At 44.2% G+C, this 1,085,336-nt stretch overlaps 3 protein-coding genes and 1 long non-coding RNA gene across 24 annotated transcripts; 2 read left to right on the top strand and 2 right to left on the bottom strand.

The window, feature by feature from the left end:
- Positions 1-110,857: 110,857 nt before the first annotated feature.
- On the top strand, positions 110,858-217,964 carry TP53I11 (tumor protein p53 inducible protein 11). Its single transcript, XM_084850880.1, has 7 exons — positions 110,858-111,062; positions 182,043-182,206; positions 205,857-205,915; positions 207,741-207,789; positions 208,608-208,704; positions 210,055-210,156; positions 212,213-217,964. Exons 2-7 carry the CDS (start codon positions 182,078-182,080, stop codon positions 212,344-212,346), a joined length of 570 nt encoding a protein of 189 aa, XP_084707006.1. The 5' UTR covers positions 110,858-111,062; positions 182,043-182,077; the 3' UTR covers positions 212,347-217,964.
- A 351-nt stretch (positions 217,965-218,315) lies between these two features.
- On the bottom strand, positions 218,316-632,703 carry TSPAN18 (tetraspanin 18). Of its 19 annotated transcripts, XM_084850711.1 has the most exons (22): positions 616,735-632,703; positions 608,673-613,920; positions 600,097-600,885; positions 590,736-593,212; positions 580,698-580,905; positions 577,905-578,120; positions 575,448-575,575; positions 567,962-573,506; positions 525,560-525,667; positions 521,608-521,673; positions 518,283-518,394; positions 478,620-478,651; positions 435,076-435,134; positions 432,651-432,756; positions 267,445-267,522; positions 251,728-251,820; positions 249,981-250,175; positions 242,494-242,568; positions 227,921-228,019; positions 225,742-225,921; positions 223,979-224,062; positions 218,316-222,481 (listed from the first exon to the last, which is right to left on the bottom strand). In XM_084850711.1, the coding sequence occupies exons 16-22, from the start codon at positions 251,788-251,790 to the stop codon at positions 222,434-222,436; spliced, it is 744 nt and encodes a 247-aa protein (XP_084706837.1). In that variant the 5' UTR covers positions 251,791-251,820; positions 267,445-267,522; positions 432,651-432,756; positions 435,076-435,134; positions 478,620-478,651; positions 518,283-518,394; positions 521,608-521,673; positions 525,560-525,667; positions 567,962-573,506; positions 575,448-575,575; positions 577,905-578,120; positions 580,698-580,905; positions 590,736-593,212; positions 600,097-600,885; positions 608,673-613,920; positions 616,735-632,703; the 3' UTR covers positions 218,316-222,433. The 19 variants fall into 19 exon arrangements, with proteins under 19 accessions (XP_084706837.1, XP_084706895.1, XP_084706944.1 ...); XM_084850769.1 differs by lacking the exons at positions 478,620-478,651; positions 518,283-518,394; positions 521,608-521,673; ... (7 more) ...; positions 608,673-613,920; positions 616,735-632,703 and adding exons at positions 334,003-334,161; positions 469,567-469,805; XM_084850818.1 differs by lacking the exons at positions 435,076-435,134; positions 478,620-478,651; positions 518,283-518,394; ... (8 more) ...; positions 608,673-613,920; positions 616,735-632,703 and adding exons at positions 334,003-334,161; positions 382,479-382,523; positions 443,942-444,684.
- On the top strand, positions 469,148-486,490 carry LOC146357549 (uncharacterized). Its single transcript, XR_014790322.1, has 3 exons — positions 469,148-469,293; positions 482,847-482,911; positions 484,558-486,490. It is a non-coding gene; the product is annotated as an uncharacterized LOC146357549 (long non-coding RNA).
- A 2,216-nt stretch (positions 632,704-634,919) lies between the features above and the next one.
- CD82 (CD82 molecule) lies at positions 634,920-739,410 on the bottom strand. Of its 3 annotated transcripts, none has more exons than XM_084850663.1 (9): positions 739,277-739,410; positions 692,750-692,830; positions 675,930-676,002; positions 669,001-669,125; positions 667,143-667,217; positions 653,989-654,096; positions 639,439-639,627; positions 638,484-638,567; positions 634,920-637,133 (listed from the first exon to the last, which is right to left on the bottom strand). In XM_084850663.1, exons 2-9 carry the CDS (start codon positions 692,810-692,812, stop codon positions 637,056-637,058), a joined length of 795 nt encoding a protein of 264 aa, XP_084706789.1. In that variant the 5' UTR covers positions 692,813-692,830; positions 739,277-739,410; the 3' UTR covers positions 634,920-637,055. The 3 variants fall into 3 exon arrangements, with proteins under 3 accessions (XP_084706789.1, XP_084706796.1, XP_084706804.1); XM_084850670.1 differs by lacking the exon at positions 739,277-739,410 and adding an exon at positions 738,702-739,251; XM_084850678.1 differs by lacking the exon at positions 739,277-739,410 and adding an exon at positions 693,865-694,057.
- Between the last annotated feature and the right edge of the window lie 345,926 nt (positions 739,411-1,085,336).

The following is a 1,085,336-nucleotide window of genomic DNA, read 5'->3' on the forward strand; positions in this document are numbered from 1 at the left end:
ACTGGCTGCAGCATTGCCTTTCCTCCTCAAATTTACTTGAGAAGTGGTGGAAGCAGCAGCAAGGACTCATGCTGAGGCCTCCATTATGCTCTAGCCTTCCCTCAACCTAGTGCCTTCTAAATGTTTTGGACAATTCCCATCAGCCCCAGTTGGCAAGGCCAATGATCAGGAACGTTGGGAGTTGTCATCCAGAACATTTGGAGGTTGATGGAAGCTGCTCTAGTGCACTACCATAGCAGGGTCCCTAGGTGGCCAAACACCTAGGAAAAGTTTCCCATGGCTCCCAAGTATGTTATCCTTTTGCGTAATGAAGGATTCCGTGCAAATCAAATAACTGCATCACATGGCACTGTCACACTTTGCTTATTTAAGCTTTAGTATTTGATTTTGTGTCCCGTGCGCCTCCCCCCCCCAGCATTGCTCCTGGAGGACCAGGCAGAAATTTAACAGACATCGCCATTTCTTGCAATGGTGGGAAAGGGTTACTCTCACATTTCTGCTTGACACGCAACTCTTTAAGGCACAGGAGTTCTGCCAACAAGAAAAGTGGCAAACCTAGAAGTTGTTCCACAAAAGGTATTGCCTCACCTGCTTTGTATTTCTCTTTTTAATGCCATTTTTGGTCAGAAAGGCAGGATATAAATTAAACAAATAAATGAAATGATATAAGTAACACAGAAAGCTGTCAGTCTATTGATCTGTCTAGCTCAGAATTGTCTACATTGTGGGCAGTGGGTCTCTAGGGCAGGGGTAAGCAACCTGGCACCTTCCAGATATTTTTGGACTACAACTCCCATTGGTCATGCCGTCTGGGGCTTATGGAAACTGCAGTCCAAAACATTTGGAGGGCCACAAGTTGCCCACGCCTGCTGTATGGTCTCAGACAGAAGTTCTTTCCAGACCTACCTGGACCTTCTGCTTGCAAAGCATGTGCTCTGCCTCTGAGCTACAGCCGTTATCCTTGTTTATAGCAGTGAGTAGGATGAAAGAAAAAGCAGAGAATAAGGAAAATGTCTGCATCCTTAATAAGTTTCTTTTATTAATTGCAGTAGAGGCTGGTGGCTTCAATGTCACTGGGGTGGTAAATCTGCTGCAGATTTCTGTCAGAACCACTCAGAACTCTAAAGAAACTATCCTTTAGAATTCTGACTGGTTCTGAATGAAACCCAGAGTTGGTCCAGTGTCCCAGTGACACTGGAGACACCAGCCTCCACTGATCAGTTGTTTGAAATCTAAGAATTGGGATATGAAAGGAGGAAGGGTTTAGTTTTTTAAAAAATTGTCCTAGCTTTTGCAGGATACAAAAAGCTAGATGGTTTTATTGCAGACCAGATTTCGTTCTTTAAAAAAAAAATCTCTCTGAGGAAATGCTTCCCAGCCAAATAAATGTAACACTTAAAACACAATCCAAGGAAAAGGAAGGGGCAGGTCTTAACCTGACCAACATAAGCAACAGCTGGAGAAGGCAAAGAACGAAGGTTTTTTTCAAATCATAATTTGAAGCATACAACAGATAAACTGCACTGAGCTGTGACAGGTTAGGTAATGCTAACAAAACACCCCAGTCGATTGATCAGAGCTGAGAAAGGGGGAAAGAAAGAACTACCTTCATAACATGAATAGAATTCTTTTTTCCAGTGTGGGGGATTAAAAGTGACAGTTAAAGGATTACATTAATTAAAATTAAAGGGAGCAGCATTAACATTATTAAAGCTTGGAAACCTATGGGTGATAAATGGTGGATAATAATTGCATTCACTTCAAGGTCTTGACGCTATCATGAAAAAACAAGCAGCATATCAATGGTGCAGAGTAATAGCTAAGGTAGAAAGCCTACAAAGAAAAAGCATTAGATAAAAAGTTACACACCAGTCTGAATGAAGATCATATGCCTTCCTTTCCAATTTCTCCCTGCCAACTGTTCAGGTCATTTCATTTGTCTTGACTAAGTCCCAGGATTAGGGTTCGGTGCTTTTCAACTCTCTTTCCTTTTGCAGTTAGTAAGCAAGACTGAAACAGAGAAGCCATCTCTAACCCATAAGCATTCCTGTATCTTTTTATTTTTATTTCTGTTTTATGGTATTTTGCATGTTTTATGTCAGCCACCTTGTAAAGACCATGTCCTGAAAGGTAGCATATAAATATTCATTTTTCTCTCTCTTCCTTGTGCATATACAGAAAGACAGAATAACTTTAATTCTGATGGCCACACCCTTTCAGACATGGTAATATTTCCAACAGAACTGCCATCTGATCCAGCAATCTTTGAAGCAAGGGAGGACCTTTGGATTTATAGACTGGACACATAGACTCCAAATGGCCTAAATCTGGAGGATAACACAGTCTCCTGTCCTCCTCCTCCAATCTGGGAATTCCATCCACAGCACTAACATTCTACAACGGTCACCCTCGGGGCCTGTGCTTCCGCTCTTTTACTGTCACTGAAGAAGGCGGAAGCCAACACATTTGATAAAAATGAAAGAATATACTTTTTATTCCTGTTTTGCCAATTGCCTTATTAAAAATATAGGTTCTTCATGTGGGTCGTCACATTCTCCAGGATCTAGAGCTTGCCGGATTGCAGCGCTGTCTAGTTGCTTTGTCCATTATGAGAGAGACAGAGGGAAACAGAGGGAGACAGAGACTGATCAAGCAAGGTGCAGCAGAGTAATTTATCGGGGTGGGGGGATCCTCACAACAACAGAATGAGAAGCACCTTGGAGTATTATCTGGATTTTCATGGAATCAGCTTTGGTCAGCCAGGGACACACAAATAGGGAAATGAGAACTCACTTCTGCCTGCCAAGTGTGGGCGCTCTCTCAGGCCACCCGCCCCTGTGAACTGGGCTGCACAAGTCCTGGAGGGCTCGGCGAGCTGTCTGGGAACATGATGTGAGCTGCCATTTTGACGCAAGATGGGGGCTCGCATCGAGGCATGGGCGGCTGCAGGGGTGTTCCCGCTGCTGCTGCTGCTGCCGCTGCCACTGTCGTGGACGTGGGGAGAGGATAGGTGCTCCCTTCATTTCCCCCCACCCCTGCTACAGCAGCGGTGGCAGTGAGGGACAGGCTGGCTGCTTTACGTCACCAGCTTGTCCCTCAGCACCACTGCTGCCATCGCTGTAGCGGGCGGGGGGGGGGAGAGGTGCTCCCTCCTTCCCTCTGCCCCCACCTGCTACAGCAGCAGCAGCAAGGGACAAGCTGGTCATTTTCCGTAAAGCTCTTACACTTACGTAAAATGACCAGCCTGTCCCTCATTGCTGCTGACATGGGGACGAGCGGGGAAGAAAGCAGCGCTTCTCCTCCTTCCCCCATCCTTGCTACCGTGGCCGCAGCGAGGGACAGGCTCATCATTTTACATAAGTCTCTTACACTTATGTAAAATAACCAGCCTGTCCCTCACTGGTGCCACCAACACAGCTGTAGCAGGGATGAGAGGGGAAGAAGGCAGCGCCTCTCCTCCTTCCCCCATCCTTGCTATGGTGGCAGCACAGCAGCGAGGGACAGGCTGGTCATTTTGTGTAAGTGTAAGAGACTTGCGTAAAATGACCAGCCTGTCCCGTGTCGCTGCCGGTGTAGCAAGAGGCTGCTCCCTTCTTTCCCTCTCGGGGATAGGCAGCTCACTGAGGGACCAGGCGCCTGCACTCTTACCTGACTCAGCACGCGGTGAGTCGGGCAAGAACTCCAGTCTGCGAACTGGCATCCAGGGGGCCGAACCGGTGATCTCTCGCTGGGCTTCAAGCCCCAACTGGATGCTTGTGCCATCCTTACATATGAAGCAAGAAAAGCTGAGTGCACCATACCTTTAAAATCCAGTTTTCATGGGCCACACAGTGGAACATACTTCTGGGTTTGGTGGGTGGAGCAGAAGGGAATGTCATCAACTTGGCAGGGGCTGCTAAACCAATGGAAGAGACTTGTTTCCCACCCCTGTCCAAGCTCCCTCCCCGCTTTTGCATGAAGAAGCCAAAATCCCTGATTCTCCAATACAGCATCTGAAGGCTCCCTATGAGAGCAGCCCACCACTCCAATTTCACCCCGTTCCAGCAAACTGTCACAGAGTTATTGCTCACAGCCCATTTTTCTAATGTGCCCAAATTTCCCTGAAGAAGCCAAAATCCCCAATGCTCCAGCGTAGCATCTGAAGGCTCCCTATGAGAGCATCCCCTCCCTCTTTTCTCTCCATTCCAGCAAACTGTCACGGAGTTATAGATTCTACACACACCCTTTTTCCTTCTCTGGGCACTTTCTTCCCGCTTGCAATGTCAGGCTCCCAAGACCTTGCCAGATTGCTACTGTGGTAAAGCTTTTAGCATTGGAGAAATGACTTTATATAACATCAAAGAAGCAACTTTACACAATAGTGGAGACACGATTTACCACAACAATGGAGAAGTGAAGTAATGCAAACATCAGAGAAGTGCATCATCATAAAGGCTAATTGCTGGCAAAATGGGAGTGCAAGGCAATTCTGAAGACTGGAAAGGCTCAGTGAGGTCACAGCCAGGTGAAAGACACACCTCTAGGCAGGGCTGTTGTCAGGGATGAGTCCAAGCACCTTGAGATGTCTGACAGCTCTGATTCTGAATCAGAGTTGGTGCAGCTAGATCAGAGGCTGGGGGAGGGACCCTCCCTAGTGAGCCAGGAAGCTGGGAGAGAATCCTATGAAGACCTTGACAAATAGATGGCCCAGGCTGAGTCTTTGCCCCCTCCCTCCACCAAAAGAACTCAAGTTTTTGAAGAGGAGGAGGAGGGGTATGACTTGAGAGGTGCTAGGGTGTGATGCAAGGCAAAGCAGAAAAAGTTAGGGACAGGGCTCAGATGCTCTGCCAGGATAGCCACTTTTAGAAGTCAGTGTAGAAGGCAGCCAAGTGAGGGGCATCACCGTGAAGCAAGACTGGCTTTGAGGTTCACACTCAAACTGTTGGCAAGCTCACTGCCCTCTGGTTTGTCTCCTCTAATTAGGGATCACAGATTAGTTGTTTAGGGGCCTGAGGCAGTCTGAGAGTTTCCTGGAATCTGCATTTGTAAAGAGGCTATTCTCTAGAAAAATAAAGTAGTATTAGCCTGAAGCTTTGTCTCCTTGTGGTGTTGATAGCAAAGGGGGAAGGACAATCCATTTATGACAGCTATCATGCAGAAGTAAATGTAGAGGATAGGGCACAGTGCCTGGAAGCACAGAGAACCTGAATTAAAGGAATAAAATGGAGTCTCCGAAAATCTGGCTGTTCCACCGGAAATCTCTGGGGTGGCTGCAGATTGGCCATGATGTCATCTGTCGTGAACGACCTTGAAATGCTCCCAATTCACAGCAAATTCCCCATGAGGGCAGCCCCCTGATTATTTGGAATAAATAACAGAGAATAGGAGTGAGGTTGTATATGAGGGATTACTTTGGTGCAAACGCAGTGGAGTAACCGTTGTTTGTTTTTATGCACCAGTGACTATTCTCTTTGATTAATAGTTTTATTTTATTTTTTTAAAAAGGGAGAAGATAACATAGACACACAATACACATCATTACAGCAACATACACAGGGATATACTAAAATACACCTAAGATCTACCTTCAGCTCCCCTTACACAACAAATGCTTATTATTGTTCTCTACTTCTTATCTTAGTTGTACATTGAGTTCACAGACATTATCTCATTTCTCTCCTAATTTTTAACAAAGAAAAAAGAGAGTTGACCATCTCAAAGATCAAAATCCACATACATAGATATCATTTTTCTCTATTTCTTGTACAAATTCTAAAAAAGGTTTCCATTCTGACATAAATTTAATTGTTAATCCTTCTTTAATTATAATAGTGAGTTTTGCCATCTCTGCCAGCTCCATCATTTTCGTGATCCACTCATTCGCAGTTGATACTGTTTCATTCTTCCACTTTTGTGCATACAATAACCTTGCAGCTGTTATCATATAGAGAAAGAGGATTCCCCCTTCTCTTTTACGTGTTTGTCCATTAGTCCCAGTAAAGAAGTCTCTGGTTTTAATTCTATAGTAGTCTTTAATATTCTTTGAACTAGAGACTGTATTCATTTCCAAAATATTTTAGCTTTTTTACAAGTCCACCAGAGATGATAAAATGATCCATCTTGGTCTTCACATTTCCAGCATTTTCCAGAAACACCCTTATACATTTTAGACACTTTACATGGTGACATGTACCATCTATACATCATCTTATAGAAATTCTCTTTAAGATTTGTACATAAGGTAAATTTTAGATCTTTTCCCCACATAGTTTCCCATTCTTCCATTAATATATTATGACCAATATTTTGTGCCCATTTTATCATACAATCTTTTACTTGTTCATCCTCTGTCTTGTACCTTAACAGTAATTTATACAGTTTAGCAATAACATGTTCATCATTTGTACACAATGCTGATTCAAACTCAGATTCTATTTGTTCACCATTTTTCTTATCTGTTTTGACCCTTTCCTTAATTTGCAAATATGAAAACCATTGACAGACATGACCCATGACTATTCTCTAGTTTACAGCACAAGCCATGCTTTAAATTAAATTTGTTCTTGAGATGGCAAACACCTCTGTAAGAAACACCTGCATTATTTTTCGAAGAACTTATATGTAGCCTTCACAGGCAGTTTCAGTTTTAAGCTTTCATCTACACCAGTAATGGTGAGGAAATACCTCCATGCTGGGTTTATTGGAGAAAGAGACGTAAAACAAGGTAAAAAAAAAAAATTAACAAAAGAGGCTGCGATTCTCTGACTGCAAACCATGCAGTAAAGCCATGGTGGAGAATTCTGGGAATTCTATACCAATTTCTTTAAAGGATTCTTTCAGCCACATTTTCTACTGATTATATATAGTGAGTATAGAGATCAAATACAATCAGATGCTCTATACATTGCAGGGTCTGTACTATGACTTATCTCTACAGTTCTCAAGGTCTCTAGGCTCCAGTGTTCCAAGTGCTATAACAGGTACTGCTTTTATGTATTTGTTTCTTTCCTGCTAAATAGCCAAATGCTAATAGCTTAGCATTAACTTTTCTCTTTAGCCTGTAGAGATGTGGAAGTCCCCTTTCCCTTGCCCTGAAACCATTTGGCCTTTCATGTCGAATGCTCAAAACTCCCAAATTCACAGAACATGCCCCTCACTGCTTTCCCTAAGTAACCCCCTTACCTTGGAGAGGGTGTAACTGGTGTCAGGGGAGGCCCACCACCATAGAGCAGAGACCTTGCAGAGTCATGCCTTAGCTGAAAATGGCATTGGGAGTGACAGTTCCAGCTGGAGATCACAGGCCAAGCAGTTTTCAAGCTACAAGTCCTATGAACCTCAACAGAAAATGATGGATGGAGTATTGTTTCCTGCTAGCCAAGGAAGGGGCCTGGTAGGTCTCCCCTCTCGGTGGCATGCCCCCTTGCCACCTGTAAGATGTTTCCTACTAGGGTGGCCATATGTCTACTTTTACAGAGGACAGTCCTGTATTTGAAGGGCTGCCAAAGGATGGTCTTCTGTTTCGAAGGTGTCCTCAGACATAAAGAGCTATCAGGAGGCATATACAATAAAGTATCAATAATACAATTTTTTAAAAAACCTTATAAACCTTTTGGCCCCAACAGTGAAGTAGGGCTGATACAACCAACAGCATATTAGGGAAAGGTGGCAGTGGTAATTTGCCTGGCTTAACTGGGCAAGCAAATTACTGGTAGTCCACTACCAGTCCACTTGCCACAGCTGTGGTGGATCACGTCTGTGTTACGGTGTTAAGAAGGACTGTGCATGATCCCCCCGACCTGACTCGGAAGCCGCTTCATGGCTTCAGAGGCAGGCCCGATTTGGCCTGGTGCTGATTTTGGGGACTCCTGACCCAACTCGGCCCCGAACCCAAAGCAGGATTCGGATGGCCAAATCCCACTTTGCCCCCCTGACACCCCCACGCAAACACCCAGCTCCTTACCTTGCCACTGCCGCTGCCTCCTCCATTGCCATCTCCTCCGGCACTACCTCCTCCAGCATCTGCCATCTTCTCCTCCACTGTCGCCACTGCCTCCACCGCCTCTCAAAAATGGTGACTCCCTGCAATAAGTGCCAGCGCGTGTCGAGGCCTCAGGAGCTGGCGGTGGCAGCAATGACAGCGGCAGCGATGGTGGTGTGACGGCAGCGATGGAGGCACCAGCAGCGGCGCCAGCGATGATGGAGGTGGCAACAGCAGCAACAGAGATGGTGGCGGAGGTGATGGTGGCGGCAGTGGCAGTGATGGGCAGCTCTCAGGTAAGGACCTGGAGGCACCGGCACAGCTGAGCCGGTGTCAGGGTGGAAACTGAGCCGATAGAACCCCAGAGCAGTTCTGATTCTGAGGAGGATCAGCAATCCGTGGGAGAGGAGCCAGCTCATCCCTCACAGGCACAGCAGCTGGCAGATATTCCTCCTGCCAGCATTCTTGAAATAGATAGTGACCCAGGCAGTGAGACAGTGCAGGAGGGGGGCTTGCTAGACGCTCAACGCAGGCGCAGGGAGCGACGAGCACTGGAGGGCACGGAAAGGAGGCATAGCGCCCGTTTGGCACGCAAGCAACGGCCACCTCCCACGGACCCAAGAGAAAGAGGGAGGATCTCTCCCAAGCCCATAAGTTCAGGGTCTTCAAGTGATTCTCCTTCAAACGGGGACCAACTACCTACTTGGAGCATAGGCTATTCCGCTGTTGATTGCTTAGTCACTGATGATTAGCATCTGAAAGAGTCATTACGTTGTAAAAGGATTAGAGCCTTAAAAAAGAATCCTTTCATCTGTGTTTTGAGTTGGCTATTGGAGTGTACTGAAAGAGGCCGCTAGGGCGCTCCTGACAGCCGGGGGTGCTGAAGCTCCAAAGCGCACCGAGGTGCATGGAGAGCCCCCGACCCGCTCCGGGCCACTTCGTGCCCCCTCCGCTTCACCTCAGGACTCGAAGTGACCTGAAGCAGCCCACTTTGACTTGGGCTTCGGGCCTCAGTCCTCAGGCCAAAGCGGTGCACAGCCCCGGGGATTCAGCTGCCTCGTATTGAGTCAAACCATTGGCCCATCAAGTTCCATATTGTCTTCATCAGCCTTTCCCAACTTGATGCCTTCCAGGTGTTCTGGACTACAACTCCCATCACCCCAGCCTCTTATCCATGTTGATCCGGATGGTGGGAGTTGTAGTCCAACACATCTGGGGGTGGCGCCAGGTCCACTTGCTATAGCTATAGCTGCGGTGGATCAAGCATGTGTTAAGCTGCCTTCCACTGAGTTAAACCACTGGTCCATGCAGTTGAGCATTGTCAACACTGACTGTCAGCCGTTCTCCAAGGTTCCAGACAGGAGCCTTTTCCATTCATGTCTGGAGATGCCGGGGACTGAACCTGGGACCTTTGGCATGCAACACATGTGTCCAATTACTCAGCTAGAGCCCAACCACCAGTTTCAGGTTTTGGGGGGTCTTGGGCAAAAAACTCTCATTCCTGCCATTGACCGACTCACCTCCACCTCCCTGTATCTATGGATCCAATATTCATTCCAATAAGACAAGCAAATGGAGGCATACATGGCCATTTAGTCTGCTTTTTGTTGATGTTTATGCATAATCTCCTGTCCTTTTTCTGGAATGCTGTATTTAATGGAAACTGATATTTCTACGCATGGAGCTACATGGTTGCTGTTTTCTTTTCTCTTTTTATTATTTTTTTCATGATTTGTTTTGTTTTATTAAAATCACAATAAAACATTAATTCAAAAAAAAATGGAGGCTGCTGCTCTTTCTCTTTACTCTTGACACTGCTTTCATGTTCAGTTAAGGTAGGTAAACAGGAGCAAAAGCAAGGAGGAGAAGTAATCAAGGCCAGGTGCTCCAGAGATCAGCAGTTTGCTCACTGCTAGGTTGTGGGCCTTGGTGGATGCCCTGGAATACCGACCCTTGGTGCCATCATAACAACTTCCAGGATTTTACTCTGTTTCCTTTATCTAAGCAACTAAGATGATCTAGGGGACAGGGATGCCTAAGCTGTAAAGTCACAAAATTACCCCATAGTTATGGCAGATCTTTTGCTTGCTGACTGCAACCTGCCATTTTAACAGGCAGGTGTAAGGGGAGGACAAAGGAGTTAATAAGGTGCTAAGTAACATGGGTAGGTTCTGAAATCAGACAGATATCAAAGAACTTCTCCAGATGCTCAGAATCTCCCCACATGGCAGAACTTCTGGTTAAGTCCCCAGTGGTGCCTGGCAGTTCCGCAACATTTACATTTCTATCCTACTTAATTTAAACTACCTTTGGCTTGGCTTGGCTTGGCACATTTTTTCAAGGTTTTGACACTTGAAAGAGATCACACAGTCATACCTGCTGCAGTTGGTGGGGGGACGGGAAGCGTACTCTGTAAGACTTTCTAAGCAGGGCCTACAGCAGTGGTGGGCAACTTCAGAGGGCCGGAGGGCCAATTTCCATCCCTCCGGGGCCACATCACCACCACTAGACATCACCCCCCCCCCACACACACACACACACGCTGCCATTGAATTGCTGCTGAATTTTGGTGACAATTCAGCAGTGTGTGTGGGGGGAAATCCACATTATTGTTTTATAATAGCACACAGGGAGCCCACACTTTGTATTAATGCAAATTTGTGCTCCCAAACCCACACCACCCCCAGCATGGGATGCCTATTAAACATTTGGCTCTGCTTTTAAATAAAGCATATTTGGGTTGGATTTTTGGAAGACATTTTTATATAAAAAAGAAGAACATCCACAAATAAAAAGCATTTTTCTTATTAGTTCAAGTTTAAAAATAGGATGGTGTGGAACAGCAGACTGTGTCTTTATATTTTTTAACAAGCCTGCTTTAATCACTGCCTTTTCTTTGGAGGCATGTTTAACGCTGCACCTATCAACTTAAATGAGCTGCTGGAGAAACAATACACCCACTCTGTGTGTGTTTTCCTGTAGATATCCAGCTATTGTCCACTATACGGCAGCCTTCCATGAACGGCAAAGGAGGCAGCCATTTTATAAAGAATCATAGAATCAATCATAGAATAGTAGGGTTGGAAGGGGCCTATAAGACCATCAAGTCCAATCCCCTGTTCAATGCAGGAATCCCAGTCAAAGCATCCCTGACAGATGGCTGTCCAGCCTCAACTTGAATGCCTCCAGTGTGGGAGAGCCCATGATCTCCCTAGGTAATTGGTTCCATTGTCATATTGCTCTATCAGTCAGGAGGTTTTTCCTGATGTTCAGCCGGAATCTGGCTTCCTGTCACTTGAGCCCTTTATTCTGTCTCCTGCACTCTGGGATGATTGAGAAGAGATCCTGGCCTTCCTGTCTGTGACAACCTTTCAAGTACTTGAAGAGCGCTATCATATCTCCCCTCAGTCTTCTCTTCTAATGCCCAGTTCTTTCAATCTCTCTTCATAGGGCTTTGTTTCCAGTCCCCTGGTCATCTTTGTTGCCCTCCTCTGAAACCTCTCCAGCTTGTCTGCATCCTTCTTAAAGTGCGGTGCCCAGAACTGGACACAGTACTCCAGATGAGGCCTAACCAGTGCTGAGTAGAAGGGAACTAGTATTTCCCCGGGATTCGGAAGCTATGCTTCTATGAATGCAGCCCAAAATAGCATTTGCCTTTTTTGCAGCCACATCACATTGTTGGCTCATATTCAGCTTGTGATCTACAACAATTCCAAGATCCGTCTCGCTTGTAGTGTTGTTGAGCCATGTATCCCCCATCCTGTAACTGTGCATTTGGTTTCTTTTTCCTAGGTGCAGAACTTGGCATTATCCCTATTAAATGTCATTCTGTAGTTTTCTGCCCAGTGCTCCAGTCTGGATGTTTTTTTAAAAAATTAAGGTGTTATCCTCGCAGAATCAGGGCTTCTCCGCAATGTTTTTTTTCTTCTTCTTCTAATTCAAGCATGATCTTCAAAGATTCAAAGTTGTGAAGCTTTACAACTTTGAATCTTCAAAGATCATGCCCGAATTAGAAAAAAAAAAAAAATCGCAGAGAAGCCCCGATTCTGCGAGGATAATGCCTTATTTTTTAAAAAAAAAACATCCGGAGCAGGGGATAGAAGGGGGTAAAACTTAGTCTCATTTGAAGGGATACAACAACCCCCTGTTCAATGCAGGAAGCCTGATTCCCAAGCAGTCGCCCATCCAACTACTGACTGGGGCCGACCCCACTTAGCATCCAAGATCAGACAAGTGCGCACAGGAAAACAGCAGGAAAACAGCACAGCGCTCGAGTGTGAACCGAGCTCGCACATTCGATGAAGCACTGCAATGGGAAAAATGGGTGAGTGTGAATAATCACGTTTTAATGTGAGTGCGTTTAACCCAAAGGGGCACCGAATGCATTGCGATGGCGGGCGCAACGTAGATCGGCCCTAGGTGTTCCTTGACCATCTGCCTATCTATCTCAAGCTGCAATCCTGCCCCTTCACCCTGTACTTCGCCTTTGCCAGGGGGGTCATAGACCCTCTTTTGGCAGAAGACTGAGCTAAAGTAGGAATTGAGCACTTCTGCCTTTTCCTTGTCAACTGTTATCATTTTGCCATCCTTATTTAATAGTTGAACCACCATTTCTTTCCTCTGTCTTTTACGATGCATGTATCTGAGGAAAGCCTTTTTGTTGCTTTTAGCATCCCTCACTAACCTCAGCTCATTCTCAGCTTTAGCCTTCCTGACGCCATCCCTGCAATCCTGAGCTACCTGCCTGTATTCTTCCTTTGTAGCTTGTCCTTTCTTCCACTTCCTGTATGTGTCCTTTTCTTTGTTTTCAGGTCATTTCTAGGGATGTCAGATAATTTCGCCATGAATCTTGGGGAGGCTGAATGCCAGCGCATTCGACCCCCCGAAATTGGTGGCAAAACGGTCTGCCCCCCACCCCCCCTGGGACGGGACTTACCTTGGGTGAATCCTCCTGGTGGCGGCGGCTCCGGCGGTGGTTCGGCGGCTGCCACTGCTGCCATTTCCAAGTTTAAAAAAAAACAAAACAAAAAAACATGATAGGCTACGTAAAGATTTACGTAGCGTATCACGGCTAAATTTTAAAAAACACTGTGATAGGCTATGTAAATGTTTATGTAGCCTATCACGGCTGAGTAAAAACACACACACACACCGCATGTACACAAATGGCGGCGCCCATGGGCGCCGCCATTTGCATTTCTTATTTTGGCACGTGTAGTCTACATAAACATTTACGTAGACTATGGTGAAAATAAGGGGAACGCAAATAGCGTAGCGTCTATGCTATTTGCGTTCCCCTTATTTTCGCCATAGTCTACGTAAATGTTTACGTAGACTACACGTGCCAAAATAAGGAACGCAAATGGCGGCGCCCATGAGCGCCACCATTTGCGTATGTGCGGTTTTGTTTTTGTTTTTTTACTCAGCCGTGATAGGCTATGTAAACATTTACGTAGCCTATCACGGCTGACTGCAGGGACGCAAACAGCGGCGGCTACGGCCGCCGCCATTTGCGCACCCGGCCAGCCAGGATTCGGGGGGGGGGAGGGACGGAGTGCCTCCCCCCCCGGCCAGAATTTCCTGGGGAGGGACAGAGCGCCTCCCCCCCACCACGAATCAATTTCGTGAGAAGGTAAGTCCCTTTCACTCATTTCTAAGCTTTTTGTGAAGCCACATTGGCTTCTTCTGTTGTCTTTCGTGTTTTTTTCTTGTTGGAATTGTTTGTAATTGTGCCTTGATAATTTCCTTTTTTTAAAACTCCCACCCATTTTGGACTCCTTTTCTCATTAGAGTCACTTGCCATGGGACCTTACTTATCATTGTTCTGAATTTATGGTGGCTGCCATTTTTAATTTCTTAAAAATTTGCCTTACCCCCCAAACATAGCCAAAACAAAACAGCTAATTCTTGAGGTGGGTGAACATCAATGCAGTGCTAGTTTTGTGTCAGCATTGAGGAAAGTGTGGAGTGAATGGCTGCTTGCTTGTTTGCTTAGAAAAGTATATGTTTATAGCGATGTCCTTAAGCCACATGCAAGTCTGGGTGAGTAGCATTTCTATTAGCATCTTTTTGTAGCAAGAAGGTGAGCATGACCAAGAAAGATCTTTGGCCATTATTTTTCTTCTACTTCACATAACATATGAGCACAGATTTTTATCACAAGATAATTGCAAATCTTTGCTTTGGGAGCGAAACCTCCTTACATCTTCAGATTTCTTCTACTAGCATTATCTTATGTTAAATTATAATTAATTCTGAAATCAATGGCAACATCATCACATTTTCATGTCTGGGAGTCTTCCAACTCAACAAAGGCTGCAGGCAAGGAATGTTGCTCATTTATGGAAGCACAGTTACACACTGTTGTCATATTGTTTGGCACCATGGGTGATCAATTGCAATAGTTATTGGCCACTGATGCCACATTATATGAGTAAGTGCCTGGATAACACTTGTGGGAAAAATAAAGGCAATCAGGAGCTACTTTTATCTGCTGTAGAACACTTGGCTTTTTCAGATCTGTTTCTGGGGCTGATCAGTGTAAATGTTTTCAATGACATATGGCCCAGTTCTCATAGAAAAACGTAACCTATGTTTGGCGGGTGCAGGTGAGGTGAGGTCTCATTGGTTGAACACTCCTCCTTATACAAAACAATCTTTCACATAGATAGAAACCTAGATGTCAAAGAGGAGGTTAGGCTCTAACCATACTGGGAAATCCATAGGGAGTGGGGGGGGGCTTCCTCCCCTCCAGTTTGCTTCTCACCCCCCCCCCCCAGGGTTAAAAAAAGAAAAAAAGTCTCCACTGGCATCCTCCCCTCCCGGTGTGCATTTCTTTTCATTTATTACATTTCTATCCCACTCAATAGCCAAAGCTCTCTGGGTGGTTTACAAAGATTAAAACCCTAAAAATGCATAATATAAAACCAACATACAAAAATACAACATTTCTAAAACAATCAATATTAAATCCCAGGACCTACTCAAAACTTTATCATATGCTGTCAAGTGCCTAGGAGCAGAGGAAAGTCTTAACCTGGCACTGAAAAGATGACAATGGTGGTGCTAAGTGGTCCTTCCTGGGAAGAGCATTTCATAATTGGGGGCAACCCTCAGCTACATGCTACACAATTAACATAGCATATACTTTGATCCTGAGACTGGTGGTAGGGGAGTGTGTGTGTGTGCGTGCAAGTACATGAATGCATGCATGCAGGTGTTGCCCCCCAACCCATGCAGCCCTCATGGCCAAAAAGGTTTCCTGCCCCTGCCCTAGCATAAAGCTAAACATTGTCATCTGCTGATGTCTGCATGTCAAGTCACTGTTAAAGGTATAGCCATAGAAGCCTACTGAAAAGATAGCAAACCTAATCCTATCTGGTGTTGATGGGTGCTTTCCTTCCACTGCCCTTACTGCTCCAAATTTGGTCCTGGCTTCATACTCTAAGGGTGCAATCCTATGCATGTTTAGGCAGAAAAACCAGTTCTACAACTCCCGACATTCCCTAGCCAGCCATACTGGCTGGGGAATGCTGGGAGTTATAGGACTTTTTTTCCCATCTAAACATGCATAGGATTGTGCCCTAAGCTTGCAGTACTTCGACCGCCACCTCAACTCACAATTATTTTTACACTGATCTAGCACAGGGCAATGTCAAATTAAAGTATGATGAAAAACAAAGAAACCCTCTATTAACATGATGGCAGTCAGATAAAAGTAATAATAATAAAAATGACTCTACTCTGACTGAACCCAGAACTCCTGGCTTTCTGATTTGGTCCATTTTATCTGTCATTAGATCCTGACCTTTTCAAGAGCTATTAAGAAACACAATAATCATTTTAGGGATTTTGAGAGCACTAGCCAGAAGGCACTGTGGAAGTCTTGCATTTCAATAAAATATTCAGAACTGGTGACACACAATTATTTCTTGGAAAGTTGTATAAAAACAGATATTATCTGCTGAGTTAAATGGTACAAAAGCAAAAAAGAATATGAAAAATTATATATATTGTTGAGATCTAGAGCTTGCAAGCTATGAACCACATAATACTTAGGTCGGGAAAGGCATAAGCTACCTTATCATGGCTGCTATTATTTCAGCTTCACCCTTTGGCTCCCTCCAGGCCTTTAGGGAAGCTACAGTACATATAGGGGCAGTTCTTTGTCACAGTCATGTTTCAAATACTGAACTTGGTGGTCTCAATTCGGGCTGTGCATGGACCCCCCACTTTGCTTTAGATACCACTTTGGACCTTCTGAAGCAGCCCTGCTTCACGGCGACCTGATTTGGACCCCATCCACTTCGCTTTGGATTTGGATCCAAAGCGAGATTCGGATATCCGAATCATTCTGATATGACTTTTCCCATTGACTTGCACTGGAAAATAAAAAATGGCCATAACTTTTCCAGTTTTCATAATAAATACATGAAATTTACAGATCTCTCAGCCCCTGTGGAGCGGATTCCACCTGCCCAATTTCAGACAGTTTGGTTCAGTAGTTTTTGTGCTTTGCACAGATAAGATGTGCTGTTCTCAGAAACTCAAACCAAAGGTTTTGAGCAGTTAGGTGTTTAAGGTGATTAGGAGGAGGTCACTGTCCCTAATCTCTGCTGTAGGTTTCTTTTAAGTGCAAATAACCCTCTCCCCTAGTACTACTTTCTTATTCAGCTTCACAGCGGATAACCACAGGCTCTCTTTGGCTGAACGGAATGCACATTACCTGGGAATATACATGAGTGGGCTCCACTCTTCCACTACAGAAGGAGATGCTGCTCCTTTGGCAAGAGTGCTACTGCTGCTGCTGCACCAGCCTCCCTAAACAGTGACCTCCAGACACTGCGGCTGGCCTCCAGAACTCTGCTGCCCTACACCAGGATACACTATCCAGACTGGGGGCGACCCAGCTTGGCTACTGGTGCTGCTGGTCCCACCAGCACCTCATCCACCTCTGCCCCGAAGGCCTTGAAGATGCCTCATATTGGGCTTGCTTTGCCACACAGTGCAGTATAAAATTTAAATAATATATGTTGTGTAGTGTTTTGCTGACTGGTTTTTTTACATTTTTTACATGTTTTTTTACATACACACAGGAGCAAAAGAAAAGCAACCACGCAACTACCTACAAGCAAAGGGGTGGGGAGAGAGAGACTATCTATAATCCTAACAGAAGAGAAGAGGATTTTTTTAGTTTTTTTAGAGAAAAGAGATTTTAAAAATGGGAAGGAATACAGGAATTGAGAAGGGTGGGGTGGTGGTGGAGGGGAGCTAAGAAAAAGGAAAGTAAAGTTTATATATATATATATACACACACACACATCCAGACAGTAAGGAAAAACTAATGGTTGTGAATTGAGAAGGGGGGGAGCTAAAGAACAAGGCAAGGCAAGGAAAACTAAAGTAGTTTACTTTTAATTTTTTGTTGTTGTTTAAATAAACAAGAAAAGAATGAAAGGTAAAACCTATTAGAGAAGGGTGGGTGGTGGGTGGTGGGGGAGACAAAGAACCAGGCAAGGAAAACTCAAATGAAGTACTTTTGAAATGTTTGATTTTTTAAATGCAGAATCTACAAAAGAAAGAAAGGGAATAGTTGAATTGGGAAGGAAGAAGAAAGACAAAGCTGCAGTACAAACACACACACAACTCGTAAACCACCACCTCTAACTCTAACCAGCGCGCTTTCTCTCACAATGAAATGAAAGCAGGCCGATCTCTCCAATATATCGGGTATTCCCCATTCATCCTCCACTGTCACTGATTGGAGACGGCTGGGTTAAGTTCAGCCCCAGTTTGGCAACTAGAGTTGCCATTCGCCAAGGCTCACCATTTACCCCTCCCTCCTCCCCCTCCTCTCCTCTCCCCTTCCCCCCACCACTGTTCTCCTCCTCGCCCCCTCCCTGATCTTTGACAAGTTGATACATTGAGAGACAGGCTGTCTGGGAATGGCTTCAGCAGCTCTGAAGCTCCGAGGAGGACTGAGGTGCCTCTTCGCTTTGGGCTGCCTCAGTGCTGTTCTGATCTGCTTCGGATCATGCCAAGGCACCTCCAAAGCAGCCTGCTTCACTTTGGGATTTGGGATTCAGACCGAAGCAGTGCACAGCCCTAGTCTCAATCCTATTCATTTGGCAGCAAAACAGAAAAAAGACATTGTAGGCAAGATATTGGCTTCTTGGGAGTCTCCCCAGGTATGCAGAAAAATATTCATTTGTAAAAATGTTTAAAAGTGGGGGTGGGGGGTGAAATCTGCCAAAGAGTCTGATATGGACCAAATATGCTCAGTAGCATCCCGGAGCCATAGAATGTTGGTGGCGTCATTATTTATTTATTTAGTATATTTCTTTGCTGCTTTTCAAGACCATGCTCTTTCCAAGGCAGCTTACAATATACACACTATTAAAGAGTAGAATCCACTATCAAATTACAAAAGCACCCTAAATTTAAACCATTTTTAAAAAGCCAATTATGATAAAATACAGTTTCTACTATCTAACAGCAGCAAATAGCATAAAACCTTCTCAGTTTTTATTTATTACATTTATATCCCACCTTTCTTCCATTGTGGAACTCAAGGTGGCTAGGTGTGGTTCACAGGTGGCCTCCCCTCCAAGCATTGACCAGACCTGCTTAGCTTCAGCAAGGTGGCTGCCTCATGTGCATTTAGACTATGCCCTGGCAGTTAAATGCCAGAAAGAACAAGTATATTTTTAAAGCCTGTTTAAAAGCAGCCGCAGATGGCGCCATCCAGATTATCTCTTGGGCAAGAATTCCATTTGGTAGGGGCCACCACTGAGAAGGCTGTCTTTCTAGTGCCCGCCAATGTTGGTGATCTTAGTGGTGGGCCTGTAAGTAAGGCCCATTTTATTTCTTTGGGATGCTATCTAGCTTCTGTTTTTCCCCTCATCCTTAATCTTAAGAAAGTTTTTAAATTTGGGACCTGGGGTTTGACTGTAACTTTGGTCCACCCAAGGATTATTCCCATGTGTGTCGTAATGCTTGTTCATGCCACATGCTTTGACAAAGGGGAGGCAACAGGTAAACAGGCAGAATTTGCCCAGTGCTGACTGAGGAGGTGGCTTGTAGTTGCTTCCTCCCAGGTAACCCCACCCCTCAGATCTCAGAGTTCTCCCCGCTCCAGTTCAGGGGTGAAACAGAAGGGTGGGGGCAGCAATAAGGAAGGAGAAGCACTTCAGACTGGCTTGTCCTATAGGGCAGTTGGGCACATCCCAGTTGGGCCTTAGTTCCTGTGGGGCAGGGTGAGTCAAGACATTTTGCTGCCTGAGGTGAAGGACTAGATGGCACTCTCCAGTTCAGCTTACAGAAGGTATCTGGGCTGACAGACGAATCTTACTTTGACACTGGCAATGGGCAGCACCCTCCACAACACTTCCTTGCCACTTTCCACTCCCAAACATCTGCCACCTGAGGAAAGGAAAGATTCCTCCTGTGCAAGCACCGAGTCATTGCTGACTCCTAGAGGGACACCGCTTGCGCTGGCGTTTTCATGGCAGACTATAGCGGGGTGGGTTGCCATTGCCTTCCCCAATCGTGACTACCTTTCCCCCAGCAAGCTGGGTACTCATTTTACTGACCTCGGAAGGATGGAAGGCTGAGTCGACCTGAGCCGGCTACCTGAGACTCGGCTTCCGCTGGGATCGAACGCAGGTCGTGGGGAAAGTTTCAGTTGCAATACTGCCACCTACCACTCTGCGCCACACGAGGGTCTATCTGCCACCTGAGGCAGCCACCTAGCCCTGCCCAATGGTAGGGCCAGTCCTGCTGTGAGGGCAGGAAAAAGCCCCTGCAGGCTACAATCAGAGGCTAGGGTTTGAAGGCCACCTGCCCTGTGGGTCATCCATATATGATAGTTTTCAGCCTCCACCCTCCAATTTCATCATCAAAGTTTTTTTTCCCCACCCCATAAGAATGGATGGAGTCAATTTGTTTTTATATGGGGTGGGAGGCAGCAGGAAACTCTATGTTCATGCTGGCCAGAAAGGTGGTCAGGATGAACAGAACTCACTGAAAGAGAAGGGATGGTGGTAGCACCACCTCTTCTTTAATATCAGTGAGATGTAGGGATGGCATATTAGTCAATATATGACTTGTGTTAGTTTCAGTCCAGTTACTGCATCAGTCCAGTTTCCCTATCCATCTGTGATTATTACTTTTTTAGACTGTAGGAAAATTTGCATTTGTTTTTTCTATGCATCTTTCCCTAATATACACATTTTGTAAGCAACTTTTCCTAATATACACACTTTTGTATGCAACTTTCCTTCTTATATGTATTTTTTACTCTAATATGTGCATATTTGTACACAGTTTTTGAATCCAGAACTGCATTGCAACACTCAGAGACGTGTGCAGTCCAAAGGATAACTGTGTTCCTGTCCTCATATTAATCCAAGAAGTGTGAATTAGATGGATTCATTTAAAAATGCCAGTCAAATGAAATTCTCTCCCATCTCTACTGGAATATTTTGAGTAGAATTGGACAGCAGCCTGCTTGAGATGGGCTCGATTGGGAGTAGGCGCCCCCCTTAATTTCTCTTGACATTCCTAGTGTGACGTGCCTCTTAAAAGGTAGAAGAGCTCTCCTGTTTCTTGGCCTGGAAACCTTAAAAACAAGGAACAATGTGCTCCTTCTGTGACTCAGATACAAGCTAACCACTGGCCTGGTTCACACATCACAACAACCAAAAACCCCCAAATCCTTGGGTTGTTGTGCACAATTACTCCTGCTGCAGGCCCTGGCGTGTTTAGTGTTGCATCTGAACCTGGACCTTTGGCATGTCTTTCCTCCAACAAGCCAGAGAAACATCCGTAGAACAAACTGACTTGTTGTGGGAGAGGCAATACAGAGGTCCAGAGTCAGGTACAACACTAAACAATCTAAGAATGAAGTGTCCCTGGAAAGTCTGGCCACTCCTCCCTCTTTCACGACAACCCACAATTTTTTTTTAAAAAAATGTGGGTTATTGTGACATGCAAACCAGATGGTTGTACAGTGGCAGAAATATTCTACACCATTCTATTTTTGTTCAATTGGTTCATGTAATTTACTGCCTCTTTTAACATGCCCATATTTCCACATGGCAACATTTTAAAGAAGGGAAAGACAGTAATCTGTGTTCATTGACTTTTTGTCCATTGCTTTTTATCTTGTGTCCTTCGACCAAACTTTAACTCCAAGCTAAACAAAGTGCACACAATCTGCAGTGTGAATAGAGCTGTCTAATGGAAATCAATACATCGTTTAACAGCAATTCTACAAACGGTTCATTATCTCATTCACTTCAGAGCAGAGACACTTAAAGAAAGAGCTGACACTTTGGGCTAGCTTCCACTGAGGCAGTAAGTCTTTGCCTGGGTACCACTTCAGACCACTGATGGGACTCATATGACCAAATGCTCCTGTATACATTGCAGTTCCTTGCACACAGACAACCAGTGTGTCAGGGAAAAGAGTTAGAAATGAAAAAACAAACATAATATACATAAAAGGGATGTGTGCTAATCTAACCATTGAAAAGCAGTACTTAATTAGATAAAATCCACAATTTTAAAAGGGCTCAAGTTCTATACCAATGAAAGGCAAAGACTGAACTTTTGAAGATTGCTGGGACAATTCTACAAAAGTTCAGTATAAAACTTTCTCAATCTCTTGGTTGTTGTTTTTTGTGTTTTCCCCTCCTCCTTTGCCTGCTTCCTGTATCCCAAATATAAGACTTGACTGGAGGAGGATTGTTCAGTCTATTTCAAGAAATCTTCATCAAGATCAGTTATTAAGGATGTTTGAGCAATTTGATCTTTGTGAATTCTGATACAAGCTAGTCAGATGATCTGCACTTTCTGGACTAATCTATGAATCAGAACTTAGTTATCCCCAGGATTTCACACTTCCAAATACTCCAATGTGCTTCTTAGCTCAAAAGAGTCAAACTATTTTTAAAATGTGCATTTTGGGAGAAAATATCATATTTAGGAATGTATAAATTGACATAAAATGTTTTGACAGAAAATACATTTTGTTACCTTGAATTTGTTTTTGTTTTTTCATTCTCCCCACTCCCCAAATCTCTTTTCCTTTAGTGTCATGTCTTATAGCATCTAAGCCTGAGGGTAGAGACTGTCTTATTACTAATCTTTGTAAGCTGTTCTGGGAGTCTTCTTTTGGATGAAGGGCAGCATAATGCAATGAATGAATGAATGAATGTAAACAGTGGTACTTAAATGTAAATTTCTGTGCAGATTTTAAAAAATAGCTTATTAATGCGGAAATGGAACTGACATGGGTGAAAACATGCGGAACTGACACAAACTGGAAATAGACTGATTTGTCCACCTTTTTCAATGGTTGAAAACATCTGCAAATGCTCGAGAGCCCACAGTATCCAGTTTCCTCAAGGAACAAACACTCCAGGAGGTTTTAAATCTGGATACACTCCAGACACGCTTGATCTTGAGAAAGGAAAGTACTGAATTCACAGGTACTGGAACTCTCAACCACTGAGATCTATACATTCGTATTTATGAAGAATGTCCCCTGAAGATTCTTTGCATTGTGGCTTTCAGTGTTTAAAAGGTTTTAATCTCAGAATGTGCTTTGAGAAATTATGAGAAGTGGTTAACATGACAGCCCTAGGCAGGACTTTTATTGTACCTGCATATAGCTGACTGTGACCTGGTTCACACATAATGGTAATCCATGGTTTATTTAACCTACGGTTAACCCATTGTTTGTTGTCCTATCCAGCGTTTGTCTGACAGATGATTAAACAAACCATGGTTTATTTTCTCAATCCCTTGGTTGTTTTCTCCCTCCTCCTTTGCCTTCTCCCTGTATCCCAAATGCTTAGAACTGGTATGTAGAGTGGCTGGCTGTTGTTGTTTTTATCACTCTTGCCTGCCACCTCTGTAGCCTAGCAACCCCCCCATGAATTATTATTATTATTATTATTATTATTATTAAATTTATTAATCGCCCATCTGGCTGGTCACCCAGCCACTCTGGGCAATGTACAGCATATAATAAAACAGTTTAAAACAATAAAATTCTACAATAAAAACATTTTCTAAAATACCCTAACCCACCCCAAATGCCTGCCTGAACAACCACATTTTTAATGCACGGCGGAAGCTCATTAAAGAGGGGGCATGGCAGAGTTCCCTAGGGAGGGAGTTCCACAGAGTAGGGGCCACCACAGAAAAGGCCCTCTCCCTTGTCCCCACCAGTCTAGCTGTCCTGGCTGATGGGACAGAGAGAAGGCCATCCGAGGCTGATCTTGTTAAGCGGCCTGTCTGGTGTTGCTGGAGGCACTCCTTAAGATAGGCTGGGCTGGAACCATATAGGGTTTTAAAGGTCAAAACCAACACCTTGAATTAGGCCCAGAAAACAGCTGGTAACCAGTGCAACTCCTTCAGCACTGGAGTGATGTGATCTCGCCGGCGGCTGCCTTTAATCAGGCGAGCCGCTGCGTTCTGTACCAGCTGCAGCTTCCGAACTGTCTTCAAGGGTAACCCCACGTCGAGCGCATTACAGTAGCCTAAATTTTATGGTAGAATTTTATTGTTTTAAATTGTTTTATGGTGTGTTGTACATCGCCCAGAGTGGCTGGGTGACCAGCCAGATGGGCGATTAATAAATTTAATAAATAAATAAATAAATAAATAAATAAGAGGAGACCAGGGCATGTACTACCGATGGGAGCAGATGGTCGGGAAGGAAGGGGCGCAGCCACCATATCAGATGGAGTTGATACAGTGCTGTCCGGCTCACAGCTGACACCTGAGCCTCCATGGACAGCTGGGAGTCCAAAATGACCCCCAGGCTGCGGACCTGGTCTTTCAAGGGTAGCCGTACCCCATTCAACACCAGGTCAACATCCCCCAGCCTCCTCTTGTCTCCCACCAAAAGTACCTCGGTCTTGTCAGGGTTCAGCTTCAGCTTATTCCTCCCCATCCAGCCACCCACCATCTCCAGACATTTGGACAGGGATTCTACGGCCAACCTTGGTGAAGATTTGAATGAGAGGTAGAGCTGCGTGTCATCCGCATATTGATGACACCGCACCCCAAACCTCCTGATGATAGCCCCCAGCGGCTTCACATAGATGTTAAATAGCATCGGGGAGAGGATGGAACCCTATGGCACCCCACAAATGAGTGGCCATGGGTCCGAAACCTCCTCTCCCAGTGCTACCCTCTGGTTCCTGCCAGAGAGGAAGAACCGGAACCACCGCAATACGGTGTCTCCAATGCCCAACCCCTCCAGGCAGTCCAGGAGGATACCGTGGTCAACGGTATCAAAAGCCACTGAGAGGCCGAGGAGAACAAGGAAGGAGCATTCACCCCTATCCAGAGCCCTCCTCATATCATCCACCAAGGCGACCAAGGCCGTTTCTGTCCCATGCCCAAGCCTGAAGCCTGACTGAAATGGGTCTAGATAATCAGTTTCTTCCAAGTGTGCCTTCAACTGCATCGTCACCACCCGCTCAATCACCTTGCCCCAAAATGGCAGATTTGAGATCCAAGGAGGGCTTCTTTAAGAGCAGTCTTATCACTGCCTCCTTGAGGGCTGATGGCATCACTCCCTCCTCAAGGGAGGCGTTCACCACTGCCCTGATCCCCTCACCCAGTCTCTCTCTGCAGCCCATAATGAGCCACGATGGGCAAGGATCAAGTAAGCAGGTGGTCGGCCTCACAGATGAAAGCACCTTGTCCACTTCATCAGGAGGAAGAAGCTGGACCCAATCCCGCAAAACTGGTTTGCCACAGGCTGCCTCTTGATTCTTGGTTCACATTTAATAACAACCCATAGTTTAAACAATCCAGAGTTCACAACCCAACAGCTGGTTCTCTTTCTGGGTTGTTCATGATTAACAAATATGGTTTGTTAGCATGGCTAGGTTTGCATAACACAATAGCCCAGAATTCAAGAACCCATACCATGGGTTAATGTTATGTGCAAACCTAGCCTAGCAGAGTATCATGATTGGAAATATTGTGCATACCTAAAGAACTGGAGCAGACATTACTTTACAAATGTAGCAAGCAGCAATGTATTTTGTTCTTTTTTTATGCAAATGCATGGCTCCTGATCTGAACTGGAAAACAAGCATGGGGGGTAGGGGGCCTTAACCCTTCCCCCTACTGCAGCCCCAGTCTGGATCAGGGGACCTGCGCTGGCAATTTATAGTGCAAAATAGTAAATTCCTTAAACCAAATGGGCCACTATTTTGCACTATAAATTGCAGGCATGGAAGGGGGGATCAGATTGGGACCACAGCAGTGGGGGGAGAGTGAAAGCCCCCCTACCACCCCCCATGGTAGGATCTCAGTCTGGATTGGGACTCCTGAGCTTACACTAGAGTAAAAAAAGAACAAAAGATGTCACTGCTTGCTGCTTATTTAAAGGAATGCCTGCTTTGGCCTTCAGTTTTCTTATCCATCATCAGTCAAGGCTCTCATAAACATTCTAAGGCAGAATTCTTGGTTCTAAAGAAGAACAATAATATATGATTAGAGCCTTACAACCATAGGCCTTATGTAAACTAATCATACAGTGCACCATCATCTAAATTTGCGCAATATCTATATTGTGAGATTTTATACATATTTTCACATTGGAATTTCTTTTCCACAAACCATAAGAAAAGACTTGTGCTGAGGATTTATCTTTATTTATTTCCTCCCTCTCTCTTACGCTACAGTAAGAGTTATCATAGGAGGCTTTTGTGCGTATATTGTAGCTTTATTCTTACAGGCGATCCATAAAAAAAAAAATGAAGTCTCTTGATGCAGATGGTGTGTTAAAAATGAGAATACAAACAAATGGTCCTCTTGGTGGGCAGCCAGGCTCTGTAAGGAAACATTTCATGCTGTGAAAAGCATCTATTAATACTGTGGCTGCCTAGGAGCCAGATGCCAAGTATGCCATAGACAAAAGGGTGCCAATATTCCATTTTATGGATGGATCATGCTGGGTAAGGGAAAGATAGTTCCTTCACATACCTACCTTATGCTGCATAAGTGTGTGTGTAAGGATGCACTGGAAGGCACAACAGCACACAGGTGCAGTGGCAGGGCACAACTAATGTCCTCATGCAGCCACTGACATAGCACAGGGGACTCTGTGTCCTCTTTTACAGAGGACAGTTCTCTATTTGAAGGTATCCTCTATTTGAAGGGCTGCCCTGTCCAATTCCACTTTAAAGAGAATAAAGCATAACACCTGTTGTCCTTCCACAGTTACCACCTGGACAGCAGACACCTGGTAACAGTCTTTTACACTATGGTGAGATGTGCTGTATTTCCACTAAAATTGTAAAAATTATGTCTAAGTGTGCATCTAGACATATAAATCAGCATATGCAAATTTTATGTAATCCACTGTCTTCTTTGGTCCTGTTTTTGGTGATGCACGACCTCCTTTTTTGGAAGTTCATAAGTGGTCCCCCTTGACACAAGCCACAATCCGCCCCTATAGGAGCTGCTTCCTCCTTTGTACAGCACATTTGTGCATCACTGAGGGCTGACAGCTCTGGTGGGGTTGGGGCAGAGTTGGGTGGCATCAAGCAACAGACCGCTATGTACCATCCCAGGCACCACCTGTGAAGGTCTGCAGCGTGTGCCTTCACAAAGCCCTGAAAGCTACGCCACTCCCCCCACCCCACCCCAACATATAGGCATTTTCTAATAAAAGAGTCAAAGGGAGCGGATATGTTTAAAACGTTCATTGTTCAGTTTCTCAGGGTCCCTTACATTGCCTCCAGGCAATACTGCATTACAGGACAAATGGACCCCATGCTGAACCATATAATCTAGCTTTCTATACCGTACTGCCCAATGTGCCAGTATTGGTCTGTAGTACCATGACAAAGTCATAGGCTGATCCAGCGCAAAGGTGGGCAGGCCACCCATATCTTTCATAATCATGTAGAAGGAATATTCAGCAGTTACGCACCTGCATGACAAACTGCAACAGCTGGAATGTCCTCTTCTGCAGGTCTCTTCAATTCTCGCTTATACAGTTACAGAGCTGGATTTACCGAGCACTGCTCCAGATCACTGAAGGCTCTCCCTGACCCCCCCCCCACTTCCCACTCCCACCACAACATGTCAAAATGATTCTAAGTATGAATTACATAGAGGTACCCAGGATATTTCCTGGCATTCCCCAATTCTACCACATGAGTTTAATCTATAGAAACAGCTTCTCTTGCACTGAAAGAGATGTTTTCATGCCGATGTGAATCTGTGCGTTTGAGGGACTTGAGTTGCTGGAATCCCTCAGAATGAAGAGAGGTGCCTGGAGGAGTACTTGGCCTGTGGTTGTCATCTATGCTTTAAAATTGTTTTCAAGCTGGTTCTGAATAGAAGACTTTTACAATGAGAAGGAAAGAATAAAATGACTGATACCAAACTGGGATGAACTGAGGATCTAGGAATCTGTACGATTATATCATTGTACCCAAAATCATGGGATTCAGCCTTTCATGTAGAAGCTTGTGATAAAAAGCTGAAAAAAATATATTTTCAGTAAACAAGGCTCCAAGTTCAGGGTGAAGCCAGGTGCAATCATCCTAGAATTCCTGACACTGTTATTGTTCTTCCGATATGTTCCACAAATCCCAGTTTCCATTCTGCATTTCCTAAAAGAAACAAACAAGTAAAAAATAGCACAAGCCACCCCCATTTTGCCAATAACATCTCCAGGAATTACACCTAGGGCAGTCTTCCCATACCTGGTGCCCTCTAAGATGTTTTGGACTAAAACTCCCAGAATTCCTCCCATGCTGGCTGTGGCCGAGGAAGGCTGAAATTCAAAACATCTGGAGAGCCCAAGGTTATGAAGATTGATATAGAGTATTATCATTAGCTAATATAGATATTATTATATCTAATAATATTAGATATAACATTATCTAATATTAGATAATATAGAGTATTATCATTAGTGGGGCCGCGGTGGCTTAGTGGTTAAGACGCTGAACTGCAGACCGGAAGGTCGGCAGGACAGCAGCTTGAGACCCGAGTGCCGCGTGACGGAGTGAGCTCCTGTCTTCAGTCCCAGCTCCTGCCAACCTAGCAGTTCGAAAGCAAGAAATTGCAAGTAGATAAATAGGTACCGCTTTGGCAGGAAAAGTAACAGCATTCCGTGCACCTTGGTGTTCAGTCATGCCTGCCACATGACCATGGAAGCATCTTCGGACAGCACTGGCTCTTCGGCTTAGAAATGGAGATGAGCACCACACCCTAGAGTCGGATACGACTGGTTGGGGACACCTTTACCTTTTACCTATTATCATTAGTAGTAGTAATTCGTTTTTTGTTTTCATTTCATTTCTGTACCGTCCAATAGGCAAAGCGGTTCACGAAAACTATAAAACAGAAATGCAAGATAATAAAACATAGTATAAAATGTTAATCTACAAAATAAGTGGTGGAACACCTCTCCTGACATAAACCTACCCATACACTATGCGCTCAGCATCTAAGGTCTTCTTTCGGGTGCCTCCTCCGAGGGAGGCTCGGAAGGCAGCAACAAGGGAGAGGGTCTTCTCGGTGGTGGCCCCCCAATTATGGAATGATCTCCCTGATGAGGCCCACCTGACAGCAACACTGTTAACTTTTCGGTGCTAGGTTCAGACTGTTCACTTTTCTCAGGCATTTGGCAGCATATGATAAGTTTTAATCCGGTCCTGGATTTGTCTTACAGTTATGATTGATTGCTTAAAGCTGTTTTTAGATATATGTTGTCTCTGTGTGTACTGTCTGTTTATGTGTTTTTATGTAAATGGTTTTTTAAACTTTGTATGCTGTATTTTTAATGGTTTTTAGTCTTTGTAGACCGCCCAGAGAGCTTCAGCTATGGAGTGGTACAGAAATGCAAGCAAGCAAGCAATAAATAAATAAATAATATTTAAAACAATTTAAACAGCTAAAACAATTTCAGTAAGATACTAGACCTGATAAAGACAGCTTACATAAATGCCCCATGTGCATTTTTATTTCTTTGTATAATATATCTTATTCACTAATTTGAGGGTGGGCTTGTTATTTATTCCTTGTAAGGCTTTTTGAAATGGCTACTTTAATTTTAAGAATTTACCATTTTACATTAGTATTTCACAAAGTAATAGATCAAATCAGATTCATAATTTTTCCCCTTCACAATGTAACTGGGTATACCTATGCTGTTTCCAAAATTATTAGAAATATTGCAAACCCCAGTGTCTTCTATTATCATGAATCTTCCTTGTCTGAATCTAATAATACACATCCATTCTGACATTGCCACAATGTTTCAAACCTTATTTAACCATATATCAATGGATAGAGTATTTTTTCCCAGCATTGTCCCACCAATATTTTTACAGCAAACCATAAATAGGAAATGAGAGCTATTTCCGTTCTGTTAATCTCGAGCATATATTTATGCATGCTGCTATTATTTGTGTAACTCATTTATTTCATTCACAGGGGGTAAGGTTTGGTATTTGTCCAGAATAAATGATACCTTGATAATAATCAGGCTGCATCTAAGGGCTGTTTGGTTTCCCCTGATTGCATAGCTCCACAATTTCATATACAAAAAAATGACCTCATTCTCTGAGACACCACTCATGGAGTTAGCAACTGCATGAATGGTGTGATTTAACTAACCACAGCTGTGGGGTCCTGAGTCTGGATCAGGCCCTGGCATGGGGGTGGGGCAGGGGCTGTTATGCAGATGTACCCCATTTCCAAGCTGATGTCAGGGTGGACACTGAGCCCATAGAATCCCAGAGTAGTTCTGATTCTGAGGAAGAGCAGCCGCTCCTGGGAGAGGAGCGCGCTCATCCTTCCCAGGGCCAACAGCTGGCAGGGATTCCTCCCACCGGCATTCCTAGCATAGATGGCAGTCCCAGGAGTGACAGAGTGTGGGAAGCAGACTTGCTGGACGCGCGACGCCAATGCAGGGAGCGGCGCCAAATAGAGGGCGCGGAAAGGAGGTGTAGTGCCTGATTGGCGCGCAAACAATGGTTGCGCCCAGAGGATCCAAGGGGAAAGGGGAGGGACTCTCCCTAGCCCATAAGTTCAGGGTCTGCCAGTGATTCTCCTTCAAACAGAGACCAACTGTTCCAACTTAGGGCATAGGTACTCTGCTGCTCATATCTAGTTGCTAACAGTAGAGTTGTTAAGTTGTAAAAGAGGAATAAAGCTTTGAAAAGAATCCCTTTGTCTGTGTCTGGACTTGGCTACTGGATTAGACAGAGAGGCCTCCAAGGAGCCCTTGACAGCTGTAGGGATGTACGAAAGGCACTTACCTTTCCGCGGATTATGCTGATGCTGGGGGGAAGGCGTTCCGTCCCTCCCCCCAGAATCCTGGCCGGGGGGGGAGGCACTCCAAGCCTCCCACCGGAATCCTGGCCAGCCGGCTGTGCTCCGCAGCGATTCTGCGGAGCCGCTGGCTGGCTCCGCCAGCAGCTGGACATCCGGCCGCTGGCTAGCAGGGACGCAAATGGTGGCGGCCGTAGCCACCGCCGTTTGCGTCCCTTCAGTAAGCCATGATAGGCTACGTAAATGTTTACGTAGCCTATCACGGCTGATTAAAAAAATAAAAAACCACGCGCATACGCAAATGGCGGCGCCCATGGGCGCCGCCATTTGCGTTCCTTATTTTGGTACGTTCCTTATTTTGGCACGCTATTTGCGTTCCCCTTATTTTCGCCGTCTTAGTCTACATAAATGTTTATGTAGACTAAGACGTGCCAAAATAAGGAACGTTAATCCATCTGTTAATCTGTTAATTTGTTAATCCATCTGTCTGTGTTTCATGGATTGCGAGGCATCTTTTGTTCCATTGTCTGCTCATTGACAGAACTGGAATTTTTAAAAGCAGAATTATGTTCTACTTGTGCTAATTTTCATTAGCGCTAGAGCAAATTAGTGCAAATCCCCATCCCCCAAAGTGAAAACCCTGTGTGCAATTCTGCAGAATCTGCATGACTCAGGAAAAGCCAAACCATTGCGGAATCCACAGGTCAGATTCATAGAAATCCGAACTCATTTGAATCCATCATCACCATCATCATCTCCATCCATCATCTTCATCTATCATCTCCATCATCATCTGTAGCCTCCTTTGCTTGCAGTCAATGATAGATTCCTGCCAACTTCTCCTAATTCTGTGATGTGGGGCTCACATTTTGGTTCCTAAAAGTTGTGTGTGGATCCTTCAGCCCTGTTCCTTATTGACAGCAATGGCTTTGTTGCTCTCCTTCCAGCTCATTGCTTTGTGTCAAAAACCGAGGAATGATGAAAAGATAGCATTGAACAGAACCAACTTTATTCCGATGGGTTGTAATTCATGAGAGGAAAAGATATAGTGACAGACAATCCTGAAACAAAATTGTCTCCAAAATAGAGAGTTTTTTTTAAAAAAAATCTGGCTTAAATAACTAACAATTGTGGTGACGCAGCAGTCAAAAATAGGTACAATTACCACTGTCCACCAAAAGAAGCGAATCCCTTTCAGAGAAGCTATTTCAGAACAATCAGCAACAGAAATGTATCAAGAGCAATTTCAAAATTAAGAAAAGGGGAGAACCAAGCAGGGAATCACACTGCTTTAAATTCTGTGCCAAGTTGTGAGTGCCTGAAATAGCTAAAAGTGCACTGCGAGCAGCCTGCTACGATGGTTTGATGCAGACAATGCTCCATTTGGATGCGGGAGGCTCAGGTTCAAACTTCTCATTTAGCCAAGATGATCTCAGGCCATTCTTGGCCTAATCGACTGGGCAGGACTGGAATGAGAATAAAGGAGATAAGAATCGCAACATGCTTTGTATGCTAGAAAGTGTTATAGGAATGCATAATGGGTGCCATTTCATGTCTTTCTTGCATTCTTAATCTGGGGTTACCAGCATGTTTATTCGAGTGTCTTGTAATCTTTCATACATTTCATTTCCACAGTGCTCCGTTTACAAGTTGGCCTGTGCAATGAATCACAGAAACACTGGCCTTTCCCAAGCCTTTTGTAATGTCTGTCAAGGTACTGGCAGAGAAGCGCCACAGAAGTTGAAGATACAAAAGCATCAGGTTCAAGGTGCAGCAGCAGAATTTAGCTTGGATAGCACGCCAACCTCTTAAATGTGGAAAAGGACCCTGGCCACATGACTGGCAAGACATGCACATAGATAAGGATAAAGAGATGATGCCTCTTGCTACCCTTTCCCTCCTGTTCACATGAATCACTGGTTGGACCTTAAAGGACGATCTCATTTTCCTCTTGCCGTACATCTCTAAAGATTGCTTGGGATCTTGGGGAAGAATCTTTTCCCATCACTTTCTCTGCATCTTTAGGTAGTGCATGTGTGAAAGGCTTCCCTTTCCCTTTCTCTATCTATCCTAAGTGGGTCTCAAGACAAAAGCTAGAAATAGACTCCTTTTAAATATGACTTTGTCGCACAGAATTGCTGGTATCTTTTCTCAGGAGGCCCCACGCTTTGCCAATACTGGGAAGCTAGTAATGCAGACTGCAAAGCCTGCTGTGTTCTTTGCATCACCTCCTCAGCTACGCCGATGTGTGCCAAGTGTAAGGGTGAGATAAGGATGTGTGAATCTGTCAATTTCCATTTCTCTCTGTTTCTCATTTTTCCAGCCTTCAGTTTGTTCCATTCCATTTCCACGTCAGATTGCTACTTCTGCTTCTTTCTTTCTTGCCCACATGGAATTGGTATGCATTTTAGTATGCATTTTTCTTAATATACAATTTTGGTAAGCATTTTTACAAACAGTTTTCCCTTATATCATGCTTTTTTGGTACATCTTCACTAATATAAGTATTTTTGTGCACACATTCTCCTAATATACACATTTTGTACACATTTTTTGTTTGTTTGGAGAACTGCATTGTAAAATCTGGAGAAGTGTTCAAAAGACAATTGATTTCCAGTTTACATGTTGTTTCAGAAGTGCAAATTTGGTAAGTTCACATCAAAATGCAAACTAAACTAAATTCTCCTCCATCCCTACCATGAGCACAAGATGAAGCAGGAATCTTGGAGTTCCTTGAACCATGAGATACATAACTGTATGTACCAGGTGGCTTTGTGAAACCAAGCTCTAGTTGTGCCCATGCCAGTCACTTTGAATCCACCCCATGAATTCAAAACTCTCCACTCCTGGTGTAACCTTACGTAAACAGCTTTCCAGTCTATCTGAACCTTTAAATCACAGTGTGTGTGTGTGTGTGTGTGTGTGTGTCCCTGACCATTTCAATAAACAAGAACTTGAAGTATTCCAAGTTGCGCACCAATTATAGCTTCTATTTTAGGACATTTCAGTGTTGAGCTTAAATCTGTTAGGGATGTTAGAGAATTCCGCCACGGATCCCAGGGGGGCCAAATTCCAGTGAATTCAGCCCCCTGGAATCCGTGGCAGAAAGAAGCAACCCGCCCCACCACTCTGCGAAAGCCCCCCGGAACGGAGCCTACCTGGCAGCGGCTGCGGCTCCAGCGGTGGTGGCGGCAGCTCCAGCCGCTGCCGGGCTGCTGCGGACGCAAATGGCGTCCTGAGTAGGGGACGCCATTTGTGTCCCTATGGTAGCCCATGATAGGCTACGTAAATATTTACGTAACTTATCACAGCTAAAGCAGGGATGCAAATGGCGTCCCCTACGCCATTTGCATTCCTGTTTTCTCCATGATAGGCTACATAAATATTTATGTAGCCTATCACGGCTAAAGCGGGGACACAAATGGCACAGGGGACGCCATTTGCGTCCTTGCTTTAGCCGTGATAGGCTATGTAAATATTTACGTAGTGAGGGGCAAGGGGAGGGGAGCTTGGACTCCTGGGCCCAAGTGCTGTCTCTGACCTCAGATCCAGGAATCTGAACTATCCTATGGCCCCCCAGATGCTGTCTAGGGGCCTTAGCATCGCTTTCCCTATCAAATAAATAAATACAAAGATATAACAGATTAGTAGGGATGTATGAAAGTCACTTAACTTTTTGAAGGGTGACACTCGCGGTGTGGGGGAGGCACACCGTTGGGCATACGCCTGCTGGGCAGCCTGCAGGGACACAAATGGCGGCGGCCGTAGCCGCCGCCATTTGCGTCCCTGTATTTTGCCATGATAGACTACATAAATATTTACATGGCCTATCACGGCGAAAAACAACAACAAAAAAACAGCGAACGCAAATGGCGGCAGCTACGCCATTTGCATTCTTTTTTCTTTTTCTTTTTTTTGCCGTAATAGCCTACGTAAATATTTATGTAGGCTAAAACGGCCAAAAAAAAGGGAACACAAATGGCGGCCACTGTAGCCGCCGCCATTTGCATTCCCTTAGTTTTGCTGTGATAGGCTACGTAAGTACTTACGTAGCCTATCACAGCTTCCGCAGGGACGCAAATGGCGTCCCTGTGTTACCCGTTACCCACAGATGCGGCCGCCATTCACAAGTCAGCGCAGACGGCAGCAGGTAGGTGCTCCATCTGGGCCCATTTTGCGGGGTGGGGGGGTGGGGGGCTTCGTTTTGCCATGGATTTCGGGGGGCTGAATGCACTGGCATTCAACCTCACTGAGATCCATGGCAGAATTCTCTGACATCCCTACAGATTAGACCTTACAATTCCCTTGTAGATTTTCTTATGTATGAAATGTATGGATTAAATCTCTGAATGCTCTCATCAGCTTGCTCAGCCTCTTGCCCATATCTCTGTGCATGACGTTTGACTTTTTTGTAAGTGATGTGCAAAAAAAGTAAGACTGAATGACAGCCAATGTACACTGATCCCGGGGCAAATGCCTCCCTTAACGAGCTAATTCTGGGTGCTCAGGCTTGACATCCATGAACAGAGAAGAAAAGAAATCTCTGTAATCAGTCTGACATAAATTGGATTTCCATCAAAGCACAGCTGCTAAACTCAAACCTACATATCTTTTGGCTGTATTCATTCAGGAGGAGGGGGAAGGACAGAGATTGTGGCAAGCGCTTTGTGGGCAAGTGGACAGAAATAGCACCAATTAACTAACCATGATCGATACTCTGGATACAATGCCATTACTAGTTAATTCTAGCAGTGGCAAAGACGGGTCAGAAAGGGACTCTCTCTCTCTCCATTATTCCTCGAAACAGCTAACAGCGTGGGGTAATTTCTAAATATAATAGAGGGTTAAAAGTCCTCTGAGTGTTTTGAGGTTCCTTCGGGGGGAGAAAAATGGAACAGACATTTACAGACATGTTCACAGTCATGCCATTGTAAAATCAGAAAAAGAGCCTTGAGACAGTTTTTCAGCATCAGAAAGAGCCTCTCAGTCAGTAGATATGTACAGATTCCTTTGTACAAAGGAATACTGTATTGGTCAGGGAGAATTCGCTCTTATATCACTGCAGTGGACTCAGGGTTCAGGCTGCCACTTGCATGCAATTTGTGACTTATTATAATCCATTTTAAATGCCTTATTCATCCTCTTATTTAAGGACAAGTATATGGAAAATGGTGAAGCATACAGAATACATCTCTCTGGATGGTCCATTCCTGACTATACAGTTGTGATAATTATAACTGTAACCCCCTAAGTGTCTCAAACACACACACCAGTTACTGTGTTTGAGGGTCTCTACACACTCATCTGCTCAGCTTTGACAGTGCCAATCACTTTGGGGTGGGGGTGAAAGCTCTCTTAAGGGACAGCTTTGTTCAGCCTTGTTCACACCTTTGAACAGGTGATAACCACTGTCAGAGACACTAAGGATTTATCAAGGTATGTAGGCAAGTGCCTGATCCAGCAAGTATCACTACATGTACAATACTCAGTGCTGGGCACAGGACTGTTTTTTAATAGATCTTGTGATGCTGGATGTCACATCCATCCCTTGCTGGATAAGGGAGTCTGTGTAGAAAATATTCCTCAATGTTACTGATTTAAGATGTTGACTTCTTTGCACAACGAAACCATTAGTCCAGAGGGCCCCGTGACTAAAGATGTTTAAACTGGAAACGTATGCCATTCATTTTTCACAGTTCACCCTTGATGCTGTGATTGGAGGCCATTTGCTTCCACTTTACCAGAATAATCATCAAGCGGATCAGACAGAATCTATTATGATGATTAAATTTTGTGGCTGCATCTGAGTGCAGTTATGCTAAAAATACTTCATCCGGGGCAAAAAAAAGAAAAGGCAAATGCAATTCTAAGTTGCATCAGTAGAAGTATAGTTTCTAAATCATGGGTAGTAATAGTTCCACTCGACTCTGCACTGGTCAGACCTCACCTTGAGTACCGTGTCCAGTTCTGGACACTACACTTTAAGAAATATTCAGATAAATTGGAACGAGATCAGAGAGGGGCAACAAAGAGGATAAGGGAAATGAAGCCCCATGAGGAACCATTGAAGGAAACAGGTGTGTTTCGGCTTGAGAAGAGGAGACTGATATGATAACACTTTTCAAAGGTTGTCACACAGAAGAGGGCCACAACCCCTTTGAAGGCAGATTTCAGTTGAACATCACGAAAAACGTCCTAATGGTCAGAGCAGTCAAACAATGGATCCAACTGCCTAGGGAGTTGGTGGTGCTCTGTAGCTGTAGGTATTCAAGCAAAGACTGGACAACTACCTGTTAGGGACAGTTAAAGCTGTATTCCTGCACTGAGCAAGGGGTTGAACTTGATGGCCTGGATGGCCCCTTCCATGATTCTATGATTCTAAGGCTCCTGCATTAGTTCATTGCAGCCTGAAATCTCCCTGAAAATTATATATTACATTTACATGAGGATGAAGAGAGCCCAATGAGACATAAAGGCATAGGGCTTCTGCGGGAGCTTCTGAGCAATATGCCTCTGAATAGCAGTTGCTGGGGAACATGAGTGGCAAGATGCTATTGCACTCATGTCCTGCTTCTGGGCTTCCCATAGGCATCAGGTTGGCTACTATGGGAAGAGAACTCTGGATTAAATAGGACTTTGGTCTGATCCAGCATGGCTCTTCTATGATCTTAAGTTCTTATGTTCTTAAGCTGAGGCAGTGTAGCCAAGATCTGGTGATATATGGCAACCATACATGGACTGTAACCATACACAGATTCACATACACCAGTCAAAAGAGATCCTGGAATGCATCACTGATGTTGCAATCCATGCAGGGATTATGTCATTTAAAACTTACTATTTCCTGCACTCCTCCCCACGAACTAGCAGGACCTAGGGTCTAGGGACAGGGCCTTCTCAATAGTGGCCTAAAACCTGAAATAGTGGCCCGAAATAGGGGGCGGAGTGTATGCTTGGCCCCTTCAGTTGCAGTAATCAAAAAAGACTTTAAAAATAGCATTTAGATTGGCTGCTGTGGCTAGGGAATGGTTTTATACTGGTGTATAGTTTAATGTATTGTGTTTTTGAATTTTTTAAACATTTAACTTTTTATTACACTGTATTTTATTGTATTTACATTTAGAATCATAGAATAGTAAGGTTGAACGGGGCCTATAAGACCATCGAGTCCAGCCCACTGCTCAATGCAGGAATCACATTTTAAATAAAGTTACATTTTATTTACTTTTATTATGTTGTATTGTATTATTCCATTGTCGTTAGCCACCTTGGGTGGACATGGTCCACAAAGGCAATTTATCAATCAGTCAATCAGTCAATGTGAAGAGTGCTGAGGCCTGCCCAAGACATATTTGGCCAAGTAGAAGGTCCAAATGGGAAGTAGTAAATGTGTGTGTGTGTAATACAGACACCCACACCTACACACTACATTAATTAACAGACAATTGCACTGAAAATCTGCCATATGAAGTGCCTGCTTCATATGAACCATAAGTGAATGTCTAAAACCTGCCCATGTACCAGCTGCTCCAAACAGGGAGCTCTTTGTCTGCAGCTACTTGACACATGGCTTGGCCCACATCATAGAATATGTCTCCTCCCTGCTGCCACAAAACAGTAAGTGGTGCGGTGCCATGAAGAGAACTACCTGGTGGGGGCTGATACATGGTGGTCCAATGCATATGAAGTGGGTGCAAAGCCAAGGGGTCTCCTCAGTATTTGATTTTCATAGGAAGCAACCCTGAGCTTGCGACTGTTTGAGTGGAAAGATTGGGCCTAGGTGAATGCCCCAGATAGGTGGTGCCAACGTGAGAGATTTGGATTCTGGGAACATGGGCTATATTTCCTGGAAGATGGACTGTTGGCAAGGGATGGGTTGCACCTCACGAAGGATGGGAAGAATGTGTTTGGCCACAGCATAAAGAACTTTATCAGGAGGACTTTAAACTGAATCCTAGGGGGAAGGGAGATGTAAATTTGGGGGTAACAATGGATGAAGGCTCATGCACCGCAGTGGAGAGAACAGCTCTAATAGCGCCCAATAATAGTCTTCAGACACATGTAGGAAAAAGGCCAAACTATAAAGCACATGGTCTTCAATGTCTACTGTATACACTAATGCCCAGAATATGGGAAACAAACAGAACGAACCTGAACTCTTAATACAGGAGGGAAATTATAACTTGATAGGTATAACTGAGACTTGGTGGGATGACTCTCATGACTGGAATACAGCAATTGAAGGATATAACTTGTTCAAAAAGAACAGGAGGAACAGAAAGGGAGGTAGAGTCACACTGTATGTTAAAAATACATATCTCTGCACAGAAATACAGGAGAATAAGCTTGGTAGGCCCATCGAGAGCATCTGGGTTAAAAAAAATGGAGCAAAGAATAAAAGGAACATGGTGGTCGGAGTCTATTAGCAGCCACCCAATCAAAGAGAAGATGAGGATAGAACTTTGGAAAAGCAAATTGCCCATGTTTCAAGGAAGTATGATGTAGTAGTAATGGGGGCCTTCAATTTCCCTGATATTTGTTGGGAGACAAATTCTCCAAAACATGGCCCCTCCAAGAAATTCCGGACTTGTGTTGCGGATAACTTCCTCCTACCAAAAGTGAAGGAAGGAACTAGAGGATTGGCTATCCTTGACTTGATCCTAACCAACAGAGATGTTGTTGTTGTTCAGTCGTTCAGTCGTGTCCGACTCTTCGTGACCCCATGGACCATAGCACGCCAGGCCTTCCTGTCCTGCACTCTCTCCCGGAGCGTGCTCAAGTTCATATTCATTGCATCCGTGATGCTATCTAGCCATCTCATCCTCTGCCGTCCCCTTCTCCTTTTGCCTTCAGTCTTTCCCAGCATCAGGGTCTTTTCCAGGGAGTTTTCTCTTCGCATTAGGTGGCCAAAATATTGGAGCTTCAGCTTCATTATCTGTCCTTCCAATGAGCACTCAGGGTTGATTTCCTTTAGGATGGACTGATTTGACCTCCTTGCAGTCCAGGGGACTCGTAAGAGTCTTCTCCAGCACCACAGTTCGAAAGCATCAATTCTTCGGCGCTCAGCCTTCCTTATAGTCCAGCTCTCACAGCCATACATTACTACTGGGAAAACCATAGCTTTGATTAGACGGACCTTTGTCGGCAAGGTGATGTCTCTGCTTCTTACTATGCTGTCTAGGTTTGCCATAGCTTTCCTCCCAAGGAGCAAGCGTCTTTTAATTTCATGGCTACAGTCACCGTCTGCGGTGATCTTGGAGCCCAAGAAAGTAAAATCTGTCACTGCTTCCATTTCTTCCCCTTCTATATGCCAGGAAGTGATGGGGCCAGATGCCATGATCTTAGTTTTTTTAATGTTGAGTTTCAAACCAGCTTTTGCACTCTCCTCTTTCACCCTCAACAAGAGGCTCTTGAGATCCTCTTCGCTTTCTGCCATTAGGGTGGTATCGTCTGCATATCGGAGGTTGTTGATAATTCTCCCGGCAATCTTAATTCCGACCTCTGATTCATCCAACCCGGCATTTCTCATGATGTACTCTGCATATAAGTTAAATAAGCAGGGTGACAATATGCAGCCTTGTCGTACTCCTTTCCCAATTTTGAACCACTCGGTTGTTCCATGTCTGGTTCTTACTGTTGCTTCTTGACCCTCGTACAGGTTTCTCAGGAGACAGGTAAGGTGGTCTGGTACTCCCATCACTTTAAGAATTTGCCACAGTTTGTTGTGATCCACACAATCAAAGGCTTTAGCGTAGTCAATGAAGCAGAAATAGACGTTTTTCTGGAATTCTCTTGCTTTCTCCATGATGCAGCGAATGTTGGCGATTTGATCTCTAGTTCCTCTGCCTCTTCGAAACCCAGCTTGTACTTCCGGTAGTTCTCGGTTCGCATACTGCTGAAGCCTAGCTTGTAGGATTTTGAGCATCACCTTGCTGGCATGTGAAATGAGCGCAATTGTGCGGTAGTTTGAACACTCTTTGGCGTTGCCCTTCTTTGGAATTGGAATGTAAACTGACCTTTTCCAGTCTTGTGGCCACTGTTGAGTGTTCCAGATTTGTTGGCATATTGAATGCAGCACTTTAACAGCATCATCTTTTAGGATTTTAAATAGCTCGGCTGGAATACTGTCATCTCCGCTAGCTTTGTTGTTACTAATGCTTCCTAAGGCCCACTTGACTTCACTCTCTAGGATGTCCGGCTCAAGTTCAGTGACCGCACTATCATGGCTATCAGGGACATTCAGATCTTTCCTGTATAGTTCTTCTGTGTATTCTTGCCACCTCTTCTTAATCTCATCTGCTTCTGTTAGGTCCCTGCCTTCTTTGTCCTTTATCATGCCCGTCTTTGCACAAAACGTTCCCTTGAGATCTCCAATTTTCTTGAAGAGATCTCTAGTCTTTCCCATTCTGTTGTTTTCCTCGATTTCTTTGCATTGTTCATTTAAGAAGGCCTTCTTGTCTCTCCTTGCTATTCTCTGGAACTCTGCATTCAGTTGGGTATATCTTCCCCTTTCTCCTTTGCTTTTCGCTTCCCTTCTTTCGTGAGCTACTTGTAAAGCCTCATCAGACAGCCACTTGGCTTTCTTGCATTTCTTTTTCTTTGGGATGGATTTCGTTGCTGCCTCCTGAACAATGTTACGGACCTCCGTCCATAGTTCCTCAGGCACTCTGTCTATCAGGTCTAATCCCTGAAATCTATTCCTCACCTCCACTGTATATTCATCAGGGATATGATTTAGGTCATACCTGAACGGTTTAGTGGTTTTCCCGACGTTCTTCAATTTAAGCCGAAATTTTGCAAGAAGCAGCTCATGATCTGAGCCACAGTCAGCTCCAGGTCTTGTTTTGACTGACTGTATGGAGCTTCTCCATCTTTGGCTGCAAAGGACATAATCAATCTGATTTCGATATTGACCATCTGGTGACGTCCATGTGTAGAGTCGCCTCTTGTGCTGTTGGAAAAGAGTGTTTGCTATGATCAGCATGTTCTCTTGGCAAAACTCTATTAGCTTTTGTCCTGCTTCATTTTGTACACCAAGGCCATGCCTGCCTGTTATCCCGGTGATTTCTTGACTTCCTACTTTAGCATTCCAATCCCCTATGATGAAGAGGACATCTTTTTTTGGTGTTAGTTCTAGAAGGTGTTGTAGGTCTTCATAGAACCGATCAACCTCAGCTTCTTCGGCCTCAGTGGTTGGGGCATAGACTTGAATTACTGTGATGTTGAATGGTTTGCCTTGGATTCGTACTGAGATCATTCTATCATTTTTAAGATTGTACCCCAGTACTGCTTTTCCCACCCTTTTGTTGACTATGAGTGCTACTCCATTTCTTCTAAGGGATTCTTGCCCACAATAGTAGATATGATGGTCACCTGAATTAAATTCGCCCATGCCTGTCCATTTTAGTTCGCTGATTCCCAAGATGTCGATGTTCAATCTTGCCATCTCATGTTTGACCACCTCCAGCTTACCTTGATTCATTGATCTGACATTCCAGGTTCCTAAACAATATTGTTCTTTACAGCATCGGATTTTCTTTTCACCGCCAGACACATCCACAGCTGAGTGTCCTTTCGGGTTTGGCCCAGCCGCTTCACTCTTTCTGACGCTACTTGGAAATACCCTCTGCTCTTCCCCAGTAGCATATTGGACACCTTCCGACCTGAGGGGCTCATCTTCTGGCGTCATATCTTTTAGCCTTGTGACACGTTCCATGGGGTTTTCTTGGCAAGAATACTGGAGTGGGTTGCCATTTCCTTCTCCAGTGGACCACATTTTGTCAGAACTCTCTGCCATGACCTGTCCGTCTTGGGTGGCCCTGCACGGCATAGCTTATGGCTTCACTGAGTTACGCAAGCCCCTTCGCCACAACAAGGCAGTGATCCATGAAGGGGCAACAGAGATGACTTAGTGGATAAAGTAGCAGTTATGGGAACTCTGGTGGAAAATGACGATGTTATACTTGAGTTCTTATTTCTAAAGGAAGCAAAAGCCGAGCCAGATACATACCCTGGATTTTAGGAAAGCCAATTTTAATAAACTTAGAACAATGATAAGTAAGGACCCATGGCAAGCGACTCTAATGAGAAAAGGAGTCCAAGATGGATGGGAGTTTTTAAAAAAGGAAATTCTAAAGGCACAATTACAAACAATTCCAACAAGAGGAAAAGGTGGAAGAAAACAGAAGAAGCCAATGTGGCTTCAAAAAAAAAGCTTAGAGTTTACCTGAAAACAAAAAAGGACACATATAGGAAGTGGAAGGAAGGCCAAGCTACAAAGGAAGAGTACAGGCAGGTAGCACAGAATTGCAGGGATGGCGTCAGGAAGGCTAAAGCTGAGAATGAGAATGGCAAAATGATAACAGATGACAAAAAAAGGCAGAAGTCCTCAGTTCATACTTTGGCTCAGTCTTCTCCCAAAAGAGGGTCTATGACCCCCCTGGCAAAGGCGAAGTACAGGCTGAAAGGGAAGGATTGCAGCTTGAGATCTATAGGCATATGGTCAAGGAACACCTAATTGCTTTGAATGAGTTCATATCTCCAGGGCCAGATGAACTGCATCCTAGAGTAATAAAGGAACTGGCAGAAGAACTCTCAGAACCACTGTCTATTCTCTTTGAGAAATCATGGAGGACGGGTGAAGTGCCAGATGACTGGAGGAGGGCTAATGTTGTCCCTATCTTCAAAAAGGGCAAACAGGAGGAACCTGGGAACTACAGACCAGTCAGTCTGACATCCATCCCTGGGAAAATTCTGGAGCAGATGATAAAGCGATAAGTCTGTAAGTAACTTGAAAACAGTACAGTGATTACTTGAAGCCAACATGAATTTGTCAAGAACAAATCCTGCCAGACGAATCTGATCTCATGTTTAGATCAAGTAACCTCACTTGTGGACTGTGGGAATGCTGTAGACATCATATACCTTGACTTCAGCAAAGCTTTCGACAAAGTGCCCCATGATATCCTGATCAGCAAACTAGCTCAAAGCAGGCTAGATGAGACAACAATCTGGTGGATCCACAGTTGGCTACAGAATCGGACTCAAAGAGTGCTTATCAATGGGATCTTCTCAAACTGCGGAGATGTAACGAGCGGGGTACCACAGGGCTCAGTCCTAGGCCCAGTGCTCTTCAACATTTTTATTAATGACTTGGAGGAGGAGGCGCAGGGAAAGCTGATCAAATTGGTAGATGACATAAAATTGGGCAGGACACCTAACCCTGGAAGACAGAAACAAAATTCAAAGTGATCTTAATAGGCTGGAGCACTGGGCTGAAAGCAACAGAATGACATTTAATGGGATAAATGCCAAGTTCTGCACCCAGGAAAAAGAAACCAAATGCACAGTTACAAGTTGGGCAATACTTGGTTCAACAATACTACAAGCGAGAAAGATCTTGGAATCGTTGTAGATCACAAGCTGAATATGAGCCAACAATGTGATGTGGCTGCAAAAAAGGCAAATGGTTACAGGGAGCATACAACTCCCCTGTTAAAACAGCTTCACTGGCTCCCAGTCTGTTTCTGGGCACAATTCGAAGTGCTGGTTATGTCCTATAAAGCCATATATTGCTCGGGTCCAGGTTATCTGAAAGACCGTATTCTCCCTTATGAGCCTACTCGTGCCCTGAGATCATCAGGGGAAGCCCTTCTTGCCATCCCGCCATCATCACAGGCACGCCTGGTGGGAACACGGGAGAGGGCCTTCTCGGTGGCTGCCCCAAGGCTCTAGAACTCCCTTCCCAGGGAGGCGAGAGTGGCACCCTCCTTGATATGTTTTCTTAGGCATGCAAAAACTTTTTTGTTCCAGCAGGCCTTTGGGGATAACTAGTCTGGACCTGGGAAAATGCGACGTATGGATACCATTTTTGTTGTTCTGGTTGTCTTTTAATGTTTTAATATTTTTACAATTTTAATATTGATGATTTAATTATATTTTTAACTTTTGTACAGTTGTATTTCTATTTCTATTTATAGGTTTTAATTGTAGCAGTTTTAATGTTGTAAGGCCGCCTTGAGTCTCAGTATTGGGGAAAAGGCGGGATATAAATAAATATAATAAATAAATAAATAAATGCTATTTTGGGCTGCATTAATAGAAGTATAGCTTGCAAATCACGTGCAGTACTACTTCCCCTCTACTCAGCACTGGTTAGGCCTTATCTGGAGTACTGTGTCCAGTTCTGGGCATCACACTTGAAGAAGGATGAAGACAAACTGGAGAAGGTTCAGAGGAGGGCAACAAAGATGATCAGGGGACTGGAAACAAAGCCCTGTGAGTGGGGATGTCAGAGAATTCCACCATGGATCTAGGTGAGGCCGAATGCCAGTGCATTCGGCCCCCCGAAATCTGTGGCGGAAAGGCCTGCCATCCCCCCGCCACCCCGCTGATCCCCCCCGGGAGGAGACTTACCTGGGGCGGATGTTCCGGGTGGCAGTGGCTCCAGCAGCGGCTTCAGCAGCAGCGGCTGGTTTTCCGACCGGCTGCTGTCGCCACCGCCATTTGCAGTCTTGTCTTTTTTTCTTTTTTTTTACAGAGACGTGATAGGCTACGTAAGTTTTTACATAGGCTATCACGTCTCTGTAAAAAAAAAGACAAAGAAAAATAAGGAATGCAAATGGTGGCGGCCATAGCCACCGCCATTTGCGTATGCGTCCCCCCCCCCTTACCCAAAGCCCTCCGCGGCCGGAAATCCGGCTGTGGACGGCCCTGGCCTGGGCCTGGCCGGCGCAGAGCACAGCTGGCTTTCGAGGATTCTGGGGGGGAGGACTGGATAGCCTCCCCCCTGTCGAGGATTCTGGGGGGAGGGACGGAACGCCTCCCCCCCACACCATGAACATAATCCGCCAAAAGGTAAGTGACTTTCGTACATCCCTACCTGTGAGAAGAGACTGAAAGAACTGGGCATGTTTAGCCTTGAGAAGACTGAGGGGAGATACGATAGCGCTCTTCAAGTACTTGAAAGGTTGTCACAGAGAGGAAGGTCAGGATATCTTCTCGAGAGTGCAGGACACTGAATAATGGGTTCAAGTTACAGGAAGCCAGATTCTGGCTGAACATCAGGAAAAACCTCCTGACTGTTAGAGCAATAGAACAATGGAACCAATTCCCTAGGGAGGTACTAGGCTCTCCCACACTGGAGGCGTTCAAGACGAGGCTGGACAGCCATCTGTCAGGGATGCTTTGACTTCGATTCCTACATTGAGCAGGGGGTTGGACTCAATGGTTTCATAGGCCCCTTCCAACCCTACTATTCTATGATTCTATGATAGATTCTGAGATCCTATGTAGGCTTGTAGCTATGTTCTTCATTTCTAAAGCATTTTCATGGTACCATGTCCTTGTCATTATAATTATAGCAAAGGAATTATTCTGGTCACCATTTTCAACTTTCCTCCATCCTGTATCCATTTAGCCTCAGTACATTAACATCACTGCCTACCTATGCCTTACAAAGCTGATGAACGATCTGTTCCTCATAGATCTTCTAAGGGTGCAATCCTATGGATGTTTAGACCGGAAAAAAGCCCTACAACTGGCTGGGGAGTGCTGGGAGTCATGGGACTTTTTCCTGTTTAGACATGCATAGGATTGTGGCCTAGAGACCTTTACAGTGCAACAGTCCTATACATGTCTACTCAGAAGTAAGCCCTATTGATTTCAGTGGGGCTTACTCCCATGTAAGTGCGTGTAGGTTTGCAGCCTTATAAATAGAACAGCAGCAGTGTCATTTTAATCCCATCTATATAGGTTACATAATGTGCATTACACTGCATTTTTCACAGCTCCGCTCAGAGCCTCCTTCATTATTTTAGCTGTTGGATGGGTAATTAAAAAGCATCTGAAAAGAGGAGAACACAGACTCTGTCCCTCCTCCAAGCTCTTGAGAGTTTCTCTGCTGTCAGAGGGAGGGGCAGACGGCAGCTGTTTCTATGCTACAACACTGGTGACCCACAGAGTGGTGAGTGATGGCTCCCCCATCGCTTGTTATTTTATTAACCACTAGTCTAAGTCCTCTTGAAATGATGGGAAGCAAACAACAGAGCAGAAAACTAACTGCTTTCCCCAAACTATAATGACAACAAAAATTACATGTTAATTTCCCATTTCAGTCAGTGAAAAAATCGGAACACACAGCCAAGGACAAACCGAGCTGTCGTTGTGTTTCAGTATTAAGTGAAACTTCGGGATCATAGCAGCTACAGCAGATATTTGGTTTCTACCATCCACGCTTTTTAAAACCCCAAAAGATCGAGTCAATCTTCTCTCCGTACGCCCTGCAGATGAGACAAAACAAACTTTAAATTCAAATTCATATTCACATCTCTTTAGAAAAATAATTAATATGGGGATATTCCCACCAAATGTGCATAAAATTAACTTTGTTGTTTTCACACTGCCAACACCTGTCTTGACAGCTGTTGAGTACATGACTTGATCAAGTAGGCGTTAGTACTGATATAGTGTTTTATAGCGGTTCTCTTTGGCATTAAGGCAGGGTGATTATGCTGGGCCTTGTGCAAGCATTTTCTTCTACACCTGTGATGGAACAGGCCAGCTAATCATTCCCTCACATCTAGTTTTAAAACTGATTCTTTTATTTTGATAGCTCTCTATAATTAACAAATAAATCTGTGATAACAAGCTGCCTTTCCACTTCTTCTGTTTGTAAATTTAGGGTGCAATCCTATGCATGTTTAGACAGAAGAAAGGCCTACAACTCCCAACGTTCCCCAGCCAGCAAAGCTGGGAGTTGTAGGCCTTTCCTCTGTCTAAACATGCATAGGATTGCGCCCGTAATTGCTCAAAAGTTCAGTTAGATCTGAATTCAAGGAAGTATTGCAAACATGAGATTTTTTGAAAAAGCTTACTTACTTGCTTTTGTAACCAAAGAAGGGCCTGTCCTAATTTGTGTGTAATATCACAGGAGGAGATAAAATCTTATTTATCACCACTTGTACAAACTGACATTATCGGTGCCGGCTCCAAGTTTTTGAGAGCCTTTGGGCACGACACCCTCAGTGGGCCCCCTCCCTCAGTGAGTCGACCTTCTCTGCACCATTATCACCTGCTGCTCTTCCTCCTCCTCCTCCTCCTCCTCACAGTTTCCTGGGCCAGAATGACAAGCAGCTGAACAAGCAGGTTGCGATGAAGAAGAGGCACAAGTCCAAAGGGCTCTTGTCAGTGGGCCCCTGCTGGGGTGTGCGGGTATGGTTACCCGGTCTCTGGGCCTTGCCCGAAATCTTCGGGCCTCGCGCTGTGTCACCGGGGGGGCGGGGGGGATCTCTGGCTGAGAGCTGTTCACCACACCAGCTGCATTTTTCCCCCCTCTCCTTTTTTTTTTTACACTGTTCTCTGGCTGGTCCACAGTGAGCAAGCGAGGGAGGGAAGGAGGCTGCCAGCTGTTGGTCCTGCTCTGCTTTTGTTCTGCTCCCTTGGAGCTGCCGCTGCCACTCGCCCGCCAGGTCTTACACGCCTGCCAAGCCCTTCCCTCACTTGCTCGGGCAGGCTGCTCCTGTCTGCCCAGTTGCTGTTCAAATCAGCTGAGCTCGTCCCATGACACACTGGACAGTGGCAGCCATGGCCACTTCCCTGCCCAAGCAAAGATGGTGGCCTGCAGAACCAGCTTCTGAGGGAGGCAGGAGAGCTTTATGGGTAGTGGCTGCAGCCCAGCCAGTGAGAGCCCGCTTGGGGGGGGGGGTGGAGAAGGAGGAGAAGGAGGAGAGGTAAAAGTGAGCTATGAAGTGGGAAGCATGGGCGAGATCACTTTTGGGAGAAGGATCGGGGGGGAGGGGGGAGACAGATGATCCTGCATTATTACTTTACACATACCAGGGATGAGAAGTAAGATGAAGACTGCAATCCTATGCATATTTACATGGGAGTAAACCCACTGACCCCTTCATGAATCACTGCCTTGTTGTGGCGAAGGGGCTTGCATACCTCAGTGAAGCCATAAGCTATGCCTTGCAGGGCCACCCTAGCCAAGATGGACAGGTCATGGTGGAGAGTTCTGACAAAATGTGATCCACTGGAGAAGGAAATGGCAACCCACTCCAGCATTCTTGCCAAGAAAACCCCATGGAATGTATCACAAGGCTAAAAGATATGACACTGGGAGATGAGCCCCTCAGGTCAGAAGGTGTCCAATATACTACTGGGGAAGAACAGAGGGAATTTCCAAGTAGTGCCAGAAAGAGTGAAGCGGCTGGGCCAAAGCCGAAAAGACACTCAGCTGTGGATGTGTCTGGTGGTGAAAAGAAAATCCGATGCTGTAAAGAACAATATTGTTTAGGAACCTGGAATGTAAGGTCAATGAATCAAAGTAAGCTGGAGGTGGTCAAACATGAGATGGCAAGATAAAACATCGACATCTTGGGAATCAGCGAACTAAAATGGACAAGCATGGGCAAATTTAATTCAGGTGACCATTATATCTACTACTGTGGGCAAGAATCCCTTAGAAGAAATGGAGTAGCACTCATAGCCAACAAAAGGGTGGGAAAAGCAGTACTGGGGTACAATCTCAAAAACGAGAGAATGATCTCAGTACGAATCCAAGGCAAACCATTCAGCATCACAGTAATTGAAGTCTATGCCCCAACCACTGAGGCCGAAGAAGCTGAGGTTGATCGGTTCTATGAAGACCTACAACACCTTCTAGAACTAACACCAAAAAAAGATGTCCTTTTCATCATAGGGAATTGGAATGCTAAAGTAGGAAGTCAAGAAATCACCGGGATAACAGGCAAGCATGGGCTTGCTGTACAAAATGAAGCAGGACAAAGGCTAATAGAGTTTTGCCAAGAGAACACGCTGATCATAGCAAACACTCTTTTCCAACAGCACAAGAGGCGACTCTACACATGGACATCACCAGATGGTCAATATCGAAATCAGATTGATTATGTCCTTTGCAGCCAAAGATGGAGAAGCTCTATACAGTCAGTAAAAACAAGACCTGGAGCTGACTGTGGCTCAGATCATGAGCTTCTTATTGCAAAATTTCAGCTTAAATTGAAGAACGTAGGGAAAACCACTAAACCATTCAGGTATGACCTAAATCATATCCCTTATGAATATACAGTGGTGGAGGTGAGGAATAGATTTAAGGGATTAGATGTGATAGACAGAGTGCCTGAGGAACTATGGACAGAGGTCTGTAACATTGTTCAGGAGGCAGCAACTCAATCCATCCCCAAAAAAAGAAATGCAAGAAAGCAAAGTGGCTGTCTGATGAGGCTTTACAAGTAGCTGAGGAAAGAAGGGAAGCAAAAAGCAAGGGAGAAAGGGGAAGATATACCCAACTGAATGCAGATTTCCAGAGAATAGCAAGGAGAGACAAGAAGGCCTTCTTAAATGAACAATGCAAAGAAATCGAGGAAAACAATAGAATGGGAAAGACTAGAGATCTCTTCAAGAAAATTGGAGATCTCAAGGGAACGTTTTGTGCAAAGACGGCCATGATAAAGGGCAAAGAAGGCCATGATAAAGGGCAAAGAAGGCAGGGACCTAACAGAGGCATATGAGATTAAGAAGAGGTGGAAAGAATACACAGAAGAACTATACAGGAAAGATCTGAATGTCCCTGATAGCCATGATAGTGCGGTCACTGAACTTGAGCCAGACATCCTAGAGAGTGAAGTCAAGTGGGCCTTAGGAAGCATTACTAACAACAAAGCTAGCGGAGATGACAGTATTCCAGCTGAGCTATTTCAAATCCTAAAAGATGATGCTGTTAAAGTGCTGCACTCAATATGCCAACAAATTTGGAACACTCAACAGTGACCACAAGACTGGAAAAGGTCAGGTTACATTCCAATTCCAAAGAAGGGCAACGCCAAAGAGTGTTCAAACTACCGTACAATTGCGCTCATTTCACATGCCAGCAAGGTGATGCTCAAAATCCTACAAGCTAGGCTTCAGCAGGATGTGAACCGAGAACTACCGGAAGTACAAGCTGGGTTTCGAAGAGGCAAAGGAACTAGAGATCAAATCGCCAACATTCACTGGATCATGGAGAAAGCAAGAGAATTCCAGAAAAATGTCTATTTCTGCTTCACTGACTACGCTAAAGCCTTTGATTGTGTGGGTCACAACAAACTGTGGCAAATTCTTAAAGAGATGGGAGTACCAGACCACCTTACCTGTCTCCTGAGAAACCTGTACGAGGGTCAAGAAGCAACGGTAAGAACCGGACATGGAACAACCGATTGGTTCAAAATTGGGAAAGGAGTACGACAAGGCTGTATATTGTCACCGTGCTTATTTAATTTATATGCAGAGTACAACATGAGAAACGCCGGGTTGGATGAATCACAGGTTGGAATTAAGATTGCCAGCAGAATTATCAACAACCTCAGACACGCAGACGATACCACCCTAATGGCAGAAAGCGAAGAGGATCTAAAGAGCCTGTTGTTGAGGGTGAAAGTGGAGAGTGCAAAAGCTGGTTTGAAACTCAACATTAAAAAAACTAAAATCATGGCATCTGGCCCCATCACTTCCTGGCATATCGAAGGGGAAGAAATGGAAGCAGTGACAGATTTTATTTTCTTGGGCTCCAAGATCACCGCAGACAGTGACTGTAGCCATGAAATTAAAAGACACTTGCTCCTTGGGAGGAAAGCTATGGAAACCTAGACAGCATAGTCAGAAGCAGAGACATCACCCTGCCGACAAAGGTTCGTATAATCAAAGCTATGGTTTTCCCAGTAGCAACATATGGCTGTGAGAGCTGGACTATAAGGAAGGCTGAGTGCTGAAGAATGGATGCTTTCAAACTGTGGTGCTGGAGAAGACTCTTACAAGTCCCCTGGACTGCAAGGAGGTCAGATCAGTCCATCGCTCCATCCTAAAGGAAATCAACCCTGAGTGCTCATTGGAAGGACAGATACTGAAGCTGAAGCTCAAATATTTTGGCTACCTAATGCGAAGAGAAAAGTCACTGGAAAACACCCTGATGCTGGGAAAGATTGAAGGCAAAAGAAGGGGACGGCAGAGGATGAGATGGCTAGATAGCATCACCGATGCAATGAATATGGACTTGAGCACACTCCGGGAGAGAGTGCAGGACAGGAAGGCCTGGCGTGCTATGGTCCATGGGGTCACGAAGAGTTGGACACAACTGAACGACTGAACAACAACAACAACAAAAACCCACTGAACTCAATGGGACTTCTTTTTGAATTACATGCCCTGAACTATTGTCACTGATGCTTAATGTATCATGCTTAATGGCATCACCAGGGCCCACCCCCTATGACATCACTGGGCCTGCTCCCTGTGACACCATTAGGGGCTGCCCCTGTGACATCACTGGGGGCCGCCCCCGAGACATCCCCAGGGGCAGTCCCTAGGTCTCAGGTTTGGACCCTGAAATCCGGACTTGGCAACCCTAGGTGTGGGCCCTCAGCAAGTGCCCAACCATGCCTACCATTGATGCTGGCCTCGGACATTATGTGCAATCTACCTTGAGATCCCATCAACTAATGTGAAATTATAATTGTAAATAAATTATGAAACCAAGGAAGTGTGTGTGTGTGTGTGTGTGTGTGTGTATTCTTACAACTATCCCAAACTAACATGGTAGTGGTATTGTCATTCACATTTCACCACCACTGAAATATGAGACCTCAAATTCACCACTGAAGTATGCATTGTTTGTTACTCCTGAGCTTGCCAACCCTCTGATAGTTACGTTTGTTTATGCAGATGGACAGATAGATTCCATACATTAGAAAATGGTTAAGAATCTATTGTTTGCTGCTAGGATTTTGGTTGCCAGAATCTGCAGGAGTTGTGCTATCCCCACTTTGAAAGAATGATTGTATAAAGCTTTGACGGCTGTGTAGATGACATAAGTTAAATGGTAGACAATTGCCATTTTTTTTAATGTCTGACTTCATGAGGGCTAGATACAACTTGGATGTTAATGGATATAAAAGTTTTCTCTTGTGATAAGCCCATTAATTTGTAAAAAAAGAAAAAAAATCATTTTTTGTCCCTTTTTTTGCATGCGATCCCACACCATCTAACATTATATTAGCTAGGTGTTTGGAATGCTCTGTTTTGGGAATGTTAAATAATTCCCTCATGGTCACATTCCCCCATGGCTGATCTTCCTAAGTAGGGGTGGTTGGGGCCAGAGCAAAAAGTAGGAGAGGCCATCCCACTCATTCTCCCTCTCTCTCTCTTTCTCTTTCTCTTTCTCTCTCTCTCTCTCTCTCCCTCCCTCTCTCTCTCTGTCTCTCCCTCTCTCATACACACATATACACACATTCAAACACATCCACATGCATGCTTTCATACAAATCCACACATCACACACTTCCATTCTCACCTATAATATATAACCCATTCATTCACACACACACACACACTCCCCTCCCTTCCTCTCCCATCCCCTGCAGCAATTAGGTTACGAAACCCTGCAAAGCCAGCTTATTAAAGGTGAAACTGGGATGTGTACATACACACCACAACTCCCAGGTTCATACACACAAGCACACACACAATTTCCGGAGATCAGTTCATTCCAGGCTGTGCACTTTTTCTTACTATGTTAGCCCAGCTTCTAGAAACTGACCAGGGTGAGGACAAGTCTGGACAGAGAGTGTTAGAAAGCCAGCTTCCTGTAGAAGAGGAATTATCCTTCCCAGGGGGCGGCTATGCACAAACATCAGTCCCGCTTATTCAGTCTGGGATCAATAACATGGTGAGAGACTGATGCTTAGCAGTCAGTTCTTCTGGCTCCTTCCTGCTTGGTGATGCAAAGCCCCAATGGTAATCCAGTTAGTCACAGACCACTAGCATAATTGATTCGACTCTTGGGCTGTCCTGTAGATTTCCTTTAGATTATGCTAATGGAGAGCAAGCACAGGTGGGCCATTTTTATTTTATGTTTTATTTTTAGATGGACATTCATCTGTAATATGTCAAGCAATCTTTTTACTCCCAGGATTCATGGAACAGATCATGCTGGGGAATCATGTCTTATTTTCTTTTCACCAAATCCTTTGCCTCTCATTCCCTTACTATGCACAAGGGCCTTAGAGTAAATGAAGGACAAGAATCCCACTATCCCTTTTCATTGACAGATTATTTCTTTTACTGTTATTGGCTTAGGGCTGTTGTACGGCAACCCTGAATCTTTGACGACCAAATCAGCACTTATTTATCTTATCACTTTAAACACCAGTACACTCTATACCAATTAATTAATTGTTAATTTGTATATGTGATCTTAAAAAAAAAAAAAAACCAACAGAGAGAGGGCTAGGTCATTTATTCAGTATTCAGCAACAAACAAAATACCTTGGGAATATATCATGAGGGTCAGAGAGCTGCATATAATCCACATGATGCATAATGTGCACAAGAGGCATGAGTGTAGTGGCAGCCAGCTAGGGTGGCCAGATGTCCTCTTTCACAGAGGACAGCCCTCTTGTTGAAGAGCTGCCAAAGGACTGTCCTCTATTTTGAAGGCGCCCTCTATTTGAAGGGCTGCCCAGTCCATGTCTGAATCAAAAATGAACAACCATCAGAAGGAAGAGCTGGGCCTTGAGGTCGCCCATCAACAGCACCTGGACAGCAGGCTGAGTGAGGCACGCAGGTCACCATCTTGTGTGATGCCCGCCATAGTCACAGTGTTCCACACTATGGTGAGAGGTACTGTATTTCTATGTAAATTATAATAACTTCCGAATTTGCATCTATTAGCATATGCAAATAGGTGTCCTCTTTTGTCCTCTTTTGTGTGATGAATGTCCTCTTTTTCAGCTATTCACAAGTGGCCACCCTATTGGACCTAGTGGGTTTACTGCACTTGGTCTGTGAAGACGTGCCCTGAATCGTGTGTGTGTGTGTGTGTGTGTGTGTGGTCAGTGGAGGGGTTGGAGGATTCAGACAACCAATTTTTTTTCTCACATGTTATAATTTTTTATAATTATTACAAAGCAGCCATTCCATGGAACCAGGCCAGCCTAGACCTCCAGCGTCCTCTTCAAGTTCAGAAGAGAGTACAATATCAGCCCTTACATTGTCATCAAGGCCCCTGGATTGCCCAGGCCAGCTATACATACAAGGAATCTGACCTTTTGCCTTTGCCTGCTCAAAAGATGAATATCTTCAGCTCCCCAGTCCTCAGGGACCCTGAGGTGACAAACACATCCTCCTCCAGATCTAGATTTGAGTCCCACCATCTACCCCTATTCCCTGGCCCTGACAACTGTGCTCCCTCTAAGGCAGAGGTGGGCAACATGTGGCCCTCCAGATGTTTTAGCCTACAACTCCCATCAGCCATAGCAAATGGTGAGGGAATTGTAGGCCAAAACATCTGGAGGACCACAAGTCGCTCACCCCTGCTCTAAGCACATCATAATGCTTAGCGTGCTGGACGTAGTCAAATCTCTGCTCAGCAACAAAAATGACTGAAGTCAGTCACTGGGCTTTTTCACATGACATGCCAGGCTCACAGTGGGTTGCTGGGCTCACTGGCTGCTACAAACTGAGAGTTATGTGAGGGTTGTTTAACCCTTGAATAACCAAGGTGGCCAGGTTCAGATGACACGCCACAACTCCACTGGGGGTTGCATATTCATAATAGTGGCCTGGCACATACCATACAACCCATGTACCTTGGCTCATACAGCCTAGCATGTTGTGCGAACCAGGTCAATGCTTCACAGGGTTCTTGTTAGGATAACGGAGGACAAGTAATGTACAACCCCCTGAACTCCTTAATGGAAGGGGAGGATTTTTTGGTGGAAAGAAAATAAGATAGATGCAGCAGTGGGGGGAAAGCATAGGAGGGCTACAAATGGAAGATGCCATCCCCCATAAAATTCTGTGAATGAGGCTGGCCAATTGCAGCATAAAAGCCTTATATTTATGCCATGCAGAAAGGAGATAAGTTGACATCATACAGCAACAATACATGTTCCTTGGTGTTGGGCAGCAAAATTATTTGTTTCCTGTCTCACTACTAGTCCTAACTGGAAAACTGAAAATGTTCTACAGAAAACAAAACACCAAGGGGCCATTATATGCAGACAGAAACAAAAATAGCCCCGGCTCTCTCCTACGCCCCTCCTCTGCTGGATGTGGCAATGGGACTCATTAACCAGGCTCTTCATCTATAGACTGTTGCTCAAATTAATTTAGACTCATTTAGAGAAGCTGATTCATATGAGCTCAGTAGAATTCAAGTGCATTACATCTATTCCGCACCAGCAACAAATGGCATTGTTATTCTAATGTGCAGACTACTCTTTCTTGCATTGTCAAGCCGTTTTCAAACCTTTTGTTGGTCTCCCTATGAGGCTGCCAGTACTTACCGCTCAGAGTCTTTATTCTAACAATAAAAAGGAAGTAACTGAGGCCACGAGGCAATCTTTGTTCAATGGCCTTGAGCAAAGCAGAAACCTGGATGTTCAGTATATTGGTTTAGAGTTTGCGTTAAAGGAATGTCGAAGATTGACAGAGTGGAATTGTAGAAATATGGGGCGTTTAGGAGCAGTGGTATCTGAAAATTAGTCTTTTGTGGAAATGTGATGATCAAAGACTGTGAGACCTTTGACAACCCTGGTGACAGATACATCAGGCTCTGGCTGTCTAGATTTGTGTTGGCCACGACCAAAGTGCCAGTGTTTTGGATACTAAAAGCTGGCAGCCTTAGCATTTAATCTTTACTTTGACAACATTCACAAAAAGCTAGTGCTGACATGAATGTTCCCCCTGCCCAAAATTCTCCACAAAACATTTTTCCCCCTTGGCAAATGTTTGTTAGTGAATATGGGATTTTCAACATCAGCATTTGCCATCTGAAGATTTTGCAGCAACCATCAACATACTGGCAGTATCCAATGAAGACCACCCATGAGTGGATAGTCCCTCTGATTGCCTTCTTCAAGCAGTACTCACCATTTGTGGAGCAGAGATTTATCACTTCCAGGGCCGGTCCTACCATTAGGCAGAGTGAGGCAGTTGCCTCAGGCAACACATGCTGGGAGGTGGCAGCAAGGTATTAGAGGAGAGAGCAGTAAGCCATGCAGCCTGCCCCACGCCCCCTAAGCTAGCCTGCTGCCTTCATGAATGGTGAAAGATGCTGTCCCATTGCCAGTATTGAAGAATGATTGAACTATTGGTCCATTTGGCTGTTGAATGTGGAAGAGGAGGAGGCACCATCTTGTCCTTTGCCTCAGACAGCAAAATGTCTTGAGCTGCCTCTGAGCACTTCTGGGGTCAAGCCCCAAAACGAGCTGAAATGCTAGTTTCTGGAACAGAGCAGGTGGGTGGAGCTTGCATAAAGGAGCTCTGCTGACTTGCCGTGTTCCAGAAATGAGCATTTCTGCTCATTGCAGAGTTTGCCCCCAGAAGCGCTAAATCTCTTTTCCGCAAACAGTGGGCACCATTTGTGGAAGGGAATTGGCGGGGCTGGCTGCTCACAGAATGGAAGTGGTGGTGGGCCCCACTCACAGACAGGCTGCATTGGGAACTGCCCTTTATTATTTTATTTAAGACTTCTAAAAATGTATAGTCTGACTTCTTTTTTCTTTAAAAAGTACCCAAAATGGCTAATAAGCAATTAGACAAGCAACATTAAACAAGCAAAACAAATAATAAAATAGTGAAACAAGCTAAATAAAACAATGACAATAACACCACTGCAATAAGCCTTTTGTCTCTTATGCATTTGATTTGTTTATTTGTTTTGTAAGTCTCTATGTGTAACTGAATTATATGCTGTAGAGCTGAGGCTTCTTGCTAATAAACAGGTAGGTTACTCTTGAGAATGGGGGAGGAATAATTTTAGGGATGTGTGGGTGGATTGAGAATGAAAATATTTTTTTCTCTGTCTTGAAAATGAATAAAAACTTTAAGGGCAGTGTCCTATGCATGTTTAGACAGGAAAAAGGCCCACAGCTCCCAGCATTCCCCAGCCAACACTGTGAATTTTTTTCTGTCTAAGCATGCATAGGATTGTACCCTAAATAAATAAAACAGGATCCATAGTATACAGAGAAATATATCCCAGTAGCAGTAAAAATGAAAAATCAAGATTTAGCCTCCCCACAAAAGCCTCCAGAAAACGTCATTTTTCAGGTAATGACAAAACATATCACTATGATGATGCCAGGGAACCTTTCCTGGGGAAGCATTTCCACAATATTGGTGCTACAACTGAAAAGGCCTTGTCTCTCCTATCCATTGGCCACACTTAAGTGAGAGGATAAACACAGAACACGACCTCTGATGTTGGCCAGAGGATGGCAGGTATGGGAGAAGATGGACCAGTTGCCAGTATATGACAGTTAGTACACAGTAGCTGCCAGTATCTGATGACGTGTAAGCAGTCAGCATTTGATTGCTAACATGCAGTAGCAGTCAGTATTTAACAAGTATCTGGCATGTAATGGTTTTGACAGAAGCTGACAGCTGGCATGCAGTAGCACTCAGTAAGCAGCATCCAAATGGACCACTGTGCAACTGGGGGCCACCGCCAATTCTGTTCCGCAAGCAGCACCCATTGCTTGTGCAATGGGGATTTAGCACTTCCTCTAGGAACCAGAAACAAATGGAGATGTTCACTTTTGGAACTGGGCAAGTTGGCAGAGTTATCATAGCATCATAGAATCATAGAATAGTAGGATTGGAAGGGGCCTACAAGGCCATCAAGTCCAACCCCCTGCTCAATGCAGGAATCCAGGTCAGAGCATCCCTGACAGATGGCTGTCCAGCCTCATCTTGAATGCCTCCAGTGTGGGAGAGCCCACTACCTCCCTAGGTCATTGTTTCCATTGTCATATTGGACTATCAGTCAGGAAGCTTTTCCTGATGTTCAGCTGGAATCTGGCTTCCTGTAACTTGAGCCCATTATTCCGTGTCCTGCACTGTGTCTGCATGATCGAGAAGAGATCCTCCTGGCCTTCCCGTCTGTGACAACCTTTCAAGTACTTGAACAGCACTATCAAGAGCACCTCAGTCTTCTCTTCTCAAGGCTAAACATGCCCAGTTCTTTCAGTCTCTCCTCATAGGGCTTTGTTTCCAGTCCCCTGATCATCTTTGTTGCCCTCCTCTGAACCCTCTCCAGTTTGTCTGCATCCTTCTTAAAGTGCAGTGCCCAGAACTGGACACAGTACTCCAGATGAGGCCTAACCAGTGCTGAGTAGAGGGGAACTAGTACTTCCTGGGATTTCAAAGCTATGCTTCTATGAATGCAGCCCAAAAGAGCATTTGCCTTTTTTGCAGCCACATCACATTGCTGGCTCATATTCAGCTTGTGATCTACAACAATTCCAAGATCCTTCTCGCTTGTAGTGTTGTTGAGCCACATATCCCCCATCTTGTAACTGTGCATTTGGTTTCTTTTTCCTAGGTGCAGAACTTGGCATTTATCCCTATTAAATGTCATTCTGTTGTTTTCTGCCCAGCGCTCCAGTCTATCAAGATCACTTTGAATTTTGTTTCTGTCTTCCAAGGTATTTGCTATCCCACCCAATTTTGTGTCATCTGCAAATCTGATCAGCATTCCCTGCACCTCCTCACCCAAGTCATTAATAAAAATGTTGAAGAGCACTGGGCCCAGGACTGAGCCCTGCTGTACCCCACTCATTCCCTCTCCCCAGTTTGAGAAGATCCCATTGATAAGCACTCTTTGAGTCTGATTCTGTAGCCAACTGTGGATCCAGCGGATCATTGTTTCAACTAGCCCACTTTGAGCTAGTTTGCTCATCAGGAGATCATGGGGCACTTTGTCAAAAGCTTTGCTGAAGTCAAGGTATGTTATGTCCACAGCAGGTTACCTGTTCAAACAATGAGATCAGATTCGTCTGGCAGGATTTGTTCTTGACAAATCCATGCTGGCTTTGAGGAATCACTGCATTGTTTTCAAGGTGCTTATAGATGGATTGCTTTATAATCTGCTCCAGAATTTTCCCAGGGATTGATGTCAGACTGACTGGTCTGTAGTTCCCAGGTTCCTCCTTTTTACCCTTTTTGAAGATAGGGACACCATTAGCCCTCCTCCAGTCATCTGGCACTTCACCTGTCCTTCATGATTTCTCAAAGAGAATAGACAGCAGTTCTGAGAGTTCTTCTGCCAGTTCCTTTATTACTCTAGGATGCAGTTCATCTGGCCCTGGAGATTCGAACTCATTCAAAGTAATTAGGTGTTCCTTGACCATCTGCCTATTGATCTCAAGCTGCAATACTGCCCCTTCAGCCTGTACTGTACTTCGCCTTTGCCAGGGGGGTCATAGACCCTCTTTTGGGAGAAGACTGAGCCAAAGTAGGAACTGAGCACTTCTGCCTTTTCTTTGTCATCTGTTATCATTTTGCCATCCTTATTTAATAGCTGAACAACCATTTCTTTCCTCTGCCTTTTACTATACACGTAGCTGAAGAAAGCCTTTTTGTTGTTTTAGCATCCCTCGCTTATCTCAGCTCGTTCTCAACTTTAGCCTTCCTGACGCCATCCCTGCAATTCTGTGCTACCTGCCTGTACTCTTCCTTTGTTACTTGGCCTTCTTTCCACTTCCTGTATGTGTCCTTTTTTGTTTTCAGGTCATCCCTAAGCTTTTTGTGAAGCCACATTGGCTTCTTCTGTTGTCTTCCACCTTTTCTTCTTGTTGGAATTGTTTGTGATTGTGCCTTGAGAATTTCCTTTTTTAAAAGCTCCCACCCATCTTGGACTCCTTTTCTCATTACAGTCACTTGCCATGGGACCTTACTGATCATTGTTCTGAGTTTATTAAAATCAGCTTTCCTAAAATCCAGGGTACGTGTTTGACTACACTCGGCTTTTGCTTCCCTTAGAACCAAGAACTGAAGTACAACATGGTCGCTTTCCCCCAGAGTTCCTTTAACTTCTACTTTACCCACTAAGTCATCTCTGTTGGTTAGGATCAAGTCAAGGATCACCGATCCTCTAGTTCCTTCCTCTACTTTCTGTAGGTGGAAGTTATCCGCCACACAAGTCAGGAATTTCCTGGAGGGGCCATGTTTTGCAGAATTTGTCTCCCAACAAATATCGGGGAAATTGAAGTCCCCCATTACTACTACATCATGCTTCCTTAAAACATTGGCTATTTACTTTTCAAAAGTTTCATCCTCGTCTTCTCCTTGATGTAGACTCTGACCACCAGGTTCCTTTTATTCTTTGCTCCATTTATTTTGATCCAGATGCTCTCGATGGGGCTACCAAGCTCATCCTCCTGTATTTCTGTGCAGAGATATGTATTTTTCACATACAGTGCAACCCCACCTCCCTTTCTGTTCCTCCTGTTCTTTTTGAACAAGTTATATCCTTCAACTGCTGTATTCCAGTCATGAGAGTCATCCCACCAAGTCTCAGTTATACCTATCAAGTCATAATTTCCTTCTTGTATAAAGAGTTCAAGTTCGTTCTGTTTGTTTCCCATACTCTGGGCATTACTATATAGACATCAAAGACCATGTGCTTCATAGTCTGGCTTTCTACATGTGTCTGAAGACTATTATTGGGCACTATCAGAGCTGTTCTCTCCATTGCAGTGCATGAGCCTACATCCATTTTTACCCCCAACTTTACATCTCCCTTCCCCGTAGGATTCAGTTTAAAGCCCTCCTAATGAAGTTCTTTATGCTGTGGCCAAACACATTCTTCCCATCCTTTGTGAGGTGCAACCTGTCCCTTGCCAACAGCCCATCTTCCAGGAAGTATAGTCCGTGGTCCCAGAATCCAAATCTCTCCCGTCAGCACCACCTTCGTAGCCAGTCATTCACCCAGAGTATTTTTCTTTCCTTTTCTATTACTCTTCTAACTACTGGAAGGATGGATGAGAAAACTATCTGGGCCCCAAAGTTCTTGAGTTTCCTTCCCAAAGCTTCAAAGTCTGACGTGATTTCTTCGTAGCTCCGCTTGGCGGTATCATTTGTTCCCACATGGATGAGAAGAAAGGGATACCTGTCAGTGGGCTTTATGAGTGCAGGCAACCCTTCAGTCACGTCTCTAATCCATCCTCCCGGGAGACAACATACCTGGTGAGTCTACGGGTCTTCGCGACATACTTGGGTCTCAATCCCACACAGCAAGGAGTCTCCCACTACTACCACTCTTCTCTTCTTCTTGTTGTAGGCCTGGGTTTCATCGCCTCTGTTTGACTGACCTTCAGCCTCTTGCTCACTTTCATGTAGGTTCCCCTGTGATTCTTCCTCTTCAGGTTGTCCTCCAGTCTCATCCTCAAGTACCTGGAATCGGTTCCACAGCTCCACTGCTTCCACTGGTGCAGAGTGGCGTCTAGTTCTTCTTCTCCTAACCATCACCCTTTTCCAAGGAGTATCCTCTACTCCATTTTTCCTCACCTGGAGTTCACATAAGGGAATTCTGTTGACCTGTCCTGATCTAAAAACAAGCACTTCTGCTTGTTTTGGGACGTCCTAATGGAGGTGCTAAATCCAAGTTGTGCAAGTGGTGGGTGCTGCTTACGGGAACAGAACCAGTGGTGGGCCTCACTTGCAGAACAGCCCACTTCAATACTGCCCGTTATTTCTCAATTTTGGACATAATGAGTATTTGACAGCATTTGACAGCTGGCATGCAGCAGCAGGCTATATCTGAGAATACTTAACAGCTGAAATGCAATTGATGTCAGCCCCTGGAACAGATTCCACACAGTGGTGCTGACAAATAATTGCATTTATGTAGACCCATAGCTTTGGTAGGTGCCTTTCTGTAGGAGACAAAGTGACATGCTGTGGAATGTATCTTTACTTCACACTGAAATGTATTAGTGTCAGATTGGAAATAATGCATTCCTGAACTTGTTATGCCAACTGATTTAGTCACTTGCTTGAGATCTCATCTCATTGCTCTGCTGATACTACTCAAGATCATAACCTCTGTTCCATTATTATTCAGTCTCTACAGGGGCAGAGAGTGCAGGAAGAGGGCTTATTTGCCTCTCAAGATCAAACTACATATGGCCCTTCTACTGATGGTTTTCTTTTTTAACAACTGTAAAGCAGCCTTGTAGGCCGAGATCTAGAACAGAAAGAGTGATGGAAGAAGGAACTGCTTAATCTTTTCCCTACCCTTACCCGTGGTGAAACCTCCATGTCCGCTTTGCATTAAAAACAAAACAAAAAAAGCCTGTCGGGAGAAATAATCATGCAAGTGAGGGTAGTTGGTATCTCAAGGGAAACTGCATGTGATCGGTACTCCTCTTGTCTTTTTATTTTACAAAAAGCAGCGACAAACTACCACCACCAAAACCCCATTTAGACTGGGAGCCAATCTACACGGTCGGTTTAATGCAGAGGGAGAGTACATCAGGGTCATTTGCAAGAAATGACGCTGTCGCCAATCTGTAGACAACCAGCAGCTTCCTTCTTGAAAAGCCCTATTTTCAGAAAGTCTTTTTAGTTCGTATTTTTTACTTAAATTGACTCCCAGGCAGTTCCGCTGCAGTGTGCCCCATCCCCCCACATTAAATCCTGGCCTTGCCTCTGTGCTGTGGCTATGACCTGGCAGTGACATGGTCAAGGGGTGCCCCTGCTTCTCTCTTTTTCTCTATAGGAAGTAGGGCACACAGTCTGCAGACTGTGTTTCCCATTCAGAACACCGCAGTTGCACATTTTTGAGGAGTCAGGATAGCGAAGTAGTTGCTTTTGCCAGTCAAAGTAACTATCTTGCCTTTCCCATTCAGGAAAGTGTTACAGCAAGGTTTCAGAATTGTGCAGTTGTTGCTTTTGCCAGTCAGAGTAACTAGCCTGTGTTTTCCCATTCATAAAAGCACTACAGCACTGTTCCTAGCCTTCAGAATTGTGCAGTTGTTCCTTTCGCCAGTCAGAGTAACTAAACTGCATTTCCCATTTATGAAAGCACTACAGTGCTGTTTCTAGCCTTCACAATTGCACAGTAGTAACTTTCATGATTCACAGTATGTAGCCTTATTTCAGAGCACAGTAGCAGGGGGAGCCTGGACAGGGGCAGGAAACAAGCCTCTCTCATTTGCTGAGTGGCACCTCTCATCAAGGGGGAGAGGCAACTTATTGGGGGTGGGGGGACACACACATCCACTAAGCTTGCTTGCAGCACTTCCTGTCCTCTCCCAATCAGCCTCCAGTCAGGTAAGTTCAAATATGATCCTGGTATGAGACTGAGCAATATCACACACCCCCGGCAATCCCAGGTTATACAGAAAATGGGAGTGGGGGGAATGTTTGTGATGTATAAAGTTCCAGCCATGGAAAGAGAATGCAGACAGAGCAAGGCTGAAATCCTCTGTTCTCTTCCCAGGGAGTAAGTCCCGCTGAATAGAATGGGACTTATTCCTGAATAAAAAGGCACAGGATATTTCAAGGCTGCAAAACTCAAGCACACTGCCTGCTCGTGCCTCTGCCCAGCATGGGCAGCCTGAGCAAAAAGCAGCCGCTTAGAGGAGGAGAGAAAGGATCAGTCTTCAGTGCCTTTCCCACCGCCCCGCCCCACCCCACAGCTTCTCGCTCCCTCTCTCCCTCCCTCTCTCAATCTTGCCCAGTGAACTGGAGAGAGTATGCAATGCTGCTTCTGCTGCCTTTGAAAAAATAAAGTTTGGAATGTCTTTTCAAGCCTTCCCAATTATCTTCTTTGCGCTTATTTCCCTGCCCCAGAGAACAACTAGCAGTAAAAATGGGCTGAGATGCACGCCTGCTCAGAAGTAAATCACATTGTCTTCAATGGTGCATACTCCTAGGAAAGTCAGCATGGGAGAAGGGGCTGCACTGGCTTTCGGGGAATGCTTTTGGGTGGAGGGGAAGAGGGGGATCTGACCTCACCCCATGGGAGGTGGGACAACAGCAGCAGGCAGTGGCACCACAACCTCCCTGCATTCCTGCATTGAGCAGGGGGTTGGACTTGAGGGTCTTATAGGCCCCTTCCAGCCCTACTATTCTATGATTCTCCCCCACTTCTCTCCCCACCTCCTTCTCCTCCTCTGTGATTGGGGGCGTAGGAGGAGTTGTGAATGACTCTTTTAAAATCTCCGCTCCTTCACACTATTGAAGGTGTGCAGAAGCTCAATGGATTTTTTAAAAAGAAAAGAAGGAAACTTAAAGGGCCATCCCCCCCACCCACAGGTGAGCTTTCCAACTTCTACTCCTCCGCCGCCTGCGATTGCATTTGTGTGTGACACACATTCATATTTTCAATATGGTGGATACTGTGCTGTATTAGCATGTGCCCCTACCCCAGTAAACGCATTTTGCATAAATATTATTATTTGTTACATTTCTGTACCGCCCCATAGCTAAAGCTCTCTGGGCGGTTTACAAAGGTTAAAAATGCAATATGCAAAATTTAAAAACATAAAAAACACACAGACACTGTACACAGAGACAACACACATCTAAAAACTGCTTTGAGCAATCAGCCAAACCATTAAAACCCCCCAGAATCAATTAAAACTCATCACATGCTGCAAATGCCTGGGAATAGAGAAAAGCCTTGACCTGGTGCTGAAAAGATAACAGGGTTGGTGCCAGGCAGGCCTCATCAGGGAGTTTATAATTGGGGGGCACCACCAAAAAGGCCCTCTCCCTTGTTTCTGTCTGCCATGACAGCACTTCCATATATTGGGAAGGAGCTCTAGCCCCAGACTTGCCGGGGGGGGGGGGAGGTTTGGGTGTGGGGAGCAATCAAAGTGGAGGAATCAGTGCAAGGGCAACCCCCACCCCACATGGACTGCATCTCCAAATCCAGTCCCACACACACATGCATGCACACACAAGTGTTTGTAAACTCAGAAAACATCAGGAGTTCTAGTCACAGAACTTGTATGTCACCGGTAGTTTGGCCAGTGGCATAGTGGTACATTTTGAAGTGCAGGCACTCATCCTGACAGTCTCCATAGTCATGCTCCCAATTAGAGCCCCAAAATTCAGGCAGCTGTGATCATCCATACCAACAAACCAGTTCTAGCAGTCCCCCCACCCCACCCCAGTTACTGTGAGGATTCAGCTAAGCTCAGAGGGAAATCTGACGGGAGGTAGCAGATGACAGCAGCATCCCTGCTAATAAAATAAGTCCTGGTGCTACATCCCTGTGAGCTCTGGCTCCACTACACCACTGAGTTTGGTCCTTGGTTTCTTTCTTCTAACGGCTTTCTCCATACAAGAACTGTGAGCAAAAGCCGAGAGTTTTAAGGCTCCAGCATGAAGATTCCTAACTGATAACGTGGCAACAATGCTTCAGCTTCTTGCCTGCCAGGGCCTCGCTCCTCCCTTGTCCTCTCCTTTCCTTCATCTTTATTATTTATGTTCCATTGAGCTTCACTATTCAGCTGTACAATCGTTTCACAAAACAAAATGTATTAATAGAGCGCTACCTTGGCAGGGGGTGAGGTTATCAGTGTGGAGCCACGCTGTGCCGGATCATCTCTATTTAACGAGGGACATCATATCTCTTTATAACTCCCTCTATATAAACAAACCAATAGAGTGGAGATAAATCTTTTGCTGGCACGAGCAGGAGGACTGACATAAATGAATACACACACCTCTCTGTCACATGGTGTAGTGATTCCTCCTCCTTCCCCCACCTTAAATTAAAGCAAATGTATTTCTGCTGAGTATAAAACCCAGCAGGGCGAGCCCAGTAACATGAAAAGAAAACATTTAGAACGCTGCAACTAAAACACCTGCTTGCAAACCTAAATGCAGATCAAAATCACAGGACAGACACCATTTCCCTGTTACGATAATAGGCGTCACCTCACTTTCCCCCTAGCAAAATTAAAGATGGGTCCACCATGCTTGCACTATTTCTCCCCTACTCCAGAATGTTGGATAGTTCTTCAAAAGAGGCTCTGTGCACAGAGGGGCTTTCAAAGACCTAGGAACATAGGAAGCTGCCTTAGACTGAGTCAGGCCATGGGTCCCTCTAGCCCAGTACTGCCGATATTGAGTGGTAGTGGCTGCCTAGAGTTTCAGGCAGGAGTTTTTCCAGCCCGACCTGGAGATGCTGGGGATCGAACCTGGGTCCTTCTGCATGCAAAGCAGGTGCTCCACCACCGAGCTACAGCCAGGGTCAGCCCTACCATTAGGCAACCACCTCATGGCAGATGCTGGGGGCAGCAGCAGCAGCCCCTGGGTTGTGTCAGGGGGCCCTAGCCGGCCTCTTTCAGTCTACTCCAGTAGCCAACTCCAGACACAGACAAAAGATTCTTTTCAAGGCTTTATTCCTTTTACAACTTAATAACTCTATCACCAGCGACTAAGCGATGAACAGCAGAGTAACCTATGCCCTGGGTTGGAAACAGTTGGTCCCCGTTTGAATGAGAATCACTTGCAGACCCTGAACTTATGGGCTAGTGAGAGTCCCTCCCCTTTTCCCTTGTGTCCTCTGGATGCGACCGTTGCTTGCACGCCAAACGGGTGCTACGCCTCCTTTCCACGCCCTCCATAGCTTGTCGCTCTTTGCGTCTGCGTTGAGCATCCAGCCAGCCCTTCTCCCACACTCTTTCACTCCCAGGAGTGCTATCTATGTCTGGAATGCCGGCAGGAGGAATCTCTGCCAGCTGCAGGGCCTGGGATGCTTTAAAAAAAGGGGAAAAAAGCTATTTTTTAGCTGGGATGCTGCTAGGGATGTACGAAACTCCTCTTACCTGGCTCCGCCGGGTTCCGCTGGGGGGGGGAGGCGCTCCGTCCCTCCCCCTGGAATCCTTGCATCCGCTACGCTATTTGCGTTCCCCTTATTTTTGCCATCTTAGTCTACGTAAATATTTACATAGACTAAGACGGCCAAAAATAAGGAACGCAAATGGCGGCGGCCGTAGCCGCCGCCATTTGCGTACGTGCGTTGTTGTTGTTGTTTTTAAGCCAGACGTGATAGGCTAAGTAAGTCTTTACGTAGCTAGGGATGGGGGAGAATTCCTCCCCAAAACTTTGGGGGGCCGAGTGCCAACATGTTCGGCCCCCCGAAGTAGTTTCGGGGAGAAATTCTCCGCACCCCCTCGCCCCCCGCACCCCCCCCGGGACGGGACTTACCTTTCCCGAATGTCCCTCCCGGCGGCGGGTCCTGGCGGCGGTTCGTCAGGTCTTCGACAGGGGCAGATGCGACAGCCGGTCTTTCGACCGGCTGCCACCGCCGCCATTCCAATAAAAGTAAAAAAAAACCAAACGCCCCCGTGATAGGCTACGTGACGATTAACGTAGCATATCACGGCTAGATCTTTTTTTAAAAAAAAAAGCGCGTACGGCTAATGGCGGTCCCCATAGGGAGCCGCCATTCATGTTCCTTATTTGGTCGCTGTAGTCTACGTAAAGATTTACGTAGACTACAGCGACCAAATAAGGAACGCCAATGGCAGCTCCCTATGGGGGCCGCCATTTGCGTACGCGCTTTTTTTTTTTTTAAAGTCACCCATGATAGGCTATGTGACGATTAACATAGCCTATCATGGCTGACTTTGCAGATCTAGCCGTGATAGGCTACGTTAATCGTCACGTAGCCTATCACGGGGGTGTTGTGTTTTTTTTTACTTTTTATTTCGCGGCCGGGCGAGGCGCCTCCTCCCCGGCCTGAATGTCGGCCGGGCGAGGCGGGAAGCCTCCCCCCCGGCCTGAATTTTGGCCTGGCGAGGCGGGAAGCCTCCCCCCCCGGCCTGAACTTCGGGGGGAGCAGCGAAGCGCCTCCCCCCCACCGCGAAGCAAGCTGCGAGACCAGGTAAGTGGCTTTCGTGCACCCCTATACGTAGCCTATCACGAATGGGGGAGGGAAATTGACTGCAAATGGTGGAGGCGGCGGCAGCCAGTCAGAAGACCAGCCGCCGCCGCTGCCGCTAGAGCCGCCGCCGTCTGGAACATCCGCCCCAGGTAAGTGTCGTCCCGGGGGGGATCCGTGGGGGGTGGGGGGGCGGGCCGTTCCACCACAGAGTTCAGGGGGCCGAATGCACTGGCATTCGGCCTCACCGAGATCCGTGGCGGAATTCTCTGACATCCCTAGATGCTGCAAAGCGAAGCATCAGCCTCCAGCACCATCTTTATTGCCAAGAATGCCTCTGGGCTCCGCGTTGTCTGCATTGCTTCTCTCTAAACAGCTTTGGGGATTATGCTCTATACTAATTAGTGGTTTGTGTAATTACACCTAATCTTTACCTGTTCAGAAATGGCTGCCAAATGCCTATTGTTAGATACTGCGGTGTTTTTTAAAAATTCCATATTGATAATGGATGCACAGCAGGGTGTTTCTATATTGCAATACATGGAAAGAGTGTCCATATTGCTCACCAAACAGCAGTTAATCAGCAGGAAACTAATAACAAATTAGTGATTCTTAGCATGGTAGATATTCAGCACTCGTCAAGGGTGGATCAACAAACTCATTCAGGCAGCAGTTTTTAACATGATAAACTTACCATGTACAACTGTCCTTTATCATTGATGAGCATTGTTTGTACAGGCTTTTGTCTGTAATGGACTTTTTGTGGTAGCTGACACTGGACATTTACTGTAATGGGCCCTCTATGAGTTTTGATTTTCCTCTGATTTGACTGATGGTATAATCATTCTTTGAAAAACACGTATAAGTTCTCCCTACAACACAGAACAACTATGAGGTGATTATGTCCTAACCTAATCATGCTCTTTGAGAACAGCACATCTCTTTGGTTGCTCCAATGCCTTTCTCCATGGCCAAGGTCCTCCTATAATATTAACTCACTGGTTAGTCCCATTTAACAAAGGTCCTCAGCAATGTTAATTTAACATTCGCCTTGTAGGTTTGGCCCATTTTATTGCTTCCTGATGAGTACAGGTGGAGAATTAGTGATGGATAGCCTACTAATTTCCTCTTGAATAGATTATCTTAATTGCCTCAATGTCAGTTTCTCTTCTCTTCTTGGTGGGGGAGGGGGAGCTTTATTGGTTTCCTCTCTCTTCTTTTCTTTCCAGTTTTAATGCTCTTATTTCTGTCTATGAAAACTGTTTCAAAACTGTAATTAGTCCAGAAGAGTACAGCTGTGAGGCTGTTGACCAGTACAGACAGGAAGAAACCTATCTTGTTAGTCCTTAAAGAATGTTGCTGAATCTAGTTTGTTTCTGGGCAGAGTTCTCTTATAATACTAGTAGAACCTAGGGTCATGGTGACAGATTCAGGAAAGATAATTTTTAATGCAAATCAGTGTCCTCTTCCTTGGTGAGGCATAAGGGTTACCCTACTCCTGCACCACTGCTCGTCCTATTCAGCAGAGTCCCTCGACCCTCTGTGTAGCATTTTCAGGGACTGGAGGAGCTGCCATGGGGAGGAAGGGATAGGAAAGTCCACTTCTGCCAGCCCAGTTGCATACACCTAAATCTGAATCCATCCAACCCTTCTTCTCTTCCCTTCCCTTCTGTCTCCCTCCTTCCTTTGAAAGGCCAAGATAAGAAACACAAGATATGCCTTGTAATTCTATTGCCATACAAAACAGAAGACTTGTTACCTCAGTTAGCAGGGGGTCTTTTTAGATTATTCGCTCTTTCCTGAAGGCCCTTAAATATTCATTTGAATCATCCTTTAGTTGCATCCCATGTTCTCTGCAAGGAACCCATTTTAATTTTCTGCCAGTTGTCTCCTTGACTACCCAGCTTTACCATGCTCTCAGGGCCCCCGAGTAATGCAATATCCTTTTATGCCATTTAGAAAAACAATTGATAACATGTCTTAATGGTATCCGACACTCCATCTGTTCTTGAGCAGGTTTGGATTAATCTAATGACACTGTTGACTCACACAGTTCCCTCTAGTACCCACAGAAGCCGTACCCTGGATGCCACATGGCACGCTGAAGTGATGAAATATGATGATGAGCTGAAGGGGAGCAGCCATTGTCTGATACACCTGAAGTAGCCTCCAGCTGAAAAAATATATCCATGGACAGACCTGTATAGGCCCAGTTCACACATAATGAGAAGCCACCACGGGGGAATTTCTAGGGATGTACGAAACACTTACCTGGTTTCGTCCAGGGACATCCACGGTGGGGGGGAGGCACTACGTCCCTCCCCCCGAAATCCTCAACGGGGGGGAGGCGATCCGTTCCTCCCCCCGGAATCCTGCCCAGCTAGCTCTGCTCTGTGGCCAGGCCAGGCATCCCCTGCACCTACGCCATTTGCGTTTCCGTTTTCTCCGTGATAGGCTACGTAAATATTTACGTAGCCTATGGCGGCTAAAAAGGGAACGCAAATGGCATTCTATCGTGGAGAAAACGGGAATGCAAACATTCTATTATGGAGAAAACGGGAATGCAAATGGCGTAGGGGATGTCATTTGCGTCCCCGCTTTAGCTGTGATAGGCTACGTAAATATTTACATAGCCTATCACGGGCTACCATAGGGACGCAAATGGCATCCCCTACTCAGGTCGCCATTTGCATCCGCAGCAGCCCGGCAGCAGCTGGAGCCACTGCCGAAGCCGGAGCCGCCGCCAGGTAGGCTCCAATCCGGGGGGCTTTCGCGGGATGATGGGGTGGGTTGCTCCATTCCACCACGGATTCCAGAGGGCCGAATTCACCGAATTCACAATTCAAAATCTGCCAGTGAGAATCTATTTATTAGCTGATAACATGTTAGCCACATCCCATCAGCAAGAGGTCATCTCCTTTAGGGCACAATCTGATGCATGTTTAGACAGAAAAATGTCCTACAACTCCCAGCATGCCCCATGGCTGGGGCATGCTGAGATCTGTAGGACATTTTCTGTCTAAACATGCATAGGAGTGCACCTTTACTCATTTATGCCAGCGATGGGGAACCTGTTACCATCTAAATGTTGTTGGATTACAGTTCCTATCATTCCCAACCATTGTGCATGCTGGCTGGGGCTGATGGGAGTTGGAGTCCAGCAATATATTAAGAGCACCAGATTCCCCACCACATTAATCTTATGCTCAACATTCTCTTCCAGGAGCCTGGCAGCTTACCACATCTGTCACACAACCACCCATTTGGGGGGTTTGGCCTATTGTTCTTGAACTGCAACCTAACATCCTGTAAACCAGCATGTTCAGAAAATGCTATCTGCTCTGCCTAATAAAACTGGTTCTTGTGCCTAAAGTCTTCATCTGTAGATTTCTGCACTGGAATTCTGCTTCAGCCACCCCAAGATAATTATTCTGATGTGGCATCATAATAAACATCAACTGTATTGGAACATAGGAAGCTGTGTTCTCTAGAGTCAGACCATGGGCCCATCTAGCCCAGTATGATTGACACTGACTGGCAGCAGCAACTCTGCAGGGTTTCAGGCAGGATTCTCCAGCCCTACCTAGAGATGCTGGGGATTGAACCTGGGACCTTCTGAGCTATGGCCCCTCTCCTAAAAGCTAGCAGAGGATAGTTTCAGTCTATCCACCACTGAGTTATGGGTCCAGCATGTTTCCACTCTACCACTCTGCTTCACAGTGTTCAGTACACTATGCCAGCTTGTACCAGGCTAAGTCATTTCCTTGGAGGTATTTATCTTTAATGCCTTGTTTGGTGGTAGTATTCATGTTTGTTGATGGCTGTATTTCCTGTGGTTAGAGAGGTCTTGTCTGAGTAAATTTTGTCCTCATAAAACATCTCAAGCTTCTGTAAAGGGATCATTGAAAACAAGCATCTAATGTTATAGCTTGCTTATATGTACTAGTTCCACAACGATTTTGATTTGGGTATAAACATTACGAGATCAGGACCATGAAGAGGCTGAAATGAGAAGCTTTATTCTGCTCGATCCATTGGTCCCTGGTGGATGAAAAAACAACAGCAAACTCACAGAAAGCAAACTCAAATAAAGAGGTAATGAGGAATGTCCTTTCTCCCCACAGCCTCTGGATTTCTTCAGCCTCACTTATTTCTTGCAAGGAATGTTGGCAGTTTCCTCTGAGGAAATAATTCACTTTATAAGATTTTTCTAGGCAATCTCATTCCCCATCATCCTTTCATAACAAGCCTTCTGCCTATATATATATATATATATATATATATATATATATACACACACACACACACACACACACACACACACTATCCTGTGCATTGGTGGGGGGGAGCTATTCTAATCCAGCAAGGACAATAATGAGCTTAAGTAATACGTGCTTGCATGATGCTGTTTAGCATGCATGATGCTAAATTCCAACTGAGCTTTTGATGCCTATTATGTGGATGATGCTCACGTGCTCAGAGATTCATTTTAAGGCATGCACAGTTTTTTTACAGTGTGTACCAGTCTTCTTCTTCCCTAGCAGGGCACAACATTTCCACTACAACGGCTGCTATTTGCGGCTGCAGCAGCCCGGCCACATCCGGAACTCTGGCTGTGGCCAGCCCCAGCCGGTGGCTCCGCAGCGCCACCGCAGAGCGGAGCCGGCCAGAGAGGATTCTGGGGGGAGGGACGGAGCACCTCCCCCCCACCGCGGATGCCCCAGTGCAGAGCCAGGTAAGACTTTTGTACATCCCTAGGCGGATAACAGAGAGAGAAAGAGAAAAGCAAGCTGCAAAGTTCAAGAAAGTGCTTAAAGGCCAATGCTGAATGGAGGGGTTCATCACACCAAGCTTTTATCCTGCTATTGAGATGGCTCACTCTCAGAAGTCTGTGGGCTCTTTAGATGACGCAGTTACCTCCAGGCTGTCTCCCGCCATTTCCTCCAGCCTATCTCGTTTTTTTCCCAATTGCAAAAAAATGTATTTTTTCCAGCCCACGGAACAGGAGCACCGTGACCTCCCTGTGGAATTCTCCAATTGTGGAAGAAACTGCTGTGTCTGCCTGCTGTGGGCATTTGTTTTCAGTGGTTGGGGGCGCAGTCAGGATGAGAACTGACAGGAGCGAGGGCAAGAATCTCCTGCCGATTGCATCTCCTGCCTCTGCATTTCTCAGTTGGAGGGAGAAGAGGGTAAAATGCCCCCCTGCAACGAAGGGAGACACATCTGATCCCCCACCCCACCAAAGCTTAGAAGTAACATTCTCTGTTGTTTCAGAGCACCCTATTAAGTTCAATGGGGTTTACTCCCACGTAAGTGTGCCAAGGGTTTCAGACTTACAGCGCAATCTTACATTTTATGTCTACTCGGAAGTAAGTCAGAGGTTTCCTGGAGGCTGCGAGGAAACAGTACAGCAGAAGTTAAGCTATGACAACAAGACTCCCCCCGCCCTTTGCACACATGCCAGGGAGGGAGGAAGGTACTCCCTCAGTTCAAACTATGTGCCTGCAGTGTAAAGGAGCCCTTCCTGGTTTTTTGCTTAATGTAGAAACACCTGAAGTCTTCCATTGCCCCTGGATAGCAAGAAAGAGAACAAATTGGCTGGCAACTTGAAAATGAAAGATGCTCATATCGGCAAAAAGCCAAGTATTCAAATCCTAACCAATGTATTATTACTATTTTGTAAAAGATGCTGGCAATGTGTGTGCTCTGGCTGTGTTTAAAAGAAAATGTGATAAAGCAACACCAGGCAGGTGTGAACTGTCATATGGATCCCCGGAGTGCTACAAGATGTACTGCTCAGTATAATTCTTGACAGACACCAGTAATTTTCCTCTATGGCATCACAGCATATATGACATATCAAAGCCCAAACTCCCCACTCTCCATCCTGGTCGATAAGAGAATGATGAAAGAATTCAGTCAATTTAGTCCTTCGTTTGTCTTTTGGCAGAAATCAGATACTCGATATACTTGTAAATCTATATAGTTGAAATGCAGAGATATCCTCCCCCTCTTGCTGCTTTCCAGGATAGACTACGATTGCAATCCACTTCCATTAAATCCAGTGGGATGTTAACTATTCCCCATAGCTCCCAGCTAGTTCTACTTCATAATGCTCCAAAGGACAGAGAATAGGGCGACCAGGGCAGGCTTCAGGTCTTCGAGAGCCCTTGGGCAAGACACCCTCAATGGGCCCTCTCCTTCAGTGAGTTTACCTTATTGGTCAGTGAGCTGGCCATTGTCACCAGCTGCTATTGCTCCACATCTGCTTTCTCATCATTGCTACCATTTGCTTGCTTGAGAGGCAGAGAGCCTGTGAGCAAGGAGGCAGTGGCATCTCCTGCTCTTCCTTCACACAGACATCGTTGCCTGGGCTGAATGAGAGGCAGGTGAATAAGCAGACTGCAATGGTGGAGAGGAGGACTAACTCCAGGGAGCTAAACATTTGGCCCTTATTGGGGGGGCGGGGCTTCGGCAGGTGCCCAACCATGCCTGTCCTTGACAACAGCCCTGAGGGTGAGACAGAGGTATGAAGTGTCCTCTATGATTTACTTGGCAGCAGCATGTGAAAGGGCCTTTTCTCTGGTGGCCCAAAGGTTGTGGAATTCCCTCTGAGGTTCATCGGGTGCCTTCACTGTATGCATTTTCTTAGCAAGTCAAGATGCACCTCTTTAACCAAGCCTTCAGAAGTGGCAAAGGATTTGAGATCTTGTTGTTTTCCCCCATGGTGAAACTTGGTACTGAATTGTTGAATTTTGATGATGCTTTTTAAGCTGTTTTATATTGTTTTCTCAATATACATGTAGCTTGCCCTTGGACTGTAAAGTGAAGGGTGAGCTATACATTTAAATCATGTATACATACATCAGTTTGTTGATTTTTAGTTGCTATCCCAGGTGAACGACTTCACTTCAGATATGCATACATGATCCAGGCATAGTGCTGATTATATCCTGAGAAAACAAGTCAAGGTAAACAATCACATCCTGAGATAATGCCTCTAGGAGTTGCTCTGTGAACAGCAAAGTGAACAGCAAAGCCTATTCCTGCCCATTTAGCATGCTGCTTCTGACCATAGTACTGTCTAAATGATTAATTATGCCAAAAGGATAGCAGAAGTGAACAAAAAGCCTCTGGATTAAAAGCATGCTTTTTGCTCTCTCAGTTTACTTCAACCTCAAATTAAGGTCTTGACTGCGTAAACAAAGAAGAGGACAAAGGAAGCCAAGACTGTATCATACCAGATGAGATGATCATGTAAACAAGCCTCTGCTTGGGATAATCTGGGAGTTGTTTTAAGGAATAAAGGCACTGGCCTGGTTCACATATAATGAGAAGCCCCAATGGGAGAATTTCCCCGCAGGACTTCTTGTTGCGGCGGCAGCAGCCACCACTTCGAATATTTGAGCCACAGCAGGGCACACTGTACCTTGTTGTTACAAGCCATCCACAACGCTAAAACAGCCCATTGATTCGAGGTGGCTTGTTAACCACCCCAACAACCCACCCTTGCCAGGTTCACACGTAAGAAGCTACAGTGTGCCCCCGTTGCAGCTTGAATATTCAAGATGGCGACTGCCACCACAACAAGAAACCTCATGGGGAAATTCACCCACAGTGGATTCTTGTTGCATACAAACCAAGTAACTGGCACAAACTACACAAAAAGAACAACACCCAGCATTGCTATGCAACATCCGTTTATTTGAATGGGTGGGCAACTTACGGCCCTCCAGATGTTTCGGCCTACAACTCCCATCAGCCCAAGCCAGCATAGCCAATGGTGAGGGATGATGGGAGTTGTAGGCCAAAAAAATCTGGAGAGCCACCAGTTTCCCACCCTGCAACAGGGCTTGCCCATTTGATTACCATAGATCCAATCCACTAACCAGTGCTGTAATACAGAATCATAGAACAGTAGGGCTGGAAGGGGCCTACAAGGCCACCGAGTCCAACCCCCTGCTCAGTGCAGGAGTCCAGGTCAGTATATCTCTCTCTGCTCAATACGTCAGGAACCAGCAGTCTGCCTTGCACCAAGTCAGACCATTGGTCCATCTAGCTCAGGACTGTCTACAGTGACTGGCCAGAGCTCTCTGGGGTCTCAGATGGGGACCATTCTCAGCTCTACCAGGAGATATCAGGGACGGAACCTTTTGCATGGAAAGCGTGTTCTCTATCCCTGGACTGCAGCCCTTCCTTCCAAGCTGGGCAGGGAAATCAGTTCAAGGCACTAGGATAAAATAGCTTATCCGCTTAGTCAGTAGAATCACTGAAAAGTCATTGGAGGAAATGCTCCATCATGGGTCATATGTGGTAAACCGGCACATTTTCTCTAAGCAGTGTTGTTTTCATACTCTGTCAATATTTTAAATAACTGTGAAGGACCTTGTTGTTTAACCTTTCACAGACTGGAAGGGCGGGAATGGAATTTGGCTGGATCCTATCAGACTGAGAGGAAGAAGTGCTTTTGTTTATTCATTTGTAAAATAGTCAATCCTTATGAGTAATTCTGTTTTTCCCTCTCTAGTTCCCAGCAGATGAAGCAGGCACAGTTCTGTTCAATGTTTATCATTTTCCTTCCTCTGTTCCTGTTCAATAAAATGCTCTTCTCTGCTCTTGATATGAAATGTGGGATTAAAAAAAGGGGGCAGGTGAGGTGGGGACAGACGGAACTGGAGAGAGAATACTAAGCAAGAGGGCTACAGGCATCTACCATGAGTCAGGTCATGAAGATCCGAGACTGGCACCCAATCTGTGTTACAACTGTGGCAGAACCACTTTTTGGGATTTCAGTTGTTAGAGAGCACACACAATTTTGGCAGTCAGGTGGTCCAAGCAGGATTCAGTATCCAGAAAGATCATCTGAAGAACTAAGGCAAATAAAGGTGACAAGAGATGGAGCTGTAGGGTTAATTCATCAATGAAATATTTACAGTTCAGTGGTTCAGGCAGTATCCACCTGAGGGATATTAAAGGACTTAAAGGTGAAATTGCTGATCTCCTAGCAAAACTGTTAAATGTCTCACTTAAACTGGCCTTCTTGGAAAGTACCCAAAGACTCACAAAATATAAATACCAACCAACCAACTCCCTATACAGTCAGGATCAAACTAATTTGGAGCAATTTCAAGGCCTAACTACAATTCTGACAGCCCCCCCCCCATGCTGCAATAGTAATGGGGTGGGGGGAGAAGCTCCTGTTGATGCCAATGGGAGCTTCTTTTTCTGTCACTAATTGCAGCATGGACGATCATTTTGTTCAGGATAATGGTGGGGAAGGAAGAGTTACCTCCCCTCCTCACAGACTGTAGTCCTGATTCAAAATTAGGGATGTCAGCGAATTCCGCCACGGAACTCGGTGAGGCCAAATGCCAGTGCATTTGGCCCCCTGAACTCCATGGCGGAATGGCCTGCCACCCCCCTGCCCCGCCGCGGATCCCCCTTGGGACGAGAGTTACCTGGGGCAGATGTTCCGGGCAGCAGTGGCTCCAGCGGCAGCGGCTGGTCTTCCGACCAGCTGCCGCCACCGCCATTTGCAGTCTTGTCTTTTTTTTCTTCTTTTTTTAGAGAGACGTGATAGGCTACATAAGTTTTTACGTAGCCTATCACATCTCTGTAAAACAAAACAAAAAAAAGACGAAGAAAAATAAGGAACGCAAATGGCAGTGGCCGTAGCCGCCACCATTTGCATACGCGGTTGTTTTTTTTACTTAAAAAACTTTTTTTAAGTTTTTACGTAGCCTAAAACGTCTGCGTAAAAAAAAAAAAGCGTACGCAAATGGCGGCGGCTACAGCCGCCGCCATTTGAGTTCCTTATTTTTCTTCGTCTTAGTCTACGTAAATATTTACGTAGACTAAGACGAATAAAAATAAGGAACGCAAATGGCGGCAGCCGTAGCCGCCTCCATTTGCATAAGTGTTTTGTTTTGTTTTTCCCTTACCCAGAGCCCTCCACGGCCGGAAATCTGGCTGCGGACGGCCCTGGCCTGGGCCTGGCCGGCTGCTCTGCAGAGCCGCCGCAGAGCACAGCCAGCTTTCGAGGATTCCCGGGGGGAGGACCGGATCGCCTCCCCCCCGCCGGCGAGGATTCTGGGGGGAGGGATGGAGCCCCTCCTCCCCCAGCGGAACCCGGCAGAGCCAGTTAAGCGGGGTTTCATACACCCCTATTCAAAATGCCACCCCACATTTACTATTTTAAAAAAAACAAAACCCTCACATGACACTATAGGCAACACATTAACATCACATGGAGTTAGGCCGTCAGTTTAAGGTAATATATAGTAATTATTTATATTTATTGCACTTTTAAATCATCCAGTGTGTTCTCTGGGAGTGTACAATACATTAAAAAAATACAAACAATGGTATGATAGGATAGTAGATTTTCTTATATTGAATGCATTTTGTTATCTTGGCTTGGTTTCAAGTGGTATGACCTTCTCTTTTTTACTGGGTGATTTGCCTGAACTGAGGCATGTGATGGGTTGCATGTTGCAAGGGATTGGCTGCATGCGAAGTGAATCAGTAGTTCTACAGAAAACTGAGCAGGCAAAGAATCCAGATAGGCAGACAGAGAAGAATTCAATCTCCATCTGAATGTTGACATGCTAAGGCTGAAGAGCCAAGCCAGAGTCAGCAGTTTATATGACCAGATGGGACCCAATTAGCATCTTGTGTCACCTGATCCCTACTAGATGGGAAGCTGCAGTATCACTTCAGAGCATCTGCACTAACAGTGAGGCAACACAACTGAGATTCGGCCAGCAATTTTCGCTGCCATGGTAGCACAGAAAATAACCCTTCTGGGCTTGCTTCCAGAATCCCTGCTTCAGCCTTCCCCAACCTGGTGCCCTCCAAATGTGCTGGAATGCAACTTCCAGCAGCCCCAGTCAGCATTATTTGGGGGTGCTGGGGGGGCATCAGGTTGGGGAAGGCTGTCCTACTTTGAGACCACTGATGCCTTACAGTGAGGTGTTATAAGTAGAGCTGTGCGCAAATGGCCTCTTGAAATTCTTCACCTAATTTGTGGGCAGAGAAATTTAGGAGACAATTTCACTGAATTTCTCCAGGGGGAGGAGAAATTCTCAACCGTTTCTCCCAGCTAGGGCTCCGCACTGGCAGGGCTTGTAGCACAGCTTCTTTCTTTTTTGGTAAGGGTTTGGGGGGGGGGGTTGTGCTGCAACAGCATCTACAGTCTTGGCAGGCTGGCCCCCTCCTCCGCAATGCAGGTGGGGGCAATGTTGTGTCCAGCTCCAGGGATGAGGAGGAGTCAGTGCTCTGCCAAAATCTGCCCTCCAATTTCCTGAAAGTTTTCTCCCCCATTGAAAGAGGCTTCCCTTGTTCTGCCTCATTCAGGATGTTTTATAATTTATTTTTGTGGAGTTTTTGAGCTTACTTAATCACAGCTAGCCTCCCAGGCTGCTTGCATGTCCTGATCTGAAACAGCCCTATGGGAGGAATTACCTCAGGGTGCCTTAAACCGGGCTTTAACTGAAGTATATGAAGCTGAGGAGGCTACAGGTGGCCAGAGAGGTGATTGTGCAATGAAAAACAGGACACTTGTGCTCACTCTTTGGCCGCCTAAGTAAGATAAACCCAAGAAACCCAAACCCAACCCATGCGAATTTCTTCAAAATTTCTTCACCATTGAATTTATTTTTTAAAGTGATTTCTCTTCTGTCAAATTGAATGAGAATGGTCGAAAAAAATATGGGAGACATTTTCGGCACAGCAGTAGTCATAAGCTCACACAGCCACTATCACTGCCTTGGACCACTTACTGAACACCACTACTTTAAGGACCACAAGAAGCCACCCTGTTTCATTTTAGATTTCACCACAGCAACTGGAAAGATGGGAGACCCCCAAAGAAGCAAGCAGGTCCATTTCAAATCACGTTGTTATTATTATTATTGTTGTTCATCAATTCATTTGTAGTTGTCACTTTAAATGCTTTTAATATTTCATTGTTTCATTATGTAAGATGCTTTGAGGGCCAATGCACAAACAAAGACACCAGCTAAGGCCATGAGAGCTTGTGAGAATGATGCTGAGAAAGAGAAGAAAATGAAGCTCAGGACCAAATGAGACACAGCGTTAATTGTATGCAGTGGAGGCTGGTGGATCTAATGTCAGTGGGCAGTGAATCTGCTCTGAGTTTCAGTCAGAATCAGTCAGAATTCTAAAGGAGCTATCCAAGGTGCACCTTGGATAGCTCCTTTAGCCTTCTGACTGAAACCCAGAGCTGATTCATTGCTCCGCTGACATCAGAGACACCAGCCTCCACTGATTGCATGATTGCATTTAATGTACAATTTTTTAAAACAACAATAGCCATAAATAGCTGCTACAGAAAGGCCAAGCAACAGCAGGACCAAAGAATGTAGAGAAGGAGGGTTTAACCTTTCCCCCTTGCCATGGCCCAGACAAAAATGGTTTCCTTGAAGCTGCTGTTTGCATTGGAAGGGGCCATGGCAAGGGGGAAAGGTTAAACCCTGCACTGGCACATATGGAGACCTCCTTGCCAATACAAATAGGAGCTTCCAGAGGTGATTTTTGTCAGGACCACAGCAGAGGGGGAAGGTTTAATTTAAACTTACCCCTCCAGCTCCTGCAGGCCTACCAGCATTTCCCCACTCCATGGCTGCTATTTGCATGACAGAAAAGTGCATTTTAACTTAGGGATGTACGAAAGTCACTTACCTTTCCGCGGATTATGTTCATGGTGGGGGGGGAGGCGTTCCATCCCTCCCCCTGGAATCCTTGATGGGGGGGAGGCGATCCGTTCCTCCCCCCTGGAATCCTCCACAGCCAGCTGTGCTCCGCGGCAGCTCCGTGGAGCAGCAGGCCAGGGCCAGGCCAGAGCTGTCCGCAGCCGGATTTCCGGCCGCAGAGGGCTCTGGGTAAAAACAAAACAAAAACCATGTACTCAAATGGCGTCGGCTACGGCCGCCGCCATTTGCGTTCCTTCTTTTTGGCCGTCTTAATCTATGTAAATATTTACGTAGGCTAAAACGGCGAATCAAAAAGGGACACAAATAGCGCTCGCTACTCTATTTGCGTTCCCCTTTATTTTTGCCGTCATAGTCTACGTAAATATTTATGTAGACTAAGATGGCCAAAAATAAGGAACGCAAATGGCGGCTGCCGTAGCCGACGCCATTTGCGTATGCGGTTGTTTTTTTTTACCCAGCCATGATAGGCTACGTAAATCTTTATGTAGCCTATCATGTCTTGTAAAAAAAAACAAAAAAAAACCGACAAGACTGCAAATGGCGGCAGTGGCAGCTGGTCAGAAGACCAGCCGCCAGAGCCGCCGCCACCGGAGCCGCCACCGGAGCCGCCGCCGGAGCTGCCGCCACCCGGAACATCCACCCCAGGTAAGTCTCATCCCGGGGGGGATCCATGGAGGGGCAGGGGGGGGCAGGCCGTTCTGCCACGGAGTTCAGGGGGCTGAATGCACTGGCATTTGGCCTCACCGAGATCCGTGGCAGAATTCTCTGACATCCCTATTTTAACTGTATTCATGCACTTCAGGCCACAGCCAGTTTGACCTTTCTACGGAAACAAAAGGCTAACAATGTGCTGCTATAGTCATAGGACAAAAGGATCGATGAGGAATTCAAGAATTGAATTCCTAATCAATCTAATTTTCATACTAATACTTCTTCACTACTAAGGTTGAAATCTTATACCCATTGACCTGGGAGTAAGCAAGCCATATTGAACTCAATGGATAATGATTCTGAGTAGACATGTATAGGAATGCACTGTAAATGAAGGACATAGATCCTGACAGAAGGAACAAGTGGACCACCTATAAGGAAACACCCCAAAGATGATGCACTGAAAACATGATCTTGTGTCACTGGATTAGTGAGGATGATAACAGTAGGATGGCCATATTTAACTCCCTGACAAACATTTTGTTTTCATCCAGTAGCAGAGTCTTTCTCCTTAGTACTATTTAGGGCTTTTCTACATGAGGCATTTATCTTGTGCTCATTGTTCCCTAGTGATGGTTGTTTAAAGATTGGCAACATCGTGACCCTCCAGTTTCTCTTCTGTGTCTAACCAGCACTTTTGGTGAGTTTTTTTAGAGCAGGGAAAATGTGGCATTTAATTGTGAACACGAAAGAAAGCGTGATTTCCTCATGTGTATTTGCGCTATTCCATTATACCACAGTGCCACCTAGAGGTTATATAGCTAAAAAGCAGCAAAGGAAACGCTCCTCATGTAACGCTCAGATCTCAGTTCTGTGACAAAAACAGAAGTAGATACAGCCGATTAACAGCCTCATGTAGAAAAGCTCTTAGCGGCTGAGGTAGTGAGCAAGAAAAATAACCAAGGTCAAATTTAGGTGGCCTATATATGCTAGGATTGTTTCACAATTACAATCTGATGTTTGGCTTATTGGACTGCACCTCATTCACAAATGGCTTACACAGATCCTGCTTCTCCAGCATACACAGCAGTCCCAGCTGCCGGAAGTGTGGGTAGTCAAGGATGGAGGCAGTGAAGCCAGTTGTACTGTCTGAGGAATAGAGTCATTCAAAAGTGAACCAAAGTGTCAAACATTTCAAAAAGAGAAGAGTTAATATATACAGTGGCATTGAAATGTTGGATTTTGGAGGACTCCCTCCCTTTTCAAGATATACAGCACATTTGGCGTCAGATACATTTCGGTGCCCGATTCGTAGACCAAAGATGCAAAATATCACCTCCTTCCACACGTCTCACTGTGATTCCTCAGATGGACTAAGACAGCTCCATTAACAATACCATCTGTGCACCACATTTTAAAGTATCACAGGTGTGAAGAGAAGGATTTTCAGGAGCCTGTGAACAGGTTCACAGAGCTGCCTGTTTGGGCAGTCAGGCATTTCTTGGCCAGGATTAACTATTTGCAGGGAGGTGTTAATTTAAATCTGCATTGCATTTGTTTTGACTTTTTAGCTAACGTAATAATGCCTGCCTTGAGCCTCCAGGATGATGGGATCAAGCATTTAAATAAAATTGAAAGCAAATAATAAGAAAAATCAGCAACAAGTGAGGTGGGACGGGTAACCATTACAGTCATCTTACCGATGCTCGGTACCCAAGGTTCACCAAGGGCGTCCACATTTTGCAACCAGAAAAGTCAAAATATACACTCGCAATCAAGTGTGCGCGCATGAATCAAATGTCTACTGCTCGATTTGTATGCTGTTGAAGTGATGAAGCGGGGAGGCTACTCAGCTTCAGGATTTCTTCTTTCTTTGCAAAGAGCAGCACAGTGACGTAAGTAAACGAAGGACTGTCAGGAGCTCCTTGGCGGCCTCTTTCAGTCTACTCCAGTAGCCAAGTCCAGACACAGACAAAGGGATTCTTTTAAAAGCTTTATTCCTTTTACAACTTAACAACTCTACTATCAGCGACTAGCTATGAGCAGCAGAGTACCTATGCCCTGAGTTGGAACAGTTGGTCCCTGTTTGAAGGAGAATCACTGGCAGACCCTGAACTTATGGGCTAGGGAGAGTCCCTCCCCTTTTCCCTTAGGTCCTCTGGGCACAACTATTGCTTGCGCGCCAACTGGGCGCTATGCCTCCTTTTCGCGCCCTCCATTTGGTGCCACTCCCTGCGTCGGCGTCGCACGTCCAGCAAGCCCTCCTCCCACGCTCTCTCACTCCCGGGACCGCTATCTATGTCAGGAATGACGGCGGGAGGAATCTCTGCCAGCTGTTGGCCCTGGGAGGGATGAGCATGCTCCTCTCCCACGAGCGGCTGCTCCACCTCAGAATCAGAACTACTCTGGGATTCTTTGGGCTCAGTGTCCACCCTGACAAGGACTGCAGATAATGCAGTCCATCGAATGGACGATGGTTCAGCGGTGGAGCACATTCCTTGCAGCAGAAGGTCCAAGGTCAAATCCCTGACATCTCCAGAGGAAACAGATCAGGTGGCCGATGATGGGAAATACCTCTGCCAAGACCCTGGAGAACAACTTCCAGGCAGCCTAGACAATACTGGCTTGGACCAGGGCTGGCCCAAACCATTTTGCTGTTCGAGGCAGATCAGCACATGGTGCTCCTACCCAGCCCAAGTCAAGATGCATTGTATCCAAAGCCACCTAAGTCATTTTGGTACATGAGGCAGAAATTTCCCATGAGCACCTCTCCCCATCCCAATCAGCAGAAATACAATACAAACACGGACACTTCAAGCTGCTGCCTGAGGTAACTCTTTCACTCTGCCTCAAGGTAGGGCTGGCCCTGGTCTGGACAAATAGTCTGAGCTGGTGTTTAATAACTATTAGCAGGGCACAAGGTATAGACTTGGAGGGCACATATGATGCCCACCTTCAAATAAAGTTCTCCAACCATCAAAGGCATAAGATGGCTTTTTTTAAAAAAAACCAGAAGCTGAAGTTCTCAGGAATTCAAGCTCTATGCCAGACAACATTTCATTTAAGCCAGACCTCAGTGCCAGTACACATTAAGCAGAATCTGAGTGAATGTGTGTTCCTATTTCCTGCTTCCTCCTTTTCTAGACAGCCCTGCTCCTGTTCTAAAGTTATTTACAAGAACATAGAAGATGTTCAGCTGCTTGGTTCCTACCCAGAGGACAACTTACTAGGTTCATACAGCCAAGATCATTTTCACGGCAGTCTCCCTATAATCGTTTCAGCCAGAGATGGTCTATACTGAGCTGCAGGTTTCAATTCAGAAGCTTCTCTTGGGCCAGCAGCAATGCCAGCTGGCCACCTCTTAGCAAGCTGCATGGTTTTTCAGTGCTTGAGCTACAATCCAGTCCAGACAGAGTAGAAGTATGTTTCCATACTCTTAGGTCTATTAGAAAAGATGCATCTGGATGCTGAGAGAGGTTTTCCCTCCTTTTTTTTAAGGGGGTGGTCAGGAAAAAACTGGTGTGGGGGGAGTTTAATCCTCCCCTTCCATTGCACAATAGACCCAATCCAAATTGTGGCTGCAAGCATTTATGCTAGAGTAAATAGAAAGCTATCCTTCAGCTACACACTATGCAGTTAGTGTAACGTGTAGTTTGGCTCTCCGTCCTACCATTAGGCAGAGTGAGGCGGCTGTCTCAGGTGACCGTTGTGGGGCATGGGCAGGGGGAAGGCAAAGTGCTGGAGAACATAGCTCTGTGTGACATGGCACTTGCCCTGCACTCACTAGGCTGGACTGCTACCCTCAGCTGTGGTGGACACTGTCTCATCACCGGTGTCGAAGTCCGTGTCAGTTCAGTTGGCTGCTATACATGGAATGGGTGTCAGGAATATGGCAACCTCACCTGCAATTTACAGGAAGGGGGCATAAAACCATAGAATAGTAGGGTTGGAAGGGGCCTACAAGGCCATCGAGTCCAACCCCCTGCTCAGTGCAGGAATCCAAGTCAGAGCATCCCTGACAGATGGCCGTCCAGCCTCGCCTTGAATGCCCCCAGTGTGGGAGAGCCCACCACCTCCCTAGGCAATTGGTTCCATTGTCGTATTGCTCTAACAGTCAGGAAGTTTTTCCTGATGTTCAGCCGGAATCTGGCTTCCTGTCACTTGAGCCCATTATTCCATATCCTGCTCCCTGGGATGATCGAGAAGAGATCCTGGCCTTCCTCTCTGGGATAACCTTTCAAGTACTTGAAGAGCGCTATCATCTCTCCCCTCAGTCTTCTCTTCTCAAGGCTAAACATGCCCAGTTCTTTCAGTCTCTCTTCATAGGGCTTTGTTTCCAGTCCCCTGATCATCTTTGTTGCCCTCCTCTGAACCCCCTCCAGCTTGTCTGCATCCTCCTTAAAGTGCGGTGCCCAGAACTTGACACAGTACTCCAGATGAGGCCTAACCAGTGCTGAGTAGAGGGGAACTAGTACTTCCTTGGATTTGGAAGCTATGCTTCTATGAATGCAGCCCAAAAGAGCATTTGCCTTTTTTGCAGCCACATCACATTGTTGGCTCATGTTGCTGTTACCTAGTTAATGCATGGGACTTTGGGGCATTGCAAGCCTTAGGATCTCTATAGCCTACAGTGGTTTCCTGCTCCCCTGCTTCCTTCTCCCTTTCTCTCTCTCTCTCTCTCTCTCTCTCTCTCTGCCTTCCTCCATTGCTGGGAGCACATGGCTCACTCTCGCTCTCGCTCTCCAGACAAAGTAAAAGTATGTTTCTATAATCACAGATCTATTAGAAAAGATTAATCTTGACACCAAGAGAGGTTTTAACTCTCTCTTTTTTAAGTGGGGGGGGGGGTGATCAGGGAAAAACTGCTGTGTGTGTGCAGGAGGGAGTGTGATTATGGAAACATACTTTTACTTTGCCTTGAGCACAGGGAGGTGGACTGAATGAACCCTTTTAAAACCCTGTGCTGTGCCTGCATCTGTATGTTCAAGAATACTTGTGAGTAAACAGTTTTTCTTTCTTCACTAAAGAAAGTTGTGGTCTCTTTTTTAGCCTTTTGTGTGCATGTGGAACTGGTAAACACTCATTCTGTTCTGCCTTTTGGTTTTCTTTGCTAGCTGCCTTCTTAACAGGAGGCAGCAAGACTAAATCATCCCATCAGTGGGGAGGTGCCACCTTGTCTGCCTCAGGCAGCAAAAGGTCTTGGGTCAGCTATGCCTGTCAGTGTTCTGATAGTGGTGCTCCCAGGCCTGATCTGTGGGGCCCCTGGACTGTGTCTAAGCCCTCCTCTCCCAAGCACCTCTCCCGCCGATTACTGCATTCTGTCAGGTAAGTTATATAAATGTCTAAAAACCCATTCAGTGCAGGATTCTTCTAGTCTCCACCCATGGTCTCACCCATAATTCCCCCTAAATTAACGATGTTTGCCCTGGCACTTGTTAATCTGGTACCAAAAGGGTTAACAAAGAGTAAAGATGGCTGATTTGATCTGGAATGATAGGACCTGAGTGAGGGTTTTGGGGAGACCTACAAGAAGAGCCCCTAAAAGACCCCAGACTCATAACCAGTTTTATATTCCAGACTCTTGACCACTGGGCAAGAAGACCTTGAAGTTTGATTCTATGCTAAATGATATTATTTCACTAACTGAGATTCTAACTAAGATTTTGCAGGACTGTCTTTGAAGAAGGGGGGGAAATGCAGCTGTCTTTACAAGCGACTTCACAGAGCTTGTTCAAGGCCACAACGTGCTGGCAGAGTGTCTAAGTGAGATGAACAGCGGAACTGAGCATGCTCAGATGCCTGCTAAGAGGAGGAAAAGTACTGTTTTGACATCTCGTGGTATACACCTGCTGATAAGAGAATGTCCTTCCTTGATGCTAGTTGGGCAGAGGAAGCTGTAGCCCTGAGCACGAGCGACAACTGGGAGGAGGTGTTTGGGCGGATATGACCAAAAATGGCCAAAGATGACCGGGAGTTCAAAGAAGATATACCAGGGAGAAATTAGGGATGTCAAAGAATTCCACCACGGATCTCGGTGAGGCCAAATGCCAGTGCATTTGGCCCCCCCGAACTCCGTGGTGGAACGGCCTGCCACCCCCCCGCCCCCCGCAGATCCCCCCCGGGACGAGACTTACCTGGGGCGGATGTTCCGGATGGCGGCGGCTCCAGCGGCAGCTGCGGCGGAGGCAGCGGAGGCTGGTCTTCCGACCGGCTGCCACCACCGCCACCACCATTTGCAGTCTTCCCCCCCCCATTCGTGATAGGCTACGTAAAGACTTACGTAGCCTATCATGTCTGGGTTAAAAAAAAAAAAAAGCGTATGCAAATGGCGGCGGCTACGGCCGCCGCCATTTGCGTTCCCTATTTTTGGTTGTCTTAGTCTATGTAAATATTTACGTAGACTAAGATGGCGAAACTAAGGGGGAACGCAAATAGCGTAGCAGACATTATTTGCGTTCCCCCTTAGTTTTGCCGTCTTAGTCTATGTAAATATTTACGTAGACTAAGACAACCAAAAATAGGGAACGCAAATGGCGGGGGCCATAGCCGCTGCCATTTGAGTACACTTTTTTTTTTTTTTACCCAGACGTGATAGGCTACGTAAGTCTTTACGTAGCCTATCATGGCTGAATACAGGGACACAAACGGCGGCGGCTATGGCTGCCGCCATTTGCGTCCCTGCTAGCCAGCAGCCGGATGTCCGGCTGCTGGCGGAGCTGGCCGGCGGCTCTGTGGAATCCCCGCAGAGCGGTACGGAGCGGAGCCGGCCAGGATTCCGGGGTGGATTCTGGGGGGAGGGATGGAGTGCCTCCCCCCCAGCGGAACCCGGCGGAGCCAGGTAAGGGGGGTTTCGTACATCCCTAGGAGAAATGCATCAATCAAGATAACATGCCCAGATGGTAGACTTTGGGTCATATTTTGGGACATTTCAAAGTAACCCGTTTGTAATGGCGCCAGGTATGTTCCCCAGACATATGAAATTGTGGCAGATAGATGAGACACCTTGCTTCTGATTGGTGAGCAAATGCTCTAACCACATGCATCCCATTTTGATTGGAAGATGATCGTCTCATTGCTCCTTGGGCCCCACCTTTGACCAGGGCAGGGGTATAAAAGCACAGGGAATGGGAGCTCCTTGCCACTCTTGTATGTGCTGCTGCTGCTACTTTACTTCACGCTGTCTGCCGAGCCACCAGACCCAAAGATTTAGGTAACTATGGACCTCTTTAGACTATTCGACTTTGGAACTTAGGATATTTTCTGAAAGTAGAACATAAAATTATTTCTGAGTTTAGGACTTAGAGTGCTTTATAAGCTTGAGACTTGGAGGTTAATGGAGTTATTTCCAGGTCTTGGGTTTTCCTTTCAGTCTAACTTCTACCTCTATTCTTCACATGCCTAGAGGAACTTAGTAATGCTTTAGCATAGCTTTTGTATTTAAGTAAGACGCAGGAGGATGTAACGGGAGGGTTAACTCTTAGTTTAGGTTGTTTTAGTTTAGCTTTGCAAGTAGTAAACAGGAGAAAGCTGGAAGGAGGAGTCATAACAATGGCAGAAGCTCAAGCCGTTATCTTATTAGCCAAGTTCATAATACCAGCTTTGGCAGTTGCAATTCTTGTGATTAATCTTCTATTTTTGTTGCATTCTCTTTCCCTGTAATTATAGAGAAAGTTTCTAACGCTCATATAACCACCATGCCACTTTCTTTATATTTTGTATTTTTCTGAAATAAAGCCTTAAATAGATTTCAATTTACAATTTTGTCCATAGTGATGTTTGCCTGTTGGGATTAGCTTGGTTACCCACTAGGGTGCTTCAGACCCATTTAGGGCAGGTTCTGAGGTTAAACAGGATCAGATTTACAGCACTGCCCATTACTCACCAGATGCCATCTTTGGTGTAGCCTTGACGACTAGATCCTGTCCTGGCCCCACTTGTCCTGCCAGGTTCCTCTAGATTCTGCCTCTGATCTTCCTGCTTCTGTGTTTGCCATGTATCTGCCTTGGCAACACCCAGCTTATCTGTACTCTTTTGAAATTAAAAGTTGGCAACCCTAACTACTGTGACTGGTGGAGAGAATTTCTGGAAGGGATCCCAGACAAGGGTGTGATTTCCTAACAGGGGTTGATCCCCAATATCTTTTAGGATGCAATCCTATGCATGTTTAGACAGCAAAAAGTCCTACAAGTTTTGGCTGGCTGGGGGATGCTGGGAGTTGTAGCACTTTTTTCTGTCTAAACATGTGCCTTTAATTTAGCAAAGAAGTACTGGTTTCAGATATTCTACATATGTCTGTATCCACAGAATCCCAGAATATAAATGAAATTGGTTTTCTTTACAGAGAGCCTTTCTACACGAGGCATTTGTGGTGCTAGTGATTCCTCACTCATGGTAGTTTGCTGGTGCTTTACATGACATCATCATCCTCCAGGGCCTCTCCCACGCTTTGCAACAATTACAGCGGGGGGGGGGGGTGTCTAATGAGTAAAATCTGATGCTTCTGTGAATGGTGGTATGAAACCCTCTGTATTTGTGCAATTCTGCTATACCACAGTGCCACCTAGTGGTTGTGAAATGGAATTTATAGAAAGGCAGAGAAAGAAAAAATCCCAGGAAAAAAAAAAACGTGTAAAAGAACGTTTTAATCCCACAAAGAATTCAGAAGTAGAAGCTTCAGTAAAGTGGTGGGTAAAAAAGCCCAGAGGCTAAGAAGGGACACGTCTCTACTCATAGGCTATAGGACTGTGTTCACTGTCTCTCTCCTTAAAATCAGGGCCAGTCCTGCCATGCAGAAGGGTGAACTGACCAGATGGCATCATAAATGTATGTGTTTGTGTGTGTGTGCGGGGGGGGATAGATAGATGAAGGCAGGAATTTAGTATGAATAGTACAGGAAGACTTTTTAAAGCAGCTGGTGCCCTTCAGATGTTTTAGACTATAATTCCCAGCATCCCTGACCACTGTCCATGCTGGCTGTGGCTGATGGGTATCGTTGTCCCAAACATCTGGAGGGTACTCATTGGAGAAGGCTGCTTTAAGGTGTTTGCCCTAGCAAGGAGGAGAGGGCCGCCATCTGCTTAGGGCAGCAAATGTGTTTGGCCAGCAAATGTGTTTGGCCAGCATTCCTCAAAAGTACATGATGATCTCCTTGTTTGTGTTGTAGAAGAGATCTAAACATTAGGTGGTTGACATATTGCACTAGCTAGCATACCTTACTGAAAGGCTTAAGCATGGGAGATATCATACAGTAAGCAGTGGAGGCGGGTGGCTCCGATGTCAGTGGGGTGGTGAACCCACTCTGGGTTTCAGTCAGAACCAGTCAGAGCTCTAAAGGAGCTATAGCTCCTTTAGAGCTCTGACTAGTTCTGACTGTAACCCGGAGGGGATTCACCACCCCACTGACATCGAAGCCACCCGCCTCCACTAGGCATACAAATGAGTGAATGCAGTAGAACAGCAGTAGCTAGAGCAGACAGCTTATGTATCTGAATGCCAACAGGAAGTCCTTGAATCTGTTTAATTGGAAAACAGCCACTTTGGGAATCTATTTAATGGCAAAAATCAACTTCCCACTTGAGGCCTGCATAGCGATGCTAAAAGTATCGCTGAAAGCTTTTATTGATTAAGCACTGTGGCCACAGATCAAAGAGTAAGGCTAACAACTGGCAACAACTTCAGGATGTGGGACTGTGAAAGGTGGCTGCCACCTTGCAGGCCACGTGCAGGCCTCAGCTTCTTTCTTCCTGCTTCAGATCTGATGAAAAATAAACTTAACAATGGCTTTTCCTCCCAGTTTGTTTCCAGAGCTGACATTGTCCTTGCCTTTCACAACAGCTTCCACTCCGAAAGGAAGAATCATCGGCAAGTGAAGTAAACTGTGTTCTGTTAAGTGTCAGTGTCAATCCATTTCCCACATCTGCATCTTCAAGAATACTGGTAGATCTTGAACTTATTTATTTGTTAGCGGCATTTTAGTATGTTGCTACAATACAAAATGCACAAGGGGGTTTCTCCCCCTCTCCTTTTGTTGAACTGGTTGAAGTAAGAAAGGGGAGAATGGTAGGAGGTTGGTTGTGGGACTGTGTTTGCTTGGAAAATATTGGCTGGGCCCCTGGAATAGCATCCCAGGGGCATAGGAGTGATTGGATCTTTCTCTCTGATGTCAAAGACAGAGCTCAGACCTCAGAGGAAGAGATACAATCAAGGATCCATGCCTCCCTGTCCCCACAGATCTTTCTATGGTCCTTTCCATTCTGATGTTGGCGCTCCAGAGCTTTTCTACATGAGGCTGTCAATTGGCTGTTCATCTACTGTATCTACTTTCAGTTTCATCACAGAACTGAGATCTGAGCACTATGTGAGGTGCGTTCTCTTTTCTGTTTTTCTTCTACATAACCTGTAGATGGCACTGTGGCGTAGTAGAATAGCACAAATACACAAGTGAAAAAAGTGATTTCTTTCACTTTTATAATCAAATACCACATTTTCCCTGCTCTAAAAAAAATTGACAAAAGTGCTCTTTAGAAAACGAAGCGAAACTGGATGGTCACGACTTCATCTAAGGAACCTGTAAACAACCATGCAGTGGGAATTATGAGTGTCCAATAAATGCCTCATGTAGAAAATAAAAATCAGGGAGAGGGGAAATGGGTGAATCAGTGGGTGGTGGTGGTGGTGGTGGAATTGGGAAAGCTCTGGATATGCCCTCCAGCCCTCTGCCATAGCCCCAACATGGGGGGAAAATTAAACCAGCCCAAGAGCTTATCTAATATAATTTCCTCCCATTGCGTACAGCATTGGCTCCAGGTTTTTAATGGCTCTTGGGCAAGAAACCCTCAATGGGCCCCCATCCCTCAGTGATTCTACCTTTTCACTGTTATTGTCACTAGGTACTATTGCTCCTCATCTGCTCTCTCATCATTGCTATCACTTGCTTGCTCGATGGGTAGAGAACCAGTGAGCAAGTAGGCAGTGGCATCTATTTCTCCTCCTTCTCACTATTCCCATGGTCTGAGCCATAAGGAGAGGCAGGTGAACAAGCTGGTTGCAATGATGATGATTTATTTTTATTTATTTCATTTCTATACCGCCCAATAGCCAAAGCTCTCTGGGCGGTTCACAAAAATTATGAGGAGCAGCTCCAGGGGGCTTCGTCAGTGGGCTGTTGCTGGGGTGCCTGGCCATGCCTACTGTAGATGCCAGCCCTGACTGTTAACTATCGGAGGGCGGTTGTTGTTGTTTTTTAAAAAACAAAAAACCCTGGATGAGGAGTGATTAATACTGCTTATCCCTTCTTCCCTGGTAGCAGGAGCCTATCCATTGAAACTGTTTTCACTATGAAATCGGTGCCAATCTCCTGTCAAAGCTCAATAAGGTGTTAATAACACACACACACACAGAGAAATGTTTCTCTCTTGCCATTCCTTCAAGCAATTAATTTTGTTTATCGAGTTTTGATTTATCTTCCATAAAGAAAAAAATTATCCTTTCCATCAAGGTATCATGATTACATTTCTGCAATAGATCCATTTATTTTAGATCCATTTAAATGTAATTAATAAATCAATGACTCAGTTAAATGTCAGATAATCAGCCAACTAATTTTTTTTAATTAATTGATTGCCTTCATTAAAAAGGAACCCTGAAACCCAAGGCAATCAAGAAGCATTTGTAGGTAATGCAAACAAAAGCGTCCTTCTTAGTCTGATGAAGGGCTTGAGAATGCGTTCTACGTGGGGTTACCCTTAGGGATGGCAGAGAATTCCGCCACGGATCTCAGGGAGGCCAAATGCCAGTGCATTCGGCCCCCCGAAATCTGTGGCGGAATGGCCTGCCACCCCCCCCGCCACCCCGCTGATCCCCCCAGAACGAGACTTACCTGGGGCGGATCTTCCGGGCAGTGGCAGCTCCGGCGGCGGCTTTGGTGGCAGGGGCTGCGGCGGCTGGTCTTCCGACCGGCTGCCACCGCCACCATTTGCAGGTGTTTTTGGGGGGTTTTTTACACCGACGTGATAGGCTACATAAGTTTTTACGTAGCCTAAAATGACTGGGTAAAAAAAAAAAAGGGCATACGCAAATGGCGGCGGCCATAGCAGATGGCTCTGGCCTGGCTGGGCCTGGCTGGCTGCTCTGCGGAGCTGCCGCGGAGCACAGCCGGCCAAGGAGGATTCTGGGGGGGGGAGGAACGGAGCGCCTCCCCCCTGTCCAGGATTCCGGGGGGAGGGATGGAGCGCTTCCCCCCCGTCCAGGATTCCGGGGGGAGGGACGGAGCGCCACCCCCCCGCCACCATCAGCATAATCTGTGAACAAGTAAGTGATTTTCGTACATCCCTAGTTACCCTTGAAGATGGTTTGGAAGCTGCAGCTGGTACAGAACCTGATTAAAGGCAGCTGCCGGCGATATCACATTACTCCAGTGCTGAAGGAGTTGTTTTCTGGGCCAAATCCAAGGTGTTCGTTTTGACCTTTAAAACCCTATATAGTTCCGGCCCAGCCTATCTCAAGGAGCGCCTCCAGCAACACCAGACAGGCCGCTTAACAAGATCAGCCTTAGATAGCCTTCTCTCTGTCCCATCAGCCAGGGCAGCTAGACTGGTGAGGACGAGGGAGAGGGCCTTCTCTGTGGTGGCCCCCACTCTGTGGAACTCCCTCCCTAGGGAACTCCACCATGCCCCCTCTTTAATGAGCTTCCGCCATGCATTAAAAATGTGGTTGTTCAGGCAGGCATTTCGGGTGGGTTAGGGTAATTTTAGAAATATGATGTTTTTAACGTAGACTTTTATTGTTTCAAACTATTTTTATTATTGTACATTGCCCAGAGTGGCTGGGTGACCAGCCAGATGGGTGATTGATTGATTGAGTAAATAAATAAATAAATAAATAATAAGAAAGCAAATGATGCCTCATTAATAATTCCTTCAACGTGAGGCCTCTGCTGCTGTATGGGTAGTAGGGAGGAATGAATAATGTTGCTGTCTGTGTGGGGTGGAACACCAGCTCTAGCAGAGATGGAGATGATGATGATGATGAAGAAGAAGAAGAAGATGATGATGAAATCAGCAAAATGAGTGAGGTATTATACAAAATTTGGTGTTGTCCTTTCCATAGCCTCAGTGGGAATCAATGAAAGATCACAGTATGTCTTCATGCTCTCTAGCACGCTTTTTTAAAAGGATTAGATGAGGCTTACACACATCCAAAAAGCATGTTCAGGTCTGTGCCGGAAACAGATGCTCACCAAAGGGGATTATCTTCACCGATGGTGGTTGTGAAGTTGGATACCTGTTGGGACGATTTTTCTCTAAAAGTAGAAATCACAGGACACCTAATACATAGGCACCATGGTGGGAAAATCTAAAAGACACCCTGCTTTGAAGATACACCCACTGCCAGCAACAAAATTAGTCCTAGCACAGGTTTGGAGGCAGTGGTTTAATGGCACATTTTGTAGTGCAGGTGCTCATCATGGCAGTCGCCATAGCTATTTTATTTTATTTTATTATTTTATTTTATTTTAATTACACTTCTATATCACCCAATAGCCAAAGCTCTCTGGGTGGTTTACAAAAGATTTAAACCTTAAAAATATGACATAAAACATATTAAAAACATTTACATATAAAACCATCTTAAAACATATCCCCCCCTCACCCCCCCCCCCGGTTAAAACCTTATCATAATGCTGTCAAATGCCTGGGGGTAGAGGAAAGTCTTAAGATCATGCCAAAAGGAGGACAGGCAGACCTCACTGGGGAGGAGAGTGTTCCATAATCGGGGGGCCACCATAAAAAAGGCCCTCTCCCTTGTTGCCATCCCCTAAACCCCCCTTGCAGGAGGCACCTGAAGAAGGGCCTCAGATGGTGATCATGGTGCACTTGTGGGTTCATACCAGAAGAAGTGCTCTATCAGGTATTGTGTTCTTGAGCTGCATAAGGCTTTAGAAGTTCAAGCCAGCACCTCGAATTGGGCTTGGAAATATTAGGGATGTCAGAGAATTCCACCATGGATCTTGGTGAGGCCAAATGCAAGTGCATTCGACCCCCCGAAATCCGTGGCGGAACAGCCTGCCACCCCCCCGCCCCCCTGCAGATCCCCCCCGGGACGAGACTTACCTGGGGTGGATGTTCCAGGCAGCAGCAGCTCCAGCAGCGGCTTCAGTGGTGGCGGTGGCGGCTGGTCTTCTGACTGGCTGCCGCCGCTGCCATTTGCAGTCTGGTTGTGTGCTGGGTTTTTTTACATAGACGTGATAGGCTATGTAAAGACTTACGTAGCCTATCACATCTGGGTTAAAAAAAAAAATGTACGCAAATGGCAGCAGCTACGGCCGCCGCCATTTGCGTTCCTTCTTTTTCGCCATCTTAGTCTATGTAAATATTTACGTAGACTTAAGATGGCAAAAAATAAGGAACGCAAATGGCAGTGGCCGTAGCCGCCATCATTTGCGTAAAGGTTTTTTTTTTTTTTTTAACCCAGACGTGATAGGCTACGTAAGTCTTTACGTAACCTATCACAGTTGAATACAGGGACGCAAACGGTGGCAGCTACAGCAGCCGCCATTTGCTTCCCTGCTACCCAGAGGCCGGATGTCCGGTTGCTGGCGGAGCCAGCCGGCGGCTGCGCGGAATCCCTGCGGAGCAGAGCTGGCCAGGCAGGACACTGGGGGGAGGGACGGAGCGCCTCCCCCCCATCAAGGATTCAGGGGGGAGGGACGGAGCGCCTCTCCCCCCACCGCGAAGCAGATCCGCGAAACGGTAAGTAACTTTCGTACATCCCTAGGAAATATATAGGTAGCCAATGCAAGCAGATCAGAATTGGTGTTATATGTTCACACCTTCTGGGCCCTGCTATAAATCTGATCAATCAATCAAAAATGCATTTTGCACAAGCTGCAGCTTCCAAACTGTTTTTAAGAGCAGCCGCACATAGAGCTCATTGCAGTAATCTAACCTAGAAGTCACCAGAAGACAGCCTACTGAGGCCAGGTTATCCCTGTCCAGATGGGGCATAGCTGGGCCACCAGCCGAAGCTGACAGAAGCCACTCCGAGCCACTGAGGCCACCTGAGCCTCCAGTGACAAAGGTGACTCCAGGGCTACCCTCAACCTATGAAACTGCTCCTTCAGGGGAGGGCAGCCCCATCCAGAACAGGTCAGAAGCATATGTGCAGCCAGCTGTGTCGATCTCTATGTGTGTATATGTGTGTGCACACACAGTCGCACACAGACACACACATATAACATATGTATATGCACACCAGAGAGAAGTAGTAATTAGCATAATATGCAATTCATTAGGTTCGGCTGACAGTCATAGGGTAGTGAGCTGGCAAAGGGCTGTGGGCATGCTGAACATTGGGTGGAAAGAGATTGCATGACAAAGGGAAAGAGAGGGACACACATGTCCTTAAACAGAATAAGATCACTAACTCGGATTATCCAGGAGCTCTTTTCCCACCACCATGAGAAACATTTTATCTTGATGTCACCAAAACAGTTGTAGCACTTTTCATCTCTATCAAGAGCAGGTGTTTCGTAGGTAATGGGTCCTAACTGCTGATTCAAAACCAAGTCAGCCCAAAATATTTTGCATTAGAACAGGGATAGCTCAGAACAATGGACCAGTCTGCAGGTCACAGAGGCAAACAGTGGGTTAATTAAATCATGGGTTAATTAGCCCGTAAACAACCCATTGGTGCAGGTTCACATGTCATGCTGACAACCTCTGATTGCACTGACCAGAGCTTGCTTACAGTACAAAGAAGCAGCTTGCAGGCAATGGTTACCCCCACAAATTGTGGGTTAAATAACCCACGATTTGCTGCTGTGACATGTGAACCAGGTCAATATATTGTTGCTGGAAGAATCCATTTTACCCCAAGATACTGTGAGGATTGCGCTGAGGAAAGTCTCAGGGGAAGGGGGTGGCAAATGGTGTCATAGTCCCTGCTAATCAAAAAGGCCTACTGCTTCAACCCTGAGAGCCATGGCTCCTCTGCACCACTGTTTGAAGGTCAAAGAACATCCCAGTTAGAGCTGCTACAAGGTTTCTCAAGCGTATTGAACTTGGAAGTAATGGGGGAGGGAGTAGCCACCAGAGAAAGGTAACAACTCTCCTCCTCTGCCACAACCTCCTTCTTGCAGAGTGGATTGCATTCCTCTCTTGTACTTTCTTGGTCATTAACCCCTTCTGCACAAGAAATTTAGAGAGGAATAGGGGAACCACCTTATGGAAATAGGTATAGGTTTACCTAGAAATCAGATTAGGCTGTGAATAAATTGTATAGATTTTTCCCATTTCATTTTAAGAACATAAGACAAGCTGTGCTGTATTGAAACAAAAGCCTTTCTAGTTCTGCATCCTGCTTTACACAGCAGCCCACCAGATCTCTCTGGGAAACCTCCAAGCAGGACATGTGGACAATTGCCCTTTCTTACTATTTCTCCCCAGCAAATGGAAATTCAGAGGCATTTCTCTGAAACCTGAAAGTAGCATGTGACTTGTACCCATGTCTTCCATGACTGTTTCTAAACACCCATCTGAGCTAGTGGCTGTCACCACAACTCATGATGGAAAAGTCCATCATCTAACTATTTAGCTGTGTGAAGGGGTATTTCTTTTTGTCAGTCTCAGATCTCCTGCCAATCAGCTTCTTTGGATGACTTCCGGTTCTCGTGTTATGAGAGAGGGAGAAAAACATCTCCCTATCCGCTTTCTCCATACCAGTTGTTTTTAAATTGCATTTTCCAATATTACATTCGAAAAAGTACATCTCATTTTCATTTTCTAGATCTTTTTATTTTATTTATTTATTATTAAATTTATTAATCGCCCATCTGGCTGGTCACCCAGCCACTCTGGACGATGTACAGCGTACAATAAAACAGTTTAAAACAATAAAATTCTACAGTAAAAACATTTTCTAAAATACCCTAACCCACCCCAAATGCCTGCCTGAACAACCACATTTTTAATTCACAATAGAAGCTCATTAAAGAGGGGGCATGGTGGAGTTCCCTAGGGAGGGAGTTCCACAGAGTGGGGGCCACCACAGAAAATGCCCTCTCCCTCATCCCCACCAGTCTAGCTGTCCTGGCTGACGGGACAGAGAGAAGGCCATTATCTTCAGTAATCTCTGAATGCAAAAACATCTAGTCTTTCTAACGCAAAACAATTGTTCCAAAATATAATAGACAGTCATCTTGAAAAAAACCCCCACCAATTCACATGTCTATATTATTCCTCCTATGTACCATATCCATCAATTTATCCATTCCATACATGCAAATTTTAAAGCTTTAAATAACCATTCTCTTACAGAAGAAGTCATTGAATTTTCAGTTGCTGTTATATCTCATCCACTTTTACTATTTACCTTTTCTTTATTGTAACATGTTAGTGATTTCTTGGAACTGTAACAAGAAAAAAAATGAAAGCGTCTTTTATTTTAAGGGATTTTTAAAAGGAATTAATATACAGAGGCTGGATTATCCTGTGAATAGTTCAGCCACTAGAATACTAGAAAACACAACCTTCTTTTTCAGATACAGTTCACAACAGGAAACAGATATTATTTGCTATAACTGAGAAAAGTCCTGACACTTTTTGTGGGTCAATAGATGGAATGTTGGTTAGTTCAAGTTGTTTGTTGGTTGATTTGTCTTGGCAAGAAGCCATAACAACACTCAGGATTATAAAATGCATTAAAAACAGCATGTACAGAACTGCAGCAAGAGCTTACCTAAGAAGTATAAAGACAGCATATCTACAACTAGAAGGGCCAAATGAAGGCTACTGGGAGGTGGGGGTGGATGCTGGCTATCCTTGTGGGGAATCAGGGCTGAGGGGCTTGTACATTACATTAAGAGTCTCCTTCCTTTATCCCCATAATTTGAGAATAGCCAAAATGCCTCATTATGTTTTGCAGTGCAAGGATGCCATTCCCGTGGAAAGACCAGGCCACAATGGGAAACCATCCTAACCTTTACTCTGTTTCTGAGACAACCTTTTTAGGGAGGCTCCAAATTCCCAGCATTGGCTCCTGCAAATACAAGACACTGTTGTATTTGTCACAGTCAGTCATGTGTCCTGTAGAATTCCAGTTGTAGAACAGTTCTTGAGGGAAGCATCACTTGTGTCATGTGGTTGTTTGTAAGGCTCATGCACCCTGCTCTTCAGCGCAGCCTCTGCATTGGACTGTGTGCCACTGAATAACATTCCTGTCCCTATTGCATTTCCATTTCTGCTCAACAGTCAGCGGTATACATGCTTTGACAGCGGTCATCTCACAGAACTGTTGTTAAGGACTGATGTACAAAGGGCTTCTTGTTCAAAGACAAGATCTTCCTGAACTGCCTGTATTGTGAATTTAACTTTTTTGTCTACAGAAGTTGTTCATTCTTTCTCTTTTTATTCCATCCTCAAATAAGCTCCCAGTTAGCCTGAGCTACCACCCTGCATTTCTATAATGTTAGCAAATGATATGGGATGCTCGGATCAAACAACATGTTTTCTTGCATTCTGTCTGTTTTTCCATGTATCCTGCAAAATTCTTAGCAATGGCCTTGCTGCACTAATAGGCCTTTCCTCAAATGGAGGAACGGAGAGGGATACCTGAAACTTCGTGTGTGTGTGTGTGTGGGGGATTGCAGTGTGCCAATATGCTTATACAACTGATCACAAGAACAAATGAATTCACAAGAAATCGAAGATGGGTTTTCTTTATTTAGGGTGCAATCCTATTGAGGTGACTGCCTATCCAATGCAAGGTGGCTCAAACATGGAGGAGAGGATTCCTTCTGCCCTGCAGTTTTCCTTAGATGTCTGATTTTGGGCATCTAAGCATGGCTTCAGGGAGGGGCTGGGAACAGGGCTGTAGACTGCATAGGAAGCTGTCTAAAACAGCTTCCGCAGTCTCCTCCCCACCCCGTCCCTGAGAACACCCCCTTTTCATCCTGTCCATGCTCCATGTTACGAGCACAGACAAACATGGAGGGGCAGCCACTGTGGTTCTCTCCACCCCGGCTACAAGGGGAGGGGGCGGGGAGCGTGGTTTCCTGGCTACGAGCACATAGCACTGTCTACAAGCTGAGAGCTAGGAAACTGAAATATCCTGTCTCCCACAGATGCTGTCTAGGGTACATAAGATTGCTCTCTTATTTATTACATTTCTATACCACCCAATAGCTGAAGCTCTCTGTCAATGAAGATCATGTCAGTTCCATTGATACAAGCAATTACAGAGTCACAAGAAGCTGTACTCATAAAAGAACAATCACTGTCAATCCGTTTGTGAATGTAATTTCATTTCTCTGACCAGCATGGATTCAGTGTTAGTTCATAAAAGAATTCTATGATTCTCTCAAACAGGATACCAGCCAGATACCCATTTGCGCTACTGGTAACTGAGTTCCACCCACCCAGCTCACTTTATAATTGGCTTATGCCTTTCCAAAGTTTCTCAGAGAAAGGCTTGGTTTTTCCCCCCAGCAATTCCCTCTCTCCCCCAGTCCAAAACACACCTGGTGAGGGAGGAGAGGAAGTGGCAGCAAAGGGGGAATAGGATTGGTTGAAGTCTTGCCCATTAAGTTCCCAACTTTTCCTGCAAGAATGGACGTTTCAGAATGTGCTTGGACACATTGATTTCTGCAAGAAAGCTGGGAATTGCACTTTTCTGTTGAGTCAATCCATTGAGCCAGGAGCACACCCCGATATTAACTCAGTCGCAATCCTACTTGGGCAGCAGGGAACCAAACAACACCAGCCATAATGCTATCAAGAGCTCATTCATCTTCATGCCTTTGGGTGTAATATACGCCACCATGTGCCAGTAATACCCTGTCCTTCCATCATTTACATAATCCAAACTGTTCAGCCTCTACATAAAATAGATTAACTCACATCAGACTTTAAAATGATAACATTCTGAAACAAGCGAAGAAGCATTTCAGTCTCTCAAGACATTTCAGTCTCTCAAGACATTCTGTAGTCACCATAATCCAGCAAAACCACTCCAAAGGGACACTCAGGCCAATGTAAAGCTGCCAAATTTGCTTTCAAAAAGAAATTCAAAGGAAAAGAACATTTCAGAGAAATTCTCATGGGTTGAGTTTGGGGTTCTTGGGCTTACCTTACTTATGAGTTGGAAGAGCATATGCAAGCATCCTGGCTTTCATTGTGCAATCATCACTCTGGCAGCCTGTAGCTTCCTTGTCTTCCCACACTTCCAATTAAAGTTGAGGGGAAGGCACCATGAGGTAATTTCTCCCACAGGGCTTTTTCTGATTAGAAAGCAGGCAGTCTGGGAGGCTGCAGAGCAATTGAAAGTGATAGTGTAATAGAAAGAAACACACACACACACACACACACCAGCCTCGGCAACCTCACCATGATTAAGCTCAAAACACCACCAAAAGGAAATCAAAATAAGCTATAAAGTGCCCTGGGAATGAGGCAGGAAAATGGAAGCCTCTTTAATGAGGGAAGAAAATGTTTAGGAAATTGGAGAACAGCTCCACCTCTTCCCTGGAGCTACACACAACACTGCCCCTGTCATACGTGCATTGTGGAGGATGCAAAGTTGGGCATAGGCTGCCAAGAGAGTTGATGCTCTTGCCACCTGCAGTGGCAGTGCAAAGAATAATTTAAAAAACCCTCTAGGAAAAAAAAGAAAGAAGTTGTGGTTCCAATGATGCTTTCAAACTGTGGTGCTGGAGAAGACTCTTACGAGTCCCCTGGATTGCAAGGAGGTCAAATCAGTCAGTCCTAAAGGAAATCAACCCTGAGTGCTCATTGGAAGGACAGATACTGAAGCTGAAGCTCAAACATTTTGGCCACCTAATGCGAAGAGAAAACTCTCTGGAAAATACCCTGATGCTGGGAAAGACTGAAGGCAAAAGGAGAAGGGGACAGCAGGGGATGAGATGGCTAGATAGCATCACTGATACAATATGAACTTGAGCACGCTCCGGGAGAGAGCGGAGGACAGGAAGGCCTGGCGTGCTATGGTCCATGGGGTCACGAAGAGTCGGACACAACTTAACGACTGAACAACAACAACAACTGTTTATTTCATTTATAAAGATAAAAAATAGAATTAAAAGTATTTTTTTTAAGAAATTTAGTACTGTGGGATTTGATTTCAATAGTTCCTGGGAATGTCTAGCTCACGACAGAAAGTAGTCCCTCTTTGGGAATTGGTTTATACCAGCCTTCACCAACCTGTCCTCAAGATATTTTATACTACAGCTCCCATCAGCCACAGCCAGCCTAGCCAATGGTCTGCAATCCTGGGAATTGAAGTCCAACACATCTGGAGGGCACCAGGGTGGGAGAGGCTGGCTTACACTATGGATCTTGCTCTGCTTCTTCATCAGTCACCAGCAGCTGATAGTTGAGAGTGAGCCACAGTAACCCTGCCTGGATCATATTGATCTGATTGGCTTCCGTATTCATTTGTGCTTGGCACAGCACTCTCAAACACCCACGGCTGTCTCCTCTTGGATGGCTTGACCTTTCAGCCTCATTTTGTAAAAACCGAAATAAAAATCCTTTCCTTTCTGAACTTGATAATTGTAACCACTGAGGAAACCACATCATGCCTTGGATGAAGGGGGTGCTGGCTCACAAAATACACTTTTTAAAATAAATTTGTTTTTATAATTGCAGGTGGAGACACTGCAGTGTCCTAAAGTGTCAATAGATATGACAAGTTGGACTGAAATATGTGTGTGTTTCTTTCTCTCTCTCTCTCTCTCTCTCTCTCTCTCTCTCTCTCTCAATCAGAGGAAGACCTTAGGTCAAAACGTGTTTGGTCATTTCTGGTATTGGTTATTTCCAATACTGAAGGATATTATTGCACAACTTGATTATCTTCTATTGCCTATGACTGTGTGTTTGTAATCTGCATAGATAAAGCAACATTATCAGACTTTTGGGATATTATTTTTCTTCACCAGTTTGTTTATCCCAGTTATTGCTTAGTCAGAAAATTTGGGCCACAGTAAAGTTGTTAGTCTTTTAGGTGCTACAAGACTCTTAATTGATTTTGCTGCCTGCAACAAACTGAAATGTCTTCTCCTATTAGAGTTTGTCTATTTGTTCTGTTCTTAAAGTCTAAGAATTTTAGTTCATTTGGAGCCCAAACATTTTTCATACCAAATGCCTTGGCAAATAAATGACTTCCTGGCACACACACTATAGGTTTTGAATACATTTATATGTAATAATGGCACTTTTTAAAAAAGTAATCCATTAATTGAATGTGCTTGGAACGTTTTAGATTCATGCCATTTAATAAGGCTATATTGTCAGGAGATTTTCAGATCAGGCCAATGTATCACATGCATCAAGAAGTTATAAATAATACATATACCATATGTTTGATAGATATGTCAACGAAAACACATGAACAGTGCCTTCTATACCTCCTGCAACTGGATCATACCATGGCAACTGGATTATACTTTCCCAACCTGGTGCTTTCCAGACGTTTTGGACTTCAACTCCCAGCCAGCATGGCCTATGGTCATGACAGCTGGGAGTTGCACTCAAAAACATCTGGATGGAACCAGTTTGAGGAAGGCTGCACTGTGAGTACTTTTTAAGAGTAATGTGGGAAGTGTATGCAAATCAGATCACATTCAAAGCAAAGCATTGACAATTTTTGTGTTACAATCCCCCACCCCCCACAAAGGATTTTTTCCCCTTCTGTTTATGTTCTCACTTGTTCAATGTTTCTTGGTGGTAGAAAGATTCAGATATAGCTTATAAAGGAAACCTCATTTTAAAAATAGATATAATACTTCATTACATATGGTCATACTTGGTCCATTTGTTTCTAAAAAGTTATATAAATACTCTTATTTCAGCTAAAGTCCCAAACCTTGAGGCGAGAAACAAAACATTAATAAAAAGAGTTACACTGGGCACAATCCAGAAAGAATTAAGCAAATTGTCCCATTGGTTTCAATAGGGTGCCTTGATTTAAGCACATGCTGCGGCTGCGGCTGCGGCTGCTGCTGTGCCTGCTGACCAGTTATGGAGTGGTGACTACTGCCCCACGTGGCAAGCAGCAGCACTGCAGCTTTTCTGTAATGTGGGGGGAACTACTGATCACTTCACTCACCACTGTGGCAAGCCAGGACATTGCAGCTTCTAAGGGAAGAGCCTTTGGGACTGACTCCCCCCATGCTGGCTGTCGACTCTTCCTGGGCAGGAAAGAGGCTTCCCATATCAGTGGAAATTTCCTTGAGCAACAAAGTCTACCTGGGCCTTTGGTGGTTCTGGTCTTGCTGTTTGGGCTCTATCGTCTTATCCTGATTGCTCTATAGCAGGAGCAGGCATCTTGTGGTCCTCCAGCTGTTTTGGCCTACAATTCCCATCAGCCCTAGCCAGCATGGCCAATGGTGAGAAATGATGGGAACTGTAGGCCAAAACAGCAAGTTGCCGACCCCTGCTCTATAGTCTTGGCTCCTGGTTCCCAGCTCTAGAGTGATGCCAACAGCCCTTCCCTGATAGTACCCTCACTACATCAAAAGGAGGTTGAATGTGCTTCATTTTACCTGGATGGTGCCCACTGAGTATAAATATCATAATGTTAATAGGTAGCATATGGACAAAAGAAGAAGAATGAAATGTGCATGTTCATGGTTGCCCCTTGATGGGGCCTGCCCAAGACATGTTGTTGACCACAGTGAAGGATGAGATGCTACTGCCACCACTCCTATTCCATGTAGAGGAGCTGAGCAGACTTGCAGCTGAATCTTATTTCAACACTGGTGAGGGGGGACACCATCCTCCACCACTCCAGCTGGTAGCAGGCTCAGTTAGGAGGCCTGGAGCAGCATGGTACCCACCATTCTGTCCTCCAACACATGGCTACAGGGCCAGCCCTACTATATTATGCAGGTGGGTGGTGGAGCGGGAAGAGGGTGAATTACAGCACTCCCCCCCACACACATCCCAGGAGGGCCCACTGCTGCCTCCAGCACACGCTCTGGAGAGCCCCCCCACCAGCTGCTCTCCAGCTGTGGCATTTGCCATAGCAAGAGAGCAACTGGCAGGGCTCTCTAGAGCAACCTCCTGGGTGCACCACCAACCACCACTTCTTCTTACCATGGGCTGCTGCTTCAGCTGTTACCCAACCACCCTGCCTGCTTAGCTGGCCAGCTGCTCCCTCACTTGCTTGGCCAGCTGGTCACTCACTCCTAGCAACCCTGCTGCTCCCACTTTGGGCCCCAGTCGCAGGGCTCCCACAAGAGGTCAGCCAAACTATTGCAAGAGGTCAGACAAGTGACTGGGTAGGCAGATGGTGGCAGTACTGCTGCCACCTCACTTGAGGCAGCAAAATACATTGAGCTGGGCCTGCATGGCTGCTACATGCTCACCGCTCTCCTTCTATGAGGTTGCGAATGGCAGCAGCTCAAGGAAAATGCTGGGAGGGGGCTGCTGCAGCCAATCCCCCCACCCCCAGTATCCACAATTGGCAATTAGACACAAATCTGACATCAGAAATGGCAATGAGCTTAGTGGAGAAACACTTCACCCTCCCAGGACATTCTGTCACTGACCTCAAGGTGGCCATCCTTGAATGAGCACATTTCAAGGACAGATTTAAATGTGGAGGAGCTGAATGAGAATTCATCAAGAGGTTCAACTCTATCTCCTGTGGCTTGAATAGAGATAAAAGGTTTTATCAAACTACATGTTTTAATCAGCACATCAGTCAACAGATGTCTATGTTACCACCCAACCAACGTGTTGTGAATGGCCCTTGATAAGGTAATTATCACTACTTGTACTTTCTGCATTTCAGTTCCCTCTGACCTGTTTAGAATTCCTCCCCATACCCACAATCATGTGTATATATTGAGGATGACACTTCGTGCACTGGACGAAGTGGACTGGTTCAATGAAAGCTTTTCCAATAATGAGATTTCAGAAAGAATCCTCGGCAAAATATATTTACAATTACAAGTTCCAGGTGATACTTTTGTTTAGTAATTTGGTAGACATTATCCCTGAAGTGGGGGGGGGGATGGGGGGATGACACCTGGCTTGATTATTCAGGAGTGAGGGAACTGTACTCTGCACATGTTCAGAGGCACTTTCCCATCTGAAAAGTCCCAGACAATGCTTATGTAGGCAATGATTTTGTAGCTATGAACTCTGGAGTGGGATAGGGATGGCCGTGAATAGTCTCTGGGCATAACCAAAAGCAGGCACAGGCATGAAAATGCACATATGTGCTGAAGTGGTACACCCTATCCGCGTGAATAATAAAGGGTTCCCCCACGATAGTCCCACCAACTTCAAAATGCGGCCATTGTCACTGTTGTGGCCTATTGTACACCATGTGCTGATGCTTTACCTGTAGTGCTGCTTGCTCCTGATGGTTCCATAGCTGCCAGAGCTGTTTGACAGGGAGTGGGCTATGCCAGGGTTAGGCAACCTGGTGCCCTCCAGATGTTTTTGACTACAACTCCCGTAAACCCCAGCCAGCATGGTCAATGGGAACTGTAGTCCAAATTATCTGGTTACCTATTCCTGGCCTATATGATTCTTCTGCCCATCCCACAGAGGTTCATTTGATTAATCAGTTTGACCTTTAATTCATTCCGTTTGGACAAGATTGTGGTTCTGCTCAAATGTTTGCTTACTGTTTTATTTTTTAGCAGACTTTTGTAATGAAAGAAGCATAAGTTCTTTATGTTGCTAGCACTTCAGATGCCTTTCTTTGTTCATGATTTGCTTATCTGGGATCATAAATAATCCATGATTGGAAAGATGTCATAGAAAATAATTTCCATGTTAAGTAAAGGCTGAGGATGGAACAATGGGCAGCATGCTTCTTTGGAGGCTGTATGAGTTCCAGTGGGATTTCCAATGCAGTGCATTCATCCAAATCCACCTCATCTCATGTCAGCTGACATCTGTCATTTTTAAGAATTCAGAGTGAGTGACCAAAAAAATCTCATCTTTCCACAACTATGGACTATCAAGGAATACCCCTTTCAGCACTTTCTGCAGAACAAGTGAATACATATTTCCTGAAAGCTAAAAGTGGGTACGCTGAGCTAGGAACTTCCCACTTTAAAAATCTTCACCACCACTGACTGAATATGCTGCCATGATATAGAGCAAGGGTGGGGAACCACCGACTCTTAGGGTATTGTTGGACTGCAACTCCCATCATTCCTGATCATTGGCCATACCAGCTTGGGGCTGATGGGAGTTGGAAGTCCAACAACGTCTGGAGGGTTCCCCTCCTGATATCGACGCCAACAGCACTATCCTATGCAGGTCTACTCAAAGGATAAGTCCTAGGTTCCATAAGACTTATTCCCAGGTAAGTATTATAGGATTGCAGTCTAAGTGTTATCAGTTGTGAGCCAGAACCTCAACTGTAACTGAACCACTGAGTGGTCTTAGGTAAGCCAATCCCCCCATTGTAATATGGGGATAATAATGTCCACCTTGCAGTGTTGTTGTAAGCATTACTGAGATAATGGGATCCAGAACCCCAGGTGGGCTGGATTTGTTCCACAGGCCTGAGGTCTGACACCCCTGATTTAAATTGAGCTGCATATATAAAGCACATTAAGAAAAGTATTTTAATTGTGAGTCTCAGATGTAATGTATTGGAATAAGAACAGCTTTAGTTTACTGGAATAATTACTAATTATTACTTGAGCAGTAATAATTATGAGAGTACCATGACAATTTTGACTGAAGAGGTGACTATGTGTATTATAATCTTATGATCTGTGTTTCGGTGGTTAATGTTGGATCTGGAGACCTGCAGTCACTGTTTAAGCTCCTACTCAGCCATAGATTCACTGGGAAGCCTGGGGCAAGTCAGTATCTCTCAGTCTCTGTTTATCAATCTGCGCAATGGGATTCACTGGTTTACCTTACAGGCAAATGAGGTGGAGATGGTGCCTGTACTTTAAAATGCTCCAAGGCACTGAGGCATGATGCAGCTACTGTACTTCCAACTTTCTTCCTCTGGGTAGGCAGATGTCAGGCTTGTAGGATCTACTTTGGGTTTTTAACTAGGTCCCTGAGATCCACCGACTGGAGCCAGGTAGTGGCTCAGTGGGGCAGACATACTGAATTAAAGAAAGGCAAAACTCCCTGGAAAAGACCCTGATGCTGGGAAAGATTGAAGGCAAAAGGAGAAGGGGACGGCAGAGGATGAGATGGCTAGATAGCATCACCGATGCAATGAATATGGACTTGAGCACGCTCCGGGAGAGAGCGCAGGACAGGAAGGCCTGGCGTGCTATGGGACTGAACAACAACAACAAAGGGTACCTCTGAGCACACGCTCAGCCCAGGAATTTGTTTTCATTACAGGAACAGAGCTTGTAGCCTTTTCACACAAAAATCTACTCCTGTTTTCCACCCAACTTTTCGTTGTTTCAGGGGTGTGTGTGTGTGTGTGTGTGTGAGAGAGAGAGAGAGAGAGAGAGAGAGAGAAAGAGAGATTATTAGTTGTAGCTTTTGTTAAACAGCTGTAAGACAAAACCCTTGCAGATCTACTGCAAGTCACCCAGACACCTGCTGCCAGTAGATCCCAATCTCCCTTTTGCCTACCCCTGCTCAGTCAGTTCCCTTTCCCACCCTGCTTCTTTGGCACCCTACTTCTTTGGAGTAGAAGAGGGCATTGGGAGAGGAAGATGGTGTGTGTGTGTGTGGGGGGGGGTGTCAGTGGCTGGCAGCATCCTCAGTGCCCAGAGCACCATAAATGCACTGCCATCTCTGGATGAGGAGCTGGCAGCTGTACAGGAGTGAGAAATTAACCATACCTCTAAACTTTAGGGACAATAAGCTGGCTTAGAAATTTCAAGAAATGGAATCTTTCCTTTGATATTGTTGCCACATCCCAACACCCCACCATCCCACCACCGATAGAGACTCTATGCCTTTAACATCTATATGACAGGCAGAAATTCAACAGAGGAAGTCTTCCTAGGCCTGCAGATCCATTGAATGGGAAAACTTCACCTGTTGAACTTTGGTTTGTTGTGCAGCTGTAAGGCACAGGATCCCTTGCCAGGGAAAAGGTGCTAAGTACAATGGACCATTGGGCACGACAATAGGACCTTCATGTCTCTGACCTCTTTATTTCTATGCATTTGGGTGATGGGTTGCTATAATGAAAATCCAACAGGTGAAGTTTCCATTCGGGTTTTTTTTTTCAGAGTTGACACAGATAATGAAATCCAGACATACCCAAACCAAAGTTTACATTGTTATGCAAACCCCAGTTCAAAGTGGTGAAAAGTTCCAGGGGTTCCAGCACTTAGAAGGAGATCACTGGAGACTCAGCGGCATTTCTGTAATATAAGGTTTATTTACCCATACGTACAGGCTGAGCGTTAGTTGAGGCTTCCTCACACCCACACTCCCTACAGATTCCTGTTCCCCATCATCTGTCTAGGGGAACCCATAGCAGCATAGGATTTTCTGCAGAGAGTAAAGTCAGCTCTCTGCCTCCTTTCCGACCCTCGTTCCAGTACAGAACAACTCATTAACTCACCTGCTTTCTTTGTTCTTGTCCCAGACTTAATTAGCACATTCCTGGGGAGGGGGGAAGGCCTCCCTCCCATTCATAGATCTAGGGCTGGCCAGCCTAAACTTGACCAACCAGTTTCTTTGACCCATTATAACAATTTCCTTTCACAACCACCGACTCACTGGTTTGGGAAGGGGGAACTCAGAGGAATAAAGAAAGCCGCTTTATATTGAGTCAAACCACTGGGCAGCGGCTCTCCTGGGTTTCAGGCAGGAGTTTTTCCAGCCCTGCCTGGAGATGCCGGGGATTGCACCGGGCACCTTCTGCAAGGAAAACATGCGCTCTGCCGCAGAGACGCAGCCCCTCCGCTCCTCGAGCGATGATTCAGAGATTAACACGCGCAACAAAAATGTCGCGAGGATATTGTCGCTGGTGGACTTGCGCCACGCCCTTGCCTGGTCTTCTGAAAGCGGCCGGTGTGAGCGGGGGCGCGGCAGGGCCCGGGGCTGGGCGGAAGCGCGAGGGCGCGGCCTCTCCTTCACGGCAGGGGAGGCTGGCGGCTCCTCTTTCGGGAGAGCCGGGAACCCTGTTGCAACGGGGCTGGCTTCAGTCACGGCCAGTCAGAACTCTAAAGGAGCCACGCACGGCGCCGAACCCGTTTTCGGGACAGGGTTCAGCACTTTGGACAGCTCCGTTAGAGGCCGGGCGGAAACGCTGGGCGGGCGCACAGCCCCGCGGGCATCGGGGCCACCAGCCTCCGCTGGCTACGGTCCAGTCCAGCCCTCGCTCGGCGGCGGCGGCCCGAGCCCTGCAGCACCGCTCGCTCCCGGCAGGGGTCGCCTCCGCAGCCCGTCCGCGCGGCGAGGGGGGGCGCGGCAATCGAGCAGCCGGCCGGGCGCGTCTCCGGGGCGGCGCCCCCCCCCCCCCCACCGCCCGGCTCTGCGCGATTGATGGCATATGGTAATGTGGAGGCGGAGCCAAGGCAGGGCTCCTTTCCCTCGACGGTAAACGCGCGGGTTGCACGGAGGCGCCGATCTCCGCGACGCGTCGATTTCTGGCGGCGGTTCCTCGAGAGACCTCAAGATGTGACGCTCTCGCTACCCCGGCCGACCGTGCGGATTGTGACTCTTTGTTCGGGTCGTCGTCCCCCTTGGACCGAGCGACTCCTTCTGTAGGCGGAACATGCGTTAAGACTGTAAGTTTAATTTGGGTGTCTTGACTCCCCCCCCCCCTTCGGTCTTACTACGTCCCAGACTGGGCTTTCTCGCTCTCTTCAGCCAGGTCTCCGTGGTCTCGCTCGTTAATGTCTGGCTCATGGGAAACTACTTTGCGGGGAGGGCGCTCCAAATGCCATCGGGGGTCCGGGATGGGCATTCCCGGAGTTTGAGAGCCGACGTTTCACGCTTCAACCCCGAGCGTGCTTGCTTCGAAGGAAGCCCAGCAGCACGCAGTGGGGCTGGCATGGGAGTAAATGACATCATGAGGACGACCGCTCCCATCATTCCTAGCTAGCATGGCCCTGCTGGCTGGGAATGATGGGTGCTGTAGTCATCTGGAGGGAGCCAGCTCGGGGGAGGTTGTTTGAACTCATCCTTCCTTCTTTCGCACCCGCCTCCATCCCAACCAGCGGCAGCACTGACTTTCTGGAGTTAGGATGGCAAACAGCAAACCCCGAGAGTAATTTGGTTGGGGGGGACGGAGAGGGAACCCACTTCCTGTTTATAGGTGTGTTAAAAAAAGAGAGGGGGGGGAGAGAGAGAGAGAGAGAGAGAGAGCGAGCGGGGCCAGCCTGGCTACCGGTTGTAAATGGAAATATTTCTTGACACTTCTTTGTTTAAAAAAAATCTTGTGGGCTGGGTAAAGAAATGCTGCAGAAATTGCTCACGAGTGCTTTTTATTTTTATTTAAAAACAAACCAACCCTGGTTCAAGTGAAGCGATAATGCTGATTTGATTTGGGGGAGTGCGGTGGGGGGAAGTGATGTACGCAGAAGGATTCCTCACAGAGGCAAAAATGGCAAGGCAGAGACTGAGCATCCCAACTGGTATCTGTGTCACTGCTGTACACTGCTTGAATTATGGAGGTGTGCGGAAGGTGTGGGGGTGGGGGGGGCAATGAAATTGACACGCCCCACCCAGGGCTTCCCTTAATTTCGGCCACATTATATCTCCCATAGTCTTTTAAAAAGCACTAACTCAGGGGGCCAGCTGGAAGAGTAAGGGGGTTGGGGGACCTGCCCTGCCTCTTTAATTTGAGCATTGCATGTGTGGAAACCTGTCACTGAATACATATATTTCATGGCTCTGTTTTTTGCAGTGTGCAGATGCTTTATGCAGCACCTAAGGGGCATCATAACTGTTCAAAGACCTGAGGAAAACGCTTGGAAGGGGGCAGGGGTGGGGATGCCTTTGTCTGTTTCCTCTTTGTGCTTTCACTGGACCATGGATAAGAGCAGCAACAATACTGCAGAGCGAGAACTCCAACGTGTCATGCCGCTCCCCCCCCCCCGCATCCAGTACCCTTTAAGATGAATTTTATTATCTTTAATGGTCAAGTTGCTTCTCAGTGTGGAACATTTAAGAATTCGGATCTGCTGTCTTAATTTTCTCTCCTTTGCCTGCGTGAGTAATCTCTCCAGGTTCCTCTGTTGCAGCTTTTCCCCAACCTCGTGCCTGCCAGAAGTGTGGGGATACAACTCTGCATTGTTGCCAGCCAGCGTGGCAATTGGCTGGGAGTTGTGTTCCCACACATCTGGAAGGCATGAGACCGGGGAAAGCCACTGTAGCATCTTGTGAGCTGCTTTTGAATCTTCCAGTGCAAAGTTTCTCTTAGAGCCAGGTGAGGGAGACTAAGACCTGTTTGCTCACTCCAAGGCATCCTCAGTACCAAGGAGAAGGGCAGGTGTGGTCTTGGTTGGTAGGGTAGGCTTTGTGTTGCAATTGACACACTTCCTCTAGCCTTATTTAATCTTTTTTTATGCTCCAGCCTCTGTCCGTGGATTGCTGTAGCGCTACTTATCTTTCTTTGTCTGGCGATGAATTGCACACCTGAAGAGATCAAACACCTTCAAAACTACAGTAGCCATCAGAGAAGTGTGAGAAAACTGCCGTAGTGCACAGATTTAGAGAATGAGCTGGGATGCAGTTCACATTTTACCTCTGTGATGATCTCTGTCTAGCTCAGGCACCCCATCGGCAAGGTGGTGGTGGCAGCGGCGGTGATATTGTCCTGCCTTACAGGGATGTCATGGGGCCCTCCAGATGTCATTGGACTCCCACCAGGAACTCCCATTAGCCTGTGCCAGCATGGCCAGTGGTGAGGGATGATGGGACAATGTTCAACAATATCTGGAGGGCTTCATGTTTCCCATCCCGGTTGTAAGGAATGCTGATGTTGTAACGCAGGTGTAGGGATGCTTTTTTTTTCTGTTGAGGGCCACATTTCAGGGGGGGAGGGTCCCAATGCTTTTTTCTGGTGGAACTCAGAACCGGAATTCAGACAGAGAGAGAGAGTTTGTCCACTATTTTAATGTTCTTTGTTACAACTTAAGCACCATCTACTCCCGAGGAAGTGTAATCCAACAATTCCCGTACCTTTTTGTCCAGAAAAAAACCACTGGGGAGATCTGCTGGGGGGCTGGATGCTGGTGGTGAGTAGAGCTGGAGCAAAATGTGGGTGGGGCCACCCCGTTTCTCTGCCACCCCTTTTCTTACTCTCTTTCTCCCTGCCCCAGCAGGCTGTTGGGGAAAGGGCAGATCATTCTTGCCAGAGGTTTGAACTGTTCACTAGCAGAAGGCTTCCCTGTACTTCTTCCATCCCTCAGTCAGTTTTGCCTCCCCCACCCAATTTTTTATCTTGCCATTCTTTTCTGGGCTCCTCCTACCTGCATGAAAGGCTGAGGGCCACATTCTCTTGGGTGGCAGGTTTCCCTCCCCTGTTGTAAGTGAACACTCTTCGCATATTTAAGGTGTTAGAAATACTACTAATATTATCAGTATGCAACGTACAGAACTAGGAACATAGGAAGCTGCCTTATACTGAGCCACACCCTTGGCCCATCTAGCCCAGTACTGTTGACACTGACTGGCAGCAGCTCTCCAGAGTTTCAGGCAGGAGTTTTTCCAGCCCTACCCAGAGATGCTGGGGATTGGATTGTCGGCTTGCATGCAGATTATTGCAAAAAACAGGGAATTTTCACACATAGCACTTTTAATGCTATGTGTTTACAGTCTTATTGCTAGGTACTGTAGGACTTTTTTCTGTCTAAACATGCATAGGATTATGCTCTAATTCTGAATTATTCCTGGTGGAATAAAAAGTCTTCCCTAAGAAATCCAGCAGGAGGTGTAGCACATTCCATAACTGGGACAACCACAGAAGATGTCTTGGTCCAGGAATGACAGTGTCTTGAACAACAGCTAGGTTTTTCCACGTCTATTGTACATGAAAAAGTTACTTTCTAGCCAAATTATACTTTATTATAAAATGCCTCTTCCCATTTCTGTCCTATGTTAGTGACACTCATTAAGTACACAGTAGTGAAAGTGACGCTTAAAGATAACTTCTGGGTGCTTCCACACACAGAGGCCTCCTAGTTCTACCAGGCAAAAGGCATTGGACCGCTCTTCCATCTTTCCCTTCTTAACAGATGGGGGGGGGGGGCGGTAAGAAAAAAGACAGAAGAAATGGTGGGAAAACATGGGAGGGTTACAAATGGAAGGCAGCATCTGGACTCCCCATGAAGTTCCATGTTTCGGGCTGGATGACTGCACAATAGAAGCCTTGTCTGGAAGCATCCTTAGAGTGAAGAAGCCCACAGAATGCATAGCAAGAGACTGACATTCTCTTGGGCAGGTACAAACTATCTCTTCACAATGAGCTGAGCAGGCCATGCAACGGTAGAAAGGTTGAAGCTGACGCTCTGCTATAGCATTGCCAAATAGAAGATCATAACCCTGTGGGAAAGTTCTGTCCCTTGTTAGTTTTATGTATTATGATAAACTTCTGAGGCTTGTCTTGCAGAGGCTCTCTCTGCTTACTTGTGAGTAGAACTGCTGCACCTGCTTATGTCTGAGTAGACATGCAGAGGGTTGGTATCTGGGATGCCATGTAAAAGTGCTGCTGAGTGATTCATGCCTGCTTGCTACCGAGTGGACATGCAGAGGCTTGTCCTGCTCATTTCTGAGTAAGCTTGGAAAAGGAAAGAATTACATTTTGGCCCCACCTGCAAATGGAATGTGGCCCCCAGATATTAAATTTAGCCCTTGGGGAGAGCCAGCATGGTGTAGCAGCTAGAGTGTTGGACTGGGAGTCAGGAGATCCAGATCCTAGTCCCCACTCAGCCATGGAAGCTCACTGGGTGACTTTGGGCCAGTCACAGACTCTCAGCCCAACCCACCTCTCAGGGTTGTTTTGAGGATAAAATGGAGGAGGAGGAGGATTATGTACGCCACCTTGAGTTCCTTGGAGGAAAAAAGGCGGGATATACATGTAATAAATAAAGAAATCAAAATCAAATAAATAAAAAAGGTTCCCCTAGCACAGTCTTATACTGTACAGCACCCTCTTTCTTGTTAGGCGCCCGATGCATATTATTTATTACTTTAAGCAGGAGGAAGAGTAAAATGGCTAGTAGTAAACATGTTGAGGTACAGTGCATCCTCTCCATTTTTAAAAGTGATGAGGAGAAATGTTGCCTGCCTGCTTCTAGAAGCTGTTAGGAATAGGGAAGTATGGACTATGTGAAATCTGCCCCATCTGTTTTGAGCATTGTCAGGTGCCTTTTGTTCTGTTGTCTCTTCACAGACAGATTCAGGGGGTTTTTTGTTATGTGGAAAAATACGCAAATAATTCCATAAGAGGGTTTGCAACAATTTACATAATTTAACTTAGTACGTAACATTTAGCGTATTGTCCCCTATTCTGTTCACCTTTCCCCATGTATATTTACCAGTCTCAGCAGAACTTATGTATTTTCCTACAAATAAATATGCATACATTTTGGGAAAGCAAAGAAAAATAAAAATCCGAAAGTCCATAGACTCTGGCAGGCTGAGGAAGTTGGTCCGAAGTGGATTCTGCAGGCAGATTCTTAGAAATCCAAGCTCATTTTTTTTATTATTATTATTATTAAATTTATTAATTGCCCATCTGGCTGGTCATCCAGCCACTCTGGGCGATGTACAACATACAATAAAAACAGTTTAAAACAATAAAATTCTACAATAAAAACATTTTCTAAAATACCCTAACCCACCCCAAATGCCTGCCTGAACAACAGCGTTTTTAATGCATGACGGAAGCTCATTAAAGAGGGGGCATGACGGAGTTCCCTAGGGAGGGAGTTCCACAGAGTGGGGGCCACCACAGAAAAGGCCCTCTCCCTCGTCCCCACCAGTCTAGCTGTCCTGGCTGATGGGACAGAGAGAAGGCCATCCGAGGCTGATCTTGTTAAGCGGCCTGTCTGGTGCTGCTGGAGGCGCTCCTTAAGATAGGCTGGGCCGGAACCATATAGGGTTTTAAAGGTCAAAACCAACACCTTGAATTTGGCCCAGAAAACAACTGGTAACCAGTGCAACTCCTTCAGCACTGGAGTGATGTGATCTCGCCGGCGGCTGCCTTTAATCGGGCGAGCCACCGCGTTCTGTACCAGCTGCAGTTTCTGAACCGTCTTCAAGGGTAACCCCACGTAGAGCACATTACAGTAGTCTAAACGAGAGGAGACCAGGGCATGTACTACCGATGGGAGCAGATGGTCAGGAAGGAAGGGGCGCAGCCGCCATATCAGATGGAGTTGATACAGCGCTGTCCGGCTCACAGCTGACACCTGAGCCTCCATGGACAGCTGGGAGTCCAAAATGACCCCCAGGCTGTGGACCTGGTCTTTCAAGGGTAGCTGTACCCCATTCAACACCAGGTCCACATCCCCAACCTCCTCTTGTCTCCCACCAAAAGTACCTCGGTCTTGTCAGGGTTCAGCTTCAGCCTATTCCTCTCCATCCAGCCACTCACCATCTCCAGACATTTGGACAGGGATTCTACAGCCAACCTTGGTGAAGATTTAAACGAGAGGTAGAGCTGCGTGTCATCCGCATATTGATGACACTGCACCCCAAACGTCCTGATGATAGCCCCCAGCGGCTTCACATAGATGTTAAATAGCATCGGGGAGAGGATGGAACCCTGTGGCACCCCACAAGTAAGCGGCCACGGGTCCGAAACCTCCTCTCCCAGTGCTACCCTCTGGTACCTGCCGGAGAGGAAGGACCGGAACCACCGCAATACGGTGTCCCCAATGCCCAACCCCTCCAGGCGGTCCAGTAGGATACCATGGTCAATGGTATCGAAAGCTACTGAGAGGTCGAGGAGAACAAGGAAGGAGCATTCACCCCTATCCAGAGCCCTCCTCATATCATCTACCAAGGCGACCAAGGCCGTTTCTGTCCCATGCCCAGGCCTGAAGCCCAACTGAAATGGGTCTAGATAATCAGTTTCTTCCAAGTGTGCCTTCAACTACACCGCCACCACCCGCTCAATCACCTTGCCCCAAAATGGCGGATTTGAGACTGGGCGAAAGTTGTTCAAAACTTGAGGATCCAAGGAGGGCTTCATTAAGAGCGGTCTTATCACTACCTCCTTGAGGGCTGATGGCATCACTCCCTCCTCAAGGGAGGCGTTCACCACTGCCTTGATCCCCTCACCCAGTCTCTCTCTGCAGCTCATAATGAGCCAAGATGGGCAAGGATAAAGTAAGCAGGTGGTCGGCCGTACCGATGAAAGCACCTTGTCCACTTCATCAGGAGGAAGAAGCTGGAACCGATCCCACAAAACCGGTTTGCCACAGGCCGCCTCTTGCTCACTAACTGTATCCACAGCGTGCAGAGTAACACACCTAATCTGATCAATTTTATCTGCAAAGTGCCTTGCCAAGGACTCACAGGAGGCCTTAGAATGCTCCAGTGGTTCCGGAGCCACAGGACCGACCAGGCTCCGGACCACTTGGAACAGCCTCCTGGGACAGCACTCTGCAGACGCGATGGAGGCAGCATAGTATTCCTTTTTTGCTGCCTTCACCGCCACGTGATAGGCTGAAGATACAGCTCTAGCCCGTGTCTGATCGTCTTTGGAGCGAGACTTCCGCCACTGGCGCTCTAGCCGTCTCACCTCCTGTTTCAGAGCTCGTAACCGCGGATAGAACCATGGTGCAGTCCGAGCCCTGTTCAGGGGGAGAGGGCGTTTCGGAGCCACCTGATCTAATGCCCCAGTGATTGCGGCATTCCAGCCACCCACCAGGGTCTCGACTGAGTGGCCGTTGGCATGCCCCAGAGAATCCCCAAGCGCATTCAGGAATCCATTTGGATCCATAAGACGCCTGGGCGGACCATTTTAATGGGTCCTCCACCCCTGCGGAGGGGTTGTGGAACCGAGAAGTCCAACGTCACCAGATAGTGATCTGACCATGACAAGGGGGTGGTGGATATACCCCCGACTTCCAGATCACTCCCCACTTCTCCAGAAACAAACACAAGGTCTAGTGCATGACCAGCTACATGGGTGGGCCCAGTTAGAATATGGTGCAGCTCCCAGGAGGCCATGGTCTCCATGAAGTCCCAAGGTGCTCCTGTGAGGATGGCCTCTGAATGTACATTGAAGTCCCCCAACACCAATAAGTTAGGGAACTGCACACGCACATCAGAGACCACCTCAAGCACCTCGGCCAGGGAGTCAGTCATGCAGCGGGGTGGACGGTACACGAGCAGAATCCACAGACTGCCCTTTGGGCCCAACCTCCAGTACATGCACTCAGCAACCTTGGTCTCCCGTAGAGGGGGTCTGGTGAAGACCAAGGACTCTCGGTAGATAACAGCCACTCCCCCTCCCCGATCCCCAGCCCTCGGCTGCTGTGCATACGAAAATCCAGCTGGACACATGGCTGCAAGGGTTGGAGCAGCAGCCTCGGCCAGCCAGGTCTCCGTAATACATGCCAGGTCTGCACCCTCATCCAGGATCATGTCATGGATGAGGGAGGTTTTCTGGGTAACAGACCTGGCATTGCAGAGCAGCAAACGAAGGCCAGAAGATGGGGTCATGCCTCCCCCAGCCATTCTTTGGCTCTGGACAGGCCTGGAGCAGGGGACAGATACTGTCCCCTGCTCTGGACAGGCCCTGATACTCTGGACAGGCCCGGAGCAGGGGACAGATTTTAGTCTGTCTCAAATTTCTCCAGCATCCCTAGTTAGGACTAGCATTGTACTACAGTTTCTTGATAAAGAATGGACCATTCTTCATATAGGAAGCACATACAGGATCAAGACTTAGGTTTTCTCAGGCCTACTATGACAAATTCTTTTCATATATATCTTAGAATCATAGAATAGTAGGGTTTGAAGGAGCCTACAAGGCCGTCGAGTCCAACCCTTGGCTCAGTGCAGGAAATCTTGTCATGCCAATGAACTTTCACTGTGTGAGGAGGAAAGCTGACAGACTGTCAACACTTCTGATCCCTAATTCTGGGTCTTTCCATTGCACTGCTGCCATTTTAAAGCCAAAGCAAAACATGCCAGTTTGCTGGGGCATTGATCCAGTGAACAAGGGAATTTGTTCGTAATTAGCAGTATTGTAAGATCGGTCCTGATTATTAATGAACTTGCATTTAATTTGATGTGATGCCTCACACAGTAAACACTGAGCCTGTTTAAAAGAAGCTATATATAATGTAAAATATTATATCAAGTAGTCAATTAAAGAGAGTGGAATAGCTTTCTTTTTTATGAGCTTGTATGGTCCTACTAGCGCTTGATTGTTGGATTGGCTCAGGAATTGTTTTCAGCTAGTGTCATGGACCTGACAGAAGGAGAGAAAAGAGATTTGGGGCAGAAGAGTGACAGTTGATTGATGAAGCTAGGCAAAGAAGGGAGAGTACTATGGAACAACTAGGAAAATGATAAAGACAGAGCAGCATGCACGAAAACTAGTTCTTGGGATAAAATTGCATGTGGACTGCTGTAGAAAACAGCAGCCCCATGTCAAGTTCTCTCCAACCCTCAACCCTGCTAGGATCCCATGTCACAATGTCATTTGTCATACTTGTGTATGTCAGCGATAGCTAATTTTGTGTGTGTAGGGAGAAATGCAAAACATGATGACACAAGGTAAATGTTCCTACGTTTTACTGTGTAGCTCCACCCTTAGGGCCAAACTAGATGTTCTCCTAATCACATGTAGTGGAGTTATGCATGATTCCCCCCTACTTGCCTGCAAGCACACATGGCCCTGATTTGGATTAGGACCATGGTGCTTTGAGAAAGGAGGATTCAAGATTCTCTCCCAACCCCTGCCTTTTCATCCTGAAATTCCACCTGCCCCTGTGGTGTGGGGTTAAAGAAAGAGAATTGGAATCCATTGTGGGGTGAATTTCAGGATGAGAATGGGTGGAGGGAGCTTAAACCCTCCTCTCCTGAAGCATCATGGTCCTGATCTGAATTTGGGCCATGTGTGCATGCAGAAGAGTAGGGAGAAAAATCACAGCTTCACTATGTGTGATTAGCGGGTGTCTACATGGTACTTTTACTCGGGTTCTACTGTGCCCCCAAGTTATTTGGGTCAGATGACACATGCCCTTCTCTGTGTGCTGTTCCTAGCTGTAAAATCCAGTATTTTTGAAACTGCTTATCTGACAGATTTTCCAATTGTGGCAGCTTCAGCGCACTTTAGGTGTGTGACATGAACCACCGTCAGTGTCAAGATTCCCTTAGCCCCCACTTCACTTCAGTGCCCAAACATACACAGATGAGAGGCTTCAGTCTACTGCTTTTAATCCATTGCTTCACAGGGCCATACAGATGCAAATTCTGATAGAAACTCTTCGTCTACAATGAATGCTTCAGGGGATCCAAACGGAGAGACTTGCCCGCCATTTGAAGAGGGAGGCAGTCTCACTAGCCTAACTTAAGGTGGGGAGGTCCCTCTCTTCTCGTGAGGCCTCTGAGCGCAGCTTCTCACGCAAGGCCAATCGGGTAGACCGTCTTGAGTTCTGCCCCGCCTTCTCTCTCTTTGCTCTGCGCCTGCGCCTGGCATCTCCTGTCAACCTCCTGTTTGCTGACTCTCATGGGGGGGCGGGGTGAGGAGGGACCCTCAAGCTCAGCCATCTGTACGTTTGTAACCTGAGAAGTGGGCCTACTCATATCTGGACTAGCCTGGGAAAACACCTCTCCCATGTCTGATGGTTCTCCTTCAGAATCTGAACTGCTACCCCACTCCCTGCGCTCAGAAACACCCCAGACAGTCCTGTAGGTTGCTGGGAGCAGCACTGATTGGCGGAAGGGAAAGCTGTGGGGGAGGGGCATGGGGAGAGCAGAGGGCTAAACATGTCTGCCCAGAAGTAACTTCAGTTGCACTTTGCCGAGCACAGTGGAGGGGTTCGGAGAATTCCTCTGCCTGTTGTATTAAATGTTCACTGACCTTGGGAGGGCAGGGAGCAGCCAGCCCTGTTCCTTTGAAACTGCGCTGTTGCGCTGGAGAAACATGCTTCCTTGGGAGTAATGCTCTCCAACTGTAGTGCACTGACCCGAGCAGGGGTGGGAGGAGCAGCGGAGAGCAAGCCTCATGCCTGTCGTTTTAAAACTGTGCTGGAAGTGGGAAGGTCTGCCCTTATGGAGATGTGCAGGTATGCAGAGCTTTATTGATTTTAAGAACTGATGGCCTCCAAATGACCCCTAATCCCACTGAGAAGGGCTTGACGCAGAGGAGAGCTGTCTGCTACACTTGCTTACTTGGAAGGAACTTGTCCTCCATTGAACCTCACTGAGTGCGGGGTGCGGGGAGTGGGGAGAGGTGTGGGGAGCAAGCCTCCGCTCGTTCGCTGCCCCACACTTACATAGGTGAGGATGTTCAGCTCTGCTTGTGGGACTTCACCCACCCAGCCCCAAACTAATATGGTTTCAGGTGCCATTTGCCCCATTCAAGCAGATTTGTTTTAATGTGTACACCGCATTACTGGTTACTGTTTGTCACAGAAGGAGCTAACCCGATTTCATGGAAATCCGTATTTAAATGCAATCACCTCAAAAACCATCTCTGTGTAGGTTTGGCCTAGGAGAACGTTTAGTTTGGCCCTCAGTTACGTTAAACAAGCTTATTATGGGTTTGAGATAGGCTGCATGAAGATGATGATGTAGAAAAAAAGGCAATTAAGTGAAAAAGAATAGATAAGTTGGGATGTTTACTAGAAAAGCAGAATGGATGTTTTTTGGAGAAGTTCTACGGAAAGTAGCAGAATGCAGCATCAGCCTAGAGAAGAAGGACTAAGGGCCAAATAACATGTTTCTTTAAAAGCAGCTAGCTTTTCTTTTTACCCACAAGCAAGTGCAGGGCGCTTGATCCAGATTGGATCATGGTGGGTAAGGGGGCTTCAACCTTTTGCTTTCCCTCACTGTGGTCCAAGTCCAGATTGCACTCCCCCGCCCCCGATTCCTGTAATTTACAGTACTAAAAATTTATTTATTTATTTATTTATTTCATTTGTATCCCGCCTTTTTCCTCTTGCAAGGAACCCAAGGCGGCTTACATTTGTATCCTCCGCCTCTCCATTTTATCCTCACAACAACCCTGTGAGGTAGGTTGGGCTGAGAGTCTGTGATGGGCCCAAAGTCACCCAGTGAGCTTCCATGGCTGAGTGGGGATTAGAACCCGGATCTCCCGGCTCCCAGTCTGACACTCTTGCCACTTCACCATGCTGGCTGTAAAAATGTATCTATTTCAATAAATGGAACACATTTTTGCAGTGTAATTTGCTGGTCTGGGACACCCCCGCCCCGGGTTTGGATTAGAACCTCAGCCAAGGTTTACAGCCCCCCTACACCCCATGCTAGGGTCCCAATCCGGGTCAGGTCCTTTAAAGTAACATGTAGTTTGAGGCCTGATGCACATGTGCAGCAGGGGGCGATAGAATCCTGAGGTGACAGAATGCACTGTTCAGGCTGCAGCGGAGAGCATACTCTTGCATGAACTCCTCTCCTCTGTGGGAAAACTTCCTTCAAGTAAAAAAGTTAGCTCAAAGGGAAGTGTAGGTGGAACAAGACTTTCTCTGCCATATGCTGGCTGTTTAAAATACACACACATGCACACTCGCCTTGCAAGGGGTTCTTAATATGGGGCTAGCCTAAGACGTTTTGTTGACTGAGGGCCTCTTGCCTCTTCCTAGGGATGTTGGAGAATTCCACCACAGACTCCAGTGAGACCGGATTCTTTAGAATCTGGCCCCCCGGAGTCCGTGGCAGAACAGACTACCTCCCCCGCCACCCCCTGAAAAGGTAAAAGGTAAAGGTGGCCCCAGCCAGTCGTGTCCGACTCTAGGGTGCGGTGCTCATCCCCGTTTCTAAGCTGAAGAGCCAGCGCTGTCCAAAGACGCTTCCGTGGTCATGTGGCCGGCATGACTGAACACCGAGGTGCACGGAACGCTGTTACCTTTCCCGCCGAGGCGGTACCTATTTATCTACTTGCAATTTCTTGCTTTCGAACTGCTAGGTTGGCAGAAGCTGGGACTGAAGACGGGAGCTCACTCCGTCACGCGGCACTCAGGTCTCAAACTGCTGACCTGCCAACCTTCCAATCTGCAGTTCAGCGTCTTAACCACTAAGCCACCCCCTGAAATCCCCCCCGAAATCCCCCCGCGGAGCAGAGCCAGCCGGGGAGGATTCCAGGGGGGAAGGATGGATCGCCTCCCGCGGACCCCAGCAGACGGAGGTAAGTGGGGTTTCATACACCCCTACCTCTTCCACATACAGAAGCCAACCAGGCTGATAGTTGAACTTTATTTCAGTGCTGGCCATGGCTCAACATCCTTCATCCTTGTTGTTCAGTCATGTCCAACTCTTCGTGACCCCATGGACCATAGCACGCCAGGCCTTCCTGTCCTCTGCTCTCTCCCGGAGCGTGCTCAAGTTCATATTCATTGCATCGGTGATGCTATCTAGCCATCTCATCCTCTGCCGTCCCCTTCTCCTTTTGCCTTCAGTCTTTCCCAGCATCAGGGTCTTTTCCAGGGAGTTTTTTCTTCACATTAGGTGGCCAAAATATTTGAGCTTCAGCTTCAGTATCTGTCCTTCCAAAGAGCACTTAGGGTTGATTTCCTTTAGGATTGAATGATTTGACCTCCTTGCAGTCCAGGGGGCTCATAAGAGTCTTCTCCAGCACCACAGTTCGAAAGCATCAATTCTTTGGCGCTCAGCCTTCCTTATAGTCCAACTCTCACAGCCATACATTACTACTGGGAAAACCATAGCTTTGATTATACGGACCTTTGTCGGCAAGGTGATGTCTCTGCTTCCTACTATGCTGTCTAGGTTTGCCATAGCTTTCCTCCCAAGGAGCAAGCGTCTTTTAATTTCATGGCTACAGTCACCGTCTGCGGTGATCTTGGAGTCCAAGAAAATAAAATCTGTCACTGCTTCCATTTCTAGAAAAGTGATGGGGCCAGATGCCATGATCTTAGTTTTTTTAATGTTGAATTTCAAACCAGCTTTTGCACTCTCCACTTTCACCCATAGCAAGAGGCTCTTTAGATCCTCTTTGCTTTCTGCCCTTAGGGTGGTATCGTCCGTGTATCTGAGGTTGTTGATAATTCTCCCGGCAATCTTAATTCCGACCTGTGATTCATCCAACCTGGCGTTTGTCATTATGTACTCTGCATATAAGTTAAGTAAGCAGGGCGACAATATCCAGCCTTGTCGTACTCCTTTCCCAATTTTGAACCAATTGGTTGTTCCATGTCTGGTTCTTCCTGTTGCTTCTTGACCCTCGTACAGGTTTCTCAGGAGACAGGTAAGGTGGTCTGGTACTCCCATCTCTTTAAGAATTTGCCACAGTTTGTTGTGATCCACACAATCAATGGCTTTAGCATAGTCAATGAAGCAGAAATAGATGTTTTTCTGGAATTCTCTTGCTTTCTCCATGATCCGGCGAATGTTGGCGATTTGATCTCTAGTTCCTCTGCCTCTTTGGAACCCAGCTTGTACTTCTGGTAGTTCTCGGTTCACATGCTGCTGAAGCCAAGCTTGTAGGATTTTGATCATAACCTTGCTGGTGGCATGTGAAATGAGTGCAATTGTACGGTAGTTTGAACACTCTTTGGCATTGCCCTTCTTTGGAATTGGAATGTAAACTGACCTTTTCCAGTCTTGTGGTCACTGTTGAGTATTCCAAATTTGTTGGCATATTGACTGCAGCACTTTAACAGCATCATCTTTTAGCATTTTGAATAGCTCAGCTGGAATACTGTCATCTCCGCTAGCTTTGTTGTTAGTAATGCTTCCTAAGGCCCACTTGACTTCACTCTCTAGGATGTCCGGCTCAAGTTCAGTGACCGCACTGTCATGGCTATCAGGGACATTCAGATCTTTCCTGTATAGTTCTTCTGTGTATTCTTGCCACCTCTTCTTAATCTTATCTGCTTCTGTTAGGTCCCTGCCTTCTTTGTCCTTTATCATGCTCGTCTTTGCACAAAACGTTCCCTTGAGATCTCCGATTTTCTTGAAAAGATCTCTAGTCTTTCCCATTCTATTGTTTTCCTTGATTTCTTTGCATTGTTCATTTAAGAAGGCCTTCTTGTCTCTCCTTGCTATTCTCTGGAAATCTGCATTTAGTTGGGTATATCTTCCCCTTTCTCCCTTGCTTTTCACTTCCCTTCTTTCCTCAGCTACTTATAAAGCCTCATCAGAGAGCCACTTTGCTTTCTTGCATTTCTTTTTCTTTGAGATGGATTGAGTTGCTGCCTCCTGAACAATGTTACGGACCTCCATCCATAGTTCCTCAGGAACTCTGTCTATCCAGTCTAATCCATTAAATCTATTCCTCACCTCCACTTTATATTCATAAGGGATATGATTTAGGTCATACCTGAATGGTTTAGTGGTTTTCCCTACGTTCTTCAATTTAAGCCAAAATTTTGCAACAAGAAGCTCATGATCTGAGCCACAGTCAGCTCCAGGTCTTGTTTTTACTGACTGCATAGAGCTTCTCCATCTTTGACTGCAAAGGACATAATCAATCTGATTTCGATATTGACCATCTGGTGATGTCCATGTGTAGAGTCGCCTCTTGTGCTGTTGGAAAAGAGTGTTTGCTATGATCAGCATGTTCTCTTGGCAGAACTCGATTAGCTTTTGTCCTGCTTCATTTTGTACACCAAGGCCATGCTTGCCTGTTATCCTGGTGATTTCTTGACTTCCTACTTTAGCATTCCAATCCGCTATGATGAAAAGGACATCTTTTTTTGGTGTTAGTTCTAGAAGGTGTTGCAGGTCTTCATAGAACTGATCAACCTCAGCTTCTTCGGCCTCAGTGGTTGAGGCATAGACTTCAGTTACTGTGATGTTGAATGGTTTGCCTTGGATTCGTACTGAGATCATTCTATCATTTTTGATATTGTACCCCAGTACTGCTTTTCCCACCCTTTTGTTGACTATGAGTGCTACTGCATTTCTTCTAAGGGATTCTTGCCCACAGTAGTAGATATAATGGTCACCTGAATTAAATTCGCCCATGCCTGTCCATTTTAGTTTGCTGATGCCCAAGATGTCGATGTTTGATCTTGCCATCTCATGTTTGACCACCTCCAGCTTACCTTGATTCATTGACCTTACATTCCAGGTTCCTAAACAATACAGCATCGGATTTTCTTTTCACCACCAGACACATCCACAGCTGAGTGTCCTTTCGGCTTTGCCCCAGCCGCTTCACTCTTTCTGACACTACTTGGAAATTCCCTCTGCTCTTCCCTAGTAGTATATTGGACACCTTCTGACCTGAGGGGCTCATCTTCCAGCGTCATATCTTTCAGCCTTGTGATACATTCCATGGGGTTGTCTTGGCAAGAATGCTGGAGTGGGTTGCCATTTCCTTCTCCAGTGGACCACATTTTGTCAGAACTCTCCACCATGACCTGTCCATCTTGGGTGGCCCTGCATGGCATAGCTTATGGCCTCACTGAGTCATGCAAGCCCCTTCGCCATGACAAGGCAGTGATCCATGAAGGGGATCCTTCGTCCTACCTGAGGACAACAGGCTAACGTCAGGGTTTGGCGCAGGCTGAGTCTGCCCATAGCTCTGTCTTGCAGCACTTCACTGCTGGCTCTCTCTCATGGCTCTGTGGCCCAGGTTGGCTGCTTCTCTGGCGGCCTGCTTGGTCAGGGGCCTTTTCCCAAAGGCAGTGTCTGTGGCACTTTGGCAGAAGGCAATCAGCCACCCAGGAACAAGCAAGCTTCGTCAGTACTGGGCCCCCAACTCAGAAGGGGCGGGGCTCTCAGGAGGAATGACTGGTGGGGGGAGCAGCTGCTGCCTGCAGCCTCTGCCGCCTGAGGTGCCTGCCTCGATCTGCCGAATGATAGGGCCAGCCCTGAAATAGCATTCCTTGCCTGCAGCGATACAGTGACAATCTGTTCTAACACCTCTGTTTGACAAAGGGAGGAGACCAAGCCTGAAGCCCTAAAACAATGTTCCTCAATCTGATGCCCTCTGGAAATGTTGGACGACAACCCCCAGCATCCCCAACCAGCATGGGCATTGTTTGTGCTGGTTGGGGATGATGGGGATGGTAATTCAATGCATCTGGAGGGCAGCAGGTCAGAGAAGGCTGTCCTAAGGCATGGGAGAGATCACGGAGCAGTCTCCATGACTCAAAAGGAATTTTGTTCTCCCTGTGCCTGAGCACATTACCATGCCCTTCTTCAGGAACTCTTTGTTTTCATTTAGCTCATACACGTGGGACACAGAGTAATTAAGTTGCAGAGGAAAGATGTCAAGTCTACCCAGGTCTTGCCAATAAAAACAGGTGGTAATTCTGACAGTTAGGACATCCCCTGGGGAAACTTTCTGCACTTCTGTTTCAGGGCTTTAATGTAAAATTGGATGGTTGGAAAGGCTTTGTGCATAATTTCTCTCTCCCTTGTGGACTGTGTGTCTTATTTTGACTCTGTGACTTCCCAGCCCACTTCCAAAATAGCCGGCTGTGCAGACTACCGAGAGATCAGTCTGTCCTGCATACGGGCACCGTATGGCTCGAAAGAATCAGACAAACTGCGTGACCTCATTTGAGTGCCCCCTGCAAGAGCTTTGCAGACGTGCCTGTAGAAAATTGTTCTGCAGGCTGATCTATTCTAATTCTACAACATCTGGATCTTGAATACCACAATGCAAAGATTAATGCCGCTTTTTGGATTACAGTTTCACTTTAGATGTCTTTCCCAGCATGCATTGAATATAAAAGAGGAATGCTGCACAAGAACAGCCCATGAAGGAATGTTGTGGTTATTTTCCCCTCTCCCCTGCCTCTGTGAATGATCAGCAGTTATTTCCACTGAATTGTAAATAGCCAAGACCAAGTGGTTTGCCAAAGGATATGATGCAGTGTTGTACTTGGTCGTTATGTATTTTCTTATACTAAAAGCAGCTAACTATCAACTATAATGCATAAAAATATTAAATTAAGCCTATATTAAAGCAGGCTCCCCCAACCTGTTGCACCCCAGATGTGTTGGAACTACAGCTCCCCACCATCCTCAGCCAGCATACTGCTTGGGGTGATGGGAGTTGTAGCTGTAACATATCTGGGGCGCACTAGGTTGAGAAATGCTATACTAAAGCATCACAAAAAAACACATAGCATCACTACATTATAATCAACTGATATGTAGGCAATGTGATGCGCATTACACAATACTCAAAAACAAAACAAATAACCAACAGCAGCACATCCAGTTTATACATTTATAGATTTAAAAATTTCTTGTGTGTGTGTGTGTTTATTTATTTATTTATAACATTTGTATCCCACCCTATATCATTAAGATCTCAGGGCGGTGTACAGATGAAATGAATTTAAACAGTATAAAACCATAAATAATTTAAATAGCTAAAAGCATATTAAACCATTAAACAAGCTAATACCAATTTAAAAAAATCTAAAACAATAAAACAGCTAAAACAGTGTGCAACTTCAGGGAATTCAATTAGCCCTCAAAGTCTTTAGTGAAAAGCCATGTTTTAACTTAGCACTGAAATGAAATCAACGTCTGTGCCAATTGGGCCTCCAAGGGGAGGGCATTCTACTGCCGGGGTGCCACAGCAGAGAAGGCCTTCTCCCACGTCCCACCATAGTGTATTTCTTGCACTGGAGGGATGCAGAGGAGGGCCCCTCCAACAGAACTCAGTCCTCGGGCAGGCAATATATAGGGAGAGGCGCTCCCTCAAATATTGAGGTCCCAAGCTGCTTAGGGCTTTAAATGTCATCACCAGCACCTTGAATTCTGACCAGAATATCTCTCTCTCTCTCTCTCTCTCTCTCTCTCTCTCTCTCTGTATATATATATATATATATATACACACACACACACACTTTAAAATGTGAAATGTGTGTGTGTGTATGTGTGTGTGTGTGTGTGTGTATATATATATATATATATATATATATAAACAGATTTTAAAATGTGAAATGTTTCAGTATAAAACATCCACTTCAGTCACAAATAAGATTATGCTACAGTACCAGTAAGCTGAGCCAGAACCAAGCAGGAACAGGCCAAACCTCAGTGAGGGAACATGGGTTAACAATTAGCACCTGTATTCAACAGCCAATCAAGCCGCATGAATAAACATCGTGGCTTGTTTTGTCTCATCCTTTACAATGATATCAAGTTTCAGCTTATCAGTAAATATGTCCAACTGCTAGCACAGAGATCTTCACTAAAGTTGCTCTGCCAGCATGTTTCTCCCTCAGAGTGTAAATTCTTAGATCTGTAAATTTATACACTGGATGTGCTACCAGTGGTCATTTGTTTTGTTGGAGTAAGTTGCAGCCAGTTAAAATGCAGCCAGCAGTTGGAAGTCAAAAAGCACTTGGGGATGAAGCCTTAGGTCTTCCCTGAGCGGGATCCCCATGATGATGACAGCGCTGAAAAGTCTTCTCCTCTTGTTCCCCCTTGGCTCCAGCAGTGAACGGACACCGAACCGAGCCTCAAATGCTGTTCTTAACATTTAGACAGTTAGTCATATGAATTCATGTGGCTGCGTTATGGTGGATCGGACTGTTGGTCTATCTAGCACAGTCATGTCTACTCTGACTGACTGTAGCTCACCAAGGACTTGGACAGAGGCCTTTCCCGACTCTGCTAACAGTAGTCCTTCTAACTAGAGACGATAGGGATTGAACCAAGGATCTTATGTGTGGTAAGAGCCTTGGTTAGAGAACCCAAGTGCTCTACCACTGAGCTATGCCATCACCCCTTAAGCCACCCTTCTGTTTGCAGACCAGAGCGCTCCAGGGGAAACGAGGCAGCTCTGCCTTGTGTCTAGGAATACTAGATTACCTGAGCAAATTTATGAAGAGATCCCACCTATGTCTGTATTGCCCTGGAAAATATTGTGAAGGAAATCTAAGTAAGGGCCAGGACATATCTCAGTGACAGAGCATATGCTTTGCATGCAAAAGGCCCTGGGTTCAATCCCTGGCACCTCCAATTTAAAAAAGAAAGGTATGATAGTAGCAGGTGATGGGAAATACTCTTTGCCTGAGATCCTGGATAGCCACTGCCGATCAGAATAGACAGTACTGGGCTAGATAGACAAATGGCCTGACCTGGTGTATAGCAGATTACATGACCAACTGAAAGCAAGAAAAAGATGTCTTTGTTATGGTAGGTTTTTTATTTTGGCTTTATTCTGTTTTAAATTCTTTAAAAAACAAAACAAAACATTGTATCATTTTAAGTTTCATTTTGTGAACTGTCCAAAGAGTTTTAGCTTTTGGGAAGTATGGAAATGTAATAAATAAATGAACTATTTATTTATTATGGCATAATGATTTATTATGGTATAAGAGGAAAGCCCCCCCCATCCACCATAGAATCATCAGGAATATGGTCCGTATGGCTCAGTTGAGCAGAATGAGTTACATGAGTCTGCCCCAAATTTTGTCTTTAATATATTTCTCTTTGAAAGGTAAATATGGAAAAAAGTTATTTTTAAAAAATGTCTTAATACTAGTGCCAGTAACGTAAGGAATGCTTTGCTTCTCTTTCTCTCCTCCTCGGTTAGTCGGACACCTTGCTGTTATGTCTAGCTGCTGGGTGTTGGGCACAGAAGATCTAAGTCAGCATTCTGGGATGTGCTAGGTTCTTCAGACTTCCTAACTGGAAAGTATCAGGTTGCAATTAAGTATTATTCTGTTATCCGTTCTCTTCATTTTGTATTTTTTTTAATCTCTTCTATTTGTGCCTCTCAGGGGGCATACTGATGGTTTCTAGTCATCTCTCTACTACAATATGACCATTCTGTTCGCGCTCTACGCTGAAGCTTCTGTTTTGCCCACGCAACTTCCCTCACTGTGAATACTAGAGCAAAGATGTGGTTGGTGAGCTAAAATGCAGTCTCAAGGACAACTTCATTTCTAGCGACTCTTCAAGAAAGCTGTTTCTTGGTCTGCCTTTTGCTGTCTTCTTAAGTTCAGTTCACACAAACCTTGTGCGGAAAAGATGGAGGTGTCCCATTCTCTGTCCCCTTCCCCTGGTTATTTCTCACAAGGGCCTACATTTCTCGCCAGTTCAGTGATAATCAACAAATACATATGCCTATATGCTAGACAGGCATAAATAATCTAGCTTTAAAAAGATGGGGAGACTGTTAATCTTAGCAAGTTTTATCATGGCATATAAAAACATAACCATACACAAATGCTCAGAAATATGCTTTTCTTGCTTTCTTGTTTGGTTGTGTTTTTTTCTTTTTTCTTTTCTGGCATAGAGTGATGGCTAGGCCTTGAAACCCAGCTGAAAAACTTACCTATACCCTAACACAGGGGTCCCCAATGTTTTGGGGTCAGTGGTTGCATATAGAATTTTGAAAATAAGAAGTCTCCATTGGCATCAATGAAGTCTATTTTTTTTCTTTTTAACCCACATGTGGGTGTGTAATTTTAGGAATCAAAATGGGGGGGAGGTTAATCCTCCCTCTGATGTGCAGTGGTCCTCAACTGAATTGGGGCCATGCACACTTATTGTAGAGTAAAAAAAGAGACGCCTCAACCTCATGCTATGCAATTAATGTAATGAGTGGTTTGATCCTCTGTGTGTCTGAGTGAGAGTGATATCTGTCTCCTACTGAAATTTAACTTCTAAGGTCTTGGGTGTGGATGGTGCTTTTATCTCAAGAATGGTGACTCGATCATGTAATAATGAATATTTTAAAAACGCCCTCAAAAAGGAAAGAGGAACTTTGAAACAGCTGCCTGATATAATGGTGACTAGCATTTTGATAAACAGAAACAGTTGGAAGGTATGATCCACAATCTCCCTGCCTCCCCCATCCTGGATCTGCACACACTGGATCTGCTTCCCTTCCCACATCTGAAATGGTACCCCTGTCCTTATGCACTTGGTAAGCTGATTCAGTTTCAGTCTGGACTTCGAAATGTTGTACTGAGCTGGTTTATGTGAATGACTTGTTATAAGTATAGGTGATGTTTTTGCAAAAACGCTGCTGAGGCACATTGAGCAGAGGCATTACTAAACTGCGATTCTTAGCAAGCAGCCAGCTGTACGTGGCAGCCACGGACTTTGAGCACAACTTGAACACATGACAAATGTGCCATGTCCAAGCAGGCTTGCTTTGAGCATGGGGGTCATGTGAACAGGCCCTTAAGCCTTTCTATTTTGGGCTTGGCACCATTCATTGTAGGGACAGCGGGCTCCAAAAAGTCAGCTCTCCCTCCCCCTGGTTCTTCTGTCTGTAGCTGTGTTAAACACATTTCTATGCAACAGTCGCCGCCAGTGTTTTGTCAGCATTAGAGTTACCAGCAGTTTAAAAGAGCTAGTGTTAAGGGTGAGAAATTATAGAATACAGATGAGGAGACTGCTCTTGATTCATCTTCTGGTGCAGCTGCTTTAGAGCACTGGGCTCTTTCTCTTTTTCTTTTTTTTTCCATGGAGGTTTAGTGAATAGTGTTAGTTTGAATCAGTGTGTACGTAGTACCTATTCTGCAGTGCTGGCCCTGCCATTAGGTGGAGTGAGGTGGCTGCCTCAAGCAGCAGATGCTGCTGGGGTAGTAGTAGCCTCCCCCCTATTCATCTTGAACTCTCTGGGTGTTTGCCTCTGTTGGAGGCAGAGTTGTGTATTCTACCCAATCTGCCCTGAGCCTCCGAAACTAGCTTGCTGCCTCAGGTGTGGTGAAGGACTAAGATTCAACTGCCAATCCAGTCTGCTTCTGTACATGGTCAGGGGAGAGGGCACCGTGATGTCCTTCACCACAGGGAGCAAAATGTATTGGGCCTTCCTTGCCTAGTCTACATTACCAGAGCCATGTGGAAGTAGCTCCCATGTTTTCCTGGTAACATATCAATTGGCCCTTGGAGACTTTGGCTTTAATCTCTGCTTAGCCCACACACATCTGTTTTGGGGGTGGGTATCTGTGGGTATTTCACTTCCTTTAAGGAGCTGAAGGTGATACGTATGGATTATCCCACTGACTACTTTCACCATAGTTTAAGGTAGGTTAGGCTGACAGTGGTGTGTTTAAGATGGCCACAAAGATCAGTGGGTGACCTTGAGATGAAATATCTCTGGTCCAACTGTGGAGAATGAAGATTCTCTACACCACACTGGGACTCCATACAGTGCTTAAAATTCTACCAAATTTGGGTTTTTATATGACCCTCCTTCCATTATTCGCTGAGATGTTTCTTAGAAATGTGTTCTCGGATGCTCTGGAGACAGCTGGTATATTTCAGGCCCCACCCCCACCCCCTTTGCACAGATAATTCCATATGGGAAAAAGACACCAAAACGGAGTGTTTACATTATATTTGGGGCTTAAAGCCAAGTGGAGTGGTCTGCTGACTTTTTCATCATGGGAATATTGTTTTTAGCAAGATTTTTTTTGCCTTTTTAAAAATACAGATCTATGATATATATGCTTCTCACAAACAGCCTTATCCTCCAAGGCGAGCAATGGCAATTAGTCATGGTGGCTATATTATTTATATATAATTAATTACCTCCAGTATTGGAGACATACCAGTTCCCAGAGAACACCAGTGGGAGGGTGCTATTGAAGTCATGCCGTGCTTGTGGGCTCCCATAGGCATCTGGTTGGCCTCTGTGGGAACATCAGTCTTCACCATCGTGTAGTACAGGGGTGGGCAGCTGGTGGATCAGGACTACTGATACATCTCTGAGTGATTTGCAGTAGATCAGCAAGTGTTTCTGACCCAAATGATTTAACAATAGCAACAAAAAATGACTCTCTTCTGCCCTAAATTATACTGCCAATATGAGGAAAGCAGAGATTTTTCTGGGGAAGGGCTATGACTTCCATTCAGTTCTGGTACTCGAAACAAATTCCTTGGTTCAGAATGCTTTAATTCTAAGTGCTGGCCATTTACATCAGGCACCGGTTGCTGGATCTCAAGATTCTAGTAATAATAATAAAAAAAAAAATCCTGCAAGCTTCGTGTTTGCCCAGCCCTGGTGTTGAAGTTGCTTTACGCTCCTATTGGTTCACCAGCCCTATGTGCATGTGAATCATTCTTTCTGTTGGAGATATGTTTTTCTATTTGTATTTTTCCCTGTGTCTCTTTTATGCCTGTATCTCCCTCCCTCCCCTCCCAGTAAGCATTAATTTGTACAAATGTGGTGTGTTCTCAAGCAGGACTAATACCATTTCATAGGGATCAGCCTGCAGTACTGGTGTGTCATTTTTTGATTGTGGACTTCTGTCACTGAGGGCAGGCCTAGCATCAAGGATGGTTGGGCACCTGCCAAGGACCCACAGTCCAGCATGGGCCCACTGACAAGAACCTCCAGAACGTCATCATTTCAACCTCGTTGTTCACCTGCCTCTCCCTCTGGCCCAGACAATGGGTTCACTGGCAGTTTGTCTGTCAAGCAAACAAGTGGTATCAGTGATGAGAAAGAGGATAAAGAGCAATAGAAGCTGGTGACAATTGTGGTGAAAAGGTAAGGTCACTGAGGGAGAGGATCCATTGGACGTGTCTTGTCCAATGGCACTCAAAACCTGGAGCTAGCATTGACTGAGAGCTTTGTTAGCTTGAGGTACTCTGGATCTAAGGGACAGAAATGAAATGGAGTTCCCAGCAACTGCCTTCTGTTGCGAAATCTGCTGAAGTCCATCATCCTGTTAAAGAGAAAAAGAAGTAATAGAATCATAGAACAATAGTCGGAAGAGGCCATTTAGGCCATCGAGTCCAACCCCCTGCTCAGTGCAGGAATCCCGTTTAAAGCATCCCTGACAGATGGCTGCCCAGTCTTTGCTCAGGTACCTCCAGCGACTGAGAGCCGTCAACTGTGTGACCCAGGGCAATAGAGAGAAGGCCTTATGCGAGTAGTAAGCTGTGTTCCAAGGACTGTCAAGAGAACAATCCATTTTCACAGTCACACAATTTTTTATACTGTAAAGCTGTCAACTCTTACAAACACAACATAATGACACTAGGCCAGCTGAAGAATAGGAGGGCTCCAAGGAAATTTGCAAGTCTCCAGGCAGTTGTATTGCTATGTCTGCTTCTGGGAACCTTGGCCTCCAAGCAAGAACTGAATCAATGAACCACTGCAGCCTTAAGGTGAATTGCGTTGCTGGAGCTGCAATTCTATGGCTGCCTCCACACCAACACACTTCATTTGATACATTATTCTTTTGCTAGTCCAAAATCTTCTTGCAATTCTCATTCAGAGGCCCTTTCTTTCCCCATTCCCTTGGAAAGTATGTGAAGCAGGGGGTGTTAACCTCTTCATGCACTCTGATGGTTTGGCTAAAACATCCACAGGTTGCGGTAGTCAGGCTTTGGATGGGTGCTTAATGATATATAGGAAAACAAAAACTCCAGCTTCCATTCATGCATTTGGAAGTGTCCCAGTTAAAGCCCCAAAAGTATCTGTTTGCTGGTAATAGAAGTGCAGTAGACTGTTTAGGTGTGAGTAGGTATAGAAGGCTTCAATCCACATACACAGTAGAACAGTAAAATAAAATAAAAATGTGGTTTACTGTAAGGGAACCAAGAAACACTTGGCATTCCCACATAAAAGATAGTATTTCAAACCTTGGCTTAAAAATAAGACTTTTTGTTCCAGGTTTCGAGAAATGAACAGTGCGGTCCTGCCATGTTTACTGAGACGTCAGCACTGTTGAGTTCAGTGGGCTTTCCTCCCTATCAAGTGTTCATAGGATTGCAGCTTAAGGTTCAATGGGACTGACTTGAACTCACAGTATATTTTCCAAAGCTGTATCCAGGGGCAGAAGGCTGCTCACCAGCCTCTTGTTCTGCCCAATCACATGTTGATTGAGAGAATTTTAAATAAAAATATGAAGAAGCTTATCCAATCACAGCAACTTGAAGGTGAATTGGCAATCTAGTACCAGGCTCCTGCCCTTTAATACAGAAAGCCTCAGAACATGTTTAAGGATCACTGGTACAATTCTTCAGGAGGCAGGCTTTGTGTTGCAAAAGCCAATTAGGTCAGGGGCCAATTTCCGCTGACAACTTGAACCAGGCTCTCAAGTGCTGAGTGATTAGGTAGAGCAGGGATGCTGAACGAGCCCCATCCAGCTCCCCTGGGGTCCCAATCCATCCCTTCTGGGCTCCCTGGATGGCTATACCCCAGAAGGAAAGCAAGGAGTGGATGGGGTTGTTTAAAACATTTTCAATTAAAACTACAGGTGATGTATTATATCTGTAGAAGAACTAGAGATCAAATCACCAACATTTGCTGGATCATGGAGAAAGCAAGAGAATTCCAGAAAAACATCTATTTCTGCTTCATGGACTACGCTAAAGCCTTTGATTGTGTGGATCACAACAAACTGTGGCAAATTCTGAAAGAGATGGGAGTACCAGTCTGCCTTACCTGTCTCCTGAGAAACCTGTACGAGTGTCAAGAAGCAACAGGAAGAACCGGACATGGAACAACCAATTGGTTCAAAATTGGGAAAGGAGTACGACAAGGCTGTATATTGTCGCCCTGCTTATTTGACTTATATGCAGAGTACATCATGAGAAACGCCAGGTTGGATGAATCACAGGTCAGAATTAAGATTGCCGGGAGAATTATCAACAACCTCAGATATGCAGACGATACCACCCTAATGGCAGAAAGCGAAGAGGATCTAAAGAGCCTCTTGTTGAGGGTGAAAGTGGAGAGTGCAAAAGCTGGTTTGAAACTCAACATTAAAAAAAACTAAGATCATGGCATCTGGCCCCATCACTCCCTGGCATATAGAAGGGGAAGAAATGGAAGCAGTGACAGATTTTATTTTCTTGCGCTCCAAGATCACCACAGATGGTGACTGTAGCCATGAAACTAAAAGACGCTTGCTCCTTGGGAGGAAAGCTATGGCAAACCTAGACAGCATAGTAAGAAGCAGAGACATCACCTTGCCGACAAAGGTTTGTCTAATCAAAGCTATGGTTTTCCCAGTAGTAATGTATGGCTGTGAGAGCTGGACCATAAGGAAGGCTGAGCGCCGAAGAATGGATGCTTTCGATCTGTGGTGCTGGAGAAGACTCTTATGAGTCCCCTGGACTGCGAAGAGGTCAAATCAGTCAATCCTAAAGGAAATCAGTCCTGACTGCTCATTGGAAGGACAGATACTGAAGCTGAAGCTCAAATATTTTGGCCACCTAATGCGAAGACAAAAGTCACTGGAAAAGACCCTAATGCTGGGAAAGATTGAAGGCAAAAGGAGAAGGGGATGGCAGAGGATGAGATGGCTAGATAGCATCACCGGTGCAATGAATATGAACTTGAGCACAGTCCGGGAGAGAGTGGAGAACAGGAAGGCCTGGCGTGCTATGGTCCATGGGGTCACGAAGAGTCGGACACGACTTAACAACTGAACAACAACAATTATATCTGTAAGGGGAGCAAGGTAACAAAACCTCCCCTTCCCCCAACTATGTTAAAATATGCCAACATAAACACATTCTAATGAAGCATACAGTTGATGCACTTCTGTATGCCCAGCACACTTTATTTCCTTCTGTCTTAATCAAGTGTTGGACATTGCCCACACTCTGGATGCAAGTACGACTTCATTCTCTTGGGAAAGAAGAGGGCATGTACCAAGATTCAGGAAACTCATAATTGCTGAACGATTCAATCAGATGTCAAAGGCAGGCATGGTTGGGCATCTGTTGAGGACCCACACCCCAACAGGGGCCCACTGATGAAAGCCACCTGGACTTGTCACTCCTCTTCGCCATTCCAACCTGTTCATATGCCTCTCATTCTGGCCCAGACAGTGACAGTGGTGAGAAGAAGGAGCAGCAGATGCCATTCCCAGCTTGCTCCTGGCTCCCTGGCTGTCAGGCAAGCAGTGGCAATTATGAGAAAGAGGATGAGGAGCAAGAGCTGCTGGGGACAATGGTGGTAGGAAGGTAGACTCACAGAGGGAGGGGGCCCATTGAGGGTGTCTTGCCCAAGGGCCCTCCAAAACTTGGAGCTGGCACTGGAATCTCACAGTAGGCAAATTAGGGTGCCTGGATTTGAGAACCTAGGTCTGGGCAACCCTGGCTTAAATGATGTATTCTAGATCTATGCTTGATGACACATAGCTTGAGCACTAAGTTCATGGCAGCCAGAGGTCTGTGTCTTCTATTTCCAAAGACGGCTGGCTGGTGTTTCCTTTGCAAAGCTCGGGGAGGCGGGGGTGGGGGAGGAAAATGCCTGCCCTTTGCAACTGAAATTACTATTGGAGGTGCCTAACAACAGAAGGGCACCCAAATGTTGTCCTTGAGGTCTGCTTTGGATCTTTGCCAAGTAGCTCAAGGGCTGCACTATATATGGAAGAAGAATTTGATAAAAATCTAAGTGTTGAGTAACAGCCCATGATCTCCCCCACCCCCGCCCCGCAACCCTTAACTTTATCTACATTTTTAATGTGACTGGGTTGGGTGCACAAGATGGATGAAGGTGGTAATAGAATTCTAGGCTTACTGCTTCAAAAATGTATTCTGGCTATATTGGCAGCAGAAGGCACAGAGGCCATATGTTGAGTGTGAATTATAATTTTGTTTGGGATTCTCTGTAATCTTTGAGTTTACAGGGTTACACTTTCATACTAGAACATAAACCTCTGCACATTACATTTTAAGGTGTTTACCCAGCCTCTCCTTCAAGAAAACATTCCAAGCAAATTACATTACTGGTCTATTGCAGCATCAACACTGCTCCTATCCCGCTGTCCTCCCTCAACAAATAAATAATACAGTTTGAACTGACTCTTCAAAAGGACATGTAGCTAGAAGTGTGCTGTACATATGTGTGTATATATCTTTCAGACAGCCTGCAGATTTTTAGTTTTTCTTTCTTTTTTGGAGGCCTGGATAGGGCCTCCCCCCACCCCCCCGCAATCTCTGCAGGTCTGGGAATTGAGGCAGTGTGATATTCTTTTCTTATTTGTTGTGATAACAACAAATGAGATTATTAATAACAAATTAATAGTAACAAATTAATGACAACAAGTGGACTGCAAGGTGAAGCAGGAAGCTCACCCCCATATTAAGAACGCCACTGCACGAAGAGAGATAAAGAGAGCTGATGATGTTTCTGTAATGTTCAAACTATAATGAAAGAAACAAAATGTTTATTGGAATTTGATGAAATTTTGAAGATAAAAAAGAATGGAGATGATGCCAGGCCATTTCCATTTGCAGAATTCTGTCCTAACTCAGGATGTATGTTTATAATTATTAAAGTTCAAAAGGGTTGAAGGATTGTTTTCTCATCCTTGGGTCACAGCTATGTAGAAAGTGTTGGCATAGATAGTTCTGTTTGAGTTGGCTTTGAGGGTGTGCAGTTCATTTCAGTTCAACATCATCGAACAATGCTGTTTTCTTCAACGGTTAGGGCATATCCACACTACAAAGTTATGTATCTTTTTCACTAGTTTAATTGTCATGGCTTCCCCCAAAGTAGGTGCTGAGAATCTCTTGAGATCTCTAGTTGTCCTCACAGAACTACAGTTTCCAAGTTCCCTGTGGAGGCAGAATGACTCTTGCAACAGGCTTGTTTATGCCTTTACTCTCTCAACCAAAGGTGGTTTGTTCCTAAAACCAAATGAAATAACTAGAAAACTTCAGAAAGCATTACAGTTTGCGTCTTAATTTTTCTCTCTGGACTCTTCCATGTTGCAATGTGCTAGTAGGGTGCCATCAATCACTACTTTGTTGCAGGTATCATTAGTAGTGTCCTCTGTTTTGATAAGCTTGGTGAATTGTGCCATTTCCCAGAACCATTCGAAGGGTCAGAGCTTGCATTAAAATGCTAAGTGGCTTGTGTCATAGCTACCTGAAGGATTTCCTTCTCCCAAATGAGCCTGTCCATACACTGAGATCATAATCGGAGGTCCTCTTGAGGGAGCCCCCCGCTATCTGTGGTGAGGTGGATGGCACCTGGAGAGAGGGTGGTCATGGTGGTGGCATCCCATTTGTGGAACCCTATCCCAAAGGAGACTCACTCAGTGCCTGCTATGATGTCTTTGGATCCAGGCAAAGACCTTTTTAGAAAAATTTCCCAGTTTTCTTCGCTCAGTTCTATCTGTACTATTTTATGTTGCACTTGTTTTTTTTAAGTGGCATTATTTTCCTCCAGGCTTCCCCAACCTGGTGCTCTCCAGATGTTTTAGACTTCAGTTTCCATCAGCCCTAGATAACATGGCCAGTGATTGGGAATGCTGGGAGTTGTCATTCAAAACATCTGGAGGGCAGCAGACCAGACCAGGGAACGCCTGCTCTAGTTTATTGTGTGTGTTCTTCTTGAGAGCCAGTGTGGTGTAACAGGTTAGATAAGGGTGCTGGATTAGGACTGGGAAGAGCCAGGTTCAAATCCCTATTATTCAGCCACAAAGCTCACTCAGTGACCTTGGGCCAGTCATGATCTCTCAGCCTATCCCGCTTCATAGGCTTGTTGTGAAGATAAAATTGGGGAGGAGGAACCACATATGCCTCCATGAGCTCTTGAGGGGGGAAAAGATGACTTTAAAAACACAGCAAAAGTGTAAGCTGCCCTGAAATTACATTAATTGAAGGGCAGCATGAACATTCTTAAAGGGTATTTCTAACTGCATATTTAAGTTGTAACATCCAGATTTTATCTGACACTTCCTGAGGAGCCAGGTACTTATTTTCCCTAACATGGTCCATCCTTTTCTTAGGGCTTCAACCAGGGCCATGTGAATGGTCTTCCTCTTGCTTGCCTCCCCTCTGCACCACCCCAGAATTTGCTCTGGTGAATCCCCCAGCCCTTTGGAGCAGATTTGGGAGTGCACCTGTGAACATAAGAACAGAAGAAGAGCCCTGCTGGATCAGACCCAGGGTCCATCTAGTCCAGCATTCTGTTCACACAGTGGCCGACCAGCTGTCAACCAGGAACCCACAAGCAGGGCATGGGCACAACAGCACCCTTCCACCCTCATTCCCCAGCAACTGGTGTACATAGGCTCACTGCCTCTGGTACTGGAGGTGGCTCATAGCCATCAGGACTGGTAGCCATCGATAGCCTTTTTCTCCAGGAATTTGTCCAACCCCCTTTTAAAGCCATTCCAATTGGTGGCCATCACTACATCCTGTGGCAGCAAATTCCATAGTCTAACTATGCGCTGTGTGAAGAAGTACTTCCTTTTATCTGTCCTGAATCTCCCACCAATCAGCTTCATGGCATGACCGCAGGTTCTAGTATTTTGAGAGAGGGAGAAAATGTCTCCCTATCCACATTCTCCACAACATGCATAATTTTGTACACCTCTGTCATGTCTCCCCTTACCCTCCTTTTTCCATGCTAAACAATCCCAGCTGTTGTAACCTTTTCTCATAGGGGAGAGGCTCCAGCTCCTTGATCATTTTAGTTGCTCTTTTCTGCACTTTTTCCAGCTCTACAATGTCTTTTTTTAGGTTTGGTGACCAGAACTGTGCACAGTATTCCAAGTGTGGCCGCACCATAGATTTGTAAAGGGACAGAATGATATTGGCAGTTTTATTCTCAGTTCCTTTTCTAATTATGCCTAATATGGAGTTTGCCTTTTTTACAGCACACTGGGTTGACATCTTCATCGAGCTGTCCACCACAACCCCAAGATCTCTTTCCTGTTCGGTCACCGCTAGCTCAGATCCCATCAAGCTATACTTGAAGTTGGGATTTTTTGCCCCAACATGCATCACTTTACACTTGCTTACATTGAACCGCATTTGCCATTTAGATGCCCGTTCTCCACGTTTGGAGGGATTCTTCTGGAGCTTTTCATAATCACTTTTTGTTTTAACCACAACTGCAGTGGGGAGGGAGAATCAGTTCCACCAGCATCTTCCATTCTGCTGTGTTCTTGAAATAGATTTAAGCCTTCAGATATGGAGAAATCCTTTAAGCAGGATATAAAAGGCATTGTTTCCAGCTTCTGAAAATCCCACCCAAATCAGACAGCAACTGCCTGATGATGAAGCTGGACAACTCTCTCTTCATGAGAATGAAACTCAAACAAAATATCTGCATGGCATCCACAAATTAACTGGTCACAAAGAATGTGCTTCACAAAGAATGTGTTTCTGGCATATACACCTGATTGCTAAATGGGGCATGCACAAAATAAAGCAAATAAAAGCACTTCGTTGTTACAGATGCTGAATGGGCGTTATTTAAGGCTTGAACTGTTGGGGCCTTTCCAATTGAACAGAGAGAAAAGAGCTTTTTACAGGTGAAGTGAATGTGCTTGTTAGCACAAGGGCAATCTTATGCTACACTGCCACACTATCATACTTCACATATAGAAAGGCTAAATTCCTTTTGTAGCACATAAATGGCATGCTGACAGAAGATCCCCTCTATGTCTTTTTGGTCATTTTAAAGTTGACATTGATTGGCTTTTTGTACTCAATCCCCTTCAACACACTCCATTCTCTGCTAGAGTGGTCACTTACTCATAACCAAAGAGGAAATGTGTTATCAAAAAAGAGATTTGCAAAAAAAAAAAAAAATTGCACATGCTCATTTATATGTATAGATGAAGATTTAGAAATAACTATTATAATTTAGAATTACAATAATAGGAAGGACTGTGACTGACTGACCTGTGGGCCTGCTCAGTCTGCTGTCCAGATGCTAACCCTTGATGGGCAACTTCAAGGCCCCTGCTCTCCCTTTGTATGGTTCTTTAAACTAAGCCTGGATACAACAGCCCTTCAAATAGAGGACTGTTCTCTGATAGCCCTTCAAACAGAGTCATGTCTTCTGTAAAGGCCACCCTATTGTCACAGTACCAAGGTAATCTCCTACAAGGACAGTGTGACAAAATTCATGTCTTTTAATATCTGCACAGGGCTTGGCTAATTTTAGGTGCTTTACAAGAAATAATAAAAAATAATAGGTATGCTTATCATTAAATGTTTCCGTTATTCTCCTAATAGATTGTATTGCAAGAACATATAACCATAGCCCCTGTCAGACATTCTAAATGCAAGGAGAATCAATGACCTGGTTTGCTCATAACGCTAACCCATGGTTTATTTCACCCATGGGTTGTTGAATTCTGGGTCGTCATGATGTGTGAACTCAGCCATGCTAACAACCCATGGTTTTTTAACCATGAACAACCCAGAAAGAGAGCCCACGGTTTGTTGCTGGATTCTGAACTCTGGGTTGTTTAAACCATGGATTGTCATTACATGTGAACACAGAACTGTGGGTTCTGCCAGGCTACAGAGGTGGTGGGCAAGAATGGTAAAACAAAGAGCAGTTCTACATGCCAGTACTACAGGGCCACAAAGGAATTTGGGGTACAGGAAGGGAATGGGTCAAGGAGGAATGAACTGAGAGATTGAGAAAATAAACAGTGTGTCTGTTCAATCTTCTGCCAGGCAAACCTTGGGTAGGGGAATAAACCATGGGTTAAAAATGGGTTAGATAAACCATGGGTTAGCATTATGCAAACCAGGTCAATGTGTGGAGGGTGTGGGAATTGGTAACATGCTCTCACTGGCTCTTCCCTCCACACGCAGATGCAAAGGTCTGTGACAAATGGTTTACAGCTCTATGTCAACATGACATGAAGAGCTGTTTGCTTCCTTCAGTGAAAGGGCTCCTGTGTCAGTGTCCCCTCCAGATCTGTTTTAAATTGTCCTTTCAAACTTACTCGGAGGCATCCAAGTGACACTCTTCTGATTTTTAAACCAAGCATCATTACGTGCCATTTATTGCTCACTTTGGAATATTTTTCTGATTCCTCCCCTTTCTTTTTTAGCTTAGAAATGTTCTCTTACACACTCTGGACCCAGTTAAAAACCTGCCTAGTAATCCCTTTGAAACAATTTCATTCCTTCCTCCTCTTCCTAATCACCTCAAATTATTAAACACAACTTCATCTGCCTCTCCTCCTCCCTCCCCGCTCTCCCTCCGCCTCTTCCTCTCTGACTGCCATCAGGTTTAGCTCCCACATAAATCTATACGTTCTTGTCCTCCCACAAACCTTTATTGCCTCCACTTGTATCCCCCCCGCTTTTTTTTTTTGCTTATTCAAGCAAAGGGGATTCTACACCTAGAACTAATAATAATTTGTCTGGAATAAGCTGGTTACCATAGAAACCAAGATGGTGTCATGAAGATGCAGAGGCAACTCCACAATTTAAGGACAGGGTGCACCAGCTGGCTAATGGACTGCATACATCTCTGGAGAGGAGGAAAGCTGAATAAGCATCCTCTAGAGGGGTGTGTCTGTGTCTTGAGCCTCTACATTGTTCTTAGTCTCTACAGAAAGTGCAACCCTCTTTGAGATGATACAAAACATGCCAGGATGTTTGCAGTAAACCATCAGTAACAGACTATGGGGCTGTAACTGAGAATAAAGGATCATGTTTGACATCAATGAGCAATGTATCAATGGCAGGGCTATCACCTGATAGAAGTTTAAACTGACCTGACAGCTTCATTCTCTTCCTCCACACTCCCAATCCTTCTAACTTTCGTTTTAGCTCATCCACTATGACTAGCAATAGTGTTGTGTAGTGCTACTGTCATGTAGTGGCCAGACTGCTGGACTAGGGCTGGGCAGGCCTGGGTCCTAAGCCCTGCTCTGCTACGAAGCTCACTGGGTGACTTTGGATCAACCACTGACTCTCAACCTAACCTGCCTCACAGGGTTGTTGTGAGGATAAAATGGAGGTGAGGAGAATCATGTATGCCACCTTGAGGTCCTTGCAAGATGAAAAAGTGTGATATAAATGTAACAAAAAATAAATATTTCTTTATCTTAATTTTTCATTTTGGTGAAAGTTCAGGCACAAGCACACATGAACAAAGATTTAATTACGAGTGAACTATAGCTATAAACCAAAGATGATTCTTGCCAGAGAAAAATAGTCTACTGCGTATGTTTCGTAACTTGCTGTCCACTATATTTCTTGAAAGGGTTTTTATTTTAATATGGGCTCTTCCCTTAAAGTCCTAGTCTGCCTAACTCTCATCGATAACACTGTCAGCTCCAATCAGGTGGATGGATATCTTGCTGAGGGAGGTGATGCACGGTTCCCCATGTTTCTGCCTCCACCTTATATCCTGGTTTGCATTACATGAATAGGTTTTAAGGTTATTAAATTTTCAAATATGACTTGTAGGAAATGCACAAATTGGAAAAATAATTAGCAAATGGTCTTATGTGTTGCTCAGGAGTCTTCTAATCAAACATCCCGTGCTGTCCAAACCAGCTTAGCACAGTTCAAAAGTTGAGAGACACATTTTTTTTAGGGCTGTGCATGGATCCTCCGAACCTACTCAGAAGCCACTTTGGGGCTTCCAAGGCAGGCCCAATTTGCTTCGGGCTGATTCCCCCCACAATCCACCTTGGCCCTGAACCCGAAGCAGGATTTGGATGGCCGAATCCTACTTCGGTGGAGCCCTGATGCCCTAGCCATGCTGCGCAAGCCCCCAACTCCTTCCTTGAGCCCTCAGGATGTGCACTGACAGCCATCACGAGGAGTCACTGCCGTTGCTGCTGCTACTGCCACCTCCGCTGCCGCCGCCGCCCTGTATTTACAGAGTTGCCATATTTAAAATGGCAACTCCCTGAAACAAGACCCAACACATGTCCAGGGCTCAGGAGCTGGCGGCAGCTGTGACAGCGGTGGTGGTGACGATAGTGGTGGCAGTGATGACAACCGTGATTCCTTCTTGTGATGGCGAGGAGCTGGAGATGCCGGTGCGGCTGGGCTGGAGTGCTGAAGCTCCGAAGTGCACCAAAGCACTTTGGAGAGCCCCCGACCTGCTTTGGGTCGCTTTGTGCCCCCTCCGCTTTGCCTCAGAAAGGGCCCGAAGCAGCCTGCTTCAACTCAGACTTCAGGCCTTAGGCCAAAGTGGTTCACAGCCCTATTTTTTTACCTCACCTAAGATTGTCTTACTGATAGAATCAATAAGTCCAGTAGTTCTTTCCAGGAACTACCTCAGTTTCTGAAATAATAACTTTACCTTGTCTAAATAGCATCGAAACACTTTGCAAAACCAGCCAAACCAAATCTCTCTTCAGCAGGCAGTGAGATCTTGTTGATGCAATCTCCAATTTTAAAGCAAACTTGGCTAGTATAATCCAATTGTCCTTGGGTGCTTGACAGAAACTGCCTAGCAGCATTTTTATTTTATGTATTTATGAATTTTTATGTTATCAGCAGCATACAAGTTCTCTAGGTGGGTTATAATAAATAAACATTAAAACAATACAAAATACAGAACATAAAACTATAACACCCAAAGCAACATAAAATACAATAAACAATATTGGGTGAATCTGTCCTTGTGAATCTAAAGATGATGTCACATTCTTCACACTATGAAGGCAAAGTCTTAATGTTTTTGATGTATCTTAGACTTATACAGTAGATTGGAACTTTCGTTTGCTATGTCTTTGTGCTTCTTGCTGGATGTAGCTCTATTGTTTAGTGACCCTACTTATTCTAACCTGATGGCTCTGGATTTCATAGGAACTTCAGATATGGAGGATTTTGCTTCAGTGCAGGGCGTTGAATTAGATAACCTTTGGATCTGCTCTTTCTTTCTTTCTTTCTTTCTTTCATTCTTTCTTTCTTTCTCTGGAAGCCTCCTTTCTGGACTAAGTCCACCAAGTTAGCAAACAAGGTCACCCAAGGCGGACTCCAAATAATCCCTTTTTCACTTCCGTAAAGGTTGCATATGCGGATTCTAAACATACTTACATCTCCTTGGAAGTACATCTTGCCCAGGATATATATTAACCTTGGAAGTACATCTTGCCCAGGATATATATTAATAATATATTGCTCATAGGCAGGAGAGATGAACAGGAATTTCTGGTCACATGAGGGTGGGAGGAGACAGGACAACGCAAGAATATTATAAAGTAGCTCCCAGTTTAATAGTTTGGATATAGCACATACACACACCTGGATGTTGTGTCAAATTGATTGATTACATTTCTGTACCGCCTATTAACCAAAACTCTCTGGGTGGTTTACAAGACAAAGCTTAAAACTGTAAAATACAATAACATAGTAAACGTAATATAAAGCCATATGTTTAAAACTGAATAAAACCAAAATAGTTGCCATAATAAAAGGCAGCAGCAGTGCCAAGGTCTAACAGCATTTATGCTTTTGCTTTCAGTTCAGCTAGCACGAACGCCATATATTTTTGCAGCATTTTACTAATAAAAACACTGGTGTTGTTGCATGAGGCTGCCCCCATGTGCTGTGCTGTTGTGTGTCCTAGTGTTTGATCATGCTGCGTGCGTATGCTTAGTTCCTACTGATGAAGGGGTGGGGGTGAGAGGGAGAGAGAGATGGCACTGCACCAGCGAAGGAAGCACAAATTTTAAATCCACCTAGGTTCTTGCATTTGAACTTTATGATGAAATCAGAAGGAGAACTGTGAACATAGGTTGGCATTTATGCAGCAAGCATGTCTTTCTCTCACTGCTGAAATTTTATTCAACTTGGGCATGCTGCCAAACCCTTCCACCTCCAAACAATACAATTCAAGCCAAGTTTACATACTTAATGAAAGGTCAGTTCTAAAATATTTCTGGAAAAGATTGATATAAAATCAAAATGGAATATTACAGTCTGACAGTTGCCTTTTATTTTTGTTTGTGAAAGGCACAAACCTTAGTTCTCTGCAGTCATTTTGCCTTTCCTGATACGCTCATTCAGAATCCCGTGTCCCCATGCTGTGTCTAAGTCTGCAGCTTCTTTTTGATGAAATTGCATCCCTGTGCATGTTGGAAATTACCATCTTGGAATATGCCTGAATGAGGGTTGGAATGTCCATGCAAGAGGAAAACACAATTTGGGTTAATCCAGCTATGCAGAATTCATAGTACTAGTTAAGGGCAGCTTTTGGCACCAAGCAATGTCATGTTTCTTTTCTCAGGCTTCTTGGGGAGCAATTCTATGGCCACTAGACACTGTCTAGAGGGCCATAGGATGTGCTCTTTTCTGGGAACCAACCTTGGAGCCTGCGCTCCGAGGTTGATCCCCGGAAATTCGAACCTCCCCCACGTCCGTGCTGCCTCGGAGGCAGAGTGAAGAAGCTCCATCCTCCGTGCTCACAAGAGGAGTGCTGAGAAACTGAAAAGGGGCATTCTGGGGGGTGTTCCAGGGCAAGGAGAGCTGAGCCTCCTCTCCCAGTTGGCCCCCCTGCCGCTAAACAGCCGAAAATGGCTGTCTAGTGGAAAATAGCAGGGCAGGAGAGGCGCAGAGGGAACAACCCTCCCCCCCCCCCGTGACTCTCCTGCCTTGCTTAGGGTAGGCGGTCGGCTCCGAGCTCGGAGGCTGCCGCCTGTCGTGATAGGATTGCGCCCTCAATGTATTTTCTTTAACATGTTGCTGTTATGTTTTTGTTTCTGTATTTTATCTTGCGTTTGCTAACCATCCTGTAATCTCTGCTGAAGGCTGTATGCAATCTTTTAAATAAGTAAAAGTATTGGCGTGCCTTTCCATGCATTAGGTTTCTGTGGTTCCACACTATGATCAGCACCCTGAGAATCCTGGCATCCTTCCTTTTAAATAGAGTTTCTAGCCCTCATGGCTGTGAAAATAGACTTCAATTGTATGGACTACATCTAGTGAATATTGAAGTTCCAGCAAGACTTGGCAGGAACCCCAGTAGCCACAGCGTGAGATTTCAGCACCTTGAAGAGCTGTTGTTTTTTGTTTTGTTTTTTGTTTCAAGCACACATCTGTAGACTATTGAGGTTTCTCTGGGTACAGTGGTTCCCTATCTTGGGTCCCCAGATATTGTTGGACTACAATACCCATCATTTGCAGCATCATGGACGATGGCCAGGGTGGATGAAAGATATAGTCTAACAACATCTGGGGACCCAAGGATGGGAACTACTGCTCGAAGGTAACTAACAGTCTTCATTAAAAACTTATGAATTAGCATCATGCTTGCATATTGCTCTGTGTTGCATCACTCAGTAATATGAAGCTGCAGATAAACTGTCCATTGAAAAGTATTGCTATAGGATTAAGAGTGCAATCCTATGTCTGCTAGTCAGCGGCTAGACGGCCATAGGATAGGTCAGTTCCCAGGAGCTGACCTTGAAGCCCACGCTCTGAGCTCGGTTCCTGGAAAAACAACCCCCAATCACTCCTGTGCTGCCTTGTGGACAGCATAGATCGGCCCTGCGCTCCATGCTCATAAGAGCAGCACAGAGTGGTGAAAACGGGGCATTCCTGGGGGCGGGGTGGGGCAGGGTGGTCGGAAATGCTGGTATGACACATCCTATGACGCATCCTCTGAGGTCCATTTCAGCTGTCTAGCTGTGAAAGCCGGGCAGGGGGAGTGAGGAGGAGATCTGCTCCTCACCACTCCTCCCACCCTGCAGTGGATAGGCAGTTGCCCCTGGGGTCAGAGGCGACCATCAATCCATATAGGATTGCTCCCTAAGCCAATTAACAAGGGGTGTGGTGTGCGGGAGAAGAGAACAGGAAAGCTATGCACCCTCCACCCTATCACCACTACTGTATATTGACAAGAGACAGGGGAGAATGTTGTTTTCTCGTTCTCTTCTCCAACACACCCCGCCCCTTTTTAATCACTTAATCCTGTAGCAATACTTTTCAGTGGACAGTTTATCTGCAGTTTTAGATGCAAATCTCTGCTGTGTTGTACTTGGCAATCACAAGAATGTTCATTGCTGGCATCCTGCATCCATGATTGCCACTTGAGAAAGGTTCATCCAGTTTGAGAGCTGAGATGTTTTGGATGGGCTGTTAGACATTTTCCTTTTTCCTTTATTTTTTTAAACCTCCAAGTGTGGCAGAATTTGTTTGAGTTGCATTAATTTCTCCTAGCTACTAAGATGCTGATGCCGACTCAGTTTGTATTCACCTCGCCCTCCCCACCACACTCACACACACACACTGTGTGTGTTTTGGTTTTAAATTCTCTTTGGAAATTCATTTTGAGTTTAAAAGGAAATTTATACAGCCTCAAATTTATTGGGAAAATGTATTTGTTTTTACCTTTTAGTGGAACAGAGCATACGGAATATATATTCCAGTTGAATTTTCTGTTGTTGACATTGTCTGAAATGCCTCGAAGCAGTGTGCTAGCTCATCATTTTCTAGTAATGATTGTGATGTCAGAATCACTTCAATACCTCACTTTACATTTTATCACGGTGCAAAGGAAACTGTGATGACAGTATTGCTGTGAGGATTTTATACCATCTCTGTGTGAGGAGCCCATCCCAGCCTGATGGTGCCTGCAAGGAGGCAGTTATCCATGCAATATTTGGCGTGGTAGCCCGATCAATTATTGAAGTTATTCACCGGAGTGGAGCTCTGAGACTAGAAACTGTAATTCTCTGAGTCATTATAGCTGCACTGGCTCTCTTCTGATGGATTGAGGCAGTCAGCCTGAAGCTAAGAATTACCACACCATTGGAGAGAAATGGGAATTGAGTTTTGTTCCTTTGTTTCGCAAATCAAACTTGGAGACTGAAGCCACCAAACTAACCAGTTTCACCTAGCATATCTTGACCTTAAGTTCAATAACAGCAAAGTGGTTCTGGAACAGTAGGAAAAGCCGCCCAGAGGCAAAACACTTGGGTATCGCCGCCACAGTCTCATGGAAGTAGATCTGTCTGAGAACGTTCAACCAGATATATCTGGAGAAGAGGGTCACTTCATGAGTGAAGGAGGACCTGACCCCTTGGGGATACCTGAAGCTCTTCCCAAGTTGTTAGCTTTCATTAAAAAGCCCCCATCTAGCACTTACTGACATCTATTATTTATTTAAAGAATGCCTCAAGTATACTACCTGCTGTATGTGCCTACATAGAGCAGAGGCTCGTGTACTTTTATAGGCTGATCATCTAAACCTTTTTAGCCCTTTCAGATGTCTGGGCAGGCTCAATGAATGCACACGGGGCAGGGAGAGCAGCGTTGGGATGACTGGCTCTTTCTCCCTATACATTGTTACATGTGTAGGGAGGCCCTGTGTGTCTTTATAATGTCAGAGTAGATGTGACAACATTGATAGGATTAGCATTTGTGTGAATGGTTTAAGAATAAGTAGCAAGTGCAGGGAACACAGTCCACATTGGGATCTAAGTGGGAAGCAAAAGATTAAAGCCCTCTGCCAGGCTCCCAGTCAGAGCAGTTTCCCCATGCCTGCTATTTGCTCTTCAACCATTCACACAATGCTTCATTGTTCAAATGTTGTTCTGTTTACTTTGGCCCTAATGCATACAGCAGGGGTGGGGAACCTCTTTCAGCCCAAGGGCCAAATTCACTTTCAGAGAAGCTCTTGGGGGCTGCATTCCAGTGTCGATGAGGGTGAAGGCGTGGGCTCAAAAATACAAGAACTACCAGCGTATTTTCTCATAAAGCGCTTACTGCCAGTAGCTAAGCCTTAGGAGAGGCATTTCAACCTTTTAGAATGGGGGGTGGGGGGGAACTGCGCAAACACTGGGAAAGCTCCACATGATTGGTGATTGAGGGAAAGGGGGCTGGGCAGGGGAAGGGGGTGTGGTTGTCTGGGAGACTCTGGAGGGCTGGATTTGGCCCCCAGGTCTGAGGTTCCCCACACCTCACACATAGGAAGGGGAAGTATCCTGCTCTTTTTCTCCCTGACTTCCTTCTAAGTGCATTGAAACCTGTTCAGATTCCTGAAATGTGTTTATTTACAGAGATGGAAAAAATTGTGCAAGTGCTGTTTTACCTCTGTATTCAGTGTTACTGGGGCTGCTCCCCATGTCTTCATTCACACATGTCCATGAACTCATATCTCCACATGTATGCAAAGGACATCAAACTACTAGGATCTTTTTCAGAGGCATGGCACGTACAGGATAGATTCTGCACTGTGATAGGCTAAAGTGGGGAAATTAGCTGACTGATAAAAGTTAAGAGTGAACAATGCAAGTTTTATTTCACCACAAATATTTACACAAAGAAAAATGTCTGAGTACAATGCCCCACAATGCTGGGGACCAGCACACTGTTCCTAATAACAGCAATAGTGCAAGAAAAGACAGAGGTGGGAACTTACGGTTCATGAAACAAGGATTGAGGAAATGGTGTAATGCTAGGGAAATGGTAAGGCCTAATTGCAACAGGAATAGCTTGAGTTTCAGTTAGAGCTGTGTGCAAAGGGTCTCTCAAAATTCTCCACCTTATTTGTGGGCATTGAAATTTGGGAGACAGTTTTGCTGAATTTCTCCAAGGGGAGGAGAAAATCTCAACAGTTTCTCACAGGTAGGGCTCCCCATTGGCAGGGCTTGTAGCACAGCTTCTTTCTTTTTTCATAAGGGGTTTTGGGGGGTTTTCATGCTGCAACAGCATCAACTCTGTTGGCAGGCTGTCCCCAATTTTGCATTCACAACAATGCTGGTGTGACTGGGGCAGGGAGGCAGTGTTGTGTCAAGCTCCAGGACTGAGGTGGAGTTAGTGCTCTGCCAAAATCTGGCCTCCAATTTCCTGAAAGTTTTTCCCCCCCATGAAAGCAGTTTCTATTGTTCTGCCTCATTTTCGGGGTGTTTTACAATTCTTTCTTGTGGTGTTTTTGAGCTTACCTGCTCACAGCTATCCTCCCAGGCTGCCTGCATTTCCTGATCTGAAAAAAAGCTCTGTGGGAGGAATTACCTCATGTCGCCTCCCCCTGGGCTTGAAGTGTAGGAAGCTGAGGAGGCTACAGGCTGCCAGAGGGATGATTGTGCAACAAAAAACAGGACACTTATGCTCACTCCTTGGCCCACTCCTAAGTAAAGTAAGCCCAAGAAACCCAAACCTGACCTTTGAGAATTTCTCCGAAATTTCTTCACCATTGAATTTCTTTTCTGAAGCAATTTCTCATCTATCAAACTGAATGAGAATGGTCGAAAAAAATGTGGGAGAAATTTTCAGCACAGTGCTACTTTCAATGGCACAGAGTGGGCTACACAAGGGGCAGAGTGGATGAATTTAGAGAAATATCAGAGGAAAAGGAAGAAAGAGTGGGCATATTGACCCATTTCAGAGGAAGGGGAGAACAAAGGGCTTCACTTCCTGGTTGCTCATGGGTTGTTTATTTTTTAATTAATTTATACCCTAGCTTTGATAATCGTGCTCGAGGCAGCTACCCGGACTCAGCAGATTCAGGCTACCAGCTTCTAGATCACATGGTTTTAGCCATTGGTCTGGATGGGATAATAACCTCTGGCCACAGCACATTGTGGGGTTTGATCCCATAGTGACCGAGGCTGATATAGGTGATACGGCAGCAGGCCAAGTCATTATTAGGAACCTCTGAGCCCCGCATAGCATGGAATGCAAATCAAAAATAGAATTTAAAGTGGAGGGCTCTCCCAGGCAATCCTTCATCCTTGACTGACCCAAAGTAAATAACAAACAGAAAGAGCCAAGGGCAGTAGAGGCGAGGGAGGGAACTCTAGGGCTGCCTTTACACTAAAGACACCCCCCCCCCGCACGCGCGCACGCAATCCTCCCATTGTGGAGCCTTTCCATGTTTATCGTGGGCTCCCAGACATAGACCATGTGATTGCTGAGAGAGGAAGCTTTTAACTGTCAAGGTTCCATAGAACTTAATGAAACAATGCCATCTAGTGGCTGTTTTAATCACGTTACATTCCGAGTTTAAAAAAATGGTTCATCAGTCCTGGATCTATTTGAGACCGAATAACCAGGAAATACCCCTGGATGTGCCCTGGAGGTTAATGACATCATGAAAAGGACCCACAAACTTCAGTGAGTGAGCAATCTCAATAGCAGGATAAAAGCTCCATGTGAAGGAGCCTTAAGTTCTTGGTTGCGCCTGGCACAAGAACCTGGAAAATCTCAGCACGATGCCCAAGGTTCCCATCTTATCCATTGGAAGGCAAGCCACTGAGTTTAAAATCCACAACCTTAACATCCCCATTTTCCCCTATGAGATAGAGTTGCCTTGTAGGTCCAAGTGGGCAAGCCACCAAGATCCTCAGCCCCATGAATGTGGCTACTGACACGAAGTGGAGGTCTCCTATCAGGTCAGGGGTGGCTCACAGATTGCAGCCAGCAATGACAAATTCATTTAGACCCTTTGGATGGGGTGGGGGAACGTCTCCCAAGCATTCTTCACCTTTGTTGGTAATTGCTGTCTTCAACCCAAAGAGAGCCTGGGAACATGTTATTTTATTATTTATTTTATCATTTATTTATTTAAAACATTTCTAGGCCACCTTTCAGGGCAGGAGCCCCCCCCCCCCCAGGTGGCTTGCAATGATAAAATCTCATATAATAAAAACTGATACAGTAATGAAACAGAAAGTTCTCCTAGGGCCACCCAGAGAAATCTGGGGCTCTGGGGCAATGGAAACATGCAAAAATTACAATCACTTTGAAAATATATGTAATTGAAATACCATAAATCCAATAAAACATATAGAAGAAACTAAGTTGCCCAGTCACCTGGCCAGTAAAACTAAAACCCCCAAAGTCTCAGCTTCTTGAACAACTACAGTATACATATAAATACCTACATTAAAAAGTAAATAATGAAATATTTGTACTTAATAACTAATTATTATTATGTTTAACCTTTCTTCAATAGGTAATTAACATTATTTCAAACCTAATGTTAAAGTGCGGTTGGAGTTCAGTGTCCCTTCCATTATTGGGCTGAGTATTTTCATGTTTAAATACAAGTTGTTCATGTCTTACAAATCATATTTTAAAGAAAATTTGGTGAAAGAATTATTAAAAATCTACTCTTTTTAATTTAGTTAAAATTTCAAATTTCAGATTAGCTACAGCCTGACTGACTTATTGACACAGTTTTAGGGCGGTGGGGGGTGGGGACGACTCTGACAGCAATGCTCTCATTGCTACAGGAGCAAATTGGCGTGGCATCGGCAGGTTAGAGAGCTGGGTTGTGACTGCTGCCTGGGTGATCATAATCTACTGGGGTCTTGGGCCTTTTAACATAGTTTTTTTTTTTTTACTTTCACATTTTATTTTTTAAGTTAAAAACCAGAAATAAAAGGTGGGACCCTTAAGTAGTGGGTTAAATAAAAATGATTAAACATTCAATGGCCAATGCAGGTCGAGGTGGAGAGGGGCCCGTGCCAGTCTGGAGCTGCCTGGGCTCTCGGTCTTCCATAGATAACTTTTCAGAATCAGCGCTGGATCAGATTCAGATGCGGTGCTGACATTAAATGGAAATGAAAACCAAGCAATTAAATTAGGTCTTTTAAATAATATCTTATGCCTTTGAAATAATATTTAACGTGAAAATTTCCTAAAATGAAATCATAGGATATTCCCCCCATACAGTCATACTAATCCGCCACTAATAAGGAGTAGGTAGCTGTAAATTTTCTTTGGTTGTTTTTTTTATTGCTACAACATGGTTCTTACTTGTTTATTGTTTTATCCTCAATAGGCTCAATCCACAAACGCTTTTAAAAACAGATTAATGTTAACTGAAGCAGAACACACAACAGATCATTGTATACTGCGAAAATTATACCCTGAAGTGTGTACGTAGATGGGTGGAATTAGGGGGATTCCAGGAAAAAACAAAAACCCAGGGACTTATTTGAGTTCTAGGAAAATTGATGAAAAGGTACTTGCAGAACATCTGTCTTCAAGGAACATAATCACGCACTAAAGCAGAAATTCTTTTACCTTCAACAAAACTGTATTTATTTATTTATTTATTTTAAAATCCGGAGTTTTTCAAATATAAATAAAATCCTCTCCTTGCTTCGGCTCATGTGAATGGCTCACATGTTATTAAAAACAAACAATGCTTACTGCCCCCCCCCCGCTGCACTGGGGCCTGTGGCAAATTGCTCTGTCCCCCCAACCCCGGGCAGGCCTGAGTTCTCCCATCACTAAAATAAATGTCATGAAATGTATGGAATTTATATGCAGTCTAGCAAGATCATACATTCCAGTTTAACCCTTCGAAAGGCAAGAGCTTGTATGGATGAGCCTGTCTGCAGTAAACCACTGAGGATATGTGGCATGATGTGTTTGTTGAGCACGAAGTAGAAACATGACCCGTCAGATAAGTACAACAAAATGTTTGTTTTTTTCTCCCCCTTCTTTTCAAGTCAGAACACAGACGCCTTCTGTACATTTGGAAGGCTTGTCGCTTCCTTGCAGGGTGCAATTACCAGCTATGTAGCAGTGTGGGTGTTGTGTTTAATTATAGCGGATACCTAGGGAGCCTAATAAAATAATTGAGATGTTTCATTTTTCTATGAAGAGAGAGACCAAATTTCCTCCAAAAGTTGGGAACTCTTAACACAAAAACTTTAAAAACAGCAAGAATTGGAGGGAGGCTGCCAACATCACTCCCTCCCCATCTCTGTTGCCATGAACTGTCCACTTGCCTTGTGCCCTGACAGTCTGTCCAACTTGTCTGTAGCCCCTGACACCTAAGAATGGTTAGATTGCACATCTGTCTGTCTTGGGGCATAGCGGTCAGCATGCTATGGAGGATGAACATTCAGGACATCATGGGAGGGAGATCTGGCAGTGTTCGGGTATGAGTGGAGTCAAATGGACCAAGCTACTAAAAAAAAAACCTACCTTGGATCACCTTGCTGCTTTGTGGAAGGAAGGGTTGTAGCAGATCTAGACTTCACTTGAGGATTGATGCAATATTGGACTTGCTTTACTGGAAACTACTTGGGTCCATGGTCATTGTCCATGCACTGGACCAGGAAATGCTGAAACCACAGTCCAGTACACTGACTAGGACTTTAAGAACCTTTTTCTGTTGATCTAATACTTCTTTCCCCTGCCCACAACTTCCTTTCCACGAAGACTTATAAACTTCACTAGTATGTCCCTAGGTAGACCAGACCTTTGTGTATTGATTGCTGCAATTTCCTTTTAAAGTGGGCAGCCTGCTTAAAGCACTGGGGGTGGGGGTGGGGAGAGATATGATCATTTACGGGGTGTTCAACTTGATACAGCTCATGCATATTGTGAAATTGTAAGTCAAACTCACAATTTCACAATATGCATGCGAATCCATATTTCAGTAAATGTTACATCTTACTTCACCTTTGCCAAGCTTTCCTAGATTCGACTTTCTTCCTCTTCCTCTTCCTCTTCTTCTCCTCCTCCTCCTCCTTCTTCCAGCTGAATTCAAATTTCATAAATTGTCTTTCAGCCTCCATCTAGCCAGTTGAGTGTGATATATTCCAGGCACCTGGCATTGCTGCAGTCTCTTAAATACCCATTAATTGGGACTATGTCATCTACCATCCAGTGGTAGACTGTGCAAAAACCTAGAGTGAGGGAAACATTTTGCCTACCAGAAAAGCAGGTCTGTCATGCTGGCAGCTAGGGCTGAGCTGAAATTGGGGCGTGGGAGAAGCTTACAAAAAACTTCTGTACCCCATGAAATGCCCCGTTTCATTAATAGTCTTGGGTAGGCTGCAAAATGAGGTAAGAATGTTATCCTCGCTGGCTTGGCCCCAGAACACTGCCATGGAACCACATCTGATTGGCTGCATGATAATGTAACATCATGTTTGCTGACTAAGTGGTCCCTGATGAGCTGGGATCACCTCCGGAAGAAGGTCTTGATCGTCGTCGTCTTTTAATGTGCGAATGAAGCAGATGTGGATAAGTAGGAAATAGCGCTTGGAAAAAGTTATGCAAGGAGGATTTCAGGAGTCCCTTTCTCTCTCTTGTGCGTACAAGTGCACACACCCTCTGTCCCCCCAAATTTGAGGTATTGCAAACTTCAGTGCTGCTTCATTGTCTGTGGAATGTTGGAACTGTATTTTTTTGGGGGGGAGGGACATACTCCTGGCAATTCTCTGTGTTGCTTTCCATTCATTTCAAGGGATGCTATTATTATGATTCAGAGATCCCAAGTTTCTCTTGCAGACTGGAGTTGCACACTGGGCATGTATCTGGTTAATATCAGCAGGATTCATTGCAACACCTGAAATAGTCGATGCAATTACTTCAAAACACCAACATCACATTCCGCTCTTATAATTCCACCTGGGTTTGGTTCTTCTTCCTGTGAGTATCAAAACACCAAGCATGTAACTGTCAGTGGAAAAGAGATGGATATGAGGGGGGAGGGGATTCTGTTTATCATAACATGTGGGTGAATAAAACTACAGGAGCAATAACATCGGGCTCCAACACATATAGTGCCATCGACTCTGTCTTCCCATTGGTCTTATCTGATGCTTCTTTTATCTGAATAATCTCTGGCTGGCTGAGTTGTTTTTCATGAGGGCCCTGTATGGTACAATAGCTAGAGAGAGACTGTGAGAATATAAACAAGATTTGCTTTCTTTAACTTGAAATAGTATGACCTAGTTAATGCCTGATCAGAAACACTTCTTCTATCTCTGGAACTAAGCCTGAGTGTAAACCAGGGATGGGCAACTTGTGGCCCTCCAAGTATTTTGTCCTACAGCTTCCCTCATCCCTCATCATAGACTATACTGGCTAGGGCTGATGGAGTTGTAGGCCAAAACATCTGGAGGGCCACAAGTTGCCCACCCCTGAAAGCATCCCCCGTTCTGTGACTAGTCCATGTCTGCGTTGTTAACTCTGTAGAATGCAGCCTATACTCAAGTTGTTTTCTTATGATCACATTTCCCATGGTGGGAAGGGTTTGTCTTTTGATCTCTTCGGAAGAGTCTGAAAGAAAAAAGCCAGGAATGCTGTATGAAGAAGAGCTGAGAATGAGTGAGACTCCCCCTCCCCTGATGTTTTTTGCCCTGAAGAGCAGACTTGCACTCAGGTTCCCTCCAGGCCAGGGCTGGGCAACCTTTTTTCTGTTGAGGGCCCCATTCCTTTCTGGGTAATTTGTCAGGAACTGCGTGTCATTGGCAAGCAGCGGTAGGCAGGGCCAGAACCAAAAATAGGTAGGTCCTAGGGATGTACAAAAGTCACTTACCTTTTCGAAGGGTGACATTCGCGGTGGGGGGGAGGCGCTCCGTCCCTCCCCCCAAAATTATCTCTGGCTAGCTCCGCTCCGCAGAGATTCCACAGAGCCACCAGCCAGGGCCGCCCATAGCCGGACATCCGGCTGCTGGACAGCCTGCAGGGACACAAATGGCAGCTGCCATAGCTGCCATTTGCGTCCCTGTATTTTGCTGTGATAGGCTACATAAATATTTACGTAGCCTATCACGGCAAAAACAAAAACAAAACAGCGGACGCAAATGGCGGCGGCTACAGCGGCTGCCATTTGCGTTCTATTACGGCGAGGAAAAAAAGGGAACACAAATGGCATAGTGGCCACCATTTGCACTCCTCTTTTTTTTGCTGTTTTAGCCAATGTAAATATTTACATAGGCTAAAACGGCAAAAAAAGGAATGCAAATGGCGGCCACCGTAGCTGCCGCCATTTGCATCCGCTGTTTTTTTTGGGGGGGGGGGTTGTTGTGATAGGCTACGTAAATATTTACGTAGCCTATCACGGCAAAAGACAGGGACACAAATGGTGTCCCTGCGTTAGCCATGATAGGCTACGTAATTATTTACGTAGCCTATCACGGCTATAATGAAGAAGCAAATGGCGGCCATAGATGCGGCCACCATTCGCAAGTCAGCGCGGATGGCAGCAGGTAAGTGCTCCGTTTCGCACACCTTTTGTGGGGTGGGGGGGCGGGGGGCTTCGTTCCACCACGGATTTCGGGGGACTGAATGCACTGGCATTCAGCCTGACTGAGATCCGTGGTGGAATTCTCTGACATCCCTAGTAGGTCCCTCCTTTTCTCTTTCTATGCCTCCTTTTCCTTCTCTCCCTTTTCCTTCTTACACAGCTTGCTGTCAGGGAAGGGACATATCAGTCTTGCCAGAGGTCTGAGCCAATTGCATGCAGAGGGCTTTTGAAATTAGGCTGAGGGCTGCATGATTGGGCCAAGGACTGCAAGTTGCTCACCTCTGCTCTAGGCTTTTAGCACAAACAGGAATTTTAGAAAGTGAAGAATTTCACCAACAGGGAACACCCCGATTGGATCAGGAATACAGCATGAGGTACTCCCACCCTTTCCTCCATGCCATGTGGTCCCCAGCCCAAATCAGCCACTTCCAAGAGCAGTTAGCCATAGAATAGCAGACACCCAGGCACCCATATTGTGCCTAGATATGTCTCCCCACACTTGGGATAGCTTGTGGGGAGGGAAGAGGATGCAATATGGATTGGGGAATCCCATGGTATGGGAAGAAAGGGCGAGATTCACTCACTCTATAATCCCAGTCCAAATCCACCCCTCCCATGGCTGCTTTTTCAAATCCTGGGAGGTCTTTTCATGGATCCCCCATGCAATGTCTAGGTAGGACCTTTAGTGTCAATGGGAGATGATGCCATGATGTGCTTAGATGAGTCAATGGTTAGTAGTTCAGATAGCACTGAAAAAGGGCTAAGCAATATTCATAATAGTTCCATAGGGTAGTATCCAGTGTAAGTCCTATATATAGCAGACCCATTGACATGAATGGGATTTATGTTAGTCATGGCTAACTTAAGTTTCATTCATTTCAGTGGGTCTACTCTAAGTAGGACTAGCATTGGAAACTACCCGCTGTTTGTTATTAACCATGATAGCTAAATGGAATCTCTGAATAACAGACGCTGGGAACCAAGTACAGGGGGATTACAAAATTGTACTAGAACATCTGGAGGTGAAATCCATCTCATCCAGTTTGCTAGGGATGGGAGACCAGGGGCTCATCTATACCAAGCTTTTACTCCAGTTCTGCTCCATCCCCAAGTTGATCATGTCAGATGACGTATGCCCCTCCCCATGGCTAATGCAGGGTTTCTTGCCCTAAATCATTTTATTTTTCTTTTTAAATTCTCACTGTGGTGCATTTTCTAGTCACAGTGGCTTCAGTGCAGTTTGGGAGCCCATGTGACCTCAGCTGGCTTCAGCATGGGCTGATGGAAGCGACACTGATTTGCAGAAGGGAAGAGTTACATGGTGCGGGTCTCCCCGGAAGTAGCTCATTGCCTTGGGGATGGGAATCAGCCATGCTTCTTTGAAAGGATGACATTTCGACCCCGTGCCCAATTGCTGCCTGTCCCTTTAAATATTCGCTGAGCAGGAGTGGGGAGGGGAGCATAACAAGGCTGTTATGTATGGAAGTGCAAAGGTATGCAGGGCCTTACTAATTTTAAAGTTTCACTGGGGGAGTGGAGGGGGGAGAGCAAGCCTCCTAGCTTCCCCGCACCTAACCATTTGATGACGCTCAGCTCTACTCGTTTGCCTCATGCAAATGGATTTTTTTAATGTATACATTGCTAGGGATAGCAAGGGTGCCTGATTCTGTCCAGGAATCTGGCGGAACCCCCCACTGCCACCCATGCCCCCAAGCCGTTCTCACTGAACCCCTGCCCACACTCGCTCCATGCCCATGCTTGCCAAGCCACCCGCACTCACCCAGGTGGCAGCATCGAGCTCTGCAGTTGCCAGGGGGGGGGGGGGGCTGGCAATCATGAAAAAGCACATATTTGCATTGATGCAAAATGGGGCCATGAGTAGCCCATATAGGAAAGATTACAGGTGTTTGCCTGTAATCTTGCATATATGGGCCATTCACAGCCCCATTTGCATATGCGCGAATGTGTGCATTTTAGAAAATGTGCATATTTGCATATGTGCATTTTCCACAAATGCGCATATTCACATATATGCAAAATGGGGCCATGAATGGCCCAGACATGCAAGATTGCAGGCAAGCAAATGCCTGCAATTTTGCATATATGGGCGAGTCACAGCCCCATTTTGCATATACGCAGGTATGTGCATTTTTGCGATTGCCATTTTATTTTTCAAAAAAATGGTGATTGCAGAGCTGGATGAGGCCGCCTGGGGGGGGACATCCGCCCATCCCTATGCACCGCATCACTGGCTACCATTTGCCCTGGGAGGGGCTAACCCAATTTCATGAAAATCCATATTGAAACAGAGCTGCCTGAAAACTCGTTTACATGGAGATTGGTTCCAGGAGGTGTCCGAAGGAATGGAGTTGCCATTGCCTTGAACCCAGGAAGGATTTTGCTTAGAGTCTCCCCCTTGACTTGGCTGCCACTCCACGATATTAAAACTCTCCCAGAGGCGTTTTAACAGTTGGCATTTACATTAAGATGTGCAATGCTAGAGTTGGCACAAGAACGGGAAATTGCATTTAATGGTCAGTTGACATAAATAGTGTGTCCATGGTATATTTTTTCTTGGGGAGGAAAGCTGATAGGGAGCGCCCTGTACAAGGTTAGGCAGTTCTTCCACCCAATGTAATTGGCAGTGATTCACCGGCAGAAGTCTTTTCCATCTCTTGCTGCCTGATCCTTTTGAGCTGGAGATGCCAGGAATTGAACCTAGGACCTTGTGCAGGCAAAGCATGTGCACTACCACTGAGCTAGCTCGGAGGACGAGAACAAGACGAAGAAATAGCGGGAATGTTTTAATAGGTGCACTGGCATAAATCTTGCACAGTCTGGAACTCACAGCCTTGAACCTGGTGCAACTCTTATTGTTAAGATGTTTGCAAAATGAATGCATCATACTTGCAGGTTTAATATGGATGGCAATATATTCACAGTACTTTGAGAGAATGACTGTGTTGATTGCGCTGAACTCCCTTAGCTTTTTGCAGGCAGAAAGCCATTTGGGCTTTTTGTGACCATGAAATAAATAGCTTTGTCTCTTAGGTATTTTGTATGTTTGCAGCTTTAAAAGTTTTTTTGTCCCCTTCATGTCTGCTGTGGAATTCTCAGTGCAGCACTGTGCCAAATCATTTTTGACTGAGTGAAGTTTTTCAACAGAACAAATGGAAATGGAAACAAGAGACTGCAATCGGCTGGTCCTTTCTTTTCCCCTGAAAACGCAAAGGGAGATGGAACTGGTTGCTTCTGCATTCTCTATATTTTATTGGCATTCTATATATTTTATTTCTATCTATTCTCAGTATAAAAGTCCAAGGAAGCTTACAACAAACATTAAAATTCACAGCAGCAATACACTCTGAAACGAACAATACTAAAATAAGACAGTAATGCGGTGTAGAACCCAGCAGTAGAAGATGAAAAGAAAGACTGATCAATAAATAGGACTAATTTAGGGAAGACGCTTGTTTTTTAAACAGTAAAACCAACACTTTGGAGTCTCCGTAGCCTGGCTCTGAACAAAAGAATGACTTGTTATTCCCGTGAGTTGAGTGTAGGGATGTCAGAGAATTCCGCCATGGATCTCAGTGAGGCCGAATGCCAGTGCATTTGGCCCCCTGAACTCCGTGGCGGAATGGCCTGCCACCCCCCCCCGCCCCCGTGGATCCCCCCCAGGACGAGACTTACCTGGGGCGGATGTTCCGGGCGGCAGCTGTAGTGGCTGGTCTTCCGACCAGCTGCCGCCACCGCCATTTGCAGTCTTGTCGTTTTTTGTTTTTTTAAAGACGTGATAGGCTATGTAAAGATTTACGTAGCCTATCATGGCTGGGTAAAAAAAACAACAACAACCACGTACACAAATGGCGGCGGCTACAGCCGCCGCCATTTGCATTCCTTATTTTCGGCTGTCTTAGTGTACGTAAATATTTATGTAGACTATGATGGTGAAAATAAAGGGGAACGCAAATAGCGTAGCGGCCGCTATTTGCGTCCCTTTTTGATTCGCCATTTTAGCCTACATAAAGATTTATGTAGGCTAAAATGGTGAATCAAAAAGGGATGCAAATAGCGCCCGCTACGCTATTTGCGTTGCCCTTTATTTTTGTCATCATAGCCTACGTAAATATTTACGTAGATTAAGATGGCCAAAAATAAGGAACACAAATAGCCACTGCCATTTGCGTATGCGGTTTGTTTGTTTGTTTGTTTGTTTTTACCCAGAGCCCTCCGTGGCTGGAAATCCGGCTGCGGACGGCTCTGGCCTGGGCCTGGCCGGCTGCTCCGTGGAGCTGCAGCGGAGCACAGCCGGCCGTGGAGGATTCTGGGGGGGAGGAACGGATCACCTCCCCCCCCCGTTGAGGATTCCGGGGGAAGGGATGGAACGCCTCCCCCCCCCCACCATCAACATAATCCGCGGAAAGGTAAGTGACTTTTGTACATCCCTAGTGAGTGGTATCAACTGTTAACTTTGTGTCAGGGGTTCTTGCAACTTCTGAGTGTCTTCCAGCCAGATGAGAGGCTCATCCCTCCCTTTGCCCAAATGCTCTGCACTTGCCAGGGGATGTGGGGAGGACCCAAATCTATAAGTGGATGGGTAACAGGGCCAGCCCACGATTGTGGATCCCCAGCCAGCTGTGTGCTTACTGGGAAAGTAATCTGCCGAACCAGCCTTACGGCACAAAGTGATCCATTAAGGTGGAAGATTAGACTCAGGTGGCAGGGGTGGGACTGAGGTGGTTCTTCCATTTGAAGGATTGCACACACTTACATGATTTATCATCGTTATTATTTTTTTCATTTTATGATTTATATGATTTATTATTATTTATTTCATTGATTGCAGACACATATGATTTATTATTGTTATTTATTTCATTTTATGATTTATATGATTTATTATTGTTATTTATTTCACTTTATGACTTATATGATTTATTATTGTTATAAATTCATATGATTTATTATTGTTATTATTCATTTCTCTACTGCCCAATAGCCAAAGCTCTCTGGGCAGTTTACAATTCATAGGACAATAAAGTACAGCATAAAATACAGCATGAAAATTTAAAACAGTTTAGATAGCTAAAAACAGTTTCAGTACAATACTAGACCTGTTTAGACAACTGGCATAAAGGCCCCATCATATGTCATTAAATGCCTGGGAGTACTAGAGGACAGTCTTAACCTGGCACCGAAAAGATGGCAGTGTTGGCACCAGGTGGACCTCAGTGAGCAGCTCATTCCAGAGGCGAGAGGCCACCACTGAAAAGGCCCTCTCCCTTGTCGCCACCCTCCAAGCCTCCCTTGGAGGAGGCACTTGGAGGAAGGCCCCAGATGTTGATCATAGTGTCCAGGCAGGTTCAGGTCAGGAGTGGCACTCCATCAGGTATTGCAGTCCTGAGCTGTGTACGCCTTTAAAGGTTAAAGCCAGCACCTTGAATCAGGCTCAGAAACATGCAGGCAGCCAACGCAGGTGGGCTAGAATTGGTCTTATGTGCTCAGAACTTCTGGTCCCAGTTATTAATCTGGCCGCTGCATTTTGCACATGTATAATAATACAGGCGGGTTGCAATGGGAAGATAATGTCGACTGGACCCCCCACAAAATTCCGTGGATGCAGCAGGGTTATGGTGTTATAAAGCACCATCTGGAAGCAAGGACAGTCTAAGGTGAGATGTGAAAGGGCTAAAGATTGTTGTTGTGGCTCAACAACACTACAAGCAAGAAGGATCTTGGAATTGTTGTCGATCACAAGCTGAATATGAGCCAACAATGTGATGTGGCTGCAAAAAAGGCAAATGCTCTTTTGGGCTGCATTAATAGAAGCATAGCTTCCAAATCCCAGGATGTACTAGCTCCCCTCTACTCGGCACTGGTTAGGCCACATCTGGAGTACTGTGTCCAGTTCTGGGCACCACACTTGAAGAAGGATGCAGACAAACTGGAGAGGGTTCAGAGGAGGCAACAAAGATGATCAGGGGACTGGAAACAAAGCCCTATGAGGAGAGACTGAAAGAACTGGGCATGTTTAGCCTTGAGAAGAGAAGACTGAGGGGAGATATGACAGCCCTCTTCAAGTACTTGAAAGGTTGTCCCAGAGAGGAAGGCCAGGATCTCTTCTTGATCATCCCAGAGTGCAGGACACGGAATAATGGGCTCAAGTTACAGGAAGCCAGATTCCGGCTGAACATCAGGAAAAACGTCCTGACTGTTATAGCAATACGACAATGGAACCAATGACCTAGGGAGGTGGTGGGCTCACCCACACTGGAGGCGTTCAAGACGAGGCTGGACAGCCATCTGTCAGGGATGCTCTGACTTGGATTCCTGCATTGAGCAGGGGGTTGGACTCAAAGGCCTTGTAGGCCCCTTCCAACCCTACTATTCTATGATTCTATGATTCGGGCTGTGCCTGTTGCAGTGAAGGAGCCATAGCTGCGGGATCTTTCAAGACAGAGAGAGGCCAGGGGCACTGATGGTTCATTTCTGCATTTCCTCCTTTCTTCTTTTGTCAGTTGGATTATTTTTTTTAAACTGTTTGGCGCTGTCACTGTAGCCTCCTCTATGTGTGTGGCAATTGCCCTCATCACCTCCCCCCTCCCCGCGCCAGCCTGCACAGATGCATTTTTTTTTTACCCAGCGGCCACTTTGAATTTTAGGTACATTGTTAGTTACAGACATCTAGAGCTTCTCCAATTAGGAATCAAGAAATAAATAAATAAAAATATTTGCCCCGCTATTCCTTAATCCTCCTCTAATATACCCAAAAAGTATCATGAAAATTCTCAAGTCATTGGCATGTGCTCTTCTGTTAAAGCAAAAAAATTATATATTGGACGATGCCAGATATAAACCAAATCTGCTGAGCGCATCCCTCATCCACAGCATATGAAAAAGGTCAATTCAGAAATCTGAACCTTTGAACTGCTGTCTCAGAATTATGGGAGCAGGATGAAAGGTTCAGGGCAGCGGTGGTAGAATGTTGATGGAAGCCACTGTTCTTCCCTCACAAAGGAAGGAAAAAAGATATCATGTCTGTGGGCGCTGAAGTTATACAATAATGAGGTGATGGCAGCAGATTTGTTTGTTTTGTTTGTTTAGATCTACTGATTAATGCAGTAATGAACAATTTAGCCAAATCAGCTAAAGAATTAGAATCATTGACTGAAAGAGTATGCTTGTAAACTGAGGGCGTCTGCCAGTTGGGCGATTGATTGATTTGTTTGTTTGTTTATTTATTTGATTAATTTCTTAATCACCCATCTGGCTGGTCACCCGGCCACTCTGGGCGATGTACAACAATACAAACAGTTTAAAACAATAAAATTACACATTAAAACAACATATTTCTAAAATTACCCTAACCCACCCCAAATGCCTGCCTGAACAACCATATTTTCAACACGTGGCGGAAGCTCATTAAAGAGGGGGCATGGAACAGTTCCCTAGGGAGGAAGTTCCACAGAGTAGGAGCCACCACAGAGAAGGCCCTCTCCCTCGTCCTCACCAGCCTAGCTGTCCTGGCTGATGGGACAGAGAGAAGGCCATCCAAGGCTGATCTTGTTGAGCGGCTGATCTTGTTGAGCAGCCTGTCTGGTGTTGCTGGAGGCAGTCCTTGAGATAGGCTGGGCTGGAACCATATAGAGTTTTAAAGGTCAAAACCAACACCTTGAATTTGGCCTAGAAAACAACTGGTAACCAGTGCAACTCCTTCAGCACCGGAGTGATATGATCACGCCAGCGGCTGCCTTTTATCAGCCACCACGTTCTATACCAGCTGCAGCTTCTGAACCATGTTCAAGAGTAACCCCACGTAGAGCTCATTACAGTAGTCTAGACTAGAGGAAGCCAGGGCATGTACTACCAATGGGAGCAGATGGTCGGGAGGGTAGGGGTGCAGCCGTCATATCAGATGGAGTTGGTACAGCACTGTCTGGCTCACAGCTGACATCTGAGCCTCCATGGAAAGCTGGGAGTCTAAAATGACCCCCAGGTTGCGGACCTGATCTTTCAAGGGTAGGCATGCCCCGTTCAACACCAGGCCGACATTACCCAACCTCCTCTTGTCTCCCACCAAAAGTACAGTCTTGTCAGGGTTCAGCTTATTCCTCCCCATCCAGGTACCCACCGTCTCCAGACATTTGGACAGGGATTCTACGGCCAACTTTGGTGAAGATTTGAACGAGAGGTAGAGCTGCGTGTCATCCGTATATTGATGACACCGCACCCCAAACCTCCTGATGATAGCCCCCAGCGGCTTCACATAGATGTTAAATAGCATCGGGGAGAGGATGGAACCTGTGGCACCCCACAAGTGAGCGGCCACAGGTCCAAAACCTCCTCTCCCAGTGCTACCCTCTGGCACCTACCGGAGAGGAAGGACCAGAAACATCGTAATATGGTGTATCCAATGCCCAACCCCTCCAGGAGGTCCAGGAGAATACCATGGTCAACGGTATCAAAAGCCACTGAGAGGTCGAGGAGAACAAGGAAGGCGCATTCACCCTTAGCCCTCCTCATATCATCCACCAAGGCAACCAAGGCCGTTTCTGTCCCATGCCTGAAGCCTGATTGAAATGGATCTAGATAATCAGCTTCTTCCAAGTCTGCCTTCAACTGCATCGCCACCACCTGCTCAATCACCTTGCCCCAAAATGGCAGATTCGAAACTGGGTGAAAGTTGTTCAGGACTTGGGGATCCAAGGAGGGCTTTTTAAAGAGCAGTCTTACCACTGCCTCCCTGAGGGCTGATGGCATCACTCCCTCCTCACGGGAGGTGTTCACCACCACCCTGATCCCCTCACCCAGCCCCTCTCTGCAACTCATAATGAGCCAAAATGGGCAAGGATCAGGTAAGCAGGTAGTTGGCCTTAGAGATGAGAGCACCTTGTCCACTTCATCAGAAGGAAGAAGCTGGAACTGATCCCACAAAACCGGTTTGCCACAGACCGCCTCTTGCTCGCTAACTGTATCCACAGCGCACGGAATAACACTCCTAATCCAATCAATTTTATCCGCAAAGTGCCTTGCCAAGGCCTCACAGGAGGCCTTAGAATGTTCCAGCGGTTCCGGAGCAACTGGACCGACCAGGCTCCAGACCATTTGGAACAGCCTCCTGGGACAGCACTCTGTGGACGCAATAGAGGCAGCATAATATTCCTTTTTTGCTGCCTTCACCGCCACGTGATAGGCTGAAGATTCAGCTCTAGCCCGTGTCTGATCGTCTTTGGAGCGAGACTTCCGCCACTGGTGCTCTAGCCGTCTCACCTCCTGTTTCAGAGCTTGTAACCATGAATTGAACCATGGTGCAATTCAAACCCTGTTCAAGGGGAGAGGGCATTTTGGAGCCACCCGATCTAATGTCCAGTGATTGTGGCATTCCACCCAGCCACTAGGGTCTCGACCGAGTGGCCGTTTGCGTGGTCCAGAGAATCCCCAAGTGCGTTCAGGAATCCATTCAGATCCATAAGATGCCTGGGGCAGACCATTTTAATGGATCCTCCACCCCTGCAGAGGGGTTGTGTAACCAAGAAGTCCAACGTCACCAGATAGTGATCTGACCATGACAAGGGGGTGGGGATATACCCCCCACTTCCAGATCGCTCCCTGCTTCTCCAGAAGCAAACACAAGGTCTAGCGCATGACCGGCTATGTGGGTGGGCCCAGTTGGAATATGGTACAGCTGCCAGGAAGCCATGGTCTCCATGAAGTCCCGAGGTGCCCCCATGAGGACAGTCTCTGAATGTACATTGAAGTCCCCCAACACCAATAAGTTAGGGGACTGTACACGCACATTGGAGATCACCTCAAGCACCTCGGCCAGGGATTCAGTCATGCAGCGGGGTGGGTGGTACACGAGCAGAATCCCCAGACTGCCCTTCGGGCCCAACCTCCAGTACATGCACTCAGCAACCTTGGTCTCCCAGAGAGGGGGTCTGGTGAAGACCAAGGACTCCCAGTAGATAACAGCCACTCCCCCTTCCCCAATCCCCAGCTCTCAGCTGCTGTGCATACGAAAATCCATCTGGGCACATGGCCACAAGAGTTGGAGCAGCGGTCTCAGCCAGCCAGGTCTCCGTAATACATGCCAAGTCTGCACCTGGCATGTATTAATTAATTAATTGATTGATTGATTTAATTGATTGATTGATTAAATTGGCCAACATTAAGGAAGACAGCCAAACAGGATGTGTTTCCACATAAGGTTTTTTTTTTTATCAGGCCTTATCCTACCTCATTCACATAATTTTACGAGGTCCAGACCATGTCATCTTCCAACCTGTCAGGTTTTCCTACCACTTCTTCCATCTTTTGGCTTACTGTAGAATACCGTATTTTTTCTGTAGAAAGAAAAGAAAAAGAGAGAATTGCTGCATTATGCCTTTTGAGTGGTAGTGCTAGGAGCCGACCATCTGAAAGCACTAGTGATGTACGAAAGTCACTTACCTGGTCCCACAGCTTGCTTCGCGGTGGGGGGGAGGCGCTTCGGTTCTCCCCCCGAAGTTCAGGCTGCTACTCTTCAAACACAGCGCTAGACAATGTATGGGGTGTCTACCCTTTTCTTCCACAGCTTGCAAGTCCTAGGGTGAACCCAGGTTGCTTGGGGATAATTTTTATTTCTTGTTTCTGGATCAAAGGCACTGTGGATTAAACAATTAAGGAACTCTCTGGTCCTTAGCATCACAGAACTTTCTGGACAAAGTTCATGGACATTCACAGGGAACAATTCCAGAAGTGAAGAATATAGAAAGGAGCTTTAGTTGCCAGCAAGCACAACTGTGGAAGAATTCACAATGCGAAGAACTGCAAATTGTTGCTGTTAGCCTTTATCTCTCTTTGCTGTCTTCACCTCCTGGAATAGTTCATAGGAATGAAAGGGGAGAGACAGATGCATTGGAGTGAGTGAGAGGGAGGGTAGAGGGAGGAAATGAGTTGCTTACCAGAGTGCTAATCAGTAGTTATCCAGATTCTCCTAAGATCTTGAGGAGAAAATGCTACTGCTTCCCTGGAAATTTGGGCTCGACCACTTGCGCAGAAGATCCTTGCTATTCTGCCTAAATCCAGGCCACTTTACCTTAAGCCTGCTGCTCTGTGCGTTCCGCTCAGCATAGGGGTACCGATTGCTTAGCTTCGCTCTTGTGTGGTTTAGGGTCATGTTGCTCAGGGCACATTTGCCTTTGTTTCTCAGCTGCTTCCAATCCTGCTGTGCATACGTTGGCATCATGGCAAAAGAGATCTCTAGTCCTACTGAGATGACCAGGATAGGGATGTAAGAAAGAGCAACTGAGCCGCATCAGTGGTTCACCTGCTAGCCCAGCACCACCTTCCCTGACTGGCAACCAGTGTCTCCAGGACTTTAGGCAGAGCCTTTCCCAGGCCTTTGCTACCTAGATCCTTCAACTGCAGAGGCCAGTGACTGAATGCAAATGCAGAGGTTATTTCCTTCCACTCAATTCCCTTCCTAGGATAGTCCTGAGAATGCAGTGGCGCAATAACTCTCTAGGTCAGCCTTTCCCAAGAAGGTGTCCTCCTGACAGGGCCAGCGACCAGGGTAGGTATGGTTGGGCACCTTCCCATTGTTTCTCCATTCCAGCCTGCTTGTTCACCTGCCTCTCACTCTGGCCCAGACAATGGCAGTGGTGAGTAAGAGGAGAGATAGATGCACTGCTCACTGGCCGGCTGCCTGTCAAGCAAACAAGTGGTTGCAATGGTGAGAAAGAGAAGACTCGGCAGCAACTGCTGACAATGGTGGTGAGAAGGTAGAATCACCAAGGGTGCCTTGCTGAAGGCCCATCAAAATCCTGGAGACTGCACTGCCTCCAGATGTTTTGGACTATAGCTCCCATCAGCCCTGACCACTGGCCATGGTGGCTGGGGCTGGTGGGAATTGTAGTCCAAAACTTCTGGTGTACCATGTTGGGGAAGGCTAGTCTAGCTACATGTTTTAAAGCTTTTGGATGAAGGAGCATTTGTGAACTCCTGTTTTACTAAAAACAGCACAACTACAATTGGCTTATACTGCTTATTCGTGCAATTGTGTGAGGACCACCAAAAAAAGAAAAGCAAAATACACACACACACATGCACACACATCTGGAGTCTATGAGCCATATGAAAAAACAGCATCAGCCTTTAAGCTGGAGGCAAGAGATAAGGTCAGTAGGGGACAGGCAAAGAACAGGTGGCATAATGTAGAGGCTGGAGCGAGAGCTGGTTCAAATCTTGCCTAAGACGTGGACGCACTTGGTGGCTTTCTGTAAGCCACTCTTTGCTCAGTCCATTATCTGCAATATGGAGCTAACACTACTAGCTCACCTTACTTGCAAGGATTACCAAGGTGACACACAAAGCACTTTGAACACTCAGAAAAGAGCTCTTAGATGTTATTAAAGGAGAGCACATTGACAGTGTAAGTTGCCCCTTACACTTGGAAAAAAGGAGGGTAATGAGAGACATGATAGAGGTGTACAAAATTATGCGTGGTGTGGAGAATGTGGATAGGGAGACATTTTCTCCCTCTTTCAAAATACTAGAACCCGGGGTCATCCCATGAAGCTGATTGGTGGGAGATTCAGGACAGATAAAAGGAAGTACTTCTTCACACAGTGCATAGTTAAACTATGGAATTCGCTACCACAGAAAGCAGTGATGGTCACCAATTTGGATGGCTTTAAACAGGGGTTGGACAAATTCCTGGAGGAGAAGGCTATTGATGGCTACTAGTCCTGATGGCTGTGTGCTACCTCCAGTACCAGAGGCAGTGAGCGTATGAACACCAGTTGTTAGGGAACATGGGTGGGATGGTGCTGTTGCTCTCATGCCCTGCTTGTGGATTCCCGGTCGGCAGCTGGTTAGCCACTGTGGAACAGAATGCTGCAGTAGATGGACCCTTGGTCTGATCGAGCAGGGCTCTTCTTATGTTCCCAAATGCAACCATTAGCAGACTCTTTCATTTAATACAGCTCCCTACCCCATCTCATCCACCCCTGGCACCACAATTAACCTCTAGCAGACAACTCTGCTTCTTTCAGCAGAGTACCAATAAATATTCTTACCATACCTCTACCAGTTCCAAATGCACGTGACATGGAATTTCAACCTGGCACCATCTTGCTGGTCAAGTACTTGTGGAGACAAGTCTCCAGACGCAGTGAACTGATATTCCCAGTCTAATTTTGACATCCATTTATCAATTTGCCAACTGTGGTTTTACGGACAAACTAAACATACCCTGAGAAAAAAGAACCCTGGGAAGGTCAGCTCACAGCTTTCAATTTCCACTAAAGAGGAGTGGTTCTCCAGGCTCATTTTAGGAGGAGCTACAGTACTGTGCAAAAGTCTTAGGCCACCATTAGATTTGTTGTTTTAGCAATGGTATAATGACCATATATATTTATCAGTCTCTTCATTAGAATACAACCAGAAAATACAGGAAATTTGTATGCAGTGTTCAACAATAAAAAAAAATCAGAAAAAACAGCTTCCATAGGCTAAAGTGGCAAGTATTTAGTGTGACCTCCCCTTACACTAGAGTAACAGCAGGCGCCTGGCCAGGAATGGTCTTCGTGGAAGGGTAGCGGCCAAGAAACCACTTTTGTGGAAGGGGAGCAGGGTGAAAAGGCTAAGATATGCTAAAGCTCACAAAGATTGGAATGAGGATCAGTGGAAAAGAGTATTATGGAGTGATGAATCCAAGTTTGAAATTTTTGGGTCCAATTGTCGACAATATGTGAGAAGGAGAGTTGGAGAGAAATGGACAAATGAGTGCTTGCAGCCTTCAGTGAAACATGGTGGAGGGTCTGTCCTGGTTTGGGGCTGCATTTCTGCCAGTGGTGTTGGCAGTCTTGTCCATATTGATGGGATCATGAATGCTGAAAAGTACAGACAGCATTCTGTACTTCATCATGCCATTCCTTCTGGAAAGCACCAGATTGGGAATGGTTTTTTCAGCATGATAACGATCCCAAGCACACTGCTAATGCAGTAAAATCAGATTTAGCAAGGAAAACAGCTGATAAAATACTGACACACATGGACTGGCCTCCACAGAGTTCAGACCTGAATATTATAGAGGCAGTATGGGATCACCTGGACAGAGAAAGAAATAAAAGACAACCTACATCTAAAGAAGAACTCTGGGATGTGCTGAAAGAAGCCTGGTATAATATACCAGAAGATTACTTCAGAAAACTTCAGGATAGTCTCCCCAAAAGAGTTCAAGATGTGCTTAGAGCCAAGGGAGGTCACACTGAATACTGACTTTTGCCTGTACATATTTCCTGTATTTTCTGTTTGTGTCTTAATACAGAGACTGAAAAATAATTAGGGATGGTCATTAAAACTTTGCCAAAACAACAAAGCTGGTGGTGGCCTAAGACTTTTGCCCAGTACTGTATATCTCAGATCCAGAGGGTTAGTCTTGACGCTTCAGGGTTTATATTCAACAAGATCAAATTATCTCTCAGAGTACAATGTGAGACTCGTGTGGGAGAACTGCCAGAGTCACTTGAATTAACGTTAGTTTGATTAATGAGCATCAAGTTTATGTTAAGGTCCCCAATGCCAGATCCCTAAATAAGGAGTGCAGAATTGTGTGATTTTTCCCCGGGCTAATATTTTTCCTTTTGACTTTATCACTGGGTGGATCAGCCAGAAGCATTGTGTTATATGGGCCATGTGTGCCAAGAGTGTGTCCAGTGAGTGTGTGTGTGTTTGTGCATGCACATCTGCATGTTTTACTTCAGCTGAAAAATATACTTAGCCACAGGACCCAATTATCCCATCTCTTGCCCAGTATCAGGGCCAGCCCTACCATTAGGCAGAGTGAGGCAGTCACCTCAGGTGGCAGATGCATGGAGGTGGCAGCAAGGTGTTGGAGGAGAGAGTTGTTCACTGTGTGGCCTGCTCTGCATTCCCCTAAGTTAGCCTGCTGCCTTCAGGTTCTGTGGAGGATGCTGTCCCACACCTAGTATTAAAGTAAGATTCAACTGCCAGTTGGCTTTTGTACATGGAATGGGAGGGAAGCCATCTTGTTCTTCATCTCCGACTGCAAAATATCTTGGGTCAGCCCTGCCCAGTATGTCAGGAAGTTGTTTTCCCCCCTAAAGGTAACATAAGAAAAATGGCTGAGCTACCAAACACCCCAACTTTAGATTGTTGATCACTTGGGAGCCACAGAAGTGCTGCTCTTTCCTGCAACAGTAGATAAACTCAAAAAGCTCTGGACTCCATTGGGGAAGCTCCAGCTGCCACATACCTCCACACAAGCACCAGGCCTCAGGAAAATGGGTTATATGCTGGTGTGGGGAGGAACCAGAGTGTAGGCTCCTTCTGCGTGGTCTAGGAATTCTCCCATTACCTGGTGGCGTGAGAAGGAGTCGGGGCTGGATTATGACATGCTGAGGCTCTAAGCTATGTCAAGCTTAAAAAGCCCCATAGCATTACAAAACAGAAGTTATTATTCTAACGAAAAGGACAATAAATATAGAAATAGTAAAACTTTATTTTTACATATATACTTGGCAAAGATGCAACAAAAAACTAATAATCTAACCAAAAAAACCCAGCTATCTTGCAACAAGATAATTTGCTTTAGAAATGCCTTTAAATAAAAAGACATTATGATTTCATACTTACCATTTATGAAGATTGTTAACGTATAGAAACACAAGAGCAGGTACACGGTTCAGCATTACTAAACTGAAGAAGCACTGTGTCTGTTCACACATCACATAAAATGTGAAACATTTTCTTTTGTGACTTTTGGAGAGCGAAGTCGCTGAAGTCATCGTCAAATTATAGGTTACAAAGTTTATCACTTTCTGAGCACATAATGCTTACTTAGTGCAGACAACTTTTCTTGCAGCATTGTCTGTTTTAGAGTCTTTTTTCCCCATCTCCTTTATTTTTCAACCCATTACCTAAAACTTGAAATTTATTCTTTTCTTTTTTTTCCTTTGGGGGGGTATTCAAGAGGCCCCTCATAATGTGAGCCCTAAGCTGTAGATTACTTGGGCTTGGGCGTGTGTCTAAATCCAGCACTGCAAGGGGTGGTGGGGCCAGGGCCCTCTCGCCACTGACGGAACCCAGTCTTACATGTGTGGTCTGAAAACCTCCTTTTGGTCAAACTGATCTCTTTACTTTGTATCCAGGCTAAATCTCTCCTGGACAGTTTCCTTTGTTAATATTTCATTTCATTAAGGCTGCTACTTTCATGGGCTCAACAATGTTCCAGTTCCACCTCTCGGTTTTGTAGCATGGCAAGAAAATGGCAACATGCATCTATAGGACCCTCCCCACTGTAGAAGATCTAAACTCAGAGCAAATTATAGGGGAGAGGAATGAATAAAGTAACCTGCAGTGGCTGCTCTGGACCAACATGCTTTCAGGCAAACCGGGATATCTTTGGAGAATGTAGCAAGATCAGATGCCTTCCTGTCCTAGTTCTCAAGCCTGACGCCTTCCCATAAGAAGAAGCCCATCACATTTTCCAAGACTCAGTTAAAGATTCTTGCATCGCTAATAAAACAGGGAAGGGAGGACAAACTAAGGTACATAGGAGTGAATCTGCACGTCATCTTTTTGCCTATTTTTCCCCTGGCCTGCAGTGCAGATAGCCATTTCCAGCCCCAAACTGGGTGTTATCCAGATGCCTTGCCACTTAACTTGAAGATGTAGTAGTGCTCTGCGTTTCCATGGTCAGTTGCAATAATCCCAGGAAAACATAGTCATATGGCTGGCCCATGAGTCCTGGACTGCAAGGAGGTCAAATCAGTCCATCCTAAAGGAAATCAACCCTGAGTGCTCATTGGAAGGACAGATACTGAAGCTGAAGCTCAAATATTTTGGCCACCTAATGCGAAGAGAAAACTCTCTGGAAAAGACCCTGATGCTGGGAAAGACTGAAGGCAAAAGGAGAAGGGGACGGCAGAGGATGAGATGGCTAGATAGCATCACCGATGCAATGAATATGAACTTGAGCACACTCCGGGAGAGAGCGGAGGACAGGAAGGCCTGGTGTGCTATGGTCCATGGGGTCACGAGGAGTCGGACACGACTTAACAACTGAACAACAACAAATGTCAAAAATGCCAGCTCATGGTTGAATCAAGAGATATTCAAAATAGATTTCTTAGAGCCCCGACATACATCTGAAGAGTCAATAGCCTCAATAGCTGCAGCGAATAGATGGATAGTTTGCGTAATCAAGTAATGTGGTATCATCATGTTACATAGGAGTATGGAATGGGCTGCATTAAGCCATCCTCTTACATGTGTGCTTGCATGGGCCAGGTGACCCATAGCCACTGTGTGCTCCTCACTGATGTTTCTGACAGTCCCAGACACTGGCAAATCATCCCGAATGTACTTCTATTCCTGCTAGGACAAGTCTGAATTAGTGATGGCAAACTTACCCTGCCAAACCTGTAATTTGTGGTTTTTGTAACAAATCTAATGTTACAAGCTCAGGCAAAAATGTTTAGTTCATTTGAGGTGTTGAAACAAATTGCAAATTCTTGCAAACATGCATCACCAAAGTACAGGCATTTATACATGAGGTTTTATCCTGCATCTTTACACAGGCTTCTGCTTCCAGATTCTTTGCAGGATTAAGGCCAGCTCCTTTACATGTGCTTTTTCTGGCGAGTTTCTTTCTCTGCCTGTCTTTGTGTTTCATTATTCAACCAATAGTTGGCACCGTGGTATAGCAGAATTGCACAATTACACAAGACTTTCACCCCACCATTTCTAAATAATATCAGACTTTCCTCATTAGGAAAAAACAGTGCTAATGGTTGCAAAGCATAGGAGAGAGCCTGGAGGATGACAACATCTGAGTACAAGGCAGAGGTGGAATCTGATCCCCAGCACACAAAATAATTCCTTTGAATCCACAGCTTTTAGCTCCAACAAAAAACTCTTTCACAGCATTCCCAGCTGCTGGTAACAAAATGCATTATTTTATTTTTTTTAAGTGGGAGGGGTAGGTCACCTTGCTGGGCATCATGAAAGGTGTCTAGGGACATATTGGTTCCCACAGGCATCAAGTTTCCTACCCCTGAACTAGAGCACTGTCCTCTGATAGCCTTTCAAACAGAGGACCACTCTGTAAAGTAGGGCATATGGCCACCTTAGGTCCAGACAAAATAGTCTTCCACTTGTGACCTTCCTGTGTTTTACCACTGCTGCTTCCATCTTTTTTCTTACCAGAAAGAAAGAATGGTTAAGGAGGGAAAGGTGGAAGAGTCGCACAATGCCTTTTGATTGGTTGTTCTAGGAGCCCTCGGTCTGGAGCATCCTGTGACAAGCTGCAGACTGGGAGTCTTGCATCACACTTGGCACATCTCCCCCCCCCCCGTCTAGCCCAAGAAGAGTTCCAGCGAACTTGAACGTTTTTGTTACATTTTCAGTTTGTCCTAATAAAGGCAATAAGTTAATCATTGCTGCTGTTTCTCTCTCATGAATCTACATGGCTACCTGAATTTAAAAAAAAAAGATTTATTTATTTACAGCATTTTATTTATTTTTAGTTTTAACTGTTAACATTTGTTTTATAATAATAATAACTGTGGCTTTGGAACATGGCAGTATTTTAAAATTTGTTTTGATACTTGGTTAGGGTCCCTTATTTCTCTACACTTAAATCTCCCCCTTTTTCTCTCCTTTCCTTTCACAAAAAAATGAATAAAATGCCTGACTAGGAGAACATTTGTGGATTTAGTACCAGCACTTTTGCTATTAGCTGGTATGACAAGCATGTTTTGAGATTGCATGAGCTACCATTAAGAAAAAGGAATGTATTGTGTAGATTTAACTCCTATTTTCCCATTACTTTATTGGCTAAAATTCTTTCTTTGTCTTTGCTGTCCTAGTTTACTGCAGTGCATGTAATTTCAAAATGCCTGAGGGGAGTCAGCCTTGTGTTTAACAGTGCAAAAATAAAAAATAGTACTGTTAGGGAATCTGAAAGAAGTAACCAGAAGGCAATAAACTATAGAGCTGTTTCAATGGGAAACCAATGAGATGTTCCTTTAATGCAGGCTAGGCAATCTGCTGCCCTACAGATGTTTGGGACTATACCTCCTATTGTGCCTGACCATTGTCCATGCTGGTTGGGGGCAATGGGAGTTGAAGTCAAAAACATCTGGAGGCCACCAAGTTGCCTACCCTTAATGCAGTGAATGCATGACTGGGACATGGTATTTATCCTAGAATGGCTAGTTTACTATGACTGATACTATAGCAGAGATGCACATCTGTAGGCATTCCAGTGCAATGAAGTCTACTCCTAACTTGATCTCAAGCATGGAAAGCCTCTAACCCTGCCTACCTGCAACAGTTTTCTCCCTGTCTGCCCTTGAACCGTGCAACGGTGAATTGGGTTCTTCTGAAGAGAATTTGTATAGGGAAGAATAATGGAAAGTGCCTAGCAGTAGCAGCATTGTCTGAATATGTACAGTGAGGCTTTTAGTGCCCTCTTGCCATGGAGATCAGTACCCCCCCCCCCGCCTCCCGCTCACTCGCTCACACACATGTAGCTCACCTATTACCGGACCCTTGTGGCTACTTGACACATACAAATCACAACTGAATCATAGAAGGAAATAAGGCTTCTGTCTTAAGCATGCTTGCTTGAAAGCCAGCTCCATCAGAATTAATAGGACATACTTCCTATTAAGAGAAAATAGGTTTTTGGATCGCAGTATTAATACTGTTATTTCACTTTTGGAAATCTAACATATGAGACAACACTCCTTCCTCCCCCGACCCTCTATGCCTCTTCTGTGCCCCTCCCCCAATGGTTTTTCACTGCCTCTTGTAAATGCTACCACCATCACCATTTTCATTTATGTTATCTCTCTCTAGATCTTGGGCGCATGGGCATGACTAAATGATAACTTTTCTTGCCGTTTCAATAGAGCTAGAAATGACTGTCCTAGTATAATGCTCCTGGATCCATAAACCTCCCAACTTTCTGTGGGCTGGGGAGAAGAGAAGCTCCTGTCTGATAACAAAGCTCTCCCACCCACTATAATTAGCAAGATAAAAGCACACAGAGCAGAAGTTTAACTGGAGCATGTGTGAGAAGAAAGTTCATGTGGCAATGGTCTCAAATGGATTTCCATTTACAGTTGGGTTTGACTTCAGTACCTGAAGAAACTAAATGCCCAAAACTAAATGCCCATTGATCTACAAGGAGAGGAACTGTTTAGATTCAGGGGTTCTACCATTTTGCTGACTGAAGCACTCTCACTGCGGTGCAGTGGTTAGAGTGTAGAGTCTTGGATGAGGACCGAGCAGACGCTAGTTCAAATCCCAGCTGTATCATGAAACTCACTGGGTCCCCAACCTTTTTGCATATTTTGAATGTTGAGAGGGTATCATGGGCACACTAAAAAATGGCTGCTACAGGATGGCAGTTGGGGCTTTCCATTCACAAAATGGCTGCCATGGTGGGTGTGGGCAATCACAAAACACCCATTTCCCAGAAGGGAAACTGTTGAGACTAAAAGAGAAGGAGCTTGCCCAGGAACCTAAGTACAAGGCAGAGGTGGGCTCTGAGCTCCAAAACATTCTTTTTGGACCCCCCCAATGTTCTGATCCAATACCCATTTCTCTGAAGATATTTCTCTAATCAGGCTCAGTTAAAGTAATACATCCAAGGAACTGAGTATGGGGCAGAGGTGGGGTCTGAGCCACAAATACCAAACATATTTTCCCTTTCAAAGCTCACACAAAAGTACCCATTTCACAGATGGCAAACAGATGATGCTCAGAGGAACACAACCAGACATGCAGAGGCAAAACAGGCACCCACACCACACAGTGAAACACAGGCAGCCCCCCCTCGTGCACACACATGCAACCCAGGCAAAAAACACACCACGTAGACACATACATACATACATACAAGTCAGCTTATACACACACAGATGCACACACACAGTGAACTCCCCTACATCATACAGGGAAAGCACCTCCCCCATCCCCCACGCCCTCTAGCCCCAAGGTTGCTCCTTGCCATGTGGGGCCCAGAGACATCCTTGGAACTAAAGATGATGTTAGAGGCCAGCCCTAAGCTTTGCAGCCTGGCAGTCCCTAGTTAAAAACAAATAATTTTAAACATCTAAAAAAATAACCAGGAGGGGTAGGTGGCCTGGCAAGCACCAGTGGAGGAGTCCACAGGCACCACATTGGAAACCCTAGGGCTAGTCTCTCCCTCCCCCTCCCTCCCTGTCTAACATGCCTTACAAGAGTGGTTATAAGAATAAAATCATAGTGGAACCATGCATGACGAGGTGGGGCTGGGCTCCTTGGAGGAAGGGCTAGCTGCAAGTGATTGGCAGCAGGACGTATATAGTAATGCACCTACTCAACTAAGTATTTAAGCTCACCAGTACATCTTTCTGATGTACTCAAGATAAGTTGAAGATCAGACATGCTGCAAACCAAACTTTTCTCCTCCTACAAAATGCAACTCGTGATTTAAAAAAAAACCCAGGCCCAGGCCGAATCCGCACTTTTGCTGCTGCTTCTGGAGCTAGAGAACCTGAACAGTGATTCTTCTAATTTCTAAGGAGAACTGTCCTGGGTGTTTAGAAATGGGACCCTGACAGCCATTTTAGCTTTGCCATTGTTGTGCTTCTCTCTTGAAAGTTTTCCAGGTTGAGCCGCAGCCCTGACTAAAAGGTGGCTGGTCCTCTGCCAAATCCCTATGCATTCATTCTTAAAGTGCATAAGGAAGAAAGTATTCTGTAGCCAAAAATGACACAGGAAAGGGTTGTATTGTTTTAATTTTTGTAAGCCGAGGAGCTAATAGATGCCCACTCTTCTGTGGGTGTCTGAAGAATGCAACTAGCTGGGGATGCCAAACTCTGCTGTGCTAAATGTATTTGGCATTAAAGGAAAATTATGTTTTCTTTAAAGGGAGCTTTTCCTCCTTTTGCTGGATTTGACCCTTTCAAAAGAAAGTGTTTTGCTGGTTGATCTGTTCAACCTCTGGCCTGTTCCATTTCAGCTTCCGCCCAAGCCAGAGACTACCCGTGAGTCACCATGGCAACCAAGCAGCCACCCCCTCTGATGAAAAAGCACAGCCAGACAGACCTTGTGAGCCGTCTGAAGACACGGAAGATCCTCGGCGTTGGGGGGGAGGATGATGACGGAGAAGTTCACAGGTCAAAGGTAAAAAACAAGCCATTGGTCTTTGGGAGTTGCGAGCCGGACATTAAAAGAAGTGGGTAGGGTTGCAAGCCTGGATACTGCCCAGGAACGGGGAGAAGATCTTTGAATGAGCGCAGACGTGGTAGTGACCAAGCAGGAGGTTTTCGCTGTGGAGGACCCCACACTACCCCCAATGGAGTGAATTTCACGAGAAGAACCAAGATGGACCACATCAGAAGTGCCTGCAGAATATGAACAGCTTTGTTCATAAAACAATCCATTGTCTGAAGTTTCATTCTATCAAAGAAAGCAAGCAAACCTACCTTAGAGCACAGTGTTACTATCTGGGGAAAAGTGCATCCCTTTCCCCAAATACATTGATCAGTTTGAATGTGTGGATGGGTTGGACAGGGGAGTTGATGATTTCAGTTTAAGATTACCACCTCTTCACATCTGTCCCAAAATTTGGCAGGGGGGAGAAGGGTAATGATGATCTGAAGCAGGGTGGGAAACCTGTGGCAGTGCAGATTTGTTGGACTCCCAGCTCCCATTATCCCCAGCCAGCAGGGCCATTTGTTGAGGATGATGGGAGTTGGAGTCCAACATCTGGGTGGCCACAGGCCTTGATCTTAAGTGTGTGCCCCTGTGGTGGCTTGGAACTGGCCACACTCACATCTGGCCCCAATGACTGCAGGCATGTGGCTCCCAGACTGTGACCCCTGGAGGAATGCAGCCCTTCTTGGAAAAAAAAGGTTCCCCACCCTTGAGTTAGATCTTGCATCTAGGTTTCTCAAAGACCAATGCAAGACATACATCTTCTCTTATCCGTGCCTGTGAGAGGAAAAATGTCCTGTCTCAGATTTGTATTCAGCGCTGGAGATGATTAAGCTTATTAATCAAGCAAAGACTGCTGTTGATTAGGAAAAGGGCAGAGCAGTTGCAGAGAGTGTGACAGAAGATGAAGGGACATGGTGGGTGGTGAGTGTGCAGCAACTCTGCAACCCATGCTGAGGAAAGACCTTTTCCCTTGGAAGAGGACAGGAATCTAGACAATGGCTAGACTTGCAAGGAGAGCTCCTCGGGTTTGTTGGGAGAAGCTAGAGCTGAGAGAATGTGTCCTTGATATCTTGGATGCTGTGATGACTGAATCACCTTAGAAGTTCCGACTGCCTGAAGTGACATTCCAAGTGCATAGTGTGTTGTGAAACTTGTCCCCTATTTTTGGACAGCTGAGAACTGAATTTAGAGGGAGGGGTCTGAATGATGGGGTTAGAGGAGTAGAACAACAAAAAGTTAATGGCAGAGAGCAGACTAATTGCATTTAAGCCTAGGAAAGGCTACAGCTCCTCAAGAGTAGTGAGGATGATGAGACGGTGGGCTATGTAGGAGGTTAAGCAGCAGAGAGGCATAGGAATTTGTAAAACCTCTCTTGCTCATTGCTTGGGTTGCCCTAATTTATAATCTTTGTTGAATTCAACCTGCTTTCTAGTCAATTGCACAAGCCCCCCCCCCCCGCCCCAGCGCAGACACAGAGCGGTTGTTAATCTGAGTTAATTGCAAAATCGAGTGAGTGAGATGTTAGATTCACAGTCGTGGGTGGAATTACTAGGCTTATGGGGGTGGCTGGTTGAAGCTGCTGTTCTCACCTCATTAGAGAGATGTCTTTGTAGGTGTAGAAATACCCATAGTTCTGTACACTGTTTCTATTCCCTCCAAGGACTCAGAGACTAGATTCCTGTCCTGTATACTGTACACACATGCCTCTTTCTTCAGTATTGCTGTCATATGCTACTACATCTTTTTCTCCCCACCCCCACCCCTATCTGCAAAACCCATCTCTTTGCCTGGGTATTTTCCAGAATGGCTATATTCACCTTGGAACAAAGCTGTAGAATATCTGAAAGCTGTTTGACGCGCGCGCGCACACACACACACACACACACACACACGTGTACTTTCAAGTCAGCAACTAATATATTCCCTTGAGCTTTTTCGACATGGTGTGTTGGGACTCAGGGTTTATTCTCCAACACTTGGAACTTTGGCTATTGGGTTGCATAGAAATGTAATAGATAATAAACTTCGCAGATGAGGTACAACTATAGGACAAACTTCAACTGATTTAATAGTCCTTCACTTCCCCTGAGATGTTCGGGAACTCTAAAGGAGGCTTCTAGGCATCCTTGCCAAATTACAGTTCTTTGGGGAAAGGCATGTTAAAATGATTATGAAATCAGTGTAGATTTATAGTGTAGATCTGCCTGCAGTTTCTGACTCTTGAGGGCCAAAGCACAGGTCACTTTAAAGATGTATAGGTCACTTTAAGGCAGGTCACTCTGAGGGCCAAAGCACAGGTCACTTTAAAGCTATGAGTCTTTTCTCCTTGTGGCCCTCCAGAAGTTTGGCTGATTATGCCCCTCAACATTCACCATTGGCTATGCTAGCTAGGGCTGATGGCAGTTATAGGCCAGAACATCTGGAGGCACACAGGTTGCCCGCTCCTGTTCTAGAGTCAGCACAGGGGCTTTGATTTGGATCAGGACTCATGCTTGTGGGAGAGGGGTTTTTCTCCCTGCTGTGGTCCCTGTCCATAATGGGCCCACCTCACCTGCTGTTTATATTGTCAAAGACTGGCCTGTTAATGCAAATGAAGGACATTTTCTTCTCACAGGCACTGATAGAGTAAAAAAGGAGTAAAAGAGTAAAAAAAAAGTTGCCTTGGGTCTGAGAGCAACATTTAGAGGTGCAAAAACAATTCTGGAATATTTAGCATTGCAGTGAGAGCCAGTGTGAGCAAGGGGACACTCCTTTACATACGCATGCTCATCATCTGGTGAACCAGTGACAGGGAGGGTATGTTCATCTATCCCGTGCTGGACCACAGACTGTGGGAATGCAAGGCAGTGGGGAGGTTCAGTGCAACCCAGAGGGTTGCATTAGTTCCCCACCCCACATGTTTCAAGGTCTCCAATACAAAAAAGGAGAGGCAAAAATGCCTCTTTTTTCCTTCACCCGTGGGCTCCCTGTAATTCTGGTACAGGACCATAACCTGCCAGAAATCAGTGGGTCCCGGGTCCACTCTCACAATTATTTTGTCCTCATCAGAAGTTGTGGTTCCAGCCTGGGTTTCACTGGGAGCAGAACTCCACATCATCCCTAGTTATGTTGCTATAGAGCAAAATGCACAGTCTTGTAACACCTTAAAGATGAACAAAATCTTGTTCTGTTAAGATTTCATAGGCCAGAGCGACACACTGTGGCCATCTGCGAGGCTTGATTTCCTGTGTGAATACTAGTCCTGCTGGGGTGAACAAGTGTCCTGGACCCTGCATTTCTGTCCAGCGCTATCAGATTTGTTAACATAGGGCAGGAGGGTGAGAAATATCATTTGCTGGATGCACAAACTCCTGGTGCATGCTGGTCAGAGGAAAAAATAGATGTGGTTGGATGCACAGTGCTACCTTGCTTTAGTTCTGATACTTTACTTGTTTATTTATTCAATTTGTACCCCTCCTTTCTATGGGGAAATGGTACTCAAGACGGAGAACAACAATAAAAGGCAACATTTAAATAAAAACACAATTAAGCAATCATAAAAATAATATATTAAATCACAGTTAAAAAACACAACAATAAAAGAATGAAAACAAGACCCAACCCAGCAGACCAGCTTACATGCCAAAGGCCTGCTGGAATACAAATGTCTTTGTCTGTTGGCAAATAATTGCTTCAAAGCTTGCCTACAGCCTTTGTGAAACTGACAAACTTTTGAAGCCCCTTGTCAGTTTCATCCCTTCATGGTGAAGAAGCTGCAAACTAGAGCAGCAAGGCTTGTCATTTTCACTTCTGCTCTTCGCAGGTTTTTGTGAGTTCATCAGGAGATTTAGGGCTGCTAATAAGGGAGTTGCTAGGGTCTTAAAAGATCTGGGGCACAGTCCCATAACACAAATTTGCACATATATATAATATACACACACACACACACAAGTCTAAGTACACTTCTATATAGATGTGTGTGTGTGTGTGTGGTGCATGCATGCAGTGTGCTTGAGTGTGTGTATAGATTACATAATACATACATAAGAAGTGTGCACTGACCGCCCACCCCACTTCAACTCAGACCCCAATTCAGCATTTTAGAAAACATCCACTTCTGCTTGGGCCAATTTGTAGTTGGACCACTTCAGCTCAGTACCAAACCTGAGTCAAAGTTTAGAAAAATGAGTCTTTATGGTTCCTGTTGACTACCATGGGAAATTAGAAAAAAAAAACCTGTAACTTTTTTCTCTTGGTCAGAACTGGATAATTTCAGGCATAGTAGCCCCCTAGAAGCGGATTACACCTGCCCAATGTCAGAAAAATAGGTGCAGGGTTTATATTTTTATTTTCTTTTAAAGGGAACTGCCAGTAACATTTTAATTCCTTGGAAGAATTGGATAAAAATTTCAGGATTCATTGCCCCATCAGAGGAGATCATGTCTGCCAAATTTCAGAATGCTAGCCACAAGGGTTTTTGTGCAAGAGTGGCCTTGACATTTTGAGGTCTCCAAAAGAGGACATACTTATCTCCCTATGTTCCTTGTGGACCATTGTTCTGAAAATTACAGGCAGCCTAGAGTTGTCCCTAAGTAAGAAACAGCAAAGTTTCAGAAGGATAGATGCAGCAGTTCATGTGGAAGGGGAGTTCTCCAGTTTGGGGGGAGGGAGTGATTTGCTTTCCCTTCCATTCACCCCTTCCCCAAGAGTTTTTGGGTAAATTTGTATGAAAATGCAGAGGTCATTAGAGGTGTCCCCCAGGCAAGAAACCTGCAAAGTTTCTGAAGGATATACATGCATTCTAATTTAGAATTACTAGGATTTATTTACATTTCACCAATGTTAGCAGCAGGGGAACATGGGTGGGAAGGTGCTATTGCACTCATGTCCTGCTTGTGGGTTTCCAATGGGCATCTGGTTGGCCACTGTTTGAGCAGAATGCTGGACTAGATGGAACCTGGTCTGATGCAGCATGGCTCTTCTTATGTTCTTAAATAGAGATTGCCTCTGCACATGTGCAGAATGTTCTTCTTTCATCACTGAGCACTTGCATTCCCCCCCTACCAATTCTATACCCCTCCATGCAACCATTCCTCCTCATCCTACCATCCTCCAGCAACTCTTCATCAAAACAGAAGTCTTGTTTTGTGCAACTCCTCTCTATGCAGAAGCTCTCATTGTATCTTCCTCCTTATAACTTCATTTGTGCCAAGGCTTCACCAGGATTCACCCAAAGAGTCTGTTTTCAAAACTAGGGCTCATTGATGGAGAAACTCTGAGCATGCACTAAGTGCCTTTCCCTCACCACTGAAGCTGGAGTTCATGCAAAAAAAAACCCCAAACCCACAAATGACAAAACATGCATAGGACTGAGCTGAAAGGGTAGTCGATTCATTAGACAGAATTGGGTAGGCACTGTATTAAGCCTGCAGTACCATACTCACAACTCAGGACTTATTTCTGAGTAAACATGCAAAACATCAAGGTGCAAACCTCCCTGCAAAAGTAACTCATGCTGGAATCCTACGCACACTTTCCTGAGGGTAAGCCTCATTAAACATAATGGGACTTCTGAGTAGGCGTACATAGGATTGCATAAATTGGCAATATTTATCTCCCCTCCACTTAAACAACAAATCAAAAACTCCTATTTTTATTAAAGCTTTCTGTTCAGAGGAACACAGGAAGCTGCCTTGTACTGAGTCAGATCCTGGGTCCATCTAGCCCAGAATTGTTGACAGTGACTGGCAGCAGCAGCTCTCCAGGGTTTCAGGCATTCTTTCCTTGCCCTACCTTAGTTTTTGTGAACCGCCCAGAGAGCTTCAGCTATTGGGCGGTATAGAAATGAAATAAATAAATAAAAATACCTGGAGATGCTGGGGATTGAACCTGGGACATTCTGCATGCCAAGCATGTGCTCTGCCACTGAGCTACAGCCCTTCCTATTGCTGGATAATGGCAACTGACAAACAAAACAGCCCCAGTTTTGTTTCTCTGCAACCATGTGAACCCACTTTTCTCAAAGGCTTAGGGAATTCTCTCTACCCCCCACCCCTGCACACATTTCCAATCACCATTCTTCTTTTCTTCTTCCCTCCCTATCCTGTGAGAAGGAGAAAAACCAACCCTCTTGTCTGTTTGTATAAAGTCAAATACAGTTCAGAACTTCTCTTGCCCACCGAAGAGAATTCTCTTAAAGAATTCCTCAAGATATGCTCTGGGTAGAATAAAGAAGAGAAAGAAAGAACAGGATAGGGGAGGGAAGAAGAAAAGAAAAATGGTGATTGGAAATGTGTGCAAGGGTGGGGAGTAGAGAGAATTCCCTAAGCCACGTGGCTCCTTTCAGAGAGGTAGTACTTCAGAGGAATTTAGGAGGCTGTGGAGCGTTTGTAAGGATTGCACGTACTTAAATGAATTTTATGAGGTGAGGTGGCTGAGGGCTTTTTCTAGCTTTTTAAAAACTGTAGAACCTATTTAAAAGCCTCAGCAGTTCCTCGATCATGACTCCAGATAGTCCTAACCCTCCCTTTGGGATTATTTGAGTCCTACAGCTATTTAGGAGAAATTAAAGTGGAGGGGGAGAAAGAAGTTTGTAGAGGCTGATTGGATCCTTTGCTGTATTGAAGCTACAAAACTTCTGCAGAATCCAAAAGTTCCAGTTCGGGGCAGTAAAATCAGATGCTATGTGAAATACCAGTATTTCACATGGAGCTCTTTCTTCCCTTCCTTCTCCCTCTTCAAAATTGCATTGCAGGCAAGCTCCCAACAGTGGGAATGTAAGAGCAGAAAAGAAAAGTAGGGGGAGAGAAGTTTTTTGCACCTCAAGAAAACCCTACACCAGAGATTAGGGATAGTGTTCACCTTAAACACCTTCTGATTAGGATCTCTAATCTCCTGGGTGACTTGACAGTTTTTACTTTTTGTTTTAGACTTTGAGAAAAGGCGATTTTATGCATGGCTAGCACAAAAGCCACTGGACCTAACTTTCTGAAATTTGGTAGGTTCAGTCAGCTCCATAGGGACTGCTAGGTCCCCAAATTCCATGACTTTATGTGGAAGTACAAAAATGTTATAGCTCTTTACTTTGACAGATTTTCTTGGGAAAAGCAAATTTTACCTGTGGCTAACACTAACGCCACTAGACCTAACTGTCTGAATGTTGACAGGCTCAGTCATCTCTATACGGGCTTCCAGGTCTCCAAATTCCATGCACATATTTGGAAGCACAAATATAATATAGCTCTTTGCTTTGACAGATTTTCTTGAAAATAGCAAACTTTACCTGTGACTAGCACAAAAGTCACTGGACATAACTGCCTGAAACTTGGCAGGTAATGGCAGGTTCGATCAGCTCCACAGGGGCTGCCAACTTTTTAAATTCCATATGCTTATGTGGAAGAACAAAGAAATTATAGCTCTTTGCTTTGACACATTTTCTTGGAAAAAGCAAATTTTACCTGTGGCTAGCACAAAAGCCACTAGGCCTAACTGTCTGAAATTTGGCAAGCTCAGTCATCTCTGTGGGGGCTGGCAGGTTCCAAAATTCCATGCATGTGTGTGGAAGCACACACAAAAAATAGCTCTTTGCTTTGACAGTTTTTCTTGAAAATAGCAAACTTTACCTGTGACTAGCACAAAAGTCACTGGACATAACTGCCTGAAACTTGGCAGGTTCAATCAGCTCCACAGGGGCTGCCAACTTTCCAAATTCCATATGCTTATGTGGCAGAACAAAGAAATCACAGCTCTTTGCTTTTGACACATTTTCTTGAAAATAGCAAATTTTACCTGTGACTAGCACAAAAACCACTTGACATAATTGCCTAGAATTTGGCAGATTCAATCAGTTCCATGGGGGCTACCAAGCTTCCATGTTTCATCTATTTATCTTGCAAACTAAAAAAGATATGCCATTTTTGTTTTCCAATGCAAGTCAATGGGAAAATGTAAAAAAATGGCAATTAGGACAGCTCAAAAAGATCCGGGGCCCATGCCCAGGTAGGCTCTACTATAATGACGCCCCTGGCTACAAATATAAATTGGAATGCATGCAAGTGGAAATATTCCACATGTGTGAAATGCCAATGTGCATGCACCACACGTCAGATTGTGCAACTGCTCTTTCTAGTCTGACAAATTCCTCAGTGACAAATTTGGAATCCTTTTTTTTTTTTTTTAAATTAGAGTATGGTGACTTTGAAGTCTGCTAAAGAATGTCCTGGGAAACTGAAATACACTGTTCAGGTTTCTGAGTGAATCTTTCCCCTCTGAGGAGTGAAACAACATGGATGGTAGCTTGGAGTGGACGAACAGCAGAAAGGAAGCATTTATAAACCTCTTCTTCCTCCCTGCACTAGTCCTGCTTCTCATTTCAGCCTCCTGTGGCTGCTTTTTTTTTTTCTTTGAAAAATAACATGTTTGGCTTAAGTTTGTTAGGACCTTGGTCTTAAAGTAAGAAAAATAGAAGGAAATACTAACAGCCTAGAAGTTGCTGATGTTGATTCATCGTTGCATGAATGTACTTTAATAGGGCCCCAGAGGGAAACTTCTAAGGCCAATATTGCAAGGAAGGTTTTTGTTTAACTTGATCTGTTTAAAAAAATATGTAGAGCACAACTCTTATGGGAAAATTCAAAATATCGGTTGCCAAAGGAAAGTGATAACTATGGTTGCCTTTATTCTGGTAAAACTAACTCTGGAGCTTCCCAGTACAGACTACTTTACTAATCTGCCCTTCTTGAGTGTTGGCATATTTTGTGTGAGTGAGACAGAGGTAGCGTATGGACTCTTCATATTGTGGTTGTTCTGCCTGGGATCTTCTGGGTCTCTCTTAACCCACCATAGTTCACAACAGCATGTAATCCCCTCCTTCTGTTCCCTCAGTCATCTTTGCTAGGAGAGCAGCTATTTGATTTTCTTATGAGTTCAAAAAAGCAGGGGGATGCATGCGATTGCTCTGCATGAACTCTGCTGGTTACGAACATTTCTCTTTTTTTTTTTTTAGTATTCATGGATTGACCTTTTTGTCATTGAACCCAAGCAGTTGCTTAGCAGCTTATTTGTAATGATACATGTTGGGTGACTTTTTGAACTGGTACCTTTCATATATAATATTTTCAGCACTACTGGTAGTAGAACTGCTGCCACCTTTTCTAAAATTCGGTTCTACCTATTGGTAATATTTTGTTTTTGAGGGCATGCATCTGTCCTTGGGGAAAAAAAATCCCTGATACATGGATGTAGAAGTGGCAAAAAGTTCCAGAAACAAAATATTAGTATTCAATGTTACTTCATTTCTTTCTGGCATTTTTCCCCATCATGTTTTCAAACATGTCTCTCTAAACCATCAGGACCATGAACTTTAAAACAAAAACGTAGACTTCTAACTAGTAGCTCTAAAAATCTGCAGCTGTAAAAGTAGCTATAGGAAAGAAAGGGTCATGTTACTCACCCTGATATGGAATGTGCCCCTCATGTTCATAGAATCATAGAATAGTAGGGTTGGAAGGGGCCTACAAGGCCATCAAGTCCAACCCCCTGCTCAATGCAGGAATCTAAGTCAGAGCATCCCTGACAGATGGTTCTCCAGCCTCATTTTGAATGCTTCCAGGGTGGGAGAGCCCACCACCTCCCTAGGTAGCTGGTTCCATTGTCGTATTGCTCTAACAGTCAGGAAGTTTTTCCTGATATTCAGCCGGAAACTGGCTTCCTGTAACTCGAGCCCATTATTCCATGTCCTGCTCCCTGGGATGATCAAGAAGAGATCCAGGCCTTCCTCTCTGTGACAACCTTTGAAGTACTTGAAGAGCGCTATCATCTCTCCCCTCAGTCTTCTCTTCTCAAGGCTAAACATGCCCAGTTCTTTCAGTCTCTCCTCATAGGGCTTTGTTTCCAGTCCCCTGATCATCTTTGTTGCCCTCCTCTGAACCCTCACCAGTTTGTCTGCATCCTCCTTAAAGTGTGGTGCCCAGAACTGGACACAGTACTTCAGATGAGGCCTAACCAGTGCTGAGTAGGGGGGAACTAGTACTTCCCGGGACTTGGAAGCTATGCTTCTATGAATGCAGCCCAAAAGAGCATTTGCCTTTTTTGCAGCCACATCACATTGTTGGTTCATATTCAGCTCGTGATCGACAACAATTCCAAGATCCATCTCACTCATAGTGTTGTTGAGCCAGGTATCCCCCATCTTTTCACTGTGCATTTGGTTTCTTTTTCCTAGGTGTAGAACTTGGCATTTATCCCTATTAAATTTCATTCTGTTGTTTTCTGCCCAGTGCTCCAGTCTATCAAGATCCCTTTGAATTTTGTTTTTGTCTTCCCGTGTATTAGCTATCTTGCCCAATGTTGTGTCATCTGCAAATTTGATCAGCATTCCCTGCACCTCCTCCTCCAAGTCATAATAAAAATGTTGAAGAGCACTGGGCCCAGGACTGAGCCCTGCAGTACCCCACTCGTTACTTCTCCCCAGTTTGAGGAGGTCCCATTGACAAGCACTCTTTGAGTCTGATTCTGTAGCCAACTGTGGATCCACCGGATCGTTGTTTCATCTAGCCCACTTTGAGCTAGTTTGCTCATCAGGATATCATGGGGCACTTTGTCGAAAGCTTTGCTGAAGTTGAGGTATATTATGTCCACAGCATTGCCACAGTCCACAAGGGAGGTTACTTGATCAAAAAATGAGATCAGATTCGTCTGGCAGGATTTGTTCTTGACGAATCCATGTTGGCTTCAAGTAATCCTTGCATTGTTTTCAAGGTGCTTCCAGATGGATTGCTTTATCATCTGCTCCAGAATTTTCCCAGGGATTGATGTCAGACTGACTGGTCTGTAGTTCCCAGGTTCCTCCTTTTTACCCTTTTTGAAGATAGGGACAACATTAGCCCTCCTCCAGTCATCTGGCACTTCACCCGTCCTCCATGATTTCTCAAAGACAGTGGCTCTGAGAGTTCTTCTGCCAGTTCTTCTGCGAGAGTTCTTCTGTTATCATTTTGCCATCCTTATTTAATAGCTGCTTCACCATTTCTTTCCTCTGTCTTTTGCTATGCACGTAGCTGAAGAATGCATTGTTGTTGCTTTTAGCATCCCTCGCTAACCTAAGCTTGTTCTCAGCTTTAGCCTTCCTGATGCCATCCCTGCAATTCTGTGCTACCTGCCTGTACTCTTCCTTTGTTGCTTGGCCTTCCTTCCACTTCCTATATGTGTGCTTTTTTTTTTGTTTTCAGGTCATCTCTAAGCTTTTTGTGAAGCCACATTGGCTTCTTCTGTTGTCTTCTAGCTTTTCTTCTTGTTGGAATGGTTTGTAATTGTGCCTTGAGAATTTCCTTTTTAAAAAACTCCCATCCATCTTGGACTCCTTTTCTCTTTAGAGTTGCTTGCCATGGGATCTTACTGATCATTGTTCTGAGTTTATTAAAATCAGGTTTCCTAAAATCCAGGGTACGCGTTTGGCTACACTTGGCTTTTGCTTCCTTTAGAACCAAGAACTCAAGTACAACATGGTCGCTTTCTCCCAGAGTTCCTGTAACTGCTACTTTATCCACTAAGTCATCTCTGTTGGTTAGGATCAAGTCAAGGATAGCCGATCCTCTAGTTCCTTCCTCTACTTTCTGTAGGAGGAAGTTATCCGCCACACAAGTCAGGGATTTCCTGGAGGGGCCATGTTTTGCAGAATTTGTCTCCCAACAAATATTAGGGAAATTGAAGTCCCCCATTACTACTACAACATGATTCCTTGAAACATTGGCTATTTGCTTTTCAAAAGTTTCATCCTCGTCTTCTCCTTGACTGGGTGGCCGGTAGTAGACTCCAACCACCATGTCCTTTTATTCTTTGTTCCATTTATTTTGATCCAGATGCTCTCTGTGGAGCTACCAAGCTTATCCTCCTGTATTTCTGTGCAGAGATATGTATTTTTCACATACAGTGCAACCCCACCTCCCTTTCTGTTCCTCCTGTTCTTTTTGAACAAGTAATATCCTTCAATTGCTGTATTCCAGTCATGGTACTCATCCCACCAAGTCTCAGTTACACCTATCAAGTTATAATTTCCCTCTTGTATTAAGAGTTCAAGTTCGTTCTGTTTGTTTCTCACACTCTGGGCATTAGTATATAGACATCAAAGACCAGGTGCTTCATAGTCTGGCTTTCTTCCTACATGTTTCTGAAGACTATTATTGGGTTTTTGGGGTTAGGTCTCTATTAAGGGTGCAATCCGATACATGTTTAGAGAGAAAAAAGTCCTACAACTCCCAGCATTCCCCAGCCAGCCAGCTGTAGGACTTCTTTCTGTCTAAACATGCATAGGATTGCATACTAAATCTAACAAAATTCTAGACATCGGAGAACGAGGTCTGGCATTGGTTGACCATTTGGGGCTTGTTCTTGCTATGCGGAAATAAACCTGCAGCACCAGGGGTGCGGAACCGCTTTCAGCCAGAGGGCCAAATTCCATTCAGAAATTATCGGGGGCCACATTTCAGTGGTGGGTGGGGCCAAAGAAAAAGGGGTGGGGTCAAAAATGCCAGCATATCTTAGTTTAAAGCTCTGACTTGGAAGTCAGGGTTTGGGCATGGAAAGAGCCTTGGTAACCCTGTATGATGACTTATGTTGGGAGAGAGACAAGGGGAGTGTGACCTTGTTGATTCTCCTTGATCTCTAAGCAGATTTCGATAACATTGACCATAGGATCCTTCTGGAACAATTGTCTGAATTGCAAGTAGGAGGAGTACGAAGACTGCATTGCAGTGGTTTTGGTCCTACTGGGAGTGTTGGCTCCAGAAGGTGGTGCTTGGGAAAAATTGTATGGATTTTCCCCAAGCACCACCTGAATCCCCATGGACTCTCCAGTATGGCACTCTGTAGGGGTTGGTTTTGTCCCCCATGCTATTCAACATCTCCATGAAACCATTGAATGCAGTCATCTGGAGTTTTGGGACGTGTTGTCATCAATAAACTGATGACACACAGCTCTATTTATCCTTTTCATCTTCTTCAGGTGAGGCTGTGGATGTGCTAAATCAGTGCTTGGCTGCGACAATGGACTGGATGAGTCCTAATAAACTGAAACTCAATCCAGGCAAGACTGAGATGCTGTTCATGGGTGGTTCTCCTGACTGGATGGAGAGTGCTCAGCCTGTTTTGAATGGAGATGCACTCCCCCTAAAGGAGCAGGTTCGTAGCTTGGGGGTCCTCCTGGAGCCATCTTTGTCACTGGTGGCTCAAATAGCCTCAGTGGCACAGAGTGCCTTCTACCAGTTCTGGTTGGTGGCCCAGCTATGCTCCTTATCTGGACTGGGATAACCTGGCTTCAGTTGTTTATGCTCTGGTAACCTCCAAGTTACCAGAGCAATCCCCTTCATGGATCACTGCCTTGTTGTGGCGAAGGGGCTTGCGTAACTCAGTGAAGGCAGAAGCTATGCCGTGCAGGGCCACCCAAGATGGACAGGTCATGGCAGAGAGTTCTGACAAAATGTGGTCCACTGGAGAAGGAAATGGCAACCCACTCCAGTATTCTTGCTAAGAAAAACCCATGGAACGTATCACAAGGCTAAAAGAGATGACGCCGGAAGACGAGCCCCTCAGGTCGGAAGGTGTCCAATATGCTACTGAGGAAGAGCAGAGGGTATTTCCAAGTAGCGCCAGAAAGAGTGAAGCGGCTGGGCCAAAGCCGAAAGGACACTCAGCTGTGGATGTGTCTGGTGGTGAAAAGAAAATCTGATGCTGTAAAGAACAATATTGTTTAGGAACCTGGAATGTTAGATCAATGAATCAAGGTAAGCTGGAGGTGGTCAAACATGAGATGGCAAGATTGAACATCGACATCTTGGGAATCAGCGAACTAAAATGGACAGGCATGGGCGAATTTAATTCAGGTGACCATCATATCTACTATTGTGGCCAAGAATCCCTTAGAAGAAATGGAGTAGCACTCATAGTCAACAAAAGGGTGGGAAAAGCAGTACTGGGGTACAATCTTAAAAATGATAGAATGATCTCAGTACGAATCCAAGGCAAACCATTCAACATCACAGTAATTCAAGTCTATGCCCCAACCACTGAGGCCGAAGAAGCTGAGGATGATCGGTTCTATGAAGACCTCCAACACCTTCTAGAACTAACTCCAAAAAAAGATGTCCTCTTCATCATAGGGGACTGGAATGCTAAAGTAGGAAGTCAAGAAATCACCAGGATAACAGGCAGGCATGGCCTTGGTGTACAAAATGAAGCAGGACAAAAGCTAATAGAGTTTTGCCAAGAGAACACGCTGATCATAGCAAACACTCTTTTCCAACAGCACAAGAGACGACTCTACACATGGACATCACCAGATGGTCAATATCGAAATCAGATTGATTATGTCCTTTGCAGCCAAAGATGGAAAAGCTCCATACAGTCAGTAAAAACAAAACCTGGAGCTGACTGTGGCTCAGATCATGAGCTGCTTCTTGCAAAATTTCAGCTTAAATTGAAGAACATAGGGAAAACCACTAAACCATTCAGGTATGACCTAAATCATATCCCTTATGAATATACAGTGGAGGTGAGGAATAGATTTCAGGGATTAGACCTGATAGACAGAGTGCCTGAGGAACTATGGACAGAGGTCCGTAACATTGTTCAGGAGGCAGCAACGAAATCCATCCCAAAGAAAAAGAAATGCAAGAAAGCCAAGTGGCTGTCTGATGAGGCTTTACAAGTAGCTGAGGAAAGAAGGGAAGCAAAAAGCAAGGGAGAAAGGGGAAGATATATCCAACTAAATGCAGAGTTCCAGAGAATAGCAAGGAGAGACAAGAAGGCCTTCTTAAATGAACAATGCAAGGAAATCGAGGAAAACAACAGAATGAGAAAGACTAGAGATCTCTTCAAGAAAATTGGAGATCTCAAGGGAACGTTTTGTGCAAAGACGGCCATGATAAAGGACAAAGAAGGCAGGGACCTCACAGAAGCAGATGAGATTAAGAAGAGGTGGAAAGAATACACAGAAGAACTATACAGGAAAGATCTTAATGTCCTTGATAGCCATGATAGTAATGTCCTTGATAGCCATGATAGTGCAGTCACTGAACTTGAGCCGGACATCCTCGAGAGTGAAGTCAAGTGGGCCTTAGGAAGCATTAGTAACAACAAAGCTAGCAGAGATGACAGTATTCCAGCTGAGCTATTTAAAATCCTAAAAGATGATGCTGTTAAAGTGCTGCATTCAATATGCCAACAAATTTGGAACACTCAGCAATGGCCGCAAGACTGGAAAAGGTCAGTTTACATTCCAATTCCAAAGAAGGGCAACGCCAAAGAGTGTTCAAACTACCGCACAATTGCGCTCATTTCACATGCCAGCAAGGTGATGCTCAAAATCCTACAAGCTAGGCTTCAGCAGTATGCGAACCGAGAACTACCGTAAGTACAAACTGGGTTTCGAAGAGGCAGAGGAACTAGAGATCAAATCGCCAACATTCGCTGCATCATGGAGAAAGCAAGAGAATTCCAGAAAAATGTCTATTTCTGCTTCATTGACTACGCTAAAGCCTTTGATTGTGTGGATCACAACAAACTGTGGCAAATTCTTAAAGTGATGGGAGTACCAGACCACCTTACCTGTCTCCTGAGAAACCTGTACAAGGGTCAAGAAGCAACAGTAAGAACCAGACATGGAACAACCGAGTGGTTCCAAATTGGGAAAGGAGTACGACAAGGCTACATATTGTCACCCTGCTTATTTAACTTATATGCAGAGTACATCATGAGAAATGCCGGGTTGGATGAATCAGAGGTCAGAATTAAGATTGCTGGGAGAATTATCAACGATCTCCGATATGCAGATGATACCACCCTAATGGCAGAAAGTGAAGAGGATCTAAAGAGCCTCTTGTTGAGGGTGAAAGAGGAGAGTGCAAAAGCTGGTTTGAAACTCAACATTAAAAAAAACTAAGATCATGGCATCTGGCCCCATCACTTCCTGGCATATAGAAGGGGAAGAATTGGAAGCAGTGACAGATTTTACTTTCTTGGGCTCCAAGATCACCGCAGACGGTGACTGTAGCCATGAAATTAAAAGGCGCTTGCTCCTTGGGAGGAAAGCTATGGCAAACCTAGACAGCATAGTAAGAAGCAGAGACATCACCTTGCCAACAAAGGTCCGTCTAATCAAAGCTATGGTTTTCCCAATAGTAATGTATGGCTGTGAGAGCTGGACTATAAGGAAGGCTGAGCGCCGAAGAATTGATGCTTTCGAACTGTGCTGCTGGAGAAGACTCTTACGAGTCCCCTGGACTGCAAGGAGGTCAAATCAGTCAATCCTAAAGGAAATCAACCCTGAGTGCTCATTGGAAGGACAGATACTGAAGCTGAAGCTCAAATATTTTGGCCACCTAATGCGAAGAGAAAACTCTCTGGAAAAGACCCTGATGCTGGGAAAGACTGAAGGCAAAAGGAGAAGGGGACGGCAGAGGATGAGATGACTAGATAGCATCACCGATGCAATGAATATGAACCTGAGCACACTCCGGGAGAGTGCGCAGGACAGGAAGGCCTGGCATGCTATGGTCCATGGGGTCACGAAGAGTCGGACACGACTGAACGACTGAACAACAACAACAAACCTCCAAGTTAGATTGAATGATTGATTGATTGATTGATAATATTTCTTGGCCGCCTTTCAGATTACTGCAATGTGCTCCATGTGGGGCTACCTTTGAAGATGGTTCAGAAGCTGCAGCTTGTACAAAACACAGTGTCCAGGTTGATAAAAAGGACAAGAAGGTCAAAATATATAGCACTGATTCTGGCCCACTTGCACTGGCTGCCTATATGTTTCTGAGCCCAATTCATGGTGCTGATTTTGACCTATAAAGCCCTACACGGCTTGGGACCACACTAACTGATGGAGTGCCTCTCTTGGCATGAACCAACCTGTACACTATGTTCAGCATCTAAGGACCTCCTCCAGGTTCCTCCTCCAAGGGAAGCTCAGAGGATGGCAACAAGGGAGAGGGCCTTCTCAGTGGTGGCCCCCCAAATTCGGAATGATGTCTCCAACAAGGCCCATCTGGCACCAACATTGTTACCTTTTCGGTGCCAGGTTAAAACTGCCCTCTTATCTGAGGCATTTGGCAGCATACAGTGAGTTTTTAATCAGGTCCTGGATTGTCTTTGGCAGATGGTTTAAAAATGCTTTTAGATATATGCCGTGTGTGTGTGTGTGTGTGCGCGCATGCACTGTCTGTCTGTATGTTTTTATGTAAATGGTTTTGCATTTTGTATAATGTATTTTAATGGTTCTTAAACTTTGTGAACTGCCCAGAGAGCTTCAGTTGGGGTTCGATATAGAAATATAATAAATGAATGAAATGAATGAATGAATGAATGAATGAATGAATGAATGAATGAATGAATGAATGCCAGTAGCTAGGCTGTAAGAGAGGCATTTCAGCCTTTTAGAATTGCGGTGTGTCGGGGGGGGGGGCGGTGGATACACAAAAGCTGGAAAACCACCAAGTTACGAGTAGTGGTGGTCGGGAGAAAGCGGGTTGGGGCAGCAGAAGGCAGCATGGTCATCTGGGTTGGATTGGACTGCTGTGCCTAAGGTTCTGTACCCCTGTGCTATGCTGTCATCCGCTGAAGCAAAGTTTCCTTATACTCACAAAGTTGAGAGAGTTAAGCCGCATTGAAGTGGCTTGACTGATGTGCTCTGGCAGTCAACTTGGTTTGAGTCACACATGCACATCACAAATACATGCATATAACAAGAGGGAACTTGTCACCAGGTTTTGTTTTGTTCTGTTGGGGAAAACTGCCCCCAATGACCCTTAGAGCAGTCTCTTCCCTAAACCCACCCCATCACCACAATAAGGTTACATGGTCTGGGCCCCTCCCTGCAGCCTCCAGAGATGAGCCAGAGGAAATGACCCCACGTTTTTTCTCTGCTGCAAGTGCAAGCACCTCTTGCCAGCTTTCGAGCCTCCTTTTGTGTAGCTTGCTAAATGCAGGAAATAACAAAGAATGGCATGTGCAAATTGTGTTTCTGTCCCCAGCTGGCTACTAAGCTGGAGATGGGCAGGAAGCAAACAAAGACTGTTTTAAATCCCCTTTGTTCTCACTTCCTTGGTAAGGGCCTCTCTCTTTCCTGTGACTTGTACTTTCTTTGTTGACGTACCCTGCGAGTGTGTGTGTGTGTGAGAGAGAGGGGGGGGGAAGAGAGGGAGAGAGAGATTGTTCCTTTCTTTACTATCTTTAGTGTTCTTTAGTATCTTGAACACCTGCATTTCTGCAACAGGGCACAAAATATTTTGCCTTTAAACTCACTGTTCCATGTCTTGACTATCCTTTTTTTTTTAGAGTGAAAAAAAATCTGTTCTCTTCTTTTGCAAATAGCAAAGACTGAATGAGACCCATTAGGAAGGTGCTGGATCTTATCCTTCCAGTTTCCTATAAGCATAATTCTTTCTAATACATCTTAAGCCACCTTGTGGGTGCTGTGCTGGATATAATTCATAATCAAAACTAATGCTCTGTCTTCTGCTCGGTTCCAAATCCTAGTCATTGGCATTTCCTTGTTATTTTTTAAAGGATCCAGGCATGGAAAGGGTGTCCTCATGCTAGCCTTCTGTGGATTGCCTGGCTTTCTTGATTCAGGCAGCTGTCTGCTCTTCAGGCTCTTTGGTGTAGTTCCCCGTGTTTGTTCTGGCTCCCTCTCAAACACACACAAGCCAGACCACAGTACTTAGCTGTGGGGTAGTGTATGAAGGATTATTCTTGGGGAAGAGCCATAGGTCAGCAGTAGAATATATGTCCTGTATGCAAAAGGTCCCAGGTTTCCCACTGGGGAGCCAGTGTGGTGTAGTGGCTAGAGTGCTGGTCTGGGAGTCGCGAGATCCGGGTTCTAGTCACCACTCGGCCATGGAAGCTCACTGGGTGACTTTTGGCTAGTCACAGACCCTCAGACCAACCTACCTCACGGGGTTGTTGTTGTGAGGATAAAATGGAGGAGGAGGAGGATCATGTACGCCGCCTTGAGTTCCTTGGAGGAAAAAAGGTGGGATATAAATGCAATAAATAAATAAATAAATAATGAATTATTATTATTATTATTAAATTTATTAATCGCCCATCTGGCTGGTCACCCAGCCACTCTGGGCGATGTACAACATACAATAAAAACAGTTTAAAACAATAAAATTCTACAATAAAAACATTTTCTAAAATGCCCTAACCCACCCCAAATGCCTGCCTGAACGACAGCGTTTTTAATGCACGACGGAAGCTCATTAAAGAGGGGGCATGACGGAGTTCCCTAGGAATAAATAAATAAATATCCCTGGCACTTCTGAGTAGGGCTGGCTGGAAATACTCATGTCTGAACTGCTGGGGACCTGCTGCAAGGCAGTGTAGAGCAGCCTTCTGCAACTTGGCATCCCCTAGATGCTTTGGACTACAACTCCCATCAGCTCCAGCCATGGCCATGCCAACCTGGGGTTATGAGATTTGCAGTCCAACACATCGGGAAGGCTCTAGTTTGGGGAAAGCTGGTTTTAGACAATAATGAGCTAGAAACTGACCAAATTGACTCTGTATAGGGCAGCTTCCTATGTTTCAACAGAGGATTTAGATTTTGGGTTCATGTCCAAGCTGAAACATAGAATCATAGAATAGTAGGGCTGGAAGGGGCCTACAAGGCCATCGAGTCCAACCCCCTGCTCAATGCAGGAATCCAGGTCAAAGCATCCCTGACAGATGGCTGTCCAGCGGCAGCCTCATCTTGAATGCCTCCAGCATGGGAGAGCCCATCACCTCCCTAGGGAATTGGTTCCATTGTTGTATTGCTGTAACAGTCAGGACATTTGTCCTGATGTTCAGCCAGAATTTGGCTTCCTGTAATGTGAGCCCATTATTCTGTGTCCTGCACTCTGGGATGATCAAGAAGAAAACCTGGCCGTCCTCTCTGTGACAACCTTTCAAGTACTTGAAGAGTGCTATCATATCTCCCCTCAGTCTTCTCTTCACAAGGCTAAGCATGCCCAGTTCTTTCAGTCTCTCCTCATAGGGCTTTGTTTCCAGTCCCCTGATCATCTTTGTTTCCCTTCTCTGAACCCTCTCCAGTTTGTCTGCATCCTTCTTCAAGTGTGGTGCCCAGAACTGGACACAGTACTCCAGATGAGGCCTAACCAGTGCTGAGTAGAGGGGAACTAGTACTTCACATGCTTTGGAAACTATACTTCTATTAATGCAGCCCAAAATAGCATGTGCCTTTTTTGCAGCTACATCACACTGTTGGCTTGTATTCAGCTTGTGATCTACCATGATTCCAAGATCCTTCTCGCTTGTAGTATTGTTGAGCCAGGTATCCCCCATCTTGTAACTGTGCATTTGGTTTCTTTTTCTGAGCTGCAGAACTTGGCATTTATCCCTATTAAGTTTTATTCTGTTGTTTTCAGCCCAGCGCTCCAGCCTGTCAAGAGCACTTTGAATTTTGTTTCTGTCTTCCAGGGTATTAGCTATCTCACACAATGTTGTTTCATCTGTAAATTTGATGAGCATTCCCTGCACCTCCTCCTCCAAGTCATTAATAAAAATGTTGAAGAGCACTGGGCCCAGGACTGAGCCCTATGGGTACCCCGCTCGTTGCCTCTCCCCAGTTTGAGAAGGTCCCATTGAGAAGCAGTCTTTGAGTCCGATTCTAACCCACTTTTAGTTAGTTTGCTGCTGTGGATATCATGGGGCACTTTGTTGAAAGCTTTGTGGAAGCTTTTGCTGTCAAGATACTTTATGTCCACAGCATTCCCACAGTCCACAAGGGAGGTTACTTAATCAAAAAATGAGATCAGATTCATCTGGCAGGATGTTCTTGACAAATCCATGTTGGCTTCGAGTAATCACTGCATTGTTTTCAAGGTGCTTACAGATGGATTGCTTTATAATCTGCTCCAGAATTTTCTCAGGGATTGATGTCAGACTGACTGGTCTGTAGTTCCCAGGTTCCTCCTTTTTGCCCTTTTTGAAGACAGGGACAACATTAGCCCTCCTCCAGTCATCTGGCACTTCACTCGTCCTCCATGATTGCTCAAAGAGAATAGACAGTGGTTCTGAGATTTCTTCTGCCAGTTCCTTTATTACTCTAGGATGCAGTTCATCTGGCCCTGGAGATTTGAACTCATTTAGAGTAATTAGGTGTTCCTTGACCATATGCCTATCGATCTCAAGCTGCAATCCTGCCCCTCCAGCCTGTACTTTGCCTTTGCCAGGGGGTTCATAGACCCTCTTTCAGGAGAAAACTGAGCCAAAGTAGGAATTGACCACTTCTACCTTGCCATGTCATCTGTTATCATTTTGCCATCCTTATTCAATAGCTGAACCACCATTTCTTTCCTCTGTCTTTTACTATGCATGTATCTGAAGAAAGCCTTTTTGTTGCTTTTAGCATCCCTCGCTAACCTCAGCTCGTTCTCAGCTTTAGCCTTCCTGACACCGTCCCTGCAATTCTGTGCTACCTGCCTGTACTCTTCCTTTGTAGCTTGGCCTTTCTTCCATTTCCTGTAAGTGTCCTTTTTTGTTTTCAGGCCATCTCTAAGCTTTTTGTGGAGCCACACTGGCTTCTTCTGTTGTCTTCCACCTTTTTTCCTTGTTGGAATTGTTCGTAATTGAGTCTTTAGAATTTCCTTTTTTTTAAACTCTCACCCATCTTGGACTCCTTTTCTCATTAGGGTCGCTTGCCATGGGACCTAACTTATCATTGTTCTGAGTTTATTAAAATCAGCTTTCCTAAAATCCAGGCTACGCGTTTGGCTACACTCAGCTTTTGCTTCCTTTAAAACCAAGAACTCAAGTGTAACATGGTCACTGTCCCCCAGAGTTCCCATAACTGCTACTTTATCCACTAAGTCATCTCATTTGGTTAGGATCAAGTCAAGGATAGCTGATCCTCTACCTCCTTCCTCCACTTGCTGTAGGAGGAAGTTATCAACAACACAAGTCAGAAATCTCCTGGAGGGGCCATGTTTTGCAAAATTTGTCTCCCAACAGATATCAGGGAAATTGAAGTCCCCCATTACTACTACATCATGCTTCTTTAAAACATTGGCTATTTGCTTTTCAAAAGTTTCATCCTCATCTTCTCTTTGATTGGGTGGCCAGTAGTAGACTCCGACCACCATGTTCCTTTTATTCTTCGCTCCATTTATTTTAACCCAGATGCTTTCGATGGAGCTACCAAGCTCATCCTCCTGTATTTCTGTGCAGAGATATGTATCTTTAACATATAGTACAACTCCACCTCCCTTTTTGTTGTTTTTGAACAAGCTATATCCTTCAGTTGCTGTATTCCAGTCATGGGACTCATCCCACCAAGTTTCAGTTACACCTAACAAGTTGTATGTTCCCTCTTGTGTTAAGAGTTCAAGTTTGTTCTGTTTGCTTCCCATACTCTGGGCATTAGTATATAAACAACAAAGACCATGCGCTTTATAGTCTTGGCTTTCTTCCTACATTTTTTTGAAGACTATTATTGGGCACTATTAGAGCTGTTATCTCTGTTGTAGTGCATAAGCCTTCATCCAAGATGCTTCTATAGGTCACGTTTGGGGAACCTGTGGCCCTCCAGATGTGGTTGGACTCCAACTGCCATCACCCACATCTAGCCTGGCCAATGGCCAGGGATTCTGAGAGTTGTAGTCCAGCAATATCTAGGGGAAGGGCCACAGATCCCCAGTTTCTGCTATGGGTGGATTTTTAAATTACAATTATTTTATTTTACTCATTAAATGTATATCCTGCCTTTCTGCCAAAAGTGACACTCAAATGTTCCCATTTACAATGCAGTGGCTGCTCAAAATTGTTGTGCAGCAGTTCTAACCCCATGGAGCTCTTGCAGTCTGCAGCTGTGTGATCAGCTGAATGTTACCTGGCCTTGCACTTTTCTGGAGATTGTGGGAATGTGGGAGTCTCTTGCATTGTGTGGCTGGTTACCAGCTATAGTTGACTTACTCTGCGTGGGTTTGGCAAAACAATAATGCTGCCTTCCCCAACCTGGATGGACCACAACCCCCATTATCCCCAGTGGCAGCCATGAAGGCTGGAGGTTGATCCAAATTGTAGTCCAAATTTATTTATTTATTACATTTCTATACCTCTCAATAGCCAAAGCTCTCTGGGAAGTTCACAACAACGAAAACCACAAGATGCATCATAAAATACAATATAAAATGTAAACGCTTAAAACTACAATATAAAAGTACAAACCAAAATAAAACCTCACAGCAATGAAGAGATTTAAAATGCAATAATAGCTTTAAAACAACAGAGCTAAAAGACGAAATGCCTGGGAAAATAGGAATGTCCTTTACCTGGCCCCGGAAAGAGAACAACGTAGGTGCCAGGCAAGCCTCTCTGGGAAGCTCATTCCACAACTGCGGTGCCACAGCAGAAAAGGCCCTCTGGAGATACCAGGTTGGGGAAGGATGTAAGGAAGTATTTAAGCAGCCACAGTTTCACCCTGTGATCCTCGGCATCTTTCCAGTCCATCTCTACCAATGGTTGCGGCTTGTTGCAAATCTAGGGATTTCCACACACCCCTGCCCCCTCTTCTCAGACAATGTTTTTGCAGACTGACTCTGTTTCCTCACTCTCTCATTTTGAATTTCAGATCAGTCAAGTCTTGGGCAATGAAATCAAGTTTGCTGTGAGGGAACCCTTGGGGCTCAGGTAAGTTTCCAGGCAGAGCCTCTGTGCTCAGGCTACTAGCCAAGGGCAAAATGGGATGCTGAGGAGGTACACAACATTGCCATGGAAGTTCTGACCCCTTCCCTTAAGTCTTCTGCCCATGCGTTTCTCATGCATTGTTATTAATGGTGACTATGGGACTGGGAAAGACTTGAGCAGAGAGGTTTTCCAGCTTTGTGGAGCATGTCTGCGAGTCATGTATCTGGCATGTGTCTCCTGGCCTGGCTGCATAGCTTTTAAAGACACAGGAACTCCATTTGGCAACAATAATTCACCTGTACAGTGTGCAAGAATGATGGCAGATTCTAATACAGGATGTGGAGAAGGCCCTTCAATTTTTGGTGCATCCTTGTATTTCACCAGGGCAGCACTGTGTCCTTTACCTGTAAAATGGCACAGAGATGGATGTTTCCACTTCTTCCCTTGGTTAATAAAACAACCCGTTCTCCATAAAGTTCTCCTGAGATATTGCTCTGTTCACTGGATATTTTGGTACCAGATTTTCAGTGCTGCCATGGTCGGTGGAAGCTAATTGTGGGTTGCATTCAATGTTAGTCTAAATTAAATCCCAGTCATTTCAGTGGGTCTACTCTAAGTAGTTCTAACATTGGATGTAACCCCTTGTGCTTTTGTATGGGAGAGTGGCTCTAATAGAGAAGGGGGCTGGAGAGGAGGAAGAGAGAAGAGAGCTAGTTTTGCTTATGAACCTTGGAGTCCCCTGTTTAAAAAGTTCTGGGCTTCCAGAAAAACCCATGTAGTTTCTGGATTAACACATTTCTCCAGGTACAAGTGGGGATGTCCTAACTTTGAATAATTGGTGCAGCCTGCAGGCTGCTACCAGTACTTTCAACAAGAGTAAGCAGTCTGTTCCCCATAGGCAGAGGACCGACGCAGCTGATACTTCAACAGTGCGATCTGGTCCTATGCTTGGAGTTAGTTCCCTTTGTTTTGATGTCTACATAGAAATGGTCTATCTCAGCCTTTTCCTGCCTGGTGCCCTCCAGATGTGTTGGACTCCAACTCCCAGCATGCCCCAGCCAGCATCATCCTGAGCCAAATTCCTGGAAAAGAAGGTTATCAGTGGCTACTAGTCCTGATGGCTATGTGCTCCCTCCACTGTCAGGGGCAGTATGCCTGTGTACACCGGTTTCTGGGGAACTGCAAGCAGCTACACCAGCAAGAGCCACCACAAGCAGCATCCTAGGAATTCAGGAGGTGCCAAGTGACGAGGCTGTTCCCTTGGCTTTGTTTTTGATTTTTATGATATAATCATTATAGCAATTTCCTCTTAAAATAGGTCGGCCAGATGGAGAAGCTTTGCTAACGGACCTCATGGAGATGCTGTGAAGCTAAATGTAGTGTTCTTTAAAAATAATCCTCTAATTTTCACTTATTAACTGGCAGATAGCTATCCTCAAAAGAATCTCTCTCCTGACAGCCTGTGACTTTGCTGTGGTCTTCAGTGATTGGTAATCAGTCCATGTATAACCAACCTATAAGGCCTGCCTTTTTACGAGAGAATCTCTTTCCTGCCTCTCCCAGTCAGTTGTTCCCAAATTTGTAGCCTTATGATTTTGCAAATGTTGTAAAATTGCTCAAGGAAAGTCTGGTCTCTGTCTTCTTGTCTCTCTCCTTTCTTTTGCAGCCTCTCATCCAGTCAGCAGGAATTGCCCCAGTGGCCTTCCTTGCAGAAATAAGAGCTATTCTAGGCAACCACCTTTTTATATAAAGGTGACGTGGGGAGATATCATCTTCAGATTACTTGTTTTCCAATTAAAGCATTACTTGTTTTCCATTTTATTTGCAGGGTTTGGCAGTTTGTGTCAGCCATCATATTCTCTGGGGTTGCCATCATGGTAAGTAAGCAAAACATTCCCACACTGGGCTTGAGTCTCAGGATTCGAAACTGTGTCCCTCCACAGCCCTTCTTGGGATTCTGTCTTCAAATTAACTTTTCCCTTCCTCCTCTTTCCCACTGCTTTCTGCAACAGCTGTTTCCACTCATTTTTATTTTATGTAAAATTATTTTTAGATGGTGGAACCCTCTCAAGGCGATATGCAAGTTAAAAACCACATCGAGTGGATACAATAAAAACCAATAAGAACACATTCAATTAAAAATAATTAAAACAAAGGTTATCTATAAAAATCGATGAAAACAGAACTTCCCAATAAAACTAGCAGTCCAGACATTATGTGAAGGCCAGTAAAATCAGGCGGGTCTTCAGAGCTTTTCTGAGGACCTACCAATGTTTGATGAACGCCTGACGGAAATTCATTCGAGAGGCATGGGGCCACCACTGAGAAGGCCCTCTCCCTTGTATTCATCAGCCTAACCGCCCTTGGGAATGGTTAAGTGAGAAGGGCCTCTGTAGATGACCTCAGAGTGTGGGCAGGCTAGTGCAGGAGAAGTAGCTTGGGCCCAATCCATGTAAGGCTTTAAAGGTTAAAACCAGCACTTTTAATTGTCAGCACAACTAGCTGGTCTTTAAGTTTATCATGGGTGGAGGCACTGATCCAAACCAGGGCTCCAACTTCTATTTGCAAGCAGTGACACTTGCCAGGGCTATGCATGCTCTTCTTTGCCTTCAATTAGAAACTGTTTTCTTAGTGAATCATGCTCAAGCATAGGTGCTAGAATGTTTCTCTGTTAAAGTTGATTTCTTACCCATAGGCTCTCACCTTTCCCGATCAGCTCTACGATGCTGTGTTTGAGGAAGAGTCTGTCAATAGTAAGATGCCCATCCGTCTGTATGGAGGAGCCTTGCTTAGTGAGTAGTAATTTAGTTGGCGAGAGGTGATGCAGTCTGTGCTAGTGGGAATAGCTGAGTCTGTGTGTATACACACAATGCCACTACATCTCGATCAGGGGTGAGGAACATGTAGCCCTCCAGATGTTTTTGGACTGCAATCCCCATCAGCCCTAATCAGCATAGCCAATGGTGAGGGATGATGGAGGCTGCAGTACAGCAAAATCTGGAGAAATGATTCCCTTTCCTTGATCTAGACGAATTCCTCTTCCACAGAATTTTGTACTGAGGGGTGGGAGTGGCGTGGGGAGTTTGACGTATTACTGTGCAATCACAAGCTCTCCAGGTCATTCCTCCATGACATCTGGCAAGCTTCGGAAAGGTGATGGTCCTATCGCTATATCAGTACCGGAGCTTGAGATCTCTAAAGTAGTGATGGGAGAACTGAACCTGACAGTTTTGAATCCAACATTTTTGTTTCGAATGCAAGTTCTGCTATTATGAGATCTCGAAGTATCCCGGTATGCTAGTTTTGTGTGTGTGCAGGAACTCTTTCAGTGGAGATGCATCCGGCCAAGCAATACCGCACCTGCTGCCTAAAATGTATCTGCTTGAGGGACAAGAGTCGTCTCCAACATTCATAGACCAGTACTGTCCATGCGAGCTCCAGACCACTTTGTGTGCAATGCTCCTATTGCTTTTTCTAGAAAGAATTTTAAACAAAGCCAAGCTGTGCTAGGCACAGGTGTAAGAAGTGAAGCAACGCGTTTGTCTCCTGATAGTCAGGGATCGGACAGCCTGGAGTCTGATAACCAGTACCACAGACAAGTCGAGGCAGCCAGAAGCTTCCTTGGCTTATCCCATGAGCTTGCAGCAGCACCTGGTGGTAACACCTGGAACTGCAGCAGTCTGTGGATCTACGTTTAAAGCTGGGTTGCAGAGTAACGAAAATCGATTTTTAAACCAAGAGGTTGTCATGAATGAGTGGGTGGGCTGCCGGCACCACGCCTGCTCTCTCCCGCTTATCCCCGACAACCTATTGGTTTTTTAACTGATGGATTGTCATTATGCATGAGCCTGGTTCGCACGTAATGACAAACCAGAGGACGGGATGAGGGTGCTGGATGATGTCAGCATCCCTTCTGAGAAGAAAAGGATGGTGGCGTGTCCCTGCACGGCCTAGCCCTGCTACACCACTGCTTGTGATAGCTGAATATGAGAGGGAGTTACGATGCTGGGGTTGACGCTTTTGAAAGCTTGAAGGACTTAGAGGCAGCATGTGAGCCAGCGTCTGGCCATGCCTGTCCTATCCTTTCTTTCAGTGGAGCAGCTTACCCTGACCCTCTCTCCTTCCGTTCCCGTCCCCCTCAGGTATCTCCCTCATTATGTGGAATGCCCTGTACACAGCTGAGAAGATCATCATCCGTTGGACCCTGCTGACAGAAGCTTGTTACTTTGGGATACAGTTCCTGGGTAAGTAGGTCCCTTTAGGGAAATGGAAACAGGGACAAAGGTGTTCCTACTGCAAAAAAGGAGAAATCTATACACTGGATCCAGAGTTTGTCCAGTGATGACATCACATAGTGACTGACTGTATTGGGAAGAAGGCCATCAGGTTGGAACAGGTAGTAATATAGGCTGTAGCATGTGCAAAGAGTGAGAAGCTGCAAGACGGGGGGGGGGGCAACTTGTGGCCATCCAGATGTTTTGGCCTACAACTCCCATCAGCCCTGGCCAGCATAGCCAATGCTGAGAGATCATGGGAGATGTAAGCCAGGGCCACAGACTGCGCATTCCTGCTTTAAGGAAAGAGATATACCCGATTTATTTGATCCCTGGCACTTGTAGGGAAACCATCACTGTAATACCCAGCTCTACTATGTACACTAATATGGCATCTATAATGCTAGTTACATTTCTCAAATGAGAAATGCTCCATGTATTATTTTGGCATCCCAAGCTCTCTTCCTGCCTCCTGACTTCCATCAGTTCAAAGCAGCCAAAAATTCTCTTTGGCAGCTGTGGCCAGTTAGGTGTACATCATGTTTTATTTCGTTACAGGAAATCATGCCTATGACAAGAGTAGGGTGCCTGGAAACAAAAGCCACACCCACTATTCCTTGGCAGGAAATCTTATATTTGGAAGAAGTTTTATCAGAGTGCAGTTCCAGCCTTAGTGGCTATGTCAAAGGGCTCTCATCATGCTGTTCCCAGAGGAGCTTCCTCAGATGAAGATGCAGAAGCACTGGCATGCAAAAGCCATAAAAGCAGTGCCATCCCTGAGGACTTCTAGATCTGCAGGGCACAGCTTAGGGAAGCATCTAAGCCAGGGGTGGATAACTTGTGTCCTTCCAGATGTTTTAGCCTATATTAGGGATGTTGGAGGAGAGTGGAGCCCGACAAGCTTTTGTTGGCTCACCCGGCCCCCCTGACTTCTTTCCGTCTTCCACCAGCTGGCCCAACTTGGTCCGCAGCAGGTTGGGCCAGCTGGGGGATTTTCCATATCTTTTTAATTTGAGCAAACTGTGGCTGTAAATTACAGCCACAGTTTGTGCAAACATCTATTTCTTCACATTAAAAAAAAAATGTTAAAGGTCCCTGGAATTCGGGGAAAACGTGTGGCTTGGCTTGCAAATGCAAGCTGCGGAAGTCCAGTGAGCCCTGAAAGGGCTACATTTCCCAGCAGCAGACATTCTTAGCCCACATCTCCCATGATCCCTCACCACTGGCTATACTGATTAGAGCTGATGGAAGTTGTAGGCCAAGACATCTGAAGGGCCTCAGCTTGCCTCCCTGGTCTAAGCTAAAGAGCTGTGGAAACTTGCCTGACTGGGCTTAAAGCTTTGGGTCCTCTCTATATAATCTTGGAAGCATCACCTTCTTCTCCAACCCACATGACTGGTAATAGACCTGACTTGGCTGCTCTCCCAGCCCTGCTTACAGTCAAGAGAAGGGCTTAGAGAGTAAGCAGTAAAGGGATACTGGCCATGTGGCATTTGCTTTGCTACCTGAAAGGTCCTTCCTCGTCAAACATGCAAATTTTTTACTTGAAAAATCGAAGTTTTCTAATTGGCAGCTGAGCTGATTTCTCCCCCCATATCCTTTCTAACACACACACACACACACACACACACACACACACTTTTTTTGTTTTAATTGAAAGCTGGACTGCTTCAGAAACTACTAATTTCCAAAAGGTGGCAAGCAAAATCTTTCTAGGGTTTGCATACCTGGTTTTAAAGAGGAAAACCGGAGTTGATGGCATCCTTCAGTTTGTGGTTCTGGTGACTGTCATTGCAGCTCAGAAGCCAGACTAGATGGATTGGACTACAACTCATGTCATCCCCAGTGATGGGAGTTCTAGTCCAACCCCTATGGAAGGCACCAGGTTGGGGAAGATTGGCCGTGCACAGTAGAGGTCCTGGCAAATAAGATGTGAAGTGAGCATTTCTGTCTCCTCAAAGAATTGCAGGAGGCAGAGAAGACCTTTTGTGTACTTTGCTCCTAACCTGCCATCTTTCTCTTCCAGTTACGACCATCACCCTGGTCGAGAGCAGCCGGGCATCCACCGGAGCTGCACTCCTCCTTGCCAGCCGGGCCTTCTTTGTACTTATCAGTATCTATTATTATTACCAAGTTGGACGCAGACCCAAGAAAGTCTAGTCTCCAAGACTTCTGAAGGCTGGGGGTGGGGGCAGAAAGGCATCTTCCAACATTTGCATTCCTTTGGTTCCTTTTTGTGTTTTGTCTTTAGGAGCAGACTTCCTCTTTATGCCATGCATCCATGTATAAACCCAGTGCTGGTGTCACTGCCCATCAGGCATCGAAGAGGAGAGATCAAAGCCAGGATGCCTCTGTGATGCCTGTTTGGGGAGGATGAGGAAACAGAGTGCAGAGATAACAAGGGCTCGTCACATTCAGGGAGTTGAGAGAAAACCTTTTCAGTAGCCATTTTTCTCTGTAGCAAGACTTTCCCTGACCCGCTCGCCCCTCGAACTCTGCTGGACTACAACTCCCACCATCTCCAACAGCCCACTGGCTAGGCTGTCTGGGGATGATGGGAGTTGTAGTTGGCACATCTGAAAGGCACCAGGTTGGGGAAGGCTGCTGTAGGACACGATCAGAATCTATATGCGTCCATGGAAATGGAGCAGTGTATTGAACCGAACGCAAAGGGCAAAAATGGCCAAGAAAGCCCTGTAAGCAGCGGACTGATTGGCAACATCCCCCCATCCCACTGGCTGTCTGGGACACTCTGGGCATTGTCCACATGCACAAACCCTGGGCCTAAGCAGTGTCTTGCCTCATATAGGACACAGGCAGTGGTAAAACTAAGGCCATATTTTGCTCAACGTCTAGGAGGTTAGACTTAACATCCTTAAAAAATATCTTAGGTCAGGGATGGGCAGAAAGTTGATCTCCAGATATTTTGGACTTCAGCTCTCAGCATTCCCGACCATTGGCTATGCTGGCAGGGGCTTCTGGGAGTTGAAGTTGAAAACATCTGGAATTTACCTTTTGCTCCATCCTGTCTTACATGTTGATGTCACTGCAATTGCAAACTCTTGATCTTTTCATGAACATTAACCATACTGATTTAAGAACAAAATCTGCCTCATTTTTGAAGGAGGCCTGGTGAAAATATCTGAATCAGCTGTTACTGCTCTATGGCCCTCTTTGTTTCTGTCCCCACCCACCGCCCCACATGAGTGCTGTACCTATTTCTTTATTCTGTTGCTCTTTTTAGTAGCAGGCATTGCAGAGATGCTTTCAGATCATTCCAGATATAGGGGGAAGGGAACATGGGAGGGATTAATAAAGAAACTATGAGTTCACACAATCACTTTTTTCTTTTCTTTTCCAAAAATGTCAACACAGGGTAATATCAGTATATAACTATAGTTAGTTAATAGAGTTTTACAAAGTGCTGCCAGGGATTAAACTGCAATTGTTACTTTTCCACATGGGGACACCTTTAAAAATAAGTATCCAAGAAAATTGCAGGAAAATGGCACCTTGTTCATATGAATTCCTTAGGCTCGCTTGATCCATACACTGGCACACCTGATTTTGGTGGTCCTACCAGCCATCTGTGAAATGAAAAGATTCTTATGTGTGTAGGGGCTGCTGGAAGGGAACTTGCATCTGATTCCTATGTCCTGTCTGATGTGTGGTGGCAGGCACAGAAGCAAGACTGCGCCCCAGCAAACAGCTAAATGTACTAGATTGTGAACCAGGCTCTGAATCTGTGTGCAGAAGGGTGTTTGCCTGTGGATGGCCCCTCTGCATGTGCAAGAGGCTGCCTGAACTCCTCAGCTTTGTCAGGAGGGGCCGAGGGATCTTGCCTCTGCAGTGCTTTGTCAATTGTGAGCAGCAACCCAAACATTTGAGGCATTCAGGCCATGGGCATTTATTTTTTAACCATTCCATCACTTACCCAACACTGTTCAAGGCTCACATGTGAATAAAGGTTCTATTCACAGCTACTGCCTTGAAACCAGTATTATTAATGGTGTTTAAAAGGCTGGTATAATTTAATTTAGACTATAAGGCGGCCTTCCCCAACCTAGTGCCCTCCAGATGCTTTGGTCTACAACTCTCATTATGCCCAGCCATTGGCCATGCTGGCTGGGGCTGATGGGAATTATAGTCCAAAACTTCTGGAGAACAGGTTGGGAAAGGCTGCTATAGCAATTTTGTAGAAGACTAATGAGCCAGGTGTTCCAGTTAGCCTTTCCCAAACTTCCACTGTGTCTGAGTTCTCTCCCTGTGCCTCCTCCACCCTGTTGGGATTCCGTGTAGACAATTTCACATAAAATTGGGCAGGACGTGCTAACCCCATACAGACCTACAAACATAGAGCAGAGCAAGCCCGGAGTGGAAATCAGAGGAATTGTCTATTTGAAGTGGATTTCAAGGCATTTGCCAACACTGACCTGCTAAGACAGAGCAAGCAGTTAGGAATGGATATGATGAATCTGGCGTAAGCGCATGTGGTTGGTGTTGCACTGGAATGCAGAATCAACATGGGAGCAAGTTACATCCATCAAACCGCGATTATCTTTTTAAGACATGAGGCAACCACCGTCTTCAACCACAGGCAACATACATTTGGAAAGTCACAGGAACACTTTACGGACTGTTGGTAACATGTACTGGCTTTTGCCTGCAGGGGATCCTCCACCCAAGGACTGCCTCCTTTATACCTCCTTTTGGCATCTATAAAACATGTGCATGAACTTGGGCTACTATGTGCATTGCATCTAATGGCCTTGCAAAAACCATGCAAAAAGTGGAAATCCTCAAATTTTTTGAATGTAATGACAAATGTGGTGATTCAAGTGTAGACTTTAGAATCCAAGGGTAGTGCCGAGTAGTCTTGTGTGAGGTTAAAGTCCTCTGCAGGAGTGGTTTTGTTAATGCTATTTTCAAGTGTCACTCACAGTCTTTGGTCTGTGGAAAAGATGGTCTGTGCGCTCTGTGAAATAAGTCTGGTTTTCAGCAGTTATTGTTTGGCTTTGAGCATTTTGTTCCAAGGAGGGTGGGGGCTGTGACTACGCCCATTTTCGAGAGAAGTAGACTGCAGAAGGGAATCCTTTCAGAGTTGCTCTCGCCTGGTGTTCCAAACCAGGACTTGAGTTTTCCGGTGGAGAAGAGGAACCATAAGTGCTTTTAAATCACAAAACAGGTCTTTTATCCTACACTTTGGTCCCAATCTTCATATAGTTCATTAAATAAAACACAGAAAATCAGCTATACAGTCGGAGCTGGCATCTTGTCTGCTTGTCCAAGATTCAGACAGTCAGCAGTTTGGATGTCATGTGGCAATTCCTGGGTTGTTTAACCCAGGAATTGCAGGGACAAGTGTAGCATGCGAGCCATGTGCTTGCCGTTTCTGCTTTTAATCAACATCCTGTTCCTAGGTTGTTCCATGATGTTTGCACCTGGAAACGGGGTTGTTTATGGATTAAACAACTCAGATTTAACCCAGCAATTGCCCATGGTTCCCGAGTTGTTTCCACTTTTAGCTCACATCTTTTGCTGGGTTCCACAAGTCCTGGGTTAAACAACTCAGACAGTATTGCTATGATGTCCAAACTCGGTCAGTGACACAGATTGTAGAGCCTGCCCTTGTAACTGGGCAATGACCATAGGCCTCAGGCTTGCTCCCTGTATTTGTGAAAGCAAGACGGAGGAGGTAGGAGCTCCACACAGAGCAGACAGAGGACATACGTTCAGTAGAACACATATTTTGTATATGTAAGGTCTCAGATTCATGTTGTGGCATCTGGTACCCTGCAGATGTTTTAGACTACAACTCTCATAAGTCCCAGTCAGCATGGCCAGAGATAAGGGATTCTGGGGACTGTAGTCCAAAACATCTGGGGTTGGATCAAGGATCTGCCTTCCTCGAGGGGAAGGGTTCTGCTCATGGAAGGTCCTGGCTGATTTTGGGGGATCCCCTCCCGCACACGCCAGAGCTCACCTGATTCAGTAGGGTCTTCTGACTCTGTGTAGCATTTTCAAGGGGTGGAGGGGCTGCTGTCCGAAGGAGGAGGTGGGGAACTCCATTTCTGCCAGCATAGTTGATCCAGCTTTAATCTGGATCCAACCCCTGGAGAGCACTGGCTTGCCTAGCCTTGGCCTCTACTAGTGCTGGGAAAGGCTTGTCAAAGGTTCAGGAGGCTGCTGACACAGGGGTACACAGGAGTGGCATACAATAGGCCATTCGTCTGATTCATTATAAGGTAGCTCCTTACATACCATGCCTGAGTCTGGATGGCTTCAAAGTAGCCACATCAGAAGAAAGTGGTGGTGCAATGGTCAAACACTTTTGTGAATGCTTTGCCCACTTCTTTCTGAAATCAAGGGTAACAGATGGGTGCACAAAAGAGGGCAGAATGTGCTGTGAAAAGCTCTAAGCGATCACGCCTGCCAGTGACCTTAGAAGATGTGAACCCTCTCCTAAATGTGTCATTGCATGCCAAAGCACAGCAAGAATCCAACATTGTTGACTGAATAAAGGGAGCTGTATCCTTCACAGCTGTATGGAAATCAAATGCAATACTTGATAAGTGTGTAGATCATCTCTGTTACCCGATGGTGCCCTGCCATGGCTTTCAGCCCATGATAGTCAAGTCTATAACTATTGTGAAGGAGCTCAGCAAGCTCCTTTTTGTTTACATAGAGTGTTTTATTTTTGCTGTCTGCTAGCTGCAGTCAAATATGGAATTTTCACACTTAGAATCTGAAATTTACAAATTGGGAGGTTCACTTACAGACCATTTGCAAGAATCTGTACTTCTCCAGTAAGATTTATGGTCTATAGAACAGAAGTGACTTCTATGTTGCTTGGACATTTAAAATGACAAAACACAACTTCTGGGAGGACACAGTGTGTGTGTGTGTGTGTGTGTGTATAGTATTTTAAAAAACTGTACTATGACTTCTAGCAGCTGCTGTTATACTGTATCTAATGCAGATGACACAGTAGCATTAAACCCAGGTTGCTGGTAAGCCGACTGACTTTGGTTGGCAACTGTTCCTTTGGACATAGTGCTGGTCCAATTGTCCTTGTGCCAGACCCTAAATATGTCATGGACTTGGGGTATTAAAACCATTAGAGAGAGGTCTAGTGTTTTGAATTTTACTCCATAAGGATACAGAGGATTTCATAACTTAGAAATTTCATAACTTGGCAAAAACACCACAGATAACCGTGCCAGGGGCTGGTGCTCAAAAACAGGAATCATAAGGGCCCCCACCCCTGGCTTTTTACATGCTCTTCGACAAGTCATATCTCACCTGTTATCTCATGCACAATGTGATTAATGTTCATTCCAGCTTTCTAAGTGATATGTATAACACCTGTCTGCAAAACTCTTCTGTGGCTGTGTACTAAGGAGCTTTAAGGGGAGGCAGGGGTCTGAATTTGAATGGCTTATTGCAAAGCATCCATTAAGAATTTTCTAACAGCACCCTTGCCTACTCATAGAGGAGGCATAGCTAAAGGTATGATTCACAGTACCCCACCACATGTTTTACACGACTTGAAGGAAATGACATTCGTGTTAACCCACAGTATTTGAATGTCTTTCCAACAGTTAGTCAATCATCCATCCTCACGCTTGTTTAGTCTACTGATTCAGGAACATATTAGCAATCCGAGAGGGCACCAGTTTTAAACTTACATAAGAACTTGCATCCCTACTAAAAATATTGGAACTCTGGAGGCCAATTCTGCAACCAGCTTTCCCCTACAACCAATAAACATATTTAGGAAAATACTTGCATTTTTGGATTTTGGTTTTACAAGGTATATTTAAATACATTAGTTTTGGGGTAGATAACATGTCTCTATTTATACATTCATGTGTAAATATAAAATGATGAATGTTAAATACACACATCAATGCCTGTACAATTTGCTAATTGGAAGAAGAATGAAAATAACAACACTCATAGGCTGACAGTATCCCATTTCCAATTCTAGATAGCACTAGTGTATGTTTGGCTTTAAGTAAAGCTCACTCTTGTGATGTAAACAGGGACTCACTCCTCCAAGGAAAAGGCTACTATACTTCAGAGGGTTTTTTTTAAAAAACAACAACAACAACACAACCCATAGACTGTGAAAAGTAAAGCCACTTTGTTGTCACAGTGTCTTTATTTTTGTATTTTTATTTTTTTAAAAGAAATGCACACAGAAACTGTGCAAAATGCTTCAGAGCAGTGTTCTCTTTTACGTTACAAAAAAACCTCCTTTCAATATAAAAAGCATTACAATAGGGAATACAAGTTAAATTAGCTCTAGCTTTTGAAGAAAAGGAACATTTAAAATAGATTTTAATGCTTACTTCACAAGTGACCTGTTTCCAAAGCACTTGCAAACAGTGATAAGAACAGACAATGGAAGGGAAGGGTGGATCTCGGTTCACAAACACAAACAGAACATGGACAGAAATCCAGTGTGAAGCTCTCCTTTGCAAGCTCCATTTAAAAGCATGAAAGCTGTGCAAGAACTCAACTGCTCAGATTAGTTTCAGTGGGACTTATGCAGGAGAATGTCATTGTAGATTGTGTCCCTTCCCTATATATTCTTAGAGACAACAGGTGAATCAGCTCTGTTCTCAGTTTTCATAGCACTGGAAACTAACACCCTGATTGACACTGATAGTCTTTCCATTACTTGGATGTTCTATTGGTCCAAATGGGAATGTAACTTTCCCAAGCTAGCATATTTGGGATTTCAACCTAATAGCACAATCCTAAACTTGGGAAGTCAGGTGCACTTGGAGCTTCCTCTGAGTATGCTTAGCTTTGGGGAATGAGAGTTCTGTTCCACAGTGCAGCCATAATAGAAACTAAAACCAGCACAAGAGGCTATGCTTGTATTCCTGAAGAATTCCCAAATGAACCAGATGCAAAAGTGTTCGCTTTACACCATGGAAGTGCTAATGGAGATAGCTGCACATTTTGTCAAAACACAGTTGTCCATTTTAAAGAAAATCCTAGGGAAAACAATCCTTACCTCTCCCCTCAAATGATTCCTTTCCACTGTAAGGGTGCAATCCTATGGGGATAGTCAGCCACCTCCAATTCGGAGGTGGCTGACTATCCAATGCAGGGCAGATGGAGCACAGAGGGAAACTTCTCCTCTGCGCTCCGGCCGCCCTGCATTTGTGGCTAGACGGCTGATTTCAGCTGTCTGGCTGGGGCACATTGGTGGGGGGAAGGCTCGGCAGTGCATAGGAAGCATCATAATGGCACTTCCGTGGTCTCCTCCCCTTTCTGCTCAGGGAACGTCCCCTTTTCACTTGCTCTGCACTGCTCTTACCAGTGTGGAGCCAGGGACGAACTGCGCTGCCTCTGTGGGGGAGGGGAGTCAGGTTCCCAGAAACCGAAAAATCCTATGGCTGTCTAGACACTGTCTAGCAGCCATAGGATTGTGCCCTAAGTGGGTTCATGCAGCTATCAACTGATGTCTATATTTGCTCCCTCCACTTTGACAGGGATCTCTGAAGCACTAGCTATTTAGTAACAGGAAGCAATAGTTTCAGCAACCATTCCCACAATTCTGAGAAACTATTTACCTCTTTTTCTCCACCAATTGATGGTGCTTGTCTTTGGGATTATTACAAATTACTAAAGAAGCAAAAGGAGAAGGCAGATGGGTGCAAGAAGAGAGTGAAAACCGAAGTTATTGGAGGAAACGAGAGAACCGATAACAAAAACAGTGCCAAAGAGAAAAAATCCACTAGGTAGATGCAAGAACTGAGATTCTGAAAGAGCAAGATAATACTAGGAACCTAAACTGAGGCTGCTGCAGTCCTCCCCTCATCTGCCATGGTTGTCACTATAGGTCATAGCTCACTGGTTGAACACGTGCTTTGCATGCAGAAGATCTCAGGTTCAAACTCTTAAAGCAGCACTAGGCAACTTGGTGCCATCCAGATATTTTAACTACATCTCCTAGAATCCCTGTCCATTGGCCATGCTGACTGGGACTTAGGGAAATTGTAGCCCAAAGTTTCTGGAGGGCACCCAGTTACCTATCCCTGCCTTAAAGGATCTTGGACAGCTGCTGTCAGTCAGAGGGAGACAATACTGGGCTAGATAGGCCTACGGTCTTATTCAGTATAGGGCAGCTTCTTATGTCCTGCCTACATTCTGAGATTTTGCTCCAATAAGGCTCTGGCTCAGTACCTTCCACAAAATGGTATGGTGAGCTCATTCATAAAACACACACAACACAACCCTCTTCCCACACTAGCCTATTAGAGCTGTTCACGCAAACCTGGGTATACACTTGGGATCCACAGCAAATCCCAGCTCTCCGATTGTTGTTGTTGTTCAGTTGTTAAGTCGTGTCCGACGCTTCGTGACCCCATGGACCATAGCACGCCAGGCCTTTCTCCGATACATGTACCTTATTTTCAAACACCTATTTGCCACAGCTACATTTTCAAGTAATGTGGGAAGAGTTCCTTGGCCATAGTAGATTCAGAACGAAATCAGGCATTATCAGCAGGCACATGTAATACCAGTTTTTCCAATTGTGTTGTACATATTCCTTGCTTTATAAACTGTGCAGAACTTAACTAAATGTACACGAAAACCATGCCTGTAATGGGACAGATTGTCAAGGAGCACATTAAGATTTAGCTTAGCATTTGAATTTTTTTTTTTAGCGTTTTCTAATTGCATGCCTCATATCATGTGGGAATCGATGTTTTCTCCACACCACTGTTTCTGGGATAAATACTCCTTCATTTGCTCCCTGTAGACCTCAGCAGTTGCTTTTCCCGAAGTCTCATGGCATGTGATGCCACCATATCCTACGCTCGTCTTTTGGCAGTAGCCTACCACTTCTTCTTGGTGCAGCATATGTCACTTTCTTTTGCCAGTTTGCATCTCTGTTTGTCACTGATTCAGTATTACTTTCACTCTGATTTATGTCCCCATCCGAATTTCTGGCAACAAGCATACCCTGCATACATTGGGACCTCAGTTCGGCCCCTTAGGCCTATTGATTGTGCCTGTTCCCTCAAACTGGCTTTGAGAACCTGAATGGATAACATACAACTGATACTACAACTTGTCATCAGTTTAAAAAGAAAAGGGGGAAAAGGGAGGGAAAAGATTCTGATTAGAGTATATTAGCATTTCCCGTGACTCAAGAAAAAGCTAAGTAAGAATTGCCGATAACAGAAGTGAGGCCACAAGATTCACAAATGAAATTGTGCAAAGGACAACTGCAGAAGCGTCTCACTGCTTTCATTACCATTTGAGGGATTTCTCCACACAGCTGAAAGGCACACTGAAACATGAAGACCACAAGCTAATCAACTGCTACAAAAGGCCAAATGAGGCAACATATTTTGCACATACCACGGTGATGACAAAACATTCAGAAACTTAAAAACAACAGTTCTCCTTAAGAGAGACAGCACCAACAACTATAGATGAGAACACTTTATTCATTTTTTTTAAGGTGAGGGAGTCAGCAGCACAACTGCCTTAGTCTTTCCTCTTCTCACAGAATACTGAACAGAAAACTCGTTGTGACAAAGAAAAGATATGCACAAAACTTCTAATTTTATCATATCCCTCTCTTGGCCTTAGAAAGAATGCCTCTCCCCATATTTTACAACCCACTAGGCTTGACTCCTTCTGTAGGATTCCATGTGAAGGCATTATCCATTCTTAGTAATCCAAGAAAGCTTGCACCTCCTGGATATTTTAAGATGGTTTACTGCCTGTCTTGGCTGATGGCTGGTAAGTCAGTGTCAAAGCAACATTTTCTCTGAGTTGCTTAAAACTGGCCTGACCTGTGTATGTCACAACGCTTTAGCTGAGCAGTTCCTTAGGATGTTGAATACAGATCTTGCATATAATGGGCGGTCTTTCTCTTCCTCACCAATTGACAGGTCACTATTGTGTTAAGAGATGTGAATTCCATGCAACATCCTGCTTCATGGAGACCACCAGAGTTCACGTCCTCCCTGTCTTGCAGGCTCTTAGTGCAACTCATTGCATGTGGCTTCTGAGGAATGACTCCCTGGGAGAAGGCAATGTAGTGCACAGCACCACAAAGTTCCAGCCCCTGAAGTACAATCCTTTTGGTCATTCATATATTACAATCCTTTCCCCCCAACACTTTGTTAACCAAAAAATAAAGTTTATCTTCTCTCTTTCCTTCCTTCAAAGCATGTGATTGAAAAATTCTCAGCTGCTCATGGAATGCTTCCTACTGGATCCCCCGAAAGAGGCACATGGCAAAGATCATAGCAAATAGCTGTGAAGGAGTCAGAAATAAAGACAAAACAGTCAAATGTGGTTGTAACAGAAAGACTTAGCTAGTCTTAACTATGGTTCAGCAAAAAGGATGCTCCTGAATAAGCACAGTGCAAAAAAGGTGAATCAAAGAGCACAAAGACAAATTTGGGACCAAAAGGAGACATTCACCAGAGGAATTCTGTATGAAATCCAACGTAGTTTCTTTACTCTTCTGTTACAAGTTTGTATGCTTTAAGAATACATCATTCTTCTACTTAGGGCCCAAGTGTTCTTTGCTGGATACTTCCGCTTCTGCATTCTTCTACTGACCTGCCTGTGTCTGCCTTAATTAGTGCTGTGAATCTCACCAAATAGTTACAGAATCTTGCTAAAGACTGTATCACCCCTTTCCTTAATCCCTTATGCTGCCTCTCTGTGATGCAGATCTCAGCTTAAAGCTTCTAGTCTTTCTTCCCCTTACATTCCTCTCTTCTCCTTACATTCCAGTTTCTAACTCTCTAACTCTGCTCAGCCCAAAATTATCTATTGCCTCATGTAGTTGCCTTTTTCTTCCACTCCAGCACCTTCCACCCTTTGACTCAAGGAATCTAGCCAGAGCTGAAATGAATTTGCAAAATGAATTTGGCTATATTAATATATAATAATATATAATAATTTGGCTTTAATTAATAATTTAAATTAATATATAATAATTTGGCTATTAATTACTAATTTCAAGGTGGTACCCCTTGCATGTCATTTTCTTTGTTATTTTTAATAAGCTATACTTTGCAGCCCCCTTCATGAGTGAAAATCATGTGTGATTTTCTTCACACATGAAACCTACCCATGGAAAATGCAGCAATGAGATCACACTGTTCTCTCCATCCCCTCTGTCTCATGTAGCATTGTCACACCCTCCAGACATCCACATGTCGGCAGGGACATCTGCATAGGGAAACCCTACACATCTGCCAGAGAGCGTGGTCAGTGCCATTCAGGATGTCAGAAGTCGGGGTAGCAGCACGGCCATGGTAATCCCTTCTCTATGTGTGAAGAATACATGAATGGGGCTAGAATTTTTACAGTATTTGGTAGTTTAAGGGACACTGTTGAACAATATTTGTGGATCAATATTGCAGGATTGCACAAAAACCTAAAAACCTACTGAGTTGACAAATTATTGAACATATGAAATCAAAGCACTTTCTTTTAAAGAATATATTAATTTTGAAAATTGTTCATAATTTCAAATCAAGTAAATTCACTGAATTAATTTCAGATATGCATTCAGAATGAGCAAATATTCCAAGTCTGATAAATCTGTTCCTTATGACATACCTAACACTAGAGGGCAGTGCAGGATAGTTTTTTTGCCAACATGGATGTAAATTTCTTCCACCTTGTAATTTCTGAGGATAATATACAAAAATACAGACAGGAAGGTGTGGTGGGAACCTACACAAAGGCAACTGTGTATCTTATATGGCCATTAGCATACCAATTCCTACTATACCTCAATGGCTAAAACACCAATGGCCAGAGCTCCTGCAAGGTACACGTACGTCTCAAAGGAGTTAAGTATCACAGTGTAGCAGCCCTAGAAGAAGGAAACAAGATTTTATTCAAAGTCAAAGAGTTTTAGAGCTCTTTTTTGATGACCTAGTGAGATATCAAGTGACAGAGCCATATCCACCAAGGCCTTTAGGAAGGAGAGTCCAATAAAAAGGTCACCTTGACAGCATGGTCCTTGGAGACACAGAGTTGAATAGCTAAATAGTAACGAGAGGCAAGTCTGGAAGAAATAGTTCTAGAGAGTCCTTGGCCCTACAGATGGACTAACACACTGTGTTGCCAAAAAGGAGGAGGGTCCAGAGCATTTATTTAAGAACGCAAGAAGAGCTATGCCAGATCAGACCAAAAGTCCATCTAGTCCAGTATACTGTTCACACAGTGGCCAAGCAGTTACCCACAGAAAACCCACAAGTAAGATATGAATGCAACAGCAGCCTCCCGCTTGTGTTCCCCAGCAGCTTACTGCTTCTCATACTGGAGGTAGCATAAAGCCCATCAGGACTATTCCATTGCCTTCTCCACAAATTTTTCTAATACATTTCATTTCCTTTTACAACACAGATCAGGAGATGTAAATTCTTGAGTTCTAGACAAAGTCTAAATCTGGAACAAGTCAAGGTCAACTGGTATGTGTGTTTCTCAAGTACAGTCCTGGAGTGAGACTGCACTGCCTCAGTTTGACATATTTATGGAGCTGAACATCACGTAACTATCCACCTTTGAAAGACGTTTTACATTCCTAAGTTCTCTGTCTAACTTGGTAAGTTCTGACATTTTGAAACATTTTTTTTAAAATGGTGCCCCTTTAAGTCTTGACTCCAGTTTTCATCTAATATTTAATATCAAGTCAAGGTTGGTGAAATACTGAAATGATATCCAGATAATAGTAAATCCTCAAGCCAGTAGCCATTCATTGCTTTAGTTTCTGTGGGTTGCCCAACTGTACCAACCAACCTCCCCCTCAAGAGTCACCAGGTTATCCCCATTTCCCTCCATGACTCTCCATAAATTCTGGCCCCTCACTCCCAAAGGCTCTCTGTTCACACACTCACACAGCCCCCTGGAGTCCTCTACCTGGAACATACAGCCCTCCTTTGCTTCTGCTGTTCTTAAATGGCAGAGCTGGGTGCCAAAGAGGCAGTAGAAAAGAACATTTCCTTCTGTCAGCTACTGGAACAAAAATGCTGCCCAGCCAAGCTGCCTACACTCAGACAGTAGGGAGACTCTGAGTTATCTTTTTTGCCAGTCATGAACAAAAAAGGTTTTTAATTCTGCATGGTGCTCAAGGTGCATTTATGTATGTTTTGCATTTTTAAGAACTGTTATGGATCTGGGGGATCTGCTTGAGTTCATTTCCCATCCAGTTCTACAGACACATTGTGCAGCCTTGAACACGTTACTATTTCTCAGTCTCAGTTCCCCATTTGTAAAATGTGGATAACAGTGAACTACCTGGCAGAATTGCTGTGAAGGCAAACATCATAAAATGTTTCACAATCCAGCACAGTTAATAAAAATAGAGATAGAAAGAGTGACAGGCAGACATGGAAGAACTGGGAAGAGGAAGGGACACATTCTGAATTAATTTAGGCAGGGAAGCTTTTGTCAAATAAAGAACTTCTTAAGATAGCACCTTATGGACCCCGTACCTTTCTCCCTATGAGTAAACTACTTTATAAAGTCCCACTTCTGTGTACCCCTTACCTGCCGGTTTTGATACATGTCATTCCCCTTGAGACAATCATCTTTGTTGATGAATGCTCCATTACGAGACTGGAGCTTTCGCTGGCAACATGCTTCAGGAACTACATCATGCGAATGCAGGTGAAGAAAACGAGGGGCAGTTTCAAAATCTTCTGGACCATTGACCCCACAGCAGCCAAACTAGCATACGTGAAAGGCGATCAAATAGTTAATATTGTTTTCTTTCAGGACAGGAGGCAGCACAGAGCCCTTCAGAAATAACATGAAATCTGAGGAGAATATGCAAGAACTAGCCAGGCAAATGGACTGAATATAGCAGGGTGCACCCTTCTGGAAGCATACAAGACTGCATAATTTGGTATTTACTACAAAACTCCACATCCTTCTAAAATCTGCAGCTTCTGCCTTTTAAACAAAGAAAGCATGTTTCTAGCCCTTATGGCCATGCTGGCAAGTGAGTGTAATACATGGTGAAATTCTCAACTATAAAAGAGGGCTCAGGAGAGTGCCCAGCGCTTAGGGCACTAAGCTTTAATGGCCTTCATAGCTTCTTGCTCTTCCACGTGATGAGGAAACACAGCATAGTTGTGCAAATATATATAAATGTGTTTAATTTGCATAATTTATACTGGTTGCACAGCTTTTCTTGGTGCAGAACAAGGGTTGCCTTGACAAAAAATATACACAGCCCTGAAATTCTATCACTTTTATTAAGATGGAACAATTTCAAGGATGTGTGAGACAGAAAGAGAAGAAAAACTAAAACACCAGCTTTAAAACATGAGAGCTTCCCCCATTGTCTTCATTAGTCTTTTTAATAATGTCCAATGTGCTTTGATGAAAAGAATAAGGCCCTTGTTCCCTGACTGTTATATAGCTTTTCCTGTAGCTGATGCACCATAGGCATGGCCTGCCATAATGTGCAGAAGGACTCACCCACATAGTCAAATAATGATCTTATTGTAGTACTATTCATCTCAACAATATTCAAATACTTTAAAATGAAATTATTTTCCAAACTGCTGGAGAAATATTAAGGCAAGCCCTCTGTCTTGATAATAATATAATGCTAAAAGGAAAGCCATTGTCACATCAGCTGTCAACCTCAGAATGATTAGAAAAAGCATTTCACATGAAATTACTATGAAAACCTTCACCCTGATCCTGCTGGGGCATAGAATCAGGCTTCTGTGTGCATGTCCCTAGCTGGATGGGGCGTCGCACACATATACAAGTGTTGATGCTTGATTCCCCAATCCATGTGGCTGCTACGATACAAAAGCTGGAACCACTGATTCTACTGAAAAGTTGAATCCAGCCAACACTTTCCCACCAAACAGCTGATCAGGGAGATTCTAGCATCATTTAGTAAGCTGGACATGCGCAATCCTAACTACTGCTGTACATGTGCTCAGTTGGATAGGGGGTGTTACCCTGTGACGATTGTACCAAGCTGCAAATACTGCATCTAAGTCTAGGCCGCTGTCCTTTAAGACTTCACCTTAAAGGTTACTAGCAATAATTCACTACAGTTCAGTGACAATCTATCAATAAGTAAGTAGAGCCTACCTTTGGCATAGGAGCCCTGGAGCTCCTATGCCAAAACCCCCAAACACCCTTCTGTATGAACCACTGGCTCTCTGGTGACTTCACTTTACCCATCAACAAATACAGAGGATGAGGATACTGAAGCATGGAAAAGATATGAAGGCAATTCATCCTCTATCCCAGTCGGAGACTCGAGAATATTATCAAGTTCCTGCTGCTGATTTTGGGTACTTGCCTACACACCAACTCAGTTCAAAAGGGGCTACTTTTGAAAAGCCAGCAGCAAACAATATATTTTGGGCTCTGCTAGACTGCTATGGCTGCAATCATATATCTTAGAGATAGAAGGTTTTATGGTAGTTAACTTTATACTGTCTTTTCCCAGTAATAAAGTGTCCTGTAATGACGGGCGGATACTAAACAGATACTAAACAGTTTTCAGCTGTGATTTTTACTCCCAACTCTGATGCACTACAAAATCTTGCTAGGTCAATGATTTATTATTATTATTATTATTATTATTATTATTATTATTATTATTAAGAGGGCAATCCTATCTGTAGAGTCAGAACATCTGACATACTCTGCTAGGCAATTCACAAAAGGATGCACTAGGCAAGCTACTACTCACTGTGATCATGACTGAGTTCCAGGTGGACGAAAAGACATCAGATTCATTGTTCCCTTGATAGTGTTTTTTCAGCTCCTTGGTGAAGAACTCTCTGGTCAACTGCAACACAGAGAATGAAACAAAACGAGAACTGATCTATGCCAGGACTTCAAAGTGCAGAAAGTAGCAAGCAGTATTTATATACAGCCAACACTATTAGCACTTGATAAATTAACCTTACAAGGTAGTCTAAGATTTGTGAGTCAGGTTGTTGTTCAGTCGTTCAGTTGTGTCTGACTCTTCGTGACCCCATGGACCATAGCACGCCAGGCCTTCCTGTCCTGCACTCTCTCCCGGAGCGTGCTCAAGTTCATATTCATTGCAGTGAGTCAGGTACTCACTGATAAATTAAAGTGATGTAGGATATGTATTTCTTTGATTGTTGAACTAGGAAAGAAAAGGACGTGACATGATGGGGCTTCACATCTTCACTAAAGCAGCTTTTGAGGGAAAGGGCCCTAGCTCAGTGGTAGAGTAACTTTGCATACAAAGATTCTTAGGTTCAATCCGTACCATCTCCAAGTAGGGCTGGGAAAAGCCCCTGTCTGAATCCTGGACAGCAGCTGCTAGTCAGTATAGACAATAATAAACTAGATGGACCAATGATCTGACTTGGCAAGGCAACTTCACTATATTTCAGGAGACTTTCAACACCTTGCTGGATTAGGCTGTAGGAACTGCCCTTTTATTTAAGGAGCTCAGCTACTCCTCTCTTGTTTAACCTTTGGATGCATTTTCATAAATAACTATCCAAAACAAGGTATTTCTAGATCTTGATGTCTATGGCAACCTCTCCCTTTGACTCTTTTACTCCTTGAATGAAGTCATGAATTTTGACTGTGATCCTAAATGTGTGCTAATAAAAAAATTAAGGATGCATCTAGTGAAGTGTGCTTTTCTGTATGTTTTTAGTTTCCCTTGGAGAGAACCAGATTCTAAAGGAGTTAACATTCCCATACATTTCCCCCAGAAATCTCACTTTCTGTGCTTAGTTTCAATAGGTATTGGCATTTAAAGTTCAATTGGTCCAACTCCAATTGACTAAAAAGTGCTTTTTGTTCAGATCAAGGATCAGTAGGGAAGACATGCGGTTGTATCCAACTGTGTACATCTGCCAGAGGAACAGAGATCCCCTTCCCCCTGCAGCCCTCCAAAGTAGATTTGGGGAGGGAGTATGAAGCTGCAGGGGAGAGGACAGGAAGGGGAATCCTGTAGCGTGAGCAGACTTTGTTGGATGTGATCCACGGAATAGAGGTGCACAACCTTTTTGGCACTGAGGGCTGTATTGGGTGGCATCCAGGGGCCACACAAGTACACCCACATACAAGTCTGGGGAATCCCTTGCTACCACTAGCAAGGGAATCTTTGGGGTTTCTCTTGCTAGTGCTAGCAAGAAAAACCCAGGCAGTGCCTGGCAACAATGGCAAATGCAGGATGGTCTGACGGGCTGCCAGAAATGGCTTGGCGAGCCACAGTTTTTGCACTCCTACCATAGAACTACAGTTACAGAGTTCTACAGTGAAATATTTGGGCTTGACCTTCTCTCTACATTGTTTAAAATAAGAGCAAAACCAACCAAATAAAAAAATATCCATGTGGCCATTAAAACCTGACTACCATATAATTTCACTGAAAATTTTAAGGTCAGTGATCATACTTCTCCAATGCATACATGCAATGCTGACATCTAAAAGATATTGTTAATTGCATCTTCAATATCTATGGGCAACGACAATCACTTTGAAAAAATGGAACTTGCTGAAATTTCCATACTTTAAGTACAAATTGTATGCTAATTCAGGATTTATCCATATTTTTCTAATTAAATAAAAGTATTTCAAAATGAATTATAAAAGAAAGGCCTGGGAAGGATATTGGGAAGGATATATCTCTGCCAAACTGCCAGAATGGTCATGTCTGAGTCCCCGTTCCCCCCCTCACATTAGATCAGGCCATTTTTCCATTAAAGCCCAAGAATATACAGAGCTGAAGCCAAATCAAACCAAGGGAGTTTGCCCATAACTAGATCCCTGTAAGGGCACCCCCTGTGGCCCCTGCCAGAACGATTCTTCCAAATCCCTTTTACTCACATCAGATGTCTAACAGAACACACACTCCCACAAGCTTGGTGAAAAACACAGCATATTTTTGTTAGCGTGCATATAACCAAATAGTGATCAATAGAATGTACACCAACAGTAAGGGTTAACAAGCTCTCAGTAATTCAGTGTGTGTCATCAACACACTGGGGGTCAATTGACTTTTTATATTGTTTTCCCTGGAACATTATTACTAGAATTAATGGAACTTCCACAGACCTCACAGGATTTGTGAAGGATTTATTAAAGCTACACCTTAAACAACTGCAATATGAAGAGGCCATGTTACCTTTATATGGAAATGCTTATTAGTCAGACCGGACAGGGATGCTCCCTGGGGAAATAAGCCAGCACCAACAGGGAGCTCCGGGTTAGGAGGTGTCCCCACATATGCTCAAGCATTGTGTTTCCCTTCCCTTCTTTTGCATAATTTACCCGCCTGGGCTTCCATCCTGTGGAGACAGCCGCCCAGACTTTTTATTGATGCTTGTCTGTTTCCTAAGTGCAGACTTTGAAACTAATATTACAGTTGGTAATAGTCCCAATTGGCTTCCTTTGACCAGCTCTGGAACAAAAGAGTCATTTGAATATAAAGTGAAAACTTTATTTTGACAGGCATGATCCCAAAGGAAATGTTTGAGGGTTGTGTTTGTGATTTTTATGGGATTTGACCTAAAACAAAGCCCAGTGCTGGGACTGTGCTTATTTGCCAGAAAAATAACCCATTCCCTTTCACTAGTATGTATAATGTTTTACTTTGTTCCAAGTATCTGGACAAAGAGAGGAGAGTTAAACAATTTAGGCACACAACTCATTTTTAGCTTTAAAGGAATTCAGTAAAATAAAGCAGCCTGAAATCAGTACTGCTGATCAAGAACTGCTTTTCTCCTTATTAGAGGCTGATTTTAGGCTAAGAAAGTTTCTAAGGTACTTCAATCCACCACCATTAATGATTCTGTTGAAGACCTGGTAAATCTCTCGGATAGTGATATGACCTGGGAGGTTGACACAATTATTCCCAAGGATCCCTTCCATGCCGGTAGAGTCAGAGCTCCTTTGTTTTCCAGGGAGCTCAGGGCAATGAAGTGTCAGGGATGATGAGTAGAGTGACGATACAGGAAGACTTGGCACAAGAAAATAACTTTTTTGTGGCTCGGTGCAATGTTCTATCCTCTAAACTTCTAGATGGTAGATATAATAACATTCCAGTTAACAACAGACATTGCCCTTGCAACAATGGAGAGGTGGCGTCTGTTCTGTACATCTTCTTTAATTGCAGTTCTTATCAAGGGGCTAGAGGAACTTTGATTTACCTGGTTACACAATCCCTTCCTGGACGAACCTCAGAGTCCTTGTTGATGATTTTACTTGAGGGTTCAAGCATCTCAATTACAGAGTAAGTGGCTAAATTTTTAAATGTACCTATCTGGATCAGACCCTCTATGATTGTTTCACCACCCTGCTCTTAAATTTCTATGTACTTTATTTTTCAATATGTATTTTATACTTTTACTCTGCATGTCTGTGGTTGGTAGACAGTAATTAATAAACTACTACTACCTTGAATCTGGCCAAACACAGGCTAAACTCCCTATTAAAACTATCCTGTGGTGATGACGGCAGCAAAGAAAATCATACTTTCCCACCACCACTGCATCTGCAGACATGCAGTGGAGCTGTTTCAAGTAGCAAAAGGAATGTTACATCAAAGACCAGAGAGAACTGAGGATGTCTTAGCACTGTGACAACTTTGTCGGACACTTTGCAGATAAAATCGCTTACATTCACTCCCAATTAGACTTTCGGCACCTGCTTGTCTGGTTGTGATGGATACGTTTCAGTTTGTGCAGCCTGATGATGTAGACAAGATCCTTGGTAGTGTGAAGGATCCTTACCACATCCTTGTCTATACTGGCTGATTAAAGCAGTCAGAGGAAGCCTGGTCAAGTGGGTAAGGAATGCAGGAAATGACTCCTTAGAGGAAGGCCTAGTTCCAGCCAGGCTTATGATGCTGTTGTGAGATATCTGTTGAAAAAGCCTCTATGGACCCCAGCATGTGGGATAACAACTGACCAAACTCAAATCTGCCATTTTGGGGCAAAGGTTTTGAGTGTGTAGTGGCATCTCAGCTCTAGGGCTTTTGAGATGAAATGGATTATCCAGACTGATTTCAATGTTTACCGTCTCCCAAGAACTAGGGGAGCACCCCACTTTAATACAGTGCTTTTCCTTATGAGATATTCTGGTGATTTACTAAAATATGGCAGTTCTTAGCTTCTTCATGCAAAGCAGCCTCACATATGACATGACAGTAGACACTTTTGTAGTGAGATATCACTGGTGACATAACCACATCTCACATGACCCTTACTACTGGACTTACAAATATTTTCCATCACCCAACATCACAACTTGTTGGAAAGAAATTCAGCAATCACAGATCTTCAGCCTCACCATCCATTTCATTTTAGTCAGACTCAAGATCTAAACATTTAATATTGGTTTCCTTTCTCACTTTGTAAACTTCTTCATGTCTCGTGTTGTTTTATACAGCTTCAACTAGCCTTGTCCAATGGAGGCCAGTGGCTCCGATGTCAGTCAGAACCAGTCAAAATTCTAAAGGAGCTATCCGAGATGTGGAACACCTTGGATACCTTCTTTAGAGTTCTGGCTGGTTCTGATGGAAACTCGGAGCAGATTCACCACCCCAGTGACACTGGAGCCACTAGCTTCCACTGGCCTCGTCTGTTGCTGACTCACCACTCTGCAATTTGCTCCACTGCTACGTCTCTCTGTTTTGCTTTGTCCAGCCATATTTAGGGGAACGATCTTCTCTCTAGCTTCAGTCATTTGAAACAGACTCCTTGCATGTCTGCTTCACTGACTATTGATCTCACTTTAAATTTCAGCAGAGAACATCTTCCTTGTTGTTAGTTCTTAATTCCTTCTCTTTCCTCTGCTATTAATTATTCAACTCTAACTATATTATTTAACCCCATATAGTGATGTGAGAGCTTTGGATTCAATATGTTGTACAAGATAAAGCTGAGCTGAAGCATAAGGCAAGCAGTAAAGTGTCTATCAATTACTTCTGTCTCAGAGGGAGACAGACTATGTAGAGTAGAGCATTAACCATAATACCACCTCGCAAGCCAAGAAACTATTCAGGAAATGTGAGAAGAATGTATCTACATAGAACAGTGCAATATTCAAAGAAATCATTTGCCACTTATCAGAATATTTTAATATCCATTAACTCCGATCTATTACGTGAGGTCACAACTAATTAACTTCACCTTTCTAGTTCCATCATCACCATATTTTGGTCTGGTTGCCTCAATGATAGCAGATAAAAACATATATTATTGCTTCTCAACCACTTTAAATATTTATCTCAGGGCATATTCACCCTGAGAATATTAATTTTATTAATTTAGGAAAAAGATGTATTTGACATCAATCCAAGGATATGATTTACGAGAGAGAGAGAGAGAGAGAGAGAGAACACTGAAGTACTAATTAAGGATGACCACTCCCTAAACCAGGGCCCCCAAGTCAGTGGGCACATTTGTAATTTTGAGAGTGTGTCATGAGTGCTCTCACAAAATGGTTGCCATGGGGGAGCTTGCCCATTCATAAAATGGTTGCCATGGTGGGCATGGGCAGTCACAAAACACTCATTTCCCAGAAGACAAACTGGTTAACTTGACTAAGAACTTCACTACAAGGAAGATGTGGTGTCTGAGCTCCAAAAGACAAATCACTGTTTTGAAACCAAATAAAGATGGTGCTGGAGGGCAGCACTTTGCTTCGCAGCATGCCAGCACCCCAGTTAATTTTTTTAAAAAATATTTAAAATAAAATAAAAAATCAGGAGGGGCAGGGAACCTGGCAGGTTTCCAGACACCAACTTGGAGACCCCAGCCCTAAACAATTTCACCTCAACTTTCATTAAACATTGAGCCCTTCATCATTCCAGATCTCTGTAAGTACACATTATGAAGCAACTCTACAATACAGCCATGGTATAGTTTACATAGCTCATCTTTATGAGCTGAAAATGTTTAAAAGGGGGGGAATAAAGGTTAGGAAAAGCCTACAATTACCCAGAAGCACTGTGCTTTGTACTGAAATACACTTCAGTCTTCAGTTTATCCCTATATTATGACAAAAAACTGAGAAGCTGCCAATATCAGTAACTGAGCATTGTAAACAAACATCAGGCTGGTATTTATTTTATGCTATGTTTTTTTTTTAATTATCAGGGTGGTGTTTAAAGAGAGTTGAAACATCCTGGTTGGTAGGCATCACTGGCTTTGGTCTAGCCAACAAACCCATTACAAATGAACAGAAAATCAAAAAGTAATTACATGTAACTACTAAGACCTGAATTTTGCTTAAAGGGCATCCAGAGAGGATCTTACAAGTCAGATTAACATATTCCCAATGCTGCCTCTCTGTTGACTGATAATAGAATACAACAATCCTTCAATGATGATGTGAAATCATGAACTGTGGGTTGTTTTTAAATATGTATTAATGAATATGACTGGAACTGCAACAAAATGTTGCAGCATATTTTCACTTCCTAAAAGAAACATTCCTGTTCAGGGTTCCAGCCAGCCAACCATGTCCTCATCCAGGATACTCCATTTCATTCCCCCTCCCAATTTTCCATAATTCTTTTCCAACTGACACTCAACACTGCATGGCTACTGAGCATGCCCAGTCCTCTTCTGGCTGCTTTTTGTAGGCTTGTTTTTGCCCCCTTATATTTTAATGGGGGGGTGTACTTCTGTAAACCTTGCGGTTTCTCTGAGCATGCCGATATCAACCTCCTGTTTCTCAAGTTGTTCTGTTTCGGTTACAATCTTGAATTTCTATATATCCTGATTGTAAGTTTGTTTTTTTGGTTGGGAAATAATTTAGAATCTTCCACCTGGACTGGCAAAAGTAATAGCCCTGCACTCAGTGGTGAAAACTCCTTTTAGATTTATTTGGGGATGGGGGTGGACAGAAATGGTTGATTAATGAGTTTGTGAGGGTTAGAAGGGAGATTAAGAGCAAAGAAAAAGACGTCCAGGGTTATAGATGATAAAGAGGATTTAATGTTAACGAAAACCATCAGAACAATAGTAATGGTTGCAGTTAGGATTATAGAAACAGTTGCTGTGACAAAACTAGTCTAGACATTTGAATAGTGTAGACAGAGAAATATATGTATTTTAACTAACTGTTTCATTTCCAAGACTCATGCTGTGCTAAGATAGATTCCAGTAGCAATATGTGTTTGGATTTATTTTAGTTTTGTTTTTCTTGAAGATAAAGAGTTTATTTTAAAAGAAATCCTGGTAGAGTATCTTCTGATCTCTCATGCACAGTGCTCACCCATGAGAAGCATAACATAAAATGATTAGTTCTTTTCAACAGGATTTTATTAGGATACTGGGTGAATATGGCACTGCAAACCTAGAGGTGCAGTTCAAGAAAAGAACAAAACAAATGAAGAGGTTGCTGGTACGGTAGAGGTCGGTGAAGTACCTTACCGGGATCAGCTACTTGGGCAAGGTAGGCAGTGTTTGAGTGAAGTGCGGCTGCTCATTTCACCACTTGATCAAAATCCCAGAGGAAAAGTTGGCACGTTTTGTTTGGGAAAGGTGCATTGACAAAGGAAAATCCTAAGCCAACACTACACTTTGAGTTGTGCAAACTGTGCAGCAACTCCTGGCTGTTGTATTGTCTGCTCATAACATTAAAGTGCATGTATGGATAGAAGAGGATGTCTTCTGAGGCCATTGCTAGTGCCTTAGGTTCAGTACGGGTATATTTGTTTGGAAGTTTCCTTTCTACATAGTGTGATATTGGCTTGGATCCAGATTGAGGCATGTGTAACTGGATTGGTGGAAACAGACTTCCTCCTTCCCTCTTCCTGACAGTAGGCCCTTCAGTCCCCTGAAAATGCTAGATGGGAGCTGGAGGACCCTGATAAATGGGGTGAGCTGTGGTGGTGGTGAGGAGGAGATCCCTGAAAATAAGGCGGAGGCACCTTCCATGAGTGGAGCCCTTCTCTCCACAGAAGGTAACCCACTGTCTTAAAGTTCTTCTACCTAGTTCAACAGTTAATGCCAATCCACAAGCCTGGAAAAAGTCTAGAAGAAATCACCAACCCTAAAGTTGGTGGGTGGTTTAAGGCAGGTGCTGTTTAATTTGTTCTAGACAGGGTTGCATTCAGGATTGTACACTGGGAGTGCTTAATGAGCCTATCTCTCACTAAAGACCAGGTAACTTCAGTGGCAATCAGCTGGGGCTGATGTGTCAACTGCTGTCCCTCTTTGACAGAGATAACCAAGAGATATCCAAGCCCTGGTAATCTCAAGACTGGACTACTGTAATGTGTTGTACATGGGCCTGCCTCTGAAGACTGGGAACTGCAGGTAGGAAAAAATGCAGCTACTAAGGTATCAACTGGGACTGATCCCTGGAAACACATCTTGCTGGTGCTTAGAACTCCACTCTCTTCCAGTTCAATTCTGAGCCCGATTCAAAATTCTGGTGCTTCTCTTTAAACCCTACAGCTACACAGCTTGGGACCCAGGTATCTGAAGAAAGGTCTGCTTCCATATCAACCTGCCCATGTGTAATAATACTCTTCAGGCGCCCTTCTCCAAGTTCCCTCACCAACTGAAGGCAGGCGGATGGTGACTGGGAAGCCTTCTCTGTTGTCATACTCCATGTATATAATTCTCTTCCCAGAAAAGCTCACCTGGTACTCAGTTTAAAGTACTTCTGCCAATTGAAGACCTTTTTATTTTCCCTGGGGTTTACCACCTAAGGATTTTTATCATTTGGTTATTTTATTGTTTCTTTAACTCTGCTGAACCAGCTTTTGTTTTATTGTATTTTTATTATTGTGTTTTTTTATTCTAAACTGCTGTAACAATTTTATACTGAAGGGCAGTATAGAAATTAGACAGACAGACAGACTTTAAGCTGACATCACAACCTGAATAGCATGGTCAACACATGCCTTACTTCTCCTGATAGTACCTTTATCTACACTACAGACTGGGATCGCTAGAACACAAGAGGTTTCTTGGGACAGCAATATGTTTAGGGAAGGCAGTGAAGCACTGTGTGATCTGAGAGGTGCATTTCACAGTCCCTTGCAATGCTGCACTGGATGCTTCCTGAGCAAAGGTGGGGGGCACTGAAGTGCAGGATGAAACTGGCAAGGATATTTACAACAGGACTACATAGCAGAAAAGCGGACTTGTGAAAGACCACTGATTAAAAAGTAAGTTAAAAAATTACGACACTATTTGCACAAATTTAAAGACCCCCCAAACCACGATCCCATTTGTGCAAATTTAACCCCCCCAAATATTTTAAAACACCACAATCCCATTTGCACAAATCATAGGACTCCCCCAAAATGTGTCCATTTAATGTGTGCAAAAAAAATATGAATGTTTCCGGAAGTGGGGAAAAATCTGCTATAGTCTGCTCCAGCTTATCGGAATGGAAACACTGCAAGATCCTGTCGGGCTTAAATGGAATTCCAAGCATTGTCAACACATGTAGAAGGCTTTGTGGGTGCAAGGACAGCAAGAGTGTTGGGTAGAGATGTGAAGGCCCAGAAAAAAACTGAAAACATTAGGGAAAATACATTATTTTCCATTTTTTAGGAGTGTTTCGGGGTCTTTGGGGGGGGGGTTGAAAAAAAAAAGGAAAAATGGAACAGCTTTGGATTATGATCTGAAGTATACTTTACTGATAGACATTTATGCTAAGTTCCCAACATATGAGTAGAGTCACCGTCGTGCATTCTTGACAGCTTTGGTTATGTTCTGTACAGTCCTGTGTTTCTGATGCTGGAGCAGTCATGTAATGTTCTAATCTATTCAGACAATAATTACAAATTTACCGAGTTTACTTTTAAAAGGCTGAAAATATAATGATAATTTTATGAGCAAACTAAGTTATACATAAAATAACTTTAGGAACAGAAAGGGTGCTTTATATTCCTAAAGCAGCCCTCCCCAGCCTGGTGCCCTCTGGATGTTTTGGACTACAGTGCCCAGCATTCCTGACCATTGGCCATGCAGCCTGAGGCTGATGGGAGCTGAAATCCAAAATATCTGCAGGGCCCCAGGTTGGAGGAGGCTCTCTTAAAGCAACAAAGTGACTTTAGATCTGTAAAGAGTGCTTAAAAAAATAAGTATTGCTTATTTTTCCATTTTTCCCAACATTTCCTTTTCTTCCACCCTGCCCACCCCCAGAAAAAATATTTTTTTTCCCGATGACCTCAACATCACCAGAAATTTTACATCTCTAGTGTTGGGTGCAGTAAATGAATGTAGTAAATGAATCTGATCAGGCCCCGCACCAGCAATTTGCACTAAAACAAATGGTACCTTTGTTGGTAATGCAAATTGCAGGAGCTAGGATCCCAATCCAGATCACACATCCCTGCACTGGGACATTTAAAAACAAAACAAAACCCTGCACTTAAGGGAAGAGCTACATGCCTAACATCAAGTGTCGTTTGATGCTTACTCTATTCTTTTGATTTTCCTTTCTAATCACTGCAACATGCTCAGCAGTGCTATGCAAGAGGTGCCAGTGCTGTCACAGGAAAATATCTCTCCCTTGTATGTAGACATAAAGACAGATAAAATCCTGGATTGGTAGTACCCAAATGTATAATACAGTACATTGTGTATGTGTGTGGTTTTACCCTGCTTTGTGTGAGGTCTTCTACTTCTGCTCTCATGAAAGATTTCAGTTCAGAAAACAAGAGCTGTATTGACCTGACCACAACAAACCCCCAGGACATGGTCACTATTTATAGAGGAATAGCTGTTGCCACCAAGACACAATTATGCTCTCTCCCTGCCTCCACTATTTGGAATGGGCATCTAAACTGTATACAAAGCATCGTTATTTTCCTTCTGTTCAGTTGTGTGGACAACAAGCTGAAAAAGGAAACATTCTTCCCTTCTAACCTTTAGACAGATATGGCTGTTTTATCCTTGATTTTCTAAACCATTCTTCTTTCTTTAAGGTCTTTTTTTTAAATGAGAAAAATATAGCCTCTTTGGAATAAATTAAACCCATGTTACATTCTTGTTAAGTCTGTTGCAAGGTCATTCTATATTTGTTCCCTTATTAATGCCTTCTACATAAAAAAAAACAAAAAAAAACACATTAGAATTAGGGCTGTCAAACCATTAAAGGGCCTTCTTAAGTTGATTGTTCTACTTTTACCAGACTAATTAACAAAATAACCAGTTGAAATATTACAATATTTCAATACAGGTGATGTTTTGAAGACCTATAAAGGGGGTGTTTCTTTCTCTAAGTCACAAAGATAGATCACATATTGTTTAAGAAAACAAACACATGGAAATAAAGGATTTGTGCTGTTTGTTCTATCTGTCCCAAACATGTACCATGTAAGATTGCTGCAGTTAAAACCAGATTAAATACCTTTTTTAATTTCAATTTGGATAAAAATGATTAATAAATAAATTGGCATCAAGCAATTAACTGATCACAGATTTAAGACCTGCTTTTAAGCTGTAACCACTACATTGCTTCATCATGCCACTGACAGATGACATCAGAACAATTTCAGTTGAAAGCACCATATCTATAATTAACGTGTGTATTCCAGCAGCTTCGTAACACCTGGACTTCTCTAAAAACCGGTCCTTCATGGTTAGAGCAGCGTTCCCCAACCTGGCACCCTCCAGATGTTTGGACTATAATTCCCATAATAATCTGCCATGTTGGCTGGGAATAATGGGAGTTGTAGTCCAAACCATCTGGAGGGTGCCACATCAGGGAAGGTTGGGTTATTTATTTATTTAATTTCTATACTGCCCAATTGCCAAAGCTGTTAGAGTGGGTTAGAGTGACCTGTGTGCTTAGTCCCTCTGGTTTGTGCTAACCCAAGTCCTGATTTTTGGTGTTCCACTGATATTGACCCTGCACTATCCACTGGCCATTTCCCCTGCCAACAGATCCACAGAGCTCAGGGTTACACTGTTGAGGGACACTGCAATGGACTCCTTATGCATGGGATCAGGCTATATGATTTCAGAGTGATTTCACTGTAACCATCATAAAATTAGTGAAATTCTATTTTACAATATATAAGATGGGTTTTTTTTAAAAAAATATAGCTAAACTATATATGATTAGATGTATACACCTATAGAGTTCAGAATATTAAAATGTATGTATCTGGATGCAAAGCCTGATTCTGAGAAGCCCTCAAGCTATAATTAAATGGTGAAATGCTTAAATGGTCTGATCACATGCTATCTCATCATTATTTGATAGAAGAGTCATAGCATTTCAGGGAAGAAAAACAGAGAGATGTGTTCACAACAGCTTGTCTCATCACCTAAGCCTTTGCATGTGTCACAAATTATGCGTGTGTGTGTGTGTGTGATAGACAGACAGAGAGCGCACACCAAGTATAGGACAAATGAATACAAAACAAAGTGAACAAATACAATTGAATTACTCAAAGAAAATGAGTGTCCCTAGTATTCTTTTCGCCATTGCTCCCAGTCCCTTCTTCCCCACCCCTGCCCCCCGATTCTCTCAGCCACTTCTCTTTTTTAAAAAATCTCTAAAAATCTTTATTTGGGCAACACAGAGAGAACTGTGAGTAAATTTGTACAATTCTGAAAACTATACGAGAGGAAACCACAGGTGTAAAGAACTGTACTACTGCCTATTCCTATTTCATAAGTAAAACCACTGTGGACTGAATTTCTGCAACTTTGCAAAGCATAATCAGGAAAACAGAAAAGAAAATCATCAACCAATCAGTTTGTTTTTTTTAAAGGGGACAAGTCAAGTATGACAGTCCAAACATGAAATTACAGCCTTTTTGTCCAAAGAAGGTTTGCCCCATCTGAGCTCAGTAGTGCTGTGCTGAAAATTTTCCGCACATTTTTTCAACCATTCTCATTCAATTTGACAGAAAATAATTTGCTTTCAAAAATAAATTCAAAGGAGGAGAAATTTCAGAGAAATACTCATGGGTTGGGCTTGGGGTTCTTGTGCTTATCTTACTTATGAGGTGGCTGAGGAATGTGTATGAGCGTCCTGTCTTTCATTGTACAGTCATCTCTCTGGCAGCCTGTAGCCTCCTTGGCTTCCCGCACTTCATTTAAAGCCATCATGAGGAAGACACAATGAGGCAATTTCTCCCACGGGGCTTTTTCAGTTCAGGAAGTGCAGGTGGCCTTGGAGGCTGCAGAGCAATGGAAAGATGTGTAATACAGAAAGAAAACACACTCGGCCACCTCACAGTGATTAGGTAAGCTCAAAAATACCACCAAAAGTAATTCCAAATTCTGCTTCAGAAAAGTAGAAGCCTCAACACAGTTGATGCTGTTGCCACCTACAGAAGCAGTCCAATAAGCTAAAAGGAAAGGAAAGGTTCCTCCTGTGCAAGCACCGGGTCATTACTGACCCCTAGAGGGACGCTGCTTGCGCTGGCGTTTTCATGGCAGGGTGGTTTGCCATTGCCTTCCCCAGTCGTGACTCCCTTTCCCCCAGCAAGCTGGGTACTCATTTTACTGACCTCAGAAGGATGGAAGGCTGAGTCGACCTGAGCCGGCTACCCGAGACCCAGCATCCACTGGGATCGAACTCAGGTTGTGGGGAGAGTTTCGGTTGCAATACTGCTGCCTACCACTCTGCGCCACACGAGGCTCTAATAAACTAAAAACCCTGAGGAAAAAAGAACCTTGCTACAACTCCTGCCAATAGTCAGCCCTATCTGTGAGAAACTATTGGAGAATTTCTCATCCCATAAGAGAAATTTGGTGAAATTGTCCCCCCCACCCCAATTTCTCTGCCCACGAATAGGCTGGAGAATTTTGAGAGGCCATTTGCGCACAGTTCTAAAATTAACACTCTGTTTTCACTAAAGGTGATACTGGACAGATGAGCACTACAATGCAGACGCAGCATGTTACAGTTTCCTCACATTGGCACTATGAAAAAAAAAAGATAAACTTTTTCCTGTGCTGAGTGCTTTTAACCTCTCAAACCATTATTAATTTTGTCCCTGTACTGTGAACTTAAAACTAATTCAATTTTAATGATGAGCATTTATTTATTTATTTATTTTTAAAGTATGTGCCTGCATAAGCCTCTTAACTCTGAAAACCTTTGGGAAGCATACCTATCTCCTCACATAAACCATCTACTTTACACAAGCTGTGTTTGTTTACATTCAATAGGCAGCTGCAAATTGTTCAGGGCAAGAGTAATAAAGGGAAATGGTTCAGTGATACCCTAAACAAATGTCTGCTCAGCAGTCACATAAACTACTAACTAAAAGTCCATCTGAACCAAAACCTGCAGGATCTTAGAGAACTTCCATCATGCTATCGGCAGAATACTTACATTTTCTCTAAAGATAAAAGCCAGGATCGCAGCTGAGAGTTCTGCCAGGAAGATTAGCAAAATAAACATGAAGAACTGAAAGAGAAAAAGGAAAGGCAGACAAATCACCGTGGATCTAGAGCAAACAGCTGGGACAGAATCTCTCAAAATAATCAAAATGACAGAGCCAACTGAATGAGGTATGTGTCCTCTCCACTTATCGAAATCTATAGCTACAGAGGAATATATTTGCCAAATGCTGTGATGAAGAAAAAAAAGGGTAAAGGTGTCCCCAACCAGTCCTGTCCGACTCTAGGGTGCGGTGCTTATCCCCGTTTCTAAGCCGAAGAGCCAGCGCTGTCCGAAGGCGCTTCCGTGGTCATGTGGCCGGCATGACTGAACACCGAGGTGCACGGAACACTGTTACCTTTCCCGCCGAAGCGGTACCTATTTATCTACTTGCAATTTCTTGCTTTCGAACTGCTAGGTTGGCAGAAGCTGGGACTGAAGATGGGAGCTCACTCCGTCACGCAGCACTCGGGTCTCGAACTGCTGACCTGCCGACCTTCCAGTCTGCAGTTCAGCGTCTTAACCACTAAGCCACCACGGCCCCTGTGATGAAGAAAACACCTATAGAAATGGCAGACCACAAGAATTAGAGCGTTACTTTATGAATCATTTATGCTGTTGATCCCACAGGATATATGCTACCTCTCACTTAGCATGTGTTTCACAATCCATGGCCAATACTTTCACTGCATATGTGACTGATGGCTTGGATCTACTGGATGCTAGAGTCCTCTCCAGTAACACTCCTGATACCATTGACAGACCTCTCAACTGCTCTACATCGTGTAGAGTGATTTATTTATTTGTACCCCACCTTTCTACCAAGAAAAATGGCACTCAGGCTGGCTTACGATCACAACAAAATGTGATAAAAATAAAATAAAAATACATTACAGCACAATTAAAAACACAACAATGACAGAGTAAAAACAGCATCCAACCCAACAGACCCACTTACACACCAAAAGCCCACTTGAATAAGAAGGCCTTTGTTTGCCAGCGGAAGGACAACAGAGAGGGAGCAAACCCAGCCTCTCTTGGAAGGGAGTTCCACAGCCACAAGCAGCCACTGAAAAAGCCTTCTTTCTCATCGCCACCAAACACGCCTTTGAAAGCAGCAGTCTTTAAAGAAGGGCCCCTCCAGAAGTTCTTAGGTTGCAGAGAGATTTGTATGGGAGAAGGCAGCCTTTCAGATAGCCTGGTCCCAAGCCATATAGGGCAATATAGGTCATAACCAGCACTTTGAATTCTGCCCAGAAACAGACCAGTAGCAGTGAAGCTGTTGTAATAAGGGAGTCATGGGCTCCCTGTAACCAGCCCTAGTCAACCATCTGGGTGCAGCACTGTGGACCAGTTTAAGTTTCTAAATAATTTTCAAAGGCATCCCCACATAGAGCACATTATAGTAGTCCAAATGGGAGGTAACTAAGGCATATGTGACCATAGTCAGATCAGACATCTCTAGGAATGGGCACAGTTGGCACACTAGCCTCAGCTGTGCAAACAAACTCCTGTCCACCACCGAAAAGTGAGCATCCAGTTTCAAGGCTGAGTCCAGAAATACACCCAAACTGTGAGCCTGAGTCTTCAGGGGAAGTGTAACCCCATCTAGCACAGGTTGAATCCCTATTCCTTAATCTGCCTTTTGACTAACCAGGAGCACCTCTGTCTTGTCCGGATTAAGGTTCAATTTGCCTGTCCTCATCCAATCAATTACCAACATCAGACACCAATTCAGAACTAGAAAAGCTTCCTTAGATTTGGATGGAAAGGAGAGCTAGAGTTGGGTGACATCAGCACACTGGTGGCCCCAAACTCTGGATAATCTCTCCCAGCGGTTTCATGTACAGTCAGGGCCAGAAATATTGGAACAAGGATAGCTGTTTTGGCAGTTGGCCTCTGTACACTACCATATTGAAGTTGAAAGGAAACACACCCAGATGGGAGCGAAGTCAGGACTTTCAGCTGTAATTCAAGGGGTTTGACAAAAGTGGGGCACTAATCATTCAGGAAGTATAGCCAGTGGCGTACACACACACCCATTGTTGGTGGCTCATAAGTAATGGAACAAACCAACATCATTCCAAACTTAAGGATTGCCTTTAATACCTGGATGAAAATCCTTTGCAATCAATGACTGCCTGAAGTCTGGAACCCATGGGCATGACCAAATGCTGAGTTTCCTCCCTCGAGATGCTTTGCCGCTAGGCCTTTACTGCAGCTGCCTTCAGCTGCTGCTTGTTTGTGGGTCTTTCTGCCTTCAGTCTTGTCTTCAGTAAGTGAAAAGCATGCTCTATTGGGTTGAGATCAGGTGACTGACTTGGCCATTGAAGAACATCCTACTGAGAAACTCTTGAGAAACTCTTGGGTAACTTTTGCTGTATGTTTGGGGTAGCTTTTGCTGTATGTCATTATCCATCTGCAATATGAAGTGGCATCCTATCAGTTTGGCAGCATTTGGCTGAAGCTGAGCAGAAAGTATAGCCCTATACACTTCAGAATTTATCCTGCTGCTTTTATCAGCAGTCAGGTCATCAACAAACACCAGTGACCCGGTTCCATTGGCAGCCATACATGCCCATGCCAGAACACTGCCTCCACCATGTTTGACAGGTGATGTGGTATGCTTTGGATCATGAGCTCTTCCTTTCCTTCTCCATACTTTTCTCTTCCCATCATTCTGGTACAAGTTAATCTTGGTTTCATCAGTCCAAAGAATCTTATTCCAGCACTGGGCAGGCTTTTTTAGGTGTTTGCTGGCAAAGGCTAATCTGGCCTGTCTTTCTTGAGCATTACTAGTGGTTTGTACCTTGTTATGAAGCCTCTGTATTTACATTCATAAAGCCGTCTCTTGACTGTAGATGTTGACAATGACATGCCTACCTCCGCAAGAGCGTTCTTGACCTGGCTAGATGTTGTGAAAGGGTTCCTCTTCACCATGAGCACAATCCTGTGGTCATCCACTTTAGTCGTCTTCCAAGTTGCTGAGCTTGCCAGTTAATTCCCTCTTTTTCAGGATGTTCCAAACTGTTGTGTTGGCCACTTCCAATGTTTTTGCTATCTCTCTGATGGGTTTATTTTGTTTCCACAGCCTAATGATGGCCTCCTTCACTCGCATGGACACCTCTTTGGACTTCATGTTGGGAGTTCCAGTGAACAGCTACCAAATGCAAATGTAACACTCAGAACCACCTCCAGGCCTTTTATCTGCTTGATTGGTCATGGGGTACCCAGGAAACAGGCCACACTTGGCTATGCAGCTGCTTGTCAGCCATTCTTTCCATTACTTATGAACCACCAATGATGGGTGTGTGTGTATGCCACTGGCTGTACTTCCTGAATGGTTAGTGCCCCACTTTTGTCAAATCCCTTGAATTACAGCTGAAAGTCCTGACTTTGCTCCCATCTGGGTGTGTTTCCTTTCAACTTCAGTGTGGTGGTGTATAGAATTCTGAAGTGAATTCTGAAGTGTATAGGGCTATACTTTCTGCTCAGCTTCAGCCAAATGCTGCCAAACTGATAGGATGCCACATAAATGTTTACATAGCCTATCACAGCTGACTTAAAACAAAAACAAAAAAAATACGCGTGTACGCAAATGGCGGCGGCCATGGCCGCCGCCATTTGCGTTCCTTATTTTGGCATGTCTTAGTCTACGTAAACATTTACGTAGACTAAGACGGCGAAAATAAGGGGAACACAAATAGCGTAGACACTACGCTATTTGCGTTCCCCTTATTTTCGCCGTCTTAGTCTACGTAAATGTTTACGTAGACTAAGACGTGCCAAAATAAGGAACGCAAATGGCGGCGGCCATGGCCGCCGCCATTTGCGTACGCGCAGGTGTTTTTTTTTAAATCAGCTGTGATTGGCTACGTAAAGATTTACGTAGCCTATCACGGCTGACTGCAGGGACGCAAACAGCGGCAGCCATTTGCGTCCCTGCTGGCCAGCGGCTGGATGTCCAGCTGCTGGCGGAGCCGGCCGGTGGCTCTGCAGAATCGCTGCGGAGCACAGCCGGCCCACCAGGATTCTGGGGGGGAGGAACGGAGCGCCTCCCCCCCCGGTCCAGGATTCCGGGGGGAGAGACAGAGCACCTCCCCCCCCCCACCATCAGCATAATCCCCGAAAGTTAAGTGATTTTCGTACATCCCTACCGCAGAGTAGGCTTTCAAATTAGCTCTAGCCCATGTTCAATTGGACTCATTCCACGTTTGCCACCAATGTCACTCTAGTCGATGTCCCACTTGTTTCATCGCCCACAGCACCATGGAAAACCAGGAGATTCATTTGGCTCCACTCTGTGGGAAAGAACACTCAGGAATGATCATGTCAAGTGCCTGGGCCATTTCTCCATTCCAGATATCAACCAGGGCTTCGACAGAATTGCCTGGCAAGATGATAGGAAAATCCTCAAGAGCCATCAGTTTCCTTAGGCGGACCATCTTAACAGGCCCCCTGCAGAGGCTCTGATTCCCAGCACAACTATATGTCACCAGGTAGTGATCTGTCCATGACAATGGAACTATAGAAAGTTCCTCCACCCTCAGATCACCATTATCCCACCCAATGCAGAAGAGCAGATCCAAACTGTGCCCTGCCAAATGAGTGAGGCCAGATTGGGATAGACCCATGGTTTCCATGGAGGCCATGAATTCCTGAGCCACTCCTGACAAGGTGGCTTCAGCATGTTTGTTGGTAAGCTTATGCTAATGCCAACTATAAAGATACAGAGAAGGAAAATAAGTTAGTTACAAAGCATGCCTCTCCCACAATTCATATAAACACAACAAAAAGCAGACAACACACACAAGTACTCAAAATGGCAGTGAAAAGGAACTTCCCCCACTTCAGTCCAAATAGACCCACTTCATATGTCACTCAATATGGTCACTGTTTTCACAGTCATATCCCAGGCTTTGCTGGTAAGAAGATTGAGGCCTACAGAGGCAAGGAAAAGGGTTAGGCCAGAGGCCTGGAGGGGTTTTTTTGTTGGGAGGGGTATCCCTGAGAGGAATAGTAGCCCATTAGGAAGGGATTATGCCTGCCAAATGTCATAAGAATAGGTGCAGGGGAGAGGGTTGTGCTGTGCACCTTCATATTTTGATATTTTTAAGAGAAATCCACGAAGTTTTAGAACAATAAGTGAAGGGGTTCAAGACGTATGACTGAAAACCTGTTTAAGGCTTTTTTCATAGTTTAATCTGGTGGTGTTGGAAGAATGGCCATCTCACAGGCCCATTCCTGCCCTTCCTCAAAGCACAGCGACTGGAACCCCTGGTAAAATATGCCCAAATATTAGAAGGTGGACCTGTCAGCCACTCAACCACAGTCCCACACTCCTCCTGCTCATCAGTGTTTTGGAGAAGGCAAAGGCAACAGGAATGTCTTATATGAGCACACCAGAACTGACTTCTGTAAAGGTAAAGGTGTCCCCAACCAGTCGTGTCCGACTCTAGGGTGCGGTGCTCATCCCCGTTTCTAAGCCGAAGAGCCAGCGCTGTCCGAAGACGCTTCCGTGGTCATGTGGCCAGCATGACTGAACACCGAGGTGCACGGAACGCTGCTACCTTTCCCGCCAAAGCGGTACCTATTTATCTACTTGCAATTTCTTGCTTTCGAACTGCTAGGTTGGCAGGAGCTGGGACTGAAGACGGGAGCTCACTCGGTCACGCAGCACTCGGGTCTCAAACTGCTGACCTGCCAACCTTCCAGTCTGCAGTTCAGCGCCTTAACCACTTCTAGTTAACTGTTAAAATTGATTTTCTGTAGATTTGCAAAATGCAAATATCTACCGTGGATATTTATCAAGGACATAGGAAAATGGCTTTAGGATATTCCAAAGTCAAGCTTATTGATATATTTCCAGGAAGCCTGCAGGGTTTTTTTTTAAAACATGCCAAGTCCAACTACTAGAACAGCTTTAGGGGCTATGAAACACAACACAGCTTGATGCAACATATCAGGTTCAACTGCAACATTCCTTATAAAATATTACATGAAAAATAATATCTGCATGGAAAGAAACTTGAGTTGAGAACTTCTCTTGGGATGCCGTGTTTCTCTCTTGTCTCTCATCCATGCCATAAGCTTGCCTTGAGTTTACACTTGAGCTAAAAGCTTCAGGCATTCATTATGTATTGCTGCAAAATCTCTCTCAGGAAGCCTCTGCCTCATCTATTTTTGAAAACTTTGTAGGAGGACTTGGATTTTAATCAGTCCATGAAAATAACACCTTTTCCCTAACCCAGCTACAGAAACAGTCATCTAAACCCCTTGAAAAATAATAAGAAAACCTTGCCAGGCCAATATTTGCATCACACACACACACTTGTTTTACATAGCCAGTTGTTTGCTGTAAAACCCCCTTTTTAGAGAAACTCCCATTCCAGAAGTCCTTGTCCCTGGGGAAAAATTCTTACGTACCATTTTCCACCTACCGATATACAATAAAATGAAATGCAACTGACTTAGCAAATGAAAAGTCAGAAAATTTGCTACTGCAATACCCAGTTTCACAGAACACAATCAGGTGAGGCTGAGGGACAGGTAGCTTGCCCAAAATATGGAGTACAAGGCAGAGGCAGGGTCTGAGACCCAAATACAGAACTACATTTTTGCACAACAAATATAGCGCAACAAGACATTACTTTCACAGAAGACAAACTGTCGAGATGGAGAAAGAAGTCATTTGTCCAAGCAACTGAGTACAAGGCTACAATCCTGTGCACACTTACATAGAAGCCCCATTGAACTCAGTGAGACTTACCTCTGAAGAGACCTACCTAGCATTGCTCTGCATATCCCATCCACATCTCCTCTTTCTCTCACACCTCTTTCTCTCTCTCTAACACACACGCACACACCCCTCAATTGCTGTCTTCATCTGTCCTTCCTCATTCCTAAGGTTGCAATCCAATACAAGCTTCCATAGAAGTCCCACTAATCTCAGTGAGACTTACTTCCAAGTAGTCCTACATAGGATTGCTCTGCATATCTGCTCACCCTTCTGTATCTCTCATACATACAACTAATTCCCACCTTAATCTGCCGCCCACCTGATTCCTTTCTAAGGCTACAATCCTAGACAAGCTTAGACTAAGTCCCAATTATGGGATTCTGAGATTAAATGTTATGTGTTAACCAGCCTACAGGCTACAACTGGACTTCTGGGGCCCAAATGTATTGTCTGCAGGGTTTCTATAGAAAATATTACTAAATATTTAGTAGATTATATGCAGCTTTACAACTGGAGTCCTCAAAGCAGCTCACAACATTTATAAAAGGAAATGCCCTTAGTTCTCAACTTTGCAAAAAGTGCCTTGCAGTCAAAGAAAATAACAGGATCGAGGCAAAATAACACCATAATCTGTACCAGTAATACTCTTATCATCCACCTAACAAAGAAAACCAAATACAAAAAAAGTAACAGTACTTACAAAGAGAAGGAGGCATTTGTTCTCACGAATGGCTCCACAGCAGCCAAGGAACCCCAGCAGGAAAAGCATTGCTCCCATGGCCAGCATGATGTATGCCCCCGTGAAGAGCAGAGGATTAGTAGCCACTATCTCTCGAAATCCTGTGGGATCTACTATGACCCATATTCCAACTCCCAGTAGACATGTACCACCCAGCTGCCATAAAAAGAAAATAAGGTTTAGAATAAAACCTCTATAGATTCCAGGGAGCACAACTCCAGCAAAACATACTAACCAAACATAACTGCTGCATTAGGATGATAGTTCTCTACAGTACAAGCTTATTCTGTTCAGAGAGTGCTTTTTCCACAATTTCTCTCCATTGCTTTTCATTACTGGGCCTATTTACAGCAGGATGTACCCACTGTTTCAACTATTCCAGTTATGTATTACCCTTCTTGTTTATTACAGAGTCCTCTTTCATGGTTCCTTGTAACCTAATCCGCTAGTTTACAGGCAAGTAATATCTGCAGGAATCCAGGAAAAAGCATTATTATGGAGGAAGGAATAGGACATCATAATTATATGCATAGACCCCATTTTGCAAAACTTCTTTTCATTTGGGGATACAAAGAGGAACTTGGTAGGGCTGCTAGATATCCCTTAATTCTCTAAGGCATTCCTTACCCTGTGTTATTAAATCTTAATAGAATGGGCACATTTTTTTCAGAATGCTTCAGCTGTACTGAAGAGACAGCACAAGCACATGATATATAGTACCTAAAGGTGCCTCCAAATGGTGGCGTCTTCAATAACAATAGCACCGTCACAGGAAGCTGAACTTCAGAGATGATATACTTCATAGTGTGCAGCTTTGGCACCATATGATGATGGTTACCGTTCCTACTGCTATGTTGGCCATACTAATAGTGTTAAATTTGTTTGACTTAATAGTGATCAGGATTAGTACAGTCAATTTATTTGTATACCGCATTTTCCAAAATTCACTGTACTCAAAGAATTTCACAAAACAAACAAATACAATAGCCATAATTATGTATGTGCCACAAAGCTTCCTGTTTTCATATTACTCATTCCTTATAAAAGAATTATGGCTTTGGGGAGAAAAAAATGCTAAGGGTAGTATATAATATTGCCGCTGTGTTCCCACTAAATTCATTGCACCAGGAGGGCCCACCACTAGCACAATGGAGAGTTCCCATTTCCTAAAGTAACCTGGAAATGAGCGGAAATGCTAAGACAGTGGAGCTCCCTTCTGCAAGCTCCACTGACATGACCCATTCTGGAAACAAGTGTTTCTGCTCATTTCTGGTTGCTTTAAGAACTGTTAGCTCCCTGTTGCGCTAGTGGTGGGTCCCCCTGAAATGCAGGCAGCATAGGATACTGCCCTAAGAAATTATGTCACCATATTCTGCGCTGTTATAATATCCTAGACTGCCAGTGTACACAGTGATTGGATAGCCAGTCATGCTGGAAAGCCAAGCCAACCCAATTACTCAGACTTACGTTAGTTAGCTGCTAAAACACTAGTAACTTCCCTCCTCATCCGTGATGTCAAACTCCATGAATTGTAAAATGTCCTGGCAGCTTCTGATGAGTGGTGTTAGGTATGTTTCAGATGCTGTTATATTTTAACCTTAAAGGCTATATTGTAGTAACTCAACCTAAATACAGCCAGTATTGTCAACTCATAAGCAGAGGCATGTAAAAGATAGTACATGACCAAAAAAAAAAAAAGAATACTTACAAATATGAAGAAATTGAAGACAAACATCAGATACTTCATGCAGCTCAAACAATCCCCTTCCATGGTTGTGCAGGCTACACAATCCAATTAATCCTGAAAAACACAGACAGCCCTTTAGCACTCCATTGTTTCATCTACATAGCCTTCCCAACCTCTTTCTTTCAAGACCCTGTGGAATTCATTACACAGAAAGAGCGAGAATTTCCTATCTGAATGAGGTAGAATAACACAGGTTAATAGGTAGTAATGATCACCTCCAATTCCCATTCCTGTTCTCTCCCTGGTGCATCAGGACTGGAATGAAAGGTTAATGAGAAAAGGCTAAATGACTCACCATCTTGTTCAAAAGGTAAGAACCAAAGATACATCCTTTCACAAATTAGTACTCTTTCCTCATTCTAAAGCTTTCCAGCAATCTCTAAGCCCTATGCAAATCTGCACTTACAGCGAAAAGAAAGGGAACTATTCCAAAGTTATGTTAACTTTGCCCTGGTAGATGGACACAAGGCATTGTGAGGGCTGAGGGTTAGGGAAAACCTGCACTACCCCAGCATTCTCCTTAGATTCTCCACACTGAACTGTTGCAGTTTCAGTTTTTGGTCTAACGTTAGGCTCAGAACAAGAAGGGAGAATTAATGACCAAATCTAGAAGACAGCTTTCTATAATGCTTCCATTCCTGATAATCACCTTAAGGTCAAAGATGTAAAATGGCCAGTTACAAAAGAGGGCAGCTCTCTTGCACCTTTAATAGCTGTGTGGAAGAGGGAATTTCAGGAGGTGTAGCTTATCAACTATGCAAATATTAAAGATTCAGGAACCCTGTCCTTTTTTGAATCTGGCCACTCTACAAAAAAAGTGAGATATGAGGATCATGCTTTGCACAACAGTCCCAGATACTGTGCAGGAAATGCAGATGGAAAAGAAGAGATTTTAGGGACAACAGCAGCTGTGGAAGGAGTGGCAAGGGAGCTGGGAAATCAACAGATATGAAGTTTAGCAGGGAATAATGAAATATGCAAGTTCACAAAGATGCTGTATTGTGACCTGGAATCAATCTCTCTCTCTCTCTCTCTCTCTCTCTCTCTCTCTCTCTCTCTCTCACACACACACATACAGAGAGAGAGAGAGAGAGAGAGAGAGAGAGAGAGAGACATAATTTGTTGGGTGAGGATAAAGAGTTCAGTCTTTAGTTAGTTCCATAATAATACAACACTCTACAGTGTTATGATGCAGACTAACAAATGACATTGTACTATGGTGCAGACTAATAAAGTGAGGGGAACATATGTGTATTTGTCACTGTGAACAAATGCAGAGATACTGCTGCATTTTCTTTCTCAGGCACCTAAAGATCCTGGTTCAGAGTAGAAGTATCTCCTGCAAACTAATTTCCTGCTCACCCAATGTAACTACAGCAGGAGTGGGCAACTTCTGGCCGTCCAGATATTTTGGCCTACAACTTCAATTAGCCCTAGCCAGCATACCCAATGGTGAGGGATCATGGGATTTGTAGGCCAAAACATCTCAAGAGCTGCAAGTTGCCCAGTCGAGTACTACACAGTGAAAGGATAGAATGTAACTTCCCATTTAACTTCACCTGGGATTACCATCCTGGAAAAAAGACTGCTGGATAACCAACCCTGAAGTAATCCCATATTACAAGTGATGGAAAAGAACTGAGAGATCAGCAGTTGAGCTTATATTTGAACAAAGGACTCCCAACTCATAACTCCTACTCTTAACCACCACACCATACATATCACAGGAGCAACACTGAATAGTAGGGCTGTGCACGGACTCCCTGCTTCGCTTCAAACGCTGCTTCGAACCTTCTGAAGTGGCCCCGCTTCGCTTCAGACCAATTTGGAAGCCATCCACTTCAACCTGGATCCGAATCCAAAGTAAGATTTGGATATCACAATCAATTGTTTTTGACGTTTTCCCATTGACTTGCATGGGAAAACACAAACGGCAATAACTTTTTCAGTTTTCATGATATATACATGAAATTTGGGGTACTCTCAGCCCCCCTGGCGGGGTGTCCACCTGCCAAAGTTTAGATAGTTTGGCCCAGGAGTTTTTGTGCTATGCACAGGTACAATGTGCTGTTCTCAGAAACGCAAACCAAAGTTCATAAAGGGATAATCAATTTAGGTGTTGAACTGGTCACCATCCCTAAACTCTGCTGTAGCTTTCTTTGAAGTGCAAATAACCCTTTCCCCCTAGTACTACTTTCCTATTCATAGTCAATAACCTCAGGGTCTCTTTGACTGCATTGCCTGGGAAAACACTGGTAGGCAGGAAGCAAACAAAGACAGCAACCCTGCCAGGTGGACACATTGACTTGAACGAAGAGAAATGACAGTTGTCTGCTGGACTGACAGAGGCAGGAAGCAACACAGCTACCCTGCCAGGATGGCACAGCAGCACCTCAGCCACCCCTGCCCCTGCCAAGACCCTGAAGATGCCTCATGTTGGGCAGGCTTGCTTTGCAACACACAGTGTAGTATTATATTATTTAAATAATAGCTGTTAATGTTTGTAGTGCTTTGCCCACTGTTTTTGGAAATGTGAACTGTGTGTAGTCTTTGATACACAGTGTTTGCTTGTTCACACAGCACAAGTGCAGACACACAAGAGCAAAAGAAAAACAAACATTAAACTATAAACGGGGGGGGGGGGCTAAATATAATCCTGACAGAAGAGAAAGAGGTTTTTATTTTTTTATATTTTAAGGAAAAGAGATCAAAAATGGGAAGTGAAGAAATACAGGAATTAAGAAGGGGGGTGAAGGGGAACCAAGAACAAGGAAAGGAAAGTTGGGGGGGAGAGAGAGAGAGAGAGAGAGAGAGTGAGAGAGAGAGAGAGTCAAGACAGAATCAAAGTAAGGGCAAACTAAGGGTTGAGAGAGAACTGAAAAGGTGGAGGAAAGATAAGCAACTACAGCTAAATTTTCTCAATTTTTAAATGAACAAACAAGAAGAATGAATGATGAACCTATTACAGAAGGGTGGGGTGGGGTGGGGAGAGACTAACATAACTGTCACAGCACACACTTTCTTCTCAGCTTCATTCTGCCAAAACAGAGTGGGAAGGGTCTCCTTCCTGCTCTCCTTCAGTAGGATGCCAGCTGCTCCAGTGTCACAGCTTCCTCTGCCGTACCTGGCAGAGACTGGTGCAGTTGCCCTCCATGGCCGCAGCAGAGGCAAGATAGGACTGGAGCCGAGAGAGAAATGCCTTGGAACTTCCTTCTTGGCTCATCCTATCCTCCTGCCGCTGCTGCCACCACCATCATTGTACACAGTGGCAATTCGTCAGGGCAACAGGAGGCTGCTCAACTATCAGGCGGCTCGCGTACCCCAATGGATCATCTTGCGCACCCCACTTTGGAGACCACTGCTCCAGCCAAATAATGTTCAGAGTCATCTCCTCTCCAGTAACACCACCCCTCTCACAATGAGCAAATGAAGGCTGACTCACAGCAAAGCTCCCTCCCTTCCTCCCTCCGCCTCCTCCTCCGCATGATCTTTCACATGCTGATACATTTTGGAGATAGCCTGTCTGGGCTGCTCAGAAGGCATAAGAAGAGCTACAAATCTCTGAGATGGACGAGATGCCTCATTGATGAGCCGCTTCGCTTTGGGGGTGACTCGTTGCTATTCTGATCTGCTTCTGATCATGATGAGGCACCTCTGAATCAGCCTGCGTCGCCTCATTATTCAGGCTTCAGACCAAAGCAGTGCACAGCCCTACTGAATAGCACATGGTGCAAGCTATTAATAAATATTTTTATTAATAAAATAATGCTTTAAGACCAAAACCATTATGAAATATTCCATTCAGACAAATGTGCATGCTCAGTAAAGCATATAAAGTCTGCAAGGAGGGATATACACACATTTGCAGCTAGGAAAGCTCTTCTTGGTATGCCCACCCCATGTGAGGTGAATACCTCTGGGGCAAAAAGCAGGGTCTTTACTGAAAGTATTCTGAGGTAATGGTCACCCAAATAAGGTTCAAAGTAGTACAGTTCTTTAAGCTTTTCAGTGATTTAAAGCTTGCATCTTTGGCAAGTTCTACAGTTGTTTCCCCTTCATGGATCACTGCCTTGTTGTGGCGAAGGGGCTTGCGTAACTCAGTGAAGCCATAAGCTATGCCGTGCAGGGCCACCCAAGACGGACAGGTCATGGCAGAGAGTTCTGACAAAATGTGGTCCACTGGAGAAGGAAATGGCAACCCACTCCAGTATCCTTGCCAAGAAAACCCCATGGAACGTATCACAAGGCTAAAAGAGATGACGCCGGAAGATGAGCCCCTCAGGTCGGAAGGTGTCCAATATGCTACTGGGGAAGAGCAGAGGGTATTTCCAAGTAGCGCCAGAAAGAGTGAAGCGGCTGGGCCAAACCCGAAAGGACACTCAGCTGTGGATGTGTCTGGTGGTGAAAAGAAAATCCGATGCTGTAAAGAACAATATTGTTTAGGAACCTGGAATGTCAGATCAATGAATCAAGGTAAGCTGGAGGTGGTCAAACAGGAGATGGCAAGATTGAACATCGACATCTTGGGAATCAGCGAACTAAAATGGACAGGCATGGGCGAATTTAATTCAGGTGACCATCATATCTACTATTGTGGGCAAGAATCCCTTAGAAGAAATGGAGTAGCACTCATAGTCAACAAAAGGGTGGGAAAAGCAGTACTGGGGTACAATCTTAAAAATGATAGAATGATCTCAGTACGAATCCAAGGCAAACCATTCAACATCACAGTAATTCAAGTCTATGCCCCAACCACTGAGGCCGAAGAAGCTGAGGTTGATCGGTTCTATGAAGACCTCCAACACCTTCTAGAACTAACACCAAACAAAGATGTCCTCTTCATCATAGGGGACTGGAATGCGAAAGTAGGAAGTCAAGAAATCACCGGGATAACAGGCAGGCATGGCCTTGGTGTACAAAATGAAGCAGGACAAAAGCTAATAGAGTTTTGCCAAGAGAACATGCTGATCATAGCAAACACTCTTTTCCAACAGCACAAGAGGCGACTCTACACATGGATGTCACCAGATGGTCAATATCGAAATCAGATTGATTATGTCCTTTGCAGCCAAAGATGGAGAACCTCCATACAGTCAGTAAAAACAAGACCTGGAGCTGACTGTGGCTCAGATCATGAGCTGCTTCTTGCAAAATTTCGGCTTAAATTGAAGAACGTCGGGAAAACCACTAAACCGTTCAGGTATGACCTAAATCATATCCCTGATGAATATACAGTGGAGGTGAGGAATAGATTTCAGGGATTAGACCTGATAGACAGAGTGCCTGAGGAACTATGGACAGAGGTCCGTAACATTGTTCAGGAGGCAGCAACTCAATCCATCCCAAAGAAAAAGAAATGCAAGAAAGCCAAGTGGCTGTCTGATGAGGCTTTACAAATAGCTGAGGAAAGAAGGGAAGCGAAAAGCAAGGGAGAAAGGGGAAGATATATGCAACTGAATGCAGAGTTCCAGAGAATAGCAAGGAGAGACAAGAAGGCCTTCTTAAATGAACAATGCAAAGAAATCGAGGAAAACAACAGAATGGGAAAGACTAGAGATCTCTTCAAGAAAATTGGAGATCTCAAGGGAACGTTTTGTGCAAAGACGGGCATGATAAAGGACAAAGAAGGCAGGGACCTAACAGAAGCAGATGAGATTAAGAAGAGGTGGAAAGAATACACAGAAGAACTATACAGGAAAGATCTGAATGTCCCTGATAGCCATGATAGTGCGGTCACTGAACTTGAGCCGGACATCCTAGAGAGTGAAGTCAAGTGGGCCTTAGGAAGCATTAGTAACAACAAAGCTAGCGGAGATGACAGTATTCCAGCCGAGCTATTTAAAATCCTAAAAGATGATGCTGTTAAAGCGCTGCATTCAATATGCCAACAAATCTGGAACACTCAACAGTGGCCACAAGACTGGAAAAGGTCAGTTTACATTCCAATTCCAAAGAAGGGCAACGCCAAAGAGTGTTCAAACTACCGCACCATTGCGCTCATTTCACATGCCAGCAAGGTGATGCTCAAAATCCTACAAGCTAGGCTTCAGCAGTATGCGAACCGAGAACTACCGGAAGTACAAGCTGGGTTTCGAACAGGCAGAGGAACTAGAGATCAAATCGCCAACATTCGCTGCATCATGGAGAAAGCAAGAGAATTCCAGAAAAACGTCTATTTCTGCTTCATTGACTACGCTAAAGCCTTTGATTGTGTGGATCACAACAAACTGTGGCAAATTCTTAAAGTGATGGGAGTACCAGACCACCTTACCTGTCTCCTGAGAAACCTGTACGAGGGTCAAGAAGCAACAGTCAGAACCAGACATGGAACAACCGAGTGGTTCAAAATTGGGAAAGGAGTACGACAAGGCTGCATATTGTCACCCTGCTTATTTAACTTATATGCAGAGTACATCATGAGAAATGCCGGGTTGGATGAATCACAGGTCGGAATTAAGATTGCTGGGAGAATTATCAACAACCTCCGATATGCAGACGATACCACTCTAATGGCAGAAAGCGAAGAGGATCTAAAGAGCCTCTTGTTGAGGGTGAAAGAGGAGAGTGCAAAAGCTGGTTTGAAACTCAACATTAAAAAAACGAAGATCATGGCATCTGGCCCCATCACTTCCTGGCATATCGAAGGGGAAGAAATGGAAGCAGTGACAGATTTTACTTTCTTGGGCTCCAAGATCACCGCAGACGGTGACTGTAGCCATGAAATTAAAAGACGCTTGCTCCTTGGGAGGAAAGCTATGGCAAACCTAGACAGCATAGTAAGAAGCAGAGACATCACCTTGCCGACAAAGGTCCATCTAATCAAAGCTATGGTTTTCCCAGTAGTAATGTATGGCTGTGAGAGCTGGACTATAAGGAAGGCTGAGCGCCGAAGAATTGATGCTTTCGAACTGTGGTGCTGGAGAAGACTCTTACGAGTCCCCTGGACTGCAAGGAGGTCAAATCAGTCCATCCTAAAGGAAATCAACCCTGAGTGCTCATTGGAAGGACAGATAATGAAGCTGAAGCTCCAATATTTTGGCCACCTAATGCGAAGAGAAAACTCCCTGGAAAAGACCCTGATGCTGGGAAAGACTGAAGGCAAAAGGAGAAGGGGACGGCAGAGGATGAGATGGCTAGATAGCATCACGGATGCAATGAATATGAACTTGAGCACGCTCCGGGAGAGAGCGCAGGACAGGAAGGCCTGGCGTGCTATGGTCCATGGGGTCACGAAGAGTCAGACACGACTGAACGACTGAACAACAACAGTTGTTTAGTTGCTATTTCTGGTTTTGCATTGTTCTTCCTTTAGAGTGGTTGGCTTTGTTTTTTAGTTAAGAAGTTCTTATTTAAAATTGTATTTTGTTTACTTTTTATTTTGTTGGAGGTCCTGTAGAGATGGGAGATTAATTTATAAATAAAATAAAAAACTGTGTGTCTCTCCCCCCCCCCGCCCCCAATTTGGCTTTGTAAAGATTGTGCACAGGTGTAACACTGCACACTGGTCTCCATCTCCCTGTAACTCCCAAATTCTACATTCAATTACATGCTGTGTTAGAAAAATACATTTGTTCCTGTTAAAAGCAAACACACAAATTATCTAAGGGTTTGCAGAGCATTTTTCACAGGCAGGGTGATAATCCTTCTCTTTTATTGTTCTTCCTAATCCAAAGAAGTTGGAGCTGCTGTACATCAGCACCACAGCTCTTCCTTGTGTGACCATGGTAACTGATCTGCTTTAGTTATGCTCCTTGATGAACCCCTTTGCAAGCAGAAGTGCTCACTGTGAGGGAAGAGGCATAGTGGTGGAGAAAGCCTCAGGTAAACAACACAGTTCCACAGAGCATTTGTTTGCTGCTCAGCATTTGACTCATTTGAAAATTAGATTTGGCTGTTTAGTGAGTGTGTACTTGTGTACATGCATAAGAGAGACAGGGACACCATGGGCTTTGGAAGCAGATCAGTGAACACAGCACCACAGATGTTCACAAATATAAGCAGCCCTTCCCCTCTGTCTTTGCTGGGAAGAAAGTGGCAGAGAGCCACAAATGCTGATAGATACCACAGCATTTGGGTATTATCTGCATGCTACAGGGAAAAGGCAGGAAACAAAGCTGATATTTCTCTACTGCATAAGAAGATTCTCCTACTGTTTTTAGAGAAGTCTTATGGAAATCCTCCCTGATTGGGTGTGGAGAAAAATACATACACCATGACAAATTTTCAAAACGTTTTTATGGAAGGCAAACTATTCCAGCAATATTTCTCCTCCATGCATGTGAAGGTTTTAGTGAGAAGGAAGACTGATGTTGCTGTGTATTTGCACTGTCACAGGATTCGAAAGCGTGGTTTGTGATTCCTAACAGAATAGACAGAGCCCTTGGAAGAACAGAATGTAACGTGTTGAGAGAAAGAAGCAGGAAGTATTTTCAAGAGAATATACTTGAAAAGTATAGAGAAGAAAGCTTGAAATTTAGGAATAATGATTAGAGCATAAGATTAAAGAGGTGCCCCTAAATAATTGAGCAGCACATTCAAACCCCCCCCCCAAAAAAACAATTATTTTTAATACAGGTGTACAAAAGGCATTCCTCTTTTTCTCAGGCACAGGATGGTATACCGCTTCTAAGATAGTGCCAGCTATGTGTTTGTGCTTCATCTGTTATTGTTGTTGTTTTTCCTTTAGAGGTATTTGATTAATATGTAAATGCTTGCAGATTTCGGGTGCAATCCTCTGCATCTTTAGACAGAAAAATATCCTACAGCTGCCAGCATTCTGCTGGCTGTGGAATTGTAGGACTTTTTCTATCTAAACATACAGAGGATTGTGCCCTTAATTGATAAAACTTATGATTTGTGGACTGGAGTCAAGTTCATCATATAAAACCAGAAAACCTTATGACATAATAAATTTGTTAGTCTTTAGGGTACCGGTCTTTTATTGTTTCTGGTAAAAGGGGCTATTTAAGCAATAGCTGTTAAACAGATTTGCCATTCAGCTGTAAGAAACAAATGATGATTCAGCAGCTGCTAGACCTCATGAAGTTTCCAATATTATATGTGAACAAAAGAAGAGCCCATCTCAAGATTATCCTGAGCATTTTGGTCAGGGAGGCTATAGAATGTTACCTGTCCAAAACTACTTTGGGGGGCTGGTATTGCCACCCACAGTAATTCTGTGGAGGAGCCTGCCCCTTTTGAGATTTCTAGTTTGACTCGATGTCCTGTTTGATGTACAGAGCAACACTGCCCCAGTCCTCCCCATAGTCTACATTGACAGATAACCATAACCTACCAATTCTCTCCCATCGCAATTCTGTCATGTCCTCTATATCTATGTTCCAAGCCTCCAGCACTCCCACATTTCATATTATGTTGTCCTACGATAAAAGCTGCATAAGCACTTAAGGGCACAATCGTATTCAGATAGGCAGCTGCCTCTGAACTCAGAGGCGACTGCCTATCCAATGCAGGGCAGGAGAAGCACAGAGGGTATTGTTCCCTCCGCACTTCTCCTGCCCTGCATTTTAGGTTAGACAGCTGATTGCGGCTGTCTAGCCGCGGGAAGACGGAGCGGGGGAGGAGGCTGCTGGATGTGGATGTGTCGTACAGGCATTTCCGCCCTCCCTGCCCTGGAACACCCTCAGACACACCCCTTTTTGGCCGCTCCATGCTCCTCTCACGAGTGTGGAGGATAGGGCTGTTCCGCGCTGCCTCAGAGGCAGCGCAGAAGTGGGGGGAGGTCGGTTATCCGGGAACCGAAGTCAGTTCCCAGAAAACCAGATATCCTATGGCTGTCTAGGCAATGTCTAGTGGCCATAGGATTGCTACCTAAATTGAAGTGTCCACGTAGCATTTTTAAAAAAGGGAAATGATGCAGCAGCCACATCCAAATAAGTGGGGCAACTTTTAGTCCATCTTTTTGCTGTTTAGCATTTCTACTACAATGTTGAGCATAGGCTGTAGTTCTGGTGAATCCCCAGATTAGTAAAGACAACAAAAAGTCTTGTGGCACCTTAAAGCCTGTATTGCAGGCAGAGCCCACCTCATAGCAACACAAGAAGCTGCCTTATACTGAGTCAGGCCATGTGGGTCCATCTATCCCAGAATTATTGACAATGGCAGTGACTCTCCAGGGTTTCAGACGGGGTTCTTTCCTAGCCTTACCTGAAAATACCAGGGATTGAACCTGATACCTTCTCCATGCAAAGCATGTGTTCTGCCATTGAGCTACAGCTTGCTACTTACGTCTGATAAAGTGTGTGCTAGTCCAGTGCCAATGCTTATGCTACAATAAATAATATTTAAGGTGCACAAGACTCTTTGTTGTTTTTGATGCAGCAGACTAACATCTTCCAAAGGAGTAGCTGAGTTACTCAGACTAATAAGCATCACTATCAGGATTTACTAAACTGGGCAGTTGCCTAAGGCAACTAAACTGTTTGCTTACACAGCTTTGACGGCTGCATGCTTTCCAGTTTGCCTAAGGCATCAGGTGCCCCAAGAGGTGGAGCTGATTTGTGGTTCTCAACAAGGTACTGGGGGGGTTCAGATCTACTTGGCTTTACACAGAAAACAATTCTGCAAACACAGCAACAGAAAAACCTTGTACTGCTGAAAAATAGAAGGTGAAAATGGGCTACTATAATTTTCGCACATTAAAAAAATCTTATATGCTCCAAAAGTTCAAAGCCATAGCAGAGAACACTCCTATTGATTAAGCCAAGATACAGTAGACATGAGAACTACTGTCCAACACAAGAATTCATTGCCAAAATAATGAATAGATTTTTATAAGAAGTTAGTATTTCTGTGAGAACTTGCAACATGCAAGGACCTTGAATTTCTCTCCCACTCTCTCCCTCCTCACCTCTCTCTCTCTCTCTCTCTCTCTCTCTCTCTCTCTCTCACACACACACACACACACCTCTTAACTGTTCAATTTTCTTATTACATCACTGATTTAATTTCTATAAACCTAAGTCACCAATATGCTCCAACCTTCACATGCTTCAGAACTGGGTTCACGGATCCTTTTCATAATTAATGCAAACTATTTAGGCAGAGTATAAACAGTAAATATGGCATTCAGCCTTTTGCTAACTTGGTTGTGACTCAGTGGGCCTGAACTATGGCAATGTAACTCATTACAGGGCCTTGCCTCATGTGATCTCTCCTCCAGCACTCCTCTTCCACAGCCTACACAAGGTGAAAGGACTTGTTACTGATCTCCCCTACTGTGGATGCAGAATTTTTGTGTAAGTGTAGTGGCTGGATATTGATGACAGTTGAGGTTTTCAGTAGAAAATAACGGAAGGACATCGCTTGATGAAACATGATAAATGATAGCAAATACAGAGGGGAAATTAAGCCTCAAAGGTAGTTGCTTTAAACTTAACAACTCAAAGCTTCACTTTGCAGAGGACGTTTCAGACTTGGAGCGCTGACTTCAGTGCATTGTGAATTATTCTGATTTTACACCAATGCAAATGAAATCAAACCCTGCTTTCTCTTCCCTCCCTCAGTCAGACAGTTAATTAGGCCTTTAGGGGCAGATGGAGGTAATTCACACCTATTTTATTTGCAAAAACTCCCTGCAAACATTTTTATATAAGCACTGAATATAATCAATTACATCCTGCTTCCACTCTTCTGTTGTTCCATGATTCTAACTAGGCCTCTGTAGTTGTATTTACAATACTTCAAGAACGCATTATCACAACACTTAAACATTATGGGGAAATCAGATATGATGGGCCAAATACTGCTTGTATTCATACTCCATTATTTAAGAATGATAATGATAATTCATTATCATTAATTTAATTTAAGAATGATAATGATAACATAAGGATGTAAGAAGAGCCAAGATGGATCAGACTGAAGGCCTATCTAGTCCAACATCCTGATCACACAGTGGTCAGCCAGATGCCCCAATGGGAAGCCCACAAGCAAGACATGAGTGCAATAGCACACTCCCACTCATGGTCCCTAGTAACTCGTTTTCAAAGGGGTGTTGCCTCCAATACTGAAGGTAATATATAGCCATCATGATTAACAGCCGCTGATAACCTTATCCTCTATGAATGTGTCTAATCCCCTTTTAAAGCTATCCAAGTTGGTGGCCATCACTGCATCTTGTGGAAGCAAATTAAATAGTTTAGCTATGTGCTGTATGAAGAAGTATGTCCTTTTATCTGTCCTGAATCTACTGCTATTCAGCTTCATTGGTTGGCACAGGTTCTAATATTATGAGAGAGGAAGAAAAAAGTCTTCCTATCTACTTTCTCCACACCATGCATAATTTTGTACACATCTATCGTACCTCCACTTACTTACCATTTTCTAAGCTAAAAAATCCCAAACATTTAGCCTTTCCCTCAGGGGAGTTGCTCTAGCCTCCTGATCATTTCGGTTGCCCTATTCTGCATCTTTTCCAGTTTGAAAATAGCCTTTCTGTAGAACTGTACACAGCACAGACTTGTATAAAGGCATTATGATATTGGCAATTTATTTTCAATTCCTTTCCTAATGGAGAAAGGGTGCCAGTGGCACAGTTCTGATCTCTGGGTCTTATGATCACCACTACCATATATCACCACTATTGTTGTTGTTGTTCAGTCATTAAGTCGTGTCTGACTCTTCGTGACCCCATGGACCTTAGCACGCCAGGCCTTCCTGTCCTCTGCTCTCTCCCGGACTGTGCTCAAGTTCATATTCATTGCACCAGTGATGCTATCTAGCCATCTCATCCCTGCCATCCCCTTCTCCCTTTGCCTTCAGTCTTTCCCAGCATCAGGGTCTTTTCCAGGGAGTTTTCTCTTCGCATTAGGTGGCCAAAATATTTAAGTTTCAGCTTCAATATCTGTCCTTCCAATGAGCACTCAGGGTTAATTTCCTTTAGGATTGACTGATTTGACCTCCTTGCAGTCCAGAGGACTCGCAAGAGTCTTCTCCAGCACCACAGTTCAAAAGCATCAATTCTTCAGTGCTCAGCCTTCCTTATAGTCCAGCTCTCACAGCCATATATTACTACTGGGAAAACCATAGCTTTGATTATACAGGCCTTTGTCGGCAAGGTGATGTCTCTGCTTCTTACTATGCTGTCTAGGTTTGCCATAGCTTTCCTCCCAAGGAGCAAGCGTCTTTTAATTTCATGGCTACAGTCACCGTCTGTGGTGATCTTGGAGCCCAAGAAAATAAAATCTGTCACTGCTTCAATTTCTTCCCCTTCTATATGCCAGGAAGTGATGGGGCCAGATGCCATGATCTTCTTTTTTTTAATGTTGAGTTTCAAACCAGCTTTTGCACTCTCCACTTCCACCCTCAACAAGAGGCTCTTCAGATCCTCTTTGCTTTCTGCCATTAGTGTGGCATCATCTGCATATCGGAGGTTGTTGATAATTCTCCCGGCAATCTTAATTCCGACCTGTGATTCATCCAACCCGGCGCTTCTCATGATGTACTCTGCATATATGTTAAATAAGCAGGCCTTGTCGTACTCCTTTCCCAATTTTGAACCAATCGGTTGTTCCATGTCTGGTTCTTACTGTTGCCTCTTGACCCTCATACAGGTTTCTCAGGAGACAGGTAAGGTGGTCTGGTACTCCCATCTCTTTAAGAATTTGCCACAGTTTGTTGTGATCCACACAATCAAAGGCTTTAGCATAGTCAATGAAGCAGAAATAGACGTTTTTCTGGAATTCTCTTGCTTTCTCCATGATCCAGCGAATGTTGGTGATTTGATCTCTAGTTCCTCTGCCTCTTTGAAAACCCAGCTTGTACTTCCGGTAGTTCTCGGTTAACGTGCTGCTGAAGCCTAGCTTGTAGGATTTTGAGCATAACCTTGCTGGCATGTGAAATGAGCGCAATTGTACAGTAGTTTGAACACTCCCTGGCAATGCCCTTCTTTGGAATTGGAATGTAAACTGTTTCCAGTCTTGTGGCCACTGTTGAGTGTTCCAAATTTGTTGGCATATTGAGTGCAGCACTTTAACAGCATCATCTTTTAGGATTTTAAATAGCTCAACTGGAAGACTGTCATCTCTGCTAGCTTTGTTGTCAGTAATGCTTCCTAAGACCCCAGTACTGCTTTTCCCACCCTTTTGTTGACTATGAGTGCTACTCCATTTCTTCTAAGGGATTCTTGCCCACAGTAGTAGATATGATGGTCACCTGAATTAAATTCGCCCATGCTTGTCCATTTTAGTTCGCTGATTCCCAAGATGCTGATGTTCAATCTTGCCATCTCATGTTTGACCACCTCCAGCTTACCTTGATTCATTGATCTGACATTCCAGGTTCCTAAACAATATTGTTCTTTACAGCATCGGATTTTCTTTTCACCACCAGACACATCCACAGCTGAATGTCCTTTCAGCTTTGGCCCAGCCGCTTCACTCTTTCTGGCGCTACTTGGAAATTCCCTCTGCTCTTCCCCAGTAGTATATTGGACACCTTCCGACCTAAGGGTATCATCTTCCGGTGTCATATCTTTTAGCCTTGTGATACATTCCATGGGTTTTTCTTGGCAAGAATACTGGAGTGGATTGCCATTTCCTTCTTCAGTGGACCACATTTTGTCAGAACTCTCCACCATGACCTGTCCGTCTTGGGTGGCCCTGCACGGCATAGCTTATGGCTTCATTGAGTTACACAAGCCCCTTCACCTCAACAAGGCAGTGATCCACGAAGGGGATATCACCACTATACTTGCCACTGAATAGCTATAAAGACCACTTTACATATTTTCCCCAACTTCATACAAGTTGGTATACCATTTATTCTACATAAATATAGGGTAGGAAAAATAAACTTATGAAGAGGTTCTTTTTTGTGACACAAGTATGATGCCCCTGTAGAGAGTATGCAAAAGGAAAGACAGCAGATTATATAGTGGATCACATAATTTCCCCTCCCTATTAATATGTCCCATATGTTAAAGTGAGCCTTTGAAAGCAGGATATGATAAAAATTGTAATAAATACATTTCTGGGGGCACAGAAGGATCCCCCTTCCCCCCCAGACTGTTCAAACCACAACCTACCCCACTCTTCAGGGTCCCTTGACTGTCTGTGTAGCATTTTCAGGCTGCAGTGTGGAGGAGGGGCTACTTTCACTATCCCCACTGCACACACCAACCCAATCTCCCAGTTCGCACAATCGGCAGGCAGTTAACAAGTCATGGTGGCTTATGCTGCATGTGCTGGTCACATACCAGGGAGATTTGCATCATTACCTCCAGTAATGCAGCTTGTCATGTCATGTGAACCCAGCCAGGGTGGCTTGTTACCTACAGCAACAAGCCACCCTGGCCAGGTTTGCGTGATATGACATTATGCAAATCCATGTGCATAATCCAGGTCCATGTGACCATCATGCACAGCATAGTTAACAAGCTTGTTAACTGCCTGCTGATCGTGCAAACCTGGTCATAGAGTAAAAGGGCCCAGGAATATCTGACAAGCACTACTTATTTCCAAATTTTACAATTTTTAATTAAAATTTAATATAATTAAAGCAACACATCTACATCCTTATTTCCCCATAATGGTTTTATAGGATTGTGCATTTCATCTATATTTGCCTGAAGAGAAATAGTGAAATTATTGAAAAGGGAAGGATGAAGAAAATGGTCCCTTTGAATTGCTGAGAGAAGAAGTAATTTAAAAGTCTCACCTATGCAGCTCTTTGAGCGTCTCTTTTGACCTCTAATGGTTTATATGTCCCATGTATCTTTTATTGGCCAAGCTTGTCCTATAAGAAAAAGATATTCAATTAATGTATAAGCCAATAAAACACAATTACATTAGATAAAACATTTATTAAAACATACCACCCTGATGAATACACTTAGTCTAATTGCATGTTTAATTCGGTGTACATTAGCACTAATGAAAAGCTTTTCGCACCCACTGAAGCATTCGATTCCTCATAACCCGGCTCATCAACCTTTGTGTTGGTTCACATGCCTAAAGACCGTACATCCCAAACCACATTTTGATATTTTGCTAGACTATCGTGCAAACTTTTACTATAAATTAACAAGAAAAATTAAAAAGACAAGCAGATTTACAAAAACAAATAGTATTTTCCAACCAACAAATAGAGTTTGACATGCGTTCTAATCAGCCATAGAACCCTTATCTTTCAACCTCAGTTTCTTCTCTGTAAATTGGGAATAAAATAACTTACCTCACAGAGTAGTTGTGAGAGTAAATAAAATAATGGGTACAAGCCACCAGAAATGAATGAAAACTACACAAGAGCAGAGTAGTGCACAATCATTCATGTTTCATAATTTTATTTTCAGCTTCATGTGTCTCATCCAGTTCACTATATACTAACTGTAGTCTTCAACTACATTAAATAAACAAAAAATTTAAATTATCTAGCCATTGCTTTTACAGGCGCCAATAATTATATAATTATAACCCGAATTATATAACAATTAGTAAATTATCTTTTTATTTTATGATTGTTCTAAAGCTGCACTGCTTGGCTGCAAACTATCTGTTAAGACATCTTGTGATCCTATCTCATTACTGCTTAAACATCCAAGTATTTCAGTTCTAGATATTTGAACATACAAACTTAAAACTGGGTTTTCCTTAAGTACTAGGAAACATTACTAGGAATGTAATCATATACCCATATTATCTAGATGTAAGCCCCATTGTACTCAATGGGACTAACTTCTCAGTAGACATGTATAGGATTGCACTGGAAGACTCATGTCAACATCTGAAGAGTAAGTAGCTGTATGGTGTGTGGGGCATGCGCATATTCAGTTATTTGGTATTTGAAGTGATCATGAAGAAGGTGGTTCTTTCATTTAAACACCAAAGATATTTAGCATCTTCCTGCACTACCACTAGGAATACCTTCTGTGAAAGTTCCATGAAATTAATGGGGGTTTCAAAGAAATATTCAGATATGCCTAGCCTACACCGTCATACTTTGTTCCACTTCTTTATGTTTTGATTTGTGTCCTGGTTCTGCTCTTTCACACTTCCAATTTATATGCATTCCTTCCTTTCAGGACTTGGCTGTTTTTGAGGTTGAATTAATATTTTTAAAGGCATTTTTAAAACGGAAATGGTCAGCTGTGCATATATTTTTGCTATTTTAAAAAGCCATTTTAAAAAACCTAAAAATAGGTGAGAAGAAGAGATATTGAAGTAGAAAAGCTGCTGGTGATGTGCAAAATTGGAAATAAACTCTCCTGCCCTTCAAAAATATGGCATGGGGCTGCTACAAGGGTGCACCTATTCAGAGTCAGATTAAACACAAATAAACAAACGCATAGTTTTTTTGAAAGATGAAAAACTTCCCTAATGTAGGAAAAGTGGCAACTCAATGGCAAAGATGAGTCAGATTCCAAAATGTTTCTTCAAACAAATATGAGATACACAGTGCAGATTACTATTTCTTTAATACATGGAAGAGCAGGGAGCTCTTTGATCAATTAGAAAAAAAAAACTAAAATCCATAGTAAGGCAATATCTTTATTAGGACCACCTAAAATGTAGTAACCTTTTAGAAGCACTAAGGGCTTCTTCGCACGGAGCTTTTATCCTGCTATTGAGATTGCTCACTCATGGACATTTGTGGGCCCTTTAGATGACATCATTAACCTCCAGGGCGGCTCCTGCACTAAATGACCTTTATTCCATTTTTAAATAGATCAGAGATAATGAGGTATCAAATTACCCCTCTTGTGTTCTGCTTGAGTTCCCTCCGTGAAAAAGGAAATAAGAAATAAGAAACACAGCCAGACCAAAGAAGCATATGGAAGGCTCAGATAAGGGGAAGGGGGGAAGGAAGCATATGTAAAAGGAGCTTGTTGTGATCCTGCATTTAAAACGGAAGCAGAAAGCCCCAATTTAAATGTGGGATTTTAGGCTGATGTAGAGATGCTCTAACATGGAACAAACAAACCTAGTGGAGCAAATCCTAATGAAGATATGACATGGGATGAAGATGTGCACAACACACAAGCTATTTGTGTTACAACTAGAGGTGGCAAAATCTATCCATTTCAGTTCCTCTCAGTTTCTCATTTTCCCAACCTTAAATTCATTTTGGCTGAGTTCTGCATTAGGATATGATTTTGTTTTTAAAGTCTGCATGAACATTCATATGCATTTTGTGCACACGTCTCCTAATATATTAATTACTGTGTGCATTTTTCTAATGTATGTATTCTTGTATGCGCTTTTTCAGAATGTATGCATTTTTGCATTGTGCGGTGTCCACTAACATATGCACTTTTGTGTGCACTTTCCCTAATGTATGCATTCTTTGTGCATACATTTGCCTATTGTCTGATTTTTTTGTAATCATTTTTTTAGCCGATTGCCAATGTCAGTAAAGTTTGAATTTTGGAGCACAATTTCAGTCTACTTATTGGTTCAGAAGGTGCAGATTCAGTATGTTCACATAATTATGTTCATATAAATCAATTTCTCTCCCATCCCTACTTACAATACTGAAGCAAATCACGTAAATAAAATTTTTAAAAAAGAGATGGTTCAAATGTGCCCTGATCATTTTCTACAACAGAGCTTGTTAAAGAAGATACGTGTGCTTGTTACGTGTATCTGTTTGCGTGCTCACCCTCGCCTCCCATGTGTTCTCCCATTTCTTATGCAGCCTGACCCACTTCTCTTATCCCCTTTTGTTTACGCTGCTCCAGCCTTTATCTTGCAATGTTTCAATAGCTTAATCTGATTTCATTTACTGCAACATGTAGCACCACAAGCACAGTTGCTGCTTAAAAGGAGGTTTACATTTTTCTTCAGAGATGTAACTGCTCCATATAAACCTACCATTAGGGAAATAAAGATACTGATAGGATTCCTACTCCTGCTGTGCCTGTGTGTGTGAGTGCATATAATTATACTGCTCCCAGTCCTCAGAGACTTGTGTGGGCGGAGAATTTTTTTTTCTCTTAACTCACAATATTTTGAAGGATTTACTGCACTTCTGAGAGAGAAAGAACTTCAGTGTGTCACCAAGCAGCAGCAGGTGCTGTGTCAGCAGAGAAGATGATAGAAATCATCTGATCAGGCTAGACAATATCATTGTATTACTCCTCCCTTGGAGGCTGAAGCTGAGGAGAAGCTTTCACCAAATGGACTTCTTTAAAATGAAGAACTATGATTTAGTCATTAAGGGGAATTAGAGTGAGCACACAACTACTGTGCCTAATTGCAACTCAATCAGGTTGCTTTCCTTAATTACAATCTCAAGTGGAAACACAAGATGAGGCAGGAGCTGCCAAAACAGCCAGGCCTCACTCATCTGTAATAATTTACCCCAGTGCCATGCTCTTCTTAACTCCCATTTGATCTTTTCTTTCAGACTCTCCCTCAAACCTTTGTTAAAAAATCCCCCAAACTTGTAATGACAGAAACTATTTGGTCAAGAAAACAATATTGAATATCTGGGAGACAACTACTTGACTCCATGGCATTTATGCTTTCAGTTCCTCCACAGTCCCATATTGTCTCCCATGCTATTTAACATCTAAACAACAACAACAACAAATGAAACCACTGAGTGAAGACATTTGGAGATTTAGAATACAGTGCCAGCAGTATGCTGCTGACACACAGCTCTATCTCTTGTTTTCATCAGATTCAGGTGAGCTAGAAGAAGTGCTTAATCAGTGCCTGGCCATGGTAATGGACTGGCTGAAGGCCAATAAACTGAAGCTCAATCCAGACAAGAGGGAGGTAGTGCTGATGGGTGGTCTGGGTGTGTAGCATTCTGGAAGGGGTTGGACTCCCCCTAAAGCAGAGGTGGGCAACTTGTGACCCTCCAGATCTTTTGGCCTACAGCTCCTATCATTCCTTACTATTGGCTATGCTGGTTAGGACTGATGGGAGTTGTAGGCCAAAACATCTGGAGGACCACAAGTGGCCCACCCCTGCCCTAAAAGATCAAGTTCATAGCTTGCAAGTTCTTGTAGATCCAAGTTTGTCACTAGAGACACAAGTGTATTCTGTAGCACAGAGTGTCTTTTAGCAGCTTACGCTGGTACACTAGTGTTGCAAATTGGGAGAGGGGAAATTAATTTCCCTTCTGGTGGACCCCTTTTTTTACCAGAGTTTCCCCAAATAAGAAATACTAATAGGCTGCCACTAGTTAGGACAAAACTCCTGATACACCCAAGTCTGTCTAGCTGTTTGGGGAGTTTCTGAGCCCTATTACCGAGGCCTCCTCCTTCAGCCCAGTCCTAGAAAAAAAAAATAAAAGAATGGGGCATTGTTGATGGAGAGAGGAGTCAGGGCTGGGTTGATTTAGGAGATAGTAGTTTGTTGGTAACAACTATTTCCCCCACACCTGCAACTTGACCTGCTGTTAGGTCCCTGAACACTTCTAGATGTTTACAATAAAAGGTGAAAGATGGAGTTCTGAAAGCATTGCAGGCCCTATGTGTAACCTCAGAGCCAAATCAGACATTATTTTACATTAGGGCTGTGCACAGACCCCCTAATCCGCTTTGAATGTTGCTTTGGATCATCCGAAGCAACCCCGATCCACCTCGGACCGATTCAGACCCCCTCCAATGTGACTCTGAAGCGAGATTGAGATATCCGGATTGCACAGTTTAGGCATTTTCCCATTGACTTGCATAGGAAAACACAAATGGTCATAACCTTTCCAGTTTTTAGGATACAGGCATAAAAACTGGGGACCTCTCCACCCCACCTGCAAAATTTCAGACACTTTGGCCCAGTTATTTTTTTTGCTAAGTGGAGTTAAAATTTGAGGTTTTCTAAAGAAACTCTCCAAGCAAAGAGCTGCACCTTCTCCCTGTTTCCACGGAGATGTGTGAAACCTGGTCCCCTCCCAGTCCCCCTTGAGGGCATCCCACTTGCCAAATTCCAAACATTTTGGCCCACTGGCTTGTGTGCAAGGCGCAGGTGAAATTTGATTTTTTCCAGGAAAACTCCCAAAGCAAACAGCCATAACATCTCCCCACCTCTGCCCCTGCCAACACCCTGAAGATGCCTCATATCGCGCTGGATTGCTTTGTCACACAGTGGACTGTTATTGGAATAAGAAGGTAATTAATATAAATACTATATGTCTCGTGCATTTTCAACACTGCCTTGAAATTTGGACATATAGTGTTGGTGGAACTACAATTTAGCACGCGCGCACACACACACACACCACAGACACATAAGCTAAAGAAAAGCAGAACTACCTAAGCAAATGATGGGCGTCTTTAATTTATTGTTTTATCTTTCATGTTCTTTTATAAAAGGCAGGATAACTTCAAGAAACACAAGGCAATAGCGCAGGTGATTAGATAACAGCCAGATCAAACCCTATTTTTTTTTAAAAAATCCCTTCTTTAATTTCTTTTTTGAGAGGATCAACACAGAGAAGACAAAGATGGTTCACTTCAGCAAGGGGAGGGGGGACAAACACTACACACATAGGCTGCTATAATATGCCTTTCTTTAAGAATTTAGAAAGAAAGAAAGAAAGAAAGAAAGAAAGAAAGAAAGAAAGAAAGAAAGAACTAAGTGCTTGAGTATGACTTAAAAGGGGGTGGGAGGAACACGCCCAGAAATCAATGTGTTTTTTTTTAAACTGAAATAAGACTGGGTTTGTAAAAATCTAAAAGAGACAGAGTTGACTGACAAAACAACAAGGAAACAGAAAGGAGAAAGCAGAAGTAAGAGTTGATGTTACACAACAAACACAGCCTTTTCTGGAGTCCAAAATCGAGATAAACAAACAAATACAGGAATGGTGGGGGAGGGGGAGCATAGCAGCAACTTGCAAGGAAAGGCTATGTTAGTTTGAAAAAAATATGGAAAGGAGAGATGAATCTAATCAAATACAAATAACAAATGAGTTGGAGGTACAAAGATATAGGAGAAAGCAGCTGGACAAGGTGCTGCAAAAGACACTGTCCTAATGGGGATGGACGATCAAGGAGCAATGGAAGGGAACACTCCCACTAAAACCAAGCTGTTTCCTTTTAATTTAAATTCCGAGGAAAGCCTAATGGCGATCAAAATTGAATAAACTGAAGGAACAACTCCTAGGAATGCATGCACACGCACAAACAATCATCTACCCACACCAGCCCTTTCTCTCAAAGATACAGCTAGTGCAATGATCGAACGCAGCCTTTTACTGAAGTATATATACCCCCTTCCTCTACCACTCTCTCTGATTGGAGACTGCTAGCGTTGGTTCTGGCTGAGGGTTCCTATTCGCCAAAGCACACACCCTCCTCCTCCTGCTCTCACCTTCCCACTTCCCCCCGCCTTCCTGCATCCGCTCGCCTTCCCCCTCCCTCCCTCCTCCTCCTCCTCCTCCTCCTCCTCATACCCCTCCATGTGAGCATTGAGAAATTGATACGTTTTGGAGACAGCCTGTCTGGAGTGCTGAGACATTCAGTAGAGCTCTGAATATACGAGGCGGAGGAGACGCTTGGGGGGGGCGCTTCACCCTGGGGCGCCTTGGTACTGCTCTGAACCACTTTGTATCACGAGGCTTTTGCTCCAAAACAGCCCGCTTTGCCTCGTTATTCGAGCTTCGTAACGAGGCGGTGCACAGCCCTATTTTACATGTGTGTCTAGCAACTTTGCCTTTTAAATTCTTATTCTAAAGTAGGTCTAGGGCTCATGGTCCAGATCCAGACCCTTGCCTGGGGTGTAGGGGGACTTTTAAGATCTGGATGCCCCCTGCACCTACTCTAGTGTAAAAAGGAAAAGAAAACATAGCTGCTAGACACACATTTAAAGTAATGTCTTTTTTGACCCTGGGTCTTGGAGGTGGTAAATGCCTCCCTGAGAGAAGATGTGGTTCCCACCTCCTTGAAAGGAGACAATGCAAAGCCTTTGTTAAAAAGGAAGAAGCCAAGTTTAGACCAAAGAATTTGGAATAACTATGGACAAGTTTCTAATCTGCCATTCTTGGGCAAGCTGGTGGCCCTTCTCAAGTCCCGTGTAGGGTACATATGGCCCCTACTTTACAGGCCTTCAGGTGTACACTGAAGACTTACTTATTTCAGGTTGCTTTTTCTAGATAAGTTCTGTGATCCTATTGATTTTACTGGTTTAAATGATATTTATGGTTTTATGGATCTGCTGATCTTAAGGGGTTTATGCTGGTTGGCATTGTTGTTTTCATGTCTTTGTCTTAATCTATCATTATATACTGTTTTTACGATGATTTTGTAATAGCTTTTAAATTTTGACTTTTGATGAATAATTATATTCTGATTCTTTTGACAGAAACCGCCTTGTGAGTGCATTTGTTTTAAAGGCAGCCCATAAAAATTTATTTATTTATTTATTTCCTTTCTATACCGCCCAATAGCCGAAGCTCTCTGGGCGGTTCACAAAAATTAAAACCAAACAACACACAATAAAACAATTTAAAATATATAGAACATTAAAACCACAATATAACAATACAACCACAATAAAACCTAGCAGCAGTGCAGGAGTTTAAAATACAGATTTAAAACAGCAAAGCTAAAAATTTAGAAAGCTAAAATGCTAAAATGAATTATATGATAAATAAATAATAAATACATGCATCATGTTAACTGTAGTGTGTGAATACATAGCTAATGAAGCAAAGATTTTGTAGAGCTTACATAAAGGAGTCATTCCTGTGACAAAACTATATTACTGCACGTAAATCCAATTAGATGCCAAATAGAACTGTGTAACTTACAATTAGCTCCCACAGAGCACTGGAGGAGGGACTGCATAAGGCCAGGAATTGAGATATGAAATTACATTCAATCCAGCTTCTCTTTAGTTGCATTAAAATGCTAATGCAACTGCAATAGAGGGCACATTTGAGCCAGTGTGGTGTAGCGGCTAGAGTGTTGGGCTGGGAGGCGCGAGACTGGGAGTCAAGAGATCTAGGTTCTAGTCCCCACTCAGCCATGGAAGCTCACTGGATGACTTTGGGCCAGTCACAGACTCTCAGCCCAACCTACCTCACAGGGTGGTTGTTGTGGGGATAAAATGGAGAGAAGGAGGATTATTTATGCCACCTTGGTTTCCTAAAGGAGGAAAAAAGGTGGGATATAAATGTAATAAATAGATAAATAAATTTGACAGGAACAACTTCTTCAGCTTGCAATGCAGAAGCCAAGGGAACTTATTGCACTGCCTGACTGCATTTAACTGTGGTGCACAGCTTTCTTTGCCATGTCCCTGGGTTCACATTCATAACTAAAAATATTAACCTTATGAGCTCCTTGTTTATATTTTAAAAAAACTCACCAATCTTACACTTGGTTTAATTTTTTTTTTTTAGCAAGCTTCTAAAGCTCTCCCCAGTTTTCCCCTCCCCTACATGGTAACTGCTCACCGTGTTTTAACCTCAGAAGGTTTATTTAATTAAATAATTAATATTCCCACCTTTCCACCCAAAATGGCACTCAAGGTCGCTAACAATAATAAAACTGAGATTAAAACAAAAATGTGATTAAAACATAACTTAAAAACAAATAAATTCAAAATAATAAAAGAAAGAAACATCACTCAACCCAAGACCCCCTTTAGCAGCAGATAAGGTTGCACGCCAAAGGCCTGCCCAAATAAAAACATCTTTGCCTGCTGGTGGAAGGACAACAGGGAGGGAGCCAACCTAGCCTCCCTTGACAGAGAGTTCCACAGCCTGGGAACGGCCACCAAGGAGGCCCTATTATTAGAAAAGGCAGAATTTAGTCACAGAAAAAGGATTATGTAAAAGTGGGTGGAAAATCTTCATCATTTTGGCAGAGATCATTAGAACATGGCATTACATAAAAGAGAGCTGGAACACTTAAAGGTCTATAATAAATTACAGCAATACTGTATTGGGATATAACCTCTTGGCACTTACACAGTGCTTTATATCTCCAACCCCCTATGGAAACGTCAACAATTCAATTTTTTTTGTATGTTAGCCTCCTTAGTGTGATACACAATTTCATGCGTGGAAAATGAGTACGTCCCTGAAACTACTCTGCTGCCTCAGGCATGGTGGAGGGATCTATCCCACTCCAGTGTTGAAGTAGGTTTCACTTGCAAGTCCAGTCATCTTCTGTATGTGGACTGGGGAAGGGGTGCTATCTTGTCTTTCACCTCAGGCAGAAAAAAATCTTGAGTTGGCCTTGGATAAGACTATGCGTCCAATTAATTGGCATTAGGAAAGAGCTTTTTTCATAAGGAAAAATAGCTCCAATGGTTGGCAATATTGGGCAGTATCCTATGCTGGCCACATGCTAGTTGCAAAGGGAAGCTAGTGATTTCTGAAACAAATGGAAATGAGTGAAAACACTTGTTTCTGTTCCACTGACTTGTCCTGTTCCAGAAATGAGCATTTCCACTAATTTCTGGGGTTGCTTTAGGGAGCGCTAGTTCCTGTTGCACTAGCATTGGGTCCCACTAGTGCAACAGAACTAGTGGAGGCACAGTGGCAGAATAGGATACTGCCCATTGACTGTGTGTGTTTTTTAAAAGAGAGGAGTGGTGATGGTGGTAGGGCAGTGCTGCATGGTAGCCTGCTGGTATCCTCTGGCTTTTCTTTCCAGTTTTGGTGGCTGGTGTGGTAAGATTTCCTTCAACGAAAAAAATATTCTCATTGCGATTGGTGGTTCCACTGCAGGAATGTCTCACAGACAAGCAATCAAATGTCCTTTCAGCAGAGATAGTTTTATAGGTGCTATATGTAACAAATCAGTTTTAACAGGGCTGCCATGTGGGCTTTGGTGGTGGTGTCCTCATTTGTCCATATTTCGCCCTTCATTTTTTCTCTTATTGATTTTGATTTTAAAATAACCCACACCAGAAAATGTTTTCTAAACCCAGTGGCTAAGTGAACTTCAGCCTGTGAATATGATACTATGCAGTTTTTAAGGAGTGGTGGGTAAGAGGGAGAACATTTGGGGGATTCAAATCAGGACTACAGTACTCTTGAATTCACCCCCTCCACCTCCTGAAGCTGTCCTTTGCCCTGCCCTCTCCTACTGTTCAGGCAAGAAGACATTTTCTCAGGCATTGGTTTGTTTTAATTTTTTTCTTGCTGTTGTGGTTTGTTTTGTTGTTGCTCCTGTTTCTTTAAGGTCTCTATTAATTGTATTCTATTACAGATTTGGAAATCTAATACAAAAAGGACTCTTCCACATCTTCCTTTAGTTTAGCAAACATATTTTCATTCACTGAAAATATTTGGCACTGTTCTGTTCCTCCAAATACTATTCCCCTTTTCCCTGGTTTGTTAACCTAATAACTGTTCGAATCATGCAGCAATCTTCTCCCAGTTTTAACAGGGTAGTTGCTACAGCAACCTTGCATGCCATAAAGTATTTATTTCAATTTCTTAGTAAGTTATCTGACATGTTACAGATCATAGAGAGAGAATAAAAGATTTTAAGGCAAACAGTCCATGAAAGTATCAGTAGCCACACACTCAGCTACCTGAAGTAGCTGTTCTGAGTGTAGCCCAGCCTTCCCCAACCTGATGCCCACCAGATATTTTGGACTACTACTCCCAGCATTCCTGAACATTAGCCATGTTGGCTGGCGATGATGGGAGTTGGTCCAAAATGGCTGGAGAGCCACAGGTTGAGGGAGGCTGGTTGAGCCCATTATAATGTCCTTTTTAAAAAAAATCCCAAGTCTCCAATTTTGCTTGCAATGCTCTTATTCAAAGCTTTGCCTGAATAACAGCATTATAGCATTGTAATGTTCTTATTGAGGCAATTATGTGCATTATATCTCCTATAATGTGGAACACAAAAAATAACTAATTAGTCGTATAATATGGTTTGTGAGAAGGACTGGCAGATTCTGGGGGCAAATAATGGTGAAAGAGCTGTTGTCTTCATGCCCTGCTTGTAGATATCCAGGCGAACTGACAGATGGACAGCCATCTGTCAGGGATGCTCTGACTTGGATCCTGCATTGAGCAGGGGGTTAGACTCGATGGTCTTCTAGGCCTCTTCCAACCCTACTATTCTATGATTCTATGAACTGGCTGTCCACTACTGGAAAATGGATGTTGGACTAGATGGAGCCTTGGAATGATCTAGCAAGGCCTTACTTACATTTATATAAATTAACATAGCATGAGAGACAAACATCTTTGTGTAAAAAAAAGATTAACAAACAAACAAAAATGTGGAAAACTACGGGACTTTTGTTTTCTCCCGAAACCAGAGAAAAATATGAGACATCACTGTGCCTCTATAGTTAGCACAAGACTATTAGTGTTAACATTACCAGAACAAATCAATACAAAGTTATCCTCATATGTTTCGCTGCCTTGACAACATCAGCATTCCACAGGGAAATTGCACACTAACCAATAGCTGATGAGTTCTGCTCTTAATATGCTGAACATTCCTTGGAGTCATTCATGAGGTTGTGAGTTGGAAACACAAAAAGCAGTTTTTGCAACCATACGAATTGCCAAACAAAATGTGGGAAAGCCAAAAGTTATGAAAGTTTTTTCCTTCTGCTTTTGGAATGTGCTGCTAGTGTTCCTCTCCACTAGCAAAATGCTAATTTCTGTATGTATAGAATTATTAATTGCCGTTCATGTCTCCAAATTTAAATTAATTCCAAAGATGAAAAGTGATGTTCTTGCCAGGCTAACCAATGTTCTTGGCTTTGCTTTGGTTGTCACTCAGGGGCCAAGGATCTGTTATATATCTATGTAGAAGATGCTGTATGTTGACTAGAAATATCACATTACCATATAGCTTTAAAGAGTTACTACTGTATTCCTGGAAATGCCAGAATATTTTTTCCATTAATGAGAATCAGGGTGTGAATCCAAATTATGAACTTTTGGAGGCCAAAATCAATTTTATATTGTGAATTTTAATAAAAAAAAAGACCATTAAAAAAACCCAAATTTTTAGAAATATAACAGCATATTCTAAAGTCCTCAGTTTCAAATATTACAATATTCTAAGGAGAGAAAAAGAGAAAAAATGGTTATACATAAACTTCAGTAAAAGCAGACCAAATATCCAAATATAAGTCCATTTGCAAGTTACACCTGTATACCACTCTTTCAAATGTTGCTAGTGTTGTTAAGTCTTCAGTCCATTGCATTATAGGTGGTGAGCTTTTATCCTTCCAGTATCGTAGTATCAGTCTTTTAGCAACCACAAGGGTGCAAAAGATCCATTTACACTAACCATGTGTCACATTCCAAAAAACAGGTAAGTAATTTAAGAGAACATTTACATCAGTAAATGTTAAAAAGCTTTCCAACAGAAAATTTATCTGTATAATAACTTACTCCCAAAAGGATGCTACTATTGGGCATTTCCAAGACATATGAATAAGAGAAGTGCTGACTACATTACACCTCAAACAGTCAGCCGAATTTGACAACCCTTTGTTAAAGAGACATTGTGGCATCCAATAGACCCAAAACAAAAGTTTTTGCTGAATAAGGTGTAACTGAAGATCCATAGAAATATCCAATACAGACAGCAAAACAGTAAAAAAAAGTTTTTGTTTTTTAAAAGCCGAAAATAAACCGTTCGTCATTACTCTCGCTCTTAGAGCTGAGTGTAAGATTTTAACCCATTTCAAAAATTCTATAGGAAAACCAAAATTAGTCAATGCAGTAAAAATAAATTCCCAATGAATTTTGTCAAAGGCCTTTTCTGTGTCCAAGGAAATAATGGCCGCCTGGTCAGTTCTTTCAGCATTTAAAGCAACTAGATCAATGACTAATCTGAGATTATCAGCCACCTATCTATTTTTTAACAAATCCCACCTGGTCCGGTCTAACCAATGTGGCCATAACTTGTTGCAATCTACCGGCCAAGATTGCTATTAATATTTTGATATCTACATTAATTAATGATATAGGTTGATAGTTAGCATAATAATTATGATCCTTGCCTGGCTTAGGAATCACAGTAATATAAGCGTCATTTAACAATGAAGAAAGGGAGCCCTCCTCAGAAATATGGTTATAGAGGCTAAACAACTTTGGGGCTAAAACACTGGAAAACGTTTTATACCATTTAATTGGGAATCCATCTGGACCGGGTGATTTCCCTGTATTCATTTTCATTATTGCATTCATAATTTCCTCTAAATGCAGAGGAGCTAAAAGCAGCTGTTGTTGTGAAGAATGGAAGATTGATCTGAGAAAAAAAGAATTGTGGCTATTGGGCAGATTAAAGTGTTGAGAGGGATAGATCAGAGTGCAAAGGGAAGCACTGGTGAAAAATTGCCCATGCTTTCATTTTCCATCAGCTCACTCCTTTTATCTCTATGATTCAATGGCCCTAACAACGACTTGTCAGTTTGGAGGTCACAGCAAAACATAGTTAAGCTATGGTCTAGCATGGCATATGAAATAAGCTTTAGTCAGCTCTGAAAGAAGACCTGATGGGGGAAGAAACATCTTCAATTATTAGAAAAACATGATCAAAGGCAGATTAGGTTACAGGGCATGACATTTTTGAGGTCAGGAATGTCTTCCCTAATTTGTATTGTTGGGATGTTCTGGCCGCTACATTCTGCTGAACATATATGTGCAGTTTTCCAAACATATTCCTCAGCATTAGGCACATATTGCAATTGTGTACTTAGTGAAATGGGAACGCCAGGCTACAACTGCACCTAGGCTTTTTGGATTGGACACAGCCTTAGCCACAAATGAAAGTATTAAATGTGCTGCACATAAAATCAGTGGGTTTTCTGAAATAGGCATTATTACAGTGAATACCAAGTAAATTAATAATGACAGGACACTTAAAATTAGGAGAACTGATACGCATTTATAATTGTGATCTGAAGAGCATCAAAGATTGCCAAAGAAGACGGAGACAGCAATTTGGTATCAGGTTTGTTTGGTATTGGGTGGGCTAATTAACATTTTTTTAGATGAAAAATAAATATCACTCTCAGTGCATCAAGTATTTATAGAAGTGAAGGATTCTCAGTTACTTCATTCTAGGTGGCAGATGAAAAAGCAGACTAGAATGTCAAAACCTATATGTTAATGTTGGAGTCTGTCCCAAATACTTTCAATTAAAAAAAAAAAAATTCTTGATAGTTCCACACACTGGCAAAGCGAATTCAGTTCATCAAAAACAGAACACTAAAGGAAAATGAAGTATTTTCACGCCATTCACTATTGTATGGCAATAAAAAGGTTTGGACATGCTTTCAAGGCAGTGTTTCCTTTGAGACGTACACCAAAATTGTTGCCACGGCATCTCCATTTTCTACCCATGCTTCCATCTTAACTGACTATAACTGCCACATTGACAAAGGCTTTTTATTAAGACCAGCACCCACCCTAATGTTCGCACAACTGGAATGGACATGAGAATGTCCTAGCACTCAATGCTCAGAGCAATGGTGTCCTTGATAGGCTACATCTCTCCCATACCCAAATGCAAGCAGTGTAAACACCCTAGCACTCAATCACTGACAATTCTGAGAGACTTGTGTGCTTTGTAACCATACAAGCCTACTACCAGCTCACCCATAAAATACCTATGACCTCCTTTTCAGAAATCAGTCCTGGCACTTCCACCCCTTTCATTTTCTGTAAAACTCTCTTTGCAGCAGACACCCTATACATAACAATATAATTGTCCTCAGATTCCTATCCTTAGGATGCTTTCAAGAGTAGTCGTGAGGTCAGCCACTTTGACTGATTTGCAGGGATGGACACATCTCACAATCTCACAGAAATTGTCAGATTTTCAGGATTAAGACTATTCTGTTCCATTTCCGCATACGTGTGTGAAGGTTTTGTTTTTGTTTTTTTGTAAAAGTCTTCATGGACCTTTCATGTGCATATTTTTCTGAGTGTATGCATTTTCCCCAGAATATTTTTAACTGATGCTCTGCAGTTTTGTGCATTATTTTCTCAAAAATATGCATTTCGTACACATTTTTCACTGATACACACATGTTGTGCACATTTTTCCCTGCTGTACTGCATCATCAAACTCAGAAAAGTGCAGATTTTGGGATGCAACTGTCTCAGCTCTCATATTGGTTTGGGAGGTGTTTGCTAAATTTGCATAAAAATTCAACATAATGAATTTCTCACCCATCCCTACTGATCTGCTCTGGAACTCCCGGGTGTGTACCAGTCCTTGCACCCCATCACTCAGCATCCCTGCCCAATGGAGTACCTACTTCAGCCTACAAATGCCTGGTCTTCCCAAAACCCAGATGGGTGCCTGTCCTTGTGCCACATCATCCCACTTTTCTGCATGGCGGATGCCTTGGAATGCCGGATCTTCCCTGCCTGGATCTAACCCAGAATTTATTTTATTTTATTTATTTATTTCTATACTGCCCAATAGCGGAAACTATACTCATCTGTCCAAAGGATTACTCATCTGTCAATCACCTCAGCAGATTAAGGATAGGTAACAGCCTCCTTTTCTCCCTTTCCCTCGTCTCATTCCTGGCCCCCATCCATCTTCCTTTCCATTCCCCCCTTTCCTACCGGGATAGCCTGCAAACCCATACTCTGTAACAAGTGGTTTCTTCCACCTCTGTCTTAAAAGACTCCCTTTTCTTGGTTATAACCTGAAGTCTCAGCTCTGTCTTTCCCTTCGAGAAAACATACAGTGACACTCCACTATCTAGACCAAGAGTCCTAAATTATGCACACTAGCTCCTGTTAATTTGGCTAAAGTACTAATTTTCTGAGCAAGCTCTTCCAAACATGTCAGCAGGGGCGTTGTTAGAGAGAGACCCACCTGGGCTAGGGATGTACGAAAGTGACTTACCTGTTCGCGGATTATGTTTATGGGGGGGGGGGGGCTCCGTCTGTCAAGGGCTCCTTGGAGGCCTCTCTCAGTCTAATCCCGTAGCCAAGTCCAGACACAGACAAAGGGATTCTTTTCAAAGCTTTATTCCTCTTTTATAACTTAACAACTCTACCGTTAGCAACTAGACATGAGCAGCAGAATACCTATGCCCTAAGTTGGAACAGTTGGTCCCCATTTGAAAGGGAATTATTGGCAGACCCCTGAATTTAAGGACTAGGGAGAGTCCCTCCCCTTTTCCCTTGGATCCTCTGGGCGCAGCCGTTGTTTGCGCGCCAACCGAGCACTACGCCTCCTTTCTGCGCCCTCCATTTGGCACTGCTCTCTGCGTCGGCGTCACATGTCCATCAAGTCTGCTTCCCGCGCTCTGTCACTCCCCGGACTGCTATCTAAGCTAGGAATGCTGGTGGGAGGAATCTCCATCAGCTGTTGGCCCTGGGAAAAAGGAGCGCGCTCCTCTCCCAGGAGCGACTACTCTTCCTCAGAATCAGAACTACTCTGGGATTCTATGGGCTCAGTGTCCACCCTGACACCGTCCCTCCCCCCGGAATCCTCGCCAGGGGGGGAAGCGCTCCGTCCCTCCCCTGGGAATCCTCACTGTGGGGGGAGGCGCTCCGTTCCTCCCCCCGGAATCCTCAAACGGCCGGCTGTGCTCCGCGGAGCAGCCGGTCAGGCCCAGCCAGGCCAGAGCTGTCTGCAGCCGGATTTCCGGCCACGGAGGGCTCTGGGTAAAAAACAAACCGCGTATGCAAATGGCGGCGGCTACAGCCCCCGCCATTTGCTTTCCTTCTTTTTTACCGTCTTAATCTACGTAAATATTTACGTAGACTATGACGGCGAAAATAAAGGGGAACGCAAATAGCGTAGCGGGCGCTATTTGCGTCCCTTTTTCATTCACCATTTTAGCCTACGTAAATCTTTACATAGGCTAAAATGGCGAATCAAAAGGGGACGCAAATAGCGCCCACTACGCTATTTGCGTTCCCCTTTATTTTCGCCATCATAGTCTACGTAAATATTTACATAAAGATGGTAAAAAAGAAGGAACGCAAATGGCAGTGGCCGTAGCCGCCGCCATTTGCGTACGCAGGTGTGTGGTTTTTTTGACCCACCCAACCATGATAGGCTACGTAAAGATTTACGTAGACTATCACGTCATTTGCTTTTTTTTTTTAAACCTAGCCATGATAGGCTACGTAAATCTTTACGTGGCCTATCACGTCTTTTTTTTTTTACACATGCCTGGAAATGGCGGCGGCAGCAGCCGGTTGGAAGACCAGCCACTGCTGCCGCCAAAGCCGCCGAAGCCACTGCCGGAGCCACCGCTGCCCAGAAGATCCGCCCCAGGTAAGTCTCGTCCCGGGGGGGATCCGCGTGGTGGCGGGGGGTTGGCAGGCCATTCCGCCATGGAGTTCGGGGGGCCGAATGCACTGGCATTCGGCCTCACCAAGATCCATGGCGGAATTCTCTGACATCCCTAACCTGGGCATGGCCCCAGATCTTCTGAACTGTGCCCCGGACCTTTTGAGCTGTCCTACTTGCCATTTTTTTTACATTTTCCCATTGACTTGCATTGGAAAACAGAAACAGCCATAACTGTTTTAGTTTGTATGATAAATATATGAAATTCAGAGTTCTAGTAGCCCCCATGGACCTGACTGAAGCTGCCACATTTCAGGCAGTTAGGTCTATTGTCTTTTGTGCTACTCACAGGTAAAATTAGCTTTTTTCAAGAAAATCTGTCAAAGCAAAGAGCTTTTTTATTGTTGTTCTTCCACGGACGTGCATGGAATTTGGAGACCTGGCAGCCCCTATGGAGCTGACTGAACCTGCCAAAATTCATACAGTTAGGTCCAGTGGCTTTTGTGCTAACCACAGGTAAAATTTGCTTTTTTCAAGAAAACCTGTCAAAGTAAAGAGCTATAATTTGTTTTGTGCTTCCACATAAGCGCATGGAATTTGGAGACCTGGCAGGCCCTATGGAGCTGACTGCATCTGCCAATTTTCAGACAGTTAGATCCAGTGGCTTTTGTGCTAGCCATGCAAAACGTTGTCACATTCCTCCGTCCTCTTCCTTCACAATCAACACACACCAGGAAACGAAGCTCCAGGCTAACACTGCTTTATAGGTTAACAACTAGCTTCATTACAAATGCAAATTCTAGGAAACTCTCATACCGCAATGAACCAGCTAATTCACACATCAACAAATATCAACAGAGGATACCAAGTGGAAGTTAGGAAAGTTGCCAGCAGTCTGGGCAAGAACTTCACAGCCAGACTAGCTTTGCAGGGATGCCCCTCTCTTAGGGTGACTCCCTCCTACGCTGGATATCACAATTGGCTAACCTTGCGGAGTGTCTTAGCTCTACCCTAAGTTTTCCCACTTCACTCTGTGACAGACTGTCATGTCCCTCAAGTCACGCCCTTGCCCTCCCCCCTGCTCCACTAGTGTTCTCATGGTGGAGGAATGGGGGAGCCATTCAGCCTGTGTCGTTTGTGTGTCAAGGTCCTGGGAAGACATTCTCTCCATATCTGGGCTCACTGGGGAGGTTGCCTCCTCCTGTTCTGGCTGTTCCCATTCTGAATCTGAGCTGCCAAACATCTCCACACATTCAGATTCATTCCTGACATATGTTTCCTTTTCTCAAAGACTAAAACAAAAAGTAAAAACTGTCAAGCCACACAGAACATTAGAGATCCTAATCAGAAGGTGTTTAAGGTGACCATTAGGAGGTCACTATCCCTAATCTGTGGTGTAGGGTTTTTTTAAGTGCAAATAGTACTTTCCTTTTGTCTGTCCTGAATCTGCCACTATTCAGCTTCACTGGATGACCTGAGGCTCCTCATTAAGGGTGCAATCCTATGGCCGCTAGTCAGCGGCTAGACAGCCATAGGAGGTCAGTTCCCTGAGAACTGACCTCCACCCCTTCCCATGCTGCCTTGTAGGCAGTTCGGAACGGCCCCATGCTCCACACTCAGAAGAGGAGCACAGAGCAGAAAAAACAGGGAGTTCCTGGGGGCATGCTGGGCCGGGAAGGGCAGAAGTGTTGTGCTGTTCTGACAGTTCCTATGTGTTGTCCAGCGTCTGCCCACCACCACCCCCCGCTCCGACTTCCCTTGGCTAGACAGCCAAAATCAGCTGTCTAGCCGCGAATGCAGAGCGGCTGAACCACAGAGGGGACAATCCCCTCCGCACTGCTCCTGCCCTGCATTGGATAGGAGGTCGCCACTGAGTTCGGAGGCGGCTGCCTATCCTGACAGGATTGCACCCTTCAGGAAGAAAAAGGTTAAACATCTCTGGCTGCAATACACATTACTTGGGAAAAAGTCACACTGAACTCAGCTTATTTATTGCACTGTTCCACTTTCACTATTCCATATAGTTTTATAAACCTCTTCCCTTATTTGCCCCTCTTCTAAATTAAATAGCCCAGACATTGAAGCCTTTCCTTATAGTGATTGCACCCCTCTCTCAATCACCACACTGTGATTGGAGACTGCTGGGTAAAAAGTTCAGCCCTATTGGCAGCTAGATGTCACTTGCCAAGGCTCAGCTCCCCCCTCCCAACTCCTCCTTTCCCCCTCCCTAATCTTAAGGAAATTGTTACATTTTCCAAACAAGATGTCTGGCCTTCAGAATAATCCAAAGCGATCTGAAGCACTTTGGACTGATCTGTCCTGCTTCCGACTGATCTGGACGCACTCTGGATCTGGACCAATTTGGTCTGAATCACCCTACTTCATTTCGGGATTCGGATCCGAGACAGTGAACAGCCGTACTTAATACAAGCCTGCTTCTTCCCTCTGAGCTCAGTAGCCAGAGGCCTTAGGACTGACTGACTGACTTATTTATTTATTTATGGCAGACCAATAGGGAGTCTAGTGTGAGTGTATCAGCCTCTTAAACTAGAGGGGAGACTGCCACCTTTCCTTCCATAGTCTGCTCACTGTTTTTTCTCTCTCCCCCTACTTTTCTGCTCTTACATGCCCACTGTTGGGAGCTTGCTTGCAATGAAATTTTGAAGAGGGAGATGGAAGAAAATAAAGAGTTGCTGGAGGAGGGTAGAATGAGGAGGGATGGTTGCATGGAGGGGAACAGAATTGATAGGGGGAGAATGCAAGTGCTCAGTGGTGAAAGAAAAGCATTCTGCATATGCTCAGAGGCACTCTATATTTAAGAACATAAGAGCCATGCTGCATCAGACCAAGGTTCACCAAGTCCAGCATTCTGTTCACAGAGTGGCCAAAGAGATGCCCACAGGAAAACCACAAGCAGGACATGAGTGCAATAACACCTTCCCACCCATGTTCCCCTACTGCTAACATTGGTGAAATGTAAATAAATTCTAGTCATTCTAAATTTGCATGCATGTATATCCTTCAGAAACTTTGCAGGTTTCTTGCCTGGGGACACCTCTAATGACCTCTGCATTTTCATACAAATTAACCCAAAAACTATTGGAGGTGGTGGTGAAGGGAAAGCAAATCACTCCCTCTCCCAAATTGGAGAACTCCCCTTCCACATGACCTGCCGCACCTATCCTTCTGAAACTTTGCTGCTGTCTTACGTGTCCTACAGGGACACCTCTAGGCTGCCTGTTTCAGAACAATAGTCCACAAGGAACATAGGGAGATAAGTATGTCCTCTTTTGGAGACCTCAAAATGTCAAGGCTACCTTTGACAAAACTCCCTGTGGCTATCATTCTGAAATTTGGCAGACATGATCTTCTCTGATGGGGCAATGAATCTTGAAATTTTTATCCAATTCTTCCAAGGAATTAAAATGTTATTGGCAGTTCCCTTTAAAAGAAAATCAAAATATAAACCCTGCACCTATTTTTCTGACATCGGGCAAGTGTAATCCCCTTCTAGGGGGCTACTATGCCTGAAATTATCATCCAGTTCTGATCAAAAGAAAAAAGTGATTTTCCCCCCTAATTTCCAATAGTGGTCAACAAGAAGCATAAAGACTCGTTTTCCCAGACTTTGACTCAGGTTTGGTGCTGAGCTGAAGTGGACCAACTACAAATTGGCCCGAACAGAAGAGGGATGTTTTCCAAAATGCTGAATCGGGGTCTGAGTTGAAGTGGGGTGGGAGGGTCAGTGCACACTTCTTATGTAGGTATGTATGTAATCTATATACACACATACACACATGCAAGCACATCACATGCACACCACACACACACATATTAGAGGTGCGCTTAGACTCGGACATATACACACACACACACACACACACACACACATGCAAATCTGTGTTATGGGTCTGTGCCCTGGATCTTTTAAGAACCCAGCAATGCCCCTGCATGTCAGTCTGTCCTCCAGTGGGAACAGAGGCAGGGACTGCAGAGAGAAGCAATTCTCTTAATACCAGACTAATTCCCCAACCTATTATTCCTGAGGGAAGAACTCTCAGGATGAGGAATCAGGTTCAGATGTCAGACCTGAGCAAGGATGGTAGGACCTCTCACAAGTAGAACTGGAACACAATACAGAAGTGATGATGATGCTAAGACAAGAATTCCAATGCCAAATAGAATTGCATAGGAGTCACAGTAATATAGATTTACAGCACAATCCTATGTGTGTTAACCAAGAACTAGTGCCCGAGTTTGCTTTATTCCTCCTCCCTACCAATTCCCTTCTCTTTTGTGTCATGTGTTTTAGATTGCAAGTCTGAGAGCAGGGACTGTCTTATTTTTTTATCTTTCTAAACCATTCTGGGACCTTTTTTTTTTTTTGGCTGAACTGCAGGGTAAAAATCCTTCAAATACACAAATAAATAAATGTTTACTTAGAAATAAGTCCCACTATGTTCAATGAGATATACTCTCTAGGGAATTTAGTGTACTAATTGCAGCCTCAGTGTACTAACTGTAAAATAATACACCAGTAGAACAACTAAAATTGTTCTTAGTAAGCAAAAATAAAGGAAGGAAGGAAGAATTGCTGAAAAGAGAGAGTGGAGATAGGAGGTAGGTAAATATATTTGCAAAGTAGCTGGAGGGAGGGAGGAAGATTGGTTGGAGGGACAGAGGGACAGAAGCTGGCAGGGAAAGATATATAAAGTGGTTAAAAGGAAGGAGGGGGAAGGATAGCTGAAAAGAGTGTGAATATAGGGGATAGGTAGGCTAACATATTTGCAAAGTAGGTGAATAGAAGGAGGAAGGGAGAAAGTGGGGGAGACTGGTTGGAGAGAGAGAGAGAGAGAAGCTCGCAGAGAAAGATATACAAAGTGGTTAAAAGGAGGGAGGAAGGGGGGGAAGGATTCTTGGAAAAAGAAATTGGGGACCATAATGTCATGGAGAAAGTGGATTTCCTATGTAATGTTTGTGTTTTGTCAGAACGTTAAAATTTTTTTTTTAAAAAAAAGAACAACTAATGTTTACCATCTGAAGTATGGCACCATCAGCATATATACACATTGCATTTTACTTATGGTAAGAAACAATTTTCACTTACTTAGTTAAGGCACTTTTAGGAATTAAGGAATAAAAAGGGTGGCTAATTAAGCTGTTATTGTAAGTGCCTTGACTGCATTTATGAAGTGGAGTATACAATCTAAAAATTAGATGAGAGAGGCTAGAGGGATGGGGAGAAAAGGAAGAGATATGGCATATGCTTCAAGGACACAATCCTGCGCTTAATTACGCAAACATAAATCCCAGAGAACTGTAGAGAACACATGCATACATGTCTATGGAACTCAAGATTGGAAGTGACTGAAAGTGCATGCCCAAATGAGTTATTCATTACCAAATGCTTGAGAGAACTTCATAACAAGATTAATTTCACAATGAATGCAAAAGGGTGATAGAGTTACAAATAACCCTTGCAAGCATGATGGGTTGGACATTGACAATATGGAATGTGATCAATAGTATCTAAATGAAACACGAGCACAATTATGTTTGTTTACATCCAAGCATGGAGGAATCACTGTCAGTGTAAACAGACCTCCTAACCTTCTCCACAATGAAAAGAAGGTGACCGTGGTCTTTAAGTCAACTGAAATTGATTCTAGTCACCTGGTATGAATTAGGAAAGGGCACAATGTCCATCAACAACAGGATTTACTGCAGATATTCCTAACTCTACATAATGGAGGCAAATACTGCAATAACCATGACTGAAGTTCAAAGCTCCTTGAGAGCCTCATAATAATAAATAAATTGGGAGTTAATATGCAGGCTCTGTTTATCTTGGATGTATCAATATTTAGGAGTTCTTGCACATTTCCATCTCCCCCAACCTGATTTTTGAAAGGAACGTCTCAACTAACTACTTAGATAACAGAGAAAAGATGCATTCCAAAACTAACTCATCATGCAAGCCCTTTGTATATTACAGGTGGAAGAATACAAAAAATAAAAGTCAGTGCTTTTCATTCACACCTCATGTACTCAGATGTCCCTTGAGAGTGATAGGTGTTTCTGGAAAAGAGATTAATTGTAATTAATTTAATTTGATACTTTCAGGACATGCTATTTTCTGCACCTCCTGCTTTGCCTAATTTTGAAACTCCCTTCTTTACATTTTCCATTTGGTTTTGTTCAATGTTCATTCACATCAAATGCAGCGGCAAAGTGAATATGGCCGTTATTTGAAATATTTCTTTTTATAATGCTCCTGAAAGCACACAGTTTTTAAAAAGGGTGGGGGTAGTTTGAATGTGTCCTAGTTTCCTTTCATCCCGCCCCCGCCCCCACAGGCACCTAATGATCAGCCTAATAGCTTCTCTCACTGAAGTTGTAATAAGCTTACAAATTAACTTGCTCACTGCATATTAAAAAGCAGGGGATGCTCCTGTTGATTATTGTCTTTGTGGAAAAATATGTGATCATTGTTTTGCTGCTGCACAATGGCAATTAGGATGTGCTGCTGAGAACCCATGCAGCTGACAGGGGCTGTGGATTTTGGAGGCATCTTGTGAGTGCCATGGTAACAAATTTGTCTCCACTGTTTGGAGCGCAAAATCAACAGAGATTCTCGTTAGCATCAAGGCCAGTTGAGCATACTTCTGTGCTTCTAGGAATTAAGAAATAAAAGGGAAGCTAATTAAGCTGTTCCTGGAAAAGTCTTGACCACATTTATGAAGTGGAATGACACACTATCTACTAGAGCTCCCTAAATCCAATGGTGAATGTCATAATGAACATTGGTCTTCCTTTTTTTTATGTTCCTGCCAATGTGCGTCCCCAGGGCCCAAACAGCCATCTGCTTTATTTGGTCTTCATAGTATATTTTGAATTTCGGCAACGAAGTGGCACCATGAGACAGACACACACACACACACACACACACACAGAGAGAGAGAGAGAGAGAGGTATACTCTCAAGTGCTCAGCCATTGTTATTTAGGCAGTAGGCTTCTGTTTCACATTTTCAAGATTACTGGATGCCTGGTAAGCCATCTCCTGATCACTGCTACAACACAACATGCCAGAAAATATCTCTAAGGCTTATCTTATCTGGTTTGGTCCTGTTTTCTTAATGAATGTGCTGGTAGCTTTGGCTCTGATGGAGAAAAGATTCTCATCCTTCTGTTTACTGTGATAGTATTTTCCTTATCAGAAAATTCTTACTCTTCCCCTCCCCATCTTTCCATCCTAGAACTTATGAAAATTGTCAAGACCCCAAATAACAGCCAGCATAAAATATAAAAGCTGTTTTTAAACATCTAATTAGGAAATTCTTCTACTTTTTTTTTTTAGAATTCCCCCTCTTGACCTCATCATGCTGACTAAGGTCTGTATATCAGACTGAAAACTGGTCTGATAGCCATTCCAAAAGCTTCAGAACCAGAAAGATTATTAAATCAATCTACACATGCATCACATAACTAAATATGCCTTAGAAGGTCCAACTAGGAAACAACTCTGCATTCATCTTAAAAACTACATGTTTGTCTTTTACAAGTGATCAAGTAAGATTCAGTCCATGAACAGAATTTACATAGAACAGCTATAGATAACTCTCCCAAACAAATTTCATGGTTGTTTTTGTACTACTGCTATGGTAAACCATCACCAGAGCTACTCTAAAGGAAGGGGCTGCTATGCCTCTACTATGGGAAGATTTGTGGGGACTGGGTCAAATCAGTTAGTGACCAAAAAGAACAGCACCAGACAGGTCAAAGGGCAAGAACCAAGGGGATTGCCTAGGAATTAAGATGAAGGTGAGCAAGGGGAACTTAGCAAGCTGCCTTATACTGAGTCAGACCATAGGTCCATCTAGCCCAGTATTGTCTACACTGACTGGCAGCAGTCTCCAGGGTTTCAGGCAGGATTCTTTCCTACCCCTAACTAGAGATGCCTGAGACTGAACCTGCACACAACGCATGTGCTCTGCCACTCAGCTACAGCATATTCACAGGTGTGAGGTGAAAGGGCCAAACTAGCCAGCCACTGGAGGTCAATCATCAGTTCTATGTACAAGTAACAGGTTCCAAGCCAGAATCTCTAAGAAAAGCATGAGTGGTAAACACAGGCAGGACACACACAAAAGGAGCAGAACTGGGGGGAATCAAATAGCAGGGTGGAGCAGGTTGGAAGGTGAGAGAGATCACAACAGAGCAGTGTTCCGCTAGCAAGAGATAACAGCAAGTATCCTGACAGACAATTGTTAACTAGCCTGACTGTTAATTGCTTCTTTTAGCAGGAGCTAATATTGGGCCCATCTGAACAAGGAACAATTAAATAATAATTAAACGATTAACCATTTGGGCTAAATAGAGGCATTTTACACTTATCTATTAGCTGGCTGATATGAGCTTTATATTTTTTGTATTTCCTACTTCTTATTGCTGTAGTTCAGCCCTTCCCAACCAGGGGGGTGTCTCCACCAGCAATTTACTCCAAGCTGGCTGCGTGTTGAGGTCATTAGGGATACATGACATTGTGGCCATCCAGCAGCCACCCCTTGAGGTAATCAGGGAAAAACCAGATTTCCTGAGACTGCTTAAAGTCCAATTCTTTTCCTCAAGTCGGGTTCTCAGTGGTATAGTTGTTGTATGCCCCAACCCGCACATTTGCCTCGGGTATGCTAGCCCTGCTCAGTGCCTTTCACTGTGACCCCAGTCAAGGGGTGTTTCCTGTGTGTTTCCCATCCCTGCACAAACCAATTAGTATCTACTCAGAAGTAATTCCCATTGTGCTCAATGAGGCTTGCCCTCTGAATGCTCACATCAGAATTTAGAGAGATCCCCCTCAATTGAAATGGCACAGTTTAAAGCACAATCCCTAAATGCTCTAAAGCAGCGGTCCCCAACCTTTTTGGCACCAGGGACCGGTTTTGTGGAAGACAATTTTTCCACGGGCCAGGGGGGATGGTTAAATGTAAGTGCATTACATTTATTCTGTACTTTATTTCTATTATTATTACTATCCCCCCCCTGCTGCCACCACCCTTGAAATCCCCCCAGGATGGAACCTACCTGGTGGCGGCTGGTCCGGGTCCGTCCACTGCTGTCCGTCCGCTGCGCCCGGACTGCGGACGCAAATGGCGTCCAGCATAGCCGACACCATTTGCATCCCTGTTCTTCAAGTAATAGGCTACGTAAATCTTTACGTAGCCTATTACTGCAAAGAACAGGGATGCAAATGGCGACCACTACGCCATTTGCGTCCCTGTTCTTTGCAGTAATAGGCTACGTAAAGATTTACGTGGCCTATTACTTAAAGAACAGGGACGCTCGCCCACCGCTCACCTCCTGCTGTGCAGCCCGGTTCCTAACAGGACACGGACTGGTACCGGTCCATGGCCTGGGGGTTGGGGACCCCTGCTCTAAAGCGCAATCTCGAGGCTCTGATTCTCCATTGTTTGCTTTATTGCCTTAACAAGTAACTACTTCACAGCTTTGTTACAGAGATCCTGTGCAGTATTGGTTTGGTTTGAAAGGGGGCTGGTTTCCCATGCCTGTGTTCTCCCCACCCCCTCTTTCCCAGCACAAGCATGTGTGTCTACTCAGAAGTAACTCCCATTGTGCTCAATGAGACTTGCCCTCTGAATACCCACATCAGAATTTACAGAGATCCCCATGAATTGAAGTTTAAAGCCTGTAAAGGGCTTCACCAAACCTGCTATTCTCTGTGTCATGGTTTATTGCCTTAGGAAGTAACTACTTCACACCTTCCTTGTAGACATCCTGTGGTTAGAAAGGGGGCTGGTGCATCCTCCCCTTTCCCAGCACAAGCATATGTGTGTCTACTTGGAAGTAACTCCCATTGTTGTCAATGAAGCTTGCTCCTGAAATGTAGGTGCATCTGGACCTTCAGGGGAAAGAAGAATAAGCCTCTCTGACTGGCTGAGCAGACTCTGCCAGTCAGATGACGTTCACTCCAACCCCTACCCCCATCAGGAAGTATATCCTTTGAAGCAATTTTTTACTGGCGTGGAGCACTCCCTCATGGAGCCCTGCATGGACCAAATCACAGCAGAGCCAATTCCTTTTAAAAAATCTGGTACTTCTCCATTCGCTTCTCTTTCCGTTGTCATGGAGACACAGTCCTGAGGCTTTCACAATGTTTTAGACTACAGTTCCCAGCATTTCAGACCATTGGCAATGCCATCTGGGGCTGATGGGAGTTAAAGTCCAAAACATTTGGGAGCAGGACCAGTTTGCAGAAAGCTGTTGTAGTTGATGTTGATGTTTTATTGTATATCATATTAGGATTTGTATTACATTTGGTATACCATCCTGGTTTTAAAGGTTGCATAAATCATGTAAATAAATAAATAAAATTCATTTTTAATCTTAAGTGAAGAAATACCCTATATCAGGGCAGGCTTTCCTCCAAAGACAAATGCAACAAGTCAATGAATCTTTAATGTTTCATAAGCAAAGAATGTTTTCTCTTTGAAGATACCAAAGATTAATGATCTCCTAGCCTGTCTAGAGAGACTATACAAGAGTCAAGACCTCCAGCAAAGTTTAGGTCTAAAAGAAAGAAAGACTGCATTGTAGATAGTGAGCCACAGCTCCAGATTTCTCTCAGATCCTAATGTTTGCAATTGATAACTGATCACAATTTTGACACATGAATCCTGAACAGTATCACAAAACTGGGACACATGTCACCTGCAGGCTGCACTTTGTCCATTTCAGCTTCTCAGTGCTTCTACTCACTGCAGCTGAACATGTGTAGGTGACAAAGTCAATTTCCCTCTCTGTCAGTTTGATGAGCCCTGAGTGCACTGAAGAATGAAGGGATGGGATGTTTCTAAGGGGAGCAGCACAGCTGGCGAAAGCCGAGCATGTTCTTCACTGATGCTTTCCTTACTTACAGAATCTTGATCGTGAGTTTTTTTGTTTCTCCATCATCTCCAGAGTTTGGGATCTCAAATGATGAAAACTCTCTTAACTTTCTTGCTGATTCAGTTGATCCTTTTTGTTTCCAACTTTTAGCAGTGCATTCATTAATTCTACAATATAGCTCTATATTATGTGCACTGCATTAATTCATGTAAACTCTTTAGGGAATACAAGCACCAGCATGAAAAATGTTTTGTTCTAAGGGGGAAATGTAACCTCTGTTTTGATTCCATGGGACAATTAATAAGACACAAGTGACTCCTAAAAGACAGGATTCTTAAAATCTGAGTACTTAATTATTAATTGTTTACTGACATTTTTTAAAATACAAAGACTGCAAAAGATGTATGATTTCTACAAAAGTTTAAAAGATTGGGCTGGATCAAGAATAATGCTATAATCCTATGCCCACTTATACCAGAATAAACGCCACTGAACTCAATGGGACTTACTTTGACTAGATAGCCACAGGATTGCACTTAAAGTTAGTCACACTTCGGCCCCATTTAAATTGTTAGGTTTATTAAATTGAATTGCTGATATCTGCTGTTTTAAAATGTTTTATTTTAATTATGGAGTTTCATTCTTTGATCTTACTGTTCACAGCTCTGAAATCTTTGATGTGGAGCGGTATATAAATATTGTAAATAAAATAAATAAATCATAAATAATTCTATAGATTGATCACTTTGGAGCCTAAGATAGTTTGCTGCTTGCAGTAGTTTATAGCCTAGCTGTGCTTTTTTTCCTAGTGGAAAAAAAAGGAAATTTGCCTGGAGCAAGGAACACTTAACCTCAGATGGCTTGACTATATCTGCCCAGAGATTGCATTTCACTTTCCTAACACCATAACAAGAATAAACTCTTATTGGAAATTTACAGGTTACAATTTACTTCAGAACTGGGAAAAAGCAGGACTAGACTGAGGGGTGGTTCTGTAAATATTTTGATCTGATGAAACCACCATGACAATTTTCACTTGCATGCATATGTATTTTTTTAATCTATTTTTATTTTATTTTTATAAATGAAATAAACACTACCAACAATATAATCAGAATCTTCAGTTTCCAACATTGCAGTATTCTAAGAAAAAGAAAAAAGGGAGGATAGCAAAAGAAGGAAGTGAAAAAAAAAAAATAGAATTATATTAAACTACAGTAAGAACAAACCAAATAACCAAACAGTCTTATAGCACAGGAATAGAAGCAAACAATCCATTTCCATTGGCCATATATTACCATTCAATTAACGTGTATTAATAAACATTAAAGGTTTAGCCAACAAGGAATAGTAATAATAATAATCCCATAATGAAATTAATAATCACAATACAAATAAAAAGGGGGGGGGAGTTTAAGAAAAGGATAAAAACAAAAACAAATCATTTGTATATTTTAAGTAATATCATATCTAAAAATATATTTATATGTGTTTCTTTATTTATTAAATTTATTAATCGCCCATCTGGCTGGTCAGCCAGCCACTCTGGGCGATGTACAACAATAAAAACAGTTCATACAATAACATTCAACATTAAAAACATCACATTTCTAAAATTATCCTAGCCTACCCCAAATGCTTGCCTGATCTTGTTAAGCGGCCTGTCTGGTGTAGGGATGGACGAAAGTCACTTACCTGTCCTCGAAGCTTTTCGTGGTGGGGGGGAGGCGCTTTGCTGCTCCCCCCGCGAAGTTCAGGCCGGGGGGGGAGGCTTCCTGCCTCGCCCGGCCGAAATTCAGGCCGGGGGGGAGGCTTCCCGCCTCGCCCAGCTGAAATTCAGGCCGGGGAGGAGGCGCCTCACCTCGCCCGGCCGCGAACTAAAAAGTTTTTTTTAAAAAAAAAAACACCCCCGTGATAGGCTACGTGACGATTAACGTAGCCTATCATGGCTAGATCTGCAAAGTCAGCTGTGATAGGCTACGTTAATCGTCACGTAGCCTATCACGGGTGACTTTAAAAAAAAAAGCGTGTACACAAATGGCAGCCCCCATAGGGAGCCGCCATTCGCGTTCCTTATTTGGTCGCTGTAGTCTACGTAAATCTTTACGTAGACTACAGCAACCAAATAAGGAACGGGAATGGCGGCTCCCTATGGGGGCCGCCATTATCCGTACGTGCTTTTTTTTTTTTTAAGTCACCCGTGATAGGCTACGTGACCATTTACGTAGCCTATCACGGCTGACTTTGCAGATCTAGCCGTGATAGGCTACGTTAATCGTCACGTAGCCTATCACGGGGGCGTTTTTGTTTTTCTTTTATTGGAATGGCGGCGGCGGCAGCCGGTCAAAAGACCGGCTGCCGCTCCCGCCCCGGACGAACACCCGCCGAACCGCCGGCCGGACTCGCCGCCGGGAGGGACATTCGCCAAAGGTAAGTCCCGTCCCAGGGGGGGTGCGGGGTGCGGGGGGGGTGCGGAGAATTTCTCCCCGAAACTTGTTCAGGGGGCCGAACACGTTGGCACTCAGCCCCCCGAAGTTTCGGGGAGAAATTCTCCGCCAACCCTAGTCTGGTGATGCTGGAAGCACACCTTGACGTAGGCTGGGTTGGAACCGTATCGGGTTTTAAAGTCAAAACCAACACCTTGAATTTGGCCTGGAAAACAACTGGTAGCCAGTGCAGCTCCTTCAGCACTGGAGTGATGTGAGCTCACCGGTGGCTGCCTTTAATCAGGCGAGCCGTTGCGTTCCGTACCAGCTGCAGCTTCCGAACTGTCTCCAAGGGAGCGCATTACAGTAGTCTAAACGAGAGGAGACCGGGGCATGTACTACCGATGGGAGCAGATGGTCTGGAAGGTAGGGGCGCAGCTGCCATATCAGATGGAGTTGGTACAGCGCTGTCCGGCTCACGGCTCACATCTGAGCCTCCATGGACAGCTGGGAGTCTAAGATGACCCCCAAGCTGCAGAACTGGTCTTTCAAGGGTAACCATACCCCATTCAACACCAGGTCAACATCCCCCAACCTCCTCTTGTCTCCCACCATTAGTACCTCAGTCTTGTCAGAGTTCAGCTTCAGCTTGTTCCTCCCCATCCAGCCACTCACCATCTCCAGACATTTGGACAGGGATTCTACGGCCAACCTTGGTGAAGATTTGAATGATAGGTAGAGCTGCGTGTCATCCACATACTGATGACACCACAACCAAACCTCCTGATGATAGACCCCAGCGGCTTCACATAGATGTTAAATAGCATCAGGAGAGGATGGAACCCTGTGGCACCCCACAAGTGAGTCAAAAGCTCACAACTGAGTGGCCATGGGTCTGAAACCTCCTCTCCCTGTGCTACCCTCTGGTACCTGCCGGAGAGGAAGGACCGGAACCACTGTAATATGGTGTCTCCAATGCCCAACCCCTCCAGGCAGTCCAGGAGGATGCCATGGTCAATGGTATCAAAAGCTGCTAAGAGGTCGAGGAGAACAAGGAAGGAGCATTCACCCCTATCCAGAGCCCTCCTCATATCATCCACCAAAGCGACCAAGGCCATTTCTGTCCCATGCCCAGGCCTGAAGCCTGACTGAAATAGATCTAGATAATCAGCTTCTTCCAAGTGTGCCTTCAACTGCATCGCCACCACCCGCTCAATCACCTTGTCCCAAAATGGCAGATTCGAGACTGGGCGAAAGTTGTTCAGAACTTGGGGATCCGAGGAGGGCTTTTTTAAAAGCAGTCTTATCACTGCCTCCTTGAGGGCTGATAGCATCACTCCCTCCTGAAGGGAGGCGTTCACCACCACCTTGATCCCCTCACCCAGCCTTTCTCTGTAGCTCATAATGAGACAAGATGGGTAAGGATCAAGTAAGCAGGTGGTTGGCCTTACAGATGAAAGCACCTTGTCCACTTCATCAGAAGGAAGAAGCTGGAACCGATCCCACAAAACTGGTGTGCCACAGACTGCCTCCTGCTCACTAACTGTATCCACAGCGCACGGAATAACACTCCTAATCCAATCAATTTTATCTGCAAAGTGCCTTGCCAAGGCCTCACAGGAGGCCTTAGAATGCTCCAGCGGTTCCGGAGCAACTGGACCAACCAGGCTCCGGAACCGCTTGGAACAGCCTCCTGGGACAGCACTCTGCGGACGCGACAGAGGCAGCATAATATTCCTTTTTGCTGCCTTCACCGCCACGTGATAGGCTGAAGATAGAGCTCTAGCCTGTGTCTGATCGCCTTCAGAGCGAGACTTCCGCCACCGGCGCTCTAGCCATCTCACCTCCTGTTTCAGAGCTTGTAACTGTGAATTGAACCATGGTGCAGTCCGAGCCCTGTTCAGGGGGAGAGGGCATTTCGGGGCCACCCAATCTAATGCCCCAGAGATTGCAGCGTTCCAGCCACCCACTAGGGTCTCAACCGAGTGGCCGTTAGCGTGCTCCAGAGAATCCCCAAGCGCGTTCAGGAATCCATTTGGATCCATAAGACGCCTGGGGAGGACCATTTTAATTTGTTATCCACCCCTGCGGAGGGGTTGTGGAACTGAGAAGTCCAACATCACCAGATAGTGATCTGACCATGAGAAGGGAATGGTGGATATATCCCCGACTTCCAGATCACTCCCCGCTTCTCCAGAAACAAACACAAGGTCTAGTGCATGACTGGCTACATGGGTGGGCCCAGTTGGAATATGGTGCAGCTCCCAGGAAGCCATGGTCTCCATGAAGTCCCAAGGTGCCCCTGTGAGGACGGCCCCTGAATATACGTTGAAGTCCCCCAACACCAGTAAGTTAGGGTACTGCACATGCACATCAGAGACCACCTCAAGCACCTCGGCCAGGGAGTCAGTCATGCAGCGGGGTGGACCGTATACAAGCAGAATCCCCAGACTGCCCTTCAGGCCCAACCTCCAGTACATGCACTCAGCAACCTTGGTCTCCCGGAGAAGGGGTCTGGTGAAGACCAAGGACTCTTGATAGATAACAGCCACTCCCCCTCCCCGATCCCCAGCCCTCTGCTGCTGTGCATACGAAAATCTGGCTGGACACATGGCTGCAAGTGCTGGAGCAGCGGCCTCGGCCAGCCAGGCCTCCATAATACATGCCAGGTCTGCACCCCCTTCCAGGATCATGTCATGGATGAGGGAGGTTTTCTGGGTAACAGACCTGCCATTGCAGAGCAGCAAACGAAGGCCAGAAGATGGAGTCATGCCTCCCACAGCCATCCTTTGGCTCTGGACAGGCCTAGAGCAGGGGACAGATACTACACATCTCTCCCTTGTTCCCCTTACCTGGCATAGCCTGCCCCTAGCGCTCTGCCAGCGCCTGCCGCCCAGGCTTGTCATATGCACTTTATTACAATATAACATAAAAAAGGAGAAAGAAAAAAAATGCAAACATTTATTCTGGCATACCGCCTAGACAGCTATATAATACCATACTGGAGAATCCATGGGGCCGAGCAACATTCCCCAAGCACCACCTTCTGGAGCCAACCATCCAAGTAGGAGCAAAACCACTGCAATGCAGTGCCTCCCACTCCCAGCTCAGATAATCATCCCAGGAGGATACCATGGTTGATGGTATCGAAAGCCGCCGAGAGATCAAGGAGAATTAACAAGATCACACTCCTCTTGACTCTCTCCTGACATAGGTCATCATACAGGGTGACCAAGGCTGTTTCCATGCCAAAACCTGGCCTGAACCGCAACTGAAATGGATCTAGATAATTGGTCTCATCCAAGAGTGACTGGAGCTGGTTGGCAAGCACCCGCTCAAGAACCTTACCCAGGAAAGGAACATTTGCCACTGGCCTAAAATTACTAAGATTTTCTAGGTCCAAGGAGGGTTTCTGTAGGAGTGGTCTCACCACCACCTCTTTGAGGTGGCCCAGAACCACTCCCTCTTGCAAGGAGGCATCAATCACCTTCCTGGCTCAACCAGCTGTTCCTTCCCTGCCAGTTTTTATCAGCCAAGAGGGGCAAGGATCCAGTATGGAAGTGGTTGCACGAACCAGTCCAAGCACCTTGTCCATGTCCTCGAGCTGTACCAATTGAAACTCATCCAGGAGAACAGCACAAGGCTGTACTCTGGATACCTCATCAGATTCACCTGCTATAACACTAGAGTCTAAGTCCCAGCGGATGCAAGAGATCTTATCCTGGAAATGCCTAGCAAATGCATTACAGCGGGCCTCAGAGGGATCTATAGTGTCTTTACGGCCAGCATGTAATCACCCCCAGATAACTCTAAAAGCTCTGCTGGGTGGCAGATAAAAGATTCAATAGAGGCAGCAAGATGATTGGGGGGGGGGTTGCCACCCTCACTGTCCCTGAATATACTCTACCATAGGCACATATCAGCATTCGATTACATCCACTAGGAGTTCTTCCCCATCTGTACTCAAGCTGTCTCCTATTTTGTTTCATCGCTCTCAGCTCTGGGGTATACCATGGAGCAGTTCAAGCTCTACTCAGGAGATGGTGCTCAGGAGCAATCATGTCAACCGCCCGGGTCATTTCTTCATTCCACAGATCAACCAAGGTTTCGACAGGAGAGCCTGCCATATCAGCCAGAAACCTCCCCAGAGTCCTCTGGAAACCATCCAGATTCATTAGCCTCTGTGGGAGGACCATCTTAATAGGTCCCCCACCCTTGCAGAGGGGAAAAGCTGCTGTAAGTCTAAACCCCAGCAGATAATGATCTGACCATGACAAGGGGACTGATGCAAAGTCCCCCACCTTCAGACCTCCATGTCCAGTTGAGAAAACCAAGTCCAGAGTATGCCCTGCTACATGCGTCAGGCTGATGACATGTTGCGACAGTCCCATGGTTGTCATGGAGGCCATGAATTCCTGAGCCGCCCCAGACAAATTGCCCTCAGCATGAATGTTGACATTCCCCAGAACCAACAGTCTGGGAGATCACAACAGCGCACCAGAGACCATTTCTGTCAGCTCAAATAGGGAGTCTGTTGAGCAGCGGGGTGGGCAGTACACCAACAGAGCACCCAATCTGTCCCACGGGCCCAACACAAGGTGCAAACACTCCAGACCAGTAGTCACACGGACAGGGAGCTTGCAGAGGGAGATGGAATTCCTATAGACCACAACAACACACCCCCTCCCAGCCCTCAGGTCTTCCCTGATGCTGAACCAAGTACCCCAGTGGGCAGAGCTGGGAGAGACTAACTCCTCCCTGCTCACACACCCAGGTCTCGGTTATACATGCCAGATCAGCCACCTCATCCACTATTAAGTCATGGATGAGGGAGGTCTTACTTTGAACTGATCTGGCATTTAAAAGCAGCATCCGGAGACCGGAGGTCAGGCTGATAGGGCAAACTCCATGCCTGCGGTTGGGGGGAGGGCCGGAACATGGCACAGCTGTTAACTGTCTGGGCTGTATTCAACTAACCTGACTAGCCCTCCTCCCAACGCCATATCTCCCTTGACCCGTAACCACACTAATTGGGGGCCCCTCAAGTGCCCTGACTTGGCCATATATCCTCCCACCCAGGCACATAACAGGATCCTAAGCAAAACAGACACAAAACAAAACAACAACAACAACCAACACCCACACATAGAAACCACAAGGACCAGTCAACCCAGTGTTGGGTGGCCCTTGACCTTCCATCTCCCCCGAAGGGGCGACCCTGCCTTCGGCATCGCTTCTGCCGGGGCACTGCCGCCCTGTGTCAGAGCTGGGCAGATAAGAGTCTTCCCAGGGAGCTCGGGCCCAGCTGGCTGGAATCGGCCATAATTAGCCCGGGGGAGTTTTTTCTTTCCCTCTTCAGCTCCAGCCAGGGAGGCTATGTCCACAAGCTACTAGAATTTTGTTCCCAATGCACTACTGGGGTTCTTCTGGTTGTTTTATAAGAGAATGTTAAGATGTTCCCAGTGACCTATTAAAATAACTGGTAGTGGCAGCAAGAAATTGATTTTTTAATGCAAGTTTGAGCCCTGTGGAGGCATGGAAAGGACTTTTGGGGATAGGTCAGCATATCTCAGTTCTACACAGCACATCTACTCTTTATACATTTGCTAAAGGCAATACTGCAGTAAAATAGGTATATACAGAGCAATCAGTCTTGCCATCGAAAGTGTAGAGCTATCCTTAAGGGCAAGTTAGTGAATGGTCAATTCGAACATTATTCTATTAAAGAAATTGAGCAGGTGTAAAAAATGAATCAAAGCAGTTCTTTTAGTTGGAGGAACCCCGATATTACTGACTGAAAGAAATGAGAGTGAATATATGTAAATACAATGGAAGCTGGTGGTGCTTTTGTGTGATCAGTCAGGAGTCCAGGTCATCACAAGTTGCAGCCTAATTTGCCTGATTTGTATATACATTGGCAAACATAAGTTTTCTCCCAGTAAAAGCCAACACTAAACCTAAGCTACTTTTGTAACAGTGAATCCAGTTAGGTGAAGTCCTTTTCCTCAATTAGCCCATGTACAATGGAAAGACATACAGGCATAATCAGCGAAAGCACGCCAGTTTGCCTCTCAGGGCAAAAGCATGGACAACAACATCGCTCTCATTCTACACAAAGCAACACATCTGCCACCTTGGGTCTCAACAAGCTAACACAACAGATTTTGATAAGCACTGCTTTTCATTTCAATTAATCAAGTGCTTTTAATTCCAAAAAGATTTCAGAAGAGGAAATTAATCATATTAGAAACACATACGAAAGCCACTTTGCTCTTTCAGTGAATGGATTGGAATAGCAACATACATAACATAAGAAAACATGTAATAAAGTAAACACACAACCACCATGTATAGCAGTTCTTTTCATAGAGTAGGCTGACAAGGGAAATAGGCCTCACACTGTGTGTAAAGCTCAGATAAAATGAGGAAGCAAATTACTAAATCACTGGTTGTTTAAATATAGCACTAGCAGCCCAACCATCTGTTGCCGTGGTCCACAGGGAGAGTTGCTGCTTAAGGTAGACAATACCCAACCCAAGCATAAAGACAGCAATGCTGAACTACAAATGGATGATGCATTAGAAGAACTAATGCATTTGCAGCAGTGGCCTATAATTATTTCTGTACCTACCAGCACCTCTGGTGCAATTTTCAAGTAGCCTTCAAAGACACGCAGGAATGTACTTAGCAGAAAATATATCCAGATGGTGAATGGAGAACCTAGATTAGCCCATCAAAATATAGTTTATGTTCAGTGCATTTCCCAGACATTTAGCAAATGTGTGCAACTTATTGTTCCCTAACCATTTATATTGCTAACCCTTATTTTTGTTCCCTAACCATTTATATTGCTAACCCTTCAAATGCTCACGGTGGTTAAAAGTGAAGAAAAAACACCAAACAACCTCTTCCCTTCTGTGCCTGAACTTATCACAGAATTACCATATGAAGATCTGCTTGCATTTCAGAGGAAATGTTTATGAAACTGTACTGGGAAACTTTCTTTAGTTTCCTCTGGCCCACACCCAGGTGGGAGTAAGATAAAAACGAGACCAAAGGAAAAGACAAAGACACCCCAGTGGGGCGATCTTTATTTCTGCTGCAGCAGGACTACAAACTAACTGTTCCAATTTTACAGCAACATGAAACTGGTCAATATTAGGATGTGGTCGCACAGTGTAAAGACAGAAGCCACAATCCAAAATTACTCAGCTAAATTTTCGCATCCAGCAGGTATCTGCGTCACATGTCAAGCTGCTTTTGAAAGCCAGAGACTTTTCAAGAGCAGTTTGGAATATCGTGTAGTGAGCTCATCTTCAAAGAAAAATAATATTAATAATAATCCTGCTCAGTAGATCCAAGCCTACCTATTCTTCTGGACACTTTGCTAATTATATCTGCTCATTTCTTTAAAACAAGTTAAAACTGGGTATTGATGATCCTGGGACCTGATTACTTTACAACAATCCTGTTTCAAGATTCTCCTCCCAACTTTTTTGGCAAACTGAATCACATTTATTTGTGGGCATACTGATATATGGGTGCAATTTTGAAAATTTCACCTATCAAGGAAAAAGAAAGGAAAACATCACCACCACCACCAAGCCAGCAATTCTTGGAAGAGAGATAGCATGCATACAAGAAACACAAAAAGATTTGTTCCAGAACAATGTAGGGCAAAATTAAAATGTAATGCAACAAGAGTGCTAGGCTGAATGCATTCTTAAAAACTTACTATCCAATATATATATGGATGATTAGCTATTTGTATTTCTGAAACAAGCAGACACAAAGTGAAGCCAAAGATCTGGGGAAAGGGTCTTTGTTCTTCATAGACAGAATATCACTATAAAGAGATATGTGCTAGACATAGCTACATAGATAGACACCATTTTGCAGAAACCCTGTGGATAGTAATTGCTGGCCTTCTCATTTATCATAAGGGATTCTGCCTTCGGAGCAGAGTGGATACTCTCTGTGCTCATGTGTGAGATTGTCAGTATTAATGAAAAGTCAATAAAGAGTGCATTGCTTCATCTACTGTCCAAATAAAACACCAGATAAGGTTTTAAGAAGCAACAATATAACTAATTCTTTCTTAATGGGTTCTGATTCAAGAGTACAGTATATAATATTCCAAGCAGTAGAGAGGACATAATGACATTAATAAGAGCAACTGAAATCACTAGTGAAATCTTGTTTGCTTTTTGAATGTTGCCCAAAATAACACCATTTCATACATGTGAAACAGAAAAGCCTGAAGTCAAAGTGCATATGCAATGGGTGATTATGTGATTACAGGGTGTCAGAGGTGAAAAGGGAAGCTACTGGGTGTTTGAACTTGAAAGTAAAAACTTGGCTGTCTCTTGTCCCATTAACATCCACTGCATTGCTCCCATTTACTTTAATTAGGGTTAAGAGGAGTTACACATAGAGCTGTCTATAATTAATGTCAATGGCCATTATGTGTGGGTACTGATGGAAGAACAGATGATATGTTTGCATCCTCAAGGTTAAATAGCCAATGCTTTATAAGTCTCAGGGTACAATTTCATCTCACATGCATCAAGCTCTCATTTAAATTAATGGGACTTCAAGGCGCTCAAGCTTTGTCTAGTAAAGTGGAAGACCTATGCCTACACTTTGAAACATACTTACTTGGAAGTAAGTTGTATTATTTAAAACCAATACAAATTATCTTGAAATGAATTATTTGTGGTTTGAAATGGCATCCCTACACCAATACATATACATGTTGGATCATACCATATTGATTCCCACAGAAATCCATGTTCACATATTGCCAAGACCTATGATAGTTCCCAATGCATGCACTTATATATAGACATAAACACTGGCACAAAAAGGAATGCCTTTTCTAGTTTATATGAAAAGTAAGTTATTTTCAATTAACAATCAGGGAAGAAAACAAGATTATGGCAACAACTTCTGTTACCCATATTAATTATACAACTCCCTTAGCTGATATACTGTACTCTTCTATTCCCAACTCAGATTTTATTAACAAACCATTAAATCTTTAAATTAGAGCAGCAAAATTATCGGGCTTTATCTGAACAGCAGTAATAATGCACCTTTTATTAGGCTTCTGGCTCCAGCCTTGAATTCTACAGTAGTAGTTCATTAATGAACATTAACTGACAGCTCCTAGCCAGGGGTCACTTATTAGCACAAAGTCTGCCTCTCTGTTACTCTTCATACACATCCCCCCTCTTCCATCTCTGTGCTTTCTTATTCCATCACAAACTGAGAATTTCCATGAAGCTTAGGAAATTCTGGGGCTGGACATGCTTATAAACTGGTTTATGTTGGGAAAGTATTTCTAATGCCTCAGGAGATTAGACAAATACACTGTTGTTCTCCGCATGAGACATAGGTATTATTTTGGGGAAGTCTTATGGTGTTGAAAACTCTGCCAAATAACTCTTTTAAGAGAACTCAGCAGTAGATGAAGCAAAGAAAATTGGCCTTAAAGCAATCCATACCTGCTCAAAGATTTCTAGTGGCGTAATTCCACTTGGGGCGCAATTCTACGCATGCTTAAACAGAAAAAAGTCCTACAACTCCCAGCATTCCCCTTAACCTATCGAAGTGATTTTTATCATGTGATACATATCACTTCATTTAATTGTGTTAATCAGTTACACAAATGCCCATGTGGCCATTTCAGGTATGCATTACCTTCTGCTTCACAACTCTTGTGATACAATTACATCCTAACATTTAATCCCCTCTGTTAAATGGATGCCATTAATATAGTTCATCTCTGTCACCCTGATCTTCAGATACACAGTACAGCAGTAAACACCAAATCTGCAATTATTCCAAATATCCCAATATAACATTGTTTCTCCACTGAAGAACACAGGAAGAAAATGATGGAGAACCCATGGGGATTTTTCAAGGAAGGACCATGAGTAAGAAGACTGCCATCTGTTGGGCTGCTTTAGCTCTGGATTTCTTGAATCAAGCAGGGGACTGAACTAGGTGGCCTACAAGATCCTTTCAGCTCTGTATTTCTGTGTGCCACAGAGATCTGCTATTGCGCTTGCGGATCTTCCTGAAAAAATGTAGATAAAATTTATTTATTCTGTAGTAACTTTTTTCTACCTATATTTCTCCACATTTATTAGTACTCTGAAAAATGTATGTCAGAACCAGCACTTGGAGTCTCCAGTACCTTTCCCCCACGTGTATGATTGCAAGAACAGACTTCATTGAAAGAGAAAGAAAGAAAGAAAGAAAGAAAGAAAGAAAGAAAGGACATTGCTAGCAGAATTCTTATACCACACCTCTATGTGATACGTTTAGCAAATCTTCCTTCCCCAATCCTAGATCTCTATTGAGCAGGCCTTTGGGAAATCAATAAGAAAGGAAAACCAACTTTAAAAACACAGCACAACAAATCCATTTCACCAGCTGGAACACAACAAGTCAGTGAATTGTTGTGTTCATTATAGGGGATCCTCCTCGTCAATAAAACACACCATCCAACACACCAGAATTTACTGGATTCTTCCGATATAGTGTTGCTAAAAGCAACATTATAAAGTATTCACTATATCTTTCTTAACACAAAGTAGAAATTTGCTTTTGCATGAAATTAACAGAGCTCATTTGGCATTAGCTCCATACACGAAGAGATATGTGTCAGTCCACATTCACTATGACCTTTTCCCCCAGCTAACAATAGCAAGTCAGAAAACTGCTTCTGGTTATATGGTACCATAAAATCATTTAGCTACAGTCAATCAGGCAGAACATAAGAATTTTCTTTTACCCACCAAAGGCTAAGTTGTGTCTTAAATGTAGGAACCACTTATTTTCATAAGTCACATGTACTACTTTCCAGTTCAGGGCTAGTCTGTTGGTTAAAAAGCATAAGTTGGAAGTAATGGAAGCTCCTGTCCCCATCCCCCTTTTCTCTTCTTTGTACATATGCCTGATATGTTAAGATATTAGTGCAGATTGTTATTTATTTTTTTAAAATATATTTCCAAACCTCCCTATATTGATAGATCTCAGCACAGGGTACAATAATAAAAACAATTGAACGTAAACCCACAATAATATATCAGCATTAATAACCCAAGAAACCAAATCAGAACTGAGCTACTGTCAATAAGACCCAAAGGTTCAAGGAAATAGCCAGATATTAACCTGGTGCTGAAATGAAGCCAGCATCAATGCCAGCTGGGCATCCAATGGGAAGGCATTCCATAACTGAATGCCACCATCAGGAATGCCCTCCCTCATATCTCCACATATTGTATAACTCCCAACAGTGGATGCAGAGGAGTGCCCCCTCAACAGATCTAAATACCCAGCGAGGTGTATACATGGAGAGGTGTTCCCTCAAATATTGAGGTCCCAAGCCATTTAGGGCTTTAAACGTCATTATTAACAGCTTGAACTTGGACCAGAAATAGATTGGCAGCCAGTCCAGTTCCTTTAAAACTGGTTTTATGTAATATCTATAAGCTGTTCCTCAACCTTTCCCGTGCCTACTCCTGATGGAAATTCCAGTTCTACGTACTACTTAAAGAGTTGCTTACCACTTGTCTTTTCCTAGCACTCAACCATGTTGCTGGGAAATGTGATTTTTCTCCCAGTTAGTGCTTCCATGATTATCATGAGTTCAACATGGAATGTTATTGTGCAAGTGCAATACTCACTTACTCGGTTGTGCTTATGCTATCTCTGGTGACAAGATACACCAGTCCTCACAGTGCCTACTTGAAGCATGTAAAGGTCCAGTTGACTTTAGAGAGTGCACCAAGCCATACACTTCAGGCCAGCATCAGGTGTGATACCCATCTATCCTAGCAGAAGATGCCTTCCCAACTTCAAATATGATTGAATCTGAATAAAAATAATTGGCAGCTTCCATTGTGCCAGAGGAAGAAGGAGAGAACTGGTAGAAGGAATAAATTATCCCTGCTCACATGCACTACAACAGGGCTACCAGATTTTTTAAAAATTATATGGTATCTTTAGTTTATCCAGCTCTGTCTCAAGCTCAATGAGCTACCACAACTATTCTGAATCATAATCCCTTGTTAAAGATCTTCCTTTGATTTACAACTTTAATTTGTTAATTGCCATTTGTTCTGTAGCCATAACCTTCTTTAATCTAAATCTACATTTGCTAAGTGGGCCTGTTATCAGAAAGCAAGAACATGTCTTCCTGTGATGGGACCAAATAAAAATCAGACTAAAATTTTCAGGTTATTTTATGCACCAATCAGTTGCTGTCATCTGTTATTGCAGGCCTATGAAGTGGAGAGAGGGTTTTCATGTCTAAATGGAAAATATCATGCTTTAAATATTCAGCATCTTCTTCCTTGCATTGTTCTGACAGCATCTCAGACTGAGGGCGATTCTCAGGCTCTAGTCTGGTGCCAGATTGACGGCACTCATGAGCAAGCTTGCTTTTCAGCAATTAGGTTGGCTGCTGGCAACAGCAGGAGCCGCAGAAACAGCATTTGAAATAGAAGGCTTAATGTGGAGATAAACCAATGTCTGGGTTTAAAGGCAGAGAAAAGTGTTTCTCCTCACAGGAATGTTTCAAATATGGTACACAACAAGGATACCCATTTGTCCTGAAGAGCTTGCATCAGGGAGGGGAGAGTTAATAACTGCTGAATAAAAGGAAACTCCAAGCAAACAAGTTACCCAAGGTGGCTTTTTTACTCCTGCCTGCAGGTGTGTTTCACTCAAATCAGCCACAAATGGTTCCTGCATACATTGCCTCAGGGATGGGGGGCAGCCTCAAAAGCTAGACACAGGGTATTTAGGCAACAGCTGTGATAAATAGCTTGCAAAGCCCCCTCAATATCCTTTAGGATGACTTAGGGGTAGCCTCTCTGTAGTCCTGAAAGAAGGTGGATGTTTTCAGACATAAAGTATAGAAATAATATGACCTCTGGCTTTGTAACCGCCCAGAGAGCTTCAGCTATTGGGCGGTATAGAAATGAAATAAATACATACATACATACATACATACATAACAGACTATGCTTCCCCAACCTTAAGCTACCAAACATTCCATGTTTGTTGTTGTAAAACATAATTTCTATTTTCTAAAAACAAAAATGTATAAATTCTCAAATTAGCCTGAACAGGAGGTGATAACAAATCAGAAACTTAAAAGGAACTTCAACCAGGGCTAGGAGTGGGGAGATATAGATATAGATTTTCCATTTTTTTCACCACTAGTTGATTTTTGTCCTCCTTCCTTTCTCTCTCTCCATCCCACAATCATTATGCAAATAACATTATTGGGTTTCAGGTTTGTTTTTGGTTTTTTTAAGCAAAATAAAAATGGCTACTCTGTCAAGCACCCTGCACCTCAATGGCACTGTATTAATAATAATATGCACAGACACAAAGGGCAGTATCCAAGTTGGGACTTCTTATGATTCCACAAGTGGAATCATAAGGTTATGTTGATCAAGTAACCTCCCTTGTAGACCATGGGAATGCTGTAGACATCATATATCTCGACTTCAGCAAAGCTTTCGACGAAGTGCCCCATGATATCCTGATGAGCAAACTAGCTCAAAGTGGGCTAGATGAAACAATGATCCAGTGGAGCCACAGTTGGCTACAGAATCGGACTCAAAGAATGCTTATCAATGGGACATTCTCAAACTGGGGAGAGGTAATGAGTGGGGTACCGCAGGGCTCAGTCCTGGGCCCAGTGCTCTTCAACATTTGTATTAATTACTTGGAGGAGGAATGCTGATCATATTTGCAGATGACACAAAATTGGGCGGGATAGCTAATACTTTGGAAGACAGAAACAAAATTCAAAGTGATCTGGATAGACTGGAGCGCTGGGCAGAAAACAACAGAATGACATTTAATAGGGATAAATGCCAAGTTCTGCACCTAGGAAAAAGAAACCAAATGCACAGTTACAAGATGGGGGATACGTGGCTCAACCATACTACAAGTGAGAAGGATCTTGGAACTGTTGTTGATCACAAGCTGAATATGAGCCAACAATGTGATGTGGCTGCAAAAAAGGCAAATGCTATTTTGGGCTGCATTCATAGAAGCATCGCTTCCAAATCCCGGGAAGTACTAGTTCCCCTCTACTCAGCACTGGTTAGGCTTCATCTGGAGTACTGTGTCCAGTTCTGGGAGCCACACTTTCAGAAGGATGCAGACAAACTGGAGAGGGTTCAGAGGAGGGCAACAAAGATGATCAGGGGACTGGAAACAAAGCCCTACGAAGAGAGACTGAAAGAACTGGGCATGTTTAGCCTTGAGAAGAGAAGACTGAGGGGAGATATGATAGCACTCTTCAAGTACTTGAAAGGTTGTCACAGAGAAGAAGGCCAGGATCTCTTCTTGATCATCCCAAGAGTGCAGGACACGGAATAATGGGCTCAAGTTACAGGAAGCCAGATTCGGCTGAACATCAGGAAAAACTTCCTGACTGTTAGAGCAATACGACAATGGAACCAATTACCTGGGGAGGTGGTGGGCTCTCCCACACTGGAGGCCTTCAAGACGAGGCTGGACCGCCATTTGTCAGGGATGCTCTAACTTGGATTCCTGCACTGAGCAGGGGGTTGGACTCGATGGCCTTGTAGGCCCCTTCCAACCCTACTATTCTATGATTCTATAAGTGGGAGCCACCATTCTATATGACGAGCCCAATGTGTGCACAACAGGGATTTAATGCTTCCTCTAGGAAGCCCTGAAACAGACAGAACAGTTTGTTTCTGGATCAGGACAGGTCAGCGGAGCTCCATTATGCAAGCTCTAACAACCTGCCCTGTTCCAGAAACAAGCGTTTCTGCTCATTTCTGGTTCCTAGAGGAAATGCAAAATCCCCGTTGTGCAAGCAGCGGGTGTCACTTGCAGAATGGAATTGGTAGTGGCTCTCGCTTGCTCAATGGCCTGCTTGGATACTGCCCAATTACTTGTTTCTTCAGAGCTGCATAGGGATTTGAATGTCAAAAAGCAAGTGGCTCCCCACTGATCATGCAATCTTCTTTATGCCATATAGCAGCTTCCTGCACATCTCCTACAGCACATCTGCCTAGAGAAACCCATTCCATGTGCCAGTTGTTTCCACTGGATTGGGCCTCTATCCCCAAAGGAAAAATATTTTAAAAATGTAAGTACCTATGGCAAAAAGTTGAGTTCCAGAGGAAAAAACTGAATATACTAATCCCCAATCTGTCGAGCACGCGCGCGCACACATACACACACACACAAAAGTTCAAATTGCTAAGTGAAAACAAATTCTATTTTAGTGTACACCATGAGGCGTCATTTTGGTTTCCCCAATTTTTAAAAAACCCGCAAAAATCACAAATTATTGCCTGTTTTGTTTTGATAGGAAATAACATAGCTCTTCATTTTGACACATCTAAATAAAAATACACTTGTTAGGACTTTCACTTTAATTAAATGTTTGGAGCTTCTTTGAGATCCAAATCAGAACTAGAATGACTTTGAAAATCTAAGTTTCCTTGAGATGACTGTACTCTTTCCTAATAATCTCTAATGAATAAGGCAAGTGTGTTTATCACTTTGTTTGACAACCCACACTTACATTAAAGAGCATTTTATATATTGTCCCAATTTTATCAAGATTTTTCTGCCTCTTGTACTATTCACTTCCCTTGGGACTTCCTGTATTGAGAAGGGCCTTTCTAAATTTCACTAAATGTTTGCCAGTAGTTTACAGTGGATCCACCACTGGACATACTTCTTACCAGTGTAAGATGTGCAGTTGAACAGCTTCCGTTAGTATTAAATTACTACTAGAAGATTCAAACCAGTTTCACGCATTCCAAGGGGTACAGTGGAGAAGTCAGCACGGGAGAAGAAAGTAAAGTCCATCCTCCAGCACAAAAATTATGGATGGACAAATCAGTCTATTTCCAGTCCATATCTGGTTTGCATGTGTCCATTCATAAGCCTGTTCCATTCCATTTCTGTATCAATCTGAGATTTAAAAAATTAAAACCTTGCACAAAAATTCTCGTTACTTTGAACATATTTTTCCACAAGAAATACATTTTGTATGCATTTATCCTAAAGTATACGTTATGTACACATTGCATCCTAACATGCATTTCTGTATGAATTCGTATCAAAAATATACAGTTGTGTATGCATTTTGGTATGGGGCCACGGTGGCTTAGTGGTTAAGACGCTGAACTGCAGACTGGAAGGTCGGCAGGACAGCAGTTCGAGACCCGAGTTCCATGTGACGGAGTGAGCTCCCGTCTTCAGTCCCAGCTTCTGCCAACCTAGCAGTTTGAAAGCAAGAAATTGCAAGTAGATAAATAGGTACCGCCTCGGCGGGAAAGGTAACAGCGTTCCGTGCACCTCGGTGTTCGGTCATGCCGGCCACATGACCACGGAAGCGTCTTCGGACAGCGCTGGCTCTTCGGCTTAGAAACGGGGATGAGCACCGCACCCTAGAGTCGGACACGACTGGTTGGGGACACCTTTACCATTTTATGCATTTTGGTACCATTTTTGAGCTGATAACTGTATTGCAAAACTGGACTGAACAAAACCTTCCAAGCTTCCATAAAAAACAGCTCCACATCCTCCACAACTCTTTCCTCTACACAAAGGTGTCAGGATTCCCCTTTTGCCCTGCTGAAAACTCCAATAGCCAAATCAACACTCAGACAAGAGTCTGCATTTCCAAGGCTTTAATTCCATTTACTCTAATGAGGCATACAGATGCAAATTGCTAAAGACTCACAGACTACAAAGGAAAAGCCTTCAAGGAGTTCAAAGCGGAGCTACGTTGGTCTCTGTCTGGGAAAAGGCGGCAAACTCTCTTAACTTAAGGGGTGGGAGGGAAAACTCTCCCCCTCTCCCGTGACACCTCTAAGTGCAGCTGTTGATGCTGAGCCAATCAGGCAGAGTGACTAAGTTCAGCCCCTGTGATTTCCTGCTTGTGCCTGTGTCTGTGCCTTGTATCTAAGAGTTCAGGTTGTCCTTCCCTCGCCTCCCCCTGTTCGCTATCACTCACAGGGATGTGTGAAGGGAGGGCCTCTCCATGCAGCTGTGCCTCTGAAGCCTGGGAAAGTTCCTCCCCCATGTGTTGCAGCTCTTCCTCAGAATCTGAACTGCTCTGGCACTCTATATGCTCAGAGGCAACCCTGACAAAAGGAATATCTGATAGCTGCTTCCTTATTCTGAGCATATGGGAAAAGAGAACAAGAAAAGTAGTAGGTCAACTAATGTGTTAATGTAAACCACACAAAGAAGTGCAAAACACTGCTGCTGGAGTTAATGCAAGGGTACTGGTTGAAGAAAACAGATGTGAATGTATCCCAAAGCAAACAAGCATTAGTTCCAATCAAGGCCAACTATGAAGTAGGTAGAAATGGAAGCATCTCAAAACAGTGTCAACACAGACAACTCCAATATCTTCATAGACCAGAACAGTTCAAAATAACTTTGCTGGAGAGCTATCTTGATCTGGATTCTTGCTTTCATTACTCATTGCCAAGCACTTAAAAGGATGCTTGCTTCGACTATAACTTTCTCCACACCACTCATAATTTTACAAACCTCTACCATGACCCTTCTCCCTTAGTTGTCTTTCTTCTGAACCATTTCACAATGGTAGAGCATAAAAATTTCCATGTAGAATGTTTCAGGTTCAATCCCTAACATCTCCAGGTTTGTTGAAATGATCAGGTGAACAGAAGACCTCTGTTCAAGACTAGCCATGGCTAGTTGGAATACACAAAAGTGGGCTAGCTTGATAAATAGTCTGTGCTGGTATAAGACAGCTTCCTATGTATGTATCTTAATACTTTAGCTCTTCTTCATTGGGAACTTCTTGATAATTTTGGTTGCCATTTTCTGAACCTACACAACAACATCTATTTTGAGACTGGGCGAGCAGAACTGTATACATATTTGAAATGTGGCTGCACCAAGAATTTATATAACAGCATTATGGTATTTTCTTTCTTTTTTTCAATGTCTTTCCTAATAACCCTAATGTGGAATTTGCCTTTTTCACCACTGCTATACACAGAGTATATTACTTGTTATTGCAACATTTGAAAGCATGACAAATATTTCCTACTGTGGAACAACCACAGTACCACCATCCTTAATTTTACCCTAAGCCACAGTTCAATTCTTCTAAAAGTATAGATTTAAATGGATCTGGGAGGATTCACATTACCATTTTTCTTTAATACAGACGGATTTCCCCATTATCCCAGTCTAAACATGTGGCCAAAGACCAAACTAATCCACATTCCTGAAATCTGTTCGCACAGATTACCAAAGAGAGAGAGAAAGAGAAAGTGCCACACAGTGCTTGGGTCACAATCTGGACACATACTGAAGTAGTAACAGGAATGCAGTAACACTCATAAACTTCAGTCTACCTTGAGTTGACTGAAAAAGCTAGGGCATTATCTACTTTTAAAAGAAGCAGAAACCTCAGAAAAATTGATTCTCTTACCTCGCTTTTAGTCTTGTCAGTGAAAATCACAATACAGCTAGAATTTTCACACAGGCCCTGCTAATACGAAGACGCCTACAGCCAAAGAACTGACTTGCTAGTTCAAATCAACACGTGAAATTCAGCACTCCACCATCCTCTATCTCTTGGCCTTCACTGTCCCTTTTGGATTTTCACCTCAAAACGTTGTAGAGACCACAGAAGGCATTCCTGGCAGAATTCTCTCTTATATGACACAGGAGCCCATTTAGATTACAGATCTAGCAATCCTAAGCTTCCTAGCCCACAATTCCTTGGAGAAAAAGCTTATAAATAGAAGAAAACAAAATGAGAGAAAATAAAAATCCCAAGGCTTTCTCTCTGGGCCCTGTCTCTTCCACTTGTTGTTTCCACTGTTCTTTCTGAATCAGAGTACTATCCTTCAGCTACCTTACTCCTGTGCTAGTTAATGCATAGGGACCTTCTCCAAATCAGATTTCCAATCAGCTTACCCATATGAGCTAGAGAAATATGCACTCTTAAGCAGCTAAATAGACAAACTTTGGTGATATCATAACTAAACTGGACATAAGGATGTTATTTTCTAACATATAGTTGAAAGGACTATACTTCTTACAGTTGTAGTGGATTTTATTTTATTTTTGCTTGGTGCATCCATGCTTATTCACATGCTCAAACTTGTGATATGTCTTGTCCAGGGGTGGGTGAACAACATGCAGCCCTCAGAGGCTATCTATGCAGCTCACTGCAGGTGTCCTGGCCCTTCAATGCACCCCTATCAGTATCCAGGAAACACAAGGAGAGTTATCATTGCGTATACCATTTCCTGATTCTCCTGGGAAACATTGTGCAAGGATGACTCTCCTTGTACTGTTTTCCAGCAGAACCCAGGAGTGCTGGGAGTGAGGGTGTGGGAGGTGAGTCATCTCCACATGGCATCTTTCCTTGTATGGCAGGGGTGGTAGTGGAGGCTAAAGGCTCAACCCCACTGCGGTGATCTTCGGCAACATTTAATCTTGCCCTGATTGCGCTGAAACATTGCTGAAATGCCAGAAGGCTTGATGACGCTGTTCCTCACCGCAGCGGTCAGTAGGAGGCATGCATGTGTACACTTGAATGTGTGTGTGTATGTGCACATGTGCGTGCATGCAACCCTAGCCACTCACCCAACACTTCATGCGGTCCTCAGGGCTGTACAAGTTGCCCACCCCTCGTCTAGACCTTAATATGTTCTGATTTAGTTTCTTCTTAGTTGTCCCACTTTGTTTCTTCACATCTGCTAATGCAAACAACTCTATCCTTCTCTAATAATTAGCAGAAGAGTGAGGTACCAGAAATGAAAAGGGGAGGGAAAGGCCCCTTAATAATGGAGGAGAGATCATTGCCAATATGAAAGACAGCGCAAGACTTGATGAATAAGAGGTGTCACTGAGAAGTTATCGTTTGTTTAATGAAGCACAAATGCTCATGGAAAGAAACCAGAAATTGGAATGCTCATCAGGTGACGTTTAGATAGTTGCTGATGGAGCAGAACAGATCCTGTCCATGCACTCCATAAATGTTAGGATAATTTTACATTTTTGCAAATATAATAAAGACATGTTCACAGGAACATATCTTCACAGGAAGCAACATAAGTTTGTTTTTGGATTTGATATCTATGACTTAGATTCAACACCTAGTGAGTGGAAGTCCATTCATGCAATGGGTCTTCCGCTCATACAATGGGACTTTTCTGTCCTCTCCTTCCCCTTCAGCACCCCCATCCTCTCCTTCCCCCGTGCACCCCCAAATCTGCTCTGGAGGGTTGGGGTCCATCCAGAGCAGATTTGGGGTATGTGCAGGGGGCTGCAGGGGGAAGGGTTCATTCCTCCAGTGGTTTCTCTTCTGCTGGCGGAGCGACACCATTGGATCCAAGCCACTGTGCTTAAATGTCCTGTATCTTAAGCATTCATGTGTGAAAACCTCAACACAACTTTTCATGAGTTTCACATTTCTTTTCCTTGTGTCAGCCTTTTGTGCTGGAGAGCTGCTGCCATTGATTACAGTAGTTATATCTATCATTGTGTACTTGTTCTTCTCTAGCAAGTAAGAGAATCTTCTCTGATTCAAAAATCTCTAATATTAAAACCACTTTTGAGATTTATAATTCACTCCTTGTTATTAGACTTGATTTACAAGGAAGCTCTTATTCTCCCTATGATAACAGCACTATAAATTTACTACTTTGTCTAGAGGGAAATTCGTTTTCTGAATGATGGAGACTTTAGGTGGATTAAATGGGTACCTGGAGCTACATGACGTACAACTTATTATCACTGTTTCTTTAGACTAATTTATTTTCAACTTTATAACCACAAAAAAATTGTTTCCTTGCTGCTGGTATTGTTCCTCTTGTTGCAGTTTCCAATAAGCAATTCTAAATTCCCACTCACAATATTAAACCTCAAGTGCTTATAGTACTCATTAAATGCTCTCTTTGGTAATTTTTCCTTCTCTTCCCTTTAATGGTCCTAGTTTCCTGGGGAGAGGAGCAAAAGATTTTCTTTCCAGATGACACAGAATAATAACAGTCTCAAAAGCTCTAGAAGCCTCTGTATTTAAGATCTTTCTTAATGTATTTCTCTGTATTTAAGATCTTTCTTAATGACATTCACTACCTTGCTTCTCTTGCCTTTACTCTTCATCTACTACATTTATCAAAGGAGCAATCGTCAATCCTGGTGATAGCATCATATGAGAATGTTGGATAGTTACCATTATGTTGATATAGTTGCACACACATCCTTAGAAGTCCTCTCCCCTCTCTTTGGAGTGAGGGGACTTATCCTGATGGAAAGAAATGCTATTTTAAAATGAGGACTTCTGGGCCTCATTGCTTCATGAAATGACACTTAATTTTGGACTACACTGATTAGACAATGTGACATTGTGATTAAATTCTTGAATGTGTTCCTATACATGATTCCTAGATTAAGCTGACCTTTGCATAAGGTGACCAGCATCTATAAGAAATGAAGATGTTGTATACTTGTTTGTTGAAAAATGCAATACAATGTTTAAAAAGAATAATTTTCAAATATATCCATCACTAGGGCAGCTTATAGGGGCACAAAATGATGAGAGTTTTTGCAAATGACATTAATCCCATTATGAGAGCTGTGAGAATTTCTAATTCCAATGTCTACTTTTCTATAGCAGAAGGGGTCTCAAACAAAGCTTGTAGATGTCCCAACTTGATCAGAGACAGAGAGACATACATTCCTTCTTACATATGACTACCATGGTGATTTGATTGGACATTAGTGGCCAATCTATTGCCCTGCGAAACTGAAGGGCATGGATTTAAACCTTGTTCCATTGTACTTATCACAAGAACCTACTAGAACATCTCCCAAACAAATCCCATTCAATTAATTGTGTTTGTGCTTTTCTGCACATATCTTCTCTAATGCAGAGTGGTTGAGCTGTTGTGTTGTTATGCCCAAGAACACTGGAACATAAGAAGAGCCATGCTGGACCAAGTTCCATCTAGTGCAGCATTCTGTTCACACAGTGGCCAACCAGCTGCCTGTGAGAAACCCACAAGCAGGACATGAGTGCAACAGCACTCTTTAGCCCATGTTCCCCAGTGACTGGTGTACATGCTGCCTCCAATACTGGAGGTAGCATATAGCCATCAGGACTAGTAGCCACTGACAGGCTTCTCCTGCATGAATTTGTCCAATTCCCTTTTAAAGCCATCCAAATTGGTGTCTATCACTATATCTTATGGGAGTGAATTTAACTATGTGCTGTTTGAAGTACTTCCTTTTACTTGTCCGGAAGTTCCCACCAATCAGCTTCATGGGTTGACATCAGGTTCTAGTATTCTGAGAGAGGGAGAAAATGGCTCCCATCCACTGTTTCCACACCATGAATAATTTTGTAAACCTCTATCACGTAGAAAATAATATTCCAGTTTCTTGGGAAACCAAACTGTCTTCAACAAAATGTTTGCAATCCACCTTGTGAAAAAGGAGTGGGGGTTCTTGGTTTGCTTTCCATATGAAGTGGTTCTCCAGCTTGGAATGAAAACTGAGGTTCTGAGAAGCATAGGTGAAAATCTGTTCCAACTGCTGTCTGCTAGGCTCCATCACTACAGGTCTTCAAGAAGGCCTTAAATACTTACCTGTTTACCTTGGCCTATAATTAAGTTATTGGGTGCCATTAGGTATATAGTGCTATTTTGGTTTTAATTAATAATTTTGATTTTATCATTACTATTGTTTTATCATTATTTTCTTACATTTTGTGGTATTTAATTTTGTTGTACAACTTGGGTTTGGCTTATAAATCTCCTAAATAAATAAACAAAAGGCATCAATCAATGATGGTGAGGAGGTCTGAAATATATATCAACATAGTAGGTAATTTTTAGCGTACTTAGTTCTCTACCTCTTGCTAAAGACAAGAAGTTGGTGTCCAGCTGCAGACACATAAAATATCTTACGCAGACACACACTAAATAGTAGGTATGCCCAATGAGACCTATTTGAAATTTTCCTTCTGAGAATAATGACTTCAAAGTTCTGTGCATTTACATTTTCCATGAAGTACAATTAAAGAAAAAGAGCTTGATTTTTTTAATGTTTAATATTATTTCTTCGAGTATTTAATTTTTAAATGAGATTTCTTGAAGCAAGACTGTGATCCCAGTTAGTTCTATAGAGGTTTAAGCTCTTACAACTACTACTGGCTAAGGATTGGAACTGGGATGGAAAAGGAGAAAGAAATGCAGAAGCAAAGGCAGTTTTGGCAAGTGATGTTACTTTCCAGTAACATAATCTGCACTCACAGCCAATTCAGCCAGTGGGTAAATAATTCATGGTAAATCCACAGCTTAGTGTGAAAGTTGTTGAGTAAGATATTTCTCACATGGAAATAATAGGCTCTACACTGATCTTTAGTTATTTCTTTGGGTGATTATTTGCACTGATTATGTATCACTGATCTCTTCAGAATGAAGTACATGGGATTTATTTCAGCTTAAAATTCAGTCTATGCAACAACAACAAAACCCCTAAACATTATGACTCCACATAATACACTGTCAAAAAAGGTTATAGACACTATAGATTATCATTAAGTGATTTAACTATGGATAAAACTGTAATCAGCTCAATGTGGCTAAGGTTACCAGATCTTCCCACGATGGAGAACTGATACTGTTAAGACTTGGGGGTTGCAGCTGGAACTCTTTAAACTTCTGTTTTACAACTCAACAAGCCAGGGAAAGGGAAGAAAATTATAGCAGACCTGCAGAGCGAGACCCATCATTACACGGGGTCAAGCATAATCAGGAGGCGGAGCAGGAAAGAGAGGCGAATTGCGCTGCTGTCCCCACCCCGCCCCTGCCAGGGGGGCCCACCGCTTCTTTCTATCACAGGCGGCCATGGCTGGAGCTACTGCTTACCTGCCAGCTCAGCCAGCTGCTCCCTCCTACAAGGTATCCCGAGAGGCTGGCCCTGGCTGACCTTTTGTGATAGTTGGTGCAAAAGGTGGGAGCAGCAGCCACGCCGTGGGGAGGAAGAAACACATGGAGGAGTGAGGTGCCATGCAGGACTGTTTCTCCTGCCACCATTTACCACCAAGTTCCCTCTCTCCCTAAGTGAGGGATCATCAGGAGGTGCAGATTGGGGCCCTCTCCCCTCCTGTCTCAACCAGCCTTGTGACCCCTGCTGCTACTGTGAGGGGTGGGGGGAGAGGGAGAGATATGCTGTGTGTCTTCTCTCTTTAGCCACCCCTCCTTCCAAATCTGGAGAGAAAAAGAGAGGCTAAAGTGAACTTGGTCTCTCCTCTCCCAGAGCCACTGGAATCTGAAAGGGTGGAGGAGGGGGGGATTCCAATGTCCCAGGGCCTTCCTGGCTAAAAAGGATTCAGCACCACCTTCCTGCATCCAGCTTAGGGAGTGCTTGCTAAAACAATTCCACAATTCCCATTGTGTGCTCTTTGGTTTTAATTTTTGTGAACCACCCAGAGAGCTTCAGCTATTGGGCAGTATAGAAATAAATAAATAAATAAATAAATACCTGCCTCTGCTTATTTTGGGGTATCCAACCCCTTTTTCAAGCAAATATGATGCAGTAACCAGCAAGCTGTACTTTTTGAAAACATGGCATGTCTTGTGTGACCTGAAAAACAGAGCTGCAGCGCAATCCTAAGTAAGTCTACTTAGAAGTAAGCCCCACTGAGATCAATAGGACTTATTCGGAGGTAAATGTGCATAGGATTTCAGCCTGAAAAAGAAGGGAGGGTGGAGAAAAGGCAGGAGAAGGGGATACAGATGAAGGCATTGCAGAAATAGAATAGCAAGATACTGTGGGATGATTAACCATATTTAAATACTATATTAAGTACAGTGATGATTAGTGCCCCTAAACATATAGTGCCTCTCCTAAAGTCATGAACAACTGCATTTCTGTCCCAATGAAATAATCACAACAGTGAACCAGTCATGTCTCCCATGGGAAAACTCTGTACATGGTGACAGATACTTATTTTTAAATTGTAATCAAAATATATATTATCCTTTCCTATAAGAAAATGGTGCTTACTCCTAAGTAAGTGAGTTTAAAATGTGAAACTCTGCACCCTCCTGGCAAGGGGGAGGCTGGCTGCTCACATGTTCAATGGAGTGCCAGAGGCCTTCCTTACCTGTTGCTTCTTCCAAGCTGGCCCAGGCCCCTTATCTGGGTCAGGGGGACAGAAGTGGTACTGAAGCAAAAAGGGATGTGAGCAGCAATGTTTAGATTAGGGGCAAGGTTATATATAAATCTGCAGCGTGGCTTGGCTTGACTTGCTAGAGTGTGTCTGGATCTCCATGGCTCTGAAAGCATCTTTCTTGACTGTACCTGCTAGTTGCATGATCCATGAGGCCAGGGTCTGGTGGTACACAGTCCTCCTTGACAGCAAGGGTTTACACTTGCTAGAGAAAGTTGAACAGATATGAAGCAGCATAGGGAGCTCTTCTTCTTTTGTGTTCAAAAGCCACAAAATGTCTTGTGGCATCTTGAAGACTCAGAAATTTATTACAGCACAATAAGCTTCCATCAAGTAGCCTCAAGAGTCAAAACAACTTGACTGGCTTATGCATCATGACTTGAGCCAGGCGGGGGTGGGGGTGGGGCGTCATTTGCTAGTCCACCTCAGGCAGCAAAATGTCTTGGGCCAGCCCTGCAGACTTGGGAGGACTTGCTGAAGATGCCAAATCTATGGATCGTGCCAGGGCTAAGGACAGAAAGACCCATCACTGCTAGAAATTAAATTTTCATATGCAGATACAATATGTACTTTATTTAAAATACTTATATCCCACCTCTTAATCAAAACTAAGGCAGCTATTTTTTTAAGTTACAACAACAAAGCAAGCAAATATGATAGAGTAAATTATCAACATTTTAAAAGCTAAGAAAACAGCACTGCATTCAATCTCTTTCTAAATGACAGCAGTGATGGAGTCTGGTGAACTAACAGAAGAAAAATATGCAAAGATAAGATACCATCACCGCAAAGGTCTCACTTCAAAGGTGAAGGCACTCTGAACAGTGCCTCTGAAGATGACGTGAGTAGTTGGGCAGGTTCATAGAATCAGAGTTGGAAGGGATCTTAGAGCCATCTAGTCCCACCCCTGCAACCAGAAAACATTGGATAGCTGCTCTGCTAACCTGGTGCCTTGAGTTGCATCTAAGTGGGAAGACTTTGTAAGTCTTCTTGTACCCTTACTTCAACTGCTGAGTTGCTTCATCAGCAAAGCATTATGCTCTCAGCTCTCTCCAATATATATATATATATATATTAATATATAATGGAAAATATGACTGCTTATTAGCCTTGCTGATCAAGGCTCAAATCCCATTGCCAAGAGGTGCAAAGCACAAAACACAAACCAGATAAATTGGAGTAACTGGATTTAAGACTCTATAGTCCTACTGATTTTAAAAGAGTTAAATCTTAAATGTAAGCATTCTGCTTTATTTTTCTGATTTCTAAGGATCAATCTGCTCATGTCTCAGGCACAAAACATATTTTGATACATACAGAACACTTCCTTTGCAATTCCCTGAGGAATCTCTAAAGCAGAAGAGTGACAGTAAATCTTAAACATAATTGAGACAAGTTCCCCTCTCTCACTCAGGGTGTTTAAATCTCACAAAGGAACAAAACGGTAGCCTGTGCAGCAATCCAAATAAGGAAACCAGTGCCTTTATTATCCCTCATGAGTGCCATCAACTCTACAACTTGCTCCAGGAATTCACACCTTGATGAAAGGCAGCTCGACTCTTCCATCTGTCATTTTGTGTGGGTCTATTTTTGCTTGTCAAAGTAATTTGCGCAGGATATAATCATATATAAAAGGCATTTATTAACAACTGCATGTTGGAAACATTTTTCTTTTACTGATAAGAATTTTATAGCTGTAAATTGCCTCATCTTCCTATATTCCTTTAAAAAAAAAAAAAAATAACGAGCTCCCAGTTCCACAACAGAAAGGATGTCCATTTTTCCATGAAAAAGCAAGGACTGTGTCAACACAAGAGGCAGGGGAAGTTCTTCCGGCAACAACTGAGGTACATGGGGAGGAAGAAGTTCTTCAACAAAACTTGTACCCTGCAGCAAAAAGTTATAATTATATTACTGTTAACATCACCAGCTTCCTGCACCAATGCTACAAGCATGTCAGTATTGCATTTGGCTTCAGAACTATCTAGATTAGGTGGTCAATATAATGGTTCAGAGCCAGGGTCTTCTTTCCATGGATGGAAGGGCTCCTTCCATCCATAGAAGGCTTCTGATCCAGCAGAGATTTCTACTGGCAGACCATGGGAAGAGGCAATCTTTGTTGATTTCCCTCTCCCCCTGCCATCTTCGGTCTCCCCAACCCCACATAGACCTGAATATCTGTCCAGACAGTTGGGAACTTCCTTCCTCTGCACAGGGAGTTCCAGAAGGAGGGAGAATCAGCAAAGATCACCTCCCTGCTTTCTACCATCAGAAACATTCCAAGTTGAACTCCACTCAGGGAATGCTCCCACTGGTGGAAAAGAACCTGGATCAAACTCAATGTGTTCATAACTGAGCTGGAGTGAAGGCTGATTTTATCAACAGCTGATTCATTACTTGGGAATGTTGCCTTCAACACCTTGGGAAGGTTGAAGGCATAGTTTTTTGATTGCCCATTATACAATGAAGAACAATGTGTGAAGATAACCATCCTAAAAAAAAAAAAAACATCTTGCTTACTATGAGCTGGCCAAGTTCATCCATCTTCTTGCCCTGCCTGCTCATGCCTCTCACCCTGCTATCTGCTGCTTTCATACATCAAGCCTTTTCCCTACACCTTGGTTTAGACACAGAGGTTTTTACAGTTTGATGTCATTAGAAAAATCAATGGTGTGACTAATAACTGCTCTGTTTCCATATGGTGAGAACATGGATACTGAACTAAATATTGAAACTGTGAAATTCGTAATAATTCTGAAAAGGACAATTGGTTGTAAGGGAAAGCAGTAAAACTCATAATAATGAGATGGGGAAAGAGAACCAATAACACTTGGAGACAATCTTTCTGACATAGGATAGTTGACTGAACTGTAAAACAAAGGACTTATTTAAATTAATCATCAGTGAGAAGAACAATCAAATGCAAAGATAGCGCGAGTCTTGTGAAACAACACCATGCAAATTCAGCTGTATTGCATGTTGCACTGTAGAGAAGAGCTAGATTTTTCATCTGGAGTGTCTGAATCATATCCATGGAACATTTTTTCCTGGTTTAGGAATCTTGATGACAAAAAAATGAGAAAGTTCAAGGAAACTGAGAAGATAACTTCCCATGAACTCACGCAATCTGACCTGGTTTGCATAACACAGCACGGCTCTTTGTGAGTTATCCCCGGCAAGCATTGGTTATACAAGGGTTAAAATTGAGTGGGGGTTGGACATGCAAAATGGCAGCCGCACACATCCCTCATGCACCACAGCTTCACCATGGGTTAAATAACCCACAGTGAGCTGTCGTGTTGTGCAAACTGGCCTTCTGTGAATGGTTTGAACATGCTTTGCAAACCTGATTTGCACAAAGCATAGTTTGCTGAGTTTGAATGAAGTGGCAGACTATGGCTAGGTGAAAACAGAGATCAGGAGTTTCCATTCTCAGTGTGTGAGGGAGGGAGGATGAAGAAGGCGATATTGCAGTGTACTAGCCTGAAGGTTGTTCTCATAACGCTAAATTATGGTTTGGCATTATGCATGAATAGCCCAAGACTATACGCTGTATAACATAGTATTAGTTTCACATAGGTAACTGTTTACCAGGGAATTTATGAATGGTTAGTTGCCACTGCAATCAATCTCGCAGCTGATTTGTTTTATTGGTTTTATCATATGTTTATTTACTGTGTTTTATTGTTGTTGTTTTAACATTATTGTTACTAACCCTGGGATTTTCATGAAGGGCAGGATATAAATAGAATTAAAAAAATAAACAAATGTCTTTTTAGTGAAGAAATGAAACGATTTCTTCAGAGTAAATTATGAATGCTTGTATTGTGGGATAATTTTTTTTAAAGAATCTTCCTTATCAGTTTCTGCCTCAGCAGTGCTCCCCATGACCACCACTTTGAATGTGTGAGTCCTCAGCCTCAATCAATTTATCTGCTTCCTTTTCTGACCTCCTAAGTCCTTCTCAGCCTTTCAAATTGCTTATTTCAGACCAGACAAGCAACTGTGGTTAAAATGTCACTGAAGTTAATGATTTCACCTATCTGTTCAAACACATCAGCAGCCTGGCTTCAAAGGGAAGGGAAGCTGCAGAGACACGTAAGATGGCCTAATTCTGTCCTGGTGGAGCAACACCCCCCCACACACATCCAGGTGAGAGAGTGTAGAGTGTTCAGACAATTAAGCAGCCTCCAAACTGCATCCCCTAAAAGCTTCTATCTCAGATGGTAGATTAAGAAGGAGGACAGTAGGGGCGGAGGGGACAGCAATCAGCTCTTTAAAAAAGAGAAGAAGCTTGGCTTTCTTTGTTTCCAAAATATATTTAGCCACATCTGTTCTAGTGCACACTGTCCAAGGTCTGGTAGCAGGGCAGCCCAAAAGGATATAGTGCAGGGATGGGAAACACATGGCCCACGGGCTACATGCAGCCCCCATCGTCTTTTTTTTGTGTGGCCTCTGCCACCCCTCCAATCTCTGCTGCCATACTGCCGAATTTTCAGTGAATTTCAGTGGTGTGCAGCAGTGCCTAGAAAAAAGCCACATTTCCCCCTTAAAACAAAGCATGTGGGGAACACACACCTTATTTTAATGCACAATTGTGCTCTCCCTGAGGTTCTGGGAGTGCAATTGTGGATTAAACACGGTCCACACTCCCTTCATGTACCACCCCACTGCCAAAATTGCTGCTGTCCAAATCACCAAAATTTGGCAGCAATTTGACAGTGAGTAAAAAACCACATTTTCCCTTTAAATAAAGGGAAAATGTGGCTTTTTACTCACTGTCAAATCGCTGCCCAAACTCAGTGATTTCGGCAGTGTAGCAGCAGTTATTTGAGCAGTGGAGTGTTACGCCCCCCAGGTGGGTTTTGGGGAGGGCAGAAATTGCCCCTCTGAAGTTGCCCACCCTGACCGACACAGATAATTCTGGGCACTTCTTTGGCCCAGAAATTACACTTCGTCCATCAGTTATGAGTAGCTGCAGGCATGTTTGCATAACATCACAGCCACATCCATACACTAACTTCCCTTATATCCCTCTTCCTCATCTGTTATGTCTCCTCCAGTAGGCAAAGTATTTTTTTTGCTGACCAGTAAGCTAACATTTCCTACAGCTGGGAACAGGCTCACAGCACAACTTGTTACAATGAAACAGTAATCCTATCTTAGATCTTTAAAAGGCCTAGTGGAAAGAGCAATTATTTCATAGCCTGCAGTTTCAGTAGAAATTACTCTCCATTTTGCTCAGCATAACAGTTAATTAATTCCTTTCTGGCAGCATCAGCTGCTACAGAAAATTTTGGTTACTTCAGTATGTCAGAATGTGAGGTGGGGTGGGGGAGATAAAACAAAACAAAACAAAATACTAGGTTACTTTGCTCATTCATCATGCAATTTGCTGATCATCTTAACAGAAATTTAAAGATAAATCCTTACAAGGTAAAAGCAGTGTCAGAAAGTTAGCTGTGGGAACTGTTGTACTTGCTCTTAATAAAGCACCTTAACATTGAACCTGAGCTATAATGCTTCCTATTACTTAGAGCTTGCCCAAGCAGACTTACTGGCTGGGAAATGGTGGGAGTTTCTGTCTAAACATTCATAGGATTGTGTCCTTAGCCTGTCAAAGTGATTTTTATCATGTGATATGTATCTCTTCCCCATGAGGTACTACTATTTATTTATTTATTTATTTCTTCATTTATTCATTTCATTTCATTTCTATACCACCCAATAGCTGAAACTCTCTGGGCGGTTCACAAAAATTAAAACCAAACAGCACACAATAAAACTGAAAATATATAGAACATTAAAACCACAATATAACAATACAACCACAATAAAACCTAGCAGCAGTGCAGGAGTTTAAAATACAGATTTAAAACAGCAAAGCTAAAAGTCTAGAAAGCTAAATGCTAAAATGCCTGGGAAAATAAAAAAGTCTTCACCTGGCACCGAAAGGAATACAATGTAGGTGCCAGGCGAACCTCACTAGGGAGCTCATTCCAGAGCCGGGGTGCCACAGCAGAAAAAGCCCTCCTCCTAGTAGCCACCCGCCTCACTTCCTTTGGCAGGGGCTCACGGAGAAGGGCCGCTGACGATGATCTTAAGGTCCAGCCAGGCACATATGGGAGGAGGCGATCCTTCAGATAATCTGGCCCCAAGCCGTTAAGAGCTTTGAATGTTAACACCAGCACTTTGAATCGGGCCCGGAAATGGACTGGCAGCCAGTGCACATGGAAAAGTACTGGCGTAATGTGAGCTCGCAGGCCAGTCCCTGTTAACAATCTTGCTGCCCTATTTTGGACCAGCTGAAGTTTCCGGACCGTTTTCAAAGGCAGCCCCACGTATAACGCATTGCAGTAATCCAGACGAGAAGTTATCAGAGCATGGATAACTGTAGCTAGGCTATCTATGTCCAGATAAGGGCGTAGTTGGTATACCAGCCTAAGCTGATAAAAAGTGCTCCGTGCCACTGAGTTCACCTGTGCCTCAAGTGACAGTTCTGGATCCAGGAGCACCCCCAAACTACGAACGTGATCCTTTAGGGGGAGTGCAACCCCTTCCAGAACAGGTTGAATATCACCTAGCCGGGCAGACAAACCACCCACCAACAGCACCTCCGTCTTGTCTGGATTGAGTTTCAGTTTATTGGCCCTCATCCAGTCCATTACTGTGTCCTGGCACTGATTCAGAACAGCCACTGCCTCACCTCTTTTTGATGAGAAAGAGCGGTAGAGCTGGGTGTCATCCGCATATTGATGGCACCTCAGCCCACGCCTCCGGATAACCTCCCCCAGCGGTTTCTTGTAGATGTTAAACAGCATAGGGGATAAAATAGAGCCCTGTGGAACCCCATGGCACAATTGCCATGGCACAGAGCAATAATCGCCCAGCACCACCTTCTGGAATAGGCCATCCAAGTAGGAGTGGAACCACTGTAGTGTAGTGCCTCCAACTCCCAACCCAGACAACCTTTCCAGAAGGATACCATGGTCGATGGTATCGAAAGCCACTGAGAGGTCCAGGAGAATCAACAGGGTGGCACTCCCCCTGTCCCTCTCCCGGCAGAGGTCATCCCACAGGGCGACCAAGGCAGTTTCCGTTCCAAAACCAGGCCTGAAGCCCGATTGAAATGGATCTAGATAATCCGTTTCATTCAACAGTGCCTGGAGCTGTCCTACAACCACCCGCTCAAGCACCTTGCCCAGGAAGGGGATGTTGGCCACTGGCCTATAATTGTTAACATCCTCTGGGTCCAGGTTAGGCTTTTTCAGGAGTGGTCTAATTACTGCCTCTTTTAAAGTGGCAGGCACCACTCCCTCTCTTAAGGAGGAATTTACAACCTCCTGGACCCAGCCAGACATCCCCTCCTTGTTTGATTTAATAAGCTATTATTGTTGTTTATTAGGGGAGCAATCCTATGATCCCTTGGAGACCACCCCTGGGACCATAAAATTGCTCATAAAACCCCTCCAAGGTTGGCGACAGTGCTCCAACCTTGGAAGGGGGGGATGCAGATCAGACACCAGACCCCGCCCCCTCACAGCCAGCACAGAGAGAACCACACCAGCTGCCTCTCCGAAGTCAGAAACTCAACCTTGTACAGGGGGAATAAGGGGCGTTCAGGAAGGAGACAAGAGGCCAGGATACAAGCTATCCTGAGCCTCTGCCAGCCTCCCTCTCCAAAGCTTTCCTGCTTGGTGGGCTGAAAAGCCCGTCTAGTGAAAATACTGGAGATTGAAGGATGGGGGGGTGAAGATTGCCTCCACTGATCCTCCTGCCCTGCCAGCTTCAGTGTGATAGGGCAGAGGAAACTCAGCAGTTTGGGGGTTTCCGAGTGGCGAGAGAGGATTTGATAGGATTACGCTGTAAAAGTTGCTAATTTTAACTCAGGCTCTTCCCAGGACATCTGAAAAAAAAATTTTCATGGTTATCGGTGAAACTACTAGAAACATTAATGGGCTCTTTCGTGGATAATTCAGCAGGATCTAATGGGTTTTTTTAAACTTCTGAAGTTGGCTCATTTTTCTGTGGCCAAACACCTCTTTTGCTCAGTCCCTTCTAAAAGGAAACATTCACCTAAGGCAGGTCTGCGTGAGGATAGGATATAAAGAGGAACACATATATTTTCAGCAGGTATTTATTTTCTGTAATATCAAAACAGATGTGAAGACACCAATTTAAAATAGCCAGCTATCTTAGATAAAAAATGAAAGTGAAGTGGAAGGAGGTTTTACTCCTCCTCTAGAGATAAAACTGCTCTAGAATCTCCAGAAAATGCTATTTTGTGTAGTATCTAGTGATGTGACCTTTCCTCCAGGCATCTTAGGCTCTGCTTGCATCTGAGGCTGAACTACAGTTTTAACACTGAAACTACTGCTAATTCCAGACATGTAAACATCCAATTGCAGCATCTCTCTTTCTCTTAGTTGAAAACAGCAGTGTTAATGTTACCTATTGGGAACACAGAAAAAGGCTGAGTGGGAAGCTCCCAACAGAAGTACTTAGGCTTACTTGCTGCTCGAGGGGCACAGAAGAGCTGCTGAAGTTGACCTAACAGAAGCTTTAATTGCTATACAGGTTGCCACTTTTCAGGGGTAGAAAGGTTAGCCCTTCTTCCCCTTGCTGTGACTCCCCCACACTGCAAATTCCTCCCACAACAATTGATATTTTAAAAATGGAAAGCACCAATGGAAGCTTTCTTCTTCTTTTCAAACTGACTTCTGGGAGGGAGGGACGGCTCAGTAGAGGAAGCCACAGGCCGAATGGATAGGCTGAATGGGCTGCATCCACTGCATGGCCTGCTGGTTCTCTACACAAGTCTAAACATGTATAGCGTGCCTTTCCCTTACTCTGAGTAATCACAGCCTTCATTCATCTGGGATTAAACTTATTCTACCTACCTACCTACCTACCTACCTGTCTGTCTATCTATCTGTAATATTTATATACTGCTTCTCATTTGAAACAAATCCCAAAGTGGTTTACAAAAGAATAAAACAAAACAAAACTACACAACACATACAACAAAATAATAGCATGAGGCTGGTTCAAAGATACCTCATGTCTGAGGAAAATACAAAGTAAATATTTTCAATAAATGCCTAAAACACGCCAGTGTTGAGGCTTTACATATCTCAGAGGGGAGATCATTCCACAGGGTAGCTGCCACTGCAGAGAAGGCCCATCTTCATGTTGCTGCCAGACAGAAACCCGCAGGCCACAGCACAGACAACAGGGCTTCTCCTGAAGATTGTAGTGGCCTGTGAGGGTGGTCTTGGGCAGGAGTGGGCAACCTGTGGCCTGCAGGCTGCATGCTGCCCCCCTACCCCCTGTTGCAGCCTCCACAGCCCTCTCAATTTTTTTACAAAAACATCCCCCCATGCCATCTGTAGCAGCAACAGAGCACCCAAATGGTCAAATTTAGCTTGTTTGCTAAATTCTTATCCACCCTACCCATGTGGTCATTTCCATCAAGTCAAGACCAAATCAATGGCTTCTGCACTGTTATGATAACCTAAGAGTTGTGTGAGAGAGCCAAGGGAAAAGAGAAATAGTTGGCGGCAGCATATATGGTGGCATAAAATAAGGATCCCTACATATCACAGATTGAGGAAAGAGGTAGTAGTTTCATGGAGTTATGGGAGTGGGAGTGCAGAGTGATAACACTGGAGATTCTTTTGGGAAGGAAAGTAATAGGAAAGCATTTCATTACACTCAGCCTTACTTAGATATTGCAGTGTAGCTATTAGGCTTGCAAGTGGTTTACTTAGTGGCCAAACACCATCAGGTACCTATGTCGAAGATCAAGGCCTGATCCAAAAGCAGCTCATTGGTGCGTGTAACAGAGAATGCGTGGGTGTAAAGGTGCAGCAAAAAATACAGCAGGAACTGGAATCTTCCTTTTACCTCTTACTAGTTGTTATTGTAGAAATCTAGTCTTAAGAGACATTTGTCAGATTAATTCTATTAGAGTGTGGAATACTCTCTCAAAGGAAAAGGGGGAAATGGCCATCATTCCAAAGAAGTCTGGGGGATAACATCAGATAAAAAATGTTTTAAGAGCTAGCATTTTTACCTGCAAGGCATCTATCTTTTAAACAAGAAGCACGTTAAAAGATGCCAAGCCCTGTAAACTTGTAAAAGGACGAATAAGCCTTTCTGCAGAAAAGCAAGGAAAGCATATTGAACCATTACAGCTTGCTAATATATCACAATAAGAATCCTAAAGTTCCCCTAGCCCCAACTTATTTATTTATTAGACTTATATACCACTTACTATAATAAAACCTCTAAAGATGTTTACACTAAAATACAAATGTAATATAATATAAAAATAATAATTAAAAACCTACAACAGAAAGAATAAACAGTAAGACAGAACAGTGTCATAGTCCATTACAAGCCAGGGGAAAGTCTGTGTAAACAAGGAGTTTTCAAAAGGCATTAGAAACTTGCCACCGTTTCTGCAATGTCTTACCTTAGTCTTCTGTGCTGGACAACTCAAGCTTTCACCATTTAATATTTGTTCTTTTCCAGGAGTCAGGCTGAAGTAAGTCTGCCCTGAACAAGGGGGTGCTACATCAGCAACTTACGTATTACAAATGTTACGTATTACAAATGCTCGTGTTTCATTGACCTGTCAGGAATAAATGGGAAGGGGGGAGGGGACACCACAGAATGTCAAAAGCCAGAAGAATACTTAGATCTGCATTGTTCAATTTCTTCTTTTGCATGCACTGTTATACTAAAAGTGTCCTCCAGGATTTCTGAAGTAAATCTCGATATATGTATAGAAAATAGATCATAAAATTCCACATTTCTTTTCCAAAAGCCCCCCAACAGATTTCTAAGCCCAAAATAGGCAGAGCCAGGTATCTGTGTATACAGAGAGAGAGAGAGAATATAAAAGTAAAACAGATGAAAACAAGCAAAAAAAAAAAACCCCAAGCCATTGTGCTTAGAAGGTATTGAATCAAAAGATAGTGAGTAAAAAAAAAAAAAGAATAGAGGCGAGGAGATAAAAGATGGTGATGAGTTTGGAGAGAAGGGATCAAAAAGTATGATGATAATATTTCTGGGAGGCTGTAGGTAAATGGCAGGAGAATAAAGATGCCACTGTATAAATCAAGATCTATGAATCCATCCTCTTTGTAGACCCTTCATCTGTTACCAATGCATTGCAGGAATAATTTTTCCATGATTTCTTTCTATGCCTTACCAGTAAAATTAGGAAAAGCAGAACTTTGTGCACAGGGCCAACCTTAAGGGTTTGTTCCCATCTCATTGTTACCTGTCCAGCCACCCACTCCCAGTTAGCAGGACCCACACAAGTGGGTCCACTCACATACTTCCACAGTTCCAAACACCGTCACAGTGCAACATAGGAAGACATCATGAGACAGTGGCTCCTCCACTGACGATGCAGGGCAGGGCATGGAGAATGCAAATTGATTCCACCGCATTTACAGTAAATTTCTCTCTTTGCCAGCAATGACTAGTATTTTTCTTATCTATACAGCTCTGGTTTCCCCATAAACCCTGCATTTATCCAGGAAACTGCATATGCTTTCACAAGTAGGGCACAAGAAAAAATGTTTCAGTGTATTCTCACCCCTAACAGGAGTGGTCCGGTTCAGGGTTCCAGCCAGCCATTCCCTCTATGCACAGCATGCCACTCCTTTCCCCACCCACCACAGGTTCCCCTGGGTATGTGGATACCTCCCTCTTGTTTCTCAATAGCTCTGTTTTGGCTACAGTCCTGCAGAGGGAGTGATATAAGTGGCTTGAGACTATCCTCCCACCCCACCCCCCTGCAATTACTCCTATAATCCATTTAAGCCATTAAGCCAGGGGAGTAGCAACAGCTGTGTTGCTGTCCAATGTTATCGCAGCACTTACTTCACTGGCCAGGCAAATGAAAATGTCATTAGCATTGAAGCATGCTGGCCAGTGCTAACGTGATGTTGGAGTGTATTAAATTAGATCCCTATCATGTGTGCTGGTTATTGCTTTCCTCCATAACCATAACGTGTCCTACTTTTCTCCAGTGATATTTTAGAATGTCGAAACAGAAAAATATGGGGCCAAATGCCACAAACCAGGGCTCGCAGCCTGACAGACAGATTTGCAACCCTCTCAACATTTATATTATTCCAACTTGACAATCAAATGAGGAATACTATTATCTACTGTTTATTGTGAAGGACTAAAAACATCTGGTTTATGTTATTGTATCTGACCTCAGTCAACTGCAACCCAATGCCAAAGGTTCTTTCACTATACTTTCTACTGTAGGGTGGGTTCTAGCAGTACTATTCATTCTTGACACAGGTATTGGGTCTTGAGCCCTCTACCACAGGCCCCTGTGCTTCCATTTTTACTGAAACATCAACTAATGACCTTTAAACAAACATTTCTTGTCTGGAACACACCTGGCCAAGCAGAAATCAGGGTCTTTTTGGAGACTATACAACTGGGATTGCACAGCAAAATTGTGCATATCAACTCAATCTCCCACCCTAAAGTCCTCACAAATAATATCCATATATACAAAATTAACAAGTGCTATAAGGGTGGATTGATTAAAAGCAATTTAAATCCTAGCTGCCGTGAGATTGCAGAACTGAGGCCATTCTGGATTCTGCCACCAGCCAAAGGAACACAGGCTACTGGGAGGTTGTTCTCCATCCTTTCCAGAAGGAGTACAGCTAGGGGAAGTCCAGCCTGACTCAAGCCATCAGCCAGAAAATAAGCAGCTATAGAGAGATTTGGCTGGTGGACGGTATAGAAATGTGATTGTGAGATAATAAATAAAACAAATCCTGCTTCCAACCTCCCTATTAGAAAGACCTGTGCTCTAACTGCCAGTTGTCCTAAGACTGCAGAAGTGAGGAAAGGGGACTCTGGTCCTGCCACAACCCAGAGAAACAAGGCCATTAAATGAGATGCAAGCTGCTTTGATAAAAAGACTGGATATAAATCCTTAAATTATAAATAAATAAATAAAGTTGATTTAAATCAAATTCCCCATTTTAAAATGCATATATACTTTACCAATGAACATGCATTGTTCCTGATGGCTACAATGATTAAAACATATGCATCTACCACTAAACAGAGTTTACATACAATCTAGGAGTATAATCTAAAACCTTTGGTCATTCAGCCCACATAAAGTGTAGAATTATATTTGCTTAGAGCCACGAGATAGATTTCTGTTTTGCTCTCTTGGTACATGTTACGTATTCTAGGGGGTACTGTGGGTTAGTTATTGTTTTTGAACCTTGGCAGCTCCTGTAGAATTGGGAGCAGTAACAGTGGGTGGAGTTTCTGCTAAGCCTTCACTTCTGTGTGTGCTGAATAAAGAACAGTTGTGCTTGAGGCGCTCTGATTCCTGCAGTCATTCCTACTACCAATACAACAATTTTTGGTGACAAAGGTGTGATTCTGAGAGCTATACAGGACTGTGGATCCATTTACACAGCTAACTGGTAAGCAGTCAGCTAGACCCACTTAAGAACTTGAGCAACTCCTGTGTGTTTTTTTTTAAGGAGAATTAAAATCAAAATGTCTGCTCTTGGGCATATTGAAGAGTTTGATGTTAGTCAACCTGTTTCCTGGGATTCTTATGCAGAATGGCTTTCATCTTGAAGCAAATAAATTTGCATCTTGAAGCAAATAAAATAGCTGATGCTTAACAAAAGTGAGCTGTGCTCTTAACTGTTTGTGGGCCACAGATATTTGCCATAATATTATCCCTTACTGCTCCTGCCTCACCCCAGACTAAGCCATTTGATGAACTTTTAGGATTACTGAAGAAACATTTCTCACCAAATCCTTCAGGTATTGTGCAGAGATGTAAATTTCACAAATGAATGCAGCAACCTGGAGAAGGCATTGCCACTTATATTGCAGAACTGCGTCATCTTTCTCAACACTGCAACTTTGGGGATTTTCTAGAGGATATGTTGAGGGATTGCCTTGTCTGTGGGGTTTATGATGAAGCACTGCAATGACGCCTCCTGTCCAAGCCAAACTTGACAATTGCAGTGTCTCAAGAAAAGGCATTAGCCAGTGGGACTGCATCACTATATGTCACAGAACCCAGAAGAGATGCAGATGTAAATGCCATTCAGAGCAAGCAGGCTGAGAATTCTGGGCAGCAAGGTCAACAGAACAAGAAATGCACCGTCCATAAAATCTGCATATAGGCCCTGGCTTACCTACTCCTGCTCAGGTTGTGGAGATCCACATCAGCGCTCTCTGTGCAGATTCAAGGATGCTGAGTACAGGTTTTGCAAGAAGAAGGGTCACCTTGAGCAAGTCTGCCGTTCAAAATCTGTCAGCCCAAGGACAAGGAGTCACTCCACCTAGCGTCTCATGGGGCTGATTATCCACAGGGTGATGAAACTCAACAGCTATATCACATTCAGAATGTCTGCAGCAAGGAACCTCATGATTCTGTGTTGTATGCAACAGTATTGCTCAATGGCTGGAAGTGCAAAATAGAAGTGGATCCAGGGTCTGGGGTATCCATAATTAACAGAGACACGTTTAAGCACATATTTTCTGGGACCCTTGCTCCAAAATTTTCAAGTCCATCATGCATTCTGCATGCTTACGATGCAGAGAAGGTCGATATTGTTGGATGATGCACTGTAGATGTATGGCTCCTTCTAAGGGAAGCTTCCACTTATAATTGTAGAGAGGCAGAGGAAGAATCTCTTGGGGAGAAACTGGTTCTCATCAATAGGGATTAGCGTTCAAGGAATTCATGCCATTACTACAGGTCGGTTTGCAGCAATTGTTAATAATTTCCAAGGGTATTTTCTGAAGAATTGGGACAATACAAAGGGAAGCCAGTGTCTCTCCATTTGGATCCATCTATTGCACCAATTTGCATGAAAGCCAGGAATGTGCCTTTTGCATTGTAGGAACAATTTGAAGAAGAGCTTGAGCGTCTCATCAAGCAAGTTGTGCTAGAAGCAGTTACACAGAGTGGGCCACGCCCATTGTGCCAGTATTAAAGCCTAATGGGAAGGCGAGACTGTGTGGGGATTACAAGTGCACTGTGTGCACTTAAGCAGCATCCATACCCAGTGCCTGCTGTCAATCAACTCCTTGCTGTTCTTGGTGGAGGGAAGGTCTTTGCAAAACGTGATCTGGCCCAAGCATATCAACAGCTGGTCGTCTACAGCAGATGCCCAAACAGTAATCACTCATTGAGGGGCATTCTGAGTAAAGCATCTACAGTTCAGAATTTCTGTGGCCCCTGGACTGTTCCAACAATTCATGGAAACCCTACTTTCTGGAATTCTATGTGTTGTACCACATTTTGATGATGTCCTGCTCATGGGACCAACAGAGGAAGAACATGCTGAATTACTTCAAGAAGTCCTCCATCGTTTTGACACATCCAGCATTCATGTAAAAAGGGAGAAATCTGAAACTGGAACCCCCAGCGTAACATTTTGGGGCTATAATATTGATGCTTCTGGCATTCACCCCACTGATGAGAAATACATGCAATTCACGATGCACCTGCTCCAATAACAAAGCAGGAACTTCAAGCCTTCTTGGGATTTTTCAATTTCTACCTTGTGTTTCTTCCACAAAAGGCTATCATTGCTGAGCTACTGCATGGCTTGCTGGGAAAAGGAGTTTCATGGAAATGGACCAGCCAGCATGAGAATGCTTTTCAGAATGTCAAACACCTGTTGAGTTCAAATTCTGTGCTGGTACATTACAGTGAACCCCCCCTCCCCACTAATCCTTATTACCAGTGCTTCTTATGGGGTTGGTGTTGTGCTAAGCCACACATTTCCAGATGGTGCAGAGGTACCAATTGCTTATTATTCAAGAACTATGTCATCCACTGAAAGGAACTTTGCACAAATTGACAGAAAAGGCTTGGCTGTTATTACAAGAGTCAAAAAGTTTCACAACTATCTCTATGGCCAAGCTTTTGAAATACACATGGGCCACAAGCGTCTTCTAGGAATCTTCTGTCCTGGTAAGCCTACTCCCTGCTTACTATCAGCCTGCATGCAGCGTTGGAGCATTTTGCTCCATGCTTATGATTATACCATGAGGTTTGCCTGGCACCAACAACGTATTCTTTCCGGCGCCTGGTGAAGACCTTTTTATTTTCCCAGGCATTTTAGCTTTCTAAACTTTTAGCTTTGCTGTTTTTAATCTGTATTTTAAATCCCTGCATTGCTGCTAGGTTTTATTCTGGTTGTATTGTTATACTGTGGTTTTAAAGTTTTATATATTTTATATTGTTTTATTGTGTGCTCTTTGGTTTTAATTTTTGTGAACTGCCAGAGAGCTTTGGCTATTGGGTAGTATAGAAATGAAATAAAAAATAAAATAAAATATACACTTGTCTACAAACCGGGAAAGGCAATAGCTAATGCTGACGGACTGACTTGGGTACCACTTCAAATTCCAGATTTTTTTGTACCTCCTCCACTGGAAGCCTTGATGCTAGAAGCCTTTCCTGATCCACATCTTCAGGCTGATCAAATTGAGCAAATGGCCAAGCTGAACAGATGGTGCAGACAACAAAAGATGCCCTGAAGCACATTTAATTTATTTATTCATTCATTCATTTCATTTCATTTCTATACTGCCCAATAGCCGAAGCTCTCTACTCTCTATTGCGGGAGGAGACTGGCCAACACGCCTTGCCAGGTTTCTCATTGCTCAACATGTTACTCCTTGTGCAACAAGAGGAGTCAATCCTGCAGAGTTACTTATGGGGTACTATCCAAAAACTTGTCCTGACCATCTCCACCCAGACTTAGCTGAAGACTTACCAAGCAAATGGGAGCAAGCTCTAGATGCTGCTTTCTCAGCTCCTATTCTCCATTAATTTGCCCCAGAAGATCAGGTGTTTGCTAGGAACTACAGTGCTGGACTGAGGTGGGGTCCTTCCTATATCACTGAGATCACTCGACCTGTGTCAGACAAGGTCCAGTGTGCAGATGGGTCAGTGTGGCATTGCCATGTTGACCAGCTGAGAAGGCGTTATGTGTCAGGATTCCCTTAGCCCCCACTTTACTTCAACACCCAAACATACACAGGCGAGAGGCTTCAGTCTATAGCTTTTAATCCATTACTTCACAGGGTCATACAGATGCAAATTCTCAGAGACTCTCCGTCTACAAAGGAATGCCTTCCGGGGATTCAAATGGGATTTACGAGAGTTGCCCACCATTTGAAGAGGGAGGCGGTCTGGCTAGCCTAACTTAAGTGGGGGAGGTCCCTCTCTTCTCATGAGGCCTCTAAGCACAGCTTTTCACGCAAGGTCAATCGGGTAGACCGTCTAAGTTCCGCCCCTGCCTTCTCTCTCTTCGCTCTGTGTCTGCGCCTAGCATCTATTAGGTCATCTTCCCCAAACCCCGCCTCCTCCTGTTCGCTGCCTCTCACAGGGGGCAGGGTGAGTATGGACCCTCATACTCAGCCATCTGGACATTTATAACCTGAGAAGCAGGCCTACTCATATCTGGACTAGCCTGGGAAAACACCTCCCCCATGTCTGATGGTTCTTCAGAATCTGAACTGCTGTCCCACTCTCTGCACAAAGAAACACTCCTAACATTCTGGCCAGTGTGAGTTGTCATCAGCAGAGGTAGCTGCTGAAGATCTATCTGGAACTGATGAGCTTCTCTCATCACCTGTTGAAGTGCCAAAACCACTAAGCAATGGGAGCAATACTCCTTCTTTACCTATGGCAGAAACTGAAAGTAAGTCATCTGAGCAATCTACACCTACTAGTCAACTTCAGAGAACATGCCGTGAAAGGGTTCCTCCTCGTTGGTTGAAAGATTATGATAGCTAAGGGGGAAGGAATGTTATGTATTCTAGGGGGTATTGTGGATTAATTATTGTTTTTGAAACTTGGCAGCTCCTGTAGAATTGGGAGCAGCAACAGTGGGTCAAGTTTCTGCTAAGCCTTCTCTTCTGTGTTGCTGAATAAAGAACAGTTGTGTTTGAGGCCCGCTGATTCCTGCAGTTATTCCTACTACCAGTACAACAGTCTACATGCAAGGCTCCTATGCAAGTATGCCTTTACTTGAAGGCTGCAGTCCTATGCACAGTTATCTGAATGTACAGGTACTTCCAGACAGAGGGCTTCTAGAGCTACTAAGCAGCTATTCTGTCTTTTTCTCCTTAACAGATTTTCTGCAGTAAGAGAAAAGATGGGAGAATCTATGGGAAAATACTGGAGGGTTACAAGAGAAGGATCATCTGAACCCCCACCAAATTCTGTGAACAAAGCAGGGCAGTGGCACCATGAAAGCCTTGTCTGGAAGCATGCTAAATCCAACTGAATAGAGTTCAAACTGTTAAGTGTACAAAACATCTCACCAGCAAGTTATGATAGTTACTGGTCCAAAAGGTGTTTCTTTATAATATGGAAAGTAAACAAAATATCCATGTTGTATGGCCAACAGAGTCTTACATATTCAAATTTTAGAACGAAATATACTGCTCAGGAAGTTGGATGTCTAAAACAGCAATACATGTTTACACATATGGGCCCCATGAATGATCCTGATGATATGCAGGATAACAACTTCTATGTCCTCATTTCTGGGATGACAAAGCCCATAATAATAATAAAAAATATTACTTACTGCCAGTATTGATGCATTCCCCAAACCATGGCTTGGAATATCAGGAACAAGCCATAGGTTCAAGCGCTCTCTCCTCTCCCTCCCTATCTCTTCCCTCTTTCCCTTACACATCATTTAATATACTACTTCCTGATCTAATCAAACTCAGCTTGTCATTACATCCACACAGAAAACTATGGCCTGAGCAAGTTTTCCAAACCAGGATAAAGCTGTGGTTTGCCATTTCAGTGTGGAGGGTTCACCCAGACCATAGTCTGCTGGAATGGATGTAATGACAAACTATGGTTTGATTAGACAGAATGTAACCTATTAAGTCCCACATGTCAGATGACAGGGAATGGATGGGGGATAGAGATGTGAAGGGCCAGCAAAAACCCAAAAATGTTTCCCAGTTTTTACAGCCCTTCACATCTCTAGGGAGAGAGAGGAAGGAGTGTTCATATCCATGGATCATTCCTGATCTTCCAAGCCATATCTTAGAGCTGCCTTCCCTAACCTAGTCCCCTCAAGATGTTTTGGACTACAACTCCCAACACTCCTGACTACTGGCCATGCTGGCTGCAGCTAATGGGAGTTAAAGTCCAAAACACCTGAAGGGCACCAGGCTGAGGAAGGCTAATGTAGAGAATTGTCTAAATGTAGCCATCAGGCCCAATGCCAGCAAATGTCAGGGCCCCAGGTAGGCCCAACATGGTTACCACCTTCCTCTCCAATGGACAGGATGGGTTCCTTCAAGTATTTTTCTCTCTCTCCATGGCCTTGCACATTGCCCAGTTGCAACAAATGAAACAGTAAACTATTCATTTAACCCCTTCCCAATGTCAGTGCAATGCAAATTCAGGGGCATTGAGAGTGGCTAAAAGGATGGTTTGCTCGCTCGCTTGCTTGCTTGCTACAGTCACATGGCAGGTCTCTCAGCGCCAGGCAACAAGGAAAAAATTATGGAATTACCCTCCCCAGAAATATTCATTTGCTGCCTAGCTTTTTATCTCTTAGGTACCAAGTTAAAATTTTGTTTTATTTTCCTGAGCATTCAATGGATGACTTTTTATTTCTGCCTGATTGGTTCTGCTATTTCTGTTACACTGGCTTATATGTTTGGGTACTTAGTCTTATCTGGATTTCAGTATTAATGGTTATTTATTTATTTAAATGTGTAAAATATTTCTATACCATGTCTCAAATGAGATTCCACGGTGGTATAAAACATAAATAATAAATTATTTTAAAACCTTGATTGTTGTTGTTGTTGTTCAGTCGTTAAGTCGTGTTTGACTCTTCGTGACCCCATGGAACATAGCACACCAGGCCTTCCTGTCCTCTGCTCTCTCCTGGAGTGTGCTCAAGTTCATATTCATTGCATCAGTGATGCTATCTAGCCATCTCATACTCTGCCGTCCCCTTCTCCTTTTGCCTTCAATCCTTCCAGGCATCAGGGTCTTTTCCAGTGACTTTTCTCTTCGCATTAGGTGGCCAAAATATTTGAGCTTCAGCTTCAGTATCTGTCCTTCCAATGAGCAGTCAGGATTGATTTCCTTTAGGACTGACTGATTTAACCTCCTTGATATCTCTGATTTTCTTGAAAAGATCTCTAGTCTTTCCCATTCTATTGTTTTCCTCGATTTCTTTGCATTGTTCATTTAAGAAGGCCTTCTTGTCTCTCCTTGCTATTCTCTGGAACTCTGCATTCAGTTGGATATATCTTCCCCTTTCTCCCTTGCTTTTTGCTTCCCTTCTTTCCTCAGCTACTTGTAAAGCCTCATCAGACAGCCACTTGGCTTTCTTGCATTTCTTTTTCTTTGGGATGGATTGAGTTGCTGCCTCCTGAACAATGTTACGGACCTCCGTCCATAGTTCCTCAGGCACTCTGTCTATCAGGTCTAATCCCTTAAATCTATTCCTCACCTCCACTGTATATTCATAAGGGATGTGATTTAGGTCATACCTGAATGGTTTAGTGGTTTTCCCTACATTCTTCAATTTAAGCTGAAATTTTGCAAGAAGCAGCTCATGATCTGAGCCACAGCCAGCTCCAGGTCTTGTTTTAACTGACTGTATAGAGCTTCTCCATCTTTGGCTGCAAAGGACATAATCAATCTGATTTCGATATTGACCATCTGGTGATGTCCATGTGTAGAGTCGCCTCTTGTGCTGTTGGAAAAGAGTGTTTGCTATGATCAGCGTGTTCTCTTGGCAAAACTCTATTAGCCTTTGTCCTGATTCATTTTGTACACCAAGGCCATGCTTGCCTCTTATCCCGGTGATTTCTTGACTTCCTACTTTAGCATTCCAATCCCCTTGGGTGGCCCTGCACGGCATAGCTTATGGCTTCACTGAGTTACGCAAGCTCCTTCGCCACAACAAGTAAAATAAAACTAATATCCAACAGGTATATTAGAAGACAATACAAATTTCAATTATAAAGGCTTTTGTAACCACCTTGAAGGGTGAAAAGTGGCAGAAAGTCATGTTATAGGCATGTTTAATATAGAATCATAGAATAGAATCATAGAATAGTAGGGTTGGAAGGGGCCTACAAGGCCATCGAGTCCAACCCCCTGCTCAATGCAGGAATCCAAGTCAGAAAGAGCATCAATCTAAGTCAGAGCATAAATTTATAAATAAATCAATGAATGAAACCAATAAATCAAACCACTGAAAGTATTATAAAGGTCCCTCTTTCCCCCCTGAGCCCTAAAGCAACCCCTCATCTGAATCACACAACCAAAATGATACATGCCCTGTGGACCATGCTCTGCTTTCACTAGGTGGCCAGGATATGTCATCATTCCATCCTTCCTGATAATTATAACCACATATTCTAAAGGTAAAGGTGTCCCCAACCAGTCGTGTCCGACTCTAGGGTGTGGTGCTCATCTCCATTTCTAAGCCGAAGAGCCAGCGCTGTCCGAAGACGCTTCCGTGGTCATGTGGCCGGCATGACTGTACACTGAGGTGCACGGAACATTGTTACCTTTCCCGCCAAAGCGGTACCCATTTATCTACTTGCAATTTCTTGCTTTCGAACTGCTAGGTTGGCAGGAGCTGGGACTGAAGACGGGAGCTCACTCCGTCACGCAGCACTCAGGTCTTGAACTGCTGTTCTGCCGACCTTCCGGTCTGCAGTTCAGCGTCTTAACCACTAAGCCACCGCGGCCTTTTTAACCACATATTCTACTGACACTGAAAAGAGAGATAAGATCAAGCAGCTTCTTCAAAAGATAAAGTTTTGGATGGCATGGGCAGTTGAGAAACATAGCTGTGAAGTATAGCCACCAATACACACCTATCAATTTATCACAAGCAGTATGTAGACAGGAAGATACAAGGCCATGCTATAGGATGATAAAAATTTGAATACTTGCAAACTATGCATCAGAGCAACTTTGCTAGAATAGCTTGGGAGAAATGAAGGCACAGGCACACGCCAGAACTTGAGATACAAAGGAAGTTCATGTGGCCAGTGTTGTCTATTAGTGGCTCTATCAATTTAGAAACAAATAGGAACACAAAACACAGAAAACAATGGTTATGGTTAAGCAGACAATGTTTCTGACTGTTGTGGGGAGGAATTCTGGGATAGCAGGCATTTTTTTTCCTTTCCAGTAAGAAGGAATAATGTTCTTTAGATATATAAAACTGTCCATAGCCTGTGGCTATTTTAACTGATGTACCATTGTAATTAGGGTCACTAATGGAACTTTCTGAGCAGCAAAGGCAGGCACTCAGACAAGGAAGTTTATGTTATTGTATGCAAGCATAGTAGTCAAAAGTTTAAAAAGTGAGCTTTCACAGCCTTAATACTGGCCAATAAATTATTGCTCAGTTCCTTACTATTTTCCTGCCTTTTGTTTTGTCAGGCTTGAATGTTAGCAGAGAGGATTTTTGACTAACTGTACTACTTGGTTAAAAACATCGAACATCTCACGGACATGCATGGATAATGCCTAAACATTTCCTGATATGGACCGCCCCCCTGCCCCCCCACACACACCTACTCCTGTCTTGAAATAGGTGACTTTTCATGTTTATACTTTTCGCTTATAAACTAATATTCTGTATTTTAAAAGAATGTTCCCAGTGGTGATGGTAAGATCTCAACAGAATTAGATGACTAATTTAAACTGAATGTACAGAGACAAAAAACTCAAAACAAGGAGTGTGCATGCTCATAATGTAATATGAAACTCTTACAACATCTCTTTAAATAAATAAGCCTGCAAGTGGTTCACTAAAATGCTATTAAACAATGCAAGATAATGCCCCTGAGATATTATTTTATATCCATCACAGACCTAATACTAACACCAAATATTAATACCCCCCAAATAAACTTTGGCTGCCTATGAGAACCATCTTTTCTCTCTCAGACTTAGTCTGCAGGATTTCGTAACTTGGGATCTCTTTGAAATACCACAAACCTTTCAAAAAGCACCATGGTATTATCAGGGATATGTATTGTGCCAGTATCAAAAATACAGCTGTGACTTCTGGAAATATATTCCATGTGTCCCAAGTTAACTTTTTGCCTTTCCCAGCAAAGATTATTAATACACTCAGTGGGCATGTTCTCACATGCTTGACAGTACCCTGTGCCCAAATGAAAAGTTGGGCCGGATGAGATCGTATGTCACTCATCCCATACAGGTCTCTGTGTATGGTTTGGGGAGGCCCAAAGCTTATTCTGAGGTGCACATCACCACTCCTGTATTCATTTCTGCATACACTGAGTATTATTTCCATGGGGGACCGCTTGAAAGTGTCTTGCACCCCAACAAAGCCTTGGTGCTGAGTCAGTGCTCTAGCATCTCACAGAGCCCACTCTTGGAGTTTTTGGATGTATGATTTGGGGTGTCCCAAAGCTTTGTTTTTCCTTATTTATTTATTTGCTTATATCCTGCCTTTCTGCTAAAGAATGGCACTCAAGGCGACTAACAATAAAAACCAAATTAAAACAAAATCGTAGTTAAAACATAGCAGAAGAACAAATACATTAAAAACACAATAAAAATAAGCAGCACCAGCCAATTCAGCAAAGGACCAGCTTAAAGGCCTGACTGAATAAAAATGTCTTTGCCTACTGGAGGAAGGACAACAGAGAGGAAGCTAACCTAGACTCCCTTGGCAGACAGTTCCAGAGTCTGGGAGTGGCCACTGAGAAAATCCTTGGATATTATTGGCATGGGCTTGAATGCACAAGTGACTTGCGCCCAAACAAAACATTGTAACAAATGTGATGATATGCCATCTTGTAGAGGTCTTGTAGAGGACTTTCCACCAGGGGTTTGGGTGTCTGATTTGAGGTGGCCCAAAGCTTACTGTTTGGTGAACACCCCCAGTTATGTATTCATTTCTATGTACATTGCATATTATTGGCATGGGGGTCCCATGCTTGACAGTATCTTGTGCCACAGTTAAGCATCAGACCTGACATGAGGCTGTGGTACTTCATAGGGGCCATGTTGCCTAAAGTTTGGGTATATGTTTTGGGGCGGCCCAAAGCTTAGTTTGGGATGCACACCCTCCGTTATGGATTCATTTATAGAACGCAGGTGGAGGAAAACTCGTGCTGGGTCTGACCGAACACAGGTAAGAGCCCACTATCAAACCTGCTCTGTGGCGGTGAGGGTGGAAAAGAGACAGTTCTTTTCCACCAGCATTGCATCTTCTCAGTGTTGTCCAGTGGAGATTTTCCGAGTGGTTCACGACCTGTTACATTCTGGGTTAGGGAGAGAGACGGTGGAACCCTCAGTGGCACGCTGTGACGAGTTTGCACGGCACTTTGAAGATAAAGTTGCTCAGATGCATCATGAATTGGACACCACGATTAATGCAGTTCCATTGGTAGAGCATTCAGAGCACCATCTGGTCCAGTTTTATTGGATGAGTTTCAGTTACTGAGGCCTGAGAATGCGGACAAGGTGCTTGGCCAAGTCTGATCGACCACTTGTGTGCTTGACCCTTGCCCTTCATGGCTTATTAAATCAAACAAGGAGGGGATGTCCGGCTGGGTCCAGGAGGTTGTATATTCCTCCTTGAGAGAGGGAGTGGTGCCTGCCACTTTAAAAGAGGCAGTAATTAGACCACTCCTGAAAAAGGCTAACCTGGACCCAGAGGATGTTAATAATTATAGGCCAGTGGCCAACATCCCCTTCCTGGGCAAAGTGCTTGAGCGGGTGGTTGCAGGACAGCTCCAGGCACTGTTAAATGAAACGGATTATCTAGATCCATTTCAATCAGGCTTCAGGCCTGGTTTTGGAACAGAAACTGCCTTGGTCGCCCTGTGGGATGACCTCTGCCGGGAGAGGGACACGGAGCGTGCGACCCTGTTGATTCTTCTGGACCTCTCAGCAGCTTTCGATACCATCGACTATGGTATCCTTCTGGATAGGTTGTCTGGGTTAGGAGTTGGAGGCACTACACTACAGTGGTTCCACTCCTACTTGGATGGCCGATTCCAGAAGGTGGTGCTGGGGGATTATTGGTCTGTGCCATGGCAATTGTGCCATGGGGTTCCACAGGGCTCTGTTTTATCCTCTATGCTGTTTAACATCTACATGAAACCGCTGGGGGAGGTTATCCAGAGGTGTGCGCTGAGGTGCCATCAATATGCAGATGACACCCAGCTCTACCGCTCTTTCTCATCAAAACCAGGTGAGGCAGTGGCTGTTCTGAATCAGTGCCTGGGCACGGTAATTATTGGATGAGGGCCAATAAACTGAAACTCAATCCAGACAAGACGGAGGTACTGTTAGTGGGTGGTTCGTCTGCCCAGCTAGGTGATATCCAACTTGTTCTGGAGGGGGTTGCACTCCCCCTAAAGGATCAGGTTCATAGTTTGGGGGTGCTCTTGGATCCAGAACTGTCACTTGAGGCATGGGTGAACTCACTGGCATGGAGCACTTTTTATCAGCTTAGGCTGGTATACCAACTATGCCCTTATCTGGACACAGATAGCCTAGCTACAGTTATCTATGCTCTGATAACTTCTCGTCTGGATTACTGCAATGCGTTATACGTGGGGCTGCCTTTGAAAACGGTCCGGAAACTTCAGCTGGTCCAAAATAGGGCAGCAAGATTGTTAACAGGGACTGGCCTGCGAGCTCACATTACGCCAGTACTTTTTCAGCTACACTGGCTGCCAGTCCATTTCCGGGCCCGATTCAAAGTGCTGGTATTAACATTTAAAGCCTTTAACGGCTTGGGGCCAGGTTATCTGAAGGATCGCCTCCTCCCATATGTGCCTGCCAGACCTTAAGATCATCATCAGCGGCCCTTCTCCGTGAGCCCCTGCCAAAGAAAGTGAGGCGGGTGACCACTAGGAGGAGGGCTTTTTCTGCTGTGGCAATCACTTGCCACCCCGGCTCTGGAATGAGCTCCCTAGTGAGGTTCGCCTGGCACCTACATTGTATTCCTTTCGGCGCCAGGTGAAGACTTTTTTATTTTCCCAGGCATTTTAGCATTTTAGCTTTCTAAACTTTTAGCTTTGCTGTTTTAAATCTGTATTTTAAACTCCTGCACTGCTGCTAGGTTTTATTGTGGTTGTATTGTTATATTGTGGTTTTAATGTTCTATATATTTTAAATTGTTTTATTGTGTGCTGTTTGGTTTTAATTTTTGTGAACCTCCCAGAGAGCTTCGGCTATTGGGCGGTATAGAAATGAAATGAATAAATACATACATACATACATACATACATACATACATACAATGGTGCATTTCAATGCAACAAAATACGAGCTGTTTGACAGGTGTGTTTATTTACAAAGGTAGCTTACTACTTCTGTGAACTGTCAAGGCATACATGACAGGTCTGAATGGACAATCTGTATGGAGTAGACAGCAGGAACACCATTCCAGATTTTAGTGGTAGGGGGAAGAAATTTCAGTAGAAGGTGGCAAGGTTTAACAAAGGCCAAGTGATTATGAAGCACAGTGATTTTAGGATGCCTAGTGTATACAGGTACATTTAGGGAGCAATTGTCAGGAATGCCCCTGTTGTCTTCTGAGCCCTCCAATAGCCAGAATCAACAGTCAGACAAAAGGGCTGCTTTCCAAAGCTTTATTTCCATTCAACCTAATGAGGCTTACAGATGCTAATTGCCTGAGACTCAGGGGAAATACAAAGGAACAGCCTACTAGGGGTTTCTAAGGGTTAGGACGTCAGTTGGTCTTCCTTTGGAGAAAAGCGCAGCAACTCTCTGACCTTAAGAAATAGGAGGGGAAATTCTCCCCCTTTCCCGTGGGGCCTTGGGGCACAGCTGCTGATGTCGAGCCAAACGGGCTGAGCACCTCAGCTCAGCTCCCGCAACCTCTCGCTTGTGCCTGCACCTGCGCATCGTGTCTAAAAGCTCAAGTTGTCCCTCCCTTTCCATGCCAGGGTCAGTATCGCTCCCAGGAATGTGAGCAGGGGGGGGCTCCCCCTCCAGCTGCACCTCTGAAACCTGAGAGGGTTCCTCTTCCATGGACTCTATCTCCTCCTCAGAATCAGAGCTACTTTTGGACTCTATGGGCTCAGATCCAACCTTGAAAGCAATCCCATGACCGCTAGACAGCAACTAGACGGCCATAGGATATCTGGTTTCCTGGGAACCAACCTCAAAGCCCACGCTCTGAGGTCAGTTCCTGGAAAACTGACCTCCCCCCTCTTCCACGCTGCCTCAGCTTCATGCTCTGCGCTCGCAAGAGGAGCACGGAGTGGCCGAAAAGGGGCGTTCTGAGGGACGTTCTGGGGTGGGGAAGGCAGAAATGCTGGTTAGACACATCCAATGCAGCAGTACAACAGCCTCCTCCCCCACTCAGCCCTCCTGCGGCTAGACAGCCGCAATCGGCTCTCTAGCCGAAAATGCAGGTCAGGAGAAGCATGGAGGGAATGATCCCCTCCATGCTTCCGCCCTGCATTGGATAGGCGGTCACCCTTAGTTGTTTATGACAATAGCCAAGTAAGCTGACCAGATTAAGGGTGGAGTATCACATATCAACTTTTGACAAAGTGAAATAGATATGCGTGTTTCACATTCACTGAACAAAGGATTCATGTTATGGTAGTGAGCTAGACAAATGAGTAAACTACTTCCATAGCCATGGTTTAGCTGTCAGGAATGTGATCAATGCTCCCATGTGACTTCTCTCCATCATCTCCTCATGTAATGATTTCATCCTCCACTTCCAGGTTCACACAAACCTGACCAAACCCACTTTTAACCAGACTAAACCCAATTCAAACTAGTCCCCTTCATGCATTATTTGCATGAATATTTGTATACTGAAAGGGGCTATGGGGTCATGCCTTTAGCCCACCTCTGACATCATGTGGCTTCCATTCCCAGCCCCTTCAGGCCCCACCCCCTACGATCCATAGATTAGCATCGATTAGGAACAGACAGACTCACCTCCATCTGGGCCATCAGTCTCTTGCCAAGTTGCTGCCGTCTGTGACCATTTGCTGCACCATGCGAGCCCCTCGATGGCTTGGCGAGTGACTGACAAGCACCATAGATCTGCCTGCTCCTTCCCCAAGCCACCATTTTGAGTAACAATGGTGGTTCGGGCATTTCCAGGAATGGAATGTTGCGTAGATTGCATAGATTGCCCTTTATGGGCACAATGTCCCCGTAGTAACCTGTGGCTGCAAGAGCTGGACCATAAGGAAGGCTGAGCGAAGGAAGATAGATGCTTTTGAACTGTGGTGCTGGAGGAAAATTCTGAGAGTGCCTTGGACTGCAAGAAGATCAAACCAGTCCATACTCCAGGAAATAAAGCCAGACTGCTCACTTGAGGGAATGATATTAAAGGCAAAACTAAAGTACTTTGGCCACATAACGAGAAGACAGGATACCCTGGAGAAGATGCTGATGCTAGGGAAAGTGGAAGGCAAAAGGAAGAGGGGCCGACCAAGGGCAAGATGGATGGATGATATTCTGGAGGTGACGGACTCGACCTTAGGGAACTGGGGGTGACGACGGCCGACAGGAAGCTCTGGCATGGGCTGGTCCATGAAGTCACGAAGAGTCGGAAGCGACTGACCGAATAAACAACAAAATGCAATGTTTCCTTCCTGGAAATACCCAAGCTGCCATTGTTGCACAAAATGGCGGCTCGGGGGAAGAGTGGGTGGGCTGCTGAGCGCTTGCACACCATGTGGTGCTCAGTGCTCACGGACAGGTCTGGTGAGTGATATGCAGTCTGAAAACTGGGGTCCTGGGGGCCAAGTGGTGGGGAGTCTGTTGGACTCCACCCCCGTATCGGGCGCCCGCAACATCCCTAGTGTTTTTTCATGTAGCAGGTTTTTGCATGTAGAGATCTACACAGAGGAAGCGTCCATGTGTGGAGGTGTACACAGAGGAAGCCACCATGCGTTGAGGTCTACATAGAGGAAACCTCCATGCATACAGGTCTACACACAAAACCTTCCCTGCCTCCAACAACCACACTAACACATGGATGGTGAATCAGGAGGACTGCACAATGTCAGGAGCTGTCAAGGGCTCTTTGGAGGGCTCTCTCAGTCTAATTTAGTAGCCAAGTCCAGACGCAGACAAAGGGATACTTTTCAAAGCTTTATTCTTCTTTTACAACTTAACAACTCTACAGGTAGCAACTAGATCTGAGCAGCAGCATCCCTATGCCCTAAGTTGGAACAGTTGGTCCCCGTTTGAAAGGCAATTACTGGCAGACCCCTGAATATAAGGACTAGGGAGAATCCCTCCCCTTTTCCCTTGGATCCTCTGGGCGCAACCGTTCTTTGAGCGCCAACCGGGCGCTACGCCTCCTTTCCGCGCTCTCCATTTGGCGCCGCTCTCTGCGTCTGTGCCGCGCATCCAACTAGTCTGCTATCAGTGCTGGGTCACTCCCTGGACTGCTTTCTAATCTAGGAATGTTGGTGGAAGGAATCTCTGTCAGCTGCGGGCCCTGGGAAAAAGGGGCGCGCTCCTCTCCCAGGAGCGACTGCTCTTCCTCCGAATCAGAACTACTCTGGCATTCTATGGGCTCAGTGTCCACCCTGACAGGAGCATGGTAAAAGGGACAACCCTGCAGCCCCTATCAACACAATTTGCCTTTTCACATGAGTAAAGCATGATGGGGGATAAAGTATTGTCTTATTTTGGTCTGGAGGCAAACTATTATTGGTGGTATTCAGAATTTGCCTGATTTGGATCTCATGGTAAACCAGGAAACTAAGGAGGGAGCCTGATGTCTGATTACTGCCCCAAACTCCCAATATATGGAAGTATTAATTTTTTAAAAAATGTAATTCATAAAGCACATTTTCATATTTAGGTATCACATATGTAATTTTTGTTATCACACTGCATTTCACAGCCTAACTATGAAACATTTCAGAATATAAACATTAACATGGAAGATGTTTGGAAGATATTTTTCCAATACAGCTGCTCCCATTCCTTGCTCTGAGCCTACCTACTTGTATGGAAAGTTTAATGGCATTCAAGTAAAGAAAAAAAGAAGCTTAGACAGTTTAAAACTAAGGGCCAGCCAGGTGAGTTCAGTAGGAAGGCAGCTAGCCAAATCAGTACACATAGTAAGAATAAAGGCGCTACACCTATTAAATACAGCAGAGGGCTACGTGGCCTTGTTATGAAGAAGGGCCTACACATTCTTCGATCAGGTGGCCATGATTAACTACAGTCACCACTATTCCCCACCAGCAGGCTGTCCAATCACAAAAAGTATTTCCAAGCACAGCCTCCTCAGCAACAGACCTCCTACTTTGAGGGCTTGAAATCTTTTGATATAAAGCTCAAGAAAGTCTCTTGAACAGAAGTCAAACACAGCTCTTTGCCCATAAAAGGAGATCTTCTTTAACAAGAAAAGAGGATAATTAAGTAGCTAAAATCCCATAGGCTTCAACAATGACTGAGGAATTATCTATCAGGAAGGTAATGAGGAATATTGGAAGCCTCACACAGCCATTTAACTGCTTCATACCAATCTCACTGGCATTCCAGGCAAGCTCATTATCAAGTCGCTCTTTCCATCCAATGGTAGTTGTAGCATAAAAAGCATGAGATAAAACTGGGTAAAATAATTGGTATTTACTCCCAAAAGTCATAATGGCTCTGAGCCCAAGGCACAGGATTCAAGACCAAACTGTCAGGAGCACCCTAGCTGCCTCTTGTAGCCCCCTCCAATAGCCAACTCAGGACACAGACGATGAGGATTCTTTCCAAGGCTTTATTCCTTTATTACTTTATGACTCTTACAGATACTAATCACTAGCGACAAAGCAAGGAACAGCACTGGGGTAGATAGCAGAGTAGCCTAAGCTCCAGGTAAGGCAGTTGGTCCCCGTTTGAAGGAGAACCGTGGGAAGACTCTGAACTTATGGGCTATGGAGAGATCCTCCCTCTTATCCTTGGGTCCTCGGACGCGACCATTGTTTTAGCGCCAAACTAGCGGAGCGCCTCCTTTCGGTGCCCTCCATCTGTTGTCGCTCCCTGCGTCCGCGCCTAGCGTCCAGCAAGCCCCCCTCCAGCACCCTCTCACTTCCAGGGTCACTATCTATCCCAGGAATACTGGCAGGAGGAATCTCTGCCAGCTGCTGTGCTTGTGAGAGATGAGCAAGCTCCTCTCCCACAGATTGCTGTTCTTCCTCAGAATCAGAACTGCTCTGGGGCTCTATGGGCTCAGTTTCCACCCTGACACAAACTCACTCAAAGTGGATACGAATCCAAAGACTGTTATTTCACAGACAAATCATATAAGGTTCACAGAAAACTATAGACTGCAGACTACAGTGGACTGTCTGAATCCAAGTAGTCTGTTTTCCCCTATGGCTCACTGAAAATATTACTTTCCTGGGCTCAGCACCGTTCTCAGGATACAACACAAAATCCGTAGTGGTAATTTCATGATTGGTTTGAATTCTCCTATATTGTCAAAGCACTAGAATAGAAAACTTGTGAGAATCATGTGCAATGGGTGGAAAATGCTCCCATGTCATAGAGAGTAAAACAGACCCATAATCTCCATGGAACACATGCCTTTGTCTGTTACAGTGTTGTATACTGAAGCACAAATAATAAAAAAGTGCATTTTCTGTAATTGTGCACCATAGCAACTTAAATGAAGGAACGTGGAGCTGTGAGGATTCTATGGCATCCTCCGTCATGAATGTGCAGCCTCTGGACAAAAGAGGCTGAGCGTATGACCAATGAGGCCACACTTCCAAGCTTCTCTGGGAACAGCAGAAGTCTGACCCTGATATACACATGGGCAGGCAAGTGGTACAAAATGATCCATAAGACTTTTCCAGCTGTAACGGCTGGCAAAAAAGCAAATGAATGTTTTCAATAGCACACAGACAAGCCCTTGAACACTAGAATCTGTACTTCAGGGACACATTCATACTATCTCAATACACACACACACAACCACACTATAAACAGAGGGTGGAAGCTAAGGAATGCTCTTGCTCTTTTTTAAATGGATGGAAAGTGGCAGCCTAATATTTATTCATTCATTCATTCAAAACATTTGCATCCCATCCTATACCGTTAAGATCTCAGGGCGGCATACAAGTAAAATCAATTTAAACAATATAAAACAATAAACAGCTAAAACATATTAAACCATTAAGCAAACTAATACCAATGAAAAAATCTAAAACAGTAAAATAGCTAAAACAGTGTGCAACTTCAGGGAATTCAATTAGCACTCAAAGGGTTTAGTGAAAAGCCATGTTTTAACTTGGCACCAAAATGAAACCAACGTCTGCACCATTTGGGCCTCCAAAGGGAGGGCATTCCACAACTGGGGTGCCACAGCAGAAGCCCTCTCCCATATCCCACCACAGCGTATGTCTCAAACTGGTGGGATGCAGAGGAGGGCTCCTCCAACAGATCTCAATCCTCAGGCAGGCATATGTAGGGGGAGGCCTCAAATTATCAAGGTCCCATGCGGCTTAGGGCTTTTTAATAGTTTAAATTATTTGCCCACATGGAATACAAGAAATCTGCAGCAGAACTAGGAAATCAATCCAAAGCTCCCAAGAAGCATTGTGTTCATAGAAGAATTATTCCATTACCATCCAGTCTTGCTCTGGGATTTAAGAACATGTTGACATGTCCAGGATACTGAGCATTTCACAGCTGATGATGGACCTCACCTAGGCCAAAAGAGTATTTATCCAGATCAGGAGCTAGTTTTGAGAAATTTCTCAATAAAAAAGAACTACTTAATAAATAATCATTCCTTACTCCCTCCTTCTTTTCTCCTGCCCTGTGTTTTCTTCAGAATTTCTATTAGATATGCATCATGGTCTATATAATTAATTAGAAAGGCTCAAAAGTCCAATCACAAATTCTTTGAAAAGGGCAAATATGAAAGATCCCCATCTTCTAGGCAGAAGCCTCCCAAGAGAATCCATTTTTCTCATGTCACATCAATGAGACTGTGTATGACAAGCACTTACAATATTCAATATAGTGCTTGATACACTTAATTGCAGGTCATTAATGCTGACCTGGCCAATTAAAATGGTGTTGTGGCACATGTCTTGCTGAAGCAGATGTTTCATATATTACCTGCATGTTATCAATCAACACAGTTAATACTCCTACCATGAGATAATTATTTTGCAATTACATTGAAACAAATGATATTTCTTGCAAAACGTTCCACTAATTATCCAGGCTTGCCAAAGGGTAGGGATAATGGGATATTTTTCTTCAATTGCTTACTCTCATTAATCCTAACACCCTCCTGGCCCCAAAGCTGGGAGGGGAGAAATAGACAGCACTGCTGGTGTGATAGCATAATTCTATTTGAAAAGGCAAGTTCCATAGCAGAGTTTCTGTATTACTAATGGCAAACTTCCAGATCATTTTGCATCATCTTCTCTCAGACCAGCGTTACTGCTGCTTCCACTTTTTTTTCAATCAGAGCTATATAAACTGCACAAACAATTGTCTCCAAATAAACTTTTCCTTTCAGAGGCAATTCCCTTTTGCTTATCTTGGGAAGCCAAGGAGTCGCTTCATCATACTATTAGCAAGTACTTTCTAAAGCTGTTAACTTTAACTTATGCACATTTTGGCTCGGCTGAAATGTTTTGTGGCTATTTTGGTCCTTCTGTGCTACTGTTATAGATAATTCAGAAAGAAAATAGCAGATAATCTTTCCTTCCAAGTGGAAGCTTTTCTTTGTTATACTGACTCACTTTCCTTCTAATAAACTCTGCCCCCCCCCCAAATCCTACATTGAGGTTATGTTGATTTGTAATTCTTTTAAAAAATTAAATTGATGAAATACCTCATTGGCTAAAAGGCAGATGATTCTTCAACACCATCAATATAACTCTAATTAGTCAACAACTCTAACATTTTCTAAAGCTTCTTCCTTTCTTCTGTTGTCTTTGGACAACAGAATAAAGCAAAGCACAGAAACCCTCGCATGCAAGAAGGGCCTCTCTATGAATTACCTATAGTGTTTTATATTCTTCATTTTTCCATGTCTCTTCCTGTTCTCCTCCACACTTGCACATTTCTCTCATATCCCACAGAGCAGCCTCATATTAACACTTGACACTTTCAGAAATGATTTTTTATTGATGAACAGAAAGGAAAAGCGGAGCCCCTAACAGTACTGCATGTGGTTATATGAGGACCAAAGTACACACTACTTTAAACCAAGCGTAGGCAGCCTTGTGCCCTCCAGATGTTTTGGACTATAACTCCTATCAGCCCCAGACAGCATGAATTATGAAAGTTGCGTCCAATCAACACTGGATTGCCTTCTCTCGCTTTAAACACTATGTCTTTTTTAGCTGCTAGCTATGACTTTTTTTTTAAGTCTAAGGTAAGTACAAGGGATCTGATCTGGATTCCTTGGGATCCTTACATGGGGGGGGCAGGGTTTTTTTTTAACCCTTTGTCTCCCCACTGTAGTCCTAAGCCAGATCTCCCCACACCTGCAATTAACATTGGAGTGGGCATTCATTTGATCATACTTAGTATAACTTTTAAATTCTATTGATTTCAGCAGGTGTACTTTAAGACTAAATCTAGATCCAACCCATATGTGTAATTTGGCCCTCAGGATTCTGACCCCGCACAGCTAACCATTTAAGGTGTCGATCTGAATAGCCTGTTTGGAGCACATTCGAGAGGTTCTGCACAAACAAATGTTTCCAGCCTCCAGTTCTGTGTGTTATGTTGAAGGCCTCTCCTAAAGTTATCACAAATTTTAGAAGTAGCTTGGGCAATGCATGAAGCTGAATTTAGAAAGGGCTTTAAAACTGCACATGCAGAGTATTCCATGTAGACTTCTGGACTGATGTCTAAATATCTAAGAAGAGTATTTATTTACTGGAGGTTTCAATTCCCAACCTTCTGTAGAACTAAGTGCAATTTCAACATCTTAATAGAGGCATTAACAAAAAATATCCAGCCTGAATGTTTGCTGGAATAGTTGGAAGAGGTACAGAAGTGAACAATGAACTGGTATACAAGGGTGGCTTTCTAACCTCACGCCTTTTCTGGAATGCAAAGTTTAGTCCACAGAGTTTATATTCTTGGTTACAATCTCCTAGGTATTGTCTTTCTGTAAACAATCTCCAGCTGTCAACTGCACAAAGTGTCTCTGTAAAATGAAATTATTTCACTTTAAAACAAAAATAATAATTTTGGAAGACTTAGCAATGATATTTGAAGAAAAGCTAACCACAAGTGAGCCTAAAGACATTGGCAAGCATTTATGGAAGGGGATAGGGAGCTGTCCTATTTTCTTCTAGAAATGAAGAGTAAAAGCTAGTGAAATTTGCCTCAAATCCCTTGAATGCAATCTATACTTTCGTGACCACAATAAACACAGCTATTGCATACTGTGTATCTTGGCATTTTCATCAAGTTCCAACCTCTAGGACCTGGCTCCCTGCCACCACAAAAGAGTTCACAGCTTCAGACTAATGAATTTTGTGGTCAGTACATAAAATGAGAATGCCAAGTGGAAAGGGAAATCATTTCCTAAGGCACCACATAAAATAAATATTCCTGTGTTATTCCACTAGCAAGCCTTAACTGTATGAAGCTTTCTACTCCATCTATATATATCTGAACCATTGTACTATGGCTTCTGAATGGTAGTTTTCAAAACAATTCTTTTTGAAATGCAAATCTACTTAATTTGCATTTCCAAAACCCATACATGGACTGAAACACAGTTACACTTCGATATTCACACTTTTCTGAATTTTGCAATGAAGTTCTCCAATAAAAAAAGCAAGTGCACAAAAAATGCCAATATTTATGGAAATAATGTACAAAAATGTGTATGTTAGGACATATGCACATGTAATTGTGTATAAGTTTTCATGTAGACATTAAAAAATGTAAACTGATATAGAAATGGGATGAAATGAACTTAAGGTTGGAAAAATGAAAAATGAAAAGCTGAACAAAACCAAAATTGACAGATTTGTAAATTTCTAGGATACTGAGGTTTCTTGCACTGTCTATGTCTTTTGAGCTTGCAAGTAAAGCAACATTTCATAACAAATTCTGCTTTTGTTCACTGCAGATCTACCAAAAACAAATCTGCTTTCCTAATTTTACTCCAAATGCTAATCTTCAAAGCAACTCAATTTTTTTTTGCTGCAAGTAATATATGTGCTCAGGTTGGGGCTTTATGAGGTCTGTGCAGCTGTTCGTAACAAACAATACTTGCCTTTGCCTTGACAAGAAGCCAAATTTGCTGCTAATAAAACTATGACACTGACCATCCTTTGTCTCACTTTTTGGTTGTTTAAGAAGTTTCAGTTTCTAGAACTGCAACTGACCACTTCAATGCCCCACTTTCTTCCTACCCACCTCCATGTTCTACAATTTATAGTATAAAGGAAAAAAGCTTAACAGTGCAATCCTATGCATTTGTTGTTGTTGTTTATTCGGTCAATCGCTTCCCACTCTTCATGACTTCATGGATCAGCCCATGCCAGCTTCTTGTCGGCCGTCGCCACCCCCAGCTCCCCCAAGGTCGAGTCCGTCACCTCCAGAATATCATCCATCCACCTTGCCCTTGGTCAGCCCCTCTTCCTTTTGCCTTCCACTTTCCCTAGCATCAGCATCTTCTCCAGGGTATTAATTTCATGGCTACAGTCACCATCTGCAGTGATCTTGGAGCCCAAGAAAATAAAATCTGTCACTGCTTCCATTTCTTCCCCTTCTATATGCCAGGAAGTGATGGGGCCAGATGCCATGATCTTAGTTTTTTTAATGTTGAGTTTCAAATCAGCTTTTGCACTCTCTTTCACCCTCAACAAGAAGCTCTTTAGATCCTCTTCACTTTCTGCCATTAGGGTGGTATCAACTGCGTATCTGAGGTTGTTGATAATTCCCCTGGCAATCTTAATTCCAACCTGTGATTCATCCAACTCGGCATTTCTCATGATGTACTCTGCATATCAGTTAAATAAGCAGGGTGACAATATGCAGCCTTGTCGTACTCCTTTCCCAATTTTGAACCAATCGGTTATTCCATGTCTGGTTCTTACTGTTGCTTCTTGAGCCTCGTACAGCTCAGCCTAAAAAAAAAACAAAGATTATGGCAACCAGCTTGATTGATAAGTGGCAAATAGAGGGAGAAACCGTGGAGGCAGTGACAGACTTTGTCTTTCTAGGCGTAAAGATTACTGCAGACGCTGACTGCAGCCAGGAAATGAGAAGAAGTTTACTTCTTGGGAGGACAGCAATGACAAATCTTGATAAAATAGTTAAGAGCAGAGACATCACACTGACAACAAAGGTCCGCATAGTTAAAGCAATGGTATTCCCCGTAGTGACCTATGGCTGCGAGAGCTGGACCATAAGGAAGGCTGAGCGAAGGAAGATAGATGCTTTTGAACTATGGTGCTGGAGGAAAATTCATCCAACCCAGCGTTTCTCATGATATACTCTGCATATCAGTTAAATAAGCAGGGCGACAATATGCAGCCTTGTTGTACTCCTTTCCCAATTTTGAACCAATCGGTTGTTCCATGTCTAGTTCTTACTGTTGCTTCTTGACCCTCGTACAGGTTTCTCAGGAGACGGGTAAAGTGGTCTGGTACTCCCATCTCTTTCAGAATTTGCCACAGTTTGTTGTGATCCACACAATCAAAGGCTTTAGCGTAGTCAATGAAGCAGAAATAGACGTTTTTCTGGAATTCTCTTGCTTTCTCCATGATGCAGCGAATGTTGGCGATTTGACCTCTAGTTCCTCTGCCTCTTCGAAACCCAGCTTGTACTTCCGGTAGTTCTCGGTTCACATACTGCTGAAGCCTAGCTTGTAGGATTTTGAGCATAACCTTGCTGGCATGTGAAATGAGCGCAGTTGTACGGTAGTTTGAACACTCTTTGGCATTGCCCTTCTTTGGAATTGGAATGTCAACTGACCTTTTCCAGTCTTGTGGCCACTGTTGAGTGTTCCAAATTTGTTGGCATATTGAATGCGGCACTTTAACAGCATCATCTTTTAGGATTTTAAATAGCTCAGCTAGAATACTGTCATCTCCGCTAGCTTTGTTGTTAGTAATGCTTCCTAAGGCCCACTTGACTTCCCTCTCTAGGATGTCCGGCTCAAGTTCAGTGACCGCACTATCATGGCTATCAGGGACATTAAGATCTTTCCTGTATAGTTCCTCTGTGTATTCTTGCCACCTCTTCTTAATCTCATCTGCTTCTGTTAGGTCCCTGCCTTCTTTGTCCTTTATCATGCCCGTCTTTGCACAAAATGTTCCCTTGAGATCTCCAATTTTCTTGAAGAGATCTCTAGTCTTTCCCATTCTGTTGTTTTCCTCGATTTCTTTGCATTGTTCATTTAAGAAGGCCTTCTTGTCTCTCCTTGCTATTCTCTGGAACTCTGCATTCAGTTGGATATATCTTCCCCTTTCTCCTTGCTTTTCGCTTCCCTTCTTTCCTCAGCTACTTGTAAAGCCTCATCAGACAGCCACTTGGCTTTCTTGCATTTCTTTTTCTTTGGGATGGATTTAGTTGCTGCCTCCTGGACAATGTTATGGACCTTCGTCCACAGTTCCTCAGGCACTCTGTCTATCAGGTCTAATCCCTTAAATCTATTTGTCACCTCCACTGTATATTCATACGGGATATGATTTAGGTCATACCTGAATGGTTTAGTGGTTTTTATTTTATTTATTTAATTATTTATTTATTTTATTGCATTTATACCCCGCCTTTTTTCCTCTTGCAAGGAACCCAAGGCGGCTTACATTATCATCCTCCTCTCCATTTTATCCTCACAACAACAACCCTGTGAGGTGGGTTGGGCTGAGAGTCTGTGACTGGCCCAAAGTCACCCAGTGAGCTTCCATGGACGAGTGGGGACTAGAACCCAGATCTCCCAGCTCCTAGTCCAACACTCTTGCCACTACACCACACTGGCTCTCTATTTTCCCTACATTCTTCAATTTAAGCTGAAATTTTGCAACAAGAAGGTCATGATCTGAGCCACAGTCAGCTCCAGGTCTTGTTTTTACTGACTGTATAGAGCTTCTCCATCTTTGGCGGCAAAGTACATAATCAATCTGATTTTGATATTGACCGTCTGGTGATGTCCATGTGTAGAGTCGCCTCTTGTGCTGTTGGAAAAGCGTGTTTGCTATGATCAGCGTGTTCTCTTGGCAAAACTCTATTAGCCTTTGTCCTGCTTCATTTTGTACACCAAGGCCATGCTTGCCTGTTATCCCGGTGATTTCTTGACTTCCTACTTTAGCATTCCAATCCCCTATGATGAAGAGGACATCTTTTTTTGGTGTTAGTTCTAGAAGGTGTTGTAGGTCTTCATAGAACCGATCAACCTCAGCTTCTTCAGACTCAGTGGTTGGGGCATAGACTTGAATTATTGTGATGTTGAATGGTTTGCCTTGGAGTCGTACTGAGATCATTCTATCGGTTTTGAGATTGTACCCCAGTACTGCTTTTCCCAACCTTTTGTTGACTATGAGTGCTATTCCATTTCTTCTAAGGGATTCTTGCCCACAGTAGTAGATACGATGGTCACCTGAATTAAATTCGCCCATGCTTGTCCATTTTAGTTCGCTGATTCCCAAGATGTCGATGTTCAATCTTGCCATCTCATGTCTGACCACCTCCAGCTAACCTTGATTCATTGATCTGACATTCCAGGTTCCTAAACAATACTGTTCTTTACAGCATCGGATTTTCTTTTCACCACCAGACACATCCACAGCTGAGTGTCCTTTCGGCTTTGGCCCAGCCGCTTCACTCTTTCTGGCGCTACTTGGAAATACCCTCTGCTCTTCCCCAGTAGTATATTGGACACCTTCCGACCTGAGGGGCTCATCTTCCGGCGTCATATCTTTTAGCCTTGTGATACGTTCCATGGGGTTTTCTTGGCAACAATACTGGGGTGGGTTGCCATTTCCAGTGTTCTATGCAGCAGCAATGACGTTGTAAGTTGTTCATGTGCAATGCATGTAGTTGGGGCAAATTTACTACATGCCCTAACAAATCTTTTCAGACATTTGCATTCAGAATGGATAAAGTTGCCCCAAATTCATGATAAGCTATTGAACTCCAGGGATGTCAAAGAAATTAATCAGGTCCACATTTTTCATTGAACTTAGCAAATTCAGACCTGTCGAATTTATATATGAAGTGCACACACTTCACACTTTCACACTTTTCAGAATTTTGTGCTCCAGTTCACAACTCAGAAAATGCACAAAAAATGTGTTTATTAAGGAAAGGAATGCACAACAATCCATATATTGGGGGAAATCATGTGCAAAAAATCATTATATTTTAGGGGGAAACACTTGCAAAAAGAGGATACAAAAATCAGTATATTAAGGAAAATGCTCACAAAAATGCATATGAACTATCATGTGGAATTTTTTAATGATTTTTTCTGTATTTGCACAGTGATATGAACATGAGCCAAAATAAATTTGAGGTCGGGAAGATGAGAAATTCAGTGAAACTGAAAGTTGTAGATTTGCCTATCGCTAACACAAATAGATTGTAACATGGTAACAGCGAACGTATGATTTACAGCAGCCTCCGTTATCTCCAAAACCTTAACTAATACAGATGTGATCAATAGGTAGAGTGGATAGGAAGTCCTGATCAGGAGTGGAGGAAGTGGAAGAAATAAAGCATGGACCAGAAATTTTGCTAAGATGATAGAGAGGAAAGGCCATATTTTTGTAATGTTGTAAAAGAGAGAAGTGACATGATTTGGTGATTGACTGAATATGGGCTGCAAAAGAAAAAGAGTCAAAGGGATAACCTAGGCTTCATGCCTGATCAAAAAGGAGTATGATGACACATAAGGAGAGTGAACAAGGAAAGGAACACTTGGGAGGAAGATGAGAAGTTCAGTCTTGGACATATTGAGCTTGAAATAATGAATCATCGAAACAAAAATGTTAGAGATCCTTGGAGATGAGGATTGGATGGAGGAGAATGTTTGGAGGTAGAGCTGGATGTTGTCAGTACATAGTTGGTTCTAAATGCCATGGGGTGATATTTATAGAGAGGATAGCAAATGCCATGTACAGAGCCCTGAGGAATTGTAATGGAGAGAAGGAAAGGAGAGGAAGAGCTTCCCCCAATGGAAACACTGAAAGAGAAGAGAAGGAAGAGAATCGACTGACAAAAGAATCTTGGACGTCTAAGGGATGTCAAAGGGAGTTAAAGCAGAAGAAGTGATCAACTGCATTAAAGGCAGCAGAGAGGTCAAGGAGGATAAGGACCAACAGGAGACTTTTGAATTTGTCAATAAAGAAGTCATCAGTTTTGTTTTGTTTTTCATGGAGGACAGTCTCAGTGGAGTGCTGGAAATTGACCAGATTGGAGGGGGTCAAAAGCAGAATTGGAGAAGAGGAAGTTGAGATAGCATGTATAAGCAGCACACTCAAGGAATCTGGAGATAAAGGGAAGAAGGAATATTAGGCGGTAGCTTGAGATGGAGTATGGGTCAAAGGATTTTTTTTAGAATAAGTGAAAGAGTGGCACACTTAAATGTCAAATGGAAGGAGCCAGAAGTGAGAGATAGGTTGATAATATTTTGGAGAAAAGGGATAATGGCAGGAGAGATGGCAACTAGAAGTTGTGAAGGGATAGGATCAAGGGGGCACATGTGGTGGTGGGGGTTAGATGAGAACAATACGATAGTCAGATCATCAGATGTAATGGGAGAAAAAGGAAAAAGGGTGAAGGAGGAGCCAGAGAAGGGAGGGCTGATGGGGGTAAGGCATGAGAGCTATCAGAGCAGATAGATTCACTTTTAGCAAAACTTGAGCAGAAAGTGGGGAGGGGTAAGGGGAAAGCCTAAGCAGGACATCAAAGCTAGAGAAGAGGCACTTGGGATTCTAAGAGTTGGTGTGGATCAGAAAGGTGGAGTAATGTTGTTTAGCCAGAGTGATGACAGAAGAGAAAGAGTGAAGGATGGATTTATAGCGGACAAAAACGGCATGAATTTGCAGTTACCAATATGAGAACAACTGCTGTGAAGGCCTGAGAGCAAACTTGATTAGGAGTTCTTTAAAGGAGTTAGGCCATGACCAGCTCTGGCCTAATGCTGTCCAAATGGCTTTTTTCCTCACCTGAGTTATTTTCCTGTATAGTTCCCTTCCTTGGCTCAATCTTGATCGTAGTATATAGGCAAAATCCCACTCTGAGATCCCTTAGGATCCAAACTTAGGACCTGCTGACAGTTGCACATACTGGAATAACCAGACACTGTGCAAGTAGTGCCTTAAAGATTGTGGGATTTGGATGAACCGAATGAAGAAAATCATCATGTGTGCATGCCTTTACATATATATTGCACTAGTTTTTACAGCACTGACATTTGTTTCTGAAAGCAGCTGGACTTTTTTCTAATAAAGACTGAAACTACCTATGAAGTTAAATCCTTTCCCCATTATTTTTTAAATCTAGCCTGATAAAATTTGCTGACAAAAAAGGACACATATATGAAGTGGAAGGAAGGCCAAGCTACAAAGGAAGAGTACAAGCAGGTAGCACAGAATTGCGTCAGGATGGGATGGCGTCAGGAAGGCTAAAGCCGAGAACGAGCTGAGGTTAGCAAAGGATGCTAAAAGCAACAAACAGCCTTTCTTCAGATACATGCATAGTAAAAGACAGAGGAAAGAAATGGTGGTTCAATTATTCAATGAAGATGGCAAAATGATAACAGATGACAAAGAAAAGGCAGAGGTGCTCAATTCCTACTTCAGTTCAGTCTTCTCCTGAAAGACGGTCTATGACCCCCCTGGCAAAGGCAAAGTACAGGCTGAAGGAGCAGGATTGCAGGTTGAGATTGATAGGCATATGGTCAAGGAACACCTAATTACTTTGAATGAGTTCAAATCTCCAGGGCCAGATGAACTGCACCCTAAAGTAATAAAGGAACTGGCAGAAGAACTCTCAGAACCACTGTTATCTTTGCGAAATCATGGAGGACGGGTGAAGTGTCAGATGACTGGAGGAGGGCTAATGTTGTCCCTAAAAAGGGCAAAAAGGAGGAACTTGGGAAATACAGACCAGTCAGTCTGACATCAATCCCTGGGAAAATTCTGGAGCAGATGATAAAGCAATCCATCTGGAAGCACCTTGAAAACAATGCCGTGATTACTCGAAGCCAATATGGATTTGTCAAGAACAAATCCTGCCAGACGAATCTCATTTTTGATCAGGTAACCTCCCTTGTGGACTGTGGGAATGCTGTGGACATAATATACCTCGACTTCAGCAAAGCTTTTGACAAAAGGCCTCATGATATCCTGATTAGCAAACAAGCTAAAAGTGTGCTAGATGAAACAACTATCAGGTGGATCCACAGTTGGCTACAGAATCGGACTCAAAGAATGCTTATCAATGGGATCTTCTCAAACTGGGGAGAGGTAACAAGCGGGGTACCGCAGGGCTCAGTCCTGGGCCCAGTGCTCTTCAACACTTTTAATAATGACTTGGAGGAGGAGGTGCAGGGAATGCTGATCAAATTTGCAGATGACACAAAATTGGGTGGGATAGATAATACCCTGGAAGACAGAAACAAAATTCAAAGTGATCTTGATAGGCTGGAGCACTGGGCAGAAAACAACAGAATGAAATGTAATAGGGATAAATGCCAAGTTCTGCACCTAGGAAAAAGAAACCAAATGCACAGTTCCAAGTTGGGGGATACTTGGCTCAACAATATTATAAGCGAGAAGGATCTTGGAATGGTTATAGATCACAAGCTGAATATGAGCCAACAATGTGATGTGGCTGCAAAAAAGGCAAATGCTATTTTGGGCTGCATTAATAGAAGTATAGCTTCCAAATCATGTGAAGTATTAGTTTCTCTCTGCTCAGCATTGGTTAGGCCTCATCTTGGGTACTGTGTCCAGTTCTTGGCACCACACTTGAAGAAGGATGCAGACAAATTGGGGAGTGTTCAGAGGACGGCAACAGAGAAGACTGAGGGGAGACGTGATAGAGCTCTTCAAGTACTTGAAAGGTTGTCACACAGAGGAAGGCCAGCATCTCTTCTCAATCATTCCAGAGTGCAGGACACAGAATAATGGGCTCAAGTTACAGGAAGCCAGATTCCGGCTGAACATCAGGAAAAACTTCCTGAATGTTGGAGCAATAAGACAATGGAGCTGATTACCTAGGGAGGGAGTGGGGTCTCCCACACTGGAGGCATTCAAGATGAAGCTGGACAGCCATCAGGGATGCTTTGACCTGGATTCCTGCATTGAGCAGGGGGTTGGACTCAATGGTCTTATAGGTCCCTTCCAACCCTACTTTTCTATGATTCTATTTATTTATTACATTTCTATACCACCCCATAGCCAAAGCTCTCTGCGCAGTATAACACAAGATTAATTAAATTAAAATGTTAGCACTAATTTATAGCACACAACTACATAAAGGTTGCAAGGGCAATGAATATAAAATTTATGCCACCCACATAAGAATAGTTCTAGTCAATATGATATGAAGTAGGTTTGCTTAGAATTCATTGCCTTTAGAATATGAAGGCAGAGTTTATAACAACAACTATGAGCTCAGTGGTAACTTTAAGGGTGCAATCCTATGGGGATATTCAGCCACCTCTAAACTCAGTGGCCAACTATCCAATGCAGGGTGGGCGAAGCACGGAGGGGATCCTCTCGTCCATGCTCTGGCAGCCCTGCATTTGTGGCTAGATGGCTGATTTCAGCTGTCTAGTCAGGGCACGTTGGCGGGGGGGAGGCTGGATGGCGCATAGGAAGCATCATAATGGTGCTTCCGCTGTCCCGTCCCCTCCCCACCCCCAGGAATGCCCCCTTTTCGCCCACTCCATCCTGCTCTTATGAGCACTGAGCCAGGGACAAACCTACAAGGCGGTGGGGGAGGGAGTGGGGAGTTGGGTTTCTGGGAACCCTGGTTATGAGCTTGGTTCCCAGAAACCAAAAAATCCTACGCTGTCTAGCAGCCATAGGATTGTGCCCTTAGTCTTCAAAAGTTAGAAATCACTCCTTTAGAGAGCAATCCTATGGTCCCCTGGCCCCTCATAGCCGGTGTGGAGGGAACCATGGCAGCTGTTTCTATGAGCTCAGAAAATCAATTTCAGAGAGGGGGGAAAGGGGGTGTTCTGGTGGGTGGGGAGGGGAGGAGGCTGGAAAGGCCAGGATATGACTTATCTAAACCTCCTCGGCCTCCTTCCCTCCATCTCAAAAGCACCCTCGCTAGTTGGGCTGAAAAGCCCATCTAGCAAAAAAAAGGAAAGATCGGAAAATGGCGAGGCAAAGATTACCTCCAACACCTCTCCCACTCTTCCTGCCTCAGCCCAGCAGACTATAGGAATCTCAGAAGCCTCTAAGCTCGCAGGCTTCTGAGCAGCGAGGGTGCTTGCAACCTTATTTGTTTTCTTTTAAAAAAAAAACTTTGTGACTTTATTTATTAAAAAAAAAACCTAGGGATGCCACCAAAACCTGTAAATAGTCAGCTTGTAAGTCAAGGCAAGTAGGTTTGTAACTCTCAAATGCATAACAAGCCCCAACTTTGCTCCAACAAATTTTAATAGTTTTGTAATTCAAAGCAAGACTGATTACAAGTTAATTTATATTTTCTGCCCGTGGAAATTCTATATGACCAAACATCCAAACTCCACCAGCTTTCCACATTGTTATATGTTGATTGCAGTAAACAAAGCATATGTGATAACAGCCAATCAGAGAAGGGTGTATCTTCTTACCATATCACCATATTATATACACCACATTCCTATGATGCAGTTCAATGACACACATGTGCTAAAATCTGAAGATAATTCAAAAACTCATACCAACATACAACTTTCATCCAAATGTATAGGGTTGGTTTTGTAACTCAATAAGCAAATTACAAATTATGAAAGTCATTTCACCCATCACTACTCATGGCTTACTAAAGCTGTGACTGACTAACCGATGAGTCATATTCCTACTGTAACATATCATAATCAAATAATCTCAGGAATATAAAGTATATCCTAATCAGTATACACCTCTTACCAATAATATCTTCTAATATTTTTGTCATTAGCTCACAAGTAGAATTAACCGTCAAGATCTGTGAATAATTTCAAATTGCTAATGCTTCTATGAGATGAACAAACCAATTCCAAGGCAAAATCTGAAGAGAAAAATGAGGCACATGTCATCAAATCACTAAATCACTAAAAAAAAAAAAATGCAACTCATATTATTAATAACATGCATAGTACTGCAAGCTGAAATAAAGGTTATTCAAAGCATTCCACAACAGAGATTGGGATGCTTACAGTATCGCTCAGCTAAATAGGTCCGTTAAGGTATCAACTTCGGTAGGAATGGTTTTCTGCCTCTCTAACAGACATAACAACTGGAAACTGATCACAACAAGAAGACAGCCTTGATTAATTAATTGTTTGACCCACTGTGACAATTTCTAGCTTCTAAAAATACTAACAGTCATGTGTAATTTAAAAAAAAAAACCCATATGTATGTTTCTATTCAACTCCATGGTGTAGGCTAGGAATAAAGGAAGAATGAAAGAAGTCGGATGGCACTTCCTACCTTTCAAGTTCAACAGAAGCAAAAGTCGTATACAATCCTATACATTTAATACAATAAGCAGTTACCATATTTGAATCTCTCGGGTATTCTGATTTGGAGATTTCTTCCCTATCTACTTTTCACAGGATAAGGGGAAAAAACATGCAAGACTCAACACAAATAATTCTTATTTGCACAACTAGCTCTACCTAGTCTAGAGGAGCACTTGTAGAACTGATCAAAAACTGCTCTCAGTAGTAAGGCAATGGACTTTATTGTACATCCTCACCATACAACTTCATTTACAGCTTTTAAAAGAATCTGGTAACCATTTTCCAAATATGGCAAGGACTTAGGCAACTATGAAAAAATCATTCATTTATGCAAGTTAGGTTGGTATAGGTCAGGAGAAGAACAGTGGAATATTCCAACATTTTTCTGCTCATAGGTCTAAAGTTCACTACCTTTCCTGTGATGTGAATAGGAAATATATGAGACACAAAATATGTTTGATGGCAGGGACTGCTAAGTTAAGGAGCTGTTTATGGATTTTGCCCAACTGTGTTGCGACCATAATCACTGCCCAGGGCCAGTGCTGGACTCCAGTGGGCCATCAGCATAGTGCTACCAATAGGCCCATCACCCCACCCATGCCCCCACCACCCTGCCCCACTGCATGCCACCCTGCCAGCCAGCCCAACCACCAGTTTTTTTTTTTAACCTGGCAGTGGGTTTTCTTCCTCCTCGCCCAGCTGCTGCTATCCTACCAGCCAGCCAGCCCTCCCTGTAGGTGGGTGGTTTTTACCTGGCAGCAGTGGCAAAAGGAGCAGCAGCTGCTCCTCCTTACCTGGCTGGCCCCGCTGGCACATCATTGCAGCACTCCTACTCAAAATGTAAGTTTAAAAAGTTCTTTGAAATGGGATGCTGCAGGGCCTCCAGGTTTGGCCACAGCTTTTGCCAGTGGAGCCAGCCAACCAGTTGGGCAAGGCGGTAGCAACTGCAGCAGGCTTAGGGGCAGGGATGGGACCTTCTGAGCCCCTGTGCCCTTGGTTGCTACCTGCCCATGCCAACCCCTGATGCCAGGCTTGTCACTGCCTGTGCTACATAGTAGCAACATTCTTACATTAGCGTGAATACAATTGGGTTACGTGATAAGACACACAACTGGAAATACCTGAAAGAAGAAGTTCTTTTTTCAAGACTTTAGAGCTACCTTTGGCATGTTGGTAGCTGTTCCTTCCATGCTGATCCTGGTAATTTATCTGAACTAGCAGCACTTGGTTCGGAGGATTGTGTAAAACATAACGTATGGACATACCTTAAGGAAATAATTGTTTAACCTTTTGTTAGAAGTACCCTGGTTCTGGACATCCTGTTCCTAAATGCCAAAAAGAATTGCAAAACACCAGTTTTCCTTGAGACTGAACGTTCTTACTTTCCAAAGGCAGACCTTGGAGATACTTCAAGGGGGATTGTAACCTCGATGGCTTGGCTCTGTTTGGTTCATGAACTCCTTTGTTTTCATAATGTTGCAGCCTTGCAAGTGATTCCTGTGCTTTGTTTTTATTCAGAAAGCTTTATATTCCCTGACATGACTGAAATTACAGCTTCTTGCTGTGGGGGGAAAGAACCAATCAAATCTGCTGAGTAAACAGCATAGGCTTAATTTATGTGAGCAGAAGATGCCAGGCTGTTTCCTTTTTAAGATGCAACTAGCAGACCTTCATTAACACAAGCATCTTCCAGTTGGGAAGGTCCATTCTTATTTCCTGTGTAATGGTTCCACCCCAACACATGCACGTCTCATATTTATACTTTTACCATCAGTTATGCTTCCAGGGAACTTTGCTGATTGGAGAAAGAAACTAGACATAACAACCTCAAATTGTAATTTCAAAGCAAAGTTAAGCAGCAGCAGCATTTCTGTTAGATCTGACAGCACATGACTTTACCTATAAACGTACTTTTGGAGGTAACTTGATAGCGATGAAGCACCTTGCTCTGAGTTAATCATTTTAGCTAAATTGCTTTTTTTCCCCTTGGATGATATCCTCATTTAGCCTGTACCAGTCAGGAAAAAACTGTTTTGGGAAGGATGGATTATGGAGCATTTCACATGCACATAAGCTTGGAATAATGAAGTGTGCAGACAAGACTAATGCCTTTGGAATAGAGAGAACAGGAAAGTAATTGAAAAAGACCAGGGAGTGCCTGAAAATATATAGCGCACTGTGAATGCAGAACCCAATGGATTGGAAGGGTCACACTAGTTAAGAGTAATCATATTACACTGCATGCTTAGCTGCACATTTAGGATATGGTTTTTTCCTTCCTGTTGGGGTCACCAATCAAAGGTGACCCAGACACCGGCTGTCTCCTTTGAGGTTTATTTAAACAGAAATCTTTGGGGGAAAAGAGGGACATCATCTCACATTGATGTGACTACCCGCACTTGGTGGGTCATGAATAAAAAATTGAAGGAGACACAAATCTACATTTGCCAAGACTTAAGTCTGGCCATTAAGCCATTTTCTTTTTACAGCCAGATAGCTGTCTTGAGTTTCCTTCTTTTAACTTCTTTCTTCACTTTCTTTTAACATTGGGTTTGCAACCCAGCTGCCGTATGACATCCAGCTGCAACCACTCCACAGAATTCTCCTTCAAAACTTTCCAAAAGGACTGTCTAGTCAGTCCCAAAGGCACTGTCAGAAGAACATTTTCAGCCTCGCCTGAAACCAGAGTGTGTTGTCTTTCTCTGAAAGTGTTCCCAGCCATTGCTTAACCAGAAAAAATAACACTGCTTAGTTTCTCAAGAAGCATTTTTACATCCCCATTACACAGATGGTGAAACTGAAGCAAACAGAATTAACATAATTTAATCGAGGCTATAATTAACAGGCCACCCTAAAAGAGAGATTTAAGTTCCAAAGTTCTTGCAACATGTTAACACTGAATGACTTGTAAATAACCTGGTGTGTTGGGTTTTCTTGAATGCTGCATCTCACACAGTACTTTGCTGTCCAAAACCTCTCACAAAGGTCACGCATCCTTTTGCAGGGAGTTAGGAAAACTAAATGAAGACCTTCAAAGTAGCAAGTAACTTCTTGTTCCACTTGGGCTATCAGCAGCTTTTCCTCCATTTTATCCCACAGTAGAGATACTACTCCAAGTTCAGGACCTTTAAGTATACATAGCTCTAGAGCTGAGTGAGGCACTTGAAGGTAATTACTTCCCCTTGATCTAATTCTGCACCAAGGAAAAAGCATCAGAAAGTTCATTTATAGCTATCCAATAAAGAACTTATGTTTAGAATGCAAATGGTATTGGGATAGGGTAGAGATAAACTGGAATGTGTGCACCAAACATAAAAACATAACTTCTAATGAAGAACTTTAAAATGAACTCAGGATTAATATATACTTCTTTCTGTAGCTCACAGACTTGTGCCTTACCAGCACTCTTTATTTCTAGAAAATATCATATCCAACATATCAGTTCTTCATTTTTATTGTTTGAAATCTGTTTGTTTATTTAATATTTATTTATTAAATTTCTTAATCACCCAACTGGCCAGTTACCGGGCCACTCTGGGCGATGTACAACAATACAGACAGTTTTAAAACAATAAAATTCTACATTAAAACATCATATTTTTAAAAATACCCTAACCCACCCCAAATGCCTGCTTGAACAACCATGTTTTTAATGCGTGGCAGAAGCTAATTAAAGAGGGGGCATGGCAGAGTTCCCTAGGGAGGGAGTTCCATAGAGTGGGGGCCACCACAGAGAAGGCCCTCTCCCTCATCCTCACTTGCCTAGCTGTCCTGGCTGATGGGACACAGAGAAGGCCACCCAAGGCTGATCTTGTTAAGCGGCCTGTCTGGTGTTGCTGAAGGCGCTCCTTAAGATAGGCTGGGCCGGAACCGTATAGGGTTTTAAAGGTCAAAACCAACACCTTGAATTTGGCCTGGAAAACAACTGGTAACCAGTGCAACTCCTTCAGCACCAGAGTGATGTGATCACGCTGGTGGCTGCCTTTAAGCAGGTGAGCCACCGCGTTCTGTACCAGCTCAGCTTCTGAACTGTCTTCAAGGGTAACCCCACGTAGAGCGCATTACAGTAGTCTAAACGAGTGGAGACCAAGGCATGTCCTACTGATGGGAGCAAATGGTCAGGAAGGTAGGGGCGCAGCTGCTGTATCAGATGGAGTTGGTACAGCGCTGCCCGGCTCACACCTGACACCTGAGCCTCCCTGGACAGCTGGGAGTCTAAAATGACCCCCAGGCTGTGGACCTGGTCTTTCAAGTGTAGCCGTACCCCATTCAACACCAGGTCGACATCCCCCAACCTCCTCTTGTCTCCCACCAAAAGTACCTCGGTCTTGTCAGGGTTCAGCTTCAGCTTGTTCCTCCCCATCCAGCCACTCACCATCTCCAGACATTTAGACAGGGATTCTATGGCCAACCTTGGTGAAGATTTGAATGAGAGGTAGAGCTGCGTGTCATCCGCATACTGATGACACTGCACCCCAGGCCTCCTGATGATAGCCCCCAGCGGCTTCACATAGATGTTAAATAGCATCGGGGAGAGGATGAAACCCTGAGGCACCCCATACGTGAGCGGCCACGGGTCCGAAACCTCCTCTCCCAGTGCTACCCTCTGGTACCTGCCAGAGAGGAAGGACCGGAACCACCGTAATACGGTGTCTCCAGTGCCCAACCCCTCCAGGCAGTCCAGGAGGATGCCATGGTCAATGGTATCAAAAGCTGCTGAGAGGTCGAGGAGAACAAGGAAGGCGCATTCGCCCCTACCCAAAGCCCTCCTCATATCATCCACCAAGGCGACCAAGGCCGTTTCTGTCCCATGCTCAGGCCTGAAGCCCAACTGAAATGGATCTGGATAATCAGCTACTTCCAAGTGTGCCTTCAACTGCATCACCACCACCCGCTCAATCACCTTGCCCAAAAATGGCAGATTCGAAACTGGGTGAAAGTTGTTCAAAAATTGGGGATCCAAGGAGGGCTTTTTTAAAAGCGGTCTTATCACTGCCTCCTTGAGAGCTGATGGCATCACTCCCTCCTCAAGAGAGGCGTTCACCACCACTCTGATCCCCTCACCCAGCCTTTCTCTGCAGCTCGTAATGAACCAAGATGGGCAAGGATCAAGTAAGCAGGTGGTCAGCTTTACAGATGAAAGCACCTTGTCCACTTCATCAGAAGGAAGAAGCTGGAACTGATCCCACAAAACCGGTTTGCCACAGACCGCCTCTTGCTTGCTAACTGTATCTACGGCGCACAGAATAACACTCCTAATCCAATCAATTGTATCCCTAAAGTGCCTTGCCAAGGCCTCACAGGAGGTAGAATGCTCCAGCGGTTCTGGAGCAATTGGACCAACCAGGCTCCGGACCACTTGGAACAGCCTCCTGGGAGAGCACTCTGCGGACGCGATAGAGGCAGCATTGTATTCCTTTTTTGCTGCCTTCATCCCCACGTGATAGGCTGAAGATACAGCTCTAGCCCATGTCTGATCATCTTTGGAGCAAGACTTCCTTGTTGTTGTACTGTTAGATCTTTACACTGCTGCTGGGTTTTACTTGGTTTTATTTTAAAACCTTTATATTGTGTTCTATCGTGTTGCTGTATTTTATGGTTTTAACTGTTGTGAACTGCCCAGAGAACTTCAGCTATTGGATGGTATAGAAATGGAATGAATGAATGAATGAATGAATGTTGGCATTCCTTTCATTATGATCTCAACTTCTTCTAAGCCAGCCTTCCCCAACCTGGTGCCCTCCAAATGTTTTGGCTACAACACCCAGCATTCCTGACCAATGGCCATGCTGTCTGTAATTGATGGGAGTTGAAGTCCAAAACAGTGGGGAAGGCTGTTCTAAGCTCTTCCCTGGATGATTCCTCTCAGTGACACCTTTATTTTGTCCACAGCAAACAGGTTTTGCCACCCAGTTGTCTTGCCACCACTAATCTGCTCATACTTTCTGAATGGACCATCCACTACTTTGCATAGTCTCCAGCCAATGGCTGGCAGGACATAAACATAGTTTTTTAGGATGTCCATCAGAGACACAGATTTAGAAACTGATACCTCTTCCCTAGATTACTCTGTTCAGTGAAAATGTGAAGATGCTAATACAACTCATTATGTTAGCCAACTCCCTGTCGGCCTCTTTAAGAAAGCAAAATGAATAATGAAAACATATGAGCTCCTTTCATTAGTGACTCTGAGCTCTCATTTCCTGCCTGATATTTAAACATCAAAAATGAGCTCCCTCATCTCTCCCTTGTGCAAAGTGATTGGTGCTTCTCTACAACTCCCTGTAGACATAAAGAGGCATCTAATGCATTTATTATGTCATGGTCACTGTCATACATTCTTTTCAAAGTGTGATAATCCCCTCCGCATGGTATTGAATTTCCCAGTGGGTTCTTTTGCAGTCAGGTTAATAACCTTTATATCATGTAGGCAGAGAGAGAGAGAGAGAGATTAACAGGGCTTGTACTTAATCCAAGTATGTAGTATTCTTTCTGCTTTGGACTTTATTCTCTTGTGGATTTTTTCAGTCTCCATTTGCTACTAGAAGATTTAACCAAATTGACACAACTCCTAAAAAGTTGGAGAGATTTTTTCCTGCACGCCACACAGTGCCATACATGTCTTACTGTTCAAGCAGGGATGGAAAAGGAATCTACTATCTAGTCTCAGCTGAATGTATTCACCCAGTGTCGATGTATTTTTAAATCCCTACATCCCTTTCTAACCTGTATCTTCATGTGGGTTGTTTTTCCATTTACAATTACAAGTGACTTCTAGATTAACTAGTATTTTAGGATATTTCATGAAATTTTGTGAATTTCATCTGATGCCTCAAATATGCCTTAATATTCTTCATACAATTTGAAGCTAATTGTGCCTCTTGCTTCTTCCTCTTTGATCAGTAAACACATCCCAGCCCCCCTATTGAATGCTCAAACAACTATTCATTCATATGAAGGTACTGGAGGCTATCACTGGAAGATACACTGGTTCATCCGTGCAGTGCGTCATGCATACATCACATCGTCAGAAATCAAAGCTTTTATTTTAAATTGAGAAAACACCAACTAAATCAGAACAGCAGGCACAACATGGTAGATAAATGGTTAATAACTCTAACAGATAAATGTAATGTTTTGTTACATAGATATCTAATAAACTGACTGTAGTTCATATAATACATTAAATAATGTTGATATAATCTGTGCAACTTGCACAATATATTTTACTATTGAAGGTTTTTTTTGGTTGTGTGATTGGAGTTTTGATAGTTGTAAATAATTTATTTTGCTGACCATTTAACCTGTTGGAGGGAGGGCATGTGAATTTTCTCAGAGGCATTTTTTGGTACTAAACAGAAGTCAATGACACAAATCTAGTTTTTTATGAAATTCTGAGAGTGCCTTGGACTGCAAGAAGATCAAACCAGTCCATACTCCAGGAAATGAAGCCAGACTGCTCACCTGAGGGAATATTAAAGGCAAAACTGAAGTACTTTGGCCACATAATGAGAAGACAGGATACCCTGGAGAAGATGCTGATGCTAGGGAAAGCAGAAGGTGAAAGGAAGAGGGGCCGACCAAGGGCAAGATGGATGGATGATATTCTGAAGGCGACGGACTCGATCTTGGGGGAGCTGGGGGTGGCAACGGCTGACCTGAAGCTCTGGTGTGGGCTGGTCCATGAAGTCATGAAGAGTTGGAAGTGACTCAATGAATAAACAACAACAACAACAACTATCCTTTGGTGGAGCAAATGCTTTGAAGTTTGTGGAAAAATGAAATTTGGGGAAGGGCTGTAGGTCTGTGGAAGAACACATGTTTTGCATGCAAAGGATCACACGTTCAATTCCTGGCACCTCTAGGCAGGGCTGGGAAAGACTCCCATCTGAAATTCTGGAGAGACACTGCCAGATAGTGTAGTGTGGACAATAATACTGATCTAGATGGATCTGACTTGGTATGAGGCAGCTTTCTATGTTCCTAATCTTAATGGGAAAATTGCAAGGTGTTCCACGTGGATAACAAATGAATAAAGTTGCAACAGAGATGAGCAATAAGGCACTGGATATCCACTGAAAATCACTTTGCCCCATTTCTCACTGCATATTCTTATTGAACACATTCTACAAAAACACCTTTGTGTCTGGTTGAAACACTGGTGCCTCCAAATGCTGGCAGCGATGGTGGGCCTAATTCAGCACAGACCAAAATCAATTTAACATAGAGGAGGGGAGACTGAAGAATCTGTGCCTGAGCTTTTGCATAACAAGAGTAGGCTTCCACAAAACAGGATCTACAGACCTGCTTTTAATCACAAACACGTGAGCAAGGGAGAAGCAACGTAAGCAAAGACTACCTGCTACAGCATCACCTGTAACAGACAGGCTGCTCTACTTGTGGAAACATCGCACTTAAAAACAAAAATCCTATACCATGTTCGCTCAAATGAGATACAATTATGCATAATCAAATTTCCACATCTTCTTATGACTGAGGACAAAAGCCCTCATTGCTTGTGCTTTTTAAATAAGGCAATTACTAACCAAGGAAGAAGGAATGAGTATCTGATGTAAAGGTGTAATAATGCTGAAAGGAAGGAATGGCTTAAGCAACCTTATATATAAAAAGGTTCAAGGTGTGGCCACCCACACAGGGCCAGCCCTACCATTGGGCAGAGTAAGTTGGCTGCCTCAGGCAGGAGATGCTGGGAGGAGTTGCTGTGAGGTGCTGGAGAACTGTGTGTGCCATGTGGCCTGACCTGCACCCCCTGAGCTAATCTGCTGCCCACAGGTACAGTGGAGAAGACTGTCCTATTGTAAGTTTTGACGTAAGCTTCTGTCAGCTGGCTTCTGTACATGCAATTGGAGGGGTCACAATCTTTTCCTTCACCTTAGGCAGCAAAATGTCTTTGGACGGCCCTGCACAGCCCAAGGTTGATTCGATTTAAATCAAATTGATTTAAATCATGATTTAAATCGCTTCTCTAAAGGACTCAATTTTAATAATTTAAATCACGGTTTAAATCACTAGGGAGGAAGATTCAATTTAATCATCATTTTTAGTAGAACTACATTATTGTTTAATGTAACCTTAATACGTATTCAGAGATGTAGGTTTCATTAGAAGGTAGATACACAAAGGAGGATACGTGCAGCAGAAGTTTCCTCAGGAGTCAGGACTGCATGAATATCTTCTGTTCACTTTTTGTTTCATTTTCTATTATCCTCCACTATCCCTTGCATTTATATCCAGACTCCTCCTCCTTGTTCAGATCCACTCAATCTCCCCAAATTCTCTATTCATCGACTTTCTTTATCTTTGCACTTAGAGAGAGGAAAGGCCTTGAGAGAGCAAGAGAGAGAGAGCATGCACTTCTGTACATAACCTGCAGTGCAGATAGGACTGATCAGGTTATCTCTCATCTCCATAAACTGCTGCTAACATATTCAAAGAATATAATTAGAAGTTGTATAATTAGTATTCATGATAATATCTTTGACCTAGGCTCTTTTTTTACTAATTGATTTAAGAACATGTCAAAATCTGATTTTAATTTTAAAAAACAGATTTTTTTTTAAAGCATTGATTTTTATCAACCCTACTGCACACACAGCATTACACATCTGAGGCCCCCACCCCACCCCACCCCACCCCACTACGCTACTCTTCACTGTGCTCCTACTACATACAGATGTATTGCTTCCATGCAAAAGCTGACGCAACATAGCCATCAGGCTACAAGTGTTGCTGGAAACATTTAATTGATTCTAGACTCATTCCCTATGGGCTTCCTCTTTGCACTTCTTTCTCTCATGCCTGTGTAAGGCATAGGGAAAAAATGGAGATAGCCCTAGACTCAATATCTACTACAATTGTCAGAAACCTTCTGATTCTTTGGGACAATGGATCTATGTACCTGTTGTGGCAACACAGCTGCCCTATTTTGTAAGAGATGAGTGAATTCTCACATAGAATCTAATCCTGCACTATAAAGCTATTTAAAGAACACACATTCTGGACATAAGCAGGGACTAATCTGTTTGATATGCTAGACAATCAACAATCAAACATACACACATTTCCTAAGAAGCAGGAAAATTGATATTTTGGATGCTTGGGCTTCCAGAGTTGTTCACAGGTACAATTCTGGACACCAGACCTCATGGGAGTTCTAGCTTGTTAACACCTCACTTGCTGTCTATTCCACAATGAGGTGCTACTTTCCCATACAATTAAAAAAAACTAGCACGTGCATTTTCTTCTTACAAAAGTTGGGAGAATAAGTGGCCTTTAAACCATTCAAAGCTCTGCAGAGTAGCAGAATCCATGTCTTAGGTTAAACATAGCACATAGAGAAGGAGGATTTCTGGACCTCAATGACCCAAAGTTTCAGAGCATCATGGGTAGAGAGGAGGATTTCTGATCTCTTCCTCCCGCAATGTGCACCAAATATAAAAGCAATTCAATATCCTCTTCTGCTCCATTTTTTGAAAGTGCAATTGAAGGCTACAGCTTATAAAACTGGACAAAAAGCCACTTGGCTTATTTAATAGATAGGCCTCAACCAGACAAATGTTGAAGCATATACCAGCTGTTGAGAATACGAACCTAGTCCAAGAAAATCCACAAAACCCCTATTCACTGTTTGTTTGTTTGTTTGTTTAATAGATTTATATACCACTGAGCATATTTAAAAAATATCTCTAAGCAATATTCACATATAAAATGTAGCCCATGTTTAAATCCTTGCTCTACTGCAGCCTCTCCCAACATGGTGCCTTCCAGATGTTTTGGACAACAACTTCCAGCATCCCTGACCCTTGGCCATTCTGGCTGGGGATGATGGGAGTTGAAGTCCAAAATATCTGCAGGGCACTTTGATGGGAAAGGCTGCTCTATAGGAATGTAGAAAGGAAGAAAGATGGAAGCCCCCAATTGCAGAAACAAAATCCTAATGGTACACGTTTACATTTCTATACCATAAGACATTTCTTCTCTCTCTTTCCACAAGGAGACATTCTCAGATAGAGACCAAAGATTCTTCATTTGATAAGAAATTCCCATCTGTTTAGAGGTACCAAAGCTAATAAATGTCAAAGCCATTACTGCCAGCTGGGTTGAGATTAATCACTCAATCATGTACCTTACCACAAGGAAGAATTATCCTCTTGAGGTTTCCATCAGCAAAAAATGGCATTAAAAAAAGGAAAGGCCTCAGAGACAAAGTAACTATTTGAAGTGAACACAGCCCTCCAGAGCTGGCTAAGTCTCCTCTCTGTATCAATTTGGCCAAAGTAAGGTGATGGAAGAATAACCATTCACTGACAGTCTTAAGGCTCATTCTGAAGTTACATATCACTCTTTGTGTTTTACAACAAACAATTTTAAAGATGCAAATCATCCCCAGCCAGCTGATAGTTGTAGTCCAACACATCTGAAGGCCACCAGGCTAGAGAAGACTGATCTAAAAAATAACCCTAGACCATACTTTTAGAAAACAGATTAAGAGCTCAGACAAGAATATGAGACCCACGACTTCGAATGTGCTCAGTCACTTTTCCAGAGTTAACATCTCATTTGCACGTGACATGTAGCCTTTCCAACATTGCAACTACTATCTGCCATTTTCACACTTGTATTTTCAGGTAGATCTTATAAAAAAGATCTTATGGGAAACAGATCTTTTAACTGCTAAGAAACAGAAGAGCCAAGCCCTCAGTCCCATCACCACCACCACACACCATGCAAGTACTGGATCTTTACAGATCAAAATGTAGTGTTCCACAGTATAAAATCCTTTAAAAAATAGGAACAGAAGAGTTGTCAGACATGAGTGTCCTCACTTAGGGATGGACAAGTCTGTCTGTTTTGTTTTCTATAACTTTAAAACTTTTTGAAGAACAAGTCCGTTCCAACCCATTTCTGCCTCAGTTCGTAAATTTTGTAGGACGTCCACATGAAAACTGACACGTATTTTTGTATGTATTTCCCGTAATATATGTATTTTGGCAAGCAATTTCCCCTAATGTATGCATTTTTGTACACATTCCTTTTTTGAACAATTGCATTTCAACATTCGGATAAGTGTGAAAACCGAAGGAGTATTGTGTCCAGATTCATGTATTAGTGAATACATGGGAAGTGTGATTCAGTCTGTTCATAATAAAATGCAAACCAAATGAATTTCTTTCCCATCCCTATCACAAACATAGCATGTATTACCTTATAAGTGACACCAACAGCTGCACATTTCATCTCTAGCTTGCACTGTGGAAAGGAACACAACCTCCAATGAGAATGGTTCAAGCACAACATTTGAACGCAAATAGCAAAGTGTAGTTCAATCATACTAAGTGTGTCCAGAAAATAATTTTTAAAAATACCACAAGTTGTTTTATAGGCTTCCATAGAAGACCCTAAATCACCTGACGGTTTGGAGTCTACCATAGGAAATTTAATAGAGATTATGTTCTGGACTTATTTAATGTGCCTCAGACTACTAGCATCTTAGCTTGCCGTAAACCTTAGCAGCAATTTTGTTTTCTACAGATGTTGACAGCAAACAGATCTGCCAGCCAGCAGATAAAGCTATACTAATTGATCAAACTGCCCTGATAACAAAACAACCCAACGTTCCAGACCTTCTTAAGCTGGATTCATGTAAATCCTTTCCAGTAAGTATGTCTTCTGTACAAACATCTTTAGGCATATTTCAAAAAATAAACAGCAGAAAATGGTGATGGCAGGGGAGACAACAAGGTATCTCTACAACAGTGAGATTTGTTGAAAGGGAGATAATACAGTAAGAAGTAGAGAAGGAAAGGATATGCCCTATTCAGTTATCAAAAACCCTTTCCATTTAACATGTTTTGTTACGGACTTTCCATGTTCACTCAAGCTCCAAAACGCCAGGAAATTACAGTTGTTAAGGACCACTCCCTTAACAGATGTGTTAGACATCTGTTTATTATTTAGACAATATGGTATGGTATCCTATGCTGAGGCTAGTTCCAGCCTCACCACTACCTTGGAGCTACATGGCTGTCAGTGGCAGACTGGTGGACCTAAGTCTCAGATTTGTTTGTTCACTAGAATAGACACATGAAGCATGCAACTGAAGCTTACACACAATTAAAGCTATCATTCCACATTACAAGTACTCAACTGGTAACCATCCATGGCAGTATGCTATTTGTTCAACTTGCCGTTAACATAGGGCACAACTGCAACCCTATCATTTAGGCATTCTAAAACCCACTTGCCTCCACATGCAACTAGGGAGCAAGATCACACCACATAGCCATAGCCCTGCTGTTGCACACAGCAAATCCCCCCCCCCAGGATATGGAGGGGGGTCTATAGCACGGGGGTCGGGTTCCATGGAGTCCTATGTGTATACAGCTGTATGCACATAGGCCTCCCCCCTCCAGACATTCCTGCTATAGTATATGCAAACACTTGGGGGTCCGATACCACTTGCATGGTGTCAGGGGCGCAGCCTCACTTCCGACTTACATGGCACAGTCCCACTCCCAACTCACATGTGGAGGTAAGTGGATTTTGAAACAACCACATAGGATTCATGTAATTTAATTGTGTTACGCCATGCAGTGAAGAATAAACTACTGAGTCTACTACAACCCTAACTGAGCTAGATTCATTACAAGCTGACATTAATACAACTAAGCTCCAACAATCTCAAGAATATTGAAAACAGCCAATCATCACCACAGTAACCAAAAAACAATGATTTCAGTAAAGAAAAAGAAAAGAAGTTATCTGCTTAAAAGGCAGCTGAAAACAAGCTGGCCTGATTTCTCTTTAGGTAGGAGAAAAGCAGACCAGCGTTAAAAAGGAAGAAACAAATGGCACCTCAAAATGCTGATGTGAAACAGTTTTTAGAAAGAAGCATACATAAGACCAACATGTTTCACCTATAATGACTCTTCCCCAGGGGTAACTTGTAAAAAAAAGATATAGGCCTGAACGTGAACCTATAGAGTACTGTGGAAGAAGGTTTCACTATGGTGGGAAAGAAAAAAGGTCTTTTCCTCCCGTTCCTGAAAACCTCTCCTCCCCATTGTGAGCTCAAAAGAGTAGTAGAAGGCTCCTTCTTTACTGGAATCCTGAACAAGAGTACAGGATGGGATAAACAGCAAGATTTTGTTGAATGTCTCCACTTACATCTCTCATGTAAAGGAACTTTTTTTTCTCATGAAATTTTATTTTATTTTGAAATGGTTAACGAAATAAAGGCAACAGAAAGAAGAATGTACGTAATAATACATCAAAATCACTTAAGAAACAAAGGAATTAACTAATTATAAATCTTAGTCTATAACAGATATGCTTATGAAACATCTACAATAAAATCATGTAAGTAGGAGCTCAATACAAGTTCTGCAACATATAAAAGGAGCATGCGTAAGTGTATGTTATTTTGTGTGTTTGCGCACGCTACTCATAGAAAAAGACAGGCAATTGGACTTTGTTGGAACTTTATCATAAGTTTGAAGTGCCTCAACATAGGAAACGAATGGAAGCCATAGTGCCATAATATCATTCTTCAGGTTAGGATTCCTTGCTCGAGCATGTTTATACATACTCATGGTCTCCCAACTTAACAGTATTTTCTACATTTCTATTACACTGAGGCTTTAGCAAGGATGCCAAGGGTTAGAATATACCCTGTTCACCAATTGTCTCCCAGAAGAGCATCTCTATCCAAGTATCAGGGGCTTTAGAAACTGGAGATGTCTATATTTTCATCAGGTTTCACAAAAGCCTCAGACTTGAGAAATACCCTGGTCACTGACCTGCTTGATGCCAAATGACATTTAATTATAGTAGAGACAACAAATACAGGTCATGTCAGACTATTTCTTATTTGGCAGTGCTTGGATGTAGATGGTTTCAATAATAAAACTCATTACTCCTTATCTCCCTTATCCTATGGACTACCCAACTCAATTTCATAAGGCATGAACACATATCTACTCAATAGTTACCAGAAGAATCCTTAATTTACATCATCAACCACCTAGCACATTTCAACAGGAACACACGTACATTATTTTGGAATCAATTTCTGAAAACACAAATCTCTGGAGGAAGGCAGAGATCCAGACCAATAAACGACTGGCAAAGAGAGGGGGCGGGGAGAAGTTAACAGACAGTGGAGCACACAGGAAGGCATGGTGGTATGGAAAGGCTTTGCTGTGAACTTTAAAGGAAGAGTGAGAGTTGGACCAGGAAATAGTACTTGACCTAGGAAGAGCAACAAGGGAGAAGGAAACCAGGGGGTAGGGGTGGCTGTTCACAGCTGGGTTTGATTGTAGTGGTAAGTGCAAGAAGGAGAGAGAGAAGATAAAGTCAGGGTGCAGCAAAAGTGTGGACCATAAAGGATTTAGATCAGGGGTACAGAACCTCTTTCAGCCTGAGGGTCAAATTCCATTCTGGAGAAGCTCTCAGGAATTGCATTCCAATGGTGAGCAAGGCCAAAGGAAAAAGGGGCCAGAGCAGGACGCAAAAGGGGCAGGAAGCAAAAATCCAGCATGTTTTAGCTTAAAGCTCTTACTGCATGACTAAGCCTTAGGAGAGGCATCTCAAATTTTTAGAATGGGAGAAAAAAAACTGCATGAAAACCAGGAGAACACCAAACAATCTGTGGTTGGGGAAAAGGGGGCAGGACCATCTGGGAAACTCCAGGGGACCAAATTTAGCCCCAAGGCTTGAGGTTCTGCACCCTGAGCAAACATGTTCTGCATGTCTTTGTAGCCAAGGCAGTTTCTCAGTTGTCTTATGAAGCAGAAATGGGGTAAGGGGGAGAGAGGGAACCTAACATTATCAGTTTTGAGATCACTTCTTTTTACACCAAACAGTGTTGCAGCTGCAATACTTAGATGAGAAATGTAAATACTTTCAATTTCTTCTAAAATTATATATCTGATTTAAATTATTGTATACAATACATTATACAACTCTCATTTTGTTCAGGAATAAATGGTCGAAGAAGCAATAAATGGTCGAAGAAGCCCACAGTTCCTGAATAGCACAGGTCAACAAAGAAGGGTTTTGTCTGAAGCAATTTAGGATGTGAGCTGGCAAGGGTGCCTATTAAATCTAGGTTTATTGAAAGCTAAGGTCATTTTTTACATCTAGACTGAGAGATATGGAAGAAAACATGATGAGTAGTTAAGTCACCAAATCTTACCTTTTGTGTTATTTTTTATTATACAGATACGTAATCAAAATCTCTCTTAGATTTAAAAGTGTTCAACCATCAAAAAGCATTGTGTGCTTTCCTCCTCTAGACGAGACAAGGCAGTTACATCTGAGTACTATAGTAACACTCCATATAAGTAACGGTTTTACCGTTGTGGTTTGGAGAATGGAAGATATAATCACATATGTACTTTACTACCCTTGCACAGATCCCTGCAACATTTTTTATGCATATATGGCCAAAATGACTGGTCTGAAACATTTAAATATATCCATTTGCTTAACAATGCCAATAAGCATGTTTTGCAGAGGGTATGGCCAAGGTTCATTCATGAATGTTGAGCACTGAAATGATAGACTGTGGAGGTGATGAACGTAATTGACATGGTAATTTTGTGTGTGTTATTGATGATGCATCGATTGATCCTTATGAATCTGTTTGGTTGTCTACAATATATTTTATAGCAGTATTTTTTCTATGGAATAAAGATTGTATAGAGAAAGACAAGGCAACTATGAAGAAAATTATTACTTTAAAGAGATTGCAGTCTAAACCCCCTGATACAACTGGCACAATTTATTGCAGTGATTTTTTGCATAGAATGCTACAGCCAGTGGCAAGCATGTGCAAATAGATAAAAACAGAATTAGCAGAAAAAGCCCAGAAGAAGACAAACTGCATATGCCCCATGTTTATCTACATTATCCAGACATTTCCAGAAGGGTTTTGTCTAAAGCAATTTAGGATGTGAGCTGGCTATAGGATAAACAGCATCATTTTTTCTAGTTTCTTTTAAGTTTTTGCTGGACGTTTTTAATCTTTATTTACAATAAATGAACCTAAAAGCTATAAGAAGGGCACACTGAAAACACAGGAATGGAGTGAGAAATGTGTGTGGTGTATTAGCAAAAACAGCTAAATGCAGGTAATGTGAATTACCTAGGGAGAAGCAGTTTAAATGCACAAATAATTCATTACCCCCTAGAGCAGAAAGAGAGGAGGATAGGAAAGCAAAAACAAAGACCCAGCTGATTATGGTGATGATTTCTGAGCAAGAATCAATAAAATATAGGGATGGGACCTTGAAACAGCATGAGTGATGATGAAAGCAGAGCCTAATGCTGCCCAGCTGCACATTCCCATTACATGCTATGGACGAACGGACTAAACTCTCCCGATCCTAATTGGCAAAGAAAAGCTCAGCGTGGTTTTCTCTGTCTAATACTTATGTATTATACAACAAAGAGCCAGACCAAGATCGAGAAGTAGTTTTAACCAATAGTTGTTAATGAGAAGCTGATTATAGTCTAGATAGCACCACCAATCCAAAATGCAAGAATGAGAAAAGAAGCTCCAAGGATGTATGGATTCCAGAAGCCTAGAGGACACATTAGTATGGCAGATTCTCAAAGTGATGTTTCATGCCATTAAAAGGCAAAAGTCATACATTATATACACAAGGATAGGTTTTTGGTCATCAGGGGGCTTGTATCTGTGGAAATGAAGGATGGATATTTTCCAAATTGATGTGAACATACTAATAGCCATGTGGAACACAAATGGGGAAAATTGAATGCCCTCTTCAAGACACAATTTGACCTATTAATGTATTACAATTGCATCACACCCTTCCTCCAGGGACCTTGTAACATATCCCTATTATATTAATGTTTGTGTTTGCATTGTTAAATGTGATCCATGTAAGTCAGGGTTAATAATGGGATAGGGAGTGAGTGAAAGGTGGGAGGGGCTTGTGTGTGTGTGTGAGCATTCTGAGGTTATAAAAGGAATGCACTGACAGTCAGGAGTCAGATAAGGCCTTGGGGATCATGGAACAAACATCTAGTTAATGTGGTTTGTGTACAGGATTCTAGAAGGGATAGGCTAGGTAGGGAAGTTAGGACCAAATATTAATGAATAATAACATATAACTCGTCTTGGGTTAAATACATTTTTATTTGTTTTTAAATACAGTTCCCATGTGTTGACTGAATTGTTTTTGTTGTTGTTGTTGTTCAGTCGTTCAGTCGTGTCCGACTCTTCATGATCCCATGGACTATAGCACGCCAGGCCCTCCTGTCCTGCACTGTCTCCCGGAGTGTGCTCAAGTTCATATTCATTGCATCGGTGATGCTATCTAGCCATCTCATCCTCTGCCGTCCCCTTCTCCTTTTGCCTTCAGTCTTTCCCAGCATCAGGGTCTTTTCCAGAGAGTTTTCTCTTCGCATTGTGGCCAAAATATTGGAGCTTCAGCTGACTGAATTGTTACACTACCATTATTAAATCTATTTCCTTCTTACTTCTCCTGTAGTGGGTTGAGAGAACCAATTGAGCATATTGAGTTTCTCTAGACCCAAAGAGAGTAAAAAGGCTGAAGCTTGGGTGTCAGTGGGAACAAGTGATCCAGGGGAAAGCAGACATTTCCTGAGGGGTTTGTTTCTCAGTTTCAGAGGTGGAAGCTGGGGAAAAGGTGGAACTCAGGCAGGAACATCACAGACCTCTAGGGAGCTTACATGTTTTCTCCTCCACATTTTATCATCGTAACCACCCTGCATGGTAGGTTTATGCTATGGTGTAACCTAAAGTCACTCCATGCCCTTGCTTTATGGCTGAACAGGGATCTGAATCACCTAACTTCACCATCACCACACTTTCACTATATTACAAGCTAGGGGGCAATCCTATGGGGATAGGCAGCCGCCTCCAAACTCAGAGGCGACCACCTAAGCAATGCAGGGCAGGTGGAGCACGGAGGGGATCTTCTCCTCCGCACTCCAGCTGCCCTGCATTCGCAGCTAGATGGCCAATTTCGGCTGTTTAGCCACAAAGCGGGGTGGGGGAGGCTGGGCAACGTATAGGAAGCATCATACCAGCACTTCTGTGCTCCCAGGCCCTCCCTGCCTCCAGGAACACCCCCTTTTGCCCCGCTTGGCTCTTCTGAGCACAGAGCCCAGGGATGATCTTTGCCACCTATGAGGCAGTGGGGGTGGGGAGGCAGTTTTCCAGGAACCAACCTCGGAGTGCAGGCTCCGAGTTCATTTCCTGAAAACCGAACAATCCAGTGGCCATCTAGCCACTGTCTAGCAGCCATAGGATTGCGCCCTTAAGCACATTCCACATGTGCCTATCCATTCATTAAGATCATCAACTAAGGCCCTTCTTTAAATGCCCCACCATCAGAGATTCAGTGGGTGGCTACAGAAGAAAGGGCTTACTAGATGGTTGCAGCCAACTGAGGAATACTCTCCCCTTGATGTCATTTCAGCATGGGGTGAAGGCCTTTTCCTCCCAGGCTTTTTAATCCTCTGTGAATTGCTTTTATGTTGCTTTCTTTTCATTTTATTTCTGTTAACTACTTTTATACCTCTCTTTTATATTGTGGCATTTTAATGCTTTCAATTTAAATTTGTTTCACTGTAATTTAAACATGTTGGAAGCCACCCAGGAAACTTCTTGAAGGGTGGGTATAAAATCCTAAAATATATACATACATAAAGCCTTCACTCAGCTCAGTACCAGAGCCCATAGCTATTTGTTTCTCTGTTGCCATTATAATATGTTTGTCATGTCGCCACTGAGTACATACAGCGTGCAGTCAACAGCTATGTTAAGCTAATCTAGAATTTATTTTTACTGTAGGAAAAGGAAGTCTGGAATAGCTATGCTACTCAGTGGCCCAATTTGCACCTAATAAGAAGCTAGAATTCTCAAGAATTCTGGCTCACCGTGAATGATGGCCGAGGAGGAGGAACTGAACAAGCCATGGACCTTCTTCCATAGTTTGCTTACCATGATGTGCAAACCGGGAACTCTCATTTGTCTTTCCCCCAACAAGCCAGAGCCATAAGCCATGATTTATTGTTGGCTTATGACTCTGGCTTGTCGAGGGACTGACAAGCCAGAGTTTCCAGTTGGCACATCACAGTAAGCAAACCATGGATGGAAGGCCCATGGTTTATTCAGCCACTCCAGTTTGTTCAGATTGTCCCTGGAACCTTGGCTTATTGTTACATGTGAAGCATTATGTGCAAACCATTATGTGAGAACTGGACTAGTTTGTTAAACAAAAACCTAGTTCAGAGGTTTCCGATTATCTGCATGGCGGTTTGGAGTGGGAATTAATTGTAAACTCAAGCCTCCTCCTCACCCCTTCCCTCCTTCTCTACAGAACTCCACTTCAGAGGGGATTTCCCAGTTTTGAACTGGGAGCTTCCCATGAACTTTCTATGTCTGAACTAGGAAACTGGTTTATGTACTCCAAGTTTGTAGGAAGCACTTAAAACACAGTCTCCCAATTTGGACTTTGGGGGTAAAACATGCTTTAACACAGGGATGTGCAGATCTCCAGAGTTTTGGACTTCAACTCCCAGAAGCCCCTGCCAGCATGTTCAATGATCAGGAATGCTGGGAGTTGAAGCCCAAAACACTGGGAGATCTACTTTCTTCCACCCCTGCTATAACATACCAGAAAGCCTCCTCTGAAGCTGGGGATGCGAGAGAGGAAGATAAGTTGGGAGGAAAAAGTACTTGAGCTTGTCATTCATTCCCACTTGAAACCACCATGGTTTGTGGGACTGGGAACATTACCTTGACCCAGGCCAAAGTATGTAATGAGATGTGAAACTGTTCAGGAAGACAAGAGATACAGCTAGCTAGTACAAATATAGGTTAGAACATTTGCTAAGGCCTCAGGCTTTTAATTTTCCTAATTCTACTGGATGTTTGCCAGGAGTGCAGAATATCTTGCATTCCTTTAAGCAGAAGGGAAATTTGTTTGTTTACTTTACCCTGAACAAAACTTAAAAGACAGAAATGAGCAAATGCAAAAGCCACCTGCTTCTACTGCTTCTGATGAAAATACGAATGTGTGCAAGTCTGTTGAGTTCACAACCTTTTTAAAGATATGAAAACACTGCTAGTTGTAGGCTTCCACAGACAACATTAAAATGGGAAACAAATAATTCAATCTTTATATTTCAAACAGAAACAATTAAATTAGGTTTTTTGAAATTAATGTAATACAACCCCAAATCCCCAATTAAACTAACTTGGGTCACATAATGGGGGGATATAATTCAACCTATTCTAATGTGGATATGTAACTTACCATTGCATGAGCGTAGATACATTCTGTCAGGATCAGATCTCGAGCAAATTATGCTTTTCACTGAACAGAGATGTAAGATTTCATCTTCAAAGGTGTTTGAAACTAGCGGTTTCAAGTTGCTTTAAAAGAATTAAAGACCACCTGTATTCTGAATCCCTTCCCTTCTTTGCTGGTTACAGCCAGTAGATTTGGCCTGAGGACTTATATCCAGGAAGTGATAAAGGCTTCCTTGGGGGGATGGCCAACTACCAGTGCCTTTTAAAGAGACAATAGTTTGCCCTATCCTGAAGAAGCTGGGGATATATTCTGAGGACCTTAATAATTTTAGATGAGTATCCATTTGGGGGCAAGTTGATTGAGAGTGTGGTTGCTAGTCAACCTCAGGCATTTCTGGATGATACTAATTGAACTCATTTCAATTCAATTTAAGTCCTGCTTTTGTGGTGGAGACTGCCTTGGTCACTCTGTAGGATGACTTTTGCCAGGAGAAAGACAAGGAAACTGCATCCTTGTTGACTCGACTAGTCCTCTTGGCAGCTTTCAGTACCATCACCCATGTTATCCTTCTGGAGAGGCTCTTTGAATTAGGAGTTGGAGGCACCGTTTTACAGGGATTCTCCTCTTATTTGGGCACCTGGTTCCAGAAGGGAGTGCTGGGGGACTCCTTGTGGAGATTCTGTTGTGGCATCCTTCATGGCTCTATTTTGTTCCCCGTGCTTTTTAACATCTACATGAAACCACTGGGAAATGTTGTCAATTCGTGGACACCTCTCCTTTTCATCAAATACAGGTGAAGCAGTGACTGTCCTGAACCAGTGCTTAGACTTGGTAATGGGCTGATTGAGGGGCGGTAAACTAAAACTCAATCCAGATAAGACACAGTTTTGGTTAGTGAGTGGTTCATCTGTCTGGTTAAGTGGCATTTAATGTGCTCTAAATTGGGTTGCACTCCCCCAAAAGGAGCAAGTTTGTTGTCTGGGCTGCTCATAGATACAGCTGTGCCACTTGAGGTCCAAGTTACTTCAGTGGCATAAAGTATCTTTTCTCTGCCTTGGCTGATATACCAGCTATGACCCTACCTGAACAGAGACAGCCTAGCTATAGTTATCTATGCACTGGTAATCTCCCGCCTGGATTACTGCAATGCATTATATGTGTAGATACCTCTGAAGATGGTCTGTAAGCTTCAGTTAATGCAGAACAGAGCAGCCAGGCTACTTACTGGGACTGGCCATTTTGAACATATTACTCTAGTACTGCAGCTGGTTGCCAGCAGTTTCTGGGTCCAATTCAAAGTGTTGGTGCTGACCTTTAAAACTTAAACTGTTTAGGACTAGTCAGTCTGAAGGAACTTGTTCTCCCATATGTTCCTGTCTGACTGCTGAAATCATCTTCAAAGGTTCTTCTCTGGGTACTCCACCCACAGTGGTACAACAGGTGAATAACAGGTTAAAGAGTCTTCTCTGAAGTGGCCCCGTCTATAGAATGCCTTTCCCAGGGAGAAGGGCAAACGTTTAGATGCCATACCTTCCTCTTCCAACGGGCATTTAATTTTTAATCTGGTGCTCTGATTATTAATTTTACTGCTGGCTCTTTTTATATTTTTTAATATTTAATGTTTTGTTGTTGTTCAGTCGTTAAGTCATGTCCGACTCTTCGTGACCCCATGGACCATAGTGCGCCAGGCCATCCTGTCCTCCGCTCTCTCCTGAAGTGTGCTCAAGTTCATATTCATTGCATCGGTGATGCTATCTAGCCATCTCATTCTCTGCCGTCCCCTTCTTTTGCCTTCAATCTTTCCCAGCATCAGGGTCTTTTCCAGTGACTTTTCTCTTCACATTAGGTGGCCAAAATATTTGAGCTTCAGCTTCAGTATCTGTCCTTCCAATGAGCACTCAGGGTTGATTTCCTTCAGGATTGACTGATTTGATCTCCTTGCAGTCCAGGGCACTCGTAAGAGTCTTCTCCAGCACCACAGTTCGAAAGCATCAATTCTTCGGCGCTCAGCCTTCCTGATAGTCCAGCTCTCACAGCCATACATTACTACTGGGAAAACCATAGCTTTGATTAGACGGACCTTTGTCGGCAAGGTGATGTCTCTGCTTCTTACTATGCTGTCTAGGTTGGCCATAGCTTTCCTCCCAAGGAGCAAGCGTCTTTTAATTTCATGGCTACAGTCACCGTCTGCAGTGATCTTGGAGCCCAAGAAAGTAAAATCTGTCACTGCTTCCATTTCTTCCCCTTCTATATGCCAGGAAGTGATGGGGCCAGATGTCATGATCTTAGTTTTTTTAATGTTGAGTTTCAGACCAGCTTCTGTTGTTATTTTATTGTTTGGGGGGTTTTATGATTGTAAAACACCCTAAGGGCAGCATACAAATTTAATAAATACATAGATTTGAAACTCTAACAAAAGAAAACTAATGCAGGATGGGGGGAATGAATATGGATCATCACTGTCCCATTCAGAAAGGGGCTATTTAAGTGAAATTAATTTGAAGGGCATCTGCTAGATGCCCTAAATTAATTCCAAATTGTTGAGGCTCCTGACCCCATTGTGCTCCTGAAGTCTTTCTTCCACTAGGGCTCCAGTCCCCACCACCCCTTCCCCAAATGTACTGAGGCCAGAGGGAAGGTGCATAGAAAATATTGCATCCCAGTCTGAGGCCTGGGTACTCCCACAACCATGCATAGCAGCAAACAGGCATGCCAGGAAGCATGGGAAATGTAACTGTAATATGCAAAATGGCCCTGAACTAGGCTTGCTTTGCAGCTTTGAAAACATGCAGAGGAAAGAATTATTGACTTGAATTTAACCTTCCTCCACTCCCAAAAGGGGGGTATTGCACATTACCCTGGAAAAGAGATACATGACTACCATATGTGACAAAACCTTACAAACCTCAGCATGGAGGATGCCTGCTTCAGATGTTATGCTTGCAGTATGTGTAATTCATGCTTTCTTCCTCTCCACGCCACCTTCGGGCCAACATTTTTAATATATTAATAATATATTTAATATATTGCTTTTTGTGCTCGTGGCAAATGCCCCATATAGGGGAATATTTTTATGCAATATATTGTTTGACAAAACAGCAGTTTTTGAGAAGCAAAAATCACAATAAATTTAACTCAAATTCCTCTAGTTATTTGACAAATTCACTCTGCATTTTTAAAAGTTTACATTTAAATTCTTATTGCAGTCTTTTCAGCACCAGGTGAAGAACTTTTTATTTTGCCAGGTTTTTTAGTTCTTCAGGTTTTTAAAAAATGTGTTGTGTTTTTAGATCTGCTGGCCTCCACCATGGTCTTTACTTTGTTTTTTTCTGGTTATTAATAGCTTTATACTATGTTTTATCATATTGCATTTTATGGGTAGTATCCAACTGTGGCCCAGCGCTACTGCTAATGATGCAAACTAGCACTTGCTTGGGCAATGGGGAAAAGCGGCATTTGCACTGAATTTCCATGCCACATTGCCACTTATTGTCATTGCCTTAGCAAGTGCTACTTATATTGCCCAATTGCTGGTTTACGCCAGTGCACTGTCATTAGCACTAGGGTTGTGGCACAGTTGGATACTACCCTATGGTTTTAATTTTTGTGAACTGCCCAGAGAGTTTTGGCTCTTGGATGGCATAGGAAGTCAGGTTGCTTACCTGTAACTGTAGTTTTTCGAGTGGTCATCTGTGCATTCACACATATGGGCTCTGCGCCTGTGCAGAGACTCATCTGGGAAACTTCGAAGCTGCAGAGTTTTTTTGTCAGGAACCCCTCCCCCTACTGCCTGTGGCATATATAGCATGGGTTCCCACCTTTTCCTCAGTTTCTTGAGACCGCAAGAGTCCCAGACCGAGGAGAATAACACCTCGGTACCAACAGGCTGTTGACACCGAAGTGGGGACAGTGGGGGGGTTGTGTGAATGCACAGATGACCACTTGAAGGACTACAGTTACAGGTAAGCAAACTGAGTTTCTTCTTTGCGGTCTCTGTGCATCACACATAAGGATGAATAACAAACTACCTTACCAGAGGTGGGTCAGTGTCTCAATGTAGTACCGATGAAAGCACAGCCCTGCCAATGGCACAGTCCGCTCGAGCTCAAACGTCCAACCTGTAGTGCTTTATGAAGGTAGAAGGCTTAGACCAGGTAGCTGCCTTACATAAGTCTACAAGAGGGACGACACCCCTTGTAAAAGCCATGTAAGTTGACACTCCCCTTGTTGAATGAGCCCAAATTCAGGTCGGTAAGTCCTTTCCAGAAACTTCGTACACCAGTCGGATGGTGTGTACTATCCAGGAGGCCAGTCTCTGAGAGGAGACTGGAGAGCCCTTATTGTGTCCTCCGTAGCAGAGGAAGAGCCGTTGCAAGTTGCGGAAAGGCTCTGTCTGAGATCTGTAAAAAGCCAGGGCTCTCCAGACATCTAGAATGTGCAGCCACCTTTTCAAATCAGAGGCTGGAGATGGAAAGAAGACGGGGAGGACGATCGGCTGATTCACATGGAAGTCTGTGACCACCTTTGGAAGGAATGCCAAGTCCGGCCGAAGGACCACATTTTCCTTGTGAAAAATGGTATAAGGTGAGTCTATTCATAACGCAGAGAGTTCACTTGCTCTCCTCGATGTCGTAATGGCTACCAAGAAGGCAACCTTCCAAGAGAGCAGCCTCAAGTCCACGGTAGCAAGCAGTTCAAATGGCACCAATGTGAGGCTATTGAGCACCAGGGTCAGGTCCCATTGAGGAATGAAGTCTCTCACAGGGGGAGCCACATTTCTGAATCCCCGCAATAATTGTTTGCATAAAGGGTGGCTGAAGATGGGGCACCTGTCGATGTTGCCCCACATAGTGGAAATCGCCAAAGCATACACTCTGATGGAGAAGTAATTCAGGCCTTTGCTGTAGAGGTACTGGAGGAAGGACAAAATATCGATCAGATGACAGTCGTTAGGGTTACAGTTGATGTCAGTCGCAAACTGAACAAAGGAAGCCCATGTAGCTGAGTACGAGTGGCGTGTGGATGGTTTTCCCACTGCATCGAGTATGGCCTGCACTGTCGGCGGGATCAGCAGAGAGCGGTGTCTGAAGGTTGGATCCTCCATGCTGTGAGGTTCAGGGTGTGGAGATCGGGATGGAGGATCTGACCTCGGTTCCAGGAAATCAGGTTGTCTATCTGCAGGAGCAGTAAGCAATGTCCGTGCGCTAGGTTCTGTGCTGTCATGAACTAGGGCTGTCTGGGCCACCAGGGGGCTACTAGGATGCAGTTTGTGGCTTCCTGTCTGATTTTGGAGATCACGCTCGTGAGTAGTGGGAACGGAGGGAAAAGATAGAATAGGCGGTCCATCCACTCTAGGAAAAAGGCATCACCTAGTGACCCGCGGCCAATGCCAGCTCTGGAGCAGAACTGTCCGTAGACTGTGTTCACTGGAGTTGCAAAGAGATCAATCTCTGGTTGGCCCCACTGGTTGAAAATTAGCTGCAGAACTGTCTTGGCCAACTGCCATTCATGGCAGCACCAAAGGAGGCGGCTGAGTCTGCCAACAGGTTGTCTTGTCCTGCAATCTGGTGAGTGGTTAAGCGAATGTCCTTGGCAATGACCCAGTTGTAAAGGTGTAGAGTGAGAGCAAGAAGATGAGAGGAGTGCATTCCACCCAGTTTGTTTAGGTACCAGAGAACTGTGGTATTGTCTGTGAGAATCTGGATGTGTCGACATCAGAGGCATGGTTTAAAGGTGCAGAGAGCTTTCCAAACTGCCATCAACTCCAAGAAATTTATGTGGTACAGTCTTTCTTTGGAGGACCAGAGACCCTGAGCTCGCAGGAGGCTGCAATGTGCTCCCCAACCTAGAAGGGAGGTGTCCGTGGTCAGAACCCTGGATGGAGGAGCAGGAAGGAAAGGCATCCCGTGGGTCAAGTGTCTGGAGTCCATCCACCACTTCAGGCTGAGAGCAACTTCCTCTGGTACCAGGAATGTTACAAAGAGGGGGTTGCAGGTCAGATTGAAGGTCTGGATGAACCAGTTTTGTAGTGGCCTCATCCATAGTCGGGCCCATTCCACGACTGACACCATCGCTGCCATGTGGCCAAGTAGGCATTGGATGTCGTGTGCCCAGCCCCAGCGAGCAATGAATATCGAAGTGGCTTGTGCGACAAGATTTGTGATATGGCTCGACAAAAGGTACACCCGGCCTGTTCTGGAATCAAGGATGGCCCCTATGAATTGAACCATTCGTGTGGGGGTCAAATAAGACTTTTCCTTGTTGATCCGTAGTCCCAGTGCCTGAAGAAGGTTTAAGACATCCACGATAGCACGCAATAAGGCTTCTCGAGAGGAGTCCACTAGTAGCCAATCGTCAAGATATGGGTAGATCTCCACTCCCTTGAAGCGGAGGCAAGCACAGGCCACAGCCATGCACTTGGTGAACACATGCAGGGCTGCTGAAAGACCAAACGGTAGAACATTGTACTGGAAAAGTTCTTCTCCGATTGCAAAGTGGAGGAATTTTCTGTGTGAGTGTTCTAGGGCTGCATGGAAGTACACATCCTTGAGGTTGATCGTGGCAAACTAAGAGCCCTTCTGAAGGAGTGGAAGAATTGTGGCTAGGATTGTCATCCTGAAACTCTTGGGGGTGATAAACTTGTTCAGGTCTCAAAGGTCTAGAATGGGCCGGAGGCCTCCGTCCCATTTTGGTACCGTGAAGTACCTGGAGAAGAACCCCTCTGTACCGGGGTTTGGATGAACGTGCTGGATGGCGCCCTTTCATAGGAGAGATTGGGTTTCTTTGTGAAGGACCTCCAAAGGTGGAGTGGTCCGGACTGGGCCCGGAGGTGGGAATCTGCGACGGACAATAGCGAGCACCCAGTTGTCAGATGTCACTCTCGTCCGGGCCAAATAGAATTTGTTCAGAAGGTCTCCAAAGGGAGGTTTGTAAAGGTTGGTACAGAGGGGGGATGAGTTGAAGTCAAAGACGACGTTTAGAGAATCGCTCGCCCTTCACCTTTTGTTGGAACCTGGGGAGGGAGTAGTTTTTTCTTTGTTGGTGTGGTTGTTGTTGAGGGTATCTGGGTGTCCGGTCCCCAGATTGCCAAGGTGGGTAGGCCTGGTGTCAGTACCAACAGCGCTGACAGTACAGAGTGTATTGCTGTTGTTCTTGCTGTGATTGGCCGATGCCCATCTTACGAGCGGTCATTCTGGCTTTCTGCACAGAGTCCATCTGCTCATCCATTTTCGCATTGAATAAACCCTCACCGTCGAAGGGTAGATTTTCTACCATGAGTGAGCTTCGGGGGTTAGGCCTGCAGAGCAGAGCCAGGCATGTTACCTCAGGGCAACAGAGCCCATCATACCCTTGGCATTGCAGTCTGCCTGATGATGGACTACAAGACCATCAAGTCCAACCTCCTGCTCAATGCAGGAATCCAAGTCAGAGCATCCCCGACAGATGACTGTCCAGCCTCATCTTGAATGCCTCCAGTGTGGGAGAGCCCACCACCTCCCTACATAATTGGTTCCATTATCGCACTGCTCTAACAGTCAGGACATTTTTCCTGATGTTCAGCTGGAATCTAGCTTTCTGTAACTTCAGCCCATTATTCCATGTCCTGCATTCTGGGATGATCGAGAAGAGATCCTGGCCTTCCTCTCTGTGACAACCTTTCAAGTACTTGAAGAGCGCTATCATATCTCCCTTCAGTCTTCTCTTCTCAAGGCTAAACATGCCCAGTTCTTTCAGTCTCTCCTCATAGGGCTTTGTTTCCAGTCCCTGATCATCTTTGTTGCCCTCCTCTGAACCCTCTCCAGTTTGTCTGCATCCTTCTTCAAGTGTGGTGCCCAGAACTGGACACAGTACTGCAGATGAGGCCTAACCAGTGCTGAGTAGAGGGGAACTAGTACCTCCTGGGATTTGGAAGCTATGCTTCTATTAATGCAACCCAAAAGAGCATTTGCCTTCTTTGCAGCCACATCACTTTGCTGGCTCATATTTAGCTTGTGATCGAAAACAATTCCAAGATCCTTCTCACTTGTAGTGTTGTTGAGCCACATGTCCCCCATCTTGTAACCGTGCATTTGGTTTCTTTTTCCTAGGTGCAGAACTTGGCATTTATCCCTATTACATTTCATTCTGTTGTTTTCTGGCCAGCACTCCAGCTTATCCAGATCACTTTGAACTTTGTTTCTGTCTTCCAAAGTATTAGCTATCCCGCCCAATATTGTGTCATCTGCAAATTTGATCAGCATTCCCTGTACTTCCTTATCCAAGTCATTAATACAAATGTTGAAGAGCACTGGGCCCAGGACTGGGCCCTGTGGTACTTGTTACTTCTCTGCAGTTTGAGAAGATTCCATTGATAAGCACTCTTTGAGTCTGATTCTTTAGCCAACTGTGGATCCACCGGATCATTGTTTCATCTAGCCCACTTTGAGCTAGTTTGCTCATCAGGATATCATGGGGCACTTTGTCGAAAGCTTTGCTGAAGTCGAGGTATATGATGTCCACAGCATTCCCACAGTCCACAAGGGAGGTGACCTGATCAAAAAATGAGATCAGATTCGTCTGGCAGGGTTTGTTCTTGACAAATCCATGTTGGTAATGCAGTAATCACTGCATTGTTTTCAAGGTGCTTACAGATGGATTGCTTTACAATCTGCTTCGGAATTTTCCCAGGGATTGATGTCAGACTGACTGGTCTGTAGTTCCCAGGGTCCTCCTATTTGCCCTTTTTGAAGATAGGGACAACATTAGCCCTCCTTGTCAGGGTGAACACTGAGCCCATAGAATCCCAGAGTAGTTCTGATTCTGAGGAAGAGCAGTCGCTCCTGGGAGAGGAGCACGCTCATCTTTCCCAGGGCCAACAGCTAGCAGAGATTCCTCCCACTGGCATTCCTAGCATAGATAGCAGTCCCGGGATTGAGAGAGCACGGGAAGAAGACTTGCTGGATGCGCGACACTGACGCAGGGAGTGGCACCAAATGGAGGGCACGGAAAGGAGGCGTAGTGCCCGGTTGGCGCGCAAACATCGGTTGTGCTCAGAGGATCCAAGGGAAAAGGGGAGGGCCTCTCCCTAGCCCATAAGTTCAGGGTCTGCCAGTAATTCTCCTTCAAATGGGGACCAACTGTTCCCACTTAGGGCATAGGTACTCTGCTGCTCATAGCTAGTTGCTAACAGTAGAGTTGTTAAGTTGTAAAAGAGAAATAAAGCTTTGAAAAGAATCCCTTTGTCTGTGTCTGAACTTGGCTACTAGATTAGACTGAAAGAGGCCACCAAGGAGCCCTTGACACTCCTCCAGTCATCTGGCACTTCACCTGTCCTCCATGATTGCTCAAAGATAATAGACAATGGTTCTGAGAGTTCTTCTGCCAGTTCCTTTATTACTCTGTTATAATAGTACTCTGTTATGCCCTGTACATCGATTCCAGCCTCTTGGATGTCGGGGTCAAGGACAAAGGCGCTTTCCACATCTGCTGGACTGCATTCAGCAGGGCTGGAAGAAAGGGGATGGCCAGCAGGGTGGCCAGGTCTGTTGTGACAGCATCAAATACTGGATTGTGGAGTTGTTGTGGAGGTTGTTGTACCTCGATGCCCAGTGTCAGGAGCGCCCTAGCTGCCTCTTGCAGTCCCCACCAATAGCCAACTCAGGACACAGACGACGAGGAATTATTTCTGAGACTTTATTCCTTTATGACTCTTTCAGATACTAATCACTAGCGACAAAGCAAGGAACAGCACTGGGGAAAGATAGCAGAGTAGCCTAAGCTCCAGGTAAGGCAGTTGGTCACTGTTTGAAGGAGAACCACGGGAAGACCCTGAACTTATGGGCTAGGGAGAGATCCTCCCTCTTTCCCTTGGGTCCTCGGGATGTGACCGTTGTTTGCGCGCCAAGCGAGCGCTACGCCTCCTTTCTACACCCTCCATCTGTCGTTGCTCCCTGCGTCTGTACCGAGCATCCAGCAAGCCCTCCTCCAGCACTCTCTCACTGCCAGGGTCACTATCGAACCCAGGAATGCTGGCAGGAGGAATCTCTGCCAGCTGCTGTGCTTGTGAGAGATGAGCGAGCTCCTCTCCCACGGATTGCTGTTCCTCCTCAGAATCAGAACTGCTCTGGGGCTCTATTGGCTCCATTTCCACCCTGACACCCAGTGACTGAGCCATTCTTGGCACCTGCTCAGAGAAGTGGCCCATGTGTTCAGAAGGCGAGGCTCTATCCCGTGTCCCAATGACATTGTCTGGTGATGAGGTCGATGGGGGGGGACAGAGGAATAGGAGGAGGAGTCTGATTGGTAGTCCTCCCCAGATTCCTGCGATTGGGCAGGGCGTTGTGCCACATCAGGTGCAAGAGGTGGAATTGGAGGTGGAAGGGCTTGATGGTCCCAACTGGGTCATTGTAGTGCTAAGGATGTAGAGCGCTTCAGTACTGGAGGAGGAGGGCAGAAGACATCATGAGTGTCAAAACCAGAGCATTGTCTGGGCTGAAAGGGAGCATGCGATGGAGAGGTAGCTCCTAAGTAACAGAATCGATCAAGGAAAGGGTCGCAGTCCCTCCAGAGCCTCCTCTGTATCTGCGTGCTGTCGGTGGGGAGGAGACGACGAGGCTGAGAAACGGTCCTGATCTTGGGATGGAGAGCATGAGCGATCACGGTCATATTGTGCTGGCCAATGATGCTGATGGTATAGATCCGGACATCAGTACCGAGGAGGCTGTCGAGGTGAAAACGCAGGTCAATACCAAGGTGACTGGATGTCATAGCGATGCCGTGTTGAAGACCTGGATCTCTGTTCCAGGGCTATTAGAGCTGGACAAGGTGGTGGGGTTGGCATGTCCCTCAACTCACCCTCCGAGACCGTGGAGGTCGGGTCCAGAATAACTGCATGCATGGGGGACATGACACGAATCAAGTAGAGGAGGAGGAGGCGGTAGGTCCCGCTCCTTTTCCTGTTGTTTGGAGGATTTCTTTTTCCTTTTCCAGTGCATCTACTGCCGGTTTAGGGCATTTTGCCCGTTTTGAGAGTGTTTTTGCCACTGATATAGCCAGGCTCCTTCCTGGAGTAGGTGGATCTACCCGAAGTGGCTCAGTGGTTAGCGGGGGAGAATACTGAATCGCAGGATCTGCCTCTGCACTTGTGGAGGGGGCTACAACAGACTGGTCCCTGGGAGTATGGGCCTTAGGCATGTCAACCACCTGAAGGGCCCATTGCCACGTGATCGCTTTTAATCCAACAGCTCTATTCTTGCGAGCCTCCTTCAATAGCAATTGGCAGTGGTGGCGAGATTCAACCTTGTGGGTTTCTGCCAAGCAAATAAGACACAAAGAGTGGCCATCCGAAGAGGGCACCTTACTGCCACAAGCCGTACACCTTCTGAATGGAGGCTTCGGGGCCATACGCCAAAGGAGAAGAAACACGTCGCCGCTGAGGCAAACGATGCTCTCCAACACTGTCAACAATTGACGCTCTCTCTCTCTCTTTCTCCGCTCTCTCTCTCACTCTCTCGTTATAAGATAAAGAAGAAGAATGTAAAGGAAGAAAAGAGGGTTTAGATAAGACAAGATGGAAATGCATGTCAACCACCTGAAGCGCCCATTGCCACGTGATTGCTTTTAGTCGAACAGCTCTATTCTTGCGAGTCTGCTTCAATAGCAATGGCAGTGGTGGCGAGATTCAACCTTGTGGGTTTCTGCCAAGCAAATAAGACACAAAGAGTGGCCATCCGAAGACGGCACCTTACTGCCACAAGCCGTGCACCTTCTGAATGGAGGCTTCGGGGCCATATGCCAAAGGAGAAGAAACACGTCGCCGCTGAGGCAAACGATGCTCTCCAACACTGTCAACAATTGACGCTCTCTCTCTCTCTTTCTCCGCTCTCTCTCTCACTCTCTCGTTATAAGATAAAGAAGAAGAATGTAAAGGAAGAAAAGAGAGGTTAGATAAGACAAGATGGAAATGCAGCATGACAGAATGTAGAAAAGTTCCCCACGAAGTAACACTAAGGCGGTCGAAAAGGAACTGAGGGGGAGGCGGGAACTCACGCTATATATGTCACAGGCGGTGGGAGAGGGGTTCCCACCAAAAAACTCTGCAGCTTGGAAGTTTCCTGAACGAGTGTCCGTGCAGGCGCAGAGCCCATATGTGTGATGCACAGAGACCACGAAGAAGAAATGTAATAACGAAATAAATCATGGCAGGGTCCTCAAGGTTATTAGACTCAGCTAGAGATAAACAGGAAACCTGCTAGCAGCAATATTCTGCTGCCTTGGTAGCACTTGCAATAATGTTTCGGTGGCATACAGTAATGCTTGACAGTAACAAATCTTGTCAAAACATTGTATGTAATAGAACTCCCACACATGGGAGTGTTTACAAGACACCAGCAACAGTTTCATCTCTGAGACTGGCACATAAACTACTACTGAAAGGTTTTTCCAATTGCTAATCCCCTTTTATCTTGAGCAGGAGTCACCCTATTGTCCTACGCCACCACAAGAGCCTTTGGCACTTATCTCCTGCCCTTTCTCAATCTCAACTGGTGGCTGTATTTGGAAGATGGTTCTTTCACATACACAGTGGCAAATACAGAACTAATGTACTTTTGGGGGGCGGGGGGACAATGACTACATGCATGCGAACAGGTTACTTTTACAATAGCAGGATAACACTTTATATCCACATCTACGAATGCCAGAGAGGGCATTTGTACAACTTGAAGGACTTCAGGCTCTATGGCAGCCTTCTCCAAACTGGTGTCCTCCACATGTGTTGAACTACAACTCCCAGCATCCCCCAGCCAGCATAAAAGTCCAACACCTCTGGAGGGCATCAGGTTGCAGAAGGCTGCTCCACTGTAATCAGTGTAAGGATTATCACCTGACTGGACATATAACCTGGGTAGCCTGACATTACTATATAGTGAAAGACCACATAGAATTCATGGATACAGCCAAAGAGTACTACTTGAGTCCCTAACCCAGATAGGTAGCTGTTTTCCAGCCCCCAACTTGAAATACACATGCTCAGAGAAAGAGCAAGCACTGCTCTTTCCATGAACTCTATTCACTACCTTAAATGAGGAGATTCTTGCCAGGGCCTAAAAAGGAAAGAAAAAGATGTCCATAGTAAGAGGCACCCATTCCTCAAGTCTTAATAATGTCCACTAATTTAAACACAAAACAGCTGGGGCCACTGGGTGAATAGACATGGCTTTCTCTTTTCAAGTCTTGCCTGCTGACAGATCGCCTCATTCCTTCTCTGCTCCTGAACCTTTCAGAAAATAAAAATACAGCTTGCTTATCTTACAGTGTGGGGTTGCCGTGGAAACTGCATCCCCCTGTGAGATGCTCTGTCATAACATTTCAGCACTGTACAGCTTAAAGACACAGTATCCTCTACTCTGAGGTCTTGGAATCTGCCTCAGTCTGTGAAGACATGCAGCTGTCGGAGCAGGTAAGAGAAGAGATGGAAAGGGTGGAAACGAAAGATTCAGCAGCCATCTACTTTGAACTTGCTGCCTTTCTAAGTGGATACTGAGCAACCTCCACCACATGTTCTTTTCAGCTCTAAAGCATGAACTTGACATTTGTCCAGATCCCCTTTCTATATGTCAAAAATACCCCAAATACCATATTAGTGCAAAGTTTCATTTCTAACTTTATTTCATGAAAGTTTTTGTTTCTAAGCTTTGTGTGAAAAGGGGGGAGGAAGCAATATGCAGCTATAATTAATCATAATGGAAATAGGTTTCCAATAGTCTGCTCCTTAATTAGGAGTAGGGATTCCAGGCTTTAATCACCAAGGGTCCAGATGGAAGTTCTCCAGGCTCTGAGTGACAGAATATATCAGTTATTAATTAAACATATGAGGCAATTAGCTTCAAACCTTTATGGCAAAACATCACTACAGCTGTGCAACATTTGGTAATGAAAAACAAATCAAGGTACCACTGATCTGTAATAATCTTACAGAAGAGTATTAGCAGCAGCCATAATAACATCCTTAAAACTTGGAAAGGATATAATTTTTAAGATGTACATTGGGAAAGTGCAGCAGCCCAGACCTATCTGATAAAATATAGATAGTTTCACATTTGTTTCTCCATCAAACCTACAGCAATGCATAGCAGAATGTGGGGAGTCACTTCCTTCCATATACGTTCAAGAGAAAGTGTGTATCTGGGTAGAGTGACACTGATGCAAGCAGAAGAACCAGTCCTGCATCAGTGTCTCTAGACAGTCAGTCTTTATTGCAGCCCCAAAATGCATGAACAAACTAAGAGCTGCTTCTTTGAATTCTACTGCTATTCACTTTCCTTAAACATATGTACCAGGAGTCAAGTGCATCCCAGGAGTCACAATCCAGACACCCTGCTACATATAACCAGAGTTGGTAGCAGTCAGCAGATTGGATGCGGCACTTGAGTAGTTTCACAGGAGGGTCAATATGGAGTCAGTGTTACATGCAAACCAGGATATCCATCTGGATGGAGGCTTAATGAGGGGGTAAGCAGGCAGGCAAGCAGAAGCCAATATACACTGAAATACATGGATAACGCTTTGGCAGTAGGAATTGCAGGCGTGCCCCCCCCCACCCCCAACCCAATCCAGATTGGGATTGCAGTAGGGGCAAACATGCTACAGTCTTGATCTGGATCAGATCACCTGCTTTTATTTTAGAGACTTAAAAAACACATAGCAGCTAAGTATATCTTTAAAGTAACATGTAGTTTAGCCCCGGGGGGAGAAAGTGAGCAAAATATGTGGAATAGGTAGGCTGACAAGGTTAAAAAGCTTGACTAGAAACCCACACAAGCAAAGCCAGAGTCCAGTTATTGCCCAGATATAGCTGCAGGCCTGACCTAGAAATATTTATAGCCAGCTCAGATGGAACCAATGGGGGGTGATGCCATGCTGAGACCTGGGATAGCAGCACTGCTTCATCGTTTTCCTACTTGAGTGGCACCAGGAGACTACTGCTTTTAATCACAACCTTGACAGATTTATTTTTCCTTGAAAGCAATTGGCATATTACAACTATACATTGCAATGCACCTATCTCTTTATTAATGGAGGGAACACAGAAGAAATAAAGGTTTCAGATGAGTAAGGAACAGCAGGCAAACCCAGAGTTTATGAAACAACCACACACCACCAACTTCAAATAGGTTTAATCCTCAGGCTGCTAAATTCCCACATCTCAGAACAACAAATAATCTTTAAATATGCAGGGTGTACTGAGTCTAAGTAATCATTATTCCTGCAACTCCCAGAGTATCTAGATCAGATGTTTCAAGCTGAACTTCACTGAAACTACACAAGAGGATCTGCTTAGTGTCACATAAAATGGTGTGAACAGAGTTGTATAGCATTCCAAATAACATTCATACTCATAGAACTGTGGAATTTGAGAGGCAGAACAAGAACTTACAAGGAATGGACAGCAATCTGTAAATACCATATCTAAGCTATAGATATGACCAGCTATTGACATTATCTGTTTGTGTTAAAGATAACTCCTTTGGCTTTCAGAGAGAAAAGGGATATTATTTGTTTTTCACTTTTGAACTTTTCTTTAGACTTCCCACAGGCTAAGTTATATTTGTATCTATAGATGTAAGAAGAGCTGTGTGCATTCTTCCTCATTTGATATCCAAAATAGAGAGTACTTTGTCATGGCCTATGGGTTTCAAAATAAACTTTGAATGAAAAATTGCTGGAGAAACTATGTTACTTTTCCAGAAGAAAGGATACTTTTCTTGCACAGCTGAATTTGTACAAAGTAAACTAATACAAAAGACCATGAACCTGGGGGATGTCTCCATGAGCGATTTACTTCGAGTAGGCTGCGTGTTGAGGTCGTTAGGGATATATGATGTCGTGGCCATCCAGCAGCCACCCCGGAGCTTATCAGGGAAAAACCAGATTTCCTGAGACTGCTTAAAGTCCAATTCTTTTCCTTAAGTCAGGTTCTCCCCAGTATAGTTGCTGTGTGCTCCAAGCCCTGCATTTACCTTGGGTATGCTAGCCCTGCCCAGGTCAAGGGGTGTTTCCTGTCCCTGCACAAACCAATTAGTGTCTACTCAGAAGTAATTCCCATTGTGCTCAATGAGGCTTGTTTCTGAAACGCAGGTGCATTGGAGCTTCAGGGGAAAGGAGAAAGGGGGGGAAAGAGCAGGGGGGGAGCCTCTCTTATTGGTTGAGCAGCCCCTGCCAGTCAGATGACATTCACTCCAACCCCCACCCAGAAGTATATTCTGTGAAGCAATGTTTACTGGTGCAGAGCACTCGCATGTGGAGCTCTGCATAGACCAAAGCGCAGCAAAACTGATTCCTTTTTTAAAATCCGGTACTCCTCCATTTTTATGAACTTGAGCACACTGAACTCTAATTTCAGATGATTGTTAGAATACATGATTCCATCAAAAGATTGTATTAGTCCCACCTGGCTCTAAAGCAAACATACATATATTTTAGGCAGCAGAATATTTTATTCTATTCAAAATGTAACCTGAGTTGCCATGGAATGACCTTTTCCTGTTTTCCTTAAGCAAAAAAGAAAGGTAATTTTACTGGGAAGACAATATTTATGTACAGACCTGAAATATGGGCTTTTGTCCACTAAGAAAATTCAAACCATAATTAATTATTTTCAAATGCAAGTCAAGTGCAAATTTACAGTGATTAACTTCTATAATCAAGTTGCAAATGCCATCATTTGCCACGTGTCAAATGTCACCATAAAGACTGATACATTGCAGAATGGGATAAATTAAACACAGGGATGCAAAATAAGGACTTAGACACAGTCTCATTTTTAATAGCTGGCATTTCCAAGGAAATGCAAATTTGAAGAAACAGTATACCATCTACCAGAAAATCATTAGCACTTACCATATGCAATCCTACATGTCATTAAATGCCTCAGTAAATCCCTCCAAAGGGTAAGCACTTCTAGACCTGTTCAGGCTGAGGTACTACCCAAATCCCAGCACTTCCCCCATCCTCCCCACCCTCAAGACACCTGTAAAATCAGCATTCCAGTGATGTGCTCTCCTCTCACACTGCTTGCTCAAGCCCAGCTATTAGCCTCTTCTATAATCCCAGCAGCCCCAATATCTCATTTTCTGTCGTTTCCCTTTTCCCCTACCACCCTCCTATATCTCTGTGAGTCATGTCAATGTACTATGTTCCCCCTTCCAACTCTCCAGGCAATAGGCTGGTTCCAGCATGACTGGCTGGAGATGCCAGGAGTTGTAGTCCAATATATCTGGAGGGCACCAGGTTGGGGAAGGCTGTTCTAAATTCTAGGATGCTTCTTTGTCAGTGAAATATGCTGGAGCCACAGGAAAAGAGGAATACTTAAAGCAGTCTGTGATAGCTGATCAACACACCCAGATATTGTCTCTTTCCCTGTGCTCCATTACTAGGGATGAATGGATCTGTCTGTTTCATTTTCTATAACATTTACATTTTTTCAAGCAGAAGTTGTTTCCATCCCATCTCTGCGTTAGTTTGCAAAGGTTGTTTTACCGTATGCCTGAAAATTCGTATATATTTTCGTGTGCAGGAAAATTCACGCTCATTTTGGTACACTATTTCCCCTAACATACACATCTTTTGCACTCACTTTCCATTAATATATGCATTTTTAAACACATTTTCCTAGTGTATGCATTTTTGTATGCAAATTTCCCTAATGTATGCATTTTTTCAGCAGAGAACTACATAGCAAACTTTGGAGACGTGTGGAAGCATAATTGTGTTCCAGTTTGCATATTACTTTGGGAATTGTGAATTACGTCAGTTCGTATTAAAATATGAACAAAACGAATTTTGCCCACATCCCAAAAATTACATGCTAATATATTCTAAGAAATTCCTCTGTTCAACTCCACCATCTGTGTGCCAGCTCCATAATATGAAATGCAGACAGTTATGGAACTCTCTTATTAAAATGAAAAGAAGCAGGCAACACAATCTAAATGGACAGATCTTGTATTTAATTATTATCTAAATCATTTCTATCCCAGGGTTCCTCCACAAAATGATCAAGATTATCCCATTGGCCTGTGAGGTGCAATAGAGAGACAGACCCAAGGTTCACAGCAGGCTTCATGGCTGGGTGGACATCTGAGCCAGGATCTCCGTTGTGTAATCAAATCACACAGAAACCTGTGTGACCAAGAGATGAACAGGACCATGCAGGTGGACAGGGGTTTTGTGTTTTCTAGGCGTGCTTTAGATTGAGATATTCTTGGCTTTGGAATCTAAAAGCTAATATGGAAGCATTATTCTGAGAATCTCTTCTTTTTAAGAACATTCTAGCCATTTTTATCACTGCACTCTTTTGAAACCATTACAGCCTCTGCCCATTGCATTTATCATCAAGAACAGAATGATGGAGTACAACTACCTTTTTCTTTCAACCCAGGCCCCATCTACACGAGCCTTTTACTCCGGGGCAGCTGCAAGTCAAGGTCCCTCAGGAGAGACGACACAATCACCACTTCGCAGCCATCCGTGGTTTTCTCCCGGAAAATGCAGATTTCCAGGGAGGGATTTTGCTGTGATGTTTTTCGTTTGCTGCAGGTTTCCCACAGTTGCGAGCCATCTGTCCCTTCCCCAAACCAACTTCGCATTTGCGGTGGGCGTGTTGTAGGTATGCCTAGTGCTTGTGTCACTCTGTGATGCCCCTTTACTCCCCCTGTCCCTTCGCAGCTGCGCAGTTACAGAGGCACAGAGAGGCGTTTTCATTTATTTAATCACACTTACACACATTTTTGCAGCTTCATATCTTCACAATGATTGTTTTGTACTCAGTGCCCAAGGGCCAGGAAGGTCTTGGGGGAGGACCAACTTCGCTCCAGCCACCATTTCGAAGCGATAGCTAAGCACGTACCGCTCATGCAAACCATCGTAAGAGTCTCAGGCTGGGGAACTGACAAACAGATGGTGTGGAAATGAAGGGACACAGGACGCCCATTTTTTACCCAAGGTAAAAGGAGGGATGGAAAGACACAACAGAACCCCTAAAATACAAAACAACAGTCTGTTAGGGGAATGCGCAGTAAATCGCGAGTGTATACCACCAAAACCTAATTTGAAGCTGCAATGCTACACAGCTATGATGGGGTGGGGGGTGAAAGTCGTGCCATGTAGATGGGGCCCCAGTTGTAGACAGACTCTGGAGCTCTTACATATGAGAGGTGAGTCCTATTCTGAGCAATTATCCTAGATTTTGCATTACATTTTTGCTTAATTTGAACTCCCAATACATGTTGCTAGAGGTTGCAGGTGTTTTTATGGTACCTTTAGCCACATCAGAAACTGAATGGATGAAACAATTGTTATTGCAATAGAAAATATTAAAGAGAGAAATCTAACCCTTCAGAGTGTGCAAGAACCAGTTTTTATCAACTCTCTTAACAGCAGAAATCAATAGGAAAGATGCTAGGCATCAGTGCTGAAGTTCCTTAAACATTCAAGACAACTGACAGCTTTCTAGTTGGCAAGTGATCTTCCACCAGATGTACTGTTCTTATGGCAGTAGCTTTTTAGTCCCTATGCATAAGAGGTCACACAAACTGCCTTGCATTAAAATGTTAAAATACCACCAGTGGTAAGTGAATAGCACCATTGGTGGGTTGTATGCAGTGGTTGTGCAAACAGAAGGCAGCTTGTGCAGCTGATCTCTCTCTTCCCCTACTCTTCCCTGCAGCCCCTTGGATCCCCAGAAAATCCAGAGCGTTGAGGGGTCCTCCTGAGCAGTGGGGACTGTGTTGAATGGAGCTGCAGTGGAGGGATCACCTGAAATTGAGTGAAGAGATCTTGCACCAATAGAGCTCCCACTGGCGCAAGATCCTCCCTCCCCCACCTAATTTCAGACAATTCCCTCTTCCACTGCAGTCATCCACAACATAGCCCCGCACTGTTTAGGAGAGCCCCCTGACCCTTTGGATTGGGTTTTCAGTAGGGGAAGAGAAAGATTGGTTGTGCAAGCTGCCTTCTGCTTGGAAACTTATTAGATACAACCCGGTATTATTTTATTTCTTTATTTATTTATGAATACTGTTTCAAAATAATGAATGATAGTAGTGAAGTTTACACAGTAGCATACCATAGGGAATGATTGGAAAAAAGTCAAGAGATTATAGATATAATTAAATTAGGGAGGGATGAATCTGCCATGTTTCTTTGCTCCCGCATTCAAACTTTTTAAATCTCAAATTCTTTCTGCCCTGTCTATGAAAAAACTTGAAGATTCTGGTAATTTCTTACCAATTGACAAACTGAACAAAATTCTCATCCATCTGCACTAGTCAATTTAAATAGGTGCAGTATTCCCAGCACAGAGATGATCATATTGTACCTACCTACCTACCATCTAGCTGTTACATAGAAAAGTAGGTAGCTGTTACAGATAACAAGCCTGGTAAAGAGATGTGGTGACCCTAATACTGCATGAACACAGCTGAATACACAGGGATTTCACTTTCTCTCACATTCATTATTATTAAATCTCAAGTTCTTTCCCTCTGGTTTATGGAAAAAATGTGGATTTTGGTATGTTCTTATCAAAGTATGAACCCAACAAAATTCTCACTAATCCCTACAATGTGGCGTTGCTTGAAAATGGTTTTCTACATGGTATCAACTCCTGTACCATCAATGCTATTAGATATGACAATTTCTAGTCATATGTACCATAAGCATTTTTATACCACCCTCCAGTCATATTTAAAGAGCAGTTTCCAGAAATAAAGTAATTAAAATGTAAATACAAAGGGTGAAATCCAATGTCTCCTCTCCCAGCAGCCCCCCCCAACCCCATAAAAATCTACTCCAGCTTTCCACACACAACCCCATCAAGGGCATGCGGAGGGCTGTAGGGGGGAGGAGAAATCAACCACTCCCTGAACTGCTGACAGAAGTAGTTCCTTCAGTGGAAGAGCTTAATTGGATACTACCCAAAGACATAATAAAATGAAAGGCCACAAAATCACAAATCAGTCAGCAGGATTAAAACACTATTAGGACCACATTACATCTGTTCTGAAAGACCTGCACTCATTGCCAATTCCTTTCTGGGCACAATTTAAGGTGTTGGTTTTAACTGTTAAGGCCTTAAACGGGTTAGGACCTTGCTGTCTAAGGGACCAGCTGTCTTGCTATGAACCTGCCCGAGTATTAAGATATGCAGAAGTCCTCTTGAGGACACCATTACCTACAGAGGTTTGCTTGTTGGGCACATGTGAAAGGGCTTTCTCTGTGTTGCCCCCAAACTCCAGAATGTGCTCCCTCAATAACTATGATTGGCCCCCATTCTCTTGGCCTTTAGAAAGGGTGTAAAGTTGTATCTTTTCAATTTAACATTTCAAAATGTTTAGTTTTAATGTTCTTGTTTTTATTGTTTTAAATTGTTGTTCACTGCCTGGATGGCTTTTTTAGCAGATAAGTTGGTATTCCAATGATGATTATAATATTAATATTAATAATCTCACAAAAAGTGCTGAAAATAAAATAAAGTAGGCACCAGGCAAACCTCCTCGGGTAAAGTGTTCCACAGCTGGTATGCCACTACTGAAAAGGTCCTTCAATTGAAGATGTTTAAGGTCAAAACCAGCACTTTGAATTGGCCCCAGAAAAGTAGGGTAAATTCTCTTTAAAAACAAGTCATACCTGCTGTGGAAACCAGTAGAAATTCTGGCAACTTAGAGCTGGATTCATCCAGTAAGAAATTTTACACATGTACCTTCACAGTGTCCAGTGAGGGAGTTATCCTCACTGGTTGAGTCAAGCGAGTAAAATTGCATGCTACAAGAAGATCTGAACAGATGAAATTTTTGGTATGCATTTGAAAGGTTACAAGGTAAGTCATTTTATTTATTTATTATTAAATTTATTAATTGCCCATCTGGCTGGTCACCCAGCCACTCTGGGCGATGTACAACATACAATAAAAACAGTTTAAAACAATAAAATTCTACAATAAAAACATTTCCTAAAATACCCTAACCCACCCCAAATGCCTGCCTGAACAACAACGTTTTTAATGCACGACGGAAGCTCATTAAAGAGGGGGCATGACGGAGTTCCCTAGGGAGGGAGTTCCACAGAGTGGGGGCCACCAAAGAAAAGGCCCTCTCCCTCGTCCCCACCAATCTAGCTGTCCTGGCTGATGGGACAGAGAGAAGGCCGTCCGAGGCTGATCTTGTTAAGCGGCCTGTCTGGTGCTGCTGGAGGCACTCCTTAAGATAGGAAAAAGTCATGTTTCCCTTCCTCTTAGTCCTTTATTTGCAACTTTACAACTGTTGCATTTCCCTTCTGGATAAGAAGTAGACCTTGCAAATAAATCTTAGACACAGTGCCTCCATGAATTATTATTTTGGAAGACTAATGTCTTCTGCTACCAGTGCAACTTGGCAATTCATTCTCTTCAGTTAATAGGATGGTTCACAGGGAGATGGAAAATGTTTTGATTATCTCTAAATCTGTTTCAGCTGAAAGCATCTTCTGCCGCCAGGAAAAACAGAAGTACACACTCTTCCACCAGATTACTGATAACAGAGTAACACCTCACTAATGTCACGTTCCTCCCCAAACACACTGAGGGAGTCCCAGCTGACACTTTAGTCCTTTGATAACCCTTCTGTTCACTCACTAATAAAGTCTAGTAAATCCTTGTACAGTAGCTGGCAGAAAGAGTGAAAGTCAGTTGAAGACTCAACTTCTGCTGAGTTTTAGAACAATTGTGTTGTTAGACCTGGGCCACTGAACAATTTCAACAAATCTTTCAAAGCCAGTAGAACACTTTTTATCAAAGATCACTGTGTGTGATTCAACACATATATGTCTCTGTCTCTCAGAATGGCTCCAAAGTGGCCTTCTAATATTTATTGACAAGAATATACAAATCAGATTTCACCCTAGAGCAGCCTTCTCCAACCTGGTGCCCTCCAGATGTTTTGAACTTCAACTCCCTTCAGCCCCACTCAGCATGGTCAACAGTCATGAATTCTAGGACTTGTAGTCCAAAATACCTGCATTGCACTAGGCTGAGGAAGGGTGCCCTAGAGAATCCCTTCTTTCTTTACAACTGGGCAGGAATACATTTGTGGATTATCAGTCAGGAGTTTGGGCAGCTTCACACTCGATATTTTTCCTACAATGTCCACCTAGGGAAAACAATGTATACGATCACTTGTGAAGCACTGTACAAGAGTTTTATTTTATCAAGATATGTGAGAGAACCTTTCTTTTTAATTTTTTAGAGAAACGTGACAAGGAATGCTGACTGTTGTAGTACAAAACTTCTGGAGGGCACCAGATTGGAGAAGGCAGCCTGCCTGTGTATAAATTACCTGCATATACAAATGTAGCATGCAGGGAAGAAAGCTAGGTTAGAAATTTCCCGACACTTTGGATTTGTATGTACGAAGACTTTTCTTTTATATGGGTGAACATTGAAACATGTGGTTCCTCACCTGCAACCTGAAGTGGTACAAACCAGCAACAAAGACATCAAATGAGGCTGATGACTCTATGACTTAGTACAGACCCCAGAGTGATAGTTTGGGCTTTTCCAGAAGCCAAACACTTGCTTTAAAAAAAATATTTTGTTGATTTTGTCCCTCTTCAAATCTAAGATTGGATATGAGGGAACTAGAGAAATTTAGAACCCCTTGCCCAGAAAACAATAACCTGGGTGGGGTATGAATAAGCATGGTTTAGGGTGCAATCCTATGCTTGTTTAAATAAAAAAAAGTCCTACAACACCCAGCATTCCCCAGCCAGTCATATGTTGGGAGATGTAGGCCCTTTTCTGTCTAAACATGCATAGAATTGCAGCCTTAGTAGACTGTCATACTATCCCACAGGAACAGGCAGGTTAGACTGAAAACTGATAGATCCATTTTATAAAGTCCAGTAGGAAGAAAGACCACAGAGGATTTTATGGAAATGTTTAAATTATTTGCATTAATTTAACTGCTAAAACACTGATACTACAAAACTGGAAGGATAAACACTTACCGCCTATAATGCAATGGATTGAAGACTTAACAGCACTAGCAACATTTGAAAGAGTGGTACATAGGAGCCACTTATGAATGGACTTATATTTGGATATCTGGTCTGCTTTTACTGGAGGTTATGTGTAATCTATTCTTTTTTCCTCCCCCACCCCCCAAGAATGTTGTAATATTTGAAGCTGAGGACTTTAAAGCATGATGTTATATTTTCAATGTTTTGGTTTTGTTATGTTTTTGTTTGTTTGTTTCATTTTGTTGAAACTCACAATAAAAAAATTATTTAAAAGATAATAATTTGCAAGCCAATTAATTACTATTTATTTATTACATTTATATCCTGCCTCTTTTCCTCTTGAAGGAACCCAAGGCAGCTTACATGATCCTCCTCTCCATTTTATCCTCACAACAACTTTGTGAGGTACGTTAGGCTGAGAGTCAGTGACTGGCCCAAAGTCACCCAGTGAGCTTCATAGCCGAGAGGGAACTAGAACCCAGATCTCCCAAGTCCCAGTCCAACAACCTAACCACTACACCACACTGGGTCTGCTAAAATGAGATGAATGGATACAAGCAACTAAGTAACATAATACTCCAAATAAAAATGATTTCAACCTGTAGTTATTTAGCATATAATACTAATTCTTAGTCAGCACCACAGAAAATAGATGTAGTCACCCAGGGAGGAGTTTGGAATCACTATAACTGCAGAAGCAAAAAATGCAATTTCCAAGACTTGGGTTTTAAATAGCCATTGTGAATAAAGCAGAGACAGACTTTTGATCTACAAGTTGATCACAAAAAGAGTGGCTATTAAACTTTAAACTGGATAATGATGCTATTTTAACGTACATGCATTTATAATGAAAGAGAAAGCATGGAAGAACATTAAGAAACAACAGCTGCCAAAAATACCTTTTTATAAAGCCAGACATAAAGTTGTAAGACGACTGCTATAAGAAGTGGAAAGAGCATTACACACAACAGCTACAGTTGGAAGAGCATTAATATTTCAGTGGGCTACTACAGGAAATATACATGCATATTCTGCCTCCTCCTCAAGCTCTCAAACAGAAACAGTGGCCTAATATCATCAGGAAGGATGACAAACTTTAGTAATGGCAACTACCTGACCTGAACAAATCAGTTTCAGCATAAACTGTGTAGCTTCCCCAAATGTCCCTACATAGAAAAGTAGATAGGTGTGTACACAGATGCATCAGCTGTGTAGGGAAAAAAATCACATTTACCCTCAAACTCAAATTTCTGTCTTGGATTTGTTAGATGATTGTGGGCCATGATTTAAGCACTGAGGCCTAACACTGACCCGCAGGGAACAGATGTCAGAATGCCAAGTTGCTTGCCATTTTAAAATTGCTTTCCTTGACCTTGGACAACTGCACATCCAGCACTCACAAGCTGTACATTGTTGGACCATCCAAGTTAAGTTTCAGGGTCAGTTCTGCTTTCTGTAAAAGGAGGCATACTACAACAATGAATCTTACAGAAGACTTTCCAAGACACTTATTCATGTTGACACTGTAGCAAGAGGAAGAAATATCCCCTTGTGCCAACGCAAGGATACCCAATCCTGTGCTCTGCTTCTGGGTAGAAAGTATAGGACTGGGCTGAAGAAGTGAATAGAAAGTGCAATGTTGACAAGTTCATAGCAAAGTAGAACCAGTCATATAGAAATAAAATATATAAATTCAGCTTCAGCCCTAATTTCGCCACTAGTCAGATACTAAGCCTTCTACACTTTAATTTCTATTCTCTTCAAAAATTTGGAAAAAATAAAGAGTTTTGAAACACAGGCAAAGAATTGACACGCTTTTCATTGAATTGAATTTTTTTTTCATTTTTTTATTTTTTTCCATTTTTTATTTTTTATTTTAACTAACTTTTTTCCATTTATTTGTCTTGTAACACACACTTTCACACCAGTGGGACTCTGCTTTTAACCTCTACTGAGTAGAGGAGCAGGCACAGGCTAGTCTAGAACAATCACAAAGCTAGACACAAAAAGGGAAAAGAGGCTATGGAAGGACAAGACTCTCCAGTGGTGGTGACCTGCAAGTAAGTGGACTGGAGCGGCGACTGTCGACCCTCCGGGGAATAAGAGAACACGAAGAGTTCTTGGACAGAATGGGGGAACTACAGCAGCAAAGGGAAGACCAGAAGCTTGAAGAGCAACAGCAAGATGAGGCAGTGGGAAATGCTGAGGTGAGGAAAAATGGAATAGAGGATACTCCTTGGAAAAGGGTGACAGTTAGGAGAAGAAGAACTAGACGCCACTCTGCACCAGTGGAAGCAGTGGAGCTGTGGAACCGATTCCAGGTACTTGCGGATGAGACTGGAGGACAGCCTGCAGAGGAAGAATCACAGGGGAACCTGCATGAGAGTGAGCAAGAGGCTAAAGGTCAGTCAAACAGAGGCGATGAAACCCAGGCCTACAAGAAGAAGAAGAGAAGAGTGGTAGTAGTGGGAGACTCCTTGCTGCGTGGGATCGAGACCCAAGTATGTCGCGAAGACCCATGGACTCGCCAGGTATGTTGTCTCCCGGGAGGACAGATTAGAGACGTGACTGAAAGGTTGCCTGCACTCATAAAGCCCACTGACAGGTATCCCTGTCTTCTCATCCATGTGGGAACAAATGATACCGCCAAGCGGAGCTACGAAGAGATCACGTCAGACTTTGAAGCTTTGGGAAGGAAACTCAAGAACTTTGGGGCCCAGATAGTTTTCTCATCCATCCTTCCAGTAGTTAGAAGAGGGATAGAAAGGGAACGAAAAATACTCCGGGTGAATGACTGGCTACGAAGGTGGTGCCGACGAGAGAGATTTGGATTCTGGGACCACGGGCTATACTTCCTGGAAGATGGGCTGTTGGCTAGGGATGGGTTGCACCTCACAAAGGATGGGAAGAATGTGTTTGGCCACAGCATGAAGAAATTCATCAGGAGGGCTTTAAACTGAATCCCACAGGGAAGGGAGATGTAATGTTGGGGGTAACAATGGACATAGGCGCATGCACTGCAATGGAGAGAACAGCTCTGATAGCGCCCAATAATAGTCTTCAGACACATGTAGGAAGAAAGCCAGACTATGAAGCACATGGTCTTCGATGTCTATATACTAATGCCCAGAGTATGGGAAACAAACAGAACAAACTTGAACTCTTAATACAAGAGGGAAATTATGACCTGATAGGTATAACTGAGACTTGGTGGGATGACTCTCATGACTGGAATACAGCAATTGAAGGATATAAGTTGTTCAAAAAGAACAGGAGGAACAGAAAGGGAGGTGGGGTTGCACAGTATGTGAAAAATACATATCTCTGCACAGAAATACAGGAGGAGGAGCTTGGTAGCCCCATCGAGAGCATCTAGGTTGAAATAAATGGAGCAAAGAATAAAAGGAACCTGGTGGTCGGAGTCTACTACCGGCCACCCAATCAAGGAGAAGACAAGGATGAAACTTTTGAAAAGCAAATAGCCAATGTTTTAAGGAAGCATGATGTAGTAGTAATGGGGGACTTCAATTTCCCCGATATTTGTTGGGAGACAAATTCTGCAAAACATGGCCCCTCCAGGAAATCCCTGACTTGTGTGGCGGATAACTTCCTCCTACAGAAAGTAGAGGAAGGAACTAGAGGATCAGCTATCCTTGACTTGATCCTAACCAACAGAGATGACTTAGTGGATAAAGTAGCAGTTAGAGGAACTCTGGGGAAAAGCAACCATGCTGTACTTGAGTTCTTGGTTCTAAGGGAAGCAAATGCCGAGTATAGTCAAACGCGTACCCTGGATTTTAGGAAAGATGATTTTAATAAACTCAGAACAATGATCAGTAAGGTCCCATGGCAAGCGATGCTAGCGAGAAAAGGAGTCCAAGATGGGTGGGAGCTTTTAAAAAAGGAAATTCTCAAGGCACAATCACAAGCAATTCCAACAAGAAGAAAAGGTGGAAGACAACAGAAGAAGCCAATGTGGCTTCACAAAAAGCTTAGGGATGAACTGAAAACAAAAAAGGAGACATATAGGAAGTGGAAAGAAGGCCAAGTAACAAAGGAAGAGTATAGGCAGATAGCACAGAATTGCAGGGATGGCGTCAGGAAGGCTAAAGCTGAGAATGAGCTGAGGTTAGCAAGGGATGTTAAAAACAACAAAAAGGCTTTCTTCAGCTACGTGCATAGTAAAAGGCAGAGGAAATAAATGGTGGTTCAGCTATTAAATAAGGATGGCAAAATGATAACAGATGACAAAGAAAAGGCAGAGGTGCTCAATTCCTACTTTGGCTCAGTCTTCTCCCAAAAGAAGGTCTATGACCCCCCTGGCAAAGGCGAAGTACAGGCTGGAGGGGCAGGATTGCAGCTTGAGATCGACAGGCATATGGTCAAGGAACACCTCATTACTTTGAATGAGTTCAAATCTCCAGGGCCAGATGAACGGCATCCTAGAGTCATAAAGGAACTGGCAGAAGAACTCTCAGAACCGCTGTCTATTCTCTTTGAGAAATCATGGAGGACAGGGGAAGTGCCAGATGACTGGAGGAGGGCTAACGTTGTCCCTATCTTCAAAAAGGGTAAAAAGGAGGAACCTGGGAACTACAGACCAGTCAGTCTGACATCAATGCCTGGAAAATTTCTGGAGCAGATGATAAAGCAATCCATCTGGAAGCATCTTGAAATCAATGCAGTGATTACTCGAAGCCAACATTGATTTGTCAAAAACAAGTCCTGCCAGACAAATCTGATCTCATTTTTTGATCAAGTAACCTCCCTTGTAGACCGTGGGAATGCTGTAGACATCATATACCTCGACTTCAGCAAAGCTTTCGACAAAGTGCCCCATGATATCCTGATGAGCAAACTAGCTCAAAGTGGGCTAGATGAAACAACGATCCGGTGGAGCCACAGTTGGCTACAGAATCGGACTCAAAGAGTGCTTATCAATGGGACCTTCTCAAACTGGGGAGAGGTAACAAGTGGGGTACCGCAGGACTCAGTCCTGGGCCCAGTGCTCTTCAACATTTTTATTAATGACTTGGAGGAGGTGGTGCAGGGAATGCTGATCAAATTTGCAGATGACACAAAATTGGGAGGGATAGCTAATACTTTGGAAGACAGAAACAAAATTCAAAGTGATCTGGATAGACTGGAGCGCTAGGCGGAAAACAACAGAATGACATTTAATAGGGACAAATGCCAAGTTCTGCACCTAGGAAAAAGAAACCAAATGCACAGTTACAAGATGGGGGATACGTGGCTCAACAACACTACAAGCGAGAAGGATCTTGGAATTCTTGTCGATCACAAGCTGAATATGAGCCAACAATGTGATGTGGCTGCAAAAAAGGCAAATGCTCTTTTGGGCTGCATTCATAGAAGCATCGCTTCCAAATCCCAGGAAGTACTAGTTCCCCTCTACTCAGCACTGGTTTGGCCTCATCTGGAGTACTGTGTCCAGTTCTGGGCACCACACTTGAAGAAGGATGCAGACAAACAGGAGAGGGTTCAGAGGAGGGCAACAAAGATGATCAGGGGAATGGAAACAAAGCCCTATGAAGAGAGACTGAAAGAACTGGGCATGTTTAGCCTTGAGAAGAGAAGACTGAGGGGAGATATGATAGCACTCTTCAAGTACTTGAAAGGTTGTCACAGAGAAGAAGGCCAGGATCTCTTCTTGATCATCCCAGAGTGCAGGACACGGAATAATGGGCTCAAGTTACAGGAGGCCAGATTCCAGCTGAACATCAGGAAAAACTTCCTGACTGTAAGAGCAATACAACAATGGAACCAATTACCTGGGGAGGTGGTGGGCTCTCCCACACTGGAGGCCTTCAAGACGAGGCTGGACAGCCATTTGTCAGGGATGCTCTGACTTGGATTCCTGCATTGAGCAGGGGATTGGACTCGATGGCCTTGTAGGCCCCTTCCAACCCTACTATTCTATGATTCTATGACTCCAGGTATTATTTATCCTTAAAGTCAACATAGATACAGTGGAGCTGCAGGGTAGCACATTTAGTCCCATCCCCTAAGCAGGCTTGTAGCACAATTGGAGGGGGGGGGAGCAGCGTGCTTTGGGGAATCCCCATCTTAACTCCAATCAATTATTGGAGATAACAGGGGGATTCCCCTCATTGCTTCTGCCCCAAGCCTGTGGTAACCTCCAGGGGGCTTGGGGAGGGGGAGGGGGGAAAGCCTCATTACCTCATATCAATGATTGGTGATAACAGAGGGAATCATGCCGCCTTCCCAAGCTCCTGGTAGACTCCTGGAAACAGGGCTTGGGCAGGAACTATGGAGGGAGACAAAGCCTCTGCAGGCTCAATGGAAAATATCTGTGCACCAGATTAGACTGATGGGCAGAGGTTCCCCTCCCCTGGTCTAGGCATAGGCCTACCACCATCACATCTGGGTAAGCCCTAAGGCTCCAATTCTGTGCACATTAATTTGGCAGAAATCCACACTGAAATCCATGGAAATTATTTCCGAGTCAACATGTACAGGATTGAACTTCATATGAACCATATTTTCCACCAATTAAATTCAAAGGTCAGACAGAAAACATTTGTGCAGGTAAATACTAAACAGTTTAGCATAGCAGAAGCCATAATAAATCACCATAATGGTTCTGTTTGATGCCTTGCTTACTTTCCATCATGATCAGCCCAAAGGGTCCACTTAGTAAAATTGCCCACACACTAAGATATGGATGTAGCCATCTTCCATGGTTGTTGCATGTCTATGAAGCCCACTTCCCATTTCAGAAACCATGGAACATGTCGTGTGTGTGGTGGGGGGATGATATGACAAGCCAAAGTTAATTACATTGGGAGTTATTTCAGTTTTATCTTGTTATATTTAAAAATATATTTTAAAAAGTTTTCGATATTTGGGATAAGTCTGGGTATATACATACATACATTTCTCTCCTCCTAAAATTGTCTCTGCAAGATCTCAGGTAAAAGTCTTTCCTTCTCTGTTATATAAGAGCTTTTTGCTGCTTCCAGAGAGAAGAACTACTATGAAAGCTACTCTTAGAGAGCTACCAATCAGAAGGCATTGTGCAGCAATTCCATCGTTTTTTTTTTCCTTAACGGATTTTCTGTGCGAAGGAAAAATATGGAAGAAGTGGCATGAAAACATGGGAGGGTTATGAGAGGTAGATGATGATGCCTGGACCCCACCCCAGTAAAATTCCATGAGTAATGAATGGCGATGGCAAGATAAAGGCCTTGTCTGGAAGCAGTCTTCAACTGGAGATGTTGTTGACTGAACCTGCGACCTTAGCGTCTGTGTCTGTTGGTCAAAAGCAGACATAGAAGCTCTAATATTTCAGAAATAAATCCCCATGCTGCATTTCTAGAGCATCCCTAAAATCAGAGCTAACAACAACAGGAGTTGATCATAATAAATGCAAAGCAAACATTAAAAGCAAATGTAACATATAGACCTCACAGATCAGGAAAGCCAGACGACAAAGAGATAAATTTTATTCTTACAGCAGTCTGACTGTCTAGAGAATTAATATTTATCACGTACCTTGTTGAAGAGGGCTATTCCTATTAAAAATGCATTTAAAAAGCAGGCGCAACTAAAAAGGCCAGCTACCGCTGACTCCAGCTTCACTTGTTTGAACAAACAGCAGCTATTTATTTAGTTAGAAACTTTTTAATATATGGAGGATTTATTTATTTATTTAGAGTGTGGGTTTTTGGAATCCTCTTGGATTAGTCCTTCAGCAGCATCTCTGGCATTCTGAATTCAGGTTCATTAGCATCAAACTTACACAGACTGTCCCCCACCTAGAATAAACATTTGTGCAGATGAAGGCTAAACAGCTTAGCAGAGCAGGAGCCAGGGCGCTCTGCCTTATTTATTTACAAGCTAATAGTCACTCAGGCATCAGATGATTTCAGACAGCAAATGCTTTCAAACATTGAAACGAGCTAATTACAAATTTTGGTGGATCCAACTGTATAAACCACCCACATCACATTGACAATGCCCCCTCCCCAAAAAACATCACATATAAGCTTGTGCAATAAGAATTTCTGAACATTAGTGCACTTCACCCAGAGGTATAAAAAGGTTTTATTGTCCCCAGCATAAAAACAACACCAGTGACTGAGAGTATATTATCTACCTTACAGATATATCAATTGTATAACTTTTTTACCTGTCATGATTCTTGGATAAGAAGTACAAAGGCAGTGTAGTTTGGTGAGGGTGCTGGTGATTTTCAGAGTACCCTAGCCCACTTCACTGAACTACAGCCGTCACACTTTCCTGGGGAAGAGGTAAAACCTGGAAAAGCGATTTACAGCACAATCCTATACCCACTTTCCTGGAAGTAAGCCCCATTGAACTCAATAGCACTTACTTCTGAGTAGACATGTATAGGATTGCATTTTTAAGGACTAAATCCAACATTACACAACCAGAGTTTGGCTTCTGCAATGGAAGTTTCCCATCCACTGCTCTCCCCTGGATACCACCCAAATCTGCTCCAGAGAGTCCGTGGAGGATTGCAAGTTTTATTACAACTCAGCCCCATAGACAAGTGGAGATTATATTGGGGCATGTCCAGGAGAGCCATTCACACAGCATTAGAGAACAAAATGAATCTAGACATACACAGCAGTAAACATTTACATTTCAGTTGTTTGTCTAAGAAGCCTTTATGCATTTATTTGAGGCTTCTGGCTTGTAGTCTTAAAGTCAGAGCAACCACAAACCATTAATATAAGTGAAATCTTCATGAAGGTCCAGGGAGCGTCCAACATAAATTAGGAATGCAGAAAAAAAGTTTGCTTCTTTACATTCTCTATCTTCAGATCATTGCCTCAGTGTCATAACAGAAATCTGTTCTTTCTGAAATACATTTGAAATTCTTATGTGCATTTACCATGCTGCAATGCAAAGCAAACTTAGGCTCTGTCAAAGTAGAGGTGTTTTCGGAAGAATGTAAATGGGTGAAAATATTTCCCCCTCCAAAATGTAGAATTCCTATGCAGCCCCTGACTGTGGGGTTTTTGAAGTCTGCAAGAAATTTCAATTTCATGAGAGCTACATTTCACAGTTAAAATATCTCCAGGGAGTGGTGGGGCGAGGGGAGTAAAAGGCAACCATCTAGATCCTAATCTTATCCTAGTTATGTGATTTTTAATTAGAGCAGTAGCTACAACAAATTTTCATGGGTGCATTACCATATATATATATGTACACACACGCATGCAAGCAAACAAAACACAGCCTCAAGGGAATTCATTTTTTGAGATGTGTTAGAAAGGGATTCCTCTCATGGCAAACTTAAGAAGTTCAATAGCAAAACTACACAGAAATATCCAGATCTTGCAAGAAAAGGATAGTAGGGGAAAGCCGCTGAAAAACCAAACGAGAAGGGATTAAAGGAAGAGTTGCAGAAGAGAAGATTTGGAAACAGCCAATCCAAATCAGGAAAGTGGTACTTAAAACAACGAAGTGCCTTTGAAGACTAAGAAATACATTGTGGCATAAGTATTGGTACTGAAGTACTTAGTCAGATGTAAGTAATACACAACCTTCTTTCCCTGAATTACCTTCAGTAAATGTGGAGGTTTGGTCACCTACAGCATGCAGGAAAGGTTGTACCCACCCACCCTGTCCCTCTTGCTGGGTCTGTAGTCCTACCCACATATAGACTGTTTAAATCCCAATGAAATTAGTAGAATTTAAGCAACCTTGGTCTCTTGCTACTACAGTAACAATGAGGATGTGATTCTCCACCATAATTAAAATGAAACTGATATGCCTTTAATTTGAGAGAGAAAGAAATACACCTTGTCTCATCTGTGTGTGTGGATAAAGACAAAATATCTAGCTATATCCCTAGGCAGAGGATGCATGTGCCCCAGCTGATGCCGTGCAAATGCTTATGTTTGACAGTCAAAGATGGCCCAATTGTTCCTCCACCGGACAGTGGTCCTTATAGAGCAGCCTTCCCCAACCTGGTGCCCTGAAGATGTTTTTAGACTAGAACTCCCTACATTCCTGACCATTGGCCATGCTGGCTGGGGCTGACAATAGTTGAAGTCCATAACATCTGGAGACCACCTGGTTGCGGAAGGCTACTACAGTATAAAGGATGTCTGGCTGCTCAGTAGGAGTGGAAGCATCCATACTGTCTGTCTTACAGAAATGAAACCAAGGGACGTATACAGCTTCTAAACAAGGGTAGGCAGCCTGGTACCCCCCCCCCCGGTTGTTGTTCAGTCGTTCAGTCGTGTCCGACTCTTCGTGACCCCATGGACCATAGCACGCCAGGCCTTCCTGTCCTGCGCTCTCTCCCGGAGTGTGCTCAAGTTCATATTCATTGCATCGGTGATGCTATCTAGCCATCTCATCCTCTGCCGTCCCCTTCTCCTTTTGCCTTCAGTCTTTCCCAGCATCAGGGTCTTTTCCAGAGAGTTTTCTCTTCGCATTAGGTGGCCAAAATATTGGAGCTTCAGCTTCAGTATCTGTCCTTCCAATGAGCACTCAGGGTTGATTTCCTTTAGGATGGACTGATTTGACCTCCTTGCAGTCCAGGGCACTCGTAAGAGTCTTCTCCAGCACCACAGTTCGAAAGCATCAGTTCCTCAGCGCTCAGCCTTCCTTATAGTCCAGCTCTCACAGCCATACATTACTACTGGGAAAACCATAGCTTTGATTAGACGGACCTTCGTCCGCAAGGTGATGTCTCTGCTTCTTACTATGCTGTCTAGGTTTGCCATAGCTTTCCTCCCAAGGAGCAAGCGACTTTTAATTTCATGGCTACAGTCACCGTCTGCGGTGATTTTGGAGCCCAAGAAAATAAAATCTGTCACTGCTTCCATTTCTTCCCCTTCTATATGCCAGGAAGTGATGGGGCCAGATGACATGATCTTAGTTTTTTTAATGTTGAGTTTCAAACCAGCTTTTGCACTCTCCACTTTCACCCTCAACAAGAGGCTCTTTAGATCCTCTTCGCTTTCTGCCATTAGGGTGGTATCGTCTGCATATCGGAGGTTGTTGATAATTCTCCCACAATCTTAACTCCGACCTGTGATTCATCCAACCCGGCGTTTCTCATTATGTACTCTGCATATAAGTTAAATAAGCAGGGTGACAATATGCAGCCTTGTCGTACTCGTTTCCCAATTTGGAACCAATCGGTTGTTCCATGTCTGGTTCTTACTGTTGCTTCTTGACCCTTGTACAGGTTTCTCAGGAGACAGGTAAGGTGGTCTGGTACTCCCATCTCTTTAAGAATTTGCCACAGTTTGTTGTGATCCACACAATCAAAGGCTTTAGCGTAGTCAATGAAGCAGAAATAGACGTTTTTCTGGAATTCTCTTGCTTTCTCCATGATGCAGCGAATGTTGGCGATTTGATCTCTAGTTCCTCTGCCTCTTCGAAACCCAGCTTGTACTTCCGGTAGTTCTTGGTTCGCATACTGCTGAAGCCTAGCTTGTAGGATTTTGAGCATCACCTTGCTGGCATGTGAAATGAGCGCAATTGTGCGGTAGTTTGAACACTCTTTGGCGTTGCCCTTCTTTGGAATTGGAATGTAAACTGACCATTTCCAGTCTTGCGACCACTGTTGAGTGTTCCAAATTTGTTGGCATATTGACTGCAGCACTTTAACAGCATCATCTTTTAGGATCTTAAATAGCTCAGCTGGAATACTGTCATCTCCGCTAGCTTTGTTGTTACTAATGCTTCCTAAGGCCCACTTGACTTCACTCTCTAGGATGTCCGGCTCAAGTTCAGTGACCGCACTATCATGGCTATCAGGGACATTAAGACCTTTCCTGTATAGTTCTTCTGTGTATTCTTGCCACCTCTTCTTGATCTCATCTGCTTCTGTTAGGTCCCTGCCTTCTTTGTCCTTTATCATGCCCATCTTTGCACAAAACGTTCCCTTGAGATCTCCAATTTTCTTGAAGAGATCTCTAGTCTTTTCCATTCTGTTGTTTTCCTCGATTTCTTTGCATTGTTCATTTAAGAAGGCCTTCTTGTCTCTCCTTGCTATTCTCTGGAACTCTGCATTCAGTTGGGTATATTTTCCCCTTTCTCCCTTGCTTTTCACTTCCCTTCTTTCCTCAGCTACTTGCAAAGCCTCATCAGACAGCCACTTGGCTTTCTTGCATTTCTTTTTCTTTGGGATGGATTTCGTTGCTGCCTCCTGGACAATGTTACGGACCTCCATCCATAGTTCCACAGGCACTCTATCAGGTCTAATCCCTGAAATCTATTCCTCACCTCCACTGTATATTCATCAGGGATATGATTTAGGTCATACCTGAATGGTTTAGTAGTTTTCCCTACGTTCTTCAATTTAAGCCGAAATTTTGCAACAAGAAGCTCATGATCTGAGCCACAGTCAGCTCCAGGTCTTGTTTTTACTGACTGTATAGAGCGTCTCCATCTTTGGCTGCAAAGGACATAATCAATCTGATTTCAATATTGAACATCTGGTGATGTCCATGTGTAGAGTCGTCTCTTGTGCTGTTGGAAAAGAGTGTTTGCTATGATCAGCATGTTCTCTTGGCAAAACTCTATTAGCTTTTGTCCTGCTTCATTTTGTACACCAAGGCCATGTCTGCCTGTTATCCCGGTGATTTCTTGACTTCCTACTTTAGCATTCCAATTCCCTATGATGAAGAGGACATCTTTTTTTGGTGTTAGTTCTAGAAGGTGTTGTAGGTCTTCATAGAACCGATCAACCTCAGCTTCTTCGGCATCAGTGGTTAGGGCGTAGACTTGAATTACTGTGATGTTGAATGGTTTGCCTTGGATTCGTACTGAGATCATTCTATCATTTTTGAGATTGTACCCCAGTACTGCTTTTCCCACCCTTTTGTTGACTATGAGTGCTGCTCCATTTCTTCTAAGGGATTCTTGCCCATATATGGTAGATATGATGTATAGTAGTAGATATGATGGTCACCTGAATTAAATTCGCCCATGCCTGTCCATTTTAGTTCGCTGATTCCCAAGATGTCAATGTTCAGTCTTGCCATCTCATGTTTGACCACCTCCAGCTTACCTTGATTCATTGATCTGACATTCCAGGTTCCTAAACAATATTGTTCTTTACAGCATCGGACTTTCTTTTCACCACCAGACACATCCACAGCTGAGTGTCCTTTCGGCTTTGACCCAGCCGCTTCACTCTTTCTGGCGCTACTTGGAAATTCCCTCTGTCCTTCCCCAGTAATATATTGGACACCTTCCGACCTGAGGGGCTCATCTTCCGGCGTCATCTCTTTTAGCCTTGTGATACATTCCATGGGATTTTCTTGGCAAGAATACTGGAGTGGGTTGCCATTTGCTTCTCCAGTGGACCACATTTTGTCAGAACTCTCCGCCATGACCTGTCCGTCTTGGGTGGCCCTGCACGACATAGCTTATGGCTTCACTGAGTTACACAAGTCCCTTCGCCACAACAAGGCAGTGATCCATGAAGGGGGGTACCCCCGCACACACAGGTAATTTGGACAACAACTCCCATAATATTTGACCTCTGGCCATGATGGATGGGGCTGATGGGAGTTGTTGTCCAAAAATATCAGGACAGCAGCATTGTACATGTACAATAGGACATATTGTTGTACCTATGGGAGTTTGATTATTTAAAGAAGAAACTTAGAAGCCCTGCTTTAAAGAGAAGTGCTTATATCACACAAAATACCTTGCATCAGAAAGCATTTTCAACAACTTGACTTCGATTGATGCTCTGACTTGGATTCCTGCATTAAGCAGGGGGTTGGACTCGATGGCCTTGTAGGCCCCTTCCAACCCTACTATTCTATGATTCTATGCTTGTTGCTGAATTTCACAAAACAAAACACAGGCATTCATAATACTTATCCCAATATCTGATTTATTGTTAGAAAATTGTATCCCCTTTCTTGCAGAAAGGCAGTTAAGAGGTTAAACTTCCCTCTCACTCTTTTGTTCCTGGTCCTTTTCCGTGAGTAAGAGAACAATGCAGTCTCCACACTTGGGATATTGATCATGCTTCCTGTGGGGAGACCAGTGGCCAGCCACAAACAGGATTATGATTACAACTTAAACAAAATGTGTATTATAATGCTATGGGAAGCAGAGGGGCTTTAGCAGGAAAGAAGCAAGTTCTCCTCTAACTAAACACATTGCCTCTTTTACTGTGTGTTTTCGCTAACGTGTGTTATCCAAAGCAGAACCTGTTTGTCAGCACTGATAAGCAAGAAAACAAACATAAAGACACAGAAACATAGAGGGAAAAACATATTTCTAATACCAAAATCTAATGTTTATGGAACATCCTCCTAAAATTGTCTTTACTCTTAGTAATGTATCCAGAGATCACTATGTAGATTAGCACAAATGTTATATTAATCATGCTTTTTCCACATTAATTTTGAACAAAAAGCAGCTCCAGGGCCCCTATCTGTTTTTTTGCTGCTCCCAGTCTGAATCAGGGCTCCATGCTGGCTTTTCCCCTAAGCCCTCCTAGCTGCTATTTGTCCCCATAAACAGCACCTTTGGGGCAAATAGCAGCCAAGAGAATAATTTTTGGCAGAAAACCGACATGGGAACCTGATCAAGTTCAAAAGCACAGCACCAGATCAGGGGACCCTTTTCCTCCTTAAAAATAAAAGGGGATGCTAATCACATGTTTAACTTAATGTGTAGTTTGGCCCTTATAGAGGGGCTTCATTTCCTGGTTCAGATATAATGCTAAACTACAGTTCAGTGTAACATGCGCAAACCTCAGTTCATGTGCTCCTCTTTCGTCCTCCAATGCAGCTATGAGGATATGGGAAGCTTTTGCTTGCGCTTCAATTAATCACAGTTTGTTATGTCTGAATCTGAAACTCTGGTTAATCTTAACTTTGGTACAGGAAAGCAAGCCAATGTGATTTGAAGCTGGTTTGTTTCAATAAAGCATAGTTAACATTAACCACAGTTTGTTGGGTTCCAACATATCTCTAAACAGCAGTTAGTTAAAAATGGAAGCAAAAACGTATGACTTCTTTACATCCATGCTGGAGGAGATGAGAGTGTTGATGGAGCTGACGAGGCTGATGCCCATTCATGTAGCATTAAACCACAGATAAGCATTATATCCCAATGAGGCCCATAAGCTACAGAGGTTCTGCTAGCAGGTAGCCCTAGTATATATAATGTATACCAGATGCTAGTGCTGGGATCATGGATCACCAATCCTTTGTGAGTTCTACTGGCTGCAAATTTATTTCCAGGCTAAATGTAAGCTGCCAGTTTTTACTTTTAAAGCACCGGTTGACTTAGGGGTGGGCAACTTCCAGATGTCCAAGGTCCAATTTCCCTCCTCCCCAGAGCCCACCAATTTGGCACTTCATAAATTGGTCCAATTCTGCTTGGACTGATTCAGAGGCTGTCTACTTCAAGTCAGGTACTGAACATAAGTCAAGATTTGGAAATCCAAAGCTTTGTGCCTCCCAGTGACTATCATGGGATTTTTTTAAAATGCCTGTAACTTTTTTTCTGTTTGTCAGATGTAGATGAACTTTGCAGGTATAATGGTCCCTTAAGAGGGGATTATGCCTGCCAAATCTCAGAAACACATGTGCAGTTATTAGTGTGGTATGAACCTTTATAGTTCTTTTCTTTTTTTTAAGGGAAGTGTCCATAACCATTTTCTTTTCTTTCTTGGCAGAATTGAATAAAACTTGAAGTAATAATTGCCCCTTCTGAAGGGAGAGGTCCTGCAAAGTTTCATATGAATAGGTGCAGGGAGTTCTTTGCAAGAGCAAACTTAACACTTTGAGGTATCCAAAAAAGACATGCTTATTACCCTATGTTCCTTGTGGACCATTCTTCTAAGAATTACAGATAGCCTAGAGGTGTCTCTGCGAAGAGAAAACTCTCTGGAAAAGACCCTGATGCTGGGAAAGACTGAAGGCAAAAGGAGAAGGGGACGGCAGAGGATGAGATGGCTAGATAGCATCACCGATGCAATGAATATGAACTTGAGCACGCTCCGGGAGAGAGCGCAGGACAGGAAGGCCTGGCGTGCTATGGTCCATGGGGTCACGGAGAGTCAGACACGACTGAACGACTGAACAACAACAACAAGAGATGTCTCTAAGTAAGATATCTACAACGTTTCAGAAGGATAGGTGAAATGATTTCTGTGGTAGGCGAGTCCTCAAATTTGGGGGGCATGATTGATTCATTTCTTCCTTCTGTCCATCCCCCCACCTTTTGGGGGGAGCAATTTGTACAAAAAATGGCAGACATCATAGAGGGGTCTCCAGGCAAGAAACCTTGCCCACTCCCAAAGCACAGGGAGCCCCTGGAAAATATGCCCTACAATTAGAAAGTAGACCTGTCACTCACTCAACACTGCCCCCCCCCCCCAATCAGCATTTAGAGAAAGAAACCTAAGGCACTGTTTTTGGAGATACACTGTCTGCCTTTCCAAAGCCAAACTGCAAATGAAACCTCATGCAGGGTCCAGCTTCAATTCTGGCCACTTTAGAAGTCCATTTTGCCTCAGGAAGAACCCAAAATGGTCCAAGGGAGCTGATTTAGCTCAGGCATTGGCCAAACCCGATGCACATCTCTAGTAACCACCCAATGCCACAATATTTCGATGTTATATGTCCACCCAGCAGTATAAATTCTAGTTTTATTCTTTCTTCATGTTCTTTTGCTCTATTCAAAAAAAATCTCACTGCTCATAAATAGTGAAGGTTCTTAAAACGATTAATTAAATTTCTAATCTCCACAGAATAAACTATGAAATCTATCCATTAATGTATACACATTGAGACATGCTCCAAGAATCTCAGAATGGGTGCTCTCATGCAGTGTAGGTTAAAGTATCTCAGAACATTTGTCATTGAAAAATAATTCTAGTCAGCTGAGAGTGCAGCTCAAAAGGCATGTCAGAGTCCCAAGCAGATATGAGTGTGTACAACTCAAAACTACAGCATTCTTGCTGGGGACTAACTAGCTCTTAGAGGTAGACAAATAAAGCTGTATCCTCTCAGTTATCCAAACAAACCTTTTGTGTCCTGGTGATAACTTGGCTCCTTCCTTTCTCTTCACTGGGACCACAGGAATCTTCAAATTTCCCCCTCTATCCCGTTCTTGCAACTAATTTCTGTGCACTAGGGAAGAAAAAAAGAAAAGATAAACTGTTAGATAGTTCCCAGTGTTTAATCAACAGCTTCAGATAGGCTGCTTTCCCCCACCCTCTCACTGTGGCCTTCAAATAAAATTTTTTAAAAAACTATGCAGGCAAAGCCTTGCTGAATTCCATTTAACTGGACACAGTTGGCACTTTCCTATTCATATTGAACAAAGAGTGGATGCTGGCAATGTACACATACAGAAAGAGACAGACACTGGAAGTAGTTGCTGCCTTACAAATCTTAATCAAATTGTCATTTTACCAGGAAAATGGTGGTGCAGAAGACCTCTACCTCATCTCTTCCCAGCACCCTCTCCTGACACCCAATATCCCATCACACCCTCTCCCCAACTCACCTCCTAGGGTAGTTGACCTGGCTCCACTAAGCTGAGAGCCAGGCTGCACAGCAGCCCAACTGGGAATGGCCTCTCTGTTCACTCTGGATTTGAAATAACATTCCATTCCAAGTGTGACTATGGATAAAGGTCACAGCAAAGCAAACCCTGGAGTCAGGGCCAGCATCAAGGGTAGGCATGTTTGGGCACCTGCAGATGGCCCACCCCCCAGCAGGGGGCACTAACATGAGGCTCCTGGACTTATTTCTCCTCTTCGCCTTGGCAATCTGCTTGTTCACCTGCCTTTCACTCTGGCCCAGACACAAGGAGGAGGAGTAGATGTCACTGCCCGCTTGCTTACTGGCTCTTGGCCTGTCAAACAAGCAAGTGATAGCAATGAGAAAGAGGAGGAGGAGCAACAGCAGCTGGTGACAATGGTGGTGAGAAGGTAGACTTACTAAGATAGGTGACCCATTCAGGATGTCTTGCCCATGGGTCATCAGAAACCTGGATCTGGCACTGCCTGGAGTGCCAATCCAGGCCAAGCAAGAATAAGCTAGGAGGAAGATCTTGGTGAAGACTGGAGACAAAACTCCAGGGAACAGATGGAGGAGTTCCACAGGGCTAAGCAGAGGTTCAAATCAGTTTGACCCTATCACAAACCTTCCTCGGTTGTTGTTTTTTATAATCTCCCATTTCTTTCTCCAACAAAGCATATGAGGTCTTGTTGAGAGTCATACATTTTGGATGTTTTTCTATTCTAGGCAGCTAGATATGCTTTCTGAGCATAAATTAGGCTACTCTATTCTTTCTGGAGGGAAGGAGGCAGAAGCTATGTTCAATGAAGATCCTGTGCTTGCCCAGGTAGAAGAGGGCTGTTGGAGTATGCATCTTTGGTCAGGCAGCTGCTGTCTGGCCTCTTCCACCTCAAGAACACTACCAGTGCCCCCTGAACAGCCTGTGTGCCTAAGTGGATCAGGGGACTGCTTGGGACATCTTTGCCCTCAAAGCTGCCCTCTGGCCCTCCCCACCTTGAGAACTCCAGCAACTTCCTGAGGCCCTTGAAAAGCCTGTGTGTGCCCTGGATCCTCTAACTCCTGATACTAGAAGCCTGTTTCAAACATTATGTCATGCATCCACCCGCTCTCTTCTTTTCATTGTCTCTCCATCCCACCACTGCCTTTTTTTCCTCTGTTCCCTCTGGAAGACAGCAGTCTTCCAGAGGGAACAGGAGTTCTTTATCCTGACAGCAGTCACAGTCTATGATCTTTTCCTTTCTTGGTCCCTGAAGTTACTTACCCTCACTGAAACCTAATACACATTACCCTATTGCAACTAAGCCAAAGTACGTGTAATTGAAAAATCACAAATTCTTCCCCTGTCTACCCATGCCTCCATTTTCCCCTTCCTCTTTTATTTCCCTGTATCTATTTTAGACTGTAAGCCCCTTCAGGTTGGGACCTGTCATACCTGTTCTTTGTAAAGCGTCATGCACACAGATGGCGCTATAAAAATAACTAGCAAAGAGGCTTGGCTTCGCACAGGTTGGAATAGCTCTTAGTTTGATATTGTGAAGCCTTCAAGCAAACTTACACTGTCAATAGCTGAACAGATTGTATCTACAGGTAGGCACATTGTATCTACCCATAGGCACAGTCCCTGCCATGGTGCACCCCTATAGCACCCTGAGGGAGGGATGTGACCACTCCATTCCCCTGAGGGGGGCTTCCACACAGCAGGGGAAGGGGGCAGCTGTATAACTCTGTCCCTCGAACTACTCCCCAACCCGCCCGGCTCCAAACTGTATTGACTGCAAAACTATGGGCTGGTTAGGGAAGTCTGCCACCTGGTGACTGAAGATGGTAGTGCAGGCTTCAAACACACACACACACACACACACACTTAAATTAATTTGAATTCATTAATGCGTTTTTAAAACAAAATAACCTGCAAGTACAAACCCCTTAGTATTCATGCGAAATGTCATGTGTCTGGGTTTCATGGTCTTGGAACTATGGCACTGAAAGACAGACAGACACATATCCTCTTTTATTATTATAGATATATGGCTCACTACTACAATATATAAGATTAGGTAGTATTACATAACACTACTGTTACTACTAACTTTATTAAAGTATGATAAAGCAAAATATAAGTAATAATACTTTTAAAGTATGTATAAACATGTGCAAAATGTCTTCCTAATATACCTGCAGGACAGAAGTCTCAATCAAATTAAATCTAAGGTACTCCTCCCTCTCTCCTTCTGACTCTGAAAAGTAGATGCAGTTCCCAAGCCATTACCAGTTGGATTAACACCAAACTGAGGAGCCATGCTGGATATGAACTGAAAAATAGGTATTGAATTATTTCACTCAACCCATTCATGACCTCCGGAGCTCCTGAGACCATCAATCAAAGAGGCTTCATGAACCTAAATATCCAAGCATTCACTGCCATGACATAAACATGTCTCTGCATCTGAAGATTTCATTCTGTCAATTTGCAGGATGCAATATGTGCATTTCTAAAAGTCATCACAGGCACCAAGCTTCAGCAAACTAAAGTGGAAAAAATATTACTGAAGTATGTATCAGTCCTGGAAACCTAGGTGAATGTCATAGATTAAAGAAATTAAAAGGCTGCTTTAGAGATAGTAATGCAAAGTGCTGGATTTTCAAAAGCTCTAGAGTTAAAGCCCCTCAGTATCAAAATTCAATTTCTTATAGGTTTTCAAAATGCTAACTGCACTGAGGGAAATGTTGCCTGCCTGCAACCCTTAAGAAGATTAAGTTATTACCAGCCAACTATGAGAAACGTAAATCCAGTATTAATCCTAATTCCCATTCAACCAAATCTGCATTGTTCAGGGAAAACCAGGCGCATTTAATTTTTCCCTGTACTCATATTCCACTGTATGCAATCATCCATGTTATAAATGCTAGTCGCCAAACCTTTCGCATGTGTGAAAAATAAATCCTGACTGTGGCTGCAAGAGCAATACAAAAAGAAGATGGCAACAAACTAGAGCAATGCCAGTTTTGAGAAGCGGCATGGAAGGGCATACAGTAAGAAAACAGTAAGTTCTATTTATAAAAAAATGATTAATGAAAGACATCAGTCATGCTTTGAGGAAAGGTGATGAATTAAGATAAAGTGTAATGGCCAATTTCTCTGCTGCTTCAAAATAGCACAACATCATTCACATAGTTATTACTGCAATGTGGCAATGGTATGATGGCAATTACAGGAAGCTTTAGATTCTGCTAACCAGTATCCACTGATACTGCAAGACCAAGAGCTGATCACTCAAGCACTCCATGCCAATTGCTATTACTACTAGAGAAAGACAGAGCTATGCAATGAGTACATAACCCATACTGATATTAAATTTACTATCATAGTAGACTAGATGGCCTCACTACAAAAGAGAAAGGATATAAGGATTTTGTTAAATCTGTTCCATCTGCATTTTGAGGATTGTCAGGTGCCTTCGTTCCATCGTCCGCAAATTGACGAAATCAGTTTTTTCCAATTTCCTGAATTTGCACAAATTCATATTTGTGCCCATGAATAAATCCCCCCAAAATGCACAAATCCTCCCAAATGCACATTTTCCTGTGTTAGCTTATGGGGGAAATGTGCATTTTCAGCCAGTGTTTTTTGATTTTACATATTTTTCTACAACTAAAGTTGCATAAAATTCCATAAGGGTAAAAAAATGGTCCACAAGTCCACAGAAGCCATGCAACTCAGAAAAAGCTAGTCCACTGAATAATCCTTGGGCTGGATTCATAGAAATCTGAACTCATTTGATTCCATTGCAGATTTCTCCAACAGCCCTACAGAGAAGTAAATAAAAACATTTCCCAGGAGCTACTTTGGCCTGGTCTAGAACAGGAAAGGGAAAAGAGGAGAAACTTCCTTCTCTTCCTTCTCCCTGTAACTTGCTGTCACTGGAGCACCTCTGGCCATCTCCCCTGGTAAGTGTGTTGAAGGTAAAGGGCCTGTGGATGGCTGAAGGGAAGAAAGATTCAAATCCAAACTGGAGAATAACTCAGGAGTTCTAATATTCACCTCATAACTGAGTGATTACAAGTCTTCTGAAAGTTTACTTCCAAGCCTGGAAGTATGCATTCATTGACATGACACCAACACCAAAGAGCAATTCAGAGATAGAAAAAGCAGTTCTACAAGGCTGAGGCTTTATAATTCACCCTATCCCTAAACCTCAGGGCACACAGAACGTCTTTACCTTATGCATTTTCACAACAATCCTCCAAATTAGTCCTGTGGGATCCTCATTTTATAGAATCTATAATATAGAAGGGGCCGCGGTGGCTTAGTGGTTAAGACGCTGAACTGCAGACCGGAAGGTCAGCAGGACAGCAGTTCGAGACCCGAGTGCCGCGTGACGGAGTGAGCTCCTGTCTTCAGTCCCAGCTCCTGCCAACCTAGCAGTTCGAAAGCAAGAAATTGCAAGTAGATAAATAGGTACCACTTCGGCGGGAAAGGTAACAGCGTTCCGTGCACCTCGGTGTTCAGTCATGCCGGCCACATGACCACGGAAGTGTCTTCGGACAGCGCTGGCTCTTCGGCTTAGAAATGGAGATGAGCACCACACCCTAGAGTCGGACACAACTGGTTGGGGACATCTTTACCTTTTACCTTTTACCTTTTTATAATATAGAAAAGCTAAAGTTTAAATAGTGATTAACGCAATGCTAGAAACTGAGTTTATGCCTTACCTACAATTTGAATTCAAGTCTAAGTCCAACACTCTGTTCACTGGTAGCTACAACTTTTTCAGTCCCAATCTAAATTGGACGCCATTGTGCGATCTCCCAGTCCTTAGTGTGCTGAGTATAATTGCCAGTGTAATCATAATTACTACGTATAATTGTAATCTCATCTTGATTATATCTGCTGGCTTATAAAGTGCATGTGTGAGAAAACAACATGGACCCAAGGCTGTCCAGCTTAAATACCGTAATCTGACAAAGAATAATCCTAAAGAAGGGTAGTTATGTAATGGTACTTATGAAGGGGGAGAGGGGGGGCGGGAGGGAGGGAGAGAGAGAGAGACGTAAACCCAGACTTGAGAGGAAATTTGGAAACCTTTTCACCAACAGATACTGAAGCAATAAAAAGTTAACACTTCTTGGATTTTGCATCTGTCATCCCCTGGGATCTAAGTGACAACAATTCTAAACACCAATTTCTTGTTGCTATGCTGCTTATAAATGCACCCACCAGGCCCCCAAAGACTTGGATGTGCAGCATCTCTCACTCATACCCCAGTTTACCACAAGCATCCATTACAACAAAATTACACAACAGCCTGTTAACTTGTCTGTAAGTAAGAAGATCAGAGGTGAGAAAAGAAAGAGTGGGTGAGTAGAGCAGGAAAAAAAGATGAAAGTATCTGATGTAACTATACTGTTTAGTGGTGAAAATGGCTTATAACATGCTCAATGGAAGACCTAATGATGACTGTAACCCTCAAGGCTGCAGTTCAGTGAATGAGAATGTCCCACAGAGCCTGAAATTGCCTCACTAGGCATGATTAAAGGTAAGTACAGGCAACTCCATTGTTCCATGGTATTTCACAGAAGGATAATGGGATTACCATCTCAGATGCTTATTATTACCAGAATCTTACTCTTGTTGATATCTCAAAGAGGTTAGAAAAACATTGTTTCCTAAAAATGCTATAGAATAACAACTCTAAAATAGATATAATCAAACATCTTCAAAGTGGCAAATGAATGTTACTTTTATTTAAAATGTCATTTAGAAAAGACAGCAAACAGAATCTTAGACAGAATGGTTAGCTGCCACCATACAGCTCTTGGAATTATATAACAAATACATAGGAGATAAACGTGCTTGCACAGCCATCAGTTTCATTAGACATATATGCCTTTGCTACTCTTACATCTCAGCAGAGAAACATTTACACACCTCTGGATGATTAGGGATTAGAGAGATGCAAATTGTTGGCTGCAGATATTGGTCAGGAAATTCCACATTACGTGCTCATTTCTATCCAGATAGGCATTTTGAGCATCTACAAAGATCCAGTAAATATTTAAGCAACAGGTCTACAATCCTATGACCAGTTATGTCCAAACTGTAACTCATGGGGTGGAGGGGTTGTTTGTTAGCAGAACCAATATAAATCTCCTATCTCAAGCTGCTATTATTTATTAATGGTTTATTTAAAAGATTTTTAGCCTGCCTTGCAGGGTGTATTGCCCTCACAAGGTAGCTTACAATATTACAAAAACATGAGCATAGAAATTACAATTAAACACATGCAGCAGCAGCAGCAGCTGCTAATGATATTAGTTTTGGGAGTGTAAAAGACAGGTGCTATTCCTGCCTCTTTTCCCTTCATTTTGCTAACGTTAGCATTGGGTGGGATGGAAATTTACATTGGGGTAAGGGCATGGGAGGAAAGGCTCAAGCCCCCTCTTCTAGAGATTTCAAAGTAGCTGCCTTGGGCTGTTAATTAGTAAACAACAACACAGGAGATCCTAAGCATGCATCTCCCTTGTCACATGTATCTCCTCTGTCAATCTAATTTGTCCTTTATTTGGAACGATGCCTGTCTGAACGCAGTGCAATTTACTTCCGAGTAAATATGCACAAGAGGTTCATTTTCTGAATGTGGACTTCACCCTGAAGGTTGTTAGAAAAAGAGACTCCATAACTGTTGGGACCTCAGTTACGTAGGCGCCCGAGTGGCGGGAAAAATGTGGGCGGAGCAAAAAGGAGAACCATAATGACGCGCTCATGACTAATGGCTTGGTAGGCTGATACTGACTATTTATTGGCTATTAACTTGGAAAGCTGATGTGCTGACTGTTTCATTGGTTACTGGCAAGAACAATAGAAGTGATATGGTATAAAAGGCACACGTGTCTCGGGGTCCAGACTGCTCTGCACCCGTTTTGCAAAATGTTTCAATAAAATAGTGTTGGATCCACTGCTGCCTGCCTGGCATCCTTTTCTTCTAAACCGAAAGCAAGAACTTTTTATCTTACAATTTGGTGCCGTGACTCGGATCCTGCTTCGGGGCGCGTCCCCTTCGCGCTGAGCCGAGGGGCCGCGGAGGAGAAGTGGCCACAGGCGGTTGTTTTACACTGCCTTCTCCTCATGACGGCGGCGGCGGAGGCGCTTGGGGACCAACGCCAGAGGGAGAGGGAGACGTGATCACTCCTTTTTGGCACCGGCAGTGGATCAATTGGCAGCTGGACGCGGCTGCGGGAGGGACAGAGGAGGCCTCGGGGTAAGTGAAACAGCTTGCTTTAGGGAATACACGCGGGACGGTGGTGTGTTTGTGATTGTGTGAGACGCCTACGGGCGAAGCAAGTGAGGAGCTCCGATCTGCATTTCCTTGTCTCGGCGACGGGCTGGGTCAGAGGAGGGCGAAGTGCAAGATTTGTTGAGTGAAATCCCACCGTCATGGGCGGGTCCCAATCCAGGCTCACGGAAGAGTCCCATAAGCCCTTGGAGTGTTGTTTGCGCAACTGGTCACATTTTAAGCAGGATTATGGAACTAAGATGACGAAGGATCGACTTGTCCTTCTTTGTGCCCGGGAATGGCCGGTATTAGAACCCAAATGGCCACCCGAGGGGTCTTTTGACCCAACCCTGGTATCTGCTGTGCGCATAATAGTAACGCAAAGGGGAAGTTGGGATCAGTTTCCCTATATTGATTCATGGGCAACTTGCGTACCTCTCGGCGGCAGACCCACCCCGTGGGTAGTTAAATGTATGCCCTTGGCCCTCCCTGTGATAACTGGAAAAAAACTGACGAGGAAGGGAACACCTAGGGTGGCAGCGACAGCCCCTGAGGATCCATTGCTTCCTCCTCCCTACGGGACTGCTGTCGCGGGGAGACTACGCCCGCCCCAGCCCCCACCCCCCCCAAGGGAGCCTGCCCAAGAGTTGCAACCGTTAAAAATTCCTGAGATTGGGTCTATGACTGAGTTCGAGGACACTCTCCAAGATCGTTTGGACGCCCTTGAGAAAAATTTCAAAGAGATGAAGGGTGCTTGGGGGCCTCGAACCCAGGAAAAGGTGCCTGATAAAGAGGAGGAAACCAAAGGAGGGCCTAATTACAATTTACGAAAGGACCCTCAGCCACCAGTAAAATTGACTTTCCCTATTAGAGAAGTCCCTGATCCTACCGCCCAACACCCACAGGGGACAATGTTTGTTTACGTTCCCTTTATGACATCTGATTTGTACAATTGGAAACAGTTCAATCCTCCCTTTGAAGAGGACCCTGGTCCACTGTTGTCCTTAATGGAAAATGTGAGGCTTACACACAATCCTACCTGGGATGACACACAGATGTTGTTAAACACTTGCTTCCTTAGTCAAAAGCCAACTATTCTTGCGGGGGTGCAAACTAGATTTAGAGAAGAGAACCCCCAGGTGACTGAGGAGCAAATGGCAGAGGTTTTGCCTATTGGGAGGCCTGACTGGGGAGTGGCCACGGCAGCGCAAAGGCACTTACATGCTGAATACTTTCGGCTTGTTTTAGCGGGCATGAAACAGGCCGCTCGAAGGGCCCCCAATCTGCAAAAGGTCTTGATGTTAAAACAAGACAAAAGCGAGCCCCCCGCCGTCTTCCTCCAAAGGCTGAGAGAAGCCTTTGCTAAATATACTGACATCGACCTGAATGACCCAAATAACCTACGAATTCTCACAATGCAGTTTGTAGGAAATAGCTGCCAAGATATTAGAAAGAAGTTACAAAAAGTCGAAGGAGGACTGGCGGCTGATTTGGGAGTCCTGGTTGAGGTAGCCCAGAAGGTCTATGAAAGACAAGAGGAAGAAGAAGAAGAAAAGGAAAAAGATAAAAGGCAGGCAAAACTACTTGCTGCCGTTCTCAAGCCAGAGAAAGGAGGGACTAAGAAGGGTGGAAAGGGGAACAGAAAAGGGCCTCCCTTAGGAAAAGATCAGTGCGCTTTCTGTAGGAAGATTGGGCATTGGAAACAAGACTGTGAAGCCCTGAAAAAGAAAGAGAAAGAAAGCAGGGGGGAAGAACAAAGAGTGTTGTATGAACAAGAAAGAGATTAGGACAGACCGGGGCCCGGACCCCTCTTGGCCGTTTCCAAGGCAAGACGGGACCCCATGGTCAAAATTAAAGGTGGGGGTCGCTCCTATGATGCCCTTGTGGATACAGGGGCTGCCTTGTCCATACTCCCCCTTAACAAGCCACCAACGGGAAGTGGGGGAACTACCACCATAATGGGGGTCGAGGGAAGGGCAACGCGAGTACCCCTTTCTCGTCCTTTGTTTACTAAAATTGGAGAAACACACCTAGAACACGCGTTTGTCTGTACCCCCTCCTGTCCGGTGGCATTGTTAGGGAGGGACTTATTGACTAAGCTCCAAATTGAGATCACTTTCACCCCTGATGGAAGAATGGAAGTACGACTTCCCAAGCAACAGAGCAGCAACTATCAAATGGCCCTTTTTAAAGCCATGGAGGAACCCACCTCAGAGGCAAATGAAGACTGGTGCTTAATAGAAAACAGAGTCAACCCACTGGTTTGGGCCGGGGTTGGAGGGGCCTCTTGTGCCAAATCGGCGGCACCACACAAAATTCCTCTCAAGGAAGGGGCGAATTCCCTCCATAAAAATCAGGGTCGAGCTCTTCCCCATGTTCGCTGCTTTAGCACTTTGTAAAACCAGCAACAAAAGCCTCCCAAACATGCCCAATTGCATGATGGGTACAAGCACACTAATATCTTCCTGACACTACACCATTAAATTAAATGTTTACAAAACACTGAACATATTAAGAAATAAGAGAGTCTGCTGAAGGTTAAGGCAGCAGAACTATTAGCATTTTGATAGCTTTCCACAACACATAAAAGAAGTAAGTCTTTAAAATTCATTGCCCGAAAATTAATCCTCCTCTTACAGCGTTTCCGTCTCAGCTTGAGGCAGCCATAAAGCTAGCTTTCCATTCTTTAATACCTTTATAAGAAAAGAAGAAGTGCTCCAGGAGGCTGCTAAAGCTGAAAGGCTCAAGTCACTTAGAAAATGAGTCCCACAGTTTAGGACAGAAAGGGTGCCTCTTGCTAGAACAAACCCACTCACCACAAGTAGGATGTCATTAACAAATAACAGGCTGATCATCTTCAAGCACTGTAAATTCCTAGAAGAGAATCTGGTTCATCTTTAGAAATTCATGAGCTCCCAGAATGTCTATTATTGACTTGAAAGGAAAGTTGCAGTATGCCCAACATATTTGTTTGGGGTGGGTGGGGAATAAACAGGCCTCACAAGTTAGATAGTGAAAAAATACAGAAGATAACAATTAAAAAACATACTTGTGGCTCCTATGCCTTGTGTGTGCTTTAAAATAGTTTCAGCTGCAGTCTTGGGCTCAACTTGTTGGCATTTAATTTCGAGTAAATATGTATGCCTGGGATTGGGCTGCACAACTATATAAAAATATGTTAGTGTAACACTTATTACTAAAGATCTACCAGACTGATTTTGCTCATTTTTTTTAACTGATGCTTGAGCAGGGTAGACATGCAGAAAATTTTGAAACTTCCAAGAGAGTTCAAAGCTCAAGCTTTAATAGCAAAACAGTATGTTCATTTGCTCTATGCCAGACAGTCTCCTATTGTTCTATGGTTCAGTGCCAGTTTATTTGCTCCACGTCAAACAGCACCTGATCTGACATCACGTGCTTTCAACCTGAAACTTAAAGAAATGCTAAATAATTTTTTAAAAAGAATGCGCCAAACAGCACCTGATGAGACATCACATGTTTTCGACCACCATTACCTGCATCCTCCCACCTTCCTTCTTTTTTTTCTGTTTCTGTTTGGGTTTGTTTTTATTAGTTTTGCTTCACAGGCAGGCTTCACAGGGTGCTGCTAGGCCTCAGGGTGGTTGCTAGGGGCAACAGCCATGCTCCCCCCCTCGGATTGTATTGTTTCAAACAGGATGAATCAGAGAGCTAGGAGGGAGGAGCTCCTGCTGCTCCTCCCATGATGCTCAGCCTGTGGGTAGGGTTTGTGTGTGTGTGTGTGTGTGTGTGTGTGTGTGTGTGTATAGCAGAGAGGGGGTAGTGGGTGGGGTGACATGGTAGCAGTGGGCAGGGTGCAAGACCGGCTCCATGTTAGATGGCTCTAGCTCAGGGCAGGTGACAGAATGGTGGCATTTTTTCTTCTCTCCCCCGTCTCACCTTTTGTTTTTCACACCCAGGTGAAGGTGGGGCTTCTTGGGTGGGGGCTTGGAACACCCCTATTCCCTGCAACAGAGGAGGGGTGGGTCTGTCTATGCTTTCATGTAATGGGAGGGGGTTCTTACTGAAAGGAGGGAGGCTGATTGTGTGGGTGAATGAGAGGGAGGGAGGGAGATGGGTTGGAAGACTCCTTTTGCTATGGTGAGGGGAGGCTTGCTTAAATGTAGTGGGAAGAGGCCATATTATTAGGTCCTCGTTGAAGGGAAGCTGATGCAGGACATAATTGGACAACTGACAGAGGAAGAGGGAGGGAAAGAAGGAAACGACCCCTGAAAGTTGTTCCAGTCACAAGGCAAACCACCAAACGTATTTTCATCCAATCGTTCTCAGACTACTAGCACCTGTGGCGACACGGGCTTTACACTAGTGTTTTCGTGTTCTGACAATGCAACATGAAGATTTCAACTGGTGAATTCACACAGCAGCTCTACACAGACATTCCCCAAATGAAAATAAAAAGATAATGCTTAAGCATATCAGGAACAGACTTATGAAAACAAGACAAAGTAAAACAAGAGGATTTCATACCTCAGATTCACTAACACATGAAGTACATAGGTTGTCCCTAATTCTAAAATAGCTGCCCTTTCTTACTAACCAATTACTCTTTGATTTGTGCTCAAGTGTTTTTATGTGCAGTATTCATACTGGCATAGTACCAGAAGGATCAAATATGCTAAACACTGACTTTTTTATACGAAACTAAAGTTGGTTGCCATGTCCCAAGTAACCAGATGTTATCCCTGATTCCATGTGAGTGTTCATGAACACTATATTTGCCACATTACAAACAGTTCTGCTCAACAACAAAAAAGCAATGAATAAGAGTATGTTTACCGGATCAAAGACCCACGTGGAAAAGGTATTTCTTCTGGAAGCCAGGTAACAATATGAGCTTTGCGCAATGTTAAAATAAAAAACCCAAAACATGGGAAGATACTGGATTTGTAAAGGTGCCCTATAAGGTAATAGGTATTTATACACTGAAAAATATATAAATAATCAAGATACAATTCACAGTTGTCTGATTCCAAACCCAGTTAGCCATCCACAGAAAGGTAATCACATAAACTGACCTATAACTTCATGCCTAATGCTACCATATACACATCCTACTTTTACAGCAGGCAAAACTAGTTCACACGAATGCATGCAGTATGGGACAATGAAGTATACCTCCTTTAGGGAGGTAGTGAGCTCTCCCACACTGGAGGCATTCAAGACAAGGCTGGACAGCCATCTGTCAGGGATGCTCTGACTTGGATTCCTGCACTGAGCAGGGGGTTGGACTCGATGGCCTTGTAGGCCCCTTCCAACCCTACTATTCTATGATTCTATTCTATGATCCTGCCCATTCAACTAATATAACCCTCCAAGTTCACCACTTCCTTTCCTAGCCAATACTACTCAGCCCCAGCCAGTATAGCCAAAAATCAGGAATGCTGGGAGTTGTCACCCACAACACCCACAGCTGGGAGTTGGGGGGGGGGCGGTTGGGGAAGGCAGTAATAGAGGAACATAGCCTTCCTAAGACTTTGTCCTGGTGCCATCTAGTTTACAGTATCCTGGAGGTTGAAGGACTGGGGGCCTTGTTGTCATGAAAGGAACATGATATAATAGATGTCTTCTCTTCCTGTTTCCATATGGGAAGAGCTTTATTTTTGTCTTTGGTCTCTACAAGGGTAGTATCTAAGGTCTCTCCAATCACTTTTGCACGGGATAATAGCACTCCATCAAGGCAAGCCGGAGATCCAGGTCCACTTCTCAATAAAGCAGTCAAGAGTTCCTGCAAGCTGACACATTTGCAGCCATAGCTCCAATGTCAGCAGATATTACTGAGCCTGTCAGCAGAATACTGAAGAGACAAATCTGCTAGGAAGGCCACAGATTTTTGCACAGCTTGTCCTTGGAACACCTGCTGCCCCAGTGAGGGCCACATGAAAATGGCCCTGGAGGAAAGCGAATTGGCCATAGATGCTCAAAGATGCCACAAAGTTCCTATGGAGCACTGGCCTCTCTAGGGAGACCAGCATCAGAAGAGAGAACTGCAGAACTGCTCAAGTCCACCATGGATGCATCTACTAAGCCCAATTTGGTGACAGGGCCCAGACCATTTTCCTGAAGCAGGAAATTATACTACTTTTATACTGTAATTTTAAACTTTTAAACATTTATACTATGTTTTGTCAGTTTGTTGTATTTTATGGTTTTAACTGTTGTGAACCTCCCAGACAGCTTCGGCTATGGGATGATATAAAAATTTAAATTAATTAATAGGGATGTCCTGGTCCCAACTAATCTTCTGGGGGGATGGGTGACCTATATGGAAAAAGTCAAGCCTCAGTCTCCAGTGGCTAAATACCACAAAAAAGCAAAAACAAATCTAAGAGCCCCAGCTGCCCCAAGAGCAGGGGGAGAAGCAGACACAGTTTTCATTCACAGAGCTCAACCCCTTTTGGCATGGGAGGGCAGAGCTGAACTAGGAGCTCACCTGAGCTGGCTGAGCTAGGATCTCACCTGTGCCTGTCACCCAGGCTGAATTAGAAAGAAGCACAGGAGTTAACCCCTTCCTTTCCTTATGGGATAGCTGCACCCTCTTTGGGAGCTTGAAATTCATCTGATGAAGAGAGGCAGAAAGATTTGGAAGCCTGCCCAAAACTCACACAGCAAGTCTGGCTTTCATAAGGGACTTAATTCATCTTCATTTCAGGTGCAACACCTGGATCCTTCCATGATGTTTAAAGTACAGGCACCTCAATTCGCCTTCATCCTTTCATAAAAGGATATTTATTAAGAATACTTGTCCAGTGGGAAACACAAATCCTGCTTGAGGGCTGAGCAATGCAATCACTTCTTGGACTTATCTTCTGGTCATTATTGTTTTTTTGGCTGGCACAGGCTGACTGATGGAGATGATGAAGTAGTCAACAGAGTATTCCATCACAGGTCAAGCTTCCTACCTAGCATGCTACTGCAATCAATAATTCTGAAGCATTTGTAGCAATGCATGAAACTGGGATCCAGGCCTGGATCATTCTGATGAACTCTTTACTACCTCAACCCTCTATCAAAAAAGAAAGATGCCATGGATAAAAAATAAATAAACAGTCCTATGCATTGACAATTTCTAAATAAGAAGGTTCCCTTTCCCTGTGTTTAAGGCAGACCAGTTACTGTATCACAGGTGATAAATCTTCCAAAACATGGACTCTGATGATGGCATTCTCTAAAGGTAGGATACAACGGCTTCCGATCCCTACTCAGCCTGTTTGCCTAAGCATACTGTGCCATTTCATTACTACCAGCCACGCTTTGATTTATGTCCAGGGGTTTATACCTAGCAACAAATGCTGCTAATAAATTGAATCCTCTTTGAAATGCATTTAGAGAGTTATTGGAAGAGCCAGAAAATTACTGTACCATCAGCTTACAATTGATGCATCTGTTTCACCTCCTTCTTACTAAGCAATTCAGAGTCTAGACAGATCCTACTTTTACTACAAGTCACAATTCTGAACTGTAAAGAAAGAAAAGAAAAAAGAGCCAGGGAAACAAATAAGGAGAGAAAACAAGCATGACCTTCTAAGAGGTCAAGGAACACTGAAATGTTTATTCATTTATTACATTTATATTCCATTTTTCATTTGAAAAACTCAGATTGGAAAACATGCAGTTCCCAGGCAGCCTGCTATCCACGCACGGCCCAAGCTTTAGCATCAACAACGCAACAACATCATGTGCCGTCAGACTATTCTCTTCTAGGCCTTAGAAGAAAAACATGGCAACAACCGCTTACAGCAGGGTTCCCCAACTTCCTTGGACCCATGGGAACATTTGGGAATTGGGAAACTGCTGTGAGCACCACCACAAAATGCCTAATCACTAGATCACCACTTTGGCATCTACCTGTCATGTCTATGGATCTTAGGCTGCGTCAAATTCAGCAAAAATGTTTGTTCACAACACAGAAGAGATAGTAGTAGGGGAGAGGGAGAGCAACCAATTCATTATGTCACTTGGCTGATCCTCAGGAGCAGTGTATTCTTGCCTGTGGCAAGTGGAAAATGCGTTGGTTTCTTGTATGTTATAAATTAACAGCCTTACATATTCTCAAGGGTTTTGTAACAAACTTCCTGTGTCTTGAAGCATGTTAACAATAAAATTGTTATAGCTTATTTTTCTATCCAAGCCATTTTTTCCTTCTTGAACCGAGCATGCACGTAGGCTAAGGGACTTAGCAAATAGATCATACATTTCACTTATAATGTGCACAAATCTGCAGCTTGTGCACCACAAATTGGGGGTGTTGTCATTTTGCAGCATGCACACTGGGGTCTCATGGTCCCTGATTTACAGTACCCATTTTCCACACACACACTTGGTTCCATGCAGAAAAAAAAATGACTTCCACTGAAATAAAAGGAATGGATTTGTGAAGTACGTAGTGAAGAAAAGACAATAAAAATAGAAAAAATAATAACAGAGAGCTTCTGGAAACAAAAACATGGTATCTATGATTTAAATATACTGTCTTCAGAGAAAGAAGAATTGCTATTACTTAACTCAGTTACATAGCAACAGCTTACTTTGTCTTTAAAAGGACTGTTTTGTTTTAGCACATATAATCTGCAATTTAAAACCACCAGGCATATTTTTGTTCATCGTTCCATAAAGGGGTGTGTGGAATTTTGATCCAAACACAGCTCAAGTAAAGGCCCAGTATGTTTAGTACAGCTTCAGGTTTATTGCAAACTACGTGTGAAAGGATCTGACTGAGCCAACAAAAATGTTTAGAGTTAGCCACAGCAATGGCTGCCATATAAACCAGGGATCAGGACTGAATGATTCCATCACTCCCAGGAATCATAAAATGATTCCATGACTCTCAGGAATTGAAGGATGTAGGATACCTGAAATATAGGTAAGGCCTCTTCAGTAAAGTGAGAGGTTCTTATTGCTTGAGAACTTGCACTGCTTCCTTCTTTTCCAAAATCAGATCTTGAAGAAAAAGAAGTGGAGCCATTCTTTCCTCTAGCCTTACAAAAATGGGGGTGAAGCAGTGGAGAGAGACTATACAGTTTAACCTTATTTCCAATCATCATAAGAAATAAGCAGAACACGTTTATAACCTCTCTCTCCGTCCTATTACCCAGGAATTACACCACAAATGCATGACTTGTCCAGTTCCAAGAAGCTGATTTCCCACTTTCCGTTATTTTAGAGACCCTTAGCCAATTTCTGTGGTCTAGATATAGACATAATTAGTTGTCATATGACTTTTCCTGAGTGACTTTAGTGAGTCTTCTAAGCAGCGATCTTAGAATCAAATGTGTGTAGAAAATACACTGGCTTGCCTTTTCTTCCCAGTCCTAACCAAACGCAAACACCAGACAGACATCATGGAAATTTATGTCTCTACCCATGAGGTTCTGATGGCATACTCTTCCTCCTCTTCCTCCTCCTCCTCCTCCACCAACACTACCACTACTGCCACCCCTCAACCTCAGTTAGGCCAGTCCCATTCCTAAGGTCTGGTCTCTCCTCCATTCCACCCCCACATACTTGTTCCCTTCAGTCCTTTTGAAGCTGCTCATCCCTTCCTGAACTAGCTTTCCCAGAGACTAGCTTTCCCAGAGATTTGAAGGTAAATTCTCTAGTTCTCTGGATTCTGAAACCTGGTGAGCTTACCAACTAGAGAAATATTGCTAGGGTGGATCACACAGAACCATGTGGTGGCTGCATCCACAAGGGAAGTCAGTTGTTAGCAGAGTGACCAAGTAACGAATCCAGTCTTGTGGTACCCTTGCTACCCATATTTTCATGCAAACCTGAGTGTTCAGTAAGTTTGTTTCCACTGTGTGGCCAGTCACTACAAGCAATCAGTTACCTGTATGAATTCGGCTGCTATGCAGACAGACTAAAAATGGCTACCATTTAGTGCATATCCTTTGAATCCATCCTATACGCTCGATAGCTACACCAATCCAGAAGCTGGCCTCAGAACCAAGCATTGCTATATAGAGCCATTCTACACAAATAAAGAAAATAAGTAGCACAGAATTTCTTGGATTGAATGCTCCCCTACAAAATAAAGATCCCTGTACACAGAAAACTAGCACATCAGGGAATAGGGTTCATGGTTAGCTCTCCTCTTTACATATTACTTTTCAAACTAATGTCAATCTACGATTATACCTTGAATACATAAGGTAATCAAAGGTTGACATGCAGACTTCAACAATAACACTTCCCCCAGTGAGTGTGGCCCCACCGTCTGGAAAGTGTGATGAGCAGAAAGCCTTCTCCCCAACTCTGAAAGTACTGAGGTGGGTGGCAATTGGCCCAGCAGCTTTGCAGCAATCTTCACCCCTTCCCCAGCTCCAAGGTTGGGAGGAAAGCTCGGCAAAGGTGTTGGAAGTACATTCCTTGTCTCTGAAGAGAAGTGGTAGAGAGAAGGAGACTCTTGCAGGCACTGCTTAGCAGAGGGGCTAGAACTTCACTGTTAATGACTGGCTGCAGATCACAGACTCACACACACCTCACCTCTCCTTTCTGCAAGGAAGAGGAGCACAGAGGGGAAGACTGCTGCAGCCCCCTGTTTGGAAGAGAGATTCTGAGCCCCTTCACCAAACACCAACTGAAGCTGGAATGTTCCCCTCCTGACTTCCCTGCAGGAAAGGTTTGCTATTGGGCAGAGGTGTTTGCCTCCATTCAACCGCCAGGTGGGAGGAACCTGGAGACCACAACTCTTGGTTTGGCTAGCAAACCCAGCCAAATATGGCAGACCTCTGCTGAAGTGTACTGGTAAAAAAATTAAGAGCCCCCTCCCTTAATCTGGCATGTCCAGGAGTTCTCCACTCAGCTCACCCTTATTTGAAGATAAACAGTCACATAAACAATAGTAGGGTTTTAACCTCTGATGAGTAGGCTCCATAGAGAAACACAGTGAGATTTAGCAAGACTTACTTTACCAATTGACATTAGCCAAGCCTCCATGGTTCTGACATTCAGATGTCTTCTTAAACCTAATCTCTTTACACAGGCTTTCCCTGAAGTGTGACCGAACCAGCTATGGTTTGTACCACACAGTAGAGTGTACAGTAAGTAGGTGAAACATTCTGGGGTGCCTTATTCACAATACAAACCCTGTATGGAAGTTGCTGCAAAGAAGAAATTATCCATAGCAATACTGCAGATATCTGGCAGCATCTGACACAGAGGGTTTACAGGTGGTGCCAACAACACTGCCATTCAGTGTAATCCCCATAAGGAATCACCACTACATTGAAGCACTTTTCACGTGACGGCTGTAATCCGTAGGTCAGCCCTAAGGCAGGGAGTGTTATCAAAAGGTAACAAATTCTGAATTTTGACTGCATGTAAACAAACCCTCTCACAGCAACATTTTAAAAAGAAACTCCTGTACAACATGATGGCACACCATTTACTTTTTGCCTGTTTATTTATAATATAATCCACCTCACCTAAATCCATGTGATTTGTGTGAGCAAAATGATGCTGCAGTCCAACAGCATTTATACATTTATTCTCAATTCTGACCATATTCACTCAGCAGAGTACATTATTTGCCAGGATGTAGCAGGGAGCAGCTTTCCTCTCTGTATCACTTAAGAGGAGTAAAACTTGTAACTCTTTGATGGAGGAACTACAAAGGGACACACAGGAATGGCCTACCAGGAGCTCAAGTGAACAATTTATCATTGTAGTTTGAGACATGCATTCGCACAAACCAATCTCAAAGCACTGACAAAAAACTAACCTTTTGAAAGAATATTTTCCATTGGGAACAGATGCTTCAGAGGCATAATTATTTGCTGTGGGAGGGGGTCAGATTTTGGTCATAATAATGACTGAACCTGGGGATTTATTTTATTATTTTATTTGTATTTACTATTCCAGTTTATATACCACTTTCCACAAAGGTATCAAAGCAGTGAACATGGAATACAGTGGCATAAAAACAACAATAAATATAACAGTAAAAACAACACAATACAAATTAATCAGCAATAAAACTGTACACTCTACTGTGTGGTACAAACCATAGCTGGTTCGGTCACACTTCAGGGAAAGCCTGTGTAAAGAGATTAGGTTTAAGAAGACATCTGAATGTCTGAACCATGGGGGCTTGGCTAATGTCAAATGGTAAAGTATTCCTGAGGTGGGTGCTGCAACACTAAATGCTCTACTACAAGTGCATTTAGTGTTGACTGGTATTGACTGAGCCTTACAAACAATAATGCAAAGGTCAAAGCATACTAATGTTGTTGTGTATGTTATTCAACAACACAAAAAATCATTTCAGAAGGTCCTAAGTTGGCATAGCCAGAGCAGGTGACAAATCTCACTGTTCTCTCATAAGAACATAGGAAGTTGATATGGTCTATCTAGCTCAGTCTTGTCTGCATCAGCCTTCTCCAATTTGGTACCCTTCAAACATGTTAGACTTCAACTCCCATCAGCCCCAGACAGCATGGCTAATGATGAGGGATGCTGACAACTGTAGTCCAAAACATCTGGAAAGCACCAGGTTGGGGAAGGCTGGTCTACACTGACTTGCAGCAGCCTTCTGGGTTTTCAGCTGGGGGTCTTTCCCAGCCCTAACTGGAGGTACTGGGGATTGAACCTGAGCCCTTTTTCATGAAAAGCATGTGCTTTATAACTGACCTACAGCCCTTCCCTTTGCAGAAGGGAGGGCGTGAATATTCATCTACTGCAAAACTCTTGCAGAAATCCAAAGTTCAGTTTCACAACATCCAGAGAGAGAGAGAGAGAGACTCACATGAGCAGAATCACTGTATAATCTTGGGGAAAGTTTCCTTCCCCCACATCACGTACAGTGATTAGTTGAATTTTGCAATACACCTCCTTCAGAGATGTTATATCTCATTTTTTGATCTGTAGTGTCCTAAATTCAGTACCAAAATTAGCAGCTCTAGATGAGCTTTAATAGTTTGCCCAGTAGTCTCTTTAATTGTCTGCTGACCAATTGGTCTAAGAATCAGGCAAGCGGTGTTCAATTCCCTTGAAATCACTGCATGCAGCACAACTCTGTCTATGATATATGCACTACTAGATGAAGCAGTGGGTTTCTTGCACACGATCCCAAACTATCCTAAATGTGGATTAGCAATATCATTCTAAAAGCAATGCCTACAGCTGTGTGTGGCATATAGGACAATTCACTATGGGCAGCCAAATGCACACAGTGATTTCAAGCAGCCAACACAAAGCCAGATGATCCTATGAATCTCTGTTACACTTGGACAAATCTCCCTCAGCTTGAAGCATCTCAGTGTTGCATAGTTTCAGAATCTAATATATAACAGTTCCACTGATTCTCTCTCAGATATAATCCAATACTTGTCACATCCCCATCTGGTGTTAAGTTAATACAGTATCACAATAAGAGGATTATAGTAATTGCTTTGAATAAAGGATAAGTAGCAGGAACAGGTGAATTTAAGTAGGAAGGAGCCTGAAAGTTCAAAGAGCCCTATTATTAATATTTATTATTTGTTAAGAATTCAGGATATTCTCAGCACAATGCAAAGCTCACAGAATGTCAAGACTATTGCTTCACGGAGCATGCAAGTTGAATAAACTTACATTGCTCATACAAAATGTCCTGGAAATATAAAACAAAGTCTACTTGCAATGTATGATGTGTGGGAGGCAGAATGGGGCTGTAAGGGAAAGATTATAAAAAAAAAGCCCAAACAATCCTGAAACAAAATATAAGTTATAAAAGTAGGAGAAATATTGGAAAATAATTTAGAATAGAAACAAATGTATTGTGTTGAGCAAAGAAAAACTTCTACTATCCCTACAGGATTTTTCTTCAAGATCACATGCAAGGAAAATGTTCTCAGTTAGAAAAGGAAAGTATATATATTTCTGTATTTATTTCATCCTTCTCAGTCCTCAAAAATATTTCCCAAATACTCCAACCAGTGAGTGTTCAAAATGAGAAGCTTTGAAAGCTTCTGATCCTTTCACTATGGTAAAGAAAAACTCTTAATCCTTTCAGACTCCGATAACCGGTTGCTCCTTAATTTCTTGACACTCCCTCACTCATGCCTGGCATGTCCCGTCATACAACTTGAAAGCAAAAGTATCATATTTAATTGTCAAAGTACTCTACAATATACTTACAACTACTATCAGTCTAGAAAGTGTCTCTAGGCCATGAATTAGAAAGATGTGTTAAACATTCTGACCTATAGAACAAAATTCAGTTATCATATGCCAGTGCCCATAAAACATACTGTGCCCATAAACAAATATGTATCTACAGTATGCTCACTGTATATGTTTAGACACCAGGTTAAGACCTTCCTCTTCCAGCAGGCATTTAATCTTTCATCCGTTTCACTGATTCGTAAATTTACTGCCAGCTCTTTAATGTTTTTAATGCTTTAATAATTTTATTGTTGTGTTTATTTTTTTCATTGTTATTTTATTGTTGTTGGGGGGGTTATGATTGTAAACCACCCAGAAGACATCTGATAGTTGGGCAGTATATATATTTAAATCACCATCACCATCATCCTCCATTCCCAAATAAGCACAGCTTTCCAGTCCTAACCTCACTGGCTTCACTGGAACTAAGAATACAATCCTAGGTACAGTCACACTGGCAGAGGGCACAGAGATACCAAATACAGGCTGTCTAAAAGGCCTCCTTCTCCCAGGCTGCCCAGCTTTTAGCTCTTTGGAAGTGGCCATTCTTTTTGCCCCACCAACATCTGAAGCACATTTGGCAGGAGCTCAAGAGAGGACCTTCTCAGTGTGTGCTCCCAGGCTTTGAAACCATTTGAAAGGGGAGGCTCACCTGGCCCTGCCTCTGATGACCTTCTGCAAGCTGGCAAATATCTTTTTATTCTGGAGGCCTTTGGTTTCATAAGCTGACTAGTTATGCCTATTGTAAGTTTGCGGAAATTTATTTTTTCCTGACATACTAGGTGCAAGACTGTGACTGACATACTAGGTGCAAGATTGTGGTTCACACTGTTGAGGGAGCTAGAATGTCCTTATATCTGTGTGTGTGGGAAGTGGGGTGAGACAAGGTGATATTGTGGAAGCATGTCCCCATTGCCATTCAAGGATTGGTCCCTTCCATACATACCTGATATGAGGATGTCATCACTAAACTGCGCCATAATTGGCGTATATCTCTGAAGTTTCCATGGACACTATGTAAATGTCCACTGGTGTTACTATGTTCTGTTCAGTGGTGTAGTGGAGGGTATGCAGGGTCGAAGCACCAGGACTTTTTGATTAGCAGGAATTATATTAGCTGCCACCCTCCACAGTTGCAATCATCACAGTAACTGTTTTGAGCTGTTCTTCTTGCAATGCAAAGTATTTTGAGATGCCCTGATCCTGAATGGCAATTAAGCCATTACCTTTATAAAAGACCTGCTCCAGGTTGATAGAAAAACTGCTAGAACTGGTTTGTTGGTATGGAACAACACAGCTGCCTGCATTTGGGGGCTTGGATCCAAAACCGTCATTTCACCAGTGGAAGGATACCACTTGCGGAATGGGACTTTTGCATCCTCTTCTCCCCCCACTCCCCTGCAGCACCCCCGTGTGCCCTCCAAATCGCCTCCGGAGGGAGGAGTATGTGCACACCACAGGAGGGGAAGCTGCTCTGAATCGACTTTCAGCTCTCTTTATTGTCTGCATCCAGCCTAAAATACAACAGATGCCTGTTTATTTTGGCAATGGGAACCGTCTGGTACAATTTGAGATAAGGAATCTACTTAAGACAGCCATATCAATTTTGCTTAAACATAAAAAGTGACTTCCTAAATAGGGGCAATCCTCCTAACTGACTTAGTTTAGAAACTCATTCAGTAAGTCAATACAATCTTCTTATGCTGACAAGTTCTAAGAGGAAAACTACATTCTTCTTTGTAAAAAGAAACAAACAACCTCTAGCTCAAGGAAGGCTGTGTTTTTAGATAATTATTTGGCATAGGGGAACTTTCCACACTACTCAGAGCACTCCCCAACTATATTTTCCTTGTTCCCCAGATGTTGTGCAATTGTACTTTACAGCACACTTAGAGTGAACTTTTATTTACAATATTTATATACTGCTTTTCTACACATGTATATAACAAAGTTAATGGCGTTAAATGACCATAAAACCATAAAACCTAACAATTTACAGAAGCAAAGAAGCAGCCCCAGTCAGCCATTTAAGAGCCTTGCTCCCCAAATCCCAACGGAATAAAAACATTTTTACCCGTCTCTGAAAGGAGATAAATGAGCTAAAATAAAAAAGCAGACCTCCTCAGGAAGCGCATTCCACAGTGCCAAGGCTACCACAATAAAAGTTGTATTCATGCCAGCATATTGGAAGCATTGTAAGTTGAGTTGTTCCTTTCCAGCACAATTCCATACATGTTTATCTCAAAGTAAGTCTCATTGGATTCAGTGGGGCTTACTCCCAGGTAGGTGGGTATAAGACTGCAGCCTTAGTGCCATTTGCTTGGCCCTTGTCTGTATGGATCTCCTGGGAGTGCACACATCTCCTGATAGCCCCACTCACAGCCTAACACACCAAGACCAGTGCCCAAGGGGCAGCAGCAATAGCAATGGTGAACTGTACCTTTAAGAAACGTGTCAGTATCACCCATGCAGGAAATAAGGTCTTACAACCCATTCAGTCCTGCCTCTTCTGCCCCTTAGGAAGCCACCAAGTAAAAAGAGTGGAGTAAGAGAGTGGGGTGAATGCAAAACCTCAAAATAATTACAGGGAAGTCTTAGAATGAAATTGAACAAAGCCCCTGTATTTTAATGGACGGGGGCGGTGGGGAAGCACCCATTACACTCACCACACATTACACATTACCACACTGTACTTGCAATAGCAATGGAACCACTAGCTGGAAAATATGTGTGTGTGTGCGTGCGCACACACGTGCACACAATGGGAGTGGAGGAGAGAATCCTTTCCGAAAGGAAGTTTGGAAAATACAATATCCCGCAACAGCTGCAATACCTTGAGAGAAATCTGGATTCACAACTAGACATTTTTTCCCCCATAGAAAAACACATTGCACTGAATGCCCCTTACACTGCTCTTTGCCCCACCCACAGCATCTGTGGTTAAAGGAGTAGTGAGCTCAAATAATATGAAGGCAGACCTCTTATTACCTGGCCTCCTACAACACTGCCTGCCTGCCCCATTTCCCAACTAGAGCACACAACCTTTGCTATCCCTGACACTGTGTGGTTCATTACTAGCCTATTTTCCTGTTAATTAAACTGCCTCCTCCAATTTACTTTTCCCCTCAGGCCACCTAGACCAGCTTCCCACTAGCTTCCCAGTCCTCAGTTACTGCCAGACTTGCCTTGCCCACTTTTCCTGTTAATAGGACACATAGTGTCCTTGTCTCTAGATCATGCAAGAGGTTTTTCAAAAACAAACTGACCTTTCATTTTTCTTAAACAAACTGCACTGTTTGTCAACATTCTACTGCTGAATTCTCTACTTCAAACAGTTAGACCCAGTTCAAATGACACAACAACCCATGGCTTCAACAAACCATGGGTTGTAGTGAATGAGCAGGAGAAAACACGTGTGCTGGTTCCCAACCACCCATCTGCTCCTGCTGTGCCAAACAACCCAGGGACACTTGGCCCGAGTGGTTTAGTGCGACATGTAACCCTGGAACTGTGGATTGTTGTGGGTTGAGCTCCCCCAACAGCTCACAATTCCGGATTCACACATCACACTAACCAACCCAGGAGCAGAGCATCCCTGAATTGTTCAGAGCAGCAGGAGCAGACAGGAGCTAGCATGCTTCCTCATTCCTGAACAACCCACAGTTTGTTTAACCATGGGTTGCTGTGTTGTCAGAACTGGCCCTTAGATTGTTCATTGACATTCCATCACATCCCAGTAGCTCAGCCAATAGGAGGGCAAGGGACAAAGCAGATAGGTAGGCAACAGCCACTTTTAGCCAATTATACTGAATATGTACACTCATTGAGACCTCAATGAAAGATCTGAATTATGGCAAATTTATTTATTTATTTATTCATTCATTCATTCATTCATTCATTCAGTTTTCTATACCACCCATTAGCCAAAACTTCACTGGGCAGTTAACAAAACAAAGCTTAAAACCATAAACTACAATAACATAGTAAAACATAATTATAAAACCATACGCTTACAACAGAATAAAACCAGAGATGTAACCAAGATAAAAGCCAGCAGCTGTGCAAAGATCTAAAGGCGTACTAACACTTCTTTTTTAACTGAAGTGCTAAAAATGATACACCTTGTTATCTAAATAAGAGAAGGTATAAAAAGGGGAGGTGTTTTGCTTACTATGGCAAATCCTAACATATGACTCAGAACTACATGAAACCAGGGTGTTGACCATTTCTGCAGTGCTCCAATTTTCCACTAGGATGTACACTTAAATGGGACCTGCAACAACATGACATAGTGTGGAGAGCGCCTGTTCAAGGTTCCATCCATCTATGCCTACTTTCAAGGTACTTCATTTTATTCCCCACCTCCTTACCCTGGTTTTCCAGTTACCCTGCACCACTCACGCACCCCTACACAGTCAGTCAGCATTTCATGGCCACCAAGAATATGCAGTGGGCTGATTTTACTTTGGGCTGTGGGGGGGAGTGTCTCCCCATTAGAATTTCCCCCTAAAGATTTTTTGTACTTTTGTTTATCTTGGGATCCCCCAAGCCTGATGATACTGCCTTCTTGTGCATAGGTTGTGCCACTTTGGCTACACAGGCAATAGTATTCATGTCTGAACAATGGAAATAGAAGGGGCGATCTGTAGTTGAAGTGGCGTAATGCCCAGTTTTAAGTAGGCCAATTTTTACCCTGCTGCTACACATAACACTTTTACAGCCATGGTTCATGTGTTGAATTTAAGATTGCCGTCCCCGCACCCCTTACACTGTTTAGAAGTTATTATGGAAACAGTTTCTGTACTTGTTTTTTCATGAAAACGTTTTGATGTATGACAGTTAAGTGCCAAAGGAATTTTAGAAGCAGTAGTAAAGACACTGCACTGCATGAATGAATCTACATTATGTTATTTGCTGAAAATATACTAAACTTACAGAATGGCAGCATGCCAGTTTTTGAAATGTGGCTTTCTCAGGGTATCCCAATTTAAGCTGTAACACATGTGTTCCATGGCAAAGAACAAAAATAAACTGTGCTGTTGGCTACCTAGCCAAGGTACCTATTGGTTGTCTTGCCTAGATGAACACAATCAGATCCATCTTGTTAGCTCTTAACTAGCTGAGGCCTTTTCACAAAATCACTACATAGACCGAGCGCTAAGTGATGCACCACCTTTAAGATTAGAAGGACCTGTGCATATTCAGACTCTCAAAACTCAAATGAATCTACTTGGATGACCTCAATAACCATTTCAGCACTTCTGCAGTTTACAAATGATCACCAAATGTTATCAGAAACAAGTTCTTTTTTTAGTGTCAAATTTGCCAAGAACCACTCAGATTTCCAAAATCCAGTTGGGCAATACTGTTATTAGGACCATCCAAAATTCCACAAAAATATGCAAGCTTTCAAATTCTCCAGAACTCTTTATCAGGCTAGATGGTTAAAAAAAAAAGAAAAAAAAGGATGGGGTGGTGGAAGAAACAGAAAAATCCAAGCATTTGGCCAGATGTTGTAGCCATGAGGTCTGCAGTTTAGACAGACCTAGTCTCAAAATGAAGATTGCAGATTGAATGGAGCAGAATCAATCATTCAGTTTGGGTATGAAACACCAATGGGTTGTGGTCAAAAGGTAGATAATGTATCTTATGGTTCGGAAGCTGCAGCTGGTGCAAAACGCAGCAGCTCATCTGATTACAGGCAGCCGCTGGCATGATCACATCACTCTGGTGCTGAAGGAGTTGCACTGGCTACCAGTTGTTTTCCAGGCCAAATTCAAAGTGTTGGTTTTGACCTTTAAAACCCTATACGGTTCCGGCCCAGCCTATCTCAAGGAGCACCTCCAGCAACACCAGACAGGCCGCTTAACAAGATCAGCCTCGGATGGCCTTCTCTCCGTCCCATCAGCCAGGACAGTTAGGCTGGTGAGGCCGAGGGAGAGGGCCTTCTCTGTGGTGGAATAAATGAGGCTTCTGTTTCACTTTAATCAGTTCCTAGCTTATTGTTATGTGTGAAACTGGGATCATAGTTTAACAAACTCTAGTCAATTCCAAAACAAGCTAACTTCAAACCAAGGGTTATGAAGCCGGCTGGTTTGATAAACCATAATTCTTGGTCCGCAGGTAACAACAAGCCAGGAATCAGGCAAAGTGAAACTGAATCCTGGCTTATTCCTCCTCCCAGCCATGTGAGAGGAGAAGAGAGGAAGGGAGAGGATGTGAACCCAAGGCTTTGTTCATACTCTTTTCTGCTAGCGTATCTAATGCTAAAACCATGGTTTAGCATTATATGTGAACCCTCCCAGTGTGTCTAGTTTTGATCACTCATATTGGAGAATAATTAATTAAATTCATGACAAAACATGTTCAAAGAGTACAGACTAGAAAGATGAAACTAATGAAGAACCTACCTGAGACCAGGTGATTCAGATGAATGCGCCAACATGGCAGTACTCAGAACTGAACTGGAATGAAATCAAAACTGGCTAAGCAAGAAGTGCTAAGCTACTTGCAAGAAAAGACTATGCAACTATTTAAACTACACCTCAGTTGTTCATCATAAGAGAATAACTGGCCCCACTAGGGCAAACTATGGCCATTCAAATCTAAAGTGAAATGAAGCCGTTCTGGAGAGGAATGGACAATCCATTCTGTGTATGTGTAAAAAACTAATATTCTTGAGAAGCAAAGTTTACATCATTAAGATTGCGTGGTCCCCCTCAAGAGAAGGACTCTAGAAGAGGAGTAGGCAGTGCCCCCAGACTGAGCCGTTCTACTAAGACACTACCCATAAAAGGCAGAAAACAATATATAGGTGCTATTCATGGGCAGAATGTACAATACAAGTCGGCATAAAAGAAGGAAACTTGCAGCCATCACAAGCCATTTGCATCCCACTTTATCTCTAAAGTTCTAGGTTTAAGAAATATTAAATTTTATAAAGGGAACAGGAAAAACAAGAATGGATTTTCCCCAAAATATATTCCAAATTAGTTAGTGCTCTTTGGTCAGCATTGCCCCCAGACTATCAGATATACAGGCTGACATCCAATCTCAAGTCAAATCTGAGCTCTCAGGCTTCCCAGGCTGATGTTATGAAAAGTTGCATCATGAGCCATACAGAGATGGTATACTTCCCAGCTTCTATTCTTCTCTCCATTTAAGCCCACTGTAAAACACTCCTCACAATAACAATATTTCACCATCTAGCAACAATCCTAACAACAGAGAAGACCCAACTGCCTTATATTAACCATGAATGGCCCAAAGATGACATTTCCTGACAACAAATTGAGAAAAGGCAGGACTAGAGATAATCAAATAAAACAGACAAATTGGATTATTTATTCTGAAGTAAAATGGATCTTCTTGGTAGAGAGATCTTTATTTGAAGCAAATCTGTTAGCTATTTATCAGCTTAAACTCATTATCTGCACATATGGTCTTCGAACTGTGTGTATGCATGTTTTTAACTTGGGCAAGTATTTGCTGGTAAAATGTCATCCATTCAAGTGCCAGAAACTGGGAGGAGAGGAAGGGTGGGTAGAGAATGTCTTGTTTTTAATAGCATCACGTTAACTGCTACCACAACGCAAGCCATACTACATTATCCATGGAAGAATCCTGTATCCAGCAACAGGGAAAGGTGAATGCTTAAATACTGTACTGATGGGGAAGGGCAAGAAGCAACTGATTTACAGAAATAGAAAGTAATGCAATATGTTTTCCCATTTTTACATTCTGTTCCTCCGTGAGCCTTAGGGCAGGTAAATTACACACATGAGAATCATTTTTTGGCTCTGCGTGCACATTAACAACATCATATGCAAATCTCATATACAGCCACCCTAAAGTGAGCTCCAACCTCCAGAGTTCCACAACCTCACCACAGATGTAATACATGTATCACAATGCAGACTTTCAGCACTGAGTGAGTATGGAGAAATGCAAGTGATTTTCACATCTGCAATACCCAATAAAATCACCGTGAGCAATACATAGCTATAGCCAACTGACGTACATCAAAGTATAGCATGGCTTCACTTACCAGCTCATTGAAAAACATTAAACTCAATAGGTAGGTTGAAACATACCAACTCTGGCAGGACTAAGGGCCCAGAAGTTTGCTGGGGAATTGCTATGATAGAAAACCTGAATGCCAGCTTTTTCATAACAGCAAATTGGCAGGCCTGAATGGCGGAACTAAGCTACAAAAATACAAAACCAACTATCGTCATCTGTTTACTAGGACCAGTTCCATGAAATAAGCTATTTTCAATCCTCCTCTGCTATCTACTGACCTATAATAGTAACTGAACAAGAGGGGGGAAACCCCTTATTGATCTAATGCAATTACAATTCAGCAGGGGAGATGAAACAGAAGGTTTGTTGTAGGATGTTAAATATAAGAATCCAAGTTGTCTAATTAAGGGATCCAAAAGAAAACAAGTTGCCAGTTGCCCTGGGACTGTAGAGCACAAAAGAAGCACATTCTGACTTCTACCACCAGCCAGGAGACCCAGGGCCACCGGGAGGTTGCACCCCGTGCTTCCCAAGAATAACATCAAGCCAACGGGGAAACTGGCCCGGCTCACCTATCGGCCAGAGAAGAAGTATTTGCAGGAGACTCACTTTCCTCTCTGGCAATTGCCCTGCTGCAAATACAGAAGGAAAAGGGAAGGAACACCCAGGCCCCATCCATCAGCCAAAGGAACAAGAGTCACCAATTGCTATTCAAGCAAGAACACCAGCAAGGAAATACTGGCCTGGCTCAAACTTGATATAAATGCCCACTTATAACTCACCACATTGCTCTGGCCTTAAAGACTTAATCTTCCTTCTCTACCTTTTCCCTCCATTGCCCTTTGCTTGTGTGTGTTTTTGTGGTTTCCTGTTGTTGATGTTGTTGTTGTGTCTTTTTCATTTGTAAGCCTGATGGCAGGGCGCCTCTCTCTCTCTCTCTCTCATTTTATTGCTGTGAGCTGTTCTGGGAGACAATAGTTGTCTGAAAAGTGGGATAAAAATGCAGCAAATAAATAAATAAATAAATAAATAAACAAGTGAACTAAAATTACAGTGGCTCTCATTTTAAGTTGTTCCACTCCTTTCTATACGTACCTTTTCAGCTGCTTAAAATGGAGCTAAAGCACAGTGTGTATTAAATAATGTTTTCAACTAAACATGCACAGATACAGAACTTGGCAGGATGTTTAGGACTGATCAGCAGTTTTACAAGCATACTTCAATTATTATTTTTTCCTTCTCCTCTTCCCATCCCAAAAATTATAACACAAAACAACAAGCCAAAAATGATATCATCCTGGGATAAAGATGCTGTTAGAGAGGTGGAGAAAAAGAGGCAGTCTTTCAGAACCAGCCCTTCCACGTATTAACAAAGTGACAGTCAGGGCAAAATGGGTGAAGGATTTTGGCGGGGGGGGGGGGTTGTCTTGTGCTTGTATATTTTATTAAGCCTCAACTGAAATATTTAAAATTTCCAGGTTATTTTGGTGGCCTGTCAGAAATACTCAATTTTTCCAAACTGTGTTCCTTGCACGGGTTTTTCGGCAACATCTTTATGGAATAATGTTACTCCAGGCACTATGTGATGTCATACCAATTGTTAATTGACTCATGAGGTTTGATTTTCTCACCTGATGTTGAGAAACGTTATGTATCTTTACCTCAGTCCATTTGATACATGGAATCTTGCTGGTTGTACAGAATGTGACCTGAGGGGACTTCATTACTGCAATATAAGAGATGCAGAACCTCAGGCCTGGAGGCCAAATCCAGCCTGCTGGGATTCCCCAGATGGTCATGCCCCCTTTCCCCTGATGCCTTTGCCCCAACCACAATCGCTTGGTGGCTCCCTGGCTTTTGTGCAGCTCCCCCCCCCCATTCTAACAGGTTAAAACGACTCTTCTGAAGCTTAGGTCCTGGCAATAAGAGCTTTAAGCTAAAATACGCTGGCATTTTCGTATTGTTGACTCTGCCCCTTTTTGCCTTCAGCCCCACACACCACTGGAATGCTGAGAGCTTCAGCTATTGGGCGGTATAGAAATGAAATAAAATAAAAAATTAAAAGAATGTGGCGCCTGAAAGCATCTCCGAAATGGAATCTGTCCCTTAGGCTGAAAGGGGCCCAATTCCCCCTGCAGCAGGAGGTGGAATCAGCAGCAGCCTCGGTAGCTCTGGCTCCACTGCCAGCAGCAGCTCCCCCTCCTCACTCACAACCGGAGCCTTTAACTGCACTGTCATCTTTACAATTTGTGAATGCTACAAACGTCATATATTATTCGGTGTGCGTTTTTAAATCCCCTTCAGAGGGGCGTATCAGCACATAAACTTTCAGTCTAGCCTTCTAGTTTTAAAACTTACAAAATAAGGGTTATTTGAGTTAGCCTGAAAGGGATTGCTGAACTGAAAGGGTATTATCACAGGAGTGTTCTGACGGGGTAGAGTCCTCTGTAGAAAGCAGGAAAACTTCTTCCAAAATGTTAACGTTCACTGGGCAGATAGACCGGAACCAGGATTTCTTCTCTCCCTTCTTCACCCATTTCATTTCTATTACATAGCAGTTCCATTTTATAGTAATTGTGTTGTACAGTATGTTAGCAATGTCCAATATAAACAGCACGTTAACTGCAATACTGAAATATCAGTATTTCAGGAACCAAACATTTGAATAATTATCAAGAGCATTAAAGTGCTCAGAGGAAAATCAAGTAGATCTTTAAAGCAGAACATACAAATAGTTTCCAAAACAAAGAATTAAAAGTTGCTATTTATAACAATGAAAGCTTGGCTTAGTCGTTAACACAATTTAAAAGGGCTCCTTTGTTGACTACATCTTATGCAAACTGGTTCAGACCCAACAAAAAACCATGGTTTCCCATTACATGAACAAGCTGAGGGTTTGTGTACTCCTCTCTCTCCCTTGTTTACAACTCCGAGGAGTTCAGAATTTTTCACTTCCAGTTTTAGACAAACAAGTTTCCCATGATGTCCCAATTGGGGAAACTGTGCTTTAAAGTATTATGGTTAGTGAAAACAAGCCAGCATCAAACCATGGTTTCTGATCCTGGTTTGTTCTCATTAATTAGAGTTTAAATAAATCACAGTTCCCTGTATTCGAATCTCATGCAGAACTATTGTTCGTTCAAAAATGGAAGCAGAAGCTTCTGATCTCCTCTGGCATGTAAAAGAGGAGTAGAGGGGGGGGAATACATCCAAGCTAAGGCTTGCCATGGTTCATTCCTGACGAGAAACTATGATTTCCTGTTATGTCTGAATTTGGACAACGCTTAACCATGGTTTGTCTTACTTAACCATTAATTATGATTAATAACTGACTGCAAACAGGATGTGAAACCTTGGTTTTATGTAGGTTTTCAAAACATAGTTTATGATAACCATGGTTTAGCATTACATCTGTACCAAGCAAACAGCTAAGGGCACAGTCCAATGGGGATACTCGGCCACCTCCAAACTTGGGGGCAGCCAACTATCTCATGCAGGGCAGGCAGAGCACTGAGGGGATCCTCTCCTCCACGCTCCAGGCACCCTGCATTTGCAGCTAGATGGCTGATTTCGGCTGTCTAGCCAGGGCACATCGGAGCGGGTGGGAGGGAGGCTGGATGACACATAGGAAGTGTCGTAACAGCACTTCCACGGTCCCCTCCCCTCCCCGCCCCCAGTAATGCCCCCTTTTCAGCCACTCCACACTGCTCTTACAAGGAAGAACTGTGGCGGGGGAAGGGGTGGGGAGTCAGGTTTCTGGGAACTGAGCTTGGAGTGCTGGCTCCAAGCTCAGTTCCCAGAAACCAAAAAATCCTATGGCTGTTTAGACACTGTCTAGCAGCCATAAGATTGTGCCCTAGGGCAGTTTTTCTGCCTCTCCAGCCTCTCTGCTTGCAAGGTAACAAACAAGGCTCAACAAACTAAACCATCTTTTCAAATGCATTTGGGATCTTTACTAGGGTTAAGTGTGCATGCATTGGGCAGATGAAACTACATATATACAGAGAGGTATTGAAAACTAACATAAAAATATATCACTGCCCATTTCTTTCAAAGTAATTTGACATATCCTAAACGTTATCAATCTAGAGAGAAAACTGTATACTAGAAAATCAAATCATAGATTTGGAAGTCTCAGTCCATAATTTATCAAGACCAGCATACCATCCAATGGTGACAGCACTGTAGAAGAGACGTGTCAGTCCAATCTTTATTTTACAAAATCTCTTAAGAATGGAAATTCGACACCTTTCCCAAATGACAGTGTTTCAGTTATTCTTTAGACCTTTCCTAGAGACCCATTTACTATTAACCATACTATTTTCTTATAATATAGTGTTCACAATAGTTACAGAATCATAAAAAATACCAGATGATCAATACACCCCTGATGAAGGGGACCATCTCAAATGGGCAGAAATAGAGCAGAGTGCTGCCCTTCCCTGGACTGTTCCACTTTAGATAACAGTTGTGAATCAAACGTTTTCATATTCCCCTTTTTAAACAAAAAAACAAACAAAAATAAAACCTTCCTTGTACATGGGAAGCTAGCATACCAAGGAGAAAGCTACTTTAACAACCTTTTCCCCAACACGCTAACCTTGCATGTGTAGAGATACTTTTTCATAGAGGAAGCATTCAAACACAGAGATACCTGCAGCATGAAGTGGTACTGCCCAGTCTATTTCTTCATGTCTGAATCAGTAGGAAATACAATACACCACCAAGGAAGAAGGTCCAGTAACTTCAGTAACCTTTGCCTGTTCTCCTAACCTCAGTGGCAGAAGCCAACAATCACAGCATTGTTCAGGAGTACTGTTATACTATAACAAGCATAAAGATATGCATATGCATAGGAACAGCCTTCGCCAACCTGGTGCCCTCTAGCTGTGTTGGACTACAGCCCCCATTGTCTTCTAGTTGGGGATGATGGGAATTATAGTCCAACACATCTGGAGGGTGCCTTGGGGAATTTTGCATCAGAAGCAGAATAAGTTTTAAGAGTTAAGAAGAGAACAAACAAGATGTTAAAAACAAAGGGGAACATATTTTATTGAGAACTAGAGCTAATAACAGAAATTCTAACTTGTGATGAGTGTATCATACCAGCAAATTTTCTGAACCATATTTTATGAAAATAAAGCATTAGCAGCTGGAGACTTGGCTGAAACAATGGTTTTGTTACTAGATCTGCGCAGAACAGAAAGGAGATATTCCTGAATTATTATTAGAGGTATTTCTTGCACATTAGCAAATATTAAATTATACATTTGATACGTGACTTGTATCTGAAATCTTGACAATTCTATCACCTGGATCATTAGAAACTTTCCAAGTTACAGTGTGCCCAGAACTAAGAGCAAGATACTTATAACAAAATGTTCCAAGTCCTCCTAATAACTCTATCAGAAAACAATATATTCAGTTACTTCCCCTGCTGTTAGTGGCAAACTAACCAAGCAGTATAAAGCACTACAAAGCAAGACGATTAAAGGCAGCAACCCACTAAACTGATCTTTGAAGATAAGACAACAGACTACGTTCAGCATTCAGCGCGGGTAGGAATTTGGCTCCATGTTGTGTAGCAGCACAGGAGATCACCCACTGAGACTGTAGTATCAAGAAAATGTTTTATGACCAGCTGCAAGTTTGGTTTGGCTTGGATGATCCAAAACCTCCAAATACATCTTTTTCTGTTATTATCAAACTCCAAGACAAGGAACTAAGTGGCAACTATAAGGAAAGCACATATGTCAGGCTTGGTTGAGGAAGGAGGGAAGGAACCCTGCATGCTCCAGCAATTCAAGGAAAGTCCAAGAAAGCTCCCCTCCTATGCAAAAGACAATGGAATAGAGCACTCTGTTGAACAACCATCACCACCACACACACACACCACTCCTTTCTGGTGAACTGGCAGTAGTACACTTCTCATCTGTCTCCTGACTAGCACTGATTGTAAATATCCCACCAATTCTGATGGGGTGGGGGGATAGAACCCACACTACCAATTTCGCTTGGACTCATTTGACCCCTTCTTAAAAAAATAATAACACGGATTGGAAATGCGGATTTCGCTATTACCTTTGCCTGGCTTATATAAAAGAAAAGCAGAATGAGTTAAGGCAGATCAGGTGCCCTCACGACGGACATAGGTGACAGAAGGAAACACTGATGGCAGCAGTGTGAAGGGAAGAAGCAGGACTTTAGAGGAAACAGCACCAAACTTCACCCCTGAAGAAGTTTTGTGGGAAATGAACTGCATCCTACAAAATGAGACTTTAAATACGAGCAAAGGGCAGCCAGCCACAACGCAGGACACTTGGTGGAGAGAGGGAGAGCTCAGAGAAAAACTAACCAAGCGGGGGTAGCAAAGGGTGGCAGAAGTTGGGAGGAAGCACCCCAATGTTGACAGGGTATCAAAAGCCTAAGAACCAGGACTCTGACACATGATGGTACCTCTCTACTGACATGCCCAGAATGCTGTGGAACAGGCGGGGAGAGAGGGAAAAGCGGTGTGTGTGTGTGTGTGTGTGTGTGGAGGAGAAGGATGCTTAATGGAGAAGCAGCGTCCTAGCTTGGAGAACTTGGAAAGGGACAAAATCCCAGGCGCAGGAAAACCCCAATGGGCAACGCGGGGCGGGTCGGCAGCGCCCCAAAGTTTCGGGTAAGCATTAAAGCTATTCGAACTCCGGGGGGGGGGGAATTTAAGAGGGGGCTTCATCCCCTAAGTGGAGTGTTCGACCCGGAGGGGGCACATGAGACCCCCAGAGTGTGTGCCGGAGAAGAGGGGGCTGCTTGAAGGGGCAGCAGCTGAGGTAAAAGCGGCACCAAAGGGGAGCTTTTGGCCGGGAGAGCCGCGGCTGAAAGAAGTCCCGGCGCGGGAGGGCGAAAGTGCCCAAGGCGAGGAAAGCGCGCCCAAGCGGCAGCCCGGTCTTACCCTCGCAGCAACGGGAGGCAGCCCGGCCCCGCTCCTCCTCCTCCTCCTCCTCCCGCAGGCAACTGCAGCTTCTTTCCCAAAGCAGCTGAGGTAACTTTCCAAGGAGCCCAAAGGCCGGCGGAGGCGGCACCAGCCGCCGCCGCCTGTGGCGCCCAAGCTGCAGCCAGGAGCTCCTCGCGCTGACGCGAGGAAGGAGCTCGAGCTCCGTTGCAGCCGCTCGGCGCTCCCTAGCTGCGTGTGCGGAGGATCCCCTTCGCCCAGCAGCTCGGGAGCGCTGGACTCGCCAGCTGCAGCCACAGCTCCACCTCCCCGCCGTGCCCCCTCCCCCACTCCCCTCCCCTCCCCTCCCGGCCATTGTCGCATTGTTCCCCGCATTCACTCACTGCGCGGAGCAGGAGACGGGTCCTGTTCCTGCCTGGTGGTATCTCAACGCCTGTCCTTGTTTTCTGGAATGCCTTCGGCCCTCCTCTGTTTTCTGTCTTTCCCGCCTCCCTCTCCAGGCAACCAGTTGCTTCCCCACCCCATGACCTGCCGGAGAGGTTTGCAAGTTTCTGCCTTTTCCTGCTTGTTTCCTTCGACTGTCTCCCGCCCTCACTCGGAAAAGTTTTAGCTCTCCTTCTGAAGATAAATGTTGTGGTAAAGAGCGGTGGAAAGGAGGAATGTGGGCCTGAACATCCTTCTCCTTCGGGTCACACCAGGTGTGTTCTTCTCCCTCACACTAGAACTGAGGTTCATCCCATGAACAATAGTGTAGTGGTAAATTTTGAAGTGCAGGTGGTCACCATGATAGTCCTCATAGCCGCGCCACCAAGGAGCACCCCAAAATTCAGGCAGGCCATATCAATAAACCCATTCTAGTAGTTTTCATCTCCAGGAGCAGGTCTTTTGTTAAGCAAAATGGGTCGTAATTCAAGACCAAATCACCCCAAAATACTTTGCATTACAACAGGGAGCTGGGACTTTCCCAGTTTATCATTGCTGGGAAAGTTCATTTCCTCCACCACACTCACCCCCAGCTCCTGTGAGGGCTGCGGCTAAGCTCAGAGGGAACAGGGAAGCCTGAAGGAGGTGGCAGATGACATCAGCGTCCCTGCTAATCAAAAAGTGCCGGCGCTGCGTCCCTGTGAGCCCTGGCTCCACTACACCACTGCCCATGAAACTGAATGGTGGGAGATTTAGGACAGATACTTCCCGGCACAGTGCCTAGTTAAATTATGGACCTCGTTACCACAAGATGTATTATTTATTTATTTTATTTCTATCTTGCCTGTTTCCTCCTCAAGGAACTCAAGGCAGCATACATGATCCTCCTCCTCTCCATTTTATCCTCACAACAACAACCGTGTGAGGTAGGTTGGGCTGAGAGTCTGGGACTGGCCCAAAGTCATCGAGTGAGCTTCCATGGGCAAGTGGGGAGTAGAACCCGGATCTCCTGTCTCCCAGTCCAGCACTCTAGCCACTACACCACACTGGCTCTGTAGTGATGGCCACCAACTTTAAAGGGAGTTTGAACATAAGAAGAGCTCTGCTGGATCAGACCAAGCTCCATCTAGTTAGACACATTAGTGGAGGATAGGGCTATCAATAGCTTCTAGTCATGATGGCCACAGTGGCTCTGTTAGAATTGGACTTTGGGTCTCAAGTCCAGGGCCCCCATAGCCTGGGGGATGCTTCAAACAACTGCCAGAGGAGGCAATGGTGGCCAATGATGGGGGGGGGGACAGTGGTGACAGGAAACAGGCACAAGGTCATAAGAACATAAGAAGAGCCCTGCTGGATCAGACCAAGGGTCCATCTAGTCCAGCATTCTGTTCACACTGTGGCTAACCAGCTGTCAACCAGGAAACCATGAGTGCAACAGCATGCTCCCGCCCATGTTCCCCAGCAAGTGCTGTACATGGGCATACCGCCTCTGGTGCTGGAAGCACCTAGCATGGGCGGCCACATACTGGGTCTGACACTTGTCACCACACAACATGCTTTTTCTTTTTTAACATTTAGCTGAGCAGGTCTGCTACTCCAGCCACGGCTGCCATCTTCATTTGCCTCGCAAACAAAGGCAGTGGACATGGCTGGAGCCTCAGCAGGAGGCACTTTGCTGCACAGTACACCCGTCTAACTAAATTCAGGGCCACCTCCAACTGCTGCCTGCTAAGCGGGAGACAGGGGACAGGAAGAAGAGCAGAGTGACCAGCATGGAAGGAGATAGGGCGGCGGAGCATGGGAGGATAAGGTGGCACAGCAGCAGTGGGGCAGCCAAGGCAGCATGCAGGGTAGGGGAGCCTCGAGAGGGCCCCTTGCCGAGGGCCCCTTCAAACCTGGCTGAGCCACAGGATGTCTATATATTACCTCAAGTATCAGAGGCAGTATGTCTCTGAATACCAATTGCTGGGGAACAATAGTGGGAGGAAGCTATTTCCCTCATTTCCTGGTTGGGCACTGTGGGAAAGGATGTCGGATTAGGTGCGTCAGTTACCTGAGCCAACAGGGCTCTTCTTATATTCTTATTAATAAACACTGGGAGACAATACACAGACCTATAGAACCTTGCAGATTATTGTGGATGAACTTTACAGTGCCAGCCCAAGAGGCATCAAAGAAGACATCTCCTTTTCCTTCATGAAGGTTTCTCAGAGAAGCCCCTGTTCTCATGAAGACAGCACTCCAAGCGGGATACTATCTCACTTCTTTTCAGGTGGGGATGATTGAATCTGGCCTAACAAACCCATTTCTTTTTTCTCCCTCTTTGAAACCATCCTTTTCTCCTTAAACCATCCTACCTAGCCCCCCTTTTTCTCCCATTTTGGGCATCTCAAGAAAGTAACTTGACTTCTAAAAGACACAAGCACCACAGAAAAAGTGAATGGACATTTCTTATTCCAGAGGGCAGCTATGTTAGACTGCTGCAGCAAAAACAAATGGCAGTAAGTGGAAATGCAGGATATAAAAGTAATGTTTGCTTCCAGTTATATGGGAGGGGTCAGCTATCAAAAGTTTACTAAACACATCCCTAGGCTGTAAAGCAGGAGTGGGAAACTTGTAGCCCTCCAGATGATGATAGATTGCAACTCCCATCAGCCCTAGACAGCATAAAGCCAATGGTGGGGGTGATGGGAGTTGTAGTCTAAGAACATCTGGAGGGCCACACTTTCCCTGCCCCTGCAGTAAAGCGATATCACATCTGCAACTTCCAGGGTTCTTGGTTTGCTATTCCACAAGACTGGGAGTATTTCATGGGAGCTGATGAAGTCACTAATAAAGGTATGCAGCATGGAAGTCGTTTGATTGCCTTAAACCAAGGTGACAAGCCTTTTTCAATTCAGGGTCAAAATCCATTTTGGAGAAGCTGCAGTTCTTACCAATTTGGCCTATTTTCCCACCAAACAAAGTACAGCTCAATTCTATGCATGTCTACTTTGATATTTAAATAGCTGGCTTAGGGTGCAATCCTATGGCCATGAGACAGCATCTAGATGGCCATAGGATTTTTCATTTTCTGGGAACCAAGCTCGGAGACAGCACTCCAAGGTTGGTTCCCAGAAAACCGACACCCTGCCCCTTGCCCCCAGCTCCGCGCCTGTAAGAGCAGCATGGATTAGCCAAAAAGGGGGTGTTCGTAGGGGTGGGGAGGGGAGGGGATGGCAGAAGCACCATTTTGATGCTTCCTATGCACCATCCATCCTCCCCTGGCTCCAAGGCGCCCTGGCTAGACATGAAATCAGTCATCTAGCCACAAAGGCAGGGTGGCCGGAGCGTGGAGGAGGGGATCCCCTCAGTGCTCCGCCTGCCCTGCATTGGATAGTCGGTCACTTCCGAGTTCGGGTTGCCCCCTTAGACAAGTAATTGATGTTCATAGAATCATAGAATAGTAGGGTTGGAAGGGGCCTACAAGTCCAACGAGTCCAACCCCCTGCTCAATACAGGAATCCAAGTCAGAGCATCCCTGACAGATGATTGTCCAGCCTCGTCTTGAACGCCTCCAGTGTGGGACAGCCCACCACCTCCCTAGGTCATTGGTTCCATAGTCATATTGCTCTAACAGTCAGGAAGTTTTCCTGATGTTCAGCCAGAATCTGGCTTCCTGTAACTTGAGCCCATTATTCCGTGTCCTGCACTCTGGGATGATCAAGAAGAGATCCTGGCCTTCCTCTCTGAGACAACCTTTCAAGTACTTGAAGAGCGCTATCCTATCTCCCCTCAGTCGTCTTCTCTTCTCAAGGCAAAACATGCCCAGTTCCTTCAGTCTCTCTTCATAGGGCTTTGTTTCTAGTTCCCTGATCATCTTTGTTGCCCTCCTCTGAACCCTCTCCAGTTTGTCTGCATCCTTCTTAAAGTGCAGTGCCCAGAACTGGACACAGTACTCCAGATGAGGCCTAACCAGTGCTGAGTAGAGGGGAACTAGTACTTCCCAGGATTTGGAAGCGATGCTTCTATTAATGCAGCCCAAAATTGTTGTTGTTCAGTCGTTCAGTCGTGTCCGACTCTTCGTGACCCCATGGACCATAGCACGCCAGGCCTTCCTGTCCTGCGCTCTCTCCCGGAGCGTGCTCAAGTTCATATTCATTGCATCCGTGATGCTATCTAGCCATCTCATCCTCTGCCGTCCCCTTCTCCTTTTGCCTTCAGTCTTTCCCAGCATCAGGGTCTTTTCCAGGGAGTTTTCTCTTCGCATTAGGTGGCCAAAATATTGGAGCTTCAGCTTCATTATCTGTCCTTCCAATGAGCACTCAGGGTTGATTTCCTTTAGGATGGACTGATTTGACCTCCTTGCAGTCCAGGGGACTCGTAAGAGTCTTCTCCAGCACCACAGTTCGAAAGCATCAATTCTTCGGCGCTCAGCCTTCCTTATAGTCCAGCTCTCACAGCCATACATTACTACTGGGAAAACCATAGCTTTGATTAGACGGACCTTTGTCGGCAAGGTGATGTCTCTGCATCTTACTATGCTGTCTAGGTTGGCCATAGCTTTCCTCCCAAGGAGCAAGCGTCTTTTAATTTCATGGCTACAGTCACCGTCTGCGGTGATCTTGGAGCCCAAGAAAGTAAAATCTGTCACTGCTTCCGTTTCTTCCCCTTCTATATGCCAGGAAGTGATAGGGCCAGATGACATGATCTTAGTTTTTTTAATGTTGAGTTTCAAACCAGCTTTTGCACTCTCCTCTTTCACCCTCAACAAGAGGCTCTTGAGATTCTCTTCGCTTTCTGCCATTAGGGTGGTATCGTCTGCATATCGGAGGTTGTTGATAATTCTCCCAGCAATCTTAATTCCGACCTCTGATTCATCCAACCCGGCATTTCTCATGAGGTACTCTGCATATAAGTTAAATAAGCAGGGTGACAATATGCAGCCTTGTCGTACTCCTTTCCCAATTTTGAACCAATCGGTTGTTCCATTTCTGGTTCTTACTGTTGCTTCTTGACCCTCGTACAGGTTTCTCAGGAGACAGGTAAGGTGGTCTGGTACTCCCATCACTTTAAGAATTTGCCACAGTTTGTTGTGATCCACACAATCAAAGGCTTTAGCGTAGTCAATGAAGCAGAAATAGACGTTTTTCTGGAATTCTCTTGCTTTCTCCATGATGCAGCGAATGTTGGAGATTTGATCTCTAGTTCCTCTGCCTCTTCGAAACCCAGCTCGTACTTCCGGTAGTTCTCGGTTCGCATACTGCTGAAGCCTAGCTTGTAGGATTTTGAGCATCACCTTGCTGGCATGTGAAATGAGCGCAATTGTGCGGTAGTTTGAACACTCTTTGGCGTTGCCCTTCTTTGGAATTGGAATGTAAACTGACCTTTTCCAGTCTTGTGGCCACTGTTGAGTGTTCCAGATTTGTTGGCATATTGAATGCAGCACTTTAACAGCATCATCAGCCCAAAATAGCACTGGCCTTTTTTGCAGCCACATCACATTGTTGGCTCATATTCAGCTTGTGATCGACAAGAATTCCAAGATCCTTCTCGCTTGTAGTGTTGTTGAGCCACGTATCCCCCATCTTGTAACTGTGCATTTGGTTTCTTTTTCCTAGGTGCAGAACTTGGCATTTAGCCCTATTAAATGTCATTCTGTTGTTTTCCGCCCAGCGCTCCAGTCTATCCAGATCACTTTGAATTTTGTTTCTGTCTTCCAAAGTATTTAGCTATCCCGCCCAATTCTGTGTCATCTGCACATTTGATCAGCATTCCCTGCACCTCCTCCTCCAAGTCATAATAAAAATGTTGAAGAGCACTGGGCCCAGGACTGAGCCTTGCGGTACCCCATTCGTTACTTCTCCCTAGTTTGAGAAGGTCCCATTGATAAGCACTCTTTGAGTCCGATTCTGTAGCCAACTGTGGATCCACCGGATCGTTGTTTCATCTAGCCCACTTTGAGCTAGTTTGCTCATCAGGATATCATGGGGCACTTTGTCGAAAGCTTTGCTGAAGTCGAGGTATATGATGTCTACAGCATTCCCACGGTCCACAAGGGAGGGTACTTGATCAAAAAATGAGATCAGATTCGTCTGGCAGGACTTGTTTTTGACAAATCCATGTTGGCTTCGAGTAATCACTGCATTGATTTCAAGATGCTTCCAGATGGATTGTTTTATCATCTGCTCCAGAAATTTTCCAGGGATTGATGTCAGACTGACTGGTCTGTAGTTCCCAGGTTCCTCCTTTTTACCCTTTTTGAAGATAGGGATAACGTTACCCTCCTCCAGTCATCTGGCACTTCCCCTGTCCTCCATGATTTCTCAAAGAGAATAGACAGCAGTTCTGAGAGTTCTTCTGCCAGTTCCTTTATTACTCTAGGATGCCGTTCATCTGGCCCTGGAGATTTGAACTCATTCAAAGTCATTAGGTGTTCCTTGACCATATGCCTATCGATCTCAAGCTGCAATCCTGCCCCTTCAGCCTGTACTTCGCCTTTGCCAGGGGGGTCATAGACCCTCTTTTGCGAGAAGACTGAACTGAAGTAGGAATTGAGCACCTCTGCCTTTTCTTTGTCATCTGTTATCATTTTGCCATCCTTATTTAATAGCTGAACAACCATTTATTTCCTCTGCCTTTTACTATGCACGTAGCTGAAGAAAGCCTTTTTGTTGTTTTTAGCATCCCTCGCTAACTTCAGCTCATTCTCAGCTTTAGCCTTCCTGATGCCATCCCTGCAATTCTGTGCTACCTGCCTGTACTCTTCCTTTGTTACTTGGCCTTCTTTCCACTTCCTATATGTGTCCTTTTTTGTTTTCCAGTAATTTCTAAGCTTTTTGTGAGCCACATTGGCTTCTTCTGTTGTCTTCCACCTTTCTTCTTGTTGGAATTGTTTGTAATTGTGCCTTGAGAATTTCCTTTTTTAAAAATTAAAAATTCCCACCCTTCTTGGACTCCTTTTCTCGTTAGCGTCGCTTGCCATGGGACCTTCCTGATCATTGTTCTGAGTTTATTAAAATCAGCTTTCCTAAAATCCAGGGTACGCGTTTGACTACACTCGGCTTTTGCTTCCCTTAGAACCAAGAACTCAAGTACAACATGGCTGTTTTCCCCCAGAGTTCCTGTAACTGCTACTTTATCCACTAAGTCATCTCTGTTGGTTAGGATCAAGTCAAGCATAGCCGATCCTCTAGTTCCTTCCTCTACTTTCTGTAGGAAGAAGTTATCCGCCACACAAGTCAGGAATTTCCTGGAGGGGCCATGTTTTGCAGATTTGTCTCCCAACAAATATCGGGGAAATTGAAGTCCCCCATTACTACTACATCATGCTTCCTTAAAACATTGGCTATTTGCTTTTCAAAAGTTTCATCCTCATCTTCTCCTTGATTGGGTGGCCGGTAGAAGACTCCAACTACCAGGTTCCTTTTATTCTTTGCTCCATTTATTTTGATCCAGATGCTCTCCATGGGGCTACCAAGCTCCTCCTCCTGTATTTCTGTGCAGAGATATGTATTTTTCACATACAGTGCAACCCCACCTCCCTTTCTGTTCCTCCTGTTCTTTTTGAACAAGTTATATCCTTCAATTGCTGTATTCCAGTCATGAGAGTCATTCCACCAAGTCTCAGTTATACCTATCAAGTCGTAATTCCCTCCTGTATTAATAGTTCAAGTTCGTTCTGTTTGTTTCCCACACTTATTCCACACTTATTGCACTTCAAATTGAGATAATAATTGCTATTAGGATGTTCATGAAAAGCTTTGCCCCCTTAGAAATGATGTGATGTAATGGAATGACCTTTTTACAGGTGGCATTTGGGTGGGAGAAGCTTCTAGACCAAATTTCCTCCTTCCAAACTCAGCACATCTATTCTTCCCCAGCTTTTCCGATCTTCCACCCAGCACCATTAGTGATGGGCAAGCTCACACTGCATATCTGATGGGGAATAAGCCCCACTGAACACGGAGTGACTTTATTCTCAACAAACATGCATTGGATTGTGCTGTGAATTGATTTCTGAAACTAGTTAATTTAGCAGATATCCTCTGAACCCATTTTTGAGATTGCTGCTGAACCAACATCAACTGCCATAGCTTCTCCAATTTGGTAAGCACAGACTGAGTTTGGAAAAATAGGTCTGGTCCTCACTGTTGGATGAGAAGATGGAAGAAGCAATGTCTCCCTGGTGTATGTGCTCCTTTTTCCCGTCCTCCACAAGTCAGCTCCTGGGACTGTGGGGATTCCCTCCTGAATCACTTCCAACAGCTAGGTCATGAAAGTCAGGGCTATACAGCCATGTAATAAGGACATTTGTGGGTGTGCATCTTCCTATAACGAAATTAAGATGTACTTAATGGGGAGCTGTGGGTTTTTGTTCAATGGGCAGGCTTGTTCATCAGAAGAACTTCATGTTCTGTAATGACCCAAGCAAGAAAAGCACCCAAGCAGGGCAAAGGACCTTTCAGTGCTAGTTTTGCAGGCAACATCATCTGCATTAGTCACAATTGCAGGGAAAGCCACAAGAACCAGAGCACATGGTGAGAATCAGAGACTGAAAGAATAATGAGGGCCAGAGGGCAGCTTAAAATTTAGGTTCGAATTAGGGACAGTTGACAGGCATGTTCAGTGCAACTCCACACTCTTCTTACCTGTGCAAATTCAATCTGGCATCCAGATGCAACTGAAATGGAGAGGCGGGAGGGCAAAAAAGAATATTAGCCCAAGCTCATTTATCATATAACACCCCCACCCACCCATGTGAAGCTTTCATACATTGACTAATAAGCAAAACTTAGAGTTTCCAGATCCCCTCTGCCGTGGAGTGTATTATTTAGTACTCCACTTACAGGAATGTGCAATAATGTTTGCCTTCCCATAAAAATCTGTGTGTATTATCAATCACCATGCCAAGCAGTGTGGGAGGAAAAAAACCCAAAGGTGATGGGAACAGAGCTACACATTGCAGATCAGTCAATGATTGCAAATTGCTGTCGCTGACAGCAATTTTAAGGCCAGAAGGGATCATTGTGACCATATAGCGCTAGCCAGGTTTTTAAAGAAAAGTTTCAGCATTTTTTTCTCATCAAACTTATTTTTATTTTCCTCTGCCATCACTGCCTATGTTGATGGCATGCAACATCCTAAAACTCAAAGCTGGCCCAGACCTCCAAAGTGTGCCACATTGGTGAAATCAGGCAGTGTTCACTTCTTGCACAAGAACACTCACGGACATACATTACAATGCAGTGTACATTACAATGCAAGATCTCTCTTCTGACGGGTTCTGCTGGATGAGTTCCACATTCTATCTTTATGTAACCCTGAATACCAATTTAGATGTTTTACAGGGAGGGGATGAAAAGCAATGAGAATGGGATCACCTGGGAGGAAGGGTCACCTGGGAGGAAGGGTGATTTTTGAATGTCCAGAGAAGCTTAGATACAGAGACAGCATTAGGGATAGGTATTGTTGGCCACCTGCCAAGGTCCACACACCAGTAGGGGGACCCCTGCCACTCTCTGGAGTCTCCTGGCCCTGCGGTGAGAGAAGCAAGGAGAAGGAGCAGTAACCTCTGCATGCCTCATTGTCTCTGGGTGATTATATGATTGGACACAGAGGGGAGTGGTTTATGAATGCATTGTTCAACAATGGTGGTGAGAAGGAGGGATATGCAGTCAAAGAAGGAGGCTCCCCAAAGCTTGGAAACAGCACTCTTTAGGGGAGGGGCGTCAAACCCATTTCAGCCTGAGGACCAAACCCAGTTTTGGAGAAGCTCTCGGGGGCTGCATTCCAATGTTGAGGAGGGTAAAGGCAAAAGGTGCAGGGCCAATAGCAAAAAGGGCAAGGCCAAAATACCAAAAAGACCAGCATATTTTAGCTCAAATCACTTATTGCTAGTAACTAAGCCTTAGGAGAGGCATTTAAACCTTTTAGAATGGGGAAAAAATGGGCAAGAGCTGGGAAACCACCAAATGATAGACAGTTGGGGGGAAGGGGGTGGCTCTCTGGGGAATGCTAGAGGGCCAGATAGAGATCCCAAGTGGGCCACATTTGGTCCACAGGCCTGAGGTTCAATACTCCTAGTTTAGGGAGTGAGAATGCTGCAGCTCGACGCTGCAGTAACTCTCTGCTCACACTAAGTTGCTCATCAAAGGTTTTTCTGGAAGTGTGGATATAAAAAAAGACTGGGTGTGTAAAAGTGGTAATTTCTTTCACACCTCAGGATTCAACAGAATTCCATGAAGGCAAGTTTGAGAGTAGCTCTTTGCACTGGCGGGGCTGGGGGGAGAGTTATGGATAAGGCAGTATTCGTGCTTAGCATGCATTATGGATGTTTATGAAATTGCTGGGATGTGGGATGAGGCTGTTTTCCAGTGCACAATAGATACAATTTTAAACATTTCTTCCCAAAACAAAATACTGACTAAAATAGCAACAGCACAACCAAAGAAAGTAACATTCAATGCATTTGTACTGAGCACAGTTCATCATATTTTACTTTCCCCTGATTACAGTTTCATATAAAATCAAGATAATGATCCTATATTTTCAGGATAAAGATATATAGCGTGAGACTCATGTGAATGAACACCTCATTCTTGTAGCAAACTGAATTCAGGAGTTCACATTTTATATAGCTAGTTCCCCATTTGGGTCCTTAGCACAAAATGTTAATGCCTGGCATTTCTGTGCTATTCCTTGCAAGGCAGATGCTTTGTAATCCCAGTCCAACTTCCCATTTTACTCAGTGTCCCTCAGAGGTGTTGTGTGGTCCAGCAGCCACACAAAATATGCTAACGGTATCTTTGGTATTTTCCAGAAGTCATTTTTCTTTATTCCCACTCCCTTCTGTCACCCTTCCAAAATAACTTTTGAATAAATATAAATAACCACCAACTTTCCACCAACCCATTTGCAGACTGAGAGTCTGTTTCCTGTCCTTAATGTGGTGGATTCAGAGTACAAATGTAGCAACATTTTGGCTTCTGCTTCAAGAAGACAGAAACTCCATGTGCTGCAGTGTCTGATGCAGGCTTAACAGTCTAAAAACCTGCCGAGCAATATGCCGCAAGCTGGCAGCAAATATGACAACCCCAAGGGATGTATTTCCACAATTACAGAAATGGTGGTTGTTACTCCATCAGATAGGCCCAAATTAGTTTTGCATGGATACATGGCATTCTCCTTGCCAAATTGTCTAGGTTTGGCATGCAGCTTAAACCAAGATAATAGCTACAACATAATTAAGCAGTTATGAGATCATTCTTTCGAGAGCAAGAAAGGCATCATCCTTGAAGGTTATTAGATCTTCACTTAACCAATGGCTATAATGTTTTTGGTGCATGGAGCCCAGTTCTGAGATGGAGATATTCTCATTCATTCATTATATTTCTATACCACCCAATACCCAAAGCTTTCTGGGTGGTTCACAATAATTAAGACCATAAAATACAACATGATAATATATAATATAAAACCTTTAACATCCAAAAATTTGAAACAGTTTAAAACAGCTGTAAACAATTAACAGTAAAATACCAGGACCCAATAAAACAACTAACATTAAAAAAGCCCAACATATTCCATGAAATGCCTGGAAGTAGAGGAAAGTCTCAACCTGGTGCTGAAAAAATGACAATGTTGGCACCAGGTGGACCTCACTGGGGACAGCATTCCACAATTGGAGGGCCATCACTGAGAAGGCTCCCACTCTTGTTGCCATCCTCCAAACCACCTTTGGAGGAAGCACTTGGAGGAAGGCCTCAGATGTAGATCACAGTGGACAGGTAAGTTCTCAGAGAAAGAGACTGATTGGCCTTGGAAACCCTAAAAGGAAAGACCGTAAGGCAGAGGGGGAACTTGTGGCCCTCCAGGTGTTGTTGGACTGCCATCAGCCCTAGCCAGCATAATCCATGGTAAGGGATGATGGGAGTTGCAGTCAGACAACATCTGGAGAGTCTCAAGTTGCCCACCCCTGCCCTAAGGGAAGAGACAATACAACAGGACAATAGCCTTGCCCCCTCCATATCTTTAATTGTTTTAAAAAAAAAAAGATCTAAGTGACACCTGGCCTCCAGACTCCACTACAAGTAAGGAAAATGGAGAACAGCATATACAATGACCCTGAGTAGAAGCAAAGCAGTTGTGATGCAGCACTTGTCAAATGGCTTCTGTGCAACTCACTGCAGAAGCTACTGACAAAACATATAACCACGCAGGCCTGGTTCCATAGAGCAGTGAGGCTGAGCATTTGCTGGGCCCCAAGACCATCAAATCGTCACCATTCCAACAGCATGGCCATTCTGACTGTGCATGGATCACTCAAGCAGGTCAGAGGCACACCCCACCTCTTCTAGTTTAAGCAGACCAACTGATGGTGCTCTGTCCAAGGTCCCCCCAAATCCTGAAGCCTGTCAAGTTCACAGGTAAAAATGTGAAGTCAACTTCTTGTATTTAAGTCCTCGCTTACAGCCAGGTGTAATAACCTTGTGACCAGCCCCTGAATTCTACAGCTGTTCCAAGCCTTAATCCTAGGATATCATGCTTGGAATTTAACTGTAGCACTGTCCCCAATTCCTACTCCACGCTCAGGCTGTTCGTCTTCAGCAAATATTTTGAACTATTAGATTTCATCAGAGCCACTTCTGCAATTGTTGCTGAGACTGTTAGCTTGCAATTTAGGAGGATCATCCTGCACGTTGCCCCGGTGGCACTCTTTCCCCTTGGTTTCGCAAATGTGTCTGTTGGAAGATGGTTGCCACACCACTACTGAAATGGGACTCTGGGCCCTTAATCCTCACCTTAGTCTTCATCCCATACACATACACCTATCTATTCCTCTACCTTACCTTGGATGCTCATTCTGTTCTCTGCAGAGCCACTGCATATTGCCTCCTGACTGCCTATTCTGATTCTAGAGGAAAGGAACTCCTCAAGCAAGGTATGTACTCAGCAATTGCGCACTGTTATGTCCAGCCATTCCAGAGGATGCACCCAAATGAGGGCGTCTTGTGGTTGCTAGAAGATAGAGATATCCAATGTTTCGTACTCCTTGAAAGCAAAACTGCTCTTTAGAAGATAAAGTGAAATAACAGAGATAGGGGCTACAGGGGCAATTGGTCACATACAGCTCTGCACAGAGCAGGATGTACAGAAAATGGTCACTTCTCTTCAAGGACTCAATTGATCTTATATTTTACCATCTATTTCTTTTCAAATGGTTGTACATTTATTTACTTATTTATTTAACTAACAAATGAGAGGGGAGAGAGATCTTTCACAACACAAATAGTTCAAGTGTCCTTCTCTTAATTACCATAATTTGAAATAATGCAAATACATTGTGTTCCCATTTCTACTACTGTTGCATTCCTTACTTGTTATATGATATTCTGATTACATGAATAACTGCTCCCCATCTAATTTGCCCCTCCTCCCCAGGAAACACTACTATGAGTAAATCTGTTGATACATGTACCTACTGATTTATGGTAGTAAACTTGGGGATGGATTTTGCCACATCTTCGATATGTTCCATTACTGCCCCCCTTCTGACTCCTTATTTTCCCCTTCTGCCTTCTTTCCCATTACTGTGTTTTTCTCTTCTCCCAACTTCTCCCATAGCCTTAGATTCCTTTCTCCTCTTTATATTTCTGTCTCTTATTTTCACTCATGTGTTTTCTAAAGGAATAAATGTCAAGTGACCCGACAGCAGAAACTTGCTTGGCTTTAGTTACTTTTCCTACACTTGTGCTTAATACAGTTCAGTGCCTAGGCAGATGGGCAGAAAGAATTGCCCAGGGTGCTGTTTGTTGGAACCTAAATGCTTCTCTTTTTCCAGAAAGATGTTGTGAGACCCAGGACCAATCTGTGGTCTTTGGGAATCACATTTGTTAACGTTACATACATGTATGCCATAAAATGTTCATGGAGCCAAATCAAACACATATATAAGCCTCCTTAAAAATTGAGTCCGACATTTCAAATGCAAGTGCTTTAAATTGGGAGTCTAAACCGATATTAAAGCAACACTTAAGTGACCTAATTTTCAAAGTGCCAACAGCTCTGTCTGTAGCTGTGCTGATTAGTAATCTACACAGTTTATCCTGATCCTGGCAGAGAGATCAGACACTGTGGGAAATCAGAATGAAGTGTGCATGATGTACAAGTTGCAGGGAGGCTGTTAAAACTTGATTCTATTGCATTTATAATTAAACCTTCCCCTTGCTCTGCTTCACCAGTATCACTTGAAGAGAATCTGAGACTTAAAAAGCTCACAGCCTTGCATGTGTATTTTCTCTCACACAATTTTCACATTCATTTCTTCCTAATGCTGTTTTGCGCATGCTTACATTAACCATAAGCATGGACAAAACAGTGGAAAATAGCTATTCTTCAGGTGTACTTTGTGGTTTGTACCCTCAGTCTGGTCCTCAGTTTTCTTCAATATAGGGTGGTGGTGGTGGTTGTTTTTAAAAAAGACTGGCTCCCTTGGCAGGGCTAGGGTTTGAGACACTGTGAGCATGTCTGACATCTGTACACTATTTTTTAAACAATGTCCCACATGTTTTTCCCTTCTCCTCCCAGGCTGAGCATGCATTGGATAAGGTGGCTTTTCCATCGGCGCAGCAGTGGTGTTTCTCCAGTCTCGGCATAATGCACAGAATCACTGTTAAACTAGTATTATTTCAGGAATGGACTCTGGTTATGAATTCAATTCTGCAACAGCAACAACCTTTGAAGACTGACTGGACATTGAAAACATTAAATAATATCAACAAATTCCGCAGTAAAGAAAGAAACACGTATTCCTAAATTTTCACAAAATAACTTTGCCCTTACTTTTCCATTTCCTTCCTTTTGAAGTATAGATGCCCCAGAAACAAAAACAAAGCATTTGAAACTTAAGAAAAGGAAACAATGTAGTATTACAGAAGTGGCATACCAAATAATTCTTAGAATTTTCTGAAGTACTATTTATGAAGTACCATGAAGATAATAAGAAGCCAATATATTTATTTATTTGGGTTAAATCCAACATCGCAGTAGTGGAAATCTGCTAGCAGAGTGGGACTTCTCTCCTTGCCCTGCAGACCTCTGTACTGCCTGAATATCTGCTCTAGAGAATTTACCAGCAGTCTAGAGCAGATTTTGAGGGTGCCTTGGAGGTGAGAAGAGGGGGAATCACTCCCCTCCTGGTTCTGCTGACAGAATTACTTCCATCAGCAGAATGACAGTATTGGATCCAACCCTTTATAACATAATTTAAGTCCCACCTTTCTCTGCAAAGCAGACACAAGATGGCTCACAACAACAAAAACCATCTAAGAATAAAAAAGAATAACACACAATAAAATAACCTTTGTTTTTTAGTCTGCTCATGTTCACGCAGACATTGGCCCAGTCAAAGCAGAAAGAAAAACAGCCTCTTTCCCATCCACCAGATCATCATGTCTTGACCATGAAGTTTTCTGAAGCCTAGGGAGCAGTCTGCAACTCATACAGACCAAGCTAAAAAAGAATAATAGATTTTCCTTCAGTTAGGAGCATATTCTTTGACTTCCTTGTGGCTGTCTTTAATAGGAGCTGCTGTGTTCTGAATTTTCCCTAAATAATTATATTACAGCCTGACCCAGTTAATTTTATTATAGAGAAGCAGAAAAACATAGCATGAAACTTAGGAAAAACAAAGGATTATGGCTACAGCTTCCTTTCTTTGCCACTTGGTTAGGATGGACTTACCAAGCAAGCAATGCTTTAAAAAACATGCATGTTCCCAGATTCCTTTCTTCAAAGCATTTCAATGCGTCTAAAATGGCATTGACTTATCCTGGAGTGGCCCTAGCCAGTCCATGTGTCATCTACACAGACATAAGGTAAAATTCATAGAAGAGAAAGAGCTGCCTATATTACTGCTAAACTCTTCATGATTGGGGAAAGGGCTATCTCCATCTCTTGTGATGTAGTCCAATCCATAGTGACAAGTCACAGAGACTGCAAAGAGGTAGGGCTTATGGAAAGGCAACCATGGAAGTCCATTCAAAGAAGAGGTTGCCATCTGCTATGCTCATTCAAATTAACTGTTGCAGAAAAATAACTTCTGGGCAGGGCTGTATAGGAATTGGTGCATTCCCCTAGTGCTTTCAGAATATTTAAGGATACTTAAAGCACAATTCTATACATGCATACTCAGAAGTATGTCCCATTAAACTGAATGGGACTTACTCCCAAAGAAGTGTATAATGCAGTTTTAAAGCTGAGTGTATATCCATTAGCTAGTTTTTCTGTACAGAATGGCAAGGATAGAAAACTACTTACTGCTGTCTGGACAAATAATACATAGCACAACTACGACGGATTGCTGTGCAGTCTTCATGATCCTCCAAAACAGAGTTTGAGAACTTTCAGTTGGCAGTTTCTGAGCGGGCCCTGAAAGTATTTCCAGCAGGGCTGTCTGTGCCCTTGGTGTAACACAGCTGAGCTATTTATTTATTTAATAAATGTTCTTGAGTTCAAGGTGGCTATGCAGGAACTCGGAATAATCAACAATACCAAAAGCAGGACCTGTCCAGCACTGGAGCTGGAACTCTGTCTGAGCACTGGCCCAAGAGACTAGTTGTCTCATTTATGGATGTTAGACCTCTTCTGCAAGACTCTAATGCAGGGGCTCCATAATTTAGTTAAGTTTACAACCCTAATTTCCTTAAATCAGTTCTGTCCATTTTGTGATGTTTCTAATCAAGATAGCAGTCCTGCCATCTTAGACACTAAGTTGTCAAAGGTACACTTTATTCCTGAAGAAAGAATATAAAGTGACAGTACAGCAGACAGTCATATTCCATTATTAAGCCAATTTTACAGATGGAAAACAAAGACACAGAGAAATTAAACCACAACTTTGCAGTTGTAGTGAGCCTGTGGTACAGTCCCCTCTCATGGCTTCCCACATGCAATACAGTGCCAATAGTTCAACAACAGTCAGAGCTGGGCCATGGGCAGCAGTTCAGCAAGAGTAAGGAGCCAAGACTGAAAAGCAATCAGGATCTGGGGGCAAACCAGAAGGCAGGAGCAAGACCAGAAATACAAGACAAGCTAGAGGTCAGGTAGATCTTGTTGCTCAAACAAGGCTCAGCTGGAAAAGAGAATTCTTTGTATGCCTCTCTGCCTAGGAGGAGCCAGTGGCCAACAGAACAAGCAAAGCCAAGCCGGATCTGAAAGGTTCTCTGATACGCTGCAGTTACATGGCTCGCCACATGGGGCAGTGGTCAGCAAGCAGTTCCTGACACATTCTTCCTTTCATATTCTGTGTTCCATTGGCATCATAAAACCATACATAGGGCAACAAAATATTCTGTTGCTGTCTGTTAAGATATTAGAATAACTTCTAGTGCATTTAGCAAAAAGCGTTTCCTCTACCTTTCTTTTATGCTTTTGGATCTACCTCTCACTGAAAGGCTTCAAACCAAATCACAATTTATTAGACAATTTAAGAGTTTTTCACAGCTGTGTTTTTTGTTTGTTTTTTGCCAGCAAACAACATTAAATAAAAGCTCAAAGTGCTCTGTTACCCACAGGGAAAATGAGAACTGCTGGGGTGAAAAAAGCTGTTGAAAAACTCAGCTTTCCTCATAACGGCAGTGAGATTGCCCCCCCACACACACACAATTTATGTCAGCATGTCCATTTGTGCTGATGTCAAGTCCCTAGGCACTGAGACATGCAGAGCCTTGCAATGGGAAGCAACTCAATGGCACCATATATTTCTCCCTACCCTTGGCCCTTGAGAGCAATCACAATATGGCAACATGATGTTCAAGCAATAAGTTTTTACCATAAGTGCTGAAAAGGTTAACCTTTTAAGGCATGCTTTTTCTTTTCTATTCTCGTCATGGACAACATCTCTTCATAAGAAGGGCTTGATCATGTTCCTATTTAAATTACATGGGTGCAACACCCCAGGCCTGGGGGCCAAATTTGGCCCTCTGGGGTGAAATCTGGCCTTCTGGGATTCTTCAGAAGGCCATGCCCCTTTCCCCTGGCCCCCACCCCCTTTCCTTCACCACCAGTTGTTTGGTGGTTTCCCATGTTTTGTTCAGTTTCCCCCCATTCTAAACAGCTGAAATGCCTCTAAGGCTTGGTTATTGGCAAGAAGAGCTTTAAGCTAAAAAAAAATGCTGGTGTTTTTTGTCCCACTTCTTTTGCCTTCCGACCCACCCACCACTGTAATGCACCCCCCAAGAGTTTTTCCAAAATGGAATTTGGCTGTCAGGCTTAAAGAGGTTCTGCACCCCTGAAATTAAGCCTTGGTGCATATCAGAGCTCAAGGCTGTCAGGCCTGCATCCTTCGTCCAGGAAGCTCTGCCCCCAGTCTCCCATATGCAGGACAGAGGCCTGCTTATTTTCTGAAAGCAATATAAGAACAATTGTTTCTACAAAGCATTTAGGCAGCCCGCTACCAGCAAATCATATGACGGTAGGTCAGGGGTGGATAACTTGCCCTCCAGATGTTTAACTTACAACTTCCATCAGCTGTAGCCAGTACAGCCAATGGTGAGGGATGATGGGTGTTGTAGGTGAAGACATCTGGAGGGTCACAACTCCCCCCCCCCCCATGCTAGATGCCCTTCCTGATTCACCAGACCTGAGACATTTTCTTGGCAACTGGAAACCACTAGTAACAGTGTAAATGGAACAGCAATGAAAGGTAAAAGCTGACTTTCAGGGTCATTGCATTACTGTCTGGTCATAAACAGGAAATGGCCCAGAACATAAACCTGGACAGAGGAAGGAACATCACTTGGATGAATCAAATGATGCTATAAGGAAATGATGTGGGAAATGTGGATGCTAGGGTAAGAGCTAGAAGGATATCAGGCAAACTATAGCTCTGGGGATCCTGTCACTGCCTTTGATGTGTTTCATTCACACCATTGCTAGGTTGCTATGGTTTCTTTTAACCTTCGTCTTGAAACCAGAGCAACTCTCACTGCTCCTGTAGATTCAAGACTAGCCAAGCTCCATAGGTGGGAGCCAAGTTGAATGGATGCAGCAGTAGCAGCGGAGGGCTCAAGCCAGCCATAGGTAGATCGGCTGAAAACCACACAGTAGGAATTCCACACCTACTTATGTCCGTTGGCAGTAACACTATTTTGGTCATTATTCCCTTTTGCATTCTGTGTGCTTATGCCATAGGTATAGACAGGATACTCACATGAACTATAGATTTGTTTTCTTATTTAAACATTATTTATATGCAACTAAAAAAGAAGATGCTCAAAGCATCCTATAAAACAATAGTACAAAACCAACAATAAAAATGCATACCAAACCAACCCCCCACACACACCTTGGGGTGAAGGTACAGCATATGCTATTCATGCAAAAATATCCCAGATCCAGTCCTTGGCATTTCCAGGTAGGGCTGGGAAAGATCCGCCTGAAACCCTAGAGAGTTGCTGCCAATCAGTGTAGAACCCAGGGGTAAGGGGTACCCTCTAGATATTTTGGATGTAAACTCACATAAGCTGCAGCCAGCATGGCCAATGGTCAGAGATTCTGGGCATTGTAGTCCAAAACATCTGGAGGGCACCAGGTTGCCTACCCCTGGTGCAGACAGTGCTGAGCTAGATGGACCAATGGACTGACTCGGTATAAGACTCCTATGTAACCTGTGCAACCTTTTTCAACCTTTCCTAAGAGAAAGCAAAGAGGAACAATTCCTCAGTTCTAAAGGGAGATTGTTCCATAACATCAGGGATATGTTATGGAACAATCTAGCTCAAAGTGGGCTAGATGAAACAATCCGGTGGATCCACAGTTGGCTACAGAATCGGACTCAAAGAGTGCTTATCAATGGGACCTCCTCAAACTGGGGAGAAGTAACGAGTGGGGTACCGCAGGGCTCAGTCCTGGGCCCAGTGCTCTTCAACATTTTTATTAATGACTTGGAGGAGGAGGTGCAGGGAATGCTGATCAGATTTGCAGATGACACAAAATTGGGTGGGATAGCTAATACTTTGGAAGACAGAAACAAAATTCAAAGTGATCTGGATAGACTGGAGCGCTGGGCAGAAAACAACAGAATGACATTTAATAGGGATAAATGCCAAGTTCTGCACCTAGGAAAAAGAAACCAAATGCACAGTTACAAGATGGGGGATACGTGGCTCAACAACACTATAAGCGAGAAGGATCTTGGAATTGTTGTCGAGCACAAGCTGAATATGAGCCAACAATGTGATGTGGCTGCAAAAAAGGCAAATGCTATTTGGGGCTGCATTAATAGAAGCATAGCTTCTAAATCCTGGGAAGTACTAGTTCCCCTCTACTCAGCACTGGTTAGGCCTCATCTGGAGTACTGTGTCCAGTTCTGGGCACCACACTTGAAGAAGGATGCAGACAAACTGGAGAGGGTTCAGAGGAGGGCAACAAAGATGATCAGGGGACTGGAAACAAAGCCCTATGAAGAGAGACTGAAGGAACTGGGCATGTTTTGCCTTGAGAAGAGAAGACTGAGGGGAGATAGGATAGCGCTCTTCAAGTACTTGAAAGGTTGTCCCAGAGAGGAAGGCCAGGATCTCTTCTTGATCATCCCAGAGTGCAGGACACGGAATAATGGGCTCAAGTTACAGGAAGCCAGATTCTGGCTGAACATCAGGAAAAATGTCCTGACTGTTAGAGCAATACGACAATGGAACCAATGACCTAGGGAGGTGGTGGGCTCTCCCACACTGGAGGCGTTCAAGACGAGGCTGGACAGCCATCTGTCAGGGATGCTCTGACTTGGATTCCTGCATTGAGCAGGGGGTTGGACTCGGCCTTGTAGGCCCTTTCCAACCCTACTATTCTATAGCGTTCCCCTTATTTTCACCGTAGTCTACGTAAATGTTTACGTAGACTACACTTGCCAAAATAAGGAACGCAAATGGCAGCGCCCATGGGCGCCGCCATTTGCGTACGCGCGGTTTGTTTTTTTTTTTCACTCAGCCGTGATAGGCTATGTAAACATTTACATAGCCTATCATGGCTGACTGCAGGGTTCCCCTTATTTTCGGCTGACAGCTGACTGCTATAGCGTTCCCCCTATTTTCGCCGTAGTCTACGTAAATGTTTACGTAGACTACACTTGGCAAAACAAGGAATGCAAATGGCGGCGCCCATGGGCGCCGCCATTTGCGTACGCGCGGTTTTGGTTTTTTTTTTCAGTCAGCTGTGATAGGCTACGTAAACATTTACATAGCCTATTACAGCTGACTGCAGGGACGCAAACGGCGGCGGGACAGAACAGGCAGGACAGAAGGATTCGCGGCCGGAGGGACGGGGCGCCTCTCCCCCGGCCAGAATTTCGGTGGGGAGGGACAGAGCGCCTTCCCCCCACCACGAATCAAGCTTCGGGATCAGGTAAGGGACTTTCGTACATCCCTACACTTATACCTTGTAGCACACACAATAGCTGGATCTACACTTACCGCTTTTTTTCGCTTCCAATGAGGTTTCACCAACTGCCTTTCACACTATGCAGTACCCACCTCAAATTGGAACTGGAATTTCCCACTTCCGTGCTCCCGCTTTCCCTAATATACCAGTATTTCCCCTTAACGTGCTCTGATTTTCTGCCTTCGTTACCGTATCCAGTCGTAGTCCCCTCCCCCGCCTGTCCATATACAGCAGTGTTTGTATTTCCCTCCTGTTCAATCACAGCTCTTGATGGCCCCATGTCTTCTTCCGGCTACTGATCGCATAGCTTCCTCAGCACCCCCCTTTCCTCAGCAACAAGCAAAGGGCTGGATATGCGCACACTTGTCTGATCTTGGAAGCTAAGCAGGGTCAGCCCTGGTCAGTAGTTGGATGAGTGACTGCCTGGGAATCAGGCTTTCTGCACTGAGCAGGGGGTTATTCTTTCCCTTCAAATGAGATTAAGTTTTACCCCCTCCTATCCCCCACTCCGGATGTTTTTTTTTTAATTAAGGCGTGAAGCTTAATTAAATTCATTAAGTTGTGAAGCTTCACAACTTCGAATCTTTGAAGATCATACCTGAATTAGAAAAAAAAACATCACGGAGAAGCCCCGATTCTGCGAGGATAACGCCTTCATTTTTAAAAAAACATCCGGAGCGGGGGATAGGAGGGGGTAAAACTTAGTCTCATCTGAAGGGATAGAACAACCCCCTGCTCAATGCAGGAAGCCTGATTCCCAGGCAGTCGCCCATCCAACTACTGACCGGGGCCGACCCCGCTTAGCATTAGGGATGTACGAAAGTCACTTATCTTTTCGCAGCTTGGCTTCGCGGTGGGGGGGAGGCACTTTGCTTCTCCCCCCGAAGTTCAGGCGAGGGGGGGGAAGCAGCCGGCCTCGCCCGGCCAAAATTCAGGCCGGGGGGGGAGGCACCCCGCCTCACCCAGCCGAAATTCAGGCCGGGGAGAAGCGCCCCATCTCCCCGGCCGCAAAACAAAAAGTAAAAAAAAAAAAAAGACCCTGTGATAGGCTACGTGGTGATTTATGTAGCCTATCACGGCTAGATTTCCAAAGTCAGCCGTGATAGGCTACGTAAATCGTCACATAGCCTATCACGGGTGACTTTGGGGGGGGAAAAAAAAGCGCGTACGCAAATGGCGGCGCCCATGGGGAGCCGCCATTTGTGTTCCTTATTTTGGCATGTCTAGTCTACGTATAGATTTATGTAGACTTCGGCGAAAATAAGGGCAACGCAAATAGCGTTCCCTTATTTTCGCCGTAGTCTACGTAAATCTTTACGTAGACTAGACGTGCCAAACTAAGGAACGCAAATGGTGGCTCCCCATGGGCGCCGCCATTTGCGTACGCACTTTTTTTTCCCCCCAAAGTCACCCGTGATAGGCTACGTGACGATTTACATAGCCTATCACGGCTGACTTTGCAAATCTAGCCGTGATAGGCTACGTAAATCGTTACGTAGGCTATCATGGGTGTTTTTTTTTTTTTTACTTTAGTTTTTTTTTTTTGCAATGGTGGTGGCGGCAGGCGGTCGGGAGACCGGCTGCCGCCCCCGCCCGCGACGAACCGCTGCCGAACCGCCGCCAGGACCCGCCACCGAGAGGGACATTCGCCGAAGGTAAGTCCCGTCCCGTGGGGGGCGGGGGGCCGGCGGAGAATTTCCCAACCAACTTCGGGGGGCCGAATGCGTCAGCGCTCGGCCTCCCGAAGATTCGGGGAGAAATTCTCCGCCCTCCCTAGTAGCATCTGAGATCAGACAAGCACGCGCAGGAAAACAGCAGGAAAACAGCACAGCACTCGAGTGTGAACCAAGCTCGCGCATTCGATGAAGCACTGCAACGGGGAAAATGGGTGAGTGTGAATAATCACGTTTTAATGCTAGAGTGTTTAATCTGACGGGACACCGAATTCGTTTTGATGGCGGGGACAATGTAGATCGGCCCAATGACATCTCTTGTGGTATTTTGGATAATACGGAATAAAAAGTGGGAAATAACGCTACAAAAGCAGTATATGGAATGTGTAATGTGCCCCAACAGTTACCAGTGTACTTCAGTACCAGTAAAAAGCACTAGTGTAGATCTAGCCTAGAGAATTTACTTACCTGCTTGTCAAGTAAGGCTGGGTTCAAGATAACACTAAGGGTCAAACTACACATTACATTAATTACATTGCATGCAAATGTCCCTCTTGGGCTTCAGTCTTCTTTTTTACTTGAAATTAAGTGTGCAGGGCCCTGATCCAGACTGGGGCTACTGCATGTGGGGATAGGAGATTTAAATCTCCCTCCTAAAACAGCTTAGCCACACTGGAAAAGTAAAAAGCAAGCCAGAATGCATTAGATAATCAAGATTTGCCTTGCTAGATCAATGTGGGACTTACTAGTCCTATATTGTGTTTCCAAAAAGACTCAACCACATGCTCCCTGGATGCTAAGCAGGGCACAAATAGAGAAAGCGACACTAACAAACAATATATGTCATTTTAACATAGGAGTGCTTGGAAAGTCACAGATAAAATGAAGCAGTGAAAAATTAGACATAAAAATGCATAGTCAGGTACCAGAATGCAAACAATAGCATGAGAATGACCCATGTTATCTTTCAGCAGACCTGAGTAGAGAGAGAAGCCCCCAGTGCTGACACAGAAAGGCTGGTCCCTTCCTAGAGAGGCTCCATTGTGTTCCAGGGAGGTAACCATGGAGAGAATGAACTCCATCACAATGGCATCCAAGTGCAACGGGCCAAGGAGAAACCTTCCTCTTTGTTTTGAGCTGGATAAAATGCAGCCTATGTGTGAAGGCTCACTCAAGGGCCTTCACTCTTCACTGGTCAGGAAAAGCAGATTTCTCAGTGCAGTGAAGCCTGTGAAGAAAGGATAGAGGTAAACTATTAAGAGTAAAGCTTAATGGGCCCTTGAGAGAAGCAGCATCAACAGCGGAGGAGGGGAAACCAAGGAGAATAGCAGGGAAAAGAGAGGGTATGAGATAGATATATAAGAAAGAGAGAAAGACTAACAACAGAGTATTAAAATATATCTTTTAAGCTATTTTTAATACTCATTTGTTAGTCTTTCTATCTTTCCTATACATTTTACCTTAAGACTGACAGCATCCGCAGCGGATCCAGAGCCTCCTTGTTGCTTAGCTGTTGTGCCATTTTACACCCCCCCTTCTGTGTGTGCGCGCTCGTTTGTGCGTGCACGCGCGTGTGCGCGTGCGCGCGTGTGTGTGTGTATATATATATATATATATATATATAAAATCTTCACCTGAATTTTAATCACACCCAAGGGACAACATGGGATTTAATAAAAAACATTACACAGCTGCTTTTCTACACAAGATGAACTTCATGTAAAAATATATTCCTACTCCAAATTTCTGAAATGCTCTGCTCCAGGCAGTTGGAAAAATGGGCATGGACTGTAGAATGAGGCAGAGAGATACGTTTAAGCATGAGGCACACTGCCAATCTAGAGCTCTGTTCTAAGACAAACCTGCACTTCTCGATAAATAATTAACTTTTAGCTGCAGCAGTCAGCGAGAAATCCACATCTCCTTGTAGCAAGATCTGATGGATCTTGAATGAATACATCTACAAAATAAAAACATACTTGACAGTCCTATTCATCTCTGAAAGCAAGCAACAGACTGTGGCTCCTTAGGATTTTGCTAATCCCGCACTTCAAATGTCTGGGCAAGTCTGTGTATGTTTTTGTGTGTGGTGATTGCTTGACTTCTGCAGTCGTAAGTTTGGAATTTCTCCTAGTTGTATACATGATGTTTTGACAGCGTGCTGTAAGAATGTTCCAGGAACCCAGAGAAGCAATTGTGGGGCAGTGAGGGGTGGGGACACCATTGCAGCAAAGATGTGTTTTAGTCAAAACTACGCAACTGTCCAAATGGATGTGGTGGAAGAGAAGCAGTTTTCTAGAAGCAGCAAAAGACATTCAGAGCATTTTTACACCAGCATAAAATCCCACATTTAAAATGGGGCTTCCTGCTTCCATTTTAAATGCAGGATCACAACGGACTCCCTGTACATATGCTTCCTTTCCCGCCCTTTCCCCCCTTACCTGAGTCTTCCATATGCTTTATTATACAGCTGCTAGATGGTGCTGTGTTCTAGCTCCTCTTTTATTGTGGCTTTTCCTTTTTCACAGGGGTGGTGGGGAATTCAAGTGGAACTCAAACATGGTAATTTGATAGCTCATTATCTCCAATCTCTTTACAAATGGAATAAAGGTCATTTAGTGCAGGAGACACCCTGGAGGTTCAAGACGTCATCTAAAGGGCCCTCAAACTTCCATGAGTAACCAATATCAATAGCAGGATAAAAGCTCCGTGTGAAGATGCCCTCAGAATCTGGAGAACCCCAGAGATCTCTATTTCATTAAGGTTCCCCAAGTATATTATCCTGAGAATTAGCCTCATTATTTTTCATATTGCAGTTCAGGGAAACCAATAATTTATTTAACACAAGGTTTTCTTCTTTGGGTTATTTCATAGGTTACGTTTTTAGGGTGTAAAAATAAGTCTCAAATTACATATTTTCATGGAATTCCATACATTATTCCTCTGCCCCCCACTTTTTTTTTTTTAAAGCAAAAATCAGCTATAAGTCATCAGCAGAAAGGGAGAACAGCAAGACACTATTCCTTTACCCATTTCCTTCTTGATGAATTTATTTATTTAGTAAAACTGCTAGAGCAGCTTACAACAGAATAAGAAAACCAAACCAAAACAGCAACAATAATAAAAAACAACAGCAGTTGAATAGCTTAAAACCAACCTCCCAAAGCTGCTTTTTCACTCATGGGCCAAGGTCTCCAAATCATCCCTGCCTCTCTCCCTTCAGAGGTGAACAAGGAGCTTGGGGAGGGTGATTTTGAGCTGAAAAATGGACAGAGGGAATTTATTTATTTATTTATTAAATTTATTAATCGCCCATCTGACTGGTCACCCAGCCACTCTGGGCGATGTACAACCCACCATAAAACAATTTAAAACAATAAAATTTTACCATAAAAAAAAATTTTTTTAAATACCCTAACCCACCCCAAATGCCTGCCTGAACAACCACGTTTTTAATGCACGACGGAAGCTCATTAAAGAGGGGGCATGACGGAGTTCCCTAGGGAGGGAGTTCCACAGAGCCTCTTCCCATTTCCAACTCACAGACTGCCCCAGCTGATTTTGCCTTTTAAAAAAATACGGGGGGGCGGAGTACTGAACTCCATGTAAAAAAATTTTGTTTTGAGTCTAACAGTGCAATCCTATACTTATAGCTATTACGCAACACCCAGGTGCCCTCAGCGGCGAGGTTCACCCGCTATAACTGTTCCTGGACCTGGCTAACCTGGCCATAATAAACTATGCTCTGATACCTTCCTGTTTGGACAGTTGCAGCGCTCTCTACATGGGGCTTGCCTTGATGATGGCGCTGAAGCTGGTGCAGAATTCTGCTATCCATGTGTTGACGGGGTAGCGAGATGTGAACCCATCATACCAGTTTTGAAATCTCTGCACTGGCTGCCAGTAAGCTACCAGACGCAATTCAAGGTGTTAATACCAGTGCACAAAGCGCTAAGGGCCTCAGGACTGCCTTCCCCAATACTGACCAGCCTGGGATTTAAGACAGGTAGGCTGTGCTTCTGATGCCCTTGAGGAATGTGGCCCATGGGGCTACCATACACAGCAGGACCTTCTTAGTGGTGGCACCTTGGATATGGAGCTTTACCAGTAGAAATTTGGCTGTCCCCCCGCTGCTGTCACCTAGGTGCCAGTTAAAGACATATTTACTTGTACAGACTTTTGGAGTTTAGGCAATGTCTATTTGCATTTGATTTAGTGTACTGATGGTTTTATTGTATTTTATTATTATATTTGTGATTTTAGAGTCCTGATTTCAATGTTGTTTATGTGGTATACTGTGTTCTACGTAGGTTTTTAGTTGCCCTGGGCTCTTTGTGAGGAAGGGCAGAATATAAATCAAACAAATACACACGTACATAAATAACATTCTGCCAGGACTGGAGATATGCTGCTGCTATGCCAGCAAAACAGCCACTGCATCCAGTGCTTGCTGAGCCTGGGAAATACACAACCTGAAAATACAAAAATGGCAACAACAACAACAGCAACAAAATGACAGACACACCCACAGCATCAGAGGAAACACTGCTGCTGCCCACCAATGACGGACTGTGCTGGCAATGCCAACCACATGTCGCTCACACTCAGATGGAGCTAATGAACGTGTGATGACAGGGACACAGTTCAGCACATCCCCTGTATAATCATACAGTCAACTGTGCAAGATGATGCTACAGGGTGCAGGAGACCAGGCCTCTAGCCCCACATCTGCACAATTCCACTGTGGGTTGTCACTCACAACCTTTTTTTAATGTTTTGGTTTGCCGTTGAGATTGTATGCATTAATCAGGGTGGTCAGTTACGATTCACCCCAAAAGAGGAAATGTGTCACCAAAAAAGAGGACAAAAAAGTGCACCGATTTGCATAAGATTTACGTATGCTCATTGATATGTAGAGATGCAAATTTAGAAATGATTATTATATTTTAAATAGAAATACAGTGCATCTCACCATAGTGTGAAAGACTGTGACCACATGATGTGTGTGCCTTTTTCAGCTGTGCAGGTGCTGTTGATGAGCATCCTCAAGCTCCGGCTCTTCCTTCTGATGGTTGTCTATTTTTGTATCGGACTTGAACCGGAGAGCCCTTCAGATAGAGGACACCTGCAAAATAGGGAAGTCCTATGGCAGCCCTTCAAATAGGGGAGTGTCCTCTGTAAAAGAGGATGTATGTCCACCCTAAAGGCAAACAGGGTTAGATCTGCCTAGAGTGCTGGAATATGTGGCATTTTAACATAATTCCATATATAATGTGTGTGTGTATGGGGGTGGGATGGAGGGAGGCAGATGACTATCTGATGCCCTTATGCCAGGCTTGCACAATCAGTAGCAGGAGGGCTGTGCTCAGCCTTCCTGTTGAGGCAGAAGACAAAGAATGGTACTAGAGATTTGTGCAATCTACTTCAAGCCCTTTCTACTGATTGGAGCTTTGGGGGGGGGGGTGTTGCAAAAATAAGAGAGTACATGGTCAAAGAATCTGACATACAACTGACTCCAACATCACTATGCAGGATGCAGAAGGAACCCTGTTCTACATTGATATTATGTAGGTACAACAGTAGAGAAAATCAAGGACAGTATCAGTACGGCATGTCATGTATTTCAGATATTCCTCCTGTCCTGGGATGTCAAATTATAACATATTTTTTATTGTTCTTATTGTAAAATGTTTATTGTTTATTGTAAAATGACAACTTTTAAAGTATGGCTTTGGAGAAACCATCTCCATTTAAACCTACCACGGTTGTAACTGCGATTCTGTAAACCCTATAACTCTATAAGCACATTGGTTTGCTGCTTCCCAGGATTTCCTTTACAAGAGAAAATGTATCACATCAAGAAGGTGTTTTGCTAGCGTATGGCTGTCCAGTTGCCCCGAGTCTTGATAATTTGTTAATACAATATGGCATCTAGTCCCAATAGGCATGTGTCCATAAGTAAGTTTTGCACAAATAACACACCGACCTGTGAAAAATTGCCCCACATTGTAATGCAAAAGATGAACGGCTATGCAACTTTGTCCATAAAAGACACAGAATTCCAGGAAGTATACAAAATCATTACAAAAGATCTGCTTTTGATGCAGTTGGTTGCCCCTTGCATTCATGGATGTACTGGTTATCTATTCTGATTTCTGTTCATTCCAAAGACGAATGGCCAGGGATGAATGTGGGATTTCCCCAGCCAGTTCCATCAGGCAGGGGAAATAATCTTGCCACTTTCAGCCCCAGAATCTGTCAAAACGATAACATGTTTCCATTATGGGCAAGCAATAATGGGACACCCCATGGCTCCTTGCATGGCTTTTCTTTTGTAGGACACCATCAAGCTGGCTGTTTGCTATCCATGCAGGCAAAGCTGGCCTTGACTGAAGCTGGTGGAGATTGTTAAACAAAATAGAGAGAGAGGTTACTGGGACAAACAAAACACCCTCCCTCAGAGCCACACAGTAGCACCGTTGATTTTGCCCTTAAATTTAGCCTGTGGCAATTCCCACTCGCCAAATGAAAGGATTTCTCTATTGATTTTTCTGCTAATGAGGCCAGCTTTTGCTTCCATGCCCAGTACATGTTGTCACTCTGTGGTATCTGGCCTGTTGTGCACTCTTCTCATGTGTCCCCCATCTGTGCTAATGTTTTGCATCATTCATTTAAAAACATACAAGCTGCCATGTTGGATGAGACCAAAGGTCTAACTAGTCCAACATGCTATTGCCAGCAGCTGCCAGATGGAAGCTCACAAGCAGGGAGAGATGGAAACTGCATTCTCTCATTTGTCCTCAGCATTTGCTAATCACTGATTCTGAACACAGAGGTTTTATTCTTAGCTATTGTGCCTATCTCTTTGTAGGTATCCAAACTTCTTTTTTTTAAAGCCCTCAATGCTAGAAGCCATCAAAACATACTATCCCAGGCTGGGGCCAAAGCAAGTTTCTAACCCTCCTGTTTGTAAGAAGAATTTGTTGGCCACTTCTCTTAAAGGCTTTCAAGCCAGGATTTTGAGAAATGTGCCAGGATTTGCAAGCTTTTCTGTTTTTCATGTCATTATGCCAAGAATGTACAACTTGTACAACATAGAAAAGGGGTGGGGGAAGAGAAAAGCATGAACAAATGGGGGTGAGACTGTTCAGGTTCCTGGATGTTTACATTCTCCCTGTGGCCGCCTGCTCAATCCATTCCTACATGGAGCATGTGGTAAGCCCCGCCAATAGCCGAGAGGTCACTATGCCACCTGCCGACCTGGGCTGACATGCAGCCTTGCACAAACACACATGGAAGGAATTACAGAGGTGATGGAGCTGGGAACTGAAGCAGAACCCCCTCAGGGCCACTGCGTTAATCCTTTCAGCTGAGCAGGAGAAGACGTTTGGAGTCCCAGAGTCCTGATTGCTGCAGACTCCAGTTGGCTGTGCAATGCAAACAATGGATTGGTGATTCATTGCTTCCTTTCAGCTAATATGTCATTGCCTTTATGGGAGTAGGGATTTTGTACATCAGTCATCAGCTCAGAAGGGGTAGGAATAAATTCTCTTCACAACTGCTTATTTGGAGACTTGATTCAAGTTAGCAGCACCAGTAGTTTGCAGAAACCTAATTGGTTGCAAGTTTTCCTGTGGGTGTGACTCCAAAACATATTGTGGAGAATATGCAGGCACATCCAACCCTTACCATTAATAGTACAATGATGTTTAAAGGTAAAGGTAAAGGTGTCCCCAACCAGTCGTGTCCAACTCTAGGGTCCGGTGCTCATCCCCGTTTCTAAGCCGAAGAGCCAGCGCTGTCCGAAGGCGCTTCCGTGGTCATGTGGCCGGCATGACTGAACACCGAGGTGCACGGAACGCTGTTACCTTTCCCGCCGAGGCGGTACCTATTTATCTACTTGCAATTTCTTGCTTTCGAACTGCTAGGTTGGCAGAAGCTGGGACTGAAGACGGGAGCTCACTCCGTCACGCAGCACTCGGGTCTCGAACTGCTGACCTGCCGACCTTCCAGTCTGCAGTTCAGCGTCTTAACCACTAAGCCACCGCGGCCCCATACAATGATGTTTAGCTCATCCTAATCCACCACTTGCTTGTCCTGCAGACAGGAACAAATGTGAGGCCAGCATGGGCATGACCTTACAAGTGATGCTGCTGTGAGATTCTCCCATTCCTACTCAGGGTAGAAAACTCCAATAGAGAACATTAGCTGGAAATCATCAGAGGAACCTGTAAGTAGGTCAATCAAATACAGGAAAAGCATAATCCCTTAGTCTCCATAACACCTGATGGCTATCTCCAGCTGTTCCCTCTTGGCTAATCAGGGGCTTTTTCCTTGCCGTTATCTTCATACAGTTCAATTGGTGAATTAATACCATGATCAGCACTCTCTGTTTGGCAGAGTTGAATATAAAGCAAGTTACAGTGATCTGATATAACAAAAAAGAGAGATTTTTAATGCTTGAATATCATCTGCCATGCAGTTGCAGAGTCACCCAGTAAAGTAACGTATATTTGGGATTTTAGTCCATCAGTATTTCCTTGTGCTTTCCCTGTGTCTATGCCAGACTGCAACCATAAACTACATTTTCTTCTGATCTGGGTTAGCATTTTGGGGCTGTGGATCATAACAAGCAATGGCAGTCAATGGGGTTGAAATCTGAAGAACTAATTAATGCACTGATCATTATTCATGTATATGTAATTTAAAATCTACATTTTTAAAGTCAGCTGTCTCCCTGTAAGCATGCTGATGACATTATGATAAACAATTTAGGCAACATGTTTAAAAGGGAAGTAAGCTGTGGAGTCCCCCAAGGATATGCATTGGAACTGGTGCTAATTAACACATTTATAAATGATTTGGAGTCAGACGCATACAGTGAGGCAATCAAGTTTTCAAATTCAGGAGAGTAAATCCCAAGAGAACTGTGAAGCTCTCCAATAAGAGCTCCTCTTAACTGGGTGACTCTGGAACAAAGTGAAAGATGATATTCAAGTCCCCTTCACATTGGCCGAGTTTGGACACACTGCAGCTTATCATGGGTTAAGCTTTAACCCACGAAGAGCTACAGTGCCAACAGGTGCCAGTTTGCATATGCAACCCCCACTTGGGGGTTGTCATGTCAAGTGAACCCAGCGAGCATGGGTTATGCGGGGGTTGAAAAAGACCATTGTTTAACCCTTTCATAACTCAATCTCTCCAGGTTTGCACGACAGGACGACCCCCCAAGTGGGGGTCACATATGCAAAATGGCAGCTCTGCACGCGCTGCAGCCTCACAAGCTGTCGTGTTGTGCGATCAGCCTGATTGAGTGAAGGAGCCATAGGGTGGCCATGTGTCCTACTTTATAGAGGGCAGTCCTCTATTTGAAGGTGTCCAAGTCTGATATTAAGATAAGGAAGAGCAGGGGCCTTGAAGTTGCCCATCGCCATCTGGACAGCAGACTGAGCAGGCACACAGGTCACCAGGTCAGTCCTCCCCACTATGGTGAGATGTTGTCAGGGTGGAAAGTGAGCCCATAGAGCCCCAGAGCAGTTCTGATTCTGAGGAAGAGCAACCACCCATGGGAGAGGAGCTCGCTCATCTTTCACAGGCACAGTGGCAGGGAGAGATTCCTCCTGCCTGCATTCCTGAGAGAGATAGTGACCCTGGCAGTGAGAGAGCGGGGGAGGGGGTTTTGCTGGATGCCTGGTGCAGACGCAGGGAGCGGCACCAGATGGAGGGCGCCGAGAGGAGGCGCTCTGCTCACTTGGCGCTAAAACAAGGGTCGCGTTCCGAGGACCCAAGGGTAAGAGGGAGGACCTCTCCATAGCCCATAAGTTCAGAGTCTTCCCGCCCTTCTCCTTCAAACGGGGACCAACTGCCTTACCTGGAGCTTAGGCTACTCTGCTAACTACCCCAGTGCAGTTCCTTGCTTAGTCGCTGGTGATTAGCATCTGAAAGAGTCATTAAGTTGTAAAAGGAATAAAGCCTTGGAAAGAATCCTTTTCGTCTGTGTCTTGAGTTGGCTATTGGAGGGGACTGTAAGAGGCAGCTAGGGTGCTCCTGACAGATGTATTGTATTTCGATTTAAATTATAATGATAGTCTAAATTTGCATCTATACCTATAAATTAGGATATGGAAATATTATGCAAATTGATGTCATCTTTTGTCTTTGTTTCTGGTGATGCTTAAGTGGCTACCCTAAGCACCTTGCATTTAAAGGAGCTGTGGGGTGCTCCACTGGACACAGCCCCAAGGTTGCATGGCTTCCCCTGCCCCAATGCCTAAGCATTAGCCTCCATGTGCAGAGGCATGTTTGGGACCTGGAACCCTGATGGTGCAGAGTTCCAGCTTCCATGTCATGGGGAAGCCTATGCACACAGAGGTGAAGGGGACTTCAGTATGGGTGCAAAGTGATTCAGCCTGGGACGAAAACTCCTAATATCATATTGATGCAGTCTAAATTGGTTTTAATTACCAAGAAAGTGGTTTTGAGATCATGACAGAGAGCTCACTGAGGAAAGAGAGAAGAGAAATAATTATTCTCTCTCTTACCCATGAAACCAAATTGCCTGTAAGTTCAAAACAGGAGCAGTGTCTTTATGCAATGCATATGGAATTTGTTTCCATGAGATGTAGTGATGACAATGACCTTAGATTGCTTTTCAAATCATTGAATAAATGCATGGAGCAGAGATTACTCAATGGCTATTAATCAAGATTTTCCTGGGCACGATCCAGGCAAAGTGAAATATGTTGGCAAGCATTTTAAGTTTATTGTAAATTACCCTGAGATTGCTAATAATGGAACCTTGATCAAAAGCAGTACAGCTCTGATTATTTGATGCTAGGGGCAAAAAACAGGGAATAGTCATCTCCATTAAACACTAGTTGTTAACTTCCAGAACCAACTGGCTGGTCACTGTGAAAGGCAGAAGTGCTGGGATGATCTAGTATGGCAGTTCTTATGGCTTTATGATAGTGCCATAACATAACTAAGGGCACAAGCCAGACAAAATTATGCAGTGGGAGTGTTTAAACACATGATTAACTGATTTTCCTATTGAAACCCAGGGGACCTAAAGGTATTTCACTTTGCCTGGACTGTGCCCAATGTTTTGTTTTTGTTAATGAGACAGAAAAAAAATGTCACCTGGTTAAAAGATACAATAGCATTTATATAAGTCAACTGATTGTTAATAGATTGGGACTGCATTCCTATGCACACTTACCTCGGCGTAAGCCCCATTGAACTCAGTGGGAGTTAGAAGTAAACATGTGTAGGATTGCCATGTAAAGGCCTTCCTTAATATATAGTACATATGTTGCTTTGTCTCCCACACCTTTCCTTTGTCCCCACACCAGTCCTGTATCACTGTTATTCCCATTTGGCAGATGAAAACTGACACTGCATTATAACCATGTGCTCATAGACACCCAGTAAGGCTCCAATCCTATGCAAATATAGACAGCAAAAAATCCTACAACTCCCAGCATTCCCCAGCCAGCCACGCTGGCTGGTGCATGCTGGGAGTTGTAGGCCTTGTTTTTCTGTCTAAACATCCATAGGATTGTGCCCTACATCAGGTATGTTGCAACTGAGTTCCCTTGGCTTCCTACATTCTGCCTCCAGGGCTACAGCAGGTGTTTCAAAGCATGTCCACATGGGGCTTAGGGGATTATTCTTGTTGTTTCAAAGCATCCATCCTCTTTTGCACTGACCAACTCTGGGGGTTTTGATTCTTTCTGGCATTCCTAGAGCACACACTTGATGGGAAATATGTTGTGCATGTAGCCTTAAAGGAGCTCACAGGAACCCATCAACCATGGTAAGCTTCATATTACAGAACTGAGAACAGAAATAAAATGGCAAAGCAGGGTAAAATTTAAAGTAGGGGTGGGGAACACGTTGCCCTCCTGATGTCATTGAACTGCATCTCCCATCAGCACTAGCCAGCATAGCCAGGGATGAGAGATGATGGGTGCTGAAGTCCAAGAACAATGGGAAGGACACACATTCCCCATCCCTGATTTAAAGGAACTCCATAAAATAGTTGCAGAAACTGCTGGCTGTGTAACTTGGCCGACTTCCCATGTTGGGTATGAAGGTGCTTTTGGGGGAAAGTACCCAGTTTTTCTTGAGCCACTAACTGTACTTCAGCATACAGCCATGAGCACAGAGTGCTGCTGTCTAAATACGTCCTTGGTTGAACTGTTTTATTGTCTTAGAAGTAAATACTAAGGGAGCTTTAGTTGACTCCAGCCCTCTAGGCCTTTTGCCAGCAATTAAAGGCATTTTGGTTTTCTGAGGCATTTCCAGTTCACTGCTAAGCAGCCCCCACCCCCCAAAAAACATGATGAGTAGGAAACTGGGTCTTCTCTGCTCTTTTTATGATTTGTTGAATTTTAATTTAATGGTGTATTTTATGGTTGTAGTGGTGAAAAATGGTTGCACCTGATTGCAAGCACCCTAAATGGGTTGGAAATGCAACTTGGTGGTTTTATAAATAAATAAAATAAATACAGAATGGAGACATGCAGGAGTTCACAGCTCCAGAAAGGAGACTACAGATCCCAGCATGCACTAAAGTACTATTTAGTTCAGCTTTTATAGTGTACTTAATATAAAAATATATTAAGTACACTATAAAAGCTGAACTAAATAGTACGTTAGTGCATGCTGGGATCTGTAGTCTCCTTTCTGGAGCTGTGAACTCCTGCATGTCTCCATTCTGTATTTATTTTATTTATTTATAAAACCACCAAGTTGCATTTCCAACCCATTTAGGGTGCTTGCAATCAGGTGCAACCATTTTTCACCACTACAACCATAAAATACACCATTAAATTAAAAATATATTAAGTACACTATAAAAGCTGAACTAAATAGTACGTTAGTGCATGCTGGGATCTGTAGTCTCCTTTCTGGAGCTGCGAACTCCTGCATGTCTCCATTCTGTATTTATTAAATTAAATTAAATTAAATTTAAAAAAATCCCCTTCATGGATCAATGCCTTGTTGTGGCGAAGGGGCTTCCGTAACTCAGTGAAGCCATAAGCTATGCCGTGCAGGGCCACCCAAGACGGACAGGTCATGGTGGAGAGTTCTAACAAAAGGTGGTCCACTGGAGAAGGAAATGGCAACCCACTCCAGTATTCTTGCCAAGAAAAACCCATGGAATGTATCACAAGGCTAAAAGATATGACGCCGGGAGATGAGCCCCTCAGGTCGGAAGGTGTCCAATATACTACTGGGGAACAGCAGAGGGAATTTCCAAGTAGCGCCAGAAAGAGTGAAGCGGCTGGGCCAAAGCTGAAAGGACACTCAGCTGTGGATGTGTCTGGTGGTGAAAAGAAAGTCCAATGCTGTAAAGAACAATATTGTTTAGGAACCTGGAATGTCAGATCAATGAATCAAGGTAAGCTGGAGGTGGTCAAACATGAGATGGCAAGATTGAACATCAACATCTTGGGAATCAGTGAACTAAAATGGACAAGCATGGGCAAATTTAATTCAGGTGACCATCATATCTACTACTGTGGGCAAGAATCCCTTAGAAGAAATGGAGTAGCACTCATAGTCAACAAAAGGGTGGGAAAAGCAGTACTGGGGTACAATCTCAAAAATGACAGAATGATCTCAGTACGAATCCAAGGCAAACCATTCAACATCACAGTAATTCAGGTCTATGCCCCAACCACGGAGGCCAAAGAAGCAGAGGTCGATCGGTTCTATGAAGACTACAATACCTTCTAGAACTAACACCCAAAAAAGATGTCCTCTTCATCATAGGGGATTGGAATGCTAAAGTAGGAAGTCAAGAAATCACCGGGATAACAGGCAAGCATGGCCTTGGTGTACAAAATGAAGCAGGACAAAGGCTAATAGAGTTTTGCCAAGTGAACACGCTGATCACAGCAAACACTCTTTTCCAACAGGACAAGAGGTGACTCTACACATGGACATCATCAGATGGTCAATATCGAAATCAGATTGATTATGTACTTTGCAGCCAAAGATGGAGAAGCTCCATACATTCAGTGAAAACAAGACCTGGAGCTGACCGTGGCTCAGATCATGAGCTTCTTATTGCAAAATTTTGGCTTAAATTGAAGAACATAGGGTAAACCACTAAACCATTCAGGTATGACCGAAATCATATCCCTTATGAATATACAGTGGAGGTGAGGAATAGATTTAAGGGATTAGACCTAATAGACAGAGTGCCTGAGGAACTATGGACGGAGGTCCATAACATTGTTCAGAAGGTAGCAACTCAATCCATCCCAAAGAAAAAGAAATGCAAGAAAGCCAAGTGGCTGTCTGATGAGGCTTTACAAGTAGCTGAGGAAAGAAGGGAAGCGAAAAGCAAGGGAGAAAGGGGAAGATATACCCAACTGAATGAAGATTTCCAGAGAATAGCAAGAAGAGACAAGAAGGCCTTCTTAAATGAACAATGCAAAGAAATCGAAGAAAACAATAGAATGGGAAAGACTAGAGATCTCTTCAAGAAAATTGGAGATCTCAAGGGAATATTTTGTGCAAAGACGGGCATGATAAAGGACAAAGAAGGCAAGGACCTAACAGAAGTAGGGATGTACGAAAGTGACTTACCTTTCGCAGATTGTGTTGATGGTGGGGAAGGAGGCGTTCCGTCCCTCCCCCCGGAATCCTGGCCAGGGGGGGAGGTGCTCCATTCCTCCCCCCGGAATCCTCAAACGGCCAGCTGTGCTCCGCAGCAGCTCTGCAGAGCAGCCGGCTAGGCCTGGCCCAGCCTGGCCAGGCCAGAGCCGTCCGCAGCCGGATTTCCAGCCACGGAGGGCTCTGGGTAAAAAAAAACCAAAAACACTGTGTATGCAACTGGCAGCAGCTACAGCCGCCGCCATTTGCATTCCTTCTTTTTGGCTGTCTTAATCTACGTAAATATTTAGGTAGACTATGACGGCGAAAATAAAGGGGAACACAAATAGCGTAGTGGGCGCTATTTGCATCCCTTTTTCATTCACCGTTTTAGCCTACGTAAATCTTTACGTAGGCTAAAATGGCGAATCAAAAGGGGACGCAAATAGCGCCCGCTACGCTATTTGCGTTCCCCTTTATTTTCGCCGTCATAGTCTACGTAAATATTTACGTAGATTAAGACAGTAAAAAGAAGGAACGCAAATGGCAGCGGCTGTAGCCACCGCCATTTGCGTACACAGTTTGTTTTGTTTTTTTTAAACCCACCCAACCATGATAGGCTACGTAAAGATTTACGTAGCCTATCACGTCTTTTTTTTCTTTTTTTTTAAAGCTAGCCATGATAGGCTACGTAAATCTTTACGTAGCCTATCACGTCTTTTTTTGTTTGTGTTGTTGTTAACACAAGCCTGGAAATGGCGGTGGTGGCGGCAGCAGCCGGTCAGAAGACTGGCTGCTGCCACCACTGCCGGAGCCGCCGGAGCCGCCACCCAGAAGATCCGCACCAGGTACGTCTCGTCCAGGGGGGATCCACGGGGGGGCGGGGGGTTGCAGGCAGTTCCGCCACAGATTTCGGGGGGCTGAATGCACTGGCATTCAGCCTCACCGAGATCCGTGGCGGAATTCTCTGACATCCTTAAACAGAAGCAGATGAAATTAAGAAGAGGTGGAAAGAATACACAGAAGAACTATACAGGAAAGATCTGAATGTCCCTGATAGCCATGATAGTGTGGTCACTGAACTTGAGCCGGACATCCTAGGGAGTGAAGTCAAGTGAGCCTTAGGAAGCATTACTAACAACAAAGCTAGCGGAGATGACAGTATTCCAGCTGAGCTATTTAAGATCCTAAAAGATGATGCTGTTAAAGTGCTGCACTCAATATGCCAACACATTTGGAACACTCAACAATGGCCACAAGACTGGAAAAGGTCAGTTTACATTCCAATTCCAAAGAAGGGCAATGCCAAAGAGTGTTCGAACTACCGTACAATTGCGCTCATTTCACATGCCAGCAAGGTTATGCTCAAAATCCTACAAGCTAGGCTTCAGCAGTATGTGAACCGAGAACTACCGGAAGTACAAGCTGAGTTTCGAAGAGGCAGAGGAACTAGAGATCAAATCGCCAAAATTTGCTGGATCATGGAGAAAGTAGGGATGTCAGAGAATTCCACGACGGATCTCAGTGGGGCCGAATGCCAGCTCATTCAGCCCTCCTGAAATCCGTCGCAGAACGAAGCTCCCACCTCCCCAACCCACGAAAGGCGTGCAAAATGGAGCACTTACCTGCTCCCGTCCACGCTGCTTTGCGAATGGCGGCCGTCCTGCAGCCGCTGTTCGCTTCCTCTTCATAGCCGTAAATACTTCATAGTCGTAAATACTTACGTAGTCTATCACAGCAGGGAGAAAAAAACCCAGCGTACGCAAATGGCGGCGGCTACCGCCATTTGCATACGCTGGGTTTTTTCCCCCCTGCCATGATAGGCAATGTAAATATTTACATAGGGTATCACGGCTAAATACAGGGACGCAAATGGCGGTGGCTAGGACAGCCGCCATTTGCATCCCTGTAGGGCTGCCCAGCGGCCGGATTCCGGCTGCGGGCGGCTGGAGCCAGCTGGCGGCTCTGCGGCTTGGCCGCAGAGCGGAGCTGGCCGGGCAGGATTCTGGCGGGGAGGACCGGATCACCTCCCCCCCGTCGAGGATTCCAGGGGGAAGGACGGAGCACCTCCCCCCCAGCGGAAACAGAACAGAACAGAAGGTAAGTGTTCCGTCCATCCCTAGGCGAAATCAAGAGAATTCCAGAAAAACGTCTATTTCTGCTTCATTGACTATGCTAAAGCCTTTTATTGTGTAGATCACAACAAACTCTGGCAAATTCTTAAAGAGATGGGAGTACCAGACCACCTTACCTGTCTCCTGAGAAACCTGTACGAGGGTCAAGAAGTTTTAAAAAAACTAAGATCATGGCATGTGGCCCCATCACTTCCTGGCATATAGAGGGGGAAGAAATGGAAGCAGTGACAGATGTTATTTTCTTGGGCTCCAAGATCACCACAGACGGTGATGTAGCCATGAAATTAAAAGACACTTGCTCCTTGGGAGGAAAGCTATGGCAAACCTAGACAGCGTAGTAAGAAGCAGAGACATCACCTTGCCGACACAGGTTCATATAATCAAAGCTATGGTTTTCCCAGTAGCAACGTATGGCTGTGAGAGCTGAGGAAGGCTATAAGGAAGGCTGAGTGCTGAAGAATTGATGCTTTCGAACTGTGGTGCTGGAGAAGACTCTTACGAGTCCCCTGGATTGCAAGGAAATCAAATCAGTCAGTCCTAAAGGAAATCAACCCTGAGTGCTCATTGGAAGGACAGATACTGAAGCTGAAGCTCAAATATTTTGGCCACCTAATGCGAAGAGAAAACTCCCTGGAAAAGACCGAGATGCTGGGAAAGATTGAAGGCAAAAGGAGAAGGGGATGGCAGAGGATGAGATGGCTAGATAGCATCACCGATGCAATGAATATGAACTTGAGCACACTCCGGGAGAGAGCGGAAGACAAGAAGGCCTAGAGTGCTATGGTCCATGGGGTCACGAAGAGTCAGACACAACTGAACGACTGAACAACAACAATATAAAAATAGAACAATACTCATGAAGGAACAGGGAACTAAGGCATTGTCCATCTTTCTCATATTCGTTGGCAAATGTATGTTGTAGAATGTAGATCCTGCACTCCAGCATGTAGATTGCCTACCAGAAAGATCTGTGACTAGCATGACTTTACGTTTTTCTGACATCAGGGTGGTGTATATGGTTCTCTTCTAGCCTTGCCCATTTCATCCTTATAACAGCTCTGTGAGGTAGGTTAAGATGAGGTGGGGGTGGTCGTGCATTGACTGGCCCAAGTTCATCCAGTGAACTTCATGTCTGAGTGGATTTGAACCTGACTCTCCCCAGTCATAGTCCAAAGCTCTATAACCATTACCAGGGGTGTCGAACCTCCCTCAGCCTGAGGGCCAAATTCCATTCCAGAAAAGCTCTGTGGGGCCACATTCCAGTGGTGGGCAGGGCCAAAAACAAACGGGGCAGGGCCAAAATATCAACATACTTTAGCTTAAAGCTCTTAGTGCCAGTAGGAGAAGCATCTCAACCATTTAGAAAAAGGGGAAAACTGCACAAAAGCTGGGAAACCATCAAATGATTGGTGGATGAGGGGAAGGGGGCATGGCCTTCTTGGGAACCCCAGAGCGCTGGATTTGGCTCAGGAAGGCCTAATTTGTCTCCTGCGCTACACCAGCTGGCCCTTCATTGGTGCACTGTTTACAAGTGATGAAGGCCTTCTCAGCCATACTGCCAAAGACGTGTGTCGTCATGACAACATTTCAAGGAATTTAGATGAAGTGACAGAAGATGGAGGAAGGGGAAAAGAGTATCATACTGTGAGTTAGTGAAGAACACCTCAGATCATTTAATCCACATCCTGCTCTTTGCTTAATTATTCAGAAAAATCTTCTTGCCACAACTGAAATCGTATTGAGTGCTTGCATCATGAGAAAAAAGTAGGGAATTGTGGACACAGATCCTTAGAAAAAATTGTTTGGAGCAATCTAAATGTGCAGTTCATCATGTGATATACTGCCAGTGACAACTTCCAGAGAGGCAGGGAAGACTTAGAAGGCAGAAAGGCACTATGGAGTCCAGTGTAATAGTTTCTTCCTGGATACCGAACAGAACAAAGGATTCATTTATTTTGCTTCGTTTATGTTGTTCCTTTCTACATCTGATGATAAGTTTTCTAGAATTTAGTTTTGTTTGATAGATTTTTTGCATTGAAGAGACATGGCTAAGCTGATGACATGGCTTCTCAGAACATCATCTCAAGATCCAAGAAATTATTTCAGTATTCACGAAAACTAAAGAGCCAGTGCTCCATAGCTTTTGATAATCCATATAGTGGGTAGTATTAGGGATGTCAGAGAAATCCACAATGGAACCAAATGAGTGTGGATTTTCATGAATCCAATCAGTGGATTATGCAGTGGACTGGCTTCTCCCCTGTTGGGCAGATTCCATGGATTTGCCAAGCAGTTTTCTAACTCCCAAATTTTACACAAATTTTGTCATAGAAAAATACACAAAATAAACAAATCCGGCCAAAAATGCACATTTTCCCCATAGGCTAAAGAACGAAAAAGTGCATTTTGGAGGAATTCACACATTTTTGCATGTGCAAATTTGCACAATTTGAAAACAAAAAAACATTCTGGTTTCGTCAACAGGGCGATGATGGAATGAAAGGCACCTGACAATCTGCAAAACACAGACGGAACGGATTTTACACAATCCGTACATTCCCAGGTAGTATTGTTTGACTATCTTCCTTGTTTGCCAGTGACATATGGGAATGATGATTACTAATGACCAAAAAATCCTCCTTTAGCTCAAGCAAGGATCAAGAGAAATTAATAATTTTTGAGAAATTATCATTTGGCTCCTGTGAATACAGTCATTGTATTACCGACTTGAATCCTTCGGCAGTAAGCCTGATAATTGTTTCTGTCCACATTCTGTGCATTTGAAACTGGATGCTCTCACTTCCCATGGACTAAAGTTAATCTCACCAAGTCAATGGCAGCTTGAGTAGAATCCACATTAGCAGAATCTATACCTCTCTCTCTCTCTCTCTCTCTCCACCCAAAGTGCCACTTCGGTGAAAATGAGACAGTTTTGTCATGGCCAGGAAGGAGGATTTTAACATGACCAGAGTACAGAAATGTACTGTTTTATGTTTGGAGTCAGTCTAAATTACCGCCAGGGATACCTTACAGTTCAGTGCTGCTGAGTACAAAGAGGCTGAGGATTTCCCCGCAACAACTCCGACTCTTGAACTGGTAACTTTTGTTCTCCAGGGCCTGAGGGGGTAGGGGGAAATGAATCTGGGGGAAGCCTGAATCTTAGGCAAAGGGAGATCGGCTTTTGTCTTGCAGGTGAAGATCTGCTGGGCAGTGGACAGGAAGCAAGGTTTGCTTGGAGTTCTGTGGTTGTAGGCCTTCATTCTGAAGACAGTGTAAATAAACTTTTTATAGAAGACACCACAGGTCTCCGTGCCCTCCTTCTAGGAAACTGAAGTCTGAGTAAGTGCTGAAACCCCTGCAAGTTCACCCCTCTCAGGACTGGGGTGCAGGAGTGTAACAATACTTTACTTACAGGTAAGTCCTGTAGCGCTCTCACATGAAATTCTACTGGTTCATAACAGGCAAACTGCTCATGCAGAACATGGGTTTCCCTCCTAATGCCAAAGATAAAGCTGAATAACAGCCTGTGCTTGGTTTGGTCTGGCAGTTAAATGACACTTCTCTTGAAGGGAATTTAAAATAAAGCTACTTGTAGTTGTCACATAAAGCATTTTTTGCAATGCAAGAGATCCAAGTGAAGCCATCAAGGACAAAACACACTAGTTGAAGAGGTGGAGCCATTACTTTCATATTCGGCTCTTCTTAACTGACATGTTCTGTCTCTGGTCTCTGGTTTTTTCCACTTCACTTGGAAGAAAAGGCTGCTTAGTTTTGTATTTTTCTTTCCCCATTACAGCAAAGAAAGAGCTTCAAGTGGTTAATAATACCCAGCGAGGGCAGTGTGCTTCCTTGACAAGAGAAATCAAGAATAGCCGTAATCAGGCTTGAATGGACCACTTCACGTATTTCCCCAATCACTTCAGAGCAGTCCTCACTGCAACATTAGCGAACAGAACGGTAGCCGGACTCATTGTTGCCATTCTAGTCTCAGATATTTATTAATAACCAAACTCACCTACTACATCGCTCACAGTAAGGCACTTAAGCAGGGGAACTTTGGGACAAATACATATAATATGAGTTGCCGATGTTGCTATGAGTCATTCTCATGTACACATGTATTCCATTCTTATATTTAATTATATAAAAAAAACCTGCCAGTTTACAGTTAAGGCTATCTCATGTTGGCTCAAACTCCAAAAAGCCAGGAAATGGGAAGCTAAGGTTGATGCCTTAACAAGACGTGCCCTGCAATCAGTGATGATGTTCTGCAATGTCACAAATTGTGCTTGCTTACAACTTACCTTCTGTACACGCACACTTTTCTTTGGTCTTTCAAGCTCAAATCTAGGTGGGGAGGATGGTGTAGCTGGGACCAGCAAAGATGCCACACATTGTTGTGGGCCTGTATTGCCTTATGAAGCATCTGAGCTTTACTGTATTGGGAGGGAAGGTTGCGCTGGGGAGTAGGCAAGGTGGTGACACCCTCCTTCCACGATTTTTGGGATGCATATGTACGGATAACCTGAGTCTAATGCCTCCCCCACCCTCCCATCCTTAATTCCATATGCAAGTGTTTATTTATCCTAAGCTGCTTTTGACTTTTATGTTTGGTGTTTAATTGCTATTAATTGTAACTGCTAATGCTAATTAGTTCTTTTAAAGTGTATTATTTTTGCTATTGATATATTTTTATATGGTTTTACTCTGCTGGTGCGGTTTTTCTCTGAAGATGCAATAATATCTTTTAGAAATTTTAGTTTATGATTTAACATGTTGGTTCTCCGCGAACACAGTTCGCAGAGAAAAATCAAATCTAATGAAAGGTTTAACATAACGAAAGCTATACAGAGATTTAAAAACGTTATTTTGTTAAATTTAACAGCTAGAGATTTCCTTTCTGAGCAATAATTAAACTCTGACTGGATTACTTTTAACTGTAGTTTAATCCCTTCATGGTTTGTTTACAGGCTGTTATGTTACTGGCATATAATTGTACTTTGGCCTGCACCTGTGTTTATAAAGGTATACAGAGACTTTTTTTGTATTCATATTTCATTTTTCTCCAATTTGCAATTAATTGTCACAGAACCATAGAATCATAAGGTTGGAAGTGGCCTACAAGACCACCGAGTCCAACCCCCTGCTCAATGCAAGAAGCCTGATTCGTGATTCCCTGGCGGTCTCCCATCCAAGTACTAACCAGGGCTAATCTTGCTTAGCTTCCAAGATCAGGCACATCCAGCCATCTGCATGTTTGTTTAATTACACTTGACATTTTTTGATGTTAAAAATAAAACTTTATAGTACATTATCATAGAAGATAGCCTAATTCTTAAAAAGAAAAAAAAAGCTTTATGGACATCAACTCCCGACTTAGAATTATAGTGAAACCGTTGTTATTCATGGAATCTGTGTGTCAAGAGCTTTCCAATGAAGTGGGTTTCATGAGAATCGGTCAACAGGAAGGCAATCAAAAAGGGATGACCAACTAATTCCCGACTTTGAATTATATATATATAAGATGGTTTGTAATACAGTATGTTGTTATAGATTGGTTTAATACGTTGCAAGCCATCTTGAGAGGGCAATCCTGAAAGGTGGTGTATAAAAAAATAAAAAATAAAAATGCAATAACAAAATTATTAGTTGCTATTGTAGCAGGCCAAAGACAGCAACTGATGGATCACAGCTTAATTTACCCTTTTTAATCCTCCAAATAAAAAAGGGTAAACCAGGGGCAGGGGTAGGCAACCTGGCACCTTGAGATGTTGTGGTCTACAATTCCCATAATCCTTGACCATTGGCCATTCTGGATGGGGCTTATGGGAGTTGTAGTCTAAAACAACTGGAAGGCACCAGGTTGCCTGCCCCTTCTCTAATTATACATAGATAGATACATTATGGTATTTCACTGAAAGCACCGTAGGCAAGAAGTTTAATTTTTCACCATGGAAATAAGTAACCATTTTGCAGTTGTGCTTTTAATGCAAAACTCTGACCCAACAACATTTTTATTATATTTTCATTTTCAAGCCCATTTTCCCCTTATCATATAATACAGGGAAATCTATACAGCCCTGTAGGAAAGCATATAGTCCAATAGTTTTAAATAGCACAATGTAAGGAAGTCTTTTCTAACAGAAACTCTAATCAGCACTAACATACGGGATGCATAACTTATTTTATTCTATTTTAATTTAGTAAGCTATTCATAATTCAGAAATTTCCCCAATCCAAAAACCTTATCCAATCATTAAAAATGCAGTCATAGGTATATTGTTATTGAAAAACTAATACAAACATCTTCGAAGAAGAAGAAGAAGAATCTCCAGGAGCAAGGACACACCTGTAGAATTATACTGTGTGCAGAATTAGGCATTGGGTGACCATCATAAATTTTACAGGTAATGCATTACACACAACTTTATTGGCAGCAAGAGAAAAGCAGTTATCTTAGGACACAATCCTATTACTTCTGCGCCCAATGTTTATAAGCCTCCAAACTCGGAGACTTATGAGCATCAAGTGCAGAGTGGGAGGAGTGGAGGAGGCAATTGTCACCTCTGCTGCTCTTCCCGCTCTGCATTTTAACTAAATTGGCTTTTTTGCCCATCTAGCTGAAGCACATTGGAGGGGGAGGGAAGGAGGTTGGGGAGGCCTCAGGATACCACAGATCCTGGCCTCTCCAATCCCCTCCCCATCCATGGGAATGCCTCCTTTGTCCCCTCTGTGAGGTCACACCAGCTGTGAGGGGGCAGGGGCAGAAAGCATATATTCCCGGCTCCAAGGTCATGGTGCTGGGGGTGGGGGGGCATAGGATTTCTCTCTTAATAACAGAAAGATAACTCAGCATTCCCTCTACAGCAGATGGTCACACATAATAGCTTTTGTAGAGTTTAGACAGCAAGTTTGTTTATTTATTAATTAAAAACATTTAAATCCCACTTTTCCTTTGAACAGCTCTCATGGCAGCTAACATTTTCAAATAATAAATCCTGTCCAAGTAAAACAATTAAAGCAATTCAACACACAGCCAAGTAGAACAGCTAAAAACAGGGCACAGATCAAATAAATAAAACAGACGTTCAGCTACCCCACGGCAAAAGCCTGCCTAAAGAGCTACATCTGAAAAGCAAGCAGTGAAGCAGACAGACAGGCCTCTTTAGGGAGAACATTCCAAGCGTAACTGCAACATTCACAACAGCCTGGTCTCATGTTCCTTCCCACTGGTTGTACTTCAGATGGCAGGAGACAGAAAACAGGGCTTCAGTTTTTGAACAGAGTGCATGAAGTAGAGAGCCAGTGTGGTATCATGGTTAGAGTTTTGGACTGAGACTCAGGAGATCTAGGTTCTAGTCCCCACTAGCGACTTTGGGCCAGTCACTGACTCTCAGGGTTGTTGTGAGGATAAAATGGAGAGCAGGAGAACTATGTAAGCTACCCTGGGCTCCTTGCAAGAGAAACAAAATAATAAAAATGAAAATAAATGGACAGGTTCATATGAAAGAAGGCATCCCTTAAGTCCTGGTCCCTAAGATACAAAAATATTCAAGCAAACAAAAGTTTGCTTGGCAATAATAGTTAAACTCCAGACAGTTTGCTGTGCGTGTTTAAAGGACAGTCTTTTGTTTGAAGGGCTGCCAGAGGAGTGACCTCTATTCTGAAGGCATCCTCTGTTTGAAGGGTTGTCTGGTCCAAGTCTGGTATAAGAATAAGGAACCATCAGAAGGAACAGCTGGGCCTTGAATTTGCCCATCAACAGCACTTGGATAACAGAGTGAGCAAGGCACACACATCACCTGTTCAGAGTCTTCCACACTACTGTGAAATGTACTGTATCTCTATTTAAATAACTATTTCTAAATGTGCATCTATACATATAAATTAGCACATGCAAATTTTATGCAAACCCATGCCCCTTTTTTTGGAGATGCATTTCCCCTTTTTTGATGATTCACAAGTGGTCACCCTAGCCCGATGTGATCAGGGTGCTACATCATTGTGGGAGCCTATGCACGGAGCGCAGGTTTCCCTCTACAGATGTGTCCCTCCACTGTGTGCTTGGGGAGCCGAGGCATGATGGCGGAGTCAGGACCAACAGGTACGTCCTTGTTCTTATCCTCCAATTGTTAATTATGTGAGGGGAATGCCTGAATAGGACGTGTGTGAGTCTACTAATCAAGGTTATAGCTAAGAATAGTTGAGGTATGGAATGTCTGTGTCAGTTAAAAACAATCCCCGCCTCCCTCAAAGCAAAATGGAGGATGAAGAAAAAGAGAGAATGGATGTGCTACTGTGGCACAGTAAAAAGTAACCTCACCCCTTGGCCATGTCACTGCCAGGTCACAGCAGCATGCCCAGGATTTAATGCAGGGAAACAGGGCACACTGCAGCAGAACTGTGCAGGAGCTGCATTTAAGGGGAAAAGATGTGCTAAAAGGACTTTCTGAAAATGCACCTTTTTCCAGATGGAAGCTGCGGGGTTGCTGCGGATTGGTGTCAACATCATCTGTTGTGAGCAACCCCGATGTGCTCTTGCTCTGCACTAAATCAGCCGTGTAGATTGGGCCCTGGTGGGGAAGGGGGAGAAAAAAGTGTTGTTTATCCTATCGCTCCTTCTGAAACTTCCTCGCCTACACCCCACATCCAGAGGCCTGAAGATCACAACAAGTTGTCTGTTTCAGCCATGCGAGGAGGACTCTGCCCTCAGGGTGTGGGGATACACTGCCACATTTCATGGCAAGTCCAGCTTTTAAGAACTGAATGCAGAGACAGAAGCTCCTTACACAATGAACATGAAGTAGTTGGAGTAATGGAACTTAACTAAAACAGATTAAATGATAGCCTGGTAGAATGAAAGAATTTCCATTAATTCAAAAGAAAATTAAAAAACTGGGTACATGGCAAATGTAGATGGATTGAACTGCAACTAGAATTGCTATCATATCAAATACATCAAAGATTCTTCAGAATCTGGTGCAAACACAGAAGGTTTATGGAGATTTATTTATTTATTTATTTACAACATTTGCATACTGCTCCACATCTAAACAGATTCTGGAGCAGTGAACAACAAGAGATAAAATGCTGAAAGATAAAAAGAAGAAACATGATATTAAGATTATTCTTTAAAAAACAGAGTGCCAATGAAACTGAGGCTGGTGAACCTGGAAAAATGCTGTCTTCAGGAGGCACTGAAAACAACCCAGTGTTGGTGTCTGCCTGTCTTCCAGAGGCAGGGAGTTCCATAGAAAGGGAGTCACCACACTGAAGGCTCGTCTCCAGGTGGACTCCAGTCAGGCCATCGGTCCATGTGGAACCACCAGGAGCATGCCCTCTGATGACCTCAGTGATTGGGTAGGTTGGTAAGGGAGAAGGTGCTCTCTCAGGTATCCTGGTCCAAGTTATTTAGGGCTTTGTACATTCGTATCGAAACCTTAAACCTGGCATGGCAGCAAATAGGCAGCCAGCCAGCCAGTGCATTTCCCTCAGCAAAGGAGTTGCATGCTGAAAAGGGGCAGCTCCAGATAACAGCCGAGCTGCTGCGTTCTGCACTAACTCCAGCTTCTGGAGCAGCCGTAAGGGCAGCTCCACATAGAGTGCAGTGCAATAATCCAGTCTTGAGGTTACTAGTGCACCTGGACCACTGTGGCCAAGCTATCCCTGTCCAGGAGAAGCTGTAGCTGGTGAACCAGCCAAAGGTGGTAAAAGGCACTCCGAGCTGGACCTTGGACCTCCAGCAACAATGATGGATCTAGGAGTACCCCCAGCTACAAACCCGATCTTTCAGAGTGAGTGCAACCCCGCCCAGAACAGGCAATAAGCCTATCTCCCGGACCCAGGAACCACTCACCCACAGGGCTTCTGTCTTACTAGGATTCAGTTTCAGTTTATTGGTCCTCATCCAGCCCATTACTTTGTTCAGGCACTGATCCAGGACTTGCACAGCTGCCTCCTGATTCAGATGACACAGGGAGATAGAGCTGTGTATCATCAGTGTACTGATGGCACTTGCCTCCAAGACCCCTTATGACCAGTGCTTTATATAGATGTTAAATAACATTGGGGACAGGATAGTACCCTGAGGAACCCCATAGCTCAATTGCCAAGGGGCCAAGGAATTGTCACCCAATTTTACTCTCTGAAGTTGACCCTGCAGATAAGAACAGATCCACTGTAACACAATGCCTCCAATGCCCATCCCATGGAGCCAGTCCAGGAAGATACAATGGTGGATGGTATCAAAAGCCAATGAGAGATGGAGCAGAATTAGCAGGGTTGCACTTTTCCTGTCCCTCTCTCGATAAAGGTCATCCATCAGGGTGACCAAGGCTGATTCACTCCTGTAATCAGGTCAAAACCCAGACTGGAATGGGTCTAGATAATCAGTATCCTCCAAGAGTTCCTGCAATTGTTCCGTCATGACCATCTCCAATACCTTCCCTAAGAAAGAGGTATTTGCAACTGGGCGGTAGTTGTTAAATACCATTGGGAGCAGAGTGGGTTTCTTCAGGAGTGGTCACACTGCTGCCTCCTTAAGGACAGCAGGAACCACCCCTTCCCATACAAAAGCATTCAGTACACCCTGGACCCACCCAGTCCTAACCCCTCGGCTAGCTTTTATTAGCTAGGAGGGGCAAGGTCAGTCGCATTGCTGAAGTCATCAGGCTGCAACAACTGAAACTGATCCCACAGAATCAGGCAGATGGTGGCGTGAGACACCTCAGCTGGAATGGCACTAGCAACAGCATCAAGTTCACTATGGAGATGAGCATTTTTGTTGTCAAAATGCAATGCAAAAAGGTCACAGCGGGTCCTTGAGGGGACTAGGGCCCCATTTGTTGGGGAGAGTGTTAACAGCCCCTGGACCACCTGAAAGAGCTCCACTGGACGGCTCCTTGAGGATGCAAATTAAGCCTTCTTTGCTGCCAGCACCGCCACACAAGAGGCACGATTAGAGCATGCTCAGTCTTGTGCCATTTGCACTCTAGCAGACATCCAGTCTGTTTCATTGACTGCAGCAGCCTCGTATACCAGGGAGCAAAGCAGGCTCCAGAGAACCGGAGAGGGCACTCAGGCGCAATCAAGTTGATGGCTAGGGCCTTGGCTGGATTACCAGCTTTCTCCACTGGAAAATCGCCAAGAGTTTTTAGCAATCCATTGGATTCCATCAGTCTCCTGGAGCGGACCATCCAAATGTGTCCCCCACCCACCTCATGAGGGAAGTAAAGCTGTAAGTTCAAATCTCACTAGGAAATGGTCTGACCATGACAATAGGGTTATCTGGACCCACCCCCAATTTTCAGATTACTTATCTCAGAGCTTGGAGCAAAAACCAAATCAAGGGTATGCCCTGCTTTGTGTGGGCCGATGACAAATGGAGACAGCCCCGTAGTTGTCATGGAAGCCATGAAGTTCCAAGCCAGAGCCCCAGAGACAGCCTTAGTATGGAAGCTGAAGTCACCCAGAAACACCATCCTGGGTACTCCAGCAGCATCCCTAATTTGTTTCTGTGGCCCAATATCAGGTGCAACCTTTCAAGGCCTGCTCCAAGGTGGAGTGGTTTCCTGGTGAGTTAAGATGGAAGTTCTGTAAACCACGATGACTCCCCCCGCCCCTGGCCCTCCAGCCTATGTTGGTGCTGCATCGAGTACCCAGATGGACAGAACTCGGTCAGGTCAACCCCACCCTGCTCATCCACCCAAGTCTCAGTAATACACGCCAGATTGGCCTTCTCATCCATGATTAGGTCATGGATGAGTGCGGTTTTGGTGCAGACTTACCTGGTGTTAAATAGCAGCACCACAAGACAGGAGGGCTCAGTGGATGAGCTACCAGGTACATGAGAGCTAGAGGAGGGAGGTAGAAGGGGAACAGTGTATAAACATCTGTAACCCTTTCTATTCTGATGTCCCGACCCCCTCCTCCTGGCATATCTCCTTCTGCCCCAAATCACTGGGATAGAGGCACCATCTCCATGGATCCCTGTATTTACTAAGCCATACATTCTTGCTATACCAGAACTTTCCACACACCCTCAACACCCACTCACAACTCAAACATTCAAATTCAATACAGAACTTACATACTCCATTCATCCAATCAATAATCTACAGCCAACCCAACACAATCACAGATGATAACTTGTGGTATAACCAGCCACTGGTCACACATAGGACATCAATGCACCAGCAGCAAAGAAAATAAATTATCTGAGATGGTAGTAGCTCTTATCCAGAAAAACGGGGGAAATTTCCATGAGCACCCACATTGTGCGGATCAAATAATTCCTGCGAGTGCTGCCTGGTTGAGGATGTTTCTTTTAACTTTTTTTTAAAGATACAGACATTTCAAGTAGTCAGTTATACACATACAATATCTGTCTGTAAATTAACACAAGGACCATTTGTGTTTCAACCTAACATTCAACTTTATAGCTTTGATAATATTTGTGAGTTTATCTTTCCCCAAGAGTAATTCCTATTCCACTAGAAGATGACTTTTTTATCCAGTCATCCACAAAATAAGTCATAGAATTATTGCTGCCCTGTCATATCTTGACAATGGCCATTAATTTTCACAGGGGCATTATATTCCATATCTTTTCTGCACTCTTCTTCCACTGTTAGTTTTTTTAAAACAAAACAAAACACTTTCCATTTTTTGTAAGAAGCATTTTTTGCTCCAGGTAATAAATTACCTGTCAGTGTCCTATGCTTTCTTTGTAGACAATTTCTGGAATAATTCAGTAGTACTACCTGTTATGTGTATCCTAGAACAGCCTGAGATTTTTCATTTTTCAGCATATGGCTTCCTTCTAGTGTCCTCATAGGGGCAATGCTTATATCAGCTGCTATTTGAGCTCACCATAATAAGGGCATTTTTGGATCACTACCAGAGGAGCAATTATGCTTCTGGCTTTTATAGTATCATTTCAGGGCCTTGGTTTATCACACAGCACTCCAAAGCAGCACAGCTGTGGCTATGTTGGGCCATCTGTTCCAGAACTTTCAGAAAGATGTCCATATTTCTGCATATTTTTTATTCAGTTTGCTCTACACCTGTTGTGCACCCCTTATATCTAGAAGAGCAGAATCTCTGGATGCTTCCAATGAAACTGTTCATCATAACTGCTTGCATATTTTGTTTTCATTTTTAATTGATGGAATGGGCACCAACCTTTCACAAACCACTCAGAGAGCAGCATTCCTGGGCAAGGTCCTTGAGCAGGTGGTTGCCAACCAGCTCCAGACACTCTTGGATGGGACCCATTATCTGGATCCATTTCATTCGGGGTTCAGGCCAGGTTTTGAAACAGAAACAGCCTTGGTTGCCATGTATGATGACCTATGTTGGGGAAAAAAACAGGGAGTGTGACCCTGTTGATTCTCCTTGATCTCTCAGTGGCTTTCAGTACTATCAACCATGGTATCCTTCTGGGACAGCTTTCTGAGTTGAGAGTGGGAGGTACTGTATTGCAGTGGTTTTGCACCTCCTTGGAGGGTTGGCTCTAGAAGGTGGTGCTTGGGGAACATTGCTCAGCGCTGTGGATTCTTCAATATGGTGTTCCACGGGGGTCAGTTTTGTCCCCCATGCTGTTCAACATCCACATGAAACCATTGAGTGAGGTCATCCGGAGTTTTAGAGTGCATTGTCATCGGTATGCTGATGACATGCAGCTCCATTTCTCCTTTTCATCTTCTTCAGGTGAGGCTGTGGATGTGCTGAATCAGTGCCTGGCTGCGACAATGAACAGGATGAGGGCTAAAAAACTGAAGCTCAATCCAGACAAGACTGAGATGCTATTGGTGGGTGGTTCTGCTGACTGTTCAACCTGTTCTGGATGGGGTTGCACTCCCCCTGAAGGAGCAGGTCTGTAGCTTGGGGGTCCTCCTGGAACAAACTTTGTCACTTGAGGCTCAGGCAGCCTCAGTGGCACGGAGTGCCTTCTATCAACTTCAGTTGGTGGCCAAGCTATGCCTCTATCTGGACAGAGATTACCTGGCTTCAGTTGTCTATGCTCAGGTAACCTCCAAGTTAGATTACTGCAATGTGCTCCACATGGGGCTGCCTTTGAAGATGGTTCGCAAGCTGCAACTTGTGCAAAATGCAGCGGCCAGATTGATAACTGGGACTAGAAGGTCAGCACATATAAGACCAACTCTGGGCTGCTTGCACTGGCTGCCTATATGCTTCTGAGCTCAATTCAAGGTGCTGGTTTTAACCTATAAAGCCCTACATGGTTTATAACTGCAATACCTGATGGCATGTCTCTCCCAAAATGAACCTACATATGCTATGTTCAGCATCTAAGGTCCTCCTCCGAGCGCCTCCTCCAAGGGAAGCTCAGAAGGCAGCAATGAGGGAGAGGGCCTTATCAGTGGTGGCCCCACATCTGTGGAACGAGCTCCCAGATGAGATCTGCCTGGTGCCAACATAGTTATATTTCAGTGCCAGTTTAAGACCTCTCTTTCCCAGGTACTTGGCAGTACATGATGAGTTTAATTGGTCCTGGATGTGCCTTTAGTTATGACTGACTGTTCAAAGTTGTTTTTAGTTATATGTTGTTTGTGTATATTGTCTGTGTGCTTTTATGTAAATGGCTTTTAAACTTTTTAAATTGTACCCAGAGAGCTTTGGCTATGGAGAGGTATAGAAATGTAACAAAATAAAATAAAAATCATCATCATCATCATCATCATATTATTATTATTATTATTAACATTACTATCCTGCCAAAGCTCTCTGAGTGGTTTACAAAAGATTAGTGCTCATTTCTTCAATTAAAAATAAAAACAAAATATGCAAGCAAAAAAGGCAGGTAGATCAAAGCACTCAGCTCCTTAAGGTATGGACATATCTCAAGGATTTTGTTTTGCCCCAAGAAATCTCTTTGAGGATACACTGAATGAAGGTATGATGCTAGAAAAGACAGCACATTGGGCATGGGAAAGAGCATGCACAATTGTGTGTAAGGGAAGGAAAGAGAACAAGACATGGAGTGCAAGGGAAGGAGTTGGAAGACAAATGCCTGCATGATGAAATCATGATCAACACACTTCAGGGAGATCCTAGACTCAACTCAAAACAGGGGGCGGGGGAGGGAGATTATATTGACCAGAGTGAAAGCCCAACCTTGCTAGCTTGTCAGCATAACTGAAGCTGAAAGAGAGTTTTATGCCACATGCGCCTGCCACTATTAGAGAAGCTGCCATATAGAGTGGGACTACTTAATCCTGTGTTTACATTCATGTTCACACATGCACACCTTTGCCCCCATTGAGCACATATCTGTCAGCAGCCTTAAAGGGAATGGTATAAATTCTGTTGTCCCCTATTTTCTCTTTCTCCTCAGCCTGTGTTTATTGTGTATTTAGACGTCCAGGTATTTGGGTGGGGACCTTTTCTTTTCCTTTTTGCAAAACACCCAATATAGTTTAGGAATAAGGATAATAATAACAATAATAAATCCCTTGAGATATCACAACAGTTCACCTCTCCAATTATTGAAAGAGTATGAGTGAATCAGAATTCTATCTCACATTTCCAGAACTATGTTCTGGAACGGGCAAAAGGATTCACACTTTCGTCCTTGCCAGTTTTTCAGTTCCCTAATCTGAAATATTTTTACAAGCATTTACAAGCAAATTTGATGAGATAAGGTAAAGGAATAAGCAGGCCCATGAGCTAGCCTGGTGCAGGTGGGAAGCAAACAGGCTCCGTATGAAAGTATACCTGCCAAAGTCACCATCTGCTGTTCCAGGGAGTTGGAGGTGTGCAGCCCAGAACCTCCTAGGCTCAAAGCCATTGCAAGTATTTATTCAAATATCTGAAAGTGAGCACCTGCCAGAGAGAATAAATCAGAGGGACCTGCATTTAGCCGATTTCTTCAGTTACTAGAAAAAAAACCCACACACTATAATTTAGCCAATAATATGACCAACACCCAGTACATTAAGATGAGCACTGACACAGCTTCATAGAATCTACTGCATCGGAGCAAAAGGTTAGTGAGGGTTCTTAAAGCCAGGAGTTTTTCTGATTGCCAGAACAATTCCCAAGTTTCAGGCACTGTATGTACTGCTATGGTGGACTTGGGTCAAGGCCCAGCACTGCAGATTGCCTGTCATATACTAACAAGGTGACCATAAAGGCCCAGGAAAGATGCAATACCTTAGAAGAAGAACCTTTAGCAATAAATTTGTGGACAGTGATTTCTGATGGAGGACCCAGTGTGACAAAGCTCTCAGATCCCCAGCGACTCTCTGTAATGGCTATATTTAGAATAAACTGGAACTGAACATAGAGTCATTATCTGCAAATATTTACAGCAGAGAATGAGTCACTCAACTTTACTAGGACTTAATGACTGTTTTGATTGCTCCAGAATTTTAGGGCTGATTCTGCTGTGTTTACCACATCACTCTGAAACAAAGTCATCAATAATAGGAACAATAGACCTCCTGATTTGTCTTCTTATTCAACACTTGGCCAATTATCGAGTCTCTCTTTTTGTCTGTGCAATGGTTTCTGGAAAATGGGATGGCACTGTGCCAAGGGCAAGGAAACAACATTGTCTGAAAGAGAATGATTACAAGAGGCCAAAAGGTAGGCAGGGCTTGCTGAGTGATGACTACCTCTGGCAGTTTACTGGGCCGAACTGTGAAGTGTGTATGGGGAGGGGGGACAACTCTTTTAAACCCCTGCAGTTAAATCATTTAGAAAATTATTTATAATTACCTGGATGATCCATCACTGTGAACAGAGAAGTACTCCATGTTCACTCTACTTTAACTTGGGCATTCATTTAATTGGACATTCTGTGACTGAGTCTAAGTAATACATAGACTCAGTCATAGGCTAGACTGGTCACCTTTGGCAAGTAAGAATTGCATCCAGGTAAACAAGCCTCTTAGGAGAGAGTTTCCCACATACACACACTTTTTCAGGTGGTCAACAGGCTACAAATTATTAGCACAGGTATGTATAAGTATGTGAGCAACTAAGAAAATCTTAGATATGAGAGCCAATGTGGTGTAGTGGTTAGAACAGGGGTAGACAACATGGTGTCCACAGGCACCAATGTGCCCTCGGACAACTTTCTTGGTGCCTGCCAAGGTGCTCTACTTAAAACAAAACAAACAAATAAACCCATTTTCTTATTGGCAGCTGGGCTTGCTGTGAAATAGGTTTCTGTTGGTGCTGAAAAATGTGGGTTCAAAGGAGTTGTTTAATGTGTTAGGGCTCAGACCGCATCTCTGCCTTGTATTGTCTTTTGAGCAGGTGACTTACCGTTTGCGATGCCTCCCATGGCAGCCATTTTGTGGTAGTGCCCAGGTCAGTTTCTCAAATTGCTAAATGTGCCCACAGCCAAGAAAGCTTGCCTATCCCTAGGTTAGAGTGTTGGACTGGGATTTGGGAGACCCAGGTTCTAGTCCCCATTCAGCCATGAAACTCACTGAGTCTCAGCTTAATGTACCTCACAGGGTTCTGAGAGGATAAAATGGAGGAGGAGGATCATGTATGCACCTTGGACTCCCTGGAGGAAAGGTGGGATATAAGTGTAAATAAAAGATGAATAAATGTGTGGACTTATTTACAATGCTGCACTATTTCTTTAATTTATAGGGATGGCAAACATTTTGCCTTTCTCATTAACCTGGGGCTCCATTCATTTTGAGGACTCCCCTTGTCTGCAGGCTCACTCTCTATTTGTAAAACACCATGGCTGGCATTTTGTGGGTTACCCGAACCCACATAACTATTAACAGGGGTCCATGTATTTTGACTGGCCTTAGTAGCCAGTCAAAATTTGTGGTCATCACTGATATAGAAGTGTTCTGGGGAGGGGCAGGATCTTGTCTCAGTTGAAGTTAGGCTCATGGGTCTTGCCATGGGCTGGGGGAATTGCCCTCCCATGGATGAACCACAATCCCCAAATCCTCTGCTTCCATTTAAAAAAGAATAATTTACTGGCATTGTAGAATGAGAGATACAACACAAAATGTGCAGGCAGTGTTCTGCCCATTTGTTTTGTGAGAAACTAGCCAGCTTCTGCCTTTCAGTGTTTTTAACCAATGAATGAAGTCACAGCCATGGCTGACGCACCTGTTCATGGCTGACGCACCTGTTCTCTGGAGATGGAACTTTCCAGTTCATTTTGAAGCCCTTTTTTTTTTTTGCTGGTCTTTCCTGATGGAGGTGTAGTTGCTGTTCAATACAAAGACAATTCAGAAATCCAGGATTTTAATGCAGCTGTTATTGGGCAGCCCCATGTCTACCCTAACACGAACGTTAGCAGCAAAGGAGGGGGTTCTTCATCTTTCTAACTTGGGTCTTATTTCATAAGAAAAAATGTAGGCTTTTTTTTCTCCTGAGTTTGTAAGCGTTAAAAAACAACAACAGCCAATGCAGATGAAGTCCAACATTATTATACTCGTAGTGCAGGGAGTGGGGCTGTGGCTGAGAGCATGGGTTATGCCAGCCAGTGTGGGAAGGTATGTGACAACCCTCCTGTGTGGTCCAATGTTGTTATCCAGTCTCCTGGTGAGTGTGTTTTGTTTAGGGAAATGCAGTGGGGGAGGGCTGTTTAGTTCATTGTAACAGCAGTGCAATTCATTAAGGACTGGAGGGGGTGAAGGGAGCCAAGGAAAGAATTGTGGGTTGGTTTCAGCTGCAAGTGGACATTGTCGGGACACCAGGTCTACCTATGGAGAAACAATGGAGATTTGGTATACAAGTTTTTCAGAGGTCAGTTTAGTAAACTGCATGTCCAAGCATCACTAGATCTACCAGAAGCGGTAGACTTGTTCTCTGACAATAGTTGTGTGTGTGTGTGTATAGATCCCCTCAACCCTGTAAAGATTCCTGTGGACATCCATGGTTATGTTACAACCTAGCCTTTATCTGGCATCAAAGGAAAGATGCTATTCTTTGGATAGTATAGGACATTGTTGTTGTTGAAGCTGCATCAAAAAGCAAAAAGCAGCAGCTTTCATTTATACTGGAAGTATCCCAATGTCTTTCTCCCATTGCTGACTGCTATGTTAAAAACAACAAACAGCATTTAGTACCAGCAAAGTGCTAAAAACACTATACAGAACACAGGCATGAAGCTTCCCATTCTTGTAAGGGAGAACATGACTTAGCTGTACCCAACGATGCTTGTTCAAGAGCAGTGCCACCCTTCTGGCTTGAATGTGTGTGGGGGCAATGCCTCGTGAGAGTCAAAAGCCAGAGAGGTGTCTGAATGCTCTGTTCAGTGGGGAAAGGCTGTGACTCCAACACTGTGTATCGATCCTTGCTTGCAACTGGCAGAATCCAACTTTCCTCAGCACAGAAATCCCATTTTAAAGTGCAAATAGTCCTGGCCACGGCCTGTGGGCGTATGACAAGCCACAAGGCCTGACAGGATGATTGAAAAGGCTTTGCCAAAGTTCTGGCATAGATGTGGCATGTGAGTGTACCACTTTACTATTTTGCTTACATGGCCAAAATTCCTAAATTCGATTCTCAACACCACAGCTGGTTCAGATTGAGAGCAGAAGGAAGGGTTTGTGGCTTCTCTGATTTCTTCAGCTAGTTGAAAGCATTCCTTGCTCTCCCATTTTGCTTCTCCCTCCCCACATCTTCACATGGAGGTTTATCTTCTGTAATGTTGCTTTTCTCCTAAATTATACAGTGTGTTACTACATAGGTTGATGGGAAATAGCCTGCCTTTATATGTAACTATGCTAATACAGAGAGATTGAAAGGCCTCTGTGACTGTGGGAGTTGTTCAGATTTGAGGCATTCCTCCACATGCATGTCACTGCACATTTCACTTCATCCAGAAAGCCACTGTTAATAAAATATAAGGTGGAGATTAAGAAGTAGGACAAAACTCGCAGACATCCTGCCCTCTGCAGCGTCAAGTAGCAATGAATGCTGTGCCAAATGCTTTCCATTTTCTCCATTCACATATACGTGTGGGGGAGAAAGGCCCATAGCTCAGTGGCAGAGCGCCTACTTTGCACACAGAAGGTCCCAGTCCCAATCCCCAGCATCTCAGGGCAGGGCTGGGAAAGACTCCTGCCTGAAACTCTGGAGAGCTGCTGACAGTCAGTATAGAGACGATACTGAACCAGATGGACCAATGGCCTGACTTGGTATAAGGCCGTAAAAATACACAAGCATCCCAGTGTTTGCCCTGGAAGGGTCGAGCCTTGATGAGCATTGCAGCTCCACTTCTTCTTCCTCTGCTCCAGAATCCCCCCCCCCACACACACACACACATGCTAGGCAGGGGGAAAGCAGAGGGGGCGGGGGTACACCAGTCCTTCTTGGAGCCTCTTCTCTTGCTGGCGAGAGAAAACGCTCCGGTGATGGTGATGCTGACAGGGCATCTTTCTCAGCACCCCTGGCACAGAGTGCATCTTCCTACCCCACAACCACTGCCTCAGCTTACCCTTGCTGAAGGTAAGTTCCCTAGAGCAGAGGAAGGGGGAAGGCAGTGATAATGGAGGCAGTTTGAGGATCAGAGTGAACACAGGCCTCATTCACTTGCTTGCACCAAGCTACCATCACAACTGTGTTTGCTCTGAACCTTCTTTCTAGTAACTGAACATGGAGTGCGCATTTGCAAACTCCCCATATCTGTTGCTTGCAACATCACTATAAGGCAGCTTTCCTATGCTCACTCTAATCTGCTTAAATACTACTGTATACTTGCGTGTTGAGAGAGAATCAGTTTCTATGATATTCTGGATGTCTGGAACAAACAGGCCTTATATAACGGACTCATGTGATTTTACAAAATGGAATCATAGTTTTAAAAAACAAACATTGCCTTTTGAACCATGGCAGGCTTTGCTCAAAGGCACTGTAACTAATTTTTGGAGGTACATTTATTTCTTTAAACCATATTTATGCCCAAATGGCTTTCAAGTAAAAAAATGCAAACAACATCAACACATTCTTTAAACAATATAAAACAATGCTAAATGTACAACAGAGCATAGTGAAAAATAGTAACATCAGCCAATAACACCACTATCAGAATTAAGATTTATAGATTTTTACAAGGTATTAGTAAATGAAGAAAGGTCTTTTCCCAGGGCCTAAAGATCATTAATCATTTATTTTTTCCCAGAAGGTGTACCTCCATGGAGACAGCATCCCATAAAGGGTGCACCATAGTCAAAAAGGCCCTTTACCTAGTCTCTGGTGGTGGTAAGGTAGCTAGATGAAAAAGAGGACAGGGCACAAATAGTTGTGTAGGAGAGGGAATTTCAACTATTAAAGATGCACGAGCCCTGTCCTCTTTTTCATCTGCCCACCCTAGATGACAGAAGCACCCAGGGAAGGGCCTCAGATGCAGATCTTAACTATCAGGCAGGTTCATGTAGGAGCCAGATGTCCTTTCAGACATCTGTGTTGCAAGCCATACAGGGCATCAAGGTTAAATCCAGTAATCCAAGGTTAAATCCAGGAAAGCAAGAAGCCAGTTTTCAGCATGTTCCAGCAGTGTCAGAGCACATCATGGTGCACTAATGTGCATGACAGGTGCCTCAAATGCATGTTCCATGCAAGCAAACCTGGAAAAGCCTTAGGCAGAAGGACTGCGGAGTGAGGAATTCTACAGACTGGTCAATACTGATAAAATCTGAAAATGAAACGACTTTAAGATTCAACTCTGCTTATAGTAATTACTCCCAACAGTGCTTCGGGATCATGTAAACTGAACTATTAATAGACATTTACCTTTTATGGTCTCTCAGAGGCTGCTTCCTCCCATTCTTCTGCTGTTTAAATTCAAGGCAGTGAAGCCCTCATTTAAGAAAGTCTCTCTCACTCCCACATTATCTTTCCTTCCACTGAATGTCCTGCCAGGACTTCAACTTGGGAAAAACCGGAAACCCCTTTGTGCCTTTGTGAATGCTAACATGTTTAAAAACGTTAAACAAATGGAGACATGCACACAATGGAATGAAACAGACTGGCCTCCTTCTGAGAATGAAAGTCTGTCAGCATGGCAGATGAAGAGGCCAAAGTTAGAGTTGCCTGGTCCTTGTCCAGAGGTGGATGGTGTCTAGACGTTTAAATGCTACAAGGCATCAAGCAAGTCTACAGTCACTATTCTTCCAAGCAACTTCTTATCCACCCCTTCTCTCCTGCCTGCTGCGGGGGCAAAATTAGGCCTAACTCCTATGTTCTACCATGACTCCATCCCATGCTGTGGCCAAAACAGAAACCATGTGGGCAGAGTGGTATCACACAGTAAGAAGAATGATGCACTCCAACCCAGCTTTTGATGATAGCGGGGTTCTTTCCATTTATTCATTATTTATTTAGAACCTTTATGAACCACTCTGTATTGAAGAAAGGTTCCCTAACAGTGCAGAGTAGGGAAGAAAAGAATCAAAATACAAAAGAATAACAGTCAAGGGTATCCATCCAGCATGCCAGCCCACTGTCGACATACTGTTAGTGTAAGCAACCTATGGCGCTAAGCCGATAGCATTAGGTGGCGCAATGGGTTTCCCCGGAAAACTTGTCGCACCAGTTTATGCTATTGCCATAGTGCTAGAGGCTGCTTACACTAGCCGTATGTCAATAGCCTAAGTGGACCGACAGTATTGGATAGTGCCCAAGTTATACAATAAAACCTTGGCTGGTCATTCAAGAAAAGCTTGTTCAAATAAAAATTTCTTTAGCAGAAGCAGAAAACAGAGCAACCTTAGTGGCTGGCTGACATAATCTGGCAGGAATTCCACAGAGATGGAGACAGCACACTAAGATCTGTACTCTGAATGGACTGTAAATGGATCTCAGGTCCAGAACCACCAGGGGCACCTCATCCAGTGACCAGACTGGATGATAAGGGAGAAGGCACACCCCCAAATAGTCAGGCATTGAGTTCACGAGTTTCTGCTGCTCCTTCCATGTAATTTCACTATTTCCTGTGGTGCTGTGAGGTTATGGGATGCTGTACATTTATGGAACCATGAGAGTTCTTCTGGACACAGCAGCTAGGAGAAGACTATGGATAAATGGACAACTGAAAGAGCAGGGCAAGAGGCATCATTACCACAACTTAGGTGGTGTGCAGCACAATCTTTTACACATCTACTCAGAAGTAAGTCCCATTGACTGCAGTGGGGCTTACTCCCAGGTAAAAGTATAGAGAGTTGCAGCCTTAAATGGGCACTGTCTGCAACCAAAGAGCTGGAAATGCCACCCCAAATATGCAGTCCTGTCTTTATATGTCACCACACGTCCGCAGAACAATTGACCTTCTTAGTGGTAAATTGAATGCCATGCCCGATTATCTAGTTCTTAAATTCCCATTTCTCCAAAAACCTCTTGCGTCACTTAGGGGTTTTATGACTAAACCCCCCAGTCAAGATCCAGAGGGGTGCTGTCTATTGGAGAGTGTGCCTCCTCCCTGATAATCCAGCCTGGTCACTGAGATCATTCAATGAGGTGCTCTTGGTGGTCCTGCATGGATCTGAGATCTATTTAGAGTCTGTTCAGAGTACAGATTTTAGTGTACTGTCAAGATCTGAATCTATGCCAGCCGCCTCCTTGGCCTGCTTTATGTTTCTGTCATACTCGGCTGTTGCCTATGAGAGCTCATGACACAATAAAACAGCTAGGGTCGTATCCATTGTCAGTCCTACTTAGAGTAGACTAACTGAAATAAATGGGACATCGGTTAGACTAACATTGGCTACCACCCATTGAATCGAACTCTTGGTCTCCAAGATGCTAAACTACTTCTTGTTTTCTGCTTTTAATTAGTCACACTGCAAAATCTCATTTCTTCAGCTTTCAGTCATTCTTGTTCTGCTTCTAGAATTACAGGCATATGACCTCAGCAAATGTACTTATAAGGCCAAGGTCTGCAAGCTTGCTGTAGCACAGAAAAAGTATTAGAGGAAGCACCGCAGCACAGCAAAAGTGTATAAAAGCATGCCAAATGGAATGACAATTTCTCTGTGGTTGTCTTTTTTTGCTGAGATACAGGAATGGCTGCCTTCTACACATTCCTGGTGCTGTGTGGCAGATGGCCAAGCTTGTCTCCCTTTAAACATCTTCTGTAGGACTACATACTCAAGATCACTTAATGGAGATTGATTACTCGTTAATACACATTTTAGCTCCCCTATTCTACTCTCAATCAGGATCATTAAAAAGCGGTCAAAGGATGGATTCTTTCCTCTTTCTAATGCAGGGAGTGAGTATGAATACGGAAGTCAGTGGGAGTAGTAGTGCTGGATTAATCTGAGTATAAAAGTGGAATTGTATGTGTGTGGCAAGAAAAGCTCTACATGCTCTTGTCCAGCTTTCCCCAACCTGTCTCTCTCTAGATTTTTACAGTCACAACTCCCAGCAAAGCTAATCCTTGGCCATACCAGCTGGGACTGATGGGAATTGAAGTCCAAAACATCTGGAGGGCACTAGGCTGGGGAAGCCTGGCTCTAGCCCATTCTCCACTTTTGAGATACCTCTCCATGCTAAGTTTTTCACCGTAATTTGGTCCCTCAAGTTTTAATAGTTTTGCTCCCTCCCCTCCACCTCCTGCAACTTTTAAAACAACTTGAGGGAAAACTACATGTTACACAGCAGCTACATGTAATGGAGTCTGGACAGCCCCTTCTCCACTGCAGTGCACACTAAAGAGGAGTCAGTTCGGCTCTGAGAAGGAACTGGAGATGAATGCTTAACCCTTTGGTTTCCAATCACATGATCACATACAAATATAAATATATATTATATATATATATATATATATATATATATATATATATATATATATATAAAATAACATGTTAAAATAGCAGTACATTTTTTTTAAGCCTGGGAAAATAACAGACAAAGCTCTTTGTCTGGAGCTGAAAAGATGATAATGTTGGGACCACGCAAATGTCCCTGGAGAAGGAATGCCATAAATGAGGTGTCACAACCTCATTGCACTTTGATCCATGCAGGGCTCCACGAGCAAGTGCTCCGCACCAGTAAAAATCACTCCAAAGGGCATACTTGGTGGTGGAGACACCCCCCTGATCACCTGGTGCCTTACCTCAGCTGGTGGTGGCAACTGGAAGAGAGCCTCTGAAGGTGACCTCATTATATGGGCAGGTTGATATGAGAGCAAGCATTCCTTCAGGTCTACAAACAGCCATTAGTAATGGAACATCCATGTTTGGAAATGATTCATTTCTTTTCTGAGTGCCAGGTGCTAGCACTGAATTATAGGGAAGGGCTTCTGCCTCCATGTGCTGTTTGCAGGTTTTCTGGCTGGTCAGTGTTAGGATTAGGAATTAGATCACTGGCTGGGGCATGCTGGGAGCTGTAGTCCAACACATCTGGAAGGCACCAAGTTGGGGAAGGCTGAACTTGATACACCTTTGGGTTTGTTTTTTAATATATTAATTCTTGGTGTATCAGAGTAAACAACCAAACACAATTACTGAAATCCAGATGGTACACACTGAACCTCTATGAGAGCAAGGGTCTCAAAATTAATTATAAATCTTAATGTTGAAGCTCTATGGATGTGTAGCTGACTTTGGCTTCAGTGTGACATACAAACAAATAGGGAAACACAAAACAGGGGAACAAATGGGTCAGGTTAGATTGTTTCTGTGGATGATCACCAAGAGCCTGTTATCAAGGACAGCCCCAACAAAAGAGCTGGTATAACACCATCTTAACAAATGTACTAGCACAGTCTTCCCCAACCTGGTGTCCTCCAGATGTCTTGGACTGCAACTCCCATCATCCCTAGTCTGGTGTGACTTACAGCAAAGTTGCTTTATACAGAGAAAGCATGGTAACAAAGCATTTAGTATTAGAAGAAATAAATGCAGGCTAGAGCCAGTTCAGAAGAAGCTCAAATCAACATTATTAGTGCTTTTATAGACATCATTGAAGAAGGCTACCTAACACTGTTTAACTACAAGGACCCCCTAAAGCTGGGTGTGTGGGTGAAAGTAAGCGAAGAAATGAGATATGGTTGCTTGCTTCCCTCAGGGAGAGAGTACATGTTGCCTGTTGCAGAGACAAAGAAGAAGAGGAAGGGGAGGGAACAGGAAAAAGGAACTGATCAAGTTACAGGACAACAAGGGGGATGAACGAGGCAAGCAGCTGTTGATACAACACTTTCTCTATCGCCTCCACCAGTGTCTGGAAGCATGCGGAGGTGTTCCTATTATTCAACACCTAGACAGCAGGTCCACTGGCTTGCTGGCTGGGGATGCTGGGAGTTATACCAGGCTGGGGAAGGCTGCACTAGTATAACTTTAACATTGTATGTGAAAGATGAATATTCTCTCTATTTATGTTCAGCTCCCAGTAAGCCAAGAAAGAGCTGCAGAAATGTTATATGTGCCCATAAATGTCCAATGACTATGCTACAAGCAGCGTTACTTACAGAAAAGATTACCTAGAACATACATAGATCCATCAGAAGTGGTGCCCTTCAAGCAAACTGTTATCACTGCTGCTGTACACAGGTAATTACACCATCTCCAGATGCTGATGGAGGATGAGGTAGGGGGAAAGATGACTAGCACATCAGGAAATTTACAGAGCAGCATGCTTATTATTTGGAGGAAATTCCTCCTTAGCTGGGGAGGAGCACACCTTTGTCTATATCACGTGCCATTATGGTTTATAAAGCCTGATTCTAATGCAGCTCAGCATCCCACACGGCAGCATCTCTTGAATTCACAGTTACTTGGAGCCCAAAGGGTGACAGTGCTGCTGGCTGAAGAGGTGGCGGGTGTTGTAAAATTTGGGTACGCTATCTACTTTTAAACCTGGTTTTGAGTTTGTGTGCAAGAATGTATGAAAGAGGACTGAAGCTGATGTGATCTGATCAATCCGATCCTTACTGTTTAGGAGACAGAGCCTGTTGTTGCTGCACCTGCCACAATCTTCCCATCGGGGACTCCAGTCCAATTCCAGTTTCACCTTTTATAATTGGTACAGATTCTTACAAAAAACATGTGCTTTTCATCAAGTCTGTTCGGAGGGTGTGGATGTGCAGAATAGTGTGTGTCCCTTTCAAACACTTATTAGGGGATATCCAATCCTTTACAGTTCACTGCTTCTGAGTACTTTAAATTTGGGGATGCACTGCTGAATTTTACACATTGGTGCCCTTCAAATTTTATACAGACATCTATGCCATGGTACAAAATGTAATGTGAGAATTGCCCTCAGTCCGTTTCCCTTAGAACAAACAACAATGAACCACGTCTACCGCTATAGTGGTAATTTGGAGGGGCAGGGTGAAGACTACTAGATTTTTGTTGTCTCTCCCTTTGCTTCTGGAATGCAGGGCAAGAATTGAAATTTAAAAACCTGAGCAAATAGGGACTGTGCTCTATGGACCAGAGATATTGGGAATAAGCAAATATTTATTTGACTAATGTACACATTCTACCTCTGGAATCAGAGCATCATATCTTTGAATACCACTCACTGGGGAACATTACACTCTGTAGGGCGAATTCTGAAAAGACTTGGTATGCCATGAGAATATTCCCATATAGCCCTATGTGCCATGTCAACAGTATAGTGGAATGTCATGGAAGCAGGAATTCTGGTAGAGGACCTGCATACTTAAAGTGTAGTGATGGTTGCCAGCTTCGATGGCTTTAAAAGGAACTGAGACAAATTCACAGATGATAAGGCTATCAATGACTACTAGTCATTATGGCTATATATGTATTAGCTCCTGTATTAGAGGCAGCATGTCTCTAAACACCAAGTGCTAAAGAACACAAGAGGGAGGGTGCTATTACATTCATGTCCTACATGTGGGCTTCCTATGGGCATCTGGTCGGCCACTGTAGGAACAGAATGCTGGACTAGATAGGCTTTTGGTCTGATCCAGCGTGGCCCTTCTTTCGTTTTTTATGAATGCACTGCAAATGGCTAGGGTGTAAGCAACCTAGGAAAGGATTAATTTACTTTGCTGTAAAATGCATTTTTTGATGGCTAGATCACTATTGCTATTAGTTTTCACTCCAAATTATTCCCCAAGCCCTTTAATGACTTAACTTATCTCAAATGTGAGTCCTTTGAGAACAGAAAACATGTGTCTTTGTTACAAGTGTGGTTACCCCTGCTGAGTCCATAGGCCAGGGCAGGCTATAAACTTAAACAAAGAAGAAAATAGAACAGTGGTGAAGAACAAATGGCCCAGTGGCAATGTTTTTATCTTTAGTCAAACTCATGGGAATAGAACTCCAGGAGAATGGCCAATGACAAGAAAATATGTAAAGGCGTGAAGGTTACTAAGGAGGGCAACAGACATATGTTCCTTATGAGCCTCAATTTTTGCAGGGAAAGACAATGTAGTTTACTGTGGTATAAACAAGTGGAAAATGGTATTTGGACTGGTTTGTTTTGACTTCAAAGACCACAATCCAACACAGAGCTTGGCATACTTAAGTCTATTGATTTCAGCAGGCTCACGCATGTCTCTGTCTTGGATTGTAGTCCAAATGTCTTTCCCTTTTTTTGTCACATTATGGAACTGAGTAAAAGAAAACAATAATTAAAAGCATTTGGAGATGCTTTGGGGAGCTTTTCACTATCAGGTGATGCAATGTAATTCTGTGATCAAATGCAAGCCCTACCAAAACCATATGCCTGTTTCTCAAAATCTCTACCCAATATTTCAAACCACAGCCAGATCTATCACTTCTGTTTTCTTATGGCTTACTCTCCCCTCTTGCTTGATCGTGACTGAAAGAATGTGGATGGTATTAACTGACTCCCCTCTGACCTTCACAGTGTTTCAGCTGGGCCTGGAACAAAAGCTAAACCAGTAAATATGAGACAGAAAGCTGGACAAGGACACTTCTGCCATTGCAAGAGGATGTTCTTATAGAATTGGAAGGGAATACAGGAATCATCCATTATAGCTTGAAATGGTAACCTCTATATCTAAACTGGGGTAGGGAACCTGTGGCGTGGACCCCAACTCCTACCATGGCTGACCACTGATCATACTGGCTGGGCTGATGGGAATCGGAGTCCAACAACATCTAGAGTGCTACAGGTTCCCCATCCCTGGTCTAAACAGATCGTCATTCTTAAAATGGAAAAAGTTCCATTGCAAAACTGTATAGTGGGATGTTTCTCCCTACTTTTTAAACTACATAGACTTTCTGCAGTAAGCATTTTAAAGGCGATGAATGCTGCTGTGTGTCTGTGTGTGTGGGGGGGGGGACACTGGAAAATGTGTCAGGAGGAAAGGGGCAAACCTTCATGTTTTCCCTAGCACTGACAGTCAGGACTCAGATTATAAAGCTAAAAATCCTAGTTATACAAAGAGAGTCTTTTCAGAGCTACCCATTTGAATTGACCATTAAGGACCCCACGTATAGTGTGATTTGCACAATAACTCTGCATGTGCTGGGTGCATTTACAGTATGACTGGGCAGGCAAGTTTGCTGAACTGTTCATCATGAGGACAAGATGGCAGCACAATTGTGTAAGCATTTCAAATATTCCAAGTGTAAGTTGAAGGTTGTTGTACAAACCCATAGTTTGTGCTTGTTACAAGCAACAGGTCAGTGCACTCACAGCAAAATCAAAGTCTGATGGTTGTGTGAGTTGGCTGTCTGCCTCATCATTAGAGAAGTAACACCGGGAGGTGGTGCATGTGTTTTGATTATTGTCTTCTGACGTGCTGTTTGCTTAGTGCGGTCAATGTTTATTTGTATAATGGTCATAAAGTGTGACTAATGTTTATGCATAATAGGCAGTGACTTAATGGAAAACACATGCCATAGCTGTTTTTGAAATACAGGAGGATGGAAGAACAAATCTTTCTAGTCTGAAGACACAAGAGGGCAAGAGAACATGGTGACAATGGCACAGTGGGGCAACGTCGGTCCTTCGGTCCTGTTCCACACAGCTTAGTCCACATTCAAACAACATGGCAGAAGAATGGCAAGGAAGTTGTGAGACCTCTGCATTCTTTTAATTTGGGCCAAACCACAGGTCCACATTCACATGAATTTCCCTCTGGTACAACCACCATGTGTCCTGGGAAGTGTGTATGAATCAAGCCATTATATTGGCCTTTTCCACCTGAATGGCAGTTGAAGCAGAAACACAGACATGATTGGCCCTGCTCCCATGGTTGCTTTACTGACACTTCCTCCTCAGCAATGTAGGATTGCAAGATAGGGAAGTGACTCCCACACTACCATGGATATGTGTGAAAGAAGAAAACCAACTGTATAATATAACCTAATATAGACATATGATCCCCACCAACTTAGATGGCTTTAAAAGGAGATTAGACAAATTAATGGAGGACAAGGCTATCAATGGCTACTAGTCAGGATGGTGATATGTTACTTCCAGTCTTGGAGGTAGTATGCCTCTCAGTTGCTGGGGAACATAGGTAGGAGTATAAGATTGCTCACTGATGATCTCATAGGACTGCAGTGGTTGCTTAAATGTGCATTCAGACACAGTGGGTGGTGCAATGTTAATGTGTTCTTTATACACACACACACACACTCCTATATAACCGCTATAAATAATTTCCTTGGCCCTGTTTATTTCAATACTATGCTTAAGCAATTAGGGGAGAAAGATGGAAACTGTAGATGGAGTACAAAAGGCACAGGTAATCTGAAAAGCAGTTGTTCAAAGAAAAACACTTAAATCAGCATGGACTAAGAAGTATTGAGTGATATTTATAGTAGATCATAGGCTCAAACTTCTATAATTGCCATTAAAACCATAAGTTGGGCATGGGGGAGGGAAGGAAGAGGAGAAAAAGAGCCAGGACAGAATGAGCTCTATTTGCTGATACAAAGGCAAGAGCTGGCTGAAGGCAGGCAGGAGCAGGTGAGAAAAACAGGCAATATGGCTAGAGTTGGAAGGTAATTGATTTGGCAAGCGTATGATTAATGAGCGATTATGCCATTACATAAAGAGGGACTAGACAGGATTTTGTTTACAAAAAGCAACAGAACAAAACATTTTATTTGGCACTAGGAGTGGCTGGAAAAAGGCGACGGAGGAAGAGAGAGGGTTAGTGCCCCAGCTGCATTAACCATTGCTGAAGAAGCAAACGAGAAAACCACAATTGGCTTTATTAATCCTTTATGTGCTACTTTTATTCCATGCAGACATACTCCATCTGCCTTAAAAGAAATGAAAAACCAGTATGGCTGATTCATTAGAGGAAGGAACAGCAAAATAGACTGGGTAGGACAATCCTTTAAGGCCACCTTAGCAACCCTAGCTGGCTTGTGCTGTAGAAAAAGCAGCATCTTAGAGCATCTGTACACGAGCCTAAAATCCCACATTTAAGATGGAGCTTTCTGCTTCCGTTTTAAATGCAGGTTCATGACAGACTCCCTTTACACGCGCTCCCTTCCCCCTCCTTTCCCCCCTTATCTGAGTCTTCCATACATTTCATTATGCAGCTGCTAGATGGAGCTGTGGTCTAGCTCCGCTTATTGTGGGTTTTCCTTTTTTCATGGAGGGAACTCAAGTGCTGTAATTTGATCGCTCATTATCTCTGATCTTTTTACACATGAAATAAAGGTCATTTAGTGCGGGAGACACTCTGGAGGTTAACAACATCATCTAAAGGACCTGCAAACTTCCGTGAGTAACCCATCTCAATAGCAGGATAAAAACTCCATGTGAAGATGCCCTTACTATTCAGGGTTGGGTTAACCATCATGCTAAGTACCCTACGAAAGAAGGCATCACTAGGCCCTTGCATGGGTTTCACTGGAATTTTTGAGTGGACCTGTTTTAATCTCTGCACTGCATTTCCTTTCAAATCACCTGCAGCCCAGCGTATAGTAGCAATTCTATCAATATAGAACAGGAAAGTGCTCCGTGGGGAGGGGGAATTCTGAAAAAAAATCACCTTCTGTGAATTGCAGCCCCTCTCCCATCTCAACAATTCACAGTGTGTGTGTGGGAGTGGGGGGAGCTTTGAACGAGGCAAAACAGTGATCTATTCAGTAAACATTGTCTCACTATGATTTTGCTCACTAAGGGCAGTAAACATTGTCTCACTATGATTTTGCTTTGTGACATCATTGGTTTTATACTGTAGTTTTAAACTTTTAGAAGTTTTATATTATGTTTTATCCTGCTGTATTTTATGGTTTTAATTGTTGTGAACTGCCCAGAGGGCTTCAGCTATTGGGCAGTATAGAAATGTAATAAAGGAAGGAAGGAATGTAGCTAGTTCTCTTCGCCTATGTGGTGTTATGAGGAAGCCTATTTCAAGTGAGGGCAATGTTTCCTGTCCTTATTTGATTTGACTTTGTAACATGTAGCCAAATCCAACTGCATGATGATGGGACATCACCATATTGCCTACTTAATCCATTGTTGGCTGGGGTCACCATAAGAAGTCATCCCTGGTTGTTGTTGTTGTTGTTTAAAAATGGCAATTAACCTGGAGAGTGGAGAAAGAAAAAGCTGAAAGAATAGGGAGCAAAGAGCACACTAAAGAGATAACGGAAGGGGACTTTTCATCTTTTCCTTTTACCCAATTTGTCTTATCAGGACTTCTTTGTAAGAGTGTAGTATATCTACATTTAGAAAGAAAAATCAAGGGTTCTACCATAGAGAGAAATTGGAGTTTTTCCTAACAATTTCTGCTACTCTTTCCCACCTCCTGTTAATATTTATAGCACTGTGTCTGAAAGGAGAGCAGATGGATCAGATTCTCCAAGGTACATAAGTATATTGAAGTTTATGACACAGAAGTAGCAAAGCCATATTGACCCAGTTCGCACATCATGGCCAATTCCCAGGTTGTTTAACCCAGGAATTGGCAGGGTCATGTGGCAACAAACACACAGCCTGCCTCCTGCACACTCACTGGTTCTGCTTTGAATCAGTCTGCTGAAACAAACCATGGACAATTGGGTTAACTCTCAGTTATTTAACCATGAAACAACCCACAGTTCCAGGTTCAGACTTAATGATAACAGCCCAGGAATGGGGTTGATTCAAAGTGGAAGTGATGAGTGCATGGAAGGCAGCACTCTCACTTGCTACTGCTCAGCCCTGACAACCCATGGTTTGTCATTAGATACAAACCAGGTAATTGTGTGGTTCTAGTGACTAGTGACAATCAGATTTGCTCCACTTGATCTTCCACAAACTAGCATCTCAGATAGATTGGGTGGAATTTCCTGGTGGGTTTCTTGCAGAGCATTCTGACAACAAGGGTCTCACAGGGCTCTTGTTGAAAACATCTCAAGCAAATTTTACCAAGTGTCCAGGTTTTCCTGTCAAAATGCATTCACTACTGAGATCTTCGACTTCTCCATTAGTCCTGCAGAAAGAGATTTATAAATCATGTGAAAAGAAACCTTGTATTGGATGGAAAAGGCTGTAATATTTTATTTCACACTTTCATGTATTTAGGGAGAGAAAAATGCACGAAGAGAGGCCAGAAAGTGCCTTTGATGATCAGTTTTGCTGATAACAGACCATCTGGGCTCACTTTGTGAACAGGTGGTAAGGGAGAGCCATGTTGACCTTGCTCAAGGCTCTTTGATCTTTCAGTCCATCCAGCATTGATCGATTAGCTAAGGGACCAAAGTGTAGAGGCCAGAGGTCACCAATTAACCTACAAACGTTGAAGTGATATTTTGCAAATGGTTGAGAGGTTTAAAGTACACTGCAGAACTAAAGTTTGATTGTGTATACCGAGTCCTGAAAATTCCACCACCGGAGAATTATATTTCTATATTTCTATTGTAAAAGTTCACACTTTCTAACTCATAGAAGCTGATCCCATCCCTCTTTGAACTTTATAGGGAAGCAGCAGGGCAACTGTAGAGGGTTGTCATTATTTCAGTCATAGGATCATCCTAGGCTATAAGGCCTGGCTTGCATTTCAGATCTCTTTGCTTATATGTGGCTCAGTGATATGGTCATTGGACCCGCTCCTCTGTCTGGGAAAAATGAGCTGAGTTTCACTGCATTCAATAAAGTGGTAATGGAAAATAGTGTTTTAATGGAAAACACTATTCTTATTCATTCATTATTTTTGTATAGAAATATATACCCTGCTTTCTTCCTCCAGAAAAGGAGTAGCTCAAACTGGCTTATGAAATATAAACAATAATGAATCACCCCAAAACTATCAACAGCAAGCTAAGAGTTGCTCCTCTCAGTGCTGGCTGAATCTCCCATGACCTTCATCCACATTGCTATTTCTGATCTGAGATCAGAAATAACAGTGGCGATTCCTTGAGGGGTGGGGCTTGTCCTCCAAGTCCTGCCCACTAGAGGAATGCAAGGAGGCTCATGGGCCAGATGCAGAACCTCTGGAGGCCGGCAGTTCCATATCCCTGGTCTACACCAATTGACAGTGACTCTCCAGGGTTGCAGACTATAATCTTAGCTTTAAACTAGGCTTGCCATGCCCAAATCCAGAAACTCTGCCTGTATCTCTCTAGGACGGAGGGTGCTTCCAGATGAAGGGCTCCTGGGATCACCAGTCCAAAGACATTATGTACCTATTTCACTCCCCTTCATAGATCACTGCCTTGTTGTGGCGAAGGGGCTTCCGTAACTCAGTGAAGCCATAAACTATGCCGTGCAGGGCCACCCAAGACGGACAGGTCATGGCAGAGAGTTCTGACAAAATGTGTTCCACTGGAGAAGGAAATGGCAACCCACTCCAGTATTCTTGCCAAGAAAACCCCATGGAATGTATCACAAGGCTAAAAGATATGACGCCGGAAGATGAGCCCTCAGGTTGGAAGGTGTCCAATATACTACTGGGGAAGAGCAGAGGGAATTTCCAAGTAGCGCCAGAAAGAGTGAAGTGGCTGGGCCAAAGCCAAAATGACACTCAGCTGTGGATGTGTCTGGTGGTGAAAAGAAAATCCGATGCTGTAAAGAACAATATTGTTTAGGAACCTGGAATGTCAGATCAATGAATCAAGGTAAGCTGGAGGTGGTCAAACATGAGATGGCAGGATTGAACATCGACATCTTGGGAATCAGAGAACTAAAATGGACAAGCATGGGCGAATTTAATTCAGGTGACCATCATATCTACTACTGTGGGCAAGAATCCCTTAGAAGAATTGGACTAGCACTCATAGTCAATAAAAGGGTGGGAAAAGCAGCACTGGGGTACAATCTCAAAAACGATTGAATGATCTCAGTACGAATCCAAGGCAAACCATTCAACATCACAGTAATTCAAGTCTATGCCCCAACGACTGAGGCCGAAGAAGCTGAGGTTGATCGGTTCTATAAAGGCCTACAACACCTTCTAGAACTTTTGTTGTTTATTCGTTCAGTCGCTTCTGACTCTTCGTGACTTCATGGACCAGCCCATGCCAGAGCTTCCTGTCGGCCGTCGCTACCCCCAGCTCCCCCAAGGTCGAGTCCGTCACCTCCAGAATTTCATCCATCCATCTTGCCCTTGGTCAGCCCCTCTTCCTTTTGCCTTCCACTTTCCCTAGCATGAGCATCTTCTCCACGGTATCCTGTCTTCTCATGATGTGGCCAAAGTACTTCAGTTTTGCCTTTAAGATCATTCCCTCAAGTGAGCAGTCTGGCTTTATTTCCTGGAGTATGGACTGGTTTGATCTTCTTACAGTCCAAGGCACTCTCAGAATTTTCCTCCAGCACCACAGTTCAAAAGCATCTATCTTCCTTCACTCAGCCTTCCTTATGGTCCAGCTCTCTCAGCCATAGGTTACTACGGGGAATACCATTGCTTTAACTATGCAGACCTTTGTTGTCAGTGTGATGTCTCTGCTCTTAACTATTTTATCAAGATTTGTCATTGCTCTCCTTCCAAGAAGTAAATGTCTTCTGATTTCCTGGCTGCAGTCAGCGTCTGCAGTAATCTTTGCGCCTAGAAAGACAAAGTCTATCACTGCCTTCATGTTTTCTCCCTCTATTTGTCAGTTATCAATCAAGCTGGTTGCCATAATCTTGGTTTTTTTGAGGTTTAACTGCAATCCAGCTTTTGCACTTTCTTCTTTCACCTTCGTCATGAGGTTCCTCAGCTCCTCCTCGCTTTCAGCCATCAAAGTGGTATCATCTGCATATTGGAGATTGTTAATGTTTCTTCAAGCGATTTTAACTCCAGCCTTGGCTTCATCAAGCCCAGCACGTCGCATGATGTGTTCATGAACACATTCTAGAACTAACCTAGTTCTAGAACACCTATCTAGAACACCTTCTAGAACTAACACCAAAAAAAGATGTCCTTTTCATCATAGGGGATTGGAATGCTAAAGTAGGAAGTCAAGAAATAACCAGGATAACAGGCAAGCATGGCCTTGGTGTACAAAATGAAGCAGGACAAAGGCTAATAGAGTTCTGTGAAGAGAACACGCTGATCTTAGCAAACTAGGGATGTACGAAAGTCACTTACCTTATGACGAAATTGATTCGCGGTGGGGGGGAGGCACTCTGTCCCTCCCCCCGAAATTCTGGCTGGGAGGGAGGCACTCCATCCCTCCCCCCAAAAATTCTGGTGGGGGGGAGGCGCCCCATCCCTCCCCCCCAAAGTTCTGGCCAGGGGGGAGGCACCCCGTCCCTCCCACCACAAATCCTGGCCGGCCGGGTCTGCAAAAGGCAGCGGCCGTAGCCACCACCGTTTGCGTCCCGGCAGTCAGCCGTGATAGGCTACGTAAATGTTTACATAGCCTATTACGGCTGAGTAAAAAAAAAACACACAACCACGCGTATGCAAATGACCGCGCCCATGGGTGCTGCCATTTGCGTACACGTGGTGTTTTTTTTTACTCAGCCGTGATAGGCTACGTAAACATTTACGTAGCCTATCACGGTATTTTTTAAAAATCTAGCCGTGATAGGCTACGTAAAGATTTACGTAAATCTTACGTATCAAAAATCACATTTTTGGGGTTTTTTTTTACTGGAAATGGTGGCGGCGGCAGCCGGTCAGAGGACCGGCCGCCACAGCCGAACCGCCGCCGAACCGCCACCAGAGCCGCCGCCACCAGGGAGATTTGCCCAAGGTAAGTCCTGTCCCGGGGGGGGGCGGGGGGGCAGACTGTTTCGCCACCGATTTCAGGGGGCCGAATGCGCTGGCATTCAGCCTCCCCGAGATTCATGGCGAAATTCTCTGACATCCCTATAGCAAACACTCTTTTCCAACAGCACAAAAGGCAACTCTACACATGGACATGACCAGATGGTCAATATCGAAATCAGATTGATTATGTACTTTGCAGCCAAAGATGGAGAAGCTCTATACAGTCAGTAAAAACAAGACCTGGAGCTGACTGTGGCTCAGATCATGAGCTTCTTGTTGCAAAATTTCGGCGTAAATTGAAGAACGTAGGGAAAACCACTAAAGCATTCAGGTATGACCTAAATCATGTCCCTTATGAATATACAGTGGAGGTGAGGAATAGATTTAAGGTATTAGACCTGATAGACAGAGTGCCTGAGGAACTATGGACAGGGGTCCGTAACATTGTTCAGGAGGCAGCAACTCAATCCATCCCAAAGAAAAAGAAATGCAAGAAAGCCAAGTGGCTGTCTGATGAGGCTTTACAAGTAGCTGAGGAAAGAAGGGAAGCGAAAAGCAAGGAAGAAAGGGGAAGATATATCCAACTGAATTCAGGGTTCCAGAGAATAGCAAGGAGAGACGAGAAAGCCTTCTTAAATGAACAATGCAAAGAAATCGAGGAAAACAATAGAATGGGAAAGACTAGAGATCTTTTCAAGAAAATCAGAGATCTCAAGGGAACGTTTTGTGCAAAGACAGGCATGATAAAGGACAAAGAAGGCAGGGACCTAACAGAAGCAGATGAGATTAAGAAGAGGTGGCAAGAATACACAGAAGAACTATACAGGAAAGGTCTTAATGTCCCTGATAGCCATGATAGTGCGGTCACTGAACTTGAGCCGGACATCCTAGAGAGGGAAGTCAAGTGGGCCTTAGGAAGCATTACTAACAACAAAGCTAGTGGAGATGACAGTCTTCCAGCTGAGCTATTTAAAATCCTAAAAGATGATGCTGTTAAAGTGCTGCACTCAATATGCCAACAAATTTGGAACACTCAACAGTGGCCACAAGACTGGAAAAGGTCAGTTTACATTCCAATCCCAAAGAAGGGCAATGCCAAAGAGTATTCAAACTACTGTACAATTGCGCTCATTTCACATGCCAGCAAGGTGATGCTCAAAATCCTACAAGCTAGGCTTCCGCAGTATGTGAACCGAGAACTACCGGAAGTACACGGTGTGTTCCGAAGAGGCAGAGGAACTAGAGGTCAAATCGCCAACATTCGCTGCATCATGGAGAAAGCAAGAGAATTCCAGAAAAACGTCTATTTCTGCTTCATTGACTACGCTAAAGCCTTTGATTGTGTGGATCACAACAAACTGTGGCAAATTCTTAAAGTGATGGGAGTACCAGACCACCTTACCTGTCTCCTGAGAAACCTGTACGAAGGTCAAGAAGCAACAGTAAGAACCAGACATGGAACAACCGATTGGTTCAAAATTGGGAAAGGAGTACGACAAGGCTGCATATTGTCACCCTGCTTATTTAACTTATATGCAGAGTACATCATGAGAAATGCCGGGTTGGATGAATCAGAGGTCGGAATTAAGATTGCTGGGAGAATTATCAACAACCTCCGATATGCAGACGATACCACCCTAGTGGCAGAAAGCGAAGAGGATCTCAAGAGCCTCTTGTTGAGGGTGAAAGAGGAGAGTGCAAAAGCTGGTTTGAAACTCAACATTAAAAAAACGAAGATCATGGCATCTGGCCCCATCACTTCCTGGCATATAGAAGGGGAAGAAATGGAAGCAGTGACAGATTTTACTTTCTTGGGCTCCAAGATCACCGCAGACGGTGACTGTAGCCATGGAATTAAAAGACGCTTGCTCCTTGGGAGGAAAGCTATGGCCAACCTAGACAGCATAGTAAGAAGCAGAGACATCACCTTGCCGACAAAGGTCCGTCTAATCAAAGCTATGGTTTTCCCAGTAGTAATGTATGGCTGTGAGAGCTGGACTATAAGGAAGGCTGAGCGCCGAAGAATTGATGCTTTCGAACTGTGGTGCTGGAGAAGACTCTTACGAGTGCCCTGGACTGCAAGGAGGTCAAATCAGTCCATCCTAAAGGAAATCAACCCTGAGTGCTCATTGGAAGGACAGATAATGAAGCTGAAGCTCCAATATTTTGGCCACCTAATGCGAAGAGAAAACTCCCTGGAAAAGACCCTGATGCTGGGAAAGACTGAAGGCAAAAGGAGAAGGGGACGGCAGAGGATGAGATGGCTAGATAGCATCACGGATGCAATGAATATGAACTTGAGCACGCTCCGGGAGAGAGCGCAGGACAGGAAGGCCTGGCGTGCTATGGTCCATGGGGTCACGAAGAGTCGGACACGACTGAACGACTGAACAACAACAACAATTCAACCTACCTCAGTCTTAGGAAGGCTCCACCTGCCTCAGGAGTCTATCCCTCCCTGGAACTTCACACGCCACCTTCGGGTGTCCCATGCCCTTCCACGAAGACACACCTTGGAATCCGAGAACTGCTGCTTTAACAGAATCTCAGCGGGAATACAGCCATGTAATATATGGTTTAGACTACAAATGCCCTGGGTGCTACATGCACTATATAAACAGCACTCTCCAAGGCCAGCCCAAGACATTTTCTGCTGCCAAAGGTGGAACAGCTTCAGTGGGTGGTATAGAAATGAAATAAATAAATAAACAAACAAACAAACAGCAAATGAAGTTCCTCTGCAAATCAAGGCTAGCCAAGTTATTCTGGTACCTGAGGCAAAAAAGATTCCCTACAAGGGCCTCTCCATGGGAGTTAAAATACAACAATTTGCTGCCCTTTTATGACCTCGAAAACGGGCTGCCTCTTTTTGACTATTGGGCTGGCCCAATAGATTTCGTTACACAGCTAGTTCATTGTAATTTATTGTTTAAAATTTTAATGATTAATATAACAATGGATGTTTGGGTTGCACCAGTATAGTCCAGAGTCTATAGTCCAAAAGTATCAGCCTGGTTAGCATCTTCTATGTGTACATCTGGTGTACAGCGCTGTCTGACAAATACCTAGCTTATAAATCTCATGTGTGTGTGTGTGTGTTTTATCATGCACGATAATATTTTTGTTAAGGTATTTATTTATTTATTATTACATTTATATCCTCCTTTCTTCCTCTTTAAGAAACCCAAGGCAGCGTACATAATCCTCCTCCTCCCCATTTTATCCTCACAACAACAACCTTGTGAGGTAGGTTGGGCTGAGAGTCTGTGTCTGGTCCAAAGTCACTCAGTGAGCTTCCATGACCAAGTGAGTGGGGACTAGAACCTGGATCTCCCAGCTCCCAGTCCAACACTCTAGCCACTACACCATGCTTACTCCCATGCAAGTGTTTGCAGGATTACTTCCTAAACAATCTGGACTGGCTGGTAACCGCCCCCTCCCCCCCACACACACACATTTCCTGCTCCAATACCGGTCTTCAAGGTGCCACGTGATTCTTTGTTGCTTTTGCTGCAATAGACTAACACAGCTACCCTCTGGAGAACTTTCATTGTGTATATGGAGTTCTGGCAATTACAGCATCGGGGAAATATATTTCTATAACAGTCTGAAAAGACAGTGGTGTAGATTTTCTAAGTGTTAGGGAAGTGTACAGTTTGAAGGGGAGGAGGGAGCTTGCCAGCTCCAGATTGAGAGACTGCTGATAGCTTGAAGAGTCGTAGAGTAGCAGGGACACCTTCACGGTGCTCAAATGTTCCATCCCCCTGGTCTTCTCTCCAGACTACTTTAGCGAGTGCGGTTCTAGTTGTGTGCCCACATACAAAAGAGAATGGTAGGCAAATGCACTGTTGGTGCGACTGCTGCTTCATCATGTGTCTCAGCGTGCCTCCAGACAGCACTTTTATCCTACAATCACCTTGCCTCAAACAAGGGATTTTTGGTGGGTCTATGTGTAACCTTCCTGTGTTTTGCCACTGCTGCTTACAAAGGAAAATTCTATTAAGGAGGAAAAGTGGAATAGGTGGTTGTTGTTGTTGTTCAGTCATTAAGTCGTGTCCGACTCTTCGTGACCCCATGGACCATAGCACGCCAGGCCTTCCTGTCCTCCGCTCTCTCCCGGAGTGTGCTCAAGTTCATATTCATTGCATCAGTGATGCTATCTAGCCATCCCATCCTCTGCCGTCCCCTTATCCTTTCGCCTTCAATCTTTCCCAGCATCAGAGCCTTTTCCAGTGACTTTTCTCTTCGCATTAGCTGGCCAAAATATTTGAGCTTCAGCTTCAGTATCTGTCCTTCCAATGAGCACTCAGGGTTGATTTCCTTTAGGATTGACTGATCTGACCTCCTTGCAGTCCAGGGGACTCATAAGAGTCTTCTCCAGCACCACAGTTCGAAAGCATCAATTCTTCGGCACTCAGCCTTCCTTATAGTCCAGCTCTCACAGCCTTACGTTACTACTGCGAAAACCATATCTTTGAAGACGGACCTTTGTCGGCAAGGTGATGTCTCTGCTTCTTACTGTACTGTCTAGGTTGGCCATAGCTTTCCTCCCAAGGAGCAAGCGTCTTTTAATTTCATGGCTACAGTCACCATCTGCGGTGATCTTGGAGCCCAAGAAAATAAAATCTGTCACTGCTTCCATTTCTTCCCCTTCTATATGCCAGGGAGTGATGGGGCCAGATGCCATGATCTTCGTTTTTTTAATGTTGAGTTTCAAACCAGCTTTTACACTTTCCACTTTCACCCTCAACAAGAGGCTCTTTAGATCCTCTTCACTTTCTGCCATTAGGGTGGTATCATCTGCGTATCTGAGGTTGTTGATAATTCTCCCGGAAATCTTAATTCTGACCTGTGATTCATCCAACCTGGCGTTTCTCATGATGTACTCTGCATATCAGTTAAATAAGCAGGGCGACAATATGCAGCCTTGTCGTACTCCTTTCCCAATTTTGAACGATTTGGTTGTTCCATGTCTGGTTCTTACTGTTGCTTCTTGACCCTCGTACAGGTTTCTCAGGAGACAGGTAAGTTGGTCTGGTACTCCCATCTCTTCAAGAATATGCCACAGGTTGTTGTGATCCACACAATCAAAGGCTTTAGCGTAGTCAATGAAGCAGAAATAGACGTTTTTCTGGAATTCTCTTGCTTTCTCCATGATCCAGCGAATGTTGGTGATTTGACCTCTAGTTCCTCTGCCTCTTCGGAACCCAGCTTGTACTTCTGGTAGTTCTTGGTTCACATACTGCGGAAGCCTAGCTTGTAGGATTTTGAGCATAACCTTGCTGGCATGTGAAATGAGTGCAATTGTACGGTAGTTTGAACACTCTTTGGCATTGCCCTTCTTTGGGATTGGAATGTAAACTGACCTTTTCCAGTCTTGTGGCCACTGTTGAGTGTTCCAAATTTGTTGGCTTATTGAGTGCAGCACTTTAACAGCATCATCTTTTAGGATCTTAAATAGCTCAGCTGGAATACTGTCATCTCTGCTAATGCTTCCTAAGGCCCACTTGACTTCCCTCTCTAGGATGTACAGCTCAAGTTCAGTGACTGCACTATCATGGCTATCAGGGACATTAAGACCTTCCTGTATAGTTCTTCTGTATATTCTTTCCACCTCTTCTTAATCTCATCTGCTTCTGTTAGGTCCCTGCCTTCTTTGTCCTTTATCATGCCTGTCTTTGCACAAAACGTTCCCTTGAGATCTCTGATTTTTTTTTGAAAAGGTCTCTAGTCTTTCCCATTCTATTGTTTTCCTCGATTTCTTTGCATTGTTCATTTAAGAAGGCTTTCTTGTCTCTCCTTGCTATTCTCTGGAACTCTGCATTCAGTTGGATATATCTTCCCCTTTCTCCTTTGCTTTTCACTTCCCTTCTTTCCTCAGCTACTTGTAAAGCCTCATCAGACAGCCACTTTGCTTTCTTGCATTTCTTTTTCTTTGGGATGGATTGAGTTGCTGCCTCCTGAACAATGTTACAGACCTCCATCCATAGTTCCTCAGGCACTCTGTCTATCAGGTCTAATCCCTTAAATCTATTCCTCACCTCCACTGTATATTCATACAGTGTATATTACACTGAATATACCTGTATATTCAGGTATGATTTAGGTCATACCTGAATGGTTTAGTGGTTTGATCTTACATTCTAGGTTCCTAAACAATATTGTTCTTTACAGCATCGGATTTTCTTTTCACCACCAGACACATCCACAGCTGAGTGTCCTTTCGGCTTTGGCCCAGCCGCTTCACTCTTTCTGGCACTACTTGGAAATTCCCTCTGCTCTTCCCCAGTAGTATACTGAACACCTTCCAACCTGAGGGCTCATCTTCCGGCGTCATATCTTTTAGCCTTGTGATACGTTCCATGGGGCTTTTTTGGCAAGAATACTGGAGTGGGTTGCCATTTCCTTCTCCAGTGGACCACATTTTGTCAGAACTCTCTGCCATGACCTGTCCGTCTTGGGTGGCCCTGCACGGCATAGTTTATGGCTTCACTGAGTTACGCAAGCCCCTTCACCACAACAAGGCAGTGATCCATGAAGGGGATACCCCACATACACACACACATTTATGAGGTGGGCAGGCAAGCAGGCAGCCACTGCCACCCAGAGACTGAGCAGAATGATCCGGAGTGCAAAAGGCGCTGAGAGCAGAGAGCGTGGAGTTGGGGAGGAGGGAGAGTGACTAGCACGTTGTCTTTGATGTATATTAACTGCCCAATCAACACACTTCCCTCCCCCTCACACACACACACACACACACACACACACACACACGGGCTCAATGTAGTGCTTCTGAGTACATGTTCATGAAAATCATCCATCCTGCCATCCACCCTTTCTTAGCTGTGCAGCTTCGAATCAGCAGGCATCCACCATTTCTCAGCTGTGCTCCTACGTAGCTGCACAGTTTTAAATAGCACGGCTAGCTCCCCTCCCCACACTCCCAAGCTCGACAATTTAAAGTGAAAGGCAGTGACATGGAACTGAAGGCAATGAATTACATCCAGGTATACATGTTTGCCCCTCTGCTCTCCCCATGCCTCCGCCCCATGCTTCTTTCCCTTCCATCAATCCGCATCACTTCCACCAGCCCACGATGAAGCCAGCTGAGGTCACACAGACTGCAGCCACTGTGACAGGAAAATCCAGCACAAAATGAGTTTGGAAAAAACCTGGATTTAGGGCAAGAAACGCTGGGCTAGCTACAGACAGAAGTATGCATCATCTGACACTATCAATTTGTGGGTGGAGTAGAACTGTAGTAAAAGCCCCATGTAGATGGGGCCCAAGCCTGCAGTGGGGGGGGGGCTGGGGGCTGCCCCCCAAATTTTCTTTGCCCCTAAATTATTTTACAAATAATTAAAAAACAGTACAATTTTGTCTTTAAAAGGCCTGCAAACCAGATTAACTGCCCTTCTACTTTTTTTGCACCCCCCAATCTTTAAGGCTGGCTATGGGCCTGGATATAACACATAACAATTATATATATAAAATAAAATAAACCTTTTTGAGCCATGGGCACATTTGGCAATTTGAGAAACTGTCCCGGGCACCACCACAAAATGGCTGCCACGAGAGGCTTGGCAAGGGTGGGGTCTGAGCCCCAACACACTAAACAATGGATTTGAGCCCAGAATTTTCAGCATCAACAGAAACTCATTTCACAGCAATCCCAGCTGCTGTTAAAAATGTGTTAAAATGGGAGGAGTGCCCACCTTGGTGGGCATCAATGAAGGTGTCTGTGAGCATATTGCCTCCCCTTGTTATACATTATCAAGTAAAAACAGCAAATAATCTTGTGGCACCTTAAAGACTAACTCATTTATTCTATCATAAGCTTTCTTGTGGAGTATTATGGAGAGTTTCAGGTTCATATACAGTACATATGGGTGGTGGTGGTGATGATGGGAAGAATACTCCATGCATCTGATGAAGTGGCTATAGTCCACAAAAGCTTATGCCAGAATAAATGTATTAGCCTTTAAGATTCCACAAGACTCTTCATTGTTTTTGCTGCAAGACTAACATGGCTACCCTCTGGAAGTTCATGTCAGGGTGGAAACTGAGCCCAGAGAGCCCCAGAGCAGTTCTGATTCTGAGAAGAGACAATTCATCCCTCACAGGCTCAGCACCTGGCAGAGATTCCTCCTGCCAGCATTCCTGAGATAGATAGTGACCCTGGAAGTGAGTAAGTGTGGGAGGGGGGCTTCTTAGATGCGTGACGCAGACGCAAAGAACAATGAGCGACGGAGGGCGTGGAAAGGAGGCATAGCGCCCGTTTGGCGCGCAAGCAACGGCCGCCTCCTGTGGACCCGAGGGAAAGAGGGAGGATCTCTCCCTAGCCCATAAGTTCAGGGTCTTCAAGTGATTCTCCTTCAAACGGGGACCAACTGCCTAACCCAGGGCATAGGCTACTCTGCTGTTCATTGCTTAGTGGCTGGTGATTAGCATCTGAAAGAGTCATTAAGTTGTAAAAGGATTAAAGCCTTGAAAAGAATCCTTTCTTCTGTGTCTTGAGTTGGCTATTGGAGTCTACTGAAAGAGGCCGCCAGGGCGCTCCTGACAGTTCATCAGCAGAACTTCCTTTTCCAAATCTTAAAGTACATCAGATAGGACCATGAAAGAAAATGATAATTTAACTCATTCTTTTATAATAATACAACACATAAATCTGATTTGAGGAAAAGGAAACACAGAAAAAACAGCTGATTCATATTTTTAAAAGCTTCCTCTATGGTTTTAGGTTATATATGTCCTTTTCCTCTTTTAATGCTGCTGCTGGAAAATGACTCCAATCCACACAGATCCTCAAATACAGCAGGAGGAGGAAATAGTAGGAATGGACAAATTTTGATTTGGCTCAGGTTCTCATTTTCCCAACGTTAAGTTCATTTCATCCCATTGTCGCAACAGTGTGTCAGTCTTTTTTGTCTGCACAAAACTTCTATGCATCTTTGTGTCATTCCTCCTAATATATGCATCTTCTGTATGCATTTTTCTAATATATGGATTTTTGCAAGCAACTTTCTGTAACATAATGCATTTTTGTATATAATGTTCACTAATATGCACATTCTTGTGCACACTTCCCCCTAATACAGGGGCAGGGATGGCCAAATTGGCGTGCCTGGGGTTCCAATTCAGCCCTCTGGAATTTCCCAGAAGGCTGTGCCCCCCCCCCCAGTCTGGCCTCACCATCTTACCCCCGACCATCAATAGTTGGATGGTTTCCCTGCTTTTGTGTAGCTTTTCCCTCTTCTAAATGCCTCTCCTAAGGCTTAGTCACTGGCTGTAATAGATTTAAGGCACAATCCTATGCATATTTAGACAGAGAAAAGGCCTACAGCTCCCAGCATTCCCTAGCCAGCAAGGCTGACTGGGGAATGCTGGGAGTAGGCCTTTTCTCTGTCTCTACATGCATAGGATTGCACCTTTAAGTCATAATATGCTGGTATTTTGGGCCTCACCCCTTCTGCTTTTGGCCCCATCCCCTTTGCCTTTGGGCCCCAACAGTGTCTCCAAAGTTGGATTCATCCCTTGGGCTGAAAAACATTTCCCATCCCTGCCCTAATATACATTCTTGTAGGCATTTTCTGATCTGAGAATCAGATCATAAAATTCAGAAGAGTGCAAACATCAAAGTATAGCTGCATTTTGATCCATATATCGGATGGGCAATACAAAGTAGGTCACATTACGATGCAAACCGAATGAATTTCTCCCCTATCCCTAGGAAATGGCAGAATATTAAAGAGTGTTTCTTGAGAACTAGAAAATGAGGACTTTTGAGTTGACTGTATGCATTCAGGTTTGCATCCAGAAAGAAGTCCCTGTAATGATCACCTTTCTCACATGAGCTTTATAATATAAACCAAGAAAAGGTTTTTTCTTGAAAGGTTGTCACAGAGAGGAAGGCCAAGATCTCTTCTCGATCATTCCAGAGTGCAGGACATGGAATAATGGCTCAAGTGACAGGAAGCCAGATTCCGGCTGAACATCAGGAAAACCATCCTGACTGCAATTGTCATATTGCTCTGACAATGGAACCAATGACCTAGGGAGGTGGTGGGCTCTCCCACACTGGAGGTGTTCAAGACGAGGCTGGACAGCCACCTGTCAGGGATGCTCTGACCTGGATTCCTGCATTGAGCAGGGGGTTGGACTCGATGGCCTTGTAGGCCCCTTCCAACCCTACTATTATATGATTCTATGAAAAGCCAAATATTATGAATATACAAGCATCTCTAGAGTATTAGGGCAGACTTCAGCACTGTCTGGGAAGGAAGGTTCAAGAGCAAGCAAACACCCAGGGTGTGGCATGTCTTATGACAGAATACACTTAAGTTTCCAGTTGTCACCCCATATGCCACCTACCTCAGCCTAGACTTGCACTTTGAGGCTGAGAAAGCACAACGACTTAATAATGAATAACTCTGTGTCTTCCTTCCTTAACACTGAAGTTCTGAGCAGATCCACAGTACTACATACATTTTCAATTGCAGCTCATTCCAGTCCCACCGGGGGTGTCGCTGCAGCTGGCATCTTGCTCAGCTGTAATGGAATCATAACATTAACACAGTCTCAATTAGTCATGTACATTATCACGGGCATGAGTGAGTGAGACCAGGCAATCACAGTGGCAGTTATTGGGCTGTCTCTGCTCTGCAATTGTACGACTTCCTCTCCATGGGGGATTCAGCACAACTCAAGCCTGAATAGCTTTCTGAAGTATATAGGTAGGTGCATGGAGTGAAAAAAAGTCGGGTGCGGGAAGAGAGAATAGATCTGGGGGGTGTCTCCACAAGCGATGTACTCTGAGCTGGCTCTGTTCAGAGGTCATTGGGGATACATAATGTTATTCCCATCCCACAGCCACCCCAGAGCTTATTGAGGAAAAACCTGTTCTTCTCAGACTACTAGTTTGATTGTTTTCCTTAATTCGGCTTGTCTGCGCTTCTGTTGTGGTGTGCACCACCCTCCGTATTTATTCTGGCATGATAGCCCTGCCCAGGGGTGTGTCTTTCACCTGGCCATGACCTCACGGACCCCAGTCAATGGGTGTTACCCCAATGTTTTCCCCACCTGTGTTTCCCCAATCTTTCTGCTATTTCACAGCTGGCCATCATTGTTCTGAGCTACCTCATGGCATTTATTTCACCTTGCCTACTACTAAACTCTGGTGGCTATCCCCCAAAAGTATAGGTGTGCTCTGGGCAGCCTGTAACTTTTTTTAAAAAAAGTAAAGCATTAAGGTGAAATAGCACTTTTGTCCACAATACGCACACACCCTATCTCACTCTCTCACTATTGTGCATTTGTCCAGCAATACCTATACCCTCTATCTTGCTATCTCACTATTAGAGGGTATAGGAATAGCTGGCAAATGCAAGATAGTGAGATGGGGGTATAGGTATTGCTGGACAAATGCATGATAGTTGACACAGTGACATTCAAGATCCCTTTGTAGTGTGATTAGTTTAACTTCTTTCTTTCAGGATAGGTGATTTCTTCTATCTCACTATGCCTCGATCACGCAATTGCTCTATCATGCAATTGCACAATTGTATGATAGCACAATTGTGTGATAGAGTAATTCCGTGATAATGGCATAGCAAGATAGGGGGTGTGGGTGTTGCTGGACAAATGTGCAATAGTGACAAAGTGAGGTAGCACTTTTAAGGGGAAGAAAAAAAACAAGAAATTGGTAGAATTGGGCATAGCTTGGGGACGCAGGTGTCTCCTCAGAAGTAACTCCCATTGTGGTCAATGAGGCTTGTTGCATGTCTTTACTGAGGGCAGGGGCTGGCAGGGAGAGAGAAAGAGATTGTTTTTTGGCAAGACCATTTCATGGGAGGAGACCTCCCAGGATTTTATCAAGTAACAAAAGATATGCTGTGTTTCCTTACTGTTTGCTTTGTTGGTGTAAGGAAGTAATTAGTGCTAAGCTTTGATCCATCGCATTACGGGAGTATCAGTGGAAGGAGAAAGGAGAGCTTGGGGGGGGAGACTCTCTTACTGGTTTAGCAGCCCCCACCAGTCTGATGACATTTACTCCAATCCCCCCACCCCATTCGAAAGTATGTTCTGTGTAGCAACTTATACTGGTGCGGTGCACTCGCTCGTGGAGCCCTGTGTGGACCAAAGGGCAGCAAAAATTCCTTGAAAAAATCTGGGTAATCCTCCATTCGCTTCTCCTTCTGTTGTTGTGGAGACCCCTGCCCCCCAGATATAGAAGGTGAAGATGTGACTCCCTGTGTAGGGCAGGCAAATTCCAGCTTGAGGCTGGCTCTGATGACCCTTTAGGATACAGGATGCTCCCAAGAAGAATAATAGATTGTCACCTCCCTACAGGGTCAATTCTTTGCTTTTGAGACAACCAACATGTTTGGGTACATCTGTGCCTATGGTAGCTTTGTAATCCTGAATTGACCTGAAAAGCCAGCATCCTATCCTAGATAGTAAAATAAAAACCAAGCATACAGAAATATCACTGCTGTTTTTGGCTTGGCTGTAGAATGTGATCTGTTGACAGGGCTTACATCCCCCAGAGACGTTACTCCAGTGAGAAGTTCTCATTGTTGGCTCTCTACTAGCATGAATCAAACTGAACTTGTGTGGTATTAAAAGAACTTGCCCTCCTCCCACCATCCCTGATTTCCTGCTGGAGTTCTCCCTGTCATTGAGCATGGTACAGTTTTCTCTCTTTATGGCTATCTGTCAAGATTCCCCTCTCAGGCATTCTATGCTCATCCAAGTGAAACATAGTTTTGAATCATCTTCACACTCGGAACGCCAGCCCTGCCATGCTGTATCAGTGCTTGACAAGTGCTTTGGAATACAGTTGCGTGTTTTTTACAGTTTACAGAATGACCAAATGGCCAGGAGACCTGGAGTAATGTTGATCACATTTAGGAGATGTGAAATTGCATTTTCTACCTAAATCTTTATTACTGCATGCAGACACAAACCCGGCTTCCTTATCTTCCTCCTGCATCGACTTACATGCAAATCAGATTTGTATCATTTAGGGCACAATCCTATGCACGTTTAGACAGAAAAATGTCCTGCAACTCCCAGCATTCCTCAGTTAGCATGGTTGGCTGGGGAATGCTGGGAGTTGCAGGACTTGTTTCTGTCTAAATATACATAGGATCGCACTCTTACAAACTATTTATCAGAAGACCTTACCCTCTATTCATCCAAAGACTGGAATTGAAGCCATGGACCTTTGAATTTAGTTACCTAAAAAGGAGGGCAGAACTGGACCAGTAATCCAGTTTTGACAAGGCATATGTTACTGCTGTAAATGGCAATTTATTGTCTATTGCAGATTGTATTGCATCAATAATTTTAGGTACAGCATTACAGAGCAAATTTGGCACATGCCAAATTGGTCAGTGTCTTCCCTAATATGCTTTTGAACATCACTGTTGTTTAATATCCTAAGTTGTTCTGAAACTGTTAATTATAGTTTCCTAGTTCAGATAAAAAGGGAAACGATGGTTAATTAGAGGCTTCCTGGTTTGATTGCTCACACCACAAAGGAGGGAGCTGCACATGCAATCAAAAGGCTCACTCATTCGAAAGGATTATTGAGGCAAGATATGATCATCTGAACCGGGCCACTATTTGTGAGAAAACTGTGGCTCCATGTAGGGCAAGAGTGTTGAACCTCAGGCTCAGGCCCACAAGACAAATCTGGCCCACCTGGGGTTCCCTATATGGACATGTCACCTTTCCCTGTCCCCGCCACCTTCACCCTCACTAGGGATGTCACAAGCATGGACCCACTTTGTCAGTGCCCTGAGGCTCAGCAAGTGCCCGGCAGTTGCCCACTTTCCTTGTGAGCTGCCATTTTGTGCAACAGTGGCGGCTCGGGCTCTACCAGGAAGGGAATGTTGCAGAAATGGTGCCTGCAAAGGGGCCATTTATGCAACATTACAGGTGTGAAGGGAGCATTCATGTTTGTAATGTTGTGTGAACGGCCCATTACGGCCACTATTTCTGCAACATTCCCTTCCTGGAAATGCCTGAGCCGCCACTGTTGCGCAAAATGGCATCTCACAACAAGGGTGGATGGCTCCTCAGCATCATCGGGCAGTTGCCGAGGCGATGCGGTGCCCCAAGCAGGAGCTGGTAGTCACAGTGGCGCGGCAAGCACCTGACGAATCTGGGTGCAGGTGAGTCCATCCATCCATCCATCCCCTCCCCGACCATAGATGGCTTGGTGGTTTTGTGGCACAGTTTCCCCCCAAACTAAAAGGTCGAAATGCCTCCCCTGAGGCTTAGATACTGGCAGTAAACGACTTTACGCTAAAATACGCTGGTATTTTTGGCCCTGCCCCTTTTGCCTTTGACCCTGACCATTTCTGCTTTCAGACCCACTCACCACTGGAATGTGGTTCCTGGGAGCTTCTCTGAAATTGAATTTGGCCCTTGGGCTGAAAGAACCCCTACATCAACATGCTGATGGAGGGGCTATCATTTGGAGGCTCGCTGGACTTCAGCCTTGAGACAATGGCATTCCCACAGACTCCCACAATGCTTATGTAGGAACCACACTTAGGTCAGAGAGCACAGGCAGAGCTACAGGCCTTTAGGCTCTGCAAGCAATGGGCAGAGAAAGGAAGAGAACGTATATGTGGCTGATGGAAAATTCCATTCGCTCCAACCAAAGTTCTCAGTGCCTAACCTCAAACATTTTGTAGGCTATTAATTTAATCCCCACCCTCAGGTCCCACCCAATTAACCTCAAGGCTCAAGGAGGGCTGGGGTTGTCACCTCATTTCCGAAGCTGCTTGTGGAGAAAAACAGCTGGATATATCCAGCTGCTTTTAAAAATGAAGGAAAAGACCAATTAAAAAGGAAACCTGCAGAGATGTTCTTAAAAAAAAAAAGGGGGGGGGCAGGGGGAGAGAAAACAAAACAAGAGATGAGACAGAGAGAGGTTAACTGAAAAGAGGAAAGGGTATTTTGGAGGAAGTTGCTTTTAAATAAATGTTTGTTTTATGGGAGTTAGAGTAAGCAAACTTGGTGAGGAGGAGGCGGTCTATCGGGGGAGAAGGTGGAGGAAGGCACTTGAGAAATGAACTGAGGAAAGATGGCAGGGGCTGTACAGACTGCAAGCACACATGGGACACTGCAAGGCTTGTGAGAGGCTTCCCATTTAGTACTTAAATGGCAAACATGTCAGACTAGCAGCCAAGAGCACCTGTCTTGTTGAGTGGAAAGCCTGTGAAGGAGTTGCGGGCAGAGCAGAATCAGCATCTGCCACAGTAAAGGCTGTGTGCGTGAGAGAGGGTTGTTTTGTTTTGTTTTGAGCTGGTGACCTGCTTGGTGGTTTAAAACGTTTTGATCCCAGCAGGTGGGATGTGGAGCCATTTCTGACCACTTCGCCCTCTCACTGAGTTCAGTCACTAACCCCCTCAGCTCTGCTTGTCAGAGATAAATCCTCCCCACTTTATAACAGCAAACACACATTTAAGAAAATGTGTCTTCCAGTTAACATGAGTGCAGGGGTCACCAGTGGTGGTGTGGCATTTGCAAGCGTTTGTTTGTTTGTTTGAAGCATTTTTATTCTGGGATGGGGAGGGAAGAGGAAAAAACTTAAGAGGACTGTCAGCAGCCCCCCCCCCCCCGCTTGAAAAAGCATATTGGGTGTCACTACAAAATGGCTGCTATACGGTACATGGAAAGGAAAGGTTCCTCCTGTGCAAACACCGAGTCACTGCTGACTCCTAGAGGGACGCCACTTTCGCTGGCGTTTTCATGGCAGACTATAGCAGGGTGGTTTGCCATTGCCTTCCCCAGTCGTGACTACCTTTCCCCCAGCAAGCTGGGTACTCATTTTACCGACCTCGGAAGGATGGAGCGCTGAGTCGACCTGAGCCGGCTACCTGGGATCGAACTCAAGTTGTGGGGAGAGTTTCGGTTGAAATATTGCCGCCTACCACTCTGCACCACACGAGGCTCATATGGTACATGGACAGTCACAAAATGTTACAGCCCCCCTTTCTTGTGTGCTCGCACTCTCTCTCTCTCTCTCTATCTGTACACCTCCCTCATTCTTTGGGTGTTTTCTCTCCTCACACACAAGTTTCACTCACTACTCTTCCAGTTCTCACAGCTGCTGGGGAATCCCCTCAGAGCCAGATTTTGCAACTAGTGTGAGCTGCTTCCTTGCTCAATATTATGTGGTCATGGAAAGGAGGGGAGTCAGGGTCTTGTGGGCACTATGACATGTCTCCAAGGGTGCAATAGCACCCACAGATGCCCCATCGTTGACCACTGGTATAAGCAAAGTACACTCCTTTACATTTTTACATAAGATGGAATGGCTGCCATTCAGTTATATGGAAGGAAGTAAAGGATTCCCCTTAAGGCCACTGTTGTAGACAGGAAAACATTTCCTCCTCTCCTGAGACCGGGTGGTCTGGATCACTTTGACTGGAATCCCAGAGGAGGTTTAGGGCGCAATCCTATGCATGTTTTGATGGGGGAAAGTCCTACATTTCCCAGAATGGCTGGCTGGGGCATGTTGGGAATTGTAGGGCTTTTTTCTGTCTGCATAGGATTGTGCCCTTAAGGTTTCTTTGTGCACCCCAGCCCCAACTCTATGATATAACAGGCCCTTCCACCACATAGCCTCTCATAATAATGGGTATTTTGTTAGTATGCATTTTTGCTGATTACCTTAAAAAAAAAGTCAGAAGAATTTTACATGTCCCATGAAGCTCTGGAGAAACTGCTGAAATTGGTCAGGGGAAGCACAGGTAAAGATTCCTTTAGTGTTGAAAGGAGGGACCATTTTTGAATCTGCTTAGAAATTTCCTTTCCTGGCAGCTGCTGATTGGAAGGGGGAAAGAGACAAAATAAAATAACCCAGGACACTCAGCAAGTATTTACAACCCCCTCTCCCAAGGGGATAAAAATATTCTGGAATTACTGAGCTGGAAATCACAGTTATAATAAAGTGGAAACGATCCCTTTGGGTGAGACAGGCCAGCTGTGTCATTACAAGGCCTGGGCTGAATCCTCTGAGAGACCATTATAGCAATTACAAGGCCTCTAACTGCACACGCCATAATCACAATGCTTAGCTGTGCCTTGGTCTGCCTGAGAGTCTGACTTGCAACGACGACAAAGTGCTGTGTGAACAAATGCCTGCAGCCTGTCCACATTTGATGAAGGGAAGTAGCCATTCATGCAACATTTTTCATTTTCGATTCCAAAATTTCATTTTCAGTTTAAAACCCACTGGCTGCGTTCAGACAGCATGATAACCCATACTCAAGGGCTGAGTTGAGTGTGGGTTGTCATTGAACCATGGGTTGTTATTGAAATATGGGTTATCGTATTGTCTGAACCCAGCTGCACGAACAAACCATGTTTTGTTAACCATGAACAACCCATGAAGAGAACCTGTGGTTTGTTGTTGGGTTGTGAACTGTGGGTGCTATTGAAATGGATTCATCTAATAATAAAAGAGTGGTGTGTACAAGCTATGCATTTCTGTGATATATTTTCCCTGTGTTTTTTTTAAAAAATCAGATGAAGATAGAAGGTACTAAATTCTCCAAAAAACATGGGAGGAAAGAGAGGAGAAAATTGTACCAAAAATATCTGGAGATGGAGAGAGAGCCTTTTTTTTCGCAGAGGCCAACCTACAGCTCTGAAATCCACAACTCTTCTAATTCATCAGCAGTTAAAGGGAAATATAAGCCCTATGAGTCAACACCACAGCAGTCACCTAATTGCCTTTCCATGTTATGGGGGCCAACAGAATTGTGTGTATATTTTGTGCCCTCTAAAGAAGGCCCTTATCTCCCCAATGCCCCATCTCATCTACAAACATTGCTTTCCTTCCTCCTCAGCTGGTGTGCTGGTCCCCTCCTGCCATACAATATGGCAGCCTTGCAGTAGCCTGCTTTTAGGAATGCTTCTGTTTGGCTTGGCATGGGGGAGGCTGCTGCTATGCAGGCGCGGGGAGGGGGGAGGGGAAAGGGGCTGCTGATTCATCACAGCTGTTCAAACAATCCATTCACCTTGTCCCCTCCTTTCCTTCCGAATGACTAACTCAGCCATTCAAGGCCAGCCACTTGCTTTCCTTGCATCAGAGTTCAGCAGTATCAGCTACAATGAATTGTTTGGCAGACCTCTTCCCAGCCAATATCCTTTATCGCAAATGCAGAGTTCAGGAATAGCAGAAGGCCTCTTTGTCCTTCAACATCAATGTGATGGACCACCAAGCCAACCTAGGCCTTGAACGTTTTCAAGGATGTCTGCCAGTTAGAGGGTCAAATAAAACCCCTTATTCAGCAGAAGAACCAACCCACCCTTTTGCTCCCTCTCACAGTCCAAGGCAGGATTTTCCCCAGATGCATCTTCTTCTCACTCTCCTTGGTAACTTACGAGGCTTTCAGATTTGTATTACGGCATTTTTAATTACAGGTCTTCCTTTGCTATATGTTGTTGGAGGCGAGAAATCTGTGGCCCTCCAGATGTTGTTGGAATACAACTCCTATCATCCCTGACCAGTGGTTGTGGATGATGGGAGCTGGACTTGCTTCAGGTGCCTTGCAGCAGGGAATGCAACAAATGAATAATGTGAAGTGGAAAGCATCATTGGGGCACATCATTACACAGCATCATTCTCTCCCTTCTCTTGCTTTGCTGAGGACAAATCCCTAAGAGGTTGGGCCTCCCCTATATGCAGCAGGCTGGGCGGGGCTCTTGCTGGCTTTTAGTTCCTATAATTACGAATTGAGCCTGTGATTCATAACTTTCCCTCAGTCCAGTTACAACTTGCTCCTGGTGAATGAGCAAGATTCCAATCCAATCTGAGGGTCCATATCAATATAAATCTCCCAATAATAGGTTGACAAATAGTGTGCCCAGCTGCAATCCAGAGTTAGACCCACAGTTGATCCCTCACCTGACCCATGCACAATGAGCACATTGGAACTGGCATGCTCCCAATGATTGCATATCGGTCTTGAGGTCCAGTATGGTTGAATTTCATTACTGGTTGGGTGCTTCCCTAGTATGATTGCTTATTCCAGGGGTGAGCACGTTGTGGCCCTCCAGATGTTTTAGCCTACAACTTCCATCAGCCCTAGCTGGCATAGCCAATAGCGAGGGATGGTGGAAGGTCCAAACATCTGGAGGGCCACAACTTGCCCACCTCTGGCTTAGTCTGAAGTAGACTTTTTCATTTTATTTGGTATCAGAGACAGAGTCCCTTCTCCAGGCTACTTCTGGCAGTATCCTGATTCATATTTTATTGTGAGATTCCGGTATTCATCTCACATCATGTCAGCTGCATAGAATCATGTCAAGCTCCCACATAGCAGCATCAGCAGCTGAGCATTACTAGGGTGGGAGTTGTTATGGAATGAATCATGGGAGAGTGGTTCATTTGGTAGCTACCATGTCATTTTAGTAACATGAAAATCAAGCCTGAGTTAAGCTCAGTCCACACCAACAAGAGGGGTTGTTCACGACCAAAACAGAACCCTTAAGGATTTCACCTCATCTGCAATTACAGGTGAGGAGGGGAAAAAAAACCTGCCACCCTTTGGCTGGCTTAGTCAAATATTCAAGCTCTTAAAGCTAATTCCAAGGAGTCTTAAATCGGGAAAGACGCTGCCCAGAGGGGATGCATTAGCTGTTGCTCCTGGGACTGATCACGTTATGCCAAGGACATCACTAATTTTGTTGCCTTTCTTTAAGTGATACTTTGGCAGAGTTTATCCTTTCTATCCTGGGAGAAAAAGAAATGGGGATGTGGGCGGTGGGGGGGGGGAGTGCCATCAAAAGAGGAAAGAAGAAGCTTCACTGTCTCCACTATCAATAATGAAGAAAGGTTTGATTGCCAAGGGATCGCTTCATACCTTGCAAACTCTGGCCATGAGCCAAGTCTCCTGGCAGTGAATATCAGAGAATTTACAACTGAAATTTTTTTTACACAAACTGTATCATTTGAGTGGACAAGCCACTTAGAAGTACAGTTACAACACTGCATTCAGAAGAACCATTTCCTCTCTAGGGCCCCATCTATATGGCACTGCTTTGACCCCCCACCCTGTCGCAAGCGTGCAGCAACGTGGCTTCGAATCAGCATGCCGTGAGATACACTCATGACGTACTGCGAACGTCCCTAAGAGACTCGCCATGCCCCCCCTTTTTTGCCACTACACTGAAATGTGCAGCTGTGCAGTCTCATGAGTGTGAGGGTGCGACACTTCAGTGGCTATTTTATATATCAGGGGCTCTGCTGTGTCTTTCTGACCCTGTTTTAGGTAAAAATTGGGTATTTTGTGCTCCTTCATTTCCGCACCATCAGTTTGTCAGTTCCCCAGCCCGAGACTTCCGCGATGGTTCGCACTCACAAGCATGAGTGCTACGTGCTTAGCCATCGCTCCAAAATGGTGGCCAGAGTGATTTTGTTCCTCCCCCAGCTCTCCCCCCAACCCTTGGGTACTGAGCCCAAAAGCAACCTTTGCAAAGATACAACGCTGCAAAAATGTGCAAAAGTGTGATTAAATAGATGAAAACTCCCCTCTGTGCCTCTGTAACTGCGCAGCTGCGAAAGGATGGGGGGAGAAAAGGGGCGTCACAGAGTGACACAGGCACTATGCACGCCTGCAACATACCCACTGTAAGATGTGGAGTGAGGTTAGGGAAGGAACAGACGGTCTGCAGCTTTGGGGGAACCTGCAGCAAACCCCAAAACTCGCAGTAGAACGACTCTTTGGAACTCCGCTTTTTCAAGGCGAAAACCACGGATGGCTGTGAAGTCATGACGGCATCATCTATCATGAGGGTCCTCAACTCGCACCCTCCCGGGAGTAAAAGCCTGGTGAAGATGGGGCCTAAGACTGAGGATGGGAAAATTAGTTCTACCAGCCTTCCACAGAAGTTGGCTTCTGTGCATAGTGTTGATTAAGCTGCACCTGTGATGTGCAAAGCCCTTCCACCTCCATATCCTGGAACAGTTTTGCAACTCTTTTAAAACTGATTTTCCTTGTTGTTTCAAACTAACGGGATGAACAAGTGGCCAAATGAATAAACATTTCCTTAAAAAGGTGTGTGTGGCCTACCTGAAACATCAGAGGGATGGGAAGGTGCAAGATGGATATTGGCAATCCAGATGCTGATTCAGTTCTGTAAATCTGTTCAATGCATTGTGAATACAGGGAGGAAGCTGGGTTTGTTCTGTGGGAGAAAAAGTTACAGGCAGTCCTGGTTAAAGACATGTTTGTATGCACCTTTCATAAAGATGAAGGAGGAAGAAAGTTTCTAAAGCCAAAAGCCCCATGGGCACAGTCTTGAGGACTAGTGTTAAGACTTTTGGAATCCAAGACAGGAAAATTTTACTAGCACAAGCATGAAAATGTGTTTATATATTAGTCCCAGGAACTCACTTTTCCAAAGGAAAAAAATCCTTGTTAATTTACAACCCTCCAGTGCAAAATAAAATAAAATAAAATCCATAAAGATTACTCTTCACCAAACTTCTTGCAGCTTCATAAGTTAATCAGTGTCTGACAACAGGAATCAGAGACTGAACCATGTGGCAGTAATAACCTCCTTAACTAAAGCATTTATTGGAGGATACATATTACATTGACTGGACCACTTCAGCTTTAAATAAAAAAAGCGGAAGTGGACTACATGTTATTTGTCAAGCTTAGGGTTTCAGAACAGAAATCCCAAAACAAGCAATAAATAAGGAATGTTATATATCCAGGTGGTTGATAAGTAACCCAGTTGTCTAATGTGCTCTTTAGACCAAAGCAAAGCAAGACGTTAGAAGCACCATTTCAAGAATGTGGGGGGGGGGGCAGTAGCAACGTATGGCTGTGAGAGCTGGACTATAAGGAAGGCTGAGTGCCGAAGAATTGACGCGTTCGAACTGTGGTGCTGGAGAAGACTCTTATGAGTCCCCTGGACTGCAAGGAGGTCAAGCCAGTCCATCCTAAAGGAAATCAACCCTGACTGCTCATTGGAAGGACAGATACTGAAGCTGAAGCTCAAATATTTTGGCCAGCTAATGCGAAGAGAAAAGTCACTGGAAAAGACCCTGATGCTGGGAAAGACTGAAGGCAAAAGGAGAAGGGGACGGCAGAGGATGAGATGGCTAGATAGCATCACGGATGCAATGAATATGGACTTGAGCACGCTCCGGGAGAGAGCGCAGGACAGGAAGGCCTGGCGTGCTATGGTCCATGGGGTCACGAAGAGTCGGACACGACTGAACGACTGAACAACAACAACAACAACAATCCTCGTGCTCTCCAGATATTTTGGACTTCAACTCTCATCAGCCTCAGCTACCATGGCCAATGATCAGGAATGTTGGGAGTTGCAGTCCAAGACATCTGGAGAGCACAAAGTTGGGAAAGGCTGAGCTAGATTCACAACATGGTTCAAAAGCCTTTTTTTGTATATACTTTCCAATTACACTTGCGTTTTTGCAATTACAGAATATTTGCTCAGCTTGCTGAGGTTACTTTTAATGCACAGTAATTACTTGAACGGTATTCACATATGACCTGAAATACAGAGGTGTGTGTGTGGGGAGGGGGGATGCCCCTCACCCTGCAGGCATAGTCCAATGTCTGCAATTCTTAGCGCAAGAATAAGTATGAATGTTGTAACATATGACATGCAGTATGAACGCTTTTTTCCCAACTGCAAGTCTGTGCATCAGGCTATCCCTGTGTGATCTCTGCACTTGTAGCACACACACACACACGTTCTGTACTTCATCTATTACAGTATACATAGTGATCCAACATGGACAAATTGTAATGCTTAAAGCAGTCCTGTGTTAACTCAGTTACAAATAGTTTGCTGTAAGAATCAGGTTATAAAAATAACACCCCCTCCCTAAAACAAACAAACAGACAAACAAAAACAACTAAGGAATTTTTCAGCAAGAAGAAGCAGTGTAATAAAAATACACATGAATGCAAATACAGATCCTAGCCTATGAGGTCACACAGTTAAACACATGCTTCAGCTAGGCACTGACTAGGACATAAGCTCCACTGAACAAAGTGGGACCTACTTCTGAGTAAACATTCATAGGATTGTGCTGTAAAGTCTATTGAAGCAATCTGTTTGTACACATTCAACTCTGCACTGAATCTGGCCTTCAGCACATTTGCCGTCTTCAGCATTGTTTGGGTCCCAAAAGTCTCTCGTAAACTGGGAAATAGATACGACAAGTAGATACATTACCAAAATTGGAGATATATATTTAGGAAGAAAATTTATGCCCGATTATGTAAAGAGTTGCATCATGCCCAATTACCTAATTGTGAAAGACCTGTCTCTCAAGTATGCAACACCACCCTGTATGCCTGTATACCTCACACATCTGTATACCTCACACAAGTATGCCTGTATACCTCACACATCTGGCCTTTTTCTCTTATGTTGTAGAATTTTCCTTTTGAATGGCAACATTTCACATCCTTCAGATCAGTAAGCAAAGCTGAAAAGGAGGATAAATATGAATGAAACCCTAAAACATATCCATAGAAGGTTCACTCATTTGTTGAAAGGAAAATATAAAGCTTTAGGGAGCTGTGTGTGCAAAAAGTAGGGCTGTGCATTGCTTCGGTCCAAATCCTGAATCCTAAACCAGATTGGGGTGATTCGGACCGAAGTGGCTTGGTTTCGGAGTGGGTCAGAAGTGGCCTGAAGCAGGTTGGAATGCTCTGAAGTGCTTTGGCCTGATCTGGACAGTCCCCTGCCCAGCTGTGCGAGCCCCCTGCTCCTTACCTGGACTTGTGGGGAGTACCTGCAGTCTTGGAGGGAGTCACTATTTCTTCTAAAATGGTGACTCTTCTTCTTCCAGGAAGCAAACGGTGCATAGATTGTGGCCAAAAAGGGGCCATCTGTGCAATATTACAGGTGTGAATGGCCCATTTTCAAAGAAAATGGCGACTCCCTCCAAGACCGTGACTTGACCTCCCTCAGGTCCAGGTAAGGAGGGGCAAGGAGTTGCCCTTGTTCCCCCAAAGTCAGACGTGATAGGCTACATAAACATTTACGTAGCCTATCACGGTGTTTTTTAAAAATCTAGCCGTGATAGGCTACGTAAATCTTTACGTAGCCTATCACGTTTGTTTGTTTTGTTTTGTTTTTTACTTGGAAATGGCAGCGGCGGCAGCCGGTCAGAAGACCAGCCGCTGCCGCTGCCCCACCGCCGGATCCGCCGCCGCCAGGGACATTCGAGCAAGGTAAGTCCCGTCCCGGGGGTGGGGGGTGGCAGACCGTTTCTCCACCAATTTCGGGGGGCCGAATGAGCTGGCATTCGGCCTCCCCGAGATTCGTGGAGAAATTCTTTGACATCCCTAAGTCAGAGCATCCCTGACAGATGGCTGTCCAGCCTCGTCTTGAACGCCTCCAGTGTGGGAGAGCCCACCACCTCCCTAGGTCATTGGTTCCATTGTCGTATTGCTCTAACAGCCAAGAAGTTTTTCCTGATGTTCAGCTGGAATCTGGCTGCCTGTAACTTGAGCCCATTATTCCGTCTCCTGCACTCTGGGATGATGGAGAAGAGATCCTGGCCTTCCTCTCTGTGACAATCTTTCAAGTACTTGAACAGCGCTATCATATCTCCCCTCAGTCCTCTCTTCTCAAGGCTAAACATGCCCAGTTCTTTCCATCTCTCCTCATAGGGCTTTGTTTCCAGTCCCCTGATCATCTTTGTTGCCCTCCTCTGAACCCTCTCCAGTTTGTCTGCATCCTTCTTAAAATGTGGTGCCCAGAACTGGACACAGTACTCCAGATGAGGCCTAACCAGTGGTGAGTAGGGATGGTGGAGAAATCTGCCACAGACTCCAATGAAGCCGGATTCTTTAGAATCTGCCCCCCTGGAGTCCGTGGCGGAACGGACTGCTCCCCACTGCCGCCCCACGAACTAAGGTCAGGATGGACCCCGGTGCCAGCCGGTCTGGGTCTGTCCTCTTTGTTCCGCAGCCGTCCGCTGTGGGGCTGCGGCCGCAAATGGCATCCGGTGTAGGGGTCGCCATTTGCATCCCTACCCTTTGCCATGAATGGCTGCATAAATATTTCCGTAGCCAATCACAAAGAGAGCAGGGATGCAAATGGCATCAGCTATGCCATTTGCATCCCTGCTCTATCCTGACCTTAGTTCGTGGGACGCCATTTGTGGCCACAGCCCCGCAGCGGACAGAAGTCCAGCTGCAGACGGCCCCGGCTGGCAGCTCCGTGGACTTGCAGCAGAGTGGAACCGGCCGGGGAGGATTACGGGGGGGAGGGATGGATCACCTATTACAGGGGAACTAGTACTTCCTGGGATTTGGAAGCTATGCTTCTATTAATGCAGCCCAAAATGGCATTTGCCTTTTTTGCAGCCACATCACATTGTTGGCTCATATTCAGCTTGTGATCGACAACAATTCCAAGATCCTTCTCGCTTGACGTCTCCCCCATCTTGTAACTGTGCATTTGGTTTCTTTTTCCTAGGTGCAGAACTTGGCATTTATCCCTATTAAATGTCATTCTGTTTTCTGCCCAGCGCTCCAGTCTATCAACATCCCTTTGAATTTTGTTTCTGTCTTCCAAAGTATTAGCTATCCCGCCCAATGTTGTGTCATCTGCAAACGTGATCTGCATTCCCTGCACCTCCTCCTCCAAGTCATTTATACAAATGTTGAAGAGCACTGGGCCCAGGACTGAGCCCTGCAGTAAGTGTCATATATAAGTGTCATATATTTTATACTGGCAAAAGGACCTGGCTTTGCACAGGTTGGGAAGAGTTGTTAGGTTGGTCCAACAAAGCCTTACACACCTGTCAGAGTTGGATACAGTGCAGCCTTCAAGCAAAGTTACACAGCTGCCCGAGTGGAACACATTATGCCTTCCCTGGCCTGTAGGCACAGTCCCTGCCATGGTGACCCCCATAGCCCTTTGAGCGAGGGGTCTGTAATGTTCTTCGTCTCCTGAAGACTGTCTTGCATGGCCCTCTCTGTCGGCCCTGACTCCCTTCTCCTGCACTCTACCCTGTCTCCCCGTCCTGCCACACTAACTCCCAACATTCTTCTTCTGTTACCTGGGCAACGTGCCCCCTTGTCCTGCCCCCTACTATATCTATCTGTATCTAATTTCAGCTCCTTCTACAGTACCCCCTTTCTTAAAAATTTTCACTATGCCTGTCGCCTATAACCATCCCAGACAGAGGGAGAGCATATCCTGAACGTTTCATAACAGTCATGTGTACAGTTTTTGAGTCCATCAAGGACATACAGTCAGACAAACACTTCCTTTTACATATAGAAGATGTAGAAGATAGATATAGATATAGTAAAACTTACATTAGACAGGGAGCTTCTCCTTAAGCTGTTTTACTGTAATTGCCCAGAAGCATATCCATGATATATATTCAGGATGCTATTCAGGGAGTTTCTTTATTTCTTTATTGATCTTGTATTGTTCTGTGTGTTCATTTTTTGTTGCCTGGATTTTATAACTTCATTTCAAAACAAAAATCCATGGATTCACAACAGCAACTGGATGTCATATTCTGGAGCCAATGTGCAGAGGCGCTCAACTGTATCTTAGCTAATCGAGGCAGATAATTGGAGCAGAGTAGGTTATACAAAGCACCTAGAGACAGAAGTGGCAAGATGTGGTGCTTATTTTCATAAGCTTCATCTGATAAAGTGACCACCTAGGGGAAGGCATATTTGCAGGCCTGTAGTCCTGATGGGTCACACCAGGTCTTCAACCTGGTACTATTTTTGCACATGGGTCCCAGCCAGCTCCCCTCCACTTTCCCAGCAGTGAGCCAGCGAGGGAAGGAGCGATCGCGTGTGCCGGTCCCTTGGCCCTGCTTTTGTTCTTCCCCCTTGGCTGGGGCCTGCCAAGAGGGAGAGGGAGGTGGGGGAGGGAGGAGGGGAGGCAGGGGTGGCACGGCTGCCGCCTGGCTGCGTTCAGCTGAGCTCGCCCTGCCACACCCTGGGCAGAGGCAGCTGTGGCTGCATGTGCGCACCAAGTCTGAGCAAAGACTGTGGCCTCCAGAGCCAGCTTCTGAGGGAGGCGGGAGAGTTTTAGGGGTATTGGCTGCAGCAGCCCAGTTGGGGATAACCTGCTCAGAGCTGGGTAGAGGAGGAAGAAGAGAAGGTGAGGTAAAAGTGAGCTAGGAAGCGGGAAGGGGGCTGAATTACTCAAATCGGTGGGTGAGATCACTTTGGGGAGGAGGATGGTGTGTGACTGTGTGTGGAGCGCATGATATAGCCCTTTTTTACAGGCAGCGCAGCACTGCCTCTAATAATAATAATAATAATAATAGTAATAATAATTTTAAAAATGCCATACAGTGTAGAGCTATTGGGCAGAATGAAATGGTGGACTGAGAGAAGGTGCTAGAATTTTTTTTTTGCTTGGCCTCGACGCTGTGCTTTACATATCTGTTCAGAAGTAAGCCCCAATCAGTCAATGGGACTTACTCCCAGGTAAGTGTGTATAGGATTGCAGCTTAAATGCCATTGTTTGCTAGCTCCTTTCAAATTCAGAATTTTATGCTGTTTATTTTTTTAAATGCTGGGGGGGGGGTTGCCGTATTTTTGTTTTTAATGTATTTGTTTGTTATGTTCTGTTTTAATTAATATTTTGTTTTTAATCTGTATTTTATTAGCAACTATATTGAGTGCCATTTTTTGGAGGAAAGGGGGAGTATAAACTAAATAATAAATAGACAATGAAGAGGAAATATCCAGGTGTTTTCCACTTTAGCAATCTGTGAACAAGTCAATTGAAAGGGGTCAATTGAAAGGGGATTTTTCTGCCTGAATCTCTGACCCAGCCCCCAGTCCTTCTATTTATGGTACAATCCAATGCATGCTTAGACAGAAGGAAGTCCAACTTTCCCTGCTGTTTGACCACAGCGTCTGGTCTCCAGATGTATACTGCCTCTGTACATGGAGGTTCAACATCACCATCATAGCCAATCGCTGCTGATGGAACCATCCTACATGAATAAAAGCTGCTGATGGGAGTGGCCATCACCACATCTTTGCGTCAGGGAATTCTATATGTTAATTGTGCCTGGATGTTTGTTGTTTTCTTTTGCAAATCACTTGCACTCCTTGTATGATAAGAATAAGTTGTATGGAGGAGAGGGTGAGCTTTTGTTTTTCCTGTTAACTATCCTTGGTGCAAGCAGTGCTATTGGGAGGCAAGATAGTTCCCGGGATCATCAGAGGCAGGGTACCTCTGATTGCCACCAGATTCTGGGGTCCAGCAGGAGGGGATGGCTTTCTCCATCTTGCCCTGGTTCTGAGCTTCCCTGAGGCATGTGGTTGGCACTGGTGAACACATGGTTCTGCATTATTACTTTACACACACTAGGGATGCAAAGTAAGAGGAAGACTGCAATCCTACCCATGCTTACATGGGAGTAAACCCATTGAACTCAATGGGACTTCTAAGTAAACATGAACAGCTGATTTGCATTGAGCAAACATGACTGGGAGAAATTATTGCTTAGAGATAAAGCCAGTGACTGAAAGCTCATTTATATTGTATAATTGCACAAGGTTGTATAACCTTAGAAGGGGGTGTGGCTGTGAGAGGCGTGGCTGTGAAGGGACCCTGCACTTCTGAATTTGCCACTGCACTACTGCGTATCTGTAGAGGGAGGTCTGGCAACTGCAGAAGGAGCTGCTGGCTTCTTTCTGAGAGAGGAAACATAAACTTCCAGGTTTACAAGACAGTGAAGAGGATCAACTTCAGCCAGAAACCCATCCTCCCCCGCCCCAAAAAACACAATGCATCCCTTGTGACTCTGTCTTAGCAAACATTCTCTGACCAATCTGGCTGCTTTCCCTTAATCCTGACATGGAGAGGGAAAGAGAGTTGGAAGCAGAGCTCTTTTGCACAGGAAACAGGCCAACAGCTGCTGAGCCTGGAGGAAATGAAATCATATGACAGAACCAAGAAGCTTTGTGGGATCCTCCTGTCCATAAACAGGAGGCGGCCAAAACCTGACCATGATCAATGACATTTTGGTGGGTCCTGCCAAGTGATGGAGGGAGCAATCCTATGGCCGCTGGTCAACAGCTAGATGGCCATAGGATATCTGGTTTTCCGGGAACCAACCTCGGAGCCCACGCTCCAAGATCAGTTCCCAGAGAACTGACCTCCCCACACTTCCGTGTTGCCTCGGAGGCTCGCAGAACAGCCCTGTCCTCTGTGCTCACAAGAGGAGCATGGAGTGGCCAAAAAGGGGCATTCCAGAGTGGGGAGGGCAGAAATGCCTGTACGACACATCCAATGTGTCATACAGCAGCCTCCTCCCCTGCTCAGTCCTTCTGCAGCTGGATAGCTGCAATCGGCTGTCTAGCCGAAAATGCAGGGGAGGAGGAGTGTGGAGAGAACGATCCCCTCTGTACTTCTCCTGCCCTGCATTGGATAGGTGGTCACCTCTGAGTTCGGAGGCAGCTGCCTATCTCAACAGGATTGTGCCCTTAAAGGATGGGAGTTGTTTTGCATACTCTCAAAATGCAACTCAACCACTAAGGGGTGTTTGTTTATTCAGTTTATGAGTTGCCCTATAGTTGAAGCGCTCAGGGCAATGTACATGATAAAAGCAAAACAAGAAAACCAATGATAAAAACTAGGGATGGAGGAGAATTCCGCCACGGATTTCAGTGAGGCTGAATGCACTGGCATTCGGCCCCCCGAAATCTGTGGTGGAACGGCCTGCCACTCCCCCGCCCCCCCCCCCGCGGATCCCCCCTGGGACAAGACTTACCTAGGGCGGATGTTCCAGATGGCGGCGGCTCCAGCAGCGGCTTCGGCAGCGGCTGGTCTTCCAACCAGCTGCCGTCACCGCCATTTGCAGTCTGGTCTTTCGTTTTTTTTGTTTTTTTACCCAGACGTGATAGGCTACATAAAGACTTACGTAGCCTATCACGTCTGGGTTAAAAAAAAAAAAAAAAGGAGTACGCAAATGGCGGCGGCTACAGCAGCTGCCATTTACGTTCCTTATTTTTCACCATTTTAGTCTACGTAAATATTTACGTAGACTATTACGGCGAAAATAAAGGGGAACTCAAATAGCATAGCGGGCACTATTTGCGTTCCTTTTTGATTTGCCGTTTTAGCCTATGTAAATATTTAAATACATAATTTAAATACAGTTAAATACAGTTAAATACAGTTAAATACAGGGACGCAAATGGCGGCGGCTATGGCAGCCGCCATTTGCGTCCCTGCTGCCCAGCGGTCGGATGTCTGGCTGCTGGCAGAGCCGGCCGGCGGCTCTGCAGAATCCCCGCGGAGCGGAGCCGGCCAGGCAGGACTCCGGGGGGAGGGATGGAGCACCTCCCCCCCCCCACCGCAAAGCAGATCCGCGAAACGGTAAGTGACTTTCGTAGATCCCTAATAAAAACCAGTAATAAAAGACATGGAAGGAGCAATCCTATGGCTGCTAGACAGTGGCTAGATGGCCATAGGATATCCTGTTTTCTGGGAACCGACCTCAGAGCCCGTGCTCTGAGGTCGGTTCCCTAAGAATTGACCTCCCCCCACTTCTGCGCTGCCTTGGAGGCAGCGCAGAACAGCCTCATCCTCCACGCTCACAAGAGGAGCACAGAGCAGCTGAAAACGGGCATTCCTGGAGGGCGTTTCGGGGCAGGGATGGTGGAAATGCCTGTACAACACATCCAATGTGTCGTACAGCAGCCTCCTTCCCCGCTCAGCCCTCCTGTGGCTAGACAGCCGCAATCGGGGGTCTAGCCAAAAATGCAGGGCAGGAGAAGCATGGAGGGAACGATCCCCTCCATGCTTCTCCTGCCCTGCTTTGGATAGGTGGTCGCCTCCGAGTTCAGAGGCGGTCGCCTATCTGGATAGGATTGTGACCTAAAAAGCATTATTTTAAAAGCAGCAAGAAAAACTCAGCTTTTAAAAGAGATAAATAACTGAGCAGCTAAAAAGAGAGAAGGTGATTTTAAAATGCAGCATTAAAAATATTAAAAATAAAGCAAGCAGGGTTAAAAATACCTTTAAAACGCCTGGGAGAATAAAAAGGTCTTTGCCTAGTGATGAGAAGTCAACATAGTAGGTGCCAGGTGGACTTCTCTAGGGAGGGCATTTCACAATTTGGGGCCACAGCACAAAAGGCCCACTGATGTGTGGAATCAGCTAATCCCACAATTCTGTATGCCCCCCATCTTTCAAAATTGTAGTATTTGTGGTAGGAGATTTCATCTGGCAAAACTGGAAAAAAAACAAAAAATAAAACAGAAGCTGATGTGTTGGAAGTGCTTTTAAAATTCCCACATATTTTGAAATTAAGAGTTGAAATTGGGAGTGAATGTTGTTAAACCTCCTGCTGTTGGGAGATACTTGCTCTTGTAACACAAAGTACCTATATCTCTTTGCAAATGTTACAAACCATTGTAACAAATGTTACACACTTTTGCAAATTATACGTATGCACTGTCTTTTAAAGAGTCTTGTGGCAGTTATGGTGCAATCCTATGCATGCACAGAAGGCCTACAACTCCCAGCATGACCCAGCCAGCCACCCTTAAAAGAGTAACAAATTTATTCTGACATAAGTGTTCATGGACACTGTCCACTTCATCAGATGCATGGAATGTTAGCATCAGATTGGTAGATTCACATACACATTGCGGGGAGGGGATGCAAACTGTCTTGTCAGAGGGAGTTGAAATGCAAAAATACAGACAGTGATAATTATCTTAACAGTAATGCAACCTTTGTCCTTCAAACCACAGGAAATAGAGGCGAATCTTATTAATTGTACTTCAGCTGTTTCACGTTGTTATCTGTTTTTGAAATCCCTTTGTTCAAGAATGGCGAGAGGTAGGGATGGCAGAGAATTCCGCCACAGATCTCGGTGAGGCCGAATGCCAGTGCATTCGGCCCCCCGAAATCTGTGGCAGAACGGCCTGCCCCCCTGCCCCCCCACAGGTCCCCCTCAGGACGAGACTTACCTGGGGCGGATCTTCCGGGCGGCGGCGGCTGCGGCGGCTGGTCTTCCGACCGGCTGCTGCCACCGCCATTTGCAGTCTTGTCGGGTTTTGGGTTTTTTTTTTACAAGACGTGATAGGCTACATAAAGACTTACGTAGCCTATCACGTCTGGCTTAAAAAACAACAACACGCATCCGCAAATGGCGGCGGCTACAGCCGCCGCCATTTGTGTTCCTTATTTTTGGCCGTCTTAGTCTACGTAAATATTTACGTAGACTAAGACGGCAAAAATAAGGGGAACGCAAATAGCGTAGCAGACGCTATTTGCGTTCCCCCTTATTTTCGCTGTCTTAATCTATGTAAATATTTACATAGACTAAGACGGCCAAAAATAAGGAATGCAAATGGCAGCTGCCGTAGCCGCCATCATTTGCGTACGCGCGTTTGTTTTTTTTTTTTTAAAGCCAGACATGATAGGCTATGTAAGTCTTTACGTAGCCTATCACGGCTGACTACAGGGACGTAAATGGCGGCGGCTACAGCCGCCGCCATTTGCATCCCTGCTAGCCAGCGGCCGGATGTCCGGCTGCTGGCGGAGCTGGCCGGCGGCTCCGCAGAATCCCCGCGGAGCAGAGCTGACCGGCCAGGATTCCGGGGGGAGGGACGGAGCGTCTCCCCCCCCAGCAGAGCCCGGCGGAGCCAGGTAAGGGGACTTTCGTACATCCCTAGCGAGAAGGAGTGGGGAGAGGAAGTGTCAGGCCCAAAGCCAGAGGGGTTGGGGCAGCCCACCCCCAAAATTTTCTCTACCCCCTCAATTCTTTCTTTCTTTCTTTTTTACAAACAAATAATTACAAAATACAATTTTGTTTTTAAAAGGCCTGCAAGTCCTACTTTTTTGGGGGGGGGGCCAGAACTTTTGGGCTGGCTAAAGATTTAATTTAAGGCAAACTGAGGCATCCATTTTCAAATAAAAACAAGTAGCATGGGTCTGTTGCACAGATTACAGCCATCCCCACCCCACTAATGCCATATCTAGCTATTTCTGTACCCAGAGCTGGCTCTCAGTACTATTCTCCCACCTAAGCCCAGAAACCCAGCACCAGATGAGTTATGAATGGGTGTGGATCCTTAAGCGCAATGCATCTACTGAAGTTCCAAGTTTTCACAGCTCAGACCACCTGCTCCAGCTCAGAAACTGTTGTTGAAATCAGCCATTTGTTGCTACTGTACAATGTCATAAGTCTCTGATTTTCTCCTTCCTCACCAGCAATATTCAACAGCTGAATGAGCTTTACTGGGTTAGGGTGCAAGCACAGGGCCAGAATGATGATGCACTTTGGCCACTCTGTGCCTGACCTGTTGCCCCTACTAAGACTCTGAATAAGTGACCATTGCAAAGTTTAAGCATTGTCAGTATATTACTGGAAATTTTGTGTCCATTTTTAGACACTCCCGTTTATCGCCTTTTGCTTTCCCCCATTCTTGTTGGAGGCTAGATTTCTAAGTCAAGAAGCAGGTAGGCCCCCACAGATAGTATAAGGCTACTGCTATCAATCCAGACAAGTACAATATGCTACAAGCACAAAACAAGGACTAGAAATGTGTGAAGAGCCAATAACTCCAGCCAGGGCCAGCGCTAGGATAAACAGCTCCCTGGGAGAGGTGTGCCTTTGCTGCTGCCACCGCCGCCACCCCCCCCCCCCCCCGCCGTGGTCAGCTTTCCAGAGCCACCCAGAGGGTGCAGGTGTGATTTTGGGGACCCTGCTGCTGCCTCTACAAGGACCCATGCTCATGTGACCCATGGGGCCACATGAGGGAATTATTGCATACACCGACTACATCTGAGAATTCTCACCTGCAGCTCCTCCTTGCCCTGGGATCAAGCAGAATGATAGATGCGCTTCCAGCTGACCTCTTACAGCTTTTGGCTTTATTTTATTATTATTTATATTGCGCTTATGATATTCGGGAGGTGACCGACTCGACCTTGGGGGAGCTGGGGGTGGCGACGGCCGACAGGAAGGCATGGGCTGGTCCATGAAGTCACGAAGAGTTGGAAGAGACTGAAGGAATAAACAACAAATAGCATTTACAGTATTTGAAGTGCTCAGTGCTCAGTAACATTGCCTCAAAGTAAAGCTGTGTTCCATTAGTTTTTACCTAGTGCAAACAACAGCAAAGTGGAAATTGAAAAAGAAACATACTTTAAAGCTCATTGAAGAAGATCGTTTTTATAGTTCATACCAAACAACCCATAGATCCTTGAAGAAAAGTTTACAGACACATGCTTTTTGCCATCCTGGCTCATGGCAGACAGTATATTAAAAAAAACACCACAGCCACTGAGCTCAGCTTGGCACCCCAGGTGACTGCCCAGCTCGCCCACCCCTAAGGCCAGCCCTGACTCCAGCACATGAGCTCATCCACAGACAGCACATCAAGGCACAACATACATTATGCATCTGGGTGGCCTGTTGTCAAGGAATTAAGTCTTTACAAAATGGGTAAATTGAAAGGAGTACGGCAAGGCTGCATATTGTCGCCCTGCTTATTTAACTTATATGCAGAGTACATCATGAGAAATGCCAGGTTGGATGAATCACAGGTCGGTATTAAGAATGCTGGGAGAATTATCAACAACCTCAGATACGCAGATGATACCACCCTATTGGCAGAAAGCGAAGAGGCTCTAAAGAGCCTCTTGTTGAGGGTGAAAGTGGAGAGTGCAAAAGCTGGTTTGAAACTCTACATTAAAAAAACTAAGATCATGGCATCTGGCCCCATTTCTTCCTGGCATATAGAAGGGGAAGAAATGGCAGCAGTGACAGATTTTATTTTCTTGGGCTCCAAGATCACCGCAGACAGTGACTGTAGCCATGAAAGTAAAAGACGCTTGCTCCTTGGGAGGAAAGCTATGGCCAACCTAGACAGCATAGTAAGAAGCAGAGACATCACCCTGCCAACAAAGGTTCATCTAATCAAAGCTACGGTTTTCCCAGTAGTAATGTATGGCTGTGAGAGCTGGACTATAAGGAAGGCTGAGCACCGAAGAACTGATGCTTTCGAACTGTGGTGCTGCAGAAGACTCTTATGCGTCCCCTGGACTGCAAGGAGGTCAAATCAGTCAATCCTAAAGGAAATCAACCCTGAGTGCTCATTGGAAGGACAGATACTGAAGCTGAAGCTCAAATATTTTGGCCACCAAATGCGAAGAGAAAACTCCCTGGAAAAGACCCTGATGCTGGGAAAGACTGAAGGCAAAAGGAGAAGGGGACGGCAGAGGATGAGATAGCTAGATAGCATCACCGATGCAGTGAATATGAACTTGAGCACACTCCGGGAGAGAGCGGAGGACAGGAAGGCCTGGTGTGCTCTGGTCCATGGGGTGACGAAGAGTCGGACACGACTGAACGACTGAACAACAACAACTAGACAAATGTATCCATTTTAATATTGGAGTCCACTAATGAATTTAATTTTCTAAATATTCCTATTGTTTTCTGTTAAGCTCACACGAGTAAAAGGTTAACTATTTAGAGCCCAAATTCCTAATAATGACACAGGCTGGACCTACCCTTTAAAAGAGGGGCAGAACCTCATTCAGCCCAGGGGCCAACTTCCATTTTGGAGAAGTTTTCAGGGGCCACATGCCAGTGGTGGGCAGGGCCAAAGGCAAAGGGGTGGGGACAAAATACAAAAACTATCAGCATTTTATAGCTTAAGGGCACAATCCTATGCATGTTTAGACAGAAGACAGTCCTACATCTCCCAGTGTTCCCCAGCCAGCCAGCAGTTGTAGGACTTTTGTCTGTCTAAACATGCATAGGATTGTGCCCTAAAGTTCTTACTGCCAGAAACTAAGCCTTAGAGACATTTTAGCCTTTTAGAATGGGGAAAAAGCTGCACAAGAGCCAATTAGCTACCAAACAATCAGGGGAAAGGGTGAGGACAGGGGAAGAGGGGATGGCCATTTGGGGAACCCTGGAGGGCCAAATTAGGACCCCAGGGGGGCAGATTTGACCCCCGGGCCTGAGGTTCTGCATCCTTACTGTAAAGTAACTGGGTAGGCCAACCCCCCCTGAATCCCACCCCTGCCCTAGTTACATGGCTGGGCATTGTCACGCACCAGAAACAGGAGACACAAAATAGCCTGTATAACAGTAGCTGGGATACTGGGGTTGTGGAGCACATTCAGATATTATTTTTAAAAAACAGGCTGAAACGATGAGAGAAAAGTTAATGTTTCCTCCAGCTAATGTCTTCGTCTCCCAAGGGAAACTCAGATCTTTTCCCACACATTGTGAAATGGGGAAGAAAATCCTTTGGACTTCTCACTTCAAGTGCAAAAAGTGCTTCTCAGGCTGGCACACAGCCTTTGACCTGAGATGTGTAGGAGGATGCATTCGGCTCTGCAGGGGCAGCATGGTTTACAGCTCCCCCGGCAAGGATATGTGATCCTTCGTTCGTTCCCATTATCACACAGACGCTTTGTTTAAATGCACTGGTGTGGACCTCTCTGTCTCAATCAGCACAGACTCCACTTGTGGTTTTGCACGTTGGCTTTGAGGAACTCTCATCAACAAGACCAATTTTTCCCAACCGCAAGTCTGTGGTTTTTGTTTGTAAGAAGTGCTATCAGCAAACAGCACATCCTCCAGGGCAGAAAGAGAGCCCCAAATGGATGCTCAGCTAGAAATGTTATCCCCAAGTGCAACTAAGTTTACATTACACTTCAGCAGAATGGAAACCTGATGTCAACGGTGCCTCGGTCAGGGGCTTATCTTGTTGAGTGAATGTGACCCAGCACTACCTTTGGTGAAAGACACAGCTCAGCATACAAGGAAGGGCCTTCCAGCCACCCCCTCCCACCCTGCAATCTAGTTCCCATTATCTGCTACATTGGAAGAGCTTTGGTTGTGAAGCTTTGCTTTCTTAGACACTTTTTAAACATCACACATTTAACTCCTTTGAACCAAGCTGCACAGCCATCTATCCTAGCTTGGAATGTCTTGTTCGTTTCCTCTTCCGGTCATCATTTCCTGTCTGTGGGGATGCCCTTCTTTGAAAATGACAGACACACTTTCGAAAACATCTCTTTATATATAACAGAGGTGGGCATCCTCAGGCCCAGGGTCCAAATCTGGTCCTCTTGGCAGTGGAGGCTGGTGGCTCCAATGTCAGTTGGGTGGTAAATCTGCTCCAAGTTTCAGTCAGAACCAGTCAGAACTCTGAAGGAGCTGTCCAAAGTGCTTCTGCACTGGAATGTGGACCCTGGGAGCTTCTTCAAACTTGGATTGGGCCCTCTGGCTGAGTTTCCCCTCCCCTGTTATAAAGGATGTCATACATCCCACTTACCTGGCATAGATCTCACTTAACTGGTCTGGGAATGACCCTCTGAGACCTTGGAAGCCCATTGCCCATCAAAGAAAACAAAACTGTGTTTGATGGGTCAATGGCCTGTCTCACTACATGCCATCTTCATGTGTTCATGGACAAGTCAAGAACTCTTAATATGAGTATGTCTGTATACTAATAGTGACCTCACTCTCCTAACATGGATCCTTACATGGCCAAAAGGGCACCATCCATGCACTAGAGGGAGGTGTCAGTCAGCTTGGGTGAAGCCCACCATTTGCAGAAGTACAAATCTCTAGGAAAAACCAGACACAGTTATAGTAACAACTTTTTCTAAAATGTATGCTAAAATGTGTTTTCATGCTGATGATCAAAGCAGGAAGAAAATAAACACAATGCTAAAATGGAGCCAACTTGAAAGGCACCATGTCTTGCTAAAATCAGATTTTAAAATTTGTGCTAAAATGGTTTTTCATTTAAGTGCGATTGCATGAATATTTTATTTTTTATGGTTAAAAGGTTAGAAGAAATTTAAAAATAGATTTTAAAAAAGAGAAACATGCTGATAAAATGGCATCAACTAGAGAGCTAATAGTGAAGCTGTGCTGAAGTGTAGAAAGATTGGCAAAAGTCTTGGCATATGTCACACGGCACACATCAAAACCATGCATCTTATAATAGATGGAAGATAAGTGCGAAGGCAATCTTCGCATGTGGAAATTGCACTCATTTTCCATTACTTACCTGCCTATTTGCCCTGTCACACCAATCCCAGAGAAGACCACCCCATTGGCAGATAGCCCCTCAGCTGTCAATCATGACCCTCCTGATTAGATAGCATAAATCAGACAACCTGGTTCTCTCCAGATGTTGGACCTGGTTCTCTCCTATAAGCCTCAGCTAGCATGGCCAATGGTCAGGGATTCTGGGAGTATAGTCCAAAACATCTGGAGGACACCAGGTTGCCTTCCCCTGGCACAAAACATCTCCGACCATTTAAAAAAGCTCCACAGAATGCCAGAGTGACCATGACTCATTAGTGTAATACGTGTGCTCGCTACGTCAGACTGTGCAGCGTAGATTCAGGTAAACCAGTAAGCTGTTTTATTTTCTTTTAATCATGCACATGCAGTTTCTACTACTAAGGGGGGGAAACAAAATGAAAAGAGCCCAGTGAGGACTCAAACATGTTCAGTAGCCATGAGATGCTGTCTACTATTTCCTCTTTATAACCTTTTTGACTAAATGTGAATAATTTTGAAACCTGGCTGTGACTAGATTCCTGTACCACCCAAAAGACGGAGAATCCAAAACTGCTTTGAATTACGCTATGAAGTTTTAAGTTAAGAAGGGAAGGACAGGCTAATTGGTTGAATAGCAGAGACAGGGAGTTTAATTAGCAGTCCCCCATTCCCCAAATACACCATAAACTATGAGGAACCTTGCAGGTTGATTAGGAATATTGAGGGTCCTTTAAATAAGATCATGGATAATAAATGTATTAAATACCTTTAAAATTTTCTAACTGTTTGCCTACAGGAAACTTGGCCCAAATAAAATCTATTTACAAAGATATATTTCATATGTAGTGGCAGCAATAATGGCAGATAAGGAGGAACATTTGGCCGGGGGGTCAGGGGAGGGCAATTAGCAATCTGGGCTGGCCCTACCATTAGCCAGAGTGAGACGGCTGCCTCAGGCTGCCGATTTTGGCTGTCATAAGAAGGCATCAAATTGTTTGTTATTTAATTTATTATTGTTATTGTATTTTTATTAAAAGGGAGGAGGAGAGACATTGGTGAAATTTTCTGCCTCAAGCGCAAAAATAGCTTGGCTGGCTTCGGGTACTATGCCCCTTGGCTTGGGAAGAGGGGTCACCACTGGACTATAAGGAAGGCTGAGCGCTGAAGAATTGATGCTTTCGAACTGTGGTGCTGGAGAAGACTCTTACGAGTCCCCTGGACTGCAAGGAGGTCAAATCAGGCAATCCTAAAGGAAATCAACCCTGACTGCTCATTGGAAGGACAGATACTGAAGCTGAAGCTCAAATATTTTGGCCACCTAATGCGAAGAGAAAACTCCCTGGAAAAGACCCAGATGCTGGGAAAGATTGAAGGCAAAAGGAGGAGGGGACGGCAGAGGATGAGATGGCTAGATAGCATCACCGATGCAATGAATATGAACTTGAGCACGCTCCGGGAGAGAGCCCAGGACAGGAAGGCCTGGCGTGCTCTGGTCCATGGGGTCACGAAGAGTCAGACACAACTTAACAACTGAACAACAACTCAGGCAGTAAAATATATTTGGCTGGCCCTGCTAGCAATTTTAATTTCAGCTGAGTTAGGAACAATAATTGAAGGGTTAGAACGTAGTGAATGCTCTCATATACTAGTTCTATTATTACGGGAAAGTATCCATTTTGTGTAAACATTTATTTTAACTTAAGATTTGGGAGGGGCTGGATGAAATATTGATGGGGGACATTAATGCTCGACTTGGAGCTTCAGGTTAGGAGTTGGTGGTGGCAGTGCCAACGAAGCGGAGAACCGGTTGTCAGTTGTCTGCCCTACAGGGTTGTTACTGGGACAGAGGTTCCCCTCCATGATAGTTTTATTTTCTGCAGTCTGAAAAAAAAAATGGCAGGAACATGTGAGAAAACATTGGAAGAAGCATGTGGGAAAAGATGGAAAGACAACAATTTGATGACAATGTCATGTAGATGTCTTGAAACAACCCCTACCGTGGAAGCACCCATGGGGTAGCAGCCACTGTTACCTCATGGGCCACATCTGCTGAATTAAAGCCAACAGCAATTATCCAGATTGCCGCTTTGGCAGTCCTACGGCCATGAAAAGTAAGTACTGAAAGCAAGTTGTCAGTTGAACCAGAAGGTTTGATCAACTGAAAGCAGAGGAGCTAGATCAGTTTAAAATCAGAGACTCTAACTGATCTGTGCTAGTAACAATGGGTGCTCCATTTTCCTCCACGTCTTTAGGAATGCATGAATTCCTAAGAATTGTTTTCTTCTTCTCCAGGTTCTCCAACTTTGCTCAGAGGATAATAATAGTCAAGGCTAATTCTCAGTGCCTCCCTTTTCCTTCCAGTCCCCAAAGTACATTTCCCATGCTTTGATTTACTAATTAGCTACTTCCACCTCATGGTGCTTCCCTTTCTCTTGCCTGCTTATTTATATCCCAGTTAAATGTGCTGAAAAGAAATGACATCCTAGGGCATGTAGATGTCAGTGCTTGAGCTAGAAAAATGTAGAATTTAAACAGCATAGGAAGAAGTAGATAAAGGTCAGGTGATAGAGTTAGTTATCAGGTGACCTTTATTTGAAGACACTTCCTTTATTTTTGAATTCTTATTCAAGACTATCACTTTTCCACAGAACAGAGTTGTCATCAACAGTATTCCTGTCTTTATTTAGAATAATAGAAAGATCCCTTAGGACAACAAAGCTAAATCACAGTCCTTAATAGCAGGGACCATCTCTTTTTTTCCTGACAGGACTCTTGTACTTTTAACAGCAGCATGACAGGCATAAATGTTGCTCTTGTACCTTTAATAGCAACTTGTCAGGCAAAAGTTTAACTGGTTAAACTTTTCTAGAACACAAATGAAATTATTGGGAAAGCTTTATCTGCTAGATTGCTGCCTGCCTATTATGCAGGAATCCTGGCAAATGAATCCTGGAAATAAAACAAAACAAAATGTATGGTGTATTAAGCTTTCAGAGATGTACTATTTCCTCAATTATCTATACTCAGATAATTGCCTACCAAAATGTCCCTGACACTCTGAAATGTTTTGATACAGTGTTGTCTTCAATTAAGGTTTTAACCTAGTAAATTATGGGCTATTCAGCCATTTTAGTGGGCAGAACAAAAAGAATATCAAGGGACTTTGTGGCACCAAATATAGTCTCAGGAACTGGTCACATTGTTTTATTTTAATTATCTCATACTGAGTTGGAAACATGTGTTAATGGCTATTAAAAACCCTTATTATCCTACACAGCAATTTAGGGCAGGAATGATGAAAAAGACAAAACACAAAACACCATGTGTGTGTTTTTTAAAAAATTGTAATGCACCTATCCAAAAACATTTTTGAAACCAAGATGATAAGTGTGATGCAAATTTGTTTTGTTCAGTTTGAATTTTGTAATATGATACACTTTAATTTAGAAAGGCAGAAGTGATCACTGCTGGTTCAGAAGCACAGTTCCATCTTCACATAAAATATTGAAAAACCCCATAATAAGAGAATCTATATATTCAAGACACACAGCTCAAAAATATGAATATTCTAGAAAACCCCATGCTCAATCCTCAAATTTGGGGAAGAAAAAAATTCATTCATCTATTACCATGTTTGTTTGTTTCATTTATATCCTGTCTTTTCCTCTAAGGAGCCCAAGGCAGTGTACATAATCCCCTTTCTCTCCATTTCATCCTCACAAGAACCCTGTGAGACAGGTTGAGAGTCAATGACTGGCCCAAAGTCACCCAGGGAGCTTCATGGCTGACTGGGGTCTACAACCCAGGTCTCCACAGTCCAACAGTCTAACCACCACACTGACTCTTAGCTGTATTCCCAGCTATCTTTGTGTCTTTTCTCTTTTTCCACTGAAGTGGCTTCTGAAGACAGTGTCTTTGGCTGCCGATTGATGGATTTTAACCCAGCCGCTTGGTGGATTTCACCCACTCTTCTCAAACTAGTGGTTGTACTTATCAGATGTTGCTTTTCCAGCAAAAATATCTGAATATTGATGTAATAACCCACCCCACCCCCCAATATTCATGAAGCAGCCAATGTATGTGTTCTGTCTATTTGAGAGGAAAGCCAGAAGGGTCTTGTGGATGAGCTGGAAGGCACACCCTTAGATTTGCAGTAGAACCTGGGATGAGTGGGTGGGCCTGCATATTCTTCCTCAGGGAGTAGAACAATCCTGGACCTAGATGGACCAGTAACCAGGGACAATTCTCAGGTAAGTTGCACTTGTTTCTTTTCCTGGGTTTTCCCAGTGAGTTGTAATAATAAATAGTTGAGTTTTTTGAGAAGATGCCGCTGCATACTGCTGTTCTCACGTAAGCAATAGGAGCCCCAGTATTAAATTACTAAATCAGCGTCAGCAGAATCTGCTGGGACAAGTTATCTCAAGAACTAGAAGTCTCAGAGTTTCTTAGTTCCTCCTGGCATTATTTGGCTGCTTCTTTAGCTGATAATTGGAAAAAGTGTGTGTGTGTGTGTGTGTGTGTGCGCGTGGCTGTGCGCACACGTGTGTGTGTGTGTGTGTGATTAAATCAGTCTCAGCAGCATTTGCTGAGACAAGTTCGCTGAAGAACTAAAAGTCCCAAAGTTTCCCAAAGTTGCCACTTGCATTTTATGTGTACAGGGTGTCAACAGGATGCGGAATCTGATTGACAGCCGAGAGGGAGGGACTAGCACTATAATAATTAGCAACATTGAGATTTCAGGGCCAGTGGGTGTAGTCCAAGGCAGATAGAAGAACTGATGCTAGATCCCAGGGACAAGGAACTGGGTCCAAAGAGTGTTTAACAACTTCTAACATACATAGTTGTGATACCACCACGTCTGGCTATAAATATAAATCAGGCATCCTGAAATGAAAGGAGCAAAAGCAAAGGTGACTAAAAGAAGCTAAAGGATGCTCATCAATCCTCTCTTTTTTTCAAGCAGACAAGCCCTTCCCATGTTAAAAATGTTAAAATCCCATATTAAAAACTTACACTTTGCCCAGAAAAACAATGCTTAGGCACTGCAGCCAAGTAGGCATGCCCAATGCATGTCATAGAATCATAGAATAGTAGGGTTGGAAGGGGCCTACAAGGCCATCAAGTCCAACCCCCTGCTCAAGGCAGGAGGTTGGACTCGATGGAGTCCTCCGTTGGACTCATTCTCTGTCTGTGACTGAGGGAAAGGATACCAGAACTTGAGATAGATGAAGAGAAGAGACTGGGATTGCTCATTTTCTGAGACGAGCCATGAAACTGGTGCTCCATCCAAGTATGCTGTGACTAACCCAGCGCTTCCACTCTGTATATGCAACCCTGGGAATATTCTTTCTTCAGTTCTACAATTAGTTCTACAGCCACAAAAAGCAAAGAGGGAACTGATGAAATGCAGAAGGGTGAAGACCTCGTTTGTAGAGCTCAGCTCCCCAAAGAGATCCCCTTCTTTAGCGCTATTTCTCACAATTAAGTAAGGAGCAAATATTGCAACAAAACTGTTCACTCATTTTTTTTTTGCAAGCATCTGGTGTGCTTTGGCTCCTGCATACACAGCTGCGAATTCCCCCTGACCCCTTGGTAAGGTCCTATCTCAACTTCTGGCTGTCCACATTCCACCCTCACCTTCCTATCACAACTAGAAACTTCCTCCCCATAGATTTCACACTATACTAAGAGACATGGATGATGAATGAAGTTCTTCCTAGGTTATTGCTCTCCAAGCATGCATTGAAGAAGTACATTCAGCTCTTGACAAACTGAGCCGGAGTAACTGCACTAACTTTCTTTTCTGGCCAGCAGGGCTTCCATGCCTCCAGTGGTCACATGACAAGCAGAAATTCCACGGGCAAAGCTTTTCCCACCATGGAGATGGGAATGAGAAATGCATCAGCTGCCAGATTCGTGCTTCCCATGCAGCTGTTAAAGGCACAGGGATCCTTGTCAGAAAAGGAAGTTGGGATAGAAGAATTTCCTGTGACACACAAAAAAGCTGCTATAAAAAGACAATAACGTTACAAGCAGATGATCAGTACTTCCTAGCCAAGAAAGCAGTAGGGAACAAAATCTCTCTAACACCTTGCATGAAAACAGGTGGCAACACATCTTAATCCCTAAGCATTAAAGCAGGGGTGGGAAACCTGAGGGCAAGTTGTCACCCAGGGAAGCTCCGAGGGGCTGCATGCCAGCAGCGGGCATTTAATCTGTAACAACTCGGTCAGAAAGACCCGGTGCTGAAATTCATATATTAAGGATGCAATCGTATGCATGCTTAGACAGAAATAAGTCCTACTGGGGAAGGCCGGCTGGGGTATGCTAGGAGTTGTAGGATTTACTTCTGTCTAAACATGCATACGATGCACCCTATGCAGTGTAAAGGAAGGATTAGATCTGTCTGGAAGACCATGATCCAGCCTCTGCTCGGAAGCCTGTCCCACATCCCAGGGGCCATCTACACAGCATTGCTTTCAACGTCCACTCCGTCGTAACTGCGCAGCATCACAGCTGCGAATTAGCTTCTTCTGCGGTACACGCGTGATTTACTGCGGACTTCTCCAGCGGAAAAATCCACTGTGCCCTGACACATGGCTGTTAAAGCGAAGTGAACTGTGGCAGTCGCGCTGCTCTTTTTTTTACCGTTATATTTAAATGCACAGCTGCGCAGTCACGTGAGGGTGGGGGTGCGACACTTTGGGTTTTAGTGGTTGTTTTGTATTTTAGGGGTTCTTTTATGTCTCTCCATTCCTCTTGGATAAGATGTGGGTAGTCTGCCCTTTGTTACTATGCCAACTGTTTGTACACAATCACAGCGGCAGTCCCCCAGCCCCACACTCTCGTGATGGCTCGCATATGCAAAGGGGCATGCCCGTATGAGAGGTACGTGCCTACTCATCTCTCCCAAATGGATCCCTCTGACCTTTGGGTGTGCCTCACTGTTACTGTGCAGCTGCAGAGGAATGGGGAGGAGTGAAAAGGTGTCACAGAGTGACACAATCACTAAGCATGCCTACCCCACGTGCACCGCAAACTGCAAAGTCAATTTGAGGAAAGGACAGACAGCTCGGCAACGGTGGTAAACCTGCCGCAAGCTAAAAAATCACAGCAAAACACCTCTACAGAACTCCCTATTTTCCCTGTGAAAACCACAGTTTGGCCGCAAAGTGGTGACTGTGACTACGTCGTATGTCTCGAAAGTCCTCAGACTGCAGCAGCCCCAGGGTAAATGGCTCGTGTAGATGGAGCCCCAGATGGGCCAGGCCTAACTTGGGTGAGAAAAAACACACACATTCTGTTATGCTCACGGACATTATTTTCAAGTGGCATTATAACCGGCACCATATTAAGCAGCAACTGGCACTTGGTGGCGGTTGAAGGAATACCATCCACCATCAAGTGCCAGTTAATGTATCATATGGGCAAGTCAGAGCCAATCCACATAGCCATGAGGCTGTAGCAGCTTCATTGCCACATACAGGATCAGCCTTCTGGAGCGCTGAGCAAATGGCAAGGTTTTTCTCTGCAGCATTCAGAAAGTCTGAACCTGCCTTAGCAACAGCTCGATGCAACCAGCTGGCCGTGGGCAACTATCCAACATGTGCAGCAACAATTCAAGTGATCTCCATGAGCCTAAAGGTTTGCATAAGTGCACCCTCAGATTCCAGGAATCACTGCAGGATGGCTTCCAGCAGCTTAACAGAGGTGTTCTGGGACCCAAAGCCAAACAGCCCTGACTGAAATTAAGAAATAATGCATGTTTCTCTATTGTTTGGATAACCAAAGTGACCTAGTCAGGTTCAGCTTTACTGCCAAGTAGCTATATAGCATTTATACAGTGCTTCTCAGTATTCAAAATGTTTCACATTATCTTGATAACCCTTTCAAACAAACAAAACCCCTGCGTTCTAAGCCAGTATTTTTTATCCCATATTGTAGATGGGAGATTGAGGATGCAAGAGGGTGGCTTGCCAGAGTGAGATTACAAGCAGGAATGTCTGGCTCATAGCTAGTGGTCTCTGAGCTACCTACCACATGAAACCGGCTTCCCCATATTATTAGTAGCATTGTTAATCTTGTCACAACTTCCCTGAGTGCTGAGAAGTTCAGGGCTGCAACATTTTCCTGGGTTTGGCTTTCTTTAGAACTGGAAGCTTATAGCATCTTTTGTTGTTGTTGCTGTTGTTGTTGCACTTACTGTATATCCTCCTGCAAGGAACCCAAGGCAGCTTATATGGTCCTCCTCCGTTTTTTCCTCACAACAACCCTGTGAAGTAGGTTAGGCTGAGAGTCAGTGACTGGCCCAAAGTCACCCAGTGGCCAGCCCTCCAGGGTTTCCCAGATGGCCCCACCCCCTTTCCCAGGCCCTCACCCTCTTCCCCCCAACCACAGATCATTGGGTTGTTTCCCAGATTTTGTGCAGTTTTTCTCCCATTCTCAAAAGTCAAAATGCCTCTCTTCAGGCTTAGTTCCTGCCAGTGAGAGCTTTAAGCTAGAATATGCCAATATTTTTGGTTCTACCCATTTTTGTCCTTGGCCCTGCCCACCACTGGAATGTGGCCCCCGAGAGCTTCTGCAAAGTGGGATTCAGCCCTCAGGCTGAAAAAAGTTCAATCAACACCCTTGATTTCCACCCTTGAAACATACAGTGGCTGACAACTGCTGGAGTGTTAAGCTGTGTGTCCCCACCCAACAGCCAAATCCATTGCCCCACATCACATCTCTGGGGGGGGGGGAGAGAGAGAGGCAGCTCCCTAAAAGGCACCATCCAGAGCTTGCTCTCTTCCTGCCCTGCTCTCAGTCTGGCTCAAACTCTGCAGTCTAGCACCCAAGATGCTTCTATTGCTTCCCACTCACAATTAGCTTTCCCCTCTTCCTCTGACTGAAGAAGGTGCAGAACAAGGTGTAGGGTGCAATCCTATGCATAGGACTTTTTCTGTCTAAACATGCATAGGATCTCACCCTTAGTCCCCTTCTCCAACCTTCTGGGCCATTTACTCAGAGTTTCTCTAACAGAAGATGTGCCTGGCTATTTATTTATTATTATATTTATATCCTGCCTTTTTCCTATTGCAAGGAACCCAAGGCGGCATATGTGGCCCTCCTCCTTTCCATTTTATCCTCACAACAATCCTATGAGGTAGGTTAGCCTGAGAATCTGTGACTGGTCTAAAGTCACCCAGTGAGCTTCATGGCCAAATGGAGACTAGAACCCAGATCTCCCAAGTCCCAGTCTAACAACTACACCACACTGGCAATTTTGCCACTGACTATTAAAGAACATTTGTAGTCACCCTGGCCTCATTAAAGCTCTCCCCTCCTTTGCGCTCTATGCCTGAGGCCCTGCTCCCATGTTCCACCACTTTCAGAGGTGTGGTTGTTGGCATCACGTCGCAAGAACAGGCCTTCTCCTTAGGAGCACCCAGATTGTGGAACTCCCTCCTGAAAGGGTTCGGTTGGCCCCCATCTCTCTTAAGTTTAAAGAGGTCTGCAAAACCCACCGTGCCTTTAATCTGTTTTAACCTGCTGCTGTGGCAATGTACTATTAAACCGACTGAGTTGTTTTATCCCCCCCTTGTGCTGTTTTAATTTTTCAATTGACATATATTCGTTTTCAGCTCTCTCTCGCTCTTTTGGTGTATTTTAATGGTGATTCTAAAAAAATCTGGAAGCCATCTTGAGAAATTTCTAAAATCAATAAATAACTGTTTCTACAATTTTTAAAACTAAACACTTCAAATATTTAAGGATACTAGCAGCCTAGTGCTGCAGCACGATTGCTACATCTCTGCCTTTCCAATACTTTCAAAGAAAACAGGGTCAGGGCCAGCGGGGTCGCTAAGTCACTGTAGACCCTGGACGTAATTGGCTTGTGGGGGGGTGGCTTTTGACTTGGGGATTTCAGTGGTGAATCACACACTTAACATCTCTGCCCCCACCCACCATTTCATGTTTTACATTCCTGGTAGAGCAGCAGCAGAAAACTGTTTGCCAATACTGGTTTGTTTGTTTTTAAAGGAATACTCAGTGGTGTGGTGGAACAAAGGCTCACAGGGGCGCAGCAGGGACACTGCTGTCACACATACACCCCGGAATGCCCCGTTCCCTCGCAGTCCTCGCTCCAGTCCGGACCCAGTTTCCCAAACAGGTTCCACGCCATGAACTCGTGCAGGATCACCGGGTGAAGCTTCTCTCACCCTCCAGACCCTCGGGAGTAATAAGGGTGGACAATCATGTCCACTGTACCTTCGGGGAGCTCGGTGTAGATACGATGGGCCCACACTCCAACCCACCTGCTGGACAAACCGGTTGAAGTTGTAGTTGCTGACAAGCCCACCCTGGACGACCAGATGGCAGTGGTAGGCTGCCTGCTTCTTCTCAGTCTGAAATACCACTTCAGTACCACCAGGAAAGCAATCAAGCACAAATTCAGCAGATACAGCCACTCCAAGGAAGTCTCTTCGGGAGAAATGACTGGTTGGCCAGAGCTGGGAGTTGTGTCCCCAGCACAGGTCCAGCTCGTGGTCATCATTCTCCTCTTTGAAGGCAGGGGCCAGTAGGTCGAAGGATGGGAGGTGGATGGTACAGGTGTAACCGATCTCAGAGCTCATCCTGATCACACTGATGAAGATGGCTAGGCTGCAGCTGCTTATATGCACCTCTCACATCCCATACTTTGACTAGCTCACTACCACTTCCTCCCCCTTTTATGCAAATCCTCCTGTGGTTAGCCATTTCCTCCTTACAGTCCCTCCCAGGTTCATTTTTGTTTTTAGCTGATCAACCCATAGCTCAGGGAACTGAAGTTTCCCAACAACAATATATTGTTCCCTGTTGTAATGCAAAGTCTTTTGGGGTGGCTTGGTCTTGAAGGGATAATTCAGTCCCGTTAGCTTTACAAAAGATCTTCTCCAGGCAGAGATGAAAACGGCTAGAACTGGTTTGTTGATATGCTGCCTGGCTTTTTTTTACTCTCTTTGGGGTCGTAGCTATGGCGACTGTCGTGAGGAGTGCCTACTTCAAAATTTACCACTACAGCACTTGGAATACCCTGAGCATGTGCAGTTTTGTATTTTAAACTCATTCAATTCATGGCACCATCATGACTACAGGAATAAAATGGAGTTCACATTTACTTGGGAATAAGCACAATTTTGTCATAGAAAAGCATAAAATTTTAAGTAAAGATAATAAAATGATCATCTGTAACCATGTACATGCCTGGATGGTCACCCCATAAGATGTTTAAAAGAAGAAGAAAGGATGCTGTGACAACCAGTGCCCCAGGGGTCAATTTGTCACTGTCCCCATCACCTGCTGCTCTCTGGATGGTTGGTTGGAGCTCCCTGGGCTATGGGACCCTGGACACCCCCAGACACCATAATCACTCCTGCTCCCTTCAGCTGCCTCTGCTCCCAGTAAGGAACAACATTGGAATCTGGTTTTCAAGATGATAACCCATGGTGTCTGCTACAACTCACAAGACTTGTATAGACAGGGCCAGCTGGAGAAGTGGGGTGTTAAGACTGTTCTAGCCCAACTGTCTGCAGGCACGCTTAAGGGACAGGCTACACCATGCTCATTGCAACGAAAGAAATAAATCATGTAATTATTAACATCTCACCTTGGTCAAGTCTATATGATTTCGCCACATATACAGGCAAGAGGGCCCTTGGGCAATTGTCATGCTTCACGGAAAAAATTGCATTCATCACACATCTTTGATCTCCGCACCCGCTGCCTGCTCCCAATTCCCTAGGCCCTGAGCAACATCAAATAGCCTCTATTTCTTGTAAAGCAGCTCCCAGCAAATTATACTGGCTTGATACCTCAAGGATTAACAGCACTGGTCCCATCCTATGCTAGAAAGGTGCTTGATCCAACAGTCGTAGTCTAGTGTGGCTCAAATAAAAACGAAAGCTAGGTATCATTCTCTTCTCTGTCACATAAAAACACCTATTAGCAATTACAGGTCATGACATAGTAGAATTTGATATGTGTATGCATCACAACCTTTCTCATTGCCAGAGATTGGCCTTGTGCTTCTTTAAGCTTTTGATATGAGGCTGTTAATCCACTGTGGGTGCAGTCCTATGGATTGGGCCCTCAGTGATTGTAAACCCCCGGACTCGCAGGCTTATGATCATCCTATGCAGGGTGAGAGGAGCGTGCAGGCAAGCATTGTCTCCGTGCTCCTCTCGCCCTGCATTTTCGTTAAATGGACAATTTTGTCCATCTAGATGGGTCTGTGCAGAGGGGGAGGGAAGGAGGTTGGGGTAGCCAGTGGTTTCTTTGTAAGCTGGTCACCCCAGTCTCCTCCCTTCCCTGCCCACAGAATCACTCCCTTTCTCTCTTTATGAGCTCGCATTTGCGAGATCGTAAAGGCATCTGGCGTGATTCTGTCCACATCAGCTGGGAGGGGGAGGGAGCAGAAGCAAGGAGTGCCAATTCCCAGCTCCATGGTTGTAGCACTGTCTGTGACCTTTGCACTGGGGATCCGAAGTATCCTATGCCCCCCCTAGTCTCTGTCTAGGGGCCATAGGATTGCTCTCTGTATCTACTTTCAGTTTTGTCGCAAGACTGACATCCAAGCTCTACACAAAGACATTTTCCTTTGCTGCTTTTCTGTTACATAACCTCTAAGTGGCACTGTGGCATGGTGGAATAACACAATTACACAAGTGGGAAAAATGTTTTCTTTTGCTTTCACAAATAATACCCCATTTTCCCTGCCCTAAAAAAAGCGCTCTTCAAAAAACCCAGGAAAGTGCTCTGAAACAGAAACTAAACTATAGGTCACAATGTCATCTAAAGAACCTGTAAATAATCATGAGTAAGGAACAACTAGCACACATTGAATACCTCATGTAGAAAAGCTCTTTATTTACAAGCCTTGCAGGATAAAACACCAGGGTGTTTTTGTTCTTGTTTTGTTGTTGTTGTTTAGAAAGTTAGCAAATGTATTTCTGTACTTTAGAAAACATAATAATGACCAATAATTTCCAATGACCAGTGGAGCTATTATAGACAACTGAGGTAGTAATAGGGATGTTAGAGAAATCCGCTGCGGATTCAAATGAGGCCGGATTCTTTGGAATCCGGTCTCAGGAATCCACAGCAGATTGGCCCCGCTTACCTCCTCTCCTGGAGGATTCCGCGCAGGACGGCACGGCTGCTTGTTGCACCGGCAGCCCTTCGCCTCCGCGCCGATCGCCATTTCTTTTTTAAAAAACAAAATGGCGATCGGCGCAGAGGCGAAGGGCTCAGGTTGATTCAGGTAAGCGGCCCTCGGCTCTGCAGAATCTTCATGGAGCAGAGCCGCTCTGCAAGGATTCCAGGGGGGAGGAACGGATCGCCTCCCCCCCCCCCCCGTGGATTCCCCACTGGAATGGATGGTGGGGAATCCATACATCCCTAGGTAGTAAACACATGACTCTGGTATTATTACAGATGTTTTAGTGGTTTTGTTGGAGTTAGGATTGCAACCTGTGTTAGCTGGCAAGGCTGGTAGCTTTACAAAAGCAAACATCCAGCAATTTAAGAGGTGAAGCTTTACCACCACTGCCATCCCCATACTAGAAGAGGGGCCATAGCTTAGTGGCAGACCACACGCTTTGCACACAGGAGGTCCCTGGTTCGATCCCCAGCATCTGCAGGTAGGACTGGAAAAACTCCTGCCTGAAACCTTGGAGAACTGCTGCCAGTCCATGTCACTAATTTTAAGCTAGATGGGCCAATGGTTTTTACTCAGTATAAGGCAGCTTCCTATGTTCCCTGCTGGAATTGTTGCCTCCTCCGCAGCTATGAAAAGTGCAGAATGCTGCCAGAAAGAGAGACACCAACTCTAACAGGAGCAGCCCCCAAATGAAGATGCTTTAGCGTTGCAGAAAGCTAAAATGTCACCTGCTCAGGCGACCCAAGGGCAGGCTTGAGCTGCACAGCTTGTAGAGCTGAACTGGAATTTCTGACTCCTTTCATTTGAGTTTTAAAATCGTGGGGGGAACCATTGAGAAATTGAGCCAGAAAAACCACCACCACCCTGCTGTATTTATGGGCCAGGGTAAATTTGTAACTTTTTTTTACCGAAAGAAGTTGCACAGAAGCTTGTGTGTGCACCCTTTCTGTGAGAAATCATCTATTGCCTGCGGCAACGGAGCTCCAAATCGGTGTCCTGGCAGGCTGCCATGTTCCCTCCAAATGCCCTGGAAATTATGCTTTGTCATGGCATAGAATAATTTCAGACGCATTGCAGATGGGGGGAAAAAAGACAGCCCTTATAAAAGAAGATGGCGGCCCACGCTGGCCAGCAGGGGCTGCTATTTTTTAAGAATGGGGGGACTGCCGTTTGTTTTTAACCTACAATGCTTCTGAAATGACACCATGCCCTCATGAAGTTGAATTCTGAGGCATTGAGAGGGAGCATGGTGGCACTTCAGGACACTGATGTGGAGTTCAGTCACCACAAGCTGTGCTGCCACTTGTTAAGATTAGGCCCTTCCAGGGGCCAAATATTTTAACAATATCTCATAGCCTCAAAGAACTTCACCAAAAATGCCACCAGAGTTTCATGAGCTGAGAATGGGCCTGCAAAACTGAGGTGGCATTTTCGACACAGCCTTACTCTAAATCAGGGGTGGGCAACTTCTGGAGGTTTGGGGGTCATTTTTGCTCCCTGGACCTCCCCTCCTCATGCAGGTGCTGAAAATGGGGGGGGGGATGGAATCCATGTCTGCTATGAAGGACCAAAGGGGCTTTGGACACTCTGTAGCAGTTCCAGAAGCTGTTTTGTTTGTTTAAAAAAATGCTGGGATTCCCCAAAATTTCAGGGGGTGGCACGGGCTGCGAGGGCCATATGTTGGGCAAGTCACTGTCTCCCAACCCAACCTACTTCACAGGATAGTTGCAAGGATAAAATAGGATAACCCCCCCATATGCCACCCTGAGCCCCCCCCGCCCCCCCCAGACTAATCTCATATTTGTTAAGCCATATTTTCACTCTCTATTCCCTGCCCCCCAAGTGCTCAAGTGAGGGATGTCACCATCTGGACTGTCTCTACTTTTAACTGCAGCCTGACACACATTAATCAGGGCAGGAGACAAAGGTCTCCTTCACACAGAGCTTTTATCCTGCTACTGAGATTGCTCACTCACCGACATTTGTGGGTCCTTTTCATGACATCATTAACTTCCAGGGCACATCCAGAGGTATTTCCTGCTTATTTCATCCCCAAAAGATCTGGAACAAATGAACCATTTTTTAAAACTCAGAATGTTACGTGATTAAAACTGCTACTAGATGGCACTGTTTCATTGAGTTCTATGGAACCTTGAAAATTAAAAGCTTCCCTTCTCAGCAATCATGTGGTCACTGTCTGGAAGCCCATGGTAAACACGGAACGGCTCCAGAACGGGAGGACTGCGGGGGTTTTCTTTAGTGTAAAGGCAGCCAAAGTGATGGTGGAACTGTTTGTTTTTTCTCTGTGTTAGGCTACTGTTGAAGCAGAAGTGGGTACCTTGTGGTGCTCCAGATGTTTCAGCCTACAACTCCCATCAGTCCTAGCCAGCATAGCCAATGGTGGGGGATGAAGGGAGTTGTAGGCCAAAAAACCTGAAGGGTGATAAGTTGCTCACCCCTACGTTAAAGGCTAGTAAAAATGCACAAACCTTACTTTCAACATCTGTAACATATATAAGGGATGTCCTTCCTATTGAAGGTCACCTGGAGAGGTAAGTTCTCAATATGTGTCTCTGGATTGGTTCCTCCTACTCTATTTTTTGTCCATGCCTTTCACTCCAGCTGTGTGTTGTTGTTCTTTTTAAAGGCTCACCTGCTTCTCCATCAGCACCTTGGTAAGCCAGCTTGCTTGCCAAGTTCCAGCGAAGGCACCATTTCAGATACTTGCCTGCAGTCACAATTCCCACCACACACCTGGAAAAGAACTTTTGACTTGCAATGTTAGGCCAGTGGAGGGGGGGAGGAGGAGGAGGAGGAGGAGGAGGAGGAGGAGGAGGAGAAGAAGAAGAAGAAGAAGAAGAAGAAGAAGAAACATATTGGGAGGAGGATGAGCTCACGATTTCAGAAGCCTAAAGCTGTACATGGAAAAGATGCTGCTCTAGCAAAGCTGTATGGTCTGGGGAAAACAATTGACTGCAGCCCCAGGGAAGGAAAATCCTCCAAAACCAATCAAGGAATGAGCAAAGACAGCCAAGTGTGAATTGCTATTGTCTGCCAGACCCAAGCTGAATAGCACACATCAGCAGAGTACTCAAGATCAGAGGACAGCTGCCTGCCACTTGCAATTAGTATTACTTATGTGGCTAGGTAAGCTAGCTGGCTACTAAAGAATGTCTCCTGTGCCCTGAAATCAGGGTTGTCGAGTCCCGTCCCCCCCTACCAGGGTGTCTGTGCCATTAGCACTTCAGCGGCAGGCAGAAATACAACATATATTTATTTTTTAAAAAATTATTTTATTGATTTACAACATTTGTATACCACTCCCCATCCAAACAGATGCCAGGGCGGTGAACACAAGAAGTACAATAGTAAAAAAAGATAAAAGATTAAAATACCATATTAAAATTATTAAAAACAAAATGCCAATAAAACCATGGCTGGTCATTTAAGGAATGGTTCCTAGGACAGAACTGTTTTGAGGAGGTGCCAGAAGCAACACAGTGTTGGTGCCTGCCTGACTTCCAGGGGCAGGGAGTTCCTAAGAAAGGGGGCCACCACACTGAAGGCTCTTTTCCTGGTGGACTCCAGTCAGGCCATAGGTCCATATGGAACCACCAGGAGCATGCCCTCAGTGACTGGGCAGGTTGGTAAGGGAAAAGGCACATGGAGAGGTGAAGGTAGAAAAAGCTTGGCTTCTGGGATTTTTGTACCAGGTACACTGGCTGCCAGTACATTTGGAGGCTCAATTCAAACTTTGGATTGTTCCCCTTAAACCCTAATCACCTTGGGGCCAAGTTCTTTGAAAGACTGCCTATATCTGGCATGGGGGAACCTCTGCCCCATGGGCCGGATATCACTGCTCAGAGATAACAGGGTAGTTAAAGGCAACTGACCTTTAAAATCTTTGCAAAGAAACAAGCTGTTGCAAAGATTTTGAGCTGTACATTTCACAGGCAGGGGAGCTGCTGCACAGAGCTGAACTGTGCATTTTGCAAAGGTACATCTAGGTGTAGGCCCTATGGCCACATAAGGTGGCCACTTGTGAATTGCCAAAGAAGAGGACAAAAGAGGACTCTGATCTGCACAAAATTTGCACATGCTACCATATATATATATATATATATATATATATATATATATATGCAAATTTAGAAATAATTATTATCATTTAAATAGAAATATAGTACATCTCAGCATAGTTGGAAGGTTGTAACCAGGTGACCTGTGTGCCTTCTTCAGTCTTCTGTCCAGCTGCTGTTGATGGGCAGCTTCAAGGCTCAGCTGTGCCTTCTGATAGCTCTTTACCAGACTTTGACTTGACAGCCCTTCAAACAGAGGACTGTCCTCGGTAAAAGAGGACATGTAGCCATGCTACACCATCATGAACCTGCCCGGGCCTTGAAATTGGTCACAGAAACCCTGTTCTCATGATCACCAATAAGAGACAGCTGGTTGGGCATGAGAGAGAGGTGGTGGCTCCATTATTGTGAAACTCCCTCCCTCAGGAAGTGTGTCCAGATCCCTCACTGACTGCTTTCATTCGGGGGGCCTTAAGATCTGGCCATTTAAATCTGCTTTTAATTGAAGCTACTTTTAATTGACTATGTGATGCTGGTCAGCAGTTGATGAATTTTAATGGTTGCTGTTATTTCTTTTTTGATGGTACTTTTTTGTTTCTTTTTCAAATATATAATATGGGTATTTTATCTTTGTAACTGTTTGTTTATAATTTTGTAAACTGCCTTGCATGCAGGGGCATTGCTAGGTTCTTAAAAGGCACAGGCCCATAACACAAATTTGCATTATATATATATATATATATATATATATATATATATCCGAGTCTAAGCGCACCTCATATATGTATGTGTGTGTGTGTGTGCATGTGGTATGCTTGCATGTGTGTATAGAATACATACATATGTAAAAAGTATGCGCTGACCCTCCACCCCACTTGAACTCAGACCCCAATTCAGCGTTTTGGAAAACATCCCACTTCTGCTCGGGCCAATTTGTAGTTGGACCATTTCAGCTCAGCACCAAACCTGAGTCAAAGTTTGGAAAACTGAGTCTTTATGCTTCCTGTTGACTACCATGGGAAATTAGAAAAAAAAACCTGTAACTTTTTTCTCTTGGTCAGAACTGGAGGATAATTTCAGGCACAGTAGCCTGCTAGAAGGGGATTATACCTGCCCAATGTCAGAAAAATAGGTGCAGGGTTTATATTTTGATTTTATTTTAAGGGTAACTGCCAATAACATTTTTATTACTTGGAAGAATTGCATAAACATTTCAGGAGTCATTGCCCCATCAGAGGAGATCATGTCTCCAAATTTCAGAATGATAGCCACAATGGTTTTTGTGCAAGGGTGGCCTTGACATTTTGAGGTCTCCAAAAGAGCACATACTTCTCTCCTTATTTTCCTTGTGGACCATTGTTCTGAAAATTACAGGCAGCCTAGAGTTGTCCCTAAGTAAGAAACAGCAAAGTTTCAGAAGGATAGATGCAGCAGTTCATGTGGAAGGGGAGTTCTCCAATTTGAGGGAGGGAGTGATTTGCTTTCCCCTCACTCCTTCCCCAATAGCTTTTTTGGGTAAATTTGTATGAAAATGCACAGGTCATTAGAGGTGTCCCCCAGGCAAGAAACCTGCAAAGTTTCTGAAGGATATACATGCATGCAAATTTAGAATTTATTTACACTTCACCAATATTAGCAGCAGGGGAACATGGGTGGGAAGGTGCTATTGCACTCATGTCCTACTTGATGGTTTCCTGTGGGCATCTGGTTGGCCATTGTGTGAACAGAATGCTGGACTAGATGGACCTTGGTCTGACGCAGCATGGCTTTTCTTATGATCTTAAATATAGAGTGCCTCTGAGCATATGCAAAATGCTTTTCTTTTACCACTGAGCACTTACATTCTCCCCGTACTGATTCTATTCCCCTGTATGCAACCATCCCTCCTCATCTGTCAAGGGCTCCTTGGAGGCCTCTCTCAGTCTAATCCAGTAGCCAAGTCCAGACAGACAAAGGGATTCTTTTCAAAGCTTTATTCCTCTTTTACAACTTAACAACTCTACTGTTAGCAACTAGATATGAGCAGCAGAGTACCTATGCCCTAAGTTGGAACAGTTGGTCCCCGTTTGAAGGAGAATCACTGGCAGACCCTGAACTTATGGGCTAGGGAGAGTCCCTCCCCTTTTTCCTTGGATCCTCTGGGCGCAACCGTTGTTTGTGCGCCAACCGGGCACTACGCCTCCTTTCTGCGCCCTCCATTTGGCGCCGCTCCCTGCATCGGCGTCGCGCATCCAGCAAGTCTGCTTCCCGCGCTCTCTCACTCCCGGGACTGCTATCTATGCTAGGAATGCCGGTGGGAAGAATCTCTGTCAGCTGTTGGCCCTGGGAAGGATGAGCGTGCTCCTCTCCCAGGAGCAGCTGCTCCTCCTCCGAATCAGAACTATTCTGGGATTCTATGGGCTCAGTGTCCACCCTGACATCATTCTAACATCCTCCAGCAACTCTTCATCAAAACAGATGTCTTGTTTTGTGCAACTCTCCTCTACCTCCTCCTTCTTATGAACAAGCTCTCATTATATCTTCCTCCCCATAACTTCACTTGTGCCAAGACTTCACCAGGTTTCAGCCAATGAGTCTGTTTTCAAAACTAGGGCTCATTGATGGAGAAACTCTGAGCATGTACTAAGTGCTTGTGTCACCCGGCTGTGGGCGTTGACCTCTTAGGTTAGAAGTGCCAAGATGGTGATAAATCAGACTCAAAGGTTTGCTTACAAGGAGACTTTATTGAGTAACTTATAGCACACAGGCGTAGCCAATGGTTGGATCAGACAGCTTCTCTGAACCCCGAGCCATTGGGCACAAATGGGTTTTATTCAATACAGGTTAGCAATAAGCAGCATAACAGCAGCATAGCCCCTAGCATTCATTCTCAGCATAAGCTAGAAGTGTTTGGTTCTCAGGCACAGCCACCTGTAAACAGACTGTGCTTCCCAGGCACATCAGAGATAAAGACTCTCCTCATTAGCAAGGAATCCACCAAGAAGGCTGTTATCAGCCTTTTGGCTCATCTGCACATGCTCACAGGCTTACTAGCATGGGAATTGCACCAATAATGAACTTAAGCAAGCATCATGGATCTCTAGGCCTCTCTAACACTGTAAATGACTTGGCTATGCTCCTGGGGCCAATACAGTGCCTTCCCCTCACCACTGAAGCTAGAGTTCATACAAAATGGAAAAAACACACAAATGACAAAACATGCATAGGACTGAGCTGAAAGGTAGTCGATGCATTAGACAGAATTGGGTAGGCACTGTATTAAGCTTGTGGTACCATGCTCACAACTCAGGACTTATTTCTGAGTGAACATGCAGAACATCTGGGTGCAAACCTCCCTGCAAAAGTAACCTGTGCTGGAATCCTCTGCACACTTTCCTGAGGGTAAGCCTCATTAAACATAATGGGGCTTCTGAGTAGGCATACATTGTTGTTGTTGTTGTTCAGTCGTTCAGTCGTGTCCGACTCTTCGTGACCCCATGGACCATCGCACGCCAGGCCTTCCTGTCCTGCGCTCTCTCCCGGAGTGTGCTCAAGTTCATATTCATTGCACCGGTGATGCTATCTAGCCATCTCATCCTCTGCCGTCCCCTTCTCCTTTTGCCTTCAGTCTTTCCCAGCATCAGGGTCTTTTCCAGGGAGTTTTCTCTTCGCATTAGGTGGCCAAAATATTTGAGCTTCAGCTTCAGTATCTGTCCTTCCAATGAGCAGCCAGGGTTGATTTCCTTTAGGATGGACTGATTTGACCTCCTTGCAGTCCAGGTATAAATGAGCAGTATTTATCTCCCCTCCACTTAAAAAACAAAACAAAAACTCCTATTTTTATTAAAACTTTCTGTTCATAGGAACATAGGAAGCTGCCTTGTACTGAGTCAGACCCTGGGTCCATCTAGCGCAGTATTGTTGACACTGACTAGCAGCAGCGGCTCTCCAGAGTTTCAGGCAGTATTCTTTCCTAGCCCCACCCGGAGATGCTGGGGATTGAACCTGGGATCTTCTGCATACCAAGCATGTGCTCTGCCACTGAGCCACAGCCTTTCCTATCGTTGGATTATGGCAACTGTCGAACAAAACAGCCCCAGATTTGTTTCTCTGCAACCATATGAATCCACTATTCCCAAAGGCTTGAGTGAGGAAAAAGAGAAAAACCAAGCCTCTTGTCTGTTTGTATGAAGTCAAATACAGTTCAGAACTTCTCTTGCCCACTGAAGAAAATTCTCTTTTAAGAATTCCCCAAGATATGCTCTGGGTGGAATAAAGAAGAGAAAGAAAGAACAGGATAGGGGAGGGAAGAAGAAAAGAATGGTGACTGGAAATGTGCATGGGGGCGGGGTAGAGAGAATTCCCTAAGCCAAGTGGCTCCTTTCAGAGAGGTAGTACTTCAGAGGAATTTAGGAGGCTGTGCAGGGTTTGCAATGCTTGCATGTACTTAAATGAGCTTTATGAGGTGAGATGGCTGAGGGCTTTTTCTAGCTTTTTTTAAACTGTAGAACCTCAGCAGTTCCTTGATCTTGATGCCACATAGTCCTAACCCTCCCAGTAGCAACGTATGGCTGTGAGAGCTGGACTATAAGGAAGGCTGAGCACCGAAGAATTGATGCTTTTGAACTGTGGTGCTGGAGAAGACTCTTACGAGTCCCCTGAACTGCAAGGAGTCAGTCAATCCTAAAGGAAATCAACCCTGACTGCTTATTGGAATTTGGAAGGACAGATACTGGAGCTGAAGCTCAAATATTTTGGCCACCTAATGCGAAGAGAAAACTCCCTGGAAAAGACCCAGATGCTGGGAAAGATTGAAGGCAAAAGGAGAAGGGGATGGCAGAGGTTGAGATGGCTAGATAGCATCACCGATGCAATGAATATGAACTTGAGCACACTCCGGGAGAGAGCGGAGGACAGGAGGGCCTGGTGTGCTATGGTCCATGGGGTCACGAAGAGTCGGACACGACTTAACGACTGAACAACAACAGCTATTTTGGTGAAATTAAAGTGGAGAAGGAGAAAGAAGTTTGTGGAGGCTGATTGGATCCTTTGCTGTACTGAAGCTATGAAACTTCTGCAGAATCCAAAGGTTCCAGTTTGGGGCAGTAAAATCAGGTGCTGTGTGAAATACCAATATTTCACCTGGAATTCTTTCTTCCCTTCCATCTCCCTCTTCAAAATTTCATTGCAAGCAAGCTCCCATCAGTGGGCATGTAAGAGCAGAAAAGTAGGAGGAGAAAGGTTTTTTGCAACTAAAACAAACAAACAAACACCCTACACCAGAGATTAGGGATAGTGACCTCCTAATGGTCACCTTTAATACCTTCTGGTTAGGATCTCTATTCCCCTGTGTGGCTTGGCAGTTTTTACTTTTTGTTTTAGTCTTTAAGAAAAGGAAACTTTATGCATGGCTAGCACTAAAGCCACTGGACCTAACTGTCTGAAATTTGGCAAGTTCAGTTAGTTCCATAGGGGCTGCCAGGTCCCCAGATTTCATGCATGTATGTAGAAGCATGCGCACACGTGCACGTACACACACACACACACACACACACAAAAGCTCTTTGCTTTGACAGATTTTCTTGAAAATAGCAAATTTTACCTGTGGCTAGCACAAAAGCCACTAGGCCTAACTGTCTGAAACTTGGCAGATTCAGTCAACTATATATAAGGGCTGCCAGATCCCCAAACTGCACTTATGCACTTATGTGGAAGCACACAAAAAAACCCCACACAGATTCAGTCAACTATATAGGGGCTGCCAGATCCCCAAACTGCACTTGTGCACTTATGCACTTATGTGGAAGCACACAAAAAAATATAGCTCTTTGCTTTGACAGATTTTCTTGAAAATAGCAAATTTTACCTGTGACTAGCACAAAAGCCACTGGACCTAACTGCCTGAAATTGGGCAGGTTCAGTCAGCTCCAAGGGGCTACCAGGTCTCCAAGTTTCATGTATTTATCATACAAAATTAGGACAGCTCAGAAGATCTGGGTCACAGGTCAAAAAGATCCAGGGCCCATGCCCAGGTGGCCCCTTTTTTGATGACGCCCCTGCTTGTGTGAGATTCCTGCCTGGCAAAATGGTATATAGAATCAATAAATGAGTGACTGTTTTGCCTATGAGGCAGCAATGACACGCATAGAAGCTCTGTGAAATGGAGTGGGGGAAGCGGGGGAAGCGGGGGAGGTGGCACTGGGAACCCAAATAGAAATGTATTGAAGTTGTTCAAGAGCACAGCTACTTTGTAGCAACATCATTTGAATTTTCCATTATAACTAAGTGAAAAAAGGCATAAATCCTAGAGAAAATGGCAGAGTTTCATCTTTGGGGGCAAAAATGGCTGATGTAAAAGTAATGAAGTGTTCAAGCTGGAAAACTTTTGAGATTCTTCTGTTTGAAATTCAGAACTTAAAATAAAAAAAGATTTTAAGCAGTGCATTTTAAATACATTCACTTTTGAAATGATATATATACACACCCACACATACCTTGTTCCAGTGACCACAAAAGGGCTTCTTCACACAGAGCTTTTGTTCTGCTATTGAGATTGCTCATGGATTGCTCACGGAGGTTTGCAGGTCCTTTTCATGATGTCATCAACCTCCAAGACACATCCAGAGGTATTTCCTGGTTATTCCATCTCAAAAAGATCCAGAAATAATGAGCTGTCTATTTAAGTAGGATTGTTACACTGTTAAAACAGCCACTAGATGGTGGTGTTTAATTGATCTTTATGGAACCTTGAAAATTAAAAACTCCTCTCAGGAATCACATGGTCACCATCTCGGAGCCTAGTGTAAATGTGGAAAGGCTCCAGAACGGGAAGACTGCGGGCTTTTTCTTTAGTGTAAAGGGAGCCATAGTCATCCTATGAAGTGGACTCTAGTCTACGAAAGCTTATTCCATAATAAATGCCATAGTACATGTGTTAGTCCTGAAGATGCTGCAAGACTCTTTGTCATATATAGTCATGTATTTCAGCTCCCAGGAAGTTGGTCCCAAGAGTTAGGAGGCAGGCACATGCCCTCATTTTAACAGTCTTACCTTAACAAAACAGTTACCTTTATTCAAACCATAATAAAGGCTTCTTCCATCCTGAAGGCCAAATTCCATTTCATAAAAGAGCTTGGGGGCTGCATTCCAGTGGTGGGTGGGGCCAAAGGCAAAAGGGGCAGGGCCAAAATACCAAAAACACCACCCTTTGCTAGTTTAAAGCACTTACTGCCAAACATTAGGCCTTATGAGAGCCACTTCAACTTGTTAGAGCCTGGGACAAAACTGCACAAAAGCTGGGAAACCACCAAAGAATTTGTGTTTGGGGAAAGGGGGTGGGACCAGGGGAAGGGGCGTGTCCTTCCGGGGATGCCCAAGGCCCAAGTCAGGATGCCTAGAGGGCCCATTTGTCCCCTAGGCATCCCTAGCCTAGAACATGGCTGGTAGAAGAAGAAAAAGAGAGAGACTCAGAAGGGAGCAGACATGGGCTCCCTCAAAGTCCCCTTCCTATGTTACTTGCATGAAGAGCAAGACTGTGTAGAAAGGAGTGTGTTTGCAGCCCCACTCCTGATGACAAGCTGTTCCTGCTAGCTCCACCATCTTCATGTTCATAGATCGGTACAAGAAAATTCTTCCCCAGGTTCTGGAACCGAGGAGATCTGCATATGAACAGCTCCCTATCTCAAATGTGTGGACGGCAGGGTCAGGAAGATCCACGCATTGTTGGGGCAGGGCTACAGCCATAGCTCCTTTCTACCCAAGAGCAATGTGTGAAGGGGCATGAAGATACATGCACAGTGTGTGCGTGTGTGGGGAATTCCCTCTGTCAAGTTCCTCTTCCTCAGTTGCAGGTAAGGGGAAGGTGGAACCCCATGAGTGTTGGCAAAGCTCTGATTCGAGGTGGGGGGGATCACCTGTGCAACGCTCCCAATTTTCTTTTGTATGTGTGGGAGGAGGTGTCCATGAAGACCAGCCTTGCCCAACCTGGTGGCTTCCAGATGTGTTGGACTACAACTCCTATCATGCTCTTGCCGGCATGCTGGGAGCTGTAGTCCAACACATCTGAAGGCTACCAGGGTGGGGAAGGCTGATGAAGAAAAAGCTGCTTCCATGTACAGATTTCCCCTCAATGGATGGGGGTAATTGTTTGAGAGATTTACCATATATTTGCTTTTAACGAGACAAATATTTGAAATGGCTTGAGAAACACAGAAGGGGAATGATTTCAAAACACAGGGAGAAGCATGTCAGAAGGCACAAGGAAAGCAGCATAATAATGATGAATAAGGGTATTTAACAGCAACCTTGACTAAACACACACCCAAATTAGGATTCTAGGGCTGCCGGCACAGCAGTTTTAAGGGAAAAGGAACTGCATAAGGCCAGAAAAAACAAATAACCTGTTGAAGCTCAGTATCACCGGATATTACAAAAGATGGAGGGGGGATTCCAGGGATGGCCAAATCTCCCTGAGATGAGAAGGTCACAGGACAGCTTTGCAGACGTACTGAACTGTGATTTTTCCTGTTTTGGGGAGCCAGATGCTGTATTACCAAGCACTGCATAACTTGCTGAATCCACCAAGCTGTCTACACAGCAGAACAGTGTAGGGACTAGTCAGCACTTTTGATTTTTTTTAAAGAAGTTAAGTTTAAGAGGAACAGAACTTAGCATCCCAGATAGCATCCCTTGGAAAATTCATGTGCAATTGTATTTCTAATGAATGTATAAGCATAACATCCTTGCCCTCTCTTCCACTAATATGGTTGCCACCTTAAAAACAAACAGACAAACAAACATCCTATGTGGTGCTCCTATGCTTTTAAACACCACAAATTAAGCAGGTGGAGTTTGTCCTTTTCCTTTAGCTCCATGCCAAGACATGTCTTACCTGCTTACCTGCTCAAAAAGGGCAAACAGGAGGAACCTGGGAACTACAGACCAGTCAGTCTGACATCAGTCCCTGGGAAAATTCTGCAGCAGATTATAAAGCAATCAGTCTGTAAGCACCTTGAAAACAATGCAGTGATTACTCAAAGCCAACATGGATTTGTCAAGAACAAATCCTGTCAGACAAATCTGATCTCAGTTTTGGATCAGGTAACCTCCCTTGTGGACTGTGGGAATGCTGTGGACATAATATACCTCGACTTCAGCAAAGCTTTCAACAAAGTGCCCCATGATATCCTGATGAGCAAACTAGCTCAAAGTGGGCTAGATGAAACAACGATCCAGTGGATCCACAGTTGGCTACAGAATCGGACTCAAAGAGTGCTTATCAATGGGACCTTCTCAAACTGGGGAGAGGTAATGAGTGGGGTACCGCAGGGCTCAGTCCTGGGCCCAGTGCTCTTCAACATTTTTATTAATGACTTGGAGGAGGAGGTGCAGGGAATACTTATCAAATTTACAGATGACACAAAATTGGGCGGGATAGCTAATACCTTGGAAGACAGAAACAAAATTCAAAGTGATCTGGATAGACGGGAGCGCTGGGCAGAAAACCACAGAATGATGTTTAATAGGGATAAATGCCAAGTTCTGCACCTAGGAAAAAGAAACCAGATGCACAGTTACAAGATGGGGGATATTTGGCTCAACAACACTACAAGCGAGAAGGATCTTGGAATTGTTGTCGATCACAAGCTGAATATGAGCCAACAATGTGGTGTGGCCGCAAAAAAGGCAAATGCTCTTTTGGGCTGCATTAATAGAAGCATAGCTTCCAAATCCTGGGAAGTACTAGTTCCCCTCTACTCAGCACTGGTTAGGCCTCATCTGGAGTACTGTGTCCAGTTCTGGGCACCACACTTGAAGAAGGATGCAGACAAACTGGAGAGGTTCAGAGGACGGCAACGAAGATGATCAGGGGACTGGAAACAAAGCCCTATGAGGAGAGACTGAAAGAACTGGGCATGTTTAGCCTTGAGAAGAGAAGACGACTGAGGGGAGATATGATAGCGCTCTTCAAGTACTTGAAAGGTTGTCCCAGAGAGGAAGGCCAGGATCTCTTCTCGATCATCCCAGAGTGCAGGACACGGAATAATGGGCTCAAGTTACAGGAAGCCAGATTCTGGCTGAACATCAGGAAAAACTTCCTGACTATTAGAGCAATAGGACAATGGAACGAATTACCTGGCGGGGGGTGGACTCTCCCACACTGGAGGCATTCAAGACGAGGCTGGACAGCCATCTGTCAGGGATGCTTTGACCTGGATTCCTGCAATGAGCAGGGGTTGGACTTGATGGTTTTAAAGGCCCCTTCCAACCCTACTCTTCTATGCTTCTATGACTTATGTTACTTTCTTACTTGTTGCTGTTAAAAGGCCCAAGAGCAGGGCCCAGGGCTGGCATGCCTAGGCACATGCTAAGGCCCACAACTCAGTAGGAAGCTCACCACCAACCAGGGCTGACCCAAGACATTTTGCTCCCTGAGTCGAAGAACAAGATGGCATCCTCTGCCATCCCATGTACAAAAGCTGAGTGGACTGGCAGTTGGATCTTTCTTCAACACTGGTGATAGGACGGCACCTTCCACCTCACCTGAAGGCAGCTGGCTAGCTTAGGGGGCACAGGGCAGGCTGTTTGGAACACAGCTCTTTTCTCCAGTACCATTCTGCCACCTCCCAGTATCTGCCACCTGAGGCAACCACTTCGTTCTGCCTGATGGTGGGGCTAGCCCTGCCATCAGCCCCTGGAGCCCTCCGGCCTTGGTCCTCCCCCTCCTCCATCTTGCTGCCTGCTCAGCTGCCCCCTCTGCGTGAATGTGCAGTGACAGAAACAAGTAGAAGGAGCAGCAATTTTTGGTTATTTTTACCTGCCTTGGCAGCTAGTTGTCAGGTGGAGGATGAGATATATAAATCCACCCTGGAGTTTTCAAAGGAAGAGCAGGATTGCGAAAGGGATTGTGAAAAGGGCAGCGTTGGGTGATATTATATTTTATACTGTCATCAGACAATATTGGGTGATATTATAGTTTATATTGTTATAAGACAGGCAGGGGTGTGTGCAGGGGGAATGTCTTCCAACCCTGTGACTTTGTGATTGTAAAAGAAGAGCTGCTTAAAGTGGTCAAAACAGGTTGGACATAAGATTACCTGAATAGTCCAGGTCTAATCTGACAGATCATCTTTTGTTAGGGAAATTATAGGTTGATGTTTTCAATAGCTGTCCTTAATAATGGCTAAGGAAATACCTGGAAGGATGATGATGATTCATCTTCCCTTTTGAAGCTAGGGATGATGTAAGCAAGGAGTCTAATTTGGGGAATACACTGGCAGCTGGAGGAGCAAACGGAGGACAGAGGGAATCGGCAGGCCACATTGCTTCGGCGGGGCAGAAAGGGAATCAGCGGTGCAGAATTCTGCTCAGCTTTTTAAAAGAAGAAAGGATGATGTGGAGAGCAGTGTCAGCCCCAGTAGGTCCCAGCAAGCCCAGATGCTGATGCCAGTCTCATTTCCTGCTGCCCGCATCACTTACCATTTAGGTCCCCTGGCGTTATTGTTTCAGGCTGTGGGTTCTGATGATGCTCTCTGCAGGGTTCTGCTATGAATCAGAGTATCAGTATCCACTATCAGAGTCAGTATGCCTATGCACACCAGTTGCTGTGGAACATGGGTGGGAGGGTGCTCTTGCACACATGTCCTGTCTGTGGGTTTCCCATGAGCAGCCGGTTGGCCACTGTGTGAACAGAATGCTGGACTAGATGGATCCAGCATGGCTCTTCTTATGTTCTTACCAGATCTTGAGCAGGAGTCAGGTTAGATCAGGAAGCAAGAGAGAGAGAGAGAGAGAGAGAGAGAGAGAGAGAGAGAGAGAGAGAGATCAGCACCATGGAAAGCTCCAAGTGGAGCTGAGGCTGGAAGCTAGACAGGGTCATCATCTCTTTGTTGCTCAACAAGAAACAAGAGCAAGACTGAGGCTGGTTGGCCTTGCCTCCATACTGACTGAGACTTGGTCTCTTAAGGGGGCCTGGCCTGTTTTAGCAATCTCAGGCTGTGACAACATGGGAGGCACTGGGGTATGGTGGTCTCCCCATGGCCCAAGTCCTTAGAGTCTGAGGATGATAATATGGCCTCCTCTGGACACAGGAGGTCTTTCCTGGGGTCTTTCTGGTAAACTGGGTCCTGGGGAGGTGGAAGCCTCAGGATGCCTTTCTGTAGCAGAGTCATCTCCCTGACCCATTAACTCTTGAGCTTCCTCGGAGGACAAGAGGTTGGGATCCCCTGAGGATGAGGGTTCACGGTCCTGGTCCATGACATGGGCTATGGGGCCCTGGACTTCAGCCCCCAGGTCTTGCCCCAGCTGCACCACCACATCAGTGATATTCCGCCTGTGACCTTGTGCCACAATATGGTCTGCGCAGTTATTTTGCTTCTCATGCCAGGCAGACTGTGGTTTTAAACTTGGAATATACTGAGACATTGCACTGTATGCTCATTTGAAGGGCCACTGTCTTCTCAGCAGTCTTGGATAGTACTTTGGTTGCAGCATTATACAACATTAGGGATGTTGGAGAAATCTGCAATGGAATCAAATGAGTCTGGACTTCTATGAATCTGACCCACAGATTCCTCAGTGGACCAGCTTTTCCCAAGTCATATGGATTCCATGGAGTTGCAGATTTTTATTTTTTTATTTTTTACTTTCTTCAATTTTGCACATATTTAGTCATAGAAAAATAAGTGCAAATGTTTTTAAATGGCTGAAAATGTGCATTTCCCTCATAGGCTAAAGCATTAAAATGCACATTCGGAGGGGGATTTTGCATTTGGGGGGGATTTTCACATTTTCACGAGTGAATCTGTGCAAATTCAAGAAACGAGAAAACAACCAATTCTGCCAATGAGCAGACAACAGAATGAAAGGCACTAGATAATCTGCAAAACGTAGACAGAACACAGAATGGATTTTATAAAATCCATAAACCCCTACACAGCACCGGAGAAGAGGACATGGCATTACACAAGCATTCACCAACCCGGTGCCCTTCAGATGTTTTGGGCTACAACTCCCAGCATCCCTGCTCACTGGCCATACTGGCTGGGGTTTCTGGCAAGTCTAAAACATCTGGTAGGCACCAGAGTGGGGAAGGCTGCATTACACAGACAAAGGGAACAGTGCAAAGCTGTTAGCACTGGAAGATGCTTTAACATTTCCAGCTGCTGCAGGTACAGGAATCGCTACTGTAGGGCCTAGGGGTGTGTGTGTGTGTGTGTGTGTATGTGCGCGCGCACGCACACATGCATGCATGTAGAGGTGGTGGGGAATTTCTTATCTTTCTACTTTAAAGAAAGAAATATGCATCTCCAGACTTACACTGCATAATGTAAAGTAGCTGTTTCTCAGTCTGTGCTGGGAAACCTGTCAGTTCACACGGGGCTGGCTCCAGGTTTTGCAGGGCCCTTGGGAAAGAAACCCTTAGTGGGCCCTCACCTCAGAGAGTCTGCCTCCTCACTGCCATTGCCACCAGCTGCTCTCGCTCCTCACCCTCTCTCTCATCACTGCTACCACTTGCTTGCTTGGCCGGCAGAGAGCCAGGGAGCAAGTTGGCAGTGGCATCTCCCACCCCTTCTTCTCACTACCACCGTGGTCTGGGCCAGAGTGAGAGGCAGGAGAACAAGCAGGTTGCAATGGTGAAGAGAAGGAGAAGCTCCAGGGGGCTCTTGTCAGTGGGCCCTTGCTGGGATGTGGGCCCTGGGCAGTTGCTCAACCATACCTATGCTTGATGCCGGCCCCGAGTCCCCGTATTACAGTTCTCCAGGCTCCCCACAAGAATGGAGAGTGTAGGACTATGAGAGTGAAGCTGTCGTGTGAAGGGACTGGGGGCGCCTGCTGGCAAAAGCTGAGCAGTGCAGTGGACAAACAGGAAGGGGAGACAGTGAGAAGGGAGGAGCAAGGGGTGGAGAGGGCATCAAGTAGCGAAGCTGACGGCTGAAGGCTACCCTCATTCGTTGTGGTCTTCAGCATTTCTACCTTTCCTGTTTTGTCTGTTCTGTGGGCTTTGTTCGGCTGCTGTTTCCTTCCCCAGGATGCATGTGGGTTCCTAACAGTGAATATTAGAGAATTGCTCCAGGATATAACATCAATGTAGAGCTGCTGTTGTTGCCAGGAGCCTGCATATGGCTTGGTAATAACATTGCCTTTACTATTTGTGCTCTCCCCAATTTGGTTGCCTAACAGGGATGACTCCAGGGCAGCCTTCTTTGACCTGGTGCATTCCAGATGTTGCAGGCTTCCACTCCCATCAGCTGAGCCATCAAAGCCAATGGTCAGGAATCCTGGCAGATATAGCCCAAAACAACTAGAGGGTGTCAGGTTCAGAAAAGTTGCTCCAGGGGGTAGGTCCTCCAACATATTTATCACTGCCCTGTTCACTCCCCCAGTGTTCAGTAACGGTACGCTTGTATTTAATATTAGCACTGTGCCAAAATTTCCAATCCATTTATTTTTTACCATTCATGGGGCAGGAGGGGCAAAAAGAAATTGCACCTGAAAATTGTGGGAAGGGGTGAGAATTTTGCAGACATTCTCAGGGTGCAGGGCTTCAGGACTTACCTTAATGGAAGGAGGGGGCCAAGGGGTGTGTGTGTGTGCGTGCTCTTCCTTTTACCATTTTCCCTCCCGCTCTGACCTTGCAGTCTCTCTGGCTGCTTGAGCTTCTTGGAAAGCCCCTTGGAGGACTTAGCCAGGACTTCCTCCTTGGGGCTTTCCAGTGCTGCTCCCTGCTGAATGCCTGAAAGCTGAGAGAAGCATTTTTGGTTTTGCTTTGTTGTTATTAAAAGTCCGAGGAGGAGGAGGAGAAGGAGGAGGAGGAGAAGAAGAAGAAGAAGAAGAGGAAAGGGAAGGGGAAGGGGAAGGAGAAGGAGAAGGAGAAGGGGAAGAAGCTCTCTCAAGAAATCCCAGCATTCCTGACCATCATCCATGCTGGCTGGGGCTGATAGGAGTTGAAGTCCAAAACATTTGGTGGGCACTAGGTTGGGGAAGGCTGCTGTAGCCCTATTAGGGTGTCCTTCCCTCCCCCACCCCAGGATTACCATTGTGTGAGGTCTTTCGACTCGTGGAGGCTTCCTGCACAGTTTGGAGATGTGGCTGATCAGGGCTCTATATCAGAGAAGGCTCACATAAATTTGCCTTCCCAGCATATGGAGGGCAGTGGGGATAGACCAAGTGATGGTGATTCTGGGGGCAGAGCTAGCACTGTCATCCCTACCAAAGAGCATCATGCCTGAAGAAGGCTTCTATGAATTATCTATATGTAGTAACATAAGAACATAAGAAGAGCCATGCAGGATTAGACCATGGGCCCACCTAGTCCAGCATTCTGTTCACACAGTACCCAACCAGCTCTTGATGGGAGACCCACAAGCAAGATATGAGTGCAACAATATCCTCCTACCCATGTCCTACAGCAACTAGTGTACAAAGGCATACTGCCTCTGATACTAGGTGCAGTGTCTATTTTCTCAGTTATGGCATACAGGCTACTGGTGAATAGGGATGGATGAAACTGTCCTTTCGCGGGATATAAAGTATTGGAGGCTCTGCTGAGAGAGAGAAGAGAAATTTGGCAAGGGCAGCATCCTCTGTTATTACTGCAGCACAATAACAGTCGTGAGGAATCTCAGTCTTGAGGAATCTCAGTCTTGTAGGAGTTCTCCTGGAATATAGAGCTTCAGAAACTTGCACAGTTGTCTTCTCCAAAGGATTACTGGATGCCTGAGCAATACCTGGCACAAAATGAGCTTGTGCACCTTTAATTATGGCATGACAAGAGAAATGGATCCGCTGGTCTGTTTTTCCTCTAACTAGTTGAAGTCACCCCTGTCAAAATTCTCCATGCCCTGCATCTATTTAAATTAACATCTATTTAATTTGGGTCAGGAGCTACCAGTTACATTATCTGAAGTTTTGGTCATCTGCTGAGGCCTAGATGTTGATTCCCAGATTATTTCTTTGATTTCAAAATTCAGCTTAAGGAAGAGCTGAATAAAAGGTGCACACTAATTCATCTTGCAGATTCCTTGGCAGACCGTCTTTTCCCAAGTCACATGGATTCTGCAGACTTGTGAACCAGCTTTTTTACTTTCCAGAATATTATGCAAATATAGTCATAGAATAATATGTAAAATTAAAAAAAAATCCTGGCTGAAAATGCACATTTCCCACACAGGCTAAAACATGAAAACTTTTGGAGGAATTTGCCCATTTGGGGAGGGAACTTGTGCATTTGGGAGGGATTTGTGCATTTTTGCAAATGCTAATTTGTGCAAATTTCAGAAATTGCAAAAAACCCCAATTCTGTCAATGAGTGGACAACAACCCACAACACGCAGATGGAATGGATTTTGCAAAATCCATACTTCCCTACTAATGGTACCTGGAAGCTGACTCAAGTCCACAAAAGATTATATCCATTCATCTTTAAGGTGCTGCAAGACTCTGTTACCTTTAGTTGCCTGACAACATGACAGGACACGAAGAGGGGCAACTGTGGGCACATAGATACAGTACTGGGTTTAGAGGCCGAAGAGCTCCAGGCTCAAACTCCAAGTCAGATGTTATTGATCAAATTACCGTTTCTCCATTTCAGTCAGCTGCGCTTCCAGATGCAGGGCTCCCAGTGCTACCAATTATCATTCTGCAGCTATTCCATCTTTTTCTCCTTAAGCGTTTTTATGTGGTAAGAGAAAAAAGAAGTGGTGGGAAAACATGGGAGGATTATGAATGGAAGATGACATCATCTGGACCCCCCATTAAATTCTATGAACGAAGCAAGGCGATGGCATGATAAAAGCCTCATCTAGAAGCACCGTGTAAAATAGGAACAATTCTTTTCCTTGCTTACTCAGAAGAATTGTATAGCTTGGTAGAAAGGCTTTGTAATGTTTGTGATGTGCATCCTAGTAATTGAGAAATGAATTAGAGGGTTGTTCAGAGACCTGATAACATGATACTTTATTTCTTTTCTCTTTTTTTGCTTGCGAATGGAATTGTACCTCTTTCAGCTCATGCGATTCTTGGGAAAGTCAGAGGAAGTGAGAGCAGCTAGCCCAGAACCCACTGGGCGTGGACAGCTAGAAAATTCCCATTTTCCTCAGCTTTTAAGAGAGTTTGAGAGGAAAAGGCAAAGAGTGTACTTGGACTTTTCCCAGCAGAGGCTAATAATAATACTCAGTGACAACAACAGATTTGGCAGTGGCTGAACTGGAATAATTTACTAATTTACTGGGAAACATGTCCTTTATGCCAGACAGTATTAATGTTACATGGGAGATAGAACTATGTTGGGAAGAGATGGGATTTGGCACACACTCCTAGTCCTAAATCAGTACTCATTACCCCAAGATCCTTAGTTCTCAGAAGTTAAGGAATTCTTTCCCAGAGCTCCACTTCTCATTGTGAACCACATAAGGAGTTGTCCTGATTTAAAGCAGTAGAAACATACATAAGCTTATTTGAGCGCTTTTGATGGCATTACACATCTAGGGGAGATTCTTGTGGGGGAGAAAGGAAGCCAAAGTGCATGCTAGAGCTAAAACTCAGGGGATAAGTATATGCTACATGTGTATAACAGAGTCCCAGTGCCTTTTGTTTTTGCTTTTTTAAATAAAGCCACTTTGGCAGAATGGGACAGAATTTCGAGCAGAAAAGTGGTAGGGTGGGGAGGATGCTCTTCACCCTTTCCCCACTCACTTTCTCTCCTCTAAATGCCTTCCTTCCAACAGGGCTTTTTAGTCATCAAAACAAAAACTGCACATGCCTCTGTGTATGTGTGTGTGTGTGTGTGTGTGTGTGTGTAACATGAAAGACACGAGTTCAAAGAGAGAGAACAGAGTTTTAAAAGTCAGCTGAAGACGCAGAAAACATTGCCTGCTTTGGCACTAGAGGGTAGGCCAAGGCAGTCCAGAAGACTTCTTCCCTTTCTGAGAGGGCTGCATTGCCTTTGACAGCTGCAGTAAAGCAGAAGTTCAACAGGCACAGCTTTCAGCAGCATGGATAAGGTATCAGCCCTCTTTGGCATGCCATTGTGCAGGGTGAGTAGCAGAATGGTAACGAGAGCAGAGTAAGCCATGTTGCATCTGTTCTCTGGTCCTTTCCCCCCACATTCCAGGGCATAATCCTGGCTGGGCAGGATAAGCAATGATATAATGGAGCCGGGCTTGCAGGGACGCAGTGCTGGCCCTCTCTTATTAAACAGGGTCATTTTAGAGACAAGAGGAGTAAAGTTTGAAGTAAGAACTGGCTTGTTGATCTGGAACAACACCACTGCCTGCACTTTTGGGCACTCCTCGGGCCACAGCTGTGAGAACTGTCATGCTGAGCAACTGCACTTCAAGATTTACCACTCTGCCACTGACAACAGGGGCACCCAGGTGAGCAGCAAAGTGCTGGGCATAAAGCAAGCCTCCTTCCTGACACATGCAGTGAGAGAGCTGGTCAATGGTGTAGCACTGAGTTTCATTCTCCATCTAAAAGAGAGGTGGGTAACCTGCGGCCCTCGGCCTAATTCCAAAAGCCCTCTCCAAGTGATCAGTCCAGACCTCTGGGGCAAGAATAATCTGTCCCTCCCCTGGCAGCCTACTCAGCAGGGAGGAAGAGGAAGGGGGTGGCTCAACCCACTTTTGGCTCTGCATTGGCATGCAGTCCCTGACAGAGAATGTGTCCCCCCAACAAAAAAGGAAAAAAAATTCCCACCCCTGGTCTAAAGCATACACTAGGGAAGTTCACTCTATCTGACCTTCACTAAGAAGAAGCTTAAATATCCAGCACCATGCTTTCTTATTCCACTCTGCCAAGGCAAACTTTGGAACGGTTTCTTAATGAAAGCTGCCTGGCAGCTTCCGACTAAGCGGCCATGGCCAGAGATGTAAGTATATCTCCTACGGTCTCATGGTGTTTGGGTTGGACCTGGTATGTGGCTGGCTCTAGAAGGATCAGGGATGCTTTAGTTCATGCTGAGCCATTAAGAAAGTTCAAAAACCCTCACATAAGAGTATGTGATGACACGAGGAACTCAAGGACAATAGAAGCTGGCAGGAGCTTCAGAGGTGGAATAGATTGCTCCTTGACAAGCATGAGAGAAACACCCCACCTCCTCCCCACACAGCCAGAATAAGCTTCTGGAAACACTACAGACGTGAACAAGGAGCAGAGCAGTGCAGAGTGATACGAGGACTGAGCAGCCAGTATAGGAAGGAAAGACATTGTCAAGAGCTGGGCCTCTCTCCTTTCAAAGGATTTTTCCAAAGGAACTTTGGAACACCTCCTCCTTTCCAAGGCTTAATGAAGTTAGAGACCATTAAAGAGAACTGGGGAAGGAGCTCAGGGACCAGCTGCTGAAAACGCTTAATGCCAGACTTCCTCTTTTAGAGGAGAATAGACAACATTAGAATACCACAATACAATTTGGAGAGTGGCAGCATGAAATAGAAAAGAAAAAATCCCAAAGACAAACACAATTAAATTCATCTGGCTTCCAGTCTTGGCACATGAGGTTTGGACAGGAAACCTTTTTGATTCATTTCTGTCACGCGTTAGAAGATGGGTAATCCTCCGTTGTCAGAAATAGCTTCAAACATGGTGGTAACAAAAGATTCTTTTCTCCACATAAAGTGTATCGTATATTATGATAATTGTTAAAATGCTAGTTTTGAGAAGACAAGATCATCCCTAGGGCAGATTAGATTAAGGGTACCTTCAGACACCTGAATGGTTGGAGATTCAGGACAGATTAAAGGAAGAACTTCTTCCCACTGCTCATAGTTAAACTGTAGAATTCGCTACCACAAGACATTGTGATGGCCACCAGTTGAGATGTCTTTAAAAGGGGATTAGACAAATTCATGGAGGACCAGGCTGTCAATGACTACTAGTCATGACGGCTAAATATTACCTCCAGTATCGGAAGCAGTATGCCTCTAAATACCAGCTGCTGGGAAACATGAGGGAAAGGGTGCTATTGCACTCACGTCCTACTTTTGGGCTTCACACAGGCAACTTGTTGGCTACTGTGTGAACAGAATGCTGGACTAGATGGGCCTTTGGACTGATTCAACATGGCTCTCCTTATGTGGTCTCCTCCAAGCTTCTGCTATGAAGAGGTACATTGCATCTGAGCTAGGGATGTGAGAAGATTCCTTCCAGGGGGTGAAATCCACTGACCTTTCTGCAGCTCAGCCCCCCAGACTCCAACTCACCAGCCCACAGGCTGGTCTGACTTGATCTGCGTGAGCCAGGCCAGCTCATGGACTTCTGCTGCTGCCACGCACAACCCTCCCTCTCTCCCTGCTGGTGCCTACAGGGAGAGTGGGAGAGTTGTGCACAGTGGTGGCAGCAGAGAGGGAGGGGAGTACTGTGCTGCCCTCCCTTCCGCCACCGCCACTATTGCTGCTGCTATGCGCAACTCTCTTGCTCTCCCTGCCACTGTTGGCAACAGCAAGGAGAGAGGGAGGGTTGTGTATGGTGGCTTTGTTTTTTTCCTGTAAAAATGGGGAGATATGCAAATTGCAACTGCAATTTGTGTAACTTGGACAAATTACATCTGAAATTAGTGTAATTTGCACAAACTGTAGCTGTCTAGCTATGTGCAATTTGCATATGTTGCTGTTTTTATGGGGGGGAACATGGAAATTTGTGAGTTCTGGCTGGAAGTCCATGGCTTGGCTCACAAACACAAGTTGAGCTGGGGGCTCTGGGGAAATCCTTCGAGCTCCAAGAGGGCCAGATTTCACCATGAAGGACATCCCTTGTCTGTTTTCATTTAGCCATCATGGCTGTTGATAGACCTATCACTGACACAGCTGCTTGAAGTGTCATAGTGCAGGGCTTTTAAAAAGGAAAATTTGGACAAAGACAAAAGCCCCAGGATACTAAAATTCCCCGAACAGCTCAATGAGAACTGAGCATGCTCAGTCCCAACCATAGTTATTTAGAAAAGAAAACCAGGGAAAGGGGGCAATGGAATCTCCCCTTGAAGAGGTGGAGGAGATGGCCGAGGGGTCCAGAAGTCTTCAAAATGACTGGTGATAAGTTGTCAGGAGAGCCTGGCTGAAAGAGAAGGCAAGGAGTGCAGGCTGGGGGTGAAAGAAGGGGAGCAGAAGGTGGCCATTCTATCTTTGTGTCTTTTCCTCTGTTGATTTGGCTTTGTTGTTCTCCTCCTCTTTCCTCCTCAGAGAGGAAAGAGCAAAAGATGACAGAGACAGACACATAGATATAAGAAGGGTGGAGAAAGCAACTAATTGTCTGGATAGGTCATGCTATTCCTGGTTCATACTGAGAAGCTATTTTTCAAGGGCTCCAGGGACATCGGTAGCAGCCTTGCTGTTATTCTTCCCCTGTGCATGGATGGTGACATTTTGGCTAAATAAAGGGAACAATTGGGGCCCTGCAACAAAATGTTGCACTGTATCCGTGGTGTACATCTGTTACCTGAGGCTGCGAAAGCAAACATTAGCAACAAAGAAAGGAATCCCAGCTCTAATTTGGGTCTTACTTCCTTTGCAAATTTTCATTTTTTTCAAAGAGAAATTGAACATTTTAAACATACATTTAGTCTGCAAGCAAGTCAACAGAGCAGAGGCGTCTACATGCAACTGAGTGCTGGATCTGGCCTTTGAGGAGGTCTGAGGGGGTGATTTAAGCAGATCAACCTCTGCTGCCACCTGAAAGGTATGGAGATTTCAGTTTACTGGGAGTCCAAACCAGCTTCAGCCCCACCTCTTACCTGCAATATTAGCAGTGGACTGCATTGCACGGCTGCCCTAAGCCACTCTATCTCAGCATAGCCCCCCTCCCCATCGCAGCAGGGGTCTGGATAACACTTCAGCATTGTTGTAAACATTCAGAGCCTGACTGGCATTATTCAGTGTGAACTACACTGTAGGGATGACATTAGGTAGTCTCTCCCAGCCCCAGCCCCTTCCAATCTGCAAAATGGGGACAATGAACTGCCCCTGCTTCGGAGTTTGCATTAGCGGGGTTATTTTGTAAATGTTTCACACTAACTGATTTGGAAAGAGCAGGGACACTTTTCTTTGCCGCTGTCATTTGGGGTTTGGGGTCAGGGTGGACACACTGGGGCCCAGTCCCAGCTACATTAAAATCTTGAGTTTTCTTGAATCCCTTGGCTTCTCTCACTTCGACATCTGTTTACACAAGGACATGGGCATCCGCTCACACGGGCAAGGGGGTGCAACGGAGAGTGACAACAGTGGCTGCTTATGCTGTGCCTGCCCCGTCTACCTGTACTTCCAGTGTCCAGCCATATGGCCGAGGCTCAGGAGAGGAGGTCAGTAAATTACACACGGGAGGAGGGGGAAGCCCTCAAGTTTAACTGGTGTTGTGGGAGCGCCTGCCTCATGAGGCAAAGACGTAGCAGGCGGCAGCACGACCGGGCTCCTCCACACCAAAGTAGCTCTGTTCTGAGAGCAGCAATAGCACCTCATGCTGCACACGCCTGCGCCACGGGCTGTCTTTGGTCTCCACAGTTCCCTGCACTCAGGGAACACTGCTGCCCTCTGTTGAGTGAACCACCTATATTGCTGCAAAGAGAATGAGCATGTGGCGTTAGTACGCCACAGACTCAGTACAAGGCCACTGGGCATCCTGAATGACCGTATCCCTGTGGGGTGTGATGCTAGGTTGCATGCTCCTTTTTTTTGTTTGTTTTTTTAGAGCAAGCACATGGATTTGCAGATGCAAGAACACACAACACTTTCAAGCCCAAGAGGTTCATTCAAGCCTAACAATAGCCATGTGGGGACTTTGGCTTCCATCTAGGAATGGACGAATCTGACAATTCTACCCCCTCTTCCTCTCAGTTTCTTGTTTTTCCCATCTTAAATTCACTTCATCCCTAACTCTGAGAATTTTTTTTTAAGTTTGCATGAAAATTTGGAAGTATTTTTGTGCACATTTCTCCTAATACTCGTGGGTTTTGCACCTATGCGTTTTTGCCCGGTACACACTGGTTTTGTAAGCAATTTTCCTAATATAATGCATTTTTAATCCTATATGCAATGTGGTTTGATCAGAGAGCTCCAATGAAAAATTTGGAGAAGTGTGAATTTTGAAGGATAACTAAATTTTGGTTCATGTAGTGGTTCGAAAATGAAAAATTGGATAAATTTGCATTAAAATGAGAATTTCTCCCCCATTTCTCCCCCATCAACCCTTGGCCATCACGTTAAAGAAGCTGGCCAAACCTTTTTGGGGATGGCGGTGGCTTCTGAATAGCAAGGTTTGCTCTTTTACACAGACTACATTTGTTGCAGGCACACAGCAAAACAGCTTTAGCCCATTCACATCCAGACCTCACTGTTAATGCATTTCAGAAATATGAAAGGGAAGATGATGAGTTTCTGGAGGAACAAATCCCACCCACGTTGAAACTCATCACCCCAGCAGCAGTTTAGCTGCTTTGGAGACTCTGAGTTACAGAGCAAGGTCATGGTCAATTTAGTTACACACGGACAGCAGAGCCAAAACTAGAAACAGCTTTTGTTTTTAAAATGATCATACCTAATAAAATAAAATAAAATAAAATCGCTATGGAAAAGTTCTGGTCTCTGTGTGTGTTTTTGAAAACACCCTGAATTTTATTGAGTGCACAACCCGGCGCTCCTCCCTCTTCTCACTCTAGAGACAAAATGGGATATTATGTAATCTCTAGACATGGTGACCAAAGCTGAACCCACTCAATCATCTGGATGCATTTATTCTACACGATTAGGTGCACAGCCTGCTCTGACATAAATCAGGATTTTGAAATCACTGTGCATTTCATAATGACTCAGGCCATTAAAGAACAATTTATCATACAGATCTAGAAATGTGAGGGAATGCATCCATACGGGAGAATGAGAATGTTACCATCTGGTTATCATTCAAACACACACACACTAGACCACCATTCTAAAGCACCACCCTGGATTTGGACATGTTTTATGCAAAGAAAATTTGCCAGATGCACACCAGCCAGATAGGAAGCTGTGGACTGCGGTCATGGGCATCACAGAAACCTGGTGGAATGGAGCGAACCAGGGGGATACAGTCTTCCCTGGATAAAAACTGTACAGGAAGGACAGGGAAGGGTGTACAGGAGGAGGTATTGCTCTGTATGTCAAAGACAGTATAGTGTCGAGCAGACTAGAACACCTAAACGGGGTAGGCTCTTCCACAGAAGTGCTGTGGGTGACAATACTGGGCTCCAAAACTAATTTAGTACTAGGAGCATGCTATCGTCCTCCAGACTAGAATGCTCAGGGTGAACTTGAGATGGAAAACAAAATCAGGGAGGCCTCCAGATGAGGAAGTGTTGTGATAATGGGCGACTTCAACGACCCCCACATTGACTGGACAAATGCCTATTCCAGTCACAACAAAGAGGTTAAATTTCTCAATGCCCTAAATGACTGTGCTCTAGAACAGTTGGACATGGAAAAGACCAGAGGGAGCCGACCCTATTTAATCCTAAGTGGCATCACCCAAGAACTAGTAGGAGACATAAACGTTGTTGAACCAATTGGAAACAGTGACTGCAATGCTCCCCAATTCAATATATATTTAAGTGGGAAATTGCCAAGGAAGCCCAACACACTCACATTTTACTCCCAAAGAGGAAACTTGGCTACAATGAGGGAATTGGTAAAAAGGAAGTTGAAAGGGGGAGCTGAGAGGGTTAAATTCCTTCAAAATGCTTGGAGGTTACTCAAAACCAAAATAACAAGAAGCTCAGCTAGAATGTATACCACAGGTTAGGAAGGGTAGCACCAAGTCCAAGGAGTCACCAGAATTGTTAACGAGCAGTGTCAGGAAGCTATTAGAGAAAAGACGACTTCCTTCAGAAAATGGGAAGTCCTGCCCAAATGAGGAAAACAAAATGGAGCAGAAGCTCGCACATACAAGCAGACAATAAGAAAAGCATTTTGAGCAGCCTATTGCTAACAACATCGAGGACAATAAATAATTCTTTAAATATATCAGAAGCAGGATACCAGCTCAGGAGGCAGGTGGACTATTGGATAATAATGGAGTTAAAGGAGTACTAAAGGAAGATAAGGAGATTGCTGAGAAGCTGAATGAATTCTTTCTTTTCATCTGTCTTCACTGCAGAAAATATAGGACAGATACCTGTGCCTGAATGGATGCTTTCAGGAAGGGAGTGAGGAATCAAGGCAAATAGTGGTGACAAAAGATGAAGTTCTCAACCTAACTGACAAGCTGAAAGTTAATAAATGAATTATTTATTTAATAATAAATAATAATAAATGAAAGTTAATAAATCACTGGGCCCAGTCTTCTTGAAGAACTCAAATATGAAATTGCTGATCTTCTAACAAAAAATATGTAAGATTTAATTATTTACAATATTTGTATTCTGCCCCACATCAAGAACAGATTCCTGAGTGGTGAACATAACAGGTAAAATAAAAAAAGATAAAAAGATTTAAAACACTAATTGTTCGTTTAAAAGCAGAATACCAATAAAAACCATGGCTGGCTGGTCAGTTAGGGAATGCTTCCTGGAAAAGAGCTGTTTTCAGGAGGTGTCAGAAGCAGCACAGTGTTGGGGCCTACCTGACCTCTGGGGCAGAGAGGTCCTAAGAGAAGGGGCCACCACACTGAAGGCTCTTCTCTGGGTGGACTCCAATCGGGCCATAGGTTCATGTGGAACCACCATGAGCATGCCCTCCGATGACCTCAGTGACAGGTCAGGTTGGTAAGGCAGAAGGCACACGCTCAGGTATCCTGGTTCCAAGTTATTTAGGGTTTTTTTACACTAGCACCAAAACCTTAAGCCTGGTAGTGAATAGGTAGCCAGTACAGTTCCTCAGCAAAGGAGTGGCATACTGAAAAGGGGCAGCTCCTGACAACAGCCAAGCTGCTGCGTTCTACATTAGCTCCAGCTTCCAAAGCAGCCTTAAGGGCAGCCCCACATAGAGCATATTGCAGTAATCCAGTTTTGTCCCTAAGATCAGCCTCTGTATCAGACGACTGGAGAATGGCCAATGTAAAACCAATTTTTAAAAAGGGATCCGGAGGGGATCCGGGAAATTACAGGCTGGTTAACTTAATGTCTGTTCCAGGTAAATTGGTTGAAAGCATTATTAAACATAAAATTAGTAAGCATTTAGAAGAACAAGCCATGCTGAAAAAGAATCAACATGGCTTCCGCAAAGATAAGTCCTGTCTCGCTAACCTTTTAGAGTTCTTTGAGGGTGTCAGTAAACATGTGGACAGGTGTGGTCCAATAGACATTGTTTACTTGGACTTCCAAAAGGCTTTTGACAAAGTCCCTCACCAAAAATTCCTGAGCAAACTCAGCAGTCATGGAATAAGAAGAGAGATCCTCTTATGGATCAATAAGAACAGAAAGCAGAGAGTAGGAATAAATGGTAAATTCTTCCAATGGAAGGCTGTAAACAGTGGGGTCCCTCTGGGACCTGTATTGGGACCAATACTTTTCAGCTTATTCATAAATGAGCTGGAGTGAGCAGTGAAGTGGCCAAGTTTGGTGACAACTCCAAATTATTTAGGGTGGTTAAAATTAGGGAAGGCGTGGGCAGCCGATTGGTCTGGGAGTCTGGCAGACTCCTCCCTGCCCACACTGCCAAACTGTGCCCACTGAGCCCCTGCCTGACCCCCCCCCCACACACACACACACTTGCCGAGCCACCCGCATTCACCAGGGACCCATCTGAGAGCACCATGATAGCCATCTTGAGAGGAAAAAATGGTGATCGTGAAATATGCGCACATCTAGACTTCTGCAAAATGGCGCCGTGAATGCCCCATATATGCAAGATTACAGGTGTAAATAGGCCATTTATTCCTGTAATCTTGCATATATGGGGCATTCATGGTGCCATTTTATGGAAGTCTAGACGTGTGCATATTTCGCGATTACCTTTTTTTTGGTCAAAAAGATGCTCACGGACAGGTCTCTGAGGAGTGTGGGTGGCTTGTTGAGTACGAGAGGGGGGGCTGAGCATGGGTCCAGGTGTGTGGGGGCAGGGGCTCAGCAGCATCTAGAAAACCTGGAGGGGGTGGTGCCCATCCGTCCCTAGTTAAAGTGAAATGGGATTGCGAGGAGCTCCGAAAAGATCTCTCCAAATTTGGATAATGGACATCCAAATGGCAAATATAGCGAAATGTAAGCAAGTGTAAAGTGATGCACGTTGGGGCAAAAAATCCCAACTTCAAGTATGACCTGATGGGATCTGAGGTAGCGGTGACTGACCAGGAAAGAGATCTTGGGATTGTGGTGGACAGCTCGATGAAAATGTCAACCCAGTGTGCAGCTGCTGTAAAAAAGGCAAACTCCATGTTAGGCATAATTAGAAAAGGAATTGAAAATAAAACTGCTAAGATCATATTCCCCTTATACAAATCTGTGGTGCGACCACACTTAGAATATGGTGTACAGTTTTGGTCACCGCACCTAAAAAAGGATATTGTAGAGTTGGAAAAAGTGCAGAAAAGAGCAACTAAAATGATCAAGAGGTTAGAGCCTCTCCCCTATGAGGGAAGGTTACAGCAGCTGGGATTGTTTAACTTCGAAAAAAGGAGGGTAAGGGGAAACACGTCAGAGGTGTACAGAATTATGCATGGTGTGGAGAATGTGGATAGGGAGACCTTTTTCTCCCTCTCTCATAATACTAGGACCCAGCATCATCCCATGAAGTTGATTGGTGGGAGATTCAGGACAGATCAAAGGAAGTACTTCTTCACACAGAGCATAGTTAAACTATGGAATACATTATCACAAGATGTAGTGATGGCCACCAATTTGGATGGTTTTAAAAGGGGATTGGACTAATTCATGGTGGGTTAGGCTATCAATGGCTACTAGTCATGATGGCTATGTATTAACTCCAGTACCAGAGGCAGTAAACTTATGTACACCAGTTGCTGGGGAACATGGGTGGGAGGGTGCTGTTGCACTCATGTCCTGCTTGTGAGTTTCCTGTGGACAGCTGATTGGCCACTGTGTGAAGAGAATGCTGGACTGGATGGACCCTTGGTCTGATCCAGCAAGGCTCTTCAGTTCTTAAGCCCTGCTGGATCAGACAAAGCATCAAAGCCACATGCTTGACAACATGCATACAAAAAGGATGGTGCTGACGTCTGATGTGATGGTATTCCTTGTATGGGCTGCTCTGCATGCTGCCACCACCACTCCCTTTTACTGCCAGCTGCTCGATAGCAAAGGTTATAAGTTATTGCAGTCACAAGCCATCATGTGTAACAGATTGGAGAGAACAGCTAAATTAGCTGTGAAACAGCTAGTGAGATACAAAACTGAAAAGGCTATCTTGAGAACACCAGTAGTCAGGCTGGCACATCATGTCGGGGAAGTATAGTGCTTTCACAACTATTAAAAGTTGTAATGATAAGCTGTCACTTTGAGCACTTGCACACAACTTTGGGTGGTGATGGAGGAGACATTCGTGGATTGCTCTTTAGTCGATACTGTCTTTAGAAACCATATACACCTGTTTCTGCAGTAAGGGGGAATGGAGGTTCATTGAGAGTGGGTGACAAGCCACCATAGTAAAGAGACAGATCTGCAAGACCCAGGCAGGAACATGCATATTCCCCAAATCCTTGCATGCAGCCTTTGCTTCTAGAAAAGGTATGTGCCACAGCAAAACTTTTATATAATGGCCATAACCCTAATGTTTTTTTCTTACAATTTCCTACCTATAAATATGGCATCGGTTTAAGTTTGCATTTTCATTACTTCCCCAACAGCGGTTCCCTGAACTGCGGTTGAGGCCCTGTTTTCCTGCTATCTGCTGAAAGCAGAATTAAAATGCTGGTTACACATACTTTATTATTATCAGACGACAGACAATATCCCATATTGAGGATTCCGCTATTACAGAGGTAGGCAACCTGGTGCCCTCCAGATGTTTTGGAGTACAATTCCCAGAATCCCTGACCATTGGCCAGGTTGGCTGGCGCTTCTAGGAGCTGTAGTCCAAAGCACCAGGATGGCGTCAGGTTGCCTACTCCTATTCTATGGTTTGCACAGAATTCCTATTTGGCAAATGTTCCCTGAAACTCTAAAGTCTTTCTCGTAGCTTCTTTCAGTAAAATTGCCTTCTTTTCGGCACAGTCTGGGCATTGCCAGTAGATTTTTCCTCTATATATTTTTAAAATTGCAAAATAGCACTACTTCACAATTAAGAAAGAAAAACTTAACAAGCAGAAACTAGTAATTAAAGCCCCCTCTGAACAGGAAGTGATTAACAGGCAGTTCATCAGTAATGCCCTAGCTGTGCTAAATAGAAACAATTGCAGGCTTAGTCACTGCAAGGAGGAAACTTCTAATTAAAGGCACAGAAGTCCAGTCAATCATCCACAGGGCTTTGCTATCCACATTGGACATCCTCCAATTGCATTTAGAACAGGGGAGAAAGTCACCAGAAATCAGGTTGGGGTGGAGGGGAGAGACATGAGCACAACACAGAAGACACTGGACTGTAATGGGTTGTCAATGACATCATCTGGATTCTCCATACAAAGTGAGAGAACAGTGAATGGCCATTCCAAATTAAATAGCTAGTGTGAATAGGGAGGGATGTATGAGAATGTCATTTTTGCTCACAAAAGGATGCAAGGATGCTCCGTTCTAAGCTTCAAATGTGAGCACAAGCATGTTTTTGCTGAAAATATTCACAAATCGATGAACACACGCTTGCGTTCATCTAATTCCTGATTCCCAGTTTGATTTCCACAAATTTCCTCAGTGGACTGAATCAACCGTGCTTATGGAGGAAATTTGCACAAATTAGGGGAGATCTGCGCAAATCTCCTGTGCAATCACTGCTCGATTTGTGCAAATTTTCTATTCACTCAAAGCAAGCAGTGATCACAAATGTGAATGGTAACTGGGTGTGAGACAATGTTTGGAGAATTGTGGCAATCTTGACCATTGCTCGTTTGCCAATCCCTAACATCTATTTTATTATATTTATTACATTTCTATACCACCCAATAGCTAAAGCTCTCTGGGCAGTAACATGGGGGACCCCAAAGCAACTTTGCTTTAAAAAAAAGAGAGAGGGGGGCACTAGAACACTGTTACACAGATTATGACGTGTGTCACTTCTATTTACCCCTATATACATGTTTATATAGTGTTAACACAGAAGTTAACCTAACCTAATGGTTATGTATAAGTGAGCATATATCTGATCATGAAACACACTGTTCAATCAGCATCACCATTCACACCCAAAGCTGGGTTTAGAATAATGGAGATGGAAGTTACCTTAGAGGCTGCCTACCTAGTCAAGCCCCCTGCTCAATGCAGTATGCAGTTACAGCCAGTAGGGTAGCGGTACATTTTGAAGTGACAATCCCCATAGCCTTGCCTAGGGATGTTGGGGGAATCTGCAATGGATTCAACTGAGTTCAGATTTCTATGAATCTGACCCATGGATTATGCAGTGGACTGGCTTTTTCTGAGTCATGCAGATGCTGAGGACTTGTGCATTTTTTTTCACTTTGGGAGATTTGCGCCAATTCACATTAGTGTTAGTGCTAATACACTAATTAGCGCAAGTAGAACAAAAACTCTGGTAAAAAATAAATAAATCAAAATTTGTCCATGAGTGAATGACGGAACAAAAGACATGTAACAATCTATGAAACACAGACAGAACGGATTTAACAAAATCTGTACATCCCTAGCCTGAACATCATTCTCCATGAGCCCCTGCCAAAGGAAGTGAGGCGGGTGGCTACCAGGAAGAGGGCCTTTTCTGCTGTGGCCCCCCAGCTGTGGAATGAGCTCCCTAGAGAGGTTTGTTTGGCACCTATGTTGTACTCCTTCCGGTGCCAGCTGGAGACCTTTTTATTCTCCCAGTATTTTAGCATTTTAGCTTCCTAGTATTTTCGCTTTGGTGTTTTAAACCTGTATTTTAAATTTCTGCATAGCTGCCAGGTTTTCTTCTGGTTGTACTGTTATATTGCGGTTTTAAGCGCTCATATTTTATATTGTTTTATGCTGCGCTTTGTGGTTTTAAATTAGGCCCAGACCAGAGAGCTTCAACTATTGGGTGGTATAAAAATAAATAAATAAATAAATAGCCATGCCCAAGGAGAGTCCGAAAATGCAGGCCGCTGTTTTGTTCCACATCAACAAACCAGTTCTAGCCATTTTCATCTCTCCCAGGAACAGGTATTTGGTAAAGCAAATGGGTCTTAATTGCCCATTCAAGACCAAGCCACCCCAAAATACTTTGCATGACAACAGTTAACAATATATTGTTGTTGGGAAAATTCATTCCCCTCAAGTTGCTGTGAGGATTGCAGCTAAGCTCAGAGGGAACAGGAAATTCTGAGGGGGGTGGGGGTGGAAGATGACACAAGTGTCCCTGCTAGTAAGAAAGTGCCAGCATTGCAACCCTGCGAGCCCTGATTTCACTGCACCACTGACTGCAGCATCCCTGACAGATGGAGGTCCAGCCTGTTCTTAAATACCTCCAAGTGAAGGAGAACCCAGCACGTACTTAATAGTTGACTTCTCAAGCTTGTTGTCAAGTTCCTTTATGCATCATTAGAACTTTTCACATTTTACATATAGAGTTACAGAATTTCAAACTTTACTCCTTGTGTTTCTAAACTGACACTGTTCAGAATCTAAACTTTAGATAATTCATTAACACTGAAGTCTAGGCCTCTTAACAACTGCACAAAAGGAAGTTGTTCCTATTCCTGACCCATGGGTCCTATTCCTGACCCGTAACATCTGGGAGAAGTAACTGTAGTGGTTAAAAGTTAAGTTGACAATATGTGAACACACCAGCAATTCCCATGGAAATATGGGAATGTGCACAAATTGACAGTCCAAATCAAGACCTGTGCACATTGTCCAATCAATATAAGCATGCAAATAGATGAATTCCTCTATCAGAACAAGAGTACTGAGCATGGTTATCGTCCTTTCTGTCAGGATTTTCCTATGACATCAGCACCCTCTAGTGGGCTAGTATTGTAGAAGCAGCTAAAGACCGCTAGAGTTTAGTTTAGGATGACAAGACATCTCTCCTTCATCCTTATTATCCAGACTTTTTGGTTACAAGTCTTCTTTCTCACTCTTACTCTTTTGCTGACTGTGAGTCTATTATAAAGAGCCCAAATCTCATGCTGGTCATTTTAAAAAATTAGTGTATTGCATACCCCTTGTACATATACCCTGTTCAGGTGCTTATGATGCTTGAACAGGAAGCAGCAATGCATGTACAGGCCATGGGGCTGTGCATGCTGCCTCTGCCCCCAGCATCCATATATGTTCCACTTGTGACCTTCTCACATTGAATGGGAAGGCATGAAGGGGTGTTTGCCTGAATGGACGTAGATGCCTCTGTGTAATTGGGAAGCCTGCTTTATCAGATTTCCTGACTGTGCAGGGGCTTCAATGTGCATTCAACCAAATATGTGTAGAAGGCCCTTCAGATGTTCCTGCTCCATGTGGGAAGGTCAGAGGTGGAGAAGGGACCAAGACGTGCAGGGTCGAAGGAGCAGAGTGAGCATATGTAGCTGATTTCTGTTCAGGCATAATGCCTGAACAAGGCTATACACGCACAGAGCCAGCCCTGTTCCATTTATCAAACAAAAGCTTATCACAATGCTGACTATAGCAATTTGACTAGGTCTTGTATGACAGATCTCACTTTCCTTTTTTAGCATCCTAAAAACTCCAAGTTCAGACACTGAATGTACACGCATTTGTTATTTTTTTAAGCAAATATTTTTATTACTGAAATATCCACCCGTTATTTGTTTAAATCTGTACATGCATTTCTTCCGTTTGGGAAGAGGTTTCTAAAAACAAAGGAGAAATCCAGAATGGGCTCAGCCTTTTTTTTCTGCTCAGAGCTGAATCCAAGAGAAAAAGAGCCATCGCATAAACAGCTTATCAGTGAAGCAGCTTATCAATTGAAGCACAGGGGGTGAATATAAAATCGAGCTTTACAATCAATTCAAAAAGGAAACACCAGGCTGGAGGAAGTAAAAGCAGACTTAAAACAATCACTCCCAGGAAAAATCCCTTTTATGAACTTTTTTTCTGCCAGAACTTTAATGGGGAAGGATCCTAATGACGGCTCAGAGAACATCCTCCAGGAGTTATCTATCCCCACCTTACTGCACTGAACTGTAGCCTGATAAACAAAGTAAAGTTATAACAATCAGTCTCTTCTTACATTTATCACCACCAGTTATCACTTAAGAAATAATTACATTTGCATTGTGGGGATCATGGAGATACGAGATGCCCTTTGCAGGTATGGAATATGGTCCCTCGACTAACTATCCCAAGCCCATTACATTCTCCCTGCAGGGCAGAATTTAAGATTTTAAGTCTTCTATTTGTTAGATACTTCCTTCCATGCTGTGTTGGGACACAGCAATAGTGCACAGAACTACCACCCTGTACATTCAAGGAGGTTAAGGACTCTCCACATAGGAAAGGATTTGGAAATCCTATGTCCAAACTTCCTTGTTTCCATAAGTGCGTTCTTAGGCCTCTCTGATATAGAAGCCCTCCATACAACTGTCAGTGTCATGTGGCTCAAGAAACTGCTAATCTGAATGGGATCACCACCTACTCCTCTTTTTCAAAGGGCTTACGTAGCACAAGCCTTCTCGTCTCCCCAAAATGAGAGATTTCCCCCTATGGGATTGCATTGCCCTCCATGAAATCAACCCTACAACAGAAACGTGTACAGCTGTTGGGTGCAGAAACTTCTCCCAGTGAAACACCAGTACAGAAGTCCTCATTGTGACTTCCTGCTATATGGTTTCTGATGGCAACTGCAGCAATTCCAAGGCCAACCAGATATGCGGGTTAACAGGAAGGAGTCGCTGCTTTTCTCAACAGATGTCACCTAATGGCCAGAACAAGAGCTCCCCACACCGCTGGTATGAAGAACCATTAATTCTAGATATTCCGTTAATCATAACGAAAACAACACATAATTACAGAAGATTCACACCGAAGGAAAAAAAATCATCCCAATCATCACCTCTACAAAAGTTGGCAACCCAAGAACATATTCCAGTGAGTCTGTGCACAGTTACTCATGCTATGCATGCAGTCTCTAAAATGTCTCCAAGCTAACAGGATCCAGAGGGGAGGAGGAGTGTGGTAGAGAAGAGAGAGATTAGATCAAAATTTCCCAAGCCACACGCCCCTGTCTGAATGGTAACTGCTGAAATCATAAGCTTGTGCCTGGGCAAATTCTCGATCTGATTGGTGTCAAAAACTGAGCAATAAATGAAAAAGAGTTTTTTTTGGAGGGAAGAGAAATATAGCAAACTATGTGACAACCAATACAAGAGACCAGTAGATTTGAGGAAGTGAAGTTTAAAAAGGCAGAGGTGTCAAATTAGTGGAAGGACACTCCTTTCTACAGTATGCGTGTTTAAAAGAGAGACCAAACCACCAACAGCAGCCAAAGCCCCAAAGAGTCTTCCTAGCTGAATAGAATAAGGGTTATTCACACAGAGCAGTGATAGCAGAGAGTTGCAAAAAATGGGGGGGGGAGTATTCTAAGCCTCGTCACAATGGGTCAGAAGTGAATAAAAATAAGGAAGAGGCTGTCTAGCGCGGTGCTGGCAGTAAAGGTGCAGGGCATCAGACGAGTAGAGGAAGACGTTAAAATGGCCTGCTTCATAGAAGAACAGTCAAGAGATAGGAGGGGGCTGCTCAAGCCCCTGATCCCTCAAAGAATTCATAGCTGCCACGCAGCTTAATTGATCTTCAGCAATGCTGGATGTCACAGGAGAAATGAAGTGATGAAGACAGTCTGGGAAGGAAGCCTTCCATTTGCTCTGGGGCAGCTCCCGAAGCCAGCAGTCTCTCAGTACTTGGGCACTTTGGTGTACTCTTCTGTGTGTATGTTCTTGCAGAGACAGATGGAGAGCACCATTCCCAGAAGCTACAAGAGAACGAGGAGGAAGGTCAAAAGGACAGCCTACTGCAAGAATACTAGAGGCAGGGAATCCCTGTGCCAAATGCAGCTTTTCAGTGGTTCCTTAGGCTTAATCCCTTAGCCCTCACCCCAAACTGCTGAAGTCCAGGTCTGAGTTCATCTGCATTTGCCGTATTTACCCCTTTGCCTACCAGTCCCCTCTCTCTTTCTCCTAATGTTACAAGATTACAAGCTCCGCCATGCAGGGATTTACATTTTGCTTACGTTGCTGTGCAAAGCACTATGTCATTGATGATACTATACCATTTTGATATGTTTTGAGCTTTTCTATACAAAGCACTAAAAGCAGCTCATGAATCCCACCCAGCAAGACATAACAAATACAAAATTAAAAGTGTTAAGATAATCATATTAAAAGTATGTCATATGAAACAGAACAGCAGCATCAGCAGATCAAAATTCATATGTAACATAATCAGAAATCAAAAGCCTGCTGGAATGATGTAAATTTTGACTGGACATTGAAAGAGGGTTTGTATTCTCCAGTCCAGGTGCTACTACAGAAAAGGCCTTGTCTCTCATGCCTGCAAGTCTTACATCTGAACAGTGAAGTGATGTAAAGCAGGTTTGTTGCTGTTAGACAACAACAGAAACAAATATTTCAGCATTTGAGAGGTTCTGAGGAAGGAGTGGAGAACTGCTTTGCTTAAGAGTTGAAACTTGAATCCAGGTCCAACATTTATTGGCTCATATTGCACCCTTGGGCAGATGATGCCCTCTCAGTTCTTCCATCTGCAATTTTTTCTCTTTATTCATAAAAGCACTATTAGTGTGACGTTTCTATGAAAATAAGAGCATTGCAGAGAAGTAAAATTGGGCAGAAAGCCTCAATGTTGTTGTTGTTTTTTAATTGCCTTTTAAAAAAACATAGCAGACTTAACATTAATGAGGCACAGGTAGACTTTTGCTTCCAATTACAGCTGCCATTTGCTTTGGCGAAACCCTATAAACAGCAGCAGGTAAAGGCTGGAAAAGGAAATTCATGCTCCTTAGCAAGTGTTAACTTGTTAACTTCCAGCAAGTGTTTTGGGCAACAATCCACCAGTTCAGAAAGACAGTTTTATCCCAGTCAAGTCACAAAATTAGGGACCAGACTTTGGGCACACTTGCATGGGTTGCTATACAGGGGCTGCAGTGCCTCCATCCCTCACCCTGGCTACCTACCACTGCAAGTATGAAGCGATCGTAGGACAATGTTGGTGTGGGGTGGCTTTGTGCCTTGTTGCCTATGCTTATAAGTACATGAAGGAGAAGCCTAGGATGCTTTCTATAAACAGAAGGGAAAGGGAAGGTTACCTCAATGACAGCAACCCCTGCGCAGACTCCAAGAATAATGCCAAGGTTCTCCTGTAACCAGTTCTGTACACCTTTCATACACCCCTGAGGGGGGGAAAAAAGTATATATATTAAAAAGTTGACTTATCAAGTATTTAAGATTATGGATACAAATTCCCAACACAGGGAAATGTTAGAAACCTGAATGTTAGAACCTGAGAACTGAAATCCTCTTATTAAGACTGCTTATTTCAGATATGACCATAGGCACCTGCCTGATTTGTACATCTACCCCAGTAGCAGCAGCTCTTCAGGATTTGAGGCAGAGTTCTTTCCCTATCCTTTTGAAACAGGAAATGCCGGGGATTGAACCCAAGACCTTTTGCATGGCAAGCATGAGCACTAAAAGGCTGTGGGAACTGTACAAATCGGGACTAAAACCATTTTTCCACACTAGAATCATTATTCCACAATGGGGACAAGATAGTACCCTGCAGCCCCCCAGAGTGCAAATGGCAGGGGGCCAACATATAGTCACTTAATGCAATTCTCTGACAATATGGTGCCTCCCACCCTCAACCTGCAGAGCAGGTCCAGGACAATGCCATGGTTGCTGGTATCAAAAGCCGTTGAGAGAGCAAGGACAATTAACAGGGTTGCACTCCCCCTGTCTCGCTCCCAATAATCCATCAGGGCAACAAAGGCTGATTCTGTCCCCAAACTATGCCTGCAGCCAGACTGGAATGAGTCTAGATAATCTATTTCCTCTTAAGAGCTTGATTTTTTTTAAAGGGAAAATCTCTTCATTCTGTGATAATTTAGTTTTCCTTACAGAAAAAGAGCAGCTGTATCATAGTAGAACAAGGGAAGCATAACGTGTAATTAGTTGGCATTTTCCAGCCCAACATGTCTTTCTGAGGCCAGGAAGCCTCCAGCAGGAATTTCTCAATGGGACTTCAAAGTTAGATATACTCACCTGCTTTCTAACTGGCCAATCATCAACTGTTGTGGTGTTGGAAGCACCATCCAAAGGGCAGAACCCCACCTCTGCCTGGAAGTCAGCTGAGACATTGCTGCAAGAGCAAGGGTAAGATGTCTGATTTCTATCCTGGAGGAATGTGTTGTTTTTCCACGTTTCTGGCCCAGTCCAACCACAGCAAGACAGCTATGTTTAAAGAAAGAAACCATCTTATGAATTCTACATTCAACAATATCATAATTTCATTTTGTTTGAGGAGGTTGCTTCTAGGTTTGTCTCATCTGCTCAATACCCTATTTTTCTTATTACAGGTATTGATACACCTCCCTTGAATAAAAATTCTCAGGGCAGTTTACAGTTTTAAAAATTCAGTAAAAAAATACAATTGAACTAAAAATTCAGTAAATCTAAGGCAATAACATTCAAGCAGCATAAAATAGTAACGAGATGTGCAATAAGCAAGATGACTCTGCCTACTTTGTGTTTAGATTGCAAAAAGGAAGAATTAACAGTAAACCAATAGTGACTCCTGGAAACAACATAGGCCTGCTTCTCACTGAAGTGGTGAACTTAGATGGTCTGGGGTATACCACTTCAAACTTGCTGATGAGGGGAGATACTGGCTCCCCCCTGCTTTTCGTGGCTCCCTTTCAGTTATTGTGTGCGTGTGTTTTAACAACTGGAAATATTTTCACAATTCTAAAGGCAGGAAAGTAAATGGAGAAGAAATGGGCACAAATTTAGAGGCTTAGTACTAAAAGGAGAATTTTGCACAACTTCAGTAAGTGCTCCAAAAAGGAGTTGTAAAAAAAGGTCAATATCTCCCTTTTTTGGACTTGCTGGAGGCTCAGGGAAGTGTGGAATGAAAGCAGAACAGTGACAAGTGTCAATTCCACACTTAAAAGTGAAAAGATTACCTTCCTAAGTGGGAAATATTGCCCCTCCCATTTTTTGTGCACCTGGTTCTCCCGCTCCCCCCCCCCACCTTAATATTACTTTCTCCCCAGTCCTTGGCAAGTGTGCACAACTCTGTTTATATGCAGTCTCACCTTGTCAATTTCCTTGTATATTACCTACCACACTTCACTCCCTTTGACAGCTGAAACTGAAAAGGACATTAGCAAGGCAAGACTACACATATCGGACAGCCCTTAAGTGTGCACTTGTGAAAGACTGACAAAATTAATATTACTAAAAAATTACAAAGCCATTTTCTGGAACTGAAAAAATGGGACGGTGAACAAGTGATGGTCCCTTCAAAGTGCTGTTTGGACATCAGTGGAGGGGCAGTCATTGGTGAGGGAGGCTGCAGGTGGTACGGGTGAGATTGCCAAGCATGGCAGGGGTTTTTGCTGCTCTTGCTGAGCAGCTCTGTAGCTGATCCCAGCAACTCACAATAAAATTCCTTTCCTGGGTTTGGACGACATGACAACCCATCATGGGTATGATAACCCCTAGAACAACCCATGGGTTGTCAGGGTGGCTTGTTCCTGAAAATGAAACCACCCGGTGAGAACAGGTCCTGTTCAGATGACACATCAACCTATCATGGCTAACTGACCATGATGGGTTGTCATGTCATGCAAATCCAGTCATTATGTCCACAGCATTTCTGCGATCTACTAAAGAAGATCGCTGATCAAAAAAATGAAATAGGATTAGTCTGGCAGGACTTGTTCTTGATAAATCCATGTTGGCTTCCAGTGATCACTGCATTAGTGTCAAGGAGCCTATAGATCGAGCACTTTATAATCTGCTCTAGAATCTTCTCAGGGATTGATGTCAGACTGACTGGTCTATAATTCCTCAGATCTTCCTTTTTGAAGATAGGGACAGTAGGCTCATGGTGACACTTCTGTACCCCTATATCATATAAAAACATTTTTCATATTACACACGGTATATTTTTTATATAAAGCACACATATTCATACCTATATCAACTTAAGAGAGCACTTCACATGTCTGACAACAGTGGCTCCAGCCCATGGAAGCTTACATCGCGATAGATATATGAGCCATGGACTGGTGCTATGAATAGGAAGCTATGTAGACACACCTACATGTGGAAGAGGTTCTTGGTGGCAGCTATACTATTTCCATGAAGCAGCTCTCAGACCAATTGTATTGCATGCTGAACAAGAGGTTGTGCTGACTTCCACCTTCAAAAGGCCTCCGCGTAAGCCAGGGGTGGGCAACTTCTGGGTCTCTAGATGTTTTGGCCTGCAGCTCCCCTCATTATTGGCTATAATGCCTAGAGCTGATGGGAGTTGTAAGCCAAAACATTTGGAGGGCCACAAGCTGCACAACCATGATGTGGGCAAAACCTATTAACCAATTCTTCACTCATTTTCACACTAGCCAGGAGAGCTCTCCATACTTTATTAGCATATTGTTTCTTTATTTTGAACTGTACACTCTGTCTTTATACATAGTGAAAAAGAGTACCCAGCAGTGAACAACCAACACTGCAATAAAAATAACAAAATAATAGTAGGCAAAGTCAAACAATGGCAGCCAGTTAAAGAACATATTAAATTTAAGATATATTTTGTCGTTCAGTCATGTCCGACTCTTCGTGACCCCATGGACCACAGCACGCCAGGCCTTCCTGTCCTGCGCTCTCTCCCAGAGTGTGCTCAAGTTCATATTCATTGCATCGGTGATGCTATCTAGCCATCTCATCCTCTGCCGTCCCCTTCTCCTTTTGCCTTCAGTCTTTCCCAGCATCAGGGTCTTTTCCAGAGAGTTTTCTCTTCGCATTAGGTGGCCAAAATATTGGAGCTTCAGCTTCAGTATCTGTCCTTCCAATGAGCACTCAGGGTTGATTTCCTTTAGGATGGACTGATTTGACCTCCTTGCAGTCCAGGGGACTCGTAAGAGTCTTCTCCAGCACCACAGTTTGAAAGCATCAATTCTTCGGCGCTCAGCCTTCCTTATAGTCCAGCTCTCACAGCCATACATTACTACTGGGAAAACCATAGCTTTGATTAGATGGACCTTTGACGGCAAGATGATGTCTCTGCTTCTTACTATGCTGTCTAGGTTTGCCATAGCTTTCCTCCCAAGGAGCAAGTGTCTTTTTAATTTCATGGCTACAGTCACCGTCTGCGGTGATCTTGGAGCCCAAGAAAATAAAATCTGTCGCAGCTTCCATTTCTTCCCTTTCTATATGCCAGGAAGTGATGGGGCCAGATGCCATGATCTTAGTTTTTTTAATGTTGAGTTTCAAACCAGCTTTTGCACTCTCCTCTTTCACCCTCAACAAGAGGCTCTTGAGATCCTCTTCGCTTTCTGCCATTAGGGTGGTATCATCTGCATATCGGAGGTTGTTGATAATTCTCCCAGCAATCTTAATTCCAACCTGTGATTCATCCAACCCGGCGTTTGTCATGATGTACTCTGTATATTAGTTAAATAAGCTGGGTGACAATATGCAGCCTTGTCGTACTCCTTTCCCAATTTTGAACCAATCGGTTGTTCCATGTCTGGTTCTTACTGTTGCTTCTTGTCCCTTGTACAGGTTTCTCAGGAGACAGGTAAGGTGGTCTGGTACTCCCATCACTTTAAGAATTTGCCACAGTTTGTTGTGATCCACACAATCAAAGGCTTTAGAGTACTCAATGAAGCAGAAATAGACTTTTTCTGGAATTCTCTTGCTTTCTCCATGATCCAGCGAATGTTGGCGATTTGATCTCTAGTTCCTCTGCCTCTTCGAAACCCAGCTTGTACTTCCGGTAGTTCTCAGTTCGCATACTGCTGAAGCCTAGCTTGTAGGATTTTGTGCATCACCTTGTTGGCATGTGAAATGAGCGCAATTGTGCGGTAGTTTGAACACTCTTTGGCACTGCCCTTCTTTGGAATTGGAATGTAAACTGACCTTTTCCAGTCTTGCGGCCACTGTTGAGTGTTCCAAATTTGTTGGCATATTGAGTACAGCACTTTAACAGCATCATCTTTTAGGATTTGAAATAGCTCAGCTGGAATACTGTCATCTCCACTAGCTTTGTTGTCAGTAATGCTTCCTAAGGCTCACTTGACTTCACTCTCGAGGATGTCCGGCTCAAGTTCAGTGGCTGCACTATCATGGCTATCAGGGACATTCAGATCTTTCCTGTATAGTTCTTCTGTGTATTCTTGCCACCTCTTCTTAATCTCATCTGCTTCTGTTAGGTCCCTGCCTTCTTTGTCCTTTATCATGCCAGTCTTTGCACAAAACGTTCCCTTGAGATCTCCGATTTTCTTGAAGAGATCTGTAGTCTTTCCCATTCTGGTGTATTCCTCCATTTCTTTGCATTGTTCATTGAAGAAGGCCTTCTTGTCTCTCCTTGCTATTCTCTGGAACTCTGCATTCAGTTGGATATATCTTACCCTTTCTCCCTTGCTTTTCGCTTCCCTTCTTTCGTCAACTACTTGTAAAGCCTCATCAGACAGCCACTTGGCTTTCTTGCATTTCTTTTTCTTTGGGATGGATTTCGTTGCTGCCTCCTGAACAATGTTACGGACCTCCGTCCATAGTTCCTCAGGCACTCTGTCTATCAGGTCTAATCCCTTAAATCTATTCCTCACCTCCACTGTATATTCGTAAGGGATATGATTTAGGTCATACCTGAATGGCTTAGTGGTTTTCCCTACATTCTTCAATTTCAGCCGAAATTTTGCAACAAGAAGCTCATGATCTGAGCCACAGTCAGCTCCAGGTCTTGTTTTGACTGACTGTATAGAGCTTCTCCATCTTTGGCTGCAAAGGACATAATCAATCTGATTTCGATATTGACGATCTGGTGATGTCCATGTGTACAGTCGTCTCTTGTGCTGTTGGAAAAGAGTGTTTGCTCGGATCAGCGTGTTCTCTTGGCAAAACTCTATTAGCTTTTGTCCTGCTTCATTTTGTACACCAAGGCCATGCCTGCCTGTTATCCTGGTGATTTCTTGAGTTCCTACTTTAGCATTCCAATCCCCTATGATGAGGAGGACATCTTTTTTTGGTGTTAGTTCTGGAAGGTGTTGTAGGTCTTCATAGAACCCATCAACCTCAGCTTCTTCAGCATCAGTGGTTGGGGAATAGACATGAATTACTGTGATGTTGAATGGTTTGCCTTGGATTCGTACTGAGATCATTCTATCGTTTTTGAGATTGTACCCCAGTACTGCTTTTCCCACCCTTTTACTGACTATGAGTGCTACTCCATTTCTTCTAAGGGATTCTTGCCCAAAGTAGTAGATATAATGGTCACCTGAATTAAATTCGCCCATGCTTGTCCATTTTAGTTCACTGATTCCCAAGATGCTGATGCTCAGTCTTGCCATCTCATGTTTGACCACCTCCTGCTTACCTTGATTCATTGATCTTACATTCCAGGTTCCTAAACAATATTGTTCTTTACAGCATCGAATTTTCTTTTCACCACCAGACACATCCACAGCTGAGTGTCCTTTCGGCTTTGGCCCAGCCGCTTCACTCTTTCTGGCGCTACTTGTAAATACCCTCTGCTCTTCCCCAGTAGTATATTGGACACCTTCCGACCTGAGGGGCTCATCTTCCGGCGTCATATCTTTTAGCCTTGTGATACGTTCCATGGGGTTTTCTTGGCAAGGATACTGGAGTGGGTTGCCATTTCCTTCTCCAGTGGACCACATTTTGTCAGAACTCTCTGCCATGACCTGTCCGTCTTGGGTGGCCCTGCACGGCATAGCTTATGGCTTCACTGAGTTATGCAAGCCCCTTCGCCACAACAAGGCAGTGATCCATGAAAGGGTTTAAGATATTTTGTTGTTGTTCAGTCGTTCAGTCGTGTCCGACTCTTCGTGACCCCATGGACCATAGCACGCCAGGCCTTCCTGTCCTGCGCTCTCTCCCGGAGCGTGCTCAAATTCATATTCATTGCATCCGTGATGCTATCTAGCCATCTCATCCTCTGCCGTCCCCTTCTCCTTTTGCCTTCAGTCTTTCCCAGCATCAGGGTCTTTTCCAGGGAGTTTTCTCTTCGCATTAGGTGGCCAAAATATTGGAGCTTCAGCTTCAGTATCTGTCCTTCCAATGAGCACTCAGGGTTGATTTCCTTTAGGATGGACTGATTTGACCTCCTTGCAGTCCAGGGGTCTCGTAAGAGTCTTCTCCAGCACCACAGTTTGAAAGCATCAATTCTTCGGCGCTCAGCCTTCCTTATAGTCCAGCTCTCACAGCCATACATTACTACTGGGAAAACCATAGCTTTGATTAGACGGACCTTTGCCGGCAAGGTGATGTCTCTGCTTCTTACTATGCTGTCTAGGTTTGCCATAGCTTTCCTCCCAAGGAGCAAGCGTCTTTTAATTTCATGGCTACAGTCACCGTCTGCGGTGATCTTGGAGCCCAAGAAAGTAAAATCTGTCATTGCTTCCATTTCTTCCCCTTCTATATGCCAGGAAGTGATGGGGCCAGATGCCATGATCTTAGTTTTTTTAATGTTGAGTTTCAAACCAGCTTTTGCACTCTCCTCTTTCACCCTCAACAAGAGGCTCTTGAGATCCTCTTCGCTTTCTGCCATTAGGGTGGTATCGTCTGCATATCGGAGGTTGTTGATAAGTCTCCCAGCAATCTTAATTCCGACCTCTGATTCATCCAACCCGGCATTTCTCATGATGTACTCTGCATATAAGTTAAATAAGCAGGGTGACAATATGCAGCCTTGTCGTACTCCTTTCCCAATTTTGAACCAATCGGTTGTTCCATGTCTGGTTCTTACTGTTGCTTCTTGACCCTCGTACAGGTTTCTCAGGAGACAGGTAAGGTGGTCTGGTACTCCCATCACTTTCAGAATTTGCCACAGTTTGTTGTGATCCACACAATCAAAGGCTTTAGCGTAGTCAATGAAGCAGAAATAGACTTTTTCTGGAATTCTCTTGCTTTCTCCATGATGCAGCTAATGTTGGCAATTTGATCTCTAGTTCCTCTGCCTCTTCTAAACCCAGCTTGTACTTCTGGTAGTTCTCGGTTCGCATACTGCTGAAGCCTAGCTTGTAGGATTTTGAGCATCACCTTGCTGGCATGTGAAATGAGCGCAACCAGCAGAATAAGAGAAGCCATACTGAAGAGATTCCATTACTGGATTATATACATACTCCACCCTCTAAATATACCAGGAATTGGATCCAGAGATGCCCCTCCATGAGCAGACTGCCTCTTCCTGTCACAAAATCCTTGTGTGAGTAAAGAACTGAAACGCAGGTGAGCTTTCATTTGTGCAAGGAGTTGCACAAGGCTGCACAATTTCTTCTGCTAGCTCTTGCACAACAGTTCATGGACAGCACCACTGCTAGAACGTATGCTACTCATGTATCTCTGGACGCAACCTAGTGTCCTGAATTTTCAGAGGGCTGGTAGTTTCAAGGGTATTTGAGAAGTAAGTAATGCAGTAGTAGTTCAGCTCTATTCTTAAGCACCAACTCAAAACAGTAACGTAGCACAAACATGCCAAGAGTTAATAACAGCAAGTCACCAAAAGATGGAGCTGTTCTCCTATGCTCTCTCCTCAATAACTGGCTAAACAGACCAAGCTGTGGCAAAAGATTGAAGAGAATCATTTTTGTTTGTGAAGAAAGGGGAAAGGCCAACAGCCAGACAGGCCTTAGTTATTTGTCCATAAAGTACTGTAATGTAACTAACAGCCTGATGTCCACTGGCAACAGAATTTAAATACAGACCTTCAGGAAACTGTAGTGGTAAGCACTAAACTGTAGCCATCTAGTGGCAAAAAAAAGTACTGCCTGTGCAAGGCCGCTCCTACAAGCCAAACCATAGTTTGGCTGATGTAAATGGGCTGCATACATGCAAGCTCCATCCTCTTGCTCCGATTTCCTTTCTGGTTTACTCAAACCATCATTGGTTTCCAACTCCAATTTGGAGGCAGCATATGGTTTATGCATACTAGGGATAGGACAAGTGTTCAAGAAGGATGGCAGTGGTGGGATGAGCATGAGATGTGAACCCAGTTGCTCTCCCACTTGAATAAGATCACTTCAAATAGAGAAGGACAAAGAGCTCTTCAAATTGAATTGGAGCTGGCATCTGCCCACTATTTGCAACTGGAGATCATGAGGCTTGAATACCATCCCCAACTACGAATGCTGGGACCCTGTTGTGGCTGGGTTGAGTGTTCCAACATACACTTAAAACAAAAACAACAAAGACACCTTGAGATTTTCTGAGGATTTGATTGTAGCATTTGAATCACCCAGATTATTGGGGGGTGGGGGCAGCAGGAGTGGGAAAGATGCATTTGTGGCGCAACCCGTAACCAGGAAAGAACTCCCAGCATGTGAGGGAAGGGTACACTGAGCAAAGTGCATTCATGGTGCCATGGTTTGGCACCTATGTCTGAGCCAGAACGTAATCTGCACAGCTTGATGGGACTTCTTTGAAGAGAGTTTACTTGTAGATATTTTTGTGACGTGTATGGACAGGATAGTAGCCATGAAATTAAAAGACACTTGCTCCCTGGGAGGAAAGCTATGGCAAACCTAGACAGCATAGTAAGAAGCAGAGACATCACCTTGCCGACAAAGATTCGTATAATCAAAGCTATGGTTTTCCCAGTAGCAACGTATGGTTGTGAGAGCTGGACTATAAGGAAGGCTGAGCACCGAAGAATTGATGGCTTCAAACTGTGGTGCTGGAAAAGACTCTTACGAGTCCCCTGGACTGCAAGGAGGTCAAATCAGTCCATCCTAAAGGAAATCAACCCTGAGTGCTCATTGGAAGGACAGATACTGAAGCTGAAGCTCAAATATTTTGGCCACCTAATGCGAAGAGAAAACTCTCTGGAAAAGACCCTGATGCTGGGAAAGACTGAAGGCAAAAGGAGAAGGGGACGGCAGAGGATGAGATAGCTAGATAGCATCACCGATGCAATGAATATGAACCTAAGCACACTCCAGGAGAGAGTGGAGGACAGGAGGGCCTGGCGTGCTGTGGTCCATGGGGTCACAAAGAGTCGGACACGACTTAACAACTGAACAACAACAACAACAGCCATAGTTAAACTGCTAAATAATTGTGATTGTGGGCTTCTCTACACAAGGCTAAAATCCTGCACCCTTACTAGGGCTTCTGCTTCCAGATTCCTTGCGGGGTTAAGATCAGCTCCTTTACACGACGTTGTGTAAAGGACCTCATGACCAATCATGAGCGCACAATAAGTAGAGAAGCCCTGTGTGCCAGCTGTCAGTGGAAGAAGTTACATGTATACTACCCTCATATCCTAACCTCAAATGATACTGCAAATACAGGCTGAAAGGTTCCAAAATCCATCTAAAAAGAGGTTCTTTTACAGAGCTTCTCCATGCCTATAGGTTGCTGCCTTAGAGCAAAACATTTTCTTTAAATTTGGTAGGATATTGGAGAGGTTCAAGAACCAAGAACAGAATTGGGAAGCAGCTACGCCTGACATCTTAGTTGTGTTGTTGTTTGGGCAGAATCCAGACCACTGCTCTGGCATATCCTTTCTCTCTCCAGCACCCTTCCCGAGAATGTCCATGGGGAGAGACAGCAGGCCTGGAGGATATCAATCACTGCAGAAGAAGTCATATTCTGCCAAGAGCAGCACTGTCAACTTGGAGGTTGCCTCAGACATAGGATGCAACTTTATCCCAGGAAAACTAGGAATAGAACTCAGATGCAAATTTTCAGTTTGACAAAAAGGAACCATATATCCAAGCAAGCTTTGCATTAGTTTTTCATATTATTGTTCCTTTCTCTGTATTTGTGTGTGTGTGTGTGTGTGTGTGTGTGTGTGTTCTCAGCTGAGGTAGTGGGGAAACATTTGCCCAGACATAAAAACTGGAGTCCTAGGCTCTCTGGATAGAGTCTGGAGGCAGTAGGGTTAGCAGAAAGAAGGTAACCCCTAGGTGACCCTGGTCCTTGGTTTCAATACAAGGGTTACATAAAGCATTAAGAACTTTAGCCTACTGACCTGCCTTCCACAAAGACCTAAGCCAGGCTAACACAATTTGCCACCTACCAGGTCTGCCTATGAAGCTCACCTCTCATGTTATGTCAGCTTAAATATACTGTTTTTGCTATGTCCCTGCTAGGGACTGTGTGAGCATGTGCGCGCACATGCACACGCCCTGTTACCACGGACCTAGAGACAAACGTCTGGGGCCCTGTCCTCAGCAGAGTGAATGGAGTGCCCCCACAAGCCATTTGATGTGCTCCTCACACTGCTTGCTGCTGGTTTTCTCTGTGTCTGCTTCCTTCCCTCCTCCCTCGTTCCTCTGTGTCCAAATCTTGCCTGTTCTCTTAACGGCAGCTAAGACACTGACAGGAGAAAAATGGCATTGAGCAAGGAGGGGCTGAGGAAGGCAGACAGAGGCAATGCCTCCCACCCTGGTGTGTGTGTGTGTGTGTGTAGAATTTTAGAAAAGTATGAGAGAAAACTTGTGTGTTCTGGCTACGTTGGGAGAAGGGTGTGTCCCAGTTGCAGGTGTAACAGACATCCATCCCGGGGTAGTTTGAATCTAGCTGCCTGCCAGTCAACTCTCCTGTTCTCCTCTGGGAGAAAGGGTTGGCAGGAAGAGTCTAAGCCCTGCTCCCCATGCCCCATTCCACCATCTTGCATTGAAAGCTTGCTAAAATTCTTCCTCCTATTCCTGACTTCCCAAGAGGAAAGAGAAGCTGGAGCTTCAGAGGGGCTGTACAGAGCCTGGGCAGAAGAGGAAGCATAATAGTGGAGTTGCCCTCTCCTCAGCTGCACCCAAGGCAGAAAACTGATGAGTCTGGGGAGGGAAGGGAAACCGAGCCCCTCACAGAAGGAACAGGCATGGACGGGTGAGAAGAAATGGGCTGTGCTTCTTCAGCAGCAGCCCTAGATTGGTAAGGCAAGCACACACATTTGGTCCCCTCTCCTTCTGTCTAGAGCCAGTTATTCATTAGACAGGAAAGGTGAAAAAAGCAGAGTGGAATTTTGGTGTGGCAGATGGGGAATGCACTGTGCCCTGGCTACGACACCTGGCCTAGAATACTCCACTTGGCCTGTGCTTGGAGACAGTTTCCTTTATTAGTACACCACATTCTAGGACCCATGGAAGGTGCAAATTAAGCTTGAGGAGGGCTGAAAGAGTGGAAGGCTACTATGAGCTTCCCATAGAATGAAGAAAGAGAACTGAGGTACCAGAAAAGGATCTTTTGGGGAGTGAAGACTGGCTGCATGGTGGCAAGATCTGGGGACCACTTCATGATCTGGGGACCATATATGCTAGCCAGCTGCCCCCCATGCTGGGGGCATAGGGGCTACCACTGAGCTCTGAGGAACTAATGCAGAGGCCCTAATCATATGAACTTGTACCTCCACATGGGAGATGTCCCGATGGCTGCTGAAATGATGGCTGAAATGAGCATGCAAACCACATCATGAGGATGCAAACCACAGTGGCCACAAGGAGGGCATTCGCTGGTTCCTACCAATGGCACCTCTCAGGTGAGAGCTCCGTGGCAGGCACGTGGTCCCAAGGTGCTTGTGTGGGAACGATTGGTTCATGTGACTCGCTCCTCAGTTAAAAATGTGAAATAGGTTGTGCCTGAATATAGGAAGCTGCCTTGTACTGAGTCAGTCTATCTGGTACAGTATTGTCAACACTGACTGGCAGCAGCTTCTCAGGGTCTCAGGCAGGAATGTTCTAGCTCTGCCTGGAGATGCTAGGGATTGAACCAGGACCTCTGGCATGCAACCTGGGACCTTCTGCACTGAGCCACATCCCCTCCCCGAAATGAAGCGATAGGAAAGCTCTGTCTGTAGAGCTTGATCTCTGATGGGTTTTCACACATGGAAGTCACCACTAGATGTTGGGATCACAGTGAATATGCTGTATGTGAATATGCTGCCTCAGAGTGGCTTTGCACATTACGGTAATGGCCACCACGTGGATACATGAGCCACTTTGGATTCCTTTTTCTTTCTGTTGCCACACTTGAAATGGATCTCATATACAGGAGATGTGCAAGGTGTACATCTGACAAAACAGACACATAGTTGTCCACATGTGACAGCGTACATACATACATTCTGTCTGTCTGTCTCTCAACCAGGGATGGGAAACTTTTCTGGCCTGAGGGCCAGATGCCACCTGGGAAACCTCCTGGGGGCTGCATGCCAGCAGTGGATGTGGCCAGAGCCAGAAGTGGGCATGGTCACCCCACTATCTGACATCCTATTCTCCCTTCCTCAGCTGATCCATGCATCACTGAGGAGTGGGGTATTTTCATCCCCATCATGGTGTGCTAGATGGGGAGGTTTAAAACTCTCCACCCAGCAGGCCACAATGAGGATGAAGATCATGCCAGGGCAGAGGCAGGGGCATGGCCTGGGAGAGTGCTGCAGGTCAGACTGGGGAGTCACACAGGTTGAAGGTCCCCATCCCTGCTCTAAACCCAGGTATGGGAATCACTTCATGGGTGAAGTGGCTCTTGCCTGTGCCTTTGCATAGGCAATAGCAGTACAAGAGGTAAAGCAAAAGGTAAGTTTAACCATGGCATGACAACCCATAGTGTTAGCAGGCTGCTTGGTGTAAAGGCCTGGACTATCCCAGTATTTTGCCTGAGAGTGCTGTCACTTTAAGGAGTCCAGTCTGGCACACTGTGTGAAACAAGCTCAGAGAGTTTGCAGAACCAGCTGAGAGAAGAGGTAAAGGCATGTGATTGTTCCATGAGGTCATTAGAAATTCAGTAATATGATTCAATCAGCCATGCTAGGTTAAGTGTCTCATGATTAGATAAGGCACAGTAATCAGAACTAGGCATGGCTACATCCCAGGCAAAGAGTTGCATACCTCCAAGGTGTTGCATAATTAGTGGTAAGTGTGGTGGTCAGGCAGGGGTTCCCCACTGTCAAGCACTACAATCTCAGAGAAGTCCTATCTTGATTAGATCTAGCCTAACCTGAGCAAAGCTTGGGAAATGGAATCCATCCTACTGAGACCACTGTTTGATCTGCCCAAAGTCAACTTCCCCACTTTTGTCTGTTTTGTCTAAAGTTGGGTCCAAAGTCTTTGGTCCTTTGTAAAAAACAAAACAAAACCACACACACACACACACACACACACACACACCCTATAAGAACTCAGGGCTCCAACACTCAGTGTTATCAGCCTACTTCAAGGTCTCGCACCATACACACTCGGTGTGCTTAGCATAGATACCTCATTCGTCCTGCCTTCCTCTCTTGCCATGGCGACGTTATACGCATGGCCCACTGTTAGAAACAAACCATTACAGGTCCCCCTTTATCTCCCTGGACTTGTTACCTTCCTTTCCCTCATCTTTTTTGTTCTTCTCTCCCTCTCCCAGAGAGCCCTAGAACCCAGATTTGCCTAGCTCCAACTTCTGCAACTCCCTTGGAACCGCAGCACAACCTATTCAAACCTGGAATCATCACGTCTGTGGCCTAGTTGTCCGTGCACAGCAGCTGTCTGTTTAGACACCAAGTAGGCCTTTGATTTCCCTAAATTCAAACTCTGTGCCTGGATGATTACAGTAAACATTTTGTTTTCTGCTCTGTATGCTTAATATGTCTAGGACAGTGAGTCTTATATGACCTGACTGAATCCATATTAGAATTCATATAATTCTATGGGGATAGTTGGCTGCCTCTGAACTTGGAGGTCGCCGATTATCCAATGCAGGGTGGACAGAGAGCAGACGGGATCCTCTCCTACGTGCTCTGGCCACCTTGCATTTGTGGCTAGAGGGCCGATTTTGGCTGTCTAACTCGGGGGTGGGGAGGCCAGATGGCACACAGGAAGCATCGTAATGACACTTCCTTGGTCCCCTCCCTTCCCTGCCCCCAGGCCGCTCTGCAGAACTGGGGATGAACCGCACCTCCTATGAGGTTGCAGGGGAGGGGGAGGTGAGTCGGATTTCTCAGAACCGAGCTTGGAGTGCTGTCTCTGAGTTCGGTTCCCAGGAACCAAAAAATCTTATGGCTGTCTAGCGGCCACAGGATTGTGCCCTAAATCCCTTATTATTGCAACTTGCTAAATCCCCATGATTGAACATTTGTACACCTTAATTCTTGGGTAATAACCCCCCCTTTTGAATATACGTACGTGTGTGTGTATGTGTGTGTGTGTGTGTGTGTGTGTGAGAGATAGAGAGAGAGAGAGGGAGGGAGGGAGAGATTGGGACAAATCTGGCTAGATGCACTACAGGTTCAAAGATCTCTTAGACAAGTGTATTTCAGGGCATGTGTACATGCACCTGGAGAGGACATTCAGTAACAACAGACAACAGCCTGCTTTACCAATTGAAGAATGTTCTACTTGGCTTCAAGTAGAATTGGGAAGGAAGAATTCCATGAGGCACTCAAAGGAACATGCCAAGAGCCCCCCTCCCCCGCCCCTACCTCTGCTGTCATCCTTCAAGGAGCACCATCAGTTTATGAATTAATTTATGTCAATATCACTGGTGGCACATCACCACCACCACCACCATTAAAGCAAAGACTAACACTATATGTTTCATTGTTGAAGAACCTGCTCCCCTTGTCTCACCAACTTTTGCATGGCAACTTACCTGTGTCTGAACAAAGTCCCATGCAGTCTCAAGGGTCCTATTAGTGTCATCGTAAGGGTTGTAATTCTGGATGAGGTCACCAACAATCCCAGACATTTCTGCTTTGAGCTGGTGAAATGAACACACACAAAAATCTTTCAATGTTTGTTGTTTAGATTTTGAAAAGTATAACCCAGCTGAACACATACAAGTTATTTATGTTATTTTGGCCAAACACCATAACCAAATTTTTAAAACAAACCACAATAATGTGTTTAAATGCACAATAAAGTATGGTATATACAACGCAGAACTTGATAAAAAGTAGGGGTCTAAAAGTTTTGCCAGTCCTTGCTGGCCAAGCTTAATATTGTGGCCATCAGCCCCTTTCCAAGCACGTTCCCCCTGCATGGCCTTTCCCAAGGGAAGGGGTGATGTGGTGTCCTGAGTTAGGCACCACTCCTTGAAGGAATCCCAGCCAACTTCAAGCAGCGTCTATATTCCTTCACAGCTTTCTCCAAGGGAAGGGTCAATGGGGAGAGTGGACAGTTTACTACTGCTGCTGCTTCGAGGCACCTTGGCCACATAGCTACCCACCACCTTCCAAGTCTGGAGCTGGGAAGCTGGCAGAGATCAACACTGCTGGGCTGATCACCGCCCACCTTTGCTTCTTGAAGTTGGGAGGAAGGCTGGCCAGTTGTCACACTCACCAGAGAGTCATGCCACATGCACCATGGTGACCATAATAGTTGAAGCTTGATAAAAAAGGGACCATTACACTTGCATGGATCCAAACAACAATTGAGCACGTGGGTGTCAAAAGTTTGACAGCGTTTTAGTTAGCACTAAAAGCAAAGGTTGCAACCTTATGTGTGAGACTGTCTTTGCCTGTGTGCATTCCACCACTGGTCTATGTATCAGTATGTAGTGCCATAGCTATGCTTAAAGTGCAATGTGGGGTAACTTTGCTTTGGAAATGGCTCCAGCGCAACTCCAGTACAAGTCTGGCTTTGTCAGCTGTGGTAAGCAAGTTCCAAGCCTCCACAGAAGGAAAAACCTACTGTCTGGCAAAGCACTCCCTTTATGTCACAGGTATCCTAAGGCTATAAGAGGCCAGCTCAAGTCATGATCTTACAGATTGTGGTGTTAGGATTGGCTTTTCACTGCAAGACTAGGGTATGAGGTTGGCAATGCAACTGGGTCACAGGTTTATTTACCCTCAGGTTTCACAGATGTGCCTGTCTATGCCAGTAAACAGATCTCACTCACTGTAGCTTATGCCGGTTCCTGAGCTTATTAAGTGGGATGGCCTAGTAACTGCTCTTAGCTACACAGCTGATCTTGTCATTTCCATCTTATTTAAAGAAAGTTCTTCCTCCAGTTCTTCAAAACAAAGCAAAGCAAACTATCCAGCTATCAAAGGCAAGGACACAGAGCTGGAGCTATCAGAACATCAGGCTGGGGTTAGAGCTGACAGCTGAAGCATTTGCGGTAGGCTTTCACACAACCAGATCAGATTTCCACAGTGATGTGAGTCAGTCACACACACCCAGTCTCCAGCATATGGTGTCCCCGCTCAGCCCTGATGAGGTTCAGACTTTGCTCAGACATACAACCGAGCAATGCTGTGGTCTGTGGTGGTTACAGACAGCCTGTCTCAGAGCAAAGTTGCCCTGGAGGAGGGTACATCAACTGCTCATAAATTCCTATTGGCCATGCAGTCAGATGGAAGGAAATCTTGCAGTCATCCTGCCCCGCTCCAGCTGATGTCTAGACCTCTGTTACTCAGTTCACATGGCCAGTGTCCCCCTACTCCTCACAGGGGCGGTGTGTGTGTGTGTGTGTGTGTGTGAGAGAGAGAGAGAGAAGGGAGGGATGAGAAGCAAAGCGACTTGACCTGGTTCCTGCTGCTAATGTGATTACACTTGGCCACCTTTGTCATAAACTGTAGAAGGCAATGAGCCTGCAGGCTTTTGTTCTTCCTCCCTTTGTGGTGGGGAAAGAGCAAACGGCATTGACTCAAACCTGGCTAACTCAAAGGTGACATTTTCAAGACTGGCTGAGTGATGCTCCCCACCCACATTAAAGTCTAATGTTAAGTATCCTTGCCTAGGTATGGACCAGTGAATAACATGTGCTAGCCCCAGAATCTGCTTTTTAATGTTAAGGCTGAACCTTGGAATGTGTGAATTAGAATAGTGTACCCCAGTATAAGCAGAGCGCCTTTTCCTCATAACATAATTACAGCCTCTTCTCCCCTATCCCCCCAGACACAGCAGACCTTCCTGCTTAGATAAGTGACATGACTTTTAAATCGGTTGAGCCCTATCACCTGTAATTACGTACTGCCATAGATGACCTACTGCCTTTCTCAAATACGTAACAACCCACCAACCACATCCCTTATTTACTAGCTGCTATTGTGCATGGTCCCCTTCATGGATCAAGACCTACAACACCTTCTAGAACTAACACCAAAAAAAGATGTCCTTTTCATCATAGGGGATTGGAATGCTAAAGTAGGAAGTCAAGAAATCACCGGGATAACAGGCAAGCATGGCCTTGGTGTACAAAATGAAGCAGGACAAAAGCTAATAGAGTTCTGTGAAGAGAACACGCTGATCCGAGCAAACACTCTTTTCCAACAGCACAAGAGGCGACTCTACACATGGACATCACCAGATCGTCAATATCGAAATCAGATTGATTATGTCCTTTGCAGCCAAAGATGGAGAAGCTCTATACAGTCAGTCAAAACAAGACCTGGAGCTGACTGTGGCTCAGATCATGAGCTGCTTCTTGCAAAATTTCGGCTGAAATTGAAGAATGTAGGGAAAACCACTAAACCATTCCGGTATGACCTAAATCATATCCCTTATGAATATACAGTGGAGGTGAGGAATAGATTTAAGGGATTAGACCTGATAGACAGAATGCCTGAGGAACTATGGACGGAGGTCCGTAACATTGTTCAGGAGGCAGCAACGAAATCCATCCCAAAGAAAAAGAAATGCAAGAAAGCCAAGTGGCTGTCTGATGAGGCTTTACAAGCAGCTGAGGAAAGAAGGGAAGCGTAAAGCAAGGGAGAAAGGGTAAGATATATCCAACTGAATGCAGAGTTCCAGAGAATAGCAAGGAGAGACAAGAAGGCCTTCTTCAATGAACAATGCAAAGAAATCGAGGAAAACAACAGAATGGGAAAGACTAGAGATCTCTTCAAGAAAATCGGAGATCTCAAGGGAACGTTTTGTGCAAAGACTGGCATGATAAAGGACAAAGAAGGCAGGGACCTAACAGAAGCAGATGAGATTAAGAAGAGGTGGCAAGAATACACAGAAGAACTATACAGGAAAGATCTGAATGTCCCTGATAGCCATGATAGTGCAGCCACTGAACTTGAGCCGGACATCCTCGAGAGTGAAGTCAAGTGAGCCTTAGGAAGCATTACTGACAACAAAGCTAGCGGAGATGACAGTATTCCAGCTGAGCTATTTCAAATCCTAAAAGATGATGCTGTTAAAGTGCTGTACTCAATATGCCAACAAATTTGGAACACTCAACAGTGGCCGCAAGACTGGAAAAGGTCAGTTTACATTCCAATTCCAAAGAAGGGCAGTGCCAAAGAGTGTTCAAACTACCGCACAATTGCGCTCATTTCACATGCCAACAAGGTGATGCACAAAATCCTACAAGCTAGGCTTCAGCAGTATGCGAACTGAGAACTACCGGAAGTACAAGCTGGGTTTCGAAGAGGCAGAGGAACTAGAGATCAAATCGCCAACATTCGCTGGATCATGGAGAAAGCAAGAGAATTCCAGAAAAAGTCTATTTCTGCTTCATTGAGTACTCTAAAGCCTTTGATTGTGTGGATCACAACAAACTGTGGCAAATTCTTAAAGTGATGGGAGTACCAGACCACCTTACCTGTCTCCTGAGAAACCTGTACAAGGGACAAGAAGCAACAGTAAGAACCAGACATGGAACAACCGATTGGTTCAAAATTGGGAAAGGAGTACGACAAGGCTGCATATTGTCACCCAGCTTATTTAACTAATATACAGAGTACATCATGACAAACGCCGGGTTGGATGAATCACAGGTTGGAATTAAGATTGCTGGGAGAATTATCAACAACCTCCGATATGCAGATGATACCACCCTAATGGCAGAAAGCGAAGAGGATCTCAAGAGCCTCTTGTTGAGGGTGAAAGAGGAGAGTGCAAAAGCTGGTTTGAAACTCAACATTAAAAAAACTAAGATCATGGCATCTGGCCCCATCACTTCCTGGCATATAGAAAGGGAAGAAATGGAAGCTGCGACAGATTTTATTTTCTTGGGCTCCAAGATCACCGCAGACGGTGACTGTAGCCATGAAATTAAAAAGACACTTGCTCCTTGGGAGGAAAGCTATGGCAAACCTAGACAGCATAGTAAGAAGCAGAGACATCATCTTGCCGTCAAAGGTCCATCTAATCAAAGCTATGGTTTTCCCAGTAGTAATGTATGGCTGTGAGAGCTGGACTATAAGGAAGGCTGAGCGCCGAAGAATTGATGCTTTCAAACTGTGGTGCTGGAGAAGACTCTTACGAGTCCCCTGGACTGCAAGGAGGTCAAATCAGTCCATCCTAAAGGAAATCAACCCTGAGTGCTCATTGGAAGGACAGATACTGAAGCTGAAGCTCCAATATTTTGGCCACCTAATGCGAAGAGAAAAGTCACTGGAAAAGTCACTGATGCTGGGAAAGACTGAAGGCAAAAGGAGAAGGGGACGGCAGAGGATGAGATGGCTAGACAGCATCACCGATGCAATGAATATGAACTTGAGCACACTCCGGGAGACAGCGCAGGACAGGAAGGCCTGGCGTGCTGTGGTCCATGGGGTCACGAGGAGTCGGACACAACGTAACGACCGAACAACAATTGTGCATGGTGGATTAAATGATCTGTAGTTATTAGTTTAAAAAATAATAATACCACAAGGCTCTTTTAAAAAATAGCTGGTTAAAATGAAATCTGAATATAAAGCATGTTATACATACAGTTCTCCTAAAAAAAAAAGAAGTGAATCCACAGCCATCTATCAAACACAATGAAATGCCATTGTTTAATGTTACATGTATGAGCACTGTGCCTGTATGTTCCCTCCATGTGCTCAGAGCTATTCCCACATATTAGCAATTTCCTAAAACTTCATATAGGATCTGAAGTGCATTCTAGTTTTGCTTTCAGTTTAAACTGGAACAACAGGTCACAGCAACAAATATAAATTGTGCCTCAGGATTTTGAGATTCCACCAGCAAGATATTATTTAATGGGTCGCTTTGAGGGAGGGAAGTGCTAGTGACGTGGGTCTGTAGGAAGTGGAGCAAAGAAATTAGACTTGAGGTAACAAGGAAGCATAAAACAGCACAAATTTAATACTGAGAGTGGAGCAGTAACCGCTGACTGTTCTAGTGGCATCTCAAAGACAAGGAAGAACAGAGGCATGTTAATGCTGGAGCACCTAACCCTAAGGATACATATTGATGGCAGTTCACCAGCATGGCAAAGATGAGAGTGAGAAGGAAGTATAAGCAACTGAGAGCAAGTCCTTCCTGCAATACAGAGTTTCTACAGGATACTGCCAACAGCTAGAGGTATCGGAAGACGTTAGCCAGCTTCCTTTTTCCCAGTTCATGTTACTGAGTAAGTAGCAGAGGATTTCTGTTGCGTGAGCACAGCAAGTATCAAGTTGGCAAAACACAAACTCACCTCCTGAGCTATGTATGATACAGGCATCTGAGTTACTGTCTGGCAGCCCCAATTCCGGAGTCAGACAAATGTTTCCCAATTCCCCTCCTTGACGAGGGTTTGTGCACCATGGAGGTCAAAAGTTTCCATTTAAAATTACCTCACTAGACTACAAGTCAAACTTGAGAAACTCCAATTTCCCCTTTTCTATTTCTGCTTCATTTACTAGTGGTAAAGACATGGGATCCACAGAGGGCAAACAATGAAAAGGGATTATCAGAACAAACACTACAGAATTTACAGGCAAACATAAAAAGGAACAATGTACACAATGTGTTTCTGTGTTAGCTTACACGGAACATCACATTCAACCCACAGTTGAAAAACAAAAACACACAAAATAGCATGGGTTTCAGGGTGGGACAGGGCTGAGAATTATCAGGATGTGTGGGAATCTAACCGTTCCCTTCTCTGCTGTTGTCTTGAGGAATATCCCTCCTCTGAAGCTGGAATTCGTATTGGGAGGACACCCCCCCCCCGCCACCGCCCCTCCATACCTGCTGTGGTCCTGATAATTGTCAGCCCCACCTCTCCAAGCTGGCGCCATTCATTTTAAGAAACGCACACATCTGCATGTTAAATGCAAAGACACATTTAACATCATGTGTAGTTTGGCCCAGAGTATGAGAAAGTTTATGAAGAGTGCCTTCTGAGAAAGCTAAAGATAGGATGATGCAGAGGGATGCACAAGTGACAGTATTTTCTCCCATACATGCTGGTCCTCAGAACAGGGAATGGCCCGAGGAAAATGCACCAGGAGGAGAATTCACAGCAGCTTCAAACTGTATTTTACAGGGCATGGTGGTACCAAATGCATTTCCACCAGACAACTTCAGCTAATGGAAATACTCAGCACAAATTGAACTTCAAGTAGTGATGTGCTGTGATAGAAGTGTTAGGCTTTGACTGGAGGGACCTGGGTTCAAATGCCAGCTTAACCATAAAGATCACTAGGTGAGATAATCCCCATTTATGTGGCTTTAAACCAGAGGTGGGAAATCTGTGGTGCTCCAGATGTTTTGTCCTACAACTCCCATCCGCCCTAGCCAGCACAGCCTATGGTGAGGGATGATGGGAGTCATATTCATTTATTACATTTCTATGCTGCCCAATAGCTGAAGCTCCCAGGGCAGTGTAGTATAGTGGTGAGAGTGTTGGACTGGGAGCTGGGATATCCGGGTTCTAGTCCCCACTCAGCCATGGAAGCTCACTGGGTGACTTTGGGCCAGTCACAGACTCTCAGCCCAACCTACCTCACAGGGTTGTTGTTGTGAGGATAAAATGGAGAGGAGGAGGAGGATAATGTAAGCCGCCTTGGGTTCCTTGCAAGAGGAAAAAAGGCAGGGTATAAATGCAATAAATAAATAAATAAATAATGCTACACAAGAGCTGAAGCTCTCAGGGCAGTTCACAACTGTTAAAGCCACAAAATACAACAAGATGACAAAAGAGTAAAAAACAACTTTTAAAAGATTAAAACTACAATATAAAACCAAAGTACAAATCAGCAGCAGTACAGAGATCTAAAAGTACAATAACGGATTTAAAACAGTAACAACTGAGAAATAAAACGTCTGAGAGAATAAAAAGGTCTTCATCTGGAACTAAAAAGACCACAATGTAGGCACCTGGTGAGCCTCTTTGGGGAGGTCATCCCACAGCTGGGGTGCCACAACTGAGAAGGCCCTCTCCTTAGTAGCCACGCACTTCACTTCATTTGAAAGGGGCACCCAGAGGAGATGTAGGCCAAAACATCTAGAATTTAAACACTCTCCAAAGCTCTTTGGAAAAGTCTTAAACTCAGGAAGAGCTAAAGGTTTACAGAAACCCAACAGAGGAACCTGGAATACGTTAGGTCTGTCTACTGACTCAATGCAGTTGGAAGGTATGCCACTTTAAACACAAGTCTTAGTCTATAGGTGTTAAAAAAAACCAAATGCCAGATATGACCCTCAGACAAAGACAGCATATGCATGAAAGCTAGAATTTAATTATGACACAAACCAATGGGAAGTTCTATTTTCCCCATACTAAATGCAGAACTATGGAATACTGTGAGTCAGACCAGTGGAAGAGAAGGGGAATAAGGGGGCTCTGCTTTCCCTCCCAGCAGCTAGATTTTAGCTGGAAGTGGGCCCACCCTCATCATCCAGAAACATGTGAGGAGAACAGATTGGTGTGCCAGACCCTTCCTGCCAAGAAGAGCTCTGTGAAATTTCCAAAGATACTTCCCCACTATATGCAGCAGAAGAAAAACAAGACTTCATGACTGACCTCTGTTGCTAGAGCAACCCTGCAGCAACATCTCCACACATAAGCTTCCATCTTTACCACATGGAGGAAAATATGACACGCTAAAGTCAAAACCTCCACAGAAACAAAGGGAAGGAGAGAACAGCCATAGAAGTTATTAAAAGGTACTGCACCCCAGAAAGCCAGAGAGCTGGAGGGGCAGAACATCTCTCTCAAAGATAAATAGCAGGAAGAGTTATTTATACTGAGGAAAATTCATTGTTGCTTCAGGGAATAACATGCCTGAAATAGAAAGGAGGCTTACAAAGCAACCCAAACCCCTTCAGACTCGGGTGAGGGGTGTGTGGGGGAGGTGCCTTTCTGACAGCATGACTGGGGGATCCATACCAGAAGCCCCCCTTACACCTATGGAAAGCTCCATGGGCATAACTGTACCACTGGTGGTCTGCCCCCTTCTCACACCTCTTGTCCTGGCCGATGTGCACTGGTAGGACTTTGGAAATGGCAGACTATCTGCCACTGCCCATCCCCTCCTCAATCTCACTTGGGATTGCTCTGTTAGCAATCTTTTACATTACAGCTTGTTTCAAAGGCAGGAGTTGCTCCCCTTAGCATTAAGGAAAGCTTTCTGGAATATTTTACCAGATTGATAGGTGGCTTAGCACAACAGCCTAAGCAGTTCACAATGAAGTGTGTTACATTAAGAAGAAAAATCTAAATATATATAACAACATAAAGCAGCCAGTTAAACCACATCGTAAGTTCAACCACTACCCAAGGTCATAAAAAAGTCACAGAAGATTATTATTAAACACTCAAGCAAATGAAAGACTTTACTCCACCACCAACCCTTCCCTGACTGCAGGGAGAGGCTCTGGTATGTCCATTTGGCAATTACATAAAGCCAGGATCACTGCATGCAAACTCTCCCATCTTTCACAGGTGGAACGCCCCAGCTCTCACACCAACAACTGCTGCTTGAGCTCCCTCGGCCCTGTCCACCCCCTCCCACTATTACATACCAGCGAAAGCTCTACTCCATGTGTGGCATTCTCGGTTAGTTCACCCTGTATTGGCCTCATCTCCATTGATTTGAAAGCCAAAAAGATGTTGGATTTTTATACTCAAAAGACATATTTATCTCAAAGTAGGCTCACATTTTGAAAGATAACTTTGCAGCTGCAGGTGTGAAATAGCAGCCTGTGTTCTACACAGTACTCTTACTGTCCATGTGGCATGCATGAGCATTTCAGCCAAGATGTACTCCACTTCTCATTCAGAAATGTGACTTCTAGTAAGACCATAAGAGGCATCCCAACCAAAAGACAAAAATAGAAACAAGACAGAGATTAACCAGGGACAGCAGGGACTGGAAAATAGGGACTGCCCCTGGTAAACATTATGGTGCATATTATGAGAGGGAAGGGGTTAGAAAGCCTTATTCTCACATTTGTAACCTGCAGCGGTTAGCTCAACAACAAGGCATGGTTAATTGCTGTGTTGTTCAGCCCCTAAACATCCCAGAGCTCTGGCTTTGGATGACATGCTCAGCAACCTACAAAGGAGCCACTCATGGGTTGCTGATTAAAAGTGGAAGTGGCAGGCATGCAGGAGGCAGCACGCCTGCTCTCTCCTGCTCATCCCTGACAGCCCATGGGCTGCGGTGTCATGCGACCTGGCCCACTATGGACATTTCTGGGGCAGAGGGCCACTAATCACCAGGTCTGTGCAGCATGACATACCAGCAGGGAATATCTTATCGGGAATATACAGCTCTTGAAAACATCCCCCTAAACAGTGTACACCTCAGTTTAAGAGATTTGCTTTGAGTGATTAGTTCGTTATCCAGACTCTTGGGTGTTTAACAAAAATTGGCTGTTGAAAAGAAAATCTAATAAAAGTCTTCTTACACCCCTGCAATACTCAGCAAATACTCTGTGCTAACTGGTGTGCACCATCTGTCTTGGTTTCTATATCTATTGCTTTTGTGGGTTTTGTGTTCTAATTATTGCTGTTAGGTCCTGCTTTAAGACTGGTTGTGAGCAGCTTTGAAAATAGGATAAAAAGGTCCTAAGTAAAATAAAGTAAAATACTCTCTTTCCCCCTCAATTTTCTACCACTCTCTTCGGTGCTCATGAAGAAATTCTAAATTCTTGAAAAGGAACACATTCAGTCATAAGCCAGCCTTGCTTAGTTTGTGACCAATATTTTGTTTGCAGTTCTGAAATTTCTGCTATTACAAGTTAGCAGAGACTATCAGTGTATCAGCTGATGGTTTACATGGAAAGCACTGTTTCCACCCACCATGGGTGGAACTGCATACTAAAATCAGAGTACTAGTTTTTCCTGTTTTGTAAAACCACATGGCACAGTAGTCTTTTACAAACCCAGCCTAAAGCAGCCTTTTCCAACCTGGTGCCTTCCCCCAGAATCCCCCAGCCAGCTCTGGCTGGAGAACTCTAGGAATTGTAGTCCAACGCTTCTGGAGGGCACCAGGTTGGAAAAGGCTGGCCTAGAGGCTCCATGGAAGATTTCAGAAATCACAGTTACTACTCCAGAGCAGTTAACAAGAAGTATAGGACAGAATAATATAGATTTTGTATGACAGATTTAAGATCACTAATAAGCAAGTAGCAGAAAGTGGGCAAAGAGGTCTCGGCATTAAAAGTATATCAAGTCCTACATGCCATGTCGGAACCGAACTAAAGATAATAATAATGAGTTTTAAAAGGTTTTGCACTGAAATGGCATCATGAAGTTTTATTTTATTGATTGATTGATTGATTGAATTTCTTAATCGTCCATCTGGCCAGTCACCCGGCCACTCGGGGCAATGTAAAGCAATACAAACAGTTTTAAAACAATAAAATTCTACTTTAAAACATAATATTTCTAAAAATACCCTAACCCACCCCAAATGCCTGCCTGAACAACCACATTTTTAATGTGTGGCGGAAGCTCATTAAAGAGGGGACATGGCGGAGTTCCCTAGGGAGGGAGTTCCACAGAGTGGGGGCCACCACAGAGAAGGCCCTCTCCCTCATCCTCACCAGCCTAGCTGTCCTGGCTGATGGGACAGAGAGAAGGCCATCCGAGGCTGATCTTGTTGAGTGGTCTGTTCAGTGTTGCTGGAGGCGCTCCTTAAGATAGGCTGGGCAGGAACCATATAGAGTTTTAAAGGTCAAAACCAACGCCTTGAATTTAGCCCAGAAAACAACTAGTAACCAGTGCAACTCCTTCAGCACCAGAGTGATCATGCTGCCTTTAATCAGGTGAGCCACTGTGTTCTGTACCAGCTGCAGCTTCCAAACCGTCCTCAAGGGTAACCCCACATAGAGCGCATTACAGTAGGCTAGACGGGAGGAGACCAGGGCATGTACTACCGATGGGAGCGGATGGTCGGGAAGGTAGGGGCACAGCCGCCATATCAGATGGAGTTGGTACAGTGCTGTCTGGCTCATAGTTGACACCTGAACCTCCATGGATAGCTGGGAGTCTAAAATGACCCCCAGGCTGCGGACCTGGTCTTTCAAGGGTAGCCATACCCCATTCAACACCAGGTCAACATCCCCCAACCTCCTCTTGTCTCCCACCAAAAGTACCTCGGTCTTGTCAGGGTTCAGCTTCAGCTTATTCCTCCCCATCCATCCACTCACCATCTCCAGACATTTGGACAGGGATTCTACGGCCAACCTTGGTGAAGATTTAAACGAGAGGTAGAGCTGCGTGTCATCCGCATATTGATGACACCACACCCCAAACCTCCTGATGATAGCCCCCAGCAGCTTTGCATAGATGTTAAATAGCATCAGAGAGAGGATGGAACCCTGTGGCACCCCACAAGTGAGCAGCCACGGGTCCAAAACCTCCTCTCCCAGTGCTACCCTCTGGTATCTGCCAGAGAGGAAGGATGGGAACCACCATAATACAGTGTCTCCAATGCCTTGTATCAAAAGCCGCTGTGAGGTCGAGGAGAACAAGGAAGGAGCATTCGCCCCTATCCAAAGCCCTCCTCATATCATCCACCAAGGCGACCAAGGCCGTTTCTGTCCCATGCCCAGGCCTGAAGCCTGATTGAAATGGATCTAGATAATCGGCTTCTTCCAAGTGTGCCCTCAACTGCATCGCCACCACCCGCTCAATCACCTTGCCCCAAAATGGCAGATTTGAAACTGGGCGAAAGTTGTTCAAAACTTGGCGATCCAACAAGGGCTTTTTTAAAAACGGTCTTATCACTGCCTCCTTGAGAGCTGATGGAATCACTCCCTCCTCCCTCATCCAGTCTCTCTCTGCAGCTCATAATGCAGAGTTCCATTTCCTTTCCCACCATCCACAGTCAATCACTGTTTATTCATCCTTACATTTATAACAGTGCATGGTGATGTTACAAGCAAGGGAAATGCATTATTTAATTCACCTACTGAAAAACCTAATACTGCATTGCCTGGTGGTTGTAATCATGATAATTGTGACGGAGGATGAGTAGATCATATTATTATTTTATTTTTATTATATATTATCATTATTATCATTATCATCATTAAAATTTCTTAGATACCTTTCTAAAAAAAGACACAGGGCATCCTACAACAAAATTTAAAACAGACAAAAATGTAAAACAATTTAAAACAGCCAAAAACAATTAACAGTAAAATACCACAACCTGATAAAACAACTAACGTTAAAAAGGCCCATCATATACAGTCAAGTGCCTGGGAACAGAGGAAAGTCTTAAGCTGATGCCAAAAAGATTACAATATTGGCACTAGGCAGACTTCACTGGGGAGACCATTCCACAATTGTGGGGCCACCACCGGAAAGACTCTCTCCCTTGTTGCCCCCTCCCTCAGAGAAGGCACTTGGAGAAGGGCTCAGATGTTGATCATAGCATATGGGTAAGTTCAGATAGATAGATAGATAGATAGATAGATAGATAGATAGATAGATAGATATTTTTAATGGAACTGTGACCTCATAGTGGCATTTGCTTAAAGACTGCATATATAAAACTTGTTTTTGAGAACTTGTTCAGAGAGGCATCTCAGTTCTGCATCAGGACACACAGAAAGCCTTTTACAAGTGCCAGCTCAACAAAAATAAGAGGCAGGAAGAGCGAGTAAAGAGTAACTTACTGCATTCCGCTGGAAGTAGATAAGCAGGCCGGCAGCTATCTGCGCTATCAGAATCAGCAACAGGCAAGTGAAGTACTAAACAGGAAATAAAGGGCTTCATTAACATTTCGCACTGTGGACATCACCTCACAAGTAAAGATATTTGTGGGGGGGGGCATTATATGGAATGGAACAAACAGTAAGAAGGTACAACTTTGCATCCGCTTTGCTTTCTCTTCAGGAGCACAGAACACCTTTGCCAATGTATCAAAATGAGATTTATTATATGGAATGGAACAAACAGTAAGAAGGTACAGCTTTGCATCCACTTTGCTTTCTCTTCAGGAGCACAGAACACCTTTGCCAATGTATCAAAATGAGATTTATTTCCAGTTTTTGCCTGCTCAGTAAGTGCAATGAGATTACAGGGTCTGATAAACTGGCTTCTGTCAGGTGTTTCACAACAGGAACTCAGCACAGATTTATACAGGATAGCTGAATAGGCTGGAAGTAGTGCAAGAGTATTGCCTGACCCTTCCTGACCAGTATTAAATTGCAGCACACCTCCGAACGGGGGCCCCCAACATGGCACCCTTGGGTGCCATAGCAGCAGGTACCTCCAAGGGTGCCCATGAAGCTCTCCACTCCTTGCCCCTTTCAAAACATGTTTAAAAAAAAATCTTGAAAAATGGTAGGGGAGTCTTCTTTCTCTCCCTTTCTAGCCTTGCTATTTCCAGCCCCGCCGCCTCTTTAGCTCACTGTTTCTCCCCCTCCTAGCCTCTAGCCTTGCTCTTTCTCTACCCTTTTGCCTTGCTGTTTCTCCCCCCTCCCAGCCTCTAGCCTTGTGCTTTCTCTATTCTTTTGCCTTGCTGTTTGTTCCCTCTCCCAGCCTCTAGCCTTGCTCTTTCTCTCCCTATCACAACTCTGCCTTGCTGTTTCTCTCCCCCTCCCAGCCTCTAGCCTCACTACTTCTCCCTCCCTCCACCACCTATTTAGCTCACTTTTGACTAGCCAGGCCCCCACAGCAGCCATTATGTGACTAGCCACATCCTCCATGGTAGCCATTTTGTGGTGCACAGCAGTTTCTCAAATTCCCAAATGTGCCCACGGGTCCAAAAAGGTTGGGGACCCCAGCCTCAGAAGCTTCCCCAACTACACAGGGGTCTCTCTTTCACTCTGCAAAAGACAGGGAGGGCAGCTGTCAGGCTGAGAGAAGCATGCAGAAGACAGCCAGCACTGGGACTGTGGCTCACCTCCTCTCCTTAAAGGGTGCCTGCAGAGCAGACAGAAAGGTCACTGTCGTAACACTGGGCACCTCATGATACATAGGGGAGATGCAAAAATCATTTTTATTTTCCTCATCTCTTTTAGAAAAGAAAAAAAGGAACACTTCCAAGGTGGCAAGCACAAACATATAAAGCAGGTTTCTTTAAAAGAAAAAGGAAAAAAAGAACAACCGACCAGCACATGGTCAATAAACAGCCAATGAGAACCAAAGCAGGGAGCCAGCTAACACTACTCGTGTTCAACAAGGCCTTTTTCTGGCAGCTGAGCAGGCACACGTGAGTAGGCACCAGGCGAGCCTCTCTTCAGAGGGTGTTCCACACTCAGGGTGCCACAGCCAAAAAGGTCCTGTTCACAGTTGCCACGTGCTTAACTTCAGAAGACCGGGACACACAGTGAAAGGCTTCTGATGAGCCAAGGACGTGTCACTATATACTTGTCTTGCCAGAGTTCCTCAGTGCTTCTCATATCACATGGCACAGAGGTGTTCCTATATGCCTTGGTCTGTAGTCCAACTGCAGCCAGGAAGAACCCTTAGGCAGTACTAGCAAGAAGGGGAAAGTCACTTAAGACAGCATTTATCAGCATCACTTACCAGCCCCAGGAGACAGCGAATCTCATTGACTGCTCCAACACAGCCCAGGAACCCCATCAGCATTGTGACAGCCCCAACTCCAATGAGAATGTAAGCCCCAACCTTTAATGAAGACGACGCAGTCTCTGTGGGTACCAGGAGAAAAATACACAAAAGTTAAAAAAAAAAAGAGCCCTTCACCTCGTTTTACACATTCACTAAGGGCACAACCCTATGCATGTTTCAGCAGAAAAGAAGACCCACAACTCCTAGCATGGCAGGCTGGGGAAAGCTGGGAGCTGTGGGACTTCTTTCTGACTAAACATGTATAAGATTGTGCCCTAAGATCTAGGAAGCAAGATGACCTCTCAGGGCTACACGTGCTCTGCTTTAAGAGAGAAGTGAAAGATTCTGTGCCCCACCAACAGCTGAATCCTGTTACATGTGTCAGGTATGATGGAAGTTTAGCACTTTGGGGGGGGGGCAGAGTCACTCACCTTATTAGTGAAGTGGGGGTTGTTTCAGGTGCAAGAGACAGGCCCAGTGATGCAGACGGCCAAGGCGGAGGGGCATCCTACATATTCAGAAAAGCGACAGCATCGCACCCACCAGGGAATAGTGCGCTCGTAGGGAGAACTGAGACTAGCCTCCGGTTTAGCCTCAGCCAGCATAACTCCCCTGGATGCCCATGCTCTACGGAGCTGCCAGGCAAAATGAGTAATTGCTAGGCAGTGCTATCCTAAGCTCCAGGGGAGGTGGCTGCTACCCGACTCCTCTTGCTCACCTGCTCTATTGAGCTGCTGGTTAAGAGAAGACAGAGATCTATGGAATCAGGGGGCAGAAGAGGGGGAGGAAGGGTTGAGCTGAAGGGAAAGAGCTGCACAACAGAAAACGAGAGGTAAACAAGCAGGGGGAATGGCTAAAAAGAAAGACTTCTCTTCAGTCTTGTGCCACATCCATCTTCCTCAGAGCCTTGTTTCCTTTCCCAACAGGATCCTTTAACCGGCAGCAGGGTGTTGCTAGGTTCTTAAAAGATCCAGGGCACAGGCCCATAACACAAATTTGCATATACGAGTCTAAGCGCACATCTAATATATATATGTGTGTGTGTGTGTGTGTGTGTGTGTGTGTGTGGTGTGTACATGCAGTGTGCCTGAGTGTGTGTATAGATTACAGACAGACAGACACACAAAGTGTGCACTGACCCCCCCTGCCCCACTTCAACTCAGACCCCAATTCAGCATTTTGGAAAACATCCTGCTTCTGCTCAAGCCAATTAGTAGTCGGACCACTTCAGCTCAGCACCAAAACTGAGTCAATGTTTGGAAAAATGAGTCTTTATGCTTCCTGTTGACTACCATGGGAAATTAGAAAAAAAAAACCTGTAACTTTCTCTTGGTCAGAACTGGAGGATAATTTCAGGCATAGTAGCCCCCTAGAAGGGGATTAAAAAGGTAAAGGTAAAGGTGTCCCCAACCAGTCGTGTCCGACTCTAGGGTGCGGTGCTCATCCCCGTTTCTAAGCCGAAGAGCCAGCGCTGTCCGAAGACACTTCCGTGGTCATGTGGCCGGCATGACTGAACACCAAGGTGCACGGAACGCTGTTACCTTTCCCGCCAAAGCGGTACCTATTTATCTACTTGCAATTTCTTGCTTTTGAACTGCTAGGTTGGCAGGAGAGAAGGGGATTACACCTGCCCAATGTCAGAAAAATAGGTGCAGTGCTTATATTTTGATTTTCTTTTAAAGGGAACTGCCAATAACATTGTAATTCCTTGGAAGAATTGGATAAACATTTCAGGATTCATTGCCCTATCAGAGGAGATCCTGTCTGCCAAATTTCAGAATGCTAGCCACAAGGGTTTTTGTGCAAGGGTGGCCTTGACATTGTGAAGTCTCTAAAAGAGGACACACTTATGTCCCTATGTTCCTTGTGGAACATTGTTCTGAAAATTACAAACAGCTTACAGTTGTCCCTAAGTAAGAAACTAGCAAAGTTCCAGAAGGATAGGTGCAGCAGTTCATGTGGAAGGGGAGTTCTCCAATTTGGGGGAGGGAGTGATTTGCTTTCCCTTCCATTCACCCCTTCCCCAATAGCTTTTTTGGGTAAATTTGTATGAAAATGCACAGGTTATTAGAGGTGTCTCCCAGGCAAGAAACCTGCAAAGTTTCTGAAGGATATACATGCATTCTAATTTAGAATTACTAGAATTTATTTACATTTCACCAATGTTAGCAGCAGGGGAGCATGGGTGGGAAGGTGCTGTTGCACTCATGTCCTGCTTGATGGTTTCCTCTGGGCATCTGGTTGGCCACCATGTGAACAGAATGCTGGACTAGATGGACCTTGGTCTGATGCAGCATGGCTTTTCTTATGATCTTAAATATAGAGTGCCTCTGAACATGTGCAGAATGTTTTTCTTTCACCACTGAGCACTTATGTTCTCCCCCTGCCAATTCTATTCCCCTCCATGCAACCATCCCTCCTCATCCTACCACCCTCCAGCAACTCCTCTAAAACAGATGTCTTGTCTTTTGCAACTCCTCTCTACCTCCTCCTCTCTATGCACAAGCTCTCATTGTATCTTCCTCCCCATAACTTCATTTGTGCCGAGACTTCACCAGGATTCACCCAATGAGTCTGTTTTCAAAACTAGGACTAAGTTATGGAGAAACTCTGAGCCTGTACTAAGTGCTTTTCCCTCACCACTGAAGCTAGAGTTCATGCCAACCCCCCCCCAACCCACAAATGACAAAACGTGCATAGGACTGAGCTGAAAGGTAGTCAATTCATTAGACGGAATTGGGTAGGCACTGTATTAAACTTGCGGTACCATACTCACAACTCAGGACTTATTTCTGAGTAAACATGCAGAACATCAAGGTGCAAACCTCCCTGCAAAAGTAACTCATGCTGGAATCCTATGCACACTTTCTTGAGGGTAAGCCTCATTAAACATAATGGGACTTCTCAGTAGGCATACACAGGACTGCATAAATTAGCAATATTTATCTCCCCTCCACTTAAAAAAACAAACTGCAAACTCCTATTTTTTTATTAAAGCTTTCTGTTCATAGGAACATAGAAAGCTGCCTTATACTGAGTCAGACCTTGGGTCCATCTAGCACAGAATTGTTGACACTGACTGGCAGCAGCGGCTCTCCAGAGTTTCAGGCAGTATTCTTTCCTAGCCCCAACCGGAGATGCTGGGGATTGAACCTGGGACCTTCTGCATGCCAAGCATGTGCTCTGCCACTGAGCTACAGCCCTTCCTATTGCTGGGTAATGGCAACTGACAAACAAAACAGCCCCAGATTTGTTTCTCTGCAACCATGTGAACCCACTCTTCTTGAAGACTTGAGTGAGGAGGAGGAGAAAAACCGACCCTCTTGTCTGTTTGTATAAAGTCAAATACAGTTCAGAACTTCTCTTGCCCACCAAAGAGAATTCTCTTTAAGAATTCCCCAAGATATGCTCTGGGTGGAATAAAGGAGAGAGAGAGAGAGAATGAACAGGGGAGGGGAGGGGAGGGGAGGGGGAGAAGAATGGTGATTGGAAATGTGCATGGGGGTGGGGGGTAAAGAGAATTCCCTAAGCCAAGTGGCTCGTTTCAGAGAGGCAGTACTTCAGAGGAATTCAGGAGGCTGTGCACGGTTTGCAATGCTTGCACGTACTTAAATGAGCTTTATGAGGTGAGGTAGCTGAAGGCTTTTTCTAGCTTTTTTAAAACTGTAGACCTATTTAAAAGTCCCCACAGTTTCTTGATCATGACGCCACATAGTCCTAACCCTCCCTTTGGGATTATTTGAGTCCTACAGCTATTTAAGAGAAATTAAAGTGGAGAGGGAGAAAGAAGGTTGTGGAGGCTGATTGGATCCTTTGCTGTACTGAAGCTACTAAACTTCTGTAGAATCTAAAGGTTCCAGTTTGGGGCAGTAAAATCAGATGCTGTGTGAAATACCAGTATTTCATATGGAGCTCTTTCTTCCCTTCCTTCTCCCTCTTCAAAATTTCATTGCAAGCAAGCTCTGAAAAGTGGGCATGTAAGAGCAGAAAAGATAAGTGGGCGGGGGGGGGGGGGAGGTTTTTTGCACCTTAAAAAAAACCCTACACCAGAGATTAGGGATAGTGACCTCCTAATGGTCACCTTAAACATCTTCTGATTAGGATCTCTAATCTCCTGGGTGATTTGACAGTTTTTACTTTTTGTTTTAGACTTTGAGAAAAGGAAACTTTACGCATGGCTAATGCAAACGCCACTGGACCTAACTGTCTGAAATTTGGTAGGTTCAGTCAGCTCCACAAGGCCTGCTAGGTCTTCAAATTCCATGAGTTTATGTGGAAGCACAAAAAAAAATATAGGTCTTTGACTGATTTTCTTGGAAAAAGCAAATTTTACCTGTGGCTAGCACAAAAGCCACTCAACCTAACTATCTGAACTTTGGCAGGCTCAGTCATCTCTATAGGGACTGCCAAGTCCCCAAATTCCATGCATGTATGTGGAAGCACAAATAAAATATAGCTCTTTGCTTTGACACATTTTCTTGAAAATAGCAAACTTTACCTGTGACTAGCACAAAAGCCACTGGACCTAACTGCCTGAAATTTGGCAAGCTCCATCAGCTCCATGAGGGCTTCCAAGCCTCCAAAGATCATGAATTTATCTTACAAACTAAAAAGGTTATGGCCATTTTTGTTTTCCAATGCAAGTCAATGGGATATGTAAAAAAAATGTCACTTAGGACAGCTCAAAAGATCCAGGGCACAGCTCAAAAAAGATCCTGCACCCATGCCCAGGTGGGCCCTTCCCTAGCGACACCCCTGACTGGCAGCATTTTTCTCCCTCTCTAATAATACAGGAACCCAGGGTCATCCCATGAAACTGATCGGTGGGAGGTTCAGGACAGATAAAATGAAGCATTTCTTCACACAGCACATAGTTAAGTGATGGAATTCACTTACAAGAGGTCGCAATGGCCACCAATTTGGATGGCTTTAAAAGGGGATTGGACAAATTCATGGAGGATAAAGGTATCGATGACTACCAGTCCTGATGGCTATATATTCCTCCAGTATCAGAGGCAGTATGCCTATGTACAACAGTTGCTGGGGAACATGGGTGGGTGCTGAAGCACTCATGTCCTGCTTGTGGATTTCCCATGGCTGGTTGACCACTGTGTGAACAGAATGCTGGACTAGATGGACCCTTGGTCTGATCCAGCATGGCTCTTCTTAAGCGGGTCTGCCCCCACACAGCTTAAAAGAATGCAGAAGGGTAGAAAATGTATATCTTTGAGGATGTACAGCTTCTGGTATGCAACAGCCGAGCCCAATTATCCTTCCCCACCCCACCCTTGGAAAGGGTTCTTAAAAAGGTGCAACATATAAGAACATGATTTGGATCAGATCAAAGGCCTATCTAGTCCAGCACTGTGCTCCCTCGGTGGCCAACGAGATGCCCATGGGAAGCCCACAGGTAGGACAAGAGAGTAATAGCACCCACCCACCCCTGCTTGTGCTCCCCAGCAACTTGAGAGGCATACTGCCTCCCATACCAGAGTTAATATTTGGCAATAAAGACTAGCAGCCATTGATAGCCTTACCCTCCATGAAGGGACTGCCCCTTTACTGCTCCCATGAGCACAGGCAGTTTCAAGAGCTTAGAATAACTCGAGTGTTCAATAAATGTCTACTTTTAAGACATTTGCAAGGCCATCAGGCTTATATGAATATCAGCTGTTAACCTAACGACGACAGAAGCTTCCACAACTTTAGCATTCTACCCAGCACTTGCTACAGCCAGTATGAAGTTTTGCTGCCTTTCCAACAGCACAGGCAAAGCCTTCGAGAAGACCAGAGTGGAAAGACATGTCCTTGACTCAGCCTATGGTTCTCAGCATTTTCTTGGTTTTTCGAAGAAAGCTCCACAGACCCTGTCAGCAAAAGGCTTCCAGTTTCTATTCCTCTCTTGCACCATCTTTTTCCCCTTCTTTTCTGGGAAAAAAGCCAGATAAACACAAGAGAATGAGGGAGGGAGGCCTCTCTGGCAGCAAACTGGAATGCCCTGCTGTGTAAAGTTCCTTCCCAGACTCTGCTGTTAAGGTTACCAATGCAAAAAAAAAAGGGGGGGGGAGATGGAAACAAGAGAGTTGAGGAAAGGTTCCATCTGGAAATCTCAAGGAAGGAAGCAGAAATCTCTGCATGCACAGTCAGATTACAAGGGAGAAGAATGGGGCTAAAAGGGAGTCCACACACAGAAGACTCCAAGTCCTTGGCAGCAGAACAGCCAGCAGGAGCAGTGGTTCTGTGGGTAAAGGGGGCAAGTATGACACTTTTGAGCTGTTCAGCACATGGAGTTATCAATTTTGGTTCCAGATCGCAGGGGGAAAACCGGGTCACAAGTCAAGCCCTCGACTGTTTCTGCAGTCTAAAATTGGCTGCAAGCATTAAAAAGCGGGGGAAATGGCTTGGTTTAACACCGCTTTTAGCACAGACTTTTCTTGCTACTTCACCTTTGTGGGTAACACTGCAGCAGTGACACAGATAAGAAAACAGTTAACTATGCAAAGATGGAAAGTAGAAATTGCTCACACTGGGGGCCTGGAAAGTTCTTATTTTCTTCTTTTAACACATTAGCTTGCCAGCGTCTGTTCCCCAAATCTGTCCTCAGACATTTGCTGAAGTGAACCAAAGTTACCATGCAGTAGAGAACTCTTCGAGGCTAATGCTCTCAGTCTGACCTGACACAGCCTCACAAGTAAAAAAAGCTGATTAGCTATAGAAGGCTCTTCTAAATCTAGCAGGAAGCCAACTCTGCCTTTGGACTAAGACTTGAAGATGGACTGCTATTCTACTTCCCTTGCAAGTTAGTACAGCATAATATGGCATTATCTCTTACTGAGAAACCTACACAGGAAAAAAATAGAAACAAATAAGAAAAGGTGACTTACGCAAAACTGAAATGAAGCTACTTTTGTCAACCAAAATCCATATTCCGAAGCCCAGGATCACAGCACCCAAGATCTGGAAAACAAGTTTTGGTTACTTAAAAAAATCATACAAGCATGCATTCCATTTCATGTATTTCTATGCCACTTTTACACTAGAAGAGTCTCCAAAGCAGCTCGCAAAAAAAATACAATGTTTTAATTTATTTACTAATTTTATTTTTTAAAAATACACATAGGCAAAAGATGCATGCCTAAAGTAAGGGTGATGAACTACAACAAGTCATAGTCTCCTTTGGTTTTCTTTTGCCTGAAGTATTTCTGCAGATGCCCAGCCGCAGGCTGGAGAGAGTTTCCCGGAGTAACAGATATTTGGTGGCACACATGAATTATGTAATTTTGTAGCAAACCTATCTGGCCCTTCCAGTACATAAGACAAATATACCAGACACAATCTTAGCTTAAATACATGACGAAACACCATTATGATGTGCACATACAAACAAGCTAACTGAAAAGAAAAAAAATGGTGGCCAAGTTGCCCCCCAAACATGAAACTTACAAGTTTATTTGCTAGATCAGGCCCAAAACTCTCTAGTACAGAACTGTTTCTAATAGGCTCAGGTAGATGCCTCTGGAAGCTGCAGATAACAACCATCCCTGTTTGTCACTAGCATTTCTTATTCACGGGGTGGACTGCAGTTTGGTTTAGTCATTATGACTAAGAAATCTTACCTGCTCCTATTTTAAAGGAAGATTTCCTCCTACCCATTCTTGAAATGTTATCTACTAATTCTTTTTAGTAGACTTTTAAATACTAGTACCTTTTATACTAGTCCACTGTATTCTTTGCATAAGTTTCCCTGACAATTCCAGCATCCAAAAGCTGAGCCTGCTACTCAGACGTGACACACTTTGGACAATAGCTGAGCAAGTCTTGCACTGTGTGAAACTGTATATCAAGTTAGAGTTCTTACAGGGCCTCCAGTCCTAAACAGTCTAAGGTCTGGAAAGCACACATTAGCTTAGTTCATAGTATAAGAGTTATGCAGGAGTCACCTAGAATGGAACACAATCTACTTAAAACATAGCAGCATCAAGCATCTTAGTTTGCTTAGGACATAAAGTTAAGAATACAGAATGAGATGCAAATATCAGTTTTATGTATTGCGGGTGGGGGGGTGACTTTGTCACCAGGGGTCAAGGAAAGTAGATTGGAGCTTCTGCATCTGATGAAGTGGACAGTGTCTGCAAAAGCTTATGCCAGAATAAATTTGTTAGTCTTTCAGGTGCTGCTAAACTCTGTGTTTTCTGCTGTTACAGACTAACATGGCTATCCCTCATGGGTGTAAATGGAGCATTCTCCCAAGTCAGGTCACATTACATTCAGTGAGACAAAGTAAATATGCATGGATCAGGCCATTACTTACCAACTTTTGAGAATTCAAGAAGGGAGGCTATGAGAATGGCATTTGTTAAGTGTAGAAAAGCTACCTAAAAAGGATGGTTCAAATGTTAAGACACATAGCCATAGTTCTCATTGAAGCAGCAAATCTGCACAAATTGTTCCACTTCAAATTGAATATGGGGTCTGGCATGATGGATCATTCTTCCATACAAAAAGAAGAAGTCTCTCCATGTAGAAAACAATGTCTAGTTTTCTGTGTGGAGGAACAATCAATCATGTTAGCCTCCATATACAATCTGAAGTGTTATAGGCCAGGCACAGGTTTACCATCTCAGTGAGAACTAGGTTCCAGTCTCTCACTTGCCACAGACCTCTGTTTTTAAGGCAGAAGAATGAAAAGGTAGCTTTGGACATGGATTTACCACAATCCACAGGTTTACCACAGGTTCACCACCATACATGCATATTAGGAAAAAAAAAACATGTATTGAACCACCTATTTTTCCTGCCAGCTTATCACCCAAACCAATTAGCATACTTATAGCAGACAGTACAACAAGACAAGACCCTTGGCATAAACAAAAAGAACACTAGGAAACAGCTGAACAAGGGCTTGCTTATATCAGGCCCTTCATGTATGGTCACATTTTAGTAAAGAAATAGGAAGTCAGTTCTGCTCTGCAACCTCCTGTGATCAACACGCAGGCTAAACGTTTGCCTACAAATAGAATCAAATGAAGCCACGACCCACACAACTTTCATATGGCAGCAAACCCTTTGGCACAGACCCATCTCTTGGCAAGCTGATTGCAAACACATTGCAGTCCAACAGTGTTCTGCGAATGGGCATCAGCTGGCAACTTTCATCACGAGGAGACAGCACAGATGAGAATGGGGCAATTATTGTGGAGCCATCCCTAACTCAGCTCATCCCTAACCTGGTGCTTGGGACTTCAACTCCCATCAGCCCCAGCCAGCATGGCCAGAAGGGCTGGGGGTCATAGTTCAAAACACCTGGAAGGCAACAGGTTTGGGAAGATTGTCCAGGATGGTCAGCCTAAACTAGAAGCTGAGAGGAACCTGGACTTCCTGGCTCTCTCCATCCCTGCTGTTCCCAAGGGAGGGACATACTGGTCTCAGGCTTGTAGAATTTCAAGGAAGGGCTAGTCAAGTTCAGTAACCCTTCAGAAAATCCAGGAAAATCCAAATACAAGGTGAGCACGACCTTGCTGCTATTGACATTTGAGCAATGGCCCCAGGGCATCAGCTAAGTTGACTGTTGCTGACAAAAGGCAGAACTCCTGCCCAGTTGCATTCCTGCAAGGATGTTTGTTTGCCAAGCAAGAGAGCCAAAGCTCTCTTGCACTATGTCATTCTAACAGAGCAATCTACATCTGACAGTAGAAGTGGGAACCACAATGAAATGTTGCAGTGTGGAGTGCTCTTGTCCAGGGTTCCAGCCCCTCCATGCCATATGACCCCTCCCCATTTTCTTTCTTCCCTGCCAACTGTCAGCCACAATTCTGTGCCCACTGAGTATGCTCGGTCCTCACTGGGCTGTTTCCATACACACACACACACACACACACAGTTTTTTCCTTCCCCTAACAATTTTTTGATCCTTCTGCAAACTTTGGGGCGCCCACAAGCATGCAAATACCTCTCTCATGTGTGTTATATAAGGACCAGCGCGCGCAGCCTAAACATCGGAAACAGAGGAAATTATGATTTACCCAAAGGAAAATAAATAGTTAGCTAAATTACAGCAGAGGATTAGATTTTGAGTGGAGCTGGGTGAGAGAGACTTTCCTCTCTGGCAGGAGCAGCAATATTTCTTCTAAGCAGAAATGCAATGGAAGCAGCAGCAGCAGCAGCTTTAAGTCTGTCTCCCAAACAGTGCAGCTGGTTTGTGCAGTTGCACCTATGTATTCAGCCACCCCGATATATTTGGTGTAGTGAACTAAAAGGGCTGGGTGGAAGGCAGAACACCAGCCAGTATTGTGTCTACTAAAAAGAAAAATCAGCAGGAGTATGTTATCGTGAAGGTATGCAATGGGGCAAATTTATTACCAGAAGGGAAAAAAACCCAGCCCTCAAACTGGGAAGATGAGTGGAACGATAGCCCCAATGTTGCCATCACCCAGGACTCTAGTAACTGTGGCACATTTAATGAAATACAAGCCTCTGTCTGGAAACACACACTCACACACACACACCCTAGACCACAATAGCAGGGAAAAATACATTTTTAAAATGACATATACTGTGGTACAGTGCAGAATACACCACTTTGTCATATGCCAAAACTGCTCATCTAGATACACCTCTAAAACCCTAAACAGCTCTGTGCTTCTCAGGTAGTACAGCAGCATGGCTTTGGAGGGAGAAAACAGAGAGAGAGACACACTCAGCAGGCAGTATTCTCTGGTTTGGCAGGCAAATCAACATAAAGTCCATTGTTAAGTGGCAGCAGAGTAAGTAGGCCTTTGTCTCTTTCCAAGCCATGGTGAGAGAATCCAGTTCAACGCTACCCTAAGATGGACACATTTCAAAGCCATGAGGAACCAAGCACCAAATCTAGAAGACTTGCTTTAAAAGGTGCAGTGTGCCAGCAGGACTTTAAAGGTAGGGCCCAGAATCCTTCAGGACTTGGCCCTGAAGCACCCTTTCACAATTAGGGCTCCTGAAAATGTAAGAGCTCTGCAAAAGGGGGGTGGAGAGATGGAGGGGGTCTGGCAAGCCCAACTCCAGAAAATATTAAGTGTGCTTGTACAGAATGCTTTGTTCTTACAACTGAATGAGCCTTGAACCCTTTGTTTTAGAAGTCAAAATACCAAGTGCCATTCATTATAGGAGGCTTTTAAAACAACAACCATGTAATAGTTCATAGCATGCAAACCTATTTGTCAGGAAGAGGCCAGGGCAAATCAAAACCTTCTCCAGAGCTCTTAGTATTTTGAGAATAATCTGGGACAGGGAATGTTTATTTTGCCAGTTTATGTGAAACAGGATTTTGTTCTGTCAGAGTCTCGGTCGGTCATGAGAGGATTATTTATGCTGTCAGTAGAAGTGCAGAGTTTCTTCCCACTGGCTCAGAGCTGATGGTGCAAAATCCTTATGCAAAGTACAGAAATCCAGACAAACTTGAAAAGCGATGAGCCAGTTCAAAGGGCAGTCAATGTAGTTCATCCGCATCTCAGGGACCTGTAGACTAAGATGCGGTCTCTGCCAAGTTGACATTGGAACTCAGCAGCAATGAGATAGCCTAGTCAAGTGGGCTTTCCTTGCTCTAACACAGACACTGGCCATGTCAGCCATGGATGATGGGAGTCATAGTCCAACACATCTGGAAGCACTGGGTTAGGGAAGGTTGCTCTAGTAGTTGCAAGCTGAGGATTAAATGCGTTTCTGCTTGCTTATAGATTAGTTCTCCGACCTTCAGGAAAGCTTTGCCAAATATAGCATTGTGGACATGGAACAACAGTCTTGTTTCTTTTTAATAAAATATCTATCAGCATCTTAGCAGGAAGCCTGCTCTGTATATCTTAGAGCTGGGTAATGCATGACAGCTCCCAGGTAGCAACTGTTTACATAGCGAGTAGTTGGTGCGGAACAGCTTGCCACATATCACTCCATGACAGCACTTATGCCTGGGGGGGGGGGGGCTCACCTGCACCAACAAAAGCTGCTTCATATAAATAGCACAGCAAGAAATAAGTAAACCCTCCCTTGAACATCCTACTATAATAGTCACTAAGGCTGCCATCCTTCACACACCTGGGAGTAAGTCCCATTGAGCACAGTGGGGCTTACTTCCGAGAAGATATGGACAGGATTGCACTGTAAGTCTCACACCAAGGGTAACAGATTAGCCTAGCTTAGCCTATCTCAGGACTTTGGTCGAGGTTCCCACAAGGTTAGATGCCATGGAGCAGTTTTTCCTCCTGGGGCAGGACGTAGTGTCACCATGGAAGCCAGCTGAAAAAAGGGATCTAAAGAACAGCTGCTTCCTGTCACCTGTGGCCCAGCCAGAGGATGTCCAGCAAAGCCTATTGAGAGAGGATTCCAATCATCTATTCCCCCTAAGCTGCCCTTCCCCACCCTTTGCTTCCCTCTTCAGCCAACCCTCGAGAGATTTTCTGCTTCTTTCTGTGCAAAATGTGGGAAAATACTTCTGTTGCTCAGATCTGGATTTATTCAGCCAAGCTGCTTCAATCCGCCTCCTGTCAGCTCAGAGCCATCCCATCAGGGCTCCAAGAACATACTTGGCTTTGCTAGCGGGAGACAGGGAAGGGGAGGGCATATGTGGAAGGACTGGAATCAGATCAAGGCTGAAAACATCCACTTCACGGCAGAGCTGTGGCAACAAGACGAATGGGGTTACTACGGGGTGAAGCTTTTCTGCAGGCCATTGTGGATGCATAGCTTCTTCCCTTGCCTCGCTCAGATTAAGTTTCCTTAAGTGCCTTTCACCTTTTGTTGTCTCCTATGAAAAAGTTGCTATAGAGACCACTTCCCGCACTCATGACAGAGCCAGATCACTTCACCTGAAGCTTCCAAAGCCAATTCTCACTTAATGCAGCAAGCGTGTTTGCTCCACACCAGCACACGCCAAAGACATTATACGCAACCTGGTACCCTCTAGGTATTTTGGACTACAACTCCCATCAATCTCAGCCAGCACGACCAATGGTCAGAGACTATAGGAGTTGTAGTCCAAAACCTCTGAAGGACACTGGGTTGCCTACTGCTGTTGTATTGAATGGAGCAGGGGTGTGTAAATATACCATGTGAAGTGTGAATTATCTTCTCTTCTGCTTCCTAAAGTGGTACACTGAGAGTAAATCCCACCCCCTCAACTACGCTCAGGGCTCACTATACATGATAGAGGATGCATGGAGACCGCCAACCTTCAGGTCCTACCTCACTACCCTGGTAAGGTTGAACTTAAGACAGACACTTGACATGAACCTTGGTGCACACCATTTTTCCGCCATCTGCTATTCGATGCCAATGAAGCACTGCAGGAAAGAGGGAAATGTGATGTTGCATTCAGCATTGCAGAGACTGAAGTGGCAATTTGTGAAGGAGCAGTGGAGGTGGCAAAGAGGGAGCTGCTCTGGTGATCTGTGTCAGGGGTGGCCCTAGACTAGCTGACAGCAACTGGTGCCCAGGCAAACCACGCAATTGGCGCCCCCACCCCCAAAACCCAAGGGCACATGTAGGCTGAGGTTTTTGGTAAACTGGGAAGCATTTGTCGCTATTTTCCATTTAATGAAGAGCCCCCCACTCACCCAACCTGCATCTTCAGAAGCAGAAATATTATCATTTATGATAAAAAGCACCCAATTTTGTTTTTGTTTTACTAAGCACTATATCAGCACAGAGGGTCTGATAAAAACAACGAAGGAGACAAGGGCCCCATCTACATGGCACCGCTTTGGCCCCACACCCCGTCACAACTGCGCAGCAACGCAGCTTCGAATCACCATGCCCTGCAATACACTCGCGATGTACTGTGCGCTTCCCTACCAGTCTTGCTGTGCCCTTTTTTTTGCCATTATACTGAAATGCACAGCTGTGCATCCCATAAGTGTGGGGGTGTGACACTTCAGAGGCTGTTTTATATTTGAGGGGCTCTTCTGTGTCTTTCTGACCCTGTTTTAGGTAGAAGTTTAATATTTTGTGCTCCTTCATTTCTGCACCATCAGTTTGTCAGTTCCCCAGCCCAAGACTCTCACAACGGTTCACACTCACAAGTGTGAGCGCTACGTGCCTAGCCATCGCTCCAAAATGGTGGCCAAACCAATGTTGTTCCTCCCCCAAGGCCCCACCCCCAGCCCTTGGGTACCAAGTCCAAAAGCAACCATTGTGAAGATACGAAGCTACAAAAATGTGCCAAAGTGTGATTAAAGAAATGAAAACGCCCCTCTGTGCCTCTGTAACTGCGCAGCTGCGAAGGGATGGGAGAGCAAAGGGGTGTCCCAGAGTGACGCAGGCATTACGCATGCCTACACTGTAAGATGCATGCTGACTGTAAGATGTGAAGTCAGTTCAGGGAAGGAACAGATGGCCTGCAACCGCGGGGAAACCCACAGCAACCCCCAAAATTAGCAGTAAAACAACTCCTTGGAACTCTGCTTTTTCTGGGCGAAAAGCATTGATGGCTGTGAAGTAGTGACTGCGTCATCTATCATGAGGGACCTTGACTTGCACCCACCCTGGAGTAAAAGGCTGGTGTAGATGGGGCCAAGCATAGCTCTGCGAAGGAGCAGACGTCCCATCCACAACGCCCAAGGGAGATCCCTGTAAGAAGGGTCCTGGCTGCATCCTCGGGGCAACAGGGCCAACCAGGTGCCGCCAACCCCTAGGCTCAGCCCTCCAAAGGCAAAGGAAGTGGCTGCTTTCGGGGGAGCCTCTTGTGCCCTGCCTCCAACTGGGAACAGCAGCAAAGCAGGAGGATATTCTGCATCACCTCACTCACTTCCACAGCCTTGGTCATATTCCCTCTGTACATGCATGTATTTTTTGTTATTTTTCCCCCTGAATTTGGCAACCCACTTAACTTGGCATCCTAGGTGACTGCCTAATCTGCCTATATCAATGGGCTGCCCCAGTCTGTGTATGTATATTTATTGTATTAGTTACATTTATATCCCACCATTTTCCCCCTCTTGCAAGGAATCCAGGGTGGCTTACAAGGTCCTCCTCCTCTCCATTTTCTCCTTACAACAAGCCTGTGAGGTAGGCTAGGCTGAGAGGCATGGACTGGCCCAAAGTCACCCAGTGAGCTTCATGGCTGAATGGTGACTAGAACCCAGATCATCCAAGTCCTGGTCCAACACTCTATCCACTGCACCACACTGTACACCACACCACACACATGGGGGCCATAATGAAATTCACAAACCCCATGCAATGATTACTCCAATTTTAGCCACATCATGGCCCTCATATAACCTCAGCTACTAGCACCACCTCAATACCAGTTGCGAGTACTTGAGTGATGCTGGAAGACTTCAAGCACCCAAGAGGGCAGCTTAAGGTTACCTGTGCTCACATCCCCAAAAGGAGAAGCTGTCCAAAAAGAAGGGCTCAGCAACTACAACTATACTCCAAGCCAGACATTCTCCCCTCGTCACCCCCAACACCAATCCTAAAGAAGCAGAATACTCTGCTGCAGAGCCAATACAAAGTAATGCTGGCTGGCGGTGATGGGAACTGTAGTCCAGCACATCTGGAAGACACCAGGAGGTACCTTGGGCAAACTCCATAACATACTGAAGTTAGTTACGCTGCCTGGCTCTTCCCCAATAAGTTTGACGATGAGGCCAGATGGGTATTCAGGGAGTTCTGCCCCTCCAGACTTAGCCCTACCCCCCTTGTAGCAGTGGCTCTTTAAAGAGTCTCTCTCTGTATGCTAAAACCATATACAACCTTTGGTCCCTGGCAGCCTTAACTGGAACGCTGATTGCTCAGGAGATGGAAACAACAAAGCAGACAGCAAAGAAAAAAAAAAAGTAGTGGAGACAGCAAATTGAAAACCAGTTCCAGATGTGTCCCAGATGCGCCATCTGGGCAAGCGTTCCTGTATGCGGTGTCTACATGGCACATGGTGAGAAAGTGGCAGAGGGAGGGGGAAAATATATATTCATAACTTCAGAAAGGAAATCACTCATTTTATTTAGTGATTTACAATCATTGGGCGGGGGGGGGGACCCGACCTTGTAAAAGGGAGTTGCAGTTGACTTCACTGATGCTGCTTTGCAAGTTACAAATGGTGACCCAAAACAGTTGAGCAAGTGACATCCAAATGCCAGGGAAAAGTTTGCACTTCTCTCCTGTGACAAAAAAGAACAGTTCCATGCAACTGGAACACGCATCTTGCTGTGGCATCCCTTGTGTCATAATATGCACCATCTTTTAGCAGCTTCTTGAGTGCTTCCAAAGGAGGCTTTTATGCCACCATAACGCTGCTCCATTCACAGAATTTTACAGAGGCTCGAGATGAGGTCGTCTTCCACTTGTAACCCTCCTGTGTTTTACCACCACTTCTTCTGTATTTTTTCTTACGGCCAAAAATCCATAAGGGAAAAAAAAAAAAGATGGAATTGCAGCATAATGCCTTCTGATTGGTAGTGCTAGGAGCGCTCTGTCTGAAAGCAGCCACCATTAACATGTGAAGCCATCCTAAAAGCATCAAAGAAATGCTCACCTTCACGAGAACACAAGGGGAGAGACCTTCTCAAGACTTGGTCAGGGAGGTCTCCTGGAATATATGGTAACTGCTTGAGCTCTCCCAAGTGTGCCATAGCAAGATATTTTGTCCGGGATAACCTACTGTTAATTCTTAACTTTAGAGGAGACAATATCAGGAATGAAAAGAGCCCATGATTGCAACTCCCCCCTCCCCCACTTATATTCCACTTTTGGATGTATGAGAGATTTGACTTGTTTTTTTAATCAGAATTTACTCACTTCATACCTCTAGTAAATGAGCACAGACCCAAACACAATCTACGGTTGAAGTCTGCACATTTCCAAGCTTGGGATGTGATTTGTGCACTCAAAAATATGTACGTTTGAAAAATGTGCATTAAAAATGTGTACCTTTGAAAAATGCATACTGTAATCAATGGGAGGGAAAATGCACAATTCTGAAAATGAGCCCATTTGGAAAACTACATTTGAAAATATGCACAATTTTTCATATGAAAAGAAGATAAGAAAGCTTGCAGTCCTATAGGACAGAAGTTGGAATAAGCTTTGAAGTGGAATTTGGAGAACAGTGACTAGCTTGAGTTTTGCTGATTCCCTTATCCCTAATTCCACAGTACCCTCCAATACTAGAGATAGAGCATGTACAAGTGAAGTCCTTTCTTCAGTTTGGTAGGCCCACTGCCAATGAGAGAAAAAAGAAATCTTCAGAAGGGCTTTGCTGGAAGTGACTTAGTCCAGAACAAGCCAAGCCAGGCACAAACCCTTCACTCCAAACTAGCACAGAACAAGAGATCTTTAGAGAAGCTCAGGCCATCCCTGCCAACAAGTCTGAAGCAGGTGCCTTAAACATTTAGCAAGTTGGCTTAAGTTCAAAGAACCATTGTTACATAAAGCTGGTCAATTTAGAAGATTGTGGAAGATTCCAGCTAGCTTCTAAGTTGGTGGCTTCACCAACTGACTATGACTTGGCAGTTCCATGTCCAAAAGCAAGAGGGAAATAAGAGCAGTTTCTCAAAGAGCCAGTTGAACTTTGTTACCAAGGAGTAGAAGCTGGAGAACAAAAGTTTATCTGTTCAAACGGAAGAGTGGTTTGAGTTCACTGTCTCAGTCTACTCTTACGTAGCTGTTCCTCAAAACTGAGTGTGCTTTCCAAATACAACATATGACTCACTAGTCATTCACAAATATAATCAAGTCACAGAGTTCCTCAGAGGAAGTGGCTGAGAGGCAAAGTATGACAGATTACTGTCAGCCTGGAGTTACCCCAAATGGGAGAGCATATCCCTTGAATGTATTGGCCAATATTGAATTAATTCTCCTATTGAAGCCCTTTGAATGTCAAATCACCAAAATATCCTGCAACACATGGGAGACAGAAGAAACTATAAAGGATGGTGTACCTTGAGCATTACCAGCTTTCAAAAACAAGAAGTTTGCATCTTACAGTGGCCAATTCATTTGCTACAACTTGACTTGGCAGTCATGTCTTAATGGAGCATAATAGACAAATCACTCTATTTCTGGTCTGTGCCAATTTCGCATGCGCCCACTATTAAGGTCAAAAAAGAATCCACGTTAAAGTGTGCATTTAGAAATGCGTATTTAAATACAGCTTTTCTCTCAAAAACAGAATTTTATACACATTTTCCTATGTTTTAAGCCAAGAACTGTGTTGAAACATTTGGGAAGTGTGGAAGCTGGACAATAACTACCTTCCAATCTGCACATTCATCTGGGAGATGTGGACCAAGTCAATTTGTATTGGAATTTACATATATCGAATTCCCAACTTCCAAGCGGCAGCCTTTGCAGCTGATAGTGTGCTGAATCACTGGGATCTGGTGCCCCAACACCTGCAGTCATCATCATCATCTCTAGAGTGCTTAGAAAGACTAGATGCTTTATATAAAAAACTAAAAGAAGACACAGGCCCTGCCCTCAGGCTTACAATTTAACTTAAAGGAGACACATACTGGGCTAGTTCACATGACATGACAGCCCATCATGGGTCATTTAACCCCTGATATAATGGCATGTACCGACCGCCATTTTGAATATGCAAGCCCTGACCGTGGGGCTGCCTTGTCATCCGAACCCAGCCATTGGGAGTTATGCAAGGGTTAAACATAACTGAAGGATTATGCAAGGGTTGTTTAACCCTTGCATAATCCTACCTATGGCTGAGTTTACACAACACAACAACCCCCAATCAGAGGTTGCATATGCAAATCGTGCCTGGCACACACTGCGGCTTATATAACCCATGGTGAGCCCTGGCATGCAGTGCAAACCAGGTGAAAGGAAAGTGGAGAGGGATAGCAAAAAAAATGCTGCAAATAACCATAGTCGGTTAAATACAATGTAGACCCAATGATAAACACAGACAGATAAGGTTTAGCTAGGTGGGAGTAACATAAGTCCGCATGGATGGGAAGAACATTATCAGTTATTGAAATGAAGGTCTTGGCAATGTTTATTCACTTGACTTGGTTTATGGCTATTCCTTAAAATATACTGGATATTCAATCAATTCATTTAGGGAAGAAAACCCTGAATCACTGGGCAGCAAACAATGCAACAACTGAGATCAAAAGGTAGTTTAGTGACCTCGAACATAACATTGTCATTCAGTTGCATTAACACCATTATGCTGTTGCCGAGAGCCAGGAAATCAAGCTAGGGGATAGGGAGGGAAGTCAAACAATTAGACATTAACATCCCCTTGAGAGAATGGTCTTATGGGAAAAAGATGAAAGGCTGTCTATGTTTGAAGGAAAGAAGAAGTTAAGATCAGGTGTTATTAAAGTGTGGGAAATGTACAAAGGACATGCTAGCCCCATGGATATCTCCCATTTCATCTATGATATATGAAGAAAGGGTTTACAGTGGCTAACACTATTAGTGATTTTTTCTGGTTAGATTTAAGTAGATATTAAGACTTTTTTTCATGAATAAGACTTATCTTCCAATACAAGAAGAACTAGGTTACAAAGACAAATTTCTGTCCCCTGTCCCCAATCTACAAAATCAGGAAAATGGCTTATAAAAGACTACAGGATAAGGAGACTAACTGCTTTTAAACGTAATAATCAAGCCACAATTAAGATGTGTTTTCTGAGATATGTGCAGAGTGCTCTGTAGAAAAGTATAGATTAAATTGGACCGGGGGGGGGGGGGCAAACCCTGCAGTATCTCTGTACCCTAGGCTCTTCTATTTCTTTGAACGTGACCACTAAAAATAATTCCTAGATAGTTATGTATCAGTATTATGTATTACACGTGCAGGCAGATTATGAGAATACAGTTTTAAGTAGTACTGTAAAGTGAAATCCATGGATTGTATGTGTATTTAGAGGTGATGTGGTAGAATCAAGCAGTTTGGGACCTCAGTAGGAAAAGCAGTTCAATAGGCAGTATCCAATGTGACTGTACCGCTAACATAAATCAAGTTGCGCAAGCGTAAACATCCTCTAGCGCCATCATGCCAGTGGTGCTTGCTGGTGCATCGGGTTTTCCAGGGAAACTTGTCACGCCAGCAACTGTTATCGGTAGTGCACTAGAAGTGATTTATATTAGCACCATGCAATTTATGCTAGTGGTAGTGCTGCATTGGATACTGCCCAATATGTACTGGGAGGTAGGGACAGATGGAAGGAGAGGAGTCTTTTATCGCCTTTTAAATCATGTAATTTCTATGGAAATTACAAACTACCAATTTTATCATGTAGCAGCAGGGAGAACACTTATAGCACAAAAATAAATTCTACAAAATTCCAACTATGAGGAATGGGTTCAAAATATTTTGATACATTATTATGAACAAGACTGCAGCAGTGGGATGTACTCAGTGGGGAAGATCAGACAATTTCAATTATTCATGGATGATTGGAAAAACGCTTTCTTGTTAAAGAGAATCGATTCGTTCAGGTTCATGCTTTAAAGGACAGCAAGACTATATGATTTTGCTCTCTGAAATAGAGATGTAATATTTGGTTTTTCATTTGTTAGTTTGGCTAAATAAAGAATGTATGGGTTTTGGTTCATTTTTAATTAAAATTTCTTGATGTTTGTATTTTGTACTTCTATCATATACAAAGAAAATTTAAAAAATGAAAAACTCTACTAGTCCTAACAACTAGCAGTGTTGGTATGGGTTACAGCCTGCAATGGTGCAAAAACAACAACAGTCCATAAATCATATCCCTTCCACAATTTAACCTTCCACTTTATGTTTCACACCACCTTTACTAGAGAAATGTGCAACTGAAGTGCTCCAAGGATGAAACTAGACGTCTGGCAGCAAACACTGATCTGGGAAACTGGATTGCTGCTCACCCACTGAAAAGGAGGTGGTGGTGGTGGAGAGAGAGATTATTTATTTCTATATTACATTTATATCCTGCCTTTTTTCCTCCTTAAGGAACCCAAGGCAGCTTACATTACCTCCTCCTCCTCCATTTTATCCTCACAACAACTCTGTGAGATGGGCTGGGCTGAGAGTCTGTGACTGGCCCAAAGTCACCAATTGCTTCCATGGCCAAGTGGGGACTAGAACCCAGATCTCGCGACTCCCAGTCCAACACTCTAGCCACTACACCACACTGGCTCTGGAAAAAAAAATCTGCTTTTCCTTCCTCTGAGGTTTCAAGGTAGGCTATCCACATCAAGTGATTAAGAGTTACTGGCTGGTTTGACAAAGAAATTAGTGGGCTGGGTTAAAAAAAAAAAAAGTACCCCAATACCTGTTGCTCCCCTCTCAAATTCTCCCACAGCTTCTTTGAAGCAGAGAAGTAGCAGTTGATTCCCAGACCCCTGTTTGCTTACAAACTCCTAATTTAATCCCAAGAGTGTTCAGCACAGCTTTTTTCATTGCCAGATTCCAATTTCTCACAGGGGCTATAAAACAAATGTTTTTGATTTAGGGCAGAGGTAAGCAGCCTGTTGCCTTCCAGATATTTTGGATTACACTGTCCACAAGCCCCAGCCAGCCATCTGGACTGCACCAGGTTGCCTACCCCTGATTTAGGGGTTTCCATCCATTTTCCCTTGGTGTTCTTTCTATAGGCAGGGAGGCCCAAAATATTCCCCACAGCATTATCTTGATCACTCAAGACATTGGATCTTACTAGGCAAATTATGAACTCCTATGTAGGTAATATACACCAAAGGTGTGCAGAAGGTAGACTATGGTCCATCAGTGAACCACATTTTCTACTACAGTACATCACCCAGTGCTGGGATTCTTGCAAAGGATGCAGCTTCTGTGGACTCTGAACAGGTCCTATAAGGTCCATATATTCTGAAGGTGTATACACATGCTCACTGAAAAAAGGCATAACTGATCTGTGTGATCATGAGTATGCATTCCTGCTTTGTAAATGTAATAATACGTCTGTAAAGCAGCCTTCCCCAACGTGGTGTCCTCCAGATGTTTTGGACTTCAACTCCCAACAGCTCTAGCCAACATGGCCAATTATCAGGAATTCTGGAGATTGTAGTTCAAAACATATGAAGGGCACCAAGTTGGGAAAGGCTACTATAGAGAACTGTAGTTATAAAAAAACAGTAGCTCAGCCCCCATTTAACCAACATACTGTTTCTACGGTCTCTTTAACATGAGAGAGGAAGTAAACCGTTTGCTAATTCATCAGGGGGGATTTTATCACTGCTCCTCACATTTACCCCATGGTCATGTTAACAAAACTAAGATTAGGGAGAATGTAATGGAAAAAACTTGATTCTAACACAGGATAAGTTAGGCCTTAATATAAAACCAGCAGATAAGGGAAAACAGGGCTTAAATTCTCTATTAAATTATACTAAAGATTATGAAGTTGATAGTAACTGTTCCTTAGAAACCCAGCTGACACTAAAGACACATACCTAGTGGAACAGAAGAGGAAGTAGTCAATATACTTAATCAGATAACTGTAACATATCCCTCTAATCTCCCTGCAACAGGGTAGCGACTGAAACAGCTTTGGTACACATTGACTGAGTCCACTTGTTTGTCAAGTCTATTCTTTTTTTGCTAGAAGTAGACTTGCGGCTCATCTCTGTACCAATTTATGGCCTTCTGCAAATAGCAACATTAACCCACAGAAAAATCCATTCAGCGGTGCACTGATTATAACCATACATGTTGTGGCTGGATGTTTCCATAAAGCAGCAAATCACTGCAGAGAATAGACAAGGGCTTGATTAAAATTGGATGGCCAGTAATTCAGCTTGTCTTGTCTCAAAAAGGGAGCACACAATACCCAGAGCACTTAAAAGCTAATCACACCATACAATTACCTTCATGTCATCAGTCTTTCACTATTTTTCCTTTGAGTATTTGGTAGTACCGAATTACTTATATGCAGAAGACCAATTTTATCACATCTATCTAAGGAAAGCTTGAAGAATGAAATAAGTAGTTTCATAAAACAAGCACAAGATCCAGATTATTTTAATAAAGCTAAGAACACCTGCAGGACTACCATAAACTCACTGAAGCTTAGTTAGCCACCACACATCTTGCCAATCAGCTAGCCCCAAAAGGTGTTTCTATAGAGTTATTTGTGTTTAGGGTTGCAGTGGAGAAAATAGCTGGGGACGTCAGAACGCGTGGCGGGGGGGGGGGGGGAGGCCGGACAGCACATAGGAAGCATCATGACTATGTTTCCGTGGTCCCCTCCCCCAGGAATGCCCCCTTTTCACCCGCTCCAGACTGTACTTATGAACATGGAGACAGGGATGAACTGCGCTGCCTATGAGGGGGCAGGGGCGGGGACAAGGAGCTCAGTTTCTGGGAAATGAGCTCGGAGCCTTGGCTCTGAGCTCGGTTCCTAGAAACCAAAAAAAAAAAATCTTCATAATCTTCAACATCTCTGACCATTCTCCCATTGATTAATATCTATTGACAATTCCCCCCCACCTTCATTTGTTTATAAAACATGTGATCGTAACACATTGTTCATATGATCACCACAATGCTATTTTCTTCACTGTAACCCTAAACACAAATAACTTTATTCACTTTGTGTCTGCCCTTGACTATTATCCTACTGCACTGAGGTTGTGAGATCTTCAGAAAAAAGGACAAACTGTTTCTATAAGAGTTCTTCTTATATCCTCTTGACTGTGGCTAGAGTCTCCCACCAATGCTTAGCTCAGAAACAGGCTCCCCCAGTTTCCATATCCAAATACTTACAAAGAAAAGGAGGTTGAAGAGGAAAAGGAAGTACTTTGTGACTTTCAGGCAGCTAGACCCCATCTTCTCAGTTTATAAAACCTGGGTAGAAAACAGACAACCACATGAGAATGTATCCTTTACACAGTCACCACTTGAATGAGGAACTCTGAAGAGCCCCTTTTGCAAGGATCTTCAGTGCACTGATGGAAGGATTTCCTCCTTCCTCCCATACTACCTCCTCAGAAAGTAAAGCACTTCAAGAGATTACTTGCTTAACAGACTGTTTCCTCAGTGTGAGGAAAAAGTTACTTATCTTTGTCTTATTAAGAGAGTTTTGACCTCATTTTAGTCTACTATCCCTACAAGGAACCACTTCCATCTGGCTAGTGCAGCGTAGCACCATCAACTCCTCAGGTAGAGATGTTTCAGAGCCAAATCAGCCAAACCTCCTTCACCTCAATTCTTTGAGGCAAGACTTCTATTGTGCAATTGTGCTGCCACACTCACAGTTTTACAAGGGGTCCAAATGATGTCTTGTGTTTTCCCACCACTTCTTCCATCTTTTTCTTATGAGAGAAAAAAAAATGTTAAGGAGGGAAAGACAGAATAGCTGCACAATGCCTTTTGATTGGTAGCCAAGGGTGTTTCCACCTGAGGTGTTTAGTGAACAAGGCATAGTTATTCCACGGTACTTTGTTATGGGGCATCTGCCTGGTATCACCATGCATTGTACATCTCCTATGTTCTCCTTATTTACCTTCAATTTCTTTTCAGAACTCAGAAAGACTTTAACCCTTGTATGGTGCTTCCAGATGGAAGGGTCCTAGTGCTAACTATCAGAAGGCATTGTGCAGCTATCCCATCTATTCTTTCTTAATGGATTTTCTGTAGTAAGAAAAAGAAATGGAAGATGAAGTGAGAAAACTTGGGAGGATTACAAGTGGATGATGTTGTCACCCCTAGATAGCATTTGCTTTCAATCAGTCTCTTTTCCCACCCCCAAGTTGCTTCCACAGGCAGGGGTCTCAGTCAAGCTTGGACATGCAGTGAGAGGGAGAAAATGACTCAGACCTGGTAACTGGGGAAAGTGGGACTGCCCATTTGGCTACTAGATGAGTTGCTATTCCACTTACAGCAGAAAAGCAATGCTTGCATGCTGCTTAGTCATGTCTGGAAGCACTCAATATAGGATCTCATGAATCCAGTGTGTGTGGTCTTCTATATAGGTACAGACCCCATCTTCTCTGTAGTGCACATCCTACTGATTATATGAGCTGAGGCGCGGGAGGCGGGGAGAATCAGTAGCAGCTTCTAGAAACTAAATTTGATGAGAGGTAACAAGCCAGTTAGCTTTTTGCTCATTGTTGACTACTTCATATCATTTTGTTCACACCTAAACTGGTTTTATAATTCAAAGCTTTTGAATGACAAGATCGCCCAAGATTATTTAACAGAGACACTCATATCGAGCAGAGGCAACTAGGAGGTCTTAACTAGATGTAAAGGCCATTGACTACTACAGGAATTGGATTAGAATTGGAGCCAATTCTAATCATACATATACTGTGTGTGCATATAAAAAAGACACAAGAGGCATTTAAACACCAGAAGTGCAATCCAAAAGAACGTTGAGTGTGCTGATCACTCCAGGAAGAGACAGAAAAGGGTTGGGAAGGTTAGGTTTGGGACAGAAGTCCAAGAAGAGACTCCTGTTCAGGTTTTCCCACTGTTTTGGCCTGCAAAGCTTAAATCCACTATTATAATCTGATGCGTTTGGCCATGAGCTTGCAGAACGAGACAGCTTAAGAGAAAGTAGCAGCATTAATGGCCTATAACATCCCAAGGTATCTATGCTGATACTTCAAGAGGGGGGTGGGGAGAAGGAAAAGCAGGGGAGGGAGATTCTGTCCAAGCCTCACCAAGTCTACTCCCAGCGACTTTCACTTTCTTCAATGAGTTGCTGTCACTAGCACAGGAAGTAAGGTGGCAATTGTCATGAATGATGTCGAGCAACTAGCATTCGACAACATCCTCAATGGTTTTGTGTGACAATGCAACAGGAAACAAAGCATAAGGCAGACTAGTGGCAGCCAACCCACCAACCTAGAGAGCTTCCTTGCACTAGGCTGCATTCAGCAAAGGGCAATGGAAGAAAGCAAGTTATTCTGTTCCAGTTTAAAACCTGCTTCTAATCCTATTAGGCTATTTAGGTCAGTACCAAGATCAGGATGGAATTGGAGCATCATTCTAATTGGGTAGCGTGCTCTCCCTCTCTCTCCCCCCCCCCCCCTAGCCAGCAGCAGCTTTAAAAGATCTATCAGCTTTGCTGGGCAGGAAAGAGAAGCCGCTTCAGATTTCCCAGAGGACTTAAGAGAACTCGTATTTAGTTCTGAAAGAGTGAGAAAAATGTGCCCACCTCTTCCCACCTGGAAACAGTCTGGCAAGGAAGCAACAGGAATTCACAAGTTTACCAAGAGTTGCCATTTACTCAGCAGGACTGTTAAGCAAACGTTCACCTCAGCACTTGAGGAAAATAGGAATCTGCTCTATCCCAAGTCAGATAGCTTGTCCATCTAGCTCAGTATTGGCTGCTCCAGGGGTCTTTCCTGACACCTGTTACCTGATCCTTTTGAACAAGATACCGCGGATCGAGCCTGGAACCCTCAGCATGCAAAACGGGTTCTCTACCATTGAGCTATGGCTGCTCCTACTTGAAAGGCAGGTGCCCACTAGTAGCAAGTGTTGCCGCTACTCTTTCCAGCAAGGGATTCTCTCTTTAAAGGAGTTGCTGGTTGGCCACTGTGTGATAGACCCTTGGTCTGATTGAGCATGGCTCTTCTTAGGTTCTTAAAAGCAGACTTAGGGCACAATCCTGTCCATGTTTAGACAGAAAAAGGTCCTACAACTCCCAGTATTTCCCAGGATGGCTGGTTGGGGAATGCTGGAAGTTGTAGGACTTTTTTCTGCCTAAACATGCATAGGATTGCACCTTTAAGTGATCAAGTGATATAAATTCCAATTTGTGCCTGCTTGAACTACTTAATTGCCCCTGCTGGCAGCCATTCTTGTAAATGTTAGGGAAATGCCTGTATTATGGGACAGGGACAAAAGGCAGGACTATTAGTTTACTGACTGAATTCACAGGCCACAAACTTAATCCCACATATGCCCGTGTTTGTTCAAGCACCCAGGAGCCATCCCTTGCTGGAATACATTGAATCCCTGGATTTGATGTATATTCATCTGAACAACTTTGTCCATTACACATCCATGAGTTTACAATGTTACAATTTCTATCAACATATTGGAATATAAAATGTCAGTCATCCACAGAGCCACTTTGGTGAAATGATCCAGCTTGAAAGGCTTGTTTTCCCCAAGCTAAATACTGTTGCCTTTATTTGCCCACAACTCTTACTTCAAGGAGAAATGCCAAAGGTGTTTCACCTGGAAACTGGCGAGCTTTGGTTACTAACTGGAAGAGGAATCCATCATTAACTTTTTTTCCCCGATCAAACCTGGCAGAGAGAGGAAGGAGCCATGGTGTCTGTGCAGCCTACTTGGCAATCTCATCTCCAATAATTAAAAACAATGGAAAAGTTTTAATCAGTAGACGAATAAAGCTTTGATCACAGATCAGTTAAGTTTTAAGGCCTAGCAAGTACAGATAAGGTCCTGGAGTCAGCCCACTTTGCTAGTGCAGGTATTTTGTAACTTAAGCATTTCAGAAAACAACTCGTCTTCCATCCAGGGCAAATAAAGTTGTGTATGTGTGGGAGGTGGGGCAAGGGGAGAGAGAGAAAGAGAGAAGAGAAGAACTTTTGTTAAAAAAAACTGTTTCACCTGCCTGCCTATGTACTGCAACAGAGAGTGCTACTTATAAAGTAGGATTAAAGCTGGGGGTTGAGGGGGTTGGGAATGGAAAAGGGATACTGTTTAAAGGGAACTTCAGATAAACTCTAATGACTTTGCAATCCCTAGATTCCACTACCCCACTCCCCACATAAAAGCAGAAGAGGGAGAAGAGAGAATGTAACAGGCTACTTTGCCCAGAACAGTACCAACTGCAAGAATGACTGAATGTAGTGAACCCAGTCATTGGAAACGCTCACAATCAAGCAAGTTCAGTTCTTTATTCCCCTTTTCAGAACAGAGACCTTGTTAAGGGCTCAAGGAGGCAGATCTGCAACTCATTCAGTTTAGTCCTATAATGTGAACCCAAGTAGCCTTCTATTTAGCAGGAGGATACCTGAATAAGACCATCACACCCTACCTCTTCTCTCCCCCTTCCACCTTGCCCCCAAATAGCCTAGCAAAAAACTGTAAAGAGATACTGTGGGAAAGAAAGAGAAAGATGAAAGTGGGGTTTACAGCTTCTCTTTTCACTGGAAAGAGATTTTCAAAAGCTTGGACTGAAGCCTCAGGGAAACCCATTAAACAAAGCCACAGTAAGCCTGAATAAGCATTGTATTAATATTTCCACCTTCTATTTAAATGTTAATGCCCAGCCCCCACATCCTTCAAAACACACACACACACACACACACACACACACGTGGAAAAGGCAAGCTTTTTGGTTCATATACACACCCTTTTGCAAGCACCACCACACCAGCAGCATGACAACTGGGGATGTGTGAAAATAGAGGGCAGAATCCAATGGGGAGCTTACACCCCGCTGATTCCTTTCGGCAAGCGCTGGGTCCCACCAATTCCACTTTGCCAGTGGACCCACTGGAAATACTTGTTTCTGGAAGGAGGCAGGTTGGCAGAGCTCCCTTATGTGAGCTCCAGCAACCTGCCTCCTTCCAGAAACGAGCATTTCCACTCCTTTCGGGTTGCCCCAGAAGAGCTAAATCAATGTTGCGGAAGCAGTGGGGGCCACTTGCGCAACGTTACAGGGGAGAGTAAGCACCCCATTAGATTCTGCCTGATGGCTGCTCTTCCCTGACCGTCAGTGGCATATCGTCACATGTACAGAGTGCGGTGCAATGAACTAGGCAAAAGCACAGAGTTACAAGACATTAGATGCAGGAACCCACTGGGCGAAGGCATTATGTTTGTCAAAAGGTGACCCTCCAGCCCACAGGAATACCAATAATCCTGGTCATTATATCCTTTACTGTGAAAAATTAGGTTATGATATTGCAAGAGAAACATGATCTTCTCAGATAGTTTCTTGCCAACTTATTTTATGGAAACCATTAATTGCAAGAATGTACAGATGTATCAATACTGTTTTCCATTGTAAGAAGTTTTGCTGTCTTTATCCTCTGGAACCTGATTTTTTAGTTACATTTTCACGTCTGCAATGACCTTGTTGGTGAAACTTATTGCTAAAACTGGATTCCTAATAATTACTGCTTCTACCCATAATGAGTTCCTGACAAACCAAAGAATGTGTATTCATTCTTATATACCAAAACAGGGGCGTGGAGACTGTTTCAGCCTGAGCAGCTCTACAGGGCTGCATTCCAGTTGTGGGCAGGGCTGAAGGCAAAGGGGATGGAACCAAAAGCAGAAGGGGTGGGGCCAAAAATACCAGCCGGTTTTAGATTGAAGTTGTTACTGCCAGTAACTCAGCCTTAGGAGAGGCATTCCACCCTTTTAGAATGGGGGGCGGGAGACACAAAATCTGGGAAGCCACCAAATTATTGGTGGTAAAGAGAAATGGGGTGGGGCCAAGGAAGAGGATGTGGCCTTCTGGGGATGTGGCTAGAGGACACAGTATGAAGATGTGGTCCAGAGGGCCAGAATGGAAGCCTGAGGGCCGGATTTGGCCCACAGGCTTGAGGTTTGACACCCCTGAACTAAATGATTATTCTATTTACTTATATGGGACAGCTCAAGTTGCTATTGCCCCTAGCACCAATACCCTTGCCATAGTCCTTCCGTCTGTGTAATATGCAAACATAGGGAAACATCTTGTATGTTCCACAATACTGGAGAGACAGAGTGTACCTTACACTTCCAGGGCCTAGCCCAGACCTTCACAGCTTGTGACCACCAAATTAGAAGTAGCCCACTACCTAAGTGTACAGGCCTGGCCTAGACTTATGAAAACTAAAGTTATTTCAGAAAGACAGCACAAAGATGTCAAGAATACCATGGAATGTGATACAGCATGTGATTGCCCCAGGATGCAAGTCTAAGCATAGCCCTGCATTCCTGTTGTCACTCCTCGGTGGCTCAAGCTATTTTGACCTTAAAGCAGCTGAAATTTCAATACATGCCCACAGTCAAACACTATTACTCAGGATTTCCTCACCTTGTGGTACTACTATGCTTATACTGGGATCAGACAGTGATAGAATGGGTCAGAGAGCAGCTCACAGCTCTGTAGGCAGTCTTGGCTTATTATTAAATTCCAGTATCACAAATAGTATCTGGAGGTTTAAAACCTTTCATGACCTTTCTGGCCTTTCTTTGCCAAAGGAGAGAACAAAGATTTCAAATTGGATCAGAGCCATTACTGGAGAATTGCCTCTGCCAACATTAGTTTACTCTGTTGTTACGACCAACATAAGTCAGTAACACTGCTCAAGGAATGACCATCACGACTGTTTCCTGATCTTTCTCCTCCATTACTCCTGCCTTCCACATGCATACCAACTGGACCAGCTGCAGCAGTTCTGTCTAAGCAAGGGAAGATGAGCCTGGCCCCAACAGGATATAATGCCTGTTTACATTGTTCAAGCACTGTCAAACCAATCACCATCCTCTGCCTTTCCCTCCACTCTGTTCCTTTGTGTGTATTTACTTTGTAAGTCTGAAGACAGAGTGTCTGTCTGTCCACCTGTCTTTTAATTGCTGTGAGCCACTTTGGGAGATTATCTTTGGCTGAAAAGCTGGATTAAAATATAATCAAATACATAAATACACTTCTTCTTTTTACACAGAGGTCCATTGAGTTCAGTGCAATTTATTCCCATGTAACCATGCAATCACAGCCTTCCTGGTTCACCTTCAACAATGCCTCCTGCTCTCACAATCAGCAAATAAAGGAAGACAAAATGGGCAGCACACTCTGCCTGCCCCATTGCTCAGGTGTTGTTGCTTTGCCAAGAAGCTATTTGCCATTTGTTGGGTAGCAGATGCTCTCAGAAAGTGACTGCTGTGGGTGGAAAGAAGGGAAGAGCCCCAAAACTCCTTCGCGTTTTCACTACCACAGATCATCTCTCTGAAATGAATTCAGAAATGGAATGATCCCCAATGACAGGTGTTTATATATATCTAAAGAACTGAAGATCGTATGGAGTTTGTTCCAGGGCTGCAGTGTTTAGTCAAATCAACAAGGCAGAGCAGCTTCCCCAACCAGTTGTGATGGACCATGTACGCTGCCTTATGCTCCTTGGAGGAAAAGGTAGGATGTAAATGCAACAAACATCTGGAGGACACTAGGTTGGGGAAGTCTGGTCAGACAGACTAAGAAGGTCTCCTTTATTAAATGAGGCAAGAGGTGTGTTGGTTGTTTTTTTGGTTTTTAAATCTTAGTATGTTCATAAAAACTTTGGGTAGGGAGTGCACTTTTGGAAGAGGTATTTCTCTCTCACATGGAGGAGGGAATACCTCTAAAGCACCAGCTGCCTGCAACACAAGCATGCTTGATCCAAGAGCAAAGAAGCAATTATTGTCTCTCTAAGAGCTATTACTTTTTCTCTTTTGCAAATTTAACCAATTTGTTCATCACACGAGTTGACTGATAAGCTCCAATGGATACAGCAGGACTTCAGTCTGTTCCTATTTTGGAAGTATCGCATGCATTCACTGATAACTCCATTCTGTCCCATTTATGCATTAAGCTGAACTTTAAAAATGTATGAACATTCTTATTTAAACACTATTTTTGAATAATTTTTTTTTAAAAAAATACTGTACGTATTGTCGTAAAATACACATTTGCTCAAAATATGCATTTTGGTATGTTTTCTGAGCCAATAATTTTGTTGCAACATCCAAGGAAGTAAGAAACCCAATGGATACCTATGCTCCAATCCAACACATTAATCTGGGAGGTCTTCAAAGAGATCAAATTCCCAAAGCATCCCTACTTCCAAGTAAGCATGCACAGGATTGCAGTGTAATTGAATAATGGTCCTACACTATGGACCCAATCAATTCGAATGAGAGAGAGGTAAAGATGAGGGCTGCTGCATATTAAATGCCTTGACACAGTGATTTACTTCCAGGCTCTACAACACGGGGCCATTTTTAAGCTTCGGAAGAAAGAGTACCAAAGGACTCTTTGGTATGCTCTAGTATGTTATACCATCCTATTACCTGCAGCGAGCTAATGAGCAGTGGCAGAATTAATGACCCTTTTGTTTACTAACAGCACTCAGCACATTCCTTAGAGGCAGTCGTCTGTGAAGACTTCAGCTACCAATCAAGTTCAGACTGCCATCTCTCTCTACCCAACTGGGTGTGTATGGTCAAAATTAATTACCCAAGGGCAGTGGATTTCTACATAGCCCCAGCACATCACCATTGCTTAATTAAAAGCGTACCTTGCCAGTGCTATTTCATCACCTACCAACCAACACGGAGCACAACCAAAGCTAGCTGTGAAGTCAACTGTGAAAGCATATGGCTCCAAATATTATTGAGAGTGAGACAGCCTCGGTGGGTTGTGCTGCTGGGGAGTTCTCTAGCTAAACTTCAATCCTTTCAGGGAGAGTGAACTTGTTTAAGCACATCTGGGGGCAAGAGTTTTCCATTTCTAAACCCAGAACTGCCTGCCAGCACAACGACAATACCCGGAGGAAAAAAGGGAAGACCATCACATCCATTCTACGGTCACTTCAGACTGCAGCTCCTGCAGAGTGCCTTTATTCTTGCTGTTTTTCCGACAACCCTACACAGAATGTATTTGGTCACCTCATTGCATCATTCAAGCCCCTTGTAGGGATAAGTCACCCAAACCATCACCTCAACGTCACCATCTTGGTGATATAGTTTTGATCCTGCTCTGTCATGGCAATCATGTGTACTTCTCCTTCACACATGTCCTTCATGCTGCCCTGGGAGTGCATTAATCTGAGGTGATCAACGCCATGCAAACTGGCTCTTTGAATGCCACAAGTGGGATTTCCGACAAGAGCGGGGCGTGCATGACCCCTTTCACATGTTCAGTGAATGCACAGTGTGTTCATAGGGTGGGGTAGACTATCCCTCACCTCTGCTGGAATCACACACTGCCTTCCCCTTCCCCTGAACATCCAACAGATGTTTGCAAGAATATGTTTGCACACACATCTGTATGCCTCAAGAGCTCCTACACTCAAGAAGACACCTGATATTCATCAGCAGTGGATGGGGCTAACCTGCATAGCCCCGACAATCACAGTACACACACGTAAGGGTGAGTGTGAACTCACTGCAGTGTGAACTGCTCCTGTTTAGAATACTCTATTCCCTCCCCCCGCCCTCGGCCTGGCTTTCCCATCATTCCTACCCCACAATAGTTAGCATTCTTTGGGCACTGGGCTGTTCTTTTGAGGGTGGAGGTTGCCCATTAGTGTTATTTCTAAAGATTATTTACACTTCTGCAAACCTTAGGGTTCCCCCAAGCCTGCCGTTATCCCCTTCTTGTGTACAGGTGGTGCCTTTGGGCTAAATATGCAGTGGCAGTTACAGCCATCAGAAATGGAGGGAATATATGGTATTACAGACTGGTTACCACCTAGTAAAACTGACTGTGCCATTGTTTCAACAGGTATTTACAAACTGCCACTCATCTCAACCTCACAACCCATTTTGTAACTTTTCAATACACTCGTGAAGTCAGGTTTGAGATGTAGTGAAGCCGTCAGACAACTGGTTCACCATGTAGGAAATTTGCAGAAACTTCATTTTACTTTGACATTTAATTAAAACACACACAAAAAGGATGTGAAAATGTCAAAACTGTAACATACATCAAGAATATACCCTTGTCTAGCAACAGTAGTGTTGGCAGCTGCTCAAGAGGAACACTCACTTAATAGTTCAGTGTGATTAGAGTATTCAAGAGTAGGAACTACCTGAACTTCTCAGCTATCACTCATTTTGGAGGTGCAAGTGAGCTTCCGAACAGACATTCAAAAGCAAGCCTTAATACAGCCATACTGGCTGGGACAAGCTTCGAATTATACTAAAACATATCTGAATGGCACCAGGTTGGGAAAGGCTGTTTTAGTGCAACAGAAGCGCAGTTAAGAAAAGGCACCATCTGTGGCAGCACCCCAATTGCGGAGCTCTTCCCCTAAGGAGGGTGGACCGGAGCCTTCTTCATTTAGTTTTAGGTGGGTTGTTAAACAAACATTTTTGTTCTGCATAGCTTTCGAGTGACTTTAAATGTATTAGCTCTACTCTCCATTTTTAAAAGATTGTTTTTTCTCCTGGCCTTAATTTTGCTGTGTGATGTTTTAAATGTTTAAAATTCTAAATTTTAGAAAGGCTAGCCAATAATTTATTTTTGTATTAAATTTTATTTTTAATACAAAAATATTTGTATTAAAAATAAAATAAATAATGGCAGTGCCATATAGATTCAAAGAGTAGTTCCTATCACATCTGACTTCTTGCACTGCAGTTTAGGTTTCTCAGTGTTGCTTTAATTGATTATTATGAAGATGTCTGTTCAGCTTGGAAGGCAAACTGGTCAAGTAACAAAGCCTGCACAATTCAGAAATAATTGTTTTAGGGGGTCTTGAGTAACGTCTACATGAACTTGATGGAAACCGCTTCATTAGAGAACTACTAAACAGAGAACCAGAGAGTTTCAGCTACTGGGTGGTATAGAAATGTAATAAATCACATAAAATAAACAAACTCAGAAACACAAAACTGCTCCTTAACATAAGGCAACACACAGAAAGTGTCATCTCGATGAACGTCTATCTCAAATTACATTTCAATCTTGATCGACTACAGCAAGAAGACACTGTAGGTGCGAACATCCATTTTCACTCTGGGAGGTCAAAGCCCCTTTAGTCAGCAATGCATCTCCAAACACGAGGAAGGTGACCTTGCCATAGACTCCACTGGCAGCCAAGGATAGTCTCCCTGGCACTCTAGAAAACAAGACTGCAAACTGTTGTCTGGAATATCAGATAGGGAAGAACACCAGGTTTAGAACAGTTCCCAAAGGAAGGAGTCACCCTTCTGTAAAAAAAATCCAGAGGGGGAGCCCTGTTAGTCTGTTCCAGCAAAAATGGCAGGGTCTTGTGGTACCTTAAAGGTTAACAAATATATTCTGGCATAAGGTTTTGTGAACACTGAACACTTCTTTAGTTGCATGCATCTCCTGTAGAAGTGAATTCACAAGACTAATCAAATACAAGCAATTGCATGCATTCAAGGAGAATGAAAGGGAGGAAAAAAGCACTACATACAGGAAGTTGGGCATCTAGCGCTAGATTTTTCTTGCGCAAAAGTTGCTCACATGACTAGTCACATGGCGCATTCAAAAAGAAAGATGTTTAAAGAAAGAAGTTTAATACTCACTACTGGCATTGTGAATACTTGCTCCTTGGAAAATGTGTGTCATTCTTCAGTAGCCAAGTGAATAGCCACCCAGTAGTCAAGTCATAGCCACCCATTGCACAATGATATGCTAGTACAGTTTATCTGGCACTTCAGCCCCAACCATACTACGAGGTATGTTAGACTGAGGGATTGTACTTTCTCCAAAACCACACAGTGAGTTTCCAGGCTGAGTGAGGATTTGAACTAGGCTTCTACACACACACACACACACACACACACACACACAGCAACCAAGCAAGTGTTCTTACCTCTGCAATGGGCAGCACAGAATTCAGAATCCTAGCGTTGTCATAGTATTCAGCAGGGGTCTCACAGCAAGCAAAGATTTGATACTGTCCAACAGCATTTGCTTCTTGTTGCAAAATTTTGGCTTAAATTGAAGAACGTAGGGAAAACCACTAAACCATTCAGGTATGACCTCAATCATATCCCTTATGAATATACAGTGGAAGTGAGGAATAGATTTAAGGGATTAGACAGAGTGCCTGAGGAACTATGGACGGAGGTCTGTAACATTGTTCAGGAGGCAGCAACTCAATCCATCCCAAAGAAAAAGAAATGCAAGAAAGCCAAGTGGCTGTCTGATGAGGCTTTACAAGTAGCTGAGGAAAGAAGGGAAGCAAAAAGCAAGGGAGAAAGGGGAAGATATATCCAACTGAATGCAGAGTTCCAGAGAATAGCAAGGACAGACAAGAAGGCCTTCTTAAATGAATAATGCAAAGAAATCGAGGAAAACAACAGAATGGGAAAGACTACAGATCTTTTCAAGAAAATCGGAGATCTCAAGGGAACGTTTTGTGCAAAGACAGGCATGATAAAAGACAAAGAAGGCAGGGACCTAACAGAAGCAGATGAGATTAAGAAGAGGTGGCAAGAATACACAGAAGAACTATACAGGAAAGATCTGAATGTCCCTGATAGCCATGATAGTGCGGTCACTGAACTTGAGCCGGACATCCTCGAGAGTGAAGTCAAGTGGGCCTTAGGAAGCATTAGTAACAACAAAGCTAGCGGAGATGACAGTATTCCAGCTGAGCTATTTAAAATCCTAAAAGATGCTGCTGTTAAAGAGCTGCACTCAATATGCCAACAAATTTGGAACACTCCACAGTGGCCACAAGACTGGAAAAGGTCAATTTACATTCCAATTCCAAAGAAGGGCAATGCCAAAGAGTGTTCAAACTACCGTACAATTGCGCTCACTTCACATGCCAGCAACGTTATGCTCAAAATTCTACAAGCTAGGCTTCAGCAGTATGCCAACCGAGAACTACCGGAAGTACAAGCTGGGTTTTGAAGAGGCAGAGGAACTAGAGATCAAATCGCCAACATTCGCTGGATCATGGAGAAAGCAAGAGAATTCCAGAAAAACATCTATTTCTGCTTCATTGACTACGCTAAAGCCTTTGATTGTGTGGATCACAACAAACTCTGGACAATTCTTAAAGGAATGGGAGTACCAGACCACCTTACCTGTCTCCTGAGAAACCTGTATGAGGGTCAAGAAGCAACAGTAGGAACCAGACACGGAACAACCGATTGCTTCGAAAATGGGAAAGGGGTACGACAAGGCTGCATATTGTCGCCCTGCTTATTTAACTTATATGCAGAGTACATCATGAGAAACGCTGGGTTGGATGAATCACAGGTCGGAATTAAGATTGCTGGGAGAATTATCAACATCCTCAGATACGCAGATGATACCACCCTAATGGCAGAAAGCGAAGAGGATCTCAAGAGCCTCTTGTTGAGGGTGAAAGTGGAGAGTGCAAAAGCTGATTTGAAACTCAACATTAAAAAAACGAAGATCATGGCATCTGGCCCCATCACTTCCTGCCATATAGAAGGGGAAGAAATGGAAGCTGTGACAGATTTTATTTTCTTGGGCTCCAAGATCACTGCAGGCGGTGACTGTAGCCATGAAATTAAAAGATGCTTGCTCCTTGGGAGGAAAGCTATGGCAAACCTAGACAGCATAGTAAGAAGCAGAGACCTTTGCTGACAAAGGTCCGTCTAATCAAAGCTATGGTTTTCCCAATAGTAATGTATGGCTGTGAGAGATGGACTATAAGGAAGGCTGAGCACCGAAGAATTGATGCTTTCAAACTGTGGTGCTGGAGAAGACTCTTACGAGTCCCCTGGACTGCAAGGAGGTCAAATCAGTCCATCCTAAAGGAAATTAACCCTGACTGCTCATTGGAAGGACAGATACTGAAGCTCAAATATTTTGGCCACCTAATGCAAAGAGAAAAGTCACTGGAAAAGACCCTGATGCTGGGAAAAGATTGAAGGTGAAAGGAGAAGGGGATGGCAGAGGATGAGATGGCTAGATTGCATCACCAATGCAATGAATATGGACTTGAGCACGCTCCGGGAGACAGAGGAGGACAGGAAGGCCTGGTGTGCTATGGTCCATGGGGTCACGAAGAGTCGGACACAACTTAACGACTGAACAACAGCATTTGCCAGTGATCACAGAATCCAACACCAGTCCCAATGGAGAGAGTGAAGCTGTAGGCATGCAAAGACATCTTCTCTTCTGGAGGGACGGGACTCATCTGAGCAAGTAGTTGGGTACAAGCGTTGCAAAGATGCAAAGCTGAGGTATTGTATCCCTGTTCAGACCTAGAACTCACCTGGAAAAATGTACTATCCCCCCCGCGCTGCCCCTCCAAAGGATGTTAACAACTCCCTGTTTACCCTATGTGAAGATTAGTGTCTTGTTTTGTTTTAAGAAAGAAAAAAAGGCAACACTCTGGAGCCATTTGTGTTAAACACACACACAACCTTCTTCCATAGGATAGGAATAGCCAACTGGTACTGATCCCTGAAGCCATTCTAACTGGTCCCTGGTGTCCCTACCCAATTTTAGTGAAGGCATCTTAAAAGGTGTTGCTCCGTTTCACTTGTAAAGTGGCTCTCCATGTGTGCTTTGTATGTATCTTAATATTGCTACTTCATGTTCATTCTGGCAGCCAATCCAAGAAGATCTTTCAGGAAGCACAATCATTCTTAGCTCAGCTGAAGACCTCATACTGCCGAAGTGCAGATGCTCCATTCCTGTGAAGCTTACAACAAGGTAATGCCAGCCCCCAGCTTACAATAATATGAAGCCGGACCATCCACCAGGGTGGAGGGAAGGGGCCAGACCTGTCCAAATTAGAGAGAGAGAAAATATCTAAGACACAGACACTCTTTCACTCTCTATCTTTCAGTATAATCAAGAATATAGCAGTCACCCAGGAGTACAGAGGTTAGAATAAAAATATCCGAATAAAAAGGCAACCTTTAAAATAGAGATTCTCAAAACCTATTCCTTCAGTTAATGCGCGGGGGGGGGGGGATTCTTAAAGACTTTGATATGAGGCAGCTTAGCTAATTTTTCCTACTGGCAGACATACAAGCCAAGCAGAATGGAGTTGTAGAAATGCAGTTTCCTCCTTTTTACTTAGAACTTCAGAGCACAGCACAAATCCACATAGATGTCTACACTATATTGACTAGGGGATTTTATTTGTTAACTTCAATACACATAAGAGCCTAAATCAGAGAGGCATTTTCTCCACCCACCCCCCAGATTGTCTCCTGCTTCCTCAAGTATCCTTGCTTTAAAACTCAAAGGCACATCTAGGATACCTAACCGCGCACAACATGCTCCAGCCGCCAATTTGGTGTTCTCAAGGCTCCAGAGTGTCTCAACATGACACAAATCCCACTGTAAAGTTTAGAGCTGCACATTAAATACCACCCCTGTGAGTTGCTCAGTGTGGTTATTGAGTATTTACATGCACTCTGGGATCCCATCACTGAAATAGCCAAGGCATGACACTGGTAGGCCAAACCTCTACTGCAGAAGTCACAGGGCTTAAATCCAGCAAAGTTCAGAGCCACAAGAGGCTATCTATAACAGGCTTCCCAGCCTGGTGCCTTCCAGTTGTGTTGGGACTACAACTTTCAGCATGTCCCAGCTGGCAGCTGCAGGGCACCAGGTTGGGGAAGCCTGATCTATACTGATACCCCATATGCATCAATGCCTGATCCAAAATTGGCCTTCATATTTTATATATTTAAAAGTTCTAGGCCTCGTGATTTTAAGGTGGACAAGACTGATGTAGGACTTGTCATAATAAAGCATCTGCTCAAGTCTTAAAAGTGGCCAGACTTTTGATTTCTGTATGAACACATTTGCTCTTCCTGGTTGCTTCTTGCCCCTATCCAAGTCCCCTATACTAACCTCCACCCCCATTTCCCCAGTTTCCCACTGTTATAGCTGAAACAATCCAACTTCTGACATCAGTTCTCAGGTTCTAACAATTTGGACAAGCCATGTCTAGCATAATTATTTTAAGCACAAAAAATGTTATCTTGGTGCAAGTTATGACCAAATCTAGCTTTATAGTGACTTTCGGGTCTTTGACAAAAAAGGACATTACAAATCAAAGTAGGAAAGTCTTATGAGCAGAACCAGTTTCCACAGAAAGACTTTCCATGTCTTGGATTCCTGCATTGAGCAGGGGGTTGGACTCGATGGCCTTGTAGGCCCCTTCCAACCCTACTGTTCTATGATTCTATATTCACTATGTCTGGGGATTAGGGGCAGAACAGTGCATGTTACCAGGTAGGTGGGTGATCCTAATGGAATTAACGGGAGCAACATGAAAACATTAGTCATTTACAGACCTGCCAAGCCTCACACCAAGCCCTGCCACTTACAATCTGCATCATTCCAACCTCCCCTCCCATTCTCCATACTGTGATCAAACAGCCATGAGAAAGCCAATTCATCACTTTGACCAGAAGAGTCCGTGCAGAAGGAGTTCTGGAAAGGCTGCTACCCGCCAAGTTGGGGGCTGGGAGAACATACATATGGGATTAGTTCCACAGGAATTTGGCAGCTGAAGAAGAGGCAGAGAGGACTGGCTTTGTTTCAGAAAAGGGGTGGGATTCCAAGGTCTCCAGACTTACATATGTGGTGTTCTGTTTCAGCAGCTGATAGTCTGGAAATGGGTTAACCAGAAACAAAAGCGGGCTGGGTGGGTGGCCTCTTCCAGTTGCTGAGTTGTCTTACACTCATGGAGAACATGGTAGTCCCAGAACCCGAGCAGAATTGTTCCTGCCAGACTCCAGCTCATAGCTAGCCTATTTCAGAGACTTGAGGATGCTAGACATTATTCAAGGATTAGCTTGAAACGTTACAGCCACAGCTGTCACCCTGAACTGGCCCCTGGATCTATAAGTTAGGAAGACAGCTCTACGAGGATCTAGGATTCTCAGCTCCATTTGCAGTTCTTCTATAAAATAAGCGAACATGGACACACAGTAAAATGTCAACACCTCTGTTGGGATGGACAAGAGAGCTTACATTGCAGAGACATCCCAAGGCCAAAATGTGTTTTATTTTGCCCCTTCCATTTACAATTCACTGCCACAGAGATGACTTCAAATTATCTGGAGCTCCAAACTATGTAGTTGGAGGAACACTTGAACCTTGTAGTTGAAGGTGAGGTTGGGTGAGAAAAGAGAACTGCCACACAGTACTGGCAAAGGGCAACCTGGAATATCTGGAGAGATCCTGCAGAGACAGGAAAGGAGGGTTTCCATCCCCTCCAACTCAAGATATGAACAAGGGGGGCAGGAAAAAAATGGTTTCTTTTAAGCATTTTTGCCTTGGTTTCAGCCAAAAAGGGCTCCCAGAGAGGCTCACAAAGATTGTTAATGAGACAATCTCTGCCCTCAGGCTTACAAATCTGATGATAATGATGATGATGATGATGATGATAAGATGACGACGATGATGATGACACAAAAGGAAAAGGGACTGGGAGAGAGGAGGAAAAAAGCAAAGTCAGGCACTAGTTCTTAGATTAGCTAGCAGTTAGTAACAGAAACATATGACAGTGATGGTAGCGTATGCAAGCACAGAGCATGCTCTGTGGTGTGGCTGTTGGGAAGCAAATAAGAATCTTTAATGCAAGCTTGGGCTATCTGTCAATGGACTCAGTAGACAGTTGTATATGACCCTCTGGTAAACAGATACACCTTCTCAGAAACAATAAGCAGACACACACTTTTACTCCATATCTAGTTAGCTACTCCAACTCTGTACTCACAAAAGAATCTTGAGCACTTACATAAACATATACTTCAGCCACTCTAAACAGAAAAGCATGGCTGGCATGCATTAAAGAGTCCACATTAAATGGCACGCAGCTAAGCATATGCAAGTGATCCAACAGTGCAGGTGTGTGCAACTGACTTCAGACTTTTGTCTACCTTTTAACAGAGGAATTTATCACCAAGGGATAAAAATGCTCATCTACAAGGCTACTCCACTTTTCTACATGCTAGTTTAAGAAGACTAGAGATACAGCAGGAAGGCACAGCAAGAACTTCAGGGATCTGTGGACTGCTTATTACCTGCTATGCAGGTAATGCATCACATGTACTTAGTGACCCAAGAGACGAAGCAAGACTGATTTGTTCTGCTGCAATGCACTTTATGGGAGGCTGCTTTTAAAGACAGCTTGGAAGCTTCAGTTGATATGGAATGCAGCAACTCCAATGCTTGTGGGGCTAAGAGTTCAGAGTGTACTACACCAATTTTATATAATCTGTGCTGGTTAACAATTCACTTCCAGGCTCAATTTAATGTGCTGATATTGACTTTGGCTGGACAGCCATCTGTCAGGGATGCTCTGACTTGGATTCCTGCATTGAGCAAGGGGTTGGGCTCGATGGTATTATAGGCCCCTTCCAGCCCTACTATTCTATGATTCTATGACTTTTAAAGCCCTCAACAGTTTAGGAGCAGGCTATCAGAAATACTGCCTACACCCACATGAAGCTGTCAGGGCCTTAAGGTCAGCCATAGAGACCCTGCTTGCAGGATCACCATTAAGGTCAGTTAGATTGGCAGGTGCAAGAGGTAGGGCCTTTCCTGTGGTGGGCCTCTATCTGTGGAGTTCCATCCTGGAGGAGGTACATCTGGCTCCCTCCTTGTTCACTTTTAAGTGGTTTTTTTTAAAAAAAAAATGCTCAAGGATCAGGTAGGTCTATAAAAGCTGTACAAGTGCCGCTATCTTCCTTTTAGCCTTAACTGCAGCTCTTTACAGCTAAGTGGGAGAATAGTGTCCTTTCCATTCTGTTTTTTTAGAGTAGTTTTTTAAACTGTTTTTCCTTTCTGCAAGTATAAAGTGCAGTCCATATGAATTCACTCTAATGGGCTTTCCTTGTTATTATAATTCTAAGAAATACACTTACAAAAGACAGAAGAGACCAGAATACCTTTAAAAAAAGAACCTGCAAGGTTGATTCTTCAGTCCATAGCAGTGATGGGCTCAGCACAGACTGAGCGCTTCAGCCTAATTTCTGCACACACAAACACATATGCATCTGGGAAGACCTTCATTCTACTTTCTCACCTTAAGCTTTTGGGTGTGGGGGGGGGGAATCTTCACAACAACAGAATGAGCAGCACATTAGACTATTACCCAGGTTTTCATGGAATTGGCTCTGGTCCATCAGAGACACACGAAGCAAGATAAGCTGAGTGTACTGTACCTTTAAAAACTGATTTTCAGGGGTCACACAGCACTTGAAAGGAACATACTTGGGGGGGGGGGAGTAGAACTGAGTGCCATCAGACAGGCAGAGGCTGCTCAACCAATGAGGGAGGCTTGTTTCCTGCCCCTGATACTACATTATAAATGGAGAACAACTAATCTTCCCCATGTGTTCAGATTTCCCTGAAGAAGCCAAAATCCCTGATTCTCAAGGGCAGCATCTGAAAGGTCCCCATGAGAGCTTCCCCCTACCCCAATTTCACTCCATTCCAGCAATCTGCCACAGAGTTATTTCTCCCATCCCATTTTTCCCCATGTGTGCACTTTTGCCTTGAGAAACCAAAATCCCCGATTCTCAAGTGCAGCATCTGAAGCCCCCCCCCCGAGGCTCAACCCCTCAATTTTGCCCCATTCCAGCACTCTGCCCTGCAGTTATTGCTTCCAACCCCCCTGCCCCTTCTCCCAGCTCTCAATGAGAAGCTCCATAAACCAGAAAAATCATTACTGTGATAAAGTTGGGAAGGCACTTTTCATAAGAGAGAAATGACTTGAAACTACAGAACATCAAAGACGCACCACATCGCAATAGCGATTTAAGAGAGCATCAGAGAAGTGAAAGCGTGCTTTAGGGCGAGTTACTAACGTTAGCCTCTAACCCTTTCAGTGCAGGGCAGCAAGATTTATTTCTTACTTATTAGTAAACCTGCACAGAAGGGGAGGTATGTTAAGGATTAAAAGCAGGCTACCTAAGGTGAATGAGTGTCCCAACTACTGCGGTAATGTGACAGGTCGCTGCTGTGCTCCTGGGGATTTTCTGAATGGGAAAAACTACTTCCATTGGGGAAACAAGACAGAATGGGGTATCCCACCCCCTTGACAACATCACCGCCAGGTCACAGAGGCACATCCAGGATTTAATGCGGGGAAAATATGGCACACTGTGGTAAAACGGCCAGGGAGCTGCTTTCAGTAAAAAAAAAAAAAAAAATTGGAGTAAAAGGAGTTTCAGAAAATGAGGCTTTTCAAAATGGAAGCAGGTGGTTGGCAGTGGATTGCTGACATCATCTGTCGTGAAGGAATTCAGACTGCTCTAACTTCGCACTAAATTGCTCTTGAAGACAGCCCCTAGGTCTTTATGACTAGAAGGCAGACAACAGGCTCTGTACCCATCCTCTATAGGGCTGCTGCAAGCAGAGCTATGGAAATAACGTATGGAAGTTTTGTCCCTATACTAGTCTTAGGCTAGTGGCAGCCTCTTTGTCATTTGCGACAAATCTTTCTCCTGGGGCAATATCCAATGCTGCCGCTCCACTTATGCCACTGATATAGCTGTATAAGTGACCTGTAGCACAACGCCAATAGCGTATGCTGGCATAATGGGTTTCCCCAGAATACTGTCCCTGGAACACTAACAAAGCAGCAGCACCAGAGGCAGAGAGGGGACAGAACAAGCAGAGCAGCTCAGAGGAGTTGCTGACCGTCCCTGAGGAACTGTTGCTAAATTAATTGCCAACAAAATGATGAGTTACAATACAAGTCTACTTTAAAGCCAACAGGATCCGAGACAATGGTGGAAAAAGATTACTAATGGAAAATGGGGGGATTGAAGAGAAGCTCAGTTCATTATCTGCAACTTGTACAACTTGTTGGAGAAATACCCACATCTGAACAATTTTATTCAGGAAGAGTATCTGAAGAGGTGACAAGAGATGAAGTTCTAGGGTTAACAGAAATTCCAAATTATCAAGTCACTAGGACAGATAATGCACATCAAGGATTTCTGAAAATGTAAGTGTTAAAATAACTGATTGCCTTACCAAAAACAAAAGCAGCACTAAAATAAGCCTTCTCACTGGAGTACTGTATGGTGATGTTGGCTAATCCTCCCAGCTGCATGGGAGGAGAAAATGGATGGGGGAGTGTGCAAACCCAGGAGAAGCCTCAGCTCATTCACATACCCCTAAACCATGCTTTAGTGTTAAATCAAAATCATGGTGACTGTGTACCTCTGGATGCCGGAAATGAGGATGGGAAGAACATACTGTGCTTGTGGGCTTCTCAGACGAATTTGGCTGGCCACTGTTGGAAACAAGACACTGGTCTAGAATCTGGACCCTTGGTTTGATCCAATGGACTGCTTAGATGTGAGATTCCCTGGAAGCCTTATATAAAGAGGAAGCATATTACTGTAATAAGTAATCCAATTTACTTACTTTGGAGGTAAGAGAACATGAACAGCGCTTCAGGCTAAAAGTATCACATTTCAAGTTTGTGCTGTCCTGTCATCCTTCGGATTTTACCCAAATCTAAAAATACTACTGCCACTGTGCCTAGTGCAGACAGCGACAGAGGTAGAGCTGTGCTCCACAATGCTCAAATGACTGCTGATCAACCTTAATGTCTCTGCGGTGCATTTAGCCCTTGCCAATGTTTGCTCTAGGACACAGTCCGTGATGGTTTATTCAGTCCTTGCCATTTAACTCACCATAATGGGACTGCTGTCTTGGAAACCACTAGGCACACAAACTAAAAGGCCAGTTAACTGCCCTATGAGGCAGTACATGAACAGGAAGACTACAAACATTCGCAGTAGAAATGCAGAGAATGTGACAGTTTTGTCATTGCTTAACTTTTAAAAATTTCTCGCATGTATTAAGATCCAAAAGAAATGGAAGATGAGACAATAAACACACTTCAAACACAATACAAAGGGGGTGGAATAAAGCTGGACAGGAGGTAAAATGTTGTTGTTGTTGTTCAGTTGTTCAGTCGTGTCCGACTCTTTGTGACCCCATGGACCACAGCACGCCAGACCTTCCTGTCCTGCGCTCTCTCCCGGAGCGTGCTCAAGTTCATATTCATTGCATCCGTGATGCTATCTAGCCATCTCATCCTCTGCCGTCCCCTTCTCCTTTTGCCTTCAGTCTTTCCCAGCATCAGGGTCTTTTCCAGAGAGTTTTCTCTTCGAATTAGGTGGCCAAAATATTTGAGCTTCAGCTTCAGTATCTGTCCTTCCAATGAGCACTCAGGGTTGATTTCCTTTAGGATTGACTGATTTGACCTCCTTGCAGTCCAGGGGACTCGTAAGCATCTTCTCCAGCACCACAGTTCAAACGCGTCAATTCTTCGGTGCTCAGCCTTCCTTATAATCCAGCTCTCACAGCCATACATTACTACTGGGAAAAACATAGCTTTGATTAGATGGACCTTTGTCAGCAAGGTGATGTCTCTGCTTCTTACTATACTGTCTAGGTTTGCCATAGCTTTCCTCCCAAAGAGCAAGCGTCTTTTAATTTCATGGCTACAGTCACCGTCTGCGGTGACCTTGGAGCCCAAGAAAATAAAATCTGTCACAGCTTCCATTTCTTCCCCTTCTATATGCCAGGAAGTGATGGGGCCAGATGCCATGATCTTCGTTTTTTTAAAGTTGAGTTTCAAACCAGCTTTTGCACTCTCCTCTTTCACCCTCAACAAGAGGCTCTTGAGATCCTCTTCGCTTTCTGCCATTAGGGTGTTATCGTCTGCATATCTGAGGTTGTTGATAATTCTCCCGGCAACCTTAATTCCGACCTGTGATTCATCCAACCCAGCGTTTCTCATGATGTACTCTGCATATAAGTTAAATAAGCAGGGTGACAATATGCAGCCTTGTCGTACCCCTTTCCCAGTTTTGAACCAATCGGTTGTTCCATGTCCGGTTCTTACTGTTGCTTCTTGACCCTGTACAGGTTTCTCAGGAGACAGGTAAGGTGGTCTGGTACTCCCATCTCTTTAAGAATTTGCCAGAGTTTGTTGTGATCCACACAATCAAAGGCTTTAGCATAGTCAATGAATCAGAAATAGACTTTTTCTGGAATTCTCTTGCTTTCTCCATGATCCAGCGAATGTTGGCGATTTGATCTCTAGTTCCTCTGCCTCTTCGAAACCCAGCTTGTACTTCCGGTAGTTCTCAGTTCGCATACTGCTGAAGCCTAGCTTGTAGGATTTTGTGCATCACCTTGCTGGCATGTGAAATGAGCGCAATTGTGCGGTAGTTTGAACACTCTTTGGCATTGCCCTTCTTTGGAATTGGAATGTAAATTGACCTTTTCCAGTCTTGTGGCCACTGTGGAGTGTTCCAAATTTGTTGGCATATTGAGTGCAGCTCTTTAACAGCAGCATCTTTTAGGATTTTAAATAGCTCAGCTGGAATACTGTCATCTCCGCTAGCTTTGTTGTTACTAATGCTTCCTAAGGCCCACTTGACTTCACTCTCGAGGATGTCCGGCTCAAGTTCAGTGACCGCACTATCATGGCTATCAGGGACATTCAGATCTTTCCTGTATAGTTCTTCTGTGTATTCTTGCCACCTCTTCTTAATCTCATCTGCTTCTGTTAGATCCCTGCCTTCTTTGTCTTTTATCATGCCTGTCTTTGCACAAAACGTTCCCTTGAGATCTCCGATTTTCTTGAAAAGATCTGTAGTCTTTCCCATTCTGTTGTTTTCCTCGATTTCTTTGCATTGTTCATTTAAGAAGGCCTTCTTGTCTGTCCTTGCTATTCTCTGGAACTCTGCATTCAGTTGGATATATCTTCCCCTTTCTCCCTTGCTTTTTGCTTCCCTTCTTTCCTCAGCTACTTGTAAAGCCTCATCAGACAGCCACTTGGCTTTCTTGCATTTCTTTTTCTTTGGGATGGATTGAGTTGCTGCCTCCTGAACAATGTTACAGACCTCCGTCCATAGTTCCTCAGGCACTCTGTCTAATCCCTTAAATCTATTCCTCACTTCCACTGTATATTCATAAGGGATATGATTGAGGTCATACCTGAATGGTTTAGTGGTTTTCCCTACGTTCTTCAATTTAAGCCAAAATTTTGCAAGAAGCAGCTCATGATCTGAGCCACAGTCAGCTCCAGGTCTTGTTTTGACTGACTGTATATTGCTTCTCCATCTTTGGCTGCAAAGGACATAATCAAGCCATTTTCGATATTGACCATCTGGTGATGTCCATGTGTAGAGTCGCCTCTTGTGCTGTTGGAAAAGAGTGTTTGCTATGATCAGTGTGTTCTCTTGGCATAACTCTATTAGCTTTTGTCCTGCTTCATTTTGTACACCAAGGCCATGCCTGCCTGTTATCCCGGTGATTTCTTGACTTCCTACTTTAGCATTCCAATCCCCTATGATGAAGAGGACATCTTTTTTTGGTGTTAGTTCTAGAAGGTGTTGTGGGTCTTCATAGAACCGATCAACCTCAGCTTCTTCGGCAACAGTGGTTGGGGCACAGACTTGAATTACTGTGATGCTGAATGGTTTGCCTTGGATTCATACTGAGATCATTCTATCATTTTTGAGATTGTACACCAGTACTGCTTTTCCCACCCTTTTGTTGACTATGAGTGCTACTCCATTTCTTCTAAGGGATTCTTGCCCACAGTAGTAGATATGATGGTCACCTGAATTAAATTCGCCCATGCCTGTCCATTTTAGTTCGCTGATTCCCAAGATGTCGATGTTCAGTCTTGCCATCTCATGTTTGACCACCTCCAGCTTACCTTGATTCATTGATCTGACATTCCAGGTTCCTAAACAATATTGTTCTTTACAGCATCGGATTTTCTTTTCACCACCAGACACATCCACAGCTGAGTGTCCTTTCGGCTTTGGCCCAGCCACTTCACTCTTTCTGGTGCTACTTGGAAATACCCTCTGCTCTTCCCCAGTAGTATATTGGACACCTTCCGACCTGAGGGCTCATCTTCCGGCGTCATATCTTTTAGCCTTGTGATACGTTCCATGGGGTTTTCTTGGCAAGAATACTGGAGTGGGTTGCCATTTCCTTCTCCAGTGGAACACATTTTGTCAGAACTCTCTGCCATGACCTGTCCGTCTTGGGTGGCCCTGCACAGCATAGCTTATGGCTTCACTGAGTTACGCAAGCCCCTTCGCCACAACAAGGCAGTAATCCATGAAATGGGGAGGTAAAATGAGACTTATGTAAAACAGATGATATCTACAGGTGCTTCCAGATGGAGAGCTCCTAGCACTCCAGATCAAAAGGCATTGTGCACCTATTCAAGTCTTTTCCTCCTTAATGGAAAGACAGGAGGAAAGTAGATCTCTAGATGTTTTGGACTTCAACCATTTCTGACCATTGGCCATGCTAGCAAGGCTTCTGGAAGTTGAAGTCCAAAACATCTGGAGATCTACCTTCTGCCCACCCTTGCCTTATCTGACTTTTTCTGATAAGAAAAAAAAGGCAGACGTGGTGGGAAGACAACAATATCTGGCTCCCTGTAAAATTTGGTGTTTGAGGCAGGGTGATTACAAGATAAAGGCCTTATCTGGAAGCATTCCAAACCTTTGAGTCTTTTGTGGATAGTGAGGCTTGTCATAAACTGGACAACAGGTTGTGTTCAATACCGGGATGCATAATCTGCAATTACTATTAAAATATGCCATGGTACAGACTGCTCCTTTTCTACCTCCTTGAATTTTCCCATAGCATCTGGTTAAGTTGTTGTTCAGTCATTAAGTCATGTCCGACTCTTCGTGACCCCATGGACCATAGCACGCCAGGCCTTCCTGTCCTGCGCTCTCTCCCAGAGTGTGCTCAAGTTCATATTCATTGCATCGGTGATGCTATCTAGCCATCTCATCCTCTGCCGTCCCCTTCTCCTTTTGCCTTCAGTCTTTCCCAGCATCAGGGTCTTTTCCAGAGAGTTTTCTCTTCGAATTAGGTGGCCAAAATATTTGAGCTTCAGTTTCAGTATCTGTCTTTCCAATGAGCACTCAGGGTTGATTTCCTTTAGAATTGACTGATTTGACCTCCTTGCAGTCCAGGGGACTCGTAAGCGTCTTCTCTGGCACCACAGTTTGAAAGCATCAATTCTTCAGCGCTCAGCCTTCCTTATAGTCCAGCTCTCACAGCCATACATTACTACTGGGAAAACCATAGCTTTGATTATACGGCCTTTTGTCGGCAAGGTGACGACTCTGCTTCTTACTATGCTGTCTAGGTTTGCCATAGCTTTCCTCCCAAGGAGCAAGCGTCTTTTAATTTCATGGCTACGGTCACCGTCTGCGGTGATCTTGGAGCCCAAGAAAATAAAATCTGTCACTGCTGCCATTTCTTCCCCTTCTATATGGCAGGAAGTGATGGAGCCAGATGCCATGATCTTCGTTTTTTTAATGCTGAGTTTCAAACCAGCTTTTGCACTCTCCACAATGAATCAAGCTTACCTTGATTCATTGATCTGACATTCCAGGTTCCTAAACAATATTGTTCTTTACAGCATCGGATTTTCTTTTCACCACCAGACACATCCACAGCTGAGTGTCCTTTTGGCTCTGGCCCTGCCGCTTCACTCTTTCTGATGCTACCTGGAAATACCCTCTGCTCTTCCCCAGTAGTATATTGGACACCTTCCAACCTGAGGGTCTCATCTTCCAGCGTCATATATTTTAGCCTTGTGATATGTTCCATGGGGTTTTCTTGGCAAGAATACTGGAGTGGGTTGCCATTTCCTTCTCCAGTGGACCACATTTTGTCAGAACTCTCTGCCATGACCTGTCCGTCTTGGGTGGCCCTGCACGGCATACCTTATGGCTTCACTGAGTTACGCAAGCCCCTTTGCCACAACAAGGCAGTGATCCATGAAGGGGCTGGTTAAGATAGAGAGAGACAAATTTCTTTATAGGTTATGACCTATAAAGCCCTAAATGACTTGGACCAGGGTACTAGAAAGACTGCCTTCTCCCATATGGGGGAGTTAAGATCCTTGGAGGCGATCCTTCTACCAGCAGGTGGGGGTGTAAAAGAAGGCCTTCTCAGGCCCTGAAACCCTGGACTAGGTTGGCCCTCTCTCTGTTGTCCTCATGCAGCAGGCAAAGATGTTTTATTGAGGCAGGCCTTTGGCATCTAAGGTGGTCTGTTGCTGAAGGGATGTTTAATTGGCTAGTGCTGTTTATTGCTATTACTGTGTTTTTAAAGTTGTCTTTACGTTATGTTTTAACTAAGATTTTGTTTTTAATCCATTTCTCATTATTGTTACCGCTTTGAGTGCCATTTTTGGCAGAAAGGAGGGGCATCAATCAATCAATCTCAAATGTTTTAAAGTTAAACATCTTCCAGTTCTATCTATATTTTAGCCTTGTTCTTTGTTCTCCCTAGTTCTCAGTTTATCTGAATTAACTGAATTAACTAGCCAAGAATTTATCTATTCACTCTTGGCGAGTGAATAGCTGTGCCTACTTGACCTTTGGGGGGTTTTGGCTTCATGCAGTCGCAATGTATTAATGTTATAGAGGTAGAAGAAGGTGCTTTGTGATCCTAGACAGCAGAGGCTGGCTTTCAGAAGGCTGTATCAGCCCCTACTTGGTCTCAGCATTTCCTTCTTGAGGCCCCTGTGGTCCCTTTGTCCTCCCTGCTTGGCGAGAACAATTGTGGTGTGAGGCCATGACATTTGCAGACTCCAATTATTGCCCACTCCTCAGATCCCCATTGGAATTTCTCATTCAAGACTTAATTCTCAGGCTCAGAGGGCAACAGCGGAACCAGGAAGCAAGGAGGAGGAGGAGCTGCAGAAACACCACACACTGCATATTAAGCAAGGGGCTCTTTTGTGGCATGCCATCAAGTTTATGCAAGCAGCACTACCAAGAAAGCACTGGAAAAAGAACAAGAGAAAAATGCAACCCAAGATACCGGCCAACAGCAACATTACTGTGACTACAAAGGTTGCCCATCTAGCACCACCCATTTATTTGTTAGATGCTCCTAGAAAAAGGGAAGGCTTTCTTGTAGGATTTGAATTCTCCAAAGTGGAAGTATAGCCCTTTAGAAAGCTGCTGATTATCCCTCGACCATGTTCACCTAAGATACCCTTCCCCAACCATTGGCCATGCTGGCTGAGAAGACTGAAGTTCTAGTCCAACACAAGGTTGCTTCAGGATATTTGCTAGAAGGACAGAGGCAGTAATACCTCTTAAAGCAGCGGTGGGCAGCTTGTGGCCTTTCAGATGTTTTGGGCTACAGCTCCCATCAGCCCTAGACAGCAAGGCCTCCCACCACCAAATCATGCAGGTCTTGAGGAAGTTACCCATCCCTGTCTTAAAGGCTCACAATGTAGCTTTTAGTACAGGCGAATGCAATACCTTCCCATTTTTTAATGAAAGCTGTTGTCTTCATTTTGTGAAAGGGATTTATTTATTTATAATTGTATTTAATTTATGAAATACAAGGCAGCTTAGCAAGGATTAACTTGTACTTCCAGACATACAACAGAAGCCTCTTCACTCATTTCCAGCACTGTGCCTCAATACCTCTGTGCAGTAAGGGAAAAGGGAAAGCACCGCTCCAGCAATTTGATTTAGCCATGTGAAAAAGGCAGCCAGGGAGTTATTTACAAAGAACATTCGACAGACTTCAAGACAGATTCCACATGTGCTACCTTAAAGTGCTTTAGAGCCTCTCTCCCGCTATTAGTGTGTGTTTGCAGGGGCAGGGGGAGATAGAAATACTACACTTTTAAATGTACTTGTGTCAATTTTTTCAATCCACTTGATAGGCATGCAGGAAGGTGGATTTATAACCAAGTATTAGGCTTTCTGCTTTTGCAACAGCCATGAAGATGTGCATTGTCTATTTGAAGTGCATTTTCAGTCCTCCAACTCATTTTTACTTCACCTCCCTGTATGGAAATATATCAGGGAAGAGGGGGAAGAAGCCTGGTCAGTTTCAACAGTGTTGGGGAAATTATGGTTTGCCCCCTTTAAAAAGGGAACATAACTGTATCAATGCTGATGTGCAGAGTAATGCTTTTAAGTAATCTAACAGGGCAGTGAAACTGTCAAGGCTGTGCACTGATCTTATCAGCTTCACTAGGGAGATGGTGGAAGAAATTGTGGTGGAGTGAACTAGGGAGATACATGAGGGATTGCACCCAATACAGTATGGCCCAGCATCTGGGATGAAGAGCAGGGTAGAAGAGGAGAGAAGCTGGAGGGAATGTGATGACTTTTAGAGTGGGAAAGCATAAACCTCCTGCATAATCATTAAGTGCTTTAAAATTCATGTGTTATTTCAGACTCAATCTTTCCATTTTAGTTTTGAGTGTAGGTGACTGATCATAAATACAACTGAGTGGGCAGTGCGTGTTGTGGCAAATCATTTGTGTTAAAATCTGTCAAAAGCATGTTGCTAGCTGCTCACCAGGCCCAATGCAATGTCTAGAAATGCAGTGGTGGCCACATGCATGAAATGGGGCTTCTGGCAAGCACTAAGCCCACCATCTGTGAGTGCAATGCTCACCTCTCCTCCCATCCTGATCAACAGACAGCCACCTGAAACAGACAGCTCAACAGCGCAGCAGGTGTTAGAGAGAAAATGTATTGACTGGCAGGAGTAGAGTATCATTAACAAGCTCTGAAGAAGATATTCAGTGCACAAGTACAATGGCAAGTTTAAGGGCTGGGTTCATTGCTTCACCCACGCCTAGAGAATTTCATATCAGATCTATTTATAATGAGCAGGTTGAAGGAATCACACACTGCAACAAGAAGGGAGGTGGTTTCTTAAACTCCAGGAGTTCATGTTAGATGAATAAATGAGGAAGCCTACACAATATGCTTCATTTATGTACAAAACCTAAACACAGCTCTCTGTACCTCTGCTAATTATCTAGATCAGCAGTCCCCAACCTGGTGCCCTCTAGATGTTTTAGACTATATTCCCCAGCATTTCTGACCATTGCCATGTTGCCAGGGGCTGATGGCGGTTGAAGTTCAAAACATCTGGAAGGCACTAGGCTTAAGAAAGCTGGGCTAGATTCCAAATATTCTACTATAGACTCTACAACACCCAACAATCAAACTAGAAGGCAAGACTCTTCAGGCACAACATACCGAAGGGCAGCTTTGTCATGAACAACCCCAGAGTCATTACTCTTGGAATGTTTGTGGTCCGATGAGAGGCAATTTACCTTCTATTCTGAGACAAGCAGACCAGGTACGGGTTAGATCAGGAGTATCCTAGCTCTGGAGTAATTATATTCTTTCATATGAGGATTTTTCATATGAAATACTAAGGGGTATTTTTCTTTATGTTGCATCCAACATAATGCTAATGGAAAAAGTGCAAGAGGTGGCACTGTTCCACTATTATGCAGCCACTAATGGAACAACTAGTGTAATGAAATTGTAATGAGTTGTGAAAATGCTCATGCAATGGCTTATGTGAGCAGAATCAAAATACTGGATTTGACTCTTATGCAAAGATAAAAATGGGGTTACAACAAGTGGGAGAAGCTTTGCACTCGTGGAATGACACTACTGGCTACAACCCCAAATGTATTGTTACCCCTTGAACTTGATTAAAACCATGTAATTTTTACAACAGCCTCCTTCTCCTTAAGCTCTCCCCGTGTACTGGGTGGCTGCAGTGTTAAAGTTAGTGTGCCAGAGGGATAGTGGGGTGGGAAGAGTAGTGTCACTCCTTAGCAGGGTGGATAAAAAATCAATTCAAAACAAATTTAAACAATCAGATTTTTTTATTTAGACTGTATTTTCTGATGTAAATTTATTTTTTACTTTAAAAATCATCATAAAAAAATACCTAATTTCTCCCTAACTTAAAAAAAATAGCATAGGTACAATTAAATCTCATCATAACAAGCTAAATCTACACTTCTCATAAAAAGTAAGTTACCTACCATTCAAACATGGGCATTAATTTCAGTTTTTCATCCATGAAAATGGGTCTGTCTAGCCTAACTAACAACTCTTGCTTGTTCAGAGTTCTGGGCTTTCAGTTTCTTTGACTCAAGACACATGTGCAGAGACGCAGGGTAGATAGGACTGTTGTTCTGTGTTTATGGGGTGGTAGAGTTTGGCCAAACAAGGCAGAGGAGTTAGTGAAGACAGAAAGACAACATGCCAGGGCGGATAAAAAATAGATGCTTAAAAGAAACCCAAATAAACTGATTTTTTAATTGATTTTTTCAGCCCAGTAATTATCAAACCTTGCTTGACCATGGGCATTTCGTTTTTGTTTGCTACTATGTTTTTTTGAGGGCAAGGCTGGGTCAAGACAGAATGAAGCAGAAAAGAGCACCGTTGGAAAGAAAAGGAGAAGAGAAAATTGTCCAGTAGGCATCTTCCTGTATTCTATTACTAAGGCTGTAATCCTATATCCACTTACCTGGGAGTAAGCCCCATTGAACTCAATGGAACATTTCTGAGGAGACATGCACAGGATTGTGCTGTTAACCTCAAACATTGGTGCTGGTTATAAGAAAGATCTTACATGGGAGTATTTTAAAGACATTCTTTCTATAGGTAAAAAGGAAAGCATGCAAAATATATACAGTGAGACAAAGAGATGCAAAGCCTGCTTGTGAGAATGAAACAGTGTAAATAATATTCTATTTAGTTGTAAATTAACATGGCTTAGTAGTAAGATTGTTCAGAAAATATATGAAAGAGTTTCAATGGGAAACTGGATTTAAATCACTGATTTAAATCGAGGGGTTTTTTTTCTTGGTTGATTGAAATCACTGATCTAAATTGCCCTGATTTAAACCAATCCAACCTGCCCCTTAGGGCAGCATACTAGCATGTCCAGGTAAGAAAATAAGAGAGCATTTGTTACAGCTGGGGAACTGGTTGCGTGAGCTCTCTGACCTGGGCTTTTCTTCTTCTGCCTCCCCTCAGGGAACAAAAGGAATGAGTGATTCTTATCTGCAGTAAAAAGTGAAAAACAAGAGTTCCTAATTGTTCAAAGGGGGAGGGACGAAAGATAACTGGAATAGCTTTAAGAATCTGACCCTGTTTAAGGATACAGTGAAAGCCACCGTAGCTACACCTCTCCCGCACAATCACAGCAAGAGGTCAGTGAGACAGTGCCATAATGGAGTTTGGTCTACTAGGCTTTTTAAAGTTAGTATATTCAGTTCAGTCCACTGGTTCAGAACTGGAGATCAGATCCGGACATGTGATTTGGGCAGGCTTGCACTACTTATATCAGGTGGAACTTAAGCATATTGAAGGCAGCAAGCTACTAGGTAACCACACAATCTGATGTGATACTTTTAGACCATCCCAAGTCCTGAATTTAATGCAGACGGAGGCTCCCTTGAATTGCAGTTGCGTAAGAGTGTTGTACAATCAAGAGGCATGCTGCACCAAATTTTTCACCCATGGGATTTTTTTCCCCTGAGCGAGAAGGGGACTTTTGTGAGCATAAAACACCTGCTCCGTGTACCTGTGGTGCGTTTTAAATGGCTGCTGACAACAAGGGCTACTCTTTCTCTGGTGCTCTGTCTCGTTTTTGTTTTGAGACTAGATTTGAAACACTGTGACATCTGATCAGATTTGGTTATATGATATTGCCAAGTGCAAACAAAGCCATCTCATTGCCGCTACTATGAAAGTCTGGGGGGCAGAGAGAACACTTTGGCATTCAGGCCCATGCTCTACCTTGTTGCACCAGCTGTTTCAGTGCCAGTACAGAAAGACAGGGAATATTCACCCAGCTGCCTTAGCAAAAAAACAATGTATTCTTCCCACCTCCCTACCTAATAAACATTTTGTATCCTTTCATGGTCGTCACCCCCCGCACGCACGCACCCCAAACTGCCAGAAGGGAAGCCTTTCAGGAGGAGTCAACATGTTCATGAAAATCCCTGATACCCCCTCCCCAATTCTGCTCTAATATTTATTTATGAAATACAAGTCAGTGAGTAGCCAAGTTAGGTAACTAGAGATAGGGGAGTACTTCGGTGAGTCCACATTTTAAAGCAAACCAGCTTAATTCATACTTCCAGGAATAATACACAGATTGGAGTGCAGTTCTCCTTCAGATTGCAAAATCTGGCGAAGTGTGCAATGTAGTTCTCAGCTCAAAAATGTGTTAAGAATGCATATGGGGGGAACCGCATACAAAAATTAATGTAAATATTTGTTTGAATTTTTTTAAAAAGCTGCAGATTGATGTGTGGAAACAGGACAGAACAGACATAACTGAAAACATGTGAAAGCGGAAACAGACAGATTCATCCATCTCTATGGGCAACCCAGAAATTCTTATGAGGAAGGCTGGTATATTCAGCTGGTATAACAGAAGGGATATCCTTTTTCCTGTACTGCTGTCAGTATTGTACTCTGGGCATGTAGCTAACCTCCTCCTGCCACACACCACCAGAGAATATACTTTGCAACAAGCAGCCAAGTTAGGGAATGTTGCAAGCAGTTGCAACATCCAACTCTATTCTGCAGAGCTGGAAAAGGTGCAAAAAAGGGCAAGCAAAATCATCAAAGAGCTGGAACAATTCTCCTACAAGGAAAGTTTATAACGATTGGGGCTGATTAGCTTTTTAGCTGAATTAAGTTAAAAACTACTTTTTCAAGTCATTTCAGCTAGGTTTGAAAGGTCCCACAGTCAATGGAGCATTTGGCTTCCCTAACCCTATACTTGGCCTAGGGAGCAGTAGCATGCCTCCTCCCCACAGCTGACTTGCACTGTAAGGTTATGTGCACTTCACGTTGTCAGAAACTTTAACTTCAAAAGCACTTATCACCCTTGAAATTAGTCAAAGTGGAGCAAGTCTCTTGCAGAACTTTTTGTGCTCTGAATGTGATTCTGTACAGGGTTGTAGAGTACATAATACTGACATCCTGACTGTGCATTCTCCACCAAGTAACTTTTGACATCCGGCAACTTCCCCAGTCATAAAAAAGAGAAACCAGAGATAAGAGGCAGCTGGCCAAAAAAGTTGAAACAGAAGTTCTATAAATAGCATGTGATACATGATAGACAGACAGACAGATTTAATGGTGTGACTCTTCGGGGGCAACATCTAGATCTTTTACTTCCCTACAGAGGAAAATTATTATTATTATTATTATTAAATTTATTAATCGCCCATCTGGCTGGTCACCCAGCCACTCTGGGCGATGTACAACATACAATAAAACAGTTTAAAACAATAAAATTCTACAGTAAAAACATTTTCTAAAATACCCTAACCCACCCCAAATGCCTGCCTGAATGACCACGTTTTTAATGCACGGCGGAAGCTCATTAAAGAGGGGGCATGGCGGAGTTCCCTAGGGAGGGAGTTCCACAGAGTGGGGGCCACCACAGAAAAGGCCCTCTCCCTCGTCCCCACCAGTCTAGCTGTCCTGGCTGATGGGACACAGAGAAGGCCATCCGAGGCTGATCTTGTTAAGCGGCCTGTCTGGTGCTGCTGGAGGCGCTCCTTAAGATAGGCTGGGCCGCAACCATATAGGGTTTTAAAGGTCAAAACCAGCACCTTGAATTTGGCCCGGAAAACAACTGGTAACCAGTGCAACTCCTTCAGCACTGGAGTGATGTGATCTCGCCGGCAGCTGCCTTTAATCAGGCGAGCCGCTGCATTCTGTACTAGCTACAGCTTCCGAACCGTCTTCAGGGGTAACCCCACGTAGAGCGCATTACAGTAGTCTAAACGAGAGGAGACCAGGGCATGTACTACCAATGGGAGCAGATGGTTGGGAAGGAAGGGGCGCAGCCACCGTATCAGATGGAGTTGGTACAGCGCTGTCCAGCTCACAGCTGACACCTGAGCCTCCATGGACAGCTGGGAGTCCAAAATGACCCCCAGGCTGCGGATCTGGTCTTTCAAGGGTAGCCGTACCCCATTCAACACCAGGTCAACATCCCCCAGCCTCCTCTTGTCTCCCACCAAAAGTACCTCGGTCTTGTCAGGGTTCAGCTTCAGCTTATTCCTCCCCATCCAGCCACTCACCGTCTCCAGACATTTGGACAGGGATTCTACGGCCAACCTTGGTGAAGATTTGAATTAGAGGTAGAGCTGCGTGTCATCCACATATTGATGACACCACACCCCAAACCTCCTGATGATAGCCCCCAGCGGCTTCACATAGATATTAAATAGCATCGGGGAGAGGATGGAACCCTGTGGCACCCCACAAGTGAGTGGCCACGGGTCCGAAACCTCCTCTCCCAGTGCTACCCTCTGGTACCTGCCAGAGAGGAAGGACCGGAACCACCGCAATACGGTGTCTCCAATGCCCAACCCCTCCAGGCGGTCCAGGAGGATACCGCGGTCAACGGTATCAAAAGCCGCTGAGAGGTTGAGGAGAACAAGGAAGGAGCATTCACCCCTATCCAGAGCCCTCCTCATATCATCTACCAAGGCCGTTTCTGTCCCATGCCCAAGCCTGAAGCCCGACTGAAATGGGTCTAGATAATCGGTTTCTTCCAAGTGTGCCTTCAACTGCATCGCCACCACCCGCTCAATCACCTTGCCCCAAAATGGCAGATTTGAGACTGGGCAAAAGTTGTTCAAAACTTGAGGATCCAAGGAGGGCTTCTTTAAGAGCGGTCTTATCACTGCCTCCTTGAGGGCTGATGGCATCACTCCCTCCTCAAGGGAGTTCACCACCGCCCTGATCCCCTCACCCAGTCTCTCTCTGCAGCCCATAATGAGCCACAATGGGAAAGGATCAAGTAAGCAGGTGGTCGGCCTTACAGATGAAAGCACCTTGTCCACTTCATCAGGAGGAAGAAGCTGGAACCGATCCCACAAAACTGGTTTGCCACAGGCCACCTCTTGCTCACTAACTGTATCCACAGCATGCAGAGTAACACACCTAATCTGATCAATTTTATCTGCAAAGTGCCTTGCCAAGGCCTCACAGGAGGCCTTAGAATGCTCCAGTGGTTCAGGAGCCACAGGACCGACCAGGCTCCGGACCACTTGGAACAGCCTCCTGGGACAGCACTCTGCAGACGCAATAGAGGCAGCATAATATTCCTTTTTTGCTGCCTTCACCTCCATGTGATAGGCTGAAGATACAGCTCTAGCCCGTGTCTGATCGTCTTTGGAGCAAGACTTCCGCCACCGGTGCTCTAGCCGTCTCACCTCCTGTTTCAGAGCTCGTAACCGCGGATTGAACCATGGTGCAGTCCGAGCCCTGTTCAGGGGGAGAGGGCGTTTCGGAGCCACCTAATCTAATGCCCCAGTGATTGCGGCATTCCAGCCACCCACCAGGGTCTCGACCGAGTGGCCATTGGTGTGCCCCAGAGAATCCCCAAGCATGTTCAGGAATCCATTTGGATCCATAAGACGCCTGGGGCAGACCATTTTAATGGGTCCTCCACCCCTGCGGAGGGGTTGTGGAACCGAGAAGTCCAACGTCACCAGATAGTGATCTGACCATGACAAGGGGGTGGTGGATATACCCCCGACTTCCAGATCACTCCCCGCTTCTCCAGAAACAAACACAAGGTCTAGCGCATGACCGGCTACATGGGTGGGCCCAGTTAGAATATGGTGCAGCTCCCAGGAGACCATGGTCTTCATGATGTCCCGAGGTGCTCCTGTGAGGATGGCCTCCGAATGTACGTTGAAGTCCCCCAACACCAATAAGTTAGGGGACTGTACACGCACATCAGAGATCACCTCAAGCACCTCGGCCAGGGAGTCAGTCGTGCAGCGGGGTGGACGGTACACGAGCAGAATCCCCAGACTGCCCTTCAGGCCCAACCTCCAGTACATGCACTCAGCAACCTTGGTCTCCCGGAGAGGGGGTCTGGTGAAGACCAAGGACTCTCGGTAGATAACAGCCACTCCCCCTCCCCGATCCCCAGCCCTCGGCTGCTGTGCATATGAAAATCCGGCTGGACAAATGGCTGCAAGGGTTGGAGCAGCAGCCTCGGCCAGCCAGGTCTCCATAATACATGCCAGGTCTGCACCCTCATCCAGGATCATGTCATGGATGAGGGAGGTTTTCTGGGTAACAGACCTGGCATTGCAGAGCAGCAAACGAAGGCCAGAAGATGGGGTCACGCCTCCCCCAGCCATCCTTTGGCTCTGGACAGGCCCGGAGCAGGGGACAGATACTACACATCTTTCCCTTGTTCCCCTTATCTGGCATGGCCTGCCCCTAGCGCTCTGCCAGCACCTGCCGCCCAGCCTCAAAAAGAAGTTGGGAGTGAAGAGGTGGACAGAGGGGTTATCTAGCACAGGAAAGTTTCTTCTCTGCTCTACCTCCATGCTTACACAGCTCCCTTCTGCTACTGATCTCCACATCTCCGTCTAGGCAGGTGACTTGCCTGCATTGGCCACTCTTCCTCCTCTGCTGCTCTATTCTCAGCCATATCTTCCTCACTGGCATCCCACCTTCTGCACCCTCTTGCTGCTTTGGGAGGCGGAAGGTGTGAAATCTGGATTAAGAATTGCATCTGCGAAAGCCTGAAGCCAAAAAGGTTCAACCCTAGCAACCTCTCCTTTGAGCAATCGAACTCTCTCGCAACTCAGGCTCTCCATGTTAACTCAATCTTAGCAATATAGCTTGCTAGTTACTCACTGTTCTTTTGTCAATGTTCATTGGGGGGGCGAGGATTACAAGCTAGCCAAAGATCTGCGAGTTATTAAATAATTAGCAGAAGCAAATATAGTTTCATACTGTTCCATTACAGAAAAAGATGGAAATTTTGCACAGCCAACCGTCTTTCACACATTCATCTTTTAATTATTGCCATGTGGCGCCCTCTTCTCGCATGTTCTAATTACTAAGCCTTCAAGAACAGGATTCCAACACACGTTTTTCCCAGACAGCCCCATTGATCCTAGTGGTAATGATGGACAAAGATGCAACCTGAGACTCTTGTGTGTGAATTCTTCACCTGCTGAAGCACTCACTGCCCCCTCTGATCACTCTCATTTCTCATATTAAAGCTTGCTGTGTATAGCCTTAAGAACTGAGGTGATTACACTACTGAATTAAATATGTTCCTCAAATCAACTATTTATAACAGAGGCTTTTGATTTTGATGTGAGTTCCACAGCCAGAAACTCCAAAATTTTGCAAGCAGAAAAAGGAAGAGAGGTTGGGCAAGTGTGCATAACTGTTTAGGATTTGACGGGAGGGGGCTGAATGGATTTCCACCCCCCTCCAATGAGTGATTAGGGGAAAGGGGTTAGGACAAAGGTGGAGAAAGATCTGGTATTAACAGTGTATACAACCAGTCCAGGAAAGTATATTCCAATATAATCTCAGGGGAACTGACATATAACCGTCAGCTACGTAAAACTATGCATATTATTTTATATCAATGTGGTAACAGGATACTTGTGCAATTCAACATCTTTCCCCAGAGCCTTGCCTCATTGCATATGCCATTCTTACAGGCCTACATCTCATCTTCTTCTTTGCCCTTTGTGCTTTGTACATATGGTTTGGCTCTGCAAAAGCCAGTAAAAATTCTAGGACTAAATGCATTCAGTCTGCATGTTATTTAAGCACAGAATAGTGTTTTCTTGGTGTATATTGTAACAATGCTAACACCAAGGATACTAAACTGTATTAGAAGAAGTTGACAGGAGAGCATATATCAGTATTAAACATTCATGCAGCCCCAAGTTCAATCTCCAATTAAAAAAGAGCACATAGCAGATGATGGGAAAGAACTCAGCTCATTTAAACCAGCAAGTGGATGTTTCTAATCTCCTTCTGACCATGCCAGAGGGCAAGGGGATTGCTTGCACCCAAAACTTGAGCAAAGCCATCCCCATAATGGTGAACTATGGTTTAGAGTCATGTTTGAAACAGGATCTTACGATCCACTGATATATAATGATATAGAGGGTAAAATCAAACATAAGTCCTAGAGTACACCTACTGAAATAAATAAGACCCAGCTTAAGTCCTATTCATTTCAATTGGTCTTCTCTGAGTAGGACTTTAGATTTTATCCCAAAAGGTGGATCCTTACCAACTTTAGAAATTGCAAATATTATTTTCATCCCTCCTTTTTTGAGCCTACACTCAAAACTCACTTCGAGGTGGGGAAACGCTGCTGACAGCCATAAGTTTTATTTTAGAAATAGCCATAATATGAAGCGATCATATCATAGCCTCAGTGGGAAAATATCGTTGATTAAGATAGAGCTTTTGCTGAAAGGACATGGTTTTCCACTTCAGAGAACAGTTTTAGGGAGTTCAGACCCTAGATCTCCCAACAATTCAAAGTTATGCCAGTACAATATACAGCCACACAGTCAGCAGTAAAAATACAATGCATGTATTCAGCGAAGAATTCAACAATGACTTTTATATGAGTGTATAATAGCAGAAGAAAGCCCCATCAGAAGTTCCATCAATGTTCTACAATTACACTTCATGTAGGACTAACTCGTGAAGGAGGTTTAGATGACAGGGTACATATACGCCATTTTATAGCAGCAGATCCTGCCATGTTTATTTCCTTTTGTTCAATAGGCTTGTTATTGGTATAGCGCCATCAGTATACATAGTAGCTTACAGAGTAATGTAAGCAAGATCATTGATCCCTGCCCCCAAGGAGTTCACAATTTCAGTTTTAGTGGGGTGAAGGGGATGGGAAGGGAAGGAAGAGACAAGGACAAATATGCACAAGTGCAGTTATATCATGTACTTAGACACAGTTCTGGTACAGGATGAGCCCCAAGAGGTTAACCTAAAACTTCTTTAGCATCTACACAACCACCGCTTCACTGGACGAGTCTTGTTCAAGCCAATACTCTTGAGTTGCTGAATTAAGTCAGACAACTGCATACACAGGAAATGTTTATGGATTTTATTAGGCACGGCCTTGGCTAGTCTTCAGAGGGCACTGCACACAATAGTCAGGGGAGCAGCCAAATTCAGCTGGAGTTCTGACCCTAAAAGGGCTGAGATGATCTCTTATTTCATTTCCAGGATGGTTTTTTTATTCAGTGGAAGTTAGATATGCCATCCTTGAAAACACAGGAACAGAAGGGGCAAGGAACACACAGTTTGAGCAAACGTTTAACTAGTCTTCTACGGAATATTGCTGATACAGTAGACAACTGTTTTCATTGGCAAGGTCTACTTGAGCATCACAATCTAACACTAAGCTGCAATTCACATGTCAGACAGGTCCTGTGGTTCTGCCTCACCTCATCTATAACACAGATCGCATGTGTGCACGTGCATGTGTGTGAGTCCAAGCAGATAGAGACAAGAGAGAATTATAAGAAGGAAAAGAACATAAGCACAGCCTCTCTCACCTTCCTTTAATTCCTTTCCACAGTCTCAGTTATGATCAATGCTTCCTAGGCCTCGTTGCTTCAAGTACCACCATTTGTACTGGAAAGGTCAGCTTGACATCAAGCATTACGATGAGATCATTTGAGACCCAGATAAAGCCTTCCGCATAACAATTCTGTACAATATTGGGTTTCCCACATCCTGCAGTGGTCCAACCCTTCAAGCCTATGGTTTATAAATTCAAGCAATCATAGCATGCATCTGCAGCCAGGTGAGGGAAAGGGGCGACACTGTTGGTGGTAGGGTGGAAGAAGTCTTGGGTGATGATCTCCCTTCCCATCCCATTTTGCCTGTTGTTGTGGCATGCTTTATCTGCACATTCTACACATGCAATGTTGGAAATCAATAAAGAATAGCCTTTACCCTGAGACTGAGCACTAAACAGGTTACAAGGATAGTCTCAGACAAATGAATGCCAATAAATGAAGCCAATTTTGGTCCCATATTCAAGCATGTCTCAGTGTATATATCCCCAACCACTATCTACCCAACCCCTTAGACTGAGCCAGCAGCATTTATAGCAGAGGTGGAAAACTTCCAGATGTAGCTGGACTCCAATTCCCACCAGCCCCAGCCAGCATCCCAGTGGTCAGGGCTGATGAGAGTTTGAGTCCAACTACATCTGAACAGGCACAGGTTCTGGAAAGGTCTTACACTATTATATCTGGTACTCTGATGTGCCTCACCTTTTTAATGTCAAGTATTAACTAAACCTATGTGAGAGGTATGCATACATTATAATGGATATATACCCCATGACATTACTTCTGAACAATAGTGATTTAGGGAATATAAAGTTTATAGTCCCTACTTTATATAAATATAAAGAATATGGGGTGGGGGAATGTGAGAAAGTCCTAAGTGAACTTGGTACGTGTCCTAATCACAAAGGCTATTTGGGCCTTGCATAGCTTCTAAGTCCCATTAAGCACCTGGCATCCTACTTACTGAGCAATTGGCTTGTACCTGCTGCCTTTGAAGGTTGAGCACCTTCAACCAGTATTCAAGGAGGGGCTGGAGCTCAGTGGTAGAGCACATGTTCTGCATGAGGAACGTCCCAGGTTTGATCCCCGGCATCTCCATGCAGGGCAGGAAAATCTCCTGCCTGAAACCCTGGAGAGCTGCTGCCAGTCAGTGCTGACAATGCTGAGCTAGATGAACCAATGGTTTAATTCAGTATAAGTTTACTCCCTCCCTTCTCTAGCCAAGTGTCATGGATAAATATGTGCATGCATATAGCTCCAGCCTATGTTGCACAAACAGAACTGGAGAAAGTAACTCATATTCTATTTGATGCCGTATAGCACTGCAGGCATATAAGGGACCTCTTTTCTCTGTTCATCACAGATAGGAGCTTGAACAAACTGCAAATAAAGTCACTCTGGAGCTCTCTCTAGCTTTTGGATATTAGATTAGCTTGAGCCTGTATTTAATATTAATGCAGGCACTGCAGTGTTATTTTTCACTCTCATGCTACTTGCGCGGGTTTTTTATTTAACGCAGCTGCTGTAGAGTTTTCAGAATGCTGCAGAGTGTGGGTCCAACTTAGGTAGCACTGGTACAAGAAGCACAGCATGCTTATACAATAACCAGGCATACCATAGGACCTTTGAAATGGTCAAGTAAAGCAGGAGTACTTGTTCATCTAATATCCCCCTTCCTGTTGGGAGTCCTAGGTAATGGGCTGGTAAAAAGTAGGGGAACAACATGCAGTCAGAAGCTGCTGGTTCACCAGGAAGCATCTAGTCCAGGCATAGACAACCTGGTTTTGAACTACAACTCCCATCAGCCCCAGCCAGTATGGTCAATGGTCACGTTTTATGGTGTTATAGTCCAACACATCTGGAAGGCACCATGTTGCTTACCCCTGCCGCCTTGTGTTTTTACAGCATGTTTTTGCCTTGCACGGTATACATGCAAGATGCAGAATATCAGGAAGTTCCCTTGCTTTTCATTAACTTCCCTCTGAAGTATCCAGCACTGGCCAGTGCCCAATTCCGTCTATAAAACAGTACAGCCAGCCATTCATTCTTGAATTTTCCACTTCAACTTTATGCTTCTGTGGCTCACCGGAGTTCTCAGCCAAGAAACATCCGAGACTACAGTAACAGTATACAAGAGGCAAAGAGAGCACTTCATCCCATTCAAGCCAACACTTCACCCATAAAAGACAATACAGTACAAGATATCAACTTAGAAGCATATGAAGAGGAGATTTAATACTCCTACAAATGAAAGGCAAAGTGAAAGATTAACTGGAAGAGAAAAACAACAGCCTGATATGTACAAGGGTCAGATTACCAAACACACACACACACACTAGGAGGGTATGACCTAGCAAGGAAGTAAGAATATGTTTAGTGGCATATGTAGAGTTTATTTATTTATTTATTTATTTATTGCATTTATATCCCGCCTTTTTTCCTCTTGCAAGGAACCCAAGGGGCTTACATTCTCCTTCTCCTCCTCTCCATTTTATCCTCACAACAACAACCCTGTGAGGTAGGTTGGGCTGAGAGTCTGTGACTGGCCCAAAGACACCCAGTGAGCTTACATGGCCGAGTGGGGACTAGAGCCCAGATCTCCCAGCTCCCAGTCCAACACTCTAGCCACTACACCATGCTGGCTCTCGTTGTAGGTTTCAAAGATCATAGAGCTGTTTCCCCACATTCAAGCCACAACCCTCCGTAACAAAGTATTCTGATCACATTAACACACATCATCCAGACTGTTGTGTGTCACAAACAGAGAGCGGGATGGGAAAAGGCATACATCAGATATGCCAGTGTCAAAGATTACATTTTAGGAAGGCACATCCTGAGAAATGTGTTTGTTTGATACCTTCCTATGGCATTATCCAACAATAAAATCACTGGTTTGCTCCACAGAAAGTTTATTTTCCCTCTGTTAAACATCCAGGATAATGTCCCAAAGCATGTCAGTACCAGTACATCATTTCCCAGGTTATGACACACATGGTACTACAGTCCCAGAAGGAACTGAAGGGCAACATTTTCAATCAGGCTTGATCAGTAGTACCCAGTAGATAGTTCTTTCTGACAGTTGGAAAAAATATTCACCCCACGGTATTTGACTATTAGGTGGTGTGTTTTTTTGTCCATATCAAGCCATGGCACTGTCACTCAGCATTCTTTACCACAGCACAAAGCAAGAAGCTGCATGTTGTCAGAAGATGGATCCTGCAGATCTCTCCCATCTCCAGTTTCTCTGATAAACGGTGACCCAACAGACCTAGCGTGCCCATAACAAGGTTCCATGCCAGCATATTGCAGCTGTTCCATTCCAGTGAACCCAAGAAAGCCTTCGTAACCAACTACAGAGTTTATATCTATTCATGATATTCATTTTCCATTACAATCCTAACAATCTCAAGCTTCTTTTTCATATGTGACACACAGAAATGTACCCTCGAAAACACAAAGAGCACACAAACTGAAGACAAGTGCGACTGCCACTTGGGCTCACTCTCACTGGAGCCACATAATCACCAACATATGATTTACAGATCAAATGATTCAATCACTGTGCCACTACACACTGGCATCTATGTCTACTGAGGGTATGCACCTTCTAGACATTCCCATCAGATAGACTACTACAAGTTGGCAGGAGTATATAGAAGCGTAGCTCTGTCAGCCTCTATGCTTCCAAGAAACAGTATGCTATATCCATCTTTCCTCTTTAAACTGCCACAAAGAGTCTGTAAGATGACCACTTTGGAGATCATTATCCCAAAAAGCTCCCATGAAGTCGACAGTCACGCTGTTTATATCCCATGAGCAGAGTTTTCCCTCCATGGCCAGTGCTAGTTCCTCCACTCTGCAGTCTGAGGATACCATGACCACCTCAGATGTGTTATTAACACCCCCCGACAGCCTGCTGGGAGCCCCCCCCCCCCGTGCCACCTCCTCCTCGGAGCTCTGTTGCTTCTGGGGAGTGAGCCGGGAGTGTGCAAGCCAGAGTCGTCAGTGGGTGCTCTTAGCTCTTCTCACTTGTTCACCCTTTCTGGGCACCACGACAGGGTGGACTGGGCCCATGAGAGACAGAGTGGGTGTGAGAGGGCAGCCATCTCGGCCCAGTCACCCTCTGTCTCTGGGCAGTGCATCAAACTGGGTCGGTCATAGAAGGAGCAGCCACCTCAACCTTTAGTGAACCCAATCCTCCCTATTGCGGCACCCAGAAAGAGGATGAGTAGGAGGAACCAGCCTCTTGTAGGAACAGCTGCTGCCTTCACAAGCTCATTTCGGCAGCAAGGCCTGAGCAATGGATGGATGCCGCTGTCTCCCACTGATCACCTCACCTGCACTCTCCCTCTGCTATGGTCTACCTGCTCACTCATCCTTTCTCTCTGGGCAGTGCAGCAGGGAGGATCGAGCTTAGTGGGGCCATGCAGAGGCAGGGAGCAGAAGGGCTACTCTGGTGATTATTTTCCCCCAAAAGCTTCTATGAAGCCAGCTGTCACACTGCTTATACTTTATGAGCTTCCCCTCCATGCCCAGTGCTAGTGGCCCACTCACTCGCCCTAGAGGTGCAGCTGTCACCTCTGCCTGCTCACCTTCTCCTGCTAAGGACTGGGCTAGCTGGGCCCAGTCCCCAGTACCACACCACTCAGAGAGTGTGCACAAGGAACAGAGCATGAGGTGGCTGCTCTCTCAATGCCCCCTATGCCGCCCTGCCCAAAGAGCGACTGAGAGGGAGGGTAAGTGAGTGGGCAAGGCTGGCTGCTTGCACTCTCTCTCTAGGCAGCGGTGTGAGCTAAACCCTCCCAGCCATGGTGCCCAGAGAGGGTGAGCAATACAGGAAGCAGAGGCAGGAGCAGCAGTGCCTTCTCTCACATACATGCTGGTCTGCCCACCCCCAGAAATGGAAATGTTCAGAGGAGGAGGAGCCAAGGGAAATCCAGGGTCTTCCTGCCTAGAAAGGCCCTCTCCCCTCTTCTTTTCCAGCCTCTGCTGGAAGGGACGGTGGAAAGGAGGAAGGATTGCTATTTACCGTCTATGGTTTCATTGCCTTGGCTCATGAATCAGCTGAGGATTTCCCCCCAAAATAAAAGTGGCAGCATTAAGCACCCTTTTTCAAATGCCAGTTTAATGTCCTGTAGCCTGATGTCTTTTCATTCATCTTTGGAGTAGTGCAGTAAGCCCACGCCTTGGCATTAGAGTGCAGTAGTCTGGGCCGTATGCTGGACTTCCAGCCTTCTGGCTAAAACTCCACATCTGGTGTGTGCGCGCGCATGTGCCTGTCTGTCATGCAGCAATAGGTGCCATTAAGACAGCTGAACACACTGCATTCCCACACAGGCAGCTTCAGAATGGAATTCTGCATCAAGGAGAAAGGTATCTGAACTTTGTTCCTCTGAATGCACTGCACAGAAATCCACCCTTGTTTTTCAACCAACAGTCTCCACCTGGAAAGTCCCTTTCACTCTCAAAAGGAAGTATTCCCAAGTATTACCCCTCTATGCTGGGAAGATCTTCACCTACTGCACTTCTGCCTGTTGCACACTTATTAAAAGGAACAGGAGCTGTACCAGAAATAAGTGGCAGACCTGCTACCAAGGCTCCCCCTCTCAATTTCTTCCTTCCTTCCTTGGAGAAGCATGCCACGGGGCACTCATTTGCTGCCAATATCAAGTAGAATAAATAAATAAATAAATCACTCTGTCGAGTCCCAGGGCTGGAAGGCAGGAATGGAGTAGAGCCAAAATAATAATAATAATGGATCGGAGAGGAGCGAAAGACGATGACTCCCCTTTATTACTTACCAAGCTGGTTCTCCGAAGTGAAGACGTGGCCCTTCTTAACTGTCTCCCCGCCCTTACTTCCACCCCCCTTGGGCGCATAAATCCTTTCCTCATTACCTTTAGGCGTCTACAGAAAGCCGTCGAGCGTTGCTAGAACCTCGACTCGGGAGAAACCCTGTCACGTGGGAACCTCAGAGGTCTGATCAAGCAGCCCACCCAGCTTAGCAAGTAGGACTGCCGCGTCGAAAGCAGGATTTATTTATTTTTCCATTCTCTTTCCCTATAGTATAAGATCCAGCAAGGTTTTGAATTGGGGGAGAGGGCAAAGCCACGGGGAGAGGGGGAAGACAGGCGAACAGATTTACCCCCAAAAAATCCTCTGGAAAAAACTCGACGTGAAGAGAAGGCAGGCCCAAATCAGCCCCCAAAGGAAAGAAGGGGCAAGGGCTGCCAACCCTTCCTTCGCGAAACTCGTTCCTTAATCTCCTAGCTAGATCCCCAGCCCGCATCCCCTGCGCCCGCCACAAGCCGCCGACGCCCGCAATCCCGCGAGGAAGAGTCGCCCTCGCCACGGCGCAGAGACGAACCCCGATTACCTGCTGCAGCGGGGACCCTGCGACCGACGCAGCGTCTGGCTAGTCTCGCGTGCCACGGAAAACGACGCAAGCCGATGCGGCTTCGGCTCCGCTTGGCTCCGCTTCGCTTCACAGCCCCAGCTGCTTTCAGTCCTGCTCAGGAGGAGGCAGCCGCAGCAAGAGCCAGCCTTCTGGGGCAGCTCAGAGACGCCTCGCGTGCTTAACCCTTGCTCGCCCGAGGGAGCAGCGCTGCGGAGCCGGCGAGCAGATGCCGCGGAGGCGGAGGCGGGGGGAGAGAGCATTTCGCCGTGTGCTTCCGCGTCTGCTTTAAATGTGGCTGCTCTGGAGTGAGGAACCAGAACCACACAAGCAGGAACCTTCTACACACACAGCCCTTTCTAAATCAGGCTGTTGGGGCGCAATCCTACGCATGTTTAGATGGGGGGGGGAGTCCTACAACTCCCAGCATTCCAGCCCCATGCTGGCTGGGGAATGCTGGGAGTTGTAGGACTTTTTCCCCGTCTAAACTTGCATGAGATTGTGCCCTAAACCATTTTAAAAGAAACAAGTTCCATTTTAGTATGTCTCCACCCGTTTTGCTATACACACGCTTGTTTCACATCTGCAGTGTTCCTGTGCAGGCTGCAGCTCTCTACTTAATTAGGAATCCGGATTGCGGAGAGCAGGTGTGAGCAACTGCTGGCCCTCCGGACTATTCTTGGACTGCTACTCCCAGCATCCCTCACAATTGGCTATGCTGACTAGGGGTGATAGAAGTTGCAGTCCAACATTTGGAGGGCGACATGTTGCCCACCCCTGGCGCAGAGAGATGTGTGCATGTGGGTGAACAAATGTACACTTACATTGCCGCTGGAATGTCCAAAAGAGCTAGCTAGTGTGAAAAACCCTGTCTGATGGGGGGGGGGGGGAGTATCTGCATACCTTCTGCAGAACGTTCTCCCCAATGAATGCCTTAGTTGGGGGGGGCACCTGCTGCCATGATGCCACGCCTCCCCCACCCCCATGCACTTTCATTTTCCCTCAAAATTAATTATCGGTGGGGCTTGTTACTAGATCTTATGTGCTTATTTTATACACCTATGGTCCATTTCAAATGAACATGTACAGGTCATAGCAGAGCCTATGACTGCCAACCCTACTACCCCCATTTGCTGAAATGTGTTCCTTATCCCCAGTTGCCATCTGAAAAGAGCTGGAGGTATGCATCAGTCAGGGGGCAACGGGGCACATGCTGGTGTGCCATTATGATCCTGCTTGCCTCCTACACACATGTAAGGGTGTGTTATAGGAGATCTATAGGGGCTTCCGCCGTGCATTAAAAACGTGGTTGTTCAGGCAGGCATTTGGGGTGGGTTAGGGTATTTTAGAAAACGTTTTTATTGTAGAATTTTATTGTTTAAAACTGTTTTATTATATGTTGTACGTCACCCAGAGTGGCTGGGTGACCAGCCAGATGGGCGATTAATAAATTTAATAAATAAATAAATTATCTGGGGGTGTTTTTTTTTAGGGTTAAGAGCATGGGATTGTTAAGCATTGTTAAGGCAATTAACATTGGGACCTCTCCCATTTGCTCTTTTCCCAACTTATCCTCCAGCCCCCAGCCCCACCTGCTAATTTGACCTGTGGAGGGAAACATGCCATGGCAGTTCCAGGTTTGAGGAAGCCCCGAGCAAAGTGCTTTCTAGTGGGCCCTGCCCTCTTGTCATTAGGTGCCCATTGGTAGGCCCTGACTTGGTGGCAGTGCCAGGTGACTGGGTCTATCTATTTTAAGTTTACACACACACCCAGTGTATTGTTGCTCCAGGGTATTGTGGGACCAAGGCACCTAGGCCCACCTACCTGGTTTGGAACCTGGCACAGATGGCCCAGCCAAAGTCCTGGGCCCTCAGCAGCTGCCCAGGGATGTCAGGTGCTGAGGCTCGCCTTCTTTGACTGCAAGTATAAGCCTGTGGGGGCAGGCAGGAACAATTACTCAGAAGCTAGGGGAAGATGAGAGGTAGAAATGTTGGTTGTACCCATAAAGGCAGCCTTAAATGCATTTTAAATGAATATATAAAGGAGGAAAGGCACTTGTCTTTATTATTACCTCATAAATTCCTGGATTCAGACTTGGTATTGGAAACAGGTTCTAGGACTGAGGCCTTGGAAGCGCTGGCAAAAATTGAGCTTCTGCTTGCAGAAAATCCTCTGTTGTCATGGGAGGATTCAAGCCTGACAAAATAGGTATAAATAAATACATTTCTATACATTTACCGGGAGGGTGCAGAAGGAGAGGCTGCCTTAAAGCCAACTGGCATTGTTAACAGCTGCAATTTCAAGCCATGCAAATGAAAAGCAGGATCACTAAAGGCCCAGCCTGCTTTTGTTGTTGTTCAGTCATTAAGTCGTGTCCAGCTCCCGACTCTTCGTGACCCCATGGACCATACCTCGCAAGAAAGTAAGGCTGTGATCTATCATGCAGGGCTGGCTCCAGGTTTGAGGAAATCCTCAGCAAAGTGCCCTCCAGCTGCCCCTCCTAGGTCAGTGTGTTCCTTGATGAGTTTATTTGGTGCCAGCAATGGGCAGCTGCACTCCAATGAATGCCAGGTGGCTATGTCTGGGAGCTACTGCCATTTTAATTTCCCACTGCAGCACTGCTCTGGAGCATTGTGGGAAATTGAAATGCATTTATTTAAAAGATTTCTAAGCTCTGGATCGTGTCCACCCAATGTGACAAACAGTAAAGTAACACAAAAAATATAGTAATCTTATGAAAAAATCATAAAATACAAAAAAATAAAACAATATATTAAATTTTAACATATTGTTGGCTTTTTAATGTATTGTTATCAATATTATTTGTATTTTAAGATTTTATTATGATGTGTATTCGGCCTAATCTCAAGCCAACTGAACTTCATGGAAGTTTTTCAGTCAACTCATGCTGACTTCCAGAGACATCGGCCCTTGGTGAAGGGATTATGTGCATGCCAACATCAGATGCTAAATTCAGCAGCCCACACCAGTTTTGCATGTGCCACCACACAAACACAGAGCATGTGGCGAAAGAGGAAGCAGCAGCACCTGCAGCAATTGGGGCTAAATTGAGCATTTGGTACTGTTAGATAAAAAGGAAGGTCCTAAGTAGCTAGTGACTCTGCCAGGAAGGCATAACATGTGACAAATGAGTCAGCTTAAACAGACCAGGCAAAGAGACAAAGAGCAATGGGTCAGTTTCTACTGACAGCATGCGCAGAGACAAGAACTGATGGAGAAGTATTCAGCTGTTAGGGGTGGGTATAAAAAGATTGGGCACACCATGTTCTGGGTCCAGGCTGCTCTGTACCTGTTTTGCAAAACGATAAATAAAACTTTGTTGGTTCCACTGTCGCCTACCTGGCCCTTCATTTGACCAGAAGCAAGAACTTTTTCTAACAGTACTGATAGAACCAAAGAGATACCATCTTAAAGTAGTGGCAGCCATCTCAGGCAACCTCCTAGGGTGGAAAGTCCCAGAGGTGGATAGTCTTATCACTATCCTTGTTGACACCAACAGCAACGGGCTGTTTCATATCACGTACAGCCAGAGGAGACCCACCCAACCACCCACCCTTGCGAAGCTGCCATGCCTGCAGCTGGTTAGAACCAGTTCTAGCTAGATTCCTTCCTGCGTAGCCTGCAAGGACATGTCAGCCATAGAGATATGTCAACTACGCATGCTTAATGAAGTTCATGAATATTGTGTGACCCACCCCGCATAGCTAATGAGGTCATTATAATGTACATGCGGTGTATGTAGTAGGAGGATAAACATGTCAAGGAGACATAAGTAGGCAGGGCAAAAGTTATGAACCTTAAGAGTATCCAGCCAATAAAGAAACAAGTCATATGACCCGAATCTATATAAGCTGTACCAAAAACATTCAGGGTGTGGTTCTCCTTTGTGGCACTAACCACAAAGAATTGTTGGGGAGAATCCACCCCAACAGCGCTGTTTGTCTCTTGCCAAATAAAACTGCGTTGGACTGAATCTCAGAGTTCTGTGTGTGTCTAAGGGGATATTGGCATACCCCTCCTAGAGGGAACGAACTTAAGCATAATTTGTGCAACAGTACTAGCATGTACTCAACAGCTGGGTGAAATCTGTGACTGCCATGGGCTCCAGTGGGTTGTGAAAACAGGCTCCCTCTGTCTGATCTCCACACAAGAAACGCAGCATCAGGACTTTCTCCCTAAGAACATGTTGATTTCTCTCCTGCACTAGTACATGGTGGGCGTGGCCCTTCTGAGAATTCAAAAATATTAAGACCTACACAGAAATAGTTAAGCCTTGTTCTATTAAAAAAAACACACACAGCCATTTACAATGCAAATGCCTTCCAAAAAGAAAGGTTTTGCCAGTTTACAAAAAGCTATTAGAGAGGAAGCCAGATGAGCTACCCTCAGAAGGGAGCTCCTAAGGTGCAGCCACCAAAAAGGCCCTCTCTCTGGTCCCCCCAAAATTTATTTCTGGGAATATTGACACCCAGGAGTGCCTCCAAAGATGTTCTATACAAGCTTATGAGGTATTAATATTTTTGAATTATCAGAAGTGCCATACCCACCATGTACTAGTGTAAGAGAGAAACCTACATGCTCTTAGGGAGAAAGTCCTGATGCCGTCTACTCAGAAGTAAGTCTCCTTCATTTCACAGATATACATGGTTGTCACATGCCCATGTGAACATGGACACACAGCAGTAAGGCCTCCAGTGCTGATCTCAGAGTGCAGGAAAGTTGATACGGGACAAAACAGTCCTTCAACTAACATAGACCCAAACCATTTGGGCTTTAAAGGCCAATACTAGCACTTTCAAGTGGACCCAGAAATGCACTAATAAATATTGTAGCTGGTACAATACAGGTGTCACATGGCCTGACTGCCTAACACCTACCAATACTCAACAAATGAAGCAAGATCCATTCTCTCCAGATAGGGTTGCAGTTGGTGTACCAGCCTAAGCTGATAAAGAGCACTCCTGGCCACCACGGCCACCACCTGAATTTCTCTAGTTAGTGCTGAGTCTGAGTCCAGGAGAACTCCCAAACTGAATACTTGGACCCTTGGGGGGAGTGCAACCCCATGTAGGGCCAGTTGCAAGCCTCCATCCAGAGTAAGGGGTTTCCCTACCCACAGTACTTCCATCTTGTCAGGATTAAGTTACAGCTTGTTCTCTCAGTTCCTCAAGCTGCCTCCAGACACTGGTTCAAGAGATCCACAGCCTCCTAGAATGAGCAGATGGAAATGAAAGGTAGAGCTGAGTGTCATCTGCTTACTGATGATCCTCAGACCAAACCTCCAGATGACTTCCCCCAGTGATTTCATGTAGATAGTAAAAAGTATAGGGGACAAGATAGAACCTTGCAGCACCACATCAACCAGCACCACCTTCTGAGACCAATCCTCCAGGAAGTTTGAACCTATCTTAACACTGTGCCTTCCAAGCCCAGCCTGGATAGACGGTCCAGAATGATACCATAGTTGATGGTATCAAAAGCTGCCAAGAAGTCCAGGAGAACCAACAGGGTTGCATTCTCCACATCCATTCTCTGGGATAAATCATCCACCAGGGGGATCAAGTCTGTTTTCCATTACAAAGCCAGATGTATAGGACTTCCTTCTGGGTAGGCTTTATTAGGCTGATCCTCCTGTGAAGTAAATAGTATAGCCAAACAGATGCTGGGTACAAATCCAGCAATGGTTAAGTGCTTTTACACCCCATTTAATGGAGGTGAACTGAATGTGTGCTTAACTTTCCCCTTTGTTATAAATGGGGCTATTATTAGGATGTCTATTGCTTAATAACAAGTATAAAATAAATATTAATAATGCATCTCCAGCATCTCTCATTAAAAAGAGAGAGGAAATAGTTGAGTTAACCCAGTTGTTTAGAGAGGATGTAAAACCAAGCTTAATGTTTTTGCCAAAATTCAAGCACCAATCTTTATTTTCCATCTTTCCTCCCTGTTTGGCCATAATACATATATTCCATTACCTGCTTTAAGGCCATTGTTATGTGTTGCTTCTTGGTGTTCTCTCACCCCTGAGATGCTTAATATTAGTGATGCTAAGGCATCAGACCTTGAACTTCTTATTCTGAAGTAGGCTTATTTACTTGAATGGGCATCCTCCAGAGTAAATGATGAAATAGATCCTACAGAGATCTATGCTGATCATCTATACAGAGAAAAGCGATTAGGATACAACCCTGTGTACACTTACTTGGGAATGAGACCCATTGAACAGTAGGACTTATTAGTAAACTGAGTTTACTGAGTAAATACAAGCAGGATAGGAGTGCATGGGATATGCTTTCCAAACACCACAGATACTTCACCAGATATAAGTGTCCCAAACAAAAATTGGGTACCACATGCCTAGTCAGAAGGCTTACCAAGCTTGTTATTCTGCTGTAAATGTTCCTTTAAACTAGGGTGGCAATCATTTTCTAGCACCCTCCCATGCTTTTAACAGCTGTGTGAATAGCAAACATTTAGACTTTTCTGTCACTTCATCTTCCTACCATAAAATGCTTCACCTGATGAATTTTTGCCTGTCAGCCAAAGTCAAAAGAGCCTTTCCAAAAATAAGGAAATTGGCAACCTTATTTGTAGCAAAACAATTTATGTAGGCAGGGTCGACCCAATGCATTCTGCTGCCTGAGACGAAGAACAAGTTCTCCCTCCCCTCTGTCCAAATCCATATATTAGAATATGACTGGAATAGCAGTAGAATCTCATTAGTTCAACCCTTGTGACAGGGCAGCATTTCTAGTGTACCTGAGAGTGTGAGGCTAGCTTAGGGGGTGAGGGTCCCAGCATCCAGCATCTGAGGTGGCCAGTGCACTCTGTTAAATGTTAGGGACAAAGCTAGGTTGAACGTTGACTGTGCAACTAGTCTGTTATGTCTACTGCAGGTCACTTGGACACTGGATGGAACTTCTGAGGGATGGCAGATCCTACCACTTTTTTATGCCCTGAAAACAACCTTAAGGGATGTAGCTTCCCCTAAGGTCCATTCACTCTGTGTTGTTTGTATCCATACAAATACCCCATGGGGCAGGGCTTGGTGTCAAGAGTAGGTATGGTCGAGCACGTGCTGGGGGCCCACGTCCTAGAAGTGACCCACTGACAAGAGCGCCTTAGAGTTGGAAGATGAGGAGCAATAGTAGCTAGTGACAATGGCAGTGAGAAGGTAGACTCATGGAGGGAGGGGGCCCATTGAGAGTGTCTTGCCCCAGGGGCTCTCAAAAACCTGGAGCCCAGACTGCCATGGGGCTCTTTTTGTATCCAGAAAGTCTGGACCCTCTGTGGGCAATGTATATCAGGGGGAGTAGTGACAGGAAGTCCACGCCCAACTAAGCAGGTTGACATAAGGGGTCTGTGGAATCTGCCATAGGCTGAAGTTGGCTGTTCCTCCTTTAAGTTTCTCCTTTGCCTCCTTTAATTACCCTACCTTGTTCACAGTAACAGTAGCTACGTGGATTTTTTGGAGGACCATAGCCATAAGAAGGATAACAGTGAGCTTGAAAAATCCACCTGAGCCAGAGGTATGATCAGCACAGCCCCCATGGCTTATTTAAGCCACAGTTGGTTGTGGTGTGTGTCAGCAACCATTTTGAATATTCAAGCTGTGGCAAGTGGGTTGTATCATGTGAACCCAGCAAGGGTGGGTTGTTGGTGTGGTTAACAAACCACCCAGAACCCATGGGCTGTTTTAGGGTTGTGGGTGGTTTGTTAACCACACCAACAACACACCCTTGCCAGGTTCATGCAACAAAATAAGCCACAGCGATCACCTGCCATAGGTGGAATACTCAAAATGGCCACTGGCCCATAAACCAAGGTGGGCTGTGGTGATCATGCAAACTGGCCCATATCTTATGTGACCACAACTGGAGAGGGGAATCAGGTGGTGAACTTTGGAGAGCTACCATTTTTATTCTCTACTGATTTTTTTTTCATATTCTAAAAACAAGTCCTCATTCGTTTTTAAAGATGAAAGTGATCATGTAACAAACTAAGGGTGCAATCCTATGGGGATAGGCGGCTGCCTCCGAACTCGGAGGCGACCACCTATCAAGTGCAGGGCAGGAGAAGCACAAAGGGAATCACTCCCTCCACGCTTCTCTTGCCCTGCATTTGCAGCTAGACAGCCAATTTTGGCTGTCTAGCCACCGGAAGGCGGAGTGGGGGAGGAGGCTGCCAGACGACTCACAGGATGCCAGACAACACATAGGACACATTTCCACCTTCTCCACCCTGGAACGCCCCTGAGAACACCCTGTTTTGGATGCTCCACCCTCCTCTTCGGAGCGCGGGGCTGTTGTGCGCTGCCTCCAAGGCAGCGCAGAAGGGGGGAAAGGTCAGTTCTCTGAGGTTGGTTCCCGGAAAACCAGATATCCTATGGCTGTCTAGCCACTGACTAGTGGCCATAGGATTGCTCCCTAAAGTGCTTATATTTTAAAAAAATTCTTAGGTGAGGCAAATCAATGCTACAGGTAGACAGTGTACCTCCTGGTGATGTATTGGCTGCAGCTTTGTTTCTGGTGGGTCCATTGCATGGTACTTTGGATCACCAAGCTTTCTGTAATGTATTCATACTTTCTATGATTGCAAAAGGTTTCTAGAACCAAGTGAGTTACAGAATATGTGGGTAGACTAAAACAAAGATCTTGTTCCCAGAAACAGAAGATGTTCTACAGGAAACCACCTTAACAACTATGGATGTAGAATGATGCATTATATACAAACATTCCACATGAAGTTGGACTACAGCAGGGGTGGGCAGAAGGTAGATTTCCAGATGTTTTGGACTGCAACTCCCAGAAGCCCCTGCCAGCATAGCCAATGACCTGGAATGCTGGGAGTTGAAGTCCAAAATATTTATTTATTTTATTTATTATTTAATTTATTAATCGCCCATCTGGCTGGTCACCCAGCCACTCTGGGAGATGTACAACATACAATAAAACAAAAAAATTCTACAATAAAAACATTTTCTAAAATACCCTAACCCACCCCAAATGCCTGCTTGAACAGCCACGTTTTTAATGCACGACGGAAGCTCATTAAAGAGGGGGCAAGATGGAGTTCCCTAGGGAGGGAGTTCCACAGAGTGGGGGCCACTACAGAAAAGGCCCTCTCCCTCGTCCCCACCAGTCTAGCTGTCCTGGCTGATGGGACAGAGAGAAGGCCATCTGAGGCTGATCTTGTTAGGCGGCCTGTCTGGTGCTGCTGGAGGCGCTCCTTAAGATAGGCTGGGCCGGAACCATATAGGGTTTTAAAGGTCAAAATATCCGCAGATTAGCTTTCTGCCTACCTTTGGACTACATCATGAGCAGTGATACAAACATCACTATCTCAGAATGTTAACATTTCATCTCTATACACAACTATTTCAAGTTTAGAGACACACCAGCCTGCTCCAACCTGGTGCCCGGCAGGTGTTTTGGACTTCAACTGCCATCAGCCCCAGCCATCATGGCTAATGGTCAGAGAGTTATAGTTCCAAACATCTGGAGGGCACCACGTTGGGGGAGGCTACTTTATACGGTCAATGGCAGTTTGGGGATGATGTTTTTTGAAGAGCTACCTTTTAATTCCACTGATATATCCCAGTTATGTTGAAATATATTCATCAGCATTTGGACCATAACGAGAAATTTCACCAAGATTTCACCACCTTCCATCCTACAACCAACCTGAGCCTCACTTAGTCTACACAATGTATCCGTTTTCTTAATAGCATGGTTATTTTTCACAAAAGATGCTTAAAAGACCACCTTATACAAGAAACATCCACACCAGTGCTGAAAGTATGGGGGAAAGGTAAGGGATCCACGAGCTCCCACTTTCTGACTCCCCCTAATTTTAGCTAAATTGTGCCCCCCTTCCAAAAACACTAGAGAAGGAGGCTGACACAAAAGGAAAGGGAGGCAGTCCCTCTCTGATCCCACCCCCCATAATTCAAGCATTGTGCCATGCCACCAGCCACAAAGTGCAACACATAATGAGGTTTATAGTGGGCTGTAGTCTACAAAAGTCTATGCTCTTAAAATAAGTTAATATTTAAGGGCTTTAAAAGACCATATATGTTTTTCTTCTTTAAAACAACAACAACGTATGTTGTAGGACTCCAACTCCCATCAGTCCCAGCCCAGCAAGGATGATGGAAATTTTAGGCAAACAACATCTGGAGGATCACACATTCCCCTCGCCTGCTTTAGACGGTCCTGTGTAAGTTCCTCCCTGCAGTCTGAAAAGGTACAATCCATCAGCAGGTTTATATCCTCACCTGCTGTTTGCAAGCATTCCCTTAGTTGATAGTTCAACCTGTGTTGAGATTACTAATAATTATACCTCTGGCATGAAGTGGTAAGGCTTCAAGAGATGGAAACCTTCCACTTGTAAACTTACATGCTTGACATTGGTGTGGTAGCAATAAAACTGTTTCATATGTATACAGAGGTAGGACTTGTTCCTTCCTGGAGCTTGCAGCTAAATATTTGCAGACAATCTTTCAAGCCATAGAAATAGATTTCATATCTAATTTCCACCACACAATTTGCATTAAATACACAGAGCCAACTGGATGCGCAATAAACATTTGTTTATAAACTATTATAGTCATACTTACCACAGAGGCTTTAAAGGCCTTAGGGCCTCCTTTGCATGTACTCTTGGGTTCATTTGCTCCCCCACCCCCTCCACCATTTTGTTTGTTTTTTGCAAGAAGATACCCAGGCCAGATCTACACCTCATGTCATACTGATACGATCCCATCATGGTAACACTATATCGCTCTTGCACATTTATACCTTGTAGCACACACAACGACATCTGCTGTGGTATTTTGGATAATACAGAATAAAAAGTGGGAAATAGTGCTAGAAAAGCAGTATATGGAGTGTGTAATGAGCCCCAACAGTTATCAGTGCACTTCAATACCGATAAAAGGCACTAGTGTAAATCTAGCTCCACTGACAATACCTTGCTGTCATAACTTCCTTTTCTGCTCGTAGCACTTGAGAACATCTATTTATTTCCATAAACCTACTAGATAGTGCCTCCTCATAAGAAGCCGAGATGAAAAGTCGGCCACCCTAGCCATGAAGCTTGCAAGGATCATATGCTCTTGATCAGCATATGGGGCCCCACCTAGACATCTGTCTGTGCAGGCAAACCCTGAAAGCAGGATATGCTGAAGCAGCTGTCAGGGCCTGCCTGGGCAAGTAGGAGCCTTGGGCTCTGGGTGTGGCTGCCCTGTTTCGTGAGCTATTACAACTGGAGTTTGAAATCTCCCTGGCAGTGAAGGCTTCTCCAGCTCTGGAGTGGCTCCAGCCACTGAGGCTGACCATTGGGGTCCCCTGGACAGGAAGGGCTATAAGAATCTTTGGACTAGGACAGCCTTCCCCAACCTGGTGTCCTCCAGAAATTTTGGACTACAATTCCCATCACCCCTGACTGTTGGCCATGCTGGTTGGGATGAATGGGAAGTCTAGTACAAAACATCTGGAGGGTGCAAGACTGGGGAATGCTAGGCTAGGGCCTTGCCTTGAGCAACAAGGTTTTCCTAGCTCAGGTGTTTCTCTGTGTGTTGACCCTTGTAGCATGGCCACATGTCCTCTTTTACACAGGACAGTCCTTTGTTTGAAAGAGTGCCAGAGGACTGTCTGAAGAGGCCTGACCTCTATTTTGAAGGTGTTGTCTATTTGAAGGACTATCCAGTCCAGGTCTGGTATGAAGATAAAGGACTATCAGAAGGAAGAGCTGGGCTTTGAAGTTGACCATCAATAGTACCTGGAGAGCAGAACGGAGTAGGTACACAGTCACCTGGACACAATGTTCCACCACACTATGGTGAGATGTACTGTATAATAATTATTTCTAAATTTTGCATCTGTACATATACACTAGCAGATGCAAATTGTATGAATATAGGTGTCCTCTTTGGGCATCTTTTTTGCTGGTGTTTGTCCTCTTTTTTGGCAATTCACAAGCGGCCACCCTAGCTCCGGCTGCTTGGCTCTTGTTGTCTCAGCTCCTTGCTTCCCTACAAATAAGCTGCATGCAGCCAGTCTTGATGACAGTTTCAGGAATGCAAAGATGAATGTAAATTCAATGGCTCTCTCTATCTTGTCCTTAATACAACATAGGGAGCATAATCATTTGCTAGTGATGCAATGTGATTGTCATCATTCTGCGTGGGACTTTACTACAGGATAACAATGCGTTGTAACTCATAATGCAACAGATCTATTGCATGCAAACAATTCCAGCCTCTGGAGGCACTTCTATCATTGACTTTAAGAACAAAAAGTCTGGTGATACGACTTGAGGAGGAAGGCGATAGGCGTCCCTATTTGTACAGATCACTGGTTATTATATACGAGTGAGAGTTCGCATACGCATGATTCAATGTGGCACTGCGTTTGCTGCAGCGAAGTGGATATATTCTGAAGAGGGTGCAGCCCTACTCAGGTGTTCTGCTCCACATGAGGGGGAAGAACAAGAAAGAGCACACTAGCTTTGCCCACCCTCTGTCACTCTCCTCACCCTCCACATGCTGAGGGCAAACGTTTGCAGGAGGGAGCCTTTTCTGTCTGTAGCAGCTTCCTTGCCAATGGTTCTGAACTGCACATGGAGCCTCCATGGATAGAAAAGTCTCCCTGCTGCTGAAGTTCACTCTCAAACCGTGGAGGCCAATGTGGCCGGCGACAGAGGGGGGCAGAACTAGCATGCTCATCGGGTCTCTCCTCCCTCAATGTGTTCTTTGAACCCCAAAACAGAATGCTTGAATACGGCGTGTATTTAGCAGAGAATCTGACGGACAGGGCTGGCACAACTGTTTCTGAAATGAACAAGTCCTCCTATGCATGTCTACTTATGAGTGAGTCCCACTAAATTAGTAATTAAAAAAAAACTCAGTGGGACTTAGGTGAGAGAACATTTCAGCCTCCCAGGACACTCTGTTAAGGTGGCCATTTTCAACAAAGGAATTTCAAAGACAGATATCAACAAGAATTGCTGAAATACAATTCATCAAGAGATTCAGCTCTGTTTCCTGGAGTTTGAATAGGGATATGTTTGTTTGTTTGTTTGTTTGTTTTTAATTACGCTACAATGTTAATTGGCTCACTGTTGCAGTGATGTCTGTGTTATCACCCAATAACATTTTGTGAAAAGTCACTGCACTGTGAAAGGTACTTTGTGCATTTCAGTTCCCTCTGACAACACAGTTTATCTCTATCTCTCCACGGCCCCAGCATATGTATATAAATCTACCAGTTTGAGGTTAACACTTCACGTATCTATGAAGCAGACAGTGTTCATGAAGCTTAGGCCAGAATACATTTCTTAGTCTTTAAAATGCCACAAGATTCTTGGTTGCTTTCCCTAAGAAAGTGCATATCCCCTACCTATATAGCTCAATGGGGCTTACTTCTGAATAGACATTTACAGGATTGTGCTGTAAGTTGTTCTTACATTCTTGCCCTTGGAATGATGAAGTTGTACTTCAATGAACTAGGTCACAATCCTATGTGCGTTTAGACAGAAAAAGGTCCTCCAACTCCCAGCATTCCCTAGCCAGCAATGTTAGGAGTTGTAGGACTTTTTTCTGTCTAAGCATGCACAGGATTGTGTGCTTAAAGATTCATGATTGCAGCAGAAAGATTTAAAAACAAAAGACAACAAAATGCATATTCATTATGTTCTCAGACTTGATAATAGTAAACATTTAATCAGTCTCACGGACTATATAGATTTGAGTTGTAGCTTTTACAAGTCTACAGCTTAGACCAGCCTTCCCCAGCTAGGCCCTCCTGATGTTTTGGACTTAAAACTAGGGCTGTGCACCATTTTGGATCCGGATCCGAATTCTGAGCCAAAGTGGGGTGATTTGGATGGAATTGGTCTGGATCTGAAGCAGGTTGGGATCAGTCTGAAGCGGTCCAAGGGCCGGATCGATCTGAATCGCTTTGAATCACTTTGGACTGATCCAGATGATTCTGAAGCCCAGAGAGCCTATGGATGGACAGGCCTCATGCCTGGCTTCCCCGGGCATCCACCGAGCAGCTGCCTCTGCCCGTGCCCCCCTGGATGCAATGAGCACATGAGCTGCCCCCCAAGCCACACAAGCCCCCTGCTCTGTTGTGAGTGCCTGCAGCTGTCAGCCTCTTCAAGAGAATCACCATTTTCTTTTAAAATGGCAACTTGTCTATTTCAGTATATAAAATATTGTGTAAATGGCAGTCATTTACTCAACATTACAGGCATAAACAGGCCATTTATGCTCACAACCAGTCCAGGTAAAGAGCAGGGGGCTCATGCGGCTTGGTGGGCGGCTCACATGCTCGTTGGGACGCAGTTTGGATGTCCAAATCTCGCTTTGGATCCGGAGTCCAAAGCAGGTTGGATTGGGTCTGAATTGGGCCAAGGCAGATCGGGGCCGAATCAGAAGCTCCGAATTGGCCTCCGAAGCAGGTTGGGGGATCTAGTCACAGCAATACTTAAAAAAACCTATCTGTTCCAGCCAGCATGGCCAATAGTTAGGAATACAGAGAGTTGTAGTCCAAAACATCTGGAGCATACAGGTTGGGCAAGGCTGACTTAGACAGATGGGTACATAGCACCAGGTCTTCCAAGAAATGTATGAGACAAAGCATGTCTAGGTAATCAACATGGACATTAAACACTCACAAATCATAAATGAAAATCTTAAGTAAGACTCCTTATAATACAGAAAAGTAATATATAACAGTAGTATACTATAACTATCTGATGTAGATTTGCTGAGTTCGGTGAATGAAATGTAACTATTATGTATTTAAATACTGAGAAGATAAAACAAATGTATACATTTAAAAAAATTAAACGACCACCTGGAGTTGAGCACTGTTGAGAAGTGACTAGAAGTCTCATCCATACTTGGTTGGAATTCATGGCAAGAAGTCCCATTAATTTTATTGTTTCGGGTTGTCCCCAGGCCAATCTACATTGCACCCACCATCACAATGAAGTTGGGGTCCTGTCAGGTTAAACACACTTGCATTAAAACGTGATTATTCACACTCACCCATTTTCCCCGTTGCGGTTCTTGATCGAATGTGCGAGCTCAGTTCACACTCAAGAGCTGCGCTGTTTTCCTCCTCTTAAAGATGGCGACTCACATTGGAGGAGCAGAAACTCTTCCTGTTTCTACTGATTCCCCACCCACCATCCCTCTCTTCCTCTATCCGTGTGTGTGTGTGTGTGTGTGTGTGTGTGTGTAGGGATGGCACGAGCATCCTGTTGGGGCTCGAAGCCTGGTGAGAGCTTGTCCCTTTCTGCCGCCACTGTAGCAGGTGGGGGTGGAGGGAAGGAGGCACCTATCCTCTTCTCTCCCCTCCCCCACCTGCTGGAGGCCAGGGCAAGAAGCTGGGGGGTGTCTGCTGAAGCTCTTTTCCCCACACTGGCCCTTTGCAGCCAGCGCAAGGAAGAGGGGCAGCGGTGACAGCACCCAGCGCTCAGGTTTGGGGAGGGCTGCTAGCATCTTCGAAGCTTCAAAACTGCACAGCTTCGAAGACCGTGAGATGACATTGCATAGGTTCCTCAGCACTCAAAGCTTTATCACCAGCAAGGAAATGGCTGGAGGCACATACTCTTGTCTGATCTAGGAAGCTCAGCAGGGTTGGCCCTGGTCAGAATTTTGGATGGGCAACTGCCTGGGAATCAGGCTTCCTGAACTGAGCAGGGGGTTGTTCTCTCCCTTCAAATGACACTAACTTTTACCTCCTTCTATCCCCTGCTTTGGCTTTTTTTGGTAAAATGTTTACTCAGTAGTAAGTTCCATTGAGTTCAATGTGACTTACTCCCGAGTAAGTGAGTGCCCAGGATTGGGGCCATGGGAAACCATTACAGCACCAGTTAAGCTACCAGGAGAATGGGTGGGGAGGGGGGGGAAGGCAGCATGTGTAAAGGCACTCAGTTGTGATCCTTAATTTTTTTTAAAAAAAGCCAAAGCAGGGGATAGAAGGAGGTAAAAGTTAGTGTCATTTGAAAGGAGAGAACAACCCCTTGCTCAGTGCTGGAAGCCTGATTCCCAGGCGGTCGCCCATCCAAAATTCTGACCAGGGCTGATCCGGCTGAGTTTCCCAGATCAGACAAGATCTGGCAGCTCTAGCCCTCTGCTGGTTGGTGAAAAAACTTCCAGTGCTAAGGAAGCTATGCTAATACAAACACCACCATATATGGACAGGCTTGGGAGGGGACTACGACCTTGTAAGGTAATGAGCACAGAGGAGCAGAGCACATGCATGGGAAATACGGGATATCAGGGTATTGAAAGCGAGAGCAGAGAAGTGGGAAATCCCGATCCCAATTTGAGGCAGGTCCTGCGTAGTGTGAAAGACGAGTGGTGAAACCTTATTGGAAGCGGGAAAAAAATAAGTGTAGATTGGCCCCCCATATTCAGTAAGTTAGGGTGCAATCCTATGTGTGAGAAAACTCAACACTCTCCATTCTACACAAATAAAATATAGAAATGCTCCTTGATTTATTGAATGAGTCCTAGTGGGAATCAATGCCTGGTAAAGAGCTCTTAATGACCACCAGTATCACCATCTGAATAAAACATAAAATTGGGTAAAACATAAAATTGGCATCAACGTAACATTGATTATGGATACTTGGGACTAGAATGACCATGTTTCACTTCCCACAACTGCTGAAAATCCCTGCTTGTAGTGGGGACCTGTTTACTTCCTTATACTGCAAAGGTGTCACGTTTTGCAAAGATATTTTATTTGTTTTTTGCTGACATTTGGAATTTACGAGAGCTCTGAGTACCCGGATGGTCAGCCAGGACCAATGATTTCACATTACAAAAATCTGTTAAAGTTTCCACCTTCACACTGTGTATCAGCTATGAAATTCACATTGTACTCTGTTGGTCTTCTTGACAATGATAAGATCTGACACAAAATGACACAAAATTGGGCGGGATAGCTAATACTTTGGAAGACAGAAACAAAATTCAAAGTGATCTGGATAGACTGGAGCGCTGGGCAGAAAACAACAGAATGACATTTAATAGGCATAAATGCCAAGTTCTGCACCTAGGAAAAAGAAACTAAATGCACAGTTACAAGATGGGGGATACGTGGCTCAATAACACTACAAGTGAGAAGGATCTTGGAATTGTTGTCGATCACAAGCTGAATATGAGCCAACAATGTCATGTGGCTGCAAAAAAGGCAAATGCTATTTTGGGCTGCATTCATAGAAGCATAGCTTCCAAATCCCGGGAAGTACTAGTTCCCCTCTACTCAGCACTGGTTAGGCCTCATCTGGAGTACTGTGTCCAGTTCTGGACACCACACTTTAAGAAGGATGCAGACAAACTGGAGAGGGTTCAGAGGAGGGCAACAAAGATGATCAAGGGACTGGAAACAAAGAGACCGAAAGAACTGGGCATGTTTAGCCTTGAGAAGAGAAGACTGAGGGGAGATAGGATAGCGCTCTTCAAGTACTTGAAAGGTTGTCACAGAGAGGAAGGCCAGGATCTCTTCTCGATCATCCCAGAGTGCAGGACACGGAACAATGGGCTCAAGTTACAGGAAGCCAGATTCCGGCTGAACATCAGGAAAAACTTCCTGACTTTTAGAGCAATACGACAATGGAACCAATGACCTAGGGAGGTGGTGGGCTCTCCCACACTGGAGGCATTCAAGACGAGGCTGGACATCTGTCAGGGATGTTCTGCCTTGGATTCCTTCATTGAGCAGGGGGTTGGACTCGATGGCCTTGTAGGCCCCTTCCAACCCTACTATTCTATGATTCTATGATCTTAGTCAGTGATAAAAAGTAGAAGGAACAGAAGCAGTGGAGGCTGGTGGCTCTGATGTCAGTGGTGTGGTGAATCCACTCCGAGCACCTTGGGTAGCTCCTTTAGAGTTCTGACTGATTCTGACTGAAACCCAGAGCAGATCCACCACCCCACGGACATCAGAGCCACCAGGCTCCGCTGAAAAGAAGGGAGTGAGGGTGGAAAATGGACGGTGGAGTTCTGAGCTACTAAGGACAGTTATCTCAAGAAAAAGGGACCTGAACTAAAGAAGGAGACTGTGCATGAATAGTGGAGATATTAACTTCTGTTCAGAGGCCCTCAGCAGACTAACGCCCTATTTAGACCTTCTGTATGTGGATAAATCAAACACACAACAAGAGGGAATGCTCCAGACCACCCCTCTCCCTGGTTGCATCTGTCACCCTCTACCTGTGGAGGGTGACAATCTGAAGAGAACGGCCTCCTCTATCCATGGAGGCTTTTCAAACAAGCCAGAACACAGATTTTCTGAATAGGGCTTAGGAGTGGAAGGGGAGAATATCTAGCCAAAGCTATGGTTTAATTGGGTAGATAGAAAGGATAAATCTATGTCGATGTTATCCCCATTGTGCAGATGGAGAACTGAGACGGAGAGAATAGCAGCTTGCTAATGCCAGTTAATGAAGTCATGATTGGTAAAATTTAGACTGGGGGACTTCCCGGTTCATAGGTTCTACATGGCACCACCTCTCTATGCCACTATGTTGGTAGTGAATGGAGCTGAGACCAGCAGTTAGTCTGAATCTATAAATCAATAAACCAATTGGTTTATTACTTTTGAAGACAATAGACTGCTTTGCCTAAGGCATGAAGCAGGAAAGCAGTGTGCTTTGTTCTTTCAAGTCAGTAAACATCTGCCACCTACTGATCAAATATAGACTTGCACACATTTTAAACTGTTTTAGTGGTATATTGACGGAGATTAAACAAGGAGAAAGCAATAATTATAATCAGTTGGATCCAAACTTAATCATACTTAGAGTAATCTATCTATTGCAATCTATCATCTATCTAATTTCTATTCCACCTTTCTGACCAAAAATTGGCACTCAGGACAGCTAACAATAAAATCCAGATTAGCAAAATCCTAAATTAAAACTTAGCATAAAAACAAATAAATTAAAAATACAACAATAAAAGAAATAAACAGCAGCAACCAATTAAAAACCCCTTTAGCAACAGACCAGTTTATATGCTGAAGGCCTGCCCAAATAAAAATGTCTGATCCAAAGCCATGTAGGGCTTTATAGGTCATAACCAGGACCGTGTCTCCATGACAACGGAAGGAGAAGCAAGTAAATTCCATCCTGTTTAACCTCAGAACCTGCACTAAATGGGTCCGAAGCACCCCAGTGGGTAAGCAAGCTGATCCCAACAGACAAACATCACTACAGACAAAATTGTAAATTGAAATCTATTTAAGGCTTTATTTCAGAAAAATGCCAAATATAAAGAAAGTGGCATGGTGGTTATATGAGCATTAGAAACTTTCTTTACAATTACAGGGAAAGAGAATGCAACAAAAACAGAAGATTAATTAAAAGAACGCCAATTGCCAAAGCTGGTATTATGAATTTGGCTAATAAGATAACGGCTTGAGCTTCTAACATTGTTATGACTCCTCCTTCCAACTTTCTCCTGTTTACTACTTGTGGTATAAAGCGAAACTAAAACAAACTAAAGGGAGGGAGCAATCCTATGGCTGCTAGACAGCCGCTAGATGACCATAGGGTATCCGGTTTTCCGGGAACCGACATCGGAGCCTGCTCTCTGAGGTTGTTTCCCAGAGAACCAACCTTCCCCCACTTCCATGCTGCCTCCGAGGTAGTGTGGAAGAGCCCCATCCTCCACGCTCACAAGAGGAGTGCGGAGCGGCCAAAAAGGGGCATTCCGGGGGATGTTCTGGGGCAGGGAGGGCGGAAATGCCTGTATGATCCATCCAATGGGTCGTACAGCAGCCTCCTCCCCTGCTTTGCCTCCCGGAATGATCCCCCTCTGTGCTTCTCCTGCCCTGCATTGGATAGGGGGTCACCTCCGAGTTTGGAGACAGCCCCCTATCTGAATAGGATTGTGCCCTAAGCATTAACCCTCCTGTTACTTCCTCCTGCTTTTTACTTGAATATAAAAGCTATGCTAAAGCATTACTAAGTTCCTCTAGGCATGTGAAGAATAGGGGTAGGAGTTAGAGTGAAAGGGAAACCCAAGACCTGGAAATAATTCCAAATGCCAGCTCTGAAGATGGGATTCCCAATCCCATCCTCAAAAATAACCTCAAAGTCTCAAGCTCAGAAATCACTCTAAGTCCCAAATCCAGAAATAATTGTAAATTCTACTTTCAGGAAATATTCTAAGTTCCAAAGACTAAGATTCTAAAGTGGTCCATAGTTACCTAAACCCTTGGGTGTGGTGGCATGGCAGAAAGAGTATAGTGAAGTAACAGCAGCTGCAATGAGCTCTCATTACCTGTGTTTTATATACTTGCTCGGGTCAAAGGTGGGGCCCCAAGGAGCAATGAGACAACCATCTTCCAATCAAAATGGGCTGCACATGGTTAGAGCATTTGCTCACCAATCAGAAGCAAGGTGTCTCATCTATCTCCCACAATTTCATGTGTCTGGGGAACATATCTGGCACCATTACAAACGGGTTACTTTGAAATGTCCCAAAATATGACCCAAAGTCTACCATCTGGGCATGTTATCTTGATTGATGCATTTCTCCCTGGTATATCTTCTTTGAACTCCCAGTCATCTTTGGACATTTTTGGTCATATCCACCTGAACACCTCCTCCCAGTTGTCACTCGTGCTCAGGGCTACAGCTTCCCCTGCCCAACTAGCATCAAGTAAGGACATTCTCTTATAATTTCATTTCATTTTCATTTATTACATTTCTGTACCACACAATAGCCAAGGCTCTCTGAGCTGTTTAATTTTAAACACAGATTAAAAACCTTAAAAATGCAATCAGCAGGTGTACACCAAGAGATGTCAAAACAGTACTTTTCCTCCCCTCAGTAGGCATCTGAGCATGCTCGGTTCTTCTGTTCATCTCACTTAGACACTCTGCCAGCACGTTGTGGCCTTGAACAAGCTATGTGAAGCCACTTCTAAGGACAGCTGCATCCCCCCCCCCTTTCTTCAAAGACAGTCCTGCAAAATTTTACTTAGAGTCTCAGTTAGTGAAATACTATCAGTTAGCATAGAATCAAACTTCAAGGTCTTCTCACCCAGAGGTCGAGAGTCTGGAATATAAAACTGGTTATGAGTCTGGGGTCTTTTAAGGGCTCTTCTTGTAGGTCTCCCCAAAACCGTCACTCAGGCCATTCAACCATTCCAGAACAAATTAGCCATCTTTACTCTTTGTGAACCCTTTTGGTACCAGATTAACAAAGCAAATGGAGGAGTACCGGATTTTTTTAAAAAAGGAATCAGCTTTCCTGTGCTTTGGTCCATGCAGGGCTCCACACCAGTAAAAAACACTTCACAGAACATACTTCCTGGTGGAGGTGGGGGTGGAGTGAACATATCTGACTGGCAGGGGCTGCTCAACCAATAAGAGAGGCTCCCCCACCTTTCTCATTTCCCCTGAAGATCCACATACACCTACATTTCAGGAGCAAACCTCATTGAGCTCAATAGGAGTTACTTCTGACATATGCTTGTGCTGGAAAGGGCGGGGGGGGGGACAAGGATGGGAAACCAGCTCCCTTTCTAACTGCAGGATCTCTATAACAAAGGTGTGAATTGGTTACTTCCTACGGCAATAAACTAAGCCAGGGAGAAAATCACAGGTTCGGTAAAGCGCTTTTCAGGCTTCAGGGAACCAATGCTTTAAACTCTGTATTCAGTTCAGGGGGATCTCTGTAAGTTCTGATGTAGGCATTCAAAGGCAAGCCTCATTCAACGCAATGGGAGTTACTTCTGAGGAGACATTAGTGGGTTTGTTGTGGGAAAGTGAGCAGTAAACACAAAGGGTGAATTTCCACGCTATCGGCTTCACTTTGTTTGCAACTTTGTTTAGGGATGTACGAAAGTCACTTACCTGTTCACGGATTATGTTGATGGTGGGGAGGGCGTTCCGTCCCTCCCCCCGGAATCCTCGACGGGGGGCGCTCCGTTCCTCCCCCCCCCCGGAATTCTCCAAGGCCAGCTGTGCTCCGCGACAGCTCTGCGGAGCAGCCAGCCAAGCCCAGCCAGGCCAGAGCCGTCCACAGCCGGATTTCCGGCTGCAGAGGGCTCTGGGTAAAAAAAAAAAAAGCGTACGCAAATGGTCGCGGCTATGGCCGCCACCATTTGCGTTCCTTATTTTTGCAGTCTTAATCTACGTAAATATTTACGTAGACTATGACAGCGAAATTCAAGGGGAACGCAAATAGCGTAGCGGGCGCTATTTGCATCCCTTTTTGATTCCCCGTTTTAGCCTACGTAAATATGTAGCCCGCTATGCTATTTGCGTTCCCCTTGATTTTCACCCTCATAGTCTACGTAAATATTTATGTAGATTAAGACAGCAAAAATAAGGAATGCAAATGGCGGTGGCCTTAGCCGTCACCATTTGCATACGCGGGTTTTTTTTTTTTTAACCCACCCAGCCATGATAGGCTACGTAAAGATTTATGTAGCCTATCACCTCGTTGTTTGTTTTTTTTTAAACCTAGTCATGATAGGCTACGTAAATGTTTACGTAGCCTATCACGTCTTTCTTTTTCTTTTTTTTCTTTTTTTTACCAGAGTGGAAATGGTGGCGGCGGCAGCTGGTCGGAAGACCGGCCGCCGCCAGAGCCACCAGAGCCGCCCCCGGAGCCGCCGCCGCCCGGAAGATGCGCCCCAGGTGAGTCTCATCCCGGGGGGGATCCGCGGGGGGGCAGTCCGTTCCACCACGGAGTTCGGGGGGCTGAATGCACTGGCATTTGTCCTCACCGTAATCTGTGGCGGAATTCTCTGCCTTCCCTAACTTTGTAGCGATATTTCCCCAATCACATCTTCTCCTTTTCCTGTTTCCACAGCTCTTAAAGACCTGGCTTATCATCGCTGTAGCCTGGGGCTCTGCGCTGTTTCCACTGAGCTCTAATCGAATTATTTTCTTCATGGCTGGGTGGAGTCTGGGTGGGGTCTGATTACCTCATCAGTGTTCCCGCCTCCTCCTCTAGCCGATCCCCCCCCCCTTCTGCTCTGCTCCAGGTTCCCACTCTGGCCAGTCTCCTCCATGTCTTCTGAGCCCTTTTGTTTTTTCCTTTAAGCAAAGTTGTGTGTGCAGCATCTCCCCCACTCCTTTTAAACCCCTTTCCCCCCTAAAACTCCCAGTAGGAACGTATAGCTGTGAGAGCTGGACTATAAGGAAGGCTGAGTGCCGAAGAAGTGATGCTTTCGAACTGTGGTGCTGGAGAAGACTCTTGTGAATCCCCTGGTCTGCAAGGAGATCAAAATCAGTCAATCCTAAAGGAAATCAACCCTGAGTGCTCATTGGAAGGACAGATACTGAAGCTGAAGCTCAAATATTTTGGCCACCTAATGAGAAGAGAAAACTCCCTGGAAAAGACCCTGATGCTGGGAAGGATTGAAGGCAAAAGGAGAAGGGGATGGCAGAGGATGAGATGGCTAGATAGCATCACCGGTGAAATGAATATGGACTTGAGCAGACTCCGGGAGAGAGCGGAGGACAGGAAGGCCTGGCGTGCTATGGTCCATGGGGTCACGAAGAGTTGGACACGACTTCACGACTGAACAACCCCCCTAAAACAGGGACTTAAAGTGCAATTTCACATTAATGAAGGAGTGAAAAAGCAAAGTCGGGTGTGCAGCATCCCCATCCCTAGCTCCCCTTCCCCCACAGGCAACTGCTTCACAGAGACCTTCTTCATTAGACCCCGCTTGCTCCCCCGCTCCCCGACCCTGTTGTTGCTCTTCCCCCTTATTCTGGCTTCCCAACAACCCTGCAAGGTGGACTAGAAAAAGAGGTAGTGGCTGGCTGGCTTCCCAGTCGAAGGCACTTTTAGTACCCATTGAAATCCTAACTGTCAAGCCTTTCTCCCGTGTGGCTGAGAAGGGAGACTCCCCCAGTCACCCTGGGAGGAAAAGTAGCCCATCAATCTGGTGAGCAAAGGGAGAAGAAGCAGTCAGTGAAGTCAATGGGAAGGGGAAGTTCCAGGTAAATGCATTAAAGGGAATGGGAGACCTTAAGACTGCTAAGAGATTTCCCCAGTGAAGGCCGGTTGCTCTGATTTTGATGGAGCTGTGCATCCAATCTGGGCTTTAGTTAGAACCAGCCAGAACTGTAAAGGAGCTGTCCAAGGTGCTGAATCCAATTTAGGGATAGGTTTCAGCACTTTGGACAGCTCCTTTAAAGTTCTGGCTGGTTCTGACTAAAACCCAGAATGGATTCAATGCCTCACCGAAATCAGAGCCACCAGCCTCCACTGGTTTTCCCTGTTAGCCAGGATTAAAAGAATATTTAAGTATTGTACATACTTCTAGCACCACAAGGGAGATTGCCCAGTGCAAAGCCTGACCCTTCGCTATCAGTTCCAATCCCTGTCTATGTTTTAATTGTGTAAACAGCTTTAAGTCTATCCAGAGATGGAATTAAAAATTGGTAAATGTAAGCAAAATGACAGCTACCAGAAGTCCACTGGGTGTCGCTGTTTAGTCTCAAATCTCGTTTTTAAACCGATGGCTCGAGAAGACCCCTGCGCTGACGGGAGTAACATTAAGGATGCAATCCTATGCATGTTTAGACAGACAAAAGTCCAACAACTCCCAGCATTCCCCAGCCAGGAATGCTGGGAGTTGTAAGACTTTTGTCTGTCTAAACATGCACGGGATTGCGGCAGAAATGATTTTGTTGCTGTTTTGTTACTTAATGCCTACATTTCACAATAATTCATCCTGCTCAGACTCATTATCTGTTATGGTATATTCTTACCAAAATAGAAATCAGCTGTGAGCTCTCCACCTAAAACATCACAAAGTACAGGACTGCGGTAGCAATAGTAGTCGTAATAGTTATTATTAATATCATTATTAGGATATCCATGTACATAGCACTTTATGGAGTGATATAAAAACAAGTCCCTACCTCAAAGAACCTACGATCTAAAATTCAACATAGAGGAGCACAACTAAGGGAGGGGAAAGTGACAGAGTGAAACGATAACAGAAGAATGAGGCTGAATTTCAGTAGGGGGTGAGAACTTCAGGGATGAATCAGAGGATTTCTAGAAGAGGTGGATTTTAAGATGGGATATGAAAGAAGAGAGAGATGGCACCACATAGGTGTTCCAGGAGGAGTTCCAGACAATGGCAAAATTGTTTAAAGCAGGGGTGGGCAACACAGAGTTGTGAGCCACATGTACCCCTGACCTTTTCTGTGCCCCCCCAGCCCCTGCCAAATTTGCCAGAAGTGCCTTATTATTTCCCCCTGTTTCCAGTAGAACAAGTTGCTGTTGAAATGCAGTAATGTGGCAGCACAGCATCAAAAAGGGGCCATTTCAAAAGAAAATCAGCCCTCTCTTGCTGCCACACTGACTAATTTCTTTAGCAGATGTGGCAGCACACTGGCAGGGCAGGGGCATGGGCCCTGGTGGGTTCCTGGGTGGGGGAATTGGCCACTGGTCCCCTGGAGGTTGCCCACCTCTCATTTAAAGAATGTGAGACAGTTGAGGCAAGTAGAGTTAGAGGGGCAAAGGTCGTAAGCAGGGATATCTTGGGTTGAGGTGTGTATTCATTTCTGAAGTAATAGAAAATTGAACCAAATGGGGTCCATTCCATGGGAGTCCCATTCATTCAGTTGGGAATAAGAAGCCTTACAGTGGCGGTGGGAATTGTATTTGGCAGCCACTCCTGTTGGGTGCCATTTTGTTTGTTCCACAATGCTGTTCTGGGGCATTCTGGAGGGAAAATGGCAGCCACTAGTGGGGGAGCGGTCATTTATAGTGCCAGTCGCCACTTTGTTTTTCCGACACAACATCTGAGGCATCCCAGATTGGAAAAACAAAATGGTGGCCACCAGAAAGGGCCACCACTGCTCACTCTGCTGCTGCTACACAGCAGCTATAATTTCCAGCAAAAAAATAGTAATAATAAAAAGAAAATAAACTCAGCGAAATCAAAATCAAAAGGGAGTACTGAAACAAATGAAATGCCAGCAAATAAAACATGCAGAGAATGGGATTTTGACAAATGAAACACAATATCAATGAGGCTTCACAAAACAAAATAAAAATCTTGCCCACCTTTAATAGAGAATTTGATTGATTGATTGATTGCATTGCATTGCATTGCATTTATATCCCGCCTTTGTTCCTCTTGTAAGGAACCCAAGGCGGCTTACATTATCCTCCTCCTCTCCATTTTATCCTCACAACAACAACCCTGTGAGGTAGGTTGGGCTGAGGGTGTGTGACTGGCCCAAAGTCACCCAGTGAGCTTCCATAGCCAAGTGGGGACTAGAACCCAGATTTCCCAGCTCCCAGTCCAACACTCTTGCCACTACACCACACTGGCTCTTTATTTTGAAAGTAAAGAGAAGGAGCTTTTTCTGAATACATGCTGGACAGATAACCGAGGTAGGCATTTTAGAGAAGGTCATCACATGGTCTGAATAGATGGCTGAATAATTTTTGGTACAGAGTTCTTACAGACGTGCAAGCAATGGGATGAGACAACAGAAGACCAGAGAAAAGAAGAATCAGGAGGTGACGGGAGTATACACTAGGGACAGGGGAGAAATTTGTTCGGTTTGCGTTTGAATGCAAACTTCCCTAATTTTGCACTTTTGAACCAATATAAAAACTGAAACTCAGTTATCTGTCAACGTTCAGCCTTCCCTGAATTTTGCAGTGGAGTTTGAAAAATGTGTACAAAAATGCATATCCTAGAGGAAAGTGCATGCAAAAATGTGCATATTAGTGAAAATAACATTAAAATGTGTTGTATTAGGAAAATTGCTTGCAAAAAATGTGTATATTAGGCAATTTTTTTAAATTGTTGAATTGTTCACTGCACAGATATTTTATTGGCTATAGAGCAGTATATAAATCACATAAATGCATAAATAAAATAAATAAAAATTGGATTACAATGCATGTATTCTAAGAAATGTGCACACATCTGCATATGAATTTTCATGCAAATTTATAAAAAAAATTCTCAATGTTGGGGATGAATTGAACTTAAGACTGGAAAAATGAGAAACTGAGAGAAACTGAAATTGACAGATTCGTCGGTTTTTGCAGTGATGCACAGGTAGTAACAACTTGAATTGGTGACTGATTGAATCATGGGAAAGAAAGGACGGAGAGAGGACTCAAATACAGCCATGGCTGTAGTGATGCTGTCAATGGATATGGAGAGGAGGACTTGGGAGTATGTGGAGAGATGCAAAGCCTGTAGTTTATTTCATCTATTCATTTCATTCCTGCCTTCCTTTTGGGGCAAGCTCTCACCATGCAACTTAGAATGAAAATATTTAAAGTAATGGAACGAACGACGTAATAAAAACAGAGTGGTTAGTTCAGGCCCATCTCTGTGTAGCGTAAAAATGAAAGGAGTACAAATGAGGATGTTTTTTTAAGAATCACGTAATGAAATATCCCAACCCGGCGCTATTTACAACATTGTGGTGCAGTTGCTCCAGTGCTAGGCTCCTATGCAGGAAGATCCGATTCAGCAGTTCCCCACAGCCGTCTCCTCTCATCCAGCAATAAATGCTTGCCGAAGGTTTGGAGATTCATGGACAGGCAGAAGGCCTGCTGCCAACAGAGAGTGTAGTGACATGAGGAACCTGCATCATGGACACACTGCAACCTTTCAGATTCAGCTGCTCAGCTTCAAACCAACAAAGCTGTAAACATCTGAAAGAGTTTCCAGTTCCAGTCAAATTCAAGCAATATGAAAATGGTAGCAGTCATGGCAATTTGAAATGTGGTCAGATGCTAAGACGTTTTCTCATGCCCCATTTTCCTTTAAGCCAGTTCATCCATCCAGGTGACCAAAACCATCAGGTTTGACTTTGTAGCAAACATGCCAGAAGACATTCTCAGGCAGAGATGGGCCGGGACGTTCATGGCTCTGTTTTCCAACATGCAATCAGACCCTAATATGCAATTACCTTTATAGTCCGTTGGCAATGGCGTTCTTTGTAAATAGCATGCAGATAGGTTGTTTATCCCATCCTCTGGTTATTCAAAGGGTAAGGATGTTTGCAAGATTGCAACATAAAGCATATGAGCCATTTAGAATTACATTCTATCCTCCCAAGCCGTTTACAATCAGGGCTTATTTTCTGCAAGTTCTGCCAGGGCTCAAACTGGCCTGGAAGTCGTCTCGACCTTGGAAGCCCAACCCACTCCTTCCACATGTAAATTGTACTAAGCCAATGATGTGGGAAATGCTTTGCGTATGCTCAGTTCGACCCCTCGGTCCCAGGGCTGCAGAACCTCTTCCAGCCTCAGGGCCGAATTCGACTTTGGAGAAGCTTTCCTGGGCTGCATTCCATTAGTGGGGGGGAGGCTGAAGGAAAAAGGGGGTGCAGCAGAATGCAAAAGGGGCGGGGCCAGGGTAACGAAGCCTTTCAGCCTTTTCAAATTGGGAAACCACTACACAAAACCCAACAAGCAATGAGTGGTTGGGAGAAAGGGTGTGGGACCAGGGGAAGGGGGTATGACCATCTGGGGTGCCTTGGAGGGCTGGATTTAGCCCCCAGCCCTGAGGCATCTCTACTCTACTTTAAGAGAATCATGAGACTAGGGCCACGTCTGTCATGAGCCCATGAAAATCAGTGGACTTCAGTACACTAAACTATGAGCTGGATTGTAGGATTTACCCACAGAACTTGATTGCTACTCCGGTGATGGCCTAGTTGACCTATGACCTCGGAGGCTGAACTTGTCTATCAGCATGTATGCTCCTGTCCTGCTACTTCCTCACCACAGCCCACGCTTGTTTACAAAGGACTTGCGCTGGATTAAGCCTTGGCGCTGTAGAAATGATGCAGAGTTTCCTCAAACGGGATTGTTTGCTGCCCTCCCTTTGCAGAATCTCTTCATGTTATCCAGCCTACACATTTATCTGCTTCTGTCTCCCTTCCCTTTGCCCTAGTTCTGCTCACGTGGACCACCCTAAAACATTTGCTCGTCCCTCCTTAATGTTTACACACTCCAAATATGCCAGCAATTATAAACTGCTGTTAACTTTTCCTCATCACGCTGAGACTGCTAAGAAAGGGTCTTTGGATGTGGTAAGGCGATATCCCCCCACACACACACACAGAATCCCTCTTACCACCAGCAGAGGCCTCTGGTGGAGAAGCACTGACATGCAGAGACATATTACAGACTACACTATATCTGCCAGCCCTCTGTTCAGCTGGTGCTGAACACTCCCATTCTACATTAGGAAAGGCAGGGTAGCCAGGTGTCCTCTTTTACAGAGGACAGTCCTCTATTTGAAGGGCTATCTTCTATTTATTTTATTTATTTTGTTTCTATACCGCCCAAAAGCCGAAGCTCTCTGGGTGGTCCACAAATTTTTGAAGGTGTCCTCTATTTCATAGAATCATAGAATAGTAGGGTTAGAAAGGGCCTGTAAGACCATTGAGTCCAACCCCCTGCTCAATGCAGGTATCCAGGTCAAGGCATCCCTGACAGGTGGCTGTCCAGCTTCATCTTGAAAGCCTCCAGTGTGGGAGACCCCACCACCTCCCTAGGTCATTGGTTCCATTGTCGTATTGCTCTAACAGTCAGGAAGTTTTTCCTGATGTTCAGCCGGAATCTGGCTTCCTGTAACTTGAGCCCATTATTCCATGTCCTGCACTCTGGGATGATGGAGAAGAGATCCTGGCCTTCCTCTCTGTGACAACCTTTGAAGTACTTGAAGACCACTATCATATCTCCCCTCAGTCTTCTCTTCTCAAGGCTAAACATGTCCAGTTCTTTCAGTCTCTCTTCATAGGGCTTTGTTTCTAGTTCCCTGATCATCTTTGTTGCCCTCCTCTGAACCCCCTCCAATTTGTCTGCATCCTTCTTAAAGTATGGTGCCCAGAACTGGAGGTGTCCATTCCAAGTCCAGTTTAAAGAGAAAGAAGCATCAGAACGGCGGGAGTGCTGGGGCCTTGAAGTTGCCCATCAGCAGCATCTGGTCACAGTCTTCCACATTATGGCGAGATGTACTACATTTCCAGTGGTGTAGTGGAGCCAGGATCTTTTGGATAATATCCTCTGCCCCATTCCTCAGAATTCTTTGTTCTCTCTGAGCTTAGCTGTAATCCTCACAGTCACTGGAGGAAAGTGGATTTTCCCAGCAGTAATGTATTGTTGTGAGCTATCCCTGTTGTAATTAGAAGTCTTTTGGGGAGGCTTGGTTTTGAATGGGCAATTAAGACCCATACAAAAGATCTGCTCCTAGTGCAGATGAAAACTGCAGGAAATGGTTTGTTGACATGGATCAACACAGCTACCTGTGTTAGGCTCTCCTTGAGAGCTATGGGGGATTCTCAGGATGAGCATCTGAACTTCAAAATTTGCCACTACACCACTGTGTATTTTTGTTTAAATTGTAATAATTACAGTATTTCTAAATTTGCATCTGTACATATAAATTAGCACATGTACATTTTGCGCACATTGGTGTCCTCTTTTGTCCTCCTTTTTGGATGATGCCTTTCCTCTTTTTTGGTGATTCAAAAGGGGGTACCCTAAGGTAGCCACCATGAAGGCTGTCCTTACCTTGCATTTACCAAGGCTTATATGATTTGGGTGGCCTGGGAATCATGAAATGTGATTTCTACGAATGGTGGGATGATTCAGGAGGTGCTCAAATATGCTCAGAAATGGAGCACCCCATTTAAGATTAGCACAGTCTCCCTTACACATGCCCTTTGTTGCACTGGAGCTCACATCTAGAGTGGGTGAGAAATTCATTCGCTTCAAATTTTAATGTGAACCTTCCAAATTTGCACCCCTCGAACTGACACACAAACAGAATGCAGTTGGGCAGCAATAGCCACACTTACCCAAATTTTGTGATGCAGTTTTCAATTAAAAAAAAAAAAAAAGCATACAAAAATGTGTATAATGGAGGGGCGGGGGGGAATGTGCACAGAAATGTGCATGTTAAGGGAAACTAGTTCCAAAAATGCATATGTTAGGAAATGTATGCCTTAAAATGCATACATCTGAGTAGCATTCTTGGTGGCAGTGGGATAGAAATGAAATTAAATAAATAATATATTAGGAGAAATGTACATACAAAAATATGTATGAATCTTTGTGTGAACTTTTAGGGTGGGAAATCGCAGACTGATGAGGAAATGGGACAGAACCAACTCAGTGCTGGAAAAATGAGAAACTGAGTGGAACTTAACTTGACAGATTCATCCATCTCTACACAACACACCACCCTTCCTGCTGACTCCCGCTCCTCAAGGCCCCCAAATCCTTAACTTAGGGGAAGGGTGAGTGGTCATGGGAGAAGAGCCTTTCCTAAGTGGCAACTTATATGCAGAGCACCTTTTCCTATCAGCCCCATGATCCCTGGCAGAGAATGATGCTCTACGTGTCAGTTGCCACCAAAACGTAGGCCCCAGGCAGCCTCTTATTTGCAGCCAATGACACATAGGGCATCATTTCCTGCCAACTGTCATGGGGCTTGTAGTCATGTCCCATAATCCTCAGCAGGAATAGGCATTCCGTATGTCTGTTGCTCATATGTTGAGGGAGCCCTTCCCCATCTGCTGCCTTTTCCCTCTTCCACAAAGTCAAGCTTTTGGGGGTTGGGGATGGGAGAGGGGAAAGGAGGAGTGGCAACAGATTTTGGCATTTTCAAATGCATGTCCATCACTCAAACAGCCCTCCAAAAGTGACTGATAAGAAGAAATGAATGTATGAAAATATCATAGAATCACAGAGCTAGAAGGGGCTATTTTGGTTCTCTGGTCCAACCCCCTGCTCAGTGCAGAAATCCAGTTTACTTCAATTTATTTGAGGGGTGATATTTGGATTTGAACAACATCCCTAGCAGCTTCTGGTGAAATGGAAGAATTATATCCCAATTAAGGCAGGGCCTGCAGTCAGTTGGTTTCCCACCTCCGGATGATTGAAGCAGTTCCTATTAAGTCCTCCTGAGAGAAAACTTGCTTGGTTGCAAAGACAGAAGACCCCATAAATATTTGTTTGTTAAACAAACAAACAAACCCCCAGCACTACAAAGGTTGTATATATATTTGCAATGGGACAAAGGACAGTTCTGTTATTTCCTTTGGCTAACATCTCCCCTTGGGTCTTCATTTTTGAGCCAAATCCTGTCCAACATGTGCCTGAAGAAAGTGATCACACTGAGTGATTCAGCTTGGAGGGCCTGCTCTCCATCTGTGAGTCTTTAGGAGATTGTCACACTTTCGGCTGCCTTCATCCATCTCCCTAATTCCTTGGTTACAGTCAAAACAGTTTTTAAAAGGCTCAGTTCCCACAGCAGAAAAGAAACCCGGACGAAGCCTGCAAAGCGCCACTCTGGTTAAAGAGCAGCTGACGCCTTGTGGAAGACGTTGAAATGCAACGCTCTCTTCTCCCTCCTAACTCAGTCAGCCTGATGCAGTTCATGTGTTTTGGATTGTTCTTTCTCTCCCAATTTTATTTCTGTAGGGATACTTGCACAGAAGACCATCTTTAACCTGTCAAGAAGGTGTCGGGGGGACCATCTCAAGGTGAGAAAGAAGTGCACCTGGTTCAACTCCTCTGCAGTCCAGGTGTGCCAGCAATTCCCTCTATCACTATCCTAACCCTGAGCCGATTATTTATTTATAAAACACCTCATAAAATAAATGTATCTCTGTGCTTTACAATTTAAAACACAACAACAACACAAATAAAATCAACAATACAAAACTAATAAATGTGCCAAGACAGCATTAAATACAGTACCATTCATTTTCATTTCATTGGTTCCATTTCTATACTGCCCAATAGCCAAAGCTCTCTGGGCAGTTCACAAAAATTACGAAACAAAAACATAACATAAAACCATTAACATACAAAATTAAAAACAAACAAAAAAAACAGTTTAAAGCAGCTAAAACAAACAGTTACAATAAGATACTGGGACCTGATAGAAGAACTGGCATTAAAATTCTATATGCTGTCCAACACCTGGGAGTAGAGGACAGTCTTAATCTGGCACTGAAAAGATGACGGCTTTGGCACCAGGCAGACCGAAGTGCTGAGATCCTTCTGCAGTCGGGGGCTACCACCAAGAAGGCTCTCTCCTTGGTTACCATCTTCTGAGCCTTGCTCAGAGGAGGTCCTCAGATGGTGAGCATAGTATATGGATAGGTTCATACTGGGAGAGGTGCTCCATCAGGTACTGCGACCCGAGCCGTATAAGTCTTTATGTCGCAAAACCATACAGGCAGCCAGTGCAAACAGGCCAGAATTAGTGTTTTATGTTCAGAACTCCTGATTCCTTTCTATCAATCTGACCACCATATTTTGCACAAGCTCTAGCTTCTGAACCATGTTCAAATATCAGGTATAAAAGGTAAAACCACATTGCAGGGACTAAAATAATAAAACAGAAAAATACTAACATGTTTCAAAAGACTTTAAAAAGACTTGAAAAGCCTAGGAGAACAGGTAGGTCTTAGCCTACATAAAATAAAATATAAAATATTACAAATAAAAACAAAATTCACATTCAGGAATGGCTGGGGAGTGTCTTGAGAATAAAAATGTCTTCAGTTTATGATGGAAGAAAAAGCAGCCATGTGCATTATGCAGGTAGATTGACCTACAATGCCAGGGCATGGCCAAGAAAATTCTTCTGTGTGCCATTGTAGGAGAACCAGCTTGGAGTAGTGGATAGTGCGTTGGCCTTAGACTAGCTTCAATTGTAGTTCAGCCATGAAGATCGCTGGCTAATTGCAGGCCAGTAACAATCACTCAGCCTAACCTAAGGGCTTCGCCATACCAGTCCTTTTATCCTGCAACTTAGCGGGGCTTCGGCTTCTGCATCCTTTGCAGGATTAAGATCGGCTCCTTACACAGGCTGACAGGGGCTGTTTGTCTTTCTCGGCAAGTTCTATATGTTCATTTTGCAGCCACTAGATGGCACTGCTGTTATAGCACCATCACTGAAGTACACAGCAAGTAAAGCACTTCATAAGTGATTGACTCTTAGAGAAAAATCAGACTTTCCCTGTGCTTTACAATGGCAGCATAAAGGCCATAAACTGGGGGAGCAGCCCTGGAGATTGATGACATAGTGTAAAGGACCTGCAAGCTTTCATGAGTAACCAATCTTGATTGCAGGATATAAGCCCCATGTGGAGAAGACCTATCTCTAAGAATTGTTGTGTGGATAAAATGGGGAGAAGGGAGAGGGGTGTCAGGGAGGCTCTGTGCACATTTCTGAGCTTTTTGGAGGAATAGATGAATGATAACAAAGCTCCCACAAAGCTTAGTGGAAGATACATACCAGTAGAAATGGATGGATCAGTCTATATCCAGTCCATGTCAATTTTACATGTGCTCATTCATATATCAACTGCAACCCATTTCTGCATTAATCTGCAGTTTTAAAAAGAAATCCATACAAAACCATGCCTTTAAATACACTTTTAAATACATATTTTGAACATATTTCCCCACAAAATATGCATTTCTAAATGGTTTTTATCTCAAAATATGCATTTCTAATCCATTGTAATCCTAAAATGTGCATTTTTATATACATTTGGGGTATTATTATTTTTGAGTCAGGATCTGCATCACAACATTCAGAGAAGTGCAGACACCAAAGAATAACTGTATTCTGAACCACACAATCACCTGGGAAGTGTGGATGAGAAGCATTCATATCGGAATTTGCAAATAACAAATTCCTTAAGCATCACTACATACCACTAGAAGATACATATACAATTGCATCAGATTGTGTGGGTCACTTTGCTGATTTTTGTGTGGAATCTCCTTCCTTTCAAGTTTTTTTTTAAAGGTTGAACAGTGAACTATCAGAGATTTTTTTGCTATGGGATATTCCTAGGACAAAGGTTTGAATATTCCAGGCTGCTTTCATCCATCTCCCTTGCTGAGACTTTTCAAACCTCTATGGCTAAACAACAAAACACGGTAATGCATACTTAGGGCCTGACCCATCCTCTACAATGTCAAAGAATCAATTTGCACACATTCTTAACATTTCCTGACACTTAAGAGAATAGAGCAGCATATACATACCATTGTTGTTGAATTGGGTGTTTGCTTGAATCACATTCAGCAAACACATGAATCTGCTTCGCACAGGTCAGGGGTCCTATGAACTCCTTTTTGCTAAAATAAAACAAAACCCAAGAAAAACTGATAAATCAAATTTAGTTGAGTATAACAGAGGATCTTCACGACAATGGTATGAGAAGCACATTGGAGGATTACCCGGATTTTCATGGAATTGGCTTTGGTCCATCAGGGACACACAAAGCAAGATAAGCCAAGTGTACCATACCTTTAAAGCTGATTTTCATGTGTCACACAGTGCTTGAAAGGTACATTCTTTCGGGTGGGGTGGGGGAAGTAGAACTGAATATCATCAGACTGGCAGGGCTGCTCAACCAATGAGAGGGGCTTGTCCCCCCCACCCGGTGCAGGCTCCCCCTGCTACTATGTTATTATGAATGGAGAGCAATTAATTTACAGTTCTTAAGGCCTCCCACCTGCTACTACATTATCTCCCCCCCCCGCCCTGTTTCCCCCAATGTGTGCACTTTTGCCTTGAAAAGCCAAAATCCTAGGGATGTCGGAGAATTTCTCCACGAATCTCTGGGAGGCCGAATGCCAATGCATTTGGCCCGCCGAAATTGGTGGAGAAACAGTCCGCCCCCCCGGGATGGGACTTACCTTGTGCAAATGTCCCTGGCGGCGGCAGCTCCCAGCGGCGGTGGCGGCGGCTGGTCTTCCAACCGGCTGCCACCGCCGCCATTTCCAAGTAAAACAATAACAACAACAACAAACATGATAGGCTACGTAAAGATTTACGTAGCCTATCACGGCTAGATTTTTAAAAAACACCGTGATAGGCTACGTAAATGTTTACGTAGCCTATCACGGCTGACTTTGGGGGGGGAAGCACATATGCAAATGGCGGCGCCCATGGGCGCCACCATTTGCGTACGTGCTTTTTTTTCCCCCCAAAGTCAGCCATGATAGGCTACGTAAACTTTTACGTAGTCTATCACAGCTGACTTCAGGGACGCAAACGGCGTTGGCTACGGCCGCTGCCATTTGCGTCCCGGCAGGAGAAGAGGTTTCGTGGCTGGAGGGACGAGGCGCCTCCCCCCCGGCCAGAATTTTGGCTGGAGGGATGGGGCGCCTCCCCCCCTGCCCAGAATTTCGGGGGGAGGGATGGAGTGCCTCCCCCCCACTGCGAAGCAAGCTGCGGGATCAGGTAAGGGACTTTCGTCCATCCCTACAAAATCCCCAATTCTGGAGTACAGCATCTGAAGGCTTCCCATGAAAGCAGCCCAGCCCCCCAATTTTACCCCATTCCACCACTCAGCCACATAATTATTGCTTCCAACCCCCTCTTTCTACCCCCCTTTCTCCTTCTCCCTGCTCACAATGAGAAGCTCCCATGATCTTGAATGATTGCTACTGTGACTTTATATAACAACAAAGAAACTACAGAACATCAAAGAAGAAGCACAGCATCAAGATACTGATTTTACAGAGAAACAAAAGAGCACTTTAGGGCGAGTTACTAAAGTTAGCCTTTAACCCTTTAAATACTTTAATGCTTTACCATGGCTCCATATGCATCAAGATATGTTAAAGATTCACTGCAGAGGAGAGAGAGTTCTTACTTACGAGTAAACATCCACAGAATAGACATGGGAAAAACTACATCAATTGGGGAAACAGGAGGGAATAGGGCATCCCACCCCCTTGACCACATCACTGTCAGGTCACAGAAGTGTGCGCAGGATTTAATGTGGGGGACAGGCGGGGCGGGATGGGACATGGCACACTGTGGCAAAACCACCAGGGAGCTACTTTAAGTAAAAAAAAAAAAGTTGGAGAAAAAGGAGTTTCAGACAATGTGGCTTTTCAAGAGGGAAGCAGCTGGGTGGCAGCGGATTGGTGACAATGTCATCTGTCGCAAAGGACCTCAGATTGTTGTAACTCTGCACCAAATTGCTTGTGAAGACAGCCCCAGAGTTACAGAAAATTATTACTGTTGGGGTCACGGAGACTCTCATGGACCAGTGAGAACTAACAAAGATGCCGTTCAGCTTTACAAGCTTTGGTAAACTGTCTAATGTGGTTCGAAGACTTAGTGCCTAACAGCGCAATCCTATGCATGTCTACTCAGAAGTAAGTTCCAGACAGTGTGCTCAATGGAACTTACTCCCTAGTAAGGCTGTATAAGGGCCAAAGGAGACTTTACATTTAAGACATAGCAAGCAGTTACAGTTCTTTTCCAACAGCACAAAAGACGACTCTACACATGGACATCACCAGATGGTCAATATCGAAATCAGATTGATTATGTCCTTTGCAGCCAAAGATGGAGAAGCTCCATACAGTCAGTAAAAACAAGACCTGGAGCTGACTGTGGCTCAGATCATGGGCTGCTTCTTGCAAAATTTCGGCTTAAATTGAAGAATGTAAGGAAAACCACTAAACCATTCAGGTATGACCTAAATCATATCCCTTCTGAATATACAGTGGAGGTGAGGAATAGATTTCAGGGATTAGACCTGATAGACAGGGTGCCTGAGGAACTATGGACGGAGGTCCGTAACATTGTTCAGGAGGCAGCAACTCAATCCATCCCAAAGAAAAAGAAATGCAAGAAAGCCAAGTGGCTGTCTGATGAGGCTTTACAAGTAGTTGATGAAAGAAGGGAAGCGAAAAGCAAGGGAGAAAGGGGAAGATATATCCAACTGAATGCAGAGTTCCAGAGAATAGCAAGGAGAGACAAGAAGGCCTTCTTCAATGAACAATGCAAAGAAATCGAGGAAAACAACAGAATGGGAAAGACTAGAGATCTCTTCAAGAAAATCGGAGATCTCAAGGGAACGTTTTGTGCAAAGACGGGCATGATAAAGGACAAAGATTGCAGGGACCTAACAGAAGCAGATGAGATTAAGAAGAGGTGGCAAGAATACACAGAAGAACTATACAGGAAAGATCTGAATGTCCCTGATAGCCATGATAGTGCGGTCACTGAACTTGAGCCGGACATCCTAGAGAGTGAAGTCAAGTGGGCCTTAGGAAGCATTAGTAACAACAAAGCTTGTAGAGATGACAGTATTCCAGCTGAGCTATTTAAAATGCTAAAAGATGATGCTGTTAAAGTGCTGCACTCAATATGCCAACAAATTTGGAACACTCAACAATGGTCGCAAGACTGGAAAAGGTCAGTTTACATTCCAATTCCAAAGAAGGGCAACGCCAAAGAGAGTTCAAATTACCGCACAATTGCGCTCATTTCACATGCCAGCAAGGTTATGCCCAAAATCCTACAAGCTAGGCTTCAGCAGTATGCGAACCGAGAACTACCGGAAGTACAAGCTGGGTTTCGAAGAGGCAGAGGAACTAGAGATCAAATCGCCAACTTTCGCTGCATCATGGAGAATGCAAGAGAATTCCAGAAAAACGTCTATTTCTGCTTCATTGACTACGCTAAAGCCTTTGATTGTGTGGATCACAATAAACTGTGGCAAATTCTTAAAGTGATGGGAGTACCAGACCACCTTACCTGTCTCCTGAGAAACCTGTATGAGGGTCAAGAAGCAACAGTAAGAACCAGACATGGAACAACTGATTGGTTCAAAATTGGGAAAGGAGTATGACAAGGCTGCATATTGTCACCCTGCTTATTTAACTTATATGCAGAGTACATCATGAGGAATGCTGGGTTGGATGAATCAGAGGTCGGAATTAAGATTGCTGGGAGAATTATCAACAACCTCCGATATGCAGATGATACCACCCTAATGGCAGAAAGCGAAGAGGATCTAAAGATCCTCTTGTTGAGGGTGAAAGAGGAGAGTGCAAAAGCTGGTTTGAAACTCGACATTAAAAAAACTAAGATCATGGCATCTGGCCCTATCACTTCCTGGCATATAGAAGGGGAAGAAATGGAAGCAGTGACAGATTTTACTTTCTTGGGCTCCAAGATCACCACAGACGGTGACTGTAGCCATGAAATTAAAAGATGCTTGCTCCTTGGGAGGAAAGCTATGGCAAACCTAGACAGCATAATAAGAAGCAGAGACATCACCTTGCCGACAAAGGTCCGTCTAATCAAAGCTATGGTTTTCCCAGTAGTAATGTATGGCTGTGAGAGCTGGACTATAAGGAAGGCTGAGCGCCGAAGAAGTGATGCTTTCGAAGTGTGGTGCTGGAGAAGGCTCTTACGAGTCCCCTGGACTGCAAGGAGGTCAAATCAGTCAATCCTAAAGGAAATCAACCCTGAGTGCTCATTGGAAGGACAGATACTGAAGCTGAAGCTGCAATATTTTGGCCACCTAATGCGAAGAGAAAACTCTCTGGAAAAGACCCTGATGCTGGGAAAGACTGAAGGCAAAAGGAGAAGGGGACGGCAGAGGATGAGATGGCTAGATAGCATCACCGATGCAACGAATATGAACTTGAGCACGCTCCGGGAGAGAGCGCAGGACAGGAAGGCCTGGGGTGCTATGGTCCATGGGGTCACGAAGAGTCGGACATGACTGAACGACTGAACAACAAAGCAGTTACATCTTTTGTTCTTTTTTAGTCTAGTGTAAGCACAGGAGACCTGGTCCAGATTGGGGGCCCTGCACCTAGCTAGAGTAAAAAAGAACAATAGTTGTAGTTGCTACATCTTCAAGGTAATTTCCTCATTGGCCCTTAGATTGCAGCTTAAGTGAAGGATTCAGTAGTCCTATGCACTGTTCTTAAGACTCTGGATTTTATTGCCATAGTTATAGATAATGATAATTTCCTGCAATTCTGGTACATTTGGTTTATCAAGTTTTTTTGTGGGGGGCATTATTTTGGCTTTAGCAAAGGGCAGCTTATAGGCACTTCGACCTGTCTGGTTTTGACTTGTGCTAAGCAGATTCATGTGTTTGCTTAGCATACATCCAATTCAACAACAATGCTGGTGCATATCTCTATTCTCTGAAATGTCAGGAAATGCTTTGCACAGATACAGCAGAACATGTGCAAAATAAAAGTCTTGACATTGTAGGTAATGGTGTTGGCTGCTGTGTGTGTATTACTGTGTTTTGTACTGGGGCTGTAAGAACTGGAAAGGCTCCAACAAGGGAAGTGAATGAAGGCAGACAAAAATATTCATTCCTTTGCCTTAAAAATATTTGATATTGTTAATGGACCTACTGTTATGTCTTGTGTTTATTTAAATTTTGATGTGTTTTCAATGAACTATAATTGAGTTACTGCTGTATTTTAATCTTTATATAATTACGGCTATTGTATTTGTTTATTTTGTGAACTGCTTTGAGCACAACATATTGTGGAAATATGGTATACAAATAAATTGAATATCCTGTAGCAAAAGAGAGAGAGTTTCCTAATGAATCTTTTCTTTAAAAAGTGTGAGTAAGGAGATTTCACAATGTGGACACACACACACACACACACCAGGTTATACATATTAGTGCCTGTAGATATCCTAGCATAGTGCTGCAGTGGTTAGGGTGCTGGACTGGGACTCAGCAGACCTGGGTTCTAGTCCCCAGTCAGCCATGAAGCTCACTGGGTGATTTTGTACCGGTCACTGGCTCTCAGCCTAACCTACCTTGCTGAGTTGTTGTGAGGATAAGACGGAGAGGAGGAGGATCATGTATGTCGTCTTGGGCTCCTTGGATGAAAGGTGGGATGTAAAATGGAGAGAAGGAGGACTATGTAAGCTAACTTGGGTTCCTCGCAAGAAGAAAAAAGGCAGGATATAAATGTAATAATAAAATAACAGTAAATAAAAATATACATAGACCCAATAATTAAATAAATTAGTCTCATACTAATGACACTGCTGTCTGGGCATTGGTTCAAAGCACTTTAACATTGCCTCCATTCGACCTGCTGTTTTGCACCAGCATCCCTCAGTGATGTCGCACATTTATTCTTCGATTCATTGTACAAACTCACCGATGCCATAATTGCAGATTCCTGTGCACGTCATTTGATACAGCTTTCTATCTTCAGAACTTACTCCCGTGGGCAGGCTGCTTGGCACAGACCACAGCAGCCACTTCAGCCCAGCAATGTGCATGACATGGTACTGTCACTTTAGGACAGGGATGTAGAACCTTTGGCCCACAGGCCCGGCCCAGCCCAGCCCGTGGAGGTTCTGCATCCAGCCTGGGAGCCTCTTAGGGTTCCTTCCTCCAGGGGCAGAGAGGGGGAACAGCACTGCCACAAAGCATAAATGTAAGGTGTGTTGTTGATAAGAATTCCTTGTACTTCATAGGAGAGCGGTTCATAATAACCTGTCTATGCTAGCTGTAAATGAGTCATACTGGAGTGGTTAGCTATGTATGCTGTAAGCTAACTGTGAGTACTGGAAAGTGGTCTTGGAAATGGGGGAAAGAGAGTTGCCACTAGTGGGTTGGTTAGCCACCTCCACCAAAGTGAAAAGCTGCTTGGCTTAGGAGGGGTACCTTCATTAAGGAGCTTCTGAAGTCAATAGTAAACCTGGCTGCACTGGGTGGCAGACCTGTTAGTAGAACTAACAGTTAGTATGACCAGTTCCGAAACTTAGGATGAGGTCATCAACATAGGTGTTAGAAAAGGCAGCGGTTTGATCTGGTTGAGGGAGAGATCCTGGGAAAACAAGAAGCCTACCAAACCTGATGACCTACGCTCCGCCAACCATGCCTGCCAGATTGGTAGTGTAGTGGTGCAGTGGTTAGGGTGTTGTACTGGGACTCTGGAGACCCAGGTTCTAGTCCCCAGTCAGCCCTGAAGCTCACTGGGTGACTTTGGGCCAGTCACTGACACAAAGCCTAACCTACCTTTCCTGGAGGAGAAGGCTGTCAATGGTTACTAGTCCTGATGGGTCTATGCTACCTTCAGAGGCAGTATGCCTACATACCCCAGTTGCTGGGGAACATGGGCAGGAGGGTGCTGTCATATCCTGCATGTGGGTTGCCTGTCGACAGCTGGTTGGCCACAAAGCAAACAGAATGCTGGACTAGATGGTCCCTTGGTCTGTTCTAGCAGGGCTCTTCTCATGTTCTGATGGAAACTATAAAATCTTCATGATGACTGCTTTGTTGGTTGAGAGGAATAGAACTTTAATTTTACTAGGGAATGTGTTAGCCACTATTTCTATTATGCTTTTAGTCATCCTAATCACATTTCATAAAGCAATCTGTTTTGCTTGCTTCATCATTGCAAAATTTTGTTATTCTTTAATACCATTTGAGCAATAAATATATATTTTGTGGTACTGATTTGTGTTATTTAGCTTGAGGGGTGTTTGAGGGAGCACAACCCATATCAATTAATCCTTGAAGCCCAGAACACTCAGCTGAGATTTACACATGTATTCCTAAGTGGGGTCTGTCCATACAGCTGCTGTGTTCTCTCTTGGTCAGGTGGAGCGGGACTGGGTCTCCTGTCTCAGCACAGAGAAAGGAATCCCCACTGTCATCTGGGATTGGAGATAAAAGCAGGGATGGGGGCTGCACCTACCAAGGATCCTCCTGGCATCAGCCAAGTCCCCCACCACCCACAGACGTAGCATATAGCCATTAACAACCAGCTAATCCCCCAGACTATTTAGTGTGTGTGTGTGTATTCTGGTGTGTTCAATAAACAATCCCCTGGTTTGGAATAGACCTGTGTGTGAGTGTGTTCATTGGGTTAAATCCAACGTTGTGCTACCCATGTCCGGAGGATTTCTCAGCCCTCCAGAGTAGATTATAAAGGTGCATCACAGCTACAGGAGTGGAGGGAAGAGGGAATCACACTCTCCCAGTTCTGTTAATGGAACTGCTTCCATCAGTGGAACAGCACCAGTGGGTACAACCCATTGAGACAAATTGGCCAAGATGTGCTATGACTAATGTTATAGGGTCCTTAAAGATGTGTATTCCTGAATGGGTATTCCTGAATGTGTGTACCCTTGCTTATGTGTTCAGGGTTGACATTAGTGTACACTCCAAAAGGTCACTGCACATCCTGGCAGGTATGTTAATTGCACATTACAGGATCAATGTGCCCTATAAGCATCACCTAACCAAGGAATTAGATCCACCTGAAATCACAGGGGATTACGTCCAGGTAAATAGGGTTACGAAATATCATTTTACAGGGGGGGTTAAATCTGTGCTGCTTAACAGCCTGTATTCATTTTCGTGGGGTTTGTGCAATTTTTGGTGTGGTGCAACCAAAAGGCCTTCAACCGACTAAAAATCATGTTTTGATTGTTATCATGTGTTGGAATCTCTCCTCTTTGGCCTCAGTAACATGGGCCTTTATCTTAAATTCAAAATTCATGATTGGCTATTTCTGCCAAGGCTTCTGAAAGGCCACCCAGATCAAATTTCCTATTCACTTCAGCTGGCTGCACGTTTATTTTAAACTTTGGAAGGACAGCTGACCATTAACAATAGTTAACAATAGTTTTCATGAAAAGTACAACAACAACAATGAGTAATTCTTCTTAATTGGAGCAAAAATGCATGTTCTTAAAATTCCCCCCACCCTTGGAATAAATCATCAATATCTTTCACATGAAGACACCCTCATTCATCAATTTTTCCCCTTTATGGCCATTTAAAATTTTGTTTCAATTAATTGGATTCTTTTGCCAACCCAAAAGAATTGTTGATGAAAATACCATCCTGTGTTTTTCCCTCACTGTGAAATGTCATTTCTTGAGAAATACTGTGTTTTCTGCCAGAAAAAAAATAGTTTGGTTAGGAAATTTCTCAGTATGGTATAGCTGTAAAGTTCTTTTTGAAGCAGCTAAAATGGTTCTTATGGGAAGGCAAGCAGGCAGGCATATGGGGACACTATGTGGTATAAAGAAAAAATATATATGCAAACATATGGGACATTTGATGGCTAATCCAACTAGCAAGATAAAGAGAGATGAAAATAATTTAAGCAAATATTTCTGAGAAAACACAATTTATACAGCAGTGTGGTACCTTAAAGATAAATACATTTATTATGACATAGCCTTTCATGGACCACAGTCCACTTCATTAGATACATAAGGAGGTAGCCTCATTTGGGAGAGGAAGAGAGATATGTCTACAGTGAGGTCAGAGGGAAATGGAATGTAAATGCTACAGACTGTGACAGTTATGTTAAAGCTGATATGTATGTAAAATAAAGACAGTGACCATTCACAAAGTAGTGCTGATGATAATACAAACCTGGCACTGCTAAATTAATTAACACCTAGTCCACAAAAGCTTGTCATAATGCATTTCTTAGTCTGTAAAGTGCCACAAGACTCTTTTGTTTTGCTGTAACAAAGTGACACAGCTACCCCCTGGATAAAGCTTGTACAAAGTGACAGATCTATTTTGAAGGCCATTGCATCAGCCACACTGAAATACTGAGCCTTCAGCTTTGTGTTGGAAGCCCCCTTTAGCACCAAATCCAGGCCTGAAACCAGTCTGAAATGAGTCTAGATCAGGAGTAGGCAACCTGTGCCCTCCAGATGTTTTGAACTGCAACTCCTATCAGCTCCAGCCAGCATGGCCAATGGTCAGGGATTATGGGAGCTGTAGTCTAAAATGTTTGGATGACACAGTCTAGATATTCTTACCCCTGGTCTATATAACCCATTTCATCCAATAACCCCTGAAGCTGTTGGGCTGCTACATTACCCAGTGCCAGAAGTGGGAGGAAAAAAGGAAGTGGGATGGGATATAAGGAAGTGAGATGGTTCCAGTGGGAGAAAGAAGGAACTGGGATGATTAGCACAGACGCAGTTATGTCTGCCTGAAAAGAAGCAGGATGCCATCTGATTCCACCTACCCCACTTTGAGCACTGTATATGGGCTTTTCTACACAAGGCATTTGTCGTGTGCTCATCATTCCCTACCCATGGTTGTTTATGGATTCTTAAGACGACATCATGACCCTCCAGCTTTGCTTCTGTCTCTAACCAGCAATTTGGTGAGTTATTTTAGAGCAGGGTAAATCCAGCATTTAATTCTGAAAACAAGAGAAAGCACGATTTCCTCCTGTGTATTTGTAATATTCCATTATAATACAGTGTCACCTACAGGTTATGTAACAGAAAGGCAGGAAAGGAAACGCTCTTTGTGTAGTGCTCGGATCTCAGTTCTGTGACAAAACTGAAAGCAGATACAGTGGATTAACAGCAGATTAACAGCCTTTTTTAGAAAAGCTCCAGATCACATAATGTTTTTTCCCCAAATGCCTTTCTCTCCCCTAAGAAAAGAAACCTTGCACATGGAAAGGAAATCTCCATGGTGTACACTGAGATTTCTTTTTTCAGAAGGGAGTTGACAGCTGTGGGCCATAGAACGCCCTCTCCTTATTTTGTATTTGCCTTGCTTTTCCAGGGTTGGTGGTATATTTATTATGGTGAATTTACATAGTTATTTATCACATCAAATTCTTCATTTTTTCCTAGGCTATTTATTTAAAACCTAGCACACAGATGGACACGGAGAGAGGATCTTTCATGTCACACACACACACACACACACACACACAGATGTTGTAATCTTTAAACTGCCTAGTTAGCATATGTATGCAGCCACGGGATTACAAAAACCAGCCACAGGATTACAAAAATCACGATGCATTGTAGCTATGAGCAAAATGAGCATGAATGAAAACTATGTCAAGTCTTTATACCAGCGGTTTGCACAAGTGTTGCACTGCAATACATCTGATGGAAGTGATGCAGATTGTATTCAGTCTTTCTGCAATTACTTAGCAGAATGCCACATTTTGTCCAAATTCTATTTTAGGTGGAATGCACAGTCTACCCTGCTTTCAGTGTAAATGGAACATAGACATGGACAGCTGTTTTGCCTGCATTCAGATTGGTAAAAAAAAAAAATCCCATAATCTCCTGCCTTTGAACTGCTTCACCTGATTCTTTGACAGTGAATGTCAAGTGGGCAGGCCTAGAGGCAAATATGCAGGGTTAAAATTACAGGGGGGCAGAAGAGCGTGCCCCCTTACATTTTGTTGTTGTTGTTCAGTCGTTCAGTCATGTCTGACTCTTCGTGACCCCATGGACCATAGCATGAAAGGCCTTCCTGTCCTGTGCTCTCTCCCGGAGCGTGCTCAAGTCCATATTCATTGCATTGGTGATGCTATCTAGCCATCTCATCCTCTGCAGTCTCCTTCTCCTTTTGCCTTCGGTCTTTCCCAGCATCAGAGTCTTTTCCAGAGAGTTTCTCTTCTCATTAGGTGGCCAAAATATTGCAGCTTCAGCTTCAGTATCTGTCCTTCCAATGAGCACTCAGGGTTGATTTCCTTTAGGATTGACTGATCTGACCTCCTTGCAGTCCAGGGGACTCGTAAGAGTCTTCTCCAGCACCACACTTCGAAAGCATCACTTCTTCAGCGCTCAGCCTTCCTTATAGTCCAGCTCTCACAGCCATACATTACTACTGGGAAAATCATAGCTTTGATTAGAGGGCCCTTTGTCGGCAAGGTGATGTCTCTGCTTCTTACTATGCTGTCTAGGTTTGCCATAGCTTTCCTCCCAAGGAGCAAGCGTCTTTTAATTTCATGGCTACAGTCACCAGCTGCAGTGATCTTGGAGCCCAAGAAAATAAAATCTGTCACTGCTTCCATTTCTTCCCCTTCTATATGTCAGGAAGTGATGGGGCCAGATGCCATGATCTTCGTTTTTTTAATGTAGAGTTTCAAACCAGCTTTTGCACTCTCCACTTTCACCCTCAACAAGAGGCTCTGTAGATCCTCTTTGCTTTCTGCCATTAGGGTGGTATCATCTGCATATCGGAGGTTGTTGATAATTCTCCCAGCAATCTTAATTCTGACCTGTGATTCATCCAACCCAGCGTTTCTCGTGATGTACTCTGCATATAAGTTAAATAAGCAGGGCGACAATATGCAGCCTTGTCGTACTCCTTTCCCAATTTTGAACCAATCAGTTGTTCCATGTCTGGTTCTTACTGTTGCTTCTTGACCCTCGTACAGGTTTCTCAGGAGACAAGTAAGGTGGTCTGGTACTCCCATATCTTCAAGAATATGCCACAGGTTGTTGTGATCCACACAATCAAAGGCTTTAGCGTAGTCAATGAAGCAGAAATAGACATTTTTTCTGGAATTCTCTTGCTTTCTCCATGATCCAGGGAATGTTGGCAATTTGATCTCTAGTTCCTCTGCCTCTTTGAAACCCAGCTTGTATTTCCGGTAGTTCTCAGTTCACATACTGCTGAAGCCTGTCATCTCCGCTAGCTTTGTTGTTAGTTATGTGCTTCCTAAGGCCCACTTGACTTCACTCTCGAGGATGTCCAGCTCAAGTTCAGTGACGGCACTATCATGGTTATCAGGGACATTCAGATCTTTCCTGTATAGTTCTTCTGTGTATTCTTTCCACCTCTTCTTAATCTCATCTGCTTCTGTTAGATCCCTGCCTTCTTTGTCCTTTATCATGCCCGTCTTTGCACAAAACGTTCCCTTGAGATCTCCGATTTTCTTGAAAAGATCTCTAGTCTTTCCCATTCTGTTGTTTTCCTCGATTTCTTTGCATTGTTCATTGAAGAAGGCCTTCTTGTCTCTCCTTGCTATTCTCTGGAGCTCTGCATTCAGTTGGATATATCTTCGCCTTTCACCCTTGCTTTTTGCTTCCCTTCTTTCCTCAGCTACTTGTAAAGCCTCATCAGACAGCCACTTGGCTTTCTTGCATTTCTTTTTCTTTGGGATGGATTGAGTTGCTGCCTCCTGAACAATGTTACGGACTTCCGTCCATAGTTCTTCAGGCACTCTGTCTATCAGGTCTAATCCCTGAAATCTATTCCTCACCTCCACTGTATATTCAGAAGGGATATGATTGAGGTCATATCTGAATGGTTTAGTGGTTTTCCCTATGTTCTTCAATTTAAGCCGAAATTTTGCAAGAAGCAGCTCATGATCTGAGCCACAGTCAGCTCCAGGTTTTGTTTTTACTGACTGTATAGAGCTTCTCCATCTTTGGCTGCAAATGACATAATCGATCTGATTTCGATATTGACCATCTGGTGATGTCCATGTGTAGAGTCTCCTCTTGTGCTGTTGGAAAAGAGTGTTTGCTATGATCAGCGTGTTCTCTTGGCAAAACTCTATCTTTGTCCTGCTTCATTTTGTACACCAAGGCCATGCCTGCCTGTTATCCCGGTGATTTCTTGACTTCCTACTTTAGCATTCCAATCCCCTATGATGAAGAGGACATCTTTTTTTGGTGTTAGTTCTAGAGGGTGTTGTAGGTCTTCATAGAATCGATCAACCTCAGCTTCTTTGGCCTCAGTGGTTGGGGCATAGACTTGAATTACTGTGATGTTGAATGGTTTGCCTTGGATTCGTACTGAGATCATTCTATTGTTTTTGAGATTGTACCCCAGTACTGCTTTTCCCACCCTTTTGTTGACTATGAGTGCTACCCCATTTCTTCTCAGGGATTATTGCCCACATTAGTAGATATAATGGTCACCTGAATTAAATTCGCCCATGCCTGTCCATTTTAGTTCGCTGATTCCCAAGATGTCAATGTTCAATCTAGCCATCTCATGTTTGACCACTTCCAGCTTACCTTGATTCATTGATCTTACATTCCAGGTTCCTAAACAATATTGTTCTTTACAGCATCGTATTTTCTTTTCACCACCAGACACATCCACAGCTGAGTATCCTTTCGGCTTTGGCCCAGCCGCTTCACTCTTTCTGGCGCTACTTGGAAATACCCTCTGCTCTTCCCCAGTAGTATATTGGACACCTTAGCTATTGTTTTTAGAAGGCTCCATGAGGGCCATGATGTGGCTAAAATAGGAGGAATCAATGCATGGAGCTTACGGATTTCATTATCCCTGCCATATGTGTGGTGCAATGTACAGTGTGGTATTCAGTGTGGTGTAGTGGTTAGAGTGTTGGACTGAGAACTGGGAGATCTAGGTTCTAGTCCTCACTTGGCCATGAAGCTCACTGGGTGACTTTGGGCCAGTCACTGACTCTCAGCCTAACCTACCTCACAGGTTGTTGTTAGGATAAGATGAGAGGAAGAGGATCTCACAAGGAACCCAAGGACTAAACTGCCTTGAGTTCCTTGCAAAAGGGGAAAAGTGGGATATAAATGTCATAAGAAATAACTAGAGACCTATGTCTCCCCCTGCAATTTGAGCACTCCAATTTGAGCATCTTGGGAGGCAGGTAGGTTGAAAGCCAGTAGTCTTTCGAGAGGACCTGGTTATCATCAACACAATACTAGGATCTAGGTGGGATATTCAGCACAGATTAAGAAGTGCTTCTTCACATAGTTAAACTATGGAAGTTGGTACCACAAGACGTGGTAGTGACAGGCACCAGCTTGGATGGCTTTAAAAGGAGATTAGACAAATTCATGGAGGATAAGGATGCCAATACCTACTAGTCATGAAGGTTATATATTACCTTCAGCACCAGAGGCAGCAGGCCTCTGTATACCGGTTGCTGGGGACACATGAGTGGGGGGGTGCTTTTGCACTCATGTCTTGCTTGTGGGTTACCCACAGGCAGCTGGTTGGCCACTGTGTGAACAGAATGCTGGATAGGAATTTGCTCTGATCCAACAGGGCTTTTATATTCTTAACAAACTGCCATCTAATGATTGGCCCTCTAATGTCACGTGTTTTCCCAGGAAGATTATGGGCTCTAGTTTGAATGTCCTAGGTGGAACTGCCTGTGGTTCTCTGACTATTAACCGAAATGGTGCAGGAAGCCAGTATCTAAAATGCAGTGCCCCTGATTTGAACCTCACAACACTAGACTGTACAGCAACTTACTTGCACATTTACTTACTCAGCATCTGTGAGCACTGCAGGCATTGCCTGCTCTGGAGTGCGCCCAGCCCACAAAAGCTGATCCACAGGATTGTGCAAGTGGCTTCTCTGATGTTGCTCAGTTAAATATGCAAGTAAGCTGACAAAACTAATGTCTGAACCAGTTCAATAATAATTACGCTAACTATATAAAAGAGTTTGAAAACAGTGCATGCATAGTGAGTGAAATGAAGATAGAACATACAGAAATTCTTCTTGGCACTTGGGAAATTTGGGTAAATATTCTGACACCTCAAGGACAAAAGGTTTGTTGAGCCTTCCTTTAAGAGACAAGTAGATTTTTTTTTACTACATGGCCCATTTTTCCACTTATATGCATGCAGGGAGAAGTGGGCAAACTGGGCAGGGATTAGGAAGAGACCAAGTAACCAGGCAAGGGCCTGAGACAGCACAGTAGAAAATGAGCAAGTGGGTTAGAGGCACAAGAAAAGAGTCCTAGACTGGAGCTGTTGTCCAGTTTTCCATATCCTGTTCCTGTTTCCTTTTCCAGATGCTGATGGGAAGCAAGAGCAAGAGAGAAGCTTGCATTCTCTGGCAAAGTGAGCTAAGGAGCAACGCCTGGCAGTAAGAGCAACATAAAATAGTGCCGAGTACCAAATCAGTCCGATGTGGTCTGAAGCAACTGAAACAAAGTGGCAGGGGCAGGCACACTGTGTGGTTGATGGCTTCACCCCAGATAGGATGATTTGCAGTAATTGCTGAAGAAGTGACAGCAAAACAGAAGAGACAGGGAATGTCACCGGTCTGCTGACTTCATGTGCAACTACGTGACTGGAAATGGGAAGGAGGGGCAGTTTCCAACTGCCCCGGGCAAGAGAAGTGCTTCAAGCTGTCTGTGCAGCATGCCAAATGAGCTTTCCTAGTGCTGCTCCCAACAAGGGATTTATGGCTTGGCTATGCTTTGCAGTGAACTGTTAAATATGCAGATTATGGTACAAATCAAGTGGAGATGGGGGCTTTGAGCCAGTACTTGGAGGGCAGCGCACTGGAGGTCTCCCTGACTTATGATGTGTGTGGTAACTTGACAGCTGGAGATCCTCCACCATCAGTGTGGGTGTCATGTGCGCTGCTGTAGTGAATGCAGCATCAGGTAAGCATTAACTCCAAGGCTCTGAACATGGAGGCATTTCTGAAGCACAGGGATGCTTCTTCCGATAAGAATATTCAAACCACGAAAATAAAGATGTGCCACTGAGCCTGCACACCCACCCGCCTGCCTACACATGCTTCAGAGTGGCAACCGCAAAGCAGATGAGCACAGGCTTAATTGCAACAGGCTTCATTCGGGGCTCTAGTGCAGCCTTCTCCAGGCTGGCGTTCTCCAATTGTTTTGGAGGTTAACTCCCAGCATTTTTGACCAATGGCTATGCTGGCTGGGGCTGATGGGAGTTGGAGTCCAATACATCCGGGGAGCACCAGGCTGGGGAAAGCTGCTCTCGTGATTTGTCACAGGAACAAAAGAAAAACATTTAATATTATTTTGCCTGGCATTTTGTACGATCTAACAATATAATTGTGAATACTCTGGATATCTATGTGCAGGAAGGGATACATATATCCTGACATCTGAACACCCCCAAAGGCCCACAAGATAAAACAATTGGTTTTATCGAACTATCATGGGAACAAGCTGCAAATTCTCTGCTTAACGATTCCCAACCTCCACCACAGAACTACCACACAAAAAGATAATAAATGCTAATGCTCTTGAAGAGTGGCCATGTTTGCATGCCAGTTTAAGGCAAGAATCCTGGCATAATAAACCATGTTGTGAATGAGCAACAGGTCGGTGCACACAGCCCATTCACTCCTGCTTCACTCCTCCCTTTGTGGGTAAACAAATCAGGAATGGATTTGTTTGTGTGACATCTGAATCAAAGAAGCCAGGATTCACAAGCCAACAACAAACCCTGGTTTAAAGCTAGCTTATGATCCTGGACTGTTTGGGCACACTTAACTATAATCTCAGGTTTGGACATCACACAAAGCTATCCATTCTTGGTTTGTTTATCTGCTTGCATGAAGGGAAGAGCTAATAGACTGCATGCACCAGCATGCTGCTTATTCACATTGTGGTTTATAAAGCCAGGAATCTTGGCTTAATGTTACATGTGAACATGGCCAATTGAACCTGGACTTTAACACCTAACATGGACCCCTTTCTTCACCATTTTTTGCTACATTATTATTTCTAATACCATGTACTGTCATCAAGGCAGCCCACCCACATAATATTACACATAGACTAAGTGACAAGTTCTACTTCATTATTTTGAGAATTCTGCTTTATTTTGAGAATTATGATTCTTTGGGGGAAATACATGTTGTGACTTGTTCTGGAATAATTAATTTAGAATTAGGGCTCCTTCACACAGAGCTTTTATCCTCCTATTGAGATTGCTCACTCACGGAAGTTTGCAGGTCCTTTTCATGACATCGTTAACCTCTAGGGCAGATCCAGAGGTATTTCCTGGTTATTTTGCTCCAAAAAAATCCGGAACTAATGAACCATTGCTTAAAGTCGGAATGTAACGTGATTGAAACAGTCACTAGATGGTGATGTTTCATTGTGTTCTATGGAACCTTGAAAATTAAAAGCTTCCCCTCTCAGCAATCACATGGTTGCTGTCTGGGAGCCCATGATAAATGTGGAAAGGCTCCAGAACAGGAGAACTGCAGGGGTTTTCTTTAGTGGAAAGGCAGCCTTAGACCAACCTCACTGAAATTTTGTAATCAAATATTTATTTCTTTATTTCTTTATGTATTTATTTAAAACCATTGTATCTCACCCTATATCATTAAGATCTCAGGGCTGCATACAGATAAAATCAATTTAAGCTGTATAAAACAATGAATAATTTAAACACCTAAAAACATATTAAACCATTAAAGAAGCTAATGTCAATTAAAATCCAAAACAATAGCGTGCTACTTTAGGGAATGCATTTAGCCCTCAAAAGCCTTGGAAAAAGCCATGTTTTTACTTGGTGCCAAAATTAAACCAGTGTCTGTGTCAATTGGGCCTGCAAGACGAGGGCATTCCACAACTGGGGTGCCACAGCAGAGAAGGCCGTCTCCCACGTCCCACCATAGTGTATGTGTCACAAGTTTGCAGAGGAGGGCCCCTCCAGCAGATCTCAGTCCTCGGGCAGGCATATATAGGGAGAGGCACTCCCTCAAATATCGAGGTCCCAAGCCGCTTGGGGCTTTAAACATCACCCCCAAAACCTTGAATTCTGCACAAAAGCATATTGGCAGCCAGTGCAATTCGTTTAAAACCAGTGTTATATGATTTTTATGAGATGTTCCAGTCAGCGGTCTAGCTGCTGCCTTTTGCACTAGCTGCAACTTCCGAGTCATCTTCAACGGCAACCCCACATAAAGTGCATTGCAGTAGTCTAATCGGGAAGTTACCAGTGCATTCACCACTGTGGCTAGGTTATCCCTGTCCAGGAAAGGCCGTAGCTGGCTGATCAGCCAAAGCTGGCCCCAAGTACCCGGGCCACAGAGTCCACCTGGGGCTCCAGTGACAGGGATGGATCTAGGAGTACTCCCAAGCTACACACCTGCTCCTTCAGGGGGAGAGCAACCCTGTCCAAGACAGGTCGCTTACTGGACTCAGGAACCACCATTCCACAGAGCTTCTGTCATGTCAGGATTTAGCTTGAGTTTATTGGCCCTCATCCAGCCCAGTACAGCCTCCAGGCACTGGTCCAGCACCTTCACCACCTCAGCCGACTCCAACGACAAGGAGAAATAGAATCATAGAATCATAGAATAGCAGGGTTGGAAGGGGCCTACAAGGCCATCGAGTCCAACCCCCTGCTCAATGCAGGAATCCAGGTCAGAGCATCCCTGACAAATGGCTGTCCAGCCTCGTCTTGAAGGCCTCCAGTGTGGGAGAGCCCACCACCTCCCCAGGTAATTGGTTCCATTGTCGTATTGCTCTGACAGTCAGGAAGTTTTTCCTGATGTTCAGCCGGAAACTGGCTTCCTGTAACTTCAGCCCATTATTCCGTGTCTAGAGCTGAGCATCATCAGCGTACTGGTGACACCCCACCCCAAAACTCCTAATGACCTCAACTAATGGCTTCATATAGATGTTGAACAGCACAGGGGATAGAATAGAACCCCGTGACGCCCCACAGCTTAATAGCCATGGGGTGGAACAGGAATCCCCCAATACCACTCTCTGGAATGGGGCCTGCAGGTAGGACAGTGCCCCCAATTCCCATCCTGCAGAGCTGATCCAGTAAGACACTGTGATCAATGGTGTCAAGAGCCACTGAGAGATCCAGGAAGATCAACAGGTTAGAACTCCCTCAGTCTTTCACCCGGAGTAGGTCGTCAGTCAGAGCAACCAAGGCCATTTCAGTGCCATACCCTGGCCTGAAACCAGACTGAAATATAATTTCAAATGTGTAAATACCAGCTTCACAGGCATGAACACTTGCAAGAATTCATTCCTGGTGCTTGAGATGAGTTTGTTTGCTGGATTGTGTCCTCATTTCTGAATGGTGAAAATCAGTCAAATCCCTGCAGTGTTAATGTCAGATTGTGCTGACTGTTCTGGTACCCCACATTCCTCCTCCTCCTCCTGTTAGAACTCATCAATTTTAAACTTATTTCTCCAAGAATTCCGCACTGTTCCAAACTTGGATCTTTTTCAAATTCAGTTTGACAGCATATGATAAGGTTTTAACCAGTCTTGGGATTTTTATTGTTGATTGTTTTAAATTGTTTTTGTATGTAATGGTTTTAATACTTTGTTTTATGTTGTATTTTCAAACTTTTGTAAACCACCCATTGAGCTATTGGGCGGTATAGAAATGTAATCATAGTTGCATCCTTATCCTTATTCTTATTGGTCTGGCCAAATTAGACCCATCACAGCCATATTCAGGCATTCCCAATCTGTGTACTATAAACACACCCCTGCCATCACTTCTATTGCCCTCTACATGTGCAGGGCAACTTTCTGAAAGGGAAAGCTTCCTCTATCTACGAAGGCTCTCCATGCAATTTTGAATGCTGATTTTCCAGTCCCCCTCCCCTCCACACACAGCTGACTCATTAGTACAATTTATCACATAAATCTGAACCATTATGCTGAGAGATGTTTTTGTTGTGAGTGCTCTCCAGAGGGGTCCGGATCTTGCAAAACAATGGCCCTAACTCCTGTGGCAATTTGTATCAAACCACCACCGGTGTGGGAAACTCTGGACTGACTCCGATTGTTCTATAATCTGTTCACAAATGTAAACCCAAATGTGTCTGCCATGGTTGGGAAGTCTATTTTTGCAATTTAAAATGCATAACATTGAATAAGGAATTTATTTAGCATCAATGGCTGAAAATGTCTGTTCTTTAAATGTGACCTCAACATCCAAAGCCTGAACACAAAGTTTTGAAATGCAGGACACAGAGCAGAGACCAGGCTTTTTCAGTTCCTTGTTCTGTAGACCTACTGTTCTGGTGTTATTCCTTATTTTAGGGCCACCTATTACTATGTTATTTTTCTCTAGCAGTTAGCAATTTCCATATTAAATTTAGGAAGTGGAGTGATACGATAGACATGAAGTTGCTTGACTTGAGGAGAAAAATGTACTTCTTATACCCTGTCATTATGAACCCAAGAGTTGCAAGTTTTACCACTGGCTAAATCACATGCAAACATCACCTGAACCCCACTAGAATTCCATGAATGAGACTGGGTGATTGCACAATAAATGCCCAGTCTGGAAACACCCATATCTGGCTGGAGGAAAATCGGAACTTTTCAGGCTGGAACCAAATCATTCTGAGGAATGCTAATATTCATATGATGTGTTCTCGACAGACAGGAAGGTTCTATAATAACTTTCTTGGCCTTCTGGGAGGACATCTCTACTGAAGGACTTGTTCCGGTAGCAGCTTCCAGCATGACTGGCAGGGAGAGCAATCCTATGGCCCCTATATCACTGTCTAGAGGGCCACAGAATTTTTTCGGTTTCCTGGCTCTGAACTCAGAGACAGCGCTCTGACCTCTTTCATCACTCTCAAGAATGGCATCTCATTCTTTTTTCTTTTCTTTTTTGGAAGTAATGTTTCACTTGTTTGATTTGTCAGCCAGAGTAGAAGGAAGAAAGGATGGGTAAAACTAAAGTGGGAAAAGGAACTTTAATATGTGCAGAAACAAAGGGTGGATAAAAATGTACTCATTATATTTGAAGTTTTTGGATTCCATTTTCAAGAACATGTTTTACAGTGTTGAAAAGCACCCTCCTCCCCTCTTTTGACAGTATTTTAGCAATGCCCAAAAACATTTATGTTGCTCTTTATTCCTCAAAAAAGAATCGTGTCAAGACTATAATGGCCAGGGAAGTGAAGATTTTAGCTGCATCTTCAAAAATCTCTGCTAGTGCTGGAATTCAAATTTTGGTTTTGGCATTGCTTGTGTGCAACTTCATCTTGTCTGTGAACCAACAGATGTTTGTTTCATTGTGTTCTTATTTTTATTACTACGGTTTCATAAACAGGTTATCAACTTGACTGAAGTCCTGCCGCATAATGGCTAGAAGAATCACCATGTAGTTGGCACCAGTTCTTGTCTTACATTGGGTTCCCAGGAAGGATCTTTCTGACCCGGAGCCTAACTTTGCTGCGGCTCCCTGCACTAAACATGGTCACAAGCCAATACTGCTGCAGAATCTCAAAGTGACAGAGCAATTAGAATTCAAAAACAAGCAAATAAATAAACAAGTCAATCCCCCCCCCCCGCACATTCCCCCAAGCATCCTGGAAAATCAAGTTACTGGGAACTGACCCAGGCTGGGGCTCCTGGGAAGGACTACAGAAAAGGAGATGCTCTAAAGCTATAATTTTTAGGATTGTATCACTCAGAGAATAATTGTAACCAGCAAAACAATGTTCAGATCTCACATTAATATAAAATAATGACTGCATGCGTGTAGCAGGCCAACCACAGAACTGGGAAGAGACTGTCATCCCAGCTGTTGCGCTATAAGGAGGAAATATTGGAAATGCTGGCAGATGCTTTTCTGTACTACTCCCAGAACTCCTCCTCTTAAAACAGAACACTCTTCAGCCTTCTGATGTTGCTTAAAAAAAAAAAAAAAAAGTTTGATCTCCCTGATGGCAGATTTTTTTTTTTAACCTGTTAAAATGCTGGTACAAATGAAGCAGTTGCTTTTTATTTACTTTTAGAGATTTGCCGATACTGGTGTCACTCACACTGCTGCTTCCCCAGGAAAAGACAGAGTTTGTGAAGCGTGTATGCCGTAATGTGTTTTTACACACACAGACTTGCTTCTGATGCAACACTAAACCACCGTTTGTTGCACTGAACTCTGGCTTGTTTGTAAATTGAAACCCAATTGAGCCAGCAAACCATGATCTGAAACATGGTTTGAAGTTGGTTTGTGAATCTCAGCTTGCATTAACTCTGCTTTCTTGTTATGTTTGGATTCACCATCCTGGCATAATCCTCGTTGGTTGCATCACTCTGCCCCTCTACACGTGGCTCTGTCCCCTCATTATCTAGCTGGGAAGAGCAACTAGAAAATGAAATTGCTTGTGCAGTGAAAAGATTCTCACACTGGGGCTTTCACAGACCTCTCTGTCCCTCCTCACTCTGCCTAGCAACAGGCTTCTTTCTCCACCCACCCCCTCACTGACAAACTCTCCCTTGCAAGCCCAGCAGCCAACCTCCACAACAGCCTTGCAAGGGAACATATTTAAAGCAGTCTGCAGCACCTCAGGCCATGGGTCTCCTGGGGTCCCAATCCATCCCTCTGGAGTGCCCCAGAAGGACCCACCCCTTCCCCTGGCCCCACCCATCTCCCCCCACCTCCAACCATGTGGTGGTTTTCAGCTTTTGTGTGGTTTTGCACCTGTTCTAAAGGGTCGAAATGCCTCTCCTGTGGCTTAGTTACTGGCAGGAGGAGCTTGAAGCAAATGAAGGATGCTTATCTCTTCTCTCCTCGGTGCAATCAGAGCAAAGTCCTACCTGCCTGGATCCAGTAGGGCCTTTCTCCCCTAAGCATTCTAGCCACAAGTTGTGGTGGGGAAGCAGACTGGATTCATTCACTCTGGTTAGGGAAGAAATAATCCCCCCTCCCCAGACGCTGCTTTTCCTGTTGTCGGGCTTCCCGCTCCCCCCAGCGCACACACTCAGGCAATCTGACACCAGACACCAAATCAGTGAGATTTCTTCATTGCAGGAAATCCCATGGCCAAAGCTTAATGGTTACACTCTTCAGAAATCATATAGCTGATGGTCTGTAGCTGTAGGCTCTATGTAATTCCAGAACGGTCCAAAGCTAAACACTACTACCATGGTCCTCATCAGTGTGGTTTCCCCGTTGCCATCTCCATGGTTCTGAGCGCAAGGGAAGGGACTCGGGATTCCTGGAATATCTAACTCAGGCAAACCATACACAGGGTTCCAAACTTGGACAAGGAATGGGAATGATTCCTGGAATGACCCCATCAGGCAATCAAGGAGTGAATTCTTGAAAGGCCTAAACAAAACCACACCCACAGAGAATCTAACTTTAAATCTTTTATTGATAACTCCAGGCTACATAGTTGAGGCCCATCAAGACCAAGGGAAGGGTAAACCCACACAGGCAAGGAGTTCCGTGCCACTGGTTTTGCACTGGTAACTCCATGCTGCATGAGTCCAGGCTGAGGAAAGTCCAAAAGTTGTAGATCAAACTTAGCCTGCCAGTACGCAGAGCTGACCACAAACAAAGACACACAATCCACAGCAAATGAGAGTTGAGGTCTATGAAAAGCCTCACGGTACTTTTCATGGCAAGTCTTTAGCAATCCAATGTTCCAATTAAGGGAGAGTCCATGTGCAGAGTGCCTATAAAAGCTCAAATAAGAATGGATCCAAACAGGCTTCAAGTAATGAAGATGAAATGTTCCTAGCAAAGGCTCTTCACCTTTGCATCAGCATAAAAGGGAAGGCATGACTGTAAGACGCCCCCTCCGGATCCCTTGACAGACAAGGGCCTTTAGCCTTTCAGCAAGGCCCCTGTATAAACAGGGAATCACTGTTCAGCTCTCCAGCAGTGATGCGTCGGCCTGGGCGACCCTTCTGCAAACCCCACGCCACCTCTGTCAGGTTCTCACAGACAGCTTCCAGCCTCCCTGCCTGCCAAGGTGAGACCAGCAGGTGGACAGGGAGAAGGGTGACTCCTCCTGGTGCTTCTCTAGGATCTCTGACAGAAATAAGCTCACACATATTCTGAAATTCTAGAGGCTGAATAGGCCCAAGCCCTTCCAGGCTACTTCTACTCAAATCCTGGCTATAACCTACAAGGCCCACTGAAGCTGGGCCCTGACACCTGTGAGGATCCCTCCCTGCACACCTGTTATCAGGTAAGCATGATGTGCAGTTGCATTCTACAGACCAAGAGAATGTCTAGTTTGGCACTTGAGGCAGGGAAATACAAAAAGAACACTCAGGGCAGTTCTTGAAGGTACCTTCTCAATATCAGCTACAGAAGTACATTTGAAACTACGATGAGGGAGACATGTCTGTGCTGCTTGGCACACACAATACCAACAGCTACCATTCTCCACATGTGTCCCTAACCTCAGCCCTCCAGGGGTCCTGGTCCAGCTCCGGGTTCCCCAGATGGGCCTGCCCCTTCTCCCAACCACTGGTCATTTGGTGGTTTCCCAGCTTTTGTGACGTTTCCCCCCATTCTAAAACATTGAGATGCCTCTCCAAAGGCTGAGCTACTGGCAGGAAGAGCTTGAAGCTACAATATGCTTGCATATTTGCCTTGCCCCTTTTGCCTTTGGCCCCTTTGCTTTTGGCCCCACCTACCACTGGAATGCAGCCCCCAACAGCTTCTCTGAAATGGAATGGGACCCTTAGGCTGAAAGAGGTTCCCCACCCTGGCTGTCTTCCTTTTGGATTTTACTGTGCATGCCTGGGTGGAATCTTGATGCTTTCTGGAAGACCTTAAATGAACTAAGATTAGCCGCCATATAGCCAAGCTCTAGGAAGTCATACTTCAGGAAGCCTCTAGCAGTGGGATGCCAAAGCCATCAGAGATGCGGCATGCAGATGTGCCATATGGTGGAATGTGCTGCCTGTTCAGCCTCATAAGCAAGACAGAGAGTAGTAGGGAAGCAGCGGGGGTCAATAAGCCAGTGCTGACATCATAAAGGAACCTGGAACATCCTTCAAGGGTTTAGGTTAGTATATTAGGGAAAGGACCATAGCTTAGTGGCAGAGCACAATATAAAAGGTCCCAGGCTGAATCCCTGGCATATCCTAGTAGGACAGGGGAAAACTCCTGTCTGACACCCTGGGGAGCCACAGACAGTCAATGAAAGCAATACTGAGCTAGATGGACCAGTGGTATAAGGCAGGTTCCTACATTGCAAGATTTATCTCAAGGTTCAGCTTCGCATCTGCTACCACTCTAGGATGAGTGATAAGGGCCACACTATGTACTGTTCTTGCTGCCGACAAGTACTATCCAACAAGCAGCAAATGGGTTATGCCAGGGCTGGGCAACCTGTGCTCCCCCAGATGAACTTGGATTCCAACTCTCATAAGCCATGGCCATTAGCCATGCTGGCTGGTGCTGATGGGAACTGGAGTCCAAAAATATTTGGAGAAGCATAGGTTTCCTCCCCCTGGGTTGAGGTGTGGCTTAGGTCCATTTTATCCTGGCTGATGTGGGTCTCCTTTTACCCCTTATATGGGCAGCCCTTGGATTCACTCACACATTGCCACCACTTAACATACTATACTGAAAATAAGAGCCCATATGTTTAAATATATGGACATATCTAAGCTCCTGGATTTGTGGTAAGAAAGTACTTCAACTTTCTGTTCGTTCACAACACTGCACAGTAGGGGGTGAGGTCTATTTATCTTCTGTGTGTCTCTGTAAACCTGGCAGTTGCCCCAGCAGTCATCCAATGCTCCTAGCAAGAAATAAAGAATTCTTCCACACCCCCTTCACGAGCTTATAAGAGCCATCCCGAGTAGCTGTTTCTTGGGGAGGGGAGGGGAGTGAGGCAGGCTTGCATTGATTAATATTAGAGGAGTGATCAATTATGATTTGATGACTCTAGAATCTTTTTCATTCCTCTCTTTGAAGGCAGAAGGGAGAAGGCAAGAAACAAAAGACCAGGGGGAAGGGGGAAGGGGGGTGGGAGAGAGGTGTGTTTTGAAATCTGCTTCCTTTTGGCCACGCTTGAACTTCCAAGCATCTGCATTTGACTGACATCCTTAGGAAATGGGGGAGAAACTCCATGCTGAGCCCGCTCTTTGCCCAGCTTAGAAAGGAGGAGGCATCTGGCTCTAAGGAGCCAAAATAGATGCCTTTAATGTGCCTGTCACTCTGCACTACAGAGGTGCATTTGGGTTTGGGAGGGAGGTGTTTTTGAATGGAACATTCCCTCCTGGAGGGCATCTGGGGGGGAGGGGTCACCTTTAGGGGGGATTAGGTTACCTGAGTATTCAAATAAAAATGTGCTATGTGTGAATTGCACAAAAAGGAACAATAGAGGGCTCTGGTAGCTCGCATGAAAAAGAATATAAATAGGTGTAAACTACATTTATTTATTTATTTATTTATTTATTTATCTTATGGCACATTCACATGGCATTACAATAAAAACATAGAGCATAATAAATATAAAATATAAAATATAGACAGGAAGATCACAAACATATGTCTAGGTTACAGATATAGTTTTTTGCTCTAGTTGTCACAGCCAGGAAATCAGCAAAGTCTGCACTGTAGGCTCGGTTTTGACAATCTGTCACTATGGGTTGAATAGTTTGTTTTTCAGCCCCACAATCACAATTTGATGATGTTATTTTGCCCCATTTATAAAGGGCATCTTGCACATCTACCATGACCTGTGCCAATTCGGTTCAAGGTTGTCCATATTGCACGGGGCTGGTCAAATCCAAGTGGTTTTTCCAAGATGCAGGGCAAGCTTCGGCATTGTGGAGGACAGTTTCCTAGCCAATGTTGTTTCCACGTGTTGTGGATATTAAAATCATCTTCTAGAAGAGCTTTAGCAGTAGAAATGGCTAGATGTCTCGATCTTAGCCTGTTTCACTCCAAGTAGGTTATGTCATTTAATATTGGTAGCTGGAGAATGTCAGTCATCTTCAGATATTCTTGAAGAAGGGCACTCTTTCGTCTTACATCCGGAGGTGGTATGTGGCTCAAAACAGGCAGCCAGTATGTGGGAGTAGGTCATATAGTCCCACTAACGATGCACATTGACTCATGCAGTTGTGTATCGACCTTTCTTGTGTACGGACTATTAAGCCACACTGGGGCACAGTACTCTGCTGCTGAGTAAACCAGACTGAGTGCAGTCGTTCTCAGCATATCCGCTGTCGAGCCCCAACTAGTGCCGCATAATTTGTGTAGAATGTTATTTCTACTTCTCAGTTCGGCAGCAGTCTTCATCAGGTGTTCTTTATAAGAAAGTGTCCTATCCAGAGTGACCCCAAGATATTTGGGATGTATGTTATGATTGAGCCGGTTTCCCTTAAATTGAGCCTTGAGCTCTCTCCTGCTGATCTATTACAACGGTGGAAGCATGTTACTTCCATCTTTGTTGGATTGGGCTGTAACCTCCACTTACAAAAATATTTATCCAGTATGTCTAGATCAGAAGTGAAGACATCTTCAGTTGTCCCAAAGGATTTATGTTGTGTGGCTATAGCCAAACTCCACGTAGCCAAACTTCCTAGACTTTGTGTGTGGTATGTAAACTACAACAATAAAGCAACAAAGAGGGTCTGGATCCACTATGGATGCAGATATGCTCTTTACTATATCTTCAATCTCTCTCTCTCTCTCTCTCTCTCTCCAAGCCTGCCCTTAGCAATCCCAATCATCAGCTCTTGACTGGAACATAAGTGGTAGAAGGGGGTGGAGCTGAAAGTCAGGAATATGTCAGTGACATCCACACTCCTCTATTTATTGAGTCCAAACAGGCCTATAAACTCCTTGAGCTATGACAGAGAGCATCTTTGCATGCCACACAGCTGCATCTCTGTGCTGCAACCCCAGGGATCTGGCACATGTGTAGGACATATGACATTGCTATGCACAGCAGAGAAAAGTGCTGAAAGTGGAAAATAACAGCTCTGATAAATGAAGCCCCTCTCCCCCAGCTGAGACTGAATTAATCTGGGAGAAGGCAGAGCCCCACGTCTTGGGGAGTAATTTACACCCAAATGAGCAGTCATCTGAAAGATTCACTGGATGTTGTTCTCAAAATGACAGAATGCCATATTCCTACTTCACCCACAGAGAAGATTTTACAGCACAATCCATGTTTGCTTCGAAGTTCCTCTGTGCCCAATGGCACTTATTCCCAAGTAAGTGTGTTCAGGCTTACAGCCTCATGTTACAAGGTTGCAAAGTCCTCCGGGCAGGGCCGTTTAACTTAGGCTACTTTGCAAAGTGCCACGTACAGTGAAGGTGTGGTCTTGGGTAAGAAATGCAATCAATAATAAGATAGGAACACAGGAAGTTGCCTTACTGTGAGTCAGGCCATGGGTCCATCTAGCCCAGTGTTGTTGACATTGACCGGCAGTGGCTCCTCCAGGGTTTCAGGCAGGGTTTTTTCCAGCCCTATGAACTGGGGATCCTCTGCATGCAAAACATACATTCGACCACTCAGCCACAGCTCCTCCCCAACATGGAGATGGAGATGCTGTTGCCTGGGTTTTCCTCAGGAAAAGTTAGCTGTGGCTGTGGGAAAAGGCTTGAGAATAAATGCCTGCCTCTTTAAAAATTCAAAGTACCTGGCCCAATAGCTTAGCTTCCCCATTGCACAGTGTCCTGGCTGTCACATCCTGAGCATCTTCCAAGTACACAGACTGGAATTCATGCCCCCAAAGGGTCCTGCCTACCAGGAGAAAATAGGAAATCTCTCCCAGTTCACACCTCTGACTTCTACCTTCCAGGGTGGCTGAAAAATGTGAATGGCCCATCTCCTTCAGTATATGTGCTGGACATGCCATATCCCAAGGTAAAGCCTGTCAAGCTTATCTGGCTATACCTGACTCAAGGATCCTTCTCTTCCCTGCCCCATCTACCTCGCTTCTGATTCTACATCAGGGGCGTTGAGCCTCTTTCAGCCTGTCAGCTGAATTCAGTTTTGGAGAATCTCTCAGGGGTCAAATTCCATTGGTGGGTGGAGCCAAAGACAAAAGTGGGGCGGGGTCAAAAGACCAGCATATTGTAGCTTGAAGCTCTTACTGCCATTAATTAAGGCCCCCCCTGTCAACTTTTAGAGGGGGGGGCACAAAACCTGGGAATCCACCAAATGACTGGCAACCAGAGGAAAGGGGAGGCGCTAGTGGAAGGGGGCATGGCCATTCGGGGAACCCCAGAGAGCTGGATTGGAACCCCAGATGGGCCAAATTTTGCCCCTGGGCCTGCAGTTTGACATCTACTGAGATTAAAAAAAAAATAGGGTTTATTCTTTACGAAATGTCTCATCCTTTTGTCATTCACTTTGACATCATGGGTTGAACATGATGGATGAACCCTGCACCACATAATTAAGCTTGGAATTCCCTTTATGATTGCCTAATGTAGTAAACTGTTCTGTTTCTTTTTTTATGCTATCCATTTGAATTCCCTCTCATCTCTTATCCCTAATCTTAATAGGGCATCTTCATACAGAACCTGGGCTTTCACTATATACAGTAGAGGCTGGTGGCTCTGATTTTGTGGGGCTGGGACTCCACTCTGGGTTTCAGTCAGAACCAATTAGAACTCTAAAGGAGCTATCCAAGGTTCTTCATATTATCCCCAAAATAGGATCAGCCCCTTGGACAGTTCCTTTAACCTTCTAGCTGGTTCTGACTGAAACCCACAGTGGATTCACAGCCCCACCAAAATAGGAGCCACCAGCCTCCACTGACTATATACTTTTGACAACCCAAGGATTTTCCCCCTGCATGCCAGACTGCTCTTTCATGCTCCATGCTTCAGCCAAGGGGAAACGAGGGGAAAACAGGTTGAACTCACTTAGCAGTGACTGGGGAGTTTGTAAACAGTTGCCTCCTCCGAGGTCAGATCTTGGCGTTCCCTTCACACAGGATCTAGGATTGAACAGAGTGAAGGTGGTACAACAAGTCAGGAGACATGTTGCAGGCTGCCCTTTCCATCAAGGCAGATGGGCCCTTCTTCACAGTGGCTATATTCATTCTCCTTGCTGGCAGATTTGACCAAGACATTAAAAAAAATGTTTGAGGCTTGATGGGGCCATGGTGGATTTGCCAATCAAGATAGTTGGCTTAATTTTAATGAAAAGATCAGACATTCTTTTTGTATTCAGACTCTTTAATAGGGCCAAGGCATTGTCTCTTCCAGACTGGGTGGACTGTTATAATGCACTCTTGGGAGAAAACATGGTGGAAACATTAATTTGCCTTACTTGCCAAGATGTTTTATAATGCCTATGCTCTGTTTTGTTTCCAGGAATATTTTTGTTTGGTTTGGGGAGGTAGGTTTACTTTTTCTATTACATCCCAGTGCTTCAGGTCAATGAGGCATTCAGTACATAGAGAAGGTTGTGCTCAAGTCAAAATACTTGGTTCTTCCTTCCACTGCCCTTTTCTAAACTAAACAAGTTCCAAATCTGTTGGTTTTAAGTACATATTGCAAGGCCATTTTAAAAACCATAACGTTTAGCAAACTTGAGGCTTCTTCACACAGCTTTTATCCTGCAATTGAGATTGGTTACTCACAGAAGTTTGCGGGCCCTTTTGATGACGTCGTTAACCTCCAGGGTGTCTCCTGCACTAAATGACCTTTATTCCATTTTAAAATTTGTTGTTGTTGTTCAGTCGTTCAGTCGTGTCCGACTCTTCGTGACCCCATGGACCATAGCACGCCAGGCCTTCCTGTCCTGCGCACTCTCCCGGAGTGTGTTCAGGTTCATATTCATTGCATCGGTGATGCTATCTAGCCATCTCATCCTCTGCCGTCCCCTTCTCCTTTTGCCTTCAGTCTTTCCCAGCATCAGGGATCAGAGATAATGAACTATCAAATTACCCCACTTGTGTTCCCTCCATGAAAAAGGAAAAGCCACAAGAAGAGGAGTGAGAACAGTGGAACATTTGGAAGACCCAGATAAGGAGGAGAAGGAGGTGGAAAGGGGAGCACATATAAAGGGAGTTGGTTGTGATCCTGCATTTAAAACGGAAGCAGAAAGCCCCCTTTTAAATGCAGGATTTTAGGCTGGTGTAGAGATGCTCTTGGTGATGTATTTGAGGGTATCTGAACTGTGTTTGCCAACATCTGATGCCAGATCATACAAACAGCTTGGCATGATCTGAACATGGGTTGGGTAGACTCATACAGTATTTGGGATGCACTGAAGTGACCATACTGTGGCTTTAGCATTTGCCTCACCTCAGGACTTGACCCAAATACTACCTCCTCCTCAACCCAGTAGCTTTGTAATGACCTAATAAATACAGTTTGACTCATGTGTCAGATGCAGGATGAAACAACCACATGAGCACATGCCATGTTATTGTGGGGAATACTCATGATTCTGAATGAAAATGCCAGTATATTGTAGCACTCCTATTCTTTGAAAGTATTACATGAATAGTATATTGTTCATTTTGGGGACCGCGGTGGCTTAGTGGTTAAGACGCTGAACTGCAGACTGGAAGGTCGGCAGGTCAGCAGTTCGAGACCTGAGTGCTGCGTGACGGAGTGAGCTCCCGTCTTCAGTCCCAGCTTCTGCCAACCTAGAAGTTCAAAAGCAAGAAATTGCAAGTAGATAAATAGGTACCGCCTCGGCGGGAAAGGTAGCAGCGTTCCGTGCACCTCGGTGTTCAGTCACGCCGGCCACATGACCACGGAAGCGTCTTCGGACAGCGCTGGCTCTTCGGCTTAGAAACGGGGATGAGCACCGCACCCTAGAGTCGGACACGACTGGTTGGGGACACCTTTACCTTTACCTTTTTATATTGTTCATTTGCACTGTGGTTCCCAGGAGAGGCACTCTTGGTGGTGTTCTGTGCTCCAGAGGTCCACCTTATGGCTACCAAGAACAGAACGTCTGGTGTTGCAGCTCCTGGAACTCCCTCCCCACTAATATGAGTCAGGCGCTGACAGTTTTGCATTATAGGCATCTGCTTAAGACATATCTGTTCGCCCAGGCTTTATCTGCAGTGTGACTAGGGATGTCTAGGGACGGCCTTTGTGAGCCAAGCCAGGGGTTTGTTCCCCAAATCTGGGAACTTTTTCAGTATTTTTATTTATTTATTTATTTACGGCATTTATATCCTGCCCTTTTTTCTCCAAGGAACCCAAGGTGGCTTACATGGTCCTCCTGCTCCTCTCCATTTTGTCCTCACAGCAACTGTGAGGGAGGCTGGGCTGAGAGTCTGTGACTGGCTCAAAGTCACCCAGTGAGCTTCCATGGCCGAGTGAGAGGGGACTAGAACCCAGATCTACTGTCTCCCAGTCCGACACTGTCACCACTACACCACACTGGCTCTCTTTGATTATTTTGTTTTTCTCTTAAACACCAATGTTCGCAAATTGTGGCTGCAATTTGTGGAAATTGGTGTTCACTAAAGCACCCCCAGAAAAGTTCCCACCTGCTGCCGCCGCCCGTTGCCATGCAACCCTGCCTCTCTCCCTGCCACCATCAGCCTGGAGAGGCCCCCCGCCACTCCAGAAAGAAAAAGCAGTGGGCTGTCCAGGCTGGGGCTCAGGTGGTAGGGAGAGAAGGGGGGTTGCGTGGCAGCAGTAGCGATGGCGATGGCAGGGAAGGAGGGCACCCATCTCAACAGCTGAGGGGAGAAGGGAAATCTGTGAGCTGGCCCGACTTGATGCAATTGCATCAGGCCAGCTCACAGGGAGGTGAGCTGGAGTTTGGGGACTGAGCTACTGAAAGTTCAGCAAACTCCACCCCCAGACGGATTCCTCTAACATCCCTAAGTGTGACCCGGATATGCATACTTCTTTCATTGATTATGTGGTATTTTTTTTCTTTATCCTGTATTTTTATTGTTGTGATTTTAATGTTGTTCACCACTGTGGTGCGTGTTTTTTATGTTTAGCAGTTTATAAATTTGTATAAATAAACTAAACAATCATAGGAAACAGGACCATGTTTTTCAAACTCACAACCATCCAGGAATTCTTTCAATATCAGCTTCTCTCCAAAATAACCCTAATGCATCTTTCATAGAACCACTGTGCATGGCAAAGAATTCCATGGCATGTTTTAGAGCACATGCTCCATCCACATTGCACTTTGGCCAGGCTTCTTGAAGCTCACCATTACTCCATTTGAATTGACAGTGTGCTCCCTCAAACACATCCAATGTTCCCTTGCAGATCTGAATGGCAGAAGAAGATTAGTAGTGGTAGGTAAGCTGCCATTAAAGGTAGCTTATACACCACTCCTGATATTCTTATTGAGGAAGCCCTTGGCTTCCAAGAACGTATTTTGAAAGAAAACTGTTGAGGTAGGCTCATTTTATATATAGGGTATGGTGACTCTGAGAATATTTCTACACGAGGCTTTTATTACACACTCGTGATTGGTTACTCACAGACGTTTACAAGTCCTTTACATCACGTCATCAACCACCAAACCATCTCCCACACTTTTTGAGCTTTATCTCGCTTTTTAAAAAATTGGAGATAAACCAATAAGAAACATTAATGTGAGATATTGGCAGTGTGTAATGATGGCATTGTGCTAGAATACAGCCACTAGATCATGCTGTATAATGAACCATATAGAACATTGTCAAGAAAGGAAGTTTTCCATTCAGATCATGTGTCTCCTGTGTAAAGGAGCCCATCACAATCCCACAAAGAAACCAGAAGAAGAAAGCCCCAGTAAGGATGCAGGATTTCAGCCTTGTGTGATGAGCCTCTGAGACATTGTGACCTACCCATGGCCATGTGTCTACTCATCCATAATAGTGTTGTGGGAGTGGAGCTCTGCTCTCCCATGTTCAAAGCTGGGGCTGGTGTCGAGGGTTGGGCACCTCACCCCAGCAGGGGGCCTATTGACAAGAGTCCTCTGGGCCTGCTCTTCTTCTTCTTGCAACCTGCTTGCTCTGGGCCTCTTGCTCTGGCCCAGACAATGGTGGTGGTGTAAAGAAGGAACTGTAGATGCCTGTGTACTCATTGGCTCTCTGCCTAGCAAGCAAGCAAGCTGTCTGTGTGGCAAGCATGGATGAAGAGGAGGAGGACAGGGGAGTGTTCCAAGCAGTGGAGCCAGCAGTGTTCCAAGCAATCCTGTATTGTTGGACCACACTGGCTCTTGGTGGAAGCTATATTCTAGCAAGAACCTGTCCCCCTGCTCAAACAAGCAAAAGTGAAGTTTGCTGTCACACTGGCAAGGGTCATCAGCTATAAGCTTGCCACTTGCATTGCCATCCTTATGGTTAAGAGTAGAAGAGGCTGTGCTTTGTTTATTCATTGTATACAATCGATTTCCAGCTCTACATTCTCCAGCATAGGCAGAAATGCCAGGGAGTGGGGGTGACATGAGGCCCCTGCTTCCCATGTTTCAATTCTTTCAACCTAGTGAAATCCTGCTCTGGTTGTTGAGAGACAGTAAGCTTATGCATGTCCACATGAAGAACCTACAATGATAGATAATATCCATAAAACCCAGAGTTGCTCTGAGGAACAGAGAGTGATTTATCCCTTGCCGGACAGCTCAGCTGCATAGAGCAAAGAGCGGAAATCCTACGGGAGCTGTGGGGGCACACATCAAAACCCGGTGTCACCGCGTGCGCCACACCCGGGGCTTCAGTTCAAAGGCATCACGTGCAGGGTCTAAAGACTTATGGTGATGCCAAGCTAATAAGCCAACGAAGCAATAAATTACTCAGAAGCCATCATTACATGCTCTCTTTCCCCCTGGAGCGGGTGTGCACAGGCTCTTGTTGTGAGCAAGCACTTCTAACACCCAATTACTCATACTTAACCCCCTAGAACGGAACCCAAGGCAGCTCCAGCAAACCATTCATCTTTGCAGAGGAGAAACCTTTTAAAGTCCCTGCTCCACAGCCATTCTGTTTATTGTTAAGATGAGCACATGGGTTACACGAACTGTTCTTATTTATCTTCAGCATTTGCCTTTTAGGTCACTGAGGCAAGGGGGTGGAGGGATTTCCCAATACTGTCATTACCAAATTATTTTTCTTTATAGCTTCAAGATCCCTGCATTCTAGCTTCCATGGTTAAAATGGTGAAAGAGAGGCCTGGATAGCCTTGTCCGCGAATACAACCCTTTCTACTGCATGAGGGTGAAACTAGAACAATGGCAAACAGAGGCAGGGGTGAGGACTTAGAGGAGCTGGGTGGAGAGTTTGTCCAAAGGGAAATGTGAGCAAGTTGCATGTTTGTGTTTGGAGAAGGGGGAAGAGAGTGTCTCGTGACTGGAGTCATTTAACAAGGTAGAAATAAAGGTGCTTTGTGGAACAAGCGCATGAGGCATGGAGCCTTTCTACATGAAACTTCTATTGTGCGCTTGTGATTGCTCACTCACAGTAGTTTGCAGTAGGATGATCTTGTCATCCTCCAGGGCAACTCCCGTGCTTTGCAACCATTATCATGGGGGGGGGGGAGTCCTAATGAGGATAGTGTCGTATTTTTTCTGAATTGCCTCTATAACACCATAGAAATCTCACGTAATTGTGCAGTTCCACTATACCATAGTGCCACCTAGCAGTTGCATAATGGAACATACAGAAAGGCAGAGGAAGAGAAATCCTAGGGGAAAAAAATGTAAAGGAGCCAATCTTTAATCCTGCAAAGAATCTGGATGCAGAAGCTGCGGTAAAGGTGCGGGTTAAAAGCTTCATGTTGAAAAGCCCCTGAACTGCGCGGCCATGGAGTTTGTTCCCTTCAAGATGCCACCCTTATCTATATTAGGGCAAAATCCTATGCATGTTTAGACAGAGAAAAGGCCTATGACTCCCAGCATGCCCCAGCCAGCCATGTATAAACATGTCTAGGATTGTGCCCTTAGCCTTTTGAGGAAAACATAGGACTGGAAATTAGGAATGGCTGAGGAATTTGCTGTCAAGAGTTTTGTTTTGTTTACAGTTTTACCTGATTTGTACCTCCCAGAACTGAATGTACTGGGAGGTACTCTCAGGCCTGGACTCTCACAGAAGCTGCCTGTAAATGCCTGAAAATATTCATGCTAAGGTGCTACCGTTGCATGCTTAACATATCTTGGACACATTATGTAACAAATGACACTATAATGCAGAGAATAGGAAAGACTAAAGAAATTCAGAAACGTGTAAAAGAAACGAAGCTATCATAGTTCGGTCATATAATGCGTAATGAGAAATAGCAGCTTTTACAACTCATAATGCAAGGCAAAGTGAAGGGAAAAAGAGGAACTGGATGACGCAGGACATCATGGCTGCAGAATTTGAGACAGTGGACAGGAATGACATCTACTTCTTTATTTTGAATAGCAGTAAATAAGTTTATGTGGGCCAGGGCGATTGCCAACATCCGGTGAGGATACGGCACAGAAAGAAGAGAAGGAACTGAAAGAGGACCCAAACTCAATTTTCCGATGGAGGTCTAACAATTTCAAGCTTGCATATGTTCCATGAAACAAGAAAAAAAAAAGCTTACCATGCACCCATTTGAAAACTGCACAAAGAAAACTCTGTATGTTTCTAAGATATGCACAAAATGCTTTAGTCAGTGGGTGCTGGTGTACAAAAATGTATTTCTGAAAAATGCAGATAGACATATGCATGACTTTCCAAACAAAGGCATGACTGTCATGACATGACAGAAAAAAACCCCACCCTATATAGAACTGGGACACAATGAACTTGGTAATGGAGAAATGAGAACCACAAAAGAACTGAGCTTCCTGTCCTACTTGGAATTCTGTGTTTTCTTCATGACATGTAATTTTACTCTTCAATGAAGGGTGTGCAATGGAAGGCTTAAGATAGCCTTGCCGATCAGCCAAAATTTGCTAGCCCAGCCAGGGTTTCATCTTCCTGGCCATTAAGTTACCAAGCTGAACTGGATGTAAATCCAGAAAAAATGTGCATGTTCAGTTTCTTGTTAATATTAGCTTCAGAAAAGCACCTTTGTTGACAGATTTGGTAATACAGAAAAGTCTAACCAGTTATGTAATTGGTTACAGTTGCAGTCTGACTACACACTGACTAGGGCAGCCTTCCCCAGTGGACTCGATGGCCTTGTAGGCCCCTTCCAAACCTACTATTCTATGATTCTATGGAGACATCCTGCATATGCTCAGAGGCACTGTCCTTAGTTCCGTGTTTGTTTGTTTTTAAAGAAGCTGTTACACTTAACAATGAGAAGGCCCTCTTCACATGCTCAGAGGCACCTTGATCTTAGGCCATATAAAAGTAAAATTCTTGGGGGGAGACACTGTATACATGCTCAGGGGCACACTGTCTTAGATGTCAGACATTTTGAAAACAGTTGGCAGCCATTGTTTGAGATATGCTATATGTATTGGGTGGGCTATGCCAGTGTGTTTTATACATAGTGCTGATCTATTTCCTATAACATTATATAGGTTTAATTTCTCATAGCCAAAGCTCTCCAAGTAGGAAATTAAACTCCCTAAGGAAGAGAGGGCAGTTGCCAGGGGAGGGTCAAGCCCTTCCCTGACATCTCGACAACCAGGGGCAATAAGAGAAGGAAACATGGCAATTGACCCTCCCCTATCCCTCTTATCTGGTTTCTCCTGCTTCCCATCAGCAGGGTCCACCTACTGGACCCAGACCTGGTGGAGACTCAGATAGACTTTGCTGATTAAGGAGAGGATCCCTCCCATCCTAGCAGCACCATAAACAATGTGAAGAAATAACATGATGGGGACCCCATACTATTAGGAACATAGGAAACTATCTTATACTGACCACAGCCCTTGGTCCCATCTAGCTCAGTACAGACAGGGGTCTTTTCAACCCAGCTCCACCTGCAGATGGCAGGGACAGAACCTGGGACCTTTTGCATGCAAAACATGTGCTCTATTAGTCCTGAGCTATAGCCTTGCTCCTGTTCTATGGGGAATAATAAGGGAAGGAGAAGAACTGATTCAGACTGAACTTGTGAGGTGATACAGATGGGTGAGGCCAACACCTGAGACTTCTGACTCTGATAAAGTTCAACAGAATATTGAAATCCTGTTGACAGAAAGGAGGAGGCATAGAGCTTCACCACACAAGGCTAAAATCCCATATCCTTACTGGGGCTCTGCTTCTAGATTCTTTGCAGGATTAAGATTGCCTGCTTTACATGCGCAGACATGTCCTTTGAAAAGGGGAATTCCTTTCTCAGGAAATTCTATATGTTTCATTTTACAGCCACTAGATGGTACTGTGGTTATAGTGCAACTCCGTCATTGCACAGAGCCAATATATCGAATTACCATTCCTTTTTGGGCTATGTCCGATTTTTTAAAAAGTGGGATAAAGGTCAGAAAGCATGGGAGATGCTGTGGAAGTTGATGACGTTGTGTAAAGGGCCCACAAACGTCCATGAGTGACCAGTCATGAACCTGCAATAAAATCCCACAGAGTTTGTTTACCGATAAATAAAGGGGACAGAGCTTGTGAAGGAGCAGACTGTCCTCCATTTTTGTATTTAGTTTGGCTTTAGGATGTTCTGGGATTAAAACTCTGTGTGTGTGCATGAGAGAGAGAGAGTCAATTTCATCCAAAAGTCTAGTGGTCAAAAGCTTAGTTAGAATATAGAGGTCAGGAAGTTCTGCTCAGGAAGCCAGAAATTATAAAGTTCAACAGAAGGTCAGAGGAAGAAAGATAAAAAGTTTTAACTCAGGAAACAGAAAATTAGTTGGCAGGAATAAACAAGAAACTACCTTCCTGATTTATTGAGATTTTTTAAAAAACTAATTATAAAAAATAAAATCAAAGGAAGAGAGACAGACACAGAGAGAAGAAGAGAAAGTGTCCAGAGTCCTAGATGAAAAGAAGGAGTCAGAGTTGGAATCAGGCTTCCTGCACTGAGCAGCGGGCTGGACTCAATAGTCTTGTAGGCCTTTCCAACCTTATGATTCTATGATATGATTCTATGAGTTGCTGTAACTGGAGAAGTGACTGAGAGAGCTGGACCTGTGTGTGTGTGTGTGTGTGTGTGTGTGTGTGTAAATCCATTCAGATGTCAACACTTTTCCCTATTAACATTTTTTTCCCAGTCAGATTTTCAGCTTTGCTGTTGTGGTCTCTTTTCTTTTTAGGTTACCCACCCTACATCTAATAAGTAACCAACCACTGCACTACCTAAAGTAGACACCTGAGACCAAGAGAGTTTTAAGGCTGGTTTGGCAAGGCAGCCAGAGAAAAAAAGATTTTAACCTAGTGGCAGCAGAAATGGGCACAGGAGGGGAAGGGCAAAGGGAGCGGTGACACACTATTTTGCCTGTTTTCCCTTCTATTCCTGGAACAGGGTGTTGCCGGTCCATGACAGCAACTTAATAGTGACTATTAGAAATAAACCCCTCTGGTGTGATAATAAAAATACCTCACATTGATACAGCATGTTTGAAGTGATCCAAATGTTTTTCATACTTGATGTCCGTAATCCACACCATAGCCCTGTATTATTAGTTAGTTAGGTTGACCAAGGTCTTCGCTGATATTGCAGATAGAGTGCTGAGCCTGAGAGATCAGGGGATTGCCTAAGACTAAACTCATGGTAGAGGTGTAGAGATAGCCCAAGACACTTTGGTGCCTCAGGCAGAAAATCTAAATGGCAACCCTAAATGGCTTAGGACCTGACTATCTAAAGGACTGTCTGCCTCATGATGAACCTGCCCAGTTATTAAGATCTTAAGGAGTGGCTCTTCTGAGGACAACGTTATCCACATGTCTGTTGGGCATGCATGAAAGGGGTGTCTCTTGTGTTGTTCCCAACTGTGGAATACACACCATGAAGAATTACGAATGGCACCCTTTGGAAAGGGTGTAGAGACACATCTTTCTAATGTAGCTTTTAAAATTATGTAGTTTTAAGCTTATAATGTTTTACTGTTTTTAATGGTCTTATGTCTTGGTTTTGATGGCTGAAAACAAGGAGGAGCTGAGGAACCTCATGATGAAGGTGAAAGAAGAAAGTGCAAAAGCTGGGCTGCAGTTAAACCTCAAAAAAACCAAGATTATGGCAACCAGCTTGATTGATAACTGGCAAATAGAGGGAGAAAACGTGGAGGCAGTGACAGACTTTGTCTTTCTAGGCATAAAGATTACTGCAGATGCTGACTGCAGCCAGGAAATCAGAAGACATTTACTTCTTGGGAGGACAGCAATGACAAATCTTGATTAAGTTAAGAGCAAAGACATCACACTGACAACAAAGGTCTGCATAGTTAAAGCAGTGGTATTCCCCGTAGTAGTAACCTATGGCTGTGACAGCTGGACCATAAGGAAGTCTGAGCGAAGGAAGATAGATGCTTTTGAACTGTGGTGTTGGAGGAAAATTCTGAGAGTGCCTTGGACTGCAAGAAGATCAAACCAGTCCATACTCCAGGAAATAAAGCCAGACTGCTCACTTGAGGGAAGGATATTAAAGGCAAAACTGAAGTACTTTGGCCACATAATGAGAAGACAGGATACCCTGGAGAAGAAGCTGATGCTAGGGAAAGCGGAAGGCAAAAGGAAGAGAGCCGACCAAGGGCAAGATGGATGGATGATATTCTGGAGGTGACGGACTCGACCTTGGGGGAGCTGCGGGTGGCGACGGCCGACAGAAAGCTCTGTCGTGGGCTGGTCCATGAAGTCACGAAGAGTCGGAAGCGACTGAACGAATAAACAACAACAATGTCTTGGTTTTAAGGTTTTATTGTTTAAGGGAGTAATCCTATGGCCCCTAGATAGAGTGTGTGTGTGTATGGGGGGGGGGGAATATGATAATTCAGATTCCTGGATCTGAGGTCAGAGATAGTGCTCCGACCATGGATCCAGGAATCCATGCTGCCTGTCCCCTCCCCCTCCCCCTTGCAGCTGGCATGGAAAGAACTGCGGCAGCTGCCTCTCTGAGGTAGCAAAGATGACCGCAGAGTGGGGGTAAAGGGAGCATGCGAGTGGGCGGGGTGAGGCCTGGGGAAGCCAGGATACAACGTATCCCAAGGCCTCCTCATCCTTCTTCCCTCTTGCTCCAACATGCCCCAGGTAGACAAGCGAAAAAGCCCGTCTAGCCAAAATGCAAAGCAGGATGTCTGGGGAGACAAAGATCACCCCTGCCACGATCCCATTCTGCATAGGTTGCCCGTAAGCCTCTGAGATAGGAGGCTTATGGGCATCACCATAGGACTGCGCCCTAAATTGCCGTGTACGCCCTTGACAGCTCTTTAGCAAATAGGGCTTCATATAAATGATGAATCATTATCATCCCCATGGTAGTTAATAAAAAAAAAAAAAAAGTATTAAGGGCACAATCCTATGCATGTTTACATGGAAAAAAAGTCCTACAACTCCCAGCATTCCCAAGCCAGTGATACTGGCTGGAGAATCCTGGGAGTTCTAGGACTTTTGTCCAACAAAAGGTAGCAGCAGTGTGGGGCGGGGGGCGGTTGCTGAAATCATTCCTTGCCGTCTGGTCTGGTGCTGTGTAAAAATGTTCATGTTATTGGAGGCGTCTGATTGCGGTGAGGCATGTTGAAATACATTAGACCGCTCTGATGCTGCTGTTTGTTGTATCTTCTGCTATTTCATGTTAGAAGACTGCTCATTTTTGGTGGTTTAAAATGTTTTAAATATTCCCATGGGCTGTTTTGATCCCGTTGCTTTTATACATTTTCTTTTTGTTAGCTGCATTGAGTGTTTTTGCTTGTTTGCTTGTTGAAAAAAATGGAAATGCCGCTTATAGATGTTTTAAAACAAAGAAATACATGTTAATATTTACATTCCAGAGAGAGAGTAAAATTTTCATTAATCACTGTGCAATGCATTGAGACACCACGCAGATTGAAATGCCGCATGTCACTTTAATGCTTCATGTAGACATGGAGATCTTTGTGCGTGGAGATCTTTATTTGTGTGTGCAACATCACAAATTAACACAAGGAAGTAAAAGCCCATAAATGTGAAACATTGTATTCTGTTCTGAGATTGGCTCAGTTCCACTGACAACCTTATCGGTAACAAAGATCTGGTGGTGCGCAAGCTGTACTGCAGTCAAATCTCAGCTGAGAGAAGGCAGACAGAGAGATCTTTTTGAAAAAGTAAAAGAAAAGGAGAAATTACCCTTTTTATAGGGATTCCTATACAGGGGATTGCATAAAGGCCCCATAACTTTCTTCCTCGTGTTTGGGAGTGGTATGAACATGATTGCTATGATAGAAGCTTGCATCACTACTATTGAATCAACACCCATCTACATATATCACATATATCATGGTTTGGGGAGTTATACTTGTCAGTAGCTATAACTCAAGCTTTTATTATAATCATGACCATATGGTTAATGGGACTTAATAAACCACTGTTGACCAGGACTGTGCATCACAGATTTCCACACTTCTCCCCAGCTTATCACTACATGATCTACAGAGCAACTGCAATTTAATGATGTCAAAGAGCTGGTATGTCACATTTTCACTGGCCAGTTAGTAATTAATTGAGAAGGAATAAAGTCCCACCCAATCATAGGTGACTGGTGTTTGGTTTGTGTGGTGTGCAAAAATGCCTCAGTGTAAATCTGACCAGGAAACACAAAGACTACTGCTCTCCAAATCCTTCTAGGCAAGTTGTTCCATCAATATTCATAATCCACTCCCCCCCCCCTTCCCCGAACACTGGAGACCACAATCCAGCCCAAATTCTTTATTCAAGGGCTTTCATTGCACACACTTTGTCTTACCAAATAATTTTGTCTTACCAAATAACATCAGTTTTAAAAAAATCTACTACTGATAAATATGAAGAATGGGTAAATGTTGGCAAGGTGTCAAAGGCAGGTGCCTGCCAGGGGCCCACACCCCTGGTCCTCTGACAACAGGGATCCTCTGACAAGAGCCTCCTGGGTGGTGAAAATGAGGAGCAGGAGATGCCACTGCCACTATGCTCATTGGCTCTCTGCCTATCAAGCATGCAAGTGCTAGCGATGATGAGAAAGAGGATGAAGAGCAAGAGTGGCTGGTGACAGTGGCGATGAGAAGGCAGGGAGCCCATTGAGGTTGTCTTGCCCAAGGGCCCTAAAAACCTGAAGCTGGCACTGCATGTTGGCGCCATATAGTCAGTAAATCTGTAAGTGCAATATTTAGGAAAAGGAGCCCACGTCTTTTCAAAAAGATATCTGAAGACTCCCCAATGTCAATGATCGGTTCATGTGTTCATATACAGTGGGGGCTGGTGGCTCTGCTTTTGGTGGTTCTGGGTTATTCAGTCAGAACCAGCCAGACCCCATAGGGTTCAGCACTTAGGATAGCTCTTTTAGAGAGTTCTGGCTGGTTCTGACTGAAACCCAGAATGTATTCGCAGCCCCACCGAAATCGAAGCCACCAGCCTCCACTGTTCACATACATTGTATTCCAAGTCTTACAGAACAATCCTGTCCCTGTCTTGTGCCTACTGGACAGGACCATTCCTACTATCCCACAAGCACTTGGGCAGCACAGTGCTATGGTAGCAGACAAATTATGTTGTGATAGACAAATTATATTGTGTTGGCATTAATATATTTCCAGAAAAATCCATGTAATTCGGAGTCGCAACGTCCACCAGCAGTAAGCCCAGAACTCACAAAGGAGGACATGAGGAAGGTTATATCACATGAAAGATTACACCTCCTGATATCTGAGATAGTCCTGTTTCCAAAAACCCACGACCTTTTTGTAAGTCCACCAGATGGGAAATAAATTCAGTCCAGAGTTTCCGTGACATTACCAAAATCAATTGGGAGGTTTCTTAAGAATTTTCTTAATTCTAACCAAGTGTAACGTTAAAGGCATACATTAAAAAAAATTCTTTACCAAATGCACATATTAATATTTCTGAATATTTTGAAGCCTATTTCCGATGGTTATAGAAACAAAAATGTGTTTCTGAGAATTTACAGATGGCAAAGCCAAGCTGTTGTCAGGGCGTACTGAACATTGGCTTTGAACCACACCCTTGGCTAATCTATGGAATCTATCTGTTTCAGCTATTGTAACATTTAAAAGAAGTTTTGGATTTAGCATGTTCTTTCATAGTTATGGTTCACTAATATTTCAGAGATTTCTGCCATCTCTTCTATTCTATTAATAGCGTGTGTCTATTTGTCTGTCTGTCTACCTGCTATGTATGTAGTAACCTACCTCACAAGGCTGTTGTGAGGATGAAATGGAGAGGGGGAGGATCATGTACACTGCCTTGGGCTCCTTAGAGGAAAGGTAGGATAGAAATGTAACAAATAAATACAACAACAACAACTACCTACTAGGTATCATTGCTATCTCTAACATTAATCAAGATCACCTCCTTAATTAATACCTGCTATGCACCTTATTCTCAGTGGCTGCCCAACAAATATGGAACTCTTTCCTCTTGGAGAATCATTGGAGATAGACTGCCTTACTGGAGCAACTCTATGTAATTAATAGTGCAATCCTTTGCATGTCTATTCAGAAGTAAGTCCCATTATGTTCAGTGGGACTAACTCCCAGCTAAATAGGATTATAGCCTAAATATCTTATCTATTTAGGTTAATTATGGGAACTGAGATGACAAAAGATGATAAAGCTTAAGATGTGTTAATTTCATCTATCTAATTGGCTTTTAACTGCATTTTAACGGTATGCATTATATGGTTTTTAATCTATGTTTATCTTTCTTCAGCCTTCAGGATGGGCCAAGCAACATTCAATGCAATATGATGACTACATACAGTTTCTCCAAATAAGAGGTTTATTGTAGGTCTTGGGAGTCCAATGTGCATGCAAGTTATTTTCTTCATTCATTTCTATGGATAGGGCAACTCTGCATACATGTAGAGATGTAAGTGGATCATCCTCTACAATGAAGTGAATAGGGAAGCCTGCATGCACAGGAAGTCTGTGTACATTGGATCACATATGGACTCTGCATCAGAAGCATAGTATATATTTAACCTCTGCCTCTAAGGAGAGAGAGAGAGAGAGAGAGATTGAGCACAGTAATAATACACTAAATGAATAGACTACGGAGAAAGATCCTCATGGTGTAAACCTCTCTACTCATTGATGTTGCCTTTGGAAAGTCATTCTTAATCCAGTCTACATGACGTGTGGAGGAACTGCACAAAATGACAAAAATAGGGCAGTGAACACAGGTTTCACTATAAGAATGTTCTAAACAAAATGTCAGCTGCTGATATGCTATGTTGGCCCAAGAGAGGGCCATTTTGCTAATTCTCTCAGTCATGAATAGAACATTGGCAATCACACACGAAATATCTGCTCAGTGCAACATTTAACAGATATGATCCATGCTAAATATCTTTGCATCAGGAGAAGAGATGCAGGAGAACTCCTCAGTGTAACATGCAAGGAGCTTGCCCAGAGGTGTGCAAAACATCTGTATTTACCTCCCAAATTCTATCTGTATTTACAAAGCCAGCTGCCCCCAATGTGGTTCTGAACAAAAAAGTGAGTGTCAAAACTCAGACCTGAAAGACGCTTGCACACAAATCATCAATCACTTGCCATAATGAAACACGTCTTTATTGTTCTGGGGAAGCTGCTTATGCTGCTGAAATGTTAGGCATTTCTTTCTTTATCTTTTTGCTTTCCATGAATACATAACATCGGGCAGTGCTGCCCCTTACTTCAATCAAAAATGGTGGCCTGAAAAGATGTGTTTCATTATTTAGATTTGGCTGAGCACCTGTGTACATCGGACTGCTTTGCTTGGCATTGTTGACACAGACAACCCAGTGTTGGCCAGAGGCAAATGCTGTGATATCCTCAGGCTTGAGGAAAGTTCAGGCTGAGATACTGGAGCTGTTCTGCTCTGTTCCTTTTACAACACCCTGTTGCCTCAGCCCTTCCAGGCTACTCTTCTGTGAATCAAGAAAAAGTATAGAATTTGTGACCTACAAAGGCCAATGCAGCCCATTCCAGGTCTCATCATCTCCAGAGTATGGTCCAAATCTGCCCATAGGAGGTTCTCATTCACAGAATCATAGTGACAGAAAGGACCAAAAGTCTCTCTAGACCACCCATTGGCCTTATCATCCATCCACCAGATCATCCATCCACCAGCACCTCTATGTATGCATTCTAAACCACCACACGAGATAAGCAAAGAGAAGGTACAAGTTCAATGGTGCTTAGAGGGCACACAGTTGAAGATGGCTTATGAACAAGACGGACATGCACACTGCAGGGGAAGATAACCCACCTTCCCTCAGAACACTAGGTAATCTGGCCTGAGGGAAAACGTCTTCCTGACACACAATTATTGTGATCAGTCAGTCCCTGAGCACAAGCAACACCCATCCCCCAAGGTAAAGTTAATTGGGTCATTTTCACACCATCAATAATATTGTTCTTATTTAACAACTTCCTGATACCCATGCGTCAACATAAACAGGCTGCATAAGATTATGTGTGAGATTCTACAACTGCTCTAGAGAATATTGAAGAATGTTGCTCCTATCTCTTCTGATTTCTAAACTAAATTCATTAGTATCCAGTATGTAGCCATTCTATGTGCTGTATTCAGTTTGTTAGTGTTCCGTTTGTAGCCACTGACAGTCTTGCAGGATTTACTAAAGCAACCCTAATAGTTAATTTCCCTCTTTGGAATGATCCAATTTACTTTATATGTATAGTGCTCTCATGCAGTGGAGGCTGGCGGCTCCGATGTCAGTGGGGCAGTGAATCTGCTCTGGGTTTCAGTCAGAACCAGTCAGAACTTTAAAAACCTTGGTCAGCTCATTCCTGACAGAAACTCAGAGTGTATTCACCACCCACTGACATCAGAGCCACCAACCTCCACTGCTCTCATGTCTCCTCTTAGTTTTCTTTCTTCTAAGCCAAGCTTAAAAAAAAAGAGGGGGGAGATATTTTAGGGTGCAATCTTATACCTTCTTACCTAATCCTATACCTGGGAATCAGCCCCACTGAACTGAATGGGACTTACTTCTTCTAAATAGACATGGATAGAATTGAGCTGTTAATCTCTCTTGATGAGACAAACTCTGTTTCTCTGATCATTTTGGTTGCTTTTCTTTGCACCTCATACAAGTTGAATACAGCTGCCGCAAACTGGACTGAGTATTCCAGCTATAGCCTTGGCTGTGCTTTGGCTGTGCTTCCTCGTTCCTTCTAGAAGTACTTATTGTTTGGGCAGACATTTTTAGCTAATTCCCATTAGTTAGAATAGATATGTAATGCCACTGTCATTTCTGCTTCGTCAAAATAGTACATAGATGTTGTTTATGGGCTATGTCAAGAATAGATGGAATGTTTACCGTTCAGAGATAAAGTCTGAACTACCTAAAGATGTTTAGAACTGTTCCAACCTAAAAATCAGAATGTGGTTCAGGTGTGACGCCACCTAAGATACGCACAGAGACGTTAGGTGTGACTCAATTAGAAGATGCAGTTATTAATTAAGGACAGTTTAATATCAGAAGCTAATATTATCAGTTTTTATATCTGTGATGGTCCTGGGAAACTGGGCAAATTCAGTTTATTGTTGGCAGTTCTTATAGTTTTAACACTTTTAGTTGGTGTTTCACCCCATAAGAAGGACAACTGGTGTCATATTCATACTAGGTTGAAATAAATGGCGCAAAAATAAAAGGAACATGGTGGTCAGAGTCTACTACAGGCCACCCAATCAAGAAGAAGATGAGGATGAAACTTTTGAAAAGCAAATTGCCAATGTTACAAGGAAGCATGATGTAGTAGTAATGGAGGACTTCCATTTCCCCGATTTTTGCTGGGAGCCAAATTCTGCGAACCATGGCCCCTCCAAGAAATTCGTGACTTGTGTTGTGGATAACTTTCTCCTACAGAAAGTGGAGGAAGGAACTAGAGGATCAGCTATCCTTGACTTGATCCTAACCAAGACAGATGACTCAGTGAATATAGTAGCAGTTATGGGAACTCTGGGGGAACGTGACCATGTTATACTTGAGTTCTTGGTTCTAAAGGAAGCAAAAGCTGAGTGTAGCCAAATGCATACCCTGGCTTTTGGAAAGCCAATTTTAATAAACTCAGAACAATGATAAGTAAGGTCCCATGGCAAGTGACTCTAACGAGAAAAGGAGTCCAAGATGGGTGGGAACTTTTAAAAAAGGAAATTCTCAAGGCACAATTACAAACAATTCCCACAAGTAGAAAAGGTGGAAGACAACAGAAGAAGCCAATGTGGCTCCACAAAAAGCTTAGAGATGACCTGAAAACAAAAAAGCACACATATAGGAAGTGGAAGAAAGGACAAGCAACAAAGGAAGAGTACAGGCAGGTAGAACAGAATTGCAGGGATAGTGTCAGGAAGGCTAAAGCTGAGAACGAGCTGAGGTTAGTGAGGGATGCTAAAAGCAACAAACAGCCTTTCCTCAGATACATGCATAGTAAAAGACAGAGGAAAGAAATGGTGGTCCAACTATTCAATGACGATGGCAAAATGATAACAGATGACAAAGAAAAGGTAGAAGTGCTCAATTCCTACTTTGGTTCAGTCTTCTCCCAAAAGAGAGTCTATGATCCCCCTGGCAAAGGTTAAGTACAGGCTGAAGGAGCAGGATTGCAGCTTGAGATTGATAGGCATATGGTCAAGGAACACCTAAGTACTTTGAATGAGTTCAGATCTCCAGGGCCAGATGAACTGCACCCTAGAGTAATAAAGGAACTGGCAGAAGAACTCTCAGAGCCACTGTCTATTCTCTTTGAGAAATCATGGAGGACGGGTGAAGTGCCAGATGACTGGAGGAGGGCTAATGTTGTCCCTATCTTCAATAAGGGCAAAAAGGGAACTACAGACTACTGGGAACTACAGACTAGTCAGTCTGACATCAATTCCTGGGAAAATTCTGGAGCAATCAGTCTGTAAGCACCTTGAAAACAATGCAGTGATTACTCGAAGCCAACATGGATTTGTCAAGAATAAATCCTGCCAGACACATCTGATCTCATTTTTTGATCAGGTAACTTCCCTTGTGGACTGTGGGAATGCTATGGACATAATATACCTCGACTTCAGCAAAGCTTTTGACAAAGTGCCCCATGATATCCTGATTAGCAAACTAGCTAAAAGTGGGCTAGATGAAACAATGTGATGTGGCTGCAAAAAAAGCAAATGCTATTTTGGGCTGCATTAATAGAAGTATAGCTTCCAAATCATGCAAAGTACTAATTCCCCACTACTCAGCACTGGTTAGGCCTCATCTGGAGTACTGTGTCCAGTTCTGGCGCTACACTTTTAAGAAGGATGCAGACAAACTGGAGAGGGTTCAGAGGAGGGCAACAGAGATGATCAGGGAACTGGAAATAAAGCCCTATGAAGAGAGACTGAAAGAGCTGGGCATGTTCAGCCTTGAGAAGAGAAGACTGAGGGGAGATATGATAGCGCTCTTCAAGTACTTTAAAGGTTGTCACAGACAGGAAGGCCAGGATCTCTTCTCGATCATCCCAAAGTGCAGGACACGGAATAATGGGCTCAAGTTACAGGAAGCCAGATTCCGGCTGAACATCAGGAAAAACTTCCTGACTTTTAGAGCAATATGACAATGGAACCAATGACCTAGGGAGGTGGGCTCTCCCACACTGGAGGTATTCAAGATGAGGCTGGACAGCCACCTGTCAGGGATGTTTTGACTTGGATTCTTGCACTGAGCAGGGGGTTGGACTCGATGGTCTTATAGACCCCTTCCAACCCTACTATTCTATGATTCTATGAAATCCAAAACATCCTAATGAGGACAGAGTATGTTCACAGGCTGACTGTTGTGAGGGTGTGTGTGTGGAAAACTGTTGGGGTGTGTGTGGAATGGAGTATTATGGAAAAGACCAAGGCTGGCTGGCTGTTTGCTTAAAACAATGTAGTGGAAACTCCTCTGTTCTTGAGAAGTACTAAACTATGAAGCAGCCCCTTCCTACTATAAGTCAATTTGATCCCCAAAGATTCACTGAAGTATATACATTAGGGAATTTAATTAGGACAGGGAATACTGGTTGTCCTTCCTGGGATGTCCCAACATTGCTTCAGCCTCCTGAAGAACTGGAATGCATGTCATTTCCAGTTACAGGAGATCAGCTTGAGGAAAGCTTGCATATGTACAAGAACAGCTATTTACTTCCACACAAGTGCTGATTTGGAAAGCGGGTGTGTAGAATAACATTTTGCACTGCAAGGTCCAGATGAATGACAAACGTCAGCCAAGCAACCTTCAGAACTTGACATTCCTCCTTCTTGCCACAGAGAGGAGCTCGCACTGCTTAAGACTATTCCTCCACCGAAGCCTGGACAGATGTAATGCATCTGAAGGAAACACAGAAATAATCTTTTCTCTCCGCTGCTAAATCGATAATAAAGCAAAGCATGCAGAGGGGACAGGCTGTTAATGGGTGATTCATGGCTCTTAGGTCAAAGAGGTTAAAGATTCTCATCTGAAGAGGATTAGATTTTTCTTCAGGAAGCACAGTCTCCTGTGCCCCCAGCCTTTCCTCATAGCTTTTGGAGTCTAGCAACCTGCTTCAGGCCTGCCTTGTTATCCTGCCTCATCACCATAAAATTCTATCTTATGTCCTAGCATGACCAGGGGGTGGGGGTGGGGGTGGGACTGAGAAAGCCAAGGTGGAACTTGCGCTACATGAATGGAAAGGGAGAGGGGAAGAAACCCCTCTGAATGAAGGCAATCCTCTTCAGCAAGATATTCTAACAAGGAAGGAATCTGTTGCCATCCATAATGTATTTACCCTGGAGTGGCTAGAATTCATATAGTTATCAATAAAGCTAATGTATATGAAGCAACACTATACTATGTGAAATTACCATTATCAATAAAAACTGCTATAAGTAGTTTATGGATTGTGGCCTGAGAAATCTGTCAGGTATTGGTTTTGTGTGTGTGTGTGTGTGTGTGTGTGTATGTATGTGTATGTGTGTGTGTGTGTGTGTGTGTGTATATATATATATATATATATATATATATATATATTCTCTCACTATTCGAAGTGTGCTGGTTGAAGATTGTCCCTTCAGTCTTTTGCTTTGACATCTGGAATGCATGATCCATTGTTCTCAGGTTGGTGGTTACTGGCACACATGTTTTGGCCGTTATGTTTCTTTGTGAGACTATGCATATGCATGCATATACAATGTAAAAAATGCTTGCCATTTAAAAAACAACAACATAGAGTGAATTAAAAAAAAAAAAAGCCTAGCAGAAGAACAAAGCTGCAGATACTGTGTTTATTCAAACAATGCGTGTTCTACAGGTTTTGTTTCCTGTATGAGATCTTTACGAAAACATCTGATAGAGGATGCTTCTCAGGTTAGAATATTTAAGGATATTGGGTTGTCGCCATTGTTAGTCCTACTTAGAGTAGACCCACTGAAATTAATGGGACTTAAGTTAGACTAACATTGGTTACAACCCTATCTAATTTGCCCTGATGAAGAGCTGTGCTCAGAATGTATAGGAACTTATTCACTGGGAGAGTACCTGTGGCTTTGCTCTTCTGTAACGTATTACTTGCCACCTCAGGGTTAGTGTTAGCCCTTCTCGGTTGCTAGTGTTCATTATTTAACTTCATACATACGTGCATACAAGTAAATTTGCGGGCTAGGACAGTTGCTGGGAGCAACAGAAAAAAAGGCACAGAGAAAAGAACAATGATGGGAGGAGAAGGGAAGAGGCAAAGGATTCAGAGGGAGAATGGGAGAGGCTCTGAGGTTTTTGTTTGTTTGAAGAGCATTAATGGCACTGACGCTAGTTCCAGTGTAACATTTTGTGCATTTCATCTCGGCAGAGTTAAAGCAGGAGCTTTACGATAGCCCTGCTTCCCCATCAGTTTTTATGCTGTCATACAGATTTGCAGCCTTCTCCAACCTGATACCCTCCAGATGTTTTGGAATACAACTCCCGGGATTCCGGATGATTGGCCATGCTGCCTGGGGCTGATGGGAGTTGAATTCCAAAACATCTGGAGGGCACCAGGCTGCGCAAGACAGCCCTATCTGATCTCCCATAGCCTTGGAATCAGCACAGGCCAAACTGTGACAGCTGACATCTAGTTGGCGGGGGGGGCAAGCACATAAGAGGACTATGGTGGCCTACCCATAGTTTCATGCCCTGTAAATGTGGTCACCTGTATAGCACTTTTGCGAGAGGGCACTCACTACAGGAAGCCATGCACAGCCTAAGGACTGGTTTTGGCACTGCCAGGTACCATTCCACAGCTTCCAATCATGCCTTCATGTGGCTGAATACCCAATTCAAATTGAAGAACAAATTCTGTGGGGATCCACATGTATATGACTTGGCATCATGAATGGAACATTCCTGTGTGTGTGTGTGTGTGTGTGTGTGTGTGTAGCAATATGCCAGAAGCAATTCCCTTTTCAGTTGTGCTGCCCATCTTCTTTCACTGTCATTGGTCTCTTGACATTTCACACAGGCCTCTGTTTTCTCTTTAATATTCTCTCCTAAGCATTTTCTGGACTCCCAATTAGGGTGCCATTGCAAAATTGGACATTTATCAGGTATCACAAAACACAAAGAAGCAGTTATAGGAGTGTTTAATGAGGGCTTTGGCAAAAACTCTTGCGCCCTTAAAAGTGTCATAAAATTTATGTGCACTTCAATGCGCTATAGCATTTTGTTTTAATATAAAGACTTGCTCCAGTGCATGGGCATAATCTTTCTTTCTTCTATCTTCATCTTTCACTCCTGCTATATATTTTAAAATTTTAATAACTTGCTTATTAATTAAATGCTGATCATTTTGTAGCTCATCACTGGAAACAAAAGGTGAATCCCAGTTGATGTCTTGCTGGTTTCTTATCATGGAGAAGCTGGCCTTTTGCACTATAACCCAATGGAGCAGCTTATATTTGATTTCCTCTTCCTTTTATTAACATTTGTATTAGCTTCCTTTTCATCTTGTACTGGATAAATCAATGAAAATACTTTGTCATTCTTCTTATCTAGTTCATATCATTTTGGGTTGCAATATTTATCACTATGGGTTGGATCCAATACTGTTGATCCACTGACAGAAACAGTTCCATCTGCATAACCAAGAAGGGGGCAGTTCCCACTTCCCCAACAGCTCCCTTGTGAAACCTCAAAATCTACTCCAGAGGGCTGGGAATCCTCCAAAGGAGATGTTACGATAGCATGGAGGGCTGCAGGAAAGAGGGAAACATCCTGGCATGTTGGTAGACTTCTGCTAGTGTAACATTGGATTCAACTCTATATGCTTGTTAAATCATTATTATTTTAATAGAAGGGAAACATAACTCAGTGGTACAGCATCTGTTTTGGATGCAAAAGGTCCTAAGTCCAATTGAATTGATGGCCTCTCTCCAGTTAAAGGGGTTGATGTAGAAGGTCTGGGAAAGACCCCTGCTCCTTAGGCCTTGGAGAGCTTCTACCAGTCAGGGTAGCCAGTGCTGGGCTAGCTTGACAACTAGGTGTCACATGAGAAAGAGCTGCCAACTAGTGTGGGCTTTTTATGCAGTCATCTCTATGTTGGACTCCACCATGTAATCTTTTCCTGCTTTTCCCAGCTCTGCAATTGGACTAGCAGGGATCAATACAGGGAATCAGAGTCCCAATGACTTGTGGATGTCAGATGCACTATATAAGCACATTTGACATAAAAGAAAACCATCAGGGAGCACAGTTACTCAGTGGGACTGTTCACACAACATGCTAACCCACACTCAGTGGTTGAGTGTGGGTTGTTGTTCAACCGTGGCTTATTTGTTGAACCATGGGTTAGTGTGTTGTCTGAACCTAGGACATTTTTCATAGGGTGTCTTGTTAACCATGCAGTATGGCTTGTTAACCACCCTGAACAATCCAACAACAAACCATGCATTCTCAAGGTGGCTTGTACAAGAAAAATAAGTGTAACCTGACAGAACCACAAACTTTATTAGTATGATGCAGTCCCCTTTTTTTTTGGTCACCTAGCAGTTCAGAGCACCTGGTATTGGCTGTGTGGCCAGCCATTTCCCTTTTCTTGAGTAAAAATTAGCATAGGCAGACCCATGGTTTAAATGCTCATAGGATGTTTTCACAAGTGACACTAAAAGGGCATTTAAGCCTTTTTCATGCCCCCCATATCACATATGAATGCTGATAATACAGGAAAGAACTTGAAAAAGAAATCAAATATATACCACAGCCAGTGTAGGTTTGACATTCATATTAGGAGTCAATTTAAAACAAAGCCAGTTCAAGCCTCATATTTGAACATGCCCAAGGTCTCTGTCTTCCAGAAACCACAGACCCAGGAACGTTCAACACATGATGAAGCTGCCCCATGAGATATGCAATCAGAACATAAGAAGAGCCATGCTGTATCAGACCAAGGGTCCATCTAGTCTAGCATTCTGTTCAAATAGTAGCCAACCAGCTGCTTGTGGGAAACCCACAAGCAGGACATAGTCCAATAGCACCCTCCCACCCACGTTTCCCAGCAACTGTTGTACATAGGCATACTGCCACTGATACTGGAGGTAGCAAATAGCCATCAGGATTAGTAGCCGTTGATAGTCTTCTCCTCCATGAATTTGTCCAGTCCCCTTTTAAAGCCATCCAAATTGATGGCCATCACTAGCTCTTCTGGAAGTGAATTTCATAGTTTAACTATTCACTGGGTGAAGGTGCCTGTTATTTTATCTGTCCTGAATCTCCCACCAATGAGCTTCATGGGATGACCTGGGTTCTAGTATTATGAGAGAGAGAACTGCAGATTCAAATATCTACAGCAGCAGTGGGTAACTTGTGGCCTTGGACTCCAACTCCCACCATCCCTGACCATTGGACATGCTGGCTGCGGTTGATGACAGTTGAATCCCAACAACATCTGGAGGACCACAGGTTCCTCATCCCTGATCTATAAGACTGTGAAATATTCTCAGGCTTTGGACTGGCCTTCAATAGTCCAAAGCCTATTGGGGCCTTCTGGACAGAAAGGGCTATAACCGATTTCCTGTTCGAGCTGGGACCTTGTTTGAGCAGTGCAAGGTGTTCCTGGCTCTGGTGTGTTCTTTGGGTCTGACTCAACTCCTGGCTCACCTCTGATAGCTGCCTACAGCTCTGCCCTGACATGGTTCAGTAGCTCCTGTTTTTTATGTACTGTATGTTCAGCCTATGCCCTTGTGCAGTCTTTTCCAACCTGGTGCCCTCCAGATGTTTTTTGGACTTCAACTCCCATCCAGCATGGCCAATTGGCAGGAATGCCAGAAGTTATAGTCCAAAGTATCTGGAGGGTACCAGGTTGGGGAAAGCTGCCCTTGTGTTACCCAAGCATTGCTAATGAAGAGTAATCTCTAGAATATAAAGCAAGAACATGCTCTCAGACCTCATTTGCTGCCAAAGAATCCATATGTTCCCACCAGAGAATTTGTTATTTTTTGTAAACATTTATAAAATTGTAGACTAGGGGCTTTTCTACCTGAGGCTTTTAACCCGCACATGAGGCTTTTTGCCGAGGCTTCTGCTTCCGGATTCTTTACAGGATTAAGATCGGCTCCTTCACACACTTTTTTTCCTGTTTTTTTTTCCTCTTCCTTTCTATATTTTCCATTATACAACCATGAGGTGGCACTGTGGTATAGTGGAATGGTACAATTACACTAGGTTTCTATAACACCATTCAGAAAAAATACTAGACTTTCCTCTTTAGGAAAAAAACATGATAATGGTTGCAAAGCATGGGAGAGGCCCTGGAGGATGATGATGTCATGTAAAGGACCCTCAAACTACTGTGAGTGAGCAACTGTGAGTGCACAATAAAAGCCTCATGTAGAAGAGCTCTAATAGCAGAGCTTTTCTTTTCTTTTTCTACTGGCATTTGAGTTATCTGAATCATCCTCTGAAAGAATTAATGCATGTTGATAACTTGATGGGTCCTAACCTTCTCCCCTGTTTGAGATGAAAGAGCAAGTACCTCACCTGCCTTCTTCCATCCAGACTTAGATGCTGCCTGGGTACAGGCTCCTGCAGGGGAAATGAGGCATGATGCTCCCGTCTGCATGTCTGGTATGAAGAGCTGAATATTAGGGTTGGTGATGTTAATGCTTTAATGACAAGAGATGAAAGACCTGATTCAAACAACATTCCATGCTCCAGTTCCCACTGGTTTACGAGGTGCTGTGCACTTTGGTACCTTTGAGAGAGAATGTGCTTCCATGTCTTACCTCAACATCTTTATTGCTTTTGTTCCACAGATAGGAGTCATTAAACCACTCTAACTTAAGCCATGAAGGGAAAAGGGAAATTTTGCCAAGGCACCATGGATATCTTCATATGATCTGAAGAGAAACCAGAATATAACCTGGTATCTAGATTTTCTGTCAGGATTTTTTTTTTTTAAAGTAGGGATCAAGTTTAGTAGCCCTAGAGAAATATCTGTCTCTGTTGCTACATTACCCCATTCAGTCCAAACTCTCCCTATACAGAAATAAAAGTCATTGTATGGCTTTAGTCTTTGGTCTCTTCTCTCTGCTACTACTTCCTTTACAAGTTCTTGCCTGTCAGAATTTATAATTTATACTTCCCTTTTTTGAGTGAACACACTTCCCTGAGCTAGAGCTCTGTGGATGCTGTGAGATATATATGCAGAGAGAGAGAGAGAGAGAGAGAGAGAGAGAGAGAGAGGCAGGCAGGCAGGCAGGCAGGCAGGCATTTGGCCTATGCAGTTTCCCCCATTCACTTTAATGGAGACATAAACTCCATATGCAAATAGTTTTGTGTGCACAATGATGCGTCCTCCACCAAGGGAAAAAAGGAGGCCCTGGCAGGTGTGGGGAGAAACTGGTGCATTTTGGAGTTCCATGTGTCCACAAAAGATCTCTGAATTAGGCTAAGTGTATTTGAGACTCAGCAGGAGCAACTTTTCCAAGAATCATTGGCTTCTGTGGCATCATGCAAGAATCCATTTAAGAAAATGTCCTCCCATACATTCTTGTGCCAACTAGGGATAGATCCCAAAATGTCCGCTTTGTAATGTTCCTATCTTTAGCATTTCATTCCCAGCTCTCCCCACTGCTGGTAAAAACCAGCCACTGAATATGACCTTAAACCAAAAACCTAAACACAACCCAGCACATTACAGATGGAAGGGGATTTCCCTGACAGAGGCTTGGGCTGGCACTACCATTAGGCTGAGTGAGGCAGCTGGCTCAGGCAACTGATGTGGGGTGTATGAAAGAGCAGCAAATTGATAGTTTTAATTTACTATTGCTGCATTTTACTGCCAGGAATGAGAGAGGCACTTGTGGGATTTTCTGCCTCAAACGCCAAATAAATTGATTGGCCTTGGGTACTATGCACCAGGACTTGGTGGAAGGGGCACCATTTGCAGCTCCACCTCCAAGAGAAAAATATCTTGGGCAAGTTCTGCACTATGATGCCAACTAGTGTTATTATTAGTCAGGAACAGCTGCGCGGTAGTGAAGAGAGAACAGAAGTATCAACCCACAGGCATGAAACTGTAGCAGCAGGAGAGGACAGCAAAAGAGTCCAGTGAGTTCTGGACCATGGTCATGCATGGGGCAATAAAGAGCAGCACCTCAGCTCACTAGGAAGTTTGGAGAGGAGGAGAGAGAGAGAGTAAGGCATACCAGTAAGAGAGCCAGTGTGATCTAGTGGCTAGAGTGCTGGACTGGGAGTCGGGAGATCCGGGTTGTAGTCCCCACTCGGCCATGGAAGCTCACTGGGTGACTTTGGGCCAGTCACAGACTCTCAGCCCAACCTACCTCACAGGGTTGTTGTTGTGAGGATAAAATGGAGGAGGAGGAAAATGTACGCCGCCTTGAGTTCCTTGAAGGAAAAAAGGTGGGACATAAATGTAATAAATAACTATAAATAAATAAATAAAAATACCGGCAACCCCAGTAAGGATTGCCTAGTTGCCAGAGACATGGGGATGGGAAGATGAAGAAGGCAGGAAAATGGGTGATGCGAAGATTTTAGTATATATTTTATGTATTGGTTTCCAAAATGCCTAAGACCAATGGTAACACACAGACAGAGAGACACTGGTAGATTAATATGCACTACAGGAGCGGTTATTTTTCTCCCAGTAATTTTCCTTGCATCAAGCTCCACAGAAAAACTAAGGCCAACTGCAGGGGTGGGCAACTTAGGTGGGTCTGGGGGCCAATTCCCCACCCCTGTCAGAACCGACTGGGGACCACATCCTTCCCTGCTGCAGCAGAAATTGCCACTGCCACTGAGCCCCTGAATTTGCTGCTGAAATTTGGAAGCACAGTGGCAGCAAAAAGGAAGCAATATCTCTTTCAAAGAATGAGTGCACTCCCTATGCGCTTTATTTTAAATATTTATTTTAAAGAGCTGCTTTCCCCCCCACTGCCACTGCACTACTGAATTTTGGCAGCAAATTCAGAGGCACAGCCCTGAGGGCTAGGGGCCACAAAAAGGGACAGAGGAGGCTGCATTGACCTAAAGTGAGAGAGCAATAATAATGCCCTGGAAAGCTCAAGCTATCCATATCTATTAGGGGTTTTACAGGTACAACTACTGCATCCAACCTGCAGCAGAAATCGTTGTGATGCCCTTTCAGGAGTGAGACATGCACACATTTTGATGTCCACAGAAAATCCAAGCCCCAAAGGAATGTTTTCTTCTTCCCTAGATTGAGTTATATCCCCTTCCTCTCCCTCAGTCAGAGCAACCACATTATTTTTGCACTGCTACGAAGGGAGCTGTTGTCATCCTTTTTTGCAGCGGCAGCCCTGCCTGTGGCATGGGCCTTGTGCTACCCTGCAACCCTGCTGTACCCTCCCAGGAAAGGAAACAAGCCTTTAATGAGACTCAGCTGTGCTCAGCTCATGGACTCCTTGAATTAGTTCTGCTTTAGCATCAAAGACACAATAAACGGGAGGCCGGGCGCTGCAGGCCACTATCACTACAGTACCTAGAATCTCACCCTGGGCTTACATATTCTGTTCCCTTTGAAGAAAAGTGCTATGTGACTTCCCATAGTCTCAGAGGGCTTCGCTATTGTCAGGAAGACATACCTCAAGAGTGGCAAATGTTCCTTCTTGTTGTGCCCAAGCTGAGGGCTTCACAAGTCCCATCCCTAAGGAAATGGAAGGATTTTAAAGAAAGAGAAAAAAGAGGCCGAATAGAATATCAGATATCAATAGGGAATCTCAGTTTAGCTTTCTTTTCCATTCGATTTTTTTAAAACCTCAAATTCTTTCTGTCCCATTTATGAAGAAATTTGCACGTTTCGGCACATTCTTTTTGAAAACTAACAAAATGAAAATGTCACTCATCTGCACAGGCCAAATTCAGACAGTAAAGCTATTCCCCGAATGAAGAAGACCATGCTGTACCTCACTATCATATCACTGTTCAAGGTGAGGAGCCTGTCAGAAAAAAAAGAGGTGGCAATCTTAATTCACCATTCACTAGTGAGCAGTGCCACATTTAAAAGCTTCACCTTCTGTACACTGCTGAACTAACAGAATCCTATTTGAGTGCAACCCTGTACACCAGGGGGGCGGGGGGGACCTGCGGCCCTAGGGCAGCATACAGACCTCAGCCTAATTTCTAGGGCCCTCAGCCTAATCTTAAAAGCCCTCTGGAAGCAATCAGTTTGGGCATGAGCAATCTGTCTCTCTCCCAGCAGCCTGCTGGGTGGGGAGGAACAGGGAGAGACAGAAGGGGTGGCAGAGAGAAAGAGAGAGAAGGGGGTGGCAGGACCGATGGCATCTTTGGTTCTAGCTTCCCCCCCACTGGCTTTGGCTCCAGCCACTGCCAGCATGCAGCCCCCAGCAGGTTAACCCTAAGGGAATGTGGCCTGTCTTGCTCAGTATGGTTGTCACAGACTGACAGTGGCTCTCCAACGTTTCAGATAGGGGTCTTTCCCAGACTTAGCTAGAGATATCGGGGATTGACCCCGGGACCTTCTACTTGCAAAGCATGTGATCTACCACTGAGCTGTGGACCTTCCCTACTTACCTGGGAGTACATCCCACTGAGCCTTGCTTCTGAGTAGACATGCACAGGATTGCACAGTTAGTTTGATAACAGTGGAGGCTGGGAGCTCTGATGGCAGTGGGGTGGTGAATCTGCTCTGGGTTTCAATCAGAACCACTCAGAACTCTAAAGGAGCTATCTGAGGTGCATTCCCAGTGTTATTACACAGAGAACAGATATATTTTCTTGGAATAGGGTAGGAAATGAAATCTAAAGTTAGTTAACTGTCATGGCTGGTAAATGAATGAAGGAATGATTTTTTTTGTGATCACAGACAAACAGAAGCTAATAAAACAAGAAGGATAAAAATGAATATAAGAAGTTAATGAATAAAAAGACCACAAATAACAGCACAGAGGAGCCAAAAGGGAGTTCTTCTTAATTTGTATTGAGGATAAAAAGAATTTAGCTCCCCTCTGAGTATTACAGATACAGCCCCTTAAAAAGAAAGATACTAGAGTTTCAGTGGGTCTTCCAGGTAGAGTTCTTAGTAATGGGGGAATCACCCCCTCTCTGGGCCTACTATATAAATTGCAGTAAAAGAAAACATAGCTAACAGATTCTATTTCTCCAATTGCACTTGAATGGAACCTTGTTGAATCCAAAGGATATCACTATGTCTGATACTGAAAGCCAAATAAATACTGCAGATATTTCAATTCTCCCACCTTCAAGATGTCCTTGGAAAGAAAACATCACAAAATTAAGGGGCACAATCCCATCTGACTAAACTGTTTGAATATCCTCTGAAATAAAATGTGCATAATGGCTGGGATGATCTCAGAGTTGTTGTTTTTTCCTTTAAAAAATTTCTGGAAACATGTATCTGTAGTTATTTACTTTCAATGTGGCATTTTGATTCTCTGGCAACTTGACAAGGTCTATCTTCTTAAGGGAACAATAGCTTTCCTTAGGGGACATGAGCCTTGGCAGCTGAATACATTTCTTACCAAAATATTCTATTCTAGCATTTTTAAGAAGCATTAGTTGGCTGGAATTCCTGTCTATAATTTAAATAACACATCCTGTATTTTTGAAAGGCCACCGTGACTCCTTCTTTGAAATAATAATAAAATAGCCTGAGGGTGAAATCCCCTCTTTTCCATCACAGATATTTGTTTTAATTCATTATTTCTCCCAGCTTCATAATGATGAATAACTTTTGGCTCTCTCTTGTCTGTCAGCCACATGGTGCCGAGCTCTCTGCAGTTCTGGGAACATCTCTCTCCTCCCTGCCTTGCAGTTACGATTCTCCCAGGATGATCTGTTCATCTACATAGCTATACCAAAATGGGTGGCATGTCTCTGATAGGATTATTTAGTAATGATGCCTCCTGTTAGAAAGGCAATTAGCAGAGAAAAAACAAAAAGGCAAAACTGAATGAGCATTTACCAATCCCATGTGCACAAAGGCTATCTTACAACAATAAAAGAGACCACACCCATCTTCAGTGAAGAAAAGGAAGCAGTTTTACTCACAAATATTCTTGCATATACAATGCAGATACAGCATAGAGTTTCAAAAGAGTTTGTTCAGTCCATTTGGTGTACCATTACACCAGCAGGAGTGAGAGTGCAAACACATGTGCCCCCAGTAATGGAGGAGGTCAGAAGGAAGGAAGGAAGGAAGGAGAGCAAGCAAAAGGAAGAAATGGCAGGAAACCACATTGTAGGCTATAGAGATCCTAAGGCTAGCTGTGGTCAAAACTCCCATGAACTAACTAAGTGCAACCCTGTCCCCTTCCAATAACTTGCAGACAAGGTTGTAATATTCCCAACAGTTTTGTGAAAAATACAACTTGTTTCAGGAATTGTTGGGGGCAGGTTGTCTTGCAGAATGGGGCAAAAATATTCACCCATTCCCAGTAGGGGTGTGAAGCATAGTGATTTGACTTCACTGTATTATTTTACTGTAACAAACAACTGATAAGCTCTGTGATCATTGCTTGGTGACATCATCACATTACTTGGTTCCCTAACTAGTTGAGATTTCCCCAGGAAGAAGCCCTTGTTTATATATAAATATCCAAAATGTGCAGATCAGAGGAAAACACAGCTGCGGGAAGCACACAATAAGGGAAGCAAGGGCCTAAACTTCCCCCAAACTGCCCCTTTTGCCTTGACAATTTTCACAAGTGAGAGTCTGGTACGGTTTTGCTGTTCTGTCTTAAGGAACTCTCTGGGATATGACAAATATTTCCTTCTGCCTACTAGATCTCCAACACTAGTCTGTTTCATTAAAAGGTTTACTATAGCAAATATTAGGGACAGAGAAGAGAGAGGACTGTTTCTCACAAGGAAATGCACATCACTTGATTTCTCACCATTTGATTATTCGACATGTGAGAACTTGCAGCCAAATGTGCACAGTTTTCTGTGTAGAAAACTATTACAGTAAAGTCATGTTAGAACATTTCTGTCACCCATCAGTGGTTTGATTTTGGATCATTCATTCATTTCACTCATGAAAATCACAATTTGACGCTGTAATCAATGAGCGATGAACAGTCAATGTGTAAACCAGCTGTTCCACATACAGGTATTTTTTTTTGTACAGAAACAGGAAAGAGTCTTGCAGCACCTTAAACCCTAACATATTTATTCTGGCATAAGCTTTCATGGACAATGTCCACTACATCAGATGCATGAAGTATTACCTCAAGTTGACGGTTCTGGAGGATCAGGCCTTAGTGCATGCAAATAACACATTTACAGAGCAGTCCTAAACAGGTTTACTCAGAAGTAAGATCCATGAGGTTCAATGGAACTTACTCCTAGGCAAGTGGATATAGGATTGCATTGTTATGGGGTTTTTTCCTCAAGTTAAATATTCATCACTGTATTCATTTTATGGGTGTTATATTGTATTTGTGGTTTTGATATGTTGATCTGTCTGAAATGTATCTGAACCAGCTGAACGTGGCTGAATTGGTAATGAACCATCAATTATAAAAAAAGAAAGAAAAGAAAAATAAATTGTCTTTAACCAGAACCGAACTGGAGAGTTACAAAAAGTATCAATGAACTTGAAGCAGAACTTAACCCAATTTTGTAACAGTTCAGCTGCCATGCAATAAAACTCTAGAGCAGTGTGTGTGTGTGTGTGTGTGTGTGTGTGTCAATGTTACTGTGTCAGCAACCAAGTTGCAGGACCTGTGCCTTATTTATCTTCTGTCACAGAAGTCAGGTATGGAAGACTGGCTTTAGCCACTGACTTTATTTCCTCAGTTCCAAAGTCTTCAGTTCTCCCCTGTCTAGGGTTCATTTTGTTGTTGTTGTTCAGACATTCAGTCATGTCCGACTCTTCGTGACCCCATGGACCATAGCACGCCAGGCCTTCCTGTCCTGCGCTCTCTCCCGGAGTGTGCTCAAGTCCATATTCATTGCATCGGTGATGCTATCTAGCCATCTCATCCTCTGCCGTCCCTTTCTCCTTTTGCCTTCAATTTTCCCAGCATCAGGGTCTTTTCCAGAGAGTTTTCTCTTCACATTAGGTGGCCAAAATATTTGAGCTTCAGCTCCAGTATCTGTCCTTCCAATAAGCACTCAGGGCTGATTTCCTTTAGGATTGACTGATTTGACCTCCTTGCAATCCAGGGGACTCGTAAGAGTCTTCTCCAGCACCACAGTTCGAAAGCATCGATTCTTCGGCGCTCAGCCTTCCTTATAGTCCAGCTCTCAAAGCCATACAAACCCAGCTTGTACTTCTGATAGTTCTCGGTTCACATACTGCTGAAGCCTAGCTTGTAGGATTTTGAGCATAACCTTGCTGGTGTGTGAAATGAGCGCAATTGTACGGTAGTTTGAACGCTCTTTGGCATTGCCCTTCTTTGGAATTGGAATGTAAACTGACCTTTTCCAGTCTTGTGGCCATTGTTGAGTGTTCCAAATTTGTTGGCATATTGAGTGCAGCACTTTAACAGCATCATCTTTTAGGATCTTAAATAGCTCAGCTGGAAGACTGTCATCTCCGCTAGCTTTGTTGTTAGTAATGCTTCCTAAGGCCCACTTGACTTCACTCTCGAGGATGTCCGGCTCAAGTTCAGTGACCGCACTATCATGGCTATCAGGGACATTACGATCTTTCCTGTATAGTTCTTCTGTGTATTCTTGCCACCTCTTCTTAATCTCCTCTGCTTCTGTTAGGTCTCTGCCTACTTTGTCCTTTATCATGCCCGTCTTTGCACAAAATGTTCCCTTGATATCTCTGATTTTCTTGAAGAGATCCCTAGTCTTTCCCATTCTATTGTTTTCTTCGATTTCTTTGCATTGTTCATTTAAGATGGCCTTCTTGTCTCTACTTGCTATTCTCTGGAACTCTGCATAGAGTTGGGTATATCTTCCCCTTTCTCCCTTGCTTTTCGTTTCCCTTCTTTCCTCAGCTACTTGTAAAGCCTCATCAGACAGCCACTTGGCTTTCTTGCATTTCTTTTTCTTTGGGATGGATTGAGTTGCTGCCTCTTGAACAATGTTATGGACTTCCGTCCATAGTTCCTCAGGCACTCTGTCTATCAGGTCTAATCCCTTAAATCTATTCCTCACCTCCACTTTATATTCATAAGGGATATGACTTAGGTCATACCTGAATGGTTTAGTGGTTTTCCCTACGTTCTTCAATTTAAGCCGGAATTTTGCAAGAAGCAGCTCATGATTTGAACCACAGTCAGCTCCAGGTCTTGTTTTTACTGACTGTATAGAGCTTCTCCATCTTTGGCTGCAAAGGACATAATCAATCTGGTTTCGATATTGACCATCTGGTGGTGTCCATGTGTAGAGTCGCCTCTTGTGCTGTTGGAAAAGAGTGTTTGCTATGATCAGCGAGTTCTCTTGGCAAAACTCTATTAGCCTTTGTCCTGCTTCATTTTGTACACCAAGGCCATGCTTGCCTGTTATCCCCGTTATTTCTTTACTTCCTACTTTAGCATTCCAATCCCCTATGATGAAAAGGACATCTTTTTTTGGTGTTAGTTCTAGAAGGTGTTGTAGGTCTTCATAGAACCAATCAACCTCAGATTCTTCAGCCTCAGTGGTTGGGGCATACACTTGAATTACTGTGATGTTGAATGGTTTGCCTTGGATTCGTACTGAGATCATTCTATCGTTTCTGAGATTGTACCCCAGTACTGCTTTTCCCACCCTTTTGTTGACTATGAGTGCTACTCCATTTCTTCTAAGGGATTCTTGCCCACAGTAGTAGATATAATGGTCACCTGAATTAAATTCGCCCATATTTGTCCATTTTAGTTCACTGATTCCCAAGATGTTGATGTTCAATCTTGCCATCTCATGTTTGACCACCTCCAGCTTACCTTGATTCATTGATCTGACATTCCAGGTTCCTAAACAATATTGTTCTTTACAGCATCGGACTTTCTTTTCACCACCAGACACATCCACAGCTGAGTGTCCTTTCGGCTTTGGCCCAGCCGCTTCACTCTTTCTGGCGCTACTTGGAAATTCCCTCTGCTCTTCCCCAGTAGTATACTGAACACCTTCCAACCTGAGGGGCTCATCTTCCGGTGTCATATCTTTTAGCCTTGTGATACGTTCCATGGGGTTTTCTTGGCAGGAATACTGGAGTGGGTTGCCATTTCCTTCTCCAGTGGACCACATTTTGTCAGAACTCTCCACCATGACCTGTCCATCTTGGGTAGCTTTGCATGGCATAGCTTATGGCTTCACTGAGTTACGCAAGCCCCTTCGCCACAACAAGGCAGTGATCCATGAAGGGGTGTGTGTGTAATTTTAGATAACCTTTAAAGTTTCCAATTCTAAGGATTGGATTTCTGATCAGGTTTTCTTTTGCCACTTCTGTGAAGTATTTACTGGTGGTCTTTGGAAAGCTGTGAGATCACACAATGTTGGCTTGCCTCCCTGTTTCCAGCTGCTTAATTGCATTAAAAGCAGCTAAAAATATAGTACATTCTTTCCTCCTAACATTGCTTTTCCATGTAAGCAATTGCTGAAAGTCACCACAAGGCATATTACCAGTTGAAAGGGAGGAGGACCATGCCATTGCGGAGAGAGTGGCCCACTCCACCTGGAATGGCATAAGAAACATTCAAGATATACTTTCACTGCTAGGATGTGTGGTCTGTCCTCTAAATATCCTTGATGATGACCTCTATTTCAGTTCAAGTTTATTGCCATCATTTCTGGATGTCTCCAACTGTGTCCCAGATCACATCCTGTTTACTTTGCCCCACACATTTCAAAGGGATTCACTGAAAATGAGTTGCACAACTGCTCTGTAGATGGTGAAGTGTGTTATTTGACTCCAGTGAAAACACAGGCACTAGCCAATCAGCACTTGCAACAGTGATCTGCTTATCTGTGGAATCTGCCTTTGTCTCCCCTTTTGCAGAAAAATCTGTTTTCCCAGATTGCAGGTTGTGACATGGCAACCTTAAAACAGTGTCCCATAACAGGTAGCTCCCAGAAAGTTGCATTAAGTTTCATACACTCTGCTATAGATCTGATCTAGCTTTGAAAATACTTATTATATGACATTCAATGTGCCAAGTATGTAATTCATTATAGGCTAGAGTATCACTGAAAATGAGTGGTCCAGTAACCATTCCAATGCATGAAAGAGAACAGACCAGCCTAATACATTTTGCTGCTGGAGACAAATGGCAAGATGGTGCCCTCCCCATTCCGAGTACAGAAGCCAGTTGGGCAGGCCTGGCAGCTGAATCTTACTTTAACACTGGCAACGGAACACGCTAGCTTAGGGGGCATAGGGTAGTCTGAGTGAAACACACAGAGATGTCTCCCAATGCCTCAATGGCATTCCCCACCCCTCAGCATCTGCCACCTGAGGCAGCTGGTTTACTCTGCTTAATGGTAGGGCTGGCACTGGAAGTCCATTCCCCAGAGTGTAGGAGGTCACTTACCACAGTTGGCATAGGAACAGCACCTTTGGAAAACGTATCCAGCAACCAGAATTTACTCATCACCACTGTCATTCTTGTAAAATTGTTACTACCAGAATAATTGCTGCTAGGACCATTCAGTTACCATGTTGTATCCAGGTCCATGAGTAAGCACTACCAAGTTCCAAGGGATTATTCACAGTTACACATATGAAAGGGATCAGAGTTGGCCACATACATTTTTGTGGCTGAGGCAGAATGTTCAAAGGGTGCCTCCCCATGGAGTTAAATATCATAATAAAGTAATGATTGGCAATTTGCAGCCCTTTATCGATATCCCAATATCTAATGGCAGGGCTGGCCTATTTATAAATATGTAGTTAACACTACGTATTTCTTCTCCAAACTTATTATTTGATTTTCCCCGCCCTCTCTCCACAGAATCCAAATTTAATAATAATTAGGGCAACTGCATTCAAATAACAACCCTCTTGAAAAACCCAAATGAAATGTTGGCCCAGACATGAAGGGAGCCACCACATGCGATGTGATGCAATAAATTTAGGAGGGGAGAAAGACAATAAATGCAGCATTCTAGAACAGAAGTCAGGGCAGCTAGCAGAGATTGTCAAAGTTCATTCCAGCCCGATGACATTTGTTTGGTCATTCAATCTGCAGTTTCCAAACCTGAAGATTTTTCTCATAGTGTTGTTCCTGGTGCTGAAAACCAAAAACTCTCATAGAAATATTCATGTAATTTTTATCTTCTGTTAATTTTTATCTTCTATATTACTACCTGTAATATAGTTATTTATTATATATTTATTAATAGAGTTATTTATTAAAAGATTTGCCATTTGTGGCATTTTTAAGGCAGATTACAGGTTCCACAACTACTTTAGCTACTTCACTTTAACATTCATAAACCTGCCTTGGGAGGACTTCCTCCTGTATTTCCTTCCATTGCACGCTGATTCCACAATAAAACTATGGGCAGTATCCAGTTTGAGACTACGGCTAATATAAATTCTGTTGCACTAGAAAGTCATACCAATAGCATTTCCTGGTGCAAAGGGCTTTCTGGGGAAACCCAGAGCACCAGCAAATGCTATTGCCATTGAGCTAGAGGTCACTTACACTAGCACAATGTAATTTGTATGTTAGTGATAGTGTAAAATTGGATACTGCCCTATGCTTTATGGTCTACCCTTGAGGGAGGAGTATATCTTATTTATTTATTTATTTATTTATTTATTTAATTTCTATACCACCCAATAGCCGAAGCTCTCTGGGTGGTTTACAAAAATTAAAACCAAACACACAATAAAACAATTTAAAATATATAGAACATTAAAACCACAATATAACAATACAACCACAATAAAATCTAGCAGCAGTGCAGGGATTTAAAATACAGATTTAAAACAGCAAAGCTAAAAGTCTAGAATGCTAAAATGCCTGGGAAAATAAAAAGGTCTTCACCTGGCTCCAGAAAGAATACAGTGTAGGTGCCAGGCGAACCTCACTAGGGAGCTCATTCCAGAGCCAGGGTGCCACAGCAGAAAAAGCCCTCCTTCCAGTAGCCACCCGCCTCACTTCCTTTGGCAGTGGCTCATGGAGAAGGGGCACCGAAGATGATCTTAAGGTCCAGGCAGGCACATATGGGAAGAGGTGATCCTTCAGATAACCTGGCCCCAAGCTCTTAAGGGTTTTGAATGTTAATAACAGCACTTTGAAATCGAGCCTGGAAATGGAGTGGCAGCCAGTGCAGCTGAAAAAGTACTGGCGTAATATGAGCTTGCTAGCCAGTCCCTGTTAACAATCTTGCTGCCCTATTTTGGACTAGCTGAGGTTTCTGGACCGTTTTCAAAGTCAGCCCCACGTATAACGCACTGCAGTAATCTAGACGAGAGGTTATCAGAGCATGGATAACTGTAGCTTATCCATGGCTATCTCTGTCCAGATAAGGGCGTAGTTGGTATACCAGCCTAAGCTGATAAAAAGTGCTCCGTGCCACTGAGTTCACCTGTGCCTCAAGTGACAGTTCTGGATCCAAGAGCACCCCCAAACTACGAACCTGATCCTTTAGGGGGAGTGCAACCCCCTCCAGAACAGGTTGAATACCACCTAGCCGGGCAGAAGAACCACCCGCTAACAGTACCTCCGTCTTGTCTGGATTGAGTTTCAGTTTATTGGCCCTCATCCAGTCCATTACCGTACCCAGGCACTGATTCAGAACAGCCACTGCCTCACCTGGTTTTGATGAGAAAGAGAGGTAGAGCTGGGTGTCATCCGCATATTGATGGCACCTCACCCCACACCTCTGGATAACCTCCCCCAGCGGTTTCATGTAGATGTTAAACAGAATGGGGGATAAAACAGAGCCCTGTGGAACCCCATGGCACAATTGCCATGGCACAGAGCAATAATCCCCCAGCACTACCTTCTGGAATCGGCCATCCAAGTAGGAGCAGAACCACTGTAGTGCAGTGCCTCAAACTCCTAACCCAGACAACCTATCCAGAAGGATACCATGGTCGATGGTATCGAAAGCCACTGAGAGGTCCAGGAGAATCAGTAGGGTCGCACTCCCCCTGTCCCTCTCCCAGCAGAGGTCATCCCACAGGGTGACCAAGGCAGTTTCCGTTCCAAAACCAGGCCTGAAGCCCGATTGAAATGGATATAGATAATCCGTTTCATTCAACAGTGCCTGGAGCTGTCCTACAACCACCCGCTCAAGCACCTTGCCCAGGAAGGGGATGTTGGCCACTGGCCTATAACTGTTAACATCCTCTGGGTCCAGGTTAGGCTTTTTCAGGAGTGGTCTAATTACCGCCTCTTTTAAAGGGCAGGCACCACTCCCTCTCTCAAGGAGGAATTTACAACCTCCTGGACCCAGCTGGACAACCCCTCCTTGTTTGATTTAATTAGCCATGAAGGGCAAGGGTCAAGCACACAAGTGGTTGATCGGACTTGGCCAAGCACCTTGTCCGCATCCTCAGGCCTCAGTAACTGAAACTCATCCAATAAAACTGGACCAGACGGTGCTCTGAACACTTCTACCAATGGAACTGCATTAATGGTGGTGTCCAATTCATGACGAATCTGAGCGACTTTATCCTTAAAGTGCCGTGCAAACTTGTTACAGCGTGCTACCGAGGGTTCCACCGTCTCTCTCCCTGGCCCAGAATGTAACAGGCTGCGAACCACTTGGAAAAGCTCCGCTGGACGACCCTGAGAAGATGCAGTGCTGGTGGAAAAGAACTGTCTCTTTGCCACCCTCACAGCCACAGAGTAGGCTCGATAGTGGGCTCTTACCTGTGTTCGGTCAGACTCAGCACGAGTTTTCCTCCACCTGCGTTCTAGCCGTCTCCCCTCTTGCTTCATTGCCCTCAGCTCAGGTGTATACCAAGGAGCTGGCCGGGCTCTGCTCAGAGGGAGAGGGCACTTGGGCGCTATCGTGTCAACCGCCCGAGTCATCTCTGCATTCCACAGAGCGACCTGGGCTTCGACAGGAGCACCAGCCATACCAGCAGGAAAATCCCCCAGAGCCCTCTGGAATCCATTGGAATCCATTAATCTCCAGGGGTGGACCATTTTAATAGGTCCCCCACCCTTGCAGAGGGGAAAGGCTGCCAGGAGTCTAAACCTCAGCAGGAAGTGATCTGACCATGACGAAGGGACAGATGTTAATTCCTCCACTTTCAGATCACCATCCTCCTGCCCAGTCGAGAAAACCAGATCAAGCGTGTGTCCTTTTATATGTGTTGGGCCAATAACATGTTGGGACAGCCTGATGGTTGTCATGGTGGCCATGAAGTCCTGAGCCGCCCCGGATACAGCGGCCTCGGCATGGAAGTTGAGATCCCCCAGGACCATCATCCTAGGGGTCCTCAACACCAAGTCCGAGACCACCTCCGTCAGCTCAGGCAGGGAGTCTGATGGGCAGCGGGGTGGGTGGTACACCAACAGAATCCCTAATCTGTCCTGGGTACCCAACACAAGGTACAAACACTCAAGATCTGCACTCGAATGAGCAGGAAGCCTGGAGAGGGAGATTGAATTCCTATAGACCACGGCAACCCCCCCTCCCCGACCCTCAAGTCGGTGTTGGTGCTGCACCGAGTACCCAGGAGGACACAGCTGGGAGAGAGTGACCCCTCCCAGTTCCCCCACCCAGGTCTCAGTAATACATGCCAGGTCAGCCCCCTCATCCACAATCAAATCATGGATGAGGGAGATTTTATTTTGGGCCGACCTGGCATTCAGCAGCAGCACCACCAGACCCGAGGGCAGACTGGTAAGGCTGCCAGGAACCATCAGGTTGGGGGAAGAACCAGAAGAGGGGACAGCTGTCAGGTGTCTAGCCCCTCTTCTCCTCAGCTGGCCTGTTAATCCCCCAACGCCATACCTCCCCCTGCGCGTGACCACAGTTATGGTGGCACCTCCCCGACCCCCGTAGTTGCCCAATAGTCCTCCCAGGCACATATTAAAATGTTAGGATATAAAATGCTCAACAGTTTAAAAAAATATAAGAGATAAAAGAGATAAAAGAGAACAGCAGCTAAGAAGGAGCAGATAAAGTCCACGTTTGCCCCTTTCCCCTTGTCTTTAAAGCTGCTGCCCTCCGCTGCTGCTATTTGCTGCTGGTATTGTGGCTGCTGGTGTCTCTGGAGAGGCAGGTGGGTGGGTCCTCAGATGCTACACGACTCCAAGTGCGACGCTAAGTGCACACTGAGCATCGCACTTGGCGCGACGCCGAGGCGCTGCCTCTGGCAGCCCCGCCTTAAGTACCTGTGGGTGGGGGTAGAAGCAGGCTCAGGATCCACCCGGTGCAGCTGCTGGCTGGTCCTCCTTCCCCAGGCTCCTTCCCGAGCAGCCTCTGGCAGCCCTGCCTTAAGTACCTGTGGGCGGGGGCAGAAGCAGGCTCAGGATCCACCCGGTGCAGCTATATCTGGGATGCCTAGAGCTGGGCCTTCGCAGTTATGACAGAATGGAACAACTTTCCCAGACAGGCTTGCTAGTCCCTTTCAAAACTTAAGTTTTGCCAGACGATAAATACTTTTTGAGGGGTTTATTTTATAAAACTTACTATCCTAGGTTATTTTGCTCCAGCTTTTAATAATTAGCATATTGCAGATTCTCTTTATTTTAATGTAATTTGTAAGTGATTTTTAAAAGAAACGGTTGTAATTGTTTTTAAAAACAACAACACCTTTGTGTTGCCTTGAGCACTTCTGGAGAAGGTAACTAATAACCATTTTCAATGAATACGTTTATAGCCAGAGTCACTGGCAGCCCGAAATATATATAAACACCTCCAGTTCTATGATGTGCTATTTTGCGGAAAACTTTTGCATCTGGCTTTGGCATGCATGTATTTGTGACAGGATATGCACAGCAATAGATTACATAGAGACTCAATTGGACATCATCAATTTTCTCCTGCAATATTAAGACACACAATGTTGATTGCCAGTTTTAAAAAATTGCTGAAGTGTCTACAATTCTTGATCTTCATACACATTCTCAGTAAACTGACGCTGTACTGATTAGAACTGTTTTGAAGACCTTACAACTCTGAAGGATTATTCTACACATGCAGATCACTTTCTGGCTCACAGCTGAACAAGTGAACTGCCTCCACTGTAAGATACTGAAAGAACAAAAAAGGTGATACTATCAGGACTGGGCCATGGGCAGCAGTCTGAAGTGAGCCAGGACTGGGATCCAGGAGCCATGTAGGAGCCAGTAGTCAGGTCCGCAGGATCTGTCAGAGTCAAAGGACACACCAGAAGGCAGGACAAAAGGGCAAACAATGGTCAGATCTTGTGTCCTATCTTTACGATCCCATCATGGTAACGCTATATCCTTCTTGCATATTTATACCTCATGGGACACACAGTGACATTTGTTGCAGTATATTGGATAATGTGGAATAAAAAGCAGGAAATAACATTACAAAAGTGGTATATTGAATGCATAACGTGCCCCAATGTTTATCAGTGCACTTCAATGTTGTTGTAAAGCAGTGGTGTAGATCTAGCCTAGGAGATAGGCTCAAAGAATAACCAAGGAAACAGCAACACACCAGACCCCAGAAGACCTTGTTACTCAAGGTGCAACAGGAAGCCCTTTATACTCCTTCCTGCCCAGAAGGATCCAGTGGTCAGCCTGGGTGGGTGGAGTCAATCCAGCTGCAGTTCAACAGTTCACCACACAGGGGAGCTGCCAACAGGTCCAGCAGCTCCTGACAGTTACAAATAGAGATGTACAATAATTTTATTTCTGTTTGCAAATCATGCGAACATGTCCTATTTGCAATCCCAAACGCAAATCCAAGCTGGAGAGTTTTTTCCAAGAAATGTTCACAAATTCTCAAGTTTGCGATTGCATTTGAAAAATTCTTAATTTTTAAAAGATTCACACTTTGAAGTGCACATTTTAAAAAAATATATATGCATGTTCATGCTTTAGTCAATGGGGTAAAGTGCACATATTTGAAAAACATGCAAAGAAATGTGCACTTTTCCTGTTTGAAATGCACAGTTTTCCTGTTCAACCCCCCCCCCCCCACACACACACACACACAAAACCCAGGTTGAAAACAGAAGCAAGCCAAAATGAGCTTTAATGAGCTTGAAAATCACTGGTTCTCCCATCCCTAGTTACAAAATCTCTGTGTATGGTTTTTGGTCTACAACAGCCTTCCCTAACCTGGTGCCCTCCAGATAACGCCTATGCTACACCGGTTGCCGGTGTGTTTCTGAGCCCAGTTTAAAGTGCTGGTTTTGATCTTTAAAGCCTTAAACAGTTTGGCAGCAAATTATGTGAAGGACCCATAGCAACCTGCCTGCTCGTTAAGATCAGGAAGAGAGGACTTTCTCATTTGCCCACCTGTGAGAGCAGTTAGGTGGGCAAACACCCCAAATGGGGCCTTTCCTGCAGTGGCCCCACACCACTGTGACAAGTTGCCACTGGGGTCCACCAGGCCCCATCATTGCGAGCTTTTAAGAAGGCCCTGAAACATATTACTTTTCTCTTACCTTCCCCTGATTATGTTCTATTGGACTGAGTTTTGTTTGCAGTTCTCTGTTGTAAGTTTTATTTTATGCTGGTTGTGTAGGGAGAAAGGGGGGTGCCCTAACTCCCAGCAATGTAAGTAGGGGCAAACAATTGCTAAGGTAGTCTGCCACCACCCCTTACATTCACCTCAGCCTGAGCCAGGAGACTCTCAGACATTAAAGGACTCTCTTGAGGCTTCAGGAATAGGGGTTCAGCTTCACCCCACCCTCTTCCCAAGCCTCAAACCTAAAATGTTAAACAGTAGCAAGTAACCAAGCAGAAGACTCTGGATTTAATGCCAAGGTTTACTTGAAAGAAAACACAGACAACCGTGGAAGTAGGCGTTAGGTTTATTTACATGCAGTTACAAGGAAGGGAATAAAAAGGCATACTTCAGGCAAGACAATAACAAAAATTTGCTGTATAAGTTACCTAAGTATGAATCTTCCAATAGGACAGGGCCCAGTCTGGGATCCAAAGAGTCACAAGCCTGAAGGCAGGTTGAAGCATAAGGATGAAGACAAATGGGCAGCTCCAAACCCTGTCTTTTTATGCTCAAAGTTCTGACAACTCAAGCAAGATCTTAACTAGCCAATCACAGGCCGGCTGAAGCAGCATTCCCAAACCACATAGGGGAGGGTGAAAGTTCTCACAGGAAAGCAGCTGAAATTACTCAGTCCAATTAACTGAGTCTTACTCTGGCCTTGAGGGCCAGAGGCATCTCAAGATAACAGACATGTTGGCCACTTCAACCTGGCCAAATGAAGTTAGACATGCAGTTAGAGCACAAAAAGAAAATGATGTTCTTGACACTGGTGTTTCCTGTTTTTTAAAATGTTTCCTGCTGTTGCTGCTTTGTTGTGTTTTTACTGTTTCTATTATTTTTACCGTTTTAGTACTGAATGGTTTTTATTATGTGTTTTATTGTTGTACACCACCTTTAGAGGGCTCCTGCCCTGAAAGGCGGCCAAGAAATATTTTAAATAAATCAATAATACATTTGTTGGACTTAACTCCTATTATTCCCAGCCAGCATGGCCAATGGCTGGGGATGATGGGAGTTGCAGTCCAACACATCTGGAGGGCACCAAGTTGGGAAAAGTGGTCCATGGGCTTTTCCTGCTGAAAATTATTCCCTCTTCCCAAGTTGATATTTCCTCCAATAGCAGCTTCAGGGGTGAGAGATGTTCAGTAGCAAAATGGTGCAGGGAAAAGGTTTAAAAAGAAAACACCTTGCACTATAGTCTTAATTGGGATTCTCCCTTATCCTCCCACCAACACACACACTGCTGCTGTTTAAAAAAAGAAGAGGAGGAGGAGAATCCCAGTCACCAGATTCAAAGATGTGGCTAACATCATACTAGCCCAATTCTGCCACATACAAGGCATCACAAGGGAAGGCTTCACCCATTCATGCCTATGTCCTGATTTGAGCTTTCTCATCATTCGATTACTCACAACTGAATGTGTAAAGTGGCTCCATTATAAAACATTGTCTCTGATATAAAAGTTGTATCTGTGGCATTGGATCTATGACAGCCTGTTCATATAGGGAAGTCACTAGTTCATGCTGCAGTCCGCGCGTAATGAACATACGCATGAACCAGCCCTTGAAGTTGCAACCAGTTAATTCTGAACATGCACTTCTTGAACACCTCCATATTACTATCTCTACTAATAGTATTTATTAACATCTGTTTAGAAATAGGCCTGTACAAAGTGCAGCTCAAAATATGAAAACAGCGCAATCCCTGCCCAGAGGGCTTATGCTGTCCAAGCAGCCTCAGCTCAACAGTCCACATTGTTTGTATTAAACCATCTAGGATTAGAGTATGAAACAGACTCAGAAAACGCTTGTTCCCCCCACCCCCACTGGAGTCACACCAATGTGAAGATGACACATAGCCATCTGAAAGGGACTCGTCCCAGGCATGATGGCTGTTTTGTAAAACAGCCTTGCCATAGTTTAGAAATAAATATGTGTTTTTTCTATAAATGCTCCCCAACAGCGAATGCAAAACAGAAAGAAGTTGTATCTCTGTGCCTGCACCGTACTGCCTGTGGGGATCCCAGCAGGAATCCCATTTGGAGACAGCTATTAAATGTCAAAATGTTGTCTTGATTTTAACAGATCTGAACATCATCCTGTGCTGCATTCTTTTGGAATGAATAAATAGAGCATTAAAACCAGACAATTTTTTCTGTGGTTAGTCCATCACCCATCTTTCCCTACCCATTTCAGTTTTGTTGCCAATGTGTATGGCTCTCAGCTGCAGCTGAGGAATATGGTGGAAGATTTCATATAATTAACAGGCCTCGTCAACTGAGATTTTTTTCTTGGGGGTATTTCTGTGAGAAGATGAATACATAAACCTCAGGGATCAAATCCATGCCAATCAAAGATAAAACAACAGGAAGAATCCTGCCTTCATATCTGAGTTTTTAATCCAGTATTGTGAGAAGTAAAGAAAGCAAACCCATGCTTTACATCAAGATCCTCTTTCTCATTCTTTATCATTAAGTTTAAAAAGAGCAGGGGAGAGATAAAGTTTTACCTCACAAAGTGGAACCCTTTGCTAGTGCTCTGTTATGAAACACCTCAAGAAATGTTTGCCACTGAATTTTATTTGAGCAGTCCCTTGATACTCTTTGAAAGTATCAAGATTCCAGCCCAAAAATGTTATTATTCGTCAATTAACTTTCCCCCTTCCATCTCAGGACAAGTAATATTCACTGTGTTAGATAAAAAGTTCTTGCTTCTGGTTGAAAGAAAGGATGCCAGACAGGCAGCAGTGGATCCAACACTATTTTATTGAACATTTTGCAAAACGGGTGCAGAGCAGTCAGCAGTCTGGACCCCGAGCTAAGCAAGCATAAGTCTTTTTATACCCCCTCCCCTTTACAATTTTTTGTTAGCCACATGTCAACTGACTGAGCCGTTAGCTGACTCCTTAGAGCACGACTGTGTCAACATGTTTATTTCTGATTATGCTTATGTGACTGTCTCACCAGACTTCCCCTTTTTAACAGATGTACACTGCCACTGGACATGTGTCCGGTGGGCTTAATAATTATGACTAATAGCTCAAAGGTCTAGCAAAGAGCTGACAGCCAAAGAATAAGAGGACAGTCTTTTTCTAACAATTCCCTCCTTTAAGTCTTTACTCATGTCTTAAAGCGTTTTAAAACGGGGTTTCTCTATCAGCACAATAAAGCAAGAGCATTTGTTTTGACAGAGCAGTTTCAATTAACTGCTGGGATTTATAAACAAGAGGCGATTGTGGCTCTTGGATGGTTTCTTCGCCTGTGTCCCTGGCAGCTTCCAGTGGGGTGCCAGGGAGCAGAGGACCGTTGCCCGTGTCTTCCTGTTCTTTCCAGGTGACAGAAGGAAGCAAGGGTTGCCTAAATGGCTTTATCCGGCTGCAATGTGTCCATTTGCTAGAACCCACAAGCTTTACACACGAGTGGCTGGTTGGTCCCACCAAATAAGGCCCCTCCCACCCTTTCTTTAAAGCTTCTTTATTCTACTTTTTCAGCAACACCTCGTCTTTTGTCTGGAAGAGATGGATAGGTGCATCTAACGGCAATCTATAGAACGGAATGGAATAAGCTCGTAGCTGTGAAAGAACAGACTGTAGAGAAGTCAACTGATCTCTTAGCATCTGATTACCTATCTCCCACTTGACTTCCTCCCTCCTTCTGCAGTGTACCCGAGGCGGGAACCTAAACATTAGCTCAAAGGGGGACAGCTTTATGTCTTTTTTTGGCATTTTTCGAAGCTTTGTCAAAGCTATTGGCAGAGCCTCTACCCAAGTGAGTCTTACCCCTTGCTGGAGCTTGGTTAGAGTCTCCTTGAGACTCCCATTGGTTCTTTCAACCTGCCTACTCGCCTGGGGTCTCTAAGGGCAGTGTGAGTGCCACTCTACCCCCAGGGCTCGTGCCAACCCTTGCGTAACAGCTGAGGTGAAATGTGAGCCCTGGTCGGACTCTACAACCTCAGGCAGGGAGAACCGGGGCACCACCTCCTGTAACAACTTAGCAACTACAGTTTTTGCTTGACAGTTTCTGCATGGGAATGCTTTTACTCACCCTGTCATTTGACACACTATTACAAGCAAGTATCTGCAACCCCTACACGGTGGCATTTCAGCAAAATCAATCTGCACCCTCTGGAAGGGATAATACGCCCATGGTCGCCCTCCCTTTGGTGGAGGGGGTGCCCCGGGGGAATTAATTTTTTGGCAAACCTCACATGTTGCTGCTAATCGATGGGTGCGTACAGTTAGGCTAGGAGAGACGAACAGCCTCTTGCAATAGTCAATCATAGCTGATGCCCCAGGATGTCTAAGAGAGTGATGCACTTGTTCTAAGATAGCTCCCTGCAGGGTCTGCGGTAGGAGCAGTCTCCCATCTGTCATCTGGATCCATCCGTCGCCACGGGGACTTACTCTGTGTTCTTGCGCTGTCTGTAACTCGGAAGGGGAGTATGTGGGGGCTCCTCTCTTCTGGGTAAGACAAGAAATGTCTCTTGGATTCTTTCTTTGGCTGCCCTCTTTGCGGCCTCATTTGCCCTTAAGCAACTCGGCCAGCCTCTTGCCATGACATCAAGGACCTTGGAGTAATATCTCACCGGCCTCCAGGAGGGGCCCTTTCGCTGGCAAAGTACTCTCGAGGCTACGCCTTTATTTTTATGCACATAGAGTCTAAATGGTCGACTGGGATTTGGTATGGCTAGGGCAGGTGGCGACACAAGGGCAGCTTTGAGACTGAGGAAAGACTTATTTATCTTTTTAGTCCATTTCCATTTATCTAATTTATCTTTTTGCAGTGCCTCATACAGCGGTCGCGCCGTCTCCCCATCTATGTAGACAAGAGGGTGGGCAGCTGGCTGGGGTTGAGGCACATAGAGATCTACCCAGGAGGAGATTTTATATCCCACAGAGTTGCGTCAGGGCAGGGCCCCTAGAGGTCTTTATCACCAATGCCCTCAAAGGTGTAGTTGGCCCCAATGTCAGCAGAAGAGCTGGAACAGCTAATGGCACGCAGACTGATGGAGCCCAACTTGCTTGAGACTGTTGCAATAGACTCCCTGCTTGCATCAGGAGAATCCAAAAGAGGGGGAGCCTTTACTGCTTGCTGGCTGCCTGGCTGCTGCAGGGCTTCACTGACTCGCCTGCGGAACATCTTGTGGATGCTGCCTCTTGATTTTTTTTTTCATTATCAGTTTATCCACCATAGACTGCAGGCAGATGCTCAGCATTATGGCCTGCAGGCTGGTGATTGTGACCCACTGTAGGCAGTCTTTATTTATCAGGTACTTAAAGGCAAGTTCTAGCGTCACCTCTGACTTGCCAGCGGTAGGGCCTGATATCTCATTGTGCACGGGGACCGAGGAAGTGACCCGCCAGCAGCGCATTCGGGTCACCTTGAAACTTCCCTCCTTGATCTGGTCATTGGGCAGCTTGACCTGGAAGTTCAGCTTACTATTCTCAGCCCCCACAATGAGGTGGCAGCCCTTTTCGGGGAAGTCTGTGATGCAGGGGTCAAATTTGAGATAGCTGTAATACTTGAGGGTCTGTGCCAAGCGGATGAACTCCTTCTTGGAGACCTTATCTTGTAGGGACTTCAGCTGACGGTGTTGCCAACTTGGCACGAGAGGCCCTTCCGACCCCGGCCCAAACTAGGGGATTGACTCTGTTTTCTATTAAGCACCAGTCCTCGTCTGCCTCTGGGGTGGGCTCCTCTGCGACCTTTGAAAGGGCCATTTGATAGTTACTGCTCTGTTGCTTGGGGAGCTGTACTTCTATCCTTCCGTCAGAAGTGAAAGCAATCTCAATTTGGAGCTTAGTCAATAAGTCCCTTCTTAACAATGCCACCGGACAGGAGGGGGTACAGACAAATGCATGTGCTAGGTGTGTTTTCCCAACCTTGGTGAGCAAGGGACGAGAAAGGGGCACTCGGGTTGCCCTTCCCTCGACCCCCATTATGGTGGTAGATCCCCCACTTCCCGTTGGTGGTTGGCTAAGGGGGGAGGATGGACAGGGCGGCCCCTGTATCTACAAGGGCATCGTAGGAGCAGCCCCCAACTTTAATTTTGACTATGGGGTCCCGTCTTGCCTCAGAGACGGCTCAGAGGGGGCTGGGCCCCGGTCTGTCTTAGTCTCTTTCTTGTTCATGCAAAATCCTTTCTGCCCCCCCCCCCTCCACACCCTCCTCTCTCTCTTTTTGCTTCAAGGCTTCACAGTCACGCTTCCAGTGCCTAATTTTCTTACAGAAGGCACACTGGTCTCTTCTCAGGGAGGACCCCTTCCTCCCTCCTTTTCCTCTCTTCTTAGCTCCTCCTTTGTTGGGTCTGAGAACCGCAGCGAGGAGCTTCGCTTGCCTCTTGTCTTTCATAAACTTTCTGAGCTCTACTAAAACACTTAGGTCAGCCACCAATCTTCTCTCAACTTTCTGCAACTTCTTTTTGATGTCTTGGCAACTATTTCCCACAAACTGAGTCGTGAGAATCCTTAAATTATTTGGGTCCTTCAAGTCAATATCAGTATACTTGGTGAAGGCTTCCCTTAGCCTTTGGAGGAACACGGCAGGAGGTTCGTTTTTGTCTTGTTTTAAAGTCAGGACTTTTTGCAAATTGGGGGCCCCCCGTGCGGCTTGCTTCATGCCCGCTAAAACGAAAATACTCAGCATGTAGCTGTTTCTGTGCTGCCATGGCTACCCCCCAATCGGGCCGTCCTGTGGGCAGAGCTGCTGCCGTCTCATCCTCAGTTGCCTGGGGGTGTTCCTATTTAAACCTGGCCCATGCCCCCGCAAGGATGGTTGGTTTCTTATTGACCATCACAGGAGGGGCCAGAGACATGCATTTGACAACCCACGGAGCGGGCTTGCCGCCAAGGGGTACGCAGGTCGCCCATGAATCAATATAGGGGAACTGGTCTCAACTTCCCCTCTGTGTTACTATTATACGCACAGCAGATACCAGGGTTGGGTCAAAAGACCCCTCGGGTGGCCATTTGGGTTCTACTACCGGCCATTCCCAGGCACAAAGAAGGAAAAGGCGATCCTTTGTCATCTTAGTTCTATAATCTTGCTTAAAATGTGACCAGTTGCGCAAACAACACTCCAAGGGCATATGGGACTCTCCTGTAGGCCTGGATTGGGACCCGCCCATGACGGTGGGGATTTCAATCAACAATTCTCGCGCTTCGCCCTCCTCTGACCCAGCCCGTCTCCGGGGTAGGGAAATGCAGATCGGGGCTCCTCACTCGCTTCGCCCGTAGGCGTCTCACACAATCACAAACACACCACCGTCCCGCGTTTATCCCCTAATGTAAGCTGTTTCACTTACCCCAAAAGCCTCTTCTGTCCCTCCCGCAGCTGCGTCCAGCTGCTTTATTGATCCACTGCCGGTGCCTAAAAGGAGTGATCACGTCTCCCTCTTCCTCTGGCGTTGGTCCCCAAGCGCTTTTGCCGCCGCCGTCATGAGGAGAAGGCAGTGTAAACAACCGCCTGTGGCCACTTCTCCTCCACGGCCCCTCGGTTCAGCGCAAAGGGGACGCGCCCTGAAGCAGGATCCGAGTCACGGCACCAAATTGTTAGATAAAAAGTTCTTGCTTCTGGTTGAAAGAAAGGATGCCAGACAGGCAGCAGTGGATCCAACACTATTTTATTGAACGTTTTGCAAAACGGGTGCAGAGCAGTCAGCAGTCTGGACCCCGAGCTAAGCAAGCATAAGTCTTTTTATACCCCCTCCCCTTTACAATTTTTTGTTAGCCACATGTCAACTGACTGAGCCATTAGCTGACTCCTTAGAGCACGACTGTGTCAACATGTTTATTTCTGATTATGCTTATGTGACTGTCTCACCAGACTTCCCCTTTTTAACAGATGTACACTGCCACTGGACATGTGTCCGGTGGGCTTAATAATTATGACTAATAGCTCAAAGGTCTAGCAAAGAGCTGACAGCCAAAGAATAAGAGGACAGTCTTTTTCTAACAACTGAGAAAAAAAATGTTCTTCTTCCTCAAAGTACACCAGGAGCATCTCTACATCAGCCTAAAATCCCACTTTTAAAAGGGAGCTTTCTGCTTCCATTTTAAATGCAGGATCATGACAGACTCTTTTTACATGTGCTTCCTTTCCCCCCTCCCCTTTCCCCCCTCCCCTTTCCCCCTCCTTCTCCCCCTTAACTGAGTCTTCCATATGTTTCATGGTTTAGCTGCTCTTCTTGAGGCTTTTCCTTTTTCATGGAGGGAACTCAAGCGGAATACAAGCGGGGTAATTTGATAGCTCATTATCTCCAATCTTTTTCACAATGGAATAAAGATCATTTAGTGCAAGAGATGCCCTGGAGGTTCACGACGCCATCTAAAGGGCCCACAAACGTTTGTGAGTGAGCAATCCCAATTGCAGGATAAAAGGTCCATGTGAAGAAGCCCCATATCAATGAGTCAGTTCACAGATAATGACAACCCATCGATTAAAAAACTGACGGTTTGTCATGCATGAGCGGGGACGAGCGGTTCTTTCACTTTTACTGCACTGCTGGGTTGTTTAGGGGCTAAACAATCCAGCAGTTAACCCAACAACAAACCACTGGTTAACTCCTGGGTTGTTTAGGGGCTAAACAACCCAGCAGTTAACCAATGGTTTGTTGGGTTAACTGCTGGATTGTTTAGCCCCTAAACAACCCAGCAGTCTGGGTTTGCATGTCAAGCTCCACAACCTACAAAGAAGCCGATTTTGGGTTGTGGGGTAAATGGGGAAGACAAGGAGGCATGGCAACGCATTGTTTTTACACCGATAGGTTGTCATTACATGCAAACAGGGGCTATGTTTCCCTTCAGACCTTCCATTGTAAAGGCGCCTTGCATCCACACACACGCAAAGAAAAGGTGTGCTCCAGAGTGACATATTTATTTATTTATTCATTCATTCATTTCATTTCTATACCACCCCATAGCCGAAGCTCTCTGGGCAGTTCACAAACTTAGGCATGCTCGGATCCTATGGAAAGCAGTGGTATTTGAGTATCTTAGTCCCATTCATTTCAGTGGGAAGGTTGCAGCATTTTTCCAATAAATAAAGTATGCAAATAAAGTAGCCACTTACACATTGCCATAAAAGAGGAGGAAAGACACAGATTTGCATAAAATTTGCATATGTGAATTGATATGTATAGATGCAGATTTAGACATAATTACTGTAAATTAAATAGAAATACAATACAACTCCCCAAAGTGGAGAAAACTATGGCCAGGTGACCTTTGTGCCTGCTGAGTCTGCTGTCCAAGTCCTAAGTATTGATGGGCAACTTCAAGGCCCTGGTTGATCTTCCTTCTTAGGATGTTGACAGAATCAGATAAACCTGGTCTGCATACTGGTACTCCTTGGAATTAGCTACTCCAAATTTGGGAATGGAGGCAGCATTCTCCTTTTGGAGGCTCCAACATTGTCCTACTATCCACTGAGTCTCCTTCTCCTGGCATAGTTATAAATACTTGCAGGTCAGAGCTGGATCCTTGGTTGTACAGCAGCACCTTTAGCTTCTCCCTTTCTCCCAGAAGGCAAATTGGTGAGACTAAAAGAAAAGTAACTTGCCCAAGAACCCAAATAAAGATGGTACCCAAATAAAGATGGAACCACATATAAAAAATGGGGTGGGGTGGGGGCCAGAAGAGGTGTTGTGATCACAGGCACACATTTGTAATCACAGGCACAACATTGGAGACCCCAACTCTGGCACAGGGACCACTACTAGTTCTAATAGGCCTAACCTAGACATAGACTAAAGTCAGAGATTGGGGGAGTTAACACTGCCAAATAAGGAATGGAAGTACCCTTTATCTAGACCTATTCCAATCTGGGTTTCGATCTGGTTACGGGACTGAATCAGCCTTGGCCACCCTGATAGATGACCTTTATCAAGAGAGGGACAGGGGGAGTACAACCCTGTTAATTCTGCTCAACCTCTCATTGGCTTTTGATACCATCAACCATGGTATCCTCCTGGATCGACTCCATGGGATGGGTATTGGAGGCACTGTGTTACAGTGGTTCCAGTCCTACCTACAGGGCTGATTTCAGAGAGTAACACTGGGTGACTATTCCTTGGCCCCTTGGCAATTATGCTACGGGGGGTTCAGGCTACCATCTTGTCCCCAGTGTTGATTAACATCTATATGAAGCCGCTGGGAATGGTCATTAGGGGATCTGGAGCTAAATGCCATCAGTATGCTGATGACACACAGCTCTATCTCCCTGTGATATCTGAATCAGGAGAGGCTGTGAAGTCCTGGATTAGTGCCTAGACTCAGTAATGAGCTGGATGAGGGCCATAAACTGAAGCTGAATCCTGGCAAGATGGAAGCCCTGTGGGTGAGTGGTTCCTGAGTCCAGGAGATAGGCTCAATGCCTGTTCTGGATGGGGTTGCACTCCCTCTGAAAGATCAGGTTCATAGTTTGGGGATACTCCTAGATCCATCATTGTTGCTGGAGGCCCAAGTGGCCACAGCAGCTTGGAGTGCCCTTTACCAGCTTTGGCTGGTTCTCCAGCTATGGTCTCTCCTGGACAGGGTTAGCATGGCCACAGTGGTGCAGGCATTATTAACCTCAAGACTGGATTACTGCAATGCGCTCTATGTGGGGCTGCCCTTGAGGCTGGTCTAGCAGCTGGAGCTATTGCAGAATGTAGCAACTCTGCTGTTGTCAGGAGCTGTCCCTTTTCAGCACGTTACTCCTTCACTGAAGGAACTGCACTGGCTGCCTATTTGCTACCAGGCCAGGTTTAAGGTATTAGTATTAGTGTATAAAGCCCTAAACAACTTGGGACCAGGATACCTGAGAGAATGTCTTCTTCTTTACCAACCTGCCCTGTCACTGAGGTCATTGGAGAGCATGCTCCTGGTGGTTCCACATGGAGCTACAGCCCAGCTGTAGTCCACCAGGAAAAGAGCCTTCAGTGTGAGGCCTCCTTCCTGTGGAACTCCCTGCCTTTGGAAGTCAAGCAGGCACCAACATTGTGTTGCTTTTGGCACCTCCTGAATACATTGTTATTTTGAGAGGCCTTCTTTGGGTGACCAGCCACAGTTTATTAAGTTCAGAATTTGTTTCTTTTAAAATGTTTTAACTGTTTTAATATGGTGTTTTATTCTTTTATCTTTGTTGTTTGCTGTCCTGAAATCTTTTGATGTGGAGCAGTATGTAAATATGGTAAGTAAGTAAGTAAGTAAGTAAGTAAGTAAGTAAATAAATAAGGAGGAGCTATGGAAATGGCAAGACAGGGGTGGGTGGGGGCTATGACCAAGGAAAGTTCAACCGTTGTTGAAAAAAGTGGGTTATGGGGGCAAAATGGAAAGATTTAGAGGAGGAAAGAAACAGAGGCTAGACAATGATAATTACCTGGTTTCAGAATAGGGGGAACCCAAAGGACTTTATTTCCTAGCTGGTCACAGATAGTTGGAAAAATACTGTGGGCATAGGCTACCCTCAGGTGTCTGAGCTTTTGGTTACTATGCAGAAGTCAGGTAGCTGACTTGCCATTAGTTGTCACCAAGAGTATGTGCCACATTGCCTAAGACATCCAAAGGAAAGGCCTTGATGATGGGGAGACTGAACAGAGCCTGAGCCATTATTAGGGACTCTGGAGCCACCATAATTTGGTTTAAAAATAGAAATTATAATGAAGAGCCTTAAAACTGGGCTTCTCCTTATGCCTGAATACACCAAAGAACATGACATACATGAAGAGAGGCAAGGAGTTTGGGAAAAGGAGGGAAAGTATGGAACTCACAAAAAATTCCCACCACCATCATCACCACCACCAAGTTTAGAAAGGTGGCTAAACTGGTCATGCTTTGGTTCAAGACTTTGGGTAGCAGCTTCTCAATTCTCTTGATCAGCCTTCCCCAACCTGGTGCCCTTCTGTTGTTTTGGACTACAACTCCCAGCATTCCTGCCCAGGCCTGGTGCGAACTCTCTTACTGCCTGAAGCAGAACTCACACTGCCGCTGTGTGCCCCTCCATCACTGCTGCCATTGCACCCTTCCCTCCCTTTCCTTTGCTGCTGTGCATGTGCTCTCACTAGATCTTGTGAGGGGCTGCAGGGCTCTCACAAGATGTCAGCACATGGGTAAGACCCTGCAAGATGTCGCAGTACATGGCCAAGATCTCACAAGATGCCATGGGGCACATCCAAGAACTTGCAATACATCCAGAGGCCTGCAGCAGTAGAGGGCCAACGGCTGCTCCAGAGAGCCCTGCCGGCTACTTTCTTGCAGCAGTAAATGCCACAGTGGGAAAGTGACTAGTGGGCTCTCTAGAGCAGCCACTGGAGGTGGCAATGGGCTCTTCTGACTGGGGCAAGGATGGGGGAACGGCACAATACACCACTCTTCTGGCTCTGCAGCCTCATGTGGGCACCTCAGCCTGCCTCATGAGTGGGCTGGCCATGTTCCTGACCGTTGGCCATGCTGGCTGGGACAGATGAAAATTGACATCTAAAACATCTGAAGGGCACCTCCAGGAAGGCTGCTCTAGATTCCCTGAATGACCACTATCATTAGACTCAAAGATAATAACTCATATATTGGATGCAGCCCCCTTCAAGGCACCAAAAATGGAAGTAGGATGTTCACAGGTTATTGTGCATTGTGTATGGAACCTGGCTTTGGATGCAATAGGTGCTTTACCAGGAGGTAAATCTCTCTCTCTCTCTCTCTCTCAATGCACAAGGCAGCACGGATATTTCTTTAGGCCAGGGGTGTGAAACCTTGGGCCTATGGGCCAAATCTGGCCTGCCTTGGGTCCCAATCCTCTCGGTTTTGCCAGATGGCCACACCCCCTTTCCCTGGCTTGGCTTCATTGCCTCTTCTTTTCCCAATATGTAATCTGTCATTAATCATCTTCACTTATTTGAATGACTTTGGATGATCAGACTCACTGTGCCCTTGAATGTGATGTGTCTCTCCCACTTTTTCCCTAATATTATATAGTCACAGTCACATTTACATAACTGATGAAATTCTTAGTTGGTATCATTGTTGAGAGTGAATACCCAATTTCTGTTCCTTTCCATTTATTAAGTATAAAATTAATTTGTGTGGGATTGGTGACAAGATTATTTTTTCTTAATAAACCTGATGATAGGTTATAACCACATAGACTGGCACATTGATTCCCATAAACCCTTCCCTTTAGTATCCAATGTCCATTTATGTGCTTATAAAAGATATCATCTCCTTCATGGATCACTGCCTTGTTCTGGTGAAGGGGCTTGTGTAACTCAGTGAAGCCATAAGCTATGCCATGCAGGGCCATCCAAGACGGACAGGTCATGGTGGAGAGTTCTGACAAAATGTGGTCCACTGGCGAAGGAAATGGCAACCCACTCCAGTATTCTTGCCAAGAAAACCCCATGGAACGTATCACAAGGCTAAAAGATATGATGCCGGAAGATGAGCCCCTCAGGTCGGAAGGTGTCCAATATACTACTGGGGAAGAGCAAGGGGTATTTCCAAGTAGCTCCAGAAAGAGTGAAGCGGCTGGGCCAAAGCCGAAAGGACACTCAGCTGTGGATGTGTCTGGTGGTGAAAAGAAAATTCGATGCTGTAAAGAACAATATTGTTTAGGAACCTGGAATGTCAGATTAATGAATCAAGGTCAAACATGAGATGGCAAGATTGAACATCGACATCTTGGGAATCAGCAAACTAAAATGGACAAGCATGGGCGAATTTAATTCAGGTGACCATCATATCTACTACTGTGGGCAAGAATCCCTTAGAAGAAATGGAGTAGCACTCATAGTCAACAAAAGGGTGGGAAAAGCAGTACTGGGGTACAATCTTAAAAAATGATAGAATGATCTCAGTATGAATCCAAGGCAAACCATTCAACATCACAGTAATTCAAGTCTATGCCCCAACCACTGAGGCCGAAGAAGCTGAGGTTGATCGGTTCTATGAAGACCTACAACACCTTCTAGAACTAACACCAAAAAAAGATGTACTTTTCATCATAGGGGATTGGAATGCTAAAGTAGGAAGTATATGCAGAGTACATCATGAGAAACGCCAGGTTGAATGAATCACAGGTTGGAATTAAGATTGCCGGGAGAATTATCAACAACCTCAGATACCTTGGACGAAGAGTCGGACACGACTGAACGACTGAACAACAGCAACACATTCTATAGTATACCCTTTCTATATAATAAAATAATTCAATTTGTGTAGGATTGATGACAAGAAATTATTTTGGTAATACATGATGTCTTTTTGTTGTTTTTTAGTCGTTAAGTCATGTCTGACTCTTCATAGCTTTGAAGAGCCATAGCTTTCCTCCCAAGGAGCAAGCGTCTTTTAATTTCATGGCTACAGTCACCGTCTGCGGTGATCTTGGAGCCCAAGAAAGTAAAATCTGTCACTGCTTCCATTTCTTCCCCTTCTATATGCCAGGAAGTGATAGGGCCAGATGCCATGATCTTCGTTTTTTTAATGTTGAGTTTCAAACCAGCTTTTGCACTCTCCTCTTTCACCCTCAACAAGAGGCTCTTGAGATCCTCTTCGCTTTCTGCCATTAGGGTGGTATCGTCTGCATATCGCAGGTTGTTGATAATTCTCCCTGCAATCTTAATTCCGACCTCTGATTCATCCAACCCAGCGTTTCTCATGATGTACTCTGCATATAAGTTAAATAAGCAGGGTGACAATATGCAGCCTTGTCGTACTCCTTTCCCAGTTTTGAACCACTCGGTTGTTCCATGTATGGTTCTTACTGTTGCTTCTTGACCCTCGTACAGGTTTCTCAGGAGACAGGTAAGGTGATCTGGTACTCCCATCACTTTAAGAATTTGCCACAGTTTGTTGTGATCCACACAATCAAAGGCTTTAGCGTAGTCAATGAAGCAGAAATAGACGTTTTTCTGGAATTCTCTTGCTTTCTCCATGATCCAGCGAATGTTGGCGATTTGATCTCTAGTTCCTCTGCCTCTTCGAAACCCAGCTTGTACTTCCGGTAGTTCTTGGTTCGCATACTGCTGAAGCCTAGCTTGTAGGATTTTGAGCATAACCTTGCTGGTATGTGATATGAGCACAATTGTGCGGTAGTTTGAACACTCTTTGGCGTTGCCCTTCTTTGGAATTGGAATGTAAACTGACCTTTTCCAGTCTTGTGGCCATTGCTGAGTGTTCCAAATTTGTTGGCATATTGAATGCAGCACTTTAACAGCATCATCTTTTAGGATTTTAAATAGCTCAGCTGGAAGACTGTCATCTCCGCTAGCTTTGTTGTTACTAATGCTTCCTAAGGCCCACTTGACTTCACTCTCGAGGATGTCTGGCTCAAGTTCAGTGACTGCACTATCATGGCTATCAGGGACATTCAGATCTTTCCTGTATAGTTCTTCTGTGTATTCTCTCCACCTCTTCTTAATCTCATCTGCTTCTGTTAGGTCCCTGCCTTCTTTGTCTTTTATCATGCCTGTCTTTGCACAAAACGTTCCCTTGAGATCTCCGATTTTCTTGAAAAGATCTCTAGTCTTTCCCATTCTGTTGTTTTCCTCGATTTCTTTGCATTGTTCATTGAAGAAGGCCTTCTTGTCTCTCCTTGCTATTCTCTGGAATTCTGCATTCAGTTGGATATATCTTCCCCCTTCTCCTTTGCTTTTCGCTTCCCTTCTTTCCTCAGCTACTTGTAAAGCCTCATCAGACAGCCACTTGGCTTTCTTGCATTTCTTTTTCTTTGGGATGGATTGAGTTGCTGCCTCCTGAACAATGTTACGGACCTCCGTCCATAGTTCCTCAGGCACTCTGTCTGTCAGGTCTAATCCCTGAAATCTATTCCTCACCTCCACTGTATATTCATAAGGGATATGATTGAGTTCATACCTGAATGGTTTAGTGGTTTTCCCTACGTTCTTCAATTTCAGCTGAAATTTTGCAACAAGAAGCTCATGATCTGAGCCACAGTCAGCTCCAGGTCTTGTTTTGACTGACTGTATAGAGCTTCTCCATCTTTGGCTGCAAAGGACATAATCAATCTGATTTCGATATTGACCATCTGGTGATGTCCATGTGTAGAGTCACCTCTTGTGCTGTTGGAAAAGAGTGTTTGCTATGATCAGCGTGTTCTCTTGGCAAAACTCTATTAGCTTTTGTCCTGCTTCATTTTGTACACCAAGGCCATGCCTGCCTGTTATCCCGGTGATTTCTTGACTTCCTACTTTAGCATTCCAATCCCCTATGATGAAGAGGACATCTTTGTTTGGTGTTAGTTCTAGAAGGTGTTGTAGGTCTTCATAGAACCGATCAACCTCAGATTCTTTGGCATCAGTGGTTGGGGCATAGACTTGAATTACTGTGATATTGAATGGTTTGCCTTGGATTTGTACTGAGATCATTCTATCATTTTTAAGATTGTGCCCCAGTACTGCTTTTCCCACCCTTTTGTTGACTATGAGTGCTACTCCATTTCTTCTAAGGGATTCTTGCCCACAATAGTAGATATGATGGTCACCTGAATTAAATTCGCCCATGCCTGTCCATTTTAGTTCGCTGATTCCCAAGATGTCGATGTTCAGTCTTGCCATCTCATGTTTGACCACCTCCAGCTTACCTTGATTCATTGATCTGACATTCCAGTTCCTAAGCAATATTGTTCTTTACAGCATCGGATTTTCTTTTCACCACCAGACACATCCACAGCTGAGTGTCCTTTCGGCTTTGGCCCAGCTGCTTCACTCTTTCTGGCGCTACTTGGAAATTCCCTCTGCTCTTCCGCAGTAGTATATTGGACACCTTCCGACCTGAGGGGCCCATCTTCCGGCGTCATCTCTTTTAGCCTTGTGATACGTTCCATGGGGTTTTCTTGGCAAGAATAATGAAGTGGGTTGCCATTTCCTTCTCCAGTGGACCACATTTTGTCAGAACTCTCTGCCATGACCTGTCCATCTTGGGTGGCCCTGCACAGCATAGCTTATGGCTTCACTGAGTTACGCAAGCCCCTTCGCCACAACAAGGCAGTGATCCATGAAGGGGACTACAGAATGTACCAAAGACATTATTGGTCTAGAGGGCTGTACTATTCTCATAAAAGATGATATTTCAAATGCAGACAGCCTCATGGCTCTGGTTGAGATTGTAAAATATTCTTCAAATTACAGAGCATTGTTGATATATCTACTGGTTCAACTCCTGCTGGTACTTATAAATTATTATCCTTTTCTAATGACCCAACTTGTGCTCCTGATTTTTCTCCAGCAAAGGAGATCGTTACCTTGTTGTGGTGCTGGAGCTTGAGCACCTCAATGATGCCATGAGGTGTCCGTGAAGGGACACCCAAGACGGGAAGGTCATGGCAGAGAGGTCAGACTAAATACAATCCCTGGGGAAGGTAACGGCAACCCACCCCAGTATTCTTGCTGTGGAAACTACTGTAAATGGATCAGTACAACCAGAGATATGTTGGTATACCATCGGAAGATGGGACTCCCAGGTCGGAAGATGGTCAAAATGCTACTGGGGAGGAACAGAGGATAAGTTCAACTAGCCCCAGATGTGATGGCGCAGCTAGCTCAAAGCCGAAAAGTTGGTTAGCGGCTGACGGTGCTGGTGGTGAATGACGAATCTGATGTTCTAAAGATCAGCACACCATAGGAACCTGGAATGTAAGATCTATGAGCCAGGGCAAATTGGATGTGGTTATTGGGGAGATGTCAAGATTAAATATAGACATTCTGGGTGTCAGTGAACTGAAATGGACTGGAATGAGCCACTTCACATCAGATGACCACCAGATCTAGTACTGTGGACAAGAGGACCACAGAAGAAATGGAGTAGCCTTCATAATTAATAATAAAGTGGCTAAAGCAGTGCTTGGATACAATCCAAAAAATGATAGAATGATCTCAATTCGAATTCAGGGTAAGCCTTTTAACATCACATCCAAATATACGCCCCAACCACAGATGCTGAAGAAGCAGAAGTAGATCAGTTCTATGATGATCTGCAGCACCTACTGGATAATACGCCAAAAAGAGATGTTATTTTCATTACAGGAGACTGGAATGCTAAGGTGGGTAGTCAAACGACACCTGGAATTACAGGCAAGCATGGTCTGGGAGAACAAAATGAAGTGGGGCATAGGCTGATAGAATTTTGTGAAGACAACTCACTGCCTACAACAAACACTCTCTTCCAACAACCTAAAAGACGACTTTATACACGGACTTCACCAGGTAGTCGACACCAAAATCAGATTGACTACATCCTTTGTAGCCAAAGGTGGCAGACATCTATGCAGTCGGTAAAAAGAAGACCTGGAGCTGACTGTAGTTCAGATCAGGAACTTCTTACTGCACAATTTAGAATCAGACTAAAGAGAATAGGGAAGACCCACAGAGCAGTTAGATATGAGCTCACTAATATTCCTAATGAATATGCAGTGGAGGTGAAGAATAGGTTTAAGGGACTAGATTTAGTTGATAGGGTCCCGGAAGAACTATGGACATAAGTTCACAACATTGTTCAGGAGGTGGCAACAAAAAACGTCCCAAAGAAAAAGAAAACCAAGAAGGCAAGATGGCTGTCTGCTGAGATACTGGAAGTAGCCCAAGAAAGAAGGAAAGCAAAAGGCAACAGTGAAAGGGGGAGATATGCCCAATTAATTGCAAAATTCCAGAGGTTAGCCAGAAGAGATAAGGAATTATTTTTAAACAAGCAATGCATGGAAGTGGAAGAAGATAATAGAATAGGAAGGACAAGAGACCTCTTCCAGAAAATTAGAAACATTGGAGGTAAATTCCAGGCAAAAATGGGTATGATCAAAAACAAAGATGGCAAGGACCTAACAGAAGCAGAAGAGATCAAGAAAAGGTGGCAAGAATATACGGAAGATCTGTATAGGAAGGATAATAATATCGGGATAGATTTGACGGTGTGGTCAGTGAGTTAGAGCCAGGCATCCTGAAGAGTGAGGTTGAACGGGCCTTAAGAAACATTGCTAAGAACAAGGCAGCAGGAGACAATGGTATCCCAGCTGAACTGTTTAAAATCTTGCAAGATGATGCTGTCAAGGTGATGCATGCCATATGCCAGCAAATTTGGAAAACACAAGAATGGCCATCAGATTGGAAAAAATCAACTTATATCCCCATACCAAAAAAGGGAAACACTAAAGCATGTTCAAACTATCGAACAGTGGCACTTATTTCACATGCCAGTAAGGTAACGCTCAAGATCTTGCAAGGTAGACTCCAGCAATTCATGGAACGAGAATTGCCAGATGTACAAGCTGGGATTAGAAAAGGCAGAGGAACTAGAGACCAAATAGCCAATATCCGCTGGATAATGGAGAAAGCCAGGAAGTTTCAGAAAAACATCTATTTCTGTTTGATTGACTACTCTAAAGCCTTTGACTGTGTGGATCATAACAAATTGTGGCAAGTTCTTGGTGGTATGGGGATACCAAATCATCTTGTCTGCCTCCTGAGGAATCTGTACAACGACCAAGTAGCAATGGTAAGAACAGACCACGGAACAACGGACTGGTTTAAGATTGGGAAAGAAGTACGGCAGAGTTGTATACTCTCACCCTACCTATTCAACCTGTACGCAGAACACATCATGCAACGTGCTGGGCTTGATGAATCCAAGGTTGGAGTTAAAAATCACTGGGAGAAACATTAACAATCTCAGATATGCAGATGATACCACTTTGATGGCTGAAAGCGAGGAGGAGCTGAGGAACCTTATGACAAAGGTGAAAGAAGAAAGTGCAAAAGCTGGGTCGCAGTTAAACCTAAAAAAACCCCCAAGATTATGGCAACCAGCTTGATTGATAACTGGCAAATAGAGGGAGAAAACGTGGAGGCAGTGACAGACTTTGTCTTTCTAGGCGCAAAGATTACTGCAGATGCTGACTGCAGCCAGGAAATCAGAAGACATTTACTTCTTGGGAGGACAGCAATGACAAATCTTGATAAAATAGTTAAGAGCAGAGACATCACACTGACAACAAAGGTCTGCATAATTAAAGCAATGGTATTCCCCGTAGTAACCTGTGGCTGCGAGAGCTGGACCATAAGGAAGGCTGAGCGAAGGAAGATAGATGCTTTTGAACTGTGGTGTTGGAGGAAAATTCTGAGAGTGCCTTGGACTGCAAGAAGATCAAACCAGTCCATACTCCAGGAAATAAAGCCAGACTGCTCACTTGAGGGAAGGATATTAAAGGCAAAACTGAAGTACTTTGGCCACATCATGATACAGGATACCCTGGAGAAGATGCTGATGCTAGGGAAAGTGGAAGGCAAAAGGAAGAGGGGCCGACCAAGGGCAAGATGGATGGATGATATTCTGGAGGTGACGGATTCGACCTTGGGGGAGCTGAGGGTGGCAACAGCCAACAGGAAGCTCTGGCGTGGCTGGTCCATGAAGTCATGAAGAGTCGGAAGCGACTGAACGAATAAACAACAAAAAGCTCCTGATTTTGATAACATGGTAAATTTATTTGATATGTACAGAGTTCATGCAATGAAGTTATATTTTATACCTAATGTTAATCCACAGACTAGTGCTAATACTGGTCAGGCTTATAGGCCTAAGTATGTTTTTCAGGATGAGAATACTACTGCCCCTTGCCCCTTTTTGTGACAACTCCAGCTGAGGCTTTTCATTATGAGAATGCTAAGTTTGTAATAGCTGAGAAAAGTTCCTGGGCTGAGAACAGTTCCCCCTTTCTCCTGAGTGCCAACTGTTGGGGGGGGGTGTCCCAGCTTATGTGCAGTGTTCCCACCATTCTAAAAGGTTGAAATGCCTCATCTAAGGTTTAGTTGCTGGCAGTAGGAGCTTTAAGCTACAACATGCTGATATCTGGAGTGTTTCTGGTAGTCTGGTCTTGTCCCTTTTGCCTTCAGTCCCATCTGCCACTGGAATGTGGCCACGGAGAGCTCCTCTGAAATGAAATTCGGCCCTCAGGCTGAAAGTGGTTCAACACCCCTGCTCTAGGCAAATAAGGCAATGAGGTGGTGCAAGAACATAATGGGGGACTCTGGCCCTGGAAACGTGGGTAGAGTGTGCAGGGGATAGAGCTAGAAAAGGATGACAAGGAATGATCACAGAGACCAAGCAAATCCAGATTCATCTTAGAATTTCACTGAGGCCCACAAACAGGATGTGTGCCCAGGCAAAAAGGAAGAGCAACTGTTCCCAAACTCAAGGGCAATTGTAGCCTTCAAAACAAAGTGTACAAAGGACCTGATGGCTTTGATGTGGTAGTCAGGATGGGGCAAGACAAAGAATGGTTTGACTCTGGGGAATGGTTCAGGGGGAGTTCCGGCTATTTGACTGAGTTAAAGTTAACTGGCTGTACAGTGCAGGAGCCAGGAAGATAATTATCTACCAGTAGGGGGGGGGGGATGCTATCATAAGTGGGGCCCAGCAGGTATCTCAACCTGCTGACCTGTCCAGTGGGTGGGAATATTATATTGTATTATATTTTTCACAAAGGCTCTAGGTTGGCCAGTTTACAGGTATCCTCATGGGTTAGCTGGCTGGGTGGTGACTTGGCAGTCAGGTAGGCATTTGCGTATTTCCATAGTTCCATGGAAGCAACTTCCGTTAATCTAATCAGTGGGGAAAGCACATGCAGCCACCCAGGGCATCCCTCCTATGTTCATGGCTCCGCTGCCTTTTCTGGAACAAAATGTTTTTTGAGCCAAGGTGTCAGGGTATTGTCAACAAGAATACAAGCACAACTACACATGCTTCAGCTCCTCAGTAACATGGCTGAACAAGCTTGCTTTGGATTCGATACCCAAGGCTACCCAAGGATTTCAATATATGCTACCTGACTCTTAATATTCTGCTGCATTTGAAAGTCGGCGTGCCATAGTCTTTGACACCATTGATTAAAGATGGTTAAGAATTCAATTTTAGTTCAATTTTGATAAGAATTTACCAAAATTTGCGAAGTTCTCCATATTTGAGACTAACAGAACTTGGGATTTAAACATTTTAATGTGGGAGAAAATAAAACGAACAGATTTGTACAGCCAGGTCCAGGGATTTGAATACTTTCTCGTAAAGCTTTGGGTTTGAATCCCTGCATATTTTTTGCTTTTGCAAACATTGCTCATGTTCCTCCCTGGAAAAATCACCCAAAATGGGAGGGGAGGGTGCTTTTTAGGTGGCACAGAAATGATCGCAAAAATCTTCCTGAAGTTTGGGCTCAGACTTAGACATTACTGTTTAACAGTTGACTGCTTATGAGATTTCATATTTGAAGTGTACCAAAAGCAAAACAACCAAGTGATGCCAATAAATCGAAAGCATGGATTTTGGATTTTGAGTTGAAGTGTTCAGCTTCCAAATGTGAATTCAAATTTTGCTTTGCAGTTTCTCATTCATAAAACTGATTGGTGAAATTGAGACTTAAGTTCTGCCTCAAAGTCAAGTTACAAAGGTTCTAGGCCCTACCTTGAACTTCCATGAATTGAGAAACAGAATTTAAGCCATCCATAAGATTCAAGTATCTTATGAGGTAGTCATGTATGTATTTGTAGCAGTTATAATCCTTTGATGGCTCAGATGAAGTACCTTTAGCCAAAGAAGAAGAAGAAGAAGAAGAAGAAGAAGAAGAAGAAGAGAACCACAGAACAGATGTGGAGCATGACTGCAAATGATATAGCGGCTTTTATGGTAAACAAAGTGCTGCATTAGAACATGCTCTGAAATTACCCAGTACAGATGTCTGCCGTCTGTGCTTACCCTGGGGGCATCTGTGATGACAGTCTGCATAGGCAGGAGGGGAAAGCGACAGCACTCTGGGCTCAATATGCTGTTAGTTTCCTGCTTCATTCACTAAGGAGTCAATGTCACTTCCAATCCTCTTGGAGAGCACCAGGCCCCTCTGGAAAGCAATGCCTAGTTTCCTCTGGCAAAGGCAGAGACTTTGACAGTTTTGATGGAGACCTTTGCAAGGTCTGAACCCCCAGAAACGGAGGGAAAGGGAACCAGCCCTTTCACAGGGAAGCTGGTACAGGTCAAAAGTGCAACTGACAAAAGTCAAACAGCACATGATCCGGATAGCTGATGTTTCCTATCTCTTACCTTTCTCATTTGCCATCTCTCTCAGTTCGTTTCATGGTAAAGCTGATTTGTCAATGTCTTTTAGCATCCTGAAACAGGGGCGCCCCCTCTTTTTGTGGACACGACAGCTGCAAAACAGGCAGGAATCAATAGGTGAAGCTTTTTCCTGACAAAGCCCCTTTTGGCCTTTTCTGGCTATTATGCAGATATTAAAGCACATCATCACTACTTAAAAAGAGAGAAATTCTATGGAGGCATGACTCTGGACAATTGCTCAAACTGCAGCATGTAATATCCAAGACTAACTTTCGTTAGTCTTCCAAAACGTAGCGAGTTATGATCAGGAAATACAGCAGGGCAATGCATTCATCAGTCCTATTCAATTTGCCCATTTGACTTCAGAACCACTTATCAGTAGTGGCACTCACCCTCTAGAAAATCCTAATCCTTCCCTGTGCAGTTCAGGAGGCAGAAAATGTGGCATCTTTCAAACACCTCTGAAAAACGCACCGTTTCACCCAGGCTTTTCCTGGGCTGTAAGCAAACTAATGAGGCTGCTCCATTTTGCTGCTTCTTAAATAGTTTTTATTGTAGTTATTTTAATGTTGTGCTTTTAATGTTGTGTTTTAATAATGTGTTTTCAGTATTGTATCTAAATATATTTTAATATTGTGATCCACTGAGGGTTTTGACTATATTCAGCAAAATACAAATGTCACAAATAAAATAAATTAATTAATTAACCAATAACTGCAGGGCTGGGCCCTGTTCTTCCCATGCAGAACACAATTCTGATTCTCTGTATATATTTCCCTGCACTTCCTCTCTCCCATGAGAGTAATTTTGAAGATGTGATAGAGATTACTGAGCTACTTAATTCTGTCATTTGTGCATCTATGGCCATCTGGACACCTTGCAAAGAAGGAGACAGGAATGAGTGTTATGTGCAGCTAATAAAAGGGTTATGAATTGAATGGCAATGAACTCAAGTCTGGTTCTCACTCACTTCAATTTCTGCTACTCTCCAGGTATGTCTCTCTATATGCAGTGCATTCAAATGCTTAGATGTCAAAATCTAATTTCCTACTTTAGTATTCTAGAAACATAGACATTTCTGAAAAATCCTTTCTAGTACATTTTTAGATTACAGACCTTCCAAACTAGGGATGTCAATCCTCTTTCACCTGAGGGCCAAATTCAATTTTGGAGAAGCTTTCAGGAGCCTCATTCCACTGATGGTAAGGGCTGAAGGCAAAAGGGCAGTGGAGGCTGGTGGCTCTGATTTCAGTGGGGTTGTGAATTCCCCATATTCTCCAAATATCCCCCATATTTGGGGGATAGGGTTCAACACTTAGATGGCTCCTTTAGAATTCTGGCTGGTTCTGACTGAAACCCAGAATGGATTCACAGCCTCACTGAAATTGGAGCCGCCAGCCTCCACTACAAAGGGGGTAGGGTCCAAGGCAAAATGAGCCCAGCCAAGCCTAGCATCTTTTAGCTTCAAGTTCTTACTGCCAGTAAGTCAGCTTTAGGAAAGGCATTTCAACCTTTTAGAATGGGGAAAAAAACCCTGTACAAATGCTGTGAAATCACCAAATAACTGGGGTGGAGCCAGGGGAAGTGGACATAGACATCTGGGGCATCCCAGGGAGATGGATTGGAATGCTCAGCAGGCCAGATTTGGCCTAAGGTTTGACACCCCTGTTCTAAACCATTTAAAAAATTACCTCACCCTTCTCTCCTCCCCTTCTGAAATGGTGGCTGCCATTCGCACCCTCCCACTCACCTCTCCTGGCTCAGGTGACAGAAAGGGAAAAAGGAAGCTCAGCATTCTCATGTATTCTAGCATCATTCCTTGGTCTTGTGTCGCCATTTGGAGAAGTCAACTCTGGATTATTACCTTGCCCTATCCCCTAAGACATCACATTGTGCAATTCTAAGCAGGCTGCAAGACTAAAACCCTGCTGGTTTTGTTGCAAGTAATCCTCATGTAAATCAGTGGTCTTGACTTTCCAGAATATGCATTATTTGTTCTTCAGAACTATTGGTTTTAGGCTCTTAAAGTTACATAAATATATCCATAACCTAAACCGCATATAATCAATAGATATCAGAGTTTGCCTGTGTTTGTGTCAGATTCTGGACAGCTAAATGTGTTAGTCTTTAAAGTGCTGCTACCGAACTCCTTCCCTTTCATGGATCACTGCCTTGTTGTGGCGAAGGGGCTTGCGTGATGCCATAAGCTATGCGGTGCAGAGCCACCCAAGATGGACAGGTAATGGCAGAGAGTTCTGACAAAATGTGGTCCACTGGAGAAGGAAATGGCAACCCACTCCAGTATTCTTGCCAAGAAAACCCCATGGAATGTATCACAAGGCTAAAAGAAATGATGCCGGAAGATGAGCCCCTCAAGTCAGAAGGTGTTCAATATACTACTGGGGAAAAGCAGAGGGTATTTCCAAGTAGTGCCAGAAAGAGTGAAGCGGCTGGGCCAAAGCCGAAAGGACACTCAGCTGTGGATGTGTCTGGTGGTGAAAAGAAAATCCAATGCTGTAAAGAACAATATTGTTTAGGAACCTGGAATGTCAGATCAATGAATCAAGGTAAGCTGGAGGTGGTCAAACATCAACATCTTGGGAATCAGCAAACTAAAATGGACAAGCATGGGCAAATTTAATTCAGGTGACAGTTACTACTGTGGGCAAGAATCCCTTAGAAGAAATGGAGTAGCACTCATAGTCAATAAAAGGGTGGGAAAAGCAGTACTGGGGTACAATCTCAGAAACGATAGAATGATCTCAGTACGAATCCAAGGCGAACCATTCAACATCACAGTAATTCAAGTCTATGCCCCAACCACTGAGGCCGAAGAAGCTGAGGTTGATTGGTTCTATGAAGACCTACAACACCTTCTAGAACTAACACCACAAAAAGATGTCCTTTTCATCATAGGAGGTTGGAATGCTAAAGTAGGAAGTCAAGAAATCACCGGGATAACAGGCAAGCATGGCCTTGGTGTACAAAATGAAGCAGGACAAAGGCTAATAGAGTTTTGCCAAGAGAACACACTGATCATAGCAAACACTCATTTCCAACAGCACAAGAGGCGACTCTACACATGGACATCACCAGATGGTCAATATCGAAATCAGATTGATTATATACTTTGCAGCCAAAGATGGAGAAGCTCTATACAGTCAGTAAAAACAAGACCTGGAGCTGACTGTGGCTCAGATCATGAGCTTCTTATTGCAAAATTTCGGCTTAAATTGAAGAATGTAGGGAAAACCACTAAACCATTCAGGTATGACCTCAATCATATCCCTTATGAATATACAGTGGAGGTGAGAAATAGATTTAAGGGATTAGACCTGATAGACAGAGTGCCTGAGGAACTATGGATGGAGGTCCATAACATTGTTCAGGAGGCAGCAACTCAATCCATCCCAAAGAAAAAGAAATGCAAGAAAACCAAGTGGCTGTCTGATGAGGCTTTACAAGTAGCTGAGGAAAGAAGAGAAGCGAAAAGCAAGGGAGAAAGGGGAAGATATATCCAACTGAATGCAGAGTTCCAGAGAATAGCAAGGAGAGACAAGAAGGCCTTCTTAAATGAACAATGCAAAGAAATCAAGGAAAACAATAGAATGGGAAAGACTAGAGATCTTTTCAAGAAAATCAGAGATATCAAGGGAACGTTTTGTGCAAAGACGGGCATGATAAAGGACAAAGAAGACAGGGACCTAACAGAAGCAGATGAGATTAAGAAGAGGTGGAAAGAATACACAGAAGAACTATACAGGAAAGATCTGAATGTCCCTGATAGCCATGATAGTGCCGTCACTGAACTTGAGCTGGACATCCTCGAGAGTGAAGTCAAGTGGGCCTTAGGAAGCATTAGTAACAACAAAGCTAGCGGAGATGACAGTCTTCCAGCTGAGCTATTTAAAATCCTAAAAGATGATACTGTTGAAGTGCTGCACTCAATATGCCAACAAATTTGGAACACTCAACAATGGCCACAAGACTGGAAAAGGTCAGTTTACATTCCAATTCCAAAGAAGGACAATACCAAAGAGTGTTCAAACTACCGCACAGTTGTGCTCATTTCACATGCCAGCAAGGTTATGCTCAAAATCCTACAAGCTAGGCTTCAGCAGTATGTGAACCGAGAACTACCGGAAATACAAGCTGGGTTTCAAAGAGGCAGAGGAACTAGAGATCAAATTGCCAACATTCCCTGGATCATGGAGAAAGCAAGAGAATTCCAGAAAAAATGTCTATTTCTGCTTCATTGACTACGCTAAAGCCTTTGATTGTGTGGATCACAACAACCTGTGGCATATTCTTGAAGATATGGGAGTACCAGACCACCTTACTTGTCTCCTGAGAAACCTGTACGAGGGTCAAGAAGCAACAGTAAGAACCAGACATGGAACAAGCAATTGGTTCAAAATTGGGAAAGGAGTACGACAAGGCTGCATATTGTCACCCTGCTTATTTAACTTATATGCAGAGTACATCATGAGAAACGCCAGGTTGGATGAATCACAGGTCTGAATTAAGATTGCAGGGAGAATTATCAACAACCTCAGATATGCAGACGATACCACCCTAATGGCAGAAAGCGAAGAGGATCTAAAGAGCCTCTTGTTGAGGGTGAAAGCGGAGAGTACAAAAGCTGGTCTGAAACCCAACATTAAGAAAACTAAGATCATGGCATCTGGCCCCATCACTTCCTGGCATATAGAAGGGGAAGAAATGGAAGCAGTGACAGATTTTATTTTCTTGGGCTCCAAGATCACCACAGACGGTGACTGTAGCCATGAAATTAAAAGACGCTTGCTCCTTGGGAGGAAAGCTATGGCAAACCTAGACAGCATAGTAAGAAGCAGAGACATCACCTGGCCGACAAAGGTCCGTCTAATCAAAGCTATGGTTTTCCCAGTAGTAATGATTGGCTGTGAGAGCTGGACTATAAGGAAGGCTGAGCGCCGAAGAATTGATGCTTTCAAACTGTGGTGCTGGAGAAGATTCTTACGAGTCCCCTGGACTGCAAGGAGGTCAAATCAGTCAATCCTAAAGGAAATCAACCCTGAGTGCTCATTGGAAGGACAGATACTGAAGCTGAAGCTCAAATATTTTGGCCACCTAATGCGAAGAGAAAACTCTCTGGAAAAGACCCTGATGCTGGGAAAGATTGAAGGCAAAAGGAGAAGGTGATGGCAGAGGATGAGATGGCTAGATAGCATCACTGATGCAATGAATATGAACTTGAGCACACTCTGGGAGAGAGCGGAGGACAGGAAGGCCTGGCGTGCTATGGTCCATGGGGTCACGAAGAGTTGGACACGACTTAACGACTGAACAACAACAACCGAACTCCTTGTTATTTTGGATAGATATGGGTTTTATTCTTCCAGGTGTCCTATCCACGAACAGGTCCTGCACAACTGGGAGAACCCTTCTGTAACCTAAACACATGGACAAGGCCTGATCATGATATGCTTTCGCACAGCATCAACACAAGCGCAGGAAGGGGAAAGATCCACAACATCAAAAGAAATGTTGACACAGGTGCAGTCAAATGATGCTCCTATAACCCAGCAGCAGAGAAGAAAAGGCATTATCTCAGCTGTCTTTATACTGTTTTCTTGATTGCTCATCGAAAGAGGGAATATGCTCTTCTTATGTTTCCTCTTACTAGTTCTGGAGATCTAGTAACTATTAGGGAGCTCTGCTACAGCAGAAAGGATAAGTAAATGCTGATGATGATAAGAAAGATGCCAATTAATTAATTCTCATTTTACATTCATCAGCTGATTACCCCTTGTTAAAGAAAAGAGTAGATGCATTAACAGAATTCCGCAGATGCCTTAGACCAGTCTTCCCCAACCTGGTGCATTTCTGATGTTTGGACTACAACTCCCAACATTGCTGACCACTGGCCATGCTAGCTGGGGCTGATGGGAGTTGGAGTTCAAAACTTCTGGAGGGGACCAGGTTGCAGAAAGCTGCCTCAGCCATGGGAGGACAGAAGGTAATTCTGGAACTTGTTGTTATTGTTCAGTCGTGAAGTCATGTCTGACTCTTCGTGACCTCACGGACCATAGCACGCCAGGCCTTCTTGTCCTCCGCTCTCTCCCAGAGTGTGCTCAAGTTCATATTCATTGCATTGGTGATGCTATCTAGCCATCTCATCCTTTGCCGTCCCCTTCTCCTTTTGCCTTCAATCTTTCCCAGCATCAGGGTCTTTTCCAGGGAGTTTTCTCTCCGCATTAGGTGGCCAAAATATTTGAACTTCAGCTTCAGTATCTGTCCTTCCAATGAGCACTCAGGGTTGATTTCCTTTAGGATTGACTTATTTGACCTCCTTGCAGTCCAGGGGACTCGTAAGAGTCTTCTCCAGCACCACAGTTCGAAAGCATCAATTCTTCAGCGCTCAGCCTTCCTTACAGTCCAGCTCTCACAGCCATACATTATTACTGGGAAAACCATAGCTTTGATTAGACGGACCTTTCTTGCATTTCTTTTGCTTTGGGATGGATTGAGTTGCTGCCTCCTGAACAATGTTACAGACTTCTGTCCATAGTTCCTCAGGCACTCTGTCTATCAGGTCTAATCCCTTAAATCTATTCCTCACCTCCACTGTATATTCATAAGGGATATGATTTAGGTCATACCTGAATGGTTTAGTGGTTTTCCCTACGTTCTTCAATTTCAGCTGAAATTTTGCAACAAGAAGCTCATGATCTGAGCCACAGTCAGCTCCAGGTCTTGTTTTAACTGACTGTATAGAGCTTCTCCATCTTTGGCTGCAAAGGACATAATCAATCTGATTTCGATATTGACCATCTGGTGATGTCTATGTGTAGAGTCGCCTCTTGTGCTGTTGGAAAAAAGTGTTTGCTATGATCAGTGTGTTCTCTTGGCAAAACTCTATTAGCCTTTGTCCTGCTTCATTTTGTATACCAAGGCCATGCTTGCCTGTTATCCCGGTGATTTCGTGACTTCCTACTTTAGCATTCCAATCCCCTATGATGAAAAGGACATATTTTTTTGTTGTTAGTTCTAGAAGGTGTTGTAGGTCTTCATAGAACCGATCAACCTCAGCTTCTTCGGCCTCAGTGGTTGGGGCACAGACTTGAATTACTGTGATGTTGAATGGTTTGCCTTGGATTCGTACTGAGATCATTCTATCATTTTTAAGATTGTACCCCAGTACTGCTTTTCCCACCCTTTTATTGACTATGAGCGCTACTCCATTTTTTCTAAGGGATTCTTGCCCACAGTAGTAGATAGAATGGTCACCTGAATTAAATTTGCCCATGCCTGTCCATTTTAGTTTGCTGATTCCCAAGATGTCGATGTTCAATCTTGCCATATCATGTTTGACCACCTCCAGCTTACCTTGATTCATTAATCTGACATTCCAGGTTCCTAAACAATATTGTTCTTTACAGCATCGGATTTTCTTTTCACCACCAGACACATCCACAGCTGAGTGTCCTTTCGGCTTTGGCCCAGCCGCTTCACTCTTTCTGGAGCTACTTGGAAATACCCTCTGCTCTTCCCCAGTAGTATATTGAACACCTTCCGACTTGAGGGGCTCATCTTCCGGCATCATATCTTTTAGCCTTGTGATACGTTCCATGGGGTTTTCTTGGCAAGAATACTGGAGCGGGTTGCCATTTCCTTCTCCAGTGGACCACATTTTGTCAGAACTCTCCACCATGACCTGTCTGTCTTGGATGGCCCTGCACAGCATAGCTTATGGCTTCACTGAGTTACGCAAGCCCCTTCGCCACGATTCTTGGAACTACTGGAAGATATCTGAGTGATATGTAGTAGATCAGCAAAGTTTTCCGACTCCCAATTGTTCAACAATAACACCAACAAAAGGATTCCCCTCCTCACCCTAAATTAGACTACTAGAAAGCTTGGGATTAACAGGAGTGTGTGTGTGTGTGTGTGTGTGTGTAAGGACTGTTATCTCCATTCGGTTCCGGTACTCAAAACAAATTCCTCAGCTCAGAATTCTTAGTTCTAAGTGTATGGGTTGGATCCAGACTCATTCATCCTGAAGATAGAGGTGCTGAAGTTAATGGGACTCAATTTAGTCATGGCTTAACTTAGTCCCATTTATTTTAATGGGTCTATTTTAAGCATAACTAACTTTGGATCCAACTCTATGTCTTCTGCACTGGATTCCAGTTGGCAGATCTCAGGTTTCTAGTAAAAAAAATCGAAATAAATCCTGCAACGCTGAAGTAGATCTTGCAACCCACCTCTGCCGTAGACATATGAAAAAGCCCTCTGAAGTGTAGATTCTGATTGTAATTATGTACAGCATCAGAGACAACACCTTTCCTAAGCAAGAATAGGATAATTTCAGTTAATACAATTGAGAGTATATAGCTCTAATGACTTTCTCATAGCCAATGATTAATGACTAAACATTTCCACTGTGGCTCAAACTGGATTCTGGCCACGTGATGGACATTCAAAATACAAACAGGTACCCCCACAGAGGAAACCCTGCATGCCTTTGCATAAAACACACACAAGCCACATTGTTAATATTAATTTGCAGTATGAGATATTTGATGAAACTTAAACTTTTGAGCAATAGATAACCTCATGATAACTTGGAAGCCTTTCTTATGACACACCATAGCTATTAACATTGCTTAAACTATAGCATTTGCATATAAGGAGAGGGAGAACATGCAGGATTATCAGTATTTATTTGCTCAGCACCACTAAGCCACATGGTGTTTTGTCCGTGGGGTTTCGTCCTGCTGCATTCTACCAAGACACTAGCGTGACAAAAGGAAAAGCATCTATGGGGTTCACCACATGGAGCTTTTATCCTGCTATTGAGATGGCTCTGTCATGGAAGTTTGTGGGCTCTTTAGATGATGCCGTTACCCTCCAGGGTGTCTCCCGCAATTTCCCTCAGTCTATCCCGTGTTTTCCCCAAACGCAATAAATGTGGTATTTTTTTCCACCCCACAGGAGCAGCATGACCTCCCTGTGAAATTCTCCAATAGTGGAAGAAACTGCTCTATCTGACTGCTGTGGGCATTTCTTTTCAGTTGCTGGGGGTACGCGCAGTCAAGATGCATTGAAGGATGGGAGCAGGGTGTGCAGGAGCAGATTTGACAGGAGCGAGGGCAAGAATCTCCTGTTGATTGCAACTCCTGCCTCCGCTCAAGTCTTGCTGAGGAAGGACTTTCCTCGATTCCCAGGTGTCTGCCATGTAAATGTTTGATCACATTTCTCAGTTGGAGGGAGAAGAGGGTAAAATGCCTCCCTGCAATGAAGGGAGACACATCTGATCCCCCACCTCACCAAGCTCAGAAGCAACATCCTCTGTTGATTCAGAGCACCTCATTAAGTTCAGTGGGGCTTACTCCCAAGTAAGTGTGCTGAGAGTTGCAGACTTACAGGGTGACAATCTTACATTTTATGTCTACTCAGAAGTAAGTCACAGGTTTCCTGGGGGCTGCAAGAAAAGAGTACAGCAAAAGTTAAGCTATGGAAACCAGAATCCCCACCCCCACCCCGTTCCTTTGATTACATGCCAGGGAGGGAAGAAGGCACTCCCTCGGTTCAAACCATGTGTCTGCCATGTAAAGGAGCCCTTCCTAATCCCACAAAGAAACCGAAAGCAGGAAGCTCCGGAAAAGATGTAGATTTTTGCGGGAGGGGGGTTGCTTAATGTAGAAACACCCTATGTTGGGGTGGGGGGTGAGGGTGGAGTAGTAATAAAAATGAATGAAACTTCTGAAAGAGTTCCAAAAGGGTGTTGGTTCCAGAGCTGCCCCAGTTTATATCTACATCTCTCTCTCTCTCTCTCTCTCTCTCTCTCTCTCTGCACACACACACACTCTCCCTCTTTTTAAAAAATCATAAATATATAACATATTATCAAATATTTCTGCATTATTATAAATTTTGCTAGTGTAAAGCCCATGTCGCCATGGGCGCTAGTAGTCTGAGAATGGTTGGATGAAAATATGTTTGGCTGTTTCCCTTGCATCTGGAATAACTTGCAGGGGGCATTTCCTTCTTTCCCTTCCTCTTCCTCTCTCCACTCTCCAATTATGTCCTGCATCAACTTCCCTTCAGTGAGCACCCCAAGAATACGACCTCTTCTCACTACATTAAACCCTCCCCCCCATAGCAAATGGGGTCTTCCAACCCACCTCCCTCCCTGTCATTCACCCACACACTTAGCCTCCAACCTTCCAATAAGAACCCCCATTACATGAAAGCATAGAGAGGCCCACCCCTCCTCAGTTGCAGGGAAAGGGGTGTTCCAAGCCCCCACCCAAGCAGCCCCACCTTTACCTGGGCCTGAAAAACAAAAGGTGAAATGGCGGGGGGAAGACAAAAAAATGCCACCTTTCTCTCACCCTGAACCAGAGCCATCCAATACGGTGGCTCCAACCAGAGTCATCCAGAGCCCAGGCCACTCCTGCCACATCGCCCCACTCACTACCCCCCTCTCTGTCACACACACATACACACACACAAATACACAATCCCACCCATGCACAGGGCATCGCAGGAGTAGCCGCAGCAGCCCCTCCCTCCTCATTCCCTGATTCGTCCCATTCAAAACAATACAATGTGGAGGCAGGAGCATGGCCATTGCCCCCAGCAACCACCCCGAGGCCTAGAAGTGCTCCATGAAACCTGGCTGTCAAGCAAAATGAAAAAAAAAACCAAACCCAAACAGAAACAGAAACTAAAAAAAGGAAAGCAGGAGGATGCAGGTAATGGAGATCAAAGCACACACGATGTCAGATCAGGCACTGTTTGGCACAGAGCAAATAAACATACTGTCTTCCTATTAAAGTTCGAGCTTTAAACTTTTCCAAAGTTTCAAAATTTTCTTCATGTCTACACTGCTCAAGCTTCAGTTTAAAAAAATGAGCAAAATCAGTCTGGTACATTTCTAGTAATAAACATTACACTACTGTATTCTTAAATAGTTATTCTTATATAGTTATTCTTATATAGTTATTCTTATATAGTATTCTTACGAGTCCCCTGGACTGCAAGGAGGTCAAATCAGTCCATCCTAAAGGAAATCAACCCTGAGTGCTCATTGGAAGGACAGATACTGAAGCTGAAGCTCCAATATTTTGGCCACCTAATGCGAAGAGAAAACTCTCTGGAAAAGATCGTGATGCTGGGAAAGACTGAAGGCAAAAGGAGAAGGGGACGGCAGAGGATGAGATGGCTAGATAGCATCACCGATGCAAGGAATATGAACTTGAGCACACTCCGGGAGAGAGCGCAGGACAGGAAGGCCTGGTGTGCTATGGTCCATGGGGTCACGAAGAGTTGGACACGACTGAACGACTGAACAACAACAATTCTTATATAGATTGAAATAACTTCCTAAATTACAATTAATTTATGTGTAGTTACAATCTATTTAATGTTGAACAATTGACACATTGTCATTGCTAGCTTTGAAAAGTTCTGAACCTGCCAAGGGAAGATGCTCAAGCAACATAGGTCTTCTTCACAGGACCACTTTTTGTCATGACTGCAGCATGGGCCAACTGTATTTCTGTAGTGTTTCCCATTCCCAACTCTTCCTGCTTATTATTTTTATTTCTGTCAGCAACTGACTTTCACAATCCATGTGGGATAAGAAGCAGATATAATACGCCTAATATACAGTTACACATACCAAACGCAGCTAACGCTGCATTGTTTCAGGTCCAGATATGTACATGAATGTCACCAGAGGAAAATAAACTTCATACTGGAGTTCCAGAAACATGAAATTCTCAAGAGTTTCAAAGTTCACCAATTACATGATATCACAGTTCTTCTAAGGCTGCACCATGTCACCTCCACCAATGCCCAATCAGGTTGCTGTTGTTGCTGCTACTATCAAATAGGAGGACAACCAAGCCAAACATAGATTGCCTGCTATACCTGGCAACCCACCAGAGGCTTGAGAAACAGGGAGGGGTGGGAATTTCATCCTGGGTTTTTTTATAACAACTTACCAATATTTGCAAATCTCTTTTTAAATGGGATGGAAAGAACTTGAGTTACCAAAAAAAAAAGGAATGTGAGAGAAACTGAAAATGACAGATTCATTCATCAAGGCCCATACCTTGGAGTGCTTAGGTCTTAAAAGTCTGGGTTTGAATCCCTGCATAGTCAACCACATTCCTAGTGCTGAATTAGGGTTGCCAGCTCTTTTACCCAACAGCCTCCTCATATTTCGCAGCTTCATGGCAAGCAGGTAGAACATGGTCCTCTCCATGCTAGGAATACCTGTACATATTGAATTTGGCAGATGGGTGAGAATTCTGTTTCGGTTTGGTTTTGGTAAGAATTTGCCGAAATTCACCAATTCCTTCACATTCAGGATGGAAAGAACTTGAGATTTTAAAAATTCAAATGCAGGAGAAAGTGAAGCTGACAAATGTATAAATCCTAAGTTGTCAAGCACCTAGAAGGCAACAACAGATACCTGGGGAGCTGGCTTTAGCTTGGTGGTCAGCTCTAGCCTAGGCCCATCAACAAGTTTTCCTTGTAATATGGGTGCCTTCTTTTTCCAGGAATGACTCAATCTGTTCCCCTCCTCTTCCCCCACCCCATTCAATTGCCCTTCTTGAGAATATTTTCCCCCTATAAAGCACATACAGATGTTGCGTGTCTGCCACAATCAGTAGGTTCAGGTGAGTAATGGGGAATGGCAGCCCTTGGCATGTACTTGTTTGCCTTACTGCAATTTCCCCATAATTGCACTTCCTAGCTTTTCAGCATCTGTGAAAGATCAATTTGTGACACAGCAAAATCGGCCTCACACTTCTTCTTTTTTCTTTTTTGGTATTCTGGACAAGAGTGTCCTCCCTTTGCTTTATATGATTTAAATAGGGTTGGGGGAGGTGAGCAGAGAGAAAGCTCATCTTTTATGCATAGGGCTTAAATCTGAATTTTAAAGCCAAGCAAGAACTCAACCCTTGATGCTCACTTGGGCACTAGTCAATCTGGTCTTAGGCAGTTTAATTGTTCCAGTCTTGAGATGAATACACTCAAGAATGCATAAATGGCAGAACATATCCCAGGGTCAGAGTGTGGGCTACAGTGTAAAAAGATGCAGAAAAAAAAACCACGCTACAATTCATGCAGGTTAATGTCAAAGGGTTTCTGTAGGTTACTGATTTCCAGTACAGGTAGTGCTGAATCTTCAGTTTCTGGAAACTTAGCTTGGAATGTAAAGAGACAAATGTCATCTCTGCCAGCAAACTGATGAGACCCAAGATAACCATAGTTCCTTGAACCAAAAAATGTGAGATGTACATGAAAACAGTTTGGACTGAAAAATGTTTCTGCTCAAGTCTGGGATGGGGCTGCCACCACCTCATATTTCCTATGGACTGTTCATATGTTGGGACTCTGCCCATAATAAATAGGAAATATTATGGTCAGAGATTGTCTATACTTTCTGTGAAAGCAGAATTGTATATTTAATCATGCTTTTATCAATGACTGTCTTCAGTTATGAGTTGTTTGTTGCCTGCAGAGCACTAGTACACTCTTTAAACAGAAGTAATAAAAAATATATTTTTCTGAAGAAATGGAATGCCCAGTGATAGTATTTGGTTATGCCCATTGTGATAACTGAAAGCAATTGTTGAATAATAAGGGGCTGGGGGGATTAGTGACCTGTTTTCCAATCCCATATTTACAATTTAAAATTAAACAATGTTGCTGAAAGAAGATGATCATTTATCTGCTGCATTTATATCCCACCTTTCTTCCAAGGACTCAAGGTTAGGTACATGGTTCCCCCCTGTCTCCACAATTTTAGCCTCACAATAACCCTGCGAGGTAGGTTATTCTGAGAAGGTGGGAGCAATCCTATGGCTGCTAGTCAGCGGCTAGACAGCCATAGGATACCTGGTTTTCTGGGAACCGACCTTCCTCCCCTTCTGCACTGCCTCTCAGGCAGCACGAAACAACCCTGCGCTCCACGCTCTAAAGAGGAGCATGGAGCAGCCCAAATGGGGTGTTCCGGGGAACGTTCCAGGGCAAGGAAGGTGGAAATGCCAGTACAACACATCCTATGTGTCACCCGGCAGCCTCCTGCCCTGCTCCGCCTTCCCGCTGCTGGACAGCCGAAATTGGCTGTCTAGCCACAAATGCAGGGCAGGAGAAGCCAGGGGGAATGATCCCCTCCGTGCTTCTCCTGCCCTGCATTGGATAGGCGGTTGCCTCCGAGTTCGGAGGTGGCCACCTATCTGCATAGAATTGCGCCCTTAGTGAGTGGCCCAAACTGTCCCAGTAAGTTTCACTGCTGGTCAAGATTTGAACCTGGATATTCCCAGGCCTACCCAATACTACTACTACAGCACACTCACTCTCAGTTATAGCGATTATACTGAATTGTGATAAGTCCCTTGATTAGGAATGGGTGAATTTGCCTATTTCTAGTCTGCACCATGCTTTGACCCATAATTCCATTCCATTTCTGCATTAATCTGCGATTTTTAAAAAATCCTCTCAAAATATGTATTAAATCAATATTTTTCTCAAAATGCCATTTCAGTGCACATTTTGATGCAGTTAAGTTGCAGAGAGCTGCTTTGGAGAAGTGCAAAATCTGATGAATGGCCACATTTGAATCTGCCAGTTAGTCTGGCAGGTGCAGATGAGGTTACTTTGAATAGTAGTTCACAAAGATTGAATTCCTCAAGCATCTCTGCCCTTGATGTCACACTAATTCTGTGAACAGCTTGGCTGTCCAGAATTGGCAGGTTAAAAGTTGGCAACCCCAGTTTGGAATGGAGCTAAAAGGAATAAAAGAAGATGGAATTGACCTCTCATTGTCATTGGTCCCATCTCTCTGTTTCTCAGGCCTATCCCCCGCCACCACCCATGTCTTCACTTCATCCACATCTCCCCAATCCAGCACATTCTTAGGAATATAGTTTCGCCCCTGCTCAGCTGCATTTCTAGATCATTACTCCTGATTCTTTCAAGAGGTGTAGTTCCCACACTCAAGTATATTCAAACTGAATATACCAGGAAGTGGTGATTTTATTTTAAACCATCTAATCAGACTGACATGTGCAATATGATTGATTGATTTGATTTATACACCGCCGTTCTACCAAAAAATGGCACGCAAGGCAGCTTACAAAAACAATTTAAAATAGGTAAAAACAATGAAATACATTAAAATACAATAAAAACCTAACAATTACAGAATAAAAACAGCATTCCCAACCTACAGACCCATTTACAGGCCAAAGGCCTTCTTGAATAAAGCAGACTTTGTTTGCAGAGAGGGAGCAAAACTAGACTCCCTTTGGAAGGGAGTTCCACAGCCTGGAACAGCCACCAAAAAGGCCCTCTCTTGTGTCACCACCAAATGTGCCTCTGATGGTGGCGGTCTCAAAAGAAGGGCCTCTCCAGAAGATCTTAAAGAATGGGCAGGCTTGTATGGGAGAAAGCAGTCTTTCAGATATCCTGGTCCCAAGCCATACAGAACTTTATAGGTCATAACCAGCACTTTGAATTCCTCCCAGAAACAGATGGGCAGCTGGTGAAGCTGTTGTAACAAGGGAGTCACGTGCTCCCCATAACTGGCCCTAGTCAACAGTGTGGCTGCAGGATTCTGGACTACCTGACGTTTCTGAACAGTTATCAAATGCAGCCCCATATAGAGTGCATTACAGTAGTCCAAATGGGATGTAACAAAGGCATGTGTGACCGTGGCCAGATCAGATGACTCTAGGAATGGGTGCAGTTGGTGCACTAGCCTGAGCTATGCAAATGCAGTCCTGACCACCGCCATGGCCTGAGCATCCAGGTCCAGGGCTGAGTCCAAGGGTACACCCAAACTGCGAGCCTGAGTCTTCAGGGGGAGTGTAAGCCCATCCTGCAACAGATTGAATTCCTATACCCTGATCTGCCTTTTGACCAGACAGGAGCACCTCCGTCTTGTCTGGATTAAGCTGCAATTTGTTTGCTCTCATCCAGTCCATTACCGACATCAGGTACCGATTTAGAACCAGAACTGCTTCTTTGGATATAGATGGAAAGGAGAGAGAGACATTGGTGTCATCAGCATACTGCTGGCACTGAAAGCCAAAACTCCAGAAATCTCTCCCAGTGGTTTCACTGTTACGTTAAGTAGCACAGGGGATAAGATGGAACCCTGAGGGACACCACAGGCCAACAGCCAAAGCATCAAACAGGAATCCCCCAGCACCACCTTCTGAGATCACGCCTCCAAGAAGGACTGGAGTATAACATCCTAGCCACATCTCAGACAGATGCCCCAGAAGAGTACCATGGTTGATGGTATCAAAAGCCTCCAAAGGTCCAGCAGAACTAGCAGGGACACACTCCCTGTCCAGTTCCCAGGTAAGATCATCCATCAAGGTGACCAAAGCAGTCTCTGTCCCATATCTAGACCTGAAGTCAGATTGTAATGGATCTGCATAATCCATCTCATCCAGAAATCCTTGGAGCTGAGAAGCCACCACATGCTCCAGCTCCTTGCCTAAGAATAGAATATTGGACACTGGCTGGACATTATTCAACACAGTAGGATTCAGGGAAGGTTTTTTTAAACAAAGATCTTACCACTGCTTCCTTTCGACAAGATGGAATCACATCTTGCCATAAAGTGTTCTCCACTGCCCTAACCCAATCAGCCACCCCCCACACACCTGGTTTTATAAGACAGGAAGGGCAAGGGTCCATCACATAGGTAGTAGGCCTCACCTCCCCCAGGATCCTGTCCACATCCTCAGGCTATACAATCTGACAAGTATCCGTTGTAATGGTACAAGCAAAAGCCAAAGTTACATCCAGCAGACCCGTATCAACTATGGTATTCAATTCATAGGTACAATCAATTTTATCTGTGCAGTGTCATGCAAATTAGACACAGAGTGGTCCACCTCTTTTTCCTGCAGGCCAGAGCGTGACAGGCCTCTGACCACCTGAAAAAGCTCCGCTGGGCAACTCTGAACAGATGCAGTGGTGGTGGTGAAGTACAACTGGTGCCCTCATTGCCATGGAGGAGGCTTTCAAATAAGGTCTAGCCTGTGTTTGATTGGATTCATTCTGAGTTTTCTACCAACTTTGCTCTAGTTGATGTTCCACTCATTTGGCTGCACTCTGTGGGAAAGGACACTCAGAAGTGATTGTGTCAACCACCTGAGCCATTTCTCCCTTTCAGAGATCAACCAGGGCTTTGACAAAATCACCTCCAAGGTGACAGGAAAATCCCCAGGAGCCATCAGAAAGCCATCCAGATCCATCAGTCTCTTAGGGTGGACCGTCTTAATCAGCTCCCCACCCCTCCAAAAGCTCTGAGTCCCAGTATTATTAATTTTAACCAACAGCAGCAATAAAATATATTTTCTTTTTAAAACAAATTACATGGTAGTTTGTATATAGAAGGCACAGTTCTTGATATTTTTATTTGAAAATGCTCAGATGCCTTTCTAGAATTTACTATTGATATAGAGTTAAGGACATGTGCTCAGCTTGTCCACTGAAGTCAGTGAGAGATGAAATCTAATCCTAAGCATGTTTGTTTGCTTATATAAGTTTATCCCACATCACCTATCAAACAGGATTTTCAGGGCAGCCCTCACATCGTATAGTACATAAAACAATAGCATATCAAAGGAAAGGTAGGCATACTGGTGCCCTCTAGAAGTTTGGGACTACAAATCCCATCAGCCCTATCCAGCATGGTCAATGGTCAGTAACTGTGGGACTTGTATCACCAGTTGGCTGAAACTCAACACCACCACCGCACCAGCCACTTTAATTAGCCAGGAAGGACAGTGGTGACCCTTAATCCTCTAATGACCCTAACTTCATCTTCAGGCTGTACAAGCTGAAAAATATCTGTGTAAATCTGACAAGATGGATATATGAATTCACGCAGAATGAACTCTGATTTGGAGTCCATATGTGACTCAGGATAGGTGTGAGTGAGATTTAGTCTGCAAAATGTCTCATCACAGCATGCTCCTTAGGACTCCACAAAAACTCACTGAAGGGCAGAATGTAATAGGTCCCTCACAACTTGGAATAGCTCACCTGAGTAACATTGAGCAGATGCAATGGTGGTAAAAATTTATAAAGTCTTCACCACCACTGCCACCACAGAGTAGAACAGGGGTGGGGAACCTCAGGCCTGGGGGCCAAATCCAGCCCTCCTGGAGTCCAAATATGCCTGCTTCCCCCCCCAACCCTAGACCACTATTTGGTGATTTCTTGGGGTTTGTGCAGTCCCCCCATTCTGATTGGTTGAAATGCCTCTCTGAAGGCAATAGGAGCTTTAAATTACAATATGCTGGGGGAGGGGTTATATTTGGGGGCCTACCCCATTTGCCGTCAACCATGCCCACCACTGAAATGCAGCCTCAACAGCTTCTCCAAATTGGAATGCGGTCCTTGCACTGAAAGAGGTACCCCACCTTGCAGTAGATCCTAACATGCACTGTATATTGTGTTCAGTTGCACTCATCATGAGTCTTCCTCCATCATTTTTCTAGTCACCATTGCATGACTTTGAGCTCCTCAGAAAATTCTGGAACTGACCAAGCTTGAAGAAAGGGGAGGTTTTTAAGTGTGAATGTGTCATTTCCCCATTCCAGAGTTTGGCCAGGGCTTCCAACAGGAAACTCCCCCTGGAGCCATGAAGAACCTAGCTAGGTCCATCCGTCTCTGGGGGCAGATCTTCTTGATATGTCTCGTACCCCTGCAAAGGTTAGGATTGCCACCAAGCCTATACCATGCACTGATCTGCCTTTGGACCCTGAACCTCTCTCTCTCTCTCTCTCTCTCTCTCTCTCACACACACACACACACATCAACACATCATCTTCTTCCTGTGTATTACAAACACCAAATCTTGAGAATATGAGATAGCCATGTTACTATATCAAAACAGCAAGGAGTGTCCTATAGAAGAGATTCATCAAAGAATAAACTTTTCATCTTTGAGACAGCCTCCTGCAGCCTGTTGCCCTTCAGATGTTTTGGACTACAACTCCCAGCATTCCAGACCACTGGCCCTGCCAGTTGGGGGTGATGGGAATTGGTCCAAAACATCTGGAAGACATCAAGTTGGAGAAGCCTACTTGAAGGTATCATAAAACTCTTCCTTGTTCCAGCCAACCAACCAATCATCTAAAATGGTGTCTTATCATGCAGGAGAGCCCATAAAACTACTTCTTAATGCATCATTTCCAGCAGCAATGCTCTAAAGAAAGTGACAGTGCTGATTTGGAACAAGCTTCGCATTCCTATTATATCAATGAAAGAGAGGGGGAGGGGACGGAGATAATTGTTCCAATTATGTCACAGGTTCCCACTAAGCTACTTGGTCTGTAGTCCAGTACTAACACAAGACAGTGGCCCATCCCTTTAATCTTATTCTTTAAACCCCCACCAGACTGATTTGCTCTGCAAGAGACAGAACCCTGAACCAGCCAAGAGTCACCTGGAAGCAATCTCTCCTAAACCCAGCTCCTTAAAAGCTATAGTCATTCACTTTGATAGTCCCAAATTGCATCTCTTTTTTTCGCTTTCCAGAAGACCAGCAAATGGTAAACTGACCCTTGCTAGCCTAACAAAAGAAGACAGAGTGCCTCTCAGGCTATCAAAATGATGTTATTCAGGCACACGACTTTTGCTTGTAGCAGTCAGCTCCAAACTGTGGTCTGGAGAAGTATAACAAACCTCACACTAGGGATGGATTTTGCTTCACTTTGTTTTTCCTCCTTTCATGGCCAGCGAACTGTAATTTTTTAAAAAAATTAAGGGTCCCAAATTTATAACTAAATTATGCATATCAGAAAAATAAATGTACTTCATTTCTGTTTTCAACTGGACATAGAATAAGGCTTATAGATCCCAACACTAGCGTAAGAGGGCCCCTTCTTCCAGCTACACAATTGCTTCTGTGCAGAGGAGAAAGCAACTTGTGGCCCTCCAGATGTTTTGGCCTACAACTCCCATCAGGCCTCACTACTGTATATCTGGGAGGCTGCATGTTGCCCAATCCTGCCCAATATGGTGCATAAACACATAACTAAACAACAAGCTTTGGGTAGGGTAGCCACTTTTGCAATGCAAAAAAAGAAAAGAAAAGGACACTGATTTGCATAAAATTTACTTATGCTAATATGTATGTAGAGATACAAATTTAGAAATAATCGCTATAATTTAAGTAGATATATTATTCACCCCATGAGGAAGACTGTGACTTGTGTGCCTGCTCAGTCTGCTGTCCAGGTGCTAACTGTGGATGGTCAGCTTTAAAACCCCCTGCTGCCCTTTCTCGTGGCTTGTGATCTTTACACTGGATTTGGACTAGACAGTCCTTCAAATAAAGAACACTTCCAAATAAAGGATTGTCTTCTGTGAAGTAGAACCCAAGGCCATCCTAGCCAATAGAAAGAGGGCCGGATGTAGTAAGGGAACAGCAGTTCTTTAAGGCCCATCTTAAGACTGGCTGGCTGGGATAAGACCAGTTGTTGTAGCCTAGAAACATATTTTGATCTAGGAAGACTAGTGTTCAAATCCTTGCTCTTTAAAGGATTCACCACAGATAGCCAATATTACTAACCCTTAACCAATAATATTAACCAGACAATTGAAGGAACAGATAGGCTTACTCAGGCCTGTTGTCAGTTGTTGGTTTTGTTGGGCACCTGCCAAGGCCCACAACCTGCCAGGAGCGCCAGGATGACTAGAGCCCCTGAAATGGCAGTTGGACAGTAGTGGCCTAATGTGCTGCTACAGTGGCTGCTGGTACTGTCACAAAGTATGAATGTAACGTGTGTTGTAGATAAGAATTCACTGTATTTCATAGGAGTGCTATTAATAATAATCTGTGTAAGCTGAATGTGAGTACTGGAAAGTGTTCTTGGAAATGGAGCAAAGAAGGTTGCTACAAGTTAACCACCCCCACCAAAGTGAAAACCTGCTTATTTTAGGAGGGATACCTTCATTAAGGAGCTTCTGAAGTCAATGGTACACCTGGCTGCGTTGGGTGGCAGCTAGGGATGTACAGACTGTGTAAACTCCGCTCCGTCTGTGTTTTGTGGATTGTCAGGTGCTTTTTGTTCCGTCCTCCCCTCACAGACGGATGCGAATTTTTTCTGTCATGCAGAAAAATACACAAATAATTATGTCAGAGGTTTTGCAACAATTTACATAATTTACCTTAATATGTAACATTTAACGTATTGTCCCCCATTCCATTTGTCTTTTCCTCAGCAGAGACTTGCGTATTTTCCGATGAATAAATATGCGTAAATTTCGGGAAAGTAAAAAAAAAAAAGTTCGAAAGTCCACAGACTCCACGCAGCCTAAAGGGGTCACTCCACAGCAGATTCCGCAGGTCGGATTCTTAGAGACCCGAACTCATTTTAATCCACCTCAAATTTCTCCAGTATCCCTAGTGGCAACTCCATTAGGGTTAGGTCGTAGTAGCAACTTTACTGCTTGGAGGCATAGGCCTCCACAATATACATAAAAAGAGAAGAAAACAGCACAGCTACATATTTTTATATACATATATACACATATCCAACAGAAACATCCCCTCTAAGCCTTTTGGGATTTGGCATGTATTTTGATCTAGGAAGACTAGTGTTCAAATCCCTGCTCTTTAAAGGATTCACCGCAAATGCCAGCAGATAGCCAGTGTTACTAACCATTAACTATTAATATTAACCAGTCAATTGAAGAAACAGATAGGCCTACTCAGGCCTGTTGTCAGTTGTTGGTTTTGTTGGGCACCTGCCAAGGCCCACAACTTAGCAGGATGGTTGCCCAGGCAAATTTTGTCACCTGGACAGTAGTTAAAACATCAGTGCCAGAAAGAAGAGTACTTATCTGGTCTAAGAGGGTCTGTTTGACAGGGACTGGAGAATAATGGCAATATATTTATGCCTAGGATGGTCATAGAGGGAGCATCTTAGAAAACAGTGGGAAACATCCTCGACCTCCCCAGACCCACAAATACAAAGTCTTTGGTAGACTGGAGTATTATCAAATCTCCCCTCCAAAAAAACAGAAGACATATCTGCAGCATAATGCTGTGAATGATTTTCTTAAGAGGGCCATATTAAGAGTTATAAAGTAGCTTTCCAGACCCAATGACATCTTATATAATGGGCACCAACAGGAATAAGACATCTGTGAGATTGAAACCAGAGCCAACCACTTAAAGTTTTTTTTCTTTTTCTTTAAGTATCTGCTTGACTCCATCAGAAGCAAAGGAGGGTAACAAGTCAGTGTCAATCCCATAAGCATGCAATATAGGTCTGGTCAAGTTTACCCAAGACTTTGGGGGAAAGGTCTGAGGTTGCTTTTGGCATTTGGAAGGTGGGAGTCACTCATATGAGCCAACATGAGCCAATATAAAACAAGTGCAACATGAGCAGAGGTTTTAATAGAGGTCAGTCCTACTTCTGCCCTTAAAAGTGATGCAGGTAGACCCTGGGGGACAGTTAAGAGGGATCTCGTAAAAGAGTTCTGGGCCACCTAAAAAATAGAAGCATTCGTACATCCCCATACTTCTACCCCATATGTCCGTTGTGGGACTACCTTCTTCAGGAATACCTTGACTGCAGGGGCAACTACACTTCTTCCTTGTAATCGAAAAAATCAAAGTAAGGATTGAATAGGCTGAGATTATTTCAGTTTAATTCCATCTTGATATTGTCTCCATGAAAGCTGGGCATTGAACCTAAAGCCCAGATATCTGAAATTACACAATTGTTCAATAGTTTTATTGTCCACCTTCCATGTTGACAATAAATCTATTTATTGACTCCCATGAGTTTTTCTCTTCTTCCCAAAGACTACAGTTTCAGTCTTAGCACAGTTAATAGACAAATGGTCTCTTGTGCAGAACTTACTCAGCTTCCTCAAGAGCCTTTGCTCTTTCCAATTAATGTAGTGATTATGATATCATCCACATTATGATATCCACATTATGATATCATCCACATATAAAAGAACTGGCAGCTTAACATGTAACTGGGAAATATTCCTAATCAGTCAATTAGGTAAAACTAGGAGTAGGAGTATGACCAGGTTTGAAACACAGGGTGAGATCATCAGCATAGGGGTTATGAAAGGCAAGGGTTTGATCTGTTTGAGAGACAGATCTTGAGAGCATGAGAAGCCTACCAAACATGATTACCTAATCTCTGTCACCAATGCCTGCCAGATAAATAACTATAAGATCTTAATGCTGACTGCTTTGTTAGTTGAGAGGAATAGAACGTTAGGTTTACTAAGAAATATGCCAGCCATTACTTCTGTTATGCTTCTAATCATCCTAACTGCACTACTTACGGTAATATGTTTGTGTCAAAAATGTCGGCCTGCTTTTCCACCATGAAGCTAGGCCTTGCGGATGCAACCACCCGGGATAACACCCAGTGTGTTATCTAGGAAGCTCATCCGTCCTACCGCTGAAGGCCGGGCTCAGTCCTTGTTAATTGGGAAAGAGATAATTGCTGGGTTTGGTGGGAAGATCTTGCCTCTTCTGGGCTGAGGGCGATGCACCCAAGGGCTGGGCTGGTGATTGGCTAAGGGAAATCCGCCCTGGGTTGCCAGGGCTGGGCATTAAAAGGAGCTGAGGTAGAGGCACGGTTCTCTCCCTTTGTTATGGTGGTTTGGGGGCCTGCTTGATGGCTGGACTCTATCCCAAGAGGCCCTTACTTCAGTATGTACAAGGATAGGTTATCCAGCTTTATTTGTTATTTATTTATTTTTTTGTTTGTTTATTTATTTTCTATTCTGCCCAATAGCTGAAGCTCTCTGGGCGGTTCACAAAAATTAAAACCAAACAGCACACAATAAAACAATTGAAAATATATAGAACATTAAAACCACAATATAACAATACAACCACAATAAAACCTAGCAGCAGTGCAGGAGTTTAAAATACAGATTTAAAACAGCAAAGATAAAAGTTTAGAAAGCTAAAATGCTAAAATGCCTGGGAAAATAAAAAGGTCTTCACCTGGCGCCGAAAGGAATACAATGTAGGTGCCAGGCGAACCTCACTAGGGAGCTCATTCCAGAGCTGGGGTGCCACAGCAAAAAAAGCCCTCCTCCTAGTAGCCACCCGCCTCACTTCCTTTGGCAGGGGCTCATGGAGAAGGGCTGACGATGATCTTAAGGTCCGGGCAGGAACATATGGGAGGAGGCGATCCTTCAGATAACCTGGCCCCAAGCCATTAAGGGCTTTGAATGTTAATACCAGCACTTTGAATCGGGCCCAGAAATGGACTGGCAGCCAGTGCAGCTGAAAAAGTACTGGCGTAATATGAGCTCGCAGGCCAGTCCCTGTTAACAATCTTGCTGCCCGGTTTTGGACCAGCTGAAGTTTCCGGACCGTTTTCAAAGACAGCCCCACATATAACGCATAGCAGTAATCCAGACGAGAAGTTATCAGCGCATGGATAACTGTAGCTAGGCTATCTCTGTCCAGATAAGGGCGTAGTTGGTATACCAGCCTAAGCTGATAAAAAGTGCTCCATGCCACTGAGTTCACCTGCGCCTCAAGTGACAGTTCTGGATCCAAGAGCACCCCCAAACTACGAACCTGATCCTTTAGGGGGAGCGCAACCCCCTCCAGAACAGGTTGAATATCACCTAGCCAGGCAGATGAACCACCCACTAACAGTACCTCCATCTTGTCTGGATTGAGTTTCAGTTTATTAGCCCTCATCCAGTCCATTACCGTGCCAAGGCACTGATTCAGAACAGCCACTGCCTCACCTGGTTTTGATGAGAAAGAGAGGTAGAGCTGGGTGTCATCCACATATTGATGGCACCTCACCCCACACCTCCAGATAACCTCCCCCCAGCGGTTTCATGTAGATGTTAAACAGCATAGGGGATACAATAGAGCCCTGTGGAACCCCATGGCACAATTGCCATGGCACAGAGCAATAATCCCCCAGCACCACCTTCTGGAATCGGTCATCCAAGCAGGAGCAGAACCACTGTAGTGCAGTGCCTCCAACTCCCAACCCAGACAACCTATCCAGAAGGTTACCATGGTCGATGGTATCGAAAGCCGCTGAGAGGTCCAGAAGAATCAACAGGGTCACACTCCCCCTGTCCCTCTCCCAGCAGTGGTCATCCCACAGGGTGACCAAGGCAGTTTCTGTTCCAAAACCAGGCCTGAAGCCCGATTGAAATGGATATAGATAATCCGTTTCATTCAACAGTGCCTGGAGCTGTCCTACAACCACCCGCTCAAGCACCTTGCCCAGGAAGGGGATGTTGGCCACTGGCCTATAATTGTTAACATCTTCTGGGTCCAGGTTAGGCTTTTTCAGGAGTGGTCTAATTACTGCCTCTTTTAAAGCAGCAGGCACCACTCCCTCTCTCAAGGAGGAATTTACAACCTCCTGGACCCAGCCGGACATCCCCTCCTTGTTTGATTTAATAAGCCATGAAGGGCAGAGGTCAAGCACACAAGTGGTTGGTCGGACTTGGCCAAGCACCTTGTCCGCATCCTCAGGCCTCAGTAACTGAAACTCATCCAATAAAACTGGACCAGACGGTGCTCTGAACGCCTCTACCAATGGAACTGCATTAATCTTGGTGTCCAATTCATGAGGAATCTGAGCGACTTTATCTTCAAAATGCCTTGCAAACTTATCACAGCGTGCCACTGAGGGTTCCACCATCTCTCTCCCTGGCCCAGAATGTAACAGGCCATGAACTACTCAGAAAATCTCCGCTGGATGACACTGAGAAGATGCAATGCTGGTGGAAAAGAACTGTCTCTTTGCCACCCTCACCGCCACAGAGTAGGCTTGATAGTGGGCTCTTACCTGTGTTCAGTCAGACTCCGCACGAGTTTTCCTCCACCTGTGTTCTAGCCATCTCCCCTCTTGCTTCATTGCCCTCAGCTCAGGTGTATACCAAGGAGCTGGCTGGGCTCTGCTCAGAGGGAGAGGGCGCTTGGGCGCGATCGTGTCAACCACCCGAGTCATCTCTGCATTCCACAGAGCAACCTGGGCTTTGACAAGAGCACCAGCCATACCAGCAGGAAAATCCCCCAGAGCCCTCTGGAATCCATCGGAATCCATATCTCCGGGGGCGGACCATTTTAATAGGTCCCCCACCCTTGCAGAGGGGGAAGGCTGCCAGGAGTCTAAACCTCAGCAGGAAGTGATCTGACCATGACAAAGGGACAGATGTTAATTCCTCCACTTTCAGATCACCATCCTCCTGCCCAGTCGAGAAAACCAGATCAAGGGTGTGTCCTTTTATATGCGTTGGGACAGCCCGATGGTTGTCATGGTGGCCATGAAGTCCTGAGCTGCCCAGATACAGTGGCTTTGGCATGGAAGTTGAGATCCCCCAGGACCATCATCCTAGGGGTCCTCAACACCAAGTCCGAGACCACCTCCGTCAGCTCAGGCAGGGAGTCTGATGGGCAGCGGGGTGGGTGGTACACCAACAGAATCCCTAATCTGTCCCGAGTACCCAACACAAGGTACAACACCTTATTTTGCTTGAGTGTGTGGTTCAAAGTCTGGCTATCCAGGTTTCTTCCTTAAGTGTTTCAGCTTTGCACCTCTCTGTACAATCTATTACCTCCATTCTTCTCTTTCCCTCTACCCCTTTCCCTACAATAAACATTTATCCAACTTAAGGTTGGTGTGATTTCTTCTGAGTAACCTCAGTGCTAATTTCAGTGCCTCTTGGCCTGGGAGGGTGGCTACTGGGTGTTTGTGGGCACCCAAGGCCAGAATTGGCCTGTCCTACCTTGCAGGAAGGTTGGGATTATTCCCAGTACTCCTTCACAGCTTGTTTCATCATTACAAGGTTTTGTTATTCTTTAATACTGTTTGAGCAGTAAATATATATTTTGTGGTACCACTTTGTGATATTTGGCTTAAAGAGTGTTTCAAGGACCACAACCCATAGCAGTTAACTCTTGAAGCCCAGAACACTCAAATGGATTCATACATCTGTTGCTGAGTGGGGTTTGTCCATACAGCTGCTGTTTTCTCTCTTGGTCTGTGTTGTGACTCACCTGTTCAGAGAAGAGATGGACAGGGAATGGGTCTCCCATCTTAAGTGGCAATTTAGTGAAAAGTTAGAACAGTCTGAGTTCCTTTGCGACAGACGACATTGTCACCAACCCACTGCTAACCAGCTGCTTCCCTCTTGAAAAGCTGCATTTTCTGAAACTCCTTTTACTCTGACTTTTTTACTCAAAGCGGCTCCCTGGCGGTTTTACCACAGTGTGCCATATGTCCCCCACGCACACATTAAATCCTGGGCATGCCTCTGTGACCTGGCAGTGATGTGGTCACTGGAAGGGATGCCCAATTCCCTCTTGTTTCCTGAATGGAAATAGTTTCCCCAGGAGCTCAGCAGTGACCTGTCACATTACCGCAGTCGTGGGAACACTCATTCACCTTAAGTGGCCTGCTTTTAATCTTTAACACATCTCCCCTTCTGTGCATGTTTACTCAGAAGTAAGAAAAAAATCTCATGCCCCTGCAGTTAAAGGGTTAAAGGCTAACTTTAGTAATTCCCCCTAAAGCGCTCCTTCACTTCTCCAATGCTCTCTTAAATCGCTATTGTGATGCTGTGCTTCTTTGATGTTCTGTAGTTTCTCTGATGTAAAGTTGTTTCTCTGTTATGTAAAGTCACTTCTCCATTTTATCGCAGTAACAATCTTTCGGGTTTATGGGAGCTTTTTATTGTGAGCACGGAGAAGGAGAAAGGGGGGGTATGGAAACAACTCCACGGCAGAGTGCTGGAACGGGGCAAAATTGGGTGACTGGGCTGTTCTCAGGGAGAGACTTCAGATGCTGCACTCAGGAATTGGGGATCTAGGCTTCTCAAAGCAAAAGTGTGCACATGGGGAAAAATGGGATTGGAGCAATAACTCCGCAGCAGATTGCTGAAACTGGGCAAAATTGGGGTGGGGGAAGGTTTTAGGGAGACCCTTCAGATGCTGCACTTGAGAACCGAGGATTTTGGCTTCTTCAAGGAAATCTGCACACATGAGGAAAATTAGTCACTTACCATTCATAATCATGTAGTAGCACGAGGGAGCCTGGGCAGGGGCAGGAAAGAAGCCTCTTTCATTGGTTGAGCAGCCCCTGCCACTTTGATGGTGTTCAGTTCTACTCCCCCCCCCACCCAAAAGTATGTTCCTTTCAAGCACTGTGTAACCCCTGAAAACCAGATTTTAAAGGTAGAGTACACTCAGCTTATCTTGCTTCGTGCGTCCCTGACGGACCAAAGCCAATTCCATGAAAATCCGGGTAATACTCCAATGCACTACTCATGCCACTGTAGTGAAGATCCCCCCCACCCACCCTTGGTCAGGTGAGTCACAGACACATCTGTTCAAGTAGGAGAAACAAGCTAGTCAGATGGAGTGGGAACGGGTCTCCCGTCTCAATGCCATTCCTTCCCAGTGTCACCACTAGTTCCCTCTTTTGCCCTTTCCCTCTTGAGGCCTAATCCACTCTTAGTACTGGTGGCAGCAGCAGCTGTTTCTGTTCCATCTCACTGCTTCTGGCAGTACATATCATTCTTTTAAAAACTCCACAACACCCAGAGAGGATCCACTTGCTTAAGCTCCTGCCCAGGGACCTCCAGCAAACAGGAAGTGGCTGAAGGGACCACTGGAATAGTCAGGTGGGAGATTCAGGGATTGCATCCTTTTTCAGTGCCTTAGAGCAGGTATGTTGAACCTCCCTAAGCCTTGGGGCTGCATTCCTGAGGTGGGTGTGGCCAAGGCAAGAGGGGCAGAGCCAAAGTACCAGCGTATTGTAGCTTAAAGGTCTTACTGACAGTAACTAAGACTTAGGAGAGGCATTTCAACCTTTTAGAATGGGGGGAAAACACAGACACAAAAGCTGGGAACCCACCAAATGATCAGTGGTCAGAGGAAAGGGGGTGGGTCAGGGAAAGTGGGTATTACTATCTAGGAAACCTCAGATGGAGGGATTTGGCTCCTGGGCCTGAGTTTCTGCACCGCAGCCTTAGAGCTGTTAAATGGAGAGGTAAAACTGTGGGTAAAGACCTATCATAACTATTGGCTGAAGCAAACGTATCTGGGACAGATGCCCAAGATGCTAATGTTCACACAGCTGAATTCTCCCCTTCCTGCAGATTATTCAAATTAGTCTTGGAAGAGAAGCCTAGCTCCTCAAATTAGCTAGACATAGTTGTAGCCAGTCCCAAAATAGTATTAAATATTTCATTTAAGTAACCTTTAATCTATATTTAAGCAGGGGGTTGGACTCGATGGCCTTGTAGGCCCCTTCCAACCCTACTATTCTATGATTCTATGACTTATTGGTATATATTTCAAAATCCTTAGTCAAACAATACCTTTATTAGGATCCAACCAAAAGGTCACAGAATAATGAGCAAGCTTGTGATATTTTGATTAGCTGTGATAAAAGTCTTGCCCAAGGATTTTGATTTTTTTTCTTTCATAATGGGCAAACAAGGCTTTCACTGCATTTTGCATATCATATATTTTATTCAAAATGTCATCGACACTTACTAGTTCTGCCTAAGTTTTTAGGAGAACAATTGGGAAGTGTCCGGAAATTCTGTCTTTTACCAGTAAAATTTAATTACCAAATTTCATCCTCCTTTCCATCGTTTACCACAGCAGTCTGGTAAATGTTGAAAATAAGCATTGTGACACAAATATTTGACATTTGCTTGTTGCATCTGGATTTGATGGAGGCAACTCCATATGGCATGACTCCATTTCCTTTTAATGAGGCATCAAAAATAATGCTACACTTGGCTTGTGTTGTAACAAAAAGTCTTTTTTATTCTAACTGGGGACACCGTTTCTGCCTTTGTGGTTAACCTCACCTCAGGGCCTTCTGCTCAGTTCCCTTGCACAGTGTACAGCTCTGATTACCGGCATCCTCACAGTGCCTGCACAATCCTGTGCCTGATGACCTCTCTATCTCTGCCTCTTTGGGCCCTTGTAGTCCTCTCAACTCTGCTTGGAGGTGGCAATGCCTTTCCTCTTCCCACCTGCAATTCCTGGTTTGCATCCAGCTGGTTGTAAGCATCTGCAGACCTCCACCAAGAATCCCATTCCTAGGCCTGTAGGAACTCTTCCACTTCCCAAATTTTCTTCCTCTTGAACATGTCTTTTGTCCCCCTTTTCTTGACCTTTCTCTTCCTCCCATGCAACCAGAACAACACCTTCCTTCTGTCAGGATGGAAACTGAGCCGATAGAACCCCAGAGCAGTTCTGATTCTGAGGAGGATCAGCAATCTGTGGGAGAGGAGCCAGCTCATCCCTCACAGGCACAGCAGCTGGCAGAGATTCATCCTGCCGGGCATTCCTGAGATAGTGACCCTGGCAGTGAGAAAGTGTGGGAGGGGGGCTTGCTAGACACTTGATGCAGATGCAGGGAGCGACGAGCAATGGAGGGCGCGGAAAGGAGGCATAGTGCCCATTTGGCGCGCAAGCAACAGCCATGTCCCGTGGACCCAAGGGAAAGAGGGAGGAACTCTCCCTAGCCCATTATTTCAGGGTCTTCAGGTGACTCTCTTTCAAATGGGGATCAACTGCCTACTCGAAGCATAGGCCACTCTGCATTTCCATGCCTAGTCGCTGGTGATTAGCATCTGAAAGAGTCATTAAGTTGTAAAAGGATTAAAGCCTTGAAAAGAATCCTTTCGTCTGTGTCTTGAGTTGGCTCTTGGAGTCTACTGAAAGAAGCCGCTAGGGTGCACCTGACAGCTTGATCCCCGTTCCTCTTTTCTCTCTCTCTCTTCTCCTACTGCTGAATGGAGGGTGCCAGGGACCCGGCGGTGCAAGCTCTGGTGCAAGAGAACCAGATTCTCCATGATCAAGTGGCTCAACTGATGACTGCTGTACAGAATCTACAAGCTGCTTTTCAACCCCCACCACCTCCAATTCCCCACCAACACAAGTGCCCGGTGGCTTTGCCAGAGAAGTTTTGGGGAGAAAGGACTTTTTCAGATTTTCCAGGCCCAATCGGAGCTGTACATTTGCCTTCGACCTGAGGATTTCCTGACGAAACAGGTTCGTGTGGGTTTCATCATTAACCTACTTTCAGGCGTGGCAGCTAAATGGGCTTCGGGACTTCTTCTCGCTAATGACCCACTACTTGGGGACTATCAAGGTTTCATGACAGCGATGGTCAGATTTTTCGGTGACCCCCTGCGCACGTAGACGGCTTCTCGGGAGATTTGCTGCCTCAGGCAGGGCAGGGACTCAGTTTCCAGCTATGCGACAACTTTTCGCTTGCTGATGCAGGATTTACAGTGGAATGATGCCACACTGGTGGCTCAGTTTTTGGATGGTTTGAATGACGAGATCTTGGATGAGTTGGCACGCATGCCTAGCCCGCCTACTTTGGAGGACATCATCCAGACCTGCCTCCAGATAGATAGTCAGCTGGAGGGGAGCCGACAGACCCGTTGGGGCGCGGGGGCCAAGATTTCCCTCCTCCCATTCCCCCCTGTTTCCTGCCCCCTCCCCCACCCCCCACCCCTGCGGTGGGGGCGGAGGAGACCCCGATGAAGCTGGGAGCTACCCGAGCCCCACTAGCGCCAGAGGAACTAGAGTGGCGGCACGCTGAGCGCCGATGCTTTCGGTGTGGAAAACTGGGACATTTTGCCAAAACCTGCCGCACTAGACCTGCAGTTCCTCTGCCTCCCCCTCCTCTCCTTCCTCCTCCTCCTCCTCCTCCTCACCCCCAGGCCTGACTAGGCTGCCCCCCAAGCCTGTTGGGGGTCTCCAGTGTGGGGGTTGGTTCCACACCTGGTGGGTGCCTTCCGCAACCACCCCCACCCTCCCATCTGCTATTGCATGTTCACTTCCGCTCCTCCCAGTGGGGTGGGGTGGAGGCCCTGGCTTTAGTGGACTCGGGGCTATGACCAGTTTCATGGATAAAACCTTCACCCTCTTCCACAAGATTCCTACCCTACCTCTTCCTGCCCCCTTGGCAGTGGAGACCATCGATGGGCGTCCTCTTTCTTCGGGCACGGTGACCAGGATTACAGTGCTGCTCACTCTGAGCACCCAGTTCCACATTGAGCAGATTCAGTTTCACTTGGCCAAGGTTCCCCAATACCCACTTGTGCTGGGTGTTTCCTGGCTCTCTAAGCACAGCCCTCAGATTAATTGGGAGCTTCAGCAAGTGGAGTTTGCATCTCCCTACTGCTGGGAACATTGCCTCCCGATTGAGGCGCCAGTCCCAGTCCAGGCCTTAACCCTTTCCTCCCCCTCCTCATCTGCTTCTGGCAGTTCTTCAGCTACCGTGATCCTCCCAGACAAGTATGCAGCTTTTCGGGATTTTTCGACAAGAAGGAAGCTGACCAGCTCCCCCCCCCATCGCCCATTTGACTGTGCCATTAACCTAATTCCGGGGGCAACCATCCCTGCTGGATGACTGTATTCGATGTCAGAGCTGGAACTTCGAGCTCTGTGAGAGTTTTTGGACACAAACCTCAGACATGGCTTCATTCGCCCTTCCTCCTCCCCCGCCTGCACCCCTACCATCTTTGTGATCAAAAAATCTAGAGAACTCTGCCTGGTGCATGACTATAGAGCCCTCAATGTGGTCTCAATCCCTGACAAATATCCCCTCCCCCTGATCCCTGAGATGCTGGAGCGCCTGAGGCGAGCCAAGATTTTCACAAAGTTGGACCTGCGTGGTGCCTACAATCTGATTCGCATCCGGGAGGGGGATGAGTGGAAGACCTGTTTTGGCACCCGGTATGGAGCGTACGAATACCGAGTGATGCTGTTTGGGCTCGCCTGCACCCCCCCACACACATATTTTTGCATTTTATGAATGCCATCTTCTGGGACTATTTGGACACTTTCCGTATCGTGTATCTTGATGATCTACTTATATTTTCTGAGGACTCCCACGCCCATCAGCACCATGTCTCCGCTGTTCTCCAGTGCCTCCGCGAGCACCATCTTTATGCCAAGCTGGAGAAATGTGCGTTTGACCTAACCTCTTTGGACTATCTTGGCTACATTATCTCAGCTGATGGTATCAGGATGGATCCTGCGGAAAATGTGCATGCTCCGTTGCTGCTGAGGCGTTTCCACCAGCTGTACCCCCACAAACCCGGGGTCCCAGGGGAAGAGCACGAGGGGGGGCCTCATGGGAGGAGGGATGATGTCAGGGTAGAAACTGAGCCGATAGAACCCCAGAGCAGTTCTGATTCTGAGGAGGATCAGCAATCCGTGGGAGAGGAGCCTGCTCATCCCTCACAGCCACAGCAGCTGGCAGAGATTCCTCCTGCCGGCATTCCTGAGATAGATAGTGATCCTAGCAGTGAGAAAGTGCAGAAATGGGGCTTGCTAGACACTCAATGCAGACACAGGGAGCAATGAGCGATGGAGGGCACAGAAAGGAGGCGTAGCGCCTCTTTGGCACACAAGCAACGGCCGCCTCCCGTGGACCCAAGGGAAAGAGGGAGGATTTCTCCCTAGCCCATAAGTTCAGGGTCTTCAAGTGACTCTCCTTCAAATGGGGATCAACTGCCTACTCGGAGCATAGGCTACTCTGCTGTTCCTTGCTTAGTCGCTGGTGATTAGCATCTGAAAGAGTCATTAAATTGTAAAAGGATTAAAGGCTTGAAAATAATCCTTTCGTCTGTGTCTTGAGTTGGCTATTGGAGTCTACTGAAAGTAGGGATGTCAGAGAATTCTGCGACAGATCTCAGTGAGGCCGAATGCCGCCATTCGCTTCCTCCTCTTCAAGCCGTGATAGGCTATGTAAATACTTACATAGCCTATCACGGCATTTGCGTCCCTGCGGAGGCCGTGATAGGCTACGTAAGTATTTACGTAGCCTAACACGGCGGGGGGGACGCCAGCGTTCGCAAATGGTGGCAGCTACCGCCATTTGCGTATGCTGGTTTTTTTCCCCCTGCTGTGATCAGCTACATAAGTATTTACGTAGCTTATCATGGCAGGGCAGGGGGGAAAATTTTTTTTCCCCCTGCCGTGATAGGCTAAGTAAATACTTACGTAGCCTATCACGGCAGGGGGGGGAAAACCCCAGCATACGCAAATGGCGGTAGCCGCCACCATTTGCGTACGATGGGGTTTTTCCCCCTGCCGTGATAGGCTACGTAAATATTTACGTAGCCTATCACAGCTCAATACAGGGGCGCAAATGGTGGCAGCTACGACAGCTGCCATTTGTGTCCCTGCATGGCTGCCCAGCGGCTGGATGTTTGGCTGTTGGCGGCTGGCCGCGGAGCGGAGCCGGCCAGGCAGGATTCCGGAGGGGAGGGACGGAACACCTCTACGAAGATTCCAGGGGGAGGGATGGAGCGCCTCCCCCCCACCGCAGATGCCCCTCAACGGAGCAAGGTAATGGATTTGTACATCCCTAACTGAAAGAGGCCACTAGGGCACTCCTGACACCTTCTCATACACTGGAGCTTCTCATATACTAGAGCCAGCATATCTATAAGAGGAACAGACTTCAACCAAACATGAATCTGAACCATCCAGTCTTTGGATGTGGAACTGACATTTGTAGCTTGGGTGCATCTCTAGCTCATGTATCAAAGTTATATTGTGCTTTACTTTGCAGTAGTGTTGCAAAACAAATATGGCTTGTTAACCACCTTCTTTTTCTTCCACTTCAATTAACTCCTTGAGTTTCTCAAGGTCATGCCCACCACAGTCCACTCTTTGTCTTTTCCTCTCCCCCACTCCTGTTCTTTATGGCTCTCCTTCAGCATTTGAGTTGTTCCTGATTCTCCACTCTTGAAAAATATAAAGGCTAGCCAAATTGCCTTTGGCCAGTTACCAAATGTTATATTTCCCCTCTTTTACTAGTCAAGGGTGACATTTATCAATGCATGTTGGTAAATGTTCAAACCAAAGCTGACAGTTACATTATTTCTGACATTTACTGGTACATTCTAAGATTCACCAAGTAATCAGCAAGTGATCCAACATTAATTTCTGCAGATCATTTAGTTGTAAACTGAAACATCAACTTGTCTTCGTCTTAATGATATGTCAGCTTCCTGTGATTTTAGAATACTACTTGTCTCCAAAGGGCGGCAATTAAAGATGAAAGTGGATGTGATTTGTTGCTGACTCTCTGAGGAAAAAGAGCATAGCCATTTCTACATAAGGCATTCATTGTGCACTCATGATTGGTCACTCACGGGAGTTCGTGGTCCTATACATGACGTCATTATCCTCCAGGGCACCTCCTGCTCTTTGCAAACTTTATTGCTGTGTTTTTCATGATGACAAAAGTCTGGCATTTTCCCTCCTCCTGCTATGAACCATGGTAAAGCTATGGTGTTACCGATGAAATGGCATTTTATCACAAATAATGCAGTGCCATCTAGTGGCTTTATATTGAATCATATAGAACTTGCTGAGAAAGTGTTTTGCTTTTTCCTGTATGTGGAAAGGAGGTGATTGTAATCCTGCTAGGAATCTGGAAGCAGAAGCCCTGGTAAAGTTGTGGGATTTTAGCCTGGTGTAGAAATGCTCCATATCTCCCCCTCCCTCATTGCCAAACACATTTCCCAGGAAATAACTTTGAGGGAACTTCCTTCCAAGTAAGTGTGTTGAGAGCCAAAGCCTTAATTGTTTTGTAACACTACTGCAAAGTAAAGTACAATATTACTTTTATATATGAGGTAAAGATGCTCCCAAGCTACATATGTCAGTTCCACATCCAAACACTGATTGGTTCAGATTCATATTTAATTAAAGTCTGTTCTTTCTATAGAGATGCTTTGATTTCTTTGGTAATGGGAAGCTTGGCTTTGAGCAAAGGAAGTGTGGCTTGTTATTGGTTAAATCCCAACCCAAATCAGTCCCCAGTGGATCTCTCTCTCTCTCTCTCTCTCTCTCATTTTGTAAAGAGTTCCTGGCTACTGTACATTTCACAAGCTCCATTTTGTTGTTATGGCAGATAATTAGATTGCTGAAATGAAAAGAACACAAGTTCCATGTTGTTGCTGTTACATCTAATTTCTACAATAGAGCTTATAAAAAGCACAATACTAACTTGTTCACAGAGAAATTTTGGTAATCCAATCAGTACAGACTCTTAGAGACTCAAGTGCAATTTGATTCAATAACCATAATCAGCGCCCTTTATGAAAAAAAAAATTATTAGCATAGAAAACCAATATGATACTTCCTCATCATACATTTGGGAAATTATGGGCAGAATCCTATGCTGCCCATCCACTAGTGGAGCTGGATACCGATTCTGGTCTGCACACGGCCAGCTTTGAGAATTCCATTCTGCAAATGGCCCTCACTGCTTGTGGAACAGCAATTTAGCACTTCTGGGGCAAACTGAAAGAAGTGGAAATGCTTGTTTCTGGAAGGGAGCCAGTTGGCGGAGCTCCCATAAGAGAGCTCTGCCAACCAGCTGCCTTCTAGAAACATTTCCGCTCATTTCAAGGCTTGCCAGTGGCCACGCGTGGACCTGAATTGTCATCCAGCTCCACTAGCAGATGGGTAGCACTGGATGCTGCCCTATATACTTGATGCATATCTCCCAACAGGTTGCAAATATCAGTGTCTTCTGTCATTAAAGTTGCATGGCCATATTGTACTTACGTGAGGTGAATTTTGTGGTTAATGATCTGACTGGAAATTCAGTAGATTTGGGTTCACTTGCTATAGTATATTACAGCAGTGAGCCTGTTAGCAGTAGGACCCCCAAGGGCAAAAGTGCTCCTTTCCATCACTTGCAGCATCCCCCATTCCAACAGCCTAATTCCTGCGTTTGGTGAGGATGTATTACTTCTGACTGGGGGTTAGACTTATTCAGTTCCTTTTGCTATATGTCAGGGGGGGGGTGCAACACATACATGTGCACTGGAGAGACTATTGTCATTAGTTAGCAGGGCTGGCATCAAAGGCTGGGCATCTGCCTAGGGCCTATATCCCAGCAGGGGCCCTGCGACAAGCGCCTCTTGGAGTTGCTCGTCCTCTTCCCCATTGCAACCTGCTTGTTCACCTGCCTCCCAGGCAACAGTGGTGGTGAGGGGGAGGAGATGCCACTGTCTGCTTGCTCATGGGCTCTCTGCCTGCCAAGCAAGCAGGAGCAATGATAAGAAAGTGGATGAGGAGCCATAGCAGCTGGTGACAATGGTGGTGAGAAGGTGGAATCACTGAGGAAGGGGGCCCATTGAAGGTGTCTTGCCCAAGGGCCCTCAAAGACCTGAAGCCCTGTCAGTCAGTAATTCAGGCTGTAATACTATATACAAGCACCTGGGGTTGGTTGCTTCATGGTTCAGATCCAAACCTGTAAACTGATTGGTTTGGCCAAGGAGTAAATAAAGGTTTAAAGTAAAATCATTCCACATGTGTGTGCATTGCAAATGGGATGCTTTTGTTTCCTTCAGAAAGTAAAGGATTACAGCAATCAACATCAGAGCATGTGCAGAATGCCCAGTTTGTTTAATACTTATTGTGTTTTTAGCTTTTGCTTTAAACATGTTAAACTTTTTAATTGAGATGGGGGGGTTGTATTTATTATGATGTATTCTACATGTTTTGATTTTGTAAACTGCTTAGACATATTTTTTTAGATATGATATATACATGGATTAATTAAGGGTGCAACCCTATGCATGTTTAGACAGAAAAAAGTTCTACAGCTCCCAGCATCCTCCACCCAGCAATTTGTTTAAATTCATTTTTATTGTGAAATTTCAACCAAAAAAAATATAAAAACAAGAGGGCCCTGTAAGCCATAAAGAGTTAGCCTCTCTATTATTGGCAGCAGCACATAGGGAGGTAGCAAAAGGGAGGAAAATCAAGTCAGGATATATGGTCCAAGAGTGGAATACCGGGATTTGGCAAGCAGCACTAGCCAAGAAGTTCACGTATCACAATAGATGGATTAGGGGGCTGACCAAGCAAGATAGTTTCATAAAGATGTGGTTTCCATTTTTTACTTAACAACAAAAATGACTTCAGACATCCAGTCACACAGAGATCATTTTGGAGAGATGTAATGTCTTAAGGTTTGAATATATGCCTTGTGCAACTCTTTCTATCTAGTGTAACTGATTTTGGCACTACAAAACTGAATGTGGATATTTATAGAATATAATAAGCTCTCGTACTCTAAAGTATTGTTAAAAGCTTTTGTTTATCTGTTTAATGGAAAAATCATTAAAAAAAGAGGTGAAAAAGGAGAGAAAAAATTGTTGTTGTTGTTCAGTCATTCAGTCGTGTCCGACTCTTCGTGACCCCATGGACCATAGCACGCCAGGCCTTCCTGTCCTGCGCTCTTTCCCGGAGCATGCTCAAGTTCATATTCATTGCATCCGTGATGCTATCTAGCCATCTCATCCTCTGCCGTCCCCTTCTCCTTTTGCCTTCAGTCTTTCCCAGCATCAGGGTCTTTTCCAGAGAGTTTTCTCTTCGCATTAGGTGGCCAAAATATTGGAGCTTCAGCTTCATTATCTGTCCTTCCAATGAGCAGTCAGGGTTGATTTCCTTTAGGATGGACTGATTTGACCTCCTTGCAGTCCAGGGGACTCGTAAGAGTCTTCTCCAGCACCACAGTTCCAAAGCATCAATTCTTCGGCGCTCAGCCTTCCTTATAGTCCAGCTCTCACAGCCATACATTACTACTGGGAAAACCATAGCTTTGATTAGACGGACCTTTGTCGGCAAGGTGATGTCTCTGCTTCTTACTATGCTGTCTAGGTTTGCCATAGCTTTCCTCCCAAGGAGCAAGCGTCTTTTAATTTCATGGCTACAGTCACCATCTGCGGTGATCTTGGAGCCCAAGAAAGTAAAATCTGTCACTGCTTCCATTTCTTCCCCTTCTATATGCCAGGAAGTGATAGGGCCAGATGCCATGATCTTAGTTTTTTTAATGTTGAGTTTCAAACCAGCTTTTGCACTCTCCTCTTTCACCCTCAACAAGAGGCTCTTGAGATCCTCTTCGCTTTCTGCCATTAGGGTGGTATCGTCTGCATATCGGAGGTTGTTGATAATTCTCCCAGCAATCTTAATTCCGACCTCTGATTCATCCAACCCGGCATTTCTCATGATGTACTCTGCATATAAGTTAAATAAGCAGGGTGACAATATGCAGCCTTGTCGTACTCCTTTCCCAATTTTGAACCAATCGGTTGTTCCATGTCTGGTTCTTACTGTTGCTTCTTGACCCTCGTACAGGTTTCTCAGGAGACAGGTAAGGTGGTCTGGTACTCCCATCCCTTTAAGAATTTGCCACAGTTTGTTGTGATCCACACAATCAAAGGCTTTAGCGTAGTCAATGAAGCAGAAATAGATGTTTTTCTGGAATTCTCTTGCTTTCTCCATGATGCAGCGAATGTTGGCGATTTGATCTCTAGTTCCTCTGCCTCTTCTAAACCCAGCTTGTACTTCCGGTAGTTCTCGGTTCACATACTGCTGAAGCCTAGCTTGTAGGATTTTGAGCATCACCTTGCTGGCATGTGAAATGAGCGCAATTGTGCGGTAGTTTGAACACTCTTTGGCATTGCCCTTCTTTGGAATTGGAATGTAAACTGACCTTTTCCAGTCTTGTGGCCACTGTTGAGTGTTCCAGATTTGTTGGCATATTGAGTGCAGCACTTTAACAGCATCATCTTTTAGGATTTTAAATAGCTCAGCTGGAATACTGTCATCTCCAATAGCTTTGTTGTTACTAATGCTTCCTAAGGCCCACTTGACTTCACTCTCTAGGATGTCCGGCTCAAGTTCAGTAACGGCACTATCATGGCTATCAGGGACATTCAGATCTTTCCTGTATAGTTCTTCTGTGTATTCTTGCCACCTCTTCTTAATCTCATCTGCTTCTGTTAGGTCCCTGCCTTCTTTGTCCTTTATCATGCCCGTCTTTGCACAAAACGTTCCCTTGAGATCTCCAATTTTCTTGAAGAGATCTCTAGTCTTTCCCATTCTGTTGTTTTCCTCGATTTCTTTGCATTGTTCATTTAAGAAGGCCTTCTTGTCTCTCCTTGCTATTCTCTGGAACTCTGCATTCAGTTGGATATATCTTCCCCTTTCTCCCTTGCTTTTCGCTTCCCTTCTTTCATGAGCTACTTGTAAAGCCTCATCAGACAGCCACTTGGCTTTCTTGCATTTCTTTTTCTTTGGGACGGATTTCGTTGCTGCCTCCTGAACAATGTTACGGACCTCCGTCCATAGTTCCTCAGGCACTCTGTCTATCAGGTCTAATCCCTTAAATCTATTCCTCACCTCCACTGTATATTCATCAGGGATATGATTTAGGTCATACCTGAACGGTTTAGTGGTTTTCCCGACGTTCTTCAATTTAAGCCGAAATTTTGCAAGAAGCAGCTCATGATCTGAGCCACAGTCAGCTCCAGGTCTTGTTTTTACTGACTGTATGGAGCTTCTCCATCTTTGGCTGCAAAGGACATAATCAATCTGATTTCGATATTGACCATCTGGTGACGTCCATGTGTAGAGTCGCCTCTTGTGCTGTTGGAAAAGAGTGTTTGCTATGATCAGCATGTTCTCTTGGCAAAACTCTATTAGTTTTTGTCCTGCTTCATTTTGTACACCAAGGCCATGCCTGCCTGTTATCCCGGTGATTTCTTGACATCCTACTTTAGCATTCGAATCCCCTATGATGAAGAGGACGTCTTTTTTTGGTGTTAGTTCTAGAAGATGTTGTAGGTCTTCATAGAACCGATCAACCTCAGCTTCTTCGGCCTCAGTGGTTGGGGCAAAGACTTGAATTACTGTGATGTTGAATGGTTTGCCTTGGATTCGTACTGAGATCATTCTATCGTTTTTGAGATTGTACCCCAGTACTGCTTTTCCCACCCTTTTGTTGACTATGAGTGCTACTCCATTTCTTCTAAGGGATTCTTGCCCACAATAGTAGATATGATGGTCACCTGAATTAAATTTGCCCATGCCTGTCCATTTTAGTTCGCTGATTCCCAAGATGTCGATGTTCAATCTTGCCATCTCATGTTTGACCACCTCCAGCTTACCTTGATTCATTGATCTGACATTCCAGGTTCCTAAACAATATTGTTCTTTACAGCATCGGATTTTCTTTTCACCGCCAGACACATCCACAGCTGAGTGTCCTTTCGGGTTTGGCCCAGCCGCTTCACTCTTTCTGGCACTACTTGGAAATACCCTCTGCTCTTCCCCTGTAGCATATTGGACACCTTCCGACCTGAGGGGCTCATCTTCCGGCGTCATATCTTTTAGCCTTGTGATACGTTCCATGGGGTTTTCTTGGCAAGAATACTGGAGTGGGTTGCCATTTCCTTCTCCAGTGGACCACATTTTGTCAGAACTCTCTGCCATGACCTGTCCGTCTTGGGTGGCCCTGCACGGCATAGCTTATGGCTTCACTGAGTTACGCAAGCCCCTTCGCCACAACAAGGCAGTGATCCATGAAGGGGTGAAAAAAAAATTGTATACATACATAAATTTGTATATATCCATATCAATGAATTCATATGAAATGCATATATACAAAGATACAATTTTATAGTAATTATATATACACGCTTTAACAAAAGCAGACCAGATATCCAAATAATTATCCATTTGAAGGTGGGTGGGGGATGCTGGGAGTTGTTGGACTTTTTCCTGTCTAAACATGTGTACAATTGCACCCTTAGCTCTTTCCTTGTTCTCACTGCCATTGACAAAAATTTGGCAACAACTAATGATACCGATGGAATGTTATCTGACAGCAGATATTCAACATATTGGGCTGTTCTACCTGGTAAAGTGGCCAATACAGGAGTAATCATTGACTGCCCAGCTGTAATGCAGAAATTACAAAACAAGAGAACAAGTTCCACTGATTCCGCCTCCTGCTCATTACATGGATAAGCTCTCAAGGGCAGGGGGACACCATCAAATCTTACTCAAAGATTGGAGAGGGTAGCTCATCCAAGCACCGCAAAATAAAAGTCCTACGATGTTTTGCCAAATGCACATTACCCAAAGAAGAAGCTAATGAAACTGAGTTAAACCCTGTGTCTACTTCCTTGGAAGCGTGTTCAGTAGGACTTCCACCTGAGCAAGCCCATATGGGATGCTGCAAGACTTGCGCATATCTGGCCATTTTCTATCCACTTCCCAGTGCACATATCCCAACAGCAAGAAGGCAAATGTAACTCAGATGTGGCCCCCAGCTTATTCAAGGCGACACAAATGAGTTAATTTTCATTGTATCCTGGGGCTAATTGGAAACAGTCCCCATCCCTTGTAAAACGTTAAGTCAGCGGGCAAGTGATAATTGTTCACCTGCTGCATGGAGCCATAAGAGCTTGCACTAAATGGCAGAAGGGAGGAGGACTATCATTTCCCTCATCCTATAACAGATGGACTTTCCATGCTGTTGCTGCTTTGCCACTTTCAGACAGCGCACTGAATATTATACTGCCTGATAGCAATCGCAACTCGTAAAGGGAAAGTGATCCTCTCTTTGATTCTGGAACTACCCTTAGTAGTGCACGAGAAAAGGCTTGCTGTCACTCCCTGTGAGGGAGTAGGACACAGTGATGAAATGAGATTTCTGTTGATTACAATCTTATGCCTGTGTGGCGGAGTGAGTCAAGGTGGGAGCATCAAAGAGGGCTTTCCTTCACTGAGATTATGAGATGATGCCACTCTAGACTACTGCAGGCACTGTTTCCACTGATGCCAGTTCTGTTCACTAGACATCGTTTCCTGGTTATTAGAAATGATGTCTTCTCCCTCAGCAACCCTCCCTTCCAGTATATTAAGAAAATCAAAATAGATTGCTGAGCTTGATTCCAACATCTGAAGCGGAGTAATAACCAGTTGTGACCAGAGCCAAAGCCTTCTTGGGAGTGGTACTATACCTCTGGGACCCCAGAAGAAGAAGAATATGACTCCCAGGTAAGGGAGTATTGGTTGGGCCTTTCTGTTCCTGCATTGCTTTGGTTGTTTTGCTGTGTTGTTTAATGATGGCTTATTTTAGAAAGCTTTTTATATTTTATGTGCTATTTTTAAGAGGCTATAACCTGTTTTGACAGTGCTTCTTTTTTAACCTAGGAAGCGGAATAGGATAAAATCAATAAAGGAACATATGGGCCTCTAAAAGGACTCAGTTCACATACTGAGGACAAAGGGTATGGGATTGGAAGGCACAGCAAGATGTTGTGAGGTAAAAATGAGAGGCCCAGAACCCCTTGCAACTCCTGAGTGTTGCTTAAAGAACAATAGAGGCACATGATGGTGGAAATCCCATCTGCTCTCTCGTCTGAGGCATTTTTGATGGGGAGAGGAGATAGCAGCATAGCATAGCCTTATAGCCCCTCTGAGATGGTATCTAGCCCTGACTTCATGCCACATATCTCAGAAGGGTCATGAATACACTGCATTTCCCAAAATGGTTGAGTTGCAATGAAATTCATGGGCACCCCAGATAAATTGGAGATGTATTACAGCAACAGACTTACCAACAGACTTTCAGCTTTGTTTGAGATACACATGTGTGTTCTAATCATCACCTAATAGTAAAAACTCTATTAGCCTCTTCTTGAGCAATGTATATTCATACAGTGGTTTGTTGTTGTTCAGTCGTGTCCGACTCTTCGTGACCCCATGGACCATAGCACGCCAGGCCTTCCTCTCCTCCGCTCTCTCCCGGAGTGTGTGTGCTCAAGTTCATCATACAGTGGTTACCTACCCACATATGGTTTCTGCCCACTGCTGGCAAGGATCATTTTGGACTCCTATTTGTTAGAGCCCCCAAGGACATACCTTACAAACAGGTATTCCTAGCAGCTGCTTCCCAGTGGTGAAACTGCCCTGGAATTTCACCAAAGCCAAACCTAGAAAGTCTTTAGGAAACGTGCAACATTTTTTTTCTTTTTTGCATTGCATTTTGATATGGGGCATCTCTACACCAGCCTAAAATCCTGCATTTAAAACGGGGCTTTCTGCTTCCGTTTTAAATGCAGGATCACGATGACTCCCTTTTTTACGTGCTTCCTTTCCCCCCACCCCCGTATCTGAGTCTTCCATTATCTTTAATTGATCTTGCTCCTCTTCTTACTGCTTTTCCTCTTTTCATGGAGGAAACTGAATTAGAACAGAGTAATTTGATAGCTCATTATCTGCGATCTATTTAAAAATGGAACAAAAGGCATTTAGTGCAGGGGACTCCTTGAATGATCACAGTGTCATGTGAAGAGCCTGCAAACTTCAGTGAAGGAGCAATCTCAATCGCAGGATAAAAACTCAGTGTGAAGGAGCCCATGGTGGGGAATATGTGCCCCTCCGCTGCAACTCCTATCAGCCCTAGCCAGCATAGTCAATTGTGAGGGATGATGGAAGTTGCAGTCCAACAACATCTGGATGGTCACACGTTCCCCAGCCCTGTACTAAGATAATGTATGAACTTGTTAATCATTTCTGGTTTGCGTGGAGTAATACTTGCCATGCAAGCCATTGGAGCCTATATATGTTTACTCAGGAGTCATATTTAGTTCATGGGCTTACTCCCAAGTAAGTGTACTTAGGCCTGTAGCTATAAGTTACTGCTAAGAGAGTCAATAAGTAAAAACACAGCAATCCAAATCCAGCCTGAGTTAAAGCAACTCCTGCAATTATTTCCATACCACAGCAGCCTAGAAATCACACAGCACAAAAGGTACATTAAAACATTTCTCTTCCTGCCCTCTGCATATATTCCCTGACACATTTCGCTGGAGACAGACCATAGCATCCAGCTATCCCTCCAACGAGAAGAAAAATAAACAAAAGGTGGTGATTCTGCTGTAATATATATAGACAGCAAGAAACAGACACTAAAGTGAAACCTCTACCCTGTGTTGTGAAGAGAGGAAACAGAGCTTCTGATTTCTTGCAGTATGAAGAAAATGGCAGTTGCTGCCAGTACGGCCACATTAGAGCACCTGAGCTGGTAAGGAATCACAAATAGAGCCTGACAGGGCAAATGAAGTGAAGCAGCCTTGGATACTGGAGAACTCAGTTGGGAGATTCTGGTGCAATCAGGAAAGCTCATCCATTGAGGTGTACAGTTAAATAGCGAGTCACATTCCATCTCTGAGGCAAGCACAGTCCCCACATAAGAACATAAGAGCTGTGCTGGATCAGATGGAAGGCCTATCTGGCCTAGCATTTTTATACAGTGGCCAACCAGCTGCCTGTGGGAAGCCCAGAAGTAGGATGCTGAGACAATACTCAAGCACCCTGCTTTCCTCACCAAGCTCCACCCCATGCCTACCCCTTTCCCCTCCAAACTTTTTGTCTAAAACTTTCCAGTCCACCTGATACTATAATTTTGGGCTGTCGCTACTGTCCACTCCACAGCACTCCAGCAGAACCAAAAATATTGCCAACGCTCAATAAGATGTCAGCATTGCTAACAACACTCAACAAGTGTAGCTCACTGGAGCCAAAAGCAGACAGAAAAATGCATTTCCATGGGTTATTTCTGTAATGACAGCAAAATGGGTACGGGGTAGGCATGTTTGTTTCTTGTAAACTACAGCAGAACCTCATTCAGTTATAAATGCAGAAGTGCCATTCTGGGGCCCAAAGGGAGGGCAGCCACTTCCACCACCCATCCTCTGATTTCAGACCACACAACACTGAAGGCAGGAATCCCTTTGCTTATTTATTTATTCGTGTCAGAAGCATCACAATTAAAAAACATACTATAACACATAACATTTAAAATATAAAATGTAGAAGTTAAAATATATAAAAATTAGACAAATCTTGCCCAGAAACTAGCAACATTAATTGCGTTCTGTCACGCTGTCATAAGATCCTCATGTGTACATTGGTCAGGGCACAAAGGGCAAGTATACATATGTGTTGTTGTCTGCAAGTCTCCGCAGTCGCATAGGGCAGAGATCACTGGATAACCCCATTTATTCAGAGTGTCTCTAGATCTTGTTACACCCCTGCGCAGTCTATTCAATGATTCCCAAACTTCCCAGCTTTCATCGAAACCGGGTGCCGGCTCCTCTGCTGGTTCCCTCCAGTGTTGATTCTTTGTAGCTTTCCATAAGTCCACTCTACTTTTGAATTCATCAAAGTCTTCCGTCAATCTGAGGAAGCTTTTCCTGGATTTTAATCTCCGAGGAGCTGGTTGTAGGCCGTAAAGAGGGTGTTGTTTGGATATTGAGGATTTAAGCCTCTCTTTGTATGCTGCTGCTTCTCTACCAACAGCAGGCGGGGCAATGCCAGCTATATGGTAGATCTTATCCAGAGAAGTAGGTTTGAGACATCCGATAATGATTGTACTTGTTTCATTCAAAGCAACATCAACTTGCCCAGCATGTGCTGATTTATACCAAACTGGGCAGGCATATTCACCGGCCGAGTGGCAGAGGGCTAATGCTGTTGTCTTAAGAACCCTTGGTTTAGCGTCCCAAGTAGTGCTCGTTTGCTTAAAAACAGGGGTTACCTCTTTGTTGCGCTGATAAGACTGATAAAGTCTTTGATAAGGATAAAGGATTTGAATAGCCCCTCCCAATGATAGAATTCTGAAACTTCTTCTGTCCTACCACTCATCCACACTCAGTGCTGTAGGTCACTCATGCCAGCTGTCCATTCACCATGGCTTTTGGGAAGGGATGCATGTGATTCCCCAAGCAGAGATGCTGCTGCCTTTCCTAACAAAGCCACGTTGGAAGTGTTGGCTTTCCTGGAGGACAGTGCAAAGGTTAAGATGGGCAGACAGGGTGGCCTTATGGTTCAGTGTGATTCATCCCCGGTTGGCTAAAGGGCAGAAGCAGCTGGATATGTTTTTTTTGTAACCTTTGTGCCCTGCAGCAAGCTGGTCTGTAGGTACAACGCTTTCTATCAGCCAGAGTGACCCTTGCTCACTTGCCTTTTTGCTCTCATTTGTGGCAGTTCCTTTCTTTTATCAGATTAGCTATAATGAGTGGAATCAAAATCACATGAAGAGGGAAGGAAACACTTCAAACTGTAGGCATTAACTGTCAGCGAAGATGAGAGATGTTTGTGAAAAGACTTTTTAGCAAGAGGGGCCCTAATTCTTAAAGAACTCATGCACACACAGAACGCCTGAAGGCCTAACTAAAGGTTAGGGAGAAGAGTGCTTGCAGGCAACTCACATCTCTGTCACACATCTCATGAATAACATCTAGTAAAATAAATGTCTGACGTGATATCAGCAGAATTGGGGTTTCTCTTTCCCCTGCAAGCAGCAGCCAATGAAGTGGACTGGGGAGAGGGAAATTCTCAATGTGATAACATTGCATTACACCTCGCCTTTACCCAGAAGATACATGGGGAAGATGTGGATTGGCAACAGCTGTGCATTCCCCCTTAATGTCTAGTTAGGCCGTCAGGTTGAAATTTTGTGCATGCATCTACTATACGTTTTGGAGGTGTGATATACTGGAAATCACTCACACATGTGATGTGTGTAAGGGGCAGGTATCCCACACAGGGCCAGCTCTAGACAATGGCATGGTCAGGCATTTACTGGGGGCCCAGGTCTGTGCACAGAGCACCCAAGAAGGTCAGAAGCAGCATGACAGAATTTTTGATTTGTCTACCTTTTTGTTTCCAAGTTAAAGATGCCTTGCCTCAGAGCCTTAAAAATCCCATAGCCAGCTCTGCTGTTCTGTGCCTGGTAGACACACATGCAAATCCAGAACTAATGCTTACTTCATGCCGTTGACACATGCTTGGATGCATTTGATGATCACACTAGCCCTATGCTCGCAGGTAGGGTTAAAGTGGGGAGGGGGATGTGGGCATGCACACTGCATGCCCAGCTACCAGTTAGACCTTTGTGCACTGAGGACAAAGGTCTGAAAATAGCTCTGTAAGCACATTCAGCTGACGCACTTACAGAGCTCCTACGATCATGAACCCTGCCTCATCAGGGATTCCAGTCACAGGAAACCTGACTGGAATGTGTTCACAGAGCCCTTTCCAGACCTTCATGCTCAGCACACAAAGGTCTAACCATCAGCTGGGCACACAGGGTTTTGCAGGTGGGGCTGCAACGTCCCTGCTTTTAGCCCTTTGTTGTTGTTGTTGTTCAGTCATTCAGTCGTGTCCGACTCTTCGTGATGAGCCCTCCTCACTTTAGCCTTCCAGATGAGCAGGCAAATGCCTACCTAGGGCTACTATCAGGGCTGAGCCATGGGCAGCCATCTGTGGTGAGTCAGGACTAAAGAGTAAGTCAGAACTGAAGGTAGGGATATACGAAACTCCCCTTACCTGGCTCCATCGGGTTCCGCTGGGGGGGGAGGCACTCCGTCCCTCCCCCCGGAATCCTCGCCGGCCGGCTCCGCTCCGCGGAGATTCCACAGAGCCGCCGGCCGGCTCCGTCAGCAGCCAGACATCTGGCCGCTGGCTAGCAAGGACGCAAATGGCGGCGGCTGTAGCCGCCGCCGTTTGCCTCCCTGTAGTCAACTGTGATAGGCTACGTAAAGACTTACGTAGCCTATCACGTCTGGCTTTAAAAAAAAACGCGTGTACGCAAATGGCGGTGGCTACAGCCGCCGCCATTTGCGTTCCTTATTTTTGGCCATCTTAGTCTACGTAAATATTTACGTAGACTAAGACGGCGAAAATAAGGGGAACGCAAATAGTGTCTGCTATATTTTTAACCCAGCCATGATAGGCTACGTAAATCTTTATGTAGCCTATCACGTCATTGTTGGTTGTTGTTGTTTTAACCCAGCCATGATAGGCTACGTTAATCTTTACGTAGCCTATCACATCAGGGTTTGGTGTTTTTTTTTACAAGAAAAGACTGCAAATGGCGGCAGCGGCAGCTGGTTGGAACACCAGCCGCTGCAGCCGCCGCCGCCGGAGCTGCCGCCGCCCGGAACATCCGCCCCAGGTAAGTCTCGTCCCGGGGGGGATCCGTGGGGGGGGCGGGGGGGGCAGGCTGTTCCGCCACAGATTTCGGGGGGGCAGGGGGTGGCAGGCCGTTCCGCCACAGATTTCGGGGGGGCAAATGCACTGGCATTCGGCCTCACTGAGATCCATGGTGGAATTCTCTGACATCCCTCACTAAAGGACAAACCAGGAGGCAGGGTGAAGAAGCAAGCCAGGACCAAAGGATACAGGAAAATACCAAGGCTCAGGGAGACCTTGTTGCTCAAATGAAACAGGAAGCTCTCTTATACCCTTCCCTGTCCAAGAGGTTCCAATGGCCAGCCTCGGGGAGTGGGGAGGTCAGGGCTGCTGTAGTTCAGTGGTACACCACATGGGGCAGCTTCACACAGATCCCAGCAGCTCCTCCTAATACAAATTAATTGAAGTGAATGGGATCCGATCATCTGGGTTACTTTGGGGGTAGAAGGAAAGTAATGTGATTGTGAAGGTGCTCCTTGTTATTGGAAAGATGTGCTGGAAAAAATGGTCAGCTACAACCCATTGAGTTCAACCAGAGTGATACGTTGGTCTGTGTCCCCAGAAAGCATGCTGCTTATTGCCCTGGATGGATGGATCCAGGTCTGTTTTCATGAGATGCCTGAAAACAGTTGTAGGTATGAATATAATTGTTATCTATCCCATTAGCCCTGATAGTGCTGTGCTGAAACCCCACCTGCCCTTTCGCCGTCTCTTCGTTTCCCTGTGAAAGAGGCCATCAGTTTTCAGCCTCTTTTCGTGGGGATGTTGAGAATTTCAGAGAAAATTCTCAGGGTGTAGGGCTTCAGTGCTTACCTTACTGTAAGAACGTGGCCGAGGGGTTCATGTGCAGCCTTTATTTTACTGTATTTATCCTGTTCTGTCCTTGCAGCCTCTCCAGCTGCTTGAGCTTTCTGAAAAGCTCCCTAGAGGACTTAACCAGGGCTCCATCTACATGGAAACAGAATGAGAAGCACTTTCTGGTTATATCCAGATTTTCATGACATTGCTTTGGTCCATGAGGAAGCAAGAAAAATAGTATATGCTACCTAAAAACCCACTTTCATGGGCCACGCAGCACTTGAAACCCCCATACTTTGGAGTTGGGTGGGTGGAGTAGAACTGAACATCATCAAACCTGTAGGTGATGCTCAGCAAATGAGAGAGGCTTGTTCCCTGCTCCTGTCCACACTCCCCTGCTCAGGAATGTTTACTGGAAGCACTGAATTAAGCCCCTGCAGTTTAGCCCACACCTGTCCCCTCTCATCCACCATTGGGATAGTGTGAAAGATGAAAAGATGCTGCGCTATTGTGAGTGGGGAAAACAGGCTACATACTGTGAATGGGGAAAGCAGCTACTCCGCTACTGTGAATGCCTGAAACGGTGCAACTGCAAGACTGGGAATGGGAAAAAGGCTCAATATTGCAAACTGGAAAGCAGCCCTACTGTGAATTGGGAAAAAGAGGGAAGGGGAGGAAGGGGACAGCCTCACCCCTTGACCAGGTCACTGCCAGGTCACTGAAATAGGCATGCCCAGGATTCATTTATTTATTAATTAAATTTCTTTAATCAGGCAAGCCACTGCATTCTGCACCAGCTGCAGCTTCCAAACTGTCTTCAAGGGTAACCGCACGTAGAGCGCATTACAGTAGTCTAAACGAGAGGAGACCAGGGCATGTACTACCGATGGGAGCAGATGGTCGGGAAGGAAGGGGCGCAGCCGCCGTATCAGATGGAGTTGATACAGCGCTGTCCGGCTCACAGCTGACACCTGAGCCTCCATGGACAGCTGGGAGTCTAAAATGACCCCCAGGCTGCGGACCTGCTCTTTCAAGGGTAGCCGTACCCCATTCAACACCAGGTCAACATCTCCAACCTCCTCTTGTCTCCCACCAAAAGTACCTCGGTCTTGTCAGGGTCTTAATGCAGGGAGACAGGGCACACTGCAGTGGAACCACACAGGAGTCACATTTAAGGAACAAAGATGCACTAAAAGGACTTTCTGAAAATGTGCCTTTTGCAGAGGGAAGCTGTGGGGTTGCTGTGGACTGTCACAAACAACCCTGATGTGCTCTCACTCCGCACTAAATTGGCCATGTAGGTTGGGCCTAGGAATTCCTCACCTGGGCTTTCCAGTGCTGCTACTTGCTGAGTGGTGAAAGCTGAGCAAGGCATTTTTGGTTTTCTTTTGTTGTTGTTAAAAGTCCTTTTAGGAAAGCTCAAGAAGCCAGAGAGGCTGCAAGGAGAGAATGGGATAAAAATTGTAAAATAAAGAATGTGCACACACACATACACTCTTCAGCCATGTCCTTACAGCAAGGGAAGCCCTGAAGCCCTGCACACTGAGAAATTTCTCCAAAATTCTCACCCCTTCCCACAATTTTTGGGTGCAGTTTCTCCCTCCCTCCCTGAATTCTTGGAAATAAATAGATTGAATCATTCAGCACAGTGCTCCTGGAAGTAAACATATGTGTAAATGCCTTTGTACTTAAGGCATATGTGCAAATTTTCATGAGCAAGCCATAAAAACAAGAAGAAAATCACTTTTCTTGAGAACACGGAGAAGCTTCTCGGTAATGTCTGATTGCAGTTATTCTTAGCATTGTGAGTGTGATGGGAAGGGGTATCAGAAAGGCCCTTACTCACTTTACCAACTATAGACAAACTATAGACACCCCCATCCTATGTATTATGGCCAAATACTACAAGGCTAATCTCAGAGATTTTTACAGGTGCATCCCTTCTAAGAGCACAGTAGAAGCCATTGGTGCTTCCAGAGAAATCAGTCCCAGATGTGCGGTGGCAGACACTTCCTTCACAGGAAGTGTGCCCTCAGGTACATCCCAGTCTAGGGAAACCCAAGACTGTTTATAAAAGGATGAACCAAGTTGGCTGTGTCATCAATACCTTCCTTGGTTATCACTTGCTTGACTGTTTGGAACTTCTTTCCCCTTTGGTCTTCCGCATTCTTCTTTTGTGCTGCTTCAATTAGCCTGCTCAAAGCCTTCGCTGTTCAGATCACCTTCTTTCATTGATAAGATAATATAGTTCCCTAATCAGATACCTTCCATTGGCTGGATCTGTCATCTATCTATCTATCTATCTATCTATCTATCTATCTATCATCTATCTATCTATCTATCTATCTATCATCTATCTATCTATCTATCTACCTATCCAATCCAATCCAATCCAATCCAGTTTATATCCCACCATTTTTTCTGATCAGTATTTTCTATATGTAATTATATCTTGTCATATCACAGTTATTCACTCCCCTCTTTGCTGATCACCTGTCCTAGGCTAATGTTATACCAAGTGGCTCTTAATTAGGACTGTCTTGCCAATTCTAGCCCAAATGCCTTCTCCACCTTGTTACTGGTTATACATAAGTTGTCTACAGTGAAAAATAGTTCCTAGTTTATTCGCTGTTCATCTTTCATTGAACACCAGCAGTAACAAACGGAAGGTTTCATTTGTCTTCATTTCAATACAGGAGAGTAGTGCAAGGGAAGAGATATTACCTGCCACTCTCTGGGTCTTTGGTGTTTTTTCTTTCCTTCCTTTCATATCTCCTTCTGTCCTCCACTCCCGAATAGGCGATCACAAGATGGAGATGTACAACTCCTGTAGTCCACTGTGCCCTAGCACACTGTTCAGTGAAACGTCCATTCCCATAGAAACAAGGAGAATAAAAATTACTACAACAACATGATGGTGGTGGTGGTGGTGGTGGTGATGATGATGATGATGATACTGGAACACAGGTAGATATGGTCTGTGATCCAATAGTCCCAAAACTGTGTCTCAAGAACTCAAGAACCAATCTAGCAGGAATGTAAATCAAAGTTACAAAATTGTCAAACTGATGGTCTACAGCAGAGAAATAATTCCCAAAGCAAATATAGCTAGGCAATATCTAGTAGTGTTAAAACAATTTTTTTTAAAACAGACTTTAATTTTTAATAACTTTTTAAAAAAGAAATTAACAATTGTTTATTAGTGTTACAGAATGACAGGTGATTTCTGTGTCAATTGCCAAGGACAGCCTAGAATAGCAAAGTGAAGATCAGAAGATCAGATCAATAGCAACGTTGATGTAAGTCTCCAACAAAAATGACCTCTCATGAGAAATGCAAGGCAAAGATACACTAATTTCATTGGTTTCAAACATTCTTCTTCTCCATTCCAAATGCTGGCTTACTCCAATCATCTACCCACTCCCCACACCACACACACCACACACACACGGAGAGAGAGAGAGAGAGAGAGAGAGAGAGAGATTAGGTAGACATGAGGTAGTTAATTATATATTGATATTGTTCAACTTATACTATGAAACCTCGTAATGTATACACAATTATGGGGTGAGGGTGGAATGACATGTTGAATAAACACCTGGTGGAATTGTTCTGGTCAACATTTATCCTCATTATGGTGATTCTGCAGTATCTTCAGAAGGACTTAGCATTGATCACTGTGGTCAGCAGCACCCACTTCGGTGTAGCATAGGTCTTTATGCAGTGATGGTTTCTTCTCCTGTGTTACAGTGTGGTCCCATTCTATCTAGTGGGGCAATACGTGGACATTAAATTTCCAAAGCCCATGTTTTTTTCTTTCTTTTTTTCATCAGAGCTTGCTTTTGGGAAGGGTACAATGGATTTTAAATAATCTTGTCCAATTAAGAAAGAGTGAGGAAGTCCAAATGAAACCCTCAGGCTCTAAGAAGCCCTGAAGAGGATAGAATGAGTAGCATCCATTCAATCTTTTTTTTCCCCTCTTTCATCAGACTTAAATTAACAAAAAAATCCCTGTGTGGTGCCTGGAAGGAACTGAATCAATGCTGAATCAGTGTTGCCTGGACAATCCTATCCCTATTCATCCGCAGAGCGTGGAAATGTATGACTAGAGCAAATCAATTCCACTTCACATCCCTTTCCCCTACAAGACATGGAGATCCGCTTCAACGTTACATAAACAGGATTACACAATTGCATTCTTAAGGCAAATATTATGCCTTTAGTATTCTGCTAGGGGAAGGGTCTCCATATAAGCTAATTATGAGTGGCAAGCCACTTCCTAGGGAGGAAACAGAATAGTTTTAAGGGGGCAATGTTCTGGGCTGGGGTTTGCTGATTGGAACCCAAACAGTATAATAAATATTACCAATATCTTTAGTGGCACATACACTGTGGTGGTTTAACAATATTACCCCCATGCATGCACGTGTGTGTGCACAGGCACACCTACACACATGAACTACAATCGTTGCATCCCAAAGGTAACTAGGCAGAGTACAGGAAACTCCTTTCCAACCTATCAGGCCTAATTTATGAGTCTGCTAGAAGTGTAATATGGTCCTGCAATCTCCGAAATGTCTAGACGAGAGAAGAAATCGCTGGTCCATACAACACTTGTAACTCTTATGTCATTTGATATTTCAGTTCTGGATGAAGTGAGGACAGAAATCCTCTAACCGTAGAACAATGGATTGCACATGTCAGTTAAAGAAAAAAGATCACCCTCAACAAGACATATGTGGCAGAGAATGCAGATCCTATTTATTAATATATGCATTTAAAATATTTTTATATTTCCCTTTGTTTGTTTGTCGTTGAGGTATTTGTATCCCACCATCTTGTGCCACAGCAGCTTGAAACTCATCATCAGCTAGCAAAAAAAAGAAAAGAAAATATCACATAATAAGACAACAATAAAAAGCACAAATAAGAAACAAGCAGCAGTAAAATAATAGCATCTAACCTTCAACACAACCCACATAGCAGCAGCTCAGAGGGCCCCAAATGGCTTCCAAAATAAAAAAAGATTTTACTTGCTCCCCACAAGGTAGCAACAAGGTGTGGATTGTACTTTCCTGGGTGGGGGTTTAACGCCCTTGTGTAGAAAAGCACATTCGTCTTCTTGTTTTTTAGAGTGGGGGAAACAGAGTATTACTTGTGAAAGCAAAAGAAAATTTATTTTCCTACCAGTGTAATCGTATTATTCTGCTATATAACACCTAGAAGTTATGTAGCAGAAAAGCAGGAAAGGCAAAGCTCTTTGTGTGAAGCTTGGATCTCAGTTCTGCGATGAGACTGGAAGTAGATACAGTGGATTAACAGCCTCATGTACAAAAGCTCAAGAACTCCAAGTTCCACCAACCAGAGCTAGATGCAAAAGACATACGCTTAGAATTAAAGAGGAGGGTGCCTCTGAGCATATTCTGAACCTAGGCATTTGTTCTCAATACCAGGACCTAACTGTGCTCACAGTCCTTTCGCACAAGTCCCCTCCTGGTTACTCAGAGCTTTCTTTAATAATTTTAGCACCCTAATTCAGATGAGAAAAGCCATTTCGTGAAACAATTAAACATTTTTAATAGTTGCAAAACTGCTCTAGGCATAAGGAGTAAAGGGGTTTGTTCATAATGTCACAGAGGTGTGTTGTGATTTTCAAGGGAGCAAGTCAATAGACAAGCTTCAAAACTGGGATTTCTCTGGTCCAAAGTGAGCCACTCTGAACATTTTCAGACCCATTTTTCAGAGCTTGCCCTGGAACAGAATAAGAAACATTTGCACTGAATACAATGAGAGAACAATCACCCAGTCTTCAGTGTCCTTAACTAGTGATGTACGAAAGTCACTTACCTTTTCGCGGATCTGCTTCGTGGTGGGGGGAGGCGCTCCGGCCCTCTCCCCGGAATCCTCGATGGGGGGGAGGTGCTGCGGCCCTCCCCCCGGAGTCCTGCCCGGCCGGCTCCGCTCCATGGGGATTCCGCGGAGCCGTCGGCCGGCTCCGCCAGCAGCCGGACATCCGGCCACTGGGTAGCAGGGACGCCAATGGCGGCTTCCGTAGCCACCGTTTGCGTCCCTGTATTCAAACGTGATAGGCTAGGTAAAGACTTACATAGCCTATCACGTCTGGGTTTAAAAAAAAAAACACGTACGCAAATGGCAGCGACTATGGCCGCCGCCATTTGCATTCCTTATTTTTTGCTGTCTTAGTCTACATAAATATTTACGTAGACTATGACGGCGAAAATAAAGGGGAATGCAAATAGCATAGTGGGCGCTATTTGTGTCCCTTTTTGATTCGTCGTTTTAGCCTACGTAAATATTTAAATGGCGAATCAAAAAGGTAAATGGCGAATCAAAAAGGAACGCAAATAACGCCCACTACGTTATTTGTGTTCCCCTTTATTTTCGCCGTAATAGTCTACATAAATATTTACGTAGACTAAGATGGTGAAAAATAAGGAACGCAAATGGCGGCGGCCATAGCCGCCGCTATTTGCGTACACTTTTTTTTTTTTAACCCAGACATGATAGGCTACGTAAGTCTTTACATAGCCTATCACATCTATGTAAAAAAAACCACACACACACAAACGACCAGACTGCAAATGGCGGCAGCGGCAGCTGGTCGGAAGACCAGCCGCCACCGCCGAAGCTGCCACCACCATCCGGAACACCCCCCGCCAGGTAAGTCTTATCCCGGGGGTGATCCGCGGGGGGGGCGGGGGGGCAGGCTGTTCCGCCATGGATTTCGGGGGGCCGAATACACTGGCATTCGGCCTCACTGAAATCCATGGCGGAATTCTCTGACATCCCTATCCTTAACATATTCTGCCAGTGGGCAACTTTGGAAATTCAGAAACTTAACCTAAATGAAGCCACTGCATAGAAACAGAACAGGAGCTCCTATTCCAAAAGAAAACCTACACATGATCAATAATATCATAATTTATGGATTTATTTAAATTTGTTGAAATAAAAACAAATCCAAAAATTCTTCTTACTATAGTATTCTGGATTTTTGAAAGGCGATTATGTTTGGCACATCCTTTGGGAGGGAAAAACTAGCCAGTGAGCGTGTTCTTGGGCCTGGTTTGTGTCTCTGTGTTAAAAACAAAACAGGAAGCCATGAGAGCTCCGCACCAGGCAATTCTCTGGCTGGCTCAGTAATACTGGGTCTGGTTTGATATGTGATCTTTAGGGATTTCCCCTTCCAGGCTCCAAACTAGAGTGGTTCATGTCAGGTCTAGGGAGATTATCAAATGCAGAGGAGCAGGAAATCCATCCTTCCATGACTGAAGCATTTGTATATTTCATTTGTATGTTTCAATTTCACATTTCTTCCTCCTCTCTTCCCCATCAAAATAGGCAACCTCCTGCAAAAAATTAAAAATCAGTTCAAACACCTATAGCTCCTACATTTCAGTAAAAGCCGAATGTGATTAGAGAAATTTTGTTCAGGCACCTGGGAAGTCATCTCCATGTGTTTCTTATGCCCGCCAAATAAAAAGAGCCCCTGAGAATGGGAAAAGGTAAAAATAATCCTGTTTTATCCAAGGCAAATGAGCAAGAGGATGGATCATTATTGGACATTTGTCTTTTATCTCATTTGTGTGTAAGTTTGAACTCAAGGAGCTTCATCAATTTGCGTTATGCTTTTCAACTTATTAATAAAATCAATAGAATTGTTGTAGTGCCGTCCTATGTGAGTGATCCTATTACTCAGATCTAAGTCCCGTTGAACTGGAAGGGGCTTACTTCCCAGTCAGTGAGCACAGGACTGCAGCCCTAACATATAATTTTAAAGTGGGCCAATGGGTTTAAGTGGAGACATTACTTTAACTGTCTGATCAGCAACCATGCCTGATTTTTTTTTAAAAAAAGTTAAATACCAGGTATGTGTTGGGGGGGAGAGATTTTTGATCAGGACCCCACTGTGCAAGGATGGAAGGTTTAACCCTTCCCTCCCCAGCTGTGATCCCAATGAATCCCATATATGATCCCCGTATAGAAACTAGCCTGGGGGGGGGGCATTGGCACTTCAGTCCCAATAAAAATTGTATGTGTGTGTGTGGGGGGGCCCTCATATTTAAAAATAATAATTAAGCCCAGATGTCATTGCTAATAATGCTATTAAAGTAAGTTTGCTCCTAAGAAAGTATTCTGCATTTTACTAAATTGGTTCTATCCCTGATTCACTACCTGATATAATGGGCCACTCTGGCAACATAAGAACATAGACATAGAATCATAGGTTGTAAGGGGCCTACAAGACCATCAAGTCCAACCTCTTGCTCAGTGCAGGAAGCCTGGTTACCTGGCAGTCTCCCATCCAAGTACTAACCAGGGCTGACCCTGCTTAGCTAAGAAGAGCCATGCTGAATCAGACCAAAGGCCTATTTAGTCCAGCATCCTGTTTAACACACTGGCCAACCAGCTGCCTGTAGGAAACTCACAGGAAGGGAATGAATGCAATAGCATCCTCCCACTCCCATTCCCCAGCAACCCATATACTGATACTGGAGGTAATATATAGAAATCATGCTAGTAGCCATTGATGGCCTTTGATAGCAGCATCTCTCCACATGGTAACCAAATGCCAAAAAAGGGGAAGTGGACAGGGCTGCTTCATCTTTCATAGCTGTGCAGAAAAGGAAACTTGAGTACATGACATTTTTCTAACCACTGCTTGAAAAGTTATACCCACTGGCAAGTCCCTCTTTTACACAGCTATTAAAGGTTATGAAGCATCCTTCTCCTCTTTTGCACATTTTATGTCCTGCTAGCAGCAGAGGCTAGGTTGGTAGGTACATGTTGTTGTTCAGTCGTTCAGTCGTGTCCGACTCTTCGTGACCCCATGGACCATAGCACGCCAGGCCTTCCTGTCCTCTGCTCTCTCTCGGAGTGTGCTGAAGTTCATATTCATTGCATTGGTGATGCTATCTATCCATCTCATCCCCTGCCGTCCCCTTCTCCTTTTGCCTTCAATCTTTCCCAGCATCAGGGTCTTTTCCAGGGAGTTTTCTCTTCACAGGTACATGAGGCAGAGCCTTTTCTATAGCAGTACCACAGCTATAGAACTCACCCCGAAAGGAGGTCAGGTTGGCTTCATCCCTACTGCACTTTTTTTTGTGAGGTCTCTGATGGATATTCTGGCTTATTTTAAAGAATGTTTGTTTCTACTATTATTCTGTTGCAATTTGGAGCTTTTCTACACGAGGCTGTAAATCGTCTGTTAATTGGCTATATCTACTTTTGGTTTCATCACAGAATTGAGAACTGAGCACTACACGAGGAGCGTTTCCTGTTTATCAACTACATAACCTCTAGGTGGCACTGTGGTATAGTGGAATAGCACAAATACATGAGAGGAAATCACACTTCCTTGCACTTTCACAGTTAAAAGCTGCATTTTCTCTGCTCAAAGAAAACTTTCTGAAAGTGCTGGTTAGAAACAGATGTGAAACTGGAGATGTTGTCTAAAGAACCCATAAACAACTGTGAGTAGGAAAGGACGACTCGAGTGCATGATAAATGTCTCGCATAGAACAGCCCTTTATTTATGTTGTTTTAAATTGTACATTGCTTTGAGGGCTCTGTTGGGCAGAAAAGCAATTTATAAATCATGGAAGATAAGGCTGTTAATGGCTATTAGTCATGATAGCTATATATAACCTCCAATATCAGAGGCAGTATGTTTCTCAGTACCACTTACTGGGGAACATGAGGAAGAGGGTGCTATTTCATTTATGTCCCGCTTGTGGGCTTCCCATGAACATTTGGTTGTCCACTATGTGAACAGTCTGTTCTTCAAGAAAGGCCTTTGCTCTGATCTAGCACCATTCTTATGTTCTGAAACATGGAACTCCCTGCCTTTGGAAGCCAGGCAGGCACCCACGTTGTGTTCCTCTGATGCCTCCTGAAGACATTGTTATTTTGAGAGGCCTTCCTTGCATGACCAGCTGCAGTGTATTAAATTCAACCTTATTGGAATTTGTATTTTTTAAAAAACATGTTTTAAGCTGGTGTTTTATTCTTTTATCATTGTTGTTCACTGCTCCAAAATCTTCTGATGTGGAGCAGTATATGAATATTGTAAATAAATAAATAAATACTTATAATAATAAATACTAATTTAATAATACATAAATCAGGTCACCTTTATCTCCTTTAGGGGTATGCCCTATGCATTAATTTCAGAACAAATAAAAAATTGGACCAATGGTGCCCATTCAGTTCAATTTCATTTGTTCTGAAACAAATACAGTGAGGAGTGAATGGATACAATTTTCTGTATCCCGTTCATCACTCACTCAGTGGGCAAGGGCAGCTAACTTTTCTCCAGTGGTGGCAGCAACATAGCTGGTTTAGTGGTCTCTTGTGGTGGCAGCCATTTTATTTTCTCTGAATGCCCTCGATATTGTGTTGTTTCAGGGCATTCGGGGGGGGAGATGGTGGTTGCACATAGAGGCCAGTATCCTCTCCCCTTTAAAATGTCAAAGAACAATGCAGCATCCAGGCGTTCTTGGAGAATGAAGTGGTGGCCACCAGGAGCAGCCACCAAAATCTGCTGTGTTGCTGCCGCCGCCATAGGCAGACTGCCGGTGGCAAAAAACAAAGTACAAGGAAGAGGGGGCAGAGAGAGAAAACTGTAATCCAGTGAGTAATGAAATGAGTGTGCTTTTTGAAAATGAACGGTGAAGCAAATGTGTTATTTAATAATGAAAACAGAGTAACAAAATAAAATATAAAATCTTGTACACCATTCTACTCCTTTAAAACCAAAGTCAATATGCATATGTACATATGCATTGTAATATCCATTCCTGGCTCATAATTCATCGTTGTACATATCACTGGCCCAGGCTCCGTTGCCAATCTTTCTCCGTTCTCTACTTTTCTCCTGTTTGGATAGGTGATTTGGATCTTCCAGGCATTACAACTGCTGCACCTGCTCCTCAAGTTTGGTGCCTCTCAGCTGCTATTGCAAGAGCCCATTGGCTGAGAGAAGCAGGCCCTGAAAGACAATCTGGTTGACCTGACGTGAAAGGGATTTTCCTGGTGTTAGGACACTGGATGACGAGGGAGGATCAATATCAGCTCCCCCATCTTGCCAGCTTCTCTGTTTCTAATCGAGAACAAATATAGAAAAGTTGCTTTTGTGACACTTGGTTAGCTTATTTCTTCTAAACAAGACTGATGGCTTGATGTTTTATAGATTGCTATGCATTGACCAATAACCCCCTTTGCAAGCTAGCCTATCAAGAATAAATTTGGAGCAGTGATAATTCTTGGTAACCGGTACATAGGAAGCTGCCTTTTGCTGTGTCAGACTGCTTGTCCATCTAACCCTGCAGGTCTTTTGCATCACCTGCAACCTGTATATGGAGATGCCAAGAATGGAACCTGGGACTTCCTGCATGCAAAGCATGTACTCTTATCATTGAACTATGGTCCTTTCTCCTTAATAATATTCATGGGGTCGCCATGACAAAAACAACAATGGCCACAAGTGCTTTAAGAGTAGAACCACTGGTTAAAGCTAGCCTTAATTAGGAATGGGTGAACAAGCAATGTTCAAGATCGCCAGGTGTCTCCAAACATCATCTAGCTACTCATCTCATGCTCAGTTCCCATTTGCATTTTGCGATTGGTGCTCGAACAGGAAAATTGCACAAATCAAGCAGCAATAGAACATGACATTTGAGCACATGTCCTAATTTGTGCAACTTTCCTCCACAAACTGAAGCTGAGATGATTCAATCTACAGGGGAAATTTGTGCAAATTAGGAAATTCACAAAAAGCAAACTGGGAAAGTGGTGCAAATTGAATGCAAACTCATGTTCGGCAGTTTATGAACATTTTCAGCAGACACACGCACACGCTCACAATTGCAATCGAGGCTTCGAAGAGGGCATGCTCGCATGCAAGCAAACCCAAAATTCTCATATATCCCTAGTCTTAATATTGTCTTTTAATTGTCATTTTTATTTTGTGAGCTGCCCAGAGAACCTGTGGTATGAGGCAGCTTTACAAATGTAGCAAGTAAATAAGTACATACGTATGTAAGTAAATAAACACAGACAAAATATGTCATATGGCTTTTAGCCATGTCAAATATTTTAGCATTTTTATGTTCAGGAACCATCTTTGGCAGTGATTTACTTATTTATTTACAAGATTTATGTACCACTTCACATCTGAACAGATGCCAGAGTGGTGAACAATAAAAAATAAGAGGAATAAAAAGAAAATATTAATAGTTCTTTTAAAACAGAGTACCAATGAAAGCCATGGCTGGTCAATTGGGAACAGCTTGTTGAAATAAAAATGTCTTCAGCAGGTGCCAGAAACAAAACAACTTTGGTGCCTCCTTGATATCTAGAGGCAGGGACTTTCACAGAGAAGGTGCCACCACACTAAAGGCTCCACTCCAGATGGATTTCAACCAGGCTGTAGGGTCAGGTGGAACCTCCAGGAGTGCCTCATTTGATGACCTCAGGGACCAGGGAGAAGGCACTTTGTCAAGTATCCTGGTTCCAAGTTATTTAGGGTTTTATTTACTAGTAACAAAACCTTAAACCTGGCCTAGAAGTGAATAGGCAGCCAGTGCAGTTCCCTCAGGAAAGGAGTTGCATGCTGAAAAAAGGCAGCTCCTGACAACAGCCAAGCTGCTGCATTCTGCACTAGCTGCAACTTCTGGACCAGCCTTAAGGGTAACCCCACACAGAGTGCATTGCAGTAGTCCAGTCTCGAGGGTACTAGTGCCTGTACCAGTGTGGCCAAGCTATCCCTGTCCAGAACAGGCTGTAGCTGGCGCACCAATCAAAGCTAGAAAATGCCGTCTGATCCTCCATGCCCACTTGGGCCTCCAGTGACATTGATAGATCTAGTGCCCCCAGAATATAAGCCTGATCTTTGAGAGGGAGTGCAACCCCATCAAGAACAGGCAATAAGTCTATTTCACGGACTTCTGAATCATTCAGCCACAGGGCTTCCATCTTGCCAAGATTCAGCTTCACTGAATACTGGCCCTCATCCAGCCCATCACTGAGTCTAGGCACAGATCCAGGACTTCCACAGGTCCTCCTGATTCAGATGTTACAGTGAGATAAAGCTGTGTGTCATCACCATGGCACTTTGCTCCAAATCCCCTAATGACCACTCCCAGTGACTTTATATAGATGTTGAATAATGCTGGGGACAAGATGGTACCCTGCGTAACCCCTTAGGTCAACTGCCAAGGGACTGAGCCAATGTTACTCTCTGAAATCAACCCCTAAGGCAAGATGGGAGCCACTGTAACACAGTGCCTCCAATGCCCAGCCCATGAGCTGATCCAGGAGGATACTATGGTCAATGGTATCAAAAGCTGATGAGTGATGGAGCAGAATTAACAGGGTCATAAGAACTCCACCTGTCCCTCTGTCAATAAAGGTCATCCTTCCTGGTCATGTAGCAGAGCCAGACTTTGCATGGATGCAGAACTGGCACTCATTGATTGATTGATTGATTGATTGACTGACTGACTGACTGACTGACTGATTGATTGATTGATTGATTGATTGATTGATTTGTTTATGGATTTCATTTCTATACCACCCAACAGCTGAAACTTTCTGGGTAGTTCACAAAAATTAAAGTAGCAGGGACACAGGCATCATCTGCCACCCCTGCCCCCTCGGGGTAGCTGGGGGGAAATGAATTTTCCCAGAAACAAGGTATTGTTCCCTGTTGTCATGCAAAGTATTGCAGGGTGGCTTGGTCTTGAATGGGCAATTAAGACCCATTAGCTTTACAGAGGACTTGCTGCTGGTGGAGATGAAAATGGCTAGAACTGGTTTGTTGCTATGGATCAACTCAGCTGCCTGAACGTTTGGACTCTCCTTGGGGGCGTGGCTATGGGGACTCTCGTGATAAGTGCCTGCACCACAAAACGTACCGCTACATCATAGATTTTTGGTAACTTAAGAGAACTGGGATGGGGAGAAGGTTGTGAAGGCTTTGAAAGGAAGGACAAGGAGCTTGTCCACTCTCGGCTGCAGCTTGTCAAAGCCCTCCATGGTCTTGACCTTGCCCCCTTATCTCGCCACATTTCTCTCCCAAAACACTCCTGCCTGTGACCTTCATTCCTCTGGCTCCACCACCCTCAGCAGTCCAAAGGTCTCCTGCTCCTTCAAAAGACTCCACCTTTTCTCCCTTGCTGCCACATATGCTTGTAACTGCTTCCTAGAATAGATCTCTGTTACTTCCTTCACACCCCTCCTCAAAATCCACCTTTTCTGAGAGGACTCTGGCTGTACCCTCTAGTTCTCATGCCGTACTATAACTCAGCCTGTAAGCCTCAGCCCATGCAGCTGAAACAACCATATATTGCTTCCCAGTTTGGTCCTACCTCCCCTTCCCTTCCTTTCTCCCATGTCAAATTTTAGACTGTAAGCTCCTTGGGCAGGAACCTGTCCTCTTGTACTCTGTAAGGCACTATGCACATTGATTGCTCTATATAAATAAATGCATATAATAATAATAATAATAATAACAACAACAACAACAACAACACAACACCAGATGTCTAACAAGTGTAGGTAGTAATTGTAAGAAGTCTTATTAGAAAACCCTTCCTATTTAAAAAAGAAAGGGAAAAGGAAAAAAAATGTTACTCCAGTCATCATGTGAACTGGGCAGAATATTAAAATAGTCAAGGTTCTCTCATACAAATTTTGAAAGAGATAAACTACTTGGAAGAAAGGTCTATAAGAAACCAAATTGTTATGGCTGCTAACTTCAAATAATACAGGAAATAATCTAATCTTAAATGGAATGACAGACATCTCAACTCCCTGTGAGTTAGCTATAGATGTTACCCTAAATCTGGGAGATTCTGGAGTTTAAAGTAGGGGTACATGAACCTCGCAACATCTGGTCTGGGCAGGGGGACCATCAAGGGGAAATCTGGCCCTCTTGGGGCTCAGTGGATTTCCCTGGAGCCCCGGAGTGTCCTCTGGATTTTTCATGCCTTTTTTCTTCTTTAAGCAGGACAAGCTATGCCAACTGCAGCCACAATTGGTGTATCTTGGGCAAATTATGGCTGTACTTAGTGTATTTTACGCCATTTGCAGCAGTAAGTGCTTATAATATGTAAATTGCTGCCACAATTTCTACTTCTGAATCTGCAAATGATTATGGAAAACTGGACAGGACTCAACAGCTGAATTGTCACAAATGTAAGTGAAATCATGGGAATACCATAAACAGGTAGGACAAGAAGAAGGGTTTAAGAAATAATCATGTTGTTATCACACTCTGAATAACATCTTCAGCTTTCCAGCACAGAATCTAGTCAACTTAGAGTGCAGTACTATGCATGTTTAGAAAGAAAAAAGTCCTGCAACACCCAGCATGCCCCATTCCAGATGTAGGAATTTTTCTGTCTAAACGTGCACAGGATTGCACACTTCCTGGCTTTTGAAACATGCCTTCTTTGGGGTGGCTGAGTACATGGAGAGAGCCCAGCATTGTGAGTATATATCTGTGCACTGGAACCTCTGGGCAATATGCAGCACTGCTTGTCCATGAGTGGAGCCCACTGCCACTGCCATTCCGTGAGCGGCCAGCCCCCCCAATTCCATTGCCCAAGCGGCACCTGCTGCTTGCACAACAGAAATTTAGCACTTTCCGGAGATGGAAATGCTCATCTCTGGAACGGGGCAAGTCTGCAGAGTTCCCTTATGCAAGCTCCGCCAACCTGCTCCATTCCAGAAACAAGCATTTCACTCATTTGGGGTTGCTCAATCTTCACGGTGCAAGTGGTAGACGCCGCTTGCGCAAGGGAATTGGCGGGCTGGCCACTTGGGGGCACTCACCATTGGAGATTGCTCCCTGTGTTTTCTGTTGACATGATATGAAACTTAAAAAAAAACAAGTAATTCTTTCTCTCCACTCATCATATATGCAGCAGGATTGTCAGAAACCATAATATGGAACATTCTTCCCCATGCCTTCAAATGTACCACCATTTTAGTAGCCTCCTGAGCATAACAAAGATGGATAAAAGGTTGTCAGTCACAGGTCTTTTGTTAATTAGAACTAGACCACCCATCCTTGTGATTGTGAAATTTCATGTACATTTTAAAGGTGTCAGTAGTTTTCATGCAATTGAAGGAGGCATCTTTGATCTGAGTCTTGACTGAGGCCCAATATATCTGTGATGCAACTACAGAGTGAATAATAGACTGTGTATTACTGAATCTTTCTTGCTTGAGGAAGCTGCTGTTTGTGTCGTGTGTCAGTTGCTTACTGCCCTGCTTAGCATTCCCAATCCTAGCTATGTGATCCAGTTGGGCATGTTGCCAGTTTGATGTCAATAATATTTTGAATTTATTTTTGTTCAGGTTACCCAGGGTCTTTTTGGGCACATGCTTCCCACAGAGATAATGTTATTATGTTAGTAATACTGAGTAACACCTGAAAGAGCAATGAACAGCAAGCACTGATTTTTGTCTCCACAGGGACAGGATTTCATAGTTACATCCCATTCTCAAAGTGCCATCTGTTTTGCTAGTTACTAAGGGAGGAAAGGGGAAAATATTCAAACGACTTAAAGTTTTCCATTAAAGAACTAAATAGGAGTCCATTTTAGAATATTGAACTCATTTGGAAATGCACAGTGTCACGGAAACGTTGAATGATTTGCCTATATTATTCTTGATGGAACCCTTGCGATGGGTGTGTCTTTATCCTGTATTCTGGTTCGAAGGATTTCAGTGAAAACAAACAGAACATCGCAAATTAACATTTGATCACAGTTGGATTTTATCCCCAGCATATTCCAAAAGTTATTATACCATAGGTAGTTCCATATTCCATAGAACATCTTTTAAGCCCAGAATATTCCATTCTGGGTGCAGAAAAGATAGAACTGTATATGCCATGTGACCAGCTCTGTATTCCCTAAGCTAGCCTGCTGCTCTCAAGCACAGTGCAGGATACTGTCCTAGTGCTATTGTTGAAAAAAGATGCAACTGACAGTCCAGTCAGTTTTTGTACATGGAAACAGGGGCAGGGAGGTGCCATCTTGTCCTTTGCCCCAGGCAGCAGAGCATTTTTGGCTGCCCATAACATTTGGCTGCATAAACATAAGCATAGAAGCAACCATGATCATGCCATCTCCCTCAATTGTACGTTTTCATTTCCAAAGGCACCCCCCCCCCCCGGATTTCACTCCTCAGTTGTTTGGCTTATTCTTCTGGATCTAACAGATACAATCTTGCACATCAGTACTACTGAGCACTCTGAGAAGTACTGAGCATCACTTTTCATTAGCTACCAAGGTAAGTGGGGCCCTGATGTTCCTCACAGGATTGGGCCCAGTCAGCTTCCATATGGTCACCAGTCTAGCTGCTCTTTGACTCAGTGTAATGTGAACATTGCCAAATGTCTTTTTTCCCCTTGTAAGTGAACAGCTATCCAATAAACCTGCTCTTTTCCATGATTAGGTGAGATTTCTGCTCTCATCTTTGAGGAGCCTTTCCTGTTGCTTTCACTTTTACTCTCAGTGGCACATCTGGTTGAGGAGGATGGATGTGATGAGGGCTCAGGTGGTTCATTTTTAATTTCCTTTTCATATCTTGTAACCTGCAGAACTTGCAGAAAGAAACAGACAAGAACAAACCAATCATCCTGTCACTGATCCTCTGCAATGAAATCTCACAGGACAAAGGGAATACATACATACATAGTGAATAATAGCTGGTGGTTTTCCTCCTTGAGTTAGTAGAACTTCCACTTACTTCATAGTTTCAGCTTTTAACAGACGAAAAAGATACTAAAGCTCCAGCACCTTGCTGTTAAAGCAAACACAAAGTTTTGTGTTTAAAAAAAACCACACACACACACACTACTGAAAAGCATATGGGGAAAAATCCCAGCAACTGTTATTAGTTTTCACACTTATTACTTTCAATCCCAATCTAGTCATTAGGTTGGCCCATGATTTATGAATGCATTGGTTTTAGGTTACTGATGATCATTCAGGCACATTTTGAGTGAGCACATTTAAGTAAAAAAATTAAATAGAGGTATGTTGTTCTCCATCTGCTTAAGCTACTTTGATTTTCTCCTGCTTGCTTGGAAGATAAACAGTTTATGGAATATACCAGTACACTTGTTTTGAATTGGTGTCATCAAATGGAAATAAGCATGACTCCTTGATTCTACACAGTGTGCCAGAATTTCTGCTTCTGATGCCCAAATAATATTGTTCTGGCCTCATGATCAATTCTTTTGTTAGGATTATTGCTTACTGACTGCCCAGGATGGTTGGTTGATGTCTCTTGTTGGAAACTAATTGTTAGGAGATGGGTGGGAGATCATTGGTGGTCTCTATGAGTGATCTGAATGGGAAAGCTATCAGGGATTCAGGATGGAAACACCCCCCACTTCATCCCACTGGCCAGCTAATAGGAGAGGACTGTCAGGATTGGGCCCAGGCTCCCTGTGGAGTCCAAAGATTCCAAAGACTCAGATTCTGAGGCAGGACTAGGAGAAGATCACTTGGGACAGAGGGGAGGGGAGGAAATTCCCCAAGACTCTACAGGAGTTGGGGAAGGAGAACCTTCCCAAGGGCATAACAATCAAGAGGGTCAAGTACAGATACCTGACAGATCCTCCCCTGGGAAATCAGCTTCCTGCAAGGGGGGGGGGGGCATGAACTGGCAGATGCAAGAGTCTGCTGTTAATCCAAGAGGGCGGACCTTATGAGAGGAGTGAGATGCTCTGCCAGGTTGGCCACCTACCAGAGACAAGGGAGGGAGGACCCACCCTAAAGGAGGAGCTTAGACAGCTATTCAGGTTCTGTGTAGCAGCCTATTGTTAGTTTAGTGGCAGCTCTCCGACCCTACTGAAGTCTTCCCTATTAGAAAGCTCAGGGTTCGCTAATTAGGCCCCGGGGCAGTGTTTGGGCTTCTGCTGGGTCTGTATTGTCTGAACAGCTCACTATTAGTATAATAAAGGAGTATTGACTAGGAGCCTGTTGATTGCACAGAAGGGCTCACAATTCTGGCAAGGGCAGACATACATGTGTATGTGAGTGCGGGGGGGGGGGAGAATTAGCAGAAGGCATCCTGTGATGCAGGGTGCCCCTGTCTCTCTGGAGATCTACTCTTGTAAGAGCATACGTGCTGCATGGGTGCTTCCAGGTGGAGGAGTCCTGGCATTAAAAATCCAAAGGCATCGTGTAGCCACCCCCTTTTTCTTTTTTCATCTTCCTTAACGCATGTTCCATGGTAAGGAAAAAGATGGAAGCAGAGGAAAAACACCAAAGTTTTACAAGTGGAAGATGCTGACGCCTGGACCCCCTGCAAGGTTCCAAGAATAAGGCAGGGCAGTGGTGCAATAAAAGCTTCATATAGACATAGACCTTGTCTCCCCTTGTGAGGTGCGTGTATCACAAAAATGCCATCAGCCTCCAGTCATCTCTTCTCTAACAGAAACCAGATCCGAGTAGCGCTGACTCTGGGGTTTCTCGCTGCTTACAACCTGATGGAGGTATCCACAGTTCCACAGCAATCACTGTAGGATGTGTCTCACCCTATGCTTGTACTTGATCCATCCATCCATTCCAGACCCATATACCCTATTAAGCATGAGGGATACATGAAATTCACAGCTCTAGTTAGCGGGTGTGCACATAACACATGTTTGCTTGTTTTTTAAATTGGATTTACTCAATTAATCTGATTGGCAAGATCTACACAATGTTTACAATTAGATATCCAGTGTATCAGGCCCCCATGAAGCTTATGCAGTTTCTCTGGCAGTCCACACAGCTGACGGGCAACTGCAGGACTTGTGCAAGGGGTGTAGAGTGCATAGCTTCTCTTCCAAGGTCCCAACAAAGGGCATTTCCCAAGCTTCTGGTTGTGAGCTACAGCGTGGAACTGGCAACACTGGGCGCTTCAGTGTGGACAGAGTCTTGGTGCGTATTCTCCCATAATGGAAATGTCCAAGTGTGACAAGCCCAGTATATACTGATGTAGCTCAACAGTGCCCCATACAGAGTATGGTGATTTGGAAACTTGCTGCTGCTGGGAAACCTGCTGGGAGTTGTAGGACTTTTTTCTGTCTAAACAGGCATAGGATTGTGCTCTAAGTGATCTTTGTCTCTGAATACACATCCAGCAGTTAATCTCTTTTTCATAATAACCCATTTGGTTGGAACCAGCTGGTTTTTAAGAGGGTGGGTCCTATCACTAAGTAATTTTCTGATTCGCTGGCTAGACCACTGACATCAGAAAAAGAGGGTATCACACTATTGTTCAAGACAAAAATCAGTCTCTACTGAGGGGCCAGCTTTCACTCATTTCAGATTCCCAAAAATATGTGAGACTTCATTCTCAAGCTATTCTCTTGAAATATCCTGAATCAAGAGTCCAAAGATCCTTTCTTTCAGACCATCCTCTCTGCAAGGCACTCTGCATATAGTCTGAAACTCAAAATTCTACTCAAACAGGTAACATATGACTTGCTAACTTTGATTGACTTTATTTATTTTTATTTGGAGTTCTGTGTGTGTGGTGGTTGCTGTTCATTATCCCCTCCCCTTCCTTTCTCCAAATACTGTATACTTCTTTACATATTTGGACATCTATCAGCATTGTTTTAAAAGGGGAATTTTTCACTAGAACCTTCCCCACTTGAAGAATGTACAGTTGCTATGCTATCCCTTGTATACTTAGGATATTTTCACCATATTTTGTAATGTTCTGTGTTTTCTGGGCTTTGGGCAAGGAAGTCCAAAGTGCCTTCCTTTTTCTTGCATTTTTTTCTTAAGCTGGGCCAATAGGGCATAGGTTCTCTTCAATCAGCTGGACTACCTGGAGTTGTGGTGGCAGCCTATCAGTAATTCTTTAGGGGAAAACCCCTGTAAAGAAGGGGTCTACCATTAGTGAAAGTCATTCCCTCTCCCAGTTCTGTAACCCTCAGGGATGGGCCAATATGGGGGCATCTGAGGCTGAATACTCATGTACTCAGCAAGTATACAGCAAGTGAGTGGATCATGGCCAAGTTCTTAAGCTTATTCTGCAAAAATCTGGAACGAGCCTCTCATATCATGGCCTAGCTTGTCACGTGGTTGCTGAATACACACCATGAGCTCTAAGTTCTCCGTTGTTAAGATGATCTGGAGCCACCATTCCAACACGTGGGAAGTACCCTAAGCAAATACCTTTCTATAAACATTGTGTCACTATTCAGAATCAAGTTTTCTAATCTCTCACCAGTATTTGCAATTCTGGCATATAGAGCAATATAGCCTCTTGGTTTGCATCCAACTGTGGGAAGAGTAATATGTTGGCTTGAAGAACTCTGAGCCAGACATGGAAAACAACTTGGCAGCAGCCATTCTCAAAACCAGATATTCCCCCTCCGTCGAGACATTTTTCAACATTTTGCCTTAGTCAGATTTCCACTTTGCTGCACCAACAGCTCCACCTCCAACCCTTGTCTGTCTATGAGATTAGTTCTGCTAATTTTTGAAAGCTCCCAGTGTCAAAGCAGAATGAATCTTTCATGAACTCAGTGGCCAGACCCAAATAGTCAAAACCTCTTATGAAAATGTTCCAACAGATCCCAATGCCAAACAGTATCGTGTTTTCTGACAAACTCACGGAGAGTTTTTGCATAATGCTTCAAAAGTGGGCCTTGAGTTTAGCTTTGCTTTTCCATTTGCCAACTAAACCGTTTCAACTAAAGCTTGAAATGTGGTCACCTAATACACAAGGCTACATGCCTTCCTTGTTCTTTATTCCCCTTTCCCTGCAGTTTCATATTTGGTTTGGGATTTCTCTTTATTTTTCTTTTGAGAAGCATGCCAAACCCGGCCGTGCTACTTTGCTTATATCACATTTAGTTGTAATTTAGCTAAAATGTAAAAGAGCAATAACAATTCCGACAAAAAAACAAAACAAAACCCAAACACCGTGTTCTTGAAATAAACAAGAGGCTATTTTCAGATCTTTGTTGTCTTCTGTCAGATGTGCTTTAGCTGAGTAAAACAAATGTTGGGGGGAAATCAAAAAGATTCATTTAGGATTCATTTAGTTTAGAAAGAAAATTTGAATTAATGTGCATTCATGGTGAGGATCTCCTAGGGCTGCATTCTGAACCTGCATTATCCACACACACAAATGTGCAGACAATAGTACCACATTAACTATTCCATGTATTATGTTACATGGCCTCAATCCTTCCTCTGGCCCAGTGGAAGACTCAGAGGGGGGGAGGTATCATCCAGTGAGCCATGGTCTGCTACTGTAGGACCTTCCAGGCCAGAGGACGTAGCTTTACCAGACTTCTCAGACTCAGAGGGCACCTTCCCAATGTGGTTTTCACTGACCCCCCACCACCACCACCACTGCAGGAGCCATTGGCTATAGAATTGGCCCTTTAGGGAACACAGGCAGCTCCTCAGGCCAGCCAGCCTTTATTAGACCTTAGAGGGCTTCTGCTTGTCACTGAGACAACAGCTCTCTATGCCTGAGTTCCAGCTGGCACCTGTTGCAGTGATCTGTCCAAGGTTCTGACTGCCCCTACCTGCCTCGCCCTACCTTCCCTGTTCTGATCCTGCATAGCTGGATGTGACTCTGCTCTATTGGATGTGACTCTGCCCTTCCAGTAAGTGTCACTGTTTCGAATTGGCTTCCTGAGGAGCCTTGAGCCAAGCTAGGACAAGACACCATGTTGCTGCTGTTCTATTCATTTCCACTCAGACCTTATCAGTCCTGGTTTGGTTTCATCTTGCTTATCTCTCTATCTCTACCGAATACTGTATGCTGTTCTAGACTTTTCATAAGGTTCATGTAAGTACACAAAAAGATGCTTAAGCAGACACTTTCTAGACATGCATTTACCCTGGGGTGAACAAAACTAACTAGCTTCCACAATGAGGCAGTCTTTCCTAGGGATGCATTATAATGCCAAAGTTTGACCCCAAAAGGGTTGTGCTTTTGTAAGAACCCAAAATCAAGCATTCACAAAGCTTGAGCCTTTTGTGTGTGCCCAGTTTGACCACTCACAAAGCACTTGTGAGTGTTCGAAGTGCTTCCTGCTGCCCCACTCTTTGCCTGCCCCAGTGGGGATGATGGACTACAGCGCCAGTCCCACTCCTGCTGAAGAAACTTGAGCACCGCCAGTTCAAATGTTTGCAATATCCCTGGTCTTTACATGCTTCCTGGAGTGGAAGGATCTGAATTTAGAATGATTTCAGCACATATTTAGAGTTGCAATTTTTAAAGTGGGTTAATTATGTACAGTCCTGCCATATTCAGTGTATCAAATGACTAGGACAACAAGGGACAGCAAGGAGAGTATTGCTTTAAGCATTGATATTATGAAGTATGGATTTGGAAAGCAGGTTATTCATGGCTATTGGTCCCTATAACCCCCTTTTAATCCTACACAGTAGTTTCAATTTACAGAGTGGAGATGAGAAACAACTCGATTTTGACAAAATAACTGACTTACAGGGCTGGCCCAAGACATTTTGCTGCCAGAGGTGAAGGAAAAGATGGTACCCTCCTTCCCCATTCCATGTACAGAAGCAGACTGTTCTGCTGTTGAATCTTAGTTCAACGTTGGCAATGGGGTGACATCCTCCACTGCACTTGAAGGCAGGCTAGTTTACAGGGTGCAAGACAGGCCACATGGCATACACAGCTCCACTCGTGGAGCTCCAACCCCCTCATGACTTTCCACCCCTCAGTATCTCCTGCCTAAGGCAATTGGAAAAAGAAACCATTGGAACCATTTGGAAAAAGAAACCAAATGCACAGTTACAAGATGGGGACTACTTGGCTCAACAATACTACAAGAGAGAAGGATCTTAGAATTGCTGTAGATCACAAACTGAATACATCAACAATGTGATGTGGCAGCAAAAAAGGCAAATGCTATTTTGGGCTGCATTAATAGAAGCATAGCGTCCAAATCTCTGGAAGTACCTGTTCCCCTCTACTCAGCACTGGTTAGGCCTCATCTGGAGTACTGTGTCCAGTTCTGGGCACCACACTTTAAGAAGGATGCAGACAAACTGGAGAGGGTTCAGAGGAGATCAGGGGACTGGAAACAAAGCCCTATGAAGAGAGACTGAAGGAACTGGGCATGTTTAGCCTTGAGAAGAGAAGACTGAGAGGAGATATGACAGCACTCTTCAAGTACTTGGAAGGTTGTCACAGAGAGGAAGGCCAGGATCTCTTCTCCATCATCCCAGAATGCAGGACACGGAATAATGGGCTCAAGTTGCAGGAAGCCAGATTCCGGCTGAACATCAGGAAAAACATCCTGACTGTTAGAGCAATACGACAATGGAACCAATTACCCAGGGAGGTGGTGGGCTCTCCCACACTGGAGACATTCAAGTTGAGGCTGGACAGCCATCTGACAGGGATGCTTTGACTTAGACTCCTGCACTGAGCAGGGGGTTGGACTCGATGGTCTTACAGACCCTTCCAACCCTACGATTCTATGTTTCTATGATGGCTCACTCTGTGTAATGGTAGGGCTGTTCCTGTATATTTACTAGCTCCTCCATTAAATGTAAACTTGATATTGCTCTTTGCCACCTCCAGAAGCCCCCTTTCCCCTTAAAAATGTATTTTTTTTAAATTGGTAGCAGGACCAGTGATAAAGCTAGGTAATTTTAGACCCTGGACATCATGGTCTTATAGGAGACCCCATTAGATGACCATGTGTTGCGAAGCTGTGAAGTAAACAATGAAAAATTATCTTCTCCCCATCACCTTTGTCACTCCTTCCTTGCTTTACAATTGCTTCCAGTTCCTAATACGTTAAGAGCAAGAAACAAACTAGCAAACCTTGTCTGTCAACCCCATTTAAAAAACAAAAACACCCTGAGCCTGTGCAGTTTGGCATGTTAAAGTCATGACTCCTGACTACAGGAATACAATAGTATTTGCTTATGTTGCCCTGATGCTAAGGACATTTTTTAATTATTTATTTATTATTAAATTTATTAATCGCCCATCTGGCTGGTCACCCAGCCACTCTGGGTGATGTACAACATACAATAAAACAGTTTAAAACAATAAAATTCTACCATAAAAACATTTTCTAAAATACCCTAACCCACCCCAAATGCCTGCCTGAACAACCACGTTTTTAATGCACGACGGAAGCTCATTAAAGAGGGGGCATGACAGAGTTCCCTAGGGAGGGAGTTCCACAGAGTGGGGGGCACCACAGAAAAGGCCCTCTCCCTCGTCCCCACCAGTCTAGCTGTCCTGGCTGATGGGACAGAGAGAAGGCCATCCGAGGCTGATCTTGTTAAGCGGCCTGTCTGGTGCTGCTGGAGGCGCTCCTTAAGATAGGCTGGGCCAGAACCATATAGGGTTTTAAAGGTCAAAACCAACACCTTGGATTTGGCCCAGAAAACAACTGGTAACCAGTGCAACTCCTTCAGCACTGGAGTGATGTGATCTCGCCGGCGGCTGCCTTTAATCATTTACTTGGGAATAAGCAACATTTTGTTGCAGAAAAGAATAATATATTGTAAAATCTAAAATACTAAAATGAGCAATCTTGGTGGTCTTGTACAGATCTGCCTGGCTGACCTCTTAACTACAGAAAAACAAACAAAGGGTTTTTTAAACTAAGAAGAAAGAAAAGTTGCTGCAGTAGCCAGCGTCTGCACTGGTGGGTCCCGCATGACCATGCCAGCCCAAGTGTTGACACTGGACCTGTTTGCCATTACACCCTTCACCTGCAGCTCTCTGACAGTGTGGCCCAGCCCAAGCCAGTGATGTAGTGGAAAATTCTGAAGTGCAGGCACTAGGGATGGGAGAACCCCCTGACATCCAGTCGGGGGGAGTCCACCATGGGGAAATCCAGGCCGCTTAGAGCCCTGTGGATTGCAGCTTGGCTCAGAGGGAATAGAGAAGTCTGAGGGGGGTGGCAGATGATATCTGTGCAGTGGAGGCTGGTGGCTCCGATGTTGGGGGGGGGGAATCCGCTCTGGATTTCAGTCAGAACCAGTCAGAACACTAAAGGAGCAATCCAAGGCACCTTGGATATCTCCTTTAGAGTTCTGACTGAAACCCAGAGCGGATTCACACGCACACCCCACTGACATCAGAGCCACCAGCCTCCTCACTGTATCTCTGTGCCTGCTAATCAAAAAGTCTTGGTGCTTCTACCCTGTGAGCCCTGTCTCTGCAACCTTGCAACACCACTGAGTAAGACTGACTGATGTTTCATTGGGCGCACAATTCTGTTTTCATCAATGACATAATTTTTTTATGAGGAAACAACTCACAACAGCTCAATCCCCCCCCCCCGCGCACACACACACACACACACACACACATGGACAAGGTTGGTATCACTACTCCATGATATATTTTCCACTTACTATACACAGAGTTCTAGAAATATAAACAATCTGTAAAAATTATGAATGGGTAGAACTGCTCCAGATTAAGGGAGTATCCAATTAGATTTTTGCCTTATTGGAGGTGATGTTTTGGACAAAATGCATGCATTACAGAATTCCCATTGATTCAACTGGAACAAAGGTTTTCTCCTTGGGGTGAATTTAACTTTTGGCTCTTCGAGCTTATTCTCTCTTTGTCTGTCTGACCTCCCTAATTTTTAGAAACAACATTTGACAATCACCATTTTTCTTTTGCCCCCGACTTATTGCCCCAGCTAAGGGGTTTTCTCCAGGTGGCAGCAAATGAAAATGAAGCTTTCCTATCACATCCATTTATCATCCTCATTGCCAGAATTAAGATTAATTAGGGTTGTCAGCAAACAAGTGAACTCACAAATGTCAATTTCCCCTTTTCACTTTTCCCCTGTCAAAATAAATTGTATAACCATCACTTAATACTAAGCTCTTGTTTCCCTAATAATAGGCTGAATGCTGGAGCCAAAGGACTACTAAATGGAACTCAGGGAAAACATGTGCAACTCGAGAGGGATAAACGTTACTTGGAGAACACTGTCTTTCTACCACGCTGTTTCTATGAACTGGAAAGGCCTCAGGGGATTTGCGGGTTTGGCTTATTCATAAGTGGCTAGATCTCAAAGCAATTGTGGGGGAATATTACTCAGGGAATAACATTAATAGCACCTGCAAGATAATGACTTCCAATGTGCTTCCACCTTTCAGTACATGCAATGTCCTGCACCTAACTTTCTACCTATTCCATTTGCCAAGCAAATAGGATAGCTGGAAATATTTGCAGAGGCCACTATGATCAGAGCTGGACATCAGCCATTCTTATTCTTTTATAACTCTTCATTTCATTAAAAAAAAGTGAATTTATATGATTCATTTTCAGAGAAACTGTATTTTACACACACACACACACACAATTCATTCTTACAAAGGCATCCAATATGATCAAACCAGGATGGAGTCCTATGGGGGGAAATCCTAGTGTCTAATAATTGCATTACCTATGCTTATATTTTCTATGCCTTTGGGGATGAAGAATGTCTGGCCCATGGGCCTGCTTATATGAATGTTGGGATTATATGAATGTGTGTCTAGTTTAGGGATGTTGAAGAAATCCTCAATGGAATGGAATGAATTCGGATTTTCATGAATCCAACCCATGGATTCTGCAGCAGACTGGCTTTTCCCCTGTTGGGGAGATTCTGTAGACTTGCGGACCGGTCTTCTAACTTCCCTGAATTTTGCGCAAATTTCGTCCCAGAAAAATACACAAAATTAAGAAACCAGCCAAAAATGCACATTTCCCCCATAGGGTAAAGTGGGAAAATGCACATTTGGGGGGGATTTTCAGATGTGCGCATGTGTGCAACTGCACATTTGTGTAAATGCAAATTTGCACAAATTCTGAAATAAAACAATGCAATTCCCTCAATGGGCAGACAGTGGAATGAAAGGCACCTGACAATCCAGGAAACACAGACAGAATGGACTTTACACAATCCATGCATCACTAGTCTAATTACTATCACCTCAACCAAAGGTGACCTGTATGAAGAAGTAGACTTCCACACATGGATTTAGGGAGGTGCGAATCAGCAAAATGTGAGCTCGCTGAAGTTCTCTGAATTCCACCTTGAAGCTCATTCCCAACTTATGTTCATATCAGATTATGAGCTTTAGCATTTCGATTTGTTTTCTGCACAAAAAAATTGTGTGTATTTTCATGCGCATTTTCCCAAATGTACACATTGATTGTGCACATTGTTGTAACATATGCATTTTTATCCAGTGGATTAAAGCGTGTTTGTGCACATTTTTCAAAAGTACACTTTTTTAATGCACATTTTTCAAATATATGCCTTTTTCAAACACACTTTTTGGGTGTGTTCCATGAATCACATTGCAAGCTCAGAAATGTATGGACTTCAACTGCAGATTCCATTCAGGTCCATGTTCACAGAGATACAAACTGGGTAAGTTCTGGTCTAAAATGAACTGAAACAAATTTCTTATACATCCCTACATGGATCACTTTACTGATAACAGTGCTGTGGAGTTCTTGCCACTCTTCTGGACCCATATACGTAGGTCATTGACCCATGGTCAATGCTATTGGTTCTGACAGTGTTGATCATGAGTTTAGGAGGGGGACTGAATTAACCCATCTTCTCTCCCTTCAACAGATGATCAGCCAACCTACAGCATCTCTCATCAGTTGGAGGGTCTATGTACACAACAACAAAAGTAGGCCCAGTGAAATCATGTATATTTTGTCCCTCTCAGAGCTGCCAGCCTTTACTCATACCTTGGAAAACATTTATCTCTTTCCCGCTTAAATGTTTCATGACAAAAGGCTTGTGAGAAGTCCCAAGACACGGTTACTAAAACATAAGTCCCTCCAATATTAGTGGGACTTCTGGGTGAACAGTATATGGATAGGATCAAAAGGCGAGCCTTATCTGGATAAATTTGTGGCATTCACATTTTATATTTTTTGGTGTACTCTTAAAAGATGTTAGGCTTGAGGTAAGGTGGAATGGAAGTTCTCTCTATTGTCTTTTTTAAAACATAAGGATTTATTAACGTTTATGTGGGTAGCAATATGACTAACAATAGCAGCATCCTGGAAAAAATCATTAACAGGGTCTCTTCCAATTTGGAGAAATAAACTTTAGTCTATTGCCTTAATGGAAAAACTAACACACCAGGTCAGACAGGTTAGGTATGAAAATTATATGGGTTGTTTTTTATGAATTGGGAAGCTTTTATACATTTTGCAAATACTAATGCTAACATGGTGCCTCCATTCTCACATGGGTCATCCTTGAAAGATGTTTTGGGATGAACAGAAAAGCATAATCAATATGGTTAACAGTGAAAGGCAATGGGACACATAACCCTCGTATGCACATTTGTACCTTCTACTAATTGTAAAATATCATTGTTTAATCATATCCAGTTCACCCAGTTATTAATTATTGTTGTTTGTTGTTTTGTTTGTTTGTTTATAATGAAGGAATATCTAGATCCATTTTGATCTGATTATCTGGATCCATTTTGATTGGGCTTCAGGCCTGGGCATAGGACAGAAACAGCCCTGGTCACCTAGGTGGATGATATGAGGAGGGCTTTGGATAAGGGTGAATGCTACTTCCTTGTTCTCCTTGACCTCTCAGTGGCTTTCAATACCATTGACCACAGTATTCTCCTGGACCGCCTGGAAGGGCTAGGCATTGGAGACATTGTATTACGGTGGTTCCGGTCCTTCCTGTCCAGCAGGTACCAGAGGGTAGCAATGGGAGAGGAGGTTTTGGACCTGTGGCCACTCATTTGTGGGGTGCCACAGGGGTCCATCCTCTCCCCGATGCTATTTAACATCTATGTGAAGCCACTGGGGGCTATCATCAGGAGGTTTGAGGTACAGTGTCATCAATATGCAGACAACACGCAGCTCTACCTCTTGTTTAAATCCTCACCAAGGTTGGCTGTAAAATCCTTGTCCAAGTATCTGGAGACAGTGGGTGGCTAGATGGGGAGGAATAGGCTGAAGCTGAACCCTGACGAAACCGAGGTACTTTTGGTGGGAGACAAGAGGAGGTTGGGAGATGTTGACCTGGTGTTGAATGGGGTACAGCTACCCTTGAAAGACCAGGTCTGCAGCCTGGGGGTCATTTTAGACTCCCAGCTGTCCATGGAGGCTCAGGTGTCAGCTGTGAGCCAGACAGCGCTGTGCCAACTCCATCTGATACAGCGGCTGCACCTCTACCTTCCCGACCATCTGCTCCCATTGATAGTACATGCCCTGGTCTCCTCTCGTCCAGACTACTGTAATGCACTCTATGTAGGGCTACCCTTGAAGACGGTTTGAAGCTGCAGCTGGTGCAGAACGTGGCAGCTTGCCTGATTAAAGGCAGCCGCTGGCATGATCACATCCCTCTGGTGCTGAAGGAGTTGCACTGGTTAGTACAAAACAGTTATTTTCCGGGCCAAATTCAGTTCCAGCCCAGCCTATCTCAAGGAGTGCCTCCAGCAATACCAGACAGGCCGCTCAACAAGATCAGCCTCTGATGACCTTCTCTCTGTCCCATCAGCCAGGACAGCTAGGCTGGTGAGGGAGAGGGCCTTCTCTGTAGTGGCCCCCACTCTGTGGAACTCCCTCCCTAGAGAACTCCGCCATGCCCGCTCTTTAATGAGCTTCCGCCATGCACTGAAAACTTGGTTGTTCAGGCAGGCATTTGGGGTGGGTTCGGGTATTTTTAGAACAGGAGGTTTTATTGTTTAATTTTACTGTTTCTGATTGTTTTATTGTTATACATCGCCCAGAGCGGCCGGGTGATTTGCCAGATGAGTGAGTAAGAAAATAAATAAATAAATAAATAAATAAATAAATGTGTTTTGTGTCTACTTCATAAGAAAATTAATAAAATATATATATTTTAAAAAATACCCAGGAGCAGGTTCTTTGGTGGCTCTTTCCAACATGGAAGTCATTCCTTGATGCTGCAGTGCCTTTCTGATGAATCTGGATGTGTGACTTTTTCCTGTGATACTGCAACACTATTTTCCGTATGGAAAATCCCGGCTATCCAAGGGAAATAGAAAGAGGGTGGGACAATCCCTATGGTCCCACAATGCCAGTGGCTTTCTAATGTCGGCACAGTGTAGTTGGGATCCTATGCTCCCTCTACTTTGCATAGAGTATAGGATTGCATTGCCATTAATGTTAGCTTACCCTTTGGAGAATATAAGTTAGTCCCATATTCTATTTAAACATATATTTACCAATCCTGAATTTAACAGCCCAGATATATGAAATCAAGATAAAGATGTTGACTATTTATAACCTTCCGCTAAATATTTAGCTTGCTGTTCCTGCTTAAGACCATGGTAAATATCTTGCTCTAATCTAGTGATTGCATGGATCACCATATGCTCTTTCATCAAAAAAGGAGGGTGTGTGTCAAAACATTTCCCATGCATCTCTTCTCCTTCCACGATGAAGGGGGCACGCTTGATTTACCTTATCCCTTTACAAAGTGTTTTTGGATCGAAAAGTGCATTTCACAGCATATGTGTCAGAAAGTTTAATTTTAACTGTCAGCTCTTCACTTTCCCACAGTCGGTGTTCCAGCCCAAACTCTGAGATGCGCACACACCCTGTCTCCTAATCCCCAGTCAACTCTGAAGTCTGTGGTGTAGCAGTGGCACCAGTCGTGGTAACGCTGGCAAGCCAAGGCTTTCAGTTGGTTGAGAATGAATACAGCTTCCTTCCCATCACAGACTAGTACACTAATAATAATGCTTGGTATTCATATGGTGCTTTTGAATGTTCAAAACACTTCACGTACGCCATCTGATTCTAATTCTGACAATGATCCTCTGAAGTAGGTAAGTATTATTAACCCCATATTGCAGACAGGGCAGCTGAGGAACCGGGCACTAGTGTCGGCTCCAGGTCTCTGAGGGCAAAACACCTGCAATTGTGCCCCCCCCCCCGCAGTGAGTTGACCTTCTCACCACCACTGTCACCAGCTGCTATGGCTCCTCGTCCTCTTTCTCTCATTACTACCACTCGCTTGCTCAACAGGCAGAGAGCTAGGGAGCAAATAGCCAGGGGCAGCTCCTGCTCCTGCTTCTCACCACCACCACTGTCATCTGGGCCAGAGTGAAAGGCAGTTGGACAAGCAGGTTGCAATGGTGAAGAGGAGGAGCCACTCCAGGAGGCTCTTGTCAATGGGCCTCTGCTGGGTTTGAGCCCTAGGCAGGTGCCCAATCACGCCTGCCCTTGACACTGGCCCTGGGAATTTCCTGGTTCATAGGAAATCTCATAGCCTCTACATTCCACCAGATCTTCCTGAATAGAAATGGTCAAGGATAAACTAATGTCAGAGTCTGTGAAGGATCCACATATAAAAGTATTTCTACGTATGCTTTCTATAGCGCCTTGAGTGCTATTTTTTGGTAGAAAGGCGGGCTATAAATCCAATAAATAAATCAACCCCTACAGAGTTTAGGAGCCAGGTGCCTGCTTCCACATGTCATAATGGACATCCATGAGTCTAGAAGACAGCTATCCAGAGTGCTCAACTTAGAGTTCTGGTATACCTCAGACATTCATGCAATGTGCCAGGAGATGCATTTTTGGCAAAGCATGATGATGGAATGAAGTGTATGGATGTCTTGTGAGTGGACACACTAAGGAAGACTGTATCTGCACAATAGGTTTCCCACAGTCAGAGCTGACCTGCAATATCTCTTCTCTCTGCCCTGTACCTACCTACCTACACCGCACTCAGATGTTGCAAAATGAGCAAGGTTGGTGTGAGCTTGTCCCATGCCACATCACTCCTAGGTAAACATACAATCTTTCTGCCTCTTCTCCTCCATCTGATAGATATGCAGCAAGAACCAAAAAGAACAGAAGTGTAATGAAAGGAACTGGGATTTAATTGTATTTGAAAACGTATGTTAAATGTATATCTCTAAATTCAACTTAATCTCCACACACACCCCTCCAGATTTTCACACAATTCAGTGAATGACACATATCAGTGAAAGGCATAACGTGTCAACTAGGAGTTGCTAGGTCAGGCGGTATGTCAGAATCCATTAGTGGGCTTAGGGTCATCTGGCTGTCAGTATAGGGTGGCCAGGTGCCTTACTTTACAGAGGACAGTCCTGTATTTGAAGATGTCCTCTATTTGATGGGTTGCCCAGTCCAAGTCTGATTTAAAGTCAAAGAACCATAAGAAGGGAGAGAAGGGGCAGTGGGACAGTCCTCTTTCTCAGTATGGTGAAATGTATTATATTTTTATTTAAAATATAGTAATTCTTTCTAAATTTGCATTTATACATATAAACAAGCATACACAAATGTTATGCAAAGTGGTGCACTCTTTTGTCCTCTTTTTTTGCGATGCATTTCCTAGCCCTAGCTAGAAGTGCGTGCAGTCCGAATTCTGTGCCAACAAAAAAAGTGAATGCTGTAACCTTATGCAAATTGAGAGTGTTCACATGATTCTGCACAACATATTTTGCAGTGGTTAGTATTTTGCATAATTTACTCTGTTTTTGCTCAGTGCAGGCAGGGGGCAAGAAACCAAGAGGAACACTGAAGCCCTGCCTCCAATGAATGACATTTTATTCAGTCAAAGGTTTTGAAACTTCAGCAGGCATTACCCACAGATTTTCAAGGAAACCACTCCACCATACGGGCTAGAAACTTGTGTTTACTTTCAAGGTGCTGAATTGTGTGTCCAGTACTACATTTTGCACTTTTCCTTCCCTTCTGCAGAATCACATTATCCACATAGCTCTGAATAAATGCAAAGATTTTTAAAAAACAAGAACCATGCACACTACCAAGGAAACCATTTCATTTATTTATATTCCATTCATATTCCACTCTTCCCCCAAGGAGCTGAGGACACATCTCATTGCTCCATTTCATTGTGTCTAAATCAACTAATGACTTGAATGGCACTCTGTTCTGTTTTTATTGCATATTTTCATGTCCCTAAATGAATCCTTTCTAACTTAACAACTTTCATTCTGAGACCCTTTTTTAATCTTAGAAACCCCCTTCATTCATGGGGGGGAAAAACATGCCAGTGCGGTGTACTGTAGTAGTAACAACATTGGCCTAGGACTGGGAAGAGCCAAGTTCAAATCCCTGCTCAGCTGATTTTAGGCCAGTCACTATCTCTCAACCTAGCCTACTTCACAAGGTTGTTGTGAGGGAAGAAGTGGTATGGAAAAGCCATGTATGTTGCCCTCAGCTCCTAGGAGAAACAGTGGAATATGAATAAATGAAACAGTTTCCTTGGTAGTGTACATGTTCTTAAAAAAAAAAAAAAAGTTGCATTTTTTTCCCCTGCATATAAAAGGTAAACATAAGAAGGAAGAATACAGAAATGAAGGTATCAAGTGACTGGGTCTTTCTGATATCTGACATTTAGATAGCATTTGGTTTTTCACCAATGACGTCTCTCAAAACTCTCCTTTGTAGGAAGGACAGTCACCGCAGCCTGATGCCAGTGGTGTTCCCTTGACGTAAATCAATCCCAGACCCCAGTAATTTGAACAACTGCCCTTGAATCTTTTGCCTGGCCATTGAGAGCTATTATATAACAACTAATTGGTCAATGTGTCCTCTTTAATAAGGGGAGCCTGTGCAGATGCAGAATTCAGAAAATGATGAAGCAAAGTTCCAGCACAAAGGTGAATGGAAGTACGTGAAGTTCTCACTTGTTGTGTTAACCTCTGCTGTCTGTTTGGGGCAGAGACACGAAGTGGGAAATGTCCCTGAAGTTTACCCATGGCTTAAGAGGTGAGGGATTGGAGACCATGTGAGTGGGTGAACAGTTCAGAAAGATTATGTGCTAAAAATATGGCAGGCCCTGCAAATAAACCAAGCAGGAAGAAATCTCCTAGGTCAATGTAACTAAAATTATCAAAATCCTGGGGTACCGTGATTCACTTTCTAAATGCATATTACCTCAGGGATGAACAAAGAAGCAATTGTACAAGTAACATTGTACAGTCTGCATGCAGATCTTTGTCAAATGAGTAAAAACACTTTTCTTGTCTTTTAACCATATGCCGGCTTGCATGTGTGTGTGTGTGTGTGTGTGTGTGTGTATATATATATATAAATAATGGACAAAGAGACTTTTTAAAGGGTTAATACATTCACATATCTCTATGAGAACTTGATCCACAGTTGGTAGGCTGAGTGGCTTAGAAGCATGGAATGTTGAATTAATACTAGAAATTACAACTGACGTGTCAAGTTGCAGCTTCAAGAAGGGAATCTGAGACAGTGGCAGCTAGTCACAAAAAGTTAGAACATCATGAGGAGGATTAATGCCCCTGAAGAAACCATCTCAGGCTCTGCAGTCTTATCATAGGATCTCTAAGGTACATAGAAACTTTAGAAAGCATCATTTTGGAAGTCCCAAAGTTAAGAAAATTATAATATTAAGGCACTTTATAAATCAGGCTCTTAGGGCACAATCCTATGCATGTTTAGGGAGCAATCCTATGGCCAGTAGTCAGCAGCTAGACGGCCATAACATATCTTGTTTTCCGGGAACTGACCTTCCCCCCTTCTGCTCTGCGTTTGCAAGAGGAGCATGGAGTGGCCGAAAAGGGCGTGTCTGGGGGCATTCCAGGGCGGGGAGGGCGGAAATGCCTGTACAACACATCCTATGTGTCAGCCTCCTCCCCTACGGCAGCCTCCTCTCCTGCTTTGCCCTCCTGCAGTTAGACAGCTGAAAGCAGCTGTCTAGCCAAAAATGCAGGGCAGGAGGATCGTGGAGGGAACGATCCCCTCCATGCTTCTCCTGCCCTGCATTGGGGAGGTGGTCGCCTCCAAGTTCGGAGGCAGCTGCCTATCTGCATAGGATTGCACCCTTAGACATTAAAAAGGCCTTCAACTCCCAGCATTTCCCCAGCCAGCATGGCTGGCTGGGGGAATGCTGGGAGTTGTAGGACCTTTTGATGTCTAAACATGCATAGGATTGTGCCCTAAGTCTCCATTGGCCTCAATGGCATTAAGTGGCTATTCTGCAGGCTCTACTGTTGCCTCCTCCAAAAAGAATGCCACATTGGTTTCCCTAGACTCTGTTGTATCCCTCTCTACTACTTGAATTTACTCACGTACTTGGTGATCAATATTCTATCTATCGAGTCTGTTAAGACATTTGGGCACATGCTAAAGAAGACTATATGCTAAACCAAATCATGAAGAAGCTAATCACATGTGGTTTGTTTATTTTTCCCCTCTGATCATTGCATGCACAAGTTATATTTCGTGTGCCTTTCTTCACATGCACACACTGTTGTTTTCTGCCTGCCTGCCTGCCTTTTTATTTTTATTTTTTTGCAAACTTGCAAAAGGCAAGGTTGGCCCTGCCATCCTGTATGCTGAAGCAGTCTGCTTCAGGCGGCATCATGAGGGAAGGACAGATAAAGGTGTTTTAAAGGGTTGCCCCAGCGGGGCGGGGGGAGTTTTTGGCTCTGCTTCAGGAAGCAAATCATTTGGGCAGGCGATGGACAGCACAGCAAGACATCAGTGGCCACTGAGAAGGATCCAAGCAGCCCAAAGGGAAATAAAGAACCTGGTAGTATGACAGTGAGAGAGTATTGGGGAAGTATAGCAATTCAGGGTATATCATGTACCTGCCCTTAATACTGCCTGTGACCCACAGAAGATTTAGTGGGGGTGTTGTAACTTTCCCTTCTTGAGGTTGTCCTGCATGCCTCAGAGGATGCTGCTGTGGCCCTGAACCCAAACGGGGATTCAGATGGCTGAATCCTGCTTCGTGGGGGCCCAACTTTCAGACTAGCTTTTTGGGATGCTGGAGATATGAAGGGGTCTTGAAAAGGCCCGTGTCTGGAAGACGACACATAGCCTTTGGATCCCACCATTATTTGGAATTTTTTTCCAATAATAACTGATTTTGCTACTGCTGCTTCTGCTTCTTCTTCCTCTTCTTCTTCTAGCATCATTTTTTAAGTTTGGCATAATCTGCAGTAATTCAGAGGTCCTAAGATTGGAAGTATGCACCATCGCAACATTCCCGATCATCATTTTTCAAGTTTGGCATAGTCTGCAGTAGTTCAGATGTCCTAAGATTGAAACACAGCATTCCTGATCTTCTGAAAATATCATAATTCAGCTCTACTTACATATTTGCCTGGTGTCACCCTAGAAATATGATCTATGAAGTGCCAAAATGTGCATAAAGCCAAAAGGCATCATAAGTAGAAGTGCTAGTCTGGATGTTTCTAAGAAGCAAAACGTGCACACAGGAGCAGTAATGAGACTCAGATTGGGAGTCAATCAGAGCCAAAACAAATGAAGGCACTGTAAGTGGTGGGGTTGCTATACTGCATTTAAGATGGCAGAGCAAATCTTGCTCCTGGGCTCGGTCCACAAATTCTCTTGTGATCTTCGGGAGAGCACCAGGATAGGGAAGACAATTTTGCACAGGCATCCATCCTGGAGCTGTCAAAAAAAGAGACAGGATCCAACCTTCTCCCCCAAAAAACTGTTGTGCTCTCCACCCTGGACCTACTCTGGATTCTGCCCCTACGTCCCAACCAGTGTTCACAGCTGTTGATTACAAGAGTTGGCAAGCGATCTTATTTTAATTAGTTTTTTATTGTAACTTTCAACAAAACAAAACCATAAAAAAGAAAAAAGGAGAAAAAAGAATATAATATTAACTATGTGATTTAAATGTATCAGTTTCAACTGATCTATATGAAATGTGCATATATATAAATATTTATAAGTATGAAAATACAGCTTTCTAGACAGAGAAAATTATGCATGAAAGGGATTTTTGTAAGCCGCCTTGTGTCCCAGTACTGGGAAAAAGGCGGGGTATAAATATAATAATAATAATAATAATAATAATAATACCAAATGTCCATATATGTATCCATTTGTGAGTGGCACTTATATACTCGGGCTGTGCAGGGACCCCTGAACTGCCTCGGAAGCCGCTTTGGGGCTCCCAGGGCGGGGCCAATTTGCTTTGGGCTGATTCAGGGGGCCCCTGACCTGTCTCAGCCCAGAACCCGAAGTGGGATTTGGATGGCCAAATCCCACTTCAGGGGGGGGCAATGCCCCCACCATGCGGCACAATCCCCCAGCTCCTTACCTGGGCCCTCGGGACGTGTGCCGGCAGCCATCACAGGAGGAGCCACCACTGCCACTGCCACCTCCACCTCCTCTGCCACCACTGCCGCTGCTGCCACTGCCGCTGCTGTCGCCACCAGCTCCTGAGCCCCAGAGGCGCTCTGGCTCTTGTTGCAGGGAGTCGCTGTATTTAAAATGGCAATGAAGTTGCCATTTTAAATACAGCGACTCCCTGCAACAAGAAGTTGCCATTTTAAATACAGCGACTCCCTGCAACAAGAGCCGGTGTGCCTCCGGGGCTCAGGAGCTGGTGGCGACAGCAGCGGCAGTGGCAGCAGCGACGGCGGAGGCAGAGGCGGTGACAGTGGTGACAGCAGTGGCGGTGAGGGCAGTGGCAGCAACGACAATGGCGACCCCTCCTGTGATGGCTCGGGCGAGGAGCTGTAGGCGCCGGCATGGCCAGGCCAGGGTGCCAAATCTCCAAAGCGCACCGAAGTTCTTTGGAGAGCCGCCAACCCACTTCAGGTCACTTCAGGCCCCATCCGCTTTGCCTCGGAAAGGGTCCAAGGTGGCCCGAAGCAGCCCACTTCAACTTGGGCTTCGGGCCTCAGGCTGAAGCAGTGCACAGCCCTGCTATATACCAGTGCCTATATACCACCTGTTCGAATGTTGATAGCTTTGTTAGATCCTCAAGCCATTGCATTACAGGAGGTGAACATTTATCCCTCCAGTGTTGTAATATCAGTTTTTTGTCTCTCAAAAGTGCATGGAGAATCCATTTGCACTGACCGTGTGCTAACTTCCAGGAAGCAGGTAAATAATTTAAGAGGACAATCTTAACACTAATGTGAATCTTGCCCCCCCACCCCAACACACACCACTGAAATCACTTTGTTCCCCCAACCTTTGTAAACCGCTCAGGGAGCTTGGGCTATTAGGTGGTATAGAAATGTAATAAATACATAAGAATAAATAAAACCTCCTATATTGAAACCTGAAATTTATTCCTTGTCTTATTTCTATGACGGCCTGCATGAATATAAACTGGCACAAGATAGACTCAGGTGATTGGAAGAACTCTACCATTTTAGCACGCTAGTGCTGATAACTCAGCAGTCCCTGCTCAGGAGAGATATTGGGTTGGATCCAGACTTAGTCATACTTAGACTAGACCCATTGAAATCAACAAGACTTAAGTTAGTCATGATGACTAATGTAAGTCTTATTTATTTCAATCCAACCCATTGTGTTTTTCCAACAATGGGGGAGCTCCTGGGTGGATGTTCATAGTGAAGTGTGCAATTAATAAATGTCAGGCTGAAGAATGAAGACGTCATTTATTAGATACAGATTCAGCCCATCCCAGCTAGAAGAATGCATTTGTGTTTAAATAAATAAATAAATAAATAAATAAATAAATAAATAAGGGGAGATGCAGGAATGTGAAGAAGTGTAATGTTCTGTGACAGAAAGAAAAAATGAAGGAAAGGAAAAAGTTAGGCAAGGAGAATGAAATTGAAATAGGTTTAGGAATGCTCAGGAGATAATGAATAAGAAACATAATGCTGGAAACAAACAATATTTTTTTTAAAAAGTTTTAAAAGAAGTTTCAAAACTTCTGAAACTTGTATGATGCAAACATCAGTGCCCTTAATGTCTCACAGTTGTATCTGATCTAACACGTTTTGCAGGTTTTTTGAAACACTACAAAGGCCTGCAAAACCTGTTTAGCAGCAGCAATAGTAGGATGAGTGTGGACCCCAGAGGCACTGATGGTTCTTTCTTACCACTTTCTGTACTCTGGAAAGTGTCCACCCTATGGAGATTTTTTTTAACACAGAAAGCAAAAGCAAACACTCCAATCTAGCCAGTGTTAATTGTAACTACAAAGTACCACAAAAAAACCAACAGAACACATCAGTCTCTCCTATTTAAGTCCCATGTCTTTCAGTGGAGCTTTCAGCACAATCTTGTACATGTCTCCTCAGAATTAAGCCGCACTGAGTTCTGAGGTTCACTGCAAAGTGGGTAGAGGACTGCAGACTTAGTCACCACCCCTGGACTGGGCCTTTTACGGAGGAGCAGGAGAGGAAGTAGACTTAAAAGGAAAGGAGGGATAAAGGGGAACAGGGAAGAATAATTGTAGGTTTTTTCCACATGGGGATTTAATTGTAATTCCAAGAAACTATTATGACCTTCAAGCAAGACTGGGGCAAAGGGAAAACAAGAGAAACCAGTCTCCTGGCCTCTCATGGAGGAGGCACACCACTGGTATTCCTTTAGCAAGGGTCTGTGCAGAGAAAGGAAATGTTGCCATCCTCCTCCTCCTCTCAGTTGCCATCTCTCTCCTCCCCCTCTCTTTTTCTCCCCCTCATATTTTAAAGCAAGACATTTTTTTTAAAAAAATGAAAGAATAAAATGAGGAGGAGGAAGGCAATCTCCCCCCCCCCATTTTAATTGAATTATTCAGCTGCCCTCTGGGGTTGACACTAGGATACATGAGGCTTTTGTGTAATATCAGCAGGAATTCTGCAGGCTTTCTCTCCCCTCCCAGTCCCAGGGAAATGGAGGGAGGATTTCAAAGGAGAAGGAAAGGGGGAGGAGAAGAGTAAGCTAATAGGGATGGGAATTATTTTGCGATGGCTGGAGGGATAAGCGGGGATGCGGGGGGGGGGGAAGCGAGGGGAAAAGAAAGTAACTGCAGAAACTGAAAGCTGACTCCCTTTAATAGCCCAAGGCAGTGCTCTGACCTGGGGTAGCTGCCCTTTTAGCCAAAGATGCAGACAAAGTTCAGGGCACAGGGAAAGCTGGATAAATAAGAAACACTTATTTGGGGACTGGTCCGACAGCAGCAGGACACGCCTGTCTATTAAAAGTGAAATGATGGAGAGCTCTCCGGAGACCTGCTCTGGCAAGATTGTTGACTCACACAAACTGTGATGGACGTGCTGTGTCTCATCCCCTAGAGCAAAAACCAGCACACGTTTGGCCTTCCGCCCACCTTGTAGAACCAGGCACAGGAGAAACGGAATCAGAGCTTCTCGGGGGGGGGGGGAGGTCTGTGTGTGTCTGTCCCACCAAAGAAATGATATGTACCTCTATATAAAATTGCTGTTTGTTTTGATCTTTACCATTAAACCCACAGACTCTGTGGGCCCTATGGTGTGCATGACAGATCTGTAAAAGGATGCTTATTCTGCTTATTCGATGGAGTTCAGAAAAGGCAATTTTCTGAGAAAAGAGGAAGGTTTTCTAAAGGGTCTTTCACATTCTCAGGTCATGAAACCCCCTAAAACAGCCCTTCAGTTAAAAAATAAATAAACTAGATAGCAATGAGCTCATGGATCATCAGAAAAAGGGCTTGCTCTTAGAAGGAAAAGTGTGTTTTCTACTAAAATACACAGAGCCACAAGGTGTTTTGAAAATCCAGTTTGAGGTCTCTCAAAGTCTCCCTAAATAATGTATTTATTTATTACTCAAATTTATATACCACTTTCCACAAAGGTATCAAAGTGGTGCACCAAATGTGTACCAAATGTGCAGTTATTGCTAATTACTTGTGGCTGGGGATGGACAAATCACCCTATTTCCAGTCCATCTCAGTTTTATATGTAATCAGTCTTGCATCCATTCTGTCCAGTTTCAGCATTAGTCTACAACTTGTCTAAAAAACACATGCACATGAAAAATTGCATTTATTTCTTTGCATTTATATATTATAATAAATTAAATATATTAAAAATTGCATTTTATATATATAAAATTGCATATATTTTAGCAGAAATAATGCAATTTCCCCTAAAATATGCATTTGTGTACAAAACTTTCCCCAATACACGCATTTTTGTATGCAATATTTGAGCTGAGAACTGCATCACAAAATGTGGAAAAGTGCGCAAACCAAAGTATAACTGTGTTCTGATCTGCACATTAGTCTAAGAAGGGCAGATTTGGTTGGTTCAATTAAAACTGTATATCAATAAAAATTCTTGGGTGTGGCTGATGTCTAGACAAGCATCATGAGATACAAAGGACTAGGCTCCTGTACATAATTGTTTTTGTTGAATTTCTTTGGAGACAGAATGCTCTGCATTATACCACTCAAATGCAAGAGTGCTCAGAAGTAGCACCATGCTGATGGGTATAATATGAACTATATCATGTATATCACTCATTGTGATCTCCGAGCAGAACTTTTCACAAGGACAGTGGGCGCAGCTGGGTTGTTTGCTGACAGTGGAAAAGCTCTACTAGAGACAATGGTTCACACTGAGCATCTTAACCACACACCTGTGTTGTTGTTATTACTGAACACTTTATTAAAATATATCACTTTATCAGGACAAAGTGCTTGCCTCCTAATAACTCTATAAGAGTTTATGACAATACAGATTATCACCGCTATTTCCCAGATGGGCAACTAAAGTTGAAAGACCATGAATTGTACAAGACCACTCAGTGAATTCTATCCTATCCTATCTTGAATTCTATCCCAGAGTTCCCAGGTAACTTTGCCAACCAGCCAGCATTTGATTGCTCAAACCAGTAAAATGGTGTTTGGTCAGGTAACCAGTATTAGGTTCTGAAAAAGCAGTAAACTCCAGATTCTGCTGGGTCCCACCTATGATGATTCATCATATACTGAAAGCTCCACTCATAATTTCCCAGCCTTCACTCTTGACTGACCCATCAGTTTCACTCCTGACTGACCCATCAATTCTATCCCTGACTGGCTTTGCTCCACCCCACATCCATCACAGCCCCTCTGACTTCTATCCTGACCTAGCGGGTTCTTCTTTGGTTGAACTCAGGGCAGGGGGTCAATATGTTTTAAAGGATGAAACCCTATTTACAGACCTGACCTTTGGCTAAAATGGCTACATTAGTACACTAGCCCACCCCTGAAATTTGTGTGTGGGCAGGGTTAATCTCCCTCCATGCAAAGTTTCAAGCCAGACATTATTTATTAATAAAGAAAAGGGTGCTCCTCAAGCACACATGTTTGACAGCAATTAAAACTGCATATCAATTAAAACTGCATATTATCAACTTTTTACAGACATACACATACCACTTAGTGTAAGTCCTGGTACAGCAGGGATATAGTAGGCCTTTTATAGTATGTAAATCATAAACACACTAAAGGACTAAGAAGATATATATTTGCAAACCACCCTGCAGACTTCTACAGCCACTAGAGACAAAAATATTCTTGGGAACAAATTGTATTTTAGCAGAAGGCCTAGGCAGAAGTTTATACATAATACGGGCCCATCTGGATACCAGTTCCACTGAGGTCTGTGTGGGAAAGAGAGACTGTTTCAGCCATAAATCCATTCCTCGGAACATGACAAGTGTGAGCTTTATATTTCAAGGACAGGGGAAAAGCACTGTGTGGGAACATTTCTTCTTCCTAAGCTAAACAAATAGAGAAATATAGAAAACGCCACTAGCTGCACACAGACTGGAGGCTGATAGGCATTAGGTGTCCACAGAGTAGCTGTGTTTGGGTGTTCAAAAACCCACTCACCTGTCCAGCTGTATCTGTGTAGGCCTCCCGTTTGCAGACATTCACACCATAGGCACAAATGCCTGATTTGGGGGGGGGGGGCTTCATCACATGTGTGATGTTGGAGGTGGGGCTATACCACACAGCCCTTCTCCCCACTCATGTGTATAGGTATGTGGCTTTTTGAACAGCCAAACATGGCTTGTGATCACAAAATCTGGCCAGTGTAAGTATGAGGAGCAGCCTATGACTTTCACAGGAAAAGAATCGGACTTTAAGCAGTCTCAGGAAATCCAGTTTTTTCTCTCATAAGTTCCAGGGTGGCTGCTGGATGGCCATGACGTCATGTATCCCTAATGACCTCCAAATGCAGCCAGCTCAGAGTAAATTGCTCATGGAAACACCCACTTGGTGTCCTCTGCATTAGTGCCCTACCTCAAAACATCAAGCGTTTCTGGCTTGACTTTTAAAGAGACTGCCATATATGCAGATCATTTCTCAGGCCTTTAATACATCTTCATATAGAAATTAAATGGAATACCATTCAGATGTGCTATAAAGCATTACTGCCCAAAGTTGCTATTTTAAAACTTACATAATCATTTCAGGTCTCTCTGATTAAAGATTTACCATTTTTTAAAAAACCTCTTGACAATTCAGGCATCACCACAGTGTCTCCACCTAATAGCAACTTTATTAATATAGGAGTCTGGAAGCAGGAGTGTCTTGGTTACAATTTATTTATGTTTCCATTTACCCTGTGCTTTTGTGTTGGGTTTATTTTTACTTTTTAAATATTTAAGTCTTAACAAAGTCTGAAAGACTTTCCATGTATTACTGTGTTTATTTGCACTTATATAACCACAGTCGTTTCCTCAAAGGTGTAATATTTTTACCTCCAGTTTAATTCTTCCTTGCTTGCTTGCTTCCTTTTTCTCATAATCCTTTTCTTATGGTTTATCTCTGTCTCCTTTTCTATCTCTCCAAGCGACGCAGCCATGACGTGGGTCACAGATAGGGATATACAGATTTTGTAAAAATTTATTCTGTCTGCATTACGTGGATTGTTGGGTGCCTTTCACTCCACTGTCCACTCATTGACGGAACTGGATTTTTTCCAATTTCCTGAATTTGCACAAATTCACATTTCTGAGAATTCGCACTTACAAATATGTGCAAATCCCCCTCCCCCCATGTGCATTTCCATGCTTTAACCTGTTGGGGGAAATGCAGTTTTTCAGCTGGTGTTTTCCAATTTTATGTTTTTTTCTATTACTAAATTTGCATAAAATTCTGGAAAGTAAACAAATCAGTCCACAAGTCCATGGAATCCATGAGACTCAGGAAAAGCCAGTCTGCTGCAGAATCCGCAGGTTGGATTAATAGAAATCCGAAGTCATTTGATTTCATTGCTGATTTCTCTGACATTTCTAGTCACAAGTAAAGCACTTACCCATACAACCATTCCATGTGCAACTCATCACATGATGAGTTGCTTGTCCATTCACATACAGTGTTTGCGTGTCTGCAATTGGTTGCCTGGGAAGACATGCCATTGGGTGTGCTACTGCTATACACAAATGAACCAGTACATGTGGCAAATACATTTAAATGTGATGGTGCACATGTGGAATGCTTATACACATGGACTGTGTCATGTCTGCTTTGTCCCTCATGCATGCAGATGCATGCATACGCACACAAACACACACAGTGGCTAAACCATTTCCAGTTTCTTTAAGCTTAGAAAGTGAGTAGAGATAGTGGCTTGGTTCACGTGTAATGACTAACAATGGTTTAGTTGGAGCCATGCCTAAATGAGCATGTGCACTGCCTCCCATGCGCTTGCCGCTTTCCCTTTGTATCTGCTTTTGTAAACAACCCAGGAAAGCCCTACTCCTGTGTTGTTTGATTTGACATCCAGACCCAGAATTCTGGGCTCTTGATGGAGAAACAACCCAGGGTTTGAACCCAGAGTTTATTGTTGGGTTAAAACCTTGTGTTTGTTATACCTCAGTAACACAGAGTCCCCAGTTCAGACATCACATCAAACAACCCAGAAATAGGGCATCCCTGGGTTGTCTGAGAAACTGGATGCAAAGTGGAAGTGGTGAGCATGTTGGAAGGCAGCACTTTCACTCCTTTTGTGTGGCCATGACAATTCATGGGTTGAACAATCCATAAATTGCCATTAAGTGCAAACAAAGTCAAAATTGTAAAAGAAACTAAGACAGGTATTTGTAGGGAAGATAGGGGGTGGGATATAGCTTGGATATATAGATGTGTTGGTTGCTGTCTGAGTGGGAAGGTAAAAGGTATTAGGTTGCTATGTAATTTTCCTGTTAATATTTGGATGTGATGCTATATTTGTATATGTAACACATATTTGATGTTGGTTAGTGATTTGCATGATGATGATGATGATAGTGAAATCATTATTTTGACAAACACCAGAAGTGGGAAATATTAGAATAAACTTACAAGTGATAGCAAATCCTCATGTCTAAACCCAGATCAGCACTGATCCTGTATAAAGCTGTGCAGGGGGGTGTACAATTTTAAGAGCAGAAGGGAGCATATGGGAATAGAGATGGCTGAGGAATTTGATATTTGTGAATTCTGATAGGAACTAACCTAATTCACACCTCTTGGACTAAAGTGCAGATCAGAACTTTGTTGTCCTTCAGATTTTGTACTTCTCCAAATTTTGCGATGCGTGTCTTGGCTCAAACAACATATAAAAATGTGTTTTTAAAATCCACAGTTTGAGATTAAATACATTAAGAAATGCATATTTGTGAGAGAAAATACATGTAGAAATGTGTATATTGTGAGAAAATAAGTTCGAAAATATGTATTTAAATACAGATATGAATGTGAATTTTCATGCAGATTTTTTAAAAAAAGAAATTGCAGATGAATGCAGAAACAGGACAGAATGGACTTGTAAATGAACAAACTGTATTTATTTATTTATTTATTCTACTTATATACCACTTGATATCATAAGGTATTGATATCATAAGATACATGAAAATGACAGGGGCCAGAAACAGACTGATATGTCCATCCTCACACAGGAGGAGAGTCATTGTGAACCACCCAGATTGTTGTGAACCACCCAGAGAGCAATGCGGAGGCTGACACCTATCCAATGCAGGGCAGAAGGGATCCTCTCCTTCGTGCTCCAGCTGCCCAGCACTTGTGGCTAAATGCAGGTTTTTGTGAGTCTAGCCACTGCTTCAGGGAGGGGGAGAGAAGAGACCCAGAGACCTGATAGGAAGCCATCTAAAGTGGCTTCTGCAGTCTCCTCCCCTCCCCACCCCTGGGACCACCCCCTTTTTGCCCTCTCCGTGCTCCGTTTATGAGTGCAGAGATGATGGTAGCATGGAAAGAACCACGCCAGCTATCAAGGGGTGGGGAGTGCAGTTCCTGGAAACCGATGTTGGATGACCTTGGTTTCCAGAAACTGAAAAATCCTATGGCTGTCTAGACAGCGTCTAGTGGCCATAGGATTGCTCTCTAAATAACCCTCCCCTGCCCACAGGCAAGGGGAGGGTTATTTAGAGAGGATGCTGATATAACTTTTCCTTCACCATGGGGTTATTTAGAGAGGGTTATTTAGAGAGAGTCCTGATATAACTTTTCCTTCACCATGCTCTGATACTGGAAGTGAACCTGCTGGGAGGAGAGTGCTTGAGGAGCTGGGGTTTTCATTTACTTTTATTTCATTATTCATTAATTCATTTTATTAGTCATCCTATAACCAATTGTTCTCAATGCAACTTACTTTAGCTAAATATAGCTAAAACACAAATAAAAATTCAGTGAGATCAACCGCAAAAGCAACACACACACACACACCCATCTAAGCTGGAAGGGCTTTATGAAAAACATCGCTTTGAATTGGTCCTGGAAATGAACTGGGAGCCAGTGAAGATGGTGCAATACCGGGTAACACCCTGTTCCAGTCAGTATTTTTGCTGCCATATTGCATACTAATGGAAGCTTCCAGACCATCTTTAAAGCCAGACTCATTTATAAAGCATTGCAGTAATCTAAGCAGGAGGCTACCAGGGCATAGATCACTGAAGCCAGGCTATTACCATCCAGGTAAAGATCTAGTTGGTGTGGCAGCCTCAGCTAGTAAAAGCTGAAAGCTACAGAGGACACTTGTGCCTCTAAAGACACAATACAGAGCCACAAGAACATCCAGACTACAAATCTGATCCTTTAGGGCAGGGGTAAGCCATCTGATGGTTTGGACTACAGCTCCCATAATCCAAAACCATTGGCCAAGCTGGCTGGACCTGATGGGAGTTTTAGTCCAAAACACCTGTAGATGCCTAACCCTGATCTGGGAGAATCACAACCCCTTCCAGAACAGGTTGAACACCACAATCCTGGATAGATGAACCACCCACCAACAGTATCTTCATTTTATCTGGATTGAGCTCCAGTTTATTTTCTGTCATCCAGTCGAACACCGTGCCCAGGTACTGATTAAGTACTTTCACTCCCTCACCTGGATCTGATGAAAACGAAACATAGAGCTGTGTGTTATCAGCATATTCATGGTTTGTTGTTGTTGTTGTTGTTCAGTCATTCAGTCGTGTCCGACTCTTCATGACCCCATGGACCATAGCATGCCAGGCCTTCCCGTCCTGTGCTCTCTCCCGGAGCATGCTCAAGTCCATATTTATTGCATCAGTGATGCTATCTAGCCATCTCATCCTCTGCCGTCCCCTTCTCCTTTTGCCTTCAGTCTTTCCTAGCATCAGGGTCTTTTCCAGAGAGTTTTCTCTTCGCATTAGGTGGCCAAAATATTGGAGCTTCAGCTTCAGTATCTGTCCTTCCAATGAGCACTCAGGGTTGATTTCCTTTAGGATTGACTGATATGACCTCCTTGCAGTCCAGGGGACTCATAAGAGTCTTCTCCAGCACCACAGTTCCAAAGCATCAATTCTTCGGTGCTCAGCCTTCCTTATAGTCCAGCTCTCACAGCCATACGTTACTACTGGGAAAACCATAGCTTTGATTAGATGGACCTTTGTCGGCAAGGTGATGTCTCTGCTTCTTACTATGCTGTCTAGGTTTGCCATAGCTTTCCTCCCAAGGAGCAAGCGTCTTTTAATTTCATGGCTACAGTCACCGTCTGCGGTGATCTTGGAGCCCAAGAAAATAAAATCTGTCACTGCTTCCATTTCTTCCCCTTCCATATGCCAGGAAGTGATGGGGCCAGATGCCATGATCTTAGTTTTTTTAATGTTGAGCTTCAAACCAGCTTTTGCACTCTCCTCTTTCACCCTCAACAAGAGGCTCTTTAGATCCTCTTCGCTTTCTGCCATTAGGGTGGTATCATCTGCATATCTGAGGTTGTTGATAATTCTCCCAGCAATCTTAATTCCAACCTGTGATTCATCCAACCCAGCGTTTCTCATGATGTACTCTGCATATAGGTTAAATAAGCAGGGCGACAATATGCAGCCTTGTTGTACTCCTTTCCCAATTTTGAACCACTCAGTTGTTCCATGTCTGGTTCTTACTGTTGCTTCTTGACCCTCGTACAGGTTTCTCAGGAGACAGGTAAGGTGGTCTGGTACCCCCATCTCTTTCAGAATTTGCCACAGTTTGTTGTGATCCACACAATCAAAGGCTTTAGCATAGTCAATGAAGCAGAAATAGACGTTTTTCTGGAATTCTCTTGCTTTCTCCATGATCCCGAGAATGTTGGCGATTTGATCTCTAGTTCCTCTGCCTCTTTGAAACCCAGCTTGTATTTCCGGTAGTTCTTGGTTCACATACTGCTGAAGCCTAGCTTGTAGGATTTTGAGCATAACCTTGCTGGCATGTGAAATGAGCACAACTGTGCGGTAGTTTGAACACTCTTTGGCATTGCCCTTCTTTGGGGCAATACCAAATTCTTATTCAATAGTAACAATTCTTCTATACTGACTGTATAGAGCTTCACCATCTTTGGCTGCAAAGTACATAATCAATCTGATTTCGATGTTGACCATCTGGTGATGTCCATGTGTAGAGTCGCCTCTTGTGCTGTTGGAAAAGAGTGTTTACTATGATCAGTGTGTTCTGTTGGCAAAACTCTATTAGCAAAACTTTTGACAAAATTAGCCTTTGTCCTGCTTCATTTTGTACACCAAGGCCATGCTTGCCTGTTATCCCAGAGATTTCTTGACTTCCTACTTTAGCATTCCAATCCCCTATGATGAAGAGGACATCTTTTTTTTGGTGTTAGTTCTAGAAGGTGTTGTAGGTCTTCATAGAACCAATCAACCTCAGCGTCTTCGGCATCAGTGGTTGGGGCATAGACTTGAATTACTGTGATGTTGAATGGTTTGCCTTGGATTCGTACTGAGATCATTTTATCGTTTTTAAGATTGTACCCCAGTACTGCTTTTCCCACCCTTTTGTTGACTATGAGTGCTACTCCATTTCTTCTCAGGGATTCTTGCCCACAGTAGTAGATATGATGGTCACCTGAATTAAATTTGCCCATGCTTGTCCATTTTAGTTCGCTGATTCCCAAGATGTCAATGTTCAATCTTGCCATCTCATGTTTGACCACCTCCAGCTTACCTTGATTCATTGATCTGACATTCCAGGTTCCTAAACAATATTGTTCTTTACAGCATCGAATTTTCTTTTCACCACCAGACACATCCACAGCTGAGTGTCCTTTCGGCTTTGGCCCAGCCGCTTCACTCTTTCTGGCACTACTTAGAAATTCCCTCTGCTCTTCCCCAGTAGTATACTGAACACCTTCCAACCTGAGGGGCTCATCTTCCGGCGTCATCTCTTTTAGCCTTGTGATACGTTCCATGGGGTTTTTTTGGCAAGAATACTGGAGTGGGTTGCCATTTCCTTCTCCAGTGGACCACATTTTGTCAGAACTCTCTGCCATGACCTGTCCGTCTTGGGTGGCCCTGCACGGCATAGCTTATGGCTTCACTGAGTTACGCAAGCCCCTTCACCACAACAAGGCAGTGATCCATGAAGGGGATATTCATGGTACTACACTCTAAAACAGCTGATGTCACTTAGTGGTTTCATGTAGATGTTAAATGGCAGGGGGGATAAGATGGAACCTTGCAGGATGTCAAAGCATAAAGCTCAAGCAGAAATTTCCCATCACCTCCTTCTGGAAATGGTCATTCATTCAGGTATGAGCCAAAGCACTGCAAAGCTGTACCTCCGCTCCTGACTCAGATAAGCTCTCCAGAAGGATACATGGTTGATGGTATCAAAAAGCTGCTGAGAAGTCCAGGAGAATCAGCAGGGACATACAGGGTCCTATTTCTCCCAGCATAGGTCATCCCACAGGGTGACCAATGCAATTTCAGTGCCAAAAGCAGGCCTAAACTCCAATTGAAAAAGATCTAGAAAATCAGTTGCATCCAAGATCTGATCACCATGAAGTGACAATTGGCAGTGCATTCTACATTCCTCACATGCACTTTTGCACTTAAAATTGGACAACCCCACCTGCTTTATATATGCCTGGAGCACACTGTGTAGGTTGAGTCTTACAAATGTTTATGTGATAGTTGTACGTTGCTATAACCAGTGACTCACTTTTTAATTTTTTTAAAAAAAGACATTTCTAGGGCAGGCTGGGGGGGTGGGGGATGTTCCAAATCTTGGAAGAATGCATTCAACTTTTCGGTGTAGAAATGTAATTTGCGGAGATCCAGATTCTATATGCTGAATTCAGGAATATATTGCTGCTATTCTTTGTCAGAATTAAACAAACAGTAATGGATGCTGAAATTTTTACTCAGGTAAATTCACTAGGATTTCCATGGGTGATGACTAGAAATGCATAGACACACACACCCTCAAAGAATGCTGAATAGAATAAACATTTTCATCTTCCTTGTAACCATTTTTAGATTTCATTTGTTGTTGTTGTTTTTGCTCTTTCTTTAGTCGTGGGAGGTTTGGGTCAGACTCCTCTAGAAAAGAGAGCCCTGGAGTGTTTGTGAATATCTGTTTATTTACACATGTAGAAGATGAGACAGACAGGATGGGAAACAACAGTTAGCATGGGCAATACTAGGCCAAGGCTGGAATAAGCTCAGAAGAGTTGTAGTTCAGCACTAGGGATGTCAGAGAATTCCGCCACGGATCTCGGTGAGGCCGAATGCCAGTGCATTCAGCCCCCCGAACTCCGTGGCGGAACAGCCTGCCACCCCCACCCACCCCCCGCGAGACGAGACTTACCTGGGGCAGATGTTCCGGACAGCGGCGGCTCCGACGGCGGCGGCGACTGGTCTTCCGACCGGCTGCCGCGGCTGCCACCACCATTTGCAGTCTTTCCCCCCCCCATTCGTGATAGGCTACGTAAAGACTTACGTAGCCTATCACGTCTGGGTTTAAAAAAAAATGCATATGCAAATGGCGGCGGCTACAGCCGCTGCCATTTGTGTTCCCTATTTTTGGTTGTCTTAGTCTACGTAAATATTTACGTAGACTAAGACGGTGAAAATAAAGGGAAACGCAAATAGCGTCCGCTACGCTATTTGCATTCCCCCTTAGTTTCACCGTCTTAGTCTACGTAAATATTTACATAGACTAAGACAACCAAAAATAGGGAACGCAAATGGTGGCGGCCGTAGCCGCCGCCATTTGCGTATGCGTTTTTTGTTTTGTTTTTAACCCAGACGTGATAGGCTACGTAAGTCTTTACGTAGCCTATCGCGGCTGAATACAGGGACGCAAACGGCGGCGGCTATGGCCACCGCCATTTGCATCCCTGCTAGCCAGCGGCCGGATGTCTGGCTGCTGGCAGAATCCCCGCGGAGCGAAGCTGGCCGCCGAGGATTCCAGGGGGAGGGACAGAGTGCCTCCCCCCCCAGCGGAACCCGGCGGAGCCAGGTAAGGCGGGTTTCGTACATCCCTATTCAGCACTTGATTTCATGCTTTGTATGTATAAGATCCCAGGTTCAGTCTCTGGCACCTCCAGTTAAAGGAACGCAGTCAGGGTGGAGGGATGGGTAAGACCCCAGAGAACTGCTGCCAAGGAAATGGCAGTGGTGGGAGGGCAGGGCCAGACCTCCCTTTAGGCAGAGTGAGGGCCAAACTCCATATTGCATTAATTGCTCAGCATGCAGCTGAGCCTGATACTCTTTACTTCAATGTAACTGCATGCACCCCCAATTCTGGTCCCATTGCCAGTGTTGAGGTAAGGATAACCTACCAGTCCAGTTAGGGATGCTGGAGAAATTCGAGATGGACTGAAATGAGCTCAGATTTCTAAGAATCCAACCTGCAGAATCCACTGCAGAGTGACCTCCTTAGGCTGCACAGAGTCTGTGGACTCCAATTTAAAAAAAAAATAATCCTGAAATGTACACATATTTATTCATAAGAAAATAAGCATGTTTCTGCTGAGACTGGTAAATATACGCGGGGAAAAGCTGAATGGAACGGGGACGATGCACTAAATGTTACATACTAAAGTAAATTATGATGTAAATTGCTGTGAACCCTCTTGTGGACCTATTTGCATATTTTTCCACACAATGAAAAAAAAATCTAATCCCTCTGTGAGCGGACAACAGAACCCCATCTACTGACATGGTCCTCCTGGATCAGACCAAAGGCCAGTAGATGGGGTTGACACCTTGTGCAGCCCACAGTGGCCAAACAGATGCCTGTTGGAAGACCAGAAGTAGCACATGAGTACAATAGCGCCTTCCTGTTCATCTTCCCCAGCAACTGGTATACAGAGGTATAATGCCCATGATAGTGTGGGTTGTTGTTGTGTCGTGTCCAGACCAAACTCCGCTCCGCCAAAAGGTAGCCACCGCCACACCGCTGAACTGCGGTTTGATCACATGGTAGAAGGATTAGCTGGCACAATGCACCGTTCCCAGGGTACGCCTGATTGTACAACAATCTTTGAGGAGGCTCCTTCCGTGTACCCCATAGTGTGAGTAATATACAGCAATCATGATGACTAGTAGCCATTGATAGGCTTCTCCTCCAGGAATTTGTCCAGTCCCCTTTTAAAGCCATCCAAATTGGAGGCCATCACAACATCTTGTGGTAGTGAATTCCATAGTTTAACTATGCACTATGTGAAGACGTACTCCTTTTATTTGTCCTGAATCTCCCACCTTTTAGCTTCATTGGATGATCCTGTCTCCTAGTATTAGGAGAGAGGGAGAAAAACATCTCCACACAACTTTCTGCACACCATACACAATTTTGTACACCTCTGTCATACCCCACTGCTTCACCTTTTTTCTAATCTAAAGAACCCCAAATGTTTGTGGGGATCATGTGTGTGTGGGGGGGGAGGGAATCAGTGCTCATGCTCTCCTCGCCTGTTGCTGAATAGCTCAGCATCCACTGCAGCTTTCTGCTCCTTCTCTGGCATTCCCCGGGCCTTTCCTTTCTCACAATTACTTCTGCCATTTTAAATGTTAAATAGTAGTAAGTTGTGTGTGTGTGTGTGTGTGTGTGTATCCTTTCTCACACACATACTGTATCTGTGAACTGGGTCTGCACAATGTAATAATGGATCCTGCTTAAGAAAATCCTGTGGATAAATGTTCTTCCAAATGGATTTTTTTTTATCAAGTGTGAACAGTGTTCTAAATCCTGAATATATATGGAGCAGGTTTCCCTACAGCATGTGGGCACCCTCATACTCTTAACACTATACAACCTCCATTCATTCTGGGAAGACTTGTGAGGGACTGTTGCAGAAGCCCAAGTAAATTAATGAATGTTACACAGCAGTAATGTTTGGAGAATTGCATCCACTGTTTCAGTGGCATTCCCTTTACGTAGAATGATGCCACAGAGAGATCCTAGTAGGACTCCTAGTATCTGAATTCATGTGAGTCTATCTGCTGTCTCAAGGCCTGCCTTCTTCCTAGGGTTTGTTTGGTTTAATTAAATTCTGTTTTCAAAAGTATATTTTAAGTCAATATTCAGTAAATATCCTTCTCAGTTTTTCTTTCTTCCTTTCTGCAGCTTGACACCTCTTTTTGGAAAGGTGCATTGATTCATGGATTTGACTTGGTTACCTTGGCAAGTAATTCTGACGAGTGTGCCAAAGTAACTATGCTAGTGGGCCAAGAGCACAAATATTTTAAAAACAAAAGGAAAAGGAAAGTTTGACTGACAAAATCAATTGAAAAGGGGAGAAGGGGTGGTTGGTTTATAGAAAAATGCCTGCTATACAATTTAAGCATTAAAAATGCTGGTTTTCGTTTACCACCCACTGTTCTGCCCAGATAGAATAGCCTGGAGCAGATATTTAATATTTGTAGGCATTGGAAAGCTGTGGAATGAATACTGTTGGGTGCAAATATCTGTCTAGTCTGATGTGAGACACCGTAACAGTCTACCTTTAATAACCCACATCATACTGGGAAACGTTGAAGGTAACAGCAGCCCTTCATTTCCTCCCTTGCTTCCGTCTATATAACGACAGGTGCAATCATGGATGAGTAGCCAACAGTAGAAGGAGATATTCTAAGGGGCCGCCTGTCTCGTTTTGAAACTGTCTGGTTATTAAGATCTCCAGGAGAGGGACTCTTGAGGTCATCATTGCCCGCAGAGGTCCATTTGTCAGACATGCGTAAAAAGGCTTTTTCCTCTGTTGCTCCCAAACTGTGGAATGTGTTCCCCCAAGAACTAAAGTTGGCCCCCACTATCTTGACTTTTAAAAAGGATGTAAAGATAATTCGGCTTTTTATTTATTTAAAACATTTGTATCCCGCCCTATATCATATGCATAATGATAATGGTAAAGCATACAGATAAAATCAATTTAAACAGTGTAAAACAATAAATAATTCGAACAGCTAAAATAATTTTGACAGCATAATTTTAAAATTAAGTAGGTTTAATGCTTCTAATGCTTTACTGTTTTTAATGTTCTTGTTTTTATTGTTTCAATATTTTATTGTTTTTAATTGTTGTACACAGCCTTGTTGGCTGTTCAGGGAATAAGGCAGTATATAAATATTAATAAATGAATGAATCTGGTTGTGTCCGTAGTGGTTTGTTTAGGGAAGTCATGGTGAGACTGCGATTTGTTTTGTTTTTTGCTATCTTAAATCATCACCTCCAGAGATCATTCTGGATCATTCCTTCCATAGAAGGAACTTGGAAAGAAGACCCCAAACTTCATGGGTTTCCAGTGCACATATGGGCTACAGTCCTTGAAAGCTTACGCTGGAATAGATTTGTTAGTCTTTAGGGTGCCACAAAGTTCTTCCTTGTTGTCACTGCAATAGACTAACATGGTTACCCCTCTGGAAATTATATTATCTTTTGTGAGTGGAAAATTCTCCAGTGCATCTACGACACTTATTTCTGCCGTGGAGCCAAGATCAACCCTGCAGAGCTACTGGAGCATAACAATTTTGTTTAATCAGTTTCTTGAATCACCACAGGACCTTGAGAGCGGAAGCTTCTGAACAAATTGGAATATATTATTTTTATTAAGAAAATCCATCAAAGATCTTAGTCAAGTGTGAATGTATTTTTGACAGGACTAGAAGGGATGACCCATTCATATGATGACTAATGAACACACACACAGAGATTGAGAGAGAGAGATCAAATACTAGTTACGCAGGCAGTATCCTCACCATTCATGGATACTGTTTGCTTAATTTGAAAAGTTATTCTATACACCGCTGACACTGGATGGAAATATTGACAGAATATGATAGTAACTAAAATCATCACTTTAAAAAATGGCCATAATATTGTAAGAACAGGAGCCTAGGAAGTACAATTTGAGCTGTGACCTGCTTAATTTACAAACCTCAATGACCTGAATGTATGGTACTCGTATTGTTTATGGGAAAACCCACTTAGACAGTCAAATACTTCTTAGATATAACATCATCTAAAGAGTGCTTTCACTTCTCTAGATGTATTACTTGGCTCATATGTAGAGGTGAATGGCAACTCAATGGAATTTAACCATGAAACACATATAGATTTTACAAGTGTTATTCAGTGCTTAAAAATACTTACTAGATTTTGTGCAAGACAGACAGAAAATTCTTCAGTCAAAGCTACTGGTGACATACAAGCCTTCAGTTACAATTTCCACCTCCATCTTGCGAGTGATCTTTAATGCACACTTTATTGAAAACTAAGGAAGGGGGGGAAATCTTCCTAGAAACACAGTTGATGGTTGTTGGTCAAAGGTCACAGTTAACCCGCATTCCTCTGTTATTGGGACATAATGGCAAAATAGAGCCAAAATATTTCAGAATACCTTTGCTGCCTGTAGTCTTCCTGCTCCATATATTTGTGAAAGTTGGCCAGAGGGGATGAAAGAGAGTGACAGAAAGAGAGAAAGAGAAAGATATTCTCTCTCTCTCACACACACACACACACACAGAGAGAGAGAGAGAGAGAGAGGAATGGGCTCTGAGCTGGAAAAAGAAACAACATTGCAAAGGTCAATGTTCAGATGATGGTATCACATCCTCCTTTCATCCCAGCAGTTCATGTGAAGGGCGGGATCCTTGCTTGGTTTTACTTTAGGGAAAACTCTTGCTTTATTTGTTCACGTTGAACTGCTATCAGAGCTCAGTGTCTCAGTGTTGTGTTTTAATAACATCAGTTTCCCCAGACCAGATACATATGAAGTCAGTTAGACAAATCTATAAACAATGGATAGTCACGCAAGAGCAGATTTTTTATTCCAAGATAACCTTTCCGAGGGCACTTTTATGGAGGCTGGGGCTGGGTCCTTCAGGCAGCCTCAAAGGAAAACTGTTAACTGAAGTGGGATGAAACTAAAATAGTTCCCATTTAAGGTGTAGCTTTCTTCTCCTTTCCCAATATGCATGTCAGGTGAAGGTTGTTGATGTCCTGTTGCTCAGATCTCTGGGAAAGAATTTTCATTTTTAAACACGTGTATAAAAGGAAACAGAATTTTAATAATCATAGAGCTGATGCTCCCGCTTGCTGAGCAGAGATACACTTTGAGACACTTACCCAAACCAGCACATTGGAATACTGGCTCGTTGTGGTGGGTGGGAAGCATTTTTATTAGTTCACCCTTAGTTTGGTGCTTGTCTTTTGGCTATTCTTCTGGGTGACCTGCTACAGACTGGTGGAGAGTCAGTTTTGCTCATTTGTTTGCTACCAATAAGATTAATAGAATCAGAATTCAAAAGTATCATAAAGTCATCTAGTCCAAACTCTAATGGCAGTGCAAAAGCAGCAATGCCCATTGGGGTCAGAAGATACTAAGGGCAGCAAGATACCAACATAAATTATGTTGCACTAGCGTAAACTACTCTAGCGCAACAGCGATAGCATTAGGTGGTGTGACAATTTCCTGGATAAATCAGTGTGCCAGTTAACGCTATTGGCATTGCGCTAGAGTAGTTTACGCTAGTGCAACGTAATTTACATTAGCAACTGTGCCCCTTTGGATGCTGCCCTTTAGATTTATCTTTTGGCCTACCCTTCTTCAGAAGAGCTCAGGATGGTGTACATACCTCCCCTTTTATCCTCACATGAGATAGACTAGGCTAAGAGAGTGACTGGCTCTAGCGATTTCTTATTCTCCACTGCTTTGAATGGGAAGGGATCCCCCTTTTTGTTATGAGTTTGCATATAAACTGACACAGGAGGGACCTGATCCTTGGAAAATGGAACAGGGCTGCTAAGATAATATATTTAGAAATTGGAGTAACTTGTTATTCAGCAAATAGAAGAAATCTGAGCATGCCATTAAAAATTTCAGATAAATTCTGAAATCATGGGCTGCAGTGGAATGTGTAACAACTTCAGGAATTTGGGAGTTGTATATCTTTAAGAGATTATACTCTTTCTTGGTCACCATTTGTTGCTATATGTGCTTTGTGGATTCATCTCTCCCATCCCTAAAATAAAGCCCTCTGGAAGAGCAGGGGAGGGGGTCCACCCTGTATGTTCTTTTACTTCCTTGTGTGGTTATCTCATTTTGTTAACAATTATTAACCTACAGAGGCTGTTATCTGGCTACACTGCCTCTGGTCATTGAGCTCCAATGCCAGGAGGACACCATAGTGAAAAAAGTATTCTACCAAGAACAGCAGTGATAATGCCCTGTAACAATCTGCTAGCCCTGCATGCATGGCTTCTTACATCACATGCTCTGTTTGTTGTTTGTTAGTATATGTTGGAAAAAGGTTTTTTAAAAAATTGGCACAATTGCTTTATTTTCTCCTGGGCTATAATACTTTATTTCAAGTACAAATATATCAAAAGGGGAAGATCCCTAGCTTTTTGTCCAATAGATTGACTGATTTAAAGATTTCTATCCTACCTTTCTAATGCCCATGCACAATTTGGAGCAGCTTACAACAATTTAAAATTGTGATACAATATTAAAGAATATATTCAATAAAATACAAAAAAATATAAAAACAGAGTAAAGTATGATGGCAACTCTTCTCCTTCTTTCCCCTTCCCTAAAAAGTGTCATGTTATACTGCGAGTTTACAGCATTATTGCTGAAATTCAGGATTTCCATTTTCCAGTGACAGTTGTTTAATCATAACAACAACAAAACCACCGTGGCCACCCCCATTGCTGTTGTTAATTTTACCCATCCTCCTCAAGTCTTCACATTTCCAAAAGACATGGGCCAAGATCCAAAGAATGGACTTGGGACTTGTATTTCTTGAACAGCAATCCACATGGCAATTCTCTCCTGAACATCCATTTCAAAAGCAGTTTGGGATAGGGATGGGAGAACAAGCAATGATCGTGTTCACCCAGATTCTGCAGACATCAACTTGATGTTTGTCTCTCCTTGTTTTCCACAAGCGTTTGTGATCTCTGCTCATTTTTCATGAACGGGAAAATTGCACAAATCAAACACTATGGAACAGGAAAGTTGCACCAACATTTAAGTATTTTCTAAAGTTGCACAACTTTCCCCCATATACTAAAGGGTGAAGTTGTGCAATCTTAAAAACTGCACAATTTCGAATTGCAGTTTCATTAGAAATTGTGCATTTTGTGAGTGTGAATGCATTTCAAGAATTTGCCAACATTTCCAGAGAACACATGCTCCTGCTTGCATATGTGTTCAGGCCTGCGGATGTTTTGTGGACACAGATGATACTCTTGTACAACTCTAGTTTGGGATTTGGCATGCAGAGAGGAGTCTGTTCTTCAAAGATAAGAAGTCAGGCAACTGATGGCATGCAGAAGCCCTCCCTTGAATCACCTAGGAACATCCAGAAACATGCACTTCTGCAGGACCTGCCACAGGGGCTTGTGTAAGAGAAGCAGGCCTAGGACTGACATAGGACATGTGAGCAACTGGAGAAGAATGAGCTTCCAGATGCTCCTAGGTGAGGCCTGGCCAGGAGTCCACTTGACATGAATGCCCTAGCTCTATCAAAATGTGTCTGTTGCAACAGCAGCTTAAGAGGGCAGGATTATAATTATGGTGGCCTCCTTTACAGAAGACAGTCCTCTATTTGAAGAGTTGTCTAGTCCAAGTTGAGTTTAAAGATAAAGAACCCTTAGAAGGGAGAAAAGGGAGGGGTCTTGAAGGTACCCACCACCAGTTAGCAACTGGACAGCAGATTGAGCAGGCACACAGGGTCACCTCATCACAGTCTTGCCCACTAGGGGTGAGATGTATTGTATTTCTACTTAAATGGTGGAAATCCTTTCTAAACTGGCAGCTATACATATAAATTACCCTATGCAAATATTATGCAAATCTGCACCCTCGTTTGTCCTCTTTTCTGGCAATGTGTAAGTGGCCACCCTGGTTATAATGATGGGCTTCTGTGAGAGCTGCTATTCCCCCTGCTCTCCACACACCACAGGATGCAGGGTTGTGGCTTAGGAAACTGGGTGTAATTGCAGGCAGTGCCATTGATGGGAGATCTTCTGTGGGCAGCGGGATGATGATGTGGCCTCCCCTCCATAGGTTCTATACCCACAATGAGCCATGGAGGCAATGTTTCTCACAGCCTGTTAAGGCAAAAGCCAACGGGAGACATTTGCCAAGTGTTTTAAAGATGTGTGTACGTCTGTGCTAAGTGGCAGGCAGCATCAAGTAGCTCTTTATATTATTTCACTGTGACGTGCTGATGAACAGAAATACCAAATGAATGGCTTCCAGAAACAATGGCAGAGCCATCGCTCTCATCCCTCCTTGGCATGAGTTTCTCTTTAAAGGAGGGCAAAGGGGGAGAAACCAAGAGAGAATTAATTTCAAAGGAAGAACGCATGTTCAACATATTTTTAAATAACTCACTTGATTTACAAAATAGAGTAATGGGGGCCATACTCATAAATATACATATATGTATATTGCCCAGAATGCAAAACAATTCCATCTGGAGCATTGGGTATTGTTTTGAACAAAGGGCTTCCACTCAAGTCATTAATAGTGTATTTTATTAAAGGAAAATTGGCTTCAAAAGCGGTTGGGATTTGTGGGAATAAAAATAAAACTGGGATGAAAGTAATTATCCTCTACCCTGTTCCTTCCCTCATGCTCATTTGTCTATCCTAGGCACAGACAGCAGCAGCAACTCCACTGTCTTCTGTTCCTCCCCTGTTTGATCTTTTCCTGCCCTTTCTTCTGCTGGATCTTGGCGCCAAGGGGGAAGCAGGGTCAGTGAAGGCTGGTGGCTCCAATGTCAGTGGGGTGGTAAATCCGCTCCGGGTTTCAGCCAGAACCGGTCAGAATTCTAAAGGAGCTCTCCAAGGTAGGGAACACCTTGGAGAGCTCCTTTAGAGTTCTGATTGGTTCTGACTGAAACCTGGAGCAGAATCACCACCCCACTGACATCGGAGCCACCAGTCTCCACTGGGCAGGGTATTGTGGCCACGCTGTATATGAGATCAGTTCTTTAAACCAATGGTACCATTGGGGAAGGACTTTGGGTCAGAGATCTAGGGGCTCCCTCTGCCGAATGAGCACGAGGGCCCCAAAATGCAGCAGGACTAGTCTGCCACATTTAGAAGTGGGTGAGGGAACACACATTACAATCTAAAGAGAGAGACCATTAAGTCCAGTGTCTAAAATTACCCAGCTGCGCTACTGCTGGCAACTTGCAACAGGAGTTCATCTGAATGAAATATGAGATCTCCCAAAGTTGTGTGAAAATAAATAATGTACTTATTTATTTAAAAAAAAAAACAAAAAGCAATAGTAACAATGAATATCAAAAACTACATCCAAACTACATTTGGAATTTAGGACATGCACCTTTGGCTTTCCATAGCTTCTAACTGCAAGAAAGAGAAAATCCCTGACCATCAGCCCAAATGTCCAAATGTGACAAATGAATTGTGAAAATTAGGGATGCCAGAGGAATCCATTCGGGAAGTGGAGTTCACTGAGCTTTCAGCAGTTCCCCCCCCCTTTGGCTTGGCCCCCACAAGCTGGCCCAACTTGATCGCATCAAGCTGGGACAGTTTGCAGATTTTCTCAAATTTTTCCCCATAAACCACAATTTCCTCAAATTGCAGCTGCAATGTGCATAATTTGCTCAAATTGCGGGTGTACATTGCATAATTTCTGGAAATTGCTGCTGCAATTTCCACAAATTAAGCGAATTACAGCTGCAAAAATCAAATTCTGGCCATAATGTCTGCAACTTTACTGCTACAACTTCCACAGATTATGTCTGCAGTTTGCGTGAATTGCAATTTATGGGGAGTGGGGGCGGCTGAGAAAAGTTCCTGGATTTCAGGAAAAAGTCGGTGGCTTGGTTCGCAAATGCAAACCGAAACGGGTTGCCAGGGAAATTCAGAGAGCCCCAAAAGGGTTGGATTTCCCCACAAAGGACATCCCTAGTGAAAACAGGATTGGGGTAAAACCATTTCAATGTATTTGTTAAAAGTAAATTGGCTTCACAAGGGAGTGATTCCATCCTGTATATGAATAGCTAACTCATTTCCAGATGCCAGTCTTTATGTAACCAAACCAGTACCATCCACACACAAAAGGGAGGTATCAGCAGGCTTGAGGAAAACCCAAGTTTTGCGGAAGTACCCCTCAAAATAGGAAAAAGCCTAAGGGAAGGGGAAACCCCAAATCTCCCAATGGGGACTGAACGTGCTCAGTGGTCACAGAATGCCGCATGTCTGTTGGAGATGGAACAAAAAACTGGGGGAGAGAGAAAATGGAATGGAGTAGACTGGAAAAGGGCATGTCTAGTTGGCTGATTGGAACCCTGAGTAGGGGCACTTAGACTGCACTGCAACATTTTGTTGCAGGTCTCACTTGTATGCCTCTAACATGGAAGTGTTGTCTGAAAGTGTCACTGTAAAAATGCCATTTTGTTCTCAGTAGGTGACACTACATGATGCCCATGTATAATTTTCTACAAAAGAAAATCTAGGGCTATGCTGGATCAGTGAACTGTTTTCTGTATGTCATATTCTTGATCTTGTGATGAATCTGTGGTGGGGGCATAGACTTCTTTCATTTGAATGCAAGGAGAAAGACAGTCCAGATTCTGCTTGTCAAAGCAATTTTCGTTTGCAAAGCCAAGATGTCTTCTTTTTGAGGCACTGTGCTACATCTGTCTCTGCTAAATGCCAGGGGTGCCGCCAAATCTTTTTACAGGGCTTTGGATCTATTCCACAGAGCCCTGAGTCTGCATTGGTGTCAATGCATTGGTTTTTTTCTCAGCTTATTTGCCATGCAGGGGACAATTTTCAAGGGGGATTGCAGCTGAGGAGGGAAGGGTTGACTTTCTCACATGCTACAGTACCCACCCCCCAAAATAAATATTCCTCTGTATGGCAATTAAGCTTAAGGATGAAATTAAGAGTGCAAATCAATTGAAGGATTTACTTTATTTGAGTTTATTTGGATGAGAAATAAATTGGCTGGTGTTGCCTACTGTGAAATTTGAATAAATCATCATAATTTCTTTAAAATGTGCATATATAGATATAAATTAGCATATGCAGATTTTATGCAGATGTTGTGCCCTATAGGCCTTGGCCCTGAATCATTTGCAGGCCTAGCCATGCCCCTGCTAAATGTTCATCATCTTAGGGTCATGTTTTGTGCTGCCGATGTGTTTCAGAGGGCAGGTAATTATTGCTAAAGTGTGTGTTCTGTGACTAGGTAACAATCCAAATGATTTCTGTGATGGAGAGTCACATCATAGGATCCTCAATCCACATTTCCATGGCATGCCCTGTCTCTCCTTTGGCTTCTAAGATACCACAAGATAATTCCACCTAAATGCTGCTGGCTTAAATGTAAATCTTTCAGACCAAGAGCAAAGTTGCAAGAGGTGGTTTCTGTGGTGGGGCACTGTGCCGGGACTATCGACCACACTTGGCTTCAAATCACATTATGCGGCTCCAAGGGTCTACAGAAAATAGGAAAAACACCATATATCTACACATTTTCAGCAAATCTGTCCTCAAGATGGTGAGCTTAATGAAGATTGATGTGCATCCTGCTAATACAGCAAGCTGGGAGTGGGGAGAAGAATGACACCTATGGCTTGACTTCCCTGTCAAGTTCATACCAAACCGAGATGATGGCTTGGGAGTCCCCTCTCCGACAACAACCTCACTGGGCCCCCTGGGTAACAGATGCTATGAGTTCCAATTTAGCATAAGGCAAGAAACACATTTCCCATTCATTTCACATTCTTCAGTTCTGATTTGTTGTGTGGAGCTGAAATAGATGGGATCAAAATATACAGTATCTTCAGGACAGGTGGAAGAAAGTGGTCCTTATACAGCACATAACTGATGGATGGGATCCACTACGGCAGAGGTGGAGCGCCTCTTTCAGCCTGAAGACCAAATTCAATTTCAGAGAATCTCTTGGCGGGCATTTTCCACAGTGGTCGGAGCTGGAGGCACGGCGTGGGGCCAAAATTCCAACATAGACCTGCGTATTGTAGCTTAGAGTTCTTCTTGCCAGTAACTCAGCCTTAGGAGAGGCATTTCAATCTTTTAGAATGGGGAAGAAACTGCACAGAAGTCAGGAAACCACCAAACCATCGTCGGTTGGTGGAAAGGGGGTGGGGCCAAGGGAAGGGAGCATGGCCATCTAGTGAACACAGGAAGGCAGGGCTGGGGCCCCAGGTCTGAGGGTCCCCATCCTGCACCACCACGTGATATGGTGATGGCCACTAGCTTAGATTGCTTTGAGGAAGTATTAGAAAACAGATGCCAATCAAGAGCTATTAATGGAGAAAACTCAACAGAAACGGCATAAGCATTATCCCTCTGAATATCTGACACAGTTACTTTCATTTCCTGGCTGGATACTGTTGGCCAAGATGCTGAGCTAGATAAACCTTTAGTCTGATCCAGCATTTTGCTGTACTTAACATTATAGCTCCATTCCATACATTCTATTGACATTATTCAGGAGGAATAAAAGGCTACAGTTCCCGGAGTTCCCATCGGCAATGGAATTCCCTAGCATGCTCAGAAGCTTGTAGATCAGGGGTCTCCAGTGCAGCACCCATGAAGCTCTCCACTCCCTGCTCTCTTCAAAAATGCATTTTTAATTTTTAAAAACCTTGAAAAACATTAGGGTGCCAAGTTCTCTTTCCTGTTCCTGAATCTGCTGCTGATCAGCAGGCAAGCAGACAAGGAAAGAGTTGCTTCCTGGCCCCACCCAATTTTCTTCCATCCATACAGAACTTTTCCCTTTGCTCTTTCACTCTGCACTCCCAGCTTCTAGCCTTGCTATTTCCTGCCACCCAACCCCTTTCCTCGCTATTTCTCTCCCTTCCCTGTCCCTAGTTTTCTTCTTTCTCTCCCTCCCTAGCCCCTACCCTTGCTCTTTCTCTCCCACTCACCGGTTTATCTTGCTGTTTCTCTACACTCCCAGCCTCGCTATTTCTCTCTTTGCCTTGCTATTTCCCCCCTCCCTCCCAGCCTCTAGCATCGCTATTTCTCTCCCCTCACCACCTCTTTTAGCTAACCAGGACCCCACAGCAGCCATTATGTACTAGCCACATCCTCCATGGGAGCCATTTTGTGGTGGTGCCCACAGCAGTTTCTCAAATTCTGAAATACGTCCACAGGTCCAAAAAGGTTGGGGACCCCTGTTGTAGAGCAAGAGCGGGGAGTCTCTGGCCTATGGTCAAAATACAGACACACACACCCCGGCCTCTCAATCCTGTCTTTTTTCCTTGGTCAATATTTTATCTCAACGCATTTGCTCAAAATGTTTAAAGTTCACCCCTTCCCTGTACCAGCTTTTCCTATTTCTTCTCTCCTTATTCCCCTTCAAGCTCAGTTGTCAGCACAAGTTCATCTACTAATATTTCACACACACACACACACTCCTACTCTCAGATATTTTACCATGCTGCTCATTATGTCTGGGATAATCTCCTTTTCTGTGTTTGTCAAGCTACCTTCCCCTCTCTCCTCACAACCAAGCAAGCTTTCTTAGGCCATAATAACTTTCCCTTTTTCTGTGCTGTCACATTCATCAATACATATGTATCACCCAATATCTAAGCACCTGGTGACACAGGTAGGGTGGCCACTTATAAATCACCACAAAAGAGGAAATGCAACACCAAAAAAGAAGACAAGAGAGGACAGTGATTTGCATAACGTTTGCATGTGCTAATTTATATGTATAGATGCAAATGTAGACATTATTATTTTAAAAATAGAAATGCAGCACATCTCACCATAGGGTGGCAGACTGTGACCAGGTGACCTGTTTGCCTGCCTGTTCAGGGGCTAACTATTGATGGGCAACGGTCCTTATGGTCCTTCATCTTGAAAGGGGGATTCGATATGACAGCCCTTCAAACGCCATCAAATAGAGGATGGTCCTCTGCAAGAGAGGATACATGGCCACCACAGGGGATGTGAACTACCTCCTCACAAAAACATTGCATTTAAGATTATGTCAGTGGGTATGAAAGCTCTGTTTGTTATACCTATTATTGTTTATTTGCAACATTTGTATACTGCTCCACATCAAAGCAGGTTCCAAAGCAGTGAACTATGAAAGATAAAATGATAGAAAGATAGAAAGAATAAAATACGATATTAAAACTATTCTTTTTAAAAACAGAGTGCCAATAAAACCGTGGTTGGTCAACCAAGGAAGACTTCCTGGAAAAGAGCTGTTTTCAGGAGGCACTAAAAACAATGCAGTGTTGGCGCCTGCCTGACCTCCAGAGGCAGGCAGTTCCATAGGTAGGAAACTGGGATGGTCTCACTACTAGGCCACAGGGCAGCCCACATCATCCTGGGTTCCTGGATGGGCTGCGTACCAACAAGACCAGTTTCCAGTCTTGCTTGGGAGCTTTGGGAAACACTGCCAGAAGGGCCAACTATTATGCAGAAGAGATGAGCCATGGCTGTACCATCAAAACCGAAGCGTCTATCCAAGAAGGATGGAAGCCCAAAACAGGGAGAAGATGGGTGCAGGGAAAGGGCTGAGAGCCAGACAATCAAGATCAAGACTAACTGTTGCCCAGCAAAGACCCAGGCCTGACTTGAAGTATTTCTAGCTAGGCAAAGTCAAGGTGAACCAATGGATTGCCTGGGGGTTGAGTCTGGCAGAAGCCTTGAAAAGATAACACTAGAGTTTTCTTCCTCTTTGCAGTCCCAAGTGCCTTTCCACTGTCAGTGAGTAGCTCTGCAGATTCTTGGTTCGTGGCTTAGTTGACCCTGACAGATGGCTGTGTGTCACAGCTGCCATTCATCACCTGATGTTGCTGTCTTGAGTGTTGAACATGCATGTGTGAAACTGAATTCCTCATAAGGCTGCACGTCCTGTGACTGGGGACCGTTATATGAGTTCAGCCTTCTGCTGAGCATAGTGTTGGCATGAAATGGATGCTATCACTATCAGGTAGCACTCAAAGAGGAAAAAAGTATATATCTAAACAGAATTAGGTAGAGTCCTTCTACCTACTTCTGTTTAGACGTATACTTCAAGAACAGAGTAATTGAGCTCTATTCTCTACAGTTCAAAGACCTGGAATATTTGGTTGGGATTAAACATTTTAGATTTTGGTCTCTCTTAGGTAGCTTTGATTTTGTGAATTACCCTTTGTAGTATTCCAACTATGTGGGGTCACACACACATCATACACATGCACAAACTTCCCTTGCTTTCTCCTCCCATCCTTCATTAGGAGACACTGAACTCATAACAAATACATTTCATGTTGCAAAGAAAACACTGTCATTAGCTGTGCTTTTTTTGGCCTGCATGTGTGTGGTAAAATGTCAAGTAACAGTTGGCAAGGCTTCTGCAGAGAGCGAGGTTCCCATGGTTAGATCTAAAGCCCAAATACTTGGAACAAATTAACACCAGCCAAGAAAGTGAGGCTAATTACAGGAACACTTGGAAGATGAGGTCTCCCTAACTTGAAAAATTATATATATGCAATTTGCTCTCTCTCTCTCTCTCTCTCTCTCTCTCTTCCTGTTGTCTCTCTGCAACAAATGTAGGTGATCTCAGGGCTGTGGAAAGCACCACTTCCCAGCCTGGAAATCTCTCCATCTATCAGGTCACTGCCACCAAAGGCTCTGGATGGTATTTCAAAGCTGAGGAGTGGAGCCATAGGGAACTGGCTATCCTTTCGTCTATGTTTTCTCATTAGTGGTTTTGCATCATTGAAAGGCATCTTCATTGGAGGCCCAATATTCCAACAACATGCTGCTTTAATCTGGGGTGGCTTTTGAAAAAAAACAGAGTGCGTACAATTCAACAGGAGAACAGTCATCTTTGCTAATATGCTCTTTGGGGAGTGACTCTATAAATCCTGCAGGCCCTGCTGGTAACATCTGCCTTTGGTAACATTTTAATGGGGCAAAATTACTCAGTAACCACATTGATGTTGACCTTTGATGCATATACACAAGTGTATATAATATATGTATGCATATCATATAGAGAGATAGAGACAGAGACAGAGACAGAGACAGAGATAGATGGAACATATAGTACTTGGGGTTTAACAAATAATACCTGATTTCAATGCGATATCAGTATAATGTGTGTACGTGGGGATTGATACAATTTCAAACGTGATCAGGTTTGCATTCTTCTTAGGGGGAAAAATCAGAAAGAAATGATAAGTAAAAGAAAGTGCTTTTCAAGCATTATACAAGTCATGGCTTTTGAGAAGACCATTGCACATTCAGAAAAAGCTTTGAACATTAAGGGTTGTATCCAATGTAAGTCCTACTTAGAGCAGACCCACTGAAATGAATGGAACATAAGTTAGACTGACATTGGATACAATCCTAAGGCAGCAATCCTATACCCACTTACCTGGAAGCAAGCCCAATTGAACTCAATGGGCCTTACTTCTGAGTAGATATGTGTAGGATTGCAGTATAAGTTACCCAAATTGGCACCATATCTGATCAACATGGGGAAGATTTGCACTGTGTGCATGTCCAAATATGCAAAACTTCTATTTGAGACACCATGGGTGAGATTAATTTTGATTTTTACAGGACAACCTTCTTCCACATGACTTCCATACAGTTGGCAAACAGACATGGCATACAATTGATGCGTGGTTACGTTTGTGTTGGATTGGATCCCTGGGTGGATATGAATGGTGCATGTACATCACTGCCCTGCTCCTGGTCCTTTGCCTTCCACCCTTTGGCAACCTCCACCACTTTAATAATTTATTTTAAAATATATATCCCAGGAATAAATGTATACCACAAAAGTGGAGTGTCTCCAGGACCAAGTTAATTGTAGTACACAAAGGTCCAAAATGAGACACTTACTTAGTACTCCCACAAGAGGGCAACTGAACAATGTGTGAGATCTTATTATTATTCTTGAGTATGGAAGAGAAGTAAGGTTCAACAAAACATCTCAGGAAATCAGGGGAATTAAATCCCCCTTCATCAAATTCTTTACAGGTTTATTTGAGCAAAGTGTTGTCGGGTAATAAGGAGTGTGATGCTATGGTGAACATATGTAAGGCAGAGAGAACATTAGTGTTGGTGGTGTTGCTTTTGCCCCATATGCTTCTTGTCTTTGGCTTCCACCTATCTAGGTTAGATGTGAGAAATAAGGGAGTCCATGTTTGCCTTGTCTATCTGTGATATATCTTGTGATTTTGCTACTTAAATGTGACGTCTGAGGTGTGCCATTTAGCGTTCTAGTGTGATCCAGCTACTCTGAGATTTAAGGGAGGAGGCAATCTTTCCAATTAATAGGCACAAAAAAGTGTTATTGGGCTCTGTAAGGCAAAACCTAGCACCATGAATTTGTCCACAACTCCAGTAGAGCAATATGTCACATGACAGCTAAATCTAGATATGAAATTAATGGATTGGACACCGACTTCTAATGCCCAGAACAGGATGGGCAGAAGGTAGATCTCCAGGTTTTTTGGACTTTAGCTCCCAGAAGTCCCTACCAATATGGCCAATGGTCAGAAATGCTGGGAGTTGAAGTCCAAATAATCTAGATCTATTTTCTGCTCATTCCTTGCACAGAACATATGAGGGGAGACAAATGTAATCCTTCCTGGGGAAGCTTCTGTGAGCATTGCCCTGATCAAGAATAAGAAGACCTGTTCAAAAAATATCCTTGTAAAAATTGTCCAAATACCACAATTATGCCACCAAGAATAACCAATACATCATTGCAAATAGCACTGAAAGCTATAAAAATGGTCCTGAAAGAGGCTCAAAAGAATAGTATTTCCACTGCTGATCTCCAAGCACAAATCATGCAACCCACAATCCACAAGCAAGCAAGTTTTTGATATGGGAATATATCAGCCTCTACTTTCTGCGCCTTTCATAATGAGCTGCTAGCAAAAATGCTGATGACATGCAGTGTACTAAAATCAGTGGGTTACCCAGTATTGCTTATTTTATCAGCTACTTTTTATTAATTTTGTGTGAACCAAGAAAGAAGATGGTGACATATATGGGTTTGGCCTGCAGCCATTAGAAATGCATTCTAGTTGGAGATTTACTTACTGCACCAAAGTTTAATGATAGAATCAGGGTCAGCGTCTACATTCAGCAGAATCTAATGGTAAATCATTCCTTGGACTGTACCACTTCAGATGGGGAACCACTTTGAAAGATCCCTCATTCAAATAAACAAATCAGCCATCTCCTGTTGCACATAGAAAAACAGTGTGTTAGTAAAGGGCAGTCTGAACATGCTATTTCTTATGTGCAAGAAGTTTTTTAGCAGGAGCTTTCAACACTTGATTTATGTTGAAATGGTACAGTCCAGAAAACATTTTACTGTTTGAGTCTTCTGACTGTCTAAACTGGCCTTCACAAAGTTGGAAAGAAACTAAGGAGCATCAAGTCCAAACTATTTCAGTGCTATAAGAAGACAACCAGCACTTCAGAATGAGTGCATCAGACAAAATATTCCATTGATTTCCCAGATCTCTCAACTAACTTGCCTGAACAATTTGTCTCTGATGGTCTATTTAATCCAGATGCCTCATATCTCTACTACTGGGATGACTATGGGAACAACTACAGTTTCTACCACTAACGAATTGGATTGCCATTGTTTTTTAACATTCAGATTCTGGGCTTTGACCATCACTCTAGTCTCCTTTACTCATTCACCATGAATAGAACCTATGCATGGAGAAGGGTGCAGCTGGACTGTGTTGCTGGCCTTGCCCCCAAAGTCCTGCATGGCACTGGCCTTGCCCTCTGGACTTTCACACCATGTGCAAACATCCAGGGGGGATGGCTGGCACCATACAGGATGTTGGAGATGGGGCTAGCAGCACAGTCCCACTGCCTCCTTCTCTGCACATTGGTTCTTCTGCACGCAGAGAATAAATGATAGGGGCTACTCTCTTATCTGTTTTCTAGGCCCCAGATGCCATCCTCAAATCATATTTTGTCCCACTCCTGATGGGACCTCTTGCATCCTATTTCCTGAAACAAGTTGTATAAAAGTTCTGCAACTGACATCAAATTCTGATTTTATGAAAATCTTTCCAGTCTCAACTTAGAATCTATGGCCACACTCTGGGGAAAACTATGATGGCCCTACCCTGCTAAAAGATGTCCTGGGAGAGGAGATTTCAAATGGACTCTAGATGCTGCTTGAGACTATTCTTCTGCCATGCACCTTTTCTGTGGCCATGGAGGTACAGAGACTGGATTTCCCACAATCACAAAAGGACCAGCTGCAGCAATTGAATTCCCAGTAGTACCTCTTCCCAGTAGTAGTAAGGTGGAGGGAATTCTCCAGAGAAGTCTCTAATGGTGCAATCCTATCCAGATAGGCGACCGCCCATCAAAAGCAAGGCAGGAGAAGCACAGAGGGGATCATTCCCTCTGTGCTTCTCCTGCCCTGCATTTTCGGCTAGACAGCCTATTGTGGCTGTCTAGCCGTGGGAGGGTGGAGCAGGGGAGAAAGCTGCAGTATGACACCTTGGATGTGTTGTACAGGCATTTCTGCCCTCCCCACCCCGGAACGCCCCCTTTTGGCCGCTCCGCACTCCTCTTGCGAGCACAGAGGATGGGGCTGTTCTGCACTGCCTCCGAGGCAGCACAGAAGTCGGGGGAGGTCGGTTCTCTGGGACCCAACCTCGGAGCGTGGGCTCCAAGGTCGGTTCCCAGAAAACAAGATATCCTATGGCCGTCTAGCCACTGTCTAGCAGCCACAGGATTGTTCCCTAAGAGTTTCTGCCTTGATAAAGACCTGTGTCAAAATGTGTTGGGAATTCAGTCAGTGCAGCTGGTCCTTTTTTCATTTTGGTTCCCTTACAGCTGTTTTTTCTGATCCCTATTGGTACTGTTGCTGGACTTACTATACCTAATCTACCTTCCAAAAGGGTCCTCAATGAAACCCTTTTACTTGGACTTCCTGGAGTGTATGGTTCTGGATGGTCACTGTCAATGTGTGGGTTGAGCAGCTGCTTGTGATCTTCCCAATTCCCACCATCTACCTGAGAATGCCATCAGGTAGAGGGATATCAAAAAGCCTCCGTGTGCCTCCAATAACATCTGTTATTGTGATAACATGTGCTACCAACTGTGATGCCAGGCGCCCCTGAAATTCCTTGGATTTAATTTCCATTGCACCTCTGCCAGCTCACTTTGGAGCATTTCTATCTGTGCCACTTTTTCCAAGCAAAGCTATCCAGATGATATTAATAACAGGATGTTTTCTGCTCTGCTGCTTCTAGAGAATTTCCAGAAGCTGCTTATTATTCTGTAGTTAGTTACAGACCTAGGCACTATGAGGAAACTGGTGGTATAGCACCAAATGTTTTGTAGATTTGGGGAAATACAGCAAATTGTGCCATTTATTGGTAGTATTTGATTTCCCATAGGTGTGGGTATCAGCAATATATGGATCTGAACAGCACATATGGTAGCGTACAGACTGAGGTGGTCACATTGATGCTTAGTGCCTGTTTAGCCAACCAAAGCCTTCAATAATAGGAAATATAACCTGGCCACCTGGTATACATCAGCCTCTCCCAATTTTTCACACATCTCCTACAGGTCTAATCACTGCATTTTGATTGTTGTGGGAGGGAGTGTGTCCCCAGTACAGTTACTTAGACCCTCTTGCACCCGCTGTTCTAAGTCCTCTGATTATTGGACATAGTTTACAAGTGGTTCACTATAATCCCTTTAAAATTACTTTTGAGAATGGGGGGCTGGTTTTTAAAGTTAACCAGATCGTGGCACAAACAAAATCTTGTTTGTAGAGAGAAAGAGTGTGGTGGCCAGGACAGAGCAAAATTAGACTAAAATGGGGGCAAGTACCACCAGTTATTCAAGGAGTTATTGTGCAAAATATCTGAGGAGACACAGTCGAAAATGATACACCGTCCATCAGATGAAACGGGTTTTTCCCATCCGTGAAAAAGCTCATGCCACCATAGTCTTTAAAGTGATACTTCTTGCTGTAACAGACTAACATAACAGAGCTCTCTGGCTGGAAGACTATTTTGGTGGCGGTAGTGGTGGCAGCTTCATGATATAACAATTCAAATGTACAATCTGGCAGAAACTTCTTCCGTTTAGACAAAGAAAGGATTTCACCAACAGCCCTGGAAAATAAAAGAGGTCAAACTAATAGGTAAAAAGACAATTTAATGAACTATGCCAAGCACTGCAATATGTTATAAACCAAAGATTTTTCTTCCAGGAGAATTGCTCAACAACTACACAGCCTTTTGCAACTTCGTGCCCTCCAGATGTGTTCGACTGCAATTCCCATGCAAACCAAAAATGAGGACAACAGTTGCAAATGCAACCCACCAGAGCTAAGAGCACACCACTATCATAATTGATCCCCTGAGGTCTAATATGCATTAAAAAGAAGTCCTATGTCTTATTTTATTGTAATTAAAGACGCATAACTCTTTTGTATGCATATATGCATGCTAATATGCATACAAAAGACTTATACACACAAAATAAGACCTCTGTATGTTCAGTGGCTCTTTTACAGTAGTTGTGTGCTCTTTAGCATTTGTGGGTTGTTTGGACTACAATTCCCATCATGCCAGCCAGCATGGCCATGCTGGCTGGCATGATGGGAATTGTCATCCAATATATCTCGAAGGCACCGGTTTGGGAGAGGCTGCTGTGGAGCATGTTTTACTCTCTCTTGCAGTCCACGCACATCCCCATCTCGTTTTCCCATCCCCACCACAAACCACAGATAACAGTTACACAATGAAGCCTTCCTTTTTCAGGATGTCCTACATGTTTGCAGTAATTCATTCTCTTTTTTTCCCCTTAAGTAAATGTAATCAGAAGTTTGCTGGCTTCTCTAATTACCTTCATGTGAATTCAATTTCCAGTTGAACAACAGTTTTCTTCATGAGCTGGGACTTATGGAAGAAAGTTCATTTAATTCACTTCCCTTTCCCCGTTTCCAAAATTGGTTTATTTTGGTTGAACAAAGGGTTTGATAAGAGCCATGAAAATTTTGGGTCTATGTGGATGTGTTGTTGCTTTTCTCCCTTGCTATTTTAATGAATTGATGGATTTTCTGGGGCCAGTGACGGAGACGTGGGGAAAGAGGATGGAAATATAGACAAGGAGACTGGCAAGGGTGCATTCTATGTTATAGTCTCCATTTGTGTGGGGCAGAAGCCAGACAGGCCAGGACAGAATCCATTTCTGGAGTACGTTCTGAAGCGTAACTGATCTTTGGGAAAGGAACTAGCCAGCAGGTCTGGGCAGAGATGGCTGAAGACATGCTAGTGCTATAGTCACAAAAAATCCAAACGGTGCCCTCCACCAACTTAGTATTGAGATTAAGTTCCATGGTGTAGTGGAGCTTGTCAGGACACAGCCCTGGCACATTTTGATTAGTGGGGACACTGACGTCACCTGCCAACCTACCCCCCCTCCCCCGAATTCGCTGTTCCTGCTAAGCTTAGCTGCACTCCTCACAGTATCTGGGGGGAGATGGATTTCCCCCAAAATAATATACTGTTTCCTGTTGTAATGCAATGTATGATGTGATAGCCTGGTCTTGAATGGGCAATTAAGACCCATTCGCTTTACAGAAGTCCTGCTCCTAGTGGACCTAGGACCAGTTTGTTGATATGGATCAACACAGCTGCCTGCATTTTTGGACTCTTGGGGTGGGGGGGTCTATGGGGACTAGGGATGTATGGATTGTGTAAAATCCACTCTGTGTTTCGCAAATTGTCAGGCACCTTTTGTTCTGTCGTCTGATCGCAGAGATGGATTTGATTTTTTGGTTTTGCAGAAAATGCTGCAGAACAATTATATGCAGAAAAATATGCAAATAATTCCGTAAGAGGGTTCACAACAATTTACATACTTTACCTTAGTATGTAACATTTAGCATATTGTCTCCCATTTCATTCAAGTTTTCCCCACATGTATTTACCAGTCTCAGGAGAAAGTAGTGTATTTTCTTATGAATAGATTTGCATAAATTTTGGGAAAGTTAAAAAAAAAGACCTGAAACTCCACAGACTCCACGTAGCCTGAGGGGGTCAGTCCACAATGGATTCTGCAGGTTGGATTCTTAGAAATCCAAGCTCATTTTAGTCCATTTTCTCCAGCATCCCTAATGGGGACTGGCATAATCTTCAACATGTTCCACTCTACCACTGTCCTTAATATTAAGCTAAACGATTTGCTGCCATTTTATGGTACTCCTCATCCTAGGTAGCAAAGAGTTCCAGGTCCATCTCAAATCCTGGGCCTGACTCAGCAAGTTCAGCCCTACCAGTTTGTGAGTGCACCAACGTGCACAAGGGCGTAATGACAACAGGGAAGTAGTTTGACAATCAAGGAAGGAAAAGCTGCTCTGAGCATAAGAAGCAGCACTACAGAAGGTGCAAAAACAGAAGCATATGCAGGCTGAAAAGAGGGGCGGTCTACAGTGGCACTTAAATTCTGCTCTGACCCAAACAGGTGAGTATCAGGAGGAACAGCTATAGGGAACCTGTCCTGAAAAAGGCTAGCGAGCAACTTTTTCAGGAACCAGTGAATGGCCTAGGAAGGCCTCTAGGCTGACTGGGCTCACTGCGCTGCTTCTCGTTTAGATGCACCATGGGCAGCGGGATCCCCTTTTTGAAATCTGTGGTTACCCTTATTTTCTCTCTACATCTCTCTGTTCTTACCCTTAGTTCCTCCCTTGCTCCTCCATCACATATACATTTTCAAAGTTCCACTGTGCCTTGTAAAAAACAAAAACAAAACCAATAACTTGCAATTCCTGGTATCTCTAACTTTCACCACTTGTGAGTTTATTTGTTTATTTTATGTATTCTATCCTACACTTTCCTCTCCAAACAGAAACATTTAGGGCGCAATCCTATCCAGTTAGGCAGCTGCTTCCGAACTTGGAGGTGACAGCCTATCCAATGCAAGGCGGGAGAAGCACGGAGGGGATCGTTCCCTCCGTGCTTATCCTGTCCTGCATTTTCATCTAGACAGCAGATTGCGGCTGTCTAGCTGCAGGAGGGCAAAGCAGGGGAGGAGGCTGCTGTACAACACATTGGATGTGTTGTACAGACATTTCCGCCCTCCCTGCCCCGGAATGCCCCCTGGAACGCCATTTTCCGGCCGCTCTGCACTCCTCTTGTAAGCGCGGAGGATGGGGCTGTTCCACGCTGCCTCCGAGGCTGCGTGGACATAGGGGGAGATTGGTTCTCCAGAACCAACCTCAGAGCGCAGGCTCCGAGGTCGGTTCCCAGAAAACAAGATATCCTATGGCCATCTAGCCACTGTCTAGCCATAGGATTGCTCCCTTAAAGTCACTAACAAAAACAGACACAAATATTATAACACCAAAATAATACAGAGCATTAAAATTAGTGATGTGTGCCAAAAATTTCTTCCACATTTTCTTCAGCCATTCTCACTCAATTTGGGGTTCTTGTGCATACCTTATTCATGAGGAGTGACCGCAAGTGTCCTGTCTATCGTTGTACAATCACCCTTCTGGCGTCCTGTACTCTTCTCGGCTTCCCATACTTCAGATAAAGCCCAGGGGAAGACATCATGAAGTACATTTCCCCATAGGGCCTTTTCAGGTTAGGAAGCACAGACAGCCTGTGAGGCTAAGCCAAAATTTCACAGGAAATTTTTCCGAGAAAAGTTCTGGGGGTTTTCTTTTTCTTATCCTCCCCCCACCCCCACCCCCCAAAAACAGATGGCCACTCTGCAGAATTTTCTCCCATTTTTTCCATCCGTTGTTGTGCTGGCCCCTTTCGCCACCTTGTTGCCTGCCACACATAAACAGTGCCCTGGAATAACATGAGGTAGGACACATTGTGAAGGATGCAAAATGGTGGCCAGGCTCCCAACATATTTGCTGCTTTTGCCACTGGCACTGGCAGCACAAAAAACAAAAAAACCCTCAGGAAGAAAGAAAGAAAGAAAGAAAGAAAGAAAGAAAGAAAGAAAGAAAGAAGCTATGTGACAACCACTGCTAATAGCAAGCCCCACCTCTGAGAAGTGAAGATTTTCTCTTCCTTCTGGAAAAATTCAATAAAATGTTCCCCCAATTCCTCTGCCCATAAATAGGATGAAAAAACTGAGATGCCATTTGCACACTTCTCTATTTAAAACAGCATAAAACCAAAACCAAACGTGTCAGAATTAAAAAAAACACACATACACAAGAACACACAACAATCTAACCAGCAAACTCAGAAGTCCATTGAAAAGGTACATGCCAAATATCGATGAAACACAGACAAGGAGGTAGAAAGTCTAACATCTTGGGGCAGGGAGTTCCACACGTGCTGCCCCAGCAAAAGTTCACTTGCTCATTTCCTCCAGCCATGCCTCAGAAGGCAGTGGCATGTGCAAGAGGCCATTATGAATATACATCCTTTAAATACATAATAACATTAAATATCTCTTAAGGAGCAGGCAGATTCACATGCAAGGGAGCAGCCCTTCAGGTAGCCTGGTGCCAAACTGTTTAGAATTTTAAGGGCAGAATCCAGTGGGGCACTCCTGCCTGATGCTCTTCCTTCCTGCCAGTTGCATTGCGTAAGTAGCCCTCCATGTCTGAGTAACAGCAATTTAGCACTTCCGGGGCAAACTGAAACAAGCGGAAACACTTGTTTCTGGAAGGAGGGAGGTCAACGGAGCTCACATAAGCACGGTCTTCCAACCTGCCTCCTTGCAGAAACAAGTGTCTCCTCTCGTTGTGGGGCTTCCCCCAGGAAGTGCTAAATCTCCCTTGCATAAGCGGTGGGTCCCACTTGTGCCACAGAATTGGCAGGACCTACCGCTTGTGGGAGGGAATTGGTGGCGTGGAAGACAATCAGAGGGGGTGCAAGCACCTCGCTGGGTTCTGCCCATAGGGTAGAAAGCAGCATTTTAGATTGCACCCAGAAACAGACTGGCAGGAAGTGCAGTTAATACAGTAAAGGGATCACATGAAGGTGCATACGTTTGGCACCAGTCAAGATTTTGGCCACAGCATTCTGCACTAACTGAAGTTTCTGAGTGGTTTTCAAGGGCATCCCCAGACAGAACATGTCCCTGTGGACCTATTGAGATGGAATACAGCCCTCCTGGGAAGCTTAAAATTGATTGATAATAAATAAGTAAGTAAGTAAGTAAAATGGCCAGGTCTGACTGCACCAGGAACGGATGCAGGCAGTGCACCAGGCAAAGCTGAGCAAAAACCCTCCTGGCCATGGCCACGCTATGAAATATCTAGCATCCAAGCCAGGTCCAAGAGCAAGCACAAAGTCTGAGGAGGGGAAGGAGAGGCTCAGGGGAATTCTGCTGTACCTGGGTAATTATAGACTTCAGTACCACAAAGGCTCATTGTGCCAAAGAGTGGTCCTGGAAGGGAGATCTCCTGGTGGCCTCAAAAGAAATTATAGCCTAACAGAAGAGAAGCATCTGGATGTACACTGTAGTGTGCAATACCTCTGGGCAGAGGCACTGTCAGCTTTCTCATCATCAATTAATAGGTGGCAGAGCAAGGCTTGATTAGATTAGAACCAGAGGAAGGGTTGGCATTAAACAGTCGTAGGAGCTCCCACACTAGCAGCCTTGTGGGTGGTGGAGCCACTCAGCAGAATAGCAGGCGTGGCCACTCCCTCATCCATGTCAACAGAGGGTTTATGGCCGGAAAAGGACAGCTGGGTTTGCATCAGATGTGGCCATGATCATACATAAATGTCATCATATCACTGACAATGCTCTCAGATTTGCTGTCCTTATTTTATTTACATTTGTAAATATATATTATTTGTATTTGTATAAATATTTGTATACAGTCCTACCAGAAAGTATCCAGGGGAACATTAAATCCATGATTACGTCCAACAGGGGCTGAAAATTCTTAAAAACCTCTAGAAATCAAACATTGTGATGAAGGAAATTAACAATCAGAAGGTACATCAATAAAACAAACCGGGAAAATTAAAATTGGCATGCATGGGGAATGGATGACTTGTAATCATTAGTATTATTCAGTAATACTTCTTTAATGCACATACTGCCTCCTATGTAGACCTGGTGTTTCTGTTGGATGAATCAATTTTCCCCATGAAAGCAGCGTGTGTCCATTTAGCCAAAAATCTAAATTCTAAACATTCAGAAGGAGCAATCCTGTGGCCCCTAGGCAGAATTTGGTTGCCACAGGATAGATCAGATTCCAAGATCCAAGGTCAAAGTCAGGAATTCGAGATCCTCTCCCCCTCCCCCTCGCAGCCAGTGTGGAGAGAATGCAAAGGCGACTTCAGAGAGGCGGGGAAAGGGGCGTGCCAGTGCATGGGGTGGGGAGGGGACTGCGGAGGCCAGCTTATGATGTATCCGCAACCTCCGCAACCTCCTTCCCTTCCACTCCACAGAACCCCAGCTAGATGAGCGAAAAAGCCCATCTAGCCAAAATGCAGAGTGGAAGGAGTGCGGAGGCAGATATTGCCTCTGCCACTCCCTCTGCTCTTAAATGGATAGCCGTAAGCCTCCATGTTCGGAGGCTTATGGCAATCCCAATAGGATTGTGCCCTTAGATGCATTATCTGCTTGCACAGCCTTACCTGCAAATCCTTACTGTGGCTGTTATAACTACTAGAATAGCTACTGACAGTCATTTCTTAGCATTTGCAACCTGCAGAAATTATTACATAAAGGGTTACATATGTTTGAAACTGCTGCGATCTGGATCCATATGACTTTAGACCAAAAGTGTTAGGTCTGCAATTAAGTGTGCACCAACCCCTAGATTCAACTCAGACCCCAGTTCAGCACTTTGAAAAATGACCCAGTTCTGTTCAGACCAATTCAGAAGTTGTCTGCCTAAACTTGGGTACCAAACCCAAATCAAGATTTGTAAACCAGAAGCTTCATGCCTCCCATTGATTAGCATGGGAAATTGAAACATGGCTATAACTTTTCCCCTGTTTGTATTTGTAGGCCTAGTAGCGCCTAACAAGGGGATTATGCCTGCCAAATGTCAGAAACATATGTGTAGTGGGGTTTGTGCTGCATGCATTTATGTTTTGATTTTTTTTTAAGGGAACTGCCAATAACTTTTTAAATTTTTTTTGGCAGAATTTGATTAAAATTGCAAGGATAGTTACTCCTACTGCCAAATATCAGAATGACAGCTGCAGAGGGGTTGTACAAGACCATCTTTGACATTGTGAGGGTGTCTTGAAGAGAATGGTGCTTATCTGCATATGTTCTTTGTGGACCATTCATCTGAAAATGACAAACAACCTAGAGGTGTCCCTAAGTAAAAAAAAAAAAAAAAAAAACCTGCAAGGCTTCAGAAGGATAGGTACAGCTGTTTATTTGTAAGAGAAGTCCTCCCTTCCCTCATAATCAGCATTTTAGAGAAACAAAACCAGAAGACGCTACTTGGAGAGGAGGCATAACATCTGAGTCTCTGAGCATCAATTGGTAACAAAGCCTTATTCTGGCTCAGCTTCAGTTCTGGTCACTTTGGAGACAAGCCCACTTTGCCTCAGGAAGCACCAGAGATCGTTTAAAGGGACCTGAAATGGCTTGGGCGTTGGACTTTGGCTGGATCTGATGTGTATCCCTACTTAATCCTAGTCAATAAGCCCCACTGAACACAGTGAGACTTACTTCTGAGTAAACATGCACAGAATTATGCTGGGAAGATTCTTTTGAAGAGTGAGCCCATCTTGAATAGTGATGGAAGTATGCCACCTGTGTTTTTTCTGGAATTCCTGTATTTATGTATTTATTTTACTGTATCTAAACTCAACATTAGTTTTTCTCTCAGAACACCATGTTGCTGGGGTTGTGTGCCTTTCCACCACTACCCACTTTTCCTAGGGATCTTGACAAAAAAAGTACATGAAGAATAATATCTGCAATATGTACACTGGATTGTTGTCCTGCACATATGTGGAAGCTGAATCTGTTAAATGACTACCTAATATGTATGGCACTAAAAGCACAGGGATCTATTAGGAAAGGAGTTGGCAGCTCTGAACTGAGGACAGTTTCATCTCAGGCCTGTGTCTGCGAGTGTAACACTTTGGTGTAGGGGAGGGGAATTCAGCTGAGTGCACTCTGGGATATTTATTTGTTTATTATTTATTTATTTGAGCAGCAGTGATGACATTCTCTGCTAGAGCACCAGGGTCATTGATGGATCCCCCTTGCTAAGGCACGTGAATGAGATGATAATGAGGCTTCAAACTTCAGTAATGTTTGTGACAGCTTAGCAAAGAGGAAGTCAGAGAATTAGGAAAACAATCAAGCAGAAGCTGGCTGTTTCTTTCCTTTGATGGGGTTCCCTTTTCTTTGATGGGGCTCCTACTTCAGGCTAGTAGTTTCAATGGTAACACTTCTTCGCAAGATTGTTTGCATTTTTAATTAAAAGCTAAAGGTTGCTTTTAATTAAGGGAGCTGAAGTACCAGGTAACTATGCAAAGGATTGCAGTCAGGTGGATCCTAATAAATTGGTTAGTATGCTGTGTACTGCTGCTCTTTGGTGTGAGTTTACACTCACGATGAGCTCCTGCACTTCAAAATTCACTACTTGCCCACTGCTGATATATATATAAGAACATAAGAAGAGCCTTGCTGGATCAGACCAAGGGTCCATCTAGTCCAGCATTATCGTCACACAGTGGCTGGCCAGCTACCCACAGGAAACCCACAAGCAAGATATGAGTGCAACAGCACCCTCCTGCCCATGTTCCCCAGCAACTGGTGTACATAGCCATACTGCCTCTGATACTGAAGGTAGCATATAGCCATCAGGACTTGTAGCCATCGATAGCCTTCTCCTCCAGGAATGTGTCTAATGCCCTTTTAAAGCCATCCAAATTGGTGGCCATCACTATGTCTTGTGGTAGTGAATTCTATAGTTTAACTATACACACTCTTGAAATGCTGAGCTCCATGATACAGTATCAGTTTGCATGTCCAGAGTTGTTCTTTTCTTGTTTCCAGCTTCAGTTTCCCGTTCCAGTAGACCTGTTTTGATTCTGAGCATACTGCACTGAGGTTGAGGGAGGTCAAAACATGGTGGCACCATATTTTATCAGGCTCTAAATTGTAATACTTTCCTTTGCGTGTTCTGTTTCATATTCACACACCTATAAAAACTGCCACATCCGGGTAAATGTGTTTCTCCAGTGAACCAGATTGTGTTTATGAACTGGAAAAGACATTCTTTCTCTCTCACTGTAGGGGGAATAACGTTAACAAGTTGCTTGTGGTTTTCTCCTTCCAGGTCGGCTGATCAAGTCTCTCTCTTAACGCTGCAGGGGCTATGCAGCAATTTAAGAACATTTCATACCTCAGAAAAATCACAATCGGTAAACGTCAGGGGTTCTCTTCACCCCACACCTCCGCACCATACCACCATGAAGTCTGTAGCAATGAATGTCTTGTTAGTAGTCTTCTGGTACTTTTCCTCTGCCAGGGAAACCAAGTGAATTTCTTGTAATGTTGCCTCTTAGCTTGGCTCTCTTGAACTTACGCATTTTTAACTACTTCAGAAACAAAGAAAGGAGAAAGCAAACCAATAAACAGAACATAAAAGCTGTTTAACGGGGTACATAACAAAGCAAGATGGAAACAGACTTTCATTGATTTTTCTTGACATTTCACCAATTGAATTAGAAACTTCTTAAAGAAGAGTCTGGTTTTTTTTCCAGCCTATTAAAGCCCTCTAATGAGTATAAGAAAGCAACTCTTGTCTACAACCAGCTGAGTTTGCATGGCAAGCAAATACCAGGAAAGAATGAGTCCTATGTGGACATTGCAAAGAAAAGCATCTTCTTCTAATGGGGAAGGTTGGAATGATGTCTTCTGAAACCCTGTTTGGGGAGTTGGCTGAGCCAGAACAAGAGAAAAAGAATAGATGTTATAACAGTGCCTGTGCTATGACTAGTTCTCCCAATCTCCTCATAACATCTAGTGAAATGCACCACATGATGTGACAGTATCACTTTGTGAGTTTCCCTACTCCAGAAGTGGAAACAAATGTATATGGGATGGGGAAACTTATAGTGTGATGTCACATTGTGTGGTGTTTCACTTGGTGCTGCAGGGAAGCAGTGGAACACTAGAACTGCCACCTTTGATAGCAGCTCTGTGTCTGCAATACCATCTTGTTTTGTCCTCAAATTTGTATTGATCAGGCTTCAGAAAAGCTAACCATTCCATCTGTAGGTTCAACTCAATGGACAAAGTTGAAGAGTCTCAGTTAGACAGTGGTGTTGGGTTAAGGGGTTTATATTTAATTAACACTGGAAACACCAAAGGAAAAGGGGAAACGTGGGCTCAACTTACTTTTTTTTTTAATTTGTGATATTTATATACCGCTAAATATAATAAAATCCCTAAGCAGTTCACATATGATGGAACCCAACTATTGTGCTTAATATCCAAAGGGCTATAGAACACATTTTAAGTTGATTATTGGGGGAAACCAAGAGGGGCTGAGGAAAATAGGTCAACCAATTAGTATTTGCCTTCCAGGTGAGGAATGGAACTGTGTATCAAGAGGCATTATTGTGCCTGTGATTAACATGGGGGGGGGGGCACTACAGAGAGATGACAATCACCATCACATCCTGCCTCCCAGGGACATCTGGCCGGCCTGTTGTGGAAACAAAAATCTCAGCTATCCAGTACAATAGTTCAAAAGGTCTTTCATCCTGTGTCTTCTCAGTCACTGATGAGGAAATAAAGGGTATTTTGAAAATCCATGGGTTCAGAGAAATATCATCAGCAAACTAACCAATGCCCATTGGCAAATTACCACAACTGAAATACAAAAAAACTGGTATGCTGCCTGTCTCTACTGCCAGGAACATTAATTATGGTTAACAAAAAATGAGTACAAATTAGTGTCACAAATTTGCAAACTGATTAAAATAAATTTGGAAACAAATAATTATTTTATTTTATTTGTTAAATGATTTCCATTCTGCCATTTCTTCACCAATGCAATCAAATTACAATCCCTATTGTAGTTAAAGTTTGGGATCCCAAGGTTTGGAATAAGGTTGACAAAAATCAGTATAGCAGGTAAACAGGGTTTTTTTTTCTTTTTGCCTCTTTTTTTCTCATACTGCAGAGTACATGAAAGTAGAAAAGAGCAGAGCAGATATAGTGGCCTTTTGTTAGTAGCCAAAGATTTCAAATTTCATAAACAGCAGATTTAAAATCTTTATTTTCAATTACTGAGCTAAGGTTGATGGGGAACATGGGTGAGAGGGTGTTGTTGCACGCATAAGAACATAAGAAGAGCCATGCTGGATCAGACCAAGGGTCCATCTAGTCCAGCATTCTGTTCACACAGTGGCCAACCAGCTGTCAACCAGGAACCCACAAGCAGGGCATAGGCACAACAGCACCCTTCCACCCATGTTCCCCAGCAACTGGTGTACATAGGCTCACTGCCTCTGGTATTGGAGGCAGCACATAGCTATCAAGACTAGTAGCCACTGATAGCCTTTTCCTTGAGGAATTTGTCCAACCCCCTTTTAAAGCCATCCAAATTGGTGGCTATAAATACATCCTGTGGTAGCAAATTCCATAGTTTAACTATGTGCTGTGTGAAGAAGTACTTCCTTTTATCTGTCCTGAATCTTGCACTAATAAGCTTCATCTGATGACCCTGGTATTTTGAGAGAGGGAAAAAAATGTCTCCCTATCCACATTCTCCACACCATGCATAATTTTGTAGACCTCTATCATGTCTCCCTTACCCTCCTTTTTTCCAAGTTAAACAATTCCAGCTGTTGTAACCTTCTCTCATAGGGGAGATGCTCCAGCCCCTTAATCATTTTAGTTGCCATTTTCTGCGCTTTTCCCAGCTCTACAATATCTTTTTTTAGGTGTGGTGATCAGAACTGAACATGGTATTCCAAGTGTAGTTACACCATAGATTTGTATAAGGGCAGTAAATATTTTATTTTATTCATTTACAATATTTATATACCAATTCCACATCAAAGATTTCGGAGCGGTGAACAGCAAGGTAAAAGAATCAAATCCCATAATTAAAACAATTCAAACATTTTAAAAGAACGGATGAACATAATAAACCGCAGCTGGACACTCAGGGAAATCCTCTTGGAATAACAACGTCTTCAGGAGGCGCCAAAAGAAATACTATGTTGGTGCCTGTCTGACCTCCAAAGGCAGGAGTTCCATAGGAAGGGGGCCGCTACATTCAAGACTCTCTTCCTGGTGGACTCCAACTGGGCCATAGGTCCACATGGAACCACCAGAAGCAAGCCCTCTGATGACCTCAGTGACTGGGCAGGTTGGTAAAGAAGGCGCTGTCTCAGGTATCCTGGTCCCAAGTTGTTTAGGGCTTTGCACACTAGTTGTTGTTGTTGTTGTTCAGTCGTTAAGTCGTGTCTGACTCTCCGTGACCCCATGGACCATAGCACGCCAGGCCTTCCTGTCCTCCGCTCTCTCCCGGAGTGTGCTCAAGTTCATATTCATTGCATCGGTGATGCTATCTAGCCATCTCATCCTCTGCCGTCCCCTTCGCCTTTTGCCTTCAATCTTTCCCAGCATCAGGGTCTTTTCCAGGGACTTTTCTCTTCGCATTAGGTGGCCAAAATATTTGAGCTTCAGCTTCAGGATCTGTCCTTCCAATGAGCAGTCAGGGTTGATTTCCTTTAGGATTGACTACAAGATTTGACCTTCTTGTAGTCCAGGGGACTCGTAAGAGTCTTCTCCAGCACCACAGTTCAAAAGCATCAATTCTTCGGCGCTCAGCCTTCCTTATACTCCAGCTCTCACAGCCATACATTACTACTGGGAAAACCATGCTTTGATTAGACGGACCTTTGTCGGCAAGGTGATGTCTCTGCTTCTTACTATGCTGTCTAGGTTTGCCATAGCTTTCCTCCCAAGGAGCAAGTGTCTTTTAATTTCATGGCTACAGTCACCGTCTGCGGTGATCTTGGAGCCCAAGAAAGTAAAATCTGTCACTGCTTCCAATTCTTCCCCTTCTATATGCCAGGAAGTGATGGGGCCAGATGCCATGATCTTAGTTTTTTTAATGTAGAGTTTCAAACCAGCTTTTGCACTCTCCACTTTCACCCTCAACAAGAGGCTCTTTACATCCTCTTCACTTTCTGCCATTAGGGTGGTATTGTCTGCGTATCTGAGGTTGTTGATAATTCTCCTGGCAATCTTAATTCTGACCTGTGATTCATCCAGCCTGGCATTTCTCATGATGTACTCTGCATATAAATTAAATAAGCAGGGCGACAATATACAGCCTTGTCGTACTCCTTTCCCAATTTTGAACCAATCGGTTGTTCCATGTCCGGTTCTTACTGTTGCTTCTTGACCCTCGTACAGGTTTCTCAGGAGACAGGTAAGGTGATCTGGTACTCCCATCTCTTTAAGAATTTGCCACAGTTTGTTGTGATCCACACAATCAAAGGCTTTAGCGTAGTCAATGAAGCAGAAATAGACATTTTTCTGGAATTCTCTTGCTTTCTCCATGATGCAGCAAATGTTGGCGATTTAACCTCTAGTTCCTCTGCCTCTTCAAAACTAAGCTTTGTTGTTAGTAATGCTTCCTAAGGCCCACTTGACTTCACTCTCGAGGATGTCCGGCTCAAGTTCAGTGACCGTACTATCATGGCTATCAGGGACATTCAGATCTTTCCTGTATAGTTCTTCTGTGTATTCTTTCCACCTCTTCTTAATCTCATCTGCTTCTGTTAGGTCCCTGCCTTCTTTGTCCTTGATCATGCCCATCTTTGCACAAAACGTTCCCTTGAGATCTCCGATTTTCTTGGAAAGATCTCTAGTCTTTCCCATTCTATTGTTTTCCTCGATTTCTTTGCATTATTCATTTAAGAAGGCCTTCTTGTCTCTCCTTGCTATTCTCTGGAACTCTGCATTCAGTTGGATATTTCTTCCCCTTTCTCCCTTGCTTTTCACTTCCCTTCTTTCCTCAGCTACTTGTAAAGCCTCCTCAGACAGCCACTTGGCTTTCTTGCATTTCTTTTTCTTTGGGATGGATTGAGTTGCTGCCTCCTGAACAATGTTACGGACCTCCATCCAGAGTTCCTCAGGCACTCTGTCTATCAGGTCTAATCCCTGAAATCTATTCCTCACCTCCACTGTATATTCATAAGGGATATGATTTAGGTCATACCTGAATGGTTTAGTGGTTTTCCCTACGTTCTTCAATTTAAGCCGAAATTTTGCAACAAGAAGCTCATGATCTGAGCCACAGTCAGCTCCAGGTCTTGTTTTGACTGACTGCATAGAGCTTCTCCATCTTTGGCTGCAAAGGACATAATCAATCTGATTTTGATATTGACCATCTGGTGATGTCCATGTGTAGAGTCGCCTCTTGTGCTGTTGGAAAAGAGTGTTTGCTATGATCAGCGTGTTCTCTTGGCAAAACTCTATTAGCCTTTGTCCTGCTTCATTTTGTACACCAAGGCCATCCTTGCCTGTTATCCCGGTGATTTCTTGACTTCCTACTTTAACATTCCAATCCCCTATGATGAAGAGGACGTCTTTTTTTGGTGTTAGTTCTAGAAGGTGTTGTAGGTCTTCATAGAACCGATCAACCTCAGCTTCTTCGGCCTCAGTGGTTGGGGCATAGACTTGAATTACTGTGATGTTGAATGGTTTGCCTTGGATTCGTACTGAGATCATTCTATCGTTTTTGAGATTGTACCCCAGTACTGCTTTTCCCACCCTTTTGTTGACTATGAGTGCTACTCCATTTCTTCTCAGGGATTCTTGCCCTTAGAAGAAATAAATAGATATGATGGTCACCTGAATTAAATTTGCCCATGCCTGTCCATTTTAGTTCGCTGATTCCCAAGATGTCGATGTTCAATCTTGCCATCTCATGTTTGACCACCTCCAGCTTACCTTGATTCATTGATCTTACATTCCATGTTCCTAAACAATATTGTTCTTTACAGCATCGGACTTTCTTTTCACCACCAGACACATCCACAGCTGAGTGTCCTTCGGCTTTGGCCCAGCCGCTTCACTCTTTCTGGCGCTACTTGGAAATTCCCTCTGCTCTTCCGCAGTAGTATATTGGACACCTTCTGACCTGAGGGGCTCATCTTCCGGCATCATCTCTTTTAGCCTTGTGATACGTTCCATGGGGTTTTCTTGGCAAGAATACTGGAGTGTACCCTAGTACTGATACCTTAAACCTGGCCTGGTAGCAAATAGCAGCCAGTGCAGTTCTCTCAGCAAAGCAGTTACATGCTGAAAAGGGGCAGCTCCCGACAACAGCCGAGCTACTGCATTCTGCCCTAGCTGCAGCTTCCAGACCAGCCTCAAGGGCAGCCCCACATAGAGCGCATTGCAGTAATCCAGTCTTGAGGTTACTAATGCCTGTACCACTGTGGCCAAGCTATCCCTGTCCACGAGAGGCCATAGCTGGTGAACAAGCTGAAGCTGGTAAAAGGCACTCTGAGCTGCAGCAGCCACTTGGGCCTCCAGTGACAATGATGGATCTAGGAGTACCCCCAGACTACAAACCTGATCTTTCAGAGGGAGTGCAACCCCATCCTGAACAGGCAATGTGTCTATCTCCTGGACTCGGGACCCACTCACCCACAGGTTTTCCATCTTGCCAGGATTCAGCTTCTGCTTATTGGCCCTCATCCAACCCATTACTGAGTTTAGACACTGATCCAGGACTTGCACAGCCTCTCCTGATTCAGATGTCACAGTGAGATAGAGCTGTGTGTCATCAGCATACTGATGGCATTTAGCTCCAAATCTCCTAATGACTGCTCCCAGCAGCTTCATATAGATGTTAAACAACATTGGGGACAAAATGGTGCCCTGTGGCATCCCATAGCTCAATTGCCATGAGGCCAAGGAATAGTCACCCAATGTTATTTTCTGAAATCAGCTTTGTAGGTAGGACCAGATCCGCTGTAACACAGTGCCTCCGATACCCATCCCACGGAGTCGATCCAGGAAGATACTGTGGTCAATGATATCAAAAGCCGATGAGAGGTCGAGCAGAATTAACAAGGTTGTACTCCCCCTGTCCCTCTCTTGATAAAGGTCATCCATCACGGCAGCCAAGGATGATTCAGTCCCATAACCAGATCGAAACCCAGACTGGAATGGGTCTAGATAGTCAGACCCATTCCATGATATTGGCAGCTTTATTCACAATTCCTTTTGTAAAACATGGAGTTTGCCTTGTTTACAACGGCTGCACACTAGATTGACATCTTCATCGAGCTGTCCACCACAGCCCACAGTCTCTTTCCTGGTCAGTCACCACTAGCTCAGATCCCATCAGGCTATACTTGAATTTGAGATTTTTTGCCCCAACATACATCACTTTACAATTACTTACATTGAACTGCATTTGCCATTTAGATGCCCATTCTCCCAGTCTGGAGAAATCCTTTTGGAGCTCTTCACAATCCCTTTTTGTTTTAACTACCCTAAATAATTTGGTGTCATCAGCAAACTTGGCCACTTCACTGCTCACTCCTAATTCCAGATCATTTATGGTTGAACTCATGTCCTGCTTGTGGTTTCCCATGGGCAGCTGGTTGGCCACCATGTGAACAGAATGCTGATCTGGTGTGATCCAGCACAGCCCTTTTTCTGTTCTTATGATTTATCTGAGGTAGATAACTACTAGTATGATCTGTGGACAAAGCATTGGAGACATCCAGCTTTGAGGATTTTCAGAACTTGGTCACATTAACCTGTGTGTTCAGAATCCTACAATCTCTGCACGGCCTTCTTTTTCTACAGTGCACAACTGAGAAAATAGATATGATATGAGGGGAGTTAGGATAGCGCTGTTCAAGTGCTTGAAAGGTTGTCACACAGAGGAAGGCCAGCATCTCTTCTCGATCATCCCAGAGTGCAGGACACAGAATAATGGGCTCAAGTTACAGGAAGCCAGATTCCAGCTGAACATCAGGAAAAACTTCTTGACTGTTAAAGCAATACAACAATGGAACCAATGACCTAGGGAGGTGGTGAGCTCTCCCACCCTGGAGGCATTCAAGACGAAGCTGGACAGCCATCTGTCAGGGATGCTCTGACTTGGATTCCTGCATTGAGCAGGGGGTTGGACTCGATGGCCTTGTAGGCCCCTTCCAACCCTACTATTCTATGATATGATTCTATGAAAGGGAAAAACTACTTTTGCACTGACTAAAAGTCTTACACCTGTTGTAGCCTCTGAAGGGTGTGCATGCCTGCTTGCCCTAACCAGTAACAATATGCATAAAGAAATGAAATTAGGCTGGGCTGCTAAATTCACCTGTAAGATCCCGGTGAATAAGATAATTGAGCATATGGTTGACTCCAGGTGGCATTCCAGTCTAAAGTGGACAGAGAAATGGGAGAAATAACATCACAAGGCCAATTCATAAGGACACAATGAGGTGGAATCTAAATGACTTCTAAGAGGAGTGTCTTTGCCCTGACATAAGATTGAACCTTGAACCACTAAATTGGGTGACTTGGCCCAGGGCAAAAGGTGAAGCTAAGCCACTAGGGACCCACATTGTTTGGGAAATTAACTAATTAGGAACTTACAGCCCTGACGTCAAAGTGGTTTCTAGTTCCACAGCTGGTTTGGCACTAGCTAGGTTAGTGGAGGATCAGAGGGCTGGAAAGGTCAGCCATTCCATGACAGCTAGTCTGTTCTTTCCCCATTCTTCTTTCCCGCTTCTAGGATCCTCGAGATGCCCACACAATTCAAGCTGACCACAAAAATAGTTTACTTGTTGTTCTTTCTTTTTGCTTCATAACTCATGGCAAGGAAGGGACACTTCCACTCTGTGTAATTATCAATTATGGGAGAGGAAGTTCAGTAATAATCAAAAACATTGGCCTACCCTTAACTCCCCAAACTATGGCAGTCTTCCCATATTGAATTAATGGTGCTATTAATTGCCTGCATGTGGCCACCAAAGGGAGCTGAGCTGAGCTCAGATTTTTCTGGTGACTTGATGACAAAACGTCAGAAAGCAATCAACTGTATGATCAGGCTATGCCAAATGAAGATCAGAGGTGCACTTTTTGTGAACTGAGCTCACTTTGGTTGGTAGGAGTGAGCCTCAAGAGCAGGAGGTGAGGGAAGCTCCCCATCCCCGGGGAGCACGACTCGAGGTGCTGCTAGAACTTTTCAAAATGTGCATTCCAGCACCACTTCTTGTCATTGATTCATCGCAGTTTACGCCAATCCTACTGCAAGTTGATTTTCTGCAGAAATGGTTGTCCAGCCAGCCATTAGTCCCTTTTTAGGAGAATGGTATGTTTCCTGCACAGAAAAGTGCTGTATGAAAGGCATTTATCAGAGCTTTGCTGTGCTTTGCAAGATGAAGGAGACAAGAAGAAAGGAGGAGGAGGAAACAAACTCACTCATTTCCTTGGTGTCAGCAGTAGAATTCTTGGGTTGCTGAAGCACCAACATCTCAAAAGTCCATCTCTTAGATGCTTGCTATACCTGTTTGCAACTCAGTTTCAGATAAGAGTCCACTGGTGCAGTTTCTAAGACATGCTGGAGACACTACCTATGTACATACCACAGGTGGATCCCACACATCATATAAGGCCATGGGTTGGCTGAAGATGTGGGAAGTTGCCTTCCACCAGGTTCATCTAACCCAGTATTATCCCTTCTGCAAGGCTGGCCCAAGACTTTTTGCTGCCTGAGGTGAAGGAGAAGATGCTGCCTGCCCTCCCATTCCATGGACAAAAGCCTATGGGACTGGCAGTTGAGTCTTACTCCGATGCTGGTGACAGGACACCATCCACCACCGCAGCTGAGGGCAACAGCCTAGCTTCAGGGGTGGCACACACACCTCTCTCCTCCAATACCTTGCTGCCTTGCTCCTGGGTATCTGCCGTTTGAAGCAGCTGCCTCCCTCTGCCGAATGCTAGGGGTGGCCCTGCTACTTCCGCTGTCAGCAGGTCTCAGGCAGAGGTCTTTATCATCATCTGCTACCTGATCCTTTTTTAAATGCGAGAGGTCAGGATTGAACCAGGGACGTTCTCCATGCAAAGCCCTTGTTTGTTTGTGAAACTGATATCCCACCTTTCTGCCAAAAATGGCACGCCAATCAGCTAGTAATAGCAAAGTTCAAATAAAAACAGAAATACAATTAAAACAGAAAAACAGATTAAAAACACAATCCAACCAAACACATCAATACAAGGTAATAGCAACACCCAACTATTTAAAATCTCCTTCAGCAGCAGCCCCGCTTAAACGTATGTGCGCTGCCTCTGCCACAGAGCACTGGTATAGTGAAGCCAGGAGTCACAGAGCTGAAGTGCTGGGACTTTTTTGATCAGCAGGGATAATGATGTCAACTCCCACCTACTTCCCTGTTCCCTTTGTGCTTAGCTGCAATGCACACAGTAGCTGTGGGTGGGGGAATGGGTTTCCCCAGCAACAGTATATTGTTGTGAACTAAGACTGAAGGCAAAAGGAGAAGGGGACGGCAGAGGATGAGATGGCTAGATAGCATCACGGATGCAATGAATATGAACTTGATCACGCTCCGGGAGACAGCGCAGGACAGGAAGGCCTGGCGTGCTATGGTCCATGGGGTCACGAAGAGTCGGACATGACTGAACGACTGAACAACAACAACAACATTCCTCTTGTAATGCAAAGTATTTTGGGGTGGCTTGGTTTTCAGTGAGCCATTAAGGCCCATTAGCTTTACAGAAGCATTGCTCCTAATGGAGATAAGGACTTGGAGAACTGATTTGTTGACTCTGTGATAAAATGTTTCTCGCTGGTGCTGGGAAAAGGAACTCCTGGCAAGTCTTGAGCTGGTGTGTATGTGTGAGTGCAAATACTGTGTGTGTGTGTGTGTGTGTGTGTGCGCGCGCGCGTGTGTGTAGATGTGGATCAACATAGCAACCTGCATTTGGGGGCTCTTCTTGCGGGTGTGGTTATGGGGACTATCATACGCACTTCAAAATTCACCACTGCGCCGCTGCCACTGTTACAAAGTATGGATGTAACGTGTATTTGTTGATAAGAATTCATTGTATTTCATAGGATTGTTATTCATTATAATCTGTGTGCGCTAACTATAATTGATTAGTTCTATAGAAGTTACGAGCTTTAAGTGCAAAAATGTTCTGGAGCTGGGGCAAAGAAGTTTGCCACAGGTGGGATGGTTAATCCTTGGAAGCAAAATGGTTCTTGATTTAGGAGAAAAGGGGCCTTCACAAGGATGCCTCTGAAGTCAGCTGTAAGCTTGGATGTGTTAGGCCTCTAGAAGTTGGGTGCAAGAGCTTTGTGCAGGAGCTATGGCTGGGTCTGAAGCTCCTGTTTAAGTCTAGGTAGGTTCATAGATGCATTTTAAGATAAAGGAACTAGAGCTACTATTATCTAGATGTTATAAGTAGTAAAATTTTGACCTGGTTGAGCAGAGAGATCCAGAGAGAACAAAATGCCTACCAAACATGATTACCAAAGCTCTGCCAACCATGCCTGCCAGATGAGTAAATATAAGATCTCAATGATGACTGTTTTGTTGGTTAAGAGGAATAGAATTTACTTTTTATAAGAAATATGCTAGCTACTATTTCTGTTATGTTTTTAATCATCCTAATAGTACTGTATGTAATCATATGTCCTGCTTGTTTCATCATCCCAAAGTTTGCAATTCTCTAATACTGTTTGAGATAGATGATAGACAGACAGACAGACATTGTGGTACCACTTTGTGTTATCTGGCATGAGGGTGCTTCAGAAGCTACAACCCATAAATTGTAGTAATTCTTGAAGCCCAAAACCACTCAGCTGGGATTTATAAATCTGTTGCTGAGTGGAGTCTGCCCATACAGCTGCTGTTTTCTCTCTTGGTCAGGTGAGTCACAGACACACATGTTCAGGTAAGAGAAACAAGCTAGTTGGATTGAACGGGAATGGTTCACCCATCTCACCACCTGCTCTATTTCCCCCACCCCTACCCCCCCCAAAAGAATTCTCTAATCAAAATGGAGGTCTTGCTGAAAGTAAGAATCAATGCCTCCTGGAAGGACAGCTTTTTATTCTAGCAAAGTTCAAGTGTTCTGTTTCTCTTATAGCTGAGTAACCCCAAACAATGTTTGCTGTGCCACCATTACCTCCAGCTTGCATACCCTTTATCAAAAAGACAGACAAGAGGTGATCCAGTCCATTCAGTACTAAGCCCTAATCATGGTTGAGCTCCTCCTACTGAGAAGGAATGGAGACTGCAGGAAAGCAAACTGGCACGCCTCTCCCTTTCATCCTAGTCCCCTCCAAGCAGTTGCACTCAAACAAGGTAGCATGGTGTGTGTGGGGGGGGGGGGGGCGACTCCAGACAAACCCTTTTATATTGATTTCTGTTTCTGCTGGGCATTCTTCGGACGGATTTCAAAAGGCTGCGTTGCTAATGAAAAACACACAGGCTCTTGAAATTAAGTTAACTCCCTTTATAAAAATGTTAAAAAAGGAGATGAAGAAAAGGAAAATCCCTCTTTGATTTCATTGGTGCAGATATTAGAACCATATTGTTCATCAGGATATTTTCTGCCTTATGAGCAAACATACAGTAGTTATTGCAAGCAAGGAGAGGTTGTTTTGGGATATATATATATATATATATATATCCATCCTGCACCTCATTATTGCCAAGCTAGAGTAAAATGACTGAGAGAATGCTATATGGAAAGATAAGAGCTCAAACAATACTTTTTTTTCATTATGAGAGACACTTACGGTGCAGTTAGGCTAGGAATGGGGAAACGATGGATCAATGTGCTCTACAGGCTCATTGCATAGCACTCTAAGGGTCTTTGAAACCCTCTACTTGAAGAGGTTCACCAGCCCTAGTTGACAGCATGGGACCAAACGAGCTCTACCATCCATGTATTTTTACATGACTTTATTGTACCAAGACATACAGAGTGTGATGTGCCCATGTTGTGCCCTTGTCAGTGCTGGCTTCCCCATGAGGCAACTTGAAACAAAGGCAACATGGGGCATTTTAGTAGAGTATGCCATGCTGACATGTTTTGTAAGTACCCCTTGTTAAACATTTTTTTGTATCTGAATCGACAGTGCTAAAGACAGAATCAGTTCCAGTAACCCAGGTCCAGGGGTCTAATTGGGTAATAATCAGTTCATATATTATAAAACACAAATACCACCACTAGGAAAAGAAGTGTGACATGCCTGACCTACTTATTTCCCTGTTTCCACAAGAATGTATGAAGGGGTAGGACTTGTAGATGTCACCTGTGATAAGCATCTAGTGATTTCTACAAGTCCTGTTTCTCACACTGCAGTGGAAGCAAAGAAAGAAGAGGTGCAAATCTCTCATGCTTCTTGTTCCCCAGCTTTTGTGTAATAGTTGTTGTTGTTCAGTCGTTCAGTCGTGTCCGACTCTTCGTGACCCCATGGACCATAACACGCCAGGCCTTCCTGTCAATAGTGCTGTGCTGAAAATGTATCCCACATTATTTTTGACCATTCTCGTTCAGTGTGATAGAAAATAATTCTAAAAGAAATTCAGTGGTGATGATAATTTTCAGATACATTCTCATGGGTTGGATTTGGGGTTCTTGTGCTTACCTTACTTAGGAAGTGGCCAAGGAGTACAGACAAATGTTGTTCTTTTCATTGTACAATCTCTCCAGCAGCCTATAGCCTCCTCAGCTTCCTGCACTTCAGTTAAAGCCCAGGGAAATACATCATAGGGCTTTTTTAGATCAGCAAGCACAGGCAGCCTGAGAGGCTGCAGAGCAATAGAGAGATGTGTACTAGAAAGAAAACTCACACAGAGTACCTTTGGCCACCTCACAGTGACTAGGTAAGTTCAAATACACCACAAAAAGGCATTATAAAACACCCTGCGAATGAGGAAGAAACATGGAAGCCTCTTTCATGGGGGAAGAAAACTCTCAGGAAATTGGAGGACAGATTTTGGTATAGCACTAGCTGCACCTCTTCCCTGAAGCTGGACACAACACTGCCCTCCTCACACCTGCATTGTGGTGGAAGCAAAATGGGGGCCAGCCTGCCAACACAGCCGATGCTGTTACCACTTGCAGTGGCAGCACAAAGCCCACAAAAACCTTTAAGAAAAAGAAAGACTCTGCGCTACACCCACTGCCAATGGTGAGCCCTACCTGTGAGAAACTGCTGGAGAATTTCTCCTCCCCCTGGAGAAATTCAGAAAAATTGTCCTCCCAATTTCTCTGCTCACAGATAGGGTGGAAAATTTTGAAAGGCTATTTGTGCGCAGCTCTACTGTGTAAAGTATGTTTTTACATGTGAAGCTTGAAACAGTTCCTGCTTCAATCATTTCATAATACGAATGTAAAACCTACAATGGCCAGCATGCATATTTGCTACAACTGCAAATGCCACTCCTCTGCACTAACAATAATCAGAAGCTCACATAAATGTTGCAAGAGGAGCTCCAAGGTAATTCATGTGTGGCAAAATCCAAGCTGGGCTACTGGAATGCGCTGTATGCCCCTTTGAAGATGTTTTGGAAGGTTCAGCAGAATAAGGCCAGCTAGATATTGGTGGGGGCCAGGCGATCAGCTTATGTGACACCAATAATGCGCCAGCTGCACTGGTCGCTAGTGCATTTCTGAGCCCAATTTAAAGTGTTGGTTTTAACCTTTAAAGCCTTAAATGATTTGGGCCTAAGCAACTTGAAGGGCTGCCTTATCCCATATCAGCCTGCCCATACTCTGAGGTCGTCAGTCGAGGTCCTTCTCACCTGCCCACGCCAAGGGTAGTTACACTGATGAGTACAAGGGAGAGGGCCTTCTCAGTGGTGGCCCTGTACCTCTGGAATCAATTTCCATCAGGGGTTCATCAGACCCTGTCTTTTCAGGTCTTCAGGAAAGCTCTGAAGATCCACCCATTTTCACTGGTCTTCCCTTGTCTGAGCCACTGGTTTTTATGAGTAAGTTCTGTTTTTATTGTTTTTAATTGGCAATCTTGTTTTTATGGAGTTTATTGAAACGTGTTTTTATGGATTTTTTTTATTGTATCCACTTTGTCTGGTTTTTATCTTGTATGCCACTTTGAGAGGACTATGGGCTTTTCTGCACAAGGCTGTTAATCCATTGTATCTACTTTTGTTTTCATCACAGAATTGAGATCCAAGCCCTACATGAAGAATGTTTCCTTTCCTGCTTTTCTGCTACATAACCACTAGGTGACGCTGTGGTATAGCAGAACATCACAAATAGACCAGTGGAAAAAGCATTTTCTTTCCCTTTCAGTAATAATACCACATTTTCCCCACGCTAAAAAAATCTTACCAAAAGTTATCTTTAAAACCAGAGGTGAAACTAGAGGTTCACAACATTGTCTAAAGAACCCATAAATGACTGTAAGTAGGCAATAACGAGCACACAATAAATGCCTCATGTAGAAAAACTTATATTATCTATATTATTATGCAATTTTATGTGTATTATTCTGTTAGAATCTATTTCCAGTCTAGCCTTGGAATTGTTATGTTAATTGTGACTAGGGTATTATGTTACACAGTAAACTTTGTCAAATGCCTGGAACAATAGTTCTAAACCTAGGAGCATCTTTCCCAAATTTGGGTTTCTGTATTATTCTATAGCATTCCAAGAAGCTAAGAAAACTCCTGGCTGATCATTATCCACTAAGGGTGCAATCCTATGGAGATAGTTTTCTGCTTCCAAACTCAGAGGCTGGTGACTATCCTATGCAAGGCAGCTGGAACACAAAGGTGAGCGTGGTTTCTGGGAACCAAGCTCAGAGCCAAAGTTCTGTCCTCAGTTTCCAGAAACCAAAAAATCCCATGGCCCTCTAGACATTGCCTGGTGGCCACAGGATTGCTCCCTCCTGCTATATAAAATAAAACAAACCTGCATTTACTTCATGAAGATGTTTAGGTTTTATTGAGTGGAAGAAGTTCTACCACTGGGGCATAACCTCTGGGAATGAGGTTCTCAGGCACTGTATGCCTTTGCCATTAATTGACACACAGAAAGTACAATCAAGAGGTGATTCCATAGAGATTATGGCTAGGGGTCACTGACCAACAATGGCCTGTTCCATGAGTGAATGGGAAAACAGTCAAAATAGTATGCCCACACACCTTTTTGCTCTTCCCTTCCCATGCCTTTTTCCATTGCCACCAGGTGGAAATCTTGTTTTCTCTGGCTGTCTCCACCAAAACAGCCTCAAAACTGTCTAGGTCCCAGGTATCTGCTTTAGATAGTATGGGGGCTGGCCATTAGACACAGAGTGGGTACCCCCCCCCATAAAGAAGACCATAAAATTTCAAATAATGAAGTTGAAATTTTATTGACAAAAAATGAATGTAAATAAGAAAAAGTTTTAAAAAATGAATAGACACACACCACACAACCATATGAGCAGTAGGATGCTAAAACAACCAAGAATAAATGTATGAAGCTAACCTTGCCAGACTGTGTCCTTATTTTATTCAGGTCTCTTACCCAAGCAATATCTTACTGTCATTGGTCCAACTCTCTCATTCACTTCTCTAGTTCTATCAGTCCTGATTCTTTCTTTCCTCTAGGATTCTGGCCGACTGGCCTGCCTGCCTTCCCTCACTCTCTCTGTCCCTCTGCCATTGGCTTTTATGTTCTAAACTTACTTTTTCCTCTCCCCAACTTCAACCAATGAGGAACATAGTTTGTAGTTCATTTCTGCAAACCAAGTTCCTGTTTCCTAACATAAAACTTTTCTCTCTCTTCCTTAGACCTTCTGCTGAACTTTATACCCTCCTGCTTCCTGAGCTAAACTTCCTGACCTCTATATTTTAGCTAAACCTCTGCCCTCTAAGCTATTAACCTCTTGGCTGAAACTGATTAGCACACACAGAGAAAGGATTTAACCCCATAATATCCTACAACCAAATTAAATGCCCGCCCCCAAATGAAGAACAGTTCCTTCACAGTAGGATATGGAGTTTGTAGGGATCCATCTCTTCTAGGAGGCGGGCTGCTGCAGCATACTGCACTAACTGAAACTTTTGAAGGATTTTTAAGACATAAGAGATACCTTGCCTTGGGTCAGGCCAAGAACCATCTAGTCCAATGGTGGCCAGCCAGATGCCTTGGGAACATGTTCAGGGGGTATTCCTTGACTTACAATTAAATGAGGTGGCCAAAGATTCCTTATTTCTTTTCCTTTTAAAAACCATTTTAAGGCTCCAAACCCATAGCTAGGTGTATGCCTGGAAATGATGGTCCATGGAAATTATGCTGCGTGATGATATTTCATCATTGCCATGGTATTGTACTGGGGAAAAAGATGGCTGCCCTCATAGGCAATCTATGAGGCAGCCATCTTTTTTCCATATAATGCCATGGCAACAAAACAATGTCATTACATAGCATTGTTCCCAGGGAGGGGCATATTTACTCAGCCATTCTCAAAGCATGTGGTAGCTCAGCAGGCATGGAGCTAAGCCACTTGGCACATTAAAATGCTTTTTAAAAGGAAAAAAAGGAACCCTCAGCCACCTTGTCTAATTGTGAGTAAAAGAACACACACACACCATGAAAGCAAATGATATTCATGACCTCCCTCCAAAGGTAACAGAATTTCCCCACCTCATCTTTGTTGTTGTTGTTCAGTCGTTCAGTCGTGTCCGACTCTTCGTGACCCCATGGACCATAGCACGCCAGGCCTTCCTGTCCTGCGCTCTCTCCCGGAGCGTGCTCAAGTTCATATTCATTGCATCCGTGATGCTATCTAGCCATCTCATCCTCTGCCGTCCCCTTCTCCTTTTGCCTTCAGTCTTTCCCAGCATCAGGGTCTTTTCCAGGGAATTTTCTCTTCGCATTAGGTGGCCAAAATATTGGAGCTTCAGCTTCATTATCTGTCCTTCCAATGAGCACTCAGGGCTGATTTCCTTTAGGATGGACTGATTTGACCTCCTTGCAGTCCAGGGGACTCGTAAGAGTCTTCTCCAGCACCACAGTTCGAAAGCATCAATTCTTCGGCGCTCAGCCTTCCTTATAGTCCAGCTCTCACAGCCATACATTACTACTGGGAAAACCATAGCTTTGATTAGACGGACCTTTGTCGGCAAGGTGATGTCTCTGCTTCTTACTATGCTGTCTAGGTTTGCCATAGCTTTCCTCCCACACCTCATCTTTAGGGGAGGCAAAACTGCACCTTCAGCCAGACCTAAATGGCATTACTGCATATAAATCCCATTATAAATGATACAATTTGGCAACTAGTTAATCTTGTCAAAGCCTGATCCTATATATGAGTTGCCTTCAGTAGATGCACCCAATGAAACTCATGCATCTGACTCAATTTGCACAGATCCTATAACACAGTTTTTGGAAGTATGTCCAATTGATTTTAGTGGAAGAATATAGTGCCAAGTAAATGTGCATAAGACGGCAGGCTTTTTGCTCTACCTTGTTTCCAACCCACTCATATGCCTTGTGTAATTCATGCCACTAATTACATGACATTCTAATTGGGCCAGGCAACTTTTATGAACATTTCCACTTGGAGATTTCCCATTCTTTTAAAGGTTTGAAGAGGATCATTGAACAATGCAACAGAACAAACCTAAATCAGAGGGGTCAGTGGCTGAGGCTGTTGTAGCTAAACCGTGCTGTTGGTGATGTTGAGGCATGTAATTAGATGTTGTTGCTGTTGCTGTTGTTGTTGCATGAAAGTCATTATATATCCACTTACTTGTTTTATAGGCTCCACCACTAGTTCAAGAGCCAAGAGACACAGGAAAACCAACATCATAAAAGAAGGCTGGGGTGGCAGGGAAGCAGGGCCGAGCATTGAAGGAGTTCTGTCCACAAGCAGCTTCATACTTTGGAGGTGACCCAGAGTCCAGAATAAGTCAATGTTTGGGGAAAACTTGTTTTCCACAACCAAAACCAAATACAGGAGAGGAAAAACTCCTCACCTTGAGGACAGAAAGATGATAATGGTGGCTTTTTTTCTCCCTCGCTTGGATGATATCTGCAGGCAGCTTGGAAGAAGCAACAGAGTGAACTCAATGGTAAACATCATCACACAATGTTTCTTCCCTACTTTGGGTAATGAGTTGTTTTCATCAAAGCTTGGCTTGTTTGATGAGACTAAGGGTGAGTCCAAGCCCAGAAGGCTTCCCTCCTTCACAATGTGTTTCAAGGTTTTCCAGGAGTTTAATAACATTAGAAAAGCACCCAGCATGTGTTCAGCTTGCTGATGATAGATAGATAGATAGATAGATAGATAGATAGATAGATAGATAGATGACACGCTATCACGTAGGGTGCAATCCTATGCATGTTTAGACCAAAAAAAGTCCCACAACTCCCAGCATTCCCCATTCAGTAGTGCTGGCTGAGAAATGCTGGGAGTTGTAGGACTTTTTCTGTCTAAACATGCATAGGATTTGTGCCCTTAACCATTCAGTATAGATGTTAGACACCATAAATTCACTACCTGGCTTTTATTAAAGATGAAGAACAGGGCAGAGGACACTTGAGGACAGTTTTACATATTTCACCCTGAGTTCCTCACTGTCTAAAGACATTGGCTTTCATCTATAAAGTTCTATGCTGTTTACACTGGAGGTGCACTATAGCGCAAAACTGTCAACTTGCTGCAGTGCTCCCTCCCTGAGATTGCAGATGTGGGAAACGCCAACATCAAGATTCCCTGAGACAGTCTTCCCCAACCTGGTGCCCTTCAGATGTGTTGGATGACAACTCGCATCATCCCTGACAGTTGGTTGTGCTGGCTGGGACTGATGGGAGAGGTAGTTCAAAACATCTGGAGGGCCCCAGGTTGGGGAAGATTGCCTTGAGATCATTCCCATCAAGCCCAGGAGAACATCCATATGACCTATAGTAATCCAGGCCCTGGTTGACTCCTTTTTTTTATTATTAATCCAAATATTAGGAAGCTGCCCTATACCAAATCAGACTGTTTGTTTATCTTGGCCAGCATAGTCTACTCTTAGTGACATCTAGCCCAGTATTATTGTAGCCCGATTTGCAGATTGCCATCTTGCAGCAACCAAGAAGTGGGCCTCTTCCATGGTGGCGGCGGCGCCCACCTTATGGAATGACACACACACGCACCAGTATATGGGAGAAGCCAACTGTCACATGCTTTAGGCACCAACATTTCTTACCCAGGCTTTCTCTGAGTAAGTGTGCTGCCCAGTCTGTTTGTAATTATGGTGTTGTATTGGTTTTAAATTATTTTAATGTTTTTATCAATGTTTTATATACACATTTTAGCAATTATTATGTATTTTAATATATATCTTAATGTATTTTAATTTTCTTGTAAACCACTTACAGTAATTAATGTGGACCATGGTATATAAATAATAATTATTATTATTATTAATATGTATTTTGGTCTCAGACAGAGTTCTTTTACATCACCTGCTGCTGTTTACTGAGGATGCCAAGGACTAAATCTGAGACCTTCTCTATGCAAAGCATGTGCTCTTCCACTGAGCTATGGCCTTCTCCAATCTATACATAAATACCTGTACATAAAGTACAGAAAATACATCAATTATATACATGGTAAAGAAATATCACAGGAAACTAAAAGGAAAGAGAGGGCTATAGGAAAGAATAATACAGAAAATGAGGGTAGTTAAAGAGATGAGGGGAAAGGTTGGACAGCATTAAGGAATGGCTCAGTACTAATAGTGCTTCTCACTTTCCTGGTTCCTGACCCACTGAATATTGGGTCTCTTCGTGTGAACACTTATTTCCAACCTATGAGCCTGCAAAGGCTACAGGTGACTCCATGTTCTCAGAAAGTTATCAGTAGACACTGAAGCCTTCACATATGCCTATATCAATGCAGGACTGATATCAGGTGGAGGCATTCTGATTTTAGGCTGCAGTCCTACATCAGGGATTAAATCCCACTGAACACAGTAAGGCTTACTTCTGTGTAGACATAATGTGTAGAATTACATTATTAAAGTTTTCCTCATTTTGCCAAAAAAATTTTTGGTTTGCTGTTTTTTCTGGTTTTAAAATGTACAAAAAAATAAGAGACCCTTGGGACTAAGAATCCTGGTTATAAACATTAAAAATGTAATAACACTATTGTTTATTATTGTTCATGAACTCACAAGGTATTCTATAAGACATCTTTAAAAATACTGAAACTCTGCCAGCAGATTTATAATCTAAAAACAGAGCAGCAGAACATTAAGTGTGACAAAGTATTAAAACGAGTGCCATCAGGTGTTTAAACAAAAATGTTGGTGATAAATCCTAGATTTTAGTTGATTAATTGATAAATTGTTCCATTAAATCTGCATAAATTTGCATCAAAGGAAAAATAGGTCTAAAAACGATCTTGTTTGTAGATCATACTAGTGTTGTGCAAAAAAATCCTTCCACATTATTTTCTACCATTCTCGCTTGATTTGATATTTTAAAAATTGCTTTTGAAAATAAATGCAAAGGTGAAAAACATTTTGGAAAAAAATCTCATGGGCTGAGTTTGGGGTTCTTGTGCTTACCTTACTTATGAAGTGGCTGAGGAGTGGCATGAGTGTCTTGTCTTTCATTGTATAATTATCTCCTTGGCAGCCTGTAGGCTCCTGAACTTCTCACACTTCAATTAAAGTCCAGGAAAAGACATCATGGACATTAGGGCTTTTTCAGATCAGGAAATGCAGGCAACCTGTAAGGCTGCAGAGCAACGGAGAGGTGTGAAACAGAAAGAAAATACACACATAGCACCATTGGCCACCTCGCAGGGGTTAGGTAAGCTGAAAAACACCACCAAAATAAATTCAAAATAAATTATAAAACATCCTGAGAACGAAGCAGAAAAATGGAAGCTTCTTTTAGGGGGTGGGGGAGAAAACTTTCAAGAAATTGAAGGACAGATTTTGGCACAGTACTGATTCACCTCTTCCCAGGACCTGGACACAACACTGCCCTCCTCACACCTGCTACAAGGCTTTCAGGGAAATAGTATTATAAGCATCTGCATTAGAGACAAAATGTATATAATCACCCCTCAGAAATTTTATGTTTGGAAGACCCTGGAGAGCTGAGCCAAAATTTCTGAGAAGACATTTTTCTCAGAAAAGTTTTGAGATTTTCCCTCCTTGTCCTCCCCATCTCCCACGAGATAAAAAGCCACTTTGCAGAATTTTCCCCATATATTCTTCACTATTTGTGTGTGTGTGGTGGCCACCTTCCTTTCCCCCATCCAAGTTTCCAGAACAGTTGCTGCTATTGCCACTTGCAGTAGAAGCATAAAAAAACCCAAAATCCTTAGGAAAAAAGAAAGCTGTGCTACAACTCCCGCCAATGGTAAGGGGTTGTGTGAAACTGTTGGAGAATCTTTTCTCCCCACTGGAGAAATTCAGTGAAATTATTCCCCCAATTTTTCTGCCCACAAATAAGGTGGAAATTTTTGAGAGGCCATTATGCACAGCTCATTGCAGAAGAGAGATTCCCTCTCCTTTCCCACACAGGAGGAAAGGCTTCTGTTATAATGCGGCTTGTCACCTGAACTTTTTATTTGTACTTATTTTTCAAAATATTTTTAAAAAATTAAGGTCTGTCAGCTAATTCTTCATTGATACTTTTTAATTTATCAGAATGTTTTAATTGATAAATCCAACTGAGGAATTAGCTAAACATTGCAGCCCTAATGAAAATAGCATCTCTTTGCCCTCTGTATTGCCCTGGCCATGGGCGTTGAACTCTTAGGTTAGAGGTGCCAAGATAGTGATAAATCAGATTCAAAGGTTTACTTACAAGGAGACTTTATTGGGTAACTTACAGCACACAGGTGTACCCAATGGTTGGATCAAACAGCTTCTCTGAACCCCAAGCCATTGGGCACAATGGGTTTTATACAATACAGGTTAGCCATGAGGCAGCATAACAGCAGCAAGCGCCCCTAGCATTTGTTCCCAGCATAAACTAACAGCAGTTGGTTCTCAAGCACATCTACGTAAGATAAATAAATGTCGCTTCCCAGGCAGAGTGCTTGAAAACACTCTCACTCATTAATAGGGAATGTGCTAGGCCGTGCTATCGGCCCTTTGAATCATCTTCACATGCTCAGAGGCTTACTAACAAGGGAATTGCACCAATAATGACCTTAAGCAAGCATTATGGATCTCTAGGCCTCTCTAACACTATAAATGACTTGGCTACGCTCCTGGGGCCAATACACCCTCTCAGAGGATACAGGACTTCTCCCAGGCCATGTGACTCAGTAGGCCACATTGTCTGCATCCTAACCAGTGGGTGCCTATCTGCACTGCACTGTGTACCCAACTCTGGAGCCAAGGACCACACTATTGTCCACCCACTCCTGGTGCCACTGGGATCTGTTCTTGTCTCCTTATGGTAGCATTCAGCCCAAGGGCCATGTTCCATTTCAGAGAAGCTCTGGGGGGCTGCATCCCGCTGGTGGGTGGGACCGAACAGGCTGAGGCTAAACTACCCAAAATACCAGCAGATTGTGGTGTAAAGTTCTTGCTGCCAGTAGATAAAGCTTAGATGAGGCATTTCAACCTTTCAGAATGGGGGAAATACACACAAAAGCTGGAAAACCACCAAGCAATTGGTGGTTGGGAGAAAGGGGGTGACGCCTGGGGAATGGGGCATGGCCATCTGTGGAATCCCCGAGGCCTGGAATGGAACCCCAGGTGGGCTGGGCTTGGCCCCCGGGACCGAGGTCTGCACCTCTTCCCTGAAGCATCAGCGCCAAGAATTTCAGGAGATGGCATTTATCTGGCATGCCTATGGGAACCACTGTTTGAGTTCAACAAGCAACTGGGCTGGAGTTCTCTTACTTTGCTGGATTGCACAGAGGTGCTATTTTAATATTTAATAATGTCAGGCACCAAAATCTTCCTTTTGACCAGGAGCTTCCAAACAACACAAGCATGTGCACAAAGATGACGCCTAAAGAAAGTGAAAGTCCCATCTACATGCTACATGTAGCAAAAATCTTCTCTTTTGCAAAGGTTGAGTCCAATAAGGTTATCCTCTTGGCCCAAATTGGAATTTTTCGGATTAGGCCTAGTAAGATCTGCAGTAATATAATTTCATGTGTCCTTCTCATCATTCTTCATTATGAATGTTTTTCCTCCAACACTGGGTGGCAGAGGTGGGGTGGGGACCCTTCTTTCCTTATCTAGAAAAAAAAGGGAAGGAAGTAGGCCTAAGCTACTTTCAAAGTGACATTTATTGTTCTAAATTCACCTGATCATTTTCACACCCACTGTCCCCTAAAGGGACAATTCACATGTTGAAGTTGTTGCCAGCAAAAGTTGTAAAAAACTTTTTTACAAAAAAGTTGTAAAAACCCTGATGTAAGGTTTTTCTTCTTTTTTTTCCTCTTTGCTTCTTGACTTTCCTTACTTCTTTCCCTTCTCTCTCTGTCTCTCTGTCTCTCTCTCTCTCACACACACACACACACACACACACACACAAACAAAGGTTTTGAACTACAAGGAAGGCTGCCTGGAGGGTGACAGAGCATGACCTGTGCAACTCTTTACAAAGCTGATGCTCAGGATGTGGGGTCAAATTTACCACGCTATTGAAGTTAATTTTCAGAAGGCTCGAAAGGGCACAACAGAGAAAGCAACATAAGCAAAAGACAGACAGGAGGGAGGGAAGGAAGGAAGGAAGGGAGGGAGGGAGGGAGGAAGGAAGGAAGGGAGGGAGGGAAAGAAGGAAGCAAGCAAGCTGAAGGGGAAGGGACTCAAGAAAACTTTGGCACTGCTAATTCCCATATATAAAAACAGAAAAAAGGAAAAACAGAAAGGAGCCAGTGTCCTTAAAAAAAAAGCTCTTTCCTGTGAAATTAATTGGTATCATTCAGATCCGTTTATCTCATTTCAGGATGTGGGGCCTCTCCCACAGGGTGTCTCTACGTGCTCCTTGTGTGTTCACTATATATAGATCTGAGGGCCATTTTTTGACACCATGGATAGGGATGCTCTTTCAGATAAACTGGCCTGCACTAATATAGATGCCCTGTAGCTTTGTCTAATGAAAACTTATATATAGTAAAATCTGTATTTCTCCAGATGGATTTCTTTCAGACAGTGTATATTTCCTGCACTTACTTAGGCTGGATCTACACTTACTGCCTTTTTTCGCTTCCAATGAGGTTTCACCACCCGCCTTTCACACTACACAGTAGCTGCCTCGAATTGGAACCGGAATTTCCCACTTCCGTGCTCCCACTTTCAATACCCTAATATCCCGGTATTTCCCCTTAATGTGCTCTGATTTTCCGCCTTCACTACCGTATCCAGTCGTAGTCCCCTTCCCTGCCTGTCCATATGCGGCGGTGTCTGTATTCCCCTCCTGTCCAATCACAGCTCTCAACAGCCCCATGTCTTTTTCCAGCTACTGATCACATAGCTTCCTCAGCAGCCCCATTTCCTCAGCAACAAGCAAAGGGCTGGATGTGCTCACGCTTGTCTGATCTCGGAAACTACGCAAGGTCGGTCCTGGTCAGTGCTTGGATGGGAGACTGCCTGGAAATCAGGCTTCCCACACTGAGCAGGGGGTTGTTGTATCCCTTCAAATGAGATTAAGTTTTACCCCCTCCTATCCCCCGCTCTGGATGTTTTTTTAAAAAAATTAAGGCATTATCCTTGCAGAATCGGGGCTTCTTTTTCTAATTGAGGCATGATCTTCGAGGCTTCAAAGTTGTGAAGCTTCACAACTTCGAAGCTTCAAAGATCATGCCTGAATTAGGAAAAAAAACATCGCAGAGAAGCCCCGATTCTGCGAGGATAACGCCTTAATTTAAAAAAAACATCTGGAGCAAGGGATAGGAGGGGGTAAAACTTAGTCTCATTTGAAGGGATACAACAACCCCCTGCTCAGTGTGGGAAGCCTGATTTCCAGGCAGTCTCCCATCCAAGCACTGACCAGGACTGACCTCGCGTAGTTTCCGAGATCAGACAAGCGCGAGCACATCCAGCCCTTTGCTTGTTGCTGAGGAAATGGGGCTGCTGAGGAAGCTATGTGATCAGTAGCCGGAAAAAGACATGGGGCTGTTGAGAGCTGTGATTGGACAGGAGGGGAATACAGACACCACCGCATATGGACATATGGGTTAAACACTCGTGCATTAAAATGTGATTATTCACACTCACCCATTTTCTCCATTGCAGTGCTTCATCGAATGCGCAAGCTCAGTTCACACTGGAGCACTGTGCTGTTTTCCTGCGCGCGCTTGTCTGATCTCAGATGCTAAGTGGGGTCGGCCCCGTCAGTAGTTGGATGGGCGACCGCCTGGGAATCAGGCTTCCCGCATTGAGCAGGGGGTTGTTGTATCCCTTCAAATGAGACTAAGTTTTACCCCCTCCTATCCCTTGCTCCAGATGTTTTTTTTAAATTAAGGCGTTATCCTCGCAGAATCGGGGCTTCTCTGCGATGTTTTTTTTCCTAATTCAGGCATGATCTTTGAAGCTTCGAAGTTGTGAAGCTTCACAACTTTGAAGCCTCGAAGATCATGCCTCAATTAGAAAAAGAAGCCCCGATTCTGCAAGGATAATGCCTTAATTTTTTAAAAAAAACATCCAGAGCAGGGGATAGGAGGGGGTAAAACTTAATCTCATTTGAAGGGATACAACAACCCCCTGCTCAGTGTGGGAAGCCTGATTCCCAGGCGGTCGCCCATCCAACTACTGACGGGGCCGACCCCACTTAGCATCTGAGATCAGACAAGCGCGCGCAGGAAAACAGCACAGCGCTCCAGTGTGAACTGAGCTTGCACATTCGATGAAACACTGCAACGGGGAAAATGGGTGAGTGTGAATAATCACATTTTAATGCATGAGTGTTTAACCCAATGGGACACTGAATTCATTGCGATGGCGGGCGCAATGTAGATCGGCCCTTAGAGAAACAATAACCTGCTTCGCTAAACAGAACATTACCTGCAAGTCTAACAATGTAATATATATTACTGAAGGCAAGTGGCCTGGGTGTCACAACCTCTATGTTGGAAAAATAACAACAGACCTCCATAGACCACTTCCTGGGGCCTGCCTATATCTTTTTTATTTTATTTATTTGTTTGTTTGATTGATTGATTGATTGATTGATTGATTGATTAACTTGCACCTCACCTTTCTACCAAGAAAATGGCAGTGGTATACAGTCCTAAATAAATAACTTGATTAAAACAATAATAAAACAAATACATTAAAATACAATTCAAGACACAACAGTTATAGAATAAAAACAGCACCCAGTCCAACAGACCTACTTATAAGCCAAAGGCCTGCTTGAATGAAAACATCTTTACCAGCTGGAGGAAGGACAGCCGAGAGGAATCCAACCTATCTTCTTCAGCAAGAGCAGCCTGTGAGCTTTTGTGAGGCAGTGACTGAGTGAAGATGTTTTTCCCCTTACTCTTGAGGAGACCCTCTCCTGCCCTCCTAAGGAGCTACAGTTTATCCTACATGATGTAGAAACCAGAAATCAGCCATCTTGACCCCAAAATATCTGAACGACCTGTTTCAAAACATTTTAATTCTGATGGCCACAACCTCTCTGATGCAGCCATCAAATCTGGAGGCATTAGGTTAAATCCAATGTTAGTTCTATTTAGAGTAGACCCATTGAAATGAATGGGACTTAAGTTAGACTAACACTGGATACAACCCATTAGAAGTAAAAGACAACTTCAGGATCTGTACAACCTAATACCTCATCGCGCAATCTGGAAAACAACACTTAAGTTCTATCTAGCCTTTCATTTGTCTTTTAAAACAAAACTCTCTTGCACATCCCAATTTCCTTAGAATTCTTCCATCCGGAGCATCCTTAAAATTGTCACCAAGGCTTCTAGCATTAATTTGATACCCCAGTGAAACATTTAACTAAACAGTGCTCCTACTTCCATTTGATCACCTATTTATTTTTACACTGACACACAGTTTGTAGATCCTTTCTCAATGCTTAATTTCAAACAAAGGATAAGCCAAGGCTTGAGTCTATCTGGAAATGTTGCCTTCTAATGTGGAAATGGTTCTGCTTCATTCATGCTGTTTGGGATTCCTAATCCATGCTGTCTGTTTTTTCTCTGCTCACAGGGCAGGCCCACGTGGTGCGCCCTGTCCCCTCCCCCATATTCCATGTATAGACGTAAACTGGGCTGGCAGTTAAGTTTTACCTCAGTTCTGATGACAAGCCAGTGTCCTCCTTCGCATCTGAGGGCAGCAGGCTAGAGCTAGATCTACATTAGTGTTTTTTGTCAGTACTGAAGTGAGCTGATAACTGTTGGGGCTCATTACACACTCCATATACTGTTTTTCTAGCATTATTTCCCACTTTTTCTTCCGTATTATCCAAAATACTGCAGCAGATGTCATTGTGTGTGCTACGAGGTATAAATGCGCAAGTGGGATATAGCCTTACCATGATGGGATCATACCTATATTACATGAGATGTAGATCTGGTCATGGTTCAGGGGTGCAGAACGGACGTGCGACACATGCAGCCCTGTCCTCCCATAGAGGACAGCCCATAGCTGCCACTGCTACTCCCCACTTTCTGTCGCCTGCAGCAGTTGCCTCATTCTGCCTAATGGGAGGGCCAACTCAAACGCTCTGTCATCTTTTCTTGCTTCATGTGTACAAGGTCTCGGTACTGGTTAGCTGTGGCATAAATTAAACCCTGCCTTTGCTGTGTGGGAAGATAGTTACCTTCCAAGCACAATCATCCCCTATGTCCTTGATGCTGAATATCTTGAATCACTGACCTATATTCAAAGCTATTGGCTTAGAAGGGACTGACGGCTCATGAGGGGAGCTGGTGGTTTAAGGCAGCAGTTGTACTCCACCTACCTGACAGTAAGCACCATTTAGTTCAGTGGGACTTCTAAGTAGATATGTATAGCATTATGCTGTAAGTGGGTGAACAAGCATGCCAATTCATAGTTCATGCCATATTGTGTTGTGTTGCGAGTTCTAAATAGCAGTTCTTAACTGCACTTCATCTTTCGTGGTCAACTGCCACCATCAAACAGTATGTGCATGGCATGGTCCAGACCAAGGTGAATGATAAATTTCTTTCCAAAATTTTAAAAAGACGGACATGAGGACCAAGAGTAAGAATTTAAACTGAAAACAGAGGGCTATGTAAAAACATAAGCCTGTGAATTTTAAATAACGTGTCTTGTCCTTTACATTCCAGATTGCAGGATTGGGCTTAGCATTGCTGTCCACCACCATCAGAATTCAGCAGCAGATTTTGTGGTGTAGCCAGGCACATAATTCTGGTGTGGTGAGGGATGCAGGACAGGACAGGACAGGACAGGCTCACTGAATCCTCTGGTGGGTTCTACAATTATGCCTGCAAATTTTGCCACACCATTCAAATCTTGCTTTGCAATCTTAGTTCCTTTGACAGATTTGGAAGGGATGGGATGGGGGAATCATGTTTCTAAGTTTTGTTCCCTACTAGCAAACTCATGTCTATCAAAATTCCCAATAATTTGCATGTGTTCAACATTCAATAATCTTGCAGAATTCAATCATTCTGTGGAATGAAGAAAACTGGCCAACTTTCTATTTCACACTGTTCATTTTATTTTTGCTTAAGTAATACTCAGTTCTGACCCTGTAACCACTCGTAGCAAAAATAGAATGTAGGGGTTGGATCCATGAACTACCTTCCATGGACGGAAGGGCTTGGTTCACAGAAGACGCCTCTGTATATTTTGAGGGGGCTGGCTGGAGGGGCTGCTGTGTGAAGAAAAGGGTGGGACCTCCGCATCCGCCAGCCCAGTTGCATGTGCCTAATCTGGATCCAACACTAGAACTTGTGCACTGCCTTTCTGTATGAGATGAATTGGACCCATATTGAGTAACAGTCAGAGCCAGGGGCAAGTTGCAAAACAATACACCCTTCTCTCATTATTTTCTAACAACAACCCTTGGTGGTCTGGAAGACTGCATGAGACTTGCCAAAGGCCGCCCTGCTAGCTAAATGTGGGTCTCCAGGTACACACTCAGCCTGCATGACACTTGCTGTTACTGGAGGATGATAGAATGGGATGGCAAACATGTTACAACACAAAACATCACAAAGCATGTACAGTATATCAGTCATGTCGAACATAGCACTTTTCAGAGGAGTCTTCGAGTACTGTGAAATCTATTGACAAGGGATCAAATAATGTCCATGTGCATGAGAGCCAGCCCTCAAAATCCCAGGATTCCATTGTTGGATGAAACCAACTGGGGACATGTGTTTGTTATGACAGACCTGTACAAGAATTGTAATCCAAATTGGCTTGCCCATTTGTCTACTGAATTAGGTTCACACGTAATGCCAATTTGTGAGTTATTTTACCAATTGCCAGGGGTGAGCAGGAGCACATGCATGTGCACTGCCTCGGGCACGCTCCTCACTTCCATTTTCAGTAAACAACCTACCATCACCCTGTTCATAGTTGTGAGGGTGATATCTTCCAACAACAAATCAAGGGTTAATTCTGGGTGGTTTAAGCCCTAAACAACCCAGAGTGTCTGGGTTCAGATGTCACAATCACAACCTGCGAACAGGGGGATTGTAGGTTGTTTACTGAAAGCAGAAGTGAGGAACATATTGCAGGCAGTGTGTTTGCTTGCCTCCACTCATGCCCAAAAAACAATGGGTTAAACAACCCATGGGTTGTCATTACTTGTGAACCCAGTCTATGTCTGCCACAGAAAAAAGAGCATGTTGCTCATTTGGGACGTGACTGGCACGAACTACCACCTATATGAACTGCAGGGATCCAAATGATACATACAGTCCCCCAGAATAATCAATGTGCAGACTGCTCTGCTCTAACCAGCCAGCCAAGACCTGAGAAGCAGGGCTTCTAGGCCTACAACAGTTGGGACAGCAGCCACACCTTTTCTGCCTGTTGTTCTTTTATTTAAAGGTGCAGAAGTCCTGCCAGAATAAAGGATAGCAAGCTTAGAGATTTCATGTGACTCACCAGCTTGTTTCTCATTTTCAAAATCATTCAGTTAATAACAATATTGCAGGGCCATCCCGATAGTTACGTAGATGGAGGCAGCTGCCTCAGGCAGATGATTTTGGATGTCACGAAAGGGCAACAAATTGTTATCTATTTAACTTTTATTATTATTGTATTTTTACTGCCAGGGAAGGGGAAAGATACCTGTGGGATTTTCTACCTCAGAAGGTGGCTAGCTTTGGGTACTAGGCACCTTGTGGGGGGGCGGGGTGGGGGAGGTTGCCATTTGCTGCTTCGCCTCAGGCAGCAGAAAATACAATGGGGCAATCCTGGGAAAAGGTCGGATTAAAATATGATTAACATATTAGCGGCCTTTAAATCTGTGACAAATTCATCGACATCATCCTTATTGATCAATCCAAGCTTTAAACCCACCTTGGCTATTCTGTATAAATTTGCCATGCATACTTTTTGAAACCTGAAATTTCAGCCTTGGTGTCAGAAAAACGGTTCGGGCAACTCAAACTTATCTGTCCTCCTGCACTCCCTTAGCTAGTTTCTAGAACTAAAATTAAACAAGATTTTTGAGCCCAGAGAAGGCTGCACATGAGTCTTTTCTCCTCTTTGATGCATACCCAGTGCATAATGATGCGTTTAATTAATGTTAAATGTGCATACAATTCTTCTGGCCAACAAACCATATGATAACCACATTAACACCAGATGAAGTCAGTATGTTTATTGTCACTGTAATGAATACCAAAGGGAACAAGAATTGTTGAGTTGTCACTTACAACAATGTAAGTTCATTAATTTCAGAAGGAAGGGATTTAAGCTGGTTGAAATCAATGGGGCTTAAGACTGCTGCATTTTGGCAGGATCGTGCCCATGGTTAGGAAAGATGTGAACATAGTTCCTGTTCCATTCTCGCTGTTATGATCCTTCAGAATCACATGATATGATTCTGCAGAAACAACTAGAATAGGGAAGAAAATAAGTTCACTTATTTCCTAATCGTGGGCACAATCCAGCCAAAATGCAGCCGTCAAGCCCCATTGATTTCAAGAGACTTAAATCTCTTCCTACTGAAATTAATGAGAACTTTTTAAAAAGTGCTTGACTTTGGATGGATTGTGCCCTGTTGGTGCTTTCTTTTGTTTTTTGTGGGGGGAGGGTTACAAAATCCTTCTGATGAAAAGGAAAAGCATACCAGTTAACAACATCCACATTATCCGTTACTTTGACCTAAGGAAACACCTAAGCAAATAACTGGGAAGCGTCCCATGGCAATCCATCAATTTCATACAATCAGAGACTCTTAGAAAAAAAAGCAATATTATACCAAACATATTAATAACACTAAAAAGGCATTTAAAATAGTGCTGAAAGACAGAGTCACATTAAGTCAGAATGGAGCCAAGAACAGAAGTGCTATGCCCAATGTTCCTTGCATAGCCTGAAGCAAACTTTTCCAAGAGTCAAATGCTTGCATTTTTCCTTGTTAAGAAATCCCACTGAACTAAGCTTTTCCTGGGAGGGGGGGGTTGAGACTGAGCAAGAACCCTTATTGAAAAGATTATCTTTGCCATTAATAATCCCCATGTAACAGTTCCTTATTAGTAAACCCCATGGCAAAACCTGACATATTTACTACTTGCAGTAAACTTTATGTATCTGCAACAATATTCATAATCAAGAGCCGGTGACCACAGCAAATCGTTCGAGCCCTTGCAAATGATCAAGTGAAAGCTTAATTGTACTGAAAAGACCATCGTCCTGACAAGTCAGAAACCTTTTCCACACACACTCTACTCCAGCAAAAGAGACCTTTCCCTAAGATGAAAAAAGTATGTTGGAAGGATTGGAAACATAAGAATACTTTTTTTAAAAAAGAAAAAAGAAAGAAAAACCCAACCACCCTGATATCACAGGCTGAGTTGAGACAGAAACCTGATCTTGTACACGGAATGGGCAACATTTGGGTCTGTTTTATGTGAATTGCTCCAAGCTGTTTTGGTTAGAAATGTATAGATTTTAAGGTAAGGCATACCATATAGGCAGTCTAAGTCACATACACTTTTGGAACACAGTTCTGCATTACTTTTCATCCACGAAAGGTAGGGTCCAAACTTTTATTTCTTCACTGGGTAAGTTCATTGCCTTTTAACATGGAACTTCAACGGACACTTGGCATATTGTTAGTTAGTAAACAGTTCATCACTGTAGGTTGCATGTAGCTTTCTGTCTTCCTTTCTATCCTGTCATTTCTTTCATTTAAAAAAAAAATCAAGTAGTAGTGATTTTATTTGGGGGCATTTCCCTGCCCATTTCCTTTCTATTAAAGGTAATTTAGAAATCTGGCATACTTTTTCCCTGTCTGAGGAAATGAATATTAAAAAAATCATTGTTCAAAATAATATTTGCACAAAAAAGAAGCGAGTCAAATGCCCCTTCTGTTTGGCTGGCGTTTTGCTTTTACCTGCTCAAGGAATCAGTGTCACGGAAATTATATTTAAATACAATTTGAAGCAATTCTGAGATATTCTGAATTTTTCATTCAGATACAGAATACCATTCAAAAAAGCAGAAGGATTGTTTCTGTTTTTCACCATAGGTTGGTTTTTCACTTTAAGGGCTTAAAGGTTGGAAATATTTAAAACCAGGCATTTCAAAATGATATTTTGGAATTTAAAATACAAAACATGGAGGAAAATATGTAAACAGAAACTTTTATAAGCCAGGGAGAAGTTGTCTAGTATCATTGCTAATATAAGAAATACCATGAAAGTCAAATTAATTTAAAAGTAACCAAGACAATTTGGCTGGCTGGCTTTCAGTCCATTTTGCTGATTTAGAATTGGCAACAGAAAAGATTAGTAGTGAAATTATTTATTAAATAAATTATTTATTTAACCATACACACACGTGCGCACATGTGTGCACACACACACACACACACACACACAAATACACATACATGAAATGATAACATTTTTATAAGCATTTGCATTTTTAAATTCACTATTGTATTACCCATGTCATTCATATACATAGAGAAAAACATACTGATGCTTGTATTTTATTTATCACTTCCCAACCATTTACTTCTGTTTGCCAGTTCTGTCTGGGAGCATTTGAGCAGTTGCATTTTTGAGTGATGGTTCAGAGATAAATATATACATATATGTAGGGTATTGCACTGACGTCCAAATAAATAATTGTGAAAATTCACATACTATTTCCTGTTTATAATTCAAAGGTTTTTTTCCTTTTGATTTTTATCTCACCCAGAGGTTTTTCCCCTCCCTATATTAAAATGGATGGGTTTCTGTTATTATCATTTCCCTGTGAAATCTTTCTGCTATTCATGTCTTTCTTTTGTGTTCCTGATGTTTGTTTTTCTAATGTCTACTTTTTGCATTTTTTTTATATTTTCAACAATGAAAAATATTTGCTCTATCTGGAAAAAAAAGCATACATATTGTGGTACCCAAAATCATGTAGAGTAAATTATCAAAACTGGAGATTCTGCACAATGTGACTTAAAATTCCTTGACTTCACACACACACACACACACACACACACACATTCTCTCTCTCTCTCTCATTTTCTCCGCCCCTACCCCCCCAAGAAGAATATGTTTTGACACTTTCTTAGTCAAATAACTGAATTTGAAATGGCGGATTTCTTTAGAAGTTGTAATATCTGTACTGAAGATACATGTGGAAGCTTAATATAAACATAATTAGTACACAGAATACAAAAAGTGTAATTCTTCAGAATATTTTTGGAGTATAAATTTGTTGTCATTGCACAAACCTGTTTGTTTGTCTGTATGTGTAGTTACACACCCTTAAGACAGGTTATTAAACTGCTTAGTGTTGGCTTCTAGGAAGGAAAAATAAAGACGTTTATATCCTAGCCTAAGGACAAAAGGGGCTCTTAATAATAAGCAAAGGGAAAATTTTAAAATGTTTTCTTTACATTAAAAATCAAGCAGAATTGTTTTAATGAATATCCCAAGTTAGGAGAGTAACTTTGGTTCTGGCTTCAGCTTTGCTGTGACTCTAAGAACATTTACTTTGTGGTTTTTCCTGCAAGATCAAAAGAATCTAATTAACTTTTCTATAAGATAAACAAACTCGAAACTTGAAATATCCTCCTGAATTATCTGGGCAGTGGAGTCAGGGCCTCTGTGTGTTGTGTCTTTCGCTTTTTATATTGCAGACATTTTTCCATACCGCGAGGGAAGAGAGACCCTATATTTTGGGGCACAAGAGGAGGGCAATATTCTGAGTCGCAGCTGTTTTATAGCCAATGAAATATTTAAATGAAATAGCTGCAAAACTGCCGAGCTGAAACCATTTGGAAGATTAATAGAGTATTGTTCTGTTAAGATGGATTCATCCCTCCTAAATCCACTTTAAGTGGAGTCGCTTTAAGACAGAAGCATACAACAGGGAGTGTGGGAAAGCTGGATATTCAGATGCAGAAAATGGGGAGGGGGAATGAGATAAGGGACTACTCAATGAACCCCAGGTGCTGAACAGCCTGGGTTGGTGTTTTGTTTTGTTATTTTTTTTTTCAAATGAAGAAGGTGGAGTTGAGCATCAGTTTTATGTACTCTTCCTAGCCAACCAGAAATGATTAAAAGAAGGGAGGATGGGGAATGGATTGAATTTGAAGATAATTTCTCCCGATATCACTGGAGTTTTTCAGTAATTTCATATCAGCTTGGCATATGTTTCCTTGACTTATGAATGATTCAGTACAGATTGGGTTAGGCTATTCTAGGATTTGAAGTCATTATTCGTTAAGATTTCCAGACTGGAGAATAAAATGGTTCACTGTCTGAACCATTCACAAGAGTGGGAGACAGACATATGCCCATGAAACAACAGCTGTCTGAAACAAATGTGTGCATTGATGAATGGGCGTCATGTGAATCATCTCCAAGGTCTTCCTCCCATCCTGAGGGCAGAAGTACATGCTCTGTGTATATGCATATGTATTGCATGTATATATGTTTGCAACATCAGAGGGGAGTTTGGAATGGTGACACTGTATATGTATATATATGTATATGTACAGCCAGCCCTACCATTAGGCAGAATGAGGCAATCGCCTCAAGTGGCAGATGCTGGTGAGCAGCAGTGGCAGTCTCCTGGCTGTTTCTCCTGAGCCGACCAGCTGTTCCACTCTGTCTGAGCCGGACAGAGCTATATCTGCCACCCAATCTGTCCAGAGCCCTCTAAACTAGGCCTGTGCCTCAGGTGCAATGGGGGAAATTAATTCAAATTATCCTATTGCCAGTGTTGAAGTAAAATTCAGCTGCTAACATGTGATATGGGAAGGAGGCACCATTTTGTCCTTCGCCTCAGCAAAATGTCTTGGGCCGGTCGTGTGTGTGTGTGTGTGTGTGTGTTTACACACACTGCTTTACACCAACAACCCCCCCCCCTCTCTATATATATATGGGGGGGGGTGTTTGGAGTAGCAATAGGCAGAGAACTGGGTTTAGCATGCCCTCTCCCTCACCTTTTCTCCACTTCAAACCCCGAACTTGCTTTGCCTTAGGAAAAGCAGCCCTTGTGGCTTTAGTTACATATGCTTGTGTGTGATATGTAGCAATAGGTCTGAGGTTCAGCAAAAAGTGCCCATCTTTCTGTCTTTAGGGAAGGTCCATAGCTCACTGGTAGAGCACGTGCTTTGCATGCAGAAAGTCTCAGATTCTGCGTCTCAGATTCCCTCCAGGCAGGACTGGGAAAGATTTTTGTCTGGAACTCTGAAGAGCTGCTGCCAATCAGTGTAGACAATACTGCGCTAGATGAACCAATGGTGTGACTTGGTATAAGGCAGCTTCCTATGGGCCTAATGTAACCCCTGATGGTAGAAACACTCAATACAGTGGTACAATACCGTAGTCTATCACCAGCAGAGATATTTCTGTTATAGTGTTAGCATCTGTACAATAATTGGGGCAGGACCCAAAGAACTGGCCAACATTCTGCACCCCCAAAGATGCCTTGGCCTCTATTTCTAAAACAGCAGTCATCATGTCACATGCAGCCCACTTTGGAAACCGAAGGGACCTTTATGATATGGGATGGACATTTGTAGTTCAAAAACATAAAAATGCCAGTAAGCATGCTCAAGACATTGGATGCACCTGAAGTAACTCTTTGAATTCTGGTCCAAAGTTGCTGGCCAGAATCACTGATACCTTAGGTCAGCCTTCCCCAACTTGGTGTCCTCCAGATGTGCTAGAGCATAACTTTCATCATGGGAATTGCAATCCAATGTATCTGAAGGGCACCAGGTTGGGGAAAGCTGCCTTAGGCTGAGCACTGCATAAGCACATAGAAACAGGGGGGAAATCCCCAGTTCCCAGTGGGTTTTAATGGATTTCATTACTTAAAGCCAAATAATTGTGCTCAAACGGGGGCACTGGCTTGGCTTCTGAGTGATGTGTTCATTTTACAAATGGATTTTTATACAGAGCAGAGCTGAGAACTGAAATCGTATCTCCAGAGTCTCAACCTCATGATTTAACAAGACCAGGGCAACCTTTATTGAAAAGCATTTCAGATTTCATCTAGTATTCTAGGATTTACAAGTGAATACAGCTTTACAGCCTCATAGATAAGCCTGCTTAGCTGAAGCTGAACTGTGGTTCACAGTGCAAATTGTGAACCCTAAAAATATGGGGAAAAAATGATCCACTGGCTTCACAATGACAATCTTCAGTTTGCTAATGCCCAGATGAAGTTTCATGCCTGAAACTTGAGTTTTTCAGGAATTGTAGCCATTCTCCTGCCCTAAATCTAAAGTTTGATAATACAATTGAACTTAAGCATTCCAGCAGTAAGATGAAGTTAAAGGCCAAGTGCCTTCATAAATCTGTGCGTTCTGGACTCGGCTGAGTATGTTGCCTATAACTGTCTATCAGAGTTGTGTATTTTTTAATCGTCTTCTACTTTCTGATGGATCTGGTACCCCCTTTGCCTAGCTTTTTAATTAAGACTCAAATCTTGTTTACACACCAGAAGACAGCTGGAGGAACCTGTTTAATTGGGGTGGGACATGGTTTTCCTGCAGACTGTTAAAATAGCTTGGGTGTGGGCAGCTTGCATTTCTTTAATTAAAATATTTTGAGATCCAGAAAGTGTTTTCTCATTTATGAGACTGCTGATTCTCGTCATCAACATCATAAGTTTGATCCTCATCCAAAAGCCATATTTGGACTGATCTTGTTCCTTGAGACATACCCTCTTCCTCATTGTGGATCCTTATTTCAGCAAATTGCAGTTCTGCAGAAGACTGCAGTGTTCCTTCACAACGCATCATAGAACATTCACCATTCTTTCACATTTTTGCGTCCTGTGTTTGACAGTTTGACCTTGAAGCAGAGTAAGCTTCAAGAAATCTCCTGGTACGCATACAGACCTCTGCAGTACATTTTTAGATTGTAATTATCAAGTTGGCCACTGATAAATTGAAGGTCAGATCTGCAGTGGGCATGCTCCAGGGTATACTTAACCTCTAAGATTGTACCCTCAACAGTCACAATGCAAGGGGGTAGTATCCAGTGTTGCCCCAGCACTACTGCTAATGGTGTTGCTCTAGCATAAACCAACACTTGTGTAGCATAACTAGCACAATGGGGAAAGCAGTGATTTGCCACCAAAATTGGTGACATGGTGGCAAAAAGGGGTGACTTTCTTTCAAAACAAGGCTCATGTTCCCCATAACCTTGTTTTGAAGAAAAAAATAACTACACATTTTTTGCCTCTGTGCCACCAAATTGCCACTTTACCCATTCTTGGCTTACTATAGCGCAGTGTCATTAGCACTAGTACCAAGACAACTATGGATACTACCAGTGTCTTCACTTTGACATGATGTAATCAGTATGTAATCATATGATGTACTCAACACCATCTTCTTCGCTGTAGAGGTCACTATTTCTTGTGCTTCCATTTGCAGCAGTTTAAAGCCAAAACAGGCGCACAGAAAAACACTTGGTAGGTATGTTCAGTTTCATATATATCCTATGGCTGTGATCTTATGACACTCTTACAAGAAGTAAATTCCATTGAAATAAATGGGATTTGCTTCCAAGTAAATATGGTAAGGAGTGCAGTGTTTCCAGATGGCACCTCCTCATGCTCTCAATTTGACATTTGTGCACTAAACCACAAGCATAATCATCCACTGAAATAGATACTTGAAAAATATATGTACTCTTTTTCTTTTTCTTTTTACTACAGACTTATTGACTGGTGGGCCACCACTCGTTATATGCACACCATGTCTCACAGGGTGGGTGGGATAGGCCAAGAACAACTACTGCTGAAAATATTAATGTGCACACTGAATGCACATCTGCTCCTATGCAAACCCTTCCTCTGGATGCACCCTATAGTTTAGTTTCATGGAAGCTACATGACAAAATGAAATGTCTTCACTACTATGATGACAGAATGTGGTAGTACTTGCCATCCATACTGCTGAGTCTTTCAATATGGACTGGTTTATACAATGTGATTTCCAAACTTGGTTTGATTCTACAACCGTGAATACAAACCCAGAATATATCTGAATGGGTTACAAAAGCAATTCTTCCCCAGCAGCCTTGTGAACTGCAACATGCATTCCACAAGATTACCATTCCCCAGGGGATAACCTGTTTGTGTATGGCCTATTCACACAACTTGGGTGGAAATGGATACAGGTTCAAGCGTCACTCACAAAAAGAATGCCATCCATGAATATCATCGTCCATAAATTGGCCTCAAACCTTCAGCAACAAAATAAGAAAACCAGAATGATGGTGATGATGACCACAACGATGACAATGATGACAACGATTAAGAAATGTTGGAAATATTTTTAGTCTTCACTACGCATCCTAAAGCCCAAATTCAGTGATATAAGAACAAAAGTATTACTTAAATCCCAATTTCCTTTCCTTTGCAAATCTTATGAAACTCCCTTTTTCCCTGGCTATCTGCTTTCAAATGCTGTTCTGATGCCCTTTGCCAGAGCCTGCACGAAGCAGCTGTACCGAGGTCATAATCAAAAGAACAAAGATCCCATGCAAGCTTCTTACAGGGTATAGCCTAACAAAGCCTTGCTAAGCATCATGAAAATCTACTGAGTCAGGCACAGCCATTTGCTTGCACAAAAGTATCATGGGAAGGAAACTAAAAAGCTGCAATGTTCCTTCCCCTATGGAGCAAAGAGCATTTGTTCAATTGGCCTCAATGGTGAGACCTAATTTGGCATTTCTGCTGCTTCGGCTTCAAAGACAAGGTCACTGTGGCTTGAAATGAGTGGCTTTACTGGACAACTGAAGGTGAAAATACAAGACTTGAGAGCCTGAACAGGGATTTAAGCTAAATGATTATTTCATCTTTACAAATGCTACAGTGATTAATTTTATTTTAGGCAGAACACAAAGCGACTCTTTTTCTCATTGTCACTCACCAGCTACTACTTAACCACGTGCATAGCAACAAATTAAGGCCGCGGTCACATGTTGGGTCTTTTGTATGGTGATCCCCTACCACAGACGTCAGGAACCTCAGGCCTCGGGGCCAAACCTAGCCCACCTGGGATCCCAACCCAGCCATCCAGGTTCTCCACATGGCCACGCCCCTTCGTCTGACCCAACCCCTTTCCCTCAACATTGGGTGGTCTCCCAGCTTTTGTACAGTTTTTCTCCCATTCTAAAAGGTTGCAAGGTTTCTGCTGAGGCTGAATTAGGGACAGTAAGAGCTGTAAGCTACGATACGTCAGTATCTTTTTAAAAAAAAAATTGGCCCTGCCCCTTCTGCCTTTGGCCCACCCCTTTGCCTTCAGCCCCACCCACCACTGGAATGCAGCCCCCAAGAGCATCTCCGAAATGGAACTCGGCCCTCAGGCTGAAAGTGGTTCCCCATCCCTGCCCTGCCATGCAAAGAGGCAGAGAGACTGAGAGCATCTCTACACCAGCCTAAAATCCTGCATTTAAAACATGCTTGTTTTGAGATTAATGGTTCCATGATATAATAGGTAAGGGATGTGTAACGTGAGAGACTATCCAAAGATGAATGGATTCACATAGGAAAACGCGACTGATACAGGTCCTTCCAGTGCAAAGCACTAAATCTGGGACTGAAGTGATGAAGTCACTTCTCTGTAATGAAAATCACATAGGTCAGTTGTATGCTAAGAACATAAGAAGAGCCTTGCTGGATCAAACCAATGGCTGATCATGACTAGTAGCTAGTTATCCTCTATGAATTCATCTAATCTCCTTTAAAAGCCATCTACGTTGGTGGCCATCACCACATTTTGTAGTAGCAAATTCTTTAGTTTACTTCAGAGGTACAGAACCTCAGGCCTGGGGGCCAAATCCAGCCCTCCGGGTGTCATCTGAAGGCCATGCCCTTTCCTCCAACCACTGATGTTTCAATGGGTTCCTAGCTTTTGTGCAGTTTTCCCCCATTCCAAAAGGTTGGAATGTTCTCTCCTTATTGCTTAGTTATTGGCAATAAGCGCTTTAAGCTAAAATATGCTGGTATTTTTGGTCTTCTGCCCAACCTCATTTGCCTTTGGCCCCACCCACTATTGAAATGCACCACCACCCCAAGAGCATCTCCAAAATGGAATTTGGCCTTCAGGCTGAAAGAAGTTCTGCACCCCTGGTTTAACTGAGAAGAGAAGGCACTGGCCAACGTCCCTCTAGTCCAGCGTTCTGTTCAGACAGTGGCCAACCAGTTGCCCATAGGAAACGCACAAGCAGTGGATTCCACAGTGCAAATTGTGTGGCTTGGTTTCACATCTAGTGTACAACTGACTGATGAAGTTTCACCAGTGGAGACACAAGCTTTCTCTCTTATTCACTATTGGTATTAATACCTCTGAGATGCTCACTATGATGAAATGATAGGAAGTTATGACATCTGGATAATAAATCAGTAGAATCTAGGTGTATTGCTACATTCTCAGGATAGCATGCTGCACCATATGTTAATCTGGAATAAATATAATACCCTGGTTCTCCCCTCATCATCAGTAATTAAGATTTAAATTGCCATGCCCTGGTTCTCTCTCCATGATAACCAGACTTAAAATGGCCAGTCTATAGTTTGAAGGCGTGTTTTGTCTTTAAGTTATCCATGTGAACAGAAGAGACTTTCTCGTAATGACTACAGATGTTAAGTGAATGTGATCATGTGAATAGCAAAAACAATTCCTGCTCTAATGAGAAACGATTCTTAAATTTTATTAACAAATGAACAAATGAAGAAAAATGAATCCTCTTAGCGCCCACATTTTTTTTATCCTGTCAAGCCATGTTTGCACTCCAGGTTAGCTCAGATAACAATGATAATTTGGGAATAAAAATTGTTCCCAGCCATATCAGTCCTTTATAGCCCAGCATATGAAAAACTGTAATAGGCTTCCTAATGTAGGTGCTGGCCCAAACTTACAAAGCACCAAATGCCAGATTCCATTGGCTTCAGCAGGAACCGAAAATATTCAGCACCTCAGAGAATCAGTTGCAGATTTATGAGTTGCTACACGCACAGGCCCCAAATATCCAGTTCATTCTTGCAATTTAACTACTTCGTATCATTAGTGTTTGCACTAGAAAATCTCCTGGTGCCCTTTGCAAACTATATCTGTCCTTCAAGCAAGAGCAAGTGAAACTGTGCTCAATAAACATCATTTGTTTCATATAAAGTGTGTCCTGTGGAACCTTAGAGGACCGAAAAAACATCAGATCCCATCAAACACTGAGTACCAGGGCTATAGTCCCATGATTCTGTCAGGCTTGTAAACTGCATCACACTTGTCTCATTGCTCTGGTAACAATATAGTGCTGCAGGTGTATGCTTGTAAGTGTGCGGAGGGAGGGGTGCCCGAGCTGCTTCAATGAAATGAAATTCTCATGCTGGACAAACATAACGTGGACCAGGCTTTGGTTTATTGCTGGGAAGTTTTATGAGTACTTATTAATGCTCTATGAAAGTTAGCCTCTAAAGGCACAATCCTATGCATGTTTAGACAGAAAAAAAGTCCTACAACTTTTGTAGGTTGGGGAATGCAGGGAGTTGTAGGACTTTTTCTGTCTAAAAATGCACAGGATTGCGCCCTAAATTTCTGTAAATGTTTATGAGCCCACTCAGCTTTGGCCACAGGGGCAATCTTGTCATTCCCAATGGAATGGCCTCAGACCGGTTTACACAACCATTGGATATATGGTGGCCATGCCTTGCATTGTGTGCGTTGGTTTCCTCATGAAATAAGCAAAGTGCCACAAACCCTGGAGGTAAATAAACATTCAGAATAAAATAGAAAAGCTTCGCAATATGTAATACTCTGAAAAGTAGGATCAAGAATAAGAGAGCACATCCACAGATTTGATTTGCATTGGTGTTTTAGCTAAGCGTTGCCCTTTTTTGTGTTGCATTGGCTCTCTGCCCACAATGAGTTGGTCGTTTCCAGGCACCACCATGCATAGGATGTGTGTGTGTGTGTGTGTGTGTCTGTATTGGGGGGAGGAGAGGCTACATAGCACCACAGACCACTACATCTGCCTAGTCATTTGATCCTTAAACAGGATGAAGATGTGGAAAGCCAGGAGAATCTGCAACAATTCCTTGCTGCTTTGTATAGTACCCCTATTAAATGTCTACTAAATACAATGGGTTGGATCCAGACTTAGTCATATTTAGAGTAGACCCACTGAAATCAATGAGACTCAAGTCAGTCATGACTAAGGACTCCTTCACATGAAGCTTTTATCCTGCTATTGAGATTGCTCACTCACGGAAGTTTGCAGGCCCTTTCGATGACATCGTGAACCTCCAGGGCGTCTCCTGCACTAAATGACCTTTATTCCATTTTTAAATAGACCAGATATAATGAGGTATCAAATTACCCCATTTGTGCTCCATTCGAGTTCCCTGCGTGAAAAAGGAAATGCCACAAGAAGAGCAACGAGACCAATGAAGCATATGGAAGACTAGGATCAGGGGGAGAAGGAGGGGGAAAGGGCAGGGGGGAAAGGGAGGGGGGAAAGGAGGCCTGCTTAAAGGGAGTCCATTGTGATCCTGCATTTAAAACAGAAGCAGAAAGCCCCTTTTAAATGCAGAATTTTAGGTTGGTGTAGAGATGCTCTAAGATGTGTTTGCAAATGTGGCAAAAAGATACACATCAAAGTTTTTCCCAAGTCCTTTCATTTTGTATCTTGTAACTTACTTTACTCCTGGGCATCCCAGCTGAATTTGCACCTTGAAATGTGAATAGAAATTTAGAGACTAGGGATGTGCACCAGATTCCAAGCTGAATTGAGCCCCTTCGGAACATTTCTGGTGCTTCCTGAGGTGAACCGGGCTTCCCTCCAAAGTAACCAGGACTGAAGCTGGACCCTACCCCAGGCTTTGTTTTTGATCTGGCTTTGGAAAGGTAGACAGTGTGTGTCCAAAAATAGCATCTTTTGCTTGCTTGCTTTAAACAATGATGGGGGGGGGAGAAGGAGGGGGGAGTGACTTACAGGTCCACCTTCTAATCATTGGGCACATTTTTATGATATGTGCTGTTTTCATACAATTTGTTAAAATTACCATGGTGGGGGAAGGAAAGAGGAAGTGAACCACTCATACATACCCAAATATGAGGACTCCCCTTCCACATAAACAGCTGCACCTATCCTTCTGATACTTTTCAGTTTTCTTACTTTGGGCCACCTCTATGCTATCTATCACTTTCAGAAGAATGGTCCGCAAGGAACATAGTGGGATAAGTGGCTCATGTTTTGGATACTCCCAAAATTTAAATGCTACTGTTACACAAAACTCTCTGCACCTATTCATCTGAAACTTGGCAGACTCAACCCCCTCAGAAGGAGCAAGTATAACTGCAAATTTAATCCAATTCTGCCAAGAATTTTTTTTTAAAAAAAGGCAGTTCCCTTTTTAAAAAATCAAAATATAAAGTTGTGTTGTACAAAAACTGCTGCACTATTTTTCTGAAATTTTGGGAGACATAATCTCCTCCCAAGGGGCTACTACCCCAGCAAATATCATCTAATTCTGACAAATGGGGGGAAATAGTGATTTTTTTAAAATGTCCATGATAGTCAATGGAAGGTATGAAGCCTCAGATTTCCAAAACACGACTTGGGTTCAGCACCTGAGTCGAACTAGATGGCCTCTAAATCAGTCTGAGCAGAATCAAGCTATTTCCCAAAGCACCAAATTGGGGTGTGAGTCAAATCCTGTGGTCAGTACACACCTCTATTAGAGACCATTATCAGCTGAGAAACAAAATGGCCTCAGTTAATTCTGTCATGACCTACCTCATTTATGCCATAAGCTGAAGCAAACAGACAGAGTGGTTTCAGATGAAAAAAGAAACATAATCTGAAGGCAGAGGTGACTGCACGTTGAAGTGGTCCTGATTCTGCACAAAGTCCAAAGCATCTTACAGTCAAAACATGAAGCCTGAATCAACCTCAGGTGAACATGGGGATCTGGGAAATGGACACCTCTCAGAGGGCAACACTGATTGTCCCTGCCCTCTTTGTCTTGGATAAGACATTGCAGTTCTTGTGAAAGTGCAAGGCACTATTGATGATGGATAAGTAGGGGTAAGACTGACACTGTACTGTCTTTATTCTTCTTGTCTGGATTCCACGAAATACAGAGAAATGAGATGCGGTCCCAGTATTTTCAAACCTATTTTTATTGCTGTGCGAGTTCATCTTTGAAGCGCTGACTCAAATGTGTTCAAATGTTCAGCTGTTAAATTCATGTCAGCCTCTGAAAGAGACTTGCGGCTGCTGTTCAGATGAACACCAACTTCAAAAGTTTTAATCTGGTTGTGATACTTTCTTCAAATGCCAAGTTAAACAGGAGTGGGGAGTGTGAATCACCTTGTCTTGACCCCCACATCTATTTAAATATTCCCTTGGCAATCCCCAGAGTGGGGAATGGGACAACACAACAGTGTCTCTTAGCACTTCAGGGCAAACTTCAATGGTTGCTTAGTAAGTGAGAAGGGACCTGCCATTCAAATGACTCCTAGGACCTGATGCTGTGATCCATCCCTCGTACTCTTTTGACATTGGCTTAACTTCCTTTGCCAATGACATGTCGTGCTCTGTAACAGAGATCAGAGATTCAGACCATCTGGTTAAACAGAGGAAAATATAGCTGGTGCAGAGGCATTCTGCCTCTGAGTGGGGATGGGGAAGAAATGTATTTGGCTCACATGTTAAGGTGAATTTACCTAATTATGCACTTTTGAACTAATATGCAAACTAAAACTCAGTTATCCTTTGAAATTCCACTTCTCCAAATTTTGCTAAAGAGTTCTCTAATCAAAAAATGAGGGGAAAGTACACCTCAAACTGCATATATTTGTGAAAATAAATGCATAATATTTGAGAAATTGCTTGCAAAAATGTATACATTAGGCAAAATTGCATACAAAAAATGAATGTATTTGGAGAAAGGTGCACAAAAGTGCATATATGCAAACTTTTTTTAAAAAGCCAATATTTGGGACAATCTGAATTTAAGATTGGAAACATTCTCCACCTTTAGGACAAGCCAAATTTTAAGATTAGAAAAATGAGAAACGGAGAGAAACTGAAACTGTCAGATTTGTCATCTCCACCGTTGGGTACAAGTTGCTGGGAACTGACAAACTGAAGAGGGCTATCGCCATCATGTCCTGTTTGTAGACTTCCCAGCAGAATCTGATTGATCACTATGGCAAAGAGGATGGTTGGACTCGATGGATCATTGGTTGCTTCAGCTTCAGCAGAGCTCTCCTTATGTTCTTATCATAGTTCCCATTAAGCAAACCAACCTCCAAGAAAGAGAAAGAGAGAGAGAGAGAGAGAGAGATGCTTGTCAGAGTGGTGATGGAGAGTAGGTGATGATTATGCTTGTATAAATGGATTGTTACTTTAAACCTACAATTGATTTAACTCCCAGCTCCATTTTTCCCCAGGAAAGACCTAATAGTGAGTTAGCTTTTCTTTTGAACTCCTTCCTCCCCCCCCCCCCTCTTCACACATACAAACATACAGCTTTCCTGCCGGATCCCTTTGGAGAGTGACTGAGTTGGTTAATTGTCATAGACCCAAGCATTCTTTTTCTCCAGCATGATTTTTCTGAGTCACCAGAATAAAAAGTGGCAATCAAGAGCTCACACTTTCTTGAGCAGAAGCTGGTAAATTTATTGCAGAATGATTTACAGCAGTAAAACATAGCACATCATGCAAGTCAATGCAAGAGGTTAATATGAAAGGTTAAGGAACTTGAGTCTGGCTGATTTATGGCCTCCCTGCTCACTTTTATCCTAACCACAGCCTTGCAACTGTAGCCACGGGTGATGGAGGGAAAAATGAGTATTTAAAGACATTATCCCTGATCATAAAACAAAAACTCCAAAATGACCAGTGACCTAGTAACGTGGCAAATATAGCAAGGTCAAGCCTTTTCTACTAGGCCTCTAATGTAGACATGTGATTATAATCCATATTATAGCCCATTTAAAAATCATATTTTCAGTATCTAATGATAGGTTCCTCTGTTTCTTCTTTTTTTCCTCCCTGTGTTTCGTCTTGCAAGTTTTTTAAGACACTGAACAGCATTTTGCACATGTGGTTATTTCTAAAGAGTTGATTACTTAGGGAAGTATCCAGTGTTGCCCACACACTAGCAGGACCCATTACCAGCACAAGAGGAAGCTAGTGGATCCTGGGGCAACTAGAAATGAGTCAAAATGCTTGTTTCTGGAATGGGGCAGGTCAGCAGAGCTCACAGAAGGGAGCTCTGTTGACCTGTCCCATTCTGGAAATGAGCGTTTCTGCTAGTCTCCAGGGTTGCTTTAGGAAGTGCTGTTGCATGAGTGGTTGGTCCCACAGGTGCAAGAGAACAAGCAGAGGCACACCAGACTGCCCTCACCTAGTTGTATGGAGAAATTCACTGCTATGTTTTTTTCATCGGAAAGTTTTCTGAGTAGAGGGGAACTGGTTGACACATTAAATTTTTAAGGCAGCTTAGCAAGTGTTTGAGAGAGTATTATAAGGCATAATTCCTTCATTAGCAGTTACACCTGTGCTTAAAAGTTACACCCAGTGTGATAGAACCATAGAATCATAGAATAGTAGGGTTGGAAGGGGCCTACAAGGCCATTGAGTCCAACCCCCTGCTCAATGCAGGAATCCAAGTCAGAGCATCCCTGACTTGGTGGCTGTCCAGCCTCGTCTTGAATGAGCAGGGGGTTGGACTCAATGGCCTTCTAGGCCCCTTCCAACCCTACTATTCTATGATTCTATGATTCTGTGAATGCCTCCAGTGTGGGAGAGCCCACCACCTCCCTAGGTAACTGGTTCCATTGTCGTATTGCTCTAACAGTCAGCATGATTTTCCTGATGTTCAGCCGGAATCTGGCTTCCTGTAACTTGAGCCCATTATTCCGTCTCCTGCACTCTGGCATGATCGAGAAGAGATCCTGGCCTTCCTCTCTGTGACAACCTTTCAAGTACTTGAAGAGCGCTATCATATCTCCCCTCAGTCTTCTCTTCTCAAGGCTAAACATGCCCAGTTCTTTCAGTCTCTCTTCATAGGGCTTTGTTTCCAGTCCCCTGATCATTTTCGTTGCCCTCCTCTGAACCCTCTCCAGTTTGTCTGCATCCTTCTGAAAGTGCGGTGCCTAGAACTGGACACAGTACTCCAGATGAGGCCTAACCAGTGCTGAGTAGAGGGGAACTAGTACTTCACGTCATTTGGAAGCTATACTTCTATTAATGCAGCCCAGAATAGCATTGGCCTTTTTTGCAGCCACATCACATTGTTGGCTCATATTCAGCTTGTGATCTACAACAATTCCAAGATCCTTCTCGCATGTAGTGTGGTTGAGCCACGTATCCCCCATCTTGTAACTGTGCATTTGGTTTCTTTTTCCCAGGTGTAGAACTTGGTATTTATCCCTATTAAATGTCATTCTGTTGTTTTCTGCCCAGCACTCCAGCCTATCAAAATCACTTTGAATTCTATTTCTGTCTTCTAGGGTATTAGCTATCCTGCCCAATTTTGTGTCATCTGCAAATTTGATAAGCATTCCCTGCACCTCCTCATCCAGGTCATTAATAAAAATGTAGTGGTTGGTTAGCATATTTAACTAGAGATACCTGGGTTCAAATCTCCACTTAGCCTAGACTTACCTCACTACCATCCTAACCCACCATGCAGGGTTGTTGTGAGGACAAAATAGGAAAGGAGAATCATGTATGCTGCATTGATATCCTAGGAGGAAAAGTGGGATATAAATGTAATAAATAAAACACATCGGATTGATATTCAAAATCAGTGAATTGAGTTTTCCCACTGAACAGATTAATGTTTTGTTTATACTGCAGCAAAATAATTCATTATGTCCACAATAAGAATGGCTGGAGAGCCTACCAGTGGACAGACAGTAATGAATTATACCATGCTAGTTGCTAACAGGAGATAACTAAAGATTTCTTGAGTGACAAAGAGCTTTTCTACATGCGTCTGTTAATCTGCTGTATCTACTTTCAGTTTCATCGCAGAATCGAGGTCCGAGCATCTCATAAAAAGTGTTTCCTTTCCTGCTGTTCTGCTAAATAGCCTGTAGGTGGCACTGTGGTATAACAGAATAGCACAAACACAAAGGAGGAAATTGCACTTTCTTTCACTTTCACAATTAAATTGTGCATTTTCCCTGCTGTAAAAAACCTCACCAAAAGTGCTGGTTAGTCACAGAAGTGAAATTTGGAGGGTCACAACATCATCTAAAGAACCCATAAACAACTGTGAGTAGGGAACAATGAGCACACAATAAATGCCTCATGTAGAACCCCCGCCCCCAAATTGAGTTTTGACAACAGTAAATCATCCAGCACATATGCTCCCTGGGATAGGATCAGTAGCCCATCTGAACAAGAGACTGAGCAGTCTCCACTGCCGTTTGTTTGTTTGTTTGTTTGTTTGAAAAAAACAAAATACGCATCATGAAACTCCCAGGATATTTTCTCACTATCATTAATACTTTTATCTAGGTGCAATATAAACCCTTTGTAGGAATCATTCTTCCTCCTCCCCTGTCCCCCAACCCCGCCCACATCGTATAGCTTGGCAGCGGTTACTAAAGCTTTTAAGTAGATCAGAGCTATATCTCCTTCACAGGCTAACAACTGTGTCTGCATTAGCCTGAATCCAGAGGCTGGTGTTTCTTGCACTTCAGATCTACCCAAATCTCCATCAGACCTTGGTGAGATTCTCTGTGCCACACATCCCTCTGTGGGCAGATGAGTGTAATTATAATATTGGTGTCAAATACACTAACACAGGAGGGCTCCAGGATCTTCCTATGCCCTGTCCTTCTTAATGAAGTATAATCTAAATTTGTCCAATCTGTCCAAGCTGGTTACATCACTATACCTTGCGGTAATAAATTCCATCGTTTAACTATGTGCTGCATGAATCTGTCCTGAATCTCCCACCAACGAGTTTGATGGGATGACCTTAGGTTCTAATATTATGAGAGAGGGAGAAAAATTTCTCCCTATTCACTTTCTCCACCACATGCATAATTTATACACTCCTATCATGTCCCCCCTTACTAACCTTTTTCTAAGCTGAAGAACCCCAAATGTTTTAATCTTTCCTCATAGAAGAGTTGCTCAAGCTCCTTGATCATTTGGGTTACCCTTTTCTACACCTCCTCAAGCTCCACAATATCCTTTTTGCAGTGGCCAGAATTGAACACAGCATTTGTATAGAATGCCCCAGGAGAAGATTATTATACTTTCCTTCCTTCCTCTCACGATTTGCTTCCCAAAATGACACCAATGGAGACATTTTTTTTTCTTTTGTTAACCTCCCCCATTGGGGGTGAAGGGGTTTCAGGAAGCAAACGGGGGGGGGGGGTGTTAAGTGTAATCCACCTCTTCCAGAGTGCAGTTTGAGGCTACATGCATTTATACTACAGAAAATAAAAAATATAATCCTGAGCATAACGTGTAGCCAGTGGAGGCTGATGTCCGATGTTAGTTGGGTGGTGCTGAAGTACCTTGGATAGCTCCTTTACGGTTCTGACTGAAACTCAGATCAGATTCACTGCCCCACTGATATCAGAGCCACCAGCCTCCATTGTGTGTAGCATAACGTGTAGTTTGAGTCTAAGTTCAGAGGGAATAGGGTGGGGGGCAGGGAGAGATGACCATCTTTCCTGCTAATCAAAATGTCCTGGTCCTTCAACCCTGTGAGCCTAGGTTCCACTACACCATAGTCACTGCTAGCTCAAACTCCATCAGTGTATATGTGAAGATAGGATTTTTATTTTTTGTCCCATTGTGCATCGTTTCACATTTGCTCACATTAAACCGCATTTGCCATTTTAATGCCCCTTCCCCTAGTTTGGAGGGATCCTTTTGTTCTTTTTGTTTTGTTTTAAGCACCCTAAATAATTATGTGTCATCAGCAAACCTGACCACCTCAGTGCTCACCTCTAACTCCAGATCACTTACGAGTGTTTTTTTTTAAAACAGCAACAACCCTGGTCCAAATATACATCCTTGTTTACATCCTTCCACGCAAGAACTGGTCATTTATTCCTACTCTTTGCTTTCTGTTCTTTAACCAGTTACTGATCTAGAAGAGGGAGGGACTGTAGCTCAGTGGTAGAGCACCTGCTTTGCATGCAAAAGGTCCCAGGTTCAATCCCTGGTATCTCCAGGGAGGACTAGGAAAGAATCCTGATTGAGACCCTGGAGAGCTGATGCCAGTCAGGTGCTGACAATACTGGGTTGGATGGACCAATGGTCTGACCCAGTATAAGGCAACTTCCTCTGTTCCTAAGAAGACTTCTCTCTTATCCCACGCTGGCTACGTTTGCTCAGACAGAGGCCTTCCCAGCTCAGCTAACGGTGATCCCTCTAATGCTGCTGCCCAGGGGCTGACAGCAACAGTGAGATGTGGACATATCACACCAGCTCTGAACTCTCTGCAGCAGCTGCCAGGGTGCTTCCAGGTCCAATTCAAGAACAAGTGTACAAAGCCCTCAACAGCTCAGAACCCAGGAACTTGAATAACTGCATTCCCCAGTACCAGCCAACCTGGAATTTGAGATTAGCTGGGTAGGCTTTGCTTGTGCTGCCCTTGAGGAATGTGGCCTGTGAGACTACCATACATAGCAGAACCTTCCTTGTGGTGGCATTCTAGCTGTGGTTCTCCTTTCCAGTAGAGATTCAGCTGTCCCCCACGGTGCTGTCAGGCTTTTGAGGTATAGGTAAGTATTCTATCTGTTTCTCTAGTGTTTTATAGATCGTTTTATTGTATTTTATTATGTATTTGTAATTTTAGAAATATGATTATAGTGTCTATGTGCTGTATTGTTTTATATAGGTCAGTCTTCCCCAACCTGGTGCCCTCCAGATGTTTTAGACTTCAGAGCCCATCAGCCCCAGCTAGCATGTCCACTGGGCAGGAATCCTGGGGGACCTATTCCAAAACATCTGGATGGCACCAGGTTGAGGAAGCCCGATATAGCCCACCCTGGGCTTCTTGTGAGGAAGGGTAGATTATGAACCAAATAAGGGCACAATCCAATGCATGTTGAGACAGAAAAAGTCCTGCAACTCCCAGCAATCCTCAGCTAGCAGTACTGACTGGGGAATGCTGGAGTTGTAGGACTTTTTTTTATGTCTAAACATGCATAGGATTGCACCCTAAATAAATAACAACTAGAGATGCCAAGGTTAGGACCTGGGACCTTCCACATGTAAACTATGCATTTTACCACTGATACTGCTATGGGTTTACAGAGGTAAGCACAGCTACTCATTACACATTTCCACTGTTTGGTGTACATGGTGCTAATCTTTTTCAAAATAATGGTAGCATTATATCATCACTTAAACAGTGCAGAGTAAGTTGGTTAATATTGGTGTATTATATTATTACCATGAAGAACATGTTGCTATGTGATGTTGAATATGTGTATCACCAGACCCATCCAAATATCGGTCTTCTTTGTCCATAGGCAATGCTGATAACATTCACATCACATCCACTAAAAGACATGCTCCATGACCACTTAATTCCAGACCCATTTACCATCTTCTAACCAATGGAACAGAGCAGATCCTATAACGGTCTGTTCACAGATGCCTTCTCTTTGTATGCCAAGAATACTCTGTGGGTCAAAAATAGCCCTTGGGTTTACACAGATTGGTTAAACAAATCATAAAGCTTTTAACCTCATTTGAAACTTGAGTCTCTTGGAGATTTCTAATCACAGAGCAGAAAGTTACTGTATTGTTTGTTTCTCTGCCATGGGACTAGGCTTTGTGTTTTTTATTTATTTTTAGCCAATTACAGTAGAATTAGTCTGGAGGAATTTTAATATCTGTATATATACACTACTCACTGCTGTGGTTGCCGCTGCTTCTTTCAACCTGGAGACGCGTTGGGATGTGCTCTACTTGGATTGATTAAGCTTGAGGCAATCTTTAGATTAAACTGATTTCATTCAAAGTACAACATCATTGTCTGCTCTAAACTAGCCTGGCCTTTTTCTAACTCTACCGTGGCTAGGACTAGCTGGAACTGGTTCTATGAGGTAACAGAAATTGTCCTTCTTAAGGGACCAATTTACATTCCCAACATCTTCCCTTCAAGACATTGCATGTTATTAGAAAAACTAGTATTAAATTCCAAAATGAAGTATAAAAGTATGTACACATTAACAATGTTCAGTTCATCCTTGTGCACTTTTTGTAATCTGGCTGGTCTCTATGTGGCTCTCTTTTTAGGCTGTAATCCTATACACAAGGAGTGGGAAACGTGTGGCCTTCCAGATGTTGTTGGACTCCAACTCCCATCATCCTTGACCAGTATCCATGTTGGAAGGCCTCAGATTCCCCACTCCTGACTATACTTGCTGACCCAAAATTTCTGAGTTGAATTATATACAATTGTGCTGCTAGTCTCTGCACTGGTTAATCTTCTAGTACTTCATGTTATAGTCTGTTTCATTATAGCCTTCCTCAACCTGAAGCTCTCCACATGTTTTGGACTTCAACTCCTATCTGCCCCAGCCAGCATGGCACAGAACACTGGGAGTTATCGTCCAAAAGATCTGGACCAAATTTGGCCTAAGGACCAGTGCCAAGAGCAAACTTTTTTAAAAAGCATGCTTAAAATGGGCCACTTTTATTTGGCGGGGCAGGGGGGAGAACTGCCATAGAGCCCTGATCTAAAACATGCTCCCAATCTAAGATCAGGGCCCCATGCTGGTTTCCTGCCAAAAATGCCCCCTTGCTGTTCTTTGTCTCTGAAGTCGCTGTTTGCAGTTTAAACAGCACTTTGGTAAATAAATAGTGAGGTTGGGATTTTTAGCAGGAAACTAACACAGGGCCCTGATTGGGATGTGGAAGCACATTCCAAATCGGAGCACCGGGGTTGCTTTTTCTTCAAATTAAAAGTTGTCTGTTTTAAGCACACTTAAAAAAAAAACCTTGTTCATCATAACATCCAGTACATGGATGTTCATCCAGTGTCAGAGGCAGTATGCCTCTGTAGACTAGTTCTTCCTTGGGGGCTTCCCACAGGCAACTGGTTGGCCAGTGTGTTAAACAGAATGCTGGACTAGATGGACCCTTGCTCTGATCCAGTACAGGTCTTCTCATGTTTTTAAGTTCTTCTATAGTTCAGCCCTGACTTAGACCCCATTCTGGATTCTGTTCAGATCTACGGTCTATATTTCTCCAGTCCCCTCCCTCCTGAAATAACCTGAAGGTGACTTCTTTCATATTTAAACATTTGACCATCTGATGTTCTGTCTTCAAATGACCACGAATGCATCATACCATTTATCTCCAGCACATATCATCATGCACACACCCACATTATCCTTTGGTTTTGGTAGTTGCAATGCTTGTGACCCACTTTCATACGACAGTTGTTGCATACATTTGATGACTCTTGTATATCCCTCTAAATCCTTTTCGTCTTTCTGAGGCATAGCCACCAAATCTGGAAGCCAATTTTCCCATGAAACAATATTTCAGGCAATCCCCTTAATTGCAGCAAGGCCAGAACTGGGTCTCTGCATGAATCTGTGGTCTTCATCTTCACCCTGTTTTCTACCCAGCTATTTGATTGTGGGCAAATTGGACATGATACGACATGTTGAAAGCCTGGTGATTTTTTACCATGTCCAGCAAACTGAGTGCCACCATCAGATCTTCTTCACATATTGCATAGTTAAACTATGGAATTCACTACCACAGGATATAGTGATGGCCACCAATTTGGATGGCTTTAAAAGGGGGTTACACAAATTTCATTTCATTTATTATATTTCTATACTGCCCCATAGCCGAAGCTCTCTGGGCAGTTCACAAAAATTCCTGGAGGAAAAGGCTATCAATGGCTACTGGTCTTGATGGCTATGTGCTACCTCCTGTACCAGAGGCAGTGAGCCTATGTGCACCAGTTGCTGGGGAACATGGGTGAGAAGGTGCTGTTGTGGTCATGCCATGCTTGTGGGTTCCTGGTCGACAGCTGGTTGGCCACTGTGTGAACAGAATGCTGGACTAGATGGACCCTTGGTCTGATCCAGCAGGGCTCTTCTCATGTTCTTATGATCTTAACCCATTCAGCCCAAGGGCGAAATTCAATTTCAGAGAAGCTCTCAGAGGCTGCATTTGTGATGGGCAGTGCTAGAGGCAAAAAGGATGGGGCCAGCAATACAAACAAATACCATCATGGCTTTCTTCACACGGAGCTTTTATCCTGCAATTGTACACTAAATGCCCTTTGTCCCATTTTTAAATAAATCACAGGTAATGAGCTATCAAATTACCCAGTTGTGTTCCACTTAAATTCCCTCTGTGAAAAGAGGAATAGTGGCAAGAAGAGGAGCAAGATCAATGAAAGATAATGGAAGACTCAGATACAGGGAGAAGGAGGGGGGAAAGGAAGCACATGAAAAAGGGAGTCGTTGTGATCCTGCATTTAAAATGGAAGCAGAAAGCCCCATTTTAAATGCAGGATTTTACACTGGTATAGAGATGTCCCATATTGCAACTGCCAATAACTAAACCCCAGGAGGAGCATTTCAACCTTTTCAAATGGGGAAAAATTGCACAAGAGCCAGGAAACCACCAAATGATCGGTGGTTGGGGGAAAGCGCTGGGGTCCGGAGAAGGGGGCATGATCATCTGGGGACCCCCATGTCTGGGTTGCCCATCTTGCCATATAGTACACTCATCCTTACAATGACTGATTTCAAGAGTGTGATATAATTCCAAATTTTCCAACATGACATGTGAGGATAGTAAGAATAATAATTTAAGATACAAACAAACTAAACACTACATGAAATGCATTGATTGGTTTGGTTTGGTTTGGTTTGGTTTTTAAAACTGCAACAGCTGATAAAGACCCCTGTGTGCCTCATGCCACGGTCCTGATGAAAAGCAGCCCCTGAACTGGTTATTCCCCGCAGAAAGGAAAATGTCATTGGCACTGATTTCTGGTTTATTTTGCCATTGTTATCTGTAGATTTCCCTGCTCTCTTGGCTTGCGACTTACAACAACAAATGTGCTCCTATGCTACATAACGATAGTTAACAATGCCAAGTTCTTATAAGAGAGATAGCTTAATTTAGAACCAAATACACTGCAGTGGGTGTGGAATATGATACCAGCTACAGTGAACTTTTCAGTGCTCAGCTGGAGTGATTATAGACCTTGATTTATCCTTTAATACTGTACAACTACTGGTATCTCATCACTCATATAGCAGCGCTCCTGGCACCACATACCAATACCAAAACTTTAATCTATATTGTTAATGAGAAGGCCAGTCTGACATATTCTACATTTAGGAAATACTCACAGAAGGCTTGATACGCATCTGTAGCAGTGCCTAACTATGCCAGTTTTTCCATGACCTTGACAGGGGTCATGCGGTGCATGAGCCCTACCCTAATAAAGAGATGCAGTCAGCCCTGGGTTAAGGGAGGATGTGAAATATCAGAATAGGGTAGAATACATTAATGTAGTTATTTTATTGTTTGTTTGTTTTAAAATGTGTATTCTGCTCAAGACAGCTCAGAAGAATAATAAAAACACAACAGAATAGAACAGACTGATATACAGTAAAACAATCAAATGAAAAGTTAAAAAAAAAAAACCATAACGAGAAAGCAGGTAAAACATCAATAAAAACAAGCAACTAAAAGAAATTACAGAATATTTACAAATCAGCTTGCAAGCCAAAGGCCTCTCTAAATAAAATTATCTTTGTCTGCTGATGGACGTTCATCACAGAGATTGCAGGACAGTCCTTCCATGACAAGGAATTCTAAAGCTTGGGAATAGCCACCATGAAGGCCTCCTCTCAAGTTGATGGGGCTACTTAGAGCATGATGCAGTAGTCCAAACAAGATGTAATAGTGACATACGGCAACTTGGCTAGACCTGACATTTTCAGGAATGGGCCCAATTGGCACGTTAGCCATAGCTGTACAAAAGCACTCCTGCCCAAATTTGAATCCTGGGCCTGTCCTGAATGCACTACTGCTAGGGTGGCTTCTTATGCATTGCCAAATAACAAGACAAAAGGGGGTGCTGATTTGCATAAAATTTGCATCTGCTAATATGTATGCAGAGGTGCAAATTTAAAAATAATTACTATTATTTTTAAACTAGGGAATCCGTGTAGAGACGACTCTTTAGGGTAGGGACAGGCAACCATAATGGCATGGTAGGCTGGATGATCGTCTCCCCTGCTCTCCATGGACCATATGACATCAGGGGCATGGCCCTGCTCCCTGACATCAAAGGGCAGGGCCCCTCTCCTTGACATAATTTGGTTCCTGGCAGTTGTGTCAGGAGGATAATCCTCCTGATACAGCCACTAACAATTGCCTTCCCCTTCCCCTTCCCCTTCCCCACATGTTCTTCTTCTGGGAGCCCAAGCCTCTCAGGACAGATGGGCAACCTCCATGGGCCAAATTAGGCCTGTAGGCAGACATTGCCCTCCCCTGATTTAGGAACGATAGAAGTTACATTACATAATTTACATTAGCTGACCAATGCTAGATTGTCTAAACCAGGCTTCCCCAACCTGGTGCCTTCCAGATGTGTTGGACTGCAACTCCCATCATTCCCAGCCAGCATGGCCATAGTGGCTGGGAATGATGGGAGTTGAAGTCCAACACACCTGGAGAGCACCAGGTTGGGGAAGGCCGCTCTAAACCTTTTGTGCCAGACAGCCACTCAAGAGTTCTCATGAGTCACTACAGGTCAGAGTTCTGTCAAGGTTTAGGGCTCCTTAGTGCTGTTGCATCTGTAGATTCTCTGGTGTGTAGGCACTTTTAGTTACTCTTACCTACTCATAAGTGACCAGTGCCAATTCTGTCAGTGATTATGTGGATTGGGTAGCCCCAATTCCTTAACAGGTGACTTCAACAATCATTTTTACCTAAGCCAACCTGAATCATTATTTTTCACCCAGATTCTCCCTTGATAGGCATTTTAGGTTTCCAGCCTTCTTTCCCCAAGTGTTTGGTTCCCAGTTTGTGCTGGATTTTATTGAAAACATCAGGCTAATAGCAATTTGGGGAGAGGGGAGAGGGGTACTTTCCCCTTTTCTTTCTGGAATACAGCCATCAAAATAAACATTAATCCAAAATGCTGAGTTTGAGTTATTACTTGCAAGGGTGCTGGGAAGGAAATTTATAGCAACGTTACTGTGTCTTGCTAGAAATCTCTTAATGCACCAAAGTGGGAAAGTGTGTGTGTTTTTTATTAAAATGTGGCACTCTATAAATCTGTGTGGCAGAGAGGACACAGGTGGCCTTACAACCCAGCTCTCTTGGCTGTCATTTCAAACTTCAGAGCTGTGTTTCTGGATCTTCATACCACTACCAAATCAATTTAACCCATCACCTATCACAAATCCCAGACTTCTTCACTGTGATCTCCCTTCTGATGGTTTGTTACGATTTCTCTTTATCATCTTCATTTGAATTCACCAGGGCTAGGGTGTCTCTCTTGGATTAATCGCGGCTCAAATCCTGAAAATCAGATTCCTAATAATACTTCCACAGTTGGGCAATATCTTTGTTAGGACCAACCAACATTCCACAAAATTGTGCAAGCTTCTGAGTTTTCTTCCTCAGACTAAATGGTACAAAAAGCAAGGGAAGACACAGAAAAGTCCAAAACTTTGACCAGCTGTTGTGGCCACGAGGTCTGCCGTTCAGATAGACCCAGCCTCAAAATGGAGATTTGCTGTCTGAATGAATTAGTCAGTAGTAGGTATTGCAGGTATCAGATCACATGTAACAGGGATGGCACTCCCATGAGATGGGGTGAAGCCCATGCCTCAGGCAGCACAGTGGGAGGAGTGGTGAATTGAGCGCTCTCCCCACCACCTCCACCACCACCACCACAAGGAGGCTCCCCCATGAGTGCTGCTCCTTGGGCAGGCTCTCTGAAGACCTATGTCAGCCTTAAAAAGTGGCCAGCATGGCTCTCCAGAGAGCCAGTCAGGTCCAAATGCCTGGCTATAAGGGGGTAATTCCTCAGAGCCAGGCATAGTGGGAGGGGTGCCCACGGAGATCATATATACCATGGGTTATCTCCAGGGACATCCCTCCCACCATGACTGGCTCTGAGAAGGACCCCCTTAGGAACCAGGGATTTGGGCCTGGCCATTTCTTTGGAGAGCTGCACTGGCCACTGTTTTATGGCTGACATAGCTCTTCAGGGAGCAGCAGCAGTGGAAACAATGATGGGGTAGGTGGGAGACACAATGGAGGTGGTGAACAGATGCGAGGAGGGGGATAGTCAAGGCGGGGGCTGGCGGGGAGGTGCAGAGGAGGTGGCAGGGAGGTGCAGGGTATGGGGAGGTGTAGTGGAGGTGATGGATGCAACAGCGCTCTCCTACTTCAATCAGATGGTGAGTTTGCGCCAGCCCTGACACCCAGCAATGCATTTTGATAGTGAAGCAATGGCTGGTCTCCTTTTTTGAAAACACAAAGGCAGCTGTAACTCTTAACTGTCTCTTGCTTTGAGCAAAACATGCAGTTTCCTGACATAACATAGAGCAGAAGTGCAGAGAAACATGACGGTCTTTATATTAGCAAAAACAACAATTGATTTTAGGTGGTGCATTCAGTAAAAAATAGTCAATTACCACATAATAGTTCCTCTTACTCCTCTTTTATTTCCTATGGGAAGACTTTGTTTGTGGAACTCAAACAATTTATCCCAGAGGAAATCCATTGAGGGCCCAGCATTTCTAATTAAGGAATGTAGCGATAGGGCACAATCCTAGGAAACGTAGATGTACCTAAATCCCATTGTAATAAATGGGATTTATGCATGCAGGGAAACCTTAAGTCCCATTGACCCAGTTTCTCAAGGTTGTTCTCATAGTCTCTAGACATTCAAACCATTCTTCCTCTAGTAGCAGGACTGTCTCAGATGTGACAAAATTACTGCATAGAAGCAAGGCTAGCCCAACTACCCAAAGCAAGCCAGTGGTCACTTTGAGTAACAATTGTACTGGAGCTACCAACAAAACAGTCCATGGTAGATCCCTTGCAGAAGATGCTGGAACATTGTTCTTAGATCATGTGCTGTGCAAAGGTTGAAGCCCAGCAAATTCGACAACTTTGTAAAGGATCCTAGGGTGCTCCTCTCAGATATCACAATGCAGCTGCTTGAAACATCAAAATGTTTCAGGCTAGCCCTGCAGGAAAGCACTTCAGGAAATAATGAGCAGTTCACAAGTAGGTTGTGGACTGGAGCCACTGAGTGAGGTCGTCTTGAGATTTGGCCTAGGTGGTCATCAACTCACAGATGACACCCACTTGTTTCCATCTGCTAATCCCAGGGAGGTTCTAAAGCTCCTGAAGCTGTGTTTGGTGTCAATATTGGATTGAAGGGGAGCAAACAAAGTGAAATGTAATCCAAGCAAGGTGGAGGTGCTACTGCTTGTGGTTTCACTTCTAGTTAGCTGGAATTGGGTGGACAGCATGTTTTGGATTGGGTTGCACCTAGGGATGTCGAAGAAATCTGCAACAAATTCAAATGATTTCAGATTTCTATTAATCCAACGCACAGATTCTGCAGTGAACCAGCTTTTCCCAAGTCACACTGTTTCCGTGGACTTGTGGACTGTTTTTTTACTTTCTGGAATTTTATGCAAATTTAGTAATAGAAAAGTAATAATTTTTTAAAACACTGACCGAAAATGCACATTCCCCCGCCAATATGCTAAAGTTTGAAAATGCGCTTTTGGGGGATTTGTGCATTTGAGGGGGGGGGGGTCAGGCTTTGTGTAAATGCTAGGTATGTCAGAGAAATCTGCAATGGATTGAAATGAGTTCAGATTACAATGAATTCAACCTGTGGATTCTGCCACAGACCAGCTTTTTCCTGAATCATGTGGATTCCAGACCAATTTTTCACCGGGGGGGGGGGATTTGTGCTAATTTGTATTGATGCTAATGTACATTAGCACAACTAGAACAAAATTCTAGTTTAAAAAAATTGATTCCACCAATGACCAGACATCAAAATGAAAGACTCCTGACAATCCTTCGCGGTAGCAGCCCCCCATTTATGGAATAATCTCAGGCCTTCTCAGTGGTGGCCCCCCATTTATGGAATAAGCTCCCTGATGAGGGTCATCTGGCACCAACATTGTCATCTTTTTGATGCCAAGTTAAAACTGCCCTCTTCTCTCAGGCATTTGGCAGCACCTAAGGAGTTTCTTTGATTGTCTCTGCCTGATTCTTTTAAATTGTTTTAGATATATGTTCTTGTTGTTATGTGTGCTATTTGTTCTATGTTATTACATGAATGGTTTTATACTTTCTATAATGTATTTTAATGTGTTCTAATTTTTGTGAACCGCCCAGAGAGCTTCAGCTATGGGACGGTATAGAAATATAATAAATGAAATGAAAATGAAATTAAATCCATAAAGCACAAATAGAACAGTTTTAGCAAAATCCATACATCCCTTGTATGTCAGGCATCAATAGTAAATGAGCATGTGGTTCGTTTCCACGAGCAGAACTTGCCATGCTGGAAGCCACTTACTCTTGGCAAATGTTTGCCCCAAGCAAAAAACAGTCATCACAGGCACAAGAAAAAAACAAATGGTCACCTCAAGCACAGCAGCCATATTTCTTGACATCAACCACTTTCTGAATGCTTGACTACACAGTGTGCAACCTAATGCTAAGCTTGAAAATATAAGAGAAAGTTAAGGACTTGCATACAATGATTCATAAATAATTTGTGGTGTAGATCAGGGGTCCCCAACCCCAGGGCCGTGGACCAGTACCGGTCCGTAACCTGTTAGGAACCATTAAGTGGGGGGGGCGATCCATCCCTCCCCCCCCGGAATCCTCCCCGGCCGGCTCCACTCCACAGCAAGTCCACGGAGCTGCTGGCCGGCTCCAGCTGCTAGCGGACTTCCAGCCGCTAGGGCACAAATGGTGTCCGCATAGCGGATGCCATTTGAGTCCCTGTTCTTTGCAGTAATAGGCTACGTAAAGATTTATGTAGCCTATTACCTGAAGAACAGGGACGCAAATGGCGTTGGCTACTCCGGACGCCATTTGCGTCCGCAGTCTGGGCACAGCTACCCCAGCCACCCCCTGAAATCCCCCCAGGACGGACCTGGACCAGCCGCCACCAGGTAGGTTCTGTCCTGGGGGGATTTCGGGGGGTGGCAGGGGGTAGTCCATGAAACCGGTCCCTCGTCTCAAAAAGATTGGGGACCACTAGTGTAGATGATCAGGAAAGGGACCACCAAGTCCAAGAAGATGCCAGCATGGTGAACAAGCAGAATCAAGAAAGAGGCATTTCCTCCAGCATGACACTGAAATTGCCTCTTCCGAGATGGTGCCTACCATAAAATACTTTATTAAATGAGCTTTTTAAGTGTTATAATTGTTGTTGTTGTTGTTGTTCAGTCGTGTCCGACTCTTCGTGACCCCATGGACCATAGCACGCCAGGTCCTGCGCTCTCTCCCGGAGTGTGCTCAAGTTCATATTCATTGCAAAGTGTTATAATTAGGAATGCCCTAAAACAGCCTTCCCCAATCCAGTGCCCTCCATATCTATTGGACTATAACTCCCATCATACCCAGCCAGCTTGACCAACTATCAGGCTGGCTGGGGATAATGAGAATTATAGTCCAAACATCTGGAGGGCACCAGGTTGAGGAAGGCTGCCCTAAAATGTGTTACTTGGGAATAATGCTATAGAGTAAAATAGAAATTGGTAAAATAATGAAATGCATTTTGGAAGGTTTGAACGTGTTGGAGACTACCAATGGCGATAGTTACTTTCAAATGTACTGGTGTGCCTATCCATGTAACCCAATGAGACTGGTTGCAACTTGCAACCCATTTTTAAACTGATTCTATTGACTTCAGTTATTTCAGATATAGGTGTGATTTTGCTTCAAGTTTTCTGAGGCTGCAATCCTAAACACACACATCCTGGAAGTAACTCCCACTGACAATGATGGGGTTTACTTCTGAGTAGTTATGCATAGGATTGTGCTGTAAACAGAGCAGGACTTTGGGGTAGAACTCAGCAGAATTAGCAGGAGGTCCCCCAACTGCAGAAGGCTGGCTTACCACATTCTGAAGTGAAGCAATACACATTACCATGTAAACAGAGACCCCTTAAGACAATTATGTCCAGAACCTAAAATTACCTACCTGCATCAATGGCTGTAAATCACGCTACTAATCGCCCTTTAATTTAGGATTGGGTTCGCTTCCATTGCTAACAACAGCCCCTCTTTAAAACCCCACAGGTACGATTGATTTCCGTTTTCCTTGCTGCACAGTTTGTTCAATAAAAGCACCAGCAATTCAACGAGTAAGGCCGCAATCCTATACACACTTTCCTGGGAATTTGTCCCATTGGCCTCAATGGGAAGTACTTCTGAGTAGAAACGGATAGGGCTGCACTGTGAGTGAATGGGACGGGGGGGATAAGCATCGTAACACCCAAGGACAAGTGAAGGAATGTGTGCGAAGAGAACTTTGGTGAGATCCTATCTATTCACCCAGGAGACGAGATTCGAGGAAATGTGATTCTAAGGGACAGCTAGGAAAAGCTTTGCGTTCAGGAATTCAACCTGCTCAGATAACATCACGGGTGCTTTAAGGTGATGTTTCTGTCGGCGGTGGAATTTAGACCTACGGGGCGTCTTAAGGTCCGTCTTACTGCGCAGAGCCCGGGCCGACAGCAACGACTGGGGTGGTTTGAATGCGCCCGTCCCTTTAAATAAACTTTTCGTGACCAAAAGAGGGAAGGAGGGCCTTCATATCGAATAATGATTTGGGACTGCCAGGGAAGGATTTTTATTTAGTTATTCGTTTATTTGGAGTTTTTTTAAAAGTGTTGCAATCGTATTAGTTTAAAAACCACCGCGTAACCAAAGACCGCTTGACTTCTCTTTCCAGCCCCGAAGCTCGCGAGACTTGGCAAAGTTGGTCGCTGCGGCCGCAAAGGGAGCGTTTTTAGGGGTAGATTGTAAGAACTTTTTTCATTGTTTTTTTTAAGCCGCTTTGCTGGATTTCATCCTCCGGCTGCGTTGCCGTTGCTTTGCCTTGCCAGGCTCCCTCGAGCACGTCCCTTCTCTTCACCCCTGGCTGCTTAACAAAAAGAGCGCGAGAAAGAGGATTTCGCAACCTGACAACGACCCCCTTGGAGAAGGAGGGGAGCAAGGTGGCCACGGGGGTGGGGAAGAATTTGTGCCGGGCCCATTATACTCTGCCCCCCACCCACCGCCAGGGAGATCGGGCATCTGCTCCGGTTTTCCTTGCTCAGCCATAGTCAAGACGCTTTGGCGCACACATTTATTGCTTACCTGGTTATACTTATGGACGTGATTTCCCATAACACAAACGGGAAGCGGGTTTGAACTTGCCGCTGGGTGAGAGATCCCAGAGGGAGTTCGGGCAATCGAAAATAGCCGCCGAATTAATATTGACAAGGCAACAGTAAATAATATCGCACGCCCTATTTCTGGCCTTACTATTCATAGACGGCTAATTAAGCAGTCAGTCGGTCAATGAAATATAAGGAGGATAGAATAGTAAGAATAGTAACGTCATCTGATATAAATAGGGTGGATATCGGGAAATTAACATCATCATCATCTGACCTTGTAGCAATTGTATCCTCTGTGATAAACCGATCAGAACGATCTGACCCGCCGTAGAATGTCATTAGACGTTACAATAGCTTCCTCTCGTACATTATCATGTGTGGCTGCTGCGATCCTGCGCTCACTTCGTCTGCTTAAATCCCCACCGAAGTCAATGGATTTTATCAGTCTGTGTGCAGGGCTGTCTTGCAGCCCGAGAGCTAAAGATTAGTTAATGTATGACGGCAGATATCTTGTCATTAGAAACGGGCAATGTGATTAATGAGAGAGGTGTTGTGCCTCACAACGTGATAATACAGTTAGTGCCTTATTAGACGTTATGTTAATACATTAGCTAATAACAACAACAATAGAGCTTTCGTCAATACAAACGCCTACCGTGATATTTGCCGTGCTCCTAAAATAACCGAAATTCACTTTCTTTTTGTTTGCTCGCTTTCCCCTTCAAACTCCCCCCCCCCCGCCCTTTCCCCTCCTCTGTTAAAGTTGTTCTTTGCAAACACTCGGTAAGGAGATTGTCGCTGCCTACTTGGGTCCTGACCACATTATTCGTTCTGACAGTGGAATGATCTGGAAGGAGTTATTAGAGTCCACGATGTTTTGATTTGATGGAGGGGGAGGGAAAAAATGTATCCCCCCTCCCCCGCACGCCCTTTCTGAGCAGCTTTTGGCCGCCGAGTCAGTGCCAGCTACGACGATCCAAGACGGGTAGGAAGCAAAACTACTTTCCAGTGAGCAAGGGGGTGGTTCGGGACTTGGTTTTTCATGCCGGCGAGTAGAGGTCTCTTAATGATTACATCGGGCCCTTCGGTGGAGCAGCGCTCTCTTTACTTCCAGGGTACAACTTAACTTCTAATGTGGCCATTTCGCACTTAGCGACGTCAACCGAGCATGCCTAACTAACCATGTTTACTCAGAAGTAAATCGCGCTGAGTTAAACAGGACTTGCTCCCTGGTAGGTGTGTTTGGGGCTACCGTGTAAATCACACTTATACAGGTGCATGTTCCCTATTACACGATTCAGCCATTCTGACGATGGTGTTGATGATGTTCCCAAGTCAATGTGCCCGAGGACTGCAGCCGTAATGTTACATTTCCACCCTGCGAGGAAAATTTAAAATAAGGAACAGGAGGGGAGAATAATTTTGGGGTGGCGATCGTGTGGATGTAGGTAAGGGATCAAAACACCTATGGACGGACCACATGCCCTCTGTGTTTTGTGTTCCCCGGCAAGGGTCAAAGAGGGCATTCCCGGGGCTAGGCCATGCCCCCAGAGGGTGGTGAATCCCGCGGGCGTGGAGGCAGCTGCTGCTGCCAAGAGTCCGGCCGCTTCCCAGCGACCTTCAGGAAGGTCACGGGCTTAGGCCTGGCTTCCTGCTGCCGCCCTCACGTTGGCCCTTTTCCATCGGCCGATTGGCATGGCTGGGCCTCGCATTGACCCCGCCCTTTGTCTCCTTGGCTAGCCAACGAGGAGGCTGTAACAATCAAAGGACAAGAATATCCCCTTATAGCGCGGTTCTCCGAGGGGGACTTCTTGTCCACGTGTTGCGCTTTAGACCCGGCTCGGTTGCAGTGAGCTGCATAGTAGGCCTTGATTCAAAAACCGCCGAGATTTACGGCGCCTGTGTCAAAGGAGTCTTTTCTGAATTCAAGCCCCTCCTCTTCCATTACAGCGGCAAGAGCAAATGTTGATCTCTTTCTTTAAGGCAATGGTGCGCCCCGCACACAATCCGGCATTGATCTCGCCTAAGCAGTTCTTTACTCCCTAACGATGTGCTTACTCTTTGCCAAATTGTGACTCCATTAGGAAAAGCAAAGGGCGTTTTACAATCCTAGCTGTGTCTACTCAAAAGTAAATACCATTGAGTTCAATGGGATTTTCTCTCAGGGAAGAGGATTTAGGTTTGCATCTAGAATATTCGTTGGGAGCGTGAATTGTTGCAGAATATTAGTGGCAGTGACCTTTAATGAATTAGGGCAGGGGTGGGCAACTTGAATTCCCTCCAGATGTTGTTGGGCCGCAACTCCCATCAGCTGTAGCCAGCACAGCAGATGGCAAGGGGAGTTGCGGCCCAACACATCCAGAGAGCCACAAGTTGCCTGCCCCTGAGTTAGGACAAAACCAAGTGAGAGCTCACATCTGGTTCTTGATGTTGGAGATTGAAATCAACAGCGTTACAAGGGGAACTTGCAAGTCTTGAGATCAGTAGCATCCAGTTCTGGAGGACTGGCATTCCCTGGCCAGCCTGTGAACAGTGAACCCAGGGTTTTTAAAGGGTGCTTCTTGACTTTCCAACTAATTGTCCTGTAACAAACAGCTAAATACATAATCAGTCTATAATTTGTATCCTCATATTAAGCATTGTCATTCCCCTACCTGCTCCATCTCCAAAAGGTGTTTGACTTTGACATGCTGCATGAGACTCAGACTGAGGGAACCTTCCCCAGTGTTGTGGGGAGGCAATGGGGAAAGTTTAACTTGTTGATAATTGTTTATTCCAGATGTGGGCAGAAATATCTTCAGATGTTTTGGACTTCAATTTCTAGCATTCCTGACCATTGGCCATGCTGGCAGTTGAAGTCCAAAATATCCAGAGATCTACCTTCTGCCCACCCCTGATCTATTTTGCCTAGAACAGATTGCTCATGTTTCTGTCTTATATGCCATTAGAAAGCTGTAAAACAAATGGGGGAGGGGGAGGGAGTTGTCCTACTCAGGAATAGCTTCTTTCTTCCCTAGAGTTTTTTGTTTTGCTTTTTTAAAATGAATATTCAGAAAGGGCCATGACATTGTTACCCATTTGTAAATAGGAATTAGCATATGTATGTTTGTGTGTGTGTGGAAGTGAAAGCCAACAAAAGAGAATCAAACATAAAGATGATTTTGATTCCCCTACAACCCACATCACATGCCATTCTCAATTAAGTTAAAAATACTGTATTTAAAGTACATTGGCACAGCTATGTACACTTGCTTGGAAGCACGTTTCATTAGAATGACCTAAAGTACATTTGTTGGGATTGAGATGTTAAGTGTCACTGAGGTAAAACTAAAAGAACACCTCAGTTTAAGAGAACACCTCCGCCATATGGCTTATATCTATCTAAAATTATTCTTCGGCCACCTTTAGGGGTGGAACCCTCTCAAGATCGCCTATATACACATCAGAGAATCAGCTAAGGAGAATCTGCTTGCAGTTAGAAAGCTGAGCCATGATAACAGGGCCTTCAGGGTCGTGGCCCCAAGTTGTGAAGCATGCTGCTCAAATAAAAGAGTGCCTAACTCTCTCTCAATTTTAGCACTGTGTTCTATGATATCTGTGAAGAAGTTTGCTTTAGCAATGGTTTTGAATGTTGATTGCTGTTACCTGTGTTATTAACAGTTGCTTTTAAAAGAAGTGATATGGTAAGGTTTGCATTATATTGTTTGTAAGCTGCCTTCAGTGTAGAGAAGGGGTAGAGGGGTAAAGCGTGAAAATAAGGACACAATTCCAGGAAAATTAGCCTGAGCAACCCCCATTCAAGTTAATGAAAGCTGCCCAAGAATGGTACTTATGCAGTACTGCTGTACAGCTGCCATTCATTTCAACAGACCTCCGCAGGTCGACATTTCAGTGGATTGTGCCCTCAATAGCTAGCTAACAACTGGAATCATAAACACATTACTTAGATGTTAATGCGTTTGATTCCAACTGGAGTTCACTATTCACCTAGAATCAGGATATCCAGGCTTGACCCTAAATACTGTGGCCCCAGCCAAGCTCTAGTTGCAACAGTGTCCACAACTTATAACTCTGGATAAGAATGTGCATCCCTCTTCACATCAGATGCATCCATCTACAGCATCTGCATCAGCTGGCCAGAAAGATCTAATATATTTGGATTACTCCACTGGAGGCACACTGTCCTAGGAGGAAGCCTTTTCTGCAATAAAGCTTAGCCATGGTATAAGTGGCTAAGTGTACTGTGCGCTCAGATATGGGAAGTCCTCCGTTCAAGTCTGGTCTCAATTTTGAACGTATTAGTTTACTTTCAGCAAGCCACTGTCAGCTGCAGCCTCCCATGTGCAATATGGGCAGAATAATAATAATAATAATAATAATAATAATAATAATAGCAGCAGCAGCAGACTACCTTATAGGGCTGGGGTAAGAATGACTGACACAAGTAGTGAAGTCGTTTGAATCCCCAGCTATTAATTACTATGAAGTCATAACTTCCTATTATTTTTCAGCTGAGCAGAATTGTACATGAATCATGTGCAGTGCCAGTACCTAAACAAAGCATTAAAACGGGCCTCGCCTCTTGCATTTTCCATGGCAGATGCTTTCCGTTGCTTTCTGTTCTCAGGAGAAAGAAGATTGGTAGTGCGATGCGAAATTCGTTAATACTGCAATCCTACGAAAGCATGTCTGTTAAGTAGTAAGATCCACTGAATGCAGTGGGGCTCACTCCCAGATAAGTGTGTATAGGGTTGCGAGCTTGGGGCAGGACGAGCAAGGGTTCGATAGTATTGGTGCTGGGGCAGTGCGCCCTTCCTTGTAACATGGGCATTGCGCATTGCAGACTTCCCAAGATTTCATGCGCACTGCAGACTTCCCAAGGTTTCAGAGTCCTTCCCCCCACTTCTGCCCCGCCCCCCAAATCGATGCGCAACCCAGATAAGTCCCTGGATGGATTTTAAACCCATTTCCTTCCATTGGTTCACTTTGATTGTAAGCCGCATAAGCGGCATCCGAGTCTCGCGATCCCGACACGCCATCAAGTCCGTCCTGGCTGTCACGGACTTCAATCGCAGCACTGCCGCTTCACTGGGGTGGAGATGTGGACAGGCTGTTGGGAATCAGCCTGGAGTGGAAGAACTGAGTTGGAGAGCGGGGTGGGGTAGGCTGCTGATTTAAAGGTCTAATGCGGGGCGCGGGGGGAGAATGGAATTACAAGAGCTACCCATTCCCCTGCCAGTAATTCACGCGATTTAGGGACGGTCAAGATTCGGGGTCCGTAGTTCTTCCTGCAGCCACTGCCTACACCTGCCTGTGCCGAAAACCAAGCGCAAGAATACAAGCTGTGCGACCAGATCCGGCCCATCTGACCTATCCAGGGCTATTAATTTGCAGCCTGGATTACTGTCCCCCAAACCAGAGGAAAACCTTGGTGGCTTCGGACAGGTATTAGTCCTAGATGGGGATGGCAGAGAGCACGATCCGGTTCTTGCCACCCGTTTATTCCAGAGTAGTCCTATTGACCTACAGGTGATTATTCTGAGCTGGTGACTTGGGGAGAACAACTGTCGGGACATTTTGCGTCAAATGGGGCGTCCGCGGGGGGGGGGGCAACCTGGTGCCTTCCAGGTGTTTTGGCCTACAACTCCCATAATCCTTGGCCATGCAAGCTGGTGTCGATGGGAGCGGTAGTCCAACACATTTGGAAAGCGCTGCTTTGGAAAGGCTGACTGAAATTGCTCCGCAAAGCAAGAAGGCAAATCAAGAGGGAGGGAGCGCTACACAAACCGATTCAGATGAGCTGCGTGCGCTGTGTGTGAAGAAGCCAATGGGACACAACTTGTTTTATTATTATTATTATTATTATTGTATATTATTATTCTGTTGTTGTTGTTGTAGCATTTTTTTCCTCTTGCAAAGAACCCAAGGCGGCTTACATGGTCCTTCTCCTCTCCATTTTATCCTCACAACAACCCTGTGAGGTGGTTTAGGGTTAGAGTCAGTGGCTGGCCCAAAGTCACCCAGTTGCCCAGTAGCGACTCGGACCCGGATCTTCCGAGTCCCAGTCGAACACTCTAACGCTACACAACATTGTGTTGCTAGGGAACTGTACTCTGGGCTCTGACTCTGAGCCGACCCTCTTACTTTGACTTTGAAACTAAGGCAGGATTCCTCTGCACGGCACACTGGGAGTAAGTGTCACTGAACTGTCTGCTGCTTACCTCAAAAGAGATATGCATAGGATCGCGCAGCACGCTCCTTTCATTAGCAAGGATATAGCCGATGAATGTGGCTTTATCTGAGCCAAGGCACCTTCCGCTGTACCTTATTCAATAGAGAGCGCCCACGAGCATGTACAGAGAGAACTCTTCAGCTCGGAGTAGTCTCCCAGGTACCTGGAATTCGTGGGCAAAGTTTCACGTCACACGTTGTGGCCTGCATCTAAGGTCTAGGCTAGGGTGAGCCCTGACTTCTGTCTTCAATGGGAGGACGAATCATATGCCTTGTGCCGTCTTCGTTATTGTTATTTCACAAGGGCATTAAAAATGATGGTCGAGTTCCAGCCAAAGTTAAGCTCTCTCCAAGCCCTATTGACTTCAGTTGGATTTAGTAGTTCAGCATGTGTCAAGTTCCCCACAGCCCTGCTGAACTGAGGCTCTGGTCATAACCAGACATTGAGCCTATTAATGTGAAAACATTAAGTCCCGGATCGCATCCATTCCAGTCCCATCAATTCCAGTCGGGCTTATCTCCAATTAAGGTGGTTAGGATCAGGGTATACAAAGCATAATCAAAAGTAGGGTAGCAGTGGTAAGGGAGAGTTACACCCTGAAAGACGACCCAACAATCATTTTAAATAAATTGAAATACATACGAATCGTTAATCATATTACTAATAATAATAATTTAATAATATTTTAAACAAACATTACAGCACATTGAGTTCCTTGGGACTTGTTTCCAAGTAAGTTTGCATAGAATTGCAGCTTCAGTATGCCTGTATCCTTTATTTGGAGGTGATGCAATGGATAAGGCAACTTGGCGACCCCCAAGTTCCCTAATATGGCACCTTCCAAATGCGTTGGACTACAACTCCCATCATCCCCAGCTAAACCCCTTCTGGGGGACACCAGGTTGGGGAAGGCTGATCTAGAACGATCCGGGTAGAAAAGAAGCCCAGTCGATTTCACTGGCATTTGCTTTCAGGTAATCTAACCATTTTTACCTGGGAAGGACGTGCCAGGGAGTTCATGAGGACTTTCTCCGTGGAGATCATCTTTAGGCTCGGGGTGGTGAAAGAAAGAGATTTCGAAGATACATTTTCTATATATGGACAGGTTAAGACGGTAGATTCTCTGCAGCAAATTTTGGCACGACTTGTGGTGTGCGTGTGTGTGTGTGTGTGAGAGAGAGAGAGAGAGAGAGAGAGAGACTTGAGATTCGGATACCTCCTCGGATTTCTTTGCACATTTTTCTACCCCTCCGAGAAAGCGAAAGAGGAAGCAGGGCAGGAGCTGGTGAAGAGTCCCTTGCACAGAAGTAAGTCCCTTTGAAATGAATGGATATTCCTTCCACCACCAATGTATTTGGGACAGGAGTGTGAGAACGGTCCGTCTTCCCGCCCCGTTTTACATTTACATCCCACCCTTTTTCCTCTTGCAAGGAGCCCAAGGCTGCGTACAAGATTCTCCTCCTCCCCATTTTATGCTCACAACAACCCTGTGACGTAGCTGGGCTGAGAGTCAGTGACTGGCCCAAAGTCGCCCAAGTGAGCTTCGGGACTAGAACCCGGATCTCCCGAGTCCCAGCCCAAGACTCCTACCACTACCCCACACTGCCATTCCCCTCCCCCTCCCATTCTCCCAGCCTTACACCTTTATTTGCGACTGGAGGGACGGTCGGAAAAGCATAGTGGGCTACCAAGGAAGGTGTGGCGTTTCTAAGCGAGCCTCCGCAGCAGTACAGACGCGCGAGCCGTTCTATGCCTTGCAGCAGCACAGTCATGAAGAGGTGGCCTCGGATCTCGTGAATCCGGTAGGAGGAGGTGTGAACCGAAAGGGATGTGCCCTCTCCCTCTTCGTTCTGCGTGGGGCTTTTGAAAAATCCGGGGGGGGGGGGCGACCCAGAGAGCCCTGCTCAGGTGCGCTGCCGAGGCGAAGGAGGAGATGTGAAAAGAAGCCTTCCTTCTCTGGTGAAAAGGACCATACATTTTCCAATAAGGGACTTCCCACCACCAGGAAAAAAAACAATCTTAGGATGCAATCCCTATGCATGTGTAGACAGAAACCCTGATTTTTAAAACAAAAAAACACGACCTTGAACACGTGAAGTTTTGCATTTTAAACTCACCTAGGGCACAATCCTGTGACAGAAAAAAATTCCTACAACTCCCAGCATCCTCCAGCCGGTTATGTTGCAATACTTTTTTCTGTCTAAACATGCATAAGATTGCACCCTTAGAAAGTGATTCTTCTCCGATCAAAAGAAAACTGAATAGAAATGAATGGGAGGGTGAATTCAGGTCAGCAGTTCTTGCTGAAGTCAGTGGGGGAAATCCCATTGATGGGAATGGCTTCGACTAAACCGAGGACGAACAATGGTCTAGACTAGACTGCGGGGTGGGGGAGAGGCACGCTTCGGTGGAGAGCCTTTGCAAGGACGGGGTCGGTCATCTCTTACAACGGGCGTTAGGCAGAAAGCGCCTAGCTTTGTAAATTTTAAACTCGGTTTAGCTTCTCCAGACTTGATCCTCTACGCATATCTGAGTTCTTTATTCATAGAAAATTCTGGGCTCTCCCGTTTCCTCTGATTACCCTTCCCGCGTATCTTGCCAAGACCTGGAGAGATATTCTCCTCTTAGGGCGGTCGGTTAGAACAGAACACGAGTACCGCCTGATGAGGATTCCTAGGGCGGAACACACACCACGTGCAGAGATAATAAGAAAAAGCATTCAAGAGTGATCTGCTACCGAGCATGCGCATCAGCGCTATTGGCTTATTATTGGAAGGGACGGCAGCCACACACCTTTTCTTTGACGGTAAACTTTGCTGGATGGCTCTTCTGTGAGATCATTGTGGACTCTCTCGGTGGTCTATGGAGTGCGAACTACAACTCAGAAACTGGAGCATTCTTACCAGCGGAGGCTGGTGGCTCCGATTTCGGTGAGGCTGTAAACCCATTCTGGCTTTCAATCAGAACTAGCCAGAACTCTAAAGGAGCTCTCCAAGGTGCTGAAACCTATCCGCAAAATAGTTTCAGCGCCTTGGATTGCCCCTTTAGAACTTCTGTCTCGTTCTGACTGAAACCCAGAATGGGTTTACAGCCCCACCAAAATCGGAGCCACCAGCCTCCATTAAACCTTAATGAAATGCCCCTGAAAACTGCGAATCTGCTGTGGATTTGTGAGGCTCTCCTTTCCAATAAGATGGGCTGAATATTATGCTCCAACAGCCCTATCCTATCCTTATGTAGTCGGAAGTACGTTCTGGAAGGGGAATAAATACAGTTTACTCCCAAGTAAGTATGCCCGGGATTGCAGCCTGCATCCCGATCCTATGCTGGTTTACTCAAAGCATGTACGGCTCATGGCGCAGTGGTAGCTCGCAATGAAGACCACGTTTTGCCTTCCAGATGTTTTGTACTCCACTGCTCATAAACTGCCCCAGCCAGCATGCCCAGTCGTCAGGGATCATAGCAGTTGTAGTCCAAAACATTTGGACTATCCTCACATAGAATCATAGAATCGTAGGGTTGGAAGGGGCCTACAAGGCCATCGAGTCCAACCCCCTGCTCAATGCAGGAATCCAAGTCAGAGCATCCCTGACAGATGGCTGTCCAGCCTCGTCTTGAATGCCTCCAATGTGGGAGACCCCACCACCTCCCTAGGTAAATCCACCCCAAAAGATGTTGGATAACAGGGCTGAGAAAGACTTCTGCCTGTGATTCTGGAAAGGCGCTGGTTGCATGCTGCGCAGTGGCCCAATGGTCCCACTCAGACGTCCCATTCAGTTCAATGGGAGTTGAGTCTTGATGTGCACGGGATTCTTAATATCACACGTGGCAAATCGTGTAGTGACAATTAAGGCTGTAATCCTACACCCACTTACCTGGGAGTAAGCCCCACTGAACATGTACAGGATTGTGCTGTAATAACATGCAGGCCTGCTTTGAATTTCGTGGGATTTATTTTCTGAGTGAATGCTTAGAATGGTTAGAACAACAAATAAAACCCCTTTGGACAGACAAGGGAGCGCTTGCAAGTGTGATACCACAAGCCATTTTAGTGCAGCTACACAATCGTGCAAGGAGCGAGACCCAAGGCGATGTTTCCTAGCCATTTGCCAACACCCTCCTCTCCTCCTAGGGTCCTTAAGTTGGGCGGTGCACTTCTAAGTCAAGGAGCACGCTGAAGGTGTCGGCCATCAAGTTGACTTTGGTCCCCGCACGCTAAAGCAGCCTTCCTCCACCTGGTGGTCCCCCCACGTGTTGGACTACAACCCCCATCATCCCCGACCAGCACGGTTGGGACATGATGGGAGTTGTGGTCCATCGCATCTGGAGAGCGCCAGGTGGAGGGAAGCCTGCGCTAGAGTTTAGCGCTATCGAAATCGTTTCCAAACATTATAATCCAGGCGAGCTAAACCTGAATTTAAAACCCGTGTATGCTCTGACTCAGAGAGAGAAGAAAAAGTAAGCAAGTAAACGCGTTGATGGCAGGGACATGACTTGATTCGTGAAAGTGGGTTATGGGGTGGGTGGGAGTTTATATACTGACGATGGGCTGGGAAAATCATAACGAGTAAGCAAAGGATTGCGTCCCAAGACTTTGGCGCGTCATGTGTCCACGAAAGTGAGGTCCCACTGCTACCAAAAGAAATGTGCATCGGATCCCAGCCTTAAAGTGGCACATGGCTCAAGGGCGCAATCCTGTGCATGTTTGGACAGAAAAAAGTCCTACAACTCCCAACATTCCCCAGCCAGCCATGGACTTTTTTCTGTCTAGATATGCACAGGATTGCGCCCTAAACGATTAAAAGACAGGCTCACCGGCGGCAATTCGTGTAGTATCCCGACCTCTAATGCCCGACTTGGAAGGTCTCTTTGATTTCCTCTGGACTTGCCTTCTGGGTTGGCGTGGGAGCTCTTCGGACGCGAACTCGGATCTGGGCTGGCAAAAGCAAGCCAATCGCGGCAACTGCTTGATTTGATGATCCCCGTTTCAACTAGATATTCTGACATGCTCCTTGCGATTAGGTCGCTATAGACAGCCACTTGGGAGTGAAGTAGTAATCCTATCTGGAAATCTTCAATGGCCTTGCCAGTTTCTTTGCCCCAATCTATACATTGCTCGCAATGGAATATCGCAAGTGTAGTTTCCTTCTGCGGGTAGAATGCAGCACTACGATTGGGAGAAACCTAAAGCGGCTAAGAGAAGACTTAGACAAACTACATAGGAAGCAAGCAGAACAATTCATACGATGTATTCTTAAGGCCCGAGGGCTGGATTCGGACAGCCCTAGTTAGAGGAGACTTATTCAGATCAGTGAGACTTGTTCGTCATAACTTAAGTCCCATTGATTTCAATGTGTTTACTCTGTGACTAAGTCTGGGTCCGGACCTAAGTGTTCAGAGATCCTCTGCAGACTTATCTAGGAGTAAGCCCCATTGGACACAATGGGATTTACTTCCGAGGAAACCCGATGAGCCTGCACGACAAGAAAAAACAACAGCATTCTAGATATTACATGACCAGGATGAGGGTTTCCAGCTGGTCGTTTTTGAAACTGGTGTTAGTGCTACTATTAGCGTTACTAGTGAGAGTAGCACTAATCTGTCACTGCTGCTACTACTCCTGCTATTGGGCTACTGAAGTTGATGGCAGGTTTGTGTGTATGTGTTTTCTTAATTCTTCTCAGTCTTCTAGAATACTTGGAAAAGGCTGCAATCAAAGACACATTACTTTGGGGAAAATGTAGGTCTGATTGAAATCGTTGGGGCTTACTTCTGGGTAAATATGGATTGGATAGGGATGCCCGAGACACAGTCTACAGGGGTGTAGTCGTCAACTCCCACTGAAATGAATGGGGGCTGCATAAACGCACCCTAATCCATGCTGCGTCCATCCATCTCAATGGGGTTTGCACAGCACAGACTTCCGGGTGGATTGTGCACGGAAACTTGAGCCCTACTAATTATTTCTTTCTTTCCCTCACATATTTTGTATAATGTTGGTAAAAGGGGGAATCTTGATTCCGCCACCCCGCATTCGGGAAAATCTAGGCTTTCTCTCTCCTTTCCTTAAGGGTTTGTTTTAGGATACATATTCACAAAGACGACAGGATTGTGAAAACAGAAGCTCTGGTCATTCTGATTTTTAAATATCCTTTTATGAATTCCGGTTCCTTAGCCCATCTTGTTAAGGAGATGTGTCACTAGGTTCCGTTATGCTCGGATCTCCAGAACTACATACAAATGATCCCCAGTTTAAACTCTCGCCCGCCATACAGCCCTCTCACAATAAGAACAGGAAACCTTTTCGAAGCAATTCCCCTTCTCGAGAGATCAATTAGTTCAATTAATTCAGGCAACCATACAGACCTGGTTTTAAACAAATTATTTTCTATCTTTACGATTGGATTTTTTTATTGTTTGGCTGGATGACAGGAACTTTATATGAGAAACACCCAGCCTTCTAATTAAGTTCTAGAACCATCTTCATTCCAAGTGTCTTTGTATTCGGACTTCGTATTTAGCTTCTCGCTGTTTAACCCACTGGAATTTCTCTTTAGAGATGAGCAAAAACAACCAAAAGTCCTGTGGCACCTTAGAGACCAGCCACCATTTCCTTAGGGAGAAAACTAAAAAGAAAAAAGGACACATATACATTGCACAACCCCCGAGAAACAAAATAAATTTGACACATTCTGGGGAAAGAAGTAAAAGTGGGAATTATTATAGAGAAATCCTGTTCATGGTTGCATTCGGTTTCATTTTTCTCCCATGAAAAGACTGCATTTTGTCTTCCAGTCTACAACTCTTCTGAACATAATATCGAATTCATTCTCTGTATATATAAAACGAGTTCTATTAGGGTTTCACTGCCACTTACTTCCAGGTAAACCTGCTTAGGATGTGGGGGGTTAAAACCTTTACACTTCAATCCTAAACCTCTCCTTTCGGAGTAAGACAGACAAATCCAAAGGAATGTCATTCCCACTAAAGAGGGGCTGTTGGTGAGACTTCCAGCCCAGTCCGATTTACTTGGAAATCCTGTTGGTTTCAACGGAATTCCATTCCACTCAGCGCCGCTAAAATCGGTTTCAAGCCAAGTCGTTCTACTTAACTCTGTTAGGCTTGTTTAGGAATCGATTTTCTGACGTCCCCTTATCCTAAACTTATTTACGTGGGCAGTAAAAACGATTGATTTCGGTGGGGCTTACTACCCAATACATGTGTTTAGGAGTAGGCTTTTAATTTAAGATCTCGATTTCTCAATTTATAAATAAATAAATAAATAAATAAATAAATGTCAGGTCTAACGGCCGGAATTCCTGATATAATATTTTATATTTTATTATATTTTATAATATAAAATCTTCCCCATTAAATTAGCGGGTGGGGGATCTTGGTTACGAGAATGTCTGGGTATATATATGTGTGTGTGTGTGTGTGTGTTTCCCCTGTTAACTATTTTCCAGATTTCTTCCTTCCTGCCTTTCTCTTTCACCAAGCTCCAGCTAAAGATCTTTGTGACTAACATCCTATTAAAACCAAAGAAACAAGTGGAATTATTAGTAGGACTCTCTTAAGTCGCATTACTTTCAGTTGCTCTTCAGCCGCGACTAGTTTTAACTGGATTGTAGCCAAAAGCACTTCAATTTGGTGCCGCTAAAAAGCGTAGCCCAAACCGATGTGGGTTTCGTTCTGTGTGAGAGAGAACTGTCTAGGCGACTCCAAATCTATGTGGCTGCGGTCGTAGAAAGAGCGCGACACCTCCCCACCCCACCCCACCCCACCCCACCCCACCCCACGATCCGTCAACTTGCCTTTTTCTCTGAGGATTCCCCACTGTCCGTCCAGAAGCTGTTTTTAGAAATACTCGAACTCATTTAGGCTGATTTGGTTTTTATTAAGTCATAAGAGAGAGGGAGAGAGGGTGAGCGAGAGGGGAATAAAAGGAGGGGGAGGGGGAGGCCCCCAAAAATGAGGAAAGAATTAAGCAGGTAATAAAGAGAATAAGGAAGAAAAGGCCGCTGAAAGCTTTCTTGGATCAGAAACCTGCCTCAGCAATGCCCAAGAAGGACTTGTGAGATTGTTTGGAAATCAAGTCAGCCCAACTGTTTGGGAACTTCTTCTTGCAACTCGAGGCAACCTGGTGCCATTTTCTACAAGACTCTTTGCTGCTATTTTAACATAAAAGAAGAAAGAGCTGAGCCCGTTAGTGGACTCTTACAAGAGAGAGAGAAAGTGTTTGAGTGTGTGTGTGTGTGTGTGTGTTCGTTCCTTATGAAGAATCCTCGACTAAACATTCCTACCTACTGAGAATGGTTCTAGATCACCTTTCTACTGCCCGAAGCGATTGTGTGGGCGATGCCCCACCATTGTTATAATAATAATAAAGCCTGCTTAGGCCCCAGGCTTGGCGATCCACCAACTCGTCCAGACAAAAGGACTTCAGAATTGACCTCCGCTGGATCAGGCCAAACGTTCTGTTTCCAAACCGGCCTCACCAGGATACCTCAGGTTCATTTCAGATGGGACAAGAAATCCCTTCGTAGGCCAGGTCAGACAGGTGCCTGATTGAACCCAGTTCGACGGTGGGATCAAAAAATAACTATGTCGCCTTGGCTCGGGCAGACTGTAAATTGGCTTAGGTGGGAACAGTCTACACCTGAAATGTACGGTTCAGTCCTTTTGCTATTGTCAGGTCCCCTAATGTGGCTAAAGCGAAGTTCCTCGACTTAAATCAATTAATTCCCTAGACGCCCGCGGGACTAAATAATAAACAGAAATACAATTTCCCTTTGCCTTGACTTGTTTACACACATCCAACGATGTAAGATTATGTAACCCTCATCTCTATCTGCCTCAAGAAGCAGCCATTTTCCCCCACCGCACAACTGTCATACAAATGTATTGCAATCTACAGAAAAGCTGTTTCGGATCCCCACGTCATCGTGACCCGTTTTTCTTAACGTGACTGTGTCTGTTTCGATCATTCTTATGGCCTGTAAAGTCTTTGCAGCAATAATGGCCCCGCGAAGAAAGGGTTAAGTAAGGATCCTTCTGACTGAAGAGCCGCTGATGCCATTTGCGTAATATCTTTATTACTGAAAACTTCAAGGTAAAGAGGGGCGGGGGGGGGGAGCGAGAGCGGAATGGAAACCAGATGTGGGCATGGAAAAATGAGCGATTACAAAGGAAGACGGAGAAAATGGAGCGTAGAGGGGCGGCAGGAGTTAAAGTGGGGAGGGAGGAGCCTCGGGAAAGCGAGTGGACTTGCACAGGATCCGTTTCAGTGGCCTCAAGCCGTGGATGTCGATTAGTGCGGAAGCCAAACCACCTTTGGAAGCGCAACGCATCCTTCGCATAAGCAGGGGCCGTGCCTGTGGGCCCCTAGAGGCGGACACCGCGGCGGCACTGCTGGCCCATCCTTTCTCCCCGGGAGTGCCTGGACTGGAAGATGGGGAGGCGTTAATTAGAAGTAAAACCACGAACAGCAAACAGCGTTCGCTTGTTGTTCGTTCGTTTGAATTCGTGGTTGCTGCTGGGAGGGAAAGCAGTCCGACTCAGTTATAGGAAACCCGATTCCTGGTCTCCCCCACCCCTGTACACGCGCTAGTTTTTCTAACAGTTGGATCTCAACAGGGACGCAGAAATTCCACGGGTGAAGCTTCCCCCATCGCAACCTTGAGACGTTGAGGAGAGGTTGACCTGTTGAATTTATACCTGTCCGAGCGCAAAAAGCCCTGCCCGGGAACAATCAAAAGCAAGGCGCTGGCGAAGCCTACTGGGAGAGACGGGCAAAGTGGTCGTGAATGAGTGAGGGGAGATCTTTCAGCCCAGCGGTGCAAAAGTTGTCATCCAAAGTCCAATCGCCGCGAAAGAAAGGAGGGGAAGAGGGGGCGGGTAAAGGGGGACACCACCACCCCCGCGACTGCTCGTAACAGCGGGAGCCGCGGGTGCGAACGCCCAAGAGCCTCGAGCCCTGCAGCTGCCTGGCGAAGGCCCCGGAGAAGGACCGGAGCGAATCGACTGAGTCGCAAGCATCCCTTTTCTGCTTGCTCTTTCGCCTTCCACAGAGCCTCACATTCAGGCCTTCTTAATTGCATTACTGTCATGTGGCTGGTCTTTTTCCATATTTTATTGTTGTGTGATTATTATTTTTTAAGCCTTAAGAAAGTCTTTTAATGCAAACAAAAATCCCTCTCAAAAAAACACCCCGACCTTTCCTCCTTCCTCCTTCTCCCTGTACGTATTGATTGGTCAGGGGGGCGGGGGAGCTCGTTCTTGGGGGGTGCGTGTGTGGCTGGATGCGAGGAAGGAAAACTGGGCGAGGAGGAGGAGGAGGAGGGGGGAAGGGGGGAAGAAAGAAGAGTTCCTTGAGGAGGGATTCCGTCTT

Source organism: Heloderma suspectum, chromosome 1 (genome assembly GCF_057233095.1).
Source record: "Heloderma suspectum isolate Gila_16-S chromosome 1, 16-S_ref, whole genome shotgun sequence".
Classification (NCBI taxonomy): domain Eukaryota; kingdom Metazoa; phylum Chordata; class Lepidosauria; order Squamata; family Helodermatidae; genus Heloderma; species Heloderma suspectum.

Coding starts and splice junctions, on each gene's coding strand:
- TSPAN18 (XM_084850691.1), bottom strand. CDS start 595,556: ATGAGCTCTGAGATCGGTTACACCTGTACCATCCACCTCCCATCCTTC. Junction 580,906..593,143: donor TCCTTGCAGGAGGATATACA/GTAAGTGCAACA, acceptor TTATTCCTTCAG/TCTCTTCCAACTCTTCGTGA. Junction 578,121..580,697: donor AGGGCAAGGAGGAGCTGCAG/GTGAGAATTCTC, acceptor TTTTTTTTCCAG/TTTTGCCAGATGAAATCTCC.
- TP53I11 (XM_084850880.1), top strand. CDS start 182,078: ATGGCAACCAAGCAGCCACCCCCTCTGATGAAAAAGCACAGCCAGACA. Junction 182,207..205,856: donor GAGAAGTTCACAGGTCAAAG/GTAAAAAACAAG, acceptor TTTGAATTTCAG/ATCAGTCAAGTCTTGGGCAA. Junction 205,916..207,740: donor AGGGAACCCTTGGGGCTCAG/GTAAGTTTCCAG, acceptor TTTTATTTGCAG/GGTTTGGCAGTTTGTGTCAG.
- CD82 (XM_084850663.1), bottom strand. CDS start 692,812: ATGGGGTCTAGCTGCCTGAAAGTCACAAAGTACTTCCTTTTCCTCTTC. Junction 654,097..667,142: donor TCTACTTCCAGCGGAATGCA/GTAAGTTACTCT, acceptor TCATTTCACCAG/CTCAAAGCAGAAATGTCTGG. Junction 639,628..653,988: donor GGGACTTTGTTCAGACACAG/GTAAGTTGCCAT, acceptor CTTTAAACATAG/CTGTCTTGCTGTGGTTGGAC.